The 1,153,433-nt window shown below is 41.8% G+C and overlaps 8 protein-coding genes across 29 annotated transcripts in view; 3 read left to right on the top strand and 5 right to left on the bottom strand.

The window, feature by feature from the left end:
- The first annotated feature begins 258,667 nt into the window (after window positions 1–258,667).
- DAPK1 (death associated protein kinase 1) lies at window positions 258,668–383,860 on the top strand. Of its 4 annotated transcripts, none has more exons than XM_077817494.1 (26): window positions 258,668–258,801; window positions 259,620–259,790; window positions 312,242–312,463; window positions 326,141–326,279; window positions 327,810–327,939; window positions 328,241–328,289; window positions 328,377–328,403; window positions 328,892–329,044; window positions 329,195–329,240; window positions 333,424–333,513; window positions 335,246–335,338; window positions 339,232–339,351; window positions 344,337–344,435; window positions 345,211–345,309; window positions 347,566–347,664; window positions 349,521–349,718; window positions 350,767–350,964; window positions 354,509–354,607; window positions 363,136–363,213; window positions 366,454–366,676; window positions 369,922–370,110; window positions 372,200–372,397; window positions 374,828–374,966; window positions 376,200–376,320; window positions 379,451–379,639; window positions 381,452–383,860. In XM_077817494.1, the coding sequence occupies exons 2-26, from the start codon at window positions 259,729–259,731 to the stop codon at window positions 382,682–382,684; spliced, it is 4,293 nt and encodes a 1,430-aa protein (XP_077673620.1). In that variant the 5' UTR covers window positions 258,668–258,801; window positions 259,620–259,728; the 3' UTR covers window positions 382,685–383,860. The 4 variants fall into 4 exon arrangements, with proteins under 4 accessions (XP_077673620.1, XP_077673619.1, XP_077673621.1 ...); XM_077817493.1 differs by having other exon boundaries at window positions 258,720–259,007; XM_077817495.1 differs by lacking the exon at window positions 258,668–258,801 and adding an exon at window positions 259,405–259,535.
- A 42,509-nt stretch (window positions 383,861–426,369) lies between these two features.
- On the top strand, window positions 426,370–435,096 carry CTSL (cathepsin L). Of its 2 annotated transcripts, none has more exons than XM_077817491.1 (8): window positions 426,370–426,424; window positions 429,154–429,289; window positions 430,404–430,526; window positions 430,608–430,763; window positions 430,979–431,203; window positions 432,937–433,105; window positions 433,484–433,601; window positions 434,724–435,096. In XM_077817491.1, the coding sequence occupies exons 2-8, from the start codon at window positions 429,164–429,166 to the stop codon at window positions 434,821–434,823; spliced, it is 1,017 nt and encodes a 338-aa protein (XP_077673617.1). In that variant the 5' UTR covers window positions 426,370–426,424; window positions 429,154–429,163; the 3' UTR covers window positions 434,824–435,096. The 2 variants fall into 2 exon arrangements, with proteins under 2 accessions (XP_077673617.1, XP_077673618.1); XM_077817492.1 differs by having other exon boundaries at window positions 426,412–426,534.
- Window positions 435,097–453,933: 18,837 nt separating this feature from the next.
- Window positions 453,934–495,762, bottom strand: LOC144264625 (fructose-1,6-bisphosphatase isozyme 2). The gene is made up of 7 exons (XM_077816384.1): window positions 495,590–495,762; window positions 490,296–490,458; window positions 489,273–489,365; window positions 471,055–471,195; window positions 469,568–469,705; window positions 458,993–459,112; window positions 453,934–454,128 (listed from the first exon to the last, which is right to left on the bottom strand). Exons 1-7 carry the CDS (start codon window positions 495,760–495,762, stop codon window positions 453,934–453,936), a joined length of 1,023 nt encoding a protein of 340 aa, XP_077672510.1.
- A 4,890-nt stretch (window positions 495,763–500,652) lies between these two features.
- LOC144265161 (fructose-1,6-bisphosphatase 1) lies at window positions 500,653–524,471 on the bottom strand. Of its 2 annotated transcripts, none has more exons than XM_077817487.1 (7): window positions 524,180–524,471; window positions 513,406–513,568; window positions 511,108–511,200; window positions 509,020–509,160; window positions 507,543–507,680; window positions 503,869–503,988; window positions 500,653–501,027 (listed from the first exon to the last, which is right to left on the bottom strand). In XM_077817487.1, exons 1-7 carry the CDS (start codon window positions 524,347–524,349, stop codon window positions 500,836–500,838), a joined length of 1,017 nt encoding a protein of 338 aa, XP_077673613.1. In that variant the 5' UTR covers window positions 524,350–524,471; the 3' UTR covers window positions 500,653–500,835. The 2 variants fall into 2 exon arrangements, with proteins under 2 accessions (XP_077673613.1, XP_077673614.1); XM_077817488.1 differs by lacking the exon at window positions 524,180–524,471 and adding an exon at window positions 513,713–514,582 and having other exon boundaries at window positions 513,406–513,617.
- On the bottom strand, window positions 519,301–523,776 carry LOC144265162 (myb/SANT-like DNA-binding domain-containing protein 7). The gene is made up of 2 exons (XM_077817490.1): window positions 520,492–523,776; window positions 519,301–519,910 (listed from the first exon to the last, which is right to left on the bottom strand). Exons 1-2 carry the CDS (start codon window positions 521,050–521,052, stop codon window positions 519,893–519,895), a joined length of 579 nt encoding a protein of 192 aa, XP_077673616.1. The 5' UTR covers window positions 521,053–523,776; the 3' UTR covers window positions 519,301–519,892.
- On the top strand, window positions 523,998–913,105 carry AOPEP (aminopeptidase O (putative)). 12 transcript variants are annotated; one of them, XM_077817473.1, is made up of 24 exons: window positions 523,998–524,142; window positions 525,474–525,538; window positions 540,345–540,420; window positions 546,963–547,031; window positions 549,595–549,650; window positions 563,751–563,855; window positions 568,163–568,275; window positions 574,447–574,567; window positions 594,307–595,256; window positions 605,538–605,704; window positions 614,576–614,732; window positions 635,272–635,520; window positions 717,187–717,376; window positions 718,814–718,923; window positions 745,850–745,952; window positions 746,073–746,180; window positions 752,978–753,021; window positions 778,853–778,913; window positions 804,869–804,931; window positions 805,600–805,683; window positions 880,828–880,944; window positions 905,728–905,814; window positions 909,141–909,285; window positions 912,982–913,105. In XM_077817473.1, the coding sequence occupies exons 9-23, from the start codon at window positions 594,454–594,456 to the stop codon at window positions 909,279–909,281; spliced, it is 2,484 nt and encodes an 827-aa protein (XP_077673599.1). In that variant the 5' UTR covers window positions 523,998–524,142; window positions 525,474–525,538; window positions 540,345–540,420; window positions 546,963–547,031; window positions 549,595–549,650; window positions 563,751–563,855; window positions 568,163–568,275; window positions 574,447–574,567; window positions 594,307–594,453; the 3' UTR covers window positions 909,282–909,285; window positions 912,982–913,105. The 12 variants fall into 12 exon arrangements, with proteins under 12 accessions (XP_077673599.1, XP_077673596.1, XP_077673603.1 ...); XM_077817470.1 differs by lacking the exons at window positions 540,345–540,420; window positions 568,163–568,275 and adding an exon at window positions 573,261–573,342; XM_077817477.1 differs by lacking the exon at window positions 540,345–540,420 and having other exon boundaries at window positions 718,817–718,923.
- A 19,544-nt stretch (window positions 913,106–932,649) lies between these two features.
- Window positions 932,650–1,088,387, bottom strand: FANCC (FA complementation group C). 5 transcript variants are annotated; one of them, XM_077817485.1, is made up of 15 exons: window positions 1,088,146–1,088,387; window positions 1,054,371–1,054,544; window positions 1,052,673–1,052,757; window positions 1,045,801–1,045,895; window positions 1,011,172–1,011,291; window positions 1,010,325–1,010,389; window positions 1,006,923–1,007,087; window positions 998,342–998,498; window positions 973,908–973,960; window positions 961,272–961,371; window positions 952,203–952,278; window positions 951,232–951,313; window positions 948,624–948,798; window positions 945,348–945,548; window positions 932,650–932,981 (listed from the first exon to the last, which is right to left on the bottom strand). In XM_077817485.1, exons 2-15 carry the CDS (start codon window positions 1,054,533–1,054,535, stop codon window positions 932,838–932,840), a joined length of 1,683 nt encoding a protein of 560 aa, XP_077673611.1. In that variant the 5' UTR covers window positions 1,054,536–1,054,544; window positions 1,088,146–1,088,387; the 3' UTR covers window positions 932,650–932,837. The 5 variants fall into 5 exon arrangements, with proteins under 5 accessions (XP_077673611.1, XP_077673612.1, XP_077673608.1 ...); XM_077817486.1 differs by lacking the exon at window positions 945,348–945,548; XM_077817482.1 differs by lacking the exons at window positions 932,650–932,981; window positions 945,348–945,548; window positions 948,624–948,798; window positions 951,232–951,313; window positions 952,203–952,278 and adding exons at window positions 955,776–956,392; window positions 956,979–957,573.
- Window positions 1,088,388–1,139,480: 51,093 nt separating this feature from the next.
- The window catches only part of PTCH1 (patched 1), a 73,177-nt gene continuing 59,224 nt past the window's right edge, over window positions 1,139,481–1,153,433 (bottom strand). For both annotated transcript variants that reach the window (XM_077816382.1, XM_077816383.1), the window contains 6 exons: window positions 1,151,861–1,152,141; window positions 1,150,158–1,150,295; window positions 1,146,246–1,146,388; window positions 1,143,197–1,143,296; window positions 1,141,165–1,141,419; window positions 1,139,481–1,140,011 (listed from right to left, as the gene is read on the bottom strand). In XM_077816382.1, coding sequence (XP_077672508.1) covers window positions 1,139,481–1,140,011; window positions 1,141,165–1,141,419; window positions 1,143,197–1,143,296; window positions 1,146,246–1,146,388; window positions 1,150,158–1,150,295; window positions 1,151,861–1,152,141 — 1,448 coding nt within the window. The remainder of the gene's footprint in view (window positions 1,140,012–1,141,164; window positions 1,141,420–1,143,196; window positions 1,143,297–1,146,245; window positions 1,146,389–1,150,157; window positions 1,150,296–1,151,860; window positions 1,152,142–1,153,433) is intronic.

Here is a 1,153,433-nt window from a genome sequence, read left to right as displayed (position 1 = left end):
ATTCTATGATTGATCATTGAAAATATGAACGCTAGATGGGGCGGGGGAGCTGCCTGAGACAAAATTTGTTAGTGGCATTGCAACCAGGCACATGTTGCAGCACCACTTGTTCAAATTTGGCCTGGCCAGCCCGCTGTCATCATGGTAGATGGGAGGCTGGTCCTAACCAGAGCAGCGCAACACCCAGAGGTGGTGAGTTGAACCCAGCTAGATTTGTGACTCTTTGATACAATTTTGGGTCATGACCCTCAAGTTGAGAAACCCTGATGTAGGGAACAGATGGCAAGATATTGGTCAGTAAAAGAAGTCAGGAGGAAGCTGGGAAAGCAAAGAAATGGAGGAAGAATGTTGAGGATGCTGGGTGGAGTAATTGCTCTTCTAACTTGTCTCCTTGTTTTTTAAGGTGTAGTAAAAGATAATTTTAATGATTTCATAGTTTATCTAGGGTTAAAAAACCTTCTGTCTTTTGAATGTTCTAATTATGGAGATAAGCAAAATAAGATGTGTCTTACAGATATCAAAATAATTTTATTTTAATATTTATGTTAAATGCTGAAAACACTTATTCTTTTGATACATTCATGATTTTTGGATCCAGCATTGTCCAAGGAGTGTTCAAATCCACAGGATATTTGTGAGAGTAAGAGTATGCATTTGGAGCTCTGCATTAACTCTAAAATATTCATATATTCAGGCAACTCCTTGCTTGCTACACATCTGACTGGGCTCAAGAAGAGCACAAATTATTCCTTCTGAAGTCAATAGTTATTTATGGTCACCAAGAGTGCAATTCAATCCTGTGCAGAGAGCCAGCCTGGGGGTGTTTAAATTGGACTTTAGAAGTGCATAAGCCTTGTGGAACAGGTGTGCATTGCAGCTGGGAGGTTTGCTTCCCAGCCTGGGTAGAAAGACTTGTGCTAGCTCTACTCAGGCCAGTGTGCTAAAAATAGCAGTATGGATGTTGCAGCATTGGTGGTGGCCAGGGTAGCCACCCAAGTCTGAGCTTGCCCCTCCCCTAGGTGTGAACTTGGGGGGGGGCTAGCCTGAGCCTTTGCCCGTGCTGCAATGTCCACACTGATACTTTAAGAGTACTAGCTGGAGCAGAGCTAGCACAAGTCTATCCACCCACACTGGGAATCAAACGTCCCAGCTGCAGTGCCACAAGGCCTATGCACTACTGAAGTCCAATTTAATCACCCCAAACTGGGCTTCAGTGAACCTGACAGGATTCATGGCCTTTGTGATGGTCCTCCGCACTGGGGTGAATTGTCACTCAAGGGGCAGATCTTGATCCCTGAGCAAAGCTTTGTGCATGGAACCTACAGAGGGACAATGAGAAAGCAGATTCTTCCTCCCCAACCTGGAGCAGCAGAGTGACAGCCGCAATACAGCTGTTCTGTGGCTGCTGAAAAAGCAGGCTGCAGGAACACCTGCACCTATGTGTTATGTGAGTTATGGCCAGTGGATCCCCATAGTTATAGAGCTATCGCTCATGCCCCGGCAACTTCCTTGGGCTGCTCTACCCAATACCCTCTTGTTCTGCTATAGAGTGTGCCAATCTGTGCCAAACTCCATATCAGTTTCCCCCAGAACTCCTAGTAAATGGTTGAGTTAAGGAAGTATTGATTACTGAAGCTGATCTTTATTTTGCATAAAGCACAAATCAATAAGACTGTTTTTCTCCCAGGCAAACTGATCAGAACATTTAATTGTTTATGACGCAAAAGCTAGTTTATGTAATAAACATTTTAGTGCACAAGATAATTATATAATTGGAAATAGGATCATGTACGGTATCTTGTTATGTCCTGTTTTGTAATGATAAAAAACTGAAATCTCTGAAAAGAATATATAGGTACATAATAGGTGTGTGTTGTGTCTAATGAGCTGAGGAGACCTTGGAAGAAACAATTCTTTCCCTCTCCCCTCTTTGCTGCCAGGCATAGTCATCTATTACTGGCCCTGACTAATAATGGATTACTATGTCCACCATAATCTGGTCATATCTTAAAAACAAATTCTTGTCTTGGATAATGTAGAATTAGTGCAAATATTTGGGGCCAGATTTTGATTTCATTCTGATGCAAATCAGGCATAACTTCACTGATTTTCACTGAGATTCTCCAGTCATCCTATTATGATTTTTAATACCACATAGTCTTTAATCCTTTTTTGAGGTTATAAAGACATGTCTCCATATCAGGTTCTACTGCAGAACATTCAGGCAGTCACACTGTTTCTTTCTCATTTTATGCTTTTTATAATTATAACAGAATAGCATGCTTGGGGCACCTTTCATTTTGTCATACAAGAGGCTAATAAACCATTACAGGTATTTTTTTACAACATGGTGAGTGTTATTTTGCAATGTTTCATTAGCCACAAATCCACAAGTCACTTTCAAGAATTCCAGATGCCATATTGAGGGTATTTTTGCAGCTGTTCTGTGGGAAATCATGAAAGCATTACTCCCTTCAAGGGAAGGGGGAAAAAAAGATCTTTGGATATATCAGTCCTTTCTACAGTATTTTATAGCAGCAGTGAAGAAGAATCATCTCAGATACAGCTGTACACTGTATCTGTACATATGCCTGTGGATAATTCAAATATCATATCGCTTGTAAAATATTTTGGCTGCAGTGTTGGAGGAAGTCACCTCCTTTGAATGGATATAATATGCTGCAAGGTAAAATAGTTTGAACGGCTGTTCACTTAATAAAATCATGCCTAAAGCAATGCTATCTTCTGACGATTATGCTGCATTTCTCGAGTTGACTGATAAATTGAATTCACTGCCATCTTTATGTACTGAAGAACATCTTGAAAAAATCAAGCTACAAATAATGACTGTTTTCTAAAGGTCAAAGAAATTGAAGGGGAGGGGATGGAGTCTGTTTTGAAAAAAATACTCAGGAAGCCCTGAATATTTATATACTGATATCATCTATAGACCTCCAGGGTGTTTCAGAGCACAGACAGCTATAGCTTTTAATAAAAATCTGAACTGGATTTCATTTCTCATTTCTGATGGGGAAAAAAATCACAATCTGCAGTCTTCATTGCCTGACTCGTATTCCCTTGTTTGAATTTTAACAGTTAATGTTTGGTCCTTTTCCAGAAGGACATTTTGTCCTTTGTGTTTTCTGTCCATTGTAAAAGCAAAACTAGGATTTGGGAGGTAGAACTGCCAAGATCTGTTTGTCAGAAGCTCATACACTAAGTTTACCATTGGTATATCATGTGCAACCCTAAGAGAGCTAAGGATGTTTAGCTTGGTATAGTGATGACTAAGTGGGGGTGGAGAGAGGGGACATAATAACTGTCTGCAAATATTGGAAAGGTTGGATTCTCAGGTGGTGCAAATCAGTGTAGCTCCATTGACTTAATCCTCAGTTGGTATAAATCAGTATAACTACGTACTTCAATGGTTTAACACCAGCTGAGGATCTGGCCCAATACTTATAAACACCAAGAAGGGAGAATACATATTTAGGTTAGTAATCACAGGGGTATAATTAGGAGCAGTGGGATGAAATTAAGAAAGGGAAAATTTCCTGAGACTGGGATATATCAGACGGTGGAAGGGAAGTGGTGAAAGCCCCATCACTTCTAGCTATTAACACTAGACTGGACAAAACACAAGAGAATATAGTGTAGAAAATAATCCTGGATTTGTAAGGAGATGGGTTGTCTGATTTTATAAACTGTTTCCATCTCTAACTACTGTAGGCCATATTATGGCTTTAAACCATGGCCAATAGAAGGGCTGTGGAGAAGCTCTCTTTTTTTGGGTCCTTGAAGTAATCTTTGGCAAACTGAACCAGAATTCATCCTGGAGCGCCACACATTAAAGTGACAGGTCCACGATGCTTTAAAAGGGCAAATAACATATACTCCTTTATGCAAATATTAGTTCCTTCTTCCACATATATAGGGAACTCCACTGTGAGAGGTAAGGATCATTATAACCATACTACCGGTGATTAAACTGTGGCACAGAGCCAGAAGTCACGCAGCAAGTCTATAAGGAGAACTCCCAACATAACCCATGAATCCCAGTTCCCAGTGTCTGCTGTGACCACTGGACCACATTTATTTAAGCTTGGGATGGTTCTGTCATCTTGTCAGATAGTTCTGTTGCAGTAGGGAGCAAGAGAGAGAGAGCAGTGCAGCCATTGTGAGCTCATTTACTTGTTTATTTTAGCATTTCATAGAGATTTCTCTATTGGCTAGTGTGAGTGAGTTCCTTGCCACTGGACTGTTCCTCAACTTGGAGGTTTTTAAAAAATCAAAAGTCAAGCCCTTATCCACTGTGTCATATTTTCCTGAGACGTTGGTTTGGGAAAAAAATGGTAAAAGAGAAGGATTTAATTTATGGGAGCATCATAAATGCCGTCTGCTAAGCCCCGGGAAAATTCCCTCTAGCCAACACCTGAAATAACTGGACTCTGGAGGGAGCTAGGCCCAGGATTCCTTGGCAATAGGGAGGATCGCTGCAACACGGTGTCCTTCACAAGGCAGTGAGGAAGCCGAAATGTGAAGAAACATGGAACCCCCTTCCCAAGCAAAGGGGCAATGTGAACTAATGAGTTCTTTTACTAGCTGAAGAACCTTGGGTGCTGCCAGCTTTTACTCTGATCAAGTAGGGTTTGGCTGTAGCATTCCAACTGCTTGTACAGACTTGGCAGATAAAATCACAGCATAATTTGTGACTCTTGAAAACAAATTAATGAATGCAATAAAATTTTATATTCTCTGCCAGAGAGATGAGAGAGAGAGAGGTGTTGGGAAAAGCGGCAGTTTGGCTATAATCTAGTTTGCCAATCCTCACTTCCCCGGCCCATTGTCTCTTGTCTTCTCTTCCTCCTTCCTTTTCTCTGCCTTATAATCACCACAAGCCCCCACCATTTCCCTTCCATCCACATCCAACCCACACAACCTCTTTCCTTCCCACCAAAAACAAAAAAATCAATTACTACAATGCACACATTAACAAACAAACTCCAGGACATATGCCAAAGCCAACTCACGATCTTACATTTGTAATCCTGGCCCCTGCTTCCTACCATCCTCTATGTCTTTGTGTTCTCCTGTCATGTCAACTTGGATTATAAACTGTCAGGGCAGGGACATTTCATTTTATTTTATTTTATTTTATTTTATTTTATTTTATTTTTTATTGCTTGGGTACGCTTTGTAGTAAAGTGTCTAGCGCAGGTTTGGATGCTGCATAAATAAAAAAAAAATAATAGTCTGCAATAATGAACTCTTCTTTAAGATCTGAATTAGGATCACACTTCAGCTAATATTTGAATCTGGTGTTCTATTTTAGACCCATCTCACATTCAACATCATACAATATAGGTAGAGCTATGCCTACAGGTATGGTTCCCACTATAAAGCCCCTGCTTTTAGTTGCTTGTAATTTTGCCAAATTTTAACTGTTCAGCCTGAAATTTTCTATACTGTGTTTCTACTTAAAGCTGAATTTTGAGGGGAAGTTTCAGCTAAAAGAGTTCAGCTGCCTCTGAGAATGATTTTAAGGAAAAATACATTGTTTTGCTCATGTTAAAACTCATCTTATTGCCACTTCATTGAGAAGTACTAGCACACTCAGACTTTGAAACAGAGACTTGACATTTGTAAGGGGGTTTGCCCTGATGTCAGTGACGTGTCATTTGTGGTTCATGTGAAAGAATACCCGCATCTGGCCAAGTTATAAGTCTTCGAAATACCTCAGTTCCCACATTCTTAGTAAGGACTTGTTAAGAGTTTAGGAGATAAAGTTCCCAAAGATACCCTCTGCACTGAACATGCTCCAGCCCAGGGCAGCCAGGGCCGAGCAATATTTTCCCTACAATGGTTCCTCCTGTCTGCTGTGTCTCTCTATAGGGCTGAGCCCAGGAACTGAGTTGAGGAAGACTGTCTCTCCTGTGCTCTTGATGCTTCCTCTGCTGAGCCCAGGCAGAAGCGAGGGAGGGCAAAGCAACACAGGAATGCAGAGGAGTGAGGAATGTCTGCGGAGGGGAGTGTTGAAGGTGCCGGAGGGTGGGGAGGTGTAGAGGGAGCCACAGCAGGGGAGGGTATATGTGGACAGGAGCCAGGTGATGCTGAGTTGGATAGAAACAAAGGGAGAGGAAGAGAGGAGCTGGGGTGTATGTCAGGTGTAGTGAGATAGGAGTAGAAGATAAGGAGGGAAAGAGCTGGTCTGTGTGTGATAGATTGTAGAGGAGCACAGGGTGTGGTGGTGAGATCTGGGGGGAGGGGATTGGATAGCCCCACCTCTGCTGATGCCACAACTTCCACACTCCTATTTTTAGGGCACTAGCTCAAGCCGAGCTAGCACGAGTCTCTCTCCCAACTGCAATGTAGCCATACCCACTGCTACTGTGGTGAGAGCACCACAAAAACACCCAGGAGGAAATTAATAATTGTGTACTCAGTACAGGTTTTGGATGATGTGTGTTAAATAGGCCTGGGGCCACACATTGAGTGTGAAGAAAAAAAATAAATGTTGAATAACTATCCACTCACTGAATGAGGCAGGGGTCCTGTGGGGGGAAAATAGTGTGATCATGTAATTAAGGACTGTATCATAATGTATATTCACAAGGGGGCCAAATTAAGGTTTCACAAGACCCTTTAAGTCTGCCATGTCCTAACTTTTGAGTGCTTGACTTTGCAACTTTAACATTCTTTTAACATAGGGTTGTGCTGGGTTTTTTGGCTGTTTATAGATGAAACACTGACCAGGGCTTGACTTAATGGTTTTATCAGCATGAGTTTGGGGTGGTTGTATTATGCCACATGTGAATTTATGTGGTCATCCCAAACAAGTGTCGTCATTAAAACTTTTACGCCAAAGTACACCATGTATGTTGTATATGCCTCATATATTACGTACAAACTCATTTAAGAATGTTTTAGAGCTCTTAAAAAAACATCTTAGAAGGACTATGTCTTGTATCTCTTGGCCTGTAAAGCCAGGTCCTTTAATTACCATGAGGGAGAGGGAAATTAAAAATAATAAATGTAAAACACCTCTAAAAATAACCTTAAAATAGCTTTTCCATACAAAAGAATGTCACAGTTCTAAAGTCCAATCTAAGGCCCTTTAAGTCTCGGGCCTTAAAAGTGAGTGCTGGCTGGGTACTATTGGGAAGCTGCTAAGAATCTCCCACTTCCAATAGGATAATGCTCCTTTTTGAAGACCTGCAGGACCATGAGATATTAGATTTTAAAGATATGATATTTTTATGTCTGGAAAAACTGTTACTGGTAAAAGATTGAATCTTGTCTGTCATGGACCTCTGGCAGGTCTAAATTATCAAGAAATTCCACTTTTTTTTGCAGGGGAAGGAGGAAATATTCTCTGGCAGGTGGATTTAAAAAATAAATGGTGCTGTCTGAAGTAGCTTGGGAGTTTGGAATGTTATAATGAGTCCTGGGAGACAGATTAATGGGCAGGTGATACAATCATAGGTTTTTGATAAATTGCGCAGATATTTATTTATCACGTCTTTGCAATGTAATATATCACTTGGATATCATATCTACATATATGGTCCACACAAACACACACCTTTGGGGCAGGACCTCAGATGATGTGAACTGGTTTAACTTCACTGGAGTTGAGTGAAGTCAATGCAGCAATGCCATTTTACACCAGCTAAAGTTCTGGCTCTGTGTCCTCTCTGTCTACACACCTCCCTCTAAGCTTTAAATTACACTCATGATTATTCACATTATTAAGTGTAGCAGGTTCCTGGCTCTTATTTGCTAATGAAAAACACTTTCTAACATAAAACTGGGCTTCGATCCCAGTTTTTAGTCATAGTCTCCATTTTAAGATGAAGGACGTGGCATACATCACCGAAAATATTAAATCAAGTAGTGACAGTACTGTTGTTTTCCAGAAGAACTCAATTGCATTCCCATCTCCTCGTCCATCTAATTTGGTGTATTGAGTCAGTTGCATTAAGACTGAGAAATCCATAAGAGGGACACAACATACACAATGGTTACAGTCACTGATGTAATACTGGCGCCAGTGAGCTTTATTTTATTTAAGAAAATACTGCGTTCCATGTACTTCAAAATAATATAGACATAAAACATTTTAAAAGAACCAGAAGCTCTGTGTGTGTAATTTGATGCTGAGCCTTAGCAAAACAGGCAAAGATTCAAATATTTTCCCCTGCTCAGATGGTTTAAAATATATTTCCAAGGGTGATTTGGCTTGAGAGGCTGTCACCTGGGAATTACAAGCTGAAAAGTTTTATTTTTTTGTGAAGATCTGCATTTCTGTGAAAGAACCACAACTGCTTTGGGGGCTGGCCATGAGCCAGAAATAAGGTATTCTTAAAAATATTCCTTCAAATGAAATCTCATTAATAAAGCCAAATGGAGAAAATCACAATTTATTTAAAATTTCAAACAAGGGCTGTACGATAAATCAATTACAAGTATAATAGCTTGGCCTTTGATTAATCTGCGTGTAGTCCCATATCCTGTAAAGACTCACACTAATGTTCTGCAGCATCCCAGTTGAGGGAGAAGTCCCTGGGTAAGGCCTGGTGTACACTAGAAAATGAGGTCAGTTTAACTATGCAGTCAGGAGTGTGAAAAATCCACACCTCTGAGAGGAGTAGTTAAGATGATTTATGTCCCCATGTAGATAGTACTAGATCAATGGAAGAATCCCTCCTGTCAAGTGTAGGTAGGGTCTACACTGAAACGCTTCAGCAGCACAGCTTTAGCACTGTAGTGTTTCAAGTGCAGACAAGCTCTGAATCTTTGCAGGATTGGGACCTAGAATTATTATTTAGTACAGTCAGTAGCAAGTAGGATCAAATGGGGGTTATAGTTAGTGCATAATTTTGCTTTGCCAGATCAGGGCTAATTTATTAGCTTGTTTTCCTTGTACCCTCTTTGGCAGAAAAGAGTATTTATAATTTTGTTGTTTTGGACAGATTGCACTATTTCTCCATTAGGGCTTGATCCAAAACGCCCTGAAATAAAGGGAAATCTGCCATTGTCTTCAAAGGACATGGTATCTGGCTCCTATTTCTCATTCTTTGTGTTGACACACAACCAACTCATGGGACCTATAGGACAACTAGAGCTGAGTGAATACCAAGAAAAATTATTTGCAAAATTTTGGCAACCTCTGTTTACCTGAAAAATCACCTTTCACCTCTGCCATAGTCCTGGCAGTTGCAATCAGCTGGGACATTCAAGCTATATTCCCACGGGATATGAGACAGGGAGCTGCTAACAAGTGAGGGCCCCTTGACTTTGGAAATCACTCGTTCCCCTTCCCCTCTCTAGTTACAAATATCCCAGGTCTGCTGAATGTTAGGGTGTGTTGCAAAAGTGCAAAGCCTAATCTGTTCTCCATGGGGTAGTGACGGGAGCAAGTATGTGTCAATGTTTGTTTTATTTAATCTGAGCAGTTAGGATTGGAGTTGTATATTATAACAATTACACTATAAAATATTGTTGAAGACTCCTAGAATAAATATTTTTGAAGGCACCTAGAATTGAGGATAGGTGTTCTTTCTTTCTTTCTTTGTGTGTATGTGTCTCTCTCTTTTGTGTGTACCTATACATTAAAATAAGTACTAAAAAAATAAACAAATAGAATTTTGTTATGACTATTCTCACCCTTTTCTGTTTGTTCAAACACATAGCAAAATATGTTGCATGTCGTACGAAAATTCACTTTGGGAAGAAGGGAAATATTTTATAAAGGTTTTGTTATTTAAGAAACAGAAACAACATTATATGATTTAGATGAGCAGTCACATACTTGGAATATTGAATTGCAAATACTGAATTACTTACACCAAACAGATCATCAGCAATCTATAAGCTGAAATTTATTAAGACAAAAATATTCAATTAATTTTAAACAGGAAACAAATGAGTAAAAATGGAACTCTCTTCACGCACAATCTGAAAACAGAGGAAAGGGTTAAATTCACTGAGTACGTTGTTTGTTTAGAGATAACAGACTATAAATTAAGAGACAAGGTGCGTGAGGTAATATCTTTTATTGGGTCAATTTCTGTTGGTGAGAGAGAGAGAGAAACTTTCAGCTAACACAGAGCTCTTCTTCAGGTCTGTGGTACCTGAGTCAGCGGTCAGCAGCAAGGGAAAAGATTCAGGAAATAGCCACACTGTGTAGCATGTTCACCCGTCAAAGTAGCCTTAAGAGTGCATGAAAAAAAGGAGGATTAGTTAATTCTGATCAGAGAAGCATTAAGGGGAGTTTCACAGTTGACATCAGTGGGAATGGGATCAAGTCCTAACCCCCAGGCAGCACAGAATGCAACCATGACTTAGAAGTCAATGGCTGCAGGGCAGCTAAACCTGCTATGCTGCCTGTGTTGTGGAAGAGTTTGTACAGAGAAAGTTTGGTTCATACCCTCTAAACTCCAATTCTAGAACTAGACCAAACTATTATCAGTAAAGATTTAGTGTTCAGTTAACAATGAGTTATTGCCTGATAAAAATGGCAGGGATTATTACATAGACATTGGGCCTCAGGGGAATGCATATGCAACTATTGCTGTACTTTGATCATAAAGTCCTTAAGGGTCTTGGTATGTACACCAACTTTTCTGATTATATTTTACAACTTTTTGTGCTCTTTCCTTTGTCTAGTTCATGTACGAAGCGAATATAAATGTTTTTTAGCAGAGCAAGGAATGCTTAACACCTCAGTGCAGAACTGAGAGTCTTTGCACAAGGTGACCTGTCTCTATAACAATACCTACTCTGCTGGAAAATCTGGGATTTATCTGCAGCTCAAACATTAAATATTTTTATGTGAAATCAATGGGCCAACCCCTGTTGATTCTCTGGGAACTCAAACCTTCAAGAACCACACCCCTGGGCATCCCAACTACCTCCTGCCATCAGTCCTTGAGACCCATGCAAACCTTACTTTCTTGTCTTAAGAAGCAGTTATAGAGTCCTTCTGACTGGTGATAAGGTAAGAGCAGAGAGAGCACCGCCTGGCTTTCAGATCCCATGTTACATTTGAGGAGCAAGCAGCTACTGATATTTCCATCTCCCCAATATTTCAGCCATTTCTTTTGCATATTTTCTTTGTACCCTCAAAATTTCACAAGTCAGCTCACAAAATTCACTTCTCATTTGAAATGGTAAGCTTTCAAATCCCCACCTGAATACGGTGTGGCAGCCATCTTTAGCAATTTTGCACTTATGATTCTATTTCTTTATTAGATATTTTTAACTATATATATTATTCTTTCCCATCAGCTATAAGGCCATCATGTGCAATGAGAATCCCCAGAAAACCCTGATTTAAACATTCCACTTGCTTTTGTTGTGCACAGCGTAGGAGATGAAGTATTTCAACAAGTCAGGTGCAATCATCATCAGAATTTGTTTTCCTTTTCATCAAGGCAAAGTACTGTAGGCTACAGACAGTTCTCTGGGATCAGGGGTGAATCTGTTCTATAATGTATTTTGCCAGAATGTACAATAAAAATAAATGGTTTCATTTGTGGAATCTATAAGAAAACTGCTCCTGCCAGACTGCATTAGAAGGAAAAAATACTTTAGAACTTCAACGTGCTGTGTCAAGTTCCGTTTGCCTCCCTTCCTCCACCATTTTTTACCCCAGGAAATCTAGTAACTGGGTCTGTTTTATTCATTACTGGATGGGTAAGAAGCTAATCATGCCATGGGGTGCTTCAGGAGAGATGGGAGCATTACGGAGACCCACAATTATGTCCATGCTAGAGCAGCTACAGGAAGGAGGAACTTTTAAAATGGAATAGGAGTTATAAAGCCTAAAATATGAATAAACATTAAAGAAAAGACATATCCGTTTTACTAAATTTGCATTTTTTATAGTTCATTTGCAGAATGTGGGTCCATTTTTTCTCCCCTTACATTTGGAAGGAGTTCCGTTGACTTCAGTGGCAGCACAGACAAGCATTGAGCTCTATACCTTTGTGAACCATTCTGTGTGGCCTAAGAATATTTTTTTAAAAATTAACCAAAAATATTAATAATTGTATAAGTTTATTTAAAAACTAGAATGCCCACTGTAGTCACAACAAGATACGTTATACCATGTGGGATTTCTAAATATGGTGGAATTTTCAAAAGTACCTAGGCCAGTTACACAATGGGGCCCTGCTGCACAGTGGAATTCATAGCCCTGAGTTACGTCCCCAGCTCCCTGTACAACACATGGGGAGAGTTAGGAATCAAAGAGGGGACTCCTCAGAAACCAGCATGATGAGCAGGGAGCTGCCTAAGCTAGCCAGGAACAAAATACAGAGGAAAGTAGCAGGGCGTAGGCCCAGACCACCAAAGTCATTTAACTCCCGCTGATCTGGGCGTTAATCTCCTGACTAACAGGCCCGATAGGTGCCTCTCTTCACGTGGGATCCTTAGCCATGAACCCTTTTCTCGAGTTAGGCACCTGAGCCAGGCCAGCTGCTTAGATAGTTTATGCTCTAACTGAAATCCATTTGGAAGAAACTAATCTTTTGACAATCTTGTTTGCAAGTTTTGTGGAAAAACTAGAGCAAGCGAGTATCTCCAAAATACCCAATAGCATGGTGGTTAGGGTGCTTACCTAGCAGGACAAAGACTTGGGTTCAAATCCTGCTCTGCCTGACTCAGAGAAGACACTAGAACCTACAGTTCAGGTGAGTGCCCTAACCACCAGGCTATTGGGTACCCTGGGGTGGGTTTCTCCATCTCTCCTGTTGGAGCTGTTGCACTTTGAAATAAAAATTATTAATTCGATCAGGGACTTGAATCCATATTTCCCACATCCCAAGTGTGTACCTTAACCACCAGGGGACATACACAAATTTCTGCCCTGCTTGCACCAACTGTCTTTGTGAGAGGTCTTACGTGTTCTCAGAGCACACATATGGGATTGGGCCCTGCTGGCAAGATAGACATTCCCCTGCCTAGCTTGACAATCCTTCTGCCACACCTTGCTTGAGCACATGGTCGAAGTAGCTTGTTAGCTGTGGGGCAGAGCCAGCACTTAGGCAGCTTTGCAAATCCCAACCAGAAGAAATTTAGGTACCTAGTGGATTAGCTAAGCAGCAGTTTTGGGACTATCAGTGAGCCTAAAGGGTGGACCGAAGTGCCTAAAGAGACGGGTAGGTGCCTAAATACTTTTGTGGATATTGCCTAGGTTATTTTGGAGCCTAAGTCCCATTTCTGAAAAGTGACTTAAGCAGGGAGGGCCAGATTTTCAAAGTTATTTAGGGACCTAGTGGGATTTTTCAAAGCACTTAAGTAGGTTAGACACCTATGGCAACATTTCTGAAGGCACCTCAGTGACTTAGGAGCCTCAGTTCTATTTTCAGAAGTGACTTAGGCCAGTAGGAGTTTGTTTAACTGAAAACCAGTGAAAAATAAATTTCTAGAGCCAGATTTGTAAAGGTATTTAGGCACCTAAACTGCAGATAAACACCTAATGTGATATTCAAAAGCATCTAAGCACCCAACTCCCACTGAAATCATATGAAATTTCATATGAATTATAATTCATATACAATTAAATGCACTTCATTGTACATTAAAAAGAAACCATCATACTGCAGGTAGTAAGAACCAAAGCTCAGATGTATTTGCAGAGGATCAGTTGGAATTTCTTAACAGATAACAAGGTAGCATGAGAGGCCTCATGATAGCATAAATGCAGAAAACAGCAAATGCATGTTCTTAGGAATTTCCAGCCTAATTTCTTTTGCATTTTTAAGAGGTTCAGACAGTTTGAAAAAGCTACAGGTACACTTCCATGCTTCTTGGTACTTATTCAAACTCAGACCTCTTAAGGCTTGCTTATCACTAGTTAACTTAGATTACAAGCTAACGGAAAATCATAGTTTTTTGTTTCTCATTCAAATTCTTAAATAAAATCCTAGTATAGGCAGGGCAGGCATGTTGATAAATGACAGTGCACTTTTATTAGATTAACAATGTGTTAGCTTTGACATCAGCTGTAATATGATCTGGTATTGTGAAATGCACTTTTGGATCCTGACACATTAATTGTTGTGTTTGGCTTTTTCGCTGACATATCTTTTTAATTAGAGCTGAATGCAAATGGTTATGAGCTAGAAATTTTTAGAAAAGTGATAGCATGCAAGCTTGCACTTGAAAGTGGTCTAACACCAACAGAGGTAACAAAAATGCTAGAAGGGGTAGAAGAAAGTCAGAATACAAAAGGGCTTGTGTCCTAAGATGTTGGTCTGGAATTTACCTTTACGTCAACCTCTTGGTCTATTCAGAAAACAATGTACTGAATGTCAGTCATGGATGGGCAAGCAAAGGGTATTGCCGGTCTCTTGACATTGCACTATTTGGATATGATGGATGTGAAGAAATCTAATCCTTCCAGAGGGAGTCAGGTGGCACTGTGAGGACAAAGAGTGCAAACAATTTTGTACTGGGAAAGAACTTTCCGTTTTGGTCTTCTTGTGCCAAAAATGTTACAGTATCCAGCTGTTCTATGTTAAACACTAAATCTACCAGAGAGAAAAAATCCCCCAAAAGAGGTTAAACTCCCAGTAAGAGTTTCTATTGGTTGGATCATGTTTAGCTCATACAAAACATGTTAAAAATCACTTCCCAGGCATTGTAAAACCATCTGCTTTCTGGATTAGAAAGCTAGACATTCAAATCCAAGTTAGGAAAAAAGGATAGCCAAAAGCTGTTTTGTTTAGAGGCCCTTTGCTGCAAACAAGTGAATTGAGTGTTTGTGATATCTTTCTATTATCCCAGGAGTGAGTCTGAGCAGAAAGTAATACAGCAGATGTCCCGGGGACTGTGACCTTGCTAGCTGAATACCGCTTTAAGAAACCTTACAAAAATGATGATTTAATTCTGTTTTTCCCTTTGTCTGCAGATAACCAGAGGTTTTTTCTTTGACCTATGGAATGAGGAAAGACCAATTTAAATGGCAGGCTTCTTCTAAGTTTCTGTGAATTGAATTTTCAAAATCACTCACCATTTTCCCATGAACCCATGGAGTCATGGCAATATTTATATTTTCTGGATTGCATGACAGTTTTGCCACTGCTAGTTTATTGGATTTCTTTGACTGTAACATCCGATTCTGAACCAAGACATCAGGCTGCTTAAAACTAGAAGAGTTCTCAAGTTGTGGTCTGTGAACCCCTGGTGAGCAACAGCGCATTTGTTGATGGCAGTGTTGCCACCTCTCATGATTTTAGCTCAAGTTTTGTAATATTTAGTGTCTTTTCTTAAAGCCTCAGCTCCTGGAGTCATGTTATTACATGAAAATTTCAGCTTTCATTAAAAAGCTTACATTTTTAGCTCACGTGGTTGCAAAGAAAATCTTGGAAATGATAACAAAAACAGCAAAAAATCATTAAAAATATCTCAGGAGTTTTAAGTTTATCTCATGGTTTTTGGGGGACTGACTTATGATTTTTGAATGCATGGGATTGGCAATACTGCCAACTGCAGAAAGCTGAATGGTTACATAGGGCCAGCTCTCCTCCTTATCTTCAGCTGCTAACTTGCATTAAAGACAGATGAAAATAAATTATGGCCAAAAATTTCAGAAGTGCTCACTGACTTGGGGTTGAACTTGTGACTAGAGCTGGTTGAAAATTTTCTGTCTAAACCTTTTTTCAACAAAGATATTGGGTTTTGACTAAATGACAAATTTTGCCAAACATATCTCCTTCCCTTTAAAATTTTCAGTTTTTCATCAGAAAACCACAAACTTAAAAATCAAAAAATGTTCAGGTTTTCAATAAAAAAGGTTTCCAGACTGAGGCATTCAAAATCAGTGACCACTTCTGAATATGTGAGCCTTAATACTTTTTTTATGTTGGCAATTACTGTAGTTGCTATAGCGATGTTATATGATTATGAATTAGGGGCTAGGGGCCCCAACAGACCATCTTTTTGTTAATACGTGGTCCACACTATGAAAATCAGAGAATCCCTGAAGCAGAGAAAGTTTGACAAGTTTTGGCTTTCTTTGGTTTTCACACATTCATGAACCACTCTCACTGTTCGAAAATTATGTAGTATTTGAAAATATTTGATAAATATCACAAAGAAGAGGCAGTCTGAGGATTACGCATGAAGTATCCAGTGTTGGTATTCAATATTTAGACTTCAAAACTGGTCAGTCAAAAGTCACTAGTAAGCTGCATGTACATGGTCTACTTCAAATATGTATATTAATGACTATGATACTAAAGATACCAAATACACATATGACTAAATTACGCAGGTCTATTCCAAACCTTCATGAATTTTATAGGGCTCAAACAGGGATGAATCAAACTGAAACTCTAACATTCACAATATATTCACATGTTTTTTCTTGATATTTGTCCGAATCTTCTTAAAACCTGTTCACTATCAAATTTAGATGTGGCCATCCAAAATTAGCTTTCTACAGCAATGGCTAGGCATCAGGAGCCATTCAAGAACCACTAAGCAAAGTACTTTGTTTTCCCTCCAAACACACCAAACAATCATAACTAATATAGTTGAACCAGGTGTGCAGAGGGAAGTCTGTTGTGTCTAGAATGGATACCTTGGTAAAGGAGCTGCTGGAAGGCTTGCATCCTTAGGAAAGCAGAGTTCATGTAGTGTTGTGTGATTTGTAGAATGTGATAGTGACAAAGGTGTGTATCTGTAGTTCAAGGAGGAGAGTGTTAGGTAAGTTAGCTTTTGATTTTCTTGCTTTTGTGTTTTTGTGTCAGACGTGTTATGTGTGTAGCAATCTTAGTTATTTTTTAAAAAAAATTCTTGCTTTTAATCTATCTATATACTTGTACACATTTTGATAGTATCTGTTTCCTTTATATCAACTGCCAGCTTAGATAATAAGCTTTTGGGGGCAAGGACCAATTCCTTTTAAGGATTTAAACAGCACCTAGCCAAGTGGGGCCTAGATTTTGACTGGGCCTTTGGACACTACAATAATAGAAATAATTATAATTATTATAATATGCTGTTTTCATGAACACTCCTTCCAATAAACTTATTCAGTAGAATATGTATGGAAAGCAAACACAAAAGGGGCATTAACACAGTTGAAGTTAATTCAGTTTTTTTATTTGAGAAAATATTCATGGCCATCTTTTATTTTTTTTCTTTTGGCAGTATGTTCCCAATTCTCTTAAGACCGAAAGGCCTGATCTTGCTGGAAAGGAAATGGGGCAGAGAAAATTTCAAGAACTGAAAGCTATTCTCTGAGAAAGACTTGCAGTGGTTTTTGGTGCATGTTCCACAAAACTACAATTTAATTTAGGTCACATTATAGAAAGAGCATTTTGGAAAGGAAAGAATTCAAATGCAAGAAATGTAATGACTTAAAGGTTAATTTGATAAAGCTGGAAAGCTGAATGTTGTGGACAGATATGTTAGTCTGATCAACCAGGTAACCTTGAACTGAAGTCCTTCGATTTAAATGATTAGTAGGAATCCAAAGAATTATCTTCTTTGGGGAGGTGGAGTAATTATGCCGACGGGAGCACTCTCTCCCATCGGCATAGACCATCTGCACGAGCAGCATTACAATGGTGCAGCTACATCAGTACAGCTGTGCCCCTGTAACGATTCTAGCACAGACTAGCCCTGAAAAGTTGTTGGTTTTGTGTAAGGTCCTAGCTACATTGTGGCTATCAGGTTGGGGTACCCAGTTATATACAATACGACACTTCTCCGGCACACTTAACACATGGTTTGGTCTTGCATAGTAGAGGGGACCACCGAACTGTGATTTAGATGTGAACTGTACAGCTGTAGACTTTAGCAGGGCTGTGATACAGACCATGAACATACTTAAAACATAGTTCTGTCCCATCTGAAGCATGTTTTATTCTTACTGGGAGACTGACAACCTGTTGTAACTGTGTCCTGCAACACTGACATTTTTACAGGACAGAAAGGACCAAAATCTTTCCTGTTCACACTTTTGCTTGCAACGTTCTTAAAACCATTTTCAAACATTATTATGCCCAAACACGGTTGGAATTTGGTTTGCATAGATACTCCTGGTTATAAGCTGCATTGTTATTACCATGTTCAGCACCCATGTTAGGCTACGTGTAAGGGTCCAGTTAACACGATTGCAACACAGTTGTGTAAGGTCAGGATGGAGTCTCCAAATTCTATTAGCAAAACTGTGTTACTGTCCTCAGTTCTCTTGAGTTCTAAACACTATGGTTCTGGACAGTGTTGAGTGTGGACACACTCTTCTCGCTAGCATAGTTTGGCATCCTATGTTCACAGGTCCTAAAACTTAACCATTGTTTGCACAGAAAATTACCATGCTCAGCAAAGCCTGGGTAAAGTTTATAGTATTTTGTGCCTTTGAGATCCTGGAATCTGCAGTAATGCATGATAACATCACAGAGTCTGGGGAAGTAACACACAAGATATTTAGAAGTAAAAATAAGTTGATCATAACTCTACATGCAGGACAAAGGAGGCCATGCACAACCTCTCATGAAGATTGCTCTACCCAGGAGGTTTTTTTAGCATCTGAAAAGGATCTTGGTGGATGCTAACTGAATTAAGATAGCTTACGATTTTCAGAAAGCAAAGTATTAGAACTATAGTTGATAGCTTGTCCCATATTGCTGTTGACCCTCTTCTCTCTTTTTCCCTCCCTTTATTTTGCCCGCTATCACCTTCTATTCTCTTTCTCTTTTTACCTTTTTTTCCCCCTCTTCCACAGCCCTATGAATAGCTTATTAGTGGTGGAGGGAGGGTTACCTCAGAAGTAAGTCAGCCTACCCTCATCATTGTCGTCTCCTAACCTTTCCCACCTTAACTTAGCTCTCCTACCATTTTGGCTAACTTCTATTGACTAAAGTGCCTTTATATCCTTTAATCTTATTTTGAGAAATAAAACCCAATCCTGAATCCAAACTTTTCTTTATTTAAAAGCATTTCTATGATGCTCTTTACTGTAATATTTTAGTTTCTCACAAACAAAAAATTAAACTTCAAAGCACTTGTATCCCCTTTTACAGATAGTGAAAATGAGACACAGAAAAGTTGAGCGACTTGCTCAAGGTCACACGGGAAATCTATGGCTGACAGGGGAATAAAACCTAGATTTCCTGACTCCGCGACCTATGTCTTAACCATCAAACCACTTTTCTATCCTGTTTGGTGGTATGTACATAAGCAGAAAATTGAGTCAAATGACTTCACATTTGTCCACTTCAGCAGAAAGCTCTGGATGAAGTTTGCTGCACATAGGAAGCATTAGCATCAAAAGAAAACAATTTTTTTAAAGAAAATTATTGGAAATAGAAGTGGTCAAATGATGCATTTTGAATAATATTAGCTGCAGATTTAAATATTTTTTCAGATTGTGAATTATCCTTGAATCCATCTTCATATCTGCAGATGTATTTGATATTCATATCTATTCACTGAATAGTTTGACCAAGGTTTTTTCAGTCTGTGGTTGTTCTTAAACTGTTCAATTTGAATATTTGGTGTTTATTATTTGTGGTGTTTGATTGATACCTTGTCAAGTGATGTTGTTTCTGCTCCGTGACTGGACAATTAAAACTCTTTAAACAAGAGAATAGCAAATAATGAGTGAGTTTTCTGGTTCATAAACAAATACCTTTGTTCAAATACAAATACAGTATCTGTATAAAATAGTTTTATTTTATTTATTTTATACACAAAGCCTCATGCTTCAAGGCTTATGCCAATATCTAACCATTAGGAGCTAGGAAGAAACCTTCATGGGGGCAGATTATCCCACATTTGCCTAATGTGGTGTTTCTTGAACCATCTGCTGAATCAGCTGGTGCTGCCCACTGTTGGAGACAGGATAGTGAACAGCTGGCCCATGGAGTTGGTCCAATTTGGTAATTCCTATATGATAGCCATTTCCCAAATGCTTCAAAGAAAGAACAACAACTCATCAGAATATTTGTGAATAGTGATAGCAATAGGTTATGAACATGGTTGAATTTAATTCAAAATAATGTTTGGAAATAGTATTTTGTAGTGTTCAGCTAACTATAGTTAGAAATACGTTATTGCTCGGGGGGCCAAAACTGGAAGCCGGAATCCAAATTGGTGCTTTGTTGAGGAAGATTAAAATCCAGACTCAAACCTAGATCTTAAATTTTGTGATTAGGACTTATAATAGGCTGAACTGGAAAGTTAGATTTGGAGTCTCCCAGACTTCTGTGGTGGGTTCAAATCTAGATCTTAACGCAAAGCCAAATACAGTTGAGGTGCCTTTCTTTTTACAACAAGATGTTTCTGAGCTATGGCCATTGACCACAACCAAGAACTGACATAACATTAAATGTAAGTCTTCAGAATTGAAACCACTTGGTTTTCTGAATTCATCTTCAGGGCTGTTAGACTTTACTTGAAGGGGAAAAAAGCATATAAGATTAAAAGTTATAGACAAAGAGCTTTTTTCTAAGACCAAGATGTTACTTGCTGAAAACATATACCAGTTGGTTAAAGATTACACAGGTGGCTTGAGTTAAAGAAAAGATTTTAAAAACACATATATCCTAATCTTTTTATAGTGTTACCTGTTCTAGATAATAACATTTAAATGCAAAGTGTAAGATCAAAAGCATCTTGAATACCATTTGATCATCTGTAAAATCTTCTGGGGTGTATTCCCCTTTTATACATGTGTCTAACTACTGTTAGTGTTAATAACAGTTGCATGCAAGCCCTGAGGGGACACTATCCCTCTTAGTTTTTTAACACTGTTAAAAAGGGCAAACAATTGAGTTTAAAGGTCAGCAATAACAGGTGATAAAGTTGTATATTGAATTGACTGGCGCTTGATTGTATGTGTATAACTGTTACATCAACCAAACAATCACTACGCTCTTGAATGACCGCACACAGGAAAATAATAAAAGACAAAAACACCCTATCATGTATGGGTGAACACTTTTCACAAAGTGACAGATTTCAGAGTGGTAGCCATGTTAGTCTGTATCAGTAGAAACAACGAGGAGTCCTTGTGGCACCTTAGAGACTAACAAATTTATTTGGGCATAAGGAAGCGGGTTATATCCCACGAAAGCTTATGCCCAAATAAATTTGTTAGTCTCTAAGCTGCCACAAGGACTCCTCGTTGTTTTTACTTTTCACAAAGTGATCACTCTATATCTGACATTTCAGTTCTCATCTTCAAAGGAAACCTGCACAACATTTCAAAAGATGAGCCTGCCACTTTAAATTCATAACTCTGCTAGACATTAAAAATCAAGGACTGAACAGAGATATTGGATTTATGATTTATTACAACAATCTGTAACCCACTAACCCCCTTTTTGTCCTATGACTGCAGAGGTGTTAACAGGCCACTCTACCTTGAATGGTCCTTAGAATATGTGGTAACTACTTATGCTAAAACAATCTGTTCCACCTTCCATTTAGCTGTGCCTGTGATGCTCCAAGTACCCTTCCCAGACCTGAAGAAGAGCTCTGTGTGGCATTAAAGTTTGTTTATCTCACCAACAGAAGTTGGTCCAATAAAAAATATTACTTCACATACCTGTCTGTCTATGTCAGGGGTAGGCAACCTATGGCACGCTTGCTAAAGCGAGCTGATCTTGGCAAGCGAGCTGATTTTCAGTGGCACTCACGCTGCCCGGGTCTTGGCCACTGGTCCGGGGGGCTCTGCATTTTAATTTAATTTTAAATGAAGCTTCTTAAACATTTTTAAAACCTTATTTACTTTACATACAACAATAGTTTAGTTATATATTATAGACTTATAGAAAGAGACCTTCTAAAAACGTTAGAATGTATTACTGGCATGTGAAACCTTAAATTAGAGTGAATAAATGAAGATTCAGAACACCACTTTGGAAAGGTTGCCGACCCCTGGTCTATGTTATATCAATATATTCATTGTATATCCAAGATAATCTCATCTTTATTCTTCTCTAGATACTATTTTCTTTTTGTATTAAATTATTTGATGGACAATTTTAGTAATTATAATAATATAAACATTTCTGATCCATTAGTAGGTATCAGTGAAAATAGAAATATTTTTACAAAGTGATGATTGTGATATATGAATCACCCTTGAAAAGGTAAATTTGAAAATCCAGCCTCTCTCAGTAGTTGCGAGTCAGTATTGTCCTCCCCGCAGTGAGTGTTCTGGTGATATAATGCTACTCTTTTTTGAGTCATTGGGAGCTTAGTACAGGGGTGGCCAACCTGAGCCTGAGAAGGAGCCAGAATTTACCAATGTACATTGCCAAAGAACCACAGTAATACGTCAGCAGCCCCCCATTAGCTTCCCCCACCCCCACTCCCAGAGCCTCCTACCCACCGGCAGCCCTGCCGATCGGCACCTCCCCTTCCCTCCCCGCACCTCCTGATCAGATGTGGCGTGCAGGAGGCTCTGGGAGGGAGGGGGAGGAGCAAGGGCATGGCAGGCTCAGGGGAGGGAGAGGGATGGGGTGCAGTGGGGGCAGGGCCTGTGGCAGAGCCAGGGGTTGAGCAGTGGGCACCCCCCGGCACATTGGAAAGTTGGCGCCTGTAGCCAGCCCCGGAGTTCGTGCCTGTACAAGGACCCGCATATTAACTTCTGAAGAGCCGCATGTGGCTCCGGAGCCAAAGGCTGGCCACCCCTGCTTAGTAACTCAGGGTAAGTCTACACTACAGCGCTACGTTGCTGCAGCTGCACCGGTGCAGCTGTGCCTCTGTAGTGTGTCTGGTGAAGACACAATATGCTGACGGGAGAGTGCTCTTCCGTCGGCATAATTACTCCATCTTGGCAAGAAGCAGAAACTAGGTAGGCGAGAGAGTGCCTCCTGTCGACATAGTGCCGGTGTGGACAGTGCAAAACTTGCATCGCTCAGGGGGGAGCTTTTTCACACCTCTGAGTGACGTAAGCTATATCGCCTTAGGCTGTAGTGTAGATCTCTGCCCGTAGTGTCCACCTGGGAAGCTGTGTGGATGGAATCCTGGAATAAACCAGAACTTTTCTTCATTTTGCTTGTGTAGTTGAATTTAGCAATTAATTATCTTATTTTTATACTTTTTATGTTCGCTTAGTTTTACATTTCTAAGCCACCTCCAGACTTAAGCATCTTGGGTGACTGAAAGTTGGGCACTAACCTTAGTAGGCACTTTGAAAATGCTGTCCATCACCTTTTGAATTCAAATAGCCTCTTGGACTTATTGAAATATACACACTGTTCCTGAGGAGCACTCCCTTCATTGAACAGTTTCCCAATCACACTTAACACGCCCTGAAAAGCCTCAGCAGAGGTGGTGGCATCCGCATGATAATGATGATTAATTAATCCTCCTTCTAATGAGAGAATTAGGGCTGGTCTACACTTGCAACGTTAAAGCGCAGCCGCAGCAGTGCTTTAACGTGGCGTGTGTTGTCGCGGCAGAGCGCTGGGAGAGAGCTCTCCCAGCGCGCTAAAAAACCCACTTCCACGAGGGGCGTAGCTACCAGCCCGGCTGCTAGTGCAGATAGGGCACTGTCTATACCGGCACTTTACAGCACTGAAACTTGCTGCACTCGGGGGGTGTTTTTTCAGTAAGTAAGTAGGTAATACTACCTCCATTGTACAGATAAGAAAAAAGCATGATCTCACGCCCAGTAAATCAATGGAAATCTTCCACTCACTTCAAGGAATTGGACTGAGTGTGAAATGAGAAATAGTAATATCAGTGTAAATGCAGGGGCAGCAGAAGAGTGAGAGGTAAAATAAGAGGAGCCTTTTCAGTACTATGTGTTAATAGTTGTGTAAACTCTGGAATTTTTAGCTATTGTTTAATCAGAGGAGGAATAAAAAAAAGTTCTGTGCTAAATAGTTACCCTAAAGTTTACTGACACCACCATTAAACCAAGTCAAAAAAATTCTGGGTCACAGTTTGAGCTTTGGTGAGCAACAGCTTGTATTGATTTCAACAGGAGCAGAATGCACATTTGAGGACAACTTTAACTCTGCAAATATTTTTAGTCCTTTGCACTTAAAAAAAGAGAAAGTGGACACTATTCATTGTGAGGAGGATATGGCTTGCCTCTTCAGGATCAATTGCACAATCATGCCTCAGTTTTATCTCTTTCATGCCTCACTTTCCCACTGATGATGTTTAGTTTAGTGATTTGGATCTATGCCCAACTCAAAAGTCCAAATACAAATCAAACAGGCCTTTCACAAACAAGCCCTTCAGCCCTTGACTACAGGGCCTCAATAGTCTTTAGCCTACCTGGACTAACAGTCTTTTACTCTTCAGTACAAGGGTCTCTACCCCACTTCTCTAGGTGGCACCAATGAGAGGCCCATGTCCCCCCTACTATGGCTCCCTAGACTCTACACTGTGAAGGAGTGCCTACTCTCAACCCAGACCCCCATGTTTTATTGTTTCCTATGGTCTCTACCTATGTTGTCCCTCTCTTTTCTAGGCTTTCCCTGGGGTTCTTCATTAGCACAGCCTTCCTGGGCTTCTTCCGAGAGTCCCCCCTTTGCAGAGAACCAGTCTCATCCAGAACTCAAACTGCGGGCTCCCTCTCTCATCCAAACTCTCTCCCTCCCTCCCTAAAACTCCCATCCCAGCCAACTACTACTCCTTTCCAGATTTATCTCTGACTGAGCAGAGGATAAGGAGGTTGATTTCATAATGCTGTTCCTTTTCCCACTAGACCTTGCCACAACATGTGCTCACACGTACTCTCCTGTACAAATCACAGAATTCCCATGTCCCTGGATCCAAAGAAATATTCCACTGTGTGCACAAATGTTGAAAGTTTTAAAAACTCATTCATACATGCAGAATTCAAGATTTTTCCCATGATGACTTGTGGTAGGCTTGTATTACATATTTTAAATTGGGAGGAGGGATGGGCAATATCTAAGCCAGTAGCTTTATAGGCAGCAAACATAAGCTGGAGCTATTCCAATCCACTTTAACCCCTGGACATAATGTTTACTCACGAGACGATGGAATACCAGCTGTTATAACACACATAGCTTTGCTCCAGCACACAACATAAGTAGGTATATTTATACAGGCCTGAGGGGTTACTTGCAGACAAATAACACACATACAATGATGCCAATAGACATTTAAACTATAGGTAGCAAAACAAGTAAAACGATTCATATTCAAAAGAGTCTAGAACTTCAAAAATAAAATCTGCAGACAAATTTCCAATCTGCTCTTGAAGTGGGCTGATCACAGGATGACCGTGAGCCTCCAGTGTGATGCGGCCATGAAAAAGGTAAATGCAATCCTAGGATGTATTGGGTGAGGAATTTCCAGTAGAGCTAGGGGAGTATTAATGCCATTGTACAAGGCAGTGATAAGACTTATCATAGAATATCATAGAATATAAGGGTTGGAAGGGACCTCAGGAGGTCATCTAGTCCAACACCCCGCCCAAAGCAGGACCAATCCCCAACTAAATCATCCCAGACAGGGCTTTGTCAAGCCTGACCTTAAAAACTTCAAAGGAAGGAGATTCCACCACCTCCCTAGGTAACGCATTCCAGCGTTTCACCACCCTCCTAGTGAAAAAGTTTTTCCTAATATCCAACCTAAACCTCCCCCACTGCAACTTGAAACCATTACTCCTTGTTCTGTCATCTGCTACCACTGAGAACAGTCTAGATCCATCCTCTTTGGAACCCCCTTTCAGGTAGTTGAAAGCAGCTATCAAATCCCCCCTCATTCTTCTCTTCCACAGACTAAACAATCCCAGTTCCCTCAGCCTCTTCTCATAAGTCATGTGTTCCAGTCCCCTAATCATTTTTGTTGCCCTCCGCTGGACGTTTTTCAATTTTTCCACATCCTTCTTGTAGTGTGGGGCCCAAAACTGGACACAGTACTCCAGATGAGGCCTCACCAATGTCGAATAAAGGGGAATGATCACGTCCCTCGATCTGCTGGCAATGCCCCTACATATACATCCCAAAATGCCATTGGCCTTCTTGGCAACAAGGGCACACTTCATTTGGAATATTGTGTACAAATCTGGGCACTCGTTCAAGAAATATTAATTTAAACTGGAACATCTACAGAGAATTGCTGCTAGGATGATCAGGAGAATGGCAGGCCTATCATATCAGAGGAGACTAAAAAAGCTTGGCTTGTTTAGTGTAGCAAAACAAAGGCTGAGAGAGGAAATGATTGCTCTCTCAGTAAATACATTAGGGGTGTAAATACCAGGAAGAGTAAAAAGCTATTTAAGCTAAAGGACAATGTTGACACAAGAACAACTGGGTATAAACTGGCCATGAACAAATTCAGGTTAGAAATTAGAAGAAAGTTTCTAACTATCAGAGATGTTCTGGGACAGCCTCCCAAAAGGAGTTGTGGGGGCAAACAACTTAATTAGTTTTAAGAGAGAGTGGACAAATGTATGAGGTGCAATTGTTTAATAGGGATGCTTGTGATGGTAGGGGACAGGCTTAATAGCTCTGTGGCTCACTTCCAGTTTATGTTTTACGTTACTAAAAGCTCAAGCTTTAGGGTTTCAGCAGGCCACCGGCAGGAGACAGGAAGGGATTCTTTTCCCTCCAGTGAATTTTGGGAGGACTTTTTTTATCTCCTTCCTCTGAAGCATCAGGGATGGCCACAGCTGGAGATGGGACCCTGGGTGGAGAGGGCCAGGGTTCTGAGGTGGCACCGAGCATTGTCTGTCTCAGTTGCTTGGCTGGCTGTTTCTTATTCACATGATCGCCATTGGGATTGGGAAGGAATTTCCCCCCAGGTCCGAATGGCAGTGACTTTGTGTGTGTGTGGTTTTGGGGTTTTTTGTTTTTGTTTTTTTTTTGGGGGGGGGGACTGGCCTTCCTCTGAAGTGTGTGGGTGCAGATCACTTGCCAGGATGACCTGGGTATATCTCACGTAATCATTTCTCTGCCATTGCAGGGGCACTGGTGGACCTCAGTCCCTCCTAGCCTGTGGGCGGTAATGCTTTGGTTTAATTTCAATTGTTGGGTTCAGTATGCAGGTGCTGGGTGGCATTTGTGGGCTGCGATATACAGGAGGACAGACTACATGATCTGGGGGTCCCTTCTGGCCTTAAACACTATGAAATCACTGAGAATGCCGCACAGCAAGGTCTATTTCCAAACATCTGGCACTCAGCTCCACTTAAACTGACAATCACCTTCAGAACTGTTTTAGGTAGAAGTGTGCCAATCTGAGCACTAAATGCAGAATTGGGCACCCTAATTCAGTCACCCACATTTTTAAACTTAGACCCAGAATGCATTGTTTAAATCTTGTGCTTCTTGAGAAATGAACATAAAAATATAAACATTGATACTTGACTGTTGTGGGTCTTCCTGGGGTCACTCTCCGTAACACCCTGGCCTCGGTTCCTTGCCCTCTCTCTTCTGGTTGACTTTTCCCAGGGCTTCATGATCTTTCATTTCTTTTTCTACTTCCAGCATCACCTCCTTGCCCCTAGATCTCTGGTCCAGTCTCCTCTTGCTGCTTCAACCCTTACATCCCCCTCCTCACTGCTCTCCTCTCCATCTAGATGCTGCTTTTTGAGTTCCTTCCTAATGCCAATACTTAGCCACATAATCTTCCTGCTACTTCACTGCTGGCACCCTTAGCAGGCTACAATGATTTATGGTGGTAGGTAATGAGTTTAGGTCAATAGACTTCACTAAACCCTTAAAGGAACCACATTCACAGAGCCCTTCAAAAGGTTTAGCTCTGTGATTAATCTCAGAACTATGTATTCTTTTTCTCCCAGACCTAATTTAGTTATTAAAGTCGCAGTTTATGACATTTTCCTATTAAATGTGTAGTTTTCCAAAGGACGGTTGAAATCTCTAAACACTTGGAATGAAAGAAACATAAAACTTCTGGCAAACATATGGTATCCAGGTTATACTAGTAGAAAATATTCTGAAGCATTTACATTGTGCCAGAGGAATGATTTCAGGCTGAAAAAGGATTTCCACAGTAGGGAAAATGTTAGAATACTACAAAGCATGTTTATTCATCCTTTGATTTCATTGTCACACCTTTCATAATTTTCTTTGTGATATTTGCTGATTAACAAATATGTTTTCAGTGATTCTGTTTAGGGTCAAAGCAAAGGACTCGGAGGTTGGCTTTTTCGGGTTCCAGTCCCAACTCTGGACTGACTCTGTCTCTGGCCATTCTACGCATACCACCTATTTTTTGCCTTAGTTTCTTTCTCTGTGAATTGGGGTTATAAGTACACCTCACCTACTTCAAAGACACATTGTGAGGATCAATGTTTTTAAATAATTTTGAATCAGAAAAGTGCTAACGAAATATTACCTAAGAGTTAGTCTTACTAAATTTATGAAGTCAAAATTATTTCCATGGTAATTTTCTGTGATTTCATAACCATCATTATTTATTTGTTGGATGAAGGTAAAGTGGAAGTGAGACTATGAAGGAGAAACCCCTGAATCAAACATGAATATTTTTCAATAATAGCTGGGGGGGGGGAGGGGGAAGAAGGGAGATAGAAATAGAACAATAAAAATAAAGTCAAATAGTTTTAGAAAAGTCCATTTATCCAAAGTTTGTCTCCATTTTAAAATAGAGAGTATACCTCATATGCACCCCCACTATCATCAGTGGGATTACAGAGGGCATAAATCAGGGCAGAATTGGGCCCTACTTGATTGGTGCCTTATAATTCCTTTGATAGCCATAAGTCTGAAACCTCTCTGTTCCTTTCCAAGTGGAGGCTGCGTAGTCTGTCCCCAAGCAACAGCAGCCAGCAGCCAGACATTCTGAAAGAGTGACAATTCTTTGAGTTTCTTCGGAGACAATTTTTATGCATCAGTCTCTGCTGAAGGATAAAATTTGTTATGAAAAATAATGGCAAAAAGTTACCATTAATCTTAAATATTTCTTTACAAAAGCTACCCATTGCACCAGATCTACTCAACAATGGAGGTGGAAGGAGAAAATTAGAGGGATGTGTGGGAAGAGAAATAGAAAAGACATGGAAAGTAGGATATAATTGTGCATGCACAAGTGAAATATGCGGTGCAGGAGAGAAGAAACTGGGGTGAGGGGGTGCTTTACAGGAAAAGAGAGGTTCAGAAGGGAGAAGGAAGCTGGTGCATGTATCTGTGTATGCAAGGAAAAGCGCTGAGTGTGTGTTCAGGGGAATATAGGTATGTGCAAGAAGCAGGAGGGATCTGAAGAACAGGAGATAGGAGGAAACTGTGGTCTACCTGCCAGCTGCTTTGTGCTGGTGATACAAAGCAGCTGTAAATCTAGTTTAACTGGCCAGTAAGCTCTGTATGCTTTGTTCTTTGCAAATGTGGAGTAAATCAGCCAGAGTATACTGGTGAATCTGGCCATAAAGGTTGACACTTCATATACTTATATCAGTAGAAAAATAAATGGTATCATTCTCTTTGGATTTCTTGTTTAGTATTCATGTATGAAATATTTAGATTCCAAAGAAACAGGGAAATTCCCAGGCAAAAACTATTTTAAAATGGAGTTAAGGTGGGGAGTACATATCAGTAATTTAGGGTAAAATCTATCACAGAGGTGTTGCAACTATCCCAAATCCAAGTATTATAAACCCAAGAAGTTCAGAGTTAAGGTTAAACTTAATAGAAATCAAAACATATTAAGGTATAGAAATGCACAGTTAGGGCACCCAAACAATTTTAACTCTTGCCCTATAGTGAAATCATGAGGAAATACAAAGAAAAATCTAATGTTTGTTCAAAAATCAGTTTAATCTAATCTGACACCACAAACTCCAAAATGCCTTAATCATGTGGTTTTTGCATGGTGTCTCTACAGGGGAGTATGATATATTAGAGGGCTAGGGCACTGGCATATCCCAGCCCTACTAGTTCTGGTAGAACTGGAAAGCATGTGGAACCCTCCCCTCAAAAATAGTGCTTCTAAGGCGATAGGGTCACTGAGTTCTCACTCTAAAAAATTGCTATGGGGAAAACTAAAGTAAAGGGGCATTTTCTCACAGAATAGTGCTTTGGTGATGGTAAACACATAGCTTCCCTGCAAAAGTGCTGCTATGGGGAGGGGAGAAAAGGGAAGGGCTAAACATTCTCCCTCAGGAAGACATCTGCAAGTGGGAGAGACTGCCAAAGCACCCATGGAGACTGCTGCTGCTGCCCCCACCAGGTCAGAGAGAAGCCGCATCACAAAAATGGTTAGCGGGCCAGGGAAGGGTGGGGTCATGGGAAGGGGGCATTAAAAGATTTGTTCCTTTGGATGAAGAGCCAAACTTTTGAATGCTATCCAGAATCTCATGCGTCTCACCCCAAACTAAATTGTCCTACTTACCTGATGAGTCAAACATTTAAATAAGTATTTTAAGCCTTTTATATGGTGCTATAAATACACATCAAACATATTATCTATGTTAGAGTGAGAACAGCACCAACAAGTTATTCTTACGTTTTGCTGAAAATCTCCTGATTGACTGAAACCAACAAAAACACCGTAACTGTTCTCGGTGTTTCTCAATCTTGTTGACCTCTTATTCCAAGTCATTTAGCATAAAGGTTTGCAAACTGTGGGGCATGCCTTCCTAGGGGACACACCCCACAGTTGGAAAATCATCGCCTTGTGCCAGGAGCCAGCGGATCAGAAGCTGGTGGGAGTTGCCCGACCCATTCGGACCCCAGGCTCTCCACACTGTGGGAGTCAGGGTGCTGGCTGGCTACCCGGCAACCCTCCTACCCTACTCCCCAAGCCAGGTTGCCTTTGCACGCCCGGGCACTCCCCAGGCAGGGCAAGTGGCACCGTTCTGCACTGCAGCCCTGAAGCATTCTTGCCTCTCCCCCAAAAGAGCCCGGCACCAGCTGGTGATGCCCCGTTGGAGCCAGCCCCTGCCTGCGGAGCCCAGCTGCCATGAGATATTCCCTGAGGCACTCGCTGGCTCTCCTGGCTCTGCTACTGCTCTTTCACAGGCGATGCGTGCGGCGGTCACGTGCCTCCCCAGATCCTTTAAATTGTGCCTCCCATTATCAAGAATTACACGTTGTCTCTGTTGCACATGTAAAATTACAGTGTATAATACAGCTTTAAACAAACAGGGTCTATTTGTCTCTTTACTGTAAGAACAGAAGTATTTCCTCTTACTGTAAGAACAGAAGCTAAGATGCTAGTAACAGGTAGAAAATCATACATTCTCTTTGAGCTTCACATTACTGACTAACTCTTAAACAGCTTATCTGACACATTTACACACAGAAGTATCACAGCTTTTAACACATAAACTGGATTACACCTAAACAGTAGATATATGTTGCCAAGGATATTTCAATAAATAGACTTTAGATCAACCTGTAAGATAAACTTTGAGAATGAGAGAAAAATAGTCCTTTTGAAGTAGAAAACTATAGGTAACTAAAGGTAAATCAATCTGGTGCCCACATGCTATGTTAATATTGGAACAGTTAACCAGGGAACAGATCTCAGTTAACCAGATTAGGCCAAAGAAAGCACCAATACAGAATTTAGGCAAATTACCAAAAATTGCTCTCATTCAAACATACCACTTATTTGATGTCTAGGTATGAATTATACAGAAATGTCAAAATTACATTTGAAGATAGCAAGGCCTTCGCAAGCTTGTGTATTATTTGATACAGGCTAAAGTGCAGGCACAGTACTCAGCCACTTCTCAGGAACACAGTCTGAATGGGTTTGAAATTCATCATGTTGAAACCAGCACTTGCTTTGCAGACCCTGTTAGAATAACCAAATGATACAATAGTTTCTTTCTAAACAAACAGGGCTAGTAGGCTGCTAAGGCTCTTTCCAAATACTCAGGCTCAGATCTGATCAGCTGCCTCCAGGCCCAGACAGACTGCCTTCTGTGCTGGCTGGTGGGAAGGAGATGTTATCTGTCTTCTGCTTAGTCCCCCATAATTGCATCTCATTCCTGACTCCTGCAAAATAACGAATGTATCCTCCCATGGTTTGCAGAACACATGCAGAGGAAATAGCAGCATTGCAAGCTAACTGACACAAAAATTCTAACCAGATGATGGAAACCATCTTTTTGTCAAACTAAGAGCACTTAGAAAGGTTTTATTCCTAAAAGTACTGCACATAATCTAATAAACAGCCTCCCCTGGATTTGATTGACCCTATCTTGAAAGGGTATTATTTGTTATTTCAGTACCATCTTGCCAAGCTCTCTGCTTTAACATACACAAAAAAGATTTGAAATTTTTTTGGCAGGACTATAAAGACATTAAAAAAAAAATGAAAGAGCCATAAATGACACTATTGAAAAAATACCTCATAAAACAGCATTTTGGTCTCCACATTATTAAACAAAAAAAGTGATTAAAAATACTTCCATAAACCTAATATTTATTTTGTGGGGGTTTTCCTTGGAATGATGACGTTTTCATCCTATGCCCGTGGAAAGTTTAGTTCAGATTCCTCAGAAGTGGCCTACATCACTCAGTACTTTTAAAAACTTATTTCTTGTCTTGCTTTTCAGGTAATGCATCAACTAACCACTAACAACTAGAAACAGGCCACAATGCCAGCCTTTCCAGCTCTAGAGCCTCATAAGCCTCATTAACACATTCACTTTCAGTGACCAGAACTGATTTACCAATGTTACGTCTACAAATATTGCTGGCAAAACTGAGTACAATGATTTTCTCATTTTCTAAGATGAAAACATGGGGCCAGATCTTCAGCTGGTGTAATCAGCTCAGCTTTATTGAAAACACACATTGCTTTATACCAGCTGAGGATCTGGCCCATGATTTAAAGCTCTCGAAAAATTTTCATTGCAGGTTCAGTGTTGCCAACCCCAAACATTCAAAAAATCAGGAGTCAGGGGCCACAAAGTCATGAGACTGTTTTAAAAACCTTCAGATTACATTTTCAAGCTTTTCTCCACAAACATGAGGACTACAGAGTTCCTTTTTATTTAAAATGAAATGTGAGATTCTCACATAACCCCACAAATCTGGGCACTGGGGGCTTTAAGAAAAATACCAATTATCGGAAGGCTAGCAATAAAAGCATGATAGTTGGCAGCACATTTATATGCTGTATAGTCATTTTCAAAATTTCTCTAGCAATCAATCCTGAGACCTGTACTTACCCAAGTAGTTTGTGAGCGTGGCTACACTTAAATAAAACACCCGTGATTGGCCAGGGTCAGTTGAGTCAGGCTGTGCAGCTTGGGCTGCAGGGCTATAAAACTGCAGTATAGATGCCCAGCCTGGGCTGGAGCCTGGGATCTGGGACAGCCTGAGGGGGAAGGGTCCAGCTGCAATGAGTTTTAGTGCAGTGTAGACATACCTTGTATTATTGCACTTGTGTGCAAAGGTTGCAGGATCAGTTCCTAAAGTGATATGGAACTTGTCTAACTTTTAGCCAACCAAACTTAAAAGCAAGCAGCTTTAGATGTTTTAGGCCCAGGTGAAGGGTGTTGCACTATTCTTCCTCTGCAATGTGCATTTATATACACACATACAAAAGATAGCTTTTTTAAAAAAACAAAATGTGTTTGAAGTCATCTCTGGATGAAATCAGTTATAAGCACAACTGTGATAGAGCTTTGTCACTAACTCTATCTGCAAACTGCTGTCAAACATGCCTGGCCTTCCCAGCCTGCTATCAAACACTACATTCATTCATCCCTCTAGTCTGCAAAAAGCATTAACATCCACATCTTCTTCTACTTGTGTAATTTATATCCATATATTGGCAAAAATTGGCATCCGGATTATACCACTTTTTAAAAGTATATTTAGTACAAAAACCTTCCTTTACTCTTTGGATTCACTAGAGAAGGAGAGAAGAGGCATCCTGTGATGCAGAGTGGGATGGTACTAAGAGATGAGAGCACAGGGCTATGCGATAAGTGATATGGCAGGGCTATGTGATCATTAAAACATGATCAGTGTAAGCCCCAAACTATCACCTATAGTCCATGTGCTGTAATAATGTGCTCAAGAAGTCACTACCTAGGAGCACGCCAAACACATTGCTTCTTTATTGAACTCTATGGCAAGGGTCATGTGACAGATGAAGTAACCCTTTAAAACCCTGAGCCGTTATCAGGTGACGAGAGCCCAGAAATAACTATCAATCTCGATACTACTCCTGTATGTCACACCTGTACTACTTTTCCAACCCTCCAGAACCTGCTCAGCAGACCATGATGGCTGGCAGGGGCAGTATCCAATTTCCCAACCAAACATTCTTCTGAGCACTAAAGTAAAATTCTGCCCAGTTCTACACAGAGCTTCCTTGCACCTTGTTCTTTCATTTGCATATCTGGAAATCCCAAGGCAAAGTTTTCAGTTTCATTTAACCCCACTATAACCTTCCCTCTATATAGAAATACAATTTTATTATCCTCCAAATGACTACATCTAATAAATGATACATAATTCTTATTCTAATCTGAGAGGACAATATCTGTTCTGTGCTTCAAAGACAGTTCAGCAGTGATAACTTTGGGTCCATTTAGATGAGAAAGAAGAGTGACCAGAACAAAACTGGCCCAAGACACAGTTGTTTTAATGAGTGGAAATCCGTGTGAAGTTTATGGTTTTAAAGGAGTAAATGACAAAGACAGTAACATATTGCAAACTGTTGGAAGTGATTCAGGCATTTATTTCATCCTCTGTATTGTGGTCAAATTTTTCAAAAGTGCCCACTAATTTTGGATGCCTCAATTTTTTGGAGCTCAGTTTGAGCCTAATTGTCAGAGGTACTGAGCACCCACAACTTCAAATGAAGTCACTGGGAAACTGAATGCTCAGAATGTGTGAAAACCAAGATATAAATACAGAGGACTAAGAGCAATGGGTTAATCACGCAACTATGTATTCTCATACACCTTCACCTACTCATTCTCTACAGTGTAAGGCTTTGCAAAGCTCCACAGAAACAATGTGTATTGTCAGCCACGTGTGCAAGAAAAGTTTTGTCTTAAGTGGATAGTCACATCAGCTGACGTTTGATTTCCATCATTTGGAATTTCTCCTAGGCCTGTTTTTCTAAGTTTGTTTTTCTTTGATTTTGAGTATAAAACCTGTTTTGTTTCCATTATTCCAACACCTAACTGCCTGTTGCCAAAGCGGGGGGGGGGGGGGGTTCCCACCTTTTTCCATTTTCTACTCTTCTGTTCCTTTGTGCTTGGTGATTCACTATTGAAGCCTCCCCTTTTCTTGATGATTCTATTGAGTTAACTAACCATCTACTTCTGAGAGAGCCCATAATTGTTGTGAGGATTTGGGGACTCTCAATATACAGTTTTATTTGGATCATTTGCATCAAGCATTGTTTTTATTTTCTTGCTTCCTTTGCCCTTTTTCATTCTATATCATCGGTGGGGGGGGGTTGTTTTTGCTTTAGTCCATCAGAATGCTCGTAGTGGGGGAGTTACAGTTGAACTGGGGATCTTCCTTTTTTCTCACTGAATGCATCCGATGGAGTGAGCTGTAGCTGACGAAAGCTTATGCTCAAATAAATGTGTTAGTCTCTGAGGTGCCACAAGTCCTCCTGTTCTTTTTGTGGATACAGACTAACACGGCTGCTACTCTGAAACCTCTCCTTAAAAAATATCCACCTAGGCTCATAAATGGTTCTCATCCCCATAGTACCTGATTGCTTCAAAATCATTTTTGCCTCACAGCACTCCTGTAAGGCAGGAGAATATTATCCCAATTTTCCAGATGAGAAACTAAGGCACAGGATAGGTGGAATGACTTGTCCAGGGTCACACAGGGGCAAATCCAGGAATTGAACGCAGGTATCCAGAGTGTCAATGTGGTGACAACTACTACACTGTAACTTCCTCAATGGATCATATGTGTCTAAATCCTCATGACTGTTTTGAATAGTTCAGCTTACATGTTAGATATTACCCTTCTAATTTTTCAAGGTCATCTAATGGACACTTGAGTGAAAGCATCCGTTTGGCAGACAAAGCTAAAAGATGATATAGGTACTGTAAAGGAGATTATCATCTCTCATTTGAGGCACCAGAATCTCTCTAAAAATTCTAAGGCCAAGTCTGATTTTAATAGTATTTTTTGTTCCTTTGTTTAAGGCTTAACATCATAATTTGAGAAGAATTTTCCTTGTTTTGGCATTTTTCCATGACTTTTTTAATTAAAAGTTTGGCACCATTTTCTGTTTTTATTCCAGCAACCAGGTGTCCAGCCTTCTTTATTATTCTTTATTTTTTGTTTAGATTATTTTTAGCTCAGTGACTTTTGGCAGATGTTGACCTTAAACTGTACAGCTGTTTGAAACGATACTGCAGAGTTTGGAAGGTTGCCGTATATTTATATTTTGAAGCTCTCCTTTCTGATATCAGATAATACTTGAACTGCCTGTTCACTGTGTCCTATGGATTTTTTGTATAATATGCTAAGTGTTCCTTTTAGAAGAACATTCATTTACTACAGTATGTATTTTATAATATATTACTTTACTGGAAATCTTTGTTGTATTTGTTTGGAATATTCCTTCATTCCCCTGCCTTTTATCTTCTGACTTTTTTGAATAAATACTGTAAAATGGTAACCTTCTGTTATGCTGTCTTTGTGTGCAGCTAAACCACCTGCTCTGGTCATCTCTTAAAAGCTGAGTAGGGTCAGCATTTGGATAGGAGACCTCCAAGTAAAACACAGATATTGTGCAATGTAGCATTGGTGACTCTATAGCTATCTCTCTTTCCCTGTGAGTTACCACTGAACAAGTAGTCCAGTGGAGAGGTAGGGAGCACTGTGATGCTGGAAGTGCTGTTTCTTGGCTAGGATATAATATTGAGGCCTTCATACTTGTGGTCATTAAAGATACTATGGTTTGTTTCATAAGACCAATGCTATAACTCTATCCAAATGTCCAATTTAGCTGCTACATTCTCTCTGTCCAAATATTCCCTGTAGTTTTAGTTTGATATGAATTATGCACTATTAAAAAGCTGCTGCCTTCCAACTCAGAGGTGGCTGCATTTCAGTTGCTGGTAAAGACCACTATATGTACAGATTGTAGAGTGCCTTGGGAACTTTAGAAGAAAGGTGCTATGTAAATACTAGTTGGTATTATTATTAGTATCATATACTTCATATTCTCTTCTGTGCACAAGCGTACACACAGAAATGGACTTCTTGAGGCTGTATAATATATCCCAGAACACTTACAACTCAGTCTGCAGGTGCAGGAGCATATTCTATATGACAACCAGTAGGCCCTCTTATTGACTACCTATACCATGTTTTGCAGGTGTGCTTGGCCCTTACATCATACACCACCTACGTTAATTTCTACTTGTTTATTCTGGATATTATTTAGCTTTTTACATAGATTTTACCTCTTGACACCTTAGGCCACCTGACACAATACTCTCTGCTAGGGTATTTGTGCATATGTCCGTTAGTGAGTGATATAAATAATTATGCCATCTGCTCTGTTGTGCCTGAGTCAGGCCCCTAGAGTATTAGATAATGGTTCCTGTTCCCCTATCAATGAAAGATTATGTTGACAATACATTCTCTAGTCCTCCAGGCAATCTAATATTAAGTCATTCAAGAAAAGGTTTTTTCCAACACTTCTCTGAGGAGTCTATTTCATGGTGTTGGGAAATTTTTCCTCCAAGTGATCCTAAATTTTCTTTTTCTTAATTTTATCCAGTTGCAGTTACAATAACTTTTTTCTTTTTTTTTTTCCCTTTCCCTTTTTAAAAATCCTCTGGGTTCTTCATTACTGCAGCCCTAAACAGTGCAAGTATGAAGCGTGGATGAGAAAGGTCTCAGAGCTTTCCTAACATCTATGGTATTTATTCTTAAAGGCCTAATTATGCTGTCAGTTATGCTAGTGTAAATCCAGAGTAACACCACTGACGTTAGTGGAGTTACTCTAGATTGATATTGGGGCAACTGACAGCAAGATTCAGCTCTAAATACTTAGCGAATCCCTGAACCTGGATCCTTCATTGCCAAAACAAATACAATAGTCTATTTTTAACAAGCTATGTGCATTTCAAATAGGTCTACTGTTCAAACACTCCCTGTCCCCAGGGAATCTGTTATTGTCTGCGGTCATGCAAGCAAGAGGGATACAGAGAGATGTTGATAATGTTGCAATAGCAATAAAAGCCCTGAAAGGTCAACCAACTTTTTAAATATTGTTTTGCATAAACAGTCTAACTGAGTCTAACTCAGACGGGAAATGAAAAATATTTTTGATAGTTTAACTTTCATTTACATTTAATATGGGGGTAAGGTTTATTATAAGGCTAATATTTGCTTTGGGTTTTGTTTTTTGTTTTGGCTATAAGGACAAGCTCCTTGAAGCTCATCCTGAGGTTCTTATTCACTCAGGCAAGCTGCCACTGAAGGAAATTATATTGATTTTTTGTGTTATGGTAGCATCTAAAGCACAACCAAGATCAGGGCCCCTTTGTGCTAGGCACTATACAAACATTAATAAGAGACAGTCCCTAACCCAAAGAGGAGTGGCAATGTGTTGGCTTGATTAAGGTCTGAGTAAATATTGAGGGTTATAGTCTTGCTCTTTTGCTCATGTTGGGTATATAGCTTACTTGATTATTAATGTAGTATAGATTATAATGTAATATATAATGCATTTGAATGGTCTTTTTCAAGGGTATGTTATACTGGTTTGCAATCAAAATAAGAAAACAGCAAAAAATAAAATACAAAATTTTTTGGTTCTAGATGGGTGATACTACATCAGCCACAGAATATATACAAAAGAAAATATTACAATGTTCTAATAGAGACAAATCAGTAAAAGGAAAAATTCACTGCACTGCTATCAATATTGGGTTAGATGTGTCCACTGATGGCATGGTGTCTTTGTGTTGGGTGACAGCGATAGGAGATAGATCGAGTTAAAGTTAGAAGATGTTTCTGGTCTTTATTTTCTCTCTTCCTGCCTTTGAGATGAATTGTCATCCGATAATATGTCATGCCAGTTCCTAGTGTATTTCTGTGATCCAAAGGGCAAGCAATGTGCTTCTTTCCAGCAAATAATATCCCCTTCCCCCCCACACACACAGCTGAAAGGATCCAGCCCTCAATGTTAAAACTAACTACATTATGGTGTCATACAAGATTTAGCCATTCAGTAAAACTGAATCCAATTAAAGTCTGCCGAATGCTAGGACATTCCTGTTTGACAGTGAAATCGGTTTGACTGACATGGTCCTGTCCCTGCAAGTTCAGCTACTTAAAGCCACAATGGCTAGAATTTTCAGAAATGCCGAGCAGCCACAATGGAGTCAGGTTTTCATAAGAGCTCAGTGTATTGGGCTCACATTAGGTGCTGAGCTCCAAGGAAATCTGGCGTCACACAGGTGTCACACTCTCAGTGGCTAGATGCTGAGCATTTCAGAAAATGTGGCTAAGTGTCCTCCAAAACCATATGAATCACTAACACTGATACCATTAGACTCAGAAACACTGAATCACTCATTTATCATTTAAAGTTAAACCAGGGAAGCGGCTGACCAGTAGCAGATACGTTCACATCTGTCACAATGAGACACAAGAGTGACAACTTCCTGTCCTCTCCTTTCTTGGGAAGCTTCTAGTCTACTCTACATTTCTGTAAGCCTCACTCCTGCATTCCTATACTTGACCCAAAGTTCTTCAATTTATCTTCCACCTTTCTTTGCTAGAAGCAATTGAGGCATTTACATTGGTCTCTCCATTGGTTCTATGCGCCAGCCTTTCCAAACCATCTTTGCCCATAGTTAACCACTTGAATAGGTGACCTGATTTTTAAAAGCACTGAGCATTCAGCAGCACCTTCATAGAGCTGAAGGTTCTGAACAAGGTTCTGAAAGGGGCTTCCAGCAGCATCTGGTCTCAGTTCCTTTGCTGTGGCAAGATGCTGGTTTTCTAACTTGATCTCCATGCTAATTGCTTCCCCTCCACCCCCCGATACCTTAGTAGTCATTGCTAGGGGTTTCTCTGTCTGATTTTTTATTATCATTGTTTTATTTCTTCATAGTTTTGATTGTGATAATTCCTGAGAAATGGTCAAATTCTGTGAAGTTAAATCTTCAGCTATAATTTCTGTGGATTGGAGGATTTAGGCTTAGATGAATTTGGATCAAAAGGTATTTGATAATCCTTCAGAGAATTGCTGTATGAGATCCAAGATCTTGTTTGAATCTGAGGTAGAGTCAATGCAATATTGTGAAAATGGTAATAGCAATTCTAAGATCTCATTTCTGACTCCTCCTAATAAAGCAAGTCCAATTTCCTCTGCGCTTTAGCTCCAATTTTTTCTTTCCTCAAGAAGAGACGAGGTACCCAAGTTTGAAAATTATGGGCTATTTTGTTTGGGAGCAACTTCAGAGATCTATCCATTTCCCCCTGAAACTTCAGGGTATCAAGGGGCATGTCTCAACTACAAAATTAAGTTGACCTAACTTACGTCAGCATACAGCCAGCGTAATAATTACATCACTTGTGCATGTCTACACTTTCATCCTTGTGTCCATGGTGCATGTCCTCACCAGAGGCGCTTGCACCAATTGAACTGTCAGTGTGGGGCATTGTGTGACAGCTTGTGAAAGCCAGCAACCAGTCAATGTAAGGAACACACTGCATTGACCTAACTACATCTACATTGATTCTATGCCTCTTGTGGAGATGGTGTTATTAAGCTGGTGTAGTGGGTGAGTTATGTTGGCTGTAGTGTAGTCCAGGTCTAGACTTCATACGCTTATATCACCCTATGAATGAAACCTCTGCAACACTGGCTGAGCATAGTCGATGGAATTTCTGGCAGATGAATTTACTCATAAATGTGCTGGAGCTGTGATCAATACAGTGGGCTCTAAAGTTTTTCTTCTTCTATGAGAAGTTTTATAGTATAGGTGCTGATTGTCTATTCCACAGCCTCAGCGTCATGTAAACAATAAACAAACAGCCTCTATGTCTGGAAGTGATAATTCTGGGGGGTGGTGTATCATGTTAGTTAGATTACCCTTCATCTGAAAGGGAAAGAAAATACATTTGCAGGCAACCTCAGTCACAGACAGCAATATCAGCATAAATAGTCTCTGAAGAATTTGTGCAGTTCCTCTTTAGAAGGAACTTGGATCCTTGCATAGGTCTGTTTTTTACCCAGAGCAAACTCGAAGAGTGGGAAAAGACCACTGACCACCTTCCTGTTGGCTTTTCCTCCACTTCCTCCTCTTCTGCTTTTCACCAGGAAAATAAGGCAAGACAGAGTGGTTATATAGTTTTCCTTGCACCTTCTGTGTGGGCTCATCTTTTCTGGTACTTCTCCTTCTCCGAGTCTTGGGTAGAAATAAGGGTTGAGGTTTTTCAAAGGTATCTGGAGGATTTCAGTGGAATAACTGTATACAAATCCCCTAGAATACTTTGAAAATCTCAACCAAGAAGCTTAGGTGTTAGAAGATGTTATAAATTACATCTTGCAGTCTCACATTTTCTCCACTCCCTCTGACTAACAAATGGATAGGTTTACATTTCAGAGTTTAAGTCCATGTATCACTAAACTAACACTTACACACATTCGACTATAAAAAACATTAAAATAGAGTTGATTGCATTATCCATCCTAAATTGGTCATTTATGCCAGGGGGAAGGCAATGACCATTGTTTCTTCATAAACACAATCAGTTCCACCAAAGGTAGTGAAGTGCTGGAGCATAAGTGCTTCAGTGCTTGTTTGCTTAACAAAAGTTTCCCAGCCATCTCTTCAGCTCTTCATCCCCCAGGCAGCATCCCCAGTCAGTTCTCTCCTCTTAACGCTACGTCAATCCCACTTCTCATTTTCAGCCTCCAGGAATTTCCTGCTTCCAAACCAGGCTGCCCAGTCCAGCTTCCCAGCCTGCCTCCTTGGCTCCCCAGTAAGAGGCCTAGCCAACCCCTCACTCCAGCTACTTCCTGATATACCTTAATCCATGCCCCCTCTCCAGTTTCTCACAGATGTGCTCAGGCCAATTAGACTGGGCTCCTCTCCAGCAAACCTTAGGAAGGCCATCAGATATAGATGCTTCCTCCCCTGCCTCCCCAAAGTAGAAATGAATAAAGAGCTCAGTTCCACTTCAGCAGCCTGGGGCTGGGGGAGGGGATCATTAGGGCCTTCCCCCTGCTACACACACCCATTTCTCATGTAAAATGAATCAGTTAAGTTGGCTTGGGTCTCAAAGAATCATCTTATTAAACCTATCCAAAATCCTTAGCCCAGACCTGTACGCAATGATGTGACAATGGTGGAAAGAAATCAGTTATGCTTAAGAAGTTGACCGTGAAAATTTGCTTCCTAGGTCCTTTTAAAAATGTTAAAGTAGGCTTTGTCAGAGCTTCTGCAAGAAGCTTTAGTGACAATAAATTACACAGGGGAACCCTGGTAGAAAATTTTTTTTCACAGCATATCTTCACAATGTCCAGGAATGTAATTGGCACATTCTTCATTGAAACAATTCAGGACTTTTGCTCTATCTCATTATAGCTTGAGCTTCATCATGTGAAGAGAAAAGGAGTACTTGTGGCACCTTAGAGACTAACCAATTTATCTGAGCATAAGCTTTCGTGAGCTACAGCTCACTTCATCGGATGCATACTGTAGAAACTCCAGAAGACATTATATACACAGAGACCATGAAACAATACCTCCTCCCACCCCACTCCTTATGTAAGGAGAGTGATCACTTTAGATACGCTATTACCAGCAGGAAAGTGGGGTGGGAGGAGGTATTGTTTCATGGTCTCTGTGTATATAATGTCTTCTGCAGTTTCCACAGTATGCATCCGATGAAGTGAGGTCAGGAAAGCTTATGCTCAAATAAATTGGTTAGTCTCTAAGGTGCCACAAGTACTCCTTTTCTTTTTGCGAATACAGACTAACACGGCTGTTACTCTGAAACCTGTCATCATGTGAAGAGTTCACCATTGGAAGGTTTTGTTGACAAAAGGCTTCAATATTCAATACTGTAAGTCCTATATTCAGAGAGGTTTTGACTTCCATTGCATTTCTTTTCAAATTCTATGGTCTGTTTCAATAGATGAACAAAATTGCTGCATTCCCCTTTGTTGTGTGATGAATTCACTATAAAATCATGAAATTCCATTCCAGAGAACAAAAAAGTAGTCTGTTTCCCACTGATCCAAATAGCTGGTTTAGCACCTGTAAATATGTTTTGCATTTAATGGAAACCTTTATTCTGTGCTGATAACAGGATCAGAAAATGGGCTCTGACAGCATGTTGTGATTTTACAGTATCCAGGGGTAAAACACGAGCTAATTACAAGCACATGGCTTTTAAGAGTCATACTTTTATATTTAACTCCATAAATCTTGCTAACTGCAATCCAAACCTATGTCTACAGCATTTGCTAATCGTTAGGATATTGTTTTTGCTCCTTTACTCATGCACAATGGGATGGTTTTGAGGTTTGTTTCTAAAGAAATAGGGACCAAAAACTAAGAAGTGCCCTTTTTTCCCCCTATAATTTCACAGGAGGTGTTTCTGCTGAACTTCTGAAACTAAAAAACTTGTTGGAATCCTAAACAAAAGCCCCTGTGCTAGAGTTTTCTGCAATGCAAGTTAAATGGTGTCTAGTTTCAGCCCAGAATACCAAGGTCATAATTTTAGGCCATAGATGGCTCTCCCAGATGTCTTTGGTCAAGTTAATCACAGTTTGCCTGAAGGTTGCACTTACAGGTAATCCATCAAGGCATAATTGTAAGTCAAGACCTCCTTCCAGACCAACAAGTAGCATATTTTTAGCTTATGTGAAGGTTGACATTGGAAAATAACTTAAACTGAATATTAGGCAATATTACTGATTATTTTTATTAGTCAATAATAGGTTTACTTTTAATTGCACTTTGCAAGCCCACTGTTCTCTAAGGAAATTTTACAAAATCCTGTTTTGTAACGTAACTATGAACTGTTGTGCTCCCTTTTAAGCCTGACTTTGAAGAGTGTTTGTTTATACTGCAGTTTAGAACTACATGAAATTTCACTTTAGTTTGAACTTACTATTTAAAATACAAATTTTGCGTCTCGATGATGATGATCTTGCACTGAGTCCTTTATCCTGATGGATTCCAAAGCACTCTGCACATTTTGATTTTCTAATTGAGTGTACAAGCAATATGGTCTATATGGAGCCCCATTCATTGGGGCCAAATCCTGATATCCTGATGTAGGGTGGGATCGTGTCTCACGGGGGAGGTCTGCATGGAAGTGGGGAGTTGGCTGCCTCCACAAACCATCACCACTTCTCTGTGTCCAGTGTCCATGCAGGGGGAGAGTGTTGACACTGGACGGGTTGAAGACAGAAGTAGACAGGCTAGGGGGTGGTGCAGGGGATTCATATTACTCCTCTGCTGGCTCCCACAGGAATTAGCTGGAAAAAGATGATACAGTTTAGAGCTGTAGTATCTTTTTGGCATAGCCCCTCCCATCTGCAGGATAGCCACAAACAGAGGGAAGACCAGGGGGCATCCCGGGTGGTGTGTTTCCCATGGATACGCACTGCCAGGGACAGGGGGTATGTCGGAGTCTAGAGGTGCTGTGATGGAAGCACAGGACCTCCTTATGGATGTATCTGATCCCCACTAGGGGATCGTGGTGGAGAAATGTTCCCTTTCCTCCCTTTCTATGTTTTTTTTTTCCCATGAGAAGGGTGGTCTTGTCCTCAGTTTTTATCTACATTTTGACTCTGTCCTAACTTGGCTCTTCTGAGGACTGAGTAAGGTCCTCAGGACTTGGCCTATAAAGTAGAAATCACTTTGTCTACAACTGATCAGTCACCACAGGAGTGAAATGCACCAATGGTGTAATAACATGCAGCAACATCGCAACAATTGAGGACAGGAAGTGAAGAATACTGTGTCTAGTTGAAACTACGGAGGGACGTGTAAGTAGACAGACTGTAATTACACAAGATGGCATTTGTCCAGGACATTGGGGCCCACAGTTCTGTGAAAAGTGCTGTGGGTTTTTTAATGCCCACATGTGTTCAGCGCCTTGGTTTTATGTGACATCCAAAAGAGCAAAAGTGCATCCTATAACACCGACCACTGGCATTAGTATAATACTGAGTGAGAAAGAAGAGTCAGTCTTAATTGACTTTGTTAGTCTGTAGTACATTCTTGACCAGCTTTAGCAAATCAGTATAACAAACAAAGAGAACTGCAGCTTTAGGACTTCAAGTTCATGGTAAACTATATCCACAGTATGTACAGTCAACAATTTTCCTCCCAAAGCCATAAATGTCTCAGCAGGGTAGACTAAATACACCTCTTAGAAAAAGTATCTGATCTCCCTATTCTTCAGAAATATAGTGTGCCAGACCTTCATATGGTGTAAATCAGTGTAGCTCCAATGGAATCTAGGGAGCTACCTAATTTACACCAGGTGATGATCTGGCCCCAAGTAGAGAGCACAGAATTCAAGGGTAGAAGAGAAAAACATTTTCTGAGATCTGTTGTGAGTTTGAGATATCGTGTAGGGAAGGTAGCTTCCATCTGATGTCAAGACATTAATGCGTGAGATTAAATTGACATTTTTTTAAAACCTGGGAGATACAGAAATGCAAACTTTGGATAAATGAAATAACTCCCTTTTAGACTAATTAGTGCCAATGTTTGTTTAATCATGAAATTCCATCATATGCTGTAGGAGTGCTGCTCTTTTATAGACTGGTGCAGAGCAAAACACATTCCATATCCAAGAAAATCTTGCCAAAATTCCTGGCACAATATCTTTTTTTTCCCTTCCTAATCCTTGTTTTGCTCTTGGTGCTCATGGTAACAGTAACAGCTGTCGAATGTGGCTTCAGGCTGTCTGACTCCCTTGGGAGAATTTATGTGTTTTTCTACTTCCTTTCCTTATTAGGAGGCAGGAATCTGCGACACCTATTAGAACAAGTATGCATAAAGGGTAATGACTGTGCAATTTATTAGTGGTCTGTTCTTCTTCAAGCAAGCCATCAACCGTAAGCATGCAATGTGTGCCAATGACTATGTCTGAATACAATCTCACAGTGCAGCAGGTGGGCAACAGCAAGACTCAAATGGAGGGGGAAGCATGGGGGTCAGACATAGATCCCCTAGTTAAACTCATTAATTGAATATATATGAAGAGAGGACAGGAGAGATGGGGAGTTGCCCTTGTTAAATATTTAACATTCAAGCCCCCCAGCAATGGAGGTTAATATCAGAGAGCCTGATTCTGCACTGCTATGCTGAGTATCATTGGCTCACAACAGTAATCCCATTGATTTTCATGGGACAGCTTATATGAGTAAGAGCTACTCAATGGGAGTAAGTTTGTAGAATCTTGACCAGAGTAAGAAAGTAAGTGACATAAATAAAAAGAGTGCAGGAGTGTTCTGATCAGCAATATACTCATTCCTAGGTAGCAGATATTTATTCAAAGCTATTTTAAAATTTTTCACTTTTTTTTTCAAAAACAGGAGTCCAAAGATCCTTTGCCCATAGTTAACCACTTGAATAGGTGACCTGATTTTTAAAAGTACTGAGCATTCAGCAGCACCTTCTGAAGTCAGCAACTTTAGGTACGCATTTTTGAAAATGTGGACCTTCGTTAAATAAAGACGGACCTGAGCTGCAAAGTTTGTGAATATTCATTTCTGGCATTTTGGCTTTCGCCCATCTCTAATGTTTACTAACTACATGTGGCCATTCATTGTTTAGTAGCAGATCACTTCCCATTCAAGTAGAATGGTCCAATACTTTAGTCTTAAAAGAGTGAGAATTCTGGTTTTCATTTAAAAAAGATATAGTTTCAATATTTATAAAAGTACCTAATTCCTTTACACAAATGGACCCTTTTTATTGGATAAACCCCAAATAGTGAATGGGACCTCCCCCCCCCCCCACGTATGTTATTTCACAGAAATATGGGAGCAGGAAGGAAAGTAGTAAGAGAGAGGTGAATTCTAAAGAACTGACACAGCAGCTTTAGGCTTGGTCTACACTACCCCCTTATATGGGTATAACTATGTTGCTCCGGGGTGTGGAAAACCCACACTCCTGAGCGATGTAGTTATACTGACCTAACCCTTGATGTAGACAGTGTTAGATTGATGTAAGGGCTTCTCCTGTCGACGTAGCTACTACCTCTCTAGATGGGGGAGTACCTATGCTGACAGGAGAAGGTCTCCTGTTGGTGTAGGTAGCATCTTCTCTAAGGGCTGGGCTACACTAAAGCTGTAACCTAAGTTATGCTACTTCAGTTATGTAAGTTATGTAACTGGAGTCAACGTAACTTAGGATGACTTACTGCGGTGTCTACACCGCACTGTGTCAATGGGAGAAGCTCTCCCGCTGACTTACCTTCTGCTTCTCAGGAAGCTGGAGTACAGAAGTCGATGGGAGAGTGTTCTTCCAGTGACTTACCAGGTCTTCACAAGACTCATTAAATTGACACCGCTGCATTGATTACAGCAGTGCCAATTTAACTGTAAGTATAGACATGCCCCAAGTGGTGTAGCTGCGCTGTTCCAGCTCTGTTTGTGTAGACAAGCCCTGAAAGTGCATGCAGTATGGAACAAATACAGGGTCCAGCCCAGCAGCCCTCACTCATGGAAGTATTCCCATGGTTCCAGATTGTCATTTTACACCACTGCACCACGGACAGCAATAGAATTATCCTGGTTTGCATAGGTGTAAGTACAAATTACTCCTGTTTGATATCAATGGGCATACTCCCATGAGTAAAGGCTACAGAATTGGGCCCATGATTCATTGTGGTTACTATATTTTACTAGCAAATATTTATTAATTAATACAATAATTAATCCCTGTAACCAGTGTTGAGCCGGAGCCGGTTCGCACCGGTTCGCTGGAACAGGTTGTTAAATTTAGAAGCCCTTTTAGAGCCGGTTGTCCCATGGGACAACCGGCTCTAAAAGGGCTTCTAAATTTAACAACCAGCCAAAAGTGGCACCTTAGGCGCCGATTCTGTGGGTGCTCCGGGGCTGAAACACCCACAGGGAAAATTTGATGGGTGCAGAGCACCCAGCAGCAGCTCCCCGCCCCGTGCCTGGCCCCAGCTCACCTCTGCTCTGCCTCCGCCCCTGAACGCATCACCCTGCTCTGCTTCTCCGCCCCCACCCCCCGGCTTCCCGCGAATCAGCCATTCACGTGGGAAGCCGGGGAGGGTTGAGAAGCAGGCAGCGGCTTCGCGCTCAAGCTCAGGGAGGTAGAGGCAGAGCAGAGGTGAGCTGGGGCGGGGGGGGCGCAAGGAGGGCCACCCGCACCGCAGCAGGTAACCCAGGGGGCGCGCAGGGGAACCGCTCCCTGCCCCAGCTCACCTCCGCCACCCTCAGCTTGAGCGCGAAGCCGCTGCCTGCTTCTCAGCCCTCCCAGGCTTCCCGTGTGAACAGCTGATTCGCGGGAAGCCGGGGGCGAGGGCGGAGAAGCAGGGTGGGGGTGGCGGAGCGGAGGTGAGCTGGGGCCGGGCACGGGGCGGGGAGCTGCCAATGGGGGCTTTGCACCCACCAAATTTTCCCTGTGGGTGCTCCAGCCCCAGAGCACCCACGGAGTCAGTGCCTAAGGTGCCACTTTTGATGTGATCAGTGGGGGGAGCGGCCACTCCCCCTGCTCCCCCCCTAGCTATGCTACCCCACCTCTAGGTGTGAGAGGGACCTGCCAAATGCTTCCCGGGAGCTACCCCAGGTAAGCACCGCCGGGACTCCCCACCTAGCCCCCCGGCAGGTCCCTCGGGCTCTTAGGGGCGGGGCGGGGTGGGCACCCGCTATGGTGGCCCATGAGACCCTCCTGGTTCTGGGGGCAGTCAGGGGACAGGGGAGGGGGGTGGATGGGGCAGGGGTCCCAGGGGCGGGGTCAAGGAACACAGGGGGTTGGATGGGGCAGGAGTCCCAGGGGGCAGGGGCAGGGCAGGAGTGGTGAGGGTGGGCCACAACCCCCTCGTGGGTTAGGAGGGTTAGGAGGGAACTAGTTGTTAAGATTTTGGCTGCTCATCACTGCCTGTAACCATTATTGCTTCACATGATTTGCCTTCTTAATAATACTGCTCATAGCAGTTAACTGGGAAAACTGACAAATCCTGTGACAAAAATTGTGCCTAAAAGTGGGGGCAATCGTACAGTCCTTACATAGGCAAAACTCCCATTGGAGTCTGTGACACTTTCTTGTGGCGCTCAGGACTGTGAGTCACCATGTTACCTCCCCTGCCTCAGCAAGAGAGAGACTTGCTAGTGTTAAACTGAGTGTCAGCTCCCTGACACTCCAAGTCTGTTAGCCACCCAAACACACTACTCAGGGCTCTGCTCTAAATGTGGTGTTTAGATGTTGCTTGTAATTATTAGAATTGGGAGCACTGGCTGTTGGGAGCCTGAAAGGACAGGAAACAGGAAGGAGGGGGGTGCAGTTGAGGGGCTGAGAGAAAGCTACAGAGGGTGCAGCAGCAGCTTGGTAAAGAGGTTTGCACTTTGAAAATAAAGTCCTGTTGAAGCTTGTCAGTACCTTGCCTGGTTGATACAACATCTTACTTTGCCTTTTAGGTTAACAACTGGTGTTGTGGTGTAGCCCAGTTCGAGCTCCTCTGAAGTGTTCCCCTCTCACTGGATACTCACAGTAATTACATGTGTGCTAAGGGAGATGGGACTATATGTCATATTTTCTGTTCTTTTAACCAAGTGCATGACTTAGTGATCTTATGAAGTGTGTATTTTTTTCCTTTTGTGCTTAGCACCAGTTTATAGGTTTTCAAGAAGAGAACTTCCTAGGTGTAAGGATCCATGGGACTAGAATGCAGGTCTGCAGCACCCGCATCACTACTAGGACGCTACATAGTTCCCCATCCAAGGAGCACTATGGAGATTAGGTGCTGCAGTACGTCCTGCCCCAAAAGTCCAGAACGAGATGCTGTGGCCTTCTGACTGGCCCATGCTCACTATTTAATCCTTGAGGATGACCCAGGAAGTTCTCTGGGGAATCATGCAGATATCTGGCTTTCTGTGACTTAAGGCCTCAGCCTGCTTTCTGATCTCTGGCCCCTGACTCTTGCCTCCTGATTCCAGCCTGGTAACTGCCTCTGATCTCTGGTGCCTGACTCCAACTTTGGCTCTTGCCTATTGATTTCAGCTGTAGCAATTATTCTGATACTTGCTTGCTGACTACCATCTCATGGCCATCCTTGATTTGTGGAAACCAGTCCAGCCATGTCTGCTAGGCCAAACCACTGATGCCCCAGTCCCTTACACTAGCAGGCTTCAGGGTGCAATATGGTTGCCTTTCATCTGTCATTCTGTATGATAAGAATGATGAGTGTGACAACTTAATCCACAAAGAACACCAAGAGAAGCATGATGAAGATAATGCATGTAGATAAGATCATATTTCCATAATGAAGTTAATCTAGTGCTCATAAAAGGCACTATAATGATAGCCCTCGAGACAGAAGTCTCTATTTATCCACAGAACAGGCTCAGCACTAATATAATGTGGTGTTTTACTTACACGGGTCTATCTTATAGGCAGCAGCTACACTTAATGATTCTTCATGAGAGAGATTCATGCAGAACAGGCTTTACTGGTCATATACATGGCATCTAAAAAGAACTATGCTGCAGAGGACATTCCGTACTTCTCCAAGCTCTAACTTCTGCATATTCAGGTAAATAGAAATAGCAAAAGCACCTGCAGTAGAACCACAGGATAACTCCCAATAATGCTACAGCACAGGTACAGGCAGCACAAGATTACCTTGTGCTGTCCCGCCTACGTGCCTCAACCGCACCTGGAGGGGCTGACTGTAGAAGGGATAAAGTAATTCAATCTCCATACCTTTAAGGCTTAGCCTCTCTGCTTAGACTGCTACTGCCCACGTAAAGATACAGTGGTATCTGTCTTATAACACATTATGTATACATACAAGATATACAAAAGTAAAACGTGTTTACATAAAATATTACATTTTACATTGATATTTATATTCTAGCAAGCACAATTTTAAATATAAAGAATACACGTGTACAGTATGTGTATAGTACATTGACAAGATTTATGTAAACATTATACTGCAGGATAAATGTACAGATGTTTCCAGTTGTATATAAAAAAGATTCTAGGATTAGCAGGCAAACAGTAACATTATCATTTGACTTAGAGGATAAAAGGTATAAAAATTTGAGTTAATAACACTCCACAATGATAGTATGTGACACTGTGGATCTAGAGTCAAAGAAAGGCCCTCATGAATGAATAAATCTACTTCCTTCTAAGACTGTGAGAAATTCAAACATCAAAGTGGAGTCATGCCACATATCTGGTTTGAGTATCTTATTTAGGGCTGCGTTTTGCCCTCAGGTGTGTGCGCATGGCTTCCATTAACTATTCGATGAGAGCCCCATACATGTATCTAAGGGAAAAATGTGACCTCTTAGGGATACATTTTCAAAGGCGTCTCAAAATGCATTCAAAATCTGGCCCCCCATTTGCATGCACAAATAACTGCACACCAGTCCAAATGTGCCCATGCAAATGGCAATGGTGAATGCAAACTCAGTTGCTGTAGGTCTAGCTATCCTTTTTGTGAGCACAAAGTAGAATGCACAAAACTCAGGCTCAAATTCACATGCTATTCTTAAAAATTTGGCCCATAGTCTATATATTCTTGAGGCCCAGTGATCCTGTTCAGATAATCTCCTGAACTAAGAACTGGATAAATTCCTGGACAATAGGTCCGACAATGGCAATTAGCCAGGATGGGCAGGGATGCAAAACCGTGCTCTGAAGTGTTCCTAGCTTCTGTTTGCCAGAAGCTGGGAATGGGTGACCGGGTTGGATCACTTGGTAATTACCTGTTCTGTTCATTCTCTCTGGGGCAACTGGCATTACCACTGTTGGAAGACAGGATACTGGGCTAGATGGACCTTTGGTTTAATCCAGTATGGCCATTCTTATGTTCTTAAGTACTAGACCATTTTTTTATTTGAGTTCATATATGCTAGGTATATTTTGTTTTAATATTCACTTTAATGGATTTTATAAAACAAGAAGGTATTTGGATTAAGGGCTCTTTTATGCTTACATAAAGACTCTGGTGCCTACTTCTAACATGCCAACTATCTGGGGGCAGGTAGCAGAAGATCCATGCAGCCGTGAATCCTCCCTCCAACCACCTCCCCCAACCTGCCTCTGCCCCCTTTGCAACTGCCGCCCACCCCATGCATTGGTGCATAGCAGACTTCTTTGGAGCTGAGCCCCAAACTAAGAATCCTTCCCCTGGGTTATTTGCACAGTGGAAATCCCACTGGCAGGGGAGATTTCATGGCCATAGTGGAGGGGTCAGGAGTTTTTTCTGAATGAATGTCAGTGAAGATGCATTTTTATTTTGTGGAAATCCCTTGCTACTGAAAACCCCTGTGATCTCAGAGAAACTGTGTACCTGGAGAAGTACGCCTATGAGGTGAGGGTTCCAGAAGACAGCATTATTTTCCTTTTGTAACTAAATGCAGTTATAACACGTGCATCCTCTTTTTGTTTCCCCAGAACAATCACTTCTTCCTGTAACTAAAGTCCTTCTCAGCTCATTTGGCAGCCCTCACATTAGCCAGAAAGATGCACAAATACTGTCTCAAGTATTAACAAGCCAATGCTGTAAGCGAAAGCTCTTTGTGATTTGAGAGGGTTCCTAATTTTCATGTTTGCTTGTTTCTTTTCATACACAGTGAAAATGTAAGTGCTAAAAAGAGATTGATTTCCCTGCTATTATCCTCCTGCATGTCTCACTTAATGTCTACTTTGATAATTGTGCAGGTGTTCCTTAGGAAAGATAACTGCAGCAGTATTCTGTGCTCCACTCATTTCTCTTTCCGCAGGAGGGTATGTGAGATGGGAAAGATCCAAGCGTTGTGGTAGAATTTCACTAAGCTATAAATGAAGAAAGTTTTTACAATGGCACCAAGCCACTTGCTGCAATATTTCCTTTTGCTGTGGGTGCTTTTAGAAAACAACTCTCATTCAGTCACAGAATGTTATCTCCAGTAGCAAAGAAGATTATATGTGAATAATTAGGATGGAATTTTCCAAAGTTTTCAGTGTTGGCCTAACTCTGCTTTCACTAAAGTCAATGGATCAAAAGCTTATTTTCTATGTAAGGCAGAAGAAGTTCTCAAACTGTGGTCCGTGGACCACCAGTGGTCCGCGAGCTCCATTCAGGTGGTCCACAAATAGGTGTGTGCCTGGGCGGCCGCACACAACAGAATGAAGGGCCATCCACCTAATTAGTCGAGCTGCGTAGATGTGGCTCCACTAATTAGGACCCTGGAGAAGACACACAGTTGGTGGCCTTGGGGGGAATAGGAGGTAGGTGGGAGGGGACAGTTGGGTGCGAAGAGGGGGTGAGGGAATTTGGGATGTGCAGGGCTGCGGTGGTCAGAGAAAGGGGTGACTTTCCCCAGCTCCAGGGCTGCGGCTGCTGGAGAGAGACCCCCCTCCTTCCCAGCCCCAGCTCAGGGGCTGCCACAGCAGGGGAGAGAGGGCACATCCATCGTATTAGAAAGGTAAGACTACTGATATTAAAATATGAGTTGTGTGTTTTTATTTGTAGAACAAAAACGCTAATTATTATTAAGTTATTATTTTATCCAAAGGGCTTTACAATAGTTAGCTAATGGTACAAACAACATTTGGAAAGATCATTAAGTGGTCCGCCGAGACCCTCAGCAATTTTCAAGTGGTCCGTGAAACAAAAAGTTTGAGAACCACTGATCTAAGGCATTTTAATAGAAAATTTTCTACCAGATCCATTAACATAGTGCATAGCTTTCAAATGTTTACTGCATCAAGATGCTTTTCTGGAATCATGGATTTCAAAACGGACTTCACTTTAAAATATGAAACATCTTAGATAATTAGTAATGCAGATACTTTTAGAAAAACATTGGCAACTACTTATGGAAAGTCAGTTTTTGCAAACATTTCCTCCTAAATACTTTAAATACACATAGGACACAGCCTAATTACTTTCAGCACTTACGCATTCAAATGGAATGACTCTGAAGGAGCTGTCTACTGCCTTGAGTGAAGTATAACATTTTAAAAATATGTAGGAATATATAAAGTATTTAATCCTTTAGTACTCTTGCCTAAATACTATTTTCAAGGTTTAAAAATTCTTCTAAAAAAAGAACCCAAAGAAAACACTGGGTTAGATTACAATCTCATTTCCACTAAATCAAGCATAACTCCATTTTAGGCAGTAATTGGTGGAAACCTGGAGTAAAGGAGTTCAGAGATCCAGGTCGTCCCGCCTAGACCCATGTACAGAAAGGTTCTTCTATGAACTGGTCTTCTCCATTCTGCATGTAGCTCAGCTGCTCGACATCACTGTATATTTTCCCCACTGGAGGCATCTCTATGTTGTCCAGCCTCTGCACTGGGATAAGGAAGTGGAGACTGTATGGGACACAGAGGAGTGGGCAGGCTGGAGCTATAGCTGGGGAGAGACGCTGTAAATGCAGTGCTTGCAGTAGCTGTGTAAGGAACATGGCTTCCAATCCTATCAATCGTGCTGGCACAAAGTGTATAGTGGGGGTGCTGAGAGCCATTGAACCAAACTTTAAATCCTGTATATGATGGAAACCCCTTCAAGCCGTACCCCTACTTCCTGTACCTATGGATCCTATAGTTCTTTCTCAAGCTGAACCCAACTTGACTCCAGTGGAAGCTGAGCCTGAATAGGACTGCAAAATTAGGCCATAGAGGATGAGCATTAAAATCAGATTGCACTGAGAAATATGAATCTTCTAAAATGATGCAATCAAAAATATTTGGGCAAATGTTTTGGTCCTGTGTTATCAGAGAGGGACTGTAGTTAGCCATACAAATAGCTGAATTTTTGCATCTCTTTTCACTGAAAATTAGAATTAATACTTACAGGTTGACTACAATCTATTGTGGAGTGATAAGGCTTGGAAATATTTTCCTGCTTCTTCTCCCAGAGATTAAAGAGATATTTCAGGAGAGTTACTCCTATAGAGCTTAGATAAATTGGAATGCCAGAGATGATCTGGAGCACTTTATCAGTCAGTGAAAATCTTAGATTAAATAGCTAGCTAGTATCAAACAGTTGTCAAGTAGCTCATCAATCAATGTTTAGTTGCCAAGAGATGCACTAGGGAATGTTTACTATGAACACTTACTGAACCACTGAAATGTATTTAAAGAAATCTACTATTCCTAATCACGTGCTACATTATGTATTTTGTTACGCATAGATTAACCATAGATTATCATTTAGTGCTGTTATTCATTTACACAAGTCATAGTGTTTTTACAGCTCAAAAAGGCTATGTCTTAAGGAAAACCCCTGCAGCTGTTGCTGGTCTATCTGCCTTATGATCATCATGGACAGATGTCATGCCAGCCTTGTTAGAAGTTCAAAAAATCTCTGCCTCAGCCTTGATCGTAAGGCATCTTTATCAAAGGCCTTCATCTCTTCTCTTACATTGTTGAGAGGTCTTCCTGATTATGGGTTGCAGAGATGGAAGAACTGGACAAAACAAAAGCAAGCCCCAATAGAACCTTTTTCAACAGTTTCAAAATGTTGCTGCCTTTCCCCTCCCTAGTCCCAGCACTGGACCGGTAACGTGCCACAGTTTTTGCCCCTTGGTTTGGACTGTAATGCTGCAAGGAAGGCTAATTTCATGCTCTTTCACCTTTGCTGAAACTACAAAGGAATGGAACAGAGGCTGTTCTCATGAGATCCTCAGCTTGGTTCTCTACTTAGTTTGTTCTGCACGCTTTCATTTTTAGGAAAGGCAAGGAGCACAACGTTTGTTCTGAGCGATGCAGACGTCCTTTAGTATAGTGGTATTTAATAGCTTTGCATGGGTCTCATAAAGATTCAGGGTTATTTGATTTGGGACTCGGGTCCACACTTCAGAGTATTCAGCAGAATTCGACATCTTTGATTAACACCAGGCTGCTTTGCTTACCTGCTGCTGCTGCCACTGCCTGCTGGATGAGTGTGTTCACCTTGAGTCCTGCAGCTTTCATTGTAAACCTGGTGGATACTCATAGGCTATGGATTACAGCGGCAGCTGCACCACTGTGAGCTCTCTAGCGAAGCCGCTCTATGCCGACAGGAGAGAGCTCTCCCATCGACTTAACTAATCCACCCCCAATAAGGGGTGGTAGCTATGTTGGTGGGAGAAGCTCTCCTGCTAACATAGCGATGTCCATATTGGTGCTTAGGTCGATGTAACTTAAGTTGCTCAGGGGGGTGGCTTGTTCACACACCTGAGCGACATAAATTATACTGATGCAAGTAAGTAATCTCTCTCCTCTACTTGACTTGCAGAGAGATGATAGGCCCTAGCCATCTCTTTTGATCATGATGTCCTCCCATTTGACATCTTCAGCATTGGTTACCACTGTGATGAAAGAGAGCTTTGACACAGCTAGAGCCCACGCCTCCAGATTTATTTTTGAAAAGGAATTATTGCCCCTCAGGGAAAAGTCCTACAAAACTGAATGGGGAAAAACATCAGTAAAGTTATACAAAAATTGTATAGTGTTCTATAAATGTGACTCTGAAAACCCTTAAAATGATATCCTTTCTGTAGGACTTTTAAGCTTTTGTACAGAATTCTGCAGAAGGGATATATTTCTCAACTAGACTATATAGAATTGTCCAAATAACCCATGGAAAATAACCCATTATTTTCTATTACAATTGATAGGATTTTTCTTTAATGGATGGGTTGGCTATAATACAGCATAGTAAGGACCTGCTCCTGTTCTCATTGAAGTTCATGGCAAACATCTGAATCCCTTCAATGGGAGCTAGATCAGGCCCTTACATAGCTACTTCTCTGAGCTGGTAGAAAGGGCCCTTTGGCATGTGCTGTTTCACAAAGAGTGCCATCCCTGTAGAGAAAAATATGAGCTGTTTATCCTTCATCTGGTGCTCCATCTAATGTTATCTAATGCAATATCTGAGTAACTCACTAACTTTATAAGTGACATATTGTTCTGTGAAAAAATATCTCCGGTTGCATGTAAGATTTGTTTTTCTGCAGAATGTAAAGATTTTCCCTGTCTAACTTTAGTTTTCTTTGTCAGCTTCTACAGACCCAAGTTCCACGTAACAGTTTTCCATATATAAAATACAACATGTAATAAGGGTTTCATTCAGCTTGATCTTTTTTTTTATTAAGAAAAAAAAAAGAAAAGATAATGTCCCCATTGTCTGTGTGAGGACTAGAAAGGTTTCACTTCCCCGTAATAACACAGAACTGGAGTGATCCAAAGGTTCCATTGATTGTGCACAATGGAACTGTTCTTATAGTACTTTTCATGGCAGTTAAGTCAGTCAGCTATTAACCAGTGTGATGAAAGGGGCAAAGATGGGAAATGGAGAACCTGCAGTATCATGAATAAAACCCTTCACTGTTAGGAAACTAAGATCATGGAATCATAATCAATGAGGGACAGGCTGGACTGTCAGGAGCAGAAATATTTAAATCCTAATGACAGGCAAGATGTAAGCTGTGTGAGTTCATGTTTCAAGCACCTGTCAAGGGCAAACTGTTTTGTTTTATGAAAGGAATGATTTGAGTGAGTGGGGGAGGTGGGGAGGCAGCATTTTAACTATTAATTATCAGTCATCTTCACAAACACCTTTATTTAAAAAATGAAGCCTGTTTTGATATATGGCATCTGAGTGACTGTCTTCCCTACAGCTTGCATCAGATTCATCTGTGGTCACATGTTCTTTTTGAGAGTAACCTCTGTCCTTTACACTCCCTACAACCCCACTGCCTGTGATTAGCTCTGACTAAAAACACAAGTACAAGTTCTGCCACATTAGTTGACAGGTGTGTGTTAATGTGGGGGATTCAGTGTACTCGGGCTCCAGTTAGAAAAGCAATACTAGTTAAAACTCCCTTAACATTTATGTGCAAATCCAGACCAGCTCCACTGAACTTAATGGAGTTACTCTGGATTTATACCAGTGTAACTGATATCAGAATTTGCCCCAAGGTTTCTATTCTTTACCTAGGGCTGTACTACTGTTACCTTTGTTCTTGCTCTTCATCTTTCATTCACTGAACCAAATGGATTTCTATTCCATTAGCTCTTTTCTTTTTGACAGTATCTTCAGACACGGTCAGTAATGCTTTTTTGAACACAGAGGTCTCAGATGAGATAAACTCTGTCTCTTTGCCTTTTAAAATTTTTCACTGCCCTCTACTTAGAGGAATGGAAAAGGTAGCTGTGGAGGTGGGCAGCAGGTGTCATTGCTTTCCTTCTAGTGTCAAGCTTGCAGTAAGAAGCTTTTGTCAGGTAATTATTTCAAGAACATCTAAGACAAATTCTTTGCGGGTCAAGTAACCCAGGAGAAATTAATCATTTTTTTTAAATGCATAGGACCATGTTTTTCAAAAATGACCTCTTAATCTGCACCTGCAATTTTATCCCATGTAAAAACCTGAATTTGTGTATGCAAACAGCGCATATCAGTGCATATTTACATCCCGGGTGGAGGAGCTTTTGAAAACGTAGCATTTGTTCATGATTTTTGGTACAATTTGAGTATGTCTTTATTTTCACCATGTGCTGTGCCAAACACGCTGATGTTTAATAGTAATAAATAACCATGCAGTACTGGTGAGTACACACAGGCAACAGGAAGTTATTTTTGAGAGAGATTGTGCTCTGCAGTCCTCATCACTTTAGTAATATAGCCAAGAATGGACAATCCAGAATGGAAGCAAAATAAGAGCCAGAAAAACATCTTTTAAAATCAATGTCCTTAACAACACTTCCCTGATTATGAACGGGATCCTACAGTTGTAAATCCAAGAAAAAGATACGTTGTGTACCTTCCACAGTTACTTTTCTGGAAAAAAAAATGTGTTCAGATTGCAAACTATCATTATTTGTCATGATTATTATGGAATTTCCCAGGGGCCAACTGAGAACAGGGTCCCCTTGTGCTAGGCACTGTAGAAACATAGAATGAGAGAAAGTCCCTGCCCCTAAGAGTGTACTGTCTAAATAGGCATGACAGACAGGGGAAAGGGTTATACATACCAGAAGAGTGAACAGAGAGGGAGAATGCAGCGGTTCTCAAACTTCATTGCACCGCAACCCCCTTCTGACAACAAAAATTACTACATGCCCCCAGGAGGGAGGACCAAAGACTGAGTCTGCCCAGGCCCTGCTGCCCCAGACGGGGGGGGGACCCAAAGCCCGAGCCCCATCGCCCTGGACGGGGGGCCTATAACCTGAGCGCTGCTGCCCAGGTCTGAAGCCCTCAGACTTTGGCTTTGGCCCTGAGCGGTGGGGTTTGGGCTTCGGCTCCAGGCCCCAGCAAGTCTAATACCAGCCCTGGCGACCCCATTAAAACAGGGTCCCAACCCACTTTGGGGTCCGGACTCACAGTTTGAGAGCCACTGGAAACAGTCAATCAGCATGGAGGAGAGAATGTTCAGAGTGTACACTGCAGAAAACAACCTGACATTATCAGTGTCCCTTATCCCTGCTTTCTGCTCTGACTGCTTCAGTCTCTGGCTATCTCCTTCCATCAGTTTCTTTCCCAAAAGGCCACATGGGTTCTTGCACCCCCAGAAGTTCAGAACCCCCTTTGCACAGTGCTCAGTCCAGAGGGTGTTGAGGGGTGGGGTTGGCTCAGTTAGGTCTCATTTTACCCCATCCCCCAGTGCAGCAGTTCCTGCTTGAATTTAAATACACATGAATGTTGCAGGTATGATCAGACTTTGGTATCGCCCTTGTGACCTTATTTACATCTTATTAGTAAAATCTTAAAGATACAAAACTTGTGAAAATCAGTGGTGCAGTACAAGTATGTTATTTGTTATATAATAGTTCTGTAGCTAGAAAAGCCTGAACCGAAATTAGGGCTTCAACTCCCAAGTGTTGCAGTGCAGCCATCATCAGTTTGGATGGCCTAAAAACAAACATTTCACTGTCCAGAAAGGCCTCTTGAAAAAATGCTGATTTCCTGGCTAGCATATTGTTTACATTTATGATTCTGGTGTCATCTTAGTAACTTTAACCCAGTAGTAATGATGCAAGAGTTTAGTTGATGGTGGGGTGTTTTTTTTTTTAAAATCTTGAAAATGTCGGCCCTAAGTTTGATAAAGTGGTAAAATATAAATAATGGTGTTCAGAAGATCCACAGGGCAAGTGGCTTGGGCTGGGTATCTTTGTCTCTAATACCACCTAAATAGAGCTGGAGTTAATCAATATAACACTTGTTGGTGAAGGAGTTTGAGAAAGGATACTGAATGATGATGGAGAGCTATTAGATTCTGGGAGTTATTTAAAATAAAAATATAAATAACTTTATAAATGCATAAAAATCTAGTTTTGTCCTACTCAGTACAAAGACAGAGGATGGAATTCGTTCTGATGCCAGATGCTCCAAGAACTAGCATTAAGGAGACTAAATCTCCTTGGGGTGTGTGAAGATGGCAAACTGGGTCAGATTCTAAGAGGGGTCTGAAAATTTCAAATGCTTAGAAGTATTCCTTTCTAACCCTCTAACAAGGTTGCAGAGGGGTAGCCGTGTTAATCTGTATCAGCAAAAAGAACGAGGAGTCCTTGTGCCACAAGTATTCCTCCTCTAACAAAGGTTACTGCTGGAATGGAGGCACAATCCTTTTGAAGCTCAGTAACAGAATAGCTGTTTTGACTCTTTTCACCTAACTAAATTTACCCCTGGCATAAGCAAGTGCAATGAAGTAAATGGAGTTGTGCTAATTTACACTAGCAGTGAATGCGACCCTGGATCTCAAGGACATATCAGAAGGCACCTTCTTGCAAGATCTGATTGATAGGAAGATCAAAGGAGATTGAACAATCACATACACACAGCATAGTCCCCAGTTAGCAACACACACAAAACGTATAGGGGGCAGGGGGAGAAGGAAGGGAAGCTATAAAGGGCGGGGGGAAGTGATAGCATCCATTACAAGCAATATCAGTAACAGACACTGGTATAATGGATATGTAGGTAAATAGGCAGGCCCCTGTGTATAATCAAAGGATAACTGTCCTTTTGGAATTTTCTATACAATTGTGCTCCAGAACTTAGGCTTTCATTTTAATAAAGGAAAGGCTAGACTCAGTCACTCTTACTCATGCTGAGTAGCATCTTATCCTTCAAGTTGTCCTATTGAAATCAGTTAAACTAATGATGGAGTTAGGTGCTACTTTTTGTGGGTATAGATGGCAAATCTGAGTCTAGCTCTTTAATCCTTATGGTAGTGAATTAAATCTTCAGACTATACACCAAGTGTAAAACTGATTTCTCTATGGATTTACAGTCAACTTGCAATAAAAGCTCTGAGAAGTGTGAATTGCCCCTTCCATCTCAGCATGGCATTAAATCTGAACCCTAATACTAAGTACCAACACTGCTAACTATTTCACTGGTTATCACTGCAGCAGAAATATCAAGCTAATGTACTTCTTTGTGATTGTTGGATGCAGTGGCAAATATTAGGCAGTGAGACAGATACTTGATGTCAGTGTTTGCTGCGTGAGAATGAGGAATTTAATTCCTCTTCCAAGGGCTACTAAGATGGTGCAGTTTATGTGCTCAGGGCTGAAGCTAAAGCCTCCAGCCAAGAGAGAATAAGATTCTATAAAGTGAGACTCCCAGAGAAAAGAGTGTGATAGAATAAGAAACAGCTGAGAGAGATGGGCTGATTGAAAATAGGATGGAGAGTCATAGAGAAGCAGAGTGTGTGTGTATGAGAGTTTTAATTAAGGTGTCAGAAGCCATATGGCAGCAAATAACCTTGACACATGTGTTTCATTTAAAGAAATCACACCTGCCATCAGGGAAAACAATACAGAACATCTACAGAATGAAATGGATGTTAACCATTTAAATGTTTGCTTTACTTAGGTCTTGTCTACACTAGAAAGTTGTACCACTTTAACTATACTGATTAGAGTTGTATCCCTAGTGTGGACACAGGTATGTCAGTATAGATGTGTTTTATACTGGTATACCTGTTCTGATATTTAAAAGGGAGTAACTTTACTAGTATAAATCATTTTATATCAGAACAATAGCTTTTGTTAGCATAGCTATTTCAGTAAAAAACTCATCCCCCCCCCACCCTCAAATATCAGTACAACTTTCAAGTGTATACCAGATCTGGGTTTCCAGAGAAACTTAGCTAAGAACCCAGCTCCATCCTCAAACATCACTCCTTCTTATACATATATATTTCATATGCAGTACTTTCCTAAAACAGGGCCATGCAATCTGGTGACAAGCAGGGAACAGACAAGGATGGGATAAGTCATAAATTCTTACTTCATTCAGACATGCATCCAAACACAAAAATATTTTGCATTCTGCCCACATTGAGCCAAGAAAACACACACATATAGAACTGACACATTGTCTTTTACTGGTGCGACACTAATACTGTACCAGATCTCTGCAGGAGGTTATTGCATTTGAAAGATAAAAACAATATAAGCAAGAAGGGACGGGGACAATTGAGAATGAGGACAGTGACTGGAGATGGAGGAGCTGGCAGGCAATGGTGGCCATAGGCCACAGCACAGGCCACTCTGTCCCTGTAGCCAGTCACCTGGCCATACCTTCTGGTCATTTACGGACTGCAAGTGCTTCTTCTTGTCTTTTGTCCCCCAGTTCCCTTAAGGAAGGCCAGCAGGTGCTTTTCCACATCCCAGGCCCTAGATCACCCTTGGGGAACCATGGATGGTTCTCATCACCCCTTACTCTCTAATGTCTATACAACCCACAGAAGCAAGCCGCCCAGCCCAGGTTAACAAACTTGGGCTAATGCTCTAAAAATAGCTGTGTAAACAGCACTCACAGTGGCTCACGGAGAAGCTTAGGCTCTGAAGCCTAGCCCACTCCCTCGGTTTCAGAGCCCGAGTTCCATACTGAGCTGCAACTTCAAAGTGCTATCTAGCGCTAGCTGCACCAGCCCTTCTGACTAGACTCTTTGTTATCCAAAGATTTGGACTCCTCCTTTTTGTCCTATCTATGAATCAGAGTGGGGAAGAGGAGTTAGAGAATGTCCAGAGCACAGAAATATGATCTCTGTCAGCTGTGACACTGCCTTTACCTCAGGAAATACCTGCTTTGGGAAGACAGGATGCAGACAGGGCTAGGAACAGAATAGACATTGTTTGTGAAATAGTTCATTGGAACATTGTGACAGAAGGAGAAGTGCTTACAAAACAGATAGAGATCTCTCCTCCAGGTAAGGTGGCTACATTCCAGAGCCTCAGCTAGCATTTACAGGGCTCAGGACAAGACATACCAGTAGAGGCAGCCCCCGATAGACAGGAAAAGGGTCCGAGGAAGCAATGGGTTTTGATGATACTAGAAATCATATATGTAAAACTGACATGTAATGCTACACTCTGAGTGCATTGCAGTGACTAAAGATTATATTGTGAGACTAAGTGTCAGAAGGAGTATGCACCCTGGCAATCTTTTTAATTCTTCTTCTTCTTCTTGATGAAAATCCTACAAATCGGGGGGAAAACCAAACCAGGAACCTTAAGGATTTTAGATATTTAGGACAAAATTGCGCTTTGACTGCTGCTCTGTGCAGCCTTATTGATTGTAAGGAGGTTGCATGAGGCAGAGGCCAGGTCAGTTTGGCACTTAGACATTTAAAACATGCATACAAAGGGTCAAATTCTGCTCTCAGTTACACCATTGACCTCAGGGGTGTGCACAAGGGGATGGGGGGAAGCAGAGGCATATCCCCCCAATAATTAGCAGAGGCACAAAACTCCTCTAGCTTCGGGGAGAGCAAACTCCTTTGGCCCAGGGCCACTAGAGGAGAGCAAGCTCCTCCAGCTGCAGGGCCACAGGGGATTGGGGGGAGGGGGTGGAAATGGGTTCGTGACAGAGACGCCCCTTGGGACTGTCACCTGATGTGCTGAAATTACCTCTGAGCCTGTTTTTCCTGCTAGCTTGGGACTTCCAGGACCCTGCCTTGTTGAGCCAGACAGGCTAGCCTGCTGCAACACAGACTCAGGGTCTGGGCCACACCCCCAAAGCTGCAGACTTTAACCAAAAACAGCTCAGCAGGTTACTTCTCCGGCACCCAGCTCCCAATGGGATCTAAACCCCAAATAAATCCGTTTTACTCTGTATAAAGCTTATACATGGGTAAATTCATAAATTGTCCACCCTTTATAACACTGATAGAGAGATATGTACAGCTGTTTGATCCCCCAAGTATTAATCACTTACCCTGGGTTTATTAATAAACAAATGTGATTTTAGTAAGTATAAAAAGTAGGATTTAAGTGGTTTCAAGTAATAACAGACAGAACAAAGTAAGTCACCAAGCAAAATAAAGCAAAAACACACAAGTCTAAGCCTAATACATTAAGAAACTGATTACAGGTAATATCTCACCCTCAGAGATGTTCCAATAAGCTTCTTTCACAGACTACACTCCTTCCTAGTCTGGATCCAATTATTTCCCCTGGTACAGTCCTTGTTAGTTCCAGCAGACATCTTAGGTGGTAAGCAGGGGTTTTCTCATGACTGGTAGCCCCCTTTGTCCTGCTTCATCCCCTTTTATAGCTTTGGCACAAGGCGGGAATATTTTGTCTGTGCTTGGCCCCCACCCCTCTTTCTAAATGGAAAAGGACAAGATTTAAGATGGATTTCATTATCAGATGACATGGTCACATGTCCCTGTGAGACCTCATTCTTCATTACGCACTGGCTGGCTCACACATACACAGGAAGGCTTGCAAGTAAATAAACCGTTTACAACCAATCGTCCTAGTCAAGGGGAGCCATCAAAATTCTAAACCACCATTATTGGCTCACACTTTGCATAATTAGAATAGGACCTCAGAGTTATATTTCATATTTCTAGCTTCAGATACAAGAATGATACATGCATACAAATAGGAAGAATATATTCAGTAGGTTATAATTTTTGTTATGTTACCTTACAAGAGACCTTTTGTATAAAGCATATTCCAGTTGCATCATATTCACACTCATAAGCATATTTCCATAAAACATATGGCATGCAACATCACAGGGGGGCACAGAACGTGCCCCCCAAAATTATCACATTTTTGTTCCTGTGCATGCCCCTGATTGACTTTAACATCATTGCACTGGTGTATATGAGAAGAGAGTTTGTCCTGTTTATGGTAGAAAAATCTATTCCTGCAATAAAACAATAAAAACACTTTATTATATACACATGGGTAGCTGTCCCCAGTATCCTTCCCTGAACCTCAAACACAGAAAGTCCTTCCCACCCCCTTTGAGATAGGTTTAAAAATGAACAGATGCTGCTCAATAACATGCCAGATGAGTCTGTCTCATAGCATTTCCTGCCATACATAAAATCTAATTAAAGCATATTTGTCTGTAGTTTACCTAGGGTATAGATATTTGTATGCATGGTAGATACAGTCTATTAACATTTATATTATATCATCCTATTCTGACACATTTATATAAGATAAACACATAAAATCTTGCTACATTTCTCTTTTTTATTTCTCCTTTCTTTCTTTCTTCACTCCACATTTTTTGTTTTTCTTTTCTGTCTCCTTCTGTCTTTATTCCATGTTTACCTTCATTTAAATCTCCTTTTCTCCCCCTCTCTAAATAGTGTTGTTGTCTCCATATATCTCCATTCTCTCTTTAGAATCATAGAATATCAGGGTTGGAAGGGACCTCAGGAGGTCATCTGGTCCAATCCCCTGCTCAAAGCAGGACCAATCCCCAACTAAATCATCCCAGCCAGAGCTTTGTCAAGCCAGGCCTTAAAAACCTCTAAGGAAGGAGATTCCACCACCTCCCTAGGTAACCCATTCCACTGCTTCACCACCCTCCTAGTGAAAAAGTTTTTCCTAATATCCAATCTAAACCTCCCCCACTGCAACTTGAGATAATTACTCCTTGTTCTGTCATCTGGTACCACTGAGAACAGTCTAGATCTATCCTCTTTGGAACCCCTTTTCAGGTAATTGAAAGCACCTATCAAATCCCCCCTCATTCTTCTCTTCTGCAGACTTAATAATCCCAGGTTTTTTAAATCTTTTCTGCTTCCATCTCCCATATGCGTCTATGTGCCCACTTGTTTCTCCTTTGCTTTCCTATTTTCTCTCCCTGCTCTTCTTTACACATCTTTTGTGCCCCTCAATCACTTTGTGTCACCTTGTTCTCCACTGTACCTACTTGTCTCCTACTGAGACCTAGGGATTTTCAGAAGTGCTTAGGGGTGTTAGGAGCACAAGTCCTTGTGAAAGTCAATGGGACCAGTGATCTTATCTCCCTGAGGTACTTTTGAAATCCCACCCCAAGTCTTTACTCCCTTAGATCTAGTTGTTTTGCTCATCCTTACCACAGTGCTGAGAGCATATGAAAAATCTTTCTTTCCTGGTCAGGGCCTGAATAAAGGTTACATTTTGATGACAATAAGTCCCAGCTCCGACTGCTTAGTTGTGTGGGACTTGACTTTCAGTCATGCTAGTCAGCTACCTATGCAGCAGGAATAAAGGTGTATGGAGAAGCTGCCAAGCAGCTACAAAACATTGTCACTACTTAGGCCTTCACAAGGACTGTTGGATCAACCCACTCTTGATAAGTGCAGCCTGACAACCCCTCAGGTTGGGCTAAAATCATAGAACTAAGTACACACTCTTTATGTCCTAGAAGAATGCTAGACTAAGAGCTGCTACTCAGCTGTAGAAGAAAAAAACAGCTGTCTTACAGTAGTGAACCCACAGTGCTGGAGGATGAGGGGGAGGGGAAGGGTTTGAGGTATAATTAGAACTTCCTTGTGCCAAAGGGGGGTCACTATGTGGTAGAAGAACCTGAAGAGAATATACTTCTCTGAGGGGCTCTACCCAGCTGGAAGGCAGGCAGAGTTCTGCCAGCCCAGCACCACTTTCTGTTTAAGGGCCCCAATAGCAGAAACTGCAGCAATGATCTGTTTAATCAGTACATCCCAGGCTGCCTGTGATACCCCACACAAGGCCTGAACTGGTGAAATAGGAATTAATGTTATAGGCTACACCTGGAGGAGAGCTGGGGGCCTGATAAGGCCTAAAGGCTGATGAAGCCCAGCTGGGGAAGGAGCAGGGACAGGCTTATAAAGAGAGGAAGTGGCTAGCAGGAGAAAAGAGCTAAAGGGAGAAATGCTACACTTGCTCCTCTGAGAGAAAGGGTATTAGCTAGGTCTGAGGCAGTGTTCTAGAAGGGAAGTAGATCCTGGGATCCTGCCTTAGTCTACAGATGTTGGCAAGATGCTGAGAAGGAGTTATGTGGTGTGGAGGAAGCTCCAGAACATAAAGAAGAGAGATAGGAAAGAGCCCAAGGAAACATCAACAAGGTCAGCTCTTGAGCAGATTGTGGTTGCTGGGCATAGGGTCTCTATGCTAGAACCCAGAGTACTGGTTGGGCCTGGGTTCCCTTACAGACTGTTAAGAAAGTGGCACAGACTTGGAAGTGGATCAGGAGACTGCAGATAATGTGTCCAGTGGGCCTTGGATACTCCAGAAAGGGAGGGCTGAGTCATGAAGGAGCACCCAGAGTCTAGAGAGCCCATGGGGTGAGCAACCAAAAGAAGGGATGCTGGAGTAGGAAAAGGCTAATTCACAGATGTAGCCACAAGGAGGTATCCTAGTGGTGAGTAAATTGTTACACTACCCTAGGCTGTGCTGGGGGTCACTGTTCATGTCTGCTGCACCTGTATTTCCCCTCTGTAGTGCAGCAAGGTCACCCACTCTAGGTTTCCAGCTCTCCTGCCATTGCCTCTCATAGGTGGAGATGTTTGTGTCTCACTTCTGAGTGGAGTGGCTCCAGGCTGAGCAGTTCCCTGCCTATACTGTAATCTCACCAGGGAGTGACAGACTACATGAGCAGGCCTGCTCTACTTCTCTTCTCTGAGCTGGTACATAGCATAATTACCACACAGCCCTTTCTAAATAAGCATGTTTATTCTGAAAGCATTATAGAGAAAATGTAGTAAAACAATACAAGAACCTTCATGCATGCTCAAAACTTAGCAAGGATCTCCCCTCCCACCCCACATGCATGTGCCTACAAGGGCTCTGGTCAGTGATTAGTCCTTGAAACCTCACATTAGGTCACTTTCTGTTGTCATCAGTTCATAATTGCTTTCACTCGGAACTAGCTCCGAAGACCTTCCAACCCTTCCCTAAGGATGGGTGGGGTGGGGTGGGGGTTAGAGCAGGGGGTTCTGTCCATTTCCTGGATCAGAAAGAAGGCCCTGAGTCAGTTTTAACTGAGGCTATTTAATCAAAAATCCTTTCTGTAATTGTGGGCCTATGGAGACTCCAGTTTGAACTGCTATATATGATCCTTCCCAGGAGGGAGTACCTCTCTGGAGGTGTTACAGTGAGAGTGAATTTGCCTGCCCGCCCACACACACTGTTCTTACTTGCTGGAGGGATGTGGTCCCCTTCCCTCATTTAAATTCATACAATCCCACAATAGTACATAGACACTTGGATTTTTAATACAATGGATTCTTAAAATACTTAATTCAATAAGGTTTGTCAAGGTTATGGTCAAATCTGTCACACTGGTCACTTGCAGATTCCCTGGTATAGATAATATGTTGGTGCCCACTTTCTGCTGCTGCAACATCCCTTTCTGATGGACTTTGTGCCATTGGGAGGGAGTCTGTGTCAAAGAAGCTCAAGTAGGTGTGGAAATGAATCTGTTGTGACTCTGTAGGTTGTAGGTCTTATTCTGTTGCAGCCCTCTGGCTGATACTCTGAACTTCTCACAATGAAAGAATTTTGCCCTGAAATTCTCATGCTCATGCAGTTCTCAAATGAAATGTTTTGGAAAGTTTTCAGAAAACCTAACAAGCTGTTTTTTGTAGTGAAAAAATTTACATTTAAAAATAAAATGAATCTCCCCTTTACTGTCCACTCATAATTCAGAAGTCTCTGAATCAGAACCAGTGACTTTAGTTTTGCAAAACCAAAACCTGGCTTGTCCAGTGACACAACTTCCCTCTGGGCATTGGAGAAGTATGTTTCTGTACTGTTTTGCCTGTTTTAGGACCAAGTCGTGTTCTCTTGAGAATTTGTAAGAGTTTTGCCTTTAATTTCAATGGGAACAGGGGCTCTTAAATTACAAACCTCTGATTTAGGGATTGTATGTTCATCTTTATTTTTTTTTACAGTGCTGAGCAGTGTGTCACTACTAAGTAGTAACAATTGTATCCAAATATGCACTAGACTGTTGGCTCAGGTAAATGGACACTGTGTGCAAACCACTCCTGATTTCAACATTTTCATGGAAATCTCCCTCCATCTTGTATGTCTTTGACTCATGACAATGTACTGAATCATTCTTTGTTTGTGCCTCATTGGTGGTGGGTGTTTTTCCTTGACAAGTGAACTTTCAATCCTGAAGAAATAATGTGATGATTCTAGTCTTTTCACTGAGAAGTGAAAGTCTTGTGCCTAGTGATTCATAGGATATGGTTACAGATGTCCCGAGACTTCAACCTATAATCTTCTTCTAAATATTTTGCAAGTGTGTGTGTGTGTGGGGGGGGGGAATCAGAGGAAAAGAGGAACCAGGGCTTAACATTTTTTTAAAAAAATGTTTCCTTAAATTGTGTTTGCCACTGGAATTTTAGCACTAGTTTATAAACAAATATTTCTTTCCTCTCCACCTTTAATCACAGGGCTCAAGATCCATTCAGACAACTTACTTGCTATTACAACATTCATTGTGGGGGAGAAATGAAAACCTTCACCATGGGATTGAAACCTCTGAGTAAATGTTAGGTTAGAGGGAATGCTGCATGATATTCTTGGCTGGGGCAAATCTATCCAGAAGACACCAGTACAGAGATTTCATTTCCCCCATCAAGGCTTAATAGAGAGTTGGGTAGGGAGAAATGAAAGTCCCTACATTATGAGACAATGCTACAAATCAGTCCTGTTTGTTTTATTCATATTGATGAGGCCCCAGTGCAGTGATCTGGACTTTGTACAAGCAGATTCTAAATAGTATAGTTCTGTAGCTCAAAAGACCACAAATGGATAATCATGCTTCCCTGCCCCCACACCATGGCATAATAAATGAGATGTTCATATTTGATATCCCAGTTCCCAGCAACATATATCCCATCCCAGTCATCAGCCTCTCAATCAAGACACCTGTTCATCCCTTTGTCATTCATCCCTCTCCTCAGGGAGTGCCTGGGAAAAGAGGTGGGATTTGCTGCATGGCCTCCTAGGAGAATCAAGAGCTGAACCAGCCTTGCCACTACAATTCTGGAAAGTGTTAATGCATCAACTGGCTTTTCTGGAGTTGGGTGGGATTCATGCCCATGATAGTTTGAGAGTGAGTCTGAAAAATCAATGAGGGCAGGGCTTGTGTGGGAAAGGAGTAATGTGAGTGGATGTAAAAGGACTAGTCTTGTAGATAAGGCACTTAAGTTTTAGTTGAAAACTTTTCTACTAAATTAATCCTTTAAGTCAGCAATGCAATACTTGACGACAAACCACAAATTGAAGATGTTTGCTTCCCCTACTAAAATGTATCCCCTCAAAGAACAGTGGGCTTTCTACACATAGGGCTATAGTATAGTAACCCAGTAACACCATTGTTTCCCAAATTCTCTTTACATAGAACATCTCAGTGACCTATTTCCACTAAACCTCAAATCTTCCTTCCCCGCCCCTCCCACATCCGAGCACTTTTCTCTTACTGCTATTGTGGCTGGATTACAAGCTCCATAACACTGGTGTGAAACAAGGATAGTTCCTCTGAAGTCACTAGTAAAACCAAGGTACATGAAATCAGTATCAGGCCTCATTCCCTCTCTGCTCCAAGTTTTGGTCATGTCTCTCCTATTTCTCCAGCATCTGACGTAGGACCTCCATTGCCCCCTTTCAGCCTCCCATCTTTTTCCCAGATCTCACTGGATTTGCTCCTTGACTGTAGATCTCCTACCACTTCTAATGATTGGCAAATTTTCACAGGTTCCAAAGTCCCAGTAACCTTAGCTACACTGCTTTGGGATCAGGAAACTGGGCTAACTTTTGTGAGAAAAGACTTTTCTATCAAGTTTTCCAGTATCTACTAATGGGGTCTTGTGGTGGTGAGAAATACATAACCCTTCTTGGGACATTTTGGTGCTTTTGATGAAAACTTACTTGATATCAAACTGCAAAAAAGACTTGTTTGCACCTATTTGGAGAGAGAGTTTGCATTGACTCATAAATTATCCAAACTGGTTTTCCATGACAAGTCACTATTGCCGCCCACACTTAACTTCATGAATCATGTTAACTTCAAAGCAGCTGCTGCTTCATCAAACCACCATATGCACATAAAATATAGCTAGTTTTGTATTCATGTGTTCCTTATACTGCTGCTCCCTTCCCCTCTCCCTATCCTTCTTAATGTTTGTTAAACTCTTGGTTGAGTTGTGCTGTAAATTAGACCTCATTCCCATAAGCTGATCATATGGATGGACAGTCATGTCCACAATGAATTCCATGGAAGTCAATTAAGCTATGTATGGACACAGGGTACATCCATGCACAACCACTTCTAGGATTGGGACTGTGGTTTGGAAGTTCTTGAGTGGCAGGGTGTGCCTATAACCTATATTTTATTTTCAGGGATGTCACTTGTTTTAGTCCCAAATTTCCCTGTGTTCCCCAAAAATGGTTTTCACTCACTTTTATTATTGAAAATTATTTACATCAGAAATAAAAAACCATGAAACTGAGATTAAAGGGTCATTTTCACCAAATGCTTTTTAGCTCCCTGGCAAGAATATTTGTGTCCCCCTTATTTTGTTTGTCACACATCTCATCCCACTTTTGGGCAATTTGAAAGCCATGTGCTGGGGGCCATGTTTTTGTACAGCCCTGGCATTTCTGCTCACTTTATTTTACTCCACTAACTCCCTTTGTGACCTCGGAAAAGTCACTTCACTTAACTGCCTCAGAGTCCCAATCTGTAAAATGAGGATAATCTTATTTACCTCACAGGAGTGTTAGAGGCTTCATGGATTAAATTTTGTGGAACCTCTTTGAGGATGAAAACCACTGTGTACGCTAAGTATCATTATTCCTCCTCCTTCTGGAATGACTTGGTCCCTCCTAGGGCTGGCCCTAGACCAAATGGTGCCCCCAATGAGGACCATTTTTGGTGCCCCCCCATTTGTTAAACTTTTGAATACCTTATCTTTTATTGCATTGTAGCTCATTTCACGACTTTGCACAATTTTCATGCATGATTTATCCCTGTCATATAAAACAATGTTACTCTAAGTCTTTCTTTCAATTTGCCTTGAAATAAAATGCAACTGCAGCATGCGCTTTCCCCACTTTTTGTTGGTAAAGTGATATTCACCACATCAGCAGTACAAGCAGTGCAGGAAATATTTCACCCTGTTGAGAAAATTTCTCAGGTATAATATCTCATCATATCTGAGCAAAGAATGAATAAAGTTACATTTAAACCAGTTCCAGTCTTGGGGTTTTAAAGGGTATATAAATCTCTCTTCTATTTTATAGTACCATAGTATTGAAAAAGTTGTTGAAGTCACAGGCTGTAATCTAAATATTGTTTTTGTTGTTGTTTTTGCAAATGGAACGATCTAGTTCTTAGTCCAAGTAACCAAATATTGACATTTCAGTTGACCAATGTTAGCTAAAGGAAGGTGTGGCAAGTTATTTTATTTTTCATATGTTGATGAATGTTTTCTGTGACTTTTAAAACATGTTAAATTAGAATACAAGTATTCAAGCTTTATCCTTGGCAGAGATAGGCAATATAAAACATTTGAACTGAAATGTGGCCTGTACGATCTTTAGCTGGTGTAAATCCACATACATCCATTTAAGTCAAAGAAGACCAAGGGTGGGAGAACTCCTCCTTGAAATTCTTATTGTAGATACAGCCCAGTAAACCCAATTGTTTTAAGTTTAAGGGAAACCAGAGCCCATATTTAGTGACCTTCAGGTTAAACTGCAAGCATTGCTAGTTTTCTGAAGCCCTTCCTAGCTGGATGGGAGTGCTTCTTTGGGGACTGGGTGGAAGTACATGAAATAGATGCCATTTCAAGTTTGGACAGGCTGTTTGGCAATTCTGCTTTTAATTGTGTGTTAATGTTCAGATTATTTTTAGTGCCCCTAGAACTGAAGATCAGCACAAGTGTAAAGCAATTGAAATAGTGGCCATGCCTGGGTACGTTAAAGGTTTCCTCCCCTATTTAAAAAAGCCCATCTCTATCCCACATGCACACCAGTTCGTGATACATTCTCTATTCACACCTCTATGTCTTCATTAGGGAAATAAACCCAGTTCCCCAAAATGGCATTGCACAGAAAGCTTGAGACAAGGCCTCACAGTGAACTTTGTGTTTTGTAACGAGTGTACATCAAGGGCCTGTAACAAATCCTAAATGAAGTCAATGGGATTCTTTCAACTGACTTCAATCAGTTTTGCATCAGTCCTTATCTGAATAACTTTGCTTTTTAAAAAGAGTTGGACAACTTTAGAACTAACTTTGAAGGGTCTCCACTTTGCTTGCCTGCTAGTCTGTGTGTGTATGGGCTTGTCTACACCACATAGCTTTTAGTGACAAAGCTGTGTCAACACAGCTTTGTCGCTAAAAGTCAGCGTGTGTAAACACTTTGTCGGCACTTTTGCCAACAAAATACTTCCAGCCCCGCGAGCGGCATTAGCTTTGTCGGCAGACAAAGCTGCGTTCGCACGACCGCTTGCATCCGCAAAACTTTTGTCTTTCGCGGGGGGGGGCTTTTTTAAGTACCTGTAAAAGACAAAAGTTTTGTCGACAACTTCACAGTGTAGACATACCCGATGCGTAGGAGAGATACTAAATTTACAAAGAGATGCTCACACTTTGCCAGACTTTTCTTCTACCACAAATTATGTATGCAAGTTTGGGGCCCCAAACTTCTGAAGGCTCTCAAATTTTGCAAACAGCCCCCACCCCTGCCCCCAACCACCACCATTATAAATATGTGAGCAAGTTAAGATCTTTGTGGTTTTGGCCCATCTTAGCCATATTTAGTCACAAGTTATCCCAATCACTAGCTACCTTTTTAAAATAACATTCTGTGGTTTCAAAACATCTTTAGTTAATCCTTGCTTAGTTTGGAAAGGAATTCTATTTGGAAGGATGCACATGTCTATGTGGCTTTGATGGATACTCCCCTTACTGCTCCCAACCACCATAAGTTTTCTTGATTTATTGTATATAATTGTACAACTTCAGACCTGTCTGATATTGGACACTTGAACTGCATGCAGTTTTTCAGGAGGACCTAGATCATGTAGTAAACAAAAAAGAAATTCTTGAAAATAGGCCAAATGGATATATTTGGATCTTCTCCAGGATTGAGTTCAGAGGCGTCAGTGCCGTTCTTATTTACGGCACAAGAAGCTAAGAAAGAAAAAGCAAGACATTTTTAACATTTCGAAGGTTTTTCCACAGAATAAAAAAAATCCCTAACAAATGCCTTTGGAAAATCCCTGATATTTAGACTCATAGCTATTTTTAAGAGCCAGAAACTTGGCCTTAATTAATGCATGTAAGGAAACACTTCTGAGATGCAATGTTTTCAGTCCATTGGTAATTGAAAGAGAGCCTTTTATATGGTTCATTTCAGGATACTTTCTGCACTCTGTGTTCTCAAGTGCAAAATTAAATTTTATTTCTTTCCTCTCTCAAATCAGAGCCGTGTGGGGAAACTCCTTAAGTCTAGAAAAATCTGGTGTTCTCCTCTTTTTTTGATTAAGCAAACATTTTTCTTTCTGCTTCATCTTTTAGGTTCCATGCAGATATTCTTCACCACTCTCGTTATTCTAGAACATCAGATTCTTCAATACGGTCTTTATCCATGAAAGGCAAAATTAACCTTTTGTTCAGATGACCAACACAAGGCCTATACATGACTTATGTTCCCCTTTAGACCTTAAAATAGACTTACATAATACATAGACACTGCACATGTTCTCTGGAAAGGGATACATTTCACCCACAAGGGAAAAAATAGGTTAACAAACATATCAGCTTAGTCAAGTAGAGAGTCATCTTATTCCCCCACATGAGAAATCAGTGTGTACTATAGCTCTTGATCTGGGCATCTCTCTTTAGTGTACATTTCTCATAAAAGGCATTGTGGCCAGTATGCATTAAACATTGCAGACCTTATTTTCAAAAACATGTGTCCTAAAACTCTCGATTTTGTACCTACAAATTTTTCTTGGAATTTTTTTATATATATATATAGTTTTTTGTCCCAAAACTGAGGCTTGTGCATTAACCTGCATTTGTGGGAATCAGGTTGTTTAGCAACTGCTCTGTCAGTGCAGATGTAGCTTGCACATACACATCTGAATATTTGCATGTATTACTACTAAATTGTGGGAAATGGGTATGTAAGTGTGCGTATGCAAAATCAAGAGTCTAATTTTAGAAGCCCGATTAAAACCACTTTAAAAAAGGAAGTCTCATAACATTTAGAGCCCAATTTTTGAAACTTGTTTTTAAAGAAAAAATTAGAGGGGCCTAGAGTTGCAAACACAGGTATAAAATGCAAAGTATACAAAACAAATTCCTCACTATGCTGTGCAAGTTCAAACAACTACATATTAAATTCCAGAACACATCCAATTACAGAAAACATGAAAACCTCTTAAAAAGTGGAGGATTGCTCTGATTAGTTCTGGTTTATGACTCAATTTCCATTTCTCTGTTTCCACGGACAATGGAGTCAAAGAGCAATAAAACCCTGCAAATTCCACACAAAGGAATGTTTAGAGTTTCTTGCCAATATACAACAAGGTGAACACCCTCCCCTCCTGCCCCAAGTGATTTCAGTAACTTTCAAAAGCCTTTGCGGTATCTTATATTCCTCCAGCCAGATAATTTAGTGGAATCATCCCTGAGAATGACAGAATGCATCCGATGAAGTGAGCTGTAGCTCACGAAAGCTTATGCTCAAATAAATTGGTTAGTCTCTAAGGTGCCACAAGTCCTCCTTTTCTTTTTGTGAATACAGACTAACACGGCTGCTACTCTGAAATGGAATGTAGCGATCGTTGTACTGCAACAGAAATATGTAAACGGTGTGACATTACATGCCTAGATTACATGATTCCAGAAAACACCACTGTCATGACCCCCATTGTATACCACCACCAGCTACCCCAGCAGCATTGAAACCAACCACTAGAGAGGTAGGAGAGTTAAAAAAGCTGTGCTGAAATAGTAGCAGAAATGGGTTTTGGTATAAGGAGAAGGGCCAGCAGCAATGGATGAAGGAGATTTGCCACTGATGCACATGAAGGTGTGTCTACACAGGGATAAAAGATGCACAGCATGGCTGGGCCTGGTCAGCTGACTCTGGCTCATGGGGCCAAATATTGTTGTGTAGATGTTCTGATTCTGGCTGCAGCCTGAATTCCGGGGCTCTCACCTTCATAGGGTCCCAGAGCTCAGGGTCCAGCCTGAGCCCAAACGTTTACACGGCAATTTTTTAGCCATAGAGCCTGAGCGTGGCAAGCGCAAGTCTGCTGACCCAACTGTGGGTTTTTTATCCCTGTGGTTCCAAGACGTGGATCATGGACTTGGGCTGATGTATCCTAGAGTTGTAGGACTGGAAGGGACCTTGAAGTCATTAAATCCAGTCCCCTGTATATGTACTACAGTATTTAACTTGAAAATCACAGATCTTAATTATGGTTTGAGCTTTGCTAGTGTTTTATCGTATACCAGAGTCCTTCAATGGAATCATAGCTTCATAATTCCCATCTGTAAATCTTATTTGTATTACTGTAGCACCTAAAGTCCCAGACATGGACCAGGATCCCAGTGTGCTAGGTGCTGTACAAACACTGAACAAAAAGTCCCTGTCCCCAAGGAGTTTACAATGTGTTTTTCTTTTCTTTAATGTACAATAATGCAATTACTCAATTAGAGTCAAATCACAGAATCTTACCCTGAGGCGCAGCACAAAATTTAGAGCCCAGGCAAGGGCTATGGAAGCTTTAAGCCACCTTTTCACCCTCCTGATCAAAGGCTGCTCCCAGGGCTAGAGAGACCCTAAGTTATACTGAGGGTATGTCTGCACAACAGCTGGGCAATGTAATTCCAAAATCACTAGACGTATATGTGCTGGTTCCACTTGAGCCAGCAGCTAAGAATACTGCAGTGTGGCCTTGGTGGCACAGGCTACCCACCTGAGTATGTACCCAGGAGTCAGGAAGGATTGTACTCAGGTGAGTAGCCTGAACCACCCATGTTGTCATGGCCAAACTACTATTCTTAGGGGCTAGCTTGAGCAGAACTAGCAACTGTGTGTTCCCAAGCTGGCAACTGCTCCTCCAAGTTGTTGTGTAGACATACTCTTAGAGAGCCCTGGAGGCCTGTCTAAATTACAGCAATCTCCCCAACCTGCCCTATGGGGTGCAGTGCTGCCTGGATTTGAGGCAGCACCCTGCCCTAATACACCCCTCCTGCCGTTACTATGCTTACAGCTGCCTGCCTCAGTGACTGTGCCAGGGGATTCATCCCCCAGCTAAATAAGGTGCTTTAGGGGCCCTTTATACCACTCTAACATTCTTACCCAGTGTAAAGTGCTAGAGCAGGGTGAGGTATACTTCTAGTCAATGGGAGTACTCAAGGAGTAAGGTACTACTCAATGTGTGTAAGAGTAGCAGAATCTGGCCCAAAGTGAGCAAATATATTTGGTTATTTTCAATCTTAAGGGTGTGCGGGAGACAAGAAGGGTTTTGTTGAGGATTTTCATCTTTAAAACATGCATGTTCCTGTGCTGTAAAGGACAGTCACAGTGAATCAGAGGGATACAGAGCCCTTTTGTTTGCAAAGATTGGCAAATCATTTCATCTCATCCACCAGCCTTCTTAATGTCAGTATCCTGACCATTTCTACAAGTCAAATGGTTTCTCACAGCAGGGCTCATGCCATAATTTTCTCCAAAGAATCTGCCAGTATTTTCTCTTGTTGAGACCTATTGATCTTTACATTTATAACTCCCCAGACAGAAGAGTGTGTTTAGAAAACATCTGAAGCCAGAACACTGTTATAGGGATAGAACCAGTATATTTTTTATAATTGTATTCTATTTAACAAATGATTAAGGATACAAGGGTAAACAGTGTGATTCACTGAACTTCTCTCTGTAAGCTAAATATGATCTGAGAAAAGACGGATTTTTTTAATGTGATGTCCCTCAAGTTACATGCGGCACTCCCATTTTTGTTAACAAGACTTGTGTGCACAACTTGAAACACACTGTGCCAAAACGTGCCTCGGAATTTTGACATTGGAACACAGCATTTCCACCTAGCTAGTGATGTGCAGAAGGAAGAGACCCCTTCAGTTCTAGGGCGTGGTATAAAAATCAGTTGTATTCTCTCTGTGAAAGAAAGAAAAATCTTATTTGGGCCAGAAATTTGCACTCTTCATGCATTAACTAAAACATTGTGATAATACTATGTGTTAGGGAACTGATTATCTTGAGAAAACCAGACTTCTCAGATATTGCAAAGGATGAGAAATTACCTGGTAGCCAGTTTAGGATTTTGATCATTTTATTTTTCCCCATTAGAATATTAACTTGGCCCATAAAATGCATTCTCAGTTTTAGAAGATGGGCCATAAAAGGCTAGCAATCATTAAGACTATAAATCTATGTATTATGTGTCTGTCATTATTTTTCTACAATGGGATGAAAGGCATTTCATTCAGCAGACAAATATTTCAGTGGAGAGGATAGCTTCATTGAAAAGTTTAAAAAGAAACTTTTTCGTTGGTTGGTTGATTCAGATTTATTAATGAAATGAGAACTCCATGCAGTTTACTAACTGGACTGAGAGGTCACCCAGTCTCACTACAAGTGCCTTAGTTCCTTTTGTTTAGCTGTGTGCGTGTGAAATTCACACCTGTGCAGCACTTACAAGCCACGTAAGCCCTGTTTTCTGTCAGGGCCTGACAGTAGCGTCAACATCAATTTTGGTTCCCTCTGGCATTCTCTTATATATCATATAAGATTCTTATATTTTATGCATTTATGTTGGAAGAATGCCACAAAAAAGTGTGATCTGTAAAAAGTGTACGGGATCATAAACTACAATACTAATAACTTCCAATGATGATGGTACGTGGGGAGTTGGACAGAAATGTTTTTTGACAGAAAATGCAGACCTGTCAAAATTGAAAATTTTTGCAGAAATATATTGTCAATGAAACTTTCATTGGGAAGGTTCCTCAGGTGCAGGATGAATTTTTTGGTGAGAATGAGGGAGACCCACTCCAGAATGGCCAGCATCCCAGTGGTCAGGGTATTCCCCTAGAATGTGTGAGATCCAGGCTCTAGTTCCTGCTCTGAATCAGGCACAGCAAGGACTTGAAATGGGGTCTCCCACATTCCAGCTGAGTGCCCTGACCACTGGGCTATTGGCTGTCCTGCGGTGGAGCTCATTTTTTTCCATGAAAAGTTTTGAACGGTCTGGGTTATGTTTTGCATTGGATTGGAATCAAATGTCCAAACCTCAACACTCTTTCCGCCATACACATATATATGAATGCCAATCATAAAACATGTACAAAAGAAGTCCAATATAAAATCTGTATATACAATGCTAAGCCATCAAATTACTGTCTGAAAACTGCAGACTGAGAGGAAAAAAGTTTAATGTAAGTTAATGCTGAGCCTAGTGGGAATAACTTGTGCTCTTCAGCTTCCACAGCTGTGCAGTCCCTAGATACTGCTGTGACTTGATGCATCTGTCAGCTGATTCAAAGATTCACATGCAAAATGTAGCTCTTTGGGATGTTATGTAGAATTGTGACACACTCTGGGAGAATTTGGGTCCATATTAAACAAATGAATGGATCGCTCCATTCAATTCCACACCCCAACTTTGTTTCTCCTTGGCCCTCAGACACGGAGCCTGTCCCCTGGGGTTGCCCTACCTAATGCACCTTAAACACCTGGACTGGAGCCCACTAGCTCAATGGATGTGCTAGGTCTTTGAAACCCTTTGGAGGGATTCATTTTCCTGTTTACTGCAAAAAGAGCAGTAGCAGTACAGAAATGAAAGCAGGACCTGTCAGGGTTCACATGCTCATTCATATCTCTACACACTGAGATGCCAGCAGCTCTCCTGAGATCTCCATCCATCCACCCAACCTCCCTCCAAATGTGTTGGTGAGGTCCCAGGACTTCTTCAGGGGAGCTCAGCGTGAGGGCAAGAGTAGAAGAAACTAAAGTGAGGAGTGAGCACTGAGAGTGGAAATTGAGGTGGACAGATTAGGGGAGTCAGGGAGGAAAGTGATCAAAGGTTGAAGAGAGGGTACAGGGGAGTAAACATGGAGTCTGACATGAAACGGGGAGTGGGGCTAAGAGCAGCAGAGAAGTCGGAGGTTGCTGAATTAAAAAATCACAGAAGGAGTGAGTGAGTGGGGAAGAAAGAGGAGAAACTCTCTACTTCTTTCTTCTTTGTTTCATTAAGTGGCCCTACTATTTTGATCCATTTGTACCTTTTAAAATTGTAAAGTGGTTTGGCTAAGGGCTTTCTGGAAATAATGAAACAATGGCCTTCCATCTATGAAATTCCCTGTAAAGAAATTAGAAGTTACATGCTGATAAGTGGGTGAAAGTCTGAGCCTAATGGAGTTTAAGGAAGTTTAACAGAGTCTAAATTCATATAATTTACATATTGAGAGAAGCCAACAGAAGGTGTAAATTACACCAGTTTAGGCTCCCTTAGACTGCTGTGTGAAGTTGATTCTTTGTATCTAGTTCACTAACATACTCAATCCAGGAACTGTAAAAATAAGTCTGTGTTTGTGCTTAGTTAGCTTGTACACTGTATAGTATTCGCTGTGTACATGTTGTATACATATAAAATGTGTTCATGCTGAGTACAGTAAGGTGTATATATGTAGCTCAATCCTAAACAGGGCCAGAAGGGGCAAGGAGTCTCTAGGGATTATACCTGTTTGTACAGAGATATAAATGTTTCTTTCCCAATTTAGAGTCTACCCACAGATTTCCATTGAGAATATGTTCATGATTTTATATCCTAACCACAAAATTGTCGTTCTTTTAACGTGCTTTTGGAAAAGAATCAAAATGACATGGGGGGGTGGAGGGGAAGAGAGGGGAAAGGACATATCAAAACCATTCCAGCTTTCCCACTGAGCCACCACTTTCCAACATACACGTATAACGTTTTTCCTACTTAGTACTTTGTTAATGAAAACCAAAACAGTTACACTAGGAAGCTATGTACCTTTCAGTTTTGAATAAGTGTTTCTTTCTTGTCTAACGTTCGCTCACAAAACGTTATAGATTCATAGATATTAAGGTCAGAAGGGACCATTATGATCATCTAGTCTGACCTTCTGCACAACGCAGGCCACAGAATCTCACCCACCCACTCCTGTGAAAAACCTCTCACCTATGTGTGAGCTATTGAAGTCCTCAAATAGTGGTTTAAACACTTCAAGGAGCAGAGAATCCTCCAGCAAGTGTCCCGTGCCCCAAGCTACGGAGGAAGGCAAAAAACCTCCAGGGCCTCTTCCAATCTGCCCTGGGTCATCCTTCAGGATAGGTTGTAGATCCTTGATGATATGTTGGAGAGGTTTTAGTTGGGGGCTGAAGGTGATGGCTCATGGTGTTCTGTTATTTTCTTTGTTGGGCCTGTCCTGTAGTAGGTAACTTCTGGGTACTCTTCTGGCTCTGTCAATCTGTTTCTTCACTTCAGCAGGTGGGTATTGTAGTTGTAAGAACGCTTGATAGAGATCTTGTAGGTGTTTGTCTCTGTCTGAGGGGATGGAGCAAATGCAGTTGTATAGTAGAGCTTAGCTGTAGACAATGGATCATGTGGTGTGGTCTGGATGAAAGCTGGAGGCATGTAGGTAGGCATAGCGGTCAGTAGGTTTCCGTTATAGGTTGGTGTTTATGGGACCATCACTTATTAGCACTGTAGTGTCCAGGAAGTGGATCTCTTGTGTGGACTGGTCCAGGCTGAGGGTGATGGTGGGATGGAAATTGTTGAAATCATGGTGGAATTCCTCAAGAGCTTCTTTTCCATGGGTCCAGATGATGAAGATATCATCAATGTAGCGCAAGAAGAGTAGGGGCATTAGGGGACAAGAGCTGAGAAAGCATTGTTCTAAGTCAGCCATAAAAATGTTATATGAATGTGTCATATAATACACCTATGTGTGAAGGATTCTCTGTGGCCAGTTCTTTTAAAGTTTGGATCCATTTTTGTGGGGGTGAATGGACGGCAGGGACAGTGGCTGGCTCCCAGACATTATAGGCCTTTTATGAGGCAACTCAAATATTTCTCTTAAAAGCTCACCTCATCAATATTCATAATCACTCAAGGATTTACTTTTCAGCACAAACAGTATGCATTATGATATTGACTTCATTAAATATCTTGCTTCTTAATACAACATTGAGTATTGGTTGATCATAGGAGGACTATGAGCCACCAATGTGATATGGCCGTGAAAAAAGCTAATGCGGTCTTGGGATGCATCAGGCGAGGTATTTCCAGTAGAGATAAGGAGGTTTTAGTACTGTTATACAAGGCACTGGTGAGACCTCACCTGGAATACTGTGTGCAGTTCTGGTCTCCCATGTTTAAAAAGGATGAATTCAAACTGGAACAGGTACAGATGATCCGAGGAATGGAAAACCTGTCTTATGAAATGAGACTCAAGGAGCTTGGCTTGTTTAGCCTAACTAAAAGAAGGTTGAGGGGAGATATGATTGCTCTCTATAAATATATCAGAGGGATAAATACCAGAGAGGGAGAGTAATTATTTAAGCTCAGTACCAATGTGGACACAAGAACAAATGGATATAAACTGGTCATTGGGAAGTTTAGACTTGAAATTAGACGAAGATTTCTAACTATCAGAGGAGTGAAGTTTTGGAATAGCCTTCCAAGGGCAGCAGTGGGGGCAAAAGACCTATCTGGCTTTAAGATTATACTTGATAGTATGATGGGATAACTTGATTTTGGCAATTAATTGATCATTAAATATTCATGGTAAATAGGCCTCAGGGCCTGTGATGGGATGTTAAGTGGGGTGGGATCTGAGTTACTACAGAAAATTCTTTCCTGGGTATCTGGCTGGTGAATCTTGCCCATATGCTCAGGGTTTAGCTGATCGCCATATTTGGGGTTGGGAAGGAATTTTCCACCAGGGCAGATTGGAAGAGGCCCTGGAGGTTTTTCGCCTTCCTCTGTAGCATAGGGCATGGGACACTTGCTGGAGGATTCTCTGCTCCTTGAAGTGTTTAAACCACGATTTGAGGACTTCAATAGCTCACACATAGGTGAGAGGTTTTTCACAGGAGTGGGTGGGTGAGATTCTGTGGCCTGCATTGTGCAGGAGGTCAGACTAGATGATCATAATGGTCCCTTCTGACCTTAGTATCTATGAATCTATGTTCTCTGTATATATAAATCTCCCCACTGTATTTTCCACTGCATGCATCCGATGAAGTGAGCTGTAGCTCATGAAAGCTTATGCTCAAATAAATTTGTTAGTCTCTAAGGTGGCAAAAGTACTCCTTTTCATTCATGTATGAGACTCTTATGGTATGGACTCTAGGAAAGTCACCACTTTTCCATCAGTATATAGATTAGAACTTACTTATTCATATAAATCCAACAGGTAAAAGATATACATATGTTAATCACGTGTTACTTATGTTTTGTCCCACATGAACAGGTTTTACACTAAACTCATTGCCTTCTGGAACAAATTTCTGAGGTGAATTGGTTCTGTATGGATTATCATACAGAACCAATACATACAGTTTGATCCTGCCTCCCTTATCCACACTGAGTAGTGTCCTGCTCCACAAATACCACCACTGATTTGGCAAATCAGGTGCACAGCACAGGCATAATCAGTAAACTTCATAAATTATGTTCCTCACTACTGAGTCTCAATAACTTTCTTTAAGCAGTCCCTCAGAATCCTATTCCTGCTTGCACAGAATTCTCAATCAGATTATGAGTAGATTGGTGGCTGGCAAGATTTGTAGCTCCTACTGAATAGCCATACAGGTAAACGTAGGTATATTATTGGTGTGAAATAACTATCCATGCTTTCCTTGCAATCAGTAACACCTTGTGCTTCCACAAGAAAATAATTCCAGACTAAAGAAGTGGCAAACACATGTGATTTCCCCTCATCCCTATCATTATCCACCGCCACAGAGCCTGGCCAAAATATATAGTTCCAGCAAGCTGCCAACCACAAAGGTGCTTGGGCCTAGAGTTTAGCCTTTTGTGATACCCCCATCTCCTGCTATGTATCAAAATCTACCAGAAGATGGAGTCATAATTACAGATATTTAAAATATGAAAAAATATACTTTCAAGTGGACCTTGTGTCCTCTTGGTGACTTTTTTGACCATCTCAGGAGCCTTGTCTATTAGTGATCCTGGTCTCTTTCTAGGCTAGCCAATTGTCCACATCTATTTCACATAACTTCTCACATCACAAGTTTCATAATGCATATTGTACGTTCGGAAAAGTAGATATATTAAGATCCTTGGTTGAGTATGAATATAGATGAGCTGAGCTTTTTGAGAGAGATTTGAGTTGTTTTGTTTCACAACTCTCTGCAAGAGCATGATTTGATTTACCTTAAAAATAGACAGTTCTCCTAATGTAGTCTGCGATGAAAATACCCTTTTCATAGACTTATATCACAACTGACTTAATGGCCAAACACTGCTTGTCCCATTCAGACAAAATTCCTACTTATGACATTGGTAGAAATTTTGCACGACTAAAGTTTGGCTCTGTACAGTTAATTCACTATGCACATATAGCACTGTACAAGTCATATCACATGACAAGGTATCAACTATCACCAGCCATAAAATTATTTTAAAATCCATAAAACTACTTTAGGTGATGCCATAGCTGGCAGTTTTTATATCTCATTGCCAGATAGTTATGTAGGTATGAAAGTGTGATGGCTCGTGGTGATGCTCTGACATCTCATTTACCATAATAAGATATCTAAGCACTTTACATTTATTGTTACACATTTTCTTAGATTTAGATACACTTCTTTGAATCCAGCATGTTTTCCAATTAATTCTGTGGGTGTTCTATTTCAGCAATATCTTTTGTCAGTGTTTTAAGCAACTATAATATTGTATAAAACCAAGGATACACTCTAGCATGCTTGCTTTTAGCAGTTTCTTACCGTATATAGTATGTATAATTCAGGATGTAAGTGTAACTTCTTCATTTTTTTTGCTTGGGAACATTCTTCACTGGGAGATATAGGTGCTCAGTACCTCTCAGGATTATGCTTTATTGGGGGTGGGAGGGGAATTCTTCCAAATTCCTTTAATTTGGTGAAGCAAATTTTTGGATCTCTAAAGGTGGTCAAAAACTTGCCAACTTCAGTTTATCAAACATTATCCTTGGCTGATTTATGCTGCAAAGAAGAAAAACAAGCCTGGACTGCATATCTCATTGTGTAACAGACATTTTTAAAACGCAGTTCTTTCCAAACATCCACCCATTTGAAATGTCTAATGTTACTGAGTGTTGGGTAATCCTCTGAGGATGGTTGGTATGCTGGCCTGTTGAACCGTTTTAAGTGTCATTGGATATCTGTCATGGAACAGAATGTCATTAATGTAAATCTAACTGTAGCTGAACCGGCAGACTTAAGGCCTGATTCAAAACCTATTGAAATGAATGAAAAGACTCCCACTGATTTCAATGCACTCTAAATCAGGTCCTTGGAGCCCAGGCTGATTACGGCAAAATGCAATACCATACTATTCTAGAGATTGCTGTGGATGAGTGGAAAGGAGTTTATGGATTTGTGATGGTTCTCTTGGTACTCAGGACTGTGCGTCAACTTGTTACCCCCCTGCATCCAGCAAGAGGGAGACTTGCTTGTGCTTAATTGGGCACCGGCTCCCTGTCACCACCAGCCTGTTAGCCACCCAAGCAATCTCTTCTGGCCTATGCTAGCCCTTACTTTGCCTTGCAGGTTAGCAATAGGTGCACCCCAGTCCTTGAGCCCCTCAGAAGTTTCACTGTAGTGTCTAGCCTCATGTCCACTGAACACTCACAGAAATACCAGGTTTGCTATTCACAAGGGGACAGTGTGCACAGCATCTTCTTTGATTCAATTTAGGATTAGCTACTTCTATAACACCAGAGACTGAGATATATTTATAGTGAAAACAATTGTAAGTTTATTATCTAAGATCAAGATATAGAGATAGTGAGTAAGAATAATGGAAACGAGTTACATATAAAACAAAATCATAACACAATTTCTAGAGGCTAACCTTCTGTCTAAATAAGTTTCTCACCCCAAATATCCTTTGCATCATTTCAGCCAAGCCTGGCTGAGATCCTGTTTTCATTAAGGTAATCGCACTGCCCAAATATTTCCTATGTTCAGGATAAAGGGGTGTCTTCATTGCCTCCTACATATACCTTCCCCTCACAAAAGTTCATGTTTGCACAAGGCCAGGCTAACCCCCATGGCCTGTTTTTTAACCTGTGTTCTCCTATTCCATGAAGTCCATATGTAAATGGGGTTTCCTTTGTGTTACAATGCTTAACTTACATTGCAACAGAGATACACATCTTATCTCCTGTCTAGAAGAAGCCTGTTTTCTTCTTGGAGACAGACTTTTAAACTTATTTTAACTATGTATACACAACTCCTTAAATGTCATCTCTGCCTACATCTTGCAATGATTATGAGGATCAGTGTGACATAAGCTTTTTTTAGAGACCTCATGTGTTGCTCTTTGAACTGTAATGTACGTGCCAGACTTGAGATACCTGTATCCTCTATGCACCCTCTCTGTGCCTCTCTGGTATTAAGTGGTTTTTGGGTCACAGTATTACGCACCAAACCCTTTTACCACTGCTATATTTTCTAATTGGACATCATTTCAGAGGAAACCACACGCACACTTTTTTCTTTTATTAAACTAAGGAAAACTGGATTTTTCTGCATTTTTAAAACTATAGATACAATCTTTGGTAATAAAAAAGGCATAAGTGGGCTTAGTTGGATATATTAGGTAACATTCATCTCTAGTGTAACATGTAGCATGTGTTTATTGTCATATGTGATGTGTTGTCTTTTCTGACTCCGGAACCCTCATGAAAATGAGGTATTACCTTCCACTGTTCCATGAGGATAAAGTGTGTGGGCCCCATCGTTTTAGTTATGAATCCTTTATAATGCAGTATTTGTGACAAAGTAGAGTGACTCAATGTCCTGCTTTTAAAGGGACTGTCCCGTAATTAAGCCCTCCTGCAGGTGTCCCAACTTTTTCTTAAAAATGGTCAAAATGTCCCATATTTTCTGTCTCCCCCACATCAGTACTGGTGGACCCTGCTTGCCAGCCACCCGCCCACCAGTGATGAGTGGGGGCTGCAGTGGCCAATGATAGGGGTGGGTGAGCAAGGTTGTTGGCGGAGTGAAGATGCAGTGTGCAAGGCTGGCCACTCCCTCTGCTGGTCCATCAGCACCACCCCCACTGTGTGCCGGCTCTCGGCCAGCGGGGTCCCACCCCCCCAGCCTGTTTCTGGCCAGCACTGGCCACAAGCTGCGAATTGCAGAGGCTGGTGTCACCTCTGCTGCCCCCCATTGGCCCTTTGAGTGCTTTCCCTCTCGCTATCCTCTCCCTGCTTTGCCCCTTCGCCTTCTCAGCCCCGCTGGTCCTCCATATCCCCCCCCACCACCAACCCCCAGCGGGATACATCCAGCTCCCAGCACTTTGCAAAGAACCAGCCCCTGGTCAGAGTGCTCAGCTCACCCACAGCCTGGATGGCAGGTTCCTTCCTTCCCCCACTGCCTCTGGCTGGGCTGGCACCCCGGGAAAGCCCGACACCCTCCAGCCCGGGGTCTTATCGGAAAACCCACGAGGTGGCCGGGCACAAGCCTGCCCACTTCTAAAGGCCCCTCCCCCAGCCTAGCGGGAGGGACCACTGGACCCAGGGACCAAGTAAATGCGGAGGACAACTCATGAAAAACAGGGGCTGGTGTGAAGGTCATAGGTTCAAAACAAGGATACCGGATGGGGACACCGAGCAGAAAACCCCAGACGGTGCCCACTGGCCCTCAAAGCTGTCAAGGGAGCCAGCAGACACTGCCCAATGGAACTCTGCCCGGATGTGTGAAACTAGGGAGGAATGGAAATAGGCCCCACAGTCGCAGAGCACTCCCTCGTCCAACATCCTCCTCGTGGTATTATAGATGGAAACTTTGGCCAGGACCAGGAGGAGGAGGTTGACGAGGTCTCGCGACTTCATGGAGCCACAGATAGGGTGCTGGCCAGGAGCCAAGCCCTGAATGTGCCAAAGTTCCGCACAACACTGGCACAGGGCAGCCTCTTTGCCCCTCAGCGAAGGTCTGGAGTGGAAGGGAAGGGGAAGTGATTTCCAGCTTTTTCATGCCCCAAAACTGCAGGCTCCACAGCACCTCCCTGGGAAGGGGCTTAGCAGCCTCTTCCCCCTGTTTGCCCCCCCCCACCCCACCCTGGGTCCTGCCCCCAGGGAGTGCGGGGCTGCTCCATCTCCTAGCTAAGCCACCTCTCTCTGACAGGGTTCTATGAAGCCCCTGCAGTCGGGGGAGGTGGGAGGAGTATGTGCCCCACCATGTATTGCCTCGGGAAGACATGGCGCCAGGTACCAGGAGAGGCAGGTCCCTCCCGGGGGCCCAGCAAGGCATGGAAGGCAGAGTGCTGGGCAGGTAGGGTCAGGTCAGTCGGGAGAGGGGTATGGGAGTGTGTGTAACCTCTCCCCGTGTGGGGGGGGCAAGGGTGTGTGTGTGTGTGTGTGTGTGTGTGTGTCACCCCTCCCTGTGTGAACACTAAAGCCTTAAAGATAAGAAGGTAAATAAAAAATTCAACTACGCAGTATTTCTTTTTAACAGAGGCTCAGTCAACTTGATGTTAATTTGAACGTTTGTCCTGCATAGTTCTGATTAATTGCCATTGAACTTGCTTGAATATGAGCAATTTTACCAGGTGTCCCATGTCCATATTCAGCATAGGGAAATATGGTCACCCTATGGCAAAGGAAAGGTTGTACACTCTTAACCCACGTGGCAATGGGCTTGAGTATACTCTGGCCCTTTATACACAGAAAAATTCATAATGTTCATGTTCTACTTTCAACAACTTCTTAGTCTTCTGAATGCACAAGATGTAATGTCACTATAGCCTGTTAACATCTAGTTGACTATATGTCCATTGTCTGCTTTTTACTATTTCTGGGGAAATATGGGCTCTGACTTTTCTGAGGACTAAATTCACTCACAGGAGAAGGATTTCTTGGGAGGGGACCAAATGGTACTTTCCTCAGACTCCAAGAAATGAAGGGTCTATCAGGCCTGTTACAAGGTCAGGAAATGTGTATCATCTCCTGAAAGACTGGTCATCAGCCATCCTTGCCAGGAGATTTGTGCTCACTTTGAAGAAAGATGTCAGCCCAAAAAGAACAGATTGTAAGGCTGGAAGTGCTTTTTCCTGAGAGTTGCATTCAAAAATGCTGATGGACTGTCAGTGGGATGGATACATCTATCAGATCCACCAGAAGGATGAGTAATAGGGGAAGAACCCATAGAAATGAAGACATCCTTAGGCAACAGCCCTGTAAATTGAATTGTTGAGATGATGTAAGTCTAAGATAAAGTTGGTGAAAACTAGTATGTTACCTTCAGCTTCAAGACGCACAATTGTCAACAGTTCTGAACCCCTCTGAACAAAGTAATTGTAGACAATTATGGTATCAGTAAAGAGCGTTTTTAGGCAAGCTTTTGAACAGTTTCCTTAGTTCACCAATACTGCAATTCTGCTCACTTACATGCAGTACAGGACAATTCTACAAGCAGATATCTCATTTCTCATCCTGAAGATTCAGGAAACTATTTGGGGCTATTAGTGCTGCTGTGTTGCCAGTTTGTGATATATCTTCTGTGAAATGACTGAGCAAATTAAAAAAAGCATGGAAAAGAGTAATGGGAGATTTTAACTACTAGTCATTGACTGGAGTATATTAAGTGGGGGAAATAAGGCTGGCGCGTGGTTGAGGGCTGGTTTTCAACTCAGTACAGAATATGAACGCACTGTAAATCAGGGAACAATTCCTGCCCTAGTGACAAGGGAGAACAGAGACTGGGGAAAGCAATCTGACTGGGAATGTGAAGATAAGGGAGGTCTTTTTCAAGCTCTAGTTTCTAGAATTCCTGCTACACACACACACACACACACTATGAAACAGCTGCCTAATGTAAAAACAAATGCAAAACAAAGACAGAGGGTATGGAATATCATCGCAACTCCGTGTTCTGGAAACACCTTCTCCCTCTGTCCCCTGAAAAATAAGGGTGTGCCTTTTCAGCTTGGCCAGATTACAGTACCTATTGCTCTTCAGTTGTCTTTGCCTGTCTAGATCTGGTTATTAGACACTATCAAGAGAAAGGCACAGAATAGAAATATATTTGCAGAAGACTCCATTAAATCACTGATGTATCCATTGGGAGCCAGATTGCCTATATCATTACCCTGCTCCTAAGAGGATGACGGAACAACTAGAAATACTGATTCAAATAGATTTCAGAGTAGCAGCCATGTTAGTCTGTATCCGCAAAAAGAAAAGGAGTACTTGTGGCACCTTAGAGACTAACAAATTTATCTGAGCATAGGCTTTCGTGAGCTACAGCTCACTTCATCAGATGCGTGCAGTGGAAAATACAGTGGGGAGATTTTAAATACACAGAGAACATGAAACAATGGGCGTTACCATACACACTGTAACAAGAATGATCAGGTAAGGTGAGCTATTACAACCGGGGGGAGGTGGCAGGGGGAACTTTTGTAGTGATAATCAAGGTGGGCCATTTCTAGCAGTTGACAAGAATGTGTGAGGAACAGTAGCGGGGGGGAATAAACATGGGGGAAATAGTTTTACTTTGTGTAATGACCCATCCACTCCCAATCTTTATTCAAGCCTAAATTAATTGTATCCAGTTTGCAAATTAATTCCAATTCAGCAGTCTCTCGTTGAAGTCTGTTTTTGAAGTTTTTTTTGTTGAAGAATTGCCACTTTTTAGGTCTGTAATCGAGTGACCAAAGAGATTGAAGTGTTCTCCAACTGGTTTTTGAATGTTATAATTCCTGACGTCTGATTTGTGTCCATTTATTCTTTTACATAGACTGTCCAGTTTGGCCAGTGTACATGGCAGAGGGGCATTGCTGGCACACGATGGCATATATCACATTGGTAGATGTGCAGGTGAACGAGCCTCTGATAGTGTGGCTGATGTGATTAGGCCCTATGATGGTGTCCCCTGAATAGATATGTGGACACAGTTGGCAACGGGCTTTGTTGCAAGGATAGGTTCCTGGGTTAGTGTTTTTGTTGTGTGGTGTGTGGTTGCTGGTGAGTATTTGCTTCAGGTTGGGGGGCTGTCTGTAAGCAAGGACTGGCTTGTGTCCCAAGATCTGTGAGAGTGATGGGTCGTCCTTCAGGATAGGTTGTAGATCCTTGATGATGCATTGGAGAGGTTTTAATTGGGGGCTGAAGGTGATGGCTAGTGGTGTTCTGTTTTCTTTGTTGGGTCTGTCCTGTAGTAGGTAACTTCTGGGTACTCTTCTGGCTCTGTCAACTCTGACATAATCAAAAAGGCTGACAAAGGAGGTGCTGTTGTTGTCATGAATAGGTCAGAATATGAACAAGAGGCTGCTAGGCAGCTCTCCAACAGCACATTCTACACAGCAGTGTCCGCAGGTTCGGCCGATCGCAGCTCCCGCTGGCTGTGGTTTGCTGTTCCAGGCCAATGGGGGCTGTGGGAAGCTGCTGCCAGCACATCCCTCAGCCCGTGCTGCTTCCCGCAGCCCCCCATTGGTTTGGAACGGTGAACCATGGCCAGTGGGAGCTGCAATCGGCCGACCCTCCAGATGCTGCAGGTAAACAAACCATCCCAGCCCACCGGCGGATTTCCCTGATGGGCCACATGCCAATGGTTGCTGATCCGTGTGCTAGAGACTATCTCCAACTAAATCCCTGAATCAAAGGTGTCACAAGTGGCCACTTGGCTGTTGTAAAGAATTGTTTCTTCCTCTCTTGCTCTCTCTTTTCAAACATGTTTTCTTCCATACTATGTTTATTTTTAAAAAGATTTTGAAACTGGGACCAATACTAGTTATTTTCATATTGGTAAATGATCCTGTGGCTGACTTTTTCAAATCTTTCCTCTAGATTGAGTCACTGTATTAAATAATGAATTGACCATATTTTCTTATGTTGGTCAAGTATGCAATTGCACCGTTAGCAGATATTAAACGTCAGTGTTAATCATTTAAAATTTCATCCATAAACTAAATCCAGCCCATGTGGGTGACATCTTGTACTGGACTGTATTTTATGTATTTTCCCTGGAGAGCTCTCAGGTTAGGCCAAAAAATGCTACTGCTTGATGTTTAATAGCCTGGTCATTATTATGGTGCCTTTAAAACCTCACTCCTGCTGTTATGTGGGTTCTTCACTAACTGTAAAATCAGCACATTATGGCTACAGAATGTTTTCCTCAGTCAAGGGAGCTGTAATCTATAATGACTATAGAACCAATCTTATGAAGGACATATGTATAATAGTGTCATTTCAGCAATAAAATGTCTTTTATTGGGGTCTTTGAGGCTCGCTACCTACAGTGGTGGATATAAATATAGTGAAAATCTGGGCTTCCAATAGGTGCACTCACTTTAACTGATTTAAAACAATTTGATCATTTGGATTTGAATCATAAAAGTATCATCAAATGAAACTCATTTCAGTGTCATCTTTGGGCCTGCAGTGCTTACACTACAGCTATATACTGAGGGCCCAATTCTGTGCTCCCACCTATAATGCCTGACTCAAATCAATGGGGTTGCATGGGTTTGAAGGCAGAATAAGGCCCTGAAATTTGTAAGTAAGTTGCAACATGGTTGATTTAAGCCATAGCTCATGTCCGTTCACACAGCGATTCACAAATGGATATTAAGCATGGGAATGTTCCATGTTTCAGTCGTACTTGTAAGCAGGGCAGCATAGAGTTCTCACATGGTTCTGCTATGTAAAAGAGCCTGCCTAGCTAATGTATGTCTGTGTAACTGGGTTAGTCAGTCCTACCTCACAAATCTCTGTAAAGAGGACTTCCCAAAGTGCATTGCACCTTCTGAAAAATATCCAGAATCTTCTGTCCCTGGCACCAGCAGCTGAGGCACAATGGGACAAATGATCACACTGTCCCAGAATGCCCAGATGCAGACACAGCTGGGTATTGTGGTAGGTGTGAACAAGGATGTGCCAGGAAATATACTGCTGTATGGATGTATTGCACTAAGTTACCTTTAACTGTGGCTGTAGAGCATGTCAGAGCTTAGTTATACTCAACATGGTTCAGTCTGTACCATAGAAGGGGGCGTAAGACAGGAAACCAAGCAATCGCTCTGTAATGTATGCAAACTGGATTTACAGGCTACTCTGTCCACACCATGGTGAAACCATGCTGGCAGCAACCGTATTTAAAGAATTGTACTGCTAACATGTTCTAGCAGTTCTTTAAATAAGGGAAACCTATCTCTAAAGCCACTGTGTGTCTCTTTGCTTCACTGTAGAACTTCAGTCTAGAAACAAACTCAGCCCCTATCTGCCTGGCTTCCTTTTACAGGCCATCTTGGTCACTTCAAGACCTCAGTTTTACATCTCCTCTGAAAAGCAGTGTCTGCAGCTGCACATTGCCTTCTAGCATTGGATCAACACTGACTCAGAGGGACCTTCCTGCCTACTTGTAACTGCTCTTATATTTGAGTACAATGTGTCTTTGTGAGAAACAAAGAGAATCATTCACAGAATAGCTGTTAATTTATTAAATTAAACTACCTTTACTACTCTTAGACCAAGCATTATAGAAAACCCACACACAAGATGCTGCAATAACATACAGGATCCAGCAAAACACCACCATGCGTGTCCAGCAGTTCTCCCCTTATGGCATCGTAAATGATCACCAGGGCCGGCTCCAGGGTTTTTGCCGCCCCAAGCGGCGCGGCAAAACAAAACAAAAACTTGCTGCCAAACACAGAGGTGGAGTGATGGTGCGACTGCCGAATTGCCACTGGAGACTGAATAAGAGTTGCGTCTGCATCGCCGATTTGCCGCTGAGCACGAAACGCTCCTTTACATTTGCCACCCCAGGCACCTGCTTGATCTAAATAAGCAGAAAATATTTGATTGTTCCAAACTTGCAGCCTATGAAATATACACTCAACTACATGGATTGTTAGCATAGAACGGTATGTCCAGTCACCGAGGACAAAGCACTAAGATGTTTCAGATAGCGATCAGCAACAGAAAGATTAGGAATATTGGCAAATAAGTAGTTAAAATTAGGGTTCAAAGTTAACCCATTTGATCTCTCAGATGTGCAAATTATTCCCCTGTCTCCTCACAAAGACCTGCCCTTTGATATCACACCAGCCAGCTGGAGGTGCTGAGCTAGCAACTCCAGATTTGCTGAGCTGATTTCAAGATCCAGGCCTCCGTGATGAATTGCACTGTTGAGCTATTAAACCCAGAGATGCTTGTGCCTTCACCTTAACCCAGCAAGGTAGAGGTGCTGAGCTAGGATATTCAAAAAAGCCAGGGCCTTGATATTATCATGGCAAGGTAGAGGTATTCATCCAGTGATCTCAAAAGGTATGTCTACATTGCAATTAAAAACTTGCAGCTGGCCCAAAGCAGCTGACTCAGGCTAAGGGGCTTGGGCTAACAGGCTGTTTAATTGCAGTGTAGATATTTGGGCTCAGGCTGGAGCCCAGGCTCTAGGACCCTGCAAGATGGGAGGACCCCAGAGCTCCCAAGCCCAAACATCTACACCACAATTAAACAGACCCTGAGCCGTAGTCAGCTGGTATGGGCCAGCCGTCAGTGTCTAATTGTAGTGTAGACATTCCCCAAGAGGCCTGTGGCTTTACATCAGCATAGCAATCTAGAGATGCTAATTAAGTGAGCTCTCAGGGGTCTGTACTTCAGTATCTGTCCCGCAAGCCAGACATGCTGCAATCAAGACAATGACTTGGCATCAGCCCTACAAGCTGGAATATGTGTTAAAGTAAATGTAGCTCCTCCTGTTCTGCTAAAAACAGGTAGGGGAGGGGGAATTGTCTTTCTCATAGGCTTGGGGAAACTGAGCTGGCTCTCCCGCCTCGCCCTGTCTTGTGTAATGAGGACTCATCAGGCGAGAGAACCTAAAGTGGGAGCAACAAGAGGAGCTGGTGCCTGAGGTTGAGGCTTCAGATCTGTAAATGAAAAACCACTGGCTGCTGATGGGGAAGAATTGTTCAATGGGGACTCCCCAGCCTACCTCTTTGCTTCTACAGGAAGAGCTGTTCCCCCCTCATCTCCAGAGAAACAGACAGGAAAAGAGGGAAGAGCCTTTCACCTCAGCTTTTGGATTTCTCTGTATCACTTCTGTTGAGCAGGTTGTCTTAGCCCTAGACTGAAAATCTAGGGTGAGCAGGGGAGAGAGATCAACATACTAGGATTCAGCAGGCAGCATGGCATGACCATCAGTCCTGGTGTAAATAAAGCCTCATTTACAAAGACAAACGTATTCTGTACCAGCCTGATGGGTACTAATAAAGCGATATGTATCCATAGTCATAGTTTTAAAAGACTACCGTTAAGAGTCATATTCAGCCTTTTTGCTAAATTCCTGCATGGCTGCAGATATAGTCAGCCTCATACAGTACTGTATGTCATGTATTGATTAATACTAGCTGCATGAAAAGCAAATTTATGCAAGAAAAGTAGCATAGTTAACTGTCATTGCTCGGTAGATCAGACAGATCAAATAGAGATGATTTGCTAAAATAAAATAGATAATAAATAAAATCCAAACTTTCCAAGAATTGAGGAGTAGATAATAAACTTTCTTGTACTAGAGAACGTAAACATTCCTTTATGTATATAATATAAAAAAAGCAGCTTACCCTTGGGTTTGAGGATAACTTTCCAGATATGAACTGGAAAAAAAAAATCACTGTTTTGATATCTGCCTTAGTCTACAGAAGTAATAGCCCCAAGAAAGGTGAGAACTGCCTCTTTCATCACAATGAAGTGTTAACTCTGGAGCCTAATTTACACATCAAGCATTGTTGTTTCCCTGTTGAGCAAAGCATACAAGAAAGGAGAGGGGCAATCATAATTTGAACATCTGCACAATCTCCTATGAGTGGTGTCACCTGATAGCATCTCAAGTGGTGCAGTTTCTGAGAGTACCACTTTTTTTCTTTCCCCAATTCAACCCTCATTCTGGGGTATCTGGACCTAGTGTGTTGGTGTGATGCATTATCAAGACAATTGCAAGCTGTGAAAATCAGATCTCAGTCTGGATCTGAGTTGGCAGTTTCTCCGACTTTAGGGTTGTTTAAAGACAGGGTTTAGGTTTGGGCTTAACAATCATCTCTTCACTTGCATTATTTCTCAGAGTACTTCGATTTAGCACCCTCTATATAGGGTGTGTATGTATGTGTGTATGCCCCTCATCACCACAGTGTCTGAGTTTAAACATAATACACAGAAAATGATCATTAAGGGTAAAATCCTATCTCCACTAAAGTCAATGGTAGCTTTCACCCTAGGTATTCAGTTTTGTGTCAATATTACTCCATTCTCATTTTGTCATCTTGGTGGGATGACATGTTTGTTCTAAAGAAGCTAGAATCTGTTGAAGATATTGAACATTAAAACTAAAAAGCAATAAAGCAGGTGAGGTGATTTGTGTTCATGATAAAAGCAATTTTCAAAAATAATACAGCATGAGGTCAATCATTACACAGGTTGCTTTTACCACTTTATGCCTCCAGCCAGATTACTACAGTTCAGGCCCTGTTACACCAGCCTGCATTACTGTTTCATAGTGATGAAGTCATGACAGCTGTGATTGCTGGCATGTAGGAAAAAAATGGGTAGAAACAGGCTCGATGGCTTCCCATTGCACACCAGCCAAAAATACATACGTTGGAATTAAAACTGCAAAGGAAAAAGTTTGAAGGTGGAGGGGGAAAATAATGACATTTTAGGTTTAGCTGGGAGAAAAACAGATTGACACACAATTACAGTGAGCCAAGTTCTGTCCTTGTTCACAGCCCTGCAACACTGCTGGAACTAATAGGGCTGTATGGATGTAATAGAACTTGGTCCAGCATGTCTGACTTCATGTAAATTGGAACTTTGCATTTCCCGCTCCCCCGGAGAGGCTCAAGTCATTTGAAATGAATTTACTCCCAGCTTAACAACTGCCCCAGCACATCACCTCAGCCCTTGCACCTGAGGAAACATTTTAAATGATCTATAAACTTACAATGCCCCACTTGAAAATGGGAAGCAGGTGCTATTCACTGTTGTGCTGCCAACATTTTAACAAGGGACTCACACAAAAATGTCCTCACTTCACTGTGACAACCTCCACGGTTCCAGAGGTACCTATGTATGCAGAGCAGAGGGGTGAGGACATGGGGAATCAATTCCTTTTTTTATTTTTTCTGTTTGCACCAAAACTTTCTTGTGTTCATACCCAAGAAGAGAGGCAGCACTGCTTTGCACACAAACATAGACATGACTGTCACTGGAAATGTTTATACTTTGTTCCTGGAACCCGTTGTGTGTGTGTGTGTGTGTGTGTGTGTGCATACACACACCTCAGAGAATAGATTAGCAGTATTCTCCCCAAGGATTTTTTAAAATACCTGATACTCGGTGCAATATTGTAAAGGCAAAATATGTGCTCTTCAGGATTATTTTTAGGAGCTTCAGGGACATGTGATTTCTGGCTGAGATGGTATCACAATACACAGAGACAAGGTAACCTGTAAGAGGTAGGGAAATCACCTCAACCCTTCCTACCACAGAGTTTCCAAGAACCACTAAGATTTCCCTCCAGCACATCGGTGACACCAGCAGATGGATGCTTTGTAGTAGGAAATCAACAGAACTACTCACATACTTAAAGTTAAGCACATGCTTAAGATAAATTTTTTCTTAAAACTGGGCCTTATTTATCTAGACATCGTCATATTGAGAGAACCAAACTACTTGTGGCTGTTACTTATGGTACATCTAGATTTACATGAAGTCAGACATGTTGGACCAAATTCTATTACACCCGTGCAACCCCATTAATTCCAATAGTGTTGCAGGGCTGTGAACAATTCCCAGCTCACACAGACGTACCCAAGTTAAGGCTGCTCAATCTAGCCCCTAAAAATAGCAGCGTGTCCATGAAAGCATGGATGGCAGCTTGAGCTAGCCACCCTGAGTACAACCCTGCCTGATCCTCTGGATACATACTCAGGCAGCTAGCCCGAGCCATTACCTAGGCTGCAACAGACCCACTGCTAATTTTGGGTGCTAGATCAAGCAAAGCTAATGTGGGTATGTTGATGCAATCACACCTCCCCATTCAAATGTAGATGTACCTTGAGGCTCATGGTAATTGCTGGTGATAGCTTCCTCTCCCTCAGCATCATAAGTTTTTAATTAGAACTCCCCATTAGGTGTAATGGGAAACTGGATTATAAATTGATGGCATGATATACGCCTCGTGTTATGCACAAAGCACATGATGCATCAAATGGAGATACACAGAACACAACAGTTCAAAACAAAGATGAGATCACACTGCAGTCCTTCTCTTTTGGATACTGGGGCAGTAGCTAGTTTGATGTCCTCTGATGAGAGAAAATACCTGCCCCATTCACCCAAAGAAACATCAGAGGTTCATTTCAAAAGCTATTGAGATATATTTTTCTCCTGAGTTTTACTAGCAAAAATGTGTGATGTATTTGAAAACTGTGTTAAAATGGTAAGTTATCGCTTGAAATTGCAGCAGTCGGTTTGCAAGGAGCCAGCCTACAACCAGGTGGGTTGAGTTGTGCCTCTCTACCTTAGGGAATAGCAGTGCCACCCAGAGGAGAGGATTCCGGGGGCCTGGGGCAAAGCAATTTCGGGGGCCCCTTCCATAAAAAAAACTTAGTTTTTGCCACCCCAAGCAGTGAAGGGAAAAAAAAAAAAGAAAAACCTAAGTCATGCCACCAAAGAAAGAAGAGGACAGGAAGACCAGCCACCAAATTGCTGCAGAAGACTGAAGCGGACCGACTGAGCTGCCTCTGATGAGGAAGAGAGGGACTGAAAGACCCGCCGCCGAAATTGCCCCCACCCTGTCTGCAGGGCCTAGGGCAAATTGCCCCACTTGCTCCCGCCTCTGGGCGGCCCTGCGGAATAGGCATCTCTCTCTGTGTTTTTGGACTCGTGTGTGTGATCATTCTGAAGCAGTGTTTCGTTGCAACCTCCCAGAAAGAGTATTTTTGTTTTTTATCTGCTTTCTCTGTGTATATGACATGAACGTAACAGCGTATAACAGGCAAGAATGGAGCAAGGGACTCACTTTGCATTGATCTATACATATAGAGACTGACCCAAAGCCCAGTGAAGGCAAAGGCAAATCCAGCTCATTTCAGTGGGCTCATGCACGGAATGTTCTTTTACAACACCCATTATCCAAGCACAGACATTAATTCAGTACAAATCAATCCCCCTTGCACAACAAAAATGTCAGTTAACTCAATATACTAATAAAAGCTTCTAATGCAAGGAAAAGAAACCAATCATCCTAATGAAAAACAAAAATAAATCATCATATTTAATATATTTAGTCAATAACAATGTTTAATGGCTTCAAGGATGGATTTGGTGCTATATTTAGCTTCATATCCAATATTCACTGTTTTATCGTACAGGCTGCATAGCTCTTATATATGAGTGTCTACTCTCCCCTTGATCTATGTACATAATGTGTGTTAGCTGTAGAAGAATACTCTTGCTTTGTAGCTTTAGATAAGGGGTGAAATCTTGGCCCCATTGAAGTCAATGTCAAAGCTCCCATTGACTTCAGTTAGATGAGGATTTCGCCCTATGAGTTCATATAATTGATTTTTTTCATATGAAAATGGTGTATTGCTGCTTAGCCATTTGCAGGAGTAGAATACTGACCTCTGAGAGAAGAGCAGTAATTACATTTTGTCATTCATCCATGGTAAGCATGTTTATCTTCAAAGAGATTGGAGGAAAGGTCTATTTCCTATTCCTAGTTATGAAGATATGGGGGAAAGAGCTTTGGTAAATTCTCACAATAATACATTATCTTCCTGCTGTTCATAAATGAGTGACGATGTGATGTCAGTGACCTACTGTCCTTCCATAGCTGAGAAGCTGTCCTTTGTCTCGGAGACACGACTGGGTTGTGACGAAGTTCCCTAATACGCATCAGTGACAGAAACAGCAGCTTGTTTTCCCCCAACTCATGTGGCAAGAACTAGTTTTTACCTTATTTAGAAATAAACTTTTTATTATGAAACTGGCCACTATGTTAACACAAAGAGAGACAGAGGGCGATTCAGAATGTTTGATTTTCTAATCTTTGTTTATGATTTTAAAATAATTTAAAGCCAGAAACAAAATAAGATTAGAAAATCAAACACTGTGAAAGCCATATACAAAGGAAGATTAGAGACACAAACATTCTCGCTCTGTCTCAGTTCAACAATCATCCTGTTTCATAAAAACCTTCTTCATGCAATGGCAGTGGCTATTGGAAAAGCAGTTAGAATACTTCTAAAAATCCTATTGAAAGATGATGAAACAGACTGATCAATATGAAGCTCAAAGTACACCTTAAAAGCTGCTTTCTCCAAAACTTTGAACAGTCAGGGCTCAGGAAAGACATCAAATACCTTCTTTGAAAATGGGATTGTAAGTCATTCCTTTCCTTCTAGATTAAGCCCTGGAAACCAAGACTAGACATATGAGTGACCCAATATGTTGCTCTGCTATAGCTAGTTGATTGATTGATAAAGCAGAATGAGTGTGATGACAGAATTTGACCTATTTCATCCACTAGGGATTATAAATTCTAGAGATGAAGGAAAACTTCCTTAAATTAAAAATTGGCAAAAAGTTCTAGTTCCACACCCATCATGTAAACAGCACATTTAAATACTCAGACTTTTACTTTCCCCCTCCCAACCGCTTCCCCCTCTTTTTTGTTTGGATTTGGTCTCTCCTCTTCAGGCTGAGACATAAGTTTACATGGGGTCAGTGCAGTGACGCCAAAGACAGCAGGCTTGACAAGAAGATAGGATCTTTTCCAGCTTAGAGCAGAACCATTTACTTGTACGAAGGACTTTTGTACGCTACACATTTGCCCGTCAGCCAGTGGTGTAACTTCACTGCTGCAAACCCCAAGAATGGACAGGAGGAGCTGTGATTTCAACCAGTGCAGTTTACCAGGTTTCAAGCAAGGGCAAGCTCCCCCTTGCAAACTGTGGCTTTTCTTGCCTATTCTAGGGGGTTGCATTGGCACAGCTACACCAGTAGTGAAATCAGGGCAGATACCTAATGTACACAAGGCTGAATCTGGCCCAGTTTGTTTTGACTGGTAATTCATATTTCTTTTTCCTGAGGGGAAAAAATGACAAATAAATAGAAAAACTGAATGCTGATGACATATGCAGATCTCAGTAGGACTCAATATGTGCTGTTTCTGTTAGCTAGTATGAGGTACACCGGTTCAGATAAAATTACACTTTATCCAAATTACACCTTACAACCAAAACTCAAACCAAATATTATTTCAGGCCTGAAAATGTTCCAATAACAATAATTATTTAATATTGCCTACCTAGGCACTTCCTGATTAGATCAACAGGAAGCAGGGAATACCAGAGATCTTCCAAGGGTATGCCTACACTCCAGTCAGAGGTGTAATTTCGTGCATAGGGAGATGTACCTGTTCTAGGACACTCAAAACACCACTGTGTCCACAGAGCTGTAAGCAGCAGCATGGGCTAGCTGCCCAAATGTGATCCCGTCCAAGACGCTAGGTAAGTATTCAGGTAGAGAGCCTACGGTGCCATCTGCACTGCTACAACTATGCTTCTGTTTTTAACGCATTAGCTCTTTCAAAGCTGGAGCATATACACCTAACCAACCTGGAAATTACTCCTTCAGCTATAGTGTAAATGTATCATAAAAAAGTCTATTTTCCCAAGATTTTGAGCCTAGTTTTGCAAACCCAAGTAGTTCTGATAAATATCCAAACTTTTAGATACTTACTCAAACCAATCCACAGAATGTTTTGTGCTCTGCCCATCACTAGTTAGTTCCAAACTGGGATGGTCATATCTTGTCCGATATAAAGTAATCTTCATTTAAATTCTTTGCAACGGGGTCTTGTTTTCTAGGGATAAAATCCTGACCCCACCTCATGGCAAAACTCCCACTGACTTCAATAGGGCCAGGATTTCAGCTTGGATAGATAATGGTGACTTTAAGTGTGCCTTGATTTGTTCTCCTTTAATTGTATTATTGAAGAAGGAGAAGGAGGATACTCCTTGTGGGTTTTCATTTTCAGATTCTTAATTCATAAAGACTAAAATGTCCTGTACTATAAATTCTTTAAATTTATACAGCAAATCATCTGGGGATATCAAAGTACATTGCAATCAATATTAATGCCTCAAAATCATCCCTTGGCCTGACTGGTTAGCCAATATTGGGGCCTTGCAAGATTGTTTCCATTAGGAGGAGAAATTGATCCTATTAATCAGGTATTTCTTTTGGTGCACTCATGTTTCTTTACAAAGAATGTACATAAAGCTCTGTTTCCCTGAACACAGTAGGAACAAACAGGAGCCAGTGTCCTTGCTAACAAAGCCAAAGCTGCTTTCCAGACAGTTCAGTGCCCAAAATAAGATCTGTCTCTTGGTTTCTTTCCAGGGTCACACTAACCAGCAATCTGTCTTTCTGGTCTTGTCTGCTGGCTTCCTTTTGGCTTTCTTGCTCTGTCTATCTCTGACACACAGAAATACACACAGCTCCACCAACCAATGCTCTAGCTACTATGTTTGCAATCAGTCTCAGGGAAACACCTCTTATCCTCCCTGAGTTAGAGCTTGGTCAGGACTTCTAATGCAGCCAAGCACCTTGGACAATGGCTTCTATTGTTTCAGCTATCACTAAAAAAAGGGGCATTTAATTGCTCCCTGATTTAGCCAGTATGAGCGGTGGGTAGCATGCCCATCAACTTCAGCAAAGTCTGTGACTGTCCATGGATCAGACATCCTCCAGCATAACAGTATTATTATGAAAATGAGGAAACATAGGAATAAAGAATTCAGTTTAAGGTTGCAGTGCAGGAAGTAGCAGTGCCATTAACAGAACTGTAAATGCTTGACTCCCAGTTCAGTGCTCTGTCTACTAGGTGAACTCCCTTCCTGGACCATGCTTTCTCTGTGTACCATTAGTATACGGAACAGGGACTACACTGCTTCTCTCTAAAACTACCAGGCTTTCCCCTTCACCATTCTGTTATCACCTCAGGATACTGACCTTGAAGCTTTATGATTGGCAGGAGGCTTCCTGAATATCATATTTTGAATATTCTTTGCCTGTTTTCGTACATGTTGATTCACGTTGCTAAATGGCAAAAATGACTTCCGTTTCATACAGAACAAAAGATTTACAGTCTTCTTATTTCAGCAGGAATATAGTACTAAAAGAGTGTTTTTTGTCTTTGAGAAAAAATAAGTTGTTTAACTCTCTCATTATCTGGATTATTATTTTTCCACATATTTATAATTATGCAGTATTAATATCCCAATGATGTCTTCCCTGATCCCCATGCAGCTGGTTTCCTCCATGCATACATCATCCTCGCCCCAGTAGACCTGTATAGATCAGGAAGGAAAAGTGAATAGATACAGAAGTTATATTACCTACGAGCAGTGGAACAAGGCTGAAGGGGTGTTTAGCACTCCTGCTATGGAAATTTTGTGATGGCTGATGTATATTTCCACCCTCCAAAATGTTTTCCACCCTCACAATACCTAGCAGAGGCGAGAGCACAACCCAGCTATGTTTCTGTCCCCATGAGCATGCATTGGAGAGTAGAGGAGAGCCGTGGTGCACAAGATTGGGCCAACTGCTGGGGAGTAGATAGGAACAGCTCTCCTCTCCCCACCTTCCAGCCACAGTGGGTCTCAGCAGAGACAGCTGGCCAGGATAGAGGCAGGGTCAGAGGCATGAGCACAATCACCAGCTGCCGGGGTGGGGTGGGGACAGGGGGCACTGGCATGTGGGTGGAGTGTAGGGCATTGGCCCACAGGATGCCAGCTTCTGAGGGCGAGAAGCATAGGTCACCAGGCACCAAGGAACAGGAGTAAGAACTGCCATGATGCCCTTCCTATCCTGGAACTGGCCACCCCCCAACCCTGAGTCTCAGTATCTTTCCTCACTCCCCCTCCTATTCCTCTGCCCCCACCATTCACAGCGAGCTCCTCCCCTCGGTATTTCTTTTCCTGCAGAGTTTCTTTTGCAATAGGGAACCATATGCCCCAAAATGGAATGCCACCTAGAGAACTTCATGGAAGTTTCTCCCCCCTTGGTCCTGTCTTTTGAATTTTCTCATTGTGGGGTGGGCCTCAATGAAATCAATGATGAAACTTCCATGGACTTCAAAGGGTCAGGATTTCACACACAGTGATTTACACCTTCATGGTTATCACATTCCGGGGTGCAATCCAGACCAGTGAGGGGCTGTGTCACCCCTGCCCTGTGAACTGGGGGTGTCTCGCAGTGCTTTGCTGCTGTAGCTCCCAACCTGGGCTCCTCACAAACAACATACAGGTTACACCCTGAGTATCTGTGTATAGTCACAGCCCTGGTCCAGCAACTCAGCCTGTCAGCAGACACCAGACACACTCTGACTTCCTGCAGCCTTGGTTGCTACCTGCGGGGTGACCCCAACACATCCCCAGTCCTGAATTTTTCCAGAAAAACCCCCTATGTTCTGCTCTGTCCAGCCCTCTCCTGAGCAGTCCAGATATATTAGGTCTGTTGTCCCTCTAAGGGAATCAATATACAACACTTTGCTTCCATAAATGGAGTTACGCACACAGTTCAAAGATAACACTGGATTAGTTTTAATTAAAGAATAAAACATGTTTATTTAACTACAAAGAGAGAGGTTTTAAGTGAGTACAAATAATGAGGCATTAAAGTCAGAAATGTTTGCAAGAGAAATAAGGATAAAATGCTTTCTAAACTTAACTAACTAGACTTGGTTCATGGTGAAATTCTTACCACAGGTTCCCATGGAACATTACTGACCAAACTCTCAGGCCAGGATTTGCTCTCAAACTCCAATGGCTGTTTCATTTGTCGCCTTGGGTGAAAAGAGACATGGACAGGGAGCAATAACTTGGGATGTTTTGTCCCTCATTTTTATAGCTGTCACACTTTGAAATGCATTTTCCTGAGGATTACCCCTAGACAAAGTTCCTTTCAGCTGTGGGAGTCCCTGTGAAAGAGGTTTCATGCTATTGTTTGCTAAAATGCAAATTTGCCTTGTCTCCCTCTTGCCGTTTAAGGATCTTGTTTACTACTTATATGTAAATTGAGGTAAACACAATTTTTTTACTGTAGACAACTCCTGCCTAATCATGGCTACATGGGTTTGGACATGTGCTACCAACATCATTCGGGGGAATTCAAAACTTTACATATGATATTGCGACACACATTTCATCATATTATTAGCCAGTGAGTTATTAGGTTTATGAGGCATATTTTGTACAAAGATTATTACAGTGGTGTGTAGGGTGAGAATACAGGAGTGCATTCAATCACAATGGTGCTCTATATAAAATAAGTATTTAACCTTAATTAATAAAGCTCCTCTGTGAGGCAGGTAAATATTATCTCTATTTTACAATTGAGGATTAAGGCAAAGAGAGGGTTAAATGCCAAGGGAACACAACAAGCCAGTAACAGAGGCAGAATTAACATTTAGTCACTCTTGGCTCCCAGTCCTGTGCTCAGACCACTAGACAATACTGTCTCTTAAATGAAGTGTGTATTAGATAGCGGTGGGTGAACTTCTAAAGGTACATCGTTTCAGTTCTGTTCATGCTGGATGCCTAACCTAACCACTCTATTCTAAGCATCTGGTGGAAATCTCAAGAGAACAAGCTTTCTGATGAGGCTTTCAGGAATTTCTCATTCCACCTAGGTCAGAATCAGAAACAAATGGGCCAATCACTGGGGCTTCGTCCACACTGCGATACAAAACCCACAGCACTGAGTCTCAGAGCTCAGGTCAATTGGCTCAGGCTGTGGGGGGTAAAAGTTGCAGTACAGATGTTTGGATTCAGGCTGGAGCATGAGTTCTACAACTCTCCTCCTCACGTTGTCTCAGCGCCTGGGCTCCAGCCTGAGCCCGAACATCTACAATACAATTTTTAGCCCCAGCCTGAGCCTGAGTCAGCTGACCTGAGCCAGCCACGGATCTCTTATTGTAGGGTAGACAAAGCCTGAGACAACCTGAGCACCTACAACTCCCATTGACTTCAATGGGAGTTGCAAGGATTCAATAGATGAAAAAGAGCTCTCAGGATCTGGCCTCCTCTGAGCAGCCTTTCTAATTCAGTCTTTCCACCGCAAGTCCTGGCCAAATCCAAGGAACCACAAGCATGTAAAAAATAAGTTATCCAGGTCCTACCCACCTCAAAATATAGTCTGGATTTGGACTGGAGAGTTGGGCAAAGTTTTAGGGTGGAACTGCCGTATCAATACTGTATTTGATTTATCCAACTCTGCTGTTAAAAAAGTGAAATTCCCCACTGTGGAGAGAAAGGGCTGCTGAGTGGGACTTTAATGGTGCACATGCTTCATGCTGACCTTCTGCACAGGGGTGAATTTCACCTAGCAATGAATAAAATGTTTAACAACAAAGGGTCACTGTTTCTATTGTTTCTGGTATATGGTTGATGTGTGTGCGTGTATGTTCCAGATTAATCTCACTACATGCAACATTGCTCTATCATAAAAAACTATTGTGTAGTACCATAAATAAATGGTGAGATATGTCACACATCTGCCACCATTTGAAAGCTATAAAGGGGTATGTATGGGGAGGAAAATAGGGACATGCATGGAAATATATTGGAATGGGAGAACTTTCTGAAGAGAGCAACTGGAGAAATGCTAAATATATTGCTAAAAAAGCTAGGGACTGTCGCTGCTAAGAAGGAACAGCTGGCATATGCATATCATATGAAACCAGTAATTCTGTTATGTCAGTATTCCCAGAAATGATATTAAAATAAAATGCCATTCAAGCAACAAATATATGCTAGGGCCTTCCTATGCTGAACAATAAGTCAGCTTTATTACAGTGATTATTGGTAATATGAGGGTTGTGCTGGTATTTAGTCATAACTACATAAAATTATTGTTTTTCTGTTGTAATCATTGGCTATGCAGTTACAAGGGACCAATAACAAGTTTGTCAGTAATTAGTGACAAAGATTTCTTTTGTGCTTAAATGGAGTGAAAGCCTCGGGGTAATCTTACCAGCATGTTCATATGATATCACTTCCTGAAAATACATGAAAGTTTTTTTTAAAAGTGTGCACACAAAGACGAGGCGTCGTAGTCTTACTGGGTAAATGGCCTCCAGAAATATGCTGGATTTATATCTGAGAAACTTGATTTAACAGTCAGCACATTGCTAGAACTCAAACAGAAGTGCTGGTTTTGCCTTGATAAAAGTTCTATAGAAAACTGAGATCAGTTTTCACACTGTTTTGTTTGTTTGTTTGTTTTGTTTTGAATAAGGGGAAATTTGCCTAGAGGGTTGTTAGGTCAATGGAAAGTTCCTCTGGCCATGCACTGTTCCAGGGATGGGAGAGCTGTAGGGCCAAACTGTTCAGCCTGAGGGTATGTCTACACTACGGAATAAGGTCGAATTTATAGAAGTCGGTTTTTTAGAAATCGGTTTTATATATTCGAGTGTGTGTGTCCCCACAGAAAATGCTCTAAGTGCATTAAGTGCATTAACTCGGCAGAGTGCTTCCACAGTACCGAGGCTAGAGTCGATTTCTGGAGCGTTGCACTGTGGATAGCTATCCCACAGTTCCCGCAGTCTCCGCTGCCCATTGGAATTCTGGGTTGAGATCCCAATGCCTGATGGGGCTAAAACATTGTCGCGGGTGGTTCTGGGTACATATCGTCAGGCCCCCGTTCCCTCCCTCCCTCCGTGAAAGCAAGGGCAGACAATCGTTTCGTGCCTTTTTTCCTGAGTTACCTGTGCAGACGCCATACCACGGCAAGCATGGAGCCCACTCAGGTAACCGTCACCCTATGTCTCCTGGGTGCTGGCAGACGCGGTACAGCTTTGCTACATAGTAGCAGCAACCCCTTGCCTTGTGGCAGCAGACGGTACAGTACGACTGGTAGCCGTCATCGTCATGTCCGAGGTGCTCCTGGCCATGTCGGCTGGGAGCGCCTGGACAGACATGGGCTCAAGGACTTAATTTGGAGTGACTTGACCAGGTCATTCTCTTTAGTCCTGCAGTCAATCCTATTGAACCGTCTTATGGTGAGCAGGCAGGCGATACGGATTGCTAGCAGTCGTACTGTACCATCTTCTGCTGGGCAGGCAAGAGATGAGGATGGCATGCAGTCCTTCTGCACCGTCTGCTGCCAGCCAAAGATGTAAAAGATAGATGGAGTGGATCAAAACAAGAAATAGACCAGATTTTTTCTGTATTCATTTTTTTCACCCCCTCCCCCGTCTAGGGACTCATTCTTCTAAGTCACACTGCAGTCACTCACAGAGAAGGTGCAGCGAGGTAAATCTAGCCATGTATCAATCAGAGGCCAGGCTAACCTTCTTGTTCCAATAAAAACAATAACTTAGGTGCATCATTTCTTATTGGAACCCTCCGTGAAGTCCTGCCTGAAATACTCCTTGATGTAAAGACACCCCCTTTGTTGATTTTAGCTCCCTGAAGCCAACCCTGTAAGCCGTGTCGTCAGTCGCCCCTCCCTCCGTCAGAGCAACGGCAGACAATCATTCCGCGCCTTTTTTCTGTGCGGACACCATACCAAGGCAAGCATGGAGGCCGCTCAGCTCACTTTGGCAATTAGGAGCACATTAAACACCACACGCATTATCCAGCAGTATATGCAGCACCAGAACCTGGCAAAGCGATACTGGGCAAGGAGGCGACGTCAGCGCGGTCACGTGAGTGATCAGGACATGGACACAGATTTCTCTGAAAGCATGGGCCCTGCCAATGCATGCATCATGGTGCTAATGGGGCAGGTTCATGCTGTGGAACGCCGATTCTGGGCTCAGGAAACAAGCACAGACTGGTGGGACCACATAGTGTTGCAGGTCTGGGACGATTCCCAGTGGCTGCGAAACTTTCGCATGCGTAAGGGCACTTTCATGGAACTTTGTGACTTGCTTTCCCCTGCCCTGAGGCGCATGAATACCAAGATGAGAGCAGCCCTCACAGTTGAGAAGCGAGTGGCGATAGCCCTGTGGAAGCTTGCAACGCCAGACAGCTACGGGTCAGTTGGGAATCAACTTGGAGTGGGCAGATCTACTGTGGGGGCTGCTGTGATGCAAGTAGCCCACGCAATCAAAGATCTGCTGATATCAAGGGTAGTGACCCTGGGAAATGTGCAGGTCATAGTGGATGGCTTTGCTGCAATGGGATTCCCTAACTGTGGTGGGGCCATAGACGGAACCCATATCCCTGTCTTGGCACCGGAGCACCAAGCCGCCGAGTACATAAACCGCAAGGGGTACTTTTCGATAGTGCTGCAAGCTCTGGTGGATCACAAGGGACGTTTCACCAACATCAACGTGGGATGGCCGGGAAAGGTACATGACGCTCGCATCTTCAGGAACTCTGGTCTGTTTCAAAAGCTGCAGGAAGGGACTTTATTCCCAGACCAGAAAATAACTGTTGGGGATGTTGAAATGCCTATATGTATCCTTGGGGACCCAGCCTACCCCTTAATGCCATGGCTCATGAAGCCGTACACAGGCAGCCTGGACAGTAGTCAGGAGCTGTTCAACTACAGGCTGAGCAAGTGCAGAATGGTGGTAGAATGTGCATTTGGATGTTTAAAGGTGCGCTGGCGCAGTTTATTGACTCGCTTAGACCTCAGTGAAACCAATATTCCCACTGTTATTACTGCTTGCTGTGTGCTCCACAATATCTGTGAGAGTAAGGGGGAGACGTTTATGGTGGGGTGGGAGGTTGAGGCAAATCGCCTGGCTGCTGGTTACGCGCAGCCAGACACCAGGGCGGTTAGAAGAGCACAGGAGGGCGCGGTACGCATCAGAGAAGCTTTGAAAACCAGTTTCATGACTGGCCAGGCTACGGTGTGAAAGTTCTGTTTGTTTCTCCTTGATGAAACCCCCAGCCCCTTGGTTCACTCTACTTCCCTGTAAGCTAACCACCCGCCCCTCCTCCCTTCAATCACCGCTTGCAGAGGCAATAAAGTAATTGTTGCTTCACATTCATGCATTCTTTATTCATTCATCAAACAAATAGGGGGATGACTACCAAGGTAGCCCAGGAGGGGTGGTGGAGGAGGGAAGGAAAATGCCACACAGCACTTAAAAGTTTACAACTTTAAAATTTATTGAATGCCAGCCTTCTTTTTTTTGGGCAATCCTCTGTGGTGGAGTGGCTGGTTGGCCGGAGGCCCCCCCACCACGTTCTTGGGCGTCTGGGTGTGGAGGCTATGGAACTTGGGGAGGAGGGCGGTTGGTTACACAGGGGCTGTAGTGGCAGTCTGTGCTCCAGCTGCCTTTGCTGCAGCTCAACCATGCACTGGAGCATACTGGTTTGGTCCTCCAGCAGCCTCAGCATTGAATCCTGCCTCCTCTCATCACGCTGCCGCCACATTTGCGCTTCAGCCCTCTCTTCAGCCCGCCACTTACTCTCTTCAGCCCGCCACTTACTCTCTTCAGCCCGCCACCTCTCCTCCCGGTCATTTTGTGCTTTTCTGCCCTCTGACATTATTTGCCTCCACGCATTCATCTGTGCTCTGTCAGTGTGGGAGGACAGCATGAGCTCGGAGAACATTTCATCGCGAGTGCGTTTTTTTTTTTCTTTCTAAGCTTCACTAGCCTCTGGGAAGGAGAAGATCCTGTGATCATTGAAACACATGCAGCTGGTGGAGGAAAAAAAAAAGGGACAGCGGTATTTAAAAAGACACATTTTATAAAACAATGGCTACACTCTTTCAGGGTAAACCTTGCTGTTAACATTACATACAAAGCGCATGTGCTTTCGTTACAAGGTCGCATTTTGCTTCCCCCCACCGCGTGGCTACCCCCTCAACCTTCCCCCCTCCCTGTGGCTAACAGCGGGGAACATTTCTGTTTAGCCACAGGCAAACAGCCCAGCAGGAATGGGCTCCTCTAACTGTCCCCTCAAGAAAAGCACTCTATTTCAACCAGGTGACCATGAATTATATCTCACTCTCCTGAGGATAACACAGAGAGATAAAGAACGGATGTTGTTTGAATGCCAGCAAACATACACTGCAATGCTTTGTTCTACAATGATTCCCGAGTACGTGTTACTGGACTGGAGTGGTAAAGTGTCCTACCATGAAGGACGCAATAAGGCTGCCCTCCCCAGAAACCTTTTGCAAAGGCTTTAGGAGTACATCTAGGAGAACCGTGAATGCCAGGGCAAAGTAATCCTTTCACATGCTTGCTTTTAAACCATGTATAGTATTTTAAAAGGTACACTCACCAGAGGTCCCTTCTCCGCCTGCTGGGTCCAGGAGGCAGCCTTGGGTGGGTTCGGGGGGTACTGGCTCCAGGTCCAGGGTGAGAAACAGTTCCTGGCTGTCGGGAAAACCGGTTTCTCCGCTTGCTTGCTGTGAGCTATCTACAACCTCATCATCATCATCATCTTCTTCGTCCTCAAAACCTGCTTCCGTATTGCCTCCATCTCCATTGAAGGAGTCAAACAACACGGCTGGGGTAGTGGTGGCTGAACCCCCTAAAATGGCATGCAGCTCATCATAGAAGCGGCATGTTTGGGGCTCTGACCCGGAGCGGCCGTTCGCCTCTCTGGTTTTCTGGTAGGCTTGCCTCAGCTCCTTCAGTTTCACGCGGCACTGCTTCGGGTCCCTGTTATGGCCTCTGTCCTTCATGCCCTGGGAAATTTTGACAAAGGTTTTGGCATTTCGAAAACTGGAACGGAGTTCTGATAGCACGGATTCCTCTCCCCATACAGCGATCAGATCCCGTACCTCCCGTTCAGTCCATGCTGGAGCTCTTTTGCGATTCTGGGACTCCATCATGGTCACCTGTGCTGATGAGTTCTGCATGGTCACCTGCAGCTTGCCACGCTGGCCAAACAGGAAATGAGATTCAAAAGTTCGCGGTTCTTTTCCTGTCTACCTGGCCAGTGCATCTGAGTTGAGAGTGCTGTCCAGAGCGGTCACAATGGAGCACTCTGGGATAGCTCCCGGAGGCCAATACCGTCGAATTGTGTCCACAGTACCCCAAATTCGAGCCAGCAAGGCCAATTTAAGCGCTAATCCACTTGTCAGGGGTGGAGTAAGGAAATCGATTTTAAGAGCCCTTTAAGTCGAAATAAAGGGCTTCATCGTGTGGACGGGTGCAGGTTTACATCGATTTAATGCTGCTAAATTCGACCTAAAGTCCTAGTGTAGACCAGGGCTGAGTGATACTGGGAATGAGTAACATTTTTGGCCCACAGTCTGGCTTAAGGGAGTCACCTGGGCAAAATGCCCTTGCTAGGATGCATTCTATGTCAGCTGTAGCCTGGAATAGCCAGTCACACATTGGTGCAGCTTCACCTCTGTAGCGCTGCACATGAAGACAAGAAGCCCTTAGTTTTTTAGTTTGTTCAAAGAAAAGCTTTGATCAAATTCTGCTTTCAGTTAAGCTGGAGTAAATTCAGAGCAATGCAATGTGCCTCTGTAGCACATTAGTGAAGATGCTCCTGCACTAACAGGAGAGCTTCTCCCATCAGGGGAGTTGATCCCCTCCCCGAGAAGTGATAGCTCTCCCATTGACATAGTGCTGTCTATATGAGTGGTTAGGTTTGTATAACTAAGTTGCTCAGGTCGGGTGACCAGATGTCCTGATTTTATAGGGACAGTCCTGAATTTTGGGTCTTTTTCTTATATGGGCTCCTATTATCCCCCCACCCCCGTCCCGATTTTTCACACTTGCTGTCGGGTCACCCTATGCTCGGGGTGTGGATATTTCACACCCCATGAGCCACGTAGTTATATCGATTTAGATCTGTAGTGCAGACCTGGCTTAAGAGCGTGTCTATCCTAGAAATATGTGTGCCCATATTCCAGCAATGACCAACAACAACACAGCTGCATTGGTCCTAAGCCACTAGTATAGACAGGGACCAGATGTGTATTAACCACTCTCCTGAAAACCTGCTCTAAGCGAACTGTAAAAACACTTATACTCTTGCTACCACAGGTGCTGTTGTACCATTGCTACCAATTTCTGGAATACAGGTATTTTTTTGGTTTTCTTACGGAGATAAGGCCTATATATAAAACTCATCTGAATCTAGCCCAAGTTTCAGCCTGATTTCTGGTTGCAACTGGGCAAAACTGCTGAGTTTCCTATGATTTCCTCCTGAAACCATAACTTCCTCTGGTTCACACAAAACTTACCCCATGTTTGCCTCAAATTCACCACAAGTTTACAGAAGGATTCATGACTCTCAGCTGAGTTTTGGGTTCATAACTAAAAGAAAACCCTGCAAGTTTAATGTGGTTTTGGATTTTCTAAAAAAAGCTTCCCATGTCTCTCTACAGTTTGCTTAGCATATTGGTTCAAAACTTCACTATACACCTTTTTTCCCAGTGAAGCTGACCCTGTTCTTGTGTCTTGATGTGGAATTGCATTCTACTGAATGGTAATTCTTGGTAGGGGTGAGTGAGTTGATGCAGAAGAAAATAGGAACCAAAGCAAATCCAACCCCAAGTCAAACTGACTTAAAAAAAAAATTGAGGTTGGACACAGTTCAATTAACTTATTTTTTTATTTCTATTTTCTCTGTACTACAGTAGTTGGGTTTGGACAGAAGTCAAAATATCTAAATACCACAAGGAAAGCCAAAGAGATTTGGATAACTTCAGATGAAGTTATTAGCAGATTATCTGCATCCAATTTACAGTTCACAAAACCCATCCTTGATTCCTAGCAGAATTCTTGCATAGGCTTAAGACCTTCAAGTGAATGCTGCTGGATAATATAAATCAGAGACCAAAGGAGTAGCAATTAGCACTTTTTAAATGTGACTTACCATTAGTTCCTGTGACCCTGTGTTATGCCAACATGCATGTTATAAAAAGTTTTGTGACAAAAAATGCCCATATACATGGAGTCACAATGTCGGCAAAGATAACAGCACCTGGCATTGATACTGTTTTTTCTGATGACTCAAATGTTGGCAAAAAGCCTAATGGGCCTGATTCTCATTTACACTAAAGAGGCCTCTGTACACTGCTAATCATGTAAAGGAGCCTAAAAGTATAAATTAGTCAGATCCTAATACATCTAAGGCCTAACTTTGGAGCTTTGACTCATATGGTAGCTTTATGTTGGCAAATTGTCTGGGGCCATGCAATGCAAATATCAGGTCACTTTGGGATTTCTCAATATGAAGAGTCAATACAATAATACAGACAATCAATTCTTCTGGGAAAATAAAACTAACTGGGTCCATAGCCTGGGTTTTACTCATATCTGATGTCCATAAGTGAAACTATGAGTGATAACAGAAATACAAGCTAGAGTCTCAAGTAGACATAACTGCTTGTCTCAGAAGCACTCTATCCCAGGTTACCTAGTCCCTGGGGACAGACTAAGCCTAGTGCCCTGGGACCAGAGTAGGTGAGCCTAATCCAGCCACTTAAAGAGGGCTGGGCTACACCTGGGCCTATAAAGGGCTGCTAATGGGCCGTTGGGAGAGGGAGTGAGATAGGCTGTGACCTGGGGATGGAAAGTTTATAATGGAGTAGAGCTAGCCCCTGAGGTCAATCACTGGAACAAGGGTCTTAGGGAAGCAGTTCTGAAGCTGTTGCTCCAAGAAGGGAATAGAAATGACTGAGACTGGAAAGCTTTTAGGAGCTGGACTCTAGAGAGCCCTGGGAGGGGTGGTTCTGAAGCCTGGGGCCAAGGATTGAGTTTAAAGACTGTTTTCTGTTTATTAAATAGTCTCTATTAATGAAATAAACCTCTGTTCAAAAGATTGGGCATGGCAGCATGTGCTTTGGAGCTGGGGAGAAGCTTTGATGGGTAACACTCTCATAAGACACTTTGACCGTTGGCTAATATAAACACAGATGTAAGCAAATGGGCTAGGAGGCTATTATGAGAGACTAAAAAAAATGCTTTTGTATGTTTATCACAGAAGAGAAGTTTTCCTGCTCTCTTGCAGATATTGATGATTGTGATGTGGTGTGGGACATGCAGATGGTTGAATGGTCACAAACTCTATCATGTTAGTGACTGTCTCTGTTTTTTTAGGCCATAGCAGGCCTGAATTTTAAAATAAAGGGAAGTGAAATATTCACCTATACCCCTTGCTTTCCCATATATTTAAGAAGACTTTATACAATGGGAAAAACAGGTCTCCTGTGAATTTGCAAATAAATGATTACTTTTGTCATTAACATTCCAAAAGGCTGATAGATAGAACATGTGAGCACGTCAGCCTCAGCCAACTTGCTATGGTTCAGCTGGAAGGTACTTTCTTATGTTGAAAGACAGAATGTAAAAGGGCACTGCTTTAAAAACAAAGTATCACTCTCTGAGTATATCCTAGTTTGGAAAATGCCCATGATTTAAACTATGTGGTGTCCCAGATTTCTTTAAAGCCTTGGTCTTTACACTTCAGTTATAGAATCCTGTAGTAAGCATTTGTCTGTTTAATACACCATCTGAGCCACAACCTCTGACATCTTTAACTAGTAATAGCAAAGATCTGGGAATGGATCATGCTGGAGTATTAGCAGCCACAAGAGAGCTGAGTTGGAATGCCTGCAAAGGCCACAAATTGGTACACAGAACTTGTGTTTTTCATTATGGTCTCAGCAGGTCTCTAGCATTCCAGTGGAGATTCAGACCTATATTAAATTAAACACAAAAAACAACAACATTTAAATAACTTTAAGGGTCAGAGTGAAACCAACAAAAGCTGGGAAATATAAAGTTAAAGCTGATACACACTGTTCTTCACTCATACTATTGGAAAAGATACCAAATTAGGATGAAAAAAGAAAAGGAGTACTTGTGGCACCTTAGAGACTAACCAATTTATTTGAGCATGAGCTTTCGTGAGCTACAGCTCACTTCATCGGATGCATATCGTGGAAACTGCAGCAGACTTTATATATACACAGAGAATATGAAACAATACCTCCTCCCACCCCACTGTCCTGCTGGTAATAATGGCCTAACCTGATGATCACTTTAGATAAGCTATTACCAGCAGAACAGTGGGGTGGGAGGAGGTATTGTTTCATATTCTCTGTGTATATATAAAGTCTGCTGCAGTTTCCACGGTATGCATCCGATGAAGTGAGCTGTAGCTCACGAAAACTCATGCTCAAATAAATTGGTTAGTCTCTAAGGTGCCACAAGTACTCCTTTTCTTTTTGCGAATACAGACTAACACGGCTGTTACTCTGAAACCTCAAATTAGGATGAAGTGCAAGTTAAAGATGGACTGCTAGCCTCAGTTCTGAAGTCTGACACTGCTGCTTTATGTCAAACCCTCGACTTCACTACAGGGTAGTGTGCTTGTCTGTCCGTTGTTTTTATTGGGTATTTTAGATAACTATTGAGTATGATTTTAAAAGTTATTTTTACTGTGGCAGATCACAGTGAATCTGTTAGAATGTTCTAACGTATCAGTGAAATATCTTCTTGGAGCAATGGCAGTTGCTTCATAGTTAGAATTTGCAACTAAGTTTCCATTTTAAGTTCATTTTTGCCACCACCTCTAAAATCAACAAAAAAAGTCACATCAGCCTTGTAATTGGTGGATTAGATCAGAGACCACATTAGAATTTTTCTGCCAATTTTGAAATGGCTCAGACGGGGGCTCCTGAAATATGATGCCCTAAAAACAAAACTGTTGGACACATCTTTAAATTCTTGTAACTCTTTTTGACACTCTAGTAAGAAAAGAGAAAGGAGAGTGAGAAAACAAATGTTACTGGTGTCCCCCAGCCTACCTAGTGCTGAAGACCAGCGTTTAGTTGATTAACGTGACATTACAAAGGTTATTAATATTTACTGTTGCTAAGGAACATGAGCTTTAGAGAACTCAGTATCCATGCTGAGTTAGTGCCTGAGATCCAGGCTTTCATTTAAATAAATAAATGAAGTCTAAATCCTTTTGCTTCCAGAGATAAACTTCAGTGCCATAACTAGGAAGGCTTCTCCATGGAAAAAACCATGGTGCTTCTGCCAGGGTTAGTTCACCTTCCCAGTTGAAGGGAATGAATCCAGGGAGGTCATATGGGAGCATGTGATGTAGACCCAGGCCTGCTGGGAGACCTGAGTTCAGGTAAAGACTCAAAAGGGTTTATGGGTTGTGGTTTTTCCAGAGATATTCTCCTCAGCGCCCAGACAGAGGGCCTGAGGGATGCAAGCCAGCAGGGCTAGGTAGGAAGGCAGGAGCGTAGGGACCGAGCCTGTTGGAGGAAAGCCTCGACAGAGCTGGAACTAAGAACTCTGCACCAAGGGTTTTGAGCTGGGTGGAAGTTTGAGTAGTTTTGAACTTTACATTAATGTACTAGGTCCCTAAAAGGGGAGAGTTAGTGAAAAACTACCTCCGTTGTGAAGTTTTATTAAGTAAGAAAGAAGGAAAAAATGAGGTAGCCGTTTGGAGCCTGATTGAATAATCCTGCTATGTGCCCACTAATTTCTTCCCCCTGCAAGGCTGAGTCTTACCCATTCTACTTCTCTGACCTTCTAAGGTCTTCTCTGGCTCATAATAACAGAACTCCGCATTGAGAAATTCTATTTCAAGACAAAGTGTGAAATGAGTTATAGGAGAAATTCAGGACGGCAGAATGTATAGCAATTATCCGTTTTGTAATTGTCACTCAGGAAGTCAGTGCTGATACTGCCAATGCAGCTGTATATAACCCTCCTAGTGACATTTTTTTAGTACTGGCACTTATCTGGTATATTAATATTTCAATCGAAAGAATATAAACTGAATTTCAAAACAAAGAAGTCATTACTGAAGTCACACTGCTAGAAAACTCAGCTGTCTTCTGACTCCAGAAACCATGCGTTTCTTGAAAGGGAAGAGTAAGAGTTGGAAACCTCATTTGATCCATGTCTCATTTCTATGATTTACACTAGACTTACTCCTGATGCTGAAGGTTTCTGGAAAGATTATTTCCATGACCAGCATTCAAAACATCACATTAAAATAATTATCTCCATATTTCATGTGCAGGCTAAGTATGAGTCAGGGAACTGAATGTCCTCTAAGATAAGAGAGTGGAAAAGAAAACTCAGAGTGGATGGACTGATACATCTGATGCTATTATAGACAAGCAATGCACCTTTACCATCTCTGAGTGCTGTAGAACATGCATTTATAATTTGGGCCTTGTCTCATCAGCCCACAATGTGGCAGGAATATTCAGTCAAAATCAATGCATGAAAGAATATTTAAAATGATGAAAGATCTATACTAATAGTGAGGAAAAAAATTGCAATGTAATTGGAACTAAAATGTTAGCTTAATGCAGCATGCACAGAAACTATAATTGCCTAACTAAGAAGCTATGTACTACCACACTGACAGAACACTTCTAGGCTGCTACTGGAATTGGATCATATTAAAGAAGTTCTGTATTAAAATCACAAATGACTTTGATTCCCCATAGTTTAAATTCCAGGGTATTACTAATTAAGAGGTCTCTTGGTTTTTGGTACTGTTTCTCTCCCTCTCTGTGTGAAACTTGCAAGCTGCTAATTGTGTTAGTACATGCTAAGACAGAGTCTGTTCTCAAAGCAATTCTTTGTAACAACAACTACTCACACAGAGAGAGACTCAAAGCAATACTCTGTAACAACAGAAACAGCACCCAGAGACTCCCTGCCCTTTTGTTGTATTCATCTCGCTTTGTTAACAATTGTGATTAAAATAGAGATAGAGGATGTATGTGGATGGATGCTTGGTGTGGATAATAACTGAATGATCAGGGAGGTGCCAGCCTAAGAATCCAGTGTCCATCGGCTGAAGAAGGCGTCAAGTGGAAATGACCAGAGGACGCCCGGAGGGCAGACTAGAATCCACCCAACAGCCTCAAGGATGAGAGAACCAAAGAACAAGATAACATCTGGCAGCATGGAGCCGTCAGGAATGTGCTATCTGCTGATTGATTCAGCAACAGCATGATGAAAAGGAGTACTTGTGGCATCTTAGAGACTAACCAATTTATTTGAGCATGAGCTTTCGTGACCTACAGCTCACTTCATCGGATGCATACCGTGGAAACTGCAGCAGACATTATATACACACACAGAGATCATGAACAATACCTCATCCCACCCCACTGTCCTGCTGGTAATAGCTTATCTAAAGTGATCATCAAGTTGGGCCATTTCCAGCATTTCCAACAGCATGATGAAGCAATTCCCATAGATTGGCATAGGAAGAAATTCCTATAAAAATGGACTCTAGAAAGTGAGAACTTTGGGGTCTGATTCTGCAAACCAACTTCCAGGAGCATCAGATGAGCATCTGACAAGGCCCTGCTCTCTCCTCGTGTCCAGGCCACCTGGCCAGTGGCTTGGCATGAGCAGCTCTAAGGCTGGTAACTATGATAACAACCTTGCAGAACTTGTGTGTGTGTATGAATGAATGTGTGAATAAATATGAAATTGAATGGAATGTTATAGCTATAACTAACTGCTTACTATGATTCTTTCTGTATTCACAATAAATGTGGCATTTTGCCTTTTCCCCTTTAATAAGATCCTGCTGGTTTTTATTTTATTGGTATAACACTGGCATTAAGGGTTAAAGGACCTGCTTAATGTAGCCATTACCAAGTGCCTTACATTTCTAAACAGAAAGCTTGAAAACTTCTCAGTGTATTTCTCTCTATATATGTCAGAGGATGAGAGTGATGAAGGAGGCAGTGCAGAAGGATACATTCACTCAGAGCAAAGATGCTAATTTCACACTTTTTTTGAAACATATGTGTGCCAGATATTCATTGCTGTATGTGAGCCACTGCAGAACATAGCAAATGCCTACGGCTTCACTTGGGGCTCTTCAGAATGGTAATCTAGCATAGGCTAAAACTTGTGTGAGCTGACTTGGACTTGTGGGGCTTGGGTTAAGGAACTGTTTAATTATGGTGCAGACATTCAGGCTTAGGCTGCAGCCCTAGCTCTGGAATCCTCCCACCTCTCAGGGTCGGAGAGCCCAGGCTGCAGCCCGAGCCTGATCATCTATGTTGCAATTAAACAGCCCCTTAGCCAGAGCCCCGCAAGCGCAGGTCAGCTGGCATGGGCCAGACTCAGGTTTTTAATTGCAAGTGTAAATATAACCTCAGAGTCAAATACTGCGCCCACTGAAGTCAATGGGAGTTTTGCCATGAACTTCACTGGGATCAGGATTTGGCTCTTTTTGAGTATTAATGTATATAATTGTACATCTCAGCAGGCATTCATACACTTGACCTAAATCAAAATATCTTACTTTCCACAAAAGAACACAGCTTTTCACAATGGCTGAATGGTGAATTTTCACGACTTTAGCCTAAGTGAACATGTTTTGGCAGTGACAGTTTGCCATTTTGTGACTCCATCTTAGCTAACAGAAGGGGACTGATGGATAATTATATGTGACAGAGGTGCGGAACTCAAAGTCGACATTACATTGTTTGGTCATGTCCAACAATTCAATTACATCATATAATAAATCATATACATAGTAAATTATGTAAAAAAGTAAATCTATGTTAAAATAAACTGCAAACACTGCCTTTTTTCACAAAATATTAACTACTAGAAAGTGGAAGAGTCAGTGAGTCCCAGCAATAGAAGACTTGGAAATAGAACTGCTTGAAATAAGTCCCTATGAAAACTTTGTTTATAAAGTTAATCAGAAAATGCAGGGTTACAATTCTCTATTTAGTAATTGTACCTCTTTAAAAGTAAATGCAGATAAACACATGAGTAATGCAGTATCAGAAAGGCAGAGAGTACAGAGCACTGGGGATGTAGAGTAGGTTTTTCAGTGGGGAGGGGTTTATATCTCACTCCTGTCTTCTTCTTCTTCCTCTTCCTCCTCCTCTTGTATTTTGTGATTTGTGTTGGAACATACCTGGCATCCAGGCTTACTATGGTAGAGTTTTGTATTTGCTTTCTCCTTTTGAAACATTGTCCATGCTGTAGTAAGACACTGAATTGTGTTTCATCAAGACTGTCTGTTTTATTATTTTCATTTGTGGAGCGTAATGTGGATGTGGGTATCTGTATAAGGAAGTACAGAGGGGAGTTGATGCCCTTTTATCAGTCTGAGAATCTTAATGAGCGCTGGTGAGGTAATACTTGGTCCAGATCTCAGTGGTAATTTTGGATAATTTATTTGGGTATCAAAGAATCATCTAAAAATTATTCAGTTCATTAATTCTCTCAAATGATAGTAAAGAACCTGAACTGCTCACTGAAAAAGACTTTGGCATTATGCTTTACCATGCTGAGCTTCTCCAGAAGTGCATAGGGGAAGCAATCCCTGCATTCATTTCTGATCGGACATTCTGCTGGCTCTCTGCATGCTGTTTCCCACTTCCCTGTGTCAGGGTCTGTCACAATCTTGCCCACAATGCTTAATGGAAAATAACACACACAGCAATCACCAGTCCTGGATGTGTTACCAGATTGTGTTGCCCAGTGGATGGAATGCTAGACTGAGACCCAGGTTCTGTTCCTGTTTTTTCCATTGGCCTGCCGGGTGACCTGGGCAAGTCACTTCCCCTTTCTGTGCCTCAGTTTCCCCATCCATAAAATGGGGATAATGATACTTCTCACTTGTAAAGTTCTTAGAGAGAGTGTGCTTTTCACCAGTAGATATCTATATATTTTCATTACCACCAAATGAAAGTCTCTTGATCTCATGAGAATTTGACATTTTGATTATTTTTTCCAGATTAATATTGATTGTCTGATATAATAAACAGTGTTCAGCAATGTGCTTATTAAGGCTAACATTACCGAACACACATGCCATAGTCCACGTGGAAAGTTATACATCTGTGTTTTGGGTATATGTACGTCATGTTTGTGTGGTACATATATTATGACAAATACATGTCACAATATCTATAACAGAGACTAGATAACTAATGAAATATTTTTCACATCTAGACAACTAGTTCAGATTGTAATATACTATATTTATTTTACATGTGGTCAGGTGTATATGTGAGACACATACGTATTATAGTATTGTATAGTGTATTCTGGAATTCTGACGCAAAATGGGCTTCTTAGCAGGTTGTTACACCAGTCTTCTGGCTCATAGATATGGCCTAATAATGCTATGAGCTTTAAGAACAAACTGAAAAGTCTGGGGATACACTCAGTAATTTTCAAAAAAATCTGCTTGGTAGAGCTGGGAGGAAGGAGTATGGTTGCAGGAAATTCTGGTTAATTTGTCCAATTTATGGCATTTGGAGTCCAACCCCAAAACTGTGTGGTTTCTACTACTATGAATTTCAGCCCAAACTCAAACATTTAGAAATGTATCTATCACTGATCCTCACTGCTGCCATTAACTTTTACATGAAATCCACCTTCATGACTGACTTCACAAAAACCACGGCTCAGCTGATGACAGAATGCAGGAGCTGGGTTTTCTGTTCTGGGAGAATAAAACAAGCAGTAAAAACAATATAGATACTTTCAGACAGAAAATTCCAAGTGCCTACCTGAGCAAAAACAGAAGGCAATCCAGCCCACTGGGCCTATGGAAATGCTTTAGCATTAATAATACCTGGCTTTTATAGAGTGCATTTCATTAGCAGATTTCAAATAATTTCATAAGGGAGGTCAGTATCATTAGAGATCAAGGGATTTTAGGAGGAATAGAACTTAACATGGGTCTTCTGCACTGTGGTGCACCCACATATATATGTGGAAAGTCTGTGATTAATATCTATTTTCCATCTGAGTCACATTGTAATTGGTCTACTGGTAGTTTCCCATTTATATCTGATGAGCCAACAGGACTTGGGGCTCAATCCTACAAGGGGATGAGTAACCTTGCCTTGATCTAGCAACTTGCAGACATTGTTCAGATGAAGCCTGGTGAGCATCTGATGCAGGTTATCTTGCACACTTTTAAATTTAAAAAAAAAATTGACATCACATAAACTTGAGCACACGTGGCTTCTTTTTTAAGTGTTGCAGGCTTGGTGCTTTTTTTGTTTTAATTACATGAATGTATATAAAGAGTGGTCCAAAAATACAGGGCTTCTCCAAGTTTCAGAGTAACAGCCGTGTTAGTCTGTATTCACAAAAAGAAAAGGAGTACTTGTGGCACTTTAGAGACTAACCAATTTATTTGAGCATGAGCTTTCGTGAGCTACACCTCACTTCATCGGATGCATCCGATGAAGTGAGGTGTAGCTCACGAAAGCTCATGCTCAAATAAATTGGTTAGTCTCTAAGGTGCCACAAGTACTCCTTTTCTTTAGGGCTTCTCCAAGGGATTCTGACCCAGTTGCTAAGACTGAGAGAGAGGATATAGCTTTTTATAGCTCGATCATCCACAGCTGGATCTAACTAGTGAAACTAGGAAAGGAGCAGCCTTCACCAGTGACTCCCCTCTCCTCCCAGATAGAGAAGTTATTTGGAGGACCATCAAGAGGAAGGTGGAGGGGAAGTGCATACAGCATGTCTTCTCACAGTCACTTAGCCAGCTTCCAGAGCCTCTTTTCCATCTTTTCCTCACTCTATCAAGTCTCTTGGGCTGCTATCCAGTATGTGTCTGCCTGCCACTTAACAAACTCAAGCTGCGGTTTTCAGGCTGATAAATAATTATGCTAATTAACAGGTTGGGGGAAAATGTGATGTTATTTCTGTGGAATGTTCTGAGACGCTGGAAACACTTAACTGCAAAAACTACATGTGGTGAAATAACCAATAATTTGCTTAAGAAACCTACATCTGGTTTGCCTGCTAGAAACAGGGGTTAATAGTCTGTCAGGGGCAGGCAGTGGCAGTGAGTAGCCCTAGGATAAACAAAAAAGCCTTAACAGCAGGAAATGGGCTTGTTCTCGTAGCATAAGCATTTACATTGGCTGCTAACCAGAAAGAGATGTAAAAGGAGTTGTTTAGTTTGCATTTTAAAAAAAATGATGGAAACAAACAGACTTTTGCATTATGTATATTTGTGTGTGTGGCGGCCGGGGGCGGGGAATAAAACCCATCAAGTGTAACTAAAAATGGTAATAAAATCCATGCTGCATACTCTGGGAAGAATAAGCAGACACAACATGAGATTACAGTGATAAAAAGGAGAAAGGATTACTTAACCATATTCATGTATTATTGCAATAACTGTGAGACAATTATATGCATGACTTGTCCACTCATTACCCATGCAGAAGACATGCAGGCACGGCCAAAGGCAGACAGTAGAGGAACCTTGAGTAATGGGTTAGGATAGACATACAGTCTCTCCGCTAAGTATATAAAGCTAGATTCTGATCTCCACTACGCTGGTGAAAATCAGAATGACTCCTCAGAAGTTGACAGAATTACTCCAAATTTATACTGGTGTAACCAAAAGCGGGAGGGGGGGCTGGGATTGGAAGGCTTTCACCCTAGTACATTATTACTGAAAAAGCTATTGGAGAAAAAGGCACACGCCACATTTAAGATGGATGCAATGTAAATAATGTATTCATCTGATGAGAGTCAGATGAAGTGCTCTGTGTGTGGCAAGAAGAATCCTGTATTTATAGCAGTTAAAGAAACACCCAAGACGCTCTGGATACACTAAAGAACATGAATAATACATTGTTAGTTTCTAATTTTCATTTTAAATAAACTGAAGATGATCTACTGATGGTATTATTTTGAACTAGAGTGATGCTAGCCTTACAAAACTTGCTGCAAAATCTGGTTCATATTTTTCATATGAGGCAACAAGACACCTCAGCAAATGGTGGGACCACTAGCTTTCTATTCCACACTAGAATATTTGACATTGCACTTCTAAACAGACTACATTTTCTCTCATACTCACTGTCACAAATGTATATTATTTCCTGTCAAATAAAGAGTTGCGGTCTTTCTCCAGCTCAGAAATACAGTAAGTGCATATTATTACCATAATATGTTAGCTATTCTCTCTGTCCTTCCAATATGTAGGTGCATATTATAGCCTTATAAACTACCCTTTCACACAGCCTTGTGTTTTAGTGTCATGTCTCAGTTTATGATTCAGTATATTCAATATATACTGAGCACAGCACCCTTGTGGCCTTGTTGCTTTCTGAGATTTTTCATGGTGCAGAGAGCACTGGGGGATGCCTTTAAGCAATGAAATTTCTTGGGGAGCAGGTGCTGGTATCTAACACAGGGAGCAGCAGCAAAATATGCTAGAGATTCACTTATCAGCAAACTGGGGATGGTAGTATTTAAGGAAGAGGAGAGTCGATAACAGGTGCTCAAATAGTGATGACTGCCATTATACCTACACTATTGAATTTGTTCAGGTCCAGGCTGCACTCCCACCCGCTGTGAACCCACAACACACTTATGGTGAAGTTCTGTTATCATCCATCCTCCCTTGCCTTGTGAGGTACTAGCAAAAAGGGCAAGTGCCTTCAGAACACATGAAATGCCAAGTGGATTCCATCTCTACCTTCTGTGGGCCTGTTATTCTTCACCTTGTGAATATGACGCTGTGTAATCACACATGCTGGACTTTATTAATATATTTATGTTTCCTTTGATATTAGATGGTTCTCATGTGAGCAGGATGACACTAGAAGGGCTACAAGGTTCCAGGTAGGACCAGAAATGTAAATCCTGAAATATAATGAGGAAGCCCACATCTCTATGTTTAAATGTTCTCTTTTTTCTTGGTTCAGCTGTGTGAACAGAAGAGTTTATCCTGTTTCCAATTAGATAGAGTGGATAGGTTTTTTATCATGAGATTTCAGGGGACAGATGCTCAGTTGCTATACATTTTTGTTCTGTATTTCCTACAGCCCCTACACAGTGGGTTCATGGTCCACAACTGGACTCCTAAGTGCTACAACAATACTAATTGTTAATAACAATAGCTCTAGTGAAGTCAAGGGTGCTATGACAATCTACACCTGCTGAAGTACTGCACTCAGATTTCATTTCCAGCCAGTAACTGTAACAAGGAAAATAGAAGACAGCAATAATTAACTACAATTACACAAAAGTTAACTGAAGTCTTGGAACCTCAATAACGATTTGTTTTGGATTTAGTTTGAGTTGTAGATGAAGGCTCAAGTCAGACTTTCTTTTATCTGTACATGTATGCACATTTCTAGTCAAGGTATATTGTACCATTTCATTCTCTAAAAATAATTCCTGACTCTAGACAGGGTACATAAGAACGTAAGAACATAAGAATGGCCATACTGGGTCAGACCAAAGGTCCATCAAGCCCAGTATCCTGTCCTCTGACAGTGGCCAATGGCAGATGCCCCAAAGGGAATGAACAGACAGGTTATGATCAAGTGATCCATGCCCTGTCACCCAATCCCAGCTTACGGCAAACAGAGGCTAGGGACACCATTCCTGCCCATCCTGGCTAATAGCCATTGATGGACCTATCTTCCATGAATCTATCTAGCTCCCATTTGAACCCCATTATAGTATTGGCCTTCACAACACCTTCTGGCAAGGAGTTCCAGAGGTTGACAGTGCATTGCGTGAAAAAATACTTTCTTGTGTTTGTTTTAAACCTGCTGCCTATTAATTTCATTTGGTGGCCCCTTGTTCTTGTATTATGAGAATGAATAAATAACACTTCCTGATTTACTTTCTCTATACCACTCATGATTTTATAGACCTCTATCATATCCCCCCTTAGACACCTCTTTTCCAAACTGAAAAGTCCCAGTCTTATTAATATCTCCTCATACGGAAGCCATTCTATACCCCTAATCATTTTTGTTGCCCTTTTCTGAACCTTTTCCAGTTCCAATATATCTTTTTTGAGATGGGGCGATCACATCTGCACACAGTATTCAAGGTGTGGGAGTACCATGGATTTATACAGAGGCAATATGATATTTTCTGTCTTATCTATCCCTTTCTTGATGGTTCTCAACATTCTGTTCACATTTTTGACTGCCACTGCACATTGAGTGGATGATTTCAGAGAACTATCGACAATGACTCCAAGATCTCTTTCTTGAGTGGTAACAGCTAATTTAGACCCCATCGTTGTATATGTAAGTTAGGATTATGTTTTCCAATGTGCATTACTTTGCATTTATCCAGGGCTGGCCCACAACATTTTGGCACCTGGGGCAGGGAGCTCAAATGACACCTCCATGCTCCCTCGCTTGGGCCAAAACTTTGAAAGGTCTCAGTTCTGCTCTGCTACCTACCCCAATAAAGGAGAACTGACAACTTAAAATGCCTTGTTCAAAAATGTTAAGTAACACTTAATTTTCAAATGCCTGAACAGCAAATGTAACTTTTTTTGTCTGCATAGTAAACACTGGCATTTTTATCTGTTTGAATAATCAAAGTGGTGCTTTCCGTGCCGCCTTGGTTGCAAAGATTTGAACTGCTTCCTGCTGAAGGTCCACAGTCTGGGCCAGCTCATGCTCTATTGAGATGGTTGCAAGGCTGACCAGCCTCTCCTGTGTCATTGTGGAGCATAGATGTGTTTTTATTAACTTCAGCTTGAAGAAGCTGCGTTCTCCACTGGCAACTGTTACAGAAAGTGTTAGAAGTATGCGCAGAGCAACAAAAGCATTTGGAAAGAGGGTGATCATCTTATTTGTGCACATATATTCTAGAACAGCCTTTGGAGTTGATCCTGCTGAAATGTATCTTGAAAGGGCTTTCAGTTCATCACCTAAATCCCTTGCATCAATATCACGCATGTCATCATGTGTCAACACTGTCTCTAGTGCCCTGCATTGCTGATGTAGGTCTTCTTCAGGTATAGTGAGGAGTTTTGGAATATCAAACAACATCCCAGATATACTGCTGTGTTCCTTGAGCTGCATGTAACGTTCTTCAACTGACTGTATTGCACAATCTAGCACCTGGTTAAAGAATTCAACTTTGAATTGTTGTTTGGGGTCTCTTATGGGATTATCCCATGCCTCGTAATCAAAATGTCTTCTTCTTCGGTGACTCTTGTAGTCTTGAATGGGTGGGAAAATAGCTTTAGTGTGAAGTTCCTCTGCCAACTTCTGTGCACTGTTCAGAACGTTTTGAAATCCCTCATCTGACCGGTAAGACTGTAGGTATGACTTTGCTTTGTCCAGTTGTTCCATTGCTCCAGATATATCAAGGTCAACACCTTGGAATCTCTTGCTTACAACATTTATTTCAAACGGTATGTCATGCCACAACACTAAGCGACATAGAAATGTGAAGTTATGTATGTCTCTGGTGATTCCATTTCCCTCTGCCACTGTTCTCCCACAAACAGTTCCTGTCATAGCATTATCCTCCATAATGGCAACAATGGCATCATCTGTCTTCCCAATTTGGTGTTTGATAGGCTTTATTGCCTCCACTCGACTTTCCCATCATGTGGCACTCAGTGGTTTCAGTGTCAGAGAGGATGTTCCCAGATGTTGTTTCAAAATTTGCCATCGATGAGTTGATGCCCAGAGAAAAATACATAGATGCTTTGAATTACATTAAAAAATTCAGCAGCCTCACTAGAACTTAATGCTGCATCACTGACCACCAAGTTCAATGAATGAGAACTGCATGGGACAAATAAAGCTCGAGGGTTTAACTCTTGGATCCGTGTCTGCACTCCTCTGTTCTTTCCTCTCATGTTGGCACCATCATCGTAGCCCTGAACTCTGTAAGCTATCGCAATTCCCGTATCTTTCAGCTTTTTAAGAAGCACATTTGTCATACCAGCTCCTGCAGTATCATCAATGTCAATAAATTCTAGAAACTACTCTCTGACAGTCACCATTGCAGGGACATTTTCACTAGGTTCTGTTGTTGTTACAAAACGCACCATTAAAGTCATTTGTTCCGTATGGCTGATGTCAGGTGTGCTGTCCAGAATAACAGAGTAATATCTTGCTGACTTCAGATCTGCCACAATCTTCTGTTTGACTTTTGTTGCCAATAACTGTATGATCTCATTTTGAATTGTTTTTCCAAGGTAGTGGTGTGTGTACATTTCTTGGGTGGTGACTATTCTTGAGTAAGCATCAAACTCAGCCATCAGCTCTACAATTTTAAGGACGTTTCCATTGTTTGGCACATACAGCTGATCTGAAGTGCCACGCAGTGCTAGGTTTTGGGTAGCAAGGATTCTCACAATGGCAATGAGCCTTTTCAGAACATTTTGCCAGTAAAGAGACTCTGATGCAATCTTTTCTTGATGCTGATCATCTATGGCAGCCTTTAACCTGAGTCTGATCTCAAGCTTTTTCCACCTATGGAATGCTCTCTGGTGATTTGCTGCCTTCTTATGGCATGCCAGATTTCTAGCCAGATTTTTCCAGTCCTTTGTTCCTGTAGAACCCAATGTGGCTGGAGCATTAGACTGGAAGAGTTTGCAACAAAAACAGTATGCAGCTTTCTGGGTTTTTGAGTACATAAGCCATGGCCTCTCCACTTTGTCACCACTGGGGATTTCACGCCAGTAATGTTTTGGATGGAAACTTCTATTTTCATTGTCTTTGGGGAACATGAACTTTTTCACTTACTGTGGCCCATACAGAAAGTCCCTCAGGCTACTGCTCAAGTGGGTCCACAGTCCTGGATCATCTAGACTTAAGGAACTAAACTCAGCAGCAGCTCTTTCTTGCGCCTCCACCACACTCTTCTCTGATCTACACTTTTCTTCAGAAATGTGCATGGTTACATCCAATTGAGATGGAGATATGGATGCTGCAGTAGCTGCCAGGTCACCTGCACTCTGACTAACTGGAAGTTCAGGCATCTCCTCACCATTCACATCCTCACTGGGGCCAGAAGGCTCACTGTGAACATTTGTGTGTACGTATCTCAGGAGAGCTTCTTCCTGCTTAGATAGAAAAGCTTCCGTTGCTTTCTTTCTTTTTCTGAATGCTGCCCCAGAGGGGTGTTTTCTTCTTTCACTCATGACTGCTGTTCTGTGCCAGCTATAGTGGTTCTCAACACTCAGTTGAAGGGGACAAATAAGCAGGCTGGTAGCAGGGCCTGAGTGAGGGAAGATATCAGCGACTTAAGGGTCTAACTGGCTCCTACTACTTCAGTTGACTGCCTGTTCTCCTCAAGTGGGTTCAGGGAAGCAGCAGGAAACAGAAAGCTCCCTGAGAAGCTGGTGTTAATCAGTCCAAGCTCCTGGGGGTGCTAGAGAGGTACATAAGAGGCTCCTCCTGCTCTCTCTCCCTGCAGCTCCTGCTGCTTTCTGTTATTCCCTCTCACCTTTTCGCCTGCCTGCCTGTTATGTCTCTTGTGCCCTCCTTCCTCCAGCACAGCACTCCACCATCTCTGTGCATCTAGAGCAGAGAGAATACATATGCACCAGCAGCAGACACAATTTTCTACACTCTGGGTCCTAGTAGCGCCCCCCCACAGTCTGGCACCTGAGATGGCCCCTTCAGTTCACCTCATGGTAAGGCTAGCCCTGCATTTATCAACATTAAATTTCATCTGCCATTTTGTTGCCCAGTCACCCAGTTTTCTGAGATCCTTTTGTAGCTCTTCGCTGTCTGCCTGGGACTTAACTATCTTGAGTAGTTTTGCATCATCTGCAAATTTTGCCAATTCACTCTTTACCCTTTTTTCCAGAATAAAACAAGGTAACATAGTCTTCAATATGACAGCACAGATCAGGATGAAAAGATATTTAAAAACTGTAGGGCTAGCTGAATGTTGTTTATTGAACACATTATTCAAGGAATGCTGCTGAACAATTCATTCACCAAATAGCTGTATATCTATCCCCATCTATAGTACATTTATTTTCATAATGCTTCCATCAACATAGCAAATCACATTTCAGCCCCACACAAGGTTCACATAAGTATTCAAACTTTGGGTGATCTGAAGGAAATCTACAAACCTGTTGAGAATCTCCCATCATTTATCTTGACCCTATAAAATGGAAAACAGGATCAAATCCTGTGTTTCTTATTTAGGCTAAACTCCGATTGAAGTCATTAAGGGTTATGACTTAAGGAGGACTCCTGGATCAGGCCTAGAGAATGAACTGTAAAAGTATTTCATAGTCTTTTATTTCTTTATCCTGAATTAAATAGAAATATATTTTTACTTAGCCTTGTATGCAAAATATACCACAGATGTGTTGAGGTTAATAAATATGCTGGTATTTGTTCAGCCAAAGGAAAGTTCCACAAGAATCTACCTGGACTGTAACAGATATTTATATCTGACTCCAAACACAGATTGTCTCTATCTAGGATGGCTCACCCAGAATTTTGAAGACATTTAAAGATTCCCCAAATGAATGGAGAAGCTTACCCCCTGGTGATTTCTAGACTTCTTAACAGTTTCATTCCCCTTGTTATTAAATAAACAGAAACCGTACTTTAGTTAAGCCTTCAATAGATTACTCTAAGTAGGTTTTATCTTTTATGATAACCATTATACTAAAAGATTGTGCTTATAAAATATTCTTTACATTTCCCCCATAGGCATTCTGTTTCCCTCAGCATGAGAACTTCCATTTAGACAGGAAAAACAACAGGAAAAACATCACAATGGGAACAGCCAGAGGCAGCTATTTTCATATAAGAACAGCTATATCGTCTATGGAGACAATGTGGAAAACAAGGTCAAAATGTGATTGACTACATAGGGGTTTATATGAAGTTTGTCTTCATAGTCCCTGACTTTACAGTTGGATTCATGCACTTCCCCACTGACATCTGCCTGGGCACAAGAGCTTGCCCATGTGAATCTGACTGCAGGATCAGGGCTTCAAAGTCCAGTGAAGCCAGTGGGAGGCTTTCCTTTGATTTCAGTGAGGTTTGGATCAGGCCCTAAGAGAACAAGCAAAGACAAGAACATACATTTTTTTAAAATATTCACTTTTCTAAGTTTTGGGGTATCTTGAACTGAGTCTATCAAGCTGCATATGGGCAGCAAGAACTGCTTAGAAGGTTTGCTTTTGTTCATATTTCCTTAAGCTTTCATCAGTGTTTCTATTAAATCAGATCCTTTTTAGACATGTACCCAGTTCCCTTAGGGCAACCATTCCTAGCAGAGGTGGGAGTCTCTGAGGAACAATGAAGGACATTCCTTCTCTCCCTGCAAATGAATTATAGTCACACAACACCTTTTATTGTTCAATTTTTTTTTCTATGCATTTTATAAATGGGTTGTTGGGAACATGACTGATAAGAAGGAAGAACAACGGGATATAGACAATTTTGAAGAATAACTTAAGAAGATAGGAGTAGTCAGACTGGATCAGATTCAGACCCAGAATCCAGTAGCCTGTCTCTGACAGTGGCCAGATGCTTCAGAGAAAGTTTTAGGAGCCCTGCAGTAAGAAGATCTGAGATTATCTGACCTTACATAGCTCACCCTGATCTCTAATAGTAGGAGATTGACTGAAGCCCTGAAACATGAGTTTTAATACCCCTTCCAATATTTTTATTATCATTAACCATTGAAAACTCTGGATACTATTATCCATCTAAATGCCCAATCCCTTTTTAAATCTTGCTAAATTCTTGGCCGCAGCGTCTTCTTGTGGCACCTTTCAATATCATTGAATGTCCCTTTGTTCTTAAACTGGTCAATTACACCAATAGCAGTCCATGTGTACCTATGTGAGGACATACACATGGGGATGCATGAGAGGGGAGTGAGTGGGTATATAAACATGTGAGTACACGAATGCACCTACATGTGGCTCAGGGAGTGCTAGTGTGTGCAGGTGAGTACTAGGTGTGCAGGAAAGTATTTGTGTATGAGTGCACCTGTGAAGATATGTGCAAAAGTATCTCCTAGTTCGGGTATGAGTGCCTATGTGTGTGTGAAAATGAGGGCATGTAAGTGTGTGGAAGCAAGCACATGTATGAATGCACACATACTTCCAGGAGTACTTAGAGTACCTGAATTGGTCTATTTGTTAGTGAGTGCCTGTCTGAGCAAACGTGTTTGTGTTTGTTTAACAAGAGACACCATTGTTACCTTAAAAGTTATGCTGTGTATGCCTGAGTATTTTACATTTTGTAGACAGAACTTTATACTGGCATTTTAATTATTATTATGATTATATAATATTTGCATTTCAATAGATCTCAGAGTTCCCATTCAGGATAAGAGCCTGAATGTGCTATGCCCTATCCACATCAGACACTACATTTCTTCCCGTGCTGTTCAATTTCAATATTACTGTGGACAGGTAGTTTAATCTAGTCCTTTCTTTTTTCTCATTTTCAAGCCAAAATTTAAAACATACATTATTAACATTAATGTGAGTTGCACCCATGCATTGTTGGGTATAAAAGACTCTGTTAACTGTATTTGCAGTTTAAACATTTTACAAAATGCACATTGTGCGATTGCATATTTAAATGTCTAATGTTTTAAATACTTCGTTTTCAAAGGGCTAATTTCATTAATATCAGGTCATGTAATACAACACATTCCAAACTGGGTATTAATATGAATTTCTTCAGACATGCAAATTGTGGGAACAGTTCTAAAAACACTTGGTCTAGCACATTTATCTCAGTAAGTCTGTTTATAAAGGTTAAATGGTGGCATTCTGTTATATTTTTGTGCATGTTTCCGTTAATGCAGTTCCAGTGAAAGGGACCAGACAGCTAATCTTGCAAAGTGAAGCTCTTTATTCACCGATCCAACAGATTCAGCACAGACATAATAATAATAATCGTAATAATAGCTTGGCTTCATCATGCGTCCCCGACAATGTGACTCAACACTGTTCAGAAGGGGGCACCTCTGTGGTAGAGCGGGGTTTAATATCCTGCCCATTCAGTCCCTAGTCTTTTTGCACTGCAACTACCAACAACAATGCCAATTAGCAAAAGCATGATGGGAACAATTTTGTTCTGTTCTTGGAAGTGGACTGAGTCACAAACCTCTTTCACACAGACCACTAACGAGCCATCATATCATTTCTCAAGCTGGAAAATATATGCTGGCATGCTCTCTGCTGCCTGTGTTCCACACAATTTCCTGAACCTCAGAAAGTTTCTCCCTTTCTCTACCTTTCCAACTTAGGTTCAGCCTTTTATGGGAGCATTACCTATTTTGCTCTGGTGGTGGCTGGCTCTTTAAATCTGAAACAGAAAACTGGCACCAACCCAAAGGGGAACATTGGCATTTGACTACTGCAGGCTGTACTTCCCTCTTTTCTGGGTGGTAAATGATTTTAGCTCCAGTTATGTTTGCTCCTGTTTTTCATCTCATTCCTTATCAGGGGTACAACTTCACAATCTTCAAGTCTTACCTAGCAACCTTCGCCATTCCTTGAAAGACACTGGGTCTTGCATAACTTTCCTGTCTTTACTGCAATGTAAGTCCTGTCAATGCCCAGTAAAGTTTTCAACCAAACAGGGAGAGTGCTTTCTCCCCCTGGAATTCCTAAATTTGTAAAAAATGCTGAATTTTGGGGTGCAATTCTCATACAGCCCTAATCTCTTTCTTAGCCCCTTGAAGCCCAGAATTGGAGCAGCTGTTGAAAAGTGCTTTTTTCTGATTCAATTAAGTATTGTCAAATAGCAACTCCTATCATCAAGATGTCAATTAAATGTAATTTCTTTCCACTCTGCATGCATGCACAGAGGGAGCTTAAGCTCTCTCTCATTTCGTTTCTTCATCCTTAAAAGAAACAAATAAACAAAAAATACCGTACAGTATTTTTTAATTTGATAATATCTTTATAGGATTTTAATATCCTCCAATTTGCCAGCTATAAGCTAGTCCAGGAGCAACTGGAGATAGTGTTATGAGCTGCTCAGGGCCTGTGAAGCTCAACCTACAGTAGGAAATGTTTTGAAATATTTCCCATCATTGCTAACACTGGTCCAGTTCCCCTGGCATGAGCAAAAGTGGGAGCCTTAATGTAAACAGCCTTATGCAGTGGGTAAATTATATCTGCTCTGACCAAGGTTAGTTGAAATATAGTTTAAAACAGTGATGGCAGTTGGTAGCCAGTCTTTATACAAAGGCTCTCAATTCTGCAAACCCCAGTGGAGCCTAACCAGTGCGAGCAACAGAAGGAAATTCCAAGTGTAGAATTCAGTCCAAAAAGTATTTGTTGTTGTTTAAATGAGAGACCAGGCAGGCATGGGTAACGGAGTTTTTGCAGGGTCTTTTTAGTGAACAAGTTTCGAGCCTGTTCCTGCCTTCTCTGAAGTCAATGAGAGTTTCGCCACTAATTTCAGTGGCATCAGGACTGAGCCTATAGAGCAGAAGTTAGAGGATTTAGCCAAGTCTTTTTTTGTATCATTTGCAATTTATTTACTTACATTTCCTGACAGTATTGAACTATAGAAACTTTATATAGCATACAAAATAAGTTAACACAAACATACCTTCTCAGGTTGACCCTCCTGTTATGACATTATCACAAGCCTGCTAAATCATTTGGTAACCGCTCTATTCCAGCTCATAAACAGACCATCCTTCCTGAAAAAAAGGTGATTATTACAGCGTCCTCAAAAGGATGTAGATGTAGAAAGGTGATATGTGCAGAAAGACCTCTATAAAGACCTGGATTTAAAAATATTGCAATCAGTGTGAAGCTTGGAGTTATCTTGTGGATGGTTTTCCTCTTGACTACAGTTATTAAGCTTCCATAGAACACGGTCACCCTGTATTCATGTGAAGTCTATACCAAACTTATCCAGCTAGTTAGGAATGCTAGCGGAGGGGTAGCAGCTGTGGCTGGAACATATATGTAGATGTGAGGAGATACACAGGTTTCAGCTGCTTACCTGAATAGATAAAATGTTTAGCAACATTTGAGGGTTATATATAACTATTTAGAGGATTTGGTCATACAGTGACCCTTTGTACTAGGATCAGGGTATCTGGCAGCTATTTTTCCTGCCCACCTGCAGTTGCTATAGTGCTGCTGTATTTACAAGGTACACCAAAATCAGTGGAAAGTGCCATTCTGAGCAACTCAGAGCACAGCGTCACCAGGACAGCTCTCTGTTATGTTCATGGCAAACAAAACGAGACGCTAGATAAAAATATAAATTACTTTCTGGAAGGTTGCAGCCTAACACTATTTTATAAAATCCAGAACCTTAACACACAAGAACTAAAAACAGAGCGAGTGGAACAGGAAGAAGGTAAAGAGGCATCACATCACTCTAGGCTGGCTCTCTGCGGGCTGATTGCTGAAAGACCCACATTGCATGTTTCCCTGTAGAGCCCTCTAAGCTGCAAGCAGGACCAGGAAAACCTCTGCAGATGTAAAGTGATAGCTTAAAATATTAACATAGTTTTCAATACACCACAATCTCCCTCCACTTCTTGATACTATCCAGTAGTCCTGACTCTCAAAATCCTTGTCTTCTGATGATGGCTTTCTCATCAAGATGGAGTAAGTAAAAAGGATTCAGATAACAGGTAACAAAGAGCAATTTTCAGTGTGAGGATGAAGATGCATCAGAATGCATAACACTTCCTTAAAACTACAACGTTTTCTTTAGAACATAATCTCTTACTGCCCAAAGGGCGTTCAGAGAAATTTGCTTCCTTCATACTAAAACTGAAATTTGTGAATTAATTTTAATTCCATAATAGAGCTCTGTGGTTGCTGTCAGACTTGAAGGAGAGGATTATAGAAGCAAAAATATGTCATTCTGTAAACCAAACCTCTCCATCAGTACTATTCTGACACTAAATCTTTGTTTATTCAGCGAATTAGATGTAATGTGTTTGTCTAACTAGCTCTTTCTGCCTAGAGCTTCAGAGTTAAACCTCATTTAATTCTCTTTTAAACTTATTTGGCTCACTACCTTCATTCACAATAGCTTTACTAAAGGCTTGGTTTCACACTACAAACTATTCCTTTTTTCTGTCTTTAAATATTCTTTCATGAGCCACTGCTATACACATTAGACAGAGCAAATAAGCATAGGAAAACAGGGTGGAAGACAGCTGCATGAAAATGTATTGAGAAAGCTGCTGAATTTTAAGGGCCTCTCTGTAGTAGGCAAAAAGGTGTTGGAACAAATGCTTGGATACGTATACGTTGAGTTTGCAATGCTTGTACAATGCACACCATAGTCATCCCATTTATTTTGCAAATATTAGTGTTATCAGTTGCTCGAAATGTTTAGGATGAATCTTCAGCTCAGGTACAACTGAACTTATATAGCAACAAGTATCTCAGTTGCACTGGTTGACACAGTGTCCTGAATCAGGCAAACATATCTCCTTTTTGCACAACTCTACCATGTGCCTCGGAAATAGGCTGTGGTTCTACCTTCTCAGTGCCCTTCACCTCAGAATTTCAGCTTCTTTTCATGTGTCTACACCTTAGGGCCTCAAGCCACATATCACAAATCCAACCATTGCACAGTGGTTTGGCATCTGTCCAAGGCTTTCAGCCTTCTGTCCCTCTCTGTGCTTATCCTGCTGGCTCTTGTTGCATCATCACAGCTAGGCAGAGTAGTGATTATGTGCTTATACATAGAGTTCAATGTTTTTTCATCAAAAATTAAACTTTTTATGGAAAAAATATTAACAGATCAATATTTTCAATTTTTGCTAAATTTTCTGCAATTTTTAATACATTTTTATCAAAATCTGCCTCCCAAACCAATTTTGAAAATATTAGGGACATTTTTTACTTACCAAAAATCACTTTTTTTTTGGCAAACATGATTTATGGTCAACAATATTCTTCAACATGCCTGTAAAAAACCTCTCAGAAAATGTCATGAATGAATGGAAAATGGGTCCATTTGGAGCTCTATGAAATGAAAACAACTTAACTAATTCAACATTTTGAAATATTTTGTTTCCCCTATTCCAGCCAGCTCTACTTCAACCGTTCCCTGAAGTCTTCCACATACCTCTAATTTTGCATCAGATTCACATGTGGAGAGACTTTTCCTTCATCACTGAAGTCCTATTCTACCCCACTCAGGGCTTATGCTGTCAGCCCACACCACTACCACCAAAGCAGCATCTCAGTCACTGTGCTGAGAATGCCTAGGACCTACCTGAGCAGCTGTAGTGGGAACAAGAGTTATAGGGGTTGAGAGCTAGGCTGGTCTCCCCCAGTGGCCTCCCAGACAAACACGTGGCCCCAACAGCCCAACCCTCCCTCTGGGCACACCACATGCACCAGGAACTCCCTCCATCTACTGCAGAGGAAGACAGTAGGGTTGCCAACCCTCCAGGATTGGTCTGGAGTCTCCAGGAATTAAAGATTATTATGTCATGCAAAGACATCTCCAGGAATAGATCCAGCCAACATTGGCAACCCTAGAAGAGAGAAAGCTGGGTCAGGCTTTTGCCTGACTAACCCAGCAGACCAAGCAACTGGCCCCATGAGCCTATTTTCTTCCTTCTGAGCTAAAAGCCTTCTCCTGATGCCTGCTAATGTGTTGCTGAGTCCTTCACTCAGATAGTAGATATCTATGCTGCAGTGCTGAAGGTTCAGGATTTCACCTGAACCGCTGATGCTGTGTGATGGAGCAGTTGTTCATGGCAGAATTTGTTTTTACCTTTTTCCTTAACCCCCCAAAAAACCTCTAGGCAATTACATTTTTTAAAAGAGCCTACTTTAAAAGAATGGTTTCAGAGTGTTACTGTATCAGCAAAAAGAACGAGGAGTACGAAAGCTTATGCCCAAATAAATGTGTTAGTCTCTAAAGTGCCACAAGTACTCCTCGTTCTTTTTATATTAAAAGAATGTAATTTAGATTGCAAAGTCAAGCACTCAAAAATTAGAAAATGTTGGATTTAAAGATGCCAGTGCAGCCTTCTTTCATCCCCCCTGCACCTATACATTATGGTACAGTCTTTAACTGCATGATCACATACCATGTTTTCCACACGACCACTGCCTCATTCAGTGCACTAGTTGGATGCACTAGGGTCGCATGACCAACTGGACATTTCCTAACTTTCAGGTGCTTGACTTTGTAAACTAAGTAATGTTCTTTTAATGTACATTTTAAAAAAAATCTATACAAGAGATCTCTTTAATAGTCAGTAGCTAGTTGTAGTACATTAGTGATGATTCCTTATACAGAGGTTGCACTACTGATTTATTTAATGCTGGTCTAATACTACGGGTATGTCTACACTGCACTCACAGTGCAACTGGAGCTCATGAAGCTCTATCTGAGCTAGCTTTATTCTAGTTAGCAGGAGGACCAACAGCAGTGACTGCATGGGTTTAGACACAGGCTGTACAAGCCCACCTGGGACCTTCGGTACCTACTTGAACGACTAGCCTGTGCTCAAGTCCATGCTCCCACATCTTCACTGCTATTGGTACTTGCGCTAGCTCAGTGGTGGGCAACTGCGGCCCATCAGGGTAATCCACTGGTGGACCACAAGAGTATGTTTACATCACACACACAGCTGCCCACAGCTCCAGGTCGCTGCAGTTCGCCGTTTCCGGCCAATGGGAGCTGAAGGTGGCCATGGCTGTGGACAGGAACTGCAGAGTAGACATAATTTTAGGGCTTGTCTACACAGAGGGATAATGCACACTACAGGGGTATGATTTGTAAAGCTCATTAATGTGTTGCACATTAATTGGTCCATATAGACCCTGCTGGTGTGCACTAAAGGCTCCCTAGTGCACTTTAACGTAATGCTGTGTACTACCTTAAAACGCACTAGGGAATCGTTAGTGAGCACCAGCAGGACCAATTAATGTACAGCACAGTGCTCTTTTGAAACCATACCCCAGTAGTGCGCATTACCTCACTGTGTAGACAAGCCCTTATATTAGAAACATGGTTGCTTATTAGTTGTAATTATGGCAATAGCAATCATCCATGCTCCATTTTCTTTTTGAGTTCCCCTTCCTTTCTCCCTGTTTGATTCCTTCATGCTGATCTCCTTGCTGATTCCAAATCTTATGAAATACCACAGAATCCATCTGTTCTGATTGTCTCCCCAGTAATCACTCCCCACTTCACATGCACAAGCCTGGAAGTCAGAGCATTTGAACTCAGAACAGTAGGGGAACTAAAGTCACTACATCCAAAGAACTAAATAGTAGAGATTGTTTGGATTTGGCTTATTTACAAACAAATCTTCCAGGATTCAAGGTTGAAAGAGCTTGCTCCATCATCCAATTGGAGTCCTTTGATTGAGTTTAATAGGAGTTGGAGTGGGCCCTAAATAAAAATGACCCTATATTTCAGTCTCTTGAATAGCTGTAATAACATTATAGCAAGATGTACTGTTTTGACCTATGCATGAAGAATTCTGTAGTATTAGATACATTAGGCAGATAAGAATCATTTTCCCATCCCTATTGCCAATTAACAGAATTTATATGACATTTAAAGTATTTCTGTTAATAATTATTATCTGTTATTAATCTTGCACACTCTGGAAAGTTATGTACATTTCATGCCAGGATGTTTTTTGGAGGGAGACCGTTTTTCTATTATTTATGTATAAAGTAAGTTGAGAAGAAATAGAACATAATGAATCTGGACTATGGGTCTTCTTAATGCCTGATAAAGCAGAGTTAGAAAATCTTTCGATCTAAGACCAGCAGTTACATTTTTCCCTGGGTCAGAAGTAAAGTAACTGATGCTAAAACTCAAAGGCAGGGAGATATTTACAGCAGATACATAGAGTACTCTCAGATTAGCCTTTTATGCACAAACACACTTACACTTTTATATTTCTGATCACAGAGACAACCTCACATCACTAGTTATAATCTGCACTATTGTCTGCAAAAAATCAGGAAATTGTTCATCAAAAGAAATCATCAAATTGCCACAAATATTCATACTGTGTTTTCTAAAGCCAATGTAGCACAAACATTCTGTTTCAGAGAAACTGGGATATTATTTTTTAAATATGCCAAAATAAGAACTGTAAAGAAAACAAATTCTGCCTTCTATCCTCAATGACTTCAATGGCTGTAATTGAGGAAAGAATTTTGCCAATGAAATCCAATTGTGTCTCCAGGGTTCTGTTGCACCCTCTGAAGCCAAGGGCAAATTTGCCTGATTTTTAAAAGTACTGAGCATCAACAATTCAATTGGAAATCAGTGGGTGCTGTGAGTGTTCAACATTTCTAGAGTGAGAGGAAGGATTGTCCAACAAATAGGGCACTAGCCTCAGACTTGGGAGACCCAGCTTCAGTTCCCTGCTCATCCACAGACTTCCTATGTGTCCTTGGGCAAATTGTTTTGTCTCTCTGTGCCCAGTTCTACAACTGGGATAACAGCTTGCAAAGCTATTGTGAGAATTAATGCATTAAAGGTTATGAGGTGTTCAGATACTATGGTAATAAGGGGGAATGTATGTATGTAAGAGAGAGAAAAATTGGGCCCACCGTGACTAAACCTTAAAGCACTGTATTACAACAACCATAACTTCATTCTGTCTTGTAGGTAATTACCACTACAGCCCTCAAGACTAGTCACTATCAAGTGATGTCATATAAAGGCATCTACCAAGTTTCTCCCTTTCCCGGAGGAATTGCTATAGAAACGTTTCCCCTGTTGTTGTTTCGGAGGTCTATAGTTTGCTCATTATGCAGTTCTTCAGGATATGCAGCAGGACTCCAGCCGTCACTGCCTGCAGTGGTCATTGTTTTAGTCAATGGGAGGGGCAAAGCGAGGGAAACCCAGATATTTGTCTAAACCTTGGCAGTGAGTTACGATGATGTGTGGATTTTAAATCGGTGTAATAATTCACGCTGTTCAGAGCGTTAACTCAGGAGATGCTGCTCTTATTCAAAACGTTACTAAAAAAAAAAAAAGCTGTAGCTTGCCCAGTGGTATTTGCCAACACACTTTATTCTTTTAAACACGTTCTAGGTTAAAGTTGACTCCCTAACAGGTAGTTACGATATGCACTAATGAAAACAGATAAAGCTTTGCTGCTACAGAGCAGGGAGAAAAGGAGGTCACAATTTCCTGCTGTTGAACTCTAGAAAGGAAATTATTATCACATTCCCCGACCACTCAGAGCACTCCCCGTCTTCTGTTACATCACTGCTTCATCATCACAACATCTCCTCTTACTGTCTGCCAGAACATACCGTATAAATTAGAAATCCACCACAAAAAAGGACATACCTGTGGTCGCATAAACACTTTCACTCATAGCTGTGCTCTCATTATCTGGCCATCTGAGACAGCTAACAGTGAGACAGGAGAGACATTATTGAATCCTGTCTGCCTATTATGTTGATGGTCCACTCTAGCAGGGAATGCATTCCAGATGTTGGAGTGCTGTAAATATGCCTCCAGCCTGTAGCCTGACCCTCTAGCAATTACACTGGACAATGCTGGCATGGAGTGGGGGGAAATTACACTAATGCAGCCTTGTGACTTTCACTGATTTCAGCAGAAAAAGAACCTGGCTCTCCTGGGATGACTGATTTTGGAAATGCCCTATTTCTGTTAGAGAAAAAATATTTCATATAATAAAAATAAATAACCAGAAACCCACACCAAGATTAAAATAGCATCCTTAAATCCATGACATGAAATCCATCATAAATCAGTGGCATTTAGAATGAGCCTGTTGTTCGATTACCTGTGAAGGAAAATAAATGTGTTTGGGTCCCTTTTTGGTTGCTTGCTTCTTTATGATTTAATGTTATAAAGAACATCTGAAAGCAGCAAAAGGCTGTTTGTTTAAACCAGGCATATTTCAGGTCAGCTTCAGGCCTGGTCTACAATAAAAAGTTATATCAACATAGCTATATCCATTAAGAGTGTGAATAAACCACACCCCTGACCGACGTAGCTATGCCAACATAACCCCCAGTGTAGACACAGCTATGTCAATGGAAGAGAGCTTCCATCAGCATAGCTAACTTCATTCAGGGATGTGGTGTTCCTACACTGACAGAAGAATCCCTTCTTTGGGGTAGGTTGCAGCTACACTATGGGGCTTTGCGGGTATAGTCTCTGTCATGTAGACATACCCTAAGTCCATTAGGAACAAGTTTAAGCTAAACCAGAATAAAACACTGTTAAACTTAAATAAGAGTGTCCACACTGCCTTCAAACCTATTTCAGTAAGCCAGTGCAGATCTGTGTATCGATAACCCCCATTTAAAACTTTTTGAATTTTGTTTGTTTTTGTTAATACCTGTTTAGCACAAACTCCTAGCAAACAAGACTTGAGAGAAAGGTTTTCTTTGTGAAAGATTCCACCCTTTCAGCTGAATGGTCAGACTTTGGTCACACACAAACGTTGTGGTTTTCTTATTTCAGTTTAAGGGCTTGTCTTCACCTACAGGGCAGCAGCAGTGCAGCTGCGGCCCATAGCGCTTCAGTGAAGGCATTCCTATGCCGATGGGAGAGTTTCTCCCATCAGCCCAGTTAAGCCACCTCCTCAAGAGGCAGAAGCTTCTCCGGCCGACATAGCACTGTCCACATGGGGAGTTAGGTGGGTATAACTACATCACTGAGGGGTGTGGATTTTTCACATCCCTAAGTGACATAGTCAGGGACATAACCAGAACAAGGTGATTGGGGCAGCCACCGAGGGCACAAAGCCATGAGGGCAGAAAAATGGGGTGGAAAAATGATGAAAAAAATGCCAGGGGTGCAAATATAAATATGCTTGCTTGCCCCAAACACTAAAATGTATAGTTACGTCTGTGAACAAAAAGTTATACTGATATAGGTCTGTAATGTAGACCTGGCCTAAGAGTTGCCTTATATCAGTTTAACTGAAGGATTTCCATACATGAAGGTTGCATCTATTCAACTACATCAATTTCTATTCACATTTAGTTAAATTTGTGCAATTTTCTCACATAGGCAAGGCCTCAGAAAGCATCCACCTCTGTTACCTTGCTCTTTAAATTGTCCTCCAGTAAAAACAGGAAGACAAGACTTGCCTTTACCCATATTTTTAAATAAAAATCCTTTTCCCTTAAAAACTAAAACAAAAGACCAAAGACATCTTCCAGGTCTTAAGAAAAAAAGAATACAACTTGCTTTATCCCCATCCGCACTGACAGGTTACTCTTAATTCATCCTCATTGTGTCTCTGTAATTGCAGACCTATGAGCGTAGGCTATGATACATCCCACATGCTGCAATACCCAGGTTATACAAAAGGGTATGTGTTAAGGATGGCGTATGAGCCAGAGATGCCTAGACTCTGAATTTCCTGAGGTTTATGGGTTTAATCAGACCCTTAATATTACTTTTGCAGCTTTTGTATAATAGTTTAATTTCCTTTTTCTTTATAAAAAAAACTTTAAAAAAAATATTTCCTGGCTTTTTAAAATGAACAGAAACTTAGATTCTGAGATGTACCAGAATAGAAAATGAGATGTGAAAAGTGAGATGCCTCCAAGCATTTCTGTAAGGATGGAGAGAATAAAAGTATTGATTGTAATGAGTTTTGTTGAGTTGTCCAGATCCACACAATGGAAACTCAAGAAGATCTGACAACCATTGGGTGACAATGGAGTGCACTGCTCCCTTTCCAACAAACTATAAAATCAGATATGGAGTAACATTTTCAAAAGTGCCTATGTGACTTAGATGCTTAAGTTCCATTGACCTTCTGCGGGACTTAAGCACCTGAGTCACTTGGATGCTTTTGAAAATGTTACCCCCATAATATCAGTTTAAAATTGGATATACTCTCTCTCAGGGAACTCTACCCTGCCTTTGCAGGAGATGGATTTGATGATCTCGTGGTTCTTTTTAATCTACTTTGTCTCTCTGGTCTTTATGGGCTCCCTGTAACGAGATGGAGAAGAAATGAGATGAGGACTTAGCAGCACTGCAATATTTTAACAAACACACTTAACATGGAACTCTTGCTGCAGTAACTAACTAATGGAGATTTTAGAGTAGTCATGGCAATTTTTAAACAGCTAGGAAACTTGTTTTGTTTTTGGTTTACTTTTATTGATATATTAGTACAAAATCTTCAGTTTTCCTTGTTAACATTCAGAATGCTGGCACTTTTTTTTTTAAATTGCAAGCCAGTGCTGTGATTCAGCAAGGTGCTTGATCACACACCCACCTTAAATGCATCTCAGTGACACCACTCTCAGGCTTAAAATCAGACCAATGCTCCCTGAACTAGAGCCCAAATGAATGTGAAGGAAGACGTGTGTGTGTGTGCATGCATATATACTCTCAAAGGGGTCAAACTCCTCATTAGAAATTAGATTAATAAGACCTACATTTTAAAAAGTATTTAGGTGTCTAAAGATACGGATAGGTGTTGAGTGAGATTTTCAAAAATGCCTAAATTCCTAGCTCACCACTAGACGCATAGCTGCATCTTTAAACACTGAAATACCTTTAAAAATCTGGCCCTTAGCCTCTCTTGTGGTTAGCAAGCCACTCACAAACCAGTCCTGTTTTTCTCTGACTTTGTTACTTGTTAGTATGCACTAAATAATGTGAAGGAATCATTTTCATGCTGTGGGCTATTTGCAAAATGTTTGTTTCATCTGTTCACTGTTTTTCATGTGTGTGGTTAGTCACCTTAGTTACATGGCATTGTTTCTGTTTCCTGATTGGATGACTGAAACCTTTTAAACAGGGGAGCCATAAACAGAAAACAGCAAACAACAAGTAACAGAATCAGAGAAGATTAGAGTTGGAAGAGACCTCAGGAGGTCATCTAGTCCAACCCCCTGCTCAAAGCAGGGCCAATCCCCAAGCCTCTCTCATAAGTCGTATGCCCCAGCCCCCTAATCATTTTCATTGCCCTCCGCTGGACTCTCTCCAATTTGTCCACATTCTTTCTATAGTGGAGGGCCCAAAATTGGACACAATAGTCCAGATGTGTCCTCACCAGTGCTGAATAGAGGGGAATAATCACTTCCCTCGATCTGCTGGCAATGCTCCTACTAATGCAGCCCAATATGCCGTTAGCCTTCTTGGCAACAAGGGCACACTGTTGACTCATATCCAGCTTCTCGTCCACTGTAATCCTCAGGTCCTTTTCTGCAGAACTGCTGCTTAGCCAGTCAGTTCACAGACTGTAGCAGTTCACAGGATTCCTCCATCCTAAGTGCAGGACTCTGCACTTGTCCTTGCTGAACCTTATCAGATTTTTTTTGGCCCAATCCTCCAATTTGTCTAGGTCATTCTGGACTCTAACACTACCCTCCAGCGTATCTCCCTCTTCCTCCAGTTTAGTGTCATCCATGAACTTGCTGGGGGTACAATCCATCCCATCATCCAGATCATTAATGAAGATGTTGAACAAAACTGGCCCCAGGACAGACCCCTGGGGCACTCCGCTTGATCCGGCTGCCAACTAGACATCGAGCCGTTGGTCACTACCCATTGAGCCCAACGATCTAGCCAGCTTTCTATCTGCCTTATAGTCCATTCACCCAATCCATACTTTTTTAACTTGCTGGCAAGAATACTGTGGGAGACCATATCAAAAGCTTTGCTAAAGTCAAGGTATATCACATCCACTGCTTTCCACATATCCACAGAGCCAGTTATCTCATCATAGAAGGCAATCGGGTTGGTCAGGCATGACTTGCCCTTGGTGAATCCATGTTAACTGTTCCTGATCACCTTCCTCTCCTCCAAGTGATTCAGAATGGATTCCTTGAGGACCTGCTCCATGATTTTTCAGGGAACTGAGGTGAAGGTGATTGGTCTGTAGTTCCCTGGATTCTCCCTCTTCCCTTTTTTCAAGATGGGCACTATATTTGCCTTTTTCCAGTTGTCCCAGACCCAGTGCAGCAGTCTGGGTGCTGACCTTGTCTGTGAAGACTGAGGCAAAAAAAGTATGAATTTTAGGACAAATAATTATTCCTGTTAAAGTTCATTAAACTTCTGGAATTCACAAACACTTTCACAAATACCCAGCAGTTGTCCAAATCGACTAATGAACACTAAGCCCCTACAAATCATAATGAACCAATCTCATTTTATTCACAAAGGTACTTCCAAGTTTTTGCTGTTGTTTTGTTATTTGTACATTTATACTATAGCTGGTCAAAGAGTTCTATTTACTAACATGGAAGCCTAAGACTAGGTGCCTTAACATGTATTAAGGAATCTAAAATGACTATTTATATTTCTATGTGCCTATTTGGGGATCTAATTACAGATTTAGGTGCTGATCCATAGTAGAACTTTGAAAATATGGCTCTGTGTGTGTGTTTGTGTGTGTACATGCAGAATCCAAATGCTAAAGATTTATTTATTCTTTATTACCTGGCCCCCAATCTTCACGTCTGTTGACTTTCATAATAAAAAGTGACCAAGCTAATAAAAAACGAACATCCTGGTAGAAACCATGCCTAAACCACTATTGATCCTTTGTGGCAAGAAAGGTAAATATTTGACCCACAAAACACCTGCCAGACAGTGACAATTATTGTACATATATGTGATTTCAGTAAAATCTGCATGAGCCTGTAAGTAACTCATTGAAATACAGAGCAACAGACTCTTTCTTCCCAAGAGGATGTCAAAAACAGCATTCAAACAAATTCCAAAGCAGTAAGACTTGGCATACATGTGAGGTTTTCATCAGTACAGTAGCATTTTATTTTACAGAATACAAATTGTACACAAGAGCTTAAAATGCATTGTCTCAGTCTACCTAATTGGGATGATTAGAGTATATATTTTTGGCTGTTCTGTGGTTTTCAGAAGACTAGGTCTCTTTTTATAAAATGTTCCAGGCTTAATGCACCATTAGGATAATGCATTGTGTCCAGATTCCCCTGCCTCCTACAACATGATGTATCACTGCAAAACAACACAATCTCTCATCCCTTTGGCAGTTCAAGTGGACTGCACCTGGAAAAAGAAGCAGTGGGATGCTCTTGTGACACTAGGTCTCTTTTAAACCCTGGAAAGGATTTCAGGTCCTTCTGTTTTATTTACTCTTCCTGGCTACCCACAGTTCTCTCTTTATCTCCTCCTGCAGGGATGCCTGGGGAGCCCAGTGGGATCTCTCCTGGGAAGGAATTCCTATATTTGAGCGAATGGGTTTCACAAGATGAAGCAAACATAGATTATTCTTTACACATGCATTTACAATTGCACAGGGGAAATAACACTTTCATTGTGCCTGGCCATAAAATCACCTACAGCAAAAGATAAGGACATCAATGTGGAGATATAGGCTGACAAGGTTCCTCCCCCACTCTGAACTCTAGGGTACAGATGTGGGGACCTGCATGAAAACCTCCTAAGCTTACTTTTACCAGCTTAGGTTAAAACTTCCCCAAGGTACAAATTAATTTTATCCTTTTTCCTTGGAATATCCACTGCTACCACCAAACTCTAACTGGGTTTACTGGGAAAGGTAGTTTGGACACATCTTTCCCCCCAAAATCCTCCCAACCCTTGCACCCCACTTCCTGGGAAAGGTTTGGTAAAAATCCTCACCAATTTGCATAGGTGACCACAGACCCAAATCCTTGGATCTGAGAACAATGAAAAAGCTTTCAGTTTTCTTACAAGAAGACTTTTAATAGAAGTAAAGAATTCATCTCTATAAAATCAGGATGGTAGATACCTTACAGGGTAATTAGATTCAAAACATAGAGAATCCCTCTAGGCAAAACCTTAAGTTACAAAAAAGACACACAGACAGAAATAGTCATTCTATTCAGCACATTTCTTTTCTCAGCCATTTAAAGAAATCATAATCTAACACATACCTAGCTAGATTACTTACTAAAATTCTAAGACTCCATTCCTGTTCTATCCCTGACAAAAGCAGCATACAGACAGACACAGACCCTTTGTTTCTCTCCCTCCTCCCAGCTTTTGAAAGTATCTTGTCTCCTCATTGGTCATTTTGGTCAGGTGCCAGCGAGGTTACCTTTAGCTTCTTAACCTTTTACAGGTGAGAGGATTTTTCCTCTGGCCAGGAGGAATTTTAAAGGGGTTTACCCTTCCCTTTATATTTATGACATAGGCAAATCCCTTAGAGGAACTGGAAGTTCAGGGGAATTTCACCTCTTCATGCCCTTGTTTCATGTTTAATATTTTTATCCTAAATTACTAGGCAAAGTGGCTCAGCAGATTGTCAGCTCAGGAACTCGGTGCAGACTGGATTCTTGCTGACCACAGTGAGGAAACCTCACCTCAATCCTAGCTCAACAGCTGAAGGTTTGGCAAGTGCCGTCTCAGCCCATTTGCCAAGAAACTGTGGTCCTCATCAAATAAAGCACCACCACTTTGGCAGCACATGCACATCCCTGCTTACTCAAGAGGTACAGGTGAAGAGACCGGCGACTCGGATATATTTTAAAACCAACTGAGAATGGCCAGGCAAGAAGTAGAGAGGTGGAGGAGTATGGATCTCCTTTCATTGCAGCTGCTCCTGCTGTGGCTTGTGGACTAAAACAGGACTTCAGGCTCTCATTCTCTCCAGCTCTAATGTTACCACTAGATAAGTGTGGGAAACATTTTAATGGCACTATAGTGCTTTTGAGGTTACAGCAGAAAGAAAAAAAAAATCAAAATCCTCCTAATATGTGCATCAGCAAACTCAGCATCTCTTTGTACTGTTAAAAGCTATCACTCTACTGGCTCTTTCCCCCCCATAACGCAACCACTTTTTGTCCCACCACAGCCCAGCTCAGGGCAGGTGATTCCAGAGGTGCCAGGTCCAGGAAGGGAGTGGGTGCCATGAGGGGGAGGGCCCTTTCTGAACACTGTGGCAAGAGCCAATGGCCTGGAGCAGAGAGCTATGCCAGCCCCATGAGATAGGAGCAGCTGTGGGGTGAGTATAGGGTCTAGGGCACTTTAAATGGCACTCTTCCCCCCCGTCTGGTAACATTATACAGCCACTTTGCACAGGTGTAGATGATATCACAAAAAGCAAGGCAGTGGAGAATCAGGCCCACAGTGTATGTATAAAAAGAGTAGGCAGTATGGTTTGCTTTCCCATGCATTTCCTTTACCTGTTTCAGTTCCAGTGTTATGGTCTCTAAGTACAGCTTTGGCTGCATTCCATCAGTGCTGCCACTGAGTTCCTTCCTGAGTACCTTCACAGAGGTATTTGTTCAGAAACACCAATTTATTTCCCTTAAATTTCATCTAAACTGATATGGGAGAAGAGAAGAGGAGTAAGGGGGCAGGGGGCGCTTCATAAAAAGTTCTTCACTTTCCAAATTCTCCAAGAGGTGGGTTTTTTTTTTTTAATTAAAATGTGGTGTTACTGGGGGAGGTGGAAGTCAATAAGAAAGTCTTTCCCCAGGCCACCAATGATTGTCTCTTTCTTTTCCCTTTTCTTGGGCAGGTCTACACTACGGGGCTAAGTCTACTTAAGTTATGCAATTCCAACTACGTGAATAACATAGCTGTAGTCAACATAGCTTCTGTCAACCTATTGTTGTATCTACACCGTGCTGGGTCGACGGGAGAAACTTATGCTTCTCATTCCAGTGAAGTACCAAAGTCGATGGGAGAGCAATTGGCAGTCGATTTAGCAGGTCTTCACTAGACCCACTAAATCGACTCCCAATGGATCAATCACTGCCCTGGTAAGTGGAGACAAGCCCCTTGTCTGTGTAAATGGAGATTCTGAAGGAGCTTCAGTTGGGTAGTGGGCGGGGTGAAGAGAAGTCAGCAGTTTTCCCCCCAAAGCAGGGCTTTGGGGGTGGGGTAACTGGGGCAACTATATAAGGTCAGAGCAACCTAGAGGAGTGGTTTCAGAGGAAACTTGGCATGAGGTAGTATGATTCTGTGAAATTACTCACAAATTAGACACAGCATGGAATGGAGGAAAGCAAGCCAGCTAGCTCCTTTCAGACCTGAGCAATGGGAGCAGTGGGCTCCTAGGGGTTTTCTTCCCCTTTCTCTAACTATTTGGGACAAGAACTCTTGGAAATGGTCAATAAAAAGCCTCAGCTCCCCTTCCAAAAACAGATTCAATCAGGGCAAGAGCAGGAGACGCAGGCTAAGATCAAGCTCACTAGCGCCTGCCTTCCATTACCTTCCAGTGATAGCCTATAGATTCATTCTGTTTATGTGAACAAAGAGAAAGTTCAGATGTTATTTGATTACAGTCAAAAAGTGCCTACATGGGAACAGAAATTTGATAACAAATGCCTCTTTAAGCTGGCAGATAAAGGCATAACAAAACCTAATGGCTGGAAGTTGAAACTAGATAAATGCAGACTAGAAATAAGGTGCAGATTTTTAACAGTGAGGTTAATTAACCACTGGAACAATTTACCAAGAGTTGTGGTGGATTCTCCATCACTGGATACTTTTAAATCAAGATTGAATATTTTTCCAAAGGATATGCTCTAGCGGAAACAGGAATTAATTCAGGGAAGTTCTATGGCCTGTGTTATATGGAAGGTCAAATAAGATGATCACAATGATCTCTTTTGGCCTTATAGTCAATGAATCTATTTGAAGTCCCAACTCCTGAAGGAAGGAAGGGGCAAAGTGAGCAAATATACACTTCTTCTCACTCTGCCATTTTTATACTACCAATAAGACAAGCCCAGAAGGGTAGCCCTAGAGGAAGACTTAGAAATCACTTGAATATTTATAATGCCCTTGCACTATGATCATCTGAACATCTTTCCTTCCTGTTTCACATACATTCATATTGTACCCATCTATGAAATACAATCCTTATTTGCACATTGCTTTATCTCCACTCTGCCGAGAGAATACATGCAATGTCAATGTCTTCAAACCCATTTCCCAATGTGCACAGTAAAAATATCCCCCCAAAATGATCTAAGTCACTTTCATCAATACAAACACTGATATTCATTATATTAAGCATCAGAGCTTCTAACTGATGACAGCCAAGAAACCATAAGCTGCTTTGAGGCTTGTCTTCCGATCAGTTCATGCAGCTGGATGGTGTTGGGTTGAAACTATTAGGTTGCTGCAGTTTATTTGGTTTCAGTTTGCCATAATTGCTGCCATTTTCATGAATGATTTGGGCTATGTTTGAAACTGATGTACGATATGAAGTGTGCTGCATGTGTTGCTTCTCTGTATGTGTCAAGAAATTAGAGAGGGAGAGTGTGTGTATATTTGCATGTGTATATATAAACATCTGCCATGAAACTGTCTTCTACTTACTCCGGGCTCGGAACGTTTACTCTACCAAAAGCAACTGGATGTCTTAAATACTTCCTCAGTGATAATCATTCAGGTTGCTGCTACTGGGCAAATTCATTTTTGTCAGATAAGGGCAAGGAACTCGGCAGGAAAAATATAGATGAATGGCATAGAGAATATTTCATAGTTTCTTATGCTCCAATAGGTCCGTTAGTCTATAAGGTGTCACAGGACTCTTTGCTGCTTTTACAGATCCAGAATAACACGGCTACCCCTCTGATGCTTAACAAATAATACTTACAGGCTGTTGGCCATGAGGTGCTTGAAGCAGGCAGCCACATGGAAAATCAAGGCCGTTGGGGCTCATCATTTATAGGCCCCAAGCTCTGATCCCTCTGAGGTATTATCATCTTATCCAAGGACAGTGGAATCAGGAGTGTGAGGGCAAGTGGGATGGGGTGGAGGGGTAGTGCCCTTGCAATGGATATACTGGGGAGGGCAGACTTATGTTTCTGCCTCCCTCTCCAATATTTTCCACTCTAACCACTCTCACGGAGGTGAGACTGGGACCCAGCTATATTCCTACCCGTCACGTGCACGGGGTGGGGATGGGGGCATAGGGCAGAGACAAGAGCAGGATCCGAAGGAGGGGCTAGAGCAACCCACCACGGTGCTTGACATCAGCTCAGCAGCCTTCCAGCCACCATGAGTCCCAATGGAGACACTCAGTCCAGGGGAGGGGCCAAAGCATGTGTGCTGGCCATCGGGGCAATGGGGGATGGAACAGGGCACCAGTACCTGGGGGCTGAGATGTGTCGGCACACAGGACACCAGCCACTGGGGGTGGGAGAGAGGGCACAGGGCACCAGCTGCCCAGAAACTGCCATAGGAACAGCAGGAGATCTACCAGAACACACCTTCCCAGCCTGAAGCCAGCTGCCCCTCAAGTCTCAATAGTTCTCCTTGCTCTCTCTCCTATCCCTCCACTCCCCCATTCACAGTGAGAGTCATTCCCCCCTTCCCCCAGCCCTGACATCTTATCTCAGCTACAGCATCAGAAGTGCTTAGACCTACACACATTGATACTTAACTGATTTGACAGAAACCCTGGGACTGGAAAAGAAACAAGAGATGATCATACAGTGAAAGGAAGGGTGCTCTTGTGGTGAAGGCACTTGCCTGGGACTCAGGACAGCTGAGTTAAATTCCTTTCCTCTGCCACAGACTTCTTGTGTAGCCTCAGGCAAGTCACTTAATCTCTCTGTGCTTCAGTTCTCCAGCTGTAAAAGAGGGATAATAATGGTTCCTTTCTCCCCTTTGTGCCTGTCTTGCCTATTTCTATTGTAAGCCCTTTAGGGCAGGGACTGTCTCATGCTATGTGTAAATACAGTGCCTAGCATGATGGGGCCTTGGTCTTGGTTGGGACTTTGGGAGCAAGTGTAATATAAATAATAATAATGATAATGAGTACCATGTGTATGGGGTATGTTTTGATCCATAAAAGTATAGGATAAAAGGAATGGAATAATAATAAATGATTGCAGATTCTTAAATTTTTCTTTAATAATATGTTTAGGGTGTCTTTCTCTGGGTCTGCATTCCTTACATTGGCTTAAGGGAGATGAGAATTGGGCCCTTCAAATCTTCAGGGATGTTACTGAGTTCAGGGAGGGAGAGTAGGATGGTTGTGGTTCCTTTTTAAAATTCATCATTAGCATGTGGAAGGAGTGGTGGGAAATGGGAGTATCCCTCTATTTCCTGTTTCCATATCCCATCCTGTTTCATATCCCGTATTCTTGTTTGTGTATTCCAGCCAGCAGCTGTTACACTACTGGCAGACACAGTGTCATGTCATTCCAGCTGGGATAAATGTAAACGCAAGAAGGTGATGAGGGGAGAGAAAGGGGCTTGAAATGTATATTAAATATGATGTCTAGGGACTTCTTTAGCCAGATGGGTACAGAGTAACATTGTTCCACACACACACCTGAAGGTTCTGTCCAGTATAGTAAAGGGATATAGATTACAGTTAATGTTCTGCTGTCCTGTTCCAAGTTGTATTAATATTTTATGGCATTGGTGGAAAGTAACTTAACAAGCAAAAGGTATAACGCTTAAAGAAGATGTCTAAATGTCACTGCCAATATACTCAGTGTTAAACAACAGGGGCCCAAACATCCCCTCTTTCTTATTGAAGCCAATGTAAATTGTATGTGCACAACTGAGGGGTGAACTTAGCTCTGAAGACAGAGATTTGGTGAGTGTTATGTCTTCCATGCTCCAATGGCAACCTCATACTTTTAGTCTACATGACTTTGGATTTTACAAAATGATAAAGAACCAAACAAGAATGAACAATTAAGGAGCACAGTGTGTGTTTCCTCTATAGCAAACTTGCCTCAGCTCTGCCTCACAAAATGGCAGCTGCTTCTGCAGATAGTAGATTCCTAGAAATATAAAGGTAGAGCACACAGAATATAGGATCATAATGGTTATCTATAGCCGTGGTTCTCAACCAGGGGTACATGTACCCCTGGGGGGGTACACAGAGGTCTTCCAGGGGGGACATCAATTCATCCAGCTATTTGCCTAGTTTTACAATAGGCTACATAAAAAGCACTAGCAAAGTCAGTACAAACTAAAATTTCATATAGACAAAATGAGAAAGTCAGCAATTGTTCAGTAATAGTGTGTCTGTGACACTTTCGTATTTTTATGTCTGATTTTGTAAGCAAGTCGTTTTTAAGTGAGGTGAAACTTGGTGGTACACAGGACAAATCCGACTCCTGAAAGGGGTACAGGAGTCTGGAAAGGTTGAGAACTACGTACTGATCTATAGCTACATACACAATCATGAGCATTGCAGAAGGATTAGTGGGTAAGCAAGATCAAACTGAACAAAGTACTGTACACACCACGCTAATCTACAGTTGGAGCATTGCTTGGCTGTGTATTATTATATACAACAATTGTAAGCATATGCACAGAATTCCTACTCCTCTGATCATTGTTTTTTATTATTTAGTTTTTATATTGTGGTAACTAATAATGCAATCAGGGTAATACTCCCATTGTGGGAGACTTGATATGAAAACCGAAACAGACATGATTTCTACCCAAAGAGCTTATAAGACACATGCAACATTTGAAGAGTGGAGTGGTGTTGTTTCAAGAGGGGTCTAGATACTTGCACCTCTATTTTCCATTCCCCCCCCCCCCACCATAGAAAAGCCATTTTGTGATTCCAAGAAGGGCTGGGCACAATTTTTTCCAGAGCCTGTTAACACTGACCCTTAGTCAACCAGAAGGATTGCTTGCAAGGAACACAGTACACTGACTGCCCCTGCCTAGAATGAGCCTGGTGAGCCAAGAGCGGAGCTTTGATCCCAGAATAACATTATACTGTGCTTCAATTGGGGCTGGTCCTTGTGAGGAAATTTTGCAACAGCTGGGCCTTTGTGCTACTCCTACTGCAAGGCATTACCTTGTTCAGACCAGAGTGGCAGGAGACCTGAGGCAAGTCACTTCACTTCCCCTTGTCTATCTCCCTATTGTAAAATGGGGATAATGATACTTATCTTCATCTGCAAAGTGCTTTGAGATCTATGGATGAAGTATGGTATAGGAACTGCATATTATTATATATATTAATTAATTAATCAAAAATTCAGGGCCTGGAGCGTAAGCAGTTCAATTTTCCAAGGAGACAGCAAATGCCATGTTGTCCATGGGAGGAGGCTAAATAAACTCTAAGGTGTGCTGAGATAGGAAACACACACACACAGACACCAAGCCCCTTTGATCAACTCTAAATGCTACAGTCACCTTCCTGGACCACGGCTCCTGGAATCCCTTCACTAATTCTCCATCTTCCATTGCACCAGATACACACTTCTTCTTCTTCTCACCTTCAATGCCCTCTGTTCACAGCCCTGTCTCTCCATGATTGCCTGCTCTTATACCACACTCTGTCTCCTTTTCTCCACCACTGACTACTATCTTAAACACCCAAGTGTCTGTTTCTCCCACAAAGGTCTCTACGCTTTCTTCCATGCTTCCCCTTATGTATAGAATACTTGGAAATTATCCATAAGGCAGTTACCCTCTCCTTGTTCAAATCCTTCAAGACCCAATGCTGCTGTGATGCCTACAAGATCAGGCAATCAGTGATGCCTTATGGCAGTTGGGGATAGCTGAGCTTAATTTTCTTATTTTTAAAATCCCTACTGATGATTAGGAATTATCAGGTTTTGCAATAGCTATTTAACAATGTAAGTTTATTTTTGTTACCCCCTTTTGTTACCTTCTTCCCATTGTTTATTGCCATCCTGGATCAGCTCAGTGTCCTGTCAATATCAGACAAAGAGAGTCTGTAGTAGAGCTGGGAATAGAAATGGAGTCTCCTGACCACCAGTCATGTGATTTAGCCACAAGAACAACTTTTCTCCATGAGTTACGCTCACTTGTCATGTCTTTGGTTAGACTGTAAACTCTTCAGGGCAGGGACTGTGGGCAAGTCTACACTACAAAATTAAGTTGACCTAAGTTGCATAATTAAACTGCTTTTACATGTCCACACTATGCTCCTTGTGTCAGCGGTGTGCATCCTCACCAGGAGTGCTTGCACCAATTTAACTCCCAGTGTGGGGCATATGTAAGCAACACAGTGTCTACACAGACACTGCGTGGACCTTGCCAGCAAGTTAAAGAAGTATGGATTGGACGAATGGACCATAAGGTGGAAAGAAAGCTAGCTAAATTGTTGGGCTCAGTAGGTAGTCTCAAAGTCTAGTTGGCAGCCAGTATCAAGCAGAGTGCCCCAGGGATTGGTCCTGGGGCCGGTTTTGTTCAACAGTTTCATCAATGATCTGGATGATGGAATGGATTGCACCCTCAGCAGTCTCAGAGATGACACTAAGCTGCGGGGAGAGGTAGATATGCTGGAGGGTAGGGATAGGGTCCAGAGTAACCTAGACAAATTGGAGGATTGGGCCAAAAGAAATCTGATGAAGTTCAACAAAGACAAGTGCAGAGTCCTGCACTTAGGACAGAAGAATGCCATGCACTGCTACAGGCTGGGGATTGACTGGCTAAGCGGCAGTTCTTATGAAAAGGACCTGGGGATTACAGTGGATGAGAAGTTGAATATGAGTCAACAGTGTGCCCTTGTTGCCACGAAGGCTAACAGCATATTGGGCTGCATTAGTAGGAGCATTGCCAGCAGATCAAGGGAAGTGATTATTCCCCTCTATTCGGCATTGGTGAGGCCACATCTGGAGTATTGCGTCCAGTTTTGGGCCCCCCCACTATAGAAAGAATGTGGACAAACTGGAGAGAGTCCAGCGGAGGGCAACTGAAATTATTAGGGGGCTGGGGCACATGACTTATGAGGAGAGGCTGAGGAAACTGGGCTTATTTAGTCTGCAGAAGAGAAGAGTGAGGGGGGATTTGATAGCAGCCTTCAAAAACCTGAAAGGGGGTTCCAAAAAGGATAGATCTAGGCTGTTCTCAGTGGTAGCAGATGACAGAACAAGGAGCAATGGTCTCAAATTGCAGTGGGGTAGGTCTAGGTTAGATATTAGGAAAAACTATTTCACTAGGAGGGTGGTGAAGCACTGGAATGGGTTACCTAGGGAGGTGGTGGAATCTCCATCCTTAGAGGTTTTTAATACCTGGCTTGACAAAGCTCTGGCTGGGATGATTTAGTTGGGGATCGGTCCTGAAAGAAAGGGCTGAGAAGGTGCAAGGGCCAAAGGGGAAGTGGCCCAGGGAGTGTGAGCAATAGAGGGGAGAGAAGGAGGGCAGGACATGGCTGCTGCCAGAGGGTCCCTGGGCCAGGACCCAGAGTAGTTGGCGGGCCTGGATCCCTTCCACCCCCGCTTACAGTGTACCTGGCCATGGAGGAGCATGGCCAGATACAGACTGTGACTTCCCCCTGAGGCAAGGGGCTAGACTTTGGAGCTGAAGTTGGCCACGAGGCAGGGGCAGACAGAGGACTATGGATACCTCCCGAAAGGGGAGAGAACCGAGTGGAGCACAGTCGGAGGGCTGTGTCCAGAAAAGGACACTTCAAGCCAGGGAGCAATGTGGGTCCCAAACAGACAAACAACAGAGCAGACAGTGGGCGGGACACCACCCACAGACGGCACTTCACAGCTAGGACAGAGCTAGTTCCCGGAGCAACCAGAGGGAGGTGCCATGGTGGTGAGTCAGCAACCCGTTACAGCATGTCATGCCCTCTTTCGTTACCATTCATAGAACTGATAGCTACAGCATCTAGTGATGCACCAGTGGAAACCCTTACTGTAGTTTAGTCGATTCACACAGTCTTTTTTATCCCTTATTAATAAAAGACATATTTGAAAGTGAAATATATCATACACAGTGAAAGGAAGGGATTCAATGCCTTGCTGCTAACAGCCTTTGTGGCGCTGAATGAAATAGCAGGTTGCAACAGTCTTCTGTTTTTCAGACCAGTATTCAGACCCTGCATTTTTGACCCATTAGTCCTCCACTCATGCTAACACATTTTTGGAAATGCTACACAGACACTGCAAACAGTGTATTTGCTGACGCCAGCTGTAATCAGAAGCATTTCACAGGGATGATTGCTGGCAACAGCAGTGCTGACTGTGGGAAAAAACAGTGAATGAAAAGGAGTTACAGTAACAAAAGCCAAACTAAAACAAAGCAAAATCTCTCACATTCACAATAGTTTTATCGCTTATATAGACAATTCTACTATCTGCACCCCTCCTATTCCTGGTCATCTTGTTGATCCTATTTCTGGTCCCTCATAGCTCCATGAAACCTCACTGCTCGGGGCCAGATTCTCAACTGGAGGGTAGGCCGCACAATAATGGATGTGCAGACAAACAGAACCTGAACTGAAATTAAAGAAGATGGGGGAATGCTGCCAGTTTAGGATTCAAAAAACATTCTCCAAGCCATGGAGAAAGAGAACCTGCCCCAGCTGGCAGGCTGTGGAGCTGTACTCTTGAGGTTTCTAGTGGCTGTTATTCTAATAATACCTAGATTTTATAGAGAACTTTTTATTTTCAGTATGTCTGAAAGTGCAGCAATTTATCCCCATTTTGCAGCTGGAAAACGGAGGCACAGAGATTAAGTGATTTGCCCAAGGCCATCCAACAGGCCAGAGGCAATGCTAGGAAGAGAATCCAGGTCTCCTAAGTCTCTATTTGGTGCTCTATACTCTAGGCCAGGGGTAGGCAACCTATGGCACGCGTGCCAAAGGCGGCACCCTAGCTGATTTTCAGTGGCACTCACACTGCCCGGGTCCTGGCCAACTGTCCGGGGGGCTCTGCATTTTAATTTAATTTTAAATGAAGCTTCTTAAACATTTTAAAAACCTTATTTACTTTACATACAACAATAGTTTAGTTAGATATTAAAGACTTATAGAAAGAGACCTTCTAAAAATGTTAAAATGTATTACTAGCACGCGAAACCTTAAGTTAGAGTGAATAAATGAAGACTCGGCACACCACTTCTGAAAGGTTGCCGACGCCTGCTCTAGGCCAAACTATATGGTGTCAGCTTCTTACTCAATCTACAGCACAGCAGATGGTTTATGATAGCCATAACAGGAGCATGCCTAGCACACCAGCTAGACTGTAAGGAGCACAGTTCTCCTGTTTTCTTGCAAAAATTCAAAGCTTTTCTTTTACTAAGGGAGCAAAAAGATCTATCTCCCTTCACAGATAGTGATTGCACAAAGAAAATGAAGAAAAATACGACTAAACCTGGGAGGACTGATTCCTTCAAACCACAAATGCTGGACTAATTCAGAAAGCACCAGGACCATTTTGTTCCATGAGTACAGAGAACGAGGAAGGCAACTCCTGAAATGAAATTATTTCACCTTTCTATGTCAAATTTGATGTTTTTCAAAAATCCCTATCATCTGTGGAAGAACAGGTGAAATCAATATCAAGAAAATTGACCGTTTCTGATTTTTAAATGACTGGGGCTAAACTTGTGGAGAATAAGATTCAAACTCTGAAAGACTGCAGGACAAACCTTTAACCTTGTACAGTTCCTTGTCCAGAATACACCAACTTGAGTATCACTGCCAAAAAAAGATGTGTTTTTATTGCAAATGGAGACAAGGTGCAGATAGTTTTTACTTTGATGTAGCCAGTTGAGGGCAATGCTACACTCACTGCCTGGGGATTACCTCAACCAGCTACACTGAGGTAAAAATTACCTGTGATAAAAACTATATTGAGGTTAGAGACTAGCTGTGTCTTGTCTCCCCTAGCATTTTACAGTGAGTTAGGTATCTCACTGTAAAAACACACCTTTCTGGGCAGTGAAGACTCATAGCCTAAGACTTCTTTACACTCACACATTGATAAAAGGGTATATGTAGGCCATAAATAAAGGTAAAGCAGTCTGAAGCTGCACCTTAGCAATTAGGAGGGAGCCTAGGTTTACCTCAACATGTTAAAATTATAACTGTCTTGTCTCTGCTATGATTTGACTTTGCATTTGTTATTATGTGTTAGCTAGTGCATTGTAAAAACACCCTTTTTAGTGCATTGAAGACACAGTTGGAGTGTGAGGAAGCCTAAATTAGTATAATGGTATTTAACTTACACCATTTTACACATCATCTACCAATTTGACCCAAAGAGTACATAGACACTCCAAAAGAAAAAGATCACAAATTTACCTATGGTAACATGAAAGCAATCTGTAAAAATTTCTAATGAATTCCCATATAGCAGCATAAAAAGTAGTTCCTTGCAAATGTTGTAGCGATAAGCACCAGAAACTATATGATTATATTCAACCAATGGTTAAAAATGAATATATTAAAATATGTTGATCTAAGATTCCACTAACAGCTCACCTTCCAACTCAAATAGGGACAAATCACTTGCATTTACATCAGATTTCATGTTGTGTCTGCAATAAAGTCCACCAGTCAGACTGGATTGTAAAACAAATATGTATTTTTATTTTGAACAACCTGACATGAGTATGGCTAAGGGAGTCTGAATTCTGCATGAATCCACTGAAGACTGAGAACTAATGATAAATCCTCCCTCTTCAATGTCAGGTGGATTGAGTAATGTCTGGAAAAACTAAAATTTTAAAAACATCTGGACATGTGAGGACAGTTTACATTTCCAGTCTGTGGCAAAAATGAAATTAACAATGAGATTGATTTGAAATATAGTTTCATATCCCGATGGAGATGTTAATTAAATCACCATCACCCTTTCCTTTTTAAAAAAATAAGTTCTCTCCACTGTTGCAAATGGAAAGATTTGTTTAGTAAAACAATACCTTGTGAGAGGAGATACAGAATGAATATGCACCAACTTAGTCACCTGTTTTTCTGGTGGAATGTAACTTCTGATTTTAAGATCACAAAGTCAGAATGCCTTCCTTCTTGTTTTGCATTAGCCATACACCTGTGGGAGCAGCAGTACTCAACGTTACGTGGCTTAGTAAATGCTGAACAGCTAATATGATTTTCTTTCCAGTGAGAACCCATCTTTGGAACACATCTAAGATATCTTTGATCAAAGCACAGCCCATATGGGATTAGAAACAGTAGAAAAAATAAAAATAAATGCTGAGCTTCGTTGACACATGAGTACAAATGGCAATGGGAAAAGCACCAATTACAGGCCTCTAGGAGCATAATCATTACGTACCTTGATTTCAGATTTCTTTGTTTGGCCATAATCTGATTCCAGCAGCTGTAAAGGACTAACGTAGTCTCTTCCATCATAATAGCAAAACACAAGTATTGGCATATGTATGGTGGCCTCAGAGTCTACCAAAATATATACATTTTGGAACAGAAGTACTGTTAGACTGGTCTCATTATAAGCAGAACGAGTAGAATTATTAATATAAATGACTAATAAGAATATTGATTGTTGTGAATAGTATTTGTTGCACACTTAACCTTTTATTCCATTTGTGAATCCTGTGTTAACAGCCTGACTTTAATTGGTCTTTTTGCATAATTACTCAAAGAACTGTTTATGTACAATACTTATAACCGTGGCTATTTATAATTATTAGCTGTTCATGCATACCTCAAATTGACTATTTTAATCATATCCCTAACCAGGGTCTGTGTTTCATTGCACTCGGCCCATTACACAGTTGGAGGCAGTCCCTGTCCCAAAAAGCTTACAATGTAAATAAACATGGCAGGCAAACAATAATAGACAGATAACATAAAATCAAACTGTTAAAAGGTAAAATACTTGGTAGTTACTGAGTAGCTATGTGGTTGCTGAGTTTTGTTTAGTAATTTCCCCAAACCATTCCTCTACTCCCTGCTGTACAGGTGCCTGGCCAACCTGCCCCATCATTGCTGTCTAAAAGAGACCTCCTTTCAGCGTTAGAAGTTTTTAAAGTTTATTGTTGTTTCTGCTCCCTGGTTGGATGTGTGAAACATTTTTAAACAAGAGAATAGCAAATATGCTTTAGACACATTAATACCTTTGCTCATGTGTGAGTATAGGCATTGACCGAAAACCAGCCATCTCCAAATATGAGAATGTACAAAAATACATTAAAATGAACATTTATAAATAGAGAATAAGCAAAGAGCATAAACATGGTTGAAGTATGTAGCTGTTCAGAAATCAAACAAAGGTTTGTGTTTTGCAGTTTTTGCACAAAATTAATTTAAAGTATGTTCTTTAGTTTCTGGTCCATTGTCTATTTTGGTCCCAACTAAGCTATTTGCTGTAAGAAATCAAACCCAAAGAAATCTATTTTCAACCCAAGGGAGAAATAAGTATTAAAGTTTAACTACATGTGACTTCGACTAATTCACAAAGAGCCCAGTTTTAGACTTCTATGCCCTGCAGTGGTAATCTTACACAAGTGGTATCTTGACCATATCTGTTGGACCAAACCTGATAAAAGTCAGGTGTAATTCCATTGATTTCAATGGAAACAAAAATGAGTTAGGACCCATTCCAGGAAAGCACTTTCTGCACAGCTCTCTCATCTGCAGATTTTTAAAAAATATTGCAGATTTTTAAAAACACAAGCTCAAACAGGAGGTTCAATGCTACCATTTCATTCACATATCGTCCTCTTTTCAGTTATGTTTTAAATTAAGATTCCCAAATAAGGAATAATTGTTAAAAATCTATAAGTATTTATCAAGGTTTATTCACCATGATATTGTTAAAATGAACAGAAAAAATACATATATTTTATATACTAACTAGTAAATAATTCTATTTTTTCTAATAAAGGTTTTTAACCTATTTACAGTAACACTCTTTTTAAATTTAACATTTTAGAGATTTCATAAGACAAATCTCTGTCCAATACTAATTATTAAAAAAATAGAGACCTATCTTCATCTGGTATATCCTGACATGCTTCATTGACTTCAAAGGAGTTATGCTGATTTACACCAGCTGAGGGTTATTGGAGATATAATAAATATTTAACTGTTTAAGATAAGATTAGATATTTTTTATAAAAATATAATTTTAGTAACAACACACTTACATGTACTTTAATAACTGCTTGTAACAATCAAATATTTGATTACCATACTGTAGCTGCCTTGTTTAATTTAATTTAAATATACATTTCGGAACCTTAATCACAAGTAATCTCTTCTCTAGTAACATATGGTATCTGGCTGTTCCAAAAGGAAAAGTTTATGTGTCTCCCTGTATAGCAATATTTGAAGGCCTCCAGATAAGGCAAAGGTATTGGACTACTTTAGTTATGATGTCTTTCCCTGAAACCAACCATGAAGCAATGTTACAAATTATTAAAATGCCAGATTAGCCAGTGTTGTGACCTTCTCAGAGTACTGCATTTGTGGATGCTACTTCCTGAAATACCATTCAAGTGAGATACCCATAACAAGTTAGCAGCTAATTTACCATTCCTTTATTCTGTTTAAGTTATCAGCTCCTTAGAGCATTGATTGTCTTTTTATTTAATGTATTTACAGCACATAAAACAATGGTGTCCTGACGGGGCCTTTAAGTGCTATCACAACATAAATTATTATCATTGATTACGATGATAGTATATCCCAAACTATATTTCAATAACTGATTTACTAGTAATAATAAAATAATAAAATTCAGTGCTTATTTACTATCATCTTTTTAAAACACTCACACTTTTTCACTTCATTATTTTGAAATGTAAATGACACGTATTTATGTGTAAAAGAAATAAACACATTTCATGTGCTAAAAGTTCAATGAGATTCTTCAGCAATCCTACAGATCAACAGTAAAACATTCCTTAGAACAATTGCTAAAACCATCAATTATTTTAAATGGAAAATAAAGTTGTTCCGTATTGTCCCTCTGACATACAGTAAAGAGATGATTAACATTATGTGGTCAAAGAGGCAAAAGGTGAGATGTGAGATGCCTGGAAGCCCAAGAGATCATACAGCAATGTTGGGAATCTAAAAAATGTCCTCAGAGATATGATGTGAGCTGCATATGTACAAAACCAAACAGTTAAAATGTAATGACAATGCTTAACAACAGTGTGCAATCCACAAAAGCTGGAAAAGCTGGACATAGATTGTTATTTAATGAATGCTGTGAATTTATAGGGGAATAGGTGGCTTGGACGATTAGTAAGGAGATATGGATCTTTTCACCTCTAGGTTACTGGCTCGGTTCCATCAATTCCAGGCAAGTTTGGTAGTGACTGAAAGCTGTTACCTGTTGTCGGCCAGTCAGTGCACTATGTAAAAATAATCGATGGTCTCAATGGCTAGAGAGAAAGAGAGAGAGAGAGAGAGGACAGGTGTCCATCCCATAAAACCCTCCACCACTAGTGGCACTTATTAGCACCTTTTTTGGCAGACTCTGTGGAGAAGCCAAAGACTGAAAGGGCCATGAAATATTTATGTCACCTAGATGTGGCCACATCTGAACTGGCACATTGGTAGGTCTGCCTAGGGAAGCTTGCACTGCTGCCTAGGCTATCTCTGTGGTTAAAGAGAGAGCTTCAAGCCCCAAGGACATCAATTTGGCACCTTTCATGAGCATTTCATTCAAGAAAGAAAAATACAACTTTTAAAAAATGTTTTTACCTGTGTGACCAGTAACAGTTTTGATTATTTAAATACACAAGTTATTTTAAAGTGCCTTTACTTTTAATAATGTATATTGTATCTTTGGGTTCTGTATTTCACACTCTTTAGACAAAGAATAGAACAATTTCACTTTTGTTTTTCATCAGTTTTGTTTTGTAATTTTCATGCAAAACTACAATATTGTCGATTTGGTTTTCCAACACTGCAGGGGAGTATTTAAATTTAAAGAAACTGTGGCCAGCTAAAAGTGTTAATGAAAACATATGGTCATTTTATCATATTTTTCTTTTCTTTTGCAGAGGTGTGCTTTCAAAAAGAATAACTTTGTACTAGGCAAAAAAACTAGTTGATGATGTCTCTTTAAGACATCCTGCTTTGCAGGGTTCACTATACTTGAGACAAAGAACATACATATCCTTGACACAAGAATCATTTATAGTCTAGTGTTTTTTCCTGCCTCCTGAAACATGGGCTACAGGACACATATCTTGTTACTCAGTGTTACATGAGGGTAAACTGTGTATTTCCTCTCCAAGCACATGGAAGCTGGCCAGCCCAGCAGAGTTCCACTGAAATCAACTGGGGAAATGCCAAACAAACCAATTAGGACAGGAAATAATAACGAGGAAGCCCATGTCCATCATTATTAATTTTGTTTTCAGAGGAGGAAATGTTGTGAGTTGTACAAAGAGAAACAAGGCACCACAGGCAGTTGGCAAGGCCCAATCCTCATCCGACTCCTGCAGAGAGGAGAGCAGCAGAACAGGGTAGCAGAGGACATACAATGTGGGGAAGTACAGCCTGCCTCTCACATGAAGTAGGTGTAGTGAGTGAACGTTAGTAGTGTTATTATTTCATATGTCTAGTACAATAGCACCCGTTGCAGTAGGTGTTGTACAGGCACGGAGGTATCTGTCTCCGAGACCTTACAATCTAACATGACAAGCAACATACCATGAGGGAGAGACAGGGTTTATATACATACATATTATGTGCTTTCTATTATATTTTTGTCATTTTGCAATTAAAGAAATAAATACAAAGCGAGACATTGTAACTTGCACTCTGTGCACAGACAAAGAAGTAAGGCACCCCTTTGCTCCTTGTATGAGCTGCCAGTGTCCTGGGTAGTTAAATGAGGGTTGGGTAGGGAGCAGACTCCACAGGGATGCTTCTTGCACAGATAGTCAGAAAGTGGGTGGGGAGATGGGAATCCAGCACTCCAAGGCTCCCTCTGCGCTCCCCCAGTGTTCTGGGATGATCCAGCTCAGTCAGTGCAGCGGGGAAAGGAATTTGCACTAGGTACCAGGCTGACACATTTACTAGCAAGGGGGGAAATATGGACCATATGGTGATTCCTTGAGTCACAGTCTGGTACCTCATCTGCTTCTGTGTCAGGGCAAGTACACTCTGCCCCCTCCTCAGGGCTTGCAGGGCTGCCCAGGACAGGACAGTTTGCCTAAGGCCCCCTGTTTGAGAGGGCCCCCAACCTGAGGGGCACTAAAACCCAGACCAAGCTGAGTGGTATTACAAGCTTGTGCACTGGGTCTCCATGCCCAGGGAGGGGAGTCGGATCCAGGAGTCACTGCTATTGTGTGAGTGTGGGTCGGGCTTGCTCTCCAACATCTCCCCCCCCTCTCTGAAGGTCCTTCCCTCCATGTTTTGCATCCTTAATTATTTTGGATGACTAGGGGGAACTCAGTTTCAGAGTTTGCCCCTGGCCCCCCAAATCCTCTGTGCGGCCCTGAGGGCTTGTGGTACTATTGTGCCCACAATGAGAATGATTTTCCTCTGCTTTACAGTAACTGTGTTTCTAGGGGGAGGTCTTTCTTTTTTACTAGAAGCAACATTTCCTGCTTTAAAAATTCATGAAATGATCTTGTTACCTTGGCAGCCGCACTTTAAGGAAACCCCATACTTTAGTTCTCTCAAGCTGCCCTGTCATTACCTTGAAATGTCCAATAATCCCTGCTTAAAGATCCCCTTTCCTTTCTCCCCTGAGCCCTGACCTAAAGTGAAGTCAACACAAAATAAACTTTAGGGTACTTTTTAAAAAAGGTGTTCATTACATATGCTGGGGATCAGCTTCACTAGGCTTTTTTACTTCCCTTACTTCTCTCTCTTCCTTTTCAAGAGACATTTTAAAAACAGTAAATGGCAGGATTCCAGGTGTTATGTTACTGTCAAAAATTAATTTAATAAACAAAAAGAGAAAAAGTCTGTGAGCTGAAAAGAGTAGAAGTGGGAAGCATGTTGGTAAGCAGCTTTCCTTCCGCATTTGGGAGCTTAGACTTTTGGAAGAGTAACTGGTTCCATTTACCTTATAAATGGAGGCCTCAACAAGACCCAGAACTGCCATGCTTCTGTGTTGCAACGGGGTATGTTTGTAAAAGGCCTGTAAGGCCTTGTACACTGAACGCCTTACCATTTGCTATGGGAGAAGAGATGGACACTTCACCCAGTTCAACTTCAGATCACCAGTTTTAGGGAAGGTCTATAATACAGTATAAAAGCTGGTGCCTTTTAGACTCAAAATGTCATTGTTTTACCATAGTAGGACTAAGGTTGAGGAAGAAGGTTAGAAAGTGCCTGCTCACTTAAGAAGACCCTAGGAAGAAAGTGGATGTGTTTACAAGAGGGAGGGCTGTGCTGCTCTGTAATGGAGTGGATGTTTTCAACAAAGATACTTGTTTGTTTGTTTAGACTCACCCACACATCCACTGAAAAAGGAGAATCTAGATCTTCCCCTAGGCACTCTCCATGACCAATCTTATATTGACAGAAATGAAACCACTCCTGTAGCCTCACTTCCATTTCAACCAATAATAACATAGCGGCAAAAATTAATAATAATAATAATTATTATTATTATTAAGATCTCCTTCTAGAACCTTCCATTTCCTCACAGTTAAGCTAAACAAATGGGCCTTCCAGCATGCCCTTAATATCAATAAATTAGGGTTTTTGCAAGCAAAGGGTGGGAATCCGTTCCGAAGCTGAGGAGAGCCTTACAGAGAGTTCCCTTCCAGCTGCCCCCTCTCTCTTATCCAGGTGAGGCTCCAGTTCAGGAATAGCCTCTCATCTCTGCTCTGTCATTATGACACAGAGATGTAGTCTTTTTTCAGAGAAATAGGTCACAGGTCTACTTTGGGGCTTTACAGTTCAAAACCAACCACTCAGGTTCTTCCCAGTAATTAATAAGTAGCCAGAGCAGATCCAAAAGCACTGATTTTATCAGTTCCTGGCAAGATGTGCCCTTTAAAAAAGCAAGCTGCAACATTCTGCACCAGCATCAGTTTCCAGATAAATCCAAGATGTAGCCCCACAAAGTATGTACTGCAGTAGTCTAATCTGCTGCTGATAGTTGCAATGTCTGCAACAGAAAGGATTAGTTGCAACCCCCTTCGCCATAAGTAGATGAAAAACAGCTGTCCTGGCCATAACTACTACCTGATTTTCTGGGAGTCCAGCCAGATGCCTCTTTTGTCAACATACAGCAGGTAAACCCCCTCAATCAGAGTTTACATGAGTAAGGAATGCAGACTCAGGTCCTGGGAGTTTGAATTTATTAGTATTTTTATTTACTGATGGCATTATGGTAGCATCTATGGACTGGAGATCAGGGTCCCAGTGTGCTAAGTGATGTGCAAACAGACTAAAAGACAGTCCTTGCCCTGAAGAGTTTGGGTGTTTGTTTTTCGTTATTATGGAAATGAAGCAACCCTGCATGTCTGAGATTAGTTTGTATAACAGGTTTTTTGTATTTCTTCTTGATTTGCCACAAGCCTCTTCCCTGTGATAATATTTCAGTTTTCAGTTTTCTTTCAAGATATTACAATTCAAAACCTTTTAAATGTGTTTTGATTTTTGTGACCATTTAGTGTTTTCATGTTCAAATTAAATCCACATTATTAATAAAATCCCTTCACATCAATTACATTTCTTTAGGTCAAGGCATACAACACAACGATTTAACTCTTCAATAATATACTCATTTATTTAAGCAATGCCATAGTGTATTCACATTCAACTGTAATGTGCAATAGCCCAACTTTCTAAGGACTATTTAGTCAAATAACAATAAGTCCAACATGTAAGTAGTTTGCCCCCTATATGGTGAAAGCCTGGCACCATTGAAAACAAATAGATTCTTATAGCTGCAGTCATCACCATAGTGTCTGACTGCCTTCCAAGGTTAATAACCCAAATTGCAGTAGGCCAATGGTAGAAGGTCCAGATTTTCAAAAATGTGTACCCCAGGTTAAGCTTTGAGTATTAACGTCATTCAGATGGGCAAGGTGCTCATCACTTTTGAAAAGCAGACCACTTATTTAAGTGCCTAAATACAAACTAGGAACATAAATTTAGGTATTCTTTTTCTAAATCTTGGCATAATTGTCCAACTTTTTTCCTTACTTCTCTGAGGTAATCGTCACTTTAATTTTAAATTTCCTTCCTTCCTCCTCTCTCTCTCCTCTTTTGTTTCTACCTCTTTGACTTCCTCTTCCCTCCATCTTCACTGTTTTGAGTTGTGTCTGTGAGAATACTAGGTTGAAGTCATGAATTTCAAGCCTAGTTCCAAAGGCTGTGAGTGGTGTGACCATTCTAGTGTGCTCTGTAAGGAGTCCCAGAATCCTGACCCTGTAGTCAAGAAAGCCCTGTCTCTCACTGTTCCTGTATGAGCTTCACCTCTGAGATTGACAACTTCATCATTCCTGAGGAAAGCAGCTGTCATAGGAGGTCACTGTCACAATAAGAGACACTCTCTGTGGTATCTTGGACCAAGTCCATTGAGGGCCTTGAAGATAAACCTTGAGACCTTGATTTTGACTTAGTATTTCATGGGGAGTTGGTGTAGTGAGTTGCACTCCAGGTTGATGTGCTTTTGACAAGTGGTGTTGCTGAGGAGGAGAGCAGTAGCATCCTTGACTAATAGAAGCATTTTGCATGCCAAACTGCTCATTTCTAGGGATAATGCATTGCACTAGGCCAGCCTGCAGACATGCGTCATGGTGGCCAGGTCTGTGTTGGATAAGATGGGGCATAGTCTTTTGATAAGTCATAAATGGAGGAAAGTTTGGAGAGATTTTTTCCCTCTGCTTATTGTAATCTGTGAGTCCAGCAGCAGTGAGGAGACTGCAGATCATTCTGACAATCTGGGGGTAAAAGGAGGGCCAGGTGATAGTCATTGCTAGGTCTTCCAGATGGTTCCCTCTTTCCACCAGTTTCTTGACCAGGTTCAGCCATCTGCCTTTCACCCAGGTGCTGCTGATTTTGACTGGGATAGTTGGGAAATGGTGCATTTGCTATGACCCTGATCAGCAGGTCTTGTCAAGACATTTTCTATATGTAATTTGAATAGGGAACACTGTTATTTTAGCTGTTCCTCTGAATCTTAAGGTATAGTTTGGGCTCCATTCTCCCCTATGGGTCAAATCCTGGTTACCACAGAAGCCATTTCTGACAGATATTTATTGTACACAGCTCCAATTTCACAAAGCGGTGACTACCAGAAAGGATTTTTCTCCTGTGAATTCTTTGTGATTCCTCCCTCCAAGAAGCAACAGGCCTGATTCTCCATAGTCACCCTGGTGTAACAGGGGGGAAATCAAGCCCAGTGTGGAGTAAATGCAGTTTTCTCCTTGACATTTATTTCTGTGGTGTCCACTCTACATAAACATAACACTGAACACTGCAAGGTATAAAGGGGAGGGACTCACAGGACCCAAAACTAGATCTCATAAATCTGTATGAGTCTCCATTGAAACAGAGGTCTAGGACTCTTCTGTAATCTGCTGTGTTCCCACAAAACTCCCTGCTACTGATCAACCAGTGGCCCTTTATAAATTCACAAAGTAGGAGGACAGGTAGATATGTACACAAAGAAGCAAGGTAGGTCTTATACAATTACTAATACCACCCACATCTAGGGAATAGCAAAATGGATGGAAATAACTCCAAAGAGAAAATCCAATCCAATTTTGTTTTCCAAACTGTAGTGGCATGTACAGTATCCTCAGGAGTAAGTAAGAGGGAAACTAAAACAGGAGTTAAGGGCACTGACTACCAGCTGGAGGAGAGAAACATACATTAGGCAGTTCAAAATAGCCATGCCAGCGCTGTTCTGCTTGGGGGAAAAATTCCTGTAAGAGGGCAGGGAGAGTTAGTTAGGGAGCAGGCAGTCACAGGCACCTACCTGGGGAAGGGACAGCTGCTCTGTGTTTCATATTGGACTTTTATTCACACTGTATCCCTAAAAGCTTTACAGATTATGGGCTGGATTCACCACAGGGATGAAGTCGCACTTAAAACGGAGGGCTGAGGAGATGGGGACTAGTGGTTCTAAGCCACCTTCCTGCTGCCCCAAACCTAAAATGACAGGGGGCCGAATCTACCCACAGCATAAATGAGAGCAGCATGGGGGCTGTCGTGGCTCTGCTGGCCCAGAATCAGCAGCGTGTTGTATATGCCATGCTAGCCCTGACACACCCCATTTTCAGATGAGAGTTAAAAGAGAGGCGAGCGAGTGACAAAGGCCGTTCCAGATGGCACGATCTGCAGGGGATAAGGTTTCCTTGCACCAACAGTGGGCAGGCTGAGGAGGGACAGAGAGGTGAGCCGTGATCGATAAGCTGGGATTGGAGTAGAGAGAGAAAAGTACAAGGTTTGATTCCCATACTGTGCTCTGCTACACATTCCAGACTTCTCTGCAAAGGTTACTATCAGCACAATGTACTTTAATTCAATCAGCAACTAGTTTATTCTGACAACTGTTTGCTCTCACTGCACATGAAAAATTATATGAATTCTACACTCAGGGTTTCCTCCTGTTAGTTTTCTGACTGATGCAGCCAGCGTCTCCTGCTTGTCTTTAGTATAAGTGGGTAGGAATAGCACTGAGGTACAATATAGCTGTTAAAAAGTTTTCTGGTTACATGGTGGTTTATTTTCCTGTAGTACTGCCAAGCAAGTGTCAAAAAGGGTGGATAAAAAACTGTGTTCTTGGAATAAATGGCACATTCCTCCCTGCCTTATTACAAATACTGTTGAAGGGCATGATAAAGCTCAGCTGCCCTGCCCTGCCATCTTTCTTCAGCAAAGGCAGACTTGAAAACAAAACCTGGAGTAATTTCAGCACTTTCACTGAGTGCAAGTAGAAAAGGAGGACTTGTGGCACCTTAGAGACTAACCAATTTATTTGAGAATAAGCTTTCATGAGCTACAGCTCACTTCATTGGATGCGTACTGTGGAAAGTATAGAAGATGTTTTTATACACACAAAGCATGAAAAAATGGGTGTTTGCCACTACAAAAGGTTTTCTCTCCCCCCACCCCACTCTCCTGCTGAGTGCAAGTGTAACCTAAACATGGGCAGGAGGCAAAACACAAAGACATCCCTATTGGTGTTCGTGGGAAACAGCCTTTGCATATCTATTTGGTCATCCTCCTAAGACCTGTACTTAGTTACCAAACATTGCATTCCGCAGCATGCTAGAAGACAGACTGCCTGGGTAGTCACTGTATCATGCACTCATATTGCTGTGTCTGTGGAAAAGTTACTTTCTTCTCAGTCGCTATTGCTGGGCACCAGGTTTGAAAGATGGGCTGGATCGTCAGCTGGTGTAAATCAGTGTAGCTTCACTGAGGTCAATGGCACGATGGGGCTTTATACCCACAGAGGATCTGGACTACAATAACAACATGAGTGGGATGTCAATGCTTGCTCTCTCTCACACACACGCATACACACACACACACACACAAAATCCATGCAGAGAGAAAGAATAGGCCAGGAGAGCAGGGTCAGGCCACTGGCTACATGTGATACCCCCATAGTGCTGTGCTGTGGAATAAAAGCAAAAACACAACCCAGCCTGTGGCAGTGCTATATTTTTGCTGGACCTGTCTGCCATATGAATCTCTCTTTAAGAAGACCTCCAATGCATCTGCAGGCTGCGGGAGCCCTGGCACTGACCTCCATTACACCCACACTGCCACGAATTGGGGGATGGAGGGGTTACCACTGGCACAGAGCTGGTGTGTAGGCCTGTTCCACCATGCAGATGATCATGGCCTCCCACTGATACCTTGTAATTCACAGGGGTGGTGGGTCAGCCTTGCAGCCTGTTCCAAGGTTACAGAGGGAGTAACACCATTCATATCTTCACCTCTGATGGAACAACTAGGCAGAAATCTCCAGGAAGGAAAACCTCCCCTGTGTTCCCCACCCACAGGTTTTCCCAGTACCAGAGGAACTTAGGTCTGAATAAGGACCGCAGGATTTATCTCAATGTTAATATGCTTGGCTCTGTGGAAGGTACGATACCATGAAAGCCAAGTCATGCTGAGAATATAATAGAGTAAGGTTTGGTTCTTATATTTCATGCCATTTTCAAAACAAACAAACTGCAATTTTGACCTTGTCACAGAGCAAAAACTACTCAGGCTTTCAGGGGATATATTTTTAAGGGAGCCAAAAAATTGGCTCTTGCGTATGTGCAGTTGCTCCCGTTTATTTCACATCTCGATGTGCCCACAGACATCAGCGGATTGCATACATAAATACTGGGTACACAAATGCCCATCTATGCATGTCTGTGTGGATTTTGCACTTGCAAATGGCTACTGGTGTAAAAGTAGCTTTTGAAATTCTGCCCTCCACCCATCCCAATGTCTAGTGTTACGAGACTGTCTTCCTCCCCTCAAAAAACAAACAAAAATCAGGCCAGGTCATCTCTATCTGCATAAAACCACTTAAAAGGTTGCAGTAGTTCATTATAAAGGTAATAGAGTAGTCCCTTTGGGGAGCCCAGGGATGGTTGGTTAAAGAGAAATGACCTTCCTTAAGCAATACATTTATCTCAGGTTTGTTGGGTTTTCTTTTGTATACTTGTATGCGCTAAGTATATGTCCTCACTCCAGGTTATATTAATCATCCTCCAGTTTAATATGCCAAAGACGAATGATCATCTTTATCAAGCTGTTCTTATGAGTAAACTCTTCATGCTGTAGCTCACGAAAGCTCATGCTCAAATAAATTGGTTAGTCTCTAAGGTGCCACAAGTACTCCTTTTCTTCATGCATGTTAACTCTTCCCTTTGAAGCTGGTCAGTCAGCATGAGTACAGTACAAATATTACCTAGGTTTTGGACCTAGCAATGTGCCTCTGTAGGCAAAGTGTACTCCAGTGTAATGTTGTTTTTACCATTTCAGATCTGTAGGCTTATTAGCAAAAATATTTGACGCTTTTCAATGAGTGACTCATTACAATAGATTACCACACAAAGCAAGAGATTCTGTGCCTTAGATCCCTGTTCAGCAAAGTGATAAGCTGATACTTCACATTGACTTCAAGTGCCTAACCACTTTGCTGAATAGAGATGGACTTATGCATATGCTCCATTGCTAGTTTGTTAAATATAATGTAGGAAACCAGACAGGAGGTGTTCTGGGGAGGTTCTATACAGAAACTGTACAATGTCTACAGTGAGACAGAGAAAGAGAGAAGCTTTAGGGACGATGATCATTGGAGTTACGTACACCACCAGGCCACACTATGTTCAAGCCAGCCACACTTGCAGACTCATCATGACTGAGTTCTTCTTTACTGTTGAGTTCTCAATATACTTATTACAGCTGACATTACCATTTTGAATTTTGTAACAAAATTAATAAACAAAGTTGTTTCCTTTTTGCAGAGTTCAAAATGGACCCATTTTCATCGATCTTCAGCAACATTTTTATTGAAAATATTATCAAATTGTTATTAAAGTGGTTCTCCAACTTGTCATTTACCAAAAAGGGGTTTTAGTAACTGGAATATTTCTATAATCATTTCACTAACATTTGTGATTTTAAATGTTGTTTAAAATGTTATGAGAAAACAAAAAAAATGAGGCAATAGTTTTTTTAAAATTGTTTGTTCAAAAAAAGATGTTTTTAAAAAAAATGAAAATGTTATGTTTGAAAAATGTTGATCAATTCTAATACTTTATCCATCCCATAATGGTAGTGGGGAGTTAGCCTTGTATGAGAAGGAGCCATTTGGTGGCACTGTTCAGTGGAATGATGTATTTGTGGGGTTTTATAGTATTTGTCTCTTTTTTGCATTGGCTTCTCTTATCCTCTTTTTTTCCACCATTTCCCATTTCGAGTTTTCCTACCCTTGTTAGTATAAATGGAGAAGTTCAGCATGGGCTGCATATCTTCTGCGTTCTTACTATCCAATTGTGGATGTTTTATTGTCTTGGATTGTGAGCATTCCTCTCATAGCACAAGTAAGTTGTCCTGAGGGAACTGAAGCTTTCACTCTGGGTGTGAAGTCTGTTTCCCCAAGTGGAGACATCATGCATGCTCTAGCATGGCACTGGATTCATGCTCCTGGAGAGCCTCCTCAAATAGACCCACGTCTCTGCTGCCTAGAAAAATTGCACCTTTGCTCAGAGGAAGTGGCAGGAGTTTCTGTGAGAGAGGCATGACATTGATAAACTGCCTTTTGTAATTAAATAAAATTAAGTTCTTGCTTTTGTTTGTTGAGAAAAGTTCACATGACTAAACTGCTATGAGGTATTTGGTTGATTGGCCAATGGACTGTATACAGAACAAATGAGTGATAAATCTGATACTATAGGAGATTCTATATTAGTGTCTGAATAAGGGAGGAGGAGGATGGAGTTCTGTAATGATTCTAAAGAACCAGATTTTAAGAGCAATGACCCATCATGGGACCAGACATAAAATACTTATAGAATAAGATTGAGGCCCAAATCCTCAGCTAGTATAAATTAACATAGCCCCACTGACCTCAAGTGATGCGAGTTTATGAGGCTGAGGGTCTGGCAGGAGTGATATTTTTAAAATCAACTCCGATCAGTTATATATCTGCTTACATCTTACAAACAGTGTATGTGAAAATTAATTAGGCAGGGAAGTTGAGTAGTTTTCATTTGCTGGAAAATGCCAATTCATGGAGTTTTCAGGGCCAAACACAGGCTTTTCATGACCTTGTCCTAAGTCTGTTTTGCAGGGCTCTGGGCAGATTTCCAAACCACATACATCTGGAGGGCAAAGAGAAGGTTTCTCAGATGGCTCAGATTGGGGCAACTGCAAGTAGAAACTATAAAGATATTCTACTGGCAACTGTAGCTAAACTATTGAATGGCATCTATTCTGTTTAACCTATATATATAAACCAGCACGCAAACACAGAGAAACCAAATGAAAATGTTAAGTGGTACATTTCAAAGATTTCCTACTCCAGTTCCCTGCATAGTCAAGTGTAACCAGACACTGACTATTGCATTTGTTAAACAAAATGGACCACAAGTGATAAATGGGGAGAGAGCTATAATTTTATTGAATTGCACTCAACAATACTCAGAGTATGTAACAGTAATTCTATACCTTTTAATTCCGATAGCCATGTTTTATTCATTAGGGGCACTGAGCACAGACGCAAATGGAAGGCTCTGTTATGTCAAATTATTCCTGACTTTGGTGATATAATGAACTATAACTATTACACTAACATTACAACCACTTGCATGTGAATTCTGCTGCTTCATCTCCTAATTCCAGGGGTGAGGGGGAGCTTAGACCAGTGTACACATTCTTGTAAACTGCACACCCAAAACAAATTACACAGTAAAGATTGCAGAGGGGCATAATTTGTTTCACAAATAAACAAACAAACAACATGTGGTTCTTTCTGTGGCTACTGCAGTTATAATGAAAGTCTAAAAACAACAGTAATGCTTTTGACCATAAAATTAGAAGGGAAGAAAATGGATTTAGATAACTGCAAGAGCCGTAATTGCCTGTTTGTAAACTTACAGACAAGACTTTTATTCAAATATAGCTTTGACTCAAATACCATGGCACATGCAAAGCCCACATTCCCTCCCCCACCCATCTCCTTCCATTTGTGCGTAAGCAACATCCCATCAGACAACCCATACTTGCCAAGAGGGATTAAACAAATGGTGAATTTTTGCAAAGTCATCGTTGCACCGTGGAGCTGAAAAAGAACTAATACTTTATTAAGGATGCAGCTCAATTAAAGTATGGGGTTTTCATTCCTAAATTATTCTCATTACCATATTCAGATTCCAACTAACAAGTCATTTGGGAGCTTTCCCCAAGGTGTGCTCCTTACCAGACAATGCTGGGTATGTTTTAGACCAAAAATAACTGCTGCTGGAGAAATAAAGGATCTGATTCATGTGTCTAATAAGATTGTGTTTTAAATTTAACTGGTTTAACAAAGCTGATCAAAGTATTTAGAAATAGTTTACTACGTTTCAAACAGTGGCAAGAGCAATCACCATAGCAGAGCCCTGTAATTTAACTGAAGCAGGAGAAAACTCTCTGTATTGATCTTATCTGCTAGGGAATGTGTTGTCAGTGTCTCAGTGCTTTTATAGATCTCTGTCTGAGCCAGAAGACAAACATCCTGTCAGTTCTATCGGTATATTTTTCAAATGGTCTGTAATGTCCTGGTTTGAAACACAGGGGTAATTTTTGTTTTATACCTCATGTTCTGGGGGATTGAGGTTGCTGTTAGAGGGACTTTTTTCTAGCACAGCCTATAGGCAGTATAGTTGGACTGATGTATCTCCATTTGTGTCCACACACTAGTTTAAAAATAGACCTCTCTGACAGAAGTGAGAGTTTGTTCCAAAGCAATGCAAACAGATCTAATGATAGAAAACTGTGTCAACTGGCAGATGCTATAGGCCTAAACAACCTTCAGTATTTTCTGTTCCCTGCAGATGAGCTGAAGAGAGCCTTAATTTCCTCCCATAATTCAAAGAAAAAATTGGGCCAAACCCTGCTGTCAGTGAAATCAATGGTAATACTCCCATAAATTACAGTGGAACCAGGAGTTGGCTTTAATGTTTAAGACCTTTGGCTAGGTGGCACTTTTATTCATTTACTTACTTACGAGTACTTACATCTTGGTGCCTAGATAGTAGTAACGTGATGAGAATTTTTTACCCCTAAAGATTTGTATTTATATTTTCATAGTCAGACTACAAATTTACAGAAAAAGCAGCATGGATACAGTCTAAAGAAGTTTCACTCAATACGAGCAAACAATTGGTAGAAAACGTTAACAGGAAACATTTCAAGGTTTAGATTGGTTCAAGATGTTTGTCATTATTTCGACAAAAATAGAAAGCATTGAAAGAGAAATAAGAGAAAGTAGGGGCAACCAGCAGGTTAACAATATTCAATGAGCACCTTATCTATCTATATGGAAGGAAAACTGAGGAGAAGGAAGAAGATAATGAGTCACAGAAAGGAAAGCAAAGAAAAGAGGGGGAGACAGAGCTGAGGAAGGAATACCACAAGAGAACCTATCTGCTTGTGCAGAGCACTTATAATAATATGCAATCATAAAGAGTCTTGAAACATCCCCCAGGGCTGTGAGGGTGGCTTTTTCCATTAGGAAGGTAGATACTAACTCTAATTTCTTCTTTGAGACTGGGGAACGATGTGGATCTTTCCAATGTCTCATAAAACTCTTGCATATAAGGTGAGAGTTGGTACGGTAGGACAGACATCAAAGCTAAGCTGGCAGAGGGGGGTAAATTTAGTGCTTCTGACATGTGATTGCAAATGATTGCTCATGTAGAAGCACTCATGTTCCAGGACCATAGGATCTGTGATAGTGAGGCATGTGAAAGGCTGCATCTCCAGCAGTTAGCAGATTCTGTGAAGTTTGCAACCTGTAATCTGGGTCACATTCAGTAGAATCTGTTCAATGTTTTGTTTTTGAGTTAGGTTTGTATGAAGGCTAAATGCATTTTACATTGCATCAGATTCATTTCCAAGTTTCATCCCCTAGAAAGATTATGAGCTATTCCCTCATTTTGTCCTGGATTAGGGGGAAGGATAAACGTCACCAGTTCATACACATTTGGCCACCTGTAACATGGGCCAGCAGAGTGTGGAAGTCCACCACATGCTTATGGCAATTGAAAAAGGATCAATCTGATGACTGCTCAAGGTTTTTACCTTTCTAATAGCTGATAATAGTGATAATAATGGTCAAACTTCCAAAGATCAGAAATTTAGTTATATCAGCTAAGCACCCAAATCTCTGCATGTTTATTCAGAATATATTAACTAAATTGAACCTGTAGGGTCTGCAAAACTGAAATGGAAATCTCATGAGGCTCTTTCAAAGTTCCCCAAAGTTTGGAAGTGTTCGGATGAAGCACTTTGGTTCAGGTTTTTAGGCAGAAAGGGGCAGCTATGAAATATAAATCTGGATCCAAGCTTCTTTTCTTACTTGCACAGACACCTCGGTCATTTGTAGTTGCCCCCTTCCCCACCTACACACATGTGTAAGGGAAATCACCATGGCACAGTTGTGCAAAGGATCCCTGCAGCACACTCACAGTCCAATTCCAGCATTTTCAATACAATCTGAAACTTCTGAACTGACCATTGAAGTTTTGGATCCTTATTTCCCCCAAAGAGGGGGCACTTTAACAGGGAGGATGAGGCATGAAAATAGTTAGCCACAAGGACAGGGTTTTGCTCTTTAAAAAACAAACAATTAGACCTCCCTGAATGTATGTTTCATTGCCCAATCAGTGACAACCTCTGGCATAGTGATGGAAAGGTGATGGATGGGGTGGGACTGAACCATGAGAGAGAAGCTGAGGGTACCTGCCTAAACACTACAGCCAGCAGTCATTACAGGCAAGGTCCCCTCAGAGGGATGTACAAATTATTTCAAATAAAGAAAAATAAGCACCAGAAGAATCAGCTGCACTGAGCAGCTTGTGTAAAATATGAATGTGGGCAAGTTTTGTGAGTCCAGGGGGAATCCAGCTTTGTGAGCTTACCACACAAAAATGCAAGCCCCAGCTCGGAGCTCCTATAAAAGTGCTGAAACGAAAGAGCAAAGACCTTTCTGAACATACCAAGAGAACTGTATAAATGATTGCAGCTCACAGCTTGTCAGGCAACCCTCCCATACCAGTGCAATTTATTAATGGTTACCTAGGTTGTGATGCCCTCTTTATGTGTCTGGCACAGGCAGAAGAGAAGACAGGATAACTAAAATATGTTCCCTATCAAATGCTGAGGTGAGACTGGTACAAGGAAAATAAATCTCTCCTGATGTTTTGTTTGGCAGAGATTATTTCAGCAGACTCAGTTACAATCTCATACATTTGCAAAGCTCAGACTCCAGCTCCATATATTATTAAAACTTAATGGCTAATCACTTTCCACATTGCAGTTTTCCACACTGCAGCATTGCCAGAGCTGGGAGAACATAAGCAAAACCATCTGGTGAGCAAGATCTTTTCTATTTTTTAAAAAAAAGTCCAGAATATTTCTCTGAATACACCAGACTTATTGGCCTGAATTGAGCTAACATCAATGGGAAGAAAACAAGGCTCTTCTGGATGATATCATGGGGAACCCAAACTCAAGACAAAAGAGCTTTAAATGTTTGGGTTTTGCTATGAGAACAAGAAATTGAGTACCCAAAACAAGAACATTGCCTCTCCTACATGGTTTCTCCCCAGCTTCCCTGCAGTACTTCCCTTCAGCTGCAGATTCCACCCAAGAGCTTCCAACTGCCATGACAGGCCTGACTTGGGATCCACATTGAAGATAATTTTTAAATGCTATGAAATTTGGACATATTGTATCCTCACACAGCAAAACCAATGGAAAAAGAGGACGGTCTGAGCCTTTAACTTCACTGACTTGTCCCCTAATTCTCCCCTGAGAGGAAGTAGCTTTGTGTGGAATGCAGGAAGCCTGGACCTATAAAATCCTTATATCCATGAGGAATGCTGCTTCCAACTCTGTGGATTCTGGAGACTCCACGGGGAGCCTTACTCCTTCATGGTGAGCTATAAGCCTTCCTCCAACCAGTAGCACAATTCCTGGAAGAACTGTTATAAAGTGTCACCATGGCCAGGGTTAACAAGGTTACCCAGAGTATATGGGAATGGAGCCAAGCTCCAACCTTCCTACTTCCTATTTAATAGGAGTTCCCTCCCTTTGCCCCTATGCTCAGTTTGTTGTAACGCAGTTGAATAAAGCATCAAGTTCCCCGGCCTGCAGTCTTAAGAGTAAAATGTTGTTTTTGCTGCACTGAGCAGTCCCTTACAAAAAGGTTGCATTTCCTCATTGCCAGGAAAGGGGCTCCGTGAGATTCAGTGCTGTCTGGAGTAGTACTAACTCTCTGTAACAGGGTGGCAGGGTTGTTTTGTTGACCCAACCTGTTCGCAAATGGCAGAATCCTGAGGAGAAATGCTGCTGGATTCCTATTGACTCATTGCAGCAGGTGGGGCTCCTTAACTTTAGCCTAGACATGATGGCAGAATGGCTGTTTGAGTACGGTGGGGTTTAGGTAAAAAAATGTGTGTTCATACTCGCACTTGGATAGCCCTGGGCTTTGGAGGACTCATGCTAGATCAAGCGACTGCTCTTCAGCTCCTTCCCTTCCTCCCTAAAATCAAAATTTCCTGACCCACAGGTTGCAGACAAACTGTGAGGTGGGGCCTCCATGGAATCAAAGGCAGGGGAAAGTATGTTGCAGAACTACTGCTTCCCACTACCATTCCTGCACAGATCTACCTGATCTAGCTCTCCTCTACTCACTTTTGCTGAAGATCACCACCACCGTTATATATTATGTATTGGCACTTTAACCTTTTGACAGCACTAAAATAAAACCCTTGAGAGATCAAGTATCCAACAGAAAGGATCTGCTCTTATGTGGTAAGTGACATGACCTTTCACTTCTGGCGTCTTGCATCACAATTTTGTCCAGGTAACAAATAAGAATGAGTTTAGTGATCTCAGTCTAGTTCCACCTTGTGGGTATCTTTCCATGTCAAAAAAGCAGTGACAGTCTTGCCCAACTCAGTACGCTTGTCATTTGCTTCAGAAGAAGCCAAATACATAGATAATAGGCATGTTAACAATGCAGGCCAGAGGCGTACATTTTGGAGGTAGGGTATGCACCCTAGGCAATGCCATTGTTTCTCTGATGCACCTTAATTTGAAAAAAGAAGTAAAAGCCAAGAGTGACCAATCACCTCTATAAAAATAGTATATGAAAAGTTATTAGATCTCATGAAAATACCTGCCCTATATTTCTTCTATATTTTAGTGCAATAACAGAGTTTCCACATAAATCCAGCAATAACATTATTTCTATGTATCCATATTCAAAAAAGCAGAAAAACTTTTCCTAAAGAGTACAGTAATATTAAATATAAAACCAGACAGCTTCTTAGCAGGTGCACAGGAATTGGTTTATACTTGTACAGCTCTCCTGAATGTAAACAAAAATACAAAAATATTTATAAAGCGCTGTGAATCATTTTCATTTTCTAATGCGTCTCCTCTACTCCTCTTATCTCAGAAAAAATAGTTCTCGCTGGAAAGACAAAAGGTGATCTCTTCTTTCTCATCTACCTCTTTATTAGGAAATTTCATATAAATTATCTTGCAATTACATTTGCACCAATGCATATTGTTTCAATTGAGCATTACATGAATATTTGCAAAGGGTTATAAGCCCTGCAGATGTGCTCTGGTCTCTGGTGTGGCATATGGGGTTTTTACAAATTTAAAATAAAAACAGTTTCATGGTTTTAAAATTACAAGAGAGCAAAAGAAAGTAAATGTGAAGCTTTTCATTCTCATACTTATTTTTTTGCAAGTATTTTAAACAGCTCTCGTATTTTACAGTGAAATTGTTCAGGACAAAATATGGCTGAACATGTTGGGTTATTTCCATATTTAATTGAATAACCAGGTTGGAGGAATGTGAAGTTTTCTGTGTCTTAAAATTAAACTGGGTCAAGTCCAAGTTTTTTGTGTGTGTTGGTTTTGGGGAGTTTTTTGCACAGAAGAAGCAAACTGAAAAAGCTTGGCCACTAATCTGTCTTTTCAGGTAGTTGTTGATTGTTGTAAGTACCTAAGTTTCAGAACTGCAAATGAAGGAAACAAGTTACATGAGTTTAATAACAAGCCCTGTGGCTATATGGCACTTTGATAGTGGGATAGCCTATGCCACTATGAATTAGAAGTGTGAATAAAATCACAAGGGCAAAATGTTTCCCTCTAAGCCACACAGCTCATTCTGATTGATATTTTGCTCTTTTTAGAGTCCCACTGATATGTGCCTATGTCTGCTGTGCAGGTCTGAAAGCAGAATTGTGTCCTAAATGTTTACATTCGTTCCAGGAGTTACCGCTGGGGTGGTGTAAGGAAGGGCCACCCCCACAGTGTTTCCGACTTGGGCCCGAAAATTCCTAGCAAGGACTCTGATAAACTATCTTATTAAAAGTGGCTAGATAGCAGGGTGGGCCAGGAGATAGGGCATAAGACTGATGATGAGAAGGCATGGATTCTTCCATTCCCAGCTCTCTCACTGACCTCTGTGTGACTTAGGGTAGGTTATTTCACGTCTTTGTGTCTCAATTTCCTCCCTCTTTTTGAACAGTAAAGATAATGGGCCTGATCCTCAAAGATACTTAGGCACCTAACTCATATTGATTTCAGCGCAAGTTAGAAGCCCAAATACCTCTGAGGATCTGGGCCAATGACTTTTATCTTTCTTTGTAAAACACAGCTAAATCACACTATATCGGATCTTAGTATTTTAGCCATGCTGTGTGCCTATGGAATTTGAGATAATATTACACTCAGACTGTATGAATGAAATCGTGGCCCCATTGAAGCCAATGGCAAAACTCCCAATAATTTCAATGGGGCCAGGATTTCACAATCTATCTAGGTATTTATATGTAGAGCTGGGCAAAATCGGGAGGGAGTTGAATAGCAAATTCACTAAAAAGTGAAGTTTTGGGATGATCTAAACTATTCATGAATACCGGTTGAATTTGACAAACAGATTTGGCTGAAAAGAAAGCATTTTGGTTTCAAAAAAGTTAACTTCATTTGAACCAATTAAAAATGAAATGTTTTGACTTTCCATTTGAACTGCTTTATTTGGAAATTTAGCTATATTTAGTTTTTAAAAAATAAAAAAAGTTGAAAAACACCCAAAGTAACTCCCCCATGCCAAAAAAATATTTCCTTTCTCCCCACATCTACCCCATTTTGGATGGGTTTTGGTCTGAAACAAATCCTTCTTTTTTCACTATTTTGCATTTTGGCAAGAAAAAACGAAAAATTCAGTTTCGATTGAAACAAAAATAATTTTTTGTGGTTCAGCCATCCAAACAAAAAATATCAATTATTCACTCATCTCTACTTCAATGGCTCTCAATACAGAAGTATCTGAGTGCTTAAACTTCTGTGTACACAGTGATTTTCATATGACAGTATCTGGCTAATTGAGTGAAATCTGTGCTGTCTGTGGAAGGGGACATGCCTCTGAAACGTCCATCTTTTCATGTCAGGTCCCTCATTTTAGTCCCAAAGTTCCTGAATTTCCATAAAAAAATTGTTTCCCTTCACTTTTACTGCTGAAAATAACTAACATCACAACTAAAGAATCATGAAACTGAGGTTATAGAAAGTGTAATTACACTGAAGGGAGGAATCCCACAGCATCTTAACTCCCCTGTGGGAATATTTCTTGTCCCTTATTTTGAGTCTTTGTCACAAATTGCAACATCATTTGGGCATTGGCAGTCTGAACTGCATAGCCAGGGGTTGCCTTTTTTTTAAGTTGAATAATAATTTTTATTGCTATTGTGTGGTCAGCTCTATGACTGCTTTGATTTAACACATTTCTGTCCTCCATTGAACTGCAGCTCTGTCATTTACGATCTCCAATCAAAGGAAATAATATACTTTGTAGAAAACAAAAATAGGTCACATTTTATATTAAAGTTCCAGTTATGAATGGTTTATTATCAATGGTTTAATGAATGATTAATCATGTTACAGACGTGAATAATATGTGTTCCTGAGGGTTATAAACACATCAGTAGAAAGTAATATATATGCTTTTTATCATGGCTTTTAACTCACTTATTGACCTGTTGAAGTGACTCTATGACAATGTAAAACAATCAATTAACTATTTATTGAAATACCTATCAATCATCTATTGACCCTTTACCAACTATTTAAATACTGTAGTACATTCACCTAAAGTATGACCCCAAAAGAGCTAAGTTGCCTCACTCAGAAAAGCAGTTATTGTTCACTCACAATAACTACTTCTATTCAAAATCCACAGAGCTGCTTTCCATGCAAGGATGGGCTGATTCCAGGTTTATGAAGTATGCACTAGCAGCTTGTACTGTCGGCTATCCCCCCACATCCCCCATCTGTCTATGCAGGAAGGCATCAAGGTACATCACTGAAATAACCACAGACAGTTGCAGCTGCTGTGTTAGATACATCAGCTAACATAACAGCTCCTCTCAGTGGATGTATTCTCGCCATCCCAACCGGTACTATTAGTCTGGGTGCACAGGCACTTGAGATTTGCTATCACATTGTGGAGAAACATGCATTTAACCTTGTTTGCAGAAATCCATAGACTGCACTGAAACACAACAACTTTGCACACCCTGCTGTGCCCTGCACTAAGACTTGTTGGACCAAGCCCTGCATGCACTACTAATAGCCAGGCCCAGCATGAGATAAGGCTGAAATCAGCAGAAGCCCTAATTCTGAATTTCACTGCTTGTGTTAGTCTAAATTAAGCCTTAATATTACTTAAATGTATTTTCCCCTTGTGAGCTAATTGTTTAAAACTCAAGACTTCTGCAACTGGAAAAGAGAAAAAAAATCCCTGCCTTCTTATCTGTCATTAGTAACAAGAATAGACTTCCTTTCAAAACAGATTTCTTCACACTACAAAGCCCTGTGCATTTCACCTGATTAATCATATCGGAAATCAGCATGCGAAGTCTCCCAAAGTATAATCTCTGCTGCAGAACTGGAGCTCCCTGCTGGTTCTGTCTCCTTATTGATAGTCATGCTGACCAGAACTTTTTAATTTGGAGGAAATAATGAACCGCAAGAAAAAAGTAAAAGGAGCTGATCCTAGTTAGTCGTCTGGTTGCCACCTGAGGTCTAAAATATGTCTGGAAGGGGAAAAAAACTTAAAAAATAAAAAGGTAAAGGATGAAGATGTGGAGAAAGAGTTTAAAAGGTTTATTCTATTTTATTACACCTTGTAAGAATCTTTCCTACAGGATGATTTCGATGAAATTCACAGGGAAAGAGGCACCCTATTAAGAAGAGCAAGAAAATTCAACCAAACAACTATATCTAGATATATTTCTTTTGCATCTTCTGTGCAAAGTAAAATATAAAATTCTACAATAAATAAAAAATATATATAATAAATGGAAGAAAGGGGAAGTTGATTGCAATTAATACAAATTAGAAGGTAGGAAATGTAGAAAATTGATAAGGGAAACAAAAGGATGCAAGAAGAACTCTATGGCCAACAGAGTTAAGAACAATAAGAAGAGGGGTTTTTCAACTATATTCAGAACAAAAGAAATCCTAACAATGGTGTTGGTCCACTACTAGATGGAAATAAATAAATATTATAAATTATTATAATAAATAAATATTTCTGTTCTATATTTAGGGGGAAAGGCAGCTAATGTATTCATATCAAATGATGATAATGAAATACTTCCCTTTCCAACAGGGATTCAGGAGCATACTCAGCTACTAAAGATAGACATTTTTAAGTCAGCAGGCCCAGATAACTTGCAGCAGAAAGTTTTAAAAGAGCTGGCAGAGAAGCTTTCTAGACAGTTAATGATTATTTTTAATAAGTCTTGAAACACAGGGGAAGTTTCAGAAGACTGGAAGAAAGCTAATGTTGTGACAATATTTTTAAAGGGTAAATGGCATGACCTGGGTAATTATAGTCTTGTCAGACTGACATCAATCCTGGGCAAAATATTGGAACAGTCTAATATGGGACTAAATTAATAAAAAATTAAAGAAGAGTAAATATAATTAATGCCCATTGCCATGAGTTTATGAAAAATAGATCTTGTCAAACTAACTTTTTTTTTTATAAGATTACAAGTTTGGTTGATAAAAGTAATATGGTTGATGCAATAGACTTTTGGAAGGCATTTGACTTTGCACTGTACAACATTTGAATTAAGAAATTATAGTGATACAAAACCAACATGGAACACATTAAATGGATTAAGAACTGGCTACCAAATAAGATCTCAAAATGTAAATGGGGAATAGTCATTGAGATCTCATGTTTCTAGCGGGGTCCTGCAGGGATCAGGTCTTGGCCCTATGCTGTTTAACGGTTGTATCAATGACCCAGAAGAAAGCATGAAATAATTACTAATCAAATTTGCTGATGACACAAAGTCTGGGGGAGTGGTCAATAATGAAGAGGGAAGTCAGTGACACAGAGCCATCTGGCTTGCTTGGTAAACTGGAGACAAGCAAACAATATGTGCTTCAATATGACCAAATGTAAAGAACAAAGAAGGTAGGTTATGCTTACAGGAGGGAAGCAGTGGCTCTGAAAAAAGATTTGGGAGTTGTGGTGCATAATCAGCTTAACGTGAGTTCTCAGTGAGGCAAGAGGCCTAGTACTATTTAGTACTATCCTGAGGCCTGGTCTACACTGGGGGGGATTGATCTAAGTTACGCAACTTCAGCTACGTGAATAACGTAGCTGAAGTTGATGTACTTAGATCTACTCACCGTGGTGTCTTCACTGCGGTGAGTTGACTGCTGACGCTCCCCTGTCGACTCTGCCTGCGCCTCTCGCTCCAGTGGAGTACAGAAGTTGATGGGAGAGTGCTCGGGGGTCAATTTATCACGTCTAGACTAGACACAATAAATCGACCCCCACTGGATCCATCACTGCCCACCGATCCAGCTGGTAGTATAGACATACCCTTAGATGCATAAACAGAGGAATATCAAGTAGGAGTATAGAGCTTACATTACCTCAGTATTTGGGACTGGTGCAACCAATATTGCAATACTATGTCCAGTTCTGGTGTCCATAGTTTAAGAAGGCTGAAATTAGGGTTCAGAGAAGAGCCACAAGAATGTTTAAAGCATTAGAAAACATACCTTACAGTGAAAGACTCAAGGAGCTCAAGCTATTTAGCTTATCAAAGAAGGTTAAGATCACAGTCTATAATACCTTCATATGGAACAGAAAGCTGATAATAGAGGGCTATTATCAGTCTAGCAGACAAAAGTATAACAAGATGTAGTCGCTGGAAGTTGAAGCTATGCAAATTCAGAACTGAAATAAGACTCAAATTTTTAAGAGTTAGGTAATTAACCATTGGAACCATTTACCAAGGATGGAGTCTCTAGCACTAGAAATTGTTAAATCAAGAGAGGATGGATGGTTTTCTAAAAGATATGCTGTAGTTCAAACAGGCATTCATTCAGGGAAATCCTGTGGCCTATGTTATACAGGAGGTCAGACTAGATTGTTACAATGGTCCCTTCTGGTCTAATAATTTATGAATCTGCAGTGTCCATACCCAGTGCCCAGACCTTCTTTCTCTGCACACTCTAAAGCCCCATTGAACTCAACGGGCGTTTTGGGTACATAAGGAATGTAGGCTCACATTCCTATTTTTTAAGAATATTCAAAACATAGGTCAACATTTGCAGCGTCTGTTTGGCATAGCTCCATCAGTGCAGTTGTTTTTTGTACCATTTTGCATCAGATGAAGTTCTGGCCTCTGTTTTCCAGCGTAGCAGTCTTTCCATATGCCAGAATGTTATTCACTAATTGGTGGGAGCTCAGAAAAGACCAAAACAAAAGGTCAGGATGAAAGAGTTGACTTAGAAGGGAAGTATAAAAGAGTTAAATATGAATCGCTTGGCTAAGAGATGACAGGGAAATAGCAATCTATAAACATTTGATGAGTGTAAACACCAGTAATGCAGAGGAATTAGTTTGTGTGATGCATGGCAGAGTAATGAGATGAAATTTACAAAAGTGAAAAATTAGGCTAAATATCAGAAAAAACTTCCAGACAGTGAAATGCATTAGAAATACTCTTATCAAGTGAAGTGGTGGAAGTACTTCAGATTTCAACCACTAGAAAATATATCATAAGAACAATACAACACTGGAAACGAGATAAACAGGATACTCAAATAGATCTTTTCTATCTCTAATTTATATGATCCTATGAATAATTTGCCTGATCGTAAATGGGAATTCTATGTACAGAGGGAATAGGAACACAAAGATAGGACCATCTTCTTTACAGGAAACATATGTTTGTTATAATTACAAACATGTACTTTCCTGGGGAGAATGGGATACTGTACAGAATATAACCTAGGACTGAACAAGACAACACGAACTGGAAAAACCTCCTCCTATACTAAGCAAAATTTAGAAATTAAGCTGTAGTTATCAGCTAAAGAGAACATGAAGAGCCAGTAGAGAGGTCAAATACATAACGTGTGCCATGCACATCCAAGATAAGGAAGTAAAATAATAAGTGAGGAGATAAGAAGAGTATGTAAACATCACATGATAATCAGTTTTGCTGACTCCAGCCTTCTAGATAGACCTTATGCAACCTGCAAGTCAGGGTACAGTAGAAAAGAAGAGATAGATTTAATTAATGATTACAGATCTCAGAGAAAAGAGATAATCCACTGTCAGGAGCACCAAACCCTCCACCTGCCCTGAGAGCAGCCCCTGGCCTGTGTCCCTGCCCCCTGGGGCACACCATCCAGGGTAGGTGGAAGGTCTGGGGCTCACCACAGCAGCCTGTGCCCCGGAAGGCTCTTACCAGCACCCGGCTCTGGCTTCCAGCCTGGCTAGGAGGCAGGGCCTCAGAGGGGAAGAGGAGGAGCAGGGAGTGGGCCCAATGGCGAGCTGGGCTAAGGCCCACTTCACCCCTCCCCCCCCACTGGAAAGAGGCTGGTGCCACTAGCAGGGCCTGGCCCCCCCGATACTCCACCCCGGGTTCCAGGCCCCAGGCCTCCAGAGTGTGGGTGACCCAAATGTTCTTTGGATAAATCTTAATCCACTTCTGACCAGAGGCTAGGTCAGATTAACTACAGAGTTCATGGTGTGAATTTTTCAGATAGCTAAATTTTAAGTGCCCAAAATCTCCATAGCTCTGCATGCCTGGCCCTGCCCCCACACACCCTTTCCACATCCCACACATTCCATACTCATGGGCTTGTGAGGAGGACCTCAGGAGGCAGCCTTACGGTGCCAACACCAAAAGAATTCTCCTCTGGCTGGATACAAGGTTCTTTGGGTCCTTTTATATTGTTCACATAAAGGGGCAAGAGCAGGGGTGACAATCTCACCCATAAAGGCAAGGTCGAGGTAGTCTCCACAAAGGAGAGGGGAAGGGCTGGAGTTCTCATTGCTCTGTGAAATCTAGCCCTAAAAATGTTAATTCCTCCATAGTGTCACGTTTCCTAGGCCCATTGAAGTTTATGGGAGTTTTTCCATTCAATAGATCCAGATTTTCACCCTGCAGTTTTAAAATGCTCTGCTTTAATTTTCACTAGTAGAAAATGACTAGCAAAGAATAACCAGCTCCCTGCCACAGATACTTAAAGGGTAAAAGGAAGCAAAACTCAAGCAGTACAGAGCTGCCTGCAGTTAAACCAGCACAAAACGCTACATGCTGAAGCTGCTTTGTATCATCTAGTTCTGGTTTAAGTCAGCGAATAGATACTCTGCTTTGAGGACTTTTTGTTTGTTTTTTTCTCTCTGTCTCTTACTTTGAACTTTGAATTTAGCTTTGCTGAGTATCTTCTAGAGGACACAGATATACTTTTTAAATAACTTCCAAATCTTGGTACTCTGAATTTTGAGAATATTGGCCAAATTCTCTGCTCATGTAACTAATTGAAACCCCATTGCAATTAATGCAGCTGCATCCATTTATGGCAGCAAAGAATTGGGGTCAATGTCTTCTGAATAGGTATTGCAGCATACTTATAAACTAGCACTGTCCAATCATGCAAATATTTGCAAAAATCATTTTAAGGGTGGGAGGTTCAGAAGCAGATCTAACTTTGCTCCCATTGAAGTCAATAGCCATTCTTCTAATTTTACAGATCTCAAAGATCCACTTCCTTATAATTTTTTTAAATATATCTATTTATAAATTAGTAGGTAATGTAAAGAAAGAGAATGTATTCTGCGCAAAGAATGGTGTTGGCACTGCTGACAAATGCTGTGAGCAGGTCAAATCAGGTCCAAATATCCTCCCACAAAACACACAGTGGTCCCAGTTCTCCACTTCAGACTGTGTAGCCATCTACATCTGTGCAAAATGGGTGTAAAATTGTACCATTCATAGAGGTTAAGGCCAGAAGGTACCATTATGATCATCTGACTGGATCTCCTGCATAATAAAGGAAAAAGAACCTCACCCAATAATTCCTGCATCTATCATTTTGATTTTGACAAAAGGCAGGAAGAATCTGTGCCCAGCAGATCAGACTGATTCCTGATACCCACCCAGGACAGGAACACCTAGTTTTTAATGGTAAATATGCAAGGATAATGTAAAATAGGTGATAAATAAGCAAGGATAATGTGACCATAATATAAATGTTTGTGGCATGACCTTGAAACTGCGCTACTTAATGTCAAACAAAAATGTACAAGTTCGTGAAGGCTACCTGAAAGAAACTGATGACAGACTATATATAGCTAGCATATTCCGTAACAATGAAGGGTGACCTACTTACAGGGAAATCCAAGATGTTTAAAAAACTATGCTGAATGTGCAGAACAAATAGTATTCCAAAATAATATCCAGAGTAATACAGATCCCCCACAAAATGGTCAGAATTGGCTAACAAATTAATGGTTTTATATAAAGCTTGCAAAGAAACAGGAAGCAATATACACTGGGACTAAAACAGAAATGCTAAAACAGAATGACAAACAAGGACTTTGTGAAAGCTGAAGGGTGGAAAAAATGTCCATGACTATCAGAGCCAAAAATCAATGATGAAGGAAATTAGAATACTGGGATGGAATGAAGTGAAATGTCAGAGAAAACAGAACATCCAAAGCATTGTATAGAGAGTACCTCAAGATACTTACAAGGCAAAATAGCGTTAGTCCTCGTCATAAAAGGTATTATGTCCAGAATCCCAGATAAATTCAAGATCAAGCTGCAGGAGCAGACATCCTTATAAGAATACTTTTACCATAATACAGAATATTGTGGAGTAGATCATCAACTGATGTGAATTTTCATAGCTTCAAATGGGGTTATGACAATTTACCCAGCTGACAGTCTGACCCTACGCATTTCGTGAAAGTTTGCTCCCCATTCCAAAAAAATAATTTTCCACAGATTTAATGTTATTCGGTGAAGCAGAAGCATCACTCATAAATGTTAAACAGCTGTTTACCATAGATTTTTAATAGAGAGCAAGTCAGAAACTGGCAGAGCAAAATAAATACCAGTGTAGAACTTAAGACATTAATTCTGGACAGCTGAAGAGTTATACATACCATAGTTCTCCACATCTCTTTAGACTAGCATTCACAGAAGGACAAAAGAAAGAGACATGTCAGCTGTTCAACATCAGGTGAAAAACTTGTATTTACAAAGTAACAAATGTTACCCAAAGGGATAGTTAAAAGCACAAGGGAGGAGTTTACCCTCCAATGGTCCTCCAAAGCAAAATATACTGGAAATCTTTACTGCCTTGTCTCACACAGACACACACAAATGATTCTTTTAGCTGATTTGTTCCTGGAGCACACATTAATTTAAAAGGGCCTCATTGTTTTACTTCATTTTGGAACACAGAAGATGTATCTCTTAAACAGATCTGTTCTTCTTTTATTCAAACCTTGATGGAATTTTGGCACTGAAAAGCTACTGATCAGTCTGTTACGGAGAGACATTAGCCTCTCCATAGTTAAGGCAGTGATTCTAACTATTCTTTATAAGCTCCATTTTTGACAAATGTAATTCTGGTCTCAGCCAATAAGTCTGAAATTTCTCATGTGTGCTCACTATGCCAGAGAAGAACCCTTTGTGTGTGTATAGAAAGTTTAGGGGAAATTGGATTCTTTGGGAGAGGCACAGTTCTGTTATTTCACTGTGCTGCTCTGTGTTCTTTAACTTTGTGAGCTGCTGTGGAAAGGCAGGAGAGGATCAAGTCACAACCATAGAGTCAGCCTCACTGGTCACCACCATAATCTTTGTTGAAATTCTGAGGAAGTGGTCACAAGTAAGGATAGGAAATGCCCTGTATTTCTCACTCCCATTGACAAGAGGGTGCGTGACAGGAGTTTGGGGTTGCGGAGATTGAAGAGAAGAGAAAATACAATAATCCCAGTCATCTCCACCAAAAAAACACTCAGTCGCCATTTGGGACAACCAGAGTCCTAATATTAAGCTGGACTTAATTGCCTCCATCACTTATTCTCAGGTTTCCTCTTGAGGCTTTTATGAACTTTTAGTTACTTTTTTTTTCAACGTGTCAGGCATACCCAAAAAGACTCCATCACAGAGATTTTTCTTTCTGTCTCAGGTAAGCACTTGAATATATTCTCCTAAATTAATGGAACATATCCTTGCAAGTAATCTAGCAGCCTTTTATCAATCAGCTCTTTGCCATAAGCAATCCTATCATAAACTTTCTCTAGGTTGTAATCCCATGTAAATTCCAACCAACAAGAGTACAGGAAAAGAGAGAGGGCTGGCCCAGAGTTCAGTGAGGCACCTTAAGAAAGGAAAGTTCTTCTTTCAGCTTCGATTCCTGACTGTGACTCTAGCTTGCCTCTTTTCAGAGTAACAGCCGTGTTAGTCTGTATTCGCAAAAAGAAAAGGAGTACTTGTGGCACCTTAGAGACTAACCAATTTATTTGAGCATGAGCTTTCGTGAGCTACAGCTCACTTCATCAGATGCATACCGTGGAAACTGCAGCAGACTTTATATATACACAGAGAATATGAAACAATACCTCCTCCCACCCCACTGTCCTGCTGGTAATAGCTTATCTAAAGTAATCTTCAGGTTAGGCCATTTCCAGCACAAATCCAGGTTTTCTCACCCTCCACCCCCCCACACAAATTGCTTGCCTCTGGCTCTGGTAATTGGCAATTGACTCTGGTGCTGACCATTGGCTTCATTCCCCAACCTGGATGTCTGCTCTGCCCTCTAGACCTGACTCCTGCTCTGACTACTAGCCAAGACTGTCTACATCCCAGTCCACAACAGATACCAGGTGTGAATTACTACAGCCCAAGGCTAAGGTAGAGTAATACTGATTCTCCTGAAGACAGTATGAAGGCTAGTTATGTTCGCTCACATCACTGATGGAGTGAATCCTAACCCTGAATCCCAGGGATCTCCACAACTCAAGTTTCTTCTCCCTAAAGCTCCAGCCTAGTGCCTAATTAATCTTCCTGATGGTTTTGAGCCTGGAAATGTGGTAATATAGTCAAGCCTACGAGACTATTCATATTGATTTTCAAGGAAATCTGTTTTGATGACCATCTGTGGCATAGGACCATGCTGAAAATATTATCCACATCAGTCAGACTACAAAGTTGTCATTAAAACTAGAAATAGCATATTCAAAGCAGTCCAATTTGCTGATGATACAGAATTGTGTTGTGTGCAGTAGGGAAGCTAACACAGGCAGCAGCAATTAAAAACAAAGGGATTTAGGTTTTTTTTGTAAATGGGGCTTGGCATATAGCACATCATAGTTCCATGCTGACAAATGGGAAACCGTTTGCATTGAGCTCACAGATAGAACAGACCTGTCTGCCTCCTACCAACACCTTCCTCAAGACTCTCTAGCCAGCCAAGATTACCCATTTCTACTGACAAGCCCATCTGAATATAAGTAACTCTGGAATGCTCTGTGAGAAGGTTGGCAATGGCACACATACAGCTCTACACATCTGGCACATATGTGAGTTGTTGATTTTTTGGCAACTATCTACAGAAAGATTTGCGGAAGGGATGGATTCCCATACAGTTCCCTAGTGCTACCTATCCTCCACAAAAGAATGACTTGGAGACACACTGCTCAAGCCCACATGCCTTCAATTCTGAGACATTATCAGGTTTGTTACCCTTTTCCCCAAGAAGATGACAGATTCTTTTGGCTAGAAATGGATGAGCAATATACACTAAATAGACTTGTACAAAATGTTTTGTGCCAGATCTTCTGAGCCCTAAATATTGTCATAAACATAAAAGCAACTTTAACAATAGCACTTTCTTGTGCATGAACTCTGTGTATCCTTGTCATATCTGCTGTTCTGTTCATATACACATACATTTTTACTCCGTCACTGACATTACAACGATGGGAGAGTGAGTTGGATTCCATTCTGTATCACCTATCAACAACAGAATTCTCCTCTAATTTCCAGTTCCTGAATTTTTATGACTGGCAATGATGCTAGAAGCAGAAAGAATATAGCATGATTTCTGGCCCTGGAGCTGAGTTTTCAGGACTGCCAGTTACAAAAAAATACCTTTTGACTCATATACTGAGCAGATTCAGTACCCAATCATTGCTAGAGAATTATAATATTGACCCCAACAATGTATCTAAGATTCTTAGGGTAAGTCTACACAGCAGTTAGACACCTGTGGCTGGCCCATGCCAGCCGACTTGGGCTTATGGGGGTCGGGCTGTGGGGATGTTCGATTGCTGTGTGGACTTCCAGGCTGGGGCTGGAGCCCAGACCCTAGAACTCTGCAAGGTGGAAAAGTTCCAGATCTCAGACTCCAGCCTGAGCTCAGAAGTCTACACATCAATGAAACAGTCCCGCAGCCAGGTCCCCATGAGCTCAAGTTGGCTGGCACAGTACAGCCACGGGTGTCTAGTTGCTGTGTAGACATCCACTTTCAAAAATGCTCTGATTGACTACAACAACAACAATCTTCTCTATACCACCAATACAGAAATAAACCTGAGCTTCAAAGTTCTGATCCAGGTTCACTGGGCATGTTCATATTCAGGGTTCTGGGTTGAGCCCATCTGTACTTGGATACAATATTGTCTGACTCACAGAGAGAAAAACAAACTAAAATAGATGACAAGATGACAAGGAGAAAGAAAGTAGCAATAGAGTTTGGCAGAAGAAAAACTCATCTACTTAGTTCCCCATTGTGATAAATCTTGTCTCTGGCTCAGTTACACACACAGTAGCCCACAGAATTTAGCATGGGATGATTAAAAACCAGTTTTCCATACTTTATATAAAAACTTCTAAACTCCCCCTTCACGGCAGATGAAAACTTTTGCTTGATTAATCTCAATGTTAAGGTGTATATTTTCCAGAGGGCCTGACTCAAGCCTTCTTTGTGTGTACACAAAATTGCATGTATACATTCATGCATCCACTCTTGGTAGATGTAAACTTTTATGTGCACACTCCAACCATTCTAAAATCCGCACACACATTATCAACAGGATGCACACAATTGACTCCTGCCAGGCATCAGGCAATTGCAAGTGGATGCACAGGTCTTAGCACATGCATAGAGGCAGACTTTGTGGGCTTATTCCTACATGTAACCTTACAAAAAAGAAAACTGGTTTCACACTTGATGAAAGAAGGGGGTTCTTTTTATAAAAATCATAAAAGCCTGGGACAGATTCTGAGATCAGACTGACAAGACTTCGGGACCAGTCCTTAGCCCTAAGTGCATTTGTGGTGTGGAGCCCCTGGGAGATATGCAGCCCAGCCAAATTCTACAGCCACAAAAATCTACCCATAGCCTACTTATAAACCTTCCACCAGTATGGATAATGTAATATATCCTGATCCTGCCCAGGGTGTAGTACTTGACTCCAGCTCACCTGGATATTGGGGGATGATGTTGCATGTACAATGGATCTATCACCCAAAGGTGAAATCTGGGTCCCCTTGCACCAAAGATCCCTCTCCACCATGACAACTAGGGAAAGGACACAACTCCTCTAGTGAGCTTCCTCCTACCCCACCATACACACACATACACACCACTAAAATACACTTTTTTTCTAACCTCACAGATTGCCTTGCATTTAACCCCAGTTGCTCTCTGACCCCTTTCCTTACCAGACTGAGTATTCCTTAGGTTTGGTGGGCAGCTTAAGAGTCAGTTTATGCAGCATTAAGTGAGGATATGAGCTGTGACATAATCTGATTAAAATAGGACCGTATAGATCATTGTTGCAATCACTGTTATATATTTGCAACAAATATTGTACAAAGGTTGTTAAGTGAGGTGTCTGTGGAAAGGTTATGATTTGCTGGTTATGATTATGCTATCTGTATGTGTCTATCTTTTTTGTATGTGAGGTTATGAGTATTGGCTTTATAGTTGGATTTCAAATGTTTGCTCCCGGGGTACCACCCACAAAGTAATTAGCCAGCACATCTTGGAGGGACTATTAAAATTGAGTGGCCCATCAAAAGAACATTTAACTGACAATGGACCATGGGAGACGCCCATCTACACTTAATGGAATGTCCTGCTCTGACTAGGCGTAATGCATGGGCATGGGACTTGCCCATGTGACTCCAAACTCCATCTTGTTGCTCTAATTTTCCACAGTAAGAACAATGGGTTGCCCCCCACATGGCAAAAGCTATAAAAGGACCTCCATTTTGTCTTCAATCCTGCTTCTTACCTCTGGAGGAACTTTGCTACAAACTGAAGCTCTAAACAATGGACTGAATGACCCATCCAAGCTGTGGATGTACTCCAGAGACTTGACTTAAGCCAGCAGTTTATTCCATCACTGCTTCAAGCTTCAACCAAGAACTTTGGCATTCCTGTATGTAATTGATTCCTTTAACCAATTTTAACTCCCAACTTTCTTTCTTTCTTTCTTTCTTTCTCTTTCTTTCTTTCTTTCTTTTTATGAATAAACCTTTACATTTTAGATATTAAAGGATTGGCACCAGCATGATTTTTGGGTAAGATCTAAGTTATATATTGACCTGGGTGTGCGGTTGGTCCTTTGGCATCAGAAGAAACTATTATTTGTTGAGATTGGTTGTAAAGAACCACTCATCTCTGAATACAGTGTTTTTGGTGGTGATCTAAGAACTGGAATGTCTGAGAAAACTCCCTTTATGTTTTCTTGATAGCCAATGTGGTGAAACAGGAGTTTAATTTTGTGGCTGGTTTGGTATATCTTATAAAAGAATAACCACCAGTTTTGGGTGGTGTTTGCCCTATTTCTCAGCAGTTCATCCTGAATTAGGCATTCTCAGTTATGACCCACTAAGACATGGTTACAGGTTTGGTGGGACAGTTTAAGAGTCAGTTTATGCAGCATTAAGTGAGGATATGAGCCCCTTAAACAGCCTGGGTTATTCAACTAACAAGTAGCTCACATCCTGAAGGCACTGACATTTTTACACACACACACAGAGTTAAGAACCTTGGTGTAGGCATACAGTATTTTCAAGACTCCAGGATGTCTTCTCTTTGCTTGGAGTTTGGTTTAGTCTGGTAAGATTTCAATTTTGGATTTTTGCATGTGTGGGATAAAGAGATAAATGCTTCACCAGACATCATTTCTGTCATCAATCCACTGTTAGTCAGAGGCTGAAACCCAAACATCATCTGAACTGAAAGCATGTGATTGCATGTCCATTTGGTTACACGTTCTTAACTTTTGCTATCCAGAGTATAGCAACTGAAGTAATAACTGATTGTGAAGTGCAACTGCTGCAATAATTACAAGAGGTATTCTTTTAGCTCATCTTTTAGGCCTTTGGCTGTTGGACAAGAAATTCACAAACATGAATATCTGTAACTCTTCTATCTGCACTGACAAATTTGTAATAATATTTGTCACTAATACACTGCTTTTTGTTTTGTTAGTCTCACTAAAAATCATTTACATAGTACCATCAATTTACATGGTGCTTCACAAACATGGAATAAGACACATTCCCTGCCCTTGAAATCTTAGATTTGAAGTTGCACAAGACAAACACACACAAAACAAGACAGTGGCCATTAATGGCTGCATTTGCAGAGTGCTCCACAAATATTAACTAAATAGTCCTTTTAACACCTCTCTAAAATAGCTGCCCAAGGCTACAGAGGGAATTCATTTCTGAAGGTGGATTAGAAATCAAAAGTTCTTGTATTCCAGGCTTGTGTTCAGACCCATAGGCCACACCTTTCCCTACAGCTAAATGATGCTGTATTTTAGGCCAGGAATATTAAGGGTTATTTCTCAAAGTGGGTTTGAGATGGACAAAAAAACAAACTTCAATAAGATTAATTAAGAATAACATTTGAGTCTTTATTTTATATGCATATTTGGAACAGACAGCTTTACCCAACATGGAAGCTAGAAGCACTGTTTTATGTATTAGCTTAGTTGCCATTTCAGTACATCAGTCAATAACCACCTATGCGTCAATAACTATGGCCTTGATTATTCATTTTCCCTTTGTCATAAAATAAAACTCTCTGTTTCACTTGAGGACATTCTCTCCTATGCATGGACCTACCAAATTCATCCTTAAACTTTCCTTCAGATTTTGTTTAAGATGCTATTTGTCTTACACTCTACCAGCTAGTATTACAAAATAAACTTTAAGCCAAAGGACAATGCTCAAGTTTTCAGTGGTTTTAGTGCTTTACTGGTAACCTTGATGATTTAAGATTTGACTGATTTTGATTTAGAACATATATTCTGCAGGGCTATGAAATGCTAGCCAAATCTAAGCAGTATGAATGGTATTTAATTGGCAAAGAATTCACTACTGACAAACGCACAATACACTGGGTATATTGTAATTGTACCAGCTGGGAGACCAAACAGCGCAAGGAAATAAGCACAAACAGGTGTTAATGTTAGTCCCTTAAGGGTCATTAATGAAGTATAGCAACTGACAAACACTGAAAGAACCCACACACAAATCCTGGCAATGAGGTGGTGAGAGTCCAGTGACCAGAAGAACATATTTATTTACACTACACAAAACTCTATGCTACACAAAACTCTACACAACCCTGCTGCTGATTGCATCTTCCTCTGCATTCATTCTTCTCTCTTCACTATAACAAGCCCTTCACCCTAACTGCCCTTCAGAGCACTTCTCCTGCTCTTGTCTTAGTCTCTTTTCCTATGCCACTCTTTATGCACTGAACTCCCTACCAGTATGCCAGGCATACATTCTCAAAACCCAATTCTTCTACAAAGCCTATCAGTTTTAACCAAGAATTGTTTCCCCATATATTCTTCTAAAAAGAAATCCTGCATCAATGTGGGATGAGTCTATAGTCAGGTTACCCAGTGCATTATGGGTGAAAATGATATCTGTTTGTTTAGGCTCTAAGCTCCTTGGGGCAGGATCCAATTCTCCCTATGCCAAGAGTAAATGACATTGACCTGGACAAGTGTATGATCAGAAGATCTCTTAAATCAGTGTATCCCTCATCCTCCACTAGCAGGTGCCTATGGAGCTCCCTTTGAAACTCAAACCTGCTTCCCCTGTCCCAGAAGGAAACTTTGCGGAAAGGCTGGTGATAGCAGTACCACCTGCCTTTTCATTTGGTTAACCCTCCATCCCCCACCTCCACGCCCAGAGCACAAAGGGTCCAGGCAGACACAGGGAGGTGCAGTATACACTGCCCTGCAGTATCAAAGCTGAATCTAGCCTGACACGTAACAAGTCAAGTTCTCTTTATCTGATGAGTGCTGAACATAATCTAGATTGCTTGTTTCTTGACAGAAGGTCACTGAACATGTAGACTCCATTACAATAGAAATGTGTTGATATTTAACCAGCTAATGTACTCCAAGAGAAAATAAATTGTGACAAATCGTTAAACTACAGTATTTACTTGACTGATTTCTGCCCCTGTCCTTCCCAGGAAGGTTTGTCTTGGCGGGCAGTCTAAAACTCCCTGGGATCCTGTTTTCAAAAGAAAAGTACCTATCACACTCATGTGCCACAGTGACAGGGACCTCAGAGAAACCTAAGAGAGAAAGAGAGACCCTGGGGTCCTTTTCCCACAGAAAGGGGATGCTGAGTTCTAAGTCATGCACCCCAGGGATGCAGACTCTCTCTAATTTAGGCCATTGTATGAATAACAGAAATGGCACAAATATAAATGTAGCAGTTCACTAATCACAAAATCTAATTGCTGAATGGGTTCAAAGATACTCTGAGAATTAGGGATTGGAAGGTAAGAGCATTTTTAAAAGGCCAGAATAAGGTCCTTTTCCAGTGCTGCGTGCCTTAGTTAAAATCCTGCACTTAATGTAATCCATGACATTTGGCCTAAGGGTGACCCTAATAATAATAATAATAATTAATCATTAATAATTAATTACCATTTCCATAGAACACTCCATCCTGTTCATCACTTTTTACTTTGCACATTTACACACAGCACTCCTCATCTCCACTGTGCAGGGCTCGCCCCAGAATGTTTCAGAGTGTCACAGCAATGCCAAATTCCATTTGTAAAAGGCAAGCAGGAAAAGAAAAAAAGTTGGATATATTTGGCTATTTGACTTATTCTTTGAAGTTAATAGAGTGGTGCCAGCAGAGAAGTTGGTCCCATGTGTCTGTGTCTTGGTCAGTGCCAAGCTCTCTCTTGGCACTTAAACAACAGCCATATACTTTTTTGCACTTGGAATCGTATAAGTAATTAACTTACAGCAAAATCTTTGCAGTTCACTTTTAAGTACCTCAAGTAAACCAGAACTGAAAGAAAAATATACAAGCAATCAAAGAAAAATCACAGGCAGGAACTGTATCTTAACCCCTGAGCAGGAAGCTCTGAGGCCTGGTTGATTTATGCTACTGGGTGCATGTGATTTTTCTCCTGTTTGTATTTTTTCTTCATATGAGGCCTATGACCTATTCCATCCAAACACCTATGTTAAAAAGACACGGTTAAGATTGCAAAGTCCAGCACTCAAAGGCAAGGAAATGCAAGAATTAAGGCTTCCTGTGCACGTTCAGTTCAGCCCATTTGTGCATAGGCATTATGACACCATCTTTCATTACACAATCACAGACTATTTTTGCCACAAACTGAGAAAACAGAAATTCAGTCATGTGGAACCATATTGACCCCCACAACCTGGCTCATCACCAGGGTTCAGACTTTCAGATCCACAGCACGGACCTCTGCCACTTGAACTAAATGAATAACTGAAAGCAGTAGTAGGTTGTGAACTTCTATATGGACCAGCCACTAGAGGGGGGTGAAAGACACACTTTGCCAATAGGGTTCACAGCTATTTGCTGACCGCAGAGGAATGTAGAGACTCAAGACTTCTAAGTTCAACTCCAGTTTCTGGAGAGGCGTGTACTGTAATGGTTATAGTTCATTCTGCCCCTGTGCCCACAGCCTGTCTTTGTCCCCGCTCTGTTCTATCCACACACCACTCCCTTTCCTCATATCTATCTTCAACCTCCTAGCTCTGCATTCTCCCCCTCTGCTCCTATCCTACCTAGTCCTCTGCTTCTGTCCCCCTCCTGCTTTGCTTTTCCCTGCTCTCTGGCTCCTGCAACACCCTCTCCCACCCCCTCCATGGCTCATGCCTTTGCTCCTCCTCTCTGGTGTTTGTCCCCTTCACCCCTCTGCATTCCAGTCACACTGCTCCTCCTCCTCCAGGCTGCCTGCCCTCTAGCAGAAGGAGCACTGAGAGACAGTCTCCCAGCTCTCAGTTCTGGTGCTTTGCACAACAGTGGCCCAAGACCAACAGGAGCAATTGCAAAGAAAATTCTGCTTAGCCTCTGTCTTCCAGGGATGGAGCATTCTCAATTGCTCTGGGGGATTGGTGCATGTGTAGTCCAGTCAACACATAAAAGCCGTTAGGACTAGACAATGCTCAGTACAGACAGGCTCTTCGAAGAATTTAGCTGCCAAACTCTAAGTCAATATTCAAATTGAGATATCTCAGAGTCTTATAACTTAGCTAAATTTTGGGAAATTTTCATGGGGTCAGGAAAACCACATCCCTGACACCAGGGCAATTGTCTTGCCAGATTATAAACCCTTGAGCCCAAGCATGCAGACATTATATCTTCTCGTCAAAATGGTAGTAAGAATGTTTGTAACATGGTTAATAAAACCTTATTTTCCCTAAATTCATTCTCAGAAATGGCACAACCAGCTCCACCACTTTGCACATTCACTTCCGTTTATATTTTATAGTGTTATATTTCAGTTTGTTAACCATTATAAACCTAAGAGTGTTAGAAGAGCAATGGTTGGAATACTAAGATTCAGGAGTCTCATGAAATTACATATAGGATTGATCATACGGCTGAAACCTCTATTCCATCCTGTCTGGAATCCTGCCTTACATGTTCATGATCGAGATTTGATCACTGTATTTTAGAATGCTCCACTAACCCATGTTTGGGGAGATAAAAATTTTTTTCTTCATCTTGGCATGTCACTCAAAGAACCAGAGTTGACTAATCAGAGAGAGTTCAGAGAAGAGCAACTGAAGCCAGAAAGGACTGACTTATTAGGAAAGTTTAAAAAAGCTTGACTTTTGCAACCTGTAGCTGGCTAAGTAATGTTCAAGGGTATGATAACAGTCAACAAATCTATGACTGAAGAGGAACTAATCAGGCTCTATAAAGAGTCCTTGAAGTGAGTGTAAATGTAACTTGTAAAATGGGCTCAGTGTAAATGAGAATCCATCCCTTTAAAACTGGACTACACATTTAAAACTGGGCAAAATTGAGAAGCTGTTTTTCACAGGGTAATTATGAAAGGGAGTTTTTTTCCTTCTCTGATCCACACCACAAACGTCACCATTGCATTTGGCAATCCCTTGTTGGCAGCATCAGCAGGAAGGTCAAGGATTTCTGGGCACAGAAACTGAACTACTTTTTTGTCCCTAAAGCGTTAGGCTTGAAGTACTGCATAAGACAAGACAGCGTGGGGCTGGGGAAGCTTGACCTGCTATTGCCCGTGCTGTTCGTGCTTAGTGGCCAAAGAGAGGCCATCAGTCTCCAGGAGAACACTAAAATTTATGTAAAAACAGCAACACCAAAACAACCAGTTAAGTTTACAAACCTATCTTGATACACAGAAAACCAAGCACAGATACATAAACACACAACCACAAATGAGCCCTTATTGTTCAGAGGCACTGAGTGGTTAGAAAAGAAGCTTGTGTTAAATGGTTTTGGTTTTGTTTTTTTTAAAGTGGTGTCCTTAGTCACAATGCCACCTGGACAATAGTTCAGCTAAGTTAAACAGACTGAAGAAACATCTGCATCCTACTGTGACACACCCAGAATATGCTAGTAGCACCACTCTGTGGATCTATGGAGCGTGATTGCTTTGCAATATTAGCCCGCTCGGCAGCAAAGAGAACTCAGTAAAGGGCTGCTTGCCCAAGTCCAGATCAACGGTGCTGAAGTTAAAGGAAGGATGTGAATAAGCAACCATACTTCACATTATTAAATCAGAGGAAATGGGTTGCATCCAATTCTCAGTTATGCTAGTGTAAATCCAGAGACACCTGAAGTTAATGGAGTACCTCAGATTTACACCAGTATAACTGAGACTATAATTTGGGTCACTCCGTTCACATGTGTGGGCTATTTGCCACTTAGTGCATGCACATAATTCACACAAAGGTCTGAAGAAAAACACGGAATTTCAAATGCTTGTTTCAAACCTTTATTGAACTTCTTGTGTCTGCAAAACAGGACTAGAAAGAACAGGCTTTCTACCAAGATTTCCTGTGTCTGGTTAGACCAGAAATCAGGGCTTAAAGTTGGATATGAAACTGTGGGAAGTGAGCAGCTTTAAAGTCTTCCCTGCTGATTGACTGTCGCTCAGGTAGGACGCTTCTTCCTGGCAGCCAGCTGGCTGGACTGAGTTTTGATTGGGGGCTTCAGTACTTAGCCTGCAGGAACTCTGTGTGATGTGAACAGCAAGTCCTGCTTCCCACTCTCCTACTGCCTTAAGTCCAAGTGGCAATTCCACATAAAAGGAGTGTGGTGTTGTGTACTGCCATACTTTGCGGATACCCATAGAAGGACTAGGCCACCTTGACTGTGTATCTTAACAATAAGGAATGTCAGTAGCATAAGTTTGTATCCCTGCAGGGGAAAAAAAATGAATAAAATGTGTGTCATTTGTTTATAAAAAAGGCTAGTTCCAAATCTGGGGCTCAGCTGTGTCTCTTAGGCCCACAGCTGCACATGGGGCAGTGTAAAGCAATACGTCTTTAGGGGGAAACACTGCGAGAAATCTTGCCTCAGGCGGTCCCAGGCACACAGGAGCAGCATACCTGCTGCTACACCTCTTTGGGTGGTGTTGCTATGTCCCCGCTACAAGGCCAGTCAACATAGGGGAGTGATGGAGCAATGGCCCCATCCGCTCCCCCTTTTACAGATACTGTGCATCCCTTGTTGGGATGGAGCTAACAGAGAGCAGTCTGTGCAATCCCCTGAATAGGCTGCTCTTCCTGGTCCTTATGTGTATTGTGAAAAGGTAGGGAAGGTGCCCTATGCTATTCCCTCTCAGTCCTCACTGGCAGGCAAGGACTAGGTAGAATCTAGCCCTGAATCGGGGGAGTGACCGTGTGAGTGTGACACTCTCTTCCTCCTTCCAAGAAAGAGATGACTTCAGAGCTCTCCTCCTGCCACCTCGTCCTGACACAATCTGCAGGAAGAGAGAGAATTATTGTGCAGCTGGTTATCAGAGGGCAGAGAGCAGCTTGGACCAACATCCTCCCCAGTGTTGTCACAGAAAGGCCAGCCTAATACCTGCATTTGAGAAGACACCAATAGGGAATAGAGGGCAGGTAATACTCACAAAGTGAGAGAAGAGGAACATTAGGAAGAGGAAATAGAGAATGTACAAGGAGAGCAATAATGGTGTTCGGGGGCACTTGCCATAGCCAGATGTCCCTGAAAACCAGAAACATCTCCATTTTCAAAACTTCCCCAGCATCCAGTCTTTTAGACAAAGATCATTGTTCTGATTTTTAGTAATATGCAGCAGGCTCTTTTGTAAACCCACACTGGCCAGCTGAGCAGGTAAAACTGACAATAGGCTGGTTGAGCACAAAGACCACAACTCATTGGACAAGGCAGAGAACATGCAAAGAAAGGGAGCTAAGAGGGAAACAGCACTTGGGCATGGGGAGAAGAAAGGAGAGGGAACAACATGGGGAGGGAGAGCTGAGAACAGACAAAAAGGAGCTGAGACCAATAAAACCAGAGGAGAAATTAGGGGAGAGAGATACAGAGAAAAGAAAAACAGAAACAAATAGCAATTTAGTTTGGGAATCAGACATATTGAGATGACAGATGGTCTTAAGGTTAAGGCACAGCGTGGGAATCAAGAGACCTATGTTCAATTCCCATATCTTCCACAGACTTCCTGTATGACCTTGGGCAAGTCACTTTATCTCTCTATGCCTCAAGGGGGATATTTCCTTTCTCCCATCCTGTGTCTATCTTGCCTATTTTGACTGTAAGTTCTTTGGGGCAGGGTTTGTCTCTTACTATGCATAATACAATGCCTAGCACATTGGGCCTTTAGGTCCTAGTACGAGACAACTAATACTAATAGAACCTCTTCCTAAAAATTGTTGAAGCCCCTTAATTTGAAACCTCATCTGAGAGGAAATTTATACACATCCACTGAGACAAAAATGGAGCTATTGCTGTGGAAATACCATGAGAACATTCGATAATATTTTGGCTCTTTAGCTTTCACTTCCAAGAAGATCAGAGGTGTGAGAAAATGGCAGGGGAAGTGAGGAGGTAACCAAAAAAAGCTGGTTCTCGATTCATTCAAATTCTGGGTGAAGGTTCAGGTCGTTTCCTATTTTATCCCAGCTAGTTCATCATCCCTTGATAGCATAACAAAATGTACATGATTCAGCCTGTCCTATAAGCCCATCTTCTGAGCAAAGCAATATGCAAGGTTTGATAGCCAAAAAAATCCCTGCTTTGGACGTGAATCAGCTTCTTTGTTGTCGAAGAACTATACATAGCTTGTTTCAGAGTAGCAGCCGTGTTAGTCTGTGTCTGCAAAAAGAAAAGGAGTACTCGTGGCACCTTAAAGACTAACAAATTTAATTGAGCATAAGCTTTCATGAGCTACAGCTCACTTCATCGGATGCATCTCCCCACTGTATTTTCCACTGCATGCATCCGATGAAGTGAGCTGTAGCTCATGAAAGCTTATGCTCAAATAAATTTGTTAGTCTCTAAGGTGCCACAAGTACTCCTTTTCTTTTTATATATAGCTTGGAGAGCTTTCACCAAGGTTCCTATTTGATCTAATTCTTACACAAATAATATATTCAGTATGAGTGGGCAAATTTTGCCAACCTTCTTTCTGCACACAACCAAAAAGGAAAACAAAAGCAATGGAAAATAAACCTCTTTGGAAAGATATGAAATACAGTATAATTACAAAAGAACTCAAAAATACCACCTTTTTTCCATCAGGAAGGTTGGGATGTTTAATGAATGTATTGATCAATTTAAGTTCTAATAATGTACCTGAAAAAAATTATTAATAAAACAAAGAAACTGGTTACAAATGTTGCTTAAGTTTCACAATTCCTCGCTGCCCAGGGCCTGATCCAAAGCACAGCGAAATCAATAGATGTCACTGAGTTGAGTGAGCTCTGGACCAGGTCCATGTTTATGACTAGCACCTGCCCCACTGCCTATTTATTTAGTTTTGCATTCAGCTAAATTGTAAAGCTTATCATGATGCTGTTGGGTTGTGGAATGAAAGGAAAACCACAGAATGTCATGTCCTAACTAGATTAGATTGGACCTCTCTTGGCTTGGACAGGATGCATTACTGATCAGAGGAACTTTATATCCTTGACTGAGATGCATGTGAAACTAGAATCTATAATTTGGTTGTGGTTGAGGGGAAGAGAATGTTAGAACATAATAGAACAAAGATCACCGGGCAGGCAGTTATCACAGTGACGGGGCTAGGTCAATTAAATACATATTAGTGGCACCTGGTACAATTTGATTTACATTTCAGCAAGATAATGGCCTTTCAATCATACTTACTTTAGTAATAAAAATGCCTATCACAAATCTTTGAGGCTCTAAAAGTGTTTCTGGCATCAGGGCCATCCCTAGCTATGCTAGGGCCCTACGCAGCCCCCCCGTGGGGGGGAGTGTGGGGCCCTACACAGAGTGTGGGACCCTAGGCGTCCGCGGAGGGCGGGGAGGAGCTGGCTTGGGGGGTAGGGAGGAACCGACCCCTAGCACTCACCAGCGGCACAGCGGGGGCCAAGTCGCTGCACATCCTGCAGCCAGTGAGTGCAGGCCCAGCCCTGCTGCAGTCCTCAGAGGAGTGGGGGTGGGGCTGGGGCAGAGCAGGGGCGGAAAGAGGCAGGGCTGGGGCGGAGCAGGGGCAGGGGGCATGGGGAAGAGGCGGAGCAGGGGCTGGAGCAGCATGCAGCTGCGCAGGGCACCAGGAAATGCCTTCCTGGTGCCCTACGCAGCTGCATACTTTGCATATGGGTAGGACGGGCTCTGTCTGGCATTGTGTGGAACCCATGATTGCTACAACAGGAAGCTCTATGGGCTAATGGTTTAGAGCAGAGGATTTCTGGGCTCAAATCCCAGCTGTGTCACTGGTTCACTGTGTTACCTTGTGTAAATCAAAATGTCCTTATCAAAGTTTTAGATTTTATGCTGTTGTGGCAGGAGTTGTCCTTATCCATTTGTCTTATACAATGCCGAACATCTTGGTGCAAAATATTAATTAATTAAGCAATAACAAATATAAAACTGAATATAAAGCAGGACCTTTCTAAAAATCAGGTGCTGCATTTGAGTTGGTTAAATATAATAATAATAATAATAATAATAAAAAATTAATAAACATTTTGCATTTGTGATTATATAACTCCTTTCATGCCAAAGGATTCCAAACTATGGGCCTAATCCTGCAGCACTTATTCCTTGTGTAGTCTTTATCCATGTAAATGGTCTCAGTTACTTCAATGGGGCTAGTCTTATGGTAGATCGAGATCTACCTGGTAAGTGAAGACTATAGATTTTGTACCCTCATACCCACGGCTTTACCACTGAAACACACCTGCCTCTGGGGTAAAAGCAATAGTTAAATGGACTACTGGTACAAAGCACACTGACAGTCCAGAGGGGCGAAAATGTGGCAAGACATTGGAATGACCATTTCCAAAAAATGTCATACAATCATTAGTGTCCATATTAAGCAGACAGGAGCTCATATATTAAGGTTTTATCCAATAAAAGCCCACACATTAAACTATGGAGTACTCAAAATATCTATCTAAATTATATGAATGAAGGATTAAACTGACTCTCCCGGGGTTTGAATCTGCAGTTCTAGGGAGTCCAGATATTGCAAATCAGATGCTTAGACAGCTAAGTGATGCCCTATGAAATACTGTAAAATACAGAAAAACTTCAGAAAGTGCTAGAGTGCACTAGTTGTACATAGGATCATATATACTATGCAACTAGGTTTGCAGTATTACTGCCAGCAACTCGATTACATTTAACTGGGGATAGAGAAGTATAACACTGCCATCTGGAGGTCCTTAGATGCGTGGCATTAAGCATTCCATGCGGTTTTGTAGCCATGGGGGTCCCACGATATTAGAGGGAGAAGGCGAGTGAGGTGATGTCAGGTATTCAGTCCAGATTCTACAGCCTTATCCTGATTGTATTATCATAATGCTTGCATCCAGTACAGGTATCTTAGTAAAATAAGGAACTAAGACATAATTCTTCTTATTGAAATAGAATACTGAAGAATATTTATATGGTTAAGATTATGATTTATTGTATAGAATCATAGGTCTTTTCTATACATACCTTCTATTAGGCCATCTAGTCTCCCTCTGCTAATGCAGGATTGTGCCCTACTGTACATGCTTTTACTGTTTTGTCCAGACTGGTTTTAAATGTCACAAGTGATGGGGCTTCTAACACTGCCCTTGGGATGCTATTTCACAGCCTGATAGACCTCACTGTCAGAAATGTTTTTCTGTTAATCAGTTACAATATTCCCTTGTTTAATTACACCCTCTTAGTGCTAGTTAAAACTCTTAGTATGACTGAAAATAATTAGCACATAAGTACAGTCATACTGGATCAAACCATGGTCCATCTTGCTCAGTATCCTGTCTTGGACAGTGGTCCATACCAGAACTTCTGGGGGAGTGTTCAGAACAGGGCAATCAAGGAGTGATCCACCCCTTTCGTCCACTCCCAGCTTCTGGTAGTCAGAGTTTTAGGGTCTCCCCATGAAAGGGGCTGCATTCCTGACCATCTTGGCATGTAGTCATTGATGGACCTATCTTCCATGAACTTATCCAGTTCTTTTTTGAACCCAGTTATACTTTTCGTCATCACAGCATCCCATGGCAACAAGTTCCACAGATTAGATGTGAATTGTGTGAAAAAGTACTACCTCTTGTTTATGTTAAACCTTCTATCTATTAATTTCATTGGCTGACCCCTGGTGTTTATATTGTGTAAAAGAGTAAACAACACTTCTCTATTCACTTTCTCTACACCACTCATGATTTTATAGACCTCAACCATATTCCCCTCTTAGTCGTCTCTTTTCCAGTCTGAACAGTCCCAGTCTTTTTAATCTCTCCTCATATGGAAACTGTTCCATACTTCTATTCATTTTTGTTGCCCTTCTCTGTACCCTTTTCATTTCTAATATATCCTTTTTGAGATGGGACGACCAGAATTGCATGCAGTATTCAAGGTGTGGGCATGCCATGGCTTTATGTAGTATCATTATGATATTTACTGTCTTATTATCTATAACTTTCCTAATGGTTCCTAACATTCTGTTAGCTTTTTTGACTGCAGCTGCACATTGAGGGGATGTTTTCAGAGAACTATTCACAATGACTCCAAGATCTCTTTCTTGAGTGGCAACAGCTACTTTAGACCCCGTCATTTTGTATGTATAGTTGGGATTATGTTTTCCAATGTGCATAACTTTGCATTTATCAACATTGAATTTCATCTGTCATTTTCTTGCCCAGTCATCCAGGTAGTTAGAAGCCTTTTTTAACTCTTTGCAGTCTCCTTTGCACTTAAGTATCTTGAGTAGTTTTGTATCATCTGCAAACTTTGCCACCTCACTGTTTACCCCCATTTCCAGATCATTTATGAATTCAAAAGCCACTTGGTGATAATTACACCTAATGTACAAACATAATCATATACACCTATATTCTATACCCAATAGCAACACAGTTATAAGTACTGGCCAAAATACTCACAACAGGGTCAGGCTCGGGAGGTACCTTCCCATCACAGTGTGACTCCAGAGGGTTAAGGAAAAGGTCTAAGAAAGAACCCTGAGAAAACTTTGCTTTTTTTATACATTATAACCAGGAAGTGATGCCACTGCTGGTTATTGGACCTTGGCTCTAAAGCTAGGTGAGGAATTTTAGAGCTGAATCCTGACCCCTGGCTCGATTAAGACAAGATTCATGCCTGGGCCTCTTCCTTCTCAAGGTTTCCTTCTTATCTCATTTTGCTATATTTCTTTCTAATGACTGAACTATGCATTTCTTTATAATAAACTAAACAAACCAATTATTTACTGCACCTGGTGCCCAATTAACCATGTTTTCTTTATATCTATTATCTAAGCCCAAACCTTAAATGAGAAAACACTGGTATTTCCAGGGTCACTACAAGTTTAACACAAACAATTCCTCTTTCTCTTGATCTCATTCTTTTTGGTCACATGCTTTGGACCTTTCACTCATATTAAGATCCAAATTCAATTTAAAACCATAGTTCATCCAGGTCTACCTGTATATACCTATAACGTATACCTGCAGTGCCCTTGGCCGGTCATGAAAACAAGATGGTCATCTCATGAGATTACCCTGGAGATGCCATAGCTTCTCTGCTGAGCGCATGTCCTGGCCATTTCTCAGAATTTTCCTGTATCTGAACTTACATCATCCTGCGTAGGCCTTGCTCCGTTGTTCACATCAGCTTATGTCCTAATATGGGATTCCTCTACTTATAACAATCATACAGAACTGCACCACTCATTGTTCACAAAGGCAATGAGAACAGTATTATCTTTTGGTAAAGCTCCAGGGATACATGGCTTTTTCAAAATTTGTACTGCCTGTCAAACAGCATCATTTTAGGCTTACTGTAATTGCATTTTATAATTATTTTACTCTCCTTAGCTGTAGCTGTAGGTTTGCGACTCAGACAGAAGTAGATATATTTCATCATTTGTTGATCTTTTGGTGCCAAATTCTGCTGCCTGTTACACCCATGTGAATGCTCCTTTGATTTCAATGGTTATTCTTGAGATATACTGGAGTAACAGAGCACAAACTGACCCAGACGTTTTATCATTGTTTTCATCTGCATATAAATGATCATACAAAGAAGGAACCTCATTTATATGCAGTGTAAATGTATATGGATTTCTAAGGAAATCCAACATTTCTATGGACTGCTGGTCCAACAAGCCCAGTGCAAGAAATTGCTCTATATAAGGATTTCATGGACCAGATGAATCAGAAAGATCGTCAGAGGGATGAATGGAGTCTAGTTAACTTTTTGAAATACATAAAAATGTCATTTATTTCTTATCTACTTTTAAATAGATATTAGCCCAAAATGCAAAATGCTGACCTGGTTCCTAACTTCTCCAAACTTCTCACATGCTAAGATCTGAGTTTTGTTTTGGGCCCATCTGTATTTTTAACGTTTTAATTTAAAAAGTTTTAAGGATAATTATGAAGTTAACTGTTTTAATTTTCAGAAAACTTCACAAATACCAAATTGGCTAATAGCTGATTTACATACATGTACTAAATAGTGAATTTCTATCATTTTCACTGGAGCTATTGGATAAAATTCAAAAAGGGATGAAAAAACAAACAAGAAACTAATGACTCTCGACAATAGATCTGTGTGAATAATGCAAAGTAATTAATCATTCACATTTTCATGTTAATTTGCATTGACTTTGCTCTCCTGCATTCGCTTTCCTCAAATCTAGTAAACAAAACTGCAGACAGAAACGATCATGGAGACAGTGAATTTTAGGTGAATATTTTAGAGAAGAATTTTAAATCCAGAAACACAATTATTCACACCTAACCTTGCCCACGATTCTACACCATTCAAGTCAATGGAGATTTTGTCATTGGATTCAATGGGAGCAAGAGCAGGCCCTTAAAGAATCAAAGAATCATGCTCATCTAATCAGGAAACAAAAACATGGCCTGTGTTTCAGAGTAACAGCCATGTTAGTCTGTATTCGCAAAAAGAAAAGGAGTACTTGTGGCACCTTAGAGACTAACCAATTTATTTGAGCATAAGCTTTCATGAGCTACAGCTTATGGCCTGTGTGTCAATCAAAAGTAACCAACACACACAGTATTCCACATATTGAATAGTCACAACACACTGATTATGAACAATGTGATTCTCAAAAATGATCCTGAAAATAAATTTCCACAAGAAATAAATGAGAGAAGATCATGAGCCATTGATAGACAATTTGTGAACAGTAAAAGAGGTGAAATTCATCAGATAAATTATTCATTATACAGTATTCACCCCTCTCTACTCAGTATCCTACTCCTTGTTCTGCCTCTCTGCTGCTTCTGCATCTAACCGCAGTTCAGGCTAAGAGTGTGTAACTGGCACTAGAAACTATCTCCAGCTCGCTCTACTTGCTGCACTCTCAACATACCACCCAGCGTAACCATATCCCTGCAACTGTAGTGCTTACTTGGTGGCTGGGAAAGGAAGTGATTGTGAGAACATGGAGACTGGGGGAAGTCCTGGTGACAAGTGAGAACCAGATGGGGCCCTGAATATCTTACTTCACATAGAGCTTTGCAAAACCTCGAGCAAGATACAGTTGTCTTGCTTGCTCACGTAGGGTGACCAGATGTCCTGATTTTATAGGGACAGTCACAATTTTTGGGTCTTTTTCTTATATAGGCTCCTACTACCTCCCACCCCCTGTCCCAATTTTTCACATTTGCTGTTTGGTCATCCTATGCTCACGGTACCAGTTCAGCAAAGAATTTAAGCACATCCCAAACTTAAAGCACATGAGTTGTCCCATTGACTTCAAAGGGATACTCATGTGCTCAGAGTTATGCATATGCTTATGTACCTTGCTGAATTGGAACCTATTACTTTGAGGAATCCAGTACCAAGAAATCAAAGACCTTGGAAAGTCCTACACATGAGGAAAAATCCTGCATCCTGCTTTGCAGGTTCAAGAGCCCCTGCAGTGGAGGGAGTTCATAAAGTTTCCCTCTATGCCAATATACATGGGGGGGAGGGGGGCAGGGAGTCACAGCATGGGTAGACCAGGGTCAGATAATAGATACAACTCCTGCCATGCTTCCCCAACACAAGAATGGTGTCTGAGGGCCAAGTGGCACCGTTGAGTAGTTTTGCTATCATTCCATGGCCTGTGGGTGAAGATTCCTTCCTCTCTGGGCCCCCATGAAGCTATCAAGCACTTGACTCAGCCTAATATTGAAGATGCATGTTGCTAGAGAGGTTGTGGCTTATAGCAAACCTGTTATGTGCAGTAGGAGAGATATCATTGTATACTCTAATTGAGGTAGCGTTAGAGCACTGTGTGCTGAACAAAAGCCTGCTTATAAGGCCTCCAGTAACACCAGGTGGATTTAAGCATACTGTAGGTTGATTTTGTGTCAAAGGACCTAAATCTTTTGAAAAGGATAGAAGTAGCAGCCATGAGGCAGGCCTAATGATCTTCTAACACATGTCATACTTTCACAGAGCGATTTATTGAACTATTCTCCTGTTTCCAAGCAACCTAGCTAGGGAGGAAGATAAATTAAACATTGTGTTAACAGATTGACATATCACTTCAACCCCTATTTTTAACAAATGTAAATCTAAATTACTGCACCCAACAGCTTCATTCAAATGCAGTGGTCTTGGCTAGCATAATATCTCTAGTGAATGTCTTCTCACTTTTCTATCAAACATTGCAGTCCCACCCAAAGCCATGTAATACTATTATTATTTACACAATGCTGTGGGCATGCATGGTACTTTACACACAGATAAAAGTGACAGTTCCTTCCACAATGAGCTGACAATTTGAAGTGTAAATATAAAAATTACTGTCCAAGTGCAGAGGGTAGAGGGAAACAGTGCATCCCAGCTTGAAGGGCATAGAAGTACAGAGATCCAACTCCATGGCATTGTTCCTCCCTTCCCCGACAAACTCTGCAGATGGTCTCCACAGATTCTGTTCAGATTCTGTGCATGGCAAAGTGGCAGGCCTTGGCAGAGCCCGGGGCACAGGTGCCAGCTTCCTCTAGGCCCCAGGAGGTGACCTTACAGTGACTAATGCATTTATATCAGTCTAGAACAATTTCAGTCTATACAATTTCTTAAACCTATCAGTGTCTTTAAAGGCCTACTGAGCATACTTCAATTTTTTACTGAGTTCACATCAGTTTTCTTTCAGTGATGGGATTTCAAAACTGATCTGCAAGTGCACTTAACCACCTAAATGTTCCACATCAGTGAGGCTTGCTTGCTGCTTCTGTAAAGCTTCCCTATAATATTTTGCTGCTCTTTTTCAGTTGAGTAAGAAGACACTAGATTAGATGCTGCACTGCCCGGCACCTGGTGCAGTCATTTACACCACTACAAAATGAAGTCAGAATGCTCATTATGCAGCTGTGGTAAAGAAAGAAAGAAAGAAAATGTTTGAATGCATAAAGAACATGATGAAGAATAACAGGGAGAATATTATACTGCCTTTATCAATGGGGTAGCCTTATTGGGCATACTGTGTGAAATGCTAGTCACACCATCACAAAAAGGATATTGCAGAGTTAGAGGGGGTTCAGAGAAGAGCAACAGGAATAATGAAGGGCTGGAAAAACTCATGCAAAGAGAGATTGAAAAGATTGGGATTGTGAACCTTAGAAAAGAGACAAAGAGGAAACATAATAAAAGTCTATAAAATAATGAAAGGTCTAGAGAAGAAGGTATGCTTCAGGTCTTAAGCCAGTCTCCATTAGAGACAAGGATGAGATCCTATGTGCAGGGAAGATGATTCCATATCTGCCTGCTGTAGGGTTCTTACACCTTTCTCTGAAGCCTCTGGTACTGGCCACTGTCAGAGGCAAGATAGTAGATTAGATAGATCTTAGGTCTGATCCAGTCTGGCGGGTCTTATGTTTCTAGGGGTGTAAAATGTTACTAACTCAGCATGGTAACAATTCATACTCACTTTGCACTGGTGTAAATGACTACACAAGCTACCAGGCAATGGAGAATTAGACCAACAGCTTTTTCTTACTTGCTGTTCTCTGTCTTGTGAGGATCATCTTCCTGAAGCAGTGGGAGGTCAGGCCTGATCCTGTACCATTAAAGCAATGGGATTTCACTGGGCATAGGATCAAGCCCTGAATGCAGAAGGAAGTCTGTCTTTTTTTTTTTTTTTTTTGAATGTATTTATTGTTGCTCCCAACTCCTGGTGCAGAACTTCTTGCACCTGGGGAATATCAGCTCCCTTTAATAATTAAAAATTAGATGGTGTGGAAAATCACTCAATGCACAGTAATGTCATGGGGTTCCTGAAGGAGCAGAGAAGCATGGACCCTCTTGTACTGTTAGAAAATGTCACCCCGCTGGAAGTTTAGAGATGATTTTGTTGAATAGTTGATCAAAAAAGGTCAGCAAATAAATTATGTTGCACACCAGTGAGGTGTGTCTTCTCTCCGCAGCCATTTCCACGTAGATTATTGGTACTAAAAACGACGTGCCTGCTCCTGCTCCCTCAGAAAGCCGTGGCAAAACTCCTGTGGACTTCAAAAGAAGCAAGAATAGGCCGTAGGTGAGTTAATTAGCATTTGATAAAATTCACTCTCTGCTCCAGTCTGATTTGCATAACTTCCAACTGCAGCTAAGGAAGGGGAAAATAATTACTGAATGCAAATGAGTTTATAAGGATGCTGTTTGGGAGAAGATACTAATGAAGCTAAGCCAATAAGTCTATACTTATCAGTTTATAATAAGGTCACGGTAGGGTATTGGTTTATTTGTTTGTGCCAGGAAAATCTCTGAGGATACTAAGGATTTGAGCTTCCAGATATTTACCAAAGTTGAATGCAGCGGGTGACATATTACAGTTGTCATCCATAAAAGCTTATCAATTTTTTCCATATAATTTATGGCATTATTTAGCAGACATTATATGCAGTATTCCCTATAAATACCCTGTAGTAGACAATCCCACAAATACCAAGTTAACCATATTTCCCTAAGGGCTGGGTTGTGACCTGCCCTTATACAGCTGCAAAAGATTGTCGGAGGGTGTACAGCCTATCCTCCTCCCCCTTGTGTGGCCTATAGAAGAACAGGTCACAATCGCAGACCCTGCACTCTAGAGCTGGTGTCCCAAATGCTTTCCTCAGGGAACAACTCTATATACATCAAAACAGCTTCCATAAAATAGAAGGCAACAGATGAAAAGATGAAAGGGCCAGATCCTCAGGTGGTGTAAATCAGCATAGCTCCATTGACTCCATCTATGTTCATTAGGTTCATAATGTTCATTAACTGAGGACCTGCCCCAAATGTTTTTATAGGTCTTATTCTTGTAACCTTGCAAATAGCCCCTTGATAGTGTTAGATCTGTGACAGGATACTGACCTTTTTTATGTTTCCCCTTATCTTGTGGAGATTGCTTGAATTTGAACACTTCTAAGGAATATAATGAATGGGATGGAGTCTAATGTGACCCTCCTCAAAAGAAATATGCTATTCATTATTCAAAGAGAGAACCACAAAGACAACCATTAGCCCTGGAGAATTTAAACCACTTAAAATAAGGGTCAATTGGGTGGCTATGGAAACAGTAATTATTTTACCCTCTGATAAAAAAAAGGTGCACCAAACTGCACAGTGCAGCCAGCTGAGTGGATACAAGCCACAGGTCATCACAGTCTTGTAATGAAATCAGAAGTGTACTGAATAAATTTGTGCGTAGATACTCTGTGGTAGTCTTTTAAAAGTGCAGCTTGACTAACAAGAATGCTCTCTTACAGGATTCACTGTAATAATAAAATAATAGTGGCAATATTATTTGGCACTATTTTGTAGTAGCCTTCGTGTAAGGATCAGAAAGTCTTTACACAGGAGTTTTTCAGAAATCAGAGAGATTGTTCGCTCAAGTGGTAGAGATCTATGCTATAGAGTAAAAGTTCAAATCCCGCTGCTGGTAAACAATGGACTTTTTTAGAGTTATACATAATAGAATTTGTTATGGATGCCCTGAAAGATGTGTTTTAATTTAAATATAGGAAGGAGGAGGAGGAGGTCAGGCTAGATAATCACAATGTTCTTTTCTGGCCTGAAGATTTGTAGATCTATGGATTCCTTTCAATTTTCTTTTCTCCAGTAAGGCATCTTTAAAGGAAGGATAATAATTATATGTGCTTCCAAACAGTTATTAGAGCATAGGGCAAACCCCAACTTTTTCTCATGATGGCCCTAACTACTGTATTCTCTTGCAATTTTCCCTAAACTCATCCCAAAATCTCATATTAATCCTGCAGAAAGACTGGGTACCTATATTTGAAAAAAAAATGTCCCAAGGTTAGATCTACTTAAATCTGTAGTTAGGCACCTAAATAAGTGGCCTAATTTTCGGAGACGCTGAGCATCGATAGCTCGCTTTAATGTCAATGATAAGCACAGATGCCAGCCCTCTTAGAGATCAAGCCACTCATTTAGGTGTCTAAATATGACCTCTGAAAATGTTGGCCCATATGTCTGACTAAGTGGACGGGCTGATGATGAAGAAAGGGTGACAGATGCTGTGGTAGTCATTGTAACAAGGATGCTAGTGTCCAGTGCTACATGATCACTGTATTACTTCCAACTGTTCCTCAGGTAAAATTTAGCTTTCCTCAAAGGTGTAGCTTAGGCAACCACCACCAGTCTGGGTGCTCCTCCCAGAATCTTGCATTTTATCTAAGAGATGGATATCATAAGATGATATAAATCTTGGCTTTTATTATCAGTATCTTGTCACTGTTTTACAGTCTGCTACTGCTAGGCATCACCTAGCAACATACTATAGTCCTGTGCTTTCCCTTTGCACTTCACATTTTCAGTTTTCAGATACTGTTTGAGGGGTCACGAATAAAACTATCTGAAGTGCCATGGAGCTCGGTGCCATTTTTGAATTTTACAGGCAGCGGAAGTTCACACTACTGGTTGTTTCAGATCCTGCAGACGGTGTCAGCTGTGGAATTCTGCAGTAAATCTAATACGAGGCCCGTACAAAATATAAGAATTGTGCTACTGGCACAGTTTCTTTCTCACAAAAGACAAAGAGTCAACTGCACAGGGAAAGAAAGGACTCTTTATTGGTACTGTACTCACAGTATTCTCATTTGAGCAACCTAGAGATTGTGTGGTTATTAATACTTAGGACCACTGATAAGCTTATAAATACTTTAGCCCTTATTGTCAGTTGAGCACATGCAAATTTAGCATTTTCATCTCATTCCTTTCCTTTTTTTAATCTACACACGGCATGCTAAAACCATGTTTAATTTGATAGCAATATACCTCGACTGCATCTTTTTCCATGTTACCATTTTTATTTACATAGAAAGACAATAGCTTTCCCAAATGATGCAATCTATAGGAAGTGTATATAAACTAATCAGAGATGACAGTGTAGCACACCAGAGTACACAAGTCAAAGGGAATACATGAGAACTGGAGTAAACAGTCATACCTTGGAGAAGTGTACAAGATATGGAGGTCATTGCAGATGTAAACAAAAATTAAAAGCAGGTTTTCCTCAGGGAAGAAGTAATCCCAAATTCATGTCTGCAGTTTAAGTAAGGCCTTGTTCAATACAGTTGTAATACCACAGAAACTTATGAAGGTCTGAACAGCTTCCATATCCAGCCCACTTTCTCATTGCAATATCATGCACCTGCCCTAATGTGGTTCTTTACCCTTTCTCTTTATTAACTATTGAAAAGAACCTAGGAAACTGGTGCCAATATGCATTAAAAGCTAAATCCAGCTATCTGTACTGATGCAAGTAATCCCATTGATTTGATTGAGGCTACTTGTATGAGTCAGATAGGATTTTTGTCCCTGCCTGTACCCAAGAATATTTACTGGAAAGTGCTTTCCTCCTACAACATTACTTCCTGATGCATTTATGTGGTGTGGAAAAGCCTCTGCATTTTTTTAAATAACAGACAAAATAGTCAGATAGAATCATACTCAGGAAGGTTTAACTGGAGAGTGTTCTTTGAATGCACATAACAGCCTGAAGCACTGTACTGAGTAATGGGTTAGAGATACTTGTGCTGGTGGAAATGCACCCGGCAATACTAAAAATAAATATCAGGCACTTAAACTGGGAAGCAAGTTGTCATAAATATAAAGGGAAGGCTAACCACCTTTAAATCCCTCCTGGCCAGAGGAAAAACCCTTTCACCTGTAAAGGGTTAAGAAGCTAAAGATAACCTCACTGGCACCTGACAAAAATGACCAATGAGGAGACAAGATACTTTCAAAGCTGGAGTGGGGGGAAACAAAGGGTTCTCTCTGTCTGTGTGTTGCTTTTTCCGGGACCAGAGCAGGAATGCAGGTCAGAACTCCTGTAAAAAGTCAGTAAGCAATCTAGTTAGATATGCGTTAGATTCTGTTTTGTTTAAATGGTTGATAAAATAAGTTGTGCTGAATGGAATGTATATTCCTGGTTTTGTGTCTTTTTGTAACTTAAGGTTTTGCCTAGAGGGATTCTCTATGTTTTGAATCTGATTACTCTGTAAGGTATTTACCATCCTGATTTTACAGAGGTGATTCTTTTACTTTTTCTTCAATTAAAATTCTTCTTTTAAGAACCTGATTGCTTTTTCCTTGTTCTTAAGATCCAAGGGTTTGGGTCTGTGTTCACCTATGCAAATTGGTGAGGATTTTTATCAAGCCTTCTCCAGGAAAGGGGGTGTAGGGCTTGGGGGGATTTTGGGGGGAAAAATGTTTCCAAGTGGGCTCTTTCCCTGTTATATTTGTTAGACGCTTGGTGGTGACAGCAATAAAGTCCAGGGACAAAAGGTAAAATAGTTTGTACCTGGGGGAAGTTTTAACCTAAGCTGGTAAAAATAAGCTTAGGGGGTTTTTCATGCAGGTCCCCTCATCTGTACCCTAGAGTTCAGAGTGGGGAAGGAACCTTGACACAAGTCCTGTTAGGATGGCAAGGAGGTTATTTAGGCATGAAAGGTGGTAGAATACCATAAGACTTATTCCCCACTTCCTTGTTGCTAAAACCCAACCTGTCACAGCAGCATGATTGACCACACCCAATCCCTGGAAACTTGCCAGATCACAAGTGATGATCTGCTTAGATGTAAATAGACACTAGTTGCAATACTTAGATCCAGGACACTGATTATCCCCTACTCCTTTCCAAAAGTGTCTTGGGATCATTAACTTCTATCTGGAACGCTACCAGAAATGGCAAAAGGGACTCTGCTTAATGTTTCATGAAAAAAATGACACCTTTACCCCTGCAGTGATTCCTATAGCATATGAGATATAGTAATGCCTATGGAAAGCATTCTCAAGCAACACTGCCCAGGTACAAGCAGAAGAAGGTACAGAAATTCCATTTGTCAAGATAAATCAGCAGCTGGCTTTTAAACGTGCCTTGCTAAGCAATTTCTGTAACCCTCATATAAATGGCTTTTATGCAAGGTTTGTATTTCAAGGTTACCAGAAGCTTTTCAGGCGAGACATTTCTTTCCTTATTGTAATTGCTGGACTATATTGGCTCGACAGTAAGCAATGCACAGAGAAATCCACTTACGATGGGATCATCAGAGGGTAAAATATTCACATGTTCTTAGAAAGCATCTGAGCTTTGGACATATCTGTGCTATGCATTTACATCAGGCTATAGTGGGGATTTCCAGTCTCCTTGACTTGCTTCTCAAAAATTCAGATTTAGATTTAGATTTTTTTTCCTGAAAAGAAGCAGGCTCTCTCCAAGAAGCAAACAAGCATCATGTTTCAGAAAGAAACCAGTAAAAAAAAAATGTTTTTTAGTATTGTAGCCTAGAAATAAGAGACCTTCAAAAGAAGTTAACATGTCTGAGGGTATACTCTGGACCATGTGAACTTGTCAGATGCCAAGATCTAGAAAAGCAAATGACTCAGCTTAGTGATCATTCCTACAATGGTGTCTCCATGGGCGATCCTGAGCAATTAATTGCCAATTAAATGTTAAAGGAATAGTTTAAAAAACGCTTTTTGATTCCTTTGCCTCAGTAGCATTCTCTCTATGTCACTCTGAATAAAAAATCAAATGCAGTAAGCCATAGCTGACTTGCTAAATAAGCCCAAGGGAAGGATGCAGGATGGTAGATCCACAGCTGATTTTGTCTGTTTGTTTGTTTTTATAACAGCTGGGAATCCCAAGATCCTGCAGCACAGTAGAAAAGGGACAGCAGTTATCAAATGAGCTGAATATCATCAGCTGGAAGTGTCTATGGGGAATTGTACCTTCAAGAGGCTCTGGCTGAAGCAATGCTGATCAGTTAGAACTTAGACATGTGAATGAACCAGACCTCTGTCAGGCTTCTTGGCTTGGAGTGATCACTGAACACCACACGGTACCAGCTTTGGTGTTCAGTGATCACTCAATGCTTAAAGTGCTTTCCAGTGTAAGAACTCTGCTTTATCCGGTGTCTGGTTCCAACTGGCTGTGCACAACAGCAAGAGCTTCGCAGCGCCTCACCCAGACTCTGTCTCGGAAGCTTAAAGGCACATCACCTAGTACCACACCAAGAGTAAAAAGGAACTAAGAAATAGCGTGGGTGTAAGAATGGAGCAGATATTCAAAGTGACTGATTTACAGAGGAGAGCAGGCCTGCCAAGAAATATCTACCCATAGGACCCTAATGGATTAAAAAATTATTAACATAACATCAGCAACGATTACAAATAACCATAACAGTATGTTCTCTTGACATTTCAGGTGTCCATTCTCATTATGGTTCTGCCTTTTGGATGCACAATGGGGATTTAGTGTAAGATGAACCAAACGATAACACCACTTGGCACATGCACAGCAGTTCACATCTTCTGAGTGCTGTACAAATATTCATTAATTAACTCTTACCTCACTCTTTTGAGGTAAGTAATTGAGTTTTACTATTTCCATTTAAAGAACGGGTTGCCTAGGATAAAACTCTCTGCTAAAAGGCAGAGTGATTAGGGTCTGATTTTCAGAATGGCACATATGCATTTGTACACATAGTTTGCTCAGGCAATTACTATGATTGCATGTAGAAACACAAAAACTGCACACGCTAATTGGCCATTGTGCTGAAAACTGCAATAACTGTGTATGCAAATCATCCTCGTAAATATGCAACTGTTGAAAATACAGCACCCTGTGACTTGCTGTAGGTCACAGTTATTCAATGGCAGAGTCAGGATTAGAACTAAGGCATTCCTGACTCTCAGTGCTATGCACATTCCTCTACATTCCTTTGTGCATTCCACAACCTTTCTGATACATTATACATTTTGACCTATATTTTGTGAACTGAAGAAGACCCCTGTATTTTTGTAGCAGAATGCACCAATGTATTCACACCCTACGCAGTATTGTAATAACCTTTGTACAACATATGCCTTGTAAGCTATCATTTGAAAACTAATAACTTGCTGATCAATAATATTATGGTGAAATGTTTGTAGCAAAATTATATGTAAAGTTATGAACATAATCTGAAATCATGATTGATGTGTGTTTATCAGACAAGTCTGCGGATGGGTTCTCAAAAAGAAAGGACAAGTTGATGCCTCTACTGACGTGTCATCAAAGCTGATGGGCCATGACCAATCAAGTGGCCATTCTTTGACAAGGAAAGAGGGCAGAACAAACAGATCTTCATCTTAGCAAACAACAGCATGAAACCTTTCTCCTACCAGACTCCATGTCTCCTTGCTCTCAGTTGGAAAGAACTTTATCTAGGGATACTCTCAGGAAAATGAATTTCAAAGGATGACTGAACGATAAAAGTGAGGGGGCAAAAATGCCCCAAGTTCTCTCGCCCTATCCATCTCTCTCTTTTCCACCTAAGAAGACAAAAGAAATGGTCAGATCCTGATCTGAAACCTGGTCAGCAATGTTACTGGAAACCTGTGGTAAGAACTTTACCTTATACCAAGTCTAGTTTGTTAAGTTTAGAAAGCTTTTTATTTTTATTTTTCTTGTGACCATTTCTGATTTTAATGCCTCATTACTTGTACTCAGTTAAAATTTCTTTAATTAAAACTAATCCAGTGTTGTGAATTGTTTGGGTGACTCCATTTAAGGTAGCAGACGGTTGTATGTTGATCCCTGTGGAGGGGAAACAGACCTAATATATCTGGACTGCCCAGGAGAGGGCTGGACAATGCAGAACACATGTGGTGAGGGGGTGGAAATCTGGGATTAGGATTGTGTCACCTTGCAAGTAGTAATGATGGAAGCCAGTGTGTGGCTGGTGTTTGCTGACAGGCTGCTGACAGGCTGCTGGGGTTAGAGCTGCTGGAACAGAGCTGTAGCTATACACACCCAGGGTGTGACCGGCATGCTGTTTGTCAGTGGCCCAGGTGGGAGCTACAGCAGCAAAGCATTGTGAGGCAGCCCCTCATTGGTCTGGATGCCACCCTGGAATATCATAATTTTCTAATGTAGAAAATGCCACAGATGAGTAGTTTAACATATCAATAAGGAAAAAAAATTCTGATGCAGATAGTTAAAAATACCCTTTACTTTCAGATGTATTCCTGACTTTCCACTTCTAGCAGCAGTATACAAGTATGCTTTGAACCTTCTCTGTCCTCTAGTCTGACAAGCCAACATAATTTTAAATAAACAAAAGATCCTTTTATATTATGTTTCAGGAAATTTGCAGTAAGGTGCCCGAAGGCTTTTGGCAAGCCAGACTGAAATATTTCGTGTGTGTGTATGTATGAAATATTTTCTATATATATATATATATATATATATATATATATATCATAGTAACATGTAAAACAGCTTCAGTGCCTTTTGCCAGCTGCAAAAAATGGTTTGAGCAAAGCCTTAATGTTTAGCTGGCACAAATGACTGGTAGTACATAGAATCATAGAATATCAGGGTTGGAAGGGACCTCAGGAGGTCATCTAGTCCAACCCTCTGCTCAAAGCAGGACCGATCCCCAATTAAATCATCCCAGCCAGGGCTTTGTCAAGCCTGACAGGTGTGGTTCTCCCTGGAAGCTTCCCTCACATTTGTATTTTTAAAATAAAACAGCTGTTCTACTGCATGTTCCTTACTTGCAAAACAAATTCACTGGAAGAGGGTAGGAGACCACAGAGCTAAAAAGGCTGCGAAATATAAATGCTTATGTTGGCTACGCATGAATGACAGTTTTCACTATATTACTGCTGCCTGACATATGAGGTGCAGGAGACAAAATGTTCTGCAGTGGCTTCACCATGTGTCTACTACCTACCAGTCATTTTAAAAGAGCCACCATAATCCACAGTGGTACAGCAACAGCAGCTGAACAGACCAACAGCAACCGGGTCAAAGCTTGACATAATTTAATTTATTTTCTGGTTTGCTCCAAAGTACCAAAACAAAGGTTACTCTATGCAGATCATGCCCACCATGAAGTGAAGAGACCTCCGGGATCAAAGTGAGTGGTGATGTAATTGTAGACAGTGATATAAACTACAACAGGCATGTAAGCCATCCAAGAAATGTACGTATGTTGGTTAAAGTCAGTCACTCTCTACTTGTGTTCCATGCCCACCAGCAATCTGTAGAGCCCTTCTTGGTGCTCCAAGCAGAGAAGGATCTGGTAAAATGGCCCTTGAGGGGATTTCTCTCCCAGTGGCCTCAATCGGGATGACAGCCCAGTTGTATAAAGTGACTTGAAGTCACGGCCTTGCCCTGAAGAGATTACACTGAGAAAGAAGTCTACAAAATGCAAAACATAGAAAGCTAAAGATGCACATTGCAAAATACACCAATTTGACATTCATTGGATATGAAAAATGAGTGTTACTTGGATGTTAAAGGTGTGAAAAGGTATGTTCAGCAGAAAAAGCAATGCCTTGGGGGTGTCAGATAGAGCAGGAAACTAAAGATGAAGGTAAATTAGCTTTTTTCTAGTCCTGGAATTTTTGCTATTTAAGAAGAAAATATGTTCGATCTTAAGCCTCTTGTTATAGCCACTCTGATGTAAACACCAGCCACCTCTGTATCCTTGTGTCTACTTAGTAAACAATGAATTGCAACATGAATAGTGGCTTGTGGTTATAATGATATGCAAAATAAAACTTCTTAAAGAAAGTGAGTCAACAACATGTAAGCAAGTCGGCTTCAACTCCATAAATAGTAAGAAAAAGTAATCAAAACAACTATCTAGCCAAGAAATAGAGTAACAGGTACACTATACATACACCAATTTGTGATTTGGCCAAGCCATTATGGTACAAATGAAAGCAAGAATTTAAAAGTGTGCTGTGCCCACCAAGAACAGCCTCAGTTACTGTTGCTATTGATCCTGCTGAACTATTATGGGAGGTACTTCCCTTCAGGCCTGCATATCAAGAAGTTGTTGGGGACTATTTCACTTCTTGAGATAAGGCCCAGCCTGGGGCCTTTGCCTTTGCCACTTCTGCTTCTGCCTTTTTGTCTTCCACTTGTGAGATGATGTATTTCCATAAGGGCCTACGGTATTGGTGTCAGAATTACTACAAATGTGTGAAATGCAAAGTGAGGGTTGGTAATGTGTTTCTCCTTCTCTATTACAGTTTTGATTTCTACTTTATGAAACAGACCCAAATAATTGGTACATCAGCATTCCTCTTTCGATTGGTAATGATCTGTGCCTACATACAATAATATCAAGAGGAAAAGATGGGACTAGAACTCTGCAAGCCTTTCATGATGAAATTCTAGCCTAGCTGAAGGAGATCCAATTCATGGTTTCATTACAAGCTAAGAACTCAGCACAGCTTGTCAAAAGGGTCACTGAGTCTTCCCCAAACTTTTGGCAGAACCTGGGTCCAAGTTTGAGGCTGGGGTCAGTCCATCTTTCATCAGAATGTTTCCAGAAGAGAGGAGGTTCAAGAGAAATTTGGAACCATGGTACATCATGTTCACTCCCCCACCCCTTCACTTTATTTACCTTGACGTTAGAGATGTTTTGGTACAATTGAACCTCCCTGCCCCATCCCTATCAGAGTTGGCCTAGTGGACTGAAAACTCCCACAAACCCTCCAATATTTTTGGCGACTACCAGCTACTAACTCTTCCCCAGTTCTTTGGGAATTGAAAGCTGGTTTGTTCTCCCATCTTTGGGAGGACTGGCATGGTAAGTCCACACTCCTGCTCCCAGTCCCAGTACAAGACTGGCCCTGAACTAGGCTATTACCACTACCTGCTGATACATATTGTGCATTCTGGAGAATATCTATTAAAGAATCAAATTATAGCAATGGAAGCAAATGAAGCCTTTAGGGTCTGGCTGCTACTAAAGGGCAGGGAATAGGAGGAAGAGAGTTTCTGTAAATGGATGAATGAGCTCTCCTTGCCAGACCTCTAAAGTCACTGAATCCTCAGAAACAGAGGGGAGGGCATTGCAAACCACCAATCTCTGCTACTCCAAACACTGCGAGAGTGTGTGTCTGTTGGCTTATGGGCTTGAGTAGAAACAATGCAAAACTACACCAATTTTTGGAAACCAAACGGTATTTTCCCTCTATACTACTTGTATGTAATTTTTTCAATCTGTATTTTTGCTCAGTATAAGTAAATGCCAGTTTGCAGATAAAATAAGCTTTACAGGCATTTTCTGGGTGTGGAATTAATAGTACCACTGCAGATCCAGATATACCAAGGCCCTAAAAACATGGAAGGTGGTGTCCATGCTAATTCTAATGCCAATTTCTTAATTGTCCCACAGGTCTTTTTTCCCAAAATGTTTGCCCCATTACTGAAAAGCTCCAACATCTCATATTATGAAGAGAAGGACAGAGAGAGAAAACTCATTCAGTTAACATAAATTCACCCTAAGTACAGCAGGCCATGAAATAACAATGGGTAAAATAAGGACTGTTATAAGGGAAAGAGGACAAGTGCCATGAATGTTCAATGTGTCAAGTGAAATAAAATCTAATGTTTATCAGAATGCAATGCTGAACAAGTGGTGTCTAACACAGCTGTTGGCATTTCTTTTTTCTTTTTAAACTTCCAAAGAAAAGACTTGGCTGCTGAATTGAATAACTTTTGTGAGAGGAAGAAACGGTAATCCCATCTCTGTGCACATTAATTTTGCACCTTAAAATTAATTGTTTTCCTTGGATTTTTGTACTGGAAATAGTTTTCAAGGGGAAGAAATTAAAATGTCATACATATTTTAAAAATGAAAAGCTGCAATGAGAGGGAACTACAAATAGCTCTAAATGAGCCCCAGTGCACTGATACATATTTAACAAACAAATGTCCTTCAGTTTAATTACGAAGAGTGTATTTTCCCTTACAGTACTTGCAGCATATTTGGTTATGGATCAGAACAGTACTAATATTATACTGATAAAGCATTCTCGCATCTTCAGTTATTCTAGTGTAATGATGCATCTCAAACACCTAACATTGTACTATCAAACAGTATTGCCAAATATCAGACAATGATATTTTGAACCTATTTAAAACATCCCTATCATTTGTTTTTGAAAAGCTATAACCTTTGTGGCACTCAGTTGAGAATTTAGGAGTCTATAATCTCCTGTATGGATTACACATAGATTAAAGTTGTGCTTGAATAATAGTTCAGATACAGTACTATACTCTGTTACTATTGACATAATCAAAATGCCTAAATCAAAGCACTCAATTCATTTTAATGGAATATTGGCAGCTAGTTTACAGTCTGTAATACGAGTGCAGAAACAATGCCGGGGAAGTTCCTGGCTGTAGCATTCATTCTTATTCAAATGTTCCTCTTCAAAAGGATGAATAATTAACTCAGAAGAGGGAAGATCAATTATCTAAATGGGAATAAATTCTGAGTCCTAATCTTTAAAAAAACAGCTTTTACACAGTTCATTTGGTAGTGATGCTCCGAACCATGGGTTCGGAGGACGGTTTAGGGAATGAATATCACAAACACCATTTCTCAGATATAAATTGATGATCCCACAATGCACAATTGCAGGGTTGTGTATGGAAGTGTAATAGCACATCTAGTAAATTATGGTAACAGCCAAACTAAATTACATGGGGACAGATAACTTCCACCTGCAAAGAGATCAATGAATGGGGGCCAAAATACCAGGAAAATTGGCATGATTTTCCTCTGCTATGCATCCATTTAAGAAGAAGAGGACTGTGATGGGTGGTACAAATACTTTGATGCCCAAAAGAGGACTGTGACAGAACGCTAGCAGCAGCCCCCTGATCACTGGCGGGTACTACAGCATAAAGAAGGCTGCAAGCTCAGCTCTGAGCCATTAAATATGATCTCTTGGGGGATTATGAGCACATAGGTGGTAATTACTTGGCTAATGAGGTAACTGAGAGAATATAAGTTGAAGGAACAGGAAGCAAGAGGGTAGCTCCAAACATGAGCTGTGCTGAGGAGAGGGGTTGTATAGCAAGAGGCCAGCATTATGTTCCATGTGTAAAAGAGTGAAGGGATATAAAGTATGTGTGTCGGAAGAAAAACAGTGTGGGAGTGTTTATGACCATATGGTGACAAAAACAGGTGAGACAGTGTGGCATGCTAGGTAGCTGAGGGAGCACCCTGTGACAGGGCCCTTAAGGCTCAGAGTTTCCCCACATCTCTATTCCTTTATGTAAGTGGCCATTACCTGCCAAATGAGTGGGATGCTAGGACCTAAAGGAGTCATTCCTTCCAGTGGCCATGGGGATGGAAACAGGGGCAGCTGGACCTAGTCACTAGGAGTGGATATAAAGAGGCAAACTGAGCAGAAAGTTCCTGCAGCTCTGAAGAGAGAGAGCTTTCCTCTGCCTAAGGAGAGGTCTAACACACAGGTTTTGTTTTACCTTGAGCTGAGTGGTGACTTGTCTTTTGGGGTAAGTGTTCCTGAGGGACTGAGTTTACTGGGCTCAAGCTCTGACAATAAACTGACCTCTCTTGCCAAAAGAGGCGTCCCCTCCCATGTAGTCTGTCTCCTGCAGTTCTGAAACTCGGTCTAATCTCCTTGAGAGTTTGTAGGGGGTAAGGACTCCAAACCCATGGATGGCTTTGAGTGTTCTTTCCTCTGCTCCCATCCTCAGATTCATGGAGGTAAGAGCAGACTGCATTAACTCCTCTAGGAGCCCTGCTGCCACCATGGTAGTATCTGAGCACCTCAGAACTGTTAATGAGAGTTTATGTTTTTAAAAAAAAAGCCTCCATGCCCCTTTGAGGATCAAGAGGGTTTTTTTTACAGGTGAGGACCTGTGGCACAGACACCCTTAGATTGGTATCTATGAAGGTATGTCCATGTTGCAACACTGAGTGTTATGGCCCCTTACTTTTGAGTGCCTAGAAAATCACAGGAACAATGGTGCAATCCACAAAGCTGGGGTAGGTTCCCTATATGATGAAAGGGAAGAGAGGCACCTAAGAATGAGGTCCACAGAACCTGCCATACTAGGTGGGTAGCCATCCAAGTTAGTCACTGAGAGATCCAAGGACAGGGTGTATGCACTAAGCTCTGTCCATCTCTGAGATGAGCACCTAAGTCAGAGCTGCAGGGAGGTGCCTACCTCCACGAGTGATCCATAAATGGGAACTCATTTCCCAGAGTTGGGTAGCTTAGGTGCTTCTTGAGGGAATGAGTTAAAATGCTACTTTATTCCGCACAAAATAGCTGATGGAGGAGGAGGCAGCTGTGGCATTCTGGGGCGCAGACCAGACCACCCCTGCCCTGCAACCTGCAGTGCTCCACAATGCATTGCTTCTGTGGCTCCCAACCTGGGCTCAAACAACATGCAGGTCACACCTTGAGTGTCTGTGTATAGCCATAGCCCTGGTCCACAACTCTGACCCCAGCAGTCTCTTAGCAAACACCAGCTGCGCTCTGGCTTCCAGCAGTCTCTGTTACTCCTTGCAGGGTGATCCCCAACACACTCCCAGTCCTGAATTTTCCCCCCAGAATGTGTTCTGCTCTGTCCAGCCCTCTCCTGGACAGTCCAGATATAGTAGGTCAGTTTCCCCACTAAGGGGTGAATATACAATAATCTGCTACCTTAAACGGTGTAACCCAAACAATTCACAACACTGGGTTACTTTTAATTGAGAAATAAAACAAGTTTATTTAACTACAAATAGATTTTATGTGAGTACAGGTATAAGTCACTAAAGTCAGAAATCTTTATAAGAAAACTAAAGATGAAAATGCTTTCTAAACTTAAAAAACTAGACTTGGTTTAAGGTGAAATTCTTACCACAGGTTCCCAGTAACAATGCTGGCCAAGTTTCAGGTCAGCATCTGCTCCCCAAGTCCACTGGTTGTGTTCTTTTGTCATCCTAAGTGGAAAACAGAGAGATGGATAGGGAGAGAGAGAACTTGGTGTGTTTGCCCCCTCGCTCTATAGTTCAGTCACCCTTTAGAATGAATTTTCCTGAGGTTTATCCCTAGTTAAAGTTCATTCCAACAGTAAAGAAGCCAGATTGGTGTTTGGTGAAGGAGGTTGCATGCTGTATCTTCTCACCTCTGTTTTCTGAAATGCACGTCTTCCTTGTCTCCTGTCTTCCCCCTCTCACAGTCTGAGGACCCTGTTTACAACTTGCATGTAAATTGAGGTAAATACATTCCTTTTTTTAGGACAAACCTGCTTAACATTTCCCTAGGCAAGTCTCTGATTTTGAACATATGCAAATATCCTACAGGGGGATTTGATTACATTGCACCATATTGCTATGTACACTTCACCATGCTATAATGGACCAGCAAATTATTAGTTTTCAGATGATACTTCACAAGGCATATTTTGTACAAATATTACAATGGTTTGTGGGGTGTGAAGATGGGTGCATTTGGTCACACCCACCTTGTGACTTTTAGGTCACTTGTTAGAGCATTTGCCTGGGATCTGGGAGACCCAAGTTTAATTCCCCTGTCTCTGCTAACGGGAAGAAAGGAGAGTGCGTTACCCACTGAGCTATGGGATATTCTCATGCGGGGCTCCCTCAGTCTCTCCTGTTGAAGCTGTTCCATTGTGGATAAATAATGAAAGATTGAAGTAGGGATCTGGATGCGGATCTACCACCTCCCAGTAGGATAGTCCACAGTGGAACAATCACGGGGTGCAAGAGAGAGCCTGTGCAGTCCAGAGGTTAGGGCACTCATAGTGGCGGGGGGTGGGGGGGACCCTGTGTCCAGCCCCCTGCTCCAATCACTCATTATTTATATATAGTGCAAAGATTGAAGGAGCCTCCTGCCCCCTCAGAATGCCCCATAGCTTAATGGGTAAAGCTCTCTCAGAGAGGGCGCAGACCCCTATTCAAATTGTTTCTCCCCTTCTAGCACAGGGTTGAACCTGGGGTCTCCCACAACCCAGCTAAATACTCTAACCACTGGGCTAAAAGTTATAAGGTGGGCACTTCTTCCTCAAGCTGGGTTATGAATGGGCCCCAGTCTGGTAAGCCTGCTCAGAGGCTGCCTACTTTATTGGGCCCTGCATGCAAGACACGTGGCCAAGCACCTGCCCTCCCCCAGTTCATGAATCCCTCTGGGATTTATATGGGAAATAGGTGTCCAGATGCCTGGGGGAGGCGCCAGTGTGCATGTCTGAAAACTTAGTCACTGAGTGAGTTTAGGCACCTATGGGGTTCAGTCGGAGTTTTGTGGATCACAGAGGAGCCAAAACTGGGACTTAGGTGCTTAAGTACCTTTTGTGGATCTCACCCTTAGTGACTTACCCAAAGTTATGTAAAAATTCTATGCAAGAGGGGACTTAACCTCAGATTTCCTTGGTGCTATGTCTGCACCCTAACCGCTGAACTGTCTTCCCTTTCATGTTATCTGCTGGATTGCTCCTCTATAGTGCTCCATAGCGCTATGGAAAGGGATCTAGCATAACTCTGAACTGTAGCAACTCTCTTCTTAATGGGAACACAAGAGCTGAACTAGTTTCAGTGCCACAGAAAGTAGCTGGTACCTGGGCTGGGTATCGGAAGAGTAGACCCTACACTGCCACTCCCCCTTCCCCACCCCTAAAAAGACCTTCTGAGGTACCAGGAGAGGGGTACCCAAAGCATTGGACTTGGGGAATAGACAATACTCCAGGGATGGCCCTTCCTGTTCCTGTGCCAGCAAGGGAAATATCTGAGGCTGGAAGATCTTCTCTATATACATAGCCTTTGAGTCAAGGTTTTCTACCAATGAAAGAATGGTCCAAGTTCAGCTGTCATCTACATTACAGATATTGTAAAGCAGGGGAAACATTGCATTAACCAACTGAGTTTGTAACACTTTGTGGTATTATATGAGGCAAGAGATACCATCCGTATCCTAAAACTGATGAAAACAGATGCAGTTTGCACCACTTCCTGCTCTAGCTAAAATCTTTGCTGCAAAGGTGACAAATGGATTCATGATGTTTTTCTCTGTTCACCACAAAAATATGACATCTTGTCTTAATATTGTTACTTGTTCTATATCATGTTAAGAAAAATCACTCGCTTTTCAGTACAAAGTACTCAAGAATCTTGTATCTAGAGGTATTTGAACTCATAGGGAGGCACACAGATAATTGGATGTTAGTTTGGGGTGGGAGGGGCGAGGGTGTTTTTTTACTGGCTGCCCAGTCCATTACTTATAGGCAATGGAAAAAATGACTCTCCTTCCACACTGGAATGAGCTCAAGAGGCCTGGCACCTTGCATCATTCTACAAATCTTCAGTTATATTCACATAATATGGCATGTGTCTGAATGTGTACCGTTCCTTTTGTGGATTACTTGGGGGGAAGGGGAGACGAAATCATACCAACTTTGATCTTTGTTACAGAGAGATACAATGGTGACATTTGTTCTTCTACTTTCGCACTTATTTTTCTTTTAGTTCCCCCTCCTATCTTCCCACCACCCCCGCCCATTTCCTTCTTGTCTAAATATTCTGTAACACTGAGTGGATTTGAAGTATTGATGTTCTATCTGTCTGTTTAAAAACAAATACGGTATTGCATATCAAATTTGTTTATGAAAACAAACCCTTTCACAGTGTATGTTGCACTTTACCATTGTGAGTCACCGTACCCATCTACAGCAATAAAAGTACAATAAACAGGAGGAGTCAAATATTCATCAGTTACAGAAAGTCCCAGATAAAACCCCTCTCCCAGCCTGGCAATGAGATCATCTCCATTATTTCAGCTGAGGTGAGACCCTCCCTTCATGTACATACTGGTGGATTTAGCCAGCTGCATTAAATCAATACCTCTCTCCAGACCTCATAGAGATTAGATGGGTCCTGGTCCTCTTTGGGAGACCGAACAGACAGGCTACATCATCTCGTCCTTCCCATGCCTTCTAGGGGCAGCCTTAACCACAGGTAGGCTTTAGTAGCATTGTTCCAATAGAAATGCCCGCTAATAGTTGAACTGCTGCAGAAACACAGGGCCTCTGTATGGATGGCCTATGCCTCCCTTGTGTAGCTAGGTATCAACCATATTTTGTTTGATTCCTGCCTCCTGTTCTTCTGGGGCAAGCCCTGCCCCTCTATGTACTGATCAGGCAAAAGTTCTGCTGGGGCTCACCTCTGAGACTTCATCTCCCTTTACCTGGGGTTGCCATAGAAGGTGATCTACCCCCAATAAACTAATAAACCAAAGATGAAATCCTGAAGTCCATCTTCAAACAAAACTCCCAGTGATTTCAATGAGAGCTTTAGTGAAGTAAAGACTGGATTTGGACCACATAGTTTAATCTGAGAAACTAAACGGGATTTGGATAAAGTTTTCAAATGTTGTAAGAGGTCTAGTAAAGACAAAACTCCTTTTATCAAAATGTGGCAACTGTATGGCAAAAATATAACATTTAGTAAAGAACAAACCTGTGTGGATAAGGCTTTGAATGTCCAAATATTAATGTCTTCATTGCCTTTGTATAACAAATGAGTACTGTATTTCTTCCATATCTAATTTAGAATGGCCCCAATTCAGCAAAGAAATCAAGCATGTGCTTAACAATCTTAGGTCCCTTTGACTTCAAGTTAAGCATGTGTTTAAGTGCTTTTCTGAATCAGTGCCTCAGTGCTGAGTACTGAAGTATTTGTTAGAATACTGGAAATGCTTTACAACTAAAGGAGAACTAAACAATGTATAACAGCCTAATATTAATATACATATACAGAGCACCTTTCATCCACAGATCTCAAAGTGCTTCATCTATTAATCCTTCCCCGTCACCTCTGGACCGAAGTATTGTTGTAACCATTTCAATTCAAAAGCCTTGATTTTAAGTAACTTCTAGTAATTTATTTTGAACTCAAATTTCAATAGGATTCCCCTAAACTTGCTTTGGATAGTTCAGATATTCACTCTGGAATTATAGCAAACAGGAAATAGACAAAACAAATCCATTCTCTGGAAAAAGAGTGTAATGGTTAAAATGAAGCCTGCGGTGTCTCAGTCAAAGTTAACTAACAAAGATACTGTGTCTTAGAACACTGTAGCCATGAATAAGAAAATACACAAATTCTACTGTCAGGGAGTTGTCGTTTTTTTAATTTAACCTTTGATTTTCAGTGACTCTAGTGCTAGTAGGCCAATACAAACTCCACTCTCTCTCTCAAACATGCACAATCAGCTGGGGCAGAAGTTTAAATTTCTAAACTTCCAAATACATCATCATTCAAGATCATATAGCACCCGTCTTGGGCTACATGTAAGTGTGTTTTGTTTATTCAAATTTCTTTGAATTGTATCTGCCAAACATTGAATGGGTGCCCTTATTTCATTACCTAACATTCGGATGGTCGTTTTACTAACTTAGAACAGTATTTTCTGAAAATTTTTAAATTTGTTAAAAAAGACATAAGAATCTGGAAGTTTATTCTACAAACCTGGACAATACTTCCCAGGCTCTCCCCTCCTGCAAAAAACCCATCATTTCATGATTTTCCCAAGACAACTATGACTCCTTTTTGACCTAACTACTACTTCGGGGCTGGGCTTCATCTGAAATATGGGAGCGCATGTTGGCAGTACAGTGGAAACACAAGGAGCAAACTTTACACAGTAGACCTCATTAACTCACTTTTTACTTAACAGTGTAGATCTACTGACAGAGTTTTGCCTTAAGTGATCGACTGTGTAGGAATTTGCAAAAAAACCAAACAGTCTACTTTCATCTATGCACCTAGCTGCCAAAAAAGAACCCATACAGAGAGAATTTTTCTGAACAAATTTTTTTCATAAAAGTGCTGGTGTGTGTCAGAGGATCTTAGAAGATAAGTGAGCAGTTTATTTCTACCTGTCTACTTAAAAGAAACACATTTAGCATGGCATTTACATTTTTTCAAACTTATACAATTACAGTAGTGTTTTCTTAACAAAGGAAGTACAGATTTACTATCAGGTTTTATGATGTGAGCTCAGTCAATGAACAAAATTATGGAAATTCATCCGTGAAATGTGCTGCAATTGTAATGTAAAAAATGTCTAGAGAACAAAATGTGTTTTAATACTTGAGCTTTCTCCTACTGGAAACCAGAGTTCAAATCTTGCCTTATGCCACAAGTGAAAATGAGTTTGATGATCAGATCATAGTCCTCATTTAAATACATCAAACTCCTGTACACATCATGAATTGCAGTCTGCGGGCTGGTCTACACTAATGCTTAAGTCAATCTAAGTTACGCTAGTTCAGTTACTTAGATCGATTTGCAGCGGTGTCTACACTGTACTATGTCAACGGGAGATGCTCTACCATCAACATAGCTTCTGCCTCTCAGGGAGGTGGAGTATAGACGTCAATGGGACACCGTTCCCCACATCGACTGAGCGTATCTTCACCAGAGCCACTAAATCAACACTGCTGTATTGATCACAGCAGTGCCAATTTAGCCAGTAGTGTAGATATGGCCTATGTTTAGGAGTGACCTGAGCTTGGAATAGAAAGGGTGTCTTTAAGGGAGAGGAAGGAGGTACAGTGGGGATGGAGGGAAGAGAGGAATGGATGGGAACTTACAAAATAATAGTTCACTTTCTGCCTAGTCCTAACACATGTTGTGTCCATTACCCTCATGAAGATCAACATTCATAGCACTTTTCTTTTTAATCCTTCAATCAACACATAAATCTGAACTATCTGTTCAAATGGAAAACACTGCAAAGTGTTTCAGACTATAGACACTACAGTGAATTTCCTTTCTAATTCTGCCTGGTAACACTTAGCTACTGCAAACATGCGATGTGATCTTTCTGCATCTGGACCTCTAAAACAGTCTTGTTAGGGATTTGCCTGAGAGCATCAGTGTTGTGCCTTCAGTCATGGAATATCCTAGAATTAGGATACATGTTCCAGCAATGCAGAAGCCTCTCTGTGCAGCAAACTAATCAGCTCACCACCTCACACTTTCACAGTATAAATATTCACAGCCATGGAAAAGAGAACATAAGAAATACATCTGGTAGTGCCTAGGATTCCCTCTTTTCTTTATTCCATGTTTTCCTTAATGTGAATCCAATCATCTGGATTGAAAACACACTTTTTGCTCTTAATGTATGGAAAACATAGAACCAGGAAGCTCTATAAGGCTATGGGAGGAAGTAATCAGGAAAGTGGCATTTGATAAGAAGATCTGGGGGAAGGAGGGAAAGAAAAACGTACCATGTGGAATATAAAATAATCATATAAAATTTCTAAAAAATTGTTAGCAGATGGCATTCCCACCCTACTGCTACCAACAAAACCGATTCTTATACTCTTACTCTTGTTGAATAGCACCTCATATACAAGCAACCCCATTGACTTCAATTACACATTTTGCAGATTAAGGTGCCACTCAGTGTAAATAAGTGAACTGGAACTTGGTCAAAAGTCTATCAACATACGGTTCATTTTACCCACCTCCCTGGAGTTTCCTTTATTGCTAAATAAATAGCAGGAAAATGTGAATCTCAGCTACAGCTTTCTCTGGATCTTAGTAATTCCTAAGTATGATGGGGTATATCCCCACATAGGTAATGAAAGAGTTAACAGGAGCTGGAGAACTCCGTTAAGGTAGCTGAAGGTGGGCCAGGCCCCACTAAAGATTAGTCCCAGCTGGGGGAAGAGCCGGGTGGTTAGTATAAAGAGAGGAAGCCCAGCATAGAAGGGGGGTTGCTGCAGGGAGAGAGGAAAAGATTATTGCAATTTCTCTGTTGATAGAGTGGAGAGAGCAGCAGGGGCAAGGAGGAAGCCCAGCTCTAAAGCTGATCCTGGGATTCTTTCCTGAAAAGCTGGCAAGTGGCCTGGAGAGACATGGAGCAGCCACTGGGGTGGAGCAAGCTCTGAGGGTAAGCCCTGATAAAAGGGCAGGATCTGAACTTCTGTGGGTGTTCAGTGGAGGAACAGGGCAGGGAAAACTGAATAGGAATGAAAGGTCCTGCCCAAGAAGGGCAGAAGCGGGTTTACCTTTGTGTTTTTGGCTGGAGATTTACTGAAGGATTTTATGGAAGAGCCCTGTGACTCCTCATCCCCAACATAAGGGTGACCTTAGACTCTGAGTCTGTAGGCAGAAGGCTTTAAAAGCCTCCAGCAGGAAAAAGTCCAGGAAGTTAGCAGCAAGAAGCCTGACAGAACTGGCATCGTCTGCTGGTCATAGAGTTCCTGAACTGGAACCCAGTGTAGTGGGAGGGCTTGGGTTCCCCTACCAGTTATTAGGGAAGGTGGTATGAGGCCCCTGAGAAGGAAATAAGGATGACTGAAAGCTCTGAGTGAAGAGGCATAGGGATGGTGGGGCCAGAGCAGGGTCTGAGGACCAGATGTAAGGACACTGGACTACTGTTTGTTGGACTTTGTTACGCCAGAAGGGGTGAAACTAAAATGTGACCTGGCTGAAGTGACAACTCACAGAAGAAAGTCACTCAGGCACTGTATTGCTCCATCATCAGAGGGTACTAGAGAACCATAGCCTGCTATGCCATGCCCAGCAACCCAGGGAGTCCGTAATGAGTCCACTTGGCTACATAGGGTTTTTCTCTGAAAGCCTTCTCTGTCTTTGTCTCCTGTATGCCTCAGACTGTTTTACACACCCGATTTAAAGCATAAATACCTTTCATAGAAATGGAAGAGTTCACACGCTTGACATCAAGATGACTCTGCTGAGGAGTCATACATTTTTATGCAAGGCCCTAGAAACAATAACCTGTCAACCATACCCCTTTCTTTAAAGAGGAAGAAACCTACCACACATCTAATGACCCGTCCCCAAGCCACATGGGCCAACTGCAAAGGGTATACCGGACAGACTGATCACATGGTGTCAGCAAGAGTTGATGGAAAGCTCAAGAATTTATAGGAAGCCTTATTCACCAGTTTCTAAGAACCCACATGTTAGCAGAATTTCAATAGCAAGACAACATGGTGGCACTGAAAATAACACCCACAGTGTGAAAAATCCTTCTGCTCTTGCAATGAACAAAGCCTCTTGGCTATTTATAATCCTTGTTATGTAAGAACTTTGGGACACCCAAAGTATGACAGTCTATAAACTCAAAGTCTATTTTGCTCTCATCATTTCCTGTTTTCATCAAAAACCTCTTTATATATATATATATAGTTAGAGATTTACTGGAGGATTTATATATATATATATATAAAGAGAGAAAGAACACGCAAGAATTTTAGCAGTAGGGAGGGAAAGAGTTTTTCTGTTTTGAGGGAGGATGTTTGGTTAGGTCCAGATTCTGCCCTGCCCAGGCCACCCCTCCTACGGAGTAATACCTTACTCCGCCAACAGTGCCATTTTCTTCTGTTGGAAAATGCCACTAATATAAATTTGGCAGAGATGAACAATAAAGCGGTCATTTCAGCCACCACCACTGTCACAATATAGGAACTTAAAAACTCTACATCGCGACAGGCAACATTCAGCAAGTTGTCCATCACCAATGCTCTAGCTCAAAGGTTCTCAGACTAATCTGTGAACAACTGGCTGGTAGTATGTTGCTGGCTTTTGTCCTTGTTTCCAACCAGTAAGTTGCATTAATAGATAGCTAAAAATATATTTAATTCTTTCCTATTTAAATTTCCAGGTAAATAATCACTGTAGTTTCCACAGATGTTATGCAATTGTGAAGACAGGGGAGGTGGTCTGCAGGATCATGAAGTATATTATCTCTAGTAAGATATGATCTACAACATGAAATAGCTTGTGAGCTCCTGCTCTACTTTCTTCCCCTACTACTTCACCTGCTGTCAGTCATCTGTATACGAACTTGGACTGCAAGGACAATATAGACAGAGGGCACATCTTGTGTAGATGGCAGGTGGTGAAGATAGAAAATGATCATGGTGTCCAGCAGCTGAACAGAATTTTGCTTCAAAGAGTTCTGACACACTGGGATCCACCACTCTGAAGATGTGCCAATGCAATAGGTTCCTATTTCTACAGGAGATAGGGTCAGCGTTGAAGAATGACCATGATATAAATAAAATTGCCACACTTTTTATATTCAGTGGTCCCATGACAAAGACAGAGTATGTTCTAGTGATGATCCAGTCAACAGCTGCTTGGGATAGCCCTGTGGTTGTAATGGATACCAAGCCAATACTCAAGAATGATTGTCAGCATGGAATTTCATGTCACACGGTACATTTTCAGTTTGAAACTCTTCTTCAGCTGATAACAAATACTTCAGAATTTATTGTCTTACTGAACTTTACCTGAAAAACATATATAATACCTTAGTCAGATACAGAGAAGCAGCATCCAATAATACTCTGATATAAAGAGGAAACGAATAAACCTCTCAAATAAATAAAGCAGACATTTTCCATTACCACCTAGTTTCTCATAAGGTTATTTTTATTTTATGAGCCTCCTCCATTGCATGCAATTATCTGTTACACACCCCCAGCCAATACATAGCTGCTATCGGGCTCCCCATCCCATGCTAACTACATATATAGGAGGCAGCATACTAATTAGGAGAGATTCAGAAACAGCCACTCTGTGACACACATTCCCATCAGAAAATAGCTTATAATATGTTACATAGTCATGAACGTTAATATCAGCATTCCCTTGAGATGATTGTCTCTTTGGATTTCCCTTATCTAGAGCTATGTTGAAGCTCTGGTGCATAAGAGGTATTCTAACATGCTTGTTCTTGGTACCTGTTATAGATATTTGGGTCTAGTATAGGGCACATTGCAATGTTTTTGGTTACGTAGGGATATTGGACCAACATCCAGTTTGTCAACATACTTTACAACTATATTGGAGACAGCAGATTTTTGCAAGACACAGCCATTGTCAGCAATCCATGCCCTACACAGTTGATTTGCCTTCTTTGGTACATTATTTTTTTTCTTACCATCTTTCCTGATGTCACATACTTTTTCCATATTGAAACATTGCACAGCTTTCCAAAACTGTCCACTTAGCAAATGATGCACATGAATGGAGAACTTGATATCTTCAACATCATCATCTTCATGTTGTTGGTTTATATAACAGTCAACATGGATTCACCAAGGGCAAATTATTCCTGACCAACCTGATTGCCTTCTATGATGAAATAACTGGCTCTGTGAATATGGAGAAAGTGGTGGATGTGATGTACCTTGACTTTAGCAAAGCTTTTGATATTGTCTCCAACAGTATTCTTGCCAGCAAGTTAAAGAAGTATGGATTGGATGAATGGACTATAAGGTGGATAGAAAGCTGGCTTGATCATCAGGCTCAACGAGTAGTGATTGATGGCTTGATGTCTAGTTGGCAGCCTGTATCAAGCAGAGTGTCCCAGGGGTTGGTCCTGGGGCAGATTTTGTTCAACATTTTCATTAATGATCTGCATGATGGGATGGATTATACCCTCTGCAAGTTTGCAGATGACACTAAGCTAGGGGGAAAGGTAGATACACTGGGGGGGTAGGGATAGGGTCCAGAGTGACCTACACAAATTGGAGGATTAGGCCAAAAGAAATCTGATAATGTTCAACAAGGACAAGTGCAGAGTCCTGCGCTTAGGACTGAAGAATCCCATGCACTGCTACAGGCTGGGGACCAACTGGCTAAGCAGCAGTCCTGCAGAAAAGGACCTGGGGATTACAGTGGATGAGAAGCTGGATATGAGTCGAGTGTGCCCTTGTTGCCAAGAAGGCTAACGGCATATTGGGCTGCATTAGTAGGAGCAGATCGAGGGACGTGAATATTCCCCTCTATTCAGCACTGGTGAGGCCACATCTGGAGTATTGGGTCCAGTTCCTCCCCGCCCCCCTGTGCTACAGAAAGGATGTGGACAAACTGGAGAGAGTCCAGCGGAGGGCAATGAAAATGATTAGGGGGCTGGAGCACATGATTTATGCGGAGAGGCTGAGGGAACTGGGCTTATTTAATCTGCGGAAGAGAAGAGTGAGGGGGGATTTGATGGCAGCCTTCAAATACCTGAAGGGGGGGTTCCAAAGAGTATGCAACTAAGCAGTTCTCAGTGGTGGCAGATGACAGAACAAGGAGCAATCGTTTCAAGTTGCAGTGGGAAAGGTCTAGGTTGGATATTAGGAAAAATAATTTCACTAGGAGGGTGGTGAAGCACTGGAATGGGTTACCTAGGAAGGTGATGGAATCTCCATCCTTAGAGGTTTTTAAGGCCAGGCTTGACAAAGCCCTGGCTGGGATGACTCAGTTGAGGTTGGTCCTGCTTTGAGCAGGGGGCTGGACTAGATGGTCTCCTGAGGTCTCTTCCAACCCTAATCTTCTATGATTCTATGACTTTGTTATCTGTTGACAATGGTGTTCTTGTGTCCGCAATAGGGACACCTTTGGTTCAAAATGAAACAGCTGTTACAATATGCCCTCAAGGACACAGGTCTCACAAAAGATAAATAGTTTGTCAGAGCTGTAAACTGATTACATCTTCAGAATAACTGTTAAATGCCCAGCGAAAAGGGAAGGTCAGGTGGTTGCTGCTGCCAAGGAGAATGAGATCACTCTAATGGGCACTGTGAATAGAGGAAACAGAAGATCAGGAATTCATCACTGTCTTCTGGAAATAATGACTGGAATAGCAGAAGAGAAATAGCAAAATGCACTTAACACTCTCTCATGCAGAGGAATCAGACTGAGCAGCAGTCTCAGACCGTGACTCTGATGCCTGCTGAAAAAATGATTAGCCTTCTGTCAATTTGACCACTCAGAATCCCAAGCCATTGCAGCCATTATGGGCTAGATTCTGATAGCCTTGATTTTGCTGGTTTCAGTGGAGTTATGCTAATTGATCCAAACTGAGGATCTGGCCCAATGAAGGCAAACACTGGCATGGCGTCCAGATGCAGTGCTGCCTTCTCCACCTCAGATGGCACTACAGCTAACCAAGCCACGTAAGCCCGGAAGGCACCTGTATGGACTGAACTAGCAGAGGGGAAAGAGACTGGGAACAGGAGGGGATAGAAGACAGTACACATTGAATGGGTATGGGGGGAGGGGGAGAGAAAGAGAAGAATGTAGAAGGGAGAGGGAAGAAACAGAAGAGGAAAAGAATAAAGCCGAGTTGGGAGTACCACTCCTAAAACAGAGGAAATAGTTTGATCTGTGTGCCATTCATTCCTTTGCCTCTCTGACAGTACTACACAGGAATGTGTCAACTTTTGAGGGTGGTTTTTATTCTAAATCGGGCACGGTGCTAATGTTTACCTGCTCAGTGGGAATTAAGCAGCCTCAAAGCCCTGTCAGGCTACTACACCCTCGCGCACACATTGAGTGTATATATGCCATGATACCAGAATATATAAGGATTCATTCTCAGAGCTCCAATGGGATCTATTTACATTTCTTTTCAGAATGTTGTACTTTTTATCTGCTTTTTTTCACCTAAAACCTTCATTTGTCTGATCTTAATCTCTATACTCAGTTCTGACTACTCATGCTTTAGCTCTATATTCTGCTTTACCAAATTTAAATGATTGTCAAGAAGCTACATCTTGTATCAAGGCTGCAAATGTTCAGGTTACCAGCTATCCCAAAATACTCCTCTTATGGGGGTTGGCTGTAAATATGTGAGGATATTTGTCGGCTAGCTACAGTACCTCTTGTCTAGTCAGATTATAAACTGTGAAGTTAGCACCAACCGTGTATCTTTTCTGAATAGCAAGAGTATCTGCATTGTCATATTAGATTAGATTCAATAACTTAAGTAAAAAATGCTCCATTGGCTTATAAAATTATATTAGATGTTAAATATAAAATTCAGGATAGTCATTCATCCACATTATTTTATAAAAACAAAAAAAGTGTTCGACAGTCATTCATAGGACCTTCAGAGGCTTCATGGATGCTCTTTCCTTTCAGGCTGGTATAATCTAGCTACAGTGGCTGTCAAGCTTTACTAGTTATTTCCTTTTTTTGTTTTTGTTTTGTTTTAGCGAATGGGGGAGTCCATGCCAATGACAAGAGAGAAAATGAGATTAGCAGAAATTTGACTAGCTAATCTTGTTCAGTCTAGTCACAGTGATGACTCATTCTTGCACTCCCTTGTTTATCTTTTTCAGACCTTCTGTTGAGCACCTGACAGTGTACTAGATTATCTTTCTTTTAGGAAAACCATTACTGAGAACCGTTTCCCTGATACAGAAGTTCCAGAGGCCAAACAGGAGCAATAACTCTAAACTGCAAATATAACAACTTAATTTCTTGGACATTGTGGGTGATTTATTTTATTTTTTTTATACTGCATTGACTTTTTTTATTTTTTGTTTAGGGCCAAATTCTGTCATCCTCACTCACAATGGGCTACACTGTGTCTTTTTCTTATTCATCTGATCTGGATTGTAATAACCCCTTCCCAATCCCTTTGTTCAGCTATCTGGATCTTGGGTCTGCTATGGAGTCCAGATTCTGACCTCCAGATACTTCGTTTGCAAACAGTGGGGTGGGCAGGAAGCAGAGATGGGCAGGGAATGGATGGAGCCTTGGTTTCTTCCCTCTACTTATGGGCTAAAGTAGCTGGTGCCATACAAAGGCAAAAGTAAATTGCACTCAGTCAAGGACTCCAGTAATTTACTTTCTCCTGAGCACAAATACCAATCTAACAATAAATTAATCTGTCAGCTTCTTAACTGTAAATAATATTGCAGCAATGTTATGCCATACACTATGATGCCGGTGTTAATTAGTTTGCAGAATTTTTCTTTCAGTCAAATAAAGAGGATTTTTTTACAGAAAATATTAAAAATGCAGAGCCACATTCTCTTCTCATTTTTACCTGTGTAAAACTGGAGTAACTCCATTAAATTAAGTGGAGTTACTCTATTTACACTGGTATAACTGAGAGCAGATTTTGGCCTGAACGGGGTGCCTCAAAGGAATGACAGGTATGTAAGGCTGATAAAGTTTAATAGATCAACAAATGGATTGTAAATACCTAAAAGGCCTTTGAGCCTGCTTCTTCAAGTGCTAATACAGTAGTTTAAAAGCAACCCTTATTTTAAAAACCTATAGACCTTAATACAGAATGATTATCTTTCCCTGGAATGTTTAAAACAACCTACAGAATGTTATAGTGGGCATATAATTCTCTATACAACCTATAGGTTTTTAAAATTATTTTTATGGTTTCCTCACTATTAAATTCTAAAAGGATTTTTCATAAGAGAAAACTGTGAAAGTGATGGGTTGCATTGCCCCCTTTACTGTGACCTACATGGACACAGTACAGGGAAAGATTTGCACTGGATGATAGGATATTAAATTACTATTTCATCTTTCCTTTTTGCTATGTACAACGGAATTGTAGGTCACCCTTTTGTACCTTGAATAGCCTTTGATATGATTCGTTTATACTGTCATACAGCAAAAATCCAATCACAGTAAACAGCATATTTTACATAAAGTATCCTTTCTTGTATATATATTTGCATTGGAAGTTAAGAAAATGCAACTGGGCTAGCAGCAACCCTGGGGAATACTCCAAAATTTTCTCACAGCCATATAGAATGGGTATTTTCAGTAAATACCCATCTTTAAGAACGGGATTTTTATAGACCATCAAGTGCTACATTAATCACTAGTATAACATCATTGTTTTCAGTAGAGTTATACCAAGGAGGAATGTGGGCCCTAGTGACTGCTTCAAAAAAATTCTAAGAAAAAATAATCAATGTGAAATTATTGGCCAAGCAAACAGAAAGCCATGTTCCTTTCAAGCTCCATTAGCAATGCAAGGAGGGTGAAGGGAGAACAGAGTGATATCCTGGCCCCACTAAATGACAAAGCTCTAACTTCAGTAGGGCCAGGATTTCATCCTGAGTGTCTGCCCTACAGAAATTAGAAAACTTTTCGGGGGGGGAGGAATTAGAAATAAAAAAGTATCTAAGACACTTCAGGTTGCCTTAATAGAGAATTGTATCGCTCCTACAAAACCCATTAGATGATTGAAGAACCTCCAGAAAATATACGCTCTTTAGATAATTTCTGCAAAACCCTATGAAACTCATATGGAATCCTATTGGTTTCATGCCTATTAAATCCTGTAGGACTTTTCCATAAGGGAAGAGTTTGACAAGAGCTTTATTTTAGTGACATTTTGACATCCAAAAAAGTAAGGGACATATACTAAAGAGTGCAAAAGAATGAGGGCAAAAAAGCATTTGCAAAGGTACACCTACCTTTGCATGTGCATTCATGACAGCTGCCCACAGAAATTGCTAATCAGGTGCCATTTACATGGGCAATAACCCAATTTACACACAGTCCCAGTAATTGTACATAGATTTTAGCCTTCATTTTGAAAAAAAATTGGCCCTTCTGTAAATTATTTATTTACAATCTAAGGATTTTGTCCAGAAGACCATTACCTGCAACAGCCCTTGAGGGACCATTCTGCCAACTCACGGATGCCGTAGCTCAGAGTATGGTGAGCTCCAGGTATGGCTCCCTCTGACACAGTCCTTCTCATCCCCAGAGCACCCACTACATGCAAAGTTAGGCCTCAAGATTGTTTATCAGCCATACTAATATGGAGTGGGTGGCATAGAGCTGTCTGCACCAGGCTTATGCCACCCAGAGATTCCCCTGGGCAAGGGAATGCCCTAGCTAGCTGTTGAACCCAGCAAGGGAGTTTTCCATCTCTTTTACACCCACAGAATAGCGCAAAGAGAACAGAGTGGGGTTGAGAATCTGGCACTCCAATTCCACATGCATGAAAACTAATGGCAGCTCAGTGGAAAAAATGTAATTATCAACTCTTCCTCAGCCATAGGATGACTCATTAGGCTTCCAAGATGCCCTCTCTCCAGAGTGGTGTCTTTGATCCCTTACAGTTGTGCGCCGTGGCTGAAGTAGAGATGCTTTTGGAATTCCCTCTTCCTGGATCGTCATCCCTACCATTCCTTTAAGCAAGACTACAGGTCTCTCCTGGCTGTCACTGTTTGTTTGTCATTTTAGTTTGGTTTGTTTGTGTTTTTATGGCTATGTGAATTGTAGATATGAGGGCAGGAAGGGTGTTTTGTTTAATTCTCTGCTCCTTGCTCTGGGCGTTTTGGCTTTCTTTTCTAAATATATAAGTTGTTTATCAATGATATTGAAGGTCCCAGAAGCTTTTGGGCATGGAGCACACAAGTTCACACCAGCGAGAACAAGGATTCTCTCTAGCAAGATCTGTGTCTGGAACATGACAATATGTAACCTCTCATTTGTTAAAAATGATATATGTAAATGTAACCCAGGCAAAACAAAACAAAATTAGTCCCAAGAAATCTTGAAGTATAGTTAAGTAGGGAAAAAATGCCCAATTCATTGTGCCTGTGTGGAGTTGAAATATTAATGCTAATGCAAATATGTGATTGTAAAATGTAATAGTCTTTCTCCTCTACCTTTCTGCCTATAGTAGGTTCTCATGTGGTGCCCACCACCGTGGTATCTCAGAACCTCCCAACATTATGAAGTGTACACATATCTTTCTCTCTTTACCTCTTCCCTGCAGTAATCAGGGACTGACATTTATTTTGTGTGTGTTACTGTACCATTGGTGTGAGAAAGTTGGTCAAAACCATGAGGTTTGCATTTTGCTCTGAAAGTACTGAAGTTTCAGCTGTTGTTATGGGAGTTAGTTCCAGATTTGAGGGCTAGTTGCTGATAAAGTTTTGCTTCCTGCATGCATGAAGTTTAATTAGACAGAAACCAACCCACTCACTTTACTTATTTTTTATTGATTTTTAAAGACCTAGGGTAAAATCCTGGCTCTATTAAAGTCAATAGCAAAACATTCACATGCTCCAATGGGGCCACGATTGCACCCCAAATGTTTTAAAAGCATGGTCCTTATGGCACATGTTGATGGCTAGTTAGCTGCCTAAACAATCATTTGCACAAAATCAAAAGAAGATGCTATCACCAATCCTTCCATCAGCCACATGCTAGGGCAGCTGGAAAAAATCTGTGCCAGCCACCATAAACTGATCTCTCCCCTTACACACCTAGGCCGCAGTGTACTGCAGTTAACAGCACTCAGGTGGAACAGTACCCGCACATGGAGCACTGCGGATGTCTCCATGGGCCTTCATGAAGGCAGATTACAGAATCAGGACGTTCCGTACCTAGTTTGGATAATTGTACTGAACATAGAGTATAGCATATTAATTATGACTATTTCACCTTTCCTATTAACGGTCAGTCTTCTTCATTTATGTCTTTAAGCACATAAAAATGTTTTGGATTATTTTTATATTTTTTAAAACATCTACACTTTCCCCTAGCTATGTCTTATGATCCCTTATCCACCTCAGTGACCCTATTTTAATTTTAAATTGCTCTCTCCAAGCCTCTTCTCTCCTCCCACTAAATGGAATTTGTCATTTAATTACCCTGATGTGACCCTAAAGAAATTATAACTTGAAGAAATTCTGGGACTAAATGAGTTTGGGAGTATGTGAATATGTTAGTGCTATTGGGAATAGCATGTGCATCGTATTTAGCTTTGTGTTCATTACCCACATGGGGGAAGGTTAAACAGCAAAATAATAATTAATTATTTGGAAGGTGGAAGAAATAACACTAGAACATATGGCCTAAAACAATTGACTAACGGAGTGTGTATCACGTAAACTGTATTTATTTATGTACTTTAATGTGGTTCTGCCTTCATTTCTGGCTCTCTGAGGAAAGGCATTTTCTTCTCCTACTGGCTCTTGGGGCTGCCTCTTCCCCTCTCTGGTTTTCTGGAACAGGTCCTCACTGAAGTCAGTGAAGCTATGGCAATTAACAACAGCTGAAGATCTGCCCTTGTGTGTTTCTTTCTCTCTCGTTTTACACCATTTTCCATATGAGGGACCTCAAGATGTATGGAATGTGTGCATTATTTCAGTATTTGCCACTCGCCTGTTATTGTTTTGTTTAAATCTCACCTTTTTCTGGCTGCTTTCTACTCCTAGAGGCAACCATTGATTTTTTTTTCTAATTTTTCACCACATATTAAATCCTGAAATCTTTACCATCCCTCACCACCCATCACACAAATCAGCAAGATGTGGTAACTTCATGATTTGAGCAATGAAAATATTACCACACTGAAAACTTCTATAAGGAAGAGTCTTGGGAGAAGAAGGGAAGTATAGAAAGGGTGAAATTTGGAAAAATCAAAGGGCTGGAGCTAAGAACTGATTGATCTGGTCTGTAATCCATTCAACTGGTAACTCTATACTTACAGTTCACAACTTTGGGTTATAGAGGACTTTTTATGTAATAAGCCTTCATTCCGTCTGTAACTAAAATACCATTGAAACTAGTGAGCGAGCGAGGTGCACAACAAAGGCAAGATCTGGTCCTAATTTTTGTATGTATAGATGGCCACTGACAGAATCGGACTCATGATGCAGAAGGCTAGTTGTTTAGAATAGGCCACACATTTATTTGGCCTCTGGATTTCTATTTGACCTTCTGTCAAAAAGCCTCATTTCCCTGTGGGAGGGGATGATTATTGTTTCTTCATTCGATTTTACTGCAGATCTTAAATCCTTCCTCCTCCTCCTCCTTGTGAAGAAAATGTAGGTGACTGCTCCCTCCCCTACACCCTCCCCATTATCCCCACAGCTCTACCCACTATAGTGATAATGAAATGTTGCAAGCACAACAAGTCTCTTAATGGTATTTACATACTGCTTTGTTCTCTTTGAAGAACAGAAGTGTTAGACATTTGTTCATTATTTCATATTAACTGGCACATAGATATATATTGGCCAAATTCTGCTCTCCATTACATCAGTGTAAATCTGGAGTAACTCTATAGTAATTCAACTCCACAGTAACTCCAATTAGAATGTGTTGTCTTATAGTACATACACTGAGGACATCAGAAGCATTTTCTTGCTGTTTCATCACACCAAATAAAAAGAGCTTTTATTTTTTTAGATATGTACTTTAGCACCAATTTCTTATTTTTGATAATGTGGGTCAGTAAACATTTCAAGTAAATATTTAAATAAATAAAATATAAGCTAAATGAGGAAAGCCTGTCTTTTATATAACCATCTCTCTGCTTTTATGATACTTTTATATTGAACCTTATTTTTCAAAAAATCTGTTCTTTGTTGCCATAGCAATAGATTCCCAGGGTGAAATTATATCATACTGGCTTTCTTTCAGGTTTCTGCAATGTGCAATCACCACCCACTCCTCCTTCATACTGTCAATAACCCACAACCTCCCTCCCCATAGCTTCTTATACCTTAAATTGTTTTGGGAGAGGTAAGATGTAGAATGCTGGTTGGGGGCAGGGGTGTGGAAGGAAGGAAGGAAAGTAAATTCTTGAATTGTTTAGAGATAGACTGGTACACTGTGCAAAACGTCTCCTGTCCAATTGGCCTCAAATAATATCCATGAATGTACCTCCATCCAGAGTTCTATAATTGTATCTCTTCTGAGTATACACTAACTGCCAATGTCAGTTGTGCCAGAATGTGTAGTGATTTGGTGATGGGGGAGGGAGCAAACATCTATATTAGATTGACACTGCCAAAGCAATTTCAGATTTAAAGTTGAACCTTGGTCCCCTGAGGTGAAATGCTATTACATTAACACAGTGTGCCACCTCACCCTTGCACCACAGCAACTTGATATATGTTGTAATTTTGAAATCTACAGGCTGAGCAGAACATCTCCCACACATGGCATGTTAGAACAGAATATAGTTTAATTCAAAATAATTGCATTAGCAAAAAAATTACAGGCCTCTATTTTATTTTGAAATGATATATAAAGCTACCATATCAGCATGAATTATGAGCCTCTATAGCTAGCTGTAGTGATATTTCTTTAGGGCTCTGTTCTGACAGCTTTTCTCACATTGAGTAGTACCTTACTCCGTGCTTGATCCCATTGATTCTAAGGGGACTAGTCTCGGAGTAAGGTGCTACTCAGTGTGAGTGAGGGGGAGCAGAATGGGGCCTTGAGTGATCATATGAATTCTGGTGAGAGTCACAGCAAACTGAGCACATTTCTCTCCTCTGAGAATCAAACCAAGTGCTTAAGTTAAACTGTTGATTTGTGTTTTATTTATATAGATATATAAAACATAAAGGGTCAGATCCTCAGCCATTTCAATGCAGGCACACTGATTTACATGAGCTGAAGATCTGGTTCAAAATATATTTCAAATGTGTATTATTGAAAGTTTCTGTTTCTTATATTTTCATTAATTGGCCAAAGCATTATGTACTATTTAATTAATAAGTTGTTTATATAATATATATTCTTTGGTAGATCATTATTGTTGCTTTTTTACATGCCCTGACCAACTTTGAATAGATCTTGTACTATCTCTAAACCTTTTATTTATATTATGCTTTTGTTTTGTGTAACAGAAATTGCTCATCTAATGAAAAATAAATGTCTGTACTTGAATAAACTATTTCATTGCATGCTTGTCCTGGCAATACAGTATTATCTATTAGCTCTTTTTGCAACCACACAACATCCTAAAGTCAAGAGATATAAGAGCCATAGCATAGACCTGCTTTTCATTGCTTGTCAGTTTAAATTAGCTATTAAACAGAGTTCCAGGTACAAGACAATCAATGTTAATGTACTGTATGTATTTTTAAATTTAGGAATATTTAAAGCTAACAAGCTTTTTGATCTTTCCAATGTCCATTTAGATTCCATTACACTCATAAAACATTACATTATTTACATGAATATTGTTTAGATAGTATCATGGATATAATTATCAGAAAATGTGTTTATACATTTATGTTGAGAATAGCAAAAAGGCACTCATTTTCTATTTTAATACGCTGAAGGGAAACAAAAAATATTGAGAATTAGTGTATCCAGACCCTCCAAGCCTATTCTTTCAGCTATAATACAATTATGTTCTAAGAAAAAGATCAACAAAGATCAACTTGCTACCCTCAGTGCAACTAGTCAGCCCAAATGTTAATAGGTGGCCATAACTCTGCCTACTCCCCAGGAACTGAAGTCTGTAAGATCTACTGGGTGCTCAGCAGTTTTGAAAATCATCCCACTTATTTAAGAATCTAAGTAAGAATTTAGGGGCTGAATCCTGCAAGGTGCTGAGCACTCTGGTCCCACTCCAGCAAAGCACATAAGCACGTGCTTAAATTAATTATGAGGCTAGTGCTTTACTAAGATGGGTTCAGAGGGCTCAGTCCATTGCAGGATCAAGCCCTAGAAGCCTAACTTGAGGAATGTCAGGGCTAGGTCAGGGTGACCTGTGGGCATGGGGTGAGCTGCTCAGTATCAGGGCTGAAGAGTCAAAGATCACTTCAGGGCCAGGCCAAGTCAAAACCAAAAGTCAGAGTCCTTTGCCATATTGAGTGTGAGGTGACAATGAGGATTAGGTCAGGCCAGGGTCTTGAACTAGGGTCAGCAACAGTCCTAAGACAAAGACACAAATGAAGATAAAGGTCGAGAGCTGGGCTGAGGTTGAGAGCCAGGCAAGTCACAGTGAGGGCAGCAAGGCAGGGTCTAGTGAAAAAGCACACCAACAAGCCATGTTGTTCAGACAATGCCCAGAGATGGCCTCCTGGTTTATAGGGAGAGTGTCAGCCAATCAAGGACTCAGGGCTGTCACTTATGTCCCTCAGGTTGGGACTTCCTGCAGGGCTTAGCCTCTCCATACTTCTTGGTGGCAACCCTGCCTGGGGCACCACTGGCAATGAGGAAGTAGTGCTTATCTCAGACCCACACTCCCCAGCTCTTAGACGGATCTATTTTTTTAAATCTTGGTCAAAATTTTGTGTAGGCATTTTCCATTCCAGTGAGCAACTTTAGACAACCACTGACTAAGAGAACTTGTTTTTCTTGTGACAATAAATGACAGGGGAATGCCACTTGTCTCACATGTTATATCTGCAGCTGACAAGCCTCTAGGGTGTTTGGAGAAGGAACGCCCTTACAAGGCTCAGGATGTAAAATCCTACACAGTCAGCTGGATGCATACGTACACAGCAGCTATTATGTTGTACAGCACATAGGTACACAACAGCTATTCTGTTTCAGAAATTTCACAGGAACAAAACAACTATTTAAATCTCAGAAACATAATAATAGATCATCTATTAGTCCTTGTAGATGAATCTATAAGGTACCTGCTCAGCCTCACATATGACCCCACCCAATGATAAATCAAGTGAAGATATGTTTGGAAATAGATATATTGGCCCAGATTCTCTGCTGTACCGTTTCCTTTTGGCACAGCAGGGAGGAGCCATCAGGGAACCTCTTGTGGCTCCCTGATTCTGATGGCAATCTAAGCCCACCCTAGGTTGGCCTGCCTCCCAAAATCGGTGAAAGTGAAGGATTGTTTTCCAGGATAGGTTGAAGATCGTTGATAATGTGCTGAAGAAGTTTTAGCTGGAGGTTGTACGTGATGGCCAGTGGTGTTCTGTTATTTTCCTTTTTGGGCCTGTTCTGTAGTAGGTGATTTCTGGGTACCCGTCTTGCTCTGCCAATCTGTTTCCTCACTTCCCCAGGTGGGCATTGTAGTTTTAAGAATGCTTGATAAAGATCTTGTAGGTGTTTGTCTCTGTCTGAGGAATTGGAAGCAAATTCGGTTGTATCTTAGGGTTTGGCTGTAGACAATGGATCGTGTGATGTGTCCTGGATGGAAGTTGGAGGCATGTAGGTAAGTATAGTGGTCAGTAGGTTTCCAGTATAGGGTGTTGTTTATGTGACCATCACTTATTTGCACATTAGTGTCCAGGAAGTGGATCTCTTGTGGTGACTGGTCCAGGCTGAGGTTGATGGTGGGGTGGAAATTGTTGAAATCCAGGTGGAATTCTTCAAGAGCCTCCTTCCCTTGGGTCCATATGATGAAGATGCCATCAATGTAGCGCAAGTAGAGGAAGCGTGCTAGGGGGACAAGAGGGGAAGCATTGTTCTAAGTCTGCCATAAAAATGTTGGCATACTGTGGGGCTATGCGGGTACCCAAAGCAGTACCACTGATTTGAAGATATAAGTTGTCCCCAGATGTGACTACATCCACCCTGATCGAATTGGCCCTGTCAACACTGGTTCTCCACTTGTGAGGTAACTCCCTTCTCTTCATATGTCAGTATATAATGCCTGCATCTGTAATTTTCACTCCATGCATCTGAAGAAGTGTTTTTTTACCCACGAAAGCTTATGCCCAAATAAATCTGTTAGTCCTTAAGGTGCCACCTTGTTGTTTTTGTGGATACAGACTAACACAGCTACCCCGATATTTGAGATGAAGGGCACCATTATAAAGGTATTATTGTTTGTATCAATTCATTTATTGTTCTATGCTGCTCTTTTCTAGGCCTGGGTAGCTGTAGAAATTAAACTTTTGTTGCCAAATTACCATAACAGACTGGGCCAACAGCAGAACTCTTTGGTCAAATCAATCTTACTGCCTGGACCTTCTGACTTATCTGGTTTTTTTAAGCAATTCTGAAGCTTCCACCTGTAAACAAAGCTGATCCCTCCAAACACCACAATAATTCCTTATCTGGCAATCCATTAAAAATACTTAGCAGGACCCAATCAACTTAAAAACCACACTTCTCTCTCCAAATCTCTTACCTACCATTGTTACAATAAACAGCTAAGGTTACCATAACTGAGAGATTATGGTGGGGGGCAGGGTGTTTTCTTTTTTTCAGTTTGTTTGCTTTGAGTATTTGACTACATTTTGCATATAGTCAATGTCACTGATTCCTAAGGCCCTGATTCAGCAAAGTACTTAAGCACACTGAATATCAAAGGAACTACTCATGTACTTAAATGTTTTGCTGAATCAGGGCCTTATTCCATTTCTGTTTTTGGTGTACGCCTTTCACATAGCAAAAACGAGAAAAAATAAAAAAAAAATGAGATTATAAATCACATTGACAGGAGTATTATGCGACAAGCGTAATACCCCAAACTACTTTTAAATGTTTGTCATTTAACTGACTAAATTTCAAGTTGATGTTGTCTCTTTATATCAAATACATTCCAAACAAGTAAAAATGGGGTTTTATAATTAAAAAAAAAGGCCAACATTAACATTTGCAATAATTCACACAAAATACCTTTTTTACTTTTTGTATGTATCTTTCTATTAGCTCAGGACCACATTTGTCTGCTGTGGAAAAAAATGAAGGAGCAGAAACATGTTTAATTATTTTTTCATAAGTGTTGTGGGTTGGGTTTGCTTTAAAAGTACATTCCAGTTCTAGAGATATTGCTGGTTCTAATGGTATTCTCCATTTTAAGGGTCGAGAATATCTCTAAAACTGTAATGAACTTTTTAAAAGTTTATTGACTGTCTGTACTAAACCATGGGATACATGGGGGAGGGGAGGGGAGGGAAAGGTGCAGCAAACCATAGAAATCATGAGTTTGAACATTCATTACAGAGAGATGAAAGCCATAGACGATGTGCTGGAGATTGAGTGCAGCACTGTGTTCCTTCACAGTTGGTTACAAATACATTAAGAATCCTCAGTATACATTTCTGAGCTCTTTTCTGTCTGAAAAGTCCACACCCTTCCACTCTTTGGCAAGGGCCCTGTAAGATTTGAAACTGAGGGATCCATTCAATTATATTATCTCCATCTGGCAAATGAGGTCGGTTGTGGCACAGAGAGTTTAAATACTTGCCCAAAGTCACATAGTAACTCAGTGGTAAAGTCAAAATCCAGGTCTCCTACTCTCAGCACCCATTTATAGTACAAGTAGGCCAGGTTGCCTCAGGTGCTAAATTAAGTATGTGTACAGGCACATGACTGCATTGAACTTCTCTTCACCTTTGATGAGCACTTCATTTTCTAAAAGTTCTGATAGTTCAGAGGGAAGCTATAAACTGTTTTGTTACTCAGGGTCATATGTTCCCTGGGGGTTGTACACCAGGGGTTGTGCAGGAAATGGTAGCAACTTGTATTGAAGAATTTGACTCAAAAATTTCAGCCGTAGGTAAACTTCTTGCCTGGCATGATGCCATGCCAATTTACTACTGAAAAACAGACACCAAAATTTCCAAAAAAGAAAACTTGGCAATGGTAAGTGCAAATAAGGGGACAATTGAGGAAAATCAAATATAATATGTGATGCCCTGAAAACCCAATTAAATATATTTCAGGGAAAAAATGCTAGTTACTACTGCATGATGGTCACATACTTTCAGACATCCAGACCTCACAGAGCCAAAATAATACTTACCCACCTTTGAAATTAGTGGATGCAGTAGAGGCATCGTAGGGTGCATACTGTGTGTTCCACTTTGTGCCAGATGCTGTATGATTTTTACTACTGATGCATTGGCTCTCAGCATACATTTAAGGCTGGATTGTGTATTTTGGATGCAGCCCTGCAGAAAAGGTGCTTCAGAGTCACACCACTAGTGCAGGTACAATTTACAAAGAGAGATTGTGCCTCAGGAACTGTAATCTCTTCTGTGGCTGCTCTTTTTGTGTATGGGGTGGTGCGCTAATGTACAGCACAGATTGCCCTTAGTTGGGTGTACCAGCCCCATTCTGTGGGGTGGCGTGGGAGAGAGTCCTGCAGGGCTTTGCCTCATCACCATCTCCTTTGGGGTGATAACTTTTACACAGAGAACAGATGGTGAGCAATCCTTGTGGATGGGCTGCTGTTTTGACTAGCCATTGTATGGCCCATGCAAAAGGCGGGGGGGGACTAGGAGAAGAAGACTCCTTAGGTCCCCAATCTCTCACTGTGCCCACGCAAGGGCTGCTCATAACCTGGCTCTTAGGAAGGTCAACAACTTGCCTGCCATCACGGTCACTCCACAATGGGCAGTCCCATACCACCCCGTGGGTCGGGCCGCAGGGTGAAATGCTTTGAGGACTAAGGGGGGAAAGGGGTTTCTGGGGTTGTGAGGAAGGCAGGTGGATCCGCGAGAGGTTTTCTCTTCCAGGGGGCCAGCGAAGGCAGGAGCCAGGGAGAACTTCTCTTTGGGGTTTCTGCACCTGCCCCCTAGAAGCTGATCCCGACGGGCAGCCCCGCCCCTGAATTAGAGGCGAGGGTTAACAGCCACCCCCGAGCACCGGGATCCGGTTCTCGCTTCAACCGCCCCGAGATTTCACAGTCCTCTCCGGGGGTCCTTTCCGCTCCACAGTCCCACCCGTACCACATCCCAGCGGGCTCCGCCGCAAGGAACCTGCTCGACCGTGCTGGTGCCTCCCCCGCGCCCGGCACCCGCCCAGGGCTAAGCCTCCGGGAGTCAGGGCCCCAGAGCCGGCGCCTCCCGCACCTTGGCCGGGCACCTGTGAGCGAGCGGCGGTCCCACCCCACGGCCGGGGCAGGCCGCGGCCAGAAGGGGAGGAGAAGGCGGCGGAAGGGGGGCGGCGGCGGGTGGTTTCTCATTGGCCGCGCTGCGGAGCCCCGCTCCCCAGCCCTGCGCGGCTCCCTTGCGCGCTGCTCCAGCGAACGCCGGGCAGCGGGGAGGTTGGCGCCGCGTCCCAGTTCCTGCCTGCGGCGGCCGAGCCCCCGGCAGCTGCAGTGAGTGGCGCCGGGGGAGGGGAGCGGGCGGGTTCTCCCGGCGCTGCGGCCGCGTCCCCGTCCCCTCGCCCTGCCGCAGCACGATTGGGGTGGGAGGGGGGCTCCCCCCCCCTCGGGCAGCTCTGCCGGCAGGGGAAAGGCCGAGGCTCCTGCCGCTAGACGCAAGAGGCGTCGTCCCCCGTCTCCCCCCCGCGCCCGGGAATCAGGTGCGTTGGAGGCTCGCGGGGATGCCCGGAGTCCCTGCCGCCTGGGCGGGTTCGCCCCTCGCCTTTGCTAGCTTGGCGTGTATGGAGGCGCGGTAGCCCCGGCGGCTCCGCCTGGCAGCACGTCTTCGTTGGCCGGGTAACGGGGAGGAGGAGGGGGGGGAGGTTACTGAGGAATGTGGCGTCCATGCGGCGGGGAAGTGCCTGCCCGGGAGCGGCTGGGTGCCGCGGCGGGAGAAGGCGCAGGGGAGGAAGCCGCGGGGAGAAGCGGAGGCTCTGAGCCGAGAAGGCTGCCGGCCGCATTCCTGCTCCTGCCCATGTGTCCGCCACAGAGCCGGGGCTTGGGGGGCGCGGTTCGCAGGTTTCCTTCTTCGGCTCCGCACTGGGGGAGTGCGGGAGTGGACGCGGGGCTTGGGCCCTTCTGCTCTGCGTGGAGCAGAGCGAGGGATTCAGGGCCACACGCGCTTTGTGATTAATCCCTTAAATCGCCGTGGGGATTTCTGTGTAACCTTAGCTGGGAGATTTGCTACGGTCAGTCTGCGTGTGTGATGTGCACCACCCCACACAGCCCTCTTACAAACCCAGGCTCTCACCTACCTCTTCCCCTCTCTCCAGGGCGCACAGTAGTGCATGAAGTGTCATTGGGTACTACAGAGATGTGGTGATGAGCTGGAAGGAAAAAGTGCTGAAGTCGGCTGGGTTTTTCTGAAGGGTGACAGCTATCATGACTGTCTTCAGGCAGGAGAACCTGGATGATTACTATGAGACTGGAGAAGAACTCGGCAGGTACAGTAGGTCCTGAAAGATTGTACAGTGTGTTTGTGAATAGCCATCAAGCTGGCCAATAACCATCATAAATTGTGAAAGGAATCTAGTGATTAATATCCCTATTAATAGTATTATAATATTGGGGGGGGGCTTTTGTGTGATGCTTGGGCAAAGCTTTTTAGCTATGTCTCTTAGGCTGTGAAAAACATTGTGCCTTCTGCAGTGTAGTTAGGTCAGCCTAACCCCCTGAATAGACTTGACTAGATGAACAGAAGAATGTTTCCATTTACCTAGCTCGGGCTCTCGGAGAGGTGGTTTACCCACAATGACACAAAAAACCCTTCCATCAATGTGGGAAGTGTCTACACTATGGCGCTACAGTGGCACAGCTGCAGAGTCATAGGTGTGCCACTGTAGTGGCTGTAGGGTAGACATACCCTGAGTGTGAATACAGAAGAATGAGGTGATCATACAACACAGGTTAAGGGACTCCTAATGGTACTGGTAGTACTTCCATGTCATACAGAAATTCATTACTATGGACTGAAGCAAAATGTATTGACCTAGATCTAGAGAATGCATGCAGATTTAATTTCTTGTTCCTATACATAGTCATGTTGTCCCATCTTATTTTCTTTAAGATACCAGTGTGTTCTAGAAGGTATAATTCAAATAAGGATGTGACTTTAAACAATATATGTTGCTGTCTTAAATAATTCAAACTAATAGGAATTTAGAATTTGATAATTGCTAATTAATACCTTCTAACGTCATACTTATATGTCTAACAGTCTGCATGTATATGTGTCCGAGATTTTAAATAGGGATCTGAAATAATTTTGTGTTGTGCTTTGACGTATGTTATTCAAACAGGTAACTTAAATTGCAATATATTGTTTGTATACAGAGAGAAATCCACTTTACATTTTAGAAGCTCTGTATATCTGTCATATGATCTTTAATTATTTTACTAAAACCAAAATGGTACTCCCCATGTAAAGATATGGGAGAATCCATCTAATTTTTTTAACTGTTCTCTGTTTAATGAAGATTCAAGGCATATGTGTTGAATTATTCTGTTCCAAGTGGGAAAAAAAAGTCAGATCAAGAGACTTATAGTAGTTAAGAGCTGTAGGTTTTACACTGTCTATATAAAGCCTATTTGTTGAATGCTATTAAATGCACAACTTCTGCCACAGCTTTTTGATAGTAAGCCCAAACTGTTGGCTAGTGTTTGTAGTGTTCTTTGGCTTTTAAGAGCCTTCAGCTTAATGTTAAATGAAGTCAATTGTGTGTGGGATCTGTTTGTGTTTTGTCTTTTGTGAACTGCAGGATTTTTTTTTTTTAAAGTTTGTTGTTACTGGCCCAGTGAATCTGGAGTAAATATTGTATAATTTTAGTATCAAAAGATTTGCAATTTAAATGTAAATTTTGCAAGGGGCATAACTTAACCTGGTTATGTCAATGTGAATACATATGTACTCTGTATGCACAAACAAAAATGTTCACAGGTAGTGCTAACAAATTTTGAAAAGTATATTGAATCTCTTGCTTCAGGGTTTACGCCATCTCTAACTATTAGGGACCAGGATGAAACCTAATCTGTGAGGGAAATGATCCCACAGCTGCTTACTGGGGGATACCCCTTCCTCAGAAGCATCTAATGCTGGCTACTAGATTAGACCTTGAGTCTGATCCAGGCTGGCAATTCTCGTGTTCCTAACATTAGCCTTTTTCTTATTGATAATATGGCACTTCAGTAGAAAATATTTTTTTAAGTTTTGTGAGAATCTCGCTTTCCTTTTTTTTAAATAAGCTTTCAGCCCTCATGGTTGCAAATAAAAGCTTGCAAATGTGAAACCTAAAGGCTCAAAAACCAGAAGGCAAATAGGAAGGACCCCATTTTTATTATTTTTAAACCAATATGTTTGGGACGTGACTCATAGTTTTTTAACACTGGGGGTTGGCAGTGCTGGAGGCTGTAGTCTTGCAAAGCCACGCTGTTTCTCCCCTTACTTAGAGATAGTGTGTGTGTGGCAGTCACAAATAAGGTAGGTGAATGAATGCACTGATTTTAATAGTTCAGTGGAATATGGTGTGCTTATTTATAGGCATCATAAAGTACCTCGAACACCTTTTGAGAAGGCACTGTACAGGTGCCCTCAGGCTCATTGAATGAGTTTCAAATTAAGGACTCTTTCAGTGTTCTATTTTTAGTTGTAAAATACTTTGATTCTTCCTTTTTATCATATAGTTATTGTCAGAAGTATTACAAAATAAAAATTTGTTACTATTTTAATGAGGAAGATCCATTAAAAATGTATTGCTAAATGCACTGCAGAAGTTAAACCTCCTTTATTAGTTTCAATTTAAAACCATCTTGGCTTGTCATAAAATCCAGAGATGTTTTAAGCTAATGTAAGGAATAGCAATATGCCCTGGCTGAAGAAACACTTCTTAGTTTGTTTACTACTGACCACAGTGCCTTTACCCAAGAATAGTAAACTTTGCTTCATCATCCTACTGGTGTATTTTTATTCTGGGGGGTGGGAAATGCAAATAAAGGACCACAGAAGTATTGATACTATGGGATCCCCTGTAATTGTCTCAGCTGTACCTGATTTATTCCTGTGCGTGTTGGCTAATCTGTCATTATCCTAAGCATGTGTGTATGTGTAGAACAATCTTGGGAGACGTCCAGATCAAATATTATTTTTATCAGAAATGTCTATTCAAAAAACTGTGCTCTCAATTGTTGCAAATGTTTCATTACATATACAAACGTTTTTTCTCTAATACAAATTTAAGCTTGCTTATGACATCTGTATAAGGAATAAACAACATAGTAATCAATCGTCTAACCATGAAATTTCATAATGCTGATGCAGATTCAGTTCTAGCCAGGATGCCGATTATTGTGAAAGAGCAACAAATTTACTGAAGCTTTTCTGTTCATTTAAATTCTGCCTGCAGTTGCAAGCTGTGTGACCATGCATTTTAAATACTCTTCTGTAGTGTCTCTACTTTTATTCAGTTCCAATGCTTTTGTTGGTGTATGAGTTTGCCGAAGTATTGCGTGCTTACTATGAGATTATTTTTTTAGTACTGCTGATCAAACTTTAGTATTCCAACTTAATGGACTTATCAAAATGTGTTTGCCTCCATAAAGATAGGCTTGTCTTTGCTGATGGAAGTTGTTTCAATACCGGAGGTATTGCTTAATTAATTATAGTGACAACTTACCAAAGCAAGAGTACAGTTATAGCTACATCCCTGTTTACCTAAGTTGGGTGTGATTTGGTCCATTGTCCTATAATGACTTTTTCTGCAGCTTGTTTTTATTATTTTTGTGAAATCCCCAAAAAAGCTACACTGTCTGCACTACAGCTTATGTTGGCATAATTTATGTCACTCAGGGGTGAATAAACCTCGTGCGCCCCCACCCGAGCGACATAAATTACACCAACATAAGCACCAGTGTAGACAGCGCTATGTCAGTGGAAGAGCTTCTCCTCAGATATTTACTGCCTCTCTCAGAGGTGGTTTTATTACGTTAGTGGGAGAGCTCTCTCCCGTCATTATAGAGCATCTTCACCACATGCACTCTTCAGCGCTGTATGTGTAGACAAGCCCTTAGATTGTAACAATGTCACTTCTTTTTCTAGATTAGAGAGAGAAAATGCATTGGTATTGCAATATGTTAAAAAAAACTGACAAAATAACTTAAATAAAATTTATTTCATAAGACTTCATAGTTGTCAGACATGAATTTATGAATACTCCTTGTGCATGAAGGCTTTTTTATCCCAATCATTTTTAAAATAAAACAAATATTTTTTAAAAGTAGTAGGAATAAAGTTATAAAGTGACAGGTGCCTAATAAGCATCTACTAGGAAATGGGCCCACCCGTGAGGTAAATAAAAATATACTTTTAAATAAGGTAACTGCCTTGTGTTACACTTAGGGGAAAAAAGACTGGAGAAAAACAGTGTAACTGCCTTGTGTTACACTGTTTTTCTCTGGTCTTTTTTCCCCTATGTGTATCATTCTAATAATTAATATACAAACCAAAAATTCTTGTCTCGTCAGAAAAAAGAAATACTTTAGATTTAAAACTCCCAAGAAGGTATGGGTGTGATTCAGATATGTGCTGAGTGTCTGCCCATCTCATTGATGTCAGTTAGAGTTGTCTGTGCTTGGTGTAGCTGAAAATCAGGCTATATGTGCTCATTGGTTCGTGAAATGAGGAGGAATCGCCACTGACAGTTGCTATTTTTAATTTACCCAAGGCGGCTGATAAACTTCACTATAGTCACTGATGAATTCTCTATATCCTTATCTTCAGTCTGCTACATGATGAAAGAGAGAACAAGTAGTTGTCTGTTTATCATGGTGTTTTGTTTGCACATCTGGACCTTGTCTAAACTAGAACTTACTTCAGTATAACCATACCCCTGTGTGAATAATCCACACCCCTGAGCGATGTAAATTATACCAAGCTAAGCGATGGTGTAGACAGTACTCTCCCACCAACATAGCTACCGCCTCTCGTGTAGTAATTAAGCCGACGGCTTAGAGCGTCTTAGCCAGAAGTGCGACAATGGCGCAGCTGCATCAGTGCAGTGTGCCACTGTAGCACTATTAGTGTAGAAGTAGCCTAAGAAGACGCTATTTTATCTCTTTGTATTCAGTAGTGTGAGTAAATAGTCTGGAGACAGTGTGAAAACAAATTTTTGCTGTGATGTTAGTCTGCCTGTTGCAAGTAGGCAAATATCTCCTTAAGTGATACATGCTTTGTGCAAATCTTTAAAAGTATTCCACTCTTAAAAATGCAGAGAATGTCCATCTCCTGAGTATCAGCTTATAGTAACTATATTGCATTCTCTTATTAGGAACATGGTGAAAGGATATTTGAACAGATTAAGCTTTGCTAGCAAACAGAGTTTGACCTTCAGTGTTGGTTTTGAGAATTGGAAACTTAAACTCTTAACAGGTTGATGTACTGAAACCATGCGATGTCACTTCTTTTCCCTCTAGAAATTTGTAACATCTGATATTCCTTTGAGATATTTGCTTCTTCCATGTCAGGCTTATCTTAATTGCATAGTAATGGTACTAGCTCAAAATTGTTGTGCCAGAGGGATTTTTTTTAAATATGTAGTTATAATGTAATTGTGATCTAGATTAAAAAGCAGTTTGAAAAAACACTGTTAATTTAGACATAAAAAGGACAAATGTGAGAGATGATGTATCAGAAATGTGAGAGATAACATTACATATAAAGTCTTAAATTTTTAGCTATGAGAAATTACCCTTCGGAGTTCTCCTGCGGTGTAATCTCTTTGTATCCTCTCTCTGGTTACATATTAAAAGTGATACAGAAGTATGTACCAACCTTAAAAATTTCTGTGTAACCAAAATGGTTAAATTCAGAAGTCACAGAATATGTCTATATGTGCAAGTAATAGGGAAAAATGTCTTGTAAGCATATTAGTAGTACTTACATAACCTAAGCATCAGTAAAAAGAAAAGGAGTACTTGTGGCACCTTAGAGACTAACCAATTTATTTGAGCATGAGTTTTCGTGAGCTACAGCTCACTTCATCAGATGCATACCGTGGAAACTGCAGTAGCATGCTCTGTTTCTGTAGGATAATTCTTGTAGTAATACAACTCTGTCTGCTAGTACTGTTGTATTGCCATAAATTGAATGATATCTGGGAATGCTAAGAAGTCTATAAATACTTTAGCAATGAAGTAGGTGTTAAGCTAAAACCTCTTACTATAATTTTCTTTAGTGAGTTTGGAGGTTCTAAACTCAAGTTACAACCTAGAACTTTTCAGATGTTTTGTATACAAATACTGTTCACATAATCAGTCTTCTGAGATGTCATCACTCAGAAGAAATGTTAAACTGCTCTATGTTGTGCCCATCTTTTGTGGCTGAGCAAGTGAAACACTCGCTCCTCCTGCAATCGATTGGACCCTGTAGTTTTGTGAGTGGGAGTGGGGAGGAAATCTCTGTATAATCTTGAAAGCATGGTGGCAAGGCAAAAGGGAATGGAAAAGAGTCCTTTGTGTGTTTCCTTCCCCATCCCTCTGAGCTGTGTCTTGAAATGCGGTCTTCAAAAGTGAATAATAAATTGTGTAGTGGATGTGAGCTGTTGATGTCTGAATGGGACTGTCAAAGTGGTACCACTGTTTGATAATCTGTTGCCTTATAAAATGTGTTGATGTGTAGCTATGTGAAAGGCACAAGAGGTACAGATCGTTTTCAGAAATAAACTAAACAGCACCACCAAGCAATTATTTCTCAAAGAAAAAAAATCTGCTTTATTGGTTTATGATGCAGTGTAATTAAAACTACAGCAGCCTACTGCTTATTCTACCCCTTAATTTTAAATGTGTGAACTTTTTTAAATTTAAACTTTTCAGGAAGTGGATAACAATGTCTTTTGAATTATTTTTCTTGGTTTGGCTCCATGAAGTACAATCAGTGCAGGAACTGGTGTGTTAGTAATGCACTGGCACTTTCATTAATCTGTATTTTTAAGGATCCATATCTCTTCTTGCAGATGCTCCAGGATGTAATTTCTTTTGCTTATACAGCACATACTGAACAGATTTTTTTCTGGCTTGGTTAGGCATCCAAGCAAGCTTGCAAAAACTGTGTATGCTATCAGGGCGGGATGTGAATTCAGGCAGTTCTTCTCTTATGGGGGAAGGAGAAACTGGAAATAGTTACACGGAAACTCTCTCAAATTGCAATCAGGATTAGATTATGGGTTTGCCATATGGTGCAATACGTTAGCTTTTTACTTAACCAACGCCTGTTTATAAGTGAGGGAGGGCTAAGAAGAGGGCGGCAGAAGAAATATAAATATTAGTCTTAAGGCCAGTCGTGTTCTTTGCTTATCTTCACTGTGCATGTAGATCCATTGATTTCCCTCGGGCTATTTATGTGAATAAGGCGAACAGAATTTAGTCCTTGCAGTGCAGGTTTTGTTGCTTGCTAGAACCTGCAGCCTCGCCCTGCATCCCACCACCAATAGGAACTCCATGGGAGGGAGGAGGATGCTGTTCTTCAGCAGAGAGAGCCTACAGTCCCATCACAGCCAGATGGACTGGCTTTGTTTTTGTTTTGTTGGCTGGTTGAATTAACTTGTTACCTGTGTATGGTTGCTTTTTGGTTTTTGTGTGGTTTTTTCCCCCCTTCTTTCCCCCCCTCTGTTGGTCAAAATTATGTGGTTGAACCTAATTAATTGTTAGGGTGCCTAGAGTTCTTGTGTGGATGTTTATTGTTTAAATCTAAATAAATATTTTCTCAAGTGTGCTAAACATGGTTCAAACATGTAGGAAGGTGCAGTCCTTACCCTGAAGATCTTACAGTCTAAAGGCTAGGACCTGAAACGCTTAAGCCTGTGGGTAATATGACTTGTGTAGAGGCACTGAACTCAGTGAAAAACGGTTTGCATGAGAAAGGTCTTAGAAGGAAAATGTTTGCTTCAGGCAATAGTATTCAATTTGCAAGAGCAACAAGAATTGATAATTTAGCCTTTAACTAAAAAATATACTGTAAATGACAGGATAAAACCCAGTTCTTAAATTCAGCACTGTCCTTGCTTTCATTTAATCAGTGCATAAGGTCTGGTTGTATACCTTCCCTGCTTAAACAAATAGGGTTTGTGACACAGGGATAGTTTCTTTTAAGGAACTTAATTTTTCCATTACTTCAATAGGATAATATCCCATTCTGTTTTTACGTCAGTTACAGCCATGTTATTTCACCCAATTTAGTGAAGTTATTGTGTCTGACTTTATACTGACTTCTTCTTTGGAGAGGAGTTCTTGGTTTTTGTTTTTTTTTCCCTAATTGCTATGGTGATGGATTCTAATACCAGATCTTAAGAGTGAAACAGTTTTTTTGTTTAATAACTATTTTAATGCTTGTCAAAAGCACTTAATTGGAGCATCATGACACCTGCTGGAGGCCCAGGGATGTGTGGCTGCTAAATCACCACTGCACCATATCCCCGCCTCACTTTTTTTTTTTTTTTTTTTTCACAAGCACACAAAGAGTGGACATGTTGGAATGGGGGTTAATACTGCTTCTTGGAGCCTTAACTCCCATAGTATGGCAGTATATTTCTGGACATGTCTTGCATTTCATTTCTTTCTGGGAGTTAGGCCATCCATACAGATTTGTTATGGGGATGGAATGGAGCTTCCTGCAGGCTCCCAGGAACGAGAGAGCATACCAAGGGAAGACAATTCTCTCTCTTGCTGCTTTCTGGGTTTTTCTCTGCTGTTCTTCCATGTTTCTCTCCATTCATCACAGCAGATGGATGTACAGGGAGCTGGATCATTATATTTCTGTATGCATGTAGTGCACTAGTTGTTGTTGTGATAAGAGTAGCCAAACCATTCCAAAACAGCATGTATAAAGATGCTTTTCTTCCTTCTCATTCCTGTCCCTTTAGAAGTATAGTATTCACATCGTTTTCCGTGCCAAGGATGAGTAAGTTGGTGTTACCTCATGGCCAAAGTTACCATGTCTGCCTGCTGTCCTAAGTAAATTGTGTGAATGTTTTGGTGGTTGTGGCCAATTAGAGACCATATAAAAGAAATGCTCTGAAATGACAGATAAAATCTGAGTGTGGGGTTAGCTCTGGGTACTCAGAGCCATGACTGAACAGTCTGAGTATGTTTTCCGGGTCAAAGCAGCTGGAGAATAGCTAGACGAGGATTCCTTCATATGGGGATTGGGGAGTAATTAAGGATAAACAAAAAAAAAAATCCCAAACTGGTCATATTCATCTGTCAGTGAGCATTCTGTAGATAAACACCTGATGAGTGGAACAGCCAGACAATTAGTTGGCTGTAATTAACAATAATTCCCTGTAATAAGTTATGCAGGGAAGTTGCTAATATAGCAGGCATTCAGTGTGGGATTTGTGACAAATTGACTATGCTTTGTTTGCAATTTTATTTTATATTCCATGAAGGTGATTTGTTTAAACCAAGAACAAAATATCTCTGAGAGCAAAACATTTCCTGTTTCTTGCAGTGGGTTTTTTTTATGGGCCATTGTATTGTAAAATGTGTTGGTTGGTCAATTTGTTCTTGCATTTAGCATCTTAACTCAGTGTTTGGAAAAAATACACTTACCCACTGATTATTTAGCAAGAGAGAAGTTTTCCATGGAGGAAAAAATGGGCCCAAGCCATCATTTTCTGCTCAGTATAAAAAACTTTTACTATGGATCATAGTTTTCACTGCTGTCCCACAGGGTTGTGAATATTAGCTATGTCTTGGTAGTTCTGCAAGTAGTGCAAAACTACCTCATCCGTTTGGCTCTGCTGCTGTTTGGGAAAGCTATGAGCAGTAAGCACACAAACCCTTGCACACCTATCTTTCACATCCACCTCTGGCTGGTGGGTCTAGTCCTCCTGGCTAATAAGTGACTGGTAAATTATTCAAGCTCTGTCATAAATATTCATTCATTTTCCAAAGTTACTGAAGACTGATATAAAAATTTCTTAGAGAGTAATCTTAGAGACTCATCTAACCAAATTATTGCAGCTTTCAATGGTGTCTCTTGACAGCATTAATGTGCAACAGAAATAAAATTAAAACCTGGTATAAACTGCACATGTGTTCTTGCTGTCTATCCCCATGAAATGTGGAAACCCCAAAAGTGCTGTATAATCCCATCACGTATATTTATTACCATCCAACCAACCGGTAGATCCCAAGCTATCTATCTTTTTTAAAGGTTGGGGGGCGGTGTGATTTGGAGGGGGTGGAATAAGAGAAAAGCTGCTCATTGTCCTGAAGTAGTGGGCAGTGCGAGAGTTATATAATAAGTGACCTGGTGCCCTAAATAGAATCTGCCTCCACAGGTCATGGATCAAACAGCCATTCCAAAACCGATCCACTTTTGGACCTATTGTTATAAAAGTGACTTTTTTAGGGAGATTCTTCAAGTACTCTTTCTTTATGAAGTTAAAGACAACAATACTTACTGTGCCATTGCTTCCCTTTTCCAAAAACAAAACATCTTAAAAAGGGTGTAACATATCTTCACCACAAGTTCCTGGTTGTGCCACTGTCTTCTGTTTTGAGTCAGATATGCTTCATGTGCATTCCCCCCATGTCGTTCCCCCCCCCACCGTTTTTGTTAACATGAAGGGTAATTTCTTTAAAATATGATATATAATACAGAATACACACTTACTCGACGGATGTGAACAAAGCACTCATTGAATAACAGTGCAAAGATTAAGGTTCAAATATGCCACCTTATCTTTCTCTTTGCATGGTACATTGCTTTCTTTTATTATGTGATGCTGTACTATAGCCTTGATCCTGTGCGCGCGTGCACACACACACTTCATTTTACTACTTTGAGTAGTAGTAATAATAGTACCTAGCTGTTACATAGAGCTTTTAGTTTTGGGACTATTCATGGTAGTAAAATGGAGCATGTGTGTAAGTGTTTGCAGATTTGGGGCCCATTTCCCTAATGTACATTTTTTTTCTACACCCATAACTTTGTAAGAATGACAGATATTACATACTTACATTAAATTCATTATCAGAATGTTATCTAGAAGACAGAACTTATCATACAAGGTTATAATACAGCATGTATTGCTTTTTAAATCTTTTATCACATATTTACTAAGGACCAGATTGAAAGCTCTTTGAAATTAATGGAACAGCTAAGCAGGATGTTTTCTCTTTTTTTACACCAAGATGGTACATCTCTTAAAGACAACATATGGTACCTCAATATGTTAGAAACGTTCTTCGGGGAATAACTATGTATGTTAACAGTGGAGGTTATTTCATGTTATTTTTTGTTGTATGTGTATACCTTATTTCTGTTTCATGTGAGCTATGCCGGAACTGTATTAATAAAGTTTAAACATTACTCTTACCAATTATTGGATGTATTTACTTTACAGTATTTATTTTTAACTGAACAAGTTAAACCTCTTAAATTGCTTCTTTCAATATACTGACATGTAGCTTTTGGACAGTTTTAATTGCATTGCATTATAATAACCTTATTGCAAAATAGTGGGAGTGAAAGTGGACCTGATGATAGTTATGTAAATTACTGAAACAGTTCACTTACGCAACAGTGTATCTTTAAACTGGATATGAAAGCTGTACATGAAGAAAGAGTTGAAAACCACCAGGCTAAGTTATTTTCCTTCATGAGTTGCTACATAGCAATCGTGTACCCTATTCATCTGCCATGTTCAAGCAAGGAAGTTCTTTAGCTAGTGAAGAGCATAAACTAGAGATCCTTGCTAGAACGTTGCATCCATATTAACCTACCTTGTTTACTTTGGAGTGGGGGAAGGCGCTGCCATGTTTTGTTTTGGCTGAATAGAATATAGTTGCATTATTACACCCATAATACTAAAATCCTCAACATGGTTTGTTTCATAGATCTTAACAAGGACTAAACATCAAGCTAAGTTTGAAAAAATCAATCTGGTAGTTATAAAGTTATCAAGAGTAATAAAATGGCACGTTTATACCAAAAATGTCATTGCTAACTTAAACAAAGAGAAATTTTTCTACTGGGATGTTCACTGGCAAATATTTAAAGTCTTTTTAAGATTTAAAAAAAAGTCAAATAGCCTTCACTACTCATTAGTGACTGGCTAATTTTGATTGGAAGTTTAACCATTTTTAAATGATCCTCTCTCTTGGAGTGGGATGAGAAACATAACCCTCGCATTATTAGTATTTGTGTTACTTTAGTGCCATGAGACCCTAGTCATAAACCAGGACTCCATTGTGCAAGGCACTGTACAAAAGCAGAACAAAAAGATGCTATTTGCCTGAAGGAGCTCACAGTATAAGTATAAAACAAGAGACAACAGACAGATGGAGAATTACAAGAAAACAATATTGGCCGACATGTAAGGCAATGGTATCAGCACGCTAATGGCTACTTGTGTTTTGCTCAAACATTTAAAAACAAAACAAAAATCTTATTAGGCGCAGAGCTAAAGAATGAAAAACTTGAGTTTGAAAAATGAGGTTAAAGTGTACCACCTCCTACATGGGGATTGGGGATTGACACGCCTATTGGGAAGTTGTGTATGACTGCTAGATTGGGCATGTGAGTTTGTGAACATTTGGACCTCAGTGTTTTCAGAAAGAGGAGTGACCTGACAATGTTGTTGTAATAGAAATATCGTTGAATAGTTATTTAATTAAAGGGGTCATACATTTCTTTTAATTGCTTATGCAGCTAATAGAAGTAGTCAGTCTGGTTCAGTTTGTTTACTGTGGCCCAGAACCGTGTGTGTGTATAGACTTGTTCCACAGATGTGTCCTGTCTGCTCTTTCTTCTCCCTGACTCCATATACCATGTGTTTGATACATTCACTTATAAAATAGGGTTCTGATACATTCCTCTTCCTTTCTCTTTCCCTTCCCCCTGCTGTTAAAATTTCATAAGGCTTTGTTTTACATTAGTTGGATGCTTATTAAGTTCTATGGCACAGTGGCTTTTGACACACATGTATGAAGCAATAAAAGCAGTTAATAATTCAGGTTAGTTTTGAACACTATTTCACTAGGAGTGTGGTGAAGCACTGGAATGGGTTACCTAGGGACGTGGTGGAATCTCCATCCTTAGAGGTTTTTAAGGCCTGGCTTGACAAACCCCTGGCTGGGATGATTTAGTTGGTGTGAGTCCTGCTTTGAACAGGGGTTGGACTAGATGACTTCCTGAGGTCTCTTCCAACCCTAATCTTCTATGATTCTATGAAAGGACAAGGAATAGGAAACCAGTGGCCCTATTCTCTTGCATATTGGTAGGTTTGAAAGAATAAATAATGCATCACAAATGAAGGGCTGTTAACTGCAGTTTTTTCTTGACCTCAGTGGGAAAGATTTGCTGGTCAATAATTGCGAAAATATTTAATCACACATTAATCACACTGTCTTAGATGAAAGTAGAAGAATGATTGCACAGCTAAATAAATCCCTTTTTAGTAGCAATAGGGAAATTTAACAAAATTGGTTAATCCTTCCGGCAACAATATATTGTAAGTTCTTATATTTTGACTTTCCTAAGAAGTCATATTTATATGCTTTTAAAGAGACATGCCCCCACTTGAAAAATGTCTGAAAATGTTGTGCCTGTTGTTGCAGGTAACAACTAGATTATGAGAGTGGAGAGATGAGAGGGAGAAAAAACTGCTTCTGTTTACTCTGTGCATTTGACAGTCCTTTGTGTGTAGCTAGTTCCGCTATGATGCTGATGGTCACTTGCACTTCCCCTGTCATGTTGTGGTATGGTAACCGTACTCATGCCTAGAGTTCCCTGACCTCTGCAAGAGAGCATTATACTCATAGCTGCAGCAGCAGTTTTGAAACTGCAGGCAAGGCAGGCAGGTGTGTGGGGAGGAAGGAAAGGGTGGGCACCAGCATGTTTGGTGTTTCTCTTGGGGCCCACCAACTCTACCCTGATAGAAAGACATTTATAAGCCTCAGAAGGGGAACAGAAAACCTTATTTAAAAAAAATAAGATAGGCACACAAAGGATGCTCTATCAAACTAATTATTATTTAATTTAATTCGTTTCAAAAAATCAAGTTGACCGTATCCCTTTGTTTTTGTCTTTCTGCTCTAACTATGTATTACAGGAAAAAAAGCAAGTAGAAAATCTTCCATCAGAACTATATCCTTTCAGTGGGTCTCTGTTAAAAGGAGCTCTCTTTTGCATAAAGTATATTTTTCTTTGGTTAACGGAATATACTGTATATTTATCAGAACTATTTATTATCTCTAATGCACTAAGCAATGCAATATACAGTAAAATTAAAACAGTGGCAGTGAATGTGAGAGCTCCATTCTTTCTGTAAAAATGTCTTATGCTTCAGTAAAATTTGTTCAGTTCATACATAAATCTTTCTTTTAAGCAATGTTAATTTTATATGGATGCCAGTTTCCTTGTGACACAAACATTCCTTTTTATTCAGAATGGTCTAGCAACAGTATAATTTTTCCTGACGGCAGAGGATTTTGGGTCTGAGAGTGAAAATAAATCCCCTCTGTTCCCCTTTCCCTCTATCCTGGTGCACACATCTTATTCCTTGGCCTTCATCTGTCTTCAGCTAATTTTAAAGAGCAAGATTTGTCCTAATTGTTTAGTAGAATGTGATCATGAAAAGATCCTGTATATTGTTAGCTAAGCTTCTGGTCATCATTTCTTTAACAAGTCATGTGATCTATTGAAAGATAGTATAGTCTATTGAAAGACTACATTTGATAGACAGTAGCTGCACATAGATCTCCTAAAGGTCCAGGAGCTGTTAGACCCCTCTCACTCTCTTGCACTTGCTGGGAATGTCATTGTCAACACTTACCTCTCTGGCCAGCATGTCTTTACACCACAGGACACTTTTTTTAAAAACCTTTGATCAGCAACTCAGTAAATGATTAACATCTACTTCAGTTTCCTTTGTGGTCACAATAAAATTCCTGGAGGAGTTTCAATTCAATATCCCTTAAAATACTTTAGTGTGAGGAGAGGAAAGATGGTGTCTGCTGTGAAATGCTCCACTGGACTTAAAATAAAAACAAGCAAACAGAAACCTAGTACAAGGCTCAAGTGTAATAGTAAATTGTTTCAAAAGGAGGGAGGTAAATGAAAAGCTGCATCTCTTGGTATTATGGACCCCTGCATCTTGTCTGACTATTCGATCTTGTCTGTAATACTGAACCTATAGGCACCCTGTACATATTAATGACCTGGAAGATTAAGGTGTGCTGATTTTTCAGCTCACATAAAACTAAGAGAATCAAACAAAAGAAAGAGGAGAGTGAGCCCAGAGTGAAGGGGAGATAATGGTAAGCATCGCTTGAAAAGTATTGGCCATGTTTAGAAAACCCTCCAATATGTGGGGAAGGGAAGAATTAATGGTCAATAATAAATATATAAGCAGGGTATTATTCTGTGTAAATGGAGAGGCTGGGGTGCATTTCTCCCTTTAAAGGCTCTAGGTACACCGGCTGGTGTAGATTTACGGATAAGGATTTTTTTCATACCTATCTTTAAAAATATATGTGAAGTCAAAGACTTATTTGGAGAAGATTCCACACATATTACAGCTTCCATTCTTTGTTGCAATGAATGAGGGGCCGAGCTATGGAAATTGCTGAGGATCTAATTACATTTTGAGCTGCATATTAGTAGCATCCATGTAAGTCAAATCAAGAATTATTTTTTCTGCTGTGGGAGGCAGATTGAAATAATCTGCTGTGTAAAGTTGTGTGTTTGGATACCTGTGCCAGGCACAAGCCTCAGTGAGTGAGGGTTTGGTTTTCAGTTGGTTTACAAAAGAGATTGGATTTGCATAGTGCCATTCATTACTGTAAGTGGCATTCTTCAAGTGTGACACTTTTAAGGATTATTAAAATTGTGGAGATTAAATTGTAGCAAGAAAGATCATTAACTATTACTAGCTGGTGGCAGACTTGTTAAATAAATAAATGGGAAGCCAATGATTTTTCCTGGAGTATTGATTAAATATCGACAGTGACAAGACTCTTTTTACCACCAAGCAGCCCCTGCTGAGTTTAAAGCTGTATTGTGGTGGCACCTGTTAGTACTGCTGTAGCTTTGGGGATTGGGCCCTGTTTGTCCTCCCCATTTTTTGTGGGGGTGGGGAAGAGAGAAGGGATGTTCTGACTGTCGTTTCAAATCTCGTCTCACAGAAAATTAAATGCAAACTGCTAAACTAAATTATTATTTTCATATTAATGAACTATTTATATTACTACTTATGTTGGGTGGCAGTTATTTAATAGTTAGCTATAACTTCATTTAAATGGATTTGATACTGCCATTTGGGGGCGAGTGTTTATTATCAATATTTCTGCATTTTAAACAAAATACATGCTATGCCTGTGCAGCAAGTAAATTTTTCTTCATGTGTGTCCTCCCTCCCAGGCACCTACATTTCATAGTGTGAATTAACAGGCACAACAGAAGGAAGTTGAGGCTAACTCTACACATCCTGATTCTTGGACTGTCCTTGCTTACGTTGTGTGTGTATTGTAAAGCCCACCTCCCTTCTGACTTTTGGAAATGAATTTAATGGAATCTGTGAGTGCTCAGGCCATTAATGCTAGATTTACAAAGCGTGTTTCTTGTTTAATTTTTGGGGAAAGGTTGAGACCTCCATCCCTGTCAGATTAAATAATGCAGAGTCCTCCTCTTCTTGTCGGATTTCCTTTTGGGAGCAACTCCTCAGCAGATCACTGAAATAAATGGTCAGTTATTCAGGCAGTTCAACTCCATAAACTCTTCTTTACTGAATTTTTAATTAATTTTTTAAGAGCTGTAGCAAAAAGAATGGGTGTGAAGGGAGCATTGGATAGGATTAAAGGCCTTGGCTGCTGCACAGCTCAGCCACCAAGGTATATATTTTTTTTCCTTTTTACATCAAGGAAGAATAAAGGTAATTGGAGGGGGGTGGAGGATTAAACCAGTGTTAGTCTCTCCTTTCTCTTTTCAAAACACACACTACTCTGGCAGAGCCTAAATGTAGTGCTCAACAGAGAGAGGTTGCACTGCTACCACCTCGTGCTTAATCTTAGACACAAATACCCCAAGAGCAGAGCATAAGGGACGCTGTCTATGTGAAATGTAGTTAATGGCCTTACAGACAAACGTACCTTTTCATCTGTCATACTCCTCCTTGAGACCCACTGTACTGAGATGCTTACAAGTAACTTAGCCAGCCATTAATGGCCAAGTAAAGGTGCAGCTGGGTGGTGAGTGTATATGTGCATGCGTACACATTTATATAAATCCTGCAAAAAATGCAGCTAACGAGATGGCAGGGGTGGGGAGGGAGCATGAGAAGGGGAAAGAACTAAAGCGGACCTTTATAAGATTCATGTTAATTGTCTGGATTACTCTGCTTGTTTATATCCTTCTCCCCCAACCATAGTTGGTTTATGTTTTATAGAGCACATTTTGGATTCTACTGTAATAAGTCAGTTTCGTAGGATAAGTTAAATGTAGCTTCTGCCTCTGGGCCAACTACCAATTTTTATATAGTTAACAAGGACTAACTATAACCATATAGCACACTTTCAAACACAGCTGCCCTCAGTCTCTATGAGGTGTAAATTACATTTCACAGTGTGTGTTTCCACTTTCTCTAACACAAGGCATTGTTAGTATTGCACTGAATCCCACCTCACGCGTAGCATTTCTTATAACAGAAATGTGGCATCTCACAAGCAGCAAGGACTAAATCTTGCTTTTTTTTCGGGAAATTTGATCATAATCGTAATTCAGACTTGCTGAAATTTTCTGAATTTTCATACTTTTTAAAATAAGAATTTAATTCAACCATTTAGTGGGGGAGGAAGAATGCCATTTTCTAACCATCATGATGGAAGTAAAAGGAATGGAGCTGTGAGTGACTGGTGCTGCCTGAAGTGGTGCTACTTGCCTTATCTAGAAGGGCTGCAGATCTTCTGTGTTCCATGTTTGCACAAGGAGCACTTATAGTCAGTGTAAATGCCAAACCCAATTTCTAAGCAAATTTGACATCTTTTGCTGATACACTTTACTGTATTAGATTTCCTGTTATCCTCCCCTGACACTGACCAACCCTGATTTGTTTCCCATGAATATAAGAAGCTGTCATAGTACACCCCAAAAACTGAACCAGTGATCAAATGATGTATGACCTGGAGACTCCTAATGTGCGTGGACAGAGGGCTCTTGTCATCTTCCATTTTGAGACAACTATGATGACCTCTTAGGCTTCCTTGATATACACAGCACTCTTCTCCAGTCCAGCCAAAGTGATCTTTCTTGACTGTTTCAGACCACATTACTCCACTGATTTCCCTTTTCCCAATGTATCAAGTTTAAACTGCTCGTATGTGCCTTGAAAAGTCCTGCACAATTCCTACATCTTTGATGTCTTTTCTCTGCACATTTGTCCTCTCCTTTTGTACTTTACCAGCTATATTAGTCTCAACATTCCATTCATTTCGTACTCTCCATTACTTTCTTCTTTCCTCATCCATTTAGCCTCTTGTGTGAAAGTGCACCACCCTCCTCATTCACAACTTTCCTAAAGCCCCATTTGGTCTATGAGACTCACAAATTATAAAAGGTGGAGATGTGCAGGAGGGGAGTGTCAAATATTTTTTAACCTTCCTTGCCGTCTTGTGATATGTCTTGTCTTTGTCCAGCACCTAGATTATAAGATCTCTTCGGGCAGGAACTGTCATGATATGTGCATTTTGTAGAGTGCCAAGCTCATTTTGGTGTTTAACAAATAGTTAGTAGTAGACTGTTCAATATTTTTAGTTTTGTGAAGCTGATGATGCCAGAGCTGTTTTCTCTGGAAGCTGGTAGACTGCTGTTACCTCGCTACACAAGGTGATCACATTGTGACTATAAACTTTGGACCATTAGTGTAAAAGGACACATTACAGTGAATTACTGTATCAATATTTAAATTACTGTTTTCTAGTGGTTTTAATTGTCTTAGATATGTAAATGAAACTGTGAAGGGCAAATTCACTTATCTTTACATAATGGTTAGTCATTTGATTTTTTTTTTACACTATTATGAAGGAACATTGTTGCATTTAACAGGTGAAATGAGATGCTGTTAAGACAATTACAGTGGATCTTTAATGGAGAAAAGAATAATAAGTAAAAGTAATACATATCTTTTTACTTCTGAGATGCCTCTAAAGATCAGTTCACTGCTCTCTTAGAGGTTTCACAATAATTGCATTGTTAAGAGGTTTTCTCTTAGGACTACAGGGCATGAAAGGATCTTTGCATATTTTTTGGGGGGAGGGAGGATATTTAATGGGGATTTTTGACCTGGGGCGGGAGGGGGGAGAGTCTAACTTCACAGAGATGAGAATGCAATCTGGCATCCTGTATCTCGATTTAATAAAGCAACAATTTTAATATAGTCTTTTTTACAAGATTCAGAAGGCTGGTCTCTAATGCAACCCCACCAATAATATAAACCTTCCCAGCAGAAATACTCCTGTCGTAAAGTAGCACACCCTGTCCACATGCTACCCTTTTTTTAAAAATGCATGGAAACAACTAAATATAACAATTACAGGTAGTTATGTAATTAAAGACTATATAAAAATGCACAAGAGCAGAATTAGGATTACATGGGCAACCTTAATATTTGGTATTTCCTGTCTTTTGAGTGCTTGACTCTACATCCTTTTCAGTTTTCCTTCTTACACAGAATGCAGGAAGGAAGTAATCCTGACATGGATGAGACAAGAGAAAAAGTCTCTGAACTATTTTGCTTTTTATGACTCCATTAACTCAACCACAGAAGGATTATTTTTCATTTTAGATAATCTGTTTACTGCCATGGTCTCAAGTATAAAAATCAAATGCTAGGGCTTCATGTACAGTTCCCAAAATGATGATATGCATCCACTAGAGCTAATTCAGTTTAAATTAATGTCACTTTTGTATCTTAAAACATAAAAATAATCTGATTTTTCTGTACTTAGAAGTGCCTGGGCGTGGCACAAATAGAATAGAATTGTTGAGCAAGATATATTGTGTTCATGGTGAAAGACCTCTTCTTGGATACACCACAGATGTTATCTTCCTCTTTCATGTCCAGCTGGAGTGGCTTATGCTCAGAAAATTATTACACTGAATAATTGTACTAGATGCTGACAAGCAAAAACTAGTGATTTCCTTAAAGTAGCTTCCTGTTTGTTTTCCCCAAATAGTTTTTTAGTGATTAGCATGTGCTTGATTGGTCCTCAGAAAAATAAGAGATTTTTTTTCTAGCATTGATTGAATGCTAGAAAACGTGAGCAGCATTTTGATTCCCGATTAACTATTTTTTTCTTGTTGTCAAGTAGCTTGTACTCAAACAGCCATTTATTTATTCATGCCCTCTATCTCTGCCCTGTAGGAAAGTATTACTAACTTTAAAATGGATAAATACATACTGAAAATTTGACAAGTAGTGAAAGCATATCTGCATTGAGGTCTTCCTGCTTATGATCACTGTCTTCACAATTCCATCCACCTTATACAGCTGTAGATGGCTATGCTGATCACATCCAGTTTGAGTATTGTGCATTTTGCCTGTTCTTTGTTGTATGTAATTGAATATTTACACTGGCTAATTGAGGCATGGAGGTGCTCAACAGTGTATAGTATATCAGGATCCCTGTCAAAGCATAGAAGATATTAGGAATGATGGGTATCATTTCTTTCTTTACTATACAGACTTACTGCTGTAACACGATTCTTCTTCAGCAATTGCAGGTCTAAATTATACATCTTTAAGCAAACTTCCATATTAACGTTAACTTGATGCATATGAAAGAAATAGTACTTGAGAAGGATTGTACAATGAGAAGCCACACATTAAAAACACATTGTATATAGAATAATGTTCCATTCTTTTTGCTACCACTATGTTTAATCATCTTTCTGTGTGTGCTTTCTCTTGATTCTGTTTTGCCCTTACTTAATATTCATATACAGTCTGTGTGCCCCCCGCCTGCGCCAAGGTGCTGGATTCCACATGTAGGTTTTGAGCCCTTACCACTCTTCTTGATTCAGGGGGATTCTGATTTTGAGTTCTAGTTTGGGCCGTTTAGCCTGGCTAAACTACTGAAATTTGGTACTTTACTTCCACAGGTCATATGGAGAAAAAAGGAGCTTAGATTCTATACTGGTAAACTCGATAGGTAGATCTGAAAAGGAAATACACTTAGAGAAAAGAGCCATGTTGTTTGGGGTTTTTTAAAGAGTCCTGTAGTATCTGCATGGATGCTTAAGATCTGGGGGTTTTTTAATAACTGCCTTTAGAGAAGCCTGTGTCTTTTTATTATGTTAATTATAACTCTTATCCATTTTACTAAGGGTTTATCTACATTTGAAATGCTATAGCTGCAGCTGCGCGGATGTAGTGCTTCAATGTAGGCACTGCCTATGCCGACAGGAGGGGGTTCTCCCATCGGCACAGATGCTTCACCTTCTCTAGAGGCAGTAGCTAGGTCAACAGAAGAATTCTTCCATTGACCTACGGGTGTCTACACCAGGGGCTAGGCTGGCTTAACCTATGGGGGTTTTCATACTCCTGAGCAATGTATCTGGGTCTACCTAACTTTTTAGTGTTGATAAGGCCTTAGTTGATCATAAGAGTTAATCTTTCAAGCATAATACACAATGAAGCAGTCTACTATAAGTTCAACTGACTCACCCCTATCAGATCTCTGTACTGCCCTGAGAAGTCTTACATAGTTGTCATTTCACGTCACAATGAATCCATTTAATTTCAACTGTAGGTGTCCTTATAAGCACCTACCCTTTCTCTTTAGCACCATTGTGAAGTGCTGAAATAAACAGGATGGTTCAGTTGTACAGCTTTTTTTTTTTTTTTTAACTTAAAACTGAACTGTATCAACTAACTACTACTTCCCCTTTCTTGCTTCTCCCTTTTGTGTTATTCTAGATATGGTTCTGTGGTGAGTTAGTAAGAAGAGTCTTGAATTAATAAAGGTGAACAGTCATAGCGTCAGACAGTCACTGAGCTATAAGCTAAATTATCAGTATTTCGACATTAAAATTTGCTGTCAGTCAGGCACACTTTGCACTTCTGTTGTATGTGCTGTGGAGGGATACTAGAAGTTTGAAAAAGTGCCTGGTTTAGAACAACAAATCCTCTATAGTGACAAAAGATTATAGAAGTATCTATGATGGAGGGGTAACTGAAAACTCCAGAGCTGCTCTTGTAACAACCTAATATCCATAGTTGCTACCCAGTAGAGTTGTGAACCTGTATTTCTATCAGTATTTCTGCACAGAGCCCCACTGAAGTCAATGCAGAGTAATAGCAAAATTGGGGCTTTAGACTCTAAATGATTTGGGGCAGGGATTGTCATTAACCTCGTACAGATTCCAGTGCAATGGGGTCCCCAATCCTGATCTGGGCCTTCTGGTGCCATTGCCATACAACTAATAATAATAAGTCTACTTTGGAGACAGTCAATTCTCTCTCTTTGGGATATACATAGCACCTAATTCAAATTTTTATCTAAACAGCTTTTAAGGTAGTTTGTACATGGGCTCCCTGCTTGGAGTGCTGTTCAGTACCCAGTCTAGCTCCTCCTAGAACAGGAACATTCTAAATGGGTTATTGGACTGGTAGTTTGTGGTCTTTTGCCCAGCAAATGTTCTTCAGGGATTTTATCTTTTCCTGCACCAAACACCAAAGCAGGCCATTTGTACCTTTTGGAGGTAATTTCTGGTCTGGAATGGGTAGACAGATACAAAAAGGCTATGGGGGAATTTTGGGATGGCATTGAGTGATCTGTGAACTTTCAAATGGCCTGTAGCTGCGTCCAGACAGGAAGCAATAACTCGTGTCAGCAGCACTCGATCTTAAATCTATATCCTCTGACTAGTCAGCTAGCTCAAGGTTAAAGCACCACTATGCTCAAGCTAGAGATATTGGTGTGTGAATGAGAGTCAGGTTGGGAGAAATGTTTTAGTTATGACTGTGCAGTGAAGACCTACCCTAAAGCAGTGTCTACTAGGAAGGAGCAAAGGGTTGAAAGTAGGGAGGTGTGGAGAGTTGTTTTGTCTGTTTCCCCATGTAAAATGGGGATAAGAACTCTCTTCTCACAGTGGAGTTAATCTCATTAGTGTTTGAAGTTATGGTGATGAGCACCCTACGTAAGGAAATGTATAATTTCATGGTCAGTGGAGAGTTTTGATGATGTACACTAACAGCAGGGGCACACTCAGGTGAGGGTAAAAAAGAAATATTGAACTGTAGTTTTCTACACTATCGATCTTTTCTTAGGTAGTTATAGTCCCCATTACTGTAGTATGTGAACACTTCAAAATCTTAAATATATTTTGCTTTTCAACACCCCTGTGAGAGGTAGGGAAGTACCATTATCCCCATTTTTCAGATAGTCTCTCTCTGTTTCAGTTACCTAAATGACTTGCCCAGCATCACACAGGAAGTTTGTGATGGAGCAGGGAATTGAACCTGTCTCCCCCAAGCTACCACTTTAAACACTAAATCTTGAGGATTTCCTGAGGACCATCTGTTCTCTATGCTGAATGAGATAGTGTGTGATCAATACAATTAACGAATATCAAAATGCATACATACAAGGGGGATGAATTAAGGTTGCATGGACAACCTAAATTCTGGCAGAATTTTGCAGTTTTGACTGCACTTCTGACAACTGAATATCCATTGTTGGCTTTTTAGGGGTGAAAGGGACCCCAGGATATAAGTGCCCACAAGCAGAAAATATGTTAAAAGACATGCAAGAGGACATGAAGGTTGTTTTATGAGAGGTCTCTGCAAAGGAAAACAGATCTAGTAAAGCTCAGTTGAAAGGTTCAGGATCCAGACAGCCTCAACAACCAATGGGAAGGGAGATTGGGATTATTAAAGACACAATTCTGGGATAAAAAAATCAAGCTCTGCAAAAAGAAGCTAATGTATTTCTTGTCTTCAGCAATTAATCTTGACTTTTTTCAGGATTCACTAATGTTTTTCTTGCTATTTTTCGATTCAGCTAATGAGCTCCAAAAACCAGACCAATTGTTCCTTCACTTTAATCCCAAGGTAACCTTTCTTGGCAGTATGTCCAGTCACATCATTCTTGTTCTATGCAGGCTGCTCCTTCATAATATTTCACTTTAGCCATGCCACACATGGTTATTCATCCAAGCCATACTCCCAGTATGACATCTCTGGCAATTCTGTGAAAGCAGCAGTACCACACTTTTTTAAATACTTAAAAAGGAATAAATACTATTTCTTTAATCAGGAAAAATAGCTTGCTCTGGCAGTGTAGGTTGGAATATGTGGCTTTTGCAGATACTAGTGTTTGTTACTGATAAAGTATTAGTACTAAACTCCGGGGTAAGCTAGATATTACTGTTGTCTGATGATAAGGATTAGTGAGCTTTCTGCTTCCTTATTCATTGCCTTCAATGAGACTCTTTGCCTCAGTAAAGACCACAGCATCAGGTGACTGAGTTCTGGTTGTAGAACTGTAGCTCCTTTCTAACAGCACTCTGGTGTCTGTGGGTGACAGGCAGGTTTCATTGCCCTTAGTAGAGGAGAGAGAAGCTATTTCAAAAAATAAAATTGTAGATTGGCTTAGTAGGTCTCAAAGCTCGAACTAGTGCTATTGTGGGCTTCTGTGAAAATAGTTGGGTAGAATAAGGGATTTATGTGGATGAAAGAGGGAGCAGGTCCAGTCAGTTTGTAAAGCATGCCAGAAATCCATGTCATTCTTTCCTTTCTCAGACAGTCAAACCTGCTCTGTTAGTTTTGGTGTGGCAGGAAAGAAGTCCATGACCTCTGTCTCTCTTCACATGTGCACTTCCAAAATGCTATAGATGTAAACCAGTGTTGAGTTTCACTGATCCATACTAAGTTGAAAACCTGTGTTTCAGGATAGCTTATGCCCCAGGTCAGTTGGGGGCAAATGCTAGCTACTCTTACCAGCATTCTTAAAATAATCCAAAATTGTGTTAACATTTTTCTGGAGAACTGAAATGGAATTTAATTTAGAGAAACCTGGAGAGCCATATGTAGTTTCTTAAACACAGAATTCCTGGAAACTCCTTGGCAAATATATGAACTTGACAGTTGTATTTTGTCACTGTTTTAAATGGATGCAATTTCTTATTGCACTTAAAGAGGGCTGAACTTGGCACAGAGGCAGATGGATAACATAAAAGTTACAGAAGTGCTTGCCAAAATCCTGCTGCACAAAGAACAGAAAGCAGGAGGAGGATGTGAAAAGGAGAACAGACAGTTTCTATCAACGTTAGCTATGCAGCAACCCCAATTGATTGATCCTTTTGCCAATGCCGCAGATTGATGGTGTATCATGTGGTCACCCTTCTGCCACTCAGCAGTTAGGTTAAATTAATTTTTTTTTAAACGCATTTCAAGTCCTCTTCAACTATCTATATACAAGGCACACAACAGCATCTACAACAGTTGAATTGTGTATGTTTAACTCTTTGAGTAAGTATAGCTTTTGTCCTTTTTAATCGTAAAAACTAAATATTAATTTAGACTTTAACTACCCTTTTCCAGAACAAATGTTTTGTTTCAGTTCATGCTTTTAACCTGCACATGCTAGGAACCAACCAGCTCATAACACAGCTCATAGTCACACGGGTAATTTTTCTGTTTAAGTGTGCTAGTCGCCTAACTTCTTTCTACACTTTTGGGGCTTTCTTGTTAAATAAAATATACTGTATAGGTATCTATGCCAATGCTCTGATTATCCAGGATCAAAATGTATGTTACTCAGTAATTAGGAACTTTGACCATGCTGTTCCTTTAAGTGAATTTGGTGCATGTTAAGGGAAGAAAACGCTGGCATCAGGAAGTTGAAATGCTGTTTAATTCCAGAATTGATACATCACTGCCAAAGTTTTTTCCTTACACAGCACCTTGATGATGTGCCTGACCCTTTCACTGAAGGGAAAATCTTGGCAAGTGAGAGAATAATTTAGTTCCAGTCCAGGCGTTAATATCTATGGCGCTGCACATAATGGGAAAAGAGGATTTGGAGACAGGTGTCAAAGGTTCAGAAGAGATCCAATTGAGAATGTAGGTTCATGATTCAGATCCTGTGTTAGTAATGTACTTAAGAACATCCCTAACTTGAAGACTTTAATGGGATAACTTAAGTGCTTAAAGTTGAACATGTGTTCATCAGTCAGGGAGGAGTAAAAAGGAACAGAGCAGAGCTGGTAGAGGGAAGACTGAATTTGTAGTGGTGTGGATTCTGGAATTTCTCTAAGGAGATCCTGTGGCCTAGATGCAAGGTTCAAAAAAGCAGATGTGAAGGTAAGCCAAAGGATTCTTGAGAAAAGGGTGAAGTTGAAGACCACGGAGCCCTCAGAGAGGGCAGCGATTAGTGAGAGAAGTGGTCAAGAGTGAATAGTCATTGATTTCAGTAGATCAGAAATTACTAAAATAATTCAAGATAAGACCTTTTGCCTTTATTGAGGACTACAGAAAGAAGAGGGCAGTGGAGGGAGAGAATGAGCATGATACAGTAGAACAGAGGTCGGCAACCTTTTAGAAGTGGTGTGCGGAGTCTCCATTTATTCACTTTAATTTAAGGTTTCGCATGCCAATAATACATTTTAACATTTTTTAGACAGTCTCTCTCTATAAGTCTATACGTTATATAACTAAACTATTGTTGTATGTAAACAAGGTTTTCAAAATGTTTAAGAAGCTTCATTTAAAATTAAATTAAAATGCTGATCTTACGCCGCCGGCCCGCTCAGCCCATTGCCAGCCTGAGCAGGGCCTGCGGCCGGGACCCTTGCTGGCAAGGGGCCAGCAGCCAGAACCCCAGACCGGCAGTGGGCTGAGTGGGGCCAGCGGCTGGGACCCCAGACGGGCAGTGGGCTGAACGGCTCAGCCCGCTGTCGGTCTGGGGTTCCGTCCGCCGGCTCCTGCCAGCCAGGGTCCCAGCTGCCAGCCCTGCTCAACCCGCTGCTGGTCTGGAGTCCCGCCCTGTCCACACAGAGTAGGGTACCTGCCTTCTCCCTGGTTCTAGCTATTCTCTTCTTCTCTCTGCACTGAGATGAGAATGGGAGTTGTGTTGAGAACAGGGCTGGGGTGAAGGAGCAGGCTGGGGGTTGGGATGCAGGGTCTGGCCAGGAGCTAGAATGAGGGAGGGGGCTCAGGGTTGGAGCAGGAGGTTTAGGTGTGGAGCACTTACCTGGGAAGCTCCTATTTGGTGCGAGGGGTGCAGGTGGGAATGGGGTGTGTGTGTGTGTGTGTGTGTGCAGGAGCTCCCATCTGGTGTGAGGGGTGGGGATGTGGGGGGGGGTGCAAGAGTCAGGGCATTGGGTGGGGGGGGGCTGGGTATGTATGGAGGTATGGGGGTGCAGGAGTCAGGGCAGGGGGCTAGGGGTGTGTGAGGAGGATGCAGGAGTCAGGGCAGGGAGCCCGGGGGGGAGGGGCTGGGTATGTGGGGGGTACTGGAATCAGGGCTGGAGTTGGGGGGGGGTTCTGGGGTGTGGGGCGAGGTGCAGGGGTGAGGGCAGAGGGCTGGGGTTATGGGGGTGCTCCTAGGCCCCTGCCCTGAGCGGCTCATGGCAGGGGGCTGGAGGGGATGTGCCCTGATTCCACCCACTTCCCCAAGGTCCCCGGAGCAGAGAGTGCGCTGTGGCTCCGCTTTTACCTCTCCCCCTCCATAGCAAGGGCTATCAGCTGATTGGCCCCAGGGAGGGAGAGACGGAGGGGCAGAAACCCAGCATGCTGGGAGAAGAGGCAGGGGGAGGGGGAAGCTTGCCTGCCCTGCAAAGAGAGAGCAGGGGACGGAAAAGAGCGGGCCAGGCTGGGCAGGATTTTTAGTGGCACGCTGCTGTCTGCCTGGGTCCGGCAGACATCAGCATGCCATTAAAAATTGTCTCGCGTGCCATAGGTTGCCGACCCCTGCAGTAGAACTTCAGTGTTACGAACACCTCGGGAATGGAGGTTGTTTGTAACTCTGAAATGTTCGTAACTCTGAACAAAACGTTATGGTTGTTCTTAAAGTTTACAACTGAACATTGACTTAATACAGCTTCAAAACTTTGCTGTACAGAAAAAAATGCTTTTAACCATCTTAATTTAAAAGAAACAAGCACAGAAACAGTTTCCTTACGTTGTCGAATCTTTTTTTAAACTTTCCCTAAATTTTTTTGGTTATTTTCATTTAACATAGTACTGTATTGTATTGTATTTCCTTTTCTTTTTGTCTCTGCTGCTGCCTGACTGCATACAGTACGGAATGATCTGTTTATCCATAGGAATGCCACAGGCAAAGAGAAAAGGGTTATAAGTAACAAAAACCTAAACGTGTGTCTTGCCAAACCATTATCTGTTCCTTGTCTGTTTAGGTGGGATCCATTTATACAGTAATCACTTCTGAGTCTGAGGTTCAGCCTGCATCTCTGCAGACAGTGCTTCTGTCTGTCTGAGATTATGAGCAAAGTTCCTTTGTCTGCTCTGGGACCCTCAACCTGGTCTTAACTGGTTAAGATTGGAAACAGTCTTCCAGCAGTGGATTCCTTGTGTTGTCTATTTGAGCACCAGGCAGCTAAGGTTGTCTACAGTCATCAACTTGGTTCCTGAAACCCAAAGATAATTAAGTATCAGAAGGGTAGCCATGTTAGTCTGGATCTGTAAAAGCGGCAAAGAGTCCTGTGGCACCTTATAGACTAACAGACGTATTGAAGCATAAGCATGCATCCGACGAAGTGGGTATTCACCCACGAAAGCTTATGCTCCAATACGTCTGTTAGTCTATAAGGTTTCACAGGAGTGTCACTTTTAAAGATAACTAAGACTGACTTAACCCTTAATAAGGACAAAATCCATCAAATCCACAGAGAGAGATCCTAAAATATATGTAAATTTATAAAATTAAACAGAAGTTTCCCATGTTCTTCACACTTACTATCTAAATGAACATGCATTTAAGACAACAGCTATTAATGACACTTTTAGGGGGCTGAAGACTCTTGTCTTGACTTAAAACCAGTCCAAAATCTGCTTCATTCCAGTTGGCTTTTTTAGTTTCTCCTTTTTCTTTTCTTAGTTGTTCATTGGTATTCTAGTAGCCCAACAGGCCCTAAGCAAGACTGGGGTCCCAATTACCCACACAGGAGGAGATGGTACCTGCCCAGAACAGCTTACGGTCTAAATAGACCAACCAGGAAATTGGTGGGAGGGGAAACGGAGACAGAGATGTGAAGTGACTGACCTGAGGTCATACAGCAAATTAGTGTCAGAGCTGAATGGTCTCACTTTCCTGTCTTGTATTTAGCTGGTTCCTGATAGTTCTCTCCTCCCACCCTGCCCTCCCAGTTGTGGAAAAGCATCTCCTGTGCCTCATTTGCAGAGTGTGGGACAGAAAGAGGAGAAAAAACAAGAGGTGCGGGAAGTGTAGAAGAGTTTGAGGCATAACGCCTTAAAATTTCTGTTGGTCTTGTTGGCCTCTGCCATCCCCTTGAGCAAGGAGGTGGGATAACCCATCAGTCTGATGCAGCTGAATTATTTGTTTCTTGAATCAGTTCTTTAGCAATAAATCATTTTACAGAATTTAGTACTGTTATTAATGTGATCACTTGTACTGCTGTGTTTTGCCACAGGTGACTGGTGTCTATAATTCCCAGCATACTTCAAATGTGCCATGGAGCAAACACATTCAATCAGTGTCTAAAAAAGAAAAATATTCCCCAGAGAATTAGCTGAAGGAGTTTAGTATGAATGTCTTCATCTTTTAAAGTAATTAGATCAGTATTACATGCTATAATTGTATATAACTTATGTAAGATTCTAAAGTTTTGGGCCGCTTTCTGAATGTGAGGTAATCCATGATTTTTTATTTATTTTTATTTTTTAAACCATGCAGCTGTTTTTTCTGGTAAATTTTGTCTGAAATACATAGGTACCTTAAACAAATTTAGCTTGGCAGATCACAGGAGAGGTTGATGTTTAGGTAATGGGTCCCTTAAATTAAACGTAAGTATATGAAGTGGTTGCCTCGCTTATAGAAGAAAAATTGGGTAAAATGTAGATAAGACTAACTGTAGAACTAGAGAACAAAATATATAAATGCACAGGTTCCAATTTTAGTCCTGAGGAAATCTTATTCACAGAGGATGAGCAAAGCTACTCAAGTTGTGGGTAGAGAAGTCCAGCAAGAACACATCACATCCATACTCCACCATCTGTCTGGTTTACAGATCTGATCCCGGAACTGTCTGTTTCAAGGTCGTTAGCATTAAATTGGGACCGACAATCTCAGTAACTGTCTCTGAACCCTACCACATCAGTACCTTTCAGGGATACACTGGCTTGTGTAGTCCAGTTTTGAAATCATGTGGACAAGACATACTCTCTGAGGGACCTAGGTTTCAGGATTTACTACTGTTTGGATATCAGGTTGAGCCTGAACCAAGCTAACCTGGGAGCTGAATGTGATTTCTTTTTGTGCAAATCTTTGCCTCACAACTGAGGCATGGTGCTTCCTTTGCCTCATTGTTGTAGAGAGCCTACATTAGCTTTGATCCCTCTGAACTAAACCTCTATAGTAGGGAGGAGTGGACAGGTTTATTTCTTTACAAAACTGTTTTTTCCCTTTAGTTATGTGATGGGTACCTGGATATCATGCCGATGAGCTCATGAGAAATGCTTACCTATTTGCACTTGTACTCAGCAGTCTGCACTGGGTTTCAAGTTTCCAAATGCAATTCAAGGTGTCTATATTGATCAGTAAAGACTGATTTGTATGTTTTGGGTCTTGTCTACTTTAGAAATTAACTCTCTGTCCTCATTTCTTATCCTGAAAATTGAGGTCAGCTGCAGTGCTTGACGTAACAAAGTGTCTGGATTCAAATGTCTGAGGGCTGGCTATAAGATGTTCTAGGATGAGGGGCCTAGGGCTCTGGAACTTGCTTCTACTGTTGATCCAAAAGGCCGAATGCATTGATTTCATGCCATTCTGCAAGGTGCTTAAAAAAACAAAACAAAAACACCTTTGCCAAAGGAGGTGGCTTTGGGAGAGGGGTGTATATGGAGCTCCATATACACCACTTGAGCTGGAATCATTCAGTTGGTATTGAGTTATTTTGTACTGGTTTAGATTTGTGTAGGTGCATCCATTTAAAATCCTCGAGGTGCATTTCATAATCTAAACTTGTTAATTTAATATTGAAATGAGTGGCCTTGTAAGCCTTACATGTGGATCACTGAGATGCTATCTGAAATATTCATGTTAAACAACAACAATCCTTGCTGAACTAAGAACTTGTGTCTACTATACTTGCTGTGTGCAAATTGCCTTACTAGGTTATAATCCAGTATTTTTTTTTCTGCATTATCCTCAGACTAACCCCTGGCCCTCCAAATATTTGAATAAAATAAACTTATGTTTAGTGTTGTCTGTTCAGTCCATTTACTTTTTCATTAAATTGTTTACATTAAGCCAAAAGCATGAAAAGCATATTAAATATTTGGTTGTATAATCTCTTAAATTTTTTCCTTTACTCTGGGAAATACAACTTTTCTTGATTACTTTTTCTTATATAGAAGATAAATGTTGTTAAACAATTGTTCAAATATTTAAAATGCACAAAAATAACATCCACTCAAAGTTGTGAAGTAAATTTTTAGTAGGGTTGCCAGGTGTCTGGTTTTCGACTGGAATGCCGGGTCAAAAAGGGGCCCTGGCAGCTCTGGTCAGCACTGCTGACAGGACCGTTAAAATCTGGTGAGTGGCACAGGGGGCCTAAGGCATGCTTTCTGCCTGCTGTGGCTACGCACGGCTCCCAGAAGCAGCGGCATGTCCCCCCTCTGGCTCCTACTCGTAGGAGCAGCCGGGGGCTCTGCATGCTGTCCCCGCCGCAAGTTCCTGTTGGCTGGGAACCGTGGCCAATGGGAACTGAAGGGGCAGCTCCTGCAGAAGGGGCACTGCGCAGAGCTGTCTGGCCACACCTCCGTGAAGGAGCCAGAAGGGGGACATGCCGCTGCTTCCGGGAGTTGCCTGAGGTAAGCGCTACCTGGCGCCTGCACCCCTGACACCCTCCCGCACCCCTGCCCCAGCCCTGATCCCCCCTTTCACCCTCCAAACCCCTTGGTCCCAGCCCGGAGCACCCTCCTGCATCCCAAATTCCTCATCCCCTGCCCCAGCCCGGAGCCCCCTCCTGCATGCTGAACCCCTCATTTCTGGCTCCACCCCAGAACCCACACCCACAGCCTGTACCCCCCACATACCTCAACCTCCTGCCTCAGCTCGGAGCCCCCTCCTGCACCCCAAAACCCTCAGCTCCACTCCCCAGCCTGGAGCCCGGTCCTTTACCCCAAACGCCTCATCTCTGGCCCACCCCCAGAGCCCTCACTCCCTCTCACATCCCAATCCACTGCTTCAGCCTGGAGCCCCCTCCCACACCATGAACTTCTCACTTCTGGCTCCACCCCGGAGCCCGCACCCCCAGTTGGAGCCCACACCCATACCCCCTGAGCCACCCCGGTAAAAATAAGCAAGTGAATGAGGGGGCGAGCGAGCGACGGGGGCTGGGGGGAGGGATGGAGTGAGCAGGGCGGGGTCTCAGAGAAGAGTTGTGGCAGGGGCAGGGCCTCGGAGGACGGGCGGGGCAGGAAGGGGGAAAGGGTGTTTGGTTTTGTGTGAGTAGAAAGTTGGCTACTCTATTTTTAGTCACATTTAGCAGAAAATCAAATAGGTGAACAACATAAGGAAGTTATAAATAGTCTCCATCTTAAATAAAATCCTGCTAAGAACTATTTTACCCAACTTTTTCCTCTTTCAGATTTGTTTTCATGACAACTTTCCTGTTTTTGTACAGTGAATTTTCTGTAGATCAGCTTAAAGCACCATACACTGAGGCCGAATAACTTTTCAGCATTAAATAGACATACTTGTAACTTTACCAGGAGAGATCTTGTCTTATCCATGCTGAACACATTAGTATGCTGAACTCTGCAGTATTCAGTCTTGAGCTGTGAACTGGAACAAAGCTTTCCTCAAAGGGAAACATTACAGGCTACCGCCTTAGATAAAACAAAGAGGGCTGCACTCTTAATTTTGTTACATAGCAGCCATGGTTGGCAAGTGCTGTGTGTTAACCTTCAGGCAAAGAACACCAGCGAGGTGCAATTGTTACAGGTTTTTCCACTTGAGTTTTTTTTCTTTATATGCTGCACTTTTTATTCGAAATAAGCTTTTAAAAGAAAAGGTAATCTGGTTCTTGTTTATAAAAACTACAATATACCATATATACATATAGCGCATATATATAATATGTATATATATATATATATATATATATATATAGCTTGTGGGTGTGAGCATGTGTGTAGTATACATATTTTGCCTATAAATAGGAGTGAGAAAGGGGTTTGCTCAGATCTGTTAATTTCTTAAACTCATTATTCTCACATTCCATAAAATAAGGCATGTTCACCTAAAACTTCAGTTTCTTAGGAATTTAATGTTTTTGAATAAGAACATTTTCTTTAGTCATCACATATATGCAATTGAAATTTGCAGTCACATTATTGGTGCCAAGAATCAGTTATTTTCCTTTTGCATAATGGGCAACACTAGTTAATGAATGTTGTTCAGACTGGCAAAAGTATGTGTAGGTGTGTGCGTGCATGCATTCTTCAACAACATTAAACTTGTATTGTAGGAACTATACTGGGGAACCTTTATGTATAGTCCTGTGGGTAGAATAAGTAAACGCACGTGAAAGTGATCAGGCTCTTTTCTTTGAGTTGTAAAGACCGAGAAATAATTCCAGTTTTCCTTTAATATGTGGCCACAGTATACTAAACATAAAGTGCAGGTTTAGCTTTATTTTTGGATCCCATTACTAATTCACTGAGCTGGCCAGTCCCCTGAACTGAATCTACTCGTGTATATTATTCCATTGGAGTGAGTTCAATGTTTTTTTGTTGTTGTTGTTCAATGAAATATGATCTTGATTTGAATCTATACATGCATAACACTTTGATACATTGGAATTTGGCAGCACCAGTCACCTCCTTGGTACCAATTCTAAATGTTAATGTGCCAGAAAAGTTGGCTTTGTTATGCAGCCAGCATACTTGATAAAATACATTTGTGATACTCTCCTCAAGGCATGCAGAAACATAAGCCACTGTTTCTCCCTTGCTGAGACAGTGGAGTGCTTTTCTGCGGCTTAAACTGTGTGTCCGCTTCCTGTCACACCAGTCTGTCTGCTTCCCCTGCAAACTCCTTGAGACTCTGCCAGTCTGAACCTAGCCTTGCAGGTAACAGTGAACCCCGGTTTGCAAGTTCCCCAGAAACATTACTCTGCAGTATCCAGTCCCTCTCACTGTACACTCCCAGAAATTGTTTGATGCCTCCAAAGAGAAAGTACATGCACCAGACTGTTAAGTCAGTTGAGGACTCCCATTTTAATTCAGTGTAATAGCACTGAAATGGCTTCTAGTAAAACTAAGAATAAGTTTATTAACAAAGAACAGAGAGATAAATGGTTACAAACAAAATAAAAACATACTTTCTAGTGTCTAAAACTTAATTCTAACACATTATGTCTTTGCCTAAACAGCTTTCTCAGAGTATCTTCAGCCCTTCCTGTTAGGAGGATCCAGTGTTCACAGAATCAGAGGATGCTGTGCCCTTTGTTTCTTAAGTAATGGATAACTAAAATATCTTTTTGGTCCCCTTATATTTCCCATTGTCTTTGTCTCAAGCCAGGAAGACTTTCTGGGGATGGAAACTCTGTCCCCCAGTGTAATCACGAAGTTGCTACTTGTTAGCTTGATTGCTTTATTTACATTGTGGGTAAATGTACTTTCATTGTCTTCTGCCTGTAATCAAACCAGTCATACAGGTAAACCACGTTTCTTTGTCTAGTGCTGACTTGATTTATACACTGCCTCTAAAACACATTAATAACATATTTCCAGCACACATACATAACTCTTTATATAGAGCTCGTACATACATCATGCAATAATGTTCGTGACCAGCATGTCACCAGTTTTTGTATTATACTTTACATGACACACTTTTATAGTACAATAATACTGTATACAGTCAGTTGATTCAGTTGCTTGTTCTTTGGGATTCGGACCCTGATTGTCACAACATTAAAAACAAAAAACATTACTTATAGATTTACATATAAGAAAGGAAAGAATAGAAAATATTCGGTGGGGGAGAGTGACTGACTGGAAAGCATCTATTACATTCCTGTTTCTCTTTCCTTCAGAATCTCATGTGTCTGTTCCTCTTGAAATGTTTTCATATACAGTAAAACCCAATTTAAAGACTTTTTTGGAAGGCTCCACATAATACCACTTCTATCTTAATTACTAGCCCCTGAAAACTGTTATATATTCTCTTCCTGTCTCGCTCTAACAAAGAATTTTATATGCTATATATCCTCACCTAGGCTTCTCTGGGTTTTTGAGGAAAATATGAAAATAAGAGATTTGGAAAAAAAAAACACTTTTTGAGCAAGCTTAGTAAACATCTACTGAGATTCTGTAGTAACCGAATTAAATCACAGAAAGTAGCATCACAGGCCTTCTGCCCAGCTTGATATGCACAAGGAGTACTACTCTAAAGTTGCTCCTGGGAAAGTTTTGTATGAGGGATTATAAATATGTAATTGAAACACACAATATAATGCTCTTATAACTATTTAAACAAAGAAACCCTGACCTCATTAGGTATAGGAGAAAATCACAGTCTAAGAAAAAGCTACCAATCCCACAATTTTGAGTCTCGGCAACTTCTATTGCATTCTGCAATCTTGACTTCAAATGGAATTGCATCTGCTTATACCAGCAGGCAGTTTAGCCTGTAGATGCTCTTACAGTATTCTCAGTCACTCTGCCTGTTGTCTTGTCTTCTCTTCTTTCTTATATGTAAATATATATTAGGAATAGTTTTTGTTCTTAATGTATTCTATCAAATATATTGGTTGTGTAACAAAATCAAGTTAACTGGCTGTGAACTTCGCTGGAACATGAGCATGTGGAATTGAGAGTCTTGGAAACTAGGACTGATTTTGTTTTCATATTAAAACATTTAAGTACTTTCAGTAGGAGCAAGATGGAGAATTCTAGATAACTTTGGTTTAAAATGGGAAGGAGGTGAAGGATGAACATCTCTCAAAGAGAATCTGGGAAATAGAACAAAACCAAAAATACTTATTTGGTAAAACCTTTTAGTTTGAGAGTCATAAATTCTTTGTCTAAACTTTAGCTATTTTTAAGATATTAGCCGGTCATTTAAAATGAAATATTGGGTAAATTTCTATCACAAAATAACAGAAATATTTTAGATAGTCTGATACATTGGAGTTTGTTCAGATCATTCCTGAAAACACAAAGTACTTGAGGGGAAAAAAATTCTATTTTGCCTCATACTGTAGAAAGAAGGTGAAAGTTATTGGCTCAGGGCTCTCTTCTTTCAGTAACTAATCCTGCACACAAACCGATATACTCAAAATAAAGTACCTGAAAAGTTTATAAGCCCAGTTTAAGATGCTGTCAAATTGTTACCTCTGCATGCAACCCTAAATTGCATCTTTGTGTTTTGATTTGTATTGTTACCGTCTTGCACTGAAAGCTCTAATGTTCCTTTCCACCTGCCCTTAGGGTTTTCTTGGCCTTGCTGCTTTTCCAGGAAACTATTTCCTGCTGATATCTGCTTTTCTGACCAGTTTTTTTTCCCAAAAAATGTATTGGATTGCATTTTTCAGATTAAATCTAATTGTATTTCCTGTATGTATTTCTAAAATCTCAAGATAATTTCTCTGGCTTTACTGGTGCTTGCCACTCCTTCTAATTTAGTATGGTGTTCAGATTTAATTAAATCTTTGGTTACTTGCTCTTTTAGATTATTAATGAAGAGATTGACTAAGTCTAGTCCTAATCGTGTCTGTGGCCCCTTCACTGCCACCTGCCCCACATCCCCACTCAGAATGATACATTAGCATTTATTATTGCTTTTTTGTGAATACCCCTTCACACAGTTTTCACTACTTGTGACATATCAAAGTCAATTTCTATTTCTCTGGGTTTCGTGATGCCACCCATCACTGTAGTATTGGAGTATTATTTTTAAAAAATGGTCAAGAAATATCATGAAACATCCTATCCTAAAAAAATTCAGTATCATGTGTAACCCTAATTTTTGTTTGTACTCCTCTGCACTGCCTCTCCCTCACTTATTTCTATCATGCTATGGAGGGAGGCTTTGTTAGCCATTGTGCTCCTATGGGTGGGTGTGTTGCTGAAGCAAGTGTATACGTGCAACCCTGATTTTTTTTTCTCCCTGTGTTCAGATGCTTGCAGCTCTTTTCCTACCCTTACCTTTCTTAGTGAATAGGCACTGTTGCTGTAGTTCATAGACTAGTCAACTGAATGTTTTGCAACTATTCTGATCACTGCTGCTTAGAGTGGCTGCAGATTGTTAAAATATAAACTCCCTAACCATGGATACAGAATGGAACTATATCATCCACCTGATATGCTCCATCTATTTCAGCACTTGAAGTGTGAACCCAGTTCTTGCACTGATGACTGTTTTTTGTTTTGGCTGTACCATCAGTAATTACAAATTTTAAAAAATTGGTCCTTACTACCCAAGAAACAATCCAACATCTTTCAGATTCTGGTGCCCAAAAACATTGCTTTTCAGTTTCTTTACCCTCTCCTTTCAAAATTCTCTGATACACTGAGAACTTGAAATTGAAAAAGGCCTATTGACATTCTCTTAATGACTGTGCCATTGAATCAAACAGTAGAGAAAGAGAGCATGAAAGCTCAAAAATGTTAAGGATTGTTGCCAGCACTTCTTGCAACTGCCTCATAGAGACTGAACAAATGTGTTGGGTTAATTCCATGTCCAGTCATATATTTTATTTGGTTACAGAGTTTAAAACAGAATGGAACAGGAGTACTTGTGGCACCTTAGAGACTAACAAATTTATTTGACAATAAGCTTTCGTGGGCTACAGTTTGTAGCTTATGCTCAAATAAATTTGTTAGCCTTTAAGGTGCCACAAGTACTCCTGTTCTTTTTGCGGATACAGATGAACATGGCTGCTACTCTGAAACGTGTCCTTAAAACAGAATGGGTTTTCATTTAATGATGTCTGTTTTTCCCCTGAAATGTCCTCTGGAAAAGGATTTATTTGCATATGCAGATAGTGGTCTTCTGACAACATAGCAAGTCCTGCTATCTTGCCACTTGTTTCCCCTTCTGTCAAGGTTTGCATAGGTATGGTTGTTTTTTTTTCCTTCACAGGCAAATGCTAGCAGTATTAAAGCTGCTTCTCAGTTAGAAGGGACTAACTTAGTTTAAATGTATTATTTATTTATTTATTTTATTTTGGGACAGAGATGTGATTGTAGTCTTTTGAATATGGTACTGAGTGTCTGAAACTCCATTGGCACCAGTTACTGCTCAAATAGCATGGCAAGATAGTACACTATTCATTATAGTTTACCAGCTCTAACCATATTGATAGTGGCTCATCCTGTTTCCAACTAAATGGGGTGACGGTGGGAATTTGTGTAAATGATTCCACAACTATTTTAATGCAAATGACATATGTCACACTTCAGGGCAACTGCACCTGTATTTCCCCTTCAGAGTCCAGTAAGGGTACCCACTCTTGGTTTCCATGTTCTCAGCAGTCACTTTTTGGCTTGAGACTCACATCTTTCTCCCTCGCAAATGGGGTTTTTCCAGGCTGCTCAATTCCCATCCGACACTGCGAGTTCCCCAGCAAGTCAGACTGCTTAAGCTTTGCTTTCTCCTCAGAGGCTATAAACGGTGTAATTGCCACAGTTAGAAGTTATCACATAGTCCTTTCTAAGCAAGCACATATATTAAGGTGAAAGCATTACAGAAAACAACATTAAAAACAATAAAAGAACCTACGCACATGCTAATGAGCTTACCAAAGATCATCCCCAACTCCAACTAGGCTTCTGGCAGGTGATCAGTCTTTCAAGCCCCACCAAGGGGCTTGTCTGTGGTTACAAATTCATAACAGTTGTGAACTCAGAACAAGCACGCCTGTGAACCTGTGAGTTCCTCCTTTATACAGTTTGGACCTTTGATCTAGGGACCCTAAGAACCAGTAATCAGGAGACAATCATCTTCTCTTCAGGGTATAGCTACAAAGGCCTCGGTTTTTGCCTGATTAGAGGCAAGAGGTGCACAGATTTGCATTCACCTTCCCCTAGATATTTCCCAGAAATATTGTATTGTCCCAAAAGTTCATTCTTGTCTGCCACATTGTTCAATATAGTCCTTTGATCATCCAGGCCCACATAATAATAACTTTTGTGTATAATATGGTGGACTCCAAAGATACTTGACTTAATTTAATAAGATCTCCCAAAGATATTTCAGGAAATGGCTCTCTGTCACAACATATGCACGAGAGGGTTTCTCTTGTGTTCCTCACATGGTATACTGTATATTTTGCAAGACCTGTGAATGCATGTGATAGCCCAACAGTGTGCGCAAAGCACAACCCTAAAAAGAACAGTGCACGAGCCTTACTATAAAGCAGGAGAAGGAGGTCATTGTTATATCCATGTTGGCACTATTGCTAGCACTGTAAATGAAGGATGGGGAGGGTAGGGATGAATGCGTACTGAGCCCACAGTCCTTTATAGTTTCTGCAGAAACCTTGTCTGTCTTTTGGACATGTTTTCCCAAATTCTGACTGTATGCTGACCCCAAACCATAACTTTGTGGCTCTAAATGTCTGAGGAAGCCCTGACATCTTTCATGCCAAGAAGTCAGAATGGATGATGATAGTGGTAATTGACAGAGGTAACTGACAGTGAGATTTTTATAAGAGCTGGAGGTGGCTTTGGTTCCTTTACCTTTCATAGAAAGATAGTACTAAATTCTTTATCCCAGGGCTTTTTCCATCCATCCTCTTGCTCTTTCACCTCCACCACATATCTCCTTTCCTACAAGAGACCAGGGAATTTTCAAGTTGATAGAGCATACACAATTACAAATGTCAGATATATTTGAAGAAAAGTGTCTTGGAGCTTGTGCTCAAGAGAGTGACGATATGTTTAAATTCTGAGGAAGAGACTTGGGTTTCTGTATGTTGTAGATGAGGGGTTCCCAAACTGTGTACACATACCCCTGAGGGTATTAATGTGAGACATTTCTGAGGTGGTACATGGGAGAAATGATGTAATGGTGGATTTTATTTATTTATTGCATTTTAATAATGGGCTACTCAGATGAAGCTTTAAAAGTCTGTGGGAAAATTTGTTTTATAAAATATAGTAGTTAATTTACTTCAAGATGCACCAATGAGAACACAGATACACAGAGATACTGATGAACAGAGCCCTTGCCTCCAATCACTGTACAGTTTGGGTTCAGTTGCCTAGCAACTGTTCAGTCTAACTGAGCTCAGAACTTCGGGTGTTTTTGGAGGGGTTGTATATGTCGCACTATAACTATATCCGTATGTAACAATTAAATATGGACAGATGGCTAAAGACTGGTAGTGTTAAGAAGCACACAGAGTATCAGTGATGAGAAGGGTAGGGGTTACACGGGCAGCTAGTAGATCTGGAAGGGGGTACACAATAAGTAAACGTTTTTGAGAGCCTTTGTTTTAGACCAAACAGATTCATTCAGAGATGGAAGTATGAAATAAAGAAGGCTATTTTAACAGCAAACATGTTTGTTTTGCTGGATGATGGGCAGATAACTGCTTTAATTTAATTACATTCTGAAGCAGTAAACCATTTTTTGCATAGATCTGCTATCTAATATTTTAAAAACCCACATCCTCTCAGTATGGAAACTTTCTTCATAGGGAACAGTATGCTCTAAAACTATTCATGAGTGTGTGGTGCTGATTGCACAGCACTTACATTCCTCAAGCCTGAGAAGTTATGTGCTTGCACTTCATAAAAGGTCTCAAATTATACATAGCCAATTGAAAACCCAGGGAAACTTCTGTGAAGTTACTATGGATTATAAAAGCATAATTAAATACAGATTCTGGCCCTAAGTGTTTTGTCTTCTTGAGAAACTGAAGTTAAAATAATCCATGTAGTTTGAGAGCATCCTTACAAAATCAGTCTCTCAAGAAAAAATCCACTATGGATTATTTGGTATTGTTTGAATTTTTTTAATATTGCAGCAATTTTATTTTAAAGAAAAGGAATAGTTAGAAGATGAGCAGACAGACATTTACAAAAAACAAATATTGGAAAAACATTCTTCATGCTACATTCTACAGATCCATTACAATAGTGCTTGAGAGTGCTTGCAGCTTGGGGACAGAACCAGACCTAACAGCAGGGGAATGCCCTGTCCTCTGTAGTTCTCTTTAGGGTTGTTGTTTTTTTTACCTGCACCCATAGCATCAGGAGGCTCCACAAATCCTCCCTACTGCAGAGTTTTTCTGAGGGAAATTCCAAACTTAATTTTAAATTCTTCGAGTGCTTGCTCACATCCATTCCATGCTAGGGGGGTGTGTGTGGCTCCAAAGGGCACTGGAGCCGGTCCTATGGATACCACTTGGGGGGGGAAGAAATCTCTGGCAACTGTGCATGCTGCATACACACATCTAGCATGGAATGAACATGAGCAACGCATCTCAAAGAACAGCAGTTACGAAAGATAAGTAACTTTTTTTTTTAGACTAATAATTTGACTCCATAATGTGTCAGTCTAATTCCCAGCCAGGTTCCCAGGGCTATATTTAGTTTTGTGGGAGTTTGTCCCCTTTACTTCACTTTTTCCCTTCTGAGGCATTTGCAGTGGCTGGTGCCTTTATAGGTTTGAAGGAGAGAGCTAGGCTGAGAAAAGCCAGAGGCAAAAGGAAAGGTATGTGTTCCCCCTCCCCATTCCTCCAACCTCAGCCTTATTGAGTGATTTGTTGGGAAGCTTGCATGGCTCTGTGGGCAGAATGCAGTTTCCCTCATAGTCCAACCAGGTGGACTCACCTCAGCCCCCTTTTCTTTTGCTGGGGAAAATGAAATTCAGGAATGTAAGACAAAATATCAGTAAAAGTTCTTGACAGCAAAATAAGAACGGCCATGCTGAGTCCGACCGCTGGTCTGTCTAGCCCAGTATCCTGTCTTGTGACAGTGGCCAATGCCAGATGCTTCAGAGGGAATAAACAGAACAGGCAATTATCAAGTGATTCATCTGTCATCCAGGCCCAGCTGCTGCCCGTCAGAAGCTAGGGATACCCAGAGCAGTTACATTCCTGGCCATCTTGGCTAATAGCCATTGATGGACCTATTCTCCAGGAACTTATCTAATTCTTCTTTAAACCCAGTTCTACTTTTGGTCTTCATAACATCCACTGGGAACTATTTCCACAGGTTGACCGTATATAGTATGAAGAACTACTTCCTTGTGTTTGTTTTAAACCTGTTGCCTATTAATTTCATTAGGTTATCCCTGGTTCTTGTGTTATGTGAAGGAGTAAATAACGCTTCCTTTTTCACTTTCTCCACACCATTCATGATTTTATGGACCTCTATCATATCCTCCCTTTAGTTGTCTCTTTTCCAAGCTGAAAAATCTGTTCCATACCCCTAATCATTTTTGTTGCCCTTCTCTGTACCTTTTCTAATTCTAATATATTTTTTTTGAGTTGGGATGAGCAAAACTGCATGCAGTATTCAAGGTGTAGGTGTACATTATTAAATCTTATTAGATCTCGTCTTTCAAGTGAAATAGTGAAGCACTACCCCTTGAGACATCTTAAAACTAGTCTGGAAAAAGTATTTGAAAATATATTGTAGAAAATAATCCTGCCCTGGGAGGGGGGATAGATTTAGCATAGCTAATAAGTCTCTCCCATCTTTAATTACTATGATTCTGATAGTCCTTTTTTAAAAGGACTATCTTCAGCTGGGGTACCTTCTTGTAAGGAAATTGGATTTTGTGGTTATGGCTCTAAAATGTCTGTGACTGCCGTTGCAACTGTCCGTATTTCTGCTAATTAGTAGTTGTGTTGTGAGCATGCTAAAGAAGAATTGAAGCCAAAAAACGAGCACTGGGATTTAGAGTGCTTTAGTGTCAATTGTCTGTCACTGGATCATATCATTTTTGCACACTGCATTATGAGAGGCAGCTTATAACTTTTTAAGGGATGAAAATTCTGAAACACACACATTGGTTTTCAGTTAATAAGATAACTGGTCAAAAACAGGTTGTTGGTGGTTTTGGTTTTGGTTTTTTTTAAATCATTGTACTGTATATAGAGGCATTGGAGGCATGATGCCAAGTGCCCTGAAAGGAGCGGATTTAGAGTAATAATTAACTACTGGTTCAATAGGAATTATGAGATCACAAAACAAATTACTGTTATTAAGGAAAGTATTTGTTCTCACACCAACCAGTCATCGTATTTCACTGTCTAACTCGATCTAGCCCTGTGTGTTTAAAAAAAAAAAGCTGATATAAACGAGTTATATTTTCCATAGAATATTGTGTGTGCATGTTTCTGTGATTTACCTCTTATTTCAGTTTAGCTGTCCCTAAAATGACACTAATTCATGTGATTCCTGCAATAAACAACCAAAACTACATAACATCTGTGTGTCTTGCTACTTTATAAAAGGTAGTGAATGTATGCTGCACTCAGAACGAAGGTGAGCAATGAGAGAAAATCACTGGAAGGAACTGAGCCAGTCATTGTATAGCTGACTATAGTTTGCATGCAGCAGTCCTAATAGTTCTTATTTAGTAAAATGGCATTTGTTTGTTTTTCCTACACTTTGAAAAGGAAAAGGGAGGAAAAAAACAAAATGGCTTGGCTTTGAGGTCACAGCCATGAAGTAGCCATTTGAGTACGGCGTAAAGGTGATCTGTAGATACAGTACTTAATCCCACAGCTAGTTGTTTCTTATTATGTACTGAATACCACAAATAGGAAGACTAAGAAGGCTATTCAGCATGTAAGAAAAAAATGTTTTACCTTATTCATTTCAGACACTGCACAATTCTCTAAAGTAGTTCTCAATCATAGAACCCCACTAGAGCATGGTTGCAACCAATCCATGTAAGGAGTCAAGTGAATGGCATTTGTTTTTAAATGATGTGGTGTAGTTTTGGAACACCTTTCAGTAGATTTAGGTAATATAATCTTTGGGGTATAGAGAAATAAAATTTTTGCAAAAACTGTGCCATATGTTTAAAAAAACTACTTCTCTTACCTGGACTCCCATCCTTTGTCCCCAATAGGTCAGCTTCGTGCTCTAACAGGTTGGCTGGGAAATCACCCTAGAGGGTACCCAAAATGTGGAGCAGGTGTGGGAAAAGGCATGGTTTTTAATACTACTTAGGCCACGTCTACACAACAAACTTTGGATGACGCAAATTACTTCAGCGTAAAGGTGCCACAGTTAGTATATCACTCATGAGCATTCATACTTGTCTCCTTGCATCAGTGCTGCACGTACTTATCAGGAGTGCTTGTGTGGATGCTCAGTGCGGTGCACCATACGTAGGTATCCCAGTGTACAAATAACCACCGTCTGGCGCACTGTTTTGTGGCAATGCATGGTGGGGCAGAAATGAGTTGTGCAGGGGTGACTGGGAGCCTGGGGTCAAGTTCCCATCATGCAGGTTTCTCCATCCCATAGTGCCATCCATATCCCATAATTTTCACACTTCTTTTTAAAATCCCACAAGCCCGTACGGCACTTCACGCTGTCTATCTCTGACAGAAGTATGGAGTCCACACAGCTCTGTGCTACTGTCATGAGCATTGCAAACACAGGACAAACAATTCTCTGGTATTTGTAGAGTGGCAGGAAGAACTGCAGCAGAAGGGGACATGACCGTTTCATGCAAGCCAGATTTCTTCTGGACCATAGAAATGAGCAATGACTGGTGGGGTCACATCTTAATGCAGTTCAGGGAAAACGAGAAATAGCTGCAGAACTTTCAGACGCACAAGGCCACGTTCCTGGATCTGTATGCCAAGTTTGCCCAGCCATCTAATGCAGGACCACCAGAATGAGAACTGAGCAGACAGTTGAGAAGTGAGTGCTGCTCGTTCTGTGGAACTTGCAACTCTGGGTTGCTAATGGTCAGTGGGAAATCATTGTGGAGTTGGAAAATCCACCCTGGCAGCAATTGTCATGCAAAATATGGAGGGCCATTAATGGTCTTCTGCTATGCAGGACTGTGACTCTCGGTAATGTGCAGGATATAGTGGATAGATTTGCAGCAATGGGGTTCCCGAACTGTGGTAGGGTGATAGACAGCATGCATGTTCCTATTTTGGCACCAGCCCATTTTCCCACAGAGCACTTCCACTGAAAGGGCTACTTTTCTGTGATTATGAAAGTGTTGCTGGATCTCTGGTGACACTTCACCCACAGCTTTGAGAACACAGGACTGTTCAGGAAGCTACAAGAGGGGACATTCTTTCCTGAACAGTGGATTACCATTAGCAACGTTGAAATGCCAATAGTGATCTTGGGGGACCCAGCCTACTCCTGTCTCATAAAGCTGAACACCAGCCACCTCTCCAGCATCAAGGAAAGATTTAAGTACTAGCTCAGGAGGTTCCAAATGACAGTTGAATGTGCTTTTGGTCATTTGCAGAGATGCTGGTAATAGCGCTGTTTACTCAAAGACTGGATCTCAGTGAGAAAAATATCCCAGTGGTTATAGCAGCTTGTTGTGCCCTGCATAATAGCTCTGGGGCAAAGGGAGAGAAGTTGCTGCTGGGGTGGAGGGCATGGAGGAGGAGTGGCTGCCAGTTGACTTTGAACATCCAGACACAAGTGCAATTAGAAGAGCTCAATGCAGAGCTATGCTACTGAGGGAGGTCTTAAAAGAGCAATTTAACAGTCAACCTCAGTAATATGTTTTGTTGGATTGTGCTCTACCTGGCCCTGAAGTTTTGGGGTCTGTTAGGGATTGTATGGTGCTTGGTGTACTTTTTATGAATATAACACTGTTAATACCCCTATTAATTTTGTGGTGCTTGCTGTGCATTTATAATTATTACACTCTCACGGATCCTATGAGTTCTCTCGCCTTGTACAATAACAGGTGGTGGATGCTTTCAGTAGTGCTAGGCATTCTGCAGCATATGTTGCAAAGTAATAAAGATGAATTATTTAGGAAAAAAAGTGCTATAAAAATGACAAAACTTCTGAAATACATTAACAAAATACCACTTAAAGGGAAAGAACATTCATGTCCATTTCAGTTCATTTTGGCTATATATACAGCAGCCATGGCTCTCCTAGGTCTGTGTAAGTGAATCTGTGGTTCTCCTTACTGTCACCCAGCATGGAGTGCAAGGCTATGGATGTGGCTTCTGATGCCATGTGGAATGTCAGGAGTATAGGGAGCTGCTGAAATGTAGTTCTCCATCCGCTGCAAATGGAGGCGAGCCTGTGATTGTTGAACTTGTAGGTCAGTGAGAATCTTCAGCATTTGTTTGCTGACAGAGAAGCCCCATTGTGTCCTGGTGCATCTCCCTCTCTGAATCCTGCACCTTTCTCCTGTCTGTTCTTTCCCTCTCCATATTGTCTGCAGTATTCAACCGCCCAGCCTTCTCTTCATGGTCTGATACAGCAAGACAATGCTGCATCTCACCGAACATATTCCCCCATGTCCTCTTCTTTCTCCTCCTTATCAGAATCGGGTGTTCCAGGGGTGGTGGGGGGGACCCTCAAGGCTGCAATGGCAGCCGCTACAGAAAACAGCATCATTGTCAATGTAGTCACAATGGAAAGCAAAAGTTAAGTTTCAGATCTCCCGTCCTGTGCTCCTCTGAAATTTTAAACAAATAACATGCTTATTGACACTTGTGCCTGTGCACAGCATCACTCTCCAGCCCCAGCCATGGCGAGTGTGGCCCACCAGGGACGAGTGGCTGGGGAGAGTGAGGAGGGAATTGTTTGGTTGCATGAAATAATAAAATTTCAGACCCTGATTCCATGGACATCACAATGACACTGAGCACTGGAACTGTTTTGCACAGGCAGTGGTAATTGTAGCTGATACCTTGCTCCAGAGAGTAACAAAGCTGCTGCTGGCATCCCAGGGCTGTGTCACTAGCCTGTTTACTGCCATGGTGCCTGCCAAAGTCGTTGCAGGCAGGCGTGGGCAAAAGTCCTGCTGCAGAGGAAGAAATAAGGCTGCCATCCCTAGAAACCTTCGGGAGAGGATTGTAGAGCATCTCCATGAAAGTTTCATTTGAGGCCTTTTGGGAGGAGTCAGTGGACATCCCTGTGTACGTAAACTGCTCAGCATGGCCTCTTTCAGCTAATTCTACAGGGAATGAAAAGCGGATAACAACACTTCCTCTTTCTGTTGTACTGCTACCTCTTCTAGTATGAGTAAAGTAATGAAAAGTCAGTACCTCTGTCATCCTGTTGGGCTGGACATCATCTGTACACTTAAACATGGTAATACAAAATGCAATCACACACTTACGTGAGGACCCTTCCCCTACATTGAGCTCGCCCATGCTCGCCTGCTGGAATTGACTGGACTGTGGTGGAGTCTCAAACAGGTCCTGGCTCACAGCATAGCTGGACCTCCTGCTCACATATCCCCTATCCTTCTCCCTCCTGATCCTTGCTTTTCATGACAGAGGCACGTGACTTGGGCTCCTCAGAGGTATCCACAGTGGTGTGTGGGGTAGTGGCAGGATCTTCACCAAGTATAATATGCAGCCCTTTGTAGAAGAGGCAGGACTGCAGCATGGCACCAGATCAAGTATTGGCCTCCCTGGCCTCCTGGTATGTCAGCCTCCATTCCTTTGCTTTCGCATGGCACAGCTTCTGATCCCTGTCATACCCCTTCTCCTGCTTTCCCCATGCAATCTGCTGGTAGATTTCCATGTTTCTACAGGTAGTCTGTAGCTGTGCCTGCACAGTACAGTGTCTTCTCCCCACAGGCCCAGGAGATCCAATAACTTCTGTCTACTCCAGGTGGGAGTATGTCTGGAGCATGCAGCTGGCATGGTTGGTTGGGCAGGTGCACACAACAAGAGAGAGCTACAAAGTGTACTTGCTAAGCTAGGCAATCGGGAAAAGGCTTTTCAAAAGTATGCTGGATTTTTAAAGTGGTGGGGAACCCTTTCTGGTCTCCATGAACCCTGGGCAATGGACTTCACAATTGTGAGCAGAGCTGTCAGTGTCGGGCATTATGGGATAGCCGCTGGAGGACTGTTAGGGTCATCATAGGTCACGTGGAGTTTGCAGTCGCACTGCATCGCCCACAGTACATCAGCAATGGTTCAGAATTGTTCAGGAGGTGTTACTGTGTCACTGTAACAGGATGCTTTCGTTGGTGGGAGACAAATTTCAGTGCCTTAGGTTGTAAAGCGCCTATGGGTGGTGGGGATGCGGCAGCACCCCCGGCTTGAAATGGTTTCCATCATGTAAAGGGTTTACAGTTTTGTTCAATGGCTTTCAGTACCCTCACTATAAAAATTGTTCCAATGCCACTGTGGGTGCCTCCTTTCTTCAGCATAGAACTCTACACTTAATGCATTATTTGAAAATACTTGCAAGTCATTTTTAGATTAAAAAGAAATAAACCAAAAATTAATTGTTGCTTTTTGCAGATAGAGGGGTTAAGGAGCAATTTCCTGCAAGGACTGAAGATCAGAAATCAAAGAGCAAGGTTCTTCAGAAGATTAACTGCATATGTTGAACTGACAAAACAGTCATTAGTAAACCTACTGGATTTTGTACTCAAATCCCAGATTTGACTGGATTTCGGAATACATTGTATATCCACATACTAAAACAATGTTGGTTTTTCAAGACTAGCCTCTAGTAAATTGCCAGGTTCATATTGGATCTGTTTTTGCTATCTAAATCAAGCAGTGGCTGGAGCAGGTATCGTGTGTGTATGTGTGTGGTTAGCCCTTAGTAGTTTTTTGGTGGAAAATTGTGACTGGTGCGTTTAGTTCTTTATACTGTGTAATGGTTGCTTAATTGTTCTTTGATGTAAGGGTGGCTTTCATATATCCAACAGAAGGGTGTACAGTAGGGTAGCTTTTTACATGTACACAAAGTGGATTGTGAGCTGCTGGGTGCACTGTAAAGCACTTAGAACGTTAGAGTGCTGTAAATAATAATAAGTCTTTCAACTGTTTCACATTAATATTTCTGTAGTTCCAGCATCTCCTCTTTATTGCTGTGTCTTAGATCAGGGCTTCTCCTTTGGAAGGAGTGTGTGACGAGGTCAGTGGTTTCCATTCCCCTCCTTCCCTCACTATCAACCTTGCTCTTCTAGTTCAGCCTCAAGTCTCTTGTTCTCCTTCCATAGGGTGTTTTTCTCACCAACCTTTTTAAGTGCTGGGAAATTACATAGTGGTAAAATCTGTAGTAGAATGTTGTTAAATCCTCCATGTGTTTTAACATTGCATCAGCTGCTTGTGGTTAAACCAACAGTTTTTGTCCATTCTGATGGAAATCTTGTTTTATGCTGTGTGATCATACGTTTATGTTTATCATTGCAGACAGTGCCATAGGGTGCTGTGTATGATTCAGAACCCAGCCTCAGTGCTGTTACAGACCTAACCATAGAAAGGCAAATAGTTACCATTTACCAGATAACTTGCTTTCAACAGCGTAGACTTCCATCCTGCCAGACTTCACAAGATATTGTCTCACCACTTTAGTTGGGGAAATACAGTAGTGTTTCGGACTTGAAGGACTCAAGTTGGAGAAGCAGGAGGGAACCCTAGAGAAAAAGAAAATCCTGGATGGAGATTGGTTATAATCTTGCCTGTCAGAGGAACATAGAAGTCTGTACATTCTCAATCAAGTCATAGAATGCAAATCAGCTAAGAGAGTGTGAAGACCTCTTACCACTTGATCATTTTAGCTCATTCAGAAGTTCCCCTACTAAGCTGACATATCTCTGTTTTCTGACTGCTGTTTTTGAGCTATGGTGATCCGCTGGCTCAATCATTTGGTGGTGACGGTTTCCAAAGTAGCAGACTGCTTTTTCAAGTACAGCTGAGCCTGGGTTTTCTGTGTTTCATAGTCTCTGTGCAGATGTATGGAGAACCCCACAGCTTCTCCAATCCCTTCCAACAGAAGGAGAAAAATGCCAGGAATTGAACTTGTTCTCTTGTGTCTGGGAATACAGAGCACTATCATGCCAATTCAGGGCCCCGCTCCAGTCACTTATCACTAAGGCTGTGCATTTATCTTGGGGGTCACGGAAGTCATAGATTCCATGACTGCTGCAGCTGCTGGTGCTGGCTCAGGGGCTGCCCGAGCTGGCCAGCAGGAGCAGTTTGGGTGTTTGGGAGGGGGGCACTTACCTAGGGGTGGGGGGTTCCCCAGCTCCCACGGTCTTGCAGCTCCTAGGTGGCAAAGGGGCCAGGAGGGAGCTCCGTGCTGCATGCTGCTTGTGCCTGCAGGCCCCGCCCCCTCAGTTCCCATTGGCTGTGGTTCCCAGCCAGTGGGAGCTGCAGCAGAGCTGGCACTTGTGGTGGGAGCAGCCCACCGAGCCCTGCCAACCTTCCCCCCCAGCACCAGCAGGGGTCCTGGGCCATGCTGCTTCCCCTCCTCCCCCCCGCCCCCACCACCAGCAGGATCCCCTGGGCCACCTCCCTCAGAACTCACAGCAGCCCTGGACTGCCCCGCGCCCAGCACTCGCAGCCCCCTGCCCAAGTTTTAGTCATGGGTATTTTTAGTAAAAGTCATGGACAGGTCACAGGCTGTGAATTTTTGTTTACTGCCCGTGACCTGTGACTAAAACATAGCCTTACTTATAACTTCTTCATCAGTGCAAAGTGGATCCTAAAGCTAGACAATCTGACCCTAGAGAATCTCTCCCCATGTAAGGAGATGTTACATTGGCTCTAAGCTACCCCTGTGTAGTTAAAGTGACTTGGAAAAGAGGATCTGGCTAGGACACAGCCCCTTTGGGTCATTGTCAGCTAGCACAGATTAAAGCAGTCTTCAAGCTGCTCCAGTTTTTATTGGTAATGGGCCTGCTGGTGCAGAGTGGCCCCTATGTCGGAAAGCAAAAAGGGAGTCTTTGTCCTTGTGTTCTTGTAGCTGTCCTGAATGCTCCTCAGTCAGAGCTAAGGATCTGGTCCATTGCCTACTGAGACTACAGAACTATCAAATGTTTCCCTTTTAAAAAATAAACTCTAAAGATTACATTGTCATCTGCATTTTAAAATGGCTAGTTAAGGCCAGACACTTTTTTAAAATCTTTTTTTTTTTAATACACCATGGTACAGTATTCTCAGAAGGGGATAAATATGTTGCATAATATTATGAAACTTCGTGGGACTTGGATGCAGATTATAAAGTAGACAAATATATAGATCCTTATCTAAACCTATTTTATTTTTTTAAACTACTTGTCAATAAATACTTTTGTTATGAATCACACGTTAATTTTTTTCTGCAGGAACCTGCTCAGTTATGGCTGTGGAATCTTCAGCAACTCAGTTGTTAAAGATTTTATCGGACGTGATCCTTACTTTCACGCAAAAGCAATATATACATTTTAAGTTTGTTTTTCAGGTATCTTTATGTCCGAAAGATGGGTTCCTTAGTTTAAATTTGAAAAGTACATATATTTTAATTGAGGCAAAATGCCACAAGTGTTTTAAATGCTTTATACAGCTGTCTACAGTATGCCTTGATTTAGTTTAGGTTTACTAGAAAATATACTTTAGAGAACAAACCTGCTTTGGCCAAAGGGAGGGACTATCTGGCTTCAAAGGATTTTCCTGGTTCTAATTTCTGTTGTCGTAATTCTGTAAATTCTCAATATAATAACATGAACAGTCGTCCTAGAGAATTCTCATGTAGACAGTTTGCTGTTTTAAAAAAAACATAATCAGAAAATCACACAATGTTACAAATGCTATTCATTTAAAGCAGCAAATACGTTCTTGAGGTGTTTTGCTTTGAATCACTGTGTGTTTTAAGGTCCAACAAAAGCCTTGTAACCCAACAAGACAGTGGGTCAACAACTTTATTTGATTCACACATCCTTTAAATCAGTGGTCTTTTTCATTTTTAAGGGTGTCATGGTCTTGTCTTCCTGAATAACAAGTTATTTTTTTTTTCCTCTTGAAAACTTTTCTAGTGGGCTAGTTGATACAATATCAAGAAATAGGCTTACATTTCTCTGTGTTCAAAAAAGAAATAAAGCCAAACTACCTGAAACCATTTAAAACAAAATATGCAGGGCAGGGGTAAGTGAGTATTGATGGTATTGAATTCCACTTCAAAGAAATTAAAGGTAATTTGTCTGGGGGTAAATAATGAAACAAAGTTATTTTAGAGAACGGAGAAGCCTGGAAAGCAGTATTTTTTTTTTCAGTGACTATCCCAGAATTATGCAGTTATCTGTCACAGTTCCAGTTTTTTTGCCACTGTGGACAATAAATCTATTACCTGTAGATTTATTGCACTTCCAGGAGCAGCGTGGGGCCGGGGCAGGCAGGGCGCCTGCCTTATCCCTGCTGTGCCGCCGGACTTTTAGCAGCCAGAGATTATGATAGACTGTCAGAGATTCCAGGATCGACCAGTTGATCGTGATCTACCAGTTGGTGACCACTGGACTAGATGATCATGATGGTCCCTTCTGACCTTAGTCTGAGTCTGTATGTGAGAAACATTTTAACACCTCCTTCCTTACCGCCTGTAGCTTTGTTTATGTGTTGTGCTGGATTGTGCAAAAAAGCAATGATGCATTTTTGCTGACTTGTTAGTTCAAAGCAACAATAGTTTCCTCCAGCAGTAGTAAACATAAACTGTCCCTAATTTTACAGTTCCTAGAATCAGATTTTCCCCCCTTCTCTTCCTGCTTCTTTTAGTGGGCAGTTTGCTGTAGTGAAAAAATGTCGTGAGAAGAGTACTGGTCTACAGTATGCTGCAAAATTCATCAAGAAACGGAGAACAAAATCCAGCCGACGGGGCGTGAGTAGAGAAGACATTGAGCGAGAAGTTAACATACTGAAAGAGATTCAGCACCCCAATGTGATCACACTGCATGATGTTTATGAAAACAAAACAGATGTTATTCTTATTCTGGAACTGTAAGTAGCTCTTGAGGGCCTTGGGGCATGGTGGAGATTGTCTTTGTGTTTGGGAAGTAGGGGCTTTCCTTCAGAGTGGTAACGACTTAATGAACTTCCTGTATAAATGCAGGCGAGTCTTGGTGTTTTGAGAGCTCTTTATTCCAGGTTAGACTTGCAACTCATAGTAGTTCATTTTTGGTGAAATAGCTTGCCCAAAATCCAGAGGTAGAATCACAGTTCAATAGATCCAGTGTAGGTCTTTCTACTTGCTACTTTAGTCACTATGATTATGGTGATATCCAAAGGTAACATTCAGCTACATATCTCCAGTTAGATACATAGATTTTAAGAACCAAATTAGATGGTGATTTGATTCATAATTATTATAGTGGGCCAATTTTTTTCTGCATTATATTGGTGTAAATTCAGAGTAACACTACTGGACACATTTTTACATCTGTATAACTAAACAGGATTTACCCAATGTATGTTGCTATTCTGCAATGTTGAAACTCAATCTGAGCTTTTATATTCCTGCATTTGTCTTTCATATGCTTCTTACCTTGCATGCAAGGCTAGTATTAATGGGTGGGATGGGGGCAAAATGCATTTGTAAGAAATGGTTTTGGATAGTTCCTTTCCGTTCTTAAAATTCCCTCGCAGGTTTTAGAGGATAAACACAGAGACCACTTTTAAGGGAAGGCCCCAAAAGTGCTTTTCGGCAGCGGCAAGCACATTCTTTGTACACTTTTGATGGCCTGTGGTGCTGCAGGATTGGTCAGACTCAGTTTACCAGAATCACCATTTACTCAGAACAAGAAGCCAGAACTGGGACAAGTGAAGCTCTAGGTCACACCCATGAAGCACAGCATAGCACTAGTATTTATTTGTGTGTGTGTTTTGAGCACTTCTTGCTTTACTGAAGCATTAGAGAATGGGGGGGTTCTAGCCAAAATTCAGTTTCATGCTAAGTATTATTAAAAACAAGGCATTATTTAACGTTGATCAGTATGACAAACAGGTTTAATTGCAGGCCTGTACACCAATGCTCCACTTACGTTTCAAAGGCGTAAAGGCTGAAATTTAGGTTATCCCAGGAGAAATAGTCGTGAAAACTCTAGCAACCACTCACAATTTGAAACTGGCACCAGAATCTTGGCCGGGGTTCTGTTTTGTCACTATGTTGGTTTTTCTTTTCCTTTTGTGCTGATTGTGTTTCTCTGCTTACTAGTTTTGTACACTTAAAACTGTCCCCTTCCCTTCTTTTATAGTTTTATACTTTAGGACACTGTGTGTGTACCAGGGATCTCAAACTCAAATGACCACGAGGGCCACATGAGGACTAGTACATTGGCCCGAAGGCCGCACCACTGATCACCCCACTGCCCTGGCCCCGCCCCCACTCCACCCCTTCTGTGAGGCCCCGCCTCTTCCCACCCCTTCCCTGCAACCATTCCCACCCCTTCCCCTGAAATCCCCAACCCAACTCCGCCCCTCCCTGCCCCCCAGGGGGTTCAGGAGAGGTGCGGGGTGCGTCAGGGGGCTCAGGGCAGGGGGTTAGGGCGCAGGAGGGGTGCGTCAGGGGGTCAGGGTGCAGGAGGGGTGTGGGGTGCAGCAGGGGGCTCAGGGCAGGGGGTTCGGCTGCAGGAGGGGTTCAGGGGGCGGGTCCAGCCTGGTGCGCACCGGGGGCAGGGCAGGGCAGGCTCCCCCCTTCCTGCCCTGCCCCTGTGCTGCTCTGGGAAGCTGCCGGGACCTGGGGGAGGGGGCACAGGGGTCTGTGTGTTGCCCTGGCCGCTCCTCCAGGTACCTCCCCCGAAGCTCCCATTGGCCAGTACCTCTCCCGAAGCTCCCAATGGCTGTAGTTCCCCGTTCCCGGCCAATGGGAGCTTTGCGGGAGGTACCTGGAGGAGCGGCCAGGGCAACACACAGACCCCTGTTCCCCCGCTCCCCAGGTCCCGGCCGCTTCCCGGAGCGGCGGGGTCGGGCAGGCAGGCAGGGAGCCTGCCCTGCCCCCGGTGTGCGCTGGGCCGGAGCCGCTCTTGGTAAATGCTGGGGGGGCCGTGGGGAGCTGGTGGGCCACAGAAAATAACCCTGCAGGCCACATGCGGCCTACGCACCACGTGTTTGAGACCCCGGTGTATACAATGCTTTTTTTTCCCCCCTTTTAACCTACACACAAATTAACAATAGGGATTTAGGAAGGAAGCAAAGTTAGAGAAGAGGAGAATTCCCACGGATATTTCTTGTGATTTTATACATACTATAAATCCTAGTAAACTTGTTGAAACGTATCTACAGCTGTCCTACATATGATTGTTTACCATGCCTCTACTTATCTGTCTGGTATTTATCATCTTAGCTGCTTTAATTTGTGCTCCCTGTCTACACTGCATTGATAATAATTAAGGAGGAGAAGAGTGAAAAAATGTAAGCTCTTCGTTTCTACAAATATTTTGCATGATAAAACTTCTTGAAGATTTATAATTAGCATTGGAAGACCTACCAATCCGTCCCTTCTTCCAGACCCCTTAAATGCTGCATCAATGCAGAGTTAATGTACTGTGACTTATTTTTTCTGACTTGTTATTTCCAGGGATGTCATTTATCACGTCCTCTAGCTATTTTAACATCGGAGTTGTGACACAAAATTCAATCCCAAGGATTTTCAAAGGGTGTCTCCTGCAGCTCTAGTCCCATGGGGCTGGCTGGGCTTGGCTCCCCGCTGTGGGCATTGGGACCTGCCTGGTGCATGGGCTCACAGCGCTGCTCAGATTTGGCCCAGCCACCCGTCCATGATAGTGGAGAGCCAGCCAGGCCAAATTTGAATGAGTGATGCTGCAACCCCATGCATCAGGGTGCAACACCATTCTCATAAATTTGGCCCCCAATCCCCCATCAGGGGGCCTGGGCCAAAACTGAGCAGCACTGCAACCCCGTACACCAGGTCACCAAGTCAGCCCTGTGGAACAGGAGCCACCACTACAGGCTAAGTGCAGGATGGACTCTGTTACCTCCCCTCCAGGGTCTTCTCCTCTCTAGGTGCTCTCAACCCCCTCCCTAGCCCATTTATTGGGCCATGACAGGCCATCAATATGTACAAATGAGTCCTGAGCCCTGAAAGGTTGGGAACTAGTGCTTTGTGCATGGAAATAGTGCTACGTGGTGCCAAGGATAAAAGTCATACTGGAGTATAAATGTGTCCAGTATTCCATTGAGCAGTGTTAATTGATGCTAAAGTCCTCTTCTCACATGTCTGAGCAACATGTTTAACAAAAGGACTTTAGCATTAACTAAGGCCACTCACTTCCATATCATTATACTTTATACTCTTTGGAATTTATGACAACTTTGATTCCTCCCCTGAGTAATTGCTAAGCTCTACTCAACATAAATAGTTTGACAGACTCATTTGTTTACACTCGGAGTTTAAATGTCCAACCTGCTAGTGCAAGACCGAAGGCTTGCAAATGTGTATGCAAAATCTAGTTTGTTTTGCTTCTCTCAATTCCTAGGATATTTTCAGTGTGGAGTCATTTGTTTTTTGTATGTAGTAGCTAGCCGTTACAAGTCCTTATTTTATTAATAGGATTATAACAGACTGTATAAGGGCTCAAAATTCACTATTGCTTTTGTTTATAGTTTAATTTTTTATATTAATACACTTAAGTAATGTTTCAGAAAACTCATGTAATTACATAAAAATTTAACATTAGATCTAGAAAGATAATTTTTCTATCTATATAATATATATGTAATATAACCTTCATTATCCTTAAAATTACCTTCTTCCATATTTTGATCTCATTCAGCCTTGTCGTCTAAGCAGGGTGAGGTCAGATCAGTACTTGCATTGCAAGCCTCTGAGCAAAACCTAGGTGAGGGAGGAGATAATGGGGGTGGTGGGCTTGCTGGGAGCGCTCTTACTTCTTAGGAAAAAAACTATTGACCACTCAGAAGAATGTTATAAGACTGATAGTGTTGGACTCGGGGAACTAGCCAGCCCTCAACTTAGTTAATTATATTTTGCTTACATAGAAAGCCCCTTATTGTTTCAATCGGGAAAGTTTTTTCACTTTCCTCCTTAGAAATTACTATTTGGCCTTGCTGGTTCAGAAAGCTGTCTGACATTGAATTCATTTTAATATCACAAAGTACATATAATTATGTAATTACAGGAATAAAACGGAGAAGATAAAGTGATAGTAATCCCTTTAATAATTGAATATAGCAATTGCTGTGAGAGCAAGCTTTAGTAATTAGCCATATCTCGAAGATATTGTGAAAAACAATTTATAATGTAAATAGATGGAATTTTTTAATGTCATGCTGGAAAGACTTTTAAATGCAGCATAATTCCAGTTAGTCGAAAATCCTAGTTATCAAAATCCATATTGTGTACCTGTGATGGGATGAACCCCCATCACCTGCAGAAGAGGGGGGGGGGGAACCCAATTAGAGAGATGCTCTACCTGTGGGGTGATTGACTGCTTCATTCCTGGCCAGAAAGGGTAGAGGTAGATGATGAGCCATTAGACACCCTGGGTTTGTAAAGCTCCTGAGGGAACTCCATTGTGGGGAGAGACTGCAGAGAAGGCAGGACTCTCCTGCAAAGAGAAAATGACAGGGAGCAAGACAGGCTTTTGTGAGGGAAGTTCTGGAGAAGGAGATAAGCTCTTGTGGGAGAAGTCCTGCGGGAGAACTGACGGCAAAGTTGGTATTTCATTGGATACTTGGTACCCTGGAAAGGGACAAGACTGGAGAAGTGTCCTGGGCAGAGGACTAAGTCACAGAAGACAAAGGTTAAGTCAGTGCAGCATAACAGAAGCAGCTAAAGAGAGCGCTGGAGGTGCGGATCAGTTTAGTGCCAACTCTAAAAGCGCTCTGACTGTGAGTAGAGGCAGTTTATAGTCCCACATGTAGCCCTATATTAATAACGTGACTGTTTATCTGAACACCCAGTTGTCTGAAAGATTTGGATAAACGGGAGTGTACTCTTGTATGTAAGTGCATCTTTAATGTTTTGATATTCCTATTCTTAGGGACATACTCCTTTAACATTGTTTATGCTTAAACAACTAGTCCAGTAACAAAACTGAAACTTGCCTTCTGTCCTGTCTCTATCCATCCTGAGGTAGCTTTTACCCATTATTAGGCAGTTTGACTATGTTTTCTCTCTGCATATAAATTCACCTTCCAGAAATCATTGAGTCAACAGTGTGCCCTTGTTGCCAACAAGGCCAGTGGCATTTTGGGTTGTATAAGTAGGGGCATTGCCAGCAGATCGAGGGACGTGATCATTCCCCTCTATTTGACATTGGTGAGGCCTCATCTGGAGTACTGTGTCCAATTTTGGGCCCCACACTACAAGAAGGATGTGAAAAAATTGGAAAGCGTCCAGCAGAGGGCAACAAAAATTATTAGAGGACTGGAACGTGTACATGACTTATGAGGAGAGGCTGAGGGAACTGGGATTGTTTAGTCTGCGGAAGAGAAGAATGAGGGGGGGATTTGAAAGCTGCTTTCAACTACCTTAAAGGGGGTTCCAAAGAGGATGGATCTAGACTGTTCTCAGGGGTAGCAGATGACAGAACAAGGAGTAATGGTCTAAAGTTGAAGTGGGGGAGGTTTAGGTTGGATATTAGAAAAAACTTTTTCACTAGGAATGTAGTGAAGCACTGGAATGCGTTACCTAGGGAGGTGGTGGAATCTCCTTCTTTAGAGGTTTTTAAGGTCAGGCTTGACAAAGGTCAGGCCTGGGATGACAGTTGGGGATTGTCCTGCTTTGAGCAGGGGTTTGGACTAGATGACCTCCTGAGGTCCCTTCCAACCCTGATATTCTATGATTCTTTTCATTTTACACCAATATTCAGCTATTGCTGTGGGATGAGCCAGAATACTGTATATCCGGTGTAATCTTACAAAAACTATTTAATGTCTGTATTGACACCGTAAAGTTACGTCTAATGGCAACATTTTTTAAAGTGATCTTCTGTTTTTACTTTTCACACAGATAACTCCTGAATCAAAAAAGAAGCCACAAAACACTGCCCATAACTTCTGCAGAGTTTTTTGTTTAGCTGCAATCTCTTAGTAGCTGAAACACTAATTCAAATTAGTCAGCAAATATTGCCTCGTCACTGCACTTCAGCAAATCAGTATTTCTGATTTGTATTCTTTATGTAACTTGAGTATCCACTGGAGGCATGTCAGTACAGACATCTTTTTAGTTGCTGTCAATAACTGTTAACATGCATTCTCAAGGAGGCCTTTCTGATGCCTGTTAACTTTGATTTTCACCTCTTGGTTCACCAAATGGATTGCAATATTGCATGCAAACTCCTTTAGAAATAGGATGTACCCTTTTAAAATAATTCTTGTGCTCTGTTCATCAGCTATTTCTTTAACATGGCCAATAGACTACAGAGGGGCTAATTCCAGCATTCCATCCTCTCATTACAGTTGTATATTAGCCAAAGATTAAATAAAATCTATATATTCATGATAGTGCTATATTTTCTCGAGAGAAATATATGGGCATTGTCCTCCCAAAACCTTGTTTTGAACATACATTTCTGTCAGCCTTGGATAGACTATTCTTGATTTTCATATCATGAAGCTGACCTGGATAAAAATTCCAAGATAGTATTGCAGAAACCTTCTGAAGCAAATGTTTTTCAGTACCAGATTTAGTTCTTATTCACTAATAGGGGTGCTGGAACAATTTTTATAGTGTGGGTGCTGAGAGCCATTGAACCAAACTGTAAATCATGTATATAATGGAAACCACTTCAAGCCAAGGGGTGCTGCAGTTCCAGCACCTATGTTCACCAACATCAGAAATCTGTTCGAGGATCTTCCAATCTGCGATATTTCATTTCATTCTGTCATCCTGTTCAATTTTTTTAACCTTTTGGATCAGTTTTCATGATTGACTGCAAACGTTTTCTCAAGTTTTCTCAACAGTATTACAATTTCTGGTCTCTGGCCCGTCATCCATTAATCTTACAAGAAATACCTGTGTTTGACTCATGAACTGAAACTATCCTCCTCCTCTTCTAATCTAATGTTAACTGCCTGCCGTTCTTTCCCTGTCACTCTGGTAGCTAAGCTAGTTTCTGCTCACAGTTTTGTGTCCAGTTCTCTTCCTCCCCAGCCGCTGCACCTCACTTGCTAGTTTCTGTTGTTCCTTAGTAGAACTTGGCTACTTCCAGCAACTCTGGATGTTAAGAGGATAGGATAGCTCCAGGCTCTGCAAAATGCAGAAAACACAGCAGAAGAATGGTTATGCTCTGTCACAAGCACATTCTGCTGCTACTGCTACCTGGACACCTCTCCACTGACCTTGGATCCATCACTGCGTTTCTCGGTGCCTCTGTTTTCCTTCCCACACTATCTGATTTCTCCATTCAGATTGGAAGCTCTTTGGGGGCAAGGACTCTTTCACTGCAATGTTAGGGATAAAATAATGCATTCCTACCTCTTTTCCTGCAGAAATGTTTTGCCCTCTGATGTTGGGGAGAACATCTCTGAGGTGGTTTCCAAGTAAAAAATATTAAGTTAGCCCCAACATGTTTTTATAGCAAATTTCAAACTTGAATAGGATGAAATGAAAAATCTGAAGTATGAACATTTATTTTAAAGATGAGAGAGAGAAATAATTTCTTATGGTGGGGAATAAGATGACTTCAGACATTTTAGCGACAGCTACTTTTTTACATATACGTGCACTTCTGATTTCATATAAAACTCTTCCTCTTGAACAGAGAGAAAGTTGTCACCTTCTTACCATTATTTCAGTTACTTATCCTAAAAAGTGGAGGATCAAAAATGCAATGTTCAGGAATGCTGATGATTTCAGTAACTGCTTACTTGAGTTAGCAGTCTCAACTAGTAGTGGACCCGTTATATTCCTGTTTCATCTTACTAATCATGAGAGGTAAGGAATTAGCTTACAGCCAGCAGCCTGAAGTTCACCTAGCTCATCCAGTTCTTCAGACTCTCTGAAACTTCATGGTACTGGTCTTGTCTTGGCCTTAGATGAAGCTTAAAAAAAAAGTCATGGTGGCTGTAACTGTCGGCTGCCTTTAATTGTTTCACCATGAGGTTTTTATTAAGGCAGAGAGTGCTCTTGAGTGGCTTTGTATCTAATTTTGAAAGAATGAAAATGGTAGTGATGAACTCTCCCCTTAGAACTCTTGCATACCTATTATGAGTTAATGTTTGTAGGTTATTGAAGCATCTGGAATTGTTGACCAGCATTTATGTTCGCACAACTGATACGAGGGAGTGTGACGACAGCCATTGGTAACACCAATGTGCAGTTTAGGTGTGTTTTTTGGGACCTGGGCTGTTTGGTGGTGTAAGTAGTTGCTGTTAAGTAACAACCTTATTAGTTGGAGTGTGTGTATGTGTGTAAATAAATATTTGTAGGACACAAATAGTCAAGCTCGCTTAATCGCTTTTGGAAGCTGAACACAAGAATAGGGACCAGTTCTACTTTATAATGGAATTGCTGTGTTACTTAACAAAAACAATGAATTCCCGTGTTTCTTCAAAATGTTGTTTAAACTGTAACCTTTTTACTTTCTGTCCATCATTAATCTCTGTTTCATCAAAGGAAGGGGCTTTTTGTCTTGACAACAGCACAGCGCAAGAAGGTTGCTCTGAAATAGTCAGTGTAGGAATCTAGAAGGTACAGTAAAGCAGAGGTCGAGATATTTTGTCATAGTGTTGGGATGAAGATTTCCATTCTAAAACGAAACAAGGAGTTACCTGAGACTTCTCCAACTATGGACAGCCTAGAAGAAACATTTTTGCTATCAGACAGGCCGAGGGAACAAGCTAAGGAAATCTGTTGGGTCAGAACTCCTTTTCTAACACTGGCGTATCCCCAGATTGGTACGATTCCAGAAAAATTATGAAATTGAGTCTCCTGAAAAAATGCCCCAACCAGCTTAAGAATGTTTTCTAACTTTTCTGATTCACTCCCCATTTCCAATTCTAAGCAGCTTTGATTGTTTTTAAACCTATTGGGCTTAAAATTAAAGTTTCTTCAAATACGTTTATTTTTCATCATACCATAAATCCTCAGATGATCCTTTTAATTATAAGAAAAGGAGTACTTGTGGCACCTTAGAGACGAGCAAATTTATTAGAGCATAAGCTTTCGTGAGCTACAGCTCACTTCATCGGATATCCAGTGAAGTGAGCTGTAGCTCATGAAAGCTTATGCTCTAATAAATTTGTTCGTCTCTAAGGTGCCACAAGTACTCCTTTTCTTTTTGCGAATACAGACTAACACGGCTGCTACTCTGAAACCTTTTAATTATGTAATTCATTTTGGAGTATGAGCAGCATGGCACATGGCTTAGACATTAGGAGTTGATGCCACTAGTTTTGAAAGTTAATTGGTTCCAAGCTCCATGTTTAGGATCCATAATGATATCCTGTGGGAGCTGGTGATTAGTCCCATATCATAGTTAAGGAGGCCTGATAACTTGTAAAAACATTATCCATAGTTATTTGTTCTCCGGAGATGCAATACAATTCCTTTCCCACAGGGAGAACCTGCCTGATGTAAACACACCTGTACAATTCACTTTTAATATTCTGTTGGAAGGTCAGGCAATGCTTGTACCAATAAATGTTTATAGAAATATCTTTTGTAATAGCCCAGTTATTGTTAACTAATTTTATTCACACAAATTGTGGGAAAACCCAAAGGAAGAAGTAGATGTTGACTTTGCTATGAACATGTGAAAATGGTTGCACAAAACATTCTAGAATGCAGGGTTAATATAAAAATGGTTTGGTGCTTGGATATAATATAATACAAAACACTGCATTACAGGAATTCATAGAAATATATAACTGCACCTAATGTGTTCTGCTTTCATAATATGCTCTGCATATTCTTGTATTATGTGTAAACTGAAAGGTTTTATGTAGGAATGAAGAAAAGTATAGTGCTTCAAGGAAAGTCATTGTGTTAGGGTGACTATAAAGGTGAGAAGATTTTGTAGTTTATTTTAACAGTAATGGAAATTAGATGTGACTTGAATTTAATTTAGTTACCCTGTTAATCTGAATTGTCATTGTGTAGAGTCTGTGGATAGCAGTCACACACATTCTGCTAATTGGAGTTGTTAGCGTACAAATGAGCAACTCTGAATTTATCCAGTAACTTCAATCAGCAGCTAGGAAAAAAGAGAAAATGAGCAGAGAATATATTGCAGGCATTGTGTAAATACTGTATACAGAACTCTGAGAGTCTGTATAAAAAGACCAAAATACAGTGCCTGATAAATTATCTGTACTACCTTCAGGAAGCAGTTTATATCCAGTCACTGGTTACTGTCACGCTGCTGAGCTCTAGCTTCATGAACCTCTGTGGATACTTACAGCAATTCTTCTTACTTACAGGTGAACTAAAAATAAAATCTTAAAATTCCATCTGCTTGAGTAAAATGTGCTGAACGGTCCAGGTTAGTGAGGCTAATAGGGACATTAATCACATTGCAACGTCAAAGCAAACCCTTTTTATTTACCTTTCAGTTCTCCTAAGTCACGTCAACTGGCTTCAGCTCAACATGGTGCATGCTAGGGCATCGTAATGAAGCTAAAACTAACCAGCTTGATTTGTAAGGAATCTGAAAGAGGAAGTGGGGAGGTCAGTTTTAGGTGATGGTGTGCTGTGTTGCCCTCCGACTGCTGACTTCATTGTGACTACTCACGTGCTTGAAGTTAAGCACGTACATAAGTGCTTTACTGGGTTGGGGCCGCGTGCTGAAGAATTGCAATGGGAATTGACGCTGTTTAGTTTCACCTTTAAAGATGAGACTGTAGAGGAGACCAAGTGGCACTCCAATGCAAGCAAACATTGGTGGAAGTTGTTAGTGTGTTCCTAAATATTTCCCTCGTGTTTATGATAGAAGCCTATGGGTACATCTCCACTACAGCTGGGAGGGCACTTCTTAGCGTGAGTAGACAGACACATGCTAGCTGTGCTTAAGCTAGCATGCTAAAAATAGTAGTGTGGCTGCAGCTGCCCAGGCTAGCCACCTGACTCTATACCCAGGGGCTTGGAGCGGGATTGTACTCAGGTGGCTAGGCCCAAGCCCGTGCTGTTGCAGACGTGCCACTGATTTAGCTTGCTAGCTCAAAGTGCATGTCTGTCTGCCCATATTGGAAGGCTCCTTCCTGCCTCTCCCACCCCTGCTCCCTCCCCAAGGCCTATCCGCCCATGACTCCCTTCTCTCCGCCAAGTGCCTCCCAGCAGCCCTCCGCCAAACAGCTGATCGGGCCGTAAGCCCTGGAGAGGAACCACTGTGGCTGGTGGGTGCTGAGCACCTCCTGGTTTTTTTTCCATGGATGCTTGAGCCCCAGAGCACCCACCGGTGCCTGTTACTCAAGAAAGGTATGTGAAAATAGTCCAGGGGTCCTTAAACACTCTCTCTAAAGATATGGTCTAGCCTAGCGGTTCTCAAACTGTGGGTTGGGACCCCGTTTTAATGGGGTCACCAGGGCTGGCTTAGACTTGCTGAGGCCCAAACCCTACCACCTGTGGTCAAAGCTGAAGCCTGAGGCTTCAGTACTGGGTGGCGGGGCTCAGGTTACCAGCCCCCTGCCTGGGGCTGAAGCCTTTGGGCCTCAGCTTTGGCCCCCCCAGCTCAGCGTGGTGCAGCTCAGGCTTTGGCCCCTCCTCCTGGGGTCATGTAGTAATTTTTGTTGTCAGAAGGGGATCGCGGTGCAATGAAGTTTGAGAACCCCTGATCTAGCTTGTAAGAGAGATTGTCTCGTGAATGTCTCCCTTTCCATTCCTCATTACTCTCTTATCCCTGTGGCAACTACAAGAAACACTCACATTGACAAATATTATTAGGAAATTAGCTTATATATTTTTAGCGATCTCTTAGTACAAATCAGTAACGCTAGATGAGGAGGAAAGCCAGCAGCATGTGATCAGCCACCTTTCCCTGGACCACCAGAAAGAGCTGTGGGCTGTAGATTATGGACCATATCTTAGGGGAATCTCTGAAATATTCAATAATTAGCTGACAGAGTGAGTGTGTGTTCGTGTATCTGTGTGCGCGCATGTGCACGCATGCTTGTAAGGTCTTCTCAACTGACGTCAGGCAAAATAATGAGCCGTGTTTAATTTGTAGGTATTTCATTTTTATACTACTGTACTAACAAAGGGAGTTAAACCTGAATACCTTCCCTTATAGTCTTTAATTTTTGTATTTAATTATTATAGTTTCCTTTATTCTTTATTATTATCATTATTATTGGGAAGAAAATGTCACTTAAAAAAAGACTTGTTTTCCACCCATCTTGATCCAAGCAGTAAGAACTCATTAAGATACACTTTATATGAAATTTGCATTACAATGCTGAAAGTTGTCTCATGAAAAATAGACCTAGTAGAAAGAAAAGGAGTACTTGTGGCACCTTAGAGACCTCGTAGAGCAAGTCAAATGTATTTTCAAAAACTTACACTGATTATAAAGCTATTGTTGTATATGAATCCTATTTTTAATTATCAAAACTTCAAATCTTGATCAAATTTTAAGATCACGCTAGTGGACAGAATTAATACCAATGCTTCTGTGCATCTCAAATATTGTCCTTAAGATGTAATTTTGAATTTCAGACTGTTGAAAATCACTATGCAAAGGAGTGAAAAATAAAAGAACTTTTGAGGGTTCCAGTATATTTCTAATGACATGATTTTTAAGATTCAAGAGGTGACCAAATCAACCAATGGTCTCAGTTTGAATCCCCAAACTGAGAGAAATTTGGAGACTTTTTTAATATGGTGTTCAGATACATTAATAGGTTAAAAAAAAAACAGAATTCAAGACCTTATCTTGCCTCCCCCTTCTCAGTCACTGAGCACATCACCATCAATCCATGTTGATCAGGCTCCTACCTCAAATGACAAGAGGATTATCTTCAACTCCTTACTTTCCCTCTTCTCTCATATCCAAGCTGTGTCCAAATCTTGCTGCGGTTTCCTACACATCCTTTCTGACCTTTGTCGTCTTTCTGTTGACATACCTAAAACTCTCACTTCAGATGGTATGCCCTTGAGGACAGGAACTCTGTCTTCCTCTGTAGAAAGTGCTTGGCACGTTTTGAGTTCAGTATTAGTATGAATGATTAAGGCACTAGATTAAATCAAGGATTGGAATGTGTTTTGGAATGCTCTGAGCACAAATAAAGCATGTTGGGGCTGCTGCTAACTGCAGATTGAATAAACCCTGATCTTGATACCTTCTAATCCTAAAAATCATCTATTATTGTCCATAGCATTTTGCTGCTAGTGTATGTTAAAACATAGTTTAGTTTTCTATCTATTCCAGCAGTTACATGTTTTCAGATATATTTCCTTAACTTAACATTGAATTTTGACTTCTGTGAAGATGGGTACACATGTATGGGGTATTCTAATTTAAGCTATATAAGCCAGCACAAGTTCTTGTTAAAATCTCTCCACTGTATTCTCAGGAGGAGGGGAAAAAAGTCTTACTGATTTTGTAGGTATTAAATTATGTAAATGGTCGTGTTCTGTTTTGATATGAATGTCATTAAGAGCTGCTGGATGCTTTATAAGATGGCTGTGAGAACAGTTAAACTACAAAAATCAATAAGCTAAAATGTTCTTGCCAATAACCCCCGCACCTCTTCTCTCAGTGTTGCAGGTGGAGAGCTCTTTGATTTTTTAGCTGAAAAGGAATCTCTGACTGAGGAGGAGGCCACAGAATTTCTCAAACAAATCCTTAATGGTGTTTACTATCTCCACTCTCTGCAAATTGCCCATTTTGATCTCAAGGTATGTTGAACAGATAATTTGGGGTACTGTAAGCAACCCCCTTAAAGTCCCAATTACGCTACCAAAAAAAATCTCCAGTTGTAATACAGATCACATCTTGAAAATGTGGTTGCCAGCTTATGTAGATAAGGGAGAGAACTCAGCTGAAAAGTAATTGTTTCCAACCGTCTTTAATTTAAAAAGCAAAAAATGCTTTTCCCACATTTACACAGACTGGGAGTTACCAACAAAACAATATCCTGGAAACGGTTTTCAAGAATGATCTTGAAACCTATGTCAGGTTAGAAATTGTATGTAGTGTGGATGTGGCCTTGATTAGAGCTGTGCAAATAATCAATTTTTCAGTTCACTGGCAATTTTGAAAAATCAGAAGAACAAATAATTTGAGGTCAAAGAAAACATCTCATTTAAATTTCAAGCAATTTTTTACTATTTTAAAATAAAATTTAAGGAAATTTCAAAATAGGTCATTTCAAATGAAAAAAAGTTGACACAAAATGCTTTCTTTTTTTCCCAAAAAATTGTGTTTTTTCTACATGAACAATTTGGCAAAACCGACACACATTTGCAAAAATTTTTATGTCAAATTTGTATTTTTGCCCCCCCCCCCCAAAAAAAAAGTTTCCGACAAAAATTTTTACCCTACTCTAATTTTGATGCAACATTCTGAACTGGAAAATTCTTCTGTCTGTTTGCATTCCATGCATCTAATGCTCACTCAGAAGATCTGCATTTCCTTAAACCGAAACAAGACGACAAAATTATTTACTGTCAGGGATGGTTATGAAGCAAGTAGCAATTTCCAAAAAGTGAAAAGACTGTTTCAGATCAATTTGTCAGTGAAAAGAGAAAAGCAATATTATGTGAGAAATGACTATGTATTTTTGCATATGTGAACTCCATTAATATGTTGAATTCTTTTTAATATCATTTTACTAGCTTTTTCTTTTCGTAGTCATCAATATTTTCAAGTATTGAGCATTTTGATATTTCTTCTTGATTTTGGATTGTGGAGGTATATAGGCCCCAAATCAGGAAGGCATCTCAATTCAAGGAAGGTATTTAAAGAGGTGCTGAAGTACTCCTGAAGATAATGGCCATGTCTACACTATGGAAACAAAGGTGAATTTTTAACATGTGCTAGCTAACACATGTTAAAATCCTAGTATATCAGAGGAAGTTGTAGTTTTAACATGTTAGCTGTCCCAGGTAGAGGAGAGCAAAGGGTTTACCTCAACCAGCTAACACTTGTTTAACCTACAACTGCAGTGTCTACACTAAAGGTAAAATCCTGTCACCACAGAAATCAATGAGCATTTTGCCACTGACTTTAATGGAGCCAGGGTTTCACTTTAGGATTTTAACTTGGATTAGCTTGTTTTAGCTAATGTGGCTTCTCTAGGGAACACGTATATTTTTAAGACAAGGCCAAGAGACTGAAACGCATATTTAACTAATGAGCACATTAGTAGCCTTGTAGCCTGTGCATATTATGAAATCTTTTTTGTTTGTTGGTTTTTGTTTTGAAAGCCTGAAAACATAATGCTGCTGGATAGAAATGTACCAAAGCCCCGCATCAAGATTATTGACTTTGGCTTATCACACAAAATTGACTTTGGAAATGAGTTTAAAAATATCTTTGGAACACCAGAGTTTGTTGGTGAGTACAGGTTATGCCTTATATATTGTTTTCTTTTCCTTAAGCCTATGAAATCGTGCATATGGCATGTCTCAACTTAGCTATGATTTACAGAATTTGTGTGCAGTAAATGACATTTTGAGATTTTGTAAAATACACCATATTCCTTAGCAGTAACTTGGTTGTATCGTTGTAAAAGATTTTCTGTTATAATGACATTGCAGGTTATAAATCAGTGTTTTTAAGGTGTCAGAATTAAATAAAACTGCTGTTTGCATCTTTGTTTGCTTATGTACTTCACATACTATTCATTCTCTCTTAGCTCCTGAAATAGTAAACTACGAACCCCTTGGTCTTGAGGCAGATATGTGGTAAGTTAATGAACCATTCTGAGATGGTAGTTGTCATTATTATATATTATATTATTGTTCTGACTCTTTCCCTCTCTCTCTCTCCAGGAGCATCGGTGTAATAACTTACATTCTGTAAGTATCAAAATCCATAAATCATTCTTTGGGAATATTTAATTTTTTTGTTCTAACATTATGTTCTGATTCTGTCCTCTTGGCTTTCAATTGTTTGGTGTATTTTTGATGTCAATAAGATATATACATAGCATATGGCCACTTAACTAAACTGCATTGATTCTACATGATTTTTACCTAATTGAAGTTGAATAATAAAAAAAGCTATAGCATAATTGTTAAAAGAATAGCTAGGAGTCAATGCTGAGATAGTGGGATGGAAGCCTTGTTTAGATGATTAGGCAGTGTTCCAAAGTGACATTAATTTTAATTCTCTGAAGTTAAATCACAGCTTTTGTCTTTGTAAGATCATCATCTTTAAGATACGTCTGAACTCTAAAAGCAGAAAGCCTCTTTTTTTTTTTTTTTGCACTTCCTTGTCAGATCTTGCAGGGATGAAATGGCATGTAGCATATAATATGTACTGTGTCCAATCTTACTTTTAACAGCCTAAGTGGTGCATCACCATTTCTTGGAGAAACAAAACAAGAAACATTAGCAAACGTATCTGCTGTGAATTATGACTTTGAGGAAGAATTCTTCAGTAATACCAGTGCCCTAGCTAAAGATTTTATAAGAAGACTTCTAGTTAAGGATCCAAAGTGAGTCACTTCTGTTCCTGTGTTTCTGCTGTGGTATCCTGAATTACATATCCTGGTTCAATTTGTATTCTGTATTTGTGCTCATTAGTTAAATATGATCTGCTAGAGTCAACAAAGTAATAGGAGTATTTTTTTTTCTCCCATTTAAAGGAAAAGAATGACAATTCTGGATAGCTTGCAGCATCCCTGGATCAAGGTTAGTGTATAAGGAAATCACTTTATATTCTCTTTTGTTTATCATTCTCTGGTATGTATACTTTATGTTTATTCAACTACTTCATGAAAACTAGAAAGCATAAAGTGGTGTTCCCACTTAATAAATATTGCTGTTTGCAAAGCTAAATGGAAGGATGCTGCGTATTGGCTATAGACTTAATTAAGTTATGTTCTGTACATGGTAGTTATGGGCAAGTACTGTAGCCCATTATTCAGATGATAGTTTTGTTTGGTCAGGGAGAGACAAATGTTCAGGAAAGAGTGTACCAACAAAGATACATTTTCTGAATCAAATCCAGTTTCTCCCTCTTCCTAACCTTTTCAAATCTCTATTTAAGTGTGGCTAAATGATGACTGAGCTAAGGAGAGCCATGTCTCTTCCCCACTCCCTAATTGGTCCGAGAAGAGAACTGCTGGGACTGATCCACTTCTTTCCCAATTAATACTTGGCTTGAGTAGGGTTTTCTAAGATATAGTGTCATCTTTTCCACGGGGAGAGAGAGATCTAGGTCACAAGGGGGAGAATAGGGCATCTGGCCCTTTTTGATCATACAGGCCACTTGGTGCAATCTGGCCCATTTCTAAGAGTGTGGTTTTGAAAAATTAAAATAAAATTGTTCCTTCCCCTGCCACTTGTCATCTCTGGAAGACTTGATTTAGCAGTATCCAGAGAGGACCTAACTTCATCAATCATCCCAACATTTACTGGTGACATAATTTCAACAAGGAACTCCTGGGAGCCTCATCCAGCACACTGCTGTATAATAATCTGTTAGATCTTATTAAAATGCAGTTGTGCTCTGAAGTTTGAGTAAAAATTGCACTTTGTTCACTAGATCTGTTCCCTGCATAAATTCCGTCCTGTCTACTTCCCTTTGTGAATTAAATGAAGAGGGACAAAATAAGTGCATACTGCTATTAGCCCTGCAGAGCCAGCACTTCTAACTGGAAGTCAGCTGGATTCTGTTCTTTTTTATGCACAATCAATAATAATGCATTAAGTTCCAGTCAGTTTATACCTATGCAAAGCCAATAAAAGCAGTGGAGTGATGGAAATGTCACTAAGAACATATTCTGGCTTGCAGAACTTTTATGGTGGGTCATGATGATGTACAAGAAGCAGCTTGGTTCTCAAGGTACTTGGTTGAGTTTGCAAGGCTGACAGGGGAGGGGAAAAAAATCTCTGCTTGTTAACTATATGCATTTCATCTGCAAATCATTGAACCAGAATCATGGAACTTCTCTGAGATGTTCTTACAAAGTCTCTTCACAGTATAACTACCCTTCAATAGTTGGTTTAGTACTGATTTTTTTGCTCTAGAGTTAAAGCTGTGCAAATAACCATTTTTTTTCCGGTCCCTGGCAGTTTCAAAACAAAATAGTTTGGGATTGAACAAAATGTTTTGTTCAACCTGAAACTAAACATTTTGTTTCCATTTTGGGCATTTGACCCCTTTTATTTAAAAAAGCAAAGGAATGTTGGCAGTAAAGGGCTAGATTCACAAAAGGACATTCACAAAAGCAAGGTGGTGGTGTTGCCTCCTTTATACCTAGGATGTGGAAGATGCGGGTTTGAATCCCCACTCTGGTGCAGGGACTTGAGCTCAGGTCTCACCCATCCCAGGTGAGTGCCCTAATCACTAAAGTATTAACTGTTGGGGGGAGGGTGTCTCTCAGTATCTCCTATTAAAAGATATTCTACTTTGTATAAATTATTACGTATTCATTGGACCAGGAGCTGGAATATGGGTGTCTCCCAGCCTGAGGGCCCTAACTACCAGACTATAGAGTCATTCTCTCCCCCCGCCCCAAAGAAACAATTGTTTATTTAATGTGAAACAGCTTCACCAGGAGAGATTGTGAGACAGACAACCCAGAATACACTATAGTTCAGGTGTTAGTGCACTCACCTGGGAGTAGGGTGTCCTTGGTTCAAATCCCTGCTTCAGAGTGGGGATTCAAACCTCCAAAAGAGCCGGTGAGTGCTCCAACCACTGGGATATTGGGTATAAGGTGGCCACCTCCATACCACCACAGTTCTGTGAGTGGCAGTTAAGTCTCTTTGGGAACTATAACCCAAAAAACTGAAACATTTCAGTTTGAGATTTCTGAAAAAGTTTTGACCAAAACAGCCAAAATCAATATGAATTTGCAAAATGGCTTTGTCAACCCAAATCTGCATTATGTGGCAAAAAACTGCTGAAAAATGTAACCCTGTTTGAGACAGAGTAACTAAATCAGTTTAGTTACACTAATAGGAACTCTAAATGTACACACACTTAAGCTGATTGAAATTGTACTTAAGCAGTTTTATATTAATGTAGTTACTCTGGTTCACGTTTTCCAGCTCCTGGCACAAGAGAAGAAGTTAGTGTGATAGCCTGAACACCCTGATTTTTCTAGATATCTCGTCCTCCTGCCACCATTTGCCCCCTATTTAAAAATATAACAATCTAGTACCCCTGTTCCATATGAGCCCCAGCCACATCTTCCTGTTAAGCTAAATCGTACACTGGTATTTGGGGCCTTCCTAATCACAGAGCATGTGAGATCACTTAATGCAGGGGTGGCCAACCTGTGGCTCCGGAGCCGCATGTGGCTTTTCAGAGGTTAATATGCGGCTCCTTACCTAGGCACGGATTCTGGGGTTGGAGCTATAGATGCTAACTTTCTAATGCGCTGGGGGGTGCTCACTGCTCATCCCCTTGCTCTGCCCCAAGCCCTGCCCCCACTCCACCCCTTCCCCCAAGGCCCTTGCCCCTTCCCCTGAGCCTGCCACGCCCTCGCTCCTCCCCCCATAGCCTCCTGCACATGTGAAACAGCTGATTGCAGGGGGAGGGGAGAGTAGGTGCTGATTGGTGGGGGCTGCCAGCGGGCAGGAGGTGCTGGGGAGTGGGTCGGGGACTTCTGACCTGTTACTGCGGCTCTGTGGCAATGTACATTGGTAAATGCTGGCTCCTTCTCAGGCTCAGGTTGGCCACCTCTGACTTAATACAAAGATGCACTCATCTGAGGGTTGGTGCTCAGAGTTCGCTCTGAGAGCTTGTCTGTATGGAGTGCCTACTCAAGTGTAAATCTACAGCGCATTAGCCTGCTGTGCACTAAGTGGCCAGTGGACCCCGCTGCCACACACTAAAAGTTCTATAGTACACGTTGACCTAAAGCACCCTATGAAGCTTTTAGTTCATGGCAGCAGGGTCTACACTGCCACTTAGTGTGCTGCCAGCAAGAGGGCTGTAGATTCACACACCAGCTTGCCGCACATTAACTCGTCATATAGGTAATCCCTGAGAGGTGGCATGCGGCACTGGAGCCCATTGCAGTTGTAGCTGGGTTTTGACTTGTAAACTAGTGAAATGAAATGGGAGATGTTGGATACCAAATTGATTATCTTGAAAGCAGAACAAAACCTGGGCTGCATTTATAATCAACCAGGAAATCCTTACAGAAAACAGGTCTTTGCTGGTACACCAGGATCGGGGAGGGGTCTCTGCCCGAGAGATAGAAGTCCTAGGTTAAAGATTAAAAAAAATCAAATGGTTTACAAAACAGTTAACTTTCTTTTGAAACTTGCTACCTTATTACTCTGGAAAGATCTTTCAAATTAATAGAGCAGTCAGCTACTCTGACTAAACTCATTAGCTGGATGTTTCTGCTAAGGCAGTCAGCAGCAAAATAGTTAACTATACTGATACTTGTAATTAATGTTTAGAGGTGACGATTTAATGCCTCTCTGGTATGAATAAGGTTGTACAATTGTTTGTGTATGCCTTTAGCCAGCACTATATTCATAAACTGTCTTTACGACACAATGAGGTGGAACTTCGGGTTTTGGGAGTTTTTTAAACTACAACTTAAGGAAAAAAGAGGGATGATTAGAGACCCTAACTCTTTGGAACACATGAAATTTCTACAGGTGTGGCTTCCTGGAGTGCCTGCTGCTTTCTTCAAGGATACTGACTGCACGCTCTGCTAGGTCTTGCATATTAGAATGGTGCCTTTTTGTATACTTTACTGCAATTCTGTGGGCTTTACTGTCTTTGCAACCTCAGATAATTGTTTAGTTGGAGTTAAAATTGTACAGCAGAAAGATGATTTTGTGAAAGCAGTAGCATAATTGGGGGATATTTAAAAATATGCTTTTGTGCTTCTTTTCCTCATAGCCGAAGGATACCCAACAAGCCCTTAGCAGAAAAGCATCTGCAGTAAATATGGAGAAATTCAAAAAGTTTGCAGCACGAAGAAAATGGAAAGTAAGTTATTTAGCAAGTCTTCATAAAGCTGGTGATGAATGTAATGTCATTCTCTTCTCAGGATAAACACAAGTGAAATATTGTTAATTGTATTGCTTTTTTGCTCAGATGAAGTTTACAATCTGAAACTTCATTAAAAACAGAAAATACATTTTCGTACCAATCAAAGTATTTGCAGTATGGGAGAAGAGGAAGGAGAACCCGCTTCTTGTGTTGACTTGGAGTACATTTGTAGGCACTTAGATGCTGTGGTTGTGGGGATGTAAAAAGCTAGTGTAAAAAGCTAAAGAGAAATTCTGTTAATTACTGAACTGAGTATAAATACTTAAATTATTGTGCATTGAGCTGTATTCATTTTATATAAACTGTTTTTATATAAGCGGCAAAGAGTCCTGTGGCACCTTATAGACTAACAAACGTATTGGAGCATAAGCTTTCGTGGGTGAATACATGTATCCAACGAAGTGGGAATTCACCCACAAAAGCTTATGCTCCAATACGTCTGTTAGTCTATAAGGTGCCACAGGACTCTTCACCGCTTTTACAGATCCAGACTAACATGGCTATCCCTCTGTTTTTATATATTATCAAGACAGTCAAATAACAAGAGTGCATACTTACAATTTGAAAAGCATTTATATTTTATTGTATTTATTTGTATGACTCTAATGTCATGACAAATGTTATAGGTGTGCATGGCAGTGTAAATATGCAAAGAGGCTAGTCTTAAAAAAAAAAAAAAAAAGAACAGGAAACAACTGGAGTTGGTCAAAAGTGGGAGGGGGGAGCAAAAATTTAGTTCCTGCCCCACAAAGATTACAGTCTAAGGCTCTACACCTTGAAAGACTTACGTGAGCCTCGCTTCTGAACCGAAACTGGGTATGGAATTGGCAGAGTATGGGTAGGTGTAAAGAGTAGAATCAGCAAAGGAGAGAACTTCACTTCTTCACCACACATACTGAGAGACCTGCACTTGAAGCAAGGAAAGGAAGGGATGTAGCAGAAGAAATCTATGTACCATGATACCAGAGTTAAGCGAGAGTCAGCAATGGGATGCATGAATTATAAAAGAGAAGTTCCTTCTTTGGGATAGAGGTCAAGAAATAGGATTTTTCTCTCTAGCTTAAGCAATAGAAAAAAATACTAAATATCTGGCCTCAGAATCTGTTTGCCAAGATTCAGTGTCTGGTTTAGGTGGGATCAAGTGTGCTTGTAAAGCTTAAATTGCATGAGAAATGTCAGTCTTCTCTGGTGTCTAAGAAGAAGCAGTGTGTAGACATCTTCATCCTTTTGTATAATGTAATATTTAAAGGAACACTATCAGGTAATTTAGGTCCAAATTAAATTGTGTATGTGTGCACATTTTAAAATGAGAAAATCTGTTCGTAGAAGTATTTTCATGAAATGTATGGCCTGAGCAAGGGGAATTTAGTGCAAGTAACTTTTTTTGTTTGTTTGCATAGAAAAATGTTTAAATCCAATGTTTGCTACCCATTGGTGTTCTACTGAAACAGACAAGTCTGTTTTATTACCAGTACAGATGAAACCCAATGAGTAAACAGTATACACAGTGAAAAACCTGATATATCAAAAATTCTTTCCACTTTTATGTGTTTAAAACACAATTTTCCTTTTCTGTGATGATAAAGTTTGTTTTAAAAGAAGTATCTTCCTATCACAAATGTTTTATTTGATATTTTAAGTAAAAATAGCTCTTCTTCTTTTTAAAAAGCAATCAGTACGCTTAATTTCGTTGTGCCAAAGATTATCAAGATCCTTCTTATCCAGAAGTAACATGAGTGTTGCTAGGAGTGATGATACTCTGGTAAGCATATGTTTTTATTGGTTTACTGCTTTAAATACTTTCTGACATATAACATGAATACTGAAATATTTTAAAATGTGTATATAGGATATTATTTCTGATATGGCAAGAGATAGATTCATGAAGTTTTAGGCCAGAAGGGTCCCTTATGATCATTTATTCTGACCTCCTGCATAACAGACTATAGAATGATCTTCACTAACTTCTGCATTGAGTCCAATAACTTGAGGTTCAAATTTATTTATCATGTTGTTGTAGTTTGATTCATGAGACACTTTCACACCATAGTAATTATAAAACAGATGTATTGAGCATTTGCAGGTTGAGTTGCTCAGGGTACTGTACGCTATAAACCTTTTTTTTTTTTTTTTTTTAGTAAAAAAGCTTAGAATATTTAAAAGGAATTTTTTAAAAAGTAGGTGCTTCTACAGTGTAAATGTTTCAGGAAAACATGTGAGGGAAAGGAAATAATTACGACCAAGCAGTAGCCAAATTTGAATAAGTAAAGCAGTCAGATGTAAAGGCGGGGGATGGGTGTTAAGGAGCACCTGAGGGCTCACCACAGTAAAGGCACAATTGCTTAGCATGCCTTACAGTTAGGAGATCTGTAGGTCTCAGTCAGGACACTACAGAAATCTGTAGGGTTCCTTAGTTTTCAAGGTGTAAGAAGAGTTGTCCCTTGTACTAATAGAGTTATGGAATGCCCTTTGTGTTAGGGCAGATAGAATGGAAAAATGAATGAGATACATACTCTAGAGCAGGCATGGGCAAACTTTTTGGCCCGAGGGCCACATCTGGATATGGAAATTGTATGGCGGGCCATGAATGCTCATGAAATTGGGGTTGGAGTGCAGGAAAGCCGTGAGGGCTCTGGCTGGGGGTGCAGGCTCTGGGGGGGTGCCAGAAATGAGGAGTTCAGGTGCTCCGGGCAGGAGATTGGTGTGCGGGGGCGGGGGGGGGGAGCTGGAGGTGCAGGCACTGGGGTGGGGCTGGAGATGAGGGATTTGAGATGTAGGAGGGTGCTCGAGGCTGGGACCAAGGGGTTCACAGGGCAGGAGGGGGATCAGGGCTAGGGCAGGGGGTTGGGGCACATGGTGGGGGGTGAGGGTTCGGAGTGGGGGTGGGGCCAGGAATGAGGAGTTCAAGGTGCAGGAGGAGGCTCCGGGCTGGGGCAGGGGGTTGGGGTGAGAGCTCCAGTTGGGGGTGCAGGCTCTGGGGTGGGGCTGGGGATGAGGGGTTGGGGGTGCAGGAGGGGGCTCTGGGCTGGGACTCGGGGGGGTGGGGGAGGGAAGGAAGGGGCTCTGGGCTGGGGCAGGGGATTGGGGCTCAGGAGGGGCTCAGGGGTGCAGGATCCGGGCAGCACATACCTCAAGCAGCTCCCGGAAGCAGCGGCATGTCGTCGTCCTTTTTCCCCCCTCTTCCCCCCCCCCAGCTCCTATGTGGAGGCATGGCCAGGCGGTTCCGCACGCTGGCCTGTCCACAGGCACCGCCCCTGCAGCTTCCTGCAGTTCCCAGCACGTGGATCCCGCTGGCTACCTCTAAATGGAGCACGGCGCGACCCCCAACCCTATTCCTGGCTGGAGTGTGGGAAGGCAAGCCCCAGAGCCTGCTCCCCAGTGGGAGCTCGAGGGCTGGATTAAATCAGCTGGAGGACCAGATGTGGCCCGCGGGCCATAGTTTGCCCACCCCGCTCTAGAGCTTCAAGTCATAGCACAGCTGTTCACTGGTAGGGTGGGGGGGGGGAACTTCTGTGCACCTGTTTGTGCATTATTAATTAGTGATAGTGGTAAGGCCAAGTGGCTCCAATTGGAGTTAGCATAATGGGGCTAGGCAGGGTGTAACTGCGCAGTAAGATAGCAAAAGCAACCAGTAGAAATATTCCCCTTCATTCATCCGAGGTAGATGTGTTGAGTTCTACTCTTGTCAGTACATTTTTTTGAATGACACCTTGTGTTTGCTGTGTGTCTTGCCTATCATCTGGCTATGACTGAAGACACTGGAGGGCAATTCTGAGTACTCTGGAATGGCATAGAGGGTAGGCTTGCCCTAGAGTCCTTTCACAAAATTACCCTTCTTACTTACTGTCATGTGTTTAGTTGTGCTACCTGATTCCTGCATTCCAACTTCAGGTGTAGCTAGCAGCTGCATATCAGCAGTGTGTCTGTATAACTTGTGAGGAAGTTCAAGATGAAGAATGTTATAGAAATGCGAACAAATGTGCTTATGATTCTCTAATGTGGTGTTTGCAACACCCTGATTTATTACCATAGCAACTGTTCCTCCCGTTCTCCACTGGACTGGTCTGCTTGACCTTCTGAATTAGTCAAGAATAACAGGATGATTCAGAAAGGGCAAACTTCTAATTACACACAAGTTCTATGGTTGACAGCAATATCAATAAGTGAAATGCAGACAGGAGGCCATTTTTAATTAATCAATTTTTTTTATACTCTTGACTATAACAGGGATTTTTAAAGACATAAAGGTCAATCTGCAAGTGTAAGTCTGGATATGTCTACATTGAAATCAGGAGATGTGACTGCAGCATGGGTGGACGTACCTGAACTAGCTTTGATCTAGTTAGATCGAAGGAGCTTGGATGACAATAGCAGTGTAGCTGTGGGGGCATGAGCTAGCTACTTGAGTATGTACCCAGGCTTCTACTCAGGAAGCTAGCCCATGCCACCACCGCTGTTGCTGCAGTTATAGTGCTATATTGGTACTTGAACTAGCTAGCTAGATCAAAGCTAGCTCTGGAATGTCTACACAAGCTGCAATCGCACCTCCCAATTTCAATGTTTACATACCTTGAGAGATGTTGAGCACCCTCCTCTCCCATTGACCTTGCAGGATGGGCCCAGAGAGTACATTAGACCCTATGCCAAACAAGCTTCCTTTCAGTTTATGCAGCTGTATGCCTTTTAGGTTTAAGCCCTTGGGAGCTATAGTTAGAAGCTTGTAAATCCAGAAGCTTTCTCTTTTTAGCTTGCTCTTCAGGTTTTAATGCAGTCCTTAGGAAATATCCTGTGATCAGTAAAGCTTAAACATTTAATGCATTAGAATGTAAACATCCTTTTTTCTGTGCATAAATAGTCTTAAAAATTAAAAATTCTGCAGAGACTTCTTTCTTACCCATTTTATCCTCCCAGTTTCCCTCCTGTGCAAGTCATGTTCTCACTTCCACTTTCCTTTTCTTATCGTTCTACTTTTGTGCTATTTGTTCTCTCACCCATACTACTCCTGCTCCTATTGCTATACTTTAACACTGAATCACCATTTAAGATATGTCACACCAACTCTTTAGCAGGGAGGAGGATTGCAGGCAAGTGCTAGTGTTTAAAACACTAATAAACTTAGGATAAGGAAAATTAGAGTGATTCAAAAATCAGGCTACATGATTTTCTTTTCTGTGACCTTTTGCTGACTTACTCATGGAGAACACAGATCGTCCCTGGGAAGTACAAGGTTTGTAGATGCATTTTTTTGTTGTTGTAGATGCATTTTTTTAACAAGTTCCTATCACACCTTGCGTCTTCAGCTTTACTTTATACAGCTCTCCATTTAGATGATACATAGAAAATTCCAGTAAGGAAACAATGTGGTAGAAAAAGACATCTCTGGAATCTCACGCAGTAAATAATGTGTATAGATGTGGAAAAAATGCACATCTTATTAGGGTAAATTTTCCAAGTAGTGTTCCTACATTTTAGCAGCGTGACTCTTGTGAATAAGTTTTCCAGTCTTGCAGCTAAATGGCTGTATGGTGCTTTGAAAATGTAATTTTCTTTCCTTTTCCTGACAGGTTCTGGGGGATTTTTTGTTTTTGTTTTTTTACTATTATTATTTTGAAAGCTAATGATGATTTTTTTTTCTATCTCCTTGTTAACTATGAGGATGAGGAGGATTCATTTGTGATGAAAGCCATCATTCATGCCATCAATGATGACAATGTTCCTGGTCTACAGCATCTCCTGGGATCTCTGACTAATTATGATGTCAATCAACCCAACAAGGTATGGTGTTAGGTCTGTGCTGCAACAAGTTGGGGGGCCAGATATCTGTTTGTTCTTGTATGGAGTGATGTGGCTATAAAATAGAAATGTAATATTTGAAATAAGGCTAATGGTTAAATGGCTTGTAAGCCATGTAAATGGCTGTCCTACGAAAAGTTATGTTAGGAGTTCGTTGTTCATTCCTCTGAAACTGTGTGGATATGGATGCCATAATATTTTTCCTAGGCCTCTGAAATGTAAAGAGTACTGTTGCTTGAAAATCAGCACAAAATTTAAGTTTTGGTAATAAAAAGAAAAATATCTGAAACTTGCAATTAAATATAACCACAAATATTTTAAATCATGATGGAAATTGGTGGGGTGGGGGTGGATTCAGGGAAAGGAGTGTTATTTACTTCATTTTCCAATCAAAACCTTCCCCCTTTCCATACCAACATCACAGGAGAACATGCAGGTGTGCATGAACCTGTGTGCAGGACATTGGCAGGTGCCTGCCCTTTGTGAGTGCAATGGGCTACAGGATGAGAGAAGAGCTCCTGCTGTACCTTTTTCAATGGGTATGTGTGTGTTTGCAGCACTTGCTGTAGCTATGCATTGGAAATATAGTAAGAGGCCACACTGGCTTAACCAGGAGATCTTCAATGACCTGAAACTGGGGGGAAGAAAGTGTCCTACAAAAAGTGATAACTAGATCAAATTACAAGGAATGACTATAAAAATACCACAAGCATGTAGGGACAAAATTAGAAAGGCCAAGGCACAAAATGGGATTAAACTAGCTAGGGACATAAGGGGTAACAAGAAAACATTTTACAAATACATGCGAAGCAAGAGAAAGACCAAGGACAGGCTGATTACTCAATGAGGAGGGAAAGACAATAACAGAAAACATAGCAAAGGCCAAAGTGTTAAATGCCTTTATTTGTTTTCACCAAAAAAGTTAGCAATGATTTAGATGACTAACATAGTGAACATCAGTGTAAATAGGGTAAGATCTGATGCTAAAACAGGAAAAGAATAAGTTCAGAATTACTTAGACAAGTTAGATATTTTAAAGTCAGCAGGGCCTGATGAAATACATCCTAGAATTCTTAAGGAACTGGCTGGAGAGCAATCTGAGCCATTAGTGATTATCTTTAAGAATTTGTAGAGGACAGGAGAAATACCAGAGGACTGAAAAAAGGTACTGTATTTGCCCATCTATGAAAAGAGGAATAAGGACAACCATCCAGGGAATTACAGACTAATCAGCTTAACTTCAATATCCAGAAAGATAATGGAGCAAATAATCAATCAGTGTGTAAGCACCTAGAAGATAATAAGCTGATAAGTAACAGCAGGGATTTGTCAGGAACAAACCATGTCAAACTAACCTAATATCCTTCTTTGACAGGGTAGAAAGCCGTGTGGATATGGGGAAAACATATGTGGTATATCTTGACTTTAATAAGGCTTTTGATATGGTCTCACATGACTTTCGCATAAACAAACTAGAGAAATATAGCCTAAACGAACTTACTATAAGGTGGGTGCACAACTGGTTGGAGTACCGTACTTAGAGTAGTTATCAGTGGTTCACAATTGAGCCGGAAGGGCAATATCGAGTGAGGTCCTACAGGGATCTGTCCTGGGTCTGGTTCTGTTCAATATGTTCATAAATCATAGAATCATATAATATCAGGGTTGGAAGGGACCTCACGAGGTCATCAACCCCCTGCTCAAAGCAGGACCAATTCCCAATTTTTGCCCCAGATCCCTCAATGGCCCCCTCAAGGATTGAACTCACAACCTTGGGTTTAGCAGGCCAATTCTCAAACCACTGAGCTATCCCTCCCCCCTAAATGATTTGGATAATGGCATGGAGAGTACACTTATAAAGTTTGCAAACTGGAAGGAGTTGAAAGTGCTTTGGAGGACAGGATTAGAATTCAAAATGATCTTGACAAACTGATGAAATGGTCTGAATTAAATAAGATGAAAGTCTGTGAGGACAAATGCAAAATGGAAATGAATGCCTAAGAAGCAGTGCTGCAGAAAAGGAACTGGAGCTATAGTGGATCACATTAAATATGAGTCAATAATGTAATACTGTTGCAAAAAAGTGAACATCGTTCAGGGATCTATTATAGGAGTGTTGCCAGAAAGACACAAGAAGTAATTCTCCTACTCTATTGAGCACTGATAGAAGCTTAAACGAGGGTACTGTGTCCAGTTTTGGGCACCATGCTTCAGGAAAGATGTGGACAAATTTGGAAGTCCAAAGAAGAGCAACGAAAATTATTAAAGTTCTAGAAAACATGACCTATGAGAAAAGATTGAAAAAATTAGGTTTGTTTAGTGTGGAGAAGAGAAGTCTGAGGGTGGACATAAGTCTTCAAGTATGTAAAAGGTTGTTATAAAGAGGAGGGTGATAAATTGTTCTCCTTAATCACTGAGGACAGGACAAGAAGTAATGAGCTTAAATTGCAGCAAGGGATGTTTAGGTTGGACATTAGGAAAAACTTTGTAACTGTCAGGGTAGTTAAGCACTGGCGTAGATTACTTAGGGAGAGGTACTGGAGTCTCCATTTTAAGAACAGGTTAGACACACCTCTGTCAGGGATGGTCTGTATAATACACAGCCCTACCTCAATGCTAGGGGACTGGACTAGATGACCTATTGAGGTCCCTTCCAGTCTTACATTTCAGTGATTTGATAAAGAGGAGGCAGGGTGGGGTGGGACGGATATCATGTGTCCTTGGTGTGGTGTGGGTGGGAAAGGAGACAGCCTGGATACCACTGGCTTTAATGTATGTGTTGGTGTGAAGGAGATGTGTTTGAAGAGAAAGGGAGTGAATATTGGGTCGGAGCAAGCAGGAGGATTTGCAGGGGCTGTGAAAACCAACCATTCATTTGATAACTTTATTTATTTAAGACTGCGGTAGAGGATTGCAGGATTGAGAGCAAGATTAAAGATGGTTTAGTGCATATCCGAATAAATTACACAAGAAAACTTTTGTAATGCTATTTTTAACAGCCATATAATGATAATGTAATATATTTACTCACATTCATGTTTCCAGTGCACACCTTGGAGCTGTTCATCTCCTAGCATGTGTTATTCTTGGAATCAACCTTCGCTTTTGCTAGGAACTGTTTCTTCGTGTAGGTCAAGATACCTGCATTTAAAATGTTCCCTTTGAATCCCAGATTCAGGGCATCAGTTCTTCCTCTTTGAACGGACTTTTTAAAATTGAGTATGTTTGGATAGTTCACTTGCCAAAATTGGGTTTGTAAGACTAAAAAAAAAAAGGAAATAGCCCAGGCTATTTCTAAGAGGAAACAGAAAATATGATATGGGTAGTCACGCGATTAAAATTAATCCTGATTAACCACACTGTTAAACAATAACAGAATACCATTTATTTAAATATTTTGGATGTTTTCTACATTTTCAAATATATTGATTTCAATTATAATGCAGAATACCAAGTGTACGGTGCTCACTTTATATTTTTTATTACGAATATTTGCACTGTAAAAAACAAAAGAAATAGTATTTTTCAGTTCACCTAATACAAGTAATGTTGTGCAATCAATTTATCATGAACGTTGAACTTACAAATGTAGAATTATGTACTAAAATAACTGCATTCAAAAATAAAATAATGTAAAACTTTAGAGCCTACAAGTCCACTTGTCGCAAGATATTTACGTGCTAGATGCTCTAAAGATTCATATGTCCCATCATGCTTCAACCACTGTTCCAGAGGACATACGTCCATGCTGATGACGGGTTCTGCTCGATAACCATCCAAAGCAGTGAGTTCACACCTCATCCCCCTCAGATTTTGGAAGGCACTTCAGATTCTTAAACCTTGGGTCGAGTGCTGTAGCTATCTTTAGAAATCTCACATTGGTATCTTCTTTGCATTTTTTCATATCTGCAGCAAAATTGTTCTTAAAATGAACATGTGCTGAGTCATCATCTGAGACTGTTATAACATGAAATATATGGCAGAATGCAGGTAAAACAGAGCCGGAGACCTACAATTCTATGAACTGCCCGAGGAGTTCAGTCACAAATTTAATTAATGCATTATTTTTAACAAGCATCGTCAGCATGGGAGCATGTCTTCTGGAATGGTGGCTGAAGCATGAAGGAACATACGAATGTTTAACATATCTGGCATGTAAATACCTTGCAACGCAAGGTACAAAAGTGTCATACAAACACCTGTTCTCACTTTCTGGTGACATTGTAAATAAGAAGTGGGCAGCATTATCTCCTGTAAATGTAAACAAACTTGTTTTTCTTAGCAATTATCTGAACAAGAAGTAGGACTGAGTGGACTTGTAGGCTCTAAAGTTTTGCATTATTTTGGTTTTGAGTGCAGTTATGTAACAAAATTAATTGTGATTTTGTAAATTTTTTTTAGTTAATGGTGTCAGTTAACTGCGATTAACCGACAGCCCTAATAGGTAGTGTTGTGTGATGTGTATTGTTCAGCTGTTTTCTGAGATGGGTTGATTTTTTTACATGATTTCATTACCAAAAAAATCTTGAGGATCATTTGTTATCTCTCTGGTCTGTTTTCTTGGTGCAGTCACATGAAATTGCCAGATAAGGCAGGAAGGAAGATGGCACGCATCTCTAAAATAGTGTGCCCACTGCTTATATTCAGACTTCTAAAACCTTATTTAGGAGCCTAAATAGAAGAGAACTTCAGGTGCCCAACTCATTTGAAAATGAGGCTGTGTTTATTTTGGTCATAAATATAGATTTAGAGCCTAATTTTAGGCACCCTAATTTGAAAACGCTGGCCCATGTTCGTAAATTATTCCCTGTAGACCATTTATCTAAACGTGACTTTCTCTCAAGAATATGGAAAATCAGTTGTTCCTTTGTACATTTGTAAGTCCAGTTGCTATTTCAGCATTCTTCCCCTCCACATCCAAATCTCTCAAAAGACAATATTTTTCCCTTTTTTATTCTTTGTTTCAGCATGGAACACCTCCACTGCTAATTGCTGCTGGCTGTGGAAACATTCAGATGCTTCAGTTACTCATAAAGCGAGGATCCCGTATTGATATTCAGGATAAGGTCAGGATTCTATTTTGTATAACAATTTTAGTTGGTACTAGTGAGTTTCCTATCATATTAGTAGGTTTATTGCAGTTAATGTAGTAAATTGTTTCAAGTTATTAGTCGTAAAAGGTTGTTTCTACTTTAGAAAGTGTCTTCATCGAATTAGTTTCATATTTCTCTTACACCAAATTAGCTAGAGTGCTTTTCACAAACCTCTACAGAATGATAAATGTACTGCTTAATTACTTGAGCTGTCATTCCTATTAAAACACAAAAGCTATAATGGGGATCCTTTGTGAAAAACATTTATACTTCTTGAAAAAGTGTTATGTGGTGGCTTTGGCTCAAGTTGCCTGAGCCACTAACTTGTTAAATCACTATTTATTGACTTAAAGTATTTGGGAAAGTATTTATTTTCTCCATGAAGTGTTGTTCGGTGATTCTTCCTCCCACCCCCAGCAGTTTGGCAAACTATCTTTTAAGAGAATACGGGGATGTTAAGATAATTTGATATTAACTCTCGTTCAACTGACACGAAGTCCCAAAATCTCAAGGTTTTGATGAAAGCTCTAGTCCTGGCTCGTCTGGAAAACTTGTGTAGGTTTTCTTGGTCTTATTGTTTCTTTGGCTTACTTTGGCTGTGGATGAGCCTCCTGTTGTTCAGCACATACGTACGTGTGTGTGTGTGTGTGTGTGTGTGTGTTCGCGCGCGCACAAAGTTATAGCCTAGTGAATATCCTGAAGTGCAATGTTTTTGTTCATTATTTTTATAATACAATATTTTGAACAGGCTGGGTCTAATGCAGTCTACTGGGCTTCTCGACATGGTCATGTACAAACTCTGAAATTTCTCTGTGAGAGCAAATGCCCTTTGGATGTTAAGGATAAGGTAAGGAAAAAACTCTTTTCGTTGTCAACTTAAATGCTGAGAGTATATTTTTATGAACAATTAACTGTATTTTAGGGTATGACAGGCAGTTTACTGTTACTTTTCGCCATGCTAACTAGATTACGTCCTATAATCCTAATCCTAGCAGTGGGAGACCTAACTCATAGGAACTTCCCTTAGCCCAGGAAGCCTACCTCCCGCAACACTTGTCTGGGGAGGCATACCCTCTGCACCCCTAGCCCTAGCCTGGTAACACCTGCTTCCTGGAAATAAATCCTACCAAGCACTTAGTGCTAGAGCCCTAACCCTAACCCTAGCCTGGGCCCACCTGCCTTTTAGATCCCTAACCCTAGCTTGGGCAGGCTTACCTCCTGCAACCCTAATCCTGGGAGACCTTAGTACTAGAACCGTAAGTCTAGCCTAAATGAGGCCTACCCTGGAACCATAATCCTAACCCAGGGAGGCCTACTCCTGGAAACCTAACCCTTGCCTGGGGAGTCCCACCGCCTCGAACCCTAGCCTGGTGACATCTACTTTGAAACCTAAACCTACCCTGCAGAGTGCTTAGTGCTAGAAACCTAACCCTAGCCCGGACCGGCCAACCTCCTGCAACTCTAACCCTAGCCCAGGAAGGCCTAGGTCCTAGAAACCTAACCTTTGTCTGTGATAGAGCCACCTCTTACAGTGCTAAGCCTACAGCAGGGAGTCCTACTGCCTAGAACCCTAATCTTAACTCATGGAGACCTACCTTCTACAACCCTAACCTTAGCTGAGAGAAGCTTACCTTTCAGAACCAGAACCCTAACCCTATCCTGGGGAAGACTACCTCCTAGAACCTTAACCCTGACTTGCGGACACTTATCTCCCAGAAGCCCGACCTTCAACTCGGGAGACCCATCTCCCAGAACATTAACCCTATGGCAGGGAAACTAACCTCCTTCAACCCTAACCCTAGCCCGGGCTGGCCTACTTCCTAGATCCCTAGGTTCCTGAGCTGCAGTCACACCTTTGATTGCAGTGTAGATAAATCCTTCATCAGTGAGACAGATCTAGTTGTTGAGGAAGAAGTCCTCAGCTTTGCCTTGTATCAAAGACTGTCTTTGTAAGTCAAGTGACAATAATAATATAGCTAGTTTTGTAGTCTTGTAGTGATGGTGTTTTTATTGGGAAAATAAACCCATGCATATGAGTGTGATAAGGAGAGTGCAAAGTGCACTTATATACTTAATGAAAATGCTTCAGTTTCTCATAAAGAGGATCTCCCACTGATGTCCAGGATAAGGTCAGAACTCTGTTTTCATTTATCCTGCATGAAAAGAATTTTGACTTGAAATTGAATGTAGCAAAGGTTAGTGCAGTTCAGAGCTAATGAAAAATTACCTTATTTCCACTAATGTTACTAAGGCCAGGTCAACACTAAAAAATCTTGCCATGATAATAAGGTCAGTTAGGGATGTAATTTTTTTTTAAGCATTTTTATGCCAAGAAGAGTCCTCGTGCAGTTGCACCAGCATAAAAGTGCTTTTGCCAGGTTATTTTATTTTGCTCAGCGCACTGGTACAAACTGTATTGGCAAAAACATTACTTTGGCTGGATAAGCTGTACGATGTTTGTATGGGCCAGCCTTTTTCTAGTGTAGGCCTGGCCTAAATAAACTATTTATTTTGCTTTATGGAAGATGTTAATCCCTGAATAAAAGTTCTATTCTATGCTCTAGGAGCCATTACAACATTTAAAAACCGTATATTATCTTTTTAGTATCATATGACAACATAATAACTTCTCATCAAACTTCAAATAATTACAGCACCTTCGCCGCCAGCAGCCCAGGAGAAAAATCTATCCCCTCAGGCACACGTCCCTTCCCAAGTACTGGGGAGAAAAGATGAACCATAGAGCATGCCCCACATGTTGACGGATCAGGTCTCTGGCAAACAGTGAGGAAATAAATTCCAGAAAAGGAAGGCCTTCACAGATAACACACTCTGCCAGTTGCTCCCCCCATTTATAACAAGGGAGCTGTAGCTTGAATGTCTACACTGACTGTATTTGTGGCAGTATGGCATGGGAAGAGATGGTATCTCAGGTAATTGGGCCCAAAACCATCTAGATAGAGCATTAAATGTTGAAACCTACACTTCGTATTCCACTCAGAAACTCCCAGGCCGCCAGTGGAACTCGCAGAGAACTGATATTCCGTTCATGGGAGTGTGACAAATGAAATAACACTTGAATGTGCTTGCTCTGTCATTGCAGTCTGGAGAGACAGCGCTCCATGTGGCAGCTCGGTATGGTCATGTAGATGTGGTTCAATATCTCTGCAGCATTGGATCCAATCCCAATTTTCAAGACAAGGTAGGTAGGCTCAGTTCTTCTTCCTCCTACAGAAATATGAGTTCGTTCAGCATAAGTAACCATAACTTCTGGTCTTGCCTTATAGCCCCTTGCCATGTTTCAAATAGAAACTATTCTGGTGTTTTACCTCCTAGTAAATGGAGACTGTTCATAAACTGTGTGCATGAGAAAGCTACCTTTTTTCCTTGTAGAACACCAAAGTATCTTGAAATGATTTACAGAAGCTTAAGGATGGAGAGAGCTGCACCTCTGTTTACACAGCAGAAGTGCAAGTTGTGTGCAGTCTTGTGGAAGGCAGATCACACTCGGAGCTGGAAATTGAATACTGGAGTTCTCACTCCAAATTTTTTGTTTCAACCACTTGACTAATCCCTAAATAAGTGAAATAATTCCATATGAATGAGGACATGTTTTAAAATGAGAGAACCTAGATAAATAATTAGCTTCAGTTGCATGGAAACAGCAAGACAGGGGTGCCAGTATTTGCAGGCAAGTGACTGATAAAAATGATGAGCCAAAGTGATAAACAACTTATTTTTTTATACATATAAAATTAAGGAATCAAATTATATAGCTATAATTTTGATAACTTATTGAATTCAGAGAAGAAACATGCATTTCTTTAAAGAAGACATGTTTAACATATTTCAGCTATTAATTGGAGTCCATTGTGGGGAGGTGAAAAGGGAAATATATCATCCAAAAAACCCAAACAATTTCCAAGCTCAAGTGTCTCTCAGTCCTTGGGAGCTCCTTCTCGCTACAGACAGTCTCAAGTCTTTCAAAATATTGTCTGCAATGGGAGAATCTGGAACTGACTCAGGCAGTCACAGAAGCAAGGCAACAGGCAAAAGTTGCAAACCCAACCCTTTCTCAGTCAGCTGAAGCCATCCCCGTACACACATGTCTAAAGGCTTCACATGACTGTTACTCCTTCAGTTACCATGGAAAGCTTGAGTCCTCTCTACTAAGTAAGATCGCCTGTAGTATGAGCTTCGAGTATCTGCTTCCCTTATGCCCAAATAAATCTGTTAGTCTTTAAGGTATCACCGGACTCCTTGTTGTTTTTGCTTCCCTTATAGCTCAGTGGAGGGGTGAGGAGGTTACATCTGCAATCCCATTGCCCTTGTCGTTTGGCAGGACCCTTCTTCCCTTTTAATCTTAACTGGTTATAACCCGTTGTACTTACAACTGCATCTTCTGTAGAACATTTGTGTGTCTCTTATTAAACGTTAAATTAGAGCTTAAAGATTAAATATTTTAACACGTCTTAGGGTCCTTAGTCACTTTTGAAAATGGGGCTTATGCTTCTAAGTTACTTAGGTATGCTTTAAAATCTTTAACCTTAACTGACTTGTGGAAGGCAGATCACACTCAGAGCTGGAAATTGAATACTGGAGTTCTCACTCCAAATTTTTTGTTTCAACCACTTGACTAATCCCTAAATAAGTGAAATAATTCCATATGAATGAGGACATGTTTTAAAATGAGAGAACCTAGATAAATAATTAGCTTCAGTTGCATGGAAACAGCAAGACAGGGGTGCCAGTATTTGCAGGCAAGTCAGGTATCACTATTATGTTTTGTACTAAGAAATCTGCATTCCTGGAATCCAGATGGTTAAGAGAAGCTACTGAGTTATCATAATCATTGTGTGTGTCAGGGTGAAGTACACCCACATTGAGAAAGTTAGCTTAATAAATTATAGTGATGCTAAATCATTTTATAGGATTTAACTTGAATAGACAGATTTCTTTTCTTTCCCCTTCTTCCGGTTTTACAGGACAAGCTGGGGAATTGGCACTGCTAGCACATAGTTTCAGCTGTTTTTTGTTTTGATTTGTCAATATTGATAGGAAGAAGAAACTCCTTTGCACTGTGCTGCTTGGCATGGCTACTACTCTGTTGCCAAAGCACTTTGTGAGGCAGGTTGTAATGTGAACATTAAAAACAAAGAAGGGGAAACTCCACTCCTGACAGCATCAGCTAGAGGTTACCATGATATTGTGGAATGCTTGGCAGAACACGGAGCTGACCTTGATGCAACAGACAAGGTTAGTTATGGGTGAATGAGTCACATTTAGTCAGGAATTATATGCAGAGGACATGAGTGATACAGGACTATTTATACCTCTAAATTACTTTCCTTAAAATACTTCATTTGACTGCTTCAGGCCATCATTCTTTTTTAAAATATAAGCTCTCTAATGGATTATAAAGAGAAAATTGATGGCTGCTTCTAAAAGTTGCTGACTGATTTGTTCATTCATACTGGAAATAACCATTCCATTATTATGTCTGTATTCATGTAATACCACCTTATTAAATCTGTTTATCTGTCCATCACACTTTATGGCTGACACACATTCTTTATACAGAAAATAACTGAAATACTGACTCTTGTAATTGCAATAAGCTATTCATTTTTAAAGGACAAAAGGCAATGAATTTATCACTTGCCTTCAATACCTGTGTGTCAGATAAAGAGAATAAATAATTTGTTTTCCAATAGTCTAAACTACAGCTTTTTAAAAATTGCACTAATTCAGAATTACTTTTTTTCCTCTCATGACTGGTATTGAAGAAACCTTGAGTTTCGTTGTTTATATTAGCATACTGATGATGGTTGTTATTTCTGGAGTTTCTATTGCATTTAAACAGTGCTTATGTCAAAGGTCTGCTGTGTGCTGCTGATAAAACATTTTGCTTATAAGAGAATTAAATAGAATGACTTTTGAGTCTTGCTACCTTCCTACTCCCAAGTTGCTTCAAATGCAGAAGGAGCTGCACCACTCAGAAGCTGCCATTCTCTAAGCAGATTGTGTGACTTTTGCATTGGCCACTTTCTGGCAATAAACACTTGCGCTAGTATGTCTTAGCCTCTGTACCGCTTTCAGGGAAAACTGTTGATTTGTTCTGAGATAGACTTGTGCTGGGAAAATAAAATTGTTATGGCTTGTGATCCAAAAGGCAGGACAATACACACTACCACCATTAAATTACCACACATCTATGGAAAAATACTTGAATTTGTATAAATCACTTCATAATGGTGAGATTTTTTTTTTTAAATGTGACTGACCAGTTGTCTTGTGATTTCAGGATGGACACATAGCCCTGCATCTTGCAGTGAGAAGATGTCAAATGGAAGTAGTTAAAACTCTCATCGGTCAGGGATGTTTTGTAGATTTCCAAGACAGACATGGTAACACCCCTATGCATGTGGCCTGCAAAGATGGGAATGTCCCTATTGTGATGGCACTCTGTGAAGCAAGTTGTAATTTGGATGTTACAAATAAGGTAAACAAAAAACAATAGTGCTGGTACAGAACTTCTCTGTTAAATATCTTACCTTCTTGGGTGCCTGAACTTCTCTTAATTTATAAAAAATTTTGTGTAAAAATCCTTTTATTTTTCAGAGTGCAAATAGAAAACATTGTCAAGAACTTAAAAAGGTAGAGCTATGGTAAACTTTAGAGCGGTTGAGTTGTTAATTGAAAATCCATGCGGAAAGAGACAAACTGAATTAGTTGCATCAGTAAACTTTTCTGTTCTGTCCTAATGTTAATACAGATGCCGACACGTTTGTCTGGTAGTATGGCTTTACTTCTTGCAGATGATGTTTAGGCAACAGGGGTTGGGTGGAATGCTGTATACTTCATATTTTGTTGGTAGTCTAAAGAAGTATTAAATTAAGTAATAAAGATTATTAATAATAATTATGATTTACTTATAGAACTGATAACAAGTACTTCTATATATTAAAAAAGCTCTCCTTTTGAATTATGAGGAAAGATTCTCATATACAGCTATTAAGTGATTTAAATCAACTTCAGATTCCACCACCAATTAAAGACAAGTGTTGTGTTAGTGCAGGGGTAGGCAACCTTCGGCACGCGGCCCATCAGGGTAATCCGCTGGTGGGCCATGAGACATTTTGTTTATATTGACCGTACACAGGCACAGTTCCCCGTGGCCACGGTTCACTGTTCCCAGCCAGTGGGAGCTGCGGGAAGCGGCAGGCCACAGGGACATGCTGGCCACCGCTTCCCGCAGCTCCCATTGGCCAGGAACGGGAAACCGTGGTCACTGGGAGCTGGGGGCGGGGGCTGTGCCTGTGGACAGTCAATGTAAACAAAATGTCTCACGGCCCGCCAGCAGATTACCCCGATGGGCCGCATGCCGAAGGTTGCTGACCCCAGTGTTAGTGGATTCATGTGACATTCATGTTTTAAGCCAATTTTTAGAAAGTTAAACATCAATGATACTTTAAATCAGTTAACAAAAATGTTATTGACCATATTAGTGCTTTCCAGAGTTGAGGACACTAGACCAAGTGCTGTACCCTTTCACCAACTTTTTTGTTTCATGTAGGAACTACACTTAATCACAGAATTGGTTAGTAAATTATACCCCTCTAAAACAACATTTATTCCACTGTTTGTTACAGGATTATTGCTAATTAAAGGTGGAAAATTTTCATCAAGTTGTAGAAAACCCTTTCCGGTGTGACATTTAGTAGCCTGTGTCTCAGATAGTCAAGTTATTAGTGCTTTGTTGGCCTCTCTTGTTGTAATAGAGCTGAATAGGGTGTATGAAAACCAAATATAATACTTAACGGGTTTAACATTTTAGCTTTCTGCCTAGGATTGTTAAATAACAGTAAACTGCTTCAGGAATGTTTCCTATAGCTAGTTTGTATAGCTTTAATGTCAGCCATTAGACTTTACTGACATACTGTGTGGATAGTGCTTGATATTTTGCTTTGAATGTCTAATTATGCAAAAGTGGGAGAATACTGCAATATCATGCAATTTTTATATCCCACTACATTTAAAACAATTAATTGTAGGGGTCTTTGTGCTGTTCTTTGGGATTCATTTATTTTAAAAGATGTTACAGTTCTTAGAAAAACATAAAAGTATTCTTGTAATACAATATTACTAATTGTTTCCATTTATTACAAAAGCCCTGTGATCTTCTGTGCGACAGAGAGCTATGGAAGATTGTGGATTTTTGGCTTGAAAGTCTGGCCCAGTACAATCAATATTTTTTTAAATCTAAAGGTCAGCAGCTGCCAAGTGGAAAGCTTATTATAATGAGCTCTCCACCCCCTGTTGTTAGCTTAATTGTGACTGATCAGGCAATTAAATGCAGATCCATGGTTGAGAACGCATTTTTGGAAAGGTGGGTTAATGCAGCCAAGGGCTGGATTAGCACCTCTTTTCATGACTGAGAATCTTTGGCTGGCCTCAGTGGCCTGGGCTCAAAGAAGTAGGGTAGAAAAAAATAAACACCTAAAACTAAATGGACCAGCAAGCCTTCCACATATGGTTAAGGATTTTTGTCTTGTTACTCTTTAAGGCTGTAGTAGACTGTGCAAGTGGAATGGACTTTGGATTCCAGGTCTTCGGAAGAGAAGAGCTCACTTCACATAGCATATGAAGATAGTGCCATTATCTTGAAAGCAAGCCCTGCCATGTGAACCAGTTAACTTAATGAGCATTTATCTTGTGTCCACAAGTGACATCTACCAGTATAAATGCAAGATGCTGACTTGCTGACATGTGCCCTATAGCTTTCATATCCATATATTTGGGGGGGAGAGGGGATCTTTCCAGTTAATATTTTTTACAATGTTAGAGACTTTAAAAGTCATAATCCTAGAATCCTATTACTACACTAAAAGAGAATTTGAAAATGTTTACTTCTGAGAAGGAAGCATTTAGGGTTACAGCAGAGAAATTATAGGAGAAAGCAGATGACACGCAAGTAGATGTAGAGAGGAGATACAAACAGAAAATGTTGCGAAGACAGGTCTATTGACATGAACAGAAAAGAGGTAGGAAGTGGACGTTACGAGGACCATTGGATTAGTGGGAGAGAATCAGGAACAACTAAGACATGGGAGTGTGAGAATCTTACAAAATAATAATTTAATACCGTAGAAGGTAAAGATGAGAGAGGACAAGCTAGCAGACTGCTGTGGTCAGGATGACAATGATTTCATTCAGCAGTCATTGCCCTCCTGACAACAGACAAAATGGTACCACTCTTATTAGTAAATCCCATATTTCATATCTTCCATATTCTTAAACATCGTCCCTGTATATTCTGGATCCTGATTTACTATCTAGACTCTTGCTTCCATTCATTTACCTCGTCCATTCATTTTCTAATTTTCAAACTCTCTACTGTCTTCCACTTCCACAACCCATCTGCCCTAGTCTTTTTAGTGTTTTCAGAAAAGTTTTGGTTCACAGTGCTCCTCAGCATACTCTGCTCTCTTGCGGGTTTACAAGTATTGTGTTACCCTATTCCTTGATATTCTTGCCTGTAGACATTTTCTGTCACTGGCATTCTCAGGGAGCAGTGTCCTTTTGGGCTTGCAGAGCCCTTCCTCTTCTGTTTACTTCCATCAATATGTGACTGGGGAGGAGAAGCCACAGCTGCCAAGCTTATGGAGCCAGTGTTGCGGGCACAGGCGATATTTATTTTCAAACTCCCATTTAATGTTTCTGGGAGTCAGAGAAATTCTCTCTCACCAGTGAAAATTTTTAGGGCATTTCACATAAATTTGTAGATCTGACCTATTTAATTAAGTGTCCCATATTCAAATCTTCTTTTTGATTAAATCAGACTTTAAATTAGTTGTGTTCAATTTTGAAACTTAGAGTGTAAAATTAATCAAATTATCCTAATTTTTTCCAGTCCTTAATTATGTAGCTACATGTATATAGTAGCCAGGTGGTGTCTCTTGAGCATAGAATAAACATGTACCTGAAAGTCAGACTCTCTGCACATCATCCACAGAAAGTTAACCTATTTTTTATCCCCCTCTTAGTATGGACGAACACCTTTACATCTGGCAGCAAATAATGGAATCCTTGATGTTGTCAGATACCTCTGTCTCACTGGTGCCAACGTAGAAGCTTTAACCTCTGTAAGTATAACAAATGTTATATTGCTTACTTGGTTTTTTACATAAAAGGAAACAATTTAAAACAAAAGTGATGGTCTATTACAATTGTATTTTGGAACAGTAAAAATTTTGTTACACTACAGTATATAACTCTGGCTTGATAAATATTCTCAGTTGCCCATGCACAGATGCAGCCTACCCCGATAAATAATAAATTTAAAACAAATTAAGGTACAGAATCCTATACGCTTATCCACAGGACCTTAACTGAGAGTTATTTGTGCTGCTCTGTTTTCATTGAAGCACAATTTAGCCATTTTCCCTGCAAGTCATATACCTGTATAAACGCATTTTAAAATCTTTTTAGGAGATTTTTTTCAAAAGGTTTTCGTCTTATTGCAGTGAAAAGAATATTTCATGGCATACATGCATGGGTGAGTGAATGAGTGAGCTAGCATTAGGATATACTTGTAAAGCAATTACTATCTGTCATGTTGATCTGCACCACTGCTTCCATCACACCACCTAAGGTATTTTTCATTATCAAAAGAGTTGACACATGTTCCCTTGATTAGGATATCCGGGTTGATTAAGAACAACAAGCTGTCACACACAACATTGCCCATATATTTAACAAACAAATACTATTTGTTTGCAAAAGAAATACAGCTGGATCATCCTAAAATAAAAAAACAAAAAATTCAGCACATCTTATTCAGGCTAAACTGCTGAAGTCCATATTGGTGAAAGTCAAATCATAATTTATGTGTAGCCAGGAGCCCAATATTTTTCAAAGCTCCCCTCTACAGAAATTACACCTGAGATTGTGATAAATGAAATTAAAGAAAAAAATGTATCTACTTGTTTGTTTTGTGAATTTGACAGCACTTGGTGTAGTAGTCCAGTTTCACTGTTTCCCTCTATATTCAGCTAGCTTGTTGGTTGTGTGGGTCTTTCACAAAGTGACACAGGAGAGAGAGGGTGAATGCAATTGTGCCAATTTTTATGGTTTTGCAGGGCCTCAAACATACTTAGTACCTGAAGATACATTTTTTTATATTGACTATATTTTAAGTTTCCAGTTTCCTTTGTTTTTTCCTGGTTTCATCATTTCTAATTACCAAAATAAATGCATAAACTGAAGCTGTTTCAGCTTATCCTCATTCTCCTATTTTATGGAGTACTTGATTCAGTATTTATAACATCAGCATTAAACACCGTGGCAGTGATTGTGATTTAACAAAGTTTATCTACATATAGAAAATTACCAGTGGAACTATACCATTATAGTTATATTGGTTTAACTATCTGTGTGGACGGGACTGTGCTCCTTCCAGAAGCGGTGTTCCTTTTTTCCAGTGAGCTTAGATCTCTTTGAAAGTGATGACAAAGTGAATTGTGATGACACTAAGGTATGTCTATGCTTAAAACACTACAGCAGTGCTGCTGTCACACTTCCGCGTACACACTATCTACTCTGATGGTAGGTAGTGCACCTCCCAAAGAGGTAGTAGCTAGGTCAACAGAAGAATTCTTCCATTGACCTTGTGCCATGTACGCTAGGGGTTAGGTCGGTCTAGCTACATCTCTCAGGGGCATAGATGTAAAAACCTAATGTAGACCAGGCCAAAGTCTGGCAGGAGAAGCCGGCTGATTAAACAGGAGAAGCTCCTGTTTATGCACAAATATCAGGGCAATGAGCATGTTGGTGGAAAGAGGGAATTGGAGAAAGTGAGTACGTGGTGATTTACTGAGGTTTCCTTTTCTTTTCTTTTTTTTTTTTTTTAAATTTACTGGAGTCTGATATTAAACTTATGTGGAAGGTCCAAATGGTGGTTCTTGGTGAACCTTTTTGTTAAATTATTTTCCGAGCACCATTTTTCACAGTTCAGTAATGCCTAAAACATTAAGTTTGGGCTGGAGCTTGGTAATTTTTGGAGACTTTTATTTAATTTTGAGTGTATAAATGTTTTTAGTGGTTTGAGAAAATCACTCAAACATTTAACAGTGTTCATGCTCCTGGAACATGCAAGCTGTTCAGATGTTTAAAAACAATAATAATAAAAAAAAGTGTGCTGCATGCACACATGCAGTTTGGCATCTCATTGTTCCATCACATTATCCGGTATCTTCTGGAATTTTAAATGCCCAAACTGTTTAATTTGAATAACGGTATGTGCAAACATGTAACTAGCTGTTTTCATGTACAGCTACTGAGTTTGCATCAAAGTTTCCAGTAATTGTGCCGAAGGGTATCTCTAAGCTGGCAAGTTTCTGTGCCACAAATTATACCACTTTTAATAAAATGCTGGAATTAAACCGCTCTTGCATGTCCACACTGTGCTCCTTGCATCCACATGAGCAGCTCTTGCAGTGGCATTGTGGTAGCTGTCCCACTGTGCAACTGGCTACAACGTGCTTTGGGAAGGGTCTGCAATGCCTCATGGGGCAGGCACCGTCTCAGATGATGCAGGTTTCCCAATCCCATTGTTCAGTGGGTATCCTACTACATTGCCAGCTGCTTTTCAACTGAAGTTGGGGAGGGGGAGGGGAGTGATGGGGAGTATGTGTGTCTGAAGTGGGGGAGAGTGTGTCAGCATGCTGTCTTGTAAATTCAGAGAGCGACAGGAAGAAACCAGTCCTGAGACAGGGGAGGGGGAAACACCAACATCAGCCCCTGCTTCCCTTCCTGGACTTTCTGCGCACACCTTCCTCTGTGATCAACAGCGGGACGTTCCACATTAATAGTTTGCTTTGTGTCCCGGAGCAGATCAGCACAACAGCTGTCAGAAATGGTGCTTTGAAAGGGGAGGGACGCCTGTCTCCAGGGCAGCTGAGTTCAAAACAATGAGCAGAGGCATTATGGGACAGCTCCGGAAGCCAATTACAGCGCAGAAAGCAATCAAGTGTTTTCACTGACAATAGAGCACTGGAGCCTCTGCACAAATAGCCTTGCGACTCTCACTGAGATGGGTTTTTTGCAGCGCTGCAATTGAGGAGTTTCTGCACACAAAGTGGCTTGGCAGCGTGTACATGTCTGCAGTTTGAGTGCAAAAAGCTGCTTTACTGCGCAGAAACATGCCAGTGTAGACAAGCCCTAATCTGCATGCACATATTAAATACTTGTTCACGGTTGGGAAAATTAGGCCCTTTTTGGATGCCAAGTTTGCTTAGCCACTGCTCTTCCAGTAACTAGCTCCCTACTTTGTAAAGCATTTGTAAAGTTAGCTTGAGTAGGAAAGCCATTTATCAAAAAACATTCTATTTCGGCTGCATGTGTATATTTTCAAATACATGTTGTAATATACAAATACATGCTGTACTTTGCAGTCAGAAAATTTTGCAGCCTCTTTGTATTCGTAATGATTGACATAAGAGAAGGGTAATATTGTTCGTTATATTTTTCCCTCCATGGGATAAGATGCCTCCTTCAGGCAGTAATACCTAACTCACTAATGCCATGTTCTCTGCTAATTAAACCTCAATTGCTCATAATAATCCTTCCTGCTGACGTGACCCTCTTCACAGTTCACAGTGGTTTAAGCTGTAGTTTTGAAGTGAGGTGACCAGAATTTAAGACCATTTATCATCATCACTGGGTTAAAAGTCACAAATCCCCTCACCCCCCTCTCCAAAGGCTCTCAAGGATTCTTTACACAAGGTTTCATTTCTGCTTTTCCTTTTTTATGGTTACCGTATTATTTTCTATGGGTTTTAATTTGTTTTGATAAATTACAATACAACTTTATATTTTACATAGCATTCCGGGACAGTTTGTTTAGAGATTCTGTATAGGGCTAAATTGTGAGTGTCCAACTCCAGTTATTAGGGCTGGGTGTGGTTCTGTCACCCTGATAATGTGGCTTAGAGAAGCCACCTCTCCACTGTCATAGATGTGACTAATGTGGGCTTCACAGATTCAGCCCCATGACCACTCACACCTAGGTTGGGAATGCTGATTCACAGCTTGGCTCTGTGGAGCAAAAATCTTGTTGGGGCCCTGTGCAGGCTCCCTGAGTCCCAATCACACTGATTTCACAGCATTATGGGCCTTCCATAGAATCATAGAATATCAGGGTTGGAAGGGACCCCTGAAGGTCATCTAGTCCAACCCCCTGCTCGAAGCAGGACCAATTCCCAGTTAAATCATCCCAGCCAGGGCTTTGTCAAGCCTGACCTTAAAAACTTCCAAGGAAGGAGATTCCACCACCTCCCTGGGCAACGCATTCCAGTGTTTCACCACCCTCTTAGTGAAAAAGTTTTTCCTAATATCCAATCTAAACCTCCCCCACTGCAACTTGAGACCATTACTCCTCATTCTGTCATCTGCTACCATTGAGAACAGTCTAGAGCCATCCTCTTTGGAACCCCCTTTCAGGTAGTTGAAAGCAGCTATCAAATCCCCCCTCATTCTTCTCTTCTGCAGGCTAAACAATCCCAGCTCCCTCAGCCTCTCCTCATAAGTCATGTGTTCTAGACCCCTAATCATTTTTGTTGCCCTTCGCTGGACTCTCTCCAATTTATCCACATCCTTCTTGTAGTGTGGGGCCCAAAACTGGACACAGTACTCCAGATGAGGCCTCACCAATGTCGAATAGAGGGGGACGATCACGTCCCTCGATCTGCTCGCTATGCCCCTACTTATACATCCCAAAATGCCATTGGCCTTCTTGGCAACAAGGGCACACTGCTGACTCATATCCAGCTTCTCGTCCACTGTCACCCCTAGGTCCTTTTCCGCAGAACTGCTGCCTAGCCATTCGGTCCCTAGTCTGTAGTGGTGCATTGGATTCTTCCGTCCTAAGTGCAGGACCCTGCACTTATCCTTATTGAACCTCATCAGATTTCTTTTGGCCCAATCCTCCAATTTGTCTAGGTCCTTCTGTATCCTATCCCTCCCCTCCAGCGTATCTACCACTCCTCCCAGTTTAGTATCGTCCGCAAATTTGCTGAGAGTGGAATCCACACCATCCTCCAGATCATTTATGAAGATATTGAACAAAACCGGCCCCAGGACAGACCCCTGGGGCACTCCACTTGACACCGGCTGCCAACTAGACATGGAGCCATTGATCACTACCCGTTGAGCCCGACAATCTAGCCAGCTTTCTACCCACCCTATAGTGCATTCATCCAGCCCATACTTCCTTAACTTGCTGACAAGAATACTGTGGGAGACCGTGTCAAAAGCTTTGCTAAAGTCAAGAAACAATACATCCACTGCTTTCCCTTCATCCACAGAACCAGTAATCTCACGATAAAAGGCGATTAGATTAGTCAGGCATGACCTTCCCTTGGTGAATCCATGCTGGCTGTTCCTGATCACTTTCCTCTCATGCAAGTACTTCAAGATTGATTCTTTGAGGACCTGCTCCATGATTTTTCCAGGGACTGAGGTGAGGCTGACTGGCCTGTAGTTCCCAGGATCCTCCTTCTTCCCTTTTTTAAAGATTGGCACTACATTAGCCTTTTTCCAGTCATCCGGGACTTCCCCGGTTCGCCACGAGTTTTCAAAGATAATGGCCAATGGCTCTGCAATCACAGCCGCCAATTCCTTCAGCACTCTCAGATGCAACTCGTCCGGCCCCATGGACTTGTGCACGTCCAGCTTTTCTAAATAGTCCCTAACCACCTCTATCTCCACAGAGGGCTGGCCATCTCTTCCCCATTTTGTGATGCCCAGCATAGCAGTCTGGGAGCTGACCTTGTTAGTGAAAACAGAGGCAAAAAAAGCATTGAGTACATTAGCTTTTTCCACATCCTCTGTCACTAGGTTGCCTCCCTCATTCAGTAAGGGGCCCACACTTTCCTTGGCTTTCTTCTTGTTGCCAACATACCTGAAGAAACCCTTCTTGTTACTCTTAACATCTCTTGCTAGCTGCAGCTCCAGGTGCGATTTGGCCCTCCTGATTTCATTCCTACATGCCCGAGCAATATTTTTATACTTTTCCCTGGTCATATGTCCAACCTTCCACTTCTTGTAAGCTTCTTTTTTATGTTTAAGATCCGCTAGGATTTCACCGTTAAGCCAAGCTGGTCGCCTGCCATATTTACTATTCTTTCGACTCATTGGGATGGTTTGTCCCTGTAACCTCAACAGGGATTCCTTGAAATACAGCCAGCTCTCCTGGACTCCTTTCCCCTTCAAGTTAGTCCCCCAGGGGATCCTGGCCATCCGTTCCCTGAGGGAGTCGAAGTCTGCTTTCCTGAAGTCCAGGGTCCGTATCCTGCTGCTTACCTTTCTTCCCTGCGTCAGGATCCTGAACTCAACCAACTCATGGTCACTGCCTCCCAGATTCCCATCCACTTTTGCTTCCCCCACTAATTCTACCCGGTTTGTGAGCAGCAGGTCAAGAAAAGCGCCCCCCCTAGTTGGCTTCTCTAGCACTTGCACCAGGAAATTGTCCCCTACGCTTTCCAAAAACTTCCTGGATTGTCTATGCACCGCAGTATTGCTTTCCCAGCAGATATCAGGAAAATTAAAGTCACCCATGAGAATCAGGGCATGCGATCTAGTAGCTTCCGTGAGCTGCCGGAAGAAAGCCTCATCTACCTCATCCCCCTGGTCCGGTGGTCTATAGCAGACTCCCACCACTACATCACTGACTCCTAGGTTTTCAGTCCACATTCATAAGTCTTTTCCAGAGCAAAGGGGAAGCTGGATCGGATACTGGTTTGCTTCTGCATCCCTTCCGTACATACATCACTTGTGCAAATCACTTGACCTTCCTCCCTCAGTTTGCCCATGTGTAAAAGCAGGATAATTACTCACAGAGGTGGTGTGAGGATTGGCTAATGGATTAATTATCTATCTAAACTACTTGTATGGCCCCCATTACCACAGTATCAGAGCACCTCTCAATCCTTAATGCTGTTATCCTCACAGCATCCATGTGAAGTTGGGCAGTGCTATTTTCCCCATTATATAGATGGGGAGCAGAGACACAGAAAAAGTGAGTTGCCCAAGGTCAAGAAATCTGTGGTAGAGCCAGAAGTTGAACTCAGGTCTCCTGAATCCGAGAGCCCCCTAACCACTAGACCTGCTTTTTTCCCCTCATACAACGAGAACAGAAGACCAAAACAGCAGATGGTGTAGGATGGTCGGAGAGAAAGTAGGTTTCCCTAGAGGAAAAAAGCTGACAGGGAGAGGAAAAGGAAAGTATTAGACATTCAAATATTTGTTTGGGTAAAGCGGCAGCTAACTATGCAACTGAGGAAGAGATTTACAGAGAAAATGGTAATTTTAAATTTACCCACTTGTTGTCAATTTCAATTCCTGCTTTTTCCTGATAGTGATACATTGCTGTTCCTGAATCTCTAACAACCTTGTCTGAAGTTATTAAAGTTGTGGTATTCAAATTGAATGTTATGGGGGCCTGAAAATGTCTCCTGTAAGTAGACCTTGACTTTTCATAGACAAGGACATTTTATTTCAACAAAGAAAATGCACATATACAATGAAGTTTATTTTATTTTAGATTTAAGGATGTGAAAGCCATAATTTGTCAATCATCTTATGTGCTACTTATGACAATGCAGATTTGTCATGAAGGACTGGATGTGATGGGAATAAAGAGTGAAACCCCAAAAGACTTAATTTACCAACAATTTTTTGTAAACACGGCAAAGTAGAAAAAGGACAAGTTTAAATCGAATCATAAATAAAGTTGTTTTGCCATCAAACACAGCACAAAAGCAGTACCATTAATATAGTCTTAAGAGAGTAAAGGAAGTAAGCAATTTTTCTTACAACTCATTTCATATTAAACTGCTGACCTATGAAACACAGGTAATTAAATGTCAAGAGCAGAATGCTGAAGACAGCTTTGCTTCTCCTTTAAAACTTGCTGAAGCTATTTAAATCACAAGCCATAAACTGGTTTCAGAGTAGCAGCCATGTTAGTCTGTATTCGCAAAAAGAAAAGGAGTACTTGTGGCACCTTAGAGACTAACAAATTTATTTGAGCATACGCTTTTGTGAGCTACAGCTCACTTCATCGGATGCATCCGATGAAGTAAGCCATACACGGTTTGTTTTTTTGAAAACCTAGATCCAGTAGCTAATTCACCACTGTCAATGCTTACATGTTAATAAACGTAATTTACCTGCTTTACGTAGTCATAAATATTCTGATGCATGTCCTTCTGGTGGCCTTTTAAAACTGTATGTGGTATGTAATATGTATATAGATATTTCTACCATCCACTAACATACTGTATATTTAAACGGGAGAGTGAAGAATGATCATTCAAGAGGGGAGTACTGGCATTGCTCTAAGCCTCTGAATCCAAAGCATCCTGTTACTGTTATGTCATGATACCCTTTGCAAAAGAGTGGCTGTTTTTCTGAATTTTCTTCTTTTTTTGGATGATTAAACAAACTAGGGGACTACAGTTTAGGGGGTAATCCTGGCTGTTTTTTCTAATCCATTTGCTTGTGACAGCAATTTTATTCCGTTACTGCCATTAGCAGAACTGAGCTACACTGCACGTGTTTTTCTGTTGCAGACAAAAGGAAGCGATTACACTTAATAACTTGTCTTTAACAGGATGGGAAAACAGCAGAAGACCTCGCTAGAACAGAGCAGCATGAACATGTAGCCAGTCTTCTTTCAAGGCTCAAAAAGGTGGGAATGCCTGGCTATCTATTTGGATGTATGAGGGTGGGGGTTTTTTGTAGGTGAGGGGAGCGTTGGGTGACATTATTGGTATTTTAAAGTTTGGGGTAGCATTTTGAACACACATGATGAGAAAATAAAACCTGCATCAAAAGCATTAGTTAAAAAGCATTACAAAACCGCTCAGTGACATAATTAGGTAAAAAAAATCTTATTAATTTGGCTGATGTGTGACATAGCTATGATGTAATAGAGTGAGTGTGTAAGTTTTTATTTTTTGTTTTTCTCATAGATTCCACACAAAAATAAAGGGATCATATCTCATGATTGTCCAAGGGCCCTACCTGCCAGAGATTTCCCATGGGAAAATGTGGGTGCTCAGAATCTCATGACATAGGACCCTAAATCTGCAGTCTAGCAATACTATTTAATGAATAGTTGCCAGACTGAGAGGAGCAAAATTAGATGTAATACTTCTGTTGAGGTTGTCAGCTGAGACTCTGCTTCTAGTATTAATTTATTTTTTCTTAAAGATATAGACATCTCTTTTTAATTGCTGAGCCTACATATTCACTGAAGCATGGGTGTCACTGTGAGGATATGTCCCCCTCACTTCCAGTGGGGGTAGGAGAGGGAGGAAAACAGTTCCTTTCTCACTCCACCTTTCTGCATTTCTCTCTCCACTCCCCTAAATGGCCTTTTTTGGATGGGGAAGGCTCAGCTGCTCCCTGTTCACTCCCCTGTGTTCAGCTGTTAAGTGGGAGCAATGCAAGGGCAAGAGCTGCACTCAGACTGTTGGAAAAGCTGCCAAGCAGCTTTATCTGAGTTGCTCCTTGCTGCCAGCTGGGAAGAAGAGGACGGATTAGTTGGCCCCAGCTCCTGTAGCTAGCAAGAGGGAGAAGGAAAAAGGTTATGGTGGTTCTCTCTCCTCCCCCACCAGCATGGATCTTTAACAGCCTAGGAATGGAGATACATCAGGCAATGGGTGAGTTAGGCCATGTCTGCGTTACAGGGACTATAGCGGCATAGCTCCGTAGTATAGATGCAGCGTACAGTGATGGAAGGGATTTTTTCTATCACTGTAGCAACACCGCCTCCCCGAGTGACGGTAGCTAAGTCTCTGGAAGCTGTTGGGTGTGTGAGTGGGAGGAGGCAGCGAGCACTGTAGGTGATTGCTGAGAGTGAGCTCCCAGTTGGGGAGGAGGAACTGGATGCACTGGTCAGAGCTTGCACAGGGAGGAAGACCCCATGTCTTCCAGGGAGGAGAAGCAGATACTGGAATGTGTGCAGGGGTGAGAGGAGAGAGGGAGGCAAGAATGAAGGCTTTCTAGGGAGGAAGGGGAAGAAAAGAATCAGCATAAGTGGGATTCGAGACATTTTGAATGTGGGGGAGGAAGGAAAACCAGAAGAAATGAGGGTACTGAAAGAAAAAAGAGGAATGCAAAATGAGAGAGAAAAGAACAGTCTCGGGGAAATACTCCTAAATTAATAGCAAAGGTTTTGGGAGGCAACAAACAGAGCATTATATAAGAAAGGGTTCTCCAAGGCACACAGTAGAATCACAGGAAAAGTTGATTGAAGATGAGAAAAGGGAAACAAAAAACAAGCTTAGAATTATGATGGAGAAATATTGTACTAAAATAACTATGATGGCTGTAACCACAAAATGTTTCAATATTGTGTGTGTGTCTGTTTCATCTATAACTTATACCCACTATTGTATTGCAAATATATATACACACATACATATGCAAGTCACAGTACTATTACCAAGCCTTGTGGGTGAAGGATCCAGGACGCTGGCTCTACACTGCAAAAAAGAAAAATAATAATAATAAAAGACCTGTGGCACCAAGTCTGAACCCTGTTCTGCAGACTCAGGCTTGTGCTACAGCACTAAAAATAGCAGTGTAGATGTTCCCTCTCAGGCTGGAGTTTAGGCTCTGAGACCCATTCCCCTCTCCAGGTTTCAGAGTGTGAGCTCCAGCCCAACTGGGAACGTCTACACTACTAGTTTTAGTGCCCTAGTGTGAGCCCAGATCTGTACATCCAGGCTCTGAATCTCACTGTTGTGGGAGATTTTTTTTGCTGTGTCGATGTACCCACTGAGGCCTGATCTACATGTAAAATGTAGGTGAACGTAACTGGCACTCACGGATGTGAAAAATCCACACTCTTGAGTGCCACAGCTCTGCCAGCCTAAACCCTAGTGTAGAGGGAGCTAGATCACTGGAAGAATGCTCCATTGCTTGGGGAGGCGGTGTTCTTACAGTGATGGCTATAGGCTGTCTGCACCATGGGATTATGCCAGCATAGCTACAGCACTGTAGCTGTGCCGCTATAGTCCCTGTAGTGTAGATGTGGTCTGTGGTTCTTGGTTCCCCCTCCACCCTTCCTCTCAATCTTTGGGACAAAATGATTCCACTGCAGTGATGGTGCATCAAAAACTGTAGATATAATCAGGGCTTATTGGAATCTGTTCTCTTCTGAACAGTTCTAGGGCTATTAATTGGAAAAATTCCCAGATTTTCTGCATTTCAACCTTGACTTCTAAATTCTGGTTGATGGACTCATTTTTTTTTAGTTTCCTCTCTTCATGTTAGAGCTAAGCCACATTTTACTGCCGGTTCCTGGGATTTATTTTGATGCAGCAGGAACAAAGTGCAGTGTTTCACCTACCTGCCTTTCTTTGCCTCCTACTGCCCCCTAACTTTATAACAAAGTAACAGAGTGAATGTCTGTTTTATACCTCCCTTTGCAGAAAAAAAAAGAATGGGGGTAATGAAATTTCAAAAGAATGAGGTACTTTAAAACTTGCTTCTGTCCCCAGAAAGTAGCACAGTACTTTACACTGCTGTTCCATAGTAACAATGCTATCTGAATTATGTGACTTAAATAAAAACTTAAAAGTGCCTTTCACCTAGTTTTATTTGAATTAAATTGTTGCAAGTTTATATTTTTCAGTAATGCTCAAAAATAATTCTGCTTGTTCTAGAACAGCTGAAGTTAGTGCTGATCAAGCATTCTGGGTCTCTTCTATTCATGTCCGTTTTAAAGATACCAAATAAATTGATCCAGAATGTAAGGAGGCACATTGCTAAATCCCTCCAATACACTTTATTCAGGACAGTGTATCCCAGAGTATTTTCAAACTGTGCTTAAGCTGAAAACGCAGCTTTTAGGCTTCTTATTGAGATTTTTTTTGCATGGTAATTAATGGATCTAATTTCTGCATTTTGTTTGATTTAGGATACACATAGAGGACTTTTTATCCAACAGCTTAGACCTACTCAAAACCCACAGCCAAGAATAAAACTTAAGCTGTTTGGACACTCAGGATCTGGGAAAACTACTCTTGTGGAATCTCTCAAGTGTGGTCTAATAAGGAGCTTTTTTAGAAGACGAAGACCAAGGCTTTCCTCCACAAATTCAACCAGATTTCCACCTTCACCCTTGTCTACCAAACCATCAGGTATCACTTTAAGGCTTCTGGTTTTATAGCATTTAAAGTAAGAGAATAATTATTTCTATCTTAGTGCTTATAACTATATGTTTCAGAGTCGCAGCCATGTTAGTCTGTATTCACAGAAAGAAAAGGAGTACTTATGGCACTTTAGAGACTAACAAATTTATTTGAGCATAAGCTTTTGTGAGCTACAGCTCACTCCATCGGATGCATCCGATGAAGTGAGCTGTAGCTCACGAAAGCTTATGCTCAAATAAATTTGTTAATAACTATATGTGAAGCACTGTTGGCTTGATCTCTAAAAGTAAAGATTAGGAGAATGGATTTTAGGAAACCAATGCAGAGAAATGTCTTTTATTGTTGGTTCCTGGCCAGCAGGATGAAACAGTCAGTGTGAAAGATACAAGATTAGCCAGAGAAACTTTTATTGCATCAGATGAGATGGAAAGTAGAGGACCTGACCACTTGTCGCAAGTATTCTGGAACTTTTTTGCAAATGTAAAGGTGTTCAATCTGTGTCCTGACCAAATTCTAATTTTTGGCAAAATGTAATTGGTCGTCTCTGGCCAACGAACATTTTCAGTAGGCTATGATATTATCTACTTCCAGTCCTAAACTGTTTGTGTGATATTCAACAACTACTGCATTCTACCCTAGAAGTGGCTGTACTAAAGTAATAAGTGAATTCATCCCTGTTAATACCTCTTTGTTAGATGGGAGATAGTGTGTGGGAGGTTGTTGGGGGTTAAAAGCTTTTTGAGGTCCTTGGATGAAAGGATGCTGTAGAAGTGTTGTTTTATCTATTAGATAAGCTTTGTTTTTAAGTTGGTTCATAATTAATGAAGTAATCATAAATAATTACGTGTTTATCACTTACCATAATTTTTAGGTAATACCTGACCATGTTAGGAAAAAGTATATAGTAACAGCTTTCATCTTTGCTCAACCTTCAGTCAGTTTATTCCAAGGATAGGAACTCTGGTGAAAGAACAGACCAAAAGGTTTCTGGCACAAAGATATAATATATGAATGATCAATGAATCACTGAAAGAAGCTTTCACATATTACACAGGAATTACTTAATGAGAGTAGAGCGGAAATAGATAAGAAATGCTCTGTTCCATTAATCTCAATTTATAGGTCCTTGCACAAGGAGATTAAACTATCTATCAAGAAATGCAGGCATATTATCTACTGGAATTAGCACAGGAAGGAGGGGGGTGGGGTTTTTTCTCTTTTTTTTAAATGTTAGAAACCAGTGGGAATAGGTTTTCAAAATCAAACACAGCCATATGAACAAGAGAGATACGGGCCTGGGATTATTTGCACATATCACCACAGGCTACTGCATACAAAAACTCAGTCCCATGTAACCATATGAAGCAACGAAAAATCTTTTTACTTTGTTTATTTAATTACCCCAGTTCTGGAAGAAATTGCTTCGTTTTATATATGGTATTATGTACACAGTATTGCTTTAAGTAAAAAACTAAGAATGACCTTACTTAATATATACACACGCACATGCTGTATGAGGCATCAGATGAGCACAACTTAAAGCAATACATAATACTGTATGCAAAAAGAAGTAAGCCTATAATTACTGTAAAACCCACAAATATGAATTTCCTAACATTATACACACAAAATATAAAACCATAATGTTGTGCTAACATTGTTTCATTTTAATCTATGTTCAGTCTTTTAAGCACTTTTAGCGTCCTGGGCTTTTTTTGGTTTAGTTTGGTTTTTTTGGTTGAAAAGTATTAAATAAATGTACATTGTTGTTACTGCTAATATTTGAGATAAGAAAAAAGCCTCCTGAGCTGATGGACGCTTACAGTAGTTACACTATAATGTGCATCTGATTATGTGTTTGTTATATAGCTCATTAAAAGCTTGTGTTTATCAAGTATTTACATGAATACTCTGAAAATCATATAAGTGGCAAATGTATAGTGATACTGTACTTATACTGCTGAGTTATCTCACGCACAACTTGTTTCCATATTAAAATCTGTATATCATAATGGTAACTTCAATATCTGGTGAAGGGTGAAGAATTCTTTGATTTGTCTAATAGAGGGGGCTGACTGATCGTAAAGACTACTCTGTGGTTGTCTTTCTCTTTCTGGGCTGATCTTTCAGAATCTAACTTGATTTACACAGAGATTTTGTACCCCTGTAACTAGGGGAGGGGGTTGATATTTTTTTTAAATCAAAATAGTTATGCCACACAATCCCTACTGTAGATGCAGTTATATCAGTATAAAGTTATACGGGTATACCTTATAGCTGCACAGGAATAGCTATCTGATGAAGTGAGCTGTAGCTCACGAAAGCTCATGCTCAAATAAATTGGTTAGTCTCTAAGGTGCCACAAGGACTCCTTTTCTTTATACCAATATAAAGCACCTTTATACAGCTATAAATATGTCCACACGAGGGAGTTGTAGTGCTTTAATAATGGCAAATTAAAGCAATACAACTTCTGTGTATAGAAAAGCTCTAACGGATGAACCCTCATTTTCACAAACTGTGTTCTGTCACTTCCATTATTTTGACCCCACCTGTGTGTGTTTTACAGGCTAACAGTGCTATAAGGGGAACCTAGAATTTGCCCTTTCACACCACTAAAACTTACTTCTAGCACATCATTACTTTATCATTGGATAATATAGAAACTAAAGTACCTGCCCAACCTGTGGGTGTTCTTGAGTCCAAGCACATTAGAAATTGTCTAACAGTTATTGAAAACCTGAACATGTCTCTAACTTGGGGGAAATCTCAGCACAGAGAGAAACTGGAGAAGGTCTGTTGAACAATGTTAATCAAACACATTGTATTTCACCTCTATTCTCTTACTTTCTGTTTTCCTTATTCCCACCTCCTTGTGTGCTTTCTTTCTTACACTTCCATGGTTCTCAGTATCTTCCGCTTCCTTTTATCTCCTCTCTCTGCCTCTTTCATCCCCTTCTTTTAAAGCCTATTATGTATAATTCGATCTCTCAGAACCATTTTGCCAAGACAGGGTATTCTAAGGTACCGAATCAGCCCTAGTAAGAGGTATTTTCTGGTTCTGAATCTTGAGCACAAACATTGTTCACAGCTACTGATGCTCCAGCTGCTGATACTGGGTGTCTGTTTGAAGAACAGATCTTTTTAAATCAAATTTTATGCCCAGCACATGATTTTGAAATGATCTTTTTCTAAACTCTTCATGGTTTGTTATCTTCTTTTTCATGACTCAGTTTCAGTGAGCATTACAAATCTTTACCCCGGCTGTGAAAATGTTAGCGTGAGAAGTCGAAGCATGATGTTTGAGCCAGGCCTTACCAAAGGGATGCTAGAAGCATTCGTTTCACCATCTCACCATTCTCACTGCTCTGCAGATGACCAGTCTACAAAGGCCATCGACATTCAAAATGCCTACTTGAATGGTAATGAATTAATTGAATTTATGTGTGTTAATTCTATATGACTGACAGTGGCTTTACTTGTTTTAAATATTTGAATTTGAAATCTACTTTAAGCATTACCCTGAACACATCCACTAGTGCGTATCTTTTTAAAGCAGAGATTAAACCAGAGGTGGGCGAACTACAGCCCGCGGGCCACATCTGGCCCACAGGACCGTCCTGCCTGGCTGCTGAGCTCCCGGCTGGGGAGGCTAGCCCCCGGCCCATCCCCCACTGTCCGTCCTTCCCCACAGCCTCAACTCGCCACGCTGCCAGTGCTCTGGCCCGCCACTCCTGCCAGGCAATGTGGCAGCATGGCTGGCTCCAGCCAGGCGGTGGGGCTGCAAGCTCCTGGTGCTCTGAGCAGCATGGTAAGGGGGCGAGGGGTGAGGGTTGAATAAGGGGCAGGAGGTCCCGGGGAGCAGTCAGGGGACAGGGAGCAGGGGGCGGTTGGATGGGGTGGAGGTTCTGGGGTGGGGGGGAATGGTCAGGGGACGGGGAACATGGGGGGTTGGATAGGCATGGGAGTCCTGGGGGGTCTGTCAGGGGGAGGGGGTGTGGATAGGAGTCGGGACAGTCAGGGGATAGGGAGTGGGGTGGGGGGTTGGATAGGGGGTGGGTTCCTGGGGGTGTGGTTAGGGACAGGGGTGTCCCGGAAGGGGGCGGTCAGGGGACAAGGAGCAGGGGGGGTTGGATGAGTTGGGGGTTCTGAGGGGGGCAGTCGGGGGCGGGATGTGGGAGGCGGTGGATAGGGTGCGAGGGCAGGCTGTTTGGGGAGGCACAGCCTTCCCTGCACAGCCTTCCCTACCCAGCCTGCCATACAGTTTTGCAACCCCGATGTGGCCCTCAGGCCAAAAAGTTTGCCCACCTCTGGATTAAACCTACATAAAGCCCTGTGAAGTTAAGCACATTATAAAGACACCACATACATTGACTGGTTTATGTATCAATTATAGGTACTTTTTTTTTTTTTAAACCACTCAGCACAAAAGGTCTTGGACCAGAAGTGAATCTTCATTACTTGTATGTCATCGCAGGTGTGCATAATTCTTTGTGGGTGCATAGTCATTAGACTTTGTCCTTGCCACGAAGACCTTACACGTGAAACTCTTTTTGTTCATCATCTTGTCCTATTGTAGATGACCTGATCTTCCCTCAAGTGAAACTCAAAACAGGGCTAATGTTTTACCTACCATATCAATTGTTCCAGGGTCAAATGGGACTTAAGCTTTTAATCTTGGTTCAGGGAATATATTTGTAAATGCAACATACTGTAAAACATTTCTCATGTGTGATGAGCAACTTGACACATAGTCAACACTTGTTATTAGTCCAGTTATTCTCTTTCAGCACAATCATGTAATAGATTTAGTTTCTAAAATGTATTAAAGCTGTACTGCAGACTGTCAGTAGAAACTATTCAATTGTAAATAATCATAGCATAGATGATTATTCCAATTTTTTATTTTTTCTATAATATTTATAAAATCATCTTATTACTCTATAAAATCATTACTACGTAAAGATGGTACAAGTGCATATGCTTTCAGCCAGATTAAGAGAGAGACTGTGAGAAGCTAACACATCTTTCATCTACAGCAAAAATAGATGTCAGAAAACAGCACACCAGGGCTAGTGTTTTTAAGTGGTAATTAGCAGTAAGAGGTGATTCTTAAAGCCCACTCTGATTTGGCAGTAGTTTCAATTTTATAAACCAAAATGGGCTGTCTTCTGAATAACCCTTTTATCTTCTCTTTTTGACACCAGATATCGTACATCACAAAGAAGTAATTGGAGAAATGTTTAGTTGCATTTTCAGGGGCAAGAGAAGGAATGGCAGCTGTTGTTTCTCTAATATCTAGTGCTCTGTTTTGTTTTCTGAAGGATTTAATATCCATAATTTCTGTACAAAGCCGGGGCTCATTTAATCTATAATGCACAGTGTCTGTGACTCCTGGAACTTATATTTGGCTTCCAGATGTCAGCCCTGGAAAAACTTTGCCTCCAATATTAAAAGAACAGAGTTCCTTAAAGAAGTTTGACCTGTTTATCAATCTGTCCCCTTTTACAGGAATTGGTGATTTCAGCGTGTGGGAATTCTCTGGGAACCCTGTATATTTCTGCTGTTACGATTATTTTGCTGCAAATGATCCCACCGCAGTTCACATCGTGCTTTTCAGTCTTGAAGAACCTTATGAAATCCAGTTAAACCAAGTGACCTTTTGGCTTAATTTCCTGAAATCACTCGTCCCAGTTGAGGAACCCATAGGTATGACATGCTGTGTGTCTATATGCCTTCTGTGGAGGAAAGAAAAAAGTTTGTGTTTCCCTGTAACTTTGTTGAGTCCTGTTGTATGTTCATCTTCCTGCATCCTACTGAAATCAACTTTAAACAAAGTTCAGTATAGAGGTGAACTACTCCCTCACACCAGAGGGTCTAAACAGGGCCATAGGCACGTAACCCTACTAAAATTGTTTAGGTTGCGTTTAAATATTGTGGAGAGCCTTGCATGGTTCCTGAATTTCTCCCTAACCCCTTAAACTGAAGTTCTTGTATCAAAGAACTACTTTGACATTCTTGTGTACTGTCTATCTACATACAGGCTCCAAGTGCACTGGGTCTTTAAACCAAGTTTGGAAACATTGTTTAAATTCTGTTTAAACCCAACCTCAGTTAAATTGCTTTCCAGCACTAGCTGGGTTGGCCAATGTGGATGGGTCTAAATCATGTTAGAATTGTGTTTTAAAACTGTGCTGACTTTCTGCGTGTGCTGCTCAGACCTGTTTAGCTGGAACTATATTTAGACTTTAAATGAGCTTAACTCCTTTTAAGTGTTGGTGTGGATGGAGCCCAATATTTGTAGTGAATTTTGCTTGACATCTGCTAAAGGTTTGTTCAGTTTTTAAATGAGATCTCTAGTTTAATACTCTAGCTGGTTGTGCTGTTTGGAATTGCTTGTATGTCAAACAAATTGACTTGATCACTATATCTTAAAGAAGATTAAGGTCACCTATTCTTGGTTTATACCAATTTATTTAGCTTTTATTGCAGTGGAGCATTCATCCACACACGCTGACAGTTTGATGGAAGAACCAAGCCCAGGGATCTGTCTTGGCTTCATCAACCAAAACTCTGTTCAGGCCAATGGATACGATTAGACATGTATGGAAAAAGAAAACCCATGAAGTGATAAAATCACTGTGTAATTGCCTGGCAGGCATATCAAAATATTTATCTAGAGCTGAATGTTCCCTATGTCCTATTGATATTTTGGCTAATATTAAATGCACTATCTCAGAGCCCAGGCGATATTCTATGTTCCTTATTTATTAACTTACTACAGGTCAATGTTAGTTTGCCTTCCTCCAGTTCAGACACACACATGCCTTTCAGTTTCATTTTGAGTTTTAAAAAAAAGCTAGTATGCAAGTAGTTATGTAACAGAGATAATAGACTCAGAAGTTTGCCAAAAATTAATATTGAAGCTTTTAAGTTATTGATTGAATATTCCTGCAGTTGCTAGAATCCAAATTTGATTCAGCCAAATATAGAACTAAACTTCGTCGGTTCTTCTTGCAAAATGATTAGCAATATTTAAATAGTTATGTCCATTTAACTATAGTACAGTAGTTAACAAAGTTGTTCAACTTGACCTTGCTGCTAATAGTTTATAAGAAATCCTTCAACTATCCTAACAAAGTGTAGTAGCAGTGTATATTAAGAGAAATCTTAAAGCTTTGGAATACTTTCCTCGCCCATTCCAATGGTCCGTCATAAAAAGCCAGAAAACAGGGTGCTGGCTGCAGTATAGTATATTGCTTCACAGGCCACAGAACACTAATTTTGAATCACTAGACATATAAAAGGGTATTTTTGTGTGGCTTAAGCAAAATTGATCAAATTCTGGAGACTTTTTTCAGTCTTCACTCAGGCAAAACTGTTGAAGTTAATTGAGGCTTTGCCAGGATGAGGATGAAGTAAAGACCACAGAATATGACCCATGTTTTGTAAAACTTGACCAACGGTCTATTCTTTTCTGGGTAGTATATTAGAGAACAGGCTGTATAAATGTGTGTTACGTACTATCACCTCATTCATATGCCATTTGTATCTTTCTCTTTTTTTCTCATTCTTTTCATGGTATCTCCCAGGCTTTCCTTCTTAACTCTCACCTAAGTGAGAGTTCATTGTTTGTGTAAGTACTGTACAGTTGCATTCATACCACAGTATGAATGTTGTAGATCATTTGTGTTCTGCTTATAATCATCTCTAACTCACATCTGTAGTACTAAAGAGCATCCAAAGAATTACCAAGAATCTTTGCAAGTAGTTGCTATTACTGACTTAAATGTCATTCCCAAAATGGTTTCATAGTTTATAGCTGATTTGTTGGTGGTGTTAGTGATATTTATCATGTTTAAAAAGAAGAAAGAAAGAGTGCCATATAGTATCAGTATTTCTAATATTATTTGAAAGGGCAAGCCATCCATATTTATGGGCTATAGACAAATCACATCAACCAAACAATCTACACACTTGTGTGTGTAATTTAAAGACTACGTTTTTAAGATGGCAAGTGTACTCTCAAAAATGACCGGTATGTCAGGAACATAAAATTCATCTCTGCCTTATGGTACAGTAAGAGCACTTTTCCTGAAATTATTGTACTCCGGGTGTGTATTTTTCTTTCTCATGAAGCATTTGGTGGAAGGCTGAAAAATCCATTGTATGTTGTCCTGGTGGCCACCCATGCTGACATTGTGAACCTTCCTCGCCCTGTTGGAGGAGAATTTGGATATGACAAAGACATGTCATTGCTGAAAGAAATCAGAAACAGGTGAGAAGAGGAGCAGTGCATTTTTTTTTTTAATTTAAATCCAGGATTAAAGCGTGGAAATGCCAAAGCTGGTTGTTGATTTGGGGTGTTACGTATTATTTACAAAATAACATTCATTGATCTGTATGGGAGCAAAGAAAATGCAGTACTTTGTTTTAGTTGCTGCTTTATATTGAAAATGGTCTCGGAGTATAATGTGCAAAAATGGAAAACACTTGATGGTTTTAAATGAAGTAGGTTGCTTCACACCTTTAAGTATTGTAGCAGTCTGAGAAAAATAGGTGACTTTATTTATCAATGCTCCAATACCCAGACACAATGGAGTTTCATCCTTTAAATTAAGATTAAGATATCTAGTATACAAAAATAAATCTCATAGATGTATTGTATATTACAACTTTCTAAAGAGCTGCATGGCAATATGGACGAAAAAGAAAATGAACCAAGTGTCCTTAGATGTTGGAAAGTCCTAATGCCAACCACTATGAATTGCAGGGAGAATAGCGCTGGTTTCAGAATTAGCTATTTTCACAGACTAGTCTTCCAACACAAACTATACACAATTCACAGCAATACCATAATATGAGGAACCCTGCAGGTCTTCTGAGTAGGGTCTGTTGTTAGGAAGAGGATGTAAGGAGAAAGTCTAGGGCTATATCCCCCAGATTTCTAGTATTACTGTGTTAGGGCAATTTCCTGATCTACTGAAATTGAACAATAGATACCTGTGTATAATCCTTAGAGTTTCAGTCAATAAATATATCTCATTGCTATGCTTCTAAAAGCAAATATAAATGTGGAACTGTTTCAGATAAGAACCACCAAGTGAGCTGAACTCATTAAAAACAAATCATAGCTATAACTTTTATAGCAGTACATATAGCTAGTATGTCTACTTGCTATCCCTTGACTCTGCTGTAATTCCCTTTTTATAATATATGTGGAGACCTCTTTTCCAGTGCTTACATGAAAGAGTAACTTTTACTTTCAACAATTCTGTTATCTTGAATAAAATATTAGTTACTAATATACTATGTTTTGCTTTTAGTATTGTGCATCATATCCAGTATTTAACTTCTTACTATTCTTGTTCATTCCATTTTTCATGAGTCCCTTAAAGCTAAAGAAAGAGTTATTACACAATTTATAACAAATTTACAGTTGGGTAAATTAAAATAAAATTTGGTTTGGGACTAGAAATTAATAAATAAGTACTGACTGTTTCTCTCTTAGGTTTGGAAATGATCTTCAAATTTTGGACAAGTTATTTGTTTTGGATGCTGGAGCATCTGGCTCTAAAGATATGAAGCTTCTTCGAAATCACCTACAAGAATTAAGAAGCCAGATCATTTCTGTGAGTAGTTAACTGAAGGCCTAGGCCTAGAACTCCATGTGAAATTCTGGTTTTGAAGGAAACTTGCATGGGGAAGTTATTACAGGCCTCTTGCTTCAGGGGCGTCAAAGGCTGGGCACATACACCATGGAGTTCAGGAAGAATAGATGCAGTTTCTTTATTTGAACGCTCTCTGGTGGTTAATTCAGAGACACTTTCAGTTGATAATGAGCCTACAGACACTCGGGTTTGAAGGAAATAGGAAGAAAGCAGTTTTTCCTCTCTTCAAAGGGACACTGTTAGGACAAACTCAGCTGAAAATTGAGTTTGTAAAAATCAGTTTTTATAAAAACTATCTCCATGATTTTTTTTAAATTCCAATGGAAAAGCTTTTTCTTTTTTTTTAAACATGCCCGTCGTGTAGCAACCCAAACATTGTAGTGTCATTTCAGCCCATGTGAATCAGACAATCTAATTGGCTAGAAATTATTGATTCTATTCTTATTGTCCAGTGTGAGAGAAATGCAGAAAGTCACCAAGCAATATAAATAGCCAAGAGTAAATTATATCTCTCTTGTTTTTTATTATCAGAGGTGGGGTTTGTAAGTTCGAAGGATATTTTGTTTTTTAAATATTTTAATTTGTGTGGCTTTAAAAGGTACTTTGGACTCAATCCTGCATTGAGTAGCACAAGGGCTTATTATAATCATTAAAGTTCTTTAACCCTCTGAGTTACTGGCTCTTTAATAAAAGAAAAGGAGGACTTGTGGCACCTTAGAGACCAACAAATTTATTTGAGCATAAGCTTTCGTGAGCTACAACTCACTTTAACCACAGGTTTCTGATATGTTTCACAGTCTTTACATTACCTCAGTCCTAACAGCTCAGTCCCAGGTTTTCTTATTTGATAATTTCTTTAAAGCTTGCAATTCAATTACAAAACAGTTTCACAGCCTCTTGTCCCTGAAATAAGTCGGTCTTTGTCTACACAGAGGATTTTTCTAAAGAATTCCCGTTGTTGCTAACACCAGTTCAGTTGAATTAGTGTTCGCTTTAGTGGGAGCTAAAGAGTAGGCAAGTCTCTGAAGGCTGGAGCTATTTTACCAGTGTGTCAATTAGATTTGCGTCGTACAGCAGGTTTAACAGACGTGGTGATGAAAAAAGGTCCAGTTACCAGATTCCCAGTTGTGTTAGCACCAGTTCAGTTTAACCAAAGGGAAAATAATCCTACATATCCCCAGTATAGATATGGATTCTCAGCTCCTGCTGCTACTCATGTGTGTTCCATGGGAGCCAAGAGACCCTGACCCACCAATTCCCAGTAATGAACCATGAAGTAGTAAGCTGTACATTTCCTCAGATAATGATTGATGATTTGTAGTGACTTTAATATGTTATTTTATGTGAGATTATCACAGCTGGGACAGCTGCACCAATTTTAATGATAATGGGCCAACAATTCCTTATGAAAAGCTTGTGTCTTGAATGAAGACCCCAGAGAGGTGTCATAGGAGTCAGAGGATGATCTACCATAAACCTTCTCCCACATTTAAAATGGTCAGTCAGTGAATCTGAGACTGTATTAGTGCTTTTTTGGTGGGGGAGTAAAATGGAAAAGTTGTGACTGTCAGTTTAAAGCTGTGATTTCAGTTCATAATTGACCCAGCTTTGACTTCAGTGACTCCATTTCTCTTAAAATAAATTACAGAGTAATGTTATGGACACTTCCAATATTTTGCTGTTCAAGTAGATTGTCTGTTACTTAAAGAACACCACGGCAGAGCTAACTGTTATCTGAACCAATGGAAATGTAATTTCAGAAATATGCTAATCAGATATATATTGATAATTTTCCTAGAGTCATACTCTGAAAAATATATTTGCAGTTTCTAGCTAGGTAAAAGGGCAGTAGCCAAGGGATCACGTACCCAGTGGTAAACTGACCTAACTTCTGCAGCAGTGTTCCCTTAGGCCTGATCTGCACTTAAAATTTAGGTCAACATAACTACAGCACTCAGGGATATGAAAACCCCACAACCCTGAGCACTAGAGCTATGCCGACCTAGCTCTTGGGGTAGACACAGCTGGGTTGACACAAGAATGCTGGAGGACGTGGTGTTGCTACAGCAATGGAAAACCCCTTCTGTTGGTGTGGGCTGCATCTACACTCCAGGGTTATGCTGGCATAGCTATGGCACCGTATCTGTGCTGTTTTTAATCTCTGTAGTGTAGACGTGGCCTTAGTTTCTGATGCAACAGGCTTTTAATTCTTCAACCACTTCATTTGCATTTAAAAAATGAGTTTTATTATTAATTAAATATGAACCTGTAAAATGCAGTCGGCATTGTAACACGGGTGTTATTTATTTTGATATTAAATTCATTCTATGTTATGCTTGCCCCAAAGTTTCTTATTTTTCAATTAACTACCGTTTTTTGTACTTGCAACACACAACTGCATTGTAGAAGTTGTGGGGATGAGGAGCTATTGGTACTTCTAGTACATGGGAGGTGGTTTGGGATTTCATGATAAACTCCTTAGTGGTGTGTTTCTGCTAAAAAGATCAGCGGTGAAATAATTAACTGTTGATATTTTAAACTATTTTTTGGTTTCGCAGTTAATCCCCAGATGAGTGGGGCAGTTAATACCACAGAAAACCATTGTTTCAAGTTGTGCGCAGATTAGGCAAGAAAGCACTTAATTGGTTCACTTTCAGATTGTCTTTGTAGTCATGAAAACAACAAGGAGTCCGGTGGCACCTTAAAGACTAACAGATTTATTTGGGCATAAGCTTTCGTGGGTAAAAAAACCACTTCTTCAGATGCAAGTGGTTTTTTACCCATGAAAGCTTATACCCAAATAAATCTGTTAGTCTTTAAGGTACCACCGGACTCGTCGTTGTTTTTGTGGATACAGACTAACATGACTGCCCCCTTATACTTTTGTAGTCATGGTGGCTAGAAATTGGTGTTTAATGAAAATTTAGATTCTAGAGTACAATTTTTCATCCGGGTGCATTCTGTGGCAAATTCTGCAGCTGTGGAATACACAAGTCTTTGGCAGTAGCTCTTTTTCTAAACAATTTAATTCAGTTTTTGTCAGCATAGTAGAGGTAGAACTACAAATTGACATCCATTGTACTTTTGTTAGATTTGTCCACCTATGACTCACCTGTGTGAGAAAATGATTTCCACCCTCCCTTCTTGGAGAAAAATTAATGGACCCAACCAGCTGATGTCATTGCAGCAGTTTGTTTATGATGTACAGGATCAGCTTAATCCATTATCAAGTGAAGATGATCTACGGCATATAGCCCAGCAGTTGCACAGCATAGGAGAAGTAAGTAATTTTTTTTCAAACTGCATAACTATGTAGTGACTTTACTTGCATTCTGTCTTTGACATAAACAAATTCAGATTGTTGATTCTACACAGTATCCAATTGAGTTTCACCCATCAGGAGCAAAGTGTGTTCTCTGCACCTTTTTAATTACTTTTTTCTTTAATTCAGTGGAAAAAAAGAAGAAAATCCTAACCAGTTAGTTTGTGTGAACTGTGAGTGGTTTCCAGTATAAGGATACTGAATTGAAAATGTATCAAGCTTCTTGGAGGAACTGGCGGGTAGAGCATGAAAGGAAATCTTGTGGAGGAGAAAAAAAAATCATTTAACAGCACACCCAGTCTAGAAAGCCAAAGTGAATTCAGCTAAATCAGAAAAAGGCATTCTTATTATGGAATAAGAGTGTCCGCAAAGGGAGCTATTCCAGAATAGCTATTGCAGTTTGAATTCACACTATATCTAATTCTGGAATAACTTCCTTATGTGGACAAGCCCTTAGTTGTTCATCCACAGTGCAGCTTCAATGTGAAATGTGAGTTAAAATGGCTGAATAAATTGTTTTCAGATTTGGTTAAAGAAAAGCATTCTCTGAAGCCATTTATGCCAAACATGTACAGACAGATACTCCTCGGATAAAAGGGGGTTGTAATAAGTGATGGGCCAGCTTTCACAGCAGCGGAGTGAAGCAGTGACTGCACCATCCTGGTATCAGATTTTGTTTCTAAAATTAGAAATCTGAATCAGCAGATTATTTCTAGCTCACATTGTTTGTTTAAATGAATTAAACAGCAGAAAAATGTTGAACAACAAGATATTTAACTTATTAAAACCTGAGATTTCCAGGTAGTTCAGAATGTTCTGTTTTGACAGAATCTTGCTGTGTTCTCAGCAAAATTCCTTAATTATTCTTTCCTCAACTTCCCATTCCAAGACAACATACTCAATGCAAATCAACCCATACAGACTTCAGTTATCTTTTGTCTTATGGCTCCTGTGTATTTGTTTCATTGAACATTTCTTTCTTTAAAAGAGAAAGAGTTCTATGTTAGACTATACTCATTATAAAAGCAAATAAAATAAATATTCAGGAAAGGGGTGAAATAAAATGCTGAACTTCAAATGAGATAATAGCTAATACAATTACTCATAGGCTTACTTTGCTGTAGCTACATTATTGTAGTATGTAGTGACATGGCAAAGCATTCAATTGCTCAAAGTTGCATACCTGTTAAGGAGGCTTGTGATGCTTTCCTTGCTGGTCATATCATTTCCTGCTAATTTCAGCTATACCTCCAGTCCTATATTTCTATTCTCTGTGGCTAGATTTTTGTTTTCTACCAACATTAAATTCCGTGTAAGCAAATGACTAATGCAGGTATGAACTTTGAATGTGACATCCTGACTCTTACATATCTGGTGGCTTAAGAGTTGAATGTGAGAAGCTCTGAAACTGTGCCAAAAATGCTGTTCCCTTTTCAGCTGCTATCAGGGCCAGGGCAAATGAGGAAAAACTGCATTTTAGGCCAGAATATTTTCTATGTCCATTGAAAATTGTTGGAAGTGCAGAAGAAGATTTCTGCTAAAATAGTTTGAAAAAAATCTTAGTGAGCCATTGCTCTGATGGCTTTGTCAATAAAACAAGAGCTGGATCCTGATTTTGTTTTAAGAATATGAGAGGAAGGAAATGCACTATTATCTTGCTACAGCTGTAAATCAATGATGTGACTGGTGAGTCAGCAAGCCATAAGAGCAGCTCTACTGTAGACTTGTACTTTACAAGATATAATTTGTAATTTTCCTCTTTCTGAGCAGATAAACATCATGCAGAGTGAAACTGTCCAAGATGTTGTGCTCCTGGATCCTCGCTGGCTCTGTTCTAACGTCCTGGGGAAAATCCTGTCAGTGGAGAATCCCAAAGCCCTACATCATTACAGAGGTCGGTATACCATAGAGGACATCCAGCGCCTGGTATCAGACAGTGATGTGGAAGAACTGATACAGATTTTGGATGCCATGGATATCTGTGCTAGAGATCTTAGCAGTGGAGCAATGGTGGATATTCCAGCGCTGATCAAGACTGACAGTCTTCACAGGTCTTGGACAGATGAGGAGGATGAGGTTCTGATTTATGGTGGTGTTAGAATTGTTCCTGTGGAACACCTTACCCCATTCCCTTGTGGAATTTTCCATAAAGTTCAAGTGAATCTGTGTCGGTGGATTCACCAACAGAATGCAGAGGGAGATGCAGATATACGTCTCTGGGTAAATGGATCAAAGATTGTGAATCGCGGGGCTGAGCTTTTAGTGTTGCTGGTCAACCATGGTCAGGGTATTGAAGTTCAAGTTAGAGGACTGGAAACAGAGAAGATCAAGTGCTGCTTGCTTCTGGATTCTGTTTGTAGCACCATTGATAACTTAATGGCCACAACATTACCAGGCCTGCTGACTGTGAAACATTATCTTAGTCCTCAGCAGCTGAGGGAACATCATGAACCAGTAATGGTCTACCAGCCTAGAGACTTCTTCCGGGCACAAAGCCAAAAGGAGACATCATTGACTAATACCATGGGTGGTTATAAAGAAAGCTTCAGCAGTTTATTGTGCTTTGGATGTCTGGACATCTACTCACAGGGAGGTCTAGGAATGGATATTCATGCTTCTGATCTGAATCTTCTTACAAGGAGGAAACTTAGTCGACTTTTGGATCCACCTGATCCTATGGGCAAGGACTGGTGCCTTCTGGCTATGAACCTGGGCCTTCCTGATCTTGTTGCAAAATACAATACAAACAATGGAACTCAAAATGATTTTCTCCCAAGCCCAGTCCATGCCCTTTTGCAGGAATGGAGCAATGGCCCTGAGAGCACTGTAGGTATCCTAATGTCTAAACTGAGGGAATTAGGCCGCAGAGATGCAGCAGACTTTTTATTGAAGGCATCATCTGTATTCAAAATGAATTTAGATGCTAATGGCCAAGAGGCCTATGCTTCAAGTTGTAACAGTGGGACATCTTACAATTCAATTAGCTCAGTAGTGTCACGGTAAGAACAGAAGTTTTGCATGGACAGTATCTTTTCAAACTGCAGAAAGTGTAAAAGGTACAATATGAGGTTCTAGACATACTAATTTATAAGCTTCTATATCGAAGGGTCTTTATCCCTCCCTATCACCACCTTTTATGTGAATAATCTTTCTACTTTTAACTGTGAACTGTTGCTTTTTATTTTAGCTGTTAAAAGGCTGGTGTAATTCTGGTGTTTTACAATTCTATTCTGATATACAATGTGCTGCTTAATATTGCCATTTTAACTGGGAAGTCTAACTTTTGGATGATGTACTATAATCTTTTTTTAAAGAAACTCAGTTTTCCTAAAAGGAAGAAAGGTGCACAATCATCCAAAATGTGTGTGTTATGCCCTGTTTCATCTTTTCATCATATTCTTTGCTTAACTTTTTTACATTTGTAAGGGGGGGGGACACCATTTATGGTCAATTTGCTGGAATTTAACACCATATTATTTATAAATGGAAAAAAAAGTGAGTGCCTTTTGCAGAAGAGAGTGTGGTTGAATTGAGTGATTCTGCTGAAGTTATAAGAAAATGCTACCTCTGTTTCACTGTCTGCATGCTGATCATTGCAAGTGGTGCTTGCCTTTTTTGTTTCACCTGCAGCTTTAAGACATTTGGTAAAGATAAATTCATTATTTTACAAACAGTTCTCGTGTTGATACTATGTGTACAAATGCATAATACTCAATCAGCTTTGATTTCAATCGAACCATAATGTGAAAAAATCTGTTAAGCCTACAGTCACGCTTCATTATGTCCACACATCTCAGGTAAAACTTCAGAGTTGTAGAATTCACCAAGACACGCATAAAATGTTGAGTACTGCAGAATAATAATTGTATAGCTGTCAGTTGTCATTTGTGCATAACAAATAGTTTTCCACTTTTAGATCCTGGTTTGTTTATTTCCTGTACTTGAAGATTTAAAAAAAGGAAGCATGGTTTATTGCAATCAGAAATTTAAAATTGATGTGAAGGAACATGACCCATTCTGTTCTGAAAAGCATGTAATTTTAATGGTACAATATATGTGTATATACATATATACTGTATGTGTATATATATATTGATAGTATTATTTTTCCCTTAATCTTTAAGACGTAGTAAAATTTTAAAGGATTTTTTTTACACAAATAAACTGTTGCCTATTGCATCCTTTTCATTTTTTATTTCCTGGGTGCACGCATATTTTTTTAACCCACAAGTTGTCAAAAAATTTATTATTTAAGGGCTTAATCCTACAGGAGCTGTGCCCCTCCTATGAGAATCTGGGCACCTTCAACTTGATTGCAATGGGAGCTTTCAGCACCTTCCAAGATCATGTCTTAAAATACCAGAACTCTGGGAGGGGAAATTTTTTTTTTAATGCCACTTCTGTGCAATAGATTAGATTCACTTTTCTTTTGAAAAACAACAAACGAAGCAATTTTCCCTTTAGTCTCCTTTTTGTTTGCACAGTGGAGACTAAAATAGAAAGTACAAGTCATCATAAAAAGAAGAATCCCAGTCTTATTTATTATCGTCCAGTTGGCAAGTAGGGGGAACAAACACTAGTTAACGTCCCTTTTTATTAACGATAGCAGTTTTTCTAAATCCACTTTGCATCACTGGGTGAATTAGAGAGCTCTAGTACTTTAAAAATATGTAAATGTTTGTATTTTGTCTCTGCCTTTGCAATATATAATTATTTTTGTGAAGTTCTGCATTATCCACAGAGTTTGGAAGCTGAATGTTTTGTATAAAGTAAGATGTTTAACACAGGTTTTTAATTTACTACCTAGGTGTATAACACTTCTGGGGCTAGGTGATACAGTGGGGTAGTGCACTAGTCTTCTGTCTGGAGACATGAGTGCAGCTATAGAATTGTGCCACAGGTAAATTATTGATGAACTCATCTTCAGCCTTGTCGCTGTCACTGAAAAGGCTTTGTAAGTATAGATACACCAGTAGAGCTATACCAGCAAACTTCACCATCCCCACTCCTGGAGAGACAGCTTATACTGGCAAAAGGACTTTTTTTGCCAGTATAATTGCATCTACACTCGGGTTTTGCTGGCATAGCTATGTCAGTTAAGGCTGTGATATTTTTCCACATTCCTGACTGACCTATACCAGCAAAAAATTGAAATATAACTCAAGCCTTAGATGTTAGTATATCTCAAAACCACTGTTAACCTCAGCACAGCCATAAGCAACATTGCAAGTAAGCAGAGAGGTGCATTTATGTAGGAGAGCTGCCTGTATTATTATGCCTGATCCTTTGCCAGTGATATTAGTCCCTCATACTAATGATCTCTTGGTGTTTCCCTTGCAAACCCCTTCTTTTAGAAGTTTAATATTCAACCATACCAGTTTGTTGTACGCTGAAAATGAACTTAGATGGTGCCAGATTCAGAGGTGATGTAAGAGAGTCTACCCTGGGGTAACTTACACAGGCAGCCTAGCCTGAGCATGTATAGAGAGAGGTCCTCTAACTTATCGCTTTGTACAACTTTCTATTAGTTGCTTTTCCTCTGTATTGCCATTTCTTGGAGTCCTTCAACATATTTAAGTTGTATACCTGTTTAAACTCCCTTGCAGCCATGTAAATGTGTAACTTACACAGTCTTTACACACCACCTATGAGTATGGCTCAACATCTCAGGCTTTTTGGAATTTATTTGGAGAATCTGAAGAAAAAGAGTTAGCTCCCTTTTGCGTTAAAGTACAAAATCGAAACCAAAATTATTTCCCCTAAAATAATAGAGTTCTTGGGACTCAGAATTTGCTTGTTGCAAATTTCATTATGGCCATTAATATCCATTGTGTACTAGCTACTTTACCTCCTTAGGAAAAAATAAACTGAGTTAATTCATTAAGCAAAGTACATGCACTTGTGGCCACATTAGCAATACTATTTCCATTCATCTACAGAAAAAGAGAAATTTCGTACATAGAAGAAAACTACACCACCGCTCTCCACCCTCACCACTACAAAATTTATGGTCAAGATTTTAAAAAAACAGTGCCCAGAGTTAGGCTCCTTAATCCATAAGTCTACACTTTCAAGTCACTTCCTACTTATCCTCCTTTGCCAAGCTTTGTGTTGTCTCCTGTCTCCTTCGCTCCACCAGTGCTCCCATTCTCATTCCTTCATTTATCAGAGTCTCATACAATTGCTTCCATGCCCTCCATGCAATCCTTCTGCACGGTACAACCTCCCTGGCCTTGCTTGCAAGGCCTGTCCTGTCTGCATCGGACCCACTTCTGCTGTGTTAGGAATCAAGTTGACTTGTATATAAATTGTTGTTATTCACCTAGCCTCACACTCTACATGTTTGTCCATAAATTGCTCCTTGAGGAAGGAATCCTTTTTTTTTTTTTCCCTCACATGTTTCGACAGTGTCTAGCACACAGGCACTACTCATAATAAATAATATTTAGGCTCCTAAAAGTTCTGATTTTCAGAAGTGCTGAACACACAAGGACTTCAGTAGTTGCTGCTGGCTGTTCAATACTGACATTTATTGAAGTGCCTAAAAATAGATTTAGCAACCTAACTTGGGGCACAACACTTTAAAAAAATTTAACCTATATTTCTATGAGCACCATCATTCCTTGTCTTGTGTGTGTGTGTGTTATATATAGTCACACATGGGAGTTACGGCAGACTGAAGTAGCATATGGGAAATGTCCTCCCTGCTCTATTATTAGAGTTGATTATTTATATATTGTTATGCTTTCTGTTAATTTCATCCTCTAGTTTTCCTAGTATGACTTATTTATCTCTATCATTCAAGCCCTGATCCTGGAACTCCAGGAAGTCAATAGGCCTCCACATGGGAGCAGAAGTTTGCCTACTGAGTCAGTTGCAGGATTGGGGCTTGAGGCTGTTTTTACCCTATGGAAACTATACTGGCATAGGTATGTTGGCATAACCCTGTAGTGTAGACAAAACCTGTGGCACAGATGGGCTTTTTTCTGTCAATGTTGGAACACCACCTCCCAGAATGGAGTTAACTACATTGATGGAAAAGGATTCTTCAGTCAACATAGCTGAGTCTACACAGGGGTTAGTTTGGCATAGTTATCCTGGTGAGGGGTGTGTTTAAAACAAAAACACAATCCTGACCAATGTACATATGCCATAATTTTTAAGTGTGGCTCTCTGAAGGGGCAGGGAGTTGTCTGACTTGTTGTCATGGGCAGTGCCAAGCACAGATGTGGTGAACAGTTAATAATAGTATTAGTATTAGGCTTAACCTTACAAGATACTGAGCACCATCAACTCCAAATTCTTTGTTGGGAGATGGGGATGCGCATTCTGCACCTTGTAGAATCAGGTGCTTAGTGGGCTGCTAGTGATGTAGGGGGAGATTTTTTTGTGTATCTGTTGGCTAGCATGGGGTAGAGTTTGGAGGAAAGCTAATCTTGTATAAAAGCATGGCTGGTTCCCTCAGTTGATTTCAGATTTTTTTAAAAAATGTTTTTATGGGCTTATACTTTATCTTGCTGAACCAGCCAGCTTTGTGCAGACAGGATATTTTCCTTTATTTCACCAAGCCCTTAGGTTCTGGCAATGGTGTGTTTCCATTTCCTGTGAACATAGCTCTGGGAGCATGCATCCATGGTCATTGTGATGAATCTCTGGAATTTGCTTATTGCATCATTCCTAGTGCAAAAGTTGGTAGTTAGGAAAGTAATAGAAGTGAATCACAGTCATCAGATAGCAGTGGTCCAAGTTACTTTCTGTAAATCATGTGCTGAATTAGTAATGTTCAAAAAGGTATTGCTTCATAGTGCATTGTCCTGGAACTGCTTTTTTTGACAGACTTGCTTTATAAAGCAGTGCCAATGGATTGTATCTTCTTCACTTACTATTTTATTTCATTGCCATTGATTTTTCTTTTTCAAGTGAGCTCTGGTTTATAATGCTAAAAAATTATCTTTAAATTTGCAGATCATAACAATTAATACGTGTTGGATTTCATTTAAACATTAAACCATTACTTTGTTCTAAGTCATGTTGCCATAGTTACTGTAACTTGCAGCCATCTTCTTTATAAATATTTGATCAAATTGTTCCTTACAGGTTTCAGAGTAGTAGCCGTGTTAGTCTGTATCCGCAAAAAGAAAAGGAGTACTTGTGGCACCTTAGAGACTAACAGATTTATTTGAGCATAAGCTTTTGTGAGCTACAGCTCACTTCATCGGATGCATTCAGTGAAGTGAGCTGTAGCTCACGCTCAAATAAATTTGTTAGTCTCTAAGGTGCCACAAGTCCTCCTTTTCTTTTTGTTCCTTACAGTTAATTTTTATTACCTGAGGTCCTTGTTTTATATTTTTATTAGGGAGAAAGATTTCCCAAAGCAAAATCCATTTCTGTACAAGTCTGGCAAGTGTGCCTGCTCTGTAAATGACACATAATTTCAACTAATTTTGTGATTGTGCTTTATTAGCCAGATTCATATTTTGAATCATTGAAATCTAAAGCCTGGTATAATACATCTGTAGAATTGCAAAAAAGTGGCATTTTTATCCTTAATTTATATAGAGAGGAGAAGCTGGGTGGTCTTGCTCAGTTTTAAGGCATGAGAATAAAGAAGTGAAGATGTGAGGACACAATTTCACGAGTACACATGTCTAAACAAATAATTAATATGATGTGTAGTTTAGTCTCTAACTGTTCTGCAAATATTTTAAATCAAAAGAAAAAATGCTCCTATTAATAGAAACACTGCTTCATTCATACAGAGTGCAGTGCTGTCCTGCCTTCCGCTTTTTTTTATTTTACCAAGTTACCTCAATGGGTATTTTAAGTTTACAAATCACTCAAAGATTTTCTCTTATTGGATTCAGAGGGTGCCTTGCTCATATTTTGGATAGTGAGAGGGAATTGGTTAGGTGGTTTCCAGATCTTGTAGCCCTATGTCAGAACTGCTGAAGAAAGATTCAAATTCCAGTAGAAGTAGCTTCAGAATAGTTTATAATCTTTCATAAGGAAAGTGCTTTGAAGGATTGTTTCTGAACTGGTCTGCATGCCGTATGGATGTGCAGTCAGAGAAGGATCAGAATTCTTCTCTTTCACTACACCACTAAAAATTCAGAGTACTCCATTGAACTCAGTGATTTTGCAACAGAGGACAGAACTTTGGCTCATAGTTTTTACAATGGAAAAACTGCACTGACTCTGAATCACTCATTTAGAATATTTAAAAGTGCAGCTTTAGTTTTAAGACTTGTATTGTATGATTCATAATAAATAACCCAACTCTATATAGTTGAATCCTGCTAATGAAATACCTGAAGATGGATATTGAAGGACCTCAAAAGAGTACTTTATACCTCATAATCCATTGTAATCAATGAACAAATATGTTGTGTTTGTAAAGCACAATATTAATGTAAGGTAGGCAAAGATCTTCATTCATCCACTAGCCCAATTTTCATTTAGCTTTCAAAATAAATAATCCAGGCAACAACCCGAATTTACAACACAGTTATTCAAGGCCAAGATATATTCCAGACATTCTTGCTGTTATAAATGTTCTTATTTAATGAATGCATGAGAATTTGGATACTGAAGTATCTCACTGAGCATGTAGATATGCAAGAAAGCAAGCATTTCAGGCATAACCATTTTCTCTATATAATCAACTTCTTGGAGATGTTGCTTTTGGGCCATGCAGCACTGCCCTGCACAGGGAGCTACAGGAAGCTCTGGTTAGTACTTCTGGTCACTTGCTAACCAAGCCAACCCACTGCCTTAAGGGTACAGTCTCCACTCTTGTAGTGCCTGATCTTACTCCCTATGGGAGTTTTGCTTAGTTTTGAAAGAAGTCCTATTAATCCTCTGCAAATTATGCCCTCAAGTAATTGTGAGGACCGGATTAAAAACAGCAACGTCCAGAAGGTCACCAAAATGAGGTCACTTTGGATGGAGGTGAGAAAAGACTTTTCTTCTTGAGCTATGGCAGTTTTAAATAATCAGCTGATACAAACCCACAAACTGAAAGCAGCCACATGTTTTAGACTTCTTGTAACTCTGATGATTGAAAGAGAATTGCAAAATACTTTTTAAAAAGTGTATTTAACACATTTAAAATATGCCAGATTAGCAGCAAAGGTACAGAACCAATTTACCCTAAATTCCGGTCCAGTATGGGCAGTGACCGTGTGAACTTCCACACAGGAAAGTACCTCAAAGCCAACAGGGAGTCGGAAATGTCTTGCATACATTTGTGTAGAGCAGTCTGGAATTGTGTGGTGGTGTAGGTAGGCATGGCAATGAGTTCTGACTGCTTCATGTTTAGAGGAATTCATGCAGGTATTTAGGCCTTCCACATCCCTTGTCATGTTACATTTTGAGCATCTCACTAAATACAGATTTTAAGAATAAATTGCATTTACTGTTTAAAACAGTTAACACACTTATCTCTGAGTCCTGTGCATGGGCTCTCCGGAGCTGGAAAACCCACGGGGGAAAATTGGTGGGTGCTCTGCACCCACCGGCACTTCCCTGCTCCAGCTCACCTCCACCTCCTCCCCTCAGCACGCCTTCCCCACTTCTCCCCCTAGCTCCCAGCACTTGCTGCCGTGAAACAGCTGTTTCACAGCGAAACAAGCTGTGGGAAGGAGGGGGGAGGAGCGGGAATGCGGCATGCTCACAGGAGGAGGCGGGGCTGGGGTGGGGATTTGGGGAAGGGGTCCAATAGGGGCAGGAAGGGGGCAGAGTTGGGGCGGAGACTGGGGAAGGGGTTAGAATGGGGGCAGGGCAGGGGTGGAGTCAAGGGCGGGGGGGCGCAACATCCCCCAGCACCATGAGAAGTTGGTGCCTATGGCCCTGTGTGAGGCTGCACAGGTGAAACGGTCATGAAGGGGGTCTCGCCCTGCATTTTTGTGCATGACAAAAGGAGTCTCTTTTCTGGCTCCAAATAGGTCCAATTGAGGGTCTTGCTGAGAAGAGCAATTAAGTCCCATGTCAACATGGACCCACTGGCCTGAAGTCTCCACACAGGTGACATGAAAGTGCAGCAGTTACAATTGCAGGCACAGAAAAACTGAGTTCCACAGGCTGGGAGTGTGAATTCTATGGCTCCTACTCATCGGTTCCCCTCACACAGTCGAAGCAGAAAGGGGTGAATTACTCACCTGCTGCTATTAGGTTAGTTAATTTCTCTAAAGAGAACGTTTTCTGTTGTAAATATTAAAATCAACCTGTTAATCGACTGAGATACTCAAAACGCAACATGTCTACACTATGAAAGTAAAACTGCATGTATTTCTAAGGATACTGTGATTACAAAGAACACGATACTTCCATGGTTAAACATCCAAACGGTACACTTGGTAATTATGACAATAGCTTTTAAATATTTTTCTATGTAAAAGTTCACACTGGCTGCTTAAAATGACTCTATGTTCAATAAATGTCTGACAAATACACCAAAAGAACCCACCATGTTCTGACCCTGTATATCAGGCGCCCAGGGCAAAACATACTTTGATACAAATGTCCATTCGGTCTCTGACTGAGTCATTCAGCAGCAGTTTAGAGCCACCACTGCAACACATGGTTGCATTTATAATTAACAGGATTAAATACCGGAATGTTTTATGTCCTGCTACTTTGCCATTTGCTGCTGATAATGATAAAGTTTTTTAAATCGATCCATTGAACGGTTCATTACAGTTTAGCTTTGGTTAGGAACATTAAATATAAGCACATGTGAGAGGTGAGTGACATTTCAGAATGTCTGAAATATACTGTATAGACCAGCCTTGTGTGTTCTTTGTGTATAACTGTGAGATTCCCTGCTGAACTATACTTATGTACATTAGAAGTGCGAGAAGTGGGAACCAGAAGATCCGAGTTCTATTCCTTCCTCTGTTACAGACTTGTAACATGGCTTTTGGAAAGTCAGGTTTTTAAGAGAGACCCTGCCCAGCTGCCTTTTCCTATGGGAGCAGTTAGTCAAATCTTCCCACTTGGATGGCTGTGTATCCAGTATGCAGGCGCTGCCATGTACTTACCCACCCAAACGTAGCATCTTTTTATGGGTTCACATTGTACCTGCAGAAAAGAGGCTGCCTTTTGAAAAGCTTGAGTGACATCCTAGCCTCGCTTTAGTCAATTAGAGTTTTGCCACTGATGTCAGTGTGGACAAGATTTTACTTCTGGGTCCTAATCCTTCTGGGTCTTGATCCCTATGGGTTTCATTACTCCTTAGCTGTAAAATCCAGCTCACAATAATTTAGAGGTTTAAAACATCTTAATTCCTGGCTGTTTGTAAAGCCCTCTGAGATCCTGTGTTATAGAATTGCAAAGTATCTTTCCCAAGTCCCCGTCTCTCTCAGCTCTGAGAGGTTGTGTAGTGCTCTAGTTCCACTTTTTAACCCCGAGGTGGAGATGTTTCCATAGTGGACGAAGTTGTTTGTAAAGTTCTTTGGGGCCTTTCACAAGGGTTCTCTAATCCGTTAACTGTAGTTGATTTGTCAGAGCTGCGCTTATGAGTTGGACAAGAGTTGGGAGGATATGAAAGGATAATGAATGGGCACAGATGTAAAAAGTGGTGGTTTTTAAGGGGTCTGAATTTCCTTTGATAACAAGGGGCAAATTTTCAAAGGGACCTCAACCCAGCCTCTAACTTTGCACCTGCAAGTGCTGGGGCAACCAAAAGTCGGATTTGCATGTGCATTAATTGATTTGCACCCACAAATGCCTTCCGCACTGGAAAGCAATGTTGGGCTGTGCCCTAAATCTTAAACCTGCACATTTAAAGACCATTCTTCAAAATCTGACACTACAATTGAGCCAGTTAGAGTGTGTCTTAGAGCCACAGCCATGCACTGGAGTGGGCAGAGCTATGACACCCGAGTAAGAGCCCTGGGGAGTGCTACCACTGTATATTTCTCTCCAAACCCAATCAGTAGAGTTGGCAGGGCCCATGTTACTGTCGCCTCCTTAAATCTCATAATGTCATTTTGGGGTAGCTCAAGGCCTATCCAGGAGTAATCCTTGCACTGTGCCCGCCCCACTGTAAAAGGGAATTAGGAGGAGAGCAGCCCAGTGAACCTGTTCACTACCTACCCATGTACCACACAGCGCCCAGTGCAATCTGATCCAAATCGCAGTTTAGACCATATGGTTGGTTAGAATATTTTCCTATATTTTTTCTGCATATCAGTGATCTAGGTGGGTCAAGTTACTCTGCTAAAGTTACCTTCACAGGATTTGCAGTAGAGTAAATGATTAGAGTAAATGATGGCCTGCCACGAGACAGAGGCACATGACTGAAGTGAATGAGTTTAAATGTTTGCTTTGCAAAGCTGTTCTCCAAGAAATGTGGAACATCTCAAGTAATTCTGCTGATGCTGTTAAAGTGACATGTATGTGATGCCTTCTGAGTCACAGTGTGTCACTTTTGACTGCTTGTTGCTAGGCATAGCATTGCAAAACAACCTCTATACTCTGATCACAGTGATGAATATTTCCATAATTATTATTTCTGTTGCAGTAGCCCCTGAGGACCCCAGAAAGGGATCAGGGCCCCATTGTGCTAGGCACTGGACAAACAAATAACATAAACAGTCCCTGCCCCAGATTGCTCACAAGCTAAAAATTAGAAAATGCATAATGAGGCATAAACTTACTAAAGGGCTGTGAAGAGAAGGTAACAAGACAGGTGCATTTCTAGAAATTATTAGTCCATAGTGATGTATAATCAGGGAACTGGCAATTTTCACAGTTGAGAAACAAATTCACAGCTTCCTGGAGTATAAGGCCAGAAGGGTATATTAGGTCATCTAGTCTGATCTCCTGTATATAACAGGCCATTAAATTGCATCCAGTTCTTCCTCAAGAGGTGTTCCTGTGGCTGCTCCGCTGTAGGTGTCGGTGCGCCCCTGCGCCGTTGTTCGGAGATTTTTACAGCAGTTCCCGTATCGGCCACGCATGCGCGGAGCCTGCCTCACATACCAGTCTTGTCTTAATAGTGCACATGCACTGCCGAACTCCTCAGTTCCTTCTCCACCATCCCCAGCCGGAGTCAGACCTACAGCAGACTTTTAAAACTTTTTCTCTTATCCATTCTACATCCTTTTTTCCCTTACTTTAGCACTCTAGTTACTAGATAAGTTAATGGTTTTAAAAAAAAAATTTCGTTCCCGCTTGTTCCTCTCAGCCTCCAGCCGACGCTAATATGCCTGGCTCCCCAGGATTTAAGGGGTGCACTACGTGCAGGGACGCCATCCCTATCTTGGATGGTCATTTCAAGTGTATAAAATGTACTTCACTCCATGAAAGACTCAAGAACGACATTACTGTCTCCCGGTATCCCAACCCCTGCAAATAGGAAGAGACAATATAGATACCAACCTTATCAACTTCCATGCTACCCAATGTATACTCAACAAAGACCATATGAACAACAACGTCCGTGACCAAGATATCAATGTCACTGCACCAATTCATCGGCTCCACGTCAACCCCATTCCACTAATCAGCAAATTTGAAGATGTGACCGACTGATGGTATAGAAAACAGCATCCCTATCTCAGTGCCCATTTCCCCCCCATGCCTTTTCAGGGACCCCTCTCACAAACAACTGCTCCACCAAGAGGTGCATCACCCCCTCCAATTAGGAACAGTACAACCGGCGCCTGACCAACACAGAGGAAAAGGGTTCTACTCCCATTACTTTTTAACACAAAAGAAAACTGAGGGATGGTGACCCATTCTCAACCTCAGATGCCTCAATAAATTCTTTAAATAAAATTTTAAAAAAATACAAAATGGTGACTCTTGCGAGCATAATTCCAGCACTGGAGAGGGAGATTGAATTTTCAGCCCTCGACCTGCAGGATGCTTATTTCCTGTGACCATACATCCTGCCCACAGATGTTTTATTCACTTTGTTCTGGGCTCACAACACTACCAGTACAGGGTCCTACCTTTCAGCCTCTCGACTGCCCCTCGTGTCTTTTTCCAAACTCCTCACAGTTATAACAGCTCATCTCAGGCAGCAAATCATAATTTTTACTTACCTCAACAACTGCCTTTTTAAAGCCAGGACGCTCCAATAAGCCATTCAATCCACACAACGGACAGTCTAATGTTTCCATGTTCTTGGCCTGCAAAATAACAAAGAAAATCTTCACTCACTCCCACCCAATAACTGGAGTTCATAGCAGCACATTTTGACTCATGCAAAAGAATAGCATCTCTCCCACTCCACCTTTTTAGCACTATCAACCTTTTCGTTCCCAAGCTGTGCAACAGTTCACAAGTGGCTGCACGAGCTTGCCTACAACTCTGAGGCCACATGGCCTCTTGCACTTTGTAGTCAGGAACGCTCACCTCTTCATGAGGTGTTTCCAAAGCCGGATTCCACTGTCTACAGATCAAGTAAGTGTCCGTGGTCTGAACAAACTTTTATATATACCTCCCAGAGTCTAGGACTCCCTCCACTGGTGGACATTGCCTCACAGCCTTTGCTACGGGTCCCCTTTCTACAGGACGTCCCATCGGTTGTCTTACTACAGACGCATCCCTTACAATATAGGGAGTACACATGCCCCAATACACTAGCCAGGGTCTTTTGTCTCCTGCCGAGATGTTCCTTCACATCAACGTCTAGAACTCTGAACGATACGCAATGCCTGCCTCCAATTGCTCCTTTCATACAAAACCAACATGTCAGGATAATGACCGACAACACCATTGCCTACACCTTCTATGTAAACAGGCAATGTGAGGGGGGGCGTGATCCCATTCCCTTTGAACAGAAGCAATGAAACGATGGAATTGGTGTCTCGGACACAATGTCTGAATATCAGCTGCATACTTACCTGGCTCTCTCAATACCACTGTGACGACTTCAGCAGAAGATTTCCCATAGACCACGAATGGGAACTAAACGAGGAGATAGTACTAGACATATTCCACATGTGGGGATACCCAACCACAGACCTTTTTGCAACTGCAGCAAACAAGAAATGCCGAAGATTTTGTTCCAGAGTGGGACTAGGCAAACACTCCTCGGTGGATGTGTTCATGTTCCCATGGAACACCGACCTAATGTATGCATTTCCCCGATACCACTCATACACAAATTATTGATAACAATACGAACACACCAGGCCAGGGTCCTAATGATAGCCCCACAGGGCCCAGACAGGCATGATACCCCTTCCTTACCAAGATGTCGCTTTCTGCACCCATCTCACTAGCCTCCACCCGAATCTCTGGTCCCAACAACAGGGTCTACTACTCCACCCCAATTGAACCATGTTACACCTCAAGGTTTGGCTCCTTCATGGTTCTCTCATGCCGAGCGAATTTGCTCGGAACAGGTTCAAAATGTACTCCTTCTTAGCCCAACAAATTCTACATGCACCACCTACCTTTATAACTGGACAAGATTTACACACTGGTGGGCTGTCACAAACACCGCTCCTTTTTTCTGTGCCTCTCCCACTAATCCTCGACTATCTATTCTCTGGACTCTCCCTGAGTCCCATCAAACTCCACTTGACCGCAATTACAGTGTTCTATGATGCCATCGACGATAGGACTATTTTTGCTCATCCCATTACTAAGTGATTGCTTAAGGGACCCCAAACCCTATACCCAGACATCAAACTGCCTAATCCTTCTTGGGACCTCCTCTTAGTTTTAACATGCCTAACCCAAAATCATTTGAACCATTAGCCACATGTTCCCTCCTACATCTCTATGAAAACTGCATTTCTGGTAGCGATTGCCTGTGTGAGACGCACAAGAGAAATTGTAGCACTCATGGCACATCCGCCGTGCACCATATTTTTAAGGATAAAGTCACCCTATGCTTATTTCCTGAAATTCCCCGAAGGTGCACTCATCTTTCCATGCCAATGAGCCTATCCATCTCCCTATCTTTTCCAAAACCACATGCAAATTCCTTTGAATCTATGATGCACACTTTGGACATGTGCAGAGCTTTGTCCTTCTACTTCGACAGAACTAAAACTTTTAGGCGTTCCGACAAGCTATTCATCCCCATTGCAGAACGCTCTAAGGGCTCATTTATCTCTAACCACCTACTTTCTAACTGGATCTAGAGTTGCATTTGTCTCTGTTATCAACTACAGAACGTGACTCCTCCTACCTTTATCAGGACTCACTCCACCAGATCTATGGTGGCCTCAGTGACCTTTCTACATAACATCCCCCTTTAAGGACATGTCCAGAGCTGCCATTTGGGCTTTTGAAAACACGTTTTCAAAACATTATGCTTTTACACAGGGACCCATCACCGATATGCGTGTGGGCAGAGCTGTTCTATCTACTGCATTCCTTCCAGATCCGAAATCCCTACCTCCTTGAGAGATGCTGCATTTCAGGCACCTACAGTGGAGCATCCACAGGGACACCTCTTGAAGAAGAAGAGGAGGTTACTCATCTGTGCAGTAACTGACGTTCTTCGAGATGAGTGTCCCTGTGGGTGCTCCACTCCATACCTTCCTCCCCTCTACTTCGGAGCTGGGCAGCCCACCTCCCAGGCTTTCCAATAAGCCTGTCCTGCCGCTCTGAACAGCATGGTAAGGATGTGAGGGGAGAGGTGGATAAGGGGCAGGAGGTCCCGGGGGGCAGTCAGGGGACAGGAAGCAGGTGGGGCACCAGGAGGGTGGGGAGTCCTGGGGGGGGGACGACAGGGAGTGGGAGGGGGTCCTGGGAGGGGACAAGGAGCAGGGGGGTTGATGGGTCGGTGGTTTTGATTGGGGAGGCACAGCCTTCCCGACCCAGCTCTCCATACCGTTTCGATGTGGCCCTCGGGCCAAAAAGTTTGCCAACCCCTGCTTTAAACAATTGTGGATGCTTGGCATGGTGGATGTTACACAGGCATCCCCATGAAATATCAGATTAGAGACAGGGTTCTGATCCTGGCCATCAAGGCTCTTAATGGGAAACTCCCATAGGAATAGCCTCTCCCACCCATGCAGTAACTTCCATGGCAGATAATTCCATCATTCCTGCAGCGTGTATCAAGGTGCTCTTTGTCCTCTGACCACCCCTTCCCAGGACCCCCAGCCCCTAAGCGTCCCCGGGACTCCACCCCCATCTAACCCCCCTGCTCCTTGTCCCCTGATCGCCCTCTCCTGGGCCCGACGGCCCCTAACCACCCCCCCAGGAACCCACCCCCTATCCAACCCCCCCCGTTCCCCGTCCCCTGACCGCCCCCCCACCAGAACCTCCGCCCCATCCAACTGCCTCCTGCTCCCTGTCCCCTGACTGCTCCCTCCTGGGACCCACCCCCTATCCAACTGCTCCCTGTCTGCCCCCCCGGAACCCTCTGCCCCTTATCCAACCCCCTAGCCCCAGCCCCCTTACCATGCTGCTCAGAGCAGCATGTCCGGGAGCCGCACTGCCCAGCCGGAGCCAGACGTACTGCCCTGCCAGAGTGCCCCAGAGCGCTGCCCGTGCAGCTCGCTGAGGCTGCGGGGGAGGGGAGGGGCTGGGGGCTAGCTCAGGGGCCGGGCAGGACGGTCGGGCCATAGTTTGCCCACCTCTGGTTTAAAGGGTGGGCTGAACATTTTGAACTAGCTGAATATTTCAGGACTGCTGGTGGTGGTTTCAGCTATAGTATGTTGCAACAGTTGAGCCTGGAAGTTATAAATGAATGTGGATCACTGCAGCCAAATCAGCATCAAACAGGCCTATGCGCTCAGCTGCTTGGAGAAGAAAGTACTGCTCACAGCTGTTGTTTGGGAGTGTGGGAAGACCCTGAGGCTGTGAACTGCAGTCCTGCTCTCTGCTGTAAATCCTTACTGAAGAGTGACCTTCATTTGTGTGTGAATGTTAAAACAAGTGTGGATTAGCAAAGTTCCAATGTATGTTTAAGCACATTAAATTAAGGAGGAGATGTAATCTACAACAGTGGTTCTCAACCAGGCGTTAAGTGTAGCAGGTACAGTTTTACAACAGGCTACACATAAAAAGCACTAGCGAAGCCAGTACAAACTAAAATTTCATACAGACAGTGACTGTTTACTGCTCTATATAATATACCCTGAAATGTAAGTACAATATTTATGTTCCAATTGATTTATAATTATATGGTAAAAATGAGAAAGCAATTTTTCAGGAATAGTGTGCTGTGACACTTTTGTATTTTTAGGTCTAATTTTTGTAAGCAAGTAGTTTTTAAATGAGGTGAAACTTGGGGGTACTCAAGACAAATCAGGTACCTGAAAGGGGTACAGTAGTCTAGAAAGGTTGAAAGCCTCTGGCCTAGAAGGTATAACTGGGCAAGAGGAGTTCCTGGTCCCAGGTACAGGCTGTTCATGATAGAATCATAGAACTGAAAGGGACCTCAAGAGGTCATCTAGTCCAGTCCCCTGCACTCAAGGCAGGACTAAGTATTATCTAGACCATCCCTGACAGGTGTTTGTCCAACCTGCTCTTAAAAATCCCCAGTGATGAAGATTCCACAACCTCCCTAGGCAATTTATTCCAGTGCTTCACAGCCCTGACAGTTAGGAAGTTTTTCCTAATGTCCAACCTAAACCGCCTTTGCTGCAATTTAAACGCATTGCTTCTTGTCCTATCCTCAGAGGTTAAGAAGAACAATTTTTCTCCCTCCTTGTAACAACCTTTTATGTGCTTGAAAACAGTTATCCTGTCTCCTCTCAGTCTTTTCTTCTCCAGACTAAACAAACCCAATTTTTTCAATCTGCCCTCATAGGTCATGTTTTCTAGACCTTTAAGCATTTTTGTTGCTCTTCTCCGGACTTTCTCCAGTTTGTCCACATTTTTCCTGAAATGTGGCGCCCAGAACTAGACACAATACTCCAGTTGAGGCCTAATCAGCTCAGAGTAGAGTGGAAGAATAACTTCTTGTGTATTGCTTACAATACTCCTGCTAGTGCATCGCGGAATGATGTTTGCTTTTTTTGCAACAGCATTACACTGTTGACTCATATTTACCTTGTGATCACTATGACCCCCAAATCCCTTTCCGCAATAATCATTCCTAGGCAGTCATTTCCCATTTTGTATGTGTGCAACTGATTGAGCCTTCCTAAGTGGAGTACTTTGCATTTGTCCTTATTGAATTTCATCCTGTTTACTTCAGACCATTTCTCCAGTTTGTCCAGATCATTTTGAATTTTAATCCTGTCCTCCAAAGCACTTGCCAACCCCTCCCAGCTTGGTATTATCCGCAAACTTTATAAGTGTACTCTGTATGCCATTATCTAAATCATTGATGAAGATATTAAACAGAACGGACCCAGAACAGATCCCTGCAGGACCCACTCGCTACAGTCATGCATGACTAGTCTAGCATGACTGTAAACCACTGATAACTACTCTCTGGGAATGATTTTCCAATCAGTTTTGCACCCACCTTATAGTAGCTCCATCTAGGTTGCATTTCCCTAGTTTGTTTATGAGAAGATCATGCGAGACAGTATCAAAAGCCTTACTAAAGTCGAGATATTACATCTACCGCTTCCCCACCCCCGTCCGCAAGGCTTGTTACCCTGTCAAAGTGATCAGGTTGGTTTGACACAATTTGTTCTTGACAAATCCATGCTGTCTGTTATTTATCACGTTATTATCTTCTAGGCGTTTGCAAATTGTTTGCTTAATTATTTGCTCCATTATCTTTCCGGGTACAGAAGTTAAGCTGCCCTGTCTGTAATTCCCCAGGTTGTCCTTATTTCCCTTTTTATAGATGGGTATTATATTTGCCCTTTTCCAGTCTTCTGGAATGTCTCCCATCTTCCATGACTTTTCAAAGAAAATTGCTAATGGCTCAGATATCTCCTCAGTCAGCTCCTTGAGTATTCTAGGATGCATTTCATCAGACTCTGGCAATTTGAAGACTTCTAACTTGTCTAAGTAATTTTTGACTTGTTCTTTCCCTATTTTAGACTCTGACAACATGTCACTAATGGCCAGGAACCACCCAGCACTGGGGTCGTTATTGCTAGAGCAAGAATGTTAGATGATCACGTTGCTTGAATCAACACCCCACATTCCATTCACTTTACAAATATGTATGCATAAATGCTCATCCACCCTATGTGGAACCGGGTGAGTGCTTCCAAAAGTGATTTTAGTTCAAATAGCATTACAAGGGGAAGCACTTACTCTGCTGCAAACTGCCACAACACGACTGAGACTATCCTATTTTTCACTGCCAACAAGCAGATCAGTAGCCAAGAAGGTTCCCTAGAAAAACTGTTGTGCCTGCCAGTTGAAGGGAGGTGTTAGGAAGAAAGAATTGGAGGAATTCTCGCCTCTATCCATTCCATTCTATCAGGAAGGTTCAGTCATTTACATTTCCTTGTTTTCCACCTCACCCAGCTGTTTCACAATTCTATTACTGGACCCGCCTTGGATGTCTCACTGACAGAAAGAATAATACCTCACTCACACGGCACAAACAGCAAGAAATCTTCCCGTCTTCAGTAGAAAATGAGTCAGAGCAAAAGAGAACCGGGCAGAGAGAAAGGAAACATGAAGCTGTAGCAGGGCAGGCAAATGCAGATTTCTTACAGGTGGCAGGGCTTATCTGCACACCAGTAAAACCATGTCAAGGGACCCGGTTCCCCCACAGTTCAAATCTGAAGTATACACTGGATCTGTTTGGATTATCTAAAGCTTCAGCATCAGCACCATTTGGAAATACAGCTAAGGACCTGTCCTCACTACAAATAGAATGGCTTGGTAACGGGAGCCTGCTCTACACCTAAAAGTTAGATCAACCTAGCTATGTTACTCAGGCCTGTGAAAAATCTCGAGCCCTGTGTGATATAGTTAAGTCATCCTAGCCCCCAGTGTAGAAGCAGCGAGGTCGATGGTGGATTACTTACACTGATGGAAGAACCCCTTCCAACGATAGGAAGCTATCCACATGACAGTGCTACGGCTGCAGCCTCATAGCTGTGCTGCTCTAGCCACTGTAGTATAGACATACCCTAGTCACCTACAGGCCTCTGCTTGTAGTGTAGAGGGGCTGATGGAGATCTACAGTGTGTGTGCAAGGATTGCAGGATCAGGCCCAGTGGGGCATTTCTTTTGCTGATGATTAACTGGTTTTATTCTTCTTTCTGTGACTTCAATTAAAAAATAAATAAACTTGATTAGATGAGCGGTCTGTCTGTTTTGGAAAGCACTGAGTCTGAGGGATTAAGACTATGAGCTTTTTGGGGTATATCCTGAAATAGCATCATTAAAAGATTAAAGATCCTGCCAGAAATGTTCACCAAAACAATCAGAGTTTCTGTTCAGTATTTGACCAACAATCGAATCATGCCCTGGATTACACAAGTAGTGGTGCCGGTCTGCAAATACAGCTCAGTTTCCTAATCAAATATACACAAATTTTGGTAACATAGAGCTGCTCAATTTTTTTTCAATACAAAAATGTTCATGGTATTCAAAATGTTTTGGATTTTTCATTGAATTGGAATATTTTGGTTTTGATTCAAACTGGAAAATTTGTTACAATTCAATTAGAACAAAAACTAAAAATTCTCATTCCGCTGATATAAAAATGAGAGATTTCTGCAAGGGAAACTTCAGGGCTATTTTCTTCTCTTTACTTACTATGATGGGTTTTCTTGTTGGGGAGGTGATTTTGCCCCTCTAATTTTAGTAAGCCCTACATATCCAAAATGCCTGCTAGCTATTGTGTTTTCCTTTGATTTGATGAAAGTTTAGTTCTCCTCTGGGGTCTCCTCTGGGCTTTATCTTTGTTGTTTCACGGTTTACTAGTAAACAAATGTACTATGTATGTTTTGTACATACGATGAACTCTGAGTTTTGTTAGTCTATTTATTAAATCTCTAGTGGGACAAGAAAGTCCGTTTTTTTGTGCTAATTAGTGGAGTTCCACAGTAAGTATTGTATAAACCTGACTATATGGAGAAGTGGATCTCATTTAATTAGCCTTTTCCCTCTAGTTATCAACATTGTCTTTTTCCTTAATTTCCTTTATTACAGCAGGACAGCTGACATGTCCTCTACCCCTCTCCTTCCAGGATTTTATGGTGACTGTAATACACACACACACATCATTTTGTAGAAGTATCTGGTGTCTGCCACCTGAGGGCACTACCTAGGTCTGTGGACTTCTCTAGACCATTACACCAGTGGAAACCCCTAATAGAGACATTATACATTTGCAGATTTCCCTAATCTAAACAAGCTCTGTCATGATTTTTCTTGATTTGCTCTGACTGTCCTATTATTTGCCAGGTTGGGTGTGATTCTGGATTTTCACAGTGATGTTGATGTTTGAGGATTTAGCAAACACTATAAGTGAACATGTATAGGCAAGATCAAGCCAATACAAGAACTGCAAACCCTGTTACAAGTGGGACAAGATTGTCCATGACCATTGCAGGCTGCTGTGTCCTTGCATTGCACTGTTCATGTTTTTCACATAAAATGTTAATATGCTTTGTTTCAAAGCAGTTAACAGTAACATGACAAATCTGCCACCACCATGCTTTGTCATGGGCTACTCCTTCCCAGTTTCTGGGGTCAACCTGATATCCTTTAAAGTTTTTCTTCAGTGTGTCTTTATATCATTTGTACTGGGCAATATGAGAATGGTTGCCTTGCTTTAGCTGACCATAAAATATGGCCTTGGGTATTCAAGTCAGCCATATGAACAAAATGCCAGATTAACGCAGTTGTACTTGAACATGTTTTGAATGCCAGGCATCTGACAATGATTAAGGATTTCAATATTGGGAATTTTTCCCACCATCTGAGCTGTAAATAGACTGGAGACAATGCATATGGACCTGATCATTTCCCAATGTGGTGGTGATATTTTGTCCACGTCTACAACCATACAGAAGTGTTGTAAGCATGACTGTCTGATAGACATTTTTCTTAGCGCTTATTTTGACACTCCTATCATTCCATAGGCAGTGTAATAGCATTCCAAGTGCAGAGCTGGTGTTGACTGTGTGATGGGTAACCTTATCAGTTGTGGCATTCTGTGACAGCATAGTCCCTCGGTAGCAAAACTTCTCTGTGGACTTAAGAGGAACATTGTTGACCTTCATAATGAGTAGACATGCGAAACCCTGGCGACAGGTTGATACAGTATTTCATTTTTCTTTAGGCTGATTGTAAAATCAGAATGATTAACTGCACGAGTGAAATGATCAGTAATAAATTGAATGTCCTCAATCAGTGCACAGTCACCTGCAAATAAAAGCTCCTTTGTGAGTAAATCTGCCACTTTTGTGTCATCATGGAAGAGTTGCAGATTGAACAATTCCCCATCAGTGCAGAACTGGATGAATACTCCTCTGTCGTTGTCATGAAATGCAGCCATAAGCATAGCCAAAAAAAGGATGGAAAGGAGTGTGGGAGCCAGCACACAACCTTCATTTGTGCCATTGGTGACCAGAAAAATATCTGGTATCTCACCATTTTCCACCACTCTGGCTATCGTCGTATCATGGAAGGACTGAATGACAGAAATAAACCTTGCAGGGCATCCAAAGGTGAACAAAACTTTGCAGAGTCCCTGACAATTTAAAGAGTCAAAAGCTTTAGTAAGCCAACAAATACCGCATGAAGACCATGGTTTTTGCTTGCAGCACTTTTCCTGAAGCCGATAGACTGTGAAGCTCATGTCTATAGTGCCCTGTCCTGACCAAAATCCACACTGAGACTTGGAGAGGATGATTTCCACAAGACAGGTGTTAAATCTATTCTATTTTCCCAGCAACAGACAATAGGAAAATGCCTAGTGATTATCATAGTTTGTTCTCTCACCCTTATGTTTACGGAGTGGACAACATTGGCATCCTTGAAATCCTGTGGCACCAACTCTAGCTCCCAGATACTGCAGAAGAGCCATGTGAGGTGCCTTGCAGTATGGGAGCCATGTGCTTTTCTCTGCTGGAATGGCATCCGGTCCTGGTTCCTTCCCTCCCTTGTGACACCTACTTGATTCCTGGGCGTGACACTTGGTTAACAACAGACTGCCCTGGCCTCCTAGATTTCTGTTGACTCATGTTTAATTGTGAGGATGTCCTTCCTCTTGTGAATGTTTTGAATCAATATTGAATCAAATTGACCTGCATGAGTAGTTGGTGAGGTTTGTTTTCAAAATCATGTTACTGTTAAAATGGTCTATGTAGTTGTAGGTTTCAGAGTAACAGCCGTGTTAGTCTGTATTCGCAAAAAGAAAAGGAGTCCTTGTGGCACCTTAGAGACTAACCAATTTATTTGAGCATGAGCTTTCGTGAGCTACAGCTCACTTCATCAGATGCATACCGTGGAAACTGCAGCAGACTTTATATATACACAGAGAATATGAAACAATACCTCCTCCCACCCCACTGTCCTGCTGGTAATAGCTTATCTAAAGTGAGCATCAGGTTAGGCCATTTCCAGCACAAATCCAGGTTTTCTCACCCTCCACCCCCCCACACAAATTCACTCTCCTGCTGGTGATAGCCCATCCAAAGTGACAACTCTTTACACTGCAAAAAGAAAAGGAGTCCTTGTGGCACCTTGTTGTATTCTACCTAGTAGCAGTCCGTGTTCAGTTTCTCATCGTGTTCTCACTCCGTTGGCAGTAATGGCTATGAATAATGCTGACCTTGCTCTCTGGCTGGTAAAGGAGTGGTGGTGGTTTTCTGGATCCCATGGACTATTCTCTTGTCCTTTTGAAGCGGCAGGGATGGTGGCCACAACACAGCATCTTGGAGGTGGACATGTAAAATAGTTTAAGGGACACCAGAAACCCCCCCCCCAAAAAACTGAATACAAAATATCAAAAAATAGAAACGGGGTGAAAACAGCAAAAGAAAAAGGAGAAAAAAAAACAGTAAATGTAGCATTTCTCTATTTTGCAGACCAGTTTATATAACTGTTACTGGTAGCTAAAGAAGCACTGTATCAATACTGAGGAGGAATCGAAGGTCAAACAGGGTGAGGGTTTGAGGCCTTGCAAGAGAACTGATTCCATGAACTGTCTGGTATCTTTCAGAGTAACAGCCGTGTTAGTCTGTACTCGCAAAAAGAAGAGGAGTTCTTGTGGCACCTTAGAGACTAACCAATTTATTTGAGCATGAGCTTTCGTGAGCTACAGCTCACTTCATCAGATATCTGATGAAGTGAGCTGTAGCTCACGAAAGCTCATGCTCAAATAAATTGGTTAGTCTCTAAGGTGCCACAAGAACTCCTTGTCTGGTATCTGACTGTCTCTACCCCAGAGCTGAAAATAGCCCTTCCTTCCAGTTTCTTAATCCAACCTAGAACCAAACCTATAGGAGCAGATACAGATCAGGGGAGTGTAATCTAAACCTCTCCATCTCTATCCCCTGACATTCAAATGGGTTTGGGGACCTATCACTGGTTACCATCAGAGTGAAATATGCTAAAGTGCTGTTTTGGGGTCGGGGGGAGGATGGTTGGGTGGTGAAATACTCAAATTAGCTCCGGAGAAGTTAAAACCTCAATTTTGTGTGATTCAAAATACTCATACCCAGGTAGGATCATGTCTATTTCTTTACCCTCATTACAACACCCTTTTTTAGGAGACAAAAATTTGTAATGTTCATCAAGTTGGCTACTGTTTAGTAGGGAATCTAATATAGCTGAGAAATGAGATTAAACGGATTTATACCCCCAGATGATGATCTAACAGGGATTCCTAGAGAACCCTGTTCCATGACACACTGAGTGACCTTGATTTTCATTGACCATAATGGAAGACGAGGGTGGCTCAGCACCTCCAATTGTGACAGGGACTTCTTAGGGAGAAACAACCAACACAGATAGCTTGGCAAGAGGAGTTACCTTCAATTTTATTGCCATTTCTTTCCAAGAAGCGTAAGGATGATGTTGGGCTTTACATAAATTCTGTAGGGATTACTGGCAAAAAGGAGGGGTAAGCAAGATTACAAAAAAGTGAGATGAATTCTCATTTGACAGCCACCATAACTGTGCGGTCATGGGCAGAGAGAAGGGAGCAGGTTGCCGCCTGCTGCCACCTGACAGCATTTCAGCTACCATACCCCGTGTTTTTCAGTCAGTTGAACATCAGATTTGACCTATGCAGACATTTCCTTCTTGCAGAGAGGTGTATTTGAAGGACTCAATTCAGCAGCACAGACTAGATGATGACAAGTCTGTTTCATGGCAACTTCTGAGGTTTCAACATTTGTTTTTGTTCCACATTGGAATGAAAACAAAACCTTGGGAATGTTTTTGGTAGACTGGAATTGTGTTGGAAGTGTGGGTGTTTGTTTTCTACAGCCAAGTCCTTAGGGCATTGGCTTGGGACATGGGAGACTGAAGTTCAAGTCTCAGCTCTGCACCAGAGTAGAGTTTTTCCTCCTGTGCCAGGGTCCTAAGCACCAGGCTCTAAAGAGTGTCAGTCAGCTTCCTCTTCTGTACAATGAGATAGGGAAGTGTTATCTCTAAGGGATGTTGTGAGACTGAATTTAATTAATGTTTGTAAAGCTTATTGAGGTCCTCGGATGGCAGGTATTGCATTAGTGCCATTATCATTGACTATCATAATTCTGCTTCTGCCCCTGCGTTGAATCAGGAAAGACTGCACCTACCTCCAAAGTACTGTACAGGATGTGCAGCTTCACCTAGAGTCCTACATCACTGTGGAAAAGATGTGCAGAAACTGTACAGTTTCTAACACCGTAAGGGCCTGGCCTCTAGGAGCTACTGTAGTAAAAGTAACAATGAGAGAGAGACCACCATGAGATTTGGCTGGGACAATTTACAGAGCGACAAGGGAATGAAAAGAAGAAAATTGGTGCTATTTGCCTTATTAAATGTTTCTAGGAATGACTTGCACATAGGACCGAGACAGCTGTATCTCTTTCAAACTACTCTGATCTGAGACATTCTTCCTACCAGATGTTTCTAGGCTAACACCATTTGGATTTGTTGTTTTGTTTCCAGCTCGTAAGGAAAAAACCCTAATTTTTCTGATGATTCAGCAGAGGTGCAGGTGCTGCTTTTTTAACCAATGTAAAGAGCAAACCATAAAAATCCAACCCCCTTCACCAACCAAGGGCCCAATCTTGCATTTCTTGCACATGGAACATGCCAGTTGGCTTCATGACTATTCTCTGGAATGCTTCCATAGGTTTCTTTCCTGAAAATCACAGAATTAAAAAAAACATAATAATGCTGATCATTCTGTAACTGAAATGGAAAATGCTTTATCCAGTACAACAGCTAAGCTTCTTAATTAAAAGGACATTCTCCAGCCCCAATCCTCACCCTCAGAGCCCAAGGCCAACAGAATTTAATTGAGGTTAAATTTAGGTGTCCTTACGCCAGAAGCAACAAACACAGGGATTGCAATGCCAGAACAAGTCCGTGCAGAGATCTGTCTTCTAAGGAGGATGAGATGAGGAAGAGTGTGTGTCACACCAGTGCTTTGAGACCTACACGGGTTCTCCAGTTCAAGTTTCTGGTGCTGATGCTATCTCAGACACAGCCTTTCCCTAGGTACTTCATCACAAGCAGCTACAGTTATGTACTTTTACATCTAGCAGCCCTCTGGCAGAGGGATGAGCTTTTCACTAGCAGCCCCAAGTCTCTGGACCACCCTCCCAAAGGAGATCAGGAAGAGTCCTACCCACTCCATCTTCGGATCATGCTACAAGACTCACCCTCAGTAAAGCATCCACAGAGAACCGGAGCAAAAGAGAACTTGGCAGTGTGCCCACTAATCAGTAGCTAAAACAAAGGCTGGGGATCAGGCTGTTCAGATACCACTGTTTTGCTCTTGTACAGCAATTAAATACCAGGTACAGGCATGCTGGGTATCCTCTCAGCTGGAGAGACGGACTGAGCTCTGTTTATGGTGAACTTTTTTTGACATAATACACTTGATTATTGGAAGAAACTACAGCACCTCAGCTTTTCTTCCAGCAATAGGAAATGAGTAGGTGAATTTTTGTGTAATGGTATTTATGCACTCATGATGCAGCCTCCTCGTGGCTTTAGTTACTAGTATGACGATTGTTCTTGTACTGTCTGTTGCCAGACTTCTGAAGTAAGGGTGTGTGGGTGTGTGTGTTGCTCACTTGTACAACCCATGAAATCATCTCAACTTTAAATGTTCATAATATAGCAAATGTAATAACACAAAAAGAGAGAAAGTGATTTAATGTTTACTTCTAGGTACTTGGACTCTGCCATGCATGGTAAAATTAACAACAGAGGGGTTTTCTGCTATTTTATAGAGGTCATTAGAGGTAGAGAGAACCAAACAGAATTTGAAGTCAAAGCACCCAGGAAGTGAGCTACTGGGTAGCTATTTATTCCTATACAAATACTGTCTCTTAAGCAGAATCCTTCTCAAAAGGAGCAATCTGGTTATTTAGTTTATCCCACTTTGTATAGGGTCTAGAAAGTATAACATCTTGGACAGTTTTGGATTCGATGATCACCACAAGTCTGCACTTTGCTTCTTCCTTTTTAAAGGTTTCAGAGTAGCAGCCGTGTTAGTCTGTATTCGCAAAAAGAAAAGGAGGACTTGTGGCACCTTAGAGACTAACAAATTTATTTGAGCATAAGCTTTCGTGAGCTACAGCTCACTTATCAGATGCATTCAGTGGAAAATACAGTGGGGAGATTTATATACATAGAGAACATGAAACAATGGGTGTTACCATACACTGTGGAACGAGAGTGATCACTTAAGGTGAGCTTTACCAGCAGGAGAGCGAGGTGGGAGGCACCTTTTGTAGTGATAATCAAGGTGGGCCATTTCCAGCAGTTGACAAGAACATCTGAGGAACAGTGGGGGGTGGGGAGCGGAATAAACAAGGGGAAATAGTTTTACTTTGTGTAATGACCCATCCACTCCCAGTCTCTATTCAAGCCTAAGTTAATTGTATCCAGTTTGCAAATTAATTCTTGACGTCTGATTTGTGTCCATTTATCCTTTTACGTAGAGACTGTCCAGTTTGGCCAATGTATATGGCAGAGGGGCATCTACCAACGTGATATATACCATCATGTGCCAGCAATGCCCCTCTGTTATGTACATTGGTCAAACTGGACAATCTCTACATAAAAGAATAAATGGACACAAATCAGATGTCAAGAACTATAACATTCAAAAACCAGTTGGAGAACACTTCAATCTCTTTGGTCACTCGATTGCAGACCTAAAAGTTGTAATTCTTCAACAAAAAAACTTCAAAAACAGACTCCAAGGAGAGACTGCTGAATTGGAATTAATTTGCAAACTGGATACAATTAACTTAGGCTTGAATAAAGACTGGGAGTGAATGGGTCATTACACAAAGTAAAACTATTTCCCCTTGTTTATGCGGCCCCCTACCCCCCACTGTTCCTCAGACGTTCTTGTCAACTGCTGGAAATGGCCCACCTTGATTATCACTACAAAAGGTCTCCCCCCCTCTCCCCCCGCTCTCCTGCTGGTAATAGCTCACCTTAACTGATCACTCTCGTTCCACAGTGTATGGTAACGCCCACTGTTTCATGTTCTCTATGTATATAAATCTCCCCACTGTATTTTTCACTGAATGCACCCGATGAAGTGAGCTGTAGCTCACAAAAGCTTATGCTCAAATAAATTTGTTAGTCTCTAAGGTGCCACAAGTCCTCCTTTCCCTTTTTAAAGCATCTCTGGACATGCTAGAACCCCTGTCTAGTCAGATATAATGGGAAAGCACTAACCGTGTAGAGGTGGGAATTGGTGGGGCTGTGCTGTGGGGAAAGGAAGCTGTGTGGTATGTTCTCCACCCACCATAGACCTGTTCAGCCCCTCCATTAATTCTACACCACACCTGAGTTCTAGGGAGCTGGAGAGAGAATGTTGTGTGGCCTAAGGACAATGCTGTATTGGTGAGTAGCCTCTCTCCACAGCATGTTCCCAAAGGAAAACATCAGAACTACTGATGCAACTTCCACTGCTGAACTGAGCAGTAACTCCTTCTCCAGGCTAGCCACACTCCCAGAATGAAGTATTGGTGATTGCCAGGCAGGTCCCTCCATTGGCTGCTCTGGATCTGTGCAGATGATGATGTCACTGCTGAGGGAAAGCCAAGAACAGCACAATGGCAACTGGGAACCGCAAGTACAATGTGAGATTTACATGTTTTCTTCTATGCATCTTAGGCTATATCCCCCACCCCTACTCACACATCCACTGGCCCACCCCTCCCCAGGGAATGTTGTGATGTACAGGTAACTCTATAACAACTACACAACTTCATGGGTCTGTATGGTGTTACACATGGAAGGGACTATATGGCTGTGTTCTAGGATTAGTTCACTCATGAGCTTCCCTCTGCAGTAGGGAGAAAGGGAAACAAACCCTCTGACCTGCTCTAATGCCCAGTAGCTACCACCAATGAACTACACAGGCCTGCTGCATCTTTTGAATTTCACAGTTTATGTATTGTTGTAAGCTAAACTGACTGCATTTCTTGAATACCTCAAATTCTCATTATCCTTGGGGATCACATGCTTCGTGAAAGTCTGGTACATTTCTGGTTAATGTGGTTTCCAGAAAGAGCCTACAGTTACTATGAATTGCAAGCTCCAGCTAAGGCGAATGACAAAATATTTAGTTATCTCTGCAATTACAGCCAACTGGCAGAAAAAAAATGATGGCAAATTTGCAAATGACCAAGCTACAGTGATCAAGTGACCTCTCTCCAACCATTCTTTGTAAAGCAAAGGTCAGAGAAGGCCAGAACAGAAAGTCATTCACAACTCAAAGCACCTGTGATGTTGTTTAAGAAAAACTGCTACAGACTCTGCAAGACAATGAAACCTATCAGCGTTTGAAAGAAACTGAAGAACTCAACAATCTGAATACATAGAGTTCTTAAGTTCTCATGCTCTCAAATGGGAGATGACAGCTACCTCGTAGAAATAAATGTTTTTGATTTCTACAATGGGAAAGAGAAATTTCTGTCAATAAAGGGAGATGTATTTTTTGCATTTCCTTCATTATTTGTAAATAAAATAAAAAGATAAAACAATACTTTTGCACAGGGCTTGGAGTGCATATTTCCAATGCGTTTTCCAATACTTGCATTTTTTCATGTTACCTAGGGGGAATAAAATAGTTTTTAATCAGTGATGAGTGTATAATGTAGTATGGTGTTTAAAAATCTATTATTTTTAACTGGAAACATTTTTTTTTTTACAGCCCATATTTTCATATAGGCATGTACTCAAGTTTACTTTAGGTATGCAAATCCCCCAAAGCATGCACACAAGGTGAATTTGCATGTACCCACGTTAGAGTACATGCACAGGTCTGTGGTTGCCCAATGCCTAGACCCCGCTTATTGAGGTGTTTGTGCACCTATACCAGGTGTGTCTCACCTTTGCTTTGCAAAGACTGTTCGCAGCCTGTTGGGGTAGTTGCTGTTCAAATACATAAAAAGACAAAGTCCCTACTGGGGCGGGGAAGATAAGAAATAAAGAGATCCCTGCAGCTTAGAAAAAAAATAAAGATAAACTAGAGGAGTAGAATATCAACATGGAGCTTTCAAATAAGGAATATTCCATATTCTCCCAGGCTTCTGGAAAGGTATCTCTGCATTTGAGTATCTCTTTAAAAAAATACATTTTGAAGACCAATATTTGTTCACCCTACTTAAAGTTAGTACAGTGGCTGGGTACAGTACAAACCCAATGACAGAACATGTGTATTAGTTAAGTAGATGAGTCATCCAACAAGGTTGTGTAAAGATTTCTTTGTCCCAGCTATTTTAGAACACTCATCTGAGAAAAATGATTTAAGGCAGTAGAGCGGAGACTGAAACGAGAAGCCCATACATTAAGGACTGCACTGGGAAGCAAAGATCTGCTAGGAGTACTCTATCACTCTACATTTTTTCTCTCTTTTTGAACTGGTCAAGAAAGAAAGCAGCATAGACTTTTTCATTTAATTAAATGTTTAAAGGAGACAGCAGCGTAGTTCAGCAGTCTGCGCACAGGGCTGGGAGCACGGATCACCTGAGTTCCACCAATGCTGACTCTAGTGCTGACTTACTGTGTGACTGTGGGTGGGCAAGTCTGCATGAATTTGTCCACCTGTAAAATTGAGAAAACAACATACCTACCACTCAACATTCTTGTTAGGATTATTTCTTGAGCAGCAGTACTGTGCTGGGAGCCATGCAGGACATATAAGAAGATACAGTCCCTGTCCCAAGGAAGTTACACTCCAGTATAGACACAGATAAGACAGCCCCGACTTGTCTATCAGGTTCCAAAAGGAGTTTGAGGTGGAGTATGAGACTTTCAGAGGTCATCTTTGTGACTTTAATGTTTGCAATGTGGTATGAAGCGCTGCATGAGTTCATTGAAATTATGATTGCCATATTAAAGAGAAAAGCTAGCAAGTCAGTACTGTGGTGTATACAGCTATGTAAACTCATATTTGCTACAATTCAGTTTTATGTGTACTACACCTTTAAGTGGAAGGAGTTTCCCAGCCAACCTGCTGGGAGGCAGTGCTGCAAGCCAGTTGAGCATGGCTGCTGTGGAGTACACCGTATCGCAGTGAGGTGCGTTCTCTCACTCATAGGTAGGTTTATTTGTTTTCTTTAATCTGAAATAAAAACCACGCATACTAAAAGGGCAGGTGTTGCAATTTGCTATGGAAGGTATAACAAATATCAGAGCCATAGCTAGTTGCAACCAGGTTTATTTCAACATGACCACTGCTCCTGGGAGAGCCCTGTCAACACACATGCATTTTGATGGTGAGAGACACAACTTCATTTTGTCCCCTACTCGCTTTCTGCGGCTGATTTCCCCTCTTTCCCGTGGGTGCTTGACCCCCTCTCTGTCCCTGGCCTTGCCCCCACTCCACCCCTTCCATGAGGCCCCAGCCCTGCACCCATTCCAACCCCTTCCCCAAAGTTCCTGCCCCAACTCTGCCCCCTCCCTGCCCCTATTCCAACTCCTTCCCCCAAATCCCCACCTGAGCCCCGCCTCTTCCCCGCCTCCTTCCCTGATTGTGCCACGTTTCCACTCCTCCCCCTCCCTCCTGGAGTGTACTAATGCTGCCAAACAGCTGTTTGGTGGCGGCTGGGTGGAAAGCGCTGGGAGGTTGGCGGAGGAGTGGGGATGCTGCATGCTCAGGGGAGGAGTGGAGTGGGGAGTGCAGAGCACCCACTAATTTTTCCCTGTGGGTGCTCCAGTTCCGGAGCACTCACAGAGTCGGCACCTATGCTCTGCGGCTCTATCCGTACTAGCTAACGATGTAACTAGTATATACGCTCTCATCTGACTTGCTTACAAGACACATGGTTGTGGTATATTCACCCAGATGCTTTTTTCAAAACACAACCATCTGTCAATTATGTTTGTACATCCACACCTACCATATGGTCTCTGTTTGTATTCTAGGAAAATTGGGGTGGTTGTCCCATAGGGTACGTCTACACTGCAGCTGAGACCATGCTTCCCAACATGGGTAGACAGACCCATGCTAGCTGTGCTTTACCTAGGGTGCTAAAAATAGGATGGGGCAGCTCAGGCTAGCTGCCTGAGTACTTAGAGGGTCTGGGGTTGGTGGGCGGAGGGTGCTCAAGAGGCTAGAAAGAGTTGCTATGCTGTAATGCAGGCCTGTGCTACCCCTAGATACACAGCTATCCGATGAAGTGAGCTGTAGCTCACGAAAGCTTATGCTCAAATAAATTTGTTAGTCTCTAAGGTGCCACAAGTACTCCTTTTCTTTTTGCGGATACAGACTAATACGGCTGCTACTCTGAAACCAGCTATTTTTAGTGCACTAGCTGGAGGAGAACTAGTGCATGTCTATCAACCTGTGCTGGGAAACACCCTTCCCAGTTGCAGTATAGACATATCCTTTGGGACTCAGAAGGGACAGATTCAAATGCAGCCCTGCACCAACACAGGTTGCCCCAGTTTGAACCTCTACTTTCATTGCAGGGTGCAAAAACACCAGGACACAGATCTGTTCTAGTCATGCCCCCTTCCACCACCACTCCCATCTTCTCTGCCACAGCCAGACACTATCCCTGTGCCCTAGGGCTGGTGCGGAAGTGGTGCAGACCTAGTGGATCTGGCACTGTTGTGCTGGGAGTATTCTCCATGAAAGGATTTACATCTGTCCTAATGTACCAGCCTAGTCCTGGGAGAGCAATCAATCAGGCCCAGAATCCCTGGAAGACAGGAGCACCCAACAAAAGAAAAAGTTATGATCTAGTTACAGGAAGATGACCTGTATCAGCCTAAAACCATTGGCAAAACTTGGTCAGTTGCCATAGTTGCTAGCCAAAGATAAAACATGTCATGTGTAGACACAAAACCATATTTAGCAGCCACTGCCATTGATTTTGCTAAATACCTTTGAGGATCTTGGACTGTGTCTCCTGTTCAGCAAAGTACTTAAGCACCTGCAAAAGTGCTTTGCTGAATCGGAATGGACTTAGGCACATGCTGTTTCCAGCTACAACAAGTGGAATTTAAAAACAGTCCTGGCTTTCAAAGGAGAAGGATGCCTTACTTTGTCCAGCCCTCTAGGTGCCACAGAGCACCCTTTCTCCCCCTTTCAGTTTTAGAGGAGTTTGGCAGTAGATCATCCTTTTATGCTTTGTAATGTCCTTTTAATCGTTCCATGGTATTTACAGAGTTCAGTTTCAGAGCCTCCATATAGGGGAAACAACCCCAAAAAAACAGGAGAGGTAGAGATGGTGGTGGTATTTAGTAATAGAACAAAAACATTTATGCCAGACTGACAAAGCGCAAGGCAGATAAATCTTCAGCTGTTCATCAAAAGATCTGCAGACATTGAGAGGTAGAGACTGTATGAAGCAGGGCCCAAAGACAAATGAAACAACAGTTAGTAAGCTCCAAAAACTGCACAATAAAGGAGTACTGGAAAGACAAACTGCTCTATTTCCTGGCCCCAGTCATCTGACATGGGTGTGTGCGTAACTTTGTATAGGCAGCACAAATGGCCCTTCTTCTCTGCAGTGTAGAAGAGTGTATAGCAGCCATAGGAGCTGTGCGTGGACTAGCCCAACCCCTTATTATTTTGCCCACCAATTAGGCATAATGCCCAACCTACCAATTTTGGCTCATGAAGTTCCAGCTCTTCATCTTTCAACACTATCCTTGAATCTTATCAATTTGGCCTTTCTATTTAGACTAACCATTATTCTGTCTTCCTTTCATATCTTTTCCCATTCACATTTGTTATTTTAGGTTATTTGTAACATCTTATGAACTTTTATATACTTTCTACAGTTGAACTCACACTTTGGGTAAATGTATAGGTCTAATTTAGAATGTAAGCTCATTATGGCAGGAATCTGTCTGCCTACATGTCTGTAAAATGCCTGGCACAATTGTGAGCATGAAGTAAGAAATAATAATAATCCTATATAACAAATGTATGGACTAATAGAAAAATAAAAATACTGTTAGTGATATTTTGTTATCTGATTAGTATGAGCATGAGCCCTGCAAGAGTGGATCCTCAAATAACTTTTTCTTCTCCTCCTCCTTGTGGTTTGAATCTGCAGTACTTACTTAGGCAAAACTCCCTTTAAGCCAATGAAAGCTTTTCCTGGGTACAGACAGAAAGATTTGGCCTTGTGTGCTTAATTCAAAATCACTTCAGTTCCAGATCTGTTTAATTTTCTCTTGTGTCAGTAACATAGCAAAAAGAGAAATTACCTGCTGTGCTGAGTTCCTGCAGGGGGGAAAAAAGCACTAGTACTCTGTTTACGGGAAATCACTCTGCTTTGTGGTCTTTTCTGCTGTAAAAGCAATTTACCAAGAAGAAAAGCAGCATGTCCTGGAAGACACTCACGTAAGCAATTTCAAAAAAACCTATGACTGAGGCGAGGTAATGCATAGTTGTAATGGAGCTGCTCTCTTAATGAGTGGGAGGGATGCAACTGAAATGCAGAGGAACGTCAAACAAATCACCAGTGCTGAGCCCAGTACATAACAACAGGTGCTGGAAAATGCTGGTGTAGGACAACACCTTGTGCTTATCAAAAGTGCCACAAGACCTTTAATAGCCACTCTGAAAAGACTGCAGAACTCATTTCCCAAAGTCTAAGCAGAAAAACTCCCACGCAATCTATCTAGATTTTTATAAGTTCATCCTACACCACAGTATCCGAGTACCCATAAACAGCATGTAACTACATTTATCCACCTCGGAAGGCTAAAACAGAGGCAGCTCTGCCAAGACATTAGCCCTCAGCTCCAGGGAGGGTAGACATTCAAAACTGTTTCTTAGCCATCAAAGCAAGGTAATGGAATATCACTGATCCAGTGAGCAGTGAAGAGGGAAACAGCCTTCAGTTCTATGTAGCTTAATAACATACTGCTTTAATAAGGCATTTCTGAAGATAGTTTTCAAAACACTCTGCTTATCTGCACCAGGATCAAGTCATGCTATTTGCACTGTCCTTATCCTCTTTTAAATCCCTCCTTAGAACTCTCTCGGCCATGATACCTAAAAATTATAACTGTTTGGCACCAGTTTGACTGGAAACCACCTGGAACTGCTGAGGTAGTTCTGCTAACTGACACAGTCACATCTGTCTCTGCAAACTTTGTCCTCTCAGTCAGTGGTGAATTAATGATGTAATATTATGCTAGACCAGTGGTTTTCAAACTTTTTGTATTGGTGACCCCAAGCCTCTGAGTGAGACCTCCCTTATACATTAAAAACAGAGTGGAATTTAATTTAATGAGGTCTGGGAGCGGTCAGTCCCATGGAGCTGATAGCTCGCGACCCACATATAACCACCTCTGGAGAGGTCATGACCCCTAGTTTGAGAACCCCTGTGCTAGAAGGCATTGCATCACTGGTGACAGTGATGCCCACCTTCAAATGAACTGCAAAGCAGCTGTCTGGAACTCTTGTGGTCATTAAAGTATTTTACATAAAACAAAGAGGACTGAGCCTCCTGAACATGGTACCTCACTGACTCCAACAGGGCTTTGCACAGATAGTGGCTTTGCCTATGTGGAATTCTTTTCAGGATTGATGCCTCAGTCTCTACCTTCCCTCATTCACACAGATGTGGGTCCTAATTAATAAAGCACTGTGAGATCCTAGCAAAAAAGGTGCTATATCAGGGTAATGTATTTTTATATTTTTATAATGATATAATTACAGCAAGGGGGTATGATATTAGCTCTGTTTCCCTCGAGCAAGGAAAGCTTTAAATCAGGCTTTAACTGAAAACGTGATGCTTCTTGTTACAGCCTCTAGCTCACCTGTCCTACTCTACTTCTTTCATAGGTTAACACTCAGGCTGTGCTACAGCCCTTTGAAGAATTTCAGGAGGGACTAGTAAGATCCTTAAAGGGAAGGGGACAAAAAATGTTTTTTTTTCTAGTATTCTTTTTCAGAAGGAATTTAGAGGATTTAACAGTTCTCTTAAGAGACAGAGAGGAAGAAGAGAACACAATCCAATGGGTCAGTAAAGCAGGAAAGCCAAGCTTTGGTGTCCAGAATGAAATGGTAAGAAGTTCTATTTGCACAAGTGTTTACGAGTCGTTTCTGGCACTTGTTAGATGGTCTTTTCATTGTTATTTTATTTTCACACTGATGATGGGTTTACAGTACCCAAGCTCTGTCCCAGATCAGTTCATAGGAAAATGATGCAAGGGCTGTAAACTTCAGCCTTTGGTGAGGGTCAAAAAAATGAGCAGTGGCGAAGGAAGAGACGGAAGCTCAGAAAATGGACTTCCACCTGGTTAAGTCTGTAGCAACATGAGTAAACAAACATCCCAGTATGAGGTGACACTGAGTTCATTTGGGCTTGCCTGCAGTGCATAAAACTTCAGAAGAGTCCAAGTGAAAAGGGGCAAAATGCAGCCAGAACTACTATCTAGTCTGCTGTGTTTCTTAAACACATTTAAACAAGGTTCTTGTTTTAAAAACGGGTACTGTGCATACCCTAAACTGGGCCCAAGCTGTATTAACTATTTTTTAATCCTGATGAAGTTTGGCTTGAACTTTATTTTTAAGAATAGATTTAACACTGCTTAGCCCCATTCAGATGGCCAGTCAAACTGTTTTTATATACCAGTTTAGCAAGATGAATGTTTAAATATGATTCTTAAATGCAGCCCTGTGGCTAGTATAGAAAGGTGTGTATACTAGTCTGGACTGTATTTTTGCCTTTTGCATTTGGACTGTTTTGCTAACCAAGTTTAACCTAGGGGAAAAAATCCAATATGCATTGTAAACATCCCAAATAAAATCTAAGCACCAGGAGAGAAAATGCAGAGAAGTAGCAGAACAGTGAAGTGTCTAGGATTTCATTTTTAGATTGGGAAATAATTTGACTAAATGAAGTTTGGAATTGTCCTAGTCACCCTCCTGAACTAACAATGATGTAATTTGATTCTAGTATTTCTTGGCAAACAATTTTCTGCAGGTCTGACTTCAACGTGCCATTAGCTTGTGGGGAAAGCTATCACTACAATACAAAGGGCTAGGAACATTTTTAACAAAAGCTTAAATTCGCTACCAAACATCACAAAAATAAATAGATTGCAGAAGAGGCATAATTAAAGATTTTTTTAAACGTTTCCTTGGCCCTTCCTTTATTTTATTTATTTATTTATTTATGTATTCATTCATTCCTTCTAAATTACTATGTGTAAATATTAACAGAGTACTAAGCAGAGTAAATATATATGTATTTTCATTCTATTACTGCTGCTATGGAACCACCGATGTTGTGATATCTGAGCTGTGGTGAGAATTGTTTCAGGGGGGCAAATATCTCCCTTGCAAAAATGGTCAGAGCACTCCTGTCTGAAATTGAAATTGGAAAATCTCGCGCACACAGAGGGATACACATTGCACGAGGTAGAACTCTGTGCTTAGAGCACAAAACTTATTTTGTGTTCAAGTCCCATTGTCAGCCCCCCCCCCACCCCCACACTTATTTGTTTTAAGAATGAGGTTTTAAAAAATATCTAGCCCTGGATCTAAATTTTAGGACTGAGAGACTATTTTAAGATGTATGGGGGTCTTTAGGACTAGATTTGTGTGACTGAAAACTTAAAGTGCCTAAAGTTGTTGCATCAAATGAACTCATAGGACCAGAAATTCAAACACAACTTGATAATTAGCTTCAGAATGTCATTCTTGTTTATACAGGGAGATTAGGAACTAAAGCAGGAGGGAATCATAAAGACAACAAGTAAAGTCACATGCTTTCATTGTGTGTCTCGGCTTGCACCAGAAAAGGTTGAAAACAGCCAAGAGATGCAATGAAGCAGCTCAGTTTGAGTAAATACAACTCTGGTTTTGGATAATTAGTTATATTTAATCAGTTTTAATCAGACAACTTTTTCCCTGCTCTTGGAGAAAAGTGTAAGTGCAGGGGGATAATTAGAGGTGCTGTTTTAAGTTCTCTGTGCTCCATGTTGCTGCTGTTTGTTTTTTCCTTAGCACCTGGGACCACAGTCATGGACCAGGGTCCCATTATGCTAGGTGCTATACAAACGCAGAACAAAAAGATAGTTGCGTGCAATAGCCAAGGCACAAATCAGATGTAGTGTGCGATTATGTTGCAGACTTCGTGCCTGTATTCTCTATGACTCTGCTCTTCTGCCAGCCTATGGGTAATGTGCAACCCCATATATGTATGAAAGGAACAAGAGATACAGAATTTATTTGAGGAGACCGCATCAATCAGTGAATAGAACAGGAGTCTAGAAGTCAGGAGACCAGTGTACTACTTTCAATTCTGTCACTAATTTCCTGTGGTCTTTTCTATACAAGAAGCGTCAGTGTAGTATTTTCACTGACTGTTTCATGCCATTTGTTCCACACTAGCCATGCTGAATCATTTTAACAACATCTGCAGTTTCACCCTGCATCCATCAGTGCTTTGCTGCACCATTTGACCCACAGACCATATCCAAGGGTTCCTGCTCTATTGGCATTGCACTTTGAAAATTTTCAATAGGATATTTCCATGGTGCAAGGGGACTTTGGGAAGGAGGGTCAAAATTAAGCTCTGTATTGGTAGGTGGCTTCCAGCTAAGTTGGTTCCTGCAGAGTGGAGAGTAGAAGCCCTGAACCCACTGTGTGCACATGTGGTATATTTGCATCAAAAGAGGGGGAAGCAATCATTATTTACATGGTAAGTCCCTCCAGTGCAGAGACTTATGTGACCGTAGAAAAGTCCCTTCACCCCTCTGTGGCACAGTTTCCCCATTTGGCAAATGGGGATAGTAACAGGATTTTGGATAAGAGTTCTACTGTGCCACCGTACAGTGGCTCTCCAAAGTCAATGCCTCCAATTGTTTTCTCGACCTGATTTTCATGAAAACTAACTCTTTAAAAAAAACAAAAAACAATCTTGATGCCATTTCACCTGGGTTACTTCTCCATCCAGTAGCTTCTGTTGTTTACCCTTCCTCATGTGCTCTGTTAATTAAGTTAGTGGTTGGGCTTTTATTAACTTAAAAACAATGCCTTCCCACCACCACCCATAATTACTAACCTCATTCGAGGGATTGCTTTCCAGCATGTCAGAGTGCCCTTAATTACTGCTGCTGCCCCAAGAATAACAGGACACAGACAAACAGGATTTTGTTTCTTCCACTGCAGCTGCTTACAACTGCTTGCTAAGTTAAGAGCAAGACTCATGAGTGTTTTGTGTATTTGAAATTGTTTTCTGCCCTCCTGTTTAAATTTTCATAAGCAAAATGTTGGGTTTGCTTTGGTTTTTTTGTTTAAATCCAAACAAAGATTCAAATATTATACCATACCATTCTGACAGCTTTGTCAGAACACTGTAAAACGCTTTAACAATAATCTATAGTTAATTCCGTACTTGGTCTTGATCTGAGCAGGTTTATGGATAACTCAGATCTGTTACCATAAAAATACATAAAAAGAAAAGGAGTACTTGCGGCACCTTAGAGACTAACCAATTGAGCTGTAGCTCACGAAAGCTTATGCTCAAATAAATTGGTTAGTCTCTAAGGTGCAACAAGTACTCCTTTTCTTTTTGCGAATACAGACTAACACGGCTGTTACTCTGAAACCATAAAAATACATGTTAATGCAAGAAAGTCAAGGGATGCAAAGGTTGCTTGAAGAAAACAATTCTCTTTAGCATAAGGAAACAGCACTTAATATTTTTAATTTCAAATGTTTCAGCATCGTGTTAATTTTCTTATTCCAAATCCATGAATTTCTGGGGCAGCGCAGCTGTTTACCATGATGTTTTCACCAACAGAGTTTCTCCACTTTCCTAACGTTACCACCATATGTATTATGCTAATGTGAATGTGTTATCGTCATAAATATTGCAGTATTTGAAAGTGATTATATATCAGAGGTAAATCAAAAGGGGCAAGATGCACATATGTTTAACTCCAAGTATATGAGTAGTCCCAGGATCAGAGTAGTCCCCGTGACTAAGAAATTTAGCCTTTTATGTTACTTCTTTTTTTTTAAATTTAAAATAAAATCCCTATTCCCTTCAATGACACACCTCTCTCCTAGCAAACCCTAAAACAGTGGTTCTCAACCTTCCTGACTACTGTATCTCTTTCAGAAGTCTGAAGCCCAAGCCCTCACACCTGGGGCTGAAGCATGTACCTTAGCCCTGCTTGCCACACACCGAGGATGGCCCTGCACTTGTGATCTCCTCTACAGCCCTCCTGTGTACCCCCTGGGGTTGCAATTCCCAGGCTGAGAAACACTGAGAAACATGTACCCTGGTTGAGAACCACTGCCTAAAACACCACAACCCACCATGAGGCTAGGTTTCCTATGTGCGCCTGCAATGCAAGCATTCCATTACATCATTTGTCAGCTGGTCTCACATCTCCTGAGCAGAAAAGGTATTCAGATGTAAAAGAAGCAAGCTCTACCTTCCGGCCTATTAGATAAATTGGAATGTGGTCCCTTTTATCTCTCACTCAGGGGAGTGGAAAGATGAATGATGAGTCTTCGGAGATCACAAGGCTATTCTAACAACAGTGAGAAGTGGATAATATTACTGACTTATCAGCTATGACGATGTCTCTGTAGCCAATGCTTAGAACCATATCTGATTTTTCAAATACAGATGCTGCTTTAATTCTCCAACCCAATAAGGATGCAGCTAATTTAATTATTGGTGCCCCATCTGAAAATCAATTCCAGAAGCTAATTAGTTCTGTTACCAGGAAGGGTACCCAAATAAAGAAACTTACCAGTGGGTGCTGCTAGCAATTGCAAAAGTTAAAGGGACACTATCGACTTTAAAAAAAATTGTTTTTCCAATTTGCTATTAATGAGACAGTTTTCCTGGTTTTTGTGGGGTCTTTCATATGGCAATAAGGGAGAGGAAAATCAACTATTGTGGTTGTTTAAAAATTAAGAACATGTTATCTGAAACTACCTTTAACTCTTCTGAAATTTGGCTTTTTAAAATTTCAAGTTGACAGTGCAAATATGTTTCCAGTCTGTTAACTCCTCTCTTTTCATATGCTTGTAACTTTCTCAAAAATTCACCTTTTGGGGATGAAATTTTCCATGCTAGCTTTCGCCCTAGAGAAAATTAAGCAAAATTCTTTCAAACACTTTTGTGTTGTGTGCCAAAAATTTACTTTTACCCACTGAAAATCAAAATAAAACATGACCACTTTTTTCCTACACAAAAAACTTAAATTGTTTGACATTTTAAACTTAATATGTAAGGTGCCCTTTAAAAAGGAGTGTATGCTTTGCTTAGTTTGAACAAATTTGAATGAATAGTAGTTTCCAGTGATTGGAAAAACCACTTCTCAGCTTTTTCAGTAGCATCTAATGAGGTCTAGACTACAAATAAACTTTCACTGAAATAATGAAACCAATTAGTCATTTTAGTTATGTTTGGGTGTACACACTCTTGTTTCAGAATAAAATTTGCTAATGTTGATTTAGAAGAGAGTTTGTACATGTCATAAGTAAAAATGATATGTCAAGTTTAAAAAAACAGTGTCCAACAGAGGTTTGCACCTGCCTAACTGAATTGCTTTAAAAACACACCTTTAATTAAAACCGTGCAGCTTTGTTTGTAATCCAGACCCAAGGTTCTGAATTTAGCCACTGTCTTATGATAAAATAAGTGTTAACCCACAGACTTGCACTGAAATAAATAAATTGGTTTTAATACACTCCTTTTGTGAGTTCAGTGCAAGTTTCTGAGTAGACTAGTTCACACTTGTAGTCTAATGGAAACCTTTAGCATTGTTTGCCCAAATATTTTGGGGAAGTCTTGTGGTAGAGCAATGGCAGGATATTTCCCTTCCAAAAAATGCCGGTGTAGATGCTACTGCTAACATCTTAATGTGCTTTATGTTTGATCAAGGCCCAACAGCTCTAGAGACTGCTGCAGTGATAATTCATATAAAGAGGATTGCGAATGTGTTAATGAAACAAATAGTTAAATCCTCCCTTAAGTACTGCCTTATCAGGGAAAAAGGAGAATCACATATGATCTCTGCAATTTTTGCTGCATTGTGCAACATAATACCAACCTTAGGCTTTCATTAAAAAATATATATATATATTCTCAAGATCAATGGAAGATTGATCCAAAGTTTTGCCTGTATTGATGTTTATATGGGAAAAATGTGGACCTTTTCTTACCCCTCTTTTAGGGCTAGAAGATACCCTCCCACCCAGAGGTTGCATGTGCGTAAGTACTTTTGGCAATCTGAAATCTCCCACCGTTTCTGTAGTGCAGCTTCTCCATTAGTGATGGCAACTCTATGAGGCTGGAATTTTTACCACCACATTCAGGGTTAGAATACACTGCACAATATGGTAAAAATGTGTCCTTCTACAGAAGATACCACTATTGCTATCATTAGGGGAGGAGTTGCATTATGGGGGGACAAAAACTTCAGTGTTGTTGCAGCCAAAAAGTCAAAAACAGTAATGTTAGCCTATGAGTAGCTGGGGTTAGGAAATCTAGTGAAGGAAACTTCCAGCTATATAATGGGACAAACCAAAGCGTGTCCTCTCCACCCTATTTGTCTTGTGTGGTGTGAACTGCAAAACTTAATAGGAACTATCGTATTCAATGGGACTACTCACCAGCTGGGTTGATCTGATCAGGGATAATTAATTGGACTGGTTCTCATTTTAAAAGATTGTCAGTGCCACCCGGATCAATTAATGGAAACTTTTTTGTAGTTTATAATAAAAATCCTAAACCATACTCATACATAAGAGTTTGCAGGATTGAGGGTGCTAAATTTACAATCTTTTATTCTTAATTACAGGGGTTTTAATACTCCATTAACTATTGGGACAGCTACTAATTGCTAAATATTTGTATTTTTCTAAGCAGTTCTGTGTTTCACAGTAGAAAACCTATTTATTTTATTTTAGAGAGACAAGGTAGGTGAGGTAATATCTTGTATTGGACCAGCTTCCATTGAAGAAAGAGACAAGCTTTATAGCTCTTCTTATTTTAGGAAATTTGTATACATATGTGACACTTCATTTTGGTACCTACTCAATCTTATATGATATGGAGTTTCTTGGGGTCCTAATAACCTAAACAAGTCAATGTCATAACTTTTTATGTTTACTGTCCAATTGTTGCTCTATAATACATTATTAAAAGTGAATCAGTCTTCATGTTTGCTTAATATATGCTTTTATTTGTATGATTTCAAAGCATTTTTTTAAATGATATATTTAGGAAACTTCTAAACATTGTTTTCATTTTGTGTCAATGTATTTCATTGTTGTATCATTACCCTGCAATATTTATAGGAGAGAGTCTGGCTTTATGTATGTATGTAGCGTCAATGGCAAATGGTACCAGAAATAATGCTCTGGGAGTTCAATACTGATGCTGTAGAAGGAGCTGTCAATGAGAAACCAATAACGCCCTTCCCCCCCGCCCCCCCAATTCACCCAATACTATAGCATGGCAAGATCAGATTCTAATTACTGTAACAGTCAGTTTGTCTACTAAAACATGAGGCCCTAACCCTAGTTACTGTAAGAACAAGTGCTGTTCTTCATGTACTTTTTCAGTCCTTTTAACAAATTTAAAACGTTTATTAAAGCAAATGTTAAATTATATATTACACAGGTTAAGAAAAGTGTCTGTACATCTAGGTGTAGTGTTTAGATTATCCACAAATATGTCTGCTTTAAAAGTAATCAGATACATATAGTACATAATCAGCAATAACCCAACCTTAGGTGAATAAATTTAACAGTACAGTTTAGATATTTTCATCCAAGTATTTGGGATGAAAATTTGTACAGAGAGTTGATTATGGAATGTATATATATCAATGAGTGAATATTGTTCCTTAGTAAGTGAGCATTGAGGCTTGGTTGTCCCTTAGTAGATATAATCCTATTACTAAGCAATTTTTTCTAGTGGTTATGGGGACAATCTAAAGGAATTTTTTCCCTTACAAATTGCTGTTTAATTTCTTTTGCTACTCCCCTCAGCGTGTTTGAAAAGCTTACACCTAATTTGTATCTTAGGTGAGTGTAGGGTTATGTTCTTTCCAGCAAGATCGCACTGGGCACGCGTGACACAGCGCACCACGGGACTGGGAGTCCTGAACCTTGCGGGGGCCGCCCCAGCCCTGCCCAGACCCTGTCGCAACCAATCGGAGCGCCGGGGCGGGCACAGCTGGGCAGACTATAACAGGGGCCCGGGCGCGGGGACCAGCAGGCTGGGAGAACTTGGCAGGGTCCCTCAGGTGAGTCCCGCCGCCGCTCGCTTTGCAGCCAGCTGGGAGGCTCTAACGCCCCGTTAGCCCTGCTGGGGCTGCGTGTCCGGTGTCGGGGGAGGCCGGTGGAGAGGCTGCGGGTGAGTCCTAAGCCTCCTGCGGGGACCATCCCAGCCTCCTGCGTGCGGAGGCAGCAGAGGCGCTGGGTGGTTTGCGCGCTGCGGCTTGGTACCCGGCGCTGGCGGGGCGGGAGATAGTTTGAGCCGGTTGTGGGGGGGAGAGGAGCTGCCTGCCCCTGTCTGATGGGCCAAGGAGAGCGAGCGGGACTTACCTGTCATATTCCGCCTGGGGCTCGGGAGCGAGCTAACCTGGGGATCCCCCGGCCCCCTCCGTGCTGTGGGTGTCGGGGGGGGGCGGGTCTAGGGGTGTCTGGGCCCCCTGTGCTGTGTCGGGGAGGGAGGGGGGGCGGGTGTAGGGGTGTCTGGGCCCCCTGTGCTGTGTCGGGGAGGGAGGGGGGGCGGGTCTAGGGGTGTCTGGGCCCCCTGTGCTGTGTCGGGGAGGGGGGGGCGGGTCTAGGGGTGTCTGGGCCCCCTCTGTACTGTGGGTGTCGGGGGGGACGGGTCTAGGGGTGTCTGGGCCCCCTGTGCTGTGTCGGGGAGGGGGGGGGCGGGTCTAGGGGTGTCTGGGCCCCCTGTGCTGTGTCGGGGAGGGGGGGGCGGGTCTAGGGGTGTCTGGGCCCCCTCTGTACTGTGGGTGTCGGGGGGGACGGGTCTAGGGGTGTCTGGGCCCCCTGTGCTGTGTCGGGGAGGGGGGGGCGGGTCTAGGAGTGTCTGGGCCCCCTGTGCTGAGTGTGACGGCGGGCACTGGCTAGCTGTAGTGTTCGGCTCATGCCCATCGCAAGGCCCGTATCTTGGCTCGGTAACACCCAGCGGTGACTGTAACTGGGACTTGCTCTTCCCGGCACTTCCTAGCTTATTCCTCCTCCAGCACCGCAGGCCGCCTAGGAGCCGGGCGCTGTGATTTCTGCTCCCCTCCTGCTCCCTGCGCTTTCCCTGGAAGCCGCTGTGGGCTCTGGCAGGGCTTGTTTGGCTGAACCCGGAGCACGATGCAGCTCTGCACCTGCGGACCTGGGGCTCCCTATTGCCCTCTCCCCGACGGGCCCCAGCGGCGCCGCCCCGGGCTTGTTTACACAGCAGTGGCCTTCCCGAGCAGAATCCTTCCCTCCCCTGCCTTGGGTTTGCGACTGGTCTCCCAGGTCAGCAGTCATGTGAGTGGTCTCACGTGATGGATCAGTGGGGCTGCCCTTCCCAGCTGCTAGGGCGGGTGCCTCCTGCAAATCGCCCTCTCCCCAGGAGGAGATCCGTTTACAAGAGAGTCTGGCCCCTGTGGTGTCTCTAGGCGAGTAAGAGGCAGGGGAGATGGGCGCATGGAGGTAGCCCTTAGGAAGGGACCCTCACCCTTGCCTCTGATCGCATCCCATAGTCTTATGATTTTGTAACTAGTTTCTGTGAGGAGAGCGGAAATGATTCCAGGAAAAGATGAGTCAACTGTGCAGACAGGCTTCCCAGAGGCAGAAGCTTTCTATTTACTTAGCGAAAATGTTCCTTTTTTCCCCCTATCCTGCAGTACCAGACAAAGCTCCCTATAACGAGCACAGTCACTGTGACATGCACTTAAAAGAACTAGTGTGGAAACCATAATGGGGAAAACCAAATTACAATGTGGTGTGAATCCTTTTCTCTTGCAGATAAAGGATGGGCATCCTACTGAAATGCAGTGATTGTCTGTTAACACCCTATTGATTGGATTTGGGTGAAAATTAGAAAAGGGGGAGAGAGGCAAAGAGGGAAGGGCAGAAGTAATTGAAAGGGCTGTGAAGTGGGCCTGTGATTTAATAAAAAGAAAAGGAGTACTTGTGGCACCTTAGAGACTAACCAATTTATTTGAGCATGAGCTTTCGTGAGCTACAGTTTCCACGATATGCGTCCGATGAAGTGAGCTGTAGCTCACGAAAGCTCATGCTCAAATAAATTGGTTAGTTTCCACGGTATGCGTCCGATGAAGTGAGCTGTAGCTCACGAAAGCTCATGCTCAAATAAATTGGTTAGTCTCTAAGGTGCCACAAGTACTCCTTTTCTTTTTGCGAATACAGACTAACACGGCTGTTACTCTGAAACCTGTGATTTAATAGAATTTCTATGGTGTGAAAATGTCCTGCAGCATCTCCCAGGATTGGTGGACCAAGTCTAGGCACCCCTCCATGAAAAGAGAGTTCATACATCTCTAGTGCCCCATTATAAGGCGAGAAACCAGTTTTTTCACATGGCATGAGTTAAGGAAGAAGTGGTTCTCTCCTCTTACATAATTGGCTCATAGAGGAGACATAACTGGTAATGACAGGTTTCAGAGTAGTAGCCGTGTTAGTCTGTATTCACAAAAAGAAAAGGAGTACTTGTGGCACCTTAGAGACTAACAAATTTATTTGAGCATAACCTTTCGTGAACTACATGCATCCGATGAAGTAATTTATTATGCTCAAATAAATTTGTTAGTCTCTAAGGTGCCACAAGTACTCCTTTTCTTATAACTGGTAATGGCTTCAGCTTTGTGATACACACTCGAAATACGTCATTTTGAACTATTTTTTTTCCGTTATTTGTCTCTGTATGTTACTAAGCAATCTTTCTACATAGAAACTTCTGATAAACAGAATCTTACATGTGAGAAATGGCTTAACTGATCTTGTTAACTTTTGGTAGACTTTCCAACATGAATATATATCTGGTCATATTTTCCCTGTGTTTGGGAATATCATTTGCTGCTCCAAGAATAGATCCTGTTTTGGATAACCACTGGAACCTGTGGAAGTCATGGCACACTAAGACCTACCATGAGGTGAGTATTTTGCAGAGGCAGACCCCACAGTATGGACGTTTGCTTAGTACAGGAAATGGTAGGAACAGTAAAATGTAACCTAAAGGCTAGCACTTGGAACTGAGTGACTATTCCAAGCTCTGCTATTAACTCTCTAACCTTGGGAAAGTTACTCTATTTTCCCTGTCTGTAAAATGGATGTGTTTACTTATCTGAGGGTACTACTTCTACACTAGAATAAAAGATCCATGACAGGGCTGTAATTGGCCCAGGCCAGCTAACTCAGGCTTATGGTGCTAAAGATTGCAGTGTAGACATTCAGGCTGGGGCTGAACTCTTGCAAGGAGAATGGAAAGTGCTTAATTTGTAATGAAAGAGAGAGGGGCTGGGGCTGAAGCAATTATTTTTACATTCATAATGGATGCAGCAAGCCCAGAGGTGCTGGGGCTCAGCCCTGGCACAAATTAAGCACTGAGAGTGGGTCTCAAAGTCCAGGTTCCTGAATGTGTACACATTCCAAGCCTGAATGTGTACACTACAATTTTTCGCCCTGCAGCCCCAGCCTCTGAAACTCATTACTGTGTTTTTTTTATTTCAGTGTGGACATACCCTAACAGGAGTTAATGTTAAGAACTTTGCCATCCTTGTATGAAAGACAGCACAATAAGTAAAAGAAAAACATGTAAGCTATGTCTACACTTGTACTTTTGTCGGTATAACTTAGGTCGCTCAGAGGGCTGGTTTTTTCACACCCCTGAGCGATATAAGTTACACCAACAGAAGGGCCGGTGCGGACAGCACTGTTGGTGGGAGACTCTCTCCCGCTGACATAGCTACCGCCACTCATTGGAGGTGGTTTAAATGATGTCAAAGGGAGAGCTCTCCTGTTGGCATAGAGCAGCTATATGAGTGATCTTACAGTGGCACAGCTGCATTGGTACAGCTGTGCTGCTGTAAGCTTGCTAGTGTAGACATAGCCTTAGTTATTTGGACTATTGCAAGCAGTCTTCACCTTCCAGATTGCTTTGGACAAGAAAAAACCTAAAAATTGGTGTATTACTGTTTTCATTTGTTCTTTTACTCATGGAGAGAGGCCAAATTCCATTATCCAAATCACCTGTTCTCTGCCCTTTAGCGGGAAGAAGGCTGGAGGAGAATGGTATGGGAGAAGAACTTGAAAATGATTGAACTACATAATCTGGATCACACAATGGGAAAACATAGCTACAGAATGGGAATGAATCAATTCGGTGACATGGTATGTATAAGGAAAGCCATAAAACTTGTTTTGTTAGTAGTGATGTATAAGAGGACAAGCACTTTTTTTTTCTTCCTTCAGACTACTGAAGAGTTTAAGCAGCTGATGAATGGGTTCCAATATAAAAAATCAGAAAGGAAGTACAGAGGATCACAGTTCCTTGAACCCAACTTCTTGGAGGCACCAAAATCTGTAGACTGGAGGGAAAAGGGATATGTAACTCCAGTTAAAGACCAGGTATGTTGTCTTGTGTGTAACAACAAATAGGATCTGCATGTCTGTATGTTATGAACACTGGAAGGATTTTGGTATTTTCACAAAGGTTGAAGTCCCTAATGAGCATGAATGAAGTGGGACTTGGATAATGGTATACTCATACATTTAGGCTGCTGTGGTAACATGGACTACTACATTGCCTGTGCTAATGAGTAATTTTTCCTTTTCAACTTCAGGGTCAGTGTGGATCTTGTTGGGCATTTAGCACAACTGGTGCTCTTGAAGGGCAGCACTTCAGAAAAACTGGCAAGCTTGTCTCACTGAGTGAACAAAACCTTGTAGACTGCTCTCGCCCTGAAGGAAATCAAGGATGCAATGGTGGTCTCATGGATCAAGCTTTCCAGTATGTACAGGACAATGGAGGAATTGATTCAGAGGAATCCTACCCATACATTGCCAAGGTAAATGTAACTAGCTCCAGGCTAATCTGTTTTATCTGTACAGTGTGTCTTAAGTATAGAAACACAAGGTAAATGTACAGGTTGAAATTTGGGGAAGGAAATATATTGACAGCTTTCAGAACAGATCTGTTCCTCCCTTCATAGTTGTCCCCCCAGCAAACTAGAATAGCTACCCACCAGTTCCAAAATCAGTCAAAAGTATGAGAAAAGTGACCTCAAAGATTTGGGCAAAAACCAGAGGCTCATCAGACCAGTTTTAAGAAGTGAATAGCAAAGCAAAGGGCTTCCACTGATAATGCTCTGCTATCATGCCCCATACACTAATATATCCAGAGATGTTAACTCCAGTTAATCTCAGATGCCACAACAATATGCATGACAGAAGCAGTCTGTCACGTAACCATGACCCAAACAAGGTCGCTTTTATACAGATCAGAGCTGACTCTTCTGGGTGAAGTTCAGTTTCAGAAGACCTGATGCAGTACTTCTCCTTGCAGTTAATACTGGTGAAGGGGCAATATCTGCATTCCAAGTTATCTGCAGCAGTAGTCCCATGTAGAGAGCACTATAGTAATCCATCCTAGAAGTCAAAGGCATTCACAGATGACTGGCAAACTTCAGAAATAGCTGTAAATTGCCTAGCCAATTGTAGATGTTAGGTGCATAGCTTGTGAGCACTACATAGAAAGAAAAATGGGAGCAAGGAGTCTTCTTGCCGCCAACACAACCTGGGATTCCGGAATATTGCATCAGACATGTGCAGGTCACATTGGGTTTTTAATTTAGGAAGAAGATTTTATGCTTGCAGCTTCACTTTAATTGTAAACTCCTTTGCTTGTTAAACATGTTGTCTCCAATTTTTGGTCTCATTGACACAGCAGAAAATGAACAAACCACGTGACCCTTTTTCTATTAGATTAAAACTTTTTCCACGTCTCCTCCTTAATTCCTAATTTGTCAAATGTGTCTCTGAAAGCACTTGCTCCTTCAAAAGAGTTATCTCTAATGTGTTTTGTGAAGTTCCTTGCACACCTGCTTTATTTACAAAATAAGTAAAGAAAACTTTACAAAAAAAAAAGTTCAGGGACCTGCGTTCCTTATTGTGCATTGGGTGATCATGATGTTGCAAACCAAATGTTGACTTGGGTCTTGCCATGTAAGTAATGCAGGAACACACATCAGCTGTTTCGTTTCAAAGGACTTGACTTTCATACTGGCCATTCATTTCATAAGGTAAAGTTTTGTGCCCACAATTCATCATGCTTATCCTGGCAGTTCATGCTTTATTCTGACAGTTATTGTAGGCACAAAAATGGATATCCTGTTGAAGAGTAGGTTCAAACTATAGTTGCAAAATGTGTAAGTCTACAAGTATGATATGTTAACTGCTTGAGAAAATTGGAGGAAATCTGATGATCCTGTTGTCAAATCAATTTTGACAGCCCACACTCTGGCTACTTATAAATTAGCTGAGTGGATTTTTCATGGTGTTTCTCTGAATGAATCTTGGTTAAAAGATCTACATGAGACAACTGGGTCTCTCTTTCAGTCTCTTATTCTGACCTACTTAAGACTACATTGCTCAGTTCTTTTTGTTAAAGAAATGCACCAGGATTGGTTGTCAGACAGTTTCAAAATATCGAGCTAGACAAACCAAACACAGAGTAGCTGGCAACACTTGCTAATGTAATCTAGAGAACTGTGTAGTAACTCCAATTTCCTTTTTTGTCAAGGATGATGAAGACTGTATGTATAAGGCAGAGTACAATGCTGCTAATGATACTGGCTTTGTAGACATCCCACAAGGACGTGAAAAAGCACTCATGAAAGCAGTGGCATCTGTGGGTCCGGTCTCTGTGGCTATTGATGCAGGCCATTCATCATTCCAGTTTTATCAATCAGGTAGTGATTTGCTCGCAGTTTATAAGATGACTTCATGTACTGTATCTAATGTTGCAGTACCAATGCAAAAAAAAAAATCTGATGTTGCAGTCTGTACTTCAATTACTGATGCAAAAAAGTTTGATCTGGAATTCAGGTGATCTGGGGTCAGTCTCCAACTCTGATACAGATTTCCTTTGTGATCTTGGGCAAGTAATGTAACCTGTCCTTAGGTTTCCTCTTCAATGAAATGGGGAATAATGCTGAAATACCTTGCAGAAGAGATGTTTGGCTGATTGACTGATTGTAAAACACACCATTGAGATCTAAAGACAGAAGATGTTCTAGAAATGCCTTTTTTTAAATCTTGGAGTCCTTACTTGAACTTGTATTTTCTAGGTGTCTATTATGAGCCAGAGTGTAGCAGTGAGGACCTGGATCATGGCGTTCTGGTTGTAGGCTATGGCTTTGAGGGAGCAGATGAAGATGGGAAGAAGTACTGGATTGTTAAGAACAGGTGCAAAACTTCTGGGTTTTTTCTTTCTATACAACACTCTTCAATCTCAGTCCATGGTTTTATAAAGTTGAGGGTGCAAATGGTTTGATTACATGTTAAAATGAATTAGTGTGGAAAGGTGCTATGATGCAGGGTAGGAGAAGTCCTGCAAATTTGACACAACTCCACAACCACCTTTATAAAACAAATGCCTCAGTTCTTACATAGGGGAAAGAAGTTATACTTTTTGGGTTCTTAATAAACTTGGCTTTAAGCAGCAAATTCATTCTAATGCATTTTGGACTGTTTAGATCATGACCTAAACTGGAACTGAAAACTAGCACAAAATTGGGATACCCTTAAGTGTGGAGGAGATGCACTCGGGTTTCATATTTTGTGCAGATGGAAAAAGGACTGAGGACTGGCCTCTTGTGCTAGGATAGGAGGCAAAAATCTGACATGTGACAGACAGTGAGAGCCATGAAATCTTGGGTGGCTGGTCTTCTGCTTCGTCCAAGAGAGTACCCTCCCTATGGTTGTCTGTCTGCAGTCTTTTGGTGTACAGGCGAGTCTCCTCTTACGCTGGGGTTACGTTCCGCGGTCAGCGCATAAAGCAAAACTTGCGTATAGTCAAAATTATATCGAGTGTAATGGCGGGCGGAATCGCCCGCACTACAGGTACAGTTTTAAAATTGTTGTTTTTTCTTTTTCTTTTTCTTTTTGGCGGGGGGGGTTGGTTTTGCTGACCATGCAAAGCTGAATTCATGCATGTTAAATGCATGTAAGATGAGACTCGCCTGTATTGCTTTCTGGGCGGTCAGTTAGTGAAGTCAGTTATGTACTCCACCACAGAATCAGAAGTGTTGCCTTGCTAGTTCCATCCTTGGGCACCCATATCCGCTCCAGCCACACTGCTACTGGAAAGAGAGTCAAAGGGTTGCATTACAAGGTTCTATGCTGTACGCTGGGTATCCTTGGCATACCATGCATCTTACCAATGGAGAGCATTTGTTACTTGGGCTTTTTCACAAAGCTGAAAGGTGGAAATTGCCATTCTAATCCATGGGACAAATGTAGATCTCAGTGCTACATTCTCTTGCCTTACTGTTAAGGCTAACCATAATTTTTTCTTTCGTTTTCCAGCTGGGGTGAGAAGTGGGGTGACAAAGGATATATCTACATGGCTAAAGACAGGAGGAACCACTGTGGAATAGCTACAGCAGCTAGCTATCCACTAGTATAACTTACTGAGGGGGACTAAGTGTTTCACTGCAAGAGTGGTTTTAAACTGATTGACAAACCCATGTTAATACATGTGGTAGGATTTGTATCTTCCAAGATCCAACTTGCAAGTTTTATATGTTGGTGACAAGCCACTTGTTTAAATTAATGTAAATGTTAATATGTAAACAAGCTTGTAATATTGCTGGTTTGCAGACTGCTTAATTGATTGGATTCTTTTTTGAATTTTCCTTTTTTAACTGTAATGTGCACAAAGATTTACTTTTTAAATAAACACGCCAATTCCAACGTGTAAAGGTGACTTTGCTTTCCTTTATGTATATAAATTGATGATCATCTTAACCAAACCATGTACCCATCACTTTCACCATCCACGAAAATGTAGCTGAGTTTGGGAATTATTGCACCCAGCAATTATTCAAATGGAGTATAGTATAGTACACAACTGGACAGGAATATAATTGAAAAATACTGTATCCATTTGAAGTAAAGCTGATGTAGTGGGAGTGACCAAAACTTGGTATTTCATGTGGGACTCTGAATTTCTGTTTGAGAGTCAAGCAGGAGTTTTCATTACACTCTTTGAACAATTAATATGGCATATCAGTCATATGATCCAAGAGGAACAAATAATTAGGCTTATTGTACCTTTCACTAAATGTTTTTGTTATCATTGTAGTACTAAAATAGAGTTTTGGATTCACTTAAGTATGCAAGCAGCGTCCCGTTCTGCTGCTGTAATTTAAGTGACCCATGAAGGAGCTCTTAAAAATCTGGACTTATGCCTTTCCCCTGGCCTTCGCCCTTTCTTTTTTGTGTGTTTATACTTCTTGTGGTATGTTAAAGTCCCTGAACATTTTTAAAAATGAACTTCATTTTCCTTACACATATCAAGATTGTCAAATCTGATCTTCCCTGAGTTTGCTGAAAACCCCTTGGTGCTCTTGCCCCTTAACTGAAAGGACAGAGCTGTTGAAATAATAAACGTTTTTCTTTGGAGTTTTTAGGCTTTTCCGTGGCACTTACTGTAGCACCTCTCAACCAGGAAGGGCTTTATCCTAACTATCCATGTAAAGTAAGGAAATATACTACATTTTACAGATGGGAGCTTGAGCACAGAGAGTGACTTGCCAAGCTTACACAGGAAATCTAGCAGGAGTGGGAGCAGAACGTAGATTTCCTCAATCCTTGCTATAACCATGAGATCATCCTTTCTGGTGCCTGAATTCTCATTATGGGTCATACTAGTTTGCATTTAAACCCAGGTATAGGTTTGTGCTGGGGTGAAATATCAACAAGATTTCTGTTGTCTTAAAATCCATTTTTCAGAGGATGCAATCAAACACATCAGAAAGTCCTAACATTACATTCCAACACGTGGACGATGTATGTGAGTTTGCTTCTTCCGTGTGGCAAAATTCCGCTCTACTCCACGCTGATTAGGCCTCAACTGGAGTCCTGTGTCTAGTTCTGGACGCCACATTTCAGGAAAGATGTGGACAAATTGGAGAAAGTCCAGAGAAGAGCACTAAAAGTGATTAAAGGTCTAGAAAACATGACCTATGAGGGAAGATTAGAAAAAATTGGGTTTGTTTAGTTTGGAGAAGAGAAGACTGAGAGGGGAAATAACTGTTTTCAAGTACATAAAAGGTTACAAGGAGGAGGGAGAAAAATTGTTCTTAACCTCTGAGGATAGGACAAGAAGCAATGGGCTTAAATTGCAGCAAGGACAGTTTAGGTTGGAAAAACCTAACTTGTCAGCGTGGTTAAGCACTGGAATAAATTGCCTAGGGAGGTTGTGGAATCTCCATCATTGGGGATTTTTAAGAGCAGGTTGGACAAACACGTTTCAGGGATGGCCTAGAATGATAATACTTAGTCCTGCCTTGAGTGCAAGGGACTGGACTAGATGACCTCTCAAGGTCCCTTCCAGTTCTATGATTCTATGAAACAGGGAAATGGCTTACTGTGTAGTATATAATAAAAATATACTTTTTAACCTTTAAACTCAATTTTGACTCATTATATATAAAAAATTATGCAGTAAAATATACCATTCTAACATAACTTTAGATACACTTTCATATCCAAGCTTCAAAATTTACAACATGAAAATATAAGCTGGTTGAGAGCTGGGTGTGCATTGAGGTTCTCAATGGATGAGATATAAAGGTCCATATGCTTTCTAGTAATAGGTTCTTGGTTTTTCCTTTTGGTTCTTAATGGAACAATTGGAAACAAAATGTGAAATCGTAATGTTTCTCCTATTAGGGCTTCCCCTTTCTCTTCAAGTTAGTTCTGTATTGCTGACATAAGTGATGTCATCTAGTATGTATTGTGGTTTGCAGTGTTGGTGACACATTTCAGGTATGTTGCCTGGATCTTGTACAATTAAAAGTAAAATCTGCACTGCTGCAAAGCAGCTGAGGTTAATAATTGCAAAATGTATACAATGGAAAAGGTCAGACTCAGTTTAGTTCTTGTCTACAGTGGGTCTCTGGCTACTGGTTCAAACCTTTAGTGCAGTTGCATTTTGCACTAGGCAGGGTAAGCTTGACAGGCATACCTTTGTTTGTACTTGTGTAGCAATATTAATAGCTAAGGATATGATTTAGTCAGAGGTCAGGGAAGTCACAGATTCTGTGACTTTACTGAACCTCTGTGACTTTGCTTCAGCTGCCTTTGCTTGAGCTGGAGCTATACATCCTCCACCCGTGGCTTCGACCGGAGCCAGCGCTGTGTCCCCCTCATGCCCCCCCGCCCCATTTTCAGCAAGAGCTATGTGCTCTGGGCCCACAGCATCAATAGGGGCCCAGAACACAGTTTCCCCCTACCCTTCACAGCTTCGGACGGGGCCTGAGCATTCTCCACCCTCTCTCAGTTGTGGCCAGAGCCAGGGCCATGCACCCCTTCTGCCCGCCCAAGCTTCGGTTGGTGCAGGAGTTGAGGCTGTGCGCTTCTGACCCTCAGCTTCAACAGGAGCCGGAGCTGTGTGCCCTCTTCCTGGGGCTGTAGTGGAGGCTGGAGCCAGAGATATGCCACCCCTGTGGCAGTGGGGCTAGGGCTATCAGTCCCCTGCCAGGGGGCTCTAGCTATCATTCCCCCCAAAGCCCTCTCTCCCCCAGTTATTTTTAGGAAAAGTCTGACAGGTCACAGCTCCTGTGAATTTTTGTTTAGTGCCTGTGACCTGTCCATAACTTTTACTAAAAATAACTGTGACAAAATCTTAACCTTGCTAATAGCTAAATATCTAAAGCTTAGTCTTCTCAGCATAAAGTCCATAAACAAGTACAAATTACCAACTAATATGTCAGAGTGCCCAGATGTCTAATGAAAGAAGCCCACACATAAGGGAGCAGAGATGAAGTTGCTGTGGGGAACCCTCAAGTCTGCATTTCTTGACTCTGCAGACAAAATTAGTCATAACGTATTAACAGTTCATTTTAATTTTCTGGGGAGGGTTGGGTGGGGTCTTAAGATGTGTATTTGATAGTACGTACTTCTTTCTTTAGTATTGCTAGACACCTCTTTGACTGTTCCACACTTAAACAAGTGAATAGCTTCAATTCAGACTTACCAAAATAATTTTCTGGGAGAAAAGCCATGAACAATATCAGTCCAAAGGCTGTTTTTTAAATCACTGAAACAGATTAGGAAGAAGTTCTTGGTCATATTTAATAAATCAGCTACTCTGTAAGAAGTCATTCTTTTTTTTTTGGTGGGGGGGGAGAAGAAACATCGGAAACAAATTACCATACAATTAAAGATCTCAAACAAAAGCCTTTATTTAAGGAACATTCCATTCTATTAGGAAATGGTGGTGGTCTCTGTCTTCAAACTCAGGAGGGAGAAAGATGTCAAAATTAAAGTGAAGATCAAGATATGGCCTACGAAGATGAAGAGGAGTTGGAGCCCCTGCCAGCTAGGCTTAACTCACATCCGAGTTTTCCCGGGCTTGACCTCTTTTTTGGTCCTCTGTTCTCCACCCGTGAAGATTTTTGAAATATGAACAACTGTCTGTGATTTTTCCTTGCTTGTCCTTTTTCCAACGTCGATTCTGGTAGAACTGCAATTCCCAGCATGCCCCAATAGCAGCATGCACGTTTACTGGTTTGCCCCCCTTCTGTACTGTTTCTGGCAATGGCACTGCCTTCAGAGCTGGGCAGCCAGAGAGTGACGGTTGCGGGCCCGATACCCAGCTCTGAACGCAATGCCACCACCACCACCAGCAGCTCAGAAATAAGGGTGGTAGTAGAAAGAAACTGTACCCCCCCTCTCCCCAGCAGTGTCTTCTATATGGGAACTTGAAATATGGGTAACCCTACTGCCAACACCTCCAGTAGGCCATGCTGGCCTAGAGTTGGGAATGGACGGAGTCCCACAGAGTCAGTGCACAGAACCTTTGTACAGATGTCCCTGTCTCCAGTGGATTTATGAAAAATCAGCTGGTTCTGGAGACTGAACACGCTGCTGTTTATTCCAGTCAGAAAGGACCCTCCCCACCTCAATCTGGTGAAAACACTAAGCTCTCTTCCAGGTGATTTCCCTTTGAAGGTGGCAGTTTGTCCCTTTGTGAGGAAAATGAGGCCAACTTATTTGCATAAGCCTCATTAACAGTGGTGCCAACTTGTGTGATTTTTTTTTGTCACATCTCATGATATTTGGTGGTTAAGTTCTAGCACCAGAGTCATATGATTATGTGAGAATCTCAGCTTTCATTTAAAGAAAAAAAACCCCTGAATGTCTGGCCCTTTCAGTTGTAGAAAACATGAGCCCTGCAGGCTCAAAACCCAGAAGACAAAAAGACCCCCTAATTTTTTGAAAATTCCAAAAGTTTTAACACAGTCTTAATAGTTTTTTGGGGGAAGGGGGGCTGACTTTTGTACAGATGACGCTGGCAATGCTGTGAGTTTAATTTTGTCTAGAGTCTTCCCAGTCTGAGAGTGTACCAGATCAGGCAACATAGAGGTTGGGAGACCATCTGGATTTACAACTGAATGGAGAGGATATGCCTTGATTCAGTGCACTGGGGGCCCACCACAAAGGCAACTGGGACTTGAATTGCTGTAAAATGTTGTGTGAGGGGAAGAGGTTTGTTGATCAGAAACACCAAGATTAATATAAACAGTCAGGTTTCAAAACTAGGATTTCACTCTGGTCAGAAGGAAGGAAACAATTTCTTCAGAAGTGTGTGTGTGTGTGTGTGTGTGGGGTGGAGGAGGGAGAGATGAGCAGAATGACTGTCAAAGAGGAGGGGGTGAAGGTGCTCAGAATTGATAATCCAGTTTTTTATACATTTAAAATTGTGCACTCTAATCCAGTGAGACATCCTTTCATATGGATGGAATATCACCGTGTCAGGAATATGGCCAGCCAAGTGGGAAATTCTAACCATTGAAAGAAACATGTCCAATAACAACTTCAGCAATGTGTCTTAATTTTAGCATTTAAACTGTATCATGTATGTGTAATTTGTATTTAAACATGCTGATAGAGATTTAATAGCAGTTATACAGCTGCTAAATGTCAGTAAGATCTGGTCTACACTACAGACCTATCTCAGTGTAACTACGTCACTCAAGGGGCCAGAAAAATCCACACCCCTGAGCGACGTAGTTAAACCGACCTAACGTGCCCATGTAGACAACAGTATGTCGGCGGGACAGCTTCTTCCACTGACAGAGCTACCACCTCTTATGGAGCTGGATTAACTAAACCGACGGGAGAGCTCTCGCCTGTAGGTTTAGACCTTAGACCATCTTCATTAAAGTGCTATGCAGCTGCACTGATGCAGCGTTTTAAGAACTGTCTACGCTACCACTTCTGTCGGCATAACTTATGTCGCTCAGGGTGTGAAAAAACATCCCCCGAGCGGCAAAAGTTACATCGATAGAAGCTCTGGTGTGGACAGCGCTATGTTAGCAGGAGAGCATCTCGTGCCAACATAGCTACCGCAGCTCGTGGAGGTGGTTTTATTATGTTGATGGGAGAGCTCTCTCCTGTCAGCATACAGTGGCTATATGAGCAATCTTACAGCAGTTCAGCTGCACCAGTACAGCTGTACCACTGTAAACTCACTAGTGTAGACGTGCCCTAAGTGTGTTAAATCCAATAATATGATTCCCTTATAATCCTCATAATTTATAAAGCAAATGAAAAGACTCTTTGGAAGCACTCGTTTAAAGTGTTAACTATGATCTCAAATAAATTTGTTAGTCTCTAAGGTGCCACAAGTACTCCTTTTCTTTTTGAATGGGATATAGTTGGTGGTTGGGGACTGTTCAGTCTCTTATCACTTGTCCCCTGCTGGATTGAGCAAACAAGCATTTTATGCAAAAAAAGCTCCTGATGTGTTTCCTGTTTACGTGTTAGTAAAAGCTTTAGTCACAAGGCACATTTTGAAATATTTCAGTGTTAGTCAACATTTTTTTGTAGCTCCATATTGCTAATGAGAGTTGAATTTGTTGTATTTGTTACGTGTTGTATTATTTTTAAGTAATGGTAAAGTTTCTTCAACAAGAGGTCCTGTAGTCCATAAGCCAAATATATCCTTCAGGTCCTGTCTCCACAGTAGCAACCTGAGTGCTAGAGACACAGTTATACCACTTAAATATATGGTTTGGCCATAAAATGTAGACAGGGCTGAATCATGCTGAATACAGACCTGCAGAAGGGAAATGTTGTGCAATGTTTCAGGAATGCATTCTTGGCTCAGTTCCATCTATGCTGCCAGAATGAGCTGTTTTAATTTTAATTGGGGGATAATTTATATTGCACCTGGCTTCTCAGAATTCTGGTAGTTACTGTGTAGATAGGACCTTTATTCTGAAGATCTCCCAAGAATACCACTTTCTGTGATCTACTCTATGAATGACTATTTTTTTTGTGGCTAGTGGCCACATGACCTATTGTATATGTTTTGTGGGTAGGCAAGATCATAAAAACAATTTAATGCTTCCATTCTCATGCATGAAATAGCTTCTCTCAAAACTCCAATAACCAATTTATCTAAAAATCCTAACTATTCCCTCTCTCTTTACAAATAAATACAGGAAATGTTTGCTCATCCTTTCTGTGCATGCTCCATACAACGTGACAAATTCTTGCTTTTATGAACTGAGTTTAGTGCTCTTTCTTTGCTAATGCTGACCAGCTCATCACTTGACATTTACAAACTGATAAACAAGCTTATTTTCCTGCTCCTGGATGAAATTAGGTGATCACTGAACTTTGTCTTCTTTCAAAGCATTCCAAGAAAACCCAGGTGCTACCATGACAAAATACTTGCTATCCAGTTTTGTCATGAACCTTAACCTCTGAACCCTGATTTGGGACAAGTTTTCTTACAAAAGCCCTTTTTGATGTTGCACAGTTTTCTAGTGAGTAATTAACCAGTGGTTCCTTATTAATTATTTTCTAGTGAATAAATGGACTTGAGGGAGTCTCAAGCAAACGTGGCCAGAGACAGAGACACAGCAATCAGAAGATGGTAGTTGTGTAATCACAATAGAAAAGGACTGTGGCAATGCTCATGCTTGTGGATATAAGTAACAGCATTTGCTGTTTCCAATAATTTAGTAAATGTCCCCATAATAAATTCATAGTTATCCATCTTTATTATGCATATTTATATTAAGTGTAACACTGATTATCATATTTTTAAATATTAATACTTATGGTGATTTCTGGATATTAACAGATCAAGCCTGCTGTAGTAATCATGTCACTATGCTTGCATTTTACTTTCTGGTTACCACTGCACTTTACTGACTCCTTGAACAGACTGAAAGCTCACTATGGACCTTTTCATTCCTGAATAAGAATTGGTCTCAATGTCCCTCACTCATTCTCTCCCTTTCTGGAGAAGAGAATAGCAATACATGCTACAAGCTGTTTTAAGGCACTGGCACTTACTGCATTTGCAAGAAGAAACTTGGGGTACCTAAAATACATAGGTGAAAGGACAGCATTACACACAATTAAAGTGAGCAGTAATAGGGGAGACCTGCACCAGATATTTCTTAGCTGGTTGCAATTAATGAATGAATGGTAATATGAATGAATGTGGGTGGAAAGATAAGATTTGCTTCCAGGCCTGAATATGAAGTTTGCAAAACTCCTCTCCAAACAGGGGACTAATGTAATGCTACAGGTGGAGAGACTGATCTGAATAGATTTTGGTCATGTGAACTAAAGGAAACCAAGATTTAGCTTTCTTTTACACAGCCAATTTTGTTTTTCAGTGAACACATTAATTGCTCACATAGGGACATGCCCTTATTTTTTTGTTCTGTCCTCCTGCCTCCTTGGGAAGAGAACAAGCTCCAGGTGCATCTAGTAGGTTTCATGAGATGTGTGCCATGCACCAATTCTGGACCAGAAAGCCTGGGAAATTTATTCTGGGCACTAGTGATATGGAGTCCTTACCTGCAGCCTGGCAGTAGAGAGCTGTTCTGTGCAAACTCAGGGCTGCGGTAAACGCTGCTGTTTATGTATAACTGCTTTGTGGTGGTGAATAGCCTGTAGATGGGCAAAAAGTAGATCCACTATTCTTGCCCCTGTTTTTCTCGACCCCACTGCCAAAGTCCCTGTAAGCCTAGCGCTCTTGGCTCAGCAGAACTGCACTGGTTTCCCTGCTGTGAGAGGCTTCCATGGCCTAAAGTAAGATTTGCTCTCATATTTATAAAAGGAGACTATCAAATATGTATAAAGTGCACCAGAGAGCCACACTGTTCCACTTTTTCCTTCAATTACTCTAAACTTCAGTAAAGTCTGAATGTGGCCCCTTAGCCTGTGTGTGGAAATCTTTGGTCACTTAAAAATAAATGCACTTGTGGCACCTTAGAGTCTCTAAGGTGCCCCAAGTACTCCTTTTCTTTTTGTGGATACAGACTAACAGAGCTGTTACTCTGAAACCTGTCATTAAAAATAAATGTTTTATCCTCTACTCTTCAGCAGGGATTTATTTAGGAAATAGCTATCCAGGGGAGTGGATTCGCTACACAAAGTTCTCAAAACTGCAGACTGAGGCTTGTGGTGTGTGATAACTGAGTTTAGGCAAAATAGCCTCCTAAACCAGAAGATGCTTGATATTTGCCTTTTCTTTAGATTGAGCAGTTTCCAAGAACCAGTTTTCATGCACATTTCTTTCTGTCAAATGTGAGCATGCATTTTACTGTGTTATGGTAAATATTTTCAATCTTTTCCTGGAGCATTAAAATTTCACTTTCAGGCTGGGATTGGTCAAATGATGGAAATCACATGGTATTTCCCCTGGCTCACTGATTGGTGTACCACATCACATGAGTTCAGAAATGCCAGCAGAAGCCATTTGAAACTTGTTTTCACAGCAATAGTGACTATTTTTTATTTGTTCTTTCTGTATCAAGTAGTGGGGAAAAAGGTCACTAACTTTTCTAAGGGTCATGAACCTTTGTTTCCTTGGTAACTATTTAGAGTGCTTTAACAGTATTGTCAGCCCTCAAGAGTCAGGCCCTAAAAAATCAAGAGTCTGGCTTAAAAGTAAGGAGATTATAAAATAATAATAAACATTGGGTTCTTCTCATTTGCCTTGCTGATTCTGAGCATTTGGGGTTCATATTTTCAAGCTTTTCTTGGCAGCTGTGAAGTCCAGAAACCTGCTTTTTTTACACCTCCCTCTCCCCCCAAAAAAAGAGAGAGGGGGGAAAAAAAAAAGAAAAGAAAGAAACCTGAGATTCTTAAGTAATGAAATGGCTGCAGGAGCTAGGATTTTAAGAACACCACCGAGCATTGTGAGGATTGGCTACACAGGGCTTATAACTGCATTCTTTTCCACACACCATTCTTAACTGGGAAGCGGTGGTCACAAATGTTGGAGAGTATTAACTTATCAGCCATGAGAGATGAAGCGGGAGAGCTCCCTCTCCGCCCACCCTTCTTAGAAGACACCTCTAGGTAAGACTGATTGAGGGAGTGGTGTTGGAAGGAAGGTCTGTCTCTGGGCCTATCTGGGGGAGGGGAGTTATGTGGGAAGGTTGGGTCCTCAGCTCTCTTGGTGGGTAGTTCTTTTTCTGTATGGCTAATTCAGATAAGCTTCTAGGCTTTCAGAAGCTTATCTGAAATGAACTCTATGTCTTGAGGCTCTCCATCACTAGATTTATATGCTATTTCCAGTGAAGAGGCTGGTTTACCGTATGCTCTTACACAAAGTCTACATGTGGTAAAAGTGGTTTCATTGTGTGAGCTTTGGAGCCATTACAATTATTGTGTTGGTTTATGTATCATGGTGGCTGGAATGACTGTCTAAGGAGCAGTAGAGAAAGTCTTTTTTATGTTGTGGTTTTAACATTCATACTGTGTGTTTTCAAATGGAGGGGCAGTGGAACAAATAAAACATTTTGAATAAACACAGTGGCTTTGAACACTGATAATTACCACAGCCTGAGACCTTCTCTGGGTAATTAATGCTGAAATGGGGCATCAGCTCTTCTCCTTGCAGCTGGTTGTTAATCCTAGAACTTCCCTGGGCTATGTTTGTTGCTTAAAGTCCATGAACTAAATGCAGTGCAGGTGGCCTCAGAATGACAAACAGGTGCTGCTGAGTCATGAATGATTGTTAAATTACACAAGGCAGATTTCTAAATGCTGCTGCTTCTCTCCCTGGTGTGAATTCATGTTCCGTCAGTTAGTTTTAGTCACAAGATTGAAAGCAAATTGACAAATCTAGATGATGAACTCTTTAAATCTTTTACTAGGCGTTCCTTTCAGTTATAAGGGATTTCTGAAAAAAAGACTTTCAATGGGGAGAGCTTTTAGAATGATACTGCCTGCGTTGGAACAACTCCTGGGCAGCACAGGTAAAGGGTTCTACCAAAATTTATTACAGAAGTGCAATTATTATAACTACAGGTCCTGTTTGAGTTCCCTTTATGCATTCCTGCTGTTCCTATGTTGAAGTGTTTCAGGCTGTGCTAAAGTAACATCACAAATTACTCTTCTAGCACAAGTGCACAATGTTGGTTGAGAGGTGCTCTTGGTACAGGTGGTAAGACTTCCAAGCTACAGATATGACAGTGCTACTAATTTTTCAGGAGATAATCAGCTGATGATGAGCTCTCTATTGTTCTTTGCATCTTGAAAACAATTTGTATAATTAATTAGAGCTCATAACAACCTGCAATATAGCTAAAAAGGGCAAACTGAAGCAGAGAAGACATGTGATTTCCCAATGGTCCTACAGAAAATCAGGGCTTGTCTACGCTTAAAATGTTACAGTGGCACAGTTGTACTGCTGTAGCGTTTCAGTGGAGATGCTACCTATGCTGTTGGGAGGGATTCTCCTATTGGCATAGGTGATCCACCTTCCTAAGAGCAGTAGCGAGGTGGACAGAAGAATACTTCTGTCCACCTAGTGCTACCTACATAGGGATTTAGGTAGGCTTAACTACACTGCTTAGGGGTGCGGATTTTTCACACGGATTTTTCACACCCTTAACCAACGTAGTTAAACCAATCTAATTTTCTAGTGTAGACAAGACTTGAGGGAACCTTTGGTTCCTGCCTCTTGAGTTGTGTTTACAGACCATTAGACCACATTTCTCATGAGATATAGCACTGTATATCCAAAGAAACTCTGATTGTTCCCTAAGGTGCAGACAAGCAACTCCAAAGCACTTCAGTAGGAGTTATGATTTAGCATTTGTCTCAACCGAGATCAGATCCACATTGTGCTAGGTACTGTACAAACAGGGAGAGAGTACCTGCATCAGAGTCTGCAATCAAAACAGACAAGCCAGGCAAAGGGTAGGAGGAGAAACAGGCACAAAGATGTAAAGCAATTTGCTGCCGGTCACGCAGCAGGCTACTAGGTTCTTTTAAAAGTATCACTTTAATAGGATTTTTACCTAAAAACCATTAACTTTCTCTCTTCTACTAGTTTAAATTTTATGTAAAGTCTAGTTTGCAAAGTGGCCCATTTCCTTTCATTTAACATTTCTGCAGTAATTTCATTTTAGCAACTCTCTCTTATGTTGAGGTAGCAAATAGTGGGAGGTTAAAAGCCAAAGGAAACAGCAAGGCAGGAACAAAACAGGAAACCAAAGAATTAAAAGGGCAAAATGTTGATAGAATGACTCTAAACTAGGTGCACAAGGTGAATGGAGCATGTTTGTGTTCATCCTGGAGTTAGGTTTTTTAAAAACATGTGACATACAGAGCAACCAGGACCTCCATTTCAGTATGAGGTAAACTGACTTCTCTCTTTCCAGGGCATGTGCTGACAGTTCATTTGAGTTTAACAATGAATCAGTGAGACACACACAATCCTGCCCTGGGATGGGATTAGGCCTGCTGACTGCATTCTTCCCCAAACAGGCACATAACTGAATGAGTAATTGAGTGGGTATTTTATCTCCACCAAAGAGCTTTCTGTTCAAGTGATAAACTTCCACTGGTGAGCTGCAAGGTGCTGACAAGAACATTTAGGTTTAGCTTCACTTAATATTGTGTAGACTTGAATTTTCATGGACTCCATCTAGTTTGAGCCTGTTCACACATTCGTTATGTTTATTAATCATTTTGACAAATTGTGCCGAATAGGCAGAGCTAGCAAAAGAGTTCCAGGAAACAGTCTTGCCTCTAAAGAAATGTGAAACAAAACTTTGCTAAATTTGGGCCAGATTGTCCCCGTCTCTGGGAGAAGTCCCATAGCAGGGGGTCTCGGAGGGAGGAAATCTTTCTGGGCCTCTCTACAGGACCATAACAGACCTGGTTTAAGGTAGTCTGATCTGTTTTTACTGTAACCAGGTTTCCTTAAAACAGGTAAACATTATGGGTCTAATTGGTTTAGCTGAACCAGTTTTGAAACCAGTTAGAAAATTTCCCCAAAGTAGATGTGCCTTTTGCAGATCCCCCTCATTGTTAGGTAAGGGGACAAGAGTTTCCCCCATCCTGTGGAAAATGCTGTGGATCTTGCCCTGAAATCTGGCAAATCCTTGGGGCTCTGTGGGAGGCCAGAATTATTTGCATGGAGATCCTGTGGCTCTGTTTTAACTATGGCCTCTGGTATGTCTACACTGTACACTAAAAGAAAAGGAGTACTTGTGGCACCTTAGAGACTAACAAATCTATTTGAGCATAAGCTTTCGTGAGCTACCTCTCACTTCATTGGATACACTAAGCAAGGCTTTGACTCAGGTTTGAGCCCAAGCCCCACTTCCAACCACACAGAAATCCATCTGACTCGGGTCAGCAAGCACGCAGAACCCGGACCCTAGGATAGTGCAGTATGGATGTGTTAGCATGGCTTTGAGACCCAGATCCAGCAATCCTATACCCAGGTTTACAATGCAGTGTGAATGTTCAAGTGCGGGCTTGTAAACACATAGTCCACAAGCCTATGGTTTATAATGCAGTACAGACATTCCCTGGAGTCCATTGCTGGCTATCTGGCCATGGCTATCCCCAGGGAAATCAATGAAAAATATAACACAGCCCAGGGCTTCGGTGGGGTTGCATCAAGGTATATTTCTAAACCCAAAGTTCTAAAATGTGCCTCCACTTCAATAGTTTTTTCTTCAAATCCTAACCCAATCACATTTGACTAATAGTGCCAGCATTTAAATGCTTCCAACGAGGCTTTGACTTTAACGGCTCACTGAAATGAACAGGCTGATAGGTAGTAATGTTTGTTCTCTGCTACTGCTGTTGTCCAGCTGAAGACAGTTTTCTGCAGAGCTGGGATAAACGGCAGCCGTGTGTGAATAGACTGTGAAGGTTTCTGGCAGCAAAATTGTCTGAGAATCTCATGTTTCTCAAATAGAACCCACGTCTTCTGATTCCTAGTCCTGTGATTTAGCCACAAGACAATCCTTCCCTTGCTGGAGAAGTATTATCCACTCAGAGAAATTTGCTCTCTTTTGCTTAATCAGGGGTATTTTCAGATTCTCAAATATCAAAGTGTTCAAATAGTTTTCTTGTTTTACTCCTGAAATAGGTTCTAACATGTATTGAAATTCTCTCTTCGAATTAAGTTGGACAACAGTAAAAAAGCAGCTTAAAAAACCAAACAAACCACACATCGGATCCCAGCTAACAAATCTCGATTTTTGCATGTTCCCAAAACTATAGCAGATATTTGTTGCAGCTGGACTCTGTTTTCTAAATATATTAAATTTAAAAGGACAAAGAAATATAGCAATAGGGATAAATGTACAAGTGCATCTTCAAGTAAATGTCTTAACTGTAGACATTTTCTGAGTTTGTTACTTGAAGCTGGTAGTTGCAAGTGTCAAAGCTTTACCTATTGTGTCATGTCGATAGGTGGGTGAGCTGGAATACAATGCTTCTGTTTGCTGAAAAAGCTTGATCGCTTGACAGTGCCAAATGGACAGAGCTAACAAATACGATCAGCAAAAAAAGTGTTTACTGTATATAACAAATGGGTTTCCAATTTCTCCTGGCAGCCTTGAATAAGGCTGCATGTCCCTATTTGATTGGGTTTCAATTGCTAAATGTGGTCTCTCTGACGCTTTATTTATAAAGACCATGTTTGAGTTTCTTCAGCTGTCTGCATGCACACTCACATCCTGGCGACCAGCCATGGATAAGAGGTGGTGGCCCAGTGATATCAGGACTCTTGTGGAGTTACATGCAACACAGACTACCTGCATTCTCAGACCTGATCTACCCTTAAATTTTAAATTGACCTAGCTAAGTTGCTCAGGGATGTGAAAAATTCACTCCGTGGGTGATGTAGTTAAGCTGACCTAACCTCTGGCGTAGACACTGCAAGGTCAACAAAAGAGTTCTTCCACTGACCTAGATACCACTGCTTGGAGAGGTGGATTTACTACATTGATGGAAAACACCTAGCAGTGTAGAAAGCGTCTACAATACGGCTCTACAGCAGCTCGACTGCAGCACTGTAGACATAGTCTCAGCCAGAGTGCATGGTTTGTGTTCTCTCAAAATAACTCTCAGGACAACGTCTGAATTTGTATTTTGTTAGAAAGGGATACTTTCAATTCCAAACTCAAATTTGACATGTTGTTGACCTACATACCCAGTGGTTTAAGAAGGATCTTGTCTCCCAGCTCATGGGTTAGAGGAGATTCCTGCGAGAGTAAAAAAATGGATCCATGTTGCTCCAGCATCCCAAATCTGCACACTCCTCCTTCCATCCTGTCCTCTGCAGCACTGAGGACATGGTATGGCCATACCCCTCAGTTTATCCCTAGGTCCCACTATTGTAACTGATAATTCTCTTGGTCTCGTGTGCCCATGCTTCAGAAATAGTCTGTTATTTACAAGTCCTTTAGTTTTCTATCTCTGGGATCTATGCATGTGGCATAACCTAATCAGCCAGTATTTTTGATTTTTTGAATCTACCTCAGAACAATTTCACCAGCTGAAGCTTTGTCTGCATTGGGAATCTGCCCTGATTCCAGCAACTGATGGCCAGTCACCAATGTAGAGGAAGGAGAGTTCAGTAATAAGGGTGCTAACAACTGGCCTCCAAGGCTTAATTTCTAATTTTTAATCTAAATTCCCCATCTCAGTTTCCCAAAATAGGGATAATAACACTTCCCTATCTATTGGAATGTTGTGATGATGAACATATTAAAGACTGTGAAGTGCTAAGGTAATAGAGTAACAAGGAATATATAAAAACTAGAGAGAGAGTAGCTGCACCAGTTCAAATCCCAAATGTAGACAAGGAAAGCAAGAATTTACACCAGTGAAAATCAGAGGTTTGGTTTTTTTATCTACACATGGGATTTGCATTAATGCAGCTACCAGTTGTTGAATTGGGGCAAATCCCAAATACAGACAAGGTCTCAATCTCTGTCTGTTACCAGTTAAACAATAATCCACAAATTGTGGGCTTTATCACCTAATAGTTGCTACAAGGCTGGAAGTTAAGAGCTTATAAAGTCCGTTGTCCAGCATTGGATCCTCCAGTGGAAGAAGCTGGTAGCATGAATATGGTATGTGGCAAAGAATTTAGAGAAGTTAAGATGTGATCTGCACAGTTTTTGTAACAATTTAACTATATTGGTAAATCAGTGCAACCCGAAGTATGAATTCAGTTATACTGTATGAAGGTGCTTATATCAGTAGAGTTTATTTGGGTATATCAATATAAGCACCTGTACACTGGTAAACTGAATTTGCACTAGCAGGCTGTACTGTGATATTATATTGGTTTCTAACCCAATATAGTTAAATCAGTACAAATAGTTTTTGTACTTGCAGTTGTTTTTGTTTCTTTTGTTTAATTTTATTTTTTAAAACTGCAAGAGAATAATTCAGCAGGCGAAGAAGACAGCTAGATGTTCCAATGCAATGACTGAATAGAGCTTTTTATATAAATCAGTGCTTGCTGGAAATGGAAGCCAATTTGTCTGGTGAGATTTCATAGTATTCCAGTGAATAACAATGTTCTAAATTAGTGTATAATTACATTATAAATCTAATATGCTTCACCTTAAGGCCGCCTTGGTTATAACCTTAATGCTGTCATGGCGATTTCTCAGTTCTCTCTGGCTACTTGCCCCTCTTATATCTCATAGAATTAAACACTGCTTAGGGTGCTCCAGGGTTGGTGGTGAGGAGGGGGAAGGCAGGTAAGGAAGAGAAGTTGGAGCAACCAAGTACATGGTATAGATGTTGAGCCAAGGTTGTTTCCACTGCAATAGTAGAAAACAACTCAAAGGTATTAAAAAAAGGGGCGGGGGGGCAGAGTGGAGTCTTTTGTTTTAAAATGCAGCTTTCAGCTGCAGCAGTAACAAGGTAACTGTCCTGAAATGTGGTAAGACTAGGGATGTGAATGTGTCTGTTTTCTACAGACCCCTTCTCTCCTCTACTTTTGTTATATAGCTACTTTTGTTGAATATAGTATAGCTCTCAAGGTTACAGTTATAAAGAGGATCAGTTGCACTTCAAGCTGAAGTGACAGTGGCTTGTGTAATTAAAGTGGTTTAAACTTTTCCATTCTAAATCTCATTTTTCAAGCCCTAGATTCTAGCCAAAGGGAAATTGTTCATAGTTCCAGGATAAACAGTTAAGCCATCTCTGAGAAAAAAGGCCAGACCCAAAATAATACTTTTCCCACTAGAAAACATTTTTGTAACGTTTTTCAAACAGTCCCAGTGTTGAAGTGTGTGGCAATAGAAAATTCAAATTTGGCATTGCAATGGTCCATAAGATGGAGAGAGACCTTTCAATGTCCTGATGAAAATACCTTTTGATTTGGCTGAGATCTGAGGATCTGAAAATTGCAGCTCATAGAGGCATAGTAGCACCATCAAACAATCACAGGCAGTTTTAATAACTGTCTCCCTTCATGTTGAATAGAAGATGTGCATAGCTTGTTTAGGACTGACGAAAAAGGATGAATCCTGCCTCAGTAACTGTTCTCATCTAGAATGCAGGGGGGAGGCATCTATAGCTGCTGTCCTCTGGATTTTTGTGTTGTAGGGTGATACTGCACCTTAAAGTAATTGAGCAGTAGATGAGCTAGGGCTGATAGCTGCTTATTAGTTGAGTCTGTGAACTAAACATAGGCGTGGGAAGTAGGGGTGTGGGGAGTGCTGCAGCACCCCCAGGTTTTGTGCCCAGGGTCCCAGCCACTGGCCCCGCGCTCCTGCCACCTGGGGTCCCGGCCCCATGCCCCTGTCGCCCAGGGTCCCGGCTGCCAGCCCTGCTACTGCCTGGGGGCTCGCTGCCGGCCCAGGGTCCCGCTCAGCCATGGCGTCCTGGCCACCAGCTCTGCATGCGGCGTCCCAGCCACTGGGAGCCCGGGGGCTCCACTGTCGTCTCCAGGGTCCCACCTGGCTGCTGGCCCTGCATGCATGATCCTGGGTGCCTTACCCCTGTTGACGTCTCCCACGCACACACACGCTCCCAGAGCCATGGTCCTACTCCTGGCCCGAGCTCTAGGGAGCAGTGAGGGGTGTGGACAGTGGTAAGAGGGGTGCAGCTCATCATCCCCACTCCAAAAAGTGTTCCAGTGCCACTGGAACTAAACCCTTGTTGGGTCCATGGATCATTTTTGTGGATTGCAGATCAGATGTGGATACAAATTTTGTATCCATGCAGGGCTCTCTATTTAAGAGTAATAGCTCGTGCCACTTTACAAACGGAGGTATTACATTTACTTTACTCATGCACATGTAAGTGAACTCGTTGAGTATAACTTTCCACTTGCAATGGTCTAAATGTGGACAAAAAGTCAAAATGAGGGATGAGAAGAAAAAGGTAGATCCAGACTCTTAAGATGAAATGTAGTACAGTCAGTGTCATGATAATACATGTGCAAGGCAATAATTTACGTTGATACACATGAGACGGGCACCTGGATATCAAGGTGATGGATGTACCAGAATTAGCTGGGATAGATAAAGACCATGCCAGGTATGGCTGGAGGGGTAAAAGTAAGTATAAATCTGACATGAGAAATCTTTCATAAAGAAGGAGAGTTGAGATGTTGCAGTTGCTGTGTAGTAATAGCTTGTGTGAAATTACATGGGACTCTGGACAGAAGGGAAGTGGAAATGATTTCAAGCACCCTATCAAGCATTCTTCCATTCCCAAGGAAAGGTAATTCAATTTTAATATTTAATAATTACCCAAGGCAAATATTATTTGGAACATAAACACACTCAGATCACAAGACTAGTGGTAGTATGAGGACTGACAAAATAATAATTGCCTGCAACGAAACCTCCAACAGAAAATACAGATACACCGTCTCTAAATGAAATCTTGACTGTTGACATAAAAATGCTTTGTCTCAAAGAATGCCAGCCACTGCATTATCGGACACCTCGCTTCAGATCAAATAGAGTGTAACCCAAACAATTCACTTCCTTTGTTAGTATTAAGCAAATAGCTACTGTTAGTCTTAAAATTAGGACTTTGCTTTTACTCTTGTACTACAGAAATTGAGACTAACAAATTTTTGCACTTGTATTCCAGGGGAATTAAAACCTTTAGGAACAGTCTTCACTATTTCTATTTGTCAGTGAAAGGGGGAACTAATATCCCGGAAACCAAAGTCTTCTGATTGCTTCTCTTTCTGGAAAGTAATGTAGCAGGTGCGGGAGGAACATCTGGTGTGTGAATGCCATTAGCTGCTTTTCTGGTGTTTCTGCACACAAGCAAGGTATTCCTGCACATCATCCGGGGAACCAAGAATCAGTGGGACTCTCTGGTGAATAGACTCAGGCTTCACATCCAGCACTGGCTCAGTCCCTGTGGTAGCCATCCCACCAGCCTGCTCAATGATAAAAGCCATGGGGTTGCACTCATAAAGGAGCCGGAGCTGTAAGAAAAGACAAAACACAGGACTGTTTGGGGGGAAATAACAACAAAGCACTTCTCAGAACTTAAAACTGTTGACCTTCCCTTTGTGATCTTGGCAAGCTTCTGCAAATCTCCCACTAGAGAATCTACCACAGTTCCATTGGGGTTAGCAATGATGGGAGCTCTGGTGTAGACCATCTGCCAGTGTTTTAACCACTGTGTTCTTCAACTCTGTCTCTTTTACAGCCTCTCTTTATTCAACCTTCTTTCAGGGTTTCTTTAACAATAACGTCCCCACTATAAGCATCATATTGCGTCATGTTCCCATCTCCCATTGTGAGAGTTTTAAAACTTTCTCTTCTGGCTTCCATTGCAGCTTCTGCAGAAGAATGCAGTGACATTGCACTGAAGTATCAATATTCCAGTGGAATTTTAGCATTTCAGAGCTCAGGTATACAGTAGGTGGGACAGCACTGGCAATAGGTTTTGCCTGACTAACCAGGTTCTTGAGGCTGCATGCTGTAGTGAAGTAGCAAAGGTGACACCTTCCCACAGGCCTTGTTTGTTATCTTGAAGCTTGGACAGTTTTGTTTGCTCAGGATATTTTGGAGTCTGAAACCTGATGCTGACATTCTCAAGTTTCAGGAGTTGACTGTACAACTGTGGCTAAACCTGTTACAGTGAGTGGAGTTCATACAGACACTAACTCAATTTTTCCAAGTAACTATGGTTATTTTAGAAACGTATTTTCAGTTTAGTGTGAGGGGAATTAGGCCCGCAATACCTATTAATGTTAACAGAAATTTCAGCCTAGATTTTCAGACATCATCATAAAAATGTTCCAGTTTGAAAGCAAATACATTTGGGTCATGTCAAAAAACTCTGAGGTGCTGGAACTAGGGGGATGGGCATGTGGCAGCGCCCCCTGGCTTGAAGTGGTTTCCATCATATGCAGGGTTTACAGTTTGGTTCAATGGCACTCAGTACCCCCACTATAAAAATTGTTCCAACGCCACTGAAAAAACTACAGTATGTAAAGGAGAATGAAAGGCTGGTGATTTAACAAGTTTTAGTTAATGGACTTGGTTTTGGGGGATCTGCTTGGATAAAACACTTATTTCTTCACTCTGTGCCTCAGGTCTCCATCTGCAGACTAGAGGTAATAATACTTTCCTATCTTACAGGCTTGTTAGGTATTGAGCCTATACAAATGTAAAGCACCCTCCCGAAAACATAATGTGCTTTGGGGAAATCGAGGTGTGTAATGGAATGCAATTAACCATGTAATAATTTCTGTGATCACCCTGTTTGCAGTAAAACCAGGGATTTCATACACCTAAGCAATGTACATAACATTAACTTTATTTCTGACTTATATTTAAAGTTTGTTTAAATGCCACTCTAAGTACACAATGTCCAGCTAACAAGTAATTTGGGGCAATGGCCTTTGTATTTTCTTTATGGCATGGTCAATTCGAAAAAGAAAACCTGCCACAAAACAGCAGTGGAGTCACTGCAGTATCATGTGGGGTTTGTCACTGCTTTGGTGTGACTGTAAACCTTAAGAATGCCATCCATCCGGCTCAACAGGTGGAAAACTAGATGGGACCAGCAGTGATTGGGATAGAACCCGTAGAAAGGGGAAGAAGAGCAGGCATTAGCTGGGGGGGATGCAGGGGTGCCCCTCCCCCCCCCAGAGTCTCTATTAATTCATTAGCCAACCAGGAGAGGAAGGGAACTGATTGGTCCTTTGCTCTCCCCTTTTATTAATATTAAATCCCAGGCCAGGCCTTGAGGAGCCTCTTTTTGCTCTCTTTCAGAAACCCCTGCCACCTCCACCCCCTGTAACCATAGTTTAGGAGCTGTGTTTTACAGATACTACAGGTCTGACCGATCACCTGTTTTGGAGTCAAAAAGGAATTTTTTCTTCCCATTATGGCCAAATTGGCATAGTCCAGTTTGGGGGGTTTTGTTTTTGTTTTGCCTTCCTCACAGCATCCTGGAGGCACAGTTAGGCTAAATAGGAATAGGATTTAGTAATTTGTGGTAGTATTTGGTAGGGATGTTAGTTTATTGCAACTTGTGGCTGGTTTCTAGTGTAATTACAAGGAATGGTTCTGGGAATTTGCTGATGGGCCTTGTGCTCATGGGATAGACTAGGACCCTGTGTCCTACACAGGCTAAAGTCCTCCCGTTTTGGTACCCTCTGTCGCCCTCACAAGGGGATGGGGGTGGTGGGTGGTAGGATTCAGAAGAGGAAGCTGAGTCTACCCTGAGTGCCGGGTTATACGGCAGAGGCTTTAACCTCGCACTGGAATTACGTACAGGCAGTTAAGAGCCTGGGTGACAGGGCAGATAGTGCCTCTCCCCTGTGTTGAGTTTAATAAAGTTGTGGTCTGCTGCCTAAAATCCATCCGTGTGTCTGTCCTCATTCACCACCATGTCCAGGTCAAAAGCATACTTCTTGCTTTTGTTCGAAAAGCTGACCTCATCCAAGCTTCCCTCCTTTAAATGAATTAACGTTTTGTAATTCATTAGAGCATTGTGAACATCAGATCCAAAAAAAAATTTGGTTAACACTTCCAGTTTAAAAACAGCATCTTCAAATAGGTTGATACTGTTTATTTCAATATGAGAGACAAATATTAACTCTCATTGTATATATTGAGCACTCTACACTCTTGTTTTTATCTTGACCTGTAGGGAGTGGCATTTGTGCTATACTAGCCTGTTCATTTAGCATGCCCATCATGCACTTCAGCTCCAAAATCCATGGCGCAAATCCATCCCAGGTACAACGCCACAAATTTGCTCTCTCAGCACCCTGCCTATGCATTGGGGATGTTCACGGGGTAAAGGAGGATGACTGGGTAACAGTCGCCATGGTACTGTCTTTCCAACCGGAACAGCTGTGACTTTGGATGAATTGGTCAGTATGTACAAACCTACATGCTGAAGACAACACAAGTCTAGAAAAAGTGGTGGTGATCCTTTACCTCAAATTACAAGCCCTTTTCACTCTTAACTGAAAGTGACAGCCCCTTAATTTTTGTTTATAGTATAGCCATTAAAAGCAACCTCCCCTGCCCCCCCAGTATTAAAAACCAAAATCTTGGAAGCTGACTGAGAAAACAGTGCCTCCAAAATTCTCGTTCCAGCACCTAAATACATCACCTTCACAGTGCACCCAGGCTTCCTGAATGAAAGCCTTGAGCTAATTGTCACCTCTCTCTCCTCCATGGCAACACAATCCAAGTCAGCCATTAGCTACTAGAGGCTAATTTACATGTGTAAATCCTTTAATTCCATATTTGTTCCTTGCTTTCTCTAAAGCTGTGAAATGAAATCACCTTGAAACTGCTATTGCCTTCCAAAAAGGAGCACAAAGTAAAGATTCAGCATATTTTTTATAGTATCTGGCACAGCTGTTCACGTAAAATGAAGATCCCACATACACATACCCTTTGCTCAGAGGTCTAGAGCACAGTATGTATTTCACAATGTATGGTGTACGCTGCCTCTCGGTATATGCCTGCCAGTACCTTCAGGATGTCCCTTTTTTTCTGTCTCCTATCTCATTCACTTCACAGCTGCTTTATATAATTTCCAAATATAAAGACTTAACCTGAAAAAGAAAATCTGTAAAGCTGGTTCTCTCTCACACACAACCACCTCACAAATTCTGTAATAAATGGCCAGTCCCTGCCAGAAGGCCTTTAACACTCAAACATTCTGAGCAAATCTGCCCCAGAAATCACATGACCTGGAATGGCTTAAAAACCAGTCTTGAAAATCATTACATAATGAGGGGATTCCTGCAGTGCCACCATGGTGAGAACCCAGCTATTTCCCTACTTCTATCAATTCCTCTTTTTCAACAAGGACTTATTGATTGGCCTCTTCAGATGAGTTTTTAGTCCCCTGTCCCAAGGTGGTTTGTATAGTTGGACAGATTATAATCATCATGATGACAGCTTGGCTAATTCTGTGGGACAAAATATATTTGTCCACACCAGTCAAGGAAACAGTGCTTTCTAGCTCAGTTGTATTTAAACATGATTTCTGGTAGCACAGTGTTATTCAGTGAGGACAAGGCTGCGGAGTCTGTATAGCAGACCCAGTCTATGTACCATGAGACTCAGGCCTTGTCTACATGGTGGTGTAATGTGCTTTATGGGGGGTGTGATATCTAAAAGGCACTAATATGTTGCACATTAATTGGCCTGTGTGGATATTGGTGGTCCATACTAAAGATTCCCTAGTTCTTTTTAATGTAGTACTATTTCAAATAGCAGTACATGAAGGTGAATCAGCAGAATCTATATGGACCAATTAATGTGCAAGAGGTTAGGGTGCTTTACAAGTTACACCCCTGCCATTACTCCACCTTGTAGACAAGTCTTAAGTCCTACACTATTTTGAATACTTTCCCAGGGGAGCCATTGTGATGTTTCACTCTAGTAGTTGGCTCCAGTTACTATAACTGCTTGATCCTCACTACCAAGTAAAAAAACTATTTTTAGGTCAAATGGTAGAGGCCTGTGTGTTCAGTGCTGTGTTCCAGGTTCAATCCTCATTGGAGACTGTGAATCAAAAGTTGGCTCCACTGAAGGATGTGTGCATAGTTTGTAACACGATTAGTTTAAAAACACAAAAATAAGTGGGATGACTCTGAAAAGTCAGAAGTATGTTAGATGGGACCATTGTTGAGTTGGGCCAAATCTAATTTGTAAAAACTTTGGCCATAGTGTCCCTTAATATACTCCCAAACCAGCTCAAGAAAAGCTATATTTAAGCCATTGTGCATAAATTAGAACCATTCTGACACACTCTGGAAAAACAGTGGTATTAGGTACAGTAAGTTCAGAAGACAAACAGTTTACCTTTCCCTTAGGACTCTTCTGGTTAGCTGGGTACATGAATATCCCACCATACATCAGGGTGCGATGAACATCAGCCACCATCGAGCCCACATATCTAGAGCCATAGGGTGCACTGCCATCCTGTAAAACAGATGGAGACCTTGAAGCTAAAGCTGTTATATCTGTCAGGCTGGGTAGCTGGCAAAACTGCAATGAATCATTGCCCTCTTCATTTTGTTACAAGGCAGAAATCAAAATTCCTGACCACCTATGGGACACTCTAAATGTTGGCAGGCCTACAGTTTGACACACCCTTTCTCAAAAGGATAGTCTCTTGTAAAATGTAATAATGTCCATGCAACCCCAAAGTAGCTGCAGCAGTTTTTAAACTCTCCCTGGGTAGTATGAGCCACTCATGGTAACTTTGTGGCATCACACGTGTGTGCAGTTTGAGTACATGAGAACCTCATGCCATCTTTCCACTTTCCCTGCTTGCTCTGTCTTGAGAGCCAACATGGACTGAGACTGGTGATAACCTTGCTTCCTCATGTGATTAGAAAAATGGGTGTAGTCAGGTGCTTCCAAGGATGGAGATTCAGGAAGAGCAGAGCAAGGGGGATCTATCCTTCTGCTACACCCTGAGGATTCTTCTTGTTTTGCTCCCAAATAGGTGCTATGATTTTAGGATTGTTGCAGACTTATTCTGGAGATTAGTTGAGGGACTGAGGATTATTTGAGAGTATGGTTTTGTTTGCTTTTAGCTTTTTGGAAGGCAGTTTATCACAGAAAATGTCATTTTTGGGAGAGAAGTAAGAAAATGTATGCCTATCAAACTTGACGGTGCCTATTTAAAATCTGGGGGACATGTGTTCCCCCAGTGCATCACCTCTGATCTCCTGCCTCTATCAGTGTACACCTTCCAACTTCTGCAAGATATGAGGCAGGGGTTTTACAGACAAATCTCCTTCATTGCACAATCCTTATTCATCCCCAGAGCCAGGTCCATCCTGTGTACTGAATGGGGTAAGTGGTCCTGTTGTTAAAAATAGTACGTGATCAAGTAATTTAAAGACTATATCACAATCCATAAGCACCAGGGACCCAAATTCTGCACAGGCAGCCTTAAAAGAATAGGAAATGCCAGGATTCTATTCTAACTTTTGGGTGCTTGACTTTGCAACCTTAATAATGTCCTTTTTAAGAAGAAGAATTTTTGTGTATTAGGACATAGAGGACCACATTCCACTAGTGTGTTATCTGAGTTATGTGATGATCATAAGTACAGTATATGGGATTAGGAAGGACAGCTGGGAATCCTGCTTCCTCTATCAGGGTTTGGATGTTTCCTACCATGATAGAAACATAACTGATACAGACGCAGCTGAATGCATGATCATGCTACAAATAATAGAAAATAGAAACTGCTTCATTTTAGTGCAGTTGTCATCTGCATCACAAGGACCTGGCAAACAGACAAAAGCAAACCTTTGACTTCCCTTTAGGAAAAAGACACTAGCAGGAGTACATTCAGTGTTCACTTTAGTTTTCAAGTTTTACTTCTTGTTTGATCCCTTATGATACAGCCTGCCATTCTCACAGCTGCAATTGAATATCTCGTATATTTCTCTTTCAGATGAGAAAGCTAATGTATGCTGCATGATGGCTGGAACAATGCCCAGATTTCCCTCTCAGACAAAGATAACAGAGACATGAATGCCAGTGAAATAAATTTTTTCCTCTGACTAGACTCTCAGAAATGCCTAATTTGTATGTGCACCTGGAGAGCATTTGATATTGGCTCAGTGGGTCCTAATGAGAGGGAGAGATTTCCAAGATTCCAGCAGCATATGCATGACCACTGAGTACCCCCTTTTCCCTCACCCCCCCAAACTGCTGCGATATTTTCAACAGTGGGGTGGCGGAAGCAGGCATCCGTGCATGCCAGCCTCACACTCGGTGCAGCCCACAGTATGTATTACAAGAGGCAGCAGTGCTGGCTACTGTGCCTCACAGAAAACTGGATGCCAAGTCCCCCACCCAAACTGCTGCTCTGACATGATGCTGCCATGGGCTATGAGCCACACCAAGCATCAGTCACTCACTCGCACAGATGCCCACTTCTGCCTCCCCACTGTTGGAAAAATTGTAGTATTAGCTAGTTTTTCTATTTCCAAGCAGTCCGTGAAATCACGATTTTCACAGGGCCCTATTTACGAGTCTCTTATGCTTAAACCAAATGGATTAAAATGGTTCAAAACATGAAGGTCGTGTAACGTTTTCCCACAGTATTACATCAGCTTTCTCCTCAACCTCTGCTCTATTCATCTGTGTGGCACCTGTTTTCTTCTACAGAGGTATTGTTAGATGCACGGCTAGAAAGAAGATCTCCTAGGAAGGGGGACATAGCTCTGGCTTAAAGTAACATTTGGTTTCCCTAGCTCTCTTCTTATGTACAAAGCTTGTTTCCTCCATAACACTGCCCCTAGTGGAGGGCATGTTAGAATCAGCATACTCCTTTACACACACTACAGGAAGCTCTTCAGATGGCAGCTTGCTATTCAAGCTTGAGTAGCAGACAGAGGTTTTGTGATGGTTAACAAGAGATTTAGGTTTACTATGGACTTTTCCTCCCTCCCTGCATCCCCGCACCGTTGCCATGGAGAGTAGTCACATTCCAGAAGAGAGGGATTGGTCAAGGGCCCTTGCATTTGACTTTGAAGCAAGAAGTGTGCCCTTCTAAAGGAAGGTGAGATGCTGTGATGGAACTGAAAAGAGAAAAGGGGTAATAGAGATCAATGGGACAGGAAAATGAAAGGTAATTGAAATAATTAGTTAACTAACTTAGTTATTAATATGGCCTAGCAAAGCAATAAGAACATGCACAGAGGCAAATATAATGTCCTTTTTGAAGCAATGTTCTATGTTTCATTTAGGAATCTTTGAGAAACAGTAGACAATTTTCCTTCAGCCTCCTCCCCTGCCTCCAAACTTGGTATTGCCCAGGACCTTCATTTTTATCTTAGTCTTTGATTTTATATTTGCATTTTGTATCTGCATCTGTATGAGTGCATTTTTTGGCATCTAACTGTCTAATAACCTGATTTGCAGGCTCAGCCCTGGTCTACACTAGGACTTTAGGTCGAATTTAGCAGCGTTAAATCGATGTAAACCTGTACCCGTCCACACAATGAAGCCCTTTATTTCAACTTAAAGGGCTCTTAAAATCGATTTCCTTACTCCACCCCTGACAAGTGGATTAGCGCTTAAATCGACGTTGCCGGCTCGAATTTGGGGTACTGTGGACACAATTCGATGGTATTGGCCTCCGGGAGCTATCCCAGAGTGCTCCATTGTGACCGCTCTGGACAGCACTCTCAACTCAGATGCACTGGCCAGGCAGACAGGAAAAGAACCACGAACTTTTAAATCTCATTTCCTGTTTGGCAAGCTGCAGGTGACCATGCAGAGCTCATCAGCAGAGGTGACCATGATGGAGTCCCAGAATCGCAAAAGAGCTCCAGCATGGACCGAACGGGAGGTACGGGATCTGATCGCTGTTTGGGGAGAGGAATCCGTGCTATCAGAACTCCGTTCCAGTTTCCGAAATGCCAAAACCTTTGTCAAAATCTCCCAGGGCATGAAGGACAGAGGCCATAACAGGGACCTGAAGCAGTGCCGCGTGAAACTGAAGGAGCTGAGGCAAACCTACCAGAAAACCAGAGAGGCGAACGGCCGCTTTGGGTCAGAGCCCCAAACATGCCGCTTCTATGATGAGCTGCATGCCATTTTAGGGGGTTCAGCCACCACTACCCCAGCTGTGTTGTTTGACTCCTTCAATGGAGATGGAGGCAATACGGAAGCAGGTTTTGGGGACGAAGAAGATGATGATGATGGTGAGGTTGTAGCTAGCTCACAGCAAGCAAGCGGAGAAACCGGTTTTCCTGACAGCCAGGAACTGTTTCTCACCCTGGACCTGGAGCCAGTACCCCCTGAACCCACCCAAGGCTGCCTCCTGGACCCAGCAGGTGGAGAAGGGACCTCTGGTGAGTGTACCTTTTAAAATACTATACATGGTTTAAAAGCAAGCATGTGAAAGGATTACTTTGCCCTGGCATTCGCAGTTCTCCTAGATGTACTCCTAAAGCCTTTGCAAAAGGTTTCTGGGGAGGGCAGCCTTATTGTGTCCTTAATGGTAGGACACTTTACCACTCCAGGCCAGTAACACGTACTCGGGAATCATTGTAGAACAAAGCATTGCAGTGTATGTTTGCTGGCATTCAAACAACATCCGTTCTTTATCTCTCTGTGTTATCCTCAGGAGAGTGAGATATAATTCATGGTCACCTGGTTGAAATAGAGTGCTTTTCTTCAGGGGACAGTTAGAGGAGCCCATTCCTGCTGGGCTGTTTGCCTGTGGCTAAACAGAAATGTTCCCCGCTGTTAGCCACGGGGGGGGGAGGGTTGAGGGGGTAGCCACACGGTGGGGGGAGGCAAAATGCGAGCTTGTAACGAAAGCACATGTGCTATGTATGTAATGTTAACAGCAAGAATTACCCTGAAAGAGTGTAGCCACTGTTTTATAAAATGTGTCTTTTTAAATACTTCTGTCCCTTTTTTTTTTTCTTCACCAGCCACATGTGTTTCAATGATCACAGGATCTTCTCCTTCCCAGAGGCTAGTGAAGCTTAGAAAGAAAAAAAACCGCACTCACGATGAAATGTTCTCCGAGCTCATGCTGTCCTCCCACACTGACAGAGCACAGATGAATGCGTGGAGGCAAATAATGTCAGAGTGCAGGAAACCACAAAATGACCGGGAGGAGAGGTGGCGCGCTGAAGAGAGTAAGTGGCGGGCTGAAAGAGAGGGCTGAAGCTCAAATGTGGCGGCAGCGTGATGAGAGGAGGCAGGATTCAATGCTGAGGCTGCTGGCGGACCAAACCAGTATGCTCCAGTGTATGGTTGAGCTGCAGCAAAGGCAGCTGGAGCACAGACTGCCACTGCAGCCCCTGAGTAACCAACCGCCCTCCTCCCCAAGTTCCATAGCCTCCACACCCAGACGCCCAAGAACGCGGTGGGGGGCCTCCGGCCAACCAGCCACCCCACCACAGAGGATTGTCCAAAAAAAAGAAGGCTGGCATTCAATAAATTTTAAAGTTGTAAACTTTTAAGTGCTGTGTGGCATTTTCCTTCCCTCCTCCACCACCCCTCTTGGGCTACCTTGGTAGTCATCCCCCTATTTGTGTGATGAATGAATAAAGAATGCATGAATGTGAAACAACAATGACTTCATTGCCTCTGCAAGCGGTGATTGAAGGGAGGAGGGGCGGGTGGTTAGCTTACAGGGAAGTAGAGTGAACCAAGGGGCGGGGGGTTTCAACAAGGAGAAACAAAGAGAACTTTCACACCGTAGCCTGGCCAGTCATGAAACTGGTTTTCAAAGCTTCTCTGATGTGTACCGCGCCCTCCTGTGCTCTTCTAACCGCCCTGGTGTCTGGCTGCACGTAACCAGCAGCCAGGCGATTTGCCTCAACCTCCCATCCCGCCATAAACGTCTCTCCCTTACTCTCACAGATATTGTGGAGCACACAGCAAGCAGTAATAACAGTGGGAATATTGGTTTCGCTGAGGTCTAAGCGAGTCAGTAAACTGCGCCAGCGCGCCTTTAAACGTCCAAATGCACATTCTACCACCATTCTGCACTTGCTCAGCCTATAGTTGAACAGCTCCTGACTACTGTCCAGGCTGCCTGTGTACGGCTTCATGAGCCATGGCATTAAGGGGTAGGCTGGGTCCCCAAGGATACATATAGGCATTTCAACATCCCCAACAGTTATTTTCTGGTCTGGGAATAAAGTCCCTTCCTGCAGCTTTTGAAACAGACCAGAGTTCCTGAAGATGCGAGCGTCATGTACCTTTCCCGGCCATCCCACGTTGATGTTGGTGAAACGTCCCTTGTGATCCACCAGAGCTTGCAGCACTATCGAAAAGTACCCCTTGCGGTTTATGTACTCGGCGGCTTGGTGCTCCGGTGCCAAGATAGGGATATGGGTTCCGTCTATGGCCCCACCACTGTTAGGGAATCCCATTGCAGCAAAGCCATCCACTATGACCTGCACATTTCCCAGGGTCACTACCCTTGATATCAGCAGATCTTTGATTGCCTGGGCTACTTGCATCACAGCAGCCCCCACAGTAGATTTGCCTACTCCAAATTGATTCCCAATTGACCGGTAGCTGTCTGGCGTTGCAAGCTTCCACAGGGCTATCGCCACTCGCTTCTCAACTGTGAGGGCTGCTCTCATCTTGGTATTCATGCGCTTCAGGGCAGGGGAAAGCAAGTCACAAAGTTCCATGAAAGTGCCCTTACGCATGCGAAAGTTTCGCAGCCACTGGGAATTGTCCCAGACCTGCAACACTATGCGGTCCCACCAGTCTGTGCTTGTTTCCCAAGCCCAGAATCGGCGTTCCACAGCATGAACCTGTCCCATTAGCACCATGATGCATGCATTGGCAGGGCCCATGCTTTCAGAGAAATCTGTGTCCATGTCCTGATCACTCATGTGACCGCACTGACGTCGCCTCCTCGCCCAGTATCGCTTTGCCAGGCTCCGGTGCTGCATATACTGCTGGATAATGCGTGTGGTGTTTAATGTGCTCCTAATTGCCAAAGTGAGCTGAGCGGCCTCCATGCTTGCCTTGGTATGGCGTCCGCACAGAAAAAAGGCGCGGAATGATTGTCTGCCGTTGCTCTGACGGAGGGAGGGGTGACTGACGACACGGCTTACAGGGTTGGCTTCAGGGAGCTAAAATCAACAAAGGGGGTGGCTTTACATCAAGGAGTATTTCAGGCAGGACTTCACGGAGGGTTCCAATAAGAAATGGTGCACCTAAGTTATCGTTCTTATTGGAACAAGAAGGTTAGCCTTGCCTCTGATTGATACATGGCTCGATTTACCTCGCTGCACCTTCTCTGTGAGTGACTGCAGTGTGACCTAGAAGAATGAGTCCCCTAGACGGGGGAGGGGGGGAAGCAAATGAATACAGAAGAAATCTGGTCTATTTCTTGTTTTGATCCACTCCATCTATCTTTTACATCTTTGGCTGGCAGCAGACGGTGCAGAAGGACTGCATGCCATCCACATCTCATGCTGCTCGGCAGAAGATGGTACAGTACGACTGCTAGCCATCCTCATCTCTTGCCTGCCTGGCAGAAGATGGTACAATACGACTGCTAGCCATCCTCATCTCTTGCCTGCCTGGCAGAAGATGGTACAGTACGACTGCTAGCAATCCGTATCGCCTGCCTGCTCACCATAAGACGGTTCAATAGGACTGACTGCAGGACTAAAGAGAATGACCTGGTCAAGTCACTCCAAATTTAGTCCTTGAGCCCATGTCTGTCCAGGCACTCCCAGCCGATGTGGCCAGGAGCACCTCTGACATGATGATGACGGCTACCAGTCGTACTGTACCGTCTGCTGCCACAAGGCAAGGGGTTGCTGCTACTGTGTAGCAATGCAGTACCGCGTCTGCCAGCACCCAGGAGTCATAGGGTGACGGTTACCTGAGCGGGCTCCATGCTTGCCATGGTATGGCATCTGCACAGGTAACTCAGGAAAAAAGGCGCAAAACGATTGTCTGCCCTTGCTTTCACGGAGGGAGGGAGGGAACGGGGGCCTGACGATATGTACCCAGAACCACCCGCGACAATGTTTTAGCCCCATCAGGCATTGGGATCTCAACCCAGAATTCCAATGGGCAGCAGAGACTGCGGGAACTGTGGGATAGCTACCCACAGTGCAACGCTCCAGAAGTCGACTCTAGCCTCGGTACTGTGGAAGCGCTCCGCCGAGTTAATGCACTTAATGCACTTAGAGCATTTTCTGTGGGGACACACACACTCGAATATATAAAACCGATTTCTAAAAAAACCACTTCTATAAATTCGACCTTATTCCGTAGTGTAGACATACCCTCAGTCAAGTAGCAGGATGTCTAAAAACCTTTGCATTTATGCCTGAGAAATTGCGCCTACAATTATTTGCATGTGCAACATTGCAGGCTGCTTTTCTGAATTAGGCCCTACATCTTGTTTGCTTCAACTTCAAGCTAATGCAGCCTGAAAAGATTGTACGGGCAGAAGCTGCCTGTTTTTTCCATTATTTTTTTAGGAGGCTCTCTGGAGCCCAAACCCTGCAGCAGGGATGAAGAAAGGCCTCTCTTTGAGTGGAAGTGATGGCACCATAATGGCTTGGGCCTTTCCTGAGGAACTGTTGGTCATGCTGAACTGCCCCTAGGTTTTCTGATGTCAGCTAAAATATTCAGTAATGACTGGGCTGAAACCTTTTATAGGACCTTCCCCAGAAGATGTGAGTAGTGACTGCATTGACACAGTATTACCTTTTAAAGTTTAAAAAAAAAACCTGCTGCTAACTAGATGTTTTAGTTTAGAAACATTTCCAGTAGCCATTCTGCAGCAATAGCACAGAGCAAGGTCTAACCAATATGTTTCTGTAAATGAGGTTTGAAGTCCTGCAGGATTTATTGAGTCTATGATAGAACTGTGTGACAAGTTACAGATACTCCACAGAGGTGTTGCCAGAGTGCTGGTGAAATGTCATTGGATTGCACTGTTTGATGTTTTTCTCACCCTTTGAAATTTAAATGTATGAAACATAATGATACATGGCGTTTCCTGGTTTGTTTGTTTTTGGGTAGCTTTGCTAATTGAACAAACAATTTACACTTTTTTCAACTGGCAGGTGGCTTTATAAAAAGTAGATTATGTTCTGATCTGCGGGATTGAAGGATTCATATATAAAGAAGCAATTTTCAGGAAGCAAGAAGGCTGTAAACTGTGTTCCACTTCCCTCAAAACTAGACTAAATTCCTCATTTCTGTTTCAAATAAAACCACAAACAGATGCACAGCTTTATAGTACGACATATCTCATAGTAACAACTTCGAGCAATAAAGCAGAGTTCTTGGGCAGACACAGAGCAAAACTACCTATTTTGTTCAGTGTAGCAAGATGTAAGTTTACAGCCTACCAAGAAGTCCTCACAGAAATATGACCTGCAACCTTATCTAAAGATGTGATCCCATTGGACTTGACAAACTAAGCAGGATCAGTTTGTGCCAGTACTTGGACACGAGCTCTCCAAGCAAAAACACATGGTGCTACAGTAGGGTTACCATATTTGAACATTCAAAAAAGAGGACACTCCATGGGGGATTGGGGGACTGGTGTATTTGCTCGTGCCCCCCTCCCCTTCCCCAACCCATTCCAACCCCTTCCCTAAAGTCCCTGCCCCAACTCCACCCCCTCCCTGCCCCATTGAATTCCTTCCCCAAATCTCCGGCCCCTCCTCCTCCTCCCCTGAGCGTGCCGCGTTCTCTCTTCTCTCTCGAATGATCAACATTCACTCTTTCTTGAATGATCAACTCTTCTTTGGGGAAAAATAATAATGGCAAAATCCTGGACATTTTTAGATATTTAAAAATTCCTCCCAGACAGCAATTTAAGAACCAAAAAGCCGGACATGTCCGGGAAAATACGGATGTATGGTAACCCTAGGTACAGGAAGTAACTAGCAAGTAGGCTCTTGTGCTACTGTGCCATTACTGAACCAGTGCCTCAGTATAGCGCTATGGGGAAGTTTGCTAGTGGATGCACTGACTTTTAGATGAGACATAAATCAGATGTCTTTTTTCGCAAGAGTAGGGTTAATTCTAGCATCCTAACAAAATTCAAACTTGAGTAATTACAGTTGACCACATTTTGAAGTGACTTGTTGGACATACACAGACACATTTTCAAAGAACTTTTCAAAGCTGCACAAGCAAAATGTGTGCATATACCTGTTCATCCTCACAAAGGGCTCAGTCATGCCTTACTAGGCACTGATCCATGCTGAAGGCATTGCAGGTGGGGAGTTCCAGAGGCAGCAGAATGTAGAGGGTAGCATGCCCTCAGCTATACCTGTTCAGGTGGTACAATGTACACCCAGTATGGGGGAAGGGGGGCATGGTCATGAGTCCACCTCTTTGCCTTTGGAGTTGTATTATGCCCCAGGAGGTGTCAGTCTTTGCACTTTGCGTAGCATGGGATTTGCAACTGTACCCTGCTGCTGCACAAGGGTGCAACTGTGCGGGAGGATTTTTACACCCTGCCCTTCAATGCAACCTACTGAGCAGCAGTGAGAAATCTAGCCCAAAATGGATAATTGTGCATATTATTAATTTAGGTGCATATTCAAATATTTGAAAATAGGTGCATGTCCAAATTTTGCATGCATAATTTCAGAGGTTCTTTAAAACTCTGGCTCTTATTATCTAGCACATCTTCCTCCAAACTATTACACAATGCCGATGAGTTTGGCTACCATAAAAGTTGAAGTTATAAAGGATTTTCAGAGTAGTGGAAACCAAAGTACTTTAGCCATGTAGCCAGAATGTACCAGGTTGTAGAGAATGTTGACAAGGAGTTTAATTCAGCAAAACAGTCAAACCTATCCTCCTCTTTGAGCCTACTGTGCTCAAAGCAGCATGAGCCCTTGCTGCATTAGCTGATTACAAAGCTGATATTTTCCTCACCTCAGGGAATTTCTTCCTTTGTAAATACTCTGTCATCGCAGGATCAAAGTACTTAGCATAACCCTCATTGATACTGTAGATCTTCCCTTTCTTCTTGATTTTCACATCTTTATCCACCAGAACAAATTCACCAAGAGCCTACAGAAGAATGAGGTGCACCAATTACTAGCAGGAAGCAGGATACTTTGTATATACTCTATCAGAGATGCCACGCTAAAGGAAAGTTTGAAAAACTTTAGCACAATGTGGTCCTTTAATCAGCATTCATTTATATGACTTGTCATTGTTTCAAACAGATCACAAACAGGAAAGCTGCTTTAGGTACAGGAAGATTTGCCATATCTTCAATGTGAACAAAAATAATCTCAGAAATAATTGTCAAAGTGAATACAGTCCAGTATTATGAACCCCAAATCTTAAAAAGATGAGTCAGACCTGAAAATGTCATGAGATTGGATCAAAATCATGATTTTTTTTAAAATTGATTTTTGGGGGTTGTCTTGATTTTTGAACTGCCCCTGTGCACCCCCACTGTATGTATATGTTAACTAGAGTGTTGTTAACATCCCAAATATATTGAGTAGACTGATCTTGGCCACTGCTGCATGAGATCTCCAAATCATCAGGCAGCCAGGGAGCTTCCAGCTTCTCCCCAAACCTGAAAATTCTAATTAATTAATGCAGTGTCCTCCCTCAGCCCTCACATCAATTCTGTCCCCAGTCTGTCTGCTTGGTGTGATCTCTTCAGTAAGTTACTTTTAGAGCTTAGATATATTGGCCTTCACTGAAGTCAATGCACAATGGTTGGCCTCCATGGAGCCAAGATTTCGCCCATTAATTAAATGAAACCTTTATATTGTTACCTATCTTGTGCTGACTTTCCAAATGAGCCATCTCCTTTCTCCGACTCAAGCTCCTTGGACAATGCTGTCTGGGCTTCTGGTGTCTGATGTGGAGAAGCAGTCTGCAGTATGGGCACTTTTTTTATTTGCAATATTTGAGTATGCAAGTTAAAGCACTCAAAGTAAAGCTACCTAACCTGCAGATGCAGTCAGGAAGTTAGGGATATAAGTGTGTATGAATTATACCCATAATTAGTATTTGCATTTGCTGAATTGAAAGCTAAACTGAGGCTTTTTTTAAAAAAAGAGGGTGGGGCCCTTAATTGGAGGCAAAGGCACTGCCCATGATGAGTTTTCTTAAACATTTCCCAGTGTAGGGCTATGATGTAGTCTTAAGATAATACACAGGGGCAAGGTCTCAATTTCTTCCCTTCCACGAATGGGACTGCAGAACTGCAGCCAAGGTGGTTTTGTATTACCAAGTACCAGTAGGACAAGGACAGATTAAAATAGGACAAGCTCAAAAGGGAGAATGCCACAAATAATATTCTCTAGACCAGAGAGGAATGAGAAAATAAGTAAAGCCTAGCACATGAAATACGAAAAGGCAGAAAGAATGTATATAGTAATATCTTGTGTATATACCGGATCTAGCATGAAGCAGTCCACTCCTTGCCCGGTAGAAAGAGCCACCAGGGTAGCACTGCCATACAAAGCATAGCCTGCTGCGACGATATTTTGTCCTGGCTGCAAGGCATCCTTTTCAGAGGGCTCATCTTCTGTTGTCTGAGGAAAGAATTATCACGATATTGAAGGTTGAGATCTTAATGGAAAACAATAAAAGCAGAACTCCAATTTAAATCAAAAACTGTTAAAATAACCAATGTCTTTTAGGGTTGCCAGGTGTCCAGTGTTCGACCAGAACACCCGTTCAAAAAGGGACCCTGGCGGCTCCGGTCAGCACCACCCACTGGGCCATTAAAAGTTGGGTCGGTGGCACAGCAGGGGCCCAGGGCTAAGGCAGGATCCCTGTCTGCCCTAGCTCCATGCAGCTCCCGGAAGCAGTCGCCAGGTCCCTGCAGCCCCTAGACTCATGGGTGGCCAGGGAGGCTCCGCGTGCTGCCCCCGCCCCGAGGGCCATCTCTGCAGCTCCCACTGGCCTGGAACCACAACTAATGGGAGCCGTGGGAGTGGCACCTGCCTTAGCATGCACCTTTCCACAACAGCAAGCTTTGTTATTTATTATTGGTTTTGCATGCTGTGGTTTTAAAATCAGTTTTCAGTCCTCTAGGACTTATTTATAAACCACCATACACGTTTACGGCATTATATAAATAACAATGTGAGTGTTCCTATTCAAGCCATGTAAAATGCTTTACTGTTTTTACAAACATTAATATTAACCACCCTATGTACGGGGTACTATTTACTCTTCTTTAGAGTAATATCTTCTTTAGAGATCTATAAGCAACATGTGAGTTAAATTCATAGATGGTATTGAACTGGCAGGAACTGCAAATGTCCATGAGGACAGAGACATAATTCAAAAGGACCTAAAGAGAGCAGAAAACAACAGCAGAAAAAAAGGCAAGATGATATATCAAGCTGGGCAATGACTATTCAAATGCTGTTATTCAAGGAAAAGGAGAAACTTGAGAAGCCATAATGCTGAAAAAGACCTAAGGGTGATAGGGAACAGCAAATTAGCATGAATTCATTATGCCATGTGACAGCAAGATAGACCAGTAGAATTTTGGGCTGTATTCACAGAAGTGTCATATCATGGAGAAGAGAGGGGGTGTTGACATAGTCCTTCTCCATAGACAGTACGTAAAATTGCATTTATCTCTAGATACCACATTGACAGAAATATATTTACAGACTAGAGGGAGTTCAGAGAAAAACAACAAAAATTATCAGGGGCTGGAGGGCCTGACTTTAGAGAAAAGATTGAAAGAGATAAATATTTACAGCTTGGCTAGGAAATGACAGAGGTAGGGACATAAGTCTATGAATGTTTAGTAGGGTGTTCAAATCGATACAAAAGCAGTAATTGTATTAAATTAATAAAGGGAAAATTTGGGCTAAACACTAGAAAAACTTCTTGATAGACATATTAGACTTCAGAATAGTCTTCCTATGGGGAAGTGATGGGGCCCCATTGCTTGGGAGATTTAAAAGTCCACTGGACAAAACATTACCAGCTATACTTTAGTAGGACACACCAGTATTCTGGCAGGGAGGCAGAGTAGTTGATATAATAATTTTTCCCCAATCTCTGAGATCTACGTTTTCTGACTCTGTGATAAATGCTGAGAATTGTTATTCTCTATGCTCATTCAGGGTGAAATAGTGCCATTGATTTCACTGGGGCCAGGATTTCATGCTGTCTCCCAAGTTTGCCAAAAAGTTTGTCAATTGTGGTGGCTTTTTTGTGATGACACCTGTTTAGTAGGAACTTGAACGAGACCTTTAGTCACAGTCCTGAGGTCCTCGTTTAGCTTTAACTCATTCCTGACTCAGCCAAACAAACTCCCATGGATTGGAATGGGATTTCATTAGTTTGAGAAGAAGTTGAACAACTACTTAAGGATTTCACCCTAGCTAGGGTTGGTCAAAAATTTACTATTAAAATTGTTTTTCAATAGAAAATAGGCGTTTTGACTGTAACAGGGCCACCTGTCCCTTTAAGGGCCAGGAAGCCTTGGGCCAGTTAGCCCAGCCCTACCTGTGCAGGGTCTGAGATTTAAAAGGAGGAAGAGGAAGTAGGGAGTGAGTTCCCTGAAGAAGGCTGCTAGAAGTCCATGGAGTGGGGAAGCAGGATGGATGGCTAGACCAGCTGAGGAAAAGTGCAGGTGGTGGTGGGGTGTCTCCTGTGGCTAGCTCTGAGGAGAGAGGGCAGATGTAGAGGAGAAAAACCTCTAAGAAGTAATAGGTCATGGGAAGCTGACTGAGGAGAAAACCCCAGCAGTTGAGAACTGACAAGGGATGTGGGGCAAGGAGCTGAGCTCAAGCTAGGAAGAGGCACAAGAACGATTAAAGGATTAGAAAACATGCCTTACAGAGATGGACTCGAGCTCAGTCTATTTATTTTAACAAAGAGAAAGTTAAGGGGTGACTTGATCAGTCTATAAGTATCTACATGGAGAACAAATATTTGTTAATGGGCTCTTCAGTCTCAGAGAGCAAGGAATTACATGATCCAATGGCTGGAAGTTGAAGTTAGACAAATTCAGACTGGAAATAAGTTGCAAATTTTAATGGCGAGAGTAATTAAGCACTGGGTCTATTTACTTGATGGTCATGGTGGATTCTCCATCACTGACGATTTTTAAATCAAGATTGGATGTTTTTCTAAAAGATCTGCTGTACAATTCATTTTAGGGATGTTCTATGGCCTATGTTATGCCAGAGGTCAGACTAGATGATCACAGTGGTCCCTTCTGGCCTTGGAATCTATGGAACTGGCTGAGGGCTACGGTCTGCCAGAGGCTCTTGGTAGGAGGTGTGACAAAGTTCCTGCTCTACCTTGGTGGGTCTTGCGCTTATTGGTGGATTTGGTTGCCTTGGAGCTTCACGGCAGCCCTCTCAGCTTGGCCATATTTCTGAACCCACAGTCCAGGTCGACTCCTCCTTTGTCTGACCAGGAGTTGGGAGGATTTTGGGGGAACCCAGGCCCACCCTCTACTCCGGGTTCTAGCCCAGGGCCCTGTGGAATGCAGCAGTCTAGAGTGCCTCCTGGAACAGCTGTGCGACAGCTACAACTCCCTGGGCTACTTCCCCATGGCCTCCTCCCAACACCTTCTTTATCCTCACCATAGGACCTTTCTCCTGGTGTCTGATAATGCTTGTACTCCTCAGTCCCCCAACAGTGTGCATTCTCACTCTCAGCTCCTAGTGCCTCTTTCTCCCAGCTCCTCACACCACAAACTGAAGTGAGCTCCTTTTTAAAACCCAGGTGCCCTGGTTAGCCTGCCTTAATTGATTCTAGCAGCTTCTTGATTGGCTGCAGGTGTTCTAATCAGCCTGTCTGTCTTAATTGTCTCCAGAAGGTTCCTGATTGTTTTTTGTGATGACACCTGTTTAGTAGGAACTTGAACAAGACCTTTAATCACAGTCCTGAGGTCCTCATTTAGCTTTAACTCATTCCTGACTCAGCCAAACAAACTCCCATGGATTGGAATGGTATTTCATTAGTTTGAGTAGAAGCTGAACAACAACTTAAGGATTTCGCCCTAGCTAGGGTTGGTCAAAAATTTACTTTTAAAATTGTTTTTCAATAGAAAATAGGGGTTTTGACTGTAACAGGGCCCTTACCCAGGGAAAAGGGACCTACTTAGCCTGCTCTCCTACTGCTGCCCTCTGGCCTGGGCTTTTCTTGCTTTTTGCCCCTGCTTCGGCTTCCCCCCCGACTGGGCCAGACGCTCTCCCCCTTTCTTTTCTTTTGTTGTTTTTTTTTCTTTCTCTGCTGTTGCTAGAGTGCTGGCCGGCTGCTGGCTGGCTGTTAGCCCCCCCCCAGCCCGCTCTTGGACGCTGCTGCTGCTCCAGCTGAAACCTCCCCCCCCCCCCGAGAGAGGGGGGCCTGCTGACCCGCTCCCCGGAGCGGGGGAGTGGAAGGACCCAGCCCCCAGACCCAGCCGCTTGCTGTTTGTTTGTGGATCTGTCTCTGGCTGAGAAAATTTCTTATCACCTGCTCTGGCATCCCTGGAATGTTGGAGCTGCGAAAAAGAAAGCCTGGACAAGGAAGGGAAACAGCCGTCTACCGGAGGAACACCTCCCGGGGAATCTACAAATCGCTGTGGAGGGGGCTCAAGACTGAGTAACTTTCGAACGGTGCTCTCGTGTGTGGGGAGGCCTTGACTGTGTCATGACTATGTTTGTGGGGACACAGGGGGTGTGGCACGGAGATGCCCCCCGATCCATCTGTGTCCCCCCCTCCCCCACACTACTATCCTCATCACTGCCCACTCCATCGTCATTGCTGGCTGTTTAACATCTGCCTCTGGACTTAGCTGCTCACCCTGATTCCACTGTGTGGGCCAGAAGCACCAGCCAACCAAACAGGACTCTCTGGACAAGCATACGGTGGTTCATGTGCCCCCCACCCCCCAAACTGCCCATCCCACAGTCTGTCCCTTTTTACCTGACCCCAACTCCAGTTAATCACCTGCCACTGCCCCCGCTGGGGCATCGGCAATGGAGGGCACCGGGGTGACCTCTGCCGCTGCTATGCCCACCGCCTCCCCAGACTCTAGGGGAGCCCCCCCAGCCGGCGGGAAAGGCCAGGGCAAGAAGAAGGGGAAGGGCCCCGCTAAAACCACCAGGCCCTCCGTGGCAGGGGCCACCCCCACTGCTGCAGCCCCACCACCGACCACGGTGTCCCTCCCTGCTGCCCCCTCCACCGACTCTGCGGGTGTCCCTCCCTCAGCCCCCAGGACGTATGCCCGGACGGCGGCAGCCCCCCCCGCCTGTCGCCTCGTCATCTCTCCCGCCCACCGCCTCCGCCACCATCAACAGCAGCCGGGGCCCCTTCCCCACCATGACAAGGAAGCACGGTGTCCGATGCCTCCTGATGCCCACCTCGCCCCACGTGGAGACCTACGTGTGGGCATTGGCGAGGGTGGTGGAGCCCTCGGCCTTTGTGGCGGCCTCCAAAATGTATGGGAAGGTCGTCATCTTCTTAGCATTGGAGGCTGCCGCCCAGGAGGCAGTGGAGAGGGGCCTGGTGGTGGGGGGGTGTTTGTCCCCCTAGAGCCGCTGGAGGACCTGGGCGTCCGCCTGGTCCTGACCTCTGTGCCTTCTTTTCTCCCCAATGCTGCCCTGTTACCCGCCCTTTCCACCCTGGGGAAACCTGTTTCTGTTATCAGCCCTCTCCCGTTGGGCTGCAAGGACCCCACCCTCCGTCACATCTTTTCCTTCTGCCGGCAAGTGCAACTTTTACTGCCGTCGGTGGCGCGTGATGGAGTGGCGCTCGAAGGGTCCTTCCTAGTCCCCCACCAGGGGCCCGTTACCTGGTGTACTTTTCCACAGGGGAAGCCCAGTGCTACCTCTGCTGGGCGTTGGGGCATGTCCGGAGGGACTGCCCCTTAGCCCGGCAAGGAGGGGCACCTGGGATCCCCGAGACCCGGCAGGACATCGGCCCCGTCATTGCCGATGCCCCGGCCGCCCGATACCCGAACCTGCCCCCCCTCCTCTTCGGACCACCACTTCTCCCGCTCAGGCCCAAGGGGCACCTCCCCTACAACGCCCAGACGAGCGGGAGAGCCCCGCCCTCACTGCTGACAATCAGGCGGGGCCTATGGAGAAGGGTGTGGCAGAGATACCACCAGGCATAGGAGAGACCCTGCCCCACCGTCCCCCCCGCCCAAGCCCCTGCCATCGCCTTTACCCCCTGATACGACCCCTGCTAACCAGCCCCGAGATGATGCCATGGAGGGCTGGGCCCTAGTCCAGGGGAAGCGAGGCAAGCGGAAGGCTCGAGCTCCGCCTCATCTACCCGAGGCGGAGGCCTCCCGGAAGACCAGAAAGGGGGGCACCGATGCCGAACCTTCCGCTTTGCCCACGAGTGCGTCCCATCCACCGGTGTCAGCCGGGAAAGACGTGGTAGCACCGGAAGGTAGTGTCTCCCCTCCACGGGAGACCCTGCCCTCCGAGACCCTTGAGGAAGCCCCTTCTGTCCTGACACTATCCAAAGCCCCCGTGAACCCCGAGGCAACCGTCGTGGCGATTGCCAGCGGGGAAAACCCCGGGGCGACGGGAAGTGTCCTCTCCTCCATGTTCGAGGAGATCGATGCCCTAGATCTGACCCCGGTCGCCAGGGGGAGGACGACCTTCTGCCAGCACACCCCGATTTGGGCAACCTTACTCCACCCCTCTTTTCCCCATGCTCCCTCCCCCTAACTGCTGTTTCTGCTTCCACCTCTGAGGAGCCCCTGGACTCTTCCATCAACCTGGCCGCTGATGGCACCCCGCTGATGACAACCGAGCCTGCTCAGGTGACAGCCGGCGCCACGCGGCCGGGACATGAGCCGCCAGGGGCACCCCCCGTTGGTGTGGAGCAATCGATTTCCTTTCCGGGTGGGGGCCCAACAGAAGATAATCCACCTCCTGATGCTGTAGCCGCTAAATCCACCATAGAGCCCGCGCCCGGTATTACTGAGAGCTCCCTCCCTACCCCCTTAATCCTTGAGCCTTATCGGGAGGCGCCACCGTCCAGCTGCTTGCCTCCCGAAACCCAGAACCTTGCCTCTGCCCCTGCCCCTACCCCTATCCAGTCTACCTCCTGCGATGTTTTCGCCGCCCCCAGGGCTGTCTCCTTCCCTTTTCCAACCAATGACCCCCAGGGAGCGGCCTTTGCGTTCTCCTGCCCTGACCCATTAGGGGCTGCTATTTTCCCTCCACCGTCCCCTATCGCCCCAGGGCTTGAGGCGGGCCTAGAAGCTCCAGCCCATCAGGCACCCTGTTGGGGGTCAGCACCCTGCTTGCCCATTTTAGTGGGCCATGGGGCTGCACCAAGGGCCCTGCCAGGGAACAACTGGGAAACCGTAACCCCACCCTCACATGAGCTGCAAGGAGAGCTGCGGAAGTTTTTAAAGGATGTCCGTGGCTCCCGCAACAAGGTACAGCTTGCTCTCCAGCGATGGGGGGATTTTTTTTCAAATCCTCCGGGCCACAAGGGCCCTCTTGGGGGAAGGTAAAGGGACGGGGAAGCAGGATGCCACGGCCTACTGGCAGGTCCGCGTCTTCCGTGACCAATTACTCACCTTTGGGATGGGCAGGGACTGTCGCACGGCCTGTTGGGGGATGCGAGCGTTCCTGCCAGTGAGGATCCCCCCAGGCCCTCCCCATGATACCTCTCACCATCACAACGTTGAACACCTGGGGTTGTAGGATGGCTCTCCGCAGGTCCCAGGTGCTCTCCTTCCTTCGGGAGGGAGGGTACTCTGTGATTTTCCTGCAGGAGACCCATACGGATCCGACCGCCAAAGATAGTTGGCGGCTGGAGTGGGGGGACAGGGTCTACTTTAGCCATTCCACTATTCGGCAGGCTGGAGTGGCGACCCTGTTCTCCCCTGACCTACGGCCCGAGGTGCTAGGGGTCGCCGAGCCCATGCTGGGTCGCCTGCTGCATCTCCAGGTCCGTATAGAGGGGCTCGTGGTTAACCTCGTTAATGTCTATGCCCCGACATCGGGCCCGGAGCGGCTGCAATTCTATCAGCAGGCGTTCACCTCCCTCGGCACCTTAGATTCTCACGAGTGCCTGGTCCTGGGAGGGGATTTTAATACCACCCTCGAGGAGCGAGACCGCTCGGGGACCGAGCAGTGCCCGGCTGCCGTGGACACCCTCCGGGAGATAGCTGAACATCACTCCCTAGCGGACATCTGGCGTGACCACCACCCGGATGACACTTCCATGTTCACCTTTGTCCGGGTGGAAGCCCATCGGTCGAGCCACTCCCGGTTGGACTGCATTTATCTATCACACTTCCATCTCTCATGAGCCCACTCCTCCAGCATTCGGCTGGCCCCATTTTCTGATCATTACCTAGCCACCGTGACAGCCTCCCTCAGTGCAGAGAGGCCGGAGCCGGCCTATTGGCATTTTAACAACAGCCTGTTGGAGGATGAGGGCTTCGTGACATACTTCCGGGAACTCTGGATGGCCCGGCGAGGGCAGTGGCGTGCCTTTCCCTCGGCGTGACAATGGTGGGACCTGGGGAAGGTGCGCGCCCAGCTTTTCTGCCGCAACTACACCCAGGGCACCAGCGGACGGAGAAATGTGGCAATAGAGCAGTTGGAACGGGAGGTCTTAGAGCTGGAGAGGCGTCTGGCCGCCAACCCCGAAGACCCGCTCCTCTGCAGAGCATGCCGGGAGAAGCGGGAGGAGCTCCGGGCCCTCGAGGACCATCGGGCCCGGGGCACCTTTGTTAGATCCCGCCTCCGCCTCCTTCGGGAGATGGATCGCGGCTCCCGCTTCTTCTATGCCCTGGAGAAAATGAGGGGTGCCAAGAAACACGTCACCTGCCTCCTGGCAGAAAACGGCACGGAATCGGCGGAGATGTGCGGGAGGGCCCGAGCCTTCTACACAAGTCTTTTCTCCCCGGATCCGACTGACCCTAGCACTTGCAGAGTGCTTTGGGAGGAGCTCCCTACGGTCAGTGCGAGTGACCGAGACCGGCTAGAGCTTCCTTTCACTCTGGCCGAGTTCTCGGAAGCCCTCCATTGTATGCCTACTAATAAGTCTCCAGGCATGGACAGGCTGACCGTGGAGTTCTACCGCGTGTTTTAGGACGTCCTCGGCCCAGACCTAGTCACCGTCTGGGCCGAGTCTCTGCAGAGCGGGTTCCTCCTTCTCTCGTGCAGGTGAGCTGTGCTCGCCTTATTGTCGAAGAAGGGGGACCTCCGCGATTTACGAAATTGGCGTCCCGTCTTGCCCCTCAGCACAGACTACAAAATCATAGCGAAAGTAATCTCGCTGTGGCTAGGGTCTGTGCTGGCGGATGTGATCCACCCAGACCAGACCAGACCTACACCGTCCTGGACTGCAGTATCTTTGATAACCTATTTCTGGTTCGGGACCTTTTGGAACTCGGGTGTAGAGACGGTCTGTCGTTCGCCCTCCTGTCCCTAGATCAGAAGAAGGCATTCGATAGGGTGGACCACAGGTACCTCCTGAGCACTCTGCGAGCGTTTGGCTTTGGACCCCAGTTTGTGGGTTTTCTCTGGGTGCTGTACGCTTCCACAGAGTGTCTGGTTAAGCTCAACTGGACCCTGACCGAACCAGTCAGCTTCAGGCGAGGAGTACGGCAGGGGTGCCCCCCTCTCGGGCCAGCTGTACGCTCTGGCGATCGAGCCCTTCCTCTGTCTCCTCCGCAGGAGGTTGACGGGGTTGGTGCTGCGGGAGCTGGAGCTGTGGCTGGCCTGTTGGTGTACGCTGATGACGTGCTCCTCGTGATCCAGGACCCCGGCGACTTGGCGCAGGTGGAGGCTTGCCAGGCCATCTATTCGGCAGCCTCCTCTGCCCGGGTCAACTGGGTCAAGAGCTCTGGCTTGGCGGTAGGAGACTGGCGGCAGGCAAGCTCCCACCCACCCGTGCTTCAGACCATCCGGTGGAGCGCGGGTCCACTGCTCTACCTCGGCATTTACCTTTCTGCCACACATCCCTCTCCACCGGAGAACTGGGAAAATTTAGAGGGCGGGGTGATAGAGCGGCTCCGGAAATGGACGGGACTACTCCAATGTCTCTCCCTCCGAGGGAGAGCATTGGTGCTTAATCAACTAGTCCTGTCCATGCTCTGGTACCGGCTCAACACCCTGGTCCCGGCCCCGGGTTTCCTGACCAACCTCCGGACATCGATTCTGGGGTTCTTTTGGTCAGGAACGCACTGGGCCCCTGTAGGGGTCCTTCATCTACCCCTGAAGGAAGGGGGACAGGGCCTGAAGTGTCTACACACTCAGGTCCGTGTCTTCTGCCTCCAGGCCCTACAGAGGCTTCTTTAAGGTGCAGGCAGTTCGGCGTGGAGCATACTGGCGCACGCCATCCTGCGCCACATCCAAGGGCTCCGATATGACCGGCAGCTCTTTTATCTCCATCCGGGACGTCTTCCACGAGACCTCTCTGGGCTGCCGGTCTTCTACCAGGACCTTCTCCGGACTTGGAAACTGTTTTTAACCACCAGGTCTGTGGCGGCCACCGAGGGGGTAGATCTCCTCACGGAGCCCCTGCTACACAACCCCCAGCTCCGTGTGCAGGTGGCGGAGTCCTGCTTGGTGCGCCAGAGCTTGATCCTGGCAGAAGTCACAAGAGTTGGAGACCTCCTGGACTACGACTGGGGAGACTGGCTGGATCCCCGATGCTCGCCCGGCGCATGGGGCTCTCCAGACCTCGTACCCCTCGGTGTGTACTTCAGGAGGTGAAGGCCGCTTTGCCGCCCGCTGCTCAAGCTTACCTCAACCGGGTCCTGCTCGAGGGCACGCCCCGCCCACCCTCTACCCCAGGCCCGCCGGACTTTTTAATTGGACCCGTTTCCTGCAGATCCAATCGACCCCCCGCATGCCTTCACTGTGAGCCGGCTGCATGAGCTGCAGCCGGTACGCTTCCAAACCGCGCCAAGGAAACATCTATACACGCTCGTGCTCCACACCCTTCACACCCTCACCCTAGTGTCCTGCCCCAACATAAAGTGGTGAGACCTTCTGCCACCTTTGGAGGGTGAGCAGCCCCGGTGGGCCAGCCTATATTCCACCTTGGTTCCAAGGCCCATCAGGGACATCAGTTGGCGGCTCCTTCACGGAGCTGTGAGCACGGGCACGTACTTGGTGCAGTTCACCCCCATCCCAGATACTTGTCCCTTTTGTGGTGTGAGGGAAACCCTGGCGCACATATATCTGGAGTGCGCCAGGTTGCAGCCCCTGTTCCAGCTCCTCACAAATCTCCTATTACGTTTTTGGTTGCATTTTTCCCCTCACCTTTTTATTTATGCACTCCCCCATCCGTGGCCTCACAAAGTCACGGGATCTCCTAGTTAACCTCCTCCTGGCCCTGGCTAAAATGGCCATCTATAAAACCAGAGAGAGGAGGTTGGCCAATGGAGTTTCCTGTGACTGTGGGGCCATTTTCCGATCCTTGGTCCGTTCACATATCTGGGCGGAGTTCCTCTGGGCTGCATCCACCGACTCCCATGATGCTTTTGAGGAGCGGTGGGTGCTGTCCGAGGTTCTCTGCTCGGTGTCCCCGTCCGGGTCCCTTTGTCTGACCCTTTGATTGGGGGAGAGAGTAAGGGACCCCAGCCCCAGCCATTGCTCCTGCGGACACCACCACCCTAAAGGGGTCCTTTCACACGTGGGTGCACGTGAAATCCCCCCCCCCCCGGATTGTCCACCCCACAGCCTGCCCCTCTTGTTGGGTGCTTTCAGAAGAGGGAATTGTTGGTGATGCTCGGGCGTGGCCCCAGGTAACTTGAGGGGGTGGCAGACTTTGAGAGTCAATGAAGCCCCCTTGCTCTGGGCCACCAGGTAACTTGGAAGGGTGGAAGACCACGAGAGTCGAGGAAGCCCCCCGCTCTGGCCCGGGCGAGCTTGAACACTTTCCTCCCCTGAAGCTAATGAGAAAACAATTGTGATTGGTTGCTGTGTTACACATTGCATATGCCGCTGTTTTTACTTTGTAAGTGTGTTATGCAAATAAAAATATCTTTTGCTTTAAAAAAAAAAAATTACTCTCCTATAGCCATCTGGCCTGACCTTGTCATAGAGGATAGATCTGACCTGGATGATTGGGTTGATTGGGGCCCAAGAGCAGGCAGTTAGGTAGTGAGACAGGCAGTTGCCACTGGGAGCCTTCCAGTAAGGAGGGAGGCTGAAGGCCCAGAGGGACCGAAGACTCTTGTTTTTGTTTTGATATTTTTCGACTTGGACTTAGGGACTCTGTTATCCTGGAAGGAATTGAATGCTTTATAGCATGTTGGTTGGAGGGCCAACCTGCTTCTGCAGTAGGAGTAGACCAAAGATCATTGTTGGGAAACTGAAGCAGAAGTGCCTCAACACCAGGTCTTACTGAGGGGATAGTGAGTCTGCTTTCTATGGAAATTTTGGACTTTGTTGAAAAACTAAGCACCCCAAACCTGAAAAGCTTGTGCCCTATGATGTGTTGTTGTGGCTGAGCAAGAGGGGAGACCATTGTGTATCAGAGGCGATGTAGTTCATCCAGGTTCACCCAACTAATAGTGAAGAATGGAGGCATGAAGCACTCAAACAACAACTCTCATGAGAACCAGAGCAGTATTTTCTAATAAAAATTTTTGGTTTTCAGCTAAATGTTTTTGACGGAAAACTTTTGGATTTTTGGCTGAAAATCTTCAGTTTTTGCTTTTTTTGCCATTCCCTGCACTGCCCCATTTTCTGACCAGTTCTACACTGGTGAAATATAGCAACTGTTTAAAAATATGTAGCAATCTGACAATTATTTACAGAAAGAAATGAAATCCCCTTAAGTAAGGGTGTATGTGTGTGGTGGTGGGTTATGGGATTTTTTTGGTTGGTGGATTGTTCTCAAATAAGAACAGACAGAATTAGCTACTTGGCATATTATTCTCAATACCGAGACACAGCACCTTAATAGCTTCTGAGGACCTAAGACATCGTGTATGTTGTAATTTCCTATGAATGCATTCACATGTAGTCACATATTATGGACCCATGACAAAGAATTCATTTACCCTATTTGGTATGTTATAGCTAATTATGATTCAGAGCAGAGCAGCTCATTCAGAAAGATTACAGTGTACATAATGAATGCAAATTAATCAGAGTGCACATTTTAGATCCTTAATACTGACTATATGCTGCTAACTCTCTCCTAAATAATCTTTTTCCAAAAGCAGCTAGCTTGCCATGAACAGCATGTTTTTTTATGCTTTCACACCTTAAAACTTTCTGTTCTAAAATTGTATGCCTAGGGCGTGCGCACATCTCAACATCAAAGCAGTAATTGTCCACTATAGATTACTTTGAAATTAAATCTAAAAAATACATTTTATGTACAGATTGCAAACAATATTGTGAATGCCTAGCTTTCCTATACTCTCTTCCTTCCCCCACATTAAAAATGGCCAGGTGTGTGTGTGTGTTTGACCTGTGGGGCCCCCCCCCCCAAAAGGCTTCTCATTCAGACCTTATATCCCTGGTGTTTATGTAAATAAATCTTATTTGGAAGACTGTTTTCAAATACAGTATATTTATGTAAGATGATTGTTGCAGACCCATCACTAATGAATGCTTCCTCTCCCATCCACCTCCTAATAGTTCTGGATGAGAAACTAAACAATGATGGGCTATTCTGAAAAAGCAAAGGAACTTCTCCCCAGGGAAATGGACGCTGTCCAGAATTCAGCTTGTTTTTCAATTCTTGTTCATGTCTGTGCTCTGAACAACCGAAGTGGGAAAGAAAGTTCCAGTGTCAAACAAACTTCCACAAAGAAATGCAGATCTGTTCAAAGGTAAAAATAAAACGCTGGAAATGATGAGGTTATTTTTTTGGCTTTTTAAGTCTGTAGAATAGTTCTGCCCTAGAGAAGTACAATAAAAAGTGAACCAGTGAATTAAAACAGACAGCAGAAGCCTGATAACAACCTTTGAGTGTTTTCTTTTCTTTTCCTTCAACATATTTTGGCTATGGTATAGGGGATGTTTTAGCATAGGCTTCAAAATATCTGACTTCATAGAATCAAAGGTTTAAACTCTGGAAAAATCAGTTCAGCACTTCATTGTTTTGGTTTTATTTTAATAAGTTTCATGAGGTTTTAATTTATCTTTCAGAATATACTATACAAACTGAGTTTGAAATTTTTGTCATAAGTGACTTGCCCAAAGCCCGGGGGCGAGGGGGTGTCACTAAAAGAGCTGGGATTAGATTTTAGAGAATCCTGGTTCTCAGTCTTGCGTTCAGACTACTAAACTATGCCTCTCTTAGTAAAGCTCAATAATTAGCATCTGCTGCCCTTTCCCCCTCTCTTTACCTCTCCTCTACTGGGGAAAAATGACATGCACTGTTAAACTGATGGATAGTGAGAGAACTTGTCTGGAGATCTTGACAATATTACAAAAAAAGCAGTGGAATGTCAGAGGACAGCTGTAGTGTGAGTACTGTGGGGTGTAGACTCATGCAGGCTCTGAGGGGGTCAGGGGAGAAGAGATTGGTTAGGCTGCTATGTTTCCCGAAAAATAATATTTTTCAGTTATGTTAAAAAGTGGGTTAAGCCACCACACTCCCAGGAGTTCAAATATTACAACAACATCAGTTATTATCTCTTAACAAACATACTACTTAACCTACACAGTGTCTCAACAGCATCTGACAGCTAAGGCCCTGGAAGTCAGTTTTAAAGGCACCTGATCTTTTGATTTAATCCAGATGGTCCACCCACCTATCCGCGCTTTGCTTCCTTAAAGCTTTTTCGTTTTGTTTATTTCTAAAACTCCACCAAAACAATATTCCTGCTGGTGAAAGGAGATTCAAGGGGAAGCAAGAGGATACCGGCATCATCCATTTATGAAGAGAAAAGAATGCAAGCAAAACCAAGAAGAAAAATAGAGTAAACAAATAACATGTTTCTTCAAGAGACTGCAGTACTGCATTTCTGCTACCAAGTGGGGCTGTGTGAGACTATAAATTAGGAGTGCTGTGCTATCCTAGATTTGTTTACAAGATTCAAGGTGGTATCTTCCCATACTAAGTAGGCAGGTACTGTTAGTTTCCTCTGTTTCCTTGGATTCAAAAGAGACCCACAATGGTGGTAGTGTTGTCAACTTTCTAATTGCACAAAACCAAATACCCTAGCCCCACCCCTTCCCCAAGGCCCTGCCCCCCACTCACTACATTCCTCCTCCCTTGGTGGCTTGCTCTCCCACACCCTCACTCACTTTCACTGGCCTGGGGCATGGAGTAGGGGTGCAGGAGGGGTGAGGGCTCTGGGTTGGGGCCAGAAATGAGGGGTTCACAGTGTGGGAGGGGGCTCTGGGCTGGGGCAGGGAGTTGGGGCACAGGAGGGGGTGAGGGATTTGGGGTGCTGGAGGGAACTCCAGGCTGGGGGGGTGGGGCCAAGGGATTTGGAGTGCAGGGGTAGGTGAGGGCTCCGGCTGGAGGTGCAGGCCCTGGGGTTGGGCTAGGGATGAGGGTTTGGGGTACGGGAGAGGGCTCAATCGGCTAGCATGTGCGGGAGGTGAGGGCTCCGGCTGTGGGTGAGGACTCTGGGATGGGGCCAGGGATGAGGGGTTCAGGGTGTGGGAGGGTGCTCTGCGCTGGGACAGGGGATTGGGATGCGGGGGAGGTGAGGGCTCTGGGGATGGGGCCAGGGATGAGGGGTTTAGGGTGCGGGAGTGCAGAGCTGGTACTTGGGGCGGGGTCAGTGCATGGAGCCCCATGGCCCTCCGCCTAGGAGCCAGACCTCCTGGCCATTTCCAGTGCACGGTGCAGTACCAGGACAGGTAGGAATATCCTGCCTTAGACCTGCAGCACCGCTGACCCAACTTTTTTAACGGCCCAGTCGGTGGTGCTGACTAGAGCCATCAGGGTCCCTTTTCAACTAGGTGTTCCAGTCTAAAACCAGACACCTGGCAACCCTAAATGGTAGTGGTCATTCTGTCTTTACCTTCAAGAAAGAGGTACTTCTTTAAAGAGAGTGCTCAAGATTCTAATGACTAGTGTTTCGTAGGAAAATCTGACCCTACAATTTGTTTCTTCTCAGCCTATCTCTTCCTTGCATCACTATATCAGATTTTAGGGACAGGGAATGAAAAAATTAGTGTACCGATCTGGCTCAAACCATTCAGAAAGCCCTCTACATACCTTAAGTCCTTCTCTTATCAGTGAATTGTTATCTCAAATGGAGTTGCCTCCAGCTCTTGAAATATACGGAGGAACCTTTTAAAAGACTATTTTTTAAATACAGCCCTGCTTCCAGAAATATTTGGCATGGTTACCAAATCAACACTGCAGTTATTTTTACATAACATGAACAACAATTGTTAAACGCCAACGACATTTGAATTCTGAAGATTATTAAAGTCCCTCTTGTCAATATATAGAAGCATGTTCATCCTTCTTGTGTGCTTGTACAGAACACTATTCATAAGGGGGAAAGATGTGGTCAAAGACTGGACTAGAAGCCAGAAGCTCTAATTCCAGCTCTGACACTCACTTTCTCTGTGGCCTTGGCACATTACTTAGCCTATTTGATGGTTCATTGTTCGAAAGATGCTGTCTCAGTCTATTAAAGTTCTAACTAGCTTTATAGCTTCTTTCCTAAAAGGAAGTCACTTCACAGAAATGTTTGAACTCTGGAGTGCCTTTGGGATCCAGGTTCAGGCAGTGACATGATGAGAAAATCATTCATATAATCAGAAGGGACCCCATAAACTGCTCTGGTAGCAGTTATGAATGGTCTTTTTAAGATGCCCTGATTTACTTCAAAATCCTTTCCATGGCAAAGATTATTTAAAGTTGTTTAAACTGTTTTCTTTCCTAGATAGGTTTTCAGTCACTTGGGAGAGCATTTCATCTTTTTTTTTCTTTCATAAATGTCTGTTGCTGCAGAATTGCAAACACTTTTTATTACTTGGTTATTCTGATTTAGCTAATGGCTTTGAAGAAGGGCACTTTAGTAAAAATACCATAAAATCCTCCCATCTGAGAGAGCTGCATATTTAGCTAATTTATCCTGCTAAACTAGCACCTCAGTGGAAAGGAAGATGCTAAATAAAAAAGCTGTCTGTGCATAAATAGCCTTTCTAGTACCTTTGTGTACAACATAGTTTTTTGTCTTTCAAGTGGGATTTGTTAAATTGTTCATGTAACTAAAATAAGTGCACTTGACCCTGTGGGTGGAATTTTTATCCTTTGGTTACATCTAATCTTTTGAGGGACTGAAGTAATTTTGTGTTGAGTATTGTAGATTGGTCTTCATTAAGTAGTGATGTTTGCCCCTACATAGACTTTAATTCTAAAATGAGATGTCAGAAGGCACTCAGGTTTTGTTTGTTTATTTGTTTGAGAGAGAATGAGGAAAAATTGTAGAAAATGAATTGAAAACCTCATTGGTAAGTGGTTTTGAAAGGCCTTGCCATTACTTGGGGAAAAGAGGAGTATTAACTCCAATTAGCCATTGTAGTTTTCACACAAATTAGCAGCTGGACTTATATATAAGAGGGAGCTTATTCTTGAACTCAGCCTGTTAGCTTGTGAAGACTATAGACTTCCTTGTCTTCATTAGGATTTTACCTCCATTTGGCTAACTGGAGTTAAGAACACTCCCTTCCCCCCGCCCCCCGCCACCCGCAGTGAAGGCAAGGTCAAAGAGGGTTCTACTAAATATTTGCAATATGGTGCTCACGGTTATAAATTCAATAGACACCACATAGTTATTCCTGTTCTAAATGTAAGAGGTAATCATGGCATCTTGCCTTCTGTTTTCTGAGCCTTTAGGATTCATGTTTTAAGCATTTCTTTGCAAACATGAGAGCTGTAAACTTAAAAAAGAAAGAGAGAACTGAGTGACTCGTGTAATCATATGATTCTGTGAGCTAAGGCTTTCATAAAAGCAACAAATATTGCAAGACTTGCAGTAAAATTGTGAGAACTGACATCATTCTAACTGTTGGCAAATGCTGGTAGTTAAATGGCTGCCACTCTATGTAGCTCCCTAGAGGGAAAACAAACATTGTGAGTTGTGGAGATGGACAGGAACCAATATTCCAAACCTGAACATCCCTTAACTTTAAGTAAGTTTGGTTCTGCACCTTGACACTGGGCTCTTGCTCATCTCTACATCCCGTCCCCACCCAAACCCCAGCACTCACTGAAGTGAGTAAATAGGATTGATGTAGCTAACCAATTGCCTTATAATTAGAAGCCACTTTTGTTTTAATTACTCTGTGTGATATAGAAGGAAGTGCTGTGGCCCAAGAATTTCATGTGGACAATTAAGTGTGCTTCTTCCTAAAAATTCAGCCCATTATTTGATATACACCTCTGCCCCAATATAACACGACCCGATATAACACGAATTCAGATATAACGCGGTAAAGCAGTGCTCTGGGGGGGACAGGGCTCCGTGCTCAGGCGGATCAAAGCAAGTTCGATATAACACGATTTCACCAATAACACGGTAAGATTTTTTGGCTCCAGAGGACAGCATTATATCGGGGTAGAGGTGTAAATATATCTTCATTGTACATTTATATCGCTGTCTCTTTAAAGCTCTGTTTATTTGAAAGACAGTGGGAATGAAAGTGGAACGAGCTGATATATAGGAAATGTTTTGTTCTCACTGGGTGAATCATACTGTGTGTTTTGTTCATCAACGTACCTTCTTGTAGATAGCAAATATCGTTCCTATTGATGCCAAGCAATCTATATTGGAAGAACCATCTAGTGGATCAAAGCACACCACATATTTACCCTAAAAAGAGAGATAAGAGGAGCATTAAATATGTTGACTTGCTGTATCTTTCTCCTTTGTTTGGTAAACACCATCTTTTTCTTACTACATTTAGATAACCAAATGCCCTTGACAAATCCAGACCAAATGTACAGTTGTAGTCTGTATAGCACATCACCGAAATGCAGAGAGAGAAAGGGCTTGCCCAGACAGCCGACAGAGTAACTACACAAAAGATCAGGAGTGAGGAAAGGGCATAGTGTGAAAGCAAAGGAACTGAGCGGTTTTGTTCCAGACGTGTCTTGGTTTATTGAACAAATTTTGTTTCAATTGTATTGTGAGCAGAATGAATGGATTTATGAAGCGAGGCTTGAGGGTAAGAAGGCAGGAATGGCTGGCTTTTGGAGGAGTGCTAATCGAAATCCTGAACCGAGAATTAGTGGGACTGCATGTTAAATTAATGGAGGAGATATCATAATAGAAGATAATTTCCATACATCTGGAATCCCAGTAAGTAGCCATTTGTCCTCTTAGGGTAGTTAATTTAGAGCCCAGTTCGGACACCCTTGCTCAAACTGAGTAGCACTTTACGCCTCATAGTGCTGGCTAAACATTCATGCAAACAAAAACAGGTCATGCCAATGTTCAGAAAAGGGTCAAAACATGATAAGATTGAATTGGGATCCCAATTTCACTAACATGCTCACAAATAATTATTCCCCCAGTTTTAATTATGAATCCTTTGCAAGGACTTCCTTACTTATTGAAAACTGCTCACCCAGTGTAACTAATCATTTAAGCAGTAGAATAATATGCAGATTCTCTGCTATTGCTTAAGAACTTGTGCCTTTTTGCTTTTTTACAGGTAACAGTCCCTAAACCCTCTTTTCAATACTTGGAGTAACAGCACCACCTGCTGCTAAATGAGAGAACACAGACATATGTACAGACCCTCTTGTCTTGTGGCGTGATAATGGCATCTTTATTCTCCTCTGAGACTAGGACACAGGTGCCATAGGAGGACTGTAGCATGTTAATAACCAGAGAATTGGATAGCACATCCAGCTTCTTCACTTCATCACCAGTCACGTTCACAGTTCCTGCTATTCCATACCTAAAGAAAAGAGGATGTGTACATGGCAGTGAAAACACTAAGAAACCTCAAAGCAAAAAGACAGGCCTAAATTTTGACATGAACATTAAGACTTCAGAAAAGTGGTGACCATGGCTTTTCCCTGCCAATCTCCCCCGCCTCCCCACACCTCCCACATACATCCAAGTCTTTAAAATATCTCTGTAGATATCCATTCCTGGTGGTAAATTAAAATCTGCCCAAGAGAGGGAAAGATTGTGGCTTCAGTTCTGGGCTCTGCTGTGATCCCTTCATGGCTGTTCAGCCACTATAAAGTTACCTTAACTGACCTCTGAGGAATACCCCTGGCACCGGAATGGCCCTCCTCCACCCTCAACGCCCCGTCGTGCCCCGCCCCCCCTCCCCCGAGGCTCCAGCTGTAAGTGAGTGCTGGGGGAGGTGGCCAAAGGATGGAGGCTTGTTTGAGGAAGGAGAGTGTGTGGCCAGAGCCTATTCTGTGCCCCAGAGCAGCCCATAGGGAGCCATTCAGCATCTCCATAAATTAGACCAGCCAGTAAGGAGTCTTTAACTTACATCTGTGGCCGGACAGATCCCTGTCCAGGCCCCAAATTCAGAGCCTGACAGACCTCGTTGAGCTACCTCCCTCTCTGAACTGCACCTCAAAATGAAGCTCTATGTATTGGACTAGATTAGACAGTGATGGCATTTCCATGATAAAACCCCTATTTTCAGAGATTTAGTTAGAATTTTTTTTTAAGGCAAAACTCTCAACTCAGAAAATAAATTTTTGATTTACTTTATCTGATTCAGAGATCAAGGAAAGCAAATAAGAGCCCCTGTGACAGCATTTTATTGCTCCCCTATAAAGCAAATACTTTTTTGATTTGTTTTAAAAAAAGGCAGGTTGCTAGTCCTCAAATGGACTATTCTCTCTCTCTCTCTCTCTCTCTCTCTCTCTCCTTAAAAAAAAAATGTTTTAAAAATCTAAGTGTTTTTCCCTGTTGGAGCTCTTGTTGGGGGAACTATGTTACCCCTCCCTCTGTGTCTCCCTCTCCAACTCCCTCAGGATAGCATATGAGTGTTGTTTTTTAAATACAGTACTGACCAAGATTTTCAAAAATTAAGTAGTGTTCTTGGGGTTCCTCAGTTTTTGGGTGCCCAGCTTGCCACCCACCCTCTGAAAATTGTGCTCCCTTAAGGTGCCTCAAGTAGGGCTCCTCCCCCTAAAAGATGCCTAAAATCACTAGTCACGCTCAGAAATCCTGGCCACTTATTTGTAAGCTATGTTTGTCTGGGTAACCTCACTGTTGACCATGGCCCTTAAACATAAGCAAGACCGCAGGGCACACTGTTATAGCTTCCCACAGGAAGATAAATGGTTGTATTCCTTGTGCACTCAACACTGATTAAAGTAACCAGGAGGTGCAAAGAATATGGCGTCAAGCCCAGCATATTTATTAAGAATTCTTCACTTGCCATCCAAGTGATTTGATCTTGCTCCCATTGCTGAAGTCAGTAGGGTTTAACCAAATGTGCTGCATACTGTGTTTTTTAAAATCAGAATGAGCACATGTTGCAGTTGGTTTAGGCTTCCTTTATAGAAAACAGAAGTAGGCTTCATGTCAAATTTTATATCCGACCCTAGCCATAATTTTAAAGAGATCCCAAATGGCACGCAAATTAATCAGTTTGGTAATATCCCTCACTAATGTTTTCCACATGCAAGCGATTCTACTTCTTGTAATGACCCATATATACCACCAGATGGCTCCATTTTGCAGTCAATCAGTGACTGCACTTCAGCAAGAGTTGTTGATTCCTCCTGGAAAACTTATAGTTTGAAGATTTTCAAAATTTATTTCCCCTTGTTTTTAGGTAAATTTGCTTGAAGACAGGAGTTTTGTTTATTAAATATCTGTCTGTTCCTGCTGCTTATTTTGCTACCACAATAATGTTTGTTTCAGAGTAACAGCCGTGTTAGTCTGTATTCGCAAAAAGAAAAGGAGGACTTGTGGCACCTTAGAGACTAACCAATTTATTTGAGCATAAGCTTTCGTGAGCTACAGCTCACTTCATATGCATCCGATGAAGTGAGCTGTAGCTCACGAAAGCTTATGCTCAAATAAATTAGAGACTAACCAAGGTGCCACAAATACTCCTTTTCTTTTTGCGAATAATGTTTGTGACGACTTCAGTGGTTGCTGTGGAAATTACATCCGGGGCTGGGCGGGGGATTGTGAGGGGGAAGACAGACACACATGGATTATTTCACTCATCACAGAAATGCATCCACCCCTGAGATGGAATGGAGCAGCTGTTTTAATGTGTATAGTATTGGGATGGGAAGTGATCCCATCAAACCTATGTCCTTCCTTTTGTCTCCTTTGCCTCCTTTTCCTTTTTCCCAAGAATATGGGGGCCTGCTGCTGTCATCTCCACTGCCCCAGAGTCCATCACTTTCTCCCTGATGGGTTCTTTTCCTGGCACTGATGCCCTCAAGGAGTGTACTAGAGCCGCCCTGGGGCATCTGCCATTGCACAGCAGCAACACCTGGCAAAGGAACTGCACCTATAACAATAAAAATATAACACGCTAGGGAAGGAGCAGACCCCCTGAACTCACAGCATAGGATTGGAAGCTATGCCATCACAATGCATTGTTAGTGCCATGCTGAGGATTTCTGTGGAATTGGTTCAGCTCTCACTTGGTGGGAAGATTGCCACCAACAGAATCCACAGTGCTAATTCCTGCTGCACCTGGAAATATTCAGACTTTACAAAGGCCTGATATTAGTCAGGGAACAAGGGGTTGGAGCAGATAAATTCTTGTGAAACAAAGGTCATGTTTTCATGTGTTTGCCAACAGATGCTAAAGCTAATAAGCAGAGTTCCCTATCTGATTGCTTCACTCTTTGCTTATGTACAAAACATTACCACAGCTGTCGCTCTAAAGCACTTTGTCACTTGCAGCAGCTCTCTCTGTTGAGGGAAATAGTTGGAGACTCCCACAGCTGAGGGAAGGGAAATAATGACCCATGAAATATGAGTACAATGATTTCTAAATGGGGTATTTTAAAGTCTTTCATAGTGACATTTCACTATTAAGATTGTTGGGGCATGCTACAATGTGCTGCTATAATTCCCAGTATGTGGTTTTATTAAATGATTATGTATGACCTACAGATGAGACTTATTTAGTTGATATAAAGACAGTGCAGCTCAGTAGGCTCACAATTAGTTGCAGAGCCCAACAACTGACTTCAGATATGTATCCACTCGAAGATAATCTGCTCAGATTTCACATACGTAATGTATGATAAGTATTTTATTTTCAAAGAAACAAATGGCATTTGCCTCCTAACTGCCCTCTGTGTCTTTCAAAATCTTCTCCTTTGTTGGTGAATAGAAAACTTTAATATTTAAAAAGTTAACACTGACTTTTTGAAAGAAGCCACGCCATACCCTCTTATTTGGGAGAATTTGAAATGGCAGGCCTATTTAACTTCATCTGTCATTTAAAAAAAAAAAGTTTCTAGCCCTTTTTCATGTGAAGATAGCATTGAAAATATAAATTGATGTCAATCCTAGTGATTGATTTCAAACATATTGTCACTGACATTTCCTAAAGATCATGGTTCGTTGTATGACATGACTGATAATATCCATGGGACGTATGATCGCTGGATTATTTCCTGAAACTTTTGTTTTTCAAAAAGAGGCCTTCCTTCCTCAATATAATGGATGCTTCGATTCTGAGGGAGGAATTGTAATGTTGAAACATTAGTCATGTCTCTTTTACGTTAAGAATAAATTCTGTTTCTTATCTATATAATATTATTTGCTATGTATTTTAGGGTTTTAAAACTTGGAATGCCACAAAAGTTCCGAATGCGATTTTTCCTTTGTCATGTCAGTGAAAACAGTTTGGCTTTATTTAATATCAACAAAAGAGAGAGAGGGGAAAATGGTCTAGTGGTTACAGCACAGGAGAGTCAAGGATCTATTTCTGGGTCTGCCACTGACTCACTGTGAGACCTTGGGCAAATTGCCTAACTGCTCTATGAATTATATTTCCCATCTGTAAAATTGGGATAATGATACCTTCCTCACATGGTGCTGTGATGTTTGTCCTTTGCATTTCTACAGCATCCTTATTCAAGAATCTTAATTCATAGTTTGCAAAGTACTAGACATTCCTCTGCCATAGAGTATAGAGGAATAAACTGCTTAATGGAGTATTCTGCTACACATATAGCCACATCACTAACCCTTGGAATTAAGCGTACACACCATACATATATACAAGAATATATTTAAATTATACATTTTATTAGATTTCTCTTCCTGCCTCCAGCCTCTATTGACACGTTGCTACTGAAGGACCAGCATCAGTGTCTATTTTGAGCCAATGCATGAAAAACAGGTCAGTTCATTTCAGACCGTTCCAAGACAATCCTCAATTCCCATCTTCTAATAGACCAGAAGCCAAACGAGCTGGTTGTGTTTGCCCTTCACATAGGGCCACACACCACTTTCAGGTGACCTTGACACCCGGGGGGGGGGTGGGTTACACACAAGAAGGGTAGCATATGTCCTTCTCTTAGTGCTGTTGAATCGTTATATTGTTAGTAATGTAGTTATGGATATGGACATCAGCATTCCCAAGGTAAACCCTGATTTTCCACAGTTCAGACGCTAGCTGTGACAATATGTTTGGACGATAGCAGAAGATATCTAAGTGTGATAGTCTGCAAATTTTCTAAGACTTAAAAATACACCAGTTCCACCATTTTAAAAAAGATAACATGAATAGGACAGGAAATAATGAACTAGGTTTCTGTTTTGCTTTCATCTGACTGTTTTTAAACTGAAATTTTGCAGAACCACAGCTAGTCTCAGGTGACATTTCAGGAACAATTTTAAAATCCTCCATAAACACACTCCCCCTTCTGGCATATGCATAATTTCCAACTCTGCTAGATTTTGGGCTCAGAATTCACACCTTCAGTTACGTGGTTTAAAAGAGGCCTATTGAATTTAAAGGGTGAATTTTTGAAAAAAATCACAAAACTTTTGCCCTTTCCCCAGTCTTCATGTGGAGGCAAATCCCTCTCCTCCTTCTCCCTTCCCCCATATGTCTAAACAGGACTTACATGTGGGCGAGGCCTGCCTTTCTGACTGCAGAGGAGATGGCCTTCACGGCAGTCAGCATTGAGTTGAGCAGCTGGGTCAGCTCCCCTGTAGCGCCTTTAATACGTCGCCCCTTTTCCATAACGTATCGGGTAAGGGTTAACATATCCGTTTCGAAGGGACTTCTGTCTGACATCTTTGTTGGCAAATAAAGTTTTTATCTTTTTAGTTAGAACCAGTTGCTTTCCTGCAATGTTGCTTCTCCTCAGTAGCTGTTGTATTTTAAGGAGATGCAGTTGGCTTGTTTCCTAGACACGGTATATGAAACTGTTCTTGAGCCCATGTGATTTAAATGCTTGAAATAGCTGTGCAGAGTCTGCCTGTTCTGTAGATCTCCCAGGGTGCATAAAAGCAGCATGAGAAAGAGAAAAACTACCCCCTCCCCCTTCTCCTCCACATATTTAATCTAGTGATTTGCAGACATAATACTATAGTCCTATTGCATGGAGACCAGTGAAAGGTTATTAGTATAGATGTCTTGCTAGCAAGTCAGTTAAGTGCCATTCAGCAGATAGGTAGGGGAACTCTCTGTAACAAACTAGAATGAAATCTTGCCCCTGCTGACCATCTGAAAGATAAATCAGTTCACTTATTTGACATCCTCTTGACAAATTTCAAATGGAGAAAATATGCAACAGCGTTGTTGATACGCTAGTTCCTTACGCAGTAGACTCTGCTGCACGTCACACTGAGCACTCTGAATTCGGTACACTAGTGATCTTGCTTCCAGTACAACACAGACTAGGCAATTTAGCTGCGGGGTCAGTAGCTAAGTTTCAGTTTTTGAACGGGAAATTTTTCCCACAATGTTGTGGGGCTGGGCAGCAAAGATCAGTGCCAGGAGGCACCTGGTTTTTGCTGGCTATCCCACTTTGGTCTACTTCTTCAGCTCCCTGGTCACAGAGGGCCTAGCTTTCAAAGGCATTCAGAGTCATCGCGCTAAAGGCCAGAAGGGGCCCCCAGACAGTCTATCACAGGCCACCACCACCATTCAGCACTTGCACAATGTGCAGGAAGTCAGTGGAAGTTGCATGGCCTCTCTTGGGGGCAGGAGGGCTGCAGAATACTACACCTTTGAAAAATCACATTTTAAACATGTGTCACTGTAAAAAAAAAAAAAAAAAAAGGGGGGGGGGGGCAAGTACTTAAAATACCTACCTCATACGGGTAGTGTGAGGCTTAGTTCATTGTATGGGAACTGTTCTGGCATGCTAAATTATATAACTAGACACTACATGCTTAGCATATACACATCGATTTGCTACAAATTTTCTCTAGAGGTGTCTTATATTCCTTGTTAGCCTGCTGTGATCATGTTCAACTATCATTCTTTCTTAGTCCATGCTAACTTGTAATATCACAGAGCTGGTGCAAGTGAAAAGCACTGGTGAATTAAGGCCTGATATATGGCTAAGTAGTTATTTATTCAATAACTTACAAGAGCAAGTTAAACTTTAAGCATTTCTATACACTACAATTTTGCAACAATGTCACTAGATTGATTTTTAAATCAATGTTATTACACTGGTGCAACTTTTTTAATATAGACAGGCACTAACTTGCACCTGCATTACACTCTCCGCATGCTTGGACAGCCTTATGATTGTGAAGTGCTTTAAGATCTGATGAAAAAAACACTATATAAGAGCTAAGCAGTATTATTTGTTAGAATATTGCTGTGTGTGGACAGAGAAATGCAACTGAAATAGGACTTATAGCATAGATGCTCTGTAACCTAACAATTACACACAAGCTTATATTAACATTTTAATTACACATGGTATTGTTCTTCTCACTACAGATAAGATAGTAAGGACAAACTGAGTGTAGATGCAAAAAGCACATGGTATGAAAAAGTTAGCCCCAGTTGTGAACTTTATAGTTACATTTCCTTACTTTTGTTAAGAAGAGCTGCAGTACTAGATAATGACTTGCAACTGAAATCTTTTTAACCTGTAGCATTTTAAGTTCCTGTTCACTTGATCAACTATCAGTACGTAAATTAGGGATCTTTGTACAATTTAAAGCGTCTTAATCTCATCCTTTAAAAATCAAAAACTGACAATGCTACGTGACACTAAGGAGTAAGGGATAGATGCATACTGTATCTGGTAGACTTCAGCTCTTGGGATTTTTGTCATATCTCTAAGGAAAGAGCATATGGAGTGGCAAACTGAGTTACTCAGATGGATCTCCTTAAGGTTTGAGTGCTAGCTATCAACTCTGTTACCTCTGTCCTCCAAGATGTTGATAATTTCCAGAATATTTTCTTCCATCTTTCATCTAGCACCAAAGCACATGAATCAAACTAGGAGTAACTGATATTTTGGAGCATCTTTTGCCATCTTTTCTTTCTTTGAAGAAGCTCCATATGAAGAGAAAAACCTAAAATATTTTGTTACTTGAGGAAGAGTGTGATTAAACTACTGCATATTCACAAGGGGACAGAGTTAAAGTTGTACATGCAGCCTTAAGCAGCAACTCTCAACCATTTCCATACTGGAATCCTTCTAACCCTAAACCTCTGTCCTGTCTAGCCAGAATCTTGCTGGGCCCATCCAACCACATCCCATTTAGCAACACAGGAATGGCAGGATGGTTATGATCCGCCTCACCTGTTCCATTTATCCTAGGTTCAGAATCCATGTATCTATATTTGTCCCCCCACTGGAATGGGGATAAAGTTCAGTGAACAATTCTAATAAAAAATTTGTTTTAGTTGGTTCAAAGGGTGTTGTTGAAGCTAATAGAACCATTATTTGATCTTTTCTTTCAGGTGCAAAGTCCATTAAATCTTAAAGCAGGTAATAAATGGCAGTAACCTTTGTATTTATAAAATGAAAGGCAATAATCCAGCACTTATACACCCCTACAATACTGCATTAATTTCCACATAGGATTCTACTTGCAAATTTTGAGATTTATTGTAGACAAGTGGTGGGTTGAGAGTGGAAACAAAGAGGATTAACTGGTGTTTAAGGCACAAGGCTGGGTGTCAAGAAATCTGAGTCCTATTGTGGTTCTGCCAAAGATGAACAAGGTCACATAGGAGAAGGTATTTAAGCTATTTTGGAGGACAAAATAAGTGTTTAATACTGTAAATGATCAATACTGTTTAATATGGGGGAGGGGAATAAAACCACTCAGGTGTGCAATTATGTTCATAAAAATGCTTGAGCAGCCCTTAAGATAGAGGTGCTATAGAAAAGTACAGTAATTTAAAATATACATAAAGCCTTGTCAAGATCCAGTTTGATAGGATTAGTCTCGTGTTTTGCCTGACAATCACTACAAAAGAAGTGGTAATGATTCACATTTCTATTAGGATGGGGGCTACAGCTGCTTCTTAAACATGACATCCGTGGACCCTCTCCTCCCCTCTCCCCTCCAAATTTTAAATGTTAGTAGTTTGAGTTACATATATTGGCTGTAATCAGAGCTGATGACCTTTCACCAAATGCCAAAGTTCTTCAATGTCTTAGCAGAAGAGTAGCCAGTATGGCAATTGCAGCTAAAGATTTACACTCTGGTGAGAGTAATCTTTTCACTTCCATTCAGTATGAATGGCTAACTCTGCCAATGGACTTATAAGTATCTTGCAGATTTTTCTGTAAATGGTTACAACAAATTTAAAAAGTGGTCAAGAACATGTGAGCTTTCATACTAGCCCCGTATACTTTACAGCTAACATCTACCCCTTAGTGTTGAACATTAACTTGTTAAAATGACAGTCTTTAGTGCCCCTCCTCCTGCAAAGAGAGAAAATCCCCACTACCTAATCTAAAAACTGAACTGCTATGATTAGGCAGTACTGTCCTTCATTCTATAACCTTTACCTTCTTCCAGCGTGTAGTCTTTAAAAATAGATATGGGCCAGCTAGGAATTCCTGATGTAGTTCAGCATAAGACACAGCTAAGGAAATACTAAGAGATACAGTACCCCTTCTACCTGTTGTTTCATGTGCATGGATTGGCTAGCCACTCTAATGCGAATTTTAAATATAAAAACCAAGGAGATACTTCTAAGCTGTATGTATCCTCAAGAGAGCTGGTAGGAGCTATGTCCTCAGCCTCTGTTTACATTTAAAAACAAACAATATGCTTATCCAAGGCTCTAGAGCCCCAACATTAATAAGGCAATGAAGTCTCAGCAGCATTAAGGAGCTATTTCAACAGGAACTCAGCCAGACACCTACAGAAAACCCGTTTGCACATCCACTTTAATCATGCTGGGAAGCATACCATTAGTCTTTTCCAAAAACAGTATCAAACACATCTTGCCATGTACCTGGAGGTCACCAAATTCAGACTATTTCAGACCAAGGGAGTAGGGAGAGCAAGTTCCAAAGAGTGTGAGCCCTCAGAATGCCCTGCCAGTTGCTCACTCTTATTTGGGGGTGTGTGTGTGACTCTCGTGTCCCTGTGCCACTGCTGTGGTCAGCAGGAAGAGACGCTTCCCTCAGGTAGGATGGTCCCAGGCTGTTGAGGGCTTTATTGGTTATAAACACACCCTACACTCTATCCAGGGACTGATGGGCAAACAGTGAGGATTTTGAAGCACTCATATGAGCTCACCAATTAGTAGGGTAGTGGTTCTGGACAGTCTTAGTGGACTTATGGCTGTTTGAGGGGCACAAAAGAGCTTTTCCATGGCTTCACTAACAAACCACGCTTTGCTTTACACCAGCTATCATGATCCATGCTTTCAAGATACTTCTAGGAACAATATCTGTGTCCTGGAACAAGTGTTTGTGGAATATCTAGATTAACATTTACAAATGTTGCAACAGGACTGAAGATTCTAGTATTGACAAGACCCAATAAGTCAATCTACAAGGAAACTGCAGCCAGCTACCTGCAGGGAGAAATCTTTCAGAAAAGCTGTGGCATTCTTTAGCCCTGGAGGGAAATGGGATTGGGGGCGGGGGGTGTCTGTAGATGGCCACTTTACCTACAACACAAAACTTCTTTTGTGGATGGTGGATTTTGTGTAGTTATGAGGTGAGAGAGGAAGCACACTGTTCCCTTAAAGTTTTGCTTTTAATGCCACAGTGGAAAAAATGCATTTTTGTTGCACATATTAACAGTTTACTTTTGGATAAACACAATGAAAATATGGTTCTCTTGCTTTCCTACAATAGCTTAAGTCAGTAGTACTTCACAGTATGTTTGGTCCAATTGTAAGGCACTTCTTTGTACTGCAGCTATTTCACTTGGCTGAATGCTTCTTGACCATGTCAATGTATTCCTGCACATCATCAGGAGATCCCAGGGCAATAGGTGCTCTCTGGTGGATATCCTCAGGCACTATATCCAGCACTGCCTGGTTTCCTGTAGTAGCAATTCCCCCAGCCTTCTCAATTACAAAGGCCATGGGATTACATTCATAGAGAAGCCTCAGCTGGAAGACAGAAGCCAAAAATTATAGTGATCAGTAGAGTACATTACTTCAGGATATTTTGTATAAAATGTATATCAAAGTTTTCTAGTATTAATCATACTAAGTAGAAAAATCAGCAGTAAATATTTCATATTTAAATTACCTCTTGAAGCAAAGATCAAGCTTATATATGGTATCCTTTTTTCCTAGTATAGACCGTGATGTTTTGGCCATATTTGTCCCCATTTCCCACATGGTGAATATTGTGTTGCCCCGTGCTCTCTTTATGGAGATTGTTCACCTTCCTGTTAAGTGCAGGCATGGTGCAGCACTTGAGTGAATAAGGAGTACTGTAGAGAAGTGGTTCTCAACCAGGGGGGCATAAGTACGTAGTAAGAGGGTATGTAGAGATCTTTCAGGGGGTACAACTCATCTAAATATTTGCATAGTTTAACAGGCTACATAAAAAGCACTAGCAAAGTCAGTACAAACTAAACTTTCATATAGACCAAATAAGTAAGCAATTTTTCAGTAATAGTGTGCCGTGACACTTGTATTTTGTAAGCAATAGTTTGTGAGGTGAAACTTAGGGGTACACAAGACACAGCCTTCTGAAAGGAGTACAGTAGTCTGGAAAGGTTGAAAACCACTGCTGTAGAGTGAGAGACTGTGTGCACAACACTTAACTATTCATTAATAAGTTTAAAAACAACTACAGGTCACTGAAGTTTGCATTGAGAAAAACCTCTGGTTGTGTCAGTTTGTGTAATGAGTAACTGCGTTTTATCTACAAGCTGAAGCAATAATTTCACCCAGAAGTTTTCAAAACAGATTAAAGTTTTGCTGAATAAACAGTTGTCCTCCCCTATTCTTGGGAGGAGAAAGGGGAAAGCAGAGAACAGAGCAGTCTGAGCACTACCAGTTCTGTAAGGATGGGAGGGTGGAGAACAAATGCAAGTGCCTATAGTCACTACACTTTCCCACAAGACCACCAGAGAGTGGTGGTAGAGAGTAGAGGAACAAGAAGTAGAATGGTTCTGCAAGCAATAGCTCCTTTAAGGCAGTGGCTCTCAACATTTCCAGACTATTGTACGCTTTTCAGGGGTCTGATTTGTTTTGTGTACCCCCAAGTTCCACCTCACTTAAAAAGTGCTTGCTTTCAAAATCAGACATAAAAATACAAAAGTGTCACAGCACACTATTACTGAAAAATTGCTTACTTATTTTGACTATTTAATTATAAAATCAATTAGAATATTGTACTTACATTTCAGTGTATAGTATATAGAGCAGTATAAAGAAGTCATTGTCTTATGAAATTTGTTTGTAGTGACTTCGCTAGTGGTTTTTATGTAGCTCATTGTAAAACTAGGCAAATATCTAGATACGTTGATGTACCCACTGGAAGGTCTGTGTATCTCCAGAGGTATGTATACCCCTGGTTGAGAACCACTGCTTTAAAGCAGCTCCAGGAGATTTTTATTTTAACAGCTGGAAGTTGAAGCTAGCCAATTTCAAACTGGAAATAGTGTATATTTTTACCAGTGAGTAATTAACTAGTTGAACAAATTACCAATTGCTGGCAATCTTTAAATCAAGATTGGATGTTTTTCTGAAAGATATGCATTAGGAATTAGTTTGGGAAAGTTCTGTGGCCTGTGTTATACAGGAAGTGAGATGAGATGTCACAATAGTCCAGGGGCGGGCAAACTTTTTGGCCTCAGGGCTGCATTGCGTTTCTGAAATTGTATGGAGGGCCAGTTAGGGGAGGCTGTTCCTGTACATGGCCTGGCCCCCACGCCCTATCCGACCCCCCCACTTCACCCCCTGACAACCCCTGGGGACCCCTATCCCATCCCCTCCCCCCCTGCTCTCAGTCCCCTGACCAACCTCAGACCCCCGCCCCTAACTGCCCCCCGCTGCCCCATCCAACCCCCCCACTCCTTCCTGACTGCCCCCCCCCCGGGACCGCTGCCCCATCCAACCACCTCCGGACCCTTTCCCCTAACTGCTCCCCCACCCAATTCAACCCCCCTCTCCTTCCTGACTGCTCCCCCCAGGACCCCTGCCCCATCCACCCCCCCACTCCCTGACTGCCCCCCCGCCACCCCGTCCAACTCCTCTTCTCCTTCCTGATGGGACCCCTGCCCCCATTCAACTCCCATTCCCCGCCCTCTGACCACCCCAACCCCTATCCACACTCCTGACCACCCCACGAACTCCCCTGCCCTCTATCTAACCCCCCCCCCGCCTCCTTACCGTGCTGCCTGGAACACCAGTGGCTGGCAGCATAGTTGCACCAGGACAGGCAGCCATGCTGCACAGAGCACCGGGTCAGGCAGGGCTCTGCAGCCCTGCCGCCCACAGCATTGTGCTGCCGCGTGGCTGCAGGGGAGGGGGGACAGCCTCCTGGGCCAGGAGCTCAGGGGCCGCGCAGGACGGTCTCGTGGGCTGGATGTGGTGCATGGGCCGTAGTTTGCCTACCTCTGCAATAGTCCCTTCTGACCTTGGAAGGTATGAATCTATGAAAGAGGCCAGGGGATTGGGAGAGACTAGGGGGGTGGGAACCCATGGGCCTCTGGCACAACCAGGAGAGCAGCAGAGGAATCCCACAATGATATGGTGAGAGAGGGCAGAACTGACTGGTTTATTGGGGGAGCACCCAGTTCTTAATGTGTTTTAATGCTACTTAAAAAAAAAATCCTACAGTGTCAAACCATGGCAGTAGATATATTCTTGCAACTTGTGCACCATAAAACATTTAAAAACTGGCTGTTACATTGTAAAAATCTTACAATCAGTGTTGTCTAAACTATTCTATCAGACTACATACTTTCTAAAATTAGGTTAATTCATTTTTACCTTTCCTTTGGGGCTTTTGGAGTTGGCTGGATATAAAAAGATTCCTCCATACACCAGAGTACGATGTACATCAGCTACCATAGAACCTATATACCTCGCACCATACGGAGAGCTGCCATCCTGTATAAAGACATTTGATAAACAACCTTTGATTAAATCTTGTTAGCTTTTTTAGTGGTAATAACTTGGCTCTTGCATAGTGTTTTTCATCCATAGAACTCAAAGTAATTTACAAAGAAAGCTTAATTATAGTCATCCTCATTTTACAGATGGGGAAAAACAGAGGTACTGGGCAAGTCATTTTGCATCGAAGTCATACAAAAGGTCAGTGGCAGAGATAAATATGACACAGGACTTCAGATTCCTTGTTCAGAGCCTTAAGCATGCTACCTTCACAGTACTGACAAGACAACGTTAGAAGCTAGAGTTGCTGTGTTCCATTGGGCAAAAACAAAACAAAACAGTGCTATCCCTAGCCCCTCTCCATCAAGTTGTTCCCACCAGATCACACCACTTCAGAGCTATAAGTTAAATCAGATCTATAGCAGAACCCATATTTTATGAACTAGCAGGGGGGATCAAATTCATAACTTGCAACATCTCAAAATTGCAGTAGGTACCAGTGCACTGCACTTTCTTCTTGTCCTTTAAACCACTGCAAAGCAATTTCCAATGCACTGGAATCTGAAGGGCTCTTGACATTTGAGGTCACTATTAATTATTATTAGCATTACTATTAGTACTTCCACTTCCCTCCCCCCAACTCCCTCCTGTCAGGAAAAATGGCTCAGAACTGATTGATTATTCATAAGGCTAGCATTTGTCAATAGAGGTTTTATTATATTTTGCTCTATGGCAACGATCTCCAACCTGTACACCCAAGATCACTTTCTGAATTTAAGGGTAACCCAGGATCTACCCCACCCCCTCTACCCAGTCACTCGCTCTCCCCTACCCTCACTCACTTTCACCAGGCTGGGGCAGGAGGTTGGGAGGGGGTGTGGGCTCTGGGCTAGGGCTGAGGGGTTTTCAGTGTGGGAGGGGGCTCCGGGCTGAGCCTGGGGCAGGGGAGCAGGGGGGTACAAGCTCTGGGAGGGAGTTTGGGTGCAGGAGGGGTCTGAGGGTTGGAGTGCAGGAGGGAGTATGGGGCGCTAGCTCTGGGAGGGGGGCACTTACCTAGGGTGGTTCCCAATCGGTGGTGCAGTGGGGCTTGGCTCCACTCAGGCACATCAGCACCTCCTCCCTATCATGAGCCAGGCCACCCCTACCAGCCAGTAGTGCACCATGTGGCCATGCTGCTCACAGAAGGGGCCAATGTGCCTCTGCAGCCCCTGAGGGAGGCACATGGCTCTGCAGCCTGCCTGGTTCTGCAGGCACTGCCCCCACAGATCCCATTGGCCACAGCTCCCTTTTCCTGACCAATGGGAGCTGCAGGGGCTGTGTTTGCAGACAGGAGCAGTGTGTGGAGACCCCTGTCTCTCCCCCCACCCGCCCCCAGGGGTTGCAGGGGCATCCTGGCCACTTCAGGGAATGGTGTGGGGCTGCGGCCGGCAGGCAGACCTACTGTGCTGCCACGGCCAGAGATAGCGATTGACTGGGAGAGTCTCCAGGATCGATCCTTTCCCTCTGACATGATTGGGGCAAGGAATTCCATATTCCCATCCTCCTGCCTCTTCATCATGATATCTGAATGGTGTCTAACTAGTCCCTTGTATCAAGAACAACCAGTGTGGCACTGGGCCCCACAGGTTGCTGTGGAGAGAGAAGTGTTGGTTTGGCTCAGGTTAGTTTTCAGCTTTGCAGCAGGCACAGTGTGAAGTTGTACCTTCTAACCTGCAGTTGGACTAGGCTTCCACTCTCAGAAACCAGAGGATTGAGCCAGAAGGCTGAAAGCTAGGTCATTTAGTTTAAAGCTAGGCAGAGAGAAACTATAAAAGTTAGACAGATTTTCTTTAGGCTTTTTGTTCTCCTCTGGAAAATCTTCACAAACTAACAGTGAATGGCTTAGCAAGGAGATGTGGCACTTCCCCTCAGGGACACCAATTCAAAGAGGATTTGGGACAAAGAAAAAGGTTATCTAATTATCTGCTTGGAATGATTTGTTAGTAGCCTCTTTAGTTTTGTGAAATCTTCTGTTATTCCTCTCTGCTGAGAGGGCTCAAAGACTGAATGAGAATGGACACTTTCTTCCCACTCTTAGGGTGACTCTACACTGCATCTGAGAACATGCTGCCCAGCTGGGGTAGACAGATGCTAGCTCTGCTTGATCAAACATGCTAAAAATAGTGATGTGGCCAGGGGTGGCACACAGGTGGCAGCTTGGGCTAATCACCCAGCTACATACCCTGGCGTCCAGCTAGGTTTGTAATTGGGTGGCTATCCCCAGCCACATTGCTATTTTTAGCATGCTAGCTCGAGCAGAGCTAGTGTGTATCTGTCTACCCTAGCTGGGAAGCACAGTCCCAGCTGCAGTGTAGATGTACTTTCAGAGATGGCTTTCTAGCTCAGAGACAGTGGGCAGTAAGGGGAAGCTTCAATTTCAGATATCACACTCTAACGTGCATGTCTCCAAAGCGGTCAAGTGAGAACTAAATTTATTTTAAAACCCTATAAAAATCTACACAAAAAATATGTCTGTCTTTGAGATGGCATGTTGTATTGTAAAAAGAATTATGCCCTATTCTAGTTGGGCTGATAGCAAAGGAAGATCAATCATTGTATAGAACACTGCTACTGATAAAGCAGCATCTTTCACATCTGCAACAGCTGACTTTACTTCAGTCTGATTTTGAAGTTACTCCAGATCTAACTCCAAAGAGCTCCTTAATTTTTTCAAGATTCTCAGTAGGTGAGTTTATCAAATCAAGGTCCTGCTAGCTCTGACACAAGTTAAATAAAATCTTACTTTTTTTGTTAACTTAAGGTATTCATCAGGTAGTACTCAGCCAATGCAATTAGCCAATCTTACATAGATAAGATGTAAAGCCACCTGTTGTCACTAGGATTCCCATGTGGGTTTTCTAACAGTGGATGGTAGCTCTGGGGACCTGGCCAGACTCCATTCTGGGTAATTAAGGAGGAAGTTAACATCCAGTTGGGTACGACAGAGGGAATTTATCTTTGTTCTTATTGGCACCTATCAATTTCTGGCTTCATGGCAGGTATTCACAAAGCTTTAAAACAGACCCTGACATTTGAGTATCATAGAATATCAGAGTTGGAAGGGACCTCAGGAAGTCATCTAGTCCAACCCCCTGCTCAAAGCAGGACCAATCCCCAATTAAATCATCCCAGCCAGGGCTTTGTCAAGCCTGAGTAGTCCTTTAAGCGAGAGGATCTCATAGTCAGCTTCAAGCAGCGCTAAGCACAAGTCTTGTTTCCACACCCATTCAGAAGTCCACTATATGAGAGAGGAAAAACAAGCTCTGTAACTTTGTATAAAAACAAACAGTCAGCTATGGTGGCTTACTGATCCACAAAAGGACTTCAGAGATCATGAAGTTAAACAAAGCCCAAGGAATAGTTGGTACACTTTGACTTCTACACTATTAGGGTTCAGTCTCGCCTAACTTTGGCGTTTGACACCCTGCACGTATGCATGATAAGAGTGTAAAGTTTGAGGCACTGAACATTTGCTTATCTTAGAAAAATTTCTCTAGAAAGTGAACATTTACCTGAGGGAATTTCTTCTTTTTAAGATACTCTGTGACTGCAGGATCAAAATATGCAGCATAGCCCTCATTGAGACTGTAGATATTTCCTCTCTTTTTGATTTTCACATTCTTATCAACCAAAATGAATTCCCCAATTGCCTGACAATAATGAGAAAGCAAGTCAATAACTGTGTGTGCGTGTTCTTCACGAGACTAAAGGCAAGTGAATGCTACATACAATTTAGTGAAAACCTACTGCAGTTTCCATTTTCTTTTTACAATTCAGTACTTGGGGGGAAAAAAAAGTACAGCTCTGTAGTCTTGGACCAAAAGTCTTGCTTACCCATAAGATACCCCATAAGCCCTGACTCATACAAGTTTCCTTCACTTGATCACTCCCCATCTCCAAAATTATTATCCTGTGCCAAGAGAATAGTTTGATGCATGTCCACTCAGTTCTTTGTTTTCTTTTTACAACTGATAGCCAAGGTGCAATTGTGGGCAGTTTTAGGGATTGTGAACACCTATTCATTAGGAGCTGGACTGAGATTTCTAACTCAATTTGACTAGCCATGAGATGGTAACAAGTTTGATACTATTAGTCTGACCAGAATGAAAACAGTAACAAAGTGATGAAAGGATCTGTACATAGTTACCAAATGTTTAAGGTCTCTAGTCTCCACTGCAGTAAGTTTTCACATGTGTAAGGGAGGAAAAAAAAAATTGTTAAGGGTCTCTGTTTCTAAACAAACAAAAAAGGTGGTAATACATGCAGACATTTAAACCATTACTATACAGAAAACATCAAATTCTATTTCCTTGAAGCTATTGCCATGGCACGTTCCAAACATGACTTACTATTAGTAAAAGTAAGTGGCAAAACCTGATTTACAATAGAATGGCTTTAAATTAAACTGAATCACTGCAGACAACTGCACTGTGTGATGTTAAATTGACTTTTGAATTCAAAAGTCAGATGACCAATAGCTTCTAGGATGTCAAGCACATGTATACACACTCCATACTTACTCTTTTAAACAATCAGGATGTGATCTGTAAGCGTAAGAGAATATTAAATGTATTTCTGCATCTCTAGTCCACTAAAAGATTAAAGGTACTAGAGTTAAGGAATGTACTAAATTACAAGAGACAGTCTTCAGGGAAATTCTGTAAATGCAAAAGATGCTTAAGTATTCATCACATCAGGTGGCACATGATGTTTACTTGATTCTCTGACTAAACTATCAATTTTGAGGTCATATTAATGACCACTATCTCCAGCAGAAGGGAAGAATGCCAGAAGCTTTTGGGGGTTTATCTATTCTATTTTTATAGGCATATCAACTCCCATTGGCTCTCTTAAGAGTACTGCATCTTCAGATGTTAAGATTTAGTTTGGAAGCAGTTCTATATATTGATTCACTTAGGAAAAATTTGTTCTGGAATTTTGTTATCTCTACAAGAGCAAGCTATTCATACCAGATGTAGGCTTTCTTACCGGGTCAAGCATAAAACAGTTGACACCAGATTCAATGGCTAGCACCAGCATTGTAGCACTCCCATATAGGGCATAACCAGCTGCCACAAGATTACGTCCTGGCTGTAAAGCATCTTTCTCAGAAGGTTCCTCAGCGGAAGCCTGGAAGAGGAAGGAAGAGTGTCAAGAATCTTTTTAAACTAAAAATTCCCAGGATTCATCTATTTTAGAAGCTTCATTTATTTACAGTAATAGAACCACAACAGCATGTGCTGCTATAACAGGCTACTAGTGCACGCCTTTGGAACACCAGGCCTAAGACAGCATGCCTTCAACTGCTGAAGAGCAGCAATAACGTAATAGATATTTGTTTAAGCTTATTGCTAGAGTATGGTCACCAATTAAAGGGAAAAAAAAAATCAGTAGAGAAGTCTCTCCTTAAAACTCTGCTGTTCTGCAATGACGACAAAAACTTCACAACTGTTAGACTGCTAGTGTGTTGACACAATACTCGTCAGCATGATAGGCATTGATCTCATTGTTTCCTTGTTAATCCCCACTCCCCCCCCCCCAAATTATCTGTTCTCTGGTCATATACTATACTAAGCTCTTTAAGGTAGGGACCACTTTTGTTCTGTGTTTGCACAGTGCCTACTATATTGGGGTCCTGGTCCATGACTAGGGCTCCTAGCAATATGGTTATACAAATAATTCATGATGAAAGCAAAGGAGACAAAGGCCCTGATCTGACAAAGCTCTTCTATACATGATTTAACTTTAAAGTACATTCATAAGAGCTTTCCTAGATCAGGGCCAAAGAGAGAAGTCAAGCGCTAGGGTGGAATGCAGGAAGTAGAAGAGATGGGGTAGAGATATGTACTATCTTGAAAGTGATAATGAGTAAGGCTGACTTTCTGTGACCTTCGTGACTTCTGCAGTGTACAGTGTGCCTAGGGCACTCTCAGACCCCAGCAGTGTTTGGGTGTCGGAGGGGGCAGGGGCATAGGAGAGGGTGAGGCGGGCTCTCAGTGGTGCTTACTCCGGGGGCTCCCCAGAAGCAGCGACATCCCCTTCGCTCAGCTGTTGGTGGAGGTGTGACCAGGCAGTTCTGTGCGCTGCCTCTGCCCAGAGCGCTGGCTTCGCAGCTCCCATTGGCTGGGAACTGTGGTGTCTGCTGCTGAGGGGGTGAGCTGCGGAGCCAGGTAGGTAGCCTGCCAGCCCTGCCACCCGCCTTGCCCTCACACCAGCAGAGGTCCCAGGCCTTGTGCCACCACCTGCACACCCTTCCCCCTGCCACCCCCAACAGTTTTATTCACTGGTATTTTTAATAAAATGTCTGACTTTTACTAAAAATAACCGTGACTAAAATGTAGCCTTAATAATGAGTGCCTTCAATTTGATGCAGAAATCGGAGGCAGAATTTAAAAAACAAAGTGGAACTTTAGTCATAATGTTTACAATTGACTAGTACCAAGAACTTGTTTTCTTTTGCTCCCGGGTGAAGTGAGCCCAAAAAAGTTACTGGTGCATCGAAACCTGGGTCAGGGCGGTTAAAGATGGACAGTGTGTCTTGTCTGAATTCACACAGTTGTTTCCATGGTTGAGACATGTTAATCCTGTATTTCATATGCCTGCAAATGAGACTTCTATCTTTCAGAATGAATTAGGCATGTTACATTTATAAGCAATGTTTCAAACTGAATCTCATCTGGGAAGCCTGTCCTCAGGCTGATAGGACTACTTGTACAAGATGGGAGAACTAGTTTCATTGAAGAATGCACATAACTCAGGTAGATGAGATTAGTGTTCTGTTTGGTCTCAAGTTGTATGAGTAATTATGAAGCACTTAACTCCTGTTATCCTTGTCATTGTTAGAGGAATCTAACTGGCTAATTGAATATCAGTCAGGATTGCATGTATGTAGGTCTATTAACCAAGTGCTGTGTATCACTCAAAGGTATTGTGTAACCGAGCATTTGTAGATTTAGTTGGATTTCATTAAATCTTTGGATCCAACCTTATTCCATCATGAGCTGGTTAAGTGTGAAGAACTACTACCCTCCCCCCCCCCCCCCCCGACTGTTTTAGCATGACAACATCCCACTTTACCTTTCTGTAGATGGCAAAGATAGTTCCAATGGAAACAAGGCAGTCAATGTTAGAAGAGCCATCAAGAGGATCCATGCAGACTATATATTTACCCTGGAAAATAAAGACCGAAGAACTGGATTTAGTTATTTGCCCATCTACCCCAAATAAAAATGTTTTGCCACCTAATCTACTCAAGTTAATTTCTAGCCAAGAACAGTTTAAAGCTACGTCTACACTAAAAACTTCAAAATGCTGCAGAGGAAGCGCTCCCATGGCCGTGCTTTGCAGTGTGTGTGGTGTCATGCACGAGCCCTGGGAGAGAGCTCTCCCAGCACTCCTGGTAATCCACCTCCACCAGGAGAAGAGCTCCAAGCACTCTGAGCCTGTCCACACTAGCGCTTTAAAGCACTCAAACTCGCTGCGCTCAGGGGGGTGAGCGCCCTATAAAAATATAAGTGTAGACAAGGTCTAAGGTAATGTTATGTAGCTATATTCTCAAGAAGTGGAATACTATTTTGATGATTTATTTTTGGCTAAGTTTTTAGCACTGTTTAATTGCTTGAGCATCTGTAGGAACAGAATTTGGGAAATGTTTAATTGAAAGAACAGATGATGCCACTGTTCTTGTAGTGGCACATGCAGTGCAGTAGAGTCTTGCTACAGTCACAAAGAAAAATACTGAAGCTAAAAGGTCATCCTTTAAGCATACATTGATGAGCTGTTATTACAACACTTCCAGTAAGCAGCAACTGTTAGGGAGGTCCTGCAAAACCTAGCACCCTAGCTTTTTTTTACCTTTTCATCTTTTATAAAAAAAACTGTCTTAATTTACACAGTAGCATGAGAAACTGAGATCAGTTTTTGTTTAGGCTCAATTTGAGCCATTTAAAAACAAAAAAAAACAAAAAACAACAACAACCACCTACCTGATCAAGAATAACACAACGCCTGAATAACGCACAGTGTACTTCAAAGAAACACCAAGCTGAGATTTGTTACACCTGCTCACACATCACACTGCCAATTTGTGGCTTTACCATACTGTTTTCCTAATTTAAAAAAAAAATAAAAAAATTCCTCCTGCTGCTGCTGCACGAAAGACTCAGACAAGGGATACCGACAAAGGGAAAGTTCTCTAATTCTTTACTTATAGTAATAAGTTATTTGTAGTTTGTAAGAGTAAAAAGAAATTGAGGTGTTTAAGTGGATTGTATCCCTTTCTTTAATCATCATGATCCCAGTAGCGGATTTAAGTCCAGCAATCCTTAACAGCAGTGCTGGCTCTTTAACAGGGGCAGTAATTCTGCTTTAGCTAGAGCACAGTAGCTCAGATTCAGCAGCAAAACGCTTTAACATGGAGTCTCAGCTAAAGGTTTTTTTTTTTTTTTTTAAATTAAGGTGCTCCAGCATTGGGTCGTCTTAGCCTTTTCAACTGGAGGTTCTGTTTAACTGGGACAAAAGGCACCAAATATTGTACTTTGCTAAATTTCTTTAGGAAAAAAATCAGAAAACCACCACCACAATTGTGGCGTGGTCACATTAAAAGGAGTCCGGAGCAATTCACTAATACTGCTCTAACAAGTGTATACATTCCTGGAAATGCATATAAATAATGCAACTGCATAGGCCACATAGTAAATTCAAAAACTTGTTTTTATTGATTATTTTATTTTTGAAGAGGGAGGAGAACACTAGTGGAAATTTAATATTTCTAGGAAAGACTACAAATCAGTAAAAAAAAACAAACAAAAAAACAAAAAAAACCCCACACTTGTCCTACAATTAAATGACACTGTCAATTCTTTAAGTCAGTCCTGAAGTCCTCACTCAGACTTTGCTGAGTCATACTCCTATTGCCTTCAGTGAGAAATTTGCCTGAGGAGGGACCTTTATGGATTGATCCATAAAAATAGTAATTCGGTGATTTACTAAAAATGCTATAGGAAGAGCCTGCTTGAGAACCATTTAGGGGAAAAAAAGAAAAAAAAAAAGCACACATGCAAATTGCTCCAGAGGTAAGGAAGTACAAACAATACAGAATTTAGGACCAAAGGGGGAAGAAAGGCTCAAAAAATGTGGGAGCAGAACTGGAGGAAAGAAACCAGGTAGGAGTGAATGGAAAATGTAACTCAAATAGAGAGGGTTGAATATTCATTGAACAGATACAGGAAAATATTGGTAGTATCCAGAAAAACACGTATTTGGTTAACTGCCTTTGAAATCTTTAACTCCAGTTCAATTTTTACATATTTGAAGAAAAGTATTTGTAAAAGTTAACTTGAATCCAAATATTGACAAGTTTTGTAAGTTACTAACCCTTTTTTCAGCATCTACTATTATAGCATTTTTGTTTTCTTCTGACACAATAACACATGTAGTGAACGATGACTTGAGCATGTTAATCACCAGGTCATTGGAAAGGACATCCAGCTTCTTTACTTGGTCTCCTGTCACATTGGTGGAACCAGCTATTCCATAGCTAAAGCAATGGAAAGAGATTCTCATGAGGAACAAAAATACAGTAGAACCTGATGAAGTGAGCTGTAGCTCACGAAAGCTCATGCTCAAATAAATTGGTTAGTCTCTAAGGTGCCACAAGTACTCCTTTTCTTTTTAGTAGAACCTCAGTTACGAACACCCTGGGAATGGAGGTTGTTCGTAATTCTGAACATTGACTTAATACAGCTTTGCAACTTTACTATGCAGAAGAAAAATGCTGCTTTCCCTGTATTTTTTAGTAGTTTACGTTTAACACTGTACTATATTTGCTTTTTTTGGTCTGATTGTGTACTTCCAATCCAATGAGGTGTTTGGTTGACTGGTCAGTTCGTAACTCTGAGGTTCTATTGTATGGCATTTTGTAATATTAGGAGCACTGCATCTGGCCCCTCCAACATGGAGAGTTTACTTTATGCCATCATTGACCTCCATCTTCTATAACTTTTGGATGAGACTACAATTCCATTCAATTGTTTTGATCTAGTGGCCAGTGAACTGCCCGATTCCTCTTCCTCCCTCTATCCTGAAGATTGGAAATCTCAGAATGAAGGATCCTTTAACAGCCACTATTGTCTCAAGTCTACACGACACTCACAATTTAATACCAAAAAATAGCATTTAAACATTATCTATAATTAGACAAGCTCTGCTGGAGTAGGTTAAGACTTACTTAAAAGGACTAAAAATTGGTAGCCATGAATCCAGGTTCTTCAAGGTAATAGTTATGACTTGGGATTATCTGGGACTGCTTGTTCTTTCCTCCTGTAACATCTCTAAGTAAATCCTTGCTCTTAGCTTCAGCCAGCCTCATTCATGAGGCTTGTCTCTTGTGACCTCATTAGAAAGCCTAAGCATTAGAGGTTAGTCAACCCTTATGGGTGTTCAGGGCTTTTGAATTACACCCACATCACCACGGCATCCTGGGGAATTTCCACAGCTGCCTCCCAGCAGCTCCATCACAGGAGGGCAGCTTTATTTTACCTTAGGATGCATCAATTCTGCTAGTGGAAGCTTGCAGGAAACTTCCACTGAAGGTGCCTATCTTCCCCCACCCTCCAGCTGTCTCCACCCATCTTCTGGCCTGCACAGACCCCAATGACACAGATATGGTAGGCACCATGCACCACTGAAACAAGCACTCATGCTCCTCCATGCCAAACTTTCTACAATGGGATGACAGGTGTTTTGTTCCCATCAGCAGGAGCTGGGAATTAACACTCTCGTACTGGCTATTTCTTAAATCTTGAAGGCAAATTACCATTGTTTTGTCCAGTCTGCACATTATTTGAAATCAGTATGGCTTGATATTCAATTCTGCAATTTCCTTCTAACAAGCATGGTTAACAGAGCATTTCACAATAATTTCCTTCCATCCCCCACTGCTTCAAAAGATAAAGGCATGTGATAGTATTTCTCACCCATCTATTCATGACTTGAACAAAACACCTCAGTGGAAGATAATTTCCTGCCCAGACCAAGGCCAAGGGGAAAAGGAAAGTGCTTCCACCTCAGTCTCTAAACAAATTACACAGATACTGTATTAAGTGAAACTTCTGTAGCAGTTTTAAATTATAATGGTCAGACAAAGCTATCTGTGTCAGACAAGAAATATCCATAATTCAAATGGGTACAGTTCTCACATCTGTACATAAAGGTTTTTTTTTTTTTTTTTGAAAACACAAGAACATGGAGAAGTTCAATACACAGAAATTCTCCATGCTGGCTCACACACCGTTTTCAGCTGGCGTGAAAGTGCTGCAGTTGATCCCTGAGAGGCAGTAAGTAGGTTGAGGGAAGAATTCTTCTGTCAATCCAGCACTTTCTACACAGGTGTTACACTGGCAGAGCTACATCTCTCAGGATGTGGATATTTATCCGAGAGACATAGCTGTGCGAGCGTAAGGGTCCAGTGTTGATCAGCCCTATATTTGAAGTCAAGATAGCTAGTCAAGTCATTTGTAAAATCCACTGAGAGGTTTTACTTCCATTTTACAGCAACTTTTTCACAACACAAGAAGTTTTGTCAATTTTCCTTTAGTGCTAACAAATTCATTTCCTAATTATAAAAAGGCTACTCTGTGTTGCTGGAGGCCTTTTGGTTAACATGTTTTCTATCATTTGCTGTAAGTTGTCAAATTAGTAAAGTTTCCATAAAATTGCTCACTAATGAAACAGGTCATTATTGTAGGCATTTCTAGAGAGCTGCTAAGTACAGTATCCGGCGAGTCATCAATATGCAAAATAATTAGAAGTAGGTTACAGTGCAGTAACTTCAGTTTATATTCATCATTACAAGAAAATAAGCACTAGCTTATTTCTGATGCTACCATGAAGCAGTTCACTGTAGTACTAGCTCTGATTGCTTAGATACTGACAAATCGCAGCTCCCCACAAGGACTGACTCAGTCTTATTCTTTCACAACTTCACGTAAAACTCACCTTTTATTCCTGACAGCATTATAAAAAAAAAGGTTTTAATCAAACTGATTAAAGTGGTTCTAAGATATTAAATCAGACGGCAGTTGATAATTCAGCCATAAATCAAGCTGTGTCTTCACATTCAAAAATTTGAAGCTGAAAAAAGTTTAATTGCACAAAGATTTTATCATCAACTGAAGGCTCATTTGAAGGCCACTTCATATCTTAGCTTCTGCCATATCAGTTATAGCAGAACACTAGCTGTGCTGTAGTTAAGGTAGCCCAACTCTGAGGGCTCTAAAATCTAGTTACTCTCCCTGCATTGAAATTGTCTTGTTCTCTTCTTTGAGACTCAGCACTATTGCATCTACCTTCAGTAAATACTCACTAGAGAGAGGAGGAACAATAGAGAGTTTTACAAAATTAGATAAATGCTGAGAGCTTGTCTACATGGTGTGTTAGTTCGCCCCAGCTGGAGTGTAAATTCTAGTGCACACCAGCATGCAGATACTTGCTGTATGTGTGAACCCTGCTGGCGTGCACTAAAAGTTCCTAAGGGTATGTCTACACTACGGAATTAGGTTGAATTTATAGAAGTCGTTTTTTTAGAAATCGGTTTTATATATTCGAGTGTGTGTGTCCCCACAGAAAATGCTCTAAGTGCATTAAGTGAATTAACTCGACGGAGCGCTTCCACAGTACCGAGGCAAGCGTCGACTTCCGGAGCATTGCACTGTGGGTAGCTATCCCACAGTTCCCGCAGTCTCCGCTGCCCATTGGAATTCTGGGTTGAGATCCCAATGCCTGATGGGGCTAAAACATTGTCGCGGGTGGTTCTGGGTACATATCGTCAGGCCCCCGTTCCCTCCCTCCCTCCGTGAAAGCAAGGGCAGACAATCGTTTCGCACCTTTTTTCCTGAGTTACCTCTGCAGACGCCATACCACGGCAAGCATGGAGCCCGCTTAGGTAACCGTCACTGTATGTCTCCTGGGTGCTGACAGATGCGGTATTGCATTGCTACACAGTAGCAGCAACCCATTGCCTTCTGGCAGCAGATGGTGCAACATGACTGGTAGCTGTCATCGTCATGTCCGAGGTGCTCCTGGCCACATCGGCCAGGAGCGCCTGGGCAGATATGGGCACAGGGACTAAATTTGGAGTGACCTGACCAGGTCATTCTCTTTAGTCCTGCAGTCAGTCCTATTGAACCATCTTATGGTGAGCAGGCAGACGATACAGATTGCTAGCAGTCGTACTGTACCATCTTCTGCCGGACAGGCAAGAGATGAGGATGGATAGCAGTCATATTGCATCATCTTCTGCTGGGCAGGCAAGAGATGAGGATGGCTAGCAGTCGTATTGCACCATCTTCTGCCGAGCAGCCATGAGATGTGGATGGCATGCAGTCCTTCTGCACCGTCTGCTGCCAGCCAAAGATGTAAAAGATAGATGGAGTGGATCAAAACAAGAAATAGACCAGATTTGTTTTGTACTCATTTGCTTCCCTCCCTCCCCTGTCTAGGGGACTCATTCCTCTAGGTCACACTGCAGTCACTCACAGAGAAGGTGCAGCGAGGTAAATCGAGCCATGTATCAATCAGAGGCCAGGCTAACTTCCTTGTTCCAATAAGAACAATAACTTAGGTGCACCATTTCTTATTGGAACCCTCCGTGAAGTCCTGCCTGAAATACTCCTTGATGTAAAGCCACCCCCTTTGTTGATTTTAGCTCCCTGAAGCCAACCCTGTAAGCCATGTCGTCAGTCACCCCTCCCTCCGTCAGAGCAACAGCAGACAATCGTTCCGCGCCTTATTTCTGTGCGGATGCCATACCAAGGCAAGCATGGAGGCCGCTCAGCTCACTTTGGCAATTAGGAGCACATTAAACACCACACGCATTATCCAGCAGTATATGCAGCACCAGAACCTGGCAGAGCGATACCGGGCGAGGAGGCGACGTCAGTGCGGTCACGTGAGTGATCAGGACATGGACACAGATTTCTCTGAAAGCATGGGCCCTGCCAATGCATGCATCATGGTGCTAATGGGGCAGGTTCATGCTATGGAACGCTGATTCTGGGCTCAGGAAACAAGCACAGACTGGTGGGACCGCATAGTGTTGCAGGTCTGGGACGATTCCCAGTGGCTGCGAAACTTTCGCATGTGTAAGGGCACTTTCATGGAACTTTGTGACTTGCTTTCCCCTGCCCTGAAGCGCATGAATACCAAGATGAGAGCAGCCCTCACAGTTGAGAAGCGAGTGGCGATAGCCCTGTGGAAGCTTGCAACGCCAGACAGCTACCGGTCAATTGGGAATCAATTTGGAGTGGGCAAATCTACTGTTGGGGCTGCTGTGATGCAAGTAGCCCAGGCAATCAAAGATCTGCTGATATCAAGGGTAGCGACCCTGGGAAATGTGCAGGTCATAGTGGATGGCTTTGCTGCAATGGGATTCCCTAACAGTGGTGGGGCCATAGATGGAACCCATATCCCTATCTTGGCATTGGAGCACCAAGCCGGCGAGTACATAAACCGCAAGGGGTACTTTTCAATAGTGCTGCAAGCTCTGGTGGATCACAAGGGACGTTTCACCAACATCAACGTGGGATAGCCGGGAAAGGTACATGACGCTCGCATCTTCAGGAACTCTGGTCTGTTTCAAAAGCTGCAGGAAGGGACTTTATTCCCAGACCAGAAAATAACTGTTGGGGACATTGAAATGCCTATATGTATACTTGGGGACCCAGCCTACCCCTTAATGCCATGGCTCATGAAGCCGTACACAAGCAGCCTGGACAGTAGTCAGGAGCTGTTCAACTACAGGCTGAGCAAGTGCAGAATGGTGGTAGAATGTGCATTTGGACGTTTAAAGGCGCACTGGCGCAGTTTACTGACTCGCTTAGACCTCAGCGAAACCAATATTCCCACTGTTATTACTGCTTGCTGTGTGCTCCACAATACCTGTGAGAGTAAGGGGGAGACGTTTATGGCGGGGTGGGAGGTTGAGGCAAATCGCCTGGCTGCTGGTTACGCGCAGCCAGACACCAGGGCTGTTAGAAGAGCACAGGAGGGCGCGGTACGCATCAGAGAAGCTTTGAAAACCAGTTTCATGACTGGCCAGGCTACGGTGTGAAAGTTCTCTTTGTTTCTCCTTGACGAAACCCCCAGCCCCTTGGTTTACTCTACTTCCTTGCAAGCTAACCACCCTCCCCTCCTCCCTTTAATCATTGCTTGCAGAGGCAATAAAGTCATTGTTGCTTCACATTCATGCATTCTTTATTCATTCATCCACAAATAGGGGGATGACTACCAAGGTAGCCCAGGAGGGGTGGTGGAGGAGGGAAGGAAAATGCCACACAGCACTTTAAAAGTTTACAACTTTAAAGTTTATTGAATGCCAGCCTTCTTTTTTTTGGGCAATCCCCTGTGGCGGAGTGGCTGGTTGACCGGTGGCCCGCCCACCGTGTTCTTGGGCATCTGGGTGTCGAGGCTATGGAACCTGGGGAGGAGGGCGGTTGGTTACACAGGGGCTGTAGTGGCAGTCTGTGCTCCAGCTGCCTTCGCTGTAGCTCAACCATACACTGGAGCATACTGGTTTGGTCCTCCAGCAGCCTCAGCATTGAATCCTGCCTCCTCTCATCACGCTGCCACCACATTTGAGCTTCAGCCCTGTCTTCAGCCCACCACTTACTCTCTTCAGCGCGCCACCTCTCCTCCTGGTCATTTTGTGCTTTCCTGCACTCTGATATTATTTGCCTCCACGCATTCGTCTTGTGCTCTGTCAGTGTGGGAGGACAGCATGAGCTCAGAGAACATTTCATCTCGAGTGTGGTTTTTTTTTTATTTCTAATCTTCACTAGCCTCTGGGAAGGAGAAGATCCTGTGATCATTGAAACACATGCAGCTGGTGGAGAAAAAAAAAAGGGACAGTGGTATTTAAAAAGACATTTTTATAAAACAGTGGTTACACTCTTTCAGGGTAATTCTTGCTGTTAACATTACATACATAGCACATGTGGTTTCGTTACAAGGTCGCATTTTGCCTCCCCCCACCGCGTGGCTACCCCCTCAACCCTCCCCGTGCCTAACAGCGGGGAACATTTCTGTTCAGCCGCAGGCAAACAGCTCAGCAAGAACAGGCTCCTCTGAATGTCCTCTGAAGAAAAGCACCCTATTTCAATCAGGAGACCATGAATGATATCTCACTCTCCTGAGGATAACAGAGAGAGATGAAGAACGGATGTTGTTTGAACGCCAGCAAACATACACTTTAATGCTTTGTTGTACAATGATTCCCGAGTACGTGTTACTGGCCTGGAGTGGTAAAGTGTCCTACCATGAAGGATGCAATAAGGCTGCCCTCCCCAGAAACCTCTTGCAAAGGCTTTGGGAGTACATCCAGGAGAGCCGCGAATGCCAGGGCAAATTAATCCTTTCACATTCTTGCTTTTAAACCATGTATAGTATTTTAAAAGGTACACTCACCGGAGGTCCCTTCTCCGCCTGCCGGGTCCAGGAGGCAGCCTTGGGTGGGTTCGGGGGGTACTGGCTCCAGGTCCAGGGTGAGAAACAGTTCCTGGCTGTCGGAAAACCGGTTTCTCCGCTTGCTTGCTGTGAGCTATCATCTTCTTCGTCCCCAAAACCTGCTTCCGTGTTGCCTCCATCTCCATTGAAGGAGTCAAACAACATGGCTGGGGTAGTGGTGGCTGAACTCCCTAAAATGGCATGCAGCTCATCATAGAAGCGGCATGTTTGGGGCTCTGACCCGGAGCGGTCATTCGCCCCTCTGGTTTTCTGGTAGGCTTGCCTCAGCTCCTTAAGTTTCACGCGGCACTGCTTCGGATCCCTGTTACGCCCTCTGTCCTTCATGCCCTGGGAGATTTTGACAAAGGTTTTGGCATTTTGAAAACTGGAACGGAGTTCTGATAGCACGGATTCCTCTCCCCATACAGCGATCAGATCGCGTACCTCCTGTTCAGTCCATGCTGGAGCTCTTTTGCGATGCTGGGACTCCATCATGGTCACCTCTGCTGATGAGCTCTGCATGGTCACCTGCAGCTTGCCACGCTGGCCCAACAGGAAAGGAGATTCAAAAGTTCGCAGTTCTTTTCCTGTCTACCTGGCCAGTGCATCTGAGTTGAGAGTGCTGTCCAGAGCGGTCACAATGGAGCACTCTGGGGTAGCTCCCGGAGGCCAATACTGTTGAATTGTGTCCACAGTACCCCAAATTCGACCCGGCAAGGCCGATTTAATCCACTTGTCAGGGGTGGAGTAAGGAAATCGATTTTAAGAGCCCTTTAAGTCGAAATAAAGGGCTTCATCTTGTGGACAGGTGCAGGTTTACATTGATTTAACGCTGCTAAATTCAACCTAAAGTCCTAGTGTAGACCAGGGCTTAGTGCGTATTGACTTAAACATTAAGAAACTTAAGTGCATGCCAGCAGGGTCCACGCAGACAGCAAGTGTGAGACATGCTAGTGTGTATTAGAATTTACTCCCTACCTGGGATGCACTAATACCCCCATGTAGACATGTCTTTAGATGGAGTTTTGGAACTTCCAATCATTTGGTTTACCTGCCAAGCTCATATAAAAATTTGAAAGGTCATTTTACTTATTTTTACCATTATATTCTGGAGTCTAAATCTGAGGTTTTTTAAAGTAAGATAACAGGCAATACTGACAGACCATTGAGTACAAATTTTTTTCCCTACTCCTTTAAGGTAGCTTTTTAGTGCTACATGACAAAATGCACTCAATATTATTTCCACAGAAGCATGAGCTGAACTGAGAGCCCAAGACTGAGAAATTAACATCCCTTTAGCATGTGAAAGAATGCACTACAATCCAAACAAAATCTGCATTTATAAAACTTCTGATTGGCTGTTAGTCACAACCCATAAAGATAGTAGTAACAAGAACAGTCACTACAACTGCAGACCATCTCTTGTCCTTGAGCTGTGTGCAGCTCTGCAAATGACAAGAGTTGCTTACTGTTTAACAGATAACTCCTACATGCTCCAATATCCACAGCCAATGGGAGTTTCACCTTAAGAAAGAAGGGCAGGATATCTATAGTTATGAACAGGCATGGGAGAATTTGATTTTAATATAATTTGCCTAGGATCAAATTAAAAATGCTTGTTATCTATTTAGATTTTCACAGTTGTGCTAAGCTTTTATGTTTATAGATTTAAATTTTCACAACTGTAGAAAATTAGGGGGAGGACAGACAGTTATTTGATAGTCGATGTGGAGATTCAAAAAGTTACAGCTTTAAAACCATTGACAAGTTGTCAACATCATATGTCAAAATATATAAAGTAAATATCCTTAAATCAAACTAAAATTCCTAGGCAAAGTAAAAAATGCTGTTTATCTGTAAATTTTGATCATCAGTGGAAGTTTTGTTGGTTTGTGTATACAATGAAATCAAAAAGTTTACCAATACTTGAATCTTTCCAAGCCTGGTTAATTATTAAATTGTTAAGTGTCTCTTGTATTAGCCTGCTTTCCCCAATATGCACATGATTGTCTCCTGCATCAGGAATTCTAAGATCACATCACTTTTTTTTAGCTGACGTATTTAAAAACCAGTGGTGAAGATGTTTGACAGATTAAAAAATAAAAAAGTAGAACCTGCTTGGACACAAATGAAAGGCTACTGAAAGTGAGCAATTGATAAAATAGCTTAAAGTTTAGAATTGCAATATTAGTAGTTGGCTAGTATTTCAGCCATTTTAAATAACTTTAAAGGGCAATAGGACTATTTTTCATTCACTGTCCAATCCCTCTGGAAGCTACAAGTTGAAACATGCCCCATCTTCTTTCTTCTGAGTGCACTAGTTTGGATTACATTGCTTAAATCCATTTAAAAACCAGAATTGAAGCTTCTGTTCATTAAGCTACAAAGGTTACATGGGTTTTGCAGACAAGGAAAGCGGGCAAACAGACTCTTTACGTTTCCCTATCTTTCAAAGTTATGGTACAAACTGAAATGAGCAAGAAAACTCATAGGTGAGATTGAGCCAAGCACTTTTGTGCAAGATTACCCTGAATTGTAAATACCACCAACCCTTTGAAGCAACTGCCACCCCCTGCCAAAACAGTAGGCTAGGAGGACAAAGGTTCAAACTTAATTCTGAATTTGAATATCTCAAAATTCTCTTTTTAACAGGATACTAGTACTAATGCAGTGCAGTTGTTTTGTCTGCAAATATATCAATACTGAGCCATATAGAGTCAGGTAATAAGCTCAAGTGTATATTATTCAGAAAGAGGTGGCAAGAATACTTAGCTAGGCAAAGTGTTGCCTAATTAACAGATTAACTAAGATTCAGCATTATATGTAATAGTGTCACAATGTATCCATGATAATGCAGCCTGTCAACACTGGGTTTGCCATACCTGGATAGCTATTTAAGTAGTACACACCTTCCTTCCTATGCTGTTTACACAGAGTCAATCCTAACTGTCAACGTAAGGTTCCTCCACGTTGCCAATCCTTAAAGGCAATTTTAGTTTCATAAACAGAAAATGAAATTGGTCCTCCCAGGGCACCTTTGAGCTACGCTTCAGAGGACGGCAGTCTTGGTTTTTAGCTGGGTAGAAATCTTATTCCCAATAACCTCGCTTAGCCTAGGATTGCAATGAATGTTTGCAGGCCACCATAACGCCGCATGGTGCTTTACAATTCCCTAAACTGCCATCCCTGCGCTGAGGGCCCTACAGTGCGAGGCCCCAGTTCTGCAGAGCCCCACCGAACGCTGCTCTGCAGCAAGGGCGCCGGAACCGGGGGGCCCAGGGCCCCTTCAGTTCACGCGCCGTAAGAGGGGGGAGTACCGCGCGGGGGGGCGGGGTTCTTTGGGGGGGGGGAGGAGAGAAGAGGCGGCACCAGGGCGGGGTCTCGGTTGCGGCGCCGGTAGCCGCCCCCACACTTTTAGGGAGTTTCCGCCGCTCCTGCTTGGGCGGGGCCTACCCCGGCGAAAGCAAGTTACGCTCACAGAGGCCCAGGAAGCCCTTCCCGCGCCGAGGTGGCGGACTCCCGCCCCTGGAGGTGCAATCCCGGCTGGGCTGTGGCGAGTGGCCGATCCCGTTCCTCCGGCAGAGGGGCCGGGCAGGGCGGCTCTGCCCCACGGTGAGCCCCGGCCTGGGCGCGGGGGCGGGCGACTCACAGGTGGGCGATGCCCGCCTTGCGCACGGCGGTGGAGATGGCCTTGATGGCGGTGCAGAGCGCGTTGAGCAGCTGGGTGAGCTCCCCGGTGCCCTGGGCCCGCCTCCCCTCCTCCATCACGAAGCGGGTCAGGGTGACGACGTTGGTGTCGAACGGGGACTGGTCCGTCATGGTGGCGGCAGCTGCGGGTCCGGGCGGGGAGACCGATTGCCACGGAGCCGCAGCGAGACCCACACGCCACCCCCTCCGCTGCCGCCCGGGAACTTCACCAGCCGCGGAGCGAGGGAGTGTCCCGGCCCGGGCCTATCGGCAGACGGGACTGAGAGCAGCCGGCCCCCGGGATCCGCCCCCAAACCGGGGCTGCTTCCCTGTCACCACCTCTTCCCCACATCCTTCCCTCAGCCTTGTCCCCTTTTACCTCTTAGCCCCGCCCGCGGGACCCACCTCCGCCCGCCCCCAAACCCCGGCTGCTTCCCCGGCAACCTCTTCCCCACATCTCTCCCTTCTCCCGGCCCGGCCCCCACCCAGCCCATCTCGCCTTCCCTTCTTCCCGCTTTAGTCCCCACACGTGCTCCAGCCCCCCACTCATCTCCTCCGGGAGCTGGGCCCTTTCCCCTTCCCTTCTCATCCACTCTCCCCGCAACATCTCAGCCTCCCTCCTGTCCCTGGGGCTTTGCTTTGCTCTGCTCTCCTCATTGCGCTGAATCGCTGCTCAGGGCCCAGGAGCCCCTAGAGAGGATGGGTTAAATATTGGAGATAAACTTATCCCCACTCACCTTCCCCAGCATACAGACACATGCATGGGTGGATATGTGGGAAAGCAATTGGTTAGTATATTCAAATTGAAGCACTTTTGGGGTGGGGGGTATGTAGGGTGACCAGATAGCAAGTGTAAAAAATCAGGATAGGGAGTCAGAGGTAATAGGTGCCTATATAAGAAAAAGCCCCCAAAATCGGGACTGTCCCTATAAAATCGGGACATCTGGTCACCCTAGGGGTATGCGATAGGTTGTTGCGTCATCTTCCCCTACAGAAAACCACCTTTAACTTTAATGGCATTAATAGAGAACAAGTGGAGATACTTCTACTGCACCAAAAAAAATCTAGATACAGCACATGACTGCTGCAAAATCCTAAATCTAGCATATGGATCCTGCTGGATCTTGGCAGTTTTTAGCCCCAAACTGTAAATTGTGCAATCTAAAAAGAAAACAAATGTTGCCTCTCTTACTTCACTAGAAAAATATACTACATTAAATACAATTTAGCTGAAACATGCTGATTTCTTTCCCTAGACCTGAAAAAGAGTGAAAGCTCGAAAGCTTGTACCTTGCACCAGTAGAAGTTGGTTCAATAAAAGGTATTACCTCCTCTACCTTGCCTTTATTAAAATTAAGGGAACTTCAGAATTATACAGAATGGAAAAAAGGAATGATATTGACTGATGGGTTGGGTTTATGGTGTTTTTTCCTAATGGCAGTGGAAGCAATGAAAGGGATTAAGTGGGGGAGCAAAGACTGATTAGACAGGTGTCAGGTTTGGCTTCCTTTCCTATATAGATGGCATCTAAGATGAACTACTTTGACCTGAACAGAAAACATGCTGGTTTTTCCTCCTGGCTAGTCTTTAAGGCAAGCTGGGCAACCATCCAGGTCACTAACATTTTGGGCTAGCAACATTTTCTGAGAGATCAACCTTTGGCATCAGCAGGACATCTGGTTCACTCAGTTACTTTTATCTCCATTGCTCCATTCCAAGGACGCCTTGAGCTTTCATGCTTAAGGGCTATCTGAAATGATTTCAACATAGCTTGAGCACTAAAAGCCTCAACAATTGTAGAGCTGAGTAAAGACAGCTGTATGGAAATGAAACCATAAAGAATATGAAGAATAGATGGGGAGTGGAAGAGACAGGAAGAATGTGTGACAAAAATCATGAGAGTGAAGAAAGAGGCTTGTTACAGCCACTTTTGGGGTGCCAGTATAGTTCAGTGAATGATTTTTTGATTTACCTCTTTGGAAACAGCGAAGCAGGTCTCCCATATGTTTGGCCTGGAACTCTCTTTCCGTTCTTCTTTCCTTTGTCCTAGCTTCCTTCCTCTCCCCCTGAATGGAGTGAAATCTGTCTTCTGGCCAGCCACCCTTCCCTGGAACCTGTGCTTTGGGGATGGGACCTAGAGAATGGGTTTTTCATGCCAAATGGCTTCCTTGAGCAGTATAACTCCTTTCAGAGTCGCAGAACCCCATGAAATGTAATGCCTTAGTTGGCTACCTGTCTAATTTACTTTTAATACCGGTTTTTTTTTGAGCTGCAAGGCCTGATATTTGATTGCTAAATATGGTTCTTGATCATAGCCAGAATAAGTTGATCTGGTGAATGCTTAATGAACTGGCCATAGTTCTGAAAAGGGGGTCTTAAAAATCCTGCCTTGCTGACAGTATAACTTAACAGAACCACCACATGCACTAGAGCTGCATCTGCAACTCATATAGATGTAGCTCAGAGAATAATACTTGCAGCCAGATTAAGAGACTAGTTGGTTCAGTGGATGAAACAAGCTTCATTCCCCAAATAAACTGCAGAACTAACCTACCGAAATACCATTATTGAAGGTACTCCGGTGCCATCATGATGTCAAATTACTACACAAACTGCTGATACCCAGTAAAAAGAAAAAGGAAAGAAATAAACTGTTTAAGGCTATGTCTACACTAGCACTTTTGTCGGTCAGGAGTGTGACTCGAACCCCTCCCTCCTGACAAAGGTTTAATCGACAAAAAGTGCTGGTGTAAACAGCACTGTGTCGTCCGAGAGCATCTCTCACCAACATAGAGCAGCTACACAGGAGACCTTACAGCTGCAGCAGTACAGGTCCCTCAAATAATGGGTGATATGTGTATATAGACACCTATCAGCCCTTGGCTCAAAGAAGAAATTTTGTATATAAGTCAGGGTTGACACTATTCACAGTTTTTAAATATCAACAGTCCTATCTGTGGCACTTTCTAGACAGTCAATATAAATAATGAAGTATTGGAGTGATATGATTCGATTAGCTCAAGACCATGAGTAAAAATATTCTGCTGCATTCCAAATAAGCTGCAAATTTTCGAGGAGCTCTGTTGAAAGCTATACTCCAAGGGGAATGGAATGACAATAAGCTAAACTCATCATCAGGAGGGCAAGTGTTGCTATGGTAAGGTTGTCAGAGGCTAAACAAGGGCTGAACCTACACAGGTTGCATAACAAGAAAAAAAATTTTTTTTCGAACCACATTCAACCTGATCTTTTTGTGCCATTGAAAAGGCGTGGTCAGAAGCAATACCAACATTTGTAACCTGACTCATTACCTCCAAACAAATCTTTGCAGTAATAAGCAACATGATTCAAAAGAGAGCCTCTTCATAACAAGTTTCTACACAGCAATAAGATTTCTGAGTTCTATAAGGTTCACAGTGACTCAGCAAGCTGGTACTTTTCATGGGGACTGCATATTGTGCATCAGACTTTAAACTTTTGTTTAGCAAAAATAAGTCTCTGGGCCTTGTGATAGCAGAGAAAACTCCCCAAATTTAAACCAAGATAGTAATATCTGAGTGTACAGACAGGCCAAAACATTAATTGCAAGAGAGGTGTGAACTGTCCTACCAAGTAGCAGACCTATAATTTCAAAGGAGTTAATGATGAACCTTGGTGATGACATTTTAAATGTCAACATGAGCTATTTCACTGCTAATCAAAGTGCTCAAGAAACATGCTCATATAATACAGAACTGCACAATTTTATTTTTGCATCTCAAGTGGATGTTATTTGGGAGACTACTTTTTCCCTTCAAGTCTCATCCTTTCATATATACATTGAATTAACAAAGTGAGAGAGGGAGAGAGAAATCTCTGAGAAATGCTGCAGTTTGGTCACTTCACAATGATGACAATTGTTCATTAACACCAACTGACTGGTATCTAAGGTTTAATGTGAACCATACTGAATGGCAATTCCAGACACATCAGCAATCTCTGGTCAGTTGTATGAAAAGCTGCTGTGAGAACCAGCAGGACCTAAATTACCAATTGATCTTGATATAAAACTCTCAGGGAAGGTCATTCATCACATGGCCAAGCACAGGCTCAAGTCCAAATGTGCAAATCTCATACTGGAATCTCTGCAGGATGCCATTGGTGTCAAGTGCACATAGAATTGAGGGTAAAAATCTTCAAAAGTGGGCGCACATTTCTGCATGCAAAGACTTCATGTACAAACTTCCACGGGTAAGTGCACATGGGAGTCTTTGGATGCCTATTTTGGGCATTGTCAAAGTGCACACACACTTGCGAAGTTTCGTCTTTTTATAGCCATTGTCTTGATCTCCAGAATGGGATATTTGAAACACTGGTAATCAGTCAGCATGCTAGTATCAAAAGATTCCTGAAAATAAGGGTGGACCTCAATGTGTTTACAAGTGATTGGTAGCCTCCATTTGCTAAGGGGTTGATTAAAGCCTTAATAATGTATGGCAGCCACACTACTTGCTTTAAACAACAAAGAAGGTTAGACTCATAATTATGAATATGAAGGATCACAGAAGATCATGAATATCCTCCTCTGAACTGACCAGGAACATTCTGGGAACCAGTGAGTCTCAGTAAAAAGGTCCAGAGAAATCACCACGCCATGCCAGTGCACCTTATTTGTGATGAATGTGGCAAATGCTTCAATAACTAGCTGAAGGAGCTATCACCAGTGTGATGCAGTCTGGATTAATCAGACTGTGCATTATCCAAAAAAGTTCAGACAGCAGTACTATGGTTTAGGATAAGTAACTTCTTTTAACCTCATTGATAACACTCTGTGTATCTTCCTAAACTCTGAGTGAAATTGTGGCCCCATTGAAGTCAATGGCAAAACTCCCATAACTTCAGTGAGGCCCAAATTTCATCACTTGTATTTAAGAACATACTGCAGGTAGTTCTCCAGTTATCTAATCTCCAACAGTTTCAACTCCCACAGTTTATTAGGACAACATAGAAAGAGGGAAAGAAGAGGTACAGGAAAATTAGCAGTAATACTAAATAAAATGCTTGTCTGTTCTCTTCCAAACTGTCGACATGATGGGTGTGCATCCATCTGGCTTTTCATGTTTCACTTAGATTGTTATTGAACAATATCTAACATATGCATATGTTAAAGTAAAAGAACTCCCAAGTTTATAAGTGTTATGGGATTAAGTGGTTCCTCTGACAGTATTTATACATATTCTGGTCAAGAGAATGACAAACTGATAGGTCAGTGGTTATCAATTGGTTGATCACAGTCAACTGTTCGATCCTGGAGACTCATGATCTCCAGTTGTGGCAGGGCTGCCGCCAAGGCAGGCTCCCTGCCTCCCCTGGCCCCATGCCGCTCCAGGAAGCGCCGAGCATACCCCCACAGCCCTTTGGGGAGGGGAGGGGCAGGGGTCTCTGCACACTTCTCCTGCCTGCACTCACTGCCCCCCTCAGCTCCCATTGGCTAGGAATGGAGAACTGTGGCCAATGGGAGCCGCAGGGGCGGTGCCTGCAGAGGGGCACGTTGGCACCTTCCGGGAGCGGCATGGGGCTGGGGCAGGCAGGGAGCGTGCCTTAGTCCTGCTGCACCACCAATCGGGAGCCACCCCAGCCCTGAGCCCCCTCCCAGAGTCAGCACCTCAAACCCCCTCCTACACCCTGAACCTCCTCCTGAACCCCAAGCCCTTGCCCCAGCCCATACCCCCCTTCCAGAGCCAGTACCCTACACCCCCTCCTGCACCCCAACACTCTGCCACAACCCAGAGCCCCCTCCGGCACCCAAATGCTGTCTCAGAGCTTGCATCCCCTCCTGCACCCCAACACTCTGCCCCAGGCTCAGCCTGGAGCCCCCTCCCACACTGCAAATAACTTGGCCCCAGCCCAGAGCCTGCACCCCCTCCCGAACCCCAACCCCCTGCCCCAGCCCGTTGAAAGTGAGTGAGAGTGGAGGAGAGCGGGCGATGGAGAGAGGGGGGATGGAGTGAGCGGGGCGGGGCCTTGGGAAAAGGGAGGGGAAGATCCTGAGTTGCACTTCAATTCAAAAAGTGATCTTGTGTGTAAAAAGGTTGGAGACCACTGAGACAGGTGAAGTGGAATGACAAAGGAAACATTTGGAGTCTACTGCAGAGGTGTTTGCACTGGCCAAAGTGTCATGAGATTTTCAAAATATAAGACAAGCTTTTTATTCTAATCTTTATAAATCAGACATACAGCTATATTGAAGACATGCAGTTACACCACTATAAAAGCAGTGTAAGTGAGATCAGAACTGGCACTGTGTGTTATGAAGAATTCTCTTCAGAAATCAGTAAGTTAAACATTTATTGAAAACAAGCTGTGGTATTGGGAGAGAAAAGTCAGTTCTGCTTGATTAAACATTGCTGAATGAGTGCACTTCTATATTACAAAAAAAACCCCACAATGTTGTTTGGGAACAGATGGTGGTTCAGCCAACTGTGGTCATTAGGAAGAGTTATACCTTTACTTATCATATACATTTTGACAGGTTTCTGTGCTTTCTCTTTGCTTCATGTGCTGCCCCTATGTCTCATTTTTGGACATGTGCATTTTTGGCGCTATTTTGGAAAAAAAAATATTTCATACATTAGATTTAAATGAGTCAATATAGCTTTCATGCTTTTTCCTGATTTTTAGAGGAAAATGTGCTTTTTACACATCTAGTGTTATTCTAAATAAAGTCTAGTAAACAGGTGTACAAAGTCTGAATGACAGAAGAATAAAGTGTTGCATGCATTTTTAGAGAGGAACATTTTTATGGAGTTAATACTTTGCTAAATAAAGGCATTAAATAATTTACAAAATCTTACTAACAGCAGAATAAAGTGGCAATACATACGTTAAGATGAATTTTTAGAGGAAAATATTTTATTTGCAGTTAGTACTTTTCTAAATAAAGCTGATTAAACAATTGCACAAAGGTCAGAAAGTATTATTGAGAAACTATAACTATAGAGTTAGTTACAGACGCTCCCCGGGTTATGCAAGACCTGACTTACACAAATTCGCCCTTCCGGAAAAAGTTCCATAAGCCAGAAATAGGATTTTCGAGTTGCGGAAATTTTTGCGTAATGTACGGGTATATGTTTCCGACTTACGCAAAATTTGAGTTTTACAAGGCTTTCCGGAATGGAACGATTGCGTAAGTCGGGGAGCATCTGTACATATGGCAAGGGACAGCCACCTTTTAAAACAGCAAGAAAGGGGGGGAAAAAGGCAGAGAGAAGAGTAAATAAAGCATCTTACGTCACAGACTCATACAGGCCAACAGAATCCCGTGTTCTGGGAGCTTGCAACAAACTGTGCCTCCGTGGTTGAACCAAACAGAAGATATTTAACCACAGGGTCTCTTGGGAAATCACACATCATAGAACATTAAAATGCATCACATTTTCCTGTGTCTTTCTGAACACAGCTCTTCATGGTTTTATCCATTGATATTTAATTTCCCATATTTTCCTGAGTCACTGAACACAACACACTTTCCCAGAGTCACAGTGAACACTGCACTTTATTCATTGCAGCATGTTCAAATGTAAATTAGAGCTAAAATACCAAACAAAAAGAGCATGCATTTCTTTATTAGGCTTTTGATAAAACCTATGTAAATTTAGCAGACAGCTAAATTCTGTACTAGGTATCAAACTCCTCTTTGTACATAACTTTAGGATTTGTCTTTTTAAAGAATGGTAGGCAGTCCCTTATGAAAGACATGCCTAACCTTTATACCAATTTTTCTTATTCCATTTACTTAAAGTTATGCATTTTTTCATAACCTTTTATATTTATTGGAAATTAGTACCTGTAGACTTTAGCTGCAAGGAGGCCTCTTAATTCAAACCCTGTAACACCAGTTTACAGGATATTATTTCAAAAGTGATTTTTGGGATCAGTATATTATCACCATCATTTGGCTTTACAATGAAAAAATGAAAGTTTAAAAAGACTTTTGTAACTGTGTGAAGGAGAGAGATAAAGACTGTCCCCACTAACACTCTTCGCTGAAGAAACATGTCTCCTGCAACCCCCCACTTTTTTTCAGTGGGTTTAGCAAAATAATTTTTTAATCACATGATAAAAATTAAATAAAATGAAAATTGACATCAAATGTTTTATATTGGAGCTATACATTACACCCTTGAGAGGCAAGAACTGGAAATTACTAAGTTTACATAAGTTCCCTAATTATCATTCTGCAATAGAGACAGGTCTTTGTTACACCTCAAATTTAGCAAAGTTTTGCCTAAACAAACTGCATAGCATGCAAAATCCCCTCTAAAAATAGTTTGCACATATATAGGTTGTAATTTGTTTTTTATCCGAATCGGAACAAAATGCTTCAATTTTTTCAGCAAAATCGAATTTACAATTTTTTTGATTGAGTAGAACATTCTATTTTGATAAATAACAGAATGTTTCATTCCTATTTTGACTTCTAAAATGTTTTAAAAATTTGAAATAAAGTCAGTTTGAAATGAAAAGTCAAAACATTCTGTTCCAATACTGTAAAAATGGAATGCTTCATTTTGTTTTTTTCCTAAATAAAATTTCATTACAATCAACATGGTCCTCTCTAGATTTCCAAAAAAACGGCATTGTCAAACAGAAAAATCAGAATCATGAAAAGTATGGCTGGAAGGGATCTCAAGAGGTCATCTAGTCCATCCCGCTATCTGAGGCAGGAGCAAATATACCTATACCATCCCTGACAAGTGTTTGTTCCTCCTGTTCTTAAAAATCTCCAATGATGGGGATTCCACAGCCTTCCTTGGAAGGCTATTCCAGAATTTAGAAAGTTTTTCCTAATAGCCAACAAATCTCCCTTGCTACAGATTAAGCTGATTACATCTTGTCCTATCGTTGGTGGACACAGAGAACAATTGATCACTGTCCTCTTTGTAACAACCCTTAAAATAGTTGAAGAATTATCAGGTCCTCCCCCCTCAATCGTCTTTTCTTAAGACTAAACAAGCCAAGTTTTTTTTTAAACTTTCATCATAGATCAGGTTTTCTAAACCTTTCATAGTTGTTGTTCTCTTGTAGAGTTTCTCGAATTTGTCGTAAGAACAGAAGAATGGCAATACTGGGTCAGACCAAAGGTCCATCTAGCCCAGTATCCTGTCTTCTGACAGTGGCCAATGTCAGGCACCCCAGAGGGAATGAACAGAACAGTTAATCATCAAGTCATCCATCTCCTGTCACTCATTCCCAGCTTCTGGCAAACAGAGGCTAGGGACACCATCCCTGCCCATCCTGGCTAATAGCTATTGATGGACCTATCCTCCAGGAACTTATCTAGTTCTTTTTTGAACCTTGTTATAGTCTTGGCCTTCACAACATCCTCTGGCAAGGAGTTCCACACGTTAACTATGTGTTTGTTTTAACATGCTGCCTATTAATTTAATTTGGTGACCACTAGTTCTTGTTTCAGAGTAACAGCCGTGTTAGTCTGTATTCGCAAAAAGAAAAGGAGTACTTGTGGCACCTTAGAGACTAACCGATTTATTTGCGCATAAGCTTTCATGAGCTACAGCTCACTTCATTGGATGCATACTGTGGAAAATACAGAAGATGTTTTTATACACACAAACCATGAAAAAATGGGTGTTTATTACTACAAAAGGTTTTTTCTCCCCCCACCCTACTCTCCTGCTGGTAATAGCGTATCTAAAGTGATCACTCTCCTTACAATGTGTATGATAATCGAGGTGGGCCATTTCCAGCACAAATCCAGGTTTTCTCTCCCCCTCCCCAACAAACCCACTCTCCTGTTGGTAATATCTTATCTAAAGAGATCACTCTCCTTACAATGTGTATGATAATCAAGGTGGGCCATTTCCAGCACAAATTCAGGGTTTAACAAGAACGTCTGAGGGACAGTGGCTGGGGGGGAGGAGGGGAGGAATAAACATGGGGAAATAGGTTACTTTTTATAATGACTCAATCATTTCCAGTCTCTATTCAAGCCTAAGTTGATTGTATCCAATTTGCAAATTAATTCCAATTCAGCAGTCTCTTGCTGGAGTCTGTTTTCGAAGTTTTTTTGTTGAAGGATAGTCACTTTGAGATCAGAAATTGAGTGACCAGAGAGATTGAAGTGTTCTCCGACTGGTTTTTGAATGTTATAATTCTTGACATCTGATTTGTGTCCATTTATTCTTTTATGTAGAGACTGTCGAATTTTCCCAATGTACATGGCAGAGGGCCATTGCTGGCACATGATGGCATATATCACATTGGTGGATGTGCAGGTGAACGTGCCTTTGATAGTGTGGCTGATGTTATTAGGCCCTGTGATGGTGTCCCCTGAATAGATATGTGGACACAGTTGGCAACTGTTGCAAGGATAGGTTCCTGGGTTAGTGGTTCTGTTGTGTGGTATGTGGTTGCTGGTGAGTATTTGCTTCAGGTTGGGGGCCTGTCTGTAGGCAAGGACTGGCCTGTCTCCCAAGATTTGTGAGAGTGTTGGGTCATCTTTCAGGATAGGTTGTAGATCCTTGATAATGCATTGGAGGGGTTTTAGTTGGGGGCTGAAGGTGACGGCTAGTGGCGTTCTGTTATTTTCTTTGTTAGGCCTGTCCTGTAGTAGGTGACTTCTGGGAACTCTTCTGGCTCTATCAATCTGTTTCTTCACTTCCGCAGGAGGGTATTGTAGTTGTAAGAATGCTTGGTAGAGATCTTGTAGGTGTTTGTCTGAGGGGTTGGAGCAAATGCGGTTGTATCGCAGAGCTTGGCTGTAGACAATGGATCGTTTGGTGCGGTCAGGGTGAAAGCTAGAGGTTCTTGTGTTATGAGAAGGAGTAAATAACACTTCCTTATTTACTTTCTCCACACCAGTCATGATTTTATAGACCTCGATCATATCCCTCCTTAGTCGTCTCTTTTCCAAGCTGAAAAGTCCCAGTCTTATTAATCTCTCCTCATACGGAAGCCATTCCATACCTCTAATAATTTTTGTTGCTGTTTTCTGAACCTTTTCCAATTCCAATATATCTTTTTTGAGATGGGGTGACCACATCTGCACGCAGTATTCAACGTGGGGGCGTACCATGGATTTATATAGAGGCAGTATGCTATTTTCTGTCTTATTGTCTATCCCTTTCTTAATGATTCCCAACTTTCTGTTTGCTTTTTTGACTGCCACTGCACATTGAATGGATGATTTCAGAGAACAACCGTCAATGACTCCAATATCTCTTTCTTGAGTGGTAACAGCTAATTTAGACTCCATCATTTTATATGTATGCTTGGGATTATGTTTTCCAATTTGAATTACTTTGCATTTATCAACACTGAATTTCATCTGCCATTTTGTTGCCCAGTTACGCAGTTTTGTGAGATCCTTTTGTAGCTCTTTGCAGTCTGCCTGGGACTTAACTGTCTTGAGTATTTTTGTATCATCTGAAAATTTTGTCACCTCACTGTTTACCCATTTTTACAGCTCATTTATGAATATGTTAAACAGGACTGGCCCCAGTACAGACCCCTGGGGAACACCACTATTTACCTCTCTCCATTCTGAAAACTGACCATTTATGCCTACCCTTTCTTTCCTATCTTTTAACCAGTTACCAATCCATGAGAGTGCCTTCCCTCTTATCCCATGACCGTTTACTTTGCTTAAGAGGGACCTCTCAAAGGCTTTCTGAAAACCTAAGTTCACTATATCCACTGGATTCCCCCTTGTCCACATGGTTGTTTACCCCCTCAAAGAATTCTAGTAGATTGGTGAGACATGATTTCCCTTTACAAAAACCATGTTGACTCTTCCCCAGTAAATTATGTTCATCTGTGTGTCTGACAATTTTGTTCTTTACTATAGTTTCAACCAGGTTGCCGGGTTCTGAAGTCAGGTTTACTGGCCTATAACTGCTGGGATCACCTCTGGAGCCCTTTTTAAAAATTGGCGTCACATTAGCTATCCTCCAGTCATTTGGTACAGAAGCTGATTTAAATGATAGGTTACAGACTATAGTTAGTAGTTCTGCAATTTCACATTTGAGTTCCTTCAGAACTCTAGGGCGAATACCATCTGGTCCATATGACTTATTACTGTTGAGTTAATCAGTTTGTTCAAAAACCTCCTCTAGTGACACCTCATTCTGGGACAATTCCTTAGATTTGTCACCTAAAAAGAATGGCTCAGGTTTGGGAATCTCCCTCACATCCTCAGCCGTGAAGACTGATGCAAAGAATTCATTTAGTTTCTCCGCAATGGCCTTATCGGCCTTGACTGCTCCTTTAGCATCTCGATCATCCAGTGGCTCCACTGGTTGTTTAGCAGGTTTCCTACTTCTGATGTACACAGATTTCCTAATGTATGGCACCCACAATTGGACACAGGATTCCAGGTGAGGCCTCACCACTGCCGAGTGAAGCAGGAGAGTTACCTCCATTTGTGTTATGTACAACAATCCTGTTAATAGAGCTCACAATGATACTGCCCTTTTTGGCAACTGCATCACATTGTTGGCTTCTATTCAATTTATGATCCAGTATAACCCCCAGATCCTTTTCACCAGTACTGCCTAATCAGTTATTGTCAGTGACTGGGACATGGGTAATGTGTAGTGGTCAGAACAGGAGTCAGGCCAAAGCCAAGGGTCAGAGGCAGAGCAGGAGTTATGAGCCAGGAGTCAGAGCCCAAGGTCATAACCAGAGTCAAATTCCAGAGCCAAGAGTCGGACCAGGGTTACCTGGAGTGGGACAAGGCATGAGCTATTGCAAACATGGGCAAATGCTTTTGAGTAGCTATTGAACTGCTGCTGATGGGGTTAAGAGCTGGTCTGCAGGCTCATCCAACCAATCAGGCAGTGTTACAAATTAGGCAGCCATGCTTCAGGTCAGCTGGATACATTAGGTTGCCCAGAGACTGGCTCTACTCCAGGCTCTTCTTTCTGACAATTACTCCCCGTTTTGTATTTGTGCATTGGATTTTTCCTTCCTAAGTGTAGTACTTCGCACTTGTCATTATTGAACTTCATTTTGTTGATTTCAGACCAATTCTCCAATTTATCAAGATGATTTTTAATTCTAATCCTGTCCTCCACAGTGTTTGGAACCCCTCCCAGCTTTGTGTCATCTGCCAATTTTATAAGTGTACTCTCTGCTTTGTTATCTAAGTCTAAGGAAAATATTGAATAGTACTAGACCAAGGACAGATCCCTATATGACCCCATTAGACAAATCCTGGAGTGGTGGGTGAAATTCTGTGGCCTGCGTTGTGCAGGAGGTCAGACTAGATGATCATAATGGTCCCTTCTGACCTAAATATCGATGAATCTATGAATCCTTCCAGACTGACAGTGAACCGTTGAAAAAACATACTGAAAGAGTAATTATCAATCAGTAGTTTACCCATCAGTAATTTCATCTAGACCACATTTTGGTAGTTTGCTTGTGAGAATGTCATATGGGACAGTGTCAAAAGCCTTACTAAAATCAAGATACATCAAGGTTGCTGCTTACCCACTCACTATCCATTAGACCAGTAATCGTGTCAAAGAAGGAAATTAGGTTGACTGGCATGTAGCTATACTGGCTATTATCTCCTGTTATCCTCTAGGTATTTATAATTAATTGTTTAATAATTTTAAAAAGTGTTCTGTTGGAAAATTTTGACTATCTAATATCTCATTGCAAAATCAGTATCACAGTTGGCACTAACTGGCACCCTGTCAGCAATTTTTGCAGAGAAGCTGTGTTGGACTGGGTATTGTCCACAATAAATCATATAGAATTGACATTTTGGAGAATTATTGACAACTGTGGTAACATGAAGGTTCTGATTTGATGAGAGCTGCATTGTGTATGACTCCTTAAGCTGAGGCAGCTAACCAATTTTGAAGAGACAGACCTATTTATATGCAAATAACTATTTTAATAGTTATTTGCAAGCCAAGAGGCTATGAGCACTATCATTGCCAGGAAGCATTGGAGATGCATTGGCCATGTGCTTCAGATAGAAACTGATTCCATCACCAGAGTGGCAATAAGATGGACATCTGAAGGCAAGTGAAAACGAGGCTGCCTGAAAACAACATGGTGAAGAGCTGTGGAAGCCGAGCTGAAAAACATGGGGCACAGCTGGGGAACCATTGAAAGACTTGCTAGAAACAGAGAGGCGTGGAGGAGCTTCGTCACTGTCCTAAATGCCAGAGGTGTAATGGGAACATCATGATGATGATGATCACCCATCTTGACTCAAAGGGTGATACATGTTTGAAGTGATACATGTTAACTGAAAGGAGATTAAAAAACAGTCTATTCAGGGATAGGGTGACCTGACAGCAAGTGTGAAAAATTGGGACTGGGGTAATAGGAGCCTATGTAAGAAAAAGACCCAAAAATCAGGACTGTCCCTATAAAAGCGGGACATCTGGTCACCCTATTCAGGGAAGCTAATTTCCATTCAATATTGAATGAAACTGAATGTACAGTGGCAGAGGGGATGTCAATCTCAAGATCCATTTTAGAACTTCTCTTTGATTAGAAGTCAGTAGGTAATAAAGGTTGTTAACACCTAAACATCAGAGGGAGATACAGAGGAGCTGGGTTCTTCTCACTGTAGGAAATATTTGACCTCTGAAATAGAAATGCTTAGACAAAGTCTGAGAGTTTGACAGATTTCTGAACTCATAAAGGTAAGGATGTGATTCAGTGATGTAAGGCACTATATTGTAACTACAGTGTCTAACCTATTTCACTAGGCTGTTACCTAGATAAGGTTGCCAGTTTTGGTTAGACATATTCCTGGAGGTTTCATCACATGACATCATCTTTAATTAAAGATTCATCTTTAATTTCTGGAGACTCCAGGACAGTTCTGGAGGGTTGGCAATTCTAACCCAAACTCAAGGCTAGACATAAATTAATAGTTTTATCTGTTTTACTTTTTCTCTTACTTTTAAAAGGTAAGCATTGCTTTCTTTAAGACACTTTGCCACTGCAGTTCATTCTTGAGGAAAATTAATTTCTGAACTCTGGTGAGAGGGAGAAGGTGACCGACACAGGATATTCAAACAAATGTGTAGGCCAGAAAGGTACAAATCCCATAAGATGCTGCCAGACAATGGCTGCTGTCAGGGGCAATGGGACCATGAGGATTGTTGGGAATAAATAGTCTGTATAATAAACTATGCTCATAACCCTGCAAAGAGAAGCACTTTCGTGGGAAATCTTACACTTTCATTGTGTTATGTGAGTGAACAGAGGTTTTCACTCCTATCTGTCTGTCTATCAACTTTCATTATTAATAAATTTGCATGATAGTTTATTTTTAAAATTTAGGAAAAACTGAAAATTCTATGTGGAGCACTGGTTAGTCTGTTCACCCCTAGAGCAATCAGGGCTTGGGTATAAAACAGCTGCCTAACTGCTGACGGTGACTTACAAAAGAGAATTTAAACTGCTTTTCATTATTGTAGTAAATTAACTTTAGAAATAGTCTAGTCCATTTGGATCTGTGAGTGGTTCATCTCCCCACATATGCTATTCTTTAACGAGCAGAATCAAGAGTTATTTAAACTTTACACTGTCTTAAACGGTGGAAATTAGCTAGTTCCCGATACTAAAGTATGAATTTGATGGTAGATTATATCTTTATCTATGTTACGATGTTTAGTGGCTGTTCATCTCGCTTGTCCACAGTATATATTGTACCCAAGGTTGGATTAAGATACTCTGGGCCCCTGGACACATCTCACACCATTGCTTCTCCCCTCTTTGTTGTGTCAGGGGATGCCCATACAAGAGTTGTCTCTGAGTGGACTGCCACTGCTTTTCTATGGGCATGTTGGGAACTCCGCCACTTCCTCTTTTCATGCAGGCTGCGTGGTCTGTCTTGCAGGAGGGAGGGCTTATTCCGCACAACTAGCAGAGAACTCTGGTGGGGTTCAGCTGACCTGTGATCCTGTGATGGAGAGGTGCTGGTGGAAATATGGCACATAGCTGAGACTCAACATCACCTCAAACATTTTATTACTAAGCTATATTGTAATTGGAAGTGATCCTCCAGAAAAGTTAACTTCAGAGAAATGTTTTGTTGTGTTAAAAAAATTGATTCCCCATTGTTTCTTACTCCATCCTCTATCATTGCTTACCAGGGCCCAAGCAATAGATCTTTGCTGCACACTGTCCCTGACAACTGGAAACAGGAAGGTTTAGAACTGTGAAGTATAGGTAAGTCTTAGTCTGAAAACGCTGTAGGAGAAGGCTTTTGTACCTAATAATTAGGTATATTCTTGACAGCAAATCCTAGTTCAAGCTTCTTTCTCCACAGTACCGCTAACTGGTATTTGGCTTATCTGTTCTACTTGTAAGTAGCTTGGAAACTGAGCGCCTACAAGCCCACTTCTTCTGAAGAGCAGGAAACCTTCTGCTGATTCTTGGCATATTTGTTAATATATACCCCATACAAAGTATATGACTAAAGATATTTAGATTCTTAGGCTGTTCCTGATACTTTTTTGATTGAGCAAAAATGTATACTAGTCTCAATAAATAGCTTTATAATTTCATTAACCTTAATGGCAAGTTTTTTTTATGTAGTGACTGATATCTTTATAAAATTGCTGGAAAAACTGGTTGTAAATCCAGCTTGTTGACTGCCTGTTCTGCAGCCATCTTCATATGCTACCCTCTGTATGACCTTTGGCCTGTTCAGAAGGTCCAGATTTAAATTGATTTAAATCACTAGTCAGGAAGACTCAATTTAATCATGGTTTTCTACATAAAAGTGCATTCTTGTTGGTTGTTATAACCTTAATACATATTCTTCACAACGCAGAGATAGATGTAGGTTTCATTTTTAGAAGGTACACACTATACATTTTTAAACAGTGATTTATTTTGAAAACTTTTCAGATTAGTTTTAGAGCTATATCACAAAATGAATGATTGGTTATTTCATTTACCAAAGATAATTGAAGCAGATATTTATGAAGTCCTTGAGAGGTGAACTATCTCCAGTTCAACACAGACATTTAAAATTGTTTTATTTAACTAAAACAACATTAAGTATTCTGGATTTTTTTCTTCAAAAGCAAACATATAATATTTTAACAAAACAAGTATATGTCCCTTGCTTCTCACATTTATCTCCAGACTTCTTCTCCTTGTCCAGACCTATTCCAATCTTCTATTCATTGCACTTTTTGAAACTTTGCACTTTTAGAGAGAGGTAAGGGATTGACTGTGTACACAAATTTGCAGAGGGACAATAGAGTTGAGGTCTGTTATTTCTCACCGCTATATATTATTTATTTATTTAAAACATTTTTTGCTGTTAACAAGTATATTACCTCTGGAGACACAAATCCACAGTTTCAGAACTGCAAAACTAAGCATCTCTGATGGTTTGTTCTAGACTGAGTACTGAGTCCCATTGGGTAGATAGAAAGATGAACCTAAATAATCTATACAGAAGCCTCTGGAACCCCATAAAATTGGGTCCCTAATCCATGAACTATTGGAACTCATTTACAAAACTTTTCTTAAACATTACATGAATATATTGTCTCATACTATCTAATTAGAATTTATAATCCCTATTCCATGATGAGATATCTTTGAGCTGTAATGTATCTTAATTAAAACTGTCTTTAGCTAGGTTTTTTCCTCAGAAAGCATTTTATAAAAAAAAAAATCGATCTTTTAAATTTTTTTTTTAAAAAATCATTGATTTTTATCCATCCTGGTCCAGTATATGATCTGCTGCTACTGATGTAGTACCATGCTAATGTCAGAAGAAGAAATTATTTGGAAGAGCACAACACACCAAACTGGAGATGCATTTTTTTTGATATATGGAAATGTATTGCCACACCATTAAAAGCTCTATTCTGCCATCATGTGGCTCAGTCTCTCCCCTGTCCCCTCTTCTTTTTTTCTTTAACATAATTTAAGTTACATGGTTCCTTTGGATAAATCACAGAAAAATTGCATTCTGCTCTCGTAAAGAGAGAGGCATCATTGACAGCTTACGGGGTGAGGGGCACATCTCACCAGTGAAGAGAGAAACATACATAATGAGGAACAATTCACCAGGTAATATAGTGACCACAATCTAGTGCTCTCACACTTCAGTGAAGGTATTCAGATACTGCAGTGACGAGCATGGGCATAGATACACAGGTAAGGCACAAGATTTGGAGTCGAGATGTGCGTATTATTCTCACTTCTGTCACACACTTGCTGCCAGACCATGGGCAAATTACTTTGAACAGGAAGCCAGGGTTTCAGTTTCTCCATCTGTAGTTGAAATATTTCATTAATTTACATAATGGCTATCACAATGGCTGGACACATTGAATAAGCCAACATCAGACATCCAGCACTTATGGTGGTTGTTATATGTAGATCTTAAAGCTATTCTCTCACTTTATAAAGTTATCATTATGAAGACTGTGGGCCAGATTCTGACCTTAGTTACACCCCTGTGCAGCTCTATGGAATAGGATTGCATGGGGTGTGCTTCAGGGCAAAGTTTGACCTGAAGTATCTGTAAAACTCAGCACATTTCCCAGATGATACACACACCTCTTTAAAAAAGAGGAGTCTGCTAATCATGTAGATTTTCTCCTGCTCCTCCAGCTCCACTCAGTGCTAATATGAAGTTCTTCCCATCAAAGAATAGGACACAATTTCACGAAGGATTGTGATAAAATCATTTAAAAACTATAATGTATGAAAAATTAAATTTGGTGTTTAGTTATAGGCATTTCTATTTAAACAAAATCTCTTCAATTTAAAGTCTTGATTTTCCTTTCAGTTATAGAATCGCTTGGGTGCACAAGTTTACCACCAGATGGCAGTGCTCGTTTGTTCCAAGTTTCGCATAACAGTACACCAGCAATCATTTGCCAGGCACACAAGACTGTTCCAAGCATCCACATTTTTCTTTTTCCTCAAAAGAGTTATCAAACCCTGTGCACTGTAGACTTCTTTAATACATGGTGGTCCAAGTAAGTGGAAGAGTGAACATTATTATTATTGGCACCTTAGAGACTAACAAATTTATTTGAGCATAAGCTTTCGTGAGCTACAGCTCACTTCATCGGATGCATCTGATGAAGTGAGCTGTAGCTCACAAAAGCTTATGCTCAAATAAATTTGTTAGTCTCTAAGGTGCCACAAGTACTCCTTTTCTTTTTGTGAATACAGACTAACACAGCTGCTACTCTGAAACTTATTATTATTATTTTATTTATTTGTATTACTGTAATTCCTAGAATCCCTAGTTGTGGACCATGTAGCCCTGTAAAATGTTTGTTCCCTTATGAACATTTAATTTAGAGACAGGAGTAACAATTCAAGCATATCAGTGACGTAAATTGATACATGGCAGATTCCTTCCTCTAGTAGATGTACTAATCTGAAAACTGTGAATGACATGTGCCTGTTCAGTACAGAGAAATGTTTTTTAAACTGTTATTTCTTTTGTTGAAATGGAACCATTTGTACTTCCGAATAACACTTTATTCATTGTACTCACTCTTCCGTTCCCTCTTCTTCTTTTATTGGATTCTTATTATGCTCCCACACTTTGCAAAAGATGGTGATGTAGTGGCATTAAACTTTCCACTTTAGCTTTCTCAGAAACAGCCTAAAACAATGGCTCTTAGGTTCTCAGTGTGTTTCCAGAAAATGGTGATGAAATGTCATTAATCTTACCACTTTGGCACACATTGTGCTTAGGTGGATTTTGCTCAGGGATTTTCTTTGAGTTTCAGGCCGAGGTCTCCAAAGTAGTGGCAACCCAGCACATCTGTGCCTCTACTGCAGTTATGGGCAGTAGCTTCAGTAGTCACTGTGCCCCCCTATACAGGGAGATAGGGATGTATGGATCCACATAGTCATGGATCTCCTTGTTACACCCTCTCTTCTTGCCAGGCCTGCTGCCAAGCGCACCCTTTGCATATTGCCCCAGTTGGACCGTCCTCTGGTATTCATTTAGGTGATGATAGGTGCACATAGGCTGCAGAAGTGCAGTGTGCAGATACAAAATTTGTATCTGCATCCGATCTGCAAATATGTGTGGATTTGCTGGGCTCCACTGAGCAGCCTGTTCCCCTTCCCACAAAAGTGGAACCACATAGTGCAATCAATCTTTTTATATGTTCCATGAGGAAGGAGGGCAAGACTTGGTCTTTAGTGTATGTGGTTGTCTTGTGCTGGACACTGTGTGATCTGTTTACCTATGTTCAGGATCGTGTGTTTTGTGTAGTTCCACACTTACAGAATCTGTCCCTTGCTGCAGAATTTTGCTTGAGAATCTAGGTTTTCACTTAAATAAAAAAAGGGATGGGGGTCTAGCCTTTTTGGTTGCAAAGAAAACCTTGAAAATGTCACCTGAATGTTAACTAATGCACTGTCATCTTCCTGAATCTGCAGATAGCCTAAAACAATGTCTTTGAGGCTCTCAGTGTGTCTAAAACTTGAGTTAGTCAATAAAATTTTAAACACTACTTAGCAGCTACTGTAGATGCATCTTAACACTCATTAAATGGTGTTAGCTGGTCATGGGCAACCTGAGGTTGACTACTGCAAGCTAAAAAAATTTAAGCAAGGGTTAAATTTAGGGCTTGTCTCCACTTGGATATTTACCAAAATAACTATTCTGGAATAATTATTTTGGTAAATGTCCGAGTGTAGACAAGCCTTCAGAGCATTTACATTATGGTTTTTCACTAAACTGATTTTAAATTGATCTGGTTAAACGAGTGCAACTTTTCTACAAGATAGTTAAGACCCAAGCAGACTGCGAAGAGCTACAGAAGGATCTCACAAAACTGGGTGACTGGGCAACAAATTGGCAGATGAAATTCAGTGTTGATAAATGCAGAGTAATTCAAATTGGAAAACATAATCACAACTATACATATAAAATGATGGGGTCTAAATTAGCTGTTACTGCTCAAGAAAGAGATTTAGGAGTCACTGTGGATAGTTCTCTGAAAACATCCATTCAGTGAGCAGCAGTAGTCAAAAAAAGCAAACAGAATGTGGGGAATCATTAAGAAAGGGATAGATAAGACGGAAAATACTATATTGCATCTATATAAATCCGTGGTACACCCACATCTTGAATACTGCGTGCAGATGTGGACACCTCATCTCAAAAAAGATATGTCGGAATTGGAAATGGTTCAGTAAAGGGCAAGAAAAATTATTAGGGGCATGGAATGGCTTCCATATGAGGAGCTATTAATAAGAGTGAGACTTTTCAGCTTGGAAAAGAGACAACTAAGGGGGGATATAATAGACGTCTATAAAATCATGACTGGTGTGGAGAAAGTAAATAAGGAAGTGTTATTTATTCCTTCTTATAACACAAGAACTAGGGGACACCAAATGAAATTAATAGGCAGCAGGTTTTAAACAAACAAAAGGAAGTATTTTTTTCACACAACACACAGTCAACCTGTGGAACTCCTTGCCAGAGAATGTTGTGAAGGCCAAGACTATAACAGCGTTCAAAAAAGAACTAGATAAGTTCCTGGAGGATAGGTCCATCAATAGCTATTAGCCAGGATGGGCAGGGATGATGTCCCTAGCCTCTGTTTGCCAGAAGCTGGGAATGAGTGACGGGATGGATGACTTGATGATTAACTGTTCTGTTCATGCCCTCTGGGGTGCCTGGCATTGGCCACTGTCAGAAGACAGGATACTGGGCTAGATGGATCTTTGGTCTGACCCAGTATGGCCATTATTATGTTCTAGTATAGATAGGGCCTAATTCATATTTGAGGCTAGAAAGGAATAAGAAAAATAAGTGGCTGATAAACTTCTTGACTTCCTACCATTCCCCGTAAGGACAAAAACTGCAAGCAAGCCACAGGCTGCAGAGGGGATGGAAAACTGCTCTGAGTGCTTTTTTGGATACTTGCCATTCTATGAATACTTAATTATATATTTAAAGCAAAACAATTTTTTTCTCATATTTAGCTAAATTTTTTTTCACAAATACGGTCTTTTCTTGTCTACAATCTAAAGTCAGTTGTTCTGGAATCAGGAAAGGTCTCTGCTGCTTCATGTTCTTATTTCACCAGTAATCTCTTCATTTTTACTAATGGCATGCATTTAAATCCCTTTAAATATTAACAGTGGTGCCAGAGAATACAAGTTCAGCACATAAAGGCCTGTCTGAATTAGTACAGAATTTCTGAATAGGTGTGGGCTGTGGTTATTTTACTTTAAGTAAATGAACTTTGCTGCAGTAATATCCCATTACTACAGATCATATGTACTGCTGGAAAATAAATCAGCTTGTCAGCAAATCTGGGTGTTCTGACTTTACATACATTATACAGATATTTAACATGTGTGCCTTTGCTCTCCACTGTACTACTCTTGCTTGAATGGATTTTATACTACTCTTGCTAGCTGAAATACTGCAAAGTGGCATGAAGAACAGGGTGACGCTGTAAGCCTTTTCATTCAGGGTGAGAGAGTCTGAGGGTAGGACTGGGAGCCAGGCATTCTCAAATTTTAATGCTGTCTGTGACACTGATTCCGTGGAAGGCCCGTTTTATGGGTTGGTTTGGTGGTCACTTGATGGTGCCATGGCAGGAGCAGGGAGGATTTCTGGTGCTTGGAGGCTTGGCCACCTCAGGACTCTTGTCTAAAGCAAGTCCTAACCTAGCTCCACTTCTCTTACCTCCATGAACACTTCTCCTTTCCCACACTGTGCTCCCACTATGAGCCACCTCTTTCCATTGCAGGTCCCAGCTGCTCTTCAATGCTGTGAACCAAGGAGCAGAGAGAGACGACCACAGAACCTAAACAACCAGGTACTTGAATTCAGGAACTGTGTCTGTAGCTAGGCGATGTGGCCTCCCTCTCACGCTGACAGAGAGGAATCATTCCCTGCCCTCTGGTGGATGCAGCCAGGTTAGGGCCCCCCTTTGCACCAGAAGCAGAGGCTGTGGAAAAGGAAGTATAAGATGCGAGGCTTCTAGCTCAGTTGAGGGAGAGCCCAGGAAGGAGTTGGATGTCTCTGCCTTGCTGCAGGCCCTTGAGCCAGGTTAGGGCCCCCCTTTGCACCGGAAGCAGAGGCTGTGGAACAGGAAGTATAAGATGCGAGGCCTCTAGCTCAGTTGAGGGAGAGCCCAGGAAGGAGTTGGATGTCTCTGCCTTGCTGCAGGCCCTTGAGTCAGGGACCAACCCTGCCCCGGAGGAATTCCCCAAGGAGCTGCTGAGTACCCTGAGGAGCTTGAGGGCCCGTGAGCGGCGAAGCCCTTCGAACAGATAGCAATAGGAAGTAGCCCAGAGAAACCAGATATTAGTCTGGTTGTGTTTGCTGAATCCAGAGTTGGTGTGTTTTGGGAGGATCCCTGCTGACCCAGGGGAGGATTACTCGCCACAGGTAGGGCTTTGGGCTGGGACTTGGTGGAGTAGGTTGGGCCTGGGTCCTCCTACCCTCTGCTGCCAGCCCCACTCCTGGGTGGCAGCCTACCCACTTTAGGCCAGATGGCCTCCATTTGTTTGCTGTTTGCCCTACCCAGGGAGGTGGGCCATAGACTGCAGTTGCTCTGCCCTGCCCAAAGGGCTGGAGCCTGACACCGTCTGCTCCAAAGATACAGCTGGGTTGAAGACTGATAATTGCCCTGTTCTGCCCCATTGGCACATACCATGCTAATTCCTTGTCAATTGGCCATCAGCCAGTAGGTGGCATGGAGAGGTGGAGTGGCCTCCCTCCGAGGCTGATAGGGAGGAATCACTCCAAGCCACTACAGTGTCCGAGAAGGGACAAGGTCTTTGGTTGTCTGATATTGGGGCTATGTGAGGGATTTTAATAGAGATGGAAAGGAAGAGGAAGGACCCACAAACATGGTACTAGAAAGGCACTCTCACAAGGCAGAGAAGAGTGTATTTCTCATACTATTAGTGTGCTAATATATAACCTCTCAAAAATTATTAGAATTTTGAAGCTTCCACAGCAAACTTCAGGCTTCATTTTCAGTAGTGGCCCCCTATGTATGTCCCTGCATATGGATTTAGGTACTTAACTGTAGGCATTCAAGTTTGAAAACTTAAGACTTTGTTTTGTGGATCTGAGTTTTGGTAACTATCAAAACTATTTTGGTACGAGTAGGACAATACTCACTCAATCTGTTACTAGTTGAATCATAGAATCGTAGGACTTGGAAGGGACCACTCATGGCAGGACTATGTAATAACTAGACCATCCCTGACAGGTGTTCTCTAACCTGCTCTTAAAAATCTCCAGGGATGGAGATTCCACAACCTGCCTAGGCAATTTATTCCAGTGCTTAAGCACCCTGACAGGAAATTTTTCCTAATGTCCAACCTAAACCACCCTTGCTGCAATTTAAGTCCATTGCTTCTCATCCTATCCTCAGAGGTTAATGAGAAGAAATTTTCTCCCTCCTGCTTGTAACAACCTTTTATGTACTTGAAAACGGTTATCGTGTCCCCTCTCAGACCTCTTTTTTTCTCCAGACTGAACAAATCCAGTTTTTTCAATCTTCCCTCATAGGTCATGTTTTCTAGACCTTTAATCATTTTTGTTGCTTCTTCTCTGGACTTTCTCCAATTTGTCCACATTTTTCCTGAAATGTCACATGCAGAATTGGACACAATACTCCAGTTGAGGTCTAATCAGCACAGAGTAGACTGCAAGAATTCTCGTGTCTTGCTTACAACACTCCTGCTAATACACCTTAGAATGATGTTTGCCTTTTTTTTTTTTTTTGCAAGTGTTACACTGTTGACCCATATTTAGCTTGTGATCCACTACGACCCCAAGATCCCTTTCTGCAGTACTCCTTCATAGGTAGTCATTTCCCATTTTGTATATGATTGTTCCTTGCTAAGTGGAGTAGTTTGCCTTTGTCCTTATTTAATTTCATCCCATTTACTTCAGACCATTTTTCAAGTTTGTTCAGATCATTTTGAATTTTAATCCTATCCTCCATAACACCTGGAACCCCTCCCAACTTGGTATCATTTGCAAACTTTATATGTACTCTCTATGTCAGTATCTAAATCATCAATGAAGATACTGAACAGAACCTGCGGGACCCTACTCGATATGCCCTTCCAGCTTGACTGTGAACCACTGATAACTACTCTCTGGGAAGAGTTTTCCAACCAGTTATGGACCCACTTTATAGTAGCTCCATCTAGGTTGTATTTCCCTAGTTTGTTTATGAGATGGTCATGTAAGACAGTATTAAAAGCCTAACTAGGTCAAGATATATCACATGTACTGCTTTCCCCCCCATCCACAAGGCTTGTTACCCTGTCAAAGAAAGCTATTAGGTTGGTTTGACAAGATTTGCTCTTGACAAATCTATGCTGACTATTAGTTATCAACTTATTATTTTCTAGGTGTTTGCAAATTGATTGCTGAATTATTTGCTCCATTATCTTCCTGGGTACTGAAGGTAAGATGACTGGTCTGTAATTCCCCGGGTTGTCCTTATTTCCCTTTTTACAGATAACCACTATATTTGCCCTTTTCCAGTCCTCTGGAATCTCTCCCGCCTTCCATGACTCTTCAGAGATAATTGCTAATAGCTCAGATATCTCCTCAGTCAGCTCCTTGAGTATTCTAGGATGTATTTCATCAGGTGACTTGAAGATGTCTAACTTGTCTAAGTAATTTTTAACTTGTTCTTTCCCTATTTTAGCCTCTGATTCTACCTAATTTTCACTGGCATTCACTATGTTAGACATTCAATCACCACCAACCTTCTTGGTGAAAACCGAAACAAAAAAATCATTTAGCACTTCTGCCATTTCCTCATTTTTTCTGTTACTGTTTTTCCCGCCTCATTGAGTAATGGGTGTACCCTATCCTTGGTCTTTCTCTTGCTTCTAATGTATTTGTAGAATGTTTTCTTGTTACCCTTTAAATCCCTAGTTTTGTGCCTTGGCCTTTCTAATTTCATTCCTATATCCTTGTGTTATTTGTTTATATTCATCCTTTGTAATTTGATCTAGTTTCCACTTTTTTGTAGGACTCTTTTTTGAGTTTCAGATCATTGAAGATCTCCTGGTTAAGCCAGGGTGGTCTCATGCCATACTTCTTTTTTTTCCCACACAGTGGGATTGTTGGCTCTTGTGCCCTTAATAACGTCTCTTTGAAAAACTGCCAACTGTCTTGAACTATTTTTCCCCTTAGATTTCCTTCCCATGGGATCTTACTTACCAATTCCCCAAGTTTGCTAAAATCTGCCTTCTTGAAATCCATTGATTTTATTGTTCTGCATTCCCTCCTACCATTCCTTAGGATCGTAAACTCTACCAGTTCATGATCACTTTCACCTCAGCTGCCTTCCACTTTCAAATTCTCAACCGGTTCCTCCCTGTTTGTCAAAATCAAATCTAAAACAGCCTCTCCCCTATTAGTTTTCTCCACCTTCTGAAATAAAAAATTGTCTCCAATACATTCCAAGAACTTGTTGGATAATATGTGCTCTGCTGTATTATTTCCCCAGCAGATGTCTGGGTAGTTGAAGTCTGCCATCACCACTAAGTCCTGTGCTTTGGATGATTTTGTTTAAAAAAAGCCTCATCCACCTCTTCTTCCTGGTTAGGTGGTCTGTAGTAGACCCCTACTATGACATCACCCTTGTTTTTACCCCATTTATCCTTACTCAGAGACTTTCAACAAGTATTTCCATCTCAGCCTCAATCCAAGTGTATACAATTTTAATATATAAGGCACACCAACACCTCCTCTCTTTTTCTCCTGCCTGTCCATCCTGAGTAAGCTGTACCAGTCTATACCAATGTTCCAGTCGTGTGTATTATCCCACCAAGTCTCTGTGATGCCAACTGTCATAGTTGTGTTTATTAACTAGCATTTCAAGTTCGTTCTGCTTATTCTCCATACTTCTCGCATTAGTATGCAGACATCTAAGATACTGATTTGATTTCCCCTCTGTGTTCTCTCTTGTCTCTCCCTTATCCCTGCTATAATGGCCCATGCTCCTCCCAGATTCTGACCCTTCTCCCAGGTTTCCATGTTTTTGATTTGCCTGTAAGATTTTGTCACCTGCCCTCACCGAACCTAGTTTAAAGCCCTCTTCACAAGGTTAGCCAGTCTGTATCCAAATATGCTCTTCCCCTTCCTTGATAGGTGGGCCCCATCTCTCCTTAGCAGTCCTTCCCGGAACAGTATCCCATGGTCAAGGAGGCCAAAGCCCTCCTGGCGACACCATCCTTGCATCTTGGAGATGAATGCCTGGCTACATCTGTCTGGGCTCCTACCTGGGACTGGAAGGATCGAAAAGACCACCACCTGTACCACAAACTCCTTCACCCTTACTTCGAGAGTCCTATAGTCACTTCTAATCTGCTCAGGGACATACCTCACAGTATCACTAGTGCCCCATGAATGAGTAGCATGGGGTAGCAGTCAGAGGGCTGGATGATCCTTGACAATCCCTCCATAACATCTTGGATATGGGCCCCGGCAGGCAACACACCTCCCGAGATGCCATGTCAGACCGACAGATGGGTGCCTCCGTCCCCCTCAGAAGAGAATCACTCACCACCACTACCCTATGTTTCCTTCTGGGAGTGGTGGCTGTGATCATCCCAGCCTTGGGGGTATGTGGCTTCTTCTCCTCCACCTTTGGGGGCAATTCCTCATTGCTTGTTGCCAGGGCAGCATAATGGTTCTTCATCACTATGGTGGGTGGGTTGGGAGTAGGGGTGGAGCACTGCCTGATGCCAGAAGTAACCAGCAGCCATTGTCCGCCCTGTGACAGAGCCATATCCTCCTCCCTCAGTGGCATAACAGCAGTCTTCTCTAGCTGGATAGCTTCCTCAGCCTTGGATGTCTGTCAGTACTGTCAATGAATCCCTGATAGCACAGTCCTCTCTAGCTGGATGCTCCTCAGCCTTGCCACCTCCTCCTGTAGCTCTGCCACCTGCTTCTTGAGAGATTCCACCAGCAGACACCTTTCACAATGGATAGTCCCCACAGTCTGGCTTTCTGAGTGGGAAATGCAGGCCACAGTCTCTACAAATCTACCCTGGGATCTGGGTAGAGGTATCTATGGTCAAGTTCTCTGTCTGGATACAGGTGGAGGAGACAGGAGCAGTGTTGGCACTCGCAATGTAGCCCTTCATAACCATAGCAATTATATTACTATTCCCCCTTACAAACTTCCCTGTTTGCAGTCCCCTGTTAGTGCAGTCCCCTTGGTGGTGTAGCCTCTGGCTTTTAAGGCCTTTTCTCCTAGGTAGGTCCTACCCTTTCGTTCAATCACACAGAGGGAGGGTGATTACAAGGCTGATTGAGGCTGATCAAGGATGATCCAGGGAACAAAGGCTCAAACAGTCCACAAAAACACTATCCCAACTGACCCTGTAACTTTAAATAACCTCAGACTAAGAGAGAGGAAAACACAAACAGCCAAACAAACTCACTCACCCCGAGATTACTACTTGCATCGTATTCATTCAGCAGGGGGATCTCATTCTTCCCCTCTCAGACTTCCCTTTTTGCAGTCTCCTGTTCACTAGCTCGCATGTGCACACACGTTAGCATGCACAAGTAGGCTCTTTTTAATATGCAAAATGAGCAATTACATTCATAAGTGTCAGTTTGCACATGTTATTGTCTGATTTTTTGTGCAAATGCAGATTCTTGCAGAAGCAGAGGCTATAATCGTTTTTGCAAGCATAATGTTGTTCCCTCCTTGGAAAAATTTGCCCCTAACTGCTACTTATGGGCTAGCTTATGCTTTAACAGTCTGCCTTCCGTAATGAGTGGTGCATAGCTTCACTGCTCCAGGAGCAGAAGAGGAAGATTCCTCACAGCGACACAATGTTAGGAATGAGTAACCTGATGTGTGCCATCTTAGCAGTGCAGGCTGGCATGCTGAGGTGTAGAGTCTTCGTTCCAACCATTCCTTGCCCACTTGCTTGGATGGGAAGTAGTGGGAATGCAGTATCTGCTTACTCCTTTAAGGGAGGCTGCACAGTAATGTGAGGTGTGGAGAATTACTTTTCAGGCTGCGTTACAAAATGGTTCTGTATCTCCAGCTTCCCTGCAGACTGGAATGAAAGAACTGTGCCTGACAGGAGAAGTCTTCAAGGGGTAGGAAAATCAAGCACACAGACAAAAGGAAAATGCATAAATAGTAGGAACACTTTCTATTCAGCCAGCCTACATGACTGGTGCTCTCTTGTGACTCTGAGAGAACTGCAGAGCACTTTTAGACAAAGTTGGAGAGGCAAGTGGTTTGTGGAAAAAATACCTAATTTATGTCCTCTAATGATATCCAACTTCTCCATGCTATTTGGGTGGCCTACACCCCCTCCTATCTACCCCCCAAATATCCATTAGTGGAATAGTTTATTAATTACAGCCTTGCTACTGACATGCCATGACTTTGATTGATGATTAAAGAGCTGTTCTGTTAAATGTACCAGGCAACATAAGACTGAAATTACAGCTGTACTCTGAAAAGTAACACAGCATAAAAAAAATAAGTCTTCTGGGTTTCCAGTTTTGTCTCTTGATTCTGTTTCAAAAAATATTTTTAAACTATCTGCCCTGGAAATTTCAACCTGGACTCTAAAGGTCTGGCTGGGTTCTTTTTAATTCTGGATCATCACCAATGATCAAGATTCCACAGCTGGAACTTAGTTATCAATTCTGTGAATTGTACATGCCAAAAAAGATGCCAGCTCATTCGCCCAGAGCAGAATTGTGTGCAGTGCCAAGAATAAAAAGCAGTGAAAACTCATTTTACTTAGAAAAGTAAGCAAATAGACTGTGCATAGAAACAGGGAGTAGAACTCTGGAGGATTAAGAGATGCTATTTTAACATCTTCATTTTTCTTGAATTTTTTAATTGTCCATTGATTTCAATGAAACAAAGTGAAGTGGAATGGTGGTTGGTTTTTCCTGCACCTGTGCTGAAGAACCAGCTAGGAAAGGGTTAACATCTGATGTCTGTATGCTTGTTAATTACATAAAAAGGACAAAGACTACATGGAAATGGCAGCTAGCATTATCTGCCATGGATTAATGTGTAATTTACAAATCCAAAATATTCTGTTTAAAGATCTACTATGTTATAGACACTGCAATTTTTTTCTTATGTGCACATGTTAAGACTTTCCCCCCACCCTCCCCCCCAAAATCAGGAGTATATAACACTGAAGGTTTCAAAATCCCTTTTGAAATTTCTGTATTAGAGTGCAGCAGTTGATGGTTACCACAGTGATGGGATTGGTATAAGAACCCGAATACCAGAATAGAATGATTAGTAATGGAACAGTTATAGACTTAAAAAAAAAAGTGGTTGGGGGAGGCTTAGATTTTGTTTGTTTAACTTTACATTCCTAAATTAAAGTCAGGACAGTAAATTAGTGGCAAAAAGCTCTATCCACATTCTCTAGTAACATAAAATCTATAGTTCATAGCATGATTGACCATATCCCTGAGCAGCCAGTTTCACATTTAATCTTTCAGTGAAATTAAAAAGGAAAAATATTGGAGGCAACAATTATTGCACGTTATTGCGCAAATGCCAGTTTTCTTTATTCTGATACAATTATGAAAGTCAAAAGGTCAGGATATGAAATTCTAAGAACATCCCCATAGCTGATCAGTTAATCCTGGGAATGCACAACAAGGACTGCATAGTCAGTCATAAAATTTTAAAGAGCTACGGTAAATCTCTGTGCAAATATTGCCTTCATTTTTACAGTAATGCAGTTGAGTGATATTCAGAATGATCACTTATCTCTATTCTGTAATCCATTTAACTCCTAGTGCACCTTGTTTTATACTCTTATTCCCTCTGCAATGGTCTTTATGGAAGAGAGAAGTAGAAGGGTTAAAAATTAAGATCACAGCCATTAACTCAAGTTTACTTCACATCAACATTGCTCACCACAGGCTGAGTAATTGAATCATTCTCTAGTGAAAACATTTATCTGCAGCCCTCTGGTGCAGCTGCTTAACATGCCAGTTTGACATTGTTCAGAGTTCTGTCTCCAAGACCCCATTCCATTCTTGCTGCAGTTGATCAGAAATAATAAGCATGTGTCAAGCAAGAAGTGTACTTCCTATAAGCAGTGACACAAGAAAATGAAAGCTAAGAGAACCAATTCATCATTACCTCTTTGAATTATAATGGGCATTCAGACATTCCTTATTCAAACTGTGTCTGCCAATTACATCTCCAGGAACGGGCAAAAGACTAAATTTTTTTTCAGAAATCCTTTAAAAAATCCATTGCAACTCTCAGGTAAGATTTCCACAAAGTTTTATTAACCAAATCTCCCGAACTACTTACTTTTTCTATATTCCTTTCCCTGTCATTAGCAATTACAAAGATGCTATTACATAATTAGAAACTTTTTCATTAATCTCCTTTTGGCTGCTCAAATTCAGTGATTTTAAAAAAAATCTGCTGTGCCATTATATTTGTGTACCAGGTGCCTAACAGAATGTAAAGAAGATGGTTCCCTGTCCCAGAGAGTTTACAATCTAGGCCCTGATCCTGCAATCTGATCCATACAGATGGATCTTCACACACATGTGGAATCCCATTAAGGTCAAATAGACTGAACAGACGCAGAAATCCACCTCCTTGAATCAGATTGTAGGTTTGGGGCTTACATGGAAACATAATATAACAAATGATAGAGACAGATAAAAAATAGACTACAGGGTCAATAAGGGAAAGGAAGTTCACAGGCACGAAAATAAGGTCATATGATTAAATGTGTAAAAAAAACCAAAACAGTGGCATACAAATAACTGTGATATAAGCCACAATGCTTCCTTCACATAAGTGGAAGGTAGCTATAATATATAAAAAAGAGAGCTGAATGGGGGCAAAACAAAGGGAGTGGCAGCTTTGCGAGATGCACCTCTCTATTGACCAGGCTGTGAACTCTTTATTCCCTATAGTGAGCAGCAACTTCCAGGAATAATCCCATTGACATCAATGCAAACGACTCACTAGTGGGAATAAGAGGTTCATAATATGGCTTCACATGCGTGTGGTATGTTGGGGGACTCAGTGAGTAAAAGCAGGTGTCTAGAGGAGAAGCAGCCAGCCTATACAGCATGCTCCCTGCAAAGGTATCTAAAGTCCACTATGACATAATGGTCTGCATTAATTAACTGCAGACGTTAAAGTGGTGCGGACTAGCATTAATTCTCCATGCAAAGGATAGTATTGGGGGGCACAGTAGCTAACTATGCCACCAGATGTGTTGGGGGAGAATCTGGAATGAAAATTGCTTTGTAGGTCTGGTTGAGGAACCATAACATGACACAGGTCTGTGCTTCCTGACTGTCCCCAACCGATGCAGCCTCTCCGTTTCCCCTGCCAGGAAGCCTCCATCCCTGTGAAACTGGTGGGAATATGTTACCAAAAAAATAATAATCCCCCATCTTTTTTCAGTAACTTTTCCTTTCTCATGTGTGTCATTCTATATGAGGAAAAGATGGGGCACACAAAGCGTAGATTTTGATGCTTCCCAAATCAGATATGATGAATAATTAGAGAGAAGACAGCTATCTTCTGTTTACACAGAAACACCTTGCTACTCATCAAAAATGACAGGAAAGGAAATAAAGAAGAAAATATGTGACAGGTTAATGGAGTTGTAATGGGATAACAGTTTTTAACCCTGTGCCTTGTCCTCCAGAGGCTCTGCTTAAATTCACATCAGCAATGTCATGGATTAATGAAGGAGTTGTTCTATTCCATCTACAGTGCTTATTTTGGAGAAATTTAATTTACATTAAAGATGTAAGGGAAAAAGGAAAATAATGAACTTATCACAATGTGATTGCTTATAGGAAAAAGCAGAAGGATAAGAGAGTACATATTATAGCAGGTGGGCACCAGCAACACTTTGGCGTAGAATTATGACAAACACTTATTTTTGAATGACTATGTGTCAAACTGGTTCTTAGGATTCTACAGTGGTATTTTCAGCTGAAAACTCAATACTATGAGGGCTACAAGACTAGATTCAGACTAGGTGTAGCAGATATTTGGAGCTTTCAACTGAAGTCAGTGGGAGTTGCATTTAATTACACGAGGACTGAATTTGATCCATATTATTGATTTAAGCATGTGATGATAACCTGTTTTACCAAAATTCAAACATGAAGCCTAACCTAACCTTAATCTGATTTAAACGCTGCTCCCTTGGCCTATGTCTGGTCTTAATACAATAGCACTATTATATTGAACAACACACTTTATCTTACCCCTGTGCTGTGAAAACAGAACTAATTCAAACTCTAAAGTGGACTGTTTGTGCACTGAATTTTTTGGTAAAGTACAAAAATTTTAAATTAAAAATTTTTCTTTTTTCTTTTTTTCTGCTGCTGAAGTACAACCTAGAAATATGCCAAAGGTTGTCAGGTAATGTTCAGTAACATCATTATTCAAAATACTTTTTAACCTCTTCTAGTCATTGGTTGATAATTTTATTTCCTGGCATGACTGAGGCATGTAAAAATCTCTCAACAAAGTCCCATGTTCATTTGTACGTGTAAAAATTCTAAATATGTGTCCAAATTTTAAAACTTCAGCATGTAGTTAATAGTTAAGTATATACAATTTTGTGTTACATCCCTGAATGGACTAGTAAAATCTATGGGACAGGAGGTAATATCTTTTACTGGACCAACTTCTGTTGGTGAAAGAGACAATCTTTTGAGCTTACACAGAGCCCTTCTTCAGGTTACTGCAATCAATAGTAAATTCTGTGAGCATTTTGTACTGCTTATATGTAAATGATACTTGTCTGTGTCATTAATGTGGCCCTACCAAATTCACGGCCATGAAAAATGCGTGTCAGACTGTGAAATCTGGTCTCTCGTGTGCTTTTACCCTATGCTATACAGATTTCACGGGGGAGACCAGCGTTTCTCAAATTGGGAGTCCTGACCCAAAAGGGAGTTGCGGGGGGGAAAGGGGGTCGCAAGATTATTTTAGGGGGTTGCGGTATTGCCACCCTTACTTCAGCACTGCCTTCAGAGTTGGGCAGCTGGAGAGCGGTGGTTGTTGGCTGGGCACACAACTTTGAAGGCAGGGCCACGCCAGCAGCAGCACAGAAGTAAGGGTGACAATACCATACCATGCCAGCCTGACTTCTGCGCTGCTGCTGGTGGCGGCACTGCCTTCTGAGTGGGCTCCTGGCCAGCTGCCGCCATTCTCTGGCCGCCCAGCGCCACCACCAGCAGCAGCACAGAAGTAAGGGCGGCAGTACTACAATCCCTCCTCCAGTAACCTCGAACCCCCCACATCTCCTTTTGGGTCAGGACCCCTACAATGACAACTCTGTGAAATTTCAGATTTAAATAGCTGAAATCATGAAATTTATAATTTTTAAAATCCTATAACTGTGAATTTGGTAGGGCCCTACGCATTAATTACTGAACACCACCTGAACCCCTGGGCCAAATTTATGAGCAAGGATGGATTATTTTAAAGTTCATTTTATATATTCATAAAGTATATGTTAAACAAATATACCTTAGTTTACCAAGCATTTATTAAAGATTTCTTTCATGCTTCCCCCTCATTCATAAAATGACCTACATTGGAATGGATTCATAAGACCACTACTTTTTTCCTTCAGATACCTCCTTAAGACTGACCTCTGCTCTGATGCCTATAAGAAATCAGCCCATTAATGATGGCTCAAGGAATAGATGGGGACAATTTGACATGTTATTTTTAATAATAAAAGCACATATATACAAGTGATATGATTGTGCCTCTCTCTCCCCCAGAAGTTGTTGTATATCACTTGTCGTCTTTATGGCAAGATCTTTGGATCAAAGACGGTGTCTTGTATTGTTTGTAGAGCACCTAGCAAAATGGGGCTCAAATCCTTTGTGTGCTACTGCAGTATCAATATGTAGAAATTAATGCATTGCTGTGATAGCTATTGCCCTTTTCCAGCAGCTCAAGTGATACTAAAAAGGGTCTGTGATTACTACATGTTGTGATTGTGATTGGGTATACAAACCCTACACTGGGCAACAAGCAGTTGAGCTGCTTTGGGGTCAGCTAGCCTGGCCCCATCACACTTGCAAAAGATGCACAGATTGGAAGAGGAGTTGAAAAGAAGCAGAAGAGCATCCTTGTGAGCAGACCAGGGAAGAGAAAAGACATGTAGCTTGCAGCTCCTATGTTTTGTTTATGGACTATCCTGGAAGGGGAGAGACTTGGGACTGACCTGGCTAGAAGGCCAAGACACAAGAGGAGGCACCTGCCTCCCCAAGAGGGAGAGAGCTACCATGCCATGCCTGGCTGCGAAGAGATGCCAAGCGGTGAGCTGACCCCCTTCACAGCCTCCTGGGATAGACTTTGGACAATAGCTGAGTGGTAGGAAGTGGCCGAGGAAAGGCAACCTTAATGTGCTCCTGGGTGTCAGACCCGTGTGTCACCCTCATGGGGCCCAGTGCAATGGGAGGGCCCAAGTTCTCCCACCAAAAACCCCCTCTGCAGGTTGAAGGACCAAAGCCCTGATTGCTAAACAGTGCTCCCCAGGAACAAAGACTATCACACTTGTACACCGTATTTGCCATGCATTCATCTAGACTAGGAATAAAAGTATGCTGTTAGTACTTGACTAGTTTAGTACATGTTAAAGGTAGGGTGCCTTGTCTAGACTAGACTTTTAAAACACGTTAGCAAGTGGCTGCTAATGTGTGGTAACATCACAGCTTAAAGCCTAACCTAGGAAAGCATCACACCGTGCAAAGCACTGGAATTAAAGTAGCAGGATTCGGTTACAATCCAACATAGAGTGGAAAAATACTGACATATCTAATACTTCTGAAGGTTTTTTGCATTCAAATATGGTAGGTTAGGTTCCTACTGCACCACGTCTAATATTTTGAAGTCATGTTAAATAGTAATTTGGGGCTTTGAATCTTTTAGATACGTAGTTCTGTAGATTTCATTTATTTGACTGTTTACATTTGCCTGAACTAAATATTTAAAATAGCCTTAAAGTGTGTGTATGTTTGCTAGGGTGAGGGGAATGTTAGTTTTGTATATAAAGATAGAAGGAGAATTAAACTTGAAAATAGGAAAGATGGGAACCTTATTTACCAAATGTTACAGTATAATAGTGAAAGAGAAAGAAGGCCAGAAAACTTACAACTGGTAAATGGGAATGGAACAGTAAGCAACTTGTACAGTTATCCCCAATGAATGAAATAAACAGTTTTCACCACTCTGCTCTATAGTCTGTTTTATTTGTGTCACATAAAATCTTTCCTTTTTCCTTTTACTTTTTTATTGATTTCTTTCTGATCCTGGAACAGTTCAGTCTAATAAATTGCAAAGCTGTTTGATGACTATGCTAGGTTCAAATCAAAATGTTAATCCTTACTTTTATTTGTGAGTGAATTGTGTCATGTTAGCATTTGTTATGGTTGACTGCACTACAGAGGGAAAAAAGTATTGTAAATTTTGATGCAGTGCAGCTGTACAAACCGTTATGTAAGTGTCAGTTTTTAATTGGCTGGCTGTTTGCTTTTCTCTCTTGATCTATCTGAATGTTAGTAAATCATGTTGTGGTGGCATATAGTAGAGTGAGAATAAATTGTGTGTCTATATATACAAATTTACCATATGGGTGTTTATATATCAATATTCTTCTTAGCTACAGTATATATCTTTATATTGTAAATAAGATAGTACAGTGGGTCGAGAGGTTTTATCACATGCACACTTAGTGTATAATATATATCAAATCACCTCAAGACATGTCACTTTTTGATGTCACAATGGATTATTCACTGATTTTTCATCTCTGTAGATCTAGGACCAAGTTCAGCTCTGAACTGGCTAGAAATCCAATGAAAACTCGTGTTTAGTCCAGGATTGAATTTGGCCCATAATCTCAAATTTTGTTTTTGTTAGCTCATAAATGAAGATTAGCTTGGTGGTCTCCTCACTGTCTCTGGTGGGTCTTCGTCTGCATCATACGTGAGGCAAGTAGGCAATGTGGCCATTCTTTCTCATTTGATCTCAAATGCAAGAAGAGTACCATCTTGAAAATTGTTATCTGAATGTCCAGTTGTAATATGTGTATCCGGGGATGAAATAAACACAAGAATATCCTTGATGTACAGGTAACCTGGTGAGAAATCCAATGAAGGCTAGTGAGATTCCTGGAAGAAATAACAGAGCTCTTATTTAACATCATAATGGACTTCTCAAGATTCATTGTCCTGAGAGATCTGATCATCCACATAGACAACACATCTAACAGCATAGTTCGCTATTTCCTACTTACTGTAGATTTTTCTCAAGTTGTCTTCAGCATCACCCACAAAACTGAACACACACTAGAGCTCATCTTTGGCATTGTTGTCCACTCTAACTGATCCAGTCTGTCCTCTTGCAGAGACCATCACCTTCTCATGATAAAGATTAAATGAATCAATAATTTCCACTTCAGTGAATGAAGCTTCTAGAAAATGTCCAGAAGGAGTTGACAAACTAGCAGAACACTACAATCAACTGCTGACTGAAGCCTTTGATTGCTCCCCAAAGCCCCTTCCCTCATACCACCTCTGTAAATTACTGTGATTTTTCTGAACTCTACCTAGTGAAGCAAAAAACCAGTTGAGTGAAGTGCGTATGGGGCAAGATCCACTTGGCAACCCATGAAATTCTCAAGATGCAACTTCATATTGTAGCAACACAACTCTTTCATCATAGCAAAACTTAGCATTTCTCCCTCCGGTGTTGGGATCTGGAGAAAATCAGTCCTATGATGGAGGTTTAATTTTTAATGTTTCCTTATTTACAGAGCAGGCCCTAGGGTTGGCCTTGAGGTTTCTTTAAACAAACAGACAAATTTCCTAGCACCCACTGGAGTACTTCCTCTTATGCTAGCTACTAATCGCCAGTAACCCTCTCTAACCCACACTGTGTTGGGAACCCAGGTCCCCACCCCAAACAGAAATAAACACAAGATTTCCCTTATAGAGAAAAACAATTCTTTACCTGGGAAGAACCTTTTCCCTTTGTGGCACACAGCTCTTTTGCAGCTTGCTTTTCATCCCTCCTCTCCCTGCTCTCTCCTGATCAGTTTTTTAGAGATCACATGTTCGACTCTGGTGACCATAATTAACCTGAGGTAACTTCTTTTGGTTCATAGGAAAAGGGGCTTTAAGACTGATATACCTGGCTTCAACCACCCTTTTAGATCTGGCAGATCTGACTTTGTCACACTATATACTCAACAGCCATAAAGAAAACTAAAGGGACATATGACACAACTGAATCCTTTGTGTCCCTCTCAGACACAACTGCGCCAGCTTGCTAAAGCTGAGCAGAAGTGTTTCATACATCTCTAAAACTGACCTCCTGTCCTTCATGAAAAGTGAAGTCCAGTGGGAAACACCTAGTCCCCTTGATAACTGAGATAACCTGTGCCTCCCTCAAAAAGGCAAACTATCAGTTATCTAATGAATGCAGTACTCAGACCTTGGAGAAGCCAACCCTTAAAACAGCCTCACTGAATGCCACCCACTCTCCAATCCCAATTTCTTTGGTAAAGTTTATTGAGACCCCAAGCTCCAGCAATATCTGTCAAAATCTATATATATCACAGTCATGTTTCAGACCTGGTAATGGCACCAAAATGGTCCTGAGGAACACTGTCCGTTGTTCATGGCACTAAGGGACTACCTTCTTCTGCTCTTAAGCAACAAATCAGATTCTTTGTTGATATTGCTAGATCTCTGCATCCTTCAAAACCATGGATCATATACGGTACTGATAACAAGCAAACAAAATCTTATCTGAGAATGGCTCAGCACTGTGTAGGATGCACTTGTTCCTTTCATATAAGTTCCAGAGAGTCGAGACGGGCACCTGTTCCTTGTCAAAACTGTTAAATAGACAAATTATCACCATCATGCACTTCTGCATAACTGACAGTCCCTTCTCGAGACGCTCAGTACTGGAACAGCTGAGATGATGTGAATTACAAATAAGCCACGTTGTCAAAGCTGTTATTGGCACGAACAGACTGTGTAGTATCTGCTGGCACTGTACCCAACTCATGCCATGTTCTAAATCACTCTCATTAACTAAAACTCACCCACACAATCTTTAGCAAAAAAACACACAATCTGTAAAATACATGCAGATGACTGTTCATGCTAATAGATTTATTGTTGTCAAAGGAAGAAATTTGTCACCTTTCTAAATTGTTACAGTCACACAGTATATAATTTAGGATAAATCTTTAAAGCCCATATACAATAATCCATCAGTGCTATGGCCTTTTAAAATGTGTATGAAATAAAAAATGTTGAAATTATTTATGAATGGAGCTACTGGTAAAGATTTGGCAAGGTTCATTTCATAAATAATCTGATAAATCATGGAAACAATGAATTACATTTGTACCAGTCAGAAGTGAACTAGTTAGGTTAGACTTAATATAATAATAATATTCTTAAAGTATAATTATTAATGATACTTTTGTTGTTTTCTTTCTTTCAGATGGATATCATTAAATATACAGATAGAAGTATGGGGATGGAGGATAGCATTACTTTATACTGCTGATGGAACTCTTTGAAGAAAAGAAATAGTCAGTATAAATAGGTAAAGGTTAGAAATCAGTTACACTTTATTGATGTAATTTCTTGTAAATTTAATGTAATTCTAGGAAAGCTTCAAAAGAATGATACATTTGTACACTTGTTTGCATGTATATTACCTCTGTGAAGATAATTAACACATCATTAGAATCATAGAATCAAAGACTAAGCTCAGAAGGGACCATTACGATCGTCTAGTCTGACCTCCTGCACAATGCAGACCACAGAATCTCACCCACCCACTCCTGTAACAAACCCCTAACCTATGTCTGAGCTACTGAAGTTCTCAAATCGTGGTTAAAGACTTCAAGGTGCAGAGAACCCTCCAGCAAGTGACCTGTGCCCCATGCTGCAGAGGAAGGCGAAAAACCCCCATGCCAATCTGCCCTGGAGGAAAATTCCTTCCTGACCCCAAATATGGCGATCAGCTAAACCCTGAACACGTGGGCAAGACTCACCAGCCACACACCCAGGAAAGAATTCTCTGTAGTAACTCAGATCCCACCCTATCTAATATCCCATCACAGGCCATTGGGCATATTTACCACTAATAGTCAAAGGTCAATTAATTGCCAAAATCATGTTATCCCATCATAGCATCCCCTCCATAAACTTATCAAGCTTAGTCTTGAAGCCAGATATGTCTTTTGCCCCCACTGCTCCCCTTGGAAGGCTGTTCCAGAACTTCACTCCTCTGATGGTTAGAAACCTTCATCTAATTTCAAGTCTAAACGTCCTGATGGCCAGTTTATATCCATTTGTTCTTGTGTCCACGTTGGTACTGAACTTAAATAATTCCTCTCCCTCCCTGGTATTTATCCCTCTGATATATTTATAGAGAGCAATCATATCTCCCCTCAGCCTTCTTTTGGTTAGGCTAAACAAGCCAAGCTCCTTGAGTCTCCTTTCATAAGACAAGTTTTCCATTCCTCGGATCATCCTAGTAGCCCTTCTCTGTACTTGTTCCAGTTTGAATTCATCCTTCTTAAACATGGGAGACCAGAACTGCACACAGTATTCCAGGTGAGGTCTCACCAGTGCCTTGTATAACGGTACTAAAACCTCCTTATCCCTGCTGGAAATACCTCTCCTGATGCATCCCAAGACCGCATTAGCTTTTTTCACGGCCATATCACATTGGCGGCTCATAGTCATCCTGAGGTCAACCAATACTCCAAGGTCCTTCTCCTCCTCTGTTACTTCTAATTGATGCGTCCCCAGCTTATAACTAAAATTCTTGTTATTAATCCCTAAATGCATGACCTTACACTTCTCACTATTAAATTTCATCCTATTACTATTACTCCAGTTTACAAGGTCATCCAGATCCTCCTGTAGGATATCCCTGTCCTTCTCTAAATTGGCAATACTTCCCAGCTTTGTATCGTCCGCAAACTTTATTAGCACACTCCCACTTTTTGTGCCGAGGTCAGTAATAAAAAGATTAAATAAGATTGGTCCCAAAACCGATCCCTGAGGAACTCCACTAGTAACCTCCCTCCAGCCTGACAGTTCACCCTTCAGTATGACCCTTTGCAGTCTTCCCTTTAACCAGTTCCTTATCCACCTTTCAATTTTCATATTGATCTGCATCTTTTCCAATTTAGCTAATAATTCGCCATTTGGAACCGTATCAAATGACTTACTGAAATCGAGGTAAATTAGATCCACTGCGTTTCCTTTATCTAAAAAATCTTGTTACCTTCTCAAAGAAGAAGATACGGTTGGTTTGGCATGATCTACCTTTTGTAAAACCATGTTGTATTTTGTCCCAATTACCATTGACCTCAATGTCTGTAACTACTTTCTCCCTCAATTTTTTTCCCCAATACCTTGCATGCTACACGTGTCAAACTAACAGGCCTGTAGTTACCTGGATCACATTTTTCCCTTTCTTAAAAATAGGAACTATGTTAGCAATTCTCTAGTCATACGGTACAACCCCTGAGTTTACAGATTCATTAAAAATTCTTGCTAATGGGCTTGCAGTTCATGTGCCAGTTCCTTTAACATTCTTCAATGAAGATTATCTGGGCCCCCCGGTTTTAGTCCCATTAAGCTGTTCCAGTTTGGCTTCTACCTTGGATGTGGTAATATCTACCTCCATATCCTCATTCCCATTTGTCATCCTACCATTATCCCTAAGCTCATTAAAGACTGAGGAAAGTATTTGTTTAGATATTGGGGCATGCCTAGATTATCCTTAACCTCCACTCCATCCTCAGTGTTTAGCGGTCCCACTTCTTCTTTCTTTGTTTTCTTCTTATTTATATTGATATAGACTCTTTTACTATTAGTTTCAATTCCCTTTGCAAGGTCTATATGTTTATTATATAATATGCCTTTTTTTGTTGTTCATGTCAATGCTTTTTGAAGAAGTGTTATTTCTTGGTAGTGTGACTTTTATCAGTAAATAGTGAATAATTTGAATCCCCTGTAAGAAGTCTTTTCTGAGATGTAAAGGTTCCACATGATGGAATTTCTATTTTTGATATTCCATGTGTTATGAAGGAGACCAGACTAGATTATCGTAATAGTCCTTTCTGGCTTAAAGTCTATGATTCCACAAGATATATGCTAAATCAGGGCATTACACACTATTAAACCTCGTGCAAGAAATGTTACAGTTTTGAGGCTTCCCCCCCTCGCCCCTCCAACCTTAGGTGTTCTTATTCTTTTTAATCCACTTTGGTGTTCAAGGGAGCGAGGGAATGATTACATAGAACAGGCAGAGAGAATGAGAGGGATGCATAGTAAAGACTTTGCAAGCTTCCCCAATACACAATTCTGCCACTTATGAAAGCTTATGGCAGAGTCCTCCCAGTCCGTTCAAAATGCTAATTTAAGTTTAAAAAAAAAAAAGGAAATTGCTTTATTTTGGTAAGAAACATACACACACTTCCAGCTCTGAGGCCCACAGGGTGTATATCTGACTACCTAGGTTCATATATGGCACCAATTAGAATAATATCTGAGCATCTCATAAGTGTTTCAAAATTGAACTAACCCATCTCTCTCTATTGTCCACTTCCCAGTCTGTAGGAGTAAATAGCTTTATTCTATTGATGTGTGTGGATGTGTTTGGCAAAATTATTGAGGAAAAGCTAAGCCAAAGCAACAGGCTTTGCATTTAGTTCTCAATGCAGTGAAATTAGTAGTCAGTCTTATCTTTTCTGGGAGTGAGTTCCATAGTCTATGTTCAGCTTCTGTGCAAGTTATGACTCCTAAGAATCAATTTTTATACTCTGAGGGCAGATACCTCTGCCATTTTTAGAGCGAATTTTTCAAAGTGCTTCACTCTCCCTACCAGCATCACTTTCAAGTTACCTTTCATTGTTTCAAACAGCTCTTGAGTCCGATGTTTATATTATTTCGGCACTTGTAGGAAATTGTAGTGATTCTTGCGTAACCCACGTATTGTTCACATTTCAGACTGTGTTGTCTCACCAGTTCTCTTGATGTCTTCTTGTAGATGTTGAGTAAGATGATGTAAAAAGTTGAGCTTTGTGGGACTCTTTAAGGGGAGGGCTCTGGAAGAGGAGGAGCAGTTGTCCATAAGGACTTTATTTTGGATTTAAAAATTGGAGGATCCACCATGAATCCTTGGTAAATTGTTTGAATGGTTAATTCCCCTCACAGTTAAAATTTACACCTCATTTTCAGTCTGAATTTGTCTAGCTTCAACTTCGAGCCATCAACTTTCTCTGCTAGGCTGAAGAGTCCACTATCAAATATTTGATCCCAATATAGGTACTTTGTTCCCAGCATAGATACTTGTCGACTGTAATCAAGTCACCTCATAATCTTCTCTTGTTAAGATAAATAGATTGAGCTCCTTGAGTCTAACTCATAAGATATGTTTTCTAATCCTTTAATCTTTATCATGGCTCTTCCTTCAACTCCCTCCAATTTATCCATGTCCTTCTTGAATTGTGGACACTAGAAATGGACACAGTATTCCAGTAGCGGTCACACCAGTGCCAAATACAGAGATGAAATAACTTCTCTACTCCTACTTGATATTCCCATTTATGCATCCCAGGATCACATTTGCGTTTCTGACCACAGAATTGCACTGGAAATTCATGTTCTGCTGATTCTCCAGCCCCTCCCAAACTTTTTCTGAGTCACTGCTTCCCAGGATAGAATCCCCCATTGTATGGCTACATTCTTTGTTCCTAGCTGCATCCAGCTTACTAGCTGATCCAGATTTCTCTGTGTCAGTGACCTGTGCTCTTTATTATTTATCACTCTCCCAATTTTTGTGTCATCTGAAAACTTTATCTGTGATGATTTAATTTTTTCTTTCAGGTCATTGTGAAAACTGTCAGGCCAAAAACTGATCCCTTTGGGACTCCACTAGAAGCACACCTAGTCGATGATGATTTCCTGTTTACAATTACATTTGGACACCTATCAGTTAGGCATCTTTTAATCCATTTACTGTGTGTGCCATGTTACTTTTATATGTTCTATTTTTTTAATCACAATGTTGTGTGGTATCAAGCCAAACACCTTCCAGAAGTCTATTTTATTAGCACCATTACCTTTATCAGCCAAACATATAATCTCATAAAAAAAGATACCATGTTACTTTGAAAGGATATATTTTGCATAAACCCATGTTCATTGGCATTAATTATTATTCTCCATTAATTTTTTATTAATTGACTCCAGTATCAGCTGCTCCATTATCTTGTTTGGGATTGATATCAGACTGACAGGCATATACTTATCGAGGCCATTCCTTTTACCAATATTTAAATTTCTTCCAGTTATCTGGAACTTCTCCAGTGTTCCAAGACTCATTGAAAAGCAACATTAACAATCCAGCGAGCTTCTCAGTCAGCTCTTTTAAAACTCTTCGATCAAGTTATCTGGACCTGCTGATTTAAAAATGTCTAACTTTAGTAGCTGCTGTTTAACATCCTCCTGAGATACTAGTGGAATGCAAAGAATGTTATCGTGCAATATGACTACACTGCATCATCTGTTTCCAAATACAGAATAGAAATATATATTGAACACTTCTGCCTTTTTTGCATTATTTATGATAATTTTACCATTTCCATTTATTAATGGACCAATACCACTGGTAGGATACATTTTGCTCCTAATATACTTTAAAAAAATTCTTATTCTCCTTAAGTCTGCTGACCGTAGAGTTCTCATTGTGTCCCTTTTCTTTCCTTACCAGTTTTCTACAGTTCTAAGCTTCTGATTTATATTCATTACCATCAACTTCCCCTTTCTTCTTTTTGTTTTAAATATAATTTTTATAGCTGCCTTCAGTTCCCTCTAAACCAGGTCAGTTTTTAAACAATACAGCCTTCTTCTTTGATTGTCACTTTTTCGGCTCTTAAACAATTCCAAATGATCAGTTACACTTTTTTGTATTAAATTCTTCCTCCCAGCTGATTTGACTCTGAATTGTTTTCAGCTTTGTGAAAAACTGGCTTTTTAAAGCATCAAGTATATCTATCACTGCTCTGAACTTTACTGTGTTTGTACACTATAAATATAATCACATTTTGATCACTTGTACCTAAGTTAATGTTAATTTTTAGTTTTGTGATCTGTTCCTCTTTATCTGTCAAGATGAGGTTTAATATAGAATTCCTCCATGTTGGATGCAACACTTCTGGAGTTAGGAAACTGTAATCTATAATATTTTGAAATTCCAAAGGTGCATTATTACTGACAGCATGAGACCTCCAGGACATGACACTCACACCTAAGTCCCCAATGATCATGCATCTTTTATTCCCTATATGTTATAGAAAGGTAAATAAGGAACTGGTCATCCTGTTTCTTAGTGTGATTTGGTGGTCTGCAGCAGACACCAACTAATACCCCATCTTGTGCTTTATCTGTTTAGACACTAATCCATAAGCATTCAAAATAATTTTTTTCCAAGTCATCAGTGTAAACAGAAAATGCCATTTTTGACATAGAGTACCACTTACCCATCCATTTTGCCCACTCAATCCTTCCTAAATAGGTAATAACTATCAATTTTAACATTCCAGTCATGTGAATCATGCCACCAGGTTTCAGTAATACCAATAGATAGAATTTATGCTCATAAATGAGCAACTCCAGTTCCTTTTGTTTGTTACCCAGGCTTCTAGCACTGATGTGTAGGCAATTCAAGAATTTCTTCTCTTTGTGTCCTTTGGTGCCCTGATTAATTTTGTTCTCAACATTTTGATTTTGTGCACAGCTCTTTTCTCTCTGTACCCACCCCTTTTGTTATTAGTTTAACATCCTCCTGATTACTCTAGGCAGCCTGTCCCTGAGGAGAATGGTTCCCATTCTACTGAGGTAGAGGGAGGCCATCCATACTATACAGCCCCCTCTCTCCATAGAATGTTCCACCGAACCAAAATCATCCACCCTACACCACTTATCCAGCCAGGGGTTCACTTGCAGTACCTTCTGCCTTTTATCTTCCTTTGCTTATGGGACAGGAAGGATCTCAGAGATTGCTTGGACGTTCTTCTTCAGCATGCTTCCTGGTTCCCTGAAGTAATCTATTATCTGTGAGATATCCAGTGATGCACTGTCATTATTATCATTATGAACCATCCCCAGTGGATGGCCTGTCAACTTTAGGATGCCAGGCACACCATCCTGTTGTCCACCTGTTCCTTGCAGAATATTCTCTATTCTTCTGAGTATTGTATCCCCTACAAGGATTGTGTGTCTTCCTTGGACAGTTGGAGAACTCTTTGTAGGCAACTTGTTTTTCTTACAGGTTGGACAGAGCTGCCATCCACAGGTGTATCCTGTATATCTCTCTGTTCCCTTGGAAAAATTGGATTTTGAGAGAGATCTTTCAGAGTTTCCATGTTGAGGGCCTGGTATTGATTGTATTGACATTGAAACTTCTGGCTGTGTGGAATTCCTTCTGGTCCTCTTCTCTATGGTGGCCACAGCCTGCCCATCCTTGTCTGTCTCCAGCCAACTAGAATGCTGCTGTGACCTCTTGCCTCTGTTGATTACAAACTGCCAGGCCTCCTCTCTGACTTCCTCTCTGTCTGACTATTTGGTGGTCAGCTCCTTTCTTTCTTTACCATGGGGTACTGATATTTCTCAAATCTGGCTGTCTATGAACTCCTCAACTTCTCTGAGTCTCAATAGCATATCTGCTTGCCACCCACTTGTACTACGTGCACAGGCAGTCCCTTCTGGGTTCAGGCAGGAAGAAAACGATGCACTTCATGGCAAAGGCCAGGATACTCTGTGTAGCTTTAAACCTGTTTATTCCACCCTGGACCAGATCTTTACCTTGAGATAGCTTTTCAAGAAGCTGGAGCAGCGCTTTGTATAGGCTTCTAGCAGGCTTTTGATTCAGTGCATCGAGCAAGTTTGTGGAATACAATGAGGCAACTTGGTATCCCTGATCTCAAGCAGAAATAAGCATCTCACTGCAGCTTAGCATTGATCTCCAAGAGGGGAAGGGTTTAGGACACATCCCTGTCCTTGGCATCTCTCATTGGCCAGCTTATGTGGGTCACCATCTAGCATATGTGGTTTTGTGGATTGCATCATAAGGCGTCTGCCTCTCCGCATTTATTATATAGAGTTGAAGTGCCTAACTCAGGCTTTCTGGATTGCAGTGTTGTTCCTGTGATTTTTCTGGGTGCCTAAAATTAGGCATCACAATGTTCAGCATCACAACACCTAAGTTTCTTTGTGGACCTGGGTTGACAGAACTAATGAAAATCAACAACTTGCCAATTAGAAGCATCCCTTGGCAGCTGAGACTGAAGTGATAACTCCAGAAACCAATGAAAGAGCATTGCGATGAAGAGATGGGATGAGTGTGCCAGCAGATAATGAGTGAGTGATTGCTCCAAGGGTTTTCATTGGTTGTCAAAGTGAGTGAGTGAATGAAACATTCAATTAATGATTTGGAGAGGTTTTTATTTTTTGTATCCTACCCTTGTTTCAGTGAATTTTGGCTATCTCACAAAGCAACATTAGGGCCCTGTCTTAATGGACAAAAAGGAGGATGTTATCTTAACATGATTGAAAAGGCTCATCAGAACAGAGCTTGTTAGAGATAGATGAATTGTTCTCAAAGTCCAGATCACCATGAGTTGTTCCCGTTCATTTTGTTTGTTTCCAGACTCCCATTGGAGGGGATTAATTAGCCACTTACAATCAGTCCTCTGATGCCCAATTTGCCCCATCACCCAATGTGACAGGTCCTGCAGCACTTCCTTTGGAACTCTGTGGGAACTCATGTCACCTGCTGAAATGCTAAGGGTTTGAAGGAAAGGATTCTGGAGAACATCTGGGAAAAAATAATTCCAAATGTCTGAACTTGAGGTCATTTAGTTAGAACAGCTTCCTCTCAGGTTGAAGTGTAAACACTGAAGGAAGGACTAGTGTGCAGAACTGTTAAGTATACATTGTTGACCATATTTTCTCCTGTTGTGAATTGGCACAGCTCCACTGAAGTTTACAGAACTTCACCAGTTTTTATCAGTAGAGAATTTGGCCTTAGGACTTTCTGTGAATGCCAACAAGGCAGCACAAACTTCAAAAAAGATTTCAGCATGATGTGAAGGCCACCTTAATTTTTTTCAGTAGCTGAGCTATAAAGAGCAGTAAGTTGCACGAAGTGCAGAGACAGCTGTAGGAAGCCTTACTGAAGTACACACACTGTAGATGCACACAGTGTATTAGCTGTCACCTAACTGGAATGGTTCCTGAGAATATAAAGCAGAGATATCTTTGAGAGATGTCATGATAGCTGCTTGGATTTTTCACTACATGCATATTTTTCTTTCTAACCATTTTCAAAACAAAACCTTTTGTATGTAAGGGATGGAGTGTTGCTTGCAGTTAGGACTCCTAACTCTAAGGCCAACGTTCTGATGCTGGCTTGCTGCATCAACTTGGGCATATCACTAAACATTCCACATATAAAAATTTTACATAACAAAACACTTCTTTGAGTTTAGTAATAAGGCTAAATAAATTAATGATTGTAGATGACAGGTTAGGTTGTAGATTGACTGAGGTTACAAGCTGAAGGAGAATTGGTATGGGGATGAGATGGGGTTTAGGAAATGATTAATGGAGAGATAAGAGAGGTCCCTGATTTTTATTTATTTATGCCCACATATTAAATGTAGTCATAATCATATTAACTGTTTTTGCACTCTGACTCTACAAACGTAAATCTCATTGTTCCTTTGTTGTTTGACAGTTTAGCCTCTTTTCAAATCCCACCCTCTGCTTATAAACAACTATAGACATTAAGATGAAAAGCAAAATGTCAGAAATGTGATAAACCATTCCACTAGTTGCTAATGTCATTGCTAAAAAACAAAAAACAAACAAAACAATGTTGTTTAGCTATATTCTCACTCCTTTCCCCTTACTATTTTTCTAGGTCTTTGCTGGCTAATCGTTGCTAGTGGTGAAAAAAAAATTGTGATGTGCACTTGTTCTCTAAAGAATGCTATTTCCTTAGGGTATGTCTACCCTACGAAATTAGGTCGAATTTATAGAAGTTGTTTTTTTAGAAATTGTTTTTATATAGTCGATTGTGTTTGTCCCCACACAAAATGCACTAAGTGCATTAACTCAGCGGAGTGCTTCCACAGTACCGAGGCTAGTGTCGACTTCCGGAGCGTTGCACTCTGGGTAGCTATCCCACAGTTCCTGCAGTCTCCACTGCCCATTGGAATTCTGGGTTGAGATTCCAATGCCTAAAGGGGCAAAAACATTGTCACAGGTGGTTCTGGGTACATGTCGTCAGGCTCTCCTTTTCTCCCTCCCTCCGTGAAAGCAACGGCAGACAATCGTTTTGTGCCTTTTTTCCTGAGTTACCTGTGCAGACGCCATACCACGGCAAGCATGGAGCCCGCTCAGCTCACTGTCACCGTACATCTCCTGGGTGCTGGCAGACGCAGTACTGCATTGCTACTCAGCAGCAGCAACCCATTTCCTTGTGGCAGCAGACAGTGCAATAGGTCTGATAACCATCGTCATCATGTCCGAGGTGCTCCTGGCCACCTCGGTCAGGTCGGTCAGGAGCGCCTGGGCAGACATGGGCGCAGGGACTAAAATAGGAGTGACTTGACCAGGTCATTCTCTTTAGTCCTGCCGGCAGTCCTATTATACCGTCTTCTGCCGAGCAGCCAGGAGATGAGGATGGCTAGCAATCCTGCTGCACCGTCTGCTGCCAGCCAAAGATATAAAAGATAGATGGAGTGGATCAAAACAAGAAATACACCAGATTTGTTTTGTATTCATTTGCTCCCTCCTCCCTCCCTCCCTGAAATCAACGGCTGACAATCATTTCGGTGAGGTCTGTCAGGGGCACCTTGAAAAGTTTAATGAAGATTCAGTCCTGCCTGAAATACCGGGGGAGGGATAGCTCAGTGAGTTGAGCATTGGGTTGAGCATTGGGGGTTCAATCCTTGAGGGGGCCATTCTGTGTGACAGTTATTTTTGTTTCTCCTTGATGTTGATTTTAATTCCCTGTAAGCCAACCCTGTAAGCTATGTCATCAGTCACCCCTCCCTCCGTCAGAGCAACGGCAGACAATCATTCCGTGCCTTTTTTCTGTGCAGATGCCATACCACGGCAAGCGTGGAGCCCGCTCAGATCATTTTGGCAATTAGGAGCACATTAAACACCACGCGCATTATCCAGGAGTAGATGCAGCACCAGAACCTGGCAAAGCGAAACCGGGTGAGTAGGCGACGTCATCTCAGTGACGTGAGTGATGTGGACATGGACACAGACTTCTCTCAAAGCACGGGTCCTGGCAATGCGGGCATCATGGTGCTAATGGGGCAGGTTCATGATTTTGACAAACGTTTTGGCATTTCAGAAACTGGAACGAAGTTCTGATAGCACAGATTCCTCTCCCCATACAGCGATCAGATCCCGTACCTCCCATTCGGTCCGTGCTGGAGCTCTTTTACGATTCTGGGACTCCATCATGGTCACCTCTGCTGATGAGCTCTGCACTCACCTGCAGCTTGCCACGCTGGCCAAACAGGAAATTAAATTCAAAAGTTCGCGGGCCTTTTCCCGTCTTCCTGGCCAGTGCATCTGAGTTGAGAGTGCTCTCCAGAGCGGTCACAATGGAGCACTCTGGGATAGCTCCCGGAGGCCAATACCATCTAATTGCATCCATAGTACCCCAACTTCTACCTGGCAAGGCCGATTTCAGCGCTAATTCCCTTGTTGGGGGTGGAGTAAGGAAATCAATTTTAAGAGCCCTTTAAGTCAAAAAAATGGACTTTGTTATGTGGACGGGTGCAGGGTTAAATCGATTTAATGCTGCTAAATTCGACCTCAACTCTTAGTTTAGACCAGGGCTTAATTTCTAATGAATCACATATCGGATATAAACAGGAATGATATTTTAACTTACTAAAAAGAACCTTACTGATAACCACAGTTACAGTTCAGGGAAATAAAGGTAATCTGGATTACAAACTGTTCTGTACAATACCAAGAACAATGGAGACCTCTTGGCAGGAATGTATTTCAAACAACTCATGATGATGCTAGGAAAGTAGAGGACAAAGCTTGTTTAGAAGGGAAAGCACCATGTTATTTTAATCCTGGTCCAATACCATTAACTCCTATCAGGGATTTGCCTAACTGCCCGTGCTCTGGCCCCACAGTGGTGTCCATATTATCACTTGCCATGGAAGTTGAGTTGGTTGCATCCTTAAAATGTGTCCTAAATATGTCCATTGTCTTACTATATTTGATGCTTTAGATTGTTTGTTCTACTTAGAATTTCTGATGTTGCAAGAAATACTTTCCAATGGAGTCTGAAGATCTTCTGCAGGCATTTATTTTGGAATGAGTGGATCTTCTTATCAGTTTGTGTTGTAGATTTCTATGACTGTGCTCCATAAATGGAGATAGACATGATGCCGCTGTTAAAAAATTGTATTTTTGTCAGTGACAATCATATTACTTTTACAAATTTTTTCAAGTTTATGAAAATTGTTTGCTTCTTTGACATTTAGCATAGTGTTGCCTTCATGGCACATCTCACTCCCTAGATAGATAAAATAGCTTACTTCTTCTAGTGGTTTTCATCCACTCTGATGTCCACTTTTGGGGACATAGATCGCCATGTATTTTTGTCTTCCCTTGCTATAGCTGTATTTGCCAAAAGCTGGGTCTTTTCTTCCATGAAGCCATGTGTTGAACTAAGCAGGACAGTATCGTCAGCAAAAACAAGCTAATCCTTATTGTGCTCTATCTTTTGCCTATAAAATTCCTCAGTTGCCTTCTGCAGTTACTTTCCTCATGACATAGTCTTTGACCAGTGCAACAATAGTGGGGAAATAATACACCCTTGCCTTACTAGAATTGCCACTGGAAACCATTGGCTGATGTTATCACCGTCTCTGAATGCACTTTTGGCATTGTATAGATCCTTGATTATTTTAATTATCTTTAAATTATTTTTGTATACCATAATTTTCCAAAGACCATTTCTGTGTATGCTGTGAAAAGTCTTCTAGAAATCTATAAAATATATCACAAGAGATGCTTGCCATTCCACACTTTGTTCTCAGAGATATTATGGAACAACAGTATGGTCTGCACATGATCTCTCTTTAAAACTTGCTTGATTCTCTCCAAGCTGAAGGTCTATTTGCTTTTTGATATATGCTGGAACTAGGGGTGCTAGGGATGCTGCACCCTCTGGCTTGAAGTGGTTTCCATCCTATACAAGGTTTACAGTTTGGTTCAGTGGCTCTCAGTTCCCCCACTATAAAATTTGTTCCAGCGCCCCTGCATTCCAGAATGATGTTGCACATGAGTAATGTGATTCCTCCCCAGTTATTGCAGTTGGTAGGTCACCCTTCTTTGGCAATTTTACTACGTGGTTTTTCTTCCATTGGGTTGGGTTCTTTTCTTCGTTCCATAGTCTATCCCAAAATACAAGGAAAGTCTGCGGGACGTTTTGTCACTTGCTTTAAGCATCTCTTGAGTAATGTTTTCCTCTCCAGAGGCATTCCCATATTTCACTTTACTGATGATTTTTCTGACATCTTCAATTGTAATATCTTCTAAATCAATATCAAGCTTTAGTAGTAGGTCTTGGTCACATATTTCTAATAGTTCACATGTGCTTGGTCAGTTTAAAACTCCCTGAAAATGTTCTGGCCATCTTTTCTGTTGTTCTTGTTCTGTATTAAGTCTTTCCATCTGCATCTGTAGTAGGGCCTCCAGTACTATTAACTGTTCGTCTTATACAAGGTTGTAATGTCACCTTTTTGGCTAGCATCTTCAGCATCTTGACATTTTCTATCTATATTTGCCCTTTTATCTCTTCTGGCACCTCTTTTTACCTCTCTAACTGGATCTCTACTTTTGCCACTTGCTTGTCTTTATGTGTCTTAGCATTCATGAATTTTTGCTTTACACTTTTTTTTCTGCAGATTCCTAAGTAATATTGCTAATCCATTCTTCCTTTTTTGATTTTGTTGTTGTTAGAAAGCAGTTTTCCCACCCATCTTTGGTTTTCTTCAGTTACGTACATTAGAACACTGAACCTGTTCTTCAGTTGAAGCTGAAAAGGGCTTTTTGTATTTGGGTCATTTAATTGTGCCTGATGATGCATGGTCTTTGTTTTAACCTTCTTGATCTTCAATTAAGTGATACAAAGGTTCTGATTGCTGCTGACCTCTGCTCCCCTGTATAAATACACATCTGCCAGTGAGCTGGGAAACTTTCTGGAAATGCAGAAATGATCTGTCTGGTACTCTGTAGTACCATGGGATAGGGGAGAGTTTCATGTTGCTTTATGAATTTCTTTATGAGGAAATAACATTCCACCCACCAGTAGGTTATTCCCTTCAAATTTCTATTAATCATTCACCATTTCATGTCCAAACCATTCTGCATTTGTCTGTAACTTTATCCAATCCATCATTGTTACTTCCACCTTTATGTTAAAATTGCCCATGGTCACTATATCATTTTTTGGGATCTTGATTAATACATCCTGTAACAAATAATAAAAATCCAGCAAGAGACTCATGCATATTAGGGTTTCTGCAGCTTTCTTCTACCCGGGTGTATTTTTTGAGGCGGAAGTGGGTTTGCAGACTTCTCTTTTTTAATGGAACAGTAGCAGTATCACTTGTTCTCTATTTTAATGCACCTTTTCTGGATTTGTGGTAGGATTACAGGAACCAGACACTAGACCTAAGATTTTCAGTACTCTTGCTCTGGAATATATTGGTGTCTGGATTTTTAAGGTGCAGTAGATGAGGCAAAACAGTTTCTCTTTAAACAGTGGAATTTGGGTAATAGGGATTAAAACTTGGCTGAATCCAGCAAGAAGCAAGTGCTAGAGCTGGAGTCTTTTTGTGGCATTGTCATACCAGCACGTAACGGGATCCAGACATTTTTTGGTGCAGTTGGAGCTGTTTCACTTGTTCTTGATTTAGGCAATGCAATGTGTGAGGGGATCCTGCTCTACGGAGGTGCTGGATCAGGGATTTTGTGTCATTGTACATACACTTGTTCTCTTTTAGGCATCAGAACTTGGGGGAGTAGGAGCCAAATATTGACTGATTGGGGGTTGTACCCAGTCAGAGTGATGTTGGTGCAGTAAGAGCGGCTCCACATGTCCTCCATTTACACAGGGGAAGCTGAAGGACTGAGGCAAGAAAGTTGCAGGATCTGGAGGAACCCTCAGCCTGTCCTCCCCATGGCTGCCTTCTTGGCAGGTGGGATAAGATGTGCTGCTTTGCGACAATCATGCTCTGAGTGCACTGTTTCTCAAACTGAGGGTCGGAACCCCAGAGTGGCTCATGACCCCATTTTAATGGGGTCGCCAGGGCTAGCTTAGATTTGCTGGGGTCCAGGACCAAACCCCAAGCCCATCTGCCCAGGGCTGAAGCCCAAGCCTCAAGGCTTCATCTCTGGGTAGCAGGGCTCAGGATATAGGCCCTCTGCCTGCGGTGAAAGCCCTTGGTCTTTGGCTTTGGCGGCAGAGCTCGAGTGAGTTCCTAATATGGTGGCTTTTATACATGATATATTCGTGAGGCAAAAATCTTTTTTTTTTTCTAAATTGTCATGTACGACATTTTGGATCAAATGAAATGTGCAATTGCTTCTGTACTAATTTTAGGCACCTAAAGTCAAAGTATTTTTAATTAAGTTACTGTAAATTCTTTAAAAAGGTGTTACTGGTTTGTGTATTGTAAATGCCATATGCTTTCCAAAGCAAGATCACTTGGGAGGATTACATTTTTTGTTATTAAAATAGCAGTACATTGGAAACGTCTGTGCTTTTGAATCCTGTTAATTCTTGCTTTATTACTTTCTATTTTGAACTTGGAAAACACACATCTTTTATATTGCTCTGAAAGGATATATGAATATCATCAATTATTATGCTCTGATGAGAGTCTATGGAGAAATAAGAAATACGCTTTGGTTTGGAAGGATTTTGTATAATGTTTCTTGCCTTCTATATCAGTTAAGATAGTTTGTTTTAAAAACAGTGACAAGCGTCTCGTCTTTCTTGTACATGTGACTTTAGCTGGTATAATCCAAAGTGGATTTGGTTTTCCTATGGATTTGCCCACACAAAGAAGAACACATTAGGTCCCCAAAAATGTGACCTATCTGGGGGAAACCATTGTTGGCACAGGATATGTCAGTAGCTGCACCAGAAAAAAGTAATAAAAGATTGGCAAGCACGAGGGATTCTTATAATGTACAATACTGACAAATATTTTAGGAGAGATTTATAAAAGCTGTTGAATAATAAAGATTTAAATATGTATACATATCCTTGTAATAAAATTTGCATACATTTTAACTCAGATTGTTTTGTTCCAATGGTATATAAAAATAATTGTGAATTTCTAGGAAATTGTCTTTCTTATCTAGATTAGTGAATAAAAGGCCACATCCTTTTAAAAAGTATAAGTTGTCACTTCTTCCTTTTAATATCTTGATAAAGAAAATGCTTACTAAATAGATCCAGGCAGATTTTTGGATTTCTTGGTTTCTGAAGTGTAAATTTTTATGGGATAAGAAGTTTTAAAAAAACTAGTACCTTGATTTAAGGCAATAGTCTCCCTTTCTAGTCCATACTGTAGACCTTTACTGCAAATTCTATGTATAAAATTAGTACAGAACTTCCACTGTATTACTGGAATTTGTGTGTAATATGAATCTGGAAAAGGCAGCAGAGATCCCTAGTGTAATTTGGGGAGATTTTGCCCTTGGATTGGTTGTTGGTATATAGTAAACATAACCGGTGATTTCTCCATCTATAGTTCAAAGACTTATTTCTAAGTTATCCTGTGTATTCCTTTGGCTTCACTATTCCTCATTTTAGAGCTTTTTTACAATAATTAGAACGGATAAGCCAACCACAAGGTTAGCCACTCAAACTCCATTAACGTCAGTGGGAGTTATGTGTCTAAATCCCCGATAGGCTTTGCAAATCTCAACCATGTAGCTCATGAAACACGTTAATGAATGAACTTAGAATCATAAAAACATCCATACAGACACTCTATTTTCTTCTAATCATACTAGATATCAAATAAACATCTAGAGATCTACTTGGATATGAACTGTTATAATTTTCAGTGAGTCAGGGTAGCTACCAAGTAGAAAATGTTATTAAAGGCTGCTTTATTCGCTAAAACTCCCACAATATTTTCATTATAGTCACTTTTTTGGGGAGGGGGGGATATTGCAATTTAATATCATAGCTATGAAATATACATTGAAACTAAAGACTGTTTAAAAATTAACAATTTCAAACTAAATCTGAATACATCAAGCATCCTGCTGATCTAGGTACTTATGTAGCCCTTGTCACTATGGAATCTGAGTTAATTTCTGTAACTGAAATGTAGTGGCCTAAAAGTAGGAAGTGCTTGTATGTATTATACACCAGTGGTTTTCAAACTTTTTTTCTGGGGACCCAGTTGAAGAAAATTGTTGATGCCCGCGACCCAACAGAGCTGGGGATAAGGGGTTTGGGCTGTGGGAGGGGCTCAGGGCTGGGACAGAGGCTTGGGGTGCGGGGTTGAGGGCTGTGGGGTGGGGCCGGGAATGAGGGGTTCAGGGTGTGGGAGGGGGCTCTGGGCTGGGGAAAGGGGGTTGGAGTGTGGGAGGGGATCAGGGCTCTGGGCTGGGGGTGCAAGCTCTGGGGTGGGGCAGGGGGTTGGGCTGTGCGAGGGGTGCAGGGCTCTGGGCTGGGGGTGCAGGGTCTGGGGTGGGGTCAGGGAGGAGGGGTTTGGGGTGCAGGAAGGGGTTCTGGGTTGGTGGGCTGAGGGCTGGGATGTGGGAGGGGATCAGGACTCTGGACTAGGGGTTCAGGCTCTGGGGTGGAGCTGGGGATGAGGGGTTTGGGATGCAGGAAGGGGTTCTGGGTTTTGGGGGGGGGCTCAGGGCTGGGGCAGGGGATCGGGCCGCGGGGTTCAGGCACGGACTTACCTCCAGTGGCTCCTGGTCAGCGGCACAGCTGGGGTGCAGAGGGAGGCTTCCTGCCTGTCCTGGCACCGTGGACCGTGCTGCGCCCTGGAAGCAGCCAGCAGCAGGTCTGGTTCTTAGGCAGAGGCACGCAAGTGGCTTTGTGTGACTCTCACCCGCAGGCACTGCCCTTCCCCCCCCAGTTCCCATTGGCTGGGCTGGTGCTTAGGACGGGGGCAGCGCACGGAGTCCTGTGGCCCCCCCCAGCGTAGAAGCTGGACCCACTGCTGGCCACTTCTGGGGCACAGCACGGTGTCGGAAAAGGTAGGCAGTAGTCTGCCTTAGCTGGGCAGCACCGCCAATGGGACTTTTAACTTTCTGGTCGGCGGTGCTGACCAGAGCAAGACGACCCAATGCCTTACATGCCACGACCCAGTACTGGGTCCCCAGTTTGAAAAACAGTTATACACTATAATGGATCAAATCCTAATTGCTTTAGTAAGTCTATGCATTTGAAATGTGGCATTAATTGCAAGACTAATGACCAGAATTGAGTTTAAAGATTAAAATTCTGTGATCTTGGTAAAACGTTTGGGTAGATTCCTTCCCCACCCCCCTAACAAGGTGGCCTTCCTTGTTGGTAATTATGTACACAAGTGATTTTTCAAAAATTTTAGCAACAAGAATATCAAAGGACATAAGGGGAAAGGAAGTGTTTCTTGTGTTTGCCTTCCCTGATCCTCCCCCCAACCACAGCACTTGAAGCAGCAGTACATTCTTGCCTCTGTTGCTCCTGCACTGTATGAAGATGATCCCAACATGCACCCCTGTAACTTCACGTATATATCTTTTCACCAGAGCCATAAAAGAGAGCAGCTAATGATTTTTTGCCCCTTTCATGAGGCTTTGAGCTGATGGTGTGGGCCAGCTGGTCCATCAACAAAAGTCTTTCAGTAGCATTTTTTTCTCCCCAAAGGTTTTATTGTTGAAATCAAGAGTGAACCACTTGTAACAAAGGAAACAAAAAGGTTTTATTAGCTCAGGCTACAACCCAGGCTTTTGTATGGCAGAGGAGCTCTTCCTCCTCAGAAATCTCTTGTCTAATAGGGAGCTCTTTTTTAGTGGGGGAGGGTGGGAAAGAGTGGTTATAGCAACCTGTATTATGAGGGCTACATGTGTTTCTCTTCTTAACCCCATGCTCTCAGATGCTTAATATGTTCTAAAACTACTTTTGGGGCTGTGATTTTACAGACTTGGTTTATTTTCCCCAAGTAAATTACTCTTTCTGAATTTCAGAGGGGTAGCCGTGTTAGTCTGTATCAGCAAAAACAACAAGGAGTCCTTAGGGTACCTTAGAGACTAACAAATTTATTTGGGCATAAGCTTTCGTGGGCTAAAACCCACTTCATCAGATGCATGGAGTGAAAAATACAGTAAGCAGTATAAATATTACAGCACATGAAAAGCCTTAACAAGTGGGGGGTCAGTGCTAATGAGGCCAGTGCAATCAAGGTGGATGTCGCCCATTTCCAACAGTTGACAAGAAGGTATATCAGCAGAGAGAAAATTACTTTTTGTAGTGATCCATCCACTCCCCGTCTTTATTCAGGCCTAATTTGATGGTGTCCAGTTTGCAAATTAATTCCGGTTCTGTAGTTTCTCATTGAAGTCTGTTTCTGAAGTTTTTTTGTTGAAGAATCTTCAAGAAATCTTGCCCCCAGCCTTGGCCCCCTTACCGCTGTCTGTGCCTCCCCCGGGAGCCGAGCTCCTGGCCCTGGCTCCAGGGGTGGGGGCGGGGGATCACTGCATTAAAGGAACACTTAACATTCTAAAATTACTACTGTTATGGGGCTTTGTATTCCAGGACTATAGTGTTAGTCCCAGAGGAGCAGCTAATGAAGGCTAAGGCATATATCTACAAGCACCTACATAGGTTTGTTGTTTTCCTTTTATTGGATGAATGTCCTGCCAAGACGACTACTAAAAAAAATTATCCCTATCAAAAGAATAGCGAGTGAAAATAGGGAACTATTTGAAACAACAAATACATACTGCATACATAGACCACCCATATACAATTTAAATACTTACAACACCTTTTTCATTTTATGTTTAAATGTTGTTAAAATGCACTGAAGCACAAAGAGCGACTATTGCTTCGAGGTTAGACAGGTAACTGAGAGTCAAGGCACTTGGTTTCAGTTATTGGTTCTGTTGTTGACTTTCTGTATGATCTTCAGCAAGTTGCTTCATCTCTCTGTGCCTCACTTTGTCAGTGGTCTAATACTTTTCGGCAGTGGTTCTCAAACATGGACTAAGAATAGTTCCAAGTGGTCCACAGGCTGCTTCTGTGAGAACTTCAGGGTGTGATGTTTCTGGGAGCTGTATCTGAGCTCTATATTCTGTGGATTTCCAAAAGGCTTTTTGACCGACAAAACTTAAATGCAAACGTAAAACAATCACCACATTTCTGCACCCACAAGAAGGCTGCTTTAAAATTGCAGAATAACAGAGCCATGTAGTTGCAAGCAATAAGGGGAAATTTGGCAATGATAAATGTAAGGTTCCTACATCCAGGGAAAGGAAATGACCAACCAAGGTACAAAATGAGTGGGAGGGGATATAACAAAGCAGTCATAGCCATCACACTAAAGCCAGTTTAATTTTCATTTTGTCTCTCTAATACTGTCCATTTTCATGAAGTGAATGCTATAGTGGTCAGAGGGAAAGGTATTGAATTGGACTTTAGTGAGGAAGTGGTGGACTACAAGAGCATGTCTTTCTTAAGAGTTGTCTACAATGAGAAAATATTTCAGCTCTATTGCTTTAGAATACCTACCTCATAGCCATCTGTGCGGCTTAATTAGGAATTCTAGGGCTTTCTGTTTTTACACATTTTCAGTGTTTACTTTTGGCTATATTATTGCCTTTTAATATCCTAGAGTTGCTTTTATTTGAATTGTATGTGTGCAGAGATAAGCCAAAAAAAAAGTTGTTTAGAAATTAAATAAACCAAAAGATAAAAATGTGCTCATTTTTTTTACAAAAAAATTTCACTAATAACTTGCCCCCTGTGTTACACTCTACATACCTAAACAAAACCACTTACAACTTACTTTGTGCATGCCCCAAAAGTGAACCACAGAGAACGTGAAATGAAAGCGATATAGACTAATTTATAGCAAATAGTGAGAATTGGATCTCTATTGAAAGTCTGGTTTGTTTGTTTGTATTGTTGTAGCATCTAGGAGCTTACAATCTAAGTAGGATTTTTAAATAAACCTTACCACTTTCTGGTTGCTTGCTTGTTGTCCCTCTTCCCAGTGTTTGCCTATTAAATTCAAATTTTGGAAAATTACGTTGTGATGATCAGGTGTTTTCTGTTTAGCTAGAAACCAGGCATGAAATTCTGGCTCACTTAATATTAATGCCAAAACTCCCACTGAATTCATGGGGCCAGAATTTCACTTCAGATTTCTGATAATTGATGACTAGCAAATGCTTGGAGCTGCTCTTATGAAGATTGGTATAAAAACATAATGCCATTATAAATTATTTGTCCTCTGTTATACAGTGCATCAGTGCCTTCTCTGTAATTAGTACGCAGGATCATCTAAATGCTCAGGCTTTTGCTCTTATTGCCAGCCCACAGAATATCTTTATACAGCATGCTATAATCTCATCTTCACATATGCATTCTCTGTATATACATATTGTTTACACAAGTGTAGTTTATTTTGTGTCACTCTGTAAAATTTGGGCTGTTACAGGAAATAACAAAGCTGAATCAAAACATTTTAACTTTACTACATAATTTTCTATGGGTGTCCAATGGACAAAATGTCCCTGAAGTCAATGGAGCCCCTGACTGTTTACATAAGCAGAAAAGTTGGCCCTGTACCTGAAATGTTATTTACACGTATCTAAGACCTATGAACTAAGTACTATAGAGAAAAATCATCTGTGTTCAGGCAGACTCTCGGGATACCAGGAACTGTGCAATGCACATAGGTACAATAACACAATACATTTCTTACCTGAATCTTTCCATTCTTGTATCTGGAAATTCTAGAGGCACTTTAGGAAAATCTAACCTCCATCTGTTAGTGATCAAGGCCCTCCTTAACGCATGAAAAAGTATTCAGAGCAACTGGGATCTTCTAGGAACTTAGGTCATCAGAACCTTGTAGGTGAGGAGGAAAATCTACCATGAATGCGTGCAATATTGTGGCCAATACCTGAGAAACCATTCCCCCACGCAGCTAACATCTCCAAATACTGATTGGTCTCAAACTTCCCATTGCTGAGCAATTTAACTGAGAAGCTTGCTGAAGCTTGACTCTAACTCCACCTATATACAGTTGATGTTCTGGACTCCTCCCATTTAAACTCCAGGCCAGTACATGGAAAGGAATTGGTGCTGTTGGTATTGGATGATCATCTCATGACTGGACAAGAGCCAGATACTCCTACTTATATTGCTGGACCTCTCTGCTGTATTTGATATTATCAAACCTGGAATTCTGTTGTCAGTTTTCAGAGTTATCCAGTGGTTAGCAGAACTATGCTGATGTGGCTTCATTCATTTCTCTCAGACTTCACCTAGAGAGTCATGATGGACACCTTCTCCTCCAGCTCCAGAGGTGTTACCTGTGGAACCCTACTAGGATAAATGCCCTTCCCTGTTTTTCTTGTGTGCATTCTCTCTCTCTCTCTCTCTCTGAAGCACCCAAGGCATGTTGAGACAATATGGACTGAAGTGCTAGCAATATGCCAATGGCATTCAGCTCTGTATCACTTTCATATCAAATGCAAAGAGCATCACCCCGCACCTGTCTGATGTCTGATAACAGCAGGTGGTTGAAGAGAAGCTGGTAGAATCTGAATACCTGAACAAGTGTGGTGGTGATGGTGGGGAAAGGGAAGCACTTTAAAGAACTCACCCTGTTTTAACAATGAGGTGTCTGCCCTCAGATTACCAAGGAAGTCCATTGCCTTGCTTCTGGGTAACTTAATCACATAAGTAAAAAATGCCCTTTTTCATCTATGGCTGGAAAGAGGACACGACCACCTCCTGTCAGAGCCGAACATAACCTCAGTGATCCACAGATATGTGACCTTGAGAGTTGATTGTTGTAATTCTCTGAACATCAGGGTCTGACCAAAAATCCACAAAAAAGCTACCTTTGGTTCAGAATGTAGTAGCCTGTCTCTGTGTAAAACAAACTACCATGAGCACATCACGCCAGTGCTCTGTCTTCACCATCTCCCAGTTTAATACTGGGTCAAGTTTAAAGTTTCAGTTCTGCCCATCAGAATCCGAGGGTTGTCTCAAGTTACTTAAGGGACCACCTCACTCGGTGGGATCATGACTTCCAATGGCATCCACATTCCCCTGGAAAAATGGAACTGTCTTTGAGAGAGAGTCATGCACCGAAAATAGTGCATTCTCCATGATTGCCCCATGTAGCTGGAACTAACCCATGGAAGATATCAGGATGACTCTGAATCTCATCATCTTCAGAACAAAATATAGAACTTCTTTCTTTGACCAGACTTCCCACAATAGCACTATATTTAAAAAAACCCAAAGACCCAGAAACCCATACATACCAAATAAACTAAAGCCAGTCCTTGAAAGGAAGATGGAGACTGTGGTGAGGGGGATTGAGAAGGGGAGGAGAGGGAGTTTTGATGTGCATACTTTATAATTTTTGGAAGGTGCTCAAACCAGTTGCCTAAGTCATGGGGAGGGGCAAGACAAAAGCAATACACTTTCACCTTATTTACTTTTTTTTTTTTGAGACGTGTGATCATATATGTCAACCTCAATTAACAGAAACATGTTAACCTGAATCCCCACATTTTTATTTGCTGCATTGAAACATGTGACTGCCTTGAATCTGAGATTTCATGTCCTAAAATAATAAATTTTTGTAAAAAATGATTTAAATGGATTTAATTTTCATTCAAATGAATTTTACTCATATTTTAATTGAGTTTTATCGGTGCAGTGCTTTGGTTCCTCCTAACCTTGCTGTATGTAACAACTAATTACATAGTTAGAAATACATTAATAAATCCTCTAATTAAATGTTAGCTTTTGTTTGTGTGCACTGAACTACAATGTTATTTTTATTATTGTAGGATTTTCTATGGTGCTTATCACCATAGTATCTGAGAATTTCACAGGCATTAATACATTCATCTTAATGTCCCTGTCCCTGTCATTCTCACATTAAAGGTGGAGAATTGAGGCACAGAGATTAAGATACTTGCCAAAAGTCTGTGGTAGAGTCAGGAACAAAATCCAGATTATGTGAGTCCCAGTGTAGTGCATTAATCATAAAATCAGTATTGCCACAATAGCATATAGAACTTTTTGTCTTTCCTGCTTGTATTTGCAGTCAGGCTTCAAGCCAAGGCATTGTACAGAGATAGTGGTCATGGCTCTGTTAGCTCTCCTACAGTTCATAAACAAGGCCCATCCTCCATACTCATCCTGCTGGATGTGTCTGTGGCATTTGTTACCAATATTGACTAAATACTCTTGTTCTAGCTCTAAGATTCTGTTTATTTTTAAATAGAAGGCACATGGTGTTATGGTAATGGGGAGCCATATGTGTATCTAGTTAAGCAGATCAAACTAGGGTGGGGTAAAATGTTGAAGCCAAATTGGCAAAGTACTGAGCCAGATTTGCACTGGAATCTACTAGTGTAGGTCCCTACACTTGTGCAAAGGTGCATTTATTTCATTGTGACTCTGCATGGGCTCAGGAGTCTGTGCTAGTGGATTCCATGCAAGTTTGAGTTTTAAAAGAGCTAAATGTACATATAGCTTGCCTAAGTGGGTAACTAAAATGCTGTGGAGCATGATAACTGTTTGAGACTGTGTGAAGCCATGTGATAACTGAGGAGGGTACAAGAGGCTGTAACTACCAGTAATGGAATTAAATGAAAGAAAAATAGGGAAAACTTCTCCCATGTGGAAATACTTACAGGAGGGAGTTCAGGAAAGGAAATACAGTGAGGAATTTTGAGTGTCCTCCTAAATGTTCTCTGAGCATGGGGTTAGATATAGTTACACCCAGTATGAAATGAGCTGTCGTTCCATCCTCCCAGCTCTTTGTAATTACTTGGATCCTCCTAAGGAAAAGGCCTTGTGTGTTAACTTTGGGTTCCATGGCATGGTATAAGGTTTGTGCTAAAGGGGATCATGAGACATGCAATCAGGGCTTCCACTTGCTCTAGCTGTCCCCCAAACACCCCTTGGCCAAGGGAGAAGGCCATGGAAAAGGTAATACAGCCCAATGCTATGTTACCTTGTTTTCTGGGCAGAAGTGTGGGGGGCAATTTAGTCCCTTCTTGGCCTTCCCCTTCCCCTTGGGATACCAATCAAATAGAGAGAGTACTCCATGGGTTCCCACAAAAGAGGGAAGGAGTAATAAAGGAATCTGATCCTGACCGCTATTTTGCACAGACCGTGGGAGATCCACATACAAATCTCTCTGAGGTGTTCTGGACTAGTGAGGTATATAAGGCTGTGAAACAATATCCCAAGGGATGCCTCAACACTTTGGATATTTAAAAGAAACTAGACAAATGTTGTAGAGAACATTCCTACATTGGCAGAGAATGGGCTAGATGTCCTCATGATTCCCCACTTTCTTTAATTTCTAATCCCCAAAATATTTTATGTCTTAGTTCAATTTTTTAAAAGACTGAGGGTACGTCTACAGTACAAAATTATTTAGAAATTATTGTATTTGAATTTTCAGAACCGATTTTATACATTCGGTCTTGTGTGTTCTCACTAAAGCACGTGAATTCGGCGGAGTGTGTCCACGGTACAGATGCTAGCATTGAATGTTGGAGCGGTGCACTGTGGGTAGCTATCCCACAGTTCCCGCAGTCCCCGCCACCCACTGGAATTCTGGGTTAAGCTCCCAGTACATGATGGGGCAAAAACATTCTCTGAGTGTGTGTCATCAGTCACTCCTCCCTCTGTGAAAGCTATGGCAGACAATCGTTTTGCGCCTTTTTAGCGTGCAGATGCCGTACTGCTTTCAGCAGACAGTGCAGTACGGTGCACCGCTTCTCTCCTGGTATTATGAATCACCTCGCATTTCCTCTCGTCTTTCTATGTAATCTCTATAAGTATCTACTCTTTCTCTTCCTCATCGACCACTTCCGCTGCCAACTCTGCTCGGCCATCGTGAACCGAGCAGCACAGCTTCCGCCGCCAACTCTGCTCTCCCGCTGTTGCCGCACTACCTAGCTTCTCCATGTTGTCTGTCCTGGGCTCCCGCCTCCGTGAAAGCTACAGAAGACAACCATTTCCCGCCTTTTTTTGGCTATCGTGAACCGAACAGCACCTCTTGACTGCCACTTTACTTTCCTACGTTTTGCGCCCTTTTTCCAGGATTACCTGTGCAGGCGCCATAGCGCGGCAAGCATGGAGCCCACTCAGATCTCCGCTGCAGTTTTGACCATTGTAAATACCTCGCACATTATCCAGCAGTATGTGCAGTACCTGCAAAACTGGACGAGGAAGCGACAACAGTGTGATTACAATAGTGATGAGGACATGGACAGAGACGTTCCTAGAAGCACGGCATGTGGCGATTGGGATATCATGGTGGCATTGGGCCAGGTTCATGCCGTGGAACACCGATTCTGGGCCTGGGAAACAAGCACAGACTGGTGGGACCGCATAATGTTGCAGGTATGGGATGATTGCTAATGGCTGCGAAGCTTTCATATGCGTAGGGCCACTTTCATGGAACTTTGTGACTTGCTATCCCCTGCCCTGAAGCGCAAAGACACCAAAATGAGAGCAGCCCTCGCAGTTGAGAAGCGAGTGGCCATAGCCCTGTGGAAGCTTGCAACGCCCGACAGCTACCGGTAAGTCGGGAATCAGTTTGGAGTGGGCAAATCTACTGTGGGGGCTGCTGTGCTACAAGTAGCCAACGCAATCATTGACCAGCTGCTATCAAGGGTAGTGACTTTGGGAAATGTGCAGACCATTGGATGGCTTTAATGCACTGGAGTTCCCTAAGTGCGGCGGGGCAATAGAACACATATCCCTATCTTGGCCCCGGAACACCGGGGCGACCAGTACGTAAACCACAAGGGGTACTTTTCCATGGTGCTGCAAGCATTGGTGGATCTCAAGGGACGTTTCACCGACATCAACATGGGATGGCCGGGAAAGGTGCATGGCGCTCGCATCTTCAGGAACTCTGGTCTGTTTGAACAGTTGCAAGAAGGGACTTACTTCCCAGACCAGAAAATTACTGGTGGGGATGTTGAAATGCCTATAGTTATCCTCGGGGACCCAGCCTACCCCTTAATGCCATGGCTCATAAAACTGTAAACAGGCACCCTGGACAGTAGTAAGGAGCAGTTCAACTATAGGCTGAGCAAGTGCAGAATGGTGGTAGAATGTGCTTTTGGACATTTGAAAGCACGCTGGCTCAGTTTACTGACTCAGTTAGATCTCAGCACAACCAATATTCCAATTGTAATTGCTGCTTGTTGTGTGCTCCACAATATCTGTGAGAGTAATGGGGAGACGTTTATGGCTGGGTGGAAGGTTGAGGCAACTCGCCTGGTGGTCAGGTTAGCACAGCCAGAAAACAGGGCGATTAGAAGAGCGCAGCAAGGCGCGCTGCATATCAGAGAAGCTTTGAAAGCCAGTTTCATGACTGTTGTGTTTGTTTCTCTTGAAGTTACCCGCCTCCTATATACATGAAAGGAAATAAAGTCACAATTGTTTAAAAAACGTTCTTTATTATTTGTTGCACAACACATTGAGAGAAATCAGAAGGTAGACCCGGGTGGGAGGAGGGAATTGGGTTAGGGGGGTGGAGGAGGAGGGAAAGAAAAGTCCAGAAACCAAATCAAAATTTCAGATATGCCAGCTTTCTGCTGCTTGTGCAATCCTCTGGGGTTGAGTGTGTGGGTCCCCGTAGCCTCCCCCCCTCCCCCCCCCCCCCCCGTGTCCTTAGGTATCTGGGTGAGGAGGCTATGGAACTTGGGGAGGAGGGAGGGCGATTATACAGGGGCTGCAGCGGCAGTCTGTGGTCTTGCTGCCTTTCCTGCATTGGATCCACCATACAGTGGAGCAAGTCAGTTTGCTCCCCCATGAGCTGTTCTCATCCCGTGCGTCCCTCCTCTCTTTGTGTTCATTTAACGCATTACGGGACTTGGCAATTGTTTGCTTCCATGCATTCAGCTGAGCCCTATCAGTGCGGGAGGACTGCATGAGCTTGGCGAACATGTTGTTCCGAGTTCGTTTTTTCTGCTTTCTAATCTGGACCAGCCTCTGGGACGGAGTAGATAGGGGCCGCGTTGAAACATTTGCACCTGCGGGAGCAGAAAAAGGGAGGGTAGTATTTTAAAAGATAACATTTTAGAGAACAAAGGGGACACTCTTTCTCAGTGAAACAGGCAATTCATAGTACACAGCACATGTTCTTTCTGTACAAGGTCGCATTTTGTCTCTTATACTGAAGTGCCTGCCACTTTGGTGTGAATAAGCCATCACACATGGTCGGGCAACAGAATTCAGCTTGCAGGCAGCCATGGTAAGCCCTTGGGGCATGCGGGGTTCTGCTTCTTCCGCATTCATTTCAATGTTTTCAAACTGCCGGGCCCCCTTTCCCATAACAAGCAATACCTGGTGGGTTTGCCATATAAAAGGAGGGCCTGCAGGCTCCCTGGGATGATCGCTTCACACAACACCCCCTTTTCCCCCCCGCACCCACCACGTGGCTCCAATGAGGCTCTGAGCAGGGATGAGCCCTTTAAACTAAACGCGAACAGCCCAGTGCGAACAACCCACCCACCCACCTCGTGGCTCTGATCAGGCTCTCACTCACCAGAAGTGCCTTCTCCAGGGTCATGGAGCCCGCCTTGGGAGTGGGGGGAGGCTATTGGCTCCAGCGTGAAGACTAATTCCTGGCTAGGGCGGAAAATGGATTCCCCACTTGCCGTCTGTGCACTGTCGTCGTCCTCCTCCTCCAATAACTCATCCTCCTCGCTCCGTGCAACTCACAGTAGTGGGGTAGTGGTGGCGTGACCCCCCATAATTGCATGCAGCTCATGGTAGAAGCAGCACGTATGGGGCTGTGACCCAGAGCACCCATTCACCTCCCTGGCTTTTTGGTACGCTTGCCCGAGCTCCTTGATTTTTGCATGACACTGTTCTGTGTCCCTGGAGTAGCCTCTTTCTGTCACGGCCCTGAAGACTTTAGCGTACTTATTCGCATTTCTTTTTTTGGAACGTTCTGTCATAACAGATTTGTTTCTACAACATGCAATGAGATTCAGTACCTCCCATTCGGACCATGCTGGAGCTCGTCTGCAAATCTGGGACTGCGTGGTCTCTTGTGATGGTGGACTCTGCATGGTCGCCTGTGATGGTGGACTGTGCTGATGGTCTCCTGTGCTGACGGTGACCAAACAGGAAATGAAATTTAAAAGTTCCCGGGGCTTTTACTGCCTACCTGGTTAGTGCATCGGAGTTGAGAGAGTTGTCCAGAGCGGTCACAAGGGAGCCTTCCGGGATAGCTCCCAGAGGCCAATAACGTCGAATTACATCCACAGTACCTATAACCCAGAACTGTGATCTCGATTTTAGCGTTACTCCACTTGCCGAGGTGGAGTACAGAAATCAGATTAAAGAGCCCTTTAAATAGAAAAAAACTGTTTGGTCATGTGGATGGAATCAGTTTTATTTCTAATTAACTCGGCTAATTCTGAAATAACCGCGTACTGTAGACCAGGCCTGAGTAATAGAGATGTAAAGTAGTAATCTTTGGTATGAAAACAAAGCCAACCACCAAGTATATTTTGACAAATAAACCTAGAATGCACACAGAAATTCAAAGCTCATTCTGAGCAAGTCTGCCCTAGAGAAGCTGCATTAAGAGTTTGAGCCAAGGTTTTCAATTTCTTGTCTCTAAGGTTTCTTACTATATATTCAATAAATGGACAGAAATAGAACGTGCTAGAAAATATTCAGTTACAACAAAGAAAACATCAGTGAGCTCAATGATTTTGTACAATCTGAATGTTGTCTCAATCACTATGTTGCAAAAACAAAGTATGTATTGGTTTAAAACTTCCATGAAGAACAAGAACTTCTGTCTTTTATTGCTACAGATGTTGATGCATTTTTATGTTTTTCTCCCTTGTATTGGTATTTGCATATTTTCCAGTGAGAAGACCTTTTGTTTGCCATAAGAAGGCTATTATCCAGAATGTTAATGGGTTTCCAGCTATTAAGATGTAATGATATACCTTGAGTATCTAACTATACATTTGAAAAATCTCCATGAGCAATCTCAGAGGAATACTTAGAATGCACTCCTGGTAAATTGGCTCATTTTCTTGTAATTTACTAGAAGTGCTGATATGAAAGCAGTTGTAATATAGAAAGTACATTAATCCCTGGAGTTACATTGTATATATTAAATTATTACTCTCAAAGTATAAAACATATGAGGCCATTTAGCCTTCTTTCGTACTTGTTACTTAAAATCACAGTAGAAAAATAATCGCTGTCATTTGAGGCAAGAAATTAGAAATGATATGTTTAGCATCTTTAAAAACAAGATATGCTGTAATAAAGTAAGTTTGATCTTGCATAAAAATTTATCTTTTTCAAAGGGTTGCCAGTGAAAAGAAAGTGTCATTAAGGAGGCTGTATTGTTAAAGCTCATTTCCTTTAGTTAACAAACTAATATTTTGAGAAATCTGTTCGCTTGGACATCTTCTATGATTGTCATATAGATTAGACTGCCTGCTGTTCTAGTTGCCAGATCCTGAAATCTTTTCTTGAGCAATATGCTCACTACCTCAGTATAAACAAAGGAATTCAATATTTGTCCACAGAAATTCTAATAACTACAGCACAGTTATTTTTATTAACTTTTAGATACATCCATTTCAGAACACTTGTTTAAAATGTTCTTTGATTGTTTTCCCTTCTACAGAGTAAGAGAGAAGTGGTGGAACTGCAATTCACTACACTAACTTATATGAACCAATCGTTATTTATGCCACGGGGAGGCTGAAAGTCCTGGAAACGTTATGTAAGAAATGACAAAGAATTTGAAAGCCGTTGCCTAGCAAATTGGAACATGGAGACGAAGCTAGATCCTGCTAAGGATGACCTGCCCCTAATGGCCAACACTCGCCACATGCTTGTAAAGCATTATGTATTGGACTTAGATGTGGATTTTAAAACCCAAGTTATTGAAGGCACCATAGTTCTCTTTTTTGAGCCTGGGAGCCGATGCAAAAAAGGAGGCAGTGCTGGGGAAGGAGCCTGTCTTTCACAGTCAGATGAAACATTCAGAATTAGGGCATCTGAACCTTGTCACAGTCCTGTGACAAATCTAAGTGCCCGCTCATCTAAAACAGGATATAATGATTTTTCAGTCTGTGCTAAAGGTGAAAAAGATACTTCTGATAAAAATGGTAACCATAGCAACGGGGAACAGGCTTCTGGGATTTCTAGTTCAAAGAACTGCTGTGACATAGAGACTCATGGGAGTGAAGATTTTTTGCTGGTATTGGACTGCTGTGATTTATCTGTGTTAAAGGTCGAGGAGGTAGATGTTGCTGCTGTGCCAGGTATTGAAAAATTTACAAGGTCTGCCAAGCTAACTGATGCTGAAGAGCTGAGAAATCTTAGGAATCAGATTGTACATGAACTTGTGACTTTACCTGCGGATCATTGGAGGGAACAGCTATATTATTACACCTACTGCAGCCAGGCGCCTGGTTGTGGAGAGCTTCTGTTTTCCACTGGCACTTGGAGCTTGGAGATAAGGAAAGCAGAGGTTCAAGCACCAAGAGACTTTCCTCATGCCATAAGGATATGGTACAAAACAAAGCCAGAGGGAAGATCAGTTACATGGACCACAGACCAGAGTGGCAGGTATGTAACTATTGGCTCTACAGCTATACACATGTTAATTTTATATGCAGGGAGAGAAGAATTCAGAGTGATGCATTAAATGCATTAACTGTGCAAAGAAGATAAACATTCATTTTCACTGCTTTCTTTTCATCCTTAGTCTGAATTCTACTGGATCAGTAAAGTAGGTAAACTGAAGGGCAGACAAAACCCTAACAAGATTACATTCCTTAATCCTGGATCAAATGATTGCCTTTATCTAGTTTGCATATTCAGGGCTGGAAGTAATGGATTGTATTGCATGTTGGGTAAAGGTGGTATGTGTCCAGGGGGAGGGTCAGAGAGTGCGATGAGGCAGTAGTGGGGGAAGAGAATATATAAATGACAGATACGTTCACCTTAGTATTCTGCGTTCTTTTTCCTTCCTAGCATAAGAAACTGATCATATAGTATAACAATTTGTATCTGTAATACTGAATAGAATATCTCACAAACTAGCCTTTTGTCATTTATTAATTCTGTACTGAGTTTATAGTTAGAATCTTTTCCTGTTTAGTCTCTCTTAACCAACTTTTAAAATCCCCTTTGTGCATAATATAAAATACATTGCTGATGGCAGGTAAATTGTGAGTTGCAATTTGAGTGGAGATTTGGTTGTTATATAGCATTGTAAGTGTACATGACGCTGTACAGAGTACTTAAAGTTAGGTTTACAATTACATGAACTGTAATTTCATTGGATCGTGATATTTAAAATGGGATTTCAATAGTTGGATTCTTCAGTGGAGATAGTTGAGAAATAACAAGAAATCAACTGTGCCATCAAGTTTGACGGTGGTAGGGAACCAGATTCCAGTAAACTCTTGTTACTCTTCCACAAAACAGAGTCTGAGCGGTCAGTCAATCTCAGCCACACTAGTGGAAATTGAGTCACTTCACTGAAGTCAGAATTTGGCCCTCTAATTGTGCATAAAGCACTTGGACAATTTTAATACTGAACCTACTCAAGCTTTAAGCAAAGAGTATGTTTGCTCATATTCATTACTAATCAGTAGATAATTCTGGTCCCAAAGGAATATTCATTTGATGTGGCACCTTTATGAAGTGAGGTCATGCATTTTTTACCATTGTATTGAGTGAAGCATGAGGAGGTTGAGTTGCTTGTTATCCTACAAGTGTGTCAGTGGCTCTCTGTCCTTCATTTTAGCTTTTATAACTTTCTGGACACCAGGTAGCATCAGACTTTTTTAGAGTGATTTTTGGTTGTTATTCCAGGTTAATGTTTTGAACATTTGGGACATTTTTATAGATTAAATCACTAAGTGCTCTTAGTTTTTAATCTTTTCCCCCCATTTGATTCCTAGGGATAGTAGTGAAGTTTTTGCTGCTTATATTTAGAAGCAGCTCATGGGAGTTGCACAGAAGTGTGAAGGCTTTTATGCTTCTGTAGAGTGGAAAAGATAATGTGTTGATCATTTTATCAGAAAGATTGATGGAAATAGTCTATTATAGCTTTTTTTTCTGTCTCTTGTAGGTTGATTTTTTAATTGCTGTATTCCAGAAACTATTTCCTATCACAAGTTTTCAGATCACGAAGAGTTATTAGAATCCTTATTTTCAAATGTTGTGAAATGAGATTTACAGATGATACATCTATAAATATAGGGATTAACTCCTTTCCTCACCACATAGAACGTTGTCATTATTTATTTTTTCTTTCTGTTTTCATTTAAAAAATAAAATCAATTAATAGTATATGGGGTGGGAGGAATAATGTTACAGTGTTTTATTACTTCTACAATGCCACATATGTGCATGATGCTGTATAGGCAGACAAAATGTCAATCCTTTCTCCAAGGAGTTTACAGTCTAGGGTTCCAATCTTCCAAAAAATTGCTTGAATGAATATAAAGGAACAGACATTCTGTAGTCATTTCAAATACAATATCTTCTAGTTTGTTTGTACAATGCTTTGAAGATGTAGTATTCAATAAATATTATATCACCTTTTTAAAATTTTTTTTAAATACTTCTGTTTCTGTCATGAGTCACAAAAATCTATTTAAGCAGTGTGATTAGGATTAGTGGGCAGGATTCAGATGAGTATATGTGCAATGAAATTAAATTCAGGCATAATGGGTTGCATTCCTTTTTTTACAAAGCAAGGCCTGAACACATGGAATTTCAGTGATTCACTGTTTAATACTGTGATACTAGAAAATGCATTAATGCTCACAGTAGGAGCTTCCATCCAGCCCCAAGACATTGGGTTTATATGTTAAAAACAGCTGCCTTTTTGAGGCTTCCTACAAGAGCAATAGATTATAGGGCAAAAAAGAGAAGCAGGCTTGCCTTTTTTTGTTCTTGCCTTTTCCCAGAAGTCTGCAACAGTATCCTTATTAAGATAAAAGTATGTATAAAATAAAATATCACTTGAAGTGTGGGAAAAGTGACCAGGGTCCCAATTCAGTGAGGCCTCCCAAGCTTTGAGGATGTGACTAGCCCCACTGAAGTCAGTGAGACTACTCACATACTTAATGTTATGCTCAAGTATTTCGTAGATTTAGGACCTATCAAAATCTCATTTTAGGATTCCATGCTTATTGTTTAAGTAAATGATTCCATATTAAATATACTCAGTTTAAAAAATTATGATTTTCACAACTGCCAGCTTTGCAAATTAAACCTGAAGTGTGAAAGTCCACACAGGTTCCTTCTGCCTTTACTCTTTATCCACTCTAATAAAGAAATTTCAGTTGGAATTTATTTTACAATTCGTTTGATGTATACCTGCAACAGAAATCACCTTACTTTCTCAGAACTGTTCTAGCAATAAAAAACCTTACTTTTCATAATAAAGGAGCAACAGGACTCTGAATACATACAAGTAACATATTTGTTGGGTCAAATGATAGCATTTTAGTCAGTTCTTCTGTCTATAATGACAGTTTAAAATAAAACAAGGATATTCTGCATAATCTCTAGAACAGGGGTTCTCAGACTGTGGGTCAGGACCTCAAAGTGGGTCACGACCCCATTTTAATGGGGTCGCCAGGACTGGCTTAGATTTGCTGGGACCTGGGGGTAAAGCCAAAGCCCGTGCCCCCCTGCCTGGGACCGAAGCCCAAGCCCTGAGTGGCGGGCTCAGGTTACAGGCTCCCTGCCTGGGGCTGAAGCCTTTGGGCCTTGGCTTTGCCCTCTCACCCTGCCAGGAGTGGTGGGACTCGGACTTTGGGCCCCCCCGCCCAGTGTGGCGGGACTTGGGTGGGCTCAGGCTTCGTTCCCCTCTCTTGGGGTCGTGTAGTAATTTTTGTTGTAAGAATGGGGGTTGCGGTGCAATGAAATTTGAGAACCCCTGCTCTAGAACCAAGGAGTTCAAAAAGTTTGACGTTTCTGGACTTATTTGAATCAAATTTATGGATCTTTTGAGATCACTTACAGCTAATTTTTTATGTAAAGTATTGGACAAGATGTTTTAAAAACATTCTACCCCTTTTTGTCTTTGTGCAAGCTGTAAAGTTTGCTACTTTCAGCATAAATCTCTATTTTAATAATTATTATTATTAACAAATAATTCAGCAGAGGCTCTCAAGTGCATTACAAATATTAATTGATTCACACAGTTCCCCCTTTGATGTATATAAATTAGTGTTTCCCCTAGTTTACAGGTAGGTAAACTGATGTAGAGGGAGATTGTGAGTACCTTAAGGTCACAGAAGAAGTCAGTGGCAGATCTGGGGATACTTAAGGGTCCTGTTTCCCAGTTCTCTGCTCACATTGTTAGACCACAATGCATCTACTGTAATAAGAGCCAAAGAATTAGTAGAAAAGTGCTGCAGAACCTTTTCAGAACTGAGTGGCTTGCCAGGAGCCTGAGGGCTACATCTAATTCACAAATGGATTTACATGTAACTTTAAGCAGAGGTAAATGCATACAGTTTATGTTTACAGAGCACAGTAAATGTACATAGTACTCTACAAAACATCTAGAGGGGCAAAATGTGCTTGAGAGTTACATTGGAAGGAATGTTAAAAGGAAAGAGTAGCACTGCTTTTTTGCAACCGAAGGCTTTAAAGACAAAAACATTATGTGATGCAGGTAGGTTGTTAGGATGGTTGTTGCGGTTGTTCAGATTCATAACGGAAAAGAACTGCTGGCTGGTATTTCCAAAGAGGATGTTTCCAAATAGCAGTCCTCTTATGTAACTCTGGATATCTATTGTTTGTCAAGCATACTGGTATATAAAGAAATTCAGTAAGCTTCTCTCAAGAAATATGCATTGGAACATTGTGAATCCGTCAATTCTAGATAAATCTTGTTCATCTCGTCTTTTGGGTTCAGTTTGTGATGTGTTTGCAAACATATTTCTGTCCCTTTGAAAGTGTCTGAACCTTTCATCAAATTAATTTTAAGGCCTGTCTGGATTTTTCAGCATAGGGATAACTGAAACACTTGGGAAATCTGAAAACAGAAAAGACATTCTGTTTCTCTTCATGACTGCACCCAAGACCTCTGGTCTTGTGGGAGCTGCAGACAAAGGCCCATGACTATCTTCTGCTCTCCTGGCATTTGCAGCCAAAGGTCTCTGCTCCACTCCTAATTTTAATATTTTAGATACTTGTAAGTAACATATTTCAGCATATATTATTATTATTATTATTCTTAAATAGTCAAGAAGTAGTTTCTGACTGATTAGACACGTGACATTATCATCACGGTTCCGAGTTAAAACATTGTTGAAATATATGCATACCTCCTAACATTTAAAGTTAATAAAGCTGGGGGAGGTTCTGCCCCTGTGGGGGTGGAAGGCACAGAGTTGTGGTTTCAAAGCGAGCTTGCCCTGTACTTACCCCACAGAGGCAGCGTTGCAGCTCCTGTCCCATGGGGCTGACTGGGCTTGGCCCCTGATGCACTGGTTGTAATGCCACTCAGGTTTGGCCCAGTGCCCCTGATGTGGGGGAGAGGTGGGTTGCCAAGCCAGATTTGAGTGAGTGGACCTGCAACTGTATGTGCCAGGGGCCAAGTTTCAAGGCCTGTGCTGGGGAGCTGAGCCCAGTCAGGCCTGCAGGACAGGAGTGGCTTCAGCTGGGTCAGGGTATTTTGTAGGTCAAAGCCAGTTGGTCCCACACAACCCAGGACTGTTGAGAGGTCTTTATACGAAGGCAGTGCACACTCAGAACTATAAGCTGTGTTTTGAGGCAGTCTATCTATAGAATCAAGCAGACACTATTTCATTGGTTTGCATTCTGAAGGATGGCTTCACAGCCAGAAAAGAGGATAGAAATTTAGTCATTATTAAAAAAGAAAACTCAAATTCTGAAGAAATTGAGAGGCTACCATATGGCTGCAGGAAGGTCTGTGGGTTGTACACCAAATGAGAAATAGCTCTTTTCCATCATTCAATTAGACATTGTCATGGTTATAGGCCAGGCTTGGAACAACACTTTGAGTAGACTTAAAAAAATCTAAGAAGGGATATACTGATTCAAATAAAATGAGAGCCAATCCAAACTATGAACCAAAACATTTTGAAAGTTTGGATTGGTTCTGTAAAATATTCCTCCCTACTGGGTCCAAAATCTGGTTTGTGTCTAATGTGCCCCGGGGTTTTGATGATAGCCCTCAAAATCCAGTCTGAGGCTTAGCAGGTCTGGCAGTTGCTTATTGGGTAGATTGCTGTCTTCAGATCTGTCTAATCTAGCCAAGTGTTCATTTTCTGTATCTGCTTATTGTGGATTTCTGAAAAGGGAGAAGCATTCAGCCACTGAGCTTTTGTTCCCAAAGAAAGGGAGGGGAAGAGGAAGAGATAAGATGGAATCGGGGAGAGGAAGAAGGAACAAATTAGATTAGAAAGTTCTCTAATATAATCTTACTTGCTCTGATGCTGTGCTGAGGGTTTTAGGAATTCACAGTATTTTGGTAATATTTTTGATAATGATTTCTATGCAAATATTGGGTATATAAAAATACTGAAACATATTTTTAAAAATGAAAAATGGATCAGTTTCAAATACTTTGAAACTAAAACAACATCAGAAATTTTTTCATGAAAATAGGTTTTCACTTTTTAAACATCTCTAACTAGGATAATTTCCCACTCATTACCGCAAAAAAGGGAATGGAATTAACAGGGTAGCCTTGCACACAAGCAAGATTAGTGAATAGAACCCAAGAGTCTAAGCAACTCTCAGACTGATTCCCACCACAATCGCCACCGCTCACTCACTTCTGGAAGCAGAATCTGGGTGGGTTGTAGCTCATGTCCTATATTCCAAGCTCTCCAAATACATAAGAGTTTGAAGTTCTAGCAGTCATAAAGTTGGCCATTGTGGGTCACCCAATACATATTTATTTTATTATCTCCTTTTCAAACCTTAGGCCCTTTACATTTTGCTGGGACCTGTCTTTCCATAGTAACTCAATCTCTGTGGTAACACCACGGTAGGAGCCACAGAGAACTGGACTGCCTAACTGCTTATCTCTCTTCTGTTCTCTAACTCCCCCTACTTCTGTTAGAAGTGGGGTCAGATAGATCATATAAATGTCTGAGGCTACCGAGGTAAGGAATTATGAAGAAAAAGAATGGCCAAGTGTGGGGGTGACTTGAAAATGTGATGGCTATGTGAACTTTAAGAGGGAGAAGAGACTATATTAAGAGAGGAAGAAGAGAGATACAGAAAGGATGGTGAGCTAGGGAGGAGGACAGAAAGGAGGAGAATTGCCATGTCTCTCACTAGCTGTGGTAATGGCAATTAAAAAAAATTGGTGTCTGATAACAGCAGTCTGGAACTGATGGTTATTTAACATAGACACTATGTGACATATCCTGTGTAGATAGCAGTTCCCTGATGCGGTAAGAGAAGTGCAGAACCATCATTTCAGGTCGAAATTCTGTATTTCTGGTCCACTTATCTGCTGGAATTGAGCAGCCCTGACCTAAAGTGGGGAATACTGCCAACTACAATATACTCTGTAATTGTGTAGCACCATCACACTGCTGACATTTTAACATGTCTCTAATGTATATTAAGTATAGAAAAATAAATAGCAAAGAAAGTAAAACGTGATTCAGAGGAATAGAAGGAACCCAATAATGCTTGATTTTGCTTTTCTAAAAATATGGACAAAACAGGTTAAAAATTTCACTGAAAGAAGAAAAAATATTTTTGTGTAAATCATGGCAGAGTTTTCCTTTTTGCAAATCTTCTAAACTCTTCCCTCTCTGACAGAATGAGACAGTTCAGTGTTAGTTGACACCTCAGCTAGTGCCAACCTGTCAATCAGCTAATCTCCAGGCGATTGTGCCATGAATATATGAATATCTAACAAGAAGCTGATGTAACTGTTGTTCTGACGTTCCCGCGCAAACTTTAATAGGGCTTTGTATGATCTGTTGCTATTTTCATGGCAGACTTTGACATATTTGAAGAAATTTGGTTTAGGAATGATAAGTTACTCAGTATATCCAGGGCTGTCTGTAGCGGGGCGTGGGGCCCAGGACAAATCAGCCTCTCTTCGCTGGCATGCCTGGCCGCCACTTGCCCTCTACACCCCCCCGACCCATCCACTGCTCTCCTCCTCGCCATCCGCCCACCTGCTGCTTGCCTCCTCACCCAGCTGCCTGCTGCTCGCCTCCTTGCCATCTGTCCGATGTGCCACCCGACCACTGCTCTCCTCCTCACTATCCACCCGTCCGCCTGCCTCTGCACCCCCTTCCCGCCTCCTCACCTCCCTGCCCACCGCTTGCCTCCTCACCCCGCTTACCTGCCTGCCTCCCACCTAACCTCCCCACCCACCTCCTCATCTGAATATTGGGACAAATCGCGTCCCAATCATACATCGGTCAGGATGCTGGACAAAGGGCTAAATATCAGGACAGTCCCAATTTTATCGAAAGGCGGGGCCCCCAAAGCACGGGGCCTGAGGCGGTCGCCCCGAGTCGCACTACCCAAGGGAGGGCTCTGAGTATATCTGAACAAAGATAGCATAAAAATAGCTATGGAAAAAATGGAAACCCTGGATTTACCAAATATTATAACGGTTTTCTAACTTTTCGACTTTCCTTTGTATGTAGGATCTAATTGTATGTAATTGTCGCTATATTTATGTGCCAATTTAATATATCAAATACTTTAAAAATGAAGGTAGAGGTATTTGAAAATTAGAAACTGCACATGCACAATATGCTATTTTGTATTTATTTTCCATATTAGTAGCACAGGACTGGGAGCCTGGAGATTAGGTTCTATTCCCAGTTCTACCACTGACCTGCTGTTTGACCTTGTGCAAGCCACTTTACTTCTCTGTACCTCTATTTTTTTTCTCCCATCCTGTTTTGTGTATTTAGATTATAAGCTCTTTGGGGCAGAGACTGATTCTTACTATGTGTTTTTATCATGCCTAGCACAATGGGGCCCCAATTTTGGTTGGGATCTCTGAGTACCAGCCTAATTAGTTAATTATTAATAATAATGTATATGTACCAAATTATAGAGCTCCGTATATTAACCAGTAGAGAATAGGCTGATATTCAGATGATACTGAAATTCAGATGTCCTAATATCTGTGTGACATTTGGACATTTGGAATATGAGTATAGGGCCAGATCCTGGGGTCTGGGCTTTGTGTTCTCAGTACAGCTTATGTGTATGTGTGGGTGTGGCACAAAAGTGGGGGTAAGATCCCAGGCTTTAAGCTGCTGGTGGCAGTCTGGTACCCCAGCGTAAAGGATAGTGGCTTTCAACTGCTGTATGTTATGCCTACTGCCTGTGGGTCCAAGGGGTTTTTCAGCAGCTGGGGTTCACCAGCATGTAGGAACACATATGTTTTGCTGACTACCTGTGGGCCTAAGTGGCTGTTTTAGCAGCTGGGGTTTGCTAGCAGGTAGGCACCCCCTCGTCTTCTCTTTGCCAGAGTTTGAGAGTGTGGGTTGGCAGGGAAGCCACTACAGTCATGCTATACCACTCAAAGAGTTCCTCATGCTGGGAAATCCTCCAAGGGCCTCTTAGGCCAGGTTTGAGGCTGGTTTAGATCATTGGAGCAGAGCAAAACAGTCTTAGCAGCGCCAAGGCTCTGGCTAAAAATCTGAATATCAGCATTACCTTTCTCATAGGAATTCTTCCCTGGAGTACCTGGGCTCTCCTCCTACAATCCTGTGGTTTTTGTGTGGTTTCCATGTACCTGGAACCATCCTCTACTCCTTCTCTTTCCCCTTTGCCCACAGATGCTATAGGGCTACTAACTAGTCTTCTACTTCTGAGATTTTTTGGGGTGCAAAGAGTATCTTCTAGAGAGTAAGTGACCTGCCTGACAGGGCCAGCTCTAGGTTTTTTGCCACCCCAAGCAAAAAATTTGCCACCCCAAGCTCAGGTGGGGCTGTGGCTCACAGGCGGCGCTGGAAGCGGAGGGAGTGATGTCACCTTCTCCCAGTGCCTGCAGGGGCTTTACCCCCTCCCCCACCCGGCTGCGCAGAGAAGCCCCAATATAAGGGGTGGCACAAGGCAGCGCAGCAGCCAGTGCGCAGATGAAGCAGCGCAGCCCCGGCTCCCCGGCAGGACTCGCCCTCTCCTCCCAGGTAGTGGCTGGGCCCTGGCAGCTCAGCATCCCAGGGCTGGGGCTTCCCCTTCCCGCTGCGGCCGGGGGCACGGCGCCCTCGCCCCGTCTAAGTGACTTGCTGGATGGTCCTGCTGGCCAGATGTGGCCCGGGGGCCATAATTTGCCCACCTCTGCTTTAGGGCACACTTCGATCACATTTTCAAGCTTTTCTCTGCAATTATGAGGTTTGTAAATTTACTTTTTTTTTGTAGTTGAAAACCAAGATTGTCACATAGTCACTTGTTTCTAATAGTTGGTGCTTAAAGAAGAACACCAGGGATTGTGAGGCTCATGATAAAATAGCGAGAGTTGGCAACAGTGTATTAGTGGTCATTCTGAAATACTCACATTGGTCACTTGGGTTCACAATTCCCAGTGGCTGGGGAATTGTTGCCTGAGGTCCAAAGGTCATGGCATGAGCAAGGGAGCAGAAAGGATGAGAATATCTATGCTATTTTTTTTCTCTACTGCCTCTTACGTATAAATTAATCTGTTAGGATGGATAAAAGCAAAACTTCAAGGTTTGATATCTTGGTTGGTTCATATCATGTTAGGTTGAAACCCAGACAAAGTGAGATGTTGAAAACCAGTTAGTAGGTTTGAATTTCTTTTTATAATGGGAAGTTCTACTCAGCCTTCACTATTTCATGTTTTAGAGTACCAATGATGTCACTCTTGTTTTTATCTTTTTTCCCTCCCTATAGGCCATGTGTTTATACAATGGGGTCTCCAATAAACAACAGAGCCCTTTTTCCATGTCAGGAGCCACCGGTTGCCATGTCAACATGGCAAACCACAGTCCGAACAGCTTCTTCCTTTGTTGTCTTAATGAGTGGTGAAAATTCAGCAGAACCAGCACAACTTCAAGAAGGTGTAGTATATATATTCTTAATTATGTGTTGTACAAAATGATGCTAGCAAAGTGCCAGAAAGTAGTTTACAAAGATGGGTGCACATTATTATCTCCATTTTATAGAGAGGGAAATTAAGGTACAGGGAGGCCAAGTGACCTGCCCAAAGTCATACAGCTGGTGGGAGTACTTCGGTGTTCTAACTTCCCATCTGGTACCTCATCCACTGGAATATACTGGCATCTGTTTTTTTCAGGTGTAAACTTCACACAGCTCACTAATTGGCTTAGTTTCAGTCAATCTACAGCTAAATATTTGGCAGATCAGCCCACAGACTGCTGAAGGCACTGATAACAGGATATAGATTTTTGGTTTGAGGTTGCCAGTTCAGTTTAGCAAGGCTGGTAGTGACTGAGGGTTGTTACCCATATCATAGCTGCTTGGTGAACAATGTGAAATGAGTTGATGATCTCAGTTTGGTGCCAACTGTCCATAAAAGATCTTCTTTATTTCCACTTCTTTTGGGACCAGTGCATGGCTCCTAGTGCTCACTACTGCCTACCTGCTTAGAGTTATGCAAGGTATATCTCAGTGCTGTCTTCCCTTTGTTTTTTGCTGCACTTCTTCATCACAGCCTCCATGCACAGTGTAAAGGGAAAAGCAAATGTAAGGTGGTGCCAAGCATGACTGCACAGAGGTAATTTCCCAGGGTTAGTTCTGAGCTGTCTTTGCATACTCCTAAGGTCAGTATTTGCGTGATTAAAAAATTAATTGGGATTAATCATGCTGTTAAACAATAATAGAATATCATTTATTTAAATATTTTTGGGTGTTTTCTAGATTTCTAAATATATTGATTTCAGTTACAACACAGAATACAAAGTGTACAGTGCTCGCTTTATATTTATTTTTTATTACAAATATTTGCACTGTAAAAACCAGAAGAAATCATATTTTTCAATTCACCTAATACAAGTACTGTAGTGCAATCTCTTTATCATGAAAGTTGAACTTACAAATGTAGAATTAGGTAAAAAAAATAACTGCATTAAAAATAAAAATGTAAAACTTTAGAGCCTACAAGTCCACTCAGTTCTACTTCAGCCAATTGGTCAGACAAACAATTTTGGTTACAATTTTCAGGAGATAATGCTGCCCGCTTCTTGTTTACAGTGTCACCTGAAAGTGAGAACAGAAGTTCGCATGGCACTGTTGTAGCTGGCGTTGCAAGATATTTATGTGCCAGATGCGCTAAAGATTCATATGTCCCCTCATTCTTCAGCCACCATTCCAGAGGACAAGTGAGCATGCTGATGATGGGTTCTGCTTGGTAACGATCCAAAGCAGAGCAGACTGATATATGTTCATTTTCATCATCTGAGTCAGATGCCACCAACAGAAGGTTGATTTTCTTTTTTGGTGGTTCGGGTTCTGTAGTTTCTGCATCTGAATGTTGCTCTTTTAAGACTTCTGAAAGCATGCTCCACGCCTCATCCCTCTCAGATTTTGGATGGCACTTCAGATTCTTAAACCTTGGGTCAAGTGCTATTGCTATTTTTAGAAGTCTCACATTGGTACCTTCTTTGCATTTTGTCAAATCTACTGTGAAAGTGTTCTTAAAACGAACAAGTGCTAAATCATCATCCGAGCCTGCTATAACATGAAATATATGGAAGAATACAAGTAAAACAGAACTGGAGACATACAATTCTCCCCCAAGGAGTTCAGTCACAAATTTAATTACCGCATTATTTTTTTAAGGAGCATCATCAGCATGGAAGCATGTTGTCTGGAATGGTGGCCGAAGCATGACGGGGCATACAAATGTTTAGCACATCTGGCACGTAAATACCTTGCAACGCTGGCTGCAAAAGTCCCATGCAAATGCCTTTCTCACTTTCAGGTGATGTTGTAAATAAGAAGCAGGCAGCAGTATCTCTTTAAATATAAAAAAACTTGTTTGTCTTAGTGATTGGCTGAACAAGAAGTAGGACTGTGTGGACTTGTAGGCTCTAAAGTTTTGTGTTTTGTTTTTGAGTGCAGTTATGTAACAAAAAAATCTACATTTGTAAGTTACGCTTTCACAATAAAGAGATTGCACTACAGTACAAGTGTATGAAGTGAATTTAAAAATACTATTTATTTTGTTTATCATTTTTACAGTGCAAATATTTATAACAGAAATAATATAAAGTGAGCAGTGTACACTTTGTATTCTGTGTTATAATTGAAATCAAATATATTTGAAAATGTAGAAAAACATCCAAAAAATATTTAATACATTTCAACTGGCATTCTATTGTTTAACAGTGCGATTAAAACTGTGATTAATTGCAGTTAACTCATGTGATTGACTAAAAAATAATTAATCGACAGCCCTCGTAAATACCACTTATAGGACTGAAGAAGCATTTTGATTTGCATATAGACAATCTAAAATCTTTAATAGCCATTCAATTTAGCTGGATATACTTTTTTTTTTTAAAAAATGTTTAAGTTTAAATGAATAACAGACAACAAGAAAAGCAACCAGACATAATAAAGCAACATTTTTTAAAGGAAGACCTGTGCTCTCAGGTGCATACCTACATTTGTATATGTGCAATTTTCATGGTTACATACAGAGACTAGCTGATTGTGTATGCAAATGGATAGTTTCCTGAATAGCAGTTCTGGTAAATGGATATGCAAAAGCGTGCACCCAGTTGAACACACATTTTTTGCAGGCCTCCTTTTTGAAAAATATGGCCCATACTATTATCATTTAGAAATACAGATGGGACAGATCAGTTTCTCAAAAAACAATAATCATAAATCTCCCAAAATGTTGCACATTTAGGCATACATACATACTGAGGCATTTTAATAAGGTGTGAAAGTATTTTTGAAAATGGTAGTACATAGTTTATGAAATGTTTGGAATGGGAAAAGTTTTTCACAGAGTTGATAAATTCCAGGTACATTTAAAGTGTTCTGAAAGCCTTATGATCTCTAGGTTTTTTTCAGGGGTGTTTGAGATAGTAAGTATCCAAGTCATTTAGCCTTGGATGGTGGGTGGATTTGTATTCAACACTTAGCTGCTAACACTGGTTTCTTCCATCCCACATGCCTGCAGTACACAAACTTCTTTAATCAAAAAACACCTTTAGATCCATTTTGATTTATTTTTGAGCATCTGTATCTTGAGCACATTAGGGCTGCTATGATCCAGGGTTCTATACATAGCTCGGTATTTTTTTCCCTTTAAAGTAGTAAGATTTCCACACTCCCCTTTCATTCACTTAAATCCATGTAGAAATAATTTAATTCAAGATTAGTGTTACTACTGAGAACAAATGTGACCATGGAGAAACACCTACTTTCCCTTTCATAGCTTGCAACCACAGCAGCTTGTTCTGCATTCAAGTCAGATTTCACAAGCTAAGCAGGTTAGGTCAGTTCAGTAGTTGAGTCAGAGATCTCCAACATGCATCTGATACAAGTGCTGCAGCAAGTGCTGTTGCTGATTCATCAGAGTATCTGCAAAAAGAAAAGGAGTACTAGTGGCACCTACAGCTCAGCTGTAGCTTACGAAAGCTTATGCTCAAATAAATTGGTTAGTCTCTAAGGTGCCACTAGTACTCCTTTTCTTTTTGAGAATACAGACTAACATGGCTGCTACTCTGAAACCTATCAGAGTATCTGAGTATTGAACTAATACTGCAGCACTCAGGTGCTAGGGGGCACTCTGCTACTCTGTCTTCCAAATGAGATGTGAAATCAAGGTGCTGATCACTAGAAGTCACTAAAGATGTCTTGGAACTTTTCTGATGGGCAAGGCTCTTAATCCCAATTTCCCAGACAAATAATAATTTGGGTAATTACATTTTGTTTTGCTACGCTATTTTTCACTTTCTTTCTGAAAGTGTTGTGTAATGGTTTTATGCATTACTAAACATAATAGTGTTTCCCATCGGAAGTGGCTGAATTTCAGTGGTGGATGAAGTAACCCTGTGTATGTGTGTGTGTGTAATATGTACCTCAGTTTGTATTTAAAACACTAAAGAATTATTTGTGGTGAAAGGTGCTATATAAATATAAGAAAATATTCCTTTTTATTAGGTCAGACGGTAAGATACACTGACACTCATATTTATTTTAGTTATAATGCACGAATTGGTACTCAAAACTGTTTTTATAACCATTTCAAAGACAGTTAATATGCATGAAGAAACAAAGTCATTATCTCATAGTTATTATTTGAAATACAAAAAATAAATTGCTTTTTAAAATTTTCTTTTCCCACACCTATAAATAGATTGCACTTTTCCAGCCTTTTTTAACTGAGTCCTAAATAGATAACACGTGAGTTAGAAAATATGCAGTTTTATTTAATAGGATTTTTGTTTTCGCAATTATGCAGCTATCAGGCATGATACAGTAAATACTTGTCTTACAGTTGTGAAGCAAATGTCCAATTGGGAAATGGATCTTCAAAAATAACCTACTGGAAAATTGTTTAAAAGTATCATGGTTTTACAATCTGTTTGTACATATAGGAAATAAGTAATTTTAAAGCACAGCTGATTTTAGGGATTCATAGATTCATAGATATTAAGTCAGAATGGACCATTATGATCATGTAGTCCGACCCCCTGCACAACGCAGGCCACAGAATCTCACCCACCTACTCCTGCGAAAAAACCTCTCACCTATGGGATGGGATAACGTGTATGGGTGATTAGGAATGAGAAATTATGGGGCAGGTGTTCTTCCTCCTTTTTCTGCAGGAAACGCCAGCTATTTTCCTTGTCTTGCCAGTGAGCCCTCACATAGCACAGAAATGTTTCAGTGACGTGGAGTGTTACTTGCACTACAAGGAGGAAGCCCTGTGCTGAGTTCATATGCATTGCTTTCCCTTTCCCTATAGGTGGTGCTGTTTCCAAGAGAGTTACATGAAGGCATTGGAGTGAGAGAGAGAGGAGAGCCACAAAAGGAATCAGTAGAAGGGGAAACACTGAAGATAAGGGAGGAGAGGAAAGATAAGGGAGAAGAAGAAAGCAAGCGCAGGGGAAAGAGGGGAGACAGAGGAATTAGGAGGGACAAAAAGAAAAAAAATTAGAACAGGTGACAGACATTAAAAAAAAGGAAGAAAATGAGAAAGTAAGAGTGAAGGGAGGAAGAAGAAAACCTGAGAAACAAATTATCTCTCCTACCAGTAACAGCTGTTCATGCTGGTTACTGGCAGGAAGCACTACCTGCATAAAGGCCAGTTCAGTCACCAGGAAACGTCAGGAACCACGATGGTGAAACCTCATTCGCCTGACAGTATGCTCTGAGACTTCTTGTCAATTCAGTCCATTCTGGGCTACAAGTACATGAGACCCCTGTCAGCCTTGTGAGCAGTGGACTGGGGTTCAGCAGCACCTATAAGCGTAATAGGAGCCTCAGGGTGGAGTGATGGGGATGTCCAGCATAGGCATGGTTTCTACAGAATCTGCACAAAGAAAGGGCATGTGGGATAAGGGAGAAGAAGGTGCTGAATTTTGTAAATATGAATCTATAGGTGTTTGAAAGCTCATGTGAAGAGAGAAAAAGTTTATTTTTGCCCTTCAGTCCCAATTTGGTGCTTGTTTTGAAGGCCCCCTGCCCTCTTTCTGGACTTGCTGCTGATCTTCTAGCTTTGTGAAGTTTGTTGGCCCTCAGACTGTGTGATCCACTCAGGGCGGAATGCTTTGCCCCCCTCTTGATGTGGAGGGTGGTAAAATAAAACTACAAAAGTCAAAGCTCTCGGCACTCCAGCATATGCAGAATACTGCTGCCCATCTCCTCTCACCTAAGAAGCAACATAAACATATCACCACCACGTTAGATTGCTAAGCTGTCTTCCCTTTCATTTCAGCATTCTGTTTAAATTGCCTTCGTCTTTTAAAAACACTTCACAGTCTTGCTTACTCGAGTCTGCCTCACTGAATTTGTTTCTTACTATGCTCCTCTTCCTCACTCTGTTTTGTCCATCACTGGCCTTCTCTCTTTCCTGTTAGGAAATCTCCTCACTGTTGTGAGAGCCTTATTCTTTATAGGAGAAGGAACCTTCACCCGCTGCCGTCTGGGACAGTTTTCTGTCTCCCTGCCTCATTGACTCTCAGTCTTGTTTCAAAACTCAGCTGAAAATACATCACTTTCTCCCATTCCTGTCTTTCTTCCTTTTCTATTGTTTGACCTGGAAGTTGCACTCTTTATGTGAACTGTATGGAGCATTTTGGAATATTGTTTATGTGACAGATGCTACTCACAGTGAAGTATTGTGTTACGCTGCCTCCAGGTCTGCTCTTGTTCCCGTTGAAGTCCATGGCAAAAGCTCCCATTGGATTCATTGTGGGCAGGCTTGGCCACAGTTTACATTACTGGAGCTCTCAACATCAACCTTTTGAAATAATAAAATAAATGGTACTTCCCTGGATGGCCTCTTCCCATACATGGGCTTGTGCTTGCCATGGCTGGTTTTCAGCTTCCACAGGCTGGGATTTCAAAACATTTTTCCTTTGGCAGTAATAATTTATTTCCTCTTTGTTTCTAATTATGTAGTTGTGAACATGGCAGTCTCTGTTCACATATCAATGTTATCTGTGAGGTCAGCAAAGCTCTGGGAATCTTATATGTTTAACTTGTGATTCAGAGCCAACAAGAGCAGCTCATGTATTTTTCTGTGGTGGGGATCCCTAATCTGGCATTTTGAGTGTGCATATATTTAGGGTCAAATCCTGTCTTTTCCTCTGTGGAGGCTCCATTTGCAGTGGGACTGGTGGAGTTCTACTGCACAAGCAGGTGGGGGCAAAATTCCCAGTGGTCACGCAGGGAAGTGCTCATCTGACTTGTGACACGATGCCCAGTGGTGGCCTTGCAGCACCATGCAGGGCCCAGAGATACACTACAGAACACCATTTCATCCCCCACCACCCCTGTGCAGACATGGGGTTGGGATATTATTATTCATATTTAATAAGGCAGTGTCTCTGGGCCAAGTGAGAATGGGACCCCATTGTGCTAGGCACTGTGCAGACACAGAGTAGTAGACGGTCCCTGTCCTGAAGTGCTTACAGTCTAAATAAACAAGACAGGGTGAAGGAAGGGGCAGGATCCACAAACAGAGTGAAAATGGCAAATGTCACATTAGTTCCATGTTATTTATTTATTTAGGTGGGTTTACTTAGAAGGGGATAAGGGGATGGAAAGAAAAGGAAAGGTCAGGGAGAAGAGGCTAAGAGGGGTAGGTGTGGAGTGAAGCTGAGGTGAAGAGACTGTGGGGGAGGGGGAGGGCTAGAATAAACAGTCAGTCAGCACAGGCCAGAGAAAGTCCAGACAAAGGTAGAAAGTTCTCTGAAAATTCAGTGATCCCTGCTTTGGCCGCTTATGTTCTTACAAATGGAGTCTCTGCAATTCCCCTCTCCCGCTTCCCCAGGCCACAAGGGAGAGGGCAACACTCCTAGTGCTCCCAGAGTGTGTGTGTGTAGGTTTCCCATGCACAGTTCGGGGTCCAGGAGGGTGCTGTGGAGAGGGGTGGCCCTGGCTGGCCCCACTCCTCGTCGTCCATTCCTTCCCGCCACCCACCCCCGATTTGGCTGCTAGTGCTTCTGTTTCTACTGTCTGGAGTCTCTCTATGCCTTGAGGGGGAGATTTGCCTCTTGTATTTGCTAGTACCTGGCCTGGCTACTAGGCCCAGGCAGTGGCAGATTATTTCTCCTTAGATTTTTCTTAAAAAAAATGGTAGGGCTCCATAATTGTAACCCAAAGACTATTTAAAAAAAAAAAGGCTTGAGGTTGGCCTGCAGTTGCATGCCTATGTTAGCATTCAAAATTACCATGACTGCTTTACTCACAAATCAGATACACATGCAGGTATCTAATTAAACTGCTGCATATGAAAGCACCCAATTTGTGTATGCAGCTGTGGTAACTGTATTTATAAATGTAGTTGAGTCCTTGCATGTGTGCCTAAGGTGCCTTTAACAATAACAGAAAAATAGCTAGGCAAAAGAAAAAAAAAAGACCCTGTATGTAGGTTAGATCCATAAAAACTTCATGGCTCCCCAAAACAACTTTCTCCCACTTCTCTAAATGGACTCTGCTTAATTGTCCCTCTATACTAAGCTGATCTTCCTCTGGTAAACTCACTTCCTTTTTCCATCTCCTCAGCTCCCAGATGGTCCCATAGGGCCAAATTCAGCACTCACGCCAAAACTGAATCTGATTCTTGACTTCTCATTGACGTGCTGATGCATTGGACCATTTCAGATTGCCAGGCAGGGATCATAAGTGTTACTGTTTTTTATTAGACTTTAACAGTGTGCTCTGGGCTGTGCAGAACATACTGAAAACATGGTCCTTCCCCTAAGGAGTTTGCAATCTGAAGTAAACAAACTATACTGTTAAGACAAAAACAGCATTATGCAAGGCTATTGTTAAAGGACTGCAATCAATTTTTTTTTACGTTAAAAAATGTCCTTTCTTAGAGGACCTAAGGATCCTGTTTGACTCCACTCATGATGGTAAGATTCAGTGTGTTGGACCATTGGTGTAGAATGTTTTCATGAGATTTACAGTCATACTGTTACAATGCTGGATTTAATTTTTGGTAGGTGCCTAGAATCTGAGGATAGCAGTGTGAATGTAAGTTTTTAGGTCTATATTATTTGCTAATGTCCCTTTCAATCTCCAAGGTAAGTAAGATATAACTATCATGTAGTAAACAGTGTGCCTGAATAAAAACAAGTTCATTCCTTCTTGAACAAAAAAAAAACCAGTGAGGAGGTGGGAGGAGAGGTTTGGCTCAAAATCTCAACTGCATTGAAATTCAAATTCTGGGAAATTGTTCTCTAACCTAGAAGGTAATTTGCTTTTTTTACTCATAGGTCTCTTAAGTTGGTACTATTATGTGACCATGCCAATGCCAGCATCCACCTTTACTGTTGCTGTTGGGTGTTGGACAGAAGTTAAACAGGAATCCCACACAGCTGACGTCCAGATAAATAATGAGTTTTCCTCTCTGTTTTCAAGGGCCGATCTCAGGTTGGTGATTAGGATATTACTAAAAAATAAACATTTGAGTGAACATTCCATTTATTCTGTGAACCATGAAAGTGAATCGTCTTAGCAGAGGGACCACAGCAGAACATTTCTAATCAGAGTAGAAAGAAATCGTAGGCAAGTAAGTCGAGGGGCAAAGGATGGGCCAAGGGGGTGTTGCTTATGTAGAAAAAATTAGGTTAATGGAATATGACAATTAGTTTCTACATGTGTTCAGCCTAGTTAACAGAATATTTAAGCTCTGCACATTATCTCCTCTTCTATAACCGTCTGCTTTGCAAAATCCTGACATCCTTTCTGTTTTCATTCAGTTAAGAACTGAATAAAAAGTTTCTTGCCTGTTAGATTGCTTTGTAGGTTACTCAAGCTGTTTTGGTTCCAGTTACTTCTGTTTCCATACAGATTGTGAATATGTCACTGCTTAAATACAGTAATCAGACTCTGCATATTGAGGATAAAATGGTGATTTCTTAAGGGGCTCTTAGGTTAAGCATTTCTGCTGGGTCAGTGCTCTCTTAATTCTAACAGCACTTCCTCGTGAAACTTTAGAGATGGAGGTTTTCTCTTTTTTTTTTTCTTCCCAAAAGTGAGATATGAAAAATGCAGTTTGAAACTTTGAAATTTTATGCATTTAGATAAGTTTTAGGAATCATTGCATGTTTACCTATTGTGACAGGGTCAGGCCAGATGGCTATAGGAGAGTAATTTTATTAATTCCTGATTCTTTACGAGGTTTTTATTAAATATTGTGAAAGAGAGAAAAATTACACACATTACATAAATCAATACAAATATTACATGTTTATCCAATGTGACAGGGTCGGGTTAGACAGCTATAGGAGAGTAATTTTTTTTTTTAAGCAAAAGTGTTTTTTTATTTGCATAACACAAGTACAAAACAAAACAACAGCATATGCAATGTGTAACACAGCAACCAATCACAATTGTTTTCTCATTAGCTTCAGGGGAGGGAAGTGTTCAAGCTTGCCTTGGCCCAGAGTGGGGGGGCTTCCTCGACTCTCATGGTCTTCCACCCTTCTGAGTTACCTAGTGGTCCAGATCGAGGGGGCTTCATCGACTCTCAAGGTCTGCCACCCCCTCGAGTTACCTGGCGCCATGCACGAGTGTCACCAACAATTCCCTCCTCTGAAAGCACCCAACAAAAGGGGCACGCTGTGGGGTGTACAACCCGCGGGGGGGCCACATGCACCCTCATGTGAAAGGACCCCTCTAAGGTGGTGGTGTCCGCAGCAGCAATGGCTGGGGCTGGGGTCCCTTACTCTCTCCCCCAATCAAAGGGTCAAAACAAAGGGAGCCGGATGGGGACACCTAGCAGAGAGCCTCGGACAGAGCCCACCGCTCCTCAAAAGCATCAAGGGAGTCAGTGGATGCCGCCCAGAGGAACTCCGCCCAGATACGTGAACGGACTGAGGATCGGAAAACGGCCCCACAGTCACAGGAAACTCCATCGGCCAACCTCCTCTCTCTGGTTTTATAGATGGCCGTTTTAGCCAGGGCCAGGAGGAGGTTAACTAGGAGATCCCACGACTTTGTGAGGCCACGGATGGGGAGTGCATAAATAAAAAGACGAGAGGAAAAATGCAGCCAAAAACATAATAAAAGATTTGTGAGGAGCCGGAACAGGGGCTGCAGCCTGGCGCACTCCAAATATATGTGCACCAGGGTTTCCCTCACACCGCAAAATGGACAAGTATCTGGGATGGGGTTGAACCACGCCAAGTACGTGCCTGTGGTCACAGCTCCGTGAAGGAGCTGCCAACTGATATCCCCAATGGGCCTTGGAACCAAGGTGGAATATAGGCTGGCCCACCGGGGCTGGTCACCCTCCAAAGGTGGCAGAAGGTCTCGCCACTTTATGTCGGGGTAGGACACTAGGGTGAGGGCGTGAAGGGTGTGGAGCACGAGCATGTAATGATGTTTCCTTGGTGAGGTTTGGAAGCATACTGGCTGCAGTTCATGCAGCCGGCTTGCCGTAAAGGGGTGAGGGGGTCGATTGGATCTGCAGGGCAGGGTTCCAATTAAAAGGTCCGGCGGGCCTGGGATAGAGGGTGGGCAGGGCGTGCCCACGAGCAGGACCCAGTCGAGGTAAGCTCGAGCAGCGGGCGGCAAAGCAGCCTTCACCTCCTGAAGTATGCGCCGGGGGGGTACGAGGTCTGGAGAGCCCCATGCGCCGAGCTCAGGGGATCCAGCCAGGGGATCCAGCCAGTCTCCCCAGTCGTAGTTCAGGAGGTCTCCGACTCTCATGACTTCTGCCAGGATCAGGCTCTGGCACACCGAGCGGGACTCTGCCACGTGCACATGGAACTGGGGGTTGTGTAGCAGGGGCTCCGCGAGGAGATCTGCCCCCTCAGTGGCCGCCACGGACCTGGTCATTAAAAACCTTTTCCAAGTCCGGAGGAGGTCCTGGTAGAAGACCGGCAGCCTGGAGAGGTCTCGCAGAAGACCTCCTGAACAGAGATAAAACAGCTGCCGGTCATATTGGAGTCCTCGGATGCGGCGCAGGATGGCGTGCGCCAGTATGCTCCACGCTGAACTGCCTGCACTATAAAGGAGCCTCTGTAGGGCCTGGAGGCGGAAGACGCAGACCTAAGTGTGCAGACACTTCAGTCCCTGTCCTCCTTCCTTCAGGGGTAGATGAAGAACCCCTACAGGGGCCCAGTGCATTCCTGACCAAAAGAACCCCAGAATCGATGTCTGGAGGTTGGTCAGGAAACCCGGGGCAGGGACCAGGGTGTTGAGCCGGTACCAGAGCTTGGACAGGACTAGTTGATTAAGCATCAGCGCTGTCCCATGAAGGGAGAGACATAGGAGTAGTTCCGTCCATTTCCGGAGCCGCTCTATCACCCTGCCCTCTAAATTTTCCCAGTTCTCCGGCGGAGAGGGAAGCGTGGCAGAAAGGTAAACGCCCAGGTAGAGCAGTGGACCCGCGCTCCACCGGATGGTCTGAAGCGCGGGTGGGAGGGAAGCTTTCCTACCGCCAAGCCAGAGCTCTTGACCCAGTTGACCCGGGCAGAGAAGGCTGCCAAATAGATGGCTTGGCAAGCCTCCACCCGTGCCAAGTCGCCCAAGTCCTGGACCACGAGGAGCACGTCATCAGCGTACGCCAACAGGACCAGCCGGCTCCCACAGCACCAACCCTGTCAACTTCCTGCAGAGGAGGCAGAGGAAGGGTTCGATCGCCAGAGCGTACAGCTGGCCCGAGAGGGGGCACCCCTGCCGTACTCCTCGCCCAAAGCTGACCGGTTTGGTCAGGTTCCAGTTGAGCTTAACCGGACACTCTGTGGAGGCATACAGCACGCGGAGAAAACCCACGAACTGGGGTCCGAAGCCAAACGCTCGCAGAGTGTTCAGGAGGTACCCGTGGCCTACCCTATCGAACGTCTTCTCCTGATCTAGGGACAGGAGGGCAAACGACAGACCGTCTCTACGCCTGAGTTCCAAAAGGTCCCGAACCAGAAATAGGTTATCAAAGATACTGCGGTCCGGGACGGTGTAGGTCTGGTCTGGCTGGATCACATCTGCCAGCACAGACCCTAGCCGCAGCAAGATTGCTTTCGCTACGATTTTGTAGTCCGTGCTGAGGAGCGAGACAGGATGCCAATTTCGTAAATCGCGGAGGTCCCCCTTCTTCGGCAGTAAGGCGAGCACAGCTCGCATGCATGAAAGAGGGAGGACCTCGCTCTGCAGAGACTCAGCCCAGATGGTGACTAGGTCTGGGCCGAGGACGTCCCAAAACACGCGGTAGAACTCCATGGTCAGCCCGTTCATGCCTGAAGACTTATTAGTGGGCATACGACGGAGGGCTTCCGAGAACTCGGCCAGAGACAGAGGCAACTCTAGCCGGTTTCGGTCGCTCACGCTGACCGTAGGGAGCTCCTCCCAAAGCACTCTGCAAGCACCAGGGTCGGTCGGATCCAGGGAGAAAAGACTTGCGTAGAAGGCTCGGGCCCTCCCGCATGTCTCCGCCGGTTCCGTGAGGGGGTGCCGTCTTCTGCCAGGAGGCGGGTGACGTGTTTCTTGGCCCCCCTCGTTTTCTCCAGGGCATAGAAGAAGCGGGAGCCGCGATCCATCTCCCGAAGGAGGCGGATGCGGGATTGAACAAAGGCACCCCGGGCCCGATGGTCCTCAAGGGCCCGGAGCTCCTCCTGCTTCTCCCGGCACACTCCGCAGAGGAGCGGGTCCTCGGCGCTGGCAGCCAGACGCCTCCAGCTCTAAGACCTCCCGTTCCAACTGCTCTATCGCCGCATTTCTCCGTCGGCTGGTGCCCCGGGGTGTAGTCGAGGCAGAAAAGCCTGGCGCGCACCTTCCCCGGGTCCCACCATCACCGCGCCTAGGGAAAGACACGCCGCTGCCCTCACCAGGCCAGCCAGAATTCCCGGAAGGACGTCACGAAGCCCTCATCCTCCAACAGGCTGTTGGTAAAATGCCAGTAGGCCAGCCCCGGCCTCTCCGCACAGAGGGAGGCTGTCATGGTGGCTAGGTGATGGTCAGAAAATGGGGCCAGCCAAATGCTGGAGTGGGCTCGTGGGAGATGGAAGCGTGATAAATAAATGCAGTCCAACCGGGAGTGGCTCGACCGATGGGTTTCCACCCGGACAAAGGTGAACGTGGAAGTGTCATCCGGGTGGTGGTCACGCCAGATGTTTACTAGGGAGTGATGTTCAACTATCTCTCGGAGGGTGTCCACGGCGGCCGGGCTCTGCTCGGTCCCTGAGCGGTCTCGCTCCTCGAGGGTAGTATTAAAATCCCCTCCCAGGACCAGGCACTCGTGAGAATCTCAGGTGCCGAGGGAGGTGGACGCCTGCTGATAGAATTGCAGCCGCTCCGGGCCCGATGTCGGGGCATAGACATTAACGAGGTTAACCACAATCCCCTCTATACGGACCCGGAGGTGCAGCAGGCGACCCAGCACGGCCTCGGCGACCCCTAGCACCTCGGGCCATAGGTCAGGGGAGAACAAGGTCCCCACTCCAGCCTGCGAAACCGTGGCATGGCTAAAGTAGACCCTATCCCCCCACTCCAGTCGCCAACTATCTTCAGCGGTCGGATCCGTATGGGTCTCCTGCAGGAAAATCACAGAGTACCCTCCCTCCCGAAGGAAGGAGAGCACCTGGGACCTGCGGAGAGCCATCCTGCAACCCCGGGTGTTCAATGTTGCGATGATGAGAGGTGTCATGGGGAGGGCCGGGGGGATCCTCACTGGCAGGGCTGCTCGCATCCCGCAGTGGGTCGCGCAACAGTCCTTGACCCATCTCCTAGGTGAGTAATTGGTCACGGAAGATATGGACCTGCCAGTAGGCCACGACATCCTGCTTCTCCGTCCCTTTACCTTCCCCCATGAGGGCCCTTGTGGCCCGGAGGATTTGAAAAAAGTCCCCCCATCGCTGGAGAGCAAGTTGTACCTTGCTGCGGGAGCCACAGACAGCCTCTAAAAACTTCTGCAGCTCTCCTCACAGCTCATGGTGGGTTGGGGTTACAGTTTCCCAGTTGTTCCCCGGTGGCGCCCTTGGTGCAGCCCTGTGGCCCACTAAAACGGGCAAGCAGGGTGTGGACCCCTGACGGGGTGCCTGATGGGCTGGAGCTTCTAGGCCCGTCTCAAGCCCTGGGGTGATAGGGGGCGGTGGAGGGAAAATAGCAGCCCTTAATGGGTCGGGGCAGGAGAACACAAAGGCCGCTCCCTGGGAGTCATCGGTTGGAAAAGGGAAGGAGACAGCCCCAGGGGCAGCGATAACATCGCAGGAGGTAGACTGGATAGGGGCAGGGGCAGAGGCGAGGTTCTGGGTTTCGGGAGGCAAGTAGCTGGATGGTGGCATGTCCCGATCAGGCTCGAGGGTTAAGGGGGTGGGGAGGGAGCTCTCAGTGATACTGGGCGCGGGCTCTATGGTGGATTTAGCGGCCACAGCATCACGAGGTGGATTATCTTCTGTTGGGTCCCCACCTGGGAAGGAAGGCGATTGGTGCTCACCAACGGTGGGTGCCCCTGGCGACTTGTGTCCCGGCCGCATGGCGCTGGCTGTCACCTGAGCAGGCTTGGTGGTCGTCAGCGGGGTGCCGTCAGCGGCCAGGTCGATGAAGGAGTCCAGGGGCTCCTCGGAGGTGGGAGCAGAAGCAGCAGTTAGGGGGAGGGAGCATGGGGAAAAGAGGGGTGGAGTGAGGTCGCCCAAATCGAGGTTTGCTGGCAAAAGGTCGTCCTCCCCCGGGCAACCGGGGTCAGATCTAGGGCCTCAATCTCCTCGAACATGGAAGAGAGGACACTTTCCGTCACTCCGGGGTTCTCCCCGCTGGCACCCGCCCCGATGGTTGCCTCAGGGTTCACAGGGGCTTCGGGTAGTGTCAGGACAGAAGGGGCTTCCTCGAGGGTCTCGGAGGGGAGGGTCTCCCGTGGAGGGGAGACACTACGCTCCGGTGCTACCACGTCTTTCCCGGCTGACACCGGTGGATGGGATGCACTTGTGGGCAAAGCGGAAGGTTCGGCATCGGTGCCCCCCTTCCTGGTCTTCCAGGGGGCCTCCACCTCGGGTAAATGAGGCGGAGCTCGAGCCTTCCACTTGCCTCGCTTCCCCTGGACTAGGGCCCAACCCTCCATGGCATCATCTGGGGGTTGGTTAGCAGGAGTCCTGTCAGTGGGTAAAGGCGATGGCTCAGGGACTTAGGGGCGGGATGGTGGGGCGGCATAAGGGAGGGAGGATTCTCCCTGGGGCAGGCTCTCTCCCATGCCTGGTGGTATCTCTGCCACACCCTCCTCTATAGGCCCCACCAGAGCCTCCCGCTCATCTGGGCGTTGTGGGGGAGGTGCCCCTTGGGCCTGAGTGGGAGCAGCGGTGGTCCGAAGAGGAGGAGGGGCAGGTTCAGGTATCGGGCGGCCAGGGGCATCGGCAATGACGGGGCTGATGTCCTGCCGGGTCTCGGGGATCCCAGATGCCCCTCCTTGCCGGGCTAAGGGGTAGTCCCTCTGGACATGCCCTGATGCACGGCAGAGGTAGCACCGGGCTTCCCCCATGGAGAAATACACCCGGTAACGGGCCCCCTGGTGGGGGACTAGGAAGGACCCCTCGAGCGCCTCTCCATCACGCGCCGCCGACGGCAGTAGAAGCTGCACTTGCCAGCGGAAGGAAAAGATGTGACGAAGGGTGAGGTCCTTGCAGCCCAACGGGAGAGGGCTGATAACAGAAACAGGTTTCTCCAGGGTGGAAAGGGCGGGTAACAAGGCAGCATTGGGGAGAAAAGGAGGGACAGAGGTCAGGACCAGGTGGACGCCCAGGTCCTCTAGTGGCTCTAGGGGGACAAACATCCCCCCACTGCCAGGCCCCTCTCCACCGCTTCCTGGGCAGCAGCCTCCCGTACAACGACCTTCCCGTACATTTTGGAGGCCGCCACAATGGCCGAGGGCCCCACCACCCTCGCCAACGCCCGCATGTAGATCTCCACGTGGGGCGAGGCGGGCACCAGAAGGCATCAGACACCGTGCTTCCTTGTCATGGCGGGAAAGGGGCCCCGGCCGCTATTGATGGTGGTGGAGGTGGTGGGCAGGAGAGATGATGAGGCGGCAGGCGGGGGGGCTGCCGCAGTCCAGGCATACATCCTGGGGGCTGAGGGAGGGACAGCTGCAGAGCTGGTGGAGGGGGTAGCCGGGGAGGACGCTGTGGTCGGTGGTGGGGCTGCAGCAGTGTGGGTGGCCCCTGCCATGGGGGGCCACGGGGTTTTAGTGGCACCCTTCCCCTTCTTCTTGCCCTAGCCTTTCCTGCCAGCTGGTGGGTTCCCTAGAATCTGGGGAAGCGATGGGCATGGCAGTGGCGGAGGTCACCCCGGTGCCCTCCATTGCCGATGCCCCAGCAGGGGCGGTGGCAGGTGATTAACAGGAGTTGGGGTCAGGTAGAAAGGGACAAGCTGTGGGGTGGACAATTCGGGGGGGGCACATGAACCACCATACGCTTGTCCAGAGAGTCCTGTTTGGTTGGCTGGTGCTTCTGGCCCACAGTGAAATCAGGGTGAGCAGCTGAGTCCAGAGGCAGATGTTAGCCAGCAAAGATGGTAGAGTTGTGGGGGGGTGAAGATCATATTGTGGGGGTTGGGAGGACACAGTTAAGACACAGTTAAGGCCTCCCCCCACGTGAGAGCACAGTTCGAAAGTTACTCAGTCTTAGGCCTCCTCCACGGCGATTTGTAGATTCCCTGGGCTGTGTTCCTCCAGTGGACTGCTTTTTCTCTGTTTGTTCCAGGTTTTCTTTTTTGCATTCCAGAAATGCCGGAGCAAGTGATAAGAGTCCTCTCAACCGGAGATGGATCCACAGACAAACAGCAAGCGGCTGGGTCTGGGGGCTGGGTCCTTCCACTCCCCCGCTTCAGGGAAGTGGGTCGGCAGGCCCCCCCCCCTCGGGGCGGGAGGTTTCAGCTGGAGCAGCAGCAGTATCCGAGGGCAGGCGGGGCGGGGCTAACAGCCGGCTGGCAGCCGGCCAGCACTCTAGGAACAGCAGAGAAAGAGAAAAAAAACAACAAAAAGAAAAGAAAGAGGGGAGAGCGTCTGGCCCGGTCGGGGGGAAGCCGAAAGCAGGGGCAAAAAGCAAGGAAAGCCCAGGCCAGAGGGCAGCAGCAGGAGAGCAGGCTAAGTAGGTCCCTTTTCCCTGGGTAAAGTAACAGGGAAGGTTCCAGAACAATCAGGAATCTTCTGGAGACAATTAAGACAGACAGGCTGATTAGTGTAGGTGTTCTAATCAAGGAGCTGCTAGAATCAATTAAGACAGGCTAATCAGGTCACCTGGGTGTTGCCAGCACCCAGTGCCAAGAGGCTGAACAACAGCTTGAGTGGTTCGTTACCCGGTGTGCTACACCCAATAATCACAACGGGGTGGAGAAGCAGAAAAGTTTATTTGCAGCTGCAAAAAGGTACAGGGAGAATAAAATCTCAAATCCTGCACACAGAGCAGGAAGTTACACAGGCTTTTGTACATCCTTTTTCCCAGCATACTTATCCAATAGCAAGCTGCCCCAGTAATCCATATAGCCAGCCAATCCAGATCCCAGCTAGTTCCCTGATTCTCTGTATCATTTGTTAAACTATACATAAAGCAGCTTTATTCAGCATTGTTCTTCCATATCTGCCCTGTTTGGCCTTGCTTAGTTTCAGGCAATCTGACTCTGCAACATATTGTTGCAGATCCTCAGCATAACTGCTGTGTGTGCCTCCAGGTGGGGGGGCCAAGGACACTTGGGCCTAGTACGCAGAGCTGCTGCGAGTGTCTCCAGGTGGGGCGGGGGGGCAAGGACACCTGGGCCTAGTGCGAGGGGGCTTCATCGACAATTGTGGTCTTCCATCCCCTCGAGTTACCTAGTGGCCATGCCCCAATGTCCCCAACAACTCCCCCCTTTGAGAACACTCAACAACCTTGGCTCTGAGTTTTCTCACTTGGGAAACTTATTTCTTTACAATAGGACTTTGCATAAGCACTTTGTGGTAGCCCTGAAGAGAGTGACTTATTAACTTTTGCAAAAGGGCCCTAACACATGATACTGCACAGCATAATACCAGTAATACAAGCAATACAGGAAAGAGAATTTTCAATAGCAGGCTAAATAAACCACCAAGCCAAGACGACAAACCCCAGCCTGAAAACAAGGTTTGCAACCAATCATTCTCTGGGGCAGTATAAGCAGCCTGTGCTCCGGCTCGGGCATGGGCCTCAGCCTGTATCACCTTTTCATAGATCTCCTAACTGCTATCATTTACATATACACAACATCGGGGCCTGATGAGGGCACTAACCCCTCCTTGGGATGCCAAGAGATAGTCCAAAGCCAGCCTGTTTTGGAGGGAAAACGTCCTGAGCTACTGTATCTCTTTATTTAATGTTTTTACTGCTGACCCTAAATCACTAACCGAGTCCTTTAACTCTAAGGCCACCTTCTCAAGTACCATCTGCAGCCCTATAGTATCGTGGCCTATGCATGCCATGGCTGGCCCGGTAAACAGTGGCGCTATTCCCAGTACAGAGCACCCTACAAGCTTCTCGGTTGTGAGGGGATTCTTCATATTGCCCTCCAATGCTGTAGTCAGTCGCCGCAGGGTCTTTTCTCGTGACTCAACAGAGGTGTCTCGGGCATTTCTAATCTTTCCCTTGGGCAGTGTGGCAGTTATGGAAAGATGAGGAACTCCATGAGCTATATAACAGCTACCTGTCCAGTTGGCTGGCAGCACCTTGTAAGCCTTTCGGCCACATACAAAATAGTGACCCTGTAGGGCCCAGTGAGCACTGTTTCTTAAGGGGATTCCTGGGATATTTAAGGCTGCTTTTCCAAACAGTTCATATGCCCCTAGGGGGGCATCCCATCCTCCTGATTGGGTACAAGTGGGGGCATTTCTAATTGTGCCGTTCAAATTACACTCGCCATAGGGACCACTACAAACCCACCATTGGCTTGCTACATTGGAGATGTTAACTGGACAGCAAGTTACATTTCCAAACCCCTTTTTTGTGGTAAGATTATTTGTAAGAGTTTCCCTAAAAGGGGAGGAACCATTACACCCACACTGTTAGCCTCCCCTGTTGGTCTTTATCCAATACCCATCAGCCCACTGTGTAATAACACAGGAGCTTTTTCCCACAGGACGCCCATAGTGATCAGATTGGTTTCAGGTAAAACCTAACACTCCCTCAGTGAGTGCAGCAACTGAATATTCCTGGTCCTGATAGGTGGCCTGCTGTAAAGAGGTCTTGTTCCAGAACGGCGAGTCCGTTCTTTCCTGCTCTTTGGTGGTGGCTAATTCTGCTAGGGTCAAGGGCAGCACGTCAAGGGACATTCCCGTTTTGGGGGATAGTGGAGTTGGAGCACATACCCAGCAATCAGTCTGGTTTGTTAAATTAGCAACATGGTGCGCAAGCAAAACAAAGGAGTTATGCTCCTGATATGCACAGTTTGGAAATACCAATACAGAGAATAACAATGTTACCCAATTAATTATCACCAGAGTCTTTCCAACCCAGGGTCTCCAGTACTTGGGTGGGCCCATTTTAGCATTAAGGTGCCCGCTATTTGTGTCTTTTAAACAGTAGCTTTAGCCCGAGATAGGCACTAGATGAGGAGTCAGCAGGTTGGACGGTCCACTGTTCTGCTGAATAGGGGGCGGGTACTGCCTTCAGAGAGTGATGGATCCAGTTCTTGTGTCCCTCGATCTTTGCCGCTGTATGGGAGATCAGCAGGACGGTATAGGGTCCTTTCCACTTTTCCTGGAGAGGCTAGTCTTTCCAGGTGCGAACAAGCACAGAGTCACCAGGCTGTAATGAGTGGATGGGAGTGTCCAAGGGGAGAGGCTGGGAATCCTTGGTATACCTGTGAAGAGACAAGAGAACAGCAGACAGGGAACACATATACTGTGACAAAAAACCATTACCCAACTCCCATTCCCCTGACAGAACTGGGGTGCCATTCATAGGCCATGCCCTTCCAAACATAATTTCAAAGGGACTGAGCCCTAATCTACCCTTTGGGAGAACATGGATACGGAGTAGGACGAGGGGCAAAGCATTAGGCCATCGCAGTGAGGCTTCTTGGCACACTTTTGAGAGATGCCGTTTAAGGGTCTGATTGGTACGCTCCACTACACCACTGGCTTGCGGTCTCCAGGGCGTATGGAGTTTCCAGGGGATCTGTAAGGCATATGAGATGCTTTGAATGATTTTTGACGTGAAGTGTGTCCCGTTGTCAGATTCCATCCACAGGGGGAGTCCAAAGCGAGGAATGATCTCCTTAACAAACTTGAGGGCCACTGTTCTGGCAGTGCAGTTACGGCATGGGAAGGCTTCTGGCCATCCGCTGAACCGATCCACTATAACAAGGAAATATTTGAACCCTTGGGTCCGGGGAAACTCAGTAAAGTCTATTTGCCACACTTGTCCAGGGCCCGGAGTGGGTTCTAGGGCAGCTGGTGGCACAGGATGTCCCGGTCGGGGGTTATTCTTTTGGCAGACTAAGCAGTCTGCTTGTACCTGGGCAGCCAGGGGTCGGAGTCCGGAAGTGATAAAGTATTTTCCCATTAGTTGGATAAGTGCTTCCCTGCCAGCATGAGTGGTTTGATGTAGTTTCTGCAGCACTGGCCGGATTAGGCCCTTTGGTAAGAGGACCTTCCCTTCTGGGGAATGGAGCCATCCCTCCTTTTCCCGGAGACCGAGTTTGTCAGTTAGCTGTCTCTCCTCCCCAGAGTACTGAGGGGTTGGAAGTTCCCCTACTGATGGGATAAGGGCATGCATATGGGCGTTCTCAGTCTGAGGGGATGGCAGGGTGGCAGCATGCTTAGCCTCTCTATCTGCCCGGGCATTACCTCTGGCCACATCTTGATCCTCCCTTTGATGGGCTTTACAGTGTACCACCGCCACTTCCGAGGGAAGTTGTACGGCTTCTAGGAACTGGAGGATTTGGGGCCCGTACTCGACTGGGGAGCCTTGGGCTGTCAGCATTCCCCTTTGCTTCCATAGGCCAGCATGAGCATGCAGCACACCAAAAGCATACTTTGAATCAGTAAAAATGTTGACCCGCTTTCCTTTTGACAGTTCAAGTGCACAGGTCAGGGCTATCAGTTCGGCAAGCTGGGCAGAGGTCCCAGCAGGCAAACCTTCAGCTTCCACGGTGTCATGGAGGGTCACAACAGCATAACCCGCCCTCCTTTGCCCATCTATTACAGTACTGCTACCATCAGTGTACCACTCATAATCTGCGTTTGGGAGGGTACATCCTTTAAATCCGGACAGCTGGAGTACTGGACATCTATGATCTCTAAACAGTCATGTTTCTGTTCCTCTGTTTCTGGCAAGAGGGTGGCTGGGTTAAGGGAGGGGCAAGGCTGTAAGGTGACTTCAGAGTTCTCTAACAGCTTAGCCTGGTACCGAGCAATCCGAGTCTGGGTGAGCCAAAGCCCTCCTTTTGCATCCAATAAGGTTCGGACCATATGGGGAGTATAGATTTGCATAACCCCTCCCAATGTTAGCTTCTTGGCTTTCTCAAGCAATAGGGCAGTAGCCGCGACCGCCCGTAAACGTGCCGGCCAACCCTTTGCAACCTGATCCAATTGCTTAGAAAAATAAGCCACGGGATGTCTCCATGCTCCTAACAGCTGTGTAAGCACTCCTAGGGCCACCCCCCTTCGTTCATGTACATAAAACTGAAACGGCTTAGAGAGATCCGGCAGGCCCAGAGCCAGGGCTTCCATCAGTTTTCTTTTCAGGATTTTAAATGCCCTATCAGCCTCTGGGGTCCAATAGAAGGGGTCATGATCCACTCCTTTTACACAGTCGTACAGGGGTTTAGCCCACAGTCCAAACTCTGGGATCCATATCCTGCAAAAGCCTGCCATACCCAGAAATGCCTTGAGCCGCTTACGGTTACTTGGGGTAGGAACTTGACAGATAGCTTCCTTTCTTTTGCTTGAAAGCTGACGCTCCCCTTGCCGTATGTGAAACCCGAGGTACCGTACCTCTGGGAGGGCAATTTGAGCCTTACTCCGTGCTACCCGATATCCCCGGAGTCCAATAAAATTCAGGAGGCTCACGGTGGCTTTAAGGCAGGGTGTTTGGCCCACAGTGGCAATTAACAAATCATCTACATACTTCAGAAGGAGGGCCTCCTCATTATCCCACTCCTGTAGGTCCCTGGCCAGAGCCTGGCCAAAGAGGGTGGGGGAGTTTTTAAATCCCTGGGCCAACACTGTCCAGCAAAGTTGCTTTTTAACCCTTTTTCGGTCCTCCCACTCGAAGGAGAAGATCTCCTGTGACGGGGTGGCAACTGGGATGGTAAAGAAAACATCTTTCAGATCAAGGACTGAAAAATGGGTATACTGTCCCCCTATAGAAGCCAATAAGGTGTACGGGTTAGGGACAAGAGGGTGCAGAGTCTTAACCCGTTCATTGACTGCCCTTAGGTCCTGTACCAGCCGTTACGTGCCATCAGGCTTCTGTACGGGTAGAATGGGAGTGTTCCAGGCTGACTGACATTCCCGGAGAATACCATACATTAGGAATCGATCTATAGTTTCCTGTAAACCTTCTCTGGCTTCCCTCTTGATTGGATACTGTTTTGCTTGCACTGGGCCTTTCCCTGGTATAAGCTGAATAGTAATGGGGGTCTGGTGGGTGGCCTTTCCTGGAATCCCTGATGCCCACACGAGGGGGTACACCTGGTCTTCCCACGGGCTCCATTCTGGGGCTTGCATGGCTGAGGGTTCAACTGCAAGGGTCATGATCCATGCATTCTGAGGGGGTAAGGTAAGGGTTATTTCGTCTTCAGTAAAATGCAGGGTGGCACCGAGGCGAGAAAGTAGATCCCGTCCCAGCAGAGGTGTTGGACACTCAGGGAGGTATACCAGCTTGTGGGATATAGTCCTGTTTCCCAAAGCGCATTCCGCTGGGGCATACACTGGGCACTTGGTGTCCCTGCCTGTGGCTCCCACCACAGTAAGGGAATCTGCTACTGGCAACTGAAGAGGCTGATTTACGGCAGTTCGGGCCGCTCCAGAGTCCACTAAAAAATCTATTTCTGAGCTTCCCACCCCATCTTTCCTTGGGGTTCCAGGGGTAGGGTGGTCCGTCTCCCCTGACACCCCATTCCTGCTCCACCATCGCCATCATAGGGGCACCCCCCTTTTCTTTTCTTTTTGGGCACTTATTTTTTTAGTGTCCCTCCTGTAGACACAGGGCACACTGGTTGCAACCCAGTCGTCTCTCCTGCGGGCCCGGACGGTCGCGTCCACGGCCCCTTCCTCCCCGGCCACTTCTCTTAGTGCCGGCCTGTACCGCTGTTACCATCAGTCTCACTTGCTTTCTCTCCTTCTCTGTCTCTCTCAGACTATAAGCTCAGTTTGCAGTCTCTAAGATTTGTGCCATGGTCATGTCCATTAAATCCTCCTTTTTTTGTAACTTTCTCTTAATATTGGGCTGCTCTGCTCGTAAAAATTCCCTTAATAATTGACTCAGTTGCCTGATCATCAGGGTCTGCATTAGTGTTCTGTCGAATGGTGTCCCGAATACGCTGTAGAAAGGCCCCTGGGCTTTCTTTTAAATCCTGCATTACTTCATATGGCTTTGCCCAATTATTATGTCGGACAGCCGAGTGACGGAGTCCATGTAAAAGCAACTCCTTATAGGAGGTAAGGCGGGTCATATCCCCATGATCATTTGGATTCCACCTGGGGTCTGCTCGGGGGACTTGTGCATCCGGGTCAGGGACATTAATATGATCCTGGTCGTACCGTCTCTGCACCTCCTCCCTTGCCTTGGACACAACCTGTTGTCTTTCAACCTCAGACAAAAGGGTTTGCAGGAGGATGTTACAATCATCCCAGTCCGGCTTGTGACTACTGAGCCACCCCTCAAAGACTGATATAAACCTGCTTGGGTTGGTGGAAAACTCTCCTGCCTGTGCTTTGAAAGCAGCCAAATCCACAGGATTAAAGGGCACATGAGTATAAACCTGCATAGTCGTGGCCGGACGCCTGTCCGATCCAGACCGGGCGACTTTAGTTTCGGTGATTAAGGGGTATAGGCCAACCATTGGGGATTTACAAGGTGTGGGTGTAGGGGCCGAAGGGGACACCGGCTCTGCATTACAGTGGGGGTCTGGGGACTAACATTAGCTGCTACCGAACCAGTCGGAGTCAGATTACAGCGCTGTAAAATATCTGGTCGAGTACATAAAGTCAGAAACAAATGCGCATACATATGTTCATTCCATTTCCTTGTTCTCTGACAGAACAGGAGTAACTGAAGGATCATGTTGTAATTAATTGACCTTCCTGGTGGCCACCACTCCTGGTCCTCTAGTTGATATTGAGGCCAGTCAACTGTACAGAATCATTTTAATTGGCTCTTAGTCATCGGATCCGCACCAAATACCTTCCAGTTTGCTAGAATGCACTCTAGGGGCGTACACCGTGCCCTACCCCCTGAGCTCTGTCCCTGTCCCATACCTACAGGGTAACTCTGGGCGTCCCCAGGTTCCAACAGAGCATATAATCCGGATTTTAAAAGGTTCCTACCTTATCCAAGGGACCGGTTCTTCACTGTGGCCTGCAGCTGCTCCTCCCCCATGTCTAAGGGACCAGTTCTTCACCACCGTCCACAACTGCTTCTCCACTATGTGAGTGTGTTGCACCGTTGTGCCCTCTGGGGTCGATCAAATCGCGTCTCCTCCGAGGCCCCCGATGAACCGGTGCGCGCTGGGCGTCGGTTCTCGCCGCAATCCTAGACCTCCAGGAAGGGTCCGGGCAAGGCTAAATTGCAGCCTCGTCGCCCACCCAGGGACGCCAAAAGCTGTTGCTGGCACCCAGTGCCGAGAGGCTGAACAACAGCTTGAGTGGTTCGTTACCCGGTGTGCTACACCCAATAATCACAACGGGGTGGAGAAGCAGAAAAGTTTATTTGCAGCTGCAAAAAGGTACAGGGAGAATAAAATCTCAAATCCTGCACACAGAGCAGGAAGTTACACAGGCTTTTATACATCCTTTTTCCCAGCGTACTTATCCAATAGCAAGCTGCCCCAAGTATCCATATAGCCAGCCAATCCAGTTCCCAGCTAGTTCCCTGATTCTCTGTATCATTTGTTAAACTATACATAAAGCAGCTTTATTCAGCATTGTTCTTCCATATCTGCCCTGTTTGGCCTTGCTTAGTTTCAGGCAATCTGACTCTGCAACATATTGTTGCAGATCCTCAGCATAACTGCTGTGTGTGCCTCCAGGTGGGGGGGCCAAGGACACTTGGGCCTAGTACGCAGAGCTGCTGCGAGTGCCTCCAGGCGGGAGGGGGGGCCAAGGACACCTGGGCCTAGTGCGAGGGGGCTTCATCGACAATTGTGGTCTTCCATCCCCTCGAGTTACCTAGTGGCCATGCCCCAGTGTCCCCAACATGGGTTTAAAAAAGAGCTCACTTCAGTTTGTGGTGTGTGTGAGGAGCTGGGAGCAAGAGGTGCTAGAAGCTGAGAGTGAGAATGTGGACTGAGGTGTACAAGCATTATCAGACACCAGGAGGAAGGTCCTGTGGTGAGGATAAAGAAGGTGCTGGTAGGAGGTCATGGGGAAGTAGCCCAGGGAGTTGTAGCTGTCGCACAGCTGTTCCAGGAGGCACTCTAGACTGCTGCATTCCACAGGGCCCTGGGCTAGAACCCGGAGTAGAGGGCGGGCCTGGGTTCCCCCCAAATCCTCCCAACTCCTGGTCAGACACAGGAGGAGTCGACCTGGACTATGGGTTCAGAAATATGGCCAAGCTGAGGGCTGCCGTGAAGCTCCAAGGCAACCAAATCCACCAATAAGCGCAAGACCCACCAAGGTAGAGCAGGAACTTTGTCACACTATTTGTAATGTGATATGTTGTATATTGCCTCTATAGAAATGCATATGCTGTAATTATTTTACAGTGTACATTCTGCTTTAATATATATAATGCTTTATGATCTGTAACTGTTGCTGATTTGCGGCAATAAAATATGTTGTTAGTTGTAGTGACAAAGGGAAAATTCAGTTATTCAAGTACCTTTAAATATGATGATGATTTTATTTGTTTGTTTTTCCCTTTTTGATCCAGGGATTTCATAGCATTTGAGACATAAATTAAGAGTCACAACAGCCCAGTGTGATAGGTAAACATTACTATCTCCATTTTACAAATGGGTAGACTGAGGCACAGAGAATTTAAGCTATGTGCCCCAGATCACATAGTTAGTGGTAAGGGAAGGAATAGATCAGAGGACTCTTGATGCTTTAAGGACTACATGAAGCTTTTTTCAGTAAAGAGTTTTGTGTGCAATAGTCTGCAAGAGCAAGTATTTTCCATTTGTAGTTTTTTGTTTTTGGGTTTTTTTTACTCTCCCTCATGGGAGTTCAGTGTTTGTTCTATGTCATTTGGAGGCTGAATCACAGCAATTTAGAAACAAGCAAATTGTATCTGAACGATAGAGAAGTTTCTTCACTAATGAAAAATCCTCTGGGGCCTATGTTTTACCTTCTTTATAAAAGCAAGCTTTCCTGATGAGACTGTCCAGTTCTGGGCACCACATTTCAGGAAGGATGTGGACAAATTGGAGAAAGTCCAGAGAAGAGCAACAAAACTGATTAAAGGTCTAGAAAACATGACCTATGAGGGAAGATTGAAAAAATTGGGTTTGTTTAATCTGGAAAAGAGAAGACAGAGGGGACATGATATGTTTTCAAGTATGTAAAAGGTTGTTACGAGGAGGAGGAGGAAGAATTGTTTTTCTTAACCTCTGAGGTTAGGACAAGAAGCAATTGGCTTAAATTGCAGAAAGGGAGATTTAGGTTGGATATTAGGAAAAACTTCCTAACTGTCAGGGTGGTTAAGCACTGGAATAAATTGCCTTGAGAGGTTGAGGAATCTCCATTATTGGAGATTTTTAAGAGTAGGTTAGACAAACACCTGTCAGGAATGGTCTAGATAATACTTAGTCCTGCCACAAGTGCAGGGGACTGGACTAGATGACCTCTCAAGGTCCCTTCCAGTTCTATGATTCTATGAATGTTCTGTGTACCTCCAAACAATATCTCATTCCTCACATTTGACATTGCTGAGAATAATATTAGATGTGTTTATCCTGTCCCCACTGCTCCACCAGTGATCCCCCTGCCACCCTTAATATGCTGTCTGCTTTTCTCACAGTTATCTTCTTGCCACTCTGTCCTCCTTGAACTGGCCCACAATGTAACTATCCCTTTTTGCACTCAGTTTCCTCCTAGAATCCTCACTTTATTAAAACGTATATTATGAGGATGTAGCCAACCACCTCCTGACTTGGATGTTGTATACCTTTTCCCCACCGTCTGTATCACTTGTCTTTTTTGTGTTTGTACAGCACCTTTAGCACATAGTGGGAGCTATCAGACACAAATAATTATTATGATAATGCTGTCCCTGTATGTAATGGAACATCAGCTGGCTATTTAGTCAATTACACTGGTTCTCAATAAAAAAGGGGAAAAGATCCTGTTATTTACAAGCAACTTTATAATCTATTTCCTTCTCATCCAAGTCATTATCCCCCTCTGGAGGTATTAATTTGCTGCTTCTTGATGTGAAAACTAAAACTGTTCATAACTTTTCTTTCCTCGTATTGCTCCACCATTTCAAACATCTTTAATATTTTTTTCTATCAAACTTTATAAAGTGATGTTAAAATATTTTGATTGTAGGTGGCATAAAGTGAATATCTCATAAATAACTGGATTCAAGTGTCAGTTCCAGTTCAGATACCTGCACTTGAAGGAGTTGTATGTATTATTTGCTTTGCAAATGATAGAAAGACACAAGGACACTGCCTGAAGGGAGACAGTGTTCGCTAGCCAGCCCTCCCTAGAGTAACAACAGTTTCCAGAGTGGAGCGCCAAAGGTAGACAAGAGAAACATAAATCATGGGACAGTAGGTCAGGTACTGAACAATGAGCAGATATTTTGATGAGAAGGACCGTAAAGAAGGATTCCTTAAAGAAGTGAATTTTAAAATGGGATTTATCTATTCTGATTTTGCTACCCGAGCACATTGTATTTCAAGCTCTAGATACATTGTACATTAAAATTGTATAAACTCATCTGAAATGTGAAATATATCCAATATATCTTAAAAGCAAACCTCCTAAAAAGAAAACCTTGTCAAATTTCAACTTTACTAATTGTGCTCTGACCTAGGTAAATTAACCAAGTAGATTTAAAAGAATGTCATTCTTGGTGTTATTTCATTGTTATTAACTCAGCTAGCTACATGCCATCAATTCAGCAAAAGTAATCATAGCTTATAGAAAAGTACTAGTTTGGAGGCTGATCCTGCAAATAGTACTGTTCCTAGTGCTTACAATAAATCAGCCTCCAAAGCTGCGACTTGAAACCAAAGAGAGGGTTTGTGTTGTGCTATGACTGAATTTAAATCTGCTATTTTGTGTAATAGGAACAATTTTTTACAGTTTGTCTGAAGAATTTTTAATTTAAAAAATTGAACTTTGATTTTAGTATGAATCAGATCTCTTTTCTTTGACAAAAGTAAATCCTGTCTTTGTAACTTGGTTAAATATTTAAGTGTTTCAAAAATATTTAGCTTAGGAACTCTCTGAATCTTTGCTTTAGTTTGAGCTGTATGTTTTTTTCTTGTCCATTTACTTTTCTGTATTTATTTTTTATAAAATGCAAACATACACAAAGTTTTGTCTTGAATAGTGAATGCATTTTGCAAGCATGTTCTTTTGACATTTGTAAAACAAGATGTTACCACTTTCATTTATTTTAGATTGGAGTGGCCAAATCAGTTCTACCCAAGCATATCAATAATAATTTTGCCTGTGGTTTTTCACTACTGCATTGACATGAACAGTGTGAGCATACAAAAGAGCCAACTTTGCATGTGACCTATCTGTAGCTTTAGGTCCTTGATGTCTGCAGAAATTCCTCACCTCCTGCACACATATTTAACTACATGTATTTGTAATGTCAAACTAAACCATTTTATTTTGTGGTATTGTCAGGTTGATCAAAGGGAGCTGTGGTCATGTGGCATATCCTTGCCGTTTCCAAAATCCTGCTGCCAGTTCTCAGCTAGTCATTCCTCATCGAGTCTTTGCTCCATGGTGCCTTAAGGATCGTTGTGCAGAGATCCTTCTTGAGCTGATTCCTCAGTGCCTGTCAGCTGCTCATGCTATATTGGGTACCCACCCCTTTTCCAGGATTGATGTGTTGATAGTCCCTTCCAACTTTTCCAGTCTGGGAATGGCCAGGTACAGAAACTTCTCTAATATAATTATTTTGTTTTTCTGTGTATAACTTCCTTATTTTGCAGCATCATTTCACTGTTCTATATTGCACCTCGGCCTGTCTACCAGTCAGACAGGGTAAGTTGGGGTATATCTGTGCAGCCCTTGGAAGAGAGCCCCCCAGCCTGGTTCAACAGACTTGGGCTAGTGGGGCTCACCATAGCTCTCTGAGAACAGCTGTACAGTTAGTGCTTTGAGGTTGCCTCACCTTCACAGCCCAGGCTCCAGCCCAAGCCACAACTTCAAAGCACTGCCTAGACAGCTATTTTTAGAGCTCTAGAGTCCGTCAGCCCCAGGCTGGGGGGTTCGCTTCTGTGGTCTGTGTAGACATACTCTTCATGGGCACATCTGCATTTGTCATCTGTGCTATTCCTCAGATGGCATGGGCAAAGTACTCACCCTTAGTCGTGAACCAGTTGCTCCCCTTTTAGACATTGAAGGATACTCCTCCGGTGTGGTCAGCCTGTAATGATTTGAAAATTGAAAGCTTTCTTATGTATTTTGTAGGCTATTAGACCAAATGATAGCAAGCCTTTATTTGTTCCTGCTTGCACTGGTGGAGTTAGTGTAAATAGCTGCATCTGGATTCCTTTTATCTAGTAGGTAACAATGCCAGCTTCCCATCAGTACTAGCTTGCTCCACTATTCTCACTGAACTGATGTTATAGATATAATTTTGCTTCATGCAGTGACAGTTTATTTGCATCTCTTGTTATGATCTTCCTCTTTAATAAGGCATAGGGAAGGGAAATGTAAGCTCACTGAGCATTTGCCTCTGAGTTTTTCCCCATTATCCAAATTAAATTTCATCTCTCTTTCCCATTCATTTCTATACTTTGATGTTTCTGTCATTTTAGGTGTTTTCTTCTGGTAATGTTTTCCCCATTATTTCTCAGCAAAACAAGGGCATATTAGAAAGCTGACTCATAAGCTTCATGGGGTTTGTGTGGTTTTATCTGGCCAAAACTACTAATCCTGAAAACAGAATAAGGGCAAACTGTGACGACAGATATAAGCTAGTATTTATGGAGTTCATGGATATTTAAAAATTGATTATTTTGTTTATATCTACAATATAATTTCAAATGATTTAACTATATGAAGTGTTTCTGTAGAACAAACAAGGGAATACCTAGCAACTAAAATCCATCTTTTACCTTTACATTTTCTAAAGTCTGCTTAAATCAGTAAAGAGGCAATATTTGCAAACAGCAGAAGATCAAATGCTGCTGCTATTTGTATAGTGACGACTGTGTCTTAGATGCTTTTAGACCAATATAAAGACAAAGCACATAAGGACAGATATAAAGGGGCATGGCTTAGAGCAGCGGTGTGTCCAGGTTGCTGTTGTGCTCCAGCAATCCTCACCAGCCAGTGAGACCCACAGGGGCTGTTGTTGGTCAGGTGTGAGTTAGAACAGCTCTCAACCAGCCTCCGGACAGGCTCCGAAGATTCTGCTTCTTAAGTTCATCTCCTTACCCCATATAGGTTTCTAATTTTTATTTCATTTTTAATTTATCGTAGGAAAGCTTAGTTAAGTAGTAAATCTTGCATTTTGTTCTGTATTTTGCTGAATGTATACCTATTCATGTAGATTTATATTTACAGTTTGTGTGAAAAAGGGAGAGAATGTTTGTTTAATTTTGACCTCGTTGTGTGCAGGAGGGGAAGAGAAAAATTTAGCTAGCATGTAATATTATATAGCTCATGGTATAGATTTGCTCTGTTTTATAAATATATTTTTTTAAAAATGGAAAGTAAAGTTTAAGAATTAAATTATCACCACACCTCCATTCAACATTTTTAAGGGTCCGCAAATGAAAAAAGGTTGAAAACCACTGCTATAGGGGAAAGGAAATATATAAATGTAAGTGGGGGAATAGTCCCGCTATTGTGGGGAACTTTTCTGGCTTCTGCACTACTACAATGAAGTAGGCTAGCAAAAGGATCCGAGTCCTCGCTCCCACTTCCGTTACTGCTCTGCAGGCTGCTTCTGTGACTGCTCCCAGCACTGACCTGCTTCGTGGGCTGCTTTTCTGGGCCCTCTGGCTCTGGTTGCTGCAGCTCTGCTCCCAGGACAGGGTATGCTTTCTCTGGGCTGCTTTTCTGGTCCCTCTGGATCTGGCACAGCTCTGCTCCCCAGCTTAGCTTGAGTCCCTGCTTTCTTCTTAGCTTGGCCCTTGAGGACTCTGCTAGACAGGAGAGTGGAAGGGGAGTCCTCATAATCACAACAAGGCTGGGCCCAGGATTCCTGGGGGCTTGACCCCCAACCCTGCTGTGGTCACCTAGGACGGGGCTAGGGTGTCCCCACTCCGCGGTACTCTCTCTACACTGGGCACTTCTCTGGCCCACTGACCATTACATACAATTTAAAGCAAATGCAAGTTATTCAACAATTAATTTTAAAAAGAATAAGGAAAAATGGGAAAAGTTAAAGGAAACACATCAACCTGCTCTGTGGCAGGGAACATCACAAACAGTGTCTCTGGAATATCAGGGCAGTTCAGTCTGCTCCTTGCAAGTCCCAGGCCTTCTTCTCAGGCCCTGGCTATGCTGTAGGGATGCTGTGTGTTGGACACTTGCGTGTGGCCACCACCAGAGCTCTCAGGCTCTAAGTGGTAGGACCCTTCTTCCCAGTGTCGCCCCTGCCCTGTCGGGGTTACAATCCAAGCCTGGCCTGCAGAGCCTCTTGGCTGAGGCGTCTCCCTGTGCTGGGCCCGCTGCCCAGGGTCCCCCTCGCTTTCCCCAGCTGCTCACCGCACCCAGCTCTGGACTGCTCCAGCTCCACCACTCGGTCTCAGCACTGCTGCTCCGCCTCCAGCTCCCTGGGCTGCTTCTTTAGCCCCTCTGCCTCTGGTTGCTACAGCTCTGCTCCCAGGACGGGTCTGCTCTGCAGGCTGCTTCTGTGACTCTGCTCCCAGCACTGACCTGCTCCGTGGGCTGCTTTTCTGGCCCCTCTGGCTCTGGTTGCTGAAGCTCTGCTCCTAGGACAGGGTCTGCTTTCTCTGGGCTGCTTTTCTGGTCCCTCTGGATCTGGCACAGCTCTGCCCCTCAGCTTAGCTTGGGTCCCTGCTTTCTCCTTAGCTCAGCCCCACTCTGTCTGACCCAGGCAAGTCCAGCTCACACTGAGGACGAGACCCCCCTGGCCTCCTGACTCCCTGATTAGCCTGCCCGCCCTGTCATTCAGGCTGACCTGGAGCATTGGCCTCTCCCCATTGTTCCTGGGGACTATCAGTCTCAGGGTCCTGATTTCCCATAGACCCTTCCCCTTTTGGTACTGGGAGTTAGCCAACCAAAACACCCCCACTGAATGTTAGTAAGGGGGCAACAGTCCCCTTACATAAAGTGAAGGAAGGAAAGGAGAGAGGGGTAGCCCAAAAGTTCTTGTGGACGTGATAATATCCTTGGGGAAATCAGAGCCTCCAATGCCATATATCCCTTCCTCAGGGAAAAGATGCCCTTGGGCTAGTCCGTTGCAAAACCATCTGTGCTTATTTGGGTCATGTTTGGTGTATTCAAAATATATCTATAATTGTGCCCTCTTTGTGGGGGAGATGAGAAAATTTGTGCTAATAATTCCTTATGCTTATTCTGTCTCTAATGGTTGTCAGTGCTAAGTGAGCCATATCTGTGATACAAGTAAATGATGAAAGAAAGGCCATGTGCATTTCTTGACAGTTTTCATTCAGGGGTTTGTCAAGCAAAGGACATTAATATTTTTTAAAAGAAATAGTTTTCAGTTATTTAAATTTCAGGTTATATTTGCACAGCAAAAGAAATGATAATGGGGCCCATAATAGTTTGCTTGTTCTTGTTCTGTGTGATTGTGCAAACTGAGGCCTGTGTACATTGCAAGTTGCTTTAATGGTTAATTCCTGCCCATTCCAATCATAATTGCCTAAATAACTTACATTTAGGAGTAAAATAAGTGCAAACCCGTACTCAGAACCTCATAACAAGTTTGACTATTACCTTGAGTTATAAAGGGTGCTGTACCATTAATTTTTTATCTTCAGCATATCTGTAGTAGTATAAACATGACATAGCTTGCCAGCACAAAGAAACTGTTGTTTTGAGAATTCTAATTGTACTCCTGTCTGCCAGGGAAGGAAGCAGTCATAAATTTCAGTCATTATCTTAAGTATCTGGGCTTTACAGCATTTGGCATTTTTCTTTGTCTGTTCCTCATTAGCCTATAGTTACTTGGGTTTTCTACACAAAGTACTTTATTTTACTTGAGGGGGATGTTACCCTACATTCCAGAATGGTATGAAATTATAACAATTCTTGCACAGAATGACTTAATTAGGAGCCTTAAGTTGTTCTCTTTCAAATTCAGAAGAATTTTCCATAAAGACCTGCTGATGCCTTATGGGAAAAATTCTGGCTGAAAGACCATTTATTTTGCTCATTTTCTGTTCATGTCTTATCATGTTTCTAAATTTACTATGGAGTTGTGTTGAAACAGGGGTATGATTGCTTAGAATAATATTCACAATAAGTGATTCAGTGGCATTTCTCCTGATTTCTATACCAGTATGAGAGGCGAATCTGGCCCAGATTCCCTCATTAGTAACATGTTAATCCCTATTAAAAAAAAATTGTGACAAAGAATTATGGGCCAGATCTTTATAGGTATTTAAAACCCAAAAAATTATTTAAATGTGAGCTAGGCACTTTTGAAAATCCCATTAGGTATCCGTCTGCATCTTTAGCAGCCGTGTCTACAGATTCAGCTTCATTTTTCTTAAAGAATTGCTGGTGCCTGATAGCAAGTTGAAGTACCGTTCATTCTGCTTAAAGACTATTCTGCCAAAGTCTCTTCCCTTGTTTTTTTTTTTTTTCTACTGAGGACATTTTATATAAAAACCAAACGTTTTCAGTAAGCATAACAGGGGAAGAGAGATGGGGAGAATGGTCTTGAAGGAGAATGTTTTTCAAAAATTTCAACAGGTTTTCTTAAAAAATAAGTAGCTGCCCCTCCAACAGTGATAACAGAAGACATAACAATATAAGTTTCCTAATTAGTTTTTTCCGTGAAAGGAGATCAGTTCCTCTTACCCTGAAAGGTGAGCACCATCCATGTACTCTGAGAGCCAAAAATCTAGTAGTCTTAAGCCATCAGGAATAGGACATCAAAGTTTGTTACTCTAGCTATGATTAAGATATCACAACCTAAAGATTTTAGCACTAAACTTTGCATACAGGAGCTGTGTCACCCATATGACTCGTCCCATTGAAGTCAATAGAACTACTCATGTGAGCAAAGTAACACCCGTGTTTGCAGGCTGTGGGCCAAAAACTTCTAGCGAAGAACAAGTTACACTAGTTTCATGGCTGTTTGTATTCTTCAAACCACTCTTTCAAATTCCCAGTCAATTTTTTCTCATTCAGTTTGCAATCCCCCCTTTTGATTAGATAGGCATGGATTAAATATGACCCTTCATTTGAGTAATAACAGTTCAATTAAGTATTTTGGAAGTTTCTGTAAGTCCTGCACACTCCATTGCAAAATAGCAAAGCCAACTCCAAATAATGTCTAAAAGACCGAGATTTGGTGAGAGGGCTCTCTGGATTTATTTAGTGGCCTGAGGCAGACATATGATCACTAGATTTGGGGTATTTGAGGGAGTTTGGTATCTATTTAAAGCATTCATTTTTCCCCCCTAGAGGAATTGGTCAGTCTGGAGTTCATGGCATTCAGAGCTGCCCATTATCTATGCAGGGAGCTTTTAATGCTATCGGGTTGTCTCCCAGCCACATAGAAACTTAGCTCATGATCTTTCCATTCTCTCACCTTTTCTATCTGAACCCCATTTCTGAATGTGTCATCCTAGGAATTTGGATCCAGTTTTCAGTGCTATAGGATTTAGTGCTTTTAAATGACTAATATTTGGCTGTTTATGGGGTTTAAGCATATAATAAACACCTTTGTGCATTAATTCACCTTTGCTCTCCAGCTCCATGGTCTCTTCACTCTTGGGTATGCCAAGATAACAAAATGATCCAAAGACTGTCTACAATGAAGCCACAGCAATGATGATAATAATTCAAAGTGTGTGTCTACATCCTCAAGTGCCAGCTTCCTCTGGGCTCCCAGAGTGCTTAACTCCCCCACTCTGCCCCAGGCTCCACCCCCACCTGACCCCTTCCCCCAAACTCCCACCCCTGCCCTGCTTGTTCCCACCACCACTCAACCCTTGCCCCCCCTTTCTCCCAAGTCCCCATCCCTGCTCCACCTCGCCCTGCCTCTTCCCACCCAGTTCCACACCCTCCCCCAGTGCACCCCATCCCTACACCTACCCCTACCGCCCAGTGCCTCCTGCATGCCACGGAACAGCTGATCGTGGTGGGCGGGAAGTGCTAGGAGGGACCCAGGAGGAGATGATCGGCGGGGCTGCCGGCGGATGGGAGGCATTGGGGACAGGGGGAGTAGCTTGGGCTCCCAGTGGGTGCTAAGCACTGGATAATTCTTTTCTGTGGGTGCTCGAGCCCTGGAGCACCCATGGAGTTGATGCCTATGTCTACATCCCATATGTGTATGAACTCAGTGGTACTTAGACACTGAGAATGTTGACCTGGAATGGAAGGGTGTGTTAGCTTGATAATATTTTGGGTAATTGCAACCATATTGTGTGCATTCAGCCACCATGAATTAATAAAATAGAACACTACCTAGTTAATGGTTAATTTGAACAAGCAGGGCTTCTGGAGGCAAGGTCAAACGCTAGCTGCAAACTTGCAGCCTCCGTTAATCTAAATGGGAAAAAAAGTCTGCAAATTAAGACCATAAACAAATAAAGACCCTGAGTTTTGGCCCTTTTAATAATAAAAGCTTTTTATGTTTAAAATGTTTTGTTAATAAATAGTTTAATAAAGTATTTTTAAAGTGACCCAGTAGGGGTCACTATGAGCTGTTTATTATGTAAAAATTTGTTATAAAAAGAGTAAATAAAGTGTTCTTTCAAGCAGTTCTCTGAAGCTATTTTGAAAGACTTTTTCCTGATACCACCTGAAGTAAAACAATTAAGTTACCACTGCTTTCAGTTCTGAAAACCCTCGGTAACAGGAACATTTTCTGTCTCTGAGCTGGCGCTTAGAGTGAAAATTGCTATCATCGCAATCACTGTTCTCCTCCCACTTGTCAGTTTCGGATCAGAACAGAATTTGGAGTGCATCAGGCACAAGATATATCCTTACTATTATGCTGAGCTGGTTTGTTAGTCCATAAAGTTTTAACAGATATCTCTTGAGCACAAACCCAAAATAGGTTGGAGTATGCAGCAATCACCTTTTGGTGCAACTAAAACATTGTTTGCTTGTTGATAGTATAGGAGTGAAATTGTGATATTTGAATTTGATGGTAGGGGACTTTAGTGTTTGTTTTAAATTGAAGAAAAGAAAGTTTAAAATATTCTTGTAATGGGGCACAGACTCACCCAGCTGCGCCTCCTGCTGGCTGTCTAGGAATTAGCTCTTTTTACCAGCTCCGGAGCACCCTCTACTGGTGTCTCGCCATCGCTGGGCCCCCATGTCACTCCCAGACCATGGTGCCCTTATAGCTGGGGTGCTGCCCCTCTAGGCAATACCTCACAGATCTGGGTTTCCCCTCCCCAGGGACCCTTCCCGTCCATCCCCACCTTGTCTCAGCCTATGGGCTACTGCCAGTGACCATCTAGCCCCCTTTCACTGGGGCCAATTGCAGTCTGTATAAGCCAGTCATCATAGGCAAGGGGGGTTTGGACCTGCTGCCTCTGCCTACCCCTTGAACTGCCCTCTGCAACTCCAGTACCTATTTGGCCTTCCCCTAGGCCTGCGGCCTCGGGGGTTTCCAGGCTGCAGCTCCCCAGGTCCTCTGGCCTTCCCCCAGCCCTGCTCCACCTCAGGTATTCTGGTACGCTCCCCAACAGCCAGACCCATCTCCCTCTATAGCTAGAGGAGACTCCTTGTGCTCCTGGCCCACTGCCCTCTTATAAAGGCCAGCTGGGCCCTGATTAAGCTAGCAGCTGCCTAATTGGCGTGTTGCTCCCAGCTAAGGCTGCTTCCCCCAATCAGCCCCGTTTTTCCTTCCCTGCCATAGCCCTCTCCCCAGGCTGTTTTAAGCCTTTTAAGGCAGGAGTGGGTGACCACCCCGCTACAATTCCAAACAGCGTTTCAGGATTTTTTAAAAAGAATGTTATACAGATTACTTACCTTTTATTAGCTCTTGTATAATTTCTTTTCAGGCTCTTGAAAATACAACTGGTTTCCATATGGTAAACATTTTTTTTTTCACTCAGCGAATATGTTTTCCTGTGTTTTGAATGGCACTGAAATTAAAATAGCTGTTTCTGTTTAAGAAACATTTCAAATTTTATATAAAATACTTTCCTAAATCAAATTTTAATTTTTGTTTTTGTACCACCATCTTCAGTGGCATTAATTATGTTTTGTTTTTTTTTTACTAGTGCAGAAAAGACAGGAGAGGAGACGCAATATACTAGACACTTGGTGACTCCAATGACATGGGCCTGTGATAGAGTGCTGAGGGCTTGCACTTGAGCCAGCAATCTGGTCATTATTAATTTTAATTAGGTTCCCCTGGAGAAGGCCTAATTGGACAGAGGTGTATTGATTACCAGGCCAGACTGGGGCTAGGGAGTCAATGAGCCAATAAGCCCATTAACAAGGAAGCTGTGTAGAAGGGCGCTGGAAGGAGTGCTCAGGAGGGAAGAGAGGGAGAGAAACAGAAACAGAAAGACAGAAGGCTAGGAGAGCCTGACAAATAGAGATCTCTGAGTAGAGACATGTCCCTCCCCACCTCCCTTTTGGAGAAGGGGTTAGAAAGTTCAGATACAGTGTGTAAAGGTGTAGAGACACTGCTGTGTATTGGTGGAGGGATTAAACAACTGTAAATATGCTACCCCAGGGTGTTTATAAGCAAGAAGGTCTCAGAGCAGTCTGTGTTTGTGGATGAGATGAGTGTGGCATGTCGCCTTCTCACAGGGCCATATAAGTTGACAGTCACAAAATTAGCCTGAATTTTCAAACGGAACAAGTGATTTTTGGGTGCTTCAGTTCATGTGCTCTCTATGTGAGACATCTTAAGTCCTGAATTTCTTGAAAGTGCTGAGCACCTGTCTCTCTGAAAATCAGGCTTCTTTAAGCTATCTCATGTTAAACACCCAGAAATTGAGGTACCAAAAATCACTAGTCACTTCTGAAAATGTAGGCTGATATATTTTTCCTTTAGACTGGGACACACCCCAGACAATTTTTTTATTAACTATATTTTATCTACATACAAGATGAGTTTACAAATGTTTGACTGTTTTCCCCATACGTCCTTCTTACCATAAATGCAATTAATATAGCTGTAGTATACTTTGTTCCTAATAAAGGATTGATTCTGCAAAGATTTAACCATGTAATTTGACTCATGTCAGATGTCCCTTCTACTTCAGTGTGACAGCAGCAGCCCGAAGGACAGAACATCTCTTCACAGTACTTGGAAAGAAGATCTCTAAGCAGTTACATCTAGTCCAGTGCAATCAGAAATCTGTTATCTTGCATGGGTCCAAAACAGACAGACACCACGACTTCAGCGTCATCCTGAATTAGTCCATCATCCATGGTTTTATTGATGTTGAGTTGCCTGACCTGGGCTGCATCACACAGACACATGATTGTGGTTAAGACTGCAGTCCCAGCATTTAATCACCTTGTTCCCCAGGAAATTCCATTTACCACAGATCCACACCCAGGAAGGACATATCTGGATGTGGAATAACCATTCTGTTCTCTTCCAGACTCATATGAAGAAAACTCACACCAAACACAATACTTCGAGTGCATCCATTTTCTCTCTTATCCATAGAGAAGACTAACTTGGGCACCTTGCTAATCTGTAAACTGCCAGAAACCAAAGGATTATCACAAGAGTTGGCAGAAGCAGTCTGACATGCTGATAAAGGTCAAGACTCATTGTCTTGGGAGACTTCATATCGAGGCTGATGATGTTTCTGATTAAGTAAACTTCCTGTCTTAATTCTTCACCTCGGGTTTCTCACAGGCAATCTCTGGACCCACACACAACAGTTGCCCATGCCTTAGACTGAACCCTTGCACTGGAGATAGGAATAAGAAATGGAACCAATATTGTATCCTGGTAAGACCTCTTCCTTTTCTAGGCAGTAATAACACTCTCCCTTGAAGGGAAAAAGAACCATCACCATGTTCTGTCCTGATAACTCTTGAACTCTGCTAAATTCCAAAGCTTGTTTTCAGAGTAGAAGAATTGGTGAAGCATTTCAACCAATCCCTGACTACTCTTCTAGACACACTAGTACCAAAGTGCTGTCCCCCCTCCCAACACCTGCACAGATTGCCACAGATCTCAGGTGACATGCATCAGAGAAAGTGGGAAGAAAATGTGAGCATTGTTATCAGAAAACATATTCTGATGAGGACAGACTCAGACACAAAGTTTCTACAAATGTATGCCTCTGCCTGAAGGAGGCAAAGAGAGCTTACTTCTCCTGTGCCATAGACTGAGGAAAGTCGCACCTCACCAAGATGACTTACTTATCACGTTATTATCTTCTAGGTATTTGCAAATTGATTTCTTAATTATTTGCTCCATTATCTTTCCGGGTACTGAAGTTAAGATGACTGGTCTGAAATTCCTCAGGTTGTCCTTATTTCCCTTTTTATAGATGGACTCTATATTTGCCCTTTTCCAGTCCTCTGGAATCTCTCCCATCTTCCATGACTTTTCAAAGATAATCGCTAATGTCTCAGATATCTCCTCAGTCAGCATCTTGAGTATTCTAGGATGTATTTCATCAGGTCCTTGTGACTTGACATCTCTTGCCCAAGTAATTTTTAACTTTTTTCCCTATTTTAGCCTCTGGTTCTACCTCATTCTCACTGGCATTCACTATGTTGGATATCTCATCGCTAATAACCTTTTTGGGGAAAACTATGATATGATGAGTTTCACAATGAAGCTTGGACAAATCACAAATGCTTAGATCACTGCGACCAGGCCTATGTCCAATAGCATGGAATGTTATTCTGACCAGGAAGATGTAAGAGGGTATTTTTTTGCCAGCATGGCTATTTTGACATCCAAGATCAGTAAGGATTCTAACAGGATCCCATGGCTGCAAACCAATTTAACAATCTGGCTCTTCATAAGGGGAAGGGGACAGGGTGATACAGAAATATAGTTTTTTAACATGCTTCCTTGTTTCTCACATCACTACTTGTTTTTCCTTGGTTCAACTTTGGCCAGCTGCTGTTTATCCAAGTGTTGATACACTTTAAAAACACTGGACTGTTTGATGTCAAGGATATGTAGGGTTGGGTTTTATCTGCATTCTGCTGGTACTTCAGCTTGTTGCAACAGCTTGCCAAATATGAGAGAGAAGACTAATGTTTATAGGATTTTGAAGGTGGAAGTGCAGTTGCCTATAATTGTTCTGCTTTATTCGGAACTGGTGAGGCCTCAGCTGGAGTACTGTGTCCGTTTTTGGGTGCCACACTTTAAGAAAGATATAGACAAATTACAGAGTCCAGAGGGGAGCAACAAAAATGGTAATAGGTGTAACCTCTGAAGAAAGGTTAAAATACTGGGCATGTTTTGTCTTGAGAAAAGCAGACTGAGGCGTACCTGATAACAGTCTTCAAATATCATAAGGGCTTTTATAAAGAGGACCATGATCAATTGTTCTTCATGTCCCTGAAGGCAGAACAAGAAGTAATTGGCTTAATCTGTGCAAGGGAGATTGAGGAAAATCTTGCTAACTGTAAGTATAGTTAAGTACTGGAATAAGTTACCAAGGGAGGTTTTGGAATCCCAATCGCTGGAGGTTTTTAAGAACAAGTTAGATAAACCCCTGTCAGGGATGGTTTTGGTATACTTGGTCCTTTCTCAGTACAAGGGGATGGACTAGATGACTTCTCAAGGTCACTTTCTCCCTACATATCTACGATTTGATAATGACCTACAGGTTTCAGTCTGAGTGGAATGATCTCAACCATGTCAGGGCATTTCCATTCTTCCTTGTAGCTTCTTGGAGGCAGGAAAGAAGTATTTGGAGATCACTTGGTATCAAATACCACAGAAGGGTCTTGCACAATAACTATGGATGTACTTCCCTTGTATAAGGATAGCTGAAGGTCGTCCACCAGAGCAACAGGCGCTGTCTCTCTTGTAGCAGGCCTAAGGTCTGCAGCCTGACTGAGAGGGATCCAGGATACTTATAACCAAGAGGTGGCCCAGAAGAGGCTTTATCTAGATGCTTCTTGCAAAAGTAAATTTATACAGAGGTTGTAGTTGTAAAGTCTCAGCTGTTTAGAGATGGCTTCTTAAGTACTGGTCAGATGATCATATATCTTAGGGCAAATAGGATTTTCCCTTCAAAGGAGATGCAGATAGTCTCTTTTAGTATGGGTCTCAGGTGTTCTCTGCTCTCTTTTACCGTCCTAGAAGGGCAAGGTTCAGAGTCACAGGTGGATTGCCATTACTTCAATCACAGAATCATAGAATAATAGAATATCAGGGTTGGAAGGGACCTCAGGAGGTCATCTAGTCTAACCCCCTGCTCAAAGCAGAACCAATCCCCAATTAAATCATCCCAGCCAGGGCTTTGTCAAGCCTGACCTTAAAAACTTCAAAGGAAGGAGATTCCACCACCTCCCTAGGTAACGCATTCCAGTGTTTCACCACCCTCCTAGTGAAAAAGTTTTTCCTCATATCCAACCTAAATCTCCCCCACTGCAACTTGAGACCATTACTCCTTGTTCTATCATCTGCTACCACTGAGAACAGTCTAGAGCCATCCTCTTTGGAACCCCCTTTCATGTAGTTGAAAGCAGCTATCAAATCCCCCCTCATTCTTCTCTTCCATAGACTAAACATCCCCAGTTCCCTCAGCCTCTCCTCATAACTCGTGTGTTCAATGATTACTACTTGTGAGTATGGATCAGATTCTTCGGATAAAGGTATTGCATTCTTGGTCTTGCTTTTGGATAGTCATTCTCTTCGAAATAAAATGATAATTCCTCTCAGAAAGAAGTGCTGTATTCTGAGATTGAGTGGAGATGGTCCAGGTTTATAGACAATTGGGCTTCCTATTTTGTTTTGCGCCATTTTTCAACTGCCCTTGTATACTGTGCCCACCACCTGTGCCTGACAGCATGCTGCTGAGTTTCTGACCAGTCTGGTGATGAGCTTTATGAACACAGTGAAGCTGTCCTCCAGTATTTCATGAGCTGCGAAACAGAGAGTGAATCGGTTATGCCTTCCCTGCTGTATTCCATGGACACAAATAATTAAAGATTGCTGCTGGCAGTCACAGAGCAACTTGACACAGTGGATTTTCGGTATTGGGCTAGAGAAATAAGTACTGTCTGGCGGGATCACATCATGATGCATGTATGGGACGATAAGCAGGGGCTGCAGAACTTTTGGATGCACAAGACAAATCCACCTTCATGGAACTGTGTGCAGAGCTCGCCCCAGCACTGTGGTGCAAGGACACCAGAATAAGAGAGGCCCTCACTGTGGAAAAATAAGTGGCAATCGCTGTGTGGAAGCTGGTAACCGCAGACTGCTACTGGGCAGTCACAAATCAGTTTGGGATTGGAAAGTCCATCATGGGGATTATGGTGATGCAAATTTGCGGGTCATTAATTGCCTCCTGCTACAAAGGACTGTGACTCTCAGTCATGTGCAAGAAATAATTGATGACTTTGAGGCAATGGATTCACTAACTGCAGTGGGGCGATAGATGGAATACGTATCCCAGTTTTGGCCCCTGATCATCTTGTGACGGAGTACATCAATCAGAAGGACTACTTCTCCATGGTCTGGCAGGGGCTGGTGGATCACTGGGGCCATTTTACTGACATCAGTGTAGGGTGGTCAGAGGAGAGATATGATGCACACATCTTTCGGAACACTGGACTGTATAGAAAGCTGCACACTGGGACATTATTTCCAGACCAGAAGATTCTAATGGGGATGTGCAAATGCCCATGAACAAAGACCGTATGGTGAGTGCACTCAGAGCCGTGAATCACAAAAGATACACAAACCCCTTTCTCACTGTCCCTGGCCTAGCACACAGGTTGGCATGAGTTCCAAATATGGTGAGTTTGGGGGCTGGGGAGGGTGGCAAGGGGTAAAGGGCAAGACAAAGGGTGGTTTATGAAGGGGGTTACTACAAGTGGTTAGGGAGACTATTCTGAATATTGGTATCCTTTTCCACAGACTAGGGTAATCGAACCTAATATCTTACTCCTCAGGGTAACCCAGGGTGGAAGGGTGCATCTCCTGCATGCATGTGCCTTCAGACCAGCTCCATACGCTGCTCACTTGTGTGCTGCTCTCCAATAAGACAACATAACCAAGTGTAGTGTCTACACTGACATTCCATCACTCTAAGTATGTTGCAAAAGTTCTATGCTGCTCATCGAGGTGGTTTTATTATGTTGGCAAAGCAGGGGAGTTTCATTGGTGGGAGAATTTCAGTGTGTATACTCCACTGTTTTGTCGACAAAAGCTGATTTTGGTCAACAAAACTATGTAGGCCTTAGTAAGGCTTTTGATACTGTCTCACATGACTATCTCTTAAAGTAGGGAAAGACAACCTAGATGGAGCTATGATAAGGTGGGAACATAACTGGGTAGAAAACTGTTCCCAGAGAGTAATTATCAGTGATTCAGAGTCAAGCTGAAAGGGCATATCAAGTGGGGTCCCGCAGGGATCAGTTCTATGTCCGGTTCTGTTCAATATCTTCATCAGTGATTTTGATAATGGCACAGAGAGTACACTTATAATATTTGCGGACGATACCAAGCTGGGAGGGCTTGCAAGTGCTTTGGAGGATAGGATTAAAATTCAAAATGATCTGGACAAACTGGAGAAATGGTCTGTAGTAAATACGATGAAATTCAATAAGGACAAATGCAAAGTACTACACTTAGCAAGGAACAATCATATACAAAATGGGAAATGACTACCTATGAAGGAGTATTGCAGAAATGGATCTGGGGATCATAGTGGATCACAAGCTAAATAAGAATCAACAGTGTAACACTGTTGCAAAAAAAAGTGAACATCGTTCTGGGATGTATTAGCAGGGAAGTTGTAAGCAAGACACGAGAAGTAATTATTCCTTGTTATTCCATGGAGTATTGTGTCCAGTTCTGGGTGCCACATTTCAGGAAAGATGTGGATAATTTGGAGAAAGTCTATAGAGGAGCCACAAAAATGCTTAAAGGTCTAGAAAACATGACCTATGAGGGAAGAATGAAAAAATTGGGTTTGTTTAGTCCAGAGAAGAGAAGACTGAGAGGGGACATAACAGTTTTCAAGTACATAAAAGGTTGCTACAAGGTGGAGGCAGAAAAATTGTTGTCCTTAATCTCTGAGGACAGGACAAGAAGTAATGGGCTTAAATTGCAGAAAGGTCAGTTTGGGTTGGACATTAGGAAAAATTTCCTACCTGTCAGGGTGGTTAAGCACTGGAATAAATTGCCTAGGGAGGTTATGGAACCTCCATCGTTGGAGATTTTAAAGAGAAGGTTAGACAAACACTCGTCAGGGATGGTCTAGTTATTACATAGTCCTGCCATGAGTGCCATGGACTGGACTAGATGATCTCTCGAGCTCCAGTTCTATGATTCTATGATGGAATCCACATGCCCTTGAAAAGCTCCACATGGGGCTCAAATGCTATAATAAATACAAATAAATAAATTATAATAAATAATCCATATAAGTACCTAGTAGAGTTTTATTTGTGTTCCAGGTATCTGTGTTTGTTAGCATTTTTGTGTTTTTTCACTGGCTTTTTTTAATGCTTCTGGAAGTCATTTATGGGGTCAAAATGATGCAAGATTTGATCATCTAGTGGTACTTCCTTTCCTGAATGGTAGAATAAGACCAAGAGAACACCAAATGTCACAGTGTTTCAGACACACAAATGTTAATGGTGGGAAGCCTATTAAAATCATTTGAATTTATTGGTTCTGTCATAGACTCTAAATACACAAGCTTTGTAATTTTATGAGATGAATAAGGAATCATTCACCCCTTTTAATGTAGGACACATGAATTGTTGAAAGGAATCTTGGCTGGAGGTATTAGTTTCTGATATTTCTAAAGAGGTAAGACCCCTACATTGCAATTAGAACCACACTCAAGAAAATACACATCTTTATTTATTAAACAAACATTCTTTAATGGGCTCTTGTACAGAATGAAATAAACAGTGCATTGTATGTAATGGACCTCCTAATATGTCCTGCTAGTTTAAAGTAAAGTTTCAAGTTGGAACATGAAGTGTTCTTTTTTCCCTTGGCTTAAGTTATAGAAAATGTTATTTCTTCATTTAGTAATTGGATAGTTAATAGGGTTCTTTGTGATCCTACTGTAGAATAGTGGCTACATTTTATTAAATTCTGAGACTGGAATTATGGAGGCGCCCGCTAGTGCCATTATAGTTAAGGGTGTCTCAGCATTTCCAATATAAACTCCTATTTCAGTGGTTTATAACTTGGCAATAAAAAATTTGTTTCCAGCTTAAACTTGGCATAAACTATTATAGCCACAGAGAAAGTTATATGTAATGTGTATAGATACAAAAATAATTTAAGTTGATAATTAAAAAAAAATCTTTGGCTTTGTATGTGTCACGGAAGGATTAAAAAGCAAAAATAGCGTCTTTAAAGAATAAATAAAAATAACGAAAACAGTAATTGTCAGCAGTGAGGATTAGCTACCATTTTGTATTGTCTGGAGAAAGAAGGATCAAGGCTGACATTATGACACTGAAACTAATTTTAAAAGTGATTTTTTTTGTGCAATATAGATCTGTAATATGATAAAAATGCTTTGTTATAGTTCAGTAGTGAAACTAGCCCATGCTATTCTTAATATGTATTCACAGCATACACTTTAACTCACTCTCTGAATCACAGTATGAGACTATTTTTACTACAATGAGCTGTTACATCATATGCCATAAATGGATAATAAGAATAATATATGAAGCATTAAAATGATTGGACATAATAAAAGTTTTGTTTGAGAGGGAAAAAAGAAATGCTCAAGGAGCCTCATGCAGTTCCTGTCATGCAGTTGTGTCCTATGATACTTGCCATACCAGATTTTCTGCGCATTCTCAGCATCTCACAATGCATAATCACCCTCCTCATTGGCAATCCCACCCTGGAAGCATCTTAACTAAATAGCAGACTACTACCTTTGCTCACTTAGTGAAGTCTGCAGGATAAATGGCGCTGGCAGAAACAGCATGCCACATAGAGTAGCAGCCGTGCTAGTCTGTATCCGCAAAAAGAACAGGAGTACTTGTGATACCTTAGAGACTAACAAATTTATTAGAGCATAAGCTTTTGTGGGCTACAGCCCACTTCATCGGATGCATAGAATGGAACATATAGTAAGAAGAAATATATATACATACAGATAAGTCAGAAGTTGCCATACAAACTGTGAGAGGCTAATTAGTTAAGATGAGCTATTATCAGCAGGAGAAAAACTTTTGAGTGATAATCAAAATGGCCCATTTAGACAGTTGACAAGAAGGTGTGAGGATACTTAACTTTAGGGAAATAGATTCAATATGTGTAATGACCCAGCCACTCCCAGTCTCTATTCAAACCCAAGTTAATGGTATCTAGTTTGCATATTAATTCAAGCTCAGCAGTTTCTCATTGGAGTCTGGTTTTGAAGCTTTTCTGTTGCAAAATTGCCACCCTTAAATCTTTTACTGTGTGGCCAGAGAGGCTGAAGTGTTCTCCTACCGGTTTTTGAATGTTATGATTCCTGATGTCAGATTTGTGTCCATTTATTCTTTTGCGTAGAGACTGCCAACGCAATCAAAGATCTGCTGATATCAAGGGCAGTGACCCTGGGAAATGTGCAGGTCATAGTGGATGGCTTTGCTGCAATGGGATTCCCTAAGTGTGGTAGGGCCATAGACGGAACCTATATCCCTATCTTGGCACTGGAGCACCAATCCGGCGAGTACATAAACCGCAAGGGGTACTTTTCAATAGTGCTGCAAGCGCTGGTGGATCACAAGGGACGTTTCACCAACATCAACGTGGGATAGCCGGGAAAGGTACATGACGCTCGCATCTTCAGGAACTCTGGTCTGTTTCAAAAGCTGCAGGAAGGGACTTTATTCCCAGACCAGAAAATAATGATTGGGGATGTTGAAATGCCTATAGTTATCCTTGGGGACGCAGCCTACCCCTTAATGCCATGGCTCATGGAGCCGTACACAGGCAGCCTGGACAGTAGTCAGGAGCTGTTCATCTACAGGCTGAGCAAGTGCAGAATGGTGGTAGAATGTGCATTTGGACGTTTAAAAGCACACTGGTGCAGTTTACTGACTCAGTTAGACCTCAGCGAAACCAATATTCCCACTGGTATTACTGTTTGCTGTGCGCTCCACAATATCTGTGAGAGTAAGGGGGAGACGTTTATGGTGGGGTGGAAGGTTGAGACAAATCGCCTGGCCACTGGTTATGCGCAGCCAGACACCAGGGTGGTTAGAAGAGCACAGGACTGCGCGGTGCGCATCAGAGAAGCTTTGAAAACCAGTTTCATGACTGGCAGGCTACGGTGTGAAAGTTCTGTTTGTTTCTCCTTGATGAAAACCCCTGCCCCTTGGTTCACTCTACTTCCCTGTAAGCTAACTACCCTCCCCTCCTCCCTTCGATCACCACTTGCAAAGGCAATAAAGTTATTGTTGCTTCACATTCATGCATTCTTTATTAATTCATCACACAAATAGGGGGATAACTGCCAAGGTAGCCTGGGATGGGTGGTGGAGGAGGGAAGGACAAGGCCACATAGCACTTTAAAAGTTGAAAACTTTAAAACTTATTGAATGCCAACCTTCTATTGCTTGGGCAATGCTCTGGGGTGGAGTGGCTGGGTGGCCAGAGGCCCCCCCTACCGTGTTCTTGGGCGTCTGGGTGTGGAGGCTATGGAACTTGGGGAGGAGGGTGGTTGGTTACACAGGGGCTGTAGCAGAGGTCTGTGCTCCTGCTGCTTTTCCTGCAGCTCAACCATATGCTGGAGCATATTAGTTTGATCCTCAGCATTGAATCCTGCCTCCTCTCATCATGCTGCCGCCACCTTTCAGCTTCAGCTCTCTCTTCAGCCTGCCACCTCTCCTCCTGGTCATTTTGTGCTTTCCTGCACTCTGACATTATTTGCCTCCACGCATTCGTCTGTGCTCTGTCAGTGTGGGAGGACAGCATGAGCTTAGAGAACATTTCATCGCGAGTGCGTTTTTGTCAGTCTTCTAATCTTCACTAGCCTCTGGGAAGGAGAAGATCCTTGAAACACATGCAGCTGGTGGAGGAAAAAAAGGGGACAGCGGTATTTAAAAAGACGCATTTTATATAACAATGGGTACACTCTTTCACAGTAAACCTTGCTGTTAACATTACATACACAGCACATGTGCTTTCATTGCAAGGTCGCATTTTGCCTCCCCCCACCACGTGACTAGCCCCTCCCTTCTCCCTGTGGCTAACAGTGGGGAACATTTCTGTTCAGCCACAGGCAAACAGCCCAGCAGGAACAGGCACCTCTGAATGTCCCCTTAAGAAAAACACCCTATTTCAACCAGGTGACCATGAATGATATCACTCTCCTGAGGATAACACAGAGAGATAAAGAACGGATGTTGTCTGAATGCCAGCAAACATACACTGCAATGCTTTGTTCTACAATGATTCCTGAGTACGTGCTACTGGCCTGGAGTGGTAAAGTGTCCTACCATGGTGGACAGAATAAGGCTGCCCTCCCCAGAAACCTTTTGCATAGGCTTTGGGAGTACATCCAGGAGAGCTGCAAATGCCAAGGCAAATTAATCATTAAACATGCTTGCTTTTAAACCATGTATACTATTTTAAAAGGTACACTCACCCGAGGTCCCTTCTCCGCCTGGCGGATCCGGGAGGCAGCCTTGGGTGGGTTTGGGGGGTACTGGCTCCAGGTCCAGGGTGAGAAACAGTTCCTGGCTGTTGGGAAAACCGGTTTCTCCGCTTGCTTGCTGTGAGCTATCTACAACCTCATCATCATCATCTTCCTCGTTCCCAAAACCTGCTTCCGTGGTGCCTCCATCTCCATTGAAGGAGTCAAACAACACAGCTGGGGTTGTGGTGGCTGAACCCCCTAAAATGGCATGCAGCTCGTCATAGAAGCGGCATGTTTGGGGCTCTGATCCGGAGCGGCCATCTGCCTCTCTGGTTTTCTGGTAGGCTTGCCTCAGCTCCTTAAGTTTCATGCAGTATTGCTTCGGGACCCTGTTATGGCCTCTGTCCTTCATGCCCTGGGAGATTTTGACAAATGTTTTGGCATTTCGAAACCTGGAACAGCGTTCTGATAGCACGGATTCCTCTCCCCATACAGTGATCAGATCCTGTACCTCCCGTTTGGTCCATGCTGGAGCTCTTTTGCGATTCTGGGACTCCATCATAGTCACCTCTGCTGATGAGCTCTGCATGGTCATCTCTGCTGATGAGCTCTGCAATCACCTGCAGCTTGCCATGCTGGCCAAACAGGAAAATGAAATTCAAAAGTTCGCGGGCCTTTTCCTGTCTTCCTGGCCAGTGCATCTGAGTTGAGAGTGCTGTCCAGAGTGGTCACGATGGAGCACTCTGGGATAGCTCCCGGAGGCCAATACCATCTAATTGCGTCCACAGTACCCCAAATTTGACCCGGCAAGGCCGATTTCAGCGCTAATCCCCTTGTCGGGGGTGGAGTAGAGAAATCAATTTTAAGAGCCCTTTAAGTCCAAAAAAAGGGCTTCGTCGTGTGGACGGGTGCAGGGTTAAATTAATTTAATGCTGCTAAATTCGACCTCAACTCCTAGTGTAGACCAGGGCTGAGTGTCTCCACACTGATGTTTAATGCAGTTTAACGAATCCACTTTAAATTCACACCTTTACTTAATTCAGATTAATTTTACTGAGTGTCGCCAAGTAGAGAAGCCTTAAGGATTCCCCCCATAAAAGTTCATACGACTAAAGGAGCATGGAATAAAGACAATTATTAAAGTGAGGTTTTACTAAATTTTAAGTTTCAAATACTTTAATTGTTTCCCCCTTGTTCTGTGTATTTAATGCATAATGCAGTAGGAGGTGCCTTTTACTCTATGTGCAATTTACCTAAAGACTGACTCAAACTGTACATGTTACATATTTTCTATGGAATGAGGCAGGGATCCTGCTTCCTTCAAAATGTAATCAAATGGTTTGTCATAGGGTTCAACAAATATTTTAACAGGACACAAAATTGCACATGCATGAATACTCACTACATTCCCTTTTGCTTTAGGATGTTAAAATTAGATTGTTGTTAAAAAAGATTCAGAACATTCATGATGTTCTTAACTCATATGACGTGCCCAAATTAAAACTGATTTTCACCAGGACACTGATCGTCTCTATTTGTATAGGTACTCACAGATTCATAGATTATAAAACCAGAAGGAACCATTATGATCATCTAATCTGACTTCCTGTATGACACAGGCCATAAAACAGGGGCAATCAATTATTTCTTGGTCCAGGTATAGTCAAGGTTCAGACTCCAGAGACAAAAATAATAACAATAATGATAATAAGTAAATAAAAAGATTTCACAGACCATTCAAAAGCGTCTGGTGGTCTGGATTTGGCCTGTGGTCTGCCTATTGACTACCCCTGCCATACGATTTACTTGAATTAATTCCTGTTTGATCTAGAGCATATCTTTTTGAAAAACATCCAATTTTGATTTAAAAACATCCAGTGATGGAGATATACCACAACCCTTTGTAAGTTGTTCCAAGGACTAATCACCTTCACTCTTAAAAATGTATACCTTATTTCAAGCCTGAATTTGTCCAGGTTCAACTTCTAGCCATTGGTTCTTGTTATACCTTATCCTTCTCTTTGTTAAGATAAACTGATTGTTATACCTTATCCTTCTCTTTGTAAGATAAACAGATTGAGCTCCTTGAATCTTTCACTATACGGTATGTTTTCCAATCCTTTAATCATTTTTGTGACTCTTCTCTGAATGCTCTTCAATTTATCAAATTCCTTCTTGAATTGTGGACATCAGAACTGGACATAATATTCTAATAGTGGTCACACTACTGCCAAATACAGATGTAATATAACCTTCCTACTCACTGTTCCCCTGTTTATACATCTAAGGATTGAATTAGCTCATTAGTGTCTCACTGGGAATTTATTAAATTGATTATCCACCATGACCTCCAAGTCTTTTTCAGAGTCATTGCTTCCCAGGATAGAACTCTGCATCTGGGGGCGTGTGGCCTGCATTCTTTGTTCCTAGATGTATGGCCTTACATTTGGCCATATTACAACGCGTATTGTTTGTTTGCTCACCAATTATCAAGTGATCCAGATCGCTCAGTACCAGTGCCCTTTTCTCTTCATTATTTACCATTTCCCCCAATCTTTGTGTCATATGCAAACTTTATCAGTTATCATTTTTTGTTTTCTTTTAGGTCACTGATAAAAATGTTAAATAGTATAGAGCTATTAACTGATCCCTAAAGGACCCCAATTGAAACACGCTTGCTCAAAGATAATTCTCTATTTTGCATTTACGTTTTGAGACCTATCCGTTAGCCAGTTTTTAATCCATTTAATGTGTGCCATGATGATTTTTTATTGTTCTAGTTTCTTAATCAAAGTGTTGTGTGGTCAAGTCAAGTCAAATGCCTTCCAGAAGTCTAAGTATATTACATCAATGCTATTATCTTTAGCAGCCAAACTTATGATCTCATCAAAATAAAATATCAAATATATTTTTCATAGATCTATAAATCCATTTTGATTGACATTAATTATATTATTTTTCTTCAATTCTTTATTAATCGAGTCCTTTATCAGCCATTCCATTATTTTTCCTGAGATTGGTGTCAGGTTGACAGGCTCATAATTACTTGGGTTGTCCCATTTACTCTCTCTCAATATTGGGAGAATGTTTACTTTCTTCCAGTACTCTGGAACTTCCCCAGCATTCCACAACTTCTTAAAAAACAACATTAATGTTCCAGAGAGCTCCCCAGCAAGCTCTTGTAAAACTTTTGGATGTCTGTTATCTCGACCTGCTGATATAAAAATGACTATCTTTAGTAGATGCTGTTTAATGTCCTTCTGAGTTACTGTTGGAATGGAATTAAAAGTATTTCCATCATAATCATATAATATGAACACATTCTCTTGTTTTTTCCCAAATACAAAGCAGAAATATTTATTGAACACATCTGCCTTTTCTGGATTATTCTTGACAGTTCTATCATTTCCATCTAGTAATGGACCAGTACTATTGTTAGGATTCCTTTTGTTCCTAATATACTTAAAAAAACCCATTCTTATTGTCCTTAATTCTGCTGGCCATAGAGTTGTCCTTTTGCTTCCTTTATCAATTGACTATAATTCATATCTTGTGATTTATATTGATTATTATCAACTTCCTCTTTCTTATGCTTGTTTTACTTTTTATAGCAGCTTTCCCTTCCCTCTAAGCCCTTTTTTTAAATCCAGTCTGGCCTTCTTCCTTGATTATGGGATTGTGGCTTTTTTTGACATCTAGTAAAAAGTTCATAAACAATTTCCAGTTATTCACGTCTGTTTAGATTCATTCTCCCATAATTGTTTTCAGCTTTGTGAGATTAGTCTTTTTAAAGCACCAAGTATATATTACCTATCTGGACTTTATTCTCTTTGCACATTACAAATGTTATCAAGTCATGATCACTTGTAAATGAACTACGCTAATTTTTAGTTCTGTGATCAATTCCTCATTATCTGTCAAGCTGAGATCTAATATGGTATTTCCCGGTACCTACAACCCTCATCACCATGGCACATGTGCACCTTACAGTCATTAATAGATTTTATTCTCACATCACTCCTGTGAAGTACGGCACTATGATTATTACTATTTTACAGATGAGAAAGTGGGGGTCAGGGTGGATTAAGATCAATCTATTCAAAGACACAAAGGAGAGATACTAACTCTCCCAAGTTACTTGTCCAAGGTTACTCACAAAGTCTGTGGCTAAGCCAGGAATTGAATGGAGGTCTTCAGTGCCTTATCTATTGGACAGTCATTTCTGCCCTCTCTTTATCTTTGATCTAAGGGGCTATTGCCCTGCCAAGCTTTGAACTTGTACTCACAGTTTCTGGCCTGCTACTAGTGTGTACTTTCTTTCTCTCTCTCAAAAATATATGTATACGTTTTCCATTTTACTCTCCTTATTCTCAAAAACATTAGAACTGTTTTCACTCAAGCTTTTAAAAAAATCACCTCTAGTCTTAGAAAATTTCTTTCCCACAGCTGGATGTTTGAGGATATTATAAGCAACAGAAAAAAGTTTTCAGAATGAAAATGCTTGGGAAACCTTAGTCTATAGAGGGCATAACAGATGTACCCTGGAAATTCATGTAATTGCCTGTGTTATCACATTTCTGTGGCATTTTCTGCAGTAAGAAATTCTTCCATCTCTTTTTGGGAGCTTGTTTAAAAATGTGGTTAGGTTTTTGGAAAAATGTCTGATTTTTATTCCATTCAGCCCATATTGTAACATAAATTGTATTAGTTCAGTCCAAGAAGACATTGTTAATTACCACCCAAGTTCAATAGAGTATTTTTTCTGGCTGGAGCTAATGGTGCCAGAAGCACTTCCTTATCTAGCAGTGTTAAGTCATGCATCTGGCTGTCTGGTTTGGTTCAATGAAAGCAGCAAACCTTAGTTTGTTTTTCAGTTCCCTGCTCAGCTAGGAACTCATTTAGTCCAGTGAGATTACAGTGAAGGACACTTTAGTATTGTGTGCTTGTAACTGTGTGTGTCATGACCACTTTTCTAAGTATTTGTTTTTAAAGTTAAGGTTGGAATATAAACTGAGCTCATACTGACAGCAGTAGTGCTAGCATTTGACAAGACAGAATTTGACACTCTCCAAAAATAATTGCTTGGAGACAAATATTAATCTATAGCTCTTGTAGAGCTCTTGGGTTTTGACCACCTTGGTTAAAGGCCAGCTCTGAGTCCTGTTGTGTTTAACTATTGCAGGGTGTTCTACAAATGTCTGATTTACAGTTCACAAGAGTAGCTCTAGTGGTTTATGTAGGTTCAGAATGGTGTCCATCACTATGGTACATAAATACCTCCCCCAAATGAAGTGGACGTATATATATATATTTCGCTCTCCTCCGTAATCTGTGGGGATTAGACTTGTTTTTCAAACATTCAAATTAAAGCTGAGGTAGAACTTTAGCCTTTCTCTGAATTTCTTTGCATTTGTAGCTTTATATCAGAATCATCTTTATACAAAGAAACACATGTGCTACACTTCTAAGTAGGGCTGTCAGGCAATAAAAAAATAATTGCAATTAATAAAAATTAATTGCACGATTAATCGCGCTGTTAATAATATTCATTTATTCAAATAATATTCATTTATTCAAATATTTTTGGATGTTTTCTACATTTTCAAATATATTGATTTCAGTTACAACACAGAATACAAAGTGTACAGTGCTCACTTTATTATTTATTACAAATATTTGCACCTTAAAAAACAAAAGAAATAATATTTTTCAATTCACCTAATGCAAGTATTGTAGTACAATCTCTTTATCATGAAAGTTGAACTTACAAATGTAGAATTATGTACAAAAAAACCCCTGCATTCAAAAATAAAACAATGGAAAACTTTAGAGCCTGCAAGCCCACTCAGTCCGACTTCTTGTTCAGCCAATCGCTCAGACAAACAAGTTTGTTTACATTTGCAGGAGATAATGCTGCCCGCTTCTTGTTTACAGTGTCACCTGAAAGTTAGAACAGGCATTCTCGTGGCACTGTTGTAGCTGGCGTCACAAGATATTTACGTGCCAGATGCGCTAAAGATTCATATGTTCCTTCATTCTTTAACCACCATTCCAGGGGTCATGCGTCCATGCTGATGACGGATTCTACTTAATAAAAATCCAAAGCAGCTTTCTTTTTTGGTGGTTTGGGTTCTGTAGTTTCCGCATCAGAGTGTTGCTCTTTTAAGACTTCTGAGAGCATGCTCCACCCCTCATGCCTCTCAGATTTTGGAAGGCACTTCAGATTCTTAAACCTTGGGTTGAGTACTGTAACTATCTTTAGAAATCTCATATTAGTAACTTCTTTGTGTTTTGTCAAATCTGCAGTGAAAGTGTTCTTAAAATGAACATGTGGTGAGTCATCATCCGAGACTGCTATAACATGAAATATATGGCAGTATGTGGATAAAACAGAACAGGGGACTCCCGCAAGGAGTTCAGTCACAAATTTAATTAACACACTTTTTTTATCGAGTGTCATCAGCATGGAAGCATGTCCTCTGGAATGGTGGCCGAAGCATGAAGGGGCATGAATGTTTAGCATATCTGGCACGTGAATACCTTGCAATGCCAGCTACAAAAGTGCCATGCAAATGTTTGTTCTTACTTTCTGGTGACATTGTAAATAAGAAGAGGGCAGCATTATCTCCTGTGAATGTAAACAAACTTGTTTGTCTTAGAGGTTGGCTGAACAAGAAGTAGGACTGAGTGGACTTGGAGGCTCTGAAGTTTTACATTGTTTTGCTTTTGAGTGCAGTTACGTAACAAAAAAAATTCTACATTTGTAAGTTTTACTTTCATGACAAAGAGATTGCACTACAGTAATTGTATGAGATGAATTAAAAGATACTATTTCTTTTGTTTATAATTTTTACAGTGCAGATATTTATAATAAAAAATAATATACACTTTGATTTCAATTACAACACAGAATACAATATATATGAAAAAGTAGAAAAACGGGTGAGTTGAAAGCGTTCTGTGTGGGGCAATCTGGGTGTGGGTGACTCAGTGGGGGATCCGGGTGTGATGGGGATCTGGATGCAAAGGGGCTTGTTGGAGGGTTCTGGGTGCAACGGTAATAGGACTCTGCAGGGGGGGTCCAGTGAAGGTGGTTGGGGCTCAACAGGGTGGGGATCGGGTGCAGGTGGCTCGTTGGGGTAGTCCAGGTGCAGGGGGAGTGGGGCTCATCAGCATGGAAGCATGTCTGTAATGGTGGCCGAAGCATGAAGGGACATACGGATGTTTAGGATATCTGGCATGTAAATACCTTGCAATGCTGGCTACAAAAGCACTATGCGAACGTCTGTTCTTACTTTCAGGTGACACTGTAAATAAGAAGCAGGTAGCATTATCTCCCATAAATGTAAACAAGTTTGTTTGTCTTAGTCTTTGGCCAAACAAGACGTAGGACTGAGTGGACTTGTAGGATCTAATTTTTTGCATTGTTTTGTTTTTGACTGCAGTTGTGTAACAAAAAAAAAACATTTACAAAAACATTTACATTTGTAAGTTGCAGTTTCATGATAGAGATTACACTACAGTATTTGAATGAGGTGAATTGAAAAATACTATTTCTTTTGTTTATTATTTTTACAGTGCAGATATTTGTAATAAAAATAATAATATAAAGTGAGCACTGTACACTTTGTATTCTGTGTTTTGTAATTGAAATCAATATATTTGAAAATGTATTAAAAATCTGAAATATTTAATAAATTTTACTTGGTATTCTATTCTTTAACAGTGCAATTAAAACTGTGATTAATCGCAATTAATTTTTTTAACTGCGATAACATTTCTTGAGTTAATTGCGGGAGTTAACTGTGATTAATCAGCAGCCCTAATCAGCCCCCATTGTGGGAGGTGCTACAGAACTCCATAGGAGTATGTGCCTCCTCCCTACAGATTATCATATTGCAGTATTTTGGAGTCTGAACTTGCAAAATGAAGGCAGCTGAACTACTGTATTTCTAACATTTATAAATTTTAGGATTACATTCTGTCATGGGATATGCGTGTAGTTTCTGTTGACTTGCAGATGAACTGGCTACATGTGGATCAAAAGCATTGCTTGGACTTTACTAGTAACTGTTTGCACATTGCAGTCTTGGGTGGTTTTGAGGTCCTGAACTCGCTGAAGTGAATGGGATGTGAGGAATCTCAGCACCTTGCAAGCCCATTGTCATGATCCTGATGCTGCCTTGAGGGCAAATGTTGATTGCAGCCAATTACCCACTGTTTCTTTATACTTTAAGATTATTTGAATAGCCTGCAGAAGGCCTGGGGATCTTTTAAAAGAAGTCTGCATGAAAATACTGAAATGTCTTTCAACTTTAAAAACAAACCCTAATACCATAAAAATTTTACTTCAATCTGTGAGGTAAACTTGAAATCCTCATGAGAATATGCTTCACACCATCACTTCATTTGCAGTTCTTTTCATTTTTCCTTGCACATGGCTTGTTTGAATGGATTCATAGGACTATTGTTTGGTTTCAAAAGCACCTGTATATTTCTAATATTGGTCCCTTTCCAACTCCATCCTTTCCCTTCCTTGTAACAAAGTAACATTCAAAACAAAAAAAACTGATGTGAGCAAATTCAGGTCTACGATGCAGAAGATTGTCAAGTGGATGCAAGGAGCATGAAATGTTTACAAGCAAAAGAAAGAGCTCCAGATAAGATTTATACCTCTCCTGTCTGGATTTGGTTGAGGTCCTTCTGTTGATTGTGTTCCTTTTCCTCCCAACCACCCACTCCCACCCCAATCCCAATTAAGTGCAATTGCCAGGGGTAATTTACCTGTGTAACAGACATGGCCTTTACATCTAGCAAAATATAGAGATGAATCATTGACCATGGCGCAAGTATTTGAAACACTCCTTCCCCGCCCAAAAGTACATGAAGAAAGCCAAATAGAAAAGGAAAGAAAGCGGAAATTAATGTAGGCTGGAAATTATGCAAATAGAGCATTTAGAACACAGACTGAGAAGTGATGAACAATAGTTCATTCACTGCAATGAATTGTTTTTGTTATAGCTATCCATTTTTGCCCTGTTTCTCCATGGGCTTTCCCAAATATAAATATATATAGGCCCGTTTGTAGTACCAACATTCCTACTGACACATTCTTTGGCAGGAGAAAGAGCATTGTATCACAGCCATCTTCCACGTACAATGGAACCATTTTTCTGTTGGCAATTAAAAATAACCCCTCCCCCATCATCACCACTGCCACCACCCCAACTTCCTATGCCACCATAATGTTTTGATAACATTTTTATATAGAGTGGTTAGTAGCTTGGTATATGTTAGTTGGTACTTTCCTCATTAAACTCCAATGCAATGATAATTTGCACCTCATAGAATTTTACAACACTTCAGAACCAGCTTATATTTCAAAGAATATGAGAATCCTGCAGCAAATTCTTAGTCAATTCTGCTGAAGAAGTGCTTGTTTGTTACAGACAAAATCGGCTGTTAGGGCCTTGGCTTTTCATAACTCAGTAGGTATAATGACCTCTAGTCATAGAATTTCACCCTTTTGGAACATTTAGACTGACTTTCTTTAGGTGCTTAATGATTTGCTCATTGCCTGTGATCATGGATCCTTCATCCTGCTTAACCTTAGTGTAGCTTTTGATCTTATTGATCACTGTATCTTCTTTGAAAACCTCTAGCAAGAGGCCTGTATTTCTACCATTTTTCTGTCCCCTTTCAAATTCTGTGCCTCTACTTCATTTTTACATCATCCCTTTCTTCTTATCCCTTCACTGTGGTCTCTCTTCTCCACATACTGTATAATCCGTTGCTGAATTTGATCTCTGAGAATCAGTTTTTCTCTCAACACACAGTCTCTCTATTTCCCATCTATTTGCCACTCTTGACTTTGTCATTTTTTTGGTATCATAACTTTCTACTAGGCACTGGTGAATGGATTTCTTGAAGTCCGAATGACAGATATTTCACAGAGTTCAGAAATTCCTGCAGGATTTGAACAGAATAATGCTGGGGCTCTCCATAGTTGAAGGACCCCATAATAGGGTGCCTCCAAGATAGAGGAAATGGGAGTTGTTGGAAAGTTTGTGGGAGAGGTGAGAGCATTGGTTGTGTTGGGAGTCAGTGGTGGAGACGTGAACAATCCTTATTCAATCCTGAGAAAAAGGTTTGGGGATGGATGGACCTTTGGGCTTAGGAGGGGATGTGTATTTTTAGTTTAGTTTTAATTTTTCTTTGAGAGGCATTGTATTGAGAGCTTTGGAGAATGAAGTCTCATTTTTACAGAAGTGTTAGGATATGGAGAGTACAAGCTTTCATACATTGTCTTGCCAGTATGCCTCAAACTGTGACCTGGAGGATCTACTCTGAGGGTAAAGAAGGTGTTAATTAAGGTATTAATAATTAATTTTATAATTTGGAAACTGCACTGAGACCACCAAACTTATTTCACAAGTCACTGAATCGTTGTCAGCTGGTAACTATTGACCTAGGCTAGATTTAAAGCAGGGACCTAGAAATAAAATGCTTCTCAGCATCCTACTGCTAGTCCTGTGAGTCATCCAGTCCTCTTCTTCCCACTGACCACAAACTTGCTACTAGTTTTTATTTTTTTTACAAACTGATTTCACATATCACAAAATGTAATAATTTGAGCACTGCCTAATAACCTTGTACATGGAGCAAAATGTGTCCAGTGTTGCTCCAACTGGAAGCATTGTGGCATTCAGCAGGAGGTAAAGGGAAGCAACAGAGGGTTTCACATTCCTGAACATGGTTGCTGCATGCAAGTACTCAACGAATTTGATCAACACACAATGACTAATGCTACCTCCATTGGTAGATCTGTGCTTGCTATAATGCCTTATAAGAACGGCCATACTGAGTCAGACCAAAGGTCCATCTAGCCCAGTATCCTGTCTTCCGACAGTGGCCAATGCCAGGTACTTCAGACGGAATGAACAGAACAGGTAATCATCAAGTGATCTATCCCCTGTCACCCGTTCCCAGCTTCTGGCAAACAGCTGCTAGAGACATCATCCCTGCACATGCTGGCTAATAGCCATTGATGGATCTTTCCTCCATGAATTTGCCTAGTTGTTTTTTGAACCCTGTTATAATCTTGGCTTTCATAACATTCTCTGGCAAAGTTGATTCTGCGTTTTGTGAAAAAATACTTCCTTTTGTTTGTTTTAAACCTGCTGCCTATTGATTTCATTTGGTGACCCCTAGTTCTTGTGATATGAGAAGGAGTAAATAACGCTTCCTTATTTACTTTCTCCACTCCAGTCATGAAGTTATACCAGGGATTAATCTGGCTGAGTTTCTCTATACAGGAGATTTAAAATATAAACACACTAGGAATAATTGAAGTAAAAATTAATGCTGCTCTCTAATTATTTTTAAAATTGGTCTGTATATAACTGGGTTATGGGGAAAAGAAAACTTTTTTGAGTGGTTGCAGAGGTATACTCCACTCAGATGGCGTGTGCCCAGAATTCTGAAGCTGGAAAACTTTGCTTAGCAATACCCATAAAGGCGGTGCTAGTGCCCTCAGGCCTCCATAGCCCTTCCCATTGCTATTAAGGGCGGCTCCGCTTCAACTCCCCTCAGTTCCTTCTCACCACCTGCGTCTTGAGTCAGAGCATTTTATGTGGTTTTTGCCACACAGTTGTGTTGTTATCTCAGTTTTCTATTTTATTTGTTTATAGTTAGTACCCTTAGTATTAGATTGGTTAGTAGTTTAATAGTTTGTTTTTTCCTGGTGCAATGTCTTTACTGGCTTTGAAGAACACTCTTGTGCGGGGTAGTCCTTTGTAATGGAGATCCCCATATTCAGTGCTTATTGTGCCTGGGAGAGGAGCATATTAAGAAGAAGTTCTCCATGCAGAAGTCCTTCAAAAGGAGGACACAGGTGGCTAGAGACTTACCTTGAAGCAGTACCTTATGAAGCGAACCATGGGCCCTGCTTCAGTGCTGGGGTCAGATTGTCCAGCCCCTCAGAGGGCTTTGGTGCAGCTGCAAGATTCTGATGGTTATCCAAAGAGAAGAAGAGATGTTTTTGTTCCTCTCCTCCCCCGAGAAAGAAGATGCATAAAGTTGACTGTAGTCATTCTAAGGCTAGGGGAAATTCTTATCTTCTTAGAAGAGGAGTGCAAGCCAGCACTGGGTTCCTCAAGTACACAGGATAGAGCAGGACTGTCTACATGCTCTTCGGTACCAAGGCACATCATTCCAGCAACTCCAGTACTGTCAGCTCCAATACTGTCAGTACTGTCAGATGTCAACTCCAGTACTGTCAGTGGGGCTGGGTTCCTAGTGGTCATCAATGCCATATCCCTTTCCTCAGTGGTATTCATGGAACTGTTGGGATATCACTTGATCTTCAGGGTCTCATTCCATAGCTCATTCCAGGGCAAATTCTATGAATCCTCCTGCTGTCTCAAGTCCTGACCCAACTAGACTGGAGATGTGTGGTGAGGTTGCTCCTGCTGAGCTGGTTCAGTCTGAGCCTTTATTGCAGGAGCAAGTAGGGTCTCAGCAGATCCCTTTGGCCCTTTTTCCCTCTTCATCTTTACTGAATGTTGCTGGGGAAGATGTGTATTCCATGACCCACCCTCCATTCCCTCTACATCGGAGTCTCCAGTCTTAGATTCCATGCAAAATAACTGAGAGGAGTTGGGTTGGAGCTGCCCTTAAACAGCCATGGGAGGGGCTTCTAAGGCTGGGGGTATGAGCACCATCTTGATGGGTACTGATAAGCAAATTTTTTTCCCGCTTCTGTGCACTGGGCACATGCATACCTGAGCAGAATACATGTTGCACCCACATCTTGAAGAACAACAGTTACAGTACAAGTAGGTAACCATTTTTGTTCATTGACCTACCCCTACATTTGTTAGAGAAATTGCATTGAGGTTTGGGTAAAGCTTGAAGGTTATATTTGAGAGAGCCATTGTCCTTTCAACTTTGTGTTTAGCTCACAACTACCAATACCCAAATGAAAGAAAGAATGTGGGGCAAAGACCTAAAATGAAAGCAAAGACAAATTAATCAGGAAGATTAAAATAAAGTGGGATTAATTTCTTTAGAATAAATAAATGCTTATAATCTTAATTTAATTCAGACTGTAAATAAGGCATACATTTTTAAGAAAGAGACTAGTTACCATGGGAAAATTTAATAAGGGTCATGCTGGATTATCCCTGACAATTTTTAAATCAAGCTCGAATGTTTTTTTCTAAAAGATCTGCTCTAGGAATTATTTTGGGGAAGTTCTATGACCTGTGTTTATACAGGAGGTCACACTAGATGATCACAATGGTCTCCTTTGGCTTTGAAATCTGTGAATCTCATAATTCTGTATTTCTAGGCCAGCAAAAGTGAAAACAACCAATCTGTGTGGGGCAGAAATAAATGTGGGTCTAAAATGATAGAAACGTGTAATATTGTTTCAGAACCAACTTCTGTGCTTTAAAACTGTGTACAAACTCTCTCCCTTCCCCCAATATTGTTATATCAAACAAACAATTTAAATATCAAGGTTGATTGCCTCACATACTTTCCTTCGTCCCATCCCATCCCATCCCATTCCATCTGAAGCTGGCAACCTGTTGATTCACAAAAGGTAATCCAGAATCCACAGAAAGCTAAGGTGGTGAGTCCTTTGAGAGGATGAGCTGACAGGAGCCACTTTTGTGGCCTTTGTGATTTTAGTTGTGACAGAAACAAGGAGTGCGAAGAGGCACTTACGGTTACAAGAGATAAGTGCTGTATTAGTAATAACCTAGAAGTAACATAGCTAATCAGCTCTACACGTTGTATGTAGTGAGACCTATAGTATTAACTGTTAATATTTTCAAATTCTAACATACAGTAGATCCTCAGAGTAGAGACACCTTGGGAATGAAGGTTGTCCTTAACTCTGAAATGTTCATAACTCAGAATAAAATGCAGCCTCAGCTCTAGCAGTTCACACTCTGAGCCATGTTCCAGAGGCAGCTAGGCAACTTCTTTCCCTGGCCCAGGCAAGCTTGTGTCCCCTTCCCAGACAGTCTTTCAAAGATACAGATAAACTACAATAAGAACTGCTCTTGCAATAAAGAATTATTTGATGTATATTTTGTTTGCTGTATTTTTTGGATCTGACTCTTAGTTGATGTAAACCAGTGGAGCTCCACCAGTTTACAAGAGTTGAAGATTTTAGCCTGCTATGTAAAGACAAAACACTAATCTGAAAAGAGGGTATGTTTAGTTTTATTTTTGCTCCTCTGCTAAAGAACTCAAATTACTGGGGTCAAATTCCTCGGCTAGTTACAGTAGTATAAATGTATTTTAATTCTACTTAACTCAATCAGATTTATACAGGTAAAACAGAATAAAATTTGGCCCACAAATTACTTTGCGGACTTGTTCACACAGATGTTTTATTTAGATTGGAAGGTTTTAAGATTACTTTCCAAAAGCTTTATGTTTTTATATATTTATATTAATTAAAGCAGCCCATTTCAATTCAGGGTTTTTGTTTATACATTGTTAATGTATATTTTCAGAAGCAATTTATTTAAACATGTAATGGCCATTAAGGGAAAGTTTTCAGAGATGATGAGTATAACAGTATGTCTTCATTAAAGAAACAATTTATAAAACAGAGAATGTTAACGTTTTATAACTTTTTTTAACCTAGGAATTTTTATTTCTCCAGTCTGTTTTTAATTCAGTTGTTCAAATTATGTGAATACATTTTTGTTCTACTATTTGCACTGTATATTCTTGGTGTTTGCACACTGGTTTTTTTACAGTTATTGTGTGTTTGATTCTCTTTTCTTTCGTGATCAGTTGATGCTTATTATGCTGAAAATGTCTTTTCAATGCTTCATTAACCTTCACTTGAGTAATGCTGCAGTATCTGTTTTGACAGTTCGATAGAGGGCTTATCATCTCTTGTATAACAGGGCATAAAATAACCACAAGTGATTTCACATTTTATAAAAAGTCCATTAATGTAACTGAACCAAATGGAAAATTTCAAAAAGGGACTTTTTTGGAGAATCTTGGTATTTTGTCATAGTTAATTGCATAATGTAAACTAAAAATACCAAAGTTGGTCAACAAGCAGTGCATCAGTACAATGCTACGGTTGTGATTTTTGTTATGCATTTACATATCAGGAAATTTGTATTAGTAATTGGCAACTGGTAAAAATGAACATTTGAAGTACTATTAATAAAGCACAATCTATTATAGTTATCTTTCTGTGCACCTTAAAATGATTTTGTTTTAAAAATATTTCTTGAACGTAACTGAAATGGGGGAAGGTAAGTGGCAACATTTCAAAGAAAGTGGGTTAATAAATGTACCAAACAACTTTTCAGTGTCTACAGTGTAGCTTCTTGTTAAAAGAGTCAAACCTTAACTGATTTTTTTAATCCTTTCCATATGTTTGACGTTAAGGGTGGGTTATAATTTTTATGCAGCATTCAGCTAAGTACTTTAGATTTCTAAAGATCTGGCATCTCATAACAGAGGAACTATTTAATTAAGGTAACTGAACTGAAACATTGTATTTAATCTCTTGTTTTTGTATTATAAATTGCTAATGAATATGGTGCTTAAACAGTTTTGAAAGCAAAAACTCAATTCTTTTTCTGCATATTAAAGATAAGAGCTGCATTTTATTTTCATTTCTTCTCTCCAGTCCTATATTTTGTGTCTTAAATATGATCTCTTCTTACCAGAGTGATGGAAGGGTTTGTTCTCTTTTAATTTGTGGCAACTGCATTTATTTATAGGCTCTTATTTGTAGGCTTTTGCAGTAATTTGACCTAAAATGGACAGATGTGGTAACTTCTATATAAAAACTCATTCCAAACAGTCTAGCCTACTGCCAGACAGGAATGCCAAACATGTCAAAGCACAATTTTTTCTCAACAATAACCACCTTGAAAGCAGGGGAAGAAACAGGCCTCCCAGTACTGTGAGATGATCCAGAAGAAGTTATCAAGTTTTTGGCATTTTATTTCAGGTTTCCAGTACTAAAAATTAAGTTCATGTATGAATCAAATTATCATGACAGTTATGCATTAAAAACTATGCAAACCATGAAAATATATTTTTAATATCCTCTGATTTATTTCATCTTGTGAAGTTGAGCATAGTTTTCTTGTGAGTGAAGCAGAGATTACTTAAAATACTGATGGCATGAAAACCTGAAAAGAAAACTGTTAATGAAGAAAACTGCTGGTATCCTTTCAGCTCAGTGTACTGATGTTGCATACTCTTTTCCTCTCTACATTTCTAATCCACATGCAGAGTTATGGATAATACTGTATCTGTCTCATAAAGAACAAAAAAGTTTTTTTATTCTTGATGTAACACGATTAATATTTGATAATTGTTTTTGAAAAATTCCATGGAAGTTGAAGTGTCTGAAAGCAGGATTTGTAAATCAGTTTTAAAAAATATTGTTCCCTAATTGTTTCTGCCAAGGCCTGATCCTACTGTTTTGCTGAACAGTCTGAGCTTCCATTAGCTTTAGCAGGAGTCGAATGTGCTCAGAATTTTGCAGGAGGTGCTCAGCACTCCTCAGATCCCTATCTTTAGTTTGTGGCAAACTAGGAAATTTGATGTACCATGACCAGCTTGGGAAGCTTTGATTGTTAAGGTGCCTGTTCTGCTCTCTTGCGCTTTATTGACATTAATTGGCATCACATATTCACAGAGAAGAAAAAGTATTCAATTGTCTGTGATTTAGACCAGTGGTTCTCAACCAGGAGTACGTAGACCCCAGGGAGTATGCAGAGGTCTACCGGGGGTACATTGACTCATCCAGATATTTGCTTATATACAAAACAGGTGACATAAAAAACACTAGCAAAGTTAGTACAAACTAAAATTTCATAGACTATGATTTGTTTATACTGTTCTGTATACTATGCACTGAAATGTAAGTACAATATTTGTATTCCAGTTGATTTATTTTATAATTATAGGGCAAAATGAGAAAGTAAGCAATTTTTCAATAATAGTGTGCTGTGACACTTTTGTATTTTTATGTCTGATTTTGGATGTTTTTAAGTGAGGTGAAACTTGGGGGTATATAAGACAAATCAAATGCTTGAAAGGGGTCCAGTAGTGTGGAAAGGTTGAGAGCCATTGATTTAGACAAGCCCAGTGATGTTATTTTTGAAACCTTTAGGGTTGTTGTATTCTGGCTTCAGATTTTCTTCACAGGTTCCCACTGACATCAGTGGGAGGTACTCTTTCATACCTGGAAAACCATAGCCCTTTGTTTTTACCTACATTACATATGGAATAATGCTTAGATTATGAAGGTTATAGGAGCCACAAAAATACCTAAAAAAGAAACAGATGGATTGCCTAAAAATATAAGGGGCTTTATGTAACAGTAATTTTTACCACCATGTGGCTCAAATTGCAAGGAATTTTGAGGATGCTGATTTTGTTTCTTAATAAGGTGACAGATGTAGTTAGTCCCTGATTAAGTTTATAAATTCAGTTTTTATTTGGATTAAAAAAACCCCAAACTTTAAATTTAAAACGTCTCAGTGGATCGATGGATATGCTAAAAAGCTTGCCTTGTGCTCTATATCTTTTGCATACCCAGACATAATCAAGCACAAATTATCCAGATCTGAATGTAATACTGTTGTGCTATAATCTTATTGTGAAGGTAATTTCATAATATCACATTAGAAAAATGGCTGTATTACATTAGGGTTTTTTCAGTCTGCTGGTCGGTTTCTTTTCATTCTGATTAGATTTTGCTTCTACCATTCAAAGTTGATAAGAGAATAAGTCCTTCCTGTTTTTAAAGTATTACCATACAGATTTTTTTTCTGGCTATATATTTGAATTTGTTAAAAATGTCAGATGTTTTAAAAATTGTATTCAAGAATATTCTCAAACCATTTTAACCTTTTGTTAGTCTCTTGTTTTTTTCTACATATTTGCAGTACATTGCCTTGTAATTTAGAACAGTCAACTTTATGTGGTTTTATGCTTGGCTGGAATGAGCTTAAATTTTGGGCAACATAACAGGTGTGTGTTTGGGGTTTTTTGGAAGGGAACATCAGTGTTATATCTGCCAAACTGCATATACTTTGTGTTGCATGTACAATAAAAGCTACAAATAATATGTAATGGCTAAGTTGACCACTTTGTCAGCTGGCTGAGGGCATAGAGCAGTGTTGCCAGCGGCTGGTGATTTGCAGGGGGATGGACTTTGGGGACTTGGCCCTTTCTATCCATGTTGTGATGGGCATTGTAGAAAAATTCTAAGCATCAGCCTAGGTATTTAAATGTAGGGCCAAATTCTCTCATGGGTGACGCATTGTATTACTGAGATCTGGCTGGATGATGCAGCTGACCCTGCTCTAACCTGATGTAGCTTTTGCCGGACAGGGACTTGTTTCTGAACGATTCAAGAGAAGGTGGGTGAGGGAATATAGATGTGCTCTTTGCATCTGACCTCAAGTAGAGGTGGGGCCTACTTCCAAGTTTGTTTAATTTTTGTGCGCCCATCTTGTGTACAAGTTCTCAGGATGAGATTCAACTTGTGATTGTGTTGGTGTTCTGACCACTTCACACCGCTTCAAGTTTCCTATCTGAGTTCACTGAGTACTGGTCTGGTGAAGTTGGAGTTATTTTGGCTTATTGTTCTGAGTGACTACAACATCTGTGCTGCTGTTGATTATTTGTAATCCATTTTACAGTCACCGTGAAAGTTATGGGGCTATCAAAGATATTTTTTTGTCTGACAGAAGTTGGTGGGTATCCTCTGGTTTTTAGCTGAGAGACCGGAGTAAAAATAAAGGAAGTGGTATGCCTGCCTTTATTGTAGTCATATCACCACCTTCTTATGGTTGACGACAGGCAACTTATGCTCTCATCAGGGCACTGAGTGCATCTTTGTTGGTTCATCTTTGGAGATTTATGGACAAAGTGTACTTCTAGAATTGTCTAGGGAAGTAGTTGTTCAACTGTTGGACCTTTTTGCTGATGGCCTTAAACACAAATAACTAGTTCCTAGTCATCCCCTCATCTCATGTGGTTCTTGCAGGTCACCTTGGTTTAGGGTGACTAGATGTCCTGATTTTTGGGTCTTTTTCTTATATAGGCTCCTGTTACCCCCCACCCCGTCCCAATTTTTCACACTTGCTGTCTGGTCACCCTACCTTGGTTGATAGATGAACTGTGAAATATTAAGAATATAGGGACGCAGTTGTCGTACTCTGAGTGACTATGGTATTAGAAGTTCTGTGCCATAGCTGTGATGGAGGCCGAGCAAGCTTTTTGCGGGTTTTTTTTTTCCTTGTTTCCCTACCCCCCCGTAATAATATTAATGACATTTAGATAAATAGAACTGTTTCCGGTAGTGTGCAGTGTGTTGAAGCCAGACTGCCTTTGCTTGATTACAGAATCCACAATCCCTCAGTGTGAAAAAATTTCCAAACATTTTGCAGATGGATTAGGTTGGTTGCCTCTATGCTATTAGGGTCATGCCAAGAAGGGACAGATACTCTCTGGTTGAATTTGTAAAGTCTTGCCTATTGGGATTCTGGAAGTCCTGGGAGAGCAGCCACCGACAAACTGTGAGATGGACCCGTGTCCTGTGAAAACCAGTGCAAAAGGTGCTGGACCCAGTACTGACAGGATTATCATAGTAATTCACATCGTTAGCATTAACCAGGTCCTAGACTGTGTAGGGCTTTATAGATTATTTTAAAACTGCTTCTCCCTCTGTGTACCCATTTACAACACTTCAGAAACACTCAGATTAACAATCCTTATATTACATCTACTAGTCTGTTGGCCTTGTCTCTGGAACTCTCTCCATTGGTTATCTGCCAGAGTCCAAATGCACAGAGCACATTGCAAAGTCTATCTGTTTGCCCAGGCCTTTGCCCAAGAGAGGTTTTGGACACGAGTTTCTTCTCTGAGTGCTTCATGCATCCATTACATTGTAGGTGGGTGCGTGCCTTGTGTACCAATGGCTGAGAGTTTTCCTTAATGGTACCAATAGGGACAGCCCCGTGCATCCCTCATCTCTTGCTGTGAAGCAGAGTATAATGGGTGGAATTGCCCCAAATCTCCCTCACTTTCTTCTCACCGTCCATGGTCAGAGCATTAGTATTCCTTGTGAACTACTTACCTAGTGGTACTCTTTCGTCCATGGAATCAAAAACTTATTTTTGTTTTCTCATTTTATTATTTTCATTATATGTTTAATTGTCTCTTATTTTATTTTAGAGACTAACAAATTTATTTGAGCATAAACTTTCGTGAGCTATAGCTCACTTCATCGGATGCATGCAGTGGAAAATACAGTGGGGAGATTTATGTACACAGAGAACATGAAACAATGGGTGTTACCATACACACTGTAACAAGAGTGATCAGGTAAGGTGAGCTATTACCAGCAGGAGAGCGGGGGGGTGGAGGGGAGGAAACCTTTTGTAGTGATAATCAAGGTGGGCCATTTCCACCAGTTGACAAGAACGTGTGAGGAACAGTAGGGGGGGAAATAAACATGGGGAAATAGTTTTAGTTTGTGTAATGACACATCCACTCCCAGTCTTTATTCAAGCCTAAATTAATTGTATCCAGTTTGCAAATTAATTCCAATTCAGCAGTCTCTCATTGGAGTCTGTTTCTGAAGGTTTTTTGTTGAAGAATTGCCACTTTTAGGTCTGTAATCAAGTGACCAAAGAGACTGAAGTGTTCTCCGACTGGTTTTTGAATGTCATAATTCTTGACATCTGATTTGTGTCCATTTATTCTTTTACACGTAGAGTTACTGGAATTAATTTGCATAGCTGAATGTAGAGGATGCACACTGCTCAGCTGCAATCCAGAATGTGATCCTTAATATCAGAAAACCTTCCATGAGAGCTGTGTACCTAAGTAAGTGGAAACATATTTTTCCACCTGGTCAGCCTCCCATGATGTGTGTCTGACTTGGACAAAAATTCAAATGACTCTGGACTGTCTTCTGAAACTCAAGGAGTCAGGTTAGGTGTTAGCTCCATTAGGATGCATCTAGTGGCCATCTCAGCATGGTTTTTGCTTACCCCATCGTGACCAGATTCCTGAGGGGACTACATAGATTGTTTCCACTCATCAGAGACATAAGACTTCTGGGGCTGTAAACTTGGTATTGTCTGCCTTTATGGACCCTCCCTGTGTGCTGTTGGCATCAAGCTTGTTTTTACGCCAGTCAGTGAAGATAGCATTTTTGGTGGTCATCACTTCTATCAGGTGAACTGAATGCACTGATCACTGATTCATTGGATATCGTTTTCTATAAGGACACCATGCAGCTGAGACTACACCCCAAGTTACTCTTGAAAGTGATTTCTGACTTCCTCCTGACTTTCTTTATCTACTTGTTAGCATTCTTCCTGAAACCTCATTTGCACAGGGATGAGTGAAGGCTCCACACCCTAGACATTCATCGAGCATTAGCATTTTACCTAGATAGGACTAAGCCCTTTTGAGTCTCATCCCAGCTCTCTGTTTCATATGCAGAATGTGTGAGGAGTCAAATCACTACTCAAAGATTCTCAAAATGGATCACGAGTGGCATTACAGTGTGTTACTCTGCCACAGGGATAATACCTCTTGACAGACTCACATTGCACTTGACCAGAGCTCAGTTGACCTCAGAAGCATTTGTGGTGCATGTCCCAATTATGGACATTGGCAGATCAGCAATGTGGTCCTTGATCCACACTTTCACCCGACATTACACACTATTAGCACAATCAAGAGAGGATCGAAATGTAGGCACGGTAGTCTTACAGTCCCTCTTCCGGTAAGACTCCGAGCCCCACTGCCTAGGGTAACAGCTTGGGAGTCACTTACAGTGTAATGGACATATGCAAGCTCTCAAGGAAGAAAAAAATGTTACTTACCTTTTCTGTAACTGTTGTTCCTCAAGATGTGTTGCATATGTCTATTATACAACCCAGCTTCCTTGCCCGATGCATTAGACTCTACCATTGGATTCTGATATGAAGGAACTGAAGGGTGTGTGGCAACTCTGCCCTTTATATCCTTTCTTTGCATCATGAGCAGTTCAGGGATGGGTTGGGCTGCCTCATGGGTGCCGCTGTGAAATCTCTCTGGCACCAGTACACAGGGCATCCACACACCTATGGTATATGGACATATGCAACATATCTGAAAAAACAACAGCTACCGAAAGGCAAGTAACCATTTTTAACTTGTGTCTAAATAGCTAGCTGGGGATGGTGGTCACTAGTAGTCTAGGACCTGATCTAGCTCTCTTTAAGTCTAAGTCAATGGAAAGATTCCCATTCATGTCAGTTGGAGTTAGATAAACCCTTTTTCTGGGGATTATATGCCAAGTGTCATTCATTCATGTCAGTTACTCTAGAATCTTTTTTAAATTGTAAATTCATCCAGAAGTTTATGTGATAATTGTTTTATGCATGCATGTTTTATAAAAAAAAAAAATCTGGTCTCTTATGCATGCACCTGTCCCATTGAAACAAGAAGAGCCACATGCATGCATCTGAGGGCAGAATTTAGCTCTATGCATTTTATCAAGCTAGTATACTGTATGAATTTAATTTTCTATCGTTTTCCAGCATGGGATTTTCCAAAAGCACTCTGAATATTGACAAACTCCAGCTTGTATTCTGGGACTGTAGATGTTTCCCAGTAAGTTTTCCAGCTCTCTTTCTTCCTCCTTATTCAGGTTCCACCTTTGCAGCCAGACCAGCAAAATGCATCACTGTCATGAGACCACAGTTAATCAAGCATAGTGGTATGATCGACATCTTATGGCTTACAAACAAAATTATCACACCTGTGATACATCTAGTCCCCATAGCTCTAAAAAGCAGGAATCAATTGGCATCTGTGTCTCCTACATAACAGCACATTTGTCCTGTTGCTGCTTTGCTAACAGGGCCAGCTTAAAATTCATTCTATGTCAAATTACTGAATACCACTACAGCATCACATTTAAAGTAAGAGACTTGGACAGTAACATGTTTATAATCTAAACCCTTCCTGTTTTTCAGTTTTAGAACTGCTGGCATATTTTCATTTTGCCCGTCCAATGAATGAGTTCAAGGTATGCTGCTGTTGTGCGCACCAACCAAAGGATTATTTTTTTATTTGGTCTGTTTGTTATGGAAGTGCCAGCTAAACAAATAAACAAGTCTCATCAGTTTGGGGGGACAGATGGTGGAGAGTTCATGTTCTGGCTTTGCTGCTGATTTGGTGTTTGTCCTTGAACATCAGCTTCATTTAACCTCTTTTCACATCAGTTTACACAGCTGTAGATTGGATAGAGGGTATGTGTATTTGCAAGTGCTTGGGAATCCTCAGATATTTAAAAAACTACTTAATGGATCAGCAAATTAATAAAAATAATCACCTCCACTGGAAAAAGCAATGCTGCATGACATTCTGAATAAACAGTTTTGCAGAATTGATTAGGACTTTACCTTCTAATTGACATCTTAAACCCAGATCCTGTCTTCAAATGCACATGTGGCTCTCATTGATTTCAGTAGGAGATGTATCTGAGAGAAGATTATGACCCTTAGAAAAGTTTAATATTGATAGTTCTTGACCTCACTCCTTTTGTGCGTCCCTGTGCATCTATACTTAAACATGGTACTGTATAGATTTTGTTTTGTTTTACATTAGATTAGCACCTGACATTTCCCAGAGTGTTTTGGTTGATAATCTTCCTTGTGAGTATTAGAACTACATGAAAAAGGAAACTGTTAAAATCTTTTATGGCTTGATTATAGGGGTATCACACTGGGGACCCAGTCTACACCAGCCTGTGCACTGGGAGTCCCAAGACAATTCTCCGTTCTTGACCTTTAACATAATAAATGTGTGAAAATAGTAATAAATGCAAACACAGGCACTCGTATTGCACTCCTCTCATATACATCCAACTAGCACCCATGCTTAGATACGGGATCAAGCTGTACAAAAGAAGAGAGTTGAAGGAAGCAACTGGTAGTTCAGAATCATGTTGCAGATGAAGAGCCAGTTCCTTTGTGTAACTGCTGTTTTGCATTGCCTCTCATTTAGCACTAAGATAAGTGAAAGATGGAAGGAGAACCACAGAATTGAAGGTCAGTAAGGCTATGTCTACGCTGCCCTGCAGTTTGAACTGTGGGAGTGTGAATAGCAGTGCACACCAAAATGCTGCACTGTAACTCCCTTGTGTGGACATGAGCGTGAACAAAAAGGTTCCTGGTTTGCATTAAAATGATCCTGTTTGAAGAGGTTTCAGAGAAGCAGCCGTGTTAGTCTGTATTCGCAAAAAGAAAAGGAGTACTTGCGGCACCTTAGAGACTAACCAATTTATTTGAGCATAAGCTTTCGTGAGCTACAGCTCACTTCATCGGATGCAAGGGAGCTGTAGCTCACGAAAGCTTATGCTGAAATAAATTGGTTAGTCTCTAAGGTGCCACAAGTACTCCTTTTCTTTTTGTTTGAGAGGATTACATTAACGTGAACTCGGAACCTTTTAGTTCACTCCTGCAACACTCATACAGTGGAATTATAGCACAGCGCTTTGCTACGTACTGCTATTCACCCCCATAGGCTGAATTGCAAGGCATTGTAGACAAGACCAAAGTTTCTTCCAAATCTGGGTCATCTGAGGCAGGGGACGGGCAACAGTTCACTGAAACATTGTTTGGTATCAAAATCCTGTGCTAGGCCTCTTTGACAACACTTTGTAGTAACTGTTAGGAACTGGCAGCTTTGATTTTTCTTTTACTTGCAGAAGTTATCATTGCTTTAAAACAATGTAGTATTCCTGCTGCACGGGAATATGTTGATGACATCCTGAAAATCCCACTGTAAAAAAGAATTCCTTTTCTCCCTCACTACTCTACTCAGGGAAATAAATGACTGTGCTCAGTATTTACCCATTAAACTTGAAAGCACTTTGAGAACATAAAGACACCTATGCTGACACCATAATTCTAGCTATGTGTCAGTGAGCTCGCTTACTTCTGCTAATATGGTAGTTTCATATGACCTTGGTTCATCTTGCTATCTTTAGCTTTGCTATCTTAAGCTGTGGGCAAAGATGTCATACTCCTATTGTAATACATTTGAGCCTGATCCTACTCCCATTGAACTCAATAGGGATGATGGCATTGACTTCAATGAGAACAGGATCAGTTCCTTAATATGCAATTCTTTTGACATTTTTCAGTTTTTGTTTTAAACCTGTCCTTTTTTTATCATCCACTTAGAAACTATCCTTTCTTGATCACATAATTTTCAAACTTCTTAACATAAGAAACATAAGAATGGCCATACTGGGTCAGACCAAAGGTCCATCTAGCCCAGCATCTTGTCTTCTGACAGTGGCCAATGCCAGGCGCCCCAGAGGAAATGAACAGAACAGGTAATCACCAAGTGATCCATCCCCTGTTGCTTATTCCCAACTTCTGGCAAACAGAGGCTGGGGACACCATCCCTGCCCATCCTGCTAATAGCCATTGATGGACCTATCCTCCATAAACTTATCTACTTCTTTTTTGAACCTTGTTATAGTCTTGGCCTTCACAATATCCTCTGGCAAGGAGTTCCACACGTTGACTGTGCGTTGTGTGAAAAAAATACTTCCTTTTGTTTGTTTTAAACCTGCTGCCTATTAATTTCATTTGGTGACCCCTAGTTCTTGTGTTATGAGAAGGAGTAAATAACACTTCCTTATTTACTTTCTCCACGCCAGTCATTTTTTTATAGACCTCTATCATATCCCTCCTTAGTCGTCTCTTTTCCAAGCTGAAAAGTCCTAGTCTTATTAATCTCTCCTCATATGGCAGCCATTCCATATCTCTAATAATTTTTGTTGCCCTTTTCTGAACCTTTTCCAATTCCAATCTATCTTTTTTGAGATGGGCCGACCACATCTGCATGCACTATTCAAGATGTGGGTGTACCATGGATTTATATCAAGATTCTTCATATCTGAATGTGATGCATACACACAGTTCTTAGTGGTGAGGGATTTTAATCTTCACAGTGACAATAAATCTGATACATTCCTCAGGCAGTGACATCCACTTCTTGATATTTTGATCCATTCTTATTCATTGCAGAGATTGCTTGATTTAAGAATGTAGAGCTGTTGTTATGTGTCTGTTGTTATCACTAATGCTCCAATGTCAAGCCAGAATTCTGACCAACTTTGCCATTCCCTTTCAGCTAATCTTCATAGTCTGCTTATTCAGGCTTTAACCGGTTTTAGGCCTCCTTGGCAATAGATCGTCTCTCTTTTACGTTATACTGAAAACTATTCAAATTTTCATTATTTTTCCATTTGATAAATAAATATAAAGAGAGAAGACTATTTGGAGTTGACTGACTTGCAGTGCACTAACATGTCTGTGATGTGACCAACATTTAGCTGCTTGGTAGCATACATGAAGAATATTCATTATACATTTGACTAAAGAATGTGTTAGAGAGGAAAAAAGAAAACTTTAAAAAGCTCAAGGGTAAGCTTCATTGGCTAGTAGCGACAGTACTGTCACGGTGAAGCTTTTGGTTTGATTCCCTGGTTTGGACTCACTTCTGCTGTGGAGGCAGTAATAAAGCAGATAAAATGGGAGGGATTCCTAGGGTTTTACCAGGCCTCAGAGAAACTTCTTTCCTATTAAAAAAAAAAAAATGTTGCGTGTGGCTATTTTCTCTTTTCTTTTCCACTGCTAATTTTTGTTGAGGTTTTTATTCTACTGCATAGAATCCTCTGGTAAACCAGGTACTTCCAGATCATCTTCTATCCTTTTATGTATATTCATCGGGGTAGAGATGAAGGAGGGAAATAATTAAGTACTGAATCCTGTGGCTTTAGAGAGATCACTTAACCTTAAAATAAAGGTGGTAATACTTCCCTCCCAAACCAGATTAATTCATATTTGTAGAGCAATTTGGAGATAAAAGGGGCTAATTGCAATAGTGGTTGTTTTTTATTTGATTTTTGGTTTGTTTCTTTAGGAAAGAGAGTTTTTTGATGTCTGAAAGGAATAAACAGTTTTTTATAACTTTCTTCATGTATATTCATAGTACAGTAATATTTACTTAGAAAAGGTGATATATTACACATTTGTAAAGCATCCTTCATGATGATGTCTGAGCTTCCAACAAAATTAAAAATACCTCAGTTACCCTCTAAAAAGAACCCTCCTTCACCTGAACTCCCATTGTGTTTGAATTCTTGTGCTTTAATGTCAGTTTGCTGTATTTTTATACTTATTATTTTCCTATATTATTCTATTGCAATTAGGGCTGTAGATTAATCGCAGTTAACTCATGCCATTAACTCAAAAAAATTAATCGTAATTAATCTCACTGTAAACAATAGAATACCAATTGAAATTTATTAAATATTTTTGGATGTTTTTCTACATTTTGAAATATATAGATTTCAATTACAACACAGAATACAAAGTGTACAGTGCTCACTTCATATTTTTGATTACAAATATTTGCACTGTAAAAATGATAAACGAAAGATAGTATTTTTCAATTCACCTCATACAAGTACTGTAGTGCAATCTCTTTATCATGAAAGTGCATTTACAAATGTAGTTTTTTTGTTACATAACTGCACTAAAAAACCAAACAATGTACAACTTTAGAGCCTACAAGTCCACTCAGTCCTACTTCTTGTTCAGCCAATCACTAAGAGAAACAAGTTTGTTTACATTTATAGGCGATAATGCTGCCCACTTCTTAATTACAATGTGACCTGAAAGTGAGAACAGGCGTTTGCATGGCACTGTTGTAACATCGCAAGATATTTACATGCCAGATGCGCTAAAGATGCATATGCCTCTTCATGCTTCAGCCATCTTTGCAGAGGACATGTTTCCATGCCGATGATGCTCATTGAAAAAATAATGCGTTAATTAAATTTGTGACTGAACTCCTTGGGGGAGAATTTTATGTCTCCTGCTCCATCTCACCCTCATTCTGCCATATATTTCATATTATAACAGTCTTGGATGATGACCGAGCACATGTTCGTTTTAAGAACACTTTCACTGCAAATTTGACAAAATGCTAAGAAGATACCAAAGTGAAATTTCTAAAGATAGTTATAGCACTCAACCCAAGATTTAAGAATCTAAAGTGCCTTCCAAAATCTGAGAGGGATGAGTTGTGGAGCATGCTTTCAGAAGTCTTAAAAGAGCAACACTCTGACTACATTTACACTACAGCCAGGATCAATGCTCTGAGATTGATCTACCGGCGGTTGATTTAGCGAGTCTAGTGAAGACCTGCCAAATTGACAGCAGATTGCTCTCCAGTCGACCCAGGTACTCAACTCCTGATGAGAAGAGGAAGGTAAGTAAGGTAAGTGTAGACCCCGTGGTAACTTGACCTAAGGTCCCATTGGCTGGGAACGGCGAACTGTGGCCAGTGGGAACTGCAGGGTTCCATGCCTGCGAAATCTGCAGGTAAACAAAACGTCCCGGCCCGCTAACGGCTTACAGTGATGGGCCAGGAGCCAAAGTTTGCCGACCCCTGATCTATAATGACAGTGTATTAGATATTCAATTCAATAGAGCTTAAAATCATCAACTTTTGGTGTAGACCTGTTGATAAGCTGACCCCCACTCTTTGATGCTTAATGTTTTTACAAAAAAAAATAGCTTATGAATGAGTATGTACGGTAAATAGTATTCTATTATTGTTTAACAGTGTGATTAATCATTAATTTTTTTAACCACGCGATTAATCGTGATGGATTTTTTTAATCGCTTGACAGCCCTAATTGCAATGTTTTGTTTTATTTCTGAAAGAGAGAGAGTAAAAAATTATCACTCAACTTCAAAAATATTTGTGTTAATTTTCCTGTGTAAGCTTCTAGCCAAGGTAGGTTAAAAGGAAACTATTATAGTCACCATTCTATTTTGAGAGCTCAGTGAATAAATTCTTACATGAAATATTTCTTCCCAGTATATTTAGATGAGGAATGGTATTTTACTTTTACAGAGAAATAGTAGCTTGGAGCACATAAAAACTTCAGAGTAAATTGTTCTAAATTTTAGTCTCAGAGTACTGTAATTTGTCCTTTCATAATTGGATAGCAGTTTTTGTGCTTTTGGATCATTAAATTTGATTGGACATGTAAAAAACATTTGTTCATTTTTGCAAATATTGGTGCAAGATACATTGCTGTGTGAGTTGTTTACTCATGGATGTTCTCTTTCTCTCCATTTATGGTGGTTGTTATTTTTAATAGAAAAGCTGTGGCTCATTGGGCCTAATTTGGATCTCATTTACATCCTTTAAATCAGGAGTTTTACTCTAATGAAATCATTGGTGTTATACCTGTGTAAGTGGCTGGTCCTTTAAAAGCCCAGAAGCAGCTGCAATGTTTCAGAGAACAGTTTCTGCTTTTTCTTTTTGTTTCTGCTGACGAGGTCATTGGGAATTGGCGGGAATACCACAATGGAGCCTGGGGATTTTGAAGGTGGGTGGTGGAATTTATTAGATTGTTAATAGGAAACCCCTTTTGCTTTGGTTCCTGAATTTTCTTGGTCTCCTGGGTGATAAAGGGAATAGTTGATTTCCTTTCTGTCACTAGTTAGATTGATCCATTTGCTGGCCTGCTGGCGGGGTCCGGATTGTGATGGCTGCCTATTGGCCTCCAACTCTAGTTTGTGTTGAAGTTGACCAGTAAAGCCCTGTCTACCTGAGGGACCGCCTTTCTCCCTGTGCGATGCTAGCATAGCTGAGACTAATAGAGGGGCTCAATCTGGAGGCCTCTTGGTATGTAAGAAGAATGGCGGGAAATTCCCTTTGATTGTCCCTCAACTGTGGAATTCACTCCCTACAATGGTCAGAAATAACTTAATTTTGTTGACCACTATGGCATGCTGTAAATCCCACCTTTTGAACAGGTAATGGATGAAGAGTGAGCAGTGGAATATTGGGGCTTTTGCATTAATTTGATGGATGGGGAGATTTTACAGTATTTTTCTTGCTGACTGGTTGTTTTATGTGGGTGGGTTTATTGCTATTTTAGTTTACGTGGATTGTACTTTTAATTGATGGCAAATCAGCTAGGACCTGGGGTAGGTCTATTTTATGTTGTTTAAACCAATATAAATAAGTGACAGGTTTCAGAGTAGCAGCCGTGTTAGTCTGTATTTGCAAAAAGAAAAGGAGTACTTGTGGCACCTTAGAGACTAAACAATTTATTTGAGCATAAGCTTTCGTGAGCTACAGCTCACTTCATCGAATGCATCCGATGAAGTGAGCTATAGCTCACGAAAGCTTATGCTCAAATAAATTGTTTAGTCTCTAAGGTGCCACAAGTACTCCTTTTCTTTTTATAAATAAGTGAGAGCTCATTTAGGCCTTTTGTACTCTTTGTTAAAAATAAATGAATTTGCACCCATATCAGAATAGTCTAAAAATGTTAAGTACCTTATCGGAGGTCTTTCCACTAATTTCAGTGGATTGAGCTCAAAGTTAGCAATTGATTTTCTTGTGATCTCATTTCCAAATGGGCCCAGTGTAAAAAAAATCTTGGATGAAAAAAATTAGGATGTTTTTTGAGGATCCCAGAAAGTCATTTTAAACATCTTGTACAAGTTGTCCAAAATTCTGGAAGCCAAGTTTACTGTGCATAATTACATGTTAATATTTATAGATTTCTAAAATTAGCATTCTTTATTATAAATAACTTAACAGTATGTAATATTCTGTCAATCATATATTATTTCTCATCTCATCTATATGTAGAAGATGAGCCTAAAATTGAATTCTTGCCCAAGAAGTCTTTGAACAGTTCTTACTTGAAACCGTTTAGCTCTGACTGTATGTTAAATTCATTGGTTAGCTGTTCGGGTATTTCTTTTTCCGGATTTCAGTTCCTTCACTTGGTAAAAAACAGTGCTAGTTTTATAGGTTCATTTCTCAGTCCACGTTATGAAACTGTTTCAAGTGTCTTTGGTCTTGCATGGACGTAATTAGCAGTTTCTTCTCAGAATAGCTCCAAGGCTATATTCAGGTTAGTGTTGAAACTTTAGCAGAGAAATTTAGGGAATTCACTACAATTTCCTTTCCTACTTGCAGCATACATAACTTTTTTGGGGAGGGGAATGGTTAATTAGTTTAATACATACTACAGTATCAGGAGTACATCTTTGGTATGAACACCAACTTGGGAGTAGTGGGTATGATGCATTGACATTGTATCTGTGACATAATTTTGAATAGTTCTGTTATTTCTATTATAGATAAAATGATGTTCTTGATCCATGAAATATAGCTAATTCAGTTCAAACTGAACAGAAGGATTAACAAAAATAAATCTGCAACTAAGGTTTTTGATTTCAAAAGGGCTGACTTTCAAAAATTAAGGAAATTAGTTAGGGAAGTGGATTGGACTGAAGAATTTAAGGATCTAAAGATAGAAGATGCCTGGGATTATTTTAAATCAAAGCTGCAGAAGCTATCGGAAGCCTGCATCCCAAGAAAGGGGAAAAAATTCATAGGCAGGAGTTGTAGACCAAGCTGGATGAGCAAACATCTCAGAGAGGTGATTAAGAAAAAGCAGAAAGCATACAGGGAGTAGAAGAAGGGAGGGATCAGCAAGGAAAGCTACCTTATTGAGGTGAGAACATGTAGGGATAAAGTGAGACAGGCTAAATGTCAAGTAGAGTTGGACCCTGCAAAGGGAATTAAAACCAATAGTAAAAGGTTCTATAGCCATATAAATAAGAAGAAAACAAAGAAAGAAGAAGTGGGACCGCTAAACACTGAGGATGGAGTGGAGGTCAAGGATAATCTAGGCATGGCCCAATATCTAAACAAATACTTTGCCTCAGTCTTTAATAAGACTAAAGAGGATCTTAGGGATAATGGTAGCATGACAAATGGGAATGAGGATATGGAGGTAGATATTACCATATCTGAGGTAGAAGAGAAACGCAAACAGCTTAATGGGCCCAGATAATCTTCATCCAAGAATATTAAAGGAATTGGCACATGAAATTGCAAGTCCATTAGCAAGAATTTTTAATGAATCTGTAAACTCAGGGGTTGTACCGTATGATTGGAGAATTGCTAACATAGTTCGTATTTTTAAGAAAAGGAAAAAAAGTGATCCGGGTAATTATAGGCCTGTTAGTTTGACATCTGTAGTATGCAAGGTCTTGGAAAAAATTTTGAAGAAGGTAGTTAAGGACATTGAAGTCAATGGTAAATGGGACAAAATACAACATGGTTTTACAAACGGTAGATCGTGCCAAACCAACCTGATCTCCTTCTTTGAGAAAGTAACAGATTTTTTAGACAAAGGAAACGCTGTGGATCTAATTTACCTAGATTTCAGTAAGGCGTTTGATACCGTGCCACATGGGAAATTATTAGTTAAATTGGGTAAGATGGGGATCAATAGGAAAATTGAAAGGTGGATAAGGAATTGATTAAAGGGGAGACTACAACGGGTCCTACTGAAAGGTGGACTGTCAGGCTGGAGGGAGGTTACGAGTGGAATTCCTCAAGGATCGGTTTTGGGACCAATCTTATTTAATCTTTTTATTACTGACCTCGGCACAAAAAGTGGGAGTGTGCTAATAAAGTTTGCGGACGATACAAAGCTGGGAAGTATTGCCAATTTAGAGAAGGACAGGGATATCCTACAGGAGGATCTGGATGACCTTGTAAACTGGAGTAATAGTAATAGGATGAAATTTAATAGTGAGAAGTGTAAGGTCATGCATTTAGGGATTAATAACAAGAATTTTAGTTATAAGCTGGGGACGCATCAATTAGAAGTAACAGAGGAGGAGAAGGACCTTGGAGTATTGGTTGACCTCAGGATGACTATGAGCCGCCAATGTGATATGGCCGTGAAAAAAGCTAATGCGGTCTTGGGATGCATCAGGAGAGGTATTTCCAGCAGGGATAAGGAGGTTTTAGTACCGTTATACAAGGCACTGGTGAGACCTCACCTGGAATACTGTGTGCAGTTCTGGTCTCCCATGTTTAAGAAGGATGAATTCAAACTGGAACAAGTACAGAGAAGGGCAACTAGGATGATCCGAGGAATGGAAAACTTGTCTTATGAAAGGAGACTCAAGGAGCTTGGCTTGTTTAGCCTAACTAAAAGAAGGTTGAGGGGAGATATGGTTGCTCTCTATAAATATATCAGAGGGATAAATACCGGAGAGGGAGAGGAATTATTTAAGATCAGTACCAATGTGGACACAAGAACAAATGAATATAAACTGGCCACCAGGAAATTTAGACTAGAAATTAGACGAAGGTTTCTAACCATCAGAGGAGTGAAGTTTTGGAACAGCCTTCCCAGGGAAGCAGTGGGGGCAAAAGATCTATCTGGCTTTAAGATTAAACTCGATAAGTTTATGGAGGAGATGGTATGATGGGATAACATGGTTTTGGTAATTAAATATTCATGGTAAATATGCCCAATGGCCTGTGATGGGATATTAGATGGGGTGGGATCTGAGTTACCCAGAAAAGAATTTTCTGTAGTATCTGGCTGTAGATTTTCTGTAGAATCTTGCCCATATGCTCAGGGTTTAGCTGATCATAGAATCATAGAATATCAGGGTTGGAAGGGACCTCAGGAGGTCATCTAGTCCAACCCCCTGCTCAAAGCAGGACCAATCCCCAATTAAATCATCCCAGCCAGGGCTTTGTCAAGCCTGACCTTAAAAACTTCTAAGGAAGGAGATTCTACCACCTCCCCAGGTAACGCATTCCAGTGTTTCACCACCCTCCTAGTGAAAAAGTTTTTTCCTAATATCCAACCTAAACCTCCCCCACTGCAACTTGAGACCATTACTCCTTGTCCTGTCATCTTCTACCACTGAGAATAGTCTAGAACCATCCTCTTTGGAACCAGCTCTCAGGTAGTTGAAAGCAGCTATCAAATCCCCCCTCATTCTTCTCTTCTGCAGACTAAACAATCCCAGTTCCCTCAGCCTCTCCTCATAAGTCATGTGTTCCAGACCCCTAATCATTTTTGTTGCCCTTCGCTGGACTCTCTCCAATTTTTCCACATCCTTCTTGTAGTGTGGGGCCCAAAACTGGACACAGTACTCCAGATGAGGCCTCACCAATGTCGAATAGAGGGGAACGATCACGTCCCTTGATCTGCTGGCTATGCCCCTACTTATACATCCCAAAATGCCATTGACCTTCTTGGCAACAAGGACACACTGTTGACTCATATCCAGCTTCTCGTCCACTGTCACCCCTAGGTCCTTTTCCGCAGAACTGCTGCCTAGCCATTCGGTCCCTAGTCTGTAGCGGTGCATTGGATTCTTCCGTCCTAAGTGCAGGACCCTGCACTTATCCTTGTTGAACCTCATCAGATTTCTTTTGGCCCAATCCTCCAATTTGATTGCCATATATGGGGTCGGGAAGGAATTTTCCTCCAGGGCAGATTGGAAGAGGCCCTGGAGGTTTTTCGCCTTCCTCTGTAGCATGGGGCACGGGTCACTTTCTGGAGGATTCTCTGCTCCTTGAAGTCTTTAAATCACAATTTGAGGACTTCAGTAGCACAGAAATAGGTGAGAGGTTTTTTGCAGGAGTGGTGGGTGAAATTCTGTGGCCTGCGTTGTGCAGGAGGTCAGACTAGATGATCATAATGGTCCCTTCTGACCTAAATATCTATGAATCTAATCTCTGAATTATATTAAGGTATTACAAATCATTTAACTACCTACTTAATGTATTTAAGCTATGCCTTTTCTGCATTTACCCTATCTGTTAACCTACCCACTTACCTACTGTGCTTTTTTATGGTTTTGTAGGGAAAACACCTAGTGAAACTATTCAGCTCTCAGGAAAACTAACCTCCTTAGTCATCAGGTGTCCCTAATTCTCAAAGGTTAGCACAAGATGGTATTTAGCAAAATAAGAGAATTTCAGGTGAATGGCTCCTTCATGAAAAAAAGACATTTTCTGTGAAAGCATAAAGAATTTCCCCCAATTTTTCTTTCTGGGATTACAAAGTTCTATCATGAGCTTTTTGAGTGGAACAAAGTAACATGACTGGAAAGTCATGACTGGAAAGTGGTTCCTAGAAGTGCCCAAAAAACTCACAAGATTGCTTTATTAATCCTGAAAGAGAAAATGGTTGTCTACCCCACTTTGTATGAGAACTGTGATTCCCTTTTGCTACCTCTACCACATGTAGCAGGAAGGCTTACAATCTGCTATAAAGAATTAAAAGCCCCTTATTTGTCCTTCTAGGTATAGAGGAGTAAAATCAAGAATGGTGAGAGATTGTGAGCTATGACGGAGAAGCTTGATTGCTGTAAAATTGAGATGGAGTGGGGAAAGTGTCAGGAAAATGCAGCAGGGGGAAAAGTGTTGGGAAAATGCAGCAGCTTGATGAGAACAGAAGATAGACCAGAAGGGGACTTCAGAGCATTCAAAGCAACCTTAATGGCTGATCCTGCACATGTTTATTCCAGGTGTAGTGTGTAGTACTGTGATTAGTAGAAAGAACGAAGAGTACTTGTGGCACCTTAGACACTAACACATTTATTTGAGCATAAGCTTTCATGGGCTAAAGCCCACTTCATCAGATGCATACAGTGGAAAATACACTAGGAAAATATATATACATACAGAGAACATGAAAAAATGGGGGTGGCCATACCAACTCTAACAAGAGTATTCAATTAAGGTGGGCTATTATCAGCAGGAGAAAAAAAACTTTTGTAGTGATAATCAGGATGGCTCATTTCAAACAGATGACAAGAAGGTGTGAGTAACAATAGGGTGAAAATTAGCATGGGGAAATAGTTTTTAGTTTGTGTAATGACTCGTCCACTCCCAGTCTTTATTCAAGCCTAATTTAATGGTGTCCAGTTTGCAAATTAATTCCAGTTCTGCAGTTTCTCGTTGGAGTCTGTTTTTGAAGTTTTTTTTTGTTGAATAATTGAGACTTTTAGGTCTGTAATTGAGTGACCAGGGAGGTTGAAGTGTTCTCTGACTGGTTTTATCAAGCGTTCTTACAGCTACAATACCCACCTGCTGAAGTGAAGAAACAGATTGACAGAGCGAGAAGAGTACCCAGAAGTCACCTACTACAGGACAGGCTCAACAAAGAAAGTAACAGAGCGCCACTAGCCATCACCTTCAGCCCCCAACTAAAACCTCTCCAGCGCATAATCAGGGATCTACAACCTATCCTGAAGGACGATCCCTCACTCTCACAGATCTTGAGAGACAGGCCAGTCCTCGCTTACAGACAGCCCCCCAACCTGAAACAAATACTCACCAGCAACCACACACCACACAACAAAAACACTAACCCAGGAACCTATCTTTGCAACAAAGCCTGTTGCCAACTCTGTCCACATATCTATTCAAGGGACACCATCATAGGACGTAATCACATCTGTCACACTATCAGAGGCTCGTTCACCTGCACATCTACCAATGTGATATGTGCTATCATGTGCCAACAGTGCCCCTCTGCCATGTACATTGGCCAAACCGGACAATCTCTACACAAAAGGATAAATGGACACAAATCAGATGTCAAGAATTATAACATTCAAAAACCAGTCAGAGAACACTTCGGCCTCCCTGGACACTCAATTTCAGACCTAAAAGTCACAATTATTCAACAAAAAAACTTCAAAAACAGACTCCAACGAGAAACTGCAGAACTGGAATTAATTTGCAAACTGGACACCATTAAATTAGGCTTGAATAAAGACTGGGAGTGGATGAGTCATTACACAGACTAAAAACCATTTCCCCATGCTAACTTCTGTATTTGTCACAAAATCATGCTGAGGCAGTTCATCTGCTAGGAATATAGTACATGTTGGTGGATTGCCTCAGCAGGCAATTTGTATATGACCCCATGTGGTCCATCAATGAAGATGTGAATCAAATGATATTCCTCAAGTGGGGTCTTCCTGTTTTCTTTATTGGCAAAAAGGTTTATGCAGGAAGTGTCATCATTTCTGTTCCAAAAAGGCTCAGAGTCCAGGATCCATTCTGTATTCAATCCTGATTCGATAGTTCTCTGGCCTTCTCCATGCATACTGTCTGATTCCATTAATGCTCAGAATTCTTAGGAATCTCAAGCAGAACTCTACCAAGGTAATCATGGTAGCCCTAGTCTGGGTGAGGCAACTTTGGTGCCCAGAATCCCTAAAATCTCTCTATCCAGCCTCTTACACTTACATCTGTGACCAGACCTGACATCTCAGAATTGTGGCCAAGTCCTTCATCTCATGGCGTGGATGTTAGTTGGTAGACCTACTCAGAGATAACATGTTTGTCAGAGGTTCAAAACATCCCCATCTATAATAGAAACGAATTTACCGGGCACACTTATTCTGCTAAGTGGAAGAGCAGTCTGGATTCAACAGTGTCAATTTTCACCTTCTCAAACACAGATTCCAGACATTTTAGATCATCCTCTGAAACAAAAACTTTGGACTATCAGTGAACTGAGAGTTCATCTAGAAGCTATGCTGGGTTCATTCTCCAGTTCACAGATATTCAACATGTTCTCACCCCACAGTGGCTAGATTATTAGAGAAATTATGAGGGTTTACCCTTCAGTTACAACCCTATCCATCCCTCTGATCTAAATATTGTTTGAGGGGGGATGATAGGACCACCATATGAATCTTTGTGCACATGCGCCCGGTTTCACCTTTCCATTAAATAGCCTTCTTCGTAGCAATATCGTGAGCCAGAAGTTTGGGGGAGTTAAAAGCTTTGATGGTAGGTCCCTGGAATACAATTTTTCATAAGGACAGAGTGTCCATTGAGACACCACCCAAAAAGTCAACGGAAAATAGTGTCTGATATCCATTTAAATCAGATTATTCACCTTTCAATATTCTTTCCAAAAGCACTTTTGAACAAAGATGTATATAGAAAACTGTACAAAATTCAGAGCATTCTCCAGACTTCATAGCCAATGGAGACAGGCTGGGACAAAACAGAGACTCTCTAACTGGATGTTGGCCAATATTAAATGTTGCTTCAAATTGGCTAATATAATCCCACAATAAAAGGTCACAACTCACTCCACTAGAGCACAAGTAACCTCTGTCGCTTCTCTGAGAAATGTACCAATCATAGACATTTGAAGGGCAGCTGCATGGTCTTCAGTACACGCGCACCTAGCGCTATCCTACTGTAGAGTCATCCAGATCTGTCACAAACTTAGGCATAGCTGACCTACAGTCATTATTTAGGTAGACTACTAGTACTCACCTCCTGCAAGTAGATCATTGCTTGGGAGTTGCCAACAATGGAATACACATATGGGCAAGCACTCAAAAGCTATGTCTACTCTACAAGCTAGGGGTATGTTTCCCAGCTTGTGCAGACATACTGTACTCATGCTAGCTCTCATCTGAGCTAGCATGCTGAAAATAGTAGAGTAGCCATGGTAGTGTGGGCAGCAGAAGCAGCGGCCTGCACTAGCAGTACTGAATAGAAACTCACCTGAACCGCATGGGTATGTACTTGAGGCTGCTAGCATAAGCTGCTGCTGCCCATACTACCATGGCTACACTACTATTTTTATTGTGCTGGGTCAGAAGAAAGTCAGCATGAGTATGTGTACACAACGTGGGAATTGCCTTCCTACTTCATAGTGTAGATGCAGTCACAGAAGAAGAAAGGGGGTAGCTGTGTTAGTCTCTATCTAGAAGAAGAAATGGTTACTTATCCTACAGTAGCTGTGGCTCTTTGAGATGTGTGTTGTCTATGTTCTACAACCTGGTTCTCATCCCTGCTACTATGGAGTCATCAAGATTCAGTAGCGAAGGACCTGAGGGGCAGTTGGGGTGGCTATGCCTGTTATGTGCTTAGTTGGGGGCACGACGACACATGCAGGGCACAGATGTGACACTGCTGACCAAATAATCCATATTGAGTACAGTGGGTGTAAGCACACGAGTAGTGGAATATCTGCCAACCTGTTCTTAGAGGGACAGCTACCATTAACCAAAATGCAAATGCTGAAAATACAACAGAAAAACATATTAAAATATCAGCAAACTCCATTATAGTTAGTTGGATTTTTATTTTAATCATTTTTTGATCAGACCTCTAGACTTGAGTTTAGCCGAGCTGACTATGTGCTCATGGTTTTAAAAGTGAGCTGCCAGGATTTTGTGTATTCTGTGCATCTCGCAGTGCAGTTTGTATCTCAGCTAAACTCTACAGAGGGCCCAGCATGGCAGAGAAAAAAAAAAAAGGCGGGGCATGTGAGTGCAGTACCTCCCCTGTGGATGGAACATGTTGAGTCCAAAGAGGCAAGTGTAGCAACCCTGTGGCCTGGCCTGGGAAAGATTCCTGTTCTCCACTGCCTTGCAGAACCAGTAATGCATAGTACTCTTGACTGGTGTTTCTGCTCATGTATTTGATTTAACAGAATTTATGTGTAATCTTAAAAATAACACATACATTTTACATTTATAACAAAATATTTACAGAGAAACAGCTCCTCTATTCAGCAGCCAAGAGCTGAGTTCAGAATTCGGTGTTTCCTTTGTAACTGATGAAGACATTATAGCTACCCTAAAACAGTGCAGGGAGGGCTGCTTAATTTAGTTACAATGTCAGCAGCTGTTGCAGAGCAAACATGGAATCCTGTACTAAGTTCCTGGCAAATAAGTTAAAGGGAAACTGATTTAAAACTATTTAAAAACTATTTTTGCTGGTGATTTAATAGTGAGAAGAAAGGAGGAACAGGAGCAGGTGAACATTATACTGTAAGTCTGTTGTGTTACATATGGCATTATTTTCTGACGAAGGGGCCATAGGCATTGAAGACAGGATTCTTAACAAAATTATGTTTATGTACTGAGCAGTTATTCTATTGAAAAAAAAAAGCATACTAGATGCGGAACAATTGTTAATTCAAGTGTTTTAAATCATAGACCATACAACAGAATCAATGGTTACTGCTTATATTTGCTGTTGACTGTTCCTTACAGTGTTCTAGGAATGGGTTTTAAATTTGGACAAGTCCTGTAGTTGTCTGTCTTCTTAATAACAAAATATTTCCAGTGGTGCCAGATTACAGATATTTGTTTCTTTGAAAGGCAAATAAGTCTCCATCTGAGGCATTTAGTATGTCTCTCTGGTGATAATAAAGCCAAGTTGTCATAAATATAAAGGGAAGGATAAACACCTTTAAATCCCTCCTGGCCAGAGGAAAAACCCCTTCACCTGTAAAGGGTTAAGAAGCTAGGATAACCTCGCTGGCACCTGACCACAATGACCAATGAGGAGACAAGATACTTTCAAAGCTGGAGGGGAGGGGGGAACAAAGGGTTCTCTCTGTCTGTTTTTTGTTTTTGCCCAGACCAGAGCAGGAATGCAAGTTAGAACTCCTGTAAAGGGCTAATAAGCAATCTAGTTAGAGATGCGTTAGATTCTGTTTTGTTTAAATGGCTGATAAAATAAGTTGTGCTGAATGGAATGTATGCTCCTGTTTTTGTGTCTTTTTGTAACTTAAGGTTTTGCCTAGAGGGATTTTCTATGTTTTGAATCTGATTACCCTGTAAGGTATTTACCATCCTGATTTTACAGAGGTGATTCTTTTACTTTTTCTTCAATTAAAATTCTTCTTTTAAGAACCTGATTGCTTTTTCCTTGTTCTTAATATCCAAGGGTTTGGGTCTGTGTTCACCTATGCAAATTGGTGAAGATTTTTATCAAGCCTTCCCCAGGAAAGGGGGTGTAGGTTTTGGGAGGATTTTGGGGTGGGGGGGGCGGGAAAGACGTTTCCAAGTGGGCTCTTTCCCTGTTATATATTTATTAGACGCTTGGTGGTGGCAGCAATAAAGTCCAAGGGCAAAAGGTAAAATAGTTTGTATCTTGGGGAAGTTTTAACCTAAGCTGGTAAAAATAAGCTTAGGGGGTTTTTCATGCAGGTCCCCACATCTGTACCCTAGAGTTCAGAGTGGGGAAGGAACCTTGACACAAGTGCATTAGATTTACACCAGTGTAACTGAGGGATGAATTTTACTCCACAATGCATATGTATTCTTTCAATGATTTGAAAAAATAAACACTTTAAAAAAAATCACTCACCAATAAATTCCCTACAAAAATACATCTTCTGTCTTCAAGGCTACTCATCCAAATGTGATATAAATGTGTATGCAGTCACTGAGAGTTTAAATAGCTTCATATTATAAATGTTCAAAATATGAGTAGTAAAGAAACAAAATTTCAGGATTTTATAAAAATGAGATCCAATGTAATGATTTATATTCTGGATGGAAAATATGCAACAGATTTTACCAGTTAGATAGCCAGTATTTACCTCCTCCTGTTAGAGTTGATGATGCTTCTGGAAAATGTTAAGTATGTTTTTCTAATTAACTCTTACAAGTGTTTCTTAATCCTACACAGCTATAAGGGAGGTAGGAATGGCGAGAGAGAGAGAGGATCTAGGGTGTGGGCTGAGCAGTCCTCAGAAAGGAACATTGGAAGAGGTCAAGTTTGGGGAGATGGCTTGGGCTGATTTTTTTTTATTGTTTTATTTTGAATTCTTTCTTGAATAAAACCAAACTACAGAAAGTGGTAACAGTCCCTCTCCTGAAATTAGTAAAATATGTGTTAATACAATCTTTATTCTAATCTGTCGTTTGCCAGATATAGAATCTGACATTTAAAAAAAGCTACTCGTCAACTTCAAAGTTCTTCTTTACTTTCATAGTTTTATTATATAGATTCACAGAACACTAGATAACAGAATGCTACAAACCTTTTGAAACCTACAAAAGATTTGACAGAGGCAACAGTATTTTAGTTTAGTGGGATTTACTTCTATTTGAAACAGCTGAAAAATGCAGGTAAATATAGTCTGCATTAATATACTATAAAACAGGTAAAGGAATTGCTCAGTCATTAAATGATTGATACAGGTTTGAAGATGCATGCAAAACTAAATTAGATTAAAAATGAAACAAAAACTAGTAGCAGTTGGCACTCACTATTACTAGACAGACAAGCGTTTCTTTAGACGTCTCCTGCCTTAGACATCTGCAGTTTAACTGCTCTTAGTGATATAATCAGAGAACGGTGGCTAGAGCTCTTGTATGATACATACAGTAATTCACATGCACATAGCCACTTTGTTTTCACTGGTTATAACTCATAATGTCATTTGATCTCATTTTTCCACCAACTTAATAAATGAAACTCTGTCCCAAACAGAATCTTCATTTCTATTTATTTTCTTTTTTTACTTTGAAAGCAATCTTCCTAAAAAGAGGAAAAATGACTACATTGCAAGGAATTTAATGTTCCAAAACACTTTGTTTACAATTTTGTTGAACTATTAAGTATTTCTTCTGTGGAGAGTATATTGTTCTAGCTTTAGTCTTTATAATACTGTTCTGTTTAATATTGTATGATCTGTGGGCTGCCACAAAGTTGTTACAAATTGGAAGGCTGATATAACATGAAATGAGGCACCTCTCCTGAATGTTGCTTTTGTTCTGTATTTAACAAATTAGTATGTTGACATTTATCACTGATGGATTTCATTATTTGCTGAAAGGGTTTTAGGAGGTTTGACACCATGAATGGTTTGTCCTACAGACTTTTGAGAATTGATAAAGACATCTTTGTTCTTTGTACAAAAAGCACAACAGATATCTTATTGACTGACACACAAAAAAGGAAGGCTTGAATAGCTGCTGCACAAAATAAACTAAGAAAATAATTTGGGGGCCATTACTTATTCATCTATGTTGTTCTCTCTCTTTTTTGTTGTACCTCGTTAATCAAAATAATAAGTAGTAGTGGATGCTTATTCAGTAAATTGAAAGCATCCATTTCACAACATATGCAGTTCACGTATTGTTTATAGAAGTTGATAAAAATAAGAAAAACAAACAATGCATGTTACCAGGATTGGTGTGTTACAAAAATAGGCTCTGGCAATAGAGATCTAAGATAAGAAATATAGTGTGTTATGAAATCTGTTAACTACATGCAAAGGGTAAAAGTCGAACAGAATTAGTATATACTGAACGGAGTATGGAATATCAAAATGGATTTAGACAGTCAGGCCTTTTGTGATTTCCTTTATGTGGAAGAAGAGGGCTAAAAAGCAGATTCTTAGGCCCTGAGTCTTAAAAGCCTGAAGTTGCGGGTGCTGTTATATATGAACAAAAATGTATACATCAGATGCGATAGTTAGACAGCTTCATCCTAAATTGTGGACCATTTATGTCCACAATTATTTGTGTATTTTTTATTGAAAAATATTAGGAATGTAAAGCCATGTTTTTCCTTTTATTGTTGGATGACTTCTTGGATGACGCAAAGTATTTTTGGAGCTTTCTCAGTCCTCAGTTGATGATGATGATATGGGAATGAGAGCTTTTCTCCCAAACTTTTAGTTAAATAAGTATTAACAAAAACAAATAATTTGAAACAGTTGGAATAAAAATTACTTCCTCCTTCAACCAAGTTTCACTTCCTTGCTTCTTATGATGTAATAATCCTAGAAGTTCTCCAGTCAACCATGGGATGTTTAAGGGTGAAAAACAAGCCGAATCCTTCCTCTTGGCTCTTTTTGTGTTGGTGTATTGGTGGGGTTGTAGGGGGAGCTGCTTTCACACTTTTTCTTCTCTATCATAAAGAAGCAAAGAATGGCACAAATTCCAATTTTTTTCCTTGTGCAGGTCACCTTTGAGACCCCTTTCAAAATCAGGCCTCCTTGAATAAATTTTAACTGAATATGGAGAAGCAGATGCATTTTGCCCCTGTAGTCTGGCTATTTATCTTACTAAATTATTCACACTTTGGCTCCCAGCTCTGTTAATATTTGTCAGAAGCTCCAGAATGTAACCAGGAAATCCATGGCTTCCAGTAACAGCCATGCTGGAAAGCTACAAATAATGAAATTCATCCATGATCAAATAACATCCATCAATGACAAACATCAGCATTCAGACTGGAAATGAGAAACACCATTAGAGACTGTTCATCATATTTATCATTTTAGCAAGAGTACAAAGAATAGTTTGAAGATTCTTTGAAGGGACAACTGCAATGTGTGCATTTCAAATATAAGGTTTCTAGTTTGTGCAGAGCTAGTGCATGTCTGTCCATCCAGTCTGAGAAGTACGTTCGCAGCTGAAGTGTAGACATACTCTTAAGAAGTGATCTTTGTCTTTACTTTGGTACGACTAAATTTACAAGTTACGTAAATGAATGAGAAGAAATATTAACTAATAATATTAACTGAGAATTTCCAAACGGTTAGTTTTGCAGCTTGAATGTTCTTTACCAGCTGTGTGTGGAATAATGTAGCAATCTACACCCTTTTTGGTTTGGAAATAATGTTAACTTAGTATCAGCAGTGTTGTATATTTGGTTGTCGTTGTAATAGAACCGTGTTGTTGCTATGGCAACTGAGTTAGATTATTAGGGGATAGCCCAGCCAGTTTTGGCTGGGTTTTAGTTAGTTCAGCGTGTGGCAATAAATGGCTGCTTTTAAGGTTAACAGCTCTCTGTCTCCAGTGATTTCTTCCTAAAACTCACGAAAGCTCATGCTCAAATAAATTGGTTAGTCTCTAAGGTGCCACAAGGACTCCTTTTCTTTTTGCGAATACAGACTAACACGGCTGTTACTCTGAAACCTTCCTAAAACTGTTGCCTCCAAGGATATAGCAAGTAATATGTATGGCAATCATTCCACATGAAATCTGGGAGAACGCTCTATCCTCAGGAGTATGGTCCTAATTCTGCATGTAGATGTGTGCATACAACTCACATTGAGGTAAGTGGGAACATTATACATTCATCTCAGGGAACAATTTGCCCCTGCATCTCAGATGGGACACTTCTGCCTCTGGAGACCCTTAGTGCTACTTCTTGTGTCAGCTAGAGCAGAGGTGTTTCAAATTCAGCCATACTCTGCATCAGTTACTTTCTCTGTAAACAAACAAACAAAAAAAGGACAGCAAAATATTACATAGATGCAGTGGATCTGAGATAATATTGGCAGAGAAATCTTAGCTTTGGGAATATTCTGACATTTTAGTGCATAATTTCTCAGCCTTATCATTGCAGTAAGAAGTAGATTTTGCATTCCATTTCCCTGTTTGTTTCTTTAAGAAAGAAAATTGGGCACTTGTAAGTTCCTTGCTTGGAAGTACTTGGCATGCGGTGAAATTTAGTGGTATTTCCTACTGTGAATACTCAGTGCAGGAACATTAGTGACATTGATTCAAAACCAATTCTTTTCAGATTTAGCAAAATGGGTAGTCCTCGCTGAGGGCTAGTTGAATGCCGATGGTGAAGTTTAAAAGTTGTACCTTTTTTTAGTCATTTGTATGAGCAAAATGTAGAAAGATTATTTTACAATGAGACAGGTGTATTTATTTATGAAATCATCATTCCAAAAAGACTCAAGGGATTTCCCTTACATGTCCCAAAAAATAATTTCAGTAACATGATCCTGTCCTTCACCACATTCTGCCAGATCAAGCATGGAAACATTTAGCCTCTAAAATATTTTTCTTTAGAAAGTTGACACATAGGTTTATACTGTAAACCATTTTACAGGACTGTGCTGCACTCCGTTAATATTTTGTTCACCTCTCTCCACTCACAGGACCATCCATTTGCTGCCCTCCATAGATCCTGTGAGCACAGAGTGCCTTTAAATGCCGTGGTACTACTATTCTTACTCTGAAGGGAGAATATTATGCAGGAAAAGTCCTTTGTGCTATGTAGCTCTCCTCTGTGATGCATATTTGTAAAAGCATGGAGAGGGAGTGGCATCACTATATGGATCCATATGCTTAAACCCACAGAGAGGCCTCATCTGTCCCTACAGCCTCTCTGTGACAAGTGTTAGCGTTTGAAGGATGATTTCTATTTCTGGACCCCATTCATAGTCAAGCTTTACTGTCGGGTAGGTGGAAAGGAAGTGGCATTTGGCGCCCAAAGTTCATATTGAAACGGTCCAAAGATGAGGTGGTTTGTTCAAAACCAACACCTGAATCACAGGGACCAAGCTGAACCAGAAACCTAAAATACGGTGTCATTTCATCCTGGTTTTAACTTGACTCATCTTTCGAATAAGAGCATTTCCAAAGATATAGTTTATTACCGTGTTGGATGTTATTGAATGGTCTTTGACAGCATAACATCAATAGGTACTATGATTATAATAAAATTTACAGAAAGCTTTTTTTCTGGTACCATCAATATGTGGGAGAAAGAAACAAATGAGTAGCCCTATTATGGGTCTGATTGTTCTAGGATGTTGTTCTTGTCTAAAGCGCATGAGGTCAGGGCCTAAGAGTGGCTTGGAAAAACTTCTGTGTGAAAGAATTTTGAGAGTTCCTGCCTTGCTATTGTACATTGTCCAGACAGCAGGAGAACTGATCCTTGAAAGGAGGCTGGAGCATCAAAACTGAATACATATTTAAGAAGAAGAAAGAAAAATGTTTCATTTCTGGTAAGACTGGTGCATGATTTAAATGCACTAAGATTTTGCTATGTGTGGTTTGTTACGTGTAGTTTAGTTGGCTATTTAAAGACAGTTTTTGTTTTAGTCACTATAACAGTACTTTTTACACTTGCGGTCTTGAGATAAAGGACCCTATTTTCAAATATGGACTCCTTACCTAGAAGATTCAGTCCTGTATATGGGATTGAATGTCCTTTTAAGGTGCACATGTCTCTATATTAGATTAATAGAGACCATCATCCATGATATAGCAGGATTTCCTGATACAGTGTAAGAAGGAAAAATACATTTCTCAGGTTTTTTGTTGTTGTTTGGTTTGGTTTTTTGTGTGTGGCTAGGCTAGAAGTCTAATTTTTAAAAGCTTAGGGCTAAATTTTCAAAGTGTTGGGTAGACTTTTAACTGTGCTGACTTCCTTTATCTTTGAAATGAATCATGTGGTTGAAATCACAGCCAGAATTTTGCACATATATCCTTTATGAAGTGCACTTAGTTAGTCTTTCATTTGTGTTCGGAAAAAAGGGTGTTAAATGAAGCGAGGGGTGTTAAATTCAGGGGGACTAGCTTGATTGTGTGGGATGTTTCAGTTCTCTTTTGTGCATCTCTTTTATTGCTCTTTTGGGAATGCATCAAAATTTATTTTATCAAATGAGACTTTATGTCCATTTCAGCTAAAGCTAATCTGATTAGTCCTTCTATGGGCATTAGGAGAGCTGTCCTGGCATATAAAAATTATATTTTGTCAGCTCTCATAAATGTTTCCAATATGGCTTAGTTTATTACTGTTAATCAGGGGGTTCTTGAGTTACCCCCGTTCCTGAAGAACATTTGCAGAATTCTCTGTATAAATAATGTTTGGAAGAATCAAACCCATGGCTGATTTGTAAAACCAAAATAATTTTAAACTCAGATTAAAAGCTATTCAAGTTATATATATAGCAACTGCTGTATAAATATAGAGTCACACAAACAGTGACTTCTCCTTTTAAGCAAGGATTTACCTTTAGTCTGTTCACTGAGTATCCAAGGAAAATGGATAATCTGGATGTTACTGAAAGGGAGTAACCAGAAACCTCCTACAAACGCTGCTGATTTTCAGGTCTTACTCTCTGAATTTAGGTTCACATCTCTTTTTCTCTCCACTTGTTCATCTTCTACAAAGCTTCATGCCAAATATCTAATTTATACCATATTTATCAATAAGAAAGGCAGCCTGTTTTGAGTAAGATAACCCAGATGTAGGGTGACCATATTTCCCTATGCTGAATACGGGACACCTTGTAAAATTGCTCATATTCAGCAGCAATCAATCAGAACTATTCAGTAGCCCCCCCCCCAACATGCTATAAAAACTCCAGAGCCCAGCAAGGAAAGAGGGGCCTCAGGAGTTCAGGGGTGGAGGGAAGGCGGCCTCCAGGATACCCCTTCACGTGCACTGCAGTTTGGGATGGCAACATTCCCGGTGCTCCCCAACTCTGCCTATGGACTCAGGGGGCTTCTGCCCCATAGAGAGCACCGGGGATCCAAGATTGAGCCCCGCAGCTCCTGCCTTCAGCCTCATGGAGGTCGCCAGGGCTCAGGCATTCAGCAACACAGCTCCAGCTTCAGCCCGTGGCGGGCACTAGGAATCAGGGTTCAGTCCTCCCATGGCTCTGGCTTCAGCCCTGCGGCGGGTGCTAGGAATCAGGGTTTTAACACAGACACATTCACACCCCACGGCTCCGGCTTCAGCCCCACCGTGGGTGCCGGAGATCGGGACTTCAGTCCCCCCATGACTCCAGCTTCTGCCTCATGGAGGGTGCTGGGGATTGGGGTTGCAGCCCTACAGGGGGCACTGGGGCTCAGGCTCTGGGTTTCAGCATCAGCGCCCAGTGACCCCCTGAAAGTGCTTGCAGACCCTAATTGAGAACCCCTGCTTAAGGTTTCACATAGCGAGGGGTGACACACACCCGTAATCCCTCACACACAGGGCTGCCTCTCGTCCTACCTGACGTGTCATCTTCCTGCCTCTCCACCCAGCCTGAGGCAACCATGTGCTCTCACTGACGAGCCACCGCCTGCCTGCACTCACTTGCCAGTCACAAACAAGACATGGCTGGGCTGCACTGACTGACCACTGACTGACCAGCAGGGGGAGTAGAAAACACAGGATAATTTGCCCATTTTTAAATAAAAGGCGGGACACCTGCAATAGGGCTTAAATACGGGAGTATCCTGTTAAAAACGGGATGGATGGTCACCCTACGAAGACCTGTATAAAAGCTCAAATAATCTGATTTTGTGCAGGGAACTAAGTGGGGATGGAATTCACACTTGACAATCTTTGGGCAGGCTGCCCCTCTATGGTTTGGGGTTTGAATGCTGGATTCATTTAGTCATGGAGCCTGTGGCCATACTGCCAGCCTATAATGAACTGAAGCAGAGCACACACTCTTGGCATGCAAGGGTTGCAGAGACCATTTTTCCATCTAGCGTCTGCGTTGCTCTGCCCTTGCACAGCACCACAATGTGGTTTATGTGGTACAGAGAGATGTGTCAGCTGGCTGCACCAGAGTGACTTTCACCCATAAAATGAGTGACTTGTTGGTTCCATGGTTTGAATTTCTGGAAAGAAACCTGTTTCTGTGTAGTCAGCTTTTGTTTATATTCCCAGTCTGATGTTTCTTATGTTCTAAAAGCCACTGCCTGCCTCCACAACATCTCATCTGACATCACTATATATCCTTAGGCTTTGGGCAAAGGGGTGGAGTAAATGCCTGCAGATCAAGATAGGGAGAATTGTTCTCATCAGTAGTTGTTTAACACACTGTATAAAATGTACAGGTAATACAGGAGATTGTAGGTACTGGTAAGGTACCATGTTACTCTATGATACTAGAAAGATGGATCACAACAGCAAACTGACAGTCAAAGACAGACTTGAATAAAAATAACACTGGAAGAAGACTGTTCCCTGCATCACTTACCTGGGAAATTGTAGGTTACATACAGTGACATTCAAAAACTAATGAGAAGTTGGATTTTCTTGCAGATTACATTTAAACAGATGCTGTCACTTTGAATTTCTAATTGACTAATTTTTACAAATTCCAGTTTCTGGTAGAGCAATCTTTAAAAAGCACATTCTGATGATTTTTTAAAATACTCCTTTAAAAATATTTTAAAGGGATTAATTTTATTCCTCTGATTATTTTAATAAGAGTTTTGCATAAAAGGATAAACTAACTAGTTCATTAAATAGCAGAGAGTGAAACTGACTGTACACAAGGTGCTGAACAAAATTTTTATTCTTTAACTTCTTTCAATTATAGTGATCGTGGGTGTTCATTTTAACGATAGAAGGTGCAAAATTTTCAAGTAGAGATGTTATTTTCCAGTTGGTGGAGTGGAGGGTCCCCTTTAAGGATCTCTTCTGTTATCTTGATAAATAAGTGAGAAGTTATACCTATAACTCTGTATATTATATGAGAATTTTTCTCTTAATCCCATCTATTCAAGCTTCAAAAGGGGTGGGACAAGTCTGTTAGAAATGTGCTTTGCACACTGTCAGATCACTAACTAAAGAGCTACTAATTAAGTGTACACATGTGCAGTAAACTAGAGTCCATGTGTCTGCTCTTTTCCTGTTGACTAAAAATTGCATGAGAACAGTCAGCGATGGTACATTTCTGCAGCTATGTTCTAATGGGCACCTCTATATAATTAGTCTGGAGACAAAGTTGTACAGAATTGCTGACAGAGAAATGGCTTCTCAGCTAGTTAGACTCCTGTTCTGATCTCTGTCCCTCTTGGAAGCCTTTTATTTGTTGAAGAAAATGTAAGCATTTGTTAAGGAAATCCAAGTGGGCAAATTTTGATGACTTCAGTACACAACAAGGACAATCAAGTCTAATGAAGGAAAGTGTATCTCTGCTGCTCAGACCAAATGAAAAATAATTATTTCCCTTTGGGGCCAATTCTCCATTCCTATGTGTCAGACTTGTTCCCTCATACCATACTTTTTGTCTTCATATTTCACATACTGTAGCTTAGTTGGGAGAGGCAGACCTCATTCAATCAAATTATGTGGAAATCAGACTTCTGACGGTTGTGATTCTGGCCAGAATAAAGCCCTTTTTGTTTGAAAAGTGTACACAAGTATGTACTTGTTGAAAGCAAGTCATTAATTTCTTTTTCTATAATGGGCATTGGGAACCACTCCAGCTTTCTGGGAAGGATTGCTGTATTTTTTGTTCACTGGGTATGGCTACCAGTGCTTCTTACCACACCCGTGCAACCTGTTCTGGCCTGCTGGCAGAAGTTACTTGCAAATTGAGCCAACAAATTTTCAAGTGAAAACCTTCAGAACCCTTCAGGTTCTGTATAGGTTGGGCAGAGTGGGTCAGGTCTTAATGTAATTGCAGAAGTGAATTAACTGTTCTCATCCCCAACTCAGATCAAGTTCTTCTTTTCCACATAAGGGAAGAGAAGGTTAAATTCCTGTAACTGTTGGATGGCGAGTGTGACAGTTAGGATCACAGAAAACCCCTTGGGAACTGCCAACTGATGTGCTGAGACTAGCCCTGAGCTGTTTCCTCTGCCAGCTTGGGCCTTCAGAACACTGCCTGGTTTGAGCTAGACACGCTTGCCTGCTGCAAACCCAGACCCAGGTCTGAACCACGTCCCCTGAATGCTGCAGGCTTAACTGAAAACAGCTTAAGAAGTGTTCCAGTCTCCAACACTCAGATGCCCAACTCCCAGTGGGGTCCAAACCGCAAATAAGTCTGTTTAAAGCTTATACAGGGTAAACTCATAAATTGTTCGCCCTCTATAACACTGATAGAGAGATATATGCACAGCTGTTTCCCCCCCCCAGGTATTAATACATACTCTGGATTAATTAATAAGTAAAAAGTGATTTTATTAAATACAAAAAGTAGGATTTAAGTGGTTCCAAGTAGTAACAGACAGAACAAAGTGAATTACCAAGCAAAATAAAATAAAACACGCAAGCCTATGCCTAATACAGTAAGAAAATTATTACAGATGAAACCTCACCCTCAGAGATGTTCCAGTAAGCTTCTTTTACATACTACCCTCCTTCTAGTCTGGGTCCAGCAATCAGTCACACCCCCATGGTTACTGTCCTTTGTTCCAGTTTCTTTCAGGTATCCTTTCAGATTGGAGAGGCTATCTCTTGAGCCAGCTGAAGACCAGATGGAGGAGTCTCCCAGGGGCTTAAATAGATTTCCTCTTGTGGGTGGACACCTCTCCCTCCCCCTGTGTAGAATCCCAGCCACAAGATGGAGTTTTGGAGTCACATGGGCAAGTCACATGTCCATGCATGACTCAGAACTTACAGGCAGCAGCCATTGTTCACATGCAACTTTGAACATTCTCAGGTAGACTTCTTATGTGGATTGGAGTCTTCCAAGATCCATTGTCTGTTAAGTGTTTCTTGATTGGGCACTTAACTTGCAAATTTCTTTCTAAAGAAGCTGACCAAATGCCTTACTAAGGTTGCTTAAAATCAGACAAGTACACAGCCAATATTCATAACTTCGAGTACAAAAATGATACATTCATACAAATAGGATGAATATATTCAGTAGATCATAACCTTTGCAGAGATGTGTTACATGGCATGTCTAGCATAAAACATATTCCAGTTATGTCATATTTACTTTCATAAGCATATTTCCATAAAGCATTATGCGGTGCAACGTCACAGTGAGGAATGGCTATAACTTTTTCTTCTCTGTTAAATGCATATTTTAGATTGACATATGACAGCACAATGATGTATGTTGTAGACTCCAGCTCAAGAGCCAGTTAGAAAACCCACTCTTAGACCAGGGCTTGTGTCTGACTGTATCGGAGTTCTGGCCCCTGAAGACCAGAGACAGTAGTAGTTTGAGAGGTGTCTGGGGAAAGTGAAAGAACTAACCAAAACAGATAGTGAGTAAGAGGAAGATGGGCCTGGGCAATAGTTCGTGTCTAAAAGGGGGAAGGAGTAGAAAAGGCCAGGCCTTTAACCCCTGTAGGGGCCCAAGACCAAGAGCCTTGTACAGTGTGTGGGGCAAGGCTCCCCTCTCTCCCACCCAGGCCAGACTGGTGTTTGGGGTAGTTAGACTCATGTGGGAAATTTAAAGAAGAAAATGATCAGATGACTGGGTGACTCAAAAAGGAGACTTCAAACCCAATCAGAGAGAGTTCATAGGCGAGGGAGGCCAAGACTTAAAGGGAGACAGTCCCAGAAGGAAGGCTGTGGAAACTTAATCTTGGACTAAAGGGGAGAGGCCAGGGAGGGCAGGACTGGAACTACACAGTCCCATGAAGGAGGGCTTCGGACCCTCAACTTAGGGATGGACGGAAAGATGAATGCAAAGCAGGGCACCAAAGGAACTGCAGAGGCTCCGGGTGGTTGTCTGCCCAATGCTAATTGTAGGAGGCACAGGTGCCAACTTTCCAAAGTGCCAGGGGGTGCTCAAAGCCCGGCTCTGCTCCAGGCCCTACCGCCACTTCACCCCTTCCCCCAAGGCCCCACCCCCGCCTGGCCTCTTCTCGCCCAGTTCTGCCCCCTCCCCCAAGCACGCCACATCCTCTTTCCTCCCCGCTCAGCCTTCTGCACACCACAAAACAGCTGATCATGGTGGGCAGGAAGGAGAGGGAGGCACTAATATGCAGTGCCTGCCGGCGGGCGGGAGACATTGGTGGGGTGGGGGAGAACTGACAGGAGGGCTGCTGGTGAGTGCTCAGCACCCACCATTTTTTACCTGTGGGTGCTCCAGCCCCGGAACACCCATGGAGTCGGCACCTGTGGTAGGAGGGATGCTTCTAAGCATGTCCCCTTGCTGCGTGGAGTGCCACTGTTGTCCTCTGTCTCATATTCTCCTCAGGTTCCTGGAAATAATCCACTCACACCCGAGTCTTTAAAAACAATATTCCCCCTCTTTTGGAGTCTGATTTATTAAACATAGTCCAGTTCCCAAAAGAGAATCTTCTTGCTCACCCCTAGGCTGAGGACCCCAAAGCCCTCTTTCCTGGGACTGTGTGGTTTCAGGCCTAACCACCCTGACCTATGTAGTCTCTCTGACTTGGGTTGATGCCTTTTTCTGAGTCACTCACCCTGTCATCTGACCTCTCCCTTGACGTTTCCAGTGGGTCTAATTACCCCAAACACTAGTCTGGACTGGCTGGGAGAGAGGGGAGCCTTGTGCCACTCACTCAGAAAGGATCCTGGTCCCAGGCCCTAAAGGAACAGCAGTCTGGGCTTTCATACTCCTTCATCTCACCCCATCCCCACCCCCCAGACACTAACTATTGCCCGGGACCATCTTCCTCTCACTCAGTGTCCGTTTTAATTACTGCTTCGGGCCTTTCCTGGACACCTGGAACAGGATAGCTTGCCTCTTAAACAGCCTCTTCTGGTCTTAAATGGCTAGCACCCCATTACATTGACCTTGAGGAAAGAGGTTGTCCAGACACACTGCTGTTCAACATGTTATGTAGTCTGGTTATAAATAAGAAGCTTTATTTTCATTCTTACTGACAACATGAGAATATGTATGTAGTGCAGTTGTAGCCGTGTCGGTCTCATAATATTAGAGAGACAAGGAGGGTGTGGAGCTCTGTGTGGCTCAAAAGCTTGTCTCTCTCACCAACAAAAGTTGGTCCAATAAAAGGTATTACCTCACCCCCCTTGTCTCTCTAATATGAAACCATGTCATCCATCCTTCAAGAGAAAATGAGAAAAGCTGACAGCATAGGGATCAGAAGGCTGAGAAAGTGCAGACACCTATTTGAATGATGTTGGGACTCTGGTTTGGAGAAAAAAATCTCACATGTGTTAGCTGTTAACTGTTAAACCAGTATAACATCTTCAAAATATGACAACAGGTGAAGGCAGACAACTAAATAGTGACAAATTTTGTAAGTGCTTGTATACAATTGCTAGAAGTATAATAAGAAGGGTGAACTTGAGTGCCTGGTATTAAATAAGGATATAGATATCACAGGAATCCCAAAAACATGGTGGAATGATGATAATCAAGGGGACCTGGTAATACCAGGGTACAAAATATATAGAAACAACAGAGTATGTCATGCTCGTGAGGGAGTGGCACTATAAGTGAAAGAAAGCATAGTCAAATATAGGAAATATCTAAATTAAATAAATCCAACTCTACCGTAGAATCTCTGCAGATAAAAATTCCATGCTTGAATAATGAGAGTTTAGCAGTAGAATATACTACTGCCCACCTGACCAGGATGGTGACAGTGATTGTGAAATGCTCAGGGAGATTGTAAAGAGGCTACAAAAACAGAAAACCCAGTGATAATGGGGGAATTCAACTATCCTCATATTGACTGGGTACATGTTACCTTAGGGCGGAATGCAGAGATAATATTTCTAGACACCATTAATAATGGCTTCTTGGAGCAACTAGTTCTGGAACCCACAAAGGGAGAGGCAATTCCTGATTTAGTCCTAAATTGAGCATAACATCTCATCCAAGACATGAATATAACTGAACTGCTCAGTAATAGTGACCACAATGTAATAACATTTAATGAGCTTCTACAGGAAAAAATACCAAAGAAACCCACCACAGTAGCATTTAACTTCACAAAGGGGAATTATGCAGAAAATGAGGAAGCTGATTAAACAGAAGCAAACAGGAACAGTCACAAGAGTGAAATGTCTGCAAGCTGCATGGAAAATTTTTTAAAACACCATAATAGAGTCTCAAACTAAATGTATGTCCCAAAGGACAAAATAAAACAACAACAGAGGATCAAAAAATGCCACCATGGATAAATAACAGAGTAAAAGAGATGGTTAGAGACAAAAAGACATCCTTTTAAAAATTGGAAGTCAAATTCTACTGAGGAAAATAGAAAGGAGCATGAACTCTGGCAAGTCACGTGTAAAACTATAATTAGGCAGACCAAAAAAGATTTTGAAGAGCAACTGGCAAAAGACCCAAAAACTAAGAGCAAAAAAATTTGTAATGAATGATCAAGGTGGTAAAGGAGCATTCGAGGCAGAAAAGGCCATTGTGGAGAAGCTAAATGTACTCCTTTGCATTGATCCTCACTGCAGAGGATGTGAGGAGATTTCCATACCTGAGCCATTCTTTTCAGGTGACAAATCTGAGGAACTGTCCCTGATTGAGTTGTCAGTAGAGGAGGTTCTGGAACAAATCTATAAATTAAACAGTAATAAGTTGCCAGGACTAGATGGTATTCACCCAAGAGATCTGAAGGAGCTCAGATATGAAACTGTAGAACTACTGTCTGTAGTATGTAATCTATCACTTAAATCAGCCTCTGTACCAAATAACTGGAGAATAGCTAATGTAATGCTGATTTTTTTTAAAAAAGGCTCCAGAGGTGATCCAGACCATTACAGGCCAGTAAGCCTCAGTCCCGGAGAAACTGGTTGAAATGAAAAGAACAGAATTATCAGACACATAGATGAACACAGTATGTTGGGGAAGAGTCAAGATGGCTCTGTAAGGGGAAATCATGTCTTACCAATTGATTAGAATTCTTTGAGGGTGTCAGCAAGCATGTAGACAAGAGTGATCCAGTTGATAGTGTATTTGGACTTTCAGAGAGCCTTTGACAAGGTCCCACACCAAAGACTCCTACGCCAAGTAAGCAGTCATGGGATAAGAGGGAAGGTCCTCTCAGGGATCACTAACTGCTTAAAAGATAGGAAACAACGGGTAGGATAAATGGTCAGTTTTAACAGTAGAGAGAAGTAAATAGCAGGATTCCCCAAGGATCTGTACTGTGACCAGTAAATGATCTGGAAAAGGGCGTGAACAGTGAGATGGCAAAGTTTGCAGATGACACAAAGTTACTCAAGATAGTTTAGTCCAAAGCAGACTGTGAAGAGTTACAAAGGGATTTCCCTGAACTTCATGACTGGGCAACAAAATGGCAGATTAAATTAAATGTTGATAAATGCAAAATAGTGCACTTTGGAAAACATAATGCCAACTATACAGACAAAATGATGAGGTCTAAGTTACCTGTTATCACTCAAGAAAGAGATCTTGGAGTCATCATAGATAATTCTTTGAAAATATCTGCTCAATGTACAGCAGAATGTTAGCAATCATTAGGACTGGGTAGATAAAAAAACAGAAAATATCATAATTCCACTGTATAAATCCCTGGTACGCCCACACCTAGAATACTGCATGCAGTTTTGGTTGCCCCATCTCAAAAAAGACATATTGGAATTGGAAAAGGTACCAAGAAAGGCAACAAAAATGATTAGGAATATGGAACAGCTTCCATACAAGAAAGGATTAAAAAGACTGGGACAGTTCAGTTGAGAAAAGAAATGACCCCGGGGGAATGTGATAGAAATCTATAAACTCATGACTGGTATGGAGAAAGTGAATAAGGAAATGTTATTTACTCCTTCACATAACACAAGAACCAGGGATCACTCAATGAAATTAATAGGCAGCAAATTTAAAGCAAACATAAGAAAGTACTTCTTCATACAATGCATAGTCAATCTTTGGAACTCATTGTCAAGGGACGTTGTGCAGGCCAAAAATATAACTGGGTTAAAAAAATTGGATAAATTCATGGAGGATAGGACCATCAATGCGTATTATTGAAAATGATCAGGAACACAACCCCATGCTCTGGGTGTCCCTAAACTTCTGACTGCCAGAAGCTGGGACTGGATGAGAGGGCATGGCTCACTTGAAAATTGCCCTGTTCTGTTCATTCCCTCTGGAATGGTCATTGTTGGAAGACAGGACCCTGGGCTAGATGGACCTTACCCAGTATGGCTATTCTAAGACATTTTTTTGAATATTTATTTTCTCTTTATCTTACTGGTTATTCTATTTCATGTTTTAGCAGTATGGGCCAAACCCTATGATAGTCCCTATTGTGTTAGTTAAGAGCTTTGCCTGAATGCCTGAAAAGAAACTGCAGAATTTTGACTGATCAGAGATGAAATATTTTCAATTTGAAAATATCATTGATAGAGAAAGTCCATTGTTCTAAGTAACAGCACAGGTCAGGAATAATGTATATCTCCTTTACTCAACACATTTCCCTGAAAGAAAAACAACTGAGTTGGAGATTGTTCATTGTCTGAAGGCTGACTGCCCGTACTTACAGCATGATAGTAGTTAAAATGACATGATATTGCTGACACAGTTGGTGCTGGAATATGTCAGGTGAAGAAGTCCAGCATATTAGTACAAACCTTAGGAGTTGGTGGCAAATGTGAAGATTGTACTCATTCGGGAATGTAGTGTTCAGACACATTTGCACCTCATGGGCTAAAATGCTGGATTGTATCCTAGAATGTAGACATCAAGAGCTCCTGACAACAGGTACCAAACCTTGAGCTTAGAATCAGTAAATCATGTTGATGACCAGGGTACAACATTCATATCCTTGATGGAAAATTCTGTTGGACTACTAGATGTTACAACCTTGTCATCATCCCTGTTATCCTAGGCTTCACATGGAGCATTGTTGTATTTATCAAGCCCTTCGGGAATGATACTGGTAGTAAAAAATGTAGGTAATATTGATGAGTACAGCTGACATCCCACATAATCTGACAGAATGTAGTGTCTTGTGAGATTAAGGGGGCCTAAATATATGGTCTTCAAATATATGCTGGAAAGCTAGAATTTCTCTAAAATAAATACATGGCACTATAGTTGAAGACTCAGACTTCTTCCTGGATCAGTAGGCACTGGAAGTTCTGTGGAGGCTACATGTTCAGCCTTTAGAAAAAGTGAGGTTAGGATAAACAAGCACCCTACATTGCTCTGTGGTTGCACATCTGACAGTCTCAGGAGTGGGGTTGATAAACTGTAGAAGGGAATTATGTGATGCCCTAAACTGGAAGAACAGCTGGCATGATGACAGCAAGCAAAATAAAGGGGAGGATTTGAGGTATTCTCAGAGAAAGGGGGGCAAGGTGAGCACAAATACTCTAAAATGAAATTCTGCTCCTACACACCTTTATTTTCCATTCGTTTAGAAAGCTTCACATTTTCCTTTTGGACGGAATCTGCCTTGAATATATTTCCTCACCAAAAAAATTAATTAATTATTTTCCCCCCAAAAGATGCATATTGCCAAAGTGTGACCTTTCTGTTATTTAAGTAACTTAGAATAGAAACTGTGACACTGGGAAATAAAAGTTATACCTTTATTTCCCTATATATGTTTAGTAGATACTTAAAAAGCATACCCTAATCCGAGCCTGTTTGTAAGGAATGAAGTTACCCTTGTTTTGTTTAGCCAAATGGTCGAAACGCTGTCAACAATATGTCTGGAATGTTATTTACTTGATACATTTCTGTGGTTTTTCTTTGTAGGACTGCACATGCCACAGCTAGGGATCATTTACTTAAAAATGGCCAAAGCAATACCCCCAAGTTGCAGTTATTCTTCTCAACAGGGGCTTGGTAATCAAATGGAGTGTCTCATCATGTTCAGCAGCTTCTGTGCTTTTTTCCTCTCCCTTTTTTGTTGTTGTTCTTGATAATCTGAGTTGATTTTTGTAGAGATTTGGAGAAGTGCTATTTATTCTTGCTCTTTGTTCTCTGTAACTTGATTCCTTTACTAGTACTTCAGCTTTTTGCAATGTGTGTTGTGATACTAGCTGATTTGAGTGCATTTAACCTGCTTTTTTGAACTATTATTATTTTAGAAGATGATGATTATTGTATGGGTCTTTTGTTGTTGTTGTTTGTTTAACCACAAGCCATGGTGTTTTAAATTAAGATGTCAGATCCAGACATGTAGATTAAGTGCAAGAGAATGGTGGGTGTTTTAACGTTTCTAACGGAAGGGTATGGCAGGTTGGAGAAGATCTTTGATTACTAGAATCTACTTCTTGGAAATGTCGTAAGGCCATTTGGCCAGTGTTCAGGAGGTGAGACTTACCTCTAAAACTTCCTGTTCTTTACCATTATGCTGCAACACCTCAGATGGTATGGATCTTGGAAAACGTTTGGGATATGGATTAGGTGGAGGCAGAGGATACCTGAAATTAGAAGGGAAATACTGGATCTTGATCCATATCTATAGGGTTGCCAACCCTCCCGGTTTTGCCAGGAGTCTCTCAGAATTTGGCTCCATCTCCTGGAGGCCACTGAAGCCAAACCAGGAGATTTTCTGGCCGCTAAAAGTCTGGCTGTGCAGCAGGGCTAAGGCAGGCTCCCTACCTGACCTGGTCCCACACCATTCCCTGAAGTGGCCAGTACGATCCTGCAACCCCTGGCAGGGGTCAGGGAGTTCCACGTGCTGCCCCTGCCAGCAGGTACTGCCCCCGGAGCTTCCTTTGGCCACAGTTCCCATTTCTGTGGAGTCAGTGCTCAGGGAGTGGGTAGCATGCAGAGACCCCTGCCTCCCTCCCGGGGACCATAGGAACATGCTGGCCACATCCAGGAGTGGCGTGGGGCCAGGGCAGGCAGGAAGCCTACCTTAGCCCTGCTGCGGTGCTGACCAGGAGCCACCTGAGGTAAGCGCCACCTGGTCAGAGCCCTCACCCCCTCCCACACTCCAATCCCCTGTCCCAGCCCTGAGCCCCATCCCAGAGCCTATACCTCATACCCCAACCCCCTCCTCAGCCCTGACCCCTTCCAGCACCCAAACTCTCTCCCAGAGCCCTCACCCCTCCCGCACCCCAATCCCCTGTTCCAGCCCTGAGCCCCATCCCAAAGCCTATACCACATACCCCACCCCCGTCCCCCAGCCCTGACCCCCCTCCAACACCCAAACTCCCTCCCAGAGCTTGCACCCCGCACCTCCGCCTACATCCCAACCCCCTGCCCCAGGCTTAGCCTGGAGCTCCCCACACATTCCAAACCCCTGCCCCAGCCCAGTGAAAGTGATTGAGGGTGGGGGAGAGTGAGCAATGGAGGGGGGGAGGCCTCAAAGAAGGGCCGGTGTGGGGCAGGAAAGGGGCAGGGCAAGAATGTTTGGGTTAGTGTGATTACTGTTGACAACCCTACATATGTATGAAAGGAGCCTAGCTCTGTCCCTTTTCCAGGCCCATTTGTAGCTCTGTGGCAGCACTGTGCTGGTAATTCTCCTTTAATCCCTTGGATCATAATCACCTCAAGCCAAATTCTGCCACCCTTACTCACACCAAGAGGCACCTTATTACAAGAGTAGTTCAGTAACTTTACTGGAGCATTGAATTTCTTCTTGACAAAAGTGTAGACGAAGCTATCTCAGAAAGCAGAGCACAGCAGCCATAATTTGCAATACAATTTAAGCATTTTCCTTAGTGAATTATACCGCATAAAGCATGTTTCCCCAACTCCTCCCCCATCAGATCAGACCTTCCCTTAGTACAGGGGTTCTGTTATATTCATTGGGGCGTAGTGGGGACTATGCAGAGTGGGGAAGAAAACACCACGTATCTACATTTCCCTTCTGCCTTCCCCCAACTGTATCCAGTGAAGTGAGCTGTAGCTCACGAAAGCTTATGCTCAAATAAATTTGTTAGTCTCTAAGGTGCCACAAGTACTCCTGTTCTTTTTGCGAATACAGACTAACATGGCTGCTACTCTGAAACCTGTCATGTGGTAAAGGGCTTTCTGCTTCCCTGTGCACCTCATAGAGTGATTGAAGCATAGGGCTCTTAGACTGTATCATGTTTGTTAACTTGTCTGGATTGTAACAAATCAAATATGGCTTGTATGTGTGTGCTTTATCCTACATGCTTTTTGTTGCCTTTGGATAGCAAGTTGTTTTCTTTTGAAACCATTTTTGCTGTATTTATTTCCTACTTTGATCATTTTACTGATAAATACCTCCTGTCTGTAGTCACACCTGCTCTTTTATTATCCTAGCTTAAATATAAATGCTTCCACTGAAATAAATCAGCCTTGTAATTTGAAAAATGTAAAACTTTGGTTTAAGTTACTTATTACAGGTAATATACGTTTGATGGTTGAATATGAAAAAACTGCTTGGCAGAATTTTAGCTTGAATCTCTGCCAGACAACATTAAAGTGCAACCTAATTCCCAAAAACGCCCAAGCTGTCATGACCTAACATGCATATAGTAATAACAGGCTGATAAGGCTAATAAAGTCTACATATTACTATAGCCACGCAATGCATGCTGTAACAGGACTATAATGTGTTTTGTCCTTCGTATTATGCAGCCCACACATCATCTTCCTGTCACAGAGCGTATTAACTGGAGGGAGCCATCTCTGTGGAACACGTCTGTGCCATGAAATTGCTCATGCTTGGTTTGGACTGGCCATTGGTGCTCGTGATTGGACTGAAGAATGGATAAGTGAAGGGTTTGCTACTTACTTGGAAGATGTATTTTGGGCAGTAGCACAACAGGTACGAAGACAGATCACCATTCTGTTTTATAATGTAGAAATTAAGATGCTCTCTAACTGAATGCCTTAGTATTAAATGGAAGGAAATTACTATAAATCTATATTTAAAAGTAGTACGTTCTGAGGCTACGTCTGTTAGAATGCAGATTCCAGCAGCACTATAAATTGGTTTAAAATTCCTTACTTCCACACCTAACCACACTGAACATGAACCTTTTCAAAGGTATAGGTCATTGCATTATAAGAGCTGAAACATATTTTCTCAATGATCATCCACCCAAAGACCCACTACTCAAAATTGCCCAATTTCTCCCAATCCATTGCTCTTTTTTGTCCTTTCCACCCATCTAATCATCTTTCCCATATCTGAGCACCACTTAAGTCAACAACACCATGTGGTCATGTGGAGTCCATCAGTGTCCAAGGACTCTTCTGGGCTGGGACTCTATTTTTGTTTGTTTTGTAAAATACCAGACATATATATGGCACTATATAAAATCATTACCACCACCACATCTAGATTTCTAGAGAGAGAAAGAAAGAAAGATGCAGGCCCTGCCCAACTGCTTTCCCTTCCCATCCTCAAACTCTTCTCTGATCCCCAACTTTACTATCACTCCTCTGTTACAAGCTGCTTCTATTCATTGCCTCTAGTCTGTTTTGAGCCAGCTGAAAGCATTTGCTCTGTAGCAAATCTTGCAGAACTGGCAGGGAATGGGCAACAAAAATCACAACTGGATGATTTTATTCCTATTAATTTACAAGGCTATGAAAAGTATTTCTTTTTTAATCATCGGGTAATTTTGTTGCTGTATATTAATGGTGTTATAAATATACTCTATATTACATCACAGTAACTGCAGCTCAGACTGCAAGAGTAGTGTAGTTCAAGAGAATGTCAAATTTTATTTCCATAAGGAGAAATCAGAAGTTAATTCATTTGTATCCAACAAATTGGCATATCATTAGCAACCATCACTGTAAATATGCTTTTGGTAGGGGGGGAAATGCAACAGGGAGCTTTCACCAGCAAAGCTGAAATAGTAGGAAAGAGGAGTGAAATCAGGACACAAAACAGCTTTCTGCTTTCAAGGCTGGGAAGAATAAAGATGCAGCCAGAACTGATATGCCAGGTATCTGTACTGTATGCCCAGTTCACTTATTGCCAATCTCTGAGGAGAAAACAACCTGCCTATCTCCCTCCTCAGGCAGAAATATTTAACTGACTATTGATTTGATGCTCCCAGTGAGGCGCCTGTTTTCCCTGTGCTGGTCTTAACCCTTTGTAAAGCTTGCATTTTTCAACAAGGGTGCGGATGTTTGTGCCATCCTCTGCTCCTCCTACATATTAAAGGGAAACAAAACAAGTCTTTCCATCAGAAAATTATTGACCATTGGGGAAAACAACAAACAATGAACTACGTATTTTTATACTAAGCAGCTGCCACATGACGAAGCAAGAGAGCAGCAGGAGTTGAAAGCTTTGCTGCGCTGGCGACGGCTCAGAGATGAGGTGCAGAACTCTAAAGAAGAGCTGCAAGTATTAAGGTAAAAATACAATAGCATATTCTTTTCCTTTGCACATGTGCTCTCTCTCTCCCTCCTGCCCATTTCCCCCTCTGCATCCATCCATCCATTCCCCTCCAAAGGAAATACACCCAAATCATCTGATTACATCTACTGCATTTCCTTATTTCTTTCTGAAGAAAAAAGATATCCTAATTAATTTGAACTAGGTTTCTCCTCTTCTGCATTATGTGAATTTTTTTAAAGGCTTCAAAAATGTGGGTTTGTGTTTGATATAAAATGTTTCTAAACATTTTATAAGTGCTTCTGTTCAGGAAAATAGCAAGAGGCCATTTCCTGAACAAAGTTCCTTGTTTAAAGCCATAATAGTTGCTTTATATTGTGGTTGAAGACAAGCACAAAGATGAGGTACAGTATCTAACTAAGTGGTTTTCAAACTTTTTTTCTGGCGACCTAGTTGAAGAGAATTGTTGATGCCCGCGACCCAACAGAGCTGGGCATGAGGGGTTTTGGATGTGGGAGGGGCTCAGGGCTGAGGCAGAGAGTTGGGGTGTGGGGGTGATGGCTGCAGTGTGGAGCCGGGAATGAGGGGTTCACGGTGTGGGAGGGGACTCATGGCTGGGGCAGGGGGTTGGGATGTGGGAGGGGGTCAGGGCTCAGGGCTGGGGGTGCAAGCTCTGGGGTGGGGCTGGGGATGAGAGGTTTGGGTTGCAGGAGGGGGCTATGGGTTTTGGGGGGCTCAGGGCTGGGGCAGGGGATTGGGGTGTCTCCTGGTCAGCGGCACAGCCGGGGTGCAGAGGCAGGCTTCCTGCCTGTCCTGGCACCGCAGATCGCGCTGCATCCTGGAAGTGGCCAGCAGCAGGTCTGGCTCTTAGGCAGAGATGCGTAAGTGGCTCTGCGCAGCTTCCTCCTGCAGGCATCGCCAGTCCCCACCCCCCAGCTCCCATTGGCTAGGAACTGTGTGGAACCAATGCTTGGGGCTGAGGCAGCGTGCGGAGCCCTGTGGCCCACCCCCCTTGGAGCTGGACCTGCTGCTGGCTGCTTCTGGGGCACAGCGTGGTGTCGGAACAGGTAGGAACTAGCTTGCCTTAGCTGGGCAGCACCGCCGACGGGACTTTTAATGTCCCAGTCACCAGTGCTGACCAGAGCTGCCGCGACCCAGTGCCTTCCGATCCATGACCCACGGTTTGAAAACCACTGATCTAACCCCCAGGCTGAATAAAGTCTTAAAAACCAAAGGACAAAGCGTAATAAAATGTATATATATATCCTTTGCGTAGTAATAACTGAGATTTTGGGGTTTTGTCCCAGGCATTGAAGCTAACAATGGACATGTCAAAGAAGGGGGCTCTTGCCTCACTAACGATGGCACAAAAACTGTGGGGTTGTTTTGATGGGTTTCTTGGGGGTTTGTGATGTTCTTGGGATAACTGGAGGAGTTGTCTAACTTTTCCACAATGCACAGCTTTTCTCACCACACCCTGTAGCCAAAAAAATAAGGCATTCCAGTTCCACCTCCCATTAACCCTGTGCTGCCCCACATATCAGCTTGTAGGATATGATTTAGAGTATTGTAAACAACACACCTTTTCACTAGGACCTGAGAGCTTTTCCCTCTTGGACTCCTGCGGTTCACAAGAAGCCGAAAAAGTTCTACCTTTTAGACTCATGTTGTCCCAGTCAGTTTTATGCTCCAGGCTGTCTCACCATCTCTGCATAACTTTACTCTCTTTAATAGCTGCTTTGATGCTTACTGATGAATTGTACATCGGACTTGTAAGCAGGGTCAGACAAGTTACACATTTGCAAGTATGCAGTTTGATGATAGGTACAAACACAAAAGCAAGCCTTATCACTAGCTACCATACAGCTGCTACCAACAAAGCTGCTGATTACCAGTTTATATTTTTAGACTAGGAACCTGGCTTCTGGTGATAGGTGGCTTATCTGGATATTTGCTTTCCTTTGTTTCAGTGTTAAGGAATCATGTTTGCCTTGTTTTACATTAATTATACAAGTGTTGCTTTTTAAAAACGTGTGTGGGGGGGGCGTACACATGTAGTGTAACCAACCAATTTTTTTTGTAAGGGCCAAAATGCTGTCTCCTATTTGACACCAGAGAAGAGTTTATTTGTCTTATCTTTTGCCCTCTGCTCCCCTTCTCCCTGGGATGTCCCAGTCTCTCTATATCTTCCATTCTGCTTGCCTTTCACACAGTGGTATTTCCATATGAATGTGAAACAATCATTAATCATTTCTCCTCACAGACTCTGTCACTATTACATGTTACAGGGTAGGTGCCATAAAAGCAACTCATTGGTCTGGTGATCATTCCTGTCTCTTCGATTTCTATGGCTCATTTAAACTGTTGTCAAAGACATTTTAGTGGACACAGCAGGATTTAAGAAATGGAGTACTTGTGGCACCTTAGAGACTAACCAATTTATTTGAGCATGAGCTTTCGTGAGCTATAGCTCACTTCATCAGATGCATACTGTGGAAACTGCAGCAGACTTTATATATACACAGAGAATATGAAACAATACCTCCTCCCACCCCACTGTCCTGCTGGTAATAGCTTATCTAAAGTAATCGTCAGGTTAGGCCATTTCCAGCACAAATCCAGGTTTTCTCACCCTCCACCCCCCCACACAAATTCACTCTCCTGCTGGTGATAGCCCATCCAAAGTGACAACTCTTTACACAATGTGCATGATAATGAAGTTAGGCCATTTCCTGCACAAATCCAGGTTCTCTCACTCCCTCACCCCCCTCCAAAAACCCACCCCCATACACACACAGACTCACTCTCCTGCTGGTAATAGCTCGTCCAAACTGACCACTCTCCAAGTTTAAATCCAAGTTAAACCAGAACATCTGGGGGGGGGGTAGGAAAAAACAAGAGGAAATAGGCTACCTTGCATGATGACTTAGCCACTCCCAGTCTCTATTTAAGCCTAAATTAATAGTATCCAATTTGCAAATGAATTCCAATTCAGCAGTTTCTCGCTGGAGTCTGGATTTGAAGTTTTTTTGTTTTAAGATAGCGACCTTCATGTCTGTGATTGCGTGACCAGAGAGATTGAAGTGTTCTCCGACTGGTTTATGAATGTTATAATTCTTGACATCTGATTTGTGTCCATTTATTCTTTTACGTAGAGACTGTCCAGTTTGACCAATGTACATGGCAGAGGGGCATTGCTGGCACATGATGGCATAAATCACATTGGTGGATGTGCAGGTGAACGAGCCTCTGATAGTGTGGCTGATGTTATTAGGCCCTGTGATGGTGTCCCCTGAATAGATATGTGGGCACAATTGGCAACGGGCTTTGTTGCAAGGATAAGTTCCTGGGTTAGTGGTTCTGTTGTGTGGTATGTGGTTGTTGGTGAGTATTTGCTTCAGGTTGCGGGGCTGTCTGTAGGCAAGGACTGGCCTGTCTCCCAAGATTTGTGAGAGTGTTGGGTCATCCTTTAGGATAGGTTGTAGATCCTTAATAATGCGTTGGAGGGGTTTTAGTTGGGGGCTGAAGGTGACGGCTAGTGGCGTTCTGTTATTTTCTTTGTTAGGCCTGTCCTGTAGTAGGTAACTTCTGGGAACTCTTCTGGCTCTATCAATCTGTTTGCTGCTGCTTACTGTATAGCCTGCAGTAAGTCTCCATTGTTCTTTTTTTATTGTTTATTCTGTATTGTCCCTTGCCTTAAGTATCTGTCTGTGTAGATCCCACTGTAAGTGTGCATGTGACTTACACATGTAAGATCAGAGTCTTTTGACACATGCATGTGCCCTGTGCTTCCTCACGCTCCTATGTGAGGACATAACAGGGAGTGACCTCAACCCCCTACTTCCCTCTTGCTGCCCATGGTATTGAGACGAAATCCAGCAGTGTCCAACCTGCTGCTCCTTCGAGTTAGCAGATTCTTCTACTGGATTGTCAGCTGCCTCACTGTTAGGGAATTGCTTCAAAACCCCTACTATGATGAATTTGAAGCCCCTCCTACCCCAGAAAACAGACATCCCCCCTGTACTTATCCACCTATACCATGTGGTTAAGTGTTCAGCACTCCCTTCTGATATGCAGGCTTCAAACCCTGTCCATCATGCAAAGCCTGATCCTGCTAACTGACGGCCACACCAGATGCTGGTTGTCTGGGCAAAAGCCACATGCTAGACTGGTGCATGATATGTCTCTCCTTTTCATCAAAGATGCCCATCATAAGTTCCACTTGCTGGAGCAGCTGATAAAGGTCTCTTCGGACCCTGACTAAGCAAATACTGAGGCTGATCAGGTACCAAAGAAATCAATGTCCGTCAGTGCCCCTTACTGCAGAGGTATGACACTGAAAGCTGGTGCTGACAGACCCTCAATGTTGAGAAAAGAACTGGGGATCTATACTCCAGCCCCATACTGGGAACACTGACACCCATGGCAGTGAAGTTCAGTGCTGATAGAGGATGTTCTGAGCATAGGACCTGAGACTCTAGGCACAGCATGGTATCATCCCTCAAAGAGAGGCCAAAGCATACCTTCAGGGATAAGCCCACTAAGCATCATACAAAAATAAGAGCTAGTGAAGTTGAATTGGTTATACTTGCAGTACTGGCAAAGCATACCTCAGGAAATGACTCCATGAGCAATGATGTCCATGCAGAAACTGACGTGAACTCCATTAGAATCACTCATGGTACTGGAAGACATCCTATTGGAGGAGCCACATATACCCCAATGATGAACCTGGTACTGAGACCACTGCCAGCACTGGAGTAGAGCCCAGTACTGAGAACACCATATGCCTTGGTACTGCCTTGGGAGAAAGTACTGCCTCTTTCCTGTCACCAGGTCACATTTTCTGACCATCATCAAGCAGAAATCCATCTCCCTCAAGGTCATCAGGGACCCAGTGGAAAGACCTGGGATCTCTTCTTTCAGGGCTCTGTCAGAGCTTTACTTTGACTGGCAATGGACTGGCCACCACCATGCAAGCCAACCATATCTTTATGGCTTGCCACCATGGCCATATTGAAGGCATATTGAAAACCGTCATCTCAGGCTTCCAGGAGGTTGATTCCCTTCTCACTCCAGAAAACTTAGAAGATCACATTCTCCAGCAACATCCCTAGACAGACAACTGACATTGGGCAGGGAGGAATGTCGCGCATCATCAGACATAGTATTGGGACAGCAACACCATCCCCCTTAGCCTCCCAAGAACTTCACTTCATTTTTGCCAGATGAAGCAGTAACTAGCTTTCCAAGAGGTGTTAATGAGGATAGCAGACATTTTGAACATTCAGTCTTCAGTGATACAGGAGAAGTCCCATAAATTATTTGATATCCTGACTGCATTGGATCCTGCTGGAATTGCTCTCCCAATTAAAAAAAGGGATACTCAACCCTGTTAAATCCTTCTTGGCAGACACCTACCACAGCAAAAAGGTTTGTAAAATGGTACCAAGTCCCACAGAAAGGATTTGAACATTTTTATGTTCAACCCAGCCTGGGCTTGTGAGTTGTCTCTGCAGTGCAGGAGAAATCTAGCTCCAACAAAAGCACCCCAAGGGAGAAAGAAAAAATAAAATTGACCTTTCTGGAAGGAAAGCTTACTCCTCCACTTCCCTGGAACTCTCTATAAGTACAACTTTTTAAACATTGGACAGTGTCATCCTTCTTAGCCAAACTTCTACCAGATAGTAGGGAAAAGTTTCAGGAGATAATCAGTGAGGACCATTTAGTAGCTAAAACTGCTCTGCAGGTGGCCACGGACACCTCAGACACTAGTCAGATACATGGCTAGAGCTATAAAATGCAAAGAGCCTTGTGTTTAATACCGTCAGGCATCCCCAGGGAGGTGCAAGCTGCAATACAAGACCTGCCCTTCGAAAGAATTGAATATTTAGCAAATGCTCTACATTCCATTAAAGATTTGAGGGCCACCCTGTGCTCCTTAGGGATTTGCATACCAGACCCATATTGTAAGTCTTACAAGTATCAGACTCATAAAGTATGCTCGTCTTCTTCCTTCTCTGTATCACACTCCCCACCTGCTGCAAGACAGCAGATTTGATGGGGTTGTTGGGAGCCATATCCAAATCAGTCCAGGACAGAATGTATTCTTTGGAAGTCACCTTGTCCGTTTCCACCAGGCTTGGTCTTCCATCACATCTGACAGATGGATGTAAGAGATCATAATTCATATCTACCCCATCAAATTCCAATCCTTGCCCCCCAGCCATCCCTTTTCAGGGATACTTTTCTACAAACAGAAGTTGCCTTGTTTCGTCATCTAGAAGCCACAGATGAGGTACTGCAGGATTAGAATGGAAGAGGCTTCTGGTCCTGATATTTCCATATTCTGAAGAAGAAAGGGGGTCTTCATCCTATCATAGACCTGGGAAGACTGAACAAATGCATATGCTGTCTCAGATTCAGGATGGTAATCCTTGCCTCCATTATTCCATCCCTGCAGGCTCAGGACTGGTTCATGGCTCTTGCCTAATAGGATGTGTATTTTCATTCACTCAACTCGCAGGAAATACCTGGGGTTCACAGTAGGGCCCAACCATTACCAGTACAACGTACTGTCATTCAGACTCTCCATAGAATGGTGAGATAAAATGACATACCTAAGGAGGAGAGGCATCCACAACTACTTGTACCTAGGCAACTGGCTGATCAAAGGCAGGAGACCACCACACCCCTGGAATACATCCTCTTCCTGTTTGCCCAGCTGGCCCTCTTGGTGAACTATAACAAGTCATTTCTCACTCCATGAGAGATAATAGGAATTAATAGGAGCCATGATCAACTCATGGTCAGTAGAAGTATAGCTACTCGAGGACAGGTCCCTGTCCCTGCAGTCAATACTGAACTAAATAATATCAGATCCAACCATGGTGGTATGGACTTGCCTCGGAATGCTAGGTCATATGTCAGCATGCACATATGTGACATCATGTGCCAGACTTAACCCATGGCCTCTGTAACTCTGGCTGAGGTCAGTCTATTCCCCATCAAGACATCAGATGAATGATAAGGTCATAGTCCCACCTTATGTCATCTTGGAACTGAACTGGTAGCTAGACTCCAAGAATGTATGAAGAGGAATACCATTCTCTGCCCCTCCTCCCACAATGACACTAATCATGGATGCATTAGTAACCAGTTGGGGAACTCATCTGAACCATCTCCAGATGCAAGGGACTTAGTTACAGGATGACATGAAATTTGACACAAACATCTTGGAGCTCAGAACTATCAGGCTTCCATGCATGACATTTATCTTTGTTCTATGAAATTAAATTCTGCAATGCAGATCTTGACAGAAAATACATCTAATTTGTACTATATTAACAAGCAAGGAGAAACCTGATCATTACCCCTGTGCCAAGAAGCTATCAAGCTATGGATGTGGTGTCACAAGCATGGAATAACCCCAATGGCTCTTCACCTTCCAGGAGTCAGCAACAACCTGGTGGATTTCTTGCAGACAATCAGTCATTAACCAGGAATCCACACTGGCTGCAACATCTTGAAGAACCACAGTTACCATAAAGTAAGTAACCATTCTTTCCTTCTCATTGTTAAAGTGGAACTTTCATACTGAAAAACTCCTAAAACATAGAACACCAGTTTCTATTTCAGAGATAAAACTGGAACCAGGATCGGGATCTAAATTTTAAAGATTGTCACTATCTCTACAATTGGCCAAAACAAAATAGTCATTCTGAGTACCCACAGATTAATTTGGAGAAGGGAATTAAAAAATTGGTTGAGAACTTTACCAAATGGTCTTTAGATCCGTTAAAACAGCTGTGATCCCATTTGTGGTTGTTGCAGAATCTTAATGTGCAGTAGCTTGGCCATTGTGGTGTGCCACCCTTGGCAGTACTCCAAAAACTGGAATTTAATCATTAGCCAAATATAGAGTACTGTTGTCTTGCACCTTCAAGCATAAGATCTTAGTACGCTTACCATTAACTTGTATAGCTACACAAGAATATTAGTAATCATGCAATTATCCTGTCCTTTATTATATCTAGCCACAGAATTAGTCTGGATAACCTTCTGCATGAGCAAATTCCTCTGGTAAGCTACACAGTGTGTAAGAAGTATTTAATTTCATTGGTTCTAAAAGTGCTGCTTTTCAGGTTCAGATTTCTTCTTAATCTTGATGTATAAAACAGGGTAAAAGGAAGAACTAATCAGATTTCATAATGCCAACCTACCATCATAAATAGGATACCTTAGTGAAGTCCCCACTGACTTATTTTTGTGTTAATAAATATAGCTGTTACAATTATAGTTCATTATATGTCAGTCTTACAATGCCTATAGCTTTTTTATCTTCACAATTTAAGAAATATGTGGTGAAGACTGAAAAGATCTGATGACCAAACTTAGACCCATTAGGTATAGACTGAACTAATCTAACCTATTTGCCTTTTTAGCTGCAGATATGCACCAGTCAAGCATTTTCATTGACTTATGATAACAAAGAGTATGGTGGAGCTGTCTGTGTTGAATGGGTGGAAGAGGAAAGGGAGATCAGAAGTTATGTTTTTCACCATGTTGAGTTTGAGTTGGCACTAAGACATCCAAGAAGAGACGTCATTCAAAGGCAGTTAAAGATGCAAGTCTGACCAATGGGGAGAATTCAGGGTCAGAGAGGCAGATCTGTGCATCACCTGCATAGAGGGGGGATGTTAGTGAGTGTTGCTTTGAAAAATCTAATTAAGTTCCATCCAATTATCACTTTTGTCTGTTTTTATTAGTATTTTCAAAAAGCTAAAAGTGATAAGAGATCTTTATGTTCACATAAGTCCTTTCCCAACTGTATTTCATCTCCTCTTACTTGATTCATCAGTAAAGTCTACAGAACTGTGATATTGCAACCATTTCCATGACTGCAGACCACAATGGGGTTTTGTGTGTGTTTGAAGGATCGATCAGAATGAAATCCTGAGTTGTGTGTGTGAAAGAGAACTCTTATTCAATTATGATTACACTCCTTGCTAATGTAGCAAGGAGGCTGCTGAAAATTTCTGGTATAGTCTGTTGTTTTTAGTTTACATGTCCTAATATGAAAATCCACACTTTAAAACCACAACAGATGGTTGCAGAAGTTTGCCACTCAAGGCAACATCATGGGGTGGTTATTGCAAAGATCCCTGGGCAGTAATAAACTGAGTTAATCTTGACCACTGTGACAAAGTTCCTCCTCTACCTTGGAGGGTCTTGCACCTATTGGGGGATTTGCTCACCTTGGAGCTTCACGGCAGCCCTTAGTTTGGCCGTTTTCGTGACCCCACAGTCCAGGTCAACTACTCCTGTGTCTAACCAGGAGTTGGGAGGTTTGGGGAGAACCTGGGCCCGCCCTCTACTCCGGGCTCCAGCCCAGGGCCCTGTGGAATGCAGTGGTCTAGAGTGCTTCCTGGAACAGCTGTGCGACAGCTACAACTCCCTGGGCTACTTCCCCATGGCCTCCTCCCAACACCTTCTTTATCCTCACCATAGGACCTTCCTCCTGGTGTCTGATAATGCTTGTACTCCTCAGTCCTCGAACAGTATGCATTCTCACTCTCAGCTCCTAGCGCATCTTGCTCCCAGCTCCTTACACACGCACCAGAAACTGAAGTGAGCTCCTTTTTAAACCCAGGTGCCCTGATTAGCCTGCCTTAATTGATTCTAGCAGCTTCTTGATTGGCTGCAGGTGTTCTAATAAGCCTGTCTGTCTTAATTGTCTCCAGAAGGTTCCTGGTTGTTCTGGAACCTTCTCTGTTACCTTACCCAGGGAAAAGGGACCTACTTAACCTGGGGCTAATATATCTGCCTTCTGTTACTCTCCTGTAGCCATCTGGCCCAACCCTGTCACCACCTATCCAGTAGTAGCCATTGGCTACTCTAATCCATTCAAGTTCTTTTACCACATGTGTGTCTGTGTTGGCGATTCCACGAGGTCAAGGATGATCTCTTTCACAGGTGTTTATTTTTTATGGGTCCTTCAATGACTGAAGAGTCCGATCCTTGAGCCATAAACTCATTGGCAAACATTGCAGGTGGTGTTGAATTCAGGGTTGGGCCGCGATTGCTGCGTGACAAAAAAGTTGTTTGTTGTCTTTTTGGGCTTTTTTCTGCAACCAGGGCAAGGTGATTTTCCTCAAAAATGAATATTCCCTGCCTGACAAGTCTTTGCCAGTTATCCCTGTCCTGGGCTACTGTCTCCCAGTGTGTGGTGTCAATGCCACATCTCTTGATGTTTATTTTGAGGATGTCTTTAAAGCATTTCTTTTGGCCTCCCCATTTCATTTCTCCTTTGGTGACTTGGGTGTACAGCATTTGTTCTGGTAAGCATACATCAGGCATGTGCACACAGTGCCCACTCCATCTTAGCTGGTTCTGGATAATCAGCGCCTCAACACTGAAGATATTGGCCTCTGTGAGGACACTGGCATTAGTGCGGTGAACTTTATGTTGACGATCTTCCAAAGAAAATGCTGGTGCTGACATTCCAGGTTTTTCAGGCGTTTTCTATAGATCACCCAAGTCTCACAGCTGTCAAAGAGAGTTGGGATTACCACTGCTTTATAAACTAAAAGTCTAGTGTGTGTTCTGATGTTGAACACCCGGTGTGACTGTTGAACACCCAAAGGCAAGGCTGGCGCAGCGGATTCTGTGTTGAATCTTGACATTGATGTCTGCCCTCTGTTAGAGATGGCTGCCAAGATAGGCAAAGTATTCTGGTTTCCACTTCTTCTCTGTCAATGTAGATCTATCTTGCTGGGTCTGGTCATTGACTGGGAGCTGGCTGGTGGAGAACTTTTGTTTTGCTGATGTTCAGAGTTAGTCCTACGCTTTTGTAAGCTTCAGAGAAGCAATTAAGGGCTGTTTATAGATCCTCCTTTGAGTGTGCAACTACAGCACAATCATCTGCACACTGGAGTTCAGTTATTGTTGCTGATATTACTTTAGTTGTGGCACAGAGAAGAGAAAGGTTGAAGAGGTTGCCGTCAATCTGATGTTGGATGCCAATGCCCTGTGGTAAACGGTCTTGGGCTAACATTTTCATAGCTGCTAAGAAAATGGAGAAAAAGGTGTGTGCCAATACACAACCTTGTTTTACATTCGTTTTGATGACAAAGGGCTCAGAGGTAGAGCCACTGCACAGGATGGAGGCAGTCATCTCGTCATGGTGGAATCTTACAATGGTGATAAATTTGCTTGGGCAGCCAAACTTCAACATGATTTTCCACAGAGCCTCATGGTTGACAGAGTCAAAGGCTTTGGTCAGATCGATAAAGGCCATATACAGCTCCTGGTATTGTTCTTGACATTTTTTCTGAATCTGCCTGGCTGATCTGGTGGTACCTCAAGATGGTCTGAAGCCACACTGGGACTTTGGATGTACTTTCTCTGCAAGAGGGAGCAGGTGATTCGGTAAGAATCTAGCAAGAATCTTCCCAGTGATGGAGACAACGGCAATGCCTCAGTAGTTGCCACAGTCGCCCCTGTGTCCCTTTTTGAAAATGGTAATGATGTTAGCATTACATAAGTCAGTGGGGATTTCTTCGGAGCACCAGATTTTGAGGAGCAGCAAATGAAGCTTGTTAGTCAGTGTTTCTTCCCCTACTTTCAGTACTTTAGCTGGTATGCCATCAGGACCCGGTGCTTTTTTGTTCTTCATTTGTTTAATTGCTTTGCCATCCTCCTCAGGTGTTTGTGGGTTGGCAAGAGTTTCCCAGATTGGGTGCTGTGGATGGAGTTGATGGTGTCGTCAGTCACAGTCATTTTACCACATGTATCACTTTAGTAAATGAGTGTCCTCCAGCATAGGCACTGACTCCGTGGGTGCTCCAAGGGTGAAGTACCCATGAAAATTTTTTTTGCAGGTGCTTAGTACCCACCAGCAGCCAAGCTCCCCCATATCCCCTAGCGCCTCCTGCCCACCAGCAGCCCCCGCCAATCAACTTCTCCCCCTCCCTCCCAGTACCTCCTGAATGCCACGATCAGCTGTTCAGCAGCGTGCAGGAGGCTCTGGGAGAGAGAGGACTTGGCGTCCTCTGGGGAGGGGGTGGGAAGAGCCAGGGTAGAGGTGGGCGGGGCGGGAAGAGCTGGGATGGGGGTGTGACCTTGAGGGAAGAGGTGGGGCCAGGGGAAGAGTCAGGGCTTGGAGGAAGGGTTGGAGTTGGCATGGGCCTCAGGCGGAGGGGGGTCATGTACCCTCTGGGTAGAGGGGAAGTTGGCACCTATGCATTCCAGTAATACATTAAGAAACATGGTTAACATATGTCATATGTTTGTTCTCGTATCCTCTCCTTAGGGAAAGAAGTGTGTACAATGAAGAGTTTAGTTTTGGACTTTTTTTTAAATTATATACACACACACACACACACACACTGATGTATGTTTGTTAGAGAATGCAAGGTCAAAAAATGTGCCTTGAATTTGGAGTGGAACGTGTTATGGTTTTGTGATGGTCTTAGTTCTTCTTCAAGAGGTGTCCCTGTGGGTGCTCCACTGTAGGTGTCGGTGTGCCCTTGTGCCGTTGTTCGGAGATTTTTACAGCAGTTCCCGTATCGGCCACGCATGCGCGGAGCCTGCCTCACATACAAGTCTTGTCTTAATAGTGCGCATGCACTGCCGAACTCCTCAGTTCCTTCTCTACCATCTCCGGCCTGAGTTGGACCTATAGCAGACTCATTTAAAATTTTTTCTCTTTCCCATTCTACATCCTTTTTTCCCCCTTACTTTAGCACTCTAGTTACTAGATAAGTTCATCCCTTTAAAAAAAAAATTCGTTCCCACTTCTTCCTCTCAGCCTCCAGCCGACGCTAATATGCCTGGCTCCCCAGGATTTAAGCGGTGCACTACATGCAGGGTTGCCATCCCTATCTCGGATGGTCACTCCAAGTGTGTAAAATGCCTGGGGGAGTCCCTCATTCCTCAAAAATGTGTCCATTGTTTCAAATTAAAATCCAGGGCACGTAAAGACAGAGAACGCCTACTGAAAATGATTCTTGGGCAGAAGTCACTAGAACCTGCTTCTCACCCTGGTATGGGCTCCTCAGTGAACCGCAGCCCTCCTGCCTCCAAAAAGGACAAAAAAAAAAAAAGAAAACGCCTGCCTCCCTCAGCCAGAAGGGAAACATTGCAAGCAAAAAGGTCAGTGAGCAGGTCTATTTCTTCTATGTAGACCTTCCCCCGGCTCAGCACCTTTGATTTGCTGGTTCCCCTGGCATCGCGCTAATCCCACCTGTGACTGCGGAGACAACGCAAGCTCCCAATGCTGAGGCTTCAAGTTGCCTGCCTCTCTCATGGCACTATCCGGCACCGCAATGGACACGGTGCCAGCATAGAGGACCTTGCCAGAACAGACCCAGGCTGCGCTTACCTTCCTGGCACCACCAACCTCAGCACATGCATTGAGCGCTATGGTGCGGAGAACGTCGGTGCCGAACGACCCCCCAGAGCTGCAGGCACTCTTAACGGACGGTTTATTTCACACAAGCTCTCCGGCATCGCAGTTCACTCATTCACCAGACCTACAGGTGTCACCTAACCTACAGTTACCTCTACTTGACACCTATTTTTCTCCGGACATTTGCATGCAGTCCAAACACCTGTCTCTGGCTGTATCTCACTTTTCTAGTGATGAGGTAGCCATAGTGCAGGGAGACTTTTCACCAAACAAGTTCTCCCAGTCACAGAGCCAAATCAGCACTGGCCACAGAAAATCTAGGTCTTCGTTCATCAAAGACCTCCCTCCCTGGTATACAAACCCTTGGATGGCACCACCTATGCCCTTCCCCGGTCAGTGACAATATGGTGTCCATGGGCACCATATAAGTGATTCCACTATGATCACCCAGATGCCAAAAATAGGAGGAATGCCACCTCGCCACCACCAGTGCATATGGCTACGAATGAGACACAACAAGAAGCTGTTACTCCACAGTTCGATGAACACACTACACATGCTTCCCCAACCCTTGTCAAGCCCGTATCCACTCATGATGAGGCTATACTTCCTCCTCCACCAACACTGTCGGATGACTTCTTAAAATTTCAAGACCTCTTCAAAAGAGTCGCCAATGAGTTAAGAATTAATCTGGAGGAAGTTTTGTGAAAACCAACATGAGTTGACTGACATCCTGCAACCTTCTTCCACATCCAAGATTGCCTTACCTATAAATCCTGACATTATGAATCCTGCCAAAACCATATGGCAGATACCAGCTACTAGCACACCTACCTGTAAGTGAGCTGACCGGAAATATTTTATTCCTTCCAAAGGGTCTGTGTTCCTTTTACTCACCCAGTGCTAAACGCATTGGTAGTAGAGGTAGCTAACCGAAAGAACAAACACCAGCTCCCAGGTCTACCCCAACTGATAGACAGTAAAAGGCTGGACCTGCTTGGTCGTAAAGTCTGTGCTTCATCCACATTACAGTTCCGGATATCTAATTATGCGGCCATTCTGGCAAAATTTGACCACAGAAATTATGAGAAACTCATGGACTTTATTGATGACATTCCAAAGGGCAAAAAACCATCAGTTTAAAGCCATAGTCTCTGATGGACAAATAATCTCCCGTACTGCACTACAAGCTGCGCTTGATGTTGCTAACAGAGCTGTGAGATCGACTGCTACAGCAGTAGTGATGCATCGAGCTTCATGGCTCTCATCCTCTTCTTTTCCTTGCAAGGTTCAGAATACCATCAAAGATCTCCCTTTTGATGGTGGAAAAACTATTTGCCAGTAACACCAACAATGTGCTTCACTCCATGAAGGACTTGAGAACGACATTACGGTCTCTCGGTATCCAAACGGCTGCAAATAGGAGGAGACAATATAGATACCAACCTTATCAACATCCACGCTATCCAACATGTACTCAAAGTCATAGACCATATGAACAACAACGTCAGTGACCAAGATGTCAACAAAAAAAAATGAGGAGTACTTGTGGCACCTTAGAGACTAACAAATTTATTTGGGCATAAGCTTTCGTGGGCTAAAACCCACTTCATCAGATGCATGCAGTGGAAAATACAGTAGGAAGATACCTATACACAGAGAATATGAAAAAATGGGTGTTGCCATACCAACTGTAACGAGACCAATTAATTAAGGTGGGATATTATCAGCAGGAGAAAAAAACCTTTTGTAGTGATAATCAGGATGGCCCATTTCAAATGGTTGACAAGAAGGTGTGAGTAACAGTAGGGGAAAAATTAGCATGGGGAAATAGTTTTTAGTTTGTGTAATGACTCATCCACTCCCAGTCTTTATTCAAGCCTAATTTAATGGTGTCCAGTTTGCAAATTAATTCCATTTCTGCAGTTTCTCGTTGGAGTCTGGTTTTGAAGTTTTTTTGTTGAATAATTGCGACTTTTAGGTCAGTAATTGAGTGACCAGGGCGGTTGAAGTGTTCTCCGACTGGTTTTTGAATGTTATAATTCTTGACATCTGATTTGTGTCCATTTATTCTTTTGCATAGAGATTGTCCGGTTTGGCCAATGTACATGGCAGAGGGGCATTATTGGCACATGATGGCATATATCACATTGGTAGATGTGCAGGTGAATGAGCCTCTTATGGTGTGGCTGATGCGATTAGGTCCTATGATTGTGTCCCTTGAATAGATATGTGGACAGAGTTGGCAACGGACTTTGTTGCAAGGATAGGTTCCTGGTTAGTGTTTTTCTTGTGTGGTGTGTGGTTGCTGGTGAGTATTTGTTTCAGTTTGGGGGGCTGTCTGTAAGCGAGGACTGGCCCATCTCCCAAGATCTGTGAGAGTGAGGGATCATCCTTCAGGATAGGTTGTAGATCCTTGATGATGTGCTGGAGAGGTTTAAGTTGGGGGCTGAAGGTGACGGCTAGTGGCATTCTGTTACTTTCTTTGTTGGGCCTGTCCTGTAGTAGAGGACTTCTGGGTATTCTTCTGGCTCTGTCAGTCTGTTTCTTCACTTCAGCAGGTGGGTACTGTAATTTTAAGAATGCTTGATAGAGATCTTGTAGGTGTTTGTCTCTGTCTGAGGGATTGGAGCAAATGTGGTTGTATCTTAGAGCTTGGCTGTAGACAATGGATCGTGTAGATCTACAAAAACACTAACCCAGGAACTTATCCCGGCAACAAAGCCCGTTGCCAACTCTGTCCACATATCTATTATTCATCAAGAATTACAACATTCAAAAACCAGTTGGAGAACACTTCAACCTCCCTGGTCACTCAATTTCAGACCTAAAAGTCGCAATTCTCCAACAAAAAAACTTCAGAAATAGACTCCAATGAGAAACTGCAGAAGTGGAATTAATTTGCAAACTGGACACCATTAAATTAGGCTCAAATAAAGACTGGGAGTGGTTGGGTCATTATGCAAAGGAAAAACAATTTCTCCATGCTAATTTTCCCCCCCTACTGTTACTCACACCTTCTTGTCAACTGTTTGAAATGGGCCATCCTGATTATCACTACAAAAGGTTTTTTTTCCTCCTGCTGATAATATCCCACTTTAATTAATTGGCCTCGTTACAGTTGGTATAGCAACACCCATTTTTTCATGTTCTCCTGTATATTCTCTTTCATGTTCTCTCTTCCGACTGTATATTCCACTGCATGCATCTGATGAAGTGGGTTTTAGCCCACGAAAGCTTATGCCCAAATAAATTTGTTAGTCTCTAAGGTGCCACAAATACTCCTCGTTTTTTTTGCTGATACGGACTAACATGGTTACCACTCTGAAACCTGTCAAGATATCAACATCGCCGCACCAATTCATTGGTTCAGTGTTGACCCCCTCCCACTAATAAGCAAATTTGAAGATGTGACCAAGGGTATAGAAAACATCATCCCTACTTCAGTGCCCATTTTCTCTCCCTCCTCCCCCATGTCCCTTTTCAGGGACTCCTCTCACGAACAACTGCTCCACCAAAAGGTGCACCACCATCTCCAATTAGGAGCAGTACAACCAGCGCCTGACCAACATAGAGGAAAAGGGTTCTACTCCCATTACTTTTTAACACAAAAGAAAACTGGGGGATGGCGACCCATTCTCGACCTCAGATGCCTCAATAAATTCTTTAAATAAAATAAAAAAAAATACAAAATGGTGACTCTTGCAACCATAATTCCAGCACGGGAGCAGGGAGATTGGGTTTCATCCCTCGACCTGCAGGAGGCTTATGTTCCTGTGACCATACATCCTGCCCACAGACATTTTATTCGCTTCGTTCTGGGCCCACAACACTACCAGTACAGGTTCCTAACTTTTGGCCTCTCGACTGTGCCTCGTGTCTTTTCCAAACTCCTCGCAGTCATAACAGCTCATCTCAGAAGGCAGCGAATCATAATTTTTACTTACCTGAACAACTGCCTTTTCAAAGCCAGGACCCTCCAAGAAGCCATTCAGTCCACACAATGGACGGTTCAATGTTTCCATACTCTTGGCCTGTGAATGAACAAAGAAAATCTTCACTCACTCCCACCCAACAACTGGAGTTCATAGGAGCACATTTTGACTCATGCAAAAGAATAGCATCTCTCCCACTCCACCTTTTTAGCACTATCAACCTTTTCGTTCCCAAGCTGTACAACAGTCCACAAGTGGCTGCATGAGCTTGCCTACAACTCTGAGGCCACATGGCCTCTTGCACTTTGTAGTCAGGAACGCTTGCCTCTTCATGAGGCGTTTCCAAAGCTGGATTCCACTGTCTACAGACTGAATGTCCATGGTCTGAACAAACGTTTATATGTACCTCCCAGAGTCTAGGACTCCCTCCACTGGTGGACATTGCCTCACAACCTTTGCTCCGGGGTCCCCTTTCAACAGGACCGTCGGTTGTCATAACTACAGATGCATCCCTTAAAGGACAGGGAGTATACATGCCCCAATACACTACCCAGGGTCTTTCATCTCCTGCAGAGACGTCCCTTCACATCAACGTCTAGAACTCTGAGTGATGCGCAATGCCTGGCTCCAATTTCTGCCTTTCATACAAAGCCAACATGTCAGGATAATGACCGACAATATTGCCTGCACGTTCTATGTAAACAGGCAGGGAGTGGGGGCGCGATCTCACTCCCTTTGAACAGAAGGGATGAAATGATGGAACTGGTGTCTCAGACAAAATGGGAACTAAATGAGGATACAGTACTAGACATACTAGGATACCCAACCACAGACCTTTTTGCAACTGCAGCAAACAAGAAATGCCCAAGATTTTGTTCCAGAGTGGGACTAGGCAAACACTCCTCAGGGGATGCGTTCATGTTCCCATGGAACACTGACCTAATGTATGCATTTCCCCGATACCACTCATACACAAATTATTGATAAAAATATGAACACACCAAGCCAGGGTCCTAATGATAGCCCCACATGGCTCAGACAGGCATGATACCCCTTCCTTACTATGATGTCGCCTTCCGCACCCATCCCATTACCCTCCGCCCGAATCTCTGGTCCCAACAACAGGGTCTACTACTCCACCCCAATTTAACCATGTTACACCTCAAGGTTTGCCTCCTTCATGATTCTCTCATGCCGAGCGAACTTGCTCAGAGCAGGTTCAAAATGTACTCCTTCTTAGCACAACAAATTCTACATACACCACCTGCCTTCATAACTGGACAAGATTTACACACTGGTGGGTTTTCACAAACACCGCTCCCTTTTCCCATGCTTCTCCTGCTAATCCTCTACTATCTGTTAGAGATTAAATTCTCTGGACTCTCCCCGAGTCCCATCAAACTCCACTTGACTGCAGTTACAGTGTTCTATGATGCCATCGACAATAGGACTATCTTTGCTCATCCCATTACTAAGCGATTGCTTAAGGGACCGCAAACCCTTTACCCAGACATCAAACAGCCTAATCCATCTTGGGACCTCCCCTTAGTCTTAACATGCTGTTATAAATATAAAGGGAAGGGTAACCAGCTTTCTGTATAAAGTGCTATAAAATCCCTCCTGGCCAGAGGCAAAAGCCTTTCACCTGTAAAGGGTTAAGAAGCTAAGATAACCTCGCTGGCACCTGACCTGGCACCTGACCAAGATGACCAATGAGGAGACCAGATACTTTCAAAGCTGGAAGCGGGGGGAACAAAGGGTCTGTCTGTCTGTCTGTCTGTGTGATGCTTTTGCCGGGAACAGAACAGGAATGTATTAGAACTTGTTTGTAAGTAATCTAGCTAGAAATGCGTTAGATTTCCTTTTGTTTAAATGGCTGGTAAATAAGCTGTGCTGAATGGAATGTATACTCCTGTTTTTGTGTCTTTTTGTAACTTAAGGTTTTGCCTAGAGGGATTCGCTATATTTGGAATCTGATTACCCTGTAAGATATTTGCCATCCTGATTTTACAGAGGTGATTCTTTTACTTTTTTTTTAATTAAAATTCTTCTTTTAAGATCCTGATTGCTTTTTCATTGTTCTTAAGATCCAAAGGGTTGGGTCTGTGTTCATCTATGCAAATTGGTGAGGATTTTTATCAAGCCTTCCCCAGGAAAGGGGGTGTAGGGCTTGGGGGGATATTTTGGAGGGAAGACGTCTCCAAGTGGGCTCTTTCCCTGTTCTTTGTTTAACATGCTTGGTGGTGGCAGAATAGGGTTCAAGGACAAGGCAAAGTTTGTACCTTAAGGAAGTTTTTAATCCAAGCTGGTAAGAATAATCTTAGGGGGTCTTTCATGCAGGTCCCCACATCTGTACCCTAGAGTTCAGAGTGGGGAAGGAACCTTGAAACATGCCTAACCCAAAACCATTTGAACCATTAGCCGCATGTTCCCTCCTACATCTCTCTATGAGAACTGCATTTCTGGTAGCGATTGCCTGTGCAAGATGCACAGTAGAAATTGCAGTACTCATGGTAGATCCGCCATACTCCATATTTTTTAAGGACAAAGTCACCCTGTGCTTACTCCCTGAAATTTTCTGAAGGTGCACTCATCTTTCCATGTCAATGAACCTATCCATCTCCCTATCTTTTCCAAAACCACATGCAAATTCCTTTGAATCTACGATGCACACTTTGGATGTGCACAGAGTTTTGTCCTTCTACTTCGACAGGACTAAAACCTTTAGGCGATCCGACAAGCTATTCATCCCCATTGCAGAACGCTCTAAGGGCTCATTTATCTCTAACCACTGACTTTCCAACTGGATCTCAAGTTGCATTTGTCTCTGTTATCAACTACAGAACGTGACTCCTCCTACCTTTATCAGGACTCACTCCACCAGATCCATGGCGGCCTCAGTGACCTTTCTACATAACGTCCCCCTTTAAGGTCATGTCCAGAGCTGCCATTTGGGCTTTTGAAAATATGTTTGCAAAACAGTATGCTCTTACACAGGGACCCATCACCGATACACAGGTGGGCAGAGCTGTTCTATCTACTGTATTCCTTCCAGACTCCTTGAGAGATACTGCTTTTCAGGCACCTACAGTGGAGCACCCACAGAGACACCTCTTGAAGAAGAAGAGGTTACTCAACTGTGTAGTAACTGACATTCTTCGAGATGAGTGTCCCTGTGGGTGCTCCACTCCCCACCTTCCTCCCCTCAACTTTGGAGCTGGGGCGGCCTCCATTGTAGAGAAGGAACTGAGGAGTTGGGCCACACATGCGCACTATTAAGACATGGCTGGTATGTGAGGCAGGCTCCGCACATGCGTGGCCGATACGGGTACTGCTGTAAAAATCTCCGAACAATGGCGCAGGGGCGCACCGACACCTACAGCAGAGCACCCACAGCGACACTCATCTTAAAGAATGTCAGTTACTGCACAAGTGAGTAACCTCCTCTTTCTGTAGGGATTCATTCCACAGTTCTAGGTTGACCCCTGAAAAAACACTGTCTCTTCAATGAATGACCTTTATCCTTATTGTAGAGAGTTCCATTGTGCTAGAAGAACAAAACTGTCAACAAGAGTCTTCATCCTGGAGCTTTAGATGGCCTTTTTTAATATCCTTGGCCCAGGCCATTGAGGACCAAAACCTTGTTTCAATATTCTGTGGGAAGTCAGAGTCAGGGGTGCAGGATTGCTTTGTTGTGTTCATGGTCGTCTGCTTTGCTCAGACAATGTGCTGCAACCTTCTGCACCAGTTGGACTTTCCTAAGTGTTGAGGGCTTCTGGTATGTTGCAGTGCTGTAGTCCAGCTGAGAAGTGATGAAGGCTTGAATAACTAACACTGGGTCATCATGCGCCAAGATGGGATGGTGTCTCCTAGCCCAGTGGCTTTCAACCTTTCCATACTACTGTACCCCTTTCAGTAGTCTGATTTGTCTTGCGTACCCCCAAGTTTCACTTCACTTAAAAACTACTTGCTTATACAATCAGACATAAAAATACAAAAGTGTCACAGCACATTATTACTGAAAAAATGCTTACCTTTTCATTTTACCATATAATTATAAAATAAATCAATTGGAATATAAATATTGTACTTATATTTCAGTGTATAGCATATAGAGCAATATAAACGAGTCATTGTATGAAATCTTGGTTTGTACTGACTCTGCTAGTGCTCTTTATGTAGCCTGTTGTAAAACTGAGCTGATATCTAGATGAGTTGATGTACCCCCTGGAAGACCTCTGCGTACCCCAGGGTTACACGTACCCTGGGTTGAGAACCACTGTCCTAGCTAACCAGAGATGATAAAGTGTTACTCATGATTAAGATAAAGATTCTGTCACGGATATTTTTAGTAAAACTCAGGCACAGGTCGTGGGCAATAAACAAACATTCATGGAAGCCCGCGACCTGTCCCAGAGTTTTACTGATAATCCTGGGGTAGGAGGGGAGGGAGAACAAATAGAGCACTTCTGGGGACTTGCAGCTGCTCCTGTGGCAGGGGCTGACTGCTGCTGTTCCAGCCCCAGGGGGGCTGATCCAACCCCAGCCACCGCTCCAGCAGGCACAGGGACATTCCATTGGGCCTGCAGCCAACTACTGGTTATCTGTTCCGGTGAGCCTGGGGCCGACTGCCTGTCAACTAATGTTCCCTCTAAATTTTTACATCCATGTGCAGAATGAATTTTGTTATGTGAACCAATATGGAGGTGATGAATGGCAGGTGCCGAGGGGTTCAGATTGTGGGAAGGGGCTCAGGGCTGGGGCAGAGGGTTGGCGGTGCTCTGGGCCAGGGATGAGAGGTTTGGGGTGCAGGCTGCCCCAGGGCTGTGGCATGGAGAGAGGACTCCCCCCCCCAGCCCTCTCCCGCTGCAGGAGCCCAGGGCTAGTGGAGAGCCCCTCTCCCTAGCCACGGCAGCTCTGGGGCCAGGGGTAGAGGCGCCTCTCCCTGCTGCAGCCCTGCATGCCCCCTACCTCTCTCTTCTCCAGTCCAGGCCCCTGTGGCTATGTGCCTGCATGGCTATTGATAGCCTGCTGCACAGCCACACAGCTTAGAGGGAATTTAGTTCTCAGCTGTTCCAGCCCCAGGGGCCCTGACCCAACCCCAGCCGCTGCTCTAGCCGTTCCCCAGAAGTCACAGAGGTCCTGAAAAGTTACGGCATCTGTGACCTCCGTGATAGAATAGGATCCTTGCTAAACTCCCACATAGCTGCATCTTGAGTATCAGTGAAAAGTCTTGGAGCATTCCTTAAGCTACAGACTGAATTGACCAATTGTGGGTGTGTACCTTCAACCAAAGGAGACTGCATCATGACTGTAAACTCTTCAGAATGCTTTCCTCTGTCCACCACTATCACCTCTGTCTTGCCCAGGGTTAGCTTCAACCAGCTCTTCTTCATCCAAGACCCAATCTGATCCAAGCCTTTGGCTATCTTGGTGGTAGTGGTATGATTGTATGTGGGGAAGGATGGGTAGAATTGTGGGTCATCTACATATTTCTGGTCCTTGAGTCCAGGTCACCTGACCAGTTCACCTAGTGGCTGTATGTAGATGTTGAATAGGACCAGACTGAGAATTGATCCTTGTGGGACCCAGGAATTTTCAGATGAAATGGGGTTTCATTAGAAAATGCCAATTAATCAAACCTGAAATGTGTCACAAACACATTTTGGGTTTGATGAACTTCTGCTGAACCACAGGCATGTTTCTGTTAGAAAATGGGGACTGTCTTTTGATTTACAATAATTCCTAGTTCTGTATGAAATGTAATGCTCTGAATACTTGCATATTAAAAATGACTTTAGGTTAGATGGACCACTGGTTCCCAAACTTTACTAGATTATTACCAGCTGCTTGAAAAATTGATGTTTGAAGAACCACATGCTTATTTCTCCTTTTTGTGCATGTTTATTTTAGGCATTAATAGGCTTACCTTAATTACTCATGGACTCACGAGTAAAATAAATGCCTGAAGAAGCTTAAAATGTTAGGGCTATCCAAAAAACAAGAATACAGTTCAGTGAAAAATTGTGAGGGTTTCATATTTGTTTTCTTTCTGTTGTGGAGTGAAACCAAAAATAAAACAGAGAGCAAGACAGAGACCTCCCCAGAATAGCCAAGATTACCTTGGATGTAAGAGAGCAAGGTTGAAGTCCTGCTCAGGATCAGGCGAAGCAAGGACTTGAGCCTCAGTCTCTCCCATCCCAGGTGAGTGCTCTAACCCAGTGGTTCTCAAGCAGGGGTCTGCCGCCCACTGGGGAGGCTGCAAGCCATTTCAGAGGGTCTGCCAGGCGTCCCATGGGGCTGAAGCTCTGAGGCTCTGGGGTTCCAAGCCCTGGCAGAAGCCGCCCCGCAGGGATGAAGCCCTGAGACCCCCAACCGTGTGGAGCTAAAGCTCCGAGCCACCCCCCACCCCAAAGGGCTAAAGCCCTGAGCCTCCCGCTGACATTTTTGGTATGCCACTTAAGTACATTCAATGGGTTGATCTTTTTTTTTAACTTGTCTAATTTAAGTTTGAAGTTCTTGCTAATTCTTATCTTGATTACTGTTGAATTTGAGCCAAATTTCAGTCTGGTTCTCTTTTTACAAAATTTAAATCAAGAAAAATACAAAGCATTTTGACAAGTATCGGGGGTAGCCATATTAGTCTGTATCCACAAAACAACAAGGAGTCCAGTGGCACCGTAAAGACTAATGGATTTATTTGGGCATAAGCTTCATGGGTAAAAACTCCACTTCTTCAGATGCATGGAGTGAAAATTACAGATGCAGACATTATATACAAAGCATTTTGAGTAGCTTTCGGAGAAAACAAAGGAAGTGCCATTAATGAGAAGGGGGTGTGTGTGTGTAAAATGGAAGGCAGCTCAGAGAGGTAGAGAGTTGGGGGTATCTTGGCTGGAAGTTAGGGGTATTACCTGGGTATCAGGCAGTTTCAGCTCAATGAAGCCTTTTTTGCTTCTCCGCTGGTCTGACTCCCAAATCAAGCAGGGCCCCACCCCCTGGTTGCTTGCAGTGCTGGGCAAATTGCTCAAGGGTTCATCCTGCTCTGAGAAGATTCCAACTGCAGCAGACCAACTTGCTCCTGAAGAGCCAGGCCTGCATCTAGGCTTTTATTCAGCAGACCGACCAATCATCCCCATCCCCAACTTCCCTGCAGAGACAGGAGAGAATTCCTTATGTGTCCCCTGCTTCGCAGCCTAGCAGGGGTCAGGCTGCAGCCTCTGTAAGGCACAGGTTACAGATGGATTATGCTCTGCAGCAGCTTCCTGGAGCATGCCCTTTAAGTCTTGTGAGTCCTTGCAGCTGCAAGTTTTGCCTACACTCTGAACTAGACTGTATGCATGTTCTTTTTCAGAAAAAAGGAGCTCCGGTGATGTGGCCTTTGCAAGTTTGCCTCATGTCTTGAGCTGTGCAATGTGGCACAAACTGAAGGCTAGGCTCAGTAGAAATCCAGCTCGCTATGCACTAGATCAGAGCACAGTGCTCATCTGCACAGCCACAGTGCACAACACACGGCTAATAAAACTACTGTGCTGGCATTATTGGTGAATGTTGTTCCCCATTATGGCTAAAATTGTCCACGCACATGCATTTTGTTTCACAACCACTTTCTGGCAAGCTGCACCTCATGCAACCACTGTTGATTTGAAACTGAACAATTTCTTTTCAACAGTGTCTGGTATACCACTTACAACATTCTCCTGTACCACAGTTTGGGAATCACTGAGATAGGTTGTATTACGGAATTATGTGAATTATGGAATGTGGATTAAGTTCTGTTTGTTTAATTGTTCTTAAATACACATGCACACACTTTATGGGGGGGGATGGCTCAGAGGACTAGTAATGAGATATGTCCCTTTCATCTTTTGGTGAAAAATGACTGGTTATTAGTAAGCAAAAATATTTATTGTCTGTTCATTGGATTAAGTAAAATTAGCTGCTTGTATTCATCTTTCTTGGCAATAAAAGCAGAGACCAAGGTTTAAATGGGTCTCGAGACTTGACTCTTAGAGTTGGTCCCTCTGAGACATATTAATGGCGTTTGAAATGAAGCTTGGACTGCTGCTTCCTGTGCTGTCCCTATTTTGTGGAGGGGAAAAATAGGGCTGAAGTTTCCAGAACTGCTAGTTTGCCACCTTTCGCTCATACTAAAACTATAGTTAAAGTCTCCAGAATTTTTTTCAGTCATGTTGATAGACTCCTAAAGAAGTGCTGTCTAGTCCTCTTTGACCACCCTGTGTGGGACCTCTTGGAAAGAAGTTTGAAGGCGAGGAAGAATTAGTACTTCAATACTGTGGCTGTGGTATGGAAGACACCATTTACAGAGGAGGGGGAAATTTTGCATAATTTGTCTTTAGTTTTTCTTCTCTGTGATTAAACTTATAGGACTGCTAGGCACTAATAACTAGTATAGACTTCCGTCGTGCCTATTGAGGGTTGGCAATCTGAAGACCCAGTACTAAAGAGTTAACATAGTTTGAATTTGTTCTGGATATTACTGTCTGTCTGACTGAGAATTCCCAAGGCTCTGTGTGGCAGGCTCTCTCTTTCAAAGCTCTGGTTGTTTTTTGCTGACATGCACGCAAAATGACAAACCAAAGAAGAAAAAGAATGGAAGGCTTATACTTTTCTGTAGCGTATTAAATGTAGATGAAAGAGGCCATTCATTCTTGCAGGTGTAGTCTTGTGAGCTGTTAAGCTGTGTTCAGGTATGAAAAGTGAAATATGTAGCCGGGTGTAATGAGTTCAATATCCTTCCTTCTCATATACCTCCATCTCAAATATCTCTGTCTTTTTTTGTCTGCCTTTGTTCATAATGTAACACTGCTGTCTACGTAGTATCTCCTAATTAAATACCATGCAATATGATGTCACGTCTGGGAGGGAAGAGCAAGTATTATATCCCAGCTTAGTGTTGGCTTTCAGTTTAACCTCAGCTGTTTGCGCAGCCACACACAAAATCACATTAGAGGGATACATTTCTTGTTATTTCTACTTCTTTTCACATTAGCTAAGCTATTTCAGGGATTCTCAACCTTTTTCTTTCAGAGCCCCCCTCCCCCAACATGAAATAAAAACTGCAGAGCCAGAAGAAGGAAGGCTCCGGGCTTCAGCCTCAGGGGGGTGCTTCTGTCCTGCAGGGCTGGGGCAGGGGGCGCTTAGGAGCCCAGTGGGATGGAAGGCTTGAGGGTTTTGCCCCACAGGATGGGTTCTCAGCTCTTTAGCACCTTGGGGTGGGGGGTGGCTTGGGGCTTTAGCTCTGTAGGAGCAGTTTAGGGCTTCAGTCCCGTGGGGCAGCTTCTGTCAGGGCTCAGGGTACCAGAACTCCAAGCTTCAGCCCCAGGGCTCCAAGTGGCCTTGCTTGGCAGACCCCCTGAAATGGCTCACAGTCCCGCAGTGGGTTGCAGACCTCCAGCTGAGAACTGCTAAGCTATTTAGCACAAATTCAATTCCAGAGTAGAATGGAGACTAATGCACTAGTGAGTAGTGACTGAAGATACCAACCTATTATCATCATTTTGGGCAATGAAAGTTTGTAATGCATTAGTTCTTTGCTCACTTATCAAAAATTTAATTGATTTGCAATCATTTTAGGCCAAACAAAGAGAACACAGGAGAAGTGAGTGAGTCTGGAACATGCATAATCAAACATGGTCTTAATGCAGAAAAAATCTTCATGCAGGTTCATTACTTGAAGGTAAGAGTGCGAAACTGACCTAACTGAAGCTGATGTTACTAACACATTTTATAAACACTTATTTTTGTGTATTCTTTAATTAATAGCATCATCTTTGTCTTTGGTACTGATTTCTTCCAGGGCTATTTCCTTCTGCAATCTCTAGCCAAGAAAATTGGAGAGGCTACATATTTTGAATTTTTAAGGAAGTTTGTGCAAAAGTTTCATGGACAACTGATCCTTTCTCAGGTACTCTGCTGGTGCTTGTTGCCCAGTTTTTGAAAAATAAGTGACTTTTATTTTCTGTTTGACTATTTAAATCACTGCTTTTGGAAATTTAAAATGTGTCTAGGACATAGGACACCGAGTCAGGAAACTTGGATTCTGTTTTAAGCTCCAACATGAACTCCGTTTTCCTAAAGCAAGTCACACATCACTTCTGTGCCCCATTTTCCCAATCTGTAAAATGGAGATGATATTTACTGTCCTTTATAAACTTGGAACTTTGCATAAAAAGTGTTCTACAAGTGATATGTATGTATGTATGTATTATTATTATTCAGCACTTCATGGCAACAAGGGGTATAAATTGAGATCATCCTGCTCCAGAAGTACAGACCTCTGCAACTTGAACTAAATATAAATTCCCCTTAGCTGTTAGCAGTAAAAACTAAATACTATGTATATACTGGAAGGATACAATCCTACTCCCTTGAGGTCAGTGGCAAATATTCCATTGAAATCAATGGAAACAGAAATTAGTTCTTAGTGTAATTGATATGAGATACTGTATCTGATCTTATAATAGTATATACTGTATTGTGCAGTCATCACTGTGGCGTTGTCTGAGTGCCTTGAAGTTGCATTGCTGTCAGACTGACTCATGTGCACCCATTTATTCAGGTTCGAGTACCTGTGTCAGACTTTGATATGATAAAGATAATTTCATCTAAATACATTGAAGGTGGCATGGGAACAAAACCTGCATTTATATTTGTTGCTTTGGACTTTCAAGATTCTGGACTTGTATGTGTATTTGGAACATTGCAAGCACATTGCAGCAGTTATGTGCTGAGTTAAACTGGGTAATCAGCAAGTGCAGGAAAAATAGTGACTGCTAAAAGTGGCCTTAAGATTCACTCTGAAAGGAGATTCTTTTTAAAGCCAGGCCCGAAGAAGGGAAGAGACTTGCTGCCTAACTGCTAACTATTTCTATGCAGAGTTACAAGTCTTTGCTGCAGCCAAAGAAGAAAGCTGGGGAAAGCTATTCCATGACTCTAACTGCTCCAGTAAAAGAACAAGCTAGTAGTACTTATACCCATTCTTTAGTCTTGTGTACACTAGGTGCAGCTTTACCTCTTGAGGGAACACTGGGCACCCTAAGGTAGATAAGGTTCCCACTGCTTGCAACTGTTTTGAATACCAGGTCAACTAGACTTCCTTGGAGAAGTTTTAATTGGCACAGAGTAAAAAATACCAATCAGTGTGGAAGACTTGTCTACACTAGGGCTACCAAGTGGTGAACACCAGTGCTCTAGTGTTAGCACCAGCTGGAAGCTTTTTTGGAAACTATAGCAAGAAAGCAAAAAGCTGGCTAATGCCCTTAATTTGACTGCAGGAAAAGTATTGGATTGGGGTAGAAAAAGTCAGCCTTGTTGCAGTTAGATCTACTAGCCTGACAGGAAATCAATTAAGTTAGTGGATTGCATAAATATTGCAAAATGTGGGAAGGTCCCAATGCATTAAGCTATTAGTCATCCTAGCCAGATCATATTGCGGTGGTAGTACTAATTTACTAGTAATCTCCCCTCTCACTCCAATGCTCTGCAATAAAATGTGAATTGGTAATGTATCCAGCTGTTCTCTCACAAACTGAAACATTTCATGCTTGTTCTCATCCCAGAAGCAAATGTTTGTTGTAGTTTGATAAAAATTTGTTGAGCCATTTTTGAGTTGAGAGTGAATGTCATTTTTCATCTAAGATTTCTCAAGACTCATTTTTTGAATATAATTAATTCAAAGAAGACTTTGTTTTAAAACTTCAAACTTGGCCATGTGATTAGTCAAGATTGAGAAACGTGCTTTTCTTTGTTTGAAGATATTTGATTTTGAAATAATAAAGTTATGGATGTTTTCTTAAAAATGCATCAATCAGAGTGTATTTTCTTACACCAGAAAGACACTGAAGTTTGATCCTTTGAACGGTCATGAGTGTCTATGTTTGGGAATCAGAGGTGGTTGGAATGAGCTACAATGCCATTGCAACACTTCTGGTACTTTCTCGGAAGTTCATTGGGGGCCAAAGCCAAAGTTACTGGAAGGATTGAGTAGGAGTTAGATCTTACCCTTAGGTAGCAATCAGTGTACATTTCTAGACACACACATAAGTAGTATTTTCTATTGGTCCATCTTTGTTGTATAACTATGTAATAAAAATGCAAGGAGGCAGAGTTATGGTTAATTCTGAATTTCTTGACTCTGTGTATTGAGAATCTCAACTTCAATGTTTCATTTGTGTAGGTATTTGGCATTTAATTGTAGCTAGGCATACACGGTAGAAAGTTTTAATTAATTACTTCTAATATTAACTTTTTCTTATTCGGGTTCTTTCTTGAATAAGTATTGTATTCTGTCACCACTGAAGCAATAAGAGGTTTAAAACAAAGGCACAAGTGGTAAATTTAAATGTTGTGTTGTTTTACTTTTACCTTGTCCAAAACAATTGTAAGCGTTCCCAGCATTAAGAGTTCTGAGGAAGAGAGAAAGTAAAATCTCACAGTGCAAATAATTATCTACTTTCTGAATACAAGTCTTGTTTTCAATGATATTTGTAGTATTTTTCCTAGATGAGAGGTGCAGGTGCAAGGAAATGACTTCAGACGTGAAACATTAATCAGTTTGCTTTTTCCCTTCATTTTGATTGCCAGTGCTTAGTATGTTTTTAATCGTAGTTTTTGTTTATTTTAGTTGAAGTAGCAACAGATGAGTAAAGCAAGTCTGGAATCTTTTAGCAGGATTTAAAAATAAATCTTCTGTTTTACTTTCTATGGGAGAATTCATTTAGTAGCTGCTTTGACTTAAAATTTTATAATGAATGGAGTGATGTAGAAATAAATAGAAATGAGTACAAGTTCCTGATTTCACTCGTGCAATTAACTGTACTGTTTAATTTGGTGGTGGAAAAAGAACACACTAGGAATCAAGTTGTTTGCAAAGTTTCATTTTCATATAGTTCCATCTGCTATAATAATAGCCAGGACCTGTACTACTCCCCCATTCTGCTTCGGTTCTAATTTGGTGTGGCACAAAAACAGTCTTGCTTAAAAACAAACAAACAACTCTTTTTAAATCCCAGATTTTGTTATGACAAAGTTTTAAAAAGCAAACTTTCAGTGACTAGAGGCCTAGGTGTACGTATATACATATGCACACTTAGGTATACCCATACAATTACTACAATTTTGTATAATAGGTGGGTATCTACACCTGCAAGTTAATAGTTATGTGTCTGTCTTCCACATTTGTATGAGCAAATGGGCAAGTTGGAGGTGGAAATGTAGACATGCCGGTGTCTGAGCATTTTTGTGCATAGACACTTCTGGATTGCTTTTCAAAGAAATCGGGGTCTAAAATGTATTTATTATACTCTTTGGCCCCAGTCCTGAAAGCTTTTCCATGTTTGAAGACCCTGAGCTTGCCTGAATACTCATTGATGTCAATGGGGCTGCACATAGGCTCAGGGGACCCCCTGTGCAGAGCAGATTGCAGGATTGGAGCCTTTGTTTGCTTTTTGCACTTAATTCTGGTTGGAACACAGAAATAGATGTCAGTTTCACTTAAATCCAGTTAGTTTCATATTCTGATTCTCACATTCACTAACACATTGTTGCCATTTTTTGATTGCTAATACTGTGAAGGGAATATTTATATTCAAACACAACCTACTGAAATTAAAACTTAATGAAATAATCTATTAAAATCAAGTTTTATCAAAATCTTTCTAAAGCAAAACCTACATTTTAGTTCTAAAATATTTGACTATCATTTTAAATCTAATTAATCATGTTATGCTATGCTCGTAGACTACATTGATTATCTTCCAGTTCACTGCTTTTTAAAGACTTCTTTCTCTGCACATATGCTTGCTATAAACTCTGTGAACATTAACTTTATTTATAATCATACACACAAAAACTATGTTAAAAACATTATTAAGATTGCAAAGTCAAACACTCAAAAGTTAGGAAAAGCAAGAATTAAGGTTGCCTGGATCATTTCCTAACTATTGAGTGCTTGACTTTGCAACCCTAATAATGTTGTTTTAATTTAATGTTTTGTGTCTAATTTTCTACATTTTAAAAAAAAGCTGAAAAAACATAAATTCCATTGTATGGCATCATCTTGACATCCACATGAGTAATCAGCATGGTAGGACTCACCAGCCAGATCTCTGCTGCTTGAGCTAATAGAGTAACTAATAGCAGTAAAAAGAAAAGGAGTACTTGTGGCACCTTAGAGACTGACCAATTTATTTGAGCATAAGCTTTCGTGAGCTACAGCTCACTTCATCGGATGCGTCCGATGAAGTGAGCTGTAGCTCACGACAGCTTATGCTCAAATAAATTGGTTAGTCTCTAAGGTGCCACAAGTACTCCTTTTCTTTTTGCGAATACAGACTAACACGGCTGTTACTCTGAAACCTGTAATAGCAGTAAAAGACTGCAAATCTCTGTGGATGGCACTAGAGGGGAATGAGACACACTTTGCTAGTGAGTTTCACAGATATTTGCAGACAGCAGAGGAATGGTGAGATTCATGAATTCTGGAATTCTGGCTCTGGAAAGGAATGTGCCCTAGTGATCACAGACTGTTCTGTCCTCTACCTCCAACTTGTCCTTTTCCCTATCCTGTCTCTTCTCCACCTCTGGTTCCTCATCCCAGTCAATTCTCTTTACCTAGCCAGTCCCCGGACTTCTAATCTCAGTCCCAGACTCCTTAAACACCAGTCCCAGTTATACACCAGAACCCTGGCTCCTCAGCAGATCTGTCTTCTTTATACACCAACACCTTCATCCAGCTCCACTGGTACCCAATCTCCTTGCCCAGCCACTTCTAGCCTTCCTCTTGGCTCCTCATCCCATCTCAGTCTTCCCTCACTTACTGACTTGCAGTCCCCGCTCCACCTGTTTCCTTCTCTGGCTCCCAGTCACAGTTTACCACGCCATAGTGGTTCTCAAACTTTTGTACTGGTGACCTCTTTCACATAGCAAGCCTCTGAGTGTGACCCCCTTTATAAATTAAAAACACTTTTTAATATATTTAACACCATTATAAATGCTGGAGGCAAAATGGGGTTTGGGGTGGAGGCTGACAGCTCGTGATCCCCCATATAATAACCTTGTGACCCCCTGAGGGGTCCCGACTCCCAGTTTGAGAACTCCTGCCAGAGGGAAATGGGTGGTGCCTTTATCACCACCTACTGTAGAATATAGTGTAGATGCTAATTTGTGGTTACCCTTCTTTGTAGTTCTAAATACCTATTTTTAGAACCCTGAAATACATGCGTTATAAACTTCAATTCTAAATCAAATAATTGTATAATACTTACAGAACAATAGAAGCATCCTAATTTCAAGGAAGATTGTAAAATGATAGCTATTGCTTTATTGTTAATAGATGGATATGCATTGTCTTTCTTCTTCTTAATTTCCTCTCATTATCTTCTTGGAAAACCAAGAAGAGCCTGAATCAAAAAGTAGAGATTTTTGTCTCACAGTAACTGAGACTATAATATATACAATGTGAAAACACAAGTAGGACAAGAGATATCAGCTAATAATAGGTTATAAAACTGATGAGGTAGCAGATCAAGGGATCTGGCTAGATTAACATTTGAAGTTACTCAATGCCATTTATATAGAATGAATACTTTCAGTCAGATTTGTATCATCCCTGTCACAGCTGTAATGATGCCAAAAAATGGTAAAATCTTTTGGACAACAGTACTGACCTGGCTTGAATTTGACCTTATTTAAAGTGGAAAGGTTTATTCCATTACTGATGCTTTGAACTATGTACTCCCTCTCCTTTAACAATGTGATCAGTATTCAGCAAAACAGGGTCATTATTGAATACCCCCATTCTCTAGGAATCAAACTTTCTGCCTTCAATACAATGCTCTTTGCCAAGGGAGCAAGAGCTCACTTTCCGGAATCATACTAAGCAATCTGTTCTGCAATGCACAGCATCACTAGGCTAATAGACCTGTCCCCAGTAAGATACTTTTAATATTAACAAACTTGATTTACTGCTAGTTAAAAATAGACGGTAAAAATGGAGAGTTATTTTTAATAATGCTTCTCTCCTGAAAGCTACTTGTAGGAGCCCAAGTAGTTAGTGTGTTGTATCAAAGTGATTGTTATAAAGACTGAGATTATGTTTAAAGAGATGAGTGCCAGAATACCTCTGGTATGCCAAGGGTAACTTTATAAAGAGAATGAACTGTATTATTCTAGGCAGGGCTGGTTGCAACACCTATTATTAAGGTTGCCTGACACTTCAAGGATGTGCCTTTTTTTGGGAAAAAAGTATGTGAATATGTAATTAAAGACTATATCATAATGCAGACACACCAGGAAGCTAAAGTAAGGTTGCACAGGCAGCCTTAATTTCAGCATTCTTAACTTTTCCTAAGTTTTGGGTGCTAGAATTTGCAACCTTAATTAAAGTTCTTTTAATGTAGTTTTGTTGTGGTATGCAATAGATTCAATAAAGTCAGAATGTAGGATTGTGTTAAAACAGTGAGCAGTATTTTCAGGTTCTTTTTCTTCTAACTTGTAAAACCTTTCAGCTTGACTGGGTTGGAAAACTGACAGACAAAATATATATTGTCTAAACAATTGAACAAAGTAATAATATAGATGAAACATAAATTTCTTCCTTATCGTTCTCCTATCTGCAGCTGTTTAAATTCTATTGCTAGTGACATAGACAGACTGTAATCTTTTATAGAGATATTCATTGTGGTGCTTTTGTTCCTTTTCCAGGATTTTCTTTACATGCTGCTGGAGGACATCCCAGAACAAAAAGGGTATGTGAAAATCAGGTTAGAAAAGATAAAGGAAGGGGAGTAAAAATCAGCAGTAAATAAGAGTTGTGCCAACTGGAGATGTCAGTAGGGGGGTTCTAATATCACACACACACCCTGACAGGAAAGGTAAGCATAAAGCTATGTTAATACTGAGGATACATCACACTTATGTAGCACCTAAACATTAAAGAATTAGGTGCCTGACTGTCTTATACACCCTTGAACATTTTCCCCCAATTGACTTGCCCAAGCTTACAGAAGGAAGTCTGTACCAGAGCTTTGAATAATCTCTGTTCTGTACTTTAGCTACAAAATCACCCATCCGTAAAACCATATAACTGCCAGTGTCCAAATACTGGGTCAAATTTTTCTATCCTTACTCAAGTACAAGTACAGCGTACTCCATGAGTAATCCCCATTGTCTCCTCCTCGAATAATCCCCATTGTCTCCAGTGGGACTTCTTGAGGACTAAGGTACTGTTCAAAGTGTGTAAGGGGATCAGAAGCTGACTCATAGTTATATAATGGATAACAGCAGTTCAGCCTGCAACAAACAAAAAATTGATCTTGTGAAAAGTAAACAGAAGATGTTGCTTGGTATTTTAGACAGCCAAAGGAAAAACAGAAATGGAAGAAATATTGTTGGCTATAGCTGGTAAAGCCTACTGGCCAAGGTAGCTCTCTGAGATATTTGCACAAATCCCACTGTTGTCAGTGAAAGTTGCATACATGTATCTGAATGTCAGTGTCCTTTCATACAGTCAATTAATTTTTCCATTTATAAACTGTCATAACTGCTTGGTTCACTGTTTAATCAGAAGGTCTGGAAGTCTTAATTCTCTTGTTCTTGTATATTCAGCTGCTAAAAGTATCTGAGAAACTTCAGATTAAACCTGCTTCATAATGAGCAGTATGTTAGATCCAATATCAACATTACAAAGTCTCTCAGGAGTTTTATACCTCATGATAGGGGGAGTAATAATTTGATAACTAGTGTGTCTTCCAACTGCCAACTCTCAACCATTTTGAGAACACAAGTTAGAAATATTGCCAAGTTTTATCAAGTTTGAAGTGTTTTATAAAAAATGTTTACGTTTCAACCAAGAAAAATGATATTACCAAGCACCCTTTTTTTCCTTTTTGGTGTCATTGACTTTTATTTTCCATAGGCATAAATATGGAGGAGAGAGAACGATGTATTTTATTGTAAAGGGGTTAATTATTCCATAAGATCCTGTAAAATATTTGGGAGCTGGTTTGACCATAAACTGCTTTGTTTTTTGCAAGGTGGTCAAAATAAAATGTGTTTGAATCATTTTACTGATCACAGTTCTGCCGTGTATTCGAAATAAAGGGCCAGTACACTCTGCACGCTGGATGAGACATATGACTTTCGCCAGTCTGTTCCACCCCCTACCGTATTTTCATGGCCTAGGATCATTGGAGATAATAGAGTGAGGGAGATAAAGGGGATGTCCCCTGTTGACCACCAACAAACATTTGCATTAGCATCTTGACAATTATCGTATTTTCAGTTGAATGCAAGTCAACTACCAAAGAGGTATGTGTAGTAAATGTAGTGTAGGGGGATACGTGTTCTTAAATATGTGGACATTTTGTAGATACTGGCTTTTCAAAGGTTATGTATTTGCTTCACACCTTGGAGAGTCCAAGAAAAGATGATGGAAATGAAACTTTCAATTTCTGCTATTCTTTCATATCCCAGAACTTGTGAGCTACTGAGAATCCTCATTTCCCATGTAAGTCAGGATGTTTAAGTACCTTGTAAGGTGGGTCCCCCAAAGGCATTGTGAATGTGCTACTGTAACCCAGGGGTTAAATATTAGCTATTTACAAATTGTCTCTAACTAGATTATTTGTTATGTTGCATCATGAGTTTAATGTCTAGCAGAAAAAGATATGACATGATCCAATGGTGGGAAGTTGAAGCTTGACAAATTTAGACTGGAAATCAGGCATACATTTTAAACAGTGAGAATAATTAACCATTGGAAGATTTTACCAAAGGTCATGGTGGACTCTCCATCTCTGACAATTTTTGAAACAAGATTGCATGTTTTTCTAAAAGATCTGCTCTAGCAATTATTTTGAGGGAGTTCTATGGCCTGTGCTGTACCGGAGGTCAGACTAGATGATCACAGTGGTCTGGCTTTGGAATCTATGAATCTGGTCCAGACTTTTTTTTTTAAACTTTTCCAAAAATACCTCAGGAATAATACTTTTATAAATAATGAGAAGTGGTTTTCTAGCTCAAAAATGGTCAGGAAAAACAAAAAGTCTAGTTAGGGAAGTTAGTTCATTTTAATGACATTAAAATACCCAGATTTCTTGTTAAACCCTCTTTTTTCCATTTTTCACTTTTCCTATTCTTAGATTTGGTACAAAGTGTTATTTGAACAAGGAAACCAATTTTTGATCTAGATATGTGCCAGGATATTTTCACTTTTAGTAAGATCACTGCAAATGAAGTATGGCTCCAGTTGCTCTTGCATACCCCTATGGAATGTAAAGGCAGAATTTCAGATTCATGATAATCTATTTTGTAACCAGACATTTGATATACCTGAATTTGTCTACTGCCAAAATCACACTGGGTGCAGAGATCAGTGCTAACGCCAAGACTAACAAAAGGTCATCTGTACATAGAGCAGGCTTTTATTCCTTGTGTGTTGTAATGATGCTTTTCTGTTACTGGACATTCTCTGTTATGATTTGTATATACCTTCATAACTAGGGTAAAAGAGCAAGGGCAGAAGGGGATTCATTGTTCTTCCAAAATTAAATTTGTCTAAACATTTTCCATTGATGAATGTTTCATCACACATGATTTCCAGGATTGGAATGAAATGCATTTAAACATAAGAGCTAAATCTAAAAAGCCTCTTTGCACAAAAATGGCAGATCTACCCAACTCAATCAACTATCATTTTAATACTAAGAAAAGCCCCTTAGCTGGATGGTATTAAACACCCATATTAAACTCCTAATGTTTGTCCTGAAGTGGTGGCCCTTATAAAAATGCTTAATAGTATAAATTTAGGCCAAACTCCTGCCCCCACTTCTGCCCGTACTGTCGACAATAGTGTTTACTGGTGTAACTGAGAACAGAATTTGGTCTATTGTAGATTTTGGCAATGAGAATTCCTGGATTATCATTGGCTGAAAAAGTCATATGACAACATGGCAATTTTATATAGTTTATATGTTGGAATAATGCTAATTATTTTTCTGTTATTGGGTACATCAGGTGAGGTCTAAAGCACTCTTGCACCAAAGTTTGAGTTTCCCTCCAGTATAGGAGGGCTTTAGTTTTTAGTTACAGATAATTTTTCAACTGATACCAGTTGATCGGCAACTGCATCGAAGAGACTCTTCTCCATTCAGATGCAGCCTCCCAAGTGACATCCCCGTTGATTTTGTCTTCCTTTCAGACCTACAAGAGATCGTTTCAACGTGTATCTATACTTATGCATGTAGAGTACAGACTCTGCACACCCAGCTAGCGTGGGTATAAATAGCAGTGTAAGTGGTGCGGCATGGCTTTTGTGAGTAGAATGTCCTACACATCTGACCCCCCAGGGTATGTACCCTACATAGCTTTCTACACACCCAAGCACATCTACACTTCTATTTTTAGCAGTGTAGTGTCCTGCTGCCTCCTCACTGCCAAAGCCTTTCCCTGCTACAATGAAAGGCTCCAGCAATGAGGAAAAGCTCTGGCAGCTCTCCAGTGCTGGAGCCTTTGCCCACTGCCTGCCCCTTCCAGAGCCTTTCCTTGCCACAGTGAAAGGTGCCGCTGGAGTTTTTCCCTGATGTCTCCACATTTCTGGAGCCTTTCACTGCCACAGTGACAACTGTGAACACAGCCTGCCTTTCACTGCAGCGTGTAGCTACACGTGTAGTACTGCGGTAAGAGTGGCATAGCATAAGTGCCTGGTTTATAGGACTGCTCCTCTGAAGGGAGCTTGGCTATTGAAAACTCTTCTCCAGGGCAATATCCCCTGACAGACCATGGCAGGAGGAGGCCAGAACCAGATAGGGTAGAGCACATTATATATTTGCAGGCTCCTTGGTTTGCCTCTTCTCTGCTAAGGAACTTTTTGTATGAAGGACTAAGGGCCGAAGAAACTAACAGATGTCTAAGGGTATGACTACATCAGTGGAAGAGGTTTTTCTGTTGATGTAGGTAATCCATCTCTCCAAGAGGAGGTAGCTAGGTCAGTGGAAGAATCCTTCTTTTGACCTAGCCATATCTACACTATGGGTAAGGTCGACCTGTGTACTATGCTTAGGGTATGTCTACACTACGGAATAAGGTCGAATTTATAGAAGTCTTTTTTTAGAGATCGGTTTTATATATTCAAGTGTGTGTGTCCCCACAGAAAATGCTCTAAGTGCATTAAGTGCATTAACTCGGCGGAGCGCTTCCACAGTACCGAGGCTAGAGTCGACTTCCAGAGCATTGCACTGTGGATAGCTATCCCACAGTTCCCGCAGTCTCCGCTGCCCATTGGAATTCTGGATTGAGATCCCAATGCCTGATGGGGCTAAAACATTGTCACGGGTGGTTCTGGGTACATATCGTCAGGCCCCCCTTCCCTTCCTCCCTCCCTCCATGAAAGCAAGGGCAGACAATCGTTTCGCGCCTTTTTTCCTGAGTTACCTGTGCAGACGCCATACCACGGCAAGCATGGAGCCCGCTCAGGTAACCGTCACCCTATGTCTCCTGGGTGCTGGCAGACGTGGTACTGCATTGCTACACAGTAGCAGCAACCCATTGCCTTCTGGCAGCAGATGGTGCAGTACGACTGGTAGCCGTCCTCGTCGTGTCCGAGGTCACGTCGTCACGAGGTCATGACGTCATCCTGGCCACGTCGGCTGGGAGCACCTGGGCAGACATGGGCGCAGGGACTAAATTTGGAGTGACTTGACCAGGTCATTCTCTTTAGTCCTGCAGTCAGTCCTATTGAACCGTCTTATGGTGAGCAGGCAGGTGATACGGATTGCTAGCAGTCCTATTGCACCATCTTCTGCCGAGCAGCCATGAGATGTGGATGGCATGCAGTCCTTCTGCACCGTCTGCTGCCAGCCAAAGATGTAAAAGATAGATGGAGTGGATCAAAACAAGAAATAGACCAGATTTGTTTTGTATTCATTTGCTTCCCCCTCCCCCCCCGTCTAGGGGACTCATTCCTCTAGGTCACACTGCAGTCACTCACAGAGAAGGTGCAGTGAGGTAAATCTAGTCATGTATCAATCAGAGGCCAAGCTAACCTCCTTGTTCCAATAAGAACAATAACTTAGGTGCACCATTTCTTATTGGAACCCTCCGTGAAGTCCTGTCTGAAATACTCCTTGATGTAAAGCCACCCCCTTTGTTGATTTTAGCTCCCTGAAGCCAACCCTGTAAGCCGTGTCCTCAGTCGCCCCTCCCTGCGTCAGAGCAATGGCAAACAATCGTGCATCTGAGAGTGCTGTCCAGAGCAGTCACAATGGAGCACTCTGATGGGGCTAAAACATTGCTGCGGGTGGTTCTGGGTACATATTGTCAGGCCCCCCGTTCCCTCCCTCCCTCCGTGAAAGCAAGGGCAGACAATCGTTTCGCGCCTTTTTTCCTGAGTTACCTGTGCAGATGCCATATCACGGCAAGCATGGAGCCCACTCAGGTAACCGTCACCCTATGTCTCCTGGGTGCTGGCAGACGTGGTGCTGCACTGCTACACAGTAGCAGCAACCCATTGCCTTCTGGCAGCAGATGGTGCAGTACGACTGGTAGCCGTCCTCGTCGTTGGCTGGGAGCGCCTGGGCAGACATGGGCGCAGGGACTAAATTTGGAGTGACTTGACCAGGTCATTCTCTTTAGTCCTGCAGTCAGTCCTATCGAACCGTCTTATGGTGAGCAGGCAGGCGATACGGATTGCTAGCAGTCGTACTGTACCATCTTCTGCCGGGCAGGCAAGAGATGAGGATGGCTAGCAGTCGTACTGTACCATCTTCTGCCAAGCAGCCATGAGATGTGGATGGCATGCAGTCTTTCTGCACCGTCTGCTGCCAGCCAAAGATGTAAAAGATAGATGGAGTGGATCAAAACAAGAAATAGACCAGATTTGTTTTGTACTCATTTGCCTCCTCCCCTGTCTAGGGAATCATTCCGTGCCTTTTTTCTGTGCGGACGCCATACCAAGGCAAGCATGGAGGCCGCTCAGCTCACTTTGGCAATTAGGAGCACATTAAACACCACATGCATTATCCAGCAGTATATGCAGCACCAGAACCTGGCAAAGCGATACCGGGCGAGGAGGCGACGTCAGTGCGGTCATGTGAGTGATCAGGACATGGACACAGACTTCTCTGAAAGCATGGGCCCTGCCAATGCATGCATCATGGTGCTAATGGGGCAGGTTCATGCTGTGGAACGCCGATTCTGGGCTCGGGAAACAAGCACAGACTGGTGGGACCGCATAGTGTTGCGGGTCTGGGACGATTCCCAGTGGCTGCGAAACTTTCGCATGTGAAAGGGCACTTTCATGGAACTTTGTGACTTGCTTTCCCCTGCCCTGAGGCGCATGAATACCAAGATGAGAGCAGCCCTCACAGTTGAGAAGCGAGTGGCGATAGCCCTGTGGAAGCTTGCAACGCCAGACAGCTACCGGTCAGTTGGGAATCAATTTGGAGTGGGCAAATCTACTGTTGGGGCTGCTGTGATGCAAGTAGCCCACGCAATCAAAGATCTGCTGATATCAAGGGTAGTGACCCTGGGAAATGTGCAGGTCATAGTGGATGGCTTTGCTGCAATGGGATTCCCTAACTGTGGTGGGACCATAGACGGAACCCATATCCCTATCTTGGCACTGGAGCACCAAGCCGCTGAGTACATAAACCGCAAGGGGTACTTTTCGATAGTGCTGCAAGCTCTGGTGGATCACAAGGGATGTTTCACCAACATCAACGTGGGATGGCCGGGAAAGGTACATGACGCTCGCATCTTCAGGAACTCTGGTCTGTTTCAAAAGCTGCAGGAAGGGACTTTATTCCCAGACCAGAAAATAACTGTTGGGGACGTTGAAATGCCTATATGTATCCTTGGGGACCCAGCCTACCCCTTAATGCCATGGCTCATGAAGCTGTACACAGGCAGCCTGGACAGTAGTCAGGAGCTGTTCAACTACAGGCTGAGCAAGTGCAGAATGGTGGTAGAATGTGCATTTGGACGTTTAAAGACGTGCTGGCGCAGTTTAGTGACTCGCTTAGACCTCAGCGAAACCAATATTCCCACTGTTATTACTGCTTGCTGTGTGCTCCACAATATCTGTGAGAGTAAGGGGGAGACGTTTATGGCGGGGTGGGAGGTTGAGGCAAATTGCCTGGCTGCTGGTTACACGCAGCCAGACACCAGGGCGGTTAGAAGAGCACAGGAGGGCGCGGTACGCATCAGAGAAGCTTTGAAAACCAGTTTCATGACTGGCAGGCTACGGTGTGAAAGTTCTCTTTGTTTCTCCTTGATGAAACCCCCCGCCCCTTGGTTCACTCTACTTCCCTGTAAGCTAACCACCCACCCCTCCTCCCTTCAATCACCGCTTGCAGAGGCAATAAAGTCATTGTTGCTTCACATTCATGCATTCTTTATTCATTCATCACACAAATAGGGGGATGACTACCAAGGTAGCCCAGGAGGGGTGGTGGAGGAGGGAAGGAAAATGCCACACAGCACTTAAAAGTTTACAACTTTAAAATTTATTGAATGACAGCCTTCTTTTTTTGGGGGCAATCCTCTGTGGTGGAGTGGCTGGTTGGCCGGAGGCCCCCGCACCGCGTTCTTGGGCGTCTGGGTGTGGAGGCTATGGAACCTGGGGAGGAGGGCGGTTGGTTACACAGGGGCTGTAGTGGCAGTCTGTGCTCCAGCTGCCTTTGCTGCAGCTCAACCATACACTGGAGCATACTGGTTTGGTCCTCCAGCAGCCTCAGCATTGAATCCTGCCTCCTCTCATCATGCTGCCGCCACATTTGAGCTTCAGCCCTCTCTTCAGCCCGCCACTTACTCTCTTCAGCCGGCCACCTCTCCTCCCGGTCATTTTGTGCTTTCCTGCACTCTGACATTATTTGCCTCCACGCATTCGTCTGTGCTCTGTCAGTGTGGGAGGACAGCATGAGCTTGGAGAACATTTCATCGCGAGTGCGTTTTTTTTTCTTTCTAAGCTTCACTAGCCTCTGGGAAGGAGAAGATCCTGTGATCATTGAAACACATGCAGCTGGTGGAGAAAAAAAAAGGGACAGCGGTATTTAAAAAGACACATTTTATAAAACAGTTGCTACACTCTTTCAGGGTAAACCTTGCTGTTAACATTACATACATAACACATGTGCTTTCATAGAATCGTAGAATCATAGAATATCAGGGTTGGAAGGGACCCCTGAAGGTCATCTAGTCCAACCCCCTGCTCGAAGCAGGACCAATTCCCAGTTAAATCATCCCAGCCAGGGCTTTGTCAAGCCTGACCTTAAAAACCTCTAAGGAAGGAGATTCTACCACCTCCCTAGGTAACGCATTCCAGTGTTTCACCACCCTCTTAGTGAAAAAGTTTTTCCTAATATCCAATCTAAACCTCCCCCACTGCAACTTGAGACCATTACTCCTCGTTCTGTCATCTGCTACCATTGAGAACAGTCTAGAGCCATCCTCTTTGGAACCCCCTTTCAGGTAGTTGAAAGCAGCTATCAAATCCCCCCTCATTCTTCTCTTCTGCAGGCTAAACAATCCCAGCTCCCTCAGCCTCTCCTCATAAGTCATGTGTTCTAGACCCCTAATCATTTTTGTTGCCCTTCGCTGGACTCTCTCCAATTTATCCACATCCTTCTTGTAGTGTGGGGCCCAAAACTGGACACAGTACTCCAGATGAGGCCTCACCAATGTCGAATAGAGGGGAACGATCACATCCCTCGATCTGCTCGCTATGCCCCTACTTATACATCCCAAAATGCCATTGGCCTTCTTGGCAACAAGGGCACACTGCTGACTCATATCCAGCTTCTCGTCCACTGTCACCCCTAGGTCCTTTTCCGCAGAACTGCTGCCTAGCCATTCGGTCCCTAGTCTGTAGCGGTGCATTGGATTCTTCCATCCTAAGTGCAGGACCCTGCACTTATCCTTATTGAACCTCATCAGATTTCTTTTGGCCCAATCCTCCAATTTGTCTAGGTCCTTCTGTATCCTATCCCTCCCCTCCAGCGTATCTACCACTCCTCCCAGTTTAGTATCATCCGCAAATTTGCTGAGAGTGCAATCCACACCATCCTCCAGATCATTTATGAAGATATTGAACAAAACCGGCCCCGGGACCGACCCTTGGGGCACTCCACTTGATACCGGCTGCCAACTAGACATGGAGCCATTGATCACTACCCGTTGAGCCCGACAATCTAGCCAGCTTTCTACCCACCTTATAGTGCATTCATCCAGCCCATACTTCCTTAACTTGCTGACAAGAATACTGTGGGAGACCGTGTCAAAAGCTTTGCTAAAGTCAAGAAAGAATACATCCACTGCTTTCCCTTCATCCACAGAACCAGTAATCTCATCATAAAAGGCGATTAGATTAGTCAGGCATGACCTTCCCTTGGTAAATCCATGCTGGCTGTTCCTGATCACTTTCCTCTCATGCAAGTACTTCAAGATTGATTCTTTGAGGACCTGCTCCATGATTTTTCCAGGGACTGAGGTGAGGCTGACTGGCCTGTAGTTCCCAGGATCCTCCTTCTTCCCTTTTTTAAAGATTGGCACTACATTAGCCTTTTTCCAGTCATCCGGGACTTCCCCGGTTCGCCACGAGTTTTCAAAGATAATGGCCAATCCGCCAATTCCTTCAGCACTCTCGGATGCAACTCGTCCGGCCCCATGGACTTGTGCACGTCCAGCTTTTCTAAATAGTCCCTAACCACCTCTATCTCCACAGAGGGCTGGCCATCTCTTCCCCATTTTGTGATGCCCAGCGCAGCAGTCTGGGAGCTGACGTTGTTAGTGAAAACAGAGGCAAAAAAAGCATTGAGTACATTAGCTTTTTCCACATCCTCTGTCACTAGGTTGCCTCCCTCATTCAGTAAGGGGCCCACACTTTCCTTGGTTTTCTTCTTGTTGCCAACATACCTGAAAAAACCCTTCTTGTTACTCTTGACATCTCTCGCTAGCTGCAGCTCCAGGTGCGATTTGGCCCTCCTGATTTCATTCCTACATGCCCGAGCAATATTTTTATACTCTTCCCTGGTCATATGTCCAACCTTCCACTTCTTGTAAGCTTCTTTTTTATGTTTAAGATCCGCTAGGATTTCACCATTAAGCCAAGCTGGTCGCCTGCCATATTTACTATTCTTTCGACTCATCGGGATGGTTTGTCCCTGTAACCTCAACAGGGATTCCTTGAAATACAGCCAGCTCTCCTGGACTCCTTTCCCCTTCAAGTTAGTCCCCCAGGGGATCCTGGCCATCCGTTCCCTGAGGGAGTCGAAGTCTGCTTTCCTGAAGTCCAGGGTCCGTATCCTGCTGCTTACCTTTCTTCCCTGCGTCAGGATCCAGTTGAAGAAATAAAAAGACATACTTATACAGTATTTTCAATTGGATATGGCAGACTTCTTATCCTCCTTTAGTAAACTGTTATATATTTTTAATGTGCACTTTTAACAGCTGCCATGTTCCACCATAGGGGTGGCTGCATTTCCTTGTTAGTGAAGTGATTGCTATATGTAAAGTTTGTTAAGTGCTTTGGGATGAAAGTCCGCTATTTAAAGCCTTTTTATGATAATACTAATTCTGATTAATAATTGTATTACAGTAATATCTAGGGACCTCATCTTAGAATGGGGCCTCATTCTGTTGGGGCAAGTACACATTAATAGATCATCCCTAGTTTGAGGCTTTTACAGTCTAAATTGATAGACAAAGGGTAGGTAAAAGGAAGTATTACCTCCATTTTATAGAAGGGGAACCTAGTATATGGAGATTGTGACTTTCCCAAGATCTCACAGGAATTCTGTGGCAGAGCTGAGAAGTGAACCCAAGTCCCAGTCTAGTACCTTAGCCACAAGACCACCCATCGTCTTTTCTTTTGTCCCAGTTCAGGAAATCATTTAAGCACGAAACTTAAATGACTTCATATCAATGGGATTTAAAGATGTGGTAAGTGTCCTCTCTGAATAGGGATGCTTTTCTGAATTGATTTCAGAGTGGTAGCCTTGTTAGTCTGTATCAGCAAAAACAACGAGGAGTCCTTGTGGCACCTTAGGGCTTGTCTACATTACCCGGTGGATCAACAGGCTGCAATCGATCCAGTGGGGGTCAATTTATCGCGTCTAGTCTAGACGTGATAAATCGACCGCCGAGCGCTCTCCCATTGATTCCATTACTCCACCAGGGCAAGAGGCACAAGCGGAGTCGATGGGAGAGCATCAGCCGTCTACTTACTGCAGTGAAGACACCGTAGCTGAAGTTGCGTAACTTAGATCGATTTCCCTCCCCTCCCCCGCAGTGTAGACCAAGCCTTAGAGATTAACAAATGTATTTGGGCATAAGTTTTCGAGGGCTAAAACCCACTTCATCAGATGCATCGAATTGAGGGTTCTATAAATATCATGGTGTATGTGCTTCCTCTAAGATGTGGTTTGTGCTGCAGTAATCTATGTGTAATATGTTGCTAATATGTTCTAAAACTAGTGGAGACAAGGCATGTTCTACTTTAACATGTGCTATCTGGATTAATTGAAATGTGGGGGGAGCCCAAATCAAAAGGATCAGCCACGGTAGTAACGTTTAAAAATAGGCAGCATTAGAGTTTCAGTACAATCTGAGCAACTTCTTAGCTTCATTTTTTCCCTAGATTAGTATGGTGGCTGAACAGTGTCATAAACTCATTTCAAAGACAGTGTTTTGAAATGTCCTGCTGCTGGCTCTGAACTCAGAGAAAGCTAAACTAAGACATAGGCACTGTAAAGCTGCTGCACATGAAATGTCATTATTTTGCATTGATTTTTACAAGAAAATCTTACCCTTATAGTATGGCTGTTCTCTAAAAGCTGCTGTAAAATTGTCATTATGGGGTTCTGTGTTTATTGTCTGTTAATGAAAACCAGATCAAATATACTCTATTTACAAGTAAGAGGTTTTTTTTCCCTAACTCAGTTTAGAATCTAAAAGTCAGTTTGTACTCTTTCTGACTTTTGCAACAGCGGTAATAAAGATTCTGCAGTTGGAATGTTGTCAGTAATTCTGATGATGATGCATGAGATATAACAGTATCCAGCTCACTTTCTTTGAATGCTGTGTTGATTCTGCAGTGTTAACAAGATTGAGGAAAAAAGTAAAAATTTTAATTTAATCTGTAAAAATAAAGACAATAGATTTGACCCATAATATATATATGGAAGGCAAATCTGTTGAATTAGAAGGTACCAATTTTACAGTCACTTTTCTGATCACAACTATATACTTGGCTATCTTCTTAGAAACAGAAAAAAGGCAAATGTTGGGCATGAAATGAAATCAATATGTAAAATTAGAAATAACATAATAGGGAACCTTCAGCCTTCCCAATTAACCAGCCTGAAATTCAAGTTAATAATTGTATACAGTGTAATTTCTTTAATAAACTGTATTGCTTCCCACTTATTTCAATGTTCTGAATTTATCTGTCTCAGAATAGTATTTATTATTTAATTTTTCATAATAAAACACTTGTACTGTATTGCATCCTAAATTTCTACATAATGCAACAATATAGGATCATGTGGGTGTACATAATTGCAAACAATAGCTCTGATTATTGTGGATTATCCAAACCACAGGAGTTGAAGGTGAGGTCTGAATGCTGGAATCACGTTAGCACCAGTGACAGATAGAAAGGGCATGCTGAGTCTAAGGGACCTAACAGTTAAATGCTCTAAACCCAAAAGATGTGAACAAATAGCCAGGGACCTTTAAAAGCTGGTCAAATCTGGTTTTAAATAATTAACCTAAATGTAGAATGCTACCTTGTACAAATGTAGTGCCTATGTTTAATGTACTCTTGGTTATCTGTGAAAAAAAATCAATTTCCGTAATGATCGGACATGCAGAATTGTAATTTCTTGAAAGTTCAGGCTGGCTAAGTGGAAATGCTTTTGTTTGACTGCAGTGATTATTTGAACCACATGATCTGAGCAAAAAATATCTGTTCATAGCACAGTCTGTTGTCTTATAAGTTAAAAGAAAATTTTAGTACAGGTAAGCAATTACTTCTATTGATTTGGGGGGATATCTTTGCCTGTGCCTGAGTTCATCCCTCTCCTTAATACTGCTAAACCACTCTGCCTTGGGGTGAATTTATCCCTGAACTTTTGAAGAAAAGTTGTTGTTTTTTTTTTTTGCTGTGGAATGTACCAGATTGCTCTCACTAGCATGTATTATCAAAACATTTTCTCGGGAGTGGATGGCCGTGGATTCCCACCACAAAAGGCTTCATCCCCTTTCACCATCCTGTGCAAATAACTAAAGCATTGCAGACAAGCTTTCAAATAGTATGGCATGAAACAGAAATACATCTATACTTCTTTAATTTCATCCACCTTGCTCCCTTTTTCCCTAGTTCCTTCCCATTAATTTCTAGAGATGATTCGCATGCTGTGATATCCCAGGTATTTGGGAATACCCTAGCTACTGAAAGACACAAAGTGACAAATCTGAGGAAGGATTCTCTTATGGGTAAGGCATTAGGAGATCTGGGTTCAATTCCTGGCTCTACCATAGACTTCCTATGTGATGGTGAGGACGTTAGTCAGGATCAGCTTGTGAACCTCCTATTCATATTGTTGAACGGTTACATATGAGTAGTCCATTGACTTCCCCTTTGGGACAGAATCTGCCACCTTTAGTCACAGTGAACAGTACTTTATTCATCAAATAGTCACACTGATTTCAGTGGGACTTTCTGCACAATAACATATTATGCATTGTGAGTAAGGGTGGCAGAATCTCATCTGGATTTTCAGAGTATGCGTGTCTCAGTTCCGCCTATGAGAAATGGTGATAATAATATTTTCTTACCTCACAGGGGTGTTGTGAGAGTAAATTTATAAATACTTGGGAGCAGCAGCACCAACTTTCTAATGTGCTGGGGGGTGCGCGACACCCGGCTCTGCCCCAGGCCCCGCTCCCACTCCACCCCTTCCCCCAAACCTGTGCCCCTTCCCCCCCACCGTGCCCTGCCCCCACTCCACCCCTTAAACCCTACCCTGCCCTGTCTCTTCCTGCTCCATTTCACCCTCTTCCCCAAGCATGCCCTGCCCTCTCCCCTCCCCCCAAGCCCTTCCTGCACACCGCAGAACAGCTGATCTGCAGTGGGCAGGAGGCCCTGGGAGAGATAGGGAGGTTATGATCAGCGAATGGTAGGGGGAAGGAGAGCTGGCTGCCGGTGGGTGCTCAGCACCCACCATTTTTTTCCTCCTATGCTCGGGAGGCACTGAGATGTGATGGTGCGCAGCTGAAGTCATGTAAGCCAGAAATTCTGAAAGCAAAGTCTTTCCTCTTACATTTTCTTTGGTTTGTTGCATCTAACTCAAGAAGTAACCTACATGTCTGGAAAAGTGCTACAGTTATAAACAGTAGCATCAACAACTAAAGCCTTTGGGCATTCCAAGATTTCTTTTTCTTTTTAACTTGGCTAGTTACCTAAATATTTATGAGCAGTCAAGGTGTTTCCCTTATGTTGCAAAGCAGTTAAGATACAGACTGTGAATAATGGCTCCTTGGGTCTATTCCAGTCTCTGCCTCTGACTTTTAATGTCGAGGAGTGACCCCTAGTTCTTGTATTAAGTGGAGGAGTAGCACTTTTTCTCCACACCATTCATGATTTTATAAACCTCTATCATATCTCCCCACTGAACAGTCCCATTCTTTTTAATCTCTTTTTGTATGGAAGCTGTTCCATGCCTCTGATCATTTTTGTTTGCATTCTCTGTATTACCAATTTTAATATATCTTTTTTGAGATGAGGTGAACTGCATGCAGTATTCAAGGGTGGGCATACCATGGATTTAAATAGTGGCATTATGTTTTTTTCTGTTTTATTATCTATTCTTTTCCTGGTGGTTCCTAACCTTCTGCTAGCTTTTTTGACTGCCATTGCACATTGAGTGGATGTTTTCAGAGAAATGTCCATGATGAGTTTCTTAAGTGATAACAGGTAATTTAGACCCCATCATTTTGTATGAATAATTGGGATTACATGCATTACTTTGCATTTATCAACATTGAATTTCATCTGCCATTTTGTTGCCTAATCACCAACTTTAGTGAGATCCCTGTGTAACTCTTCACAGTCAGCTTTGGGCTTAACTATTTTAAGTAATTTTGTATCGTTTGCAAACTTTGCTGCCTCACTGCTTTACCTCTTTTCCTAGATAATTTATGAATATGTTGTGCAGTACTGGTTCCAGTATAGATTTTTGGGAGAGCCTGCTATTTACCTCTCTCAGTTGTGAAAATTGACCATTTATTCTTACCCTCTGTTGCCTATCTTTTAACCAGTTACTGATCCATGAGATGATCTTCCCACTTATCCCATGACTGCTTACTTTGCTTAAGAACCTTTGGTGAGGGACCTTTTCAGAGGCTTTCTGAAAGTCCAAGTACAAGTGTATCACCTTTGTCCACTTGCTTGTTGGCACTCTCAAAGAATTTGAGTAGATTGGTGAGGCCAATCTACAAAGGCCATGTCAATTCTTCCCCAACGTATCGTGTTTATCTATGTATGTAATCATTCTGTGCTATATTATAGTTTCAATTTCCCTGGGACTGAAGTTAGGCTTACTGGCCTGAAATTGCTTGGATCACCTCTGGAGTCTTTTTTGAAAATTGACGTTACATTAGCTACCCTCCAGTCATCTGGTACAGAGGTTGATTTAAGCAATGGGTTACATACTACAGTTAGTAGTTCTGCAATTTCACATTTGAGTTCCTTCAGAACTCTTGGGTGAATACCATCTAGTCCTGGTGACTTTTATTACTATTTAATTTAACAGTGTGTTCCAAAACCACCTCTATCGTACCTCAAATAGGGACAATTCAGATTTGTCATCTGAAAAAAATGGCTGAGGTGAGGGGATTTCCCCCACATCTTCTGCAATGATGACTGAGGCAAAGAATTCATTTAGCTTCTCTGCAATGGTCTTCACTTCCTTCCCTGAGTGTTCGACAGATTTCATGCTTCTGATATATGTAAAAAAAAAATTTGCTGTTCATTTTTTTTTGTCTTTAGCTAGTTGCTCTTAAAATTCTTTCTTGGCCTGTCTTATTGTACTTTTACACTTGACTTGTCAGAGTTTATGCTCCTTTCTATTTTCCTCGCTAGGATTTTATTTCCAGTTTTTAAATTATGTCTTTTTGCCTCTAACTGCCTCTTTTATTATGCTTTTTAGCCACAGTGGTGTCTTACTGGGTTTTTTTATTTGGGGTATACATTTAGTTTATTATGGTGTTTTGAAATAGTCTCTATGCAGCTCACAGGTATTTCACCCTTGTGAAGTGTATCTTTTAATTTCCATTTAACTAGCTTCCTCATTTTTGTGTTGGTCCTTGGTTTGAACTTAAATGCTACTGTGATGGGTTTCTTTAGCATTTTTTCCCCCTACAAGGATGTTAAATTTAATTACATTATGGTTGCTATGACTGTGTGGCTCTGCTATATTCACCTCTTGGATCAGATCTTATGCTCAGTATAAGACTAAATCAAGATTGCCTCACCCTTGTGGGTTCCAGGACAAGCAGTCTGATAACTTTTCTGTGTCTCAGTTTTCCTAACTAGGTGTAACAATATGTATCTGTGTCATAGAAATGTGGAGAAAATTAATGGCCTCTGCTCCTCTCCAGGAACAGTCTGTACCTCCTTCTTGCCACCCAGCCCACTGCTGAGGTGGTGAATCCACCCTCGGTCCCCCAGGAAGAAGCATGCTGGATGCCTGGCATAACATCGTTCATGAGCACCCGAAATCCCTCACTGGGGAACTCCCCAACCCAGCATGCAAGAGGGGAACGATGAGCCCAGTTCAGTCCCTCTAGCCCAGCCTGTGTTTGGCCCCCAAACTCCATGCAGGAGATGTCCCAGTTTTCACAGTTCTCCCCTCTTGTCAGGGGAAGGGCGAGGGCAAGAAGACATGTCCACAGGCAGTAATGTTTGCCCTCTTCTCGGGAAATTTGACCAGGTTTTTTGTTCATTTTCTCTTTTTACAAACCATTTTAGCTCTGTGTTCGATGTATGTCTGTAAATAAAATTTACTGTTCACTTCACTGGCATAGTCAATGTGATATTTCTCACACGTTTGGGATGGGTCAGCAGGATTCACAGCATGCCTGTGATTTCTGTAAATGTGTGGTGTCAAAGAAATGCATTGAATCCTGTCCTTTCCATCCCTTCCCCCCACATCTGTGAATTTCCTAGCGTGAAACAAACAAAACAAACATACAAAAAAACCCAAATCAGGCTTCATGAACTAAGCTGTGAAATAACTGTTGCTGCCCAAAGCACCAGAATGCTTTGTTAATTACTTAATTGACAATACAGAGAAAGGGAACAAAAGGAAATTAACAGTGAAGATACTTAACATTGAATGATGGCTTTCCTGATCTACTCCTCCCCTACTCCAACCAAAGTGTCACCACTTGCAAAGGGAGTACTAATGCATAGTAGCTAATAAGTGCTGTGAGCAATGGTGTGAGAAAACACTGTGAAGAAAGGTTTCAGAGTAACAGCCGTGTTAGTCTGTATTCGCAAAAAGAAAAGGAGTACTTGTGGCACCTTAGAGACTAACCAATTTATTTGAGCATGAGCTTTCGTGAGCTACAGCTCACTTCATCAGATGCATACCGTGGAAACTGCAGCAGACTTTATATATACACAGAGAATATGAAACAATACCTCCTCCCACCCCACTGTCCTGCTGGTAATAGCTTATCTAAAGTAATCATCAGGTTAGGCCATTTCCAGCACAAATCCAGGTTTTCTCACCCTCCACCCCCCCCACACAAAATTTGAATTTGAGAGTGAATTTGTGTGGGGGGTGGAGGGTGAGAAAACCTGGATTTCAGTTTGGGCATGTCTACACTGGCAAAGTTACAGTGCCACTCAGAGAGTGCTGAAGGAAAACCACTGTTGTGTGTTCACACTGACAGCTGGCTGCGCAATAGCATGTTCACACTTGCAGTGCTATTCGGAGCGGTGCACTCTGGGCTGCTATCCCACAGAGTACCTCTTTCTCTCTTGCCACTAAGACATGTGGGAAGGCGGAAGGGGACACGGGGCATCCTGGGTCCTGTCCCAGTACCCTGTGATGCATTGGTTCTCATCCCAGCAATCCCTGTGCTTCCATCCACATTTGGCTCCATCTTTCAACTGTTTGTGTACTGCATGCCCTGCCTCTTCCTGGCTGATGGAATCGATCCAGAGCTGTTGACAAGAATGATGCTCGCACTGACCAAAGCGTCACGAGTGGCAATGGAGTTATTCCTTAAACTACAAAGGCAAGAGGCATGCGACATTGATCTCACCACATCTAGTAGCTATGACACGAGATTACTTGGGCATTCACAGAGGTGCTGACCACAGTGGAACATTGCTTTTGGGCTTGGGAAACAAGCACTGAGTGGTGAGATCACATTGTGATGCACGTCTGGAATGACGAGCACTGGCTGCAGAACTTTTGTATGAGGAAAGCCACATTCATGGGACTGTGTGATGAGCTCGTACCAACCCCTGTGGCACAAGGACATGAGAATGAGAGCTGCCAGGTTGCTGGAGAAGCGTGTGGCGATTGTGATCCTGCGAGACCCCACTTACCCCTTAATGCCGTGGCTCATGAAGCCATACACGGGGCAACTTGACAGCAGCAAGGAGCAGTTCAACAACAGGCTGAGCAAGTGCAGAATGACTGTGGAGTATGCATTCGGCCGTTTAAAAGCCCGCTGGCGATGCCTGTATGGGAAGCTGGACATGGCTGATGGCAATATTCCTATTCTTATAGCCGTGTGCTGTACGCTCCATAATATTTGTGAAGGGAAGGGTGAAAGCTTCACTCAGGGCTGGACTGCAGAGGCTCAGCACCTGGAGGCTGAGTTTGAACAGCCGGAGACCAGAGCTATTGGAGGGGCACAGTGCGGGGCCATAAGGATCAGGGATGCTTTGAGGCAGCAATTTGAAGCTGAAAGCCACTAATATTTGTTGCTATGCTCGGGATTGCAGTGCTTGTAATGCTAGGAGGTAAATGGTGCACGTGATGCAAGAAGGGGCCTTAACATAATTTTGTGTTGCTTTGCAGTGCTCTTTTTGCTTTCACTTAATAGAGTAAAGAATAAACACAATTATTTTATTGAAAGATAACAACCAGAGGAGAGAGTCAAATGAAAAAAATCATCAACAGGGAGGGGGGAATGGAAGGAATGTGGAAATGGAAGGTCTCAAGAGGAGGAGGGGTCCCGGGATGACTACAGATTTGTGTATGTCCAGGGATCATACCCAACCTTCTCCTTTGGAGTACGATGCAGCGGGTGCTGTACTTCAGTAGGGCCAAACTGAAGATGGATGGGTGTTGAGTGCAGTGAGTAGTGGGAGTCCACACTGCTGGACTGTGAGGAGTGGAATGCTGCAGGTAGAGAGTGGAGCCAAGAGGTTGATAAGAGTGTGTTGGTGGTGTGTGGGGGAGCTCATGGGAAAGAGTTTTGTGACAGCGGCTGCAGGGGAGGGCGGGCGTGGAGCTGCTCGGTTTGAAGAGCTTGTATCGCCTGGAGCATGTCCGCTTGGTGTTCCATAACGTTTAAGAGCTGCTCTGTGGCTTCTTTCTGGTGTGCCGAATTCTCCTTTCGGTACCTCTTCTTGCTGTCCCGCCACTCCTTCAGTTCCTTTTTCTTGGTGGCACAGTGCATCATAACATCACACATAAAGTCCTCCTTAGTTCTTCTTGGACGCTTTCTAATTCTTCGCAACCATTCTGCCACTGATAACAAAGAGGGAGGCAGTGCTCCCAAGGTCATCTCTGTGAAGTTTAAATGCAACATTACAGAAGCAGTATTGTTTGCAACACAGACAACACTGTTTCAGTGCTTTAAAACACAGCCAGTACTCACACACCTATCACTAACTGGCTGACCCCAGGCAAGCACACATAAGCCACAAGACCCCCAAAATGGTGAGTAGCCACAGGGACAGGGTAAATCACTGTTTCCAGACCCTGCTGTACACTTGGGCGCTTGGGCAGAGCCAGCACTTTAGGGGCGGCCTGTTAATCATTCCTGTCCCCACACTTTCAACATGAGGTGATCACTATGGAAGATATCTCACTGCTGAGGGTGAGCAGGGAATCAAGGAAGGGTCTTCTCCAAGCCTGTGGCTTCCGTCCTGGCCCCTATGCGGCTAGCCTGTATGCAGCTATGGTGTCCCCCTCCCCCCACACCACGAAGGTACAGTGGTGTGGGAAACTTACCATTAATGGGGCAAGAAAAAAAGCAGCTCTGCTGAGGAACCTGCTGGAGTGGATTGCTCAGTATCTCAACAAGAGTTTCCTGCAGATCTCTGAGGGAGATTCCTGTGAAGTAAGGGAGTGTATCAACAGCCTGTTCCGCCGCTCAAACTAGGCATGAGGTAGGAGACAAGCCTGCTTTCTGCAACCCTCCTGCCCCCAACAACTGGCTTCAGCAATTCCCAAAATCAGATCCACTTACCAGGGGCCTCCTCTCTTGTTTGCGCTTCACCAAGCTCCTCCTGTTGTGACAGGTTAGGCTCCTCCAGGGTAGAAAAGAGCTCCTGACTGCATGCATCTCTGGCTTCCGAGTCATCCTCTGCCTCTGGTTCCCCTCCCCCCTTCATCCAAGATAGCCTCCTCCTGGCTCGGTCCACTCTCGACTGGCAACAAAGCCAACGAAGTATCCACAGGGGACTTGTTCCAAAGACAAGCTGTCCATCACATGGCATGGAAAAACCTCAGAATTCTGTCCAAAGGCATGTCCCTGCATATCTTGCTGAGTCATAAGGCGTGTCTGCCTTCTCTCAATGGGTCAGTTGTATAGCTGATAGTCCTTAATGGGCCATCAAGCAGGCTAGGCAGAGCTGACACCAACTTGTCTGGGATGTCACCAAGAAGCATATCATAAGATTGAAATACAGACAGTATAGAGCCAATATTCTTAACTTTAACTACAAAAATGATACACACATATAGATAGCATAATCATAACCAGCAAACCATAACCTTATCTTAGACACCTCATATGACCCCCTTTATGTAGGATTTGGTGCCACTACAGGACCTTGGTTGCAACAATGATCTATCTGGTCCCAGTTCAAGTCAGTAACGTCACAGTAGGTATCATAATTCCTTCTGCTGGAGCGCAGCTGGGACTGGACAGCCTCCTCTTCCCAAATGCCAATGAGGTCCAGCAGCTCGGCAGAGCTCCAAGCAGGGGATTGCCTGGTGCGTGGAGCAGGCATGGCCACCTGGAAAGATGCGCTGAGACCACTACATGCATCACTGAGCAAACAGAAAGGCGACTTTCAAATTTGCAAAGGAATGTATGGGGTGGGGCTGAAGGTTGGTTACCTGAGGGCAGGGCAGTAGAGTTCAAACTGATGGCCAGAGAGGTGAGAACAGGCATTGTGGGACACTTCCCAGTGGCCAATCACAGTGCTGTAATCACCACGGTGTCTACACTAGCAGCGCAGCCCTGTAGCCACAGTGCAGAAAGCTCTACGCCTCTCGTAGAGGTGGTTTTTTTAGCGCACTATATCTGCACAGTTTCTGCGCACTAAGTGGCTTGGCAGTGTGTACACCTCAGGAGTTACAGCATTCAAAGCTGCTTTACTGCGCACAAACTTGCCAGTGTAGGCGGGGCCTAAGGCTCTGTCTACACTACGCACCTTTTAGTGACACAGCTGTGCTGCTACAGCTGTGCTGCTAAAATGTGCACAGAGTAGCCACTCCTTTTTGACAGGAAAGAGCTCTCTTGCCGAAAAAAAATAATTCCACCCCCAATGAGAAGCGGTAGCTTTGTCAGCAGGAGAGTTCTCCCGCCGACAAAGCACGGTTCACACCAGTGGTTTTGATCGGTAAAACTTATGTAATTCATGTGTGTGTTTTTTTCACACCCCTGAACAACAAAAGTTTGACCGACAAAAGTCCAGTGTAGAGAAAGCTTTAGACCAGGTGTGAGGACCAACCTCTGTTGATGAGAGAGACAAGCTTTCGAGCTACATAGAGCTCTTCCTCAAGTTTAGGAAAAAGAATGAGGAGTACTTGTGACACCTTAGAGACTAACAAATTTATTTGAGCATAAGCTTTTGTGGGCTAAAGCCCACTTCATCAGACGTATGCAGTGGAAAATACACTAGGAAAATATATATACATACAGAGAACGTGAAAAAATGGGGGTGGCCATACCAACTCTAATGAGACTCATCGATTAAGGTGGTCTATTATCAGCAGGAGAAAAAAAAACTTTTGTAGTGATAATCAGGATGGCCCATTTCAAACAGTTGACAAGAAGATGTGAGTAACAGTAGGCGAAAAATTAGCATGGGGAAATAGTTTTTAGTTTGTGTAATGACTCATCCACTCCCAGTCTTTATTCAAGCCTAATTCTGCAGTTTCTCGTTGGAGTCTGTTTTTGAAGTTTTTTTGTTAAATAATTGCGACTTTTAGGTCAGTAATTGAGTGACCAGGGCGGTTGAAGTGTTCTCCGACTGGTTTTTGAATGTTATAATTCTTGACATCTGATTTGTGTCCATTTATTCTTTTGCATAGAGACTGTCCGGTTTGGCCAATGTACATGGCAAAGGGGCATTGCTGGCACATGATGGCATATATCACATTGGTAGATGTGCAGGTGAACAAGCCTCTGATAGTGTGGCTGATGTGATTAGGTCCTATGATAGTGTCCCTTGAATAGATATGTGGACAGAGTTGGCAATGGGCTTTGTTGCAAGGGTTCCTGGGTTAGTGTTTTTGTTGTGTGGTGCGTGGTTGCTGGTGAGTATTTGCTTCAGATTGGGGGGCTGTCTGTAAGCGAGGACTGGCCTGTCTCCCAAGATCTGTCAGAGTGAGGGATCATCCTTCAGGATAGGATGTAGATTCTTGATGATGCACTGGAGAGGTTTTAGTTGGGGCTGAAGGTGACGGCTAGTGGCATTCTGTTACTTTCTTTGTTGGGCCTGTCCTGTAGTAGGTGACTTCTGGGTACTCTTCTTGCTCTGTCAAGCTGTTTCTTTACTTCAGCAGGTGGGTATTACTTCATCTGTGAGCTGTAGCTCACGAAAGCTTATGCTCAAATAAATTTGTTAGTCTCTAAGGTGCCACAAGTACTCCTTTTCTTTTTGCAAATACAGACGAACACGGCTGTTACTCTGAAACCTACTTATGCTACACTATCTGTTGACCTTGTATTTAGCCTGCAAATGCACAAAAGTGCGCTCCACTCTCATTCTGCAGCTATTCAGTCTGTAGTTTAATTCACTTTTTCTTGGGACAGTGATGTCAGGATATGGCTTTATGAGGGGCAGGTATGCAAAACTGTATGTAACCACATCGCTTCTGGGAAATAAAGCCCATTCTTCTCCACTGTGGTACAATCCCCACCTCCTTAGTATCCTGGCATCATGAACTTTTTCTGTGTGTTCAATGTTGGTGTTCATCAATCCATCCCTGTGGTCTACTAAGCCTTGAAGAACAGGTGAATACTAACCTTTGTGGATCACATATTCACTGGTCCCTTTTGGTGAACAAAGTATTGGGATGTGTGTTTCATTGATGGTTCTGGCACAGTTCGGAAACCCCATCCTCTGAGATCCCACTATAATTTCAGAGACTTTGGTTATGGCAACTCCCCGTGGGTAGATCAGGGTACTGATAGTATGTCAAACCTGTACGATCATCACCCCAACAGTTGACTTCCCATCCAAGAACTGGTTTGCAACCAACAACCAGGTTGCCAGTTGCTGCCTTAGGCGCTGACTCCATGGGTGCTCTGGAGCTGGAGCACCCATGGGGAAAAATTGGTGGGTGCTCTGCACACACTGGCAGCTCCCCGACCCAGCTCACCGCCGCATCCTCCCCTGAGCATGCCTTCCCCACTTCTCCTCCCAGTGCTTGCCACCGCAAAAGAGCTGTTTTGCGGCGTAACAAGCTGTGGGAGGGAGGGGGAGGAGAGGGAATGCGGTGCGCTCAGGGGAGGAGGCAGGGAGGGGATGGAGTTGGGGCGGGAACTGTGGAGAAGGGGTTGGAATGGGAGTGGGGCAAAGGTGGAGTTGGGGCAGGGCCAAGGGTGGGGCAGGGGCGCGAGCACCCACCTGCGCCAGGAGAAGTTGGAGCCTGTGGTTGTTGCCAGCTTCCAAAGGGCAATAGCCACCCACTTTTGCACTTTCTGAAAATGAGTGGTCTGGAGCTGGAGGGTTGGTGCAAGATGCTCGCACAATTCCGTGAATGTCTGCTTCCTCATTCAGATGTTCTGTAGCAAATGGTCTTCATCCCAGGTTTCCAAGATTATGTGGTCCCACCACACCATGCTAGTTCTCTAGGACTAGAAACAGCACTCCCCACATGGGCATACTGTTGTAATCCCAGCATTCAACATGTGTTCCATGTTACCCCAGTGGATTTTTATTTACCCCTTTGATCAGCCATCTTAGGCATCTCAAATTTTTCTGGGCCCATTCTGTCCAGCATCTGGTACTGGACTGCATGAACATTTGTCCTACAAGCTGAAGCAGAATCATACCATCAGGGATTTGCTCCATGTCTTCAATGAAGTTTGGCAGAAGGGAGAGATGATCAGAAGTTGCCGTCGACAAATGTGGCATACAGTACCAGCTACATGTAGCAAGGCAGTTCCCAGAGTGTCTCCTGTGACAGAAAGGACTGTGGGATATTGTCCTTGAAATAGTAGCACTACCATCACATTGAAAATGGGCAGTGTGGGTATGAGTATATTCCTGTGCACGGTGTACAGCTATGACTAGCACAGCATATGTGGATGCTCAGTATGGGTACCAGGGTACGTGTGCTAGCAATACATGGACAAGTATCCAGGGAAGCATGCAAGCGTACATGTAACTTAGGATGCAAATTTAGGTCCTCATCATACAAATACTTACGTACTTGAGTAACTCAGTCCCACTGAGTTCAAATGTAACAGTTTGTTCCCTTTCTTAGCAGTTATGGTTTCAGAGTGCATTGTGAGTTTACCCATAAATGTTATGAGGGAAAGAAACAGGTGTAGAAAAGCTGACGTCCAAATATATATACTTACCAACCTAAAGGAGGATTTAAGTCCGGCAGTACATTTTAAAGTCCGTACATCTAAGGCAGTTCAGACTTCATGTCAGTTTTAACTCTGGCATTTTTTCCTTTCATTTTGATTGCTGCCTCAGTAAAATACTGTTTTTGACAATCTCCAGTTAATTTTGCTCCCTTTGTTTCTTTCTCAGAAAAGAGAAACAGAAAAGCCACACAAACAGAACCACAGAGCACCTGCTCATGCTTATGTGTTTCATAAATGCAGCTTAGCTTCTTGTACTTTTTCTGTCAGCTTTCATAGTCACTGAATTAATCATTTTAGTTTGAAAAACATAGAATCAGATCTGTCTTAATTTGCAAGTGTCATCTCTGGTAATGTTAATTAAAAAGAACAAGAACTGAATTATAAACTACTGCTTAGTCTACAAGGTTTTTATTCTATTTTTACATGTTTTTCTCTGGAAAATATACATATTTGTGTATGTATGTTCCATGAAACAAGTTTAATTTTATTTTAAAGGTATGGACTATCGGTTGAAAATATCATCGGGGCCTGGCTTGACACTTCCGGAATACCAAAGGTAAATGCAAAGTATCTTTTCTCAATAGATTTCAGACAATGACTGTTTGTTCAAATCTCTGCCTCTACAATCACAGGTATGACACAAAATAAATCTCTGTTTTGATGACATCTGCTCTGCATGCCTTTATACTGTATAGAATGGGACTCACCTTTTTGTTATCCATTGCAAACAAGCTGCCAAAAATCTTTGAAACCTTATTTTATTATTAAACATTGTGATCATTGGAAAGTGTGCTGTAAGGTACTGTAATGAGATTCACTACATGTAAGAACATTGTTTGCCTATGTCAATTTGTGAATTACTGTCACAGCCACACTGACAGCAGAAATGTCAATAAATATGAAATTATCTGTACTTTGATATTTCATGAATGTTGAGTATGATCACAGATCTTCCCAATCTGTTACATGAATTATGTGTGTTATAGAGAAGTCCCACCTCTGCTCTAGTTAAGGTTGAGCATCACTTCTCTTGAAAGAAAAGGAGTACTTGTGGCACCTTAGAGACTAACCAATTTATTTGAGCATGAGCTTTTGTGAGCTACAGCTCACTTCATCAGATGCATACCGTGGAAACTGCAGCAGACTTTATATATACACAGCTCTGTGTATATATAAAGTCTGCTGCAGTTTCCACGGTATGCATCTGATGAAGTGAGCTGTAGCTCACGAAAGCTCATGCTCAAATAAATTGGTTAATCTCTAAGGTGCCACAAGTACTCCTTTTCTTTTTGCGAATACAGACTAACACGGCTGTTACTCTGAAACTTCTCTTGAAAGGTTGACTATTGTAAGTTCTCTAAAATCTGCACGATTATTCAGATTGAATTTGCTGTGTCTCTTGAGGGTGATTGGTTGTGTTAGTGGTCCAAATTTGTGGTCATTTGAGCCAGGGTCTCCCGAGAGTCAACTTAAAAAAACATTTTACAAAATCACCTGGTTCTTCTAACTCTTTTTGTGCACACCTCAGGCTCAACCTCTGGCTCTGATTTTTCCCAAACTGACCTCAGTTGCTTGGGATTTATCTAAACTAGTTCATGGTACCCACTGTCCCCTTGGGGAAGCAATATTGAAAAAGGTTTTAAGGGTAAAGTTTGTAACTCCAGGTCAGCACATGCCAAACTGAAGTGCCTACAAAAAGTGAAATGCATGTGTACAGCAAGATTAGGGCTCTCTGGAAGCCAGAAGGTTTGCAGGCAATGTGGTATCTCAGTAATTAGGCAGCTCAGGGTGACTATCACTGCTCATTGAACATGAGCTGCACCCATGCACCATGAATTTGAGCACTACCATTGGCAGCTTTGAGAGAATGTATTATGTATGTTCTCTTTTGCCCTTTTGCCTGCATTCTGTAGGGGTGCATTTTGGAAGTTTTACCCTGAAACCAAGACATTTTAAAGTACTCTAAAATCCACATGCAGATTCTGATTTTACTTTAGAAGTATTGTCAAGGAAATCAGCATTAATTAAATAGAGGGAAGATGAAGGACTATAGTAGTCAATTAGGGTAATGTAATCATAACTCATACTCTTCATGGGTTTCCTGAACAGTGGAACTGAGTGTGATCAAAAGAAAGCGAATTGTTGGCTTATTTGTTCAAGGTGTTTCTGATAGACAGGTCCCCTAACATGAGCTGCTCATAACATTTTCAGATTCTTATCACCTTTTTGGTCCTGACATATGGAATATTGGGTGTGATGGTGATTTTGGAGCAGTGGGGAGGGGGAGGAATGCGGGGGTGCCAGAGCAGTGCAGGAGGTGTGAGGGTTGGGAATGTATAGGATGGTGGCTTTGCCTCTCTGCTAACCTTCATCCTTAGGGCTGTGCTCTGCCATAGCTACTGAGCTGCCAGCACACACCCTAAACAATTACTCTTATTAATGCAAGAGATCATCTAAACACTGTTTTTGAAAACCCAGTTCAATGACCAGAGTTCTGCTGAAGAAAAATGTAGTTTTGCTTTGGTTCCTCAATTATTAAGGATTTTTGCTCTCTAGGAACTCAGAAACATGGACACCAGAACTATAAGAAGAAAAAATTGGGCATCTTCCCCATCAGAAGGGAAGTAGAACCATCTGTGCCCTCCTCCGCCTCCCTCTCTCCCCTACAAATACTCCCTACCTACATAGTTCCTCCCTGTTGTATCTCCACAAGGCTGAGGAAGGGGACTCGGGGGCTCCCCTTTCCTTCACTGCTCCCTGATCAATGAAAGAACCCAGAACTCCCTCCCTTCCCCATAGCTGACTTCAACAGCGGGGAAAGGGCTCCAGGCTCACCCCTCTCTTTGACGCAGCTGTTCCTAGGGGGAAAGGATGGTTGCAGAGCAGCGCAGGAGTATGAGGGGAAGAAAGGAAGGAAGATCAGAGTTGCGCAGTGTGGGATCTAGGAAGGCTTCAGCTCTTCCCCTAAACTCTAGATCTCTATTACCCGCCCCCCCAGCATTTCTCTCCCTGTTTCATTATATGTTCCCACAGTGCTGAGGCCATGATGGGAAAAGTGATGAAGCAAGTTCAGTGCATGGCATGCTGAGAGTGAGTGGAGAGCTGAGAACAGACACGCTACATCGGGGGGTGGGGGGGGGCAAACTTTTTGACCTGAGAGCCTCATCGGGTTTCTGAAATTGTATGGAGGGCTGGTTAGGGGAGGCTGTGCCTCCCCAAACAGCCAGGCATGGCCCGGCCCCCGGCCCCCCGGTGACCCCAGCCACATCCACCCCTGCTGCTCTCTGTCCGCTGACCGCCCCCGGACTCCCTGCCCCATCCAACCTCCCCTCTCCTTCTTGACTGCCCCCCGGGACCCCTGCCTCATCCAACAACCCTTCTCTCTGACCGTGCCCAGACCCACCGCCCCTAACTGCCCCCCACCGAACCCCCCTCTCCTTCCTGACTGCCCCCCCGGGACCCCTGCCCCATCTACTCCCCCCCCCGTTCCCTATTACCTGACTGCCCCCCACCACCTCCCACCCAACCCCTCCTCTCCTTCCTGACTGCCCGTCTGGGACCCATGCTCCCATTCAACTCCCCTGTTCCCTGCCCTGACTGCACCGACCCCTATCCACACCCCTGGCCACCCCCCAAACTCCCTTGCCCTCTATCCAACCCCCGCTCCCTGCCCCCTTACCATGCTGCCTGGAGCACCGGTAGCTGGTGGCGCGGCTGCACCAGGACAGGCAGCCGTGCCGTGCAGCACTGAGCACCAGGTCAGGCCGTGGCTCTGCAGCTGTGCTGCCCTAGGAGCTCGCAGCCCCGCTGCCCAGAGCATTGTGCCAGCAGTGCAGTGAGCTGAAGCTCTGGGGGAGGGAAAACAGCAGGGGAGGGGCCGGGGGCAAGCTTCCCAGGCCAGGAGCTCAGGGGCCGGGTAGGATGGTCCCGCGGGCCGGATGTGGCCCGCCAGCCATAGTTTGCCCACCTCTGCACTAGATCCATGGCACAGGCATACAATGAAGACACTGGGGTGGGGAATGGAATGGGGAAGTTAGATGCCTGGCACTGTAGGCAGCATTGAAATCATATTTGGGAGTTGAGAACATGCTCAGGGCATGCACCAAGCATACTGTGCTGAAACCAAATGAGGAGTTGAGAACAGGCCTAATCAGTGCATGGTGTTTGGCCACAAGCACTGGAACCAAGGGAGGGAAGATAAGAACATCCAGTGAGATGAGTGAATCAGTTCACACCTTTCAGAACTTGTTTTGAGGCTGTATTCATCTTAACTGGGTATTCTCTTTTAGCTAAGAACATCTAATTGAGATGAATGGGCCACTTCCCACCTCTCTGATCCTCCTATACTGCTAAGAGTAAGTTGTAGCTGCAGACTTAGGGTATGTCTACACTACGAAATTAGGTCGATTTTATAGAAGTCGATTTTTAGAATTTGATTTTATACAGTCGATTGCATATGTCCACACTAAGCTCATTAAGTCGGCGGAGTGCGTCCTCACTACAGTGGCTAGCATCGACTTATGGAGCGGTGCACTGTGGGTAGCTATCCCACAGTTCCTGCAGTCTGCACCGCCCATTGGAATTCTGGGTTAAGCTCCCAATGCCTGATGAGGCCAAAACATTGTCCTGGGTGGTTTTGGGTATATGTCATCAGTTGCCCCTCCCTCCGTGAAAGCAACAGCAGACAATCATTTTGCGCCTTTTTTCCTGGGTTACCCATGCAGATGCCATACCATGGCAAGCATGGAGCCCGCTCAGCTCACCGTCACCACTGCTGTTGTGGGCAAGTCTACTGTGGGGGCTGCTGTGATCCAAGTGGCCAATGCAATCATTTATGTTCTGTTATCAAGGGTAGTGACTCTGGGAAATGTGCGTGCCTTTTTAGACTTTAGGTGCATCACATTCCTGTCCTTTGTCGCTGGTGAAGAAGTCTTGCAGCTGTACATTCCAGTCCGGTCGGTGCTGTAACACCCAATACCACTTCTATGGTTGACACATGTAACAGCTCCAGGGCTCTTGCTCTTTTGCCTTGGCCGAGGTACCTTGCCCGACCAGGATCTCCAAGCATTCGACACAGAAGCACCTGCAGCAGCTGGCATTGCTACACAGCAGCAGCTCTTGTGTGTCTTCGCAGCAGACAGTGAAGTAGGACTGCTAGTTGTCCTCGTTCATGGTGTATGGCTCCACCGCTTCCGCTGCAACTCTGCTTTCCTGCAACTCTGCAGCAGACAGTGAAGTAGGACTGGTAGCTGTCCTCGTCGGACATGTAGCTTGGTTGGGGATTCTGGGAAAGTCTTCCCTGCCCAGCTCCTAGCAACCTCCAGGGCATGGTGTTCGGCTCCACTGCTTCTGCTGCAACACTGCTCTCCTGTGAGCTGGAGGCTTCTGCCTCAGGCTGCTCTCCCAGCTGGCAGCACTGCATGGTCACACCTACCCCAGCCTACCCCTTGTTCCCATGGCTCATGAAGCCTGGACAGTAGTAAGGAGCAGTTCAACCATAGGCTGAGCAAGTGCAGAATGATGGTAGAATGTGCCTTTGGACGTTTAAAAGCTCGCTGGTGCTGTTGGTCAGACCTCAGCGCAACCAGCATTCCCACTGTTATTGCTGCTTGCTGTGTGCTCCATAATATCTGTGAGAGTAAGGGGGAGACATTTATGGCAGGGTGGAAGGTTGAGGCAAATCGCCTGGTGTCTGATTTTGAGCAGCCAGACACCAGGACAATTAGAAGAGCACAGCAAGGCGCGCTGTGCATCAGAGAGGCTTTGAAAACCAGTTTCATGACTGGCCAGGCTTCGGTGTGACAGTTGTGTGTGTTTCTCCTTGATGCAAACCTGCCCACTTTGTTGATTTTAATTCCCTGTAAGCCAACCACCCTCCCCCCTTTGAAATAAAGTATCTGTTGTTTTGAAACCATGCATTCTTTATTAATTAAAAAAAATCAGATAACGGGGCTTTTCCTGTGTACCTGGCTAGTGCATCGGAGTTCAAAGTGCTGTCCAGAGCGGTAACTACACTTCCCTAATTTAACAGTATCTCCTACAAAAAACAACATATTTTTGATTTTGTGATTTTTCTTTTTAAACACCTAGGAACTTCACTGACAAAATACTTTAACACAGAGATAAGGTTGTCCAGGGAGTGCCTGGTGCCCTTCCAAAACATTAAGTCCAGCTGCATTCAAACCTCTGAAAACCAGGAAATACACAGTTAAAATAAACATCAGTTCCACAACACAATCTTAACTCTGCCCTCTTTGAGCAATGCCCCAGCATGCCATTAACACACATACTAGCACTCAGCCTTTTTAGATGCTGCAGAACATGAAGGGAACAGTGTACATGAGCACTGTAGGACAAATTGTTAACGTCTTCTCTTTGCTAAGGCAAAGCTTGGGTTTAGGTCAGGAGTAGCAAGGTGGAGCTATCTACACCTGGCCTATGCTCATACTGAGTCTACTCCACGCAAATCACTCCAGGCTTGCTAAATGGTACAGTCCCTTCACCAGGCTGCTGATGATCCCTATGATAAGATTACTCCTGTCATCACTACTGATACAACCTGCAGCACTGAAATGAGACATACTTGATGTTTCAAGGAACATACGCATCTCTCCTCATATCTTAGAATCATAGGACAGAAGGGGACCTCTAAAGGTCATCTAGTCCACTCCCCTGCATGTCCACTCATGGCAGGACTACATAACTAAACCATCCCTGGCAGGTGTTTGTCTAACCTGCTCTTAAAAATCTCCAATGATGGACATTCCACAACGTCTCTAAGCAATTTACTCCAGTGCTTAAATACCCTGACAGTTAGGAAGTTTTTCCTAATGTCCAACCTAAACCAGCCTTTAAACCTGCAATTTAAGTCCATTGCTGCTTCTCTTGTCTCCTTGTAGCAACCTTTATTGTACTTGAAAACTGTTATCATGTGTCCCCCCCCCCCTTAATTGTCCCTTCTCCAGACTAGAATCATAGAATCATAGAATATCAGGGTTGGAAGGGACCTCAGGAGGTCATCTAGTCCAACCCCCTGCTCAAAGCAGGACCCATCCCCAATTAAATCATCCCAGCCAGGGCTTTGTCAAGCCTGACCTTAAAAACTTCTAAGGAAGGAGATTCCACCACCTCCCTAGGCAACGCATTCCAGTGTTTCACCACCCACCTAGTGAAAAAGTTTTTCCTAATATCCAACCTAAACCTCCCCCACTGCAACTTGAGACCATTACTCCTTGTCCTGTCCTCTTCCACCACTGAGAATAGTCTAGAACCATCCTCTCTGGAACCACCTCTCAGGTAGTTGAAAGCAGCTATCAAATCCCCCCTCATTCTTCTCTTCCGCAGACTAAACAATCCCAGTTCCCTCAGCCTCTCCTCATAAGTCATGTGTTCCAGACCCCTAATCATTTTTGTTGCCCTTCGCTGGACTCTCTCCAATTTATCCACATCCTTCTTGTAGTGTGGGGCCCAAAACTGGACACAGTACTCCAGATGAGGCCTCACCAATGTCGAATAGAGGGGGACTAGACAAACCCAATTGTTTCAATCTTCCCTCATACGTCATGTTTTCTAGACCTTTAATAATTGTTGTTATTTCTCTGGACTTTCTCCAGTTTGTCCACATCTTTCCTGAAACGTGGTGCCCTGAACCGGACATAATACTCCAGTTGAGGCCTAATCAGTGCATAGTTGATCGGAAGAATTACTTCTTGTGTCTTGCTTACAACACTTCTGCTAATACATCCCAGAATGAAGTTGACTCATATTTAGCCTGTGATCCACTATGACCCCCAGATCCCTTTCCACAGTACTCCTTCCTAGGCAGTCATTTCCCATTTTGTATATGTGCAAGTGATTGTTCCTTGCTAAGTGGAGTACTTTGCATTTGTCCTTATTGAATTTCATCCTATTTATGTCCAACCATTTCTTCAATTTGTACAGATCATTTTGAATTTTATTTATGTCCTCCAAAGCACTAGAAACCCCTCCCAGCTTGGTATATTCTGCAAGCTTTAAAAGTGTACTCTATGCTATTATCTAAATCATTGATGAAAATATTAAACAGAACCGGACCCAGAACTAATCCCTATGGGACCCTACTTCATATGCCCTTCCAGCTTGACTGTGGACCACTGATAACTACTCTCTGGGGATGAATTTCTAACCAGTTTATTTCTCTAGTTTGTTTATGAGACAGTATCAAAAGCCATACTAAAGTCAAGATATACCACATCTACCACTTCCCCCTAATCTACAAAACTTGTTACCCTGTCAAAGAAAGCTATTAAATTGGTATGACAGATTTGTTCTTGACAAATCCATGTTGCCCACTACTTATCACCTTATTCTCTTATAGATGTTTGCAAATAGATTGCTTAATTATTTGCTCCATTATCTTTCTGGGTACTGAGGTTAAGCTGACTGGTCTGTAATTCTCTCGGTTATCATTATTTCACTTTTTATAAATTGGCACTATATTTGTCCTTTTTCAGTCCTCTGGAATCTCTCCCATTTTCCATGACTTTAGAAAGGTAATCACTAATGGCTCAGATATCTTCTTAGTCAGCTCCTTGAGTATTCTAGGGTGTATTTCAGCAGGCCCTGATGACTTGAAGACATTTAACTTGTCTAAATAACTTTTAACTTGTTTTTCCCTATTTCAGCCTCTGATCCTATCTCATTTTCAATGGCATTCACTATGTTAGACATCCAGTCGCTACTAATCTTTTTGGTCATTCAGCACTACTGCTATTACCACATTTTCTGTTATTGTTTTGTGACAACTCTTCCAACCTGCTCTAACGAATCCCTCTAACTTTCAGTACAACTCTGCCTAACGTGAACACAGCTGGAGAGTATGCAAATACATACTGGAATTCAAATCTGTCACACAATGTAAACAATGGCACATTCTCTTTGTTTCTTCCTGTCAATTTATGACAGTAGCTTTACTGAACCATTCCCAGTGGCTATTGCCAGCTCCATGGAGCAGAGTTAAGGTTTCATTGTGGAGGTGGTACATACCTTAAGTCTTCATTTCTGGTTTTCAGAGCTGAACTCAATGTTCTGGAAGGGCAGGAGGCACCACCGGGCAAGTTTAAATCTGAATTAACAAAGTTTCTTGTCAGTGAATTTAGAGAGCATTATGTAGAAACTTCAGGCATGGTACCAAGCCAGTGACTTTTCAGACTCTTCTGCAAAGTTTGCTGTAAAGGATTATGACTTGATTAGGAATAACAGCAGGCATATTTAGCTGAGTTTTGTATTCCACACAGCAAACAAGAAGGTTGCTTTTTAGAACAGTTATCCAGATGGAAGGAGAAAAAAGTGTTGTTAATTGTGCGCCACTGAGTCAGCACACCAATAATCAGCCACTAAATGGTTTGTGGAATTTTACTTCTATCCATCACTGTAAGGGATTGTTCTGAGTGTGACACCAAAAATTACGGAAAAAGGTGGGGAGTAAAATGAAGCAAAAGAAATCTATAATACTTTTGGTTGGTGTGAAAACTGAGCTGCATATGTCTTCCTAACTATGATTAGTACTTAAGAATATCCAGAACTGCTAGCAAGTCATTTCAATATCTGTTGCAAGAGCCTACATAGGCAAAACCTGTGGTAAAAATATTTACAAATCCAGCAGAGTCTAAATTACTATAGATTGTCTTTAAAGACCAAAGAGATTTCAGATGTTCTGTAAAAAACAACAACAACGCCAGCTAAAATGATACTGGTTTACTATTCTTTCTTCCTTTGAGAACAGCACACTGACCTCTTCCCGCTCTCACTCTTTTCCATCAATAACTTTTTTGATGATTTACCCTTTTTGCCTTTAGCAATTCTCACGCTCTTGCAGGAACTGGTTTCCACTTTAGTGAAAGAAGCTGGAGTTCCTGTCATTCAGTGAATAGGGCACCTTAGTTAGTGAGAGGTCAATTTTGCAAGCTGAGGATCCTCAATTCACACTGAAGTCAAGGGATCTGAGGGTGCTCAGCATTTCACAAGATGTTAGTAACTTGCATTATAAATTATAATCTAAAGCTACTCATATATTATGTTAGAACTGATTTAGTAGTAGTTTAGACAGTTTTCATTTTGGGGCAAATTGTAGCCTGGCTAGTGTGCTGGCACAGGGCTGTATGGGGACACAAACCACCCCCTTATGTCCTTGTGTTGGCTACATGGATCATGGCTAGCAGCACCGAAGTGGAACCAGGCTCTGTAGAATTGTTGTGTTCTCTTCCATATGAATACGTGGCACTAAAGTTCCATTCCCATCAGCCCCAATCGACTGGGTGACAATGCTACTCCAGACTGTCAGGCAGTATGTACTGCTGGAATGGGTATAGGCTCAGAGCAGTTTAATCCCTCCCATGAGCATTAAAGGGATCAAGAGGGAGTTTGTGACTCTCACCACCATGATGCGCCAGTTGCTCCCGATTCTGGCTACATAATTATCTCACAATCTGACCCATTCTGCTTTTAATTTTTATTTTGCCAACACAATATTAAAAACACTGAAATACAGTGTAATATTTTAAGTCATTCATAAACCTGATAATCTGAGAGCTCCCACAAAATTCTGATTGCCCCAGCTTTTACTAATTTATTCTGAATTAGTAAAATGGCTCCTTCATCTTTCTTCCATGTTTTTATAATTTTTATAGTGGATCTAGTTGTTGCCAGTTTATTTGATTTTTTTCTTTTATTGGTTTCCATTCAGGAAACCCACATCAGCCGCAGAATACAGAGAAGATTACAAAAAGACTTCACTATCCCAGGTAGTTTACAGTATTATCCACTAAAATGGGTTTAAGATTTTTCCTCCAGGATTATCCTAACATACAACCTGCAGGCACTTAATATTCTATGGAATTTGTTATTACACATCCAAGAAGCACCTCCAGAGATTACTTTTTTTTTTCCTATTCAAAATCTTCACGCCAGTGTCCATCTTAAGAAACTCGGCTGGGTAGTTGTGCAAGTGGTGGAGAGGAATGAATACCAGGATGTGGATGTGGCCCTCTTGAGGTGTCTTCATCCCACTGGAAGAATTAGCCTTTTGTATCCCTTACTATTCTCTACCATGAAGCAGAGGACTGGAAATCTGTGTAGTGGAAGCTTCTCTATTTCTGCCATTGGCCTACAACCAGCATGCTATCCCAAATCCTGCCCCTACAGTCTTTGCACGGGACCACAGAGATTTGGCACTACAGTCATGTAAAATATAACTAGCAAAACTTGAATACTAGCAAATCTCCATTACTATTACACCCATAATAAAACCTGAAGAAAAGCTCTGTGTAAGCTCAAAAGCTTGTCGCTCTCGCTAACAGAAGTTGGTCCAATAAAATATATTACCTCAGTGACCTTGTCTCACCCATAATAAAGTCATTCTGTGCATCCTCCAATTTGTAACCACTAGTTTCTGATCTCACATGCACTTGTGTAAATCAAGTCTTATAACAGAGGATATGTTGTAATGACTGGCCTATCCTTTCTGATGTGGAAGAATTCCACAGAAGAGCATGACTATCTTCTGGCTACAAAACAACATAATAGAGTACATGTGATGAATGTACATATTTCTGCAGCACCCACTCATTTTCTGAATAATTTTTTCCAGAAACATACCGTGGCTGTGTTAAATAAGGTCAAACGTACTGGGTTGTTGAATTTGCCACTTATCAGATCGAGCATCAGCAGTCTTCAGGATGTACTGAAGTTTCAGAAGTGAGTCACCACAGGACTGTAGCAGCTTTTCATCCTGTGCTAGGCTAATAATGACTTAACATCCGTAACTTTGGTCAATGAGTTAAGCTGACATGTAGTGGAATGAGAAGCACTCAGCAGCTTTTGGAGCTGGAAAGCATGTATAAGTCCACTCAATACCCCCCCACCTCTGCCACTACTGGATTGCTCTCTAAAGTATATTTTCTCATGTTTTTATCTTGTCTAGTTTTAAATGTCTTAGGTGATGGGGCCTCCACACCTTTCTTAAGACCACAGTCTGATAGAGCTTGTTGTCGATGAAGATTTCCCTATAGTTGCAGCATTTTTTTTCTTTGTTATCTGATTACTCTACTTAGAACTTCTTATTACTCCCTAAATAAATAATGCTTTTAAAAATATATATAAACAGTTATCTTCACCCACCCTCAACTCTCCTTAGCTGTTGTTTAGACAACCAATATATAAGATGATCCCTACACCCCTTCAACTGGTTTTGTTCACTAGTCTGAACGCCCTCCAATTTGTCTCCATTTTCTCCTGTTCCTGTTGAAATTGAATTCTTTCTTAGTACAGGAAAAATACCATTATTTATTGGTAAGATACTATGCGTGAAACTCTAACTTGCTCTTTCATGATGAAGTGATCATCTTCAGTGTCACATTAAATTAAAATATCTCTTTCTCAGTCAAAATATGTAGCCAATATGCTCTTTCATGACACATTTTCCATTAGTACTTGAACTGAATATATTTAAGTGGTGAGATATGTTCCTTAAATGAAATTTGAAATTTTTATGTAATCACAAGACTATGTGACCTGTGGCTGAATCATGATCAGTGGAACTAAAGGCTATGTCTACACTACAAGGACTACAGTGGCACAGCTGCAGCACTATAGCTATGCCACTGTAGTGCTGCAGTATAGACACTTCCTACAGTGACAGAAGGAGCTTTTCCGTCAATGTAGGTAATCCACCTCCCTGAGCAGTGGTAACTAGGTCTGTGGTGCTGAGGGTGTGAATTTTTACACACCCCTGAACAACATAGTTAGCTTGATCTAAATTTTAAGTGTAGGCCTGGGCCAGAGCCAGAGGGTCCATGTTCCCCGGAAGAACTGTTATGGGTGAGACAGCAGGGGAACTGAGAAACTAATGGAGTTAGGCTAGAAGAAACACAGTGCAGTTTCTTCTAGAAACTGCAGTGCACGGAGTCTAATAAAATTCTACTTGTTCAACTTATCCTGCATTCAACTTCGCTCTTTGCTAACAATACAGTGGCCAAAACAGCAAATACCACAATCAGATTGCATGCGTTGACAGTACCCTTCTTCCTGCTCCCTCGCCCTCTTGCCCAGCTTGTCTCTTTCTGTTCCTACTTAGGACTTGATTCCACATTTGCTCTACTTGATTCCAGTATGCAGTATTCCACATGAGCATGAGTGGCAGAATAGAGCCACTAATTCTGAATGAACAACTGAACATAAACTCCTCCTAGAGACTATTAAGAATTGTGCCATGTTTGTTTTAGTCTTTTTAAACCTTTGTTTCCTTAGAATCATAGAATATCGGGGTTGGAAGGGACCTCAGGAGATCATCTAGTCCAACCCCCTGCTCAAAGCAGGACCAATCCCCAATTTTTGCCCCAGATCCCAAATGGCCCCCTAAAGGATTGAACTCACAACCCTGGGTTTAGCAGGCCAATGCTCCAAACCACTGAGCTATCCCTCTCCCTACTTTTCCTCTGCTGGTTTTGTTTCTTGGCTGAAAATGCTTTTCAGTAGCATTCACAATTATATGGCATTCTATGCATAATCTGTCATTTAAGACCCATCTTCTAGTGTTGTTTGAAAATGAATATACCATGTGCACACTGCTCTCCAAAGATGTAAGGTCAAGAAAATTCTTCCACTAGTTGATATTCGTTTATTCATGGTTGTTAAGGTTCTTTATTTTCTACATGTTCTTGCTATTTTCTACATGGTTTAGATTATTTTAGCAAGTATCTGGTTTTGTATCTGGCTGGCTCTTAGACTGTCCAGCTTGAGGGCCAAACTTCATGAGCCAGTTAAACAATCCAGGAAAAATATAAATTGTGAAATGCCAAAAATTGATGTCAGGAATGTCTTTCGTTGGTTATATAAACTTTTGGGGCATGTTACAGCAACACCTTTATTTACTGTGAATAATAGGTTGTTACTAAGGCCAGTTCCTGGCTGTTGTCCCACTTACAAACTTTATAGATTTCCTGTTACTAAGAGAGAATGATGACTAAGGGGCTCTTAGGATAGACTGCATAGATGATGCATCATAAATTAGTAGTTAACAGTCAATTACTAACAAACTGACCAAATCCAAATGCCATTAAAAGGGAGTGCTCCCCTTACACCTCTAGAAGATAGTTATCATTTGTTTATCTAAGTTTTACAGTGTGTGTAGACAGGCATTCAGCAAAGAAGTAACTCCTTCAGGGGCAGTGTTTCCACTGAACTATGTAACTTAATCCTTGGTATTTCTTGTCATGTTTTACCTCTAAGATTTCTGTCTGAATGTGATATTTGTAAATATTTGATGGGGAAGGCAACAAACAACTGAAATCCTCTCCATCTGTGCCGGTCAGGTACATGAGTAGGCATTGGCAATATGGACTTCTGCTTAGTAGACAAAGTTTATTCAACCCCATGATTTGGCATAGGGTTTTTAGATTTTTTTCACTCTGTGAAGATGAATAGTGACTCTGTTAGATTCATTTCAAATCTTGTGAGTACTGGTCCCAAGAATAACATGCTGTTGCTTTAATGCTCAAACTTGCTACATAACTAACCTCAAACTATTTTTTGGCCTAACAGAACACGGAGACGTGTGCATGCATTTTCAAATCACTGCAGAGTATATAATTGATATTTTGAGATATAATCTGAAGAAATCTTAATTGCTAATTATATGTGAAAAATACTTACGCTTGGTGATAGATATCGTTTGAAAAATAGATAGTTGCCCTCAAGAATAATGGTCACCTTGGGATACTAAACTGTTTGCAGAGTGGGAAATTAAATGATCCTTAAAATGCTCTTAATGTATTTAAATTAGTGTAGGTCAATACACTAAATTGGCTAGTTGAATCTCTAATAATAATAAGGATGAAACAAACCTTTAAAAATAAAATTCATTGGTGGTCTGTCATTTCAGAAATTAGAAGTTCTGTTAACACTTCATCTCATTTTCAGCCATCTAAATAAACACTCAGGAGGATGAGATTTTGTGATGTATAGAAATGCACTGAAACAAATTGTAGCATATTGTAAGGTGCATAGATCCAGATGAATCATGAACAGAAACAGACCAAGATAGATTGTGCAAACAAAACGTTTCTATACACTGTGTTACTCTTGATCATGCCCTTTTAAAGGGATATGAAGACAATAACCAAGTCAATTAACTACTGTATATGAAGAATTTGATGCAGGCAATATTATTTTATATTTGGCAAGTTATCATTATATAAAGTATACTGTAGGTAAATGTTAATTTTGTAGGTAAGCCTTACATTGATCTGAATTAAAGATGGTTCTTCACATACAGTGTAATTTTATGAATTTCACTTACATGTTTCTACCGACTTAAGTTTCTACTGTACTTAAGGTTCTAATAGGGTAGGATCCAGAAATGGACATATTTTGTTTATTGAGTGGTTTAGACATAATTATAAATAATTAAATATAAAAAATGCCCCAGACTTGAATTTTAGAGTGTTAAGATGTATGTTATATCATACAAAGTTTAAAAAAATCTGTTGTAGTTTTGGAGAAATTTAAAATAATATGCCATTTTGATTCTCTGCTGTATTCTGATCATTATTGCATATGATTTTATAATAGAAAATTATGTATGGAAGTGCCACCTGATGTGCTGGCATCCCACCAGCCTGGGTCCCCTCCCCCACTCTGTGCTGCTGTGTCAGGCTCTCAAGCCCCCCTCTCCAGCACACACACGGGCAGGGACACACACAGCTGTATAATCACACAGAGTCTGCAGTCAGCTCTGTGTGGGAGGGCTCAGCTCAGGGAATTGCCCAGCGCTTTGGTGCATATCCCCTCTGGAGTGTAAACCCAAAATTATATTGTCTTGCACTGTATAGTGATCTACATAGCGTAAGCTCATGAAATTCGCCCTCTCTCTCAATGTGGAGGAAGATATGCACAGCTTTTTGCTTCCAGCCCCAGTTATGAATTGCACAAACTGGGTTTTGGAATAGACAAGAAACGAGTTTATTAACTACAAAAGTTAAATTTTAAGTGATAAGGGATAGCAAACAGAACAAAGCAGATTACTGAGCAAAATAAACAAACATGCACCCTAAGCTTAATTCACTAAAGAAACTGGTTACAAATAGTAATTTCTCACCCTAAATGTTGTTTAAGGCAGGTTGCAGAGTTTCTGCAGCTTAGAGTTCCAGAAATTTCTCTTCACAGGCTAGACCTCTGTCTCAGCCCGGGTCCCAGTCCTTTCTTCCCAGATCAGTCTTGGGTGGTTACAGCAGTCATCCTGGGTGGGGATTCAGTGAAGAACTGGCGACCTTGATTAATTCACATTCTAGCCTTAAATATAATTTACATATGGCGGGAATCTTTTGTTTCTCTGTTTGATCGCTACCCTCCTTCTTCAGTGGAAAAGTACCAGCAGTGTCCAAGGTGGTATTTCATACCAAGTGACATCATCACATGACCTTGCAGTGTTAAATGACAGGTTTCAGAGTAACAGCCGTGTTAGTCTGTATTCGCAAAAAGAAAAGGAGTACTTGTGGCACCTTAGAGACTAACCAATTTATTTGAGCATAAGCTTTCGTGAGCTACAGCTCACTTCATCGGATGCATACTGTGGAAAGTGTAGAATTTTATTTGAGCATAAGGTTTCGTGAGCTACAGCTCACTTCATCCACAGTATGTGTCATAAATATAAAGGGAAGGGTAAACCCCTTTAAAATCCCTCCTGGCCAGAGGAAAAATCCTCTCACCTGCAAAGGGTTAAGAAGCTAAAGGTAACCTCACTGGCACCTGACCAAAATGACCAATGAGGAGACAAGATACTTTCAAAAGCTGGGAGGAGAGAGAGAAACAAAGGGTCTGTGTCTGTCGGTACACTGCTTTTGCCGGGGATAGACCAGGAATGGAGTCTTAGAACTTTTAGTAAGTAATCTAGCTAGGTATGTGTTAGATTATGATTTCTTTAAATGGCTGGGAAGAGAACTGTGCTGAATAGAATGACTATTTCTGTCTGTGTGTCTTTTTTGTAACTTAAGGTTTTGCCTACAGGGATTCTCTATGTTTTGAATCTAATTACCCTGTAAGGTATCTACCATCCTGATTTTACAGAGGTGATTCCTTTACTTCTATTTACTTCTATTTCTATTAAAAGTCTTCTTGTAAGAAAACTGAATGCTTTTTCATTGTTCTCAGATCCAAGGGTTTGGGTCTGTGGTCACCTATGCAAATTGGTGAGGATTTTAACCAAACCTTTCCCAGGAAGTGGTGTGCAAGGGTTGGGAGGATTTTGGGGGGAAAGACATGTCCAAACTACGTTTCCCAGTAAACCCAGTTAGAGTTTGGTGGTGGCAGTGGATATTCCAAGGACAAAGGATAAAATTAATTTTTACCTTGGGGAAGTTTTAACCTAAGCTGGTAAAAGTAAGCTTAGGGAGGTTTTCATGCAGGTCCCCACATCTGTACCCTAGAGTTCAGAGTGGGGGAGGAACCTTGACAGTATGCATCCGATGAAGTGAGCTGTAGCTCACGAAAGCTTATGCTCAAATAAATTGGTTAGTCTCTAAGGTGCCACAAGTACTCCTTTTCTTTTTGCAGTGTTAAAGCAACCATGAGATAAGGCTTATTTGTAATGTCCACAGGAAGGAACTACAGGAAGATGGGAGATCAGCATCTTTAAAGACCCATTGTCTTTCCTAATGGCCCATCCAGGCTGATAGATTACTGTCTGGTGGGTGTTCCCCAGGTATAACCACAGTTGTAATTGTTACATAGTCAATATTCCTAACTCCAGATACAGAAATGATACATTGGATAATCACATTCAGTAAATCATAATCTTTCCAATGATATCTCACAAGACCCATCTTGCTTAAAATACATCTTAGTTATGCCATATTCATATCATAAGCATATTTCTATAAAGAATATGGGGCGTAACATCACAGAGGGTCTTTTGGTTAATGCACAGAATCTAATTAATGGTTATAACACAGACTCCCTATGTGACCTGAGCAATCACTTAGGCTAAAATTTGCAAATATGGTGCTGATGTTAGGCACCTAAACTCATTTAGATTAATAAATGAGTTCACCTCACCTCTGCAAATCAAGTGCCTAATATAGATTTAGGTGTTCAACCTTAGCTGCCATGTTTGAGAATGTTGGCCTTAACTTCTTTGTGCCTCAGTTTCCATATCCTTGATTAGAAAGTGCTAGAGAAGTAAGAAGTAGTTTTAGTTATTATGTCAAAAAATTCACACCCATGAATACTAAATGAGACTCCTTAGTATAAATCACTGGCTTCAGTTTAGTGACCTGCTAAAAACTTCAAGTATTGTTTAATCCAGGGATCGGCAACCTTTGGCACATGGCCCATCAGGGTAAGTTTGTTTACCTGCAGCGTCTGCAGGTTCGGCCGATCGCAGCTTCCAACTGGCCATGGTTTACTGTCCCAGGCAAATGGGGGCTGCGGGTAGGGCGACCAGCACATCCCTCGGCCCGTGCTGCTTCCCGCAGTCCCCATTGGCCTGGGACGGCGAACTGCAGCCAGTGGGAGCTGCGATCGGCCGAACCTGCAGATGCTGCAGGTAAACAAACCGGCCCAGCCTGCCAGGAGCTTTCCCTGGCGGGCCATGTGCCAAAGGTTGCCGATCCCTGCTCTAACATAAATCAGAAACAGTAAGATTCTCATCTCTCCCTTTCAGTTTTCTTACAGTATAATATATGTACAACAGAGAACAAAAATGGTACATAAACCTGAATGAGTAACTGCAAAAGGCCTGAAGGGGAAGTTTATTTTAAATATTTTTTTTCATTTCTAATATAAATGTGAACTGAATTCCTAAGATTTGTGCATTAGAATATGTTATTTATGACAAGTTTAATAAAGCTCTAAAAGCTCTTTGTGGTTCCCTTTTCTGTTAATCGCACTGCTGAGCACAAAAGCTGTGTTATGTGGAGAATGACTGGGCTTATCCCTAGTTATGTTTGGTATCTAAAGAACAATAAGAGTTTGCTGCCTGGCTGATCAGTGCTGGATCAAATTCACATTCCCAAGCTCCCACTCTCCCACCTACATATGCAGGGGGTGGAAACATAGCAAAGAGTGGGAGGACAGGTCCTTTTTTTGCAGAGATTTTTAGCTGAGGCTCTCCTAATATGGTTTCAGCTGGGACTGTGTAGCATTAAACGTTGATTTTAATCCATTGCTTGCAAAAACATACTAAGAAAAACACAGAGATTAGCAGCCAATTAATTCTTACTTTGCCCATTGTTTTCCTTGGCCAACTGAAACAATTCATAGAGGATTTAAATAGTGTGTGAGTTACCTTGCAAACAAACAGCTTTTCTTTTAGGATAATTATAGCAGTAGCCTTCCAAACATAGCCCAAATCTTTAAAGTTTAGAATAACACTAGTGTTTCCATCTCTTTTGACATTTGTTTCAGCATATAAAATAATAAAAACCAAGAGCTGCTTTGGAAAATAATATGCCAGCTATTTTTAGTGTAGAGGTGTAGAATTGGTAGGTGTGGAAAATAAAATACTACCTTTCCAAAGCTCTGGGCATCCATCCCCATTGAGCCAGGATATTTAAAAGGTGTGTGTTTGTGAAGCTCAGGAGAGAAGGGTATTCAAACATTTTATAAACTACTATTACAGGCCACATCAAGTACAGTTCTCATCTGTCTCATAGATGGCCAAGAATTTTTTTCCCCATCAGGCTATGAATCTGGTCTTGGATAATTGCTCAATAGGCAGACATGTCAATCCATCCCTACCTGGGAACCCTCTCTCTGATGGCCTGGCTACTAATAGAGTGGCTTGTAACACAGATATGGAGGGGAATTTTCAAAGGTGGTGATCTGAGTATTCTAGAAGGGGTTTTGAAAATACATCCACAACATTGTCTGCTTTGTCAGGCTTCTGTCTTTCTCCTCAGATGAGTGCACAGGAAGAAGGATTTTCAGGAAGAGCAAGTCTGGCCTGAAAGTGGTATGTGTACATAGGAATGTGCACAAGGGAGGATACTGGTCACATCATGCTAGCAGTGAGAGAGAGCAGCAACAAAGAGTCTCTTGAAGGGCACAGGTGTTCACAGGGACTTACAATAACTGAGGCTCCCTGCATGGAATCTGGACAGTCATATACCCCAGAATATGGGTATGTTCAAGAGCTGCTTGATCTCAAATACAGAAAACCATCCACCACCAAAGCTTACAGGGACACTTGGAGGACATGTTTCAGAGTAACAGCCGTGTTAGTCTGTATTTGCAAAAAGAAAAGGAGTACTTGTGGCACCTTAGAGACTAACCAATTTATTTGAGCATGAGCTTTCGTGAGCTACAGCTCACTTCATCGGATGCATACTGTGGAAAGTATAGAAGATCTTTTTATACACACAAAGCATGAAAAAATGGGTGTTTACCACTACAAAAGGTTTTCTCTTCCCCCACCCCACTCTCCTGCTGGTAATAGCTTATCTAAAGTGATCACTTTCCTTACAATGTGTATGATAATCAAGTTGGGCCATTTCCAGCACAAATCCAGGTTTTCTCCCCCCCCCCACTTTCCACAGTATGCATCCGATGAAGTGAGCTGTAGCTCACGAAAGCTTATGCTCAAATAAATAGGTTAGTCTCTAACGTGCCACAAGTACTCCTTTTCTTTTTGGAGGACATGGTATGTTTGGTGCATGAGGTCGAAACTGAACTCCCCTGAGACAGTCCACATAAAATATTCTGGATTTCCTTCGTTTTGATTTTTATAATGGTCTGAGCTGTAGTTCATTGGAAGTCTCAGCCCAAGGGTGCCATTCATCTCCTCCTTTCCAGTTCTAGCCTGCTTCTTCAGTCACAGCTCCGAAATTCTGAAAGCAACATGGTTTCAAAGCCCCTAAATCCAATGCCCAATGGAACACTGGAGCCTCAATTTAGTATTGGAAACTATTATTAAATCACCTTGTGAGCCATTGGGTAAAGGGATCCCAGGTATTTTCTGACTCTAAAGTTTGCTTTTTTTTTTTTTTTTTTTTTTTGGGCTATCATGAGAGTTAGAGTGTTTGTGATTGTTAGGCCTTTTTCCATCAAGCAGCCTGAAGTCCACACCAGCTGGTGCTGAGGCCACAGCTTGTCTTTGTTCTTAAGAGAAATTAATCTTCCAATTTAAACTAGTCAAAATGTCTTTTTCTTTTTTCTATCTCAAATCCATTCATGTCTTGGAAAAACAATTACAGACTTGGGGTAAAATCCTGACTCCACTGACATCAGTGGGAAAACACCTACTGACTTCATTGAAACCAGGATTTCACCCTTTAAATGCAGTCAGGACAGTAAAGTTCTACTTCCACAGAACTTGAACAAAACTGGAAGTTCAATGATGTCTTGGTATTATACTGAGTGATGCAAAATCTTGTGTTTTAGGAGGATGAAGCCAAATATCTTCCAAGCTTACAGGGCATCTCACCAAGATCCTCTTGAAAGTATAGATGCCATTGCAGAATTGTGACTCTAAAACCTTTACAGTTCTCTCTGTCTCTTCTGTGTGCTATAGCTTTACTATGTACCTTTTTATAACTGTATGTATAATGTACTTGGGAGCATTTATAATGCTGATAAAGAATTGGGGTAATTGAGAGGAAAATCAGACCTCAGGCCTCTAGAGATGTGGCTGGAAGGTCAGGCTCAACTGGTCCACCTGTCCCTTTCTTCCACTTCGTAAAAGATCTTCTGAAATTCATTTACAGGAAACAGTTTTACACTTTCCTCTTCAGTTCTTTTCCTCCCCACGTCTTCTAGTCTCTGAAAGCTGTTGACAAGTCAGAGAGTATTTAAATGGAGTTCACCTTAGGTCGGATGACTTTTTTAGTTTATCAATATTGAATGTTTCTGCATCAGAGATCCTAGACAGGTGGAAGCTGGGGACAATGTGGTTACAATATGTAAAGGGAAGTACATGTCAATGAAAGTCTTCTATTGATTCAGAAAATGTCATTAGTAGCAATCACAGCTTGAACAGTTCAAAGCAAGTTCCGCCATCTCCATTTAAAGTTAAGCAAACCTCTGCAATACAGATGTATCCTACAGTGTTCTAAACCATCCTAAATGTACATTTTATGTGTGGGTTCAGGCCTGATTTTAAGCACTGGTTTTTAAGCTAAGCCACCAGGTATAAGGAGGCTTCAGAATATTAGGGACATTTTGCACCCAGTTGATTTAATGCTGCATCTCTACCCATATATATCAAAATCCAATTATGCTTTCATCATACTGCTGAAAGTGCAAAGGATTCTAGCATACTTTTAGATGGGTGGGTAATTGTGTCAAATCTTGTCATTATCTAGGACAGCTCTGCTTGGGATCTGAGAGTATTTTCTTCTAATTGAAAAATGAAACATAGAACTGGTTTGTCCCCTTCATTTCTGGAGCTACATGGGATTGTGAGAGTGTCATGGAGTCCCCGGGCGATGCTCTGGAACTGCTCCCTATGAAGCCAGTCAGGAATCTGGGGGAAGTCTCCTTTCTGTGAGCAGACTGTCTTCAGGACACACAGCTCACACAACTTCCACCTTCCTGGGTCTGACCTCAGAGCATTCAGCATCCTCTGCCCCTCCGTGCACTTCCCACAGTGACTCCACCCAGGTGGCGTCCTGGGGAAGCCAGAGGGTCCTGCACCCCAACTTCACAGTCAGACATAACTCGCAGCCAGCCACTAAAACAGAGGTTTATTAGATGACAGGAACATGGTCTAAAACAGAGCTTGTAGGTGCAAAGAACGGGACCCCTCAACCAGGTCCATTTTGGGGGGCCAGTGAGCCAGACAACCACGTTTGCACTTCACTCCATGTCCCCAGCCAGCCCCAAACTGAAACTCTCTCCAGCCCCTCCTGCTCTGGGCTTTGTCCCTTTCCCGGGCCAGGAAGGCACCTGATTCCTTTGTTCTCCAACTTTAGCTCTCACCTTGCAGGGGGGAAGGGCCCAGGCCATCAGCTGCCAGGAAACAGGGTGTTGGCCATTCACCCTGTGTCCAAACCCCTGCACAAACCTGCCCTCTAGGGCTCTGCAATGACCATGCACCCTTATCCCACCACCTAGATACTTAAGAACTACATAGGGGAAACTGAGGCACCCCCACAATATTCAGAGGAAACATTAAGAACAGTCCTGCTTCGTCACAGGGGGTATGAAGGAGTAGAGCAGGTGGCAAGCTGTTCTCCACCACACTATCTTTCACTATATCTATGGATTTCCAAGTCTGATAAGGAGTTAAATCTGTCTGAAGCACCATTAAGTCTAGTTAATGGTTGACTAGATAGATGGTGTGCTATGACCATTGCTTATTACTCTCATCATAATCCTCTCACCGTTACCTTGTGCTTATCCTTCTGTTTGTTATATCAACGTGTTATCTCTTATCTTATGCTTAGATTGCAAGCTTGTTGGGGGAGGGGCGACTTGAGTTATGGTGTGTACCACAGCTAGCACAATGGGACCCCAACTCCTTATTCGGCCGTCCAGGCGCTAGTGCAATACAAACAATAATTCCTGTTGAGTTCCCCTCAGTGGCTGTGCAGCCATTAGGGGGCAGAGGGGAGTCAGCCTGCATGTCTTTGCATGTCTAGGGTTTTTCCTCCTGGTATCTACGCGTTTGGGAGATTGTCTCCTCTGCAAATCCATTTCTTTAGAACAGGGGTTCTCAAACGGGGGGGTCGGGACCCCTCAGGGGGTCGCGAGGTTATTACATGGAGGGTTGCGAGCTGTCAGCCTCCATCCCAAACCCTGCTTAGCCGCCAGCATTTATAATGGTGTTAAATATATTTTAAAGTGTTTTTAATTTATAAGAGGGGTCGCACTCAGAGGCTTGCTATGTGAAAGGGGTCACCAGTACAAAAGTTTGAGAACCACTGCTTTAGAATCTCTCTCTCATGGTGAGGAAGAAGGTGGGATTGTTTGAATAACTTCAGTTTCTTGATGCCTGTGACACTTGTCTTCCTACAACTTTCTCTGTGGGAGGGGATGATCTAACTCAGAAACTGATCTAACGTTGTTGAATTCTTTAAAGTGGTTGCACTTATTCCAGGAACATATTTTCCTTTGTTTACTTTTATGTTTTTAATCATCCTCTTTTTGAATCACGATATAATATTCTTTCTCCATTTGAATGCACAGGAAGCTAAAGAGTTACTTTATGGCAGCTTTCAGAGTGGCAGACCTGTTGTATTTTTACAAAACAGAAATGCTACGTCAATGCACTTTTTAAGGAGCCCTGTTGTGAGTGTGAAAAAAAAGGCTGAAATAAGATTTTTCCACTGTGATATCTCTTCTAAGAAGTTCTTCTTTGTGTAATACTTCATGGCAAAGTTGTTCTATTTAAAGTATGGAGTTTGATCTTGGCTTTGATCTGAAGCTTTTGATCTTGAAAGAAGGATGTTGTGGCAATAAAGCAAAAAAGGGTAGGACAGACCTTTTTTTGTTGTTTAAAGGAAAGTGATAAAGTTAAAGGGATACTGTCAAGATTTAGTGGGCACTAATTTGACCTGCCTTACTTTACTTACATCTGTTTTCAGAGTCCATCCAATTCTATATGTGGGAGGGTTTGCTAAAACAAATGCTTTGATGCTCCTTTTTCTTTTCAGATAGCACAGATTTCTATTTCAAGCTTTCAAGGAATTGTTATACTAAGTAAAAATTATTTTTAAAAGATTGAAAATACCTTTCCAAGATCTTTTTGATTGAACCAGATGTGATTAATTTACAGAGTCACCCTTTTGTACATGTTGTATTTAACATTGAAAATTATGAAAGCATAAACAAAATTCCAACTTGTGAATTTCAACTTTTTCTGGCCCAAGTTGCTTGATTTTGCCTTTACTCAGAATTCACATTGGACTTAAGCTTTGCTGAACTGGTATCTTTAAGTCCATCCCTATTAATAAAACATCTAAATATGTGGTTAAATTCCATGCGTAATTTAACTATCTGCTTGAGATCTTTGCTGAGGTAGAGGTGATTTGCTGAATTGGGACCTAAATGAGGAGTTTGCTATGCTGTGGTATGACTAATGCTATGGAAGGATGGTAAGCAAAAAGGGAACTCAGATCTTGCGTTAAAAATGCACTTCAGAGTCTCCGAGGGAGTCACCTGACATAATTTTGGATTCCTTTGAGGTCAAAGAAAACTATTGAAAAATTATCTTAAATACTGAATCTGTTCCTTGAGATATTGTGGCCTACGGTGGGCAGAGGAGGAGAAAATACCTGAAAACCTTCTTCCGGAATAGGATAGGAAGCAGTCCAAACTGAAGCACTCCACCCCCAAAAAATGTTGAGGTAGTTCAGATCTGGTAGTTCAGTTTGGGAAAATTGGGTCTGTCTGTCTAATGGGCTGAACTACAACACCCATTCATGAATGCCAGCAGAATGTTGGTTTCAGAGTAACAGCCGTGTTAGTCTGTATTCGCAAAAAGAAAAGGAGTACTTGTGGCACCTTAGAGACTAACCAATTTATTTGAGCATGAGCTTTCGTGAGCTACAGCTCACTTCATCGGATGCATACTGGGATAGTTTGGATCTGGATCCAGAAATCATGACTCAGCTCTTGTCTTTATAATGAGCTAAACCAGATCACCCAATATCAATACCCCATATAACTTTAAGGAAGTTTGAATCTGCACCCATATGCATGTACTCATATGTATATACCCAGGTCCATCTCTAATATATATGATCCTTTATCCTGGAGTTTGAATCCAAAAGGTCCTGGAGATGCTTAGGACACTACAGTGAATTTAACAATTTAAATATTTTATGGAGGAAAAGGTTTCCATAGGGAAAAATCAAATTGTTCTGCCACAGTGCTGGACAAATTAAGAGCTGTGATCTCTCCACACCTTTAAGTGGTGGGTTAACGGCTCACTCCAGTCTCTATACCTTTAAGGCAGGCTCCTCCTCTCCGTCTCAGCTCTAAGAGACTGGCGCACAGGGGAGGGAGGGGCAAGGGCACCCCCTTAGGTGTTTCATTTCCTAAGGAGGTTTCTAGTGCTGCTCTGCTGAAAGAGGGAGGCAGGGCTCACTCCCATCAGCCTGGGGATGCATCGCAGAGAGGAGAGGGACAATACAAAATACATAAATACGTGCAAAACAGACTGGCTGGTGCTACTCACCAAACCGACAGCAGCCAGAGGAAAATAACAAATGCCGGCCGCGTGTGCCGTGGGAAGCAGCAAGCGGAGCGGGGGGGAGCTGCTGAAGAGAAGTGGGATCTCAGTGCAGATCTCAAATCAAGGTAAACCCCTCCTCTTAGCCCCCACCCTCCAAAAAAAAATTAAAAAGTGTTAAGACTTTTGTAAGTGGCTGGGAGGGAAAAGCCTGTGCTTTGCTGTGCAGGGGGAAATCTGAGAGATCAAAGTTTTGCATCAGATCAGGGAGGCTGTATTTGGAGGGGAGGGAGCAGGAAAAAGTGGAGCCTATTTACAAAGGGCAATCTCGAAAACCTGAATAAACATGCACTTTGTTTCCCTTTTAGCCTTTGCTGGAAGAGTGTCAGTCTTGGGACCAGTGTCGATTAGTCCAGCAAGTGAATGATGAGGTGAGGAGAACGCTTTCATTTTCCAGCTCTTAATTATTCATGTTTACTGTTTTCTCTTCTCACCTCTGTCCTTGCAAAGCTGCCTCCTGCCAGGTTTCCCACCTGATCCCCTCTTCCTGTGTTAGTTTTAAAATAATTAGTTTGTTTATAAAAGGAGAATATAAATGTGTTTATAAATATATAAGGTGTATTATTATTATTTATTAAATAATAACTACCTGATCATTTAAAACATGCATTGTTGTTCAGGAACAACAGTTGAGTGTATGGCGGTTCTTTGAAGCCAGGTTGTAAGAAATAGAGAGTAGAGACTTTCCCTAGGATTTTTGCACATACAATGATAACTTTCGGCTTGGCATCAGCCATACTTTCTTTACGCTAAAAAACTTAAGCTGAACAAAGCTGTTTAAATAGAGAGCAAAAAGGAAAATATGCTGCATACGATGAAGGGAAACAAACCCATTTTGACTATGCACAAGTGTCTAACTGGATTACTTAAGAGCATGTCATTCTAGACTGGAAAAGTGTTATGTTTTTTTTCCTTTTTCTTTCCAATGAAGCAATGGAAAAATATGTCTTCAATCTGTTTATAGTTTCTTACTCATGCTGGGTAGCTGCACTCAGGTCTCATCTTCCTCTTAAAAAAGCACTATGGTTTTGAACTGCAGGTCACAAAATGGATTCAAGCAAACCAGAGAGCCAGAAAAAGGACCAAAAGGAAACGAAGGCAGGATGAAGTGGCTTTCCGAAAGGTATGGGTTCCTGATGTGCATTTATGTGATGGAATAAAAGGAAGCACATTCTAAACATTTTCAAGGGACACACTTTAAAACATTCAAAGAACCATATTCTTCTACTATGCTGACTACACAGAAAAGAACACCATGAATTGGTAAAGTTTGAATGTCTGTATGTTTGCTGTGTAGAGAAACTACATTCATATTTAATAAAGAGCGCGAAAGCCATTTTGAAGAAGAAAGATAAGAACACTTTACTTAGGAAATGCTATAGTACTTGAAAGGTTATCGACAGTTACTGTGGTATTTATTTGCCAATGAAAAGACATGTTAAACTACAGTTAACTGAAAAACATTGTTTTTCTCTCTTGAGAGCAGGGTAATAGAAAATGTAGGGGGTGTCCCTGGGCAATTAGATAAATACAAGATGTATAGAAATAAATGTTGTGACTGCATTGCTGACACTTTATTTTAACGTGTGGTTTGAAAGCATCTTCCATTTGTAGTGGAGAGGGATTCCTAAAAAACACGATTGCATGGGCTTGGTGTTTACTCCTAAAAATTCTTTACAAAAGGGTGGGTTGTTTTGTTTTTGTTTTGTTTTGCTTACATAGTCAAAATTAATTCCCAAGATTCTTAACCCTGTGATTTTGGGTAAATAATTTTGCTTTAAGGCTACTATAATTTTAAACATGTAATTTACAGTGTAGCAAGATAAGTAACAAGCTGACTTTTCTATTCAATAGCTCTTCTTTGCTGTTTTTGTGTGTGTTTTTTTTTTTTTTTTTAAATTGCTGTCTAGAACACAAAGCAATAATGAGTAAAAATTCATTTGGAAATGAATAACCAGAACCAGGAAAAATGTTTTTTTTCCCACTTTGGATTTACTGTCTGTTTTTAATTTTAATATTGTTTTAAAATCTTTGTTAGCTTTAAAGAATTAAAATAGCAGTGTTATTTTGCTTCTTCTACAATGCTTCTAGAATGTATGATGAATCATTGCTGATTCTGTAGCCAAATTCTTGTTGATAGCATGGCTGCCAACTACTGGGATGTGTTGCCTTAGTATGGGCATTGCAGTATTTGACAAATGTCTTCAAAATACGTTATTGCGCGGGTGATATACCAGCTTCATGGTGAACTAAAGGATGCAATTTGGTAATTTCAAAATGAATTGGAGAAAAATGAATACATTAATGTATTTTGTAACTGGGGATTCATGAGATAGTAAAGGAATAATGTATGCATTTGTGTGGATTAGTCTGTGAACCTATAATTTACAAGCTTCTGATCCAAAAGGAAATATCAATAAGTTCTACCAAATATTTAATTTCCTATCATACTGCACGTTTACATGAGGGGTGTATATATGTGTGTGTATACACATATGTCTGAAAAAAATTGCATATTTAGAGTGGTTTTGTGTGCTCCAGGTATGATGGAGGTTTACATGATGCTAGTGACTTTTTACATTTGTGTGTTAACAAGCCCGTAGGAGTGCGCGAGGTGCTGTATAAAAATCAAGCACCACTCTAAAATAGTAGACGTAAAAATAATCCAAAGAATTGCTAGTTTTGTTTTTGTTTTTGAATGGTCATTGTAAGTATAAGAGAATTGACATTTGAAACAAAAGTAATTGGAAATGTACGCACTCTCTTCCTATGTCCATAAATATGAGTGATTCCTGGTCCATCCCTCCCATGGCCAGCTGAGATTCAAAGTGCTGTAGTTGGCATACTCAGCCCCAAAAGAAGGAAAGAAGTGCTTTTCAGTGACCTTCTGTTTGATACAAGAACAGACTCCACAAGGCCTGGAGGGTGGAGTCCCGTCTACTTTTCAGCCAGAAGGGGGGTAGCTGCAATGTTGAACATTGAGATGCGGCTGGGAACTTGAAGAAGACAAAAAGGGATTCTTTGAGACTCCGGTCCCAGCTATACTATGCTAAGGAACTGAGTTTAAACTTGGTTCAAGCTAAAATAGTTTCCAACAAAATTTGGCCAAACTGTATTAAAACAGTGTTCTAGACTTTTGGCTGTGTCCATGCTGGCATGCCAAACCATATTAGAAACAGTTTCAAATGAGTTTAAGTAATATTTCCTATGATGGATAAAAGTTCAGTGTAGAGGGAGGGGGCCTTGAAGAAAGGGAGGGCTGTAATGAGCCTGGAATGGAGGAGGGAGATGAGGAGAAGGGCTGGTTATGTATGTGTCACAAGTGTAGTTAAAACAAGGTTACTGAATGTATTTCACCAGAACTTGAAAATGAACTACATATTTGATCTTACATATCTGTTAGAGCATACAACTAAACTTTTTAATGTAACTTCTAAACTTTTAATTCTATGCTGTCTGACTGTCCCCTGCCCATTACTTTCATTTCTTTGTAATTGTGATAGGATAAGCACATTTCCTCTACTGGATGAGTAGCTTTATCGTTACCACCCCGTATATGACACCACAAAATCAAAGCAGCTGCTCATTCTTATGATCTTTGTGGAATAAGGGAAAAAGAAAAGTTATGGAGTTGTTGAAAACTGGCAGTGAGTTGCAGTAATTAGGCACCAAGCTGCATTTTTAAGAGCTAAGTTTTGAGGCACTGGCTATAAATATTTTTTAAATGAATTTCTGAAGATAACAAATGCTGGATATGGGCTGTAGAAACTAGTAGTACTAACTGCAATTAAGTGGACCGCAAAACAGCGGGGAAGCTCGTCTAGAACTGTGGTGCTGCTCTGCACAGTGGAGCAGCTCACAATGGATCAAGGCAACATAATGAGTGACCCTAGGTGAGAGCCAGCTCCCAGAGTAGTAATTAAAAGTTCTCTCTTCCCCCCTCCCACCGCGCCTTCTTGTACTATCTTAATGTTACATTTCATTTGTTTTCCTCACAAACTTCTTTCATCCTTTTTGTTTCCCCTCTTGTTCTAGCTCTTCTCTTCGCTTAGAGACCCTTTTGTCTAACGTTTTGCCATTTGTGCAATATTTTCACCTCCTCTAGTTCTTTTTTTATCCTCTTTATTTCTTTTCCTCATCTCTTTTCTCCTTCTTCCTTTTCAGTGTCCTGTGCCACTTCTTATATTTTCCCCATTTACTTTTAAGTCCCCTTTTTTGCCTTTTTATGTCTTGTCTCGAGTTTTTTGCCTTTCCTCCCCCTTTTCCCTTATCAATGTTAATCCATTGCCACTCCCCTTTGGTCCTATGATGTCCTCCTTCTCCCCCCTTCAGTTTCCTCCTCCTACCTGTTCTGACACCCTTCCCCCCCTTCTCCCATTAAATCTTACTATTTTTCTGTCTCTTATTCTAATCAATGGGCAGTGGAGCAGATCCAGCAGATCAGTAGTGTGGATATTACAGGCATGTGCACAGCGGAGCAATATTTTCGTGGGAAAGTGGTGGGATGAAATAAGGAGGGTGAGACAGGACTAAAAAAAAAAAAGTTGATAATTAGTTAATATTGTAATGTGCTTTGAATGTGAAAAGTCTGATGGAAGTGGTAAATATTATTATTTTGGGCTGTGCCTATTTAGAGAAGAAGGCCACTTCTCTTGCCAATTCTAAGTACTACACAGAAGAAAACAGCATTGTAGTCAGACTAATAGAGTCATCATATACATGTGATCTGCATCTACAGGGGAATTGAAAGGGAAAAATACTCTTTATTAGTAGGCTAGTTAAATTCTGCATGTACATTGCCCCTAAATTTCAGCATCAGTGATGCCACTGGTAGCTGGAGTTCAATATTAAAAATGAAGTATGTAAACTCCTTTTGGAGAGCAGTGAACAGCTTATGAGTAGGAGAATCAGTGCCCTAAAATGGAGTAAATAAGCAATGATTTTTTAAGGGCACTGAAATAAAAATATATACATTTACAATATATAAAGGCGGCTTAATTATCCCAATTATCTAAGTTGCATTTCCCTTGTTTTTTCATAGTGTTTTTAGTTTTTCTTCTGCTGAGACTTAGGGATAGGTCAACTTTTGCAAAGTAATTTCAGCTGTTTCCTTATAAATCTTTGTTTTCATCTGTGTAAAGCAATTCCTGCTGGTTACTAATACATTATGGTCTTTTATTTTTTTATTTTTATTTTACTGATCTTTCACTTTCTTTTTGCTCTAATAATGATTAGTAACATTTCAAACCCTGATAATGTGAGCAAAACTGACTGTTTTGAAACAGTTGGTTAAGTTTCTAATAAAAGCAAAACCTGAATATGTGCTGATGGTGCTAAACGTTATAGCTTTCTCATCCTTTACTCAATTGTGCATTTGTTGTTAATGGCTGAAAGAGAAGAAATGAGTCCTTTAACTCTTTTAATATATGAGTTGTGGTTTTAAATTTTTAAGTGCAAAGGGGTTACAAAACCTCACAAATAAAACAAAAATGTGTTGAAAGAGGCACAGTATCACTAAAGCATTTACCAAGAATGACATGTATGTGTGTGTATCTTTCTCTCTCAACACACACACAAGTATATATAAAATCCTCATTATTAAATAGAGTGGTGTAAATCTATATTTATAAAGTGTTTAATGTTAAGGATTTTAATTGAATCCACAAAACTAAGAAGTTCAGAATTAAGGCTGCTCTGAACTTGGATACCCATACAGTGCCGTTAACGCCCCCCCTTCCTCCCCCCCGGGGCCAAAAAAGAGTGTAAAGAACTTACTTTGAGAATTCTGTGGAGTCCACTGTGTATTGGTTCAGAAGAAATGGTACCATACCAAATTATGCTATTATTACAGAACCCTGCAGGATCTGCAAAGACTAACAGGCTTTCATTGATTACGTACAATATTTCATTCCCTAGCCAAACAGAGAAAGATAACTCAGTTGTGAGATTTCTGCAATACCTCATACTCGTTAACTGTGTTACAGCGAATGCTGTGAATATGCTTTTACATATCAGTTTTCCAGCATAGTCATAATCCTCATATATATCTCTATATTTCTCTGTACTACGCATGTATGGATGTAATTACTGCTCATTAACATTAAATATTTTAGGATTTCACTTCCCATCTTGCTAAAAATACCCATTTTAATGGACTTGTTTGCAAAATTTAGTTTTAAAAAATAACGCTTTTTTGGAATTATAATAAAGACAATATCAAAATAGCCTGCTTCTTTACAATGACTCTGATAGCATCAAAATGGGCAAGAAGATATCATGTGTTTAAATATGTATTTTTTAATTTGAATACAGCTATTGATGGAGCCTTAACAAAAAGTGAGCCTGATTCTGAGCTCAGTTGCACCTTATATGGAATAGTGTTGATATCAGAATGTATTAGTTTCTTTTTGAATAGTGGACCTCATTGTTAGTGTCTAAGCATGATCACATAGGATAAACCAGGGGTCACATTAATTTTCATAGACCTCTTAATTATTATTGATGATGTCAGTGAGGTGAATAATTCCCACTAGCCACATTTTTGGAGTGTTGAAAACAACTCTTCACTGTGTGCATGATGCAGTAGTTCCCCTCCCCAGTCCGAGATGACCATTACTAAATTGGGAGAACACAGGCTAGCATAGCCATGTGTGGAAATAGTTTACAGATAATTACATCCCTGGTAATTACAGCAGTTCATTGCTAACAGTCATCCCTCCTGTGTAGTGAAAGATTAAGGTCACTTTAATGTAAAACACAGGGTTTGTGTAGTTTACCAAAAAAAAAAAAGCTGTTTTAGAGGTTATTTAATTTATAGAAGAAATTAGTTGCACTTTTGTGGCAGAACACTTTATTTGGCAATAATGCTCAGTGGAGGCATTTTAATGAGCTAACCTTTGTGTACGTTATCATATGATACTAATAGGATGTATTATTTTAGTAGCACCCACTAATACCACTATAGCTTAAGATCTGTCATTATTTCCATGTATAAATCCTTGTTTTAGGTGGCTGATACTTGGCAAGCTACATATTTGCCCAGCCTTTATTTTTTATAAAATGTGGAAGGAGAAAATGTGGAAAAAACATTTGTTCTTTCCAAAATGTAGAATAAGAAAAAGGATTGGACTGTTTTCAGTGCCTTTCAAGCAGGGTGGATTTGATTTAAATCACTAGTCAGGCAGATTGGATTTAATCATGGATTTCTACATAAAAGTATGTTCTTGTTGGTTGTTATAACCTTAATGTATATTCTTCACACCTCACATATAGATGTAGGTTTCATTTTTAGAAGGTATACACTATATATATTTTTAAAGTGATTTATTTTGAAAACTTTTCAGATTAGTTTTACAGCTATATCAGAAAATGAATGATAGTTTGGTTATTGCATTTACCAAAGGTAATTCAAGCACATACTTATGAAGTCATTGGGACGTGAACTATTCAGTTCAACAGGTTAATCATTAGTATTTGGAGGATTTTCTTGCCATGCTGCATTAGGAGGGGAACATCACCGGACAGACATTTAAATTGTTTTATTTAACTAAAACAACAAAGTTATGTATTCTGGATTTTTTTCTTCAACAACAAATATATAATCTTTTAACAAAACAAGCATATGAATTTTTGAATTTAGTTAAGCATTCAAGTTTTTTAAAATCAGGTTTGTTTTTGTTAAAATTGTTTTGAAGTGAAGTAGTTAAATGAATTATTTAAAAAAACAAAAACAAATTAAATCGACTATGTCAGCCAGGTCAACATGAGAAACCGAAAATATTGGCTTCAGCAGCTAACTCAGTCATCTTCATCTTCATTTTCCTGTTTGTTCATAATCTGGAAAAGAAAAACAAGATTTCCTGCTTTTTCAGATCCCAAAGAATTTCTCATTTTGGAATGAATTAGTCCAAAGGAAGAAAATATTCTTTCTACGCTGGTAGAAGAAGTTACAGTGGTTAAAAGTGAGATTATCACTTCAACAGTCTCTGAATCCAAGTCCTTAAGTGACTTCCACTGGTTCACTATGACTTTCTTTAAAACATCATTAGCAACATATATTTCTTGAATGGTTCACCCTTAGCTCTGACGTTTATTATAGTTGGCATTATGGAGGGATGATTGCTGGATGTCCATGTGATAGCCAACTCCTCTTCTTCAGCAGAATTGTAACTTAAGTAAGGTTTGACACTAGTGCCGAGTATTGAGCATATTTGCAAGAAAATGAGCTGGAGATAGTGCTTGTCCCATTTGTTTTTTTAATGCTTGTAATTTAACTCTGTTGCATATTTCTCTCTTTTTAAGATCTCACTCAGTTCTTTCCAAATTTCAACAGCGTCAGCAATAAAACAGCTATTTCCCTGCATTTTGTTCAAGGCTACAGAAATAGGCTTCAGGGTACTCAGCATGTGTTCAACATTTCTCTTAAGCCCAATGTTGAGAACTTTGGCTGTGACAGTGCCGTCTGTTTTTTCACGATTTTGTTCACCAACTGTCATCAGATTAGGCCAGTTTTTGATATAGTGCTCAAAACAGTCCACTACTGAGTTGCCTCGCACGTCTTGTGGGAGAGTTAGCTTGGTTTCTCCCACTTTTTTCAGAGCAGCTGCTGCAAAGTGGTTGTTACAGAAGTATTTTGCAATTTCAACAATATTAGCCTTTATTTCTGGAACACTGAAGTCTTTGTGCTAGGAGGTGCATCAAATGAGCACTGCAACCGTATGTTGTTAGCTTTAGACTCTCTTCACTCTCTCCTAAATTTCTTCTCATCTTGGATACATTTGAAGCATTGTCTGTGACCAAGCTGCATACTAGACATTTTAATTTTTTTTCTACAGTTTGTTATAGCTTTTACTGCTACTTCTTGTAAGTAGTCTGTTGTGTGCGCATTTCCTGATGTATCAATTGTTTCTGTAAGGAAGACATTCCCTTCTTCTGTTGTCACACAAGCACATACAACAGGATCATTGTGGACATTGCTCCACCCATCAAGACTCTGGTTAACAATTCCACTCTCTAGACCTTTAGCACACTGCTCAATTTCTCTGTCATACACTTTATCCAGCAATTTGCCTGCAACATCTGCTCTGTTGGGTGGACTGTATCCTGGTCTTAATGACTGAACCATGTTAATGAAGTGTGGGTTCTCACTCGTATGGAAAGGAGAGTTTGTTGCATAAACAAACTGGGCAATTTTTTTCATCAATTACCTCTTTTTGTAATCTGCTGGTTCTTATCACAGACTTATGGTTGTTTCTGGATGATGGAGATTTTTTTTTTCTTTTTGCTGTAGATGATATACTGTGGCTATGTGACATACATGATGTGACTGAAACACTATCATTGGCAGATAACTCTGAAACTATAGAAAATGGTGATCTTGAAGGTGGATAGTCTTCAGAATTCTGTATGTTGAGGATGGATTCTCCTAAACAAAATAAGTCAATGCAGTTATTTAATTATTATTACCATACTGCTCATTTAGTATTACTCATTGCATTCACGGACACTCGGTACTACTTTAACGGTGAAATTGTAAAAAAGAAGATCCGCCTATTTCAGCTACTTATTTTTTATCACCACTGCATCTAAAATGATAGTACCATAGAGTAATAACTATATTTTTTTGCTCAAACGTGAGAATTCAAGAATAGGTCAGAGGGGAGACGGGCAGTCCTTAAGAAAGAAGTATGAAATAAAAAAGTTTACCAACCTGATGATCCTGCATGTTCAGACATGTTCCTTTCATCATCTTCAACGCAGCTTCCTCCTGAGAAGGAACACTTCTCATGATGCTGTTTCATTCAGGTAACTGGGCCTTGCATTTCTTTGTTGCACTGTTTGCATTTTGCGTGCATGCCTGTCTTACAGGTAGAGGAACTTCATTAAAATATTCCCAAATTGGGTCTCTTTTATGACCTGCTGCCATTATAGGTTTTCCCTTCTAGTAAGAGAGTGGTATGGTAGATCTCAAATCAGTGAAGGCTACACTCAGAAAGACCTCAAGACTTCTGGAATATGCTGCTCGAACAGTTTCACTTTTGTTCCTACTGCCTGTCCCTCCCTTCTCACCTTTATCTCCAGACTTCTTCTCCTTGTGTAGATCTATTCCACCGTGAACAATCTTCTATTCATTGAACTTTTTGAAACTTTGCACTTTTAGAGAGAGGTAAGGGATTGACTCTGTGTACAGAAATGTGCAGAAGGACAATAGAGTTGAGGTCTGTTATTTCTCACCTCTATCTATTTATTTTATTTATTTAAAAACATTTTTGCTGTTTAACAAGCATGTTATCTCTGGAGACACAAATCCACAGTTTGAGAACTGCAAAACTAAGCATCTCTGATGATATCTTCTAGACTGAGCACTGAGTCCCATTGGGTAGATAGAAAGATTAACCTAAATAATCTACACAGAAGCCCCTGGAACCCCATAAGATTGGGTCCCTAATCCATGAACTATTGGAACTCATTTACAAAACTTTTCTTAAACATTACCTGACTATATTGTCTCGTACTATAAAATTAGAATTTATAATCCCTATTCCATGATGAGATACATTATAGCTCAAAGATATCTTAATTAAAACTATCTTTAGCTCGGTTTTTTCCTTAAAAAGCATTTTATCAAAAAATCCAATTTAAATAAAAAAAATCCAATTTTTTTTTAAATCACTGATTTTTATCCACCCTGCTTTCAAGTTTCTCCTTTCCCTCTAGTGTTTTTATAATTAATTCTGAGTAGAATTTTTGCTGGCTTTGGGTCTAGAGGGAAAACTGTTACTTTTGGTGCATTTTAGAAACTAGAATGACATACTTATCACGTTTGGGAAACGTTTGGTGAGCTACATTCTCATACTCCATAATTTTTCTTCCCCCGAAACTTCATAAGAAGTTTTAGAATGCAGACTCATGCATGGCAGTTGAATAATCCACATGATTTAAATGTCCCTGAGTTCTTATTGATGTGATTGACTGTAATGACTCTAAAGGAGTCTTAGTGGTCTGGCTCAAAAATATGCTTTATTTCAGTATTTTATTTAATACGTTTTGTCAGAAATAAGCTTAACCTTTTTATGGTTGTTTTTAGCTGTTACCCTCATTATCTGTCTCTCATCTGTTTATATTTTGTTCACATATTGTAAAAATACATGTATAATAGTGTGGAAGGATGGATATTATTTTAAATGTATAAGCACAGAAGGCAGAGTACAAAGCTTTTAATAAAGACACTCAAAAGATTATGGAAGTTCTTAAATCTGCCTTTTGATGGTTATAGTCTTAGGAATAGGCAATGATACCAAAGATAACATGACAAAATATCATGGCCAAATAAAAACTGTAAAAAAAACTATTAGAGGAGGAGAAGAAGAGGAATGAATTGCAAGACAGAATAAAATAGTGTTCTTTGTTAGTGTATGCTGTGTATTAAACACACTGGGTCAAATTCTCAAATGTGGGTATTTTGTAATTTATGCATACACTTTCCTCCACATATCTTGCTTTTGTTGATGCAGATTATAGGATTGCTCAGATAGTCACCAGTTGCATCCACAATTATCCAGACTGTACATGTATATGAGCTGGTCTCAAATTTTGTGTGCCTAATGTAGGTTCCTGCATTTTAAAATTGAACCCCCAAGTATCTCAAAATTGTGCATGGAAAGCTGCAAATCTATTGAGGGAAGTTTTCTCTTGATATTAATGAGTTATTTGAATTAAAATTATGTGATGTCACCAGAGCACTTCACAGCTGCCTTATGTGGGTGCAAGTTTTCTTTCACATTTTACTGTTAAGCAAAGTCCTGACCCTGCACTGAGCTCCTCCCAGACAGACGTGATGTCCTCACAGACCTCTACAACATCAAGACCTAAAACATTACTGTTTTCGTTCTCTGTGCTTTTGGTGGGGCAAACCACTGGAAATGGTAATATTGTACCTCTTGATAAAAAGGTACAAAAATTTGTTTTTACATTTTGCTCACTTTGCATCTGGTTATGACATAATATCCTCTTAAATCTCTTATTTAGTGGGGTGTTCCTGTTTACAACATTTTGAATTTTCACTGAAAGTGTTTTAATTTATAATTTTTTTTATTTATGAATTGTGTCCTTCCATATGGTTCACAGCACATTGCAAAATATGGTAAACACACACAAGCTCAGACAGTGCCATGTCTTTCAGTTGTGGACATAAAAAGAACTTTCATTACAATCAGTTGCTCCCATTCTTCTTAGACAAATGTCTGGGAAAAGAGATGGGCTTTACCTTGAGCCCAGAAGGCCAGTGATTTTGTTGCTCATGCTTTCTCATCCATATTGCAAACAGAAATGAAGTCAAGCTACAGAGTTTTAAACATTTCCATGTTTGAGATCCTGTTTGTTTTCAAAGAAATGATGACTAACTCGTTACCAACTTTGCAATATAAGTCTTTTGTTTTTGTTAATATTTAAGAGATTTCTCTACATTTTGCCTGGACTTCTGAGGAAGCCAGTGGAGCTACTAACCTGCTTAAAGTTAGGTATAGGTTTAAGTGTTTTGCTGAATCAGGGCCTTCATTATCCATCCTCAAGGTCCTCTTTATAAGCCACTATTTTTCTGATTAAAGATGAGATTTGGCTTCCCCTAATTACCTGGAGATGTCTCTACTGAGAGATGTGAAATGTTCTTTTATTCCATAGCACAGATAAAACTATTGGGTAGGATGGGGAGGGGCATATCGTTTTCTTCTATCTTGTTGATGTCTCCCTCATCATAGTTGCTGGACTCGTGTATTTCCACTCCTGGACCTCCCAGGACTTGTATGTTTCTGCTGTCATAGCAATTCTGCCTCATGGAGCCTGAGTAGACTCTCTCTTCACAACTCCTGCTAGTTTAGGGAGCATAAAACCAAAGAAGTGGAATTAACTACAGATTTCCCACCGCCACCCAGAAAGCTTAATCTGAACAATTTTCAGTATAGCTTCGTACGGTAGAACCTCAGAGTTATGAACTGACCAGTCAACCACACTCCTCATTTCCGGAAGTACACAATCAGGCAGTAGCAGAGATGCAGAAAAAAAGCAAATACAGTACAGCACCGTGTTAAACATAAACTACTTAAAAAAAGGGGGGGGAAGCAGCATTTTTCTTCTGCATAGTAAAGTTTCAAAGCCCTGGTCTACACTGGGGGGGTGGGGATCAATCTAAGTTACGCAGCTTCAGCTACGTGAATAAAGTAGCTGAAGTTGACGTACTTAGATCGACTAACCGTGGTGTCTCCACCGTGGTGAGTCAACTGCTGCTGCTCCTCTGTCGACTCTGCCAGTGCCTCTCATGGTGCTGGAGTACAGGAGTCGACGGGATAGTGCTAGTCTAGACGTGATAAATCGATCCCTGCTGGATCGATTGCTGCCCACCAATCCGGCAGATAGTGAAGACATACCCAAAGCTGTATTAAGTCAATGTTCAGCTGTAAACTTTTGAAAGAACAACCATAACATTTTGTTCAGAGTTACAAACATTTCAGAGTTGTGAACAACCTCCATTCCCGAGCTGTTCGTAATTCTGAAGTTCTGCTGTAAATAATTTGCAGATAATTATTATTTAAGAGATTTAGCCTCCTTTGCTCCTAGAATGTCTGTGAAATCACATTTTCTTTGAACGTGATAGCTATTCTAACTAACTTGACAATTTTTTCCCATTTTTATTAAACTTTACAGACTGACAATATTTGATACTCAGCTATTGAAAAATCAAGCTATGTTGGTTAGTTGTACTAGGTTACATAAGTCACAGGCCATTGTTTCTGTTTCCTGATTGGATGAGTATAACTACCGCTTGGGCTTTGACTCTCACTGAGTCAAATGTGAATTTTAGAATGTTTGAATTCTCTTCCTTTCTGGACCAGAGAAATTTTGCACAGGACATAATTCCTAGGAAACTTAGGCTGCTAGGTACAGAGTTCCATATAAAATATACCACTTCCAGTACAAATACTCAAATTCATGAGTTTAACATGCATTTTCCTCAAGAATTCATGTATATAAAGCTTGAATGTTCACAGACAGCAAAGAGCGGTGAGTTTGGCTGAAGTGAATTTGTCTTTAAATGTGAACAAATACAGAAAGTGTATTTTGCAGCAATTGCCCAACTCAAGTATTTATTGAACCATACTCTTATTATAATACAGAATGTTCTCTTACTTGATGGTACCTATTATAAAGTTGATCAGGGAATTATAACGTTTAAACTGCTTCTAAAGCAAATTTTATTCCTCACCCATTGATCAATAGTGGGGGAGAACCACTGGATCGTGACAAAATGCATTTCCATATCAAGTGTGCTACTTCTGGTTTATGTCAACAGTGACTACCATCATCAAATTATTAAAATCAAGAAGCTTCCTGGCTTTTCAGTATAGCATATGTATATATATGATATACTGAAAAGCCAGGAAGATTCTTATATGCACAGGGCAAGAAGCTTTATATATATAATTAGTAGTACTGTGATTCATTGTATCTTTTAATACAATAATACCTTGCATTTCCTTAGAGGCTTCCATCAGGGGATCACAAAGCATATATCTGTCTAAGGTACTTACATGGCCTGCATTAGTATCTGAGAGCCTTACAATCATTTAACATACTTTTCCTCACAACACCCTGGAAAATAGGGAATTACTATTATCCTAGTTTTACAGAAGGGGAACTGAGGCACAGAGATATTAAGTGTGTGACTACACTGGAACGTCCACCCAGGGTGAGTTGAACTCGGGTTAGCAGACCTTGGGTTTGTTAATCTATGGCTTGAATAGCTACACTAATTTGTAACCCCAGGTTAGGAATTGTTGAACCCTGGGTCCCAACCTGGGGGTCCAGCATCTACACTTCATTATGTGAGTCTGAGTCCGGTCAGCCATAACCCAGACTTCCTAGCACCCTTCCAAAATGTGGCTACTCTAGCTTTTTGTTGGTGGTGCAATGTAGGAAAATTTGAATGACCACCAAACTTGCCTGTCCAGAGGACAAAGAAAGTCAACCCATGGTATTGTGGGATACTTTTGACAGACTTCCAGAGCATGAGTCCAGTGTGGCTGTGTCACGGAGTCACCAGGGCGATGCCATGAAACTACTCCATACAAAGCCAGGCTGGCACTCTGGGGGAGCATGCCTCCTCTCTCTGAGCATACTGTCGCCAGGGCAAGAAGCTTACACAGCTTCAACCTTCTTGGGTCTGACCTTGGAGCATTCAGCATCCCATTCCACACTGTGCACTTCCCACAGCGAATCCGCCCAGGTGGGCCTCCTGGGGAAGCCAGAGGGCCATGGATCCCAACTCCACAGTCAGCAGTGACTCTCAGTGAGCCAGTAAAACAGAAGGTTTATTAGTCAACAGGAACACAGAACTTGTTAGCACAGAAATCGGTGGCTTTCAGCCAAGTCCCTGGACTTCCCGTCTTCCACTTCCCCCAAGCAGATGCCCAGCTTCCAGTGACCTGACCTCAGACACCCCTTTGCTCCTCCTCCTTGTCTTTTTTTTGCTTCCCTGGGAAAGAGTTACCTGGTCATCACCTGGTTGCATCCCCCTCCTGGGTCTCAGATTATGAAGGGCGCTGGCCATAGCGTACGTGCAGGCAGCTGGAGCAGCCTCATCTGCCCCAGAGGTCTCAGCCAAAGTCACACACCCCTATTCCTACCACTTGAGGTATTGGTGCAGCACACAGGAAAGCTGAGGCACACACAGTATTCATGCAAAACAGTAAAACTCCCATAGGCTCAACAGTAAGACTCATTTAGGCTCACATACAACATAGCAAGGGAAAATCTCCGCTTCGTCAGAGGATGCATCTACACCACAAAGCAAAAGGTCTTGAACCCTAGGTCCCGGCTTGACTCAGGCTCAGGCCCTCCATCCCGTGGGGTCCTGATACCCAGGGCTCGGACCGAGGGTAAGTGCGATTCCTCTGTAGAGGGAAGAAGAGTTAGGTTTGAGCTTGAGTTCAAACCCTGGACTTACACTGGTGTAGACATATCCTAAGTGACTTACCTGTTGTCACATAGGAAGCCTGTGGTAGAGCAAGGGAATTGAATCCAGGTCTCTCAAGTCTAAGGCAATTGACCAAACCCCTGGATCATCCTTTCTCTCCTAATTTGTTCCACACATTAATTAATTAAGCTACAGAATGCCCCTGTGAGGTAGGTAATAATTATGAATTCAGCTTTACAACTGGAGACACTGAAACACAGAGTGATAGGTTTGTCCAAAGTCACACAGTGAGTCTGTTGCAAATCTGGTAATAGAAGACAGATGCCGTGGCTTCCAGTCCTGTGACCATCCTTTCCCTTCAGTAGAATGTACTATACAATAAAATGTACATGGTGTAGCATAATAGTTGACAAACCTGGCTTGGGGGGCAGGGAAATGGTCAGTACTTATGCTACAGTGAGAATATAATAAAACATACTGACCTTTTATTTATTAAGTTTGGTAATTTTGGCTATAAGGGTTGAAGATAAACTGTTGTATTTATACATATTTTTAGGGATTATAATTTATTTTTTGTCCAAAGTATCTAAAGGATTGGATAGGCACTTATATTACTTGTAATAGAAATTGAAATAAAAGAATACATGATAAAATGTATTAAATACTCGTTGGAATGTAAATAGTTTTAATATTAAAACTGCCAGGCATAGTGGAGTTTGTTGTTGGGGATGGGAAAGAGTCAGAAAAGAGCCAGAAATATCTAAGGGCGTGGCTACACTTGTAGATGTAGAGCGCTTGGAGTTAAACCAGCCCTCGGAGACGGTAGCAGGGAAAGCGCTGCTGTCACACTGTCAGCTGCAAGCGCAGTGGCGTGGCCACATTTGCGGCACTTGCAGCAGCATTGGGAGCCATGCATTACGGGCAACTATCCCACAGAGCACCTCTCCCCATTCTGGCGCTGTGGCTTGTGGGAAGGGGGAGGGACGAGGCATTCTGGGTCCTGTCCCAATGCCCCATGATGCATCGCTTTGCATCCCAGCAATCCCTGTGCTTCCATACACATTTAGTGCCATCTTTCAAAGTTTTTTGTACTGCACGCTCTGTCTTCCCTTTCGGTCTGCAGGAATGGATCCTGAACTTTTGAGGAATATGTTGATGGGTCTCGCCGGCACGTCACAAATTGCAGTCGAGTTACTCCTTAAGCTACAAACTGACAGTGATGAGTCTGACAATGATGTCGACTAGCATAACGCATATGACACGAGATTGCTTGTGGCATTCACAGACATGCTCACCACAGTGGAACGCCACTTTTGGGCTCGGGAAACAAGCACTGAGTGGTGGAATCACATCGTCATGCACGTCTGGGATGACGAGCAGTGGCTGCACTTTCGGATGAGGAACTTTCGGATGAGGAAAGTCACTTTCATGGGACTGTGCTGAGCTCACCCCCATCCTGTGGCACAAGGACACAAGATTGAGACCTGCCCTGCCGATGGAGAAGCGGGTGGCTATTGCAGTCTGGAAGCTGGCAACTCCAGACAGCTACCGATCGGTCGCTAACCAGTTTGGAGTGGGAAAGTCGACCACTGGAATTGTGTTGTTGCAAGTTTGCAGGGCCATTAATCACATCCTGCTCAGAAGAACTGTGACTTTGGGCAACATGCGTGACATTGTGGCTGGCTTTGCGCAAATGGGTTTCCCTAACTCCGGAGGGGTGATAGATGGGACGCATATTCCAATTCTGGCACCAGACCACCTAGTCTCCGAGTACATAAATCGGAAGGGGTATTTCTGTATGGTTCTCGAGGCGCTTGTGGTTCACTGTGGGCGTTTCATGGACATTAACGCAGGCTGGTCCGGAAAGATGCATGACGCACGCATCTTTTGGAACACTGGCCTGTTTAGGAAGCTGAAAGCAGGGACTTCCCAGACCAGAAGATCACTATCTGGGAAGTCAAAATGCCCATTGTGATCCTTAGAGACCTCGCCTACCCCTTAAAGCCATGGCTCACGAAGCCATACACGGGGCAACTTGACAGCAGCAAGGAGTGGTTCAACAGCAGGCAGAGCAAGTGCAGAATGACTGTGGAGTGTGCTTTTGGCCATCTGTATGGGAAGCTGGACATGGCCGATGACAACATCCCCATGGTTACAGCTGCATGCTCTATCCTTCGTAACATTTGTGAAGGGAAGGGTGAAAGGCATGGACCACGGAGATTGAATACCTGGAGGCTGAATTTGAACAGCCAGAGAGCAGGGCTATTAGAGGTGCTCAGCGCAGGGCTATAAGGATTAGGGATGCCTTGAGGGAGCAATTTGATGCTGAAAGCCACCAGTAATGTTTGGTGCCCTGCACAGGAGTGAAGTGCAGTGGTTCCAATGCTAGTAGGCATCTGTGTTTGCTATGTATGATGCACTGACTTGCAGTGCCTGTTGCTTTCCTGGGCTACGGTATCTTTTACTTAGTGCAATAAAGAATGTTTTCAAAGCCAAAAAATTCATTTATTGAAAAGAAACACAACTGCTGGGGAAACAGAAATGGCATGACACATCTGTGCTGTGTGGGAGGAGGGAAGAGGGCGGGGTGGGGAATGGGAAAATCACAGATTTGCGTATGTTCTGTTATCACATTCAGCCTTCCTGTGTGGAGTGCTGTGCAATGAGTGCTGCCCTTCAGGCTGGCTAAAATGCATGGTGATGAGGGTTGAGTGGAGTGGGTAAGGGTTGTAGTTTGCAGGGCTGGGTGGTGAAGCTACAGGTGTTGGAGGTAGCTGGTGGTGGTAAGAAACCGGGTGCTGGGAGAAGTGGGTTGGTGGTAACACGGGGGCACAAGGGAAAGAGTTTTGGGAGAAGGGCTGCAGGGGGGGCAGGCGTGGATGTGCTCCACCTGCATTGCTGTGAGCGCCTGTATCGAGTCCACTTCTTGCTCTATAGTGCTTATGACCCACTCTGTGTGCTTTCCTGCCGGCGATCTACAGTCTGCTGGGCGTGCCTCTTTTCAGTCTCCCACCACTCCTGTACTTTTTGATTTTCAGTAAGGGACTGCTGCATGACTTCATTGGGGTTGGTTCTGTGCCTTGGGGAGAACCAACAGCTGCAGAGGGTCCCTATTCTGAACACTGTCCCCACGTTTTCCACAGGATGAGTTCGTCCTGGAAGATATCTCGCTGCTGAGGGTGACCTGGGAAGCAAGGGAGGGTCTTCTACTCCAATGCTGCTTTCATCTTGATCCTTATGCCGCTTGCCTGTGTGCAGCAATGGTCCCCCCCGGCGCCTCATGGCACAGTGGCGCAGACATGTTAGCCTTACTGGGACCAGGAGCAGAGTAGCTTTGCCAACGAACCTGCGCAGCCGGATTGCCCCGTTTCTGCATGAGATCTTTGAAGAGATTACTGAGGCCGATTACCATGATGTGAGAGAGCACATCAACGCCCTATTCCGCATCTAGGCATGCACGCAGCCCTAACCCTCCTCGCCCCAAGAGCCCGCACCAAACAGCTACCTTCCCAAAATAAAAGCCACTTACCGGGCACCTCCTCTGCTGTTTGTTCTTCCCTAAGCACCATCCGCTACGACTGGCTACCTTCCTCCTGACTTGAAAACTGCTCCTGGCTGCATGCATGTAGGGATGCTGAGCCGTCCTCTGGCTCTGGGCCCCCTTCCTCCTCAGCACCCCTGCTCCCGCTTTTCTCCTCCTGCCTTGTTGAACTCTGTGCAGCTATGGTCTCTGAAGTGTCCATGGTGGTCTTCGGAGTGGAGGTGGGGTCTCCCCCAAGTATTGTGTCCAGCTCTTTTTAGAAACGGCAGGTCATGGGGGCAGCACTGGAGCACCAGTTTGCCTCAGGGGCTTTGTGGTAGGCATTTTGCAGCTCCTTGACCTTAACCCTGCACTGTGTCCTGGTCATGGCCCCTTTCCATCATGGCCCTTGATATCTGCCCGTAGGTATCGTAATTCCTACGGCTGGAGCGCAGCTGGGACTGGACAGCTTCCTCCCCGCAAACACTGATGAGGTCCAGCACCTCGCCATTGCTCCATACTGGGGATCGCCTGGCACGTGGAGGCATGGTCACCTGGAAAGATTCGCTATGAGCACTCCACACCTGGTTGAGCAAACAGGAAGGGGATTTTCAAAATTCCCAGGGAATTTAAAGGTTGGTCACCTGAGGGCAGGGCAGTAGAGTTCAAAATTATGACCAAAGTGGCTAGAACCAGGCACTGTGGGACACTTCTGAAGGCTGATCTGAGTGCATTAATAGACCAAGGCGTCCACACTGGCACAGTGGTGCTCCAGCTGGGACACAGCAAGTTTTATGCTTCTTGTGGAGGTGGATTACCAGGAGCGCTCCAGCTGCAGAGTCCGGGCACTCTACGTGCCTTGCCAGTGTGGACGGCTCAGGAGTTAGAGTGCATTAAATCAGCCCTGGGCGCCCTATCTTGCAAGTGTAGACAAGGCCTAAGTGCATGTGAATGGACTGGGGCTGGGCATAGAAGGGAGATTTAAGAGGAAGAGTCATGACATACCAAATAAGGGAAAGCTAAGGGCGGGAAGGATAGATATATTTTAATAATCCTGTACTGTATAAAATTATATACTTCTTCCAAGTAATGGCTCGTGTCTTACAAATACATAAAATAGAAAGGTTTCAGAGTAACAGCCGTGTTAGTCTGTATTCGCAAAAAGAAAAGGAGTACTTGTGGCACCTTAGAGACTAACCAGTTTATTTGAGCATGAGCTTTCGTGAGCTACAGCTCACTTCAGTGAGCTGTAGCTCACGAAAGCTCATGCTCAAATAAACTGGTTAGTCTCTAAGGTGCCACAAGTACTCCTTTTCTTTTTATAAAATAGAAATATACACATTGGGATTTTGGTAATGTGAATGTCTTGTGATTTTATGTAACTCCTTCCTCAGTTGATTTTGCAGCCTTACAGTAAGTTAGAGGCACATATTATTCCTTTTTTAAATCATCAGAGGGTTAAAATTCATCATAAGTAGTTGGTCAGACTATTAGACTTTTTTTTAGTTTCCTGTACAGTTTTTTAGGGACATAGAGAGGGCTGAAAACAAGCCTTTTTTTTTTTTCTTTCAGAATGTCTTTCATATCTTGCACTTGTTTTCAGTCAGTTATAGCCTGTGAGCATCCTGTATAGGAATTTGTTTGAAGTATGTTTTTTAAAAGGGAGGTTGTGTAATACCGCTGACGTAGATGGCTTGTAGGCTGTAAGTCCTTTTCATTTGTTTTCTCTTGTCCAAAGCATTGAGACAGGAAGCATTCTTAGAATTATTTTTAGATTTTTAAAAAGTCAACCTTGATTCCCTCACGTAACAGTAATCCCTTGGTCAGCCCTAAAAGAAGTAGTATTTACTTGGATTGCTCTTTGTATGGCGTACTATGTGTATATTTTTAGCTGGGGGTGGGGTAGGGTGGGGCGGGGCAGTTTGTCTTTTGCGTAGTTATTGTGTTACTTTATTTCAGTCCTTTCACATTTCTACTGGTATGGTACCAATCATCTTTCTCGTTCTGGATCTAAATCAAACACAATATGTGGTTTGGATCATTGTAATCCAGTGGGGTGATTATTGTTAAAACCCCACATCACTTGCTTGCTCTGTAATCAAATACTATCTTCCCTGGAAACTGCACCTTGACATGGTGTGAAGAAATGTGTGTTCCAATGACCACAAGAGTTATGCCGGTTTGAGTTTTAATTGCTGCTAGGGCCAGACAGGTAAAAGGTAGGGATCGGACAAAAAGCAGTCCACTGGTCTTCCAGGTTGGGGTTGAGCGATAGGCAAATAGCCTATTCTCATAAAAAATAATAATAATCATTTTTTTTATAGACACCCTGTAAGGTAGCCATTCCTGCAAACAGCATGAGAACCGGGAATGGGGGAGATTTCTTTGTTCCCTAATTGACATGTGATGGTGCAGAAAGGATTCAGAATCCTCCTCTGCATGTGTTACTTCACTTTTATTGTGGAGAAAGGATGGCCTAAAAGGTTGAAACACAGGATGGGGAGTTCCAAATTTTATTCTTGGCTTTTGCCACTTGATTTCCTTTGTAACTCCAGAGGCAGTGGAGCTGCTGCTGCTGCTGCTGCTGCTTTAGCTGATGTGTCCCACCCCTTGAATCCCTTGATGGATCTGTGTTGCTCCTTAGCCTTCTGCCCCCAAATCCATTTCTTGCATTGTAGCACGGTGAGCCTTCACAGACCTGTACTCTGTGATGTTCACTGAGTGCAGACTAACTGAATGAGGTTCTTTTTCCCTCTCTATCACATGCAGCGGAGCCACACCAGGCTCTCAGAGGGAGGAGCAGCATTTGCTTTTTTGCCTCAGTTTCTGCCTTTTTAAAATGAGAAGAATAGTTAACTACCTGTGAGGCTAAATGAGTGTTTATAAAGCATAGCAAGATTGATGGGTTGAAAGATGTGCATGAGTCGAGAGCATTGCTTTTTGCTCAAAAAGATGACAAGTGGTTAGAGGGTACAGGAAAACATTACTTGATTGTAGTCCCAAACTCCATCGTTTTAGTAGTTCATTTAAATTGTTCTGCAGTACAAGCAGTTATTTCCAAATCATGAATTAACCAATGTTTGATTGCATCTCCTAGCAGCATTGCACACTACAGTGTGTCAATTCCCCTTCTCCCAAATCATCCGAAAGCTTATTTATCTGAAGATTTTTTAAATATTCCTGAATAAACTGGGGTTGTACCATATTTGATTGAGTGACAAAAAGAGAACACTAGTCCACAGAGTCTACCATGAAAAGAGTTGCTTTTGGAGAGTATTTTGTGTACTGAGTTTTAATTTCCCATAACACTTTGAGTGCGTCTGTGAAATGTTTATGAAAAACTGATTATGGACATAGCAATGTGAACTCTGGGTTGCTCACGTGCAGGTTAAAAAATAAAGTAGTTCAGCATTCATGGAATAAAGAAAAAACTGGAAAACTAAGAGAGAGGTTGATAAAGGTATGGTAGTGTTGATTTATTATATTTACAGATACACTAGTTTATTGGGAAAATACAAGTGACAAAGTGGAGAGTGCCTAAACCAGCGGTTTTCAAAATGTAGCCCATGGACGCTAGAGGGTCCCACAGATTATATCTAAGATTTCCAAAGGAGTCTGCACCTCCATTTGAAATTTTTTAGGGGTACACAAATAAAAAAAGGTTGAAAACAACTGGCCTAAAAACAATTAAACCATCATCAGCATGAATAACTTATTTAACAACACTTGCTAATCCATTCAGTGTCTTGGCTAAGAAGGAGAGAAGAGGAGGTGAGTGGGGGGAAAGGAATTGCAAAAAAGGAAAGTTGAAGGGTTTTTTTGTTTGTTTTTTGGTCAGATGCCTGCCTATTCCACTGGGAAGGCTTCTGTTCTCATCTGGGAGTATTACAACTGGCCCTATTGTTGGCCTGCTGAATGCTCCAAAGTAGGGCATAAAAGTAAACTAGCTTCGAGTTACAGGTAAGAAGAATTTGGCAGCTTAATTATGTTGTGTTGTGTTGTTAATGCTAAGCGATTGGGTGTAGGGAGAGGGTAAAGAGAAAATATGTAAAGCTAAAGATGCCTTTACAAGGATGTCCTTGATATATTATAAACTAGTACTGTGCAAATGGCTTTTTTCCAGATTATTGAATTTATTACCATCTTGGCTTAGTTAGAGCTATGGGAGTGCATGGGATGGTTTGTTGCAGTCCTGACTCTTTCCAAAGTACTGGCAAAGATTTAACAGTCACCCAGCTGAGTGCCCCCAAGGGTTTGAGCTGAAATTCTGACTTTCATATTAAATTAGGCACGGTTACAAGACAAGAATTATTTGAAGTTTTTATGAAGCATGTGACTGACAGAAAAAGCAGCTGGGATACAAAACATTCTAATGTATGTTTTCTTTGTTGGGTCCAAAATGTAGCCAGGCTACAGAAAGTTTTATTTGTGGAATGAGTTGAAGGGGCTTTGCCAAGATGATATTGTTCCACTCTTTTAAAAAAAACACACAAAAAAACCCCTCTTATTTTCTTCGTAATTATTTGCAGCACTTTACTCTCTCTCTCGCACAACCACACACACATGCGCGCGCACACCCTGATGTGCTATACACCTGGATCAGTTTTTGTGTGGACTTGCTGGCTACTGAATTTTAAAATGCTTTGGCCAATTTCTTCCTTTGTGGCATTGGGAGTGGCCATCTCATACCAGCAAAAATGGAGTGTTTGTTGTCTGTTCTCTATGTATATCATGAAAATTGTGTTACTGTGTTGTGGAGTTGTTCCTGCCAACATGGTAGGTTCCACTGGATTTTTTGCATCACTGTGCTAATGAAAACCCTGGGGTGAAATGTACTTCTGCTGTACATTGGGCACAACATTAGATTAAATTTGGAAATGATCATTCTCTTACTACTGCACTTTTTTTTATTTAGCACCAAAAATATGCTATGCATTAGAGGTGTTAGATGAGACCGTGGTCGACATTAGACAACACAAGGTTGTTAGAAAACAGTGGTAAAAATGCCGAAGCAGAATTTACGTTAGTGCTACGGCCACCGGAGGGGCTCCACCAGTGTTAGCCAGAGTCAGTAACTTTGGGGATTGAAAGGTGGTGTGTACACAACCCATTGGCTCTCAGCCTCCTCATTGTGCTGCACCAGTGTTAGCAGTAGTGGGTAATTCTGGGGAATGAGACCTAACCTTTAAGCCTATCCATTGCACTGCACTGCTCATCAAGTTCAGTCGTCTTGTCTTTGCATTCAAGCCTGTACATCACACATCCCATGCCTGCATTTCTGACTTGGTCTCCTTCCCTATTTCCCTCCCTCCTTCCCTCACCTATCTCAATACCCTGTGTGTGTTCTTCTCTCAGAAAGCGGTCACATGGGGGGGGGGAGGGGGGGAGAATCCAGTACTGATTGGGGGGTACTCAGATTTAAAATTTTTATTAAAGCTAATGTTAAAATTATATAATACACAGGCTAAGGAAAGAGTGTCTGTACATCTGGGTATAGTGCTTAGATTATCCACAAATACAAAGTTTAGTTTTAATCTCTTAAAATACATATAGTACATAATCTACAATAACTGAACTTTAGGTTAATAAATGTAACAATACTGTTTAGATATTCACATCCAAGTATTCAGGTTCATCACTCATGAAAACTTATGCAGAGAGTTGGATGTGGAAAGCACATATATATATCAATGAGTGAAGACTGTCCCTAAGTAATTGAGAATTTAGAATAGGTTGTCCGTTAGAAAAAACAATCTATCACAGAAGTTTTTCCTTTACTTTCCAACTACAGTGCTGAAGGCCATGTAATTAACATACAGTTAAGCTATGTCCCTTGTCTGATTCATATCTCTTCCAAGCACTCACTTCTACTGTCTTGTATCTGAGAAGAGATGGAGGAATGAAGAGATTTGTTTGTTTGTTGTATGGGACCATCAAGGTGTGGACAAGTCTTTCTCAGCTGAATAGTCATGTGGTGTTATTGTTGTAACCCGTGTCCTTCCTCTTCTTGTCTTTCCCTCTGACCTCATTTCTGTCTGGTTTTGACCCACACTTGTCGTGTAATGTCAGATCTAGAAAGTTTCCATTCCTCAGTAGCAACCGAAGTCAGTCGCTTCAGATGCCAAAGGGTCTGTCAAATTATCTTTTGGTGAGGAAAGGTGGCCTTAAAATTGAATCTCTTCTGGGTGAAATAAAAGATGGGGCAAGGCATATACTGTAATGGATCTCTCAGGATGGCTTGTGTAGTGCAGAGGACCCCATTGGAGAAAGAGTTGCTCTCTTGAATGTAATCTGTTTCCAGTCTAAATATTTTCAAAGTATGCTAGCAGTTCTGATAACAGGACTGATTGGCTGAAAGGAATGATATGACAAAAGCCTTTCAGCTCTTGGTTTGAAAACAGCCAAGACTGGTAATGGCCAAAAGTAATTGCATCTGATGGCTGCTCATCTATGTGAAATAAGTCACTAGTCTTCATCCAGGTCATAATAGACAGTAGACCATGTTAAAAAAAAGTCACAATCATAGATGGTATTAATTGGAATCCTTGTTGGCTGTTTCAGCAAAGACCAACAATGAGATAGATATGAAGATACCTAAATGTGGCCCCCTGTTTCAGGGTGAGGTTGTGTGTTGGTACCTGGTATGTAGATATCGGTGTTCTGTAGATAAAAGTTCTAGGTCTTTTTGTGAGCATTAAATTCACTTCCATCGAAAAGAAAAAAGTTATAATTTCTCTGCTTTTTTTAATTTAGTTTTTACTCTCCTTATGGAACTAGAAATCTGCATTTCAAACTGGAAGGAAAGGTATGCTTTAATTGACACAAGATATAATGGCTGAGCACATGGTACAGAAACCACTTCAATTTGAGTGGTGAACGGGAGAGTTGTTATCTCAAAAGTGAATCCAATGAAGAGCCATTAACATTGCAGCTGACAGACAGAAGGGGTTGTTTCACTCGGAGCAAGAGTTGAAATAATGATTTTTTAATCTAATTAAAATGTACACAAGAAAGAGAGGGAACCCACTAAGCCTAACTGATAATGAAGGTTTACAATCAACCTGAGAGGTAGTTAAGAGCTGATAAGAGAAGCCAGTCATTACCTCAGAGAGGATGGAGGACAGGCCAGAAGAGTTTAAATAGAAAAAAAACACAATGTACTTGTGCTCTCTCTATCTTGCCTCCCCCCAGCATAGGCGATACAGGGTTTAGATGAGAATTGAGTTGTAATAATAATAGTTTAACAAAACAGGCATAAGACTTTTTGAATTTAATTAAACATTCTAGTTTTTTTTAAAATCAGGTTTGTTTTAAAATTGTTTTTAACTAAACTAGTTAAATGAAATATTTAAAAAAAAATAGACTGTCAGCCAGGTCAACATGAGAAATTTAAAATATTGGATTCGGCAGCTAACTCAGTCGTCTTCACCTTCATTTTTCTGTTTGCTAATAATCTGAAAAGGAAAAACAAGATTTCCTGCTTTTTCAGGTCCCAAACGATTTCTCATTTTGGAATGAATTAGTTCAAAGGAGGAAAATATTCTTTCTACGCTGGCAGAAGAAGCTACTGCTGTTAAAAGTGAAATTATCACTTCAACAGTCTCTGAATCCAAGTCCTTAAGTGACTTCCACCAGTTCACTTTCTTTAAAACATAATCAGAAAACATATATTTCTTGACTGGTTCATCCTTAGCTCTGAAGTTTGTTATAGTTGGCATTATGGATGATTGCTGGATGTCCATGTGATAACCAACTCCTCTTTTTCAGCAGAATTGTAACTTAAGTAAGGTTTGACCCTAGTGCCGAGTATTGAGCATATTTGCAAGAAAATGAGCTGGAGATAGTGCTTGTCCCATTTGTTTTTTTAATGCTTGTAATTTAACTCTGTTGTTGCATATTTCTCTCTTTTTAAGATCTCACTCAGTTCTTTCCAAATTTCAACAGCGTCAGCAATAAAACAGCTATTTCCCTGCATTTTGTTCAAGGCTACAGAAATAGGCTTCAGGGTACTCAGCATGTGTTCAACATTTCTCTTAAGCCCAATGTTGAGAACTTTGGCTGTGACAGTGCCGTCTGTTTTTTCACGATTTTGTTCACCAACTGTCATCAGATTAGGCCAGTTTTTGATATAGTGCTCAAAACAGTCCACTACTGAGTTGCCTCGCACGTCTTGTGGGAGAGTTAGCTTGGTTTCTCCCACTTTTTTCAGAGCAGCTGCTGCAAAGTGGTTGTTACGGAAGTATTTTGCAATTTCAACAATATTAGCCTTTATTTCTGGAACACTGAAGTCTTTGTGCTAGGAGGTGCATCAAATGAGCACTGCAACCGTATGTTTGCAGTAATGACTGAACCATGTTAATGAAGTGTGGGTTCTCACTCGTATGGAAAGGAGAGTTTGTTGCATAAACAAACTGGGCAATTTTTTTCATCAGTTACCTCTTTTTGTAATCTGCTGGTTCTTATCACAGACTTATGGTTGTTTCTGGATGATGGAGATTTTTTTTTTCTTTTTGCTGTAGATGATATACTGTGGCTATGTGACATACATGATGTGACTGAAACACTATCATTGGCAGATAACTCTGAAACTATAGAAAATGGTGATCTTGAAGGTGGACAGTCTTCAGAATTCTGTATGTTGAGGATGGATTCTCCTAAACAAAATAAGTCAATGCAGTTATTTAATTATTATTACCATACTGCTCATTTAGTATTACTCATTGCATTCACGGACACTCGGTACTACTTTAACGGTGAAATTGTAAAAAAGAAGATCCGCCTATTTCAGCTACTTATTTTTTATCACCACTGCATCTAAAATGATAGTACCATAGAGTAACAACTATATTTTTTTGCTCAAACGTGAGAATTCAAGAATAGGTCAGAGGGGAGACGGGCAGTCCTTAAGAAAGAAGTATGAAATAAAAAAGTTTACCAACCTGATGATCCTGCATGTTCAGACATGTTCCTTTCATCATCTTCAACGCAGCTTCCTCCTGAGAAGGAACACTTCTCATGATGCTGTTTCATTCAGGTAACTGGGCCTTGCATTTCTTTGTTGCACTGTTTGCATTTTGCGTGCATGCCTGTCTTACTCACAGGTAGAGGAACTTCATTAAAATATTCCCAAATTGGGTCTCTCTTACGGTCTGTTGCCATTATAGGTTTTCCCTTCTAGTGAGAGAGTGGTATGGTAGATCTCAAATCAGTGAAGGCTACACTCAGAAAGACCTCAAGACTTCTGGAATATGCTGCTCGAACAGTTTCACTTTTGTTCCTACTGCCTGTCCCTCCCTTCTCACCTTTATCTCCAGACTTCTTCTCCTTGTGTAGATCTATTCCACCGTGAACAATCTTCTATTCATTGAACTTTTTGAAACTTTGCACTTTTAGAGAGAGGTAAGGGATTGACTCTGTGTACAGAAATGTGCAGAAGGACAATAGAGTTGAGGTCTGTTATTTCTCACCTCTATCTATTTATTTTATTTATTTAAAAACATTTTTGCTGTTTAACAAGCATGTTATCTCTGGAGACACAAATCCACAGTTTGAGAACTGCAAAACTAAGCATCTCTGATGATATCTTCTAGACTGAGCATTGAGTCCCATTGGGTAGATAGAAAGATTAACCTAAATCTACACAGAAGCCCCTGGAACCCCATAAGATTGGGTCCCTAATCCATGAACTATTGGAACTCATTTACAAAACTTTTCTTAAACATTACCTGACTATATTGTCTCGTACTATAAAATTAGAATTTATAATCCCTATTCCATGATGAGATATCTTTGAGCTACACCGCTTCCCCCGATATAACTTGGTCCTCGGGAGAGAAAAAAATCTCACCACGTTATAGGTGAGACCGCGTTATATTGAACTTGCTTCTCCCCCTCCCTCTCCCTCCATTCCTGACCACCCCCTCCAGAGACCCCTGTCCCTAATCACCCCCAGGACCCTACCCAACATCCCGGCTCCCTGTCCTCTGACTGCTCCAAGCCCTATCCACGCCCCCTGCCCCTTGACAGGCATTCACCGGCAGTGGCAGGAAGCAGAGCAATGCGACCCCAGCTCACTCCACTCCTCCACCTGCCAGCCGTGGCTCTCCGCTTCCCACCGCTGGTGAGTGCGGGGAGACTGGGGAAAGGACGCCGCCCCCCACCCCACCGTACTCACCTATGGCAGGAAGCGGAGCGCCGCAGCTGGGAGCTGGTGGAGTGGAGCGGGCTGGGGCCAGGCTGCTCCTCTTCCCGTCGCTAGAGAGTGCGGGGAGGTTGGGGAAAGGACATCCTCCGCACTCACCGGTGGTGGGAAGCGGAGCTACGCGGCCCCAGCCCGCTCCACTTTCCTTGCCCCGGCCCCAGCCGTGTTGCGGGGTGTGGGTGTGGGTTGGGGAAAGGTCCTGCACTCACCTGTAGTGGGAAGCGGAGCGCCGTGGCTGGGAGCTGGCGGAGTGGAGTGGGCTGGGGCCAGGCTGCTCCACTTCCGCCGCTGCTGGTGTGTGAGGGTGGGGGGGGGGATCCCATTCCCCAAGCCCCCTCCCTCGAGCGACACAGCTGGGGCCGGGGCAAGGGAAGCGGAGCGGGCTGCTCCTGGCCCCCAGCTAATCCCCTGGGCCACTCTGGAACTGTGGGGCCCCCAAAAGTGCCCCCCAGCTCCTGCCTCCCAGACTCTGGTGGGGGGGGGAGCCCCTGACCGTCCCCGAGACCCTCTGCCCCTTATCGAATGACCCGGCCCGGCACCCTTAACACGCTGCTCAGAGCAGCATGTCAGAGCTTTACCACGTTGTTTGCGAACCCGCGTTGTATCGGGGTAGAGGTGTATAATGTATCTTAATTAAAAGTATCTTTAGCTCGGTTTTTTTCCTCAAAAAGCATTTTATCAAAAAAAATCCAATTTAAATTAAAAAAGATCAAAATTTTTATTTTTTTTTAAATAATTGATTTTTATCTGTCCTACCTTGTAAACAAGTTAAAAAAATTTTTAAATTGTTTCCTGAGTTGCTCCAGGACTAACTAACTTATAACATACAGCAAAAAGCAGACTTGATAAACTGGCTATTCCCACTATTAATATAATTAAATGGGAAAGACATTAAAAACAAACTGCACAGCCTGATTGTGACTTGGCAGTTTCAGTTGCCCTGCATTTATGTAAATGACATTCAATTTTGAGATCACTGAGCAGTTAGAAGACTTATTACTGTAAACAACAATGCTTTTTAGTGTGATTATAGCAGCATGGAAGCTTCTAGAAGGAGTTAGTTAACGTTTAAAAATGAAGCAAAGCAATGAAGTAACCGTGAAATAATGCAACATGATACTTTCTTTCCGATGTGATAGATTTCAAAAGGACTTTATTTTATATGGAGATAAGTGAGACCTCACATTATATTGTCACCAATAGTTTTAAAGATCTTTTCTTTCATCAGATATTAAATTTGTAAGTAGTCTGCTAAATTATCACAGTGGAGTGTGTTCCAAGTTACTGAACTTATCTTCTGCCCTAAATGAATTAACAAAACAATCGTTTTGGGGAACTAGGGATGTGCTTCAGGGCCAAAATGAACTGTTAAGTGCTCAGTGCATCATAGGAATTTTGTTCTTCATTGACCATTTAAAGTAGAACTGTTAAGAAAATTCCTTCTTGGAATCTATAGAGAAGCAGACATGCCTGCCTCCCTAAGTCTGGACCAGACAGCACTGACATTTCAGCCTAGAGAACAATTTGTGTTCACAGTCCTTCCTACTGTATGAATGTCGATGACAGTCAAACTGACTCCTAGAAGCTGGAGATTGCAGAGTCTCTCCTGATGCCACGTGCAAGTACATTTTTGTATTCATATTGTTGTGAAATTTAGCTTGCTATGCCAAAGAGATTTAGTTGAAATCGACCTACTCTACTATGCGCTTTTTGATTCAACAATTTTCACCTCTTCAGATGAATGCAGTACCATTTTCCCCAGGTTTTAGTGAGCTAGTTGACTGCTAATGGCACAAATAAAACAGAATTTAAACAATATTTGAGACATAAATATCATTTTAGAATTGATAGCAGATTTTGCAGCTTGTTTAAACTAGTTATAGTGTGGTTGCATGTAAAGAAGATTAAAGATCCAGGACTTTTAAAAAAGATTGATTTTGACCATTGAAAAAATGAGACTATCCTCTTTAGCTTTTGATGAAGAGAAGCTGTTACAAAGTTGTTGTGTTTCAGTAAATAAACATTTACCCTTAATGTTTAGCTGACTTTCCTCTGAGTAATCCATTATGCATTATTAAAAACTCCCCAGTATGGCGTAGGTATATCAGAATGCTTATGCAGTTACATGGCTCAATATTTTATAAGCTCATTTTCCACATTAATGCACAAAGGTAGATGAATAGAAGGAAATGTGTTGATATTGGTGCAAAATCTCAGAAAACAACACTGTAGAACAACAGTTGTATATCAGCATTAAGGAAAATGTGTCTTGAAGAATTAATCTGGCTCCTGTAAATAGATCTGAATTTTTTTAAATGAAATTGTTACTTTGTGATTTTGTATCGGGAAGGGACCTAATCCTAAAATCCTTACTCATGTGCAATTGATGTCAGAGAGACTGCTTAAATGGGCCTTCACATCAAACTCCGCTGCAGGCCTCTTTAGCCACCGCTGTACAAACTTCAGTGCTGCCCGCTGTCGTAGTGCCAGAAGCTTTTTACTCTTTTCCCCCTGTTAAAAGCGCAGTTGGCTTGTCAGCATCATAAATTCTCTGATCTAGCAGAGTGTATTAATGACATGTTTGAAATGGGTATTCCTTGCATAGTTTTTTTTTTCTTTTTTTTGCCTAGACAATTGTATACTGAGCCTTTGAAAGTCATTGACGTAATTTTCAGTTAACTGAAGGAATGTACACCGTCCAAACGGCCACACCCAATCTGTTTAAGAGGACAATATTTTTTGTGTCTACATGCCCTTCAGTATTTAGGGGAGGAAGGTTTGGGGTTGAAGTCAGTTTATAGAGGAAAGATACAAGTCTAAGGTTTTATTGTTTGAGACGTCAGAACGTTTAGGCTAAAGCAGAATGCTAAAGGATCTATGGAAAACCTGCAAGGTAAGGAAAAGCATGAGCTTCTTAAACGAAACAGCATTATTATTACTAATTATTTGAATTATGGGAGCTTCTAAGAGCCCCAGTTAAGAATCATGCCTCCATTGTGCCAGGTGCTGTACAGACAAGTAATAGAGAAGAGTCCCTTCCCCATAGACTGTACAGTCTAGCATAGACCTCAAACTTAAGAGAAGCTCTCTTATTTTTGAAATTGCTGATGGGTTTCTTAATTATGGAGTGAAAATTTATATAGATGGGATTTTTATTGCATAAAAATCCCAAATGAAAATGCTATATTTTGAGGCCAGTATTTTAAGAAAAAGCATATTTGTGATCTAAACATTGAAATTGTAGCAGTTCTTTTAACTTGTTTTAATAAAAAAAAAAAATTAAAAAGCAGCAGCTTTGGCGCTGTTCTTTTATTCTGTCAAGTGTTACCATTTAAAAATGTTTTCAGAGGATTATAATTTGATGGCTGCTAAAATGTAGCATAAAGAGAGAAATGGATAGGGTTTTTGTTCCTTTATTATTGGCTGGTATTGCCTACCCTGCTTGAGTCCTTGTCTACTGTGTGGTGGCACCCCTGCAGACTTACTTCTCTGTCGGTGAAACTTTCGTTTTTTCTCTCTCCAGCCCATTTACCTCCAGAGCAACTAACCTGGGGTAAGAACACACAAACACATTTTGGGCTTGGAGCAGTGAAGTATGCCTTTAATCCTAAACTTCCAAGAGGAACAATTTTGCCCATAATAAACCTACTCGCATGTTCCAGCAGTGGACTTGCCCATGATTTCCATGTGAGATGATTTCCTTTCCAGGCTTCTTGCCACACTACTCACAGGTGGTCACACACAAACTTCACATGACACTGAGGACATAGCGTAGACAGAGCTTCCTTTGGAGTTTGACCTTTGTTTCTCAAAAAGAATGCTAGGGGCTATTGCCACAGCAAAACGAGCCCTTCTTTGAAGAGTCAAGCATTGCCCCACACTCAAGGTTTGAGGGCCAAATCATCAGATACACTGGAACAGCACTTGACCCTCCTATAAGCGGGACATAGGTTCCTTTCTGTTATCTTTCCGTCCTGCTGATCCTGAAGTCATTTGGTGCCAAACCAGTATGGCCCTCTGGATTAGGGCTTCTCTACCTTGTGCTGGTGGTGATAGTCCCCAAGAGACAATTCCTACCACCCAGGATCACTCAGGGGACCTGGAGTGTGTAGCACAGAGGAAACAGCCAGATCCTGAAGTCTTTTTACTCAGGTTTTTATTCTTTACTGAGGATTTGGACCAAATATATTGCTGGTTTCAATTCCCTCCTCTCCCTTTCCTGTAACTTAGGCCTTGTCTACACTAGGGGGGGTAAGTTGTCCTAAGCTACGTAACTCCAGCTTTGTGAATAATGTAGTTGGAGTCGACGTAGCTTAGGTTGACTTACTGCGGTGTCTACACTGCGGTGTGTACACAGGGCTCTCCCATCCACTTACATTATGCTTTTCATTCCGGTGGAGTACTGGAGTTGACAGGAGAGCGATCTGCGGTCAATTTTAGTGGGTCTTCACTAGACCCACTAAACCGATCCTAAGTGCATCGTTTGCAGCAGCGTTGATCCCCAGTAAGTGTAGACATGCCCTAACAAAACAGTACCTTTCATATGCTCTATGATTGTATTCAGAGTAAAATGACTAATGCATACCATATTGTTGATCCATTATCCATATGATTGCTAATAAGTGTTTAGAGCATAGGCCATTACCAGGCACTGTTACATTGAGGATTAATAGGAATGTAGTTACATTTTGATGGGTCTGTTGATCTGGTTTGAACTCTTAATACTAAATGTCAATAATTTTTTTTTTTTTTTTAAGGAAAAAAATTACCTTTACAAAAGAAGAGAGAGGAAATTAAATCATAAAACTTTTTTTTAAAATAATATTAATGGTCTCATTCAAGATCTTCAAAGCTAAGAAATTCAGAGTTCAGGTTGGAAACTCAGTCCTTTTGCTTTTCCTGTTTGTTATTGCAGGAGTCTCCGTATAATACAGTGCATGTGGAGGAGGCTGTCACATGCTTTGTGTGTTGCAATCCATAAAAACAGTGCAGTTAGGGTAAGGACAGAGTTTCAGCCCTAACTGATGCTCCTTACTCTTGTCAGACATGTAAATATTAAGGTCCACATTTTAGAACATGGGCACAATAGATGTCTTCATAAAGCTGGACACTAAGATTGCAATCCTACAATGAGCTCAGCATGGAGTCACCTTTATGCTCATGGCAAATCCCAGGGACTGCTCACATGGCGCTTACTGCAGGATCAGGTCCTAACTGTGTAACCAGGCTACAAGTTTGCTGAGTGCCATCAGCTCCCAGTGAAATTAGTGGGAAATGCACAGTGGTTAGCAGAATGTGTATCACATATAGCTATTAGCTCATGTAAATGCAAGTTTTTGCAAGCGAGTGCATGTTCATTTGTCTTGAGCTGCAGCCACGGAACTTATGTTTGCATATTTTAAATTTTTTTTTGTGGCTTACGTTTGCTTGCTTTGCGAGCTTGGTCTGTAAAATGCAGTAGTGTTGTGCCATCTGTATTGTTTGAGCACTGAGCCAAGGACTTTTTGTTTCATCTGTGATTCACATTTTGCTGCAATGATTCAGTGCTCCATAAACCATTGAAATGTACTGCTTTGTATAAGCCAGCATATAGTATTTCGTGCGACAAATAGATACCTGTGTTGTCAGGATATCCTGGCAATATGGTAGCAGTAAATTTATTTAATTCAAAGTAAAAATTTTTGGAATTATAATTTTCAATTTAAAAAATTACTTAACTATGTGCTTCATAACAAACTCTCGCTGACTTAAAATAATGCAACCCAGACACTTCTGTGAGGTTGCACAGAGTTTGAGTGTAGAATTTGGCCCTCTACATGTATTGATAAGGAACACTTGTCATTTTGTGATCATTTTGCTCATTGTATCAATTTATGGTGCCCATAGTCTTGTATCCTGGCACAGGCAAGACAAACAACTTTCTAAATTACAAGGCCATATAACTGTCCTACACAACAGTAAACTAAATGTAATTTTTTTTAAAGGTAATATGCTATTTTTTTCTTCGGGAAATTTGTTCAGCAAGTGAATAGCATAGAACAGGAATGTGACTGAAAGTCAGTCACTGCTGGTTCATTATTTGTGCCCTGCATAGTATAATGACTGAATGTTATATAGGCAAATTATGGATTTCATGTCAGTACATCACACTGAAAATTCAAAGGAAAGGGACAGTTACTAACATAAAGGGAATGAGGGTCAGGACGGAAGTAGTAGAGGCGACTAGTCCTTATCTGAACTAATTGTTGATGCCCTTATGGCAAGTGACACTGACAGTCAAAGCATAGTGGGAGATCTGCGTTCAAATTGGGCTTGGAGAAGAATAAAATAACTTTGCCTCAAGGTTAGTGGGTGTTCATCCACATCACAGAACTATTGCTTAATCTGGCAGTTTTGGAAGTATCTGTTCAGGAGAGGCATGAGGGTGATGCTAATGTGGCAGGCCCAGAAGTGCTTTAGCAGAGTTGTTTGATTATGCTCACTTTTTGTGGTTCTTACAGGCATTTTCAGTTCCTCACTTTCATAAAAAGCAATATTGTGCAAGTCAGACCACCGGTAGATGAGGGAAAAAGATAAAAGGCCAAATCACCCAGTAAACCACACTCCAAAGTAAAATGAATTCTGGTATCTGGCTGGCTAACAAATACAAGATCAAACATCTGTGTGCCAGATATACAAGATTCTGTGTGCGCCACTGCTGAGTTGTCTGCACAAGATGCTATTTTCTTTATTTTAGGCAGATTTGGAAGGGGATCTATTGGGGAGGCAAGTCAATATTACATTTCAGACTCAATATTTTTCTTTTTTCACAGTGTGCTTTTTTTCCACCTCCTTTCTTCTAGGGGCTTTTCCTTACTCATTATTCATTATGATGTGGTTCTGAATTCTGTGCCCTAGAGTTTGTTTAATTAGGTAGCCAGGACAGCCCAGTGGACAGCACATCATTGCAATTAAGTACCTTTCCTGATAGTCTTGCAGATGCTCCCCTGGTGTTTACAGTCTTCATTGTAAACTGTGCAGTGTTTATAAGCTCTGCAGGGGCAACTGTGGAGCTTCCAAGCTGTGTTCCTGTCTCTGCAGAGCTAAGCCCCAGGGTGACTCCTGAGCCTCAGCAAAGTAGGCAGCTCCCTCCATGGCCCTTTTTCTCTAGCAGCCCTCTTCTCATGTCTCTGAATGAGCAGTGGCTGCTCCCTGGGTCTTGAGCAAGTGTCTGAGAGGTTGGGGAAGGCAGAGAGATGGAGTTTAAAATTTCTTCAGAATTTCCAGTCCCAGTGGAATTCTAAATCTCCGTGAGCCTCATTAAAGCCATGCCCTACGAACCCCCTTACCTCAGGATAAGTGTCAACAGTTTTTCATCTTGAAAATCTTTAGTTAGTGAAATGGTTCCTTAGTATGCACCCCAAATGTTACTGACCCTTTACAAATCTGCCTCTCTCTACTTACCAGCTTTTGCCTTTTGCTTGATTATTCCACTCATGTCCCTTCCCAATCACCCAATAATACCAGCTACCCCCGCCCCCGTTTGTTTGTTTCTCTTACATCAGTCTTCACAAGCAGCCATCCTGAACTCATCCATAAGTCCACTACTACTGCCTTCTTCAAATTCCTTCTCAAATACTCATTTTTATCATCAGCCCCACAAGAAATTAGCCTCCTGTTAAACTATAGTAAAAATAGCTAGGCCAAGGGCCAGTTAGGGATAGTGTGTATGTATAATGGGGAGGGGAGTTGACTGTATGATAAATCTCTCCCCCGCCATTCCCAATTGGGACTCTTCATTTGTGAATTATCCTTTTAGGGGCAGGGATTTCTTTCTTTGTGCATGGACAGTGCCTAGCATATTGTGAATGCTCCCACGCAATACATAAATAATAATTTATATCAAAATGTGCATGTGCGAGGAGGGGTTGGTATCATTAGATGCAGGAGAAGTGGAGCCCAGTGCTTGCGTTGGGGCCTGTGAATAGTTGTTAATGTTCAGAAGTTGGCAGTGTCCAGATAAGGGTGAGGTGTTCAGGAGTTTGCTGGTGACTTGTGTACATTACAGTGAGGACTTAACCAAACATTCACTACTTGATGATGTCACTCCCTCTGTGAGGGAGCTACTGTTATCTAGAGCGGAGTGGAAAATGACTTTCCTGTCCTGTGAGAATTTTTGAGATTTTGAAGAGTTTTCCCATTCTGAATTGGGATGAAAAGTCAAAATCTCAAAACTTAAATGAGCCAACAAGCTGATGAAATTTTCAGATCAGGTTCATCATAGTGTTTTGTTTCAGTGATTTTGAAATGTTTTATTTCAATTTTGACCTTTTAAACATTTCCCCCCTTTTTAGTATATGTTAACTAAAATTTCTGAGCTAAAAGTAATTTAAAATAAAAAAAATTAACCTTTTTCTTTCTAACACATCAAAGCGAGATGTTTCAAAATTGTCAAGTTGGAGGGGAGGGGGGTTCAATTTTTTCAGAGAGCGCTAGGATTAGTTTCTTACTCTTAACCTGTTAGGTACTGCTGCCTCTTATGCTATGCTGGCCACTCACCAGAGGAGTTGGCTCAGCTGCAGGCAGCTGGCTGGTAGGAGTTCACTATGTGGCCATCAGCAGTAGCTTAAGTGGCACTGCCCTCTACAGCTATAAACTAAATTGGTTTCTTTACAGAAGTAAGGGACCTATGGCTATAGGATTTCTGGACCCCAGAAATCAAGCCTGCATCACTGTTAGGGAGCTGGAAATAACTTGTGATCTTTTCAACTGATTTTTTCTAAGCTTTCAAGCCTAGTGATTCACATCACTTTATGATCTCAAGGTTTTCTTTACAAAGAAAAGAACTAGAAACTTCTCTTTTCCAGTGAAAATTTAGATTGTCCTTTACATTGTTTGGTCTCTCAATGTAGGGGCGGGTCTTAGCTGTGAGCTTTGGGCCATCTCTGCTGAAACATCATGTTTCCCACTTACACATGAGATGCTTGGGAAGAAATGAGTTGCCTGTCAGGAGCAGATTTTTTTTTTTGTCTCTAACATTTATGAAATTGTGTGCGTGCTCTCTCTTTTGCGCGCTCGCTCTTTCTTTTGTTGCCTTCCATGGAATTTCTCTGTGGATAGGACTCTGAATATTTCATAGATAAAAAATAAAGATTTTATTAAGATTCACAGTTGGAAAAATATTTTTGTTTTATTTAAAGGACAATGGTGTGTTAGTGCTAACATTCCAAACTTCACTGCTCTTAAAAGTCAAACCATACTAACCAAATGGCATAAACGTTATGCCACTGGTATGAATTGTCTAAAATCAGCTTATGGGTAGCAGATATCCTGTGGTGATTTTTACTTTCAGAGGGAATTAAAACCATTTGGATTCTGTTTCTGTCTTTGTTAATTTATAGACTTGTGTTTGCCTTTCATTTACTCTGAAGTTACTAGCCTCTTTCTCTGGCTTTTGCTGTTTTGTACTTCAGCATCCCTTTTATCCCTTGAGGGAAAAGAATACTGAACATGGGGAATAAATGAGGGGTTAGTATCCCCATAACTTCTGCTATGGATTGGCATAATGATGATGACAAAAGAAATACTTTGCACATATTATTATAATTACTATTATGAAACACTCTTCAACTTCAAAATGCTGTACAAACATCAACTAATTAATCCTTTACCTGCCATTGCCAAGATTTTCATGAGCTAAATAGTGTTGTCATTTGAAACCTCAGGTTCGTTAACCCACTTTCCTGTTTTCTGTGATTTTTTTTTTTTCTTCTTCTCACAAGCTGTTGAATACTACTTGCCTATTTATTTTCTAGGTTCCATGTTTTTTTTTTTCCCCAGGGAGGAGGGTGTTCTTTGTGTACTAGTAGAGTCCTGTGAACTGCAGATGTATCTTTGTAATGGGCTTACAACTCTCAAGCTTTGTGTCATGCTGACCTTCTTTCTATAGACTGGATGCCCTTACCTTAGGACACTCCTACGCTTGGAACTTTCCTACCTACATCATTGTCACTCTTACATGGATCTGAGAAGTCACTGTAGAGCTGTGCAGGTTGCTTCCAGGCTTACATTGCAGTGTAGACATACCCTGAGACTCATGGCTGCAGGGTTTTTTTTTATTGCAGTGCAGACATATCCATAGAGGTCATATCTGTGCTGCACACTTAGCCCAAGTCTGTGGGACCTGCGCTTGTAGACTCAGTGTTTCCAAGTCCGTGCTTGAGTGTTCACACTTCCCTCTAAACCTGGGTTTACAATTGCTGAACCCACGTCACTCAGCCTTGCTAACACATCCATACTGCTTATGCACACCTTTTGACTCAGGTCTGCCACTTCACCTGCGTCCACGTTACAAAGTGACAGGGTTTGGACTCAGATCTCAGCTCTGACCCCTACTAGTGTTGTAGCAACCAGGCAAGGTACTAACAAATGTCAACAGGACTTTATTTTTAAAGTGGAAACCTCTTTACCAAGCTGCTGCTGCACCCTCGGTAGCTCTCACTCCGCCTCCTCAACTCCCCCCCCCCCTTCCTGTTTCCTGTCCTTTCAGATTCCCAACAGCCAGTGCTCCCAGTTCTAATAATTACAAGCATCATCTAAACACCACATTCCCTCCTCTCTTAAGAAACTCTCCCAATTAAAATAAACGTTGTTCTAACAACAGGAACCAATATGAAACAAGACACGATGCTGTTGGCAGAAATATTACACTGAAAACACTGTAGATACTACATAACATAGTCTCTAGTCCAGACAGGTGGTCGTCTGGGTCTGACAGGCCGTCTCTCAAGCCCTGGTTCCAGTGCAATGTCTTGTGTTGATACTACGGTGAAGTCATCCAATGCAGACTGGGTGTTGGCATAATCTCCTGTTGGTGCATAGGCAGGTGCAAGATAAGAAGCATTCTATACCCGCCCATCAGAAAGTCGATAGGTGTAAGGTCCCTTCTTCTCTATGATTTTAAGAGCAGCTGTGAATTTATGGGCCCCTTTGCGTAAAATTCCAGGTTTTCGTATCCTAACAAAGGAACCACACTCAAACTTTGGTTCCTTAGCACCCAGCCGCTTGTCTGTGAAAGCTTAGGTGTTGCTTAGTTCTGTTCAACTGTGTTTCTCACATCCTCGTTTGGGGCATCAGGTCGTGCCTTTAACAATCCAGCAATGTTCAGTTTAGTATTCATCTGTTTCCCATGCAGTAACTCTGCGGGTGATCTTTGCATTGTGGCAAGTCGTGTAGCCCGTTATGCTTCCAAGAAATCAGTACTGAAGGTTATCCACGATCGTCCTTCCAGTTTAGCCATTTGCAAACTCTCTTTCAAACTTCTGTTAAACCGTTCGATTTCCCCATTGGCTTGAGGGTAATGTAGGGATGACCTTCTGTGTAAAATGTTCCTCTGTGCTAGAAAAGTTTCAAACTCCAGGGAAGTAAATTGACTACCATTATCTGAAACCAGTTCTTTGGGGTTACCTTCCCTGCTAAAAACTGAAGAGAGGAACTTAATTACTGTAGCAGAAGATATTTGCGATGTAAACGCTACCTGAGGCCATTTACTGAAATAGTCTATTAAAGTGATGGCATAACGGCAGTCACTTGGAGCAGTATCAAAGGGTCCTACAATGTCAATTGCCACTTTTTTTCATGCAGATTCAGGAAGAGGAACAGGCTGTAATGGAGGGGTACATGTCACTGCTGTCTTATCATGCATTTGGCAAGTGACACAGGATTTTATGAGTGCTTCAGTTTGAGAGTCCATCCCTCGCCACCAATACAGATCCCATAGTCATTGTTTGGTTCTGACAATTCCTTGATGATTATCGTGTGCCAGGTGTATGAGTTTTGACTGTAATTCTTCTGGCACAAGTAGCCGGTGTGTATCTCGTAGCACACAGCCATCTATCAAAGAACGTTCATCCCAAACTCTAAAATAAGGCATCAAAACTGGGTCAAAGTTTTTAGGGTTACTGGGCCATCTCTTTGTCAGAAATTCCCGTAGTTTTTGTTGAATTGGACACACTGAACAAGCAGCTTGAAATTGTTCTTTTGTAACTGCAGTAAGAGCGCTTGTAATAAGCGCAACTAATACATCCTCATCCTCTGGTGGACCATCTGGTGAAGGCAAAGGCAGGCGAGAAAGGCAATCTGCGATGACATTTTGGTTTCCAGGCTTATATTCCAGTTCATCATTGAGAGAGAGTAGTCTTGCAGACCATCTAGCAATAAGATATCCTGCTTTTCCCAGTCCTTTCGTGGTGAGCAACGTCGTCAAAGGGCTGTGGTCTGCGCACAGCTTGAACGTGCGGCCCCACAGGTAAGTTCTCCATTTTTCAGTAGCCCAGACACAAGCAAGTGCTTCTTTTTCAATTGTAGAATATTTCCTCTCAGCATTACTTAGTGGCCTTGAAGCAATTGCAACAGTCCTTTCTGTGTTGTCCTCATGCAATTGTGTGAGAACAGCCCCAAGTCCATAATCAGAAGCATCAGTAGTTACAACTGTGGGCAATGCAGCAGTGAATAGTGCAAGTACTGGACTATGTACAATCAAGTCTTTCACCATTTCAAAACTAGCTTGTGCATCCGTTGTGCACACTAAGGTTGAACTCCTCCATAGTAATTCTCATAACGGTTCAATGACAGAAGCGTAACTGGGAATGAATTTTGCATACCAGGAGGTAAGACCCAAGAAGGAACGTAAGGTTTGCAAATCTGAGCATTTGAAATTGCCAGCATATGATCTGGATCAGGTTTTAGTTCAGCCTGTGAAATTGCATGCCCCAGAAAGAGAGTTCAGTTTGTCTAAATTTGCATTTGGATCTATTGAGCTGGAGGCCTGCTTTGCTGATGGAGTTTAGTACAGACTGCAGGTTATTGTCATGCTCCTCAGAAGTATTTCCAAACACGATGATAATATCCAGATAGCACTGAACTCCATGTTGATTCTTCAGAATCAATGACATCATTTTTTGGAAGGCACATGGGGCAGATGCAAGACCATATGGAACACATTTAAAACGAAATAGTCCCTCACGTGTAATAAATGTTGTAAAGTCTCTGGTATCTTCATGCAACATAACCTGGTAGTATGTGGTCTGCAAATCAAAAGTAGAAAACATCTTTGCTCCACGGAGTTCTTTTATGTGAGGAAGAGGATGGCTGTCAATCACAATAGCTTTATTTGGCTCCCTTAAGTCCGCACAGAGGTGAATGCCTCCACCCTTCTGCATCACTACTATAGGTGAAACCCATTCCGAGGAGTCAATCTCTTCAATAATGTCCTTTTGAACAAGTTTTCTAAGTTCCTCTGAAACAGCTTCTCTGACTGAAAATGGTAAGCGCTGTAACTTCTGTCATACAGGCATCACATTATTCCACATTTTAACTTTATGCAGAAACCCATAAGCACAGCTGAGTTTCTCCTTAACCTGGTGTTGAGTCCCAGCTGAAACTGGTGTATGCACCGCAAGAGTGCTTTGCTGAGGAAGATCAATTCGTCCATTAACTACCCTGAGATTTAAAGCAGCCAATAAATCTCTGCAAAGGATAGGAGTGTCTTTGTGGACAATGTAGAACTCTGCAGTCACACAGCAATCACCAAACGTAACTATTGCTGGCAGGCAGCCATGTACTGGAATATGGTTTTTGAAATAGCACACCAAGTGAAGTTTGGGTTCAGTAAGAGGCACATCTTTAAAGTAATGCAAATAGATGCAATCAGGTAGTATAGATACTGCTGAGCCAATGTCCAACATTAGCTGAATAGAGTGCGGTCCGCCTGAGGGTATGGCAGAAACGTTTACAGTGCACTTTATTTGTTCTAGAATATGTGCAGTAGTGATTTTGTCCACGCTCAGCACGGTAACATCTGGCATTGTAATTGCATGCACCTGTTGATTGAACTGGCTGCTCAACATACTTTAGCAAAATGCCCAATCTTTTTGCAATGATTGCACTGAGCTACTTTTGCCATATATCCAGTGTAGCTTGCAAGGTGGTGTGGGGATCCACAGCGAAAGCATGCTTTTGCTGTATTTTGAATTTGCTGAATCGGTGGTTTTCCATTAGTTTTCCTCTTGTAATCGTTTGTCTGCAGCGATAATGAACTTTTCTGCAAAGGAGTCACAGCCTTGACTGTGCCTCCTGTATCCATGCTCATTATTTTGGCTTCAGCTGTAGCTGACTCAATCTGAGTAGCAATGGTTATTGCTTTTTCTAGTGTAAATTATGGTTCTAGAAGTAAGTGTTCTCTTACACAAAGCATGTTTGTTTTCTCAATGAGCTGATCTCTAATCATCTCATCTCCCACATTCCCAAAGTCACAAGTTACAATCAGACTCCTCGGGGAAGCAATATACTGCATTATAGTCTCCCCTGTTTTCTGCTCACGCTGGTGAAATCTGTAGCCATTAGCTACTACATTCACTTTTGGCACAAAAAAGTTCTTTAATGCAGTGAGTGCAGTCTCATATTTATCATCTGCAAGGGGAAAAGTGTAAAATATACGCTGCCCTTCTGCTCCAAGGCAGTGGATTAGCAGAGCATGCTTTCTTACTTCAGAAATCTCTTTAGCAGTGGTTGCAAGCAGATAAGTCTCAAACATATGGATCCAGGCAGTAAAAGCAATTGGAGGCTCACCTGGGCTTTCCAGAAAGGGTGCAGGTGGGTTCAGAGGCAGAAGATCCATCCTCGTTGCCAAAATGTTTGTAGCAACCAGGCAAGGTACTAACAAATTTCAACAGGACTCTATTTTTAAAGTGGAAACCTCTTTACCAAGCTGCTGCTGCACCCTCAGTATCTCTCACTACGCTTCCTCAACTTCTGTTTCCTGTCCTTTCAGGCTCCCAACAGCCAGTGCTCCCAGTTCTAATAATTACAAGCAGCATCTAAACACCACAACTAGAGACCTAGGACCCAGGTCTTCAGTGCTTGCTGATCTAAGGCAGATGGATTTGTGTGTGGAGGGAAGACTGGCTTGGACGCAAACCTGAATCAGAGCCCGGTGTTAGCATCCAATGCAGACATTCCCAGAGTGTATGTCTGTAATTGAGGAGAGGGGAATCCATTGATCTCAGATGGAGAAAACTTTGCTTATTGAAGGGTTAATAACTTCATAATCCTACCATCACTGCATGGTGTTTCAAAAACTTATGAGCAAGACAATCCGCTGACCATAGACTTGGTTTTTTTACACCTTTACTTAGAAGAAGGTAATATGAGAAAGTAAGAGCAGCAGATGCTAATGTGTTTGTGAAAGTTTCACAAATGGTGATCAGACTCCAATCAGGGCTTTAGCTGAAGGGAAGCTCTGTGACTCACTGTTACAGTACATATAACATGAGAGGGCAGAAGGGAAAGGACACTCAATTCTTCCCAGCAGTTAGCATTGAGCTGCTATTTATGAATAAAGTTATAGCAGGAGTAAGATTCAGTGCCCTGACTTGATTTGTCTATCAAGCATGGTATTCCATAATTAATAGGTTAGTAGATTCAGTGCTTTAAATTTAGGATATATTGAATCAGATACTCTTGACCTCTTTGAAAGAATTGAGAGTAAGATCCAGTCTGCCCCATATTGTCTGTTTTTTAAACTGAAAATAGTCTACAAAGTGGGATTCTGTAGAATTCTGAAAGAACTTAGAGTATGATATTTGTGTGGGTGTAATATAGAGCCAGGATTGCTTTTCAGATGGTCTTGTACTTCTATTTAAAACACAGGTGGAAATGGCTACCAGTTAGTTTATGTACAATACTTGTTTCATAATCTGGTAATTTGCAGTCTTCAATTAAATGTGCTGTGTGTGCATCATTAGTTAAGTTTGATTATTCTTAATAATGAAAAGGAACCCATTCATTTAATTTACGTAAACATAACATAAAATTTTATTTTTAATTTATTTTTGCTTCATCTGATTTGCAGCTGTTATGATTATAAATGCAGTGATAAGTGTAGCATGATTTACTTAATGAAATCAGGCCAACCTACATCTAGTTTTCTGTTTGGGAAAACCTTATCAGGCAGGGCTTTTAATACATTTTTGTTACTGTATTTTAGCAGTCATCTGTTCCACTATGTGCTCCAACATATGGAGAGGGACACAGTATGATATTTTTAGAGACTATGAACAAACTAAGAAATTTTTTGGTGGCAGCTCATCACTGCAAGAACCTAAATGTCTGTGTCTACCAAAGGATCGTTTTCAGGCCTAAATATATATGCAATGTCTCTTCTGCTCCATTGATAACAAGTTTAGCTCAGCCAGCATGCACCATTCAAGGACAGAGGAATCTGCATTGTCTTAACTCACTTACACTGATAAATTAAATTTTAAGATTTGTTTAATGTACCAGGGATGTTCCTCCATCCCTGACTTCATAGTAGAAGAGAAAATATAATCTTTCTGCTATCCTTTCATCCATCCAGCCATCCTTCCATCCAATTATCTATCTAATGTGTCCATCAAATCAATTAAAATCTGTACCTAAACATTTTTGTTTTGATTTCACATACTTTGGGGGCAGATCTTCAGCTGGTGTTGCAGCTATAGCAGTTTATACCAGCTGAGGATCTGCCCCCAGCGAATTTCAGTGTTCACAATTTTTTAGAAATTGTACCAGAGCTTAGAAGTTTCGATGGCTCAAAGGATTTTTTTTTATTCTTGTGTCTTACATGCTTCTGCTAAAAGGGTATATATTTCAGAACCCAGAAGAGGCAGGAGTGGTTTGCTCAGTTTAAGCACTCTCAACTCCCATTGTTTTCATTTTGCTTGGTTACTAATCATTGTTCATTATAGCTGATCAAAACTTTTTCATCAAAACTTATTTTTGACCAAAAAAGGCCTTGTTTTAAAATGAAAAAAATTATGGAAAATTTCCATTTTGTTTGAAAATGTCCAGTTTCTCAATGAAAACCCCCCAAATCAAAAATGTTCATGCTTTTGTTGTTGGTTTAAGAAAAGAAAAATTCCACTGGGGGGGGGGGAGAAATGTTTTGCTTTCTTTGAGAATTGCTAATGGTAAATACTATTTTACAGCCAGCTCCACAAATCATGGCATGGCACATTTGGACAGAAGCCACATTTAGCCAATCATGTCAGAAGCATGCATCAGAGAGTAGCATTCAGCCCAGTAGCAACAGCAAAAGCATAAACTCTTTCCTTTTGTTCTCAGAGGATCTTATTCTCCAGGATGCTGAGCACCTCCCAAAAGAGGCTGAGAGTTCTTGACTCTTACTGACTTCACTAGAAGTGAAAAACTCTCAGCACCATGCTGAACTGGACTCAACAATTACTTAATGTTGCCTCAGTTTTTCTGTCATGAAGTGACGATTTCCTAGAGAAGGCAAGAGAGCAGGGAGAACACAGATTTCTTTTGATTTATTAATGGCTCAAGAAACTTTTAAAAAGTGTCTGCTCTGTCTATATTCAAAGGAACGTGGACTGCAGATTTTTGGGGGTGGATGGACGGACACTGAGCATTTAGAAGTCTGGTAATGAACAATTAAGCGGGGGGTAGACAAATATTCAAATACACTCACAGTTCGTACCAACTCTTAAATGTGAAAGTGTAAAATAAAAATGTGGAGCATAGGAGCTTCACAGGATCCTCATTCGCCCACCCCACCCCACCAATAAGGAGAAGCCTGGGAACAGTCCGTTATTTTTATTTCCCTTCCTGATTCTCTGCCTTCCTTCTGGCAGCTTCTTACAGCATCTAGATTCATTCCTTCGTTATTTTTTGTAATGATCTAGACTGTGACTTGCAGCTCTTTAGAGATTCCACATATGGCTGCAGTCTGAATGTTAACCAACTTATTAAAAACATAAACTCAATTTTACCTCAAGGCTCTTTTCCCAGTTAAAGTGCAATGAGATTTCACAGTACAGATTTATTACAGTTGTCAGTTTTTCCATATCTCCATCACAATATAATAATAGGTGCTACACAAACTAAGGTACTTAAAGTGCATTACAAACATAGCTAGGAGTCTATTCAGCCACTTCTGAGGTGGAGCTTGACACTGTTTAACAATGCACATTAATAATGCACAGCTTATTTAGGTCAGAGTAAAAAGAAAACTGTATCCAATGAAAATAATAAGGGGAATTTATAGAGGCAGATTGTCATTACCCAGACTGGAGTTGATAAGGACATTGTCAGGCATAACAACCCTACTCTTGCAAATAGTGCATTGAGCTCTTAAACAAACGTGAATTGTTAGACCCCTCATATTTTTGTTTCATTTGAAAACGTGGCACAGCATGTCCAAGAGCAGAGTACAAAGTGCCCATGCTGGGGCATAGGGTCAGTACTGATCCAAGGGTTATTTGCGATATCATTATAGCTTACTTAAGTCTTGTTTACCTTGCTGCCTTTATAGAATGTGGTAGATCTGTTGTAATCTGTATACCATACACTTGGTGATCACTCTTGTCATCTAACATTATTATCTTATTTATGGGCTATGAATAAATAAATAAGAGTTTTAGCCAGCTGAAACTCTTGAGTTTCTGATTCTCAAGAAATGTTGATATTTTGGAATTTGGGTTTATTTTGATTGGACCAATTTTTTTTTTTTAAAATTCCTCATGGACTGGAAATTTAAAAAAAAAAATGTTTTGGAAATAATGACACATGGTGTTTCCAAGATGAAATATGCTTCCCAGGACTGGCAGATTGACAGTGGTGAAACTGGTGAAACTGACAATGTCGATTTCAGTCAGTATCTATCAGGGATCCTAGATTCTGTGGCCACCTGACTCCCAAGCTGCTTGCTCAGGAGTTGGGAGCCCAGCTGGTCTGGAAGCCTGAGGTTTACAGCCTGGGGGAGTCTACATAGCCCCAGAGCCTAAGACCCTGGGAGTTCATGTCACAACCTCCGGGCTCTGTGGTTGGTATCCTGGAAGACCTGAGAGTCCAACTCAAGTTGGAGTTCTCAGGGCTTCCAGACTCCCTGCAGCGGAGCTGGGAGCCCAGACTCTGAGAGCCCTGGCTTGAGCCAGGGCTGCCAGGCTCTAGGCTCCATGGTCAGGAGCCTGGAAGCCCTGAGGATCCCAAGGAAGCCCTGAGGATCCCCCATGCTCCCTCCACAGCAGGGAGCCTGGAATCCCTGGCATGGTAGAGCTGCCCTGGAACCATGGAGCCTGAAAGCCTGGGATCCCCAGTCATGGGGAAAGCTGCGTGGCAGGGCTGCCCAGAAACCACAGACCAGGATAGTGCACTTGGTGGGGCTGCCCCAGAGCCAGGGACCCTGGAAGTCTGGGGTCTCTAGCAGCCCACCAGGTGAGTGGAAAGGAAACCAGACAGGGTTCTGATGGATCCCCTGCCTCTAATTTGGCAAAAGTTCATTGGACCAGACTACCCTTTTGGAGAAGTTTCAGGCTCAACTAATTGGCATTTTCTGACCAGCTCAGGCTGTGGATCATTTGTAGTAAAGAAGTTATTTTTTCCCCTTCAAAAGTGCAAGGTGTGAATTAATCTGTAATCTTAATACTGATTGAATTTGCAGGGTGTTTCTCTGAGATTTTTGTCATGGCTAAACAGTATGAACCTCCAGGAATATGCTGTAGCAGTCCTTGTGAGAATACCTCCCTTGAAACAAATGAAGATATATCCAGTTCAGTTGCCCTGTATGTGGAAAACACCTAGGGCTGTTCCCCTCCCCCTATTTAAATGTTTTGGTTTGGCTAGTGTGTATTATTTCATATTTCCCTTAGAATCATTTCTTTGTTCTGCTTTGTAGTGTTGACATACAGTAACATTTTATGTCAGTAGCCCTAGTGTCAGTGGTGACTTTGAGAAACAGTTCCTGATGATCTCTTTTCCTTGCTCCAAACACAGTGCTAGGATCCCCATCAGTTTCTCCCTTTAGCTTGCCTCCTTTGTGACGTGATCTGTCTTCTGAGCCTTTCAGTGTTGTGTCTTACGTGGGTGGGTAAATGGGCGTTTCTGCTTATTGGAAGATTTCCTGGCCGGTTACAGGCTTCTTCCTTAGGCAAGAGAGGCTAACTTTGGAGCTTAAACCTGATCACCCCTAGATAATGGGGCAAGCCACTAGAATAATAATTTAAAATTATTCTGTAACTTCTCTACTTTTTCTGTTCTGAATTGTTTTACATCAGTGGCTGCATTCTGGAAGAGGGTAAAATGATACAATGAAACTTGTGCAAAGTGAAGCTCCGCCGTATTCTTTAGGTTTATTTTAAAATCCCTTCTGGATGAAAGAGATGAAAGGATCTGGAGGACTGGTTAAAGGATAACGTGGAGCCTTTCACCTCTAGGTTGTTCGTTGGAAGAAAGTATGGACCAAAAGTTGTCATCATCTTATTGATATTTGCATGAAATGAACTTTGTGAACAGGCATCCACAAATCGCTACCGTAACTGGCACCATTGGTGGCAGTCTGTGGAGAAACCAAGAAGTAAAGCAATTGGATGAGGTGGTCTGAGGGCTTCTTACCCTATGATTGCCCCTGCTTCACCTCTACTTAGGATAAGTCTGGCACCTATATTTAATTTATGGCAATATCCTCTGAGTAATTTTAAACCTATGTTGATAGCATTTTAGACTAGCTTAAAAAAACAAACTTTCTGTTCTGGTTTTATGATGGAGATCACTGTTTGCAAGTGACTCAGTTCACCAACAGCGGGTTTAACCTCTTACTGCCTTTAGCGAGGGAGCCTTTGATTGGACAGTGGGGAACGAGAGAAGTCAAAAATGCATATGTGGCAAGGAAGGGTGTTGGCCCCCCCCATTCTGTTCTCTGCTTAGCCATTGGCTGGGCAAAGGGAGATGGGCCCAGATTGGCTGCTGGTTGCCCCCGCCCATTGCCCATTTAAACTAAGCCTCTTACAATATGTCTACACTGTGGTTTAAAACCCCCAGCAGACTCAGATCCCCAGGTCTACAGACTTGGTCTTGTGGGCTTGTACAACGGTGCTAAGAACAGACAGGTGGAGGGCTTCAGAGTCCAAGCTCCACCCCAACGCTGTTTTGTTAATCACCATTGAGTATTCTCCAGCTGTAATGCTGGAAACAAATCACTTTCAAATGTCAGAAATAGCCTTCAGTGTTTCCTAGATAGTTGAATCTCTCAACATTGTGCTGGTTTTTTGAAGGAGGAATGAGGTCACATGTTTGTTTGTTAGGCTTTAAGGAACACTGGTTTCCTCCCAGTGCAAGGTGTGAACTGCATACATTTAAATATTTGTTTTAAAGTAAATCCATCATTTTACTTGCCTCATGCTCCATTTAGGTCTGTAGTAAATTATGCATTGAAATGAAATTCCTGATGTGCATTTAAACTGTTGCATTTAAAAGAAAAGTCAAATCAGTATTTTAGTATTGAAGTAGACCAGTACAATTCTTTTTTCCTTATTAAGAAAATAATCATGTGAGTTGACCTCCATGTTAGGTTAGGTAAGTAGTGCCCTTTATTTAGCTCTTGCAAAGAGGGTGGAGACATTATGGTAAAAAAAACCAAGGTGACTCCTTTTGCTGCTGCTGTTTTGAAAATAGAAAAAAGTGATTTCCTCACTAGTACTGTAGCTGTTTCTATGTGGGAGTACTCTGTGCCACGACAGAGCTTCATTGAGTTCCAGGGGGCTCTGCGTGGCTGCAGGGTCTGACCACATGGTACTCTGTGTAGGATTGGGGCCTAAGTGAGGATTTAAATTCTGCATGCAGTTGGGTCAAACTCTTTGCAAGGTCAGCTCTCCCTTTGGGAGATGGCTGGAAAGAAAAGAATGGTTTTGAGTGCTGCTGACTCAGAAAAATCACTACTGCGTAGTGACAGGTAGGTGAAATGTACTCATGTAATTGAATTCCACGGTAGTATTACAGAGTGGAATCTGAGTTCATGAGGATACAGATTGGGCCCATTGGCCAGTGGTACCCCAGCTGAGAACCAGGCAACTCTCTCTGAGCTCTCTAATATCTGCCTCTTGAATGCTCCTGTCCTTGCTGACCAATCTAATTACATATAAATGTAAATATACATTGTCTGCATCTTATCCTGGCTTCAGATTGTCAGCTGCAAAGAGCCAGAAGTCTGGCTTTTTATTGGGTGTTGAGCCACTCCAGCAAATAGCATATGTCATTAGTGAAGGGACAACAAAAATAGAGCTTAGCAACAGCTAGCAGGCTTCTGGCACTTGAGTTTTACAGGCAGAATTTGTCTGCTAAAAAAAATCTTCTATAAGGCTGCCTCTTTGCCTCTTGCCCCATAACACACACAAGGAAAGACTGTTTCAGAACCTAGTTAAAGAAGGCATAAAATAATTAAGGTATTTGTCTGAAACTGGGGGTTATTTGGAGGAGGGGGGCAATATTGCTGTTAGGCTATTGTAGAGTGCCTTGGGCTCTTTTGGCGGTTTCTCACTAACAGTTCTTTTGAATTTCGTGTTAAGGCAGTTGGCAAAATTGGAAATGGATGACGTCTGCTGTTGTGTAGAAGGAGATCCTGAACATTTAAAAATTCTTCTCCTAATTAGTTGGTGTGATTTTTTTTAAACGTAAAGTTAATTTTTAACCCCAGAGTGTTTACTGCTAATAAAATATTAAAAGTTGAAGCCATTTCACTCCAGAAATCACAGAACTAGAAATGACTGCTTTGAGGTGTGGAAGGGCCTGAAACAATGAAACTTTGTTCCCATGGCTGTCTGCTATACAGACCCGTCACAGAAGTGAGATACAAGTGTCATCAGTTTCAATATTGTTTGCTCTTTATAAAAAGTGGGTAACATCCCATGGCATATTATTAAATATGTTTTTTATTTGTTGAAAAATGGGAGAGTACTAGACAAAGTTGTCTTTCTTTTCAGATTAAAAAGGTTCTAGACACTTAACTTCTCATTCAGTAATTTCTGGCTTTACCTATTGAAAATACCATGTCTGTTTTTGTGGGGGAATATAGACTGTTGTAGTACAGTAATTGTTATGATGCTTTGATAACATTATGTATGAACCCATGGGTTTAGTGAATAATTAGATTTAAGAACTTTGGCTGCACATTTTCACTATGTAAAGGGTTTAAACATTTGAGTTCTGTGTATTTGTCTAATAGAATCTATACTTTGTAATCAGAATCGCAAAGCACATTTTATATTTGTAGCTATTTTTTTGTTATGGTTGTCAGTTGTCTTTGGATAAATATGTAGGCCAAAATTCAGCAGTGATATCTATGGTGGTTTTCGGTTTGTTGGTGTAAATTGGTCAGAAGAATAGATGTAAGTGGTGACTGGGGCTCCTCAGTGCTACGATGATAAAAATAATAATAAAGAACTTAACTTACACACCGTGCGGAGGGAGTTGCAGGAAAAGCAAGTAACATCTGGGAATAAGATAAGAGGGAGAGAGGTGCTTTATTTTACCCCATCCTGTTATTTGCTTTTTAGTTACTAACTTATACCTCCATTTTTGTCACTACTGAATTTGGTTCATATTAGGTATATAACTTTAATGTTTACCTTAAATATGCTTGAGTCCATTTTCTGCTGGTAAATATGACTTTACCCACAGATTTTGTTTTCCAATTCTGTTGAATAGCAATCTAATGAATAAAATGCAATCTAGCAGGAAGTAATAAGTGAGGCTTCTAGGAGATATAATATGTCTCTGATATCAACTGTGTAAAAGGTAAGTACTTAAATGCTTTTTTTGAAACCATGAATCATTTCCTTTACATTTTTTTTTTTGTTGTTGTTGTTGTCTCCCAGGAAGACCTGTGAGAATCTAGTCTTAGAAATGTAAAAATACAATAGTTCTTTTGAACAATCAAACAGAAGGGATTGTTTGTTCCTGTTGGCCTCCTTGCTTTTATTCTTTGGTTTATAGTATGGATACCTAGTTATAAATGCAGTGCCAAATAAGTTTCAACCCTGTATAGCTCATGTGAATTGAGAGTTCCTCTTGCTACCTATGCCTGAGTCCATCAATTTGCTGCCAGCCTGCCCCCTCAGAAGGTTTAGCAAACTTTTGTTACCTGTTTGTGTGGCTGTGTGGCCAATGGTAACCCCCTTTCATGGACTGAGAAAACTGGGGAGAGAAACTGAAGAGTTTCTTTCCAGGTTCAAGTGGGTAGGGAGCAGTTAGAGGCTTCAGGCTCTGCCATGACCTGCTGGCACTGATATTAGTGAAAATGGTCCTCTGACTACCAGCTCAGGTATGTACTGCTGCTTTGCGCTTTCTATAAGAACAAAGCTCTCTCTGGTAACATAGGCTACTGCTGTGGAAAAGTGTTCCTGAGAGCGATGATCCTTAAATCGTGCAGGAACCACATACTTTGAAAAAGAGGCTCGGTAATATGTTTCACTATTGCTTGAGGCTTATATGGCTGCTCTTCTTTGAACTAAAATAGTTCTTTTTTGACATGAAGCAGCTTGACACTGCTTTACTCTGACCACCATTCTAAATTATCCTGGCTTGCATTCCTGAGAGGAAAACTGTTGTTTACGTCAAGTGTTACAAAGCATGGCATAGCTTAAATTTTGAGGGAAAGCCGTAGCCATGAAAGCAATAGTCTAGTTTCATAGGCACTGTGTGTAATGTCACCCGGGTGGGACTATGCCTTTTTATAGTTCCTTTGATCTTGTCTGTCTCTTGGACTCACCACAAACATTGCATTTACAGTCATAGCTACACGAATTATCCCCAAAACGATGTGATTGTCATGAGATTAAATCACCCACTGCGATTAGCAGTTTATGAATTCTGAATGCTTCTCTCACAATGCTTCTCTCACAGACAAAAGTAGTTCTTTCAAAATACACTTGGAAAAACGAAGGGCGTGATGTTACTTCAAGTGAATGAATATGCATAGCTGTCTTAATCATAGATCATAAAATGTTAGGGGATCATGCTAGAAATCGCTGTAGCATGTCTTCTGTATAAACAGGGTGCATAGTTCCGTCTTGTTAAGCATATTTTCTGCTAATTAGATGGCCCACATGAAAAATATTCACCTTATTTGAAAAAAAAATACAACTATCAGAAAGGTATGTTTGAAAAATATTACATAGATATTCTGTATACTACATTAGAAACATAGAAGGCAGTTTTGGTTCATCTCACTTGTAGCATTTTCCATGAATTAATTTGTTCTATGAATTTTCAGACATTAGATAATAACTTTTCCTGTATTTTAATGTGTAACTTACAGGGAGACTTTAGATTTTTACTGTGATTTTTTTGTTTCTTTGTTTCTAGGAGTGCAGCTAGCTTCACCTTAGAATATTTCCTGAACTTGTGTTCATTTCTTGTTTTAATAGGAAAGCTGTAAAAAGATTCTGTAATTTTATCATCTGTGGACAGCAGCAAGTTCATATGAATAACCACTGAAATGACACTGTCAAGTCACTGAGTAAAAAGCAACAAAACTTAAACGTTGAGTGTTCTTGGGATAGTTTGGGATTCCCATAATGATGATTAGTTTTAAAGTGGAGGCAGTGCAGATAATTACACCTTTTAAAAAATGGAAGCCATTCCTTACCAGCCACCTTATGCCTTCTTGAATAAAGACAACTGTGTACCCATGTCATGGTAGCAGTTTGTTTATACATAGGATATCTCCCAACCAGTATCCAGAGGGAGTAGCCCGCATCCAAGGGCAGAACTTACCCACTGGATAAAATTCCTTACTGATCAAACTTTATTGGCGTTCCCCCTTGCAATGAATTTGGCCTGCTGTGTTTTAGTTCTTTTATTTATTTACCTTTGGTTTTGAAAAGAACAACATTGGGGAGAATACCGAAGTTAAGAAGTCTCCTGCAAGGAGACTCAGCTCCTTGTGTATAATGCAGTTGTTAGTTCTAGATAACCTGGCAGTGTCCCCTTCTAAATGGAACAGTTGCCTTTGTATTATAGATATTGACACAAGTCCATGTGTAATAGTGGGGCAGATTCATGTCATATTTTCATATTCTTAGTTCACATTTAGTAATGAGAGAGAATAGTATTCAGCTACCTATTTTTTGTGAATTTTTAGGTGTATTTTTGTTCTCTACCGTCTGTTATCTCTGTATGTTCTTGATCAAAAGATCCTCTGTTTAGAGGAGTAGGTAGCGCACCAGTTTTCTGAAGTAAAAAGCACAGTCAAGCAATCCTACACTGAAAAAGTTTTCTGGTTTTCACCCAGTCATACTAAGAGAACTGACAGTCACAAAACTCACTGGAAAACCAGATAGCAATTAAACTTTGAATGTTGGGGTCCATCAGCAGAAAGCTCTAATCAGACTGTAGCATGGGGAACATACCAAGGATTTTCCAGCAGCTGGTAATTTAGCATGCATGAGGATCTGAATTCTTTTGGTGCTTTAGTTTCTAGGCAATATGAACAAATTTGAAAATTTAATGAAATGGATAATAACATCATAGTATAAATTACTTGTGTAATGGTAGCTTAAGTAAACAAGTTTTCAACATAACCAGACTATGTTGCGAATCTGGTCGTTGAACCTTAAGGCCGGTAGTCGTGAGCAAGTAGATACTTCATCTTTCTGTACACTATTCAGGAACAGCTAAGTTAATTTAAGCTTCCTGAGTGGAAACAAAATCATACTTAAATGAGATTAGGAGAAGCCTGCAATGAGAGTTCTTATTGCAAATGTTCTAGACATTTATTTTAAATTACTGTTTTCAAAAAGAGATTTTTAAAAAAATGTGTTTAGCACTCTTGAACAGTGTCATATTCAAAGAGATGGAGTCTGAAGGGCTCTATCCACAGAATGGATAGATCAAGGACAGCAGCAGTGAAAGCTTCCAGCACACTCCCCCTTACACTGATCTGTAAGGACCACCTATAGAGAGAGGCGGTAGAATTCGATTTCCATGTCCATTCAATCCTGATGACCTCAACGATGCCAATTGTGGTGGCAGCTTTTGTGATATGGACACCTTTTTCTAGGAACTGGACTGAGACAACCAACTCATTTCACATAGTTAGGGTATTTTTTGGTTTTGTTTTGTTTTTAATGTTCCATTCCTGCAGAATGGAAGGGTATGTAGAGAATGGCTCTTAAGCTCCATTGTAAATGTTTAAACCTCTCCTTTCCATTTGGTAAATCTTTTTTGTATACAGAAGTATATGCCAGAAGTACACTCATGATTTTTTATAAAGTTGGAAATACATTGACACAATGAATGCGCTTCCTGTAAATCAGAAGCAAAGATTTCCATAACATACAAGTATCCTGTGAGCTTCTAAATCTCACTTAGCTAATTCCAGCGAAGAATGGTGGAAAACAAGGCAATAAAAGACCCCATCCTGCCATTTCTACATGAGAAAAATTGAAGTCAATGGAGATTTGATGGAATAGAAACTTCAGAATTGGGTCCAAAATTTGGATATAACTGGACAACTTATTTCATTTGTCAGTGGCACTGAATTATTGTAAAAACATATTTTGTTTTGTTTCAGTATTTTGAAAAAATGGAACTTGCAAGTGTTCTGCACTGTTAATCAATGGCCTGTTGGCATTCTTGTTCTAAAGCTCTGTTTTCAAGGCTCACCCATTCATATCTGGCTGTTTTAAATCACAAAAGCTGAAACATAGAGCACATATTTGCCAATCCTGCTACAAATTGTTTTTACAAAATAGTTAGAGCTGATAGCCTGGTTTCAAGTTACTAGAAACATTCTTATAATACAGATCTTTCCATGTCAAATTTTACATCAAAAATGTTTTTAAAATTCCCATAGGACACTGGTTCTTCATGTTGACTATGTAATTACTTCTTGCTACTTTCCAAAAATCTTGGCAGTTCTATTTAGACTTAGAAAATAAACCTGTGTATGCGGTACAAAATGTCTTTTTTATGTATGTATGCATTTGTAAATGTGATTCGGAATCATTTTGTACTGATCTGCACATATGTTGTGCATTGAAGATCATTTTTCTGTATTTAATAAAGACTTGTAGCCCATGTAGGTAAATTCAATATCCCTAAGCAGGAATGGACCAAATGGTTTCAGCTGTCCGCAATAATAAAAGCCATGAAAAAGATGGTTTGGGTATATTCCATGTTAACTTGAATAGGTTTGAACAAGACACAGTTGTTCATGGCACTATGTTTTATGTTTATGCTCTGTAATGTTTACATGCTTGGGCTTTGCTCTGAAACTTTAAAACCAAAGGAAGAATATTAAACGTCAAAACAAATTGAAATGATCATAAAGTGTATATGTTAAAATAGTTATTCATTATCAGGTACTGTGTGACCAGCCCTGTAGTCCTTATGCATACAACAATCTCATTCAAGGAATTTTCCCTTAGTGCGGACTGCAGAATCAGGCTTATTATATCTTATATATTTTAATGTATAAATCTGATGTAAAGTAGTTACAATCTAGTTAAAAATAGTGATATGTATTATTTAGACTGTTTGTTTTTTCCAACCAGTAACTAAATTACTAGATATTCCATTTAATGTAATGAAAAATTATAACAGCTTACTCACTCCAAATCTTTTAGTAACAAAGAACTTGGGTATGTCCTCCTTTTTTTGTATCATTGGCTTCTATTCTACATTGTCAGAAGGTGGATTCTCTGAAGTTTTCTCTAAAAGATTTTATCCTTAAATTGGTTCTATTCAGGAGATTACAGTGTTTGTAGAGTCTCATAATAATCTGTTTAAGGGATTACTTTGAAAAAGTTGTCTTCCTTGTTCTTTTAGGGTTTAAATGTAATGGTTTTCTTTTTCTCAATAATGGCGTATCATGTTTACACCAGTTACATAAGTAATGCAAATCTGTGTCTGTTTTGTACATTGGTCTTCACTATTTTCCTCCTTACAAAATATTTCTTTCTGAGACTTGTGAAGGGGAAATGCTAAGTACTAAGCAGAAATAGTACACAGTAGATTGACCTAAACAGTCATTTCTTTTGTTGCACTATTTAGATAATAATAATTCAAATATGTAACTGTAAAAATGTGCTGCCAGTTAATTTACCCCTAAATTTGCAGAGCTGTACAATCTGTGAAATTTATAGTCATTCTCTTTAGCAATAGGAATGCTGCCTTGCTCCTCAGTAGCAGCACCTATGAACATGCAAGTAATAGAACACAAATGTAGACAGCCTTTCGAATGTTAAAATAAAGTTGTCCATTAGTTTGTCTAATATTATTATTATGTTATGCTATATAAATTGAATTGTGAAAAACACACATGATGAATTAATATAGTTGTAAAATTAAACCATGTTACCATGAGTAATAGTATTCTGTCATTGATTTGGATATGTTGTTTTCATGCTTAACCTTTCTGCTAGTATTTTTTCTTGATTCATGGTAAGGTAATTCTACATCTGTCTATCTAGTCTAATTTTATCTCTCTACAGTATCTAGGTACTTATATGCCACTTGTCCCAGTAATATCTGAGTACCTTTATCAAATAGTTCCTCATTGTAGAATATTTGATAAATCGATTCATATGGGAAGTAGGAGTAAATGGATTCTTCATCATGATGGGGTGAAGTACTACTGTTTTTATTTGTATCTATTGCTATTTAATGACTTTAATATCTGCTGTGAATTTGAAACTTGAGAAAGCTTATTAATTTCTTTAGATTCTAAAATCCGGTGCTCTGACTCGTGATTAAGACCGTGACTCACTTAGAATGGACAGCAAGGTCTTTTCTTGGTTTTGAATACTGAAGGATAGCTCTGTTTAAAATGTATTTTTCTTCTTGTGTTAAAATTATCTGAACAACAGCAAACCCTCGTTTGTGCATCAAAATCTCAATATAGCTCTCTCTCTCTATATATATATAAATAACTCTATAGCATGCATGGTGATTGTAATTTGAATTCTTAGTTACTAAACTTTCAACTGCAAATAGCACAAATCAGTTTTGGGGTTGTCTTTCTCCTGTTTCCATTTATGTCAGTTTATCCTGTACCCATGCACTTGCACTGGAATCCATTATATGCTCTGTGGAGTGGCACAGAGAATTTGACTCCAGAATTGAAATAGAAATTTCATTTGTTGATATCTAAGTGCTAAGTGACAGAGTGTCTCGTACAATGGTTGCGTGTGAGTCTCTAATTCGCATATATAGTTATGTACATTCTCAAATATCCACTTTGTGACTGTAATTTAGTTGCCAGTATTCAGTTCAGCTCTCCATCTCTTAAACTAAGTTCCAAAAGTAACTTTCTCAGGGAAGTATTCAGTTACATTTTAGTTAATGAAATAGCAAATCCAGAAAATGCAAGGGAAAGTCAAAAACCAGAAGCGAGTTTCAGCTTTAACTACACTGAAATGTTGGGAAAAAAATACTACGGCTTTGAAATCTGGTAAAAGGGTAGAATGTGTAAAGACTTTGTGGGCAGAAAATGTCATTTTATCAATGGATCCCTCCCCCCCCCCCCGCATTTGTTTGCCTTTTGTTGAATTTCATACAGCACAAGAAAACCTCTTTGTTCCCCTCAAAACTGTGTCAAACTCCAATTTTTCAAGAAAACTTTATCTCAAAATAAATGTTTCATGGTTTCTCTTTTTTTTAAAATGGTCAGTGTGAAATCTAGTCAACTTCAAAACATAAGTTAACCTGCAACTCATAAAAATATCCAGCAACTTTTGATTTATTGCCCTTAACAGTAGCAAGTATGACCAAATGCGGGGGGGGGGGGGGGGAGAGGAGGGAGATGGGGCATTCAGGAAATAATTTGCTAAAAGCCAACATTATATTTCCCCATGATTTTCAGGACTCATCATTCAGACTCACCAGCTCCTGGTCTATGTGAACATGAAAAAAGTTTTTCAAATCTGTGTAATGTAGCTAAAGCTAATCCTTCTTACTGCATGTCCCCTACAGACCCGCTCCATGTTCTTTCTCAGATGCTTCTGTGATCTGTATGCCAGTATCATTATGATACATACTGAGTGTCATGTGTAGCAGATGCTGGTGAGTTTGGACATCAGGACTTGTAAAAGAAGGGGGGGGAAATGTAAGTTTTAAAACACAGTCTGCATTCCCCATTCTATCTAGTGCATACAGTAAAAAATGGTAGTTACTGGATTGTTTGTTAAGCACGTACAGATTATTGTAGGGATCCAGAACTATAGATACTTGGTATATAAAGTAAGCCATTAAAATAAAGTAAAGGTCACTCTTGCCTTTTTTTTTTTAAATGCACATCTGCATTAGTTCTTTATCTCCCAACCCCTCCACTCATGGAGAACTAAGAAAATAGTGAGGGCTTGCCTGAAAGGGGTATAGTGTGGAATAGATAAAAGGGAAAATAAATCTTTCCAGACAGAACCAATCTCTACCACTGCATTGGACTCAAGGAGCTTTATGAAACTCAAAATGCATGATTCTGTAACACTGCATTTCCCCCCTTTCAATCCCACCCTACCCCAGTTCTTTTTCTAGAGACAGGTATTTAGGAGCTCTGGATCCGTGTTGTTTTAGTCCATATAGGAAAATTCCAGGGCAGCCAGCAAAGCAGTCACTCTAATTATTTTTGTTTTTATTTTATTTGGGCCAATTATTTTTCTCCATGAAGATTTATTTAGAACTGTAACACTGGAAATGGAAGGGCTGGTTATTAACATGTGCTATGTTAATGATGCAGACTTGATTTGGTTAAAGCCTGTTGTTTTATTCACTCTTCCATGCTGACTCCCTCTGAGCGGAGATTGATACTGTGCATCAGTCTGTTGAGAAACCATGCAGACCAATCCTTCTGGTTTTAGTGTAAACACATGGGAGTTGGTACACTGCTGGTACTCTGTCAGCACTAAATTACAAAATACATTTTACTGGCATGCCATGTTTGTTTTTTTTAATTTTATTCAAATTGAAATTGTACATAAATCTTGGCACAACAATTCAAAATTATAAAGAATATGTGCTACAACTACCAGCCCACCACTGGTAAACTTCAGAGTCTTTACAAAACCGATCAAATTTTAAAATGAAAGGTTAAATTTATCCTGTGTGTATTTCCTTGAAGGCAATAGACTTGCACCTGGAATGAATTTAGCTCATAATCTCCATTAATGAACAATATCTTTTTGTCACAGTGGGCAAGGTGGTATTGTTTCCCCTGTGAATGGTAATGTTTTAATTAAAGATTCATATGTGTTTGCCTGCTTTAGTGTGTTGAGCACTGGACAAAGTCTTTACCCTTTGTTGTTGTTGCCATTAGAATTGAAGAATGTGTTGAAACTAGCTTGTACCCTGTTTAAATGCTGGAATTAAACCTTCTAATTAACAGAATTACTGGGTGAGAGATGACTGTCCTAAGAAAGAACTGAATATGGAGGGTGTGGAGGGGAAGGAGGGAAAGGGAGAGGTAGAATTTGATCACTAGCAGCAATCTGTAATTTCAAGGGTGGAGCAACTACAGGACTGTTTTGGAATTGGTTTTGGATTGAGAAGAAGGGCTTATGCATTTAGTATGAGTAGAATATTATCAGGCACACAAGGTGTTGTCAGGTGAAAGGATTCTAAGCCAGCCAGCTGACTGGAATGCTGAGCATTAGTAAGTAAGGCTTTTTTTCCCCACAGGCTTTTGGTGGTGGTGTTTTTTAAACCTGCATGTCTACTGTGTCACATGCCATACCGATACCTGCTGTTCCTTATTACAGAACCTGTTTTGAATATCAGTAAACTTCCATTCGCATCCTCTTTCTTTTCTCCCACTTCCCCAAAGCAATTATTAGAAGAAAAATATTAGTTTGACTATCAGTTGTTTGTTTCAATGGCATTTTTTTATGAAAGAAAATACCATCAATTTTGTGGAGTCTAAGAGTAATATTAAAGTAATAAGATTTAACATTGGGTATATGCTCTTCCCTCTCGCCCTTTTTCCCCATTTCCAATAATTTTTAATATATGAGCAGCTTGGTTGTAAGGCATTTGAAAGATATTTATAAACCGCTTCAAAATTAAGTGTGCATTGAAGTTGCTGGTACCATCTTGGGTATGCATATCACGGTTAAGATTCATTTAGCAAATTACTTTGGGGACACATTTTATATGCAACTTTCTTAAGAAGACTTTGCAGAAATTCATCTCTGGTTAACTTTTTAATGAATAAGATACCTAAATATATATGTAAATATCCCTACATTTCTAAATGGATCTCTTTCAAGAGCTGGTTAGGTCTTCTGGCATAATCTAAGACATAGTTTCCTTTTTGTTCTTCATTAAAGTGAATATCTTGTCTTATGTAGAGGTGTATTTGACCAGTATCTCAATCTGTAACAAATATTCACAATGACCAAAACCGGAAATAGCGTTTGACAATTGATTTAGATAGCTGATCTGAAAGAGAATTTAATTTCCTATTGGCAGAAAATTGGTCTGATACCAATCCAGAAGTGTTCAAGCATAAAAATCTATGGTCAAATAATGAGATTGCCAAGTAAACTGAGGAAAAGTTAGAGAACTCAGAGAACACTGCTTCCCCCATACCATTATGGTACAGATGTTTGTGATTATTGTGGACCTAACTTTCAGCGGTACGGAGTATCTGCAGTTCCCATTTACTTCTGCAAGATTTGTAAGTGCTCAGCACATTTGACAACTGGGTCCTGTGTGTATAAGAGAGTGCTTCACAGGGGTTTGATATTGAAGTCGATGAGAGCAGTGCACAAAATGGTTTCAAGCTCTAATATACTGTTATATGTATGGAAGTGGAAGTTAAGAATAGGAACATACTGTTGTAAACTTGTATAGAAGTTAATAAATCCAGTAAGGTTCTACAGAAATTAAGCACAGCTTTATAGAAATTACTCTAAAAATCTAATTTGAATAGAAAATAATAGCCTTTCTATAACATTTTAAGCCAGTTTGTAGAGATAATTATATCCATACTGTAACATTCTACAGTAGGAATTAATAATTTCTTATTAAATCCTGTAATTCCTTTCCAAAATGGGCACTGCAGGGGCCCAATCCTGCAAACTTTTATACTCATGTATAGTTCCATTCCTTTCAGTTGAACTGCTCGTCCACATGTTTAAGCATTTGCAGGATTGTGCCCATATTTTGCAGTGTCTTTGGTTTGGTTCTTTTTATTATTTTTGTTTCTTTGTTTGGTTTTATTACACAAACAAAAGGTAAAAGCAGCTGATTAATTAGATGTTACCAAGAAAATGTATCCATTTCAGCTTCCTAACTTACCATGTATTTCCCAATTTTTAATAAAACACATAAATATGTATGTGCTAAGTACATATATTTATGATTTTTTAAAATGTTTGTTTAAATGTTTGTTTAAATGCACAATTTCACTATGCATATTAAAAATGCACTAGGAAACATTGCTTTGTGAAGTAAATACAGTGCATGTATCTTACTAGGGCCATTTTCAAAGTTTAGTGCCTTAACAGTCTTTATTTTTCAATATACTAAAAATAATTAGACAAATCTCATAGTAATAATTTTCTGAATTTGATTCTTTGTAAATTAGATTTTTGGTTATACATGTTCAGAAAATCTATCTTAAACCAGTAAGCTTTCATGGATTTTTTCTTTTCAATAATGTTTTAAAAAATAATCACTCTGAGGCTGAGAACTTTTTTGCCAAGTTTCTTCCTGAATGGAACTTTTATAGTTGAGTTATTAACACCTGAGAATTGAGGTTTGTAATGGAAACTTCAACTCTGTTTTAACCATAGCTGCACAAATGCATCTGAAAAGGAACTTATGGGGCCTTCCTTCACTACTATAACTAGTCACTGACCATATGTCAATACCGCAAAAACAAACAAGCAAATAAATAAATAAAAACCAACCCTGCAACAGCGAGTCTCAGAGCCAGGGTCTACAGACTCAGGCTCACTCTACAGCGCTAACAACAGCAATGTAGATTTAGACATTCCCACTCGGGCTGGAACCAGTTTAGAGGAGCACGCTCTTATTTGCTTTTTGAGACATAAATCTGTTGAATGATTTTGAGCACATAGACTCTGGAAATAGAGAGCGTGCCTGTAAAGAAAATAAGGCTTCATTTCAGATGTTTGGCTTCAGGCATTATCAACGATAGGACGAGTTTAAGATGAACACGTTAATAAGTGATTGCTTGGATTACATTGTTTAAACTTTTCTGTGACTGAATTGCATGCTTTGTCACTGTGCACAATGTTTTTAATTCCTTCTAAAACCTACTGTTCAATCAACATTTTCCATTAGTGTTAAGCTTCTGAATTACCAATGAAATACAGTACTTAATTCAGGGGCTAGTCAGCCAATAGTACACAAATAATGCTCAACTACTGTGCAGTCAGCCTGCTGTTCTCTGCATTGTCTGCTCATCTTTGAATGTTTTATTTTTACATTTGTGTGTCAGTTGAGCACTTAAGGGCCTGATCATATTACTCCTTATACAAGTAAGTTTCCCTTTGAAGTTAATGGGAGGGGGTTTTTTTGCATAAGGAGCATGGATTGGGCTATAAATCAGCAATTTCTCCCCCCACATACTGTTTCATTACAGTCAGGAAAAAACATTATTTGGAGGAATTTCAGTCATAGCAAGTGATCTTAAAAATAAATAAATAAAATCTTCATTCAGGTTGATAATCTCCTGTGTTTTATTGATATGATTTGCTAGTACTTGTTTACTTACCATGAGTTTAGAGGGTGGCCCATAGTAATTTAATGCCTCATCCTGTTCCACATAAAACTTTTCTGAGTTAAGCCAGAGTATAAAATGTCTGGAATGGGATCCAAAGGTACACAGAGTAGGAGTGGAATACAGGACACTGTAAGCTTTACACATATTACATCATTCTGCTGAATGGAAAATAGTGTGAGGGAGTGAAGGGCAGGCAGTGAATTTAATTATTTTCGTATGCATTTTGCAGAATAAATAACTTTTTAATATTAAGGCGGGAGTTTGTATGTTCTTGTTTTTCTCAGCCAGAGTCCCATCCTGAACTTCTGTGTTCAGTTTGTGGTCATTTATGATATTTTGGGCAATCATCCTGAGTAATCCCATACTAAAAACTCTCTAACAAAGGAAGGACATAACAGATGTTCTGGTGTTTGACTTAGAAAGGCTTGGTGAGAAAACTATTGAGAGGGTGTACTTGAAACAGAATGAACTAGAACCTGAGTCCATTTCAGTAGGAAAATTTTGTTTGCCAAATCTGGAAATGCAATTGCAAGGGTTTGTACTCGATGTAAATATGCTCAAGGATAAGTGACAGAGGTGTAAATGAATGTAAGGTGTATGTCTAAATAAAGGGAAAGAAAAACAATTCTGGAAAAAGATTCACTTTGATAGATAAATCAAATAGTGTTTTAAAATGAAAGCGTATAGACTTTTGTGATAAGTAGGTGTGTGCGCATATGTAAGAGGAATGCAGGAATTTATTGGATACATTTTTGAAATATGAAAAATTACACTTGTCTTTGTGTGTTCATATGTCTATATACTAAATATGGTGAATAAATAATGACCTCTGTTTTATAAGTACTTTTAATAGACCACAGAGCTCTGTTGATATCCCAACCCTGAGAGTGAAAATAGAGTAGATTTTGGCATCTCAAACGGCATATGTTCTGTGGAATCTTCATGATCAAATTCATCAGTTTTTAATGTAATATAACACACTTTAAAGTGAATTGTCTGCTCCTATCCCTTCTCTTCCCCTTGCTCCCAAGTCCTTTTTTGTGTTTCGTCACTTTGATTGTTACTGTCACTAAAACTACCTGTAAAATGTACGTTTCCAGAGTCACAAAGTGTTGAGTTTTAACTATTTTTCACTAAAAACAATTCAGAAGCTGATTCTCTAGTGTAATTCCATTGATGTTAATGGAGTAGCACCAGTGTAAAACTGCATTAGTGGGCAAAGAATCATGTCCATTATCGGGAGCTAAAAGTAATTATTAAAGGCATATCTCTATGGAGAAACTGCTATGGAAACCCATAGTCTAACCCATAAAAGACCAACTCCTGCCCACCTTTAATATTGGAGAGATTTTCATCTGAGTAAGGTAAGCAGAATTGGGCCCAGTGTCCCATTTATATTCTGTTACTTGATACCCAGTAATGGCCATCTTTAAACCCTCAGTGTTCCAAATGTCTTACCTTTAGTACTTAAAAAATAAAAAAAAATTCTAGCCCTCCTCATAGACTAACAATGTACAAAACCCAACTCAAACTGTTAAACTTCTCTTTGCACTACGGGAATTTTAAAATAGCCAAGTCAAATCACAATTTTGGTCTAGCAAATTTCAGCCTGGATTAAATGTTTATGGCTGAATTATTAAACCTTAAAAAGAGAGGTGTGGAGCAGAGATTCTGGCAAATATACCCTTGCAGTTACAATGTTAACATCAGCCAAACCCACTGTATGTAATAGCACTGGGCCCGATAAGACTATTACACAACACTTGCCTAAATGTCCTCTGATCCACCACAATGAGTAAGTACCAAATATGTTTATCTCCCATTATAGGTTTAAATCAAATCTCTTCCATTTCCCATATGTTTTTAATCCTGAATAAAAAGTAATGGATCTGCCTACACATACAGTATGTGTGATATACAGAATAATCGGTGTGAAATGTATATGTATAGAATAGACATTAAAAGTTTAGCCTATTGTCTTTGAAATGGAATTACTATGCTCAAGGGTAAAGTTATGATGAAATGTTTCTTTGTGAAAAGCAGGGCTGGGGAAGAAACGCCATATAACCTGACTGAACCTGCATTAGAAGCCACCTGGTTTCCATTCTGCTGGCTCAGCACTTTATTAGATCATATAGGTTTAATCATTTATGACATTTCAATGCACTTAGATTAGATTGCAGATGTTGAATTTCTTCTTAAATGGATCTTCCCTCCATTAAGTAAATTATTGAAAAATATTTTGTACCATGGCTTAAGAAGAAGGTATTTCAGCTTACAAGGTGGTAGCAACTGCTGGCCTTTTAAAAACATTACAGGTCATGCCTAGTGACGATATCAACAAGATGTACCAAATTATGGATTGTAGAAACGTATTTACATTGCTAATTCTAACCAGTTCAAAGTACTTGTAAGATGAAATCCTTGTGTTGTCACCTTTCTGGAGACTACAACATCCCACTACGTTCTCCTTTTTTCCCCTATTGTTTTAATGCTACTCTTAAAAATACTTTTTTGCAATGTTTAAGAAAAATAACTTTAATTTTTCAGATGTGAATATTGGTTGATTTTCTTTGGGGGGGGGGGAAGAGGGAAATGGATCTTTACAATTAATTAATGTAAATTTCTATAAAAAAAATGTTAAGACCCTGATTCTGTAGAAAGAAAAGGAGTACTTGTGGCACCTTAGAGACTAACCAATTTATTTGAGCATAAGCTTTTGTGAGCTACAGCTCACTTCATCAGATGCATACTGTGAAAAGTGTAGAAGATCTTATTATATACACACAAAAAGCATGAAAAAATACCTCCTCCCACCCCACTCTCCTGCTGGTAATAGCTTATCTAAAGTGATCACTCTCCTTACAATGTGTATGATAATCAACTTGGGCCATTTCCAGCACAAATCCAGGTTTTCTCACCCCCCCCCCCCCAACACAAACTCATTCTCCTGCTGGTAATAGCTTATCTAAAGTGACCACTCTCCTTACAATGTGTATGATAATCAAGGTGGGCCATTTCCAGCACAAATCCAGGGTTTAACAAGAACGTCTCGGTGGGGGGGTAGGAAAAAACAAGGGGAAATAGGCTACCTTGCATAATGAGTAAGCCACTCCCAGTCTCTATTCAAGCCTAAGTTAATTGTATCCAATTTGCAAATGAATTCCAATTCAGCAGTTTCTCGTTGGAGTCTGGATTTGAAGTTTTTTTGTTGTAAAACAGCGACTTTCATGTCTGTAATCGCGTGACCAGAGAGACTGAAGTGTTCTCTGACTGGTTTATGAATGTTATAATTCTTGATATCTGATTTGTGTCCATTTACTCTTTTACATAGAGACTGTCCAGTTTGACCAGTGTACATGGCAGAGGGGCATTGCTGGCACATGATGGCATATATCACATTGGTGGATGTGCAGGTGAACCAGCCTCTGATAGTGTGGCTGATGTTATTAGGCCCTGTGATGGTGTCCCCTGAATAGATATGTGGGCACAACTGTGCCCACATATCTATTCAGGGGACACCATCACAGGACCTGTGCCCACATATCTATTCAGGGGACACCATCACAGGGCCTGTGCCCAGCAGGAGAGTGAGTTTGGGGGGGGGGAAGGGGGGGGTGAGAAAACCTGGATTTGTGCTGGAAATGGCCCACCTTGATTATCATACACATTGTAAGGAGAGTGGTCACTTTAGATAAGCTATTACCAGCAGGAGAGTGGGGTGGGAGGAGGTATTTTTTCATGCTTTTTGTGTGTATATAATAAGATCTTCTACACTTTCCACAGTATGCATCCGATGAAGTGAGCTGTAGCTCACAAAAGCTTATGCTCAAATAAATTGGTTAGTCTCTAAGGTGCCACAAGTACTCCTTTTCTTTTTGCGAATACAGACTAACACGGCTGTTACTCTGAAACCTGATTCTGTAGAGGACATCTGCATGTGCTTACCTTTAAGCATATGAGTAGTCCCAGTAGCTTTGTTGGATCGAGGCCTAAGACGTTTAAAAGATGTACAGCATTGATTATGGAAGTGCAAACTGATTACTCAATATTAGAATTTATGGCCAGATTTTCAAAAGAGCACGGTTCCCATTTAGGATCCTCCATGAAGTGGGCGCATTTTGAAAAGGGCTCAGCACTCAGCAGCTCCCCATTGACTCAGTGGGAACAGTGGGTGCTGATCTCTTTTGAAAATCTGGCCCTTACAGGTTGCTCTTTTTAAAATGTCAAATAATTTCCTTTAATATGGTTTCCAGGGTTACATTGCTAATCATGTTGCACTTGAGAGAAAATTGTAATTGAGAACCTTTCCAGGCACCCCAGGGGCCACCATAAAATGCAACTGTATGTAAGGTTTTTGGTTGCTTGTATATTGACAATTGCACTATGTTTAACATCCAGCATACTTTATCCTCTTCATTTGAAAGGGAGCATTGAAAGTCTTTGAGATCAAGATTATTATGTTTGTGTTGCATACATAATTTTGTACTATTCTTCTGGTTACAAGCCCTTCACCCAGCAATATGTTCATATGGATAAAGGAGACAGAATAAATCATATTGAGTTGTTCTGGCAGATAATACCTTTAGAACAGTAAATTATGTAAGACTGTCTCCTTCAAAAAATGAAAACTTTGATGTTACAGATCTGAAAGTAATTGGAAAACTCATGCAAATGTATTCTTAGTCAAATAAATTTCCTCAATGCCAAATTTGTCATATTTACTTGTAGCTAGTGATAGAAGATCTTTTAGTTGTAACAAAATTGATATTTCTAAATGCATCATATATTGACTTTTGATGGTGTATATTTCATTATTTTCTTCAAGGAGTTTGACAGTAATCTTTGGATATTAATATTTTATGGGAACAACAACAAAAATGTCAGTACATTCCCCATTTTAAAAAAAATTGGGGAACACAAAAAATCTGTTTGTTAAACAAAGGTCAGGATACTCTGAGAAGTGCTTGAGAAAGCCACCCACGATGGGGGGACATATTCCATTAGAGCTAGTTTACAGATAGATGAGGCTGTGCTATAGAGACAAACATTTATCATATTTCTTAATGGTAGTTAAGAACATTAACAATATAGAGTATTAAAATTAGTCTTTAGAGGTGGGAAGGATTGTCCAGTTATATTTTAAGATGTTATGAATTATAACCAAACTGATTTTTCTACATCAGGCATTTTGTAAACAGTGACCTAAACTGTGCGCTTCTTCAATTTTGTTAGTCTCTGAAATAGGCCTTTTTTAATTTTGTGATTCAGTTCAAAGCATTTTTTTGGTCAGCTGTAGATTTCATATATGTTTCTGTGCGTTAATCCAACTACAGAGTAGCTCTCTCAGAATTAGAATTTCTTAAATTATGTTGTACCACAACATACTAGTTTAACAGCTGTTTGTGTGTGTGGAGGTTTTTATTGAATTTGCATGCTATTTGATATTGAGCATATTTTAGTCCCTGAAGGAAAATCGCCTGTTTTCATTTAAAAGAAGTGACTGCACAGAGAAACAGCATTTAAGAATATTGTTTAAGGTAAACTGTGACCAGGTCTGTCTAAATTTGTTTGTTAAATTAGTAGTATCTTGAATTCTCAGTCTTATTTCTTCTGCACGTTGTAAGGAGGGAGAGATTTGTTTTAAGAAAGTTTTTGTTTAATTGCAACCAGCAGAAAACAACCCCAAAGGCAAATTGTCCGTACAGAGAGTTTACTACTCAAGAGTCTTGCTTTTTTTTTTTTTGGTTTGCTTGGCTGGTACAGAGTTGAGGCTAAGAGAGGCCCTATGAATTTTTTCTGTTGGACCAGTAGCAGCGCTTTCTTATCTGCGTTTAATGAGGAAACTCCATTCACTAACAAAGCTGTGGATTGGTTTTTTTCTTATGCAAAAGATGGGGAGGAATTCTGTTTAACTTTGGGAAATCTTAAAAAAAAAAAAAAAAAAAAAAAATTTTTTTTTTAAAAGACATTTTCTGGGACTGCCTTCAACCAAGGAAACACCGCTGGATTCCATTGTGTTTCTGAAACGAAAAACCTTCTCCATATAATTTTCAAAGGTCAAATAGCTTTAATTCTTTTTTGGCCGTGTTTGTGTTGAATTTCAGCCAGCATTCTCCACTGTACAGTAGTGACTTTTTTCCTTTCCCCCTTGTTTTCACTCAGTATAAACAGTTCCTTGCTGTAGTAACATAGACAAATATAGCAGAGGACTCTTTTCTGGGAGAAGAGTCTCCCCATGCATTTCTTAACCATTTTTGGGAAGAATTGATCTATCTGTGTATGAGAGAGAGGGAGGCAGTAGCTGTAAATTGAAGTGACATCATATGTATTACTTCCATTGATCCGCTTTTAGACTACAGCCAGGACAAAAGGAAATGGCATCAGGGAGGAAGTATGCTCATTTAGGCACAGATCCCAGTGTGATAATGGAGTAATAATAGAAATCACGCCACTGTCAATCGGTTGCTGCATTAGTCCGAGGCGCATTTCCCCTCCAAGGAGGCTTTCAATGACTTCATTCAAGTGTAGGCTGAAGCAAACGGGATATTCAGCATACCAGCTGTACTGCTTCAGTGATTTGTGTCCTGGCTTAGGGGTGCAGCACAAGCAGTGGTGCTGTGGATGCTCAAATGCATATATCGTTGTCACATTTCATGGCTGTGAAAGGTCAGTAGTCAAATGTTTCAATGACATTTTTCTAGTAAAAATGGTGAATCTGGCATTTATTGCATTATTCTAATGGGGGAATTGACAAATAGTCTTTTTAGTGTGGGTGGTCTTCTGGGATGTGGGGCCAATGACCTTATAGCTACACTGAGAGAGCTTTGAAGAGGCAAGATTCATTGTTGTTTTTACAGGCTATGGGTGACGTTCAGAAAATTCATATTCTATTCCAAGGTGCTTTGTGGAAACTTTCTAAAAACTATTAAAAGTTCTGAGATTTACTTGTAGTACAGTATCCTATTTGGAGCATTACTGAATTATAGTTTGCTGTGGATAAAATACAAGATAGCTGTTTTCCCTTGTCCCCAGATGTTTAGTAAACATTGAATCTCAGTATTTAGAGCAGGAGTGCATGTGTAAGCTAATTCAGTGACAACCTACAGTTGTAGTTTTCTGGACAAATATTGTCTTTTCCATTTGACTGTGTCCCTTTTTTTCCTCTTTGGTCTCTTTCAAATACAAAATCAGTTTTGGCATGCCACATCCTTTCAAAATTGTGTTTCAAAGTTAAAGGTCTAATTGTACGAACTTAAAAGCCACTGCACCAGTTCACGAACAAGAAGCAATATTTAATACGCTATCTGAAAAGAAAAGAAAAGCAAAAGTATTCAGTACCTTGGTAGAGGTAGTGCAGACAGCAACTTCAAAAGCAAGACAAGCAAAATAAGATTCACAATATTGGGAAAATGACCTTCTAGCTGGGATATTATTTAGTTATGTGGAACATTACAAAAAAGCTCCAGTGTGCTTGATCACAACATATTAAATCATTCCCTTTTTGTAGTTTTTGTACAGTGAAGTACAATCAGCCAAAAAGCCCTGGGAAAGGAACTTGATTTCTAAGGGTTTTGGGGGTAAGGAGTTGGGACTAGAACTGTCTGCTTTAAAATATATGTACATGATGTTGTATCTGTCATCACCATACTATCTCTTCACCAACTGATTGCATTAGATTCACATTGTAAATAGTGTTTTAATTCTGACCACATTTTCTGGTGTAAGATTTCTCCTTTAACAACCACATCAAACTGAGCATTTTTGTGTGACACATATTCCGTTATTTGTCAGAAAATTTTTGCTTTTTAATGCAGAAAACTGTTTTTATTTTTGTCCAGGTAGAAATATACAGTGGCACTGTAAAATTTTGCCTTCCCATATTTTGTTGTTGCTATATCGTATATTTCTACTAATGATGATGTACTCAATATACAGTCAGAGAATTTGATTTGATTACATAAAATGTACTTAAAGTGCAATTTGTTACTACTGTTGTTTAACATTTATATTGTGTTAGCACCAAGAAGCCAGCCAGGCCAGGGTCCCATTGTAGCAGGTGCTGTACAAACATATGGAAAATGATAGTCCCTGTCCCAAAAAGCTCACAGGCTAAAACACAAGACACAACAGGTGAATGAAACAAACATTTGGATCAGGGTTGGTGATGGGGGAGACAAGGTAAGAAACAATAATAGGATGTTCACAGTTAATTAGACATCTGTATATTTATTTACCAAGTTTGAGGTTTTCTGAAATTATAAAAAGGTCTTTAAAACAAAAAAGAGAGAAAATAGTTGGTTTACCAAATAATGTAATTCATGCCATTCCATTTGGGAAAAACAAGGAATCTATACACAAATTGGGGATTTTTGTAATAGTTTTTGCAATGAAGCTTTGTGGAGCTTTCCTTATCTTGAAGCAAGCTACATGTCATGTTAGGGAGAGTCCTTTTATTAAGGGGGAAAAAAACCTGAGGGAATATGTTTGCGCTCCCAGCATTTTAGTTAAAATGAATAAGAAAGGACAAAATGTTATAGCTGTGCCCACTTGGTGCCACTTTAGTTGGGTCTGTCAGCATTTCCTCCGTTAATGCCTCTACCTTCTGCTCTAGACACTCGGTTTAGTAGCTCATAATGTGGCCTTAAATTATGCTGTGAGCTGTAACCTGGCATACAGGGTCCCATCCCAGGGACTTAGAACGTTGGGAAAAGAAGAAGTTACAGGTTTCCGTTGTTTTTTTCTGTGTGCTCAAATGTAATATAAATTTTGAACTGTAATTCTCAAAATGCAGCACAGTGAGGTAAATTACGGAAATGATTATTGCCTTACCTCTGGATTTCTTTGCTTCTGTTGGCCTAAATCAGATTCCCCAGCGTTATTTTAAATAATAATACTTTGTGTGTGAATTCATATTACAGATATGGTGAAAAACCTTAAAAAATAAAACAAAACCACAACTACCTGCAGTTTCTAAAAGCTAAGGGTGGCCTTATTATCCTTCTGTTTAGCAGTGAAAGCTTTCTAAATAAGTGCATGGTGTTCTGCAGCATTTCAAATTTTATTAGCATTCAAAATAAATTCAGTTTCCAAGCAGAACCAATTCCCAGACGTCTTTCCTGTCTGTCGTGTCTCCCACCCCCTCCCCCGGCCACTTGAAGCAGCTGCTCTTGGAATAAACAATAAACATTTCAGTGGGCATTTTAGTGGGTGACTTTACATTGAAATATTAATAACATTTATTTTCATTTATTACTATTTTTAACTTTGTTTTCCTTGCAGTTGGCAGGTTTGAGTGTTACTTTGAAAATATTCCAATTAGAACAAGTGAGTAGGTTGTGGCTTTTTTCAAACCCCGAGAATACAGCTTTAATAATAAAAGAATGCATTGTAAGGAAAATAAATTGTAAAAATGCTAGTGATTTATGTCCCTTCTTATTAGCATTTGATTTATGTGCTAATGCCAAGCGATGTCAGTCTGAGAGTGAAGATAATGTCTCATTGCTTGTTTAGCTGGTGATATCTGCCAAAGCTTTACAGGTTAAGATTTGAGCAGAAAATTCTTGATTGCTTCATGGTCTTTGAGCAGAAAATTCTCAATTGCTTCATGGTCTTGTTGCCAGAGTGCTGTTTTTTGGTATGCAAGGGGCTGTTTTTAAAATAAAAGAAACATTTAGGAATTCTCTGACACTTGCATCCCTCCAGGGGGTCCAAGGCAAAGTGAGAGGGAACCTTTTTTCATCTCAGGCTAATTGTAAGGTAAGGGCTTGTGTAGTCCAAGCAATCAACCTTGGCTGCAGTTTCTTTCATGAGAAGATGAAAGTAATGTTCTTTATGTCTGCCTTTGGCTGGCACCTGGGAAGCTTAAGAAGGCAGGGTGGAGTGGTGGGCAGCGCAGAAGCAGGAGAAGGCCTTAGACCGAAAGGGAGACTGTGACCTTAAATTGGGACAAAAGTGGAATTAGGGTGGAAGCAGTATGATTTTTGTCCTTTTAATAATCTGCAAAATGTTAGAACTGAGTAATGGTGGGTTTGTATTTTGCATGCAAGAATTAAAGTTGATGATGTGTGGTTTTTTTTCTTTTTCCCCTTTGGTGTCCCAGAATGGAGAACATGGGTGTATGGGGGAGGGTGGTGGGGTGGACGGAAGCATTTGAGTGAATTAGGAGCCTGTGATAGAACTTTTAGAACCCTGAATTTCCAGTATGTTTCCTGGCAGCTATTGTGTATTCTTACTTTGTGCTTTCCGTGAATTATTTATTTGTTGTCCGATAAGCCTATTAAATGAAGCACTTAAGCACTCGCTACATCAGGCGTCTTGCGCTTTTTCTCTTCAGGCTACCTGTGGTTCATCTAAAAAATGTTACATTTTGGAATCAGGAACAGCTGCTAAATATATATACACAATAGGTACATAGACATTATATCTTTCCCTTCTTTTTGGTATGAGAATGGATAACTTATGACTCTTTGCACTACAAATGTGCTGTCACAGTCTTAATTTTGCTGCATGCCACTTATTTATACCGTGTTTCTTTGTATACTGCAGGAATACAGTGAAATTGTTTATGTAACAAATTAGCAGACCCCTGATGTAGTTAAACATTCATATGTCTGGTGGCCTCCTGAAGTGATGCACTATAAATTATCCTTTTGTTTCAACCCCACCAAGCCTCCACAAAATGGAATTACTTAGCATATGTATTCCATAAGGAACAGAGCCTATTAAGCCAAGATAATGTTTGAATAAGAAAACATGATTTTGATCTGATCTAAATATAGAAATGAAAAGCCATGGAAAATGAATCTTAACTAGGCCCCAGAACAGAGTCTTTCAAAATACAGACAACATGAACTCTGAGGTTTTTCCAAAATCAACTAGCTCTTCATCAACTACTAGGTCAGCATTTCAAACACATGCTAGAATTACACAGGTTATCCTAGCCTTGTTGTCTTTGGTCTGTGTCAGTTTAATTGCTTAGTAAGCAGTTTTATGCTTACCATACATGTATTTTACTCTTAGCTTCTCCCGGACCAGCTGGTCTTACTTCTGGAATCTCTGTTGGAGGAGAAGATGTTATGTCTCAGAATTCTACAATGCTTAGAGAAAACATACCACCTTGATGAGCAGGATGCAGAGGTAATTCATTAACAGTCCCACTGCAATATTAAAGAGAGTCATTGAGCTATTGACTAGGAATATTGACATTCCATTAGGACCCAGTGCTATTCCAGCTTCTTTTTCCATTGGAGAATTCTAAAATTGTGTGTATATGTACTACTGAAGAAGCAACAGGTACAGAATGCCTGCCTTGCTCTGTAGTTCTCTGTGAATATGTGTGATATTAGTGAATATCATGTGTAAGCTAATATGTTTGCATACTATAGTTAGACTATCTAAAATAATTAGTACAGCCAGTTTGCATAGCCTCCACTATGTGTGTACATGTGAACAGTACGCGCGCCTTTAAGAGGTGTGCGCACACAAATGTTAAAGCTGCTTACTTCATATATACATATTGTATACTGGAACTTGCATGATTTAGATAAGGTGTCAGACTTCAGAATGAGACCATTCATGTTTGTTTTGGTCTAAATTTCTTGTTCCACTTGATCAGCTCATTGTTTGCCTTTAGCTAGCACTTACATAATATAAAACTGTGCTTTTATGAGAGAGTAAAATGACTTCTGTGTTCATGGGATATGAGTTCCAAGGAGCAACTAGATCTTTATAGCTGCATCTGTTAATTGCAGTATGTGTTTAAACAGTCATGGGAGAAATTATTATTTATATGATGATATAGATGTGCATAGCACTTTACAGACAAAAATAAGGACACAATCCTTACTCCAAGGGCTTGCAAACTTAGGGGCCTGATCCTGTAAACACTTACTGCAGGGCATGGTGTTAACTGTGGGGTCAGCGATCACTTAGTGCTTAAGGTTTCTGCAAGAGCTGTGCTTTATTCTGTGTCCAGTTTCAACTGGCTCTGCCTAATAAGATGTTCACAGTGCCTCGCCCAGACACTCTGTCTGGGAACCACAGCCATTAAAGCACAATTCCCATACCATATCATCCCTTCTAATCCAAAACTTAATAACACTTACTACTACTGTGCAGTAGTCCCATTGATTTAGCAGGCTGAGAGAATTTAAGTTAATAGGACTGCTCATGGTAGTAAGCAACATTCACAACAGTAAATGTTCTCAGGCTCTGGACCCCACGTAGACAGTGTCCAGAGAAAGCACATTTGGGAGAAGATGGAGGAAATGAAACCAATCCAGGAAATATGCATTGTGTAGATGCTGGTTAGATGTTCATAAACAAAAAATAGTTATTGAGGAGAATATATTCATACCAGTATAATGAAGGAGCACTGTTAAACTTAACATATTTGACTCCTATTTAATTAAAAACTGCTGTGAACACCCCAGAAGGTCACTGTGCATGGTTTATTATGTAAAATTGAAATTTTATGGTAGTAATTAAAATAGAAGGAAAAAGTGAAATCTGGCTCATGTTTGTTACAAGAAAATGGCTAGGTAGACGTAATATGTTTTAGAGCCCCGTATAAATCCAAACATTAATTTAAAAACTCCAAACTGCAGTCTAGCCTTTTTCAAAAAAACTCTGCCAGGTGACATTTCAACAGTTGCTATTTATTTCAGTTTTTTATTTTTTGTTTATCAGAGTTTCCAAGTGCCAGACTTATTTTCAATTAGTAGTCAAACAGACTTTTCTATTTATAGGAATTAGGATCTATTTTAATCACAGATGAATGCCAATGAAATGTCAGGAGTTCTATAATGGGAAGAGGAATAACTAGGGAGGTAGGATCAAAGCGGGAGCTCTAGTGTTTCTATTTCATGCCAGTGAATTGTGAGCTGCTAGACCTTGGGTTTAGGGTTGTTTTGTTTTGTTTGTTTTTCCTCCTTAAACTACATAAATTCATGGGGGTTGGGTTTTTTGGTAGCTTTACTTAACTGCACACCAATGATCTTTCATATTTTTTCTCTCTTTGCAACAAAATTATGACCTCAACAAAAGAAGCATAATCTCTGTTTTATTGTACAAGGTGAAACCAAAGGCTTAACAGACCTTTAAGAAGTACAACTAAGATAACATTACCATTAGAGTTTTACCAGTCATCAGATCAGAGACATGTACAGTCCTTTAAAGGGAATGTTAGTTTACACACTGTCACATACCTAAGGAAGGGACCTTTCATGTTTCAAACTACAGTAAGTGCAGAGCAGAGTTTCTTTATAAAGACACTGGGACATGGAATTGCAGGATTCCAATCCAAGCTTTTAGCTGAGCTGTTAGCATCTAAGTCTGATTAGCTGGGACATTAATCTGTTATAGTTAAACCTACATAGTTACAGGATCTCAAATACTTCTATTAACAAAACTTCACAATGTGAGTATTAGAAATGTAAGTATTCAAAATTGCAGGCATAGAAGTAAAAAGAAAGCTGTTAATGTCACAGTTTTTATTAAGGATCTTTTTTGTATGTAGAAAATTGTCATTTCCTGTCTAGCAGCAGACAGCTCAGTAAAGTACACTAACTTCTTAATTATTAAGAAGTAATTATTTCCAGTTACATTAATTCTTGTGCTGGAGATTAGCCATGATCAGACCAACAGTGTACTAAACTGGTATAATTCTTTAAAACAGGCATGGCACATGGATCCTACTGTTAGCAGAAATTGTCAATAGAACATCCAGTACACCTTTCTTTGTACTGTAGGTAGCAAAGTGACCTCACTCTAGCAACAGAAGGAATATAAAAATATTAATTTCTCCTGCTAGTAAACTAAAGCCATATCTATACTTACAAGTTTACAGTGGCACAGACACATTATGCCTGTGGGAGAGAGCTCTCCCATTGACATAAAACCGGCTTAATGAGCGCTGGTAGCGATGTCGGCAGGAGAGCATCTCCCACCGACATAGTGCTGTACACACAAGCGCTTATGCCAGTGAAATTTATATCACTCGGGGGTGTTTTTTTCACATCCCTGAGCTACAAAAGTTTTGCTGACATAAGTGCTAGTGTAGACATGGCCTTATGTGTATGTATGTATCCATTTCAGATTTTGTATTGCTGAGGCAAGGAGTCTGTGGCAAGGAGTCTGAATAATCTCACCTCAGTCAGCATTGTGGAGAAATGGGTAACGGGGGAGAACAGAGAAGACAAAATGCCTCTGGCAGCTTTCATCACTCTGGGCAGATTGAGAAAAAACACATTTTTCTCAGTCTCTCTCTCTCTCTCTCTCTCTCTTTTTTTTTTTTTTTTTAAAGACTTTGGTGTTCTTTATAAAGATTGCTGCTTTGATACTTCAGCACAGCAGCATTCAACATAACACTGAAACCAGTACAGAAGCAGAAAGGGAATATATTGTACAATAAGGTCTCGAGTCCAGTGTGTATGGAGATTGGGAGCGCATGCATTAAGCCTGTTTTGGCTGTGAACTGCTCTTTAGCTCACTCACATGTATAATACAGACTTCCCTGACATATATCTCATTGGAGATGTAAATCTCTTTCCTGAATTTCAGAAACACTGCAGGTGACCTGATGATTATTGCTCAGCCTTTCCCCATATAAGAGAACAGCGCAGACCATTCCTTCCAGCTTCTGTTTCTTGAAGCCTTTATACACATTTGTGAGGCATTAACCTTCCTTTTTCCAGTTGAACATGCTTTCTGTTCCAGCCAACATTTCTCTTCTGAACTTACACTTGCACGCTGTACTGTATCGAATCAGAGAAGTGTGGGACTGGAAGGGACCTCAATGCAGTGCACTCAAGGCAGGACTAAGTAATAACTTGACCATACCTGACAGGTGTTTCTCTAACCTATTGTTAAAAACCTCCAATATTATGTCTAGGTATGTTCCTGTGAGATCTGAACTCACATATAAATGGGTCATTTCCTTGTGCAGTATTGTTCTCACCTCCCCACTGTGCAGCACTTGGGTGTCTGGGGTTTTCAGCCTTGGGGTCAAACATGATTCCAAAAAGACCAAGGGGCCAGAATCAGTACTTGGGGGAGATGATCTGCCTTGTTCTCTTCCCTTTTTTGCCACTTGGGCAACTCAAAAGGAGCAGGTGCCACCGACAAGTCCCATACGCCAGGAAATCCCCAGCAGGGAAAGTCGTCATGTGGCACTGAGCTAACATAACTGGCTCCTATGTCTTCCTCGTTACAGCTTCTCATGGGGCACATTGGGGGTAGGAAATGGCTGTGCTGGAGTGAACTGTACTTCAGTTATCTCCAGCTCGTTTATAGTCCCTCAGGGACTGCAGCTGTTTGGCAACAGCTAGAGCAAGACCTAGACTGCTCTAAACTGTGCTGGGGCAGAGTATTGAGGAAGCTGTAAGTAGTTGATGGTTCTCAGCTTCTCTTTTCCCCCCTCTCCTGCATGTCTGTGTAGCAGAGTGGAGCTGGCCTTTGCAAGGCACTCTGCTAGACTCAGCAGAACCAGCCAAGCTCCTGCCTTGCTCTCACTGGGGCTGCCACAGCCCAGCTGGTAAGCAAGCAACGGAGCTACCCGAGCTACACCCCTCCCTGCTGGGGCAGAAGGGTGTTGAGCAGCTGCAACAGGAGAGAGAAAGCAGCTGCTCAGAGTACTCCCAGCTCACATGGAGCTGCTCCTGAGGCTGCAGGAGCAACAGTGGGAGGCAGTGACCCCTATCAGCTCCACACAGGAATGGGCTGATTTAAACACCAATCAGGGAATATGTTGTCATTTCATAATCATATATGCATAATACAATTGCCCTTGACTGCCATTGTTGGACACTGTCTCCAGGGCCAGATGTGGGACACGGCTGGTCTAGTGGCATATCACTAATCATAAGTCACGCTACCCTAAGACCCTGCATGGTCTAGGATGCTTGCTTAACTGTACTAACAGTATATCCCTCCTATTTGTGTAGTGCACATTTACAGTAAATAATGATTTCATTGCAATAATATTTCCCACGTCCAGTTTCTAGATTTTTAAAGGCTTAAGTTAGATCCTTAGACGTTTATGGCCAAAGTTTTTAGTGGGCCTTCTTAATTCCACAATACTTGGGGTTGTGTGCTCTAGTTTGCATACACAAATGAATATCCTGGCACATACAATAGGCATGATTTTACAGACTGCTGTACTGGGGGTCAGAAGCTGTTTTCTTGTAAGCCCCCAAACAAGCAAATGAAGCAGCTCAGTGTGGACTGTGCAGACGGATTGAATACAGCATCCAAGAGGCTTCCAGGATAGCCAAAATCCTTTGTTCCTTTTAGCTCTGCTTGTGTCGTATTCTCCTTCTGGGCTGAGGCTTCAGCTGATAGAATTATAGAGAGAGCTGGCTGAGCTCCCTAGACATATATTCTAAGCACTGATGACTTTATGGATGAGTATTGCAGAATTTAGTTGTAGGGTGCATAAAGCTGCAGTCTCCTAACCATGCTTCAGGTTTAAGGGATATTTTGGGGACTGTTTGTTCCTTATTAGATCTCCTAACCCAGGAGTCGGCAGCCTTTGAGAAGTAGTGTGCTAAGTCTTCATTTATTCACTTTAATTTAAGGTTTCACGCGCCGGTAATACATTTTAATGTTTTTTAGAAGTGGTCTCTCTTGTGGTCTATATATTATATAACTAAACTATTGTTGTATTGTAAAATAAACAAGGTTTTCAAAATGTTTAAGAAGCTTCATTTAAAATTAAATTAAAATGTTGATCTTATGCCGCCGGCCCGCTCAGCCCGCTGCTGGTCTGGGGTTCCGTTCACCTAGGCTGGCAGCGGGTTTAGCGGGGTCTGCGGCTGGGACCCTGGCTGGCAAGGGGCCGGCAGCCAGAACCCCAGACCGGCAGTGGGCTGAGCGGCTCAGCCCGCCGCCGCTCAGGGGTTCCATCCGCCGGCTCCTGCCAGCCGGGATCCCAGCTGCCAGACCCGCTCAGCCCGCTGCTGTTCTGGGGTCCCGGCCGTGCCCACCTACAGTAGGTACCTACCTTCTCCCTGGTTCTGGCCATTCTCTTCCTCTCTCTCTCTGCAGTGAGCTGAGGGTGGCAGTGCACTGAGCACAGGGCTGGGGTGAAGGAGCAGGCTGGGGGTTGGGGTGTAGGGTCTGGCCAGGAGCTAGAATGAGGGAGGGGGCTCAGGGTTGGGGCAGGAGGTTTGGGTGCAGAGCACTTACCTGGGCAGCTCCCATTTGGTGGGAGGGGTGCAGGTGGGAATCTGCAGGGGAGCGGTGCAGGAGCTCCCATTTGGTGCTCGGGGTGGGGATGTGGGGGGTGCGTGAGTCAGGATGTGGGGGGGTGCATGGGGTGGGGGGGTGCAAGAGTCAGGGCAGAGGGCTGAGGGCATGTGAGGGGGTTGCAGGTGTCAGGGCATGGGTGTGGGGGGCCTGGGTGTGTGTGGGGGTGCCAGAGTCAGGGCTGGGGTTGTGGGGGGGTGAAGGAGTGAAGCAGAGGGCTGGGTGTGTGTGAGGGGGGTACAGGGCTCAGGGCAGGGCCCTTGGGGGTGTGCGGGGCTGCAGGGCTCATGGCAGAGAGCTGTGTGCGGGTGGGGGTCAGGGCAGAGGGTGTGGGATGGGGTCGTGGGGTGCTCACGGCAGGTGGCTGGAGGGGATATGCCCCGCTTCCCCAAGGCCCTGCCCCCGCTTCTCTGTCTCCGCCGGGAGCAGCGAGCAAGCTGACTCCGCTGCTCCCCTACCCCCTCCCTCGCAAGGGCCATCAGCTGAGGGAGGGACGGAGAGGAGGAGGAGGTGCAGGAACCCAGCACACTGCGAGAAGAGACGGGAGCCGGCAGGACCAAGCTTCTGCCCCCTGCCCCTTGACCCTGGCAGGCAGCAGCGTGCCATTAAAAATGGGCTCGCATGCCGTCTTTGGCACGTGTGCCATAGGTCGCCGACCCCTGTCCTAACCCAATCATATGCCCTTTATTTTCTCCCATAGCATAGTTAGATTGGGTTACGTGGGGTTCACCGTCTCCTGTTTTTGAGGAAGTTGCTATACAGAAATCTATAGTCTGTACTCGTAGTAACCAAACCACAGAAAAAGCATTTTTTCCCTTCATTTGTCAATTGTTTCCTGCGTACAGTTGCCTTTTATTTGTAATCACAAAACAATGGGCCACCACTTTATTGCTGTTTCTGCTTTAAAAGTCACACTTCCATGAGACTAGGAAAAAATATTGACCTACCATTACAACTGGCTGAAGTCTCACAATTCTTTGAGACTGTTAACTTAACAATAAATATCATCTAGCCTGTATGCATGCATGGGCTTGCTTGTTCTTAGAGAGTATTATGTTTTATGTATCAGCCATTGTGTTTAAAATTTGGGAAGAGAGGATAGATTGGCTTGAAAGGAGAGGGAAAAACAACAAACCTACTTTTGTTGTGCAGAAGCTGGGACTTTCCAGGTGCACCCACTGCCCAAGGTCAGTTAATACTTTTTAAACCCTAATAACCTTGACAGTCTCTCTTTTGATATACTTGTGTAGGCTGAACATGTATGTTTGAGCATAGTCTTTTGAGAAAACCAAGTTTAGAAGTTTCACTAAAAGAATTTGAATAATTTAGTTACAAACATATTGACACTAGGGTGACGAGGTGTCTGGTTTTGGACCAGACCACCCGGTTAAAAAGGGATCCTGGCAGCTCTGGTAAGGACCCCTGACCAAGCTGTTGACTGTCCGGTTGGCGGCGACACTGTGCCGCACAGCGGGGCTGGCAGGCTCTCTGGTCAGGAAGCAGTCGGCATGTCTGGCTCCTACCCTTGAGGGCGGTTGCGGGGGGTTCATGTGCTGCCCCATCCTCCGCCTGCAGGCGCAGCTCCCATTGGTTGGGTCAGGGCAGGGGAGGAACTAGCGTGAGTGTGGTGCACGGGTGCTCAGCGGGCAAATGTTGAGGGGTTACGCGGCACACATCTCTTCCGCTGCTGCCTGGCTCTCTTCTCCTCGCGTGGCTGGGCTCAAGCTGCGGTGCGTGCCCTGCGGTGAACCGCAGTCTGTCTGTCGCCCCATCGCCGGCACCCAGGAGTTTGAGGTATGTTTATCCCTGTCTCCGAGTGCTGGGAATGGGGCTGCACCCCTATCCCCCTCACTGCATCTCGCCCCCCCCCTTGCATCACTGCGTCCCTTCTTGTCACAGCCCCCCAGACCCCCATTCCCCCCATCACTACATCCCTCCCCATCCCAGCCCCTCGCACCTCCATCACTGCTTATCTTCCTATCCCAGCCGCCCACACTCCCAGCCTCCCATCATTGCATCCCTCCCCGTCCTGTCCTGCCCCCCCACACCTACCCATCCCAGCCCTCTACCCCTTACAGCACTCTCCCATCAATCCTCGCCACCTCCCAGAGCTGCAACCCCCCATGTCCCTCATCCCCCACAGCCCTGTACTCCATTCACCTCCATACACTGTTGCACTCCCATTATATCCCTGTACACCCCTGTGCCCCCCACAGCATCAGGCACCTGTAGCCTTCTGCCTCCCCCTGCATCCCCATCCACCCCACATACTCCCCCACACTCCCTCCTCTCTCCTTAACTGCCCCCTCTCATCCCCACCCTGCTCTTGTCCTTGGCCTCTTTCCCTCCCCATCCTCTCTCCTCCACCACCACCCCTTTTCCCCTCCAGCCCACCCTCCTGCCTTCCTGGCTGGGTGATTTAGGCAGCCTCTGGAAAAGTGTATGAAAAAGTCTCTGTGTAGGCAAGTGTGTGCATGCATGCATTGTATGCGTGTAAGAGACTGTGTGTCTTTGTGTGTATTGCTGCATGTGTGTATACCTGTGTGAACAAAATTTGCAGCCTAATTCTTTGACTTTTATTCCTTTTGCTGGCTTGCACACACACAAAAATTGATGACAAGATATGTGTGTATTCATTTCATAACAAGTTTTTTAAAAGAAAAGTGAACTCTAAAAGAAATGTATTATTTCTTAAAAAATGAATGTTGTTGACTAGTAATTGCAGAAGAGCCAATGTATCATACATTTCTCCCCACCTTTGTCTAGCTGAATTATAAACTCTTTGTTGCAGACTCTCTTTTTAATTGTATGTCCAGCACCTACCACTCTGGAGCCCTGATCTTAGTTGGGGTCTCTAGGAACTAAACAACAATTGTAATATTAAATAATGTGGAAGTCGATGTGTTAGTGCATGGTAGATGTGTACACATGAATAGACATGTCTATCTGCAGGTAGGTGTGGGAGTCAGTTTCTACAGATTTATTTATATAGGTATCTGGACAGGTGTGCGTTTCTGTGGTTATGCTCTATGGATTTGTATTTGGGCTTCAGGAGTGGGCCTTTAATGGACTTATTGCAGCTGTAATAATGTGTGGTCCTGATTCCACACATAAAATTACAATAACTTTAGTGAACAGAAGACATGGAGCTGGTTATGAAAAATGGGAAGAGGGGAGGGAAAGAATCATGAAAACCTTTGTGAAATTTCATTTTTTTAAAAATTACTCTCTTTGACTATTTTGCTGCCGGCTCTAGCATCCTGTAACAAATAAAACCTGAACTTAGCATAATACATCTGTCAAAACAATAAATATGCCTGTTTGGGCCTTGCAGTGAAAATGAGCATGTGAGGGCAGGGGAGAGAGCAAGCGATGGAGTGAGTGGGGGGTGAGGGGGCAGCAGGCGGGGCAAAGGTGTTAGGTTTTCTGGAATTAGAAAGTTGCCAACCCTAATTGAGACAATCGAGAAAGCTTACAGCTGTGTTTCACAAACAGTAATCAGTAATAAGCAGCCTTCTTATTAAGCTATTTCCACAATTAGCTTTCTTGGTTCTTTATTCTAGATGGGGACAGGGATGGCCTATAAAACCAAAAGACTAGAGGCCATGGAAACAAGTCTACAGAGCAATAACAAAGGTGATACGACAGAGATCTGTCTACAAAACCATTTAGGTATGCTACAGAACAGAGGAATGGATAGGTGGGATTCTGTCAGTTCTATATGATGCTGAAGTGATGCATCTAGAACTGTATTTTATGTCCTGGTGAATTATGGTAGATTTGGTGATACAAAAAGTGCAATTTAGATTAAACCAACAGTTTCATGCTACATTTCCCCACTACCTTCACTGGAGAGTTTGTTTTTCTTTCCTTCCTGCCTACAGAACTGGCTTACATTTTTGTAATGTATGCTGCCTGCGTAGCAGATAGAAATTGTTTTGTTAGTTTTTCTTGCCTCAGCAAATTGGTTGAAATGCTATTCAGCTCATAACTCTTCCCCTTTATTTCAAGATCATAAGGTGGTAGATTTTGGGGAGAAGAGAAAGGAGCGAGACTGTAACTGTGTTTGCAGAAAATGTGAGTGTAATGAGTTAAGATCGTATCATACGTCATGTGGGTGGCATATTGCCATTTTTATACAACTGCTTCATTGTACATGAAGTCTGCCTATGAAACCAAGGCCATAAAGTGGTGGCATCCTATTTCACTGACGGAGATCCAGTCGCTAATATAAACCATACAAGGTGTTTGGTGTCTTAAAAATAGTGAGAATTATGTTTAGAACAAAATAATTTCAGCCCATTGATCTTTCCTAAATCATAAAATACTGGCAGATGTAAAAGTACAGATAAACTACAACGCAATATCTATCTCTCTACTTCCCTCCAGATGATTAAGTTAAGCTCATTCTTGTCCTCTATTATCCAGCTGTCCTGCAGGTTGTCATTGAGCATTGTTAGAAAGCACCCTTGTAGAACACAGCTCTATATTGTAAAACTTCTTGGAGAACAGGAATTGGTCACGAAAGGTCTGACCATGTTGCTAGACTAACGAAAGAGGGAATTAGCATACTTTCTTTTCAGAATAGTTCCCCAGCTAACTCTCAGTCTCTGAGTATGCTTGGGGCTTTGGCGAAAATGGTTCAGTAGCCCTCTGCACCATACATTTGTACCTTTTAATACTATATATAAAACTTGCAGGTTTCTGTCATCAGGTTGCAAATACCTCCACACAGCCTGCTTAAGGACAAGAAGTCCCAGTTCCTAGCTATCCTAACTGGGCCAAGGTCATGTTGGACTGCAGAGCAAAACACTGGAGTGTTTCGTATTGTATCATTGCCGATAACTGGGGAAATATCTATACAACACTTGTACTGAGCCTGTGTCTTAGAGATGAGATCCCCACATTGAATTGAGGCAGAGGAGGGGAATATGCAGTTTGGTCTAATGCCCACATTGCCTAAATTTTCTTTCTCTTTAAAACGGGAGGCAAAATAAAATCTGTGGTACTTAAATTTAGAGCCGTTAGATTAAAGCAGCTTTCTGTTTTATTCTGTATTTAAACATATGGAACCAAATTAATCCCTGGTGTAATTCCAATTGAAATCAGTGGAGTTGTATAATCTTCTGGAGGCTGCAGTGAGTGGGAAAAGAAAATTGAAAAAGTAGTTTCTGATAACATACCTTTCACTTTCCAAAGATGAGGCTCAGGACATTGCAGAGCTGGGTGTGAGGCAAGAAAATTGGAATAGGATGAAGAAAAAGGCTTCCAGTAATGACAATGGGAATGTCCCTTGGGTTGACTGGCTCTCATGTCTGCCACAGCGGAGTTGATGTGTTGGGATGAATTTGTAAGCTTGCCCAAAGGATAATCTAACTCAACACCAGTAGCGATTATTTGGGCTTGTTTTGTTGCTGCATGAAAAGTATGGGGGCTTTTCCACCCACTTGAGAAGTACACAAAATTCTGGAATCAGCATTCGCTCTCCTAGGTACATGTTTAGAGTGCAAGATTTATTGGGTGCTCAAAATAGCATTTCCCCAATCAGCAGCCCTCCCTCATTCCCTAGGAGCTCCAGGAGCCAACAGCTGTGCATGTTTGTTCCAAGTGATTTCATTTGCTGCTGGGTGGCATTAGTGAAATGTTCCAGGCTCCTTATTGGCGCATTTTACTATGTCGTCCACTATTTTTCTAATTGTTTTGAGCTCTTAATTTGCTCCTCCTCTGGCAGCCCAACAGCACAGTGAGATTTGGAAAGTGGGGAGCAGATTGAAAGAGATGTAAATATGGAATTGTTTTCTATTTGTTCTTTATCCAAAGCACCAAAGAAAGAGAATGTTGGTGCTTAGTTCCATTTTTCTAAAACCTGCCATATGAGGAGGTGACTAAGGTGAAGAGGTCCCCTGAAATTTTAAAATTTGTCCTGGTTGTTTTGTTTTTTTTTTGTTTGCTTGTTTGTTTGTTTTTTTTGTAAGGTGCTTTTGCTATATTTGATTGTTTATACAATGCTGAGGGGCAGTAAAGGAAGAAATAGCGCTGTAATACAAACTGCCTGGCCTTGTCATAAAATCTAAAAGGTTATAGTATTGGTATATATGTGATGGCCTTTACACATTTGCCAGGATGTTAAGGAGGATGTAGTGTTGAGAAACACAAACAAGTGCCTTCAACAGTCTGGATTTGTGTTTCCTGATTGTTGCAGCTTAAGACTGTAGCCGTATTTGTGCTTTTAATGGAACACTCTCTCTTAATGCAGTAATTAACACAACTCTTTACTTGGAGAAATTTCTAAAGATAAATTTTATTAGAAGTTACTATTTTTAATGTTTGATGGCTTGCTTTGTGCCTTTTCATTTCTCTGTTAAATGTTGGCTGTAGATCCTGGTTATCTCTGGACAATACCACAGAGCAGGAAAATCTGTCACACTCAGAGAACATAAGATCTAGGTAGAATGAGGAATGGGTCAGATCAAAATTGCTAACCACAGTTAGTCCTGACGTCATTACCTAGCCAGAAATAAACCACTCACAACTCCATCTCCCTATTGCCTAGTAACTGACTAACTTCCTAATATGTGGGTACTGTTTTGTCCTCACTAGGGTTTTGCTACATTTCTTTCCCTGTCCAAAGGAGTTTAAATGGTGGGGTTGCGATGCCTCAGAGAGGAATTTTGCTGTATTCTACCTGGGGTAAGAGTCTTTGGAAATATCAAGTGTGAGTGAGTGAGCAATGCGAAACTGGAAACCTCCGAATAAAACCCTGTTGTTCTGATTTCAGTACAGGATGTATGCATCTACTGAGTTTACAGCATAAGATGATACTTCCCTTAAGGTTGATTTCCTTATGGTGTGTGTATATGAGAGGTATCACATTGGCATGCTTGGACACTGAAGTCCTCTGTCAACCAGGACTTTATGGAGTCTCCAGCTTTCCCTTTTTGAAGTGGAGTAGAGTATTTGATTTTTATGATTTTATTTTATTTGGTAGGGTTATGAGATGGAAGGGGGTGAAGTGTCGAGAGTGTCATTCTTACAGTGGAAATCCTTTTGGAAGAGGAAGGTTTTGCAGCATTTCCTAAAGGTGATCAGACTCTGGATTCATGTGATCTCTTCTGGAGGTGGTTCCATAGCCAGATCCCCATAATTGAGAAGGCTTTGTCCCCAGCTCTCTCATGCTTTGTCCTGGACTTTGTGATCTGCATTGTACCAGAGGAGCATAGTTGTCGTGTTGGTTTATAGATCAGAATTTGATTTTTAATGTAGCTGGGGCTTGATGCATTCCCTGTTTTGAAAATTAGGACTAAAGTCTTAAAGTAGGAGCCAGTGGAGGGACATGAAATAGGCAGCCACATTCTTTATTGGCTGTGGCTTGTGCATCCTCTTCATGTTTCACTTCCAATTCAGTGAATTATAGTAATGAAGCCAGAGGTGACACATGCATGGACCAAGGGGAGGAAGGGACAAAGTTTCCTAGCAAAGTGGAAGTTAAAGAAGGTATTTTTAGATACTGATACTACCTAGTCATCAAACCTACACATTGGTGTAACCAAAGGAATGACGTGCTGGCCAGTTGGTACTTGAAGTCGTTTTTCTCTTTATTGACTGGGACATAAAACTTCTACTATTTGCAGTTTTTAAAAACTTGAATAATAATTAGAGAGAACATAGTGGGTGAGTTAATATCTTCATTGGGCCAACTTCTGTTGGTGAAAGAGACAAGCTTTTGAGCTACACATGTTCTTCAGGTCAGGGAAAGGTATTCATGTCAGCTAAATACAAGGTGGAACAGAATGTTTAGTATAAAGTAGTTAACACATATTCTAAGGAACCATTCAAGGTGAAGTGGCCCGTTAATACCTCTGCAGTCACAGGGCAAAAAAGGGGGGCCAGTGGCTTACAGATGATTGTAAGAAGCCATAAATCCAGTCTCTTTATTAAGACCATTATTTTTAGTGTCTAGCAAAGTTATGAATTTAAGCTCTTGGGCTCATCTTATGAAGGTGTTGTGCAGGCTCACTTTGAGGATGAGGACTGAGAGGTCCGAAATGGAGTGATCGTTCTGTGAAAAGTGTTCGACCACAGGTGATACGGTGTTTTAGTCTTACCATTTTTCTGTGTGAGTTCATTTGAGAGCATTGTGATGGTCTGGTTTTGCCAATATAGTTGTTATTGGGGAATTCAGTGCGCTGAATAACATACACCATGCATGTGATAGGCATGTGTAGGACCCATGGATCTTCAAAAGTGTGTTGTGGGGGTATTGATCATAGTAGCAGTGGAAATAAATCAACAGCTTTTGCACCTGTTCTATTGGTAGGGTCTGATGTATGAGGAGTTTGGTGAGGTTGATGAGTTGTTTGAAGCCAGAAGAGGAGAAAGATTTCAGGAAAGATTTCTTTCAGGATGTGGTGCCCATCTAATATGGATTGTAATTGTTCAATTATACCCTGTAGGTACTAGTGTGGGGTGGTAGGTGACAACTAGGGTTGTGCAGTTGAAGGTTTTTTCCCCTGTATTGATGCATATTCTCTTTGGGTCACCCATTCCATGATGTGATCTACTTCTCTGGTAGAATGTTCTTTTTTCGTGGAGGCGGTTTTGAGTGTGTTAAGGTGTGTACCCTGGATTTTCTCCTCGGAGCATATTCTGCGGTATCTGAGGGCCTAGTTTTAGATAACAGATTTCTTGTTGTTACTGGATCTATGGATATAAGTTTGGTAATCTAGGGGTTTCTTGTATATAGTTGTCTGTAGCGTTCCATTGTTGAAGCTCATCGTGGTTTCCAGGAAGTTGATGCTGGTGCAGGAGTGTCCTAGAGAGAGTTTGGTGGATGGGTGATGTTTGTCGAAGTTGTAGTGGAAACCTATGGGAGAGTTTAAGTCATCTGTCGAGAGGGTGAAAATATTATCGCTGTATCTCAGGTATATCAATGATTTCAGAAATTCTTCCTCAAAGTGGCCCCTGAAAAGGTTGACGTATTAGGGAGCCATCCTGCTACCCATGGCTGTTCCCATAATTTGGAGAAAGTGTTTGTTGTTGAATGTAACATTGTTATGGGTGAGGATGAAATGGATAAGTTTAGCGATGTGTTTGAGGGGGATATCTGAATGTTGTCCATGTCTTGTAGATATTTGAGACAGGCAGCTATTCATCACTGTGAGGATGTTGTTGTATAGGGAGGTGACATCCATGGTGGCAAGGATGGTGTTCATAGGGAGGTTGTTAATGTTTCTGGAGGAGGTCAGTTGTGTCCTGGAGGAAGCTGGCCCTTTGTGTGATAAGTAGTTCGAGGATGGTTTCTATGAATTCTGATATTCCTTCAGTGATCGTTGTGGCCTGATATGATGGGTCTGCCTGGGGTGGCTTCTTGGGGCATGAGCTTGTATTTTGATTTGTTTGGGCAAGGATTTGATGATATCCTTAAATTTTTGAGTGAACTGTAGTGTGGGGTCCTCTTTGATTTCTTTATAGTAGGTGGTGTCAGTTGTCGGTTCAACCTTGTATTTAGCTGTAATGCTGTGAGTACCTTTCCTAGACCTGGAGAAGATCTTGGTGTAGCTTGGAAGCTTGTCTCTTTTGCCAACAGGGGTTGGTCTAATAAAATATATTACCTCACCTGCCTTGTGTTTCTAATATCCTGGGACCACCCTAGCTACAGCAACACTTAAAAAAAAAATTGGTAGTTTAAGGGTCATGGGCATTACTCCATATGCTAGAGAATTAGACAGTGGGTACCTGTCCCACTGCAGCACACACACACACACACATATATACTTGATTCAGAAGTTGGAGGCAACACCTCAGAGCTGATGAATTATAGGTTGATGGTCAGACTTACTATGGCTGAGAAATTGAGCCCTGGGCAGTTTCAGCTATAACAGTAAAATCAGAGGGGGAGATGGAGTTTAGATTAGCTTTGTCATTCTCCATTGGCTAAGTGGGGCAGGGTTCTTGCCCATACTCTGCAGTGTGATGTGTAGGAGAGGAAGTCTTTGGTCTGCAGTGGTGCATGAAGGACCACTATATAGAAGATGACTCCAAAAGCCAATGGCACTGCAGCAAAACAAGATTAAACAAATATTTCCAGAACAGCTTTAGAAGGGGGAGCTGATTACATCTTTTCAGCCATCTCCAGCCACTTACACGCAAACATCCTGAACGAGCAAGACTGAAAATGAGAGAGGGAGGAAAGCATTTGGTTCAAGTACAAGAAGAGTATTTGTTTTTAACTAAAGTTTATTTTTAAAAAACGTTTTTCAGTTTGCATGCTGTGTTAAACATATCACAGGCATTGTGATATAGAAGACTTGCTCTGTATGAGGGAGATTATGGCACCATAAATGGAAACACAATGGGAAAAGCCTTTACGCATAGCAGGGGAACTCTTTCTTCCCACAGTTGTTGAAGCTGCTGCACTAATCAGTGTTTGTACTGGTTTTTTGCCCTGTTCTTCTCTGAGCTTGCTATATATCACTAGCCTATCAACACTTTATCTGTGTACAATGAAAGATGAACAAAAGCATTGCAGTCATGTCCTGTTGTATGTCAGAATTTAATGAAACACAGAGAGAATAGGCAGACTGAAAGGACATTTGGGGATTACAGAATTACATGTTTTAACTTAGTCACTTACTTACAATGAAAGCTTTGACACCATAAGAAAGGCATAGTCTGTGCCACCGGAAGGATTAGGCCCAGCTTCTTAATTCCTATTACCTTTCCCACCCTCCTTTTCAAACCTTCTTTTATTAACACAAATGTCATTGATTACAGATACAACTTGCCTGAGGAAGGAGCGTCTGGCCATATAATTCTGTGTTTTCTTTGTCTGAACCATAGTATTTACTCAAATGCAAAGAAGGTGGGGTTTGTTTTTTCTAAATCAATCCCACAGCTCCTAGTACGTGCATTATTGCCATGGTAGAAGGGGTGGCAAGGTTGTCCTGAAATGCTTTCTGCTACTAGCAGTGTGGTCACCCCGCCTTTCTGGGTGTATCGTAGGTGAAGAGATGAAAGCAGTAACTCACTCAACTCCTCAAACTTTCTGGGTTTTTACAAGTGGCATTTGGTTCAATTCCTAGGTTTCCATGTTTCATTGGGAGGAAAGCAAGCACTGGGGGGTGGGGTCAGCACATGCACAAAGACAGCAGTAGAACTGAAACTGAAGTATTATGTACAGAGTGGGGGAGTTACCTGAAGTAACTTAATACAGTTTCTGTTAAACCAAGAATGGGTTCTCTGACTATCTTTCATCTGGTAAGATTCTTTTGTATTAACTGGAAGTGGCTGAACACTAAAAATCAAGTTGGTGAGGCAGAAGGATAGGAAATGAATCTATATTTATGGGACCAAATATTTAAAGAGGCCTCAATCCTGCCGCCCTTTGCAGGCACAATGAATTTTGTGGGCAAGTGATGGCATCTAGTTGAACAACCTGATTTTTGGATGCCATTGCACAGATAGGTTTCAGAGTAACAGCCGTGTTAGTCTGTATTCGCAAAAAGAAAAGGAGTACTTGTGGCACCTTAGAGACTAACCAATTTAAGCTCATGCTCAAATAAATTGGTTAGTCTCTAAGGTGCCACAAGTACTCCTTTTCTTATTGCATAGATAGATGTCTCAGTGCTTTCGATTGTGCCCAGAACCTGCAATTGACTGAGGGTGTAAAAACAAATTGTTTTTGAAAAGTTTGCCCATAAAGAAAAAAAATCAAATGAAAATATCTAAATAGAGAATTGTGGGGAAAGCTACTGCCACCCACACTTTAGCTGCTCATTAGAGAGAGGCCTTCACTGTCTAGGGCTGTCTGTCAATCGCACACCTGTCAGCAGCATTTAATTTGCTTAGGAAGACAAATCAAAAAGGATTCAGACATGTAAAGGAATAAGTGAGTGTGCTGATTAGCACATTACTGTTAACATTAGTTAGCTGAAAGGGCTGGTTTTCTGTTGATATTCTGTCTTCAGTGTATAAGCATTCTCTTCTAACAACTTTATATATCTAAGGTCTTATACTACATAGTTCTCTAGCTCTCTTTAAAATTGGAAATTAAAGAAGGATTGCACGTTCGATTAGCAAAAACTCTGTTAGCACAGTACTTCATTAATAACCACATTGTGATTTGCTGGGTTATCAGTGGGCTTAGATGTTCTTATTGCAAGATTCTGGAAAAATTGTGCAGTGATCCAAGTTGAAAATTAATGAAGTGTGACAACTAAGCAGCACAATCCAAATCTCAAACTCTGAGTGCAAAATGCCTTGGTGCATTCATTGAGGGCCCAGTTCTGCCAACCGAACTCACAAGGCACTCTCATTGATCGAGGTTCTATTTAGCTTGAGTAAAGTGGGCAGAATCAGGCTCTAAAGAAGAAAAAAATACTGCATCTGTCAAGGGAGCTGCCCAGGCCCTGATATCACCACTTCTGCAGGCAGAGCTACCTTGGTTCTGTGTCCCTATAGCACGTGGCCTTAGAAGCACTGCTGGAGGGGAGAGGGGACAATTGGTTATGTCTGCCCAGCTACATTATTCTCATCCCAGGCCTTTAGAACAAGTGATGCCTTGGCCCACACTCCTCTAATGAGGAGGGGGCCTGGGATGGGAGACAAGAAGCTGGAGCTCTTGTGGGGAGGGCCATAGTGAGGGAGCTGGAGCATCTGCTGGGTTCAAAGAGAGGGTGATGAGATGTATCTGCGTCTAAGGCTTAATATTGTAATGAATTTCGTCCACTAATCTAACTGTGGGAAAAGCAGCCTTAACATAGCAGAGCCCTGTTGTAGCCAGCGGACTTGCTAACACTGCTGCCTCTTGAGGGCTAAGGGTGTCATGAGGTACTATCACACAGGAAGTTTTGGGAACTCTAAGCTAATGAGATCTTTTCCATGGTCCTGTATTTGTGCCATGACTGTTATATGTGGATGAATGGCATTATTGATAATGAAGCTATGGTCTTTTCTACTTCCCTGTCACTAGAAAGTGTGGTTGTGCTTTAAGGCAAGGAAATGGAGCCCGACAGTATTAATTGAACTTTATTGACATTGTGAGGTCCCCAGGGATAGACCCCTAAAGACTATCTTGCTGCTGAGATGTATTTGGCCCTGAAGTGTCGTCAGTGGGAGTGTTATGATTCAGAATAATAAGTACCAGCACTGTGTAGAGTCTGAGGTCTTTTGTCCAAAGTACACGATGACTGAAACTGCTAGGTAGTTTCCCTGCTTGTATTTCTTAATGACAAACTGTGGGGCACATAGTATTCTCCAACTGCAGAATCACTGACAAAAGAATGATGAATATGTTCTGTTTGCATTTAATACGATTTTGTCTAGTAAGAATATTTTAGCACATTGCTGAGCTGATACGCTGTCAATGCAATTGTAGCACACACATGATCCGAATATTATTAACACCACCTCCTTCAGAGCTGATTCAGCATCACTGAAAATCTTACTGAGGAGTACATTTCCGCTGAAATGGGATTTGCATGCTAAAAGCCCTGAGTCTGAGTACCAAATACTAATGTCCATTTGAAAAACCCAAACCTTACAGCATGAAACTTAGTGGGTGCAACTACTTAGTTAAATTCTAAAATAGCTGAGATGGCTGCTCTTTTAAATTGAAAGTGGGAAGAAGGATATAGAAAAATCATTAAATCATTAACAATATTTTGTTACAGTAATGGGGCAAATTGTGGGGTCTTTTCTAAACCATACGTTTTCTGCCCTAAACAATTGTAAAAACTATTTTTAAATCCAAAACGTTAGTTTGCGGCACTCAGCAGTGTTCACTAATTATCCCTGAATCCAATTTATGAGGAGCTAGGAAGAGAGAATTATGCTGAAAGGAAATAAATAATTTCAGATGGAAGAAATCTGGGATGATCTAATCAACAGACCAGCATTCCAGGGCTCCAGAGATATCCAGCTTCCTCCTCATTAATTAAAAATTAATCCATTGGTTGATTAGTTGCAAAAGTTCTTTGTATTTCTCCTTCTGCAAGGAGACTGAAGTCTGCAAAGATTCTCTAGCTCCAGTTGTCCATTATATTTACAATGGACTTATCTGTGGTTAGTTACTGTAGTATTTATAGTTTTGATTAACTTCTCATCTCACATGCATTTAGTGTAGTTGAACACATGGTTGGTAAATATCTTAAGTCTTTTTGGTCCAAGTTATGTTCTGTTTGGAACTTTAATTGGACAATAATACTAACTAAAAGTGTACTCAAGTTTAAAAAAAACTTTGTTTTCTAGAGTCTCTAAGCATGTTTTTGTTCTGAGATTTAGATTTGTTGTCTCCTGGAGCTTTTTTAATTGGATCCAGCTATTAGCAATATTTACTCATTTCCCCTGAAGCGAGTCTCCATTCTGCAGACCAAAGGCTTAGTACAAACTTTTTAGGTTTTTTTTGTTTTTATTAAAATGCATGGTCTAAATTACTTGCTTTCTAAATCTTATTTGCAAGCCTCAGAGGTAAAATATTTTCTGTATGTATGTTTCCTTGTTTGCATGCGTATAATGGAGCTCTCAGTGACCTCAATCATTACAATATATTGTATAAGCTGTGTGTGTACTTTAACTATGCCTGTCTGGCCATTGTTTGATTTTTGTAATCATTTCGAAGGTAGGTGGGTTTCAAATACTAAAAGTTATTGCTTCACTTCAAGGACTGTTTGAGATGGTCTAAAAATGTTGTCTTCAAAATAAAGACGTCATTGGCAAGCTGCTGGTCATTCAGCATTCTTGAAAATCAGGGCACTTACAAATTTTCTTACTATATTTATATTAGTAATAACTTTGATTTAAGAATTTATTTTTATGTTATAAGTTTTTGGTTTTTTTACTTTTTTTGTGGGTTTGAAAATAAACTAATCAGTGTCACTGGTTTCTAGTCAGTATTACTTTCAAGTTCATTTGCACTAGCAAAATGCTACAGTGTTTGGATTGTGAACAGCACTGCAGGGCATTATCCATTTGTCTAAAAATTAGAATTTTTAAATAAAATGAACATTTCTTTTGGTCTTAGTTTTTTTAAGCTCTCTCTGACTTTTTTTCTTTTTTTATACAAAGCTTTAAATTTGGGGCTTTTTGCAACCTGACAGCAGCATCCATTTAAGGTCTTCAGCAAAACAAAACAAAATAACCCTCCACTCCGATAACTTTGTTTGATTAATAATTTGAAATGGTATGTTTTCAGATGACATATCTGTAACAGTCCCTGAACCCTAATTGTGCTGACAAAATTATGGGATGCTTTGCAAAGTCCATATTATAAATACAGGAAATTTTCAGCTTTTGAATGGAAAATTGGTAGACCCTTCAGCATAATCCATAATGCCAATTGGAAGGGAAGAACATTTTTAGTAGCTCAAGATGATCCATCAAGAACCTGATCTCCTACAAGACCTGCAGCCAGTCCTACGGCCCCCAAACCACTTTTTCTCCCTCCTCCTGAGAATCAGGCAGCAGTTGAGACAGTTAGTCAAAAGGAAAACCATAAACTTCAATTTTGAGGCTGAAAAAATAAATTACATTCCAGAGTTTGGCATGTAGGTCCTGCAGCTGCCAAACCCAGACCCAGTGTTTGTGCGTGGTTACAGGTGTTATTTCAGAGCTGGAGTACATAAAAGGGCCGGACAAAGTAAAGCACAATCAGCTCTGCCAGCAGCAACTGGAAGAGTTGCTATAAATTGCTTTTCAGGTTCAGTTTGTGCTGAATATGGTATAACTAGCCAAAAAAACATATGGTGCATCTCTCTGAGCCATGCAGAAGAGCACAGAGAAATGTGTAGAGTGAGAAGGGAGAGTCTGACATGGCTCTCAATATGAGAAAGAGTAGTGAATTCTTATTTTCACCCATGAGTCTTTGCTTCCCCTTTCCCTCTTCCTTTGCACCAGGGAGGGATGGATACTGAAGAGCCTACACAGGATAGAGTACGGTTACTTCTGTCCCACCACAAACGACTGAGTTTTCAATATTTCTTTTTATACATGTTCATTAAAGTGCCCATAAACATGACCCATTAATTATGCAGCAAAGCAGTCATGTCTGCTTTAAGTGTTGGATGGAAAGCAAGGAACTGAAGGATTTTTTTCTCTCCTTCATATGTGCGTAAAACTCTTAATGTGAGAGGGATTAGCACATGATCTATACTAGAAAAATTACCTGTTGCTGTATTAATCTGAACTGCTGCTGAATATGGTTTAGCTGCAATTGTGGTTTAGGACAAACTATATTTGGTGTCATGTTACAAAAAGACTTGATCAGTACATGCTCAAAAAAAGCCTTAACTCCTCTTGTGGCTAAACCATCTTCAGCTGCACCCACTGTTTACTGGCATCCACTGCATATGATGGATTAGAAAGCAGGTGGGAATGATTGAAATATTGTATTTGAAAAAGCACTAATAATGACTGGTTCTCCTGCAGTTTGAAAGTGCCTTTCAGGCTTTGTGAAAACAGGAGGCGAACATGCAATCTGAGGATAACAGACATGTTGATTCTACCCCGACTGGTGATTCTCTGCACCTCAGTTTTGGAAAACGGCCATAATTTCTACTGATCCTGAGAATGAAAGAAACAAATGTGTGCCGTCCCAATTCTGACACAGCTCCTATCTTTTTTTCTAAATATATTAACTGAGGCTTAGTGCCAAGAGCAAAAACCCTTTGTAGGAAGCAATAGTCTAAGGAAATAGATGCAATTCAATTGTTCCAAGTTTTTTTCAGATGTGGCTGATGAGATATATGTATCTCTTGCTAGTATATACTTAACAGACAACATGGTTAAAACAGTATGTAAGACATGAAAAATACATATCACAATAAGCACCTCTTTTCTTTCATACAGCCAGAGTTTGTTCTGCATGTAAGATTCTAATATTTTTAGCTTGTCAGCAGTAACTTTTAAGAAACAGACTACATCCCCATCACACAATTAGTCTTTTTATTGTTTGTACTATATATTTATTACTACTTGTTTAATAAATGAGCCGAAACACCTACCCCCCAGCCCTGAGTTTCCTAGATCCCTTATAGTCAGAAGCTGCATTCCAGCAGTTTTATGGAAGCGGCCACACAGTGAAGAAATCAAGGACACAAGGAGAATTTTTCCAAAGCCTGTGACCATTCACTTGTTAATTATTTTAATGAGACTGTCAATTCAGTTATATAAGCCTCTGAAATTCCTTCCTGTGATGTAAAGCTGATGATGGGTGACTGCTGAATCCTTAGAAGTTCAGAATTGTATCCCTTGTTGTAGTAATGGTAAAGGGTGAACAAAGAGTTGTGGAGATTGTAGGGGCTTTAAGGAATAGCCTGCATCAACTTGAAATTGACTAAAACATCCTCTTCTACCTCCAAATCGCTCCCAAGAAAGACCTGTTTCCAGCTTTCACTTTCTGATATTTTATCGGTAAATCTGTCTTTAAGAAGTGATTTGTGCTAGATTAGTAGATAATTATATAATTTAGATTCAACCTGCCAAAAATATTGAAACTACTTACATTTTATTATTACTGCAAAAACGGATTCTTATATACTGCCTCTCCCTTGAAAGGCAGTAAAAGCAAGCTGTACTACAAATAGTTTTTTAATGCTTTCTTTTTGAGCAAATGCTGTGCCAATAATAGACTATAAAATGTTTGACTGCTCATTGAGTATAATTGAAAAAGCCATGATGCAGTGTAAGATGACACTTAAAGCCACAGAAGTGAATGGTTAAAAACAAATCAAAAAGGCATCAAAATGCAAGGAAATATAAAGCATGCCAAAGCTTTGTAAAGAAGCTGCATTTGAAAGCTGTACTGGCCATATTACCCATTTTAGTAGCAATATTATTTGCTAGCAGTTTGCATAAGCCAATAGTTAGTTTCACTGAAATGCATTCGGTACAGCAAGTCAGCAACTTGAGCATAAGTAGATGTTCAACGCATTCTGCAATCTGTATTGGCAAAACGTTTGTTTACTGACATATAAATTATTTGTTTCATGTTTTCTCATTTACCTTTGATCCTTTTCATCCCAGGATAGATGCAGCACTTGTCCCCCAGATACAATTTGCACAAAACTGTGTTTTAGCCTCATGCCCCTAGGTTAGACACTTGCCTAAAGGAAATAATGCAATTGTATCTTATGTCTGCTTCCAGAGCTTTGAAGCAATAATTTCCTCTTTTGTAAAACTAGAAAAATAAAGGAAAAAAGGATTTATTTATTCTAATGCTAAGTGTAACTTTTTAAAAGTAGTTTTGTAGAATAATAGTTATCATTTTGAAAATAACAAACTCTCACTGATTCAACGGGTTTAAATTGGGATTGGGATTGGTTTGAGAGTTACAGGTGCTTGTTTTTCCAGATATGTTGGGGTCCAAAAATCCTACTAGAGATGCACATTTTATTTTTAGTGTGTCAGATGAGTATTAATGATCTAATGCTTTATAGAGGCACATGACTCAACGCTCTAAACAGCATCTGCCCTTAAAATAGGAACTTCATTTGTGTCCATATTTAGGGGCACGTAGATTTTAAGGAAGATTAGCAAGGCCTACTGAAGTACTTGAAAATGTTTCACAAACTGCCATTCCTCTCAAACACTTTAAAAAATTGTAGTTGAGTGACATTGTATCAAGTGCGTATTTACACCGACACAGTATGCATGTTTAATATTTATTTTCCTTTTCCAAAGGTTCGACATCGGTGGTGTGAACTTGTTGTTAAACACAAATATACAACAAGATATGCTGAGGTTGAGAAATTCCTCAAGGAAGATCAGGTCAGTTTAATTTATTAATATTTTCAAAATAATCACCCTGTGTTGTGTCAGAGTATAAACTGATTTTAACTTACTCTCTAGCTGTGAATTGTCTGATATCTGAATCTGATGCACAGAGTAACTGCTTTGCATCTGAGACCTACACTATCGGGCTTTTATAATATTCACAAGTAGTTTCCAAGGTCTTGTCTTTCTAGGCAAAAGATGCTGGTTTTACAATGGTGGTTAAGCAATTTAAACTCTGTTTCAGCCAAACTAGGTTAATGAATGTGGATGGAGCAAAACCTTGTTATAATCAAGTTAACGGTCCAGGTTATAGCTCAGGTAGAAATTTAGGCTGGAACATAGTTTTATAACTAGGTTAAGCCTCAACTACATTTAATCCATGCTTAACCATAGTTGTAAAACTCTTGCTCAGTTGTTGATGAGGTCAAAGAATCCTACCTCTTGTATATATTACATATATGCAGTAGGTCCTAAATCAGGGATGGGTAAACTTTTTGGCCCGAGGGCCACATCGGGGTTGTGCAACTGTATGGAGGGCAGGGTAGAGAAGGCTGTGCCTCCCCGAACAGCCTGGCTCCCGCCCCCTATCCTCTCCCGCCCACTTCCCACTCCCGACTGGCCCCCTCAGCACCCCCAACCCATCCAACCCCCCCTGTCCCCTGACTGCCCCGACCCCTATCCACCCCGCTGTCCCCTGACAGGCCCCCCAGGACTCCCACGCCTATCCAACCCCCCTCAACCCCCCCACTCCCTGCCCCCTTACCATGCTGCTCAGAGCAGAAGCGTGGTTACATGGGAGGAGGGACAGCAGGGGAGGGGCCAGGGGCTAGCCTCCCCGGCTGGAAGCTCAAGGGGTGGGCAGGACGGTCCTGCGGGCTGTAGTTTGCCCACCTCTGGCCTAAATCATTCTGTTCTGACAATATCACTCTCATTTATTTTTGCTTACAATTTTTAACTTAAATATGTACATGCATCCTCCCAACACACACACACACACACACACACACACACACACACACACACACACACACACACACAGAGTGACATTATTGGTGCTGCTATGTTCAGTATACTAATTATAACAATTCACACTTTATTTGCAACATATGAGATTTTTTTTAATGGTTGATCAGACAGCATGTTGTATTTTTCATGACAATAGATTGCAACTTTGTCTTGCTGCAGCAGTGCAGCTCTTATTAGTCTCCTGAACACTATCTTCTAGATCTAGATTACACTTCTAATATGCATGAGAAGCCAGAGAACTAGTCCAAAATCCCCAGCAAACCATTTGTTCTGATAAACATATATTTAAAAAAAAAACCCTCTATGTTAACAGGGGTTTGTGTATTGTGCACATTTTAATTATTACATAAAGCAGTGGTCCTCAAACTTTTGTACTGGTGACCCCTTTCACATAGCCTCTGAGTGCGACCCTCCTATTAAATTAAAAACGCTTTTTTTTATATGTTTAACACCATTATAAATACTGGAGGCAACCCCCCATGTAATAACCTCGCGACCCCCGCTTTGAGAACCCCTGATATAAAGGGATGCAATTTCAGATACATGAAAGCTGTCATATAAGCCTCTGGTAGGCAAACAAAAAGCAACTGTATCCTTCAGCTCTCTGCTAAAAGCCAAGTTGAACAGCAATATATTTAGAATGGTGATTATGCCAAATCAGGATCAACATATTTCTGCTGTGTAAGGAAAGAATTTTTGAAATCATAACTGCAGAGTTTTTAAGCTGCTATCTTTGAGATGCTTTTTTTTAATTTACTCCAGCAGGGTGTACGGTTTGTAGCACAACGAAGTTCTGGAATGGTTACATGAAAAATCAAAGCACTTCCTTGGCCTTACTGATCACGAAAGAACGTCGTTATTTTAAAAGTCTGCAGAAAATATAAATGTGACTAATCCAGTTTGGGATAACAGAAACCCAGTGTTTACTGCATTTTAATGTTTGAGATTTGGGTGAAATTATTACAGCTGTGCAAAAATAGGATATTTCATTTTGTGGAGGATTTTGATATTTCAAAATTGGGTTTCATTCTTATTTGGAATAAACCCCAAATATTTAGAAATTCTCTGTGAAAAGGAATGGAACTCTGGTTCCAGGATACTCTGCCTGCTAAGGAGCTGAGCCACAGAAGCTCTAGGGTCTTCAGTTCCAAGGCAAACAACATTGTCCACAAACACTTTTTAATTTTGCCAAATTGACCAGTTCTGATGGTAAAATCCTGAGGATAATTTCTAGAGCTGGTTGGAAAAAAAAATGTTTCAAGAAATATTAAATTAAAGTATATATTTTCTAGTGGTAACTTTATTCTTCTTTTTGGCACTAGATGGTATGTTACATTGCATGAAATTACATTAACTGGACATTTGTAAAAACTTCGATCAACATAAGGGGACTGAGTTTGCAAAGCCACACTTGTATTTGCAGCCTACGCTTTTGTCAGTAGACACATTGTGATCAGATAAGGTTGCCAGATCAGGACCAGTGTCAATCTAGCTCAAGTGATTTGCATCTTCAGAAAAGGATATGGTAACCAAGGGTGAAATCTTGGTTCCATTGACTTCAGTAAGGCCAAGATTTCATCCCATAATTTTCCTTCCCGATGGAGACTCTCAAAATCAGCATTAGGGAGAGCTTTGCCTTTTCCTACCAGTCCAGAGTTGTAACTGCTATATGTGCATCCACTTGAAGGAACCAGCCTGAAACAGAAACCCATAATTTTCAACTGATTTCAGTTAACAAAATTAAGTCGGCATCTCAGAATGGATTGTGTCAATTGATATATACCAGTGACCATTCTCCATTCCTGCATTTGGAAATATCCCATCTGGGAAAGAAAATCAACTAAAGACCATTCAGATTTCTGTCATCTTAGAGGAAAGGCAAATTGCCCGCTCATGAGACATTTGGAAACAGCTCAGTTGGTGGCTGAGAGAGAACATAAACTTCAACCTGAAAAGCAGAGGAAGAAACAGCAGAAAAGCATTTTCCTGACATAATATGCTGACTCTAGCTGATTATCAATCTCTAGAGTAAATGTTCTTTTGGTAACATACTTAATGCAACATCGACAATCCTCCTCTGATTGAATAGTCTCCAAGAGAGACGCACAGACAGAAAACTGTATTTTGGAGAAAAAAATATATACCTGTTAAAGGAAAAATTGCTTTGTACATGAAATGAGATTGGGTACTATATGCGTGGTGTTGGGAGCTGTGTGAAACAAGCTTGTCTTTAAAAACAAGCCAGCTAGCTATAATTGGTTATGGAATGAATGGGTGTTTTCTTCCTCTTGCAGGCTATGGGTGTTTATCTGTATGGAGAATTAATGGTGAATGAAGATGCAAAACAACAGGAACTTGCCTATAAATGCTTTGCTGCAACACAAAAACAAATGGATGTGTCATCAGCCAAAGTGGTGGCAGAGATGTTATTCTGAAGAGGTGATTTTTCTTGACTAAAGTATTTAATCCTCATCCTGCTCTTTAGTGAGAGAATACGCACAGCTCAGTGAATAAACTCTGGCACAATGTAGAATTTGCTGATATTCAGCTCGAAGAATCATTCATTAAATTTCTTGCATGTTTTTTTCCCCCCACACTGTTGCTGGAGCAGTGACATTGATGCACAAGGTATCTAGTTGAGGAGCATAGAGAAGAGATTTTTGTACTAAGACACATCTACATTTACAACGCTTCTCAAACATGGCTGCTCTCACACCTAACAGTCGCAAATAGAAAATGTGATATGAACTTGATAGGGGATGGCAAGTAGTAGAGTTTAACGAAATCATACACTTACAAACTAGTTGTCCAGCGTAGTTCTGGCATGATTCAGATTAGCGTGGCTTACATGCTTTTGAGTATTTTGTGTGAGGTAGTTAAGATTAGTTGGTTGGTTGGTTGTGGGTTATGCTAGGAAGTACCTGTTTATAAAGATAACTATTTTATAGCTTTATTTCAATTTGCTTCTAGTTCTGCTTGAAATTAGTGGCTAAGGGACAAAAGTAGAAGTCCTCTCACAAACATGGGTGGAAAAAAAGCAAAATTGCAAGTAAAGTATAAACACATAGAATACAGTCATTTTCTTACTGGTTGTAAACTGGCCTTTTACACCAAATACTATATAGATAGTGACATATTCCCTTCTTATTTGAATACCCTGAGGATACTCTATGCTGGGTGTTTGTACATGCATGTTTAACCCATAGTCAATTAGGTTTGGTATGAAGATCCTTTCCAGTACAGCATACCTCAGATTTTTGTGTAATGATATAAGCCATCTGACAGACTGTTTTCCTTGGTTGTTCACATAACTTTACAGTTGATTTGTGGTAACAAGACAACTAGTTAGCAAAAACATTGCTCGGTATTTAGTACTGAACAGGACCCCTTGATTTGTTTTCCCGTCAAGCCTGTACAGGTAGGCAATGCTTGAAATTAGGCTCTATTTGAGTTTGTGGCATTTATTTATATGGACTAGGAGAGTGGTTCTCAACTGGGGATCTGTGTCCTTTCAGGGGGACTGTAGAGCCCCATTGCTGAAACCCAGTACCCTGAGCCCCAGCACTGAAGCTGGCGGCCCCTCTACCCCCACCAGGAGTGGTGTGGGGCTGAAGCCAGTGGGCCCCCCCGCAAGCCCCTGAAGCTGGAGGCTGCACTGGGAGCCCCTGCACCCCGAGCTATCACCCTCCCTGCACCCTGAGTGGCTTTCAAATTTTGAACTGAGTCCTCCCTTTGAGTTACTTTTTTGCTTGCATTCCCCCACAGCCCAGACAGGCAGTGTGGCCTCCTGAGTGAGTCAGGGGGTGGAGGTGGTGCTCCCTCCTTGGACCCTGCTATGTGGAACTGGCTGGAGCCCGGCCAGCCCTTGCCTACCTAAAAAGAAGTAAAACTGTGCCTCTCGGGAGACCCCCCATCACCCCTGCTGGGCCCTACAGTGTTTTCACTGTATCTGGCCTAGTCCAGGGGTTTGCAACCTTTTTCTTGCTGAGGTCCCCTTCAACAAGTTATTCATGAATAGCACTGTTTTTCTGGTACATAGTGCCAATGCCTGCCAAGAAACCTGTGGTGGGTTTGGAATAGGCTTAGATTGCCAGCATACCAGTTATAGGGGGGTCTTGCTTTATAAAACAGGTAGGAGACCAACTACAAAATGTTTGCATGCACAGTCATGTTCAGATCATCTATGCTGAGAACCGCCTACCAAACCCCAAACAAAAAAACACTATAAATGTCTTAGCCTATTTGTAATGGTTTCAAATGTTTTTAACTGCACCAAAGGCCAGAAATATGCAGTTAGATTGGTTTGGTCTGCTGCAATATATGGTGGTCTCTACCCAGAGTCTCTTAAGTAGCTAGGAAAGTTTTATTAAGGTAAAAAGGTTAAAATTATTATAACTCCCTTGGTGATTGCCTTTGTGTAACCTCCCTATGCTAGTTAGTGCATGTGTCCTATAAGCAGTCTAGGATTAGCATTAGACATTTCTGAAATGTCAAACAGGTCATCTAAATAAAATTATTTAATCAGCTACCTGAAGGAGATGAGATCTTAAAGATACTGTCACAGAATGTAAATCTAATATCTTAAGCACTATCGTTTTAAACCTGATCGGGTGATGGGAGAGAGACTACACAAGTGTCCCGCAATGTTGTGGCTGTTTGGGTTCCTGGCATGCTGATTTGTGATTTAAGATTAAAATCACATTGCCAGGGATTACCACATAACCATGACCGTGCCGCATGTGTGAGATAGGATTTTCATAATAGGCAGTGGAATCCTCTACAAAAAAAATTTCAAACAAAAGGAGAAAATTCACCATTGAAGACCCTCATCTGATCTTTCGTTATGCTGAGACGAAGACCTCTCTAATGAGGTGCAGAGCTTAGCTGATTGGTGAACAGTGATTGATTTCCTCTTTGTTCACAGTGGCTAAGTTCTGCACCTGCAGAGAAGGTGAGATGGGAAACTACTTAAAAGTCAACCTACCCTGTTTGCTGGCTGAGGTACATGGTTGGTTGGGGTATAGTTTTATAGTATGTGTGAAATATAGTTTACAGAGCATAAGAGATGGTAGAGACTTGGAAAAGAACAGAATTTTCCTGTCGCAAATGTAAGAAATGCACTGTAAACTATCAGGTTTGGCTACAAGCAAAGAGCCAGTCAATAAGTCTGAAAGATTTATACAGATTGTAATGTAATCTCAATCCTTTTCTAAAAGTTGGAGACAAATATGTTGTTTGTTCTAAACCAACTTAAGTCTGTAAAGCTATGCTTTATAAAGTTTTAGCCAGTGATTTCTCTATGCTTATTGCTTAGCAATGTGTATTGTTTTCAGGAAATGATTGTTTACGGCTGCTGCTGTTCCAGATTGTTGATGGACCCGTCCTCCGGTGCCTACTGAGCTGATATCAGTTCTGATTTTACATACTGGCTCAGTTCAGCAGGAACAGGAGTCGAGCCCTAAAGCAAAATGATGTGCCTATGAAAAGTGTAACTTTTTCTGTCTGAAACCAAATCTAGTACAGATTGTGATACTGTGCTTTTGAACACATGAGGTGTTCTAAGGAAGAAAAGCTTCCTCACTATTGTGTAGAGAACTCCTGGGTTTTTTTTTCTTTTAGTAGAACACAGGTATGTAATTAGTTACACAGTCTGCTTGTATCACTGTTTTCACTTCAGCTCTTCCCAACAAATTATCTTGTCTCCTCGGTCTGATATTCTAATGGCCATAGCGCCAAAGTAGGGTGAAACTGTAGGCATCTACAGTCTCTCTTGTGACTCTGCCTTATGGTAATAATAGGAGTAACTTTGCTCCTGCATTGTGGGAAGACTAGTTAACACGACACTTCGAGACCTGTGACAGAACACATGACATTCACATGACTATTAAGTAATTCCCATTCATAACTGTCTTACTATAAATACCAGATGGTGTAATTCAGCTCCATTGAGCTATGTAGATTTACACCAGCTAAGCATCTGGCCTCTAATTCGGTGACAAACAGTAAGTTTTTAAATATAAAGAGGGAACCCCCCTCCTTTGAAAAAAATGGGACAGTTAAGAATACACAGAGAGCCTTTACAAGCATTCCTTTATGGTGACGCTGTTATAAATTTTACTACTGCTTCTGTTGCAGGAGAGATCACAGAAAAATCTTAATATATCTACAACTAAATCCTGGTAGTAACAGGATTTCATTGAACCTGGTAGACATCAAAGGAAGAATTGTGTGCCTGCTAAAACAATCAGCTGACAAACATTTACCTCTCAGCATTTATCTTTTCAAGAGGCTTTTTGCTACCAAGCGTGTAAGTAGAAAGCACCAACTGCTCCTCTCCACCCCTCAAAAAAAAATACATTATTGTGGTTCTGGCTAGTTAGGTAGCACAAGACACTTGATGACCATTATTTATTGTATGGTGTTATGACAATTCTGTATTCCAAATACCAAAACAGCTTAAGTCCACGTACAAAAAGGGGTTGAGAAGAGAACTGTTGATTTGAAGAAACACTTTGTACACACTTTAGCAAAGGGGCATTGCTGAAATTAGACTCTGTTTCACACTAAACACAGCAACCAATAGCAAACAGCATGAAAGTTTCTGCCATACCACTCCCCTTTAAGGGAAATTAAGCGGATTTCTTGGAGAGACTTCTACCATTCCAAGGGAGGTTTAGGTCAAGGGTGAGTGTTGTTTTTAATGTATTATTTGGTATAGAGATCCTAATCTGACAGACTAGAAGAAATTCAGTTATTTTAGTCATGGAGTAGACTGGACTGAAAACAATTGCCACTAAAAGCAGGATTGGTTTTCTTTATGACTTTATACTTAGTGTAAAAAGGGCATACTTTCCATTACTGAAAACTTTCTTTTTTCTCCCCATGGAATGCTTCATTTGTACCGTAGAGGTGTCAAATGTAACTCCTCTCAATGCAGAGACTACTGGAGTGATTCCTGGACACTTCCAAAATTGATCTTTTCATGGAACTGGACCCTTAAAAATGGGAGAGGGGGGCAAATATTTACCTTGTAAAATGTTTTCCCACAATTTTTATAATAATAAATTATGTGTGGTTTAACTATTTCCATTGCTTAGTGGTTAGGCACATTAATACATTTATAATGATAAAATAATCTGACTTTTACTCTAAAGGAGAAATGGAAACTGAGTTAGTTAATGAGTATTGATGGAAATAAATGCAACACAGTGGGGGAATTAAAAAAAAACAACAAACCCTCTTGCACAAAGCCTATAAACAGTGCTCTGCTGGTAACTGATTCAGTAGTGTGCTCAAACACAATGGAGCATAGCTACTCTTTTCCCTACATTCTCTGTACCTCACCAAAATTCAGAAACAGATTTTTAATTACCTGGGTTATATTCAGTTAGCAATTCAGACTGCGATAAGAATTAGGAAGCTGTCTAATAGCATGCTGAGTTACTGCCATGGCTTCTAATATAGTTTTCCCCACAGAGGTAGTGACTAAGGGATCCTATTCATAAAAGAGCTATGCCCCAGTTCACAGGTTTTTTTGCAGAGGCCAGTAAGGGAGAACAAGTACAAATATTCGTTCTTGGTGCTTTCATTGTGTATGGGGAAAGAACTCAGAGTTGAAAAAGGCACTCAAAGGCTAACCAAAAATTAAACATGAATCAATCACCAGTCCTGGACAGTTTGTATCCAATCATAATAAAAGTAAATTACAAACTAAAAGTGTTTTTGACCCTTGTTTGGTTCTTGATATATAAAAGTTGTCTCAAGTTCTCCCTCTCTCAAAACAACCTGTTTTTTCCTGCTTGCTTTTGATACTGGAAATATCAGCTTTACTTCTCTCTCTCTGCTGGAGGGTTTTACCCAGGTATTAAGAGCACCTGACGGTGACGTCGTATGTACTGCAGCTTTCCCTGCCACCAGCTGAGGAAAAGAGGGACAATATAAGAATTCGTTGGAGGTGAAAGAACTGCAGCACATTTTATAGTTTCCTCTGACATTACACTTCATGTCCTCCAAACATCTCACCCAGAACCAAGCAAAAAAGAAGAAAGTGACAACCTGTTGTTTCAAAAGCAATCCAAAACAGATATTGTTTTGGGGAAACAAGTTAGATTAAACAGCAGGACAGGGACAAAACATTTTTTCCTTTACAGTTCACCTTAGAGTGGAACTGGCAATCCAGTTAATGGTCAAACTGTCACTGAAGTGAGATTCAAGCGGAGGATTTGCAACAAGGGGGAAGGGCACATTTTAGCCCATCTAGTAGGAAACGGATATTCACAACAATGCTGGAGTGACTGAGACCAAGCTACAATATCATTAAAAGTCAGCGTAACAAAAAAATGCCCACAACTATGGCCTTTCAAATAAAACACATCCACAACCTCCCTTTCCCCCCTAACAACTCGATAGATCTGATTGTAGACCTAACCAAATTGTGTAACAGAGTATGTACAGGACTGCAACACAGTTCAACAACATGATCGTAATGTGGTTCAGTCTAATCTAGAATGGTAAACTCACATCAAGTGTTAACACGGGACTACAACGTTACATGATGGTCATCATCCCGGACTGCAGTCGACTAGCTTGTGCAGACAGGTCTACCGCCACCTATGCCAGACCTTGACCAATAATGGAAACATATGATGATTTCTGTTAAAGTACCAAATAAGCACTTACTTCTTAGCCTGGGCAATGTAGGTAGGGAACAGTGCTACATAAGGTGGATAGCAAACTGGGTACAGAGGAAGCAAAGATTATGGCATTGCAGCTTGATTCAAGTATAGGAGCTATAGCTTTTCCACTGGTATGTTAATTTTCTTGAGTGTGACATCTACAGTGTGATAGCATTTACTGCTGACTTCAAATTGGACATACAATTAATACTTGAATGGAACAGCTGCTTAACATGTTTTTAAACAGAGGATTGATATGACTAGTGATTTTAATGTGAGAAAATGTAAAATGCATGTTGGCTCTAAATAGCATACACTGACCCTTCTGTTGCTAGATGAAAAATAGAATGCAGTGAATGAAAAAATTAGATTCAGGTTAGCAATGGCATGTGTATACTACAGTTATACAATTTTCCCCAGAATTTACCCTTCTTGTAGACGTGTGCTCCAGAGAGTCAGCTTTCATTAAAAAAAAAGAAGCATTAAGCCCTTTTAGTCGCAGATATAACCTCAAAAATATAAACCAGGCGTAACCAGTGATCATCCGAATTGGCAAAGAGCCTGAAAGAATGAGAGAGGAGTAAATAACCCTAGTCAACACTTGGGGCCCCATGGCCTTTGCAATTGTGTAGCTGTGCAATTTGGCATGTTTCGATGCTACCACAAAAATAATAATTTTGGTTCCATACTTTATTTTGCTGCAGTGAGATTCCTAACATTTTATTTTCTATCTCACGGCCCTTGGGGGATGTGCCTGCAGCCCCCTCTTGCTCTACATCTTTCCCCTCAAGAGAGAATTAACTGCCTGACAGTACATGTTCCTTTCATTGTTCTATATAATCAAGAAGGAGAGTGGGGGAGAGAGTCAGAGCTAGAGTCCAGTTCGCAGATAGGGTGCAGGAGGCAAAGATGGGGGTGAGGCAAAGATGGGGGTTAGCAGTTAAGTCCCAGGAAACTGAGAAAATGAATGAATGAAGTTGACTACAAGCTCCCACTTTCTCTGAGCTGGCCTTCCCAGACAACAGTGCAATTGCTGAAGCAAGGAGAACACAGTGAAATATTCAAGTATCAAAAATCATTCATGAATTGAACATCACTAAGTGTTTTCAGCTATGAGCCAAAGTTAAACATACACATGTGCGTTAGGATGTGGCATGATTCAAATGGCAATGAAGAGTACGCCATGGAGATACAATAAATAGTCCCAATGTGCAGCCCAGGCAGTACACAAGGCCCTGGGTATGAAGACGGAAACCCACTGCTCAGTTGCAGCAAAAAGACTAATGAGATTTTAGGCACCATCAAAAAGATTACAAAAAAAGACAAATTTCAGAGTAACAGCAGTGTTAGTCTGTATTCGCAAAAAGAAAAGGAGTACCTGTGGCACCTTAGAGACTAACCAATTTATTTGAGCATAAGCTTTCGTGAGCTACAGCTCACTTCATCAGATGCATACTGTGGAAAATACAGAAGATGTTTTTATACACACAAACCACCCATTTTTTCATGGTTTGTGTGTATAAAAACATCTTCTGTATTTTCCGCAGTATGCATCCGATGAAGCGAGCTGTACATTCTACCTTTGTACTAGATCATGGTGAGACACCTTCTGGAGTACCTCATCCAGTTTTAGACCCTGCACCTCAGTCAGGATGTGCAAATCATCAAAAGCCAGAGAATTACTATGGTACCTGAACACAAGGTATGGAAGGTCTTAATTATAATGAAAAGTTGAAGAGTTATGGTAGGATCCACAAAGGGATTTAGGTGTTGAAACGCTGAGCGGCATGGCACCTAACTTTTAGGTGCCTAGAACACTACTGTGATCTACAAAGCCTGTTAGGCACCTAGGCTCCTATACAATGAATGAGGAGAGACAGGTGCCTAATAATGTACTCCATAAAAGCTAGCATGCTAGACAGAGCCCCGCTCTGCTTTCAGAGATAGGCACCTCAGTCTGGGCTGCAGGGAGAACCTTATCTCTGCTTAGAGATCCAGATGGGACCCTCTGTCTCCCAGCTGGCGTAAGGCAGGTTAGGTGCCTAAGCCACTTCTGGAGGGAATGAGTTAGGTGCTTGCTTTACTCCACATAAAATGGCCAGAGGAGAACAGGGTGGTAATGCAACTTTTAGCCCAGTGGTTAGAGCACTTACTTGGAATGTGGGAGACCTAGCTTCAGTTCCCGCGCTAGCCACAGAGCGCTAGGATATATTCTGATATGGGGCTCTCTCATTTTCTCCTGCTGAAACTGTTTCCCTGTGGCTAAATAATGAAAGTGTCATTGGAGCAAGGGGACTGGACTTGGGGTCTGTGCCCTCCCAGTTGTGTACCCTAACCCCTGGGCCACAAAATCATTCGGTCTTACTTGGGCCCAATTACTATTTAAGTGTTTATCCAGAGTGGTACAGTCATTGGGCCAGAAAGAGAGAATGATTCTGTAACCAGTGGTTAGTCTACTTTGAAAATATAGGTGCTGAGTGAGTTTAGGTGTATGCAGGGTTCAGTGGGAACTCTATGGATCACAATGGAGCCAAAACTGGGACTTACGTACATAAGGTCCAGATTCCTAAGTGCTTTTGTGGATCTAGACCTTTATGTTTATAGTGTTACTGCATATATAAGTACATAGAAAGGAAAGAGAATTCTGGAATCTCTTTGAACTGAGCAGTAACCAGGTGGCAATCTATTGGAAATCTTAATAAAATAGATTAACATTTCGGAGACCTATTCTCACGCTTGGCCCTCTTTACAGAGGGACTTCAGCAGATTAAAATGATCTCCTTCTCTTTCTCTCCCTAGCCTGAGCAAGCTTTTGCCTGCTTTTTTCTCCCTCAACAAGAATTTTCCCACTTCACTAGCCTCCCAACTAATAAACAGTGCCTGTAGCCCAACCATTATCAGTGGGTTGGCACTGACAGCCTAGTATTGTCCACTCTGTTCTTACCACTACTCATCAACACCACATAAACACATTGTTGGCTCTATGTTGATTTCCTCCCCCAACTCCACGCCATCCCCAAATTTTGGCTTGACCTTCCCGGTGAGACCTGTCTTCCCTTGATAGTTTCTTAGGAATTAAATACACAATTGGGCTTTTATCCTCAGAGAGAGATCCAGGCTGAGAATCTATTGCTGAGAGGAGGAACTATTTTACCAAAATTCAAAGGTGGGAAAGAAGAAACAGGTGATTATTTGAGCATTGACAACGTATTTGTGTATATAAATTGGATTGCATTCCTAACTACATGCACATGATTAAATAGCTTGTCAAAAATCAAGATTATACAGATGGACATTCTGTTGCCTAAAAGGGTCAAGGAGATGCCACTTTTTGAATGCATATCAAAGGTCCATTGGACAGCCCTCATGTTTTTCCTTTCAACGAAGGAAATTTATGTAGAAACTTCAAGTAACATTAAGGTTCTCAGCGATGTAAGAAAATTCAGGATTAGAATCTGAAACACGGTCCTTAACTAGCACTGTTATGCCCGGCTGTTGCAGGGGAATATTTGAACAGTGGGTGTTGGCACATCCCATATGTGCTCAAATACTAATTGTGCAATGGGAGCAAGCTAATCCTTTTGTGTTGAGAGATGTATTTTCCTGGGGCATAATATTACTGGCTGTGAATCCACCAAAGCTGCTAGTGTCAAAAAGGAATATCCATGCTTTCAGTGGGGTTTTTTGGTATGTATGATTTAAAAGACAGGAATAGATGTACATGAAATTGATGTATCTCAAACATGTAAATTTTGATGTACATGAAAGATATAAATACTAAATGGAAAAATTCTTACCCATAATCTCCTTTCTGCTAGCATCTCCCACAAGACATCTCCTCTCCACACTGCAGCTGTTGAAGGGGGTCCAAAGTTGCCGTGCTGCATGCGCTGGCCACCCCTCTTCCCCCCAGCTTGGTGCCAGATGAGTCATTCCAATGCTGCACAGAACTCATAGAAAGATATTAGCAACTTCAGTGGGAACACAACTATGTATAACTGGCATGTGGCCAGCAGCTCCAGACAGATTACTCATTAAGCCAATGAAATTTGACCCAGAGACGAGAAGAAAGGGTTAAGAAAAAGATCTGCTCGCCACTGCTGAAAACAGGCCAGAAAAACAGCCAGGGGAACGAAAGAAACAGTGGCAACTAAACTGGCCAACTGAGGGCTGCCACGGAGGCAGAGAGTCTGGCGGCAAGCAGCAGGAGCAGGACACGTGGTCAGTGCATGTAGAACTGCAACTTTGGCCCCCCTCCGTGAGCTGCAGCGTGGGGAGGAGCAGCCCAGATGTCTCAGAATTGTGAGAGACGCTAGACTACAGAAAATATGTCTGCTGAAGGTCTGTATTATTTAAATAATTTTAAAATCACCTCAGCATGTAAGAGCTTTACATTGTCTCTAATTTAACTGCATCCCGCTCACCCTTTGAACAAAATACGCCGTTTCAGCGATTTTAAAGGATAGGACTGTCATTCTATCCAAACAAACACTAACACGGAAGATATGGACTCATTTTTTACTCACATACTTTCCTCTATAAATACAGGCCTTGACATTTAAAATCACATTCAATTAATATACTTTTTATTTTTAAGCATTATTTTATGAAATAATTATAATATATCAACCACAGTCCTGCAATCTCTAGCATGCCTGATGGACATTTGATACAGTTCCCTACCAACAGGCAAATTTTTTTATAAAGATTGAGAGATTGTTAGTTTCCAGAGACCTTTAACTGCTGTCCCCCACTCAGCAGCACCAATGTTGGTATAAGAGAGAAGAGAATTAGGCCCAGAGTTTTAAACCTGGTGTTAAATATAATAAAAACAAAAACAGGCTACCAAAAATAATTATTGAATCATCAAAATGTTAACATGCCTAAGCTGAGTCTTATCAAAATTTAAGCCCCAACCCAGCAAAGACTTAAGCATGTGCACAATTGACTCATGTGACTAGACCCTATTGAAATCTCTGGGACTACTGAGCGAGTGATCTAATGCACATGCATAAGACCTTACAAGATTGGGGTTTTAAATGATAATTTTCTGAATCAAGGACCATATCTTTCTATTAGATCTTGTCTGTATTAAAAGTTGCATAGGTTTCACTAAAGAGATGCTTCTAAGTGGATTTATTTAAACCAGCACAAACCGCACAGGTTTGCACTGGTTTAACTAAGCTGATTTACCTTTAGTAAAACAAGCAATTTTTAATACAGACAAGGCTTTTGTTTCTGTAAAGCACACAATACATTGAGTGTGTTGCAAAAATAATAGTAATAAATAAAAATGTCCTCTTGCTTGTGTAATATGCATTTTTTGCCAAAGGAAAAGGTTAAGATGTCTAAGAAAAACAATGTAGTTGTAGCCATATCGGTCCCAGGATATTAGAGAGAGACAAGGTAAGTGAGGTAATATCTTTTATTGGACCTTGTGTTGTCGTCTTGTCTCTCTCTCACCAACAGGAGTTGGTCCAATAAATGATATTACCTCACTCATTTTGTCTCTCAAAAAGATACAGGACATTTTCACAGCAGTTTAGAGGTTAGCTATATTTATTAGAATGTCAAATTAATGTGAATAAAGCTTGATTGCATATTTTCTAGGCAAAATAATGGCCACTATCCCAGCCTGTCATCAGCTGCCAGAAAACATGCTCCCCTATTTATTATTATGAGAATATAAAAATGTTTAAAAATTGACTCTGTGTTAATTTGATGTGGTGTTTGCTACTGTTGTAATCTTGGCTTTTTATAATTTTTCTTTTCCTAACAGTTAACTAACCAGAAAGCAGGATTTCATCCTCAGTATGCCATTAGGTTTATATTGGTTGATATTTCAGAATTGAAGTATCAGTCACACCACCGTTAAATAGCTAAAAGAGCAAATACTGTTCATACTCAAAATGGCTTTTTCTCCCTCACACTCATTCTCTTGGACATCATTGCAGCCTTCCGCCTTGTGGAGTATTCACTATCTCCTTAGTTCTGCAGCCATGATTTTTTTCCTCTTCTTGGATGTTTGATTCCACATATCAAACTCCTCCGCTTGGTAGTAGCTCTGCCTCTGCACAAGGCCCCCTCTTCTAAGGCAACCTAAAAGGTTTCATTCTTGAATCTGGTTTCTGCACAATTTCTTATGCTTGATTATATTATGTCCCCTTCCTTTGTCTTTCTGTCATTTTTACATGATGATACTCAGTTCTGTATATTTTGGTATTTTTAATACCCAGCCCTTTTAACCTTCTCTCTTCCTGATCTCATCAATTAAACTGTAATCTCAATTTCTTTCAACTACTTCTTAAAAAGTTACCTGAGGCAACAAAGGTAATCCTCAAATCCAATTCTGTATTTTATATCCTCTTTTCAACTCAGACCTTCCATTTGCCTCTGGCTATAACCTTGGCATTATCCTTAACTCTCTTCATCTTCTGCAGCTCCTATTTTAGCAAATCAACCTAGCTGCATTTCTACAATGTTGCCCATGTACCTGTGCTAAAACCATCACTACCTTTGTCTCCTCAGCTTGACTATTACAAGGCCCCTTTTTATGGTCTTCCTAATTTTCAAGCTCTATAAAACGTAGGAAGGAAGTAGGATAAGATAACAGGAAACCACCATTCTTGGAAAACTAAAAGAACAAATGTTATTAACCTAGTTGGCTCTTTCGTCCAGAGTGCACCACACCAACTATGGGATGGGATGGGATGTTAGATGGGGTAGGATCTGAGTTACCTAGGAAAGAATTTTCTGTAGTATCTGGCTGGTGAATCTTGCCCATATACTCAGGGTTTAGCTGATCGCCATATTTGGGGTCAGGAAGGAATTTTCCTCCAGGGCAGATTGGAAGAGACCCTGGAGGTTTTTCACCTTCCTCCGTAGCATGGGGCATAGGTCATTTGCTGGAGGATTCTCTGCTCCTTGAAGTCTTTAAACCACGATTTGAGGACTTCAATAGCTCAGACATAGGTGAGAGGTTTTTCGCAGGAGTGGGGTGGGTGAAATTCTGTGGCCTGCGTTGTGCAGGAGGTCAGACTAGATGATCATAATGGTCCCTTCTGACCTTAGTATCTATGAATCTATGAACTAGTGCCAGTAATAGCTCTACAAAGAAAGTGATGCCTTGAAAAGCAATTGCTCTCCAGCAAGCAGTGGGGTTCAGTGCCGTAATCCTGAATGCAGCTGTCATTATGAAGGTAATAGCATCCAGTACCAGGAGCACAGTATCCTAGCTGGTAAACTCACCAGCTTAGTCAGGCATTTCCCCCCCGCTGCCGCTTATTACCCCAAAACACTGTCAGCACAATAATTAGTTTAGCAATAAAAGGCTTTGGGCATAGTTTTTAGAGGTGCTGAGAACTCCCATTACTTCAACAGGCGTTAGTGCTCAGCACCTCTGAAATATCAGAGATTTGTCCGTAGGTCTGATGGAAGAAAATATGGTTGATTGACCAGGAGAAGTGTGAGAAACAATAGCATTACAGAAAGGATACCATGAGAAAGGATACCCATCATCATTTCTTCCCCCACCCCACGTCCATTACTGTATTTTGAAACAGTTGTTGGGGAGCTAGCAAATCTCCCTCAGGTACAGCTCATACCTGAGTGATTTACCATTACTGGGCAGCCCTAACATTTAACCTTTAAACAGAGGGAAAGCAGTTTAGGAATAACTACCCAAATTATTTCCCTCAAACAGTGTCAGAGATTTCACAGAGATTTTTACAAGAGAGTTAAGTTTTCCAGGCATCTGAGAAAATCCTGCTAGCTGAGGCCTGAAGTGAAGTTGAGTTAAAAACAGGCTGTGTGGTTGGATTTTTATGAGAGGAAAATCTATTATGTGAAGGATCCTATTAAAAAGTTAGGCCTGAATCTCAACCCATGTCTATTTTTGTATATAAGCTCTTTGATTTTATTCTGCAGTGTTTGTATAACTTTCTGGAATTTTATCTGTAATCTAAATGATCCTATTTAAAGTGACTGGATCTATTGTTGGTGCAAACAGGCCAATCCACAGAGAAGGGTTATCAAAGGAAATCCTGTCTCTGACCCATCAGCCAGGGAGGCAGAGAGAACCAGTTGTAGAACAACCCCGTCCTAGGTTCTCAAGGACTTAAAGAATAACTGGATGGGGAATTGAGCTTGTGGGTGCAATATATTTGTATTGGGAGTGTTCTTTGTATCGGCATCGTGCCTAGCAGGCCCCATCATGGACCTAGACCCCACTGCACTAGGCACTGAAAAAACACAACCAAGAGCTTGTAGTTAAGTAAATGTCTGGGGTCTCTCTGTGTTAACATGGTGAATGGAGGTGAGGAGAGACCCAGATCAAGAAATGTTTGTGACAAATTTTTTTTAACAGTGAGGGTAATTAACTGCTAGAACAATTTAACTGACGTTGTGGTGGATTCTCTTTAAAACAAGACTAGACATCTTTCTAAAAGATATGCTAAACTCAATCAGAAGCTATGGGCTTCATGCAGAAATTACTGGGTGAGGTTCTAAGGTCTACATTTTGGCATTAAAATCTAAGATATACTAAATATCAGCAAGCACTGATATCTCACAGAAATAGTACCTTAAAGGACAAAGAAATCACAGGCAAAGAAAACTGAAGCTTGATGTTGTCTAACTATTATTTTCTTTGTGTCATATTTGAAGGAGAGACTTAATGGCCTCTATGAAGACAGAGCCTATATTTTGCCCTATCTTCAGAAGAGATGATAATTTTATGACTAGCCAGAAACTTGCAATTAATGCTTGGGTTTGCCTGTGTCCAGCAGTAGTTTCCATCTTCAGCAGTAATGCCAGAGCGTATCCAAGTACCCCTTTCAGCTCTTTCTCTAATGGAATTTGATAGTAGTTTTGCTCAGCACCGCTCCGCAGCCCACAAGCAGCTCCCGCCGCCTCACGAACTGCTCCACCAGCCGGTCCGCAAACTGCTCTGCATCCCACCAGCAGCTCCTGCCGTCCTATGAACTGCTCCACCAGCCTGTCCACAAGGCACTCCAGCCGTCCCGCAAACTTCTCCACAATATATCTTCAGGCTCCCCCACTACTTAACACAACGCTCACTGATTTCAGCTCTTAGTCAGTTCAGCTCTTTGGTGAATTCAGCTTGTAGTAGGGGAGCCTCAGTGCTGGTGCACCATTAGCCCAAAGTGAGCTCAGCAGTCTGTAAGTAGACGCCTAATGAAATCAAAATTAGCTCTGATATTCCACAGTGGAGAGAGAAGGAAGTGCAATTAGCATGTAAGGCCCCCACCAAGGGGCCCATGCCACCAAGTATTAATACTTGTCCCCAACCTTTCTCAATTCACAGAGTTTTGGAACCCATGACCCTTGCCTAGCAAGTGCTACTTAGTTGATGGTGACTCCATCATAACAAAAGGCCGAGTACAGTTCCAAGCACAGTTCCCATAATCAGGGTAATAACAATTTATTCTTCCTGCCCCAATAACAGAGACACTGGGGATCCCACAGCAGCCAAAGTGACCATTTGGGCAGCTTAGGCCTCATTCTAGGCGGGGTGGGTGTGCTATGCAAATGAGCTCGGCCCCTGAAGTTCTTTTCCACAACTTGCCACATCTCACCACCAGGGTGGAACTCATCCTGACACTGCTTACATGTCTAATACGTTATTTTCCAGTCAGATATCAGTGCTGCGATTACAATATATAGGCAACCAGCCAAATCTCGGGCAATAATGAAGCTACCAAGTTTTATTTTGTTTTTTTTTACTCTCTCCCAGTACATAACATTATTTAAGGCAAAATCTGTACCTGGTAGGACTAACTACATTACTGAACTCACAATATTCTGCCAACTCACAATATTCCAGTTTTTGTTTCAGAGGTTGATAGTGATCCAGTGCTTATGCATACTTGGCTCTGGGACCTTGGCCATTAAAAGGACCAGTCACTTTAAGTACACTTAAGCCCTTCAAAAGGGGTTCATGAGGTTTATTCCTTTCCTATAGTCAGATAGCTGGTTAAAGGAAGATGGCCAATGCAAACAAGGGAAACTCCTTTCTGGCACTTGCTGTTGAACAGACCACCCCACAGCAAATTCCCAGAATAAGATACTCCCTGCTAAGGCAGTAATTGAAACTGCAACCATGTTGAGCTTATCTTTTGAAAGTTCAGACAAGCAGTTGGAAGAAAAAATACACCACAGTGTACAAATGCTAGCCAGATAGGTAGGTGGACTTAAACAGGCCCACATATGAATGTTATGAATCATGGGAAAGATGAAGCCTCAAGCACCTGGCAGTGTAGCTACAGATGCTATGATTTCTCCCCCCACAAAGAAAAAAATTTGTTTTTATAACTCAACTAGCAATTACAGACTGCATGGAAGAGGTAAAAATGTACATTTTAAATTCTCTAAATCCTCTACATTCAAGAACACAGATAGCATTAGGTGCTGTGGAGTGAGAATACTGTATTTGTACCTTATCTCTAGAGTCACTACAAAGCACTGCAGTACTCACAGCCTTTTACAGACCTGTGGAGTAGAAGAGTACTAAGACTGAGTTAGGGTTTCTCATCTTGCTGCATTTTATTTGAGCCACATGAATCAATAAATGCTTGGTTCCTTATGTAGCATTAGTTAGTGATCCATAGGTCATCAGCATTTTACCCGCTCGGTTGAAAATATGCTTGTGAAAAAGCTTAAAAATTGGGCTGATTTTCACAGCTTTTGTGGTAAAGTTGCCTGGTCACTTCTGCTGAGAATTTCATCCTAAACTTGTAAAACTCTGCAAAATTATTTTGGTTTATAGCTAAATAAAACAAAAATGGTATAAGTCTCAGATTCCTTTTCCAGCTGTCCTATGCACCATCCATTCACTTCACACTCATGCTATGCAGCTTTAAGCTCTAATGGACACACATTTTCTCCTATATGGTAGTTTCCCTGGCTTGTCTTGAAAAGAGATTCTGTCTCCATATGTTCTGGGAACTGTAACTCAAATACTCTCCTATCTGCCCAGCTAATGAGGTCAGAACAACTCCTTATATAACAAACTATGTATAGAACTAACAGGACATACATTAGATGGAATGAAAACTAGCTCACTGATAGGTCTCAAAATTAGTTGTTTGTGGAGAGACAACAATGAGTGGGGCCATTTCTAGCGGAATTGCTTAGGGATTGGTTCTTGGGCCAAAGCTATTAATTTTTTTATCAGTGATCTAGACATGATACAACATTTTTGCTGGTAAAGTTTGCAGATGATTGGTGAGCCAACCGGTTACTGTTACAGTGTGACCTGAGTTATCTGGTTAAATGGTCACAATCCAAAAAAATACGTTTTAATACAGCCAAATGCAAGGTAATACACCTGGGAACAAAGAATGCAAACTATACCTACTGGATGGGGAACCATCTTAGAAAGCAGTGATTCAGAGAAGGACTCCACAATGCAAAGTGGGCAGATAGGGTGCGTCTCAAAGTGCAACACGAGCATCGTCTGATACCTCCAGCTGAGTACACTAGCATGGGCTCAGTGCACATTTATACATATTTAGGGGTTTTAAGTGTGTGGGGATTGGTGGGTGGGTTGGGCAACAACACGTGGCAGAACATGTGTCAAGTCTACAGTGTAGACATACCCTGTAACAGCTACATGAGGCTACATCATGACCCCAAATCTGGGCTGATATTGAAAGTTAGATCATAAGCAAACAGTGTGAATGAGCAGTAAAAATACCATAACAGCAATGCTGACTAAAGCACAAGGAGACCTCTGCACTTGCATTCCTTTTAAAGTCACAGATGGCACTCAGGGATTTTTTTTCCCTAACGTTTTCCAAGTCTATCTGACCCCAACGTGCACTACAATATAAATAACAATTTTTGTGCCAAACCCATGATTCTTCATACATGAAGTATTCTCAAAGTAGGATGAAGTAAACCTTTCTGCACCGGTTTTATCATCGTACCTGTTATGGTTTTTGTGTAGCAAAAAAAGCCACTAAAAAGGTAATGGGATCAGTTAGACCCCTCAATGTTAGTCAATGGGAAATATGAAAGGACTACGCTTCCCGGGTCTTTGGGTGGGTCTCTTGTACCCCAAACACATTCAAAAAAATTAAACAAAACATGATAGACAAACCACTGTCTCTTCAAGTATTCTCAGCCTATGATGATGACGATCTGTTACCACTGGGGTTTTGTCTGTTGTGGTTTTAGTGTAGCAAAAGAGGTCACTGAAAAGTTATTGGGGCCAGTTAGATCCCAAATCTATTATGCAGGTATTCAGCATCAGATTGTTTTTATTATGAGGAAGCATTTATGATATGATTATATGACTCTTTCAGCATTGTTCATAGCTAAGGCTACATTTTAGTCATGCGTATTTTTAGTAAAAGTCATGGACAGGTCACCGACAGTAAACAAAAATTCTCAGCCCCTGACCTGCCCATGACTTTTACTATATACCTCTAACTAAAACTTGGGCCAGGAGATCTCAGGTGCTCTGGGGAGGCTGGCCGGGGGTGCTGCAGGTACTGAGGTGGCCCCTGCTGGGGGCGGGGGGGACAGAAGAGGTGGGGAACACCCCCCCAGTAAGGGCACCCCAACTCACTACCCCAGCCCTGAGCCCCCTCGCACCCAAACTGCTGCTGCTGCCCCAGGGGCTGCCCAGCTCGGGCAGCCCCTGTACCAGCACTGGACACTGCAGAAGTCACCACGGAGGTCACAGAAAGTCACGGAATCCCTGCTCTCCATGATAGACACACAGCCTTATTCATAGCATCATAGTTTCAGCAGTTTTTGATTTTCAAATAAAATGCACCAACATAGTCTTGGGGGTCTGAGACCTCAGATAACATTTGCCTTATGTATCATCACAATTGTCCAGCAAAGTGAGTTTCTTTGAAGATAACACTGTCAAACTTATTTTCTGGGAAGCTTACTCTTGTTAGGAAGAATTTCTGGGGAAGCCACAATTGTCAGATACATTTTCTGGCAGCCCACACTTGACAGATGCTGTAGCTGTTGCAAAGACTCGCTGTTATGGGACAAAGACTCGTATTGAACATGCACATTGAATGTCTGAATGCATATATTGTTTGGATTTTGTTGAACCACAAATGGTATAATAAATCTTTGCGTAAGACACGGATGTTTCTCAGTGACCTGGGTACAGAAATAGTGAAACTACTGGTGCAGGAAAGGAACACTGCAGCCTTGCCTCAGGCTGCTAGGAAAGCAGTGTCTAGTGTGCTGGGTACTGATCCAAAGCCTGAGAAACGGGGAAGATGTTACATCTGTTCCAGAAAAATGCATCAAAAATGTGCAATGTCTAAAACTTTGTATGTTCAGAACACGTCACCTGCTTGCTCCATTCATTCAAAGTAGTAGGATATTTCCTGTCTGTGTGCTCCTTTTGTGCCTTTTATATTGTTTCTGTGTCTAACTATTTTCATTGTCTAAACATGGGGTCAGTTAGACCCCCAACACAATTCTGTTCAGTGTACGTCTGAATCTAGAAAAGTTTTAATTTGTTCATTATTTTATAGTTCACTGGTTACAATAAAGCCAGATTTAAATGCATCATGTTTTTTCCAATTTTGACATAGTAGGAGGGTGGTCAGTCCAACAGCAAGGTTAAAAGCATCTTAAAAAACAGTAAACCTTTTTCATAATATTTAAACCATGTAACCCTTTTTAAGAAACCAATATTTGAGAATGGGAATGATTTCTCACTGCTTTCTATTTTCTTTCCCTAGCCTTTACTGCAGATTACCTACCTACCTGAGTCAACCTACCATTATTTGACAGGATATTATAGGTTCCTTTAAAAAGCAAGGAGGAATTATTTTGATATATTGCAGTGACAGAACTGTGAAAGGTGGTGTTTCACCTTCTTGCAGTTCACCTCCAGCAACCTTAGAATACTGATGAATATAATACTCTTAGTATGGACCAAGTAATTCTGAATGTAGAACGTGTAGTAACACACTTCTTTTAGATTTGTTTTTAAAGTTTATATATATAATCCAGATTGAACATGTGTAAGCACAAAATAAGGGTTGAGTAAGGCCACAGAAAACAAGATCCAGCAAAAGACTCAGGAGGAAAGCAAACAAAACAAAAAACTTTCTTTGTTGAAAGACAAATTAATTTTAGATTCCTTGTCATATAAGGAAGAACATTCCTCACATTTGTTCCCACTGGACAAATTCCTTGGATTTTTTTTTTTTTTTTGTCAACAGCGACAGCCTCCTTAGTTTCAGATCTATTCCATGCCTTTCGGAAGCAATACCTAGGAAGATGAAAACTAGAATGCCTGTTTTTCTTATGTGTATACCTTGTTCCTAATAAGTGAAAAGATGCAACAGCCAACAGTTCACTATTGATTTTTCTTTTTTCTTTAAAAAGTGCTCTTGAACCAAATAAACTCTTTGCTAAATCTTTACTATTGCTGCATCTGCTCTGAAAGAAATACCATGAGCACTTTAATAAATGGATTAGAAGACGAGGGAATGGTCTATACCAAGGGCAGGCAAACTTTTTGGCCTGAGGGCCACATCGGTTTTCCAAAATTGTATGGATGGCCGGTTAGGAGAGGCGGTCTCCCCCCAAACATCCAGGTGTGACCCGGCCCCTGCCTCCAATCCAACCCCCACCGCTTCTCGCCCCCCTAGGACTCCTGCCCCATCCAACCCCCCCCCGTCCCCTGATTATCCCCGGACGCTCCACCCCTGCATGCCCCCTGCCGCCCCATCCAACCCCCCCACAATTCCTGACTGCCCCCCTGGGACCCCTGCCCCATCCATCCCCCCTGTTCCCCACCCTCTGACCCTCCCCGACCTCTATCCACACCCCTGACCACACCCTGAATTCCCCTGCCCTCTAGCCAACCCCCCATCTTCCTTACCGTGCTGTCTGGAACACCGGTGGCTGGCGGCGCTACAGCCATGCCGCCCAGAGCACTGGCTCAGGCCACAGCTCTGCAACTTCGCTGCCTAGCTGCCCAGAGCATGGCGCCGGCGGTGCAGTGCACTGAGGCTGCAGGGGAGGGGGAACAGCAGGGGAGGGGCCAGGGACTAGCCTCCCGGGCCAGGAGCTCAGGGGCCGGGCAAGAGGGTCCCGCAGGCCGGTTGTGGCCCGGGGGCCATAGTTTGCCCACCTCTGGTCTACACTATACCGTTAAGTCGACAAGAGAGGCTGGTCTACACGATACAGTTAGGTCGATGAGAGAGGCGTAAGACTTATGTCAGTGTAGTTAGGGTGACACAGTGTCTGTGTAGACACTGCGTCCCTTACATGGATTGTTGGCTGTCTTGTCAATTTCATGGCAGAAGCCGTGAAATTGAAAAGAAAGCCGGGCAGCTAGAGCCCAGCTGTGCCCCCGCTCTCTTGGAGTGCAGAGTGGCTGGACCTTGCTCCCAGCTGGGAGCCGGGGCGAGAAGCCTGGTTGCCTCCTGCTCCGCCACTGGGAGCCAGGCAGCCTGGCACCTTTTAGGGAACAGGGTTGAGAAGCCAGGGCAGCTGGACCCTGCTCTCCAGGGCTTAGAAGCCCTGGGCGGCTTCCTGCCGACTCCCAGTGGGGAACAGGGAGGCAAGACGCCCTGGGCGGCTTCCCCCCCACTCCAAGTGAGGTGAGAAGCCTCGGGTGGCTTCCCCCCTGCTCCTGGTAGGGAATGGGGAGCAGAGGGGGATGACAGCCCATTGGGGACCTGAGGAGCTGCCAGTGAAGCTGAGAGACTGGGCTTTCAGCTCCCCACACTGTCCCTCTTAGGTCAGTGGAAGTGTTCCTGGTGAGGATGTGCACCACCGACCCAAGGAGGGTAGTGTGGACATGCACCACCACAGTAATTACTGCAGTGGCTGTAGGTCGATCTAATATAGGCAGGCTTATGTTCTAGTCTTACATACCCTTTGTAACCTCTGTAACTCTTTCTTTTATGATTTACCATCGGTATTAATGTAAGAAATTCCTAAACTGTATTTCAGCAAACCTCCCTACTCCATCTAGAGCAACAGGATACTAGGTGAACAGTTTTAGTTCTGCTATGGAAGAAACATGATACTCACAAAACTGTGATAATCAGGTTAACTGCAGCACATGTGCACACACACACAAATATAAACACACACTGCACATAAAGTACAGATTTTGAAACTAGACAACATGACAACAAAGGACTGAATATAGTAGCACCCTCCTTCACCAGATGCTACCCACATTTTTTTTTCTTCCAGATAATGGTAGGTATAATAGTTTCACAAACTTTTGGATCATTTTCAAAAGATGGCACAGTGGATGGGCTACAATCCCTCCTTATACCCCTGTCATTACAGGCAAATAGCAATTTGTGTACTTTATTTCATTGTGTACCTGTCTGTATACAGAAATGAGGGAATTTACAGGTGCACCCATTATGTGGTCCTCTGAAAATTTTCCCTTTAAATCTGAAACAACTTTCCTTAACCCTATATTGTGCTTGTCCTCCTTTAACTAATATGGGGTAAAAAATTTCTTCCTGATATAGAGAATCTCCAGCATTAAAGCGAGATCAATTTACAGTCTGCACCGAATCCTCTCTGCGGTATTCTTGACATTGCTAAAAGTACTGTGGTACAAACTATAGAGAACATTACCTTGAAGAATACACTTTCTGATGAATGCCATATACTAAACCTGAGATGAGTTTCATTTTGTAAAATCACTTATAAGAATTTAAGGAGTTGATTTGTCTTTCAATTTCATGAAACTGTATTTCATGGAAGCACATATTCAGAAGGAACCATTAATGATCACTTGTTTGTGATCAGGCTTAGATTTTCACCAAAGCAGAATTCCAGGATCAAATTGTTAAATTACTACCAAACAGCTAGAAATAACCGACTAGTAAATAACATAATTTTTCTGAACTTCTTCTCTTCCTTGTAACATTCAAACAGTAGTTTTGATTTATCAGTAATTATTTTACAGAAGGAAAGGCCTCTTCCTATTATTATAGCTTTTGTTTCCGCCTCTAACTGCTGCATTTCCTGGACTAAGAATTTACAGAAAATCTAGACCACAACTAGGACATAATGTGGGCAACGAGGCTGTGAATAAACAGTGTTTAGATGACACAGGTCCCTTGTAAAATAAAACACTACGAACAACATTTTCAACCATCTTTAAAGATTACTGCTATATTCTAACAGAATGACATTTCCAAACATTTTCTATTTTCACACATGGGGAAAGAGGAATATAAATAAAAAAATGAGTTCCCTTTCACACTTTACCGTAGAAAAGATCTGATTAGCTGGTCTAGTCACTGGGTTGATTTGGACAACAATACAAAACTAATCCGTAAATCTTAATTCTTGAAGAAGTTCATTCACCAGCTTCACAGCCCTTTGGTTTTTTAATCCAAGTTGGTTAAATCTGTAGGCAGTACGTATAAGAAGGCCAAAAACTTCATTGGTTGTATTGCTTGCCAGAATCACCTGAAGGAAGAACAGAATGGAGGAAAAGAGGAAATCATTTAATTTAGATTTATTACTCCAAGTGCAATCATTTATAGCTGTGTACTATGTGCTACATGTTGTTTTCTTCTAACTCCCCACAACCCTCCCCCATTTAGTCATTGGTGTCATCTGAAAAGCAACTAAATTCCATAAAGCTTGAAAATAAATTCCCCTCTGAGAAAGGAAGGAAGAAAGGAAGGAAGGAAATAAAGCCCAGGGACTAGATCTCAAAGTGCAACAGACCAGCACGCAGTGCACCAGGGAGGAGTTTTATTCCATCCATCCAGCTGCTGATCCCTGAGGGCTGCTCCACACTCTGCATCCCACTCTGGTTCCAACTCCTGCTTCTCATATGTCCTCAGCCCATCCTGGAAAGTTCCCTATGCCAGGACGGGAAAATGTAGGAGGGGCTGGCATAGCTTCCCCTATGATAGCTCAGGACTCCCTTGCACTAGGGGAATTCTAAGCTGTTGCCTTAAGGCAACTTTAAATTCTTTTTGTGCTACTGGTTCAACAGGACCATGGATCTTGTCTTCAGTTTTTCAATAAAGGGTTGTTATAGCACAATAAGGTGCTGCAGCCTAACTGTTAAAGGGTTTCACTGGTCTATAAAGGGAAGAAAGCACATAAGACTTGGAAAATAAATAGACCCAAATGAAAAGTTATGTATGCTTCCAAACAACTTTAAAATACATCATTTTTATGTTAATGAATAATCAACAGTCATTTTCTGTAATACACCCAAGATTTCTAACATATCCTAGCAGTGCTTAAAGAAAGTAATGTTATATTTGTTTATTCCAACTAACAGCAGCTAAAAGGCATAATCAACAACAATAATGTTCTAGTTCCACTCACTGCAAAATGAATTTTCTCATGTGTTACAGGCCTTATAAAAGATAAAAGGAGTACAGTACTTTTCCACTGAGAGGAAGAATTTCCAGACAAAGTGCTAAAGCAAAATAATGATGTGAAGTCCTGGCCTGCTTGTATCAGAGGGTTTGACTTCTTATTGTACAACATGACCTATAAATATATGTAACAAATGTAGTAGCTAAAGAAAAATATAATAATAATCTAACATTTATGTAGCACTTTATGTATTAATCTTAAAAGGATCCCAAAGCACTTCATGGTGTCTATTATGTCTGCAAATTGGTTCATCCATCAGTGAAATGCAGTCACTTCCGGGGTGAAACATGACAATTATTTAACAGTTCCCAGCAAACAACTCTACGTAAGAGAAAAAAAAAATTAAAGAATACTGGGTTTTCTTGGTAGCCTTTCGACTGTACAATATGAGAATCAAAATTCAGAACTGAAGATAAGTCCCCTGTTGCTGGGTTAAAATGGACTCAAGATGCTGTTAAGGTATATTCAGTCCCCAATACAAGGATAACCTTATATTACTATGTAGCAAAACTTTTACCTACCACTGGGCTCCATAGAGAACTGTGTCCAGCACTCCTTGCTGAAATGAGTATTATTTAATCACGGGACTTAAGAGTTGGAGTATTTAAATATGGACTATTATATCTGTGTTCCACACTAATTTAGAAAGAGATTAGTTAATAATGGGAAGGACTAATTGAATTAGGTCATCTTGTCCATTCTTCTGCAAGTGTAGGATTATATAAACGCAGATCTCAGAATGGATCCTTGTGCTGGTGCACACATTTTCCACGTGTGCAACAATCAGATTATTTTGACCACCAGTATCCACTGAGGCCATGCTTATGCCCTGGATGTTCTCATATGCGTCCTCCATCCAAGGGCATAAAGGGCAGAGTGGGTCCAACTGTCCCTCAGTTCCTTTGCCAATAGAGAATTCCAGAGCTATAAGACTCCATACAAATGGGGAAGGAGAGTGCGTCATGGGAGTCATGTGGACGATATATCTCAATGAACCACAGTTAATTTAAGATAAGTAACTTGTTTTCCAAAGAACATACTGATATTTTTGTCAAAAAAAATTAATGCCCAAAAGTGAAATATTCCAATTCAAAATGATGCTACAGTGTCTGTCTTATCTCTGTAAGATAAGTAACTGTTCTTTCTTCAATTATTTGTCCACATGGATCCCACTACTGGTGACTAGTACCCCCTGGCTTGGAGGTGGATGGTACGAGTCCTATTTAAATGAGGATTGCAGGACAGCTCTACCAAAGCAAGCATCCAATATGCAAGTCTCAACTAAGAAATAGTCTTGGGAGAACATGTGGACAGATCACTATGTAGCGTCCTCCAAATTTCTAAGAACATAAGAAGGGTCATTACTGGATCAGACCAACGGTGCACCTAGCCCAGACTCCAACAGTGGCCAGTGCCAGATATTTCAGAGGGAATGAACAGAACAGGCAATTTTCAAGTAATCCATCTTCTGCCATCCAGTCCCAGCTTCTGGCAGTCAGAGGGTTACGGACACCCAGAGCATCTTTTCTAATTGCCATTGATGCACCTATCCTCCTTGAATTTATCTAATTCTTTTTTGAATACAGTTATACTTTTGGCCTTCACAACATGAGTTCCACAATGAGTTCCACGGGTTGACTGTGTATTGTGTGAAGAAGTACTTATGTTTGTTTTAAACTTGCTGTCTAATAATTTCATTGGGTGACCTTTGGTTCTTCTGTCATGTGAATTTCCTTAACACTTAACACTTCCTTATTTGCTTTCTCCACATCATTCATGATTTTATAGACCTCTATCATATCCCTACTTAGTCGTCTCTTTTCTAAGATGAACAGTTTAGTCTTTATAATCTCTCCTCATATGGAAGCTGTTCCAGACCCCTAATAATTTTTGTTGCCTTTCTCTGTACTTTTGCCAATTCTAATATATCTTTTTTGAGATGGGGCAACCAGAACCACATGCAGTATTCAAGGTGTGGTGTGGATGTACGGTGGATTTATATAGTGGCATTATGATATTTTCTTTCTATTTTCTATCTTTTTCCAAATGGCTCCTAACATCCTGTTAGGTTTTTTGACTGCCACTGAAAATTGAGTAGATATTTTTCAGAGGACTATCCACGATGACTCCAAAATCTCTTTCTTGAGTGACAATAGCTTATTTAGACCCCATCATTTTGTATGTATAATTGAGATTATGTTTTCCAGTGTGCATTACTATGTATTTATCCACATTGAATTTCATCTGCCATTTTGTTGCCCACTTACCCAGTTTTATGAGATCCCTTCGTAACTCTTCACAGTGAGTTTTGGACTTAACTGTCTTGAGTAATTTTGATCATATGGATATTTTGGCACCTCACTCTTCACTCCCTTTTCAAGGTCATTTATGAATATGTTGAACACCACAAGTCCCAGTATAGGCCTTTGGGGGACCCAACTCTCTCTGCTATGAAAACTGACCATTTATTCCTACTTTGTTTCCTATCTTTTAGCCACTTACTGAACCATGAGGGGACCCTTCCCTCTTATCCCATAACTGTTTACTTTGTTTAAGAGCGTTTGGTGTGGGACCTAGTCAAAGGCTTTCTGAAAGTCAAGTACACTATATCAACTGGTTTCAGAGTAGCAGCTGTGTTAGTCTGTATCCGCAAAAACAAAAGGAGTATTCGTGGCACCTTAGAGACTAACAGATTTATTTGACCATAAGCTTTCGTGAACTACAGCTCACTTCATCAGATGCATGCAGTAAAAAATACAGTGGCGGGAGATTTTATATACACACTGTAACGAGAGAGATCAGGTAAGGTGAGCTATTACCAGCAGGAGAGCAGGGGGGAAAAAACCTTTGTAATGATAATCAAGGTGGGCCATTTCCAGCAGTCTCTCGTTAGAGTCTGTTTTTGAAGTTTTTTTGTTGAAGAATTGCCACTTTTAGGTCTGTAATCGAGTGACCAAAGAGACTGAAGTGTTCTCCAACTGGCCCTTGAGGAATTCCACCATGATTTCAACAATTTCCATCCCACCATCAAACTCTTCAACAAAAAAAACTTCAAAAACAGACTCCAACGAGAGACTGCTGAATTGGAATTAATTTGCAAACTGGATACAATTAACTTAGGCTTGAATAAAGACTGGGAGTGGATGTGTCATTACACAAAGTAAAACTATTTCCCCATGTTTATTTCCCGCCCCTACTGTTCCTCACACGTTCTTGTCAACTGCTGGAAATGGCCCACCTTGATTATCACTAGAAAAGGTTTTTTCCGCCCTGCTCTCCTGCTGGTGATAGCTCACCTTACCTGATCACTCTCGTTACAGTGTGTATGGTAACACCCATTATTCCATGTTCTCTGTGTATATAAGTCTCCCCCCACTGTATTTTCCACTGAATGCATCTGATGAAGTAAGCTGTAGCTCATGAAAGCTTATGCTCAAATAAATTTGTTAGTCTCTAAGGTGCCACAAGTACTCCTTTTCTTTTTGCGGATACAGACTAACACGGCTGCTACTCTGAAACCTGTCATTATGCAAGGCACTGAATTTAGCCGCATGGAGTGCAAATTTATCAACTTAATGAAAAAACTCGTACAGATACAGACAGACATCATCTTCCTTTCCAAATGCAAACAGACGGACATCGTACCAAAAGGACTGAAGGTAAAAAATCCATTACAATCTTCATACCACACAGACTATGCTGACAGCTTGTGCCACACACTCTCAAAGAAACTATGGAACCACCTGATCAACATCCTCTACATCAAACAGGGAAAGATTGAGAATGAGCTCTCAAAACTGGATACTCTCATAAAAAAACAACCTTCCACACAAACTTCCTTGTGGCTGGACTTTACAAAAACTAGACAAGCCATTTACAACACACACTTTGCTTCTCTACAAAAGAAAAAGGACACTAAACTATCTAAACTACTACATGCCACAAAGGGCCACAACAGTGGTTCCCTTAACCCACCCAGCAATATTGTTAATCTATCCAACTATACTCTTAGCCCAGCAGACCAACCTGTCCTATCTCGGGGCCTCTCCTTTTGCCCCTTCACCCCCACGAACATGATGCAGTTCTGTGGTGACCTAGAATACTATTTTCAACATCTCCGACTCAAGGAATATTTCCAACACACCTCTGAACAACTTACTAACCCACAGAGACCTTCCTACCAAGACTACAAAAAGAAGGATTCTGACTGAAGGTCGAAACAACAGACTGGACTTCTACATAGAGTGCTTCCGCTGACGTGCACTGGCTGAAATTGTGGAAAAGCAGTATCACTTGCCCCATAACCTCAGCCGTGAAGAACACAATCCCATCCACAGCCTCAGGAACAACTCTGACATCATAATCAAAAAGGCTGACAAAGGAGGTGCTGTCATCATCATGAATAGGTCGAAATATGAACAAGAGGCTGCTAGGCAGCTCTCCAACACCACTTTCTACAAGCCATAACCCTCTGATCCCACTGAGGGTTACCAAAAGAAACTACACCATTTGCTCAAGAAACTCCCTGAAAAAGCACAAGAACAATTCCACACAGACACACCCCTAGAACCCCGACCAGGGGTATTCTATCTGCTACCCAAGATCCATAAACCTGGAAATCCTGGACGCCCCATCATCTCAGGTATTGGCATCCTGACAGCAGGATTGTCTGGCTATGTAGACTCCCTCCTCAGGCCCTACGCTACCAGCACTCCCAGCTATCTTCGAGACACCACTGACTTCCTGAGGAAACTACAATCCATCGGTGATCTTCCTGAAAACACCATCCTGGCCACTATGGATGTAGGAGTCCTCTACACCAACATTCCACACAAAGATGGACTACAAGCAATCAGGAACAGTATCCCCAATAATGTCACGGCAAACCTGGTGGCTAAACTTTGTGACTTTGTCCTCACCCACAACTATTTCACATCTGGGGACAATGTATACCTTCAAATCAGCGGCACTGCTATGGGTACCCGCATGGCCCCACAGCATGCCAACATTTTTATGGCTGACTTTGAACAACTCTTCCTCAGCTCTCGTGCCCTAATGCCCCAACTCTACTTGCGCTACATTGATGACATCTTCATCATCTGGACCCATGGAAAAGAAACCCTAGTCAAAGGCTTTCTGAAAGTCAAGTACACTATATCAACTGGTTTCAGAGTAGCAGCTGTGTTAGTCTGTATCCGCAAAAACAAAAGGAGTATTTGTGGCACCTTAGAGACTAACAAATTTATTTGAGCATAAGCTTTCGTGAACTACAGCTCACTTCATCAGATGCATGCAGTAAAAAAATACAGTGGCGGGAGATTTTATATACACAGAGAACATGTAACAATGGGTGTTCCCGTACACACTGTAACGAGAGAGATCAGGTAAGGTGAGCTATTACCAGCAGGATAGCGCTACATTGATGACATCTTGATTCCACCATGATTTCAACAATTTCCATCCCACCAGCAACCTCAGCCTGGACCAGTCCGCACAAGAGATCCACTTCCTGGACACTACGGTGCTAATAAGCAATGGTCACATAAACACCACCCTTTACCAGAAACCTACTGACTGCTATACTTACCTACATGCATCCAGCTTTCATCCAGACCACACCACATGATCCATTGTCTACAGCCAAGCTCTACGATACAACCGCATTTGCTCCAACCCTCAGACAGAGACAAACACCTACAAGATCTCTATCAAGCGTTCTTACAACTACAATACCCACCTGCTGAAGTGAAGAAACAGATTGACAGAGCCAGAAGAGTACCCAGAAGTTACCTACTTACAGGACAGGCCCAACAAAGAAAATAACAGAACGCCACTAGCCATCACCTTCGGCCCCCAACTAAAACCTCTCCAACGCATCATCAAGGATCTACAACTTATCCTGAAGGACGACCCATCATTCTCACAGACCTTGGGAGACAGGCCAGTCCTGGCTTACAGACAGCCCCCAACCTGGAGCAAATACTCACCAGCAACCACACACCACAAAACAGAACCACTAACCTAGGAACCTATCCTTGCAACAAAGCCCCTTGCCAACTGTGTCCACATATCTATTCAGGAGACACCATCATAGCGCCTAATCACATCAGCCATGCTATCAGAGGCTCGTTCATCTGCACATCTACCAATGTGATATATGCCATCATGTGCCAGCAATGCCCCTCTGCCATGTACATTGGCCAAACTGGACAGTCTCTACATAAAAGAATAAATGGACACAAATCAGACGCCAAGAATTATAACATTCAAAAACCAGTCGGAGAACACTTCAATCTCTTTGGTCACTCAATTACAGACCTAAAAGTGGCAATTCTTCAACAAAAAAAACTTCGAAAAAGACTCCAATGAGCAACTGCTGAATTGGAATTAATTTGCAAACTGGATACAATTAACTTAAGCTTGAATAAAGACTGGGAGTGGATGTGTCATTACACAAAGTAAAACTATTTCCCCATGTTTATCCCCCCTCTCCCCTCCCTGTTCCTCACACATTTCTTGTCAACTGCTGGAAATGGCCCAACTTGATTATCACTACAAAAGGTTTTTCCCCCCCGGCTCTCTTGCTGATAATAGCTCACCTTACCTGATCACTCTCGTTACAGTGTGTATGGTAACACCCATTGTTTCATGTTCTCTGTGTATATATATCTCCCCACTGTATTATCCACTGAATTCATCCGGTGAAGTGAGCTGTAGCTCACGAAAGCTTATGCTCAAATAAATTTGTTAGTCTCTAAGGTGCCATAAGTACTCCTTTTCTTTTTACTATATCAACTGGATCACTTTTGCCGAGTCCCTCAAAGAATTCTAATATACTGGTGAAGCATGATTTCCTTTTGCAAAAGGGATGTAATAGGGATGCCTCTTCAGGCAGTAAAAGGCTGCCTGAGCCCAGCTGGAATGGCCTGTAATGCACACAGATGGAGCAAACCTGGCTAACTTGTGGCAGGATCTTATCTAGTTAAATACAATAGTCTTTGAAAAGTGATAGCCTCACCCTTAGGGTGTTCCTGAAAGGTCTTTGTTTCATAAGAGGACTCTTACAAACAAAATTGGGTCTTTATCAACAGAACTATTCACAGAGGTTCTGCAACTCCAGCTAGCATTCCAGCCATAGGCACACAGACTGGCTTTCTGGTATGTCCTCCAAATTCTTCCCGCCTGCAACCTGTGCTTCCTCCCTCTCAGTTCTAGGTAGGTTGTTACATTTTTCCTTTTAAACATTTGTTGTTATATCTTTTGCGCAAGCATTTGCTGACTTGCTAACGCATAGCCCACCCTAGGGAGATGGTCTTTACCAGTCTGTGGCAGCGTTTTAGACATAATATTCCTTCAAGTGTGCTGGTTTTCAAAATACTCTATTTCTTGTTTAAATTATCCCTGTTGATAGGGGACTTGGTTCCACACCCTGTTTCTGCCTCCTTTCTGTTAGGTGGTATCATATTGGTCCTCTGTATTGCTCTTAAACCTTGTTTCTTCTACATTAGGCCATCTGGTATCTGCAGAGGCTCTTTCTAAGCCCTTGTCTTGGCCTCGGCCTCATCTTGCAGACATAACTCATCCCTCACATAGCAGTAGGGGGTCACCTCCTATGGCACTTGCTCTCTTTGATCTAGCTATCCCTGAACTATGAATTGTGTTACTGCCTGTGGCACCCCAGCCTGGTCAGTGCTCCGTTGGATTGTCTGGAACCTCTATCAGAGATGGAAAGGTTCTGTAGCATGTTGATACACTCTCTGTGTGTAGTACTCTGAAAGGTATGCCCACTGCTCAGTGTACCTGCCACCACTCGTGACTTTCCTGGGCAGATCATTATCTTCATGTCATAGAGCTGAAGTTCCTGTAACCTGCATTGTAGCTGCTTGGGTGCACTCAGCTGTGGGTTCTTCATGATGCTTTCTAATATAATCAGACTGCATGTCCATCTTGTGCCAACAAGTAACCTGAAGGAATCAATCCATTCCACAGAGCACAACGTGTAGTTCCTTTTTTATCTGAACATATCCACTTTCTGTGTCTGGTAGGGCTCTCAGTAGCAAAAGCTATGGGCATTGCATTAGTGTTGCTCCTAGGCCTCCTTCTGAGGCATCGTACTGTAGCTCTAGATGCTCCACAGATTTGTAGTATTATAGGACTGATGCATCACTTATCATTTCTTTACTTTTAAAAAAAATGCCTGTTCTTGGGTCTCTAACTATCTGTACGCTGCATCACTGGGTTTAACGGTCTCAAAGGCTCTCACAGGCTTCTGATAGGTGTGTGCAGAATCTGGAAAGATAGCTGGCTATTCCTATAAATTGCTAGATTCCCTTCAAATCCTTTGGTCTTGGCATTTCCTCAATAGCTCACAGTTTTCCAAGGTCTGGCCAGATTCCCTCAAGTCAACAGATGTCTGATTTAGGGGACCTCCGTTCTCCTCAGCTTCATCTTACCTGCATTCAGCCTACTATTCCACTCATGGCACTTGTTTAGGAGTTGTCTCAGCTTGGTATCATGGCTCTGCATTTCCTCTTCCTTGGTGTCTCCTTCTCCTGTAGTAAGAAGTCATCAGCTACAATATGATGCCTGAGAGTCTAACTAGTGCCCAGTTTAGTTTATATTGGAACTACATCATCTAAGTCCAGGAAGTCATATGACCCAGAAGAGTGAAACACATTCTTGCTTGTGTCTTTGGGTAAGCCTGTTGGTGGTTGACAAGGTTCAATAAAGTTTGAAATATTTTTTATAGGTGATAGGCCTTCAATGACCTTGAATCTAACATGGCTCCTATGAACTCTATGAATTGGAGCAAAACTAGATTTTTCTCTGCTTATTTTGAGGGCCAGAGTAGCAAATGGCCTTTGGATTGCATGGATTGAGCTGGTTGTCTGGTGAGGTGATTTCCCTCGGATAAACCAATCGTCAAGTTAGAGGTATGTAAACCTGGATACCTTGCCATCTCATGTAAGCTGCCACAACAGCCAGCTACACTTGGTGGAAACCCTCAGTGCTACAGAAAGCCCGAAGGGTGGGACGCAATACTGGTAGCAAATCTCTCATACTAAGAATCTAAGGTATTTCTTGTGAGCTGGATATATGGACAGCTGAAAATAGGCATCCTGAAGGTTGAGAGTCACAAAACAGTCTTGATTATAGAGGCTGAAGTTATCATCCTGAAAACCTGAAACAATGAATGAAAGTAATCCAAGCATTGAAGGTCCAAGACAGGGCATCAACTCCCTTTCTTTTTCAGACTAGAAAATAATGGGAGTAGAACCTCTTGCCCCTGAACTCTAAAGGCACCTCCCCCACTGCTCTACATTGTAGAAGGGAGTCCACCTGCTGTTTCAACAATATCTCATGAGAATGGTCCCTAAAGAGGGATGGGATAGGAAGGCAGGGGTAGAAAGCGCTTGGAACTGTAAGCCTTTGTTGACCAACTCTAAGGGCTTGTCTACGCAAGTAATTCACAGGGAAGTTAGGGCAAAAGAACTAGTGTGTGAATTTAAAGTGAAATAACTATTTCACACAAACTCCGTGTGGACACTCTTATTTTGCACTGAGAGTGCCTTTGTGCAGTTTTGGTTAATCCAATTCCAAAGTGGAGCTTAAGACAAGTCTAACACCTGGTCACATGTGTCTCATTTTCATAGGCAGTGAAGTGAGTCACCTACATCTTGGCTCTGGAGGAGGATTTAGCTGCTCTGCCTGTCTCAGAAGTTGTTGCCTCCTATGTCTAGTGAGCCAAAGAGCTCAAAATTGAGCCACAGTTTACAGGAACGCGGGAAATCACCTCACCAGGAATTAAGTCCTTTCAGATTTGGTAGAGAGCCTTTTCCCTCCGGATCGGAGGACACTCATTGAATGATCCGGAAAGAAGAGTTTATGGAAAACTCTCTCACCTTCTGAGTTCTTCTAAAAAAGGCATGACAAATTGAGGCCATGTCAAGTGTCCATTGTTCAGCATACTAAGTGCTTCACAAAAAGGAGCAAGCTTTGAACCCTGGAACGTTACTTCAGCCACAGAGGCCTAGTTTCTGGTACCGAAGAAGTCCCTAACACTAATAAATCTTTTTTTAAGCCTGTGGGTATAAAAATAATCAGAAAACTAACTCTCTTACCTAAACTAATATACTGATTATTTATATAAAGAGATTTAAATCACACAGTGGGCAAGATACACTACCAAATGTTCCATCTCGCAGCCACAGGTGGTTAGAAGAAACTGAAGGACAGTTAGGCCCACTCTGCCCTTTATGTCTTTGGAGGGGATGGGGGGCCGAAGGGCATCCAGGACACAGACGCAAGAGACACTGCTGGCCAAAAGAATCTGATCTCACATGCACTGTGGCACATGTACATCAGAAATGGTACCCACATGGACAATCACTCCAAGAGTAAAGCTCCTATTGACTTCAGTGGAGCCAAGATTTCACCAAAGGAGTTGAGTCTTAGCCATATTATCTTCTCTCCCAAATCTTCTCTCCTTCCCCATTCTCTATGGCTATTGACACCATTATTACCCCACCCCATCACTCATGCCTGCAATTCCTCCCTGTCTTTTGCCCCCAACTAGCAAGTCACAGCCAGATTCTGTCACTTTTCCCTCCTCAACATCTTCACCACACGTTCTTTTCTTTCCATCCCCATAGCTAACTCTTTCATTCAGGGTCTCATTATATCTTATCTCAGCTTCTAAAACATCCTCCTCTCTGGTCTCCCTAAAATGTCAATTCCCTCCACCTATTCAGTGCTAGCACTAATTACAGGAAAATGGGCAGTGGATGGTTCCATAACCACTTCAGCTGCTAAACAGAGTGGGAAGTGATTGATGCCTGGGAGGGCAAAGCGTATACACTCTTAGGCTATGCGTATACTAGAGAGCTACAGCAACACAGCTGAACTGATGCAGCTGTGCCGCTGTAAGATCTTTCATGTAGCTGATCCACGCTGAAGGGAGAGAGAGCTCTCCTGTTGACATAATTAAACCACCCACAATGAGTGGTGGCAGCTATGTCAGTGGGAGAAGCTCTCCTGCCGACATAGTGCTGTGCACACTACCACTTTATGCCAGCAAAACTTAGGTCATTCAGGGGTGTATTTTTTCACACCCCTAAGCAACATAAGTTTTGCCGACATAAGTGGTAGGGTAAACATGGTCTAAATCTATAGAATGTAAGGTGTGAGGGAACTACATACACCCCTGTACTGTTAGCTACTACTCAAAACATTTCTGTGGCTCTATAGGCAATGACTTCTCCAATGGGACCCTGTGGAAGCACTGTCAAGGAAGAGGATATTTTAGCTGTTCTTATTTAGGTTAGCATGATTTTCTTTAATTCTCTGTGATCAGCTTTTTCGTAAGAAGGAGAAATTTTCAACATGTGAATAATACAAAAAAAAAAGCTTGTTGAAAAACACAGAAACACTTACATGCGAAATAAACTCTTGGGCAATCTTGTGTCCACCCGAAGAAAAGAGCAGAAAACTAAGAAGAAGATGCCTGACAAGGTGTTTGGTGCAAGGTTGCCTTTTATCTGTTTTAGTGCTAGCTGCAGCCTGCAGATCTGTGATAGAGAGGGTTGTACAGCTGAAGAGCATCATCAAACGATCATACACTGCTCGAGCTTCTACCTGTAAGGAACAATTTCAAAAGATAAAGGATCGGAGAAGAATAAAAATTGTGTTTATGGAGTTTTTTTGTTGTTGTTTTTTTTGAGATTTGTTCACTAACAGACATCTGAATCCTTGGAAGAAATCGTAAAAATATATCAAGAGCTTGAGTTTAAGAGGCACTGTAGAGAACAGGGAAGGAAGGGGGAGGCACATTTTGCTTACGCTGGTTCACACAAACATAAATGGACAAAATGGAAAATTCTTTACTTTCTTTGGTCTTGCAAACTAAGCAGCCAAGGCATCGAGCCAAGTTTTGACCTTTTTTGTCATGAAAGGAAATGGAGAAAATCCCTCAGTAGAATGCAGTCAGATTTTTACATTGTGGGAAAAAGAACAGAAGGCTCCTTGAAGGCTCACTTCAATATTGCAGCTACAAATCAATTAAACCCCCATGCAATCTGACCTCAACTGATAAAACGTTCTGATAAGAACAACGGTTTTTGGCTTCTTCCTGTATTACTTGCAACATGTTTATTTTGTTTGCCTCTTGGAGCAGCCAATATAAATGTATTGTCAAAACAGAGAATGACGATTTTGGTGTCTACATAATAGAAGTTGTTAGTTCATCATAAGCAGCTATTAAAAACATATTTCATTGTAATAATACTGTTCATTACATAAAAAACAGGAAACATAAGGACGAAAGCAAAACATACCACCTAGGACTCAGGGAAGTAGGACACCAGCCCCACAAGTGTTCTTGAGTTCCTTTTAGTTTTCGCTATTTGTTTCCTAGCACTTACTGATTTTTTCACATTAACATTTCTATATATGCTAGCTTGAAAGAGTTTGCTTTTCTCGAAAGGTAATTTCTCATTGAAGTCTGTCCCAGGTTACACTAGGGATGCTACATGGCACTAATGAGACCACAATAAAAGTTTATGAGACATAATGAAATGTTATTGTTCCATTGAGATTGGATTGCCTCCAAACAAGGGCACCTGAATCTTACTCCTTCCCATTTCACTACACCTGCACTGATTCCCCCATTCAACCACTCCTGAGCTGAATCAATAAGGAAGAGTGGCTAAAAATATATCTAAACCTCTTTAATGGTAAAAATATTTTGGATTTTAAATCGTGCACCACTACTCCATGATATTCAAAACAGATGTTATGATTTCAGCTTCCACCTAGTGCTGCATCTGTTAATGTGTGTCTGGTTGCAGTGTTTCAGTCTCTCTTTCCCATAACCAGGTGCTACAAAGTCGTCCTCTTCCTCCTCTCTGCTGAAATGACTACAGGCTCCCATACCTATCAGTCTTCACATTCTTTTTTCTCTGTGTTCTCATTCCCCTGTGCTAGGACTAGAGAAAAGAGGGTGGCAGGGGGGTGAGGGAGGATGAGATATTTTGACTGAGCAGTGGCAAGTTAGGAACAAGGTGGTGTGAAGAAACTACAACTCTAAAGTGCACTTTTGAGGAGCGATCAGGACTTTAATGAAACTGGAACAACAGCAAGAAGCACTAAGAAAGGGGGAAGGAAACAATAGACAAAGGGATCCCTCTATGCATATGGAGTACTGTCCTTTCCCCACCACTCCCTGCCACAAAAGAAAACTAACAAATGGGTTAAACCAATTTGTCTCAAACATAAAGTGATTTTTTTCTATCATCAGACTGGTATTTTCAAGAGAAATTCATAAAAAACTTTGGAAAGAGACAATGTCTTCCATTGAGATCAGGTGCAATATCCATATCCAAAGGACTTGCGTCCTAATTCAGTATTGCTTTCATTGTGATTTACAGAGAAGCCATTATCTTTTTCTACAGAAGTATGCCAAGTTTGATTATTTAAAAAGTTAGCACCTTCCTCCCATTCATAAGGGATTTTTTTATGCTGAAGTATAAACCTTTAAAAACAAACATTTATAATGGAAGTATCAATTATCCTAACTGTGACACTTGAGCACACCTTCTTATATTATTCAAAGTAAAATAAACACTATTTTCCCAAGTATATTTATTAGTTAAATAGTGTCTTCTGATATCCCACAAACAAAATGTCCAAGATCCTTTTCAGAAACACAGAGAATTTTAATTGTGTGAGATAACTTGAGGTTTTAACTAACACCAAGAAAAGACTATTTGCTCAAGACCTGATCGTGCATTGTGCTACTTCCTCTTTGGGGCCATATGACGCAAAATTTAAACGCTGGGTAATATCTGTGACAAAGGAGGATTCCCTGGGTTGGGTAGAACTGGGATAACAGCTCTATACCACACATGTCCACACAGTCCATATGTAAGGATAGGGTGTGTGGTCAGAATGCAGCTGTACTCCAACGATTCCCGCCTACTGCAATAAGTCCCTATAGTCATAGGTAGCTACGGGTAAATTAGTGCAGTTCTTAGGCTGCTTTAACTTACTCAGGGCATCCAATAGGTCCCATGCTGGGTCCAGAATAGGAAAATGCAAAGCTAGCATAAGGCCCACCTTTGTCCTTCTCCCCTCTGTTCCTATGCCGAGTGGAACAGAGAACCACACCTTTAGTGTTTAAAACAAAACTAAGTAGCCATGACACAAGCTAATATAAGAAAGACTGAATTACATCCTCAGATCACTGCCTAGATTCTATGATGACAGGTGCAACAGAAATCAAATTAGATAGATAATGTTAATTCAGATTCACTGCTGCTGAATGTGAATGAAAAATGCTGCACTGTTATTATTAGTTCTCTCACTTTTAAAGCATGGCTGTCTTACAAGACTATGTCACAGGAGCTCTGAAATCCTGCCACACACAGATTCAAAAGGAACAGTTACAGGTGTACCAATCAAGCTGATTTGATACAGTCATACTTTTCAGAAAAAAAGTAAATAAAGGCATTCTGGCCTTCAGTACACTTGACAAACCCAGTTTCCAAATGTTCACAGTTGAAAGAGCCACAAAAATTATCTTGGATCCCCTCTACTGCAGAATTTTACAATTCCAGGAGGACCCTGCAAACCCCAGCCACTTTCCCACATAAATGCCTCAATTTTCAGGTATACAATTGGCTAAATACTCTCAGCCATGGCTACACCACCCACCACAATTTGAGTCCTCTTCTCTTTATCATTGTGCGGACTGTAGTAAAATGCAAGCAGCCACAGAAAAGTATCTGAGGATTCATCTTCAGACTTCAGCAACTGCTCTACAGCGATATCAGCCCATTCTCCAAAACGAACAAACAAAAACCAGCTCTCAAAGAGGTCAGCGTAAGATCTGCAAAAGAATCAAAATACATTTCAGTTTTGCTGGCTATTCATGATCTTGTGGGATGCAAAAAGGTTCCCAGCAGGGCTTCCCCATTAGGTGAAGATGCTGTTTAGTAAGGAATTGTGCAGTTCCCACTTGTGGTCAGTGCTAAAGGGCCTGCTGATGTTGTCCACCCATGAACTGTGAAAAGCTGAGGGCTATACTGCTGACACGGTAATGTGGCTTTGACACTTTCTTGAGGTGCCAGGACTGTAAGTCAACTGTGTTACCCCCCTGACTCAGTGAGAGGGAGTCTTTGTTGTGGAAGGTGGGTGACAGCTCCCTGACACTACCAACCCTTCAGCACTCTCTTCTGGGCTCTACCCGCTGCTACTTTGCTTTTCAGGTAAAACATTAGGTGTACCTCAGAACTCCTCAAAAGCATCCACCCTGTAGCCTCCAGCCTCTGTCACTAAACACACATAATAATTACCAGGAATAGTACATATACACCAACTTGTTTGAGTCAACTGTATATCAGCTCCAATATAACAACACAGCACTGTAAACTATTTATAATAAACGTTTATGAACAAATGTAGAGATTTAAGAGATAGTGAGCAAGGACAATAACAGGTTACAAATAAAACAAAAGTATAACAGGCTTCTACTAGAACAAGACTTACTTTTAACAGGCTACAAACATTTGTCTAAAACAGTCTCTCAGCTGATCTTTTCCTGCAAAGTGTGCTGGTTTTCAGTCAAACTAGGATCCACAACACTCATGAATCATTCCCCCCCACACCTCCTGCCCAGGAGGTTTCTCAGTGAAACGGGTAACAGAACGTCCTTTTGCTTTTCCTTATATTTTCCAGAGTTCATTGTCTTTATTCCCAGAGTCAGAATTATTCTCCTCTGTAAAGGCGGTTTCCATTGTATTGACTTACAATGCTTCATTTATAAATGAACCTAGGTAGACAGGTAAACCAACAGTCCTTTTTCTAGGAAAAACTTGATAGTCAACACTGCCTGGGATGCAGATTCTGAAATATATTTTTCAATACATACATACAACTTTCAACGCAAATTCTTAAATATCATCTATACATACATCTCATAATGCTTGTGTGTCACCAGTTTTTATTTGATACCCTACAAGATACTATTTATGGATAAAACCATGAAAGCAGAATATTAGGTGTAGTAAGTTTTTCAGGCTTAATAGGAGTTGTTGAACCCTTTGCCAGTTGGCACTGAGGGGGTCTTAGGATCACAGTGGTGTTGGATACACAAGTTCCATAAATTAACTGTTTCCATGCACAGAAGGATGGATTTAGCTCTCTGTTAGTTAATATAGAGCGTGGTTGATATGTTGTTGGACATTACTAGGATGTGTCGGAATCATGAGTGGTGTGAACACTTGTAGTCTTCCCAGACAGCTCTCAGCTCCAGGAGATTTATTTGCATTCTGGTCTCTCGAGGGATCCAGGTGCCTTGTGCTGTGAGTCATCCATATGGGCTCCCCAGTCCAGTTGGGAGGCATCCGTAACTAGCTTCTTCTCAGGTATGGGCAGGCAGAGGGGAACTTCCATGAATATACGCTTGGAGTCTTTCAACCACATCAAGGGAGAATAATCACTATTGTGTACATACGGTCTTCCTGGCACATTTACCACACAGCACTTGCCCTGACCTAGTCTATAGTCGCTCCTATGAATTCTATAGTTTGTGTCAGATTTAGGATAGACTATTCCATGTTTATACCAATTCCCAGGGCCATTAGGTGATGGAGCAGCAATGATGTCAATGTCAAAACTTCTAGACAGGACCTTCCTGTCAGGAGCCAGTCATCTAGATATGGATGACAACGGAGCCATTGCAACAGGCCTCTGCTGCTACTATTGCAAACTTCTTTGTAAATAGCCTGGGTGCTGCTGATAAGCCAAATGGAAGAACCCTTATTAGTAGTGGTTGGGACCAGCCACTAACCTAAGGAAACACACACAGGGACCTGGCTGGAGGGCCAAGTCAGGAAGAAGGAGCATCCTGAGTTTCAGAGAGGGAGAGCAGCAACAGAGTGTGCAGCACGCAGCAGAAGGGGGCCTCAGATCTGGAAGGAACTAATCCCCAGAGTGGCTAGAAGGAGGTACACCTTGCGGTGAGTAGAGCCTATCACAGAGTGTAACTATAAGGCCTGATTTTCTGAAGTGCTCATTGACTTGAACTGTGGGCACTTGAGACCTCTGAAAATCAGGTTAATAGTTTAGCAGGCCTCCTTATATCCTAGGATATCCTATTTTCCTATCCTTAAACAGAGGTTGAATTTGGGAACTAATAAGAAAATGGCAACTAAAGAGAACTAAGCATTAATGAACCAAGATTATGAACCACATGACTTTTCACAAAGTAATAGAAGAACAGGTAGAAATGATGAGGGATAGTCTAAGTATTTTTATTTACCTAATGCTTTTATCTTCTATTATTGCTTTAAGCATGTCAGTAATGTATTTCAGGTGCTGAGACCAGAGCGTAGCTGGCAAATCTGGAAAACAATAAGAAGAAATGTTGTACCTAATGAAACAGGCTAAAACAGAACAATATTTGGTGTGGTATCAAGCTAGAACTAGAACTTGCTGGACACATGATTCAGTCTTCAGTAATTGCTTCTCATTTTTAAACTTTCCCATAGTTTTCAACCATATCCATAATAAATTACTTTATTTTTTTTAGGACAAAAGTTCAGTTGCAAAATACAGAACTAAAGTTCAGGCTATTCATCAAATTAGGCATAAGTGTGTGTACACACACACACGCATGCATACACACACAAACACACATATATATATATAGTTTCTCATCAATACTAATCTAGTATCTCTGTTATCCCGGTCAACTGCCCCTGTCCTTAGCAGAAATTGCCAATCATGCAGAACTGCTTCACATGAAACATTAGTTTTCTGATATGCATAAATGAGAGACAATGGAGACCAAACTTATTTTCATTTGTGACTTAACTGAAATCAGATTTCCAGATTTTAGAGAGGAGAAAGGCAACACAATGCATTAACACATCTTATGGGCGTTTTCACAGTGATCATTATTGGGCTTACAAGACATGAACATTGAATACCTTTCCAGTGCTTGATAACTGTTTTTTAATTCCTAGCATTGGCTTTATTATATTGAAAATAATTTGCCTTTCTTCTATTACTCTTATTTGGTTTTGGTTTTAATTTTGTTTAAATCTACGCCATTGTATATAAAAGTTACACAAAAACCTACGTTAAAAGAGCATTACAAAAGTGGCAAAGTCAAACTCTCAGAATTAAGGTAACCCTTGTGCATTATTTTTGAGGTTATCTATTGTGCAGAAAAATAAATGAAAATGCAGATTCTGTTAATGCTGCAAAACAATTCAAGGCAGAACTTACCAAAAGGATGTTTGAGTAAGGCTATCACAAGATGCTGATGATGAGGAGGAAAGTAGGCCTTCAGGGGAAATTTATGCTAAAACAAAAAGTCAATATTTTAAAAGAGCTTTGTGGTCAGCTTCTGAGAATATAAAACCTAAAGATATTATAGGTTCACCTAATGTAATAACCACATACAATAATGGTGCTGTCTGGCATAAAGAGCGTTTAATTAGTTTTAGACCTAACATTTAAGATTTTGTATGAAGAAGGAGGGAATAGAAAAGAGAGGGAAGGAGGCTTACAAAACCTAGTTATTTATGTTACTGGAATTATTTTACCTCAGTGAAAACAGGCTTTTGGGGATGGTGGGAGTTTAAATCTAAATGTTCCCATACAGTGTTTGTGAATACAAAAAGCAATTTTGTTCTAGTGTATAAGAACCAGAAAGAGTAACTGACTAATGTAATTTAATTCCAACAGATGCATAATTCAAACAGTAAACATATATTTTGTTATTATTTGTGAAAATTAAGGGACTAGCAGCAGTGGAACCCAAACTATTTTATTTTACAAGCACCTGTTGGGTATACTTAGGACAATGCAGTGAGTTATCCCACTAGCTACTTTAACTCTAGCCTGGAGTTAACTCTAGCCTGCATTCTCTAGGTGAAGGGACTATTCAGTCTCGACACCAGCTCTTGAACACAGACAGCATATTATGCCAAATTACATGACAGATCTAAGTATCAGAGGGTAGCTGTGTTAGTCTATATTCACAAAAACAAGGAGGTTTTTTTACCCACTGTTTTTTTACCCACAAAAGCTTATGCCCAAATAAATCTGTTAATCTTTAAGGTGCCACCAGACTCCTCATTGTTTATGACAGGTCTGTAATTCCGAACTCTATCCAATGAGGACTGTGCTTAGGGTATGTCTACACTACGGAATAAGGTCGAATTTATAGAAGTCAGTTTTTTAGAAATCGGTTTTATATATTCGAGTGTGTGTGTCCCCACAGAAAGTGCTCTAAGTGCATTAAGTGCATTAACTCGGCGGAGTGCTTCCATAGTACCGAGGCTAGAGTCGACTTCCAGAGTATTGCACTGTGGATAGCTATCCCACAGTTCCCGCAGTCTCCGCTGCCCATTGGAATTCTGGGTTGAGATCCCAATGCCTGATGGGGCTAAAACATTGTCGCAGGTGGTTCTGGGTACATATCGTCAGGCCCCTGTTCCCTCCGTCCCTCCGTGAAAGCAAGGGCAGACAATCGTTTCGCGCCTATTGTCCTGAGTTACCTGTGCAGACGCCATACCACAACAAGCATGGAGCCCGCTCAGGTAACCGTCACCGTATGTCTCCTGGGTGCTGGCAGACATGGTACTGCATTGCTACACAGTAGCAGCAACCCATTGCCTTGTGGCAGCAGACGGTACAGTACGACTGGTAGCCGTCATCGTCATGTCCGAGGTGCTCCTGGCCACATCGGCCATGAGCGCCTGGGCAGACATGGACACAGGGACTAAATTTGGAGTGACTTGACCAGGTCATTCTCTTTAGTCCTGCAGTCAGTCCTATTGAACCGTCTTATGGTGAGCAGGCAGGCGACACGGATTGCTAGCAGTCCTATTGCATCATCTTCTGCCGGGCAGGCAAGAGATGAGGATGGCTAGCGGTCCTACTGCACCATCTTCTGCCGAGCAGCCATGAGATGTGGATGGCATGCAGTCCTTCTGCACCGTCTGCTGCCAGCCAAAGATGTAAAAGATAGATGGAGTGGATTGTGGTGAACAAGAAATAGACCAGATTTGTTTTGTACTCATTTGCCAAATCCCAGTCTAGGGGACTCATTCCTCTAGGTCACACTGCAGTCACCCACAGAGAAGGTGCAGCGAGGTAAATCTAGCCATGTATCAATCAGAGGCCAGACTAACCTCCTTGTTCCAATAAGAACAATAACTTAGGTGCACCATTTCTTATTGGAACCCTCCGTGAAGTCCTGCCTGAAATACTCCTTGATGTAAAGCCACCCCCTTTGTTGATTTTAGCTCCTGTAAGCCAACCCTGTAAGCCATGTCGTCAGTCGCCCCTCCCTCCGTCAGAGCAACGGCAGACAATCGTTCCGTGCCTTTTTTCTGTGCGGACGCCGTACCAAGGCAAGCACGGAGGCCGCTCAGCTCACTTCGGCAATTAGGAGCACATTAAACACCACACGCATTATCCAGCAGTATATGCAGCACCAGAAGCTGGCAAAGCGATACTGGGCGAGGAGGTGACGTCAGCGCGGTCACGTGAGTGATCAGGACATGGACACAGATTTCTCTGAAAGCATGGGCCCTGCCAATGCATGCATCATGGTGCGAATGGGGCAGGTTCATGCTGTGAAACGCCCATTCTGGGCTCGGGAAACAAGCACAGACTGGTGGGACCGCATAGTGTTGCAGGTCTGGGACGATTCCCAGTGGCTGCAAAACTTTCGCATGTGTAAGGGCACTTTCATGGAACTTTGTGACTTGCTTTCCCCTGCCCCAAAGTGCATGAATACCAAGATGAGAGCAGCCCTCACAGTTGAGAAGCGAGTGGCGATAGCCCTGTGGAAGCTTGCAACGCTAGACAACTACCGGTTAGTTGGGAATCAATTTGGAGTGGGCAAATCTACTGTTGGGGCTGCTGTGATGCAAGTAGCCCACGCAATCAAAGATCTGCTGATATCAAGGGTAGTGACCCTGGGAAATGTGCAGGTCATAGTGGATGGCTTTGCTGCAATGGGATTTCCTAACTGTGGTGGGGCCATAGACGGAACCCATATCCCTATCTTGGCACCGGAGCGCCAAGCCGCCGAGTACATAAACCGCAAGGGGTACTTTTCAATAGTGCTGCAAGCTCTGGTGGATCACAAGGGACATTTCACCAACATCAACGTGGGATGGCCGGGAAAGGTACATGACGCTCGCATCTTCAGGAACTCTGGTCTGTTTCAAAAGCTGCAGGATGGGACTTTATTCCCAAACCAGAAGATGTTGGGGATGTTGAAATGCCTATATGTATCCTTGGGGATCCAGCCTACCCCTTAATGCCATGGCTCATGAAGCCGTACACAGGCAGCCTGGACAGTAGTCAGGAGCTGTTCAACTACAGGCTGAGCAAGTGCAGAATGGTGGTAGAATGTGCATTTGGACGTTTAAAGGCACGCTGGCACAGTTTACTGACTCGCTTAGACCTCAGCGAAACCAATATTCCCACTGTTATTACTGCTTGCTGTGTGCTCCACAATACCTGTGAGAGTAAGGGGGAGATGTTTATGGCGGGGTGGGAGGTTGAGGCAAATCGCCTGGCTGCTGGTTACGCGCAGCCAGACACCAGGGCGGTTAGAAGAGCACAGGAGGGCGCGGTACGCATCAGAGAAGCTTTGAAAACCAGTTTCATGACTGGCCAGGCTACGGTATGAAAGTTCTCTTTGTTTCTCCTTGATGAAACCCCCCGCCCCTTGGTTCACTCTACTTCCCTGTAAGCTAACCACCCTCCCCTCCTCCCTTCGATCACCGCTTGCAGAGGCAATAAAGTCATTGTTGCTTCACATTCATGCATTCTTTATTCATTCATCACACAAATAGGGGGATGACTACCAAGGTAGCCCAGGAGGGGTGGTGGAGGAGGGAAGGAAAATGTCACACAGCACTTTAAGCACAGCACTTTAAAAGTTTACAACTTTAAAATTTATTGAATGACAGCCTTCTTTTTTTGGGCAATCCTCTGTGGCGGAGTGGCTGGTTGGCCGGTGGCCCCCCCACCGCGTTCTTGGGCGTCTGGGTGTGGAGGCTATGGAACTTGGGGAGGAGGGCGGTTGGTTACACAGGGGCTGTAGTGGCAGTCTGTGCTCCAGCTGCCTTTGCTGCAGCTCAACCATACACTGGAGCATACTGGTTTGGTCCTTCAGCAGCCTCAGCATTGAATCCTGCCTCCTCTCATCACGCTGCTGCCACATTTGAGCTTCAGCCCTCTCTTCAGCCCGCCACCTCTCCTCCCGGTCATTTTGTGCTTTCCTGCACTCTGACATTATTTGCCTCCACGCATTCGTCTGTGCTCTGTCAGTGTGGGAGGACAGCATGAGCTTGGAGAACATTTCATCTCGAGTGCGTTTTTTTTTTTCTTTCTAATCTTCACTAGCCTTTGGGAAGGAGAAGATCCTGTGATCATTGAAACACATGCAGCTGGTGGAGAAAAAAAAAGGGACAGCGGTATTTAAAGACACATTTTATAAATCAGTGGCTACACTCTTTCAGGGTAAACCTTGCTGTTAACATTACGTACATAACACATGTGCTTTCGTTACAAGGTCGCATTTTGCCTCCCCCCACCGCGTGGCTACCCCCTCAACCCTCCCCCCTCCCCGTGGCTAACAGTGGGGAACATTTCTGTTTAGCCACAGGCAAACAGCCCAGCAGGAATGGGCTCCTCTGAGTGTCCCCTGAAGAAAAGCACTCTATTTCAACCAGGTGACCATGAATTATATCTCACTCTCCTGAGGATAACACAGAGAGATAAAGAACGGATGTTGTTTGAGCGCCAGCAAACACACACTGCAATGCTTTGTTGTACAATGATTCCCGAGTACGTGTTACTGGCCTGGAGTGGTAGAGTGTCCTACCATGAAGGACGCAATAAGGCTGCCCTCCCCAGAAACCTTTTGCAAAGGCTTTGGGAGTACATCCAGGAGAACCGCGAATGCCAGGGCAAAGTAATCCTTTCACATTCTTGCTTTTAAACCATGTATAGTATTTTAAAAGGTACACTCACCGGAGGTCCCTTCTCCGCCTGCCGGGTCCAGGAAGCAGCCTTGGGTGGGTTCAGGGGGTACTGGCTCCAGGTCCAGGGTGAGAGACAGTTCCTGGCTGTCGGGAAAACCGGTTTCTCCGCTTGCTTGCTGTGAATTATCTACAACCTCATCATCATCTTCGTCTCCAAAACCTGCTTCCGTGTTGCCTCCATCTCCATTGAAGGAGTCAAACAACGCGGCTGGGGTAGTGGTGGCTGAACCCCCTAAAATGGCATGCAGCTCATCATAGAAGTGGCATGTTTGGGGCTCTGACCCGGAGCGGCCGTTCGCCTCTCTGGTTTTCTGGTAGGCTTGCCTCAGCTCCTTAAGTTTCACGCAGCACTGCTTTGCGTCCCTGTTATGGCCTCTGTCCTTCATGCCCTGGGAGATTTTGACAAAGGTTTTGGCATTTTGAAAACTGCAACGGAGTTCTGATAGCACGGATTCCTCTCCGCATACAGCGATCAGATCCCGTACCTCCCGTTCGGTCCATGCTGGAGCTCTTTTGTGATTCTGGGACTCCATCATGGTCACCTCTGCTGATGAGCTCTGCATGGTCACCTGCAGCTTGCCACGCTGGCCAAACAGGAAAGGAGATTCAAAAGTTCGCGGTTCTTTTCCTGTCTACCTGGCCAGTGCATCTGAGTTGAGAGTGCTGTCCAGAGCGGTCACAATGGAGCACTCTGGGATAGCTCCCGGAGGCCAATACCGTCGAATTGTGTCCACAGTACCCCAAATTCGAGCCGGCAAGGCCGATTTAATCCACTTGTCAGGGGTGGAGTATGGAAATCGATTTTAAGAGCCCTTTAAGTCGAAATAAAGGGCTTCATCGTGTGGACGGGTGCAGGTTTACATCGATTTAACGCTGCTAAATTCGACCTAAAGTCCTAGTGTAGACCAGGGCTTAGACTACCACGCTCATTTTACTTGGATTTTGTCATGTATACTCAGATACCATGGTGATGTGCATTTTATAAATACATGTAATGATATTCTTTCCCGTCACTTTAATGAGTTTTTCTTTTTTGTCTCCACCCATGAATGCAGGAAAACCAATTTGTTGTAAGCAATTTCTACATCACTCTTTATACAAGGCATCAAAATAGCTAAACAAGGCAACATTAGGGAAAAACAAGTTTAGATGTGTCTGGATCTAATAGTTGACATAAAAGTACAATTGTAAGTCAAAGTTTAGTTTTTATACAAAAAGATATTTGTTCAACTAATGATTAAAAAGAAAAATCAGACATACATTTAATGAACATTCTCAGGCGAAAAATGGTTGTTAACTTGATGTTACTGTTGAAACACTCACTTACTGTTGGGGGTGGGGGGGGAGGAGGGGAACAGACAACAAGAGAAAAGTTTAGCTTTCTCCAAAAACACAGGTTCAAAGTTTAAATGTCCAAAACTAATGTCGCTCAGACAGCCCTAGGTCTGATCTGAACATTGTTAGAAACTTTTAAACAGCTTTATTTGAACATAACACATGGGTTCATCTCTCCAGTGACCTCAGGGCCAAGCCTTTCAACAAGGGTGCCTAACAATAGGTTCCTAAGTCCTCATTTAGGCATCTACATAAGTGGCCTGATTTACAAACACGGGGTAAATCAGTTTGATCTACAAACAAGCTCCCAACAACACAAGGGAAACATATGCACTGCTACCTCCCCTAAACAGCACTCCTCTACACTCCCCAGCTATGCCATGCCCTTCCTCACCCATTCTAAGTGATCTATAAAGGATATTAGAAGGGACTGTGATTGTGGCCAGCCATTATACTGGGGCGAGTACAGGGTTTTCTGTGAACTCTTTCCTACCCTGCACACCTCTGTGGACACAACCTGGTTCTTAGAAAGATTCACAAGATACATCTGTTTGCCTAGCCTTTTTTCCAGTTAGCTGAACTATAAATTCCTGGGGTCTCAAACAACTGGCCAGATCCTTCTTCATTCTCAGTCTTTAGTGTTCCTCTTATTTGAAATGTTAATGGAGCAATTTATGTCCCATTAAGTACATGCAGACATAGAGATGGGTACCTTATAAATGCATGTAATAACTGTTACAGTTTCAGGGTAACTCAACTATATTTGCACCCTCCCCATTCCCATGGTCCACTTCAGGAGCATCCAGTCAGGTCTCAGTTCTCCAGCTGTCACCTGTCTCTGGATGGGGGCCCTTGTACTACTCCCTTCTGACCAGGGGTTTCAAGGCTGCACAGCCACCAGCCATACACTGTGATAACTCCAGCAAGCTAGCCTGCCTAATGGCCAGCATCTGTGACTTGCTTTCTCTCCGAGAGCTATAAACAGTGTATTGCCAGCAGTTACCACACAGATCTTTCTAAACAAGTAAATTTATTCTTAGGGCAGAAACATTACAAAGAAAATAAAGCCCCCCCTCCACCCCCCGCCCGCAAGTTCCTACAGTTTTACTAAAAATCTACCAGAGGTCACTCCTAACCCCTTAGGGAGTGGTACCTCTCTGAGGTTGTTTACAGTTTCAGCAACTTGCCTTAATCATGCCCCCCTGTTTTTAGTTCCTGGAGGAGCTGTGGTAACCTGTCCCCATGAATTTATAAACCATTCATAAATTTAATACAATAGTTCTCAAAGATACAGTGTGAAGCTGCAATGTCTACAATTATAATATTATTCAGAAAGCAAAAACAATACAATCAAATTAATTTAAACCAAATTTATTATCCTAGTCTGAGACCTTGTATGCTAAATTGTAGCAAATTTTACAGTTGATTTATAAACTCTTGGGGGAAAAAAAGATTTATAATGCAAATGCTCACAGGCACCACCTTAATTATAGCAGTGTGAATATGCACACATAAATTGCATAAAGAAGATCTATTTCATATTTAAAGCCAGCTTCACATAAAAAAGTGGGCAATAATCCATGACATGATGTCATCAAGTGAAGAACTTTCACCATAAAACACATGCAGAGCCAGCACAACAAATTTAGCCCCCCAGCAAGTTGAAGAGTGCAGAATTTCTGCTTATGATCTCCAACCCACCACCCCTGCCTCCCTGGGGCTGCACAATGTACTGCTAACATGCAACCAGGATGGAATAAAATTAATGTGTGTGGCATTTATTCATATTAAATAAGACAGCTGCAGTTTCATCCCTAATTCATACACCTGAAGCTAGAAGACAGATTTAATCACAATGCTAATTAGAGGCAAGTATATCACGGATTCCAAGACCCACCCCTTCACCAACCACTATCTCCCAAAAAGATGTGGAAATCAAAGAAAGTAGAAATTCTCTGGAGTTTGTTTAGAGGTTAAATATATTCAATAGTAGAATAGCTTCCCAACCCAGTGTTCCTGCCATGTCAAACTGTACTGGACAAATTAATGAAATGATTAGAGTAAGAAATTTTGGTACAGGCTAGGAACCTAATGAAAGCTTGTGACCTATAAATATAATTACAATTTTCAAGTCCCCTGTTCTTGGATTTTAAACTCTGAGGGGCTGATTCTCCTCTCAGTTAAGTTCGTGAAAAACACAAGTAATTTCACTGCAGTCAATTGAGTAAGAGTGCTGTAAAGTTACCATGAGAGGAGAATAAGATCCTGAGTGGGGAAATTTTAAGCCTCATCTGAACTCCTGGATGATCAAACCTGACTATTTTGTACCGTTGTATGTATTTTTCTTTGTTTTTTTTTTTATTACATTCAGCACAGTGCTCAGTAGGATCCCTGCTGCTGCAAAAGAAATACTTGCCTATGGTCTCCCTCACTCTTTCAGTACAAGATTGAGCATCATGCTGTAATTCAGCAAGCAGGCAAATGCTGCAGGGCCAGGATAACAATATAATATATGCCGTGCTTAATTTGCACCAGGGCTTGCCAGGGCTGAGCCCTTGCACCTCTAGGCTTAGCAGTTCATAGCCCTGGCACCTCTGGGCTTGCTGCATCAGTTATGAATGTAAAATAAGTCCTTCAGCCCTGGCACCTCTTTCATTACAAATTAAGCACTGAATATAAGGGGAAGATAACTTATGTTGGTGAAATGCTACAGCATAACAAATAAATTACTCCTATTTGCAAAAGGCATAATAGTTTTGCACCTCTATGTCTGATGCCAGTTAAAGGGCCTCAACTATGTCTTGGCATCCATCTATAGTAGTGATGTGAGACCACTATTTGGCTCATTTTATTCCATCAGCATTCTAAAATTTAAAATTGTTCTTTTCATGCTAAATCTGAAAACCTCTCATTAAAAAGTTATTTAAAGAAACAGAACTTGACTAACCTGCTTGTTATCCTTCTGGTGAGCTTGAACAAAACACTGTGTAAACATCTGTATTATGGTCATTACTTCTGGAGTTCCACCGGTTTCCAGTAGTGCATTCCTGAGCATGGAAAAGTTAAATTACGACAGGTCAGATTATTAGTCTGTTAATCACACAGCTTTTAACTGAAGGATAAAGAGAGCGAGAGAGAGAGAGAGAGAGCGCGCGCGCATTCTTTCTATATTGTAGCCTTGAGCTGTGTCTGAACTCATCAGGCTATAATGCCAGCATGAAAACTGAAGAAACTAACTTCACTTTAACATTTTTTAAAGAACACACACACAAACACACACACCTTTTGTGATAAACACAGCATTGTCCTTTGACAAATATTTCACACTTTGAGCTTAAATTTTTAAAGGAGGACAGATCCAGACTTTTTTTTTTGCAGCTGTGACCCATGCATTTAGAGGTCTAAATGGGGCAGCTATGTACTTAGGTGTCTACATGATAGGGTTTGCATCTGCAACAAATTGTAGGGCAGGGGAAAAAGGGCAACATTAAAAAAGCAGGCTGGCATAAAAAATGGCTTTTTAAAACTCCAATCCTGCAAAGCACTTAAGCACAAACTTAACTTTAAGCTTCAGTTGAACTACTCACATACTTTACATTTAGTATGTTCTTAAGTGCTTAGCTGGATCAGAGCCCATAAGCAGTTCCAGGGCTTGTTTACAAGGGGAAACTCAGAAAAGTTAAGTCCAATAAACTGAAGGTGTGACGTCAACGTGCCTACATTAAAGCATATTAAACCCCCACCTGGATGCTCTTGTTCAGGAGTAAGCGGCCTCCATTTGCTGTAGCTTAATCTCTCAAATTACAGCTAAATAAATGCACTTTACTCCTAAATTCTATCATCCGCATGGGTGAGGAGGAAGGTACTTTAACATGCTCTAATTTATTAGTATTGACTTCATACATTTGGACAACTTGCCTTAAACTTTCCCGAGTGTTCCCATGTAGACATGGCCTAAGATTCAACAAGTAGAATCCACTTGGCCATGTTGCAAGGTGCAAGAATAGCATTCACATTGCCTAAAATTGTTCATTGTTCACAGTTGCTCTCTCACTGTAGGTTCCAAGAAGAAAGTTCAACCCAATTCATATTTAGATTAGGCAATGAAAAGATTTAAAAAATTGAAAAGACCACACAAAGAGATGGAACTTTATAATTTAGTAATACAGTTACAGCTTAGTGATTTAGAAAAATAAACCGCAACATAAACAGAGATAAGGAGGACTTGTGGCACCTTAGAGACTAACAAATTTATTTGAGCATAAGCTTTCGTGAGCTACAGCTCACTTCATCGGATGAATTCAGTGGATAATACAGTGGGGAGGTTTATATACACAGAAAACATGAAATAATGGGTGTTACCATACACACTGGAATGAGAGTGATCAGGTAAGGTGAGCTATTACCAGCAGGAGAGCAGGGGCGGGGGGGGAGGGGGGGGATTATCACTTTTGTAGTGATAATCAAGGTGGGCCATTTCCAGCAGTTGACAAGAACATCTGAGGAACAGCGGGCAGGGGGGTGGGATAAACATGGGGAAATAGTTTTACTTTCTGTAATGAACCATCCACTCCCAGTCTTTATTCAAGCCTAAGTTAATTGTATCCAGTTTGCAAATTAACTCCAATTCAGCAGATGAATGAATGTTGTACCAAAATCATATTGTACAGCTGCAGTTGGTACAGCAGTAGCATAATCAGAGCCTCGTGCACTCCGCAATGATTTCAGTTGTGAAATAACAAAATCAATCCAGGCAGTTTCATCTGTCGGGCAGGTGAAACGCTTAAATTGTCGCTCCACAGGACATAATGTGTAACCCTGAGCAAGTCTAGCAGGCAGGGAAAACTGCTTTCCATTCCCCTCTTTGAAAAGCATGTAATGATAGAAAAAGCAGATTCTCCATTTCTCCTGGGAACAGTATAGCAAGTTCAGGGTAAGAGGTCTAGTGGGATACCACGAAAATCAGTGTTAGTGTCTTATTTAACATTTTCATTAATGATCTGGAAGAGGAGTACATATTATATTGCTAACATTCAGAGATGATACTAAATTGGAAGTAGATGTGATCACCAGCAAAAACAGAGAAACATTACAAAGGAACCTCCAGAGGTTAGATACATGAGCCGAAAACAATTAAGTAAGATTCAACTTGGAAAAACAAAAGCTAATATGTCTGGGATAAAATAATCCAAAACACAAACTCATGGAAACCATGTTTGTCTGGGCCATGTTGGTGCAAAGTTGTCAGCGTCTCGTCTGTCTCTGTTTGCAGCATTGGTTGTAGTGTCTTTGAGGTTGGGTGTATGGGGAAGTCCAGAATCACTGATTATAGAATCTGCCTTGTTTCTTTTTTGTTTGCAAGGACTTAGATTCCAAGTGTCTTTAACGCTGCCTGGGAGTCCTTCAAGGTGTGCAAGGAGACGTCTGTGCTCGCCGCAAACAATTTTTGGCCTTCAAAAGGTATGTCCTCTATGGCTGCTTGAACTTCCCTGGGAAATCTGGAAAGATGGAGGCAGGAAGCCCTACACATGGACTATGGACATAGCGATGGATCATGCCACCATGTCAACAGAATCAAGAGAAGCCTGCAGGGCCGTTCTGGCAATGAGGGAACCTTCTGAAATGTTGGCCTTGTAGTGCTCCTTTTTGTCTTCTGGAAGATGTTCAATAAAGGTTGCCATGTGAGAAAACATGTGTGTGTATTTGGCTAGTAAGGCCGAGAAGTTGGCTATGCAGAATTGGAGGGTAGCCGACGAGTAGGCTTTCCTTTCGAAAAGGTCTAGTCTTTTCCAGTCTTTATTGTAAGGGGTAGTTCTTGACTGATGTGGCTTCCCCCTTTGATTAACCACTTCTACCACCAATGAGTTTGAAAAAAAAAGCTCAGCCCCCTTAGCAGTACATAGTACTTCTTGTCGGATCTCTTACAAGAAGGCGGAGCTGTGGCTGGTGTCTGCCGGACAATTTTTGCCGGGTCCATAATGGCTGCATTAATGGGTAGTGCAAACTTGGCTAATGGTGAAGCCTGGAGTATATCTATCGGTTTACGTTCTCTCTCTGGTAGCCCTGCTATGATATGTCAAGGGAGTCAGCTACCCATTTAAACAGATCTTGAAAGGATTTAAAGTCGTCTCTAGATGTGGGGGAGGCAGCATTATTGTTTAATCTGTGACGAAGAGGAGATATGGGTAGGTGGGATGGTATCGCCCTCAGGCACATCCTCAAGTTCTTCTACTTCCTCCTCCAACATTTCTGAGGGAGCTTGGGCAGGTGGTGAAGGTGATTGTGTTGTTCTGGACCTGGGTGGGTTGGGGGGCCTGATGTATAATGCCCATGGGTCCCAGTATGTCCAGTGCAATGGGAGAGCAGGGAGGGTGGCACCCATTGTGGAGCCTGCCAGCCTCTTCCATCCAGAGATGTTTGGTGCACGAGGGTCCAGGTTTGGGTGAGGAATGGCGAGGGGTGTACATCCTTGCCTCCACTTCCTCCTCCTTATTGCTGGAAAGAGGAGGGGACTAAGCCTGCAGGGGTAATAGCCAAGCTTGGTCCCAGTCTGGCTGGGGTGCCATTGGTGCCAAAAAAAGCAGAATCCCCACAGTTGAAGTAATCAGGAGGTTTGCCTGTCTGATACATTGTTGCGGTACCAGGAGGCACAGTATCGAGGACAGAGAAAGACTCTGGCTGGAACTCAGAAGAAGGAAGGGCTGCTGGTGCCGCAGGCTTGCTGCATTGTATCAGTGTGTCAGGTGGTGCCATTGTCTGGGTTTTCTTCGGCTCCACCGGTGCCGAGCTAGGATCTTTGGTATGTGCAACTCCATGAGAGCTAGATCACACTGGGTCTTTAGCTCCTTGGGACATCTTGGTGCCATTGGTACCGGGGCAGACTCTGCGGTCGGAGATCACTTTTTCTGAGCGGAATCTCACTGTGGTAAAGAGTGAGACCTCTTTTTTGTGGCTTTTTTAGGAACAGAGTCCTTAGTTGCCTTTTTAGAGGAGGATCCCATGTCTGAGGCTGCTGTTGGTGACCACTGGCCAGGAAGTATCCTGGACTCTGGGCCAGAGGCTGGTCTAAGGGATTTCTCCATCATCAGGAATTTCAACTGGAGATCCCTAGGCTTCCTTGTCCTGTCAGTTTTTTTGCAGTGGAGACACTTTTGAGATATATGTGTCTCCCCCAGGCAACAGACACACTGTGTATGGCCATCAGAGACCAGTATAGAGAGTCTGCAAATAAGACAGCGTTTGAAGCCTGAAGAACCAGGCATTTCTGAGGCTATGTGGAAAGGAAGAATGGGAATAATCTGTTCTTATGCCTCTTATGTCATTCGGAGTTACCCGCCTGAGGCAGGGGAAAGGGGAGGAGTAGGGAAAAAAAGGGTTTTTTTTAATATGGTAAAAGAAAATTAAAGGAGAGAGATACTAGCTGGGAAAGAACTGAAATAATAGAAACAGCTAAAGCCGTGAGTGCGCTGCTCTTGTTCTGACCAAAGCCAAAGGCAGTAGAGAAGGAACTGGGAGATGGTTGGCTGCGCACATGGGATAACCACTTGGAGCGATGTGAGATGGCTGCTGCACGTGGGCGGCCAGCCGGGGCACTGCTACTACAAATCTCCGATTAGAAGTGCAGGGCGCCAAGACACCTAAAGTGGAGCACCCACAGGGACACTCCTCGAAGAACTCCACATAGTGATGCAGCTGGTAATCCATTTTGACAGTTGCTGTGCTGCATCAGGTTGACCTCTCATTTGTTCCACATAGGAAACAAATAGCTGAGAAGAACCCTGAAAGGCATTTTCTTCACCAGGCAAAAAACCAAAGCCGTATGTTCATCCAGAGTGTGCAGCCTTCATTCATCTTTGTGAGCTTGGGACGTTTGGAAGGAAACAGTTAAGGAAACCATTAAGTGTATTGACTGATTCAGGTGAAAAATCAGTCTCACACAGAAACTTAGAGTGAGGCCTAAGTTGGACTTTGTCTTGGTAGAAAACAGTGCACATAACTCTCCCACTCTCCTAAAGGAGGTGACAGGCACTATGAAAGCCATCTTGATTGAGAGGTGCAGAAGTGAGCAGGAAGCTAAAGGGTGAAATGGAGGTCCCATAAGAATAGACAACACTAAATTTAAATCCCAAGTTGGCAATGGACCCTGAATCCATTTGTTCCACAGGGAACAAACTATCTAGTCATGATAGGATTAGTAAAAACAGTTCTACCCTTGATTCACAAGTGATACACTGAGATAGCAGCCAGATGTACTCTAATGGAGCTGAGGGCTTGATCTGACTCCTTAAGATGTAAGAGCTAGTCCAGAATTGTTTGAATGAAAGTGACACATCATGTGAGGCCCATATGAACAAGCATTCCCAGTCACTAAGGTAAGCCACCTCTTGTGGAAGGTTTTCTATTATTAAGGAGAACAATGGCAGTCCAGAATGAACAGTGAACCTCATGTGCATTTAATCACTGATGAACCATGCTCTTGTATGCAGCACCTGAGGATTCGGGTGTAGCACTCACCCATGATTCTGAATTAGGAGATCCTTTATGATGCGCTGGAGAAGTTTTAGTTGGGGGCCGAAGGTGATGGCTAGTGGCATTCTGTTATTTCTTTGTTGGGCCTGTCCTGTAGTAGGTGACTTCTGGGTACTCTTCTGGTTTGGTCAGTCTGTTTCTTCACTTCAGCAGGTGGGTACTGTAGTTGTAAGAACGCTTGATAGAGATCTTGTAGGTGTTTGTCTCTGTCTGAGGGGTTGGAGCAAATGTGGTTGTATCTTAGAGCTTGGCTGTAGACAATGGATCATGTGGTGTGGTCTGGATGAAAGCTGGAGGCATGTAGGTAAGTCTAGTGGTCAGTAGGTTTCTGGTATAGGGTGGTGTTTACATGACCACTGCTTATTAGCACTGTAGTGTCCAGGAAGTGGATCTCTTGTGTGGACTGGTCCAGGCCGAAGTTGATGGTGGGATGGAAATTTTTGAAATCATGGTGGAATTCCTCAAGGGCTTCTTTTTCATGGGTCCAGATGATGAAGATGTCATCAATGTAGCGCAAGTAGAGTAGGGGCGTTAGGGGACGAGAGCTGAGGAAGCATTGTTCTAAGTCAGCCATAAAAAATATTGGCATACTGTGGGGCCATGCGGATACCCATAGCAGTGCCGCTGACTTGAAGGTATACATTGTTACCAAATGTGAAATAGTTGTGGGTGAGGACAAAGTCACAAAGTTCAGCCACCAGTTTTGCTGTGACATTATCAGGGATACTGTTCCTGATTGCTTGTAGCCCACCTTTGTGTGGAATGTTGGTGTAGAGAGCAATGCCATGTGCCCCAGAGGGAATGAACAGAACAGGTAATCATCAAGTAATCCATCCCCTGTCGCGCATTCCCAGCTTCTGGCAAACAGAGGCTAGAGACACCATCCCTGCCCATCCTGGCTAATAGCCATTGATGGACTTACCCTCCATGAATTTATCTAGTTCTTTTTTGAACCTGTTATAGTCTTGGCCTGCACAACATCGTCTGGCAACGAGTTCCACAGTTCAAAATAAATTCTAGACAATCCCACTGGTTTTATAGCATATTCACAAACAAAATCACAAGGGAATGTATATTTAAACTTTCTTTAAGGGTTTCCTATTCCCCACCTCCACCCCCACCCCTTGTAGTAAGATGAGGCCCTGAAACATAAACCCTTGTATCAGAGGCCCGGTATGAGGCATAATGCCTGAATTAAAGTAATGGTCAAGACTTCGTTAACATAAAGCAAAGTTAAGCTGTGAGCAAGAGACAGGTCCTGCACATAGTCTGGCAAGGAGAGGGCTGATGTTGCAGAAACACACATACCTAAAAGGTACTGGACACTAGAGATATAAACATGTGCAAGGATGGTACCAAGAACGTTCTGATACTAGTACATTCCACACAGACGCATCCCAAAGACAGGGTCAAAAGGATGCGATCGATAAAGTTGTTTTGTTCAAACCAACATGTACCAGGTGAGAGGTGGCACCCTAACATGTAGAGGGGTTGTATCTCAATACATCAGAGTGATGTGTAACTTGTTTGTACTTGTGTATAAGAATGCACCCCAAGGAGGTGTCTTTGTCTGGCCTAGGGGGCAGTGGTAAATCCCATCACTGACTGAGCCGGTCCATTGTCAGGGAGCACATATGTAACTAGCAGAACTGTAGACATCTGATCTGGGGAGCTAGAGACTGCATTTCATTTGGCAATAAACCTGGCTGGGTGCCTTCGTACCTTATCGGAGCCTGTGGTCACTGGGTGGTTCGCTCGAGATCTGCTGTGCAAGCCATCTCCGCAGCGCTGGGACAGCACACAGGCGGGGTGGTGAGTTGTATGGGCCCTTGGTGCCCAGGGTCCATCAATATTCAGGGCTCCACCAATGTGTGGGTCTGGGTCTCTCCCCCATCCCCACCTGCTGCCCCCGCGCACCTCCCCTGAGTGTCCCCCGGTCTCCATTTGCTCCCCCCACGCGCCTCCCCTGGCCCCGGAATGTCCCTACAGCTCCACGCTGCCTCAGCTCTGCTGGCTCGCGGCATCAACTGCTGCCGCAAGGTCCTAATGCCCCCCTCCAGCTAGTGCCAGGGCAGGCTGACCTTGCCCCTGCCCTTCTGCCTCAGACCCTTCCCTTTTCCAGCAGGACCCTTCACCAGCACAGGGGGCTGCCCTGCCCGCAGTCACTGCTCCTTCTCCACGCTGGACAAGGGGCAGCCCCACCCCCAGTGAGGCTACAGTGAGGGGCAGCAGCAGGAGAGGAAGCACACATGTGATGGTAGTCTCCGCCCTTGCACCCATCACAGGGGAGGCGAGGGGGCTTTCTGGACCTCAGAGGGGCTCTAGGAGCATGCACACTGGCAGTGGTATGAGGTGAGTGTGGTGCAAGGGGGAAGAGGGGAGCCCCTCCCCTGGAGCTTGCTGCTGCCGGCGGGGAGAGGGCTGGGGGGAGTCCTCCTCTCTGGCCTGCCTGTACCTCAAACTCCTAATCACCAGCCCAGAGCCCTCACCCCAACCCTCTGCCGTAGCCCTGAGTCTCCTCCCACACCGCTGCACCCCTCATCCCCAGCCCCACCCCACAGCCCTGACCCCTGCACCCAACCCTCTGCCTGAGCCCCTCCCACATCCCAAACCCCTCATCACCAGCCCCACCCCAGAGCCCTCACATTTTTACATTATTTTTAAAAATATACAGTAACTCCTCACTTAACGTTATAGTTATGTTCCTGAAAAATGCTACTTTAAACAAAATGATGTTAAGCAAATCCAATTTCCCCATAAGAATTAATGTAAAGGGGCGGGGGGTTAGGTTCCAGTGAATTTTTTTTTTTTGCCAGATGAAAGACTATATTTTAATACATATACACAGTATAAGTTTTAAACAAACAATTTAATACTGTACACAGCAAAGATGATTGTGAAACTTGGTTGAGGTAGTGGAGTCAGAGGGTGGGCTATTTCCCAGGGAATGCCTTACTGCTAAATGATGAATTAGCACTCTGCTGAGCCCTCAAGGGTTAACACATTATTGCTAATGCAGCCTTACACTCTACAAGGCAGCACGAATGGAGGGAGGGGAGACAGAATGGCAGAGAGACAGACAGACAGAGAGAGAGAGAGAGAGAGAGAGAGAGAGTGTGTGTGTGTGTGTGTGTGTGAGAGAAGCACTGCCCATTTAAGTTGGCTGACCCCACTCTAAGTATATTGCCTTTTTAATTAGATCAGCAAGTTGAGACAGCAGCTGCTGCCAGCAAGCTCCCTCGGTCCTGAGCCCTGTCGTGTCCCCCCACTGTTCTGTGGAGATGGGGGGAGGAGCGGGGGAAGGGGACACCCTGACATCAGCACCCCTCTGTCCTCCTCCCCCCACCCCGCACAGCAAGCCGGAGGTTCACAGGAGCAATTCCAAGGCAGAGGGCTGGAGCAGCACACGGCAGTGTGGGGAGGGACCCTGAACTGGCCAGCAATTGACAGCTTGCTGGGCAGCTGCCACACAGGGAACTTAGGGGAGCTGATAGGGAGGCTGCCCGCCCACCCTGGTTCCAAGCCCCCACCAGCTAGCTCCAATGGGCTGCTTTCTGTAAGTGGTGGACAAAGCAGGCAACTGCCAAACAACGTTATAAGGGAGAATTGTGCTACTTTAAAAGATCATGTTCTCTAATTCAGAGGTTCTCAAACTGTGGTCCGTGAGCTCCAGTCAGGTGGTCTGTGAGCTCCATTCAGGCACCTGAGGGGCCGCACATGACAGAATGAAGGGCCACCCTCCTAATTAGTGGAGCTGCGCAGGCGTGGCTCCACTAATTAGGTGCCTGGACCCTGGAGAAGATGCACGCGTAAGGTCAGGTGGTGGACTTGGGGGGGAATAGGGAGGAAGTGGGAGGGGGCAGTGGTGTGAGAAGAGGGGGTTGGGGTAATTTGGGATGTGCAGAGCTGCAGCAGCCAGAGAAAGAGGCGTCTTTCCCGAGCTCCAGGGCTGCAGCTGCCAGAGAGACGGCCCTCCTTCCCAGCCTCAGCTCTGTGGCTGCTGTGGCCGGGGAGAGACCCCCCCTCATTCCCAGCCCCAGCTTGGGGGCTTCTGCGGTGGAGGAGAGAGGGAGAGACCCCCCCACACTCCTTCCCAGCCCCAGCTTGGGGGCTGCCCCGGTGGGGGAGAGAGGGCACATCCATCACATTAGAAAGGTTAAGACTACCGATATTAAAATATGAGTTGTGTGCTTTTATGTGTAGAAGAAAAAAAACGTTAATTATTATTAATATAGCACTTTTATCCAAAGCACTTACAATAGTTAGCTAATGGCACAAACAACATTTGGAAAAATCATTAAAGTGGTTCACCAAGACCTGCAGCTATTTTCAAGTGGTCCGCAAAAAAACAAGTATGAGAACCACTGCCCTAATTGATCAGCAACATAACAAAACAACGTTAACCAGGATGACTTTAAGTGAGGCGTTACTGTATATTGGCTTACAAGGTAGGTGTCGGGGGTGGGGGGGAGGGCGGGACTTGGACCTGTTCTGGGCACCACCAAAAATTACACAAACCTGCTACTCCTGCATACAGGGAGAACACATATGCATGCAGCCGACTGTTATCAACATTGGATAGAGCAGAGCACCACACTGGTGACATCTGATTGCAGATGTTGTCAGACACATATTGCATGCTGTAAAAAGGAATTTAAATTTGCTGCGAAATTTTATGCCACAGAAATTGGGACCCTTGTTGCAGAATTTAGGTCCAGTATATACCACAGAACCCACAGGTCCCTGATTACAATTTACTATTATTCTGAGACATCAAACCACTGAAAACTAAGTGATTCCCAAACGTATATGAAATAGCATCTCACCTGCATCTTAATCAGGGAACTCATCAATCAGAGATGTTCTATAACTACCACCAAGAAGATCCCTCAACATTTAAATAATTGTGAAAGAAACTTTCGCCCTTCCCGAGGACAGGTCAACTTTAAGATTCTGTGATTGAGAAAAGCAAATCCTACGCCAGTGAACACCTCACATCTGAGCTGTAAATCCAATCTAATGCAATTCCCAGGAAACAGATATATCCCTAAAAGCTGTTTTTCCTTATGAAGGAGAACATTTGATGAGCTGTGGCTCATAAATGTCTGGTTTACACTAAATATACCATCACGTATTTAAAACTGCTACTTCATCAGTGTGAAACGGGCTATTTGCCTTTTTAAAGGAATGATATAAATAAATGAGTGCAAGTGATAGTCAAGTAAAGAAAAAAAGAAAAAACACTGAAAACCCACTACAAAGAATTGGAAGCCCCCATGTGGCGAATTGTGTATAATGCTTCAGGTTATTTTTAATGCACTGAAAAACTGACATTCCTTATCTACTGGTTGTTCAATACCTTACTAATACAAAGATCAGATTCATTGTCATAGTTGAAGATAGCCAGCAGACTTGTGTGATGTCTTATCAACAGGGGCAAATATTTTAGTTAATCCTCAAGTCTTTACACTGCCAACAGTACAATAATTGGAGTATTTACATTTTTAACATTCTCTTTCAACCACAAGTTTGTCTTGAAATATAAAACAAATTCAGTTTTGAGGGCCAAAGTATAATCTAGTCAGCTGTATCAACAGTAGTTCTTGGGCCCAGGTCCCCAAAGGGACTTAGATGCCTAAAGCACAGATTTATGCACCTAAATCCCAGTTTAAGGCATCACTGCAATCCACAGAAGGCCCACGTGGCTCCCGCCCAACACTGTAGGAGCCTAAACTCACTCAGCACCTAAATTTCCATTATAGACATTCCTTAGGCTCCTAAATTTGTGCTTCTGGACAAGTGCACTGCTGCCTCATTCTAGGCACCTGGACACCTATTTCCCATCCATGCCCTAGTGTGAACCACAAATCAGGGGAAGACAGATGGAAAAATGCCTGTCTCACTTCCAGGGCCCTCTCCTGTAGGCGTACTCAGACCACCCCTAACCGGATCATGCCCCATTCAAAATGTGGCAGCAGCAGGTAGTGGTGCTGCCACTGCCCACCTTATAACTTTTAGTCCAGTTGTTAGAGCACTCACCAAGGATGTGGGAGACCCTGGTTCAATTCCCCCTTCTGCCTGGTTCTGAGAAAGGATCTGAACAGGGGTCTCCCAACTCTCAGGAGAGTGCTCTAACCACAGACTATGGGATATTTTTATGTGGGGCTCCCTCAGTCTCTCCTGTTGAAGCTGTTCCACTATGTTTAATAGTTATAGAAGAGTCACTGGAGCAGGGAGGCGGGAGACTGGGCCCTGGGTCTCCTACCTCTCAGGTGGGTGCCCCCAACCACCAGGCTAGAGAGTCATTCTCTCACTTTCTCTTTCTGACAAAATGCCTCTGTTTATACATAGTGGACCAGCTTCAGCAGGAGACTGAGGGAGACCCATGTCAGAATATCCCATCACCCAGTAGTATGGGCACTCTCCTGAGAGCTGAGAGACTGCTGTTCAAATCCACCCTCAGAATCAGGCAGAGGGGGAAATTGAACCCGAGTCTCCCACATCCTGGATGAGTGCTATAACTGCTGACTGAACTGCACCAGCACCACCTCCTTCTTCTCTGCCCCGCACCATTTTGTGTGGAGTGAGGCAGGCACCTAACTCATTCTTGCAAAAAACAGATTAGCCAGCTAAGCCACCTGATTCTAGGAGAGGGGTTCCTGACTGTGGAGTGCAAGCAGAGATAGAAGCCTGGGTTTAGGTTCCTAACTCTGTGAGAGGTGCAGGGCTTTGGATATACCTCTCTCATCAGCATGCCTGAGTCACCTTTGTGGATCTAGGCCATAATGCCTTTTATATGAGGATCTCAAGGTGCTCTACATTCATTAGGTTTCATAATACTACATGACACAGGTATTATACTCATTTTACAGAACAGTAAACTAAGGTACAGAGTTTATCAGAGATCACATATCTAAACAGTGACACAGTTAGGCCCCACAATTCCAAACTCACAGTCCTCTGTTTATAATCAATCAACATACCCTTATACCAACATTCTGTCTAAAAGTTGAACATTTAAAATCCTCACTGTAAAAGTTACCAAAAAACTTACTTGAAAATTTCATCAACAATTTTGAAGATGGCAGGGTGGCATGCTGCTTGTGGCTATCAAAAAAGAAATGGAAGAAAATTAGACCCTAATTAAGATGCAACTCATACACAGTTAGCTTTCATTGTACAATGTACAACATTGCCAGTGGACACTACTATGCTGCAGTTACTAAAGATCTTGGACCAAACCCTGTAAAGGGCTCAGCATCCCAGGATTAGACTCCTTAAAAACAACAAGGAAGACACGAGACTGACAGTTACACTAGGCAGACTAGACAGGTCATAAATGTACAGATCTGGGATCTAGAACTGTGTATGACAAGTATCTAGAAAATATTAATGGTGGCAGACAGGTGAAAAGGGGGTTTTATGCATGTAACTCCTGCAGCCAACAGAAAGGAGCAGATGAGCAAACTTTTTTTTTCCTTTTCTCTGTATACTAGCCCTGTTGGATGCACTCTGACGTTCTGGTTACATCAACAAAACTAATGACAAGAAATTAATTTGCCTTCTTTTCTCTGTGGTTCAGCAACTACAGTATACACTTTGGTCTGACACATTTTTTCATAATGCCATACCCTTCTATGTATCTTGGCATTTCTAATGTTACCTAAAAACATTTACTGCATCTTAGAGACCAAAAATATGTTTTTAAATTAGTGACTTTTTCAGCCTCTCTGTGCCATTATATAACAGCACACATAAGACCATCACATTTTATGGCAGTTATTAAACGAGATGGTATATTAGTAAATGTAAGCTCCAAAATAAACCCATATTTTTCACTTATAAGATTTAGGCTCTTTTACAGCACTCATAACAGTGGCAACAAAATAAACACTTGCATAAACCCTTATTTTAATTTTTATAAAACAAAAAAGTGACAAACATAATTTTTTGATAAAGAAAACACCTAAAGATTTGGTAAGAAAGCAAGTCCTGAAGAATAATTCCATTTTTTTAAAAAAAGTTTCTAATAAAATGCTTTTTATAGACTTCAGGATCCAGGGATGGAATAGTGTTTCCACGTGGTATTTACTGCCATGGCCCTTACTCAAAGTGCCTGAAACACCAGTTTAAATTAAAATTCTGTGCATCTAGTTCAAGCTGAAAAGCATCTAGCACCTTTAAAAAAAGGTGGTTTTTTTTTAAAAAAACAGCTTATAGGTAAATGGAGTTTACCAGACACATAAACCTTAAAAAAAAAAATAATTATAACCATTAGTATAAACTGTCAAGGAAAGCTCTAAAAAGGCCAGCTCCTTGTTTCTCCCAGCTATCTTTACCATATTGGAAATATTAGGTGGCACTTCATTTTCATGTTTTAACACTCATTTTTTCTGTCAGATGGGGTAGTTTTGTTGTCATATTGAACGTATGCCACCTAGTGTTCAAGAGTATTCATAGCCGGCTCTTTAGGCATGTGTGAAAAACAGCATGCGGCTTGTTGCAAGGCTGAAGTCTCCAAACATCCAGGGCTTGGAAGAAAACTATGTGGACGAGTTAGGTGGATGTGATTTTTACAGGAAAATATTGTTATTTTAAGGTACTTTACAAAATATGTACCTTTTAGTTTTTTAAGGTAACCATCTTTGTTTTATTTTATTTTTTTCAGCTACAGCATGTATATCTTTTAAAATAACATCATTTGTACATTTGCTTTTAAAAAGACCAATTTTTACATAAGTTTCAGGGCAAGCACCACAAAAGTTTTATGAAATTTTCACTTTATGATACTTTCACGTTCTATCCCATAGATATAATTAGAGTTAAATACAATTTTTTATCATTTTTTAAATTAAGTAACCCAATGAATAGTGTACTGGTTGTATCATTAGTTTTCATATTTAATTCAATACAAACATCCATATTTTAATTTATCTGAAATTGACATAATTTCCAGCCTTCTGTACTTGAGTTCCATAGGCCTTGGGTCCCTTGCTGCAGAATTTAGGACAAATTTGATACAGAGCTCACAGGGCCTTGACTATAGCTGTTGCTAGTGCTTTGCCTATAGTAGTACAGTGGTAGAAAAGTGACTATATAACCAAATAAGCCATTTACTTGCTGGTGGCGTCAACAGTGGTTACACTGCCACTGGATACTGGAGGACCAAATCCTATTCTTGGAGCAAAGCCCAACTACATGCGCTTTGTGCAAGGAACAGAACTTTTCCATCCAACTCAGTGGCAGGGTGCAGTGAAATAGCACAGTCATTACCAGAGCCCATGGCCCATTTATTACTTACATTATCATAGTCCCTAGGAATCGTAGTAATGGATCAAGATCTCATTGTGCTAGGCACTGTACAAACAGAGAACAAAAAGATGGTCCTTATCTCAAGGAGCTTTCCCATCTAAGGATAAGACATGAGACAGAAGATGGATACAGACAGATGGGGGAGTATAAGGAAACAGAGCCAATATTGGCTACTGGCAAAGAAAGTTATTTACCTTACCTGACTGGAGGTTCTTTGAGATGTGTGGTCCCTATCTGTATTCCACTGTGGACACACATGTGCTCCATCTGCCTGGAGCTGGAGAATTTGGAAAGCAGCGTCCATTGGTCCGCACATGCACCCTGGCTCACCTCGCCCCTCCAACTGAGTGAATAAAGGGTGGGACAAACTGATAGTCTCTCCATCAAGAATCAGAGAAGACCCAAAGAAGAGGGAAAGGAGAGAAGATAGTGTAATACCGATAGGGACCATACATCTCAAAGAATCTCTACTAACTGTAAGATAAGTAGCTCTCTTTTTCTTTGAGTTGTGGTCCTTGTGTACATTCCACTGTGGTTGATTGATAAACAGTATTCATATAGGAGGTACGATGCACGATCACAGATGGCAGAGCCGAACAAAGGACCGCTGTTTCAAAAGATGCATCAGTGGAGGACTCCTGTACCAAGATATGTATTTAGCCAATATGTGGATTGAGCTCTATGCAGCTGCCTTACAAATATCAAGCAGAGGCACATCTTGAAGTGATGCCATAGATGTTGCTTGAGCTCTTACTGCATAAGGAGGGGGAAGATTAGACAGCTGCCAGCAGAGCAAGATACAGCCCAAGATCCATTTCAAGATTCTCTGGGAGGATATAGCCTGACCCCAGCCTCTCTGCTATGATGACAAATAGTCTAGGGCAGTGTTTCGCACTTTTTAATACCAGGGACCAGTTTGCTGCCTTCCTAAAGTGTGTCAAGGAAATTTCAGGGTCTGGCACCAGTCCACAGACCAGTCATTGAGAAACACTGGTTTAGGAGATTTCCTGAATATTTTCATTCTCTGCAGGTAAAAGACTATGGCTCGCCGAACATCGATGGAATAGGGCCTCCTTTCTTCTGAAGATGCGTGAGGCTTTGGGAAGAACACAGTACTTCTTAGTGGATAGACTGGTTCAGGTGAAACTCAGAGACTACTCTGGGGGTGAATTTAGGGTGTAAACATAATGAAACCTCGTTCTTAAGAAATATAGTGCTAGGAGGATCTGCCATCAATGCCCCAAGCTCACAACCCTGTTGGCTGAGGCGATGGCTACCAGGAATGCAACCTTCATGGATAGGAGAGACATAGGCCAAGAAGCTAATGGTTCAAAAGGAGTCTTAGTGAGTACTGAGAGAACAAGGTTCAAGTCCCATTGAGGAGTAGGTAGAAAGGTTCTGATCAGGCCTTTCTAGAATCTGCTAGTCAGAGGGTGGGCAAAGATCGAGTAGCCCTGTGAAGACAAATGATATGCACTGTTTGCTGTTAAGTGAGCCTGTTAGAAACCATTGGACAAACCTGCTGTCTTCAAGGAAAGAATATAGTCCAGAATGAAAGGAGTATCTGTGTCTTCTGGAGAAATAGGTCTTTGATGTGCCCAGTCAGAGAAATGTTTCCACTTAGCTAGGTAATATTTCCTACTGGAATCCTTACTACTATTAGAAAGGATGTTCTGTTCAGCTTTACACAATTGCTGTAAGAATGAAGCCCATCCAAAAAACAGACTCCAGGATGAAGCAGCCATTGTCTGGGATGCCTGATATTGCTGTTCCCTTGAGCCAGGAGATTGGGACGTGTGTAGGACGTTAGGGAACCAAAACCGTCTGAGCCAGCTGGGAACAAGGAGAATAACTTGTGCTCTATCCTACTGAATCTCGTGCAAAACTCGCAGCAGGAGCGGTAATAGAGGAACAGATTTTTTCAGCATTTACGCAGACGCCCAGAAAGGAGAGCTCATGGACTGCCAGTTTGGCAAGTACACAGTTTGAAGCCATGCTTGTAGGCAACTAAGATGGAGTCTTGCAAAAGGCGTGAAAGTTTAAGCTTTGGACATTGGGGGTTCCAATCCAGACCAAGCAGCAGTGAGAAGGAACTAGAGAGGAAGTCAGTACACCCCGTCCTTTATTTCCTTGGTAGGAAACACAAGGTGAGCCAGGACACATGTGCAGAGCAGCCACCACTGCTTTCAAAATTCTCCAGCTCCAGGCACATGGAGAACATGTGTACCCACAGTGGAATACACATAGGGACCAGAACTCGAAGAAGTTACTCATCTTGTGCAGTAACGATGGTTCTTCAAGATGTGTCCCCCTGTGCGTGCTCCACTCTAGGTGTCGGTACGTCCCTGCGCTGGAGATCGGAGATTTCTCACAGCAGTACTCAGTCAGGGAAAGGGCGCGCACAGGAGTAGTCTCATGCAGCCGTTGGCACCTCCTGTAGCATGCATTCCCCCCACTGTCCCCTCCGTTCCTTCTCTACTGCAGAGCTCAGCTGTGTGAACTCCGAAGTAGAGGGAAGGAGGGTGGGTAGTGGAGCACCCACAGGGGGACGCATCTTGAAGAACCATCATTACTGCACAAGGTGAGTAACTTCTTCTTCGAGTGGTGTCCCTGTGGGTAGTCCACTCTAGGTGTTTGTAGAGTAGTACCCCACTAGGGGTAATAGGGGTTCGGAGTTATGTATAAGTATGTGATGAGAGCACTGTAAGGCCAACGATAGAGTCTGAGACAAGGCCTTGGGTGATAGCATAATGCTGTGCAAAGTGTGCTCTGATGTCCTGGTTGCAGCTCTACAAATATATATTAAGGGGACATTGTTCAAGAATGCAGTCAATGTTGCCATGGCTCGCGTTGAGTGAGATCTGATGCCCACGGGGGGGTTCTTTGTGATGCAGGTGGTAGCAAGTTTGAATACAGGTAGAGAGTCTCTGGGTCAATACTGTAGAGCCCTTGGAGTGCTCTGCTGTAGAGACAAATAGTCTTGGTGACTTATGAAATGGTTTAGTTGTGCCCAAGTGAAAGGATACAGCCCATCTGACATCTAGCATGTGCAACGTTGCTTCTTGGGAGTCATTATATGGCTTGGGATAGAAGGCAGGTGAGTGTATGGTTTGGTTAATATGAAAATTTGTAGTCACTGTGGGCAAGAATTTTGGGTGAGGACGTAACATGATTTTGTCTTTGGTAAATACAGTGTACGGTGGTTCAGCCATCAATGGTCCTATTTCGCTGACACGTCTGGCAGGCGTGATTGCCACTAGGAAGGCGACCTTCATTGACATATGAAGAAGCGAGCAGATTGCTAGAGGCTCAAAGGGTAGTCTTGTGAGACATTTGAGCACAAGATTGAGATCTCATGGTGGTGGAGGTTGGCATACTTCTGGGTGCATGCTTTGTATACCTGCTAGAAAGCACTGTGTAGTTGGGTGAGCGAATATTGAAGCCCCTTCTATCTGTTCGTGGAGGGCCATAATGGCAGTGAGGTGTACTTTAATAGAGCTTATGGCTAACCCCGTTTCCTTCAGTTCTAGTAGGTAGTCTAGGATCATAGATAGAGGCGTGTCCAGCTGTTTTTGCTGACACCAAAGGGAGAATCTGCTCCAATTGTGGTGGTACGTATATTTAGTGGTGAGGCGATGGCTATTTAGTAATACCTGTTTTACCTTCTCTGAACAGTTCTATTCCCCATGTTGAAAACAGAGAGGAACCATGCTTTGAGATGGAGTTTCACTGGGTCTGGATGGAGCATCAGGCCCTTGTTCTGGGACAGGAGGTTCGTCCGGAAAGGCAGCGGTTGTGGGGCACAGACTGCTAGATGTGAGAGGTATGGAAATCAAGTCTGTCTGGGCCATGTGGGGACAATGAGAATGATGTATGCGCTGTCAAGACATTTCTTGCAGATGACCAGTGGGATCAGTGGTATCGGTAGGAAGGCGTACATGAGTGACGCGTTTCACGGGATTACGAAGGCATCCCCTAACGATCCCAGTGCCAGGCCTGCCTTGGAGCAAAACAGGGGACATTTGTGATTTGTGGCTGAGGTGAAAAGGTCGATTACTGGGTGACCCCATTTTTGGAATATTGTGTGGAGAACACGGTCATGGATTTCCCACACATGTTCCTGTGAGAAGTGCCTGCTGAGGTTGTCGGCTGTAGTGTTTTGGCACCCTGATAGGTCTGATGCTGTGATGTTTATATTGTTGCAGAAGTTCCATAAATTCATGGCTTCTACGCATAGCGAGTGAGACCTGGCTCCTCCTTGGCGACTGATGTAAAACATGCACGCCACATTGTCGGTGAGAATAGAGATTGAGGTTTCTCGTATGAGTGGGAGGAAGTGTTGGTATGCATTGTGTACCATGCGGAGTTGCAGGAGATTGATGTGTAGTCGGGTTTCCGTCGCAGACCACTCGCCTTGTACATTGTGGTAGAAGTGGGCGCCCCAACCTATCAGGGAAGAATCTGCTGTAATAGTCACTGATGAGGGGGTCTTGTTGAAAGGGAATCCCGGAGAATACATTCCCTGGCTGTGTCCACCATTGTAGAAAGAGGATAACCCTTGGTGGCAGTGTCACACGTCTGTTCAGAGAGTGTTTGCGGGATGTACAGACCGTGCTCAACCGGTGCTGCAGACAGTGCATACGGAGTCTGGCATACTTCACTACGAAAGTCATAGCTGCCATATGTCCCAGAATCTAAAGACATGTCCTCACTGAAATTTGTGGGCTGATGGTCACCGTGAAAATAAGATTGGTCAATGTAGTGAATCTGTGGTTTGGCAATATTGCCTTGGCTTGTATGGAGTCTAGGTCGGCTCCAATAAACTCCAGTCGCTGGGTTGGTCCCAGAGTGGATTTCTTTTCATTTATCTGTAGACCTAGCTGGTGAAACAGGTCTATTGTGGTCTTCAGCATGCCTGCTGTCTTGTCGGTTGGCACCCTTGAGTAGGCAATCATCTAAATAGGGGAAGATTATGACTCCTTTGTGTCGAAAATGTGCTGCTACTACCACAAGCATTTCTGAGAATACGCGGGGAGCAGTGGACAGTCTGAAGGGAAGGAACCTGTATTGGCTGTGGTTGTGTCCAACTGTGAACCTCAGGAACTGTCTGTGGGCAGGATGTATTGTAATATGGAAGTACGCATCTTGGAGGTAGAGGGCTGCAAACCAGTCCCCCACATTTAGTGCTAGGATTATTGTGGCCAGAGTGGCCATTTTGAACCTGTGGTTGTGTATGAACCTTTTGAGTTTTTGGAGATCTAAGATTGGTCTCAATCCCTCTTCTTTCTTCTCTCTCAGGAAATATTTGGAATAAAAACCCCTCCCTCGGTATTGATGTGTTACTGGTTGTACAGCACCTAGCAGTAGGAGGCAGTTTACTTCCTGTGGCAGGAGGTGCTCGTGAGAGGGGTCTCTGAAGAGGGACAGGGAAGGGGAGAATCTAGGGGGGGTGGCTGTGAAAGGAATGGTGTGACCAGATTGTATGATCTCCAAAATCAATTGATCTGTGGTTATCGCAGCCCAGGCATGGTAAAATGGGCTTAGCTGGTGACCACAATTTTGGGATAGGGTATCTGTTGGCACTAGAGGTGTGAGGAGGTCATGCATACTCTCAACCAAGACTTCAAAAATTGTGGCTTAGATGTAGATGGACGTGTGGACGAGGCCTGGTTCTGTGCAGCTTGTCGTCTCTGAGCCTGTTGTTTGGGTTTGTTCTGAGTGAAGTATCGTGGTTGTTGATGGTTAAACGAGGTGTCTAGTGACATCTAGTGGGTGTACGCCTAGTGTACGCAGCGTCATTCGGGAGGCCTTCGTGGTATAGAGGACGTCATCTGTTTGAGATGAGAATAGTTTATCCCTATCAAAGGGGAGGTCCTCCACTTTTAGTGGTAGTTCTTTTGGGATTCCTGAAGCCTGCAACCATGCTGTTCTTCTCATAACCACAGCTGTTGTGGTTGTCTGCTACATCCATTGAGGCTTGCAGCGTTGCGCAGGCTATTAACTGACCCTCGTTGATAATGGCGTTGAGTTGAGGACGTTTATGTTCAGGGAGGTCTTCCATGAGCTCTTGTATTTTACTATAGTTAGAGTAGTCATAATTTGCTAGTAGAGCAGAATAGTTGGCAACTCTAAGCAGAAGGGTGGCTGATGAGTAAACTTTCCGACCCAAGAGGTCCAGTCTCTTGTGTTCATTATCTTGCAGTGAAGAGAGGAAATGAGGCTGTTTACTGTGCTGATTAACAGCCTCTACTACCAGAGAACAGGCTTGAGGGTGTGAAAAGAAAAATTCCGTGCCTTTGGCTGGAACAAAGTATTTTCTGTCAACCTTTTTGTTAGTGGGTGGTGCCAATGCTGGTGTTTGCCATATTACCTCTGCAGGCTCTATTATAGCCTCATCCATGGGGAGGGAAATCTTGGTCGATGATGCTGATTGTAAGATTTTTAACAACTTATGTTGTTTCTCCTGAACCTCATGTAAGGCAATTTCTTGGCTGTTTGCTACTCTTTTGAAGAGTTCTTGGAACTGTTTCAGGTTATCTGGTGTCTTAGGGGTAGATGGCGTCACCACTTCGTCTGGTGCAGAAGATGAGTGCGGGGCACGTGGTGAATAATCCAGGTCTGCCTGAGATAGTATCTCTTCCTCTTCTATCTCTGTCTCAGGGGGGTCAGAGGTTTCTCTATGTGGGAATGATGGGTGTACTCTGGAACCTCTTGTTGCTGGGGAAGGGGGACCAGAATAGGGGTTCTGGTATGTGAGCCAAGGACCTCATTGTGGCCATTGCATGGGGTAAGGCGGTAATGGGTAAGACTAGTGCTGTGCATACCAGGGCTGTGACTGCTCGGAGGGGTGAGGCTTAGGCTTCACAGCATTCCATGTAGGTCTCATCTGTGATGGGGATGAACATTGAGAGGAGAAGCGGTTGTCCTGCACGTCTCCTTCCTCACCACTATGCATGGAGTGTAGTGCAGGAGATGAAGGATGGTACCGTGCTATGTAGCTCAGGGACTGTTTGGTGCCGAGCAGTGGTGACTGCGGTGCAGAAGAAACTGCTATGTCAGCAGGACGCAGGAGTTGCGATGGTCCCGCCTTGGGGTTACGGTCGACCATTGGAGCGCTGACCGGTGCTGGATTCGACTTGTTAGGTGGCAGCAAGTCTTGGCTCAGTGCCAGTGGCGGCAGCATTGATCGTGGTGCCGCTGCCTGTGCGGCGTTCTGTACTGGGGTAGTCGGTGCTGTGGAGGAGACTTGACATCTCAACTCCGGGGCCGTGCATTGGGGCTCAGAAGGGGTCCACTGAGGGACGGTGCCGGAGGAGCCTGGTGCCTCGTAAGTCCTCACTCTGGATGAGTGGAGCACTGAGGGTAAAGACCTCGCTGGGGAAGCTCTCTTTTTCTGAGAGACCCTTGCTGGAGAGGTCGAGGCTCACTTCCTGACAGTTTTGGAAGTCGGAGCCTTATCAGAGCTCAGGGATCTCGGTTTATGAGACTTCCCGGAGGACATCTCTTGCCGAGGTTGGAGGGATTTCTCCAGCAGAAGCATTTTCAAGCTGAGATCCCTGTCACGTCTTGCCCTTGTTGTTAAGTTGGTGCAATGTATGCATTTCTGGGAGATATGAGTTTCTTTCAGACAGTGAATGCAGAATGTGTGGCCGTCAGAGACCGGCATCGGTTCACAGCAGGAGTCACACTTTTAAAATCCTGTTGAGCCCCGCATAACTGCATTAAGCCTCTCCCACCTCTCAAGAGATACCGGTGGGAGTTAATTGTAATGGTAAACTGTAGAAACTGTTCCCAAACGGGGAGTTAAGGAGAGAAAAGTCTTCTTTTTTCTCTTTTCCTTTTTTTTTTCTTTTTTATGAAAAACCTCTAAGAGGAACTAAGGAAACTATGTAACTATGTACAGACTAAGACTAACTAAACAATGTAACTAAGGGTACACTAAAAAGAAGTTCCTATGTAACTTGCAACTTTTTTTTTTCTCCCCATAAAGTATCAAAGAGAGCACTGCCGTGGAGCTTGTCTGCAGCCGGTTGAGAGGATGGTTGAGAAGGAACTGAGGGGATGGTTGGGGGAGCGCACATTACAGGAGGTGACAACAGCTGCATGAGACTACTCCTGTGTGCGCCCTCCCCCCCGACCAAGTACTGCTGCGAGAAATCTCTGATCTCCGGCGCAGGGATGCACAGACACCTAGAGTGGAGCACCCACAGGGACACCACTTGAAGCAGATGATGGGATTTTCAGGATGCCATGGTTATCACCTAATTTTTTCAAAAGATACCATGGATCTCATATCCCAGGTAGCCCTTGAATTTACCTTGGCAAACGCTCTCTCACACATGGGAAAAAGCATCAGAAAAAGCTTTGCAGGACTGGCATCATCCTCTCTGGACCCTCTCCTGATCAATTTCAAAATCTGCATGATCTGTAGAGCACAATTCAACCTAGAATGCACAGCCAGACTAAGGATATTGAAATTGCAGGTCTGATCTAATGATTACAGATGTATATTTCTCATACAATCAAAGACATTGACACCTTTATTTTTTTCCTTTTTAAAAGAAAATTAAATAAAAAAATTGCATAGCAACATTACAGTGGAGATGCTACATGCATACACACACAAACCATGTAAAATTCAGCTACTTTTTCTATTATGCATTTTTCTAATTCACAATTAATAGGAATAAGAAAAAACCCTGATTTATTTTAACAATGAACACAAAAACAAATATACAGAGAAATAAAGGAGAAAACGTGTATGTGCTTATACATATACAAGTGTTAATGTATGTATAAGTAATAGACACATCTGTTATTATTATCAATACATCTAATGTGCTTTACATAAACAAGTATTATCCTCAAAAAGTATATACAGACGAAGAAACTGAAGTACAGAAGTTAAGTGACTTGCCCTAGATCACAGAGCACGTGAATGGAAGAGATGGGAACAGAACTAAAGTCCTCTGGACTCCCAGTCTCATGTCCTATTCATTGGATCCAGCTGTTCTATGGCTAAATAATTCTAACTTTAAGAAACTATTACACTTCTGTACTTTACCTGATTGTTTGTATTTCCAAGTTTTATTTTTTATTAGCACTATACAAAAATATTGCTTAAATTAGTGATAAACATGTCACTCCTGAATTTTTGTTTTAACTTTAACAAATGCCAAATGCATCTTTATTCTATGTATACAAATCTATTTTAAGAGCTTTAAGTTTAGCTGACTTTTAGTCACAAGTACTAAGCAACTGAAAGTCTTCAATTTTAAATTACATAACTTGGTGAGTTCAAAAAGGTAGGATCTATTCACATGCTTAAAGGACTCCTATGTAGAAGACAGAAAAGCTCTTCAGTAGTACAGAACATTAGCAGAAACTAGCTCACGAGCAGCCCACTGACGAGTCAGTCCAAATTTGCTGCAAAGCAAACTGTGATTTTATTTTCAATAGCTACTAAAAAGGGAATATCATTTAATATCTTTTATAGAATTCTTGTAGTGAAGAGCATGAGGAATTCACCAAGAGCACAAGCAAAATTAATCCACACTATACCCAGTAAAAAGAAAAGGAGTACTTGTGGCACCTTAGAGACTAACAAATTTATTTGAGCATAAGCTTTCGTGAGCTACAGCTCACTTCATCGGATGCATTCAGTGGAAAATACAGTGAGGAGATTTATATACACAGAGAACATGAAACAATGAGTGTTACCATACACACTGTAACGAGAGTGATCAGGTAAGGTGAGCTATTACAAGCGGGAGAACGGGGGGGGGGGACCTTTTTGTAGTGATAATCAAGGTGGGCCATTTCCAGCAGTTGACAAGAACGTATGAGGAACTGTGGGCGGGGGAGATAAACATGGGGAAATAGTTTTACTTTGTGTAATGACACATCCACTCCCAGTCTTCATTCAAGCCTAAGTTAATTGTATCCAGTTTGCAAATTAATTCCAATTCAGCAGTCTCTCGTTGGAGTCTGTTTTTGAAGTTTTTTTTGTTGAAGAATTGCCACTTTTAGGTCTGTAATCGAGTGACCAAAGAGATTGAAGTGTTCTCCGACTGGTTTTTGAATGTCTGATTTGTGTCCATTTATTCTCTTACGTAGAGACTGTCCAGTTTGGCCAATGTACATGGCAGAGGAGCACTGCTGGCACATATCACATTGGTAGATGTGCAGGTGAACGAGCCTCTGATAGTGTGGCTGATGTGATTAGGCCCTATGATGGTGTCCCCTGAATAGATGGACTACAAGCCATAAGGAACAGTATCCCCAATAATGTCACGGCAAACCTTGTGGCTGAACTTTGTGACTTTGTCCTCACCCATAACTATTTCACATTTGGGGACAATGTATACCTTCAAATCAGTGGCACTGCTATGGGTACCCGCATGGCCCCACAGTATGACAACATTTTTATGGCTGACTTAGAACAACGCTACCTCAGCTCTTGTCCCCTAACTTGCCCCTACTCTACATTGATGACATCTTCATGATCTGCACCCATGGAAAAGAAACCTTGAGGAATTCCACCATGATTTCAACAATTTCCATCCCACCATCAACTTCGGCCTGGACCAGTCCACACAAGAGATCCACTTCCTGGACACTACGGTGCTAATAAGCGATGGTCACATAAACACCACCCTATACCGGAAGCCTACTGACCACTATGCCTACTTACATGCCTCCAGTTTTCATCCAGACCACACCACATGATCCATTGTCTACAGCCAAGCTCTACGATACAACCGCATTTGCTCCAACCCCTCAGACAGGGACAAACACCTACAAGATCTCTATCAAGCGTTCTTACAACTACAATACCCACCTGCTGAAGTGAAGAAACAGATTGACAGAGCCAGAAGAGTACCCAGAAGTTACCTACTACAGGACAAAGAAACAAACAAAGAAAATAACAGAACGCCACTAGCCATCACTTTCAGCCCCCAACTAAAACCTCTCCAACGCATCATCAAGGACCTATCCTGAAGAACGACCCATCACTCTCACAGATCTTGGGAGACAGGCCAGTCCTTGCTTACAGACAGCCCCTCAACCTGAAGCAAATACTCACCAGCAACCACTCACCACACAACAGAACCACTAACCCAGGAACCTATCCTTGCAACAAAGCCCGTTGACAACTGTGTCCACATATCTATTCAGGGGACACCATCATAGGGCCTAATCACTTCAGCCACACTATCAGAGGCTCGCTCACCTGCACATCTACCAATGTGATATATGCCATCATGCGCCGGAAATGCCCCTCTGCCATGTACATTGGCCAAACTGGACAGTCTCTACGTAAGAGAATAAATGGACACAAATCAGACATCAAGAATTATAACATTCAAAAACCAGTCGGAGAACACTTCAGTCTCTTTGGTCACTCAATTACAGACCTAAAAGTGGCAACTGCCCACCTTGATTATCACTACAAAAGGCTTTTTTCCCCTCCGCTCTCCTGCTGGTAATAGCTCACCTTACCTGATCACTCTCGTGACAGTGTGTATGGTAACACCCACTATTTCATGTTCTCTGTGTATATAAATCTCCCCACTGTATTTTCCACTGAATGCATCCGATGAAGTGAGTTGTAGCTCATGAAAGCTTATGCTCAAATAAATTTGTTAGTCTCTAAGGTGCAACGAAGTACTCCTTTTCTTTTTGCGGATACAGACTAACATGGCTGCTACTCTGAAAACTATTCCCAGTGTTTCAACTCAAGGATATATCCTTTTGAGGATGGATTCTTTTATAAAATACTCTGTTAAGGAAATGTATTGTATCTGTTGAACTTTACTTAGCTAGGATACTCTACAAGGAAATTCAATTTAAAACAAAAATTGTCTTGCCTCTCCCAATTTCTCTCTTACATCTCCCCCATCTTTCTCCCTTTTCTCTGCCTCTTTCACTGGAAGGTCTAGATATGAAAGGTGACTCTGGATCCAGCCAGAATATAACTGGGTGGATCAGTCAAAGCAGGAGGGCAATGTAGGAGCATAGGAACTAGGGTACAACCCCAAATTTTAGTATGGCAGCACAACAGAGTATCACTACCCCACCTAATAAGTGGAACTTTTCACTCTGCAGTGCTGAATCAAAAACAATAGCATTTGAGGGTCCACAACCTGAATTTCAGCTGGAAAGCATAACATAGTTTTGATTCTGGGCCAGACTTTGGAAAGTTGATGATGCCAGGAGAACGGCATACTTACAGAATGGCTTACAATGTCAAGAACAACATAAGTTTTAAGGGTCAGAACCTAAAGCCAACGATTAAGGTTTTCTTATGCCCTGCCTTTCAAAGGAGCACAACTACGTCTGCTTCCAAAAGTACTAACTAAAATCTGCACAGACATTACTATTGGCTCTATATGTGCATGTAGTGAGGACTGTACAAAAACCCTGAAAGCTTAACACAGCACCACATAGATATTACGAACACATATATACACACACACACATATATTATACACTTATGTACACTTCAACCCTCAAAAATGCAAGACCTCCCAATTTCTGAGATGCCAAAGAATATTCATGTAGATTATTTCACTATATGCAATGTGTATAACACTGATCTTTTGTTTTTATTGCTTCCTAGTAACTACAAAATTTCCAATACTAATTCCAGTTTCTTCCAAGAGATGTAAACTTAATTAACTGCACACCATATAAAATACAAGTTACTAGACCATCACACTCTAATTACAGCTGGAATCCAAATATAACAGTATTGGATATCAAGTTTCGTTCATACTAAAGCACAGCAGTCTTCTATCTAGGTCCTGCAGATCTCTAAGGGCAGGTCTACACTACTGCTTAAGTTGATCTAACTTTCATCGCTCAGGGGTGTGAAAAAGGCCCCCGCCATGAGCAATACAAGTTTCACACTGTCCACACTGGCGCTAGGTCAGCGGCCAACATAGCTTCCGCTTCTCGCTGAGGTGAAGCAATTATGCCGATGGGAGAGGGTTCTTCCGTCAGCATAGTGCATCTTCACCAGATGCGCTACAGCTGTGCAGATGTAGCACTGTAGTGTAGACTGGCCCTAAGATATTTACCTACAGTTATGACACTGTGCTGAGATAATTCATTGTGATAAATGACTCAGACGATGCAGTTCTGAAGCAGCTTATTCACCTTACCTAATTTAGCTACATAACCAATTTTTTTCTGGTTGCTCTTTTGTTCTATATTGTTTTTATTGCAAATAGGAAAAAGAGACTAAATCAATCAGTAATTTTTGGCTCATCATTTTGTATTGTAATTGCCATAAACCATAAGGCACATAGAGGTCACATCCTGGAAATGTCATAATCAAACACACATACGCACGTACCTCTAAATAAATGTTCTAAATATATTTTAGATGGGATATATTCATCACATTGGCAGATCCAATGTTTCTACTTACTGTAATCTAAATAGCCTTTAAAATAGCATGTAATAAGAGAATTATTAGACCGACTGACCATTGCTCTGACCACATCATCCACCCCCCTACCAGCTCCGGCTATCATGCTTCACTGCAAGAAGATCAAGCTTCCTTTCATCACCCTCTCAACTGTACCCTCATATCCCTCTTGCATACTCTGGTCTCTTAATGCATTTCCTCCTACCAACAAAGCAAGGCTTATCTGCCTATTTCTCAAATTCTCATCTTTGTGCCTTCATCCACACTACTCCTTTACACAGAATGCCCTCATCTTCTTCATCTGTGTGTGTCATTTGTCTTCTCAGAGTGCAAATTTTTGGGGGCAAGGGCTGAATTTTCAAGTATGTACAATAGGAATGTGCCCAGCACAATATGGTCCCAATCCTGCTGTGGGGCTCTGTGTGTGAATGTAATATAAATATTAAATAAATACATACATAATATACCCAAGATTAAAACAGAGATTTTACTTTTTCTGTACTGAACCAATGTTTTCTGTAAGCTATGTATAGCACCTATATATTATGGTGAATGATGGCTTTAGAAATATAGAGGGATGGATAAGACCGTTGTATTTTATAGATTATGGGGGAGAGATACTCCTGTGACCACTTTACAGGTGGAAAAGAGAGAGCTGAGAATGTATACAGGCACAGAACCTTCTGTAATTTTGAGTTCTGAAATGTTCAGATCCCTGATTGATGCATAAGCAGGGTCAATGCTAGCAGTTATGTAGCTTGTCCGCATGGTACACAACACCTACAATGGGGATCTGTAGAGGCAATGAATAAGAAACAGTTACCTACCTTTCTGTAATTGTTCTTCGAGATGGGTTGCACATGTCCATTCCCCTGTAGGTATGTGTGGGAGCCCCATGCACAGTTGTCAAAGATCTTTTTCCCCTCAGCAGTACCCATCAGGGCAGCTTGAGTGCCCTCTGCCATTGCATGACACTATGTGCAGGCATAAGAGGGCAGAGCCACCCCAATCCACCTCAGTTCCTCTTACTGGGACAGATTTTGATAGAGAGGGGAAAGAGAGTGGGTCCTGGAATGACATGTCCACACATCTCAAAGAACAGCTGTTAGAGACAGGTGGGCAGTTTCTTCTTTGATTGCACGTCCATTCTGCAGGAAGTGGGCTCAGAGTCTACAGGAACAGATTGGAGAACAACACATCCAACAGTGACATGGCTTCTGGACTGCTTGACTACAGCATAATGAGAAGCTAACACGTGCACTGATGACCAAGTTATCCAGAATAGGTAGTTGCGCTTGGAAAGCTACTGATGCTGCATATGCTCTAGTGAAATGGGCCAATACTCTAGCTGGTGGCATCACATTAGCCAACTGGCAACACAAACAAATGCACAAAGAAACCCAGGGTGAAAACCTCTGAATGGAAACTGGGTGTCCTTTCATTCTATCCACAACCGCGACAAACAACTGCGTTGAGGAACCAAAGGACTTCATGGAAAAAAAGCTAAAGCTCTTCTAACACCTAATGAATGAAGTTTCTCCTCATCTCTATGAGTGTGAAGTTTCAGAAAGAAAGTCAGCAAATAAAATTGCCTGGTTAATGTTAAAATTGGAGACCACCTTTATTAAGAACTTTGGGTGAGGGTGGAGGTAAACATTATCCTTACGGAAAACTGTATAGGGAGGCTCTGGTACCAGGGTTCTCAACTCACCCACTTTCCTCATAAAGGTAATCACAGTCAAAAAGTCCACATTTACAGAGAGGTAGAGAAAGGGAGCAAGTTGCAAGAGGTTCAGAAGTGGCCCCATTAATTTTGCCAACACCAAAATCAGATCCCATACGGGAATAGGATCTTTCACCTAAGAGTATAATCTGTCCAAACCCTTTAGAAATCTGATGGTGATAGGGTTGGAAAAAAAGATCTATTATCTACCAAGGGGTGGAAAGCTGAGATAGCTTCCAGAGGTACTCTGATAGAGCTAACTGATAGACCTTGATGTTTTAGGTGTAAAAGACCACCCAATCATGACTGATAAGAGCTTATTTGGAGGGAACATTTTTGTCGGGACCGGATGAAAAAACATTTCTATTAGCCAGATAAGTACCCCTTCTTGAAGCTTTATACTATTCAGAAGTACTTTCTGTATGTTCTTAGAGCAAGCCCTTTCCAATGGTGTTAACCATGAAGCATCCACTCTGTCAAATGGAGTGCTTGTAGGCTGGGGTGAAGCAGATGCCAATGGCCCTGGGTAATCATGCATAGATCCAACGGGAGAGATAATGGAGGTCTGACTGACAAGATTGGCAGGGTTGAGTACCAGTGTTGCTGAGGCCATGCTGGTGCTATAAGTATGAGGTGAGCCCGGTCATTGACAAGACTCTGCGCAGTAATGGAATCAGAGGTAAGGCATATAAAAGTAATTCTTCCAGGATAGCAGGAATGTGTCTGTCAATGAACCTGGATTGTAAACATTACTGATGGCATTTTCCGTTGGCCTGTGTTGCAAATAGGTCCACCTGGGGTGTCCCTCACAGCTGGTACATGAACCTGGCCATGCCTGGAGACAGTGAACTCTGATGGTGATCAGGGAAGAACCTGCTCAGCTGTTCTGCCAACAAATTCTGCACTCCTGGAAGGTAAGCAGCTCTGAAGTGAACCAAATTGGCTATGCAAAAGTCCCACAGGTGAATCACCTTCTGGCACAGCTGTGTCAAATGCATCCCTCCCCACATGTTTTCATAAAATATAGTTACTGTGCTGTCTGTTATTACTAGCAGATTTTTTCCCCTTGATATGCAAAAGGAAGGCTGAACAGACTAGATGAGCAGCTCACAACTCTGACATTTATGAGGGTCTCTTCAGTTCTTGGGAAGACCACAGACCTTGAGTCTACAGTGACCCATGTGTACCCCACAACCAAGGGTGATGCATCTGTGATTAAAGTGAGCACTGGTTGTAAGGGAACGACGAAAACCCTGTAACAGTCTTTGGTGGTTCCTCTCTCCCTCAGGGTGTGGGGAAACCTGACCACACCCAGTTATCAACTCTGGGTGATAGCAACACCAGCCCACTTTCCTACTATTCCCAAGGGGGGTTCTGCCCTTTGTAGGGCTCCTTAAGTCTCTCTGGCTGGGGGATCAAAATGGAAGTCACAAACTCTCCACGCTTTCAGGGAGACTCCCTGAGGTTCCAGAAAGCAGGGGTGGGGAAGGGGGGAGGGTATCTACAGTGCTGCCAACAATCCAGTCCCAAGATAATAGGTTTGAGGAAATCACTTTGTCTGGGTTTCTGTGGCAGGCTCAGCCTGTGTGTCTTACCATAGGGGGGCTGCTGTACTTTCCTCAGGGTCGGGATGAAAGTCTCCTGCCTAGGAGTTCCCTTTGCAACGTCAGGCATTACTCCTGCAGTCTGGTGTTTAGGGTAGTCTTGCTCCTTTCCCCCTGCCTACTGAAGTTTCTTCCCGTTTAAAGCCCTCCTCCCAATCATGCATGATTGACAGGACTGGATAGGTGGGGCTAGCCCAACCAGCAAAGCCTCTCTGCTCTCTTCCTCATACCTGGGGGCCTATACTATGTCACAGACCTTCACCCAAACTTTCAGAGAGTGTATTCACTGGTTCAGAGATGACAAAAGTAACACCAGTACTTGAGCTACTTAGGACATACATTGAAGCCAGCCAGCCTTGCAACTTCCTGAGGTGTAGCGTGGTGTGCTGCACTACACAGGTACATACTGCCGTGTGCCCCAGGAATCTGAGGCATCTGTGAACTGTGGTGAGAGGATTTGCTTTTAGCTCCAGAACTAACCCCCAGTGTTTCAAAGCTTGATTTTGGCAGAAAAGCCTTGGCCTTCGTAGAGTCTAAGACTGCTCCAATAAATTCAATTATCTGTAGTGGTTTCAGGATTGGATTTGTCCCAATGAACTGGAAGCCCGGTGTATTGAATGCAGATAGGCTGATGGACAGAACAGTACTTGAGCTTTGGACTTGCCTCTCACCAGCCAGTTTTCCAGATCTGGAAACAGATGGACACCTGATTTTCAAAGATACCCTACCACCATGGCCATGCACTTTGCGAAAACATGAGGAGCAGCTGACAGACTGAATGGAACCACTGTGAATTGGTAATGGGTTCCATTCGCCACGAATCTGAGAAATGTCCAGTGGTTGTGGCATATTGCCACATGGAAGTAAGCACCTGTAAAGTCGAGGGCACCATACCAGTCCTCTTGTTTCAGGGAGGGAGTCATGGAAGCGAAGGTGACCATATGAAATTTTATCTTCTTCAGGAATCTGTTTAATTCTCCTGTATACAAAATAGGCCTGAGACAATCTTTCGCTTTGGGAATAAGAAAGTAGAGGGAATAGAAGCTCTTCCCCTGAAGCACAAAAGGACTTCCTCTGTAGCTTCTGCTTCAAGGAGGGATTAGACTTCCTGCTGAAGGACAGTTTCATGAGAGTGGTTCCTGAAGAGACATGGAAGGAAGACAGAAATAAAACTGGAAGGAACATCCCAGATCAACCATGCTTAAGAACCACTTATCTGATGTTATGTGAGACCAAGTACTTAGGAAGCGAAATAAGCAACTGGAAAACAAAAAGGGTAGAAACAGACAGAATTGTGGGAACTGGTAAACTATCCTTATCAACCCATCAAAATGCCTGTTTGGACGAAGCGGCTGGATGAGATGAACCTGCTGATACAGAAGAGGGTGGTGGTGGTGGTCACCTCCTTTTAACCTCTGCCTTTCTTTTTTGGTGGGTTCAGGGATCCCCATGCTTTCAGGGAGACTCTGAGGATCGCAGAACAAAGCCCTAATGTCTATAGGACTGCTGAGGACAATACTTCTTTCTTTTCATTGCCAGTGTATAGATTCCAGGCAATTTTAGCATTGTCCTGCGCTCTTTTAGGCTATGAAGTCTATTGTCTGTCTTGTCTGAAAATAAGGAAGGACTTTAGAATGGTAGATCTTGGATGGTCTGCTGAACCTCTGCAGGAAGACTGCAGCCATCTCTACTTTCTTATAGTTATACTAGATGCCATGGTGCGAGTTGCTGAACCTGCCACATCCAAGCTGTCCTGTAGAGCTGTTCTGGACACCAGCTTGCCCTCCTCTACCATCATATTGAATTCCTGCTTGCAGTCATCCAGTAACCTGTCCTTAAATTTCATCATGTTCTCCCAGAGAGTATCATAGTGACTTCAAAGCACCTGTTGGTTTTCAATTCTGAGTTTCAGACTTCTCATAGAATAAAGTTTACAGGCAAACAAGTCCAACCTTTGATTTTTTTCCTTTAGGAGTCAACACCTGGTACCATGCATCTTCCGCTCATTAGCTGCTGCCACTACTAAGGAGCCCAGGAGAGGACAAGAATACGGATGTTCAAACTCATTAGAAGCGATGTAGAACTTCCCTTCTTCCCTTCCTCCCACAGCAAAATGGGCAGAGAGGGACTGCCAGAGTGCACTAACCAGCTCCAGAATGGCCTAGTCAGTCACTAGAGCCACTCTGAAAGGTGCTGCCAAAGCCAGAACGTCCATCAACTTGTGAGATTTCTTGCAGACCTCTTCTGCCTGAATGTCCATAACAGAGACCACCATTCTCAGTAGACTTTGGTGAACCATGTAAACCTCTGATGCTGCTGAGTCGCTTACCACCTCCATAGCCTCATCTGATGGGGAGGAAGAGGTAGCGCCTGCACTGTGTCTTGCAGTGGGAGAACTTCCCAAGCGACTTCTAGCTACTCAGTACCAGGCCCGGTCCCAGTCCTCGAAGAATGTTGTCTGTGGGGCCAATACTCTTGGTGCGCCCTCGAGGAAACCAACTGAGGCAGGTAAGAGGAAGCCCTAGCAGGAGGAGGGACACCCCATGGTGTCCAGAAAAGGACCTATCTTTGTCCAGGCCATTGCCCCTTCAGAGAATGACACTGCTGCGACTGCTGCAAGACATATGGCTCCCAAGTCTCTGGCAGAGGATATGTGCCCTGCCTACATTGAGACACAAAAGTCTGCACCTCTGAGTCTGAGGAAGACAACTCTCAGTCCTCTGATAACAGTAGAGCAGAGCCCCATTGGAACCAGAGATAGGTAGCCAGAGCTCAGGGATGGCAGTACAAGGATACCATAGTTGGCTTGCCTCTTGATTGCACCAGCTTCTGATGTACCAAAAGCATAGAAGGTAATGGTACTGTATGCTCCTGAAGAGACAGAGTAGGAACCACTGGTACTGGTTGGAAACCTTCCTGCACAACCAGAGACACCAAGAGGTTAAGCAGTTCTCTCATGGCTGCATAAACCTCTGGTGTCATTGGTGCTTGTCTTGATTCCTGACCCTGATGTCTTTCTATGGGTACGTCAGAGGTTGGACTCGAGAGACATGACACAGGTTCTAGGGTTGACTATCTTAGATGAGGAGTCCTCTAGGAAGCACTCTTCAGAGTCTTTCCCAGAGTCCTTGCCTCTAGCTGACTTCAGTACAGACGATCTTGCCAATCAGGGTACTAAGTCTCTCAAGGGCCAGTCTCTCTTTTTTTGGCACCAGAGATAGAGAGTGAGGTGCTGTAGACATCTCCAATGGAGCACTCCATATCAAAATGCAGTACTCAGAGTCCATTTAAAAAGCAAGGTCTCCAATGGTGGGCCATTAGGAGACACTTGAACCTGGCTGCTCTATCCTTCTTAGAACCAAGCGTGGATCTCTTATAGATGGACACTTGTCAGTAATGTTGGACTCCTCCAAGCATTTTAGACAGCTGGGGTGTGGGTCAATGACAGGCAGGACTTAAACCCCAGAAAGCAAGGCATGGTTCTGATACCAGACCCAGTACCAAAATTTGAATTTGATTAAAAAAAAAAACAAAACAAAAACTGAAGCTTAATATTAACACTTATCTATATTAGATTTTACCTAACTACTAACTTCTAAGAAAAAATTGGCTATATACAAGGAGCAAGGGAAGAACTTGCTATAGCAAGACTGAAAGCACTCCAACAACAATCACTGGGAGTAAGAAGCAACTGAGGGTGGTCACTGCACCTTTTGTACCTGCAAGCAGTGGCAGGCAAGGGTTGAGTATGCTCAAGCTGCCCCAACGAGTACCACTGAGGGAAAAAGATCAACAACTGTGCGTGAGGGGGCACACACACCTACAGTGGAATGGACATGTAAAAATACTTGGAGAGAAGAATTTTAAAATGTTAAAAGACACATGATACCTCCAGGTGTGTGATTATAGTATCATATACACCACATTTCAGAGTGTCCATGCCTCAGGTTCACTTTCATAATACAAGATATGTGCGTATGACATACCTACACATCCTGAAATGTATTGCTTTCATAAAGGGGTTCTATTACTATTTCTTTGTTAATGGACGCCTTTAATCATGTCAAGTAACCAGGTGCCAAATCATTATAAATTTCTAAATACTTTGGGTAGAATTGGTGCACTATATAATAGAATATTTCTAAAAAAAATCTAAACTGATTATAGGGTAACTGTAGGGAACCAGAGGGTAAAGAGCCACCCTTGCAGCCTCAGTGGGCGGGGCCAGGCCAAGGTTCCGCCAATCCCTGGAAGGGGAAGGGTGGGACAGGAAGTACAAAGGGCAGGGCCCTCTGCCCTGTGAGGAGAGCACCAGGGAGGGAGACAGACACAGGCTGCTCCCTCGTGATCCTGCTGCTGACCCAGGCGAAGCCCTGGTCAAGGAGGAGCCTGACGCGGAGGAAGGCCTGTGGCAACCAGGGCTGCCAGCCACTGAATACCCAGAGGACCTGGAGGGGCCTGACGGCAGCCCGGGCCACCGTGAGTCCGATACCGAGGGGGAGCGGGAGTGGCCCGCAGCGGAATACCTGGAGGAGATGGAGGGACCGGAGCAACCCGCCTGAGAGACTGGGTAGGAAGTAGCCCAGGGGCCAAACTATACTGTGGGGTGGGTGTGTTTGGCCAGCGGGCGCGGACAGCCCCGCTGACCCAGCGGCGGGACTTTCACCTCCCGCCACTGCCAGGGCCCTGGGCTGGAACGCAGTGGAGTTGGGTGGGCCTGCGTTCCCCTACCCTGGTGCCCCCCTGCCTGAGGGGCACGCTACTGACTCCGGCCGGCACACCTTCCCCACTAATTCCCCAATGCCCGGAAGGTGTGGCTGAGGCCTGCCACGGAGACCATAGCTCTCCATCGCCCCTAGGGGCTCGGAGGACCGACCGACACCTGTCACAGTAACAAATGTTTTAAATTAATAACTTTTTGCTCATGATTTTTCATGAAAAAACAAGTAAATGAGTATTCCCACAATGCATTAATCCATAAGGACAAAGTTTAGCAATTTAAACATTGCCTTTTAAATACTTTAACTCCATGGAGCCCTAGATACAAATCCAGATAGATTTGAATCTGTCCCCAGAAGGGAAATTTTTCTATAATTCCAAAGGGAGAAGTGGGTACTCAGCACCTCTGACAATCAGGGCCTGTTTCTGTTCATCTTCTTATGATCTATGGATGAAGCTTTTGATGCCAAGGCATCATGTTCTGTGAAGTTTTTAATATTAACATATTTTATTAGAGTAGGAATTTGTCATGGTGTTCTGCACAAAAATTTCTCCTCTTTCCACTACTGTTATGTAGCTACATGACAGCTACTCTCCCCCATGGAAGTTGCTGGATTTCGATGATGCTGTATGAGAGAGAAGTATTTGGTGATCCCTCAGCAGAAAAGATGTAATGTATTAATTGTGGTACATACCAGAAATGAATCTTTTATGATACACACTACATGTTCCAGTGAGCTTGTTTGAGTGGAAATCAACCTTTCAAAAAGATGCAGTGTTGCTTTTTCAAGGCTAGGCAGATGACGAAGCCACAAGCTTAGGATAGCTGATTCAGAGAGGGCAATCTTCTTCCTGAGTTAATGGGAAAATATTGTTTTCTACAAACTGAGCCATGAAGTGAATAAATATTTAAAAGATTGCATATCGATGCAAAATTATCAATCCACATATACATACTTATGCACTTTCTCCTAAAATTGTATATCTAATTATTACCTACCTTTTACAGATGGGAAAACTGAGATACTAGCCCCTGGTCTACACTATGGGGTAGATCGACCTAACGCAGCTAAATTCGATTTAAAAATGACTGCGTCCACACAACCAACCCCATTCCGTCGACCTAAAGGGCTCTTAAAATTGAATTCTGTACTCCTCCCTGACGAGGGGCGTAGCGCTAAAATCGACCTTGCTGGGTCGAATTTGGGGTAGTGCGGATGCAAATCGATGGCATTGGCCTCCGGGACGCTATCCCAGAGTGCTCCATTATGACTGCTCTGGACAACACTTTCAACTCCGATGCATTAGCCAGGTACACAGGAAAAGCCCCGGGAACTTTTTGAATTTCATTTCCTGTTTGGTCAGTGTGGCGAACTCAGCAGCACAGGTGACCACGCAGTCCCCCCAGAATCGCAAACAAGCTCCAGCATGGACCAAAAGGGAGACATTGGATCTAATTGCTGTAGGGGGAGAAGCATCTGTGCAGGCCGAACTCCAATCAAAAAGAAGAAATGCAAATATATATGCCAAAATCTCACAGGGCATGTTGGAGAGAGGCTACAACAGGGACACAGCAGTGCCGCATGGAAGTTAAGGACTCAGGCAAGCCTACCAAAAGACAAAGTAGGCAAACAGTCGCTCCGGGTCAGAGCCCCGTACATGCTGCTTCTGTGATCAGCTGCATGGCATTCTAGGGGGGACCCTACCACTATCCGACCACTGTCTGTGGACACCTGCAAGGGGGGAGTCTCACGCCACAGTGAAGAGGATTTTGTGGACGAGGAGGAGGAGAATGCGCAGCAGGCAAGCGGTGAATCCGTTCTCCCTGGCAGCCAGGACCTTTTCATCACCCTGGAGCCAATACCCTCCCAAGGCGGGATCCCCAACCCTGAAGCCAGAGAAGGCACCTCTGGTGAGTGCACATTTGTAACTACAGCACAGGGTTTAAAAGCAATAGTGTTCAATGTTTGATTAGCCCTGAAGAATTGGGATGCATTCACGGCCAGTACAGCTACTGGAAAAGTCTGTTCACATGTCAGGAGATGGAGCGGAAATCCTCCAGGGACATCTCCTTGAAGCTCTCCTGGAGCTGAAAGCCATGAAAGCCTTTTGCAGAGGGTTTCTGGGGAGGGCTGCCTTATTTCATCCTCCACGGTAGGACATTTTATCACGCCAAGCCAGTAGCAAGTATTCTGGAATCATTGCAGCACAAAAGCATGGCAGCGAATGGTCCTGGGTTTTGGTCGCATTCAAGCAACATTCGGTCAATATCTTTCTGTATTAGCCTCAGTAGAGTGATACCATTCATCGTCACCTGGTTGAAATAGGGGAATTTTTGTAAGGGAACAGTAAACGGACCCCATTCATGCTGGGCTGTTTGCGCTTGGCTAAAAGGGATCAACCCAGAAAACAGCCATGCGGCGGGGTGGGGGAGGGGAGGAGTGAAGGAATCATCCCAGAGAATAGCCACATGGTGGGGGGAGGGGAGAAGGTATCATCCCAGAGACTAGCCACGCGGAGGGGTGGGAGGAGGTGTGTGTGCTGCACATCTACCCGAAAACCACAGCCCCTCCTTTTAAATGTGAAACCCAACCAGCATTGCTTGCTATGGGAAAGGATGGCGTTGCAGTTTGAAACCATTCCCACATGTTATGAAGGCATAAGAAGCCAACCCTGTGTAACAAAAGACTTACCATGGCTGCCTGGAAACCGAATTCTGTTGCCCAGCCATTTGTGATGTGTCACCCTACCGGCAGGCGTTCAATATAAAAGGCAAAACACGATCTTGTACCTAAAGCACATGTGCTGTCTGCTGTGAATTGCTTGATTCACTATGAGTCTCCCTTTTGTTCTCAAATGTATCATCTTAAATTTTACTCTCCCTTTTTATCTCCCCCCAGGTGCAAACGTTTCTACGCTCCCCCTATTATCTCTGTCCCTGTGGTTATTGCAGATTAGAAGGCGAAAAAAATGCACTCGCGAGGACATGTTTGCCGAGCTCATGCAGTCCTCCTGCACGGATAGGGTACAGCTTATTGCATGGAGGCGTGCAGTGGCAGAGGCCAGGAAAGAATCAAGTGAGCGCGAAGAGTGGAGGCAGGACGCAATGCTGAGGCTAATGGGGGAGCAAACAGACATGATGAAGCATCTGTTGGGGGAGCAAACGGACATGATGAAGCATCTGTTGGAGCTGCAGGAAAGCCAACAAGAGCACAGACCCTCCCTGCATCCACTGTATAACCGCATGCCTTCCTCCCCAAGTTCCATATCTGCCTCACCCAGACGCTCAAGAACATGGGGAGGAGACTCCAGGCAGCCAGCCACTCCACTCCACTCCAGAGGATGGCCCAAGCAACAGAAGGCTGTCATTCAAACAGTTTGATTGTTCGTGTGACTACAATAAACAATGTGGCCTTGTCCTTCCCTCCTCTCCCACCCCACCCGGGCTACTTTGTCTGACCTAATTTTGTAGTGTAGACATACCCTAAGAGATTAAGTGATTTCTCCCAAAGCCAAACAGCAGGTAAGTAGGAGTGCAGGAATTAGAACTAAGCTGCCACTGGCTCTTTAGTCCTCTATTCATGCTGCTTCTTAAAATGCTGCTTCTTAAAATGTGACTACAGGCTTAATAGAAAAGTTGAGAATTTATACTGTCTAATAGTAATTGCCTATCAACTGATTTATAGAAGTTCAGTTAAGTGAACCTCACAGCATATCTTGCAAGTCAACAAATCCATGCTCTGTCAGCTCATGAAAAGACTAGCTTTCTACTATAACTCAGCTAAAATACGTTATTATATAATTAGAAAATAAGATACCAAGAAAGCATAGGTTTGCAGTGGGATAACACCATAACGTGGGTATACTATGCATGAGGCAAAAAGCAGAGCACAGCAACCACCCAAGAAGAGGAAACATCCCACCACAACACACACTGGAATATGTTTACAGCTATTATAAAACTGGCATTAGGTTAGTTTCAGATTAAAATTTTTAAAAATACAACAAAAATTGCATATCTTAATGTAACACCCAATTATGCAGAATTAAACAGAACTAAGGTTAGGATCTGTCCTCTGGTGTCCATGCCTTATCATCATGGGACAGCTTGCGTGCTCTAACGATCCCCAGAGTCTGTGTTGGTGGGGGCTTTTTGCTTCTGGTAGGTTCTACCAGGCTTGACTGGTCTGTGAGGGAGGGGCCAGACAAAACATATACCCTGGTCCTCCAGGTTGCGGGTTAAGCACAGGGCTAACAACCTTGTCCTGTAAAAAACAAAATGTTACGGAAACAGCAACAGAGAAATCTACCATCACTGTGTGTGATGGCCTTCAGGAGTCAATGACCCATATGACTGCCAGTGGTGAAAGCCAAAAGGAAGCCACTGGCATGAAGACTGAAGTGCTCAACACCAAGACAAAAACCAAGGGTTTTTGGAACATACGGACAATGTATGAAACAGGGAAGCTAGCTCAGATCACAGCAGAGATGAGACGTTACAGCTTACACATGCTGGGTGTCAAAGAGAGCAGATGGATGGGATCAGGAAGACTAACAACAGCCTTGGGAGAAACTTTGCTGTTTTCTGGATGGGATGATGGACAACACCATGAGGGTGTTGCCATCCTTTTGAAGAAGGGAGTGGAGCATTCCCTGCTTTAATGGAAATCCATCAGCAGCAGACTTATGAGATCCAGACTGAAAGGGAAATATAATATCATCCTGATTCAGTGCTCTGCCCTGACAAATGACAGTGATGAAGAAGTAAAGGACAAATTCTACTTTTAAATCCGCCTGTAGTGTGAGGGAGTACCACACCTCAACCTAACTATTGTCATGGGAGACCTGAATGCCAAGGTCAGTAAGGACAACACAAACAACAACAGAGCAATGGGAAGACATGGGTGGGCACTATGAATGAAAATGGAGAAAGGCTTGTTGATTTTTGTAATATGAATGACCTAGTCATTGGCGGAACCCTATTTGAACATCGGGAAATTCACAAGCTGACATGGTGTTCTCCAAATGACAGAGATAAGAAGCAGACTGACTATGATCAATGGCAAATGGCGACGCTCACTGACAGATGTGAAAGTGAGAAAGGGTGCAGATGTTGGTAGCAACCATCACCTTGTGACAGCCTCCATCAAGCTAAAACTGAGAAGCGTGGGTCCACCAAACAAGGGACAGACATTATGATATTGACAAGCTGAAGTCCCTTGAAATACAGAAAGCCTTTGTTCTGCAGTTAAAGAACAGGTTTCAAGCATTTGCAGACCTTGATGAAGAGGAGGGAAATGCAGGATTCTGATAGTGGTTGAAAACTTGTATAATTTCTGTTCACAACTGTTGTCTACACAGCTGCTTCACATAAGATTTTACAACTCCAGATAGAGGAAAACAGCAAAAATAATTAACACATGTGCAGTACTTTACATTTTCAAAATACTGTTTAACCATTAAATTAATGTGTATATATTATATGCACTGTACTACAACGTCTTGGCTCAGCAGGGTGAATTAAGAAGAGTGTCAGATTAGATTAACATTAATTTTATATTGTTTTTTGTGGTTTGATATGTATTATTATTTCAAGCTTTCTTTCTGATTTTAAATCAGAAAATGACAAGTGAAAAATGGACACTTCTTTGTATTTTTGAAAAAGGATAAATGCAAAGTCCACACAGAGAAACTTTAACTCATAGGCAGGAAAATATTTCTTATACTGGGAGCAAACTGTCCTCTCTGTCCTTGTGCCAGAGGAACTTGGGCATGCTTCACAGGGGACACCACTGGGTTCTCTGGTAGGTTACTAGTCATACTACTTTTCTAGCATTTACTAATAACTAATTAAAGGAGCAGTCTTCTTGGATATCCAGAAAGAAGCCAAGTAAGGCTCATAACTTGAGGTCAGAGGCTGTAAAGGGCAGACAGACAGAGGTGAAGAATAGGGAGATAGATAATGAAAGGTGACTGAAGTAGAAAAATGTAATTAAGTCCCTCTGAAGGTTACAAGAACCTCAATAGAAGACCAAGAGCCCACCATACAAAGAATAATGAGCTCAACACATCTATGCACAGGAATACCCTCACAAGTACTTTCAGAGGCCCTCAATGAATAAAGTGGCCAACAACAATACAAACTGAATTCCTTTAGCTTGTTGTGATAAACAATCACTGGAAAAGGTAAAACACAGGTCAGAGTATTAGATTCAGAAAAATCCTCTGTGATCACAGAAAAACCGTCTATCACCACAGAAAATGTTCAGACTCACATTAAGGAGCGACAAAAATATTTGTAATGATTTAATTGCCTGTTGACTCAAGTGATATTGACTCAGTTTGGACAGTCTATCCTAGGGCAGTTGTCCTAGGAAAGCTTCCAGAATTTTTACCACTACTTGTGGAAAGTGCTGATCTGAAGCCACAGGAAACAGACAAGTCAAAGACAATCCATTCCTTTTGGATTTTCAGATAAAGTTTCACTAAAACGAAGAGACTTCATTAGTTTCTGATGGAGTACTTATCTAGTAGCACATGTACAACGATAAATTAAAAATTGCTGCCCTGATATCATCTACCAATGCAATGTTTTATTTTGCTGTTACTAGAGCCGTTGGGGGAAACACTGACTTCTGGTCTTCTTCAGCGATCTCATCTGAACTTTGCAGACATAATGATGATGGGCTCCAGAAGAACTAGCATCCAGCCCTCCTTAGCTAAAATTATTTTTGGGGCCAGCTTAGGGACTTCGAAGAGATGGGAGAAAGGTGGATGAATGGGGGAGAAAAGGTTCCCAGAGGATCATTTAAATATGAGGAATTCACGGTTTCCAAAAATGTCTTTTTAAAGCTATATAGCTGCCGAAAGCAGGAATTTCAGAGGGAGGGGGATTTTTTTTTGTTTTGTTGGCTTTAAAAAAAAAAAAAAAAAAACCTCAGTCTGAGGATTAGTTCAGAAAACATGATATCTAGAGTAACAGCCACATTTTCTTCTACTGACTATTATGGTAGATCGTGCCAAACTATCTCAACCTTAGAATATGGACACAGTTTAATACAGACACACAGTATGAGGACAGGTGAGCAAAAAGTTTCAAATTTATGAGATGGACTCCAGCAAAGACTTCTGTGCATTGTGAAGGAAACACCCTTTTCACTCCAGAAAACCTAGGTGAAGGATATTGTAATCATTCTTATGTCTAGAACTTCATATTTTAGTTGATAGAATCTCTGTTTCACTGAATGACCCTCTTGCTTAAGCTACTGCCCAGTCCACACTCTTAGAGGATCCACCTACCATATGAACATACATCACATATATGTTGTTTTAACATATAAATTATAAGGACTCTTATTTGGGGTCACAAAGACAGCCCTCTCTCCACTCAAAAATTTTATCAGAGGAATGATCCAAGGTATCTGGTCTCTTGAGATGCTGAAAGGAGAAAGAGCTATAAGGCAGGGTTGTGATGAGCAGCAGTTGCCCCTGCAAGACATTGTGATGATTAGAGGAATGTTCGGGATGTGAAGATTCAAGTGTTCTAGGTATGAGTATACTCTTCTTCAGTGGTGTATGCAAAAGGGGATCAAATACAAGTTATGTTTAAATCTTTAGAAATAAGGCCCAGGGATTTCATCCCAACTATGTGGTTTAATGAAGTGGGTGAAGTATTCAAGGCCTTATGTGGTCACTGTGAAAGCCCAAACTCAAAAGTTAAATCACTAGGTCTCAGAGATTCTATTCCATTCTATATAGGTTCTATCATCCTCATCACCAAAGTATCTCAGTGCCTTCAAGGACTGCACTGAATGACATGACTAATATCAATCACACAGGAGTGCCGAACAGGGTCCAAGGCCCTCCCACTTTTGAAAGTGGATGGGGAGCCTGGAGGGAGGAACTACAGGCCAAGGGCTGCTCTTGGGTCCCCCCACCCTGGGAAGGTGGAGGCCTGGCTCCAGCTTCTGCCTTGGCCAGAATGCAGGGCCCTGGGCGGGGGGAGGGCGGAAAGGGAAGAGGAGGACAGGGGCTGGGCCTTGTGCCCCTCCCCCACCCCCACACACTTAAGAAGAATCTGTCACCCCTGGTCCAAGGAGAGAAGCGTGAAACTTTTGTTAGGGTGTTTTTGTTTATTTCTTTGCTTGCTTACTTAGGTAGATTTTAAATACCTACTCATTACAATATATTTGTATTAGAGAAGGTGAGATTGAAGGAGGATGCCAATGGAAGTTGGTGAGGTTTGTGCTGGTCTTTATCATAGAATATTAGGGTTGAAAGAGATGTCAGGAGGTCATCTAGTCCAATCCCCTGCTCAAAGCAGGACCAACACCAACTAAATCATCCCAGCAAGGCTTTGTCAAACCTCTAAGGATGGAGATTCCATCACCTCCCTAGGTAACCCATCCCAGTGCTTCACCACCCTCCTACTGAAACAGTGTTTCCTAATATCCAACCTAGACCTCCCCGACTGCAACTTGAGATCATTTCTTCTTGTTCTGTCATCTGCCACCACTGAAAACAGCCTAGCTCCATCCTCTTTGGAACCCCCCTTCAGGTAGTTGAAGGCTTCTATCAAATCCCCCCTCATTCTTCTCTTCTGCAGACTAAATAACCCCAGTTCCCTCAGCCTCTCCTTGTAAGTCATGTGCCCCAGCCCCCTAATCATTTTCATTGCCCTCCACTGGACTCTCTCCAGTTTTAATCTATGAGCTAATCTCATCCAAGCACTGGACCACCTTGGAGGCAGAGTTATAAGCAAATCTACATATCGTTAACTGTATTCAAGTGCCTAGTTAAAAATAATCTGCTGGGAGACAGAAGACTTGAACACAAGGAGAACCAAGTTCTCAATAGAAATACGAGAACGAACTGTCAGGCAACACAAAGACAAGAATATAACCAATATTTTTTGGTAAGCAAGGACACAAAATTAAATCTGGATCTCTAATAGCAGAAGTTAGGAAGGATCCAGTATATTTATGGCAAAGAGGTACAAAATCTCAGTGAAAGGCAAAATCCAAAAACACAATTACAGTGACACTGTCTAACATATCATAGGGAAAGTAAAATTGAAACAGCACATCAGCAGTCTAGAATCCTTGTTTTTGTTCCAACTTTAGGTCTGCTATTCAGGTAAAAAGAAAATATTCTGTTACAATACAGTAGACATTCAATGCATCCAACATGCAAATTCACCTAATAGTAATTCCAACTGAACAGAGTTAATATTCTTTTTGGTGAGGAGGCATAATCTGTATATTCTATGTTACTTACTTTAAAAATGTCTCATTCACAGCTTCTAAAAACTCTGAGCTGAGAACCTCTTGTGATCCACCTCCATGATAGGTAAGGAGCGCTTCCAGTAGAGGAGTTACATCAGGCAAAGTGATAAGAGGGACGCAGAAAAGGGACACTACAGTTACATGATCATCTGAAACTCTGGAGAAATAAAAAAAGGTTTCTTATTTTAGGGAAAGAAAACACTCAAAAGTCTTAACTTCTAAAGTTAAGAAAACAATTATTTATTGTAGCAAATGCTGAAGTATTCTCAAATGGAATACTTCAAAACAATCAGAATTTCTGTATGTTGGCACTGAAAACTATGGTAAACATATTGCAGTAGGGACCTCAAACAATTCTAAAGTGCTGGTGGGTGTTCAATAACTACATATGCCTTGCTAGCAATGAATATTTTGCCTGTCCCAGTTTGATAAAGAGCAAAGCAGTCCCTCAGAGGAAGATTACAGTTTCACAGCTCCCACATGGGTATCTTAAGTTCTCACAGGAGACAACCAAGCTGGCTTTGAGATCTCTATGGTTTCCTTGGCTTTTCTCATTCCAGCAGGAATTACTCCAGTGCATACCACAGTATAAATCCTGCTACCTTCAAGTGCTCAGGCATAAAATACGAGGATTTGTCTTAAAGATCTACAACTGAAGGGATGTATAGCATAGTATTTGTATAGCATTAGTACAGCATAGCATAGTAATTGACCCTGCCTAACAAGATTGCACTTTTGGAAAAGATTAATGATGGTGCAATCTAAATAGTACTAAGGTGGAGGATAATTTAATATTTAAAGCCAAATTTTAAAAAGATTGACTTTTTCACATATGGATGAGGGTGTTAACTGGGCAGCCAAAATAAGCAATTACATATGCAAAAGTAGGTATTTCCCAGTTTATGTACAAAATTACTTGTTATTACCTGTAGCGGGGTGGCTGCCTCACCCCCATGAAAGAGTGGACCAGGGCAGGCCAGTGCAGCTGCGCAGTCTGGCAGCCAATAGGGAAGGGCCTGTCCGGAGTCAATCAGAACTGAGCTTTAGGTGGCCAATCAGGGCCAGGCTCAGCCCTATATAAAGGCTGCCCAGGAAGGGAGCGGTCAGTCTGTCCCAGACCTTCATGGGGGAAGGTCTGTCTCCTGAGCAGGAAACCAGCACCTAGGACAGCGTGGTGCTGGACAGGCTTGGGGAAGCAGAGGAGAGCTCTAGCCTGACACCTGCCAGACTGCTTGGTCTGAGTAGAAGGGCTTAGAGGGTGCAATGGTGTCAGAGGGGAAGTGACCCAGGGAAGACTGAAAGGAAGGGGAGAGAAGGAGGGCAGGGAGGCTGATGTTAGAGGGTCCTTGGGTTGGGACCCAGAGTAGTGGGTGGGCCTGGGTCCCCACCCTCTTTTCCCCCTTGTGCCGCACCAGGCCGTGGAGAGGTAGCTGAATCAGGCTGCAATCTGCCCCCAGACATAAGAGGGGCTAGACTTGGGGGTTGTGGCAGGTCACTGAGGCTGGTGCAAAGACTCTTGATTAAAGCCCTGCACTCAGAAAGGGTGAGTGTGGACTTGGGGGCACTGCTGGAGGGCAGTGTCCTGAAGAAGATGCTGCAAGCTGGGAGCAACATGGGTTGAGAAGCCAACTGAGGGAGAGAGATGGATGGGACACCACCGGCAGAGGGCGCTCTGCATAAATTGAGCTAATTCCCTGACCGAACAGCAGGAGGTGCTGCAGTGGTGAGTCCCAACCCCGTCACGTTACCCATGCATCTGAACTTCAGAAGTAAAATTTAACAAGCTATATTTTGAAAATGTGGCTGTTCTTTTGACCAGAAACATCCCTCAAGTCTCCTGGAAAAAGGGTACTGATGGATGAAAACTACAGTTATTTACAGTGTCCTATTCAGCAATAAGAACTGAACATATTGTGATTTGTTGACAGACCTTCTGATGTCTACAGTGGGGAAATGCTACATGATATATTTTCAAAGTTTCCTAAAATTTTTGACTTAATATTTCCAGTTTAAAAATGAATATGGAAATAGGTATAGACATTCAGGCTCTGGCTGCAGCCTGGGCTCTAGGACCCTGTAAGTGGAAGGGTCCCAGAGCTGCACCTGATCCTGTACGTCTACACCTCAATTAAACAGCTCCTAAACCAAAGCCCCATGATCCTGAATCAGCTGGCACAGGCCAGCCACATGAGTCTAACTACAGTTTAGACATACCCTTGGACATCTCTCCCTGAACCTTAGAGTGTGTGTGAGAGAGATACATGGGGCAGAATCAGACAAGGGAGTCCACGGTAGTCTAGCTCTTTGCAGGAAAGCCAAGGGTGTGGGTAGGCTGCCCCAGAGCTAATGCAAAGACGCCAGGTTTCTGTGCAGACTCCCCTCCTGTTTCCTGGCCTCCTATTGCAGGTTTATCTAGGACTGGACAATCAGATCCTTAACTACTCTGCTGACCATGCACAAGAAGGAATATAATCCTGCTCGCTCTCCCACTGCAATATAAACCCTGTAGTATTAGCACAAGTAGTAAAAATCTGTTTTGTTACTGAAGTGAGCACCTATGACAGACTATACACAGTGTGCACCTCTGAGTAAAATGGAGCCATTTTCACAAAGGCTTTTCAAGTAACAACCACACTTTAATTGAATACATATGGTATGTATCCCTCTGTTTTATTTTTGCTTTAATTTTTACTGACAAACTTTGATTCAGATGTAATCAAAGGTTCTGTTGGTGTATTCTGAAAATATTTTAAAATGTTTATTAAAAGGTTAGTCTTCATTTCAAAAAGCCCACAGTACCAGGTATACTAAGGAGGGATGGACACATTCAAAGTGGTGAGGAAATCAAGAACTAAGCAAATACAATTGTTTTTACCAAAGAGACTGCTGCTCAGTCACCTCAAACAGCACTTCTATCACCCAATTCCATGTATTTAAACAGTGAATCTACTTGCGTTGAGTAGTAGTTACTCACACGGGTAATCTCAATGGTACTACTGTGAGAGTCAGGACTCCTCAGCATGAGTAAGGACTACAAATTTGGCACTACTGGTGACATCTGCCCTTCTGACATCACATAAGCATACAATAATACCTGCAATGTTCACTGATATGAACAAGGAATGGAAATACATAATTGGCTAAGAGGGGCATGTAAGAGCACTGCAGACATGCTACCTTATACCCCAAGGCTGTGATTATCTGGTAAGTAAAATGTTTTCTGTGATGTTCCACTTAACTAGCTTGTCCATTACCAAAGCTATATGGTAATTCTAAATATTACCATGATTCTAAATATATTTAAATCGAACGTTTCAAAAATTCTGAAAGGTCCTCACTGAACTTCAATGATCCATACTAAGACTTATTGAAATGAAGTTTAGATAACGCCTACCTCCCTTGAATGTTAAGTCCATTAAACTGATTTCCTTTGAGTTCTGTCACTAATGATGAGACTATCTGTTAAACAAAATCAATGACATTAAAAACATTTTATTTATAGAGAGAAAAATACACAACACACTGCAAATAGGAAGACATCAGTTGTATTTGTCTGTGCGAGAGACATTTCAATAGTGGTAAGTAGCCTTTTCTGTAGAGTCCCCTCCCCCCACACTTTCTTCCCCCCTCCAGTTCCAGATCAGTGTTCAAGACAATTACAAGTACTGAAGTTGTTAAACCCCCATCATATCATTCCCATTACACAATTAGCAAGCAAATAAGTGAAATATTACAGATTTGCATCCCAAGAGTTGAACTTTTAAAGCCTTACAATAGGTAAAAATTCCAAAATAAGTAGGTAAATCTTTTTATGAAATAATATTCCTATGATTTTACAGGGAAATGAAAAATCACTAATTTCCCCAAAATATAGGGTTCAACTAGCATTGTAAATAGTGTGCACAGTCAAAAAGAAAATGTAACTGCATTTCCGGCAAACAAATGCCACAAAATATTTTCCCTAAATTTCATAATGTTACAAAACATATCTTATCTAATAGTCATTTTAGTGACACATGAACAAGGATATTTTTTTTTTAAAAACCATACACTTTAGTATAAGCCTCCCTTTTTGTCATCTCTCATTTTATCTTTCTTCCTTAAAAGGCTATAAGAGGAACCAAGCTACGAAAAGATAAGTCATTCAGTTCATGTTTCTTATAGCAATGACACTTTCATACACACTCTTACAAACTGGTGATTTTATTACTAATAAAACCTCCATTACACAAAATACTCACATTTTTAACCAGTTTAGAATAGTAATCTGCAGACGTGTAGCCAAGAGCAGAAATAAAGGTACCAGTACCAACTTCGTTAGCTCCCCATGAAGAAGAAGAAAGGAGATGGCACAGCAAGCTCTTGATGAAATCAGTGAAGGAGAAACAAAAAAAAAAACACATTTTAGTGTCTGATATTGTTGATGCTATACCTAGATTTTGGGCCAGATCCTCAGATGGACTGTGGCTACTTTGAACCACACCACCAATATACTTTGGTCACAAAAGTCAGTGAAAGTTGCTTGGCTGAAGAGCATTCTAGAGTTGGGGTGATGCTGCTGTGGCTGACAGCGAAAACAAGGATTCAGATGTCACATGCTCTTGATAGTGCTAGTGTAGCAAGAAAAGGGCCTGGCCAGGATGGCCCCATACTACACGGATCCTGAGCTAGCTTTTAGGCCCCCGGATGCCATTCCAGGCTGGTATAACTTCAAGTACCCCTCAGACCATTAACACTGTGCACAAGGAAAGAAGTGCACAGAGCAACAGTCAGTCAGTATGGTGGCAAAGGGAATTTTACACTAGAGTTTCACACTACTCCCTCAATTATGCTTAGAATATTTTGGACATACTTGAGGATCTGGCCTTTTTTTAAAGCTGTCTCACTAGGGAGTTAATGGCAGCATTTATGGTTTAATGTTGACATTTACTTAATATTTTCACTACTAAATTCTTTACACCAAATTTCAAAACCATTAGAAAACATATTAAAAAAATACAAATAGTTGGTGTTCTATTTGCTGTAAGCTGAAATCAAATGAATTTTTATAAAAGCCCGGAACAATGATTGCAGGAAGTGCCATTGATGATTCTGTAGGTGGCACTCTTCCTTCTGAGTTAGTACCAAACCACTACCCCAGCATGTTAGTAAGGCACTGCACTGCAAGATATGCTGGCTTTTGGACAAACCAAGGTATCACCCACTTGAATATCCCTCAGTATGAACAGCTCTGCTCTTATGAAAAGTGCTATCGCAACTACATTAGTATTTTGCTTATCAAAAAAATTACATTTCAGTTGAATATAGTTCTTAATTTCCAATTGTCAACTGTTATATTCTAATGGAATGTAGTACTAGACAGTTGCCATATTCCACCTCAGTGGTTCGTTTCAGGTGCATGTTGAATCAGGACCTTACATGTTATAGCTACCTAAACAACATACAAATTCAACATGATTAATCATATGGAAATGTGTATGAAAGCTAGGTTATTGTGACTGAGTGAATTAGGATGAGCAGACACTGAATAAGAAGGCACTTGAAGACGCTTCGGTCTCAATTTGCCTTCCAAACGCATTTTGAAGTCCTGTGACCTCAGTGGTACTGAGTCCTTTATCTATATATATATTTTTTTTAACAGAGAACCTCATCTAAAATTCTCAATTAAAAAGAAAGCAGTTTAATTGCTGCTTTCAGAACTCCAATCCAAATATTTATATATGCTTTGCTGGTTCACTGGTCCTGGAATTAAAAATATGCCCAGTTTGAAGTACAGTATATAAGATAACAAGCAATAGAAATGCAATAAAGTCTAAAGACAATTATGGAATATCAAGAGATGTGCATCCCAAACTCTTGTATAATTTTGTATTCTTTTCTACAGGATTATTTTACACTGAAGATTTATGGTAATGCCTGAATTTTTTTTTAAGATTTATTTTAGAGCTTTCAGCAAAAGAATAGCTGTTCTACTACCATCTAGTGGCAACTGTTCTAAACTGAAAATGAAAGGAAAATATTGTAGCAATTGTTTTATACAGCAGTTTGACAAAAGCAATTAATATACTTTTTTAAAAAATTTCAAAGCAGGAAAAATCAGCAAAAAGGGAACTTTCCTGGTGCGCAAACATCCAAATACAATCAAAATAGAAACTTTATTCACCTTCATATTTTCCCTCTAATTTTCCCCATAATTAAATTACTAATTACTCTGGTAATTGCTATGTGTTTAACTCTTAAAATGCTATCAGACAGCACCTGGAAACTAGGAGGGTTCAGCAGCTGCAAGGAGGCAAGGGGATGGATTGCTGGACTGAATGCAAGTTGAAAGATTCAGGGAGATGGCAGAACTGAAGACTCCTTGTCCAAGCATGGAGCCAGAGGAACCATTGTGTCACTACACACAATGGGTGCTGTGCACCATTACCTTCACAGGATTTCTGCCATCATTACATACAAACTAGGAGGCCTTGTAGATGAGCCGAAGCCTTCTTAACTTTTCTGGGATTGTTTAGCTGAGTCAAGCACTACTCAAGACGTTAAATCTACAAAAAATCTCTTCTCAGACAAATTTTTCTAAATCTCTAACTTTTATTTCCGTCTCTGGACCTATTTCTATTATACTGTTTTCAATATGGGGTGAACAAAAAAGTGAAGAGTAGTCAAAGTGAGAGCATGACATTGGTTTATATAGCAGTATAGTATTTCCAGTATTGTTCTTTACCCCTTCCTTAATATCCTAACATTTGCTTTGTGATTGTCATGTACTATGAACCACCCACAATGACAATCAGGTCCTTTTCCTCAGAGTTCATAGTTAAGTTCAATCAACATGTATTACTAGTTCAAATTGTTCCATCTAACATGCATTACATTGCATTTACCATCTCTGTTCTCTAATTGGCTGGATTTGGTAGGTCCCTGTGAAGTTCCTCAAATAGTGAATGATGGCCTTAGTAACAGATTAAAGAGTACAATGAAGAGGAAAAGCAGGTAGTCTGGGGAACACTGCAATTGGTTCTGGAAGAAGACTATCCTAAGCCAGTATGCTTTCTCCTACTGGGCTCAGAACAGAAATGCTCTTGCCACAGGAGGGACTTCTGGAGTAAAGGCATACTGTGTCTGCCCAGAGAGGTGACCCTGCACTGGGTCTCATAAAATAGCATCAAAAGTAGCTTTGAGGGGAAAAATTAAGAAACCAGAATAAACACTGATTTCTTTTTGTAAAATCTGCAGTACAATGACTTGAAAGGTTGCTTTAAGACTTTAGAGACCATATGCATTTTTAAACTTAATTAGATAGCACATTTTGGAAAGCAGGTGGGAGAGAGCCTTGGGGATTAGTTTAACAAATGTGTAGACAATTAGGACTTTAGGGTTGTCACTACTCTGATTATTGGAGCAACTCCATGGATGTCACAGTGACAGCAGGTTTAGAGGTGGTCAGAAGAAACATTCATATGAAACAATTTAGTCTGAAAACAATGTTTCAAAAGAACTAAAATTTCTCACAAAAGGCTTTTAGAGTCTGTGTCAGATTGCTGTGGCTCTGGGGTCTCCAGGTTTCTGGGGTCCATACCTCTGAGACTGTCCTGCCACATGGATTCAGTTCCACATTAGAATACCAAATTTTTCAAAAATTCTCAAACTGGAAAACCCAACTTTTGGCCAGCTCTAAGTAGATGCCTTTATTTTTGGAGATGAAGTTTTTAAACATCATTCATGGAGGTTAGCTGACAATCATGGAGCACATGACTTTGTTACAAGTGGCATATCATTGAGTGGCTCCTTTCCTGGCAGCCCCTACTGGCCTCAGGTTGCTCTGCAGGTGGCCTTTCTTGCCTCAGTTTCCCCTTTCAAGGGGCAGCTTAAATAAATTGAACTCACCCTTTCATAACTCTAATGTTAACAGCCCTCCTTCAGATTTGATTTTATTCATATGAAGTTCACAAATAAAACACAAGTCTTCCACCTCAGCCTTAAGCTGGAAATAGCCACTTCTCCCTGAGAGCTGTCTCTTTTTTTTCTTGCTTAGCATGTACAGAAGACCCAAGGCCTGATCTTCTCCCCAGCCACAGCTCCCAGGCTTTTCAGCTGGAGTCTCCCTTTCTCAGGGCCACTGCAGGAGACTCTCCCTTCCTGCAGCTTCTTCTCTTTCTTTCCCTGAGGATTCCCCCAACCAACCCCCCACACAACTCCCTTCTACCCTTTATTAGAGGATTGAGGTGATTCCCCGATGAGGTGTCTCCCTTAAGTAATTAGGGTTGGCTGGCCCCAGGCAGCAAGCCCTTAAGAGGCATGCCACCATGTTACATTCAGCAAGGCAGTGTCAGAAGTAGAACTGGATCCTAGGCCATTTCCTAACTAATTGTACCAATGTACTTAGAAGGGAAATCAAATGTACAATTTTCTGATGTATTTAAATTAATTTACTCCATTTCTTTTTCCCCTTCAACATGTTAATCCAAAAGAAATTACGACAGATACTTTTCTGCTGTTTTTCCTTTTAAAAAAAAAATCTTGCTTGCAGGTTTAAAAAAGTTATGTCCCATGCTATCTAAATGAAATGAACAACCACCCAATGCAAACTAGTCTGGTATTTTGAGCATTTGTATTTTTTAAACTATGAAATAAACATTCAGAAATCTCAAGAACTGCAGTGGTTAAGTCTGTAAATGAGACGGAAGCCTGCTCATTCATGGAATGTCTCAACACACACAGTTTATGTAGCCTATTCCATTTGTAGGATGCTGACATAACACAATTCACAGAATTTCCACACTCTGATCCAATTATAACAATCTCCAATTTTTAATTTTGTTTGAGACCTCTTGCTTGCTCACTCATTAGTTCCAGGAAAAGATATAAAATTGGTTTTCCATAAACCAAAACTGAAAGGCAGAAGAAAAGAACGTTGAATTGAACAACAATGTACACATTTAAACATAATGGAGTTTTTCAGAATACAGTTTTGGTCTGTACAATTTTGTTTTTCTAGCATTTGATCAGATTCCCAGTGTTTAAATTAGCTATGTAGAAATTGTATCAGTATATAGCCACATTGAGAGCTAAGTTATCAATACATACATTTGTAGATTCCACACCCTGAAGGGACCACTGTGATCATCTAGTCCAGGGGGTTCTCAAACTGGGGGTCAGGATCCCTCAGGGGGTCGTGAGGTTATTACTTGGGGGGGGGTCACGAGCTGTCAGCCTCCACCCCAAACCCCGCTTCACCTCCAGCATTTATAATAGTGTTAAATATAAAAAGTGGTTTTGATTTATAAGGCGGGGTCGCAGTCAGAGGCTTGCTGTGTGAAAGGGGTCACCAGTACAAAAGTTTGAGAACCACTAATCTAGTCTGACCTCCTGTACAACACAGGCCACAGAGCTTCCCAAAAATACATGGGTTTACTTTGAATGGATGTTTTAAACTGTCTGTAAGCAATTTCTTTAACTACTTGCTATCACAGAAACACAAAACTGAGCTACAATTTCTGCTTTAAAACTTTGAGCAAATTATGTTTTAAACAATGTGGAATTTACAGATTTAATATTTTAGACAAAAAAATTTGTACTATGTGCACTTGTACTTCACTGATTGACCAGTGAACATGAAATGTAAATTTAACGTTTCAAACTCAACTCTAGTTTCACCTTGACTCAAGTCCTTTGCAGTAACAACCCATAGATCCTGGTCCAACAAATCATCGATGCATGTGCTTAAATTTAAGCATGTGAGTAGTCCTAATAAAGCAAACTCAGCAGCACATGGTTCAGTGATTTGCTTGATCAGTGTAATAGGGCCCTGGCATTAGTGGGTGTTCTTCCTAGAAATGTTTCCACAAGAAATGTTTGTGTTTCCTCCCCTTTTCTGTATGCACATTCTTCACATTAACAGGATGGTCTGTATTATCTAAAATTCTGTATCCAGTGCATTAAATAAAATTGCTGGCCCCAAATATGCACTGAGGATTTATTAAAGTTTCCTGCTTTTCTTCTCATTTACTTGGAATGGCAACCTGAAACCTGCCCATTTCCAAATTTCCACTGATATGCATGTAAGGCAAGTTGATTGTAAATAAATTATTCTGCTAAACAGCACTACACAAATCAGACAGTTGGCTTTTGAGAATGTGAGCAACTCAGAGTTCCATTGGCTAAAATACAGAATATAGATAGATACAGATTTGCTAAAATGGATTAGGATAATTTTGTGATCAGAGTAATCCCAGGAACTATATTATTCTTACACAAAATTCATTTAGATATATAAATCTGTGGCATTTGTTTTCCTAATAATACATGGAAAGTTCTGTACAAACCTTAGCTGCTCACTAACAGAAAAACTGACTTAGCTGGTTGTTTTCATGTATTTCCACCAAGCAAAAAGGGCTTGGTCCTGCAAAGTGCTGAGGACTCTGACACTTCATCACATGCTTAAAAAGCATATAACTCTGCTTATCCTTAGCCAGTGTCTATTGTGGAAGTACTCACATGCTTAAAGTTAAGTATGTGCTTAAGTGCTTTGCTAGACTGGACCCAAAGTGTATATTAAACCCCACAGTCCTCTTAGTTTTGATTCAGGCAATCATAATCCATTGTTTTAAAACAGTGATACTGGTAAAGTATATGAAAGAACATATAACAAACACTAATTAGAAAAACATAACCATACAAGAGCAGACATGCAGAATTATGTTTTTACTTTAGAAATTAATGCACAATTATGGACTAAATTCATACTCCTGATATGTACAATTTATTAAAAAAATTGGATTTGCATTTTGCCTCTCTTTCTTAACTGGAAGCAAAATATTTACTATAATTTTTTAAATACAAAATTAACCTGATCTCAACTTTCAAATGATATACAGTAAAAAGGAAAAAAATGAGGGGAAAAGCTGCATTGTTATTCTTTGACCAATTCCAGCTCAGTTAACTTCTGTGAAACTAGCATAGGAAAAACATGCTGTATTACTACTGTGGCTAAGACCACACAACTTTTCAATGGATGAGTTCCAAAGCCTGAAGTTCCATCTGCAAGTCACTAACAAAACCCTTGGAAATGGTAAGAAATAAGCTATTGAACTGTGGGGCTGGCAAGCCTTGAAGTCTACAGTTGGCCTCAAACAGGAAAGGCAATTTCAAGTCTTTTCTTCCACTCCATCTTTAAAAAACACCCACCAAGAACATCTTGTGTTAAACTCTTTGTGTTAAAAAGGTGAGACTTCTGTTAGTGAAATAAAACACACATTTGCACTAACTTACAAAAGGAAATGTAATAGCTTTAGCTGAACCAACAATAAAACTTTTTAGTTTTTCACTTAAATAACCTAGAGATTTAGAATGACCTTTTTCCCCCCAACTTTTAAAAACCAAGATACAAGCTGACTACTACCTATAGGAGAAATCTTTTAATCCATTAAAAATGATAGGAAAAACCAGGATGGAAACTTCCAAGTTTAGACAGACTAAACAAATCAGGGATCACTAGATTTCTAATTTCAGAGCTCAATAATTTCTTGAAAATGACACATAATGCTTCTTTCAAATGACATTTAGCACAGGTACATCCTTTTGTGCTGCTGATAGGCAGACTGTTCCTAAACAGTTAAAATCCTTACAGAACATCAAATGATCAGTTTGGTATTCAGCTGAAGTATTTTTAATCATACTTTCTCTGCTGTTTCCCATTTAAACAGGAACATTCTAATTACATTAATACTAAATGCACACAGTGCAAGAGAGTGCTGTGTCCAAAGCCAAGACGTAACACTGCACAAGGCATATAGTCAAAACATTTTTTTTTCGGAACTATGTTTCATTAGCCTTATTCAGATGTACAGTTCAGTGTTTTAAAAGTGACGGTTATAAGATACAACACAGCACTGATTCATTTATCTTTCACCTTCATGAGTATCAAATTGCTAGGAAAGTTGAAAAGGGGGGAAAAAATATTCATGGAACTATTTAGTAAAAAGAACAAAACTCATATGAAGCAATGGCTCAATGACTCCTGGCTCACAAAATGTATTCATTTAAACAAAAGTACCTAAAACGAACAGTATTTCTTTACATGAAGACCGCTTTTTCCCTGTTTGTCAGTAACAAATCATTATTCTTTACTAGAGCCACCTGGCACAACTAAACTGCTTTGAGAAATATCAGCTGCTAGCAAATTGTGATACTTGCTGTCCAAGTTGAAGTAATCTCCCAGGAAAGTAGAATCCTTAGTTTTAGATTAGACCCTGAGGATACATACCCACTGTTTATTTTGATCCATAACACAAAGAAGCATTTATACTGAGTATTTTAGCATGGTTACCTGTCTGAAAAGGAACACGTCTTTTTCAAATAAGTTCATAGTATCTAATAAAACCCATTTACAATACATATTTTTAAAAAGTTACAGAATACAAAGTAGAACACATTCCTATTGTAAATAATAAGATCTCCTAGTAACGTGCTAATTCTCAGCTGTATAGAGAGGGCTAGGGAGCAGCCAGAGAACCTGATTCACAACAGCAATAGAGAAGACCAGGCAACAACTGGATAGAACTGAGACTTCCTCCTTTAGAATTGGAGAACCCATCTCAAAATAAGGACACTTTACCCAGAGTAATCCTTTTTAAAAAAAAAAAAAAAAAAATCTACTAAATTTATGGTCTGAGTGATATTTTGTGGCAATATGTGTAAAAGTTAATTACATGTTGTGTAAAAAAACCTCATATCCTGTTAAGTTCAGTTTCCTTGATAACCTAAACCGGACACAATCTTTTCAATCTTGCCTCATATGCCTTTTAATGCCTTCAATTGTTTTCTTAGCCATTTTTAAAGATTACATATTTTGGTTAGCAGCTCTGCCACTTCACTCTTAAATTTCATCAAAACTCTTGACAACATCTTCGTCCAGGTGTGTTGTTGCTCTTTAATTTATCAGTCTGTTCCAGAATCTCTTCTTTCATCATTTCAATCTGTCCCCAGTCAACAGTAGAGAGACTATACCTATGAAAACATATGGATCCCATTTTTTAATCTACAAGATGCTGAAGCCTACAGAACTTTATAGCATAGGTAAAGTAGACCATACAAAATATGAGCTGGGTATGTGCTAATTCAAACGTCTTCACTTTGATACTAATATATAGATCTTATTTACAAATCTACAAACTAAAAACGATATCCAAACAGAGAAAGGGTGAACAAAAAGTGTCTTCGATTACCTAACTCGGCCTAACCATGCCTGCCTGTGCACCACCGCACAGAAACTCCTCTAACACAGCATTCCACATTAAACATCCTGCATAGTTCTTTACAAGTATACTGTAATAAATTATGCATTTCTATAACTAAAAAGTAAATTAAGAGATATTTTACTATTTAAACTACCACCACCCATGCACACAAATAGGCAGCCCACATTTCAGCCACTTGCAATTTTAAAGGGTTGAATTACTAAGCCCCAAAAATTTAAGGTTTATATATATTCAACCTTTCCTTCAACAGTATTAGTGTTCTTGCTATAACTAGTAATTATACATATGCTTTCACACAGTGGTTCTCAAACTGGGGACCCCATTAAAATGGGGTCACAACCCACAGAGCTGGTGTGAGATTGGCCCTGGGTCCCAGCCAAAGCCGAAGCCCAAGCCCCACCACCCTAGATGGTGGGGCTCGGGCTTCGGCTTCAGCCCTGCCACCCAGGGCTGTGGTTACAAGCCCCCAGCCCGGGGCTGAAGCCCTTAGGCTTCAGCTTTAGCCTCCCCACCTGGGGCAGTGGGGCTCAGGCTTTAGCTTTGCCCCCCACCCCACCCAGGGCGGTGGGACTTGGGCAGACTCAGGCTTCGGTCCCCACTCCTGGGTTCGTGAAGGAGACCACAGTGTAATGCAGTTTGAAAACCCCTGGTTTCACATGCTCTTACTTGTTCTTATCTGTTCTATTTTACCAATACATTTTGGTGACATACTCTAACTCTGATGGATTTTTCTGCTGATGTGTGGTAGATATCTGCTAAATATAGTCTTGTGATCACAATTACATATACAAATATTTACATTTTAAAAGAAAATAGAGGAAAATAATCCCAGCTCCCCCTGTGAATTCCAGTATTTATACAAATCATATACAAACCTAAAACTTAAACCATATACTATATAATAACAGTTTTCCCAAAGATTTAAGTATAGCACTATGAGACAGGTAGAAAATTAAGCTGTAGTGGAAAAACCCTTCATAGTATAATATACAGTGTCTGTGTTGAAATACATACCTCAGTCAGGCTAAAATGTCTATAGTAATAAACTTCATGTTTGTAAAGTTCAAATATGATCAGAAAAATGTCAGATATTTCTTAGTTTTCCTTTTAAATGGATTTAGCGTTCCTAAAATGAACAATATTGACAAAGTCAATAACAAAGGATAACAAAGTCCTTTATGCATGGAATAGGCACAGCACAGGTAGCAGCATACTCCTTATACTGCCTTGTATAAATGCTTCCACCCTGCAGGACCATCTCTAGGGATTAGAGTATAGGTCAATCTCAATGCCTATTTAATTTTTTTTTGGCCTCTTTACTGAGACTCCCAACCATGTTTCCAATTAGTATCAATTGTGACAAATGTTTAATGACGTGGACACCCAGCCACCAGGAATTGGTTACTGAGACCACCAACTTGTTTCGCATATACCACTAAAGAGTCTCCATGTGTTAATGACTGTACCATACTATCAATTTAGAACTAAATCATGCTATATCTACACTAGAGACCATACAGTGGCACAGCAGTACCGCTGCAGCTGCGCCACTGTAAGGTCTCCTGTGTAGTCGCTCTATGTCTCCAATCGGCACAATTGAACCACTCCCAATGAGCTGTGGTAGCTATGTCGGCAGGAGACGCTCTCCTGCCAACACAGTGCTGTACACACCAGCGCTTCTGTTGGTGAAACTTACATCGGTCAGGGGTATGTTTTTTCACATCCCTAACCAAAAAAAGTTATATCAACAAAAGAGCTAGTGTAGACATAGCCTCAGTCTCCAAAGAATAAGGAACATGTCACTGCCTCTGATGCAGCAGGGGATGGTTCCTTCTCTGTCTCCCCATTGTCTGGAGAGGGAGTAAACTGCACCAGGTCTATACTTACTGCAGTATACAACCCTGAACGTACTGGTTCAGCTACCACACTGGGCAAGTTGGAGGGTATAGAGTCAAAGCTCAACACCCTCTCACGCACCTATCTAAGAGGGACATAGAAACGCTATAGGGCCAGTCTCCCCCTACTATGTTGCTACCTATGATGTGAGCCAATGGCACAAGGGAGTAAGACAGAGCTTTATAGCCATTACTCTCTCAGGACACTTTACAATCTTCAGAAATCCCTTAGGCTGAATTTTAACAAGCAATTTGAAAGTTGAAGGGTTGCCATTAGTGATATCTGATCTTAAATATGTGTGCATCTCTCAAGTCTTTTTTCTGTTTTCATCAAGATTTGAAGATAGTGTCTCACTTTTAACCATCAATTATCCAATCAAATAGGAAAGAATTTTTTTTTCCAAGAAAACTTGTATATTATATTCCCTTTTCTCCTGTCATTATAGAATCATAAGACTGGAAGGGACCTTGAGAGGTCATCTAGTCCACTCATGGCAGGACTAAGTATTATCTGGTTTTGTATGTGTGTGATTGTTCCTTCCTAAATGGTGTACTTTGCATTTGTCCTTATTGAATTTCATCCTATTTACTTCAGACCATTTCTCCAGTTTGTCCAGATCATTTTTAAATTTCAATCCTATCCTCCAAAGCACTTGAAACCCCTCCCAGCTTGGTATCATCCGCAAACTTTATAAGCGTACTCTCTATGCCATTATCTAAAGCATTGATGAAGATACTGAACAGAACCGGACCTACTAGTTATGTCCTTCCAGCATGACTGTGAACCACTGATAACCACTCTCAGAGAGTGGTTTTCCAACCAGTTTTGCACCCACCGTATAGTAGCTCCATCTAGATTGCATCTCTCTAGTTTGTTTACAAGGTCATGCGAGACAGTATCAAAAGCTCTACTGCAGTCAAGATATACCATGACTATGGCTTCCCCCCCCCCACCCCATCCACAAGGCTTGTTACTCAAAGAAAGCCAGCAGGTTGGTTTGTCAAGAACAAATAGTGTCAAATACACTTTGCTAATGATTAAGAGTGGTAGTAAAACTTTGTTTTAGAGAAACAGTAGAACTATGCAAATCAAAGAAAACAAATTGGGAGGGGACAAAACAAGGAAAAAAGAGATAAGAAATTAAAAAAAAGATTAGAGATTAAATTACACTTACTACAATTTACTACCAGATGCTGGTTCCTACTGATAAAAAAAACAACCCAACAACATATTTTTAAACCATATGCATCTTTTTAAAGGAAAGAGCACACACATTTTGAAAAATCTGTAAAGTATACTATATGCTTTGTTTACTACAGAGAACCAGTTTTGTCAAAGAGAGCACAAAAGCTTGTCTTGTGGGGTTATGATTGACAAAAGCAAGCAGCCCAAATAAAGAGAGGGGAAAAAAAAGCAACCAGCAGAAAAGCTTTACTTTCTCAAAATAAAACCCTGAAAAGCCTGTGGAATGCTGTTTACTTCAGTTCTGTTTTACAATCACTGTTGCATGGGGAATGCATTGACTGAAATGTCTGCAGACTGTGACCACCCACATTATGGGAAGCACTATGATTAAAGAATTTTCTATATTCTAGTATCTGCCAACGCAGTCTGGTCATGCTGTAATTATTATATTTGCAGTCTTCTTGTAATCTGTTACATGTGTTGTGGCAAGTTCTCCTACATCGTTCAACAAGAAAAACCACTGAACATGAATAGCAAGTTATTTTTAATGTGCACAAATGGCTAGAAAAGTGGATACTTTAAATAGTGCTCTTTTAAACTCAAGGAAATGTTTTCGAAATACAGAATAGCCAACAAAAAAACCGAAAATAGATCTACCGTCCAAACATTTGCTTTAACCCTCTTATCATAAGTAACAGCCTAGTTTAACACTCTTCACTCCCCTCCCTTTTATATAATGAGTTCAGTCGTTACCTTCAGTCTTTAAATTGCTGAAACTACATGAATTGTGAATTAAAAACATTTACCTAGAGAACACTAAAAGACTACATCTATTGCTTTAAGTGATAACACACATTGAACGTTAGATGATCCCAAAGATCTGAATATTGTAACAGTAGTAATAGCTTCAAAAAATAAAAATATTTACTCTGAGCACAAAAATAAAAAGATTTTCTACTAAAAACTTAACTTCAGACCTAGATCTTTGCCTGAAGCAATAAAAGCCAGGCAATGCAATGATGTAGTTTGGTGCTTTAACACAACCCAGTAGGCAGTACAATGCCAGTTAGTAGCACAACACACAACTACATACATATATCAGATGTGGGAGTGATTAAAGAGATGGCACTCTTCATCTGTGCAATAATTAGGCAATGAGTGCTTTTTCTGCAATTCTGCCAAAAGCTGGCTGCAGAAATGATGCTGCTTTTAAAAAAGGCATATTATCTCTGCTGGCTGCAGAGATGATGTGGTATACCCCACGGAGCATATGAAACTGCCTGAAGAGAGAGAAGGAAATGGGACATACCAGAGATGAGGTGCAGGCTAAAAATTAAGAAATGGGTGAAAGCCCACTCACCTCCACCCACATCCTAAGGAAATGTCTTTGGCTTTCTTTATTATACACCTGGGTTGGAGTGCAGGGAAACCCCATACATGGTTGCTCCAACCTCCTGTCACCAAAAATAAACTGAAGTGGAAGAAAAACCACACAAAAATGAATAGCAAAAATATAAACAAACCAACAAACAGACACACATACTTCAATTGCCACCAGTCTTTAATCTAGCAGAGAAATACCACCATATACTGCACCATTTTACGGTGATCATAGTTCCTGAAGATTATTTGCATAGGTTAGAAGAGAAATGATGACTCCTCTTTTCCATCCATACCAAAAAAGCCATAAAATCCCTAAAACCACAAAAGTGAGTCTCAGAAAGTGATTAACAAAATTTGAAATACATTGGCCTCCAGGAGACTTAACATTTTCCATTTCTCTCCTGAAAGCATGCCCCCTAGAACACAAGCCTCCCTCTTCAACTGTTGCTGGGGGGGAGGGAGAGGAAGGAGAAGGAGGAAGGGGAGAGAAATCATTCCCCCCCATATCTCCCTCCCCACACACACACACACCCCAATGCACATCCCCTTCTAATTATGTTGTATTTTACCTGCGGCAAAATGCTACAAAGATAAGAAGTGACACAGAGCATATTCTAGGTATCAATTAAATCCACAATTATTATGAATCAGTTTACTTTGTAGTCAAAATTTTGCATAATGAATTTTACCCCCTTAAAAAGGAGGAAGCAAAAGTAGTAATTGTTTCAAATTATTTATGTGCATTAAAATACAAATCTGATATTCTGTAACAGTTTTTTCTTTTTTAACTATTCAAACAACATAAAAGGTAAAGTGTGTTTATGATTTAGACTTAAATATATCAGTTTAGCTCGTAATCTCACTCTTTTTAAAAACTGTCCAGATAAGAGGCAGAAAAGAACTAATTTCTTAGTATGACCTCTAGCTATTCACAAGCCTTTTAACAAACACATGTTATCCATATATATATATATATATTAATATATTAATGTTCTTTTATCTATAAATAATTTACTGTAAATTCAACACAGTTTTAATCTTTTTTTCTGGACCCAATGTCCATGGGGTTCATGTGTCCCCATATGGTTGTTTTATGTTTACTAGCTTAATAAAACAGATTGATGAATAACCCTTATAACTTGGTGTAGTTTATGCACTAATATCTTCTTTCGCATTACTCTAAAATTCATGCCAAAGATATGAATACTTAATCCAACATAACACATTTTGGATGATCCCTACAGTAACACCTACATACTCTAGTTATTACATAAAAATAAAATTCTGAGAGCCTACTCCTGCAATAACTATTCAGATAACACTCTTGCTGATATCCATAGTAGTTATATCTACATAAGGAATGCAAAATTTGGCCCTGAATTAACATGCTAAATCATAGGATTTTTAAATGTCAGACGAGATTCTAATACTGTCTATTAAACTTCCCATTGACCCACATTATCTAGGCAGATCATCTCTCAACTATCAACATCAACCACCCACTATCATCATCATCATCATCACCAATTACAGACACAGATAAACACACATACACAAAGGTTTCATATATGATCAACAGAAAAAAAAAATCTCTTCTAAGAACATGTCCTCCAAAACCTATAAAACAGAACTTTTGCAGTGTACTTGTAGCCGTGTTGGTCCCAGGATATTAGAGAGACAAGCTGAGTGAGGTAATATCTTTTACTGCACCAACAGTGTCTCTTTCACCAACAGAAGTTGGTCCAATAAAATATATTACCTCACTCAACTTGTCTCTCTAATGTAAATATGCTTTGTCTTCTTCCTGGTTTCTCTTCCCCACAACTGATAAGGCTGTGGGGCCAAAACAGCCAGCTCATGGGTGGAATCAAACAACAGTCATCTGCAGATGACTAAGGAATTGAATTAAGACTGCAAAGGGAGTCTGCAAAGAGGATCAGTGACCTCATACTGGCTTTCGGTCATCCAGACCACAGTTTACCCTCTGACTCTCCAATGAATGCACACACTCCTTCTGCTTCAAATAACATTCCCCTTCTCATGGTCTGTTTATAAAAACATAACAGATAACCATCATGCCTCCTGTAACTGAGAGGATTAGTTCCGAAAATGAGAGTCAGGTTAAAAAATCTTGGCATCACTTTTGACTATGCCCTATTCAAGGAGAACTATATCTGGACATGGTCTGGAAATGGGTTTTTAGCTAGGTAATTTTGATAGACTGCACCCTTATTTATCTTCTGACCACAGGAACGCATGCCCTCATGACCTCCAGGCTCGATATTGTAATTCTGTCTACTGATGGTGATCAGCCTCCCTGATAACCTATTTACAGAATGCAGCAGCATGATTGCTAATGGGTTTGAGTGATCATGACCATAATCTGTCTGCTGTGTATTCTTTGCATTAGCTGCCTATAAAGTGGCAGATTTAGTTTAAATTAGCCCTACTGGTTTATGAAGCTCTGATTGGGACTGGCCCTGGTTTTATTTCAGACTTTATCCTTGAGCCTCCACTTGACAGGTTTATGCACTCGCAAACTGACCCGTATTTAATAGCTTTATAAATTACTATTAATAGTATTATCATCAACAAACTGACCCTTTAGCCCTCCGAAGCACACAGTTTCTTCCCTGGGCTGCAGAGTTTCACAATAATTCTATCAATTTTACCCTTCCAGGCTTAGTTTTATCTGTTTCACAGTGCCAGACTCTGTAGACAACCCTCCTCTTCTCAGTGCAGTGCTGTACATTTGCCCCCTCTGGAAGGCACAGCCAAAGCAGATGGGGAACACTCAACACCTTCTTAGGCCTTCTCTAGTCCTCTTCAGGCTGAGCCTTTTGAAGTTTCTGCTCTAGGCCTCCTACAGATTCTTCAGAATTTATGTTTTCAATTAAAATAAATTTAGCTTCCAACTCTTAAAAAAAAAACCACACCACAACACTAAAACACCTTTCAAATGTAATCCAGATCAGTGATATTTGGCCAATCCTGTAGACTGAAACAACGTCTCAGAGGAGTAGGCTGCTCCCATTTTTTTCAATGGGGTGTTAACTCTGAAATCTAAGTCAGTCAATTTAAATGTCAACACCACGGACGCTTTCACTGTGCTACAGACACCTACTCCAGCCACTCTTGGTCAATTTCCTTATAAAGTAGGAAGAGAAGATTAGGTTAAAACAAAATGTCTGCATAACATATGTAATCTTAAACTTTGTAAAATGCTTTGAGATCTACTTATGGAAAGCGCGGTAAGAGCGGAGTATTATTATCTATATATAACAAAACAGCAAAACTCTTATCTATGCCAAGAGTACTAGACCAATTTGATAACAGAAGTAACTCAAATTTACAGCTAATTTGCAATCAACTATTTATTGGCTCTAATGGTCAGTAATATGAGGGAGGCTGCACAGATGGTAGATTATTTGGCCCAACTGCCACAGAACTTCAGAGGTTGATTTGCCACCCGTACAATTCAACACAACACAGCCACCCACACAACTCCACAACCAGCATGCACACAACCCCGAAACACACACAGCTCCTCACAGCAACATGCACCCCTCATTCACCACCAGCACAAATCAATACAGACCTCCAGCTCAACCCTCCCAGATACAACTCAACACAAATCTCCTGGCACAACACAACCAACCACCCATCCAATAACCTCAAACCAACACAGCCCCTCACCACACCACTCACTCCTTATTCAACCCCCACAACTCAGTCACATCATAACACACACATTCACCCACCCTCACTCATACATACCACAAAGCCATAAACTGCAATGGCAAACCACAAATCACCACTAATTATTTATTATGCTTTGAAAAGTTAACCTAGGTGGATACAATGTGTCACTACAGTAAGGAAGCAATATTTTACATTTATGAAAAACACATCCTCACTGGTCAACTTGTCCTTTTTTCCCCCTCTAACCCTTTTCCCTGGGTAACCCATCAGTCAGCCTCTCCCCTTCAACACTGATTACATCCTTTCTTATTTCTTAAGACACAGCAGCGTTACACTTTTCAGGTTTTTTTAAGGTAACTAGCTTATCATATTAGACATCGCCCAAGAACAGATTTCCCCCACCCCGAAATGTCTCTGCAAAATATCATTGGAGTCTAGAGCTGAGGCAGAATTGGTAATTGGATTACATATGTATATGGATGTTGTGAGAACATTCAGCTATATTACATAGCTAAAAACATTTTAAGCAGTGATAAATCCTCATGCTTCAAGGCTTTAGCAAACCACAAAATGACAGGAATAAGGAAGAAACTACCCCCAAAGACCAGCTATTCTGTAATTGTCCACTCTATGGTTTCTTGCACCTTTCTCTGAAGCATCTGGTACGAGCCACTATCAGAAACAGGATATTGAATTAGACAAGGGGTGGGCAAACTTTTTGGCCTGAGGGCCACATCAGGTTTCCAAAATTGTATGTAAGGCTGGTTAGGGGAGGCTATGCCCCCCAAACAGCCCGGCCCCCGACCCCATGTGACCCCCAGGACTTTGTTTTTCAGCAAAGTTGCTCTCGGTTGTAATAGCTGTACTGTACAAAACATGTAGGTTTCAGTTTTTCTGCACATCTTTCGTAACTTAAACGTGTCTTTTGAAGGTCTAGCCACAATAGCTGTTTTTCAGTCCACTTTCACTTCTTGTTGTCCAGTTAGGCACCTGGAGGAGTCAGACTGATCCAGCTTGGTCTTTCTTTAAAAGAGACAATACTTATTTTTTTTTCCTTATTATTCTCTCTGAATTCTATATCAAACAAGACGTTTTGACAGATTAAAGGCAACCTGACACACCCTGCTAATCAACTTAACAAAAACACCCAGCTACTCTGGGACTATGGGTGGAACTTGGGTGACAGCTTGCTACTTTACTACCACCGATCTGATCCCTGGCAATAACCAAATTATTCTTGCTACAAGAATGCTATATAAAAGTTAGTGTGAGTGTGTGTGTGTGCACGCATGTACATGTAATGAGTTAAAAAAAGAGAGCCACCTACTGGCACTTAATATATAGCATCATTCAAAAGTTAGGTCAATAAAGTTGCTGTGCTAATGCACTGCATATGGCTTCCTCACCTAACAAGGTTTCAGAACTAAAAGAATGATGGCTTAGTTGTGTCTGATACTGCACATGGATTTAACTGGCTAGAGCAAATAAACTTTTTAACCCAGCAATAGCAGAAAAGGTGACAGAACAAATTAAGCAGTGGGAACAACAAGTCAAATAGTCCTATGATGTATGCACCAAAAATTCTCTTCACTACAGATAGAACAACCAATAAAAGTACAAGCAGGAGTATTGATAGAGACAAGAGATGTAGGGTAGAGATATACTGTGTTATGAGAAAAACAGAATATTAATCCCTCTCCTCTCAAAATAAACTTTTTCCACATAGAAACTGAAAAACAAATGGGGAAATATAATAAATACTGAGCAGTTTATTCTTTCTATTTTCATTTCCCAGTGGCACTATTTTGGACAACACATACACAATGGAAATGCCCTATATTTGTCCCAAGTGGCACTCTGCTCTTTTATTATTTATTTGTATTACAGTAGGGGCCTAACAGTCCCAGCCCCTTTGTGCTGTCACTGTACAAAAACAATAAAAAAAATTATCCTTGCACCAAAGAGTGCATAATCCAAGGATAATTTTAAACAGGTGGACACGACATTTTGTTTCACCCATTACATAATTTTCTTTATACTTCTTCATTCCTATTTAGCTGCTATTTTCTACTAATCTCCCTGCTAGGGTTCCTATCATTTTCATTCTCTGTCCCCTCCTCTAATTTTCTCTTCTACTACTTTCACAGTATATTAGTGTGTGTGGTACATGGTACACACTCATTTGTAAAGTCTCATCTGAACAAATTGGAAAATTTTAGGAACCACACCCTCTTGGATTGCAGAATTTCCTCACAAATCAAGGGAAGCGGACTAGTCTAGTGGCCTAAGCCTAAAATTCTAGAAATTTTAATTTTGCTGCACTCTCAGTTTGCTAAAAATGTGTGTATCTTCGTATCTCTGCATACAGCTGTCTATGTCTAATCAAAACAGATTTGACTGGAACAAACACCTCGAGAACGACAAATATACAGAAGACTGGTAAAGCAGAGCTGGACAGTTCAAAATGTCAATTCACAAACAATGTAGGAATCAAAGAAAAAAAGGACCCCCACAAAAATCAATGTATCCATTATTGGAAGCAACTGAACTTCCCAGTGAAGGTGCAGTTGCTATGCAGAAATACATAGCTGAGGCTCTTTTTTTTGGTCCATCATTCAGAAATTATCTTTTCCAATGTGTGAATTAATGCATCTTTAGAGTGGTTTAGCCAAAGACATCCTTGTTGAGATAACAGAATTCATATTGAATTACAGTAAGCAAGTTCTCTAGCATTATATAGAATGCTATTTGTCCACTGCACAAAAGCAAAGGCCTTAAAACTCATTTCACTTAAGACTTTGGCTTGGGTGTGCTTTCCAGGGTGAAAGGTCAGTGTTTCATTAACTGAGTCAACTCAATTACAATTGTAGTTTAATGAAAAAGTCAAGATGATCATAAAAAAAACCCAGGTCATCCGGAGAACATCACTAAAAATCTCAAACATCCTGTGCTTAATTGGCAGTAAATTTCTTGATTTGGCCTATTTGAGTAGTGGGAACCTGCTCCAAAACACTCTAATGCAATTCATAGATACAATAGACAGAACTCCATCATAAACAAATAAACAAACATAACTTTGGGGTTACTACAAAACAGGCTGGTGTACAGAATCCAGGTATCTTTCTTTCTTTCTCTCCTGGAAGGAAAATAGATTTTTCATTCTGGTGGTTTAAAATGTTCTTTATACTCACACTAGAGTCAAAGTGGGCTATTACTGGGGTCAGGAGAGAGATACAGGTTAGGAGAAAATCTTCAAGATTCGGTTTTAAAGTTTAGGATTAAAAAGGCTTAGACCTGTGGTTCTCAAACATTTTCTAATGAAAAGTAGGGCTGTGCAAAAAAATTCTCACTGTCAACAAAATTAGTGGTAAAACATGCTTAGTTTTGTTTACCGAACTCTCAAAACATTTTGCAAAATCACCTCAATGTTTTTTGCTAGTTTCTTAAAAAAATTAAGGAAGTCCCCGTAAGCAAAAACTGCTATTTTGCTGCAAACATGGTACTATCTGACAAAATAGTGGTGCTGTTCCCATTGTGTGAAGTTATCAGGTTTACAGTCCAAATTGGCACTCAAACATATTTTGAGTGCTGATAGTGTTCTCTGCTGTCCAAGGGAAAGAGAGAGTCCCTTTCCAACAGAGACTACATTCTAAACCCTTAATCTTGCAATCAGCAGATGCTTGCACTCAAAAAGGAGCCCTAATAACTTCAACACATAGAAGCCAAACTTATTCACAGGTAAAGGGTTCATCCATACACTACCCATTGCAGTATCAACCCCACAAACTGACAGAATTTTACATGTTTGAGTTAGACAGCAGGTATTACCGCCCAAATTCATATTTTTTTCATAGGATTTTAGATATTCCATAGATTTGTTTGGGAACTCTAAAATTCCTTGGACAAAAACAAAATTACCTATATTTCAATGTTAAAATTGTGATTTGAGTCTCAAAATTGGCAACTCACATAATCCTCATTTTAAAACTAATGTGGGATAACAAAGGTAACAAGAAAATGTTTCTGGGCTCTTTAGGACTACAAATATATTGTAGCCACACACAGGTCAGAATGTATTAATCCACTGGTTTTCTTAGACTATGTCTAAGATTTCCAAATGGGTCTGCACCTCCATCTGAAATTTTTTAGGGATCCGCAAGTGAAAAAATGTTGAAAATCACTATTAGTAAATTGCTACAGGAATATTACTTAAATCTTTTTATCAGTGTAACACCTTTAAAGAAATATCGTTATGCAAGATACTACACTTACAATGCAGTTAACAGAATGTGGCCTATGTGTGCAGGTGTCCAAAAGAACTGCACGTGTCCACAATAGGAAGCCCAGCCATATACAAGGTCATTAAAATTAAATCTTATTGTTCATAGATACTAAGGTCAGAAGGGACCATTATGATCATCCAGTCCGACCTCCTGCACAACGCAGGGCACAGAATCTCACCCACCCACTCCTTCGAAAAACCTCTCACCTATGTCTGAGCTACTGAAGTTCTCAAATTGTGGTTTAAAGACTTCAGGGAGCAGAGAATATACTTATGTTTACTGTATCACACTGTATCCATGATAATCATTATAAGGAAGCAAAGCATCAAAAGAAGGTAACTTGCACAAAGAAAAAAACTGGAAAGATTGATATGATTTGTGATCTACATTACCTATTTGTCTCCCACTGCTTTTTCCCAACACAATGAATTCTTAATACGTGCACACAGCTTTACTAAATAATACAACAAACATTGATAATATGCTACTAATCCTTATGAATATAATAAAAAGTCTGGTTTTACATTTATAAATCTAATTTATAAACCTCAATGGGAAATAAAAGACTGCCTGGAGAAGCAAAGAGATTAACAATATATAAGAGTATTACAGAACTGGTCTTTTGTTTCTGGAACAGAAGTTCAAAACTAACCTGCAGCATGACTGAAAGGAGCCTGGTGATTCTGCTTCAGCCATACTGGGCAGCAGCCCATATTACAACATAACCACACATACTGCATGGCTCAGAAAAACTCAGAGCAGGCCAGATGTCAGCTAATGTGAAAACTAAATCATTTTCATTCTTAGAGAAAGATTTCACCAAGTCATGGTTGATTTCATGAGTGTGAAGTCTCTGGAAGCACATACCCTGGCTTCTTACACTACATCTGGCTAGTGAAAAAATAAAGGATCCTGGATTCCCATGCTACATCTCTGTTAAGGCCATTAAAAACCTCACACAATTTTTAAACTGTACATGATTCTAAAATACTGCAACATAAACTATGTCTTTAGTTAAGTACAAAACTGCCATTTTGTTAGATGACTTACAAACAAACACAGATACAATTAAGTAAAAGTCTGTAAGATCAGGGGTTCTCAAATTTATTTATAGTACGGACTGCATCTTACTTTAGAGACTGTCTTATAAATACCTCCCCTCTTAGTAGTGATGTACAGATCTCCTCACCTCCCTGTCAGAATAACACAACATCTCTATAACAATGATAGCAAATGTGTATCTAGAAAGGTAACATTGAGAAAGTATTTGATGTATTCTTAGGGTTTATTTAATGCAATCTAGCAGTGGGAAATAAAGAAGATAACCAGCATCATGTGACCACCAATAATAGTTTGCAGATCACTGGAGGCACTTAACTATTATTTTAGATGACTAAGCAGATATTAGTCATATTTAAAGGTAACCTACAATTCAGTTTAAAAAAAATTCAGCAATATAATATTCTATACCTATGGCTTGGTCTACACTACAGAATTAGGTCAACATAAGGCAGCTTATGTCAGCCTAATTACATCAGTGTACACACTACAGCCTTGCTCCCATACAACACTAACATAATAACTCCACCTCCACAAGAGGCATAGGGCTTACATCAGTGTAATTAGGATGACGCAATGTCCATTTGGACATTAGGGGTTACTTACATGGCTGTTGGTTGTCATTCTTGTCAATTTCATAGCTCCATGCTACAGCCATGAAATTGACAAGAAAGCTGGGTGAGTGGGGAGCTCCAGTTAGAAGCCAGCTGCCCCAAAGCACCCAGCTGGGTTGCACCCACCAGACTCCCCATTCTGAGCTAGGCTGCACCCGGGTCCTGGCTCCCCTCTCCCAGCTGGGCAGTCACCAGGACTCTCAACTCCCCCACTCATAACGGGTCACACAGCAAACAGTAAACAAGCTATATATATAGTGTGACAAAGTTCCTCCTCTACCTTGGTGGGTCTTGCGCTTATTGGTGGATTTGCTTGCCTTGGAGCTTCACAGCAGCCCTCAGCTTGGCCATTTTTCTGAATTCACAGTCCAGGTCAACTCCTCCTGTGTCTGACCAGGAGCTGGGAGGTCTGGAGGGAACCCAGGCCTACCCTCTACTCCAGGTTCCAGCCCAGGGCCCTGTGGAATGCAGCAGTCTAGAGTGCCTCCTGGAACAGCTGTGCGACAGCTACAACTCCCTGGGCTACTTCCCCATGGCCTCCTCCCAACACCTTCTTTATCCTCACCACAGGACCTTCCTCCTGGTGTCTGATAATGCTTGTACTCCTCAGTCCCCCAACAGTCCACATTCTCACTCTTAGCTCCTAGTGCCTCTTGCTCCCAGCTCCTCACACACACCACAAACTGAAGTGAGCTCCTTTTTAAAACCCAGGTGCCCTGACTAGCCTGCCTTAATTGATTCTAGCAGCTTCTTGATTGGCTGCAGGTGTTCTAATCAGCCTGTCTGTCTTAATTGTCTCCAGAATGGTCCTGATTGTTCTCGAACCTTCCCTGTTACCATACCCAGGGAAAAGGAACCTACTTAGCCTGCTCCTGCCCTCTGGCCTGGGCTTTCCTTGCTTTTTGCCCCTGCTTTCAGCTTCCCCCCCGACCGGGCCAGACGCTCTCCCCACTTTCTTTTCTTTTTGTTGTTTCTTTTTCCTTTCTCTGCTGTTGCTAGAGTGCTGGCCGGCTGCCGGCCGGCTGTTAGCAACCCCCTGCCCGCGGACGCTGCTGCCGCTCCAGCTGAAACCGCCTCCCCTGAGGGGGGGGTGGGGGGCCTGCCGGCCCAGTTCCCCAGAGGCGGGGAGTGGAAGGACCCAGCCCCCAGACCCAGCCGCTTGCTGTTTGTCTGCGGACCCATCTCCTGTTGAGAGGACTCTTATCACTTGCTCCGGCAAAAAAGAAAACCCGGGAACAGACAGAGAAAAAGCAGTCCACCGGAGGAACACCGTCCAGGGAATCTACAAATCGCCGTGGAAGGGGCCTAAGACTGAGTAACTTTCGAACTGTGCTCTCGTGTGGGGGGAGGCCTTGACTGTGTCTTAACTCTGTTTGTAGGGACACAGGGAGTGTGGCCCGGAGCTGCCCCCCTGATCCTTCTGTGTCCTCCCAACCCCCACACTACAATCTTCACACCCTTCTCCCCCCACTCTACCATCTTTGCTGGCTGTCTAACATCTGCCTCTGGACTCAGCTGCTCGACCTGATTCCACCGCGTGGGGCAGAAACACGAGCCAACCAAACAGGACTGTCTGGACAAGCGTACAGTGGTTCATGTACCCCCCCCTCCCCAAATTGTCCACCCCACAGCTTGTCCCTTTCTACCTGACCCCAACTCCTGTTAATCACCTGCCACCGCCACCGCTGGGGCATCGGCAATGAAGGGCACCGGGGTGACCTCCATCCGTGCCATGCCCATCGCCTCCCCAGACTCAATGGAAGCACCCCCAGCCAGCGGGAAAGGCCAGGGCAAGAAGAAGGGGAAGGGCCCCGCTAAAACCACCGGGCCCTCCATGGCAGGTGCCACCCCCACTGCTGCAACCCCGCCACCGACCACGGCGTCCTCCCCCGCTGCCCCCTCCACGAGCTCTGCAGATGTCCCTCCCTCAGACCCCAGGATGTATGCCCGGACGGCGGCAGCCCCCCCCCCCCCCGCCTGCCGCCTCATCATCTCTCCCGCCCACCGCCTCCATCAATAGCAGCCGGGGCCCCTTTCCCACCAGGACAAGGAAGCACGATATCCGATGCCTCCTGGTGCCCACCTCGCCCCATGTGGAGACCTACGTGCGGACATTGGCGAGGGTGGTGGGGCCCTCAGCCATTGTGGCGGCCTCCAAAATGTACAGGAAGGTCGTTTTCTTCTTAGCATCAGAGGCTGCCACCCAGGAAGCAGTGGAGAGGGACCTTCCGCTTTGCCCACGAGTGCATCCCATCTACCGGTATCAGCCGGGAAAGACGTGGCAGCACCGGAGGGTAGTGTCTCCCCTCCATAGGAGACCCTCCCCTCAGAGACCCTCGAGGAAGCCCCTTCTGTCCTGATGCTACCCAAAGCCCCCGTGAACCCCGAGGCAACCGTTGTGGTGGGTGCCGGCCGGAAGAACCCCGGGGTGGCAGAAAGCGTCCTCTCCTTGCCTCTCCCCTGCCCCTATCCCTATTCAATTTACCTCCTGCAATGTTATTGCCGCCCCCGGGGCTGTCTCCTTCCCTTTCCCAACTGATGACCCCCAGGGAGCAGCCTTTGTGTTCTCCTGCCCCGACCCAGCAGGAGCTGCTATTTTCCCTCCACCGCCCCCTCTCGCCCCAGAGCTTGAGGCAGGCCTAGAAGCTCCAGACCATCAGGCAGCCCGTCAGGGGTCCGCATCCTGCTTGTCAGTTTTAGTGGACCATGGGGCTGCACCAAAGGCCCTGCCAGGGAACAACTGGGAAACCGTAACCCCACCCCCGCTATGAGCTGCGGAAGTTTTTAGAGGATGTCAGTGGCTCCCGCAACAAGGTACAGCTTGCTCTCCAGCGATGGGGGGACTTTTTTCAAATCCTCCGGGCCACAAGGGCCCTCATGGGGGAAGGTAAAGGGACGGGGAAGCAGGATGCCGCGGCCTACTAGCGGGTCCGCGTCCTCCGTGACCAATTACTCACCTACGGGATGGGTCACGGACTGCTGCACGGCCCACTGGGAGATGCGAGCATCCCTGCCAGTGAGAACCCGCCTGACCCTACCCATGACACCTCTCACCATTGCAATGTTGAACACCCAGGGTTGTAGGATGGCTCTCCGCAGGTCCCAGGTGCTCTCCTTCCTTCGGGAGGGAGGATACTCTGTGGTTTTCCTGCAGGAGACCCATACGGACTCGACCGCCGAAGACGGTTGATGGCTGGAGTGGGGGGACAGGGTCTACTTTAGCCATGCCACGGTTCAACAGAGTGTTCTCCCCCAACCTACGGCCTGAGGTGCTAGGGGTCACCGAGGCCGTGCCGGCTCGCCTGCTGCATCTCCGGGTCCATATGGAGGGGCTCGTGGTTAACGTAGTTAACGTCTATGCCCCGACATCGGGCCCGGAGCGGCTGCAATTCTACCAGCGGGCATCCGCCTTCCTCGGCACCTTAGATTCTCACAAGTGCCTGGTCCTGGGAGGGGACTTTAATATCACCCTCGAGGAACAGGACCGCTCGGAGACCGAGCGGAGCCCGGCCGCCGCGGACACCCTCCGGGAGATAGTCGAACATCACTCCCTAGTGGACATCTGGCGTGACCACCACCCAGATGACACTTCCACGTTCACCTTTGTCCGGGTGGAAGCCCCATCGGTCGAGCCACTCCCGGTTGGACCACATTTATTTATCACGCTTCCACCTCTCACGAGCCCACTCCTCCAGCATTCGGCTGGCCCCATTTTCTGACCATCATTTAGCCACCGTGACAGCCTCCCTCTGTGCGGAGAGGCCGGGGCCGGCCTACTGGCATTTTAACAAGAGCCTGTTGGAGGATGAGGGATTCGTGACGTCCTTCCGGGAATTCTGGCTGGCCTGGTGAGGGCAGCGGTGTGCCTTTTCCTCGGCACGGCGATGGTGGGACCTGGGGAAGGTGCGCACCTGGCTTTTCTGCCACGACTAAACCCAGGGCACCAGCCGATGGAGAAATGCGGTGATAGAGCAGTTGGAACGGGAGGTCTTAGAACTGGAGAGGCATCTGGCCGCCAACCCCAAAGACCCACTCCTCTGCGGAGCATGCCGGGAGAAGCGGGAGGAGCTCCGGGCCCTCGAGGACCATCGGGCCCGGGGCGCCTTTGTTCAATCCCGCATCCGCCTCCTTCGGGAGATGGATCGCGGCTCCCGCTTCTTCTATGCCCTGGAGAAAACGAGGGGGGCCAAGAAACACGTCACCTGCCTCCTAGCAGAAGACGGCACCCCCCTCACGGAACCGGTGGAGATGTGCGGGAGGGCCCGAGCCTTCTACGCAAGTCTTTTCTCCCTGGATCCGACTGACCCTGGCGCTTGCAGAGTGCTCTGGGAGGAGCTCCCTACGGTCAGCGCAAGCGACCAAGACCAGTTAGAGTTGCCTCTCACTCTGGCAGAGTTCTCAGAAGCCCTCCGTCATATGCCCACTAATAAGTCTCCAGGCATGAATGGGCTGACCGTTTCTACCGCGTGTTTTGGGACGTCCTTGGCCCAGACCTAGGTCCAGACGGTGACGAGTCTTTGCAGAGCGGGGTCCTCCCTCTTTCGTGCAGACGAGTTGTGCTCGCCTTACTACTGAAGAAGAGGGACCTCCGCGATTTACGAAAACGGCATCCCATCTCGCTCCTCAGCACAAACTACAAAATCGTAGCGAAAGCAATCTCGCTGCGGCTAGCAGACGTGATCCACCCAGACAAGACCTACACCGTCCCGGACCGCAGTATCTTTGATAACCTATTTCTGGTTCGGGACCTTTTGGAACTCGGGCGTAGAGACGGTCTGTCGTTCACTCTCCTGTCCCTAGATCAGGAGAAGGCGTTCGATAGGGTGGACCATGGGTACCTCCTGAACACTCTACAAGCATTTGGTTTTGGACCCCAGTTTGTGGGTTTTCTCTGGGTGCTGTACGACTCCGCAGAGTGTCTGGTTAAGCTCAACTGGACCCTGACCGAACCGGTCAGCTTCAGGCGAGGAGTACGGCGGGGTGCCTCCTCTCGGGCCAGCTGTAAGCTCTGGCGATCGAGCCCTTCCTCTGTCTCCTCCGCAGGAGGTTGACAGGGTTGGTGCTGCGGGAGCTGGAGCTGCGGCTGGTCCTGTCAGCGTACGCTGATGACGTGCTCCTCGTGGTCCAGGACTCGGGCGACTTGACGCGGGTGGAGGCTTGCCATGCCATCTATTCGGCAGCCTCCTCTGCCCGGGTCAACTGGGTCAAGAGCTCTGGCTTGGCGGTAGGAGACTGGCGGCAGGCGAGCTCCCTCCCAGCTGCGCTTCAGATCATCCGGTGGAGTGTGGGTCCGCTGCTCTACCTCGGCATTTACCTTTCTGCCACGCTTCCCTCTCCGCCGGAGAACTGGGAAAATTTAGAGGGCAGGGTGATAGAGCGGCTCTGGAAATGGACGGCACTACTCCGACGTATCTCCCTTTGTGGGAGAGCGCTGGTGCTTAATCAACTAGTCCTGTCCATGCTCTGGTACTGGCTCAACACCCTGGACCCGGCCCCGGGTTTCCTGACCGACCTCCGGACATCAATTCTGGGGTTCTTTTGGTCAGGAATGCACTGGGCCCCTGTAGGGGTTCTTCATATACCCCTGAAGGAAGGAGGACAGGGACTGAAGTGTCTGCACACTCAGGTCTGCGTCTTCCGCCTCCAGGCCCTACAGAGGCTCCTTTGTAGTGCAGGCAGTTCGGCGTGGAGCATACTGGCGCACGCCATCCTGCGCCGCATCCGAGGGCTCCGATATGACCGGCAGCTCTTTTGTCTCTGTCCAGGAGGTCTTCCGCGAGACCTCTCAGGGCTGCCGGTCTTCTACCAGGACCTCCTCTAGACTTGGAAACGGTTTTTAACAACCAGGTCTGTGGCGGCCACCAAGGGGGCAGATCTCCTCGCGGAGCCCCTGCTACACAACCCCCAGCTCCGTGTGCAGGTGGCGGAGTCCCGCTCGGTGCGCCAGAGCTTGATCCTGGCAGAAGTCACGAGAATCGGAGACCTCTGGGACTACGACCGGGGAGACTGGCTGGATCCCCTGACGCTCGCTCGGCGCATGGGGCTCTCCAGACCTCGTACCCCCTGGCGCATGCTTCAGGAGGTGAAGGCCGCTTTGCCACCCGCTGCTAGAGCTTACCTCGATCGGGTCCTGCTCAAGGGCACGCCCCCCCCACCCTCTACCCCAGGCCCACCAGACCTTTTAATTGGACCCCTGCCCCGTAGACCCAATCGACCTCCTCACCCCTTTATGGCGAGCCGGCTGCATGAACTGCAGCCGGTATGCTTCCAAACCGCGCCAAGAAAACATCTATACATGCTCGTGCTCCACATCCTTCATGCCCTCACCCTAGTGTCCCGCCCCGACATAAAGTGGCGAGACTTTCTGCCACCTTTGGAGGGTGAGCAGCCCTGGTGGGCCAGCCTATATTCCACCTTGGTCCCGAGGCCCGGCAGGGACATCAGTTGGCAGCTCCTTCACAGAGCTGTGAGCACGGGCACGTACTTGGCACAGTTCAACCCCATCCCAGATACTTGTCCCTTTTGCGGTGTGAGGGAAACCCTGGCGCACATATATTTGGAGTGCACCAGGCTGCAGCCCCTGTTCCGGCTCCTCACAAATCTTTTATTACGTTTTTGGTTGCATTTTTCCCCTCACCTTTTATTTATGCACTCCCCATCTGTGGCCTCACAAGCCTCACAAAGTCGTGGGATCTCCTAGTTAACCTCCTCCTGGCCCTAGCTAAAACGGCCATCTATAAAACCAGAGAGAGGAGGTTGGCTGTTTGGAGTTTCCTGTGACTGTGGGGCCGTTTTCCGATCCTCGGTCCGTTCATGTATCCGGGCGGAGTTTCTCTGGGCGGCATCCATCGACTCCCTGCATGCTTTTGAGGAGCGGTGGGCGCTGTCCGAGGCTCTCTGCTCGGTGTCCCCGTCTGGCTCCCTTTGTTTTGACCTTTTGGTTGGGGGAGAGAGTAAGGGACCCCAGCCCCAGCCATTTGCTGCTGCGGACACCACCACCTTAGAGGGGTCCTTTCACACGTGGGTGCACGTGCCCCTCCCTCCTCCCTCCCCCCCCCGGATTGTCCACCCCACAGCCTGCCCCCCTTGTTGGGTGCTTTCAGAGGAGGGAATTGTTGATGACACTCGGGCGTGACACCAAGTAACTCAAGGAGGTGGCAGACCTTGAGAGTCGATGAAGCCCCCTCACTCTGGACCACCAGGTAACTCGGAAGGGTGGAAGACCATGAGAGTTGAGGAAGCCCCCCGCTCTGGGCCCAGGCAAGCTTGAACACTTCCCTCCCCTGAAGGTAATGAGGAAACAGTTGTGATTGGTTGCTGTGTTACACATTGCATATGCTGTTTTGTTTTGTAAGTGTGTTATACAAATAAAAAACACCTTTTTTTCTTCAAAAAAAAAATTACTCTCCTGTAGCCATCTGGCCCGACCCTGTCACAATAAGTAAAATTATTCATTTCCTTATCTTTATCAGCATGCTTTGATACACTTCCAAAGAAGTCAGTCTGTGCTGGTGAGTGCCTAAAATTAAAAGGGTAGTGGTTTCAAACTTCTTGAGTCATTAAAAATTTCAGTATAGATACTATTTGGTTTTGACATTTTACTGATATTATACATTTTCCAAGAAGCAATTTTCACTTTTTGCTACTCAGCGCAAAAAAAAAACAAGCAGAAAAAACAACCAACATTCAGGCAATATTATTTTATAGAATTCAAAAACACAAGAAACAAAGTTCAAAATTACAGTTTCCATAGCAAATATATTTCAGTCCTATTTTAAGTACTGTATGTATGTTCATATAGTTCTGTATCCTATTAGTATATAGTCTCAATGTGGCCAAATTACCACTGCTCTAGGAAACAACTTCTAGTGCACTATGAGGATTCACATGTCCAAAAAACCCAACTGCTTCAGAATTCTTTATTTAAAAAAATGTTTTAATAAAAAAAAATTAAAAAATAAAAATATGCCAGCTGTCACAAGCAAACCTACAGTGACAAATTGGTTTTCACATGCAATAGTGTGTGAAAATGTCAAACTTCTAACTAACTAACTTCTGGTTCAAGTTTCCAAATGGGGAGTTATATAGTCCTAATTACATTACATTGATTGAAATTATGATACCATCTACAAAGGACACTGGTGGAATAAAACAATTTACCTTAACTAGGAAAAACCTTTAGGAAAAACAGTTTTGGACATTTTAAGATGAAAGCAAGGTCCACAGTAAAGAAATAGTGAGAGAAAGAGAATTTAATTATTGGGGAAAATACTTGGACCATATCCTTTCAAGCATCCGCAGTAAGACTTGTAAAGTATCTTTTAATCTCAAATTTTTGTCTGAGCCTGTGCACTATGCAAGCTTACTCACTAATCCCATCCCCCCCAAAGTCATTTATTTCCATTTATCTTCCTCTCACCATTCCCAAATTCTAAGACACTAAATTTTAAATCTTTTTATATATATATTAATTAACTTACAAGATGAATATGTAACAATTAGAATATCTTACCATCAGTCAAATTCATGCCTTCCATCGTCCCACACCCACTTCATTACCCTTTTGTGATCAACCCTTCCTATGTTATGTCTAATTTAGGATCTGATCCGAAGCCTGTTAAAGTCAATGGAAAAGTCCCATGTGCTACAGTGGGCCTTGGATCAGGAGCATAGACTGCATACCTCCCAGACCAGAGAAAGTTCATTTTTAATTGTCTGCAAAAAACTATGAACACAAATGTCACTGTGCAAATAAATAAGACCAAATAATAGATCACAACTAATCTAGCTACAAAGTCGCCTTTGGCTGTTACGCGATTCCTGACAACTTGCTAGGGTTGAAAATAAAATTAATATGACTTGAAGCTACACATAAAGCAAATTCTCCTCTGTGCTGCAGTAGGTTAACGGCAGGTGGAAGTAACAGCACAGGATTTTACAATAGCACTATGGACCTGATCCAAACTTCAATGGGCTTTGAATCAGGCCTCAAGAAAGCACTCAAAGAATAGGCAGGATGCTGTCAGGTGTGTACACTCATCTAAAAACACCACATGCAAGTGGATATGGTAGATAAGAGTCTGTCTCTAACCTTCCCTTAGCTGGCTAATATGTATGTTACAATCTGCAACAAGTGCTATGAAGCAGCATAAATTTTGCTCCTGGTCAGATCAGCAGTTAATACATGCCACAGCATGCCTCCCTAGCTCATTATGGAGAATCTTGCCCAAACCAAAAGGAGGACTTCTACAAAGACAGAATTTCTGCATCATTTTGTTGTGGTGTCTAGGTAAAGACTTAGCCCTTAGAAACTGTGAGAGTAAAGAGGATACAGAATGAATACACATTGATATTTTTCCCCATCACAATCCATTTACACACAGAGAACAGATTTGTTTCTTTTTGTCACAAAAAAATAAAATATATTTTGCACAGGTAACCGAAACAACAGAAAAATACACACTAGCATTGATACATTGTCATTTCTATGCACATTAGTTTGTGTAGTTAAAATACAGTTTCTTTCTTTACTTAGCCACTATTTTTTTCTCTTTTCATTGTTTTAAAAAAGAAACTGTTCTGTACTAATACAATTTCTTAGTAAGGTAATTGCATCTGATTTCCATTTGAGGAATCAGTCTACCTACCCTCAGGTAGCTAATCAAGGTGTTTCATTCCTCCGTCTATTTCGTAGATTGTCTTAACTTCAGGCAAGAGTGAATATTTATTAAAGATGGCCTGCAGAATAGACTTGTGACCTTTTTGGGTTTTAAGGTATACAAAGAAGGCTTGAAAAAAATTAATTACTGCTTGTTTTTTACATTAGAAACTCAGGTCTCATGTAACCAGGAAGACTCTGTAATGACTGATGAACTTGTGAAATGACAACATCCCAAGAGTCAAGAGAGTGAAAGGTAAAATAAGAAGAGAATGGATTTTTAGTCAGATTGTTTTCAAATACTTTGGGCAGATTTTTGTTTCTTTTGTCAACAGCTCTTTAACTGGAATATCTATTTAGCACTTGGGAAAAGGGATCTCTTTGTTAAAGACACAACACACTCACCAAGAGTTCCTCCAGCAAAATCGGGAAAGACGAGACTTAATATGATATATTTAAGGTAAATTTTACAAATAAAGCCAGCTTTCCACCACAGTCCACATATTAAAAAAATATTTACATTCTTTACACATCATAAAGATGCAAAGAAGAACACAAGCACATTTAAAAAATAAGTCCTTTGCAGCACATCTTTAACTAAAACCACAGTAACTCTACAGCACAGTGAATCCCAAGCATATTGACCTTCAGGACAAGTTCTGAGGCCTATCAGTTTTTTTCAGACTCTCAAGAAAGGAGTGGGATAAGAAGGGGTTAGAGAACCAAGGAGGGTGATTTTGGTTAACCCTGAATTACTAAGGAGTTAATGAGTTCAGCTCCATTCCAGCAAATATTTATGCATATGAGTGACCTTACTGATGTAGGAAGTTATTCGCCTGCATACATGTTTGCAGTATCAGGCCCTTATTTTTTTAAGATTAGTAATGTTTTACTATAGTATCTAGAGATGGATACATATGAATTGAAACATATAGCCAACAAATGAACTGCTTTGATAAACCTCAAAAATTCTGCAACATTAGCAAAGATTTCAGCTAATAGATATCAGCTCAATTACTTATTATCCTGAAGGCCTGCATATTTGAGACTCTTAGCCATTCCATCAGTATTTTTATCATCTCTTGTTTTGGGTGCAAGTCAGTCCAATGAAATTACACTCATCTAACTGGATGTGCTTTAAGTCCCCAATTTAGCAAATCACTTAAGAACTCACCTAATTTTAAGCACTCGTGCTTAAGATTGTGCTTTTTTGGCTCAGGGAGTAAGTGCATAAAATGTGAACAACAGATGTGCCTACATTAACCCTGAATGAGGCATTAAAGTGGTTTAAGGATTCATTATTTCTTACAGCTCATTAAATATAAATCTGCACACAAGTATTTTCTTTCACTAACTGTCTCTAAAGAAAATTTGGATACAATTAGCTTCTCCATAGGCAAGAGAGATTAAACAAAAACAAAGCAACAAAAAAAGACTTAAACTACAGAGCAAATATAAATTGTTTTCAAAACAATGGCATGTCTCCAGATTATTTTATTCTACCCTAATTGAAAGGTTCTCTTTTATAGCACTCTCTTCCTTTCTGATTTCTGGTCTTTGTTCCTGACTTGCAGTCACTAGATTTAAGGCTCCACTGTATAAAGCCCATTAAAACTACCCTCATTTGAGCACCGCATCTTTTTAACATTCAAAATGATAGGCTAGCACAGATTATGTTATAATTAGAGTGGAACATATTTCAACACAACATGTATGTAGGTTGTCTTTGGAGCGGTTTCTGAAATTACACACAGCCTCTATGCTATAGATGTAGCACCTTTAAATAATCAATTTAATTCAAAGCAGTCGAGGGGAGGATTCATTCGCTTACCAGTATCCAGCTGTTAGCCTTCAATTCCACAGGGTTCTGTGGTTCATTGCTGTACAGACAACATAAGCACCACATTAGAGTTTTCTGGCTCTCATCTGAAGAAACAAAAGCAAATAAGGATACATTAAAAAAATAAAGTAAAAATATAGACAAAATGTATACACAGCAATCTTCTATCCTTGTTAAAATATCAAACAGAAGGCCCAAATGTCAATCTTAACTTTAAAGGCATCTATTCTATCAGATTCACATCACAACCTTGATATTATTCACATGTAGTTCTTGTGTGTTCGTTTCCTTCAATAGTAATTTAAAAAAACATATAAAAGCATAGAACACAATGAACTACACAGATATTAAAAATATTCAAGCCTATACAGTATTCAGATCTTTAAAATCATGCATAGCATAGTGACTCTTTTAAAATAGTATTACAGTTAATGTGCAGTAAGTGTTTAAATATATTTGTATTTTTCTTTAATATCATTAGCCATAACAACAAGCCATTGTTAGTCAAGATTTATTACTATTTTATCATAAGCTTACCTACATATACACACCAGTAAATTAACTTTATCCCTGCAAATTTCAATTATGGATTTGTAAAGTCATTCACAACATGGGTGAAAATCTTGGGGCCCCATAGATGGATGTATTAGACACCACATGCTGTGGCAATGTAACAGTTCTGCTGCACAGTGGAGCCAGGCCATATGGCGCATAGGAAGACTCCGCAAACACCTAAACACTGCACAACCAAGCTCGATTGTGGCTTTCTCTTCAGGACCGCAGAAGGGTAGATTGGTGAATGGATCAAAGGAAATGAATGGATGTAGCCAGTAGATCTATGCACTACACAGTTCTAACCAATACATATCTCATGTATGTGAGCAACAACAGGGCATGTCCAGTACTCCACCATACACTATACCCTGCCCATGTAAACACAGACGATTAGAAAGTTGGAGGTGAGGATTCTGATTCTGATTCTAATGTCTTTTGAGCAAGTGTGTGCGCCTGCATAGCCAGTTTACTCAGACTCTTTCTCAAAATTTAGTTCTGAGGAGGAGTATAATTATTTATTTAAAAAAATGTTTTAAATATTGCTCTTTAGCAGAGGCTAAGCTTATATCTCAAATTCCAGCCCAGAGTAAAATTTTACGGTTATACTGTAAACCTACAAAAACTGGGTTTAACAGTAGAGAAGTTCTGATACAACATTAGCTTACTAAGCGCTATTATTCTTAATAATAATATAAAACAGTATTACTCAAAGGGTTTTAGGAATCGTGGGAGAAGAAATTATAACATTAAAATGATTCTCTATAATGACTTTTGCTGTTCTCAGTATACTTGTCATCCAGGATGTAATAAACAGTATAATTTAGAAGTACTTTGTTGGCAAAGCCTGCAGACAAGAAATACAAGCTCCATTAAGGAACTTCTGTATTTTCACCAGGTGATCAAAGATGTTACTAGTGATTTAAACCAGTATTCTTCAATAAATGTCCAACAAGCCTGTAGGCCATCACTGGCCTCCCACTGACTAACATCTCTGCACAGAAATGGTTATCAAACACACACATTTAACTAACTACAGTTTTGTTGTTATATGCATTGGGATCTTTTTAATCTACATTTTTATGAGCCTACATAATTTCCTAGTTTGTTTAAGATCAATGTAAAAGAGGCATCTTGTGTACCATTCACTAGAAGTTCTAAATGTCCTGGTTCTGGTTTGTGCTTTCAATGTTCACTCAATAGAGACAATTAGCTTTCAGCTGTTTGCATACTTTGCATTTTAACAATTTTATCATCTTCAAAAGCACGATTTCAATTTAAAAAATTCCCAGTATGAAATTATTTAGGAGAGAAATTAAACAAATAATTATTTCTTTTTGCAACTAACCCTATTACAGTCCTATACTTTTGGGAGTCAAAAAATTTAAATATTATTAAAAACACCATTGTTATAATACATGTGATTAAAATTATCTCAAAATTGCTACATTGCTAATGCAAAACCAAAAATATTTAAGTAATAAGCAGTAAAGATGCTTTATACACACAAAAGAACGCTTTATACACACAAAAGAACACAAATCCATACATCCTACAAAAAAAGAATTTAGTTCAACAATTTTCAACCCTGTCCCTGTCTTATCCCTGCTTATCCACACACATTTACAGTATGCCATACAGAAGTTCTTAATAAAAAATATGGAATTACATAATTCACACAATCAAAACTTTATTTAGTGAGAGGGAGAAGAAAAAGCAGAAGTGATGGGCGCAAAAGATTACATTGTGTTATAACTGTTTAATCAGGGACTCACAGACTATACAGAACAGTTACTTACCCTACAGTAACTGTGGTTCTTCAAGATGTTATAGTCAGCGTGGATCAGTTGATGAAAGTGGCGTCTCATGCATACGAGACTGGCCTTTTTTGACTAATAGTGTCCATTGGGGCCAGATATGTGCTCTGTGCCTCCTTGTGCTCCCATCTCAGCACATAAAGCGGGGGATGGCTGCAACCCTCTCTCAGTTCCATTGCAATTCAAAACCTTGTTGCTGAAGACTCAAAGGAGGAACAGAGAACAGGTTGTGGAATTCACACTGACTACATCATCTCAAAGAACCACAGTTACTCTAGGGTAGGTAACTATTCTTTCTTTGAGAATATGTCAGTGTGGATCCCGCTCTAGATAATTGGCAAGTAACGTCCTCTGTGATCAGCAAGAATGAGGATTTTTAGCAGTGTCAGTCAAACAGTGATTGTGGCACTGTTCTTCTGAATCTGGCATCCAACCTGGCTACCATATCAAAGGCATAATGCTTAACAAAAGTGAGTGGATTGCTTCTCATGACTTTCTTGCAGATCTCAGAGACTGGCACATTCTGAAGGAGGCAGAAGATGCTGTCTGTACCCTCTCAGTGGGAGAGACTCACCAGACAGCTGACAGCCAATGCAAATACACTGTGTGACCCACTCGCAATTACACTGTGTGACCCACTGTGTGAAAGTCTCTCAAACAAGATGGCTTGACCTTCTTACAAGCTGATATGACTACAGAGAGGCAGGGGAAGAGAGCTTGAATGGTTTAGTCCTGTGGAGGTAGTAAAACAAGGTCCTGAAAACATCCAAATACAAGGCGTCTTTTCTCTCAGAGAAGAGTGATGCTTCAGGAACAAGAGCGGTAAGGGGACAAATTATTCAGGTGGAGTTCTTATCCACTTTCGGGATGAACTTAGGAAAAGGTCTCATTCACCAACCTGTTCCTCTGAAAGGATGTGTACAGTGGTCTTGTCATAATCGTCAAGGCTGATTCCCCACTCTAGTACTTCAAGTGCAGAAGGTGGGGGCCCGCAAGGATTCTAAAAATTAATACTGGCCACTTCAGGCTGGTATAAAACTTCCAAGGTTACAGCTTTTCTCTGACCTTGAATGGGTAGATGCTGCCACCACCCAAGTGCAAAAACCCCTCTGAGAACCCAGGAAGGCGCACTTGGGAATTCCTTCCTATGGGGTTCCCTCAAGCCCTCCGGGGAAGAGCTGAGAAAGAAAACAAAGGAAATCAGCTGTTGCCACCAGCTAACTAAACAACATGTGCACAAACCTCTTAAGACACAAACGCCAATCCTGTTCTTAAAAAGGTAAATTTTATTTAAAAAAAAAGAAAAATAAATCTAAATACTCAGGCTATTGCTAGATTTAAAGAGAGCAAATACAAAAATTAAGAAGCAAGAATCGCTTTCTTGAGGTTCAGCTTAAAGGTTACAAGCAAAACAAAAGCACCTGGGGTTAGCATAGAGGAGTTCACAAGCCATAAAGAAATAAAAGAGATAAACCTAATTGCCTCTTCCTAGACATTTCCTGATCTACTTACATATCTGGGGTTTCAAATGATTAATTTCTAGATATGATCTGATGATTTTTCATACCTGGCCCAAGCTTTTACAGCATAGTTCCAGCCCTGTCTTTGCTCTCCGGGAGAACAGACAGACAGACAAAGGGGATGTTTTTTCCCCAATTTTAAAAAGTTCTAGCCTTCCCATTGGCTCTTTTGGTCAGGTGTCCACTCCCTTCCTTTTACCTATGGACTTTTTAACCCTTTACAGGTAAAGCAAGTAGAAAGCAGCTACTAAGAGGAATTTTATAGCTAACCGGCTGGCTCGGTGTCCATAAAAGGGAGTTACCCTCCCCTTCATTCATCACATGAGTGGTAACAGCTAATAGAGACTCTATAATTGCATATGTATAGTTGGGATTATGTTTTCTCATGTGCAATACTTTGCATTTATCAACACTAAATTTCATCTGCTATTTTGTTGCCCAGTCACCCAGTTTTGTGAGATCCCTTTGTAACTCTTCACAGTCTGCTTTGGACTTAGCTACGTTTAGTAGTTTTGTACTATCTGCAAATTTTGCCACTGTTTACCCCTTTTTCAGATCATTTATGAATACGTTGAACAGTACTGGTCCCAGTACAGACCGCTGGGGGACACCACTATTAACCTCTCTCCATTCTTAAAACAGACCATTTATTCCTACCCTTTGGTTCCCATCTTTGATCCAGTTACCGATCCATGACAGAACCTTCCCTCTTATCCCGTGACAGCTTACTTTGCTTAACAGCTTTTGGTGAGGGACCTTATCAAAGGCTTTCTGAAAATCTAAATACACTATATCCACTGGATCCCCCTTGTCCACATGCTTGTTGACCCTCTCAGAGAATTCTAGTAGATTGGGGAGGCATGATTTCCTTTTACAAAAACCATGTTGACTCTTCCCCAACATATCGTGTTCATCTATGTGTCTGATAATTCTGTTCTTTATTATAGTTTCAACCAATTTGCCTGGTACCGAAGTTAGGCTTACCAGCCTGTAATTGCTGGGATCGCCTCTGGAGCCTTTTTAAAAAATTGGTGTCATATTAGCTATCCTCCAGTCATCTGGTACAAAAGTGGATTTAAATGATAGGTTACATACCAGTTAGTAGTTCTGCAATTTCATATTTGAGTTCCTTCAGAACTCTTGGGTGAATACCGCTTGGTACTGGTGACTTATTACTGTTAAATTTATCAATTTGTTCCAAAGCCTCCTGTAATGACACCTCAATCTGGGACAGTTCCTGAGATTTGTCACCTAAAAAGAAAGGCTCAGGTTTGGGAATCTCCCTCACGTCCTCAGCCATGGAGACCGATGCAAAGAATTCATTTAGTTTCTATGCAATGGCCTTATCATTCTTTTGTGCTCTCTTAGCATCTCAATTGTCCAGTGGCCCCACTAGTTGTTTAGCAGGCTTCCTGCTTCTAATATACTTAAAAATTGTTTGCTATTACTTTTTGAGTCTTTGGATAACTGTTCCTCAAATTCTTTGTTGGCCTTCCGAATTATATTTGTACATTTCTCTTGCCAGATTTTATGCTCCTCTCTATTTTTCTCAATAGGATTTAACTTCCACTTTTTAAAGGAGGCTTTTTGCCTCTAACTGCTTCTTTTACTTTGTTGTTTTGCCATGGTGGCACTTTTTTGGTCTTCTTACTATGTTTTTTAATTTGGTGTATCCATTTAAATTGAGCAACTTGTTACGGTGTCTTTAAAAAGTTTCCATGCAGCTTGAAGGGATTTCTCTTTTGGCAACTGTACCTTTTAATTTCTGTTTAACTGACTTCTTCATGTTTGTGTAGTTCCCTTCTCTGAAATTAAATGCTACCATGGTGGGCTGCTTTGGTGTTTTCCCCCCTACAGGAATGTTAAATTTTATTATGTTATGGTCACTATTACCAAGTGGTTCAGCTACATTCACCTCTTGGACCAGATCTTGTGCCCCATTTAGGACTAAATCAAGAATTACCTCTCCTCTTGTGGGTTTCGGGACTAGTTGCTCCAACAACCAGTCATTTAAGGTGTCAAGAAACTTTATCTCTGCATCCTGTCCTGAGGTGACATGTACCCAATCAATATGGGGATAGTTGAAATCTCCCATTATTAAGGTTATGATTTAGTCATGGGTATTTTTAGTAAAAGTCACAGGCAGGTCATGGGCAATAAACAAAACTTCACGGCCCGTGACCCGTCTATGACTTATACTATAAATACCCCTGACTAAATCATGGGGCGGAGGGGAGAGAAGGCGGGTGGAGGGCGCTGCTGGAGGGAGGCCCAGTGACAAGAGCTGCCGGGGACCACTGAGCAGCATCTGCTCCAGCCGCCCGGAGACCACTACCCGTATTTTATTATCTTCCATCCTCTTCTCCTTACTAGGATATAGAGAAACTCCATTAATAGAGCATCCCCTAACGGATGTCTCTGTCCAAACTACGTGTTCCTCCACACCTGTCAGCTTTCAATTCATCCTTCTGAAGAGGGGAAGGACAGTGCCAACAACATAGAGATTCTTTTACTAAGAAGAGATTTTGCAATTTCCCCAAACAAGTCTCTGGGAATAGTGGAAGAAGTCTGAGAGTTAGGCTTCCAGAAACCCTACAAAGGATTTTTAAATAACTGCTGCGAGGAGAGGTGAGAGCCTCCTGATAAAATTTTACAGACAGGAAGGATTAATTCAAGCACTTTGGGAAAGGTTCTGAGAAAAAAAGAGGCAGGTGATCACTGAGACCCCTTACCTTGCAGATGTCTCGAAGAACCTCTTACTTATTCAAGGGAAGAGGGAGTGGATGGATTTTAGAACAGAGGCGAGATTATGGAACAATTACTATGGTTTCTGATCAATAACATAATTCAAAACAAATTATCTGCATCATCATGTTTTTATGAACTACCAAAGAATGTGCCCAGAAATTTAAAAACTACAATTTGAAAGGAAAATGCTAGAAACTCTTGCAGAACGCTAGTTTCAAGTTCTTACCATATCCTACAACAAAGGGATTCCAACACAGTCTTCCTAGTAATTGACCAATTAAAGGGAACCTCTGAATTGCAGTAGTGGAATTCTGTAAACAAAAACATAATGTACTGAACACCAGAAATACTTGATCATCATTAATACCTAGAAAATTGTAAATTACATTATTATTTGTTTTGCTAAAGGTACACATTGGGGAGCAGAAGTCCTTCAGATATTTAATAAAAGCAAAGCTTTCAGGCCACATCATACTTCAACCAGGTCAGCTAAACCTCAACTATATTTCCCTTAGGGTAATGTTTAATTACGTTGGAAAATTAACTTCATTTTCCTTATGTGGAGTAGTCATGAAAGGCTATAATATGTGTAAATAACACAAATTTCCTGGTAGCAAAATACAATTAAAGTAGTCTGTTGATCCCTACAGTTTTCTTACATTATGCCATGGAGTTTGTGAAGAAACTAATAGAAGTTATGGCATAAAGATAAGTATCTACATATTACTACCCCTGCTTACTACATGGCAAATTACATCATAACGAGGCAGTCACAACATAAAATTTGACAGACACTGAACCTACCAAAAAAACAAGGAACATTTAACCAAATAGAAAGCAGCTTCACTATAAAAAGTAGTAGATAGTGGGGTTTATATAGACCCGTATGCAATCAGCCTTATTTTTCAGTATTTGTAGCTTTACTGTCTAATAAATGAAGGCTTTAAAAATGGTAGTGTGCTGAGATAATGTGCAAGTAGCAGAAACAATAACCCATCTCCTGCTGCTGCAATAAATTCCTCAGATTTGTCTCAGATTGGGGCTGGTCCTAGACTTTCTGGGGCCATATATAGAAGGTCCATTTGAGGCCAAACCTCAGAAAGTATTCACCGAAGTAGCAACATTAAAAAAAAACAGATTTTATTTTTATTCTCATATAAAAATATATCTATTCTTAAAATATACATACAGACACAAAAAATTCTCAACACTCAAAAATCATTTTGAAAACTTCACTTTAACCTCAGAAAAAAATTAATACTTTTCTTTTTTGTTAATCTTTACATGAGGTGAAGAGCATTTTAACCTCACAACTTGATACTGTATTATTGAAAACTGCTATGATGAATCAATGCACACAAAAGTTACAAAAAAAACACCTAAAGTTTATCTGACCCAAAAAAAAAAAAAAAAAAAAGATTAAATACAATACTCAAATCACTAACCAGAATAGTTAGTAACATTTGCCAGTGATCTGACCGTAGTGCTGGAAATCACTATATATGCCACAGCACTAGGTTTAGCATGTCAACAGACTCTTTAGGATTTAAGGGATCAGTTACAATTTTGCATGTAAAGGCCTTTAAATAATCCAATTTATGACCTGACAACAAGAATCAAATTTGTGTTTATTTTAAAGAGTTTTTAAAAGAGTCTACTCAATTGGCTAGGAAATCTCATGTGACAACATAACCAATCAAGAAGAAAAAGCTCCTTTCACAATAAATCAGGGACACAGGAAACACATTCCTGTTTGCATTACCTGTGGCTGTTTCCCCAATTTGCCTCTCTGATCCAGCAATACATTAGGTCAATACCACAAGCCTCTCTGCTACCATTCACTTTCTGGTTTTGTCAAAACGTGGGGTTCAGATTGTTTGAGGCAGTCTTCAAAACAGTTCATTCTTCCTGTTAAATTACTTACCATATGTTTCAAGGATTCATAAATCTGCTGTAGAAACTCCTGTAATTTAGGCAAGTGAAGGCAGACATCTTGCTGGGATTCCGAAGTGGTGGTGTGACCCCACTCAACAGCCTTATCCAGCCAATACTGAAAGCTCAATTTAGGGACAGCAGTATCTTGGGCCATCCCCTCCCCCTAAAAAAGATTAGAAACTATAATCAGACATATCTAAACATACAATGGGGAAAAAGTTTGCTAACATCTCATCTGTGAAGTGGAAGGAAATTAAGACAATCTTTTTTTCAGTCTGTAGATGCTCCAAAAAGCAGTAAAGTGCTTCTATAGTTATAAGAGGGTAAAATAATGACCCCTTTATGTCAAAGTAGCAGTGATGGAATAGTAATCAGTACTTTAAAATATATCACCCAGCTGGGGCTCAGATTTTTACTATCTGAATTTGTCATCACCAATATTTCATTAGAAGAGTAGTAAAATAACATGTGGGGGGTATGTGTACACAAATGCATCTGTGCTGTGTGCAATGTATTGTTTGTGAAACTCCACTACCCATCACATCTAGTATCTTATTTTTACAAGAAGATATAACATATATTCTCACAACAAAGTTTATTTAGGATTTATTTCATACAATGAGAAATCTAAAGTATATCCAGTTTTCAAATTAGTATGAAAGTTTGAAAATAGCTTGTTATCAAAAGTGAAGAAATGTTTGAAAATTTTATATCTATTAGTATCCTTTAGCTTTTTGGACAAGAAAAGTTATTTCCTTAAAAGTTGTCTAATGAATTTAATACTCTATTTTCTTTTTCCCCTTTATTTCTTATTAAACACAGAAATTAGAAATTATTCTTACTTACAACTTTATAAATCTGTTTTAATTAAAACTGCACAACACACTATATACTTGGAATGCAATATTTCACCCAGAAATATCTGGCCTAGGGCCAGAGCAGTATGACTAACTCCAAGCATTCAAAAATCATGAACTAAAACCAAAATAAAATATTTCAAAAATTAAATTGACTTAAAATCATGATTTTTAATCACATTTTTTACCTGCTTTCTGATTTTTCTTCACTTTTTGCGGAAGCCATCTGTGATCATCTCAGGGTCAGAATTCAACACCCCCCATACACACCCCCTCTTTATTCACTGCTCAGATGACACTTATCTCACCCTCTCCTAACCCTTGAGTTGCGGGAAGTTGCTGTCCTAAACCATCTCTAGACAGGATAGGCAGATGTCTTACTCATGTACTCCCTACCTGCTCCTCTAGCTGTCTGTCTCCCATCTACCCTCCTAATTTACTTCCCCCTCATATTCTCATCAGTCTGCTATCTATCTCATTCTCCCCCTCTACTGCTTCCCCCTCAGTCTGTCCCTGGGCCTTCCACCTTCCTTCAGTTCTTTAGTTGACTAGCTCACTCCTTTTTCGTGTTCTCTTTCCCGACCACCACCAGTGTCATTCACTGCACCCCCACATTCTCCTGCCTCCATCTGGCACTCACACAGCAGTCTGGCTGCAGCCCCATTGGAAACAATAGGAGAGATCGTCCATTTTGTTGGTGGAAGCCTCACTTTTATCTATAAAGGTTAAGAAGACATGGTGGTGATCTTTCTGAGAGCAGTCTGTGGTTTAGTTCCATTGACAGTGAGTAGTGGGAGGTGGTGAGCATACTAGATAAGGGCAAAACTTCAAAAGTTGGTAGGCAGAAATGAGAAATTCAAGAGAACCTTTAAAAAAATATTGTGAGAGTTTGAAACACTGCAAGAATATAAAAAGCCCTCCTATCTAAAATTCTACCAAATTCCCTAATCCCCCACCCCAATAAAAAAAGGGCTTAGAAAACCAGAAGGAAAAGATTTCAATAAATTCTTATTCATTATGTTTTTCATTTGAAAATAATATTCTCTAGTTAAAATGAAAACTTTAAACAAAGATCTCAGTGAATCTAGTGCTCATGAAAAAGCGTAGAGAGTGACCAGTGGAGAATGAGTTCCTCCATAAGATACATACAAGAGTATGGACAGTGGTACAACAGACTTTCCACAATGTGGAAAGTTACCCTGAAGGGAAGACCTCTAGGGCTGAGAGTATTCAGTGCCCGTGTCCATCCCCAATCATTGTCCTTTCTGTAAAGACTGCTAAGGCAGCTGTCAATTAGTGCCAAAAATGTGGTGGCAATTTCACGATATGGACTCTTGTTCACTGGGAGCTGAACTCAGACAATAATAGAAGCAACTGTAGTCAGTGGATACTGACCCCTAGTTTGCGACAGGGTACAACCTTTTGTAACTCTGCCCTTGTCATGCGGGCCAAGACAAAGTTCAGTCTGTTGCAGTACACCTACAAGTCACAACTGCCTCACACAGACCACCATGATCTCTTTTCACACAGGCTAAATAACAGCTATGAGATGCTTACTAATTCGGCACAAAATTAACCTAGGCCAGATTAAAACTGGTGGTGAATATTTTTTTAAACAGTAATAAACAAACAGATAAATAAACAATGGACCTCAGTATTGTTTAGACTATTACAGGACTTTGGATCCTACCCAATAAGAAAACAAACATTCTATTAAGTAAGATAGACCAGTTGGATGGCTAGTGTTGAAAGCATGTTTGTTTTAAAAAGTGATCAAAGGAAACGTAAACAAAGCCCACAATTTTTTTCATTAGTTACTAAACCCCTCACTTACATTTTTTGTTGCTGCTGTCAGGTGAACACTTGTGGAACAGTGCAGTATCAAACTCCTATTAATCCACCACTGTCCTGTCTTATTAGCCAATAAGTATTAAAAAATAGATAATGAGATTTCATAATGCCTCTGTGGTAATAAGCACTATAACAATTAGTTACATCTGGATGTATGATTTTTGGGGGGGTAAATTAAGCCTATTTATAGTATTTTAGTGGGTGAAATTCATCCCAGTGAAGGAGGCCTACATAAGGCCCTCCACACTGTTTAAAATGAGACTTGCTACCAGAGTGGCAGTTCAGGAGAATCCTCTGCACTGCCTGAATATTGCAAATATGTATAGCATATAGGCTTACAAAGAGAGGTGATGAAGGAAGAAATGCAGGACTTGAATACAGTATATAGATTGGACTGGGAGCCACAGGAGAGGGGCTGGGGCTGCGTAGCAAACTTCTACCCTACTCCCAGAACAGAGAGTGAATTTTCTCTTCCCTTCTCATATACTCTTTACCAAATCTGAATAAATTGTATTGCTGGCCTAGGAAAAGTCTGCAGTAAATTGCTATACAGATCATAGTGAGATGACCTATTTCAGAGGGGTGTACTTACAGTAGTCATTGTAGGCATGAGCACCTGGACATCATTTTTAGCAAAGCACCTAAACAAGTGCTTAAATCCACTCCTGGTCAAAAAGATGCTTAACCTTCAAGCATGTGTGTATATGTTTTGCTGAATCACGGTCTTGACTCTTCCAGATTGTTACCAAAGAATACGTGTGAGCTGCAAATTCTCATTTGTACCTATTCTGTCCTGGGCATCCTGCCTTCTAAGATATACCTCAATGTTTGCTTTCTTCAGAGGCCTAAAATTTTCCCAGTCAAACAGCAACATTTTTGTGTACCTTTTAAACTATGGAATCTAACCCTGCAAAGGGCACTTTTCCTGAATTATCCTGAGCGTCTCCTTGATTTAGTCTATAGAACTGAAAAAATAACAAATGCAAAAATACAAAGTACACACATAGAATACTGACCTGATATATCACTTTAAATTCAAAGTCTTCCATGTGGTGCCCAAACTGATTAACAAAAATACCCCTGAGTAACCACTGGTCTTGTAATTAAAAATAAAAATAAAATAAAAAATAACCAAATATAAAGACTGTCAAAATGAAAAAGATTGCTAACAAAATTACAGAATGGAAACTCCTCTCTGGTAATTTGGTCTATCCCCTCAGAACAGGTTTGTTCCCTAGTTTATTTTCAGAGCCAATGGAATTTCTTCAGTTAGGGATTTGCTGTTATACGCCAGCACTCCACGTCTGCTCTCACTGCCACACTCGAAACCCGATCCTGTCTTTCTACTACATTTGACGCAGATCCAGAATTTAGAAAACGGAGAAGTTCTCATTTAGTATGATTCACCTCAAGTTACTCCCTCTGCATTCTGGAAGGGAAAATAAATCCTTGCTCCTCCTGCCTCAGAACCTCCCTATCAAACTCCCGTTGTTCTTCACTTTCAGGCAGTGAGGAACCCTGCAGAGCTTAGGCATGGGGTATTTGTTACATCCTTCAGAGACTGCGGGCAGCATTTCTAACAAGGAATGGATTAGCTTTATTCTATTGAGTGAGTTATCTGGATTAGTGTCTGAAATGTAACATATTTAGTCAGTAACTTTTGTTACCAGATTCTCGGGCACAACTCCACATGTATACCAGAATGTTCCACTTTAAGTGCTAACAAACTTACTGCTAGAATATAGTTGTCACATACCATAACCAAAACATACAGGTACAGACTACAATATGAAAGTCTGAATCCATGACTGGAAAAGTACATGAACACAAAATTAACTTGTTCTGGGAACTGAAGAATATCAAGATCTCAAAGAAGATATCAAACTAGTTTTCTTAGAACTGGAATGAATTCTATTTGCTGTAACCATCTCTTTTCCCCAAGCCTAAACAAAAACACCTTAACACACACTGTATAAATATTATTCCCCTGCAGTGGGTATAGATCCATGTTTTTCCTTGGGAAACATACACATTGGCATGGAACCATCTGAGTAACAGGGACTGTTGAGCCTACAAATGCCTCCCAGCAGTTCCAAATGACTGAAATGCAGACTGTACTACTGAAGGATGACATAACCTATTTAAGCGGCAAAGAGTTCTGTGGCACCTTGTAGACTAACAGACGTATTGGAGCATAAGCTTTCGTGGGTGAATACCCACTTCGTCGGATGCTGGGTAGTCACCCACAAAAGCTTATACTCCAATACGTCTGTTAGTCTATAAGGTGCCATAGGACTCTGCCGCTTTTACAGATCCAGACTAACACGATTACCCGTCTGATACTTGATAACCTGTTTACTAGATCTATCAGCTAAAACAGGTGTGCAGTATCTAACCACGTTTCAGAGTAGCAACCGTGTTAGTCTGTATCCGCAAAAAGAAAAGGAGTACTTGTGGCACCTTAGAGACTAACAAATTTATTTGAGCATAAGCTTTCGTGAGCTACAGCTCACTTCATCGGATGCAGTGAGCTGTAGCTCACAAAAACTTATGCTCAGATAAATTTGTTAGTCTCTAAGGTGCCACAAGTACTCCTTTTTTTTTTTTTTTTTAAAGTATCTAACCAGGATTTCTATCATACTTATTTCTATTAAAGTACCTGTATGGTTCCCACTATCTTCAGACAGTTCTCACTGTCTTTCACCAGCTGCTGATAAAGTGGTCACTACTCACCAAAACATTACTGAAAATGAGCCAAGGTACCATATAGCAACAAATTCAAATTGTTATTTTTTGAAGAGCAGTTTCCTTTAAAAAGTTGATGCTTTTTTATATATATAAATAGGAGAAGCCCAGATACTATTTAAGTAAAACATTATTTCATACTGTACCATCAGGGGTTTACAAATAAATTAGGTGAAACCACATTGTCTAAAATCCAACAAAAACTTTAATATAACCTCTCTCAGTGCCTGCGTCTCCTACAGTGGTGATGGGTAGCTCTAAACTCCAAAAGAACACTTTATTCACTTTCCATTACCCCAGCCTTTCTCAAACAACACCCACTTATTTGGGGAAGGAAAGCCAATTATATTATTTATATTAAAGTAGTGTCCAGAGACCTCAAATAGGATCAAGCCCCCATTGTGTTAGCTGAACATATAAAGACAGGCCCTGTTCCAAAGAACAGCATATCTTCAAAATCTGGAAAACGGTAATTTGTATCTAATTTTTGTTACCACTCTGATGGGTATTAAAGGATTGCTAAGCAGCACAGTATGAGGTTTCATATTATAAAGTCATTTTATAATTGCACAATGTCACGTTATTGTCCCCTTGTACCACAGTCCATCTGAGGATGATTTAACAGCCATAATAAATCACAGTAATTTAAAACAGCGAGAAACTATATGACCCCGAAAATCACAAAGAGACAGTGAATTTTAATAAGAAGATCAGGCCACAAACTTAATGTCTTACAGATGACAAATGATTTTTAGCTAATGCCAGAATTAAAAAAATGATTAGCACAAAATACACATTGTCTACTCATTATATTGTTTCTCAAATATACCATATCTCCTTGATTGCTTTATATTTTTCCTGCAAATAGATTTTTCCTCTCATTATGACAATTTTTCTCTCAGGTTTTTAGGATAGGGTAATATATCATTAGTTAAGAATAATATTTCAGGCATTCTTAATTCTACTGCTTAAACTATTTATTATTTGTATTATGGTAGAACCTAGAATTACAGATTTGAAGGCCAGAAAGGATCATTATGATCATCTAGAGTAGACTTCTGTATAACACAGGTCATAAAACTTCTGGAAAATAATTCCTAGAGCAATCTTGATTTAAAAATTGGCAGTGATGGAGAATTCACCATGACCCGTTGTAAATTGTTCCAGTGGTTAATTACCCTCACTGTTAAAAATGTATGCCTTTATCCAATCTGAATTTGTCAAGCTCCAACTTCCAGCCATTGGATCATGTAATACTTTTCTTTTCCAGACTGAAGAGCACATTATCAAATATTGCTCCCCATGTAGGTAGTTATAGACTGTAATAAAGTTACGCCTTAGCTTTCTCTTTGTTAGCTGAACAGATTGAGCTCTTTGACTGTATCCTTTACACATTTTCATGGCTCTCCTCTGAACACTCTTCAATTTAGCTACATTCTTCTTGAGTTGTGGACACCAGAACTGGACACTGTCAGTATTCCATCAGCAGTTGCATCAGTGCCAAATACAGAGGTAAAATAAACTCTCTATTCTTACTTGAGATTCCCGTTTATGTATGCGAGGATTGCATTAGCCCTTTTACCACGTATTGCTCTAGGACCACATGTTCAGCTAATTATCTATCATGACTCCCAAATCTTTTTCAGAGTCACTACTTACCAGGATAGGGTCCCCCAACCTGTAAGTATGGCCTGCATTCTTTGTTCCTACATTTACCTGTATTAAAACACATATTGTTTGCTTGCACCCGACTTACCAAGCAATTCAGAGTGCTCTGTATTAGTGACTAGTCCTCTTCATTAATTACCACTACCCCACTTTTTGTGTCATCTGCAAACTTTATCAGTGATGATTTTATGTTTCGTTCCAGGTCATTGACAAAAAATGTTAAATACCACAGGGCCAAGAACCAGCCACTGCAGAACTCCACTAGAAACACACACACTCATTCAATGATGATTCCCCATTTACAACTATATTTTGAGATCCATTAGCCAGTTATAATCCATTTAATGTGTGCCACCTTAATTTTATATCATTCTAGTTTTTTTAATCAAAACTGTATGTGGTACCAAGTCAAATGCCTTCTAGAAGTCTAAGTATATTATATCAACACTATTACCTTTATCAACCAAACTTGTAATCTCATCAAAAATATATATATAAAGTTAGTTTGCCAGACTCTATTTTCCTATAAAGCCATACTGATTGGCATTAATTTTATTATCTTCCTTTAATTCTCTATTAATTGAGTCCTGTATCAGTCACTCCATTATTTTGCTTAGGATTGATGTCAGACTGACATGCCTCACATACCCAGGTCATCCTGTTTACCCTTTCCAAATATAGCACAAGAAGAAGTTACTCACCTTGTGCAGTAATAATGGTTCTTCAAGATGTGTGTCCCTGTGGGTGCTCCACTCTAGATGTCAGTTTGTCCCTGCGCTGGAGATTTTTCACAGCAGTACTCGGTCGGGGAAGGGTGCATGCAGGAGCAAACTTGTACAGCCGTTGGCGCCTCTTGTAACACACACCCCCGACCATCCCTTCCATTCCTTCTCTACCTCATAGCTCGGCTGTGTTAAATCTGAAGTAGAGGAGAGGAGGGTGGGTAGTGGAGCACAAACAGGGAAACACATTTCGGAGAACCATCGTTACTGCACAAGGTGAGTAACTTTTTTTTCTTGAAGTGGTGTCCCTGTGGGTAGTCCACTCTAGGTGCTTGTAGAGCAGTGCCCCACCAGGGGTGGCAGCGCTTCAGAGTTATGTAAAAGTGTTTGATGAGAGCACTGTGAGGCCAACGATAGAATTGAAGATAAGACCTTGGGTGATAGCATAATGCTTTGCGAAAGTGTGCTCTGATGTCCAGGTTGCAGCTCTACAAATGTCTATTAAGGGGACATCGTTCAAGAATGCAATCAATGTCGCCATGGCTCGTGTTGAGTGGGATCTGATGCCCGTGGCGGTTCTTTGTTATGTAGGTGGTAGCAAGTTTGGATTCAGGCGGAGACCCATCTGGAGAGTCTCTGGGTCAATACTGTAGAGCCTTTGGAGCGCTCTGTTGTAGAGATGAATAGTCTTGGTGACTTGCGAAAGGGTTTAGCATTTCCAAGTAAAAGGCTACAGCCTGTCTGACATCTAGCATGTGTAACGTTGCTTCTCAAGAATCCTTATGTGGCTTGAGATAGAAGGCAGGTGAGTGTATAGTTTGGTTAATATGAAAATGTGTAGCCACTTTGGGCAAGAATTTTCGGTGAAGATGTAACATGATGTTGTCTTTGGTAAATACTGTGTATGGTGGTTCAGCCATTAACGCCCCTATTTCGCTGACGCGTCTTGCAGATGTGATTGCCACCAGGAACACGACCTTCACTGACATATGTAGGAGAGAGCAGGTTGCTAGAGGTTCAAAGGGTGGTCTTGTGAGACATTTGAGCACATGATTGAGATCCCATGGTGGCGTAGGTTGACATACTTCTGGGTACATGTTCTGTATACCTGTAAGAAAGAGCCATGTAATCAGATAAGCAAATATTGAAGCCCATTCTATCTGCCTGTGGAGGGCAACCAGGTGTACTTTGATAGAATTTATGGCTAACCCTGTTTCTTTCAGTTCTAGTAGGTAGTCTAGGATCATAGATAGAGGCGCCTTTGTCGCGTCCAGCTGTTTTTGCTGACACCAAAGGGAGAATCTTCTCCGCTTCTGGCGGTAAGTATTCCTAGTGGTGAGACGATGGCTATTTAGTAATATCGGTTTTACTTTCTCCTAGCAGTTCAGTTCTCCATGTTGGAACCACACAGAAGCCACGCTTTCAGATGGAGCTTCACTGGGTTTGGATGGAGTGTTAGGCCCTTGTTCTGGGACAGGAGGTCCGTTCATAAGGGCAGCGGTTGTGGGGCACCAACTGCTAGGTGTGACAGGTATGGAAACTAAGTCTGTCTGGGCCATGTGGGGGCAATGAGAATGATGTATGCTCTGTCGAGACATTTCTTGCAGATGACCAGTGGGATCAGCGGGAAGGCGTACATGAGTGACACGTTCCACGGGATGAGGAGGGCATCCCCTAATGATCCCGGGGCCAGGCCTGCTCTCGAGTAAAAGACTGGACATTTGTGATTTGTAACAGGTCGATTACTGGGTGACCCCATTTTCGGGATATCGTGCTGAGAACACTGTCGTGGATTTCCCACTCGTATTTCTCTGAGAAGTGCCTGCTGAGCGTGTCGGATGTAGTGTTTTGGCATCCCGGTAGGTATGATGCTGTGATTTTATATTGTTGTGGATGCACAAGTTCATGGCTTCTACCCATAGCGAGTGAGACCGGGCACCCCCTTGGTGACTGATGTAAAACATGCATGCTGTATTGTTGGTGAGAATACAGACTGAGTTCTTCCGTATAAGTGGGAGGAAGTGGTGGCATGCATTGTGTACCAAGCGGAGCTCCAGGAGATTGATGTGTAGTTGGGTTTCCGTCGTGGACCATTTGCCTTGTATAGTGTGGTGACCTAAGTGGGCACCCCAGCCTATTAGGAAGGCGTCTGTTGTGATAGTCACTGATGGGGGTTTTTGTTGAAAGGGAATCCCTGAGCATACATTCCCTGGTTGTGTCCACCACTGTAGTGAGAGGATGTCCCTTGGTGGTAGTGTCACTCTTCTGTTGAGAGTGTGTTTGCTGGGTGCTCAACCAGTACTGCAGACAGCGCATATGGAGTCTGGCATACTTTACTATGAAAATCACAGCTGCCATATGCCCCAGAATCTGAAGGCATGTCCTTGCTGAAGTTTGTGGGCTGATGGTCACTGTGGAAACAAGATTGACCAATGTAGTGAATCTGTGGTTTGGTAATATTGCCTTGGCTTGTATGGAGTCTAGGTCGGCTCTGATAAACTCTAAGCACTGAGTTGGTCGTAGGGTGGACTTCTTTCCGTTTCTCTGTAGATCTAGCTGGTGAAACAAGTCTATTGTGGTCATGCCATTTCTGGTCAGTTGGCACCCTTGAGTAGGCAATCGTCTAAACAAGGGAAGATTATGACTCCTTTGTGTCGTAAACATGCTGCTACTACCGCAAGTGTTTTTGAGAATACTCGGGGAGCAATGGATAGGCCGAAAGGAAGAACCCTGTACTGGTAATGGTTGGGTCCTACTGTGAACCGCAGGAATAATCTGTGGGCAGGATGTATTGTAATATGGAAGTATGCATCTTGGAGGTTGAGGGCTACAAACCAGCCCCCCCGTCTAGCGCTGGGATTATTGTGGCCAGAGTGACTATTTTGAACCTGTGGTTGCGTATGAACCTGTTGAGTTTTTGGAGATCTTAAGATTGGTCTCCATCCCCCTCCTTTCTTCTCTCTCAGGAAATATTTGGAATAAAAACCCCTCCCTCAGTATTGGTGTGGTACTGGTTCTACAGCACCCAGCACTAGGAGGTGGTCTACTTCCTGTTGCAGGAAGTGCTCGTGAGAGGGGTCCCTGAGGAGAGACAGGGGAGGGGAGGGGGGATGTTTGTGAAAGGGATGGTGTAGCCAGATTTTATGATCTCCAATACCCATTGGTCTGTTGTTATAGCAGCCCAGTCATGGTAAAATGGGCGTAGACAATGACCAAAAGCGTGGGATGGGGTATCCATTGGTGCTAGAGGTGTGGGAGGTCACCAATATTTCAAAATTGTGGCTTTGATGTAGATGGGAGGTTAGACGAGGCCTGGTTCTGCAGAGCACATCGCCTCTGAGCCTGTTTGGTTCTGTTCTGAATGAAGTACCATGGTTGACAACGGTTAAATGAGGTGTCTCATGACCTCTGGTATCGTATAAACCGTGGGCATTTATTAGGAGGTGAGCGTATGTCTAGCGTGTGCAGCGTCGCTCAGGAGTCCTTCGTGGTATGGAGCACGAGAATAATTTATCCCTATCAAAGGGAAGGTCCTCCACTTTTAGCTGCAGTTCTTTCGGAATCCCCGAAGCTTGCAGCCATGATGCTCTTCTCATAACCACAGCTGTTGCGGTTGTTCAGGCAGATGTGTCTGCTACATCCATTGAGGCTTGCAGCGCTGTGCAGGCTATTACCTGACCCTCATTAATAAGGGTGGTAAGTTGAGGATGTTTGTGCTCGGGGAGGTCCTCCACGAGTTCTTGTATTTTACTATAATTAGTCGTAATTTGCTAGTAGAGAAAAGTTGGCAACTCTGAACAGAAGGGTGGCTGAGGAATAAACTTTACACCCGAAGAGGTCCAATCTCTTGTGGTCTTTATCTTGTGGTGTGGAGCGGCTTGGTTGTTTGCTACTCTTTTGAAGATTTCTTGGAACTGTTTGAGGTCATCTGGTGCCATTGGGGTAGACAATATCACCGCTTCCTCTGGTGCGGAAGATGAGTGTGGGGCAGGTGGTGTATCATCCATGTCTGCCTGTGATAGTATCTCTTCCTCGTCTATCTCTGTCTCAGGGAGGTCAGAGGTTTCTCTGTGTGGCAAGGATGGAGGTACTCTGAATCTCCTTCTGGTTGGAGAAGGGGGGCCAGAATATGGGTTCTGGTATGTGGCCCAAGGACCCATTGTGGCCATTGCATGGGGTAAGGTGGTAATGGGTAAGGCCAGTGTTGTGCATACTAGGGCTGAGAATGCTCGAAGGAAAGAGGCTTAGGCTTTGTAACCTTCCCTGTAGGTCTCATCTGTGATGGTGATGAATGTTGGGAGGAGAAGCAGTTGTCCTTCACGTCTTCTTCCTCGTCGCTATGCATGGAGATCGGTGCAGGAGACAAAGGACAGTACCGTGGTATGTAGCTCAGGGAGCGTTCAGTGCCGAGCAGTAGTGACTGCAGTGCAGAGGAAACCTCTATGTCACTGTGGCCTAGGAGCTGCGCTGGTACCGCCTTGAGTGCTGCCCTTGGAGCACTGACCGGTGCTGGGTTCGGCTTGTTAGCCAGCATTGAGTTGTAAGTTGGTGCCGGTAGCATTGATTGCGGTGCCAATGCCTGTGCCGCACTCCGCAGTGGGGTTGGCCGTGCCATGGAGGAGGCTTGACGTCTCGACTCCAGTACCATGCGTTGAGGTTCAGCAGAGGTCCGCTGAGGAATGGTGTCGGAGGAGCCCAGTGCCTCATAAGTGCTCTCTCTCTAGATGAGTTGAGCATGGAGGGTGAAGACCTCACTGGGGAAGCTCTCTTTTTGTGAGAGTCCCTTGTTCAAGAGGTCAAGGCTCACTTCCTGACAATTCTGGAAGTCAGAGCCTTATCGCTGCTTAGGGATCTTGCTTTAGAAGACTCCCTGGAGGACGTCTCTTGCGGAGGTTGGAGGGATTTCTCCATCATAAGCATTTTCAAACCGAAATCCCTATCACATCTTGCTCTTGACTTCAAGTTGCTGCAGTATATGCATTTCTGGGAGATATGAGTTTCTCAGGATGCCTGGCCATCAGAGACCGGCATAAGTCACACTTTTTAAATCCTGTTGAGCCCAGAATGACTACAATTAAGTCCCTCCCAGAACCTGCTGGATAGATGAGGGCGGGAAGTTAAATGGAGTGGTAAACCGTAGAGCTATTCCTAAACTGAGAACGAAATAAAGAATTTATTTTCTATTTTTTATTTTAAGAAAAAAAGCCTTTAAGAGGAACTAACTAAACTATGTAACTATGTATAGACTAATACTAAGATACTATGTAATGTTTTTCTTTCTTTCAGAAAGTATCAAGGCTAGCACTGCCACAGAGGTCCCTCTCAATCATCCTCGGTTGCAGATGGAACTGAAGGGACAAGAGGCTAGAAGAGGCTCCAACGGCTGCAGGAGACAGCTCCTGCACACGCCCTTCCCCCAACCAAGTACTGCTGCAAAAAGTCTCCGATCTCCGGCGCAGGCACGCACAGACACCTAGAGTGGAGCACCCACAGGGACGCCATTCGAAGAAGAACATTAGCTTTCTTCCAGTTTTCTGGTCATCCCCAGTGTTCCAGGACTTACTGAAAATCAACATTAACAGTCCAGTGAGATCCTCAGCCAGCTCTTTTAAAACCCCTGGATGCAAGTTATCTGACTTGCTAACTTAAATGTGTCTAACATTAGTGTCTGTTGTTTAACATCCTTCTGAAATAATAGTGAATGGAAAGAATGTTACCGTATGATATGATTACATCATCCGTTTTTCCCCAAATACATAAAAGAAATATTTATTGAACGTTTATTGTTTTTTCTGCATTATTATTGATAATTCTACCATTTCCATCTACTAATGGACCAACTAATATTAAGACTCTTTTTTTTCCTAATATACTTTAATAATTCCTTATTGTCCTTAACTCTGTTGGCCATAAATTTCTCCTTATGTTCCTTTGCTTTTCTTATCAAATTTTTACAGTTCCTAGCTTTTGATTTATATTCATTACTGTCAATTTCCCTTTTCTTCCATTTTCTTCTTCAAATGTCCCTTTTGGGCAGCTCATAAAGTGTTCTTAAACAATTCCTCATTATCAGTCACATTTTTCTGATTAATTTCTTCCTTCCAGCTGATTTGATTTATAACTGTTTTCAGCCTTGTGAAATTGGCCCTTTTAAAGCACCAAGTATACATATCACTGATCTGGAGTTTATTCTGATTGCACATTATAAATATAACCCAGTCTTGATCACTTGTACCTGTGCTACGATTAATTTTTAGCTATGTGATCAGTTTCTCTTTATCTGTCAAGATGAGGCAGAAGACAGAATTCCCCCATGGTGGATGCAACACTTTCTGAGTTAGGAAATTGTCATCTATAGCCTTTTCAAATTCCAAGGATGTATTAAAACCAGCAGCACATCACCTCCAGCATATGTCACTCCAACTGAAGTCCCCCATCATCATACAGCTTTTTTATCCCTACACATTAAAAGATAGGTGCGTAAAAAGTTGGTTATCCTTTCTCCTAGTGTGTTTTGGTAGTCTGTAGCAGACATCAACTAATATCCCACCTTGTGCTTAGCATACCAAGTAGCTTAGAGAAGAGTTTTAACTGTGCGGGTGGATAAGAAAGACCATTTTTAGAGACTGAGACGTAGCCTGGATGTGAGGACGTGGACAACGGACGAGTCAAAGGTGATGCCCGGGTTACAGGCCTAAGTGACAGGCAAGTTGATGGTGTTGTCCACAATAATGGAGAAAGAATTAGCGGGAAGGGTTTGGGGGAAAAGATTAATACCTCTGTTTTAGCCATGTTTAGCTTGAGCCACAAGCTAGACATCCATAAGGAGATGTCAGAGAAATAGGCCCACATTTTAGTTTGAACAAAAGGGGATAGGTGCTAGAAAGAGAAGCAGATCTGAGAGTCATCACATGTAGAGGGTAGTTGAATTTGTGTTTGCTGATGAGGTTTGCAAGATACAAGGTGCAGAGGGGAAAAAAAACAGGGAACCAAGGACAGAACCCTGTGGGACCCCAACAGAAAGCTGGAGGAATAACAACATCCTCCAAAGGACACTGAATGTGTGATTAGAGAGGTAAGAGGAGAACCAAGAGAGAACAGTCACAAAAGACAAGATTTCAAGAAGAACATGGTTAAATGTGTTGAAGGCGGCTGACAGGTCAAGAAGGATGAGAATGAAGTACTGGTCCTGAGCTTTAGCTAGGAAGAGGTAATTAGACATTTTGGCAAGAGCGGAATGCAAGGGAAGGAAGCTGGATTAGAGAGAGGGTTTAGGATGACATTGGAGGAGGGACTCCAGATAGCACTTGTAGACAGTGCATTCAATGAGTTTAGAGATGAAAGGGAGAAGAAAGATAGGGTGGTAATTGGCTGGGTTTTTTCCCCCAAGATTGGAAAGACTAGAGAATGCTTTTATTGTGAAGGGGAAAGAGCAGTTAACGAGAAGAATTGGGGGAGGGAGGGAAAGAGAATTGCGAGTGGGCAAAAGGGAGATCAGGAGATGGGATGAGGAAAGCAAATAAACTTCTGCATCTGTGACGGATGCAAGATTTGTAGGAGTAAAGGAGAAGGCACGCTGAGGGGAGGGTGAAGGTTATATCATATTTTGTAAATTTTCCCTTGGAAAAAATCTGAGAGAGAGAGAGAAGTGGAGGCAGGAGGAGCAGAGAGTTTGAGGATAGGGCCAAAGATAGCAAAAAAGCAGAGGGGATTGTGGGTGTGAGATACAATCAGCTAGGAAGATGGCAGAACTGAAATAGAGAACAAATATGTAGTGGAGAAGTCAGACTGATCACAGGATTTCCACCGAAATCACTCCACAGTGTGAGAGCTGGAGCAAAGGAAGCAGATGTTGAGGATGAGCCAGGACTGAAGATCGGCAGGGTGGATTTTGAAATGGGAGAGAGAGGCAAAAGATTGAAGGGTGGAAGAGAGTGATGGATGGAGAGAGTCAACAATCACGTCAATGGTAGAAAGAAAAGAGTAACAAAGCAATAGCACAGCATATAAAGTTCTTCAGAGAAATAGTTTCAGAACAAAATCGAGTTTAGGGAAAGAGAGTGAGTAATTTTAGTAAACCTCAAAAAATGAGAATTAAGTTTAAGTGGTATGATGGGGCTTACCAAAGCAATTAATTAGAGACAAAAAGCAGGAGTCCCTGAAAGAAAATCTGTATATGGAAACAGACCACAAGTATATACAAGGGAAATGAAGTCTGGAGTTAAGTAAAAGAATAGGAAAATTTATCCATGTTTATCTGAAAATTTCCTTAAGTAATAAGTTCACAGATCTATTACAATGTCAGCCTGTTTGCAGCATAGAGACAGACTTAGACCTGTAAGTCACTGGCAGAAGGGGAATGCCCCAACTCCTGAATTTCCTCCAGCTGAGATAATTTCCACAGCCAGGAAAATTCAAATCTACTTTCTTAAAAGTACAGATTGTTTTAAATATACTTTGAGGAAAAACACAAATTTCTTCTGACGCTGAGAATGGTAAATTCCACTTAATGATAACAAAACCCATATCCTTGGATGTCAGTTTCCATCACTATTCTGGATGATCCATTTGTCTCCAGGGTGGGCCAGATCTGTGGATATTATTACTTAAGGAAAGGAAATTTTCAGATAAGCATGAGTAAATTTTCCTATTCTTCTTCATGCTAAAATCTACAGATACATTACAATGGAACGTTCATAGCAATGTGCCTCCAGGGTGGGAAGCAGGATCATTCTTTAATTATGGACATCCAACCTGAGGTAGATGTAAATATCTCCTCCATCTTCCCCTGGGCACTAAGGCTCTTAGAAGACTTCTGCCAAATAAAGGAAATGGCATTGGCTGAGACTGGATGACCAATATATGGAACTTGGTGAACTAATGGCTATCTAACAGATCTGAATACAGGAGACATGACTACTCTTCCCTGAGATTGACAGTGCTCCTAAAGACTGGACTTTGGTCTTGTCTACACTTGCGGTGATATTTAGGGTCCATGTAACTACATGCTGCAGAAAAAGGTAGGCTGTGTCCACATTGCAGTGTGTAGCGACACATGGCAGTGAAAGGCTCTGGCGAAAGGCTCCAGCTGCTGGAGCCTTTCACCACTGCCTCCCTCCTGCCAGAGCCTTTTCCTGCTGCTGGACTCTTCCACTGCAGAAAGGAAAAGCTCTGACAGTGGGACACTACACTGCTAAAAATAGTCGTGTCAGCATGGAAGGCACTGCTTGGGGGTGTAGAGACATGTAAGGTGTGTGTATATATATATATACACACACACACACACCCCCTAGGGGTCTGGTGTGTCTATACTCTTCTCACCTAAGCAGTGCCTCACTGTCTTTTCACTTATTTATATCTGTACTCTACACACCACCATAAGTGTAGACCTACCCTTTGATGCTTAACCAAAGGAAGAGTATTTCTTGAGTTTATTTAGGGAACCATAGAATATCAGAGTTGGAAGAGACCTCAGGAGGTCATCTAGTGCAACCCCCCACTCAAAGCAGGACCAATCCCCAACTAAATCATCCCAGCCAGCGCTTTGTCAACCCTTAAAAACCTCAAAGGAAGGAGATTCCACCACCATCCTAGGTAACACATTCCAGTGCTTCACCACCCTCCCAGTGAAAAAGTTTTTCCTAATATCCAACCTAAACCGCCCCCATTACAACTTGAGACTATTTCTGAGTGAATGCTATGAAAGTTGTGAGAACTACCTGTCTGAATTAGAAGCACAGTACTGCGTGTCACAGAAAGCCCTCAGCTTAAAAAAAAAAAAAAAAAAAAAAAAAAAGCTCATCTGATCAGGGTTAGTAACCACTGGGAGGCCTACTTTAATGGACAGGAAGTATAGGGACATCTCCTTGACCTTTTTTGCTTGGACACAATAAAGCTCTCCTGGGCTATGACCATTCAAGGCTATGTTTCACTGATCAAACTAGTTAAACTATGGGCTTTTTATCACCCAGCAGAATAAGTTTTATTTGATTTCTTTTGGGGGGTACACGAGAATAATCGCTTCTTCCAAATATTCATTTTAACTTGTCTAGTCCCAATGGAGGGCTTGTCTTGCAATAGCAGACCTCCTCTGTGAGACAGAGACCTCAAAATTTCCAATGATAAGTTAATCAAGTTTGAGAGCCATAGCAGCATAAACAGTATTACTGCAACTCTCTCATTCCTGTCCTTTGTATTTCCCTGGGGAGCAGTGGAAAAGATAGGAAGACTTATAGGGACCCTACCCAGCTTTGCACAATGTCATTCACCACCTCACATCCCAGGTCCGGATACAGAGGCACTTTATTTACTGTTTCCAAATGCAAGGAAGTTGATTACCAGCCCAACAAATTGCCTTATGTTTAGTGAGATATTACTGGGTATAGGAGCTACTCATCTAATATGTCTTCTGCCATGTAAGGCTTAACGTTCATCTCTCCCTTGGCAGACAGTGCATGTAGAGATCAGAAACTTTGTTAAACCCAGGACAAGAGAATTTCTCTCTGGGATAGTGCCAATAGGGTTTTCATAATAACTACAAAAAACACAAACAGACACAGATTGTCAAAAACAGAATAGGTCTGCTACTATGGAAGGAGCAGTACTCCAAGACCTCACTCAATCAGTGTGTTCCATCTGTGTTCTCTTTCTGGTACCCATCCCCTTAATTGAATCAGGCAAATCCCTTAAAAATCTGTTTCTCTTCATTCATCAATATGGGAATGGTTATTATACAACTGGGTCCAGATATCTGCCAATGGATGAGATAGGACAAGATGGAAAGGGGATACCCAGAATTAGGGCTTCGTATCATAAGAATTCTGAATCACTGAAACATGCTTGTGTATGAGATCAGAATTCCCAATAGGCTACAATAAGTACTGGATTTTTGTTTTTGGACACCACTTGTTTTCTATTATGGCAACCTTCACCTTCGCTCAACATTCTTCTAATATGAGACCTTGTACTCATTCTCAGCCCAGGCTTATGATTGACTTCCCTGGTATTGTGTGCCTGTTTGTTCTTGAATACAAGATATTCCAGGAACCATTATTTTCACTGTATATTAGCTTCAGTTTTATATCTGTAAAGAACCCTGATGAGAAAAATTGTCCAGGAAAAGATAAATGAATTGCCTTCTTCCCTAAAACCAGTATTATTCCTAGCATGATCCTAGAGAGAGCCTGGGAACACATGTAAGATCAAATGGTAATGATTAAAGTTGGAGGGGGAAAAAAGTCTGCCACCCATCTGCAAAACATAAGAACTGTCCGAGGATGGTAAAATGGGAATGTTTTAAAGACAAGCCTCCACTAGGAACTTATTTAGATGTTTTAGGCTGGGCCCTGCTCCATTTGTTCCCGATTCTCTGAGGCTAGAAATTGCTGCACTCCAACTCACTCCCTGTTCCGCCTGATGTAGATGACAGATGATTTCATTTATGTTGTGCCATTTACATGGGTTGCTATCTGGGGAAGGGACAAAGCTGTTCCTGAAATTCTTGCTTATCACCACAGGATACCCCCCTCTGGTCAATGTCCAGTAACCCAGCTGAACAAAGTTATTGGTAGCCTTTTTGCTCCCAATTTGAGAGAGCTTGGCTCAAGTTCAAAGTCTCACTCTAGACACAGCTGGTTTAGAGGCCTGCAGTTAGTTCTGAGTCAACAAAACTCACTGACCCAGAACTCGCTCTAACTACCACTAGCAAAGAGGCATTTTCTCCTGCTGTACTTTACGGACTTCTTCAATTTGCCATATAATCTATACCCATTTCTATAGCGTCTGGCAGCAGTCAGGATTATAAATAAACTTTTCTAATCATTCTGAATAATCTCAGATTTCCATAAATATTCCCATTGTATCACTAAGATAAATGGGATGTGAACTGTCAGAGTGTCTGATCCCAAGGACCATGTCCAATATACCTGATGAAAGATATCAAGCCCACTTTGTTTTCTTTCCAGGGAGAATCACTTAGACCGTGTGGCAACCTGAATGGAACTTGGATGAATGAGCATAATTTGCAGGAGGGAAGAGTTTAGACGAGGCATCAGGAAAGTCAGTCAATCTGCACATGACTGGAATGCAGTTGCAGAAACTCTGTAAATAATTCACTGAATAAGGAGCCAGTTTAGTTTTACAAGCATGGAGTACTTTTATATTATTATCCAGCACCTGGTATACATTCACAGCAGTTCGTCTAGTGCAGTGGTTGTCAACCTGTGACCGGTGGACCGCTTGCAGCCCAATCAGCGCACAGCTGTGACATCCTCAGAGCCATACAGGTAGCATTGAATGCAGCCCAAAACAGTAAATAGGTTGAATGCATTGAATGCAGTCCACAATAGTAAACAGGTTGAGAACTACTGGTCTAGTGAGACCTACAGCAAGGAAATGAGTGTGATTAACAGGCAAACAAAACAACACCTAGAACCAGAGCAAATAGGCAGCATAGAGGACTCAAAACTACTGGAAATACTGGATTTCCAGACAAAAAGCTTTGCAAAAGAATGGAAGCAAGAATTGAGTCTGTATATAGAGCTGACCATGGGGGATAACAGATGCAAAAAACAAAGGTAAAGCTTTTTTACCATCTCACTAAAGAAAAAGCGCAAGTGGTGAGACACTGTTGCCAGGAATAATGCCCAAAACATCTAATAAAGGAGTTTGATGAGTATGTTGACCCCAGACAGAATAAGACTGTACAGAGACTGTTTTTTTTGTTTGTTTTGTTTTGTTTTAACCATAAACCAAAGAGCAGAAAACCAAACCTTTTTTTTCTCCTCATTCCCTCTCATGGGACAGATAGCTCTTCAGAGGGAACAATTTGAACCTAGATAAGTGTCAGAGTTTGAGGTGGGTTTTGGAAGGGGTGTTTTTTGTTTGTTTTTTTTCGGCAAACCACTCGACTAGCGTAAGGGGAAATTCCTTACCTGTAATTTGGTTTCTCAGTGTGTAATTTGACCGGACTGGGTCTCAAGCTTCCTCCACGAGATTGGAAAAAGAGAGAAAGAAAGAGATCCTGCCTGAGTTTCAACCCTTTAAACCACAAGTAGGGATGTTTTGTACACCAATTAACCACTGGTGTATCAGTGCCTTCCAGAATGTTCCCTTAAAAGGTCTCTGATTAACAGAAAGCAAGAAACTCCTTAATTTATAAGTATAAATTATGCTGAAATATAAATGACAAATAAAGCTTAGCCTTATTCTGAAAATATTTGCAAGTATGAAACTAGATTCTTCAGAGAACCAGAGTAACAGGTAAATAATTTTCCTCTCTCTAAAAGGTATGATATTGACTGAATTTCTACGTTTGGGTATTAAATCTGGATGGACTGATTTAAATAGGGTTATTTAAATCAGCATGTGGAAAGTCTTGATTTAAATTGATTTTAATCAACTTTTCCATTTGTACTCAGGAATTTTGTTAAAAAAAGTGCATTTTCATTGGTTGATATAAACATTAAAACATGTTGATTTACAAGTAAATAGAGCTTTTACATTAGATTTGGTATATCCTAGGGTACGCTATAACTATATATATTTATTAAGCAATTATATAGCTTAATATTTTTAGATTTGTATTAATTGTACATTTTTAGTATGTTAGAAAATGGTGAATGATACATTACTTATTTACTAGATAATTAACTTTTTGTGCATGATTTGTATCAAGCTGCATTGGATGGTAACTGGAATTTAATTAAACACACAAAACAGTATATACAATTTATTTTTATTAAACAAAACAAGCCCTTAATACAGTATAGGACCTATTTTGCCATATTTATAAAGCTTGACCTCAGAAGTTAGAACTGGGGAAAAAATCTCTATATATATAGAAAAGCAGCCTTTAACTCAAGATTTTTGATAGAGGCTCATGGATTCAGCTTTTTTTTATTTAAATGTTTTAAGAGATTATAATAAATTTAGGCCTTAACATATTTTGTATTCAATTCAGATGTCATTTTAAACCTGTTTATTTCTAAACACATTTATAACAAATAAAATCAAAAAACCCTATTTAAGTTAAAAGAATCTGATTTTTTTTTTTTAATTCATCTATTTCTATCCACCCTGGAAGGTAAACTCCACAAAAACATATATTCTTCAACTCATCAAGGGGCCAAAGCCATCTGAGGTTGTTTCTTCTGTCCTGGAGAATTAAAACTTCCCACAACTCCTTCCACCAAAAAGGCGGTGGAAAAGTTGGTGAAAAATATGCACAACCAGTAGTATGACAATCTTGTCCCTGAGATCAGAACAATAATACATGATCTACACTGCAGGCAAGAAAAAGTAAAAGGACATGCCTTCCTTTGCATTGGTACCAAGTCAACAAGTCCCATTTATACTTGAATACATTAAAATTGGTGGCAAAGGATCACTTTAAATGAGTACAAGAACATCCTCTCCCATAACTTGGATAAGAAGAAGGTTCTCTGGCTATGAATTTGACCTCCACCCAGCAAGTTCAACAGCAATGCATCAACCTGAGCATTGATTTCATAGTCAAAACAATGCTCTGTTACACACTGTGAATTTAATCTAAAAGTGAAAGGATATAGTCCCAATCCTCTAAAAAGTTAGAAACACTTGGCCTTTTCCTCTCATTTGTGATATTTTTATACCCATGTAATGCCACTGACCTCAGCTGGATTAATCCTGATTTAAACTAATGTAAGAAAGAGGAAAATCATGGCCTAAACTTTTCAGCACAAGTATGTGAACATGAGATAAGAAGCTGTCTACTGATAATTAAATGTATACTCATCCCAGTACAGCACCTATGGCCTTCTGTCTTATATTAAGTCATTTCCCTCTTTCTGGAGATAAGCTCCACCCTGAAAAGGCTGTGGAATCAAAATTTTAGGGTTTTTTGTGTGAATTCAGATATTTTTAACAATACCTGGCTCTTATATCATGTTTTTCATTAGTAGATCTCAAAGTGCTTTACAAAGGAGGTAGGTATCACCATGCATGTGAGGAGGCTGAGGCATAGAGACTTGCCCAAGGTCATCCAGGAGACCAGTGGCAGAGCTAGGAATAGAACCCTGGTCTCCTGAGTCCCAGTCGATCCACTAAGCCGCAAAGCCTCCCAAGGACTTGCTCAGGGAAGAATGTGTCACTCAACTTAGGTAACTCAGGCTTGATACAGGAGACTACTTACAATGGTGAAGGAAAACATGCTGAATTCTAGACTTTCAGCAATATAGAAAATGATAATACAGTAGACTGGGGAAGAGATAAAACTTTTTACAGAAATTCCAGTAAGAGCCCAGAAAGTCAGTCACAATGAATCTAGGTGAAAAAGGGGTATGCTTGTACCAATGTCTCTACTGGCTACTTCAGACTATGGTGAAAAACTGGGATGAATTAATTTATTTAATATACAACATGAAGCATATTGTCAAATGAAATCATGCTCCACTAGCAGCACACTGCTGTAAGAGCATCTTGCAAAGGAGTCTCAGGTATTTTTCCCTCCATCTACACATACACAGAATAAGGTCTTCTTAGTAAAGGTTCATTTAGGACACTAAATCCACAAGCAACAAAGGTTATTTCTGCTGCAGAATAAAAAGATTATATGGCATCGAGAGCAACTTTTTCTTTTAAGTTTAGAACACCATGTGTTTATTTACAAAATTTAATACCATTCCCTAGGAATTTGTAACTGTCCATTAATTCTTTTGAATTAGACAAGATATGTTTTCTTTGGGTTTCTTAAAAGAATACCTTTACAGAGAAAGATTCCAGCTAGTTACACAGACTATACAATTAAATTTATTATACTATTACAATTTACACAGATTATTGCAATTAAATTTAGATAAGATTTAAATTAATTCCATTAATAATAAATTATATTAAATACATTATTTATTATAATAAATTATTATATTTGTTTATTACTGTATTATATGTAATTACTTTAATATAAATTATATTATATAATTTAATTTAATATAATATAATTCATTTAATAAATTAAATTAATTAAATTTAGATAAGATTTACATTAATTCTTATGGGGAAATTGGATTCACTTAAAATCATTTCACTTACAGTAGAATTTTCAGGAACATAACTACAACGTTAAGCAAGGAGTTACTGTAGCTCTCATATTCTAATGGAAGGGAATTCCTCATGAATTTACGTCAGTTTATGACAGATGAGAACTTTTGATATACAGTATGTGAAGTATTTGCTAGTGGTATGTCTCTTGCTCCAAGAAAACTGGGGTCTCTCATATGTCAATTTAGCTGTATAACACGATAAATTTATCACAGTGCTTTGAATATTTCAATACAGTCACAGTTAATCTAGATTTGGAAAATAAACCTGTCTAGTAGCTCTTGAAGTAGGGAAGAATGATAGTTTTGCAGTTAAAATACAGATCTGGGAGCCAGAAGACTTGAGTCTGATTCCCAGCACTGACACAGACCTCCTGTGTGATGCTGGACCAATCACGTAATCTTCTTGTACCTGATTTTCATCCTATAAAATTGGGACAATACATATTAATCTCACAAGGATCTTATGAAGCTCAATTTATTAATGTCTGTAAAGTGCTTCGAAATCTACAGATAGAAACCACCATAGAAATGCAAAGGATGATTATTGTTACTTTACATTCCCCAATCATTTGTGTTCATGAAACAAACCATAATACTTAGGAAGCTCTTTGGGGCAGGGACCATCCTTTTCTTTTGTAGGTATACCACACCTAGCACAATGGGATCCCAGTCCTTGACCGTCCCTAGATGCTACATAACACATAATGTGAACTTGTACTGTTAGTAACTAAAAATGGCATTGCAGAGCTCCATGTTCATTGTGTCTCAATGATGTCATATCAAATTTGTTATATTTGCAAGTCAAAAGATTTTCTCCCCCTAACTGAGAGCCCACAAACTCTGAGCTCTGACAGTCAGTCTGGGCTTGTTAGGATATAGATATTCAGGCCTGTCTGTAAAGGCCTATATTCTAAGAATTCAGGTATATTCTTATCACTTAGCTAGTTATAGAGGTATAAAAGAAAATCAAAATCACTCTCTGCCAGTGTAAGGGCCTTCTCTTACCGTGACAGTCTGAGGCCCTGTTCTTAGGCTAAGGCCTTTGGCTAAGCAGCAGAGGCAGCCATAAGCTGGGAGGCGAACAGTCACATCCTCACATTCCAAACTAGTCACATTGAAATAAGGTGCTACTGGGCTGTTAGGAATACAATCCTGTCCCGATAATGCCTATCACCTCCAGAGAAAGGGAAGGGCCTAGAAGATGTAAAAGGAAACTTAGTTTGATAGCATCCTGTTGGCCAAGAACTCACTTATCAAAAGCTGGGATGTGAAATCCTCATTTCTTTATTGTTCTATCACTGTAGTCCCATTTCCCTATTGTTTGTCTGTATAATCTCTGTCTGGTTCTGTGATTGTTTCTGTCTGCTGTATAATTAATTTTGCTGGGTGTAAACCAATTAAGGTGGTGGGATATAATTGGTTAAATAATCATGTTACAATAGATTAGGATTGCTTAGTTACATTTTAGTAAAATGATTGGTTAAGGTATGGCTAAGCAGAACACAAGTTTTACTATATAGTCTGCAGTCAATCAGGAACTAAAGGGGGGAATGGGAACAGGGAATGGGGGTGGGGAAATTGGAATCATGTTTTGCTAAGGGGGGGAATGGGAACAGGGACACCGGTAAGCCTCTGTGGTGTCAGAGCTGGGAAGGGGGACACTAACGAAGGAAACTGGACTCTTGCTTACTGGAAGTTCACCCCAATAAACATTGAATTGTTTGCAAGTTTGGACTTCGGGTACTGTTGCTCTCTGTTCATGCGAGAAGGACCAGGTAAGTAAGTTGGTGATGGAATAAGCCCCATAACATCATTCTTTCCATATTATGGATCCATCGTTAATAATGACTCTGAAAGCCAAATTCAGATATACCCATGCAACTGTGCACCTGTGCAATCTACTTATGACTAAAGTGGTTGTACAGGTGTAGCTGAGGGCATAATTTTACCTACAGAAAACATATTACTGGTGCTGATGCACAAGACGGAAAGAACACAGTTTAACTGCAAAAGCCAAGGAAGAGTTTGTGAGGCTGGCAGTTGGAAAAAAATCTTGTTTCTTGAAAATGGAACAAACTTGATATCATAGAATCATAGAATATCAGGGTTGGAAGGGACCTCAGGAGGTCATCTAGTCCAACCCCCTGCTCAAAGCAGGGTCAATCCCCAACTAAATCATCCCAGCCAGGGCTTTGTCAAGCCTGACCTTAAAAATATTTAAGGAAGGAGATTCCACCACCTCCCTAGGTAACGCATTCCAGTGTTTTACCACCCTCCTAGTGAAAAAGTTTTTCCTAATATCCAACCTAAACCTCCTCCACTGTAACTTGAGACCATTGCTTCTTGTTCTGTCATCTGCCACCACTGAGAACAGCCTAGCTCCATTCTCTTTGGAACCCCCTTTCAGGTAGCTGAAAGCAGTTATCAAATCCCCCGTCATTCTTCTCTTCCGCAGACTAAACAATCCCAGTTCCCTCAGCCTCTTCTCATAAGTCATGTGTTCCAGTCCCCTAATCATTTTTGTTGCCCTCCGCTGGACTCTTTCCAATTTTTCAACATCCTTCTTGTAGTGTGGGGCCCAAAACTGGACACAGTACTCCAGATGAGGCCTCACCAATGTCAAATAGAGGGGAATGATCACGTCCCTCAATCTGCTGGCAATGCCCCTGTGTATACATCCCAAAATGCCATTGGCCTTCTTTGCAACAAGGGCACACTGTTGACTCATATCCAGCTTCTCGTCCACTGTAACCCCTAGGTCCTTTTCTGCAGAACTGCTGCCGAGCCATTCGGTCCCTAGTCTGTAGCGGTGCAAGGGGTTCTTCCGTCCTAAGTGCAGGACTCTGCACTTGTCCTTGAACCTCATCAGATTTCTTTTGGCCCAATCCTCTAATTAGTCTAGGTCCCTCTGTATCCTATCCCTACCCTCCAGCGTATCTACCACTTCTCCCATCTGCAAACTTGCTGAGAGTGCAATCCACACCATCCTCCAGATCATTTATGAAGATATTAAACAAAACCGGCCCGAGGACCAACCCTTGGGGCACTCCACTTGATACCGGCTGCCAACTAGACATGGAGCCATTGATCACTACCCGTTGAGCCAGACAATCTAGCCAACTTTCTATCCACCTTATAGTCCATTCATCCAGCCCACACTTCTTTAACTTGCTGGCAAGAATACTGTGGGAGACCGTGTCAAAAGCTTTGCTAAAGTCAAGGAACAACACGTCCACCGCTTTCCCTTCATCCACAGAGCCAGTTATCTCGTCATAGAAGTCAATTAGATTAGTCTGGCATGACTTGCCCTTGGTGAATGCATGCTGACTGTTCCTGATCACTTTCCTCTCCTCTAAGTGCTTCAGAATTGATTCCTTGAGAACCTGCTCCATGATTTTTCCAGGGACTGAGGTGAGGCTGACTAGCCTGTAGTTCCCAGGATCCTCCTTCTTCCCTTTTTTAAAGATGGGCACTACATTAGCCTTTTTCTAGTCGTCCAGGACTTCCCTGCGTCACCATGAGTTTTCAAAGATAACGGCCAATGGCTCTGCAATCACATCCGCCAACTCCTTTAGCACTCTCGGATGCAGCGCATCCGGCCCCATGGACTTGTGCTCGTCCAGCTTTTCTAAATAGTCCCGAACCACTTCTTTCTCCAGAGAGGGCTGGTCACCTCCTCCCCATGCTGTGCTGCCCAGTGCAGTAGTCTGGGAGCTGACCTTGTTCGTGAAGACAGAGACAAAAAAAGCATTGAGTACATTAGCTTTTTCCACATCCTCTGTCACTAGGTTGCCTCCCTCATTCAGTAAGGGGCCCACACTTCCCTTGACTTTCTTCTTGTTGCTAACATACCTGAAGAAACCCTTCTTGTTACTCTTAACATCTCTTGCTAGCTGCAACTCCAAGTGTGATTTAGCCTTCCTGATTTCACTCCTGCATCCCCGAGCAACATTTTTATACTCTTCCCTGGTCATTTGTCCAATCTTCCACTTCTTGTAAGCTTCTTTTTTGTGTTCAAGATCAGCAAGGATTTCACAGTTAAGCCAAGCTGGTCACCTGCCATATTTACTATTCTTTCTACACATCGGGATGGTTTGTCCCTGTAACCTCAATAAAGATTCTTTAAAATACAGCCAGCTCTCCTGGTCTCCTTTCCCCCTCATGTTATTCTCCCAGGGGATCCTGCCCATCAGTTCCCTGAGGGAGTCAAAGTCTGCTTTTCTGAAGTCCAGGGTCTGTATTCTGTTGCTCTCCTTTCTTCCCTGTGTCAGGATCCTGAACTCAACCATATCATGGTCACTGCCTCCCAGGTTCCCATCCACTTTAGCTTCCCCTACTAATTCTTCCCAGTTTGTGAGCAGCAGGTCAAGAAGAGCTCTGCCCCTAGGGTTCCTCCAGCACTTGCACCAGGAAATTGTCCCCTACCCTTTCCAAAAACTTCTTGGATTGTCTGTGCACCACTGTATTGCTCTCCCAGCAGATATCAGGGTGATTGAAGTATCCCATGAGAACCAGGGCCTGTGATCTAGTAACTTCTGTGAGTTGCTGGAAGAAAGCCTCGTCCACTTCATCCACCTGGTCCGGTGGTCTATAGCAGACTCCCACCACGACATCACCCTTGTTGCTCACACTTCTAAACTTAATCCAGAGACACTCAGGTTTTTCTGCAGTTTCATACTTGAGCTCTGAGCAGTCATACTGCTCCCTTACATACAGTGCAACTCCCACACCTTTTCTGTCCTGCCTGTCCTTCCTGAACAGTTTATATCCATCCATGACAGTACTCCAATCATGTGAGTTATCTCACCAAGTCTCTGTTATTCCAACCACATCATAATTGAAAACCAACGAGACATGCTGAAAATGGAAGTCCATTATCAGAGATACCGACCTGGCTCAGACTTTTACGGATATTTATGAAAAAAAATTAGGGGGGAATTAGGGAGGTTGCTTGGATTAGTGGCAACTCTCAAAGGTGCGATGCCAAACAAAAATACAGGGGGCCTGGGGTAGTGCTTTAAATGCTTGCAGTGCATTTTAGATGCACTTCTGTGAACATTATAGTAACAACAGTGATATAAACTGAGGTAACATTTTATTTAGTACCATCAGTAACCAGACCAGGTCTGATCACGATATTGGCCACATCCTCACTGCTTTGCAAGCAGGTTTCCTTGCTTGGTCTTTCGCAAGAATACTTTGCCGGATTTTTCAAGTGGCACGGTTGACTAAGTAAGTCCACTTTAGTGATCATCAGTGATTCCAAACCTTTATCACCAAGATTTGTTCTGAACTCAGTTTGTTTCCCACGCAGAATACAAAATTCTGTATCCGAGTTTCTTTGAAGATCACTTGCATTACCTGAGCTAGAGCATCGTATGCTGTTTTGCCATAGGCTTCCGTTATCTGTGACATGGTATGCCATTGTTCATCACAACTGGTGCACACTGGAACAGATGACATGTCATTGATCTGACACCAAGGAAAGCGCTCCTGTAGTGTGTCTTGCTGTGAATAATCCTTCAGCAGATACAGAAATCACTGCAGAAGACTGAATAAGTGACATCTGAGTGTGAGAATCAGCAACTCCTCTTTTTGCAGCGTTCAGTTCATCAAAGATCATGATTGTATAGTCTAAGAACAGGCAATAAGGTTTCACTTGTGAAGAAATCAAGTGTCTTATACGATCACAACTTTCAACGCCTAGTTCTGCAGCTTGTTTTTGGCATAGGAATGGCATCCGATGTCAGTTCAGTTGCTTTGTCATGCTTGGCATCAGCAACCTAATCTGTATGCTTGCAGTCGCAATGCTTTTGAGATAATCTTTGTTTTGCTGCAATGCCCAGTTTCGACTTTGATAACTGGCTGTGGGTCGCTACTACTCCAGGTTCAATTTTTGATTGTTGCTAATATAGCTGATTTCAGCTCTGCGTGGCCCATCTTGACTTTCACTAGGTTGTCGCTTATGGTCTGGTTTTGTGGCTTGTCACCTCAGCACAAGACTTATCAGCATCTGTGTTGGTTTTTTATTTCGCTGCAAAGGAAGACAATGTAGACTGACAGTCGTAACTTTGCACCTGATGCCCCAAGAATGAACTTCCAGTTTTGCTGCTTCAGTCCAGAAGAACATGGTGAGTAGTTCCCACTGCTGGATGAGCTGAGCCAGACACAGACCAAGCAACAACCAGCATGTACCTACATGTTTCATTATCTTATAGATCTATACATCACACAGCTTCTGACAGATGATGAGCTCCATGCTCTGGTCAAAAAATATTAGATGTCAGTAAGAAGTTCATCTACAGTGATGGGCAGGAACTTCGTACTTTTCTCAGCCACAATTTGCACAAAATGACATAGGATTATGGAAAATTAGGGAGGGTTGGAATCTCGGCATTACACATTTTTACAATGCCACTTTTCAACATAGAACCATGCTTTAAGTTTATCAGAGGAGCCTTAACTCAGAAATCCATGATATCAGAAGGTTTAAATCTTAAGCAATGTTGAATTAATAGAGAGTTCTCTCTTTCCAAAGCTATTCCTTAGTATATTTATATACTCTCTATACTGCTACTCTATTTGTATTCCTGGGGATCACTGAAGCCCAATAATGAAAAACCTCTCTTTCTTTTCCATTTACCTTCAGTACTACTTCAGCAAAAATATAAAATGCAAATGATATTCCCACCTTCTATATTAAACATTCCTCTGAAGATTGCTTATAAAACACTCTGAAGATAATATGTGCTATATAATTATTTCAGTATAAGAAAAACTATTGCTAGAGCTACAAATCAGACATGCCATCTTCTAAAATGAATACTCAGCCATAAACATAACAGCTCTACAATTGTACGGAAATACTAAAAACACACTTAGGGAAAAGGAAAGATATTATAGAATAAGAGAAAATCAGAGACAACATAGAATAATGAAAAAGAACAGACGGAACAGAGATGAAACACAAAGAAAAATAGTATGTAACAGTCAGTGGCCATGTACATACAGACATAAAACATACATGCAACATGGGAAATAGAAATCTTGATTTTCTTTTCCCAAATCACAAGACTGTCACTAGGAAAATCTCCACTGGGGGTAGACAGTATTAGGGTTTATAGCCACTTTACAAAAGAACTAGAGGGCAAGAATTTAAGAGATCTATTTCTATCCAAAAGATGGCAATGGTGAAGAAATATCAGCCCATACATTATCTAAAGATGGATGGGGAGAGATGAGACAGCAGGAAGGAAGAAAAAAAATAACCAAAAAGATAAGATGAAAGACAGGAGCAGAGAAGAGAGCTTGTTGTCTATCCCAAAATTTACAAGACAATGATTTTCATGGGCCTGTCACTATTTTTAAAGTGTCCCAAATTTATCTGAAATAGGACCTATCACCATAATGTTGTGGCACAAACCGTCATCCCACAAAGATAGGAAGGTGGCAACCCTAACATAAGAAAATCAAAATGTGGGTTAAAAAGTACACAGAAAATTGATCCGCTATAGAACAAGGTCTTAACAGTCACAGGTAGGAAAGCTTCAAAAAAAATAATTCAGGCATTTTTGAAGTGGATGGAACAATAGAGAAGGTCTGAATCATCATCAGTAAAGAAGAGAGGGAATGGTATTATGTTTACTTGCTACCTATTTTTCAAGTTTTCTGGAAGGTGGATTTTTGAAATCCCATCTACAATTGTGAGTAAAAACCTCAGACAAACTTGGCTGCTTCTCCTGAAATTTCTTTTCCCTCCATTTGTATCCCTCCATTAGCTCCCACTTCTCTATGTTTGATGCAATAAACTGCTTGTATTCACTTTCAATGCCCTTCACAGTTAATCCCCACACTACCAATCATCTCTCATTTGCTATCGAGCTGCCAGCACTCACCTCCCCTCGGCTCATGATGTTAGTAAGTCCACTTGTTTAGTTTTATTTCTGCTTTCTCCCATTCTATCCCTCATGCTTGGGAGGCCTTCCCCACAAACATCTGCAAAACTACCTCATTATCCACTTTCAAATCCCTCTTCAAAACTCTCCTTTGTCATGATGACTGCAATATATTTGATAACAGTTAGGCTGCTGGTTTGTTATGACCACTGCCTATTATGTTGACAAATACTATATCAGGGGTTCTCAAACTGGTGGTCGGGACCCCTCGGGGGTCACAAGGCTATTACGTGTGGGGGTCGCGAGCTGTCAGCCTCCACCCCAAACCCCGCTTTGCCTCCAGCATTTATAATGGCATTAAATATATAAAAATGTGTTTTTAATTTACAAGGGAGGGTCGCACTCAGAGGCTTGCTCTGTGAAAGAGGTCACCAGTAAAAAAGTTTGAGAACCACTGTACTATATCATTTCCTTATACTCCTCTGCCTGTCTTTTGTCTTATGCTTCAGATTGTAAACTCCTTGGAGCAGGCACCATTTGTGGTTGTTCTGTGTTCAGCGCCTAATTCAGTGGGGTCCTGGTCCATGACTAGGGTTCCTAGGCACAACAGTAATATAAATAATTTCAGTTTGAAAAAAAGACTAGATACACTGTGGCAAAAGATGCACATTGACAGTTTCTGCCCTAGAGCACAGAAGTCTCAAAATGTTGGCTTACACCGTGCAAAAGTTGGGTTCAGATTGTTCGAGACCAGGTATAACGAAGTTGCAAGTTATTTGTTCTCCTCTCAGTAGATCTTTTGGATGTGTATTTGTATGCTAAAATTGTATGCTGTTGGCATGAGGCCTAAAGCCATTTGCAATAAACCATACAGTGACTTTTATGATTCCCACTTGCCATCCTAACCTGAGACTGGATGGTTAGGGCCATTGGTAACAGATACAGAGACTTTCATCACTGTATTGTGAATTCAAATCCAGATTTTGTTAGTAACTGACAGAAACAGACCAGTTGTTTTCTGATGGTTGTGACCTATGTGAAATGAATATTTACATGTTGTCTCCTTGCAGTTCCTAGTATATACATGTCAGAATCACAAAAGTCACCCCCATGTTTGACAGTAATTGACAATCTTGTTGGCTTTCTCAAAAAAGTTCAAAAATAACCAGGGCAAGCTGACTTAACTATCTTCTCTCAGCTGCAGAACAAGGACGAAACACAACAGCAACGTAGCAAGGAGAAGCTAGCAATGCTGTATGGCAAGCGATGTACATTAATGAATATGAATTTATGGCAAAGTACCATGAGAAGAGTCACAGTGTAAACCCTTTCCATACACCTTACGCAAAACATTACAAATACAGAACCAAATACAGCCCTGATATTGCTATACTGTCTTTAGTAGTAACAGGAATGAATTTGTTCTGTAATGGCTTCCCTACCTTACAGGCAAAGTGTGAGGTTTAATTCACTGACGTTTATAAAGAGCTTTGTTGTGGTCAAGTGGAAGATGCCCAAGAAATGCAAAATATTATTAGGAACTGAGTAAATCCTGGCAAAGTTAAACCCACCCCCCGTTTTCCAAGAGCTGCAAGGGATTTAGAGATGTGATTCCCATTGAGTGTTAGGGCATCAGCTGTGTACAGTTTAAACAGGCATCATCCCATGAAGTGAGCTGTAGCTCACGAAAGCTTATGCTCAAATAAATTGGTTAGTCTCTAAGGTGCCACAAGTCCTCCTTTTCTTTTTGTTAACCTAGTTAGTTTCAAGCTAGGGAGAAGCAGCCCCAGGTGCCCCGCTTGGCCCTGCAGAGACCCTGCCCCTGCTCGGGGCTGCCACACACCCTGGGGAATAGGGTGACCAGAGAGCAAATGTGAAAAGATCGGGGTGGAGGGTAAATAGGAGCTTATATAAGAAAAAGACCCCAAAATCGGGACATCTGCTCACCCTACAGGGGAAACGCTTCTCACCAGCGCAAAGGGACCAAGCCGGGATCAGCTGAAGAACACCCTGTTCTCACCTCCGCCAGTGCCGGCGCCCTCAGGCCTGGGCGCTGCCCGGAGCGAGGGGCGGGTGCCAGCGCAGGGTCCCGACCCCCGCGGGGGGGAGGGGGGAAGCCCGCGAGCGAGGCGGCGGCAGCAGCAGGGCCTCGCAGCGCCCCGGACCGGAGCCACTGCGGAAGGGACCCACACCCGTCCCCCGCGACCGGGCCCGCCCGGAGCGGAAGGCACGGGCACGGCACCGCCCCCCCGCCGGCGGCCGCAGAGCAGCCTCTAACCTCACCGCCCGGCGCTGGGGGGCAATTGCGGCCTCCCCCTTGGCGCCTGAGGGACACGGGGCCCCGATAATGGAAAATGACCCCGGACCCTCCTCAAGCCCCGCCCCCTCCTCTTACCCCGTGGCCCCCAGCCTCGCGCCGCGCCGCCGGTTTGGAAATTTCGCGCCTCCTGGGACGCCTGCGCTGGAGTGACGTTACTCCACGCCTCCTCCCCGCACTAACCAGCTGCTCCTAACGCGCGTGCGCGCATGGGGTGGGGCTATAGGGAAGGGCGGTGTTGGGGTCGGACCCCTGGGGGCGGTGGGGAAGAAAAACGGAGAGAAGCTGGCACGTGGGGCCTGGAGGGGAGTAGCGAGTACGGGGAGCGTAGGCGGGAAGGAGCTGAGTAGGAGTAGCTGGATGGGAAGAAATGTGCTATATTTAGGCAAAACATCACTGTTATTTTAGAAAGAAAAGGAGGACTTGTGGCACCTTAGAGACTAACAAATTTATTTGAGCATAAGCTTTCGTGGGCTACAGCTCACTTCATCGGATGCTCACGAAAGCTCATGCTCAGATAAATTTGTTAGTCTCTAAGGTGCCACAAGTCCTCCTGTTCTTTTTGCAGATACAGACTAACACAGCTCCTACTCTGAAACCTATTATTTTAGAGTTACACCCCCCCCCCCCCGCCTGACTGTCTATCTCTCACACACACACACACCTACTCCCCCACCTATGAGCTCGGCACAATACTTGATCTGAGTTTGTCAGCTCCTGATCTGTTTGCATCCCCCCAGCACGCTTCAGGTCGCTACGTTTTGCGTCATAGCTGCGACACTAGTTTACCATCTCTTTTTGACAGTTGTGCTTAACTTGGATGCTCTTAGGAATAGGGTATTCCAGAAACAAGTACAGCAACTTCAACCCGAACCGGTTGGATTTACAACAGGTCACACTCAGTTGCTTCTGCCCCACAGAAATTAAGCAGTCAAAACTGTGGTTATGTTATTTATACATTTAAAAAACATTGCACTGCTGTGTGCATGGCCACACTTACGAAAGCATTGCCATAAAGAGCCAGATCATACTCAGTGAAATAGTTCCCCACATTTTAATGGAATTACACAGATGAGTAAAGCAAGATTTGACTCTAAGTATAAAAATGGGGAAACAGAGTAGTTCAGTGGTTCTCAAGCTTTTGTACTGGTGACCCCTTTCACATAGCTAGCCTCTGAGTGCAACCCTCCTTATAAATTAAAAACACTTTTTTATATATTTAACAGCATTATAAATGCTGCATGCAAAGCAGGGTTTGGGGTGGAGGCTGACACCTCACAACCCCCCATGTAATAACCTTGTGAACCCCTGAGGGGGTCCTGACCCCCAGTTTGAGAACCCCTAGTCTAGTTCATATGACTGTCAGTGGGATAAGGAAACTCATCTTTAATTGGCCTAGAATGTTAGTAAAGGTTGTGATTGATGTGCTGATGGTTATTCAGTAGCCTGTGTAAAATAATATCTAGCTCTTCTTTGGCACTTTTCATCAGTAGATCCCAAAGAGATTCACAATCTTTAATACATTTTTCCTCACAATACTGCTGTGAGGTAGAGAAATGTTATCCCCATTTTACAGATCAGGAACTGAGGCACAGAGCAGCTAAGTAACTTACTTAAGGTCACACAGGAAATCTGTAGCAGACTTCTAGGCTAGGCTAGTGCCTTAACCACTGGACAATTCTTGGTAGTTTTAGTCCACTTCCTAGGAAACAGGTGACCCTATCATACCACCAGCAGTTTTTCTAGTTTCTGATTACTACATGGAGAAAATCCTCAGCTTAATTTTTCCTCCTCCTTTCTTGTCTTTTCAATGTGGGGTTGGGTCAACCTAACTTTAAATGCCAATTGACCTTTTTCCTTCCCACCTAAGCCACCTAGAAATGCAAAAATTATGGGTTCTTATTTTAATTTTGTGAGTTTCTATTTGTGTAAAATAAGAGGTACCTTTTTCCTCTGAAGATTGAAATGTTGTATTGGTACTCCAATAAGAGAATATGCACTAGGACTGTCTGCTCCCCCTGCTAATTTTGTACATGTATCAGGTCAAACTTGCTGTTGAGTACATTAATTATGAAAGGGCCAGGTTCTGCCACTCTTGTTGCTCTGAGTGTTATTTTGATCCTCAAGTAATCTCACTGAAATCTCTGACCCCCCACACAAGTTTAGTACTTAGGAGTTCAGCCCATTCATCCTTTCCTATGCTATTCATATATTCACTTTTTTCACTGTTTCATTTACTCTCCTAATTTCAGTCTAGTTATCCTCATTCACTATTTCCTCTTAATTCTTCCTCTTTTTCTTCCATTCAGTCTCCCTCACAATCATTCAATTCATGCTCAAGCTCTTCCTCATCCCATCCTTCTCCCCACTGCCTTCCTCTTAACCCATCTCCTGTTATCTCTCATTCACATCCTATTCTGTCTCACCCATCTGCTCTAAACCGCTTCACACATTCATCTACTTACACACACCTGCTCAGACTCATCTAGCTCTCCACTCACATCCTTGTTCCTAGCCCAACCCCAGTCAAGAATTTTTGGACAACTTTGCACCTGTATTTCCCTCTCTCTCTAAAATGTTCCTTCCCCCATCTCTCATTGTGAAAAAAGCAGTACTGACTATATCACTGTGCCCCTCCTTTCTCCTTAACAGAGAAGTGGCATTAAATATGTCTGATCCAAAAGTCCCTTGAAGTCAGTGGAAAAACTCCAAATGACTTCAACAGGCATTGTCATAGGCCTGAATTTTTTAACACTTATTTGTGTCAGGGGTTTAAGATGGCTTTACTTAACAGTCTGTAACTCTAAGAATATCACTTGCAGTTAATAGTAAAAATATTACTTACCTCTTTCTCCCCTCAGAGTTTAACTACTGCTTATATTAATATCTCCACCTGTTAATATTTCTTACACTGTTTTTATATTTTTTATCAAATCACTATTGCCAGATGAATTTAAAAGTGTTGGATTTTGAAATTTTCAGGGGCTTTTTTGGGTAGTGGCAAATTTTTTTTTCAAACAGGATTACTTTCTTAACTCACAGATACAAACTGGCTGGAATGTTTCCCACACATCCAGCACATCTGGAAAATACAACACTGAGCTTTGGATGTAATGCCCACATTCACACTGCGACTCCAATTCATAACTTATGTCTTTAACTATTTCACTCCTTCCCTTTCTTGTCAAATAAAAACACAGGAGAATTTATATTTATTTTCTATTACCAATTGTGTTAATTCTTACTTAGAAGTCAACATTTATTAACTCTTTCAATGATGATCAATTTAGCAGATGCATCCAGCTATTCTGGTACAATGGAGGGAGTTTGAGTAGGATACCATAACATTTTTCCATTTTGACCTTGATACATCATTGGTCTGATCTGAATTCATATCCTATGTTTCTGTAGTATGTAGCAAAAAGCTGCCTTTATTAAACAACCTATCAATTACATTATCAATATAATAATTCTTCTTCTTCATGTACAGTATGCCAGTATTTTTATTTTGGCTCTCATCCACACACAGACATGTAACTAAAGATCATTACAACATGGCAGTAGTTGTCAAAAATACACAAGAGAGTGCGGGGAGAAGAAAGTCCCATATGAGAACAGTCATGGGAATGATTACATTTGAAATAGGTAAAAAATAAGACAGTATTGAAGGGAAACTGATCAGAAAAAAATAATAATGGCAAATGTGAAATAGACTCACTAGAGTGTGTATATAAAACGTGCCATTCTAGTGGATGGAGAAATATATAGAGAGGTTATCTGATAGTATGATTTAGGTTTATTAACACTCATTTGGGGTGGCCACATTACAAATGATCATGTTTATGAATGAATTATGTATGCCATCTTAAGTGAATGCCAACAAAACTTTTATACCATATTATCATGTACTCTCTATGAAGTTTGCCACTATTTTACAGAAAAAAATGTGTTTTAAAAATATTATTGGTATTGTTTTTCATATCCCTGTGCCTGTAACATCAGGCACCTTATTTACACATAGTCCAGCTGTCCAGGTCTCAAAGAGAAAATATAACCAATAAATCTTAGAATCTTCTAAAAATTATCTAAAATATAAGATACATTCCTATACATAAGAATGCCATGATTGTAAGCTCTGCTATCTCAGGATAGGATTTTCCAGATCTAGGGGCAAGTACTGGAAACCTGGGAATCTTCCCTTTCCAGTGGTTTAAAAGCTCCCATGTCTAGCCCTGCAAGTTTATGAGCTATACCAGACATTACAATTTTCTTTGGTGCAGGACTAAATGCTCCCATCTTGGTTCTTGGGCCAGCGTAATTTGGTGGGGAAAACTCCCTAGTGGGGGGAAAGAAGGAAACATCTCTTTGGCAGGTTTTGAAAAAAAATCACAGCTGTTTGAAGCTACTCAGAGGTTTGGAATGCTAGAATAAATACAGCGGGAGTTAGATTAATGGGCCAAAGTGCAGGTGAGGCACTCACAGGTGCATGGCAAATACAATTTATCAATGCATATATGGTATAATTCATACACGTTAAAATCACCAGCTAAATAAAACATGCAGCGTTAAAGAGCCAAGACCTTGGGCTTAAAAAACAAAACAAAAACACACAACAGACCTCCGTCACATTAACTAAAGGGGACTCTCCAAGAGAGATCATGTGATATAGATCTGTGGTTTGTTAGGACAGTTGCTACAAGGCAATATAATCACAAACACTTGAGAAGATCTGATTCCATCCACAGAGGACAATGATGCATATATATTGACCAGTACGTCAGTTGACTGATGTTTATACATCATTTGGTGAAGATTTACAAAGGCATAAATATGGCATTTCTAACTGCCATTTATACCTTTGAAAATCTTCCACTTTGTGTAATGTATTTCTTCTATCTTGCATTAATACCTTCAAATGGAATCTGTTCTACTACTCCTTTCCTTCAAGCATCACAGCTGCTTAATATCCAAACCCCTGACTCTTGTGAAGCATTCACTATTTTTCTGTGGTTTGTGTGTTATTTCATTTTTCTAAATCACTTATACTTTATTTCTGTATTTCCTAACAAAATAAAACAAAAATCCCTCTCAGCAGAGGGGGTGAATTTTTCTCTCTGCACAAGTTCTCTTAATTTGTCTGAGTGTCTCAAAATGGGAAAGTTCACAAACAATCTGTTTTCCAAAATCTTGCTGCTGCTGCTGCGAATCATATTTCTGCACTTTTAGTTTATTTTCAAGTTTCAGGCTGTGATAGTCCTTCCTAACCAATCAGGGAAACTAGGGACACTACAGTGTACTCTATAGCCAAGAGGAAAAAGCTAAACTTTTTGTCTAAACAACAGAACTGCTGGACTATGAAGGGGGGGGGTGTGTGTGTGTGTGTGTGTGTGTGCAGATAGGAGAAAGCACTTTGTCCAACAAAGTTATAACAGTGACTCAAGCCAAACATAGAAAAATAAACCAGCTATTACTGTCTGTTCAAGACTGAACTTGTTGAGGTATGTGGGGTATTTTTCTGAATATACCATGGACTGGAATGTCATTTTTATACAGCTAGACATTGGACGCTAGATCCTCAGCTCATGTAAATCAGTGTAGCTCCATTGACTTCAATGAAACCACACCAATTGTTGTTTTTCAACAAATAAACATTGCTCTGCAGTATTTAAAACCCAAACATTTCAGCCCTAAGGGACAGAAAATGAAAAATACTATGAGCACAAGTGAAATTAAATGTATAGCTTTTCATTACCTATGCTGAGAGATATGCAAAAATAAAGAGCATGGAGACAAGTAAATTAGATTTTTAACATTCTTTCACTTTTAATAATCCAAGGTGGTGGTAGTAAGGTAGGTAAATGAATTTGTTCACATCATATGGGAAGACATTCTTTGTTTCATGTCTAATAGGTGCAGCAGAAAACTCACAAACAAAGGTGTGGGGGGGAGCGGGTTAGTTATGGCAGCTTCCCCATCCTGCCCTCTGGGCTGCAGCACTGCCTGGAATCTCTAGTGCTCTTCCCCCCCAAGCTCTAATGTGTGCCTTCCACCCCTGGCATGCCTCCTATGCCAGGCCTTGCGAGGGGCTCTGTGTGGGAAGACTTACAACTGTCTTCCACAATGCCTGCACGAGAGGAATCCTCTCCTGGCTGGATAAGAGGCCTTTAGGGCTCCTTTATGCCACTGGCACAAAGGGGCCGGAGCAGGCCGCTTATTTTTAACTTGACAATGTCCCTTTCCACAATTATTTATTAAGTTGTAAAAATAATGTGTTATGGTAATTTAAACAAGGTATCTTGAGGAATTAGTTTAGGACTATATTCTTCCAATATCTTCTCTAGTGATTTCTATTTCCAGCTTCCCTTTTTCCCTATTTCTTATTGTCTACCTGCTTGAAATTTTTCTTGTAACACAGAAGTAAGTATTTTGATAGTCATTTTATGCTATGTGACTATTACCGCAAACAACTTGTAGACATTCCAGTATTTGAACTATAGGCCATCTCCTGTGTTATTCAGGCATTTGGACATCAGTTTTTAAGATTCTAAATCTCCTTTATACACCCGAACACTTTTACTAGCTTTATAAATATTTGAGTATTTTATTTTTCGAGTAAAAGTATATATAGCAAAGTCATCCTCTGTGTGGGAAAACCTCAGGGGACTGGAAACTCATGGCCAGATTTTCAACTGATGTAATTTGGTTTAGCTACACTGAAATCAGTGGAACTATACTGATTTACACCAAAAAGGGATCTGACTTTCAGTGAGTTTTAACTCTCAGTTTCCTTGAGGCCCTCACTGAGAGGCATGATTTGGTACCCTTCCATCCCTACCACGGAACTAAAAGAAGGCCTAAAGGAAAAATGAAGCCAATGCCTCCCCTCTCTGCTACTGAACACCCCCTCTCGGGGGTATGGCTGATTGTATAATGGGGCAGGGGGACTCACTCTGTAAGGTAAGTTTTGTGCAGTTATTTTTTATGGTTCAAGGGACAGTGGTCATTCCTCCTCCTACTGAGCTCAGGTTTCAGAGTAGCAGCCGTGTTAGTCTGTATCCGCAAAAAGAAAAGGAGTACTTGTGGAGACTAACAAATTTATTTGAGCATAAGCTTTTGTGAGCTACAGCTCACTACTTCGGATGAAGTAACTGCAAGAGGAGCTTCTGTGGGGTTCTGAAGAATTGGGCCTGCAGTATTCCAGGGGTATTTGGTGTTCATTACAATAGATTTCAATAGTCTTCTTAGCCTTTATTCAAACTGTGTCCCAAATGTTTTGCAGTCCTTTATAACACATATGTTTACCTTTATTAAACAAGTGATTTACTTTTATATCACATCCTTACCAACTAGCCAAATGCATGTTCAGTCTTCATTATTTGGCTGCTTGCCTATCTTTTCAATTTACTGTATATTGATTGTGAGAGGAGCTGAAATATTCAGTTTAAATACTGATTATATTATTATACTTATTATATTTCTACTATCACAAACTCCCTTGTGTAATCATACTGTGAAAATACTTCCTGTTCCTGTACCTCTCACCATTCTCAGCAGGTGCCACAGAGAAAACACGAGTGAAGTCAATCACACCCAGGATACTGAGGAAAGCAAAAAGACATAAAAATGTTCCTTAACTCCCTGTTGCTGTTGTGGGATGGTCGAATATTTGATCAATGTCAGCATTTTTGTAGCCTGATGCAAAGGAATTGAGTGCGGCACACAGATGCAGAAAACTGACTCTGTATGACATTCCCTTTTGCTCCTCTGTGAAAAGATTCTATAAATTGTATAAAAGGACATAAAGTACAGAAAGCTAATCTATTTGCCTTAACATGCTCTCTCACTGACAGCTTCTAGCAATGTGAGATATTTGAATCGGAATATCAGTTTCATATATATGAATATATTCTTCATTGTTGCACACATAAAACTACAATGTATATTTATACATTTAAGAACCTGAAAGTCTTTAACATCATTCAAAACAATAAAAAAGGAAATGGATTTAAATTGTTGGAAGCAGGAATCAAAGTAATAAATCTGCATATAAAAGGGAGTAAAATCATGTCTGAATCAATTTTCAGTGGTTTTGTGATGTAGACAACTGTCTGCTAGGAACTAGAATGTAATTACAAAAGTAATATTCACTCGTAACCTAAATCATGATTTCATCTTTGGTCTCCAGATATGAAGTGAATAAAAGCATTCTAAGTTATTATTTTTGATTACAAAAATGAAATGATCAGCATAATTAAAATACAATAATACTGTGCTTAAAGACAAATGACATAATTCTACTATCGGGGGTAGCCGTGTTACTCTGTATCCACAAAAACAACAAGGAGTCTGGTGGCACCTTAAAGACTAACAGATTTATTAGGGCATGCCACCAGACTCCTTGTTATAATTCTCCTATGTTAGCTACCACACTTGGCACTGAAAGTCCTAATGCAAATACCCATTTTCGCTTTGAAATCTTGATTTCTAAGTGCAAATATTGTTAGTCTGAACTGAAATTTCAGTACACTCCTCAGGATCCTTCAATATATCTTAGGATAACTATGTAAGTTTCTTTTTTTATTGGGGTATCACTGGTTGTTTGGAACCAAAATGTGACCGACAGTGCATACAAATTTTTACTGTTTGCAACATCCTTTTCTTGTAATCCCTTACTCCATCACTCCAAGATATTTTGAAAAAGTTACCAAAGCTTTCCTTTTGATGTTATAAAATAATTTTAAAAAATCAAATTTTATTGTCTCTTCCTACTGCTTTAAATCAGCTAACTGACAAACATCCCAGAGTGATGCTGCTGAACAGACAGATGAGAAAGCAAAATCCTTCCATATTGCTTCCCAGAGCACTAGACATGCAGCAAAGTACAATGGCTATCCAATGGAGGACAATATGGAAAACCTGGGGGGGGGAGAATGGTAAGAGATATAAAGTAGATGAGTTTCTCTTATATGTATAATCTGCCATATTGAAATAATTGTATTGAAAGTGTATATAATTGCCAAAGTGTAATAATTTTGGTTGAAAAAAGTAAATCGTTGCAGGTTTATAACCAATGAAATTATTGCATGCAAATTAGCTATAGAATAAGAGTGAGGAATGAAGGGCAGATTGAGTTACCTCTGATATCACAGTGGTCTAGGACTCTTGACATGGCATGGATACATACCTTGCCGTTGCATGAGTGTAAATCAGTATGGCTGAGAACTTAAAAATTGGACAGTAAGAAGCTGTGAATCCCAGTGATGATTGAACCTCATGATATTTGGAATAAAGAGAGCTCTCAGCCATGCTTGTAGCTGTTTCCATTGCTTCACACTGACTCAACAGACATTTAGGCTTCCGAGTGTCACACAGAAGGACAATCCTGGGATCTTATTATATTGTACCAATGTCCCCTTCTACCAGCACCTGTGTCCAGTACGGTGAGGGGATGTCCTAAAGTAGCATGCCTCCATGTATTCCTCTCCCTTTGCTTATGTGGGTCCAGAAACTCCTGACAAAAACCCAGAGGTGTGTTCCAATCATTTATATAAAAGAATATTAGGTAAGGAAATGGGTGCAGATCAATGGGCCTAAAAGGGGCTGGGAAATTTAAGGAAATTCAATTCCAGCAGTGAAACAATAGCACAATCCTTTCCCCAACTTCTGGTGATGCCCAAAATCTTTACCCCTTCCTAGCCTGGGGCCTCTTATCCTAACAGAAGATAAAGCTGAGATGCACCAGCCTGGTGAGGTGGCTGTTCAACCTGGTGTGGTTACTGGTCCTTGGCTCCTTGGCTTTCAGCTGCCCTCAGGACACCCGTGAGTTTAAATCCAAAGTGCTCACAAGACCTTTTCCCTAGGCTCATACACTGTCACACCTGTAACCAGAACAGCACAGTCCTTCCTTTCACAGAGGCCACACACACACACACGGCAGCCAAGTGGTGACTGTCCTTCAGCTCCTCCCACCTGCTGTGGAATCCTCCAGCTTCTTGTCCCTCCAGGCCATTGATTCTCAAGGACTTGTCTGCTTGCACTTAGACTTATTACAATATAATTTAAACATTTTCAATCTTTTTTTTTGTATCAAACCAAACAAATTCTAGATGCCAACATAAAGAATTCTAAGTGCCAAAAGTACTATACATTAGAAAAAAGAACAGACCAAGATATTTACACAATGCTTGGATTCCCATATGTTAAGCGCCATACTCTCAGCACACTGATTTTTATGGCACTTGTGACTTAGCAAGACCTACTAATGTGTATTAAGTTAATTGGAATTTGTCAGACTTCTTCCATTTAATCTTATATCCAGACAAGTGTTCAAACCTTTTGATGAGTTCTAATAATTTCGGTATCGACCTTTGGGGGTTAGAGAGTAGAACCAACCATCACATCATCTACATACAGCAGTTTTTTGTTCTATGTGATCAATCTAACTTAATCTTTAAATATTTAAACACTCAATACTAGTAAGGGTAAACATTTCATTCTAATACTTTCTAGATTTCAAGCTAAAGAGTTCTAACATATATGATATGCATAATTGTTATTACAGTACACATGTGAACACAAAGTACATTATTGTCCAGCCACAAGAAGGAATTGGGTTTTTTAGGGCATCCTTCATGTAATTGAGTCTTAATCTACTATGGGTGGAATTTACGCCTTCTTGCACAAAGCCTGAGTAAATGGGCTTTACAGTAAATCCTTCATGGAAGAAAGGACATAAAATTCACCCCACAATCTGTCGGCAGGCTGTAAGCTGCACCCCAGTCTCCGTCCAGCTACTTTTCCAATCTCGAATAGGGGTACTCCTCTAACATACTCCATACATGAGAGGAGGGAGGGCTTTGGTCCATAAGATCTGCATAAGCACAGATCTATTAGACCCTCCCTCTTAGCCCCAGGTATACTGCTCTGTTCAGAGATAGTGAGGAGAAAAACTGTTACCAAACATATCTAAACTAGTATTCAGTATGGAGTGCCTAGGCAAGAAACTCAGTTATTATGATGCAGGGCATGATATAAGAACCTAAACAAAAGCATTTCCCAGTTTTATCACTCCTTGCATGTGCCACCTAACTGCCAACTGCCAGCTATTACTCAAAAAGGTTTTGTGATTACATGGCCTGCAGCCCCTGGAATGTGGTGTTTTGAGGCAATACTTGTAGAGAACAAGAGGTGCTGTTAGTGAGGAACCACTTCCCCCCTACACACACTTTTCTATATTACCCATAAACCTATCTCCATTTGTTTTGTCTCCTTTTTATTTTCCATTCCTTCACTTAGTTTATTGAACAGTACAATATAGTGTTTCTTTGACCTCCAAAAGGAAATACTACCCCAATATTCCAGTGTCTTCACTGTGTAAAGAAATAGTTCGTCATCCACACTCTTTTGCCTGCAATATCCATAGTTGCAAATCTCTGGAATGTACTCTTTCATAAATCTCTTCTCAGTTGTTTTAGCAATCCTTCTTCCTTTATTGGTATTAACCTTTTTTTAACCTTGTCTATCTTCAGATTTAGTCCCTTCCTTATGACATCCCAGACAAAATTTCACTTTGTTTTCCTATCTTTCTCTTGTTAAAATAGTGTTCTCTAGTTTCCTAAAATTCTTGCTACCTCTACTGAATATTTACTTTGGATCACCTTAAAATCCATATTTACAGTGTATTTGATTCACAACTAATAACCATTTACATCTATATAGTACCTTTTATTCCAAAGGGCTTTATAAACTAGACTTTACATAGTTTATAAAGCCCCTTGGGATAAAAGGCAAGATTTAAGTGCAAGCTATTATTAGACAGATGCACTATATATTGATGGTATTATTACATTTACATATAAATGTAATATTATATGCAAATATATTCCAAAACCAAAAATTATATTAAGATAGAGTTAAGACTGAGAGTATGTATTAGTAACATAAAAGGATAAAAAAAATCACAGGGATGTTGTAATTATCCCAAATTCACAAATTATAAACAGTTCAGATTATACATAAAATTTATTATTATGTATATATATATATACCAAATATATATACTTGCAAATGTACAATTAAATCACCAAAAGACCCTTAACTCTTCCCTGTAACAATGCCATGCAATAATCATAGGATGATGATGAAGTCATTTTACAGTTTGTGATTCCAGGTTAGTTTAAACTGATTTTAAAAACATTAGGTTCTCCCTTCCTTCAGTCCCCCCCATCCCTTCCCAACCCCAGAGTATCACCACAGGGCAGACTTAAGGTTGGTCAGGTGCCTTAACTGTGTTTTTCTATTGTTTATCATGTTTTTTTCCATTTCTTTTAATTTCAAAGGTTTTCTTTTAAGTATAGCCTTAACTCTGAAGATTATGGGTTTGTAATGCTTGGTTTGGAGATAATTACATCATTGTAATTTTTTTACCCTTAAGTTGCTGAAAGGTATCTTCAGTGTTAACTTCACCTTGATGTAGGTTTTGTTTGTTTTTTAGCCTTGGAATTTTTTTTTTTAATTTAAAATGTCATACATGAATACTAAACAAGAACCCAAACAGAATGCTACCTTGGGATACTTATTATGATTTGGAGATGTGAGCTATCAGCTTTGAAAAACTACAGCTTTCAAGTGCAGATTCATCAGTATACCACAGCAATGCAAAGCAGCCAAAGCACACTGGTCAGTTAAACTGTGGCTACAGCTGCTTTTTTTTATCACCAGAACAGCACAAAACAGCTGAAATGTTCTGGTGAATCTGGCCCTTAATTTGTTGCTGATTTATTGACTTGAAGGGTTGTTTTAGGAAGACTGGTGCTCTATAAAAGGAAGTGTTTGGGCAGCCCTGTTCATGCATCCTTATGCCTCTACACTTTATGGGCTTTCCCTATGCTCCTGTTTCAGTTCCTCTGATAGTGTCACCTCAGTGCATCGTGTAGCTAAGGCAGGAGTGCAAAAAGGAGGTTTTCTAGCACTGATGCCCAAGCTAGTGTGTAGACCCAGAACCTGCAAAAAGTAGTGTCAGTGGGCTAAGTGCTTCCCCAGCCATGAACAGAATGCACAATAAGATTGGTATATTATACTCCTTAACTTCCTCTGAAGTGTCAGTTATTAATGGCTGCTGCACACAGATAAACTGACTTGATCATGGACTAATGGTCATGTTTTTGTTGCTAAAATGTAGCTTATGCAAGTTAGAGTAAACAAACTTTACTACTATTTTTAAACCTGAATTTGATCATTTAGAAACATTGTTTATTCTCTGGTTTACTGTATATCAAAACTCTGCTGTGAACAGGTTCTCACCTCAAACGATCAAATGTTACAAATTTGTTAAATGGGTGAGCAAAATTGTGGGTAACTCTGAATATGAGAAGCATCCTATCTGATCCAATCAGCAAGTAAAATTAGTATGCTGCTAGGGCTTAGCAGCAGTTTTAGTCCTCCATAGATTTTATTGTTCTTCAATGAATGAATGAAATCAATCACAGTGCATTATATGCAGCCACACCTACAGAGCTAAACAATCTCTGAGATGGTAGGGTCTTCTATTAGAGGCAAGGTGATCAAGGCCCAGATTCTCAAAGGAACATAGGCACTGCAACACTGAGCAGTAGTGCCTAACTTGTAAGTGCCTAGAAAAATAAGGAAGAGCACTTCATTCCACATAGCCTGAATTGGCTCTTTATACAATAAATGTGGAGAGAGAGGTGTCTTAGAATGTGATCCACAAAAGCCAGCACAGTAGGTGGGAAGCCACCTAAACTAGCCAATGGGAGATGCTGATGAGAGGGGTATGGACTGAGCCTCGCCCTTCTCAGAAAGATAGGTGTCTGTCTCTGTTTAGCAAACCACAAACAGTAACCTGGCTCCTAGAATCAGGCACCTTAGGTGCCTAAGTAGTCTCTTGGGGGAAATGAGTTAGGCACCTGCCTTCCTCCACACAAAGTGGCCTGCAAGGTAGGTGCTCACTTTATAACTTTTAGCCCAGTCATTAGAGCACATACCTGGGATGTAGGAGACCCAGGTGCAGTTCCCCCCTCTGCCAGATGGGAGAAAGGATTTGAATAGGGCTCTCCTGCTCTCAGGAGGTTGCTCTGATCATTGGGCTCTAGGATATTCCGATGTTGGATTCCTACAGTCTCTGCTGTTGAAGCTGCTCCACGCTGGATTAAATAATTAAAGAGTGAGTGGAGCAAAAGAACTGGACCCTGGGTCTCTCACCTCACAGGTGAGTGCCCTAACCACCAGGCTATAATCATTCTTGCTCATGTGCTCTCTGGTCCAATGACTGTTCCACTGTGGATAAATACTTAAATAGTCATTAGGCCAGAGAGAGTGAGAACAACTCTGTAGCCTGGTGATTAAGGCACCCATCTGGGAGACCCCAAGTCAGTCCCCCTACCCCAATCACGCTTTAATTATTTATCCACAGTGGAACAGCTTCAAGAGGAGAAACTGAGGGAACCCCAACATCAGAATATCTCTTAACTCAGTGGTTAGAGCAGCCCCCTAAGAGGCAAGGAGCCCTGCTTAAATCCTTTTCTCCCCTTCAGGCAGAGCAGGGGAAAATGAATCTTGTCTCCTACATCCCAGGCAAGTGCTCTAACCACAGGACTAAAAGTTAAAGGGTGGGCACTTTCCTCTCTGACAGCTGGGTGTTGAATGGGACCTGATCTGATAGGCACCATAAGTGACCCTACTGGATTAGGCTCCTCACAAAAAATAGGTGTTCATCTACCTGTCTCCCCCAGTTTGTGGATCACCTTGGGGCTTAGGCAGGAGAGAGGCATCTGGATGCCTAGATAAAGGCAGCCAATGACATGCTCAGAGGCAGGAACATAGGCACCTAGGAAACTTTTACCCTGAAAACTTAGGGCTTGTCTATACTTGCAAGTTTTTTCGATAAAACTAATGTCGCCAAGGAAAAACTGACAAAAGCAAAGTCACCAAAGCGTGTCTACATTTGCTCCCTCTGTCGACAGATCATATCCACATTTGGGGCACCTTTGTTGACAGTGAGAGCAACGGACTGTGGGTATGTATTCCACAGTGCCTGGCAATACCATCCATTGCTAGGTGTTATGGGAATGCGGAAATGGAGTGCAGCGCATCCTGGGATGTGCAAAATGTACTGTCATGCACCGCTTTGTGTCCCACCGCTCCAAAGGTTTCTGGCTTCCTTTTGCGCCATTATTCCAACTGGCATTATTTTGTAGTGTGCGCCAGCATCTGCAGTGAGAGAGGAAGGATCCTGCACTTCTCTCGTATGCACTGTTAGTTGTCGTAAGGACATCGTGCATGGCAGCACAGTTACTCGCAAAGTTACTTGCAAAGTTAGCAAAGGATGAATCGTAGGTACCCGAGTGTGATATGGATGGCAGCAACTTATCAATGCTTTGTGCATTCACAGAACAGCTGCATACAGTAGACCATCACTTTTGAGCTAGGGAAACAAGCACTGATTGGTGGGATCGCATTGTCATGCAGGTGTGGGATGACGACCAGCGGGTACAGAACTTTATGATGCGTAAAGCAACCTTAATGGAGCTATGTGCTGAGCTGTCCCCAACCTGGAGTGCAGGAACACCAGATTGAGAGCTGCCCTTCCAGCAGAGAAGCATGTGTCAGTCGCTGTGTGGAATCTGGCAAATCCAGACTGCTACTGGTCAGTTGCAAATCAATTTGCAATAGGAAAGTCCACTGTTGGGGCTGTATTACTCTAAGTGTGCAGGGCAATAAATCGCATCCTGCTGCATAGGACCTTGACTCTGAGAAATGTGCATGAAACAGTGGATGGCTGTGCAGAGATGGGTTTCCCTAACTGTGGCAGGGCGATTGCTGGCACACACATTCCAATTTTGGTACCAGACCACCTTGCCTCTGAATACATCAATAGGAAGGGATACTTCTCCATGGTGTTGCAGGTGCTTGTGGATCACCGGACATCAGTGCAGGCTGGTCTGGAAAGGTGCATGGCACACACATCTTCAGGAACAGTGGCCTGTACAGAAAGCTGCAGGAGGGGACCTCCTTTCCAGACCACAAGTTCACAGTGAGGGACGTGGAAATGCCAATAGTAACCCTGGGAGACCCGGCTTACTCCTTACAGACCTGGCTCATGAAACCTTATGCAGGGCACCTGGACAGCAGCAAGGAGCATTTTAACAACAAGCTGAGCAGGTGTCGCATGGTAGTTGAATGTGCCTTTGGCCGTTTGAAAGCTTGCTGGAGGTGTTTAAATGTCAGACTAGGCCTTACCAAGGATAATATTCCCATGGTCATAGCTGTGTGCTGCACTTTGCATAACATGTGTGAATCTCAGGGTGAAATGTTTGCTCAGGTGTGGTGTACTGGGATAGAGTGCTTTGCTGCACAGTTTGAACAGCCCGATGCTAGGGGTGTCAGAGGAGCCCAGAGGGCTGCTATTAACATTAGAGAGGCTTTCTGGAACCACTTTGAAAATGAGGGGCAGTAACACGTCTGCTTTAGAGTTGCTTCCCTGTTGCATCCATGTACAATTTTTGGGGACAAGATCTGTGCAACACAATGCTTTAGAAGCCTGTTCCCAAGAGTGAATTGATTGCTATAGGCTTTTGTAGAACACAGAATAAAAATGCTGTACCATTAAATACCTTCGTTTTTATTCATTGTTAAAAAGGATAAAACCTCACAACTGTGTGTAGCTCCAGCTATCATTGTTTCAGCTGTGGGGGGGGAGGGGTGGAGTGATGGGGAAACTCAGGAGTGCTGTGGAGTGAAAAGGAATGTGTGGGCATAGGCAGGGGTGGGGTTGGCAAAGAATTGTGCATCTGCTGCAGTGGCGCCCGACCATGGATCTGCTCAGTCTGCAGCTGTATCAATGACTTGAGCATCTCCGTCTGATCCTCCATAACTTTTAGCATCCGCTCTGTCGCTTGCCTAGCAAAAGCAGCACTCTCTTTTCTGTCCTGCCTTTCGGCTTCCCAGCACTTTTTCCGTTCCCTGTTCTGTCTCTCATTATGCTGTAGAACTCACGGAACATGTCTTCTTTGCCGCACCTAGGTTTTTTTCTTATCTGCCACAGCCGGTCCATGGGGATGCGTGATGTGTTCTTCAAGATCTGTGATGAACAGAAGAGGGATTGCTACATTCCAGCAAACGATTGAAACATTTTAGTAAAAAATGCATTTTGCTAGTAGAAATCACTTTCTCTGTGAGACTCTAGGCAGGCAGACAGCTCCGCGAGCACCCCGATCATGGTGAGTTTCGGGAGTGGGGGAAGGCGGTTATGCTTTTGGACAAAAAGATCACGGCTTGCAGGGCAGCTTTGCAAGGAACTCATTCTAAAATTATCCCACACTTTTTCACAGGTGTTCAACCTGCTGGCTGACCTCTCCCTGCTGCGGGTGACCAGAGAAACCAGGACTCAGCTGCTGAGTGCTTGCGGCTGTCACCCCAGTCTATATGCAGCTCAGCTATGTGCTGCTTTGGTCCCAGCTCTAGTGATTGCTAAATGGCATGGTATAATTTCCTACAATGGGGGAACTAACAAGGCTGCAATCCCTTGGAATCTGTGGCAGAGGATTAACAAGTACTTCTTGGAAACTTTCCAGAGCCTCTCTCTGGAGGATTCCCTGCCAGGTCTCGATGTCCATTGACACCCTGCTTGGCCATGCAGATTAGCTACCCAAAGCAATGTCCAGCTCACAGAAAACACTACCTGCCTCCCATTTTTCAATTCCCTACACAAGCCACAGCAACTTACCCAGAGTCTCATCTGCTTCCTGCTCCCTGCTGAGCACTTCTGGAGTGGAGAAAAGTTCCTGGCTGCCTGCCCCACCGGGCAACCCTGCTGGAAGCACCACATCTTCTTCTAGCTCGACTTCTTCATTCACAATCTCAGCCTCCTGGTTACCCCCTCTTTCAGCTACATGCGAAGTATCCACGGGGCAATTGGGCGACGGAGGTGGGGAAACCACCGAGGATAGCATTCAGCTCCTTATAGAAGTGGCAGGTCTTAGGTGCACCACAGGACCAATGGTTCGCCTCCCACGCCTTATGGTACCCCTGCCTAAGCTCCTTTATCTTCCCTCTGCACTGCTGTGTGTCCCGATCATAGCCCTTTTCGCACAAGCCTCGAGAAATTTGCCCATATGTGTCCCGATTCCTATGGTCACTCGCAGCTGCGACTGAACAGAGTCCTCTCCCCATATACCGATCAGATCCAACAACTCAGCAGTGGCCCAGGCGAGAGTGCATTTGGTGTGATAGCCAGCCATGCTGACCTGGGAAGCCACCTGGGAAGCTCCTCTGGGAAGCCAGCAAGCATATAATGAGATTTAAAAGTCCCGGGGCTTGCAAGTGGGACTGGTGGGTTGGCTGCAGGGCAGCGGAGTTCAAACCACTGACCAGAGTGGCAGCAGAGAAATTGTGGGATACTTTCTGGAGGCCAATAAAATTGAAAAAAAAAACCCTGTGGTGTCTACACTGGCTGTTTGTCAACAATAAAGTGAGGGGAAAAGACAAAAGTCTCTTGCAGGGGTGGAAGTTTTTTGTCGCCAAAACTAGGGGTTTTTTTCCAGAAAAAGTGATGTTGCAGAGTGTACGTTATCACTATTTTGTCGCCAAAAGCCAGTTTTTGGTGACAAAACTTGCAAGTGTAGACAAGCCCTCAGGTGCTGACTAAGTTCAGGCGCTTATACCATTTAGGGGGAATTTTGTGGATCATACTGGAGCCTAAAATAGGCACCTAAGTACCTTTGCGGATTGGGGCCCTAGTGAATAAAGCAGGAGACTTGAAGTTGAGACGTAATTTCTATTCCTGATTCTATCATTAACTCACTGTGTAACCTTGAGCAAGTTACTTAGCTTTCCTGTTCCTTGGTTCCCTCATGTGTAAAACTAAAATAATCATAATACTTACCTACTTTTGTATTTTAACTTTGAGAGCCTTATATTAAAGCCACTATAGATAGGTGCAAAATATTATGATGAGAAACACACTTGCCTAGTGTTATCTTGGGAAGAAGTGCTTTTGAATGATTTTTCCAGACATTAAGTACATTTACTGAAAACACATAAGATATAGTGGTGAAATGCTTTAAATGTGATTTCTGGTGTTACATACAGTAGTGTGCAAAATGTTGCCAATGACTATATAATACATGTAATTAATTAAGTTCTTTAATGTCTACTCATAACTCAGTATTCAACACAAATGTAGGCCAAGTATAGGATGCAACATTACTTTTAATCAGAAAATCCATTGCATGGCACATGAGCAATAGCCAAGCTGTGGCTAAGAACAGATGGCTGGAAGAACTAAGAACTTGACCCCATCTGGAATTTTTCTCATGCTATTATAAGGGTAAAGTAAATATTCTGAAAGGTTTGGGGGTCTTCACTTGCAGAGCTGGCATTGCAATAACATTGACATCTCCAGGATTCATGGTTTGCAAGGCATGCTGTTTGATAATGGATGTTCTGTGCCATAGAAAGAAATTATAAATGGAACTCTAATAAATGGTGCTCTTAGCTCTGCCAGTACATTAATGTAGATGTGAAAGACATGTTAAGTCTGATCTGTAACTGGGTAATGTTATGATTAGTGTTTGTGATGTAATAAAGAAAACCTAATTAAGAAACTGCCAGGGGAAAATACAAGAGGCCTGTTCTTTTAACAAAATCTGCCACCACTGAAAAGAGATTTTAAAATGTCATTTAGCTAGCTTTAGCAACACACCATTTAAAATCATAGTAAAACCTATTATTTCTTGTTCAGAGACCTTGTAATTCAATTGGTCTAGTAAGCTTTGCTATCTCTAGTTAGAGAAAATTCTTAAAAAGAAACTGCTACAAAAATTTTGTGTGATGTCTACAAAGACCAACGGGTTGTTGTTGTTTTTTTGGTGATACAGCCTCAGCTATGTAAGATTTTAAAATGTTTGTAATCTCTGTTTTGTAGAAAATGTTTGTAGGCCATCTGGTGTATTTTACGTGTGATCTAAAATTTAATTGTTAGTATCACTATAATTATTAAATATATTTGAAGCTAGAAAATGGTCATATTGCAGGAATTACATATATTATACACTGAAATTTCATAAATCTTTACTGTGCTCTTTCCACATAGCTTCTCATTCATTCATTGTAATAATAAAAACTTCTTAAGCAAAATATGCTGAAGATCATGGTATAGCTTCAGAATTTAGTGGTCTGAGCATAAAGTGCATGATCCTGCACAATTTAAATCATTGAGAGTTTTAAAACTGACATCAACTGGTGCAGAATCAGACCGAAGGAGTTCAATCCTGCAAGGTGCTGAACAGTGAAGCCCTGATCCAGCAACAAACATAACATGCGGTTCACTTTAAGCATTTGAGTAATCCAATTGACTTCAATGGGATTATTCACATCATGAAGATAAGCACATGTTTAGGTGCTTTGCTAGACTATTCAGCACCTTGTAGGACTGAGCTGCAAATTATGGCAGGTTTGGACTTCCTTTGTGCCACATGAGCAAGACAAAAGGAGTGGAGAAGGCCAGAGGCTCCCTGAAAACACTGGTTTAACACTGGCAGGGTCAGTTCAGATCTTCATCCTTCTGGTGTTAGTAAACTGAGTTTAATGTTTCTGGGGGGTGTTTCAGATGAGACCTTAAATGTAAGACCTTGTCATGTTATAAGAGAACAAAGCAAACACTTGCTCCTAGGTATTATGAATCTCTTCCCTCAGTATTCTGCAGTGTGCTGTGCATAAGTCTCGTTCCAAGGGTAGTTATCTTGCAGTGGTGTTGTATCTATGTAGGACTATATTCTGAGGCCGTATGGACATATACTTCTGTTTATATGGATCTACTTCAGCTACACAGTGGACACAAAGTTGCACAAAACCTCTGCTGTTGCACTCAGCTGCCTGTCTCTGCAGAGACTTGACAGGTCTCCCACAGTCAGTAGGTCTCCACAAATTTGGATCCTCGTGGGTAAAACCCAGTGTCAGAAAAGGATGGTGGGCTATGTGCTCTAATCCTTATAACCAGCAACAACCAGTAGCTGGTAGTGGGACAGCTAATGCATGTCCCAGTCTTGCTGGGCATGAGGGCTCCTTCTTTGAGCCCAGCCTGCTGTGTTATAGCCCATATTCACCTGAGAAAAACACAGCTTTTCTTGCTCTTTCAGAATAGGACCAGTAGTGTGTAAATCTCTTTGGGATCCTTTGGGAGGAAAGGCACTTTACAAAATTAACAATAATCATATTTACCATGCAAAGGGATATTTACATTCTACTTTATCTTTAAGTTAAGTTAAGCAATAAGAATCAAGGGGCAGAGCATTTCCTGGGGATTAATGACTGTCTGGGAGGAGTTTAAGGGCCAAGCTCCAGCTAAAGGCCATTAACTCCATTGTCACTAAAAATGCTTAGGAAATGCCTTGTGCCAAGGTCATTATTACCCTTATAACAAATGTAAGCACATGTTTTTTTTTTCTTGAGGGTGTATTTTCATTTGGTATGCACAGGAGAATTTACACTCTTTTAGTATTAGCCAGTTCAATTGCTGGAGTCACCTCTCAACATTCCATTCCTCATATAGTTTTAGTTAAATGTATTGTGAAAAATGGAAGCAAATCACTCTTATGTTTTCCTAACCAACATACCTGATCATAATTTCAGACTTTTTGGCAGATATGGGACGTCTTCTGCTGTCTACCAAACAAAACAATGCTGCAGAGACATTTCCCTGAAAGAAGAAAAATCTTTATGGACCAGGTTCTCACATGAAGATCCAGCTCCCTTCATGACAAAGGTTAAAACTGGCCCCAGAATCAAGGAGTTTCAACCAGCTGTGCTCCCCTTTGAGCTTCGTTCAGCAGATTGAGAGTGCAACTGAGAATTTAGCCCTGTATGATGTGCATCAGAAAGTACTTCAAATCCTCCTCATTATTTATTATGTATACACAAAGGCATGATCTTTCACAGTACACCAGCTAGTCAGTTGGCCAAATGGAAATTTAACTTGGGCAAGATTTATATAGGTTATAATAAGTTAGAAAAGCCTATAAAAACAGTTAATAATTAAATGTAAAATGTCTTTTGGGGGCTACAGCTGGGCAATGGAAGCAGAACTCACAAAAATCCATTTGGAATGGATTCTGGTGGAACTGAATAGGTTACACTACTTTCGGTCAGCACAAGTGTTTCTCCTCATGATAATCTCAGTCAGTATCATAAGTAGGGATGGGAACTGGTTCAGATAAACTAAAAACTGATTCAAATGTTCATCCCAAACAAATATAAAGCTGAGGTTTACAAAAGGTTGGTTAACTTTCAAAACATCAACGCATACCTTTGCATTTTTGCAATATTTTGGTTCCAGCCAAAATTAGGATGGCACCAACATATTGCAAAAAGGATTGTCCTTGTCATATTTCTGTTACTGCTGAAATCCAGGAAGTTCTGCAAAACGCTCAAGAAAGTTTTATCTTTGACTGTCATATACTATATTATTGTATAATGCCTAGCAGAATGGAGCCCTGACTTCGATAAGGCCTCCAAACACTGCTGCAACATAGTATTAAATAATAATTATTATTATTATGTTGCAAATCTCCAAGCTGATTTCCAGACCAAAATGTAGACTGCTCATCTAAAACTTTTGATGTTGGTCAGCTAGTAATGGTAAGAACACAGCCCCCAAAGAAACATCACTTTTAAAAAATTCAGATTTTATTTAATTAAACTTTTTTCCACTATGGAATTTCACAGCTCAGGTGATCACCTGATGATAGAACTGACTGGCCTTCAGAACTCATCCTGACTAGTCTTCGCTATGATGAAGAGAACTATCAACATAGTTCTTTTTACCATAACTACCTGTAAATTGAGGTGTTTCTAAAATTGGCTGTCTTGCTTGATCAGAACCATGCTCTAGCTATGACATCTGTTTTCTTCTTAGGATATGCAGAGGCCCTGCCCAAGGTCCTACATATCACTTCAAGTTCTTAATACAGAATTTATGTGGGACCTTAAGTGGTACATAGGATCTTGCATAAGCCCTCCTCTCTGGGGTGAATTTCATCCTTAAAGAGCAGGGGATAATCCAAGTATTTTGGTCAACACGTCTTCTTATGTGAAAAATCCTTATACTTTTCTCCTTATCCTTCTCCAAAACATGTTCACATAACTATTCTGCTTACCTTACCTTTGTATATACTGACAGTTTTCATCTTGTTTTAAAGTTATATCCCATTGGCATCTGTATAACTTTTGTTTCTCCATCTCAGAGGACTGGAGAATGCAAATATAGTATCTATCTTTAAAAGGGGGAACAAAGAGGACCCGGGAAATTATAGTCAGCCTAACTTCAATATGTAGAAGGATACTGGATCTAATTATTAAACAATCAACTTGTAAGCACCTGCAGGATAATAGGGTTATAAGTAATAGCCAGCATGGATTTGTCAAGAACAAATCATGCCAAATCAACCTAATTTCTTTTTTTTGACATGGTTACTGACTAATGCAGCCCAATATGCCGTTAGTCTTCTTGGCAACAAGGGCACACTGTTGACTCATATCCAGCTTCTCGTCCTCTGTAAGAATCCCATGCACTGCTATAGGCTGGGGGCCGACTGGCTAAGCAGCAGTTCTACAGAAAAGGACCTGGGGATTACAGTGGATGAGAAGCTGGATATGAGTTAACAGTGTGCTCTTGTTGCCAAGAAGACTAAAGGCATATTGGGCTGCATTAGTAGGAGCATTGCCAGCAGATCAAGGAAAGTGATTATTTCCCTCTATTCGGCACTGGTGAGGCATCTGGAGTATTGAATCCAGTTTTGGTCCCCCAGTACAGAAAGGATGTGGACTAATTGGAGAGAGTCCAGCAGAGGACAACGAAAATGATTAGGGGGCTGGGGCACATGACTTATGAGGAGAGGCTGAGGGAACTGGGCTTATTTAGTCTGCAGAAGAGAAGAATGAGGGGCGATTTGATAGCAGCCTTCAACTACCTGAAGGGGGTTTCAAAGAAGATAGAGCTAGGCTGTTCTCAGTGGTGGTAGATGACAAAACAAGGAGCAATGGTCTCAAGTTGCAGTGGAGGTGGTCTAGGTTGGATATTAAGAAAAACTATTTCACTAGGAGGGTGGTGAAGCACTGGAATGGGTTGGAATCTCCATCCTTATAGGTTTTTAAGGCCCGGCTTGACAAAGCCCTGGCTGGGCTGATTTAGTTGGGGATGGTCCTGCTTAGAGCAGGGGGTTGGACTAGATGACCTCCTGAGGTCTCTTCCAACCCCAATTTTCTATGATTCTATGATTGGTGTGGGGAAGCAGTAGACATGATTTACTGATTTTATCTTGATTTTAGTAAGGCTTTTGATACAGTTCCAAATGACATTCTCATAAGCAAATTAGGGAAATGTGGTCCACATTTCCATGATTAAATCTATAACACTATTTTTAAAATACTTCAACAATCCTATATGTTTACCATATGGGCTTCCTTAGACGCCAAATCAACTACCATTGATCTCAATGGGAATTGATTCAGGTCCTAAGGCACTGATCCTGAAACTATTTATATATGTGCTTAACTTTGCACACTTCAGAGAACTTAGCACTTGCATAATGTTTTCAGGATCAGGGCTTAAATCTTGAAAATGGAATAGATTATAATTGATTATTGTGCATGTATTTTTTTCCATTAAGTTCTTTCAAGCTTGTTACTGTAAATTATCTGTTGAGAATCTATGTGCTACATTTTTTCTCTTTACTCCTAGTTGCATTGTTTGGTTTTGTGTCTTTTTTTCCAAGGCTAAATCCATAAATAAAATAAAATTAACAACAAACAGTAGGTTCCAACACCCAAAGTTGCGTGTGTTTGTCAAACTTAAATTTTTTGGGGGTTCTCAATGAGGTTAGTGGTGGTAGGTCCCCATCGTTTTAGTGCTTCCTTTCCCCTCAGTCTCTCCTTTTGTCCATCCCCTACTCCAACTCACTCTGCCAGGCTCTAATCAAAGCAGAGCCAGAGAATGCTGAGCAATTAATCCAGACTCCCAAGTTAAATTGAGGACTGTAACAAATTTAAGTCCCTGTAGTCTTATTGGAAAACCTGGAAAGTAGGCGGGGCGCCCGCACACTTCTAAAGGCCCCTTCCCCAGCCTAGGGGGAGGGACCACTGGACCCAGGGACCAAATGAATGCAGGAAATAACTAATGAGAAAAACAGGGACTGAGGTGAAGGTGATAGGTCCAAAATGAGGATACGAGATGGGGACACCGAGCAGAGAACCCCAGACATCACCTACTGCTCCTCAAAGCTGTCAAGGGAGCCAGCGGACGCTGCCCAGTGGAACTCTGCCCGGATGTGTGAAACTACGGAGGAATGGAAATAGGCCCCACAGTCGCAGAGCACTGCCTCATCCAGCATCCGCCTCCTGGTATTAAAGATGGAAACTTTGGCCAGGGCTAGGAGGAGGTTGACTAGGAGGTCTCGCAATGTTGTGGGGCCATGGATGGGGTGTGCAAAAAGGAACAAGTGCAGCCAGAACCTCAAAAAGAGGTTCTGGAGGAGCCAGAATAGGGGCTGCAACCTGGAGCATTCAAGATAGGCGTGCACCAGGTTATCCCTCATGCCGCAAAAGGAGCAGGCCTCAGGTGTAGGGGTGAACTGCGCCAGGTGTACGCCCGTGCTCACAGCTCCATGAAGGAGCTGCCAACTGATGTCCCTGGAGGGCCGGGGGACCAAGGTGGAATAAAGGCTGGCCCACTGGGGCTCCTCACCCTTTTTAGGTGGAAGATAGTCCCACCATTTGGTGTCGGCGCGGGACACAAGGGTGAGGAAATGAAGTGTGTGGAGCACAAGCATGTACAGTTGGTCTTTAGGCGCAGTTCGGAACCGGACCGGCCACTTCTCTCAATACGCTGTGCAGAGGGGTGAATCCTTGGGGCTGGAGGCCAGATGCCTCTCTAACTCTAAGACCTCCTGCTCCAACTGCCCTATCACCGCATCTCTCCGCTGGCTGTCGCCTCAGGAGTAGTCGCAGCAGAAGAGCCGTGAGTGCACCCTCCCCACATCCCACCACTGCCTTGCCAAGGGAAAGGCATGCCACTGCCCCCGCCAGGTCAGCCAAAACTCCCAGAAGGATGCCATGAAGCCCACGTCCTCCAGTAAGCTGTTGTTAAAATGCCAATAGGCCAGCCCCAGCCTCTCCGAACTCAGAGAGGCCGTCACGATCACCAAGTGGTGATCGGAGAATTGGGCCGGCCGGATGCTGGAGGCGTGGGCCCATGCCAGATGGAAATGTGAGAAATAAATGCGGTCCAACCGGGAGTGGCGCAACCGATTGTCGTACTCCTGGACATAGGTGAAGGTGGTATCGTCATCCGGGTGGTGGTCGCACCAGATGGGAGTGATGGTCCACAATCTCCCTGAGGACGCCCACGGCTGTCTGGGATTTCTCGACTCCTAAGTGGTCCCGGTCCTCGAGGGTGGTGTTGAAGTCCCCGCCCAGGACCAGGCACTTGTGAGGATCCAGGGTGCCGCGGAAAGCCGACACCTGCTGGTAGAAATGCACTCGTTCCGGGCCTGTGTTCGGGGTGTAAACGTTGACCAGGTTTAATGTCAGCCCCTCTACACAGGCCCGGACGTGCAGCAGGCAGCCCAGCACGACCTCGGCGACCCCCCAGCACCTCGGGCCATAGCTCGGGGGAGAACAGGGTGGCCACCCCAGCCGAGTGACCACTGAGATGGCTAAAATAAACCCCGTCCTCCCACTCTAGCCACCAGCTAGCCTTGAAGGCTGGAGCCATGTGGGTCTCCTGCAGGAAGACCACAGAGTACGCCCCCTCCCAAAGGAAGGAGAGCACCTGGCTTCTGCGGAGACCCACTCTACAGCCCCGTGTGTTTAACATGGCAAAGATGGTATCTTTCATAGGGAGGTCTGGGGCGAATCCTCACAGGCAGGCTGATCGACAGCCTCCAGCGGGCCCTGCAACAATCCATGTTTGACCCAAAAGGTCAACAGGGAGTTGTGGAACTTGCGGGCCCACCGGTAGGCCACGATGTCCTGCCTCCCGGTCTCTCTCCCCTCCTGCAAAAGGCCCCTCACGGCCCAGAGGACGTGATGGAAGTCCCCCCAGCACTGGAAAGTGAACTGCACCTTGCCCTGTGAGCCACGGGTGTCCTTCAGGAAGCAGTGCAGCTCATCCCTCAGCGCAGAGGGGGACGTGGAAGCCAATCCACTGCTATCCTCTGGTGGAGCCCCTGAGAAGTCCTCACGGCCCGCAGAGACAGGAAATCAAGGGAACGAGCCCCAGCGTGGCTGCGCCGGGCAGCCCATCCCCATCCCTGGCATGGAAGGAGTGGGTGGAGGGAAAAGAGCAGCCCCCATAGCATCGGGAAGAGGGGCATGAAAACCGCCCCCTGAGGGTTGTCCATGGGCAACGGAAACGAGACAACCTCGGGGGTGGCAATAGCATGGGAGGTGGAGGGGAGAGGGGCAGGCGATGCTGTGGGGACAGGAGCAGGGCCGGGATCAAGATCGGGGTGGGGGCACGAGCATTAACTAGGGTAGGAGAAGGGGCGGGAGCAGGAGCAGGGGCTGAGCCTGGGACAGGAGAGAGGGAAAAAATAGGATCGGGGCAGCAGTAGAGACTGGGTCAGGATAAGGAGCGGTAGCAGGGGCAGGGGCAGGGACTGATATGGGAGCTGGGATGGGAGAGGGGGCAGGAGCTTGACCCAGGGCAGGAACAGGGACAGGAATGGGGACAGGGATAGCATCATGATCCCCGGCTGCCGAGCTGCCGGGGTACGGCTTCTCTCAGCAGGGGTTGTGGACCAAAGGGTCAGGGGCAGAAGTGGGGCCTTCCCCGACGCCGGGCACAGGTGTCACGACAAGCGCGTTACCCACAACCATAGCGCCAGGCATGATGGAATCTACAGTGGGGCTCCCCTCCGAAGGGGAGGGCAACCGTTCTGTCTGGGTGGTGGAGGGTGTGCCCACAGGCCCGGGGTCTGGCTGCTTAGCCTCAGCTGTCACCCCGAGGGGCTCAGCGGCCTTGGACAAGGTGTCATCTGCGGCTGGGCAGAAAGGAAGGGCCAGGGGCGCCCCAAGGACCAGAGCGGGGGCAAAAGTTGGGGGTGAAGGGCAGGGGGGAGGAGGGGGTGGCAGGAGTAAGCTGCTGCCCAGATTGAGGCCTGCTGGTGGAGGGTCATCCTCCCCCTGGGTGACCGCGGTCAGAGCCAGGGCCTCAATCTCATCAAATATTGAGGTGAGTTCAGTGCCTGCGGCCCCGGCAACCTCCCCGCTAGTCACAGGGGCAACAGTTGTCCTGGTATCGACAGCGGCATAGGGGTATAGGGGCACAGGTGGTATATGAGAACTTCCACAGAGGCCTCCTTGCGGGGGACTCAACAAGGGGGGCAGTGGTGGTTCCGTCCACTGCCATGGCTCCCGTGGCTAGTGCCTCCTGCTGGGCTCTTTCCGGGGGTGCAGCGGAAGATGTAGTGACATCAGCCCTCTGCAGCATCTTTCGGGGGGCTTCCTCTCCCTCTCGTCAGAGGGGAGGGATCGAGCCCGCGATTTATGGACGCTGCATTTCCCGCGGACGAGCACCCAGCCCTCCGAGGTGGTGGTGGAGGGCTGGTCAGCAGGGGCAGAGCCAGGGGACAAGGGTGCTGGGGCACGGGGTAGCAAAGGCGGGACCGCGGAGGGAAGGGAAACCTCCCCCTAGGGTGGGCCCTCTTGCTCAGCGAGCAAGGGTCTTGCCGCCCTCTCCTCCATGGGTCTCGGGAGTCCTGGGCATCTCTCCGGGCTGGGCCATGGGGCAGTCCCTCTGGACATTCCCTGTCGCCCGGCAGAGGAAGAACCGGGTCTCTCCCATCGAATAATGAGCCCAGTTATGGGCCCCCTGATAGAGCACCAGGAAGGACCCCTCGAGTGCCACCCCTCCACGCGTTGCTGGTGGCACTTGGATCTGCACCTGCCGGCGGAAGGACAGAATGTGGCGGAGAGTGGGGTCCTTGCAGGCCAGCGGGAGAGGGCTGAACAGGGCAGCGTTGGGCAGGAAGGGCGGGACGGAGGTACCACCTGTACACCCAAGTCCTCCAGGATTCTAGGGGGACGAACACTCCCCCCCCCACCTGGCCCTTCTCTACCGCCTCCTGAGGGCGGCCTCTGATGCCAGGAAGAACATAACTTTACCATACATCTTGGAGGCCGCCACGATGGCTGTGGGCCCCACCACCCTCGTCAGCATCTGCACGTACGTTTCAACGTTGGTCAAGGCGGGCACCAGGAGGCAGTGGATGCTGTGCCTCCTGGTCAGCGAGGGGAAGGGACCTTGGCCTTCAGGGATGGTACCGAAGGTGGCAGTCGGGGCAGATGGCACGGTGGTGCATGGTGGGGTGGCAGCCACCTGGGGGTACGCTCTGGGGGCTAGGGATGGAGCATCCCCAGATCTGGTGTAGGGAACGGCCGGGGAAGGAGGGGCCGTGGCAGGTGTTGGGGCCGTGGCAGTGGGAGCAGCACCATCGGCAGGACATTTTGTTTTCCAGACGGGGCCTTTGCCTTTTTTGTTCCCCTGGCTTTTTTTTACTGGTGGAAGGGGACCCATGGCAGCAGCGGAGTCTGGACCAATGGTGGCCAAGAGTTCAGCCGCAGGGGTCGGCACAGACGGTGGCGAAGGGGGGACCACAGGGTCAGCAGGGGTGGGGGCAGGAGTTGGGGCAGGAACAGGGTCCTCCTCCATGATGGTAAGAGGCAGGAGGAGGCCCTAATATGGGGGTAGGGGCACGATGGTCAGCCGCTCCTCCCCGCTAAGCAATGCGCAGGGGAGGAGGGGCCAGCGGGAGGGAGAGGGGGATTGTGGGGGGAAGGGGCTAACCACTCCTCCCTGATAAGCTGTATGCAGGGAAGGAGGGTGCCCCGGGTGGGTGTGGGGGGGAAGCGACAACTCCTCCCCACTAGGCTGCAGGCAGTGGAGGAGGGCATTAGCAGTGGGGGATGTAGGGGCAAAAAGGGGGCACAGGTACTGGGTAGGGATACGGCTCCTCCAGCTGCAGGGAAGGGAAGGAACTACAAAGTCATTGGGGAGTCTGTGAACAGTGGTGAGGGGGGCAACTGAAAGGGGGCACAAGTGCTTACAGAGGGGGCATGGGCACTCAGGGACTGAGGGACTGAGCTTGTGGGGGGCAAAGGAGGACAAGCGGGAAAGGGGGCCAGGCAAAGCACAGGAGGAAGCTTCCGGTCTAAGGGCAGGACAGGCAATCAAACCAAATCACAAAGTTTGGGGTGGGACAGATAAACACTGAAGGACTAGGGCGGGGCAAGCAAACTAACAGAAAGGGAAACTCCAGAGGGTCAAAGCAAGTGGCAGTCGGGGCAGGCTCCGGGGGGGCTGGGGAGCACAACAGGGAGGGGGCCTCACCAGCCAAATGCAGCTGGGGGGAGGGAAAGTCCAAGGTAAGGAGACATGTGCGCCCACGTGTGCTTGTGTAACTCAGTGTATTGCCGCTCACTGCTGCAAACAGTCCCAGGTGATGAAAGGGGGGGAACAATCAGCCTTGTCAAGGGGCAAAGAGCAGGTCCAGTTGGTATGTGGGGTGCTGGAGGGGGCAGCGGTGGTGGTGCAGGTAGTAGGGGGGAGCAGATGGACAAGGGCTCCACACCTCTCCCCCTTGCTCCCCACAGCAGCAATAAAAGTCACCACCACCCCAGGAGCAGAGACGTCAAAAGTCACTCAGTTTGTGAATAAAACCCCTCCACAATGTCCCTCTGCAGGAGTCCTCCTCTTCCTCCTCCTCCATGGCAGCAGCAGTTCCAACACAGCAGCAGCAGCCGTGTGCAGTAATCAGCAGGCCAGGCAGGAGGGGCTCATAGATGGTGGTGGTGGTGGGGTCCTGGCTTCTCCCTCCGGAGGGAGGGGTGGGGGGCAGGTCAGTGGTAGGAGGGACATTGGCCTGCAGAGGGAGCTCCGGGCTGGAGGAGCTAATTCTCAGGACAACCAGCAGGAGGCGCCACGCCAGAGAGTCATTGCCCCGCTATAGTCCCCTTAACAAATAAGGATACCCTGTCAGTTTTTAGGCTCCATTGGTTCCAGTGCTGCCTGTGGCTGTGTGAGTTATTGGCTTTAATACAATGTTTGGAAATTCAGTGCTTTTAGTGTAAAAGACCAAGTATATGGGACCCAATTATATTCTTCTCTAAGATCTTACAAGGTGAAACATCCACCCGTAGAACATTAACAGGACAAGCTGCAGCAGTTAGAGTGAAAGGATGCCAAGACAAAACTATTTACTTTAAATGATTCCAATTTTTCCGAGCAACAAATGGTTCAAGTCTCTCAACAAGACAATTAATAAAACCACTGTCCAAAATTGCAGTGATAAAGCTAGCTTAGCAGTACCTGATTGTCTAGCATGCAGCATGGTGCTTTGTAACCAAATGGATAATTTCAGGGGGATGCCATTACAACACCTTAGGCTACATTGAAAAATACAGTATCATGTATTGGCAAAATCTTAAAGTATCTCCAGGTTTCAAACAGCCTATCTGACTGTGGCCAATCTTGAAGAAAATGTAGAAAATTATTTTGTTTCCCTTGGGGGTCTGCCAAGTACTGAAACATTTTCTCCATATTAATCATGTTGTGCGCTGACTGTTCTTTCCTGCTGAGGATAGCTGGATGTCATTCCCTCCAGATCTTGTCAGCACTGCTCCCAAGTTGGCTATAGGAGTCACTAGAGAACAAACCTAGGCACTTCTTCCATGACCTGAGTGTGCTACCAAATTCCAAGAACTGTATTAAGGTAAAAAAGTGCCTTGCTAGGTGGAGACTCTACCAACACATGGGTATGTCTCAGACGGATTATGACATTCTGAGGCCCTAAACTATGTCAAGTGTAAGAGGCCCCATACCATAAAAAAAAAAATTATTATTTTCACAGAAAGGACATTGAATATATGAACATGAAAGCTTTATATTTGCATATATACAAAGGCAAAGTTGTAAAAATAGAATAATAATCTAACTAAAACATGTCTTGCAATATGCCTATTTGCATTATAAAATAGCTTCAAATTCACATGTTTTCATCTATGATTTCTTAATTAATAGATATGAAAACTTTATATCTACAGCAACACAAAAACAGTTACAGTTACACAGACCAGCTTACTTAATGGAAGCAGTACAGCCTGCAGTATGTCTGTTTGCACATCACATTAATTTTAACACTGACATTTAAAACATTTTCTTTGTAATTTTTGGAGAGCAAAGTCATTGATGATGTCCTCAAATGATAAGCTACAGAGTTTGTCATTTTAGATGCACAGAATGCTTAGGGCAGATAGCTTTTCTTGCAGCATTTTCTAGGCAGACATCTCTCTTTGCATTCACTTCTCTATCTTCTGTCTCCCCCAGGACCACTAATTAATCTTGAGTAAACATGTCGGACACACAGAGTGACAACAAGCTATTTGCATGAAAGAGAGAGAATTTACCAGAAAAAAGACTGGTAATCTCTAGACTGGCATTGAGAAAGTGAGAAAAACTAGCCTATATTAAAGAAAATATAATGAATATTATAGGCTTTAATATCCTATAAATCATATATGTACATAGTTTGAAATAACTTGCTCACCAAGTACTCAGAATATTTTGATATATATGTATATCTTTCTTCACTTCTTTCAAAACCCTCTATTTATCCTTTTGTCAGCACTCTCTGATATTTACTGTGAAGGTTCCCAAAACTGACAGAGGGAAGGCAGCACAAATTTATGGTCCTCAAGATCCACTTGACCCAAGTCCATCAGATGATCACTTGCAAACTCAATCATATGAAGCATGGATAGTGCATGAAGCAGAAAGTGGCGTAAGCACTAAAATACACAATTGTACATATATACAGATCAAAAGAAGAAAAAAACATTAACACTTAAGAAAACTAAGAAAAACAGGAGTGAAGGCACTATACAACTGAGCATGCTGGACCGTAAACAAAAGATGGCGGCCTTCCAGCTATTACCAGCCAAGGTAATGTACATGACATCACTTCTAGGATGAGTTCCATACAAATATGAGCATGGCAGGATTGCTTCATGACACTGTCGTCTCTGACCTCACATTTTTCCGAATTTTATCAGCAGTGAGATTTATTTATTTAAATAAATTATGAAAGCACGGTCAGAATTTTACCAGTAGCAGCTGGCTAACAAAACATTGCCTTAGGCGACTGATAGCAGACTGCACTTGTAAAATTATTTTTCTATGAGTAAATTATCTTTTTTCTCAGCCCTGGCATCCCACATGTCAATAATCAACAAATTAGTGAGGGGTTAGGGCATGGTAAGGGTATTTGTGTAGCCAGATGTGTGTATTTGTCATATTTGAATGAAAATGTGTATATTTAAAAATCTTCTTTTTCCCATATCTCCTTTATTTATCAACCTATTTTGATAAAATTTGAAATGGAGTCAGTTTTTTCTTCTTTAGAGGCCCCCCCATAGTCCGAGGCCCTAAACTGTATTTTAGTTATCTTATGCCTTAATCTGGCCCTGGTATGTCTTCACTGCAGAGTTAGCCTGGGTGATCAACACCAGGGTTAGCTGAGCCTGGGTGTGAGCAGCCACACTTCAAAGCCATACGTGACTTAGTGTCCTCACAGGTGCTCACTCACTCACCTGTGTGTTGCTGGGGCATCTGCTATGGTTCTCTGTGCTTCAATAAGTTGAGCCACTCTGATTCTTTCCCAGGGAATTGTGGGAGCATAGGAGGACTGGGTGCACAAGGGAATTGTGGGAAGGCATAGGAGGACTGTCAGTGCTCAAGTGGTTTAGTTTGCATCCTCACTGAAAAGTGGGTGGGTTACCAGTCCAAGTGAAAGTGATACCCGAGTCTATTGCTCAGTTAGCCCAGACTTAAAGTAGTGCCAGACGAGGGTGAAAGGATTTGAGTATGGATGAGAGGGGAGAGCTAGGGTCAACATCTGAATAAGAGCCTGAGATTACTCTGCACAAAAGACATCCCTTTACAAAGAGTTTGAGAGTCCCACAGTTAAATGCTGAAGTGGTTCCAGGATTCCATATGTCAAAAGAGGTGCAACCACGATGGAAACTCAGAGATCATGAATCCTAGCAAGCCAACAGAGTCACTTTTGAAATCAAATGAATTGGAATTGGTAGGTTTCACACAACCATGATAATGTACTTTATAGATTAAGGTGTGCATCTATCCTGGTGCGTGAATGGGGCTCCTAGATGCTACCACAATATTACTGTGAATAACAACAACCAATTCGGTAGATATATTAGCCCAATTTGGTGAAGGTGCTGTGCACCCTCAGCTTCTCCTGAAGTCAATGGGAGTAGGGAGCATGCAGCACATCATAGGAAACATGCATCATCTCACAGGATGAGGCTCCAAGTCGGCTGATTTCAGCCTCAGGATCTTTCCCAGACCTAGCCTTTAATTCATTTTCCTTCATGCCTGATTTCTCCTGTGATCGTTCTTGGAGTACCCAGGACTGAGAGTCACCTTATTACCCCTTGCCTTTGGTGTGAAGGAATCTTGCTTGTGGTAAGAGGGTGTTAGCTCCCTAGCACCACCAGCTTTTCAGCCACTCAGTTGCTCTGCTTTGGGCCATGCCAGCCTGTCTCTGCCTTGCAGGTTAACAATAGGTGCACCAGAGTCTCCTTAAATCGTTCCCCTATGATATCCACCCCCTGACACTGGCTACTTACAGAAATCCTAGATCCTCTACCCCCAAAGAAATTTAAAAACTAATCTCCTTCTAGTGACTACTGTAGAGTCCCTTTAATACTTGCTCTTTTCTCTCAGCAACTCCTTATGAGATCTGGAGAATTTTGAAAGAAAACTCTCTAGGATGGTGACTCCTCTTAATAGAATGTTGTTGCTTGAGGTTTTGATGAGTTCAAGACAATAGGCAGTCAAATGGTCAGCCCTGAAGACAGGGGTGAAGATCCTTAGTCCTCACTATCAAAAAGGAAAGGGTGATTCCAGGAAAAGATGAGTGAAATATTCTGACACCTCACATGTGTCCCCCCAAACCAAAGACCTTCTCCCCCATTACATTTGCATTAAATAGATCTCAGAAAATGAAAACTATGCCATATTCTTTCAAATAAGTCAAACCTCTTCAAATTTGCCTGGTACTCTCCCCAAGAGTGCAATAATATCAAAATACTTGAGGCGTAGGAGAAGTGATCCATAGGCTGTGGAAGCCCCTAGGAGCGTCGAGGGGAACAGATTCTCCTCAACAGGGGCTGAAAGGACAGCCCCAAAGCCAGCAACAATGCCACCTTTTTGTAGGTGCTTCTCCTTAGTTTTCTTTCACCAGGTCTACAGCTCGCCAAACAAAAGTGGCGAGGAAACAAAATGTTAAATGAGGGGCATAAGAAAATTCTGAAACACCAGGTGCACCTTCCTACATTTTAGAACAAAAAGTGTATGCAAAAAAATAAGCCTACCTGGTATTTATCTTGGATTCTCTGCTAGAATAACTTGCCAGTAGCAAATTCCACACACTGCAACCATAGTTCCTTCTACACACTCACGTTTCCCATCATCCGCACATACACACTGCATAGAAAAACATTCAAAAAGCCAGTATCAACATTATAAAAAAAATCCCCTAAAGCAGGTTATCGCCTCCCCTATATATTGGAACACAGGGCTCTTATGCCCACCACCCATTCACAGCCAAGTCTTCCAAGCCTCCTTGTCCTACATGATCATGTCCCCAATGATATTTTTTATAGAAACTCAAATGAGTATTTTCAGTAATGTTTTGGCATTAAACACACTTTCTTTTTAATTTGTCTCCCTCATTTTCTGTTATTTCTCTCTTTCCGCTTTACTTCCCTCCTCCTCTTTCTACTGCTTACCTGTCTGTCACTTTTTACCTCAGAGAGCCAAGGTGAGTGAGGTAATATTTTTTATTGGACCAACTTCTGTCCAAGGGACAAGCTCCACAGAGCACTTCTTCAGGTGGAGCTCAAAAGCTTGTCTCTCTTATCAACACAAGTTGGTCCAATAGAAGATATTATCTCACCCATGTTGGGGGGGGTCTCACATCCTCGTACCAACACAGTTACAACAACTCTTTTACATCTCTTTTTCAGTGTCTGTTTTACCTGCACTTAAGGTCTGATCCAGTTCCCATGGACTTGAATGGGAGCTGGATCAGGTTCTTCACTTTCCTTTTTCAATATTCCCTCCTAGATCTCCCACTCTTTGTCATGCTCTTGATTCCCTTGCTTTGCAACACTTTCCCCTGACTCTCTCCCTGCTCCTTCTCTTATACTTTGCCTCTTTCTACCTAATCACCTGCTTGTGGCTTTCCCCACTCTTTCACTTTTTTGGGGGGTTTTTTCTAGTCTCCTTCTGTGACATTACAATCTGGACCAATGAACAGCTATGTCCTGTCAGTTTTCCAACATGTGATGCGTCTTACACTGCTTTGCTGTGAGAGCTACCACTCTTGGCCTGCTCTCACACAACATGTAAGTTACTCCCAGTTATACTGTATGAGTGCTATAGCCAGCCACTCATGAATTATACTGCAGAGCAACAACAGCAAACTCCCAGTCTCAGACTTCCCCCAGAAATGTATGTCTTGTACTGCCCAGCTCTCTCCTGGACAATACAAGCTCATACAAAGTCTGTCATTTTATTAACAGAAAATGGTATGCACAAATTCTGTTATCCCAAATGGAATTTCCCCAAACACTTCAATCCAAATACACTGATTTAGATAAAACAGTAAAACAAGTTTATTAACTACAGAAAGATAGGTTTTAAGTGACTGCAAGTAATGAGGCATAAAAGTCAGAATTGGTCACAAGAAAATAAAAATAAAACACAACTAATGCCTAACTTAACTAAGTGCATTCAAAGCAAAGGTCTCTCTCACCATGTTTCAGCATTCTTACTGGCTGAATTTCTTTCAGCCAGGATCCCTCCCCCATTCTAATGCTGCTTCCTTATTGTTCAGGTGTTGTTGATGCAGTGGGTAGAGAGAAAGGAAGAGATAATTTGGGGCATCTGCTCTTCCTTCTTTCTCTTCTTCGAGCATCATCTCCAGCTGAAGTTCAGGAGATAGAAAGTCTGTATGGATGGGAATCCCAAGCTGTTTCTTTATCAAGATGTAGATTTTTCTCCCACACCATATTTCCTGCCAAAGAATGGCCACTTAACTAGGTGATGGTCCATTTGATTTTGTTGACTCTGGCTGAGGCATCAGCTAGTCTTTGTCTCTGGGCAACTGGTTTGTGACTGCTCTCCAGACTTGGAACATGTATTAGTAATATCATACAGTAGAATTTTATAATTTTAATATACAAGGTTGCCACACATATTTTACCAGGATAATAATGATCAGCAAATTATGAGTTTTCGAATGATACCTCACAAGGCATACTTTGTACAAAATGTATCAATCTTGTAAAAGGGGTGAACATAGGGGTGCAGACTGGCACTCTATCACCCCTTTTTTGATCTTTCCAAGTCTCTCTCCACCCATTCTGGATCTATTCATTCCATTCTCTCTATATCCCAGATGCTTCTAGTGTGTATCCTTCCTTTACTTAGGTCTGGCTTCAGGACTTTGGGGAAGGACAATAAGATGATGCTGTTAAAACTCCACAGTGAATCTGACTCCTTTTTAAAAATAAGTGCTTGTGTGTGTGTGTGTGTGTGTGTGAGTGGGTAGGAGGAGGGGGAGGCGTGGGTGGAAATCTTCAGCCCACCACCAACTTTCTGGAGTAGGTGAAGTGAAGTCCAGATGCCAATGTTGGGTTCAGTCCATAGTTTTCAGTACAGCTGGTTGAAAAATGGTAGGGTTTTTTTTTCCAAATAATTTTATTCTGAAAGTTATGTAAATTATTTTGAGATTTTTAAGTGTTTTATTTATACTTTCCCCCTTCTGTCATCCTTTAATCATTTTTCCTTTTTTTCCATTTTTCCACTGAAAAAGGGAATAGAGAAGTTAAAAGTGTAAAAAATAAAAAAAACTGAACAAAAACTGACAATTTTTAAAATTGTGTTTTGCTGAAAAAAAATAGAATATTTTTTAAAAATAAAACATTTTTCACAAAAAGTTCAGTTCTGAAACAAGTCAATCTGCTGTTTTAAAAAAAATCCATTCAGAAAACTTCAGTAACCTCTAGTGAACAACATATAACAATGGTTCAATAGAGAAGTCTCTAAGTAAGCTGGGAATGACATGGACCATGCGGCCCCAGTCCACCTCTGGGTTGTTTGTACAACCTGTGCTGATTTCTAGTGGTGTCTAGATTTCAAAGATACCAGAGTATCCTGCACCTACTGAGACACTTTCTAACAACTTGTAAAACATTAAAAACGCTCTGGGCCTGTCAAAATGGTTTCCTAAAACCTCCTGCACTACAATCCTGTAATACCATTTTGTAATGGCAATTCAGAATCCAAGAAATGTAAGGCAAGCAGTGTTAACTTGATAGGTAAGCTTTGATCTTTTTGAATCAAAGTATTTAAAATCTTTTTAGCAGCTTAAGACTCACACCCCGATTCTCAGTTATGCCATAGCCCCTTTATGTCAGCTCTGTTGACAAAAATGGCCTATGAAGTTGGCAGAACCAGCCTCCAGGGGAATTCCCATAATGCATGAGGCTTCCAATGAATGTCCCTACCTGCCCTCAACCCCAAGTATATGCACGATGGTGGAAGGAATGAGTGATCAGAGTACACTGCCCTCTGGCTGTTCTAGGCTATTGCATTGGGAAGTTGCAGACAAACATAAATTATATCAACCTCTGTGGTTGGTATGGTGCATGGCTGCCTCCACAAGCAGGGAGCCCACACACATGCTATATAGTATGTATATATAGTACTGCATATTCTGTTATCTCCTCTCCCAAAATGCACTGAATTTAGCTCAATGCAGTTCAGACAGAGGCCTTGGATTTCCTTTCTTATTCATTTTTTAATTAATACTTACAACACTAAGTTTTCCCATTATGCAAACACTTACACATATGGTTAACTGTGCTAATGAGAGTAGTCCCACTCGCAGCAGTAAAGTTAAGCATATGTGTAAGTGTTTGTAGGATTGGGGGTCTAAATCATTTCCTGTCCTGGACATCTAAATTCACCACTGTTACTTAATGGGAGAGAATATTCTATGTTAAATGTATGTGATTAAATAACATGGTTGTTTATGCTTGAAATATAATTATTAATATAACTCATGCAAAACTGGATCCACAAAATTGTATGGGGAATATACTCAGGGACTCCAATCATATTGGGAGAATCTGTGAGCATTAACACAAAACGTAATAAAGTATACAGGCCCAGATCATCCTCTCCCATGGAACCCTCCCAGGAGGGTCCTTGCTGCATACCAGGGCCGGCTCCAGGGTTTTTGCCGCCCCAAGCAGCAAAATAAACAAAACAAACTTGCCGCTCAGTGGCGGAATCCTGCCCGCCAAACACGGAGGCGGAGTTATGGTGCGGCTGCCGAATTGCTGCTGGCAACCGAAGATGAGTCCCGTCCCGGCGTGGAGTGGCCGCTGAATTCCTGCTGCTGGCGAGGGCGGACTGTTGCCCCAGAACCCGACGTCCTGCCGCCCCTTTACATTTGCCGCCCCAGGCACCTGCTTGGTTCGCTGGTGCCTGGAGCCGGCCCTCTGCACGCCCCCAAGACTTGGCATTTCCAGGGGTGTGCAAGAGGCCTTGTGTTTCTAAGGTAGTTCTGACTATTGGGTCCTTGACAGTACAGCACCCTTGGAGATAGGTGCCATGGATGTCTCCTGGCAGCAGCTGCCTTCAGGACCAGAGTCACCATAGAAGAATAAGGCTTAGATAATCCTACAGATGAATTATCTCTTTTTGACTAATCTCTGTAGGGCCAATGGTGGGGACAATGTACATTCACCCTGATTCCCTCCCAGCTACACTTTCTCTCAGTCCTCCCAATCTTGACAGAGCCCAGACCATATGGAGAAGTCTCCACAGTGGCTGGGGAAAAGATGTGAGGAGAACAACGTTGAAGAGGTAGCGGAGTCTCACTTCTGTGCAGAAAAGGGGAGATCGCTATGCAGAGGGTCCCTTCCCAGTATAGGCCTAAGTGGCAGTATCTGGGTCATAAAAGTTAAAGTACAATATTTTTCTTGAATTGTGGGCTTTATAAGACTTCAAAGAAATGGAAACAGAGAGAGACCAATGTTGGAAATGTAATACAGAAAATTCTGATTTAATACACATATGGTGAAATTATGTGATACTATACAATATTGAGAAAATATTAAACAAATTATGAATGAATTGTTGGCATAGAATGATAATTCCCTATTGGATACAAGAATGGGTCTCTTGGACACCCCACCTGAAGGTGATGTGGCTTCTTCTCAGAAGCAGACATTTCTGCATATTGGTTTTCTTTTTGCAGATTTGTGTCTTACATGACAATGGAAATCAGAAAGGCCCCCAGCAGTACATGAGTTTGAGAAGTTTCACAGAGTATCACCAATGAAAAACTAGTTTACAGGAAAAGAAATAAGACTACTGAGAAAAAATTGAAATCTTTAGCTGGACACAATGGTGTAAAAAAGACTGTTTCATTATACTCAATGGACTGAATCATGCACGTGAATAACTTTACTCATATGAGCAGTCCTACTGAAGTCAATAGGAGTACTCACTTACTTAAAGTTAGGCATGTGCTTAAACACTTCAAGAAATCACAGCCTTACAATCTAGGTCCCATTACATAAAGCAAGAATCTCGATGATACTCCTGGTACGCTCATTTCAATAAAGAATTTTTTTTTAAAGATTTCTTAATAATTCCTAAGGAACCATAAGTGACTAACGTGTAAATCCTTCTTAGTTTGTGGACTACTGCTTCAATGGACTGTAATGAATACTTTGGAGCATTAAAACCTTAATGCTAGAGAACATTCTCAGAAGCTGGCTTAAATCCGTGTGCTAAAATTCATTTGGAATTTGTTTTCTAAAATAGATTAACATTTTCACAGACAAATGTGGGGTTTTTTTTGTGTATGTAAAAAATACCCTCACACTTCTACACACATATTTTCCCCCAAGTTACTCTGAAGTGCTTGGCTATAGTATGGAGACACAGTTTGAAAAAATTAAATTGACAAAATAGAACAATGTTAAAGTTGCTTATTTTTAAAGTCAGAAACCATTACTCTTAATTGGTTTCCCATTCCTGAAATTTCAAAAGGTCTGAATAATTTTTAGTAGGTCTCTACTACAATCTCTTCATTCAATAAAATGGCCAGATTCATCCCAGCTATAACTGCACTGACTTTACTAGGGTTATATAAAGGATAAATTAGACTCATTCACTCAGTTTCTGTACCACCAGAATTTTTCAGTTTTCACTATGTGACTTTCACAGGTTAACAGAGCCTAACCAGAACAAAAATAATTTTGCTATATGCCTGATCAGAAAGCTTTATAATACTTATTCAAAATAAAAATTGTTACTACCATTTAGTTCCCACCCTTATAACTAAACATAAAGACACTTCAACATGTGTGACCAGGTAAGTATGTTATGCTTATCTGGTTATTTAAATATAAAATATTGGTTGTTTATTCTGTTAAATTAGAATCTTCTATTATTTTACAGGCAGGTCTCAAAAACTATCACAGAAGCAAATATTCTACACTAAAATGTAGCTGTCTATTAATACGATGTCTTTTAGTAGGAAACAGACATAATTCATTGTCACTCTCCCCCATGAAATGGAGGCCTGACTGGATTTTTTTATCCCATTTATTTGTTATTTAGGGCCAGATTGTGTGGCCCTTATTCACGTTGGTAAACTGTTATTCACACCAGTAGTTCTACTGAAATAAGGAGCTCAACTCCAGGCCTTAACAACTAATAAACAATTTATGTCTCACATTATCTGATAGAACAAACTGTTTGGCTCACAGAGGTAAATTTTGTATTTAAAATTATGAATGTCCTAGGAACTTTGTAACTGGATAAGGATAATTGGATAATTTCACTTCTAGATTATTGAATTGAAGCCAGCTCAGCTTGGTGGTAACTAAAGGTCATTTGTCATCTGACATATATTTGGTGACCCGTGAAAAATTAACTGATGTACTCAGTAAACAATAATTGCTGTACAAGTGTCTGTGAGGTAATGGAGCCTCCTAAGTGGGAAACTAGAGACCTGATCCAAAGCTCATTCAGGCAACGGGACCCTAGCTTCCAACCCAACCCAGAATTTTTCAATTCCTCTGTACAACGAACTAAGAACATACACTCATGACACAAGGGGAAGAGGTTTCCAGTGGTAACATATGCCTGGGTTGAAAAAGGGTACTGTAACAACCTCCATTTTTCTATTCCTTCATGCATATTGAGTAATAAATGCTTGGTTTCCTGTTTTTGTCTCCTCTTTTCTTAGAGGACTACCCAGATACCTTTTCTTTACAAGTCTGGTGCTTCCAAAACCCAAAGTTTGAGAGGAAAATGCCAGGATTGGTCTTTTGAACAATTCCTTGAGTTAAAAACTTTTTCTTTACACCCACGTTTTAAAACATAATTTAAATATGTTGTTTTACTTGATGGGTGAATCTACTCACCTGTTGCTTGTGGAGATTCCTTCTTTTGGCCTGGTTTAAAAGCTGCTTTATACAGGGTTGTGGAGGCTCAGTTGAAGGGTATCCTGGGAAATGAGTTCCTAAGCTGAGTGCTAAAGCATGGGAAATAGGCAGTATGGAATTCTGGGAAATGGTCTCCTCACAAGAGGCTGGGTGCTGAAGTGAGCAGTGATTGTCTGGGTGCTACATTTTGTCATCTTATTTTGCTTTTACCCTATGCCTTGAGCTCTGTCTCTTAATGCTATTTGTTGCAGTAATAAAAAGTGACTATATTTGCACACTGGTGTCTGGCGGCACTTTCTTCATGAACCTGTTAAGGTGTCTGTTATCTATTGTAATTGCCCTTCAGATAGCCTCTCTTGTTGACACTGGGCCAGATCCTCAAAGGAATTTAAGCACATAATACTGGGAATTAGATGCCTAAATACCTTGGAGTATTGGGGCCAGTGTTACTACAGACTGAATGAGCCAGTGAGTCAGTAGCATCTTTGGAGCAAAACCCTTCTTTAAAAAATAGCTGTGAATTAGCATGTGCTGTGTCTACATTAGCCTTTCTGGGGAATCTACTACTGTCTCACCATGACCAGTGGAGCTGCACCAGTGGAGACAGTGGTGGAAGTGCTAGTGTGCCCACGGCCCAAGGATTTTTAGCATGTATCAACTAAATCTGAGCAGAGCAGGTTTAGCTGGTACGATAAAAATGCCAGTGCTCTATCTATACTTATGTTCCCACTGATGAAACTGCGGTGGTGGTAGTGAAATGATGTGAGATTTCCCCAAAGAAGTTACTGTAGATTGCGCCTTGATTTGAATTCAACTGTTAATAGAGCCAAAGTGTGAGGGGCAAGCTTCCTTAACTTGTGCTATGCCCCCATAGGTTGACTGCATTTTCACTTTGATCTGTCCAAACATGATAGTATCCCTTCAGCTTTCTAGCTTAAGAAACTGAGAGTGCACACTCCGTCTTATTTAATTTTTATTAGCTAAAATTGACGATGTGAAGTTAGAATGGGAAAGTATTTTTAAGCCACTTACTTGTTTCCTGGCATGCATCCTGGGCCAGTAATGGGGTCCACCATGACTGCAACAAATAGGATAGGAATAATTAAATGGCTTAGGGAACTAGTAATTGTTCTCATTACTTGTGTCAGTGTTTAAAAGTAATTAAAATTTGGCAAAGGTGATTTTCAGATATAAGCAGCTGGTGTCTCAGATTCTCATTAGGGAGGTAAGTAACCAAAAATGAAACACCTGTTTATATATCAATGCTGCTGCAGTTTAGCAGTACGCAACATTCCTGGAGCTGTTAAATATATGCGTTATGCCAACAAAAATTCAGCCACATATTTACTTAAGCCTTGAATAAATACGGCTGATTTCTAACAAAAATCTAAGTAAAGTTTTACCTGAGGTTAATAAGACGCAAAGTAAGAAAATGTGTCATTTATAATATAACCATGAAGAGTAATACAAGGTAAATAGCTATTTTTTTAATGCAAAATGGGATTTTAAAAGAAAAATCCTCCATTCTGACTGGCTGTCAGCATATTAATATTTTTCCAGTTCGATGGACTGAATGATTCTCATGAATTACTGGGACTGGAAAAGCCTTGTTAGCATTACCAACTGGTCAGGATTTTACTTACCATTAACTATATTATGGGTTATAATTAGGGCTGGATGAATAACTGATTTTTTTCGTTTCAGTGGTTAAATTGAAAATTTTTTAAAAAATTCACTTTGGATCAAACGCAAATGAACATTTTTTTGTTTTTCTTAATGAAACAATAATTTCTATTTTTGTTGAAGCAAAATATTTTGTTTAACCCACAATGATTTTTTCAGATTTATATCTTTTTTAGAACAACTTTTAAAAATGTGTTTTAAATTAAATTTGGGAAAATTCTGAAACAAAATGTATTTTTTTAAATGAAAAGTTAAAACATTGGCCAAAAATATTCACCAAATTTGACCTGAATTCACAAATAGTTTTGGTTAACCTAAATCTGCATTTTTCAGTGAACAAAACTATTTGCACACAAAATTTCTCCTAGCTCTGGTTATAATACATATAAGTCCTAGCCATGCAAACCTTTTCTGACTCTTTGCTCTTGCAATTAGTCTTATGGACTGCAACGGAACTATTTATGTGAGCAATGACAGTACATGTGAGTAAGGGTTTGCCATCCAGGTCCTTAAATTATAACCAAATTAATAATTTACAATTCATCTTCCAGACAGTTTATAAATATCACCTTGGATAAAAAAAGGAAAATAGGTATTTGGCACTGAAAGACTGAATGTGAATAAACCAAGAGCCTGATCATGTCTTCCACTAAAGTGAGTGGAGAATCAAACGGTGGATGTATTGTAAGCAGCTTGTAAATATGGGCTGGAATTGGGGGATGTTGGCCCTGTGGCACTTTGATTAGATAGCATCTTTGCATGCTACAAACCACACAGGGATTCCTGGTGTGAGTGAATGCTGACCTGGTCACCATCTATACTAGTTTTCTCCAATGCATAACAATACTCTTCCCTTCCTAGACAACAGACAGGGTGATTTGGGAAGCAGCATTCTGTAAGGCAGGCATTGGCAAAACTCCTGCAAAACTAGTACTGGCACAGATGCCAGGAAGTTGAAGAGACCCTGACCTCTTGGGCAAGTCAAGTTTCACGACTCAAACTCCTTTGACTGTTCCACAGAGTGGACAAAATCTGTCCTCTCTCTCTCTCTCTCTCTCCTATACCTTGGCGAACAACCAAATACGCAGAGGCCAAATATATAATTTCTAGTCTCCTATGCAGAAATAACCTGTGCTGAAGACTATTTGACTCCAATATTTTAAATGTTTATGCAAAATCATGTTCTGGTTGAAAAATATGCAATTAATAATCCACAGTGTCACAGGTGATAGACTAGTTTTGCCTAATATTACATATGCAAAGGGAGGTAGGAGCAAACAGAGAGGAAGCCAAACCAAAACCTGGCATCTGTAGTTTGGATTGGAGTTTACAGCTTGGATCTACCTCCAGAAGGGGCCAAATCTGAACACAGATTCCAAATATTTTGAACACTGGAGGATCCCAGTTTCAAACCCCAAGTTTGGGAGATTCGAGATCTTGGGTTTGGTTTGGCCAGTTACAGAGATCTGAAATTCAGAAGCAGGATTCAGTTTTTCATGTTTGGCTCAGGCCCAACTCTGGTAATAAAAAGTAAGAACTGGTGCATTAATTCTGAAGCCTTTGACTGTAGAATCTAGTAAATTGGATCAATCATACGACTTACACTTCCAAGAACGATTGCTACTTTTCTGTTACATAGCTTATGGCTACTGTAAAAAAAGCATTCTACAAACACCAAATACGTAATCAATAAGTTATAATATTTTTTATTCATGTTAGAATTTCTATCAGTGTTTGAACATTAATATTTAGAGAGTTTGTACAATTGCCACTCCAGGTTTAAAATGAGAACCACACTAGATCACAAATGGTAACTAAAACACAATTCAGAATCGTATGAATATTCACACTCTCTTTCTTTCTCAACACTGTTAAACATTTTCTTTTTCCGCAATGGGGTTTAAAATGAAAAGTGTGCACTGTAATCATGTCTCAGCAATGTTCCAAAACATAATGGTATCATCATTACATATAAACTCTTTAAAAATATACTTCTGTCAAAAGACTTGATGACTATTATGTACACTACAAAAATAAATTTTCATATAAATAAATTATATGGCATACTTTTATCTTTGTAACTGAAATGACACAAACCCACTCCTGCCAAAATAGGCAGGCAATGAGACCCAGTTTGAATATTTTTGTCCTTTTTACTCCTTACACTAAAACCTACAATGAGTCCTTAATGTAAATGTTATATACTCTTTCCTATTTAACATTAGTAAGCACTCTATACAAATAAAAATTCCATTAAAAGTAAAAACATAGCTGTAATAGTGTTTCCAATAGAAATAAAATCCCTGCATTTTGTTTGTTATAAACTGGCATGACAAATACTGTAAGAAAACATTCTTATGATACAAAAATATAAATATCACCCACGATTAAAAAAAGTTAAAAAACAAACCATAAAACACAAAGTTGCCAGCCACCGAGTTCTCCCTTTGCCAATGTGACTATAGGAGAAAAGGTCTACATTGTGCAGAAAGCAGACAGCTCACCCACGCACAAACACACAGAATAAGGAATTGGGGGGAAGAAGGGGAGAAGAGATGAGACATCAAAACTCTTCCTTGCTCCCTCCCTCCCACCATCTACAAGAAAAAAAAAAGAAAAAAAAAGTAAAGGGGTGGGGGAGTGACTGACTGATACCAGAGCAATATCAGTGGGAAGCCATAGTGACCTCTGACACAGTAACACGTACACTTGGCAGTTGAAGGTAGCTTCCAATTAGTATCATACAGTTTTGTTGCAGAGTTTTTATGATCTGAGGTCACTACACTGCTAGTGCTAAATTGGGGCCTGTTGTCTTTTTGTCATTAAGAGTTTTCATGTTAGACAGTGAGCTGGACCAGTAGGCAGTTACGGGATTAACCCTTAGTGTGCATCTAAACAGTAGCTTATGTACCAATGGGACAATGCCAGGCTCATCAGCTGTTCTTTTAGTGTTCACATTGGATACCTGTAAACAAGTGCCTCATGTCAAAGTGTTTTCAAGGCAGCAAAAAAGGCATGACAATTTGTGCATGATAGTCATAGTCCTCCACTTTGCTGGGAAGGCCTGCAGGAAAAGAGCCTTTCAGCTACTGGAGAAGTATAAATTCCAATCAAACAATGCCTGGCCTGGAGTGGCCAATTGTATTTAGAAACACAGATCTTGTGTTTTTTCTAAACTGAATATTTGTTTTATATATATAAATAAATAAAAATTCAAGTTTAACTTTAAAAAAAGAAAAGAAGCTAAATTAGATTCATGAAGGGCTCCCAGTTCAGTTTAGCTATTTTAATTACAAGTACTAATGAAGTAAGAGTTACCTTAGCGGGGTGGGTGGAAAATCACCCCAGGCCTTAGGTGTCAATCATTATGGTCCTGGATCAAGCAGATCAGTAAAATAAGAAGTGAAAATAGATGAAGAAAATAATAATAAAAAAAGTTCTAATTTTTGTCACTTTATATTAACTTGCTTTCTGCCATGTAAATAAAGTGATGAGGGATGCCAGATTGCTTTGAACTGTGCCGTTACTGTAATAAACAACCATATTATTCCAGTACCACTCTATTTTACAATATCGATATCAAAATATGGCATCAGTACATACAAAGGCATATGCTAACTGGATTTTAGCAACTTTCAATACCCAACACCCTCTGCAGTTAAGGGAAATGATTATGTTTTGCACTTACATGGCACCTTTCACAAAGGATATCAAAGCACTTTCCAAACAGTAATTAAGCCTCACAACACCCCTAGGAGGTAGGTAAGTATTATTATACCCATTTTACAGATGCAGAAACTGAGGCATGGGGAGGTTAAGTGACTTACCCAAAGTCACACACAGCAAGTCAGTGGAAGATTTAGTAATAGAATCCATATGCCCTTACCTCCTGTCCTCTCTTCTATTTTAATCATCCATTTGACAATAGCAGTCTGGAGATTCTGTTACGTGCCAAGGCATTTTTCACTGGCATTTAGCAATAGGGAAATCCTGACTCTGACAGCATCAGTGAGTTAATAAGCCCACTAAGGGTTACCATACAGTAAAAAAACCTACACTACCGTACACTGGGAACATACATACACACACATGCACACAGCAAAACAAAACCTGCACATAGCTAAACCTACTTAAACCACCAAGATTAACGTGCTTTTCTTCATATCTGCTCATTTAAAAAAAAATTATCACGCATAGCGTGTTTGAAAGTTAACAGTAACATTTCATACTACCACAGGGTTGTGAAATGCAAATTTTAAAATATTTTAAACACATACCTTTACAAAAAATCCTATTACATAAGCAATATTTGCATAGAATTATACAAGTAAATTATACAATATTTAAGCAGCAGCAACATATGCTGAAATTTAAGACTAGATTAATCTTAGTTGTGGCACAGAGATCAATGTACAATAAGTACAGAACACAAACAATATTGTCCCACTCTATTAACAAGAGTTAACTCCAGATTATACTACTTTACATTGTTCCTTTGTATATTACATATGTGTACACCTTTTAAATATTTATAGAAATATTTAACAACATAATACAATAGGTTACAGTAACAGTGAACTGTTATCCTGATGCAGCATGTCCTTTCCATAACTTCAAGCAGTTCTCTTCAAGCAGTTCTGGAAAGAGGAGGTTTCCCCATCTTTGGCCTCTTCTTTGCTTCAGTTGTTACCCTTTACAAAAGAGAGAAAACACAACTGTTCACTTAAAGCTTAAGAAAAATAAACCAACCCAACCCAAAATGCATGTAATGATTCTTGTGGTTAAGGTACAGGACCAAGAGTTAGGAAATCAGGAATCTATTCCCATCTCTGTCACAGATGTCATGTTTTAAATGTCCACTAATTTTGAGTGCCTCCATTTCTGCGTATCTGACTTCAATTAAAGTCAATGGAAGCTGCAGGAGAATGAGGTCTTAGGCATCTCAAACTGGACACCAACTGAGGTACCCAAATTAGTGTCCACTTTTGGAAAATTTGAACCTGGCCTTCTCTTTGCCTCAGAATCCACTTCCTTGGGATTCCACTACTTGCCATCTTCCCAGGAGAGCTGTGAGGATATATTCGTACAGAACTATAAAAATACTTTGAAATCTTTGGATAGAAGCTTTAGAAGTGCAAAGTATTTTAATTAGAACTGGTCAAATATTCCCTTTGGAAATTTTTGATGGAAAATACCTTTTCATCCAAAATGAAAATTTTCATTTTGCTCAACGTTTTTTGTGTGGTGATGAAACACTTTGAAACTTTTCAAAAAATTTCATTTTGTTTCTGTGGACAAAACACACATACTTTTTCACACCTTTTTTCAGATGGGAAAAAAGTAACAGTGAGAAAGTGACCTCCTCCAAAACTATTTTGGGTGTGTGTGTGTGTGGACCCCCCCCAAAAAATTATAGAAAATTTTGAATGACATGAAACATTTTCATTTCTTTCAAAAATGTTTTCTGAAACACACACCTCTCATTTTTACATCTTTATTTTATCACCTCAAAGCCATTGGGGATGGAGGAGGGGGAAGAGTTTACTTTCATTTTCATTTTATGGGTCAAATCCTCAAGGGTCAGGAATTATCTCTGACAAACCTAAGGAGCATTCACAGAGCAACTCAATGATGGTTACCAAAGCCCAAAGCCTGTAATAGTGGCAGCTCCACTCCACCCGTACAGGGCGACTTGTTCAGTTCCTGTTCAGCAACCCACTGGACACGCCCACATATACAGAACTCCACTTCATGAGAGCTTGGACCGAGCCCACTTAAAGCAACACTGTGCAGGAATGTATCTCCGTACAAATACTTCCTTCAGCCTGCCTTGCACTGTGCAGCAGAACTATAGAAGTTCTGATGCACCAGAGGATTTGGCTAAGTAGTTTATATTCTTTTTACTACATTATATTCAAGGGTCACTTTCTTTTGAAAGTAAGTAACTGGTGGTTTTACTCCTTCCCAACAAATGTTGTTATGTGTGAGATTTTAGGAGGCAGCCTGTTTGAATGATCTGAGCATACCTGGGTACCAGGAAATCCAGGTCTGACTCCTGTTCCATGGCCTTGGACAAGTCGAACAACGGGTATTCTATGCTGCAACTGGGAGGTGAACTGCAGTGCGTGTTGGCATAAGCAAGCTAGTTCTGAGCTAACCAGCTCATAAGAAATAGCAGGGTAGCTGCAGTGGCATAGACTAGCCCCCATGAGTACCTGAGCAGCATCCTGGGCGGGACTGTACTTGGATGGCTAGCTCATGGTGCTGCCAGTGCCACTGTAGCTACAATGCTATTTTTAGCAAGCTAATTGGATCAAATCTGCTCAGGTATGCCTGCAGGTACTGCAATTACACTTCCCGAGTGCACCATGGATACATCCAATTTTTCTGCTTCAGTTTCCCCACCTGAAAAATTGGGATAGTACTATTTACTTTAATACTTGCACAGAACTCTGAAGAGGTCAAGGGCTAAGTATTGTTGGTTCACCCAAGTTTATTTTCTAATGCAAAATGCACCGATATTTATGGGTGGGAAATCCCAGTCATTGCTGCCCAGAGGGTAAAGCAGCTGGGAGGAAAGATACCTTAGAAATTCTTGTCTTTTTCCTTTCCCCCGCCCCACACCATTGTCTGGGAAGGACAAAAATGTACCTTAATCTGAGCTGTTGCCATTTGTCCTTTCTTCACATTCAACATCTTGCAGTTCTATTACTTCTACTTTAGAGTTTCTCCTCTCACAACGTACATTAAAAGGCACATGGGGGTCCTCAAATGTTCCATGGTCAGTTTCATGGTATCCTTCGTAAGATGGAAAGCCTCCTCCATGAGAGTTATGGCTGTGCACAGCAGGGTGTACAGCAACAGTAACTGAAGCGGAGGCAGTCACAGTAGTGATAGGCTGGCAGTATGCTGGCACTGAAGTACCCATGGCAGTGAATACTGGGCTTCTAATGTTATGAGAGCGAGCCCTATGTCCCGAGCGGTCCCTATTGCTAGGTCCAGAATGCCCTTCAGTAGAAATTTCAAAAGCGTCCCTGCGCGGCCTGTAAGGGGGCGGTCGTACTCCTTCCCTCAGTTCTCGTCTAGGTTGTCTGTTATGATGCCATGTCTGCTGGGACCCGGCTTCTGGCTTAGACTGTAATTTTGGACTTGGCTGATGACATCTTGTCTCTGGCTGAACCACCTGGAAATGAAATGAGATATGCGGTTAAATCTCTGCCCTAAAGCATGTAAACAGAAGTTGCACATGCTATGGAAATATTTTCCCTGGTACAACTCTGAAGTGCACGGTCCTGGACTAACTCTAGAAGTGAAGCATTCTGGAGTCTTATTTGTGCCTTTTTCAAAGACAGTTCTCTCCCAAAATTGTTACAAGCCGCTGGGAAGTACAACTTTGCAGATAAACACAGGACTGTCATTGAAAGCATTATGTATACCTCCCACATACTGCGCAGTCTTTTGAAAGGGATAGATCGCAAGCACTACAACTTAAGTGGTTCAATAACCAAAATTGCTGGGCTTTGGCAAAGACTCTCTTCCAGCTGGGGTACATACACAGGATGTTAGTGGGACAGTTTGTATAGACTGCAGAAATCTGGTTTCTGGATCTCTGTAAAAAGCGTGAAGCACAGCGGCCACATCAGTCAATAAACCGTGACCAACTTCAAATGTGGCTCTGCTTGTACCTATTTTTAGGCCTCTGCTGAACAAAAACAGATCCGCATTGCAGCTCAGCGTGCAGCATCCTGGGGGGTAGGAGACGGAGCTTTTTAGTTTATCTTTGAAAGGAAAGTTATGCTGGCCCAGTGGCTTAGGGCTTGGGCACTGTGCTGACACACAGCAGACCCAAGGTTTGGAGAAACCGTGAGACACTCTTTCCCTGGTCTGCACCAGCCCTTATCCTCTAAAATGTATTACTGGAAGAGAAATATAGTATGAAGATAGCCCATGTGGCTCTGGGTGGAGACCCATTAATTCCAGAGTCCCTTCCCTTCTCTTTCACAGAGGTCATCTGGAGCAAAGGACCTGCCAGTCCTGCACTTCCAGCTCAAGCCAGTATACTGCAAAGCCATTTACTGATGAAAATGCGCTGTGCTTTGATACCACCATTTTATCTAAATTTCCTTCCTAAATGAAGGGGTGAAAAAGCCTGAGCACCCATCATCTGGAAGTGCTCTTAAGTTTGGGCCAGTTGCAGCCAGAAGTACAATGGAAAAAAAAAAGAAGTCAGAATATAAACATTGCTATACAAACTGAAAGAGACAAATTCTTCTAAAAAGCCAAAACGAAGTAACTTCCTCCCTTTTGTCCCCCAAACCAACATGTGGGCTACTTACAGTAGATCTGGCAAAGACAGGATTCTCAGTTGCTTCCACTATTACTTGGTGGACTGGTGCACCAGAGCTCTGAGTGGCCTCGTACTGATGGAGTTCCTCACTGATTCCTGACACTGTAGTCTGAGAACTGTACTCGGAATCAGATGAATCTGATCCATTATTTGTGTGTCCAGGTGGCAGTGCAAACCTCACAATGCTAGGGGCAGGCTCAGGAGATGGAGTAGGCAATCTGTTCCGTCCGTTAGCTGGAGAAACCTAATAATGATAATTAAGACCCCGTATAATTACTAACATTCAACAAAAATGTTCCTCACCAAACTACATTTACTCTTGTCACCAAAACCATTTTATTAGTTATTATTTGCTACATTCTCTGTTACGGTGCACAGTGCTCTACCAAAAAGAAAGAATCACAATCGCTGTCTGTGGATGTGAACATAATTATATATATTCCTGTCAATGTCTGGATGTGTAAGTGTGTATATTACATATATTTCTTGGTATGTCATTAAAAGGGTAATTCCATGACTGTGTATAGTGTGTATCCATTAGAAAATATGGTTCTGTGTCTGTACATAGACAGATGGATACACACATAATAGCAAGTACTCTGTGTGTGTGCAGGGCCGGTGAAAGGATGTTTCGCACCCTAGGCGAAATTTCCACCTTGTGCCCGCCCACCCTGCCCCAGGAGCCCTGCGGCAGCTCCCTGGCCCCCCCCCCGAGGCGCCCCCCCTGCAGTAGCTCCCAGCCGCCCCCTCCCTCCACCTCGGCAGGGGTGCTGTGCGACAGCTCCCCGCCCCAGCTCACCTCTGCTCCGCCTCCTCCCTAAGCATGCCGCCACTGTTCCACTTCTCCCGCCTCCCAGGCTTGTGGCGCCAATCAGCTGTTTGGCGCTGCAAGCCTGGGAGGGAGAGAAGCAGAGCGGGGCAGTGCTCAGGGGAGGAGGCAGAGCAGAGGTGAGCTGGGGCGGGGAGCGGTTCCCCTGTGCACTGCCCCCCCACCCCGTTATTTGCTGCAGGCGGCCCTCCCTGCGCCCCATCTCACCTCCATTCCATCGCCTCCCCAGAGCGCGCTTTTCCCGCCCCCAACCACTTGGTGCCCTAGGCTATCGCCTAGTTCGCCTACTGGTTGCACTGGCCCTGTGTGTGTGTGTGTGTGAGTGTGTGTGTGTGAGAGAGAGCGTGTTTTATATATATATATATATATACACACACACACACACTCCCCCATATCTATATCTCCACACACACTATGCACACAGCCATAAAGTTATTCTCTTTTAATAACACTAGAGAAAACTCAATGATCATGCCTTAGAGGGGTAACTGTGATATACCCAATGAGCTATCAAGTGGAAGTTTGAAGGCTATGAATGCTCTCTTGCTGGATTTGCACTGGATGGTTTAAGGCCCTGATCCTGCAAAGGGATCAACCGCATGGACCAGGATCTCACTAAAGCCAACAGGATATCACAAGAGTGTACTTGCAGATAAGGGAGGATCCTTTTGCAGACTTGTGGCCTAAGGCAGTGGTTCTCCAGGGTTCTCCAGCTGTGGTCTGTGGACCACCACTGGTGTGTGGAGCCCTTCCTGGTGGTCTGCTGAGTTAAATATTTTGAGAATGAAGCAACGGAGGGGCCGGAGTGTTAGGAGGAAACACAGATCTACAAAAGGAGCTCTTTCACAAAATGGCCTGTAGAATGAAGAAGTTGAGGAAATCCCTGCTCCTAGGGCATAGTTAATACATGAAATTCTGCTTAAAAATAAAGCTAATTAAATCATGCATTTGTATCTAAATCAAAGAGACAACTTCCAACCCACTGGTTATTATACAAGACACCTTCTGATTACTAATCAAGAATATCAAATTAAGAAAAGAAACCATATTTAATATATTTTTTTAAATAAAACCAAAAAAGGAGCAAGAAACTTAAATAAAAATCAGAATTACAAAGAGAATAATAGGTTTCTAGGAAAGAAAGAAAAAAAGGACACATTCATTTCTTCTGCTCATAAATGTAACTACTGACCTCAGGATATGGTCCAAAGAATGAAAGAAGAACTGGAAGCAGCACCAATCCATTTAGAACTCCCAGAATAGTTAAAATTGCCAAAACAGCAAAGAAATACCTGAAATATTGTTTAAAACAGGGAGAAAAGGGCCATGAATACCATTAGACATACAGAAGATTGCATACTACTCCCCAAAATAATGTAACTTTTAAAAAAAAATATGCTAATACAAGTCTCAGAAACGTTAAAAATATTGTACAAAATCATGACTTTTAATTAATAAATGTATTTATTTAGTACCTTTTGAATTAGAGAAGCTACATTCCACAACCCAAGTGTTAGTTGATAAAGGAAAGAAAAAAAATCAGTTTGTTAATTTACCAAAATCTTGTGGCATGTAATGTTATTTATAAATGTGTTACACAAACACAAAAATATGGAATGTGAACTGAATGGCTGAATGGACTGAAAGCACAAATACAATGAAAAGGGGCCCCCATTAGCGAAAACCCAGCAGAAGCAAACAAATGAAGTGAAGGGTGTAGAATTTAAACAATTTAGCCAAGAAGGAAAAGAAGCCCACTTCTCCCAGCAGCTAATCCACTGTGAAATGCTTCTGCATCTAACAGTGGAATCTCTAATTAAATCTCTAGTGTATCAGGTAAGGCTTTCCCTCGCCGTTCATTAATCACAACTTTCCGCCTAGAATTCTGTGAGTTCCAGTTTTACCAAATAGCTCAAATTGCAACCTTTTTAGAACACAGGAACCAGCTTTCTGCCAAGAAAATGCTGCCCATTCTGTAGTAAGCTTCAGCATTGTACTGAGTAAGAGCACTCCACAATGGCAGAGCTGCATTGCAGGCTAATCTTTTGTTGAACAATTTAGCATCTCTGAATACTCTTGTTTTGCGTCAGCCAATTCAAACATAAAGGCTGAAGTACTATGGAGGACGAGGAAAGTGCACAAGTGGTTGTCCTTTCCCACCATTGAGGGCTAAGGTCTGGGATCCTTCATGAATACCAAGGTAAACCTGTCAGTAAAAGGGAAGCCTTACTAGTTGGTATTCGGCACAGCTGGAGTTCAGACTAAACTCAAGGCTGCGTTGCAACTAATGATTTCAAGGGCTCAGTCTTGGACAAATTTTTGGATGGTCAGGGTGCAGGAGGAAAAGTAGGGCAAGTTTCCTAATAATAGCGCCACTGCTGATAACATTGTTTAGCAGGCGACAAACTTTATTGCCTATGTTTCCACATCTGATCAAATATATTAGATTCCTGTAAAACTACAACTATCCTGCTGTTGTAAACATTTTGGAATTTTTGATCTGCATTACCAAAATCAAGGAACCAATCTCCTTCACTAATATAAACTACCAGAACTTCATGCTGGGACATGTATCAACAACAGGCATTAAAACACATTTGCATCTCATCCATCTAACACTAGAATAAACAGGCTGATTACAAGTCTGGCCACTTAGCATATACAATGTCTGTTAATTTACTTAATCTTCCTAAACACATTGATGGGCTAAACTATCCCTTTCCGGAAGTTTGGAGTCTTCTTCACTCACTGTAACAGTACTTCAGATTTGCTCATTTATTTTACATCTGTCTTAGAGAAAAACAAGGGGAACTGAAGCCAGATTGTGCTAGAAAAAAAGAAACTGATGGGCAAAGACAAAGTTAAACAACAAAAGTTTAAAATGTGAAAGGCTCCTTTTATTTGTTAAGCAAATATCAAATCCCAATTTGGAATCAAACAAGACTACATGCTGCCATTTACTATGTCATGAAAATGTGCACACTATCTGCTTATGTGTTCAATATGTAGAGTATTACAACAAAGATGCTACTGTAAATTTCATTCAATCTGCAGGAAAAACCCAATCCTGCAAAGTGCTCAGCATGTTATAGGAGCAGGCCCTAACTGAATAATTCTGCCTCATTCCCTCACCACCAACAAAAACTGAGACACACAGAAGACTTGGTGGAAGTTGCACTTAAGGGTGCATAGTGTGTAGTTATGAAGACCATGAAGCTATGATCCATGCAATTCTTGTTAGGCAAGGAAATAACCTTCCTTTCCCTGCCGTCTCCAAATCTCTCTCTCTCTCTCTCTCTTACATACACGCACACACAGCTAAAACTTAATAGTTAGTCTCTCAGTCATAGCCTTGACATTTTTTTTGTTACATGACCTGATTTAGTTTACATCTATTTATCTAGCTCACTTCAGTCTGAACAGTCCAGTCATCTATCAGACCATGAATGTTTGGTCCAGCACTACCCCAGTCCTGCTTTTATTTTTTTTGGGCAATAGTCTGCCACAAAGAACCAGTGTTACTTCTAAGATTAGCCAGTTTGCAGAGCTCCACAGGTTGTTTGGAGTAGAATAGGATCCATTTCATTGCACTTCTCAAATTCCCTTCAACAGAAAAAATTGCTCTCCTCTCATACTTGACAAATTCACATTCTTAATTAAATCCACAAGAAACAGCCTCCCTTTAGCTGTAAACAGGTCCTCAGGCTTTGCTTTACAAATTTTAATACAAACTTCTGTGTTCACGCTTATGGTTTCCTACATCCCAAACAGGGCTTCAATTTTTTTGTCAGTTAAAACGTGCTGCAAACTCCATACAGGGATAACAGGGGAGAGGGAGGGAAAGAGAGTGTCAGTTTCAGGATGTTTATAGTTCTTCCTATCCCTTCCACACAAAATGCTGTACATATGAAAAGTCTGGGTTAAAGGTCAAATCCCGCTAACCATTGGACAATATTAGGTATTTGGAGCTAACTTATTTCAGAACTGAGCAAAGAGGCAAGAGAGGATCCCTTTTGTTTCATTTTAGGCCTGGAGTCTAATTTTCCTGGAACTTAATCCAATGTCAGCAAAGGAAGTATTACTGCAACTAGCATGTAACAAGAAGTTAATAAAGCAAAAGTAAAGCAGGACCATCATGTAAGCATGCACAGTAGTAAAACAGCAGATACACTGAAATGACCAAACATCGAACATCAACACATTAAAAAAAATAAAATAAAAAAAGTCAAGAGATGCTTTACCTGACAATAAAATCAAACTCGGACCCTGCAAGCATTAACACTCCAAGCAGCGTAGATACGGCTCCATCCAATACTGGTGCAAACATGTGCTCCAATGCAAGGACAGCCCTGCAGTTCTTGTCTCCTATGGCGGTTAAAAATGCCTATAAAAAAATAAACTCCATGTCATCGTTTCTTTGTACACAGTCTTTCAAAACTCTCAGCCTCTCCCAAAGCATGCAGGTTTCCTCCCCTTGCCCCAGCTAATTACTCCAATTTACAGTTTATTAAAATATCTTTGTGGCTGCCTAGAGTTCAAGACAAGGTCTGATTCTGCAGTCATTGTATACAGCTGCTACTGAAGTCATGGGAGTGGAGTGAGGATTGATTGCAGGGTCAGGGCCACAGCAATAATTTTCTGAAACAACCCCCGCCCCACCTCATAAGGATTTTCGTTGGTTGCTCTGTTTCCACCCACAAAGTATTTGTTTAATTTTGAAAGAACTTCTCCTGTAAAAATTATAAGACTACTCTTGCAGTTCTTACCTGGGCAAAACTCCCATTGATATCATGGGAATTCTGTGGTAGCAGGGACCACATGACTTGAACTATTATTTGTTGTGGACTTGGACGTGATCCTGCAACCTTTACTCACATGCATAGTAACACTGAGTTCAGCATCCTATTAATGGGCTGTATCTTTCTGACACTTTTAAAGCAGAATTCTCCACTGATGTCAGTGGATCTCTCCATGTGGGCACAGGACCCCATGCTAGCAGATCTTTATGCACAATCAGCCCCTAACTGAATGAGATGAGCAGGATTTGACCCAAAGTATTCAGTGGATCTTCTCATATAAACAAGCACTACAGGACTATGCTCCTCTTATTCTTTTTAGTTATATTCCACCCTATGCAAATATATTTACAATTTTTACTACTTCAAAACCAAACAACTATACATCTGTTTCAGGGTTTTATCCTGCCACTCATCACTATAGTGATGTGAGCACCGATGTAATTTATAGAGAATCTATCCTCCTCCGCATGACTCCTGAGTAAGCAACTCACAGCATATAACATACTTCAGTACTCAAGATTTATAAGAATAACAGTGAACCATGGAAAACTAAGGTATCCAGGATTAGTACATTTTATATATACATGCTCAGCTATGGATAACAAATGGATTTCCATATACAGCACAGGATATGAGCTGATGTGTACTGGATAACTCACATGAGTCAGGGCTGTGGGATCAGACCCATAACATAGTAACAAAATATATGCACTGCACATGGATAGGTGTGTATTTAAAGGATACATAATACAATGAGTGCAGTGTTGATGCAGAATTTATTTGGAGGAATTTAAAAAAAAATGAGGTCACAGCTCACAATTGGCAGAGAAAAATTGAGCCACAAGTGGATTGTGAATTTGTTTTAAACAAGTACAATTAAATCCTGTATCAACACTATAAGCATTGCATATTTTGTTTATACAACACTGATGGGGTTATTTATATTCGGTTAGTTCTATGAATGCATTGGCCAGCAGTGCTGCTATAGTTTAACATCTATTAGGTGCTTTCATTGTAAAACACATTTTTGAAGGGTTTTATTTCCAATGTCAGTGTGGAGAAAAAAGAGGTTTTAAGTTTGCTGGGGACTGAAACTTTACCCACATGCGATTTTATTTAGATAAAAATGTGACATAAATTAGTTTGGTTTCTCTCTCCACTTAGAACTGACAGCCAAGCATTTTATAATTTTGTGTTCCATTTTTGTTTATTTATTTATTTATTTATAATTTGTCATTTGTTTCCCTATAACATGCACCATCACTGAAACACTCACTATCCTACCACAAGCCTTAGCAGGCTGCTTTATATCAACAAGCCTAAATATGCTTCCAGCTGCCTGTCACTTTCTCCTTATATTACCCCTCATCCATAAGGCCCTCTTAAATCTACTCACTCCACCCCTCGCCACTTAAAACTGAGGGCACCTCACAGTTCACTGCCATTGTGCACCTCAGCCTGCTGCACCCCTACCATGCTTCTGAGTTTCTAATCCTCAAAATTCCCCTCTAGTCCCTGCTGCCTTCTCACTCCCCCAGCAATCCTCTCAGCAGTTTGCATCTCCTCAACTCAAGGTTCTCTTCTGTAGTTGTGGACCACATCTAATCCCCACCTCCATTCTCTCCAGTCTACTTCTCTTCCCCCCTCATTCTTTGAGCCTACTGGATTCTGATGGTACTTTTGAAAAAACAAAAATATTAATGTATAGTTATAACCCTTCCTACAATAATTAAACTGGCCTGTCCAGGCTGATCCTTTTCTATTCTCTATAGTATTGTTTCACTTCATATGGATAGTGATTCTTAAATAATCTTCTCCTGAAAAATGTATGGGAATGACCCCATGCTGAGTGTATGAAGAGCCTTCTCTGTATGTAACATTGGGAGTTGTGAAAACCAACCACTGTTGAGAACGTGTTGAAGCGGGGGGAGATCATCAGACACTGGGAATTCATTTAAATCACGTGTAATTTTGGATTAAGTAGCATGTAAACTTTTGAAATCCCGTATTTTCCAAATTCTAAGAAAAAAAATCTCATATGCTATTTTCAGCATTTCAATTTGCAAACAAGTTGTTTAATCAAAAGTTAGGGGTGTGTGTGTAGAAAATAAGGCTTACGATGGAAGTCTACATGCAACTCTAACAATAGAAATATCAACATTTCCATAACAAACCAAAATTTTCAAACTTCAACACCCAAAATTAGGCACTTTATTCCATATTTTGACACCGAAATAAATGGCCTGAATTTCAGTGATGCCAGCTCTCACTTGCTTAAACAGGAGATGCAGTTGCTTAGCACTTCAGAACATCAGGCCACTAATTTATGTGCCTAAATTTAGGAACCCAATTTGAAAATGTTTCCAACTGTGTTTATACATTCTCTCTCTCTCTGTGTTTCTTCTGCATTACTCTTCAGTCAATCAATGGGAGTTCTGCTTACCTATGGACTGCAGGACTGGGACCATTACTAACAACTAATATGTTCTGAAAGAAAGGCACCTAATGGGAGATTTTCAAAGGCAAGCACCCAACTACCATTGAATATTTATGGGAATGGTGCCTAATTTCCATTTGTGCCTACGAAAATCTTCCCCAAAGTATTAAATTTGCCATAATAGGCAGCATCTAGACACAACAGGGAGTGCATAGTTATGTACTGTTATAAGGTCCTCTGCAGCACTTAGAGACAAAAGAAAGGACCAAGACAGCGGTAGTATCGGAATGCTTGTCTACATTACCAGCTGGATCGATGGGCAGCGATCGAACCAATGGGGGTTGATTTATTGCGTCCACTGGAGCGAGAGGTGCAGGCGGAGTCAACGGGGGAATGTCAGCTGTCAACTCACCGCAGTGAAGATACCGCGGTGAGTAGATCTAAGTACGTCGACTTCAGCTACGTTATTCACATAGCTGAAGTTGCGTATCTTAGATCGATCCCCGCCCCTAGTGTAGACCAGACCTTAGAGTGTGAAGGTCTTAATAGACCTTAACAGTTCTGCTTAGTACACGTATTGATACGGATCATAGAAATACCTACTGCATATTAACTGGAGACCCGTAAAATCATATTTAAAAGCACTTAAAAGTGCATTGTTGAATCCAATCTTGTTTCATGCATCACTGACTTAACAGATGGTAACTATTCTTTCAAATCAATTATGGTCTATCAGGCAACAATCTAACTGGCACACTAACTCTTGTGCGGTGTTTGAGCTTGGTTGTCTTTTGAAAATCAGATCACTCATTTGGATACCTAACTATGGATTTAGGAGCCTAACTTCAGGCTCCCTTTTTAAAAAATCTTGGAGAGATTTTCAAAATACTTTCAAAATGCTGCCTAATTTTACATACCAAAGCAACATGAACAGTGAATTCCACTCCTATGCCAACAGAAGCAATCAGGATGACCACAGGCACTGCACTCAGCTTTATTCCAATTAGACCCATCATGCCAAACAGCTCCACGGTCATCAGAGCCAGCACCACCACCTAAATGATTTCAAACAGCTGTTAGTAACTTCTTATGCTCTATATAAACAAAGGAAAGGACTTTCAAAACAATGTGGGACTAGCAAATGCAACCCTCACAGCACTCTTTCTCTCACCTTCCAAAGGCAAGCTATTTTTCCTTATTTCATTGAATTCAATTGCAACGACCTGAAATGAGTCAGTTTAAAATTATTCCCCCAGGATCCAGTGGGCACAGCAACCATCAATTTTCTATTGGTTACCTCTTGTCAATACTATCTAAAACATAATTTATTATTCCCCCCTATCCCCATCCATCAGAATATAACTTTTCTGCTTTTTAACCCATTTCCCCAACAATATTCTCAAAAATTAAAGGAAGAGCCCTAAAAGTAGAAAAGCATCTTTTAAACAGCTGGTTTGGGTTCTTTCTGCAGAATTCATGGAGTAAGTGAAGATGACTCAAGGGCAGGTTTAAAGTCCGGAAGAAAGTGAATGCCATAATCAGCTGATGAGTGTCAGGTTACAGAGTGTCTCTTAGCTTTGAAGAAACTTGGGGGGGATTGGCCTGGACAAAGCAAACAGTTAAATCTAAGGGAAAGCTTTTATTTTCTTTCATCTATCTTGTAAAAAAAATGGAGAGAGGTGGGGGGAAATCTGTGGAGTAGACGTAAAAGTTTCTAGAGCCAAAAATACACATTTTTAAAAGAGATGGCGGACTCTTTAAAATAAACCCCCTTTTCGAAGAAAAAATGTAAGTGCTACAATAAATGATTTTATAAGCTAATGAATCACGAATGATAACATAAATTGTTTGATTGAGTGCTATGAAAAATATTCTAGACTAAACATTTACCTTTTAACATACCTGTTGCACAAATGTACAGTACAAAAACTAGTGACTGCTCTGTGCTTTTCTACTTCTGGCATTTTATAAGCTATACAATAGTTTATGGAATTTAAACACAGGAACATCATCATTCAATTTAACATGAATGTTTATTGCAAGGAATTCATGAAGGAGTATTCTGTATCATTTATAATTTTACTGCTCTTTCTCCTTAAAGACATACACTCCTTTCTCAGTGTGTATTGCACAACTGTTCACCTAGCCATACACCCTTCTTATCCTTCTAAGATTCACATCCAGAAGTTAGTACAGCAGTTTAGTGTTTATGGGCAAGATGTAGAAATAAGAAACCGCCATGAAAAATAATTTTGTTTGATTTAAAAACAAACAAACTTGGGGGTGTGAGGAACGTAGAATTTTTTAATAGCTACTTAAAAATTCCAATTTTCCTCCGTGCTTCATTTCTCATGTTCATGAGTATCTGAGCAGGGACAAACGTTTAGTTATGTTTATAAAAAAAACTTTAAAGCTACTAGAGTGTGGTCAAAAGATTAAGGTTATTAAGGGTTATACCTTTACCATGAACCCTACCCCCTCAAGTTGAATAAATATATCATGAATGATGCAATATACATACTCCACCAGAGGCCCAGACATAAACAAAACCTTTCTGACTGCAGCAAGAGCTAGGCTGAAAGGAATTTGCCTTTAACAAAGACCCTTATAATAAACTTACAATGATCCCAGCCGTCCAGGGGTTCAGGAGAAAGAGGGCACACACCAGAAATGTGCAAGCCAGAACCACGCTAATAGACAAGAGAAGCCAGTGACGAAGCCCAATGTACTGTTCCCAAAAAAGAAATGGGTATCCATTTGGGTAGCTGGGGACCCCAAGACTGGTGTAGTTGTTACAGATAGCTCTCACTTTTTCAATAGCTTCCACAAAGTCAGCAGTTTCACGCAATCCATTGAGGTAGAAAGGAAACTGAGCATATTCAATGGGCTCAGCTGCTGGAACTAGGAGAAAGATGATAATTTTTAAATACGGATTGTAAAGGAAGAAAAAACAATATGCAGAGAAATAAATATGATTAAAGCACTTTGTTTTCTATGGAAAAGTGTTAAATATGAGTCACAAATTAATTACTTTGTTGAAACTCCAGAACTTCTGTGGCAACTTTAAAACAGGTGACTATATTTCACACCTTGCAGTGTAATTCAATGATTACACTGTACATCATACTCAAGACCAGCTTGATGATATTATTTAATGTAAATGGGTATCTAATATTATATTAGAATTACTGTGGCACATATCACTTTATTGTCTGTCCACAGTACACTGTATGTAATGTAAAATAAATAAAAGAGCAACCTTCTCAAATACTTCTCCCTATATTTTGTTTGAAAGAAGATGAGTTTCAAATAAAACTGTGTTACTCCAGTTTTATGCTGGTGTAACTCCTGTGAAGTCAACATATATTTATCTAAAATCAGTGGAATTAAACTGCTTCTAAACTAGATTTATGCAGTGGTGAATCAGGCCTTTTTATTTTGTAATACTTCAGCTGTTTATTTTAAAAGCCACTATCCATTAAAAAAAAAAAAAAAAAAAGTAAAAAACCCCTAACAGTAGGGGCTTATTGAGGAAATACATAACATTTTATCCTTTAATGATCTGACAAACTTAAATTTTCCATGCTTCTTTTTGAATGTAATGCTAAGTCTACTGTAATACCAAAAGAAAAAAAAGAGCCTTCCACAACAAGCATTTAGTTACTGCCGCTGTGTGTTCCAGACCCTGCAGGGTCATTCAGTTGACTTGCTAAACATGATTTGCCCTATTATAATCTCAACTATAAATTTTCATTAAGACAAGACTTGGCTGACTGCCACAAAGCTCTAGGGTTTGGATACAGTGAAGCACAACTTGCTTGTTATCCAATCACATTTCCAAGAGAATCAATCCTCTCCTTCCCCTTCCACCCCTCAGTTACCAACTAACAATCCACCCAATAAATCCAGTGTAAAAGCTAAGAAAATCAATTTGGGATTACCATTCATAATGTAAAAAGGTGAATGGGGGCAGGTGGAAAGGAAGGATGACACTCTCTTACACTGACTTCTCCCCTACCCAAACAGCTCTAGCGCAATACAGGTATGGGTGGCTTAGATGAATGACCTAACTTGCAAAAAATTTCTTCCACACTAGGGTGACAAATTTAGGATAAACATGATATCATTTTCAATGATGAAACTCTGGAATGGCAAAGGCAGAATGTTATGCACTCTGAAGGTTTCCCTTGCAT

This window comes from Eretmochelys imbricata, chromosome 5 (assembly GCF_965152235.1).
Source record: "Eretmochelys imbricata isolate rEreImb1 chromosome 5, rEreImb1.hap1, whole genome shotgun sequence".
NCBI classification, from domain to species: Eukaryota; Metazoa; Chordata; order Testudines; family Cheloniidae; genus Eretmochelys; species Eretmochelys imbricata.
The sequence above is the reverse complement of the archived record's forward strand: the minus strand, read 5'-3'. Positions and strand labels throughout refer to the sequence as shown.

What these genes read in the sequence shown, in the direction of transcription:
- DAPK1 (XM_077817494.1), top strand. Translation starts at nt 259,729, where the DNA reads ATGACTGTCTTCAGGCAGGAGAACCTGGATGATTACTATGAGACTGGA. An exon ending in GTATTGATATTCAGGATAAG is followed by an intron (nt 344,436 to 345,210) that starts GTCAGGATTCTA and finishes TATTTTGAACAG; the next exon opens with GCTGGGTCTAATGCAGTCTA. An exon ending in AGTTGCACAGCATAGGAGAA is followed by an intron (nt 379,640 to 381,451) that starts GTAAGTAATTTT and finishes CTTTCTGAGCAG; the next exon opens with ATAAACATCATGCAGAGTGA.
- CTSL (XM_077817491.1), top strand. Translation starts at nt 429,164, where the DNA reads ATGAATATATATCTGGTCATATTTTCCCTGTGTTTGGGAATATCATTT. An exon ending in CCTACCCATACATTGCCAAG is followed by an intron (nt 431,204 to 432,936) that starts GTAAATGTAACT and finishes TTTTTTGTCAAG; the next exon opens with GATGATGAAGACTGTATGTA. An exon ending in TACTGGATTGTTAAGAACAG is followed by an intron (nt 433,602 to 434,723) that starts GTGCAAAACTTC and finishes TTCGTTTTCCAG; the next exon opens with CTGGGGTGAGAAGTGGGGTG.
- LOC144264625 (XM_077816384.1), bottom strand. Translation starts at nt 495,762, where the DNA reads ATGTCAGACAGAAGTCCCTTCGAAACGGATATGTTAACCCTTACCCGA. An exon ending in AAAGGAAGAAATTCCCTGAG is followed by an intron (nt 459,113 to 469,567) that starts GTGAGGAAAATA and finishes TCTGTTTTACAG; the next exon opens with GATGGCAGTGCACCCTATGG. An exon ending in AGAAGAGTCCTAAGGGAAAG is followed by an intron (nt 454,129 to 458,992) that starts GTAAACTGTTTG and finishes CTTTTCTTACAG; the next exon opens with CTCCGGCTCCTTTATGAGTG.
- LOC144265162 (XM_077817490.1), bottom strand. Translation starts at nt 521,052, where the DNA reads ATGCAGAGCTCATCAGCAGAGGTGACCATGATGGAGTCCCAGCATCGC.
- LOC144265161 (XM_077817487.1), bottom strand. Translation starts at nt 524,349, where the DNA reads ATGACGGACCAGTCCCCGTTCGACACCAACGTCGTCACCCTGACCCGC. An exon ending in AAAAGAAGAAATTCCCTCAG is followed by an intron (nt 503,989 to 507,542) that starts GTAAATGTTCAC and finishes GTCTTTATACAG; the next exon opens with GATGGCAGCTCTCCGTATGG. An exon ending in CCAAAAGCCCCAAAGGAAAG is followed by an intron (nt 501,028 to 503,868) that starts GTAAAAATGAAT and finishes TCTGTCTTCCAG; the next exon opens with CTGAGGCTTCTCTATGAATG.
- AOPEP (XM_077817475.1), top strand. Translation starts at nt 594,454, where the DNA reads ATGGAGACGAAGCTAGATCCTGCTAAGGATGACCTGCCCCTAATGGCC. An exon ending in ACCACAGACCAGAGTGGCAG is followed by an intron (nt 595,257 to 605,537) that starts GTATGTAACTAT and finishes CCCTCCCTATAG; the next exon opens with GCCATGTGTTTATACAATGG. An exon ending in GACAACTGATCCTTTCTCAG is followed by an intron (nt 746,181 to 752,977) that starts GTACTCTGCTGG and finishes TTCCTTTTCCAG; the next exon opens with GATTTTCTTTACATGCTGCT.
- FANCC (XM_077817482.1), bottom strand. Translation starts at nt 1,054,535, where the DNA reads ATGGCCCAAGATACTGCTGTCCCTAAATTGAGCTTTCAGTATTGGCTG. An exon ending in AGGCTAACAGCTGGATACTG is followed by an intron (nt 1,011,292 to 1,045,800) that starts GTAAGCGAATGA and finishes GATTTCATCAAG; the next exon opens with AGCTTGCTGTGCCATCTCCT. An exon ending in ATTCTAAACTGGTTAAAAAT is followed by an intron (nt 1,010,390 to 1,011,171) that starts GTGAGTATTTTG and finishes TTTGTTTAACAG; the next exon opens with ATAGTCTCATCATTAGTGAC.